The sequence below is a fragment of the Gopherus evgoodei genome, unplaced genomic scaffold (assembly GCF_007399415.2).
Source record: "Gopherus evgoodei ecotype Sinaloan lineage unplaced genomic scaffold, rGopEvg1_v1.p scaffold_60_arrow_ctg1, whole genome shotgun sequence".
NCBI lineage: Eukaryota > Metazoa > Chordata > Testudines > Testudinidae > Gopherus > Gopherus evgoodei.
The window spans coordinates 1-1002085 of NW_022060081.1; the positions used below are offsets into that span (position 1 = coordinate 1).

General features: G+C 51.4%; 19 protein-coding genes, 12 long non-coding RNA genes, 18 other non-coding genes and 6 pseudogenes across 90 annotated transcripts; 23 read left to right on the forward strand and 32 right to left on the reverse strand.

The window, feature by feature from the left end:
- Positions 1 to 200: 200 nt before the first annotated feature.
- On the reverse strand, positions 201 to 37105 carry LOC115643450 (phosphoribosylformylglycinamidine synthase-like; the record flags this gene model as incomplete). The annotated part of the gene is made up of 15 exons (XM_030547496.1): positions 37085 to 37105; positions 35875 to 36159; positions 23427 to 23568; positions 20474 to 20609; positions 18735 to 18840; positions 18260 to 18446; positions 16744 to 16849; positions 15553 to 15693; positions 13634 to 13758; positions 12725 to 12853; positions 12233 to 12364; positions 1491 to 1619; positions 1193 to 1266; positions 446 to 602; positions 201 to 336 (listed from the first exon to the last, which is right to left on the reverse strand). Coding segments are annotated over exons 1-15 (2006 nt in total), but the record flags the coding sequence as incomplete, so codon positions are not given.
- Positions 36319 to 189274, reverse strand: LOC115643460 (zinc finger protein 501-like). Of its 8 annotated transcripts, XR_003998320.1 has the most exons (4): positions 47896 to 47930; positions 40625 to 40738; positions 37546 to 40298; positions 36319 to 36839 (listed from the first exon to the last, which is right to left on the reverse strand). XR_003998320.1 is itself a non-coding variant. In XM_030547515.1 (3 exons), exons 1-3 carry the CDS (start codon positions 47927 to 47929, stop codon positions 38755 to 38757), a joined length of 1689 nt encoding a protein of 562 aa, XP_030403375.1. In that variant the 5' UTR covers position 47930; the 3' UTR covers positions 36319 to 38754. The 8 variants fall into 8 exon arrangements, 7 of the variants coding, with proteins under 7 accessions (XP_030403375.1, XP_030403374.1, XP_030403380.1 ...); XM_030547515.1 differs by having other exon boundaries at positions 36319 to 40295; XM_030547514.1 differs by having other exon boundaries at positions 36319 to 40298.
- Positions 100494 to 106600, forward strand: LOC115643463 (zinc finger protein 345-like). The gene is made up of 2 exons (XM_030547527.1): positions 100494 to 102058; positions 102383 to 106600. The coding sequence occupies exon 2, from the start codon at positions 102484 to 102486 to the stop codon at positions 103924 to 103926; it is 1443 nt and encodes a 480-aa protein (XP_030403387.1). The 5' UTR covers positions 100494 to 102058; positions 102383 to 102483; the 3' UTR covers positions 103927 to 106600.
- Positions 112808 to 704672, reverse strand: LOC115643461 (annotated as a pseudogene).
- On the reverse strand, positions 124993 to 143942 carry LOC115643472. 2 transcript variants are annotated; one of them, XM_030547549.1, is made up of 4 exons: positions 143821 to 143942; positions 129922 to 130010; positions 128183 to 128380; positions 124993 to 127794 (listed from the first exon to the last, which is right to left on the reverse strand). In XM_030547549.1, exon 4 carries the CDS (start codon positions 126057 to 126059, stop codon positions 125121 to 125123), a length of 939 nt encoding a protein of 312 aa, XP_030403409.1. In that variant the 5' UTR covers positions 126060 to 127794; positions 128183 to 128380; positions 129922 to 130010; positions 143821 to 143942; the 3' UTR covers positions 124993 to 125120. The 2 variants fall into 2 exon arrangements, with proteins under 2 accessions (XP_030403409.1, XP_030403408.1); XM_030547548.1 differs by lacking the exon at positions 143821 to 143942 and having other exon boundaries at positions 129922 to 130048.
- LOC115643459 lies at positions 153640 to 175444 on the forward strand (annotated as a pseudogene).
- Positions 181105 to 189303, reverse strand: LOC115643470 (zinc finger protein 501-like). Of its 4 annotated transcripts, none has more exons than XM_030547545.1 (4): positions 189219 to 189302; positions 186004 to 188867; positions 181819 to 182029; positions 181105 to 181729 (listed from the first exon to the last, which is right to left on the reverse strand). In XM_030547545.1, the coding sequence occupies exon 2, from the start codon at positions 188857 to 188859 to the stop codon at positions 187735 to 187737; it is 1125 nt and encodes a 374-aa protein (XP_030403405.1). In that variant the 5' UTR covers positions 188860 to 188867; positions 189219 to 189302; the 3' UTR covers positions 181105 to 181729; positions 181819 to 182029; positions 186004 to 187734. The 4 variants fall into 4 exon arrangements, with proteins under 4 accessions (XP_030403405.1, XP_030403407.1, XP_030403406.1 ...); XM_030547547.1 differs by having other exon boundaries at positions 181105 to 181388; positions 181613 to 182029; XM_030547546.1 differs by having other exon boundaries at positions 181105 to 182029; positions 186004 to 188870; positions 189219 to 189303.
- LOC115643465 (zinc finger protein 239-like) lies at positions 218661 to 226987 on the reverse strand. 7 transcript variants are annotated; one of them, XM_030547534.1, is made up of 4 exons: positions 226873 to 226987; positions 224063 to 224151; positions 220422 to 220535; positions 218661 to 220088 (listed from the first exon to the last, which is right to left on the reverse strand). In XM_030547534.1, the coding sequence occupies exon 4, from the start codon at positions 220075 to 220077 to the stop codon at positions 218959 to 218961; it is 1119 nt and encodes a 372-aa protein (XP_030403394.1). In that variant the 5' UTR covers positions 220078 to 220088; positions 220422 to 220535; positions 224063 to 224151; positions 226873 to 226987; the 3' UTR covers positions 218661 to 218958. The 7 variants fall into 7 exon arrangements, 6 of the variants coding, with proteins under 6 accessions (XP_030403394.1, XP_030403393.1, XP_030403389.1 ...); XM_030547533.1 differs by having other exon boundaries at positions 224063 to 224172; XM_030547529.1 differs by lacking the exon at positions 226873 to 226987 and adding an exon at positions 225508 to 225533.
- On the reverse strand, positions 229702 to 229773 carry TRNAG-UCC. The gene has a single exon. It is a non-coding gene; the product is annotated as a tRNA-Gly (tRNA).
- On the reverse strand, positions 232103 to 232174 carry TRNAG-UCC. The gene has a single exon. It is a non-coding gene; the product is annotated as a tRNA-Gly (tRNA).
- TRNAG-UCC lies at positions 237544 to 237615 on the reverse strand. The gene has a single exon. It is a non-coding gene; the product is annotated as a tRNA-Gly (tRNA).
- TRNAG-UCC lies at positions 240336 to 240407 on the reverse strand. The gene has a single exon. It is a non-coding gene; the product is annotated as a tRNA-Gly (tRNA).
- On the reverse strand, positions 242589 to 242660 carry TRNAG-UCC. The gene has a single exon. It is a non-coding gene; the product is annotated as a tRNA-Gly (tRNA).
- Positions 244758 to 244829, reverse strand: TRNAG-UCC. Its single transcript has one exon. It is a non-coding gene; the product is annotated as a tRNA-Gly (tRNA).
- TRNAG-UCC lies at positions 252050 to 252121 on the reverse strand. The gene has a single exon. It is a non-coding gene; the product is annotated as a tRNA-Gly (tRNA).
- On the reverse strand, positions 254426 to 254497 carry TRNAG-UCC. Its single transcript has one exon. It is a non-coding gene; the product is annotated as a tRNA-Gly (tRNA).
- LOC115643475 lies at positions 272655 to 313957 on the forward strand (annotated as a pseudogene).
- LOC115643482 lies at positions 293201 to 304051 on the forward strand. 2 transcript variants are annotated; one of them, XR_003998332.1, is made up of 3 exons: positions 293201 to 293241; positions 300682 to 300764; positions 304022 to 304051. It is a non-coding gene; the product is annotated as an uncharacterized LOC115643482 (long non-coding RNA). The 2 variants fall into 2 exon arrangements; XR_003998331.1 differs by lacking the exon at positions 304022 to 304051 and adding an exon at positions 302371 to 302951.
- On the reverse strand, positions 325209 to 330607 carry LOC115643476. Of its 2 annotated transcripts, XR_003998325.1 has the most exons (3): positions 330105 to 330607; positions 326039 to 326495; positions 325209 to 325614 (listed from the first exon to the last, which is right to left on the reverse strand). It is a non-coding gene; the product is annotated as an uncharacterized LOC115643476 (long non-coding RNA). The 2 variants fall into 2 exon arrangements; XR_003998324.1 differs by lacking the exon at positions 325209 to 325614 and having other exon boundaries at positions 325883 to 326495.
- On the forward strand, positions 336174 to 380773 carry LOC115643454 (annotated as a pseudogene).
- On the forward strand, positions 399327 to 459219 carry LOC115643466 (zinc finger protein 664-like). Of its 5 annotated transcripts, XM_030547536.1 has the most exons (7): positions 402516 to 402668; positions 409877 to 409958; positions 410815 to 410948; positions 413205 to 413331; positions 456876 to 456989; positions 457396 to 458097; positions 458266 to 459219. In XM_030547536.1, exons 3-7 carry the CDS (start codon positions 410856 to 410858, stop codon positions 458562 to 458564), a joined length of 1335 nt encoding a protein of 444 aa, XP_030403396.1. In that variant the 5' UTR covers positions 402516 to 402668; positions 409877 to 409958; positions 410815 to 410855; the 3' UTR covers positions 458565 to 459219. The 5 variants fall into 5 exon arrangements, 4 of the variants coding, with proteins under 4 accessions (XP_030403400.1, XP_030403396.1, XP_030403399.1 ...); XM_030547540.1 differs by lacking the exons at positions 402516 to 402668; positions 410815 to 410948 and adding an exon at positions 399327 to 399405; XM_030547539.1 differs by lacking the exon at positions 410815 to 410948 and having other exon boundaries at positions 402517 to 402668.
- On the forward strand, positions 417510 to 422125 carry LOC115643449 (zinc finger protein OZF-like). Its single transcript, XM_030547495.1, has 3 exons — positions 417510 to 417516; positions 418540 to 418653; positions 419002 to 422125. Exons 1-3 carry the CDS (start codon positions 417510 to 417512, stop codon positions 420234 to 420236), a joined length of 1356 nt encoding a protein of 451 aa, XP_030403355.1. The 3' UTR covers positions 420237 to 422125.
- Positions 469378 to 670159, reverse strand: LOC115643458 (zinc finger protein 271-like). Of its 9 annotated transcripts, XM_030547509.1 has the most exons (8): positions 670096 to 670159; positions 666526 to 666608; positions 663479 to 663605; positions 633623 to 633705; positions 593404 to 593530; positions 588266 to 588379; positions 474014 to 474405; positions 469378 to 473929 (listed from the first exon to the last, which is right to left on the reverse strand). In XM_030547509.1, exons 2-8 carry the CDS (start codon positions 666547 to 666549, stop codon positions 473051 to 473053), a joined length of 1746 nt encoding a protein of 581 aa, XP_030403369.1. In that variant the 5' UTR covers positions 666550 to 666608; positions 670096 to 670159; the 3' UTR covers positions 469378 to 473050. The 9 variants fall into 9 exon arrangements, with proteins under 9 accessions (XP_030403369.1, XP_030403368.1, XP_030403364.1 ...); XM_030547508.1 differs by lacking the exons at positions 469378 to 473929; positions 474014 to 474405; positions 588266 to 588379; positions 593404 to 593530; positions 633623 to 633705 and adding exons at positions 620128 to 621830; positions 652262 to 652375; XM_030547504.1 differs by lacking the exons at positions 469378 to 473929; positions 474014 to 474405; positions 588266 to 588379; positions 593404 to 593530; positions 633623 to 633705 and adding exons at positions 620128 to 621830; positions 652262 to 652378.
- LOC115643457 (zinc finger protein 850-like) lies at positions 494484 to 532675 on the forward strand. 3 transcript variants are annotated; one of them, XM_030547501.1, is made up of 6 exons: positions 513718 to 514004; positions 516051 to 516141; positions 523116 to 523254; positions 523733 to 525508; positions 528226 to 528339; positions 528685 to 532675. In XM_030547501.1, exons 4-6 carry the CDS (start codon positions 525280 to 525282, stop codon positions 530208 to 530210), a joined length of 1869 nt encoding a protein of 622 aa, XP_030403361.1. In that variant the 5' UTR covers positions 513718 to 514004; positions 516051 to 516141; positions 523116 to 523254; positions 523733 to 525279; the 3' UTR covers positions 530211 to 532675. The 3 variants fall into 3 exon arrangements, with proteins under 3 accessions (XP_030403363.1, XP_030403361.1, XP_030403362.1); XM_030547503.1 differs by lacking the exons at positions 513718 to 514004; positions 516051 to 516141; positions 523116 to 523254; positions 523733 to 525508; positions 528226 to 528339 and adding exons at positions 494484 to 494719; positions 497287 to 497369; positions 501502 to 501619; positions 501988 to 503084 and having other exon boundaries at positions 528937 to 532675; XM_030547502.1 differs by lacking the exons at positions 513718 to 514004; positions 516051 to 516141; positions 523116 to 523254 and having other exon boundaries at positions 523648 to 525508; positions 528688 to 532675.
- Positions 507399 to 507470, forward strand: TRNAC-GCA. Its single transcript has one exon. It is a non-coding gene; the product is annotated as a tRNA-Cys (tRNA).
- LOC115643464 lies at positions 543567 to 563470 on the reverse strand (annotated as a pseudogene).
- Positions 566745 to 574465, reverse strand: LOC115643481. Of its 2 annotated transcripts, none has more exons than XR_003998330.1 (3): positions 573217 to 574465; positions 573020 to 573168; positions 566745 to 566757 (listed from the first exon to the last, which is right to left on the reverse strand). It is a non-coding gene; the product is annotated as an uncharacterized LOC115643481 (long non-coding RNA). The 2 variants fall into 2 exon arrangements; XR_003998329.1 differs by having other exon boundaries at positions 573020 to 573175; positions 573209 to 574465.
- On the reverse strand, positions 607917 to 607988 carry TRNAG-UCC. The gene has a single exon. It is a non-coding gene; the product is annotated as a tRNA-Gly (tRNA).
- LOC115643485 lies at positions 631538 to 637771 on the forward strand. Its single transcript, XR_003998335.1, has 3 exons — positions 631538 to 632871; positions 635736 to 635855; positions 636424 to 637771. It is a non-coding gene; the product is annotated as an uncharacterized LOC115643485 (long non-coding RNA).
- TRNAG-UCC lies at positions 645693 to 645764 on the reverse strand. The gene has a single exon. It is a non-coding gene; the product is annotated as a tRNA-Gly (tRNA).
- Positions 704673 to 713379: 8707 nt separating the features above from the next.
- Positions 713380 to 718974, forward strand: LOC115643484. The gene is made up of 3 exons (XR_003998334.1): positions 713380 to 713627; positions 716202 to 716457; positions 716755 to 718974. It is a non-coding gene; the product is annotated as an uncharacterized LOC115643484 (long non-coding RNA).
- A 343-nt stretch (positions 718975 to 719317) lies between these two features.
- Positions 719318 to 748225, reverse strand: LOC115643451 (annotated as a pseudogene).
- On the reverse strand, positions 728788 to 735822 carry LOC115643474 (thaicobrin-like). 3 transcript variants are annotated; one of them, XM_030547552.1, is made up of 3 exons: positions 735618 to 735822; positions 731941 to 732000; positions 728788 to 730717 (listed from the first exon to the last, which is right to left on the reverse strand). In XM_030547552.1, the coding sequence occupies exons 1-3, from the start codon at positions 735625 to 735627 to the stop codon at positions 730191 to 730193; spliced, it is 597 nt and encodes a 198-aa protein (XP_030403412.1). In that variant the 5' UTR covers positions 735628 to 735822; the 3' UTR covers positions 728788 to 730190. The 3 variants fall into 3 exon arrangements, with proteins under 3 accessions (XP_030403412.1, XP_030403413.1, XP_030403414.1); XM_030547553.1 differs by lacking the exon at positions 735618 to 735822 and adding an exon at positions 734131 to 734338; XM_030547554.1 differs by lacking the exon at positions 735618 to 735822 and adding an exon at positions 733741 to 733901.
- LOC115643488 lies at positions 741306 to 742749 on the reverse strand. The gene is made up of 3 exons (XR_003998338.1): positions 742630 to 742749; positions 741739 to 741744; positions 741306 to 741315 (listed from the first exon to the last, which is right to left on the reverse strand). It is a non-coding gene; the product is annotated as an uncharacterized LOC115643488 (long non-coding RNA).
- Positions 748226 to 752491: 4266 nt separating the features above from the next.
- LOC115643452 (butyrophilin subfamily 3 member A3-like) lies at positions 752492 to 760127 on the forward strand. Its single transcript, XM_030547497.1, has 3 exons — positions 752492 to 752510; positions 752760 to 752900; positions 758745 to 760127. The coding sequence occupies exons 1-3, from the start codon at positions 752492 to 752494 to the stop codon at positions 759269 to 759271; spliced, it is 687 nt and encodes a 228-aa protein (XP_030403357.1). The 3' UTR covers positions 759272 to 760127.
- A 3818-nt stretch (positions 760128 to 763945) lies between these two features.
- Positions 763946 to 775894, forward strand: LOC115643467 (tripartite motif-containing protein 15-like). Its single transcript, XM_030547541.1, has 4 exons — positions 763946 to 764385; positions 769407 to 769522; positions 772691 to 772750; positions 774010 to 775894. Exons 1-4 carry the CDS (start codon positions 764174 to 764176, stop codon positions 774684 to 774686), a joined length of 1065 nt encoding a protein of 354 aa, XP_030403401.1. The 5' UTR covers positions 763946 to 764173; the 3' UTR covers positions 774687 to 775894.
- A 6307-nt stretch (positions 775895 to 782201) lies between these two features.
- On the reverse strand, positions 782202 to 790452 carry LOC115643462 (zinc finger protein 660-like). Of its 5 annotated transcripts, none has more exons than XM_030547524.1 (4): positions 786954 to 787733; positions 786366 to 786470; positions 784842 to 786029; positions 782202 to 782738 (listed from the first exon to the last, which is right to left on the reverse strand). In XM_030547524.1, exons 1-4 carry the CDS (start codon positions 787006 to 787008, stop codon positions 782653 to 782655), a joined length of 1434 nt encoding a protein of 477 aa, XP_030403384.1. In that variant the 5' UTR covers positions 787009 to 787733; the 3' UTR covers positions 782202 to 782652. The 5 variants fall into 5 exon arrangements, with proteins under 5 accessions (XP_030403384.1, XP_030403386.1, XP_030403385.1 ...); XM_030547526.1 differs by lacking the exon at positions 782202 to 782738 and adding an exon at positions 782773 to 783769; XM_030547525.1 differs by lacking the exons at positions 782202 to 782738; positions 786954 to 787733 and adding an exon at positions 790418 to 790452 and having other exon boundaries at positions 784682 to 786029.
- Positions 790453 to 790503: 51 nt separating this feature from the next.
- On the reverse strand, positions 790504 to 796435 carry LOC115643477. Its single transcript, XR_003998326.1, has 3 exons — positions 796265 to 796435; positions 792919 to 792976; positions 790504 to 790544 (listed from the first exon to the last, which is right to left on the reverse strand). It is a non-coding gene; the product is annotated as an uncharacterized LOC115643477 (long non-coding RNA).
- Positions 796436 to 799274: 2839 nt separating this feature from the next.
- On the forward strand, positions 799275 to 799346 carry TRNAG-UCC. Its single transcript has one exon. It is a non-coding gene; the product is annotated as a tRNA-Gly (tRNA).
- A 2733-nt stretch (positions 799347 to 802079) lies between these two features.
- On the forward strand, positions 802080 to 802151 carry TRNAG-UCC. The gene has a single exon. It is a non-coding gene; the product is annotated as a tRNA-Gly (tRNA).
- Positions 802152 to 817987: 15836 nt separating this feature from the next.
- On the reverse strand, positions 817988 to 819287 carry LOC115643479. Its single transcript, XR_003998327.1, has 2 exons — positions 819002 to 819287; positions 817988 to 818573 (listed from the first exon to the last, which is right to left on the reverse strand). It is a non-coding gene; the product is annotated as an uncharacterized LOC115643479 (long non-coding RNA).
- A 1386-nt stretch (positions 819288 to 820673) lies between these two features.
- On the reverse strand, positions 820674 to 834926 carry LOC115643455 (zinc finger protein 436-like). The gene is made up of 5 exons (XM_030547498.1): positions 834846 to 834926; positions 832900 to 832982; positions 832050 to 832176; positions 823662 to 823775; positions 820674 to 823255 (listed from the first exon to the last, which is right to left on the reverse strand). The coding sequence occupies exons 2-5, from the start codon at positions 832921 to 832923 to the stop codon at positions 821523 to 821525; spliced, it is 1998 nt and encodes a 665-aa protein (XP_030403358.1). The 5' UTR covers positions 832924 to 832982; positions 834846 to 834926; the 3' UTR covers positions 820674 to 821522.
- Positions 834927 to 836151: 1225 nt separating this feature from the next.
- Positions 836152 to 836223, reverse strand: TRNAG-UCC. The gene has a single exon. It is a non-coding gene; the product is annotated as a tRNA-Gly (tRNA).
- A 4948-nt stretch (positions 836224 to 841171) lies between these two features.
- Positions 841172 to 841243, forward strand: TRNAC-GCA. The gene has a single exon. It is a non-coding gene; the product is annotated as a tRNA-Cys (tRNA).
- Positions 841244 to 845368: 4125 nt separating this feature from the next.
- TRNAC-GCA lies at positions 845369 to 845440 on the reverse strand. Its single transcript has one exon. It is a non-coding gene; the product is annotated as a tRNA-Cys (tRNA).
- A 4957-nt stretch (positions 845441 to 850397) lies between these two features.
- Positions 850398 to 850469, forward strand: TRNAR-UCU. Its single transcript has one exon. It is a non-coding gene; the product is annotated as a tRNA-Arg (tRNA).
- A 1266-nt stretch (positions 850470 to 851735) lies between these two features.
- LOC115643480 lies at positions 851736 to 855960 on the forward strand. The gene is made up of 3 exons (XR_003998328.1): positions 851736 to 851803; positions 854600 to 854682; positions 855921 to 855960. It is a non-coding gene; the product is annotated as an uncharacterized LOC115643480 (long non-coding RNA).
- A 52-nt stretch (positions 855961 to 856012) lies between these two features.
- Positions 856013 to 868383, forward strand: LOC115643456 (zinc finger protein 420-like). The gene is made up of 3 exons (XM_030547499.1): positions 856013 to 856047; positions 865692 to 865805; positions 866206 to 868383. Exons 1-3 carry the CDS (start codon positions 856014 to 856016, stop codon positions 867933 to 867935), a joined length of 1878 nt encoding a protein of 625 aa, XP_030403359.1. The 5' UTR covers position 856013; the 3' UTR covers positions 867936 to 868383.
- A 24295-nt stretch (positions 868384 to 892678) lies between these two features.
- On the reverse strand, positions 892679 to 892750 carry TRNAG-UCC. The gene has a single exon. It is a non-coding gene; the product is annotated as a tRNA-Gly (tRNA).
- Positions 892751 to 897043: 4293 nt separating this feature from the next.
- On the forward strand, positions 897044 to 909950 carry LOC115643486. Its single transcript, XR_003998336.1, has 3 exons — positions 897044 to 897250; positions 908317 to 908460; positions 909913 to 909950. It is a non-coding gene; the product is annotated as an uncharacterized LOC115643486 (long non-coding RNA).
- On the reverse strand, positions 897356 to 922029 carry LOC115643483. The gene is made up of 5 exons (XR_003998333.1): positions 921695 to 922029; positions 909976 to 909979; positions 907784 to 907788; positions 903337 to 903339; positions 897356 to 897367 (listed from the first exon to the last, which is right to left on the reverse strand). It is a non-coding gene; the product is annotated as an uncharacterized LOC115643483 (long non-coding RNA).
- Positions 912230 to 914011, forward strand: LOC115643468 (zinc finger protein 436-like). The gene is made up of 2 exons (XM_030547542.1): positions 912230 to 912303; positions 912690 to 914011. The coding sequence occupies exon 2, from the start codon at positions 912698 to 912700 to the stop codon at positions 913961 to 913963; it is 1266 nt and encodes a 421-aa protein (XP_030403402.1). The 5' UTR covers positions 912230 to 912303; positions 912690 to 912697; the 3' UTR covers positions 913964 to 914011.
- A 14831-nt stretch (positions 922030 to 936860) lies between the features above and the next one.
- LOC115643487 lies at positions 936861 to 946714 on the forward strand. The gene is made up of 2 exons (XR_003998337.1): positions 936861 to 936901; positions 946645 to 946714. It is a non-coding gene; the product is annotated as an uncharacterized LOC115643487 (long non-coding RNA).
- On the reverse strand, positions 944080 to 946651 carry LOC115643473 (zinc finger protein 70-like). Of its 2 annotated transcripts, XR_003998323.1 has the most exons (2): positions 945586 to 946651; positions 944080 to 944324 (listed from the first exon to the last, which is right to left on the reverse strand). XR_003998323.1 is itself a non-coding variant. In XM_030547551.1 (1 exon), exon 1 carries the CDS (start codon positions 946565 to 946567, stop codon positions 945686 to 945688), a length of 882 nt encoding a protein of 293 aa, XP_030403411.1. In that variant the 5' UTR covers positions 946568 to 946651; the 3' UTR covers positions 944080 to 945685. The 2 variants fall into 2 exon arrangements, 1 of the variants encoding a protein (XP_030403411.1); XM_030547551.1 differs by having other exon boundaries at positions 944080 to 946651.
- A 12499-nt stretch (positions 946715 to 959213) lies between the features above and the next one.
- Positions 959214 to 976872, forward strand: LOC115643469 (zinc finger protein 501-like). The gene is made up of 3 exons (XM_030547543.1): positions 959214 to 959222; positions 974720 to 974767; positions 975098 to 976872. Exon 3 carries the CDS (start codon positions 975109 to 975111, stop codon positions 976306 to 976308), a length of 1200 nt encoding a protein of 399 aa, XP_030403403.1. The 5' UTR covers positions 959214 to 959222; positions 974720 to 974767; positions 975098 to 975108; the 3' UTR covers positions 976309 to 976872.
- Positions 976873 to 1002085: the final 25213 nt, after the last annotated feature.

Here is a 1002085-nt window from a genome sequence, read left to right on the forward strand (position 1 = left end):
CACCTGGAAGCGGCTGGCGTGGGGGTGGGGGCAGAGGGGCAGGGGGTCCCCACACCCGTGGGAGCAGTGGCATGGGGGGGCAGAGGGTCCCCACATCTGGGAGCAGCTGGCGTGGGGGGGCAGGGGGTCCCCACCCCTGGGAGCAGCTGACATGGGGGGGCAGAGGGGCAGGGGGTCCCCACATCTGGGAGCAGCTGAAATGGGGGGGCAGAGGGGCAGGGGGTCCCCACATCTGGGAGCAGCTGGCGTGGGGGGGCAGAGGGTCCCCACACACCTGGAAGCGGCTGGCGTAGATCACGGCCCCGGCTGGGTCACACAGCTCCTTCAGCACGTTTCCTGGAGGGCAGGGCAGAAAGTCACCCACTGCGGGGGCACCGGCCCCCCCAGTACACCCCACCCCGGCACTGATCCCCCACCCCACCACCCCGGCCCTGCCCCCCCTCACCGTTGCCCCCGGCCCCCTGGTCGTGCAGGCTGCAGATGGGGTTGGCCTTCCCTCTCTCCACGCAGCCCCGTAGCACCCGGTTCATCTTCTGCTCCATCTCGGGGTCCCCCCGCTGCACCGCCCCGAAATCCAGCTCGCTGGTGTTGTCCCCCTGCACCTGGCGGGAGACGGGGGGGGGGTCACCCGACAAACCTTCTGACACAGCCCCGACCCCACAACCAGTCCTCCCAGCAGCACCCCCAAACCCTGCTTCTGGGGGGGACAGGGCTCACCCTAACCCGTTGCCCCCTGCTCTCAGGCCGGGGGGAGCATGTGGGGGCACTGCCCAGGCAGCGCTGGGCAGAGTTGGGGGCATCCTGGGGGTCACATAGGGATGAGGCTGGGCAGGCCCCACTACAAACATGGGGGGCGAGGGCTGTGCGAGCCCCACTGTTGCGGGGGGTATGCAGCAAGGTGGGGATAACACAGGGCAGGGCTATGGGGGGCAGGCCCCACTGGGGGAGGGGGCCAAGAGGCCTGCACCATGGCTGAGGGGGAGGGGAGGTGGGTGACTTGGGGGCAGGGCTGTGTGGGAGCAGTGAGGGGGCGGGGTGCCCCGGGGGACAAGGTGGGGGGGACACATTAGGGATGTAGGGGGAGCAGTACAGGCAGTGGGTGGGGGCTGGGCCCAGGGCTCTGCTGACCCCTCCCACCCAGCGCCCATAGCAAACCCCCCGTCCCTGCCCCCCAGGTCCCCTCCTCACTCACCTGGATGGAGGAGGCTGAGCTCCCCCCGACTCCGATCCGGTACACGGGGCCCCCCACTTTCACCACCTGCATCCCTGGAGGGAGAGTGAACAGTAAGAGCCCCCCAAACCCCTCCAGCCCCATGGCGGGCGCTGCCTCTCCCTCGCCCCCCTCCCCCTTGCAAAGGGGGGCGGACTTGGGGCCAGGCGGCTGCTCCCACTCACCATGGGGTCAGGGCGTGGGGCAGGCAGGGCAGGGAAAAGGCAGAGGGTTTTCCGGGGGGTGGCCTGGGGTGGGGGAGGGTTTGGGGGGTACTCACCGGGCTCGGGGGGCTCCTTGTGCACGTGAATGTCCTCCATGGCGCCGAACCCCCCGCTGAACATGATGGGTTTGATCCATTCACGGCGCTGCCCGTCGGGGAGCCGCTGGCCGAAGGAACGGGCGAACCCTGCCCGAGAGGGGGGGTTAGAGCAGAGACACCCCCACGGCCCCACTGGGCCCCATGGCCCTTGAGTGCTTGGCATGTCCCCCCCCGGCTGTTAAATAGCGCCCCTGCTCCACCCCAGAGCTGGGCGCATCCCCTTCCTGTGCTCCTCAATCCCCACTCCACCCCAGAGCTGGGCGCATTCCCTTCCTGTGCTCCCCAACCCCCGCTCCACCCCAGAGCTGGGCGCATCCCCCTCCTGTGCCCCCAACCCCCGCCCCCCCCCAGAGCTAGGCGCATCCCCTTCCTGTGCTCCACCCCAGAGCTAGGCGCATCCCCTTCCTGTGCTCCCCAACCCCCGCTCCACTCCAGAGCTAGGCGCATCCCCTTCCTGTGCTCCCCAACCCCCGCTCCACCCCAGAGCTAGGCGCATCCCCTTCCTGTGCTCCCCAACCCCCGCTCCACCCCAGAGCTAGGCGCATCCCCTTCCTGTGCTCCCCAACCCCCGCTCCACCCCAGAGTTGGGCGCATCCCCTTCCTGTGCTCCTCAATCCCCGCTCCACCCCAGAGCTAGGCGCATCCCCTTCCTGTGCTCCCCAACCCCCGCTCCACCCCAGAGCTAGGCGCATCCCCTTCCTGTGCTCCCCAACCCCCGCTCCACCCCAGAGCTAGGCGCATCCCCTTCCTGTGCTCCCCAACCCCCGCCCCCGCTCCACCCCAGAGCTAGGCGCATCCCCTTCCTGTGCTCCCCAACCCCCACCCCTCGCTCCACCCCAGAGCTGGGCGCATCCCCTTCCTGTGCTCCTCAATCCCCGCTCCACCCCAGAGCTAGGTGCATCCCCTTCCTGTGCTCCACCCCAGAGCTAGGCGCATCCCCTTCCTGTGCTCCCCAACCCCCGCTCCACCCCAGAGCTGGGCGCATCCCCTTCCTGTGCTCCCCAACCCCCGCTCCACCCCAGAGCTAGGCGCATCCCCTTCCTGTGCTCCACCCCAGAGCTAGGCGCATCCCCTTCCTGTGCTCCCCAACCCCCGCTCCACCCCAGAGCTAGGCGCATCCCCTTCCTGTGCTCCCCAACCCCCGCTCCACCCCAGAGCTGGGCGCATCCCCTTCCTGTGCTCCCCAACCCCCGCTCCACCCCAGAGCTAGGTGCATCCCCTTCCTGTGCTCCACCCCAGAGCTAGGCGCATCCCCCTCCTGTGCTCCCCAACCCCCGCCCCCACTCCACCCCAGAGCTAGGCGCATCCCCTTCCTGTGCTCCCCAACCCCCGCCCTCGCTCCACCCCAGAGCTAGGCGCATCCCCTTCCTGTGCTCCACCCCAGAGCTAGGCGCATCCCCTTCCTGTGCTCCCCAACCCCCGCCCCCGCTCCACCCCAGAGCTAGGCGCATCCCCTTCCTGTGCTCCCCAACCCCCGCTCCACCCCAGAGCTAGGCGCGTCCCCTTCCTGTGCTCCCCAACCCCCGCCCCCGCTCCACCCCAGAGCTAGGCGCATCCCCTTCCTGTGCTCCACCCCAGAGCTAGGCGCATCCCCTTCCTGTGCTCCACCCCAGAGCTAGGCGCATCCCCTTCCTGTGCTCCCCAACCCCCGCTCCACCCCAGAGCTAGGCGCATCCCCTTCCTGTGCTCCCCAACCCCCGCTCCACCCCAGAGCTGGGCGCATCCCCTTCCTGTGCTCCCCAACCCCCGCTCCACCCCAGAGCTAGGCGCATCCCCTTCCTGTGCTCCCCAACCCCCGCTCCACCCCAGAGCTAGGCGCATCCCCTTCCTGTGCTCCCCAACCCCCGCTCCACCCCAGAGCTAGGCGCATCCCCTTCCTGTGCTCCTCAACCCCCGCCCCCACTCCACCCCAGAGCTAGGCGCATCCCCTTCCTGTGCTCCCCGACCCCCGCTCCACCCCAGAGCTAGGCGCATCCCCTTCCTGTGCTCCCCAACCCCCGCTCCACCCCAGAGCTAGGTGCATCCCCTTCCTGTGCTCCACCCCAGAGCTAGGCGCATCCCCTTCCTGTGCTCCCCAACCCCCGCCCCCACTCCACACCAGAGCTAGGCGCATCCCCTTCCTGTGCTCCCCAACCCCCGCTCCACCCCAGAGCTAGGCGCATCCCCTTCCTGTGCTCCTCAATCCCCGCTCCACCCCAGAGCTAGGTGCATCCCCTTCCTGTGCTCCCCAACCCCCGCTCCACCCCAGAGCTAGGCGCATCCCCTTCCTGTGCTCCCCAACCCCCGCTCCACCCCAGAGCTAGGCGCATCCCCTTCCTGTGCTCCCCAACCCCCGCCCCCGCTCCACCCCAGAGCTAGGCGCATCCCCTTCCTGTGCTCCCCAACCCCCGCCCCTCGCTCCACCCCAGAGCTGGGCGCATCCCCTTCCTGTGCTCCTCAATCCCCACTCCACCCCAGAGCTAGGTGCATCCCCTTCCTGTGCTCCACCCCAGAGCTAGGCGCATCCCCTTCCTGTGCTCCCCAACCCCCGCTCCACCCCAGAGCTGGGCGCATCCCCTTCCTGTGCTCCCCAACCCCCGCTCCACCCCAGAGCTAGGCGCATCCCCTTCCTGTGCTCCACCCCAGAGCTAGGCGCATCCCCTTCCTGTGCTCCCCAACCCCCGCTCCACCCCAGAGCTAGGCGCATCCCCTTCCTGTGCTCCCCAACCCCGCTCCACCCCAGAGCTGGGCGCATCCCCTTCCTGTGCTCCCCAACCCCCGCTCCACCCCAGAGCTAGGTGCATCCCCTTCCTGTGCTCCACCCCAGAGCTAGGCGCATCCCCTTCCTGTGCTCCCCAACCCCCGCCCCTCGCTCCACCCCAGAGCTGGGCGCATCCCCTTCCTGTGCTCCTCAATCCCCACTCCACCCCAGAGCTAGGTGCATCCCCTTCCTGTGCTCCACCCCAGAGCTAGGCGCATCCCCTTCCTGTGCTCCCCAACCCCCGCTCCACCCCAGAGCTGGGCGCATCCCCTTCCTGTGCTCCCCAACCCCCGCTCCACCCCAGAGCTAGGCGCATCCCCTTCCTGTGCTCCACCCCAGAGCTAGGCGCATCCCCTTCCTGTGCTCCCCAACCCCCGCTCCACCCCAGAGCTAGGTGCATCCCCTTCCTGTGCTCCACCCCAGAGCTAGGCGCATCCCCTTCCTGTGCTCCCCAACCCCCGCTCCACCCCAGAGCTAGGCGCGTCCCCTTCCTGTGCTCCCCAACCCCCGCCCCCGCTCCACCCCAGAGCTAGGCGCATCCCCTTCCTGTGCTCCCCAACCCCCGCTCCACCCCAGAGCTAGGCGCATCCCCTTCCTGTGCTCCCCAACCCCCGCTCCACCCCAGAGCTAGGCGCATCCCCTTCCTGTGCTCCCCAACCCCCGCTCCACCCCAGAGCTAGGCGCATCCCCTTCCTGTGCTCCCCAACCCCCGCCCTCGCTCCACCCCAGAGCTAGGCGCATCCCCTTCCTGTGCTCCCCAACCCCCGCCCCCGCTCCACCCCAGAGCTAGGTGCATCCCCTTCCTGTGCTCCCCAACCCCCGCCCTCGCTCCACCCCAGAGCTAGGCGCGTCCCCTTCCTGTGCTCCCCAACCCCCGCCCCCGCTCCACCCCAGAGCTAGGCGCATCCCCTTCCTGTGCTCCCCAACCCCCGCTCCACCCCAGAGCTAGGCGCATCCCCTTCCTGTGCTCCCCAACCCCCGCTCCACCCCAGAGCTAGGCGCATCCCCTTCCTGTGCTCCCCAACCCCCGCTCCACCCCAGAGCTAGGCGCATCCCCTTCCTGTGCTCCTCAACCCCCGCCCCCACTCCACCCCAGAGCTAGGCGCATCCCCTTCCTGTGCTCCCCAACCCCCGCTCCACCCCAGAGCTGGGCGCATCCCCCTCCTGTGCCCCCAACCCCCGCCCCCCCCCAGAGCTAGGCGCATCCCCTTCCTGTGCTCCACCCCAGAGCTAGGCGCATCCCCTTCCTGTGCTCCCCAACCCCCGCTCCACTCCAGAGCTAGGCGCATCCCCTTCCTGTGCTCCCCAACCCCCGCTCCACCCCAGAGCTAGGCGCATCCCCTTCCTGTGCTCCCCAACCCCCGCTCCACCCCAGAGCTAGGCGCATCCCCTTCCTGTGCTCCCCAACCCCCGCTCCACCCCAGAGTTGGGCGCATCCCCTTCCTGTGCTCCTCAATCCCCGCTCCACCCCAGAGCTAGGCGCATCCCCTTCCTGTGCTCCCCAACCCCCGCTCCACCCCAGAGCTAGGCGCATCCCCTTCCTGTGGTCCCCAACCCCCGCTCCACCCCAGAGCTAGGCGCATCCCCTTCCTGTGCTCCCCAACCCCCGCCCCCGCTCCACCCCAGAGCTAGGCGCATCCCCTTCCTGTGCTCCCCAACCCCCACCCCTCGCTCCACCCCAGAGCTGGGCGCATCCCCTTCCTGTGCTCCTCAATCCCCGCTCCACCCCAGAGCTAGGTGCATCCCCTTCCTGTGCTCCACCCCAGAGCTAGGCGCATCCCCTTCCTGTGCTCCCCAACCCCCGCTCCACCCCAGAGCTGGGCGCATCCCCTTCCTGTGCTCCCCAACCCCCGCTCCACCCCAGAGCTAGGCGCATCCCCTTCCTGTGCTCCACCCCAGAGCTAGGCGCATCCCCTTCCTGTGCTCCCCAACCCCCGCTCCACCCCAGAGCTAGGCGCATCCCCTTCCTGTGCTCCCCAACCCCCGCTCCACCCCAGAGCTGGGCGCATCCCCTTCCTGTGCTCCCCAACCCCCGCTCCACCCCAGAGCTAGGTGCATCCCCTTCCTGTGCTCCACCCCAGAGCTAGGCGCATCCCCCTCCTGTGCTCCCCAACCCCCGCCCCCACTCCACCCCAGAGCTAGGCGCATCCCCTTCCTGTGCTCCCCAACCCCCGCCCTCGCTCCACCCCAGAGCTAGGCGCATCCCCTTCCTGTGCTCCACCCCAGAGCTAGGCGCATCCCCTTCCTGTGCTCCCCAACCCCCGCCCCCGCTCCACCCCAGAGCTAGGCGCATCCCCTTCCTGTGCTCCCCAACCCCCGCTCCACCCCAGAGCTAGGCGCGTCCCCTTCCTGTGCTCCCCAACCCCCGCCCCCGCTCCACCCCAGAGCTAGGCGCATCCCCTTCCTGTGCTCCACCCCAGAGCTAGGCGCATCCCCTTCCTGTGCTCCACCCCAGAGCTAGGCGCATCCCCTTCCTGTGCTCCCCAACCCCCGCTCCACCCCAGAGCTAGGCGCATCCCCTTCCTGTGCTCCCCAACCCCCGCTCCACCCCAGAGCTGGGCGCATCCCCTTCCTGTGCTCCCCAACCCCCGCTCCACCCCAGAGCTAGGCGCATCCCCTTCCTGTGCTCCCCAACCCCCGCTCCACCCCAGAGCTAGGCGCATCCCCTTCCTGTGCTCCCCAACCCCCGCTCCACCCCAGAGCTAGGCGCATCCCCTTCCTGTGCTCCTCAACCCCCGCCCCCACTCCACCCCAGAGCTAGGCGCATCCCCTTCCTGTGCTCCCCGACCCCCGCTCCACCCCAGAGCTAGGCGCATCCCCTTCCTGTGCTCCCCAACCCCCGCTCCACCCCAGAGCTAGGTGCATCCCCTTCCTGTGCTCCACCCCAGAGCTAGGCGCATCCCCTTCCTGTGCTCCCCAACCCCCGCCCCCACTCCACACCAGAGCTAGGCGCATCCCCTTCCTGTGCTCCCCAACCCCCGCTCCACCCCAGAGCTAGGCGCATCCCCTTCCTGTGCTCCTCAATCCCCGCTCCACCCCAGAGCTAGGTGCATCCCCTTCCTGTGCTCCCCAACCCCCGCTCCACCCCAGAGCTAGGCGCATCCCCTTCCTGTGCTCCCCAACCCCCGCTCCACCCCAGAGCTAGGCGCATCCCCTTCCTGTGCTCCCCAACCCCCGCCCCCGCTCCACCCCAGAGCTAGGCGCATCCCCTTCCTGTGCTCCCCAACCCCCGCCCCTCGCTCCACCCCAGAGCTGGGCGCATCCCCTTCCTGTGCTCCTCAATCCCCACTCCACCCCAGAGCTAGGTGCATCCCCTTCCTGTGCTCCACCCCAGAGCTAGGCGCATCCCCTTCCTGTGCTCCCCAACCCCCGCTCCACCCCAGAGCTGGGCGCATCCCCTTCCTGTGCTCCCCAACCCCCGCTCCACCCCAGAGCTAGGCGCATCCCCTTCCTGTGCTCCACCCCAGAGCTAGGCGCATCCCCTTCCTGTGCTCCCCAACCCCCGCTCCACCCCAGAGCTAGGCGCATCCCCTTCCTGTGCTCCCCAACCCCGCTCCACCCCAGAGCTGGGCGCATCCCCTTCCTGTGCTCCCCAACCCCCGCTCCACCCCAGAGCTAGGTGCATCCCCTTCCTGTGCTCCACCCCAGAGCTAGGCGCATCCCCTTCCTGTGCTCCCCAACCCCCGCCCCTCGCTCCACCCCAGAGCTGGGCGCATCCCCTTCCTGTGCTCCTCAATCCCCACTCCACCCCAGAGCTAGGTGCATCCCCTTCCTGTGCTCCACCCCAGAGCTAGGCGCATCCCCTTCCTGTGCTCCCCAACCCCCGCTCCACCCCAGAGCTGGGCGCATCCCCTTCCTGTGCTCCCCAACCCCCGCTCCACCCCAGAGCTAGGCGCATCCCCTTCCTGTGCTCCACCCCAGAGCTAGGCGCATCCCCTTCCTGTGCTCCCCAACCCCCGCTCCACCCCAGAGCTAGGTGCATCCCCTTCCTGTGCTCCACCCCAGAGCTAGGCGCATCCCCTTCCTGTGCTCCCCAACCCCCGCTCCACCCCAGAGCTAGGCGCGTCCCCTTCCTGTGCTCCCCAACCCCCGCCCCCGCTCCACCCCAGAGCTAGGCGCCTCCCCTTCCTGTGCTCCCCAACCCCCGCTCCACCCCAGAGCTAGGCGCATCCCCTTCCTGTGCTCCCCAACCCCCGCTCCACCCCAGAGCTAGGCGCATCCCCTTCCTGTGCTCCCCAACCCCCGCTCCACCCCAGAGCTAGGCGCATCCCCTTCCTGTGCTCCTCAACCCCCGCCCCCACTCCACCCCAGAGCTAGGCGCATCCCCTTCCTGTGCTCCCCAACCCCCGCCCTCGCTCCACCCCAGAGCTAGGCGCATCCCCTTCCTGTGCTCCCCAACCCCCGCCCCCGCTCCACCCCAGAGCTAGGTGCATCCCCTTCCTGTGCTCCCCAACCCCCGCTCCACCCCAGAGCTAGGCGCGTCCCCTTCCTGTGCTCCCCAACCCCCGCCCCCGCTCCACCCCAGAGCTAGGCGCATCCCCTTCCTGTGCTCCCCAACCCCCGCTCCACCCCAGAGCTAGGCGCATCCCCTTCCTGTGCTCCCCAACCCCCGCTCCACCCCAGAGCTAGGCGCATCCCCTTCCTGTGCTCCCCAACCCCCGCTCCACCCCAGAGCTAGGCGCATCCCCTTCCTGTGCTCCTCAACCCCCGCCCCCACTCCACCCCAGAGCTAGGCGCATCCCCTTCCTGTGCTCCCCAACCCCCGCTCCACCCCAGAGCTGGGCGCATCCCCTTCCTGTGCTCCCCAACCCCCGCTCCACCCCAGAGCTAGGTGCATCCCCTTCCTGTGCTCCACCCCAGAGCTAGGCGCATCCCCTTCCTGTGCTCCCCAACCCCCGCTCCACTCCAGAGCTAGGCGCATCCCCTTCCTGTGCTCCCCAACCCCCGCTCCACCCCAGAGCTAGGCGCATCCCCTTCCTGTGCTCCCCAACCCCCGCTCCACCCCAGAGCTAGGCGCATCCCCTTCCTGTGCTCCCCAACCCCCGCTCCACCCCAGAGCTAGGCGCATCCCCTTCCTGTGCTCCTCAACCCCCGCCCCCACTCCACCCCAGAGCTAGGCGCATCCCCTTCCTGTGCTCCCCAACCCCCGCTCCACCCCAGAGCTGGGCGCATCCCCTTCCTGTGCTCCCCAACCCCCGCTCCACCCCAGAGCTAGGCGCATCCCCTTCCTGTGCTCCACCCCAGAGCTAGGCGCATCCCCTTCCTGTGCTCCCCAACCCCCGCCCCTCACTCCACCCCAGAGCTGGGCGCATCCCCTTCCTGTGCTCCTCAATCCCCGCTCCACCCCAGAGCTAGGTGCATCCCCTTCCTGTGCTCCACCCCAGAGCTAGGCGCATCCCCTTCCTGTGCTCCCCAACCCCCGCTCCACCCCAGAGCTGGGCGCATCCCCTTCCTGTGCTCCCCAACCCCCGCTCCACCCCAGAGCTAGGCGCATCCCCTTCCTGTGCTCCACCCCAGAGCTAGGCGCATCCCCTTCCTGTGCTCCCCAACCCCCGCTCCACCCCAGAGCTAGGCGCATCCCCTTCCTGTGCTCCCCAACCCCCGCTCCACCCCAGAGCTGGGCGCATCCCCTTCCTGTGCTCCCCAACCCCCGCTCCACCCCAGAGCTAGGTGCATCCCCTTCCTGTGCTCCCCAACCCCCGCCCCCACTCCACCCCAGAGCTAGGCGCATCCCCTTCCTGTGCTCCCCAACCCCCGCCCTCGCTCCACCCCAGAGCTAGGCGCATCCCCTTCCTGTGCTCCACCCCAGAGCTAGGCGCATCCCCTTCCTGTGCTCCCCAACCCCCGCCCCCGCTCCACCCCAGAGCTAGGTGCATTTCCTTCCTGTGCTCCCCAACCCCCGCTCCACCCCAGAGCTAGGCGCGTCCCCTTCCTGTGCTCCCCAACCCCCGCCCCCGCTCCACCCCAGAGCTAGGCGCATCCCCTTCCTGTGCTCCCCAACCCCCGCCCTCGCTCCACCCCAGAGCTAGGCGCATCCCCTTCCTGTGCTCCACCCCAGAGCTAGGCGCATCCCCTTCCTGTGCTCCCCAACCCCCGCCCCCACTCCACCCCAGAGCTAGGCGCATCCCCTTCCTGTGCTCCCCAACCCCCGCCCTCGCTCCACCCCAGAGCTAGGCGCATCCCCTTCCTGTGCTCCACCCCAGAGCTAGGCGCATCCCCTTCCTGTGCTCCACCCCAGAGCTAGGCGCATCCCCTTCCTGTGCTCCCCAACCCCCGCCCCCGCTCCACCCCAGAGCTAGGCGCATCCCCTTCCTGTGCTCCCCAACCCCCGCTCCACCCCAGAGCTAGGCGCATCCCCTTCCTGTGCTCCCCAACCCCCGCTCCACCCCAGAGCTAGGCGCATCCCCTTCCTGTGCTCTCCAACCCCCGCTCCACCCCAGAGCTAGGCGCATCCCCTTCCTGTGCTCCTCAACCCCCGCCCCCACTCCACCCCAGAGCTAGGCGCATCCCCTTCCTGTGCTCCCCAACCCCCGCTCCACCCCAGAGCTGGGCGCATCCCCTTCCTGTGCTCCCCAACCCCCGCTCCACCCCAGAGCTAGGTGCATCCCCTTCCTGTGCTCCACCCCAGAGCTAGGCGCATCCCCTTCCTGTGCTCCCCAACCCCCGCCCCCACTCCACCCCAGAGCTAGGCGCATCCCCTTCCTGTGCTCCACCCCAGAGCTGGGTGCATCCCCTTCCTGTGCTCCCCAACCCCGGCCCCCGCTCCACCCCAGAGCTAGGCGCATCCCCTTCCTGTGCTCCCCAACCCCCGCCCTCGCTCCACCCCAGAGCTAGGCGCATCCCCTTCCTGTGCTCCACCCCAGAGCTGGGTGCATCCCCTTCCTGTGCTCCCCAACCCCGGCCCCCGCTCCACCCCAGAGCTAGGCGCATCCCCTTCCTCTGCTCCCCAACCCCCGCCCCCCGCTCCACCCCAGAGCTAGGCGCATCCCCTTCCTGTGCTCCCCAACCCCCACTCCATCCCAGAGCTAGGCGCATCCCCTTCCTGTGCTCCACCCCAGAGCTGGGTGCATCCCCTTCCTGTGCTCCCCAACCCCCGCCCCGCTCCACCCCAGAGCTAGGCGCATCCCCTTCCTGTGCTCCCCAACCCCGGCCCCCGCTCCACCCCAGAGCTAGGCGCATCCCCTTCCTGTGCTCCCCAACCCCCACTCCATCCCAGAGCTAGGCGCATCCCCTTCCTGTGCTCCACCCCAGAGCTGGGTGCATCCCCTTCCTGTGCTCCCCAACCCCCGCCCCGCTCCACCCCAGAGCTAGGCGCATCCCCTTCCTGTGCTCCCCAACCCCGGCCCCCGCTCCACCCCAGAGCTAGGCGCATCCCCTTCCTGTGCTCCCCAACCCCCGCCCCCCGCTCCACCCCAGAGCTAGGCGCATCCCCTTCCTGTGCTCCCCAACCCCCGCTCCACCCCAGAGCTAGGTGCATCCCCTTCCTGTGCTCCTCAATTCCCGCTCCACCCCAGAGCTAGGTGCATCCCCTTCCTGTGCTCCCCAACCCCCGCTCCACCCCAGAGCTAGGTGCATCCCCTTCCTGTGCCCCCAACCCCTGCCCTCCGCTCCACCCCAGAGCTAGGCGCCTCCCCTTCCTGTGCTCCCCAACCCCCGCTCCACCCCAGAGCTAGGCGCATCCCCTTCCTCTACTCCCCAACCCCCGCCCCCCGCTCCACCCCAGAGCTAGGCGCATCCCCTTCCTGTGCCCCCCAACCCCCGCCCCATAGGACAGACCAGACCCCGCAGCCCCTGGCCGCCCCAGAAGGGCATGGGAGGGCCAGGCAGGTCCCCTTCTGAGGGGGCAGCAGGAGGGCAGCTGATGGGGTGACTCGGGAGCATGCCCCATGAAGATACGGCTCAGCCCCCGCCCGCCGGGATGGGTCCCCCAAGCCCCCGGCACGGCCCCTCCAGCACTCACCGGCCAGGACAGGTTCCCCGAATTTATTGCCGTAGTCCGAGGCGCCATCGCTGGCCCTGAGGGCCACCTGCAGGGGGTGGGCGTACTTCTGGGGGTAGGGCAACGCCGGGTCCTCCCAGGGCAGAGCGTAGCCTGGGGGCAGGGAGAGACGGTCGGGGGGGCCAGCCTGGATGCCGGGGGCCCCACCCCAAGGGCCGGCCGGCCGGGATCTGAACCCGCAGCGCCCTGGGACCAGGACCAGAGCAGGCGCCCAGCAGGCAGCGCCCCACGGGGACGGCTGGTGGGGAGAGACCCTGTCCCCCAACCAGAGAGTGACCGGGGGTCTCCACAGACAGATCCCCCCGCAGCCAGGGGACCCCGGGGGGGGCGCCAGGGAGCGTGGCAAGTCAGGCACCGGCTGGCCCCTTCGCGGGGGCGTCCCGGGCACCCTCCGGTGGCAGCCCTTGGGGGGCAGGCCTGGCACAGGGGGGCAGGCAGGGGACCAGCTCTCACCAGGGATGTGCAGGTTCCCGAAGCTGTACCCGGCCGTGCCGGCGACGACGTGGGCCCCGCGCCCCGTGCACTGCACGTCCCGGATCCGCCCGCCCGCCCCCGTGGCGGCGCCGCTGAACGGGGCCACCCCTGGGGAGGAGACGGCGGTGAGAGCGAGCGACACCCCGCCTGGGTACCCCCAACCCCCCCCCAGTGCCATGCGCATGGGGGAGCAGGAAAAGCGTGTGGCATCCACCCCTCCACAGCCCACAACTGCTCGCACTGCCACCCCCCAGAGCCCTGCCCCACGGACATCCCCTCCGCCCCCCGTCACTCTCCCCCCCGCCCCGGATTTCCCCCAGGGGCGCCCCTGCAGACTGCCCCACGGACATCCCCTCCGCCCCCCTTCATTCTCCCCCCGCCCCGGATTTCCCCCAGGGGCGCCCCTGCAGACTGCCCCACAACCCCCTGGCCACACCCCCATCCCGCCCCACAGACAGCCCCTCCGCCCCCCTTCACTCTCCCCCCCGCCCCGTATTTCCCCCAGGGGCGCCCCTGCAGACTGCCCCACGGACATCCCCTCCGCCCCCCCTTCACTCTCCCCCCCGCCCCGGATTTCCCCCAGGGGCGCCCCTGCAGACTGCCCCACGGACATCCCCTCCGCCCCCCTTCACTCTCCCCCCCGCCCCGGATTTCCCCCAGGGTCCCCCCTGCAGACTGCCCCACGGACATCCCCTCCGCCCCCCTTCACTCTCCCCCCCGCCCCGGATTTCCCCCAGGGGCGCCCCTGCAGACTGCCCCAGACATCCCCTCCGCCCCCTTCACTCTCCCCCCCCGCCCCGGATTTCCCCCAGGGGCGCCCCTGCAGACTGCCCCACAACCCCCTGGCCACACCCCCATCCCACCCCCCAGACAGCCCCCCGCACGGACCCGTGGGGAAGTTGTGGGTCTCCGCAGTGAAGACGACGTGCCGGGTCGACGTCCTCTTCTCGAAGCAGCTGGGGCGGGACGGGTCGCGGGGCCACAGGGAGCACACGGCCCGGCCTTGGACGGCGCTGGGGGGAGAGAACCGGCCACGGCCATCAGCCACCGAGCCCCACAGCCACCCCCTGCCCCATGGGGGTGGGGGGAGAGAACCGGCCACGGCCATCAGCCACCGAGCCCCACAGCCACCCCCTGCCCCATGGGGGTGGGGGGAGAGAACCGGCCACGGCCATCAGCCACCGAGCCCCACAGCCATCCCTGCCCCACGGGGGTGGGGGGAGAGAACCGGCCACGGCCATCAGCCACCGAGCCCCACAGCCATCCCTGCCCCACGGGGGTGGGGGGAGAGCATCCCAGCCACGGCCATCAGCCACCGAGCCCCACAGCCATCCCTGCCCCATGGGGGTGGGGGGAGAGAACCGGCCACGGCCATCAGCCACCGAGCCCCACAGCCATCCCTGCCCCATGGGGGTGGGGGGAGAGCATCCCAGCCACGGCCCCCAGCCACAGAGCCCCACAGCCACCCCCTGCCCCATGGGGGTGGGGGGAGAGAACCGGCCACGGCCATCAGCCACCGAGCCCCACTGCCATCCCTGCCCCATGGGGGTGGGGGGAGAGAACCGGCCACGGCCATCAGCCACCGAGCCCCACAGCCATCCCTGCCCCATGGGGGCGGGGGGAGAGCATCCCAGCCACGGCCCCCAGCCACAGAGCCCCACAGCCATCCCTGCCCCATGGGGGTGGGGAGAGAGAACCGGCCACGGCCATCAGCCACCGAGCCCCACTCCATCCCTGTCCCATGGGGGTGGGGGGACAGCATCCCGGCCACAGCCCCCAAACACAGAGCCCCACCCCATCCCTGCCCCATGGGGGTGGGGTGACAGCATCCCGGCCACGGCCCCCAAACACAGAGCCCCACTCCATCCCTGCCCCATGGGGGCGGGGGGAGAGCATCCCAGCCACGGCCCCCAGCCACAGAGCCCCACTCCATCCCTGCCCCATGGGGGTGGGGGGACAGCATCCCAGCCATGGCCCCCAGCCACAGAGCCCCACAGCCATCCCTGCCCCATGGGGGCGGGGGGAGAGCATCCCAGCCACGGCCCCCAGCCACAGAGCCCCACTCCATCCCTGCCCCACGGGAGTGGGGGGACAGCATCCCAGCCACGGCCCCCAAACACAGAGCCCCACAGCCATCCCTGCCCCATGGGGGCGGGGGGAGAGCATCCCAGCCACGGCCCCCAGCCACAGAGCCCCACAGCCATCCCTGCCCCATGGGGGTGGGGGGAGAGAACCGGCCACGGCCATCAGCCACCGAGCCCCACTCCATCCCTGTCCCATGGGGGTGGGGGGACAGCATCCCGGCCACAGCCCCCAAACACAGAGCCCCACCCCATCCCTGCCCCATGGGGGTGGGGTGACAGCATCCCGGCCACGGCCCCCAAACACAGAGCCCCACTCCATCCCTGCCCCATGGGGGCGGGGGGAGAGCATCCCAGCCACGGCCCCCAGCCACAGAGCCCCACTCCATCCCTGCCCCATGGGGGTGGGGGGACAGCATCCCAGCCATGGCCCCCAGCCACCGAGCCCCACAGCCATCCCTGCCCCATGGGGGTGGGGGGACAGCATCCCAGCCATGGCCCCCAGACACAGAGCCCCACTCCATCCCTGCCCCACGGGAGTGGGGGGACAGCATCCCGGCCACAGCCCCCAAACACAGAGCCCCACAGCCATCCCTGCCCCATGGGGGTGGGGGGACAGCATCCCAGCCAGAGCCCCACTCCATCCCTAGCCCAGAGCAAGTAAGAGTTTGAATGCAAGCCCAGCCGTCAGCCCCAGCCCCACGGATGGGGGTCCCAGGCAGGCACCTGCTGTTGTCGGAGAATTTGATGACGTTGTTTGGGTTGCTGCTCTCCTGGGTGCGCATGATGGAGCCGAACAGCGACTCTGCGACCTCCTTCCCGTCCACCAGGAGGCGCCCTTTGAAGAACCAGTGTCGGCTGTGCTCGCTGGGGGGCAGGGATGGGGGGTGAGACGTGCACACGGGGGGCCTTGCCCTCTAGACGGGTGCAGCTCCCTCCCGGCCCCGGGGCAGGGACTGGCTGGCTCGGGGGGCAGGGAATGGGGCAGGGGTCTGTCCCCTCTGGGGGGCACCGGCTGCCCCCAGCCCCAGGGCAGGGACAGGGACTGGCCGGCTCAGGGGGGCGGGAACGGGGCAGGGGTCTGTCCCCTCTGGGGGGCACCGGCTGCCCCCAGCCCCAGGGCAGGGACAGGGACTGGCCGGCTCAGGGGGGGGAGAATGGGGCAGGGGCCTGTCCCCTCTGGGGGGCACCGGCTGCCCCCAGCCCCAGGGCAGGGACAGGGACTGGCCGGCTCAGGGGGGCGGGAACGGGGCAGGGGCCTGTCCCCTCCAGGGGGCGCTGGCTCCCACCAGCCCTAGGGCAGGGACTGGCTGGCTCGGGGGGGGGGAGAATGGGGCAGGGGCCTGTCCCCTCTGGGGGGCACCGGCTGCCCCCAGCCCCAGGGCAGGGACAGGGACTGGCCGGCTCAGGGGGGGGAGAATGGGGCAGGGGCCTGTCCCCTCTGGGGGGCACCGGCTGCCCCCAGCCCCAGGGCAGGGACAGGGACTGGCCGGCTCAGGGGGGCGGGAATGGGGCAGGGCCCTGCCCCTCCCGTGGGCACCGGCTCCCCCCAGCCCCAGGGCAGGGACTGGCCGGCTCGGGGGCGGGAATGGGGCAGGGGCCTGTCTCCTCTGGGGGGCACCGGCTGCCCCCAGCCCCAGGGCAGGGACAGGGACTGGCCGGCTCAGGGGGGCGGGAACGGGGCAGGGGCCTGTCCCCTCTGGGGGGCACCGGCTGCCCCCAGCCCCAGGGCAGGGACAGGGACTGGCCGGCTCAGGGGGGCAGGCAATGGGGCAGGGGCCTGTCCCCTCTGGGGGGCACCGGCTGCCCCCAGCCCCAGGGCAGGGACAGGGACTGGCCGGCTCAGGGGGGCGGGAACGGGGCAGGGGTCTGTCCCCTCTCGGGGGCGCCGGCTCCCCCCAGCCCCGGGGCCGGTACCTGTTGGACTGGGCCAGGTCGAAGCACTCCACGCTGGTGGGGTTGCGCCCCAATTTCGTGAAGAGCTCGGTGTAGAAATCCAAGTCCCAGGAGTCGAAGGCCAGGCCTGCGGGGAAGGGGGGGGGCACAGACCTCTGACCCCCAGCACTGCAGGACATCGGGGGGCCGAACCTGGGCTGCCTGGGACGTTGGGGAGCCACAGCTCTCACCCCACCCCAGTCGTGCACTTTGCAGAGCCCCTGCGTCAACCCTGGGGTGCCCATCTGCTCCCCCAAACCCTGAACCCCTGCAGTGCTCAGCCGCTCCCCCACCTCCACCATACCCAGCCCCCCCCAACCCCGGGGTGCCCATCTCACCCCCTACACCCCCAACCCCTGCACTGCTCAGCCGCTCCCCCAACCGCACCATAACCAGCCCCCCCAACCCCGGGGTGCCCATCTCCCCCCACACCCCCAACCCCTGCAGTGCTCAGCCGCTCCCCCACCTCCACCATACCCAGCCCCCCCCAACCCCGGGGTGCCCATCTCCCCCCACACCCCCAACCCCTGCAGTGCTCACCCGCTCCCCCACCTCCACCATACCCAGACCCCCCCAACCCCGAGGTGCCCATCTCCCCCCACACCCCCAACCCCTGCAGTGCTCAGCCACTCCCCCACCTCCACCATACCCAGCCCCCCGAACCCCGGGGTGCCCATCTCCCCCCAACACACCCCCAACCCCTGCAGTGCTCAGCCGCTCCCCCACGCCCGCCATACCCAGCCCCCCCCCCCCCCCCCAAACCCTGGGACTCAGACCCCAGCCTGACTCCCATGATATCCACCCGCCCCCCATTAGTCCTGGTGCTCAGCGCCCAGACCCTTCCCACGTCCGCAGGTTCTTCCCCCCCATACCCAGCCCCCCCAACCCCAGGGTTTCCATCTCCCCCCCACACACGTCCCCAACCCCTGCAGTGCTCAGCCGCTCCCCCAGCTGCCCCCCCATACCCAGCCCCCCCAACCCCAGGGTTTCCATCTCCCCCCAACACACCCCCAAACCCTGCAGTGCTCAGCCGCTCCCCCAACTGCACCATAACCAGCCCCCCCAAACCCCGGAGTGCCCATCTCCCCCCCAAACCCCCAACCCCTGCAGTGCTCAGCCGCTCCACCCCCCCACCATACCCAGCCCCCCCAACCCCGAGGTGCCCATCTCCCCCCAACACACCCCCAACCCCTGCAGTGCTCAGCCGCTCCCCCACTCCCCCACCATACGCAGCCCCCACCAACCCCGGGGTGCCCATCTCCCCCCAGACCCCCAACCCCTGCAGTGCTCAGCCGCTCCCCCACTCCCCCCCCATACCCAGCCCCCCCGACCCCAGGGTTTCCATCTCCCCCCCACACACGCCCCCAACTCCTGCAGTGCTCAGCCGCTCCCCCACCTCCACCATACCCAGCCCCCCCCCAACCCCGGGGTGCCCATCTCACCCCCTACACCCCCAACCCCTGCAGTGCTCAGCCGCTCCCCCAGCTGCCCCCCATACCCAGCTCCCGGCTGGCTCCCTCCAGCGCGGTGCGGCCCCCCCCCAGCACATCCACATGCCAGGTGGGGGCCGGGCGGGCGGCCACGGCGAAGCTGCGGATTGGCTCCTCGTAGCGCTGCTCCGTCATCCGGTCGCTGAGCACCCCCTCCAGGGCGGCCTCCTCGGCGGGCGTGGGGCGCCGGGCGCACTGCCGGGGGGGGCGGTGTCAGACGGGGGGCTGTCTCCCCTCCCCGGGGGAGCAAGGGGACCCACCCCTCCACATTGAGTAGGGGAAGCTACCACCCACCCCTCCCCGCTGGGGACAGGCAGAGGGGGCGCAGGGGGGCTGAGAACACGGACCCCCCACCCCGGGAGCAGGAAGAGGAGACAGACAGACCAAGCCCCCCGGCTCGCATTGGGGAGGGGGGCAGCCAGCAGCCCAGGAACTCCTCCCACCCCACACTGCTGGAAGCCCCCCCAGGGGTTCCCCCCTCACCTGCAGCAGGTAGCGGTGGGAGCGCTCGACACGCTCCACGCAGCCCAGCCCCACGGCCCGGCACACGGACGCCACGTTGGTGGAGAACGCCGTGGAGAAGTTCAGCCTGCGCCAGGAAAGGGGTCTCAGCCCCAGCCCCACAGCTGCCCCTCCGCTCCACAGCGCCCTCGCCTATGCCTCCTACCCTGCCCCCCGGCACCGCCCTGGGGCCAGCCCTGTCGGCCGGGGGGGGGGAATGCCCCCTATGAGCCCTCTGCCCGCTCCCTGCCCCACAGCCACCCCCCAGCGCCTCACTGGGGCCAGCCCTGTCTGCTGGGGGAGAGCACCCCCTACTGAGCCCTCTGCCCGCTCCCTGCCCCACAGCCACCCCCCAGCGCCTCACTGGGGCCAGCCCTGTCTGCCGGGGGGGGAGCCCCATACTGAGCCCTCTGTCCGCTCCCTGCCCCACAGCCACCCCCCAGCACCTCCCTGGGGCCAGCCCCGTCTGCCGGGGGGGAACGCCCCCTATGAGCCCTCTGCCCGCTCCCTGACCCACAGCCACCCCCCAGCACCTCACTGGAGCCAGCCCTGTCTGCCGGGGGGAGTACCCCCTATGAGCCCCCCGCCCTGCTCCCTGCCCCACAGCCACCCCCCAGCACCTCACTGGGGCCAGCCCTGTCTGCCAGGGGGGAGCGCCCCCTGCTGAGCCCTCTGCCCGCTCCCTGCCCCACAGCCACCCCCCAGCACCGCCCTGGGCCCTGCCCTGTCTGCTGGGGGGGAACGCCCCCTATGAGCCCTCTGCCCGCTCCCTGCCCCACAGCCACCCCCCCAGCACCTCAGTGGGGCCAGCCCTGTCTGCCGGGGGGGAGCACCCCCGGTGAGCCCCTGGCCCGCTCCCTGCCCCACAGCCACCCCCCAGCACCTCACTGGGGCCAGCCCTGTCTGCCAGGGGGGAGCGCCCCCTGCTGAGCCCTCTGCCCGCTCCCTGCCCCACAGCCACCCCCCAGCGCCTCAGTGGGGCCAGCCCTGCCTGCCGGGGGGGAACGCCCCCTATGAGCCCTCTGCCCGCTCCCTGCCCCACAGCCACCCCCCAGCACCTCACTGGGCCCTGCCCTGTCTGCTGGGGGGGAACGCCCCCTATGAGCCCTCTGCCCGCTCCCTGCCCCACAGCCACCCCCCAGCACCTCAGTGGGGCCAGCCCTGTCTGCCGGGTGGGGAACGCCCTCTGCTGAGCCCCTGGACCTCTCCCTGCCCCACAGCCACCCCCCAGCACCTCACTGGGGCCAGCCCTGTCTGCCGGGGGGGGGGAACGCCCCCTACTGAGCCCTCTGCTCGCTCCCTGCCCCACAGCCACCCCCCAGCGCCTCAGTGGGGCCAGCCCTGCCTGCCGGGGGGGAGCGCCCCCTGCTGAGCCCCTGGCCTGCTCCCTGCCCCACAGCCACCCCCCAGCGCCTCACTGGGGCCAGCCCTGTCTGCCAGGGGAGAGCGCCCCCTACTGAGCCCCCCGCCCCGCTCCCTGCCCCACAGCCACCCCCCAGCACCTCACTGGGGCCAGCCCTGTCTGCCGGGGGGGGGAACGCCCCCTACTGAGCCCTCTGCCCGCTCCCTGCCCCACAGCCACCCCCCAGCACCTCACTGGGGCCAGCCCTGCCTGCCGGGGGGGAGCGCCCCCTGCTGAGCCCCTGGCCCGCTCCCTGCCCCACAGTGCCCCCTATTCACCTCCCCCCTGGCACGGGCCCCCGCTGAGCCCTGGCACGCACCGCGGCCCGATCTCCATCAGCAGGTCGGTGGGCGCTGGGCGCAGGAAGGACTCGGCGGCAACGTCTCCGGATTGCAAGGGGCAGCCGAAGAGCCAGTGCAGCAGCTGGGTCTCCTGGGGGCTGGGGGGCGACGCGCCTGCAGGGGAGGAATGGGGCTGTGTTACCCAGCAGGCAATGGGGCTGAGGGGCGCCCCCATGGGATCTGATGCCCACTCCCAGCCTCACGACGGGGTCAGCCCACCGGTGCTTCCAGCCCCATGCCCGGTCACTGCCAGCGGCTTCAGAGGGGACGAACACACGGGGCGATCGGCGAGCGACCCAGCCTGTCGCCCACTCCTGGCAGCCGGCAGTCACAGGCTAGGGGGCTTGTGACCCGACCACCGTGGCTAACAGCCACGGACGGGCCAATTCCTTGCTGAGCCCAGCCTCACCCCCGGCAGAGGTCCCCAGGCTGACTGGGTGCTGGGGGGAGAAACACTCCCTGTGGCTGTCTCACAAACAGATAGTTAGTTAGGGGTTAACGTCTCTCCTACCTGTAACGGGTTAAGAGGCTGGGTAAACCTGGCTGACACCTGACCGGAGGACCAAGAAAGGGGCAAGATACTTTCAGATCTGGGTGGGGGGAAGTCTTTTGTTTGCGTTCTTTGTGTTGGGGTTGTTCGCTCTTGGACAAAGAGGGACCAGACGTCCACCCAGGCTCTCCAAATCTTTCTGAACCAGTCTCTCACGTTTCAAACTTGTAAGTAACAGCCAGGCAAGGCGGGTTAGTCTTATGTTTGTTTCCTCAACTTGTAAATGTTCCTTTTGCTGGAAGGATTTTACCTCTGTTTGCTGTAACTTTGAACCTGAGGCTAGAGGGGGCCCCTCTGGTCTATAGGAATCTGATTACCCTGTAAAGCATTTTCCATCCTCATTTTACAGAGATAATTTTTACCTTTTCTTTCTTTAATTAAAAGCTTTCTTTTTAAGAACCTGATTGATTTGTCCTTGTTTTAAGATCCAAGGGGATTGGATCTGGACTCACCAGGGACTCGTGGGGGGAAAGGAGGGGGATGGTAAACTTCTCCTTGTTTTAAGATCCAAGAGGTTTGGATCTGCTTTCACCAGGGAATTGGTGAAGTCCCTCAAGGCAACCCAGGGAGGGGAAAGTTTGGGGGGAACAGAGAGTGCCCCAGACACTGGGTTCTGGGTGGTGGCAGGGTTACCAGATCTAAGCTAGTAATTAGGCTTAGAAGTGTCCATGCAGGTCCCCACATCTGTACCCTAAAGTTCAGAGGGGGGAAGGAACCTTGACAGGCTGGTTTTAAACCTGCTGCCTGTTCATTTCAGTGGGTGACCCCCGGTTCCTGGGTTCTGTGAGCGGGTAAATAACACTTCTCCTAGGCACTTTCTCCACCCCACTCATGGGTTCACAACCCTCTGCCATATCCCTCCTTAGCCGGCTCTTTTCCAAGCTGAACAGTCCCGGGCTCTTCAATCCCTCCTCACACGGATGCTGTTCTCGTAGCCTTCATCATCGGTGTTGCCCGTCTCCGGACCTTTTCCAAGTCTAATTTTTGTGGGTTTTTTTAAGACGGGGCAACCAGAACTGCACGTGGTATTCAGGGCGTGGCCGGAGCATGGATTTCTAGGGGCAATATGATATTTTCTGTCCTATTATCTATCCTTTTCCTAGCGGTTCCTAACATTCTGCTCGCTGTGTGACGGCCACTGCACGTCGGGTGGAAGTTTGCGGAGAACTAGCCACACTGACTCCAAGATCTCTGTCTTGAGTGGCAACAGCTAAGTTAGACCCCGTCACTTTGTGTGCGTAGCTGGGACTGGCTTTTCCAGCGTGCGTTACTTCGCGTTTATCAACGCTGAAATTCACCTGCCAGTCTGATGCTCAGTCACCCAGCTTGGGCCTCGCTGGAGCCCTGAGTGCGACTATTCTGAATAATTTCGTACCGTCTGCACATCTTGCCCCCTCCTGGATTAGCCCTTTGTCCAGATCCATTACGAAGACGCTGAACAGAACTGGGCCCAACATCACGATTTACCCCTCCCCAGGCTGAAAACCGACCGTTTGTTCCTACTCTGTCTCCTCTCTCCGGTTATCGAGCCACGAGAGGACTTACCCCGTGACTGCCAGCTTTGCTTAAGAGCCTTGGGTGAGGGACGCTGCGAAAAGCTTTTGGAAAGTCCAAACGCTGGATCCCTCCAGCCCTCTGGCTTGTGCCTTTCGCTCCTTTCTCTTCACACTTTTTTAGCCTCCCGGATTACGCCTGTCCACGTGACATGCCAGAGTTTATTCCCCGTTCCATTTCCCCGTGCAGGATCGATTTCCCCGTTCCATTTCCCCGTGCAGGATCGATTTCCCCGTTCCATTTCCCCGTGCAGGATCGATTTCCCCGTTCGATTTCCCCGTCCAGGATCGATTTCCCCGTTCGATTTCCCCGCGCAGGATCTGACTTTCACTTTCCGAAGGATGCCTTTTCGCCTCTAACCGATTCTTTTACCTTGTGGTTTAGCCACGGTGGCTCTTCTTTGATTCTCTATGATTTTTAATTTGGGGCCAGACATTTCATTTGAGCCTCTGTTATGGTGGCTTTGAAATCGCCACGCAGCTTTGTGGGCACTTCGCGCTTGGGACGCCACCTTCCCATTTCCTTGTCGCTAGTGGCCAGGCTGGGCAGGGAGGCAGCCCCAGGCTCTGGGTGTCCCTACACCCGAGTGCCAGAGGCTGGGAATGGGCGACAGGGGAGGGGTCACCTGGTGATCCCCTGCTCTGTTCACTCTCTCGGGGGCACCGGGCACTGGCGGCTGCCAGCAGACAGGGCGCTGGGCTGGACGGACCTTTGCTGTGACCCACTCTGGCCGCTTGTCAGACCTGCCCCACCTTTGGGGGGTGCCAGGACTAGCTGCTCCAGAAAGCTTCGTTGTTGGCCCCCCCGGCCATGGGCCCCCCCCGTACCTGTCCAGCTGACGTTGTAGCACAGCTCCCGGTGCAGGGCGCGGACGCCCCCCAGCACGGCCTGGGCCGAGCGCAGCAGGGAGACGGGGACGCCCTCCGCCCCGGGGCGCTGGTAGTAGTGCAGCACCGCCATGGCTGGGTCCTGGGGGGGCGGGGGGGAGAACAGGGTAAGCGCAGAGCCACACAGCCCCCCCACAGTGCCCCCCAGCGCCCCCCACAGCCACACAGCACCCCTCCCCAGCTACAGTGCCCCCCAGTGTACCCCCACAGCACCCCCATACACCACCCGCAGAGCCCTACACAGCCACACAGCCCCCCCACAGTGCCCCCCAGCACCCGCCACAGCCACACAGCACCCCCACAGCACCCCCCCCAGCTACAGTGCCCCCCAGTGTACCCCCACAGCACCCCCATACACCACCCACAGAGCCCTACACAGCCACACAGCCCCCCCAGTGCCCCCCACAGCCACACAGCACCCCCATACATCACCCCCAGTGCCCCCCACAGCGCCCCCACAGCCACACAGCGCCCCCACAGCACCCCTCCTCAGCTACATAGTGCCCCCCAGTGTACCCCCACAGCACCCCCCATACACCACCCACAGCGCCCTACACAGCCACACAGCCCCCCCACAGTGCCCCCCAGCGCCCCCCACAGCCACACAGCACCCCTCCCCAGCTACAGTGCCCCCCAGTGTACCCCCACAGCACCCCCATACACCACCCATAGAGCCCTACACAGCCACACAGCCTCCCCACAGTGCCCCCAGCACCCCCACAGCACCCCCATACATCACCCCCAGTGCCCCCCACTACACCCCCCACAGCACCCCTTCCCAGCTACATAGTGCCCCCCAGTGTACCCCCACAGCACCCCCCATAGCGCCCTACACAGCCACATAGCCCCCCCACAGTGCTCCCCAGCACCCCCATGCATCACCCACAGCACCGCTACACAGCCACAGTGCCCCCCACTGCGCCCCCACAGCCACACAGCACCCCCACAGCACCTTCCCAGCTACACAGCGCCCCAAGTGTACCCCCACAGCACCCCCATACACCACCCACAGCACCCCTACACAGCGCCCCCCACTGCACCCCCCTGCAGCCACACACCCCCACCTCATTGAGCCCCCCCACAGCCACACAGCACCCCTCATACATCACTCACAGCACCCTACTTAGCCACACAGTGCCCCCCACTGCACCCCCACAGCACCCCTATGCAGCCACACAGCACCCCCTACGCCACCCCCATGTACCCCACAGCCACACAGCACCCCCCACAGCAGCCCCATAGCACCCCACACACACACCCCCAGCCCCCCCAGCAAGCCCCCACATGCAACCACCCACAGCCACACAGCACCCCCATACACCACCTATGTGCCCCCCATGCACCGCCCCACAGCCACACAGCACTCCCATGCAACCCTCCATGTGCCCCCATGCACCCCCACGTGCCCCCCACAGTGCCCCCGATGCACAGCCCACAACCGCAGCACCCACCACAGCACCCCCATACATCCTCCATGCACCCCTCCAGCCACACAGCGCCCCATAGCACCCCCAACAGCAGCCCCCATAGTCACAGCACCCCCATGCAACCCATGTGCCCCATACACCCCCACATGCCCCCCACAGCATCCCCATGCAACCACCCACAGCACCCCCCATGCAAGCACCCACAGCCACACAGCACCTCCCATGCACCCCCCCACAGCGCCCCCCATGCACCTCCCCACAGCACCTGTCATGCACCCCACAGCGCCCCCCATGCAACCCCCACAGCAACACAGCGCCCTCCATGCAACCACCCACGTGCCCCCCATGCAACCTTGACAGCCACACAGCGCCCCCATAGCACCCCCCACAGCCACAGCCCCACCCATACCATCCCCCATGTACCCTCCACGTGCCCCCATGCACCCCCCGACACACAGTGCCCCCATAGCACCCCCCACAGCCACAGCACCCCCCATACACCACCCACAGCACCTCCCATGCAATCCCATGTGCCCCCATGCAACCCCCACAGTCACACAGCACCCCTATACACCCCCACAGCACCTCCCCAGCCACACAGAGCCCCCAGATCCAACAGTATCCCCCATACCACCCACCATACCTCCATGCAACCCCCCACACATCACCACAGCGCCCCCCCACTGCACCCGTCTGCAGCCACACAGCACCCCCCACAGCCACAGCACCCCCCATACACCACACACGTGCCCCCCATGCACCTCCCGCACCCGCACAGCATCCCCCACTTACCCCATGCACCCCCGACACACAGCACCCCCACAACAGCCCCATAGCACCCCCCACAGCCACAGCAACCCCCCATACACCACCCACAGTGCCCCCCACAGCGCCCCCCATGCAACCCTGACAGCCACACAGCGCCCCCATAGCACCCCCCACAGCCACAGCCCCACCCATAGCATCCCCCATGTACCCTCCACGTGCCCCCATGCACCCCCCAGACACACAGTGCCCCCATAGCACCCCCCACAGCCACAGCACCCCCCATACACCCCCCACAGCACCTCCCATGCAATCCCACGTGCCCCCATGCAACCCCCACAGTCACACAGCACCCCTATACACCTCCACAGCACCGCCCCAGCCACACAGAGCCCCCAGATCCAACAGTATCCCCCATACCACCCACCATACCTCCATGCAACCCCCCACACATCACCACAGCGCCCCCCCACTGCACCCGTCTGCAGCCACACAGCACCCCCCACAGCCACAGCACCCCCCATACACCACACACGTGCCCCCCATGCACCTCCCGCACCCGCACAGCATCCCCCACGTGCCCCATGCACCCCCCAGACACACAGCGCCCCTACAGCACCCCCCACAACAGCCCCATAGCACCCCCCACAGCCACAGCAACCCCCCATACACCACCCACAGCACCTCCCATGCACCTCCCGCACCCGCACAGCATCCCCCACGTGCCCCATGCACCCCCCAGACACACAGCGCCCCTACAGCACCCCCCACAACAGCCCCATAGCACCCCCCACAGCCACAGCAACCCCCCATACACCACCCACAGCACCTCCCATGCACCTCCCGCACCCGCACAGCATCCCCCACGTGCCCCATGCAACCCCCAGACACACAGCGCCCCTACAGCACCCCCCACAACAGCCCCATAGCACCCCCCACAGCCACAGCACCCCCATACACCACCCACAGTGCCCCCCACAGCACCCTCCATGCAACCACCCACGTGCCCCCCATGCAACCCTGACAGCCACACAGCGCCCCCATAGCACCCCCACAGCCACAGCCCCACCCATAGCATGCCCCATGTACCCTCCACGTGCCCCCATGCACCCCCCAGACACACAGTGCCCCCATAGCACCCCCCACAGCCACAGCATCCCCCATACACCCCCCACAGCACCTCCCATGCAATCCCACGTGCACCCATGCAACCCCCACAGTCACACAGCACCCCTATACACCCCCACAGCACCTCCCCAGCCACACAGAGCCCCCAGATCCAACAGTATCCCCCATACCACCCACCATACCTCCATGCAACCCCCCACACATCACCACAGCGCCCCCCCACTGCACCCGTCTGCAGCCACACAGCACCCCCCACAGCCACAGCACCCCCCATACACCACACACGTGCCCCCCATGCACCTCCCGCACCCGCACAGCATCCCCCACGTGCCCCATGCACCCCCAGACACACAGCGCCCCCACAACAGCCCCATAGCACCCCCCACAGCCACAGCAACCCCCCATACACCACCCACAGTGCCCCCCACAGCGCCCCCCATGCAACCCTGACAGCCACACAGCGCCCCCATAGCACCCCCCACAGCCACAGCCCCACCCATAGCATCCCCCATGTACCCTCCACGTGCCCCATGCACCCCCCAGACACACAGTGCCCCCACAACAGCCCCATAGCACCCCCCACAGCCACAGCAACCCCCCATACACCACCCACAGTGCCCCCCACAGCGCCCCCCATGCACCCCCATGCAACCACCCACGTGCCCCCCATGCAACCCTGACAGCCACACAGCGCCCCCACAGCACCCCCCACAGCCACAGCCCCACCCATAGCATCCCCCATGTACCCTCCACGTGCCCCCATGCACCCCCCAGACACACAGCGCCCCCACAGCACCCCCCACAACAGCCCCATAGCACCCCCACAGCCACAGCGCCCCCCATGCACCCCTCCCCCCTCCGCACGCTCCCAGCCCCGCCCCTCCCCCCCGGCCAGACCCCGCCACGCGCCCCACCGGCCCGGGACGAGTTTGCCGCGCGCGCGGGCCGGTCACGAGGGCGAAGGTCACGCGCAGGCCTGCCGGGCGGGGGGGAGTGACGCCATGGGCCGGGTTCCCCGGAGCATGCGCAGTCCCCGCGGCTGAAGCCACTTCCGGGCTCCCTGCCCTTTCCCTGCCCTCAGAGCCTGGGGCTGCTGTGACGGGGGGGGGCAGGGTCTGAGCGGGGGGCAGGGCCGCCCAGGGGATTCAGGGGGCCTGGGGCAAAGCAATTCCAGGGGCTGCTGCCTCGGAAAAAAAGTTGCAAAACTTTGGAATAGTCCATTCCCGTGGGGGGCCCCTGTGGGGCCCGGGGCAAATTGCCCCCCCCGGGCAGCCCTGGGGGGCGGGGGGTAATAGGAGCCTGTATAAGAGAATGACCCAAAATTGGGACTGTCCCTATAAAATGGGGAGCGCTGCTCTCCCCAGCTGCCCTGCGGTTCCCGCCAGCGCGGGGTCAGGCAGGGCGCGAGAACCGGAGCCGGAGAAGGGAAATGTTTGTGTGGGGCTGGCACTGAACGCGCTACTGTCCCTAGAAACCACAACATTTCACCCTCCGGCGCCATCGCGGCCTGCGGAAGGGGCCCGAGGAAACAACGGCAACAGTCAGCAGCGGCCCCCAACAGCTAGTAGCCTTAGAATAGCTGGCAACCATTAGGAGAAATTGGACACCTCACGGACACAGCCTGAGCTTTTCAACTGTCTCCCCTTATCGGACTTAAGGCAGTTAAAGCTGGTCCTAAGCCGGTTTTTGCTGAGCAGAAGTGCAGGGTTTGCTAACCACCAATCCAATGCTAACACGACCGAAGCCTGTGTGAGTGTGTATAAAAAATTCTTGGTTTTTGTATAGAGTATTTTTGTACCAAGGTACAAAACTCTCTTCTGCAAAATAAAGCAACCTTTCCTTATCCCTGTCTGGCTGTTATCGGCTCTCAGCTGGGCAGACCCAACATTTTAATAACACTAAGAACCAGCGACGCTGGGGAAGGTAACAGAACTGAACCTGGGAAATTTGGTAGAAAGTAGATTGCACGGCTTGCATCATTGGCAAGCAGAGCTGCATTTGTAATCCTTTTTTTTTTATTTTCAATGAACACCGAGTGGAATTGTGCAAAGTGATACCGGATTGCTTCCTTTCAATACACCAAAGAATTGGGATGTTGTGCCACAGTATCAGAGGGGTAGCCGTGTTAGTCTGGATCTGTAGAAGCAGGAAAGAGTCCTGTGGCACCTTATAGACTAACAGACGTTTTGGAGCATGAGCTTTCATGGGTGAATACCCACTTCCTCAGATGCATGTAATGGAAATATCCAGGGGCAGGTATATATATGCTAGCAAGCAAGCTAGAGATAATGAGGTAGTTCAATCAGGGAGGATGAGGCCCTGTTCTAGCAGTTGAGGTGTGAAAACCAAGGGAGGAGAAACTGGTTCTGTAGTTGGCAAGCCATTCACAGTCTTTGTTCAATCCTGAGCTGATGGTGTCAAATTTGGCACCGTGTTTTCCATTGTTATACTTTGGGATTGTCTCCAAGTGCTACACAACAGGTGTCAAGGACAGCTGCGTAGCAGGGATACAGTTTCCTGTGTTGTGGCTTTTCAATCCATTTAATGCACACACCGGAAAATGGAACTCCAGTGCGAGTCTTGAAATTCTGAGGACTGCAGTTTAAAAAGAAAATGCCAGTCTGAAAAATGTGTTATGTTGGTGATGTAAATTTAAAGAACATCGCCTGTAGTGTTTTAATCAAGGAACTCACAATATGATTTTTTCTTGTGCATTAGTGAGACATTTATCTGCATGCAATGTTTTGAACAATCAGTATAAAAGGGTTTAAATTATGCTATTGACAATAACCTATGTGTATGTATTTACACGTACAGATCACAGTAATGGAAACAAAAGGATTGTTAAGAATTGACCCCTTGTGTGATGAGGGGAGATATGAAAGAACCTTCCTGAGGAATTAACATCAGAACGGCCAGACTGGGTCAGACCAAAGGTCCATCTAGCCCAGGATCCTCTCTGCCGACAGTAGCCAAGGCCAGGTGCTTCAGAGGGAATGAGCAGACCAGGGAATCATCAAGTGACCCATCCTCTGTCACCCATTCCCAGCTTCTGGCAAACAGAGGCTAGGGACACTAATTGGAGGTGAATTTTTTTTTTCAGAAATTTATTTTCATAGTTTACATGTAGGGTTAGCATGAGACTGTTTTCAATCAATATAACCACTAGCTTTTAGAGTGAGTGAGAAGGTGTCATTAGCAACATCGGTCAGAGCAGATGAGGTATCAAATAATATGAAACCAAGGCTGTAAATATGAGCATTGTCGCGGCAACTATTCATTAAAGAGAAAACGCGTCGGCTGCGTCACTCCCTGCACATTTCAGACCCTTCGTCTACCAAGACACTGGAAAATTCCCAGTGGGACTTTGGGAAACAAACATTGTGGAACGGAAGATGGGCAGAACTGTGGGCCACTCATCCCAAAGGGATTCCATGCCACATGCCAATGCCATGTCATTATGATGTGTTTTCTAATTAGAAGTGTTCATTTGCAGAAACGTATTTACAGCATAAAGACATCAGTTCTGTAGAAACCACACAAGAGGCTCTAACTACGTTTAGAAGAAAAATAACAATTCTTTTGATACAAGAGTTAGATCATAACTTTGTTACGTAAACCTGGTGAGCCCATCGGATATGGGGGGAGATGAAGAAGAGTGGACGAACGTCATATCACAGTTCTCTGAATACACCTACAGCGGGATAAGTCAGGTTTGGTTCTGTAATGGTGACTCTATATGAATAACAGTGGAGGGGGTGAATGGTTGATATTGACAGAGCAGTGAAATCTAATTATAATTATATCTATAATTATATTGTATTTATTATAAATATATTAAATCATTATATCCACCAGCAGTAAACTAGAAGTTTGAGAAACAGACTGGGGTACCAAATATGATTTAAAATATGACCCCCACGCAAGAAAACAAAATATTTGCAAACCAGGCGCTTAACTGAAATAATTGACATTATTCTATTTAGAGTGTTGGTCACCATGTAGTCATCAGTTGAGCACGTTATCCTGATTTTTTCTGAGCTCATGGAGTACTGCATGCATTGCAACCCTCTTACTTGCGAAACAGAAAATGAAGATTGCATGATGGTAAGAAACACAACATTGTATCCGAAACACACCCCATACATGGGAGCAGATAAGTGAGCAGAATAGGATTGTTGTACCCTACAGGCCAAAAGTCACGGCCCAAGATTTAGCCAGTTGCATGCTGACCAAATGGAAAACCCACCTAATTTCATATTAGTAAATATTCCCACTGCTGCGGCTAGTCCTATCCTGACTAATGACGATATGTTCAAGGAATACGATTTTATCCATTTGATGAAGGAATTGAAATTATATTTCACACGATTAGTTCTGTGATTTCGTTTGCCGCTCTAGTACGTCTTAAAGGTCCAGGGTGACTCCAGTAAGACGTGGGCGTGGGTGCCCTGCCTTCCAGGAGGAACTAAGGAAGAAAACCTAGCGGAGAAGAAGGGAGCGTATAGCTGCACGAAGCGCGCACAGTTTGGCTGTTTACCAAACATGTACATTGAACATTGTTTTGCTAAGAGACCTATTGTGGTTTTCTGGGAATAACGGAGTTAGCATGTAAATGTGTAATAGAGATGTTACATTTGAACGTCCACTTCAGGAAAGAAAAAAGTGTGTCAGTTACTCCGTATCAATACACACGTTTAGACAGGGGTAGGCAACCTATGGCACACGTGCCGAAGGCAGCACACAAGCTGATTTTCAGTGGCACTCACACTGCCCGGGTCCTGGCCACCAGTCTGGGGGGGCTCTGCATTTTAATTTAATTTTAAGTGAAGCTTCTTAAACATTTTTAAAAACCTTATTTACTTTCCATACAACAATAGTTTAGTTCTATATTACAGACTTATAGAAAGAGACCTTCTGAAAACGTTAACATGTATGACTGGCACATGAAACCTTAAATCAGAGTGAATAAATGAAGCCTCGGCCCAGCACTTCTGAAAGGTTGCCGACCCCTCGTTTAGATGCTTCTTTCTGAAAAAATAGGGACCCAGAAAGCAAGCTAGTCTTGTTTCTATACCTTGTTACCATAATAAAGTTTTAAAACTTTGAAAAATACCTCCCTTTACTTGTGTCACATTTGCAAGGGAGATTTCCGAATTACAGCAAATGAACCGTGCATTATGGTTTCCTACCGCTCACCTCTGCCATTCCCTGGTCTAGGAAAAGCTGAGTGTGACCCAATGAGAAAGGGGAGAGGCAGCTAATTGTGACGAGGCAGCGAAAAGTACAGGGGTACTTGTCAGCACAAAATCGGTCACCAGTGGCCTTTGACACTACACTCCCCTGGCTGGTGGGAAGGGCAGACGGCGGCTGCTGCGGCCATGCAGCCATGTGCTGGAGGCAGGTCAGCTGGACCACGCGCCTGGGGGGCGCCCTGGAGGGAGACGGTGCAGGGGGCTAGGGCCGCGAGGAAGTGCAGGGGTGTCACCGAGTGCGGGGGAGTCAGGGCCCTGCACCCCCCACTTCCTGCGATTCACCGGGACTCTCAGCCAGCCAGGAAAACAGAAGGTTTCTTAGCCGACGGGAACATGGTTTAAAACAGAGCTTGTAGGTACAGAGACCAGGACCCTCAGTCAGGAACATCTTGGGGCCAGGGAGGCCAGACCCCAGGTCTGGGCCCCCCCGCACCATTTCCCCAGCCAGCGCCAAACTGGAACTCGCCGGCCCCTCCTCTGGCCTTCGTCCCTTTCCCGGGCCAGGAGGCCCCTGATCTCTTTGTTCTCCAACACCTACAGTTGGCACCTTGCAAGGGATGGGCTCAGGCCATCGGCTGCCAGCAGACAGGGTGTCGGCCATTCTCTTTGCAGACGGCATCACACTGGCCCTCCCAGGCTCTGCAACAGTCACACCCCTCATCCCACCATCTAGATACTTAAGAACTGCACTGGGGAAACTGAGGCACCCACATCGTATTCAGAGAGAAAACATTAAGAACATTCCCACTTGGTCACATCAGGGGTTAGGGGAGCGCAGGATTAAGGGGGAAGCGGGCGCAGGCGGGGAGTGGATTGATACCTGCATGTCCTCAAGGGAGGTTTAAAACAGATTGGTGACCCAGCGTCTGCAGATTTTGAGGTAAAATCTTGATCAGCGCAGGGCTGTGTGTCTCAGCCATCAGGGAAAATGCTGCCCAGGGGACACCCAAGGGAAGAGGCTCCTTCTTCGGCCAGGTGCTGGGTGGCTGTGAATGAGCCTGCAAAGCACCCCCTGATCTCTGACTTGCGGGGGAACCTTCCCTTCATTCCACGTACACATTCTGGCGAGATGAACTGCTCTAGCTTATACTCTTATAATACCTTTCACTTCATCTGTGAATTACATCTCCCACCGTCCCTCGCAAGGCATCCTCACCCCCCTTTTCTATCCGGGGAAACTGAGGCACCAACACGTAGGATCTGCCCAAGAGCACAAAGGACGCAAGTGGCAAACCTGCAGGGCCGTAGCCAGGGTGGGGTCGAGATGCCGCAAAGCTGCAGGGGTGGAAAAATGGGGCAGAAAATGACCCCCCAAAAATGGTAGCAGGCACATATATGCTTTTTCTGCCCGGGTGCTAAATGCCTAGTTACGGCTCTGACTCGTCCCCGGGGCCCTGGCCAGGCGGGAAGCCAGGACACCAGCCCCGCTCCCCACTGGCTCAGACGGGCGCGCAACCCTTTGCCAGGTGGCTGCAGGCCAGTTGGAGCAGGGATGGGGCTCGCCTCTCGGGCAAGGGGGGAACTGGCGGGCTGGGGCTCCCCCGTGAACCCGGCCCATCCTCCCTGCAGCATTGGCAGCCCAGGTACCGCTCCAGGCCGGCGAGAGAGGCAGTGAGAACACACCTCTGGGTGTGTGAATGCATGCCCCCTCCCGCGCCCCCCGCAGTGAAATGGTGCCTATAGGACCAGGTCTCCCCACAGCAGCCCCGACTCCCAGGCAGCTCTTACCATGGCCTGGGAGGAGCAGGTGGCAGGTCTCCCAGGTGTGCCCAGCGCCCCAGTAAATCTTAATCTGCCTCCGTGGACACAGGAGGAGCCTGACTGGATCTAAGCGGTGGAAAGGTCTCCTGGCCACACCTGGCCAGTTGACAATCCCACGTGCCTCCTTGGGTGGGGATTGGGCAGGGTCCCCCGTAAGGCGCAGTTTCTGCCACCCTGGCTGTAAGGAGCAGGGGATTCCCAGCAAAAATAACCACCCCCCCATACACATGGGGTGGGACTGGGACCACCTGCGGTAAGGAAAGAGGCTTTGCTGGATCAGCCTGGTTGACCAGAAGCCGAACACAGCCCCCTTCAGGCACGCCAGCCCTTAGCTCCCATCCACACGAGCAGCTGTCACATAGCGAGAGGTTACTGAACCCCACACGTGAGGGGCTTACTAAGCCCAGCGGATGAGACACTGCCCCCAGACTGTACCGGTGCGGGACGCGGATGTGGACTTTCTCTCACTAGCCCGTGGCAGGAGCAAAGTTCCCTCCATTCGTTACTCAGGGTGCGGGACGCGGGCTCGGGTGGGGGTGAGAGGGAGGGTGCGGGCTCTGGGGTGGGGCAGGAGATGAGGGGTTTGGGGTGTGAGGGGCTGAGGGATCACGCTGGGGGTGAGGGCTCTGGGGTAGGCCCAGGAATGAGGGGTTTGGGGTGCAGGAGGGGCTCAGGGCTGGAGCAGAGGGTTGGGGTGTGGGGGGCTGAGGGCTCATGCTCGGGGTGCAGGTTCTGGGGTGGGCCCAGGGATTAGGGGTGGGGGGCTGAGGGATCACGCTGGGGTGCAGGCTCTGGGGTGGGGCTGGGGATGAGGGGTTTGGGGTGTGGGAGGGGCTCAGGGCTGGGGCAGAGGGTTGGGGTGTGGGGGGCTGAGGGCTCACACTGGGGGTGCAGGTTCTGGGGTGGGCCCAGGGATTAGGGGTGGGGGGGCTGAGGGCTCTGGCTGGAGGTGCAGGCTCTGGGGTGGGGCTGGGGCTGAGGGGTTTGGGGTGTGGGAGGGGCTCAGGGCTGGGGCAGAGGTTTGGGGTGTGAGGGGCTGAGGGATCACGCTGGGGGTGCAGGCTCTGAGGTGGGGCAGGACATGAGGGGTTTGGGGTGTGGGGGGGCTGAGGGATCACGCTGGAGGTGCAGGCTCTGAGGTGGGCCCAGGGATGAGGGGTTTGGGGTGTGGGAGGGGCTCAGGGCTGGGGCAGAGGGTTGGGGTGTGGGGGCTGAGGGATCACGCTGGAGGTGCAGGCTCTGAGGTGGGCCCAGGGATGAGGGGTTTGGGGTGTGGGAGGGGCTCAGGGCTGGGGAAGAGGGTTGGGGTGTGGGGGGCTGAGGGTTCCAGCTGGGGTGTGGGCTCTGGGGTGGGGCTGAGGATGAGGGGTTTGGGGTGCAGGGGGTGAGGGCTTTGTCTAGGGGTGCAGGCTCTGCGGTGGGAATGGGGATGAGGGGTTTGGGGTATGGGAGAGGCTCAGGGCAGGGGCAGAGGGTTGGGGTGTGGGGGGCTGAGGGATCACGCTGGGGGTGCAGGCTCTGGGGTGGGGCTAGGGCTGAGGGGTTTGGGGTGTGGGAAGGGGCTCAGGGCTGGGGCAGAGGGTTGGGGTGTGGGGGGCTGAGGGATCACGCTGGGGGTGCAGGCTCTGGGGTGGGGCTAGGGATGAGGAATTTGGGGTGCAGGAGGGGGCTCAGGGCTGGGGCAGAGGGTTGGGGTGTGGGGGGCTGAGGGCCCAGGCTGGGGGTGAGGGCTCTGGGTTGAGGCTGGGGATGAGAGGTTTGGGGTGCAGGAAGGGCTCAGGGCTGGGGCAGAGGGTTGGGGTGTGGGGGGCTGAGGGATCACGCTGGGGTGCAGGCTCTGGGGTGGGCCCAGGGATGAGGGGTTTGGAGTGCAGTCTGCCCCAGGGCTGCAGCGGGGAGAAAGGACTCCCCTCATCTCTCTCCTGCTGCAGCAGTCCCGGGGCTGGGGCAGGGGCACCTCTCCCCACTGGCAGCAGCTCTGGGGAGGAGGCGCCTCTCCCTGCGGCAGCCCCACACTCCCCAACTGGCTCCCCTCCCCGCTCACCCCCTCACCTCTCTCCTCTCCAGGTCCCTGTAGCTGCCTGCGAGGCCCTTTATAGCTGGTTGCGCGGCCGCGCAGCTTCGAGGGAATTTAGGCCAGGAGCTGAATACCGGGGGGGAACGATTCAAAGGTTCTCGGAGGCTGGCGGTGCAGCTACTGTTAACTTGCTGGGCAAAGTTCGGGGGGCGTAGCCCAGAGGCGAGTGCCTGAGCGGCCCACAGGCTGCTGGAGACCTGCCACGAGAGAGACTCCCTCTCAGGTCCCAGGCCCCCCAGAACCACCACAACACAAAACAACTTTCAGTTTTCCAATAGAATTAAGGTGATCGCACCAGGGAGCCTGATTCTGGGACAAGAAACTTCTCTTCTGGTCAGATCACTTGGTGATCCCCTAGAACAATAATAGACAACTCTCTAAAACCAGGTCACATAGTCAAAGATCACAAAAGCTTGTCGTACGTGTTCGTTTTCTTTTAATCATCACTGTCACTTAGTGAAGCTTTGAGTCAAGTTGTGGTCTGTCAAAACACAGGTGCCTCCCACTTACGTGAGTTCACATATCTCCAGAACTTCTGCCACGTGCATTGCTGGAAGGGGTCTCCTCTCTGGGAACGTTTGCACCATGAGAAAAACCCCCTTTGCTGTATTTTCACACTTTTTAATCTTTCAAAGTAGGAGGACGTAGTGGAGAAGGGATGCGAATGCACAAAACACAGGAACCAAACCAAAATCTGCTCTACTCTACAGCCCCGTATCGGTATAACTGCATTGCTTAGGTGTGTGAAAAATCCACGCCCTGAGCCACTGGGGTTATACTGACCTAATGCCCCACACAGGCAGCACCGTGTGGGCAGGAAAGCGTCTCTTGCTGACACAGCTACCACTGCTTGGGGGTGGAGTCACTGAGCAGACGGCAGCGCGATCATTTTAGAGGTTCTTCCTTACAGACGCAGCATTTTAACTGCAGTGGACAAGCCCTGAGAAAGAAAACCAGAGAATCGGGACTCAACGTGCGTGTAGCCTGCCCTCTGACACTGGAACCCGACACATTCATACCCTCGCTGGTTACTGTTATTTCCACTGCATGAAAGGCCTTGTCACCCGCTCAGGCAGCCAGTCTGGGCTCCACGGGGAAGGAATGTCCTCTGAAGAACTCTCTCTCTCTCTCTGCCTTAGGAAACTTTGGAGCCAAAGAGCGAAGGATGCTTGTGCTCAACCTAACCGTGGGATCCTTTGGGGCCATAGCCAGTGACACTGAACTAGGGTGCGGTGTTCTACGAACAATTTTCCTTGGGCTGTTGGTCACCACAGCTTCCCTTACTGGGTGAAAGCCAAGAACTGGGTATGTACTATTTCCACCCTCCTTCTTTCTAAATCATTGGCCTGGGTCATGGTCAATGTACATGTCTCTGAAGTAGAACCCTTTACCAAACCACTCAAAAATCTCAGCCGTGCTAGTGCGGAACGGCTTCCCCAAACATACCCAGCGCTTCTTTAATTTGGTGGCACGGGTCTAGGCTAGGAACTAGATACGGGCCTGGATCAGAATCTCTGTAAATTACCAGAAGCGACGTTTCTATTAAAAAACGGCTATTTTTCTGCAGCTATTACATTTTTATCACTGGTTTCATTTTACACACATTTGTGGCTCCTACAAAGGATAAATTCAACAAAAAAACCCACTTCTATTCCTTCCACACACTGTGTCGTGAAGGGCAGCATTTCCCATAGCATAGGATTAGCTAGGAGAGACCTTCTGTAGAGCCTGATTTCTGAGTGGAGATTTGAAATCAGCAGAGTTTCTTTGTTAGCATGGCCAGGAAATTGGAGACTTCTCTCCTGTTGAGTGAACGGCACTTGAAATTTCTCCACGTCATCGTGGAGGGATGGGGAAAAGCAGCACTAGAGTGAGAAGTAATGACTTTAGCAAATGGTCATGTGTCTCGAAGCCTCCAATAAATCTGAGCTCCAGCCTGTCCAACTAAACTAATATCCACTCGGGTGACCAACATTCTTCGGGAAAGATAGAAACCCACGTCACAGAGGGAGAGAATACATGAGAATAAAAGTGTCAAGGGAAAATCCAGAGCAGGTCACATCTGATCACTCAGACTCCAGACAAGATTCTCCCATGACATTCTCCTCTGATCCATTCCAATCTGCTTCACTAACTACGGTCTCATTTTTTGAGTTACATTATATACAAAAGTTTTAGCCTCCTCACAGTGGGGGGTGGGGGGAACAGCCCCCTTGTCAGCAGTGGCTTTACTGATAGATGGAACCTGGGATTTAAACTGCAGATGATTTTGGGATCCATCTGAATTCCCCTTCCAGGTCTTTGACACCTTCATCTCCAGTCACAGCGACTCTGACATAGGATTAAACAAGTCAAAGCATCATTTCCAAGCACAGACAGCTGAGAACACTGCACCACATGACACTCTGAGAGGTGCAGGGACAGAACGTGAAGAAGATAAACTCTGCATGGCTCAGAGAGGAGGTAACAGTTCTGCAGGGATGGGGAAGGAGGGACTCTCTGAGTCACCCCATCTCCTTCCAGTGTCGCTGAGCATGAAATGACACTCTCCCCCCTGCACGGCCTGCTTTTCATTGTATTTCACAGCACAACCCAGAGCAACCTGTCTCATTGGTGACTAACAGGACCTTTGCAATAAGAGGAACGGTATAAATGCGACGCTTCCTGGTTCCTGGAAGGAGGGACGCACTCCCATTACTCATGGGACAATGGAGTTGATAGAAAGGACAATTGGGACCACCTCAAAACGGGGCAAACGGCAAAAATGGACAACTCATCTGGACAAGCTGAGGGATAACAGCCTTAAAGGTTGCTGCCTGGGAATCAGCACAAGAAAAAAATTTTTTTCGGTAGCCCTAACGGTTTTTCTGGCATTTCTCTCCCTTGCAGATTCTCTGATGAGAGATAAAGGTGGCGCTCTGCGTGAAGGTTTTCCCGCACTCGCAGCATTCGTAGGCTTTGTCTCCTGCGTGGATTCGCCGATGTTTAAGAAGGGCCGAGCTCTCTGGGAAGCTTTTCCCGCACTCACATTGATAGAGCCTTTCTGCCCTGTGGATTCTCTGGTGCGTTATAAGGTTTGAGCTGTGTGTGAATCGTTTCCCGCACTCGCCGCATTCGTAGGGTTTCTCCCCCGTGTGAATTCTCTGATGGGTAATGAGGTTTGAGCTGCGCGTGAAGGTTTTCCCGCACTCAAAGCAGACGTAGGGTCTCTCTCCGGTGTGGATTCGCTGATGACTGAGGAAGGCAGAGCGATCAGTGAAATTTGTCCCACACTCACTGCATTCATAGGGTCTCTCGCCCTTGTGCATTCTCTGATGCGTAGCAAGTTCTGAGCTCTGAGCGAAGCTTTTCCCGCACTCGCAACATTGGTAGGGCCTCTCCCCGGTGTGGATTCTCTGATGCTGAATGAGGTTTGAGCTGGCAGTGAAGGTTTTCCCGCACTCGCAGCATTCATACGGTTTCTCCCCCGTGTGGATTCTCTGATGCGTAATCAGGTGTGACCGTCGAATGAAGCTTTTCCCGCACTCACAGCACTCATAGGGTCTCTCCCCTGTATGGATTCTCTGATGCATAGTAAGATCTGAGCTCTGAGTGAAGCTTTTCCCGCACTCAGAGCATTCGTAGGGCCTCTCCCCGGTGTGGATTCTCTGATGCTGAATGAGGTTTGAGCTGGCCGTGAAGCTTTTCCCGCACTCGCAGCATTCGTAGGGCCTCTCCCCTGTGTGGATTCTCTTATGCGTAATCAGGTGTGACCGTCGAATGAAGCTTTTCTTACACTCACGGCATTCATAGGGCCTCTCCCCCGTGTGGATTCTCTGGTGCGTAGTGAGGTCTGAGCTCTGCGTGAAGGTTTTCCCACACTCGCCACACTCATAAGGTTTCTCACCCGTGTGGGATCTGTGATGTGCAGTCAGGTTTGAGTTCGGAGTGCAGGTCTTCCCGCCCTTGCGATACTCATAGCGTTTCACACCCGTGTGGACTCTCTGATGCAAAATGAGGTGCGAGTGCCAAATGAAGGTTTTCCCGCACTCGCAGCATTCAAAGGGTCTCTCTGCTCTGTGTGTTCTCTGGTGTTTAGTAAGGGTTGAGCAGCGACTAAAGCTTTTCCCACACTCATTGCATGTATTTTTTTTCGTTCTCCCGAGGATGTTTTGCTGAGCTGTGGTTTCCTTGACGTCCTGGTGTGTTCCCTGACAGTAAATCAATGTACCCGATTTCTCCCCTGGCTGGTTCCCCTCCTCTCTCTCTGCTCTGTGCTGAATCTCGCAGGATTGTCCCTGCTCGTGACTCCTGGACACATCCCCTGTCGACCTTTGCGATAACGCTCCATCTGATTCCACTTGCTCAGCGTCTTCCTGCTGAGACTTCTGCTCCTCGTTCTCACTCACCATCGCACCTGCTGAGACAGAGAGAGAAACCTCAGACCGGGCTGGACAAAGGAAGAGCAAACCAAACTAAGTGCTGGAGAGATGTCAAATAAAAACCAGGAACTGAACCCCCCCCAAAGGGAATCAGTTCAGCTTCACATCCCGTCTAAATACTCAGTGGGAAGGGAAGAAGCTACTGCCAGCTCTCAGTTAGGATCTGTAGGACGCCATGAGCTATCTCTTCCCTGGGGATGCAACACCTGCTAGGAACTCAGAGAGCTCCCAAGGTCTTTGTAGAGGATCCCAGATGTTTCCTGCAGTCACTTTCAGACTCCGAGTAGGTTTCATGTTTCCTCACCTGTGCAGGGACGTCTCAGCGTCTCTCTTTCCTCTGAACCCTGCAGGTCTGCGACCCACGGCTCTGCCCCTTCTTCCAGCTGGGAGATCACATCAGGTCTGGAAACAGGAAACCCTGCTCAGAGGAAAGAAAACAAATGAGATCAGGTGAATTCCTAAGACACTGTCATTCATGTTTTTTTATTAATTAAGCCCCAGTCCTTAGTAACCAGTAAAGTCCAGCTCCAGCTCCCCAGGTCCTCAAAGGTGCAGATCACTTTGCCTGTGAGGGACGTATCTGCTGGGAACACGCACAGACTAAAGGTCTAGAAAACATGACCTGTGAGGGAAGGTTAAAAAAAGTGGGTTTGTTTAATCTGGAGAAGAGAAGACTGAGAGGGGACATGATCACAGTTTTCAAGTACATAAAAGGTTGTTAGATAATAAGCCAGAAAATATCGTGTTGCCTCTATATAAATCCATTGTACGCCCACGTCTTGAATATTGCGCGCAGTTCTGGTGGCCCCATCTCAAAAAAGAATTGGAATTGGAAAAGGTTATGACAGAGGTCTATAAAATCATGTCTGGTGTGGAGAAAGTAAAGAAGGAAATGTTATTTATTCCTTCTCATAACCCAAGAACTAGGAGTTACCAAATGAAATTAACAGGCAGCAGGTTTAAAACAAATAAAAGGACGTATTTTTTTCCACACAACACATAGTTAACCTGTGGAACTCCTTGCCGGGGGATGTTGTGAAGGCTGAGAATACAACAGGGATCAAAAAAGAATGAGATAAATTCATGGAGGACGGGTCCCTCAATGGCTATTAGCCAGGCTGGGCAGGGATGGTGTCTCTAGTCTCTGTTTGCCAGAAGCTGGGAATGGGCGACGGGGGATGGATCACTTGATGATTCCCTGTTCTGTTCACTCCCTCTGCGGCACCCGGCACTGGCCATTGTTAGCAGACAGGATTCTGGGCTACATGGACCTTTGGTCTGACCTAGTATGGCCGTTCTTACGTTACAAAGAGGAGGGAGAAAACTTGTTCTCCTGCTAAACCCAGGGTTGTGAGTTCAATCCTTGAGGGGGCCACTTAGGGATCTGGGGCAGAATCAGTACTTGGTCCTGCTAGTGAAGGCAGGGGGCTGGACTCAATGACCCTTCGCGGTCCCTTCCAGCTCTATGAGATAGGTACAGCAAGGGAGGTACAGGTTGCACATTAGGAAAAATTTCCTGCCTGTCAGGGTGGTTAAGCACTGGAATAAATTGCCCAGGGAGGTCATGGAATCTCCAAAACTGGAGATTTTTAAGAGCAGGTTGGACAAACCCCTCTCAGGGATGGTCTAGGTAATACTTTGTCCTGCCTTGAGTGCAGGAGACTGGACTGGATGACTTCTCGAGGTCCCTTCCAGTCGTATGATTCTGCAATTAGCCTCCAAGTGACCAATGGTTTGCCCCTGTCAGTTAGCAAGTACTGTAAGTGTAAGTTACTTGCTTAGACGAACCCTGCACTCCATCTTGTGCCTGTAATTTTCTCCATACTTGGGCTGAGGGACAATAGAATTCCATCCGCACGAGAGAGGGGATAAAAGACGGTGGAAACATCTCCATTTTGTCTTCTTTTCCTGTTTCATTTCTTGGGACTGGATTTCTAACAAGGAAGCTTTAAACAAGGCCCGATGTGGCTGATCCTTTGTGATCAGAAGAACCCTTTGTCTGACGACAGTGGTTTTCAGTATCCACTAAACATAACGTCTAGGGTCTGGGGGGTGAAATAAATGCTGAAATGCTTAAGGAGATTGCATTTTTGACGACTGTGCGGTGAGACAGACATTCACTTTTCTTACATCAAATGGTGGAATAACCACCTGCTTGGTGATGAGTCTTCCCCAGTTCTCAGCAGTTTGTCCTGAATCTGGTATTCTCAGCTGGAACCCACTGAGTCATGGCGACAACAGGATCTCAGCGGTATTAGATGTCAGGATAGCACCTATTGCAGCATTAGGGAATCTAGTGTGTCCGGTGTAACGGGGAGGGAGTATGAAAATCCCTGGGTGTGGAGAACACGGGGAAATTAGCTGCTAGAATTCAGGAGTAACATATTCTAATTCCTCTGGCCAAGCAGAACATGAAAAATAAGCATCAGGCCAGGTGACTTCAGGAATGATGGACCCCAAGATCCAAGGAGCCTGCAGGGAAGAGAGATGGGGGCTATTGCAGCTGCTGATGGGGAACAAGACTCTCAAGATGTTTCACTACCAACCTAGGCCATTTTCACATCCTGAGGGGCACTCCAGACCCGTGAGGAGTTGTGTCATCTGCAATCCTGGGTGACTTTCAATGTTCTGCTCCTGGAGCTCCCTTGTCTGGAGGCTCCCAGCCAGCATTCAAGGACGCGCTGAGTGTCTGTGAGATAAATAACCCTGGCCCAGCAGCTCTGACTGCAGCAGCCTGCTTCTCACACCCTAGGCACATTCTGGATTCTACCAGCCTTGAATAAACCTGGCAAGAGTCAGCAACAGCTGAATTTTCCCAAAACCACATGCTCTGCAATGGCGACTTTCTCCTGGACTGTTAGAGAAATAACAAGAATTCTTTGCTGATCAAGCAAGACAAATGACACAACTTATTACTTTAACTAGAGTTAACTATCAACATGAGAACGGCCCTACTGGGTCAGACCAAAGGTCCATCCAGCCCAGTGTCCTGTCTACCGATAGTGGCCAATGCCAGGTGCCCCAAAGGGAATGAACAGCCCAGGGAATCAGCAAGTGACCCATCCCCTGTCACCCATTCCAGTTTCTGGCTAACAATCAAAAATAAATATTTCTTCACACAACGCACAGTAACCTGTGGAACTCCTCGCCAGAGGATGTTGTAAAGGCCTAGACTATAACAGGGTACAAAGAAGAACTAGATAAGTTCATGGAGGACAGGTCCATCAGTGTCTATTAGTCAGGCTGGGCAGGGATGGTGTCTGTAGCCTCTGTTTGCCAGAAGCTGGGAATGGGCGACGGGGGATGGATCACTTGATGATTCCCTGCTCTGTTCATTCCCTCTGGGGCACCTGGCATTGGAAGACAGGACACTGGGCTAGATGGACCTTTGGTCTGACCCAATCTGGCCGCTCTTATGAGACACACCAGGAAGGGAACAGGGTCCACCTAGCTGGCTCCCTGATTTTGACATCTTTGCTTCAAAGTCCCAAGAGCTCCTGTTCCCTCCCATTGCTAGTTCCCCCGTTTCCTGCAGCAAATGTTACCCAGCCCCCACCTCCTCTTTACTCCCCTCCTCCAACTCCTCAGCATCCCAACTCCTTCCCACATCTTCCAGTCCCCCACTTCCCCTAGACGTCCCAGCTCATGGGAACTCTTTACCCCAAACCTACCCCCCGACCAGCCTACCACTGCCTGGACACACTCCTGCTCTCTCTCCCACTGCTTGGGCCTGCCAATGATTGTTACCTGTATTACTGTAATGCTCATATTCTCAGTCGTTATTAGTTAGTAGCGGTTATTAAATACTTGTACTTTTAGTTCAACAAAAAGTCTCTCTGAATTCCAAGACCCCTGGCCAATAAGTGACCCGACTCAGGAATGTTCTCTATGATGCTCTATGTATTTTAACCATCCTGAACACCTTCCATGTCTACACAACTGCAGATATGCTTGGAAACCCTCTCCTTAACATAGATCTATAATGCTGGCTTAGGCACTATGGACTTGGGAAACTACTAAGGGACGTGTGACATCGCAGTCTGTATGATTTTATAAAAATCCGATAATGAGTGAATATGATGTAACTGGAACATGCTTCATGCAAAAGGTCTCGTGTAGGTATCATTACAAAGCTTATAATCTACCGAGTGTCGTCCTCCTATCTGTAGGAATGTATCACTCTTGTAGCTGAAACTAGAAATATGAAATATAACGCTGGGGGCATATTGTAATTATGCAAAATGTGGGTCATTACTGGTGGTTTGGAATCTTGATGGCTCCCATTAATCAGGGCGATTGACTGGATGGCTCTGTTTGTGGGCAGGCCTCCCTGTGAGTCTGTATTCAATAAAATCACTTTTTACTTATTAATTAACCCAGAGTGTGTCTGAATACCTAGGGGAGCAAACAGCCGTGCATCTGTCTATCAGTGTTATAGGGGCGGACAATTGATGAGTTTACCCTGCATCAGCTTTATAACGGGTACAACGGATTTATTTGGGTTTAGACCCCATTGGGAGTTGGGCATCTGGGTGCTAAAGATAAACACACTTCTGTGAGCTGCTTTCAGGTAAACCTGCAGCTTTGGGGCAAGTAATTCAGACCCTGGGTCTCTGCTGGAGCAGACGGGAGTGTCTGGCTCAGCAGGACAGGGTGCTGGCGTCCCGAGCTGGCAGGGAAAGCAGGGGGCAGAGGTAGTCTTGGCACATTGGGTGGCAGCCCCCAGGGGGTTTCTGTGATCCAACCTGTCAGAGGACGAATGTTACAGGAGATGTTTCCTGTTGGGAAATCAACAGGGAAGAATGACTGTGGGGTAAGGAGGACCCACAGAGAGATTATCTTGAAGAATTGTTAGTTTTCCCAGCTGTAAATAATCATGCCAACAGATAAATCAGGTAAGCTGAGAATGTACAGAAATGACACCAGAACATATGTTTCTGGGAGAATATTCTTGGCAATGAGGTTTCCTTTGTCTGAAACCCTATGTCATAATATTGATATGGGAACTTAGCTGTGGGCATGAGAACTGTGTGTACCCTTCAGATACAGGAAAGACACAGATCCAGATCTTAGTCTGACACCAAAGGGTGGTAATGTCCCTATTTCGGTCTGTGCTCTGTACGGTGTTGTGCTAATCTCTGATTGATGATCTTAGATTAAATAATTCCAGGTGAGCTGGTTATTTTGACAACCTCGAGTCATTAGCTCAGACACGCACCAATCCCCTGGGGCTGGAGAGTCTACAGATGCAGACCAAAAAGACGTCCCTCCAGAGCTGTCAAGCTAAGGCTAAGACAAGAGACAGATGGGATCAGACAGATGGGGGACGTGTCCCAATTTGTACACTGGGCCAAATGCTAATGAAGAGATTGTGAAATCTGCAAGAGAGGAAATTTACACACTCACACAGAAAGCAGCAGGATCCTATTTATGAGTGAGGATAATGGGACGTGGGGGTACATTTCAGGGTACAGAGGAACACCCTGCACCTTCCAGCATGGAGGCAAGCTGGCAGCGGGATTTGTCTCACAAACAGACAATCACAGCCAACGATCCCAGCACACAAAAGAATCTAGTTCTGTGCTGATTGTACCTGAGGTGCAGTTTTCCCCAATACTTCTCCTTGCTGTCACTTCAAATTCTAGACTTCATTAAATAAACACTTCCTTGTTTGCACTCTAAACGCGTCTAAGTGCTGTGTTAGGCGGAGCGGTGATGGGAGGTGTAACAGGTAAACTGGAATATCTGTGAACTGAGAGTGTCCAAAGGAACAGGGGCTGGATTCTCCAGGGAGACTCTCAGAGGGCCCAGTGGTCTGAGAGTGTCTATCGCTTCCCTCTTGAGAATATTTTGAAGTGCTGTAAAATCCGCATGCAGACTCAGACATGGTCTGCTCTTGAAGGTTTTGCCAGGACAGCTGGATTGTTTAGGGCAGTGAAAAATCACTTTCCCTCCTGCTCCCTTCCCCTGCAAATCCAGCACAGCTTTGCTGGCAAAAGTTCAAGTGTGGACACAGTTATAGTGGCAAAACATCCATGACAAAAAAATGAAGCAAACGAAATGCCCAGAAACGACTTTACTGCAGAGCTCAGGGTGCCCATGGCTGTCTCCTGCCTTTCAGCAGCTAAACGTAGACCTCTGCAAACCAGGAAACAAAGTTCATGTCCACGCCACCCCTACAATGCAACCTTTACTGTGCTCAAACCTCCAGCCCTGCAGCTGGCAAGAGGCGCTGGGAATGCAACGGTGCAAAGGTGAACAAATTACCACAAGAACCAGAGAATTCTCCAGCTGCTGAAGTCTTCATGTTGAGACCGGATGCCTTTCTGAACAGGATTTAGTCAAACACAAGGTGTTCAGCTCAGGACAGCAGTAACTGGATGAAATTCTGTTGCCGGTGTTACTGTGACATTCCATACCTCGGGGGAGCGCCCTGTACCCCCCATATTCCTCACTGATATGTAACTCTGATCTTGCAGAGACAGCAGGCCTTGTAAGGTATCCGGGGAAAGGTTATGATCTGCTGAAAGCCATTGTTATATCTAAATATGTATGTCATCAGTGCCTATGAAGTTCTGAGAATTGTGTTGTATGGTTGTCACTCAAGCATGCTGTATGTTGGGGAATCAGGCAGATATTAGCTCTCCAGAGACGACAGCAAGGACAGTAACCAAAGCTGGGGCCAGTGTCAAACAACCCATCACCAGCCATTGTCCCACAAGAGAGCTGCAATGCGATGACTCACCTGCATTAGGACACACCAGGGGAATTGCTCAACCTTGCCTGGGGACTCAGCAATGCCCCCTAGACATGCCTGGATTTGAGAGTTTAGACTACATGCAAGTTGGGTAGTGGGTGGGGTCTGGGGGGTAGTTAGGGTGGGGGGTCTTGGGAGGGAGTGGTCAGGGGACAAGGAGCGGGGGGAGTTTGATGGGTTGCGGGTTCTTAGGGGGGCATTTGGGGGCAGAATGGGGGTGGACAGGCTGTGTTGGGAGGTACAGCCTCCCCTACCCGGCCCCGATACAATTTTGCAACCCCGATGTGCAGGGCCGGCTTTAAGAAGTGCGGGGCCTGATGCGAACCATTTTGACAGGGCCCCGGCAGGGATGACTAAAAAAACAACACGTAAAAAAACACGTGGGGCTTGTACTCACTGGGCGGCGCTCCGAGTCTTCAGCAGCGGGTCCATCACTCGTTCCGGGTCTTGAGCGGCACTGAAGGACCTGCCACCATAGCGCTGCTGAAGCCCCGGAGCGAATAAAGGACTTGCCGCCGAAGTGCCACCAAAGACCCCGTGGGGAACGGGTTGTTAAGATTTTGGCAGCTCACCACTGTGTTGGACCAACCCCCAGGTTTACCTTAGCAAACAGGAGAGATTGGACATTGTGCTGTGCTGCTCCTGGGCTCTGTTCCCGCAGTGTTGTGTAGCAGGGGAGGGCAGAGGGCTGGTGTGTGTGTCACCGGCATGTCAGGGTGATGCTGAAACAGGGCAGAGTACGGGTTGCAGTGTGGGGGTGACGTGAACCTTATTTCGTCACTTCCCCTTCCAAGAACCGAGGGGACGGGAATCCTTACCCAGCGAGGTCACCGTCTCATAGTTCTCCTGCATGACGTCTCTGTAAAGGGCTCTCTGAGCGGGGTCCAGCAGAGCCCCCTCTTCCCTGGTGAAATACACAGCCACCTCCTCGAAGGTCACCGGCCACTGAAAGAGCAAGAGTCCAACACTCAGGACCTGCTGCCCCACACTCATGGGGGAGAGGAGTCAATCAAATGGAAGCTCTGGGTGGCTCACAGTCAGAGTCCCACCCGCATCTCGCTCAGAGCAGCCAGGAAACGCCAGGGTGAGGGGACGAAGCGAGAGCCCCTTGTCTCTCCCAGCAGATCCATCACCCCCTACTAGCCACCAACTGATATAGGAGATTTAGCAGGGTGCAGGGAGAGCTCCCTGGTAGGAAGCTCAGCACCCTCCTCATTCTGAGGAGCTGGATATGAGGAGAGACCTGTCCCCTAAGCCTGACTGGTGGGTGCCCCCTCCATATCTCACAGCAGCTGCTGGTTAGTGGGGTCAGGCTCCAGCCCTGGGAGTCTGGCGAGTTTTCCAGGCCTGCAATGAGATCTACCTGCTCCACACTGGCCATGCTGGGGTTAGCTGTGCATCGCAGGCTGAGGAAACCACACCCAAGCTCAGCCTGGAGACAGGATACAAAGAAAAGCAGATGAGCTTTGTCAGGCTGGACTGCCCAGGAGGGAAGATGCACATTGCGAGATTTGCGCCCGGGGTCAGTGGGAGCCCCAGTGCACAGAGGCCAGGCACACCAAACCCCAGGCGGACACGGGACAATTTGCAGTGACCCCGGCAGGGACTGAGACGTCACAGCCGACGACCCGAGAGACCCAGAGGACCCGTGGACACTGACGACCCGGTAGGAAGTGGCCCAGGGGAAGTAGACCCTAAAGTCCAAGTCATAGGACCAAGAAATCGGTCAGCGTGTTGCAGTTGAATCCCCTGACACACACCACTGTTCAGTCCCTGGGCTGGGACCTGGAGGAGCAGAGTGGGCCCAGGACTCCTGACCTCCTGTGGCTAAGCCCACCCAGGTCACGCTAACCCCAACCGCTAGGTCATGCTCTCCTGTTTTCCGGGTTAGGCCATCAGGGAGATGCTGGCAGATGAGGTGCGAGCTGCCCGCTGACCCTACATGACCAGACACCCCTTCACCGGGTGTCTCTACCCCATTACACAGCCCCATCTAGGTGGGTTGTTTCCCCTTCTGTAGATTAGGGCATTTCTACTCCTGAACCCGCATGGGTCCGTTCCTAGAATCTAAGCCACGTATTAAATGAGTTTGCCATATGGTGTCCTCCTCCCTTTCTCTGCCCGTGTATTCCCACGGGAGGCCGGGAAAAGGACACGCAGGGTCCATGAAAACAGAAGGAATCTTCGGGGTTCGGTGTCTCGGCCGCGTACGTTTTATTCTCGTTATCAGCCAAGCATTTCTAGTCATAAGAACGGTGGTTGGCGGTGGCTAGGGAACTGGTTGGCCTCGCAGGCGTGGTTCTGAGTGATGGGACTTGTACGGAGAACATTTATAAAAAGGTCGGCTGGAAAGCGCGCAGTCCGAGGAAGCTTTCTTTGGGAAGGATTTGCCACCTCAGCGCCCCAGCAGCTAGATGGAAGGAGGCTTTACTTCTTCACGTCCCGATTCCCCCAGGTCCTTTCCCTGCAGACAGACACCCCAGATTCTGCCATGCTGGAAACATGCTCCATCGCTTTATTGTGGTGCAGACCTGGCCCCTCCTGCCAGGCTAAGCCCCCACCGTTTTAAACCCCCAGAAAAGAGCAGAACCAGAGGAGTCACTTTGGGGGATTACCCCTGACACTGGCCCCCGAGCAGTGCACACCCCAGCTCGGGGGATATGGAGTCAGGAACTGGCTTTTCTTCTCCCAGATCACAATGGAGGCTGCAGCCTCTGACCCAGGAAGCTGAATCCTAATAACCAGGACAGAGTTGGAGCCGCCTTCCCTCCTTTAGCAACAACCAGAACCTGTGGGGAGAGCAGCTAATGAAACCCCCTCCCCAGAGGGACAGTTGTCCAGGTCACTCCCTGTCTTTCCTTGCAGTGACTCTGGATTAACGCTGGTCTCAATGACACCAGAAGCACAGTTCAGAAAGGAGGAGGCCAGAATCCTCTTCAGCAGATCACTGGGTGGGGCTCCTAACCCCCTTCCCACCTCCCTCGATCTAGGGCAAGGACTTGGGGCAACAGTTTTCCCTCCAGAACCGGAAGTCCCTGCAGTTTTCCAGAGGGGAGAGAAGCAAAAACCTGCTGGTGGTTTCACCTCTCGGTGTTTGATAAGTGGATAGAAAGTTACCACCAGCCTCTGCTGGCCACTCACACCGGCAGCGGGAGCCCTGGGGGTGCTTCTTTAACAGGGGAATGGAAGGCCAAAATAGTGAAGACATTTCCATGCCCTGTCACTAGCAAATAATTGCCACTCTGGATCCACCCCAGAGGTGGCTGCATCTTAGCACTGTGGGAAGCCACCTCTCATGGTGACCCTTTGCCATGGGGTTTGGGATACTTCTGGACTCGCGCTGCACTCAGAGAGACCTCCTCATCCCGTGTCGGCTGGAGCAGAGAAAAGGGTCCAGCCAAAAAGGGAAGCGAGAGCTCAGTGGTTTGAGCATTGGCCTGCTAAACCCAGCGTTGGGAGTTCAATCCTTGAGGGGCCATTTAGGGAAGTGAGGTAAAAATCTGTCTGGGGGTTGGACTAGATACCTCCTGAGGTCCCTTCTAACTCTCCTAGTAGCAGCTGGGACCCACTGATCCCCAAAACAGGGGGTGGCTCTGGCTTTGACATGCATGAAATGTGTTTCTGGTCTCTTTCACGGGCAAACATTTTAACAGAGATAAAGGGGGGAAGAAACAATTCTCAAAGGAGACGGGAAAGATGATCATTGGGCAATTTAACCCCCTGCAACCTCCAGGATGGAGAACGACTCAGGGCAACAGGTTCCCTCCAAGGAAGAAGTTGCTGGGATTTAGGAACCTGGGGAACAGGCCTAAACCCAAGAGGATTTTTAACTGATGTTTGATGATGACATAAAAAGAGGCAGAACCTGAGATTTGAGACCAATGTTCAGAAATGAAAGGCAAAGGGTGGAAATCTGAGGGATTTTGGATCCAGTTTTGCAAATTAGAGAGAGGAAAGTGGAAAATCAGAGGGATTTCATAGCAGTTGTTGATAAGAGGTAAAATCTGAGTGTATTTCCCATCAATATTTGATAAATGAATTGAGTGGAAATGGACATTTGCAAAGATTTTACAGCCATGTTCAAGAATTCGAGAAAAGGGGTAAATCAGAGATTGTTCGTATTTTATAATTAAAGAGCGCGGGGGGGAGGGAAAATCTCAGGGCACATTCAATTAGTAATTGACAACTAGAGAGAAAAGGGCTAACATTTTGGAGTATTTTATATCAATCTTTGAGATTTGCAGAAAAAAAGCAGGTCCCAACGTATGTATTCGATCATATGAGAGGAAAACCACCAGTGTCTGAGGGGATTTTATGTTGCTATTAAATAAGGAGAGGGAAAAGGGGGACAGTTTGACTGGATTTTATGTGACTGTCCAACACAAATGAAAAGTGACCGTTCCCCCCAGCACCACCATTCACATGGGCCGCAGGGAGCCCTGGGGGGGGACCAGTTTTAAGGGGGCCGGGGAGGGGGAGCTGGAAGGTCCCTGGATGAGAGAAGGGGCAGCAGGGGGGATGGGCAGAGGGTGGGGTGACTGTGTTGAGAGTTCAGGGGATTGTGTAATGGGGGCCGGGCCGTTCCCATGGGGGACACGTGCTCCCCCCTTCCCCACTCTGGCAGAGACCGGTGCCCCCATCCCCACCCCAGAGGCAGCCAGGTCTCAGGGCTCCCCCCAAACAAACAGCCCCACTGACGCCGACCCCTTTGGGGGAACGATTCAGGGCGACAATTTCCCCCCGGGTCCAGGGCAAATCGCTGCAGATACAATGGGTGGGGGTTCGGAGGAGATTTTAAATGGGCATTTGAGGATTATGAAGAGAACAGTGGAAAATGAGGACTGACGAGAGAGCAGGTCATTGGAGGGGAAAGGGGGGAATCTCCCCGGATTTTAGAGCCACATGTGAGATAAAGAGAGAGAGAAGAGGGCAGAACTAGAGAGAATTTGTATCAGGGGCAAGAGGCAACTGTCACAAACAGGGGCCGAATCCAATTACCCCCCCGCGTTACCCCCATCCCACTGACCTTCCCTCACTGCAACTCCAGCTTTCCCTCCCACCCCCGACACCTTCCCCCACACCACAGGGGACCCCGACCAGGCCCCCAGTCTCTGCCCTCCCCCAGAGTGACCAGACAGCAAGTGTGAAAAAATGGGGTGGGGTGGGGGCGGTAATAGGAGCCTATATAGGAAAAAGACACAAAAATCAGGACCGTCCCTATACAATCGGGACATGTGGTCACCCGAGCCCCCCCCCCCCCAATTCCAGCTGTGCCGGGGCAGCTCCGAGGCTTCTCCCAGGTTCCCGGGGGCAGAGAGTCACTTTTCTGCCTGGCCCCAGTGCCCCCCCCCCGGGTCTCTCACTCACCAAGGGGGGGCTCCAGCCCGGGAGCTGGTCCCAGCTGGAGAAAGCCCCCGCCCAGGCCGGGCACAGAGGGGTTAATGCCGGCCTCCCCCCCAGCGGCAGCTGCCCCGGATCACCAGGGAGGCAGGAACTGTGTGCGCCCAGGAATTGGGGGCGGGGGGCAGCTGCACCCCCCTGGCTGGGGGCGGTTTCCCTGATCCCCAGGGGTTACAGTTCGGTTCAGTGGCTCTCAGCCCCCCCCCCCGCCATTGCACAAATCGCTCCACCACCCCCCCCCCGGCTTTGTTCTCCTTCCTCCCGGCACCCCCAGCTGCTCCAGCCCCTTCCTGTGCCTGCAACCCCCCCGCCCCCCAGCTTACCGGCAGCCCCTGCCAGCAGTCAAGGGCGATGGGGTGAGACGGGAGCCCCGCCCAGGGCTGGCTGGGGGCGAGAACCCCGGAGTCCCCCCCACAACACACCTTAAGTTGCAGGAGACAGAGAGACACAGGGCTGGAGGTGTGGCCAGATGCCCTCTCTGGAGCCGCAGCTGATTGGTCCATTCCCTGCAAGCTGACAGCTCCCCTGTGTGTGTGTGTGTGTGTGCGTGTGTGTGTGTGTGTGTGTGTCTGTGTGTGTGGGGGGGGAGGCGGGTCCAGCACTGGCCTGCTAAACCCGGGTTGTGAGTTTGTTAGGCCTGAATAAAGATACAGCAGACAAAACCAGGTATGCCAACCTGCCCAAAGTCAGGCTAACAGAGGTTTGTGGGTAATCCCTGAGTGGAAAACACTGAGAAGCAGCAGCATGTCTCACAAGCGCTGGGAAAAAGTGAGATAAGCGAGAAGCTGCATTCCTGGCATAGCACCAGATGTGCTGTGTTCGGGCAGCTCCTTCGAAGAAGTGATAAGAGCCCTAGTGTCCCAGCCTCCTTGTTTTCACTCCCTGGTTTTGTTCTTTGTTTGTTTTTAACTCCCCTACATCTCTAACTTTAGGCATGCATGTATACTAAAGGTGTCTAGTTTCTAGTTGTTAGAAGAAGGGGGTGGGTTGCTCCAGTGAATAATTTATGACGCAATGAAACTGTCTATATAGGCTTATACTAAGATGTAAAGAGGGGGCTGGTTCTCTCTGGAGACGAGCTGCTCTCTATTGATGCGTGCACTTGTCAATAAAGAGCTTTTAATCGGACCTTGCTGGTGTTGCCTGTCTCTCTCGCGGTCAGACAACGAACTTTGCCGTCGGGGTTAGAGTCCCTGACAAGTTCAATCCTGGAGGGGGCCAGTTCAGGATCTGGGGGGTTCTTTGAGAGCTAGCTCAGTGGTTTGAGCATTGGCCTGCTAAACCTGGCATTGTGAGTTCAATCCTTGAGGGGGCAATTGGGGGGGGGGTCCATGGCAGAAGCTGCTCCCCGGGGGACTGTGCCACCTGGGGCAGGGTTCAGAGCAGCAGCCGTGTTAGTCTGTAGCCGCAAACAGAACGAGGAGGCCTTGTGGCACCGTGGAGACTGACATTTATCTGAGCAGAAGATTACGTAGCCCACGAAAGCTTCTGCTCAAAACCATTTGTTAGTCTCTAAGGTGCCACAAGGCCTCCTGTTCTTCCTATGCACTTACTCATAGGTAAGGGATTGTGAAAACCCAGTGACTCTAAAATCCGACTCGCTGAGCTCAATTCCTACCTGGAGCAGTTACTCGTAGGTAAGGGATTGTGAAAACCCAGCGATTGTAAAATCCGGCTCGCTGAGCTCAATTCCTACCTGTAGCAGTTACTCGTAGGTAAGGGATTGTGAAAACCCAGCGACTGTAAAATCCGGCTCGCTGAGCTCAATTCCTACCTGGAGCAGTTACTGGTAGGTAAGGGATTGTGAAAACCCAGCGACTGTAAAATCCGGCTCGCTGAGCTCAATTCCTACCACCAGCAGTTACTCGTAGGTAAGAGATTGTGAAAACCCAGCGACTGTAAAATCCGGCTCGCTCAGCTCAATTCCTACCTGGAGCAGTTACTCGTAGGTAAGGGATTGTGAAAACCCAGCGACTGTAAAATCCGGCTCGCTGAGCTCAGTTCCTACCTGGAGCAGTTACTGGTAGGTAAGGGATTGTGAAAACCCAGCGACTGTAAAATCCGGCTCGCTGAGCTCAATTCCTACCTGGAGCAGTTACTCGTAGGTAAGGGATTGTGAAAACCCAGCGACTGTAAAATCCGGCTCGCTCAGCTCAATTCCTACCTGGAGCAGTTACTGGTAGGTAAGGGATTGTGAAAACCCAGTGACTGTAAAATCCGGCTCGCTCAGCTCAATTCCTACCTGGAGCAGTTACTCGTAGGTAAGGGATTGTGAAAACCCAGCGACTGTAAAATCCGGCTCGCTCAGCTCAATTCCTACCTGGAGCAGTTACTCGTAGGTAAGGGATTGTGAAAACCCAGCGACTGTAAAATCCGGCTCGCTGAGCTCAATTCCTACCTGGAGCAGTTACTCGTAGGTAAGGGATTGTGAAAACCCAGCGACTGTAAAATCCGGCTCGCTCAGCTCAATTCCTACCTGGAGCAGTTACTCGTAGGTAAGGGATTGTGAAAACCCAGCGACTGTAAAATCCGGCTCGCTGAGCTCAATTCCTACCTGGAGCAGTTACTCGTAGGTAAGGGATTGTGAAAACCCAGCGACTGTAAAATCCGGCTCGCTGAGCTCAATTCCTACCTGGAGCAGTTACTCGTAGGTAAGGGATTGTGAAAACCCAGCGACTGTAAAATCCGGCTCGCTGAGCTCAATTCCTACCTGGAGCAGTTACTCGTAGGTAAGGGACTGTGAAAACCCAGCGACTGTAAAATCCGGCTCGCTGAGCTCAATTCCTACCTGGAGCAGTTACTCGTAGGTAAGGGATTGTGAAAACCCAGCGACTGTAAAATCCGGCTCGCTGAGCTCAATTCCTACCTGGAGCAGTTACTCGTAGGTAAGGGACTGTGAAAACCCAGCGACTGTAAAATCCGGCTCGCTGAGCTCAATTCCTACCTGGAGCAGTTACTGGTAGGTAAGGGATTGTGAAAACCCAGCGACTGTAAAATCCGGCTCGCTCAGCTCAATTCCTACCTGGAGCAGTTACTCGTAGGTAAGGGATTGTGAAAACCCAGCGACTGTAAAATCCGGCTCGCTGAGCTCAATTCCTACCTGGAGCAGTTACTGGTAGGTAAGGGATTGTGAAAACCCAGCGACTGTAAAATCCGGCTCGCTCAGCTCAATTCCTACCTGGAGCAGTTACTCGTAGGTAAGGGATTGTGAAAACCCAGCGACTGTAAAATCCGGCTCGCTGAGCTCAATTCCTACCTGGAGCAGTTACTGGTAGGTAAGGGATTGTGAAAACCCAGCGACTGTAAAATCCGGCTCGCTCAGCTCAATTCCTACCTGGAGCAGTTACTCGTAGGTAAGGGATTGTGAAAACCCAGCGACTGTAAAATCCGGCTCGCTCAGCTCAATTCCTACCTGGAGCAGTTACTCGTAGGTAAGGGATTGTGAAAACCCAGCGACTGTAAAATCCGGCTCGCTCAGCTCAATTCCTACCTGGAGCAGTTACTCGTAGGTAAGGGATTGTGAAAACCCAGCGACTGTAAAATCCGGCTCGCTCAGCTCAATTCCTACCTGGAGCAGTTACTCGTAGGTAAGGGATTGTGAAAACCCAGCGACTGTAAAATCCGGCTCGCTGAGCTCAATTCCTACCTGGAGCAGTTACTCGTAGGTAAGGGATTGTGAAAACCCAGCGACTGTAAAATCCGGCTCGCTCAGCTCAATTCCTACCTGGAGCAGTTACTCGTAGGTAAGGGATTGTGAAAACCCAGCGACTGTAAAATCCGGCTCGCTCAGCTCAATTCCTACCTGGAGCAGTTACTCGTAGGTAAGGGATTGTGAAAACCCAGCGACTGTAAAATCCGGCTCGCTGAGCTCAATTCCTACCTGGAGCAGTTACTCGTAGGTAAGGGATTGTGAAAACCCAGCGACTGTAAAATCCGGCTCGCTGAGCTCAATTCCTACCTGGAGCAGTTACTCGTAGGTAAGGGACTGTGAAAACCCAGCGATTGTAAAATCCGGCTCGCTCAGCTCAATTCCTACCTGGAGCAGTTACTCGTAGGTAAGGGACTGTGAAAACCCAGCGATTGTAAAATCCGGCTCGCTGAGCTCAATTCCTACCTGGAGCAGTTACTCGTAGGTAAGGGACTGTGAAAACCCAGCGACTGTAAAATCCGGCTCGCTGAGCTCAATTCCTACCTGGAGCAGTTACTCGTAGGTAAGGGATTGTGAAAACCCAGCGACTGTAAAATCCGGCTCGCTGAGCTCAATTCCTACCTGGAGCAGTTACTCGTAGGTAAGGGATTGTGAAAACCCAGCGACTGTAAAATCCGGCTCGCTCAGCTCAATTCCTACCTGGAGCAGTTACTCGTAGGTAAGGGATTGTGAAAACCCAGCGACTGTAAAATCCGGCTCGCTCAGCTCAATTCCTACCTGGAGCAGTTACTCGTAGGTAAGGGATTGTGAAAACCCAGCGACTGTAAAATCCGGCTCGCTCAGCTCAATTCCTACCTGGAGCAGTTACTCGTAGGTAAGGGATTGTGAAAACCCAGCGACTGTAAAATCCGGCTCGCTCAGCTCAATTCCTACCTGGAGCAGTTACTCGTAGGTAAGGGATTGTGAAAACCCAGCGACTGTAAAATCCGGCTCGCTGAGCTCAATTCCTACCTGGAGCAGTTACTGGTAGGTAAGGGATTGTGAAAACCCAGCGACTGTAAAATCCGGCTCGCTGAGCTCAATTCCTACCTGGAGCAGTTACTCGTAGGTAAGGGATTGTGAAAACCCAGCGACTGTAAAATCCGGCTCGCTGAGCTCAATTCCTACCTGGAGCAGTTACTGGTAGGTAAGGGATTGTGAAAACCCAGCGACTGTAAAATCCGGCTCGCTGAGCTCAATTCCTACCTGGAGCAGTTACTCGTAGGTAAGGGATTGTGAAAACCCAGCGACTGTAAAATCCGGCTCGCTGAGCTCAATTCCTACCTGGAGCAGTTACTCGTAGGTAAGGGACTTGTGAAAACCCAGCGACTGTAAAATCCGGCTCGCTGAGCTCAATTCCTACCTGGAGCAGTTACTGGTAGGTAAGGGATTGTGAAAACCCAGCGACTGTAAAATCCGGCTCGCTCAGCTCAATTCCTACCTGGAGCAGTTACTCGTAGGTAAGGGATTGTGAAAACCCAGCGACTGTAAAATCCGGCTCGCTGAGCTCAATTCCTACCTGGAGCAGTTACTCGTAGGTAAGGGATTGTGAAAACCCAGCGACTGTAAAATCCGGCTCGCTCAGCTCAATTCCTACCTGGAGCAGTTACTCGTAGGTAAGGGATTGTGAAAACCCAGCGACTGTAAAATCCGGCTCGCTCAGCTCAATTCCTACCTGGAGCAGTTACTCGTAGGTAAGGGATTGTGAAAACCCAGCGACTGTAAAATCCGGCTCGCTCAGCTCAATTCCTACCTGGAGCAGTTACTCGTAGGTAAGGGATGTGAAAACCCAGCGACTGTAAAATCCGGCTCGCTCAGCTCAATTCCTACCTGGAGCAGTTACTCGTAGGTAAGGGATTGTGAAAACCCAGCGACTGTAAAATCCGGCTCGCTGAGCTCAATTCCTACCTGGAGCAGTTACTCGTAGGTAAGGGATTGTGAAAACCCAGCGACTGTAAAATCCGGCTCGCTCAGCTCAATTCCTACCTGGAGCAGTTACTCGTAGGTAAGGGATTGTGAAAACCCAGCGACTGTAAAATCCGGCTCGCTCAGCTCAATTCCTACCTGGAGCAGTTACTCGTAGGTAAGGGATTGTGAAAACCCAGCGACTGTAAAATCCGGCTCGCTGAGCTCAATTCCTACCTGTAGCAGTTACTCGTAGGTAAGGGATTGTGAAAACCCAGCGACTGTAAAATCCGGCTCGCTGAGCTCAATTCCTACCTGGAGCAGTTACTGGTAGGTAAGGGATTGTGAAAACCCAGCGACTGTAAAATCCGGCTCGCTGAGCTCAATTCCTACCTGGAGCAGTTACTCGTAGGTAAGGGATTGTGAAAACCCAGCGATTGTAAAATCCGGCTCGCTCAGCTCAATTCCTACCTGTAGCAGTTACTCGTAGGTAAGGGATTGTGAAAACCCAGCGACTGTAAAATCCGGCTCGCTCAGCTCAATTCCTACCTGGAGCAGTTACTCGTAGGTAAGGGATTGTGAAAACCCAGCGACTGTAAAATCCGGCTCGCTCAGCTCAATTCCTACCTGGAGCAGTTACTGGTAGGTAAGGGATTGTGAAAACCCAGCGACTGTAAAATCCGGCTCGCTGAGCTCAATTCCTACCTGGAGCAGTTACTCGTAGGTAAGGGATTGTGAAAACCCAGCGACTGTAAAATCCGGCTCGCTCAGCTCAATTCCTACCTGGAGCAGTTACTCGTAGGTAAGGGACTGTGAAAACCCAGCGACTGTAAAATCCGGCTCGCTGAGCTCAATTCCTACCTGGAGCAGTTACTCGTAGGTAAGGGATTGTGAAAACCCAGCGACTGTAAAATCCGGCTCGCTGAGCTCAATTCCTACCTGGAGCAGTTACTGGTAGGTAAGGGATTGTGAAAACCCAGCGACTGTAAAATCCGGCTCGCTGAGCTCAATTCCTACCTGTAGCAGTTACTCGTAGGTAAGGGATTGTGAAAACCCAGCGACTGTAAAATCCGGCTCGCTCAGCTCAATTCCTACCTGTAGCAGTTACTCGTAGGTAAGGGATTGTGGAAACCCAGCGACTGTAAAATCCGGCTCGCTGAGCTCAATTCCTACCTGTAGCAGTTACTCGTAGGTAAGGGATTGTGGAAACCCAGCGACTGTAAAATCCGGCTCGCTGAGCTCAATTCCTACCTGGAGCAGTTACTCGTAGGTAAGGGATTGTGAAAACCCAGCGACTGTAAAATCCGGCTCGCTGAGCTCAATTCCTACCTGGAGCAGTTACTCGTAGGTAAGGGATTGTGAAAACCCAGCGACTGTAAAATCCGGCTCGCTCAGCTCAATTCCTACCTGGAGCAGTTACTCGTAGGTAAGGGATTGTGAAAACCCAGCGACTGTAAAATCCGGCTCGCTCAGCTCAATTCCTACCTGTAGCAGTTACTCGTAGGTAAGGGATTGTGAAAACCCAGCGACTGTAAAATCCGGCTCGCTGAGCTCAATTCCTACCTGTAGCAGTTACTCGTAGGTAAGGGATTGTGAAAACCCAGCGACTGTAAAATCCGGCTCGCTGAGCTCAATTCCTACCTGTAGCAGTTACTCGTAGGTAAGGGATTGTGAAAACCCAGCGACTGTAAAATCCGGCTCGCTCAGCTCAATTCCTACCTGGAGCAGTTACTCGTAGGTAAGGGATTGTGAAAACCCAGCGACTGTAAAATCCGGCTCGCTCAGCTCAATTCCTACCTGTAGCAGTTACTCGTAGGTAAGGGATTGTGAAAACCCAGCGATTGTAAAATCCGGCTCGCTCAGCTCAATTCCTACCTGGAGCAGTTACTCGTAGGTAAGGGATTGTGAAAACCCAGCGACTGTAAAATCCAGGCTCGCTCAGCTCAATTCCTACCTGGAGCAGTTACTCGTAGGTAAGGGATTGTGAAAACCCAGCGACTGTAAAATCCGGCTCGCTGAGCTCAATTCCTACCTGGAGCAGTTACTCGTAGGTAAGGGATTGTGAAAACCCAGCGACTGTAAAATCCGGCTCGCTGAGCTCAATTCCTACCTGGAGCAGTTACTGGTAGGTAAGGGATTGTGAAAACCCAGCGACTGTAAAATCCGGCTCGCTCAGCTCAATTCCTACCTGGAGCAGTTACTCGTAGGTAAGGGATTGTGAAAACCCAGCGATTGTAAAATCCGGCTCGCTCAGCTCAATTCCTACCTGGAGCAGTTACTCGTAGGTAAGGGATTGTGAAAACCCAGCGATTGTAAAATCCGGCTCGCTGAGCTCAATTCCTACCTGGAGCAGTTACTCGTAGGTAAGGGATTGTGAAAACCCAGCGATTGTAAAATCCGGCTCGCTCAGCTCAATTCCTACCTGGAGCAGTTACTCGTAGGTAAGGGATTGTGAAAACCCAGCGACTGTAAAATCCGGCTCGCTGAGCTCAATTCCTACCTGGAGCAGTTACTCGTAGGTAAGGGATTGTGAAAACCCAGCGACTGTAAAATCCGGCTCGCTGAGCTCAATTCCTACCTGGAGCAGTTACTCGTAGGTAAGGGATTGTGAAAACCCAGCGACTGTAAAATCCGGCTCGCTGAGCTCAATTCCTACCTGGAGCAGTTACTCGTAGGTAAGGGATTGTGAAAACCCAGCGACTGTAAAATCCGGCTCGCTCAGCTCAATTCCTACCTGGAGCAGTTACTCGTAGGTAAGGGATTGTGAAAACCCAGCGACTGTAAAATCCTGGCTCGCTCAGCTCAATTCCTACCTGGAGCAGTTACTCGTAGGTAAGGGATTGTGAAAACCCAGCGACTGTAAAATCCGGCTCGCTGAGCTCAATTCCTACCTGGAGCAGTTACTCGTAGGTAAGGGATTGTGAAAACCCAGCGACTGTAAAATCCGGCTCGCTGAGCTCAATTCCTACCTGTAGCAGTTACTCGTAGGTAAGGGATTGTGAAAACCCAGCGACTGTAAAATCCGGCTCGCTGAGCTCAATTCCTACCTGGAGCAGTTACTCGTAGGTAAGGGATTGTGAAAACCCAGCGACTGTAAAATCCGGCTCGCTCAGCTCAATTCCTACCTGTAGCAGTTACTCGTAGGTAAGGGATTGTGAAAACCCAGCGACTGTAAAATCCGGCTCGCTGAGCTCAATTCCTACCTGGAGCAGTTACTCGTAGGTAAGGGATTGTGAAAACCCAGCGACTGTAAAATCCGGCTCGCTGAGCTCAATTCCTACCTGGAGCAGTTACTCGTAGGTAAGGGATTGTGAAAACCCAGCGACTGTAAAATCCGGCTCGCTGAGCTCAATTCCTACCTGGAGCAGTTACTCGTAGGTAAGGGATTGTGAAAACCCAGTGACTGTAAAATCCGGCTCGCTCGGCTCAATTCCTACCTGGAGCAGTTACTCGTAGGTAAGGGATTGTGAAAACCCAGCGACTGTAAAATCCGGCTCGCTGAGCTCAATTCCTACCTGGAGCAGTTACTCGTAGGTAAGGGATTGTGAAAACCCAGCGACTGTAAAATCCGGCTCGCTGAGCTCAATTCCTACCTGGAGCAGTTACTCAGTAGGTAAGGGATTGTGAAAACCCAGCGACTGTAAAATCCGGCTCGCTGAGCTCAATTCCTACCTGTAGCAGTTACTCGTAGGTAAGGGATTGTGAAAACCCAGCGACTGTAAAATCCGGCTCGCTGAGCTCAATTCCTACCTGGAGCAGTTACTCGTAGGTAAGGGATTGTGAAAACCCAGCGACTGTAAAATCCGGCTCGCTCAGCTCAATTCCTACCTGGAGCAGTTACTCGTAGGTAAGGGATTGTGAAAACCCAGCGACTGTAAAATCCGGCTCGCTGAGCTCAATTCCTACCTGTAGCAGTTACTCGGTAGGTAAGGGATTGTGAAAACCCAGCGACTGTAAAATCCGGCTCGCTGAGCTCAATTCCTACCTGGAGCAGTTACTCGTAGGTAAGGGATTGTGAAAACCCAGCGACTGTAAAATCCGGCTCGCTGAGCTCAATTCCTACCTGTAGCAGTTACTCGTAGGTAAGGGATTGTGAAAACCCAGCGACTGTAAAATCCGGCTCGCTGAGCTCAATTCCTACCTGGAGCAGTTACTCGTAGGTAAGGGATTGTGAAAACCCAGCGACTGTAAAATCCGGCTCGCTGAGCTCAATTCCTACCTGGAGCAGTTACTCGTAGGTAAGGGATTGTGAAAACCCAGCGACTGTAAAATCCGGCTCGCTCAGCTCAATTCCTACCTGGAGCAGTTACTCGTAGGTAAGGGATTGTGAAAACCCAGCGACTGTAAAATCCGGCTCGCTCAGCTCAATTCCTACCTGGAGCAGTTACTCGTAGGTAAGGGATTGTGAAAACCCAGCGACTGTAAAATCCGGCTCGCTCAGCTCAATTCCTACCTGGAGCAGTTACTCGTAGGTAAGGGATTGTGAAAACCCAGCGACTGTAAAATCCGGCTCGCTGAGCTCAATTCCTACCTGGAGCAGTTACTCGTAGGTAAGGGATTGTGAAAACCCAGCGACTGTAAAATCCGGCTCGCTGAGCTCAATTCCTACCTGGAGCAGTTACTCGTAGGTAAGGGATTGTGAAAACCCAGCGACTGTAAAATCCGGCTCGCTGAGCTCAATTCCTACCTGGAGCAGTTACTGGTAGGTAAGGGATTGTGAAAACCCAGCGACTGTAAAATCCGGCTCGCTCAGCTCAATTCCTACCTGGAGCAGTTACTCGTAGGTAAGGGATTGTGAAAACCCAGCGACTGTAAAATCCGGCTCGCTGAGCTCAATTCCTACCTGGAGCAGTTACTCGTAGGTAAGGGATTGTGAAAACCCAGCGACTGTAAAATCCGGCTCGCTGAGCTCAATTCCTACCTGGAGCAGTTACTCGTAGGTAAGGGATTGTGAAAACCCAGCGATTGTAAAATCCGGCTCGCTGAGCTCAATTCCTACCTGTAGCAGTTACTCGTAGGTAAGGGATTGTGAAAACCCAGCGACTGTAAAATCCGGCTCGCTCAGCTCAATTCCTACCTGTAGCAGTTACTCGTAGGTAAGGGATTGTGAAAACCCAGCGATTGTAAAATCCGCCTCACTGAGCTCAATTCCTACCTGGAGCAGTTACTCGTAGGTAAGGGATTGTGAAAACCCAGCGACTGTAAAATCCGGCTCGCTGAGCTCAATTCCTACCTGGAGCAGTTACTCGTAGGTAAGGGATTGTGAAAACCCAGCGACTGTAAAATCCGGCTCGCTGAGCTCAATTCCTACCTGGAGCAGTTACTCGTAGGTAAGGGATTGTGAAAACCGAGTGACTCTAAAATCCGGCTCGCTCAGCTCAATTCCTACCTGGAGCAGTTACTGGTAGGTAAGGGATTGTGAAAACCCAGCGACTGTAAAATCCGGCTCGCTCAGCTCAATTCCTACCTGGAGCAGTTACTGGTAGGTAAGGGATTGTGAAAACCCAGGGACTGTAAAATCCGGCTCGCTGAGCTCAATTCCTACCTGTAGCAGTTACTGGTAGGTAAGGGATTGTGAAAACCCAGCGACTGTAAAATCCGGCTCGCTCAGCTCAATTCCTACCTGGAGCAGTTACTCGTAGGTAAGGGATTGTGAAAACCCAACGACTGTAAAATCCGGCTCGCTCAGCTCAATTCCTACCTGTAGCAGTTACTCGTAGGTAAGGGATTGTGAAAACCCAGCGATTGTAAAATCCGGCTCGCTGAGCTCAATTCCTACCTGGAGCAGTTACTCGTAGGTAAGGGATTGTGAAAACCCAGCGACTGTAAAATCCGGCTCGCTCAGCTCAATTCCTACCTGTAGCAGTTACTCGTAGGTAAGGGATTGTGAAAACCCAGTGACTGTAAAATCCGGCTCGCTCAGCTCAATTCCTACCTGGAGCAGTTACTCGTAGGTAAGGGATTGTGAAAACCCAGCGACTGTAAAATCCGGCTCGCTGAGCTCAATTCCTACCTGGAGCAGTTACTCGTAGGTAAGGGATTGTGAAAACCCAGCGACTGTAAAATCCGGCTCGCTGAGCTCAATTCCTACCTGGAGCAGTTACTCGTAGGTAAGGGATTGTGAAAACCCAGCGACTGTAAAATCCGGCTCGCTCAGCTCAATTCCTACCTGGAGCAGTTACTCGTAGGTAAGGGATTGTGAAACCCAGCGACTGTAAAATCCGGCTCGCTCAGCTCAATTCCTACCTGGAGCAGTTACTCGTAGGTAAGGGATTGTGAAAACCCAGCGACTGTAAAATCCGGCTCGCTGAGCTCAATTCCTACCTGGAGCAGTTACTCGTAGGTAAGGGATTGTGAAAACCCAGCGACTGTAAAATCCGGCTCGCTGAGCTCAATTCCTACCTGGAGCAGTTACTCGTAGGTAAGGGATTGTGAAAACCCAGCGACTGTAAAATCCGGCTCGCTGAGCTCAATTCCTACCTGGAGCAGTTACTCGTAGGTAAGGGATTGTGAAAACCCAGCGACTGTAAAATCCGGCTCGCTGAGCTCAATTCCTACCTGGAGCAGTTACTCGTAGGTAAGGGATTGTGAAAACCCAGCGACTGTAAAATCCGGCTCGCTCAGCTCAATTCCTACCTGGAGCAGTTACTCGTAGGTAAGGGATTGTGAAAACCCAGTGACTCTAAAATCCGGCTCGCTGAGCTCAATTCCTACCTGGAGCAGTTACTCGTAGGTAAGGGATTGTGAAAACCCAGCGACTGTAAAATCCGGCTCGCTCAGCTCAATTCCTACCTGGAGCAGTTACTCGTAGGTAAGGGATTGTGAAAACCCAGCGACTGTAAAATCCGGCTCGCTGAGCTCAATTCCTACCTGGAGCAGTTACTCGTAGGTAAGGGATTGTGAAAACCCAGCGACTGTAAAATCCGGCTCGCTGAGCTCAATTCCTACCTGGAGCAGTTACTCGTAGGTAAGGGATTGTGAAAACCCAGCGACTGTAAAATCCGGCTCGCTGAGCTCAATTCCTACCTGGAGCAGTTACTCGTAGGTAAGGGATTGTGAAAACCCAGCGACTGTAAAATCCGGCTCGCTGAGCTCAATTCCTACCTGGAGCAGTTACTCGTAGGTAAGGGATTGTGAAAACCCAGCGACTGTAAAATCCGGCTCGCTGAGCTCAATTCCTACCTGGAGCAGTTACTCGTAGGTAAGGGATTGTGAAAACCCAGCGACTGTAAAATCCGGCTCGCTCAGCTCAATTCCTACCTGGAGCAGTTACTCGTAGGTAAGGGATTGTGAAAACCCAGCGACTGTAAAATCCGGCTCGCTGAGCTCAATTCCTACCTGGAGCAGTTACTCGTAGGTAAGGGATTGTGAAAACCCAGCGATTGTAAAATCCGGCTCGCTGAGCTCAATTCCTACCTGGAGCAGTTACTCGTAGGTAAGGGATTGTGAAACCCAGCGACTGTAAAATCCGGCTCGCTGAGCTCAATTCCTACCTGGAGCAGTTACTCGTAGGTAAGGGATTGTGAAAACCCAGCGACTGTAAAATCCGGCTCGCTCAGCTCAATTCCTACCTGGAGCAGTTACTCGTAGGTAAGGGATTGTGAAAACCCAGCGACTGTAAAATCCGGCTCGCTGAGCTCAATTCCTACCTGGAGCAGTTACTCGTAGGTAAGGGATTGTGAAAACCCAGCGATTGTAAAATCCGGCTCGCTCAGCTCAATTCCTACCTGGAGCAGTTACTCGTAGGTAAGGGATTGTGAAAACCCAGCGATTGTAAAATCCGGCTCGCTGAGCTCAATTCCTACCTGGAGCAGTTACTCGTAGGTAAGGGATTGTGAGAACCCAGCGACTGTAAAATCCGGCTCGCTGAGCTCAATTCCTACCTGGAGCAGTTACTCGTAGGTAAGGGATTGTGAAAACCCAGCGATTGTAAAATCCGGCTCGCTGAGCTCAATTCCTACCTGGAGCAGTTACTCGTAGGTAAGGGATTGTGAAAACCCAGCGACTGTAAAATCCGGCTCGCTCAGCTCAATTCCTACCTGGAGCAGTTACTCGTAGGTAAGGGATTGTGAAAACCCAGCGACTGTAAAATCCGGCTCGCTGAGCTCAATTCCTACCTGGAGCAGTTACTCGTAGGTAAGGGATTGTGAAAACCCAGCGACTGTAAAATCCGGCTCGCTCAGCTCAATTCCTACCTGTAGCAGTTACTCGTAGGTAAGGGATTGTGGAAACCCAGCGACTGTAAAATCCGGCTCGCTGAGCTCAATTCCTACCTGGAGCAGTTACTCGTAGGTAAGGGATTGTGAAAACCCAGCGACTGTAAAATCCGGCTCGCTGAGCTCAATTCCTACCTGGAGCAGTTACTCGGTAGGTAAGGGATTGTGAAAACCCAGCGACTGTAAAATCCGGCTCGCTCAGCTCAATTCCTACCTGGAGCAGTTACTCGTAGGTAAGGGATTGTGAAAACCCAGCGACTGTAAAATCCGGCTCGCTGAGCTCAATTCCTACCTGGAGCAGTTACTCGTAGGTAAGGGATTGTGAAAACCCAGCGACTGTAAAATCCGGCTCGCTGAGCTCAATTCCTACCTGGAGCAGTTACTCGTAGGTAAGGGATTGTGAAAACCCAGCGACTGTAAAATCCGCTCGCTCAGCTCAATTCCTACCTGGAGCAGTTACTCGTAGGTAAGGGATTGTGAAAACCCAGCGACTGTAAAATCCGGCTCGCTCAGCTCAATTCCTACCTGTAGCAGTTACTCGTAGGTAAGGGATTGTGAAAACCCAGCGACTGTAAAATCTGGCTCGCTGAGCTCAATTCCTACCTGTAGCAGTTACTCGTAGGTAAGGGATTGTGAAAACCCAGCGACTGTAAAATCCGGCTCGCTGAGCTCAATTCCTACCTGTAGCAGTTACTCGTAGGTAAGGGATTGTGAAAACCCAGCGACTGTAAAATCCGGCTCGCTCAGCTCAATTCCTACCTGGAGCAGTTACTCGTAGGTAAGGGATTGTGAAAACCCAGCGACTGTAAAATCCGGCTCGCTCAGCTCAATTCCTACCTGTAGCAGTTACTCGTAGGTAAGGGATTGTGAAAACCCAGCGATTGTAAAATCCGGCTCGCTCAGCTCAATTCCTACCTGGAGCAGTTACTCGTAGGTAAGGGATTGTGAAAACCCAGCGACTGTAAAATCCAGCTCGCTCAGCTCAATTCCTACCTGGAGCAGTTACTGGTAGGTAAGGGATTGTGAAAACCCAGCGACTGTAAAATCCGGCTCGCTGAGCTCAATTCCTACCTGGAGCAGTTACTCGTAGGTAAGGGATTGTGAAAACCCAGCGACTGTAAAATCCGGCTCGCTGAGCTCAATTCCTACCTGGAGCAGTTACTCGTAGGTAAGGGATTGTGAAAACCCAGCGATTGTAAAATCCGGCTCGCTGAGCTCAATTCCTACCTGGAGCAGTTACTCGTAGGTAAGGGATTGTGAAAACCCAGCGATTGTAAAATCCGGCTCGCTCAGCTCAATTCCTACCTGGAGCAGTTACTCGTAGGTAAGGGATTGTGAAAACCCAGCGACTGTAAAATCCGGCTCGCTGAGCTCAATTCCTACCTGGAGCAGTTACTCGTAGGTAAGGGATTGTGAAAACCCAGCGACTGTAAAATCCGGCTCGCTGAGCTCAATTCCTACCTGGAGCAGTTACTCCTAGGTAAGGGATTGTGAAAACCCAGCGACTGTAAAATCCGGCTCGCTGAGCTCAATTCCTACCTGGAGCAGTTACTCGTAGGTAAGGGATTGTGAAAACCCAGCGACTGTAAAATCCGGCTCGCTCAGCTCAATTCCTACCTGGAGCAGTTACTCGGTAGGTAAGGGATTGTGAAAACCCAGCGACTGTACAATCCGGCTCGCTCAGCTCAATTCCTACCTGGAGCAGTTACTCGTAGGTAAGGGATTGTGAAAACCCAGCGACTGTAAAATCCGGCTCGCTCAGCTCAATTCCTACCTGGAGCAGTTACTCGGTAGGTAAGGGATTGTGAAACCCACGCGACTGTAAAATCCGGCTCGCTCAGCTCAATTCCTACCTGGAGCAGTTACTCGTAGGTAAGGGATTGTGAAAACCCAGCGACTGTAAAATCCGGCTCGCTGAGCTCAATTCCTACCTGGAGCAGTTACTCGTAGGTAAGGGATTGTGAAAACCCAGCGACTGTAAAATCCGGCTCGCTGAGCTCAATTCCTACCTGGAGCAGTTACTCGTAGGTAAGGGATTGTGAAAACCCAGCGACTGTAAAATCCGGCTCGCTGAGCTCAATTCCTACCTGGAGCAGTTACTCGGTAGGTAAGGGATTGTGAAAACCCAGCGACTGTAAAATCCGGCTCGCTGAGCTCAATTCCTACCTGGAGCAGTTACTCGTAGGTAAGGGATTGTGAAAACCCAGCGACTGTAAAATCCGGCTCGCTGAGCTCAATTCCTACCTGGAGCAGTTACTCGTAGGTAAGGGATTGTGAAAACCCAGCGACTGTAAAATCCGGCTCGCTGAGCTCAATTCCTACCTGGAGCAGTTACTCGTAGGTAAGGGATTGTGAAAACCCAGCGACTGTAAAATCCGGCTCGCTCAGCTCAATTCCTACCAGGAGCAGTTACTCGGAGGTAAGGGATTGTGAAAACCCAGCGACTGTAAAATACGGCTCGCTGAGCTCAATTCCTACCTGGAGCAGTTACTCGGTAGGTAAGGGATTGTGAAAACCCAGCGACTGTAAAATCCGGCTCGCTCAGCTCAATTCCTACCTGTAGCAGTTACTCGTAGGTAAGGGATTGTGAAAACCCAGCGACTGTAAAATCCGGCTCGCTCAGCTCAATTCCTACCTGGAGCAGTTACTGGTAGGTAAGGGATTGTGAAAACCCAGCGACTGTAAAATCCGGCTCGCTGAGCTCAATTCCTACCTGGAGCAGTTACTCGTAGGTAAGGGATTGTGAAAACCCAGCGACTGTAAAATCCGGCTCGCTGAGCTCAATTCCTACCTGGAGCAGTTACTCGTAGGTAAGGGATTGTGAAAACCCAGCGACTGTAAAATCCGGCTCGCTGAGCTCAATTCCTACCTGGAGCAGTTACTCGTAGGTAAGGGATTGTGAAAACCCAGCGACTGTAAAATCCGGCTCGCTGAGCTCAATTCCTACCTGGAGCAGTTACTCGTAGGTAAGGGATTGTGGAAACCCAGTGACTGTAAAATCCGGCTCGCTGAGCTCAATTCCTACCTGGAGCAGTTACTCGTAGGTAAGGGATGGTGAAAACCCAGCGACTGTAAAATCCGGCTCGCTCAGCTCAATTCCTACCTGTAGCAGTTACTCGTAGGTAAGGGATTGTGAAAACCCAGCGACTGTAAAATCCGGCTCGCTGAGCTCAATTCCTACCTGGAGCAGTTACTCGTAGGTAAGGGATTGTGAAAACCCAGCGACTGTAAAATCCGGCTCGCTCAGCTCAATTCCTACCTGGAGCAGTTACTGGTAGGTAAGGGATTGTGAAAACCCAGAGACTGTAAAATCCGGCTCGCTCAGCTCAATTCCTACCTGGAGCAGTTACTGGTAGGTAAGGGATTGTGAAAACCCAGCGACTGTAAAATCCGGCTCGCTCAGCTCAATTCCTACCTGGAGCAGTTACTCGTAGGTAAGGGATGGTGAAAACCCAGCGATTGTAAAATCCGGCTCGCTCAGCTCAATTCCTACCTGTAGCAGTTACTCGTAGGTAAGGGATTGTGAAAACCCAGCGACTGTAAAATCCGGCTCGCTCAGCTCAATTCCTACCTGGAGCAGTTACTCGTAGGTAAGGGATTGTGAAAACCCAGCGACTGTAAAATCCGGCTCGCTGAGCTCAATTCCTACCTGGAGCAGTTACTCGTAGGTAAGGGATTGTGGAAACCCAGCGACTGTAAAATCCGGCTCGCTGAGCTCAATTCCTACCTGGAGCAGTTACTCGTAGGTAAGGGATTGTGAAAACCCAGCGACTGTAAAATCCGACTCGCTGAGCTCAATTCCTACCTGGAGCAGTTACTCGTAGGTAAGGGATTGTGAAAACCCAGCGACTGTAAAATCCGGCTCGCTGAGCTCAATTCCTACCTGGAGCAGTTACTCGTAGGTAAGGGATTGTGAAACCCAGCGATTGTAAAATCCGGCTCGCTGAGCTCAATTCCTACCTGTAGCAGTTACTCATAGGTAAGGGATTGTGAAACCCAGCGACTGTAAAATCCGGCTCGCTGAGCTCAATTCCTACCTGGAGCAGTTACTCGTAGGTAAGGGATTGTGAAACCCAGCGATTGTAAAATCCGGCTCGCTGAGCTCAATTCCTACCTGGAGCAGTTACTCATAGGTAAGGGATTGTGGAAACCCAGCGACTGTAAAATCCGGCTCGCTGAGCTCAATTCCTACCTGGAGCAGTTACTCATAGGTAAGGGATTGTGAAAACCCAGCGACTGTAAAATCCGGCTCGCTCAGCTCAATTCCTACCTGGAGCAGTTACTCGTAGGTAAGGGATTGTGAAAACCCAGCGACTGTAAAATCCGGCTCGCTGAGCTCAATTCCTACCTGGAGCAGTTACTCGTAGGTAAGGGATTATGAAAACCCAGCGACTGTAAAATCCGGCTCGCTGAGCTCAATTCCTACCTGGAGCAGTTACTCATAGGTAAGGGATTGTGAAAACCCAGCGACTGTAAAATCCGGCTCGCTGAGCTCAATTCCTACCTGGAGCAGTTACTCGTAGGTAAGGGATTGTGGAAACCCAGCGACTGTAAAATCCGGCTCGCTGAGCTCAATTCCTACCTGGAGCAGTTACTCGTAGGTAAGGGATTGTGAAAACCCAGCGATTGTAAAATCCGGCTCGCTGAGCTCAATTCCTACCTGGAGCAGTTACTCGTAGGTAAGGGATTGTGAAAACCCAGCGACTGTAAAATCCGGCTCGCTCAGCTCAATTCCTACCTGGAGCAGTTACTCGTAGGTAAGGGATTGTGAAAACCCAGCGACTGTAAAATCCGGCTCGCTGAGCTCAATTCCTACCTGGAGCAGTTACTCGTAGGTAAGGGATTGTGAAAACCCAGCGACTGTAAAATCCGGCTCGCTCAGCTCAATTCCTACCTGGAGCAGTTACTCGTAGGTAAGGGATTGTGAAAACCCAGCGACTGTAAAATCCGGCTCGCTCAGCTCAATTCCTACCTGTAGCAGTTACTCGTAGGTAAGGGATTGTGAAAACCCAGCGACTGTAAAATCCGGCTCGCTGAGCTCAATTCCTACCTGGAGCAGTTACTCGTAGGTAAGGGATTGTGAAAACCCAGCGACTGTAAAATCCGGCTCGCTGAGCTCAATTCCTACCTGGAGCAGTTACTCGTAGGTAAGGGATTGTGAAAACCCAGCGACTGTAAAATCCGGCTCGCTCAGCTCAATTCCTACCTGTAGCAGTTACTCGTAGGTAAGGGATTGTGAAAACCCAGCGACTGTAAAATCCGGCTCGCTCAGCTCAATTCCTACCTGGAGCAGTTACTCGTAGGTAAGGGATTGTGAAAACCCAGCGACTGTAAAATCCGGCTCGCTCAGCTCAATTCCTACCTGTAGCAGTTACTCGTAGGTAAGGGATTGTGAAAACCCAGCGACTGTAAAATCCGGCTCGCTGAGCTCAATTCCTACCTGGAGCAGTTACTGGTAGGTAAGGGATTGTGAAAACCCAGCGACTGTAAAATCCGGCTCGCTGAGCTCAATTCCTACCTGGAGCAGTTACTGGTAGGTAAGGGATTGTGAAAACCCAGCGACTGTAAAATCCGGCTCGCTGAGCTCAATTCCTACCTGTAGCAGTTACTCGTAGGTAAGGGATTGTGAAACCCAGCGACTGTAAAATCCGGCTCGCTGAGCTCAATTCCTACCTGGAGCAGTTACTCGTAGGTAAGGGATTGTGAAAACCCAGCGACTGTAAAATCCGGCTCGCTCAGCTCAATTCCTACCTGGAGCAGTTACTCGTAGGTAAGGGATTGTGAAAACCCAGCGACTGTAAAATCCGGCTCGCTGAGCTCAATTCCTACCTGGAGCAGTTACTCGTAGGTAAGGGATTGTGAAAACCCAGCGACTGTAAAATCCGGCTCGCTGAGCTCAATTCCTACCTGGAGCAGTTACTCGTAGGTAAGGGATTGTGAAAACCAAGTGACTGTAAAATCCGGCTCGCTGAGCTCAATTCCTACCTGGAGCAGTTACTCGTAGGTAAGGGATTGTGAAAACCCAGCGACTGTAAAATCCGGCTCGCTGAGCTCAATTCCTACCTGGAGCAGTTACTCGTAGGTAAGGGATTGTGAAAACCCAGCGACTGTAAAATCCGGCTCGCTGAGCTCAATTCCTACCTGGAGCAGTTACTCGTAGGTAAGGGATTGTGAAAACCCAGCGACTGTAAAATCCGGCTCGCTGAGCTCAATTCCTACCTGGAGCAGTTACTGGTAGGTAAGGGATTGTGAAAACCCAGCGACTGTAAAATCCGGCTCGCTGAGCTCAATTCCTACCTGTAGCAGTTACTCGTAGGTAAGGGATTGTGAAAACCCAGCGACTGTAAAATCCGGCTCGCTGAGCTCAATTCCTACCTGTAGCAGTTACTCGTAGGTAAGGGATTGTGAAAACCCAGCGACTGTAAAATCCGGCTCGCTGAGCTCAATTCCTACCTGTAGCAGTTACTCGTAGGTAAGGGATTGTGAAAACCCAGCGACTGTAAAATCCGGCTCGCTGAGCTCAATTCCTACCTGGAGCAGTTACTCGTAGGTAAGGGATTGTGAAAACCCAGCGACTGTAAAATCCGGCTCGCTGAGCTCAATTCCTACCTGGAGCAGTTACTCGTAGGTAAGGGATTGTGAAAACCCAGCGACTGTAAAATCCGGCTCGCTCAGCTCAATTCCTACCTGGAGCAGTTACTCGTAGGTAAGGGACTGTGAAAACCCAGCGATTGTAAAATCCGGCTCGCTGAGCTCAATTCCTACCTGTAGCAGTTACTCGTAGGTAAGGGATTGTGAAAACCCAGCGACTGTAAAATCCGGCTCGCTCAGCTCAATTCCTACCTGGAGCAGTTACTCGTAGGTAAGGGATTGTGAAAACCCAGCGACTGTAAAATCCGGCTCGCTGCAGCTCAATTCCTACCTGGAGCAGTTACTCGTAGGTAAGGGATTGTGAAAACCCAGCGACTGTAAAATCCGGCTCGCTGAGCTCAATTCCTACCTGTAGCAGTTACTCGTAGGTAAGGGATTGTGAAAACCCAGCGACTGTAAAATCCGGCTCGCTGAGCTCAATTCCTACCTGGAGCAGTTACTCGTAGGTAAGGGATTGTGAAAACCCAGCGACTGTAAAATCCGGCTCGCTGAGCTCAATTCCTACCTGGAGCAGTTACTCGTAGGTAAGGGATTGTGAAAACCCAGCGACTGTAAAATCCGGCTCGCTGAGCTCAATTCCTACCTGTAGCAGTTACTCGTAGGTAAGGGATTGTGAAAACCCAGCGACTGTAAAATCCGGCTCGCTGAGCTCAATTCCTACCTGGAGCAGTTACTCGTAGGTAAGGGATTGTGAAAACCCAGCGACTTGTAAAATCCGGCTCGCTGAGCTCAATTCCTACCTGGAGCAGTTACTCGTAGGTAAGGGATTGTGAAAACCCAGCGATTGTAAAATCCGGCTCGCTCAGCTCAATTCCTACCTGTAGCAGTTACTCGTAGGTAAGGGATTGTGAAAACCCAGCGACTGTAAAATCCGGCTCGCTGAGCTCAATTCCTACCTGGAGCAGTTACTCGTAGGTAAGGGATTGTGAAAACCCAGCGACTGTAAAATCCGGCTCGCTGAGCTCAATTCCTACCTGTAGCAGTTACTCGTAGGTAAGGGATTGTGAAAACCCAGCGACTGTAAAATCCGGCTCGCTGAGCTCAATTCCTACCTGGAGCAGTTACTCGTAGGTAAGGGATTGTGAAAACCCAGCGATTGTAAAATCCGGCTCGCTGAGCTCAATTCCTACCTGGAGCAGTTACTCGTAGGTAAGGGATTGTGAAAACCCAGCGACTGTAAAATCCGGCTCGCTGAGCTCAATTCCTACCTGTAGCAGTTACTCGTAGGTAAGGGATTGTGAAAACCCAGCGACTGTAAAATCCGGCTCGCTCAGCTCAATTCCTACCTGGAGCAGTTACTCGTAGGTAAGGGATTGTGAAAACCCAGCGACTGTAAAATCCGGCTCGCTGAGCTCAATTCCTACCTGTAGCAGTTACTCGTAGGTAAGGGATTGTGAAAACCCAGCGACTGTAAAATCCGGCTCGCTGAGCTCAATTCCTACCTGGAGCAGTTACTCGTAGGTAAGGGATTGTGAAAACCCAGCGACTGTAAAATCCGGCTCGCTGAGCTCAATTCCTACCTGGAGCAGTTACTCGTAGGTAAGGGATTGTGAAAACCCAGCGACTGTAAAATCCGGCTCGCTGAGCTCAATTCCTACCTGGAGCAGTTACTCGTAGGTAAGGGATTGTGAAAACCCAGCGACTGTAAAATCCGGCTCGCTGAGCTCAATTCCTACCTGGAGCAGTTACTCGTAGGTAAGGGATTGTGAAAACCCAGCGACTGTAAAATCCGGCTCGCTGAGCTCAATTCCTACCTGTAGCAGTTACTCGTAGGTAAGGGATTGTGAAAACCCAGCGACTGTAAAATCCGGCTCGCTGAGCTCAATTCCTACCTGTAGCAGTTACTCGTAGGTAAGGGATTGTGAAAACCCAGCGACTGTAAAATCCGGCTCGCTGAGCTCAATTCCTACCTGTAGCAGTTACTCGTAGGTAAGGGATTGTGAAAACCCAGCGACTGTAAAATCCGGCTCGCTGAGCTCAATTCCTACCTGGAGCAGTTACTCGTAGGTAAGGGATTGTGAAAACCCAGCGACTGTAAAATCCGGCTCGCTGAGCTCAATTCCTACCTGGAGCAGTTACTCGTAGGTAAGGGATTGTGAAAACCCAGCGACTGTAAAATCCGGCTCGCTGAGCTCAATTCCTACCTGGAGCAGTTACTCGTAGGTAAGGGATTGTGAAAACCCAGCGACTGTAAAATCCGGCTCGCTCAGCTCAATTCCTACCTGGAGCAGTTACTCGTAGGTAAGGGATTGTGAAAACCCAGCGATTGTAAAATCCGGCTCGCTCAGCTCAATTCCTACCTGTAGCAGTTACTCGTAGGTAAGGGATTGTGAAAACCCAGCGACTGTAAAATCCGGCTCGCTCAGCTCAATTCCTACCTGGAGCAGTTACTCGTAGGTAAGGGATTGTGAAAACCCAGCGACTGTAAAATCCGGCTCGCTCAGCTCAATTCCTACCTGGAGCAGTTACTGGTAGGTAAGGGACTGTGAAAACCCAGCGACTGTAAAATCCGGCTCGCTCAGCTCAATTCCTACCTGTAGCAGTTACTCGTAGGTAAGGGATTGTGAAAACCCAGCGACTGTAAAATCCGGCTCGCTGAGCTCAATTCCTACCTGGAGCAGTTACTCGTAGGTAAGGGATTGTGAAAACCCAGTGACTCTAAAATCCGGCTCGCTGAGCTCAATTCCTACCTGGAGCAGTTACTCGTAGGTAAGGGATTGTGAAAACCCAGCGACTGTAAAATCCGGCTCGCTCAGCTCAATTCCTACCTGGAGCAGTTACTCGTAGGTAAGGGATTGTGAAAACCCAGCGACTGTAAAATCCGGCTCGCTGAGCTCAATTCCTACCTGGAGCAGTTACTCGTAGGTAAGGGATTGTGAAACCCAGCGACTGTAAAATCCGGCTCGCTGAGCTCAATTCCTACCTGTAGCAGTTACTCGTAGGTAAGGGATTGTGAAAACCCAGCGACTGTAAAATCCGGCTCGCTGAGCTCAATTCCTACCTGGAGCAGTTACTGGTAGGTAAGGGATTGTGAAAACCCAGCGATTGTAAAATCCGGCTCGCTGAGCTCAATTCCTACCTGGAGCAGTTACTCGTAGGTAAGGGATTGTGAAAACCCAGCGATTGTAAAATCCGGCTCGCTCAGCTCAATTCCTACCTGTAGCAGTTACTCGTAGGTAAGGGATTGTGAAAACCCAGCGACTGTAAAATCCGGCTCGCTGAGCTCAATTCCTACCTGGAGCAGTTACTCGTAGGTAAGGGATTGTGGAAACCCAGCGACTGTAAAATCCGGCTCGCTGAGCTCAATTCCTACCTGGAGCAGTTACTCGTAGGTAAGGGATTGTGAAAACCCAGCGACTGTAAAATCCGGCTCGCTGAGCTCAATTCCTACCTGTAGCAGTTACTCGTAGGTAAGGGATTGTGAAAACCCAGCGACTGTAAAATCCGGCTCGCTCAGCTCAATTCCTACCTGGAGCAGTTACTCGTAGGTAAGGGACTGTGAAACCCAGCGACTGTAAAATCCGGCTCGCTGAGCTCAATTCCTACCTGGAGCAGTTACTGGTAGGTAAGGGATTGTGAAAACCCAGCGACTGTAAAATCCGGCTCGCTGAGCTCAATTCCTACCTGGAGCAGTTACTCGTAGGTAAGGGATTGTGAAAACCCAGCGACTGTAAAATCCGGCTCGCTGAGCTCAATTCCTACCTGGAGCAGTTACTCGGTAGGTAAGGGATTGTGAAAACCCAGCGACTGTAAAATCCGGCTCGCTGAGCTCAATTCCTACCTGGAGCAGTTACTCGTAGGTAAGGGATTGTGAAAACCCAGCGACTGTAAAATCCGGCTCGCTGAGCTCAATTCCTACCTGTAGCAGTTACTCGTAGGTAAGGGATTGTGAAAACCCAGCGACTGTAAAATCCGGCTCGCTGAGCTCAATTCCTACCTGTAGCAGTTACTCGTAGGTAAGGGATTGTGAAAACCCAGCGACTGTAAAATCCGGCTCGCTGAGCTCAATTCCTACCTGGAGCAGTTACTCGTAGGTAAGGGATTGTGAAAACCCAGCGACTGTAAAATCCGGCTCGCTGAGCTCAATTCCTACCTGGAGCAGTTACTCGGTAGGTAAGGGATTGTGAAAACCCAGCGATTGTAAAATCCGGCTCGCTCAGCTCAATTCCTACCTGGAGCAGTTACTCGTAGGTAAGGGATTGTGAAAACCCAGCGACTTGTAAAATCCGGCTCGCTCAGCTCAATTCCTACCTGTAGCAGTTACTCGTAGGTAAGGGATTGTGAAAACCCAGCGACTGTAAAATCCGGCTCGCTCAGCTCAATTCCTACCTGGAGCAGTTACTCGTAGGTAAGGGATTGTGAAAACCCAGCGACTGTAAAATCCGGCTCGCTCAGCTCAATTCCTACCTGGAGCAGTTACTGGTAGGTAAGGGACTGTGAAAACCCAGCGACTGTAAAATCCGGCTCGCTCAGCTCAATTCCTACCTGTAGCAGTTACTCGTAGGTAAGGGATTGTGAAAACCCAGCGACTGTAAAATCCGGCTCGCTGAGCTCAATTCCTACCTGGAGCAGTTACTCGTAGGTAAGGGATTGTGAAAACCCAGTGACTGTAAAATCCGGCTCGCTGAGCTCAATTCCTACCTGGAGCAGTTACTCGTAGGTAAGGGATTGTGAAAACCCAGCGACTGTAAAATCCGGCTCGCTCAGCTCAATTCCTACCTGGAGCAGTTACTCGTAGGTAAGGGATTGTGAAAACCCAGCGACTGTAAAATCCGGCTCGCTGAGCTCAATTCCTACCTGGAGCAGTTACTCGTAGGTAAGGGATTGTGAAAACCCAGCGACTGTAAAATCCGGCTCGCTGAGCTCAATTCCTACCTGGAGCAGTTACTCGGTAGGTAAGGGATTGTGAAAACCCAGCGACTGTAAAATCCGGCTCGCTCAGCTCAATTCCTACCTGGAGCAGTTACTCGTAGGTAAGGGATTGTGAAAACCCAGCGACTGTAAAATCCGGCTCGCTGAGCTCAATTCCTACCTGGAGCAGTTACTCGTAGGTAAGGGATTGTGGAAACCCAGCGACTGTAAAATCCGGCTCGCTGAGCTCAATTCCTACCTGTAGCAGTTACTCGTAGGTAAGGGATTGTGAAAACCCAGCGACTGTAAAATCCGGCTCGCTGAGCTCAATTCCTACCTGGAGCAGTTACTGGTAGGTAAGGGATTGTGAAAACCCAGCGATTGTAAAATCCGGCTCGCTGAGCTCAATTCCTACCTGGAGCAGTTACTCGTAGGTAAGGGATTGTGAAAACCCAGCGATTGTAAAATCCGGCTCGCTCAGCTCAATTCCTACCTGTAGCAGTTACTCGTAGGTAAGGGATTGTGAAAACCCAGCGACTGTAAAATCCGGCTCGCTGAGCTCAATTCCTACCTGGAGCAGTTACTCGTAGGTAAGGGATTGTGAAAACCCAGCGACTGTAAAATCCGGCTCGCTGAGCTCAATTCCTACCTGTAGCAGTTACTCGTAGGTAAGGGATTGTGAAAACCCAGCGACTGTAAAATCCGGCTCGCTGAGCTCAATTCCTACCTGGAGCAGTTACTCGTAGGTAAGGGATTGTGAAAACCCAGCGACTGTAAAATCCGGCTCGCTGAGCTCAATTCCTACCTGTAGCAGTTACTCGTAGGTAAGGGATTGTGAAAACCCAGCGACTGTAAAATCCGGCTCGCTGAGCTCAATTCCTACCTGGAGCAGTTACTCGTAGGTAAGGGATTGTGAAAACCCAGCGACTGTAAAATCCGGCTCGCTCAGCTCAATTCCTACCTGGAGCAGTTACTCGTAGGTAAGGGATTGTGAAAACCCAGCGATTGTAAAATCCGGCTCGCTGAGCTCAATTCCTACCTGGAGCAGTTACTCGTAGGTAAGGGATTGTGAAAACCCAGCGACTGTAAAATCCGGCTCGCTGAGCTCAATTCCTACCTGGAGCAGTTACTCGTAGGTAAGGGATTGTGAAAACCCAGCGACTGTAAAATCCGGCTCGCTGAGCTCAATTCCTACCTGGAGCAGTTACTCGTAGGTAAGGGATTGTGAAAACCCAGCGACTGTAAAATCCGGCTCGCTGAGCTCAATTCCTACCTGTAGCAGTTACTCGTAGGTAAGGGATTGTGAAAACCCAGCGACTGTAAAATCCGGCTCGCTCAGCTCAATTCCTACCTGGAGCAGTTACTCGTAGGTAAGGGATGGTGGAAACCCAGCGACTGTAAAATCCGGCTCGCTGAGCTCAATTCCTACCTGGAGCAGTTACTCGTAGGTAAGGGATTGTGAAAACCCAGCGACTGTAAAATCCGGCTCGCTGAGCTCAATTCCTACCTGGAGCAGTTACTCGTAGGTAAGGGATTGTGAAAACCCAGCGACTGTAAAATCCGGCTCGCTGAGCTCAATTCCTACCTGGAGCAGTTACTCGGTAGGTAAGGGATTGTGAAAACCCAGCGACTGTAAAATCCGGCTCGCTGAGCTCAATTCCTACCTGGAGCAGTTACTGGTAGGTAAGGGATTGTGAAAACCCAGCGACTGTAAAATCCGGCTCGCTCAGCTCAATTCCTACCTGGAGCAGTTACTCGTAGGTAAGGGATTGTGAAACCCAGCGACTGTAAAATCCGGCTCGCTGAGCTCAATTCCTACCTGGAGCAGTTACTCGTAGGTAAGGGATTGTGAAAACCCAGCGACTGTAAAATCCGGCTCGCTGAGCTCAATTCCTACCTGTAGCAGTTACTCGTAGGTAAGGGATTGTGAAAACCCAGCGACTGTAAAATCCGGCTCGCTGAGCTCAATTCCTACCTGGAGCAGTTACTCGTAGGTAAGGGATTGTGAAAACCCAGCGACTGTAAAATCCGGCTCGCTGAGCTCAATTCCTACCTGGAGCAGTTACTCGTAGGTAAGGGATTGTGAAAACCCAGCGACTGTAAAATCCGGCTCGCTCAGCTCAATTCCTACCTGGAGCAGTTACTCGTAGGTAAGGGATTGTGAAAACCCAGCGACTGTAAAATCCGGCTCGCTGAGCTCAATTCCTACCTGGAGCAGTTACTCGTAGGTAAGGGATTGTGAAAACCCAGCGACTGTAAAATCCGGCTCGCTCAGCTCAATTCCTACCTGGAGCAGTTACTGGTAGGTAAGGGATTGTGAAAACCCAGCGACTGTAAAATCCGGCTCGCTGAGCTCAATTCCTACCTGGAGCAGTTACTGGTAGGTAAGGGATTGTGAAAACCCAGCGACTGTAAAATCCGGCTCGCTGAGCTCAATTCCTACCTGGAGCAGTTACTCGTAGGTAAGGGATTGTGAAAACCCAGCGACTGTAAAATCCGGCTCGCTGAGCTCAATTCCTACCTGGAGCAGTTACTCGGTAGGTAAGGGACTTGTGAAAACCCAGCGATTGTAAAATCCGGCTCGCTGAGCTCAATTCCTACCTGGAGCAGTTACTCGTAGGTAAGGGATTGTGAAACCCAGCGACTGTAAAATCCGGCTCGCTGAGCTCAATTCCTACCTGGAGCAGTTACTCGTAGGTAAGGGATTGTGAAAACCCAGCGACTGTAAAATCCGGCTCGCTCAGCTCAATTCCTACCTGGAGCAGTTACTCGTAGGTAAGGGATTGTGAAAACCCAGCGACTGTAAAATCCGGCTCGCTGAGCTCAATTCCTACCTGGAGCAGTTACTCGTAGGTAAGGGATTGTGAAAACCCAGCGACTGTAAAATCCGGCTCGCTCAGCTCAATTCCTACCTGGAGCAGTTACTCGTAGGTAAGGGATTGTGAAAACCCAGCGATTGTAAAATCCAGGCTCGCTGAGCTCAATTCCTACCTGGAGCAGTTACTCGTAGGTAAGGGATTGTGAAACCCAGCGACTGTAAAATCCGGCTCGCTGAGCTCAATTCCTACCTGGAGCAGTTACTGGTAGGTAAGGGATTGTGAAAACCCAGCGATTGTAAAATCCGGCTCGCTGAGCTCAATTCCTACCTGGAGCAGTTACTCGTAGGTAAGGGATTGTGAAAACCCAGCGACTGTAAAATCCGGCTCGCTCAGCTCAATTCCTACCTGGAGCAGTTACTGGTAGGTAAGGGATTGTGAAAACCCAGCGACTGTAAAATCCGGCTCGCTGAGCTCAATTCCTACCTGGAGCAGTTACTCGTAGGTAAGGGATTGTGAAAACCCAGCGACTGTAAAATCCGGCTCGCTCAGCTCAATTCCTACCTGTAGCAGTTACTCGTAGGTAAGGGATTGTGGAAACCCAGCGACTGTAAAATCCGGCTCGCTGAGCTCAATTCCTACCTGGAGCAGTTACTGGTAGGTAAGGGATTGTGAAAACCCAGCGACTGTAAAATCCGGCTCGCTGAGCTCAATTCCTACCTGGAGCAGTTACTGGTAGGTAAGGGATTGTGAAAACCCAGCGACTGTAAAATCCGGCTCGCTCAGCTCAATTCCTACCTGTAGCAGTTACTCGTAGGTAAGGGATTGTGAAAACCCAGCGACTGTAAAATCCGGCTCGCTGAGCTCAATTCCTACCACCAGCAGTTACTCGTAGGTAAGGGATTGTGAAAACCCAGCGACTGTAAAATCCGGCTCGCTGAGCTCAATTCCTACCTGGAGCAGTTACTCGTAGGTAAGGGATTGTGAAAACCCAGCGACTGTAAAATCCGGCTCGCTCAGCTCAATTCCTACCTGGAGCAGTTACTCGTAGGTAAGGGATTGTGAAAACCCAGCGACTGTAAAATCCGGCTCGCTGAGCTCAATTCCTACCTGTAGCAGTTACTGGTAGGTAAGGGATTGTGAAAACCCAGCGACTGTAGAATCCGGCTCGCTGAGCTCACCAGCAGTTTCCTCGCACTCTTGTGAACAAAACCACCCAAACCTGCTCTCGGGGGCAAGTTGCTGCCAGTGGCAGAGATCGAGACCAAAGCTGGTTCTCATGTGCTGTCCTCCTTTAGTGCCAAAACTCGACAGTGGGGGGTGAGTGTGTGTTTGTGTGTGTTTGGGGGGAGGGGGGGCCTGGCAGCTTTCAGTCTCTGGCTTCCAAACGACCAGCCGGCTGCACAGTCGCCTCGTAATAGGGGTTGTAAAAACCAGGGGTGAGGCACTGAAACAGGATGTGGGGGGCTGAGTGGTCTGCGGTGCCCGACACAGAACTTGGTTTTCTTCTCAATCGGGGGTTCTGGTCTCTGGCTGGAGCTTGGATACAAATCCAGCCCCTAACCCGTGGCACGGCCCAGCCCCCTGGCACCCAGCCGCACGGCACCCAGCCCCCTGGCACCCAGCCCCACGGCACCCAGCCCCCTTCCCCGTGGCACGGCCCAGCCCCCTGGAACCCAGCCCCATTCTCCATGGCACCCAGCCCCACGGCACCCAGCCCCCTAACCCGTGGCACAGCCCTGCCCCCTGGCACCAGGCCCCGCCCCCTTACCCGGAAGCAGTTCCCGGCTCCGCCCCCCCGCGCGGCGAGCTCTTTCCAACCGTCCCAACGGAACCGTCTGGTGCCGGGCCGTTCGCGCGTCACTTCCGGGCTCTGCTGCCCGCCCCCCCCGTGTTCCAGGCGCCCCGGCGGCTCGCGCAGGCCGGTAAGAGCCGGAACCAGGTCACGGTGGGGCGGGGCCGGAGTTGCCGGGGGGGGGGTCAGTGGGGGGAGGGGCGAGGCCGGAGTTGCCAGAGGGGGGGTCAGTGGGGGGAGGGGCGAGCCCGGAGTTGCCGGGGGGGTCAGTGGGGGGAGGGGCGAGCCCGGAGTTGCCGGGGGGGGCTCAGTGGCGGGAGGGGCGAGGCCGGAGTTGCCGGGGGGGGTCAGTGGGGGGAGGGCCGAGGCCGGAGTTGCCGGGGGGGGGTCAGTGGGGGGAGGGCCGAGGCCGGAGTTGCCGGGGGGGGATCAGTGGGGGGAGGGGCGAGGCCGGAGTTACCGGGGGGAAGGTCAGTGGGGGGAGGGGCGAGTCCGGAGTTACCGGGGGGGGGTCAGTGGGGGAGGGGCGAGGCCGGAGTTGCCGGGGGGGGTCAGTGGGGGAGGGGCGAGGCCGGAGTTGCCGGGGGGTCTCAGTGGGGGGAGGGCGAGGCCGGAGTTGGCGGGGGGGGTCAGTGGGGGGAGGGGCGAGGCCGGAGTTGCCGGGGGGGGGAGGGTTGAGTTGTCTCTTGGCTACTGGCAATCCCTGGGGGTAAAGGGGGGATAATTGGATCCTGTCCCTGTTTGTGCCACTTCCCCCCTCCCCCCGCCTGCCATCCATCTCCACCCTCTGACAAACAGAGGCTAGGGACACCATCCTTACCCAGCCTGGCTAATGGCCATTGATGGACTTAACCGCCATGAATTTATCCAGTTCTCTTTTAAACCCCGTTATCGTCCCAGCCTTCACAACCTCCTCCGGCAAGGAGTTCCACAGGTTGACTGTGTGCTGTGTGAAGAAGAACTTCCTTTTATTTGTTTTAAACCTGCTACCTATTCATTTCATTTGGTGATCCCTAGTTCTTGTATTATGGGAACAAGTAAATAACTTTTCCTTATCCACTTTCTCCACATCACTCATGATTTTACAGACCTCTATCATATCGCCCCTTAGTTTCCTCTTTTCCAACCCAAACAGTCCTAGCCTCTTTAATCTTTTCTCGTATGGGACCATCTCCAAACCCCTAATCATTTTAGGGCTTGTCTACATCAGAAAGTTGCATCACCAGCGCTGCAACTCCCTGTTTGCAGCGCTGGCCGTACTCCCGTTTTGTCTCGGGTGTAGAGGATCCAGCGCTGGTGATCCAGCGCTGGTAATCCAATGTAGACACTTACCAGCGCTTTTCTTGACCTCCGTGGAAGGAGGAAGCCTCTGGTAATCAACCTGGTCTCCTTCCCTGCGGTTTGCTGGGTGGCTCCGGGAACGCGAGAGCAAACCGCGGCGAAGCTGGTCTCCTTCCCCGATTTGCTCTCTCGTTCCCGGAACCCCGAGCAAGCAGGTCTCCTTCCCTGCGGTTTGCTGGGTGGCTCGGGGAACACGAGAGCAAACCGCGGCGAAGCTGGTCTCCTTCCCCGGTTTGCTCTCTCGTTCCCCGAACCCCGAGCAAGCAGGTCTCCTTCCCTGCGGTTTGCTGGGTGGCTCCGGGAACGCGAGAGCAAACCGCGGCGAAGCGGGTCTCCTTTCCCGGTTTGCTCTCGCGTTCCCGGAGCCCCGAGCAAGCAGGTCTCCTTCCCTGCGGTTTGCTGGGTGGCTCCGGGAACGCGAGAGCAAACCGCGGCGAAGCGGGTCTCCTTTCCCGGTTTGCTCTCTCGTTCCCCGAACCCCCCTTGAAGCCGCCCAACAGCGCTGCAGTGTGGCCACATCTAACACCACTTGCAGCGCTGGTTGCTGTAAGTGTGGCCACTCTGCAGCGCTGGCCCTATACAGCTGTACTAACACAGCTGTAACAACCAGCGCTGCAAAATTGTAGATGTAGACATGGCCTTAGTTGCCCTTTTCTGAACCTTTTCTAGTGCCAGTATATCTTTTTTCAGGTGAGGAGACCACATCTGTACACAGTATTCGAGCTGTGGGCGTACCATGGATTTATATAAGGGCAATAATATATTCTCAGGCCTTGTCTACACTACAAACTTGCAGCGCTGGTGAGGGGGTTACAGCGCTGCAACTTAGGATGTGTACACATCTGCAGGGCATCACCAGCGCTGCAACTCCCTGTTTGCAGCGCTGGCCGTACACCCGACCGTGCCTCGGGTGTAGAGGATCCAGCAGGTGTAGACACTCACCGGCGTTTTTGTTGACCTCCATGGAATAAGCAGGTATCCCAGCATACCTGAGGAAGCCTCTCAATTAAGCAAACTCCACTGCCCTCCAAGCAGGTCTCCTTCCCCGCGGTGTGCTCTGGCGTTCCCCGACCCCCCCTCCAAGCAGGTCTCCTTCCCCGCGGTGTGCTCTGGCGTTCCCCGACCCCCCCTCCAAGCAGGTCTCCTTCCCCGCGGTGTGCTCTGGCGTTCTCTGACCCCCCCCTCCAAGCAAGTCTCCTTCCCCGCGGTGTGCTCTGGTGTTCCCCGACCCCCCCTCCAAGCAGGTCTCCTTCCCCCCGGTGTGCTCTGGTGTTCCCCGACCCCCCCTCCAAGCAGGTCTCCTTCCCCCCGGTGTGCTCTGGCGTTCCCCGACCCCCCCTCCAAGCAGGTCTCCTTCCCCGCGGTGTGCTCTGGCGTTCTCTGACCCCCCCCTCCAAGCAGGTCTCCTTCCCCGCGGTGTGCTCTGGCGTTCTCTGACCCCCACCTCCAAGCAGGTCTCCTTCCCCGCGGTGTGCTCTGGCGTTCCCCGACCCCCCCTCCAAGCAGGTCTCCTTCCCCGCGGTGTGCTCTGGCGTTCCCCGACCCCCCCTCCAAGCAGGTCTCCTTCCCCGCGGTGTGCTCTGGCGTTCCCCGACCCCCCCTCCAAGCAGGTCTCCTTCCCCGCGGTGTCCTCTGGCGTTCCCCGACCCCCCCTCCAAGCAGGTCTCCTTCCCCGCGGTGTGCTCTGGCGTTCCCCGACCCCCCCTCCAAGCAGGTCTCCTTCCCCGCGGTGTCCTCTGGCGTTCCCCGACCCCCCCTCCAAGCAGGTCTCCTTCCCCGCGGTGTCCTCTGGTGTTCCCTGACCCCCCCTCCAAGCAGGTCTCCTTCCCCGCGGTCTGCTCTGGCGTTCCCCGACCCCCCCTCCAAGCAGGTATCCAGCCCCACGGTGTGCTCTGGCGTTCCCCGACCCCCCCCTCCAAGCAGGTCTCCTTCCCCGCGGTGTCCTCTGGCGTTCCCCGACCCCCCCTCCAAGCAAGTCTCCTTCCCCGCGGTCTGCTCTGGCGTTCCCCGACCCCCCCTCCAAGCAGGTATCCAGCCCCACGGTGTGCTCTGGCGTTCCCCGACCCCCCCTCCAAGCAGGTCTCCTTCCCCGTGGTGTGCTCTGGCGTTCCCCGACCCCTCCTCCAAGTAGGTATCCAGCCCCGCGGTGTGCTCTGGCGTTCCCCAACCCCTCCCTCCAAGCAGGTCTCCTTCCCCGCGGTGTGCAACAGCGCTGCAGCGTGGCCACATCTAACACCACTTGCAGCGCTGGTTGCTGTAAGTGTGGCCACTCTGCAGCGCTGGCCCTATACAGCTGTAACAACCAGTGCTGCAAAATTGTAGATGTAGACGTACCCGCACTCTTATTCTCTATCCTCTTTTTAATGATTCCTAACATCCTGTTTGCTTTTTTGACCACCTCTGCACACTGGGTGGACATCTTCAGAGAAATATCCAGGATGATGGGCAGATCTTTTTTCTGACTCGTTGTAGCTTAATTAGCCCCCATCATATTGTATGTATAGTTGGGGTTATTTTTCCCAATGTGCATTACTTTGCATTTATCCACATTAAATTTCATTTGCCATTTTGTTGCCTAATCACTTAGTTTTGTGAGATCTTTTTGAAGTTCTTCACAATCTGCTTTGGTCTTAACTATCTTGAGTAGTTTAGTATCATCTGTAAACTTGGCCACCTCACTCTTTACCCCTTTCTCCAGATCATTTATGAATAAATTGAATAGGATTGGTCCTAGGACTGACCCTTGGGGAGCACCACTAGTTACCCCTCTCCATTCTGAGAATTTACCATTAATTCCTACCCTTTGTTCCCTGTCTTTTAACCAGTTCTCAGTCCATGAAAGGACCTTCCCTTTACCCCGAGTCTGGGACCCGCTTTTCTCTGCCAGCATCACAGGTTGGATCCAATACTTGAATATCCCCCCTTGTCTCTGCTGGCATCTGTCACTGACTGAACCTGCCCCGAGATCCCCCCGTCACTCTGACTATCAAATACCAACAATCCCACATTGACCCCTTCCCCCCGATTCTCCAACGCGGGTCTGAGATCTGTGCCCCTGGCGCCCCCTTGTCTCTGCTGGCGTCTGTCACTGACTGAACCTGCCCCGTGATCCCCCCGTCGCTCTGACTATCAAATACCAACAATCCCACATTGACCCCTTCCCCCCGATTCTCCAACGCGGGTCTGAGATCTGTGCCCCTGGCGCCCCCTTGTCTGTGCTGGCGTCTGTCACTGACTGAACCTGCCCCGAGATCCCCCCGTCGCTCTGACTATCAAATACCAACAATCCCACATTGACCCCTTCCCCCCGATTCTCCAACGCGGGTCTGAGATCTGTGCCCCTGGCGCCCCCTTGTCTCTGCTGGCGTCTGTCACTGACTGAACCTGCCCCGACATCCCCCCGTCGCTCTGACTATCAAATACCAACAATCCCACATTGACCCCTTCCCCCGATTCTCCAACGCGGGTCTGAGATCTGTGCCCCTGGCGCCCCCTTGTCTCTGCTGGCGTCTGTCACTGACTGAACCTGCCCCGAGATCCCCCCGTCGCTCTGACTATCGAATACCAACAATCCCACATTGACCCCTTCCCCCCGATTCTCCAACGCGGGTCTGAGATCTGTGCCCCTGGCGCCCCCTTGTCTCTGCTGGCGTCTGTCACTGACTGAACCTGCCCCGCGATCCCCCCGTCGCTCTGACTATCAAATACCAACAATCCCACATTGACCCCTTCCCCCCGATTCTCCAACGCGGGTCTGAGATCTGTGCCCCTGGCGCCCCCTTGTCTCTGCTGGCGTCTGTCACTGACTGAACCTGCCCCGAGATCCCCCCGTCGCTCTGACTATCAAATACCAACAATCCCACATTGACCCCTTCCCCCCGATTCTCCAACGCGGGTCTGAGATCTGTGCCCCTGGCGCCCCCTTGTCTCTGCTGGCGTCTGTCACTGACTGAACCTGCCCCGAGATCCCCCCGTCGCTCTGACTATCAAATACCAACAATCCCACATTGACCCCTTCCCCCCGATTCTCCAACGCGGGTCTGAGATCTGTGCCCCTGGCGCCCCCTTGTCTCTGCTGGCGTCTGTCACTGACTGAACCTGCCCCGCGATCCCCCCGTCGCTCTGACTATCAAATACCAACAATCCCACATTGACCCCTTCCCCCCGATTCTCCAACGCGGGTCTGAGATCTGTGCCCCTGGCGCCCCCTTGTCTGTGCTGGTGTCTGTCACTGACTGAACCTGCCCCGCGATCCCCTGTCGCTCTGACTATCAAATACCAACAATCCCACATTGACCCCTTCCCCCCGATTCTCCAACGCGGGTCTGAGATCTGTGCCCCTGGCGCCCCCTTGTCTCTGCTGGCGTCTGTCACTGACTGAACCTGCCCCGACATCCCCCCGTCGCTCTGACTATCAAATACCAACAATCCCACATTGACCCCTTCCCCCCGATTCTCCAACGCGGGTCTGAGATCTGTGCCCCTGGCGCCCCCTTGTCTCTGCTGGCGTCTGTCACTGACTGAACCTGCCCCGAGATCCCCCCGTCGCTCGACTATCAAATACCAACAATCCCACATTGACCCCTTCCCCCCGATTCTCCAACGCGGGTCTGAGATCTGTGCCCCTGGCGCCCCCTTGTCTCTGCTGGCGTCTGTCACTGACTGAACCTGCCCCGACATCCCCCCGTCGCTCTGACTATCAAATACCAACAATCCCACATTGACCCCTTCCCCCGATTCTCCAACGCGGGTCTGAGATCTGTGCCCCTGGCGCCCCCTTGTCTGTGCTGGCGTCTGTCACTGACTGAACCTGCCCCGACTTTCCCCCCGTCGCTCTGACTATCAAATACCAACAATCCCACATTGACCCCTTCCCCCCGATTCTCCAACGCGGGTCTGAGATCTGTGCCCCTGGCGCCCCCTTGTCTCTGCTGGCGTCTGTCACTGACTGAACCTGCCCCGAGATCCCCCCGTCGCTCTGACTATCAAATACCAACAATCCCACATTGACCCCTTCCCCCGATTCTCCAACGTGGGTCTGAGATCTGTGCCCCTCACTCCCCCTTGTCTCTGCTGGCGTCTGTCACTGACTGAACCTGCCCCGCGATCCCCCCGTCGCTCTGACTATCAAATACCAATAATCCCACATTGACCCCTTCCCCCCGATTCTCCAACGCGGGTCTGAGATCTGTGCCCCTGGCGCCCCCTTGTCTCTGCTGGCGTCTGTCACTGACTGAACCTGCCCCGAGATCCCCCCGTCGCTCTGACTATCAAATACCAACAATCCCACATTGACCCCTTCCCCCCGATTCTCCAACGCGGGTCTGAGATCTGTGCCCCTGGCGCCCCCTTGTCTCTGCTGGCGTCTGTCACTGACTGAACCTGCCCCGAGATCCCCCCGTCGCTCTGACTATCAAATACCAACACCCCCATCTCTCCCTGCTGCTAACCTCTCGACCCCCACCGCCGGCCCCTCTGCCATCGCCCCACTAGGGGGCGCCATCGGCAGATACGAGAACGGACTGTGCTGCTCTCATGGCCCCTGCCCCCTCCAGTGTCGGGGGAGCCCCCTCGGCCGGTGAAAGGGGCAAGAGCCCCACTAGGAAGGTGAAACCCCTCTGTGGTCAGGGCCGTCCCCCCCCATCATCCGCCACAGGCCCCCCTTCTCCTGCTATTCACCAGCTCTGGGGGTCTCCCTCCCTTGACCCCAGAGCGTATGCCAGGAGGCTGCATCCCCTCCACATACCACTACTTCATCTGCCGTATCCAGTCCCATCCCTGGCGGCTGGGGCCCCTTTCCCAACTTATCCAGGGAGCCTGGTGTCTGTTGCCTCCTGGTGCCGGCCTCTCCCCATGTGTAGACCTACGTGCAGGCGTTGGCGCAGGTGGTGGGACCCACGGCCGCGGTGCCGGCCTCCAAGATGTACAGGAAGGTCGTTGTCTTCCTGGCATCGGAAGCCACAGCCTAGCAGGCGATGGGGAGGGGCCTAGCAGTGGGGGGCGTAAATGTTCCCATTGAGGCCCTGGAAGACCTGGGCGTACGGGTGGATTTGACCTCCGTCCCGCCCTTCCTGCCCCATGTCCCCCTGCTCCCCTTCCTCCCCACCCTGGGGAAACTCCCTTCTGTCATCAGCCCTTTCCTCCGGGGCTGGAAGGACCCCGCCCCCGTCACCTCCTGTCCTCCTGCCGGCAGCTCCAGATCCAGCTGCTGGAGCGCCATAAGGGTCCTTTCTGGTGTCCCACCATGGGGCCCATTCCCGGGGGCTCTGCTCTTCGGGGGAGGCCTGGTGCTACCTGTGCCATGGCCGGAGGGACGACCCCCTGGCCCGGCACGGAGGGATGCCTGGGACCGCCGGGTGCTGGGAGCTCGGACAGTGGAATCCGTCAAACGGGAGGCCCAGGCTCACGGAGGGGGAGGGGACCCCCACAGACTGAGGGGGGGCCGCTACTGCCGAGAGCCGTCCATGCCACCTCCTCATAGGGCCCAGCTGAGGATGCCGTGGGGAACGGCACCACCCTCCTCCTGGAGTCCCTCCCTGAGGGGGCCTCGGATGGAGCCCCTCCAGTCATCTGTGCCCCCCTCGGCGCCGAGGCAATTGTTGCTGGCAGGGAGGCGTCTGGGGCCGTGAGGGGAGATTTTCGCTCCAGTTTTCAGGAGATGGAGGCCCCGGGTCTGACCCAGGGCACCCAGCGGGAGGACGCCCCTGTTGCCAGAGGGCCTCGATGTAGGGGGGAGGATTAGTCACGTTGCCTATCCTCTCCCACCCCTACCCCAGGCTGCTGCCTCCACTCTGGACCCTGGGGTGTTCCTGGGCTTGTCCATCTGCCCAGCCACAGATGGCACCGAGCCACACCCCTTGGGTGACACACAGTGCTGAGGGAGCGGGCCCCAAGCCCTTGGGTGCACCCCACCCCGAGGCGAAGTGCTGCCTTTCCTCCCAGCTGGGGCCCAGTTGCCATCCTGCCCGACACCGTGGATACAGGTGCTGAGCTTGTGGTGCCCAGGCCAGGCGTCACTGAGGGACCCCTTCCTCTCCCTGTACCCTCAGGCCCTGAACCCTGTCGAGAGGTGCTGTTTGCTGGGTACACTGACCCCACCTCTGCCTCTGCTCCTGATCCCGTTCCCGCTCCTGGCTCCAGTCCTGCCCCGTCGCAGTCTCCGTCTCTCCCCTCTCCACCTCCCATACTGCTGCCGCCCCCGGGGTCGTCTCGTTTCCCCCTCCCTTGGACGATTCTTGGGGCAGTTTTCGTATCTCCCCTTCCCAACCCTTCTCTGAGCGGCTGCGCAGGTGGGCGTGGCTGCGCCGGTGCCTTTCCCTACGGGGGAGGACACTGATCCTCATCCCACTGGTCCTGTCCATGCTCTGAACCCTGCTGGGGGCTCCATCTCCTGTATCCGTCGGTGGCTAGTAGGGGGGTGATGGATCTGCTGGGAGAGAGAAGGGGCTCTCGCTTCGTCCCCTCACCCTGCTGTTTCCTGGATGCTCTGAGCGGGGTGGGGTGGGACTCTGACTGTGAGCCACCCAGGGCTTCCATTTGATGGGCTCCTCTCCCCCATGAATAGTGGGGTTGTGAGTGGGGCAGCCAGTACTGAGTGTTGGACTCTTGCTCTTTCAGGGGCCGGTGACCTTCGAGGAGCTGGCTGTGTATTTCACCAGGGAAGAGGGGGCTCTGCTGGACCCCGCTCAGAGAGCCCAAGGCAGAGCCGTCATGCAGGAGAACTATGAGACGGTGACCTCGCTGGGTAAGGGTTCCTGTCCCCTCGGTTCTTAGAAGGGGAAGTGACTAGTTAAGGTTCATGTCACCCCTACGGCGTAACCATTACGCTGCCCTGATGCAGCATCACCCCACATGCCAGTGACACACACACCAGCCCTCTGCCCTGCCCTGCTACACAACACTGCGGGAAGAGAGCCCCGGAGCAGTTTGGCACACGGTCAAATACCTTCTGGTTTTAAAGTGAAACTGGGGTTTGGGTCCCACATAATGGGCAGTAGTGTCCAACCTCGGCCTTCACTCACACCCTGATCCTGCTCCACGCAAACCAGCTCCAACTTGCAAACTGATCCCACTCCCCTGCCCTCACTGTGAGGATTCCTTCGGAGTCACTGCCTTCACTTGCCCTCACGACACCCCACAGATCACTAGTGTGTATCCCACCAGAGCGCTGACAGCCTGCGGGCAAGAACCCCCCTTGTGCACCTTCAGAGACACAACCCACAACACTCAGCACTGAAATGGGGCAGACTCCGTCCCTCAGGGGTCACATGCACCTCTCTGCAGACCACAGCCACAGCTCTGCCAAGCTGCTCCAACTGCTCCCTGTCACGGAGTGTGGGGGAGTCCGGCCCTGCACCCCTCTTCCTGGGACCCACAGTGACTCTTAGCCAGCCAGTAAAACAGAAGGTTTATTGGACAACAGGAACACAGGTTACAGCAGGGCTTGCAGGCACAGTCAGGACCCCTCCACCGAGTCCTTCTGGGCTTTCAGGGTGCTTGGATCCCAGCTAGGATCCCCTGAATTCCGCCCACACAGCCCCAAGCCCAAACTCCAACTGCTTCCCTCCTGCCACTCCCTTCCTTTTTCCCCTTCCCGGGCAAAGGTGTTGACCTTTCCCCTCCCTTACCTAGCTCAGGTTACAGGCCCTGGCATCGTCCATCCCCTAAAGTCCTCCCCTGCTCTCCCACTCCCCACACAGACAGTCCCTACTGCATCACATCTCTCCCCCCTTCGAGACTGAACTGAGCGGAGTCACTCTGCCCAGTGACCTGGGGAAGTTCAGGGCCCCCCCTCCGGGACAACGCGTCCGCTGTCAGGTTGGCACTTCCCTTCACATGGACCACGTCCATGTCATAGTCCTGCAGGAGCAGGCTCCACCTCAGGAGCTTGGCGTTGGCTCCTTTCATCTGGTGCAGCCAGGTCAGGGGAGAGTGGTCGGTGTACACGGTGAAGTGTCGCCCAAAGAGATATGGCTCTAGCTTCTTAAGGGCCCACACCATGGCCAGGCATTCCTTCTCGATGGCCGCGTAGCTTTGGTCCCGGGGTAGCAGCTTCTTACTCAGGTACACGATGGGGTGTCTCTCCCCCTTTTCATCCTCCTGCATTAACACCGCCCCCAGTCCTGTGTCTGAGGCATCAGTGAACACCATAAAGGGTTTGTCAAAATCTGGGTTTGCCAGAACTGGGCCACTAACCAGAGCCTCCTTCAGTGCCCGGAAAGCCTCCTGGCACTGCTCAGTCCAGATCACCTTGTCTGGCTTCCCCTTCTTGCACAGTTCAGTGATGGGGCCGGCTATGGCACTAAAGTGGGGCACGAACCTTCGATAGTATCCCGCCATCCCAATAAAGGCCTGGACCTGCTTTTTGGTTTGGGGAGCAGGCCAGTCTCTGACCACCTCCACCTTGGCTGGTTCCGGCTTCAGGCAGCCGCTCCCCACCCGATGGCCCAGGTAAGATACTTCAGCCATCCCCACCTTGCACTTCTCAGCCTTTACCGTTAACCCAGCCTTTTGGAGTCGGTCTAGGACTTGTTTAACCTGGGACATGTGGTCCTCCCAGGTCTGGCTGAAGACGCAGATGTCGTCAATATACGCCACGGCAAAACTCTCCATCCCCCTCAGTAGCTGATCCACCAGGCGCTGGAAGGTGGCCGGCGCTCCCTTGAGGCCGAAGGGCAGGGTCAGAAACTCGTAGAGCCCCAGAGGGGTGATAAAGGCTGATTTCAGCCTGGCATCTGCGTCCAGCGGCACTTGCCAGTAGCCTTTGGTAAGATCCATAGTGGTGAGGTACCGAGCACCTCCCAGCTTGTCTAGGAGCTCGTCAGGCCTGGGCATAGGGTAGGCATCAGATACGGTGATGGCATTGAGCTTTCGATAGTCCACACAGAACCGGATTGACCCATCCTTCTTGGGGACTAGCACCACTGGTGAGGCCCAAGGGCTGGAAGACGGCTGGATCACCCCCAAAGCCAGCATGTCCCTGACCTCTCTTTCTAGGTCCTGGGCAGTTTTACCAGTGACCCGAAAAGGGGAGCATCTTATAGGGGGATGTGACCCGGTCTCCACCCGGTGGACAGTCAAATTAGTGCGTCCAGGCTGGTTGGAAAACAGCTGTCGGTACAGATGCAGCACCCCTCTGATCTCAGCATGCTGGCCCGGGGTCAGTTGATCAGAGAGGGGAATCGCCTCCAGGGGGGAACCAGCTTTTGTCCCAGGGAATAGATCTACTAAGGGGTCATCTCCCTGCCCCTCCCAATGTCCACACACGGCCAACACCACATTCCCCCTGTCATAGTATGGTTTCATCATGTTCACATGGTACACCCGACGGTGATGTGCCCGGTTTGACAGCTCCACCACATAGTTTACCTCATTCAGTTGCTTGATCACCTTGAAGGGCCCTTCCCAGGCGGCCTGGAGTTTGTTTCTCCTCACGGGGATGAGAACCATCACCTGATCCCCGGTGGCGAAGGCACGGGCTCGTGCTGTGCGGTCATACCAGACCTTCTGCCTCCTCTGGGCTCGGGCCAGATTCTCCCTGGCCAGGCCCATGAGCTCGGCCAGTCTTTCCCGGAAGGTCAGGACATACTCCACCACTGACTCTCCCTCGGGAGCGGCCTTCCCCTCCCATTCGTCCCTCATCAGGTCTAGGGGCCCCCTCACCCGCCTTCCATACAACAGTTCGAAAGGTGAAAACCCGGTAGACTCCTGGGGTACCTCCCTGTACGCAAACAGCAGGTGAGGTAAGTACTTGTCCCAATCTTGCGGGTGCTGGTTCATAAATGTTTTTAGCATCATCTTCAGCGTCCCGTTGAACCTTTCTACCAGCCCGTTGGACTGGGGGTGATACGCTGAGGCCCAGTTGTGCTGGACCCCACATTTCTGCCATAAGGACCGGAGCAGGGCCGACATGAAGTTGGACCCTGGTCCGTTAAGACCTCCTTGGGGAACCCCACCCGGCTGAAAATTGTCAGCAGCGCATCTGCCACTGTGTCTGCTTCAATAGAGGACAAGGCCACCGCCTCGGGGTAGCGAGTGGCAAAATCCACCACCACCAGGATGTATTTCTTCCCTGACCGGGTCGTCTTGCTGAGGGGTCCCACTATGTCCATGGCCACCTTCTGGAAAGGTTCTTCTATGATGGGTAAAGGCCTCAAAGCCGCTTTCCCCTTGTCCCGGGCCTTCCCCACCCTCTGGCAGGGGTCACAGGATTGGCAGTACTGTCGGACATGGGTAAAGACCCCAGGCCAGTAAAAGTTCTGTAGCAGCCTCTGCCTGGTGCGCCAGATTCCCTGGTGCCCTGCGAGAGGGATGTCATGAGCCAGGTACAGCAGCTTGTGACGAAACTTCTGGGGAACCACCAGCTGCCTCCTGATCCCCCATGACTCTACTTCCCCTGGGGGAGCCCATTCTCGGTACAGGAACCCCTTCTCCCACAGGAACCTCTCCTTGCAACCTCTCCTCATGGTCTGTACCGCACTAAGGTCAGCCCGGTCCCTGTGCTTCCGTAAGGAGGGATCTTTCTGCAACTCGGCCTGGAACTCAGCAGCTGGGACAAGGATGGGGACCGGCTCTCTCTTGCTGGCTGGGTCTGAGGCCGCAGCCTCTTTGAACCGTGCCCCTGGGCGTTCCCTGCTCCCTGGGTTAGGGTCCTGCACCTCGGGTCGAGTACCTTCCCCGTTGTCGGGGAGCAGTGCCCTTTGCCGACTCTGACTACGAGTCACGACCAGGGCACTCTGGGTGTTACTAGGCCAGTCCTCAAGGTCCCCTCCCATTAACACGTCAGTGGGCAAATATTGGTGTACCCCCACATCCTTGGGGCCCTCCTTGGCCCCCCATTTCAGGTGTACCCTTGCCACGGGTACCTTGAATGGGGTCCCACCCACGCCCATCAGGGTCAGGTAGGTGTCGGGCAACATCCGATCTGAGGCCACCACCTCGGGCCGGGCCAGCGTCACCTCTGCGCCCGTGTCCCAGTACCCAGTGACCTTCCTCCCATCCACTTCCAGGGAAACAATGCACTCTTTCCGGAGGGGCAGCCCCGCGCCCACCCGGTAAACCAAAAACCCGGAACCTGGAGCATCCACCGGTGGTATGTTGCCAGCCCCCCTTTCCTGGGAATGTAGCCCCTCCTCCGATTGGGTTTTTACCCAGTCCACCCTCTGCGGGTTGGGTCTGCTTGGTCTGTCCCTGAGCTTGGGGCACTGGGCCCTTATGTGACCTCGTTGGCCACAGCGATAGCAGCCCATATCTCGTGGGTCCCCTTGAGTGGGTCGGAGGGACCTGCCACTGGATGTTCCCCTTTTGGGGGGGTTCTCCATAGGCCCCCTTTGGGAGGTCCCATGGTGACTCTCTCTCTGCGTTGAGGCAGGCCTGCTCCTTCGAGACTCCTCCCTGCCATCCCCTGCCCGACTGTCCACAAATTGGTCGGCCAGCTGGCCTGCGTGCTGTGGGTTCTCCGGCTTCTGGTCCATCAACCACAGCCTCAGGTCGGACGGGCACTGCTCGTACAGGTGCTCCAGTATGAATAGGTCAAGCAGGTCCTCTTTAGTTTGGGCCTCAGCCGTCCACTTGCGGGCATACCCCTGCGCCCGGTTGACCAGTTGTAGGTATGTGACCTCACGGGTTTTACGCTGGCTCCGGAACTTTTTCCGGTACATCTCAGGAGTCAGCCCAAACTCGCGGAGCAGGGCCTGTTTGAACAGTTCGTAGTCCCCTGCCTCCGCCCCTTTCAGTCGGCTGTACACCTCCACGGCTGCGGAGTCCAGTAAGGGGGTGAGAACTGCGATCCTGTCTGCAGGGTCAACCCGGTGCAGCTCGCAGGCATTCTCAAAGGCCGTCAGGAAGGTATCTATGTCCTCCCCCTCCTTACGCCGGGGCAGCAAGTGCTTATCAAAGCTCTTTGTAGGCTTGGGTCCCCCCTCACTCACCACAGCCGGGGCCCCATTGTTTGCCAGCCGGGCCAGCTCCAGCTCATGTTTACGCTGTTTCTCCTTCTCCTCCCGCTCATGGTTACGCTGTTTCTCCTTCTCCTCCAGCTCATGTTCACGCTGTTTCGCCTTCTCCTTCAGCTTTTGCCTCTTTAACTCGAGCTTCTCCCTTTCATATTCCAGCCGCGTCCGCTCCACGGATGCCGAGCGTTGCCGGGAGGATCCCCTGCTGGGGGGTGAGCTTCGCTGGGCAGATCCCCTGCTGGCCGGGGGTGTCACGGTGCCCTCGGTATACACTGGGCTCCTCCCCGCCCTTCCCCTACGCCTAGAAGGGGGGGGGTCTCGGGAAGCCATCGTCCGCTGGCTGACCACTCCCAGCGGGGACAGACACTGGTGCCTGCGCTGCATCTGCTCAGCTGCTTCCCTCAGAGACAGGGCTCCGTTCATTCATGCGGTCTCCCTGCTCCAGCTGGGCAATCAGCTGGTCCTTGGTGCATCTCCCCGGGCGCAACCCCCTCTGCTTGCATAGCTCCACCAGGTCACACTTGCGCCGCTTGGCATACATCTTCCTGCTGGCCACTCACAGGCCGGGGTGCTCGCCGCTCCCCACGGTTTCCAGGGGGACCCCTAGTGCACCAGCCCTTCGTGAGGTCACCACCTCTCTGCCAGGGTCGAGCTGCAGACTCCTCGCCCCTGGGACCGCTCGCTGCAATCCCCCGGGGGACCCTGTTACTGCAAAGTCCTTCTCACTGGGCACACACTCCCAGGGGTTATTCACCTCTTCGTTTTACTGCTCCCCAGTCACTTACTGCAGGAAGCGCCGTCCACGGGGTGCAGTATCTCCCGCCGCTGCCACCAGTTGTCACGGAGTGTGGGGGAGTCCGGCCCTGCACCCCTCTTCCTGGGACCCACAGTGACTCTTAGCCAGCCAGTAAAACAGAAGGTTTATTGGACAACAGGAGCACAGGTTACAGCAGAGCTTGCAGGCACAGTCAGGACCCCTCCACCGAGTCCTTCTGGGCTTTCAGGGTGCTTGGATCCTAACTAGGATCCCCTGAATTCCGCCCACACAGCCCCAAGCCCAAACTCCAACTGCTTCCCTCCTGCCACTCCCTTCCTTTTTCCCCTTCCCGGGCAAAGGTGTTGACCTTTCCCCTCCCTTACCTAGCTCAGGTTACAGGCCCTGGCATCGTCCATCCCCTAAAGTCCTCCCCTGCTCTCCCACTCCCCACACAGACAGTCCCTACTGCATCACACTCCCTCCACCATCCGGTTACAGCTACAGCTGACCCAGGGCACACAGCTGGGGGGCATGCGGATAAATGCTGGGATTCCTGTCTGTAGAACACAACAGAAACGATGGCGCGTTCTTCGTCCTTCCTCGTATCTGTTATAGATTCAGAGAATTTTAAGGCCAGAAGGGATGATTTGGTTGTCTAGCTGATCTCCTGTATCACCCAGATTGTAGAATTTCTGCCAGTTACAGCTGTACTGAGCTGGACACCTTGTGTTTGACTAAATCATTTTCAGAAAGGCCTCCAGCCTTGATGTGCAGCCCTGAACACATGGGGAATACCCCAGGATCCGGGGTAGTTTGTTAATCTTTGTACCAGCCTCCCAGTGGCTCTTACCAGCTGCAGGGATGGGAGCAGAGTTAAGGTGGCAATGCAGGCAAATTGCGTAAGAGGGGACTGTAACAGTCAGCAGCGACCCCCTAACAGCTAGTAGCCTTATAATAGCTGGCAACCATTAGGAGAAATTGGACACCTCACGGACACAGCCTGAACTTTTCAACTGTCTTCCCTTATCGGTCTTAAGGCAGTAAAAGCTGGTCCTAAGCCGGTTTTTGTTGAGCAGAAGTGCAGGGTTTGCTAACCACCAATCAAATGCTAGCACGACCGAAGCCTGTGTGAATGTGTATAAAAAATTCTTGGTTTTTGTATAAAGTGTTTTTGTACCAAGGTACAGAACTCTCCTTCCTTCTGCAAAATAAAGCAACCTTTCCTTATCCGTCTGGCGGTCATTGGCTCTCAGCTAGGCAGACCCAACATTTCGGTAACACTTCCTTCAGTGCTAGACTCCAGGCCTCCTTCCTCACAGCTTGAATGAACGTTACTTTGGAGGGGAGCCGCCAGAAAACTCCCTTTCAAAGGTTCACTGAACTATACAAAAGAGAGGCAGAGAACCCCAAGTTATCTTCCACTAAAGATGACAACAGACCCGAGCCCTTTGGACTTTGGGGGAGATGTTGAGTAAGGGGGTGGTCTGCCCTCTTGCTGGAAAGTCGTGTGGTAAAAATCTTACCTTGAACCAAGATTGTAGTTTTGTTAGCTCCTAGTCTCCAGAAATTTTTCACTTTCACTTGCTTGTAACCATTTCTGACTTTCTCCTTTAGACCTTAATGCTTTTATTACTAAACGTGTTTTACTCTTAATCTAAATGAATCCGGTGCTGTCTTTGAATTCAAGTGATAGCCAACTCCAGCTGAAGTGATAAGCTGGGCCATTTTGTCTCTTCTGAGGAGCAAACAATCATTATTCCTCTGAACAATCCAGGAAAAAGTCGCCATTGCAGAGCATGTGGTTTTGGGAAAATTCAGCTGTTGCTGCTCTTGCCAGGTTTATTCAAGGCTGGTAGAATCCACAATGTGCCTAGGGTGTGAGAAGCAGGCTGCTGCAGTCAGAGCTGCTGGGCCAGGGTTATTTATCTCACAGACACTCAGCGCGTCCTTGAATGCTGGCTGGGAGCATCCAGACAAGGGAGCTCCAGAGGCAGAACATTGAAAGTCACCCAGGATTGCAGATGACACAACTCCTCACGGGTCTGGAGTGCCCCCCAGGATGTATAAATGGCCTAGGTTGGTAGTGAAACACCTTGAGAGTCTTGCTCCCCATCAGCAGCTGCAATAGCCCCCATCTCTCTTCCCTGCAGGCTCCTTGGATCTTGGGGTCCATCATGCTTGATGTCACCTGGCCTGATGCTTATTTTTCATGTTCTGCTTGGCCAGAGGAATTAGAATATGTTACTCCTGAATTCTAGCGGCTAATTTCGCAGTATTCTCCACACCCAGGGATTTTCATACTCCCTCCCGTTACACCTGACTCACTAGATTCCCTAATGCTGCAGTATACACTTTCCTGACATCTACCAGTGTGAGATCCTGCATTCAGCGATATCCCTGCCCGTCCTGTTCCTTTTCTCCACTGAACCCCACCAGCCCATGCTGACTGTTCCCAGATTCCCAGGACTCTCCCATTGTCTCTGGACCTCTCTGTCAGCAAGAAGCAGAGCCAGGGAGACTTGCCCTCTGTGTGGAGTCTTCGCTTTCTGAAACATTCATTTACCTTCTGTGCGTTTTAGGAGCCTCTTTGCTAATGCGAGTCTGTGACGTTACCCAGGGTACACTCTGGACTGCTGAACAGCTGTCCCCATCACTTCTCCATCCTAGGGTGCCTTTCCACACTGCTTTGCTGTGAGAGCAGCCACTCCTGGGCAGCTAACACACATTCTCCAGCATGTATCTCGCTCCCAGCAACACATTATAGAGTGCTGCTGCTCACCCACTCGTGAATTACACCCCAGGGGAATCCCGGCCCATTCTCTAGTCCCAGATTTTCCCCCAGAAATGTGTGTCTTGCAGTCTCCAGCACATTACGGAACAATACAAGGTCCTACAAAGTCTGTCACTTCATCCATGGAAAATGACATGCACCAGGCTTGTTATCCCAAGTGGAATTTCTCACACACTGTAATCCAACAATAAAGTTGTTTTATTGTTGTATCTCTTAACTACAGAAAGAAAAGATTTTAAGTGATGACAAGGAACGAGGCATAAAAGTCAGAATTGCTCACAAAAGAAATAAAAGCTGAAACGCAAACAATCGTCTAACTTCACAAGCTAAAACAGATTCACAGCAAATGGCTCTTTCTCTCCATATGCAGTGACAGGCTGGGTTTCCTTTCAGCCAGGGGCCCTGCCTCCCAAAGTTCAGTTCTTCAGGAGTTGTTCAGAGAGAAGAGGGGCAGGAGAGAGAGAGAGAGAGTCAGGTGTTTTCCCCACCTCTTTTTATAATTCAGGCCTTGGTGCTAGAAACATCTGCAGTGTTCAGCTGAGTCGTGATGACGGGCTGTCTGTCGTGGATGTGAGGTTCAAATCCTCCCTGTGATAAAATATAAACTTCCCGCTCACGCCTTCTCCAGCTCACTACTGGAGAATGGCCATTTAATCTGCTGTTGGCTTTGCTGGCTCTGAGGAACTGGGCTGTGGCTCTTCCCCAGAACTGTAACATTTTTTTCAGTAACATCATGCAGTAAAATCTTCTCTCTTTTGTGATGGGGTCAAGCCAGCCGGCTACAGGAGAGTTGTGGAAGGCAAGTATATTAGCCCCAGGATAAGCAGGTTCCTTTTCCCCTGGCAACTGAACAGGGGTTACTCCAGGTTAATTAAGACACCTGAGGCCAATCAAGGGGCCTGCCAGAATCTGTTAAGAGCCTCCCCTCCAGCCAGATAGGAGCACGTGATAGGTGCTGTGGGAGGCAGGCAGGCGTACTACTGGAGAGCTGGGCGGTGCAGACGCTGATGAGCACCGGGAGGGAAACCCCACAGGTACAGAGGCGAAGGGCTGGGGAAACCCTACCCGACACGGCAAACAGCCCTTCGGGGGAGAGAACCCACCAGAGGGGAGAGACTGAACTGGGTACCTGGCCTGTCACCACCGTGCCCAGAGGGGCTACCAGAGATTAAGAGGCTGCCCTCCCCTTCCCCTGTCACAAAGGCCGTGCGGAACCCTGCTCAGGCAAGGTGTGAACAGTAAACCCAGGGGCGTGGGGAAATCCTGAGGGGGAGACAAATACCCCAGCCCGCCACTAAGAGGAAGTACACAACCGGCTGAGCCGCAGAAAGAGCTCTGTCACACTTTGTATACGCAGTGTTTCTATTTTAACACACAGTTTAACAAGACAATAATGTTCAGCGTATTATGAGTTTCCAGATGATGCCTGACAAGGCATACTTTGTACAAAATATATCATAATTTTGCAAAACAGTGAATACAGAGTTACAGACTGTCGCAGTGTCTGTCTCTGTGTGTTCCTAGCAGATATGTGTGTATTTCAGTCTCTCTTGAGCAGAGTGTTTTGCACCTTTGAGAAACTGGGGAGCTGGCCCTGGGATTTCACTGGTTTTCAAAGTACTGGGTTTTAAATCAATAATTATTTTTCATGACAAAGTCTTATGAATTCACTTGATCTCCTTTGTTTTCTTTCATCTGAGTAGGGTTTCCAGTTTCCAAACCTGATGTCATCTCCCAGCTGGAACAAGGGGCAGAGCTGTGGGTCCCAGACCTCCAGGGTTCAGAGGAAAGAGAGATCCTCAGAGGTCCCTGCACGGGTGAGGAACATTTAACCAACTCAGAATCTGTAAGTGCCTGAGCAAAAAATCTGGGGATACTCTACAAAGAGTTTGGGAGCTCTCAGTTCAGGACTGTCCCCAGCAGGTGTCATATCATCAGGGCAGATACAGCTCATGGCTTCCTACAGATCCTAGCAGACACCTGGCAGTAGCTTCCTCCCTTCCATCTGAGCATTTGGATGGGATGTGAAGGCAAAATTTGGGGGAATTCTGTGCCTGTTCTTTGACATCTCTCCAGCACTTATTTTGGTTTGGTGTTCCCTTGTCCAGCCCAGTTTGAGGTTTCTCTCTCTGTCCCACCAGGTGATGTGTCGCTGAGTGAGAATGAGGAGCAGAAGTCTCATAAGGAAGATACTGAGCAAGCGGAACCACACGGAGCTTTCTCAAAAATATCCAAAAGGAACATGTGCAGAAGTCATGAGGAGAGAAAAAGCTGTGAGATTAGGCGCAGGACAGAGACAGAGCAGGGAAACCAGCCAGGGGAGAAATTGAGTACATTTATTTACTGTTGGGGAACTCACAAGGACCACAAAGAAACCACAGTCCAGCAGAAAATCCTCAGAGGAAAGAGAAAATACACATGCCCTGAGTGTGGGGACAGCTTCAGTGACGGCTCCGCCCTTATTAAACATCAGAGACTCCACATGGGAGAGAAACTCTACGAATGCTGCAAGTGCGGGAAAACCTTCAATCGCATTTCACACCTCACTCGACATCGGAGAATCCACACGGGAGAGCGCCCCTATGAATGCTGTGAGTGCGGGAAAGCCTTCACTTGCAGCTCACAGCTCACTAGACATGAGATAATCCACACGGCAGAGAGACCCTATGAATGTAGAGAGTGCGGGAAAACCTTCACTCTCAGCTCGTATCTCACTACCCATGAGCGAATGCACAGGGGGGAGAGGCCCTTTCAATGCTCTCAGTGTGCGCAAAGCTTTACCAGGAGCTCATCCCTCATTAGACATGAGAGAACGCACACGGGAGAGAGACCCTATAAATGCTGTGAGTGCGGGAAAAGCTTCACTTCCAGCTCAAATCTTATTCAGCATCAGAGAATCCACACTGGGGAGAGGCCCTATGAATGTGGCGAGTGCAGGAAAGCCTTCAATTGCAGCTCAGAGCTCACTAGACATGAGAGAATCCACACGGGAGAGAGACCCCATGTGTGCAGCCAGTGCGGGAAAACCTTCGCTCTCAGGTCAGATCTTACTACCCATGAGAGAATCCACACAGGGGAGAGGCCCTTTCAGTGCTCTCAGTGTGGGAAAACCTTCACTAGGAGCTCAGACCTTACTAGACATGTGAGAATCCATACGGGAGAGAGACCCTATGAATGCTGTGAGTGCGGGAAAAGCTTCATTTGCAGCTCAAAGCTTATTCAGCATCAGAGAATCCACACAGGGGAGAGGCCCTATAAATGCGGCGAGTGCGGGAAAACCTTCAGTTGCAGTTCAAAGCTCACTAGACATGAGAGAATGCACAGGGGGGAGAGACCTTATGAATGCCGTGAGTGCGGGAAAACCTTCACTTACAGCTCCGATCTTACTACCCATGAGAGAATCCACACGGGGGAGAGGCCCTTTCAGTGCTCTCAGTGTGGGAAAAGCTTCACCAGGAGCTCAGACATCACTAGACATGAGAGAATCCACACGGGGGAGAGACCCTATGAATGCCGTGAGTGCGGGAAAAGCTTCATTTCCACCTCAAACCTCATTAAACATCAGCGAATCCACACTGGGGAGAGGCCCTATAAATGTGGGGAGTGCGGGAAAGCCTTCAATTGCGGCTCACAGCTCACTAGACATGAGAGAATCCACACGGGAGAGAGACCCCATGAATGCTGAGAGTGCGGGGAAACCTTCACTGACAGTTCAAATGCTGCTCAACATCAGAGAATCCTCACAGGCGAGAAATCCTGTGAACGCTCTGAGTACGGGAGAACCTTCACTCTCAGCTCACACCTTACTAGATATTGGAGAATCCACACGGGGGAGAGATCCTGTTAATGTGAATTCGGGAAAACCTCACACCTCAGTACTAGGGCTGTCCGTTCATCACGTGAGTGAACTATCATTAACTCAGAAAATGAATTGCGATTAAAGAAATTAATCGTGATTATTCACAGTTTTGATCGCGCTGTTAAACAATAGAATACCAATTGCTATCCAGAAATATTTAAATACGTGGTATTCTATGATCGTTTAACTGTGCAATTAATCATGATTAATTTTTGTAATCATTACTCACTGCACATCAGAGAATCCACACGGGAGAAGGCTCCTATAAATGCTGCAAGTGTGGGGAAACCTTCAGTTGCAGCCTCCAGCTCACTTGACAGCAGAGAATCGACACGGGAAAGAGACCCCTTGAATGCTGTGAGTGTGAGAAAAACTTCACTCAGAGCTCAGCCCTTATCAGAATCTGCGAGGGACTTAAACATCATAAAAACCTCTAGAGCTATCAAGACATTTTTTCTTTAACACTTTCGCTGTTCCCATGTAGTAACCTTTAAAGCTGTTTGAGCCATTTATCCCTCAGCTTGTCCAGGTGATTTGCTCATTTTTCCCTTGGGCAGCTCACCCTTTTCTGGGGTGGACCCGATTGTCCTTTCTAGCCACTCCATTGTCCTCTGAGTAATGGGAGTTTGTCTCTCCTTCCATGAAACCAGGAGCATCACATTTATAACGTTCCTCTTATTGTACAATTATTTTTTATAGTCACCAGTGATGCCGATTGTATCATTCTCAGTTGTTCTCACATTGCAGTGGAGTGTGCTCAATGGCATTTTTGGACCCTTTTTTTCATTTATGATATATTTAAATATAATTAAGAGAAGCAGGGGCAGGAAAAACAATATCATTTCAGCCTTTGTGACACTGGAAGGAGATGAGGTGATTCAGAAAGATTCCCTCCTTCCCCATCGTTCCAGAACTGTTACCGCCTCTCTGAGCCATGCAGAGTTTATCTTCTTCACGTTCTGTCCCTGCGCCTCTCAGAGTGTTGTGTGGTGCAGTGTTCTCAGCTGTCTGTGCTTGGAGAAGGTGCTTTGACTTGTTTAGTCAGTCATGGGGAGAAGAAAGTGTCAGTTCCTGGAAGGGGAATTCAAATGGATCCCAAACACAGAGTGATCATTTGGATTTTAAATCCCAGTTTCTGCTTATTGGCAAAGCCACTTTGGGGAAGGTTAGATGTTTTTTACCCTCATTATGAGGATGCTAAAACTTTTGTATATAACAACTGAATAATGAGACACTGCTGAGTGAAGCAGGTTTGAATGGATCAGAGGAGAATCTGATGGGAGAATCTCTTGTCTTAATTCTGAGTCATCAGACGTAACCTGTTCTGGAATTTCACTTGGTATTTTCATTTTCATTTAGTCTATCGGTGATGTGGGTTTCTATCTTTCCCGAAGGCTGTTTGGTCACACAGCTGGAGATTTGTTTAGTTGGACAGGCTGGAGCTCAGATTTATTGGAGACTTTGAGACAAATGACCAGTTGCTAAAGTCATTACTTCTCACTCTAGTGCTGCTTTTCCCCCATCCCTCCATGATGACGTGGAGAAAGTTCAAGTGCCGTTCACTCAACAGGAGACAACTCTCCAATTTACTGGCCATGCTAACAAAGCAGCAGCAGTGATTTAAAATCTCCACTGGGAAATGGTGAACAGCAGCAGAACCCCAACTAACTGAAGCAAGTGCAGATATCACAGTGGAGTTCAGTTGTTTAAGCCAGCGGTTCTCAAACTTCATTTCACCGTGACCCCCGTCTGACAACAAAAATTGCTACAGGATTCCCCCCCCCCCGCCCCCAGCAGAAGCTGAAGTCAGAGGGCTTCAGCCCCAAGCAGCAGTGCAGTAGCCTCAGCCCCATCCTGCAGGGGGGATGAAGCCACAGCCCGAGTCCTGCCATGTGTGGGGGCCAAAGCCCTCAAGCTTTGGCTTCAACCCCAGGCAGCGGGGCTTGGGCTTGGGCTTCAGTCCAGGGTCTAACGCCAGCCCTGGCGATCCCCTTAAAACGGTTTGGGAACTGCTGGTTTAGTCAGTATTGTCTCAGATGATCCGCGGAAGAGAATTCCACAGTCTGACTTGGAACTAGACAAAATGCTTGTGTGCCGTTTTGGTTCCCAGAGCACTTGTAACCCAGGCCCTACGAAGGTGTCTCCTAGCTAATCCTGTGTTACGGGAAATGCTGCCCTTCACGATGCAGATGTGGAGGAAACAGAAGTGGGGGGTTGGTTTGTTTTTGTTGAATTTACCCTAACCAGTGTCACAGCAAGGATCTTTCTAGCAGCTGGAAGTATAAAAGAGGGAGAACGACATCATCAGTTGGCCTCTCCCCACCTCATATCAACACCTGAAAGGTTGTCTGGAGGACAAAGACTTTGAACTGGGGAGCTTGGTCCCAGGCTGGAAGGGAGTTCAGTCCGAGTACCGAGAACTGTGAGCTGCCTGTGACGTCTCTTAGGGAAAGACTGTTTGAGTCAAATCTTGCTTAGTCTGTTAAAGTTTGAATTTAAATGATGTTTCTATTTCTGTTTCTTAGATAACTAATTTTGGTCTCTATGCCTGTTACTTATAATCACTTAAAATCTGGCTGTAGTTCATAAATCTGTTCTCTGTTTTATCTAAACCAGTATGGTTTTGGTGGAAGTGCTTGGGAAGCGTCTGTGCAGGTTACAAAGGCTGGTGCAGGGCCACGGTCCTTGGAAGAAGTGGCAAATTAATGAGCGTGCACTGTCCAAGGGAGGCTTGAGCAGTGTAAGATGGTATGTTTCTGGGGTGATTGGCTGGTGCCTCTCCGTATTTTCCATGAGTGACCCAGGGAGCATTCATGCAATGTAGCTGGGTGCAGGGCTCCATGTGCCAATGGGTGAGTGATCACAGGACTGGTTGAGATTTGCTGCTTGTCACTGGCATAGCATTGAGAGAGACAATCCAGGCAGGAGATTTAAGGAGGCACAGCGGTCCCACAGTGCCAGGCTGTACCAGGAGGAGCCCTTTGCAGCGGGTTAGGTTGGTATAACCATTGCTCAGGGGTGTGGATATTTCAAACCCTGAGCAATGTCATTATACCGATATAGGACTGTAGTGTAGACCAGGCCTTAGATTTTCTGTTGTGTTTTATGCATTTGCATCACTTCTCCTCTGCTGCCTCCTCTTGTGAAAAATTAAGAAGTGTGAAAATACAAGAGGTGTTTTTTCTCATGATGCAAATATTCTCACATGCGAGACCCCTTCCACCGACACACATGGCAGAAGATCCCAAAATAATACAATTCTGGGGGTACATGTGGTACTATTGTTTAAAAGTTTCCTAAATTAGCATCCTCACACCCTCCTTGGGGACCCAGCGGTAAGAGACAGGCCCAGCCTTGTCTCTGACATGCCAAATGATCTGATGGTCCAGGTTCCTCAACACTCGACATTGATGGTGAATAATGGAGCTGAAGGGTGAAATGCTCAGTTCCCAGCTAAGAGACTAACAGCGGGTCCTCAATACAGGATTAAGTCAACCTAAGTTATGTGACTCCAGCTATGTGAATAATGTAACTGGAGTCGATGTACCTTAGGGTCGACCTATTGCGGTGTCTACACCACGCTGGTTTGACGGGAGAAACTCTCCTGTCGACTTACCTTACACTTCTCGTTCCGGTGCAGTACCAGAGTCGACAAGAGAGCGACTGGCGGTTGTTTTTAGCGGGTGTTCACTAGACCCACTAATCACCCCCCGGTGGCTCAGTCGCCACAGCGTAGATTCACCGGTAAGTAGAGACAAACCCTTGAAAAATAAAGAAGATGAAAAAGCCAAGAGCTGGAAAAAGCCAGCGAGAGCTGCTTCTGCATCGTGGTTTGGGTCTGAGCACTCTCCTCAGTATTCATGCCAGTGCCCAACCTGTGCCTAAATCTAACGTCCTCACCCCCATAATATCGGGGAGCACTTATCCTGTAGGCTAGCACAATCATACCTGTTAATGCCAACGAGATCATTCTGGAAACCTGCTGCTCAAACCAGTTTCTGGTCATTACGTCCATGTTCTGTGGTTACCGCTAAGTCCCAAATGTCTTAGGTAGACATGTTCAGTTCCCCAAAATCCAAAAGGGTAACTATTAGGCCATTTATCTGTGCCAGAGGTCACACGCCAAACTTATGCTAGGTGGGGGAGTTGGGGGGATGGGGGTGCAGAGGGTGGAGCTGGAGGAGGATGGGGGTGGAGCTGGGGGAGGGGTGAGACGAGCACGGGTCAGTATCCACAGGACACAGGCCGGGTCCGGAGCAGTGAGTGGGGGCTGCCAGGGGGAGAGTGGGGCCAGAGCAGCACACGTGGGGCTGCCGGGACGAGGGCAAGGCCATTGGAACGTCCCGTGTGCTGCGGCGACCACCCCAACGGCCGTGTCTCGCGGTGGCCCCTCCCACCCTAATGTGGTGCGTCATTTCCAGCCTCTGCTGTTCCCTGCCTGACGTTCCCCCCCTTCCCGGTGCGCTGAGGCGGGGAAGCGGGTAAGGGCAGGAGGGCACGATGGGGGAGGAGAGCAAGGCTGGGTAGGGGGGTCACTGGGGGGAGGGGTGGAGAACAGGACCAGATGGGGGGGGTCGCTGGAGGTGGGGCCGGGGGGCAGAGAGCGGGGCTGGGGGGGGGTCGCTGAGGAGAGAGAGCGGGGCTGGGCGGGGGGCTCGCCCATTCCCTCCCCCTTCCCACCCGCGACCTGCCAGTCCCCCATCTCTGGCCCCCCAAAAGATGTTCCTGGCCCATTTTCTCTGCAGAGCTCAAAGATGGGAAGAAAACACCCTAAACACTGTGCCCCCTTTTCTCTCTCGGTGTCTGTTACTAATCGAATGTGCCCAGCGATTCCCCCCCCCATGCTAAAATACCCACAGCATCTCCAACGTACCCCTTTTCTCAGCTCTTCCAGCATGGATGTCCCATCTGTGCAAATGTCGCCCCCTTTTCTCTAGTCATTCATCAGATATTGCTGTGAAACACACCCCAATTTTACCTCCTCTCCACCCCTGATGTAAAGCCCCTCCGATTTTCCACTGGCCTCTCGAATAGTCAAATCTGGATCCAAAAATCCCTCACATTTCGGCCCTGTTCTCTTTCACTTCTGACCACTGATCTCTAATCTCAGGTTTTGCCTCTTTCTATGTCATCATCAAACGTCAGTTAAAAATCCTCTTGGGTTTAGGCCTGTTCCCCAGGTTCCTAAATCCCAGCAACTTCCCCTTCCGTGGAGGGAACCTGTTCCCCTGAGTCGTTTCCTGTCCTGGGAGGTTGCAGGGAGTTAAACTGCCCAATGATCATCTTTCCTCCTCTCCTTTGAGAATCATTTCTTCCCCCTTTTATCTTTCTTAAAAGGTTTGCCCATGAAAGAGACCAGCCCCCGAGGCCTCCCTCTGTTTGGGGGATCAATGGGTCCCAGCTGGTAGCAGGAGAGTTGGCTGGACCTTTTTCTTTTCTCCAGCCGACACGGGATGAGGAGGTCACTCTGAGTGCGGCGCGGGTCCAGAAGTATCCCAACCCCCATGGCAAAGGGTCACCATGAGAGGTGGCTTCCCACAGTGCTAAGATGCAGCCACCTCTGGGGTGGATCCATGGTGGCCATTATTTCCTAGGGACAAGAAATGTGAACTTTTAAATTATTTTGGCTCTCCAGGTGGTTCCTTCTCCTGTTAAAGAAGCACCCCCAGGGCTCCCGCTGCCTCTGTGACTGGCCGGCACGGGGTGGTGATAACTTTCTGTCCACTTATCAAACACCATGAGGTGAAACCACCACCGATTTCTGCTTCTCTCCCCTCTGGAAAACTGCAGGGACTTCCAGTTCTCTAGGGAAAATTCTCACCCTGAGTCCTTGTCCTAGATCTGGGGCTGAAGGAGGTGGGAAGGGGGTTAGGAGCCCCACCCAGTGATCTGCTGAAGAGGATTCTGGCCCCATCCTTTCTGAACTGTGCTTCTGATGTCACTGACACCAGTGTTAATCCACAGTCCGGAAGGACTCAGGTTTCAGCTTCATCTCCCCTGCAAGGTGGAGCTCAGGCTACTGAGGCTGACGCCCTCTGACTTCGGCTTCCCTGGATGGGGGCAGGGGTTGTCAGATGGGGGTCACGGTGCAATGAAGTTTGAGAACCGCTGGCTCAAACAACTGAACTCCACTGTGATCATCTGCACTTGCTTCACCATTTCCCAATGGAGATTTTAAGTCACGGCTGCTGCTTTGTTAGCATGGCCAGTAAATTGGAGAGTTGTCTCCTGTTGAGTGAACAGCACTTGAAATTTCTCCACGTCATCATGGAGGGATGGGGAAAAAGCAGCACTAGAGTGAGAAGTAATGACTTTAGCAAATGGTCATGTGTCTCAAAGTCTCCAATAAATCTGAGCTCCAGCCTGTCCAACTAAACAAATCTCCAATTGGGTGACCAGACAGCCTTCGGGAAAGATAGAAACCCACATCACAGAGAGGTAGACTACATGAAAATGAAAGAGTCAAGTGACATTCCAGAGCAGGTTACGTCTGATGACTCAGAATTAGGACAAGAGATTCTCCCACCACATTCTCCTCTGATCCTTTCAAACCTGCTCCACTCAGCACTGATTTTTGGAGAGGGGACTCCCCGGAGCAGGAGGCAGGACAGGGGGTTCTGGTTCCACCTCTATATCAAGTCCAGTTCATGTTTCCCTTCTTCTTCCTTCCCCTCCATTGCTTTACCTTGCAGTTCCAGGACCCTTTGGTGTGCAGCTTCTTGTCTGGCGTTCTCGGCTTCAATCTGCAGTCGCTGTAATGCCATGTGTCTCCTGTGTTCTCTCCCCTTCTCTTCTGCCTGCAGTCGGCACAGATCCAGCTTCTTGCTAGTTTCACTTTCATGCAGTTTCCTGTTTTTCTCTCCCTACTTCCCTTGCCCGAAATAAGCAAACAGAAAATAACCGGTAACTTCTTTGACTGATCTTCAGCCACTACATTTAAAACTCACATAAAATCACCACCAGTGTCTCAGAGCAACAGGCTGTGCATATGATCCTGCTCAGCTGCGCCACTGTGATGGGTTCCCCCCTGGGGTGCCACCTGGAACTGGGATACCACTGAGACCCCCTGACCCACCAGCCTGGGTTTCCACTCACACTGTACTGCTGTGACAAGCTGCCAAGCCCTCTAGGCTTCACAATGCACGTCCACCAGCGCACACACAGGTAGTGACACACTGTCAGTGTCTGCTGTAGGGGGTTCGCCCCTCCCTGGGGCGGCTGGGAGCCAGGCCGCCCACTACACGAGTCCCGTGCGTTGGGGAATTAGCTTGGTGGGTCAGGAAACGGCCAGGAGCTCAGGCCCTCAGGCAGGGGCTGAGCCAATAGTCTCGTATTGGAAGCCCAGGCCCTAGGTTGGGGCAGGGCAACAAAGAATAGTTCAGGGCTCAGACCCTCAGGCAGGGGCTGAGCAAACAGTTCAGTAGTTTAAGCCCAGGCTCCTGGGCCTGAGCGTCGGGGCGAGGGGGAGACTGCCACCCGTGAGTGGGGTGGCAGGGGGGACGCAGGCCCGCCCACTCCTCTGTGTCCCAGCCCGGGGCCCTAACAGCGGCAGGCAGCCTGCTGCTGTGTCAGTGGGGATCCTGGCCGCAACACACTGACATTGGTTCTGGGTGTGCTGCAGCCAGACTAGGGTCGGCTGCCCCCGGGCTACTTCCAACCTCCCCCTCTACCAGTACCTGTGTCTCAGCAGCGTCTTCCCCAGCGTCCCACACCATGGGCTCCTCAGGATACTGAGCGAGGGGTAAACTGGGCAGCTCCTCTGGATCCCTTTGCACTGGTCGGCGTCCAGTCTCCGCAGGTATGGCCAGTCCTTGGGTCAGTCACTGGCGGCAGGAGTCTCCCCAGTGGGAGCTAGGGCATCAGCGTCTGGCCTCTCTGGCGGCCAGGCAGCCTCTGAGCCCTGGGGCTGGGCTTTTATACTTCCTGCCCTGCACCTTGACCTCTGGGGGGTGGGCATAGGCTCCAGTGACTCCGCCCACTTTGGGGTCCGTAGGGACTCGTCCCTCTCTGGGGCGGCTGGGAGCCAGGCTGCCTCACTATACACGCCCAGCTGCAGCTACATACACACGGGTTCTTTAACCGGTACCTGCCTAGGAAGGTACAGCTAAGGCACCACGACCCCCCCCCCACCCAGAGGGTAAACCCAAAATTATACCTCCGTGCATTGCACAGAGAACTGTACAGCTCAAGAAATTCACCTCCTCCCTCAATGAGGAGAGCAATATACAACAGCTTTCTGCCCCAAGTTATGACTTCCACGCACTGGTTTTAGACAAACAAAAACAAGTTTATTAACGACAGAAGATAGATTTTAAGTAGTGTGGAAGAAAAGTAGTTATAAGAAATAGCAAATAGATCAAAGCAGATTACCTAGCAAATAAAACCACAATTTAAACATAATATACTAAAGAGATTGGATATGAGTAGCAAATTCTCACCCTAGATGATGATTTAAGCTGGTTGCAGAGAGTCTTAAGGGGATGAACAAGCAGTAGGACTGACTGGACTTTTCGACTGTAAAGTTTTACATTGTTTTGTTTTTGAGTGCAGATCTGTAACAAAAAAAATCTACATCTGTAAGTTGCACTTTCATGATAGAGATTGCACTACAGTACTTGTATTAGATAAACTGAAAAATACTATGTTTTCTTTATCATTTTTATAGTACAGATAGCTGTAAGAAAATAATATAAACTCAGCCCTGTACACTTTGTATTCTATGTTGTAGGTGAAATCAATATATTTGAAAACACAGAAAGATATCCACAAATATTTAATAAAAGTCAACTGGTAGGCTATTGTTTAAGTGCGATTAAAGCTGTGAATAATCACGATTAATTTTTGTAATCGTGATTAACTTTTTGAGCAAATTGCATGAGTTAACTGTGATTAACAGACAGCTCTAGTACTGAGGTGTGAGTTTTGAATGAAGGTTTTCCCGCACTCACAACATTCATAGGATCTCTCTCTCTCTCTCGTGGGGATTCTCCAGTATCTAACAAGGTGCCAGCTGAGTGAAAAGGTTTTCCCACACTTGCAGCATTCACAGGATTTCTCCCGTGTGGATTCTCTCATGTCTAGTGAGCTGTGAGCCGCAATTGAAGGCTTTCCCGCACTCCCCACATTTATAGGGCCTCTCCCCAGTGTGGGTTCGCTGATGTTTAATGAGGTTTGAGGTGGAAATGAAGCTTTTCCCGCACTCACAGCATTCATAGGGTCTCTCCCCCGTGTGGATTCTCTCATGTCTAGTGATGTCTGAGCTCCTGGTGAAGCTTTTCCCACACTGAGAGCACTGAAAGGGCCTCTCCCCCGTGTGGATTCTCTCATGGGTAGTAAGATCGGAGCTGTAAGTGAAGGTTTTCCCGCACTCACGGCATTCATAAGGTCTCTCCCCCCTGTGCATTCTCTCATGTCTAGTGAGCTTTGAACTGCAACTGAAGGTTTTCCCGCACTCGCCACATTTATAGGGCCTCTCCCCTGTGTGGATTCTCTGATGCTGAATAAGCTTTGAGCTGCAAATGAAGCTTTTCCCACACTCACAGCATTCATAGGGTCTCTCTCCCGTATGGATTCTCACATGTCTAGTAAGGTCTGAGCTCCTGGTGAAGGTTTTCCCACACTGAGAGCACTGAAAGGGCCTCTCCCCCGTGTGGATTCTCTCATGGGTAGTAAGATCTGACCTGAGAGCGAAGGTTTTCCCGCACTGGCTGCACACATGGGGTCTCTCTCCCGTGTGGATTCTCTCATGTCTAGTGAGCTCTGAGCTGCAATTGAAGGCTTTCCCGCACTCGCCACATTCATAGGGCCTCTCCCCAGTGTGGATTCTCTGATGCTGAATAAGATTTGAGCTGGAAGTGAAGCTTTTCCCGCACTCACAGCATTTGTAGGGTCTCTCTCCCGTGTGCGTTCTCTCATGTCTAATGAGGGATGAGCTCCTGGTAAAGCTTTGCGCACACTGAGAGCATTGAAAGGGCCTCTCCCCCCTGTGCATTCGCTCATGGGTAGTGAGATACGAGCTGAGAGTGAAGGTTTTCCCGCACTCTCTACATTCATAGGGTCTCTCTGCCGTGTGGATTATCTCATGTCGAGTGAGGTGTGAAATGCGATTGAAGGTTTTCCCGCACTTGCAGCATTCGTAGAGTTTCTCTCCCGTATGGAGTCTCTGATGTTTAATAAGGGCAGAGCCGTCACTGAAGCTGTCCCCACACTCAGGGCATGTGTATTTTCTCTTTCCTCTGAGGATTTTCTGCTGGACTGTGCTTTCTTCCAGGTCTCTGTGAGTTTCCCAAGGATAAATTATTTTTCCCATTTTCTCCCCTGGCTGGCTTCCCTGCACACTCTCTGGACTGCGCTGAACCTCACAGGCTGTTCCCTGCTCATGACCCCTGGACACATCTCCTTTGGAGCTTTGCGATAACGCGCTGTGTGATTCCACTTGCTCAGCATCTTCCTGCTGAGAATTCTGCTCCTCGTTCTCACTCACCATCGCATCACCTGCTGGGACAGAGAGAAAAACCTCAAACTGGGCTGGACAAGGGAACACCAAACCAAAATAAGTGCTGGAGAGATGTCAAAAAACAGGCACTGAATTCCCCCAAATTTTGCCTTCACATCCCATCTAAATGCTCAGATGGAAGGGAGGAAGCTACTGCCAGGTGTCTGTTAGGATCTGTAGGAAGCCATGAGCTGTATCTGCCCTGACGATACGACGCCTGCTGGGGACAGTCCTGAACTGAGAGCTCCCAAGCTCTTTGCAGGGTATCCCCAGATTTTTTGCTCAGGCACTTACAGATTCTGAGTTGGTTAAATGTTCCTCACCCATGCAGGGACCTCTGAGGATCTCTCTTTCCTCTGAACCCTGGAGGTCTGGGACCCACAGCTCTGCCCCTTGTTCCAGCTGGGAGATGACATCAGGTTTGGAAACTAGAAACCCTGCTCAGATGAAAGAAAACAAAGAAGATCAAGTGAATTCATAAGACTTTGTCATGAAAAATAATTATTGATTTAAAACCCAGTCCTTTGTAAACCAGTGAAATCCCAGGGCCAGCTCCCCAGTTTCTCAAAGGTGCAAAACACTCTGCTCAAGAGAGACTGAAATACACACATATCTGCTAGGAACACACAGAGACAGACACTGTGACAGTGTGTATCCCTGTATTCATTGTTTTGCAAAATTATGATATATTTTGTACAAAGTATGCCTTGTCAGGCATCATTTGGAAATTCATAATACGCTGAACATTATTGTCTTGTTAAACTGTGTGTTAAAATAGAAACACTGCATATACAAAGTGTGACAGAGCTCCTTCTCCGGCTCAGCCGGTTGTGTACTTCCTCTTAGTGGCGGGCTGGAGTATTCCTCTCCCCCTCAGGATTTCCCCACGCCCCTGGGTTTACTGTTCACACCTTGCCTGAGCAGGGTTCCTCACGGCCTTTGTGACAGGGGAAGGGGAGGGGAGCCTCTTAATCTCTGGTAGCCCCTCTGGGCACGGTGGTGACAGGCCAGGTACCCAGTTCAGTCTCTCCCCTCTGGTGGGTTCTCTCCCCCGAAGGGCTGTTTGCCGTGTCGGGTAGGGTTTCCCCAGCCCTTCGCCTCTGTACCTGTGGGGTTTCCCTCCCGGTGCTCATCAGCGTCTGCACCGCCCAGCTCTCCAGTAGTACGCCTGCCTGCCTCCCACAGCACCTATCACGTGCTCCTATCTGGCTGGAGGGGAGGCTCTTAACAGATTCTGGCAGGCCCCTTGATTGGCCTCAGGTGTCTTAATTAACCTGGAGTAACCCCTGTTCAGTTGCCAGGGGAAAAGGAACCTGCTTATCCTGGGGCTAATATACTTGCCTTCCACAACTCTCCTGTAGCCGGCTGGCTTGACCCCATCACAAAAGAGAGAAGATTTTACTGCATGATGTTACTGAAAAAAATGTTACAGTTCTGGGGAAGAGCCACAGCCCAGTTCCTCAGAGCCAGCAAAGCCAACAGCAGATTAAATGGCCATTCTCCAGTAGTGAGCTGGAGAAGGCGTGAGCGGGAAGTTTATATTTTATCACAGGGAGGATTTGAACCTCACATCCACGACAGACAGCCCGTCATCACGACTCAGCTGAACACTGCAGATGTTTCTAGCACCAAGGCCTGAATTATAAAAAGAGGTGGGGAAAACACCTGACTCTCTCTCTCTCTCTCCTGCCCCTCTTCTCTCTGAACAACTCCTGAAGAACTGAACTTTGGGAGGCAGGGCCCCTGGCTGAAAGGAAACCCAGCCTGTCACTGCATATGGAGAGAAAGAGCCATTTGCTGTGAATCTGTTTTAGCTTGTGAAGTTAGACGATTGTTTGCGTTTCAGCTTTTATTTCTTTTGTGAGCAATTCTGACTTTTATGCCTCGTTCCTTGTCGTCACTTAAAATCTTTTCTTTCTGTAGTTAAGAGATACAACAATAAAACAACTTTATTGTTGGATTACAGTGTGTGAGAAATTCCACTTGGGATAACAAGCCTGGTGCATGTCATTTTCCATGGATGAAGTGACAGACTTTGTAGGACCTTGTATTGTTCCGTAATGTGCTGGAGACTGCAAGACACACATTTCTGGGGGAAAATCTGGGACTAGAGAATGGGCCGGGATTCCCCTGGGGTGTAATTCACGAGTGGGTGAGCAGCAGCACTCTATAATGTGTTGCTGGGAGCGAGATACACGCTGGAGAATGTGTGTTAGCTGCCCAGGAGTGGCTGCTCTCACAGCAAAGCAGTGTGGAAAGGCACCCCAGGATGGAGAAGTGATGGGGACAGCTGTTCAGCAGTCCAGAGTGTACCCTGGGTAACGTCACAGACTCGCATTAGCAAAGAGGCTCCTAAAACGCACAGAAGGTAAATGAATGTCTCAGAAAGCGAGGACTCCACACAGAGGGCAAGTCTCCCTGGCTCTGCTTCTTGCTGACAGAGAGGTCCAGAGACAATGGGAGAGTCCTGGGAATCTGGGAACAGTCAGCATGGGCTGGTGGGGTTCAGTGGAGAAAAGGAACAGGACGGGCAGGGATATCGCTGAATGCAGGATCTCACACTGGTAGATGTCAGGGAAGTGCATACTGCAGCATTAGGGAATCTAGTGAGTCAGGTGTAATGGGAGGGAGTATGAAAATCCCTGGGTGTGGAGAATACTGGGAAATTAGAATACTGCTAGAATTCAGGAGTAACATATTCTATCTCCTCTGGCCAAGCAGAACGTGAAAAATAAGCATCAGGCCAGGTGACATCAAGCATGATGGACCCCAAGATCCAAGGAGCCTGCAGGGAAGAGAGATGGGGGCTATTGCAGCTGCTGATGGGGAGCAAGACTCTCAAGATCTTTCACTGCCAACCTAGGCCATTTTCACATCCTGGGGGGCACTCCAGACCCGTGAGGAGTTGTGTCATCTGCAATCCTGGGTGACTTTCAATGTTCTGCTCCTGGAGCTCCCTTGTCTGGATGCTCCCAGCCAGCATTCAAGGACGCGCTGAGTGTCTGTGAGATAAATAACCCTGGCCCAGCAGCTCTGACTGCAGCAGCCTGCTTCTCACACCCTAGGCACCTTGTGGATTCTACCAGCCTTGAATAAACCTGGCAAGAGTCAGCAACAGCTGAATTTTCCCAAAACCACATGCTCTGCAATGGCGACTTTTTCCTGGATCGTTCAGAGGAATAATGATTGTTTGCTCCTCAGAAGAGACAAAATGGCCCAGCTTATCACTTCAGCTGGAGTTGGCTATCACTTGAATTCAAAGACAGCACCGGATTCATTTAGATTAAGAGTAAAACACGTTTAGTAACAAAAGCATTAAGGTCTAAAGGAGAAAGTCAGAAATGGTTACAAGCAAGTGAAAGTGAAAAATTTCTGGAGACTAGGAGCTAACAAAACTACAATCTTGGTTCAAGGTAAGATTTTTACCACACAACTTTCCAGCAAGAGGGCAGACCACCCCCTTACTCAACATCTCCCCCAAAGTCCAAAGGGCTCGGGTCTGTTGTCATCTTTAGTGGAAGATAACTTGGGGTTCTCTGCCTCTCTTTTGTATAGTTCAGTGAACCTTTGAAAGGGAGTTTTCTGGCGGTTCCCCTCCAAAGTAACGTTCATTCAAGCTGTGAGGAAGGAGGCCTGGAGTCTAGCACTGAAGGAAGTGTTACCGAAATGTTGGGTCTGCCTAGCTGAGAGCCAATGACCGCCAGACGGATAAGGAAAGGTTGCTTTATTTTGCAGAAGGAAGGAGAGTTCTGTACCTTGGTACAAAAACAATTTACTTTATACAAAAACCAAGAATTTTTTATACACATTCACACAGGCTTCGGTCGTGCTAGCATTTGATTGGTGGTTAGCAAACCCTGCACTTCTGCTCAGCAAAAACCGGCTTAGGACCAGCTTTTACTGCCTTAAGACCAATAAGGGAAGACAGTTGAAAAGTTCAGGCTGTGTCCGTGAGGTGTCCAATTTCTCCTAATGGTTGCCAGCTATTATAAGGCTACTAGCTGTTAGGGGGTCGCTGCTGACTGTTACAGTCCCCTCTTATGCAATTTGCCTGCATTGCCACCTTAACTCTGCTCAGATCCCTGCAGCTGGTAAGAGCCACTGGGAGGCTGGTACAAAGATTAACAAACTACCCCGGATCCTGGGGTATTCCCCATGTGTTCAGGGCTGCACATCAAGGCTGGAGGCCTTTCTGAAAATGATTTAGTCAAACACAAAGTGTCCAGCTCAGTACAGCTGTAACTGGCAGAAATTCTACAGTCTGGGTGATACAGGAGATCAGCTAGACAACCAAATCATCCCTTCTGGCCTTAAAATTCTCTGAATCTATAACAGATACGAGGAAGGACGAAGAACGCGCCTTTTGTTTCTGTTGTGTTCACGGACGGGAATCCCAGCATTTATCCATGTGCCCCCCAGCTGTGTGCCCTGGGTCAGCTGTAGCTGTAACCGGATGGTGGAGGGAGCAGTTGAAGCAGCTTGGCAGAGCTGTGACTGTGGGCTGCAGAGAGGTGCATGTGACCCTGAGGGACGGAGTCTGCCCCATTTCAGCGCTGAGTGTTGTGGGTTGTGTCTCTGAAGGTGCACAAGGGGGGGCTCTTGCCCGCAGGCTGTCAGCGCTCTGGTGCGATACACGATAGTGATCTGTGGGGTGTTGTGAGGGCAAGTGAAGGCAGTGACTCCGAAGGAATCCTCACGGTGACAGTAGGGGAACGGGATCAGTTTGCAAGTCGGAGCTGGTTTGCGTGGAGCAGGATCAGGGTGTGAGTGAAGGCCGAGGTTGGACACTACTGCCCATTATGCGGGACCCAAACCCCGTTTCACCTTAAAACCAGAAGGTATTTGACCGTGTGCCAAACTGCTCCGGGGCTCTGTTCCCACAGTGTTGTGTAGCAGGGGAGGGCAGAGGGCTGGTGTGTGTGTCACTGGCATGTGGGGTGATTCTGCATCAGGGCAGCGTAATGGTTACACCGTAGGGGTGACATGAACCTTAACTAGTCACTTCCCTTTCTAAGAACCAAGGGGACGGGAATCCTTACCCAGCGAGGTCACAGTCTCGTAGTTCTCCTGCATGACGGCTCTGCAGAGGGCTCTCTGAGCGGGGTCCAGCGGAGCCCCTTCTTCCCTGGTGAAATACACAGCCACCTCCTCGAAGGTCACCGGCCCCTGAAAGAGCAAGAGTCCAACACTCAGCATCTGCTGCCCCACACTCATGGGGGAGAGGAGCCAACCAAATGGAAGCTCTGGGTGGCTCACAGTCAGAGTCCCACCCGCACCCTGCTCAGAGCAGCCAGGAAACGCCAGGGGGAGGGGACGAAGCGAGAGCCCCTCCTCTCTCCCAGCAGATCCATCACCCCCTACTAGCCACAGACGGATACAGGAGATGGAGCCCCGTGCAGGGAGAGCTCCCTGGTAGGAAGCCCAACACTCTCCTTGTGAGGAGCTGGATATGGGGGGAGAGGCCTGTCCCCTACACCTCACATGTGGGTGCCCCCTTCATAGATTCATAGACTCTAGGACTGGAAGGGACCTCGAGAGGTCATCGAGTCCAGTCCCCTGCCCTCATGGCAGGACCAAATACTGTCTAGACCATCCCTAATAGATATTTATCTAACCTACTCTTAAATATCTCCAGAGATGGAGATTCCACAACTTCCCTAGGCAATCTATTCCAGTGTTTAACTACCCTGACAGTTAGGAACTTTTTCCTAATGTCCAACCTAAATCTCCCTTGCTGCAGTTTAAGCCCATTGCTTCTTGTTCTATCATTGGAGGCTAAGGTGAACAAGTTTTCTCCCTCCTCCTGATGACACCCTTTTAGATACCTGAAAACTGATATCAGGTCCCCTCTCAGTCTTCTCTTTTCCAAACTAAACAAACCCAGTTCCTTCAGCCTTCCTTCATAGGTCATGTTCTCAAGACCTTTAATCATTCTTGTTGCTCTTCTCTGGACCCTCTCCAATTTCTCCACATCTTTCTTGAAATGCGGTGCCCAGAACTGGACACAATACTCCAGCTGAGGCCTAACCAGTGCAGAGTAAAGCGGAAGAATGACTTCTCGTGTCTTGTTTACAACACACCTGTTAATGCATCCCAGCATCACGTTTGCTTTTTTTGCAACAGTATCACACTGTTGACTCATACTTAGCTTGTGGTCCACTATGACCCCTAGATCTTTCTGCCATACTCCTTCCTAAACAGTCTCTTCCCATTCTGTATGTGTGAAACTGATTGTTCCTTCCTAAGTGGAGCACTTTGCATTTATCTTTATTGAACTTCATCCTGTTTACCTCAGACCATTTCTCCAATTTGTCCAGATCGTTTTGAATTATGACCCTGTCCTCCAAAGCAATTGCAATCCCTCCCAGTTTGGTATCATCTGCAAACTTAATAAGCGTACTTTCTATGCCAACGTCTAAGTCGTTGATGAAGATATTGAACAGAGCCGGTCCCAAAACAGACCCCGGCGGAACCCCACCTGTTATACCTTTCCAGCAGGATTGGGAGCCATTAACAACTACTCTCTGAGTACGGTTATCCAGCCAGTTATGCACCTACCTTATAGTAGCCCCATCTAAATTGTATTTGCCTAGTTTATCGATAAGAATATCATGCGAGACCATATCAAATGCCTTACTAAAGTCTAGGTATATCACATCCACCGCTTCTCCCTTATCCACAAGGCTCGTTATCCTATCTCTCATAGTAGCCAGTGGTAAGTTAGATCAGGCTCCAGAACTGGGTGTCTGGTGCTTTTTCCTAACCCCAGCTAGGTGGTTTGTTTCCTGTTCCACAAATTAGGGCGTTTCCACCTCCGAACCCCACACGTCTGTGCAGTGAGACCCAGTGCTATCCTGGCCAGATGAACTCCACAGCTCACCTCGGGAGCCGGGCCAGGATACACGGGGCTGGGCTCAGAGCATGGACAGGACTAGTGGGATGAGGATCAGTGTCCTCCCCTGTAGAGAAAGGCACCGGTGCAGCCACGCCCACCTGCGCAGCCGCTCAGAGAAGGGTTGGGAAGGGGAGATACGAAAACTGCCCCGAGGGTCGTCCAAGGGAGGGGGAAACGAGACGACCCCGGGGGCGGCAGCAGAATGGGAGGTGGAGAGGGCAGAGACGGAGACTGCGACGGGTCAGGACTGGAGCCGGGAACGGGAACGGGATCAGGAGCAGAGGCAGAGGTGGGGTCAGCGTACCCAGCAGACAGCACCTCTCGACATGGTTCAGGGCCTGAGGGTACAGGGAGAGGAAGGGGTCCCTCAGTGACGCCTGGCCTGGGCAACACAAGCTCAGCACCTGTATCCACGGTGTCGGGCAGGATGGCAACTGGGCCCCAGCTGGGAGGAAAGGCAGCACTTTGCCTCGGGGTGGGGTGCACCCAAGGGCTTGGGGCCTGCTCCCTCGGCACTGTGTGTCACCCAAGGGGCGTGACTCGGTGCCGTCTGTGGCTGGGCAGATAGACAAGCCCAGGAACACCCCAGGGTCCAGAGTGGAGGCAGCAGCCTGGGGTAGGGGTGGGAGAGGAGGAGGCAGCGTGACTAATCCTCCCCCCCACATCGAGGCCCTCTGGCAAGGGGGCGTCCTCCCGCTGGGTGCCCTGGGTCAGACCCGGGGCCTCCATCTCCTGAAAACTGGAGCGAAAATCTCCCCCCACCGCCCCAGACGCCTCCCTGCCAGCAACAATTGCCTCGGCGCCGAGGGGGGCACAGATGACGGGTGGCAGGAGGGGCTCCATCCGAGGCCCCCTCAGGGAGGGACTCCAGAAGGAGGGTGGTTCCGTTCCCCACGACATCCTCAGCTGGGCCCTATGAGGGGGTGGGATGGACGGCTTGGCAGTAGCGGCCCCCCCTCAGTCTGCGGGGGTCCCCTCCCCCTCCATCAGCCTGGGCCTCCTGTTTGACGCATTCCCCTGTCCGAGCTCCCAGCACCCGGCGGTCGCAGGCATCCCTCCGTGCCGGGCCAAGGGGCCGTCCCTCCAGTCATGGCACGGGTAGCACCAGGCCTCCCCCGAAGAGCAGAGCCCCCGGGAATGGGCCCCATGGTGGGACACCAGAAAGGACCCCTATGGCGCTCCAGCAGCTGGATCTGGAGCTGCCGGCAGGAGGACAGGAGGTGACGGGGGCGGGGTCCTTCCAGCCCCGGAGGAAAGGGCTGATGACAGAAGGGAGTTTCCCCAGGGTGGGGAGGAAGGGGAACAGGGGGACATGGGGCAGGAAGGGCGGGACGGAGGTCAAATCCACCCGTACGCCCAGGTCTTCCAGGGGCTCAGTGGGAACATATACGCCCCCCACTGCCAGGCCCCTCCCCATCGCCTGCTAGGCCGTGGCCTCCGACGCCAGGAAGACAATGACCTTCCTGTACATCTTGGAGGCCGGCACCGCGGCCGTGGATCCCACCACCTGCACCAACGCCTGCACGTAGGTCTGCACATGGGGAGAGGCCGACACCAGGAGGAAACGGACGCCAGGCTCCCTGGATAAGTTGGGAAAGGGGCCCCGGCCGCCAGGGATGGGACTGGATATGGTAGATGAAGTAGTGGTGTGTGGAGGGGCTGCAACCTCCTGGCGTACGCTCTGGGATCAAGGGAGGGACACCCCCAGAGCTGGTGAATAGCAGGAGAAGGGGGGCCTGTGGCGGATGATGGGGGGGGGCGGCCCTGAGCACAGAGGGGTTTCACCTTCCTAGTGGGGCTCTTGCCCCTTTCACCGGCCGAGGGGGCTCCCCCGACACTGGAGGGGGCAGGGGCCATGAGAGCAGCAGAGTCTGTTCTCGTATCTGCCGGTGGCGACACCTAGCGGGGCGATGGCAGAGGGGCCGGCGGTGGGGGTTGAGAGGTTAGCAGCAGGGAGAGATGGGGGAGCTGGCAGGAGGATGCCACAGGCTCAGCATGAGGGGACCCACCCACACTCTCCCCCTTCATTGTGGGAAGGGGCAGAAGGGAGCACCGGTGGTGTTGGGGGGGAGATGGAGGGCAAGGGGGAAGGGGAAAGGCTAACCACTCCTCCCCACTGGGCTGCAGGCATGGCAGGAAAGTGCCCCTGGAGGGGGGGCTCAGGGAGGCCGCTCGAGGCAGGGCAAGGTGTGGGCACTGCTCCTCCGGCTCACTGGGGAGGGGAGGGACCACAATATCAATGGGGGGGCATGTAAAACGGAGAGGGGTACAAGTGCTTAGGGAGGGAACATGGCGCACGCAGCCAGGGGGCTGAGCGAGAGCAGAGCAGCGGAGGGGAAGGGGGCAAACTGCTGCAGGGAGGCTGGTGGGAGCCCAGTGGCCAAGCAGAGCTGGGGAAGGGCAGGCCAGTCTGAGGGGGGTCAGGAAGGCCGTGCGCCTGCAGAACTGTCTGTGCTGACTGCTGCAGTGCGGCCAGCTGCTGACATGGGTGAAAAAGCAGCCCTGTCGAGGGGCCAAGACCCAGCCCAGACGGTAGGTGGGGGAGGCGGGTGGGGGGCGGCAGATGGGCTGGGGGAGGGCTCCATGCCCCCTCCCCACAACAGCAGTAGCTACCACCAGCACAGGAGCAGAGCTGGAAGAGTCCCCGTGTCCTGCAGCCGTCCTGTGACGACTCCTTTTCCTCCTCCTGCGCCCCGGCAGGCGGTTCCGAAGCAGCCGCCAGGAGACCCCAGGGATGGCGGTGGGGTCCGCATCCCTCCGGAGGGCAGGGCAGGGCAGCCAGGGAGAGCTCCAGCCCCTGTACGGGGGCGGGGGGGCTCCCTCGGACCCAGCAGTGGATGGTGGAACTGGAAGTAGAAAAGGCGGAGCCCCGAGCTCGGCTGGAGCGGAGACAGATACATCCTGGTAGCTCCAGGTGCAGAGCCAAGAGACACCCTGCTGCCGGAGGAACCCAGGGAGCTGCCGTGACTGCCGCTGGCTACCAGCCCTGGGCAGACCGGACCACCCCGAGGGGAGGCAGCCTGGAGCGCAGTCAGCGCACTGCGGCTGGCCTCCCTGCTGACCCAGCAGCGGATCACTCCACCACGGTTAGGCCTCGGGCTGGGCCCTGGTGGAGTCGGGTGGGCCGCAGGCCCCCCACCACTGGGGTAGCACCGTAGGCCAGGGTTCCCCTACCACCTGCCAAAGCCAGGGTGCTAGACTGTTCCTCGCTCTGCCCCACCTAAGGGCCCAGAGCTGACAGACTCCTGGGGGGCCCTGCTCCTGCCTGAGGATCACAACCCAGATATTGACTGGGGTTGGGACACTGACACCTGGGCTGCTAATTCCCCTGAAACGAGGCAGGTGCTGCGGCCTCCCTACGACCCAGATGGGGAAGGACGATTACACCACCACTCAGGGCCGGCTTTAGGAAGTGTGGGGCCCAATTCGAACATTTTTCGCGGAGCCCCGGCAGGGATGACTAAAAAAAAACAAACCTTAAAAAAAAAGCCTTTCATTTCTTCCATGTATTATTTACTTTCCATAACTATATAAACAACAACAAAATGATATATTATGTACATTGCATCACAGATTATAAATATCAAGTTGGTGAAGAGGAACTTCCTTGTACACCTCACCTATACGTTTCTAAAACTTTATCTTCCTTACCATTTGTTCAGCAAAATCTTTCAGTATGTTGCCTAACGTTAAGCTCTTCATCACTTCACATTCAATCGACATGATTGCCAGACTCCTTAATCGGTCTTCCTGCATTGTTGATCGCAGATATGTTTTAATTAGATTTAACTTCGAGAAGCTCCTCTCTCCTGAGGCTACAGTTACCGGAATAGTCAGGAAGATTTGAATGGCTATAAATAAATTTGGGAATGCTGTTGATCGGTTATTATATGCAAGAAATTGAAGGATTTGTAGGGGGTTTCTACAATCAGATGGAAGAATTGGCTTTAATGCTTCCAGTTCTTCACAAAGCATGTAGCCATTTATGTCAAGTGATTTTACAGTTGAGACTTGTTCGTTTTCCTGCACTAGTTTCACATCTGTCAATGCGAGTTCCAGATTGGCAGCAGATTTTCGTATGGTGTCCTTGGGAAGATTTTTGAATTCGCATAAAAATCCAAATAAACTTGCATGCTTTTGTGACTGTTCAAACCTTGGTCCAAGTGACTGTAAAGCTTTGTCTAAGACGTGATTGAAGCATTGCACTCTGTAAGCTTCTTCTGGATCAGAAAAGGCCTCGTCTGCAGACTCGTACTCAAATTGTTTTTTTCGTTTGCGCAAACGTTTAGTCTGGAATACTGGAGTCACATCTAGATCTTCGGCAAGCTCATTGGCACCAATTAACACTTCTTGAAAACCCTTCTCTCTGTACGTTTTTAACCAGTTACAAAGCTTTTCGAATGAAGAAATTCCTGCAGAAATATCCATTGTATCACGCTGTAGCTCTTTGCTCACAAAATTCACTTGAGACAGTAAATCATGCCAGAAAACTAGTGAAACCAAAAACTTAGAATCCTTCATTTGAATAGCCAGCGATTCAGCTTCATTTTTTGTGTGAGCATCATCCATTGTTTCTGCTACCTCTATGAGTGCATCATAAAACTCCCCTGCTTGGTACCGCAGAGCTTAGACGCTCTGCATTCTACATTCCCATCATGTTTCGCAAAGAGGCTTTACCGAAAGGCCAGTAACATGTTTTCTAAAAACAGTCCATCTTTTAGCAGATGCAGAAAAAAGGACGTAAATACGCTGCAGGGCTCCAAAGAAACTCATCACACCAGGAATGTTTTGGCCTCGTCTCCCACAATGAGATTATAGTTGTGACGTGCACATGGTGTAAAAAAAGCTCTTGGGTTTGTTTTCAGAAGTCGTGCTTGTACACCTGATATGTTTCCGTTCATATTCGCGCCGTTGTCATAGCCCTGCCCACGTATATTTGCAACGTCCAATCCCAGGTCTTCGAGTTCACTTAGAAGGATATTGTACAGATATTCACTTGTGCTGCTTTCTACTACTATGAACTTAATGAAATGTTCATATACCCCTGCTGGAATATTTGGTGATACACCATCAGCCACATATCTAATTGTCAATGACATTTGTTCTTGGTGACTAATGTCAGAAGTGCAGTCGAGTATAATAGCAAAATACTTAGCAGCCTTAACTCGAGCTATTATTTCATGCTTAACAGCATTCCCTACAATACTAATATGTTCATTTTGAATGTTGTTTCCTAAATAATGGTCATTATTTCTTTGTTCTTGATTCTTTGTAAATGTTCCTGCATCACTGGGTCAAACTCTCCCAGTAATTCAATCACTCCAAGAAATTTCCATTGTATGATGTTCCCAGCTGTTCATCAGATCCACGAAATGGTAAGTTTTGTTCTGCTAGCAACTGAACGACAGCGACTAGTCTCTCGAAAACTTGAGGCCAGCATTTTGCTTCTTGGTCAGTAAGTTTTGGTTGTATTGCGTCAGTGGCTTTTTAAGCAGATAACCTTTGCGGAAGGTCGCAGCAACTAAGCACAGCGTGTAAATGTCCGTTTGAGTTTTCGTGCTCAGCCAATCTCGTATGAATAGTAGATCAGTCATTAAAACGATCAGATGCTAATGAACTTGTCACATTACTGCACAAAATCTTACAGTAATAACAAAAGATCTTGTCGGCTGACACTGAGTAGATCACCCAAGGTCGAGGTACAATTTCACCATTTGAAAGTTTCCTTTTGCAGTGAAACTTTGAAAAGTGTTTCCCAATCTTATTTTTAGGGAAATCTTCTACAATAATTTTAGGCGGCCCTTGTTTGACTAAATACTCTCTGAGACGCTGGCTAATGTACTCTGGCCAAGTTGCGGGATCATCAGATATTTCTTTCTGGTCAGCAGAGTTGAAGTTGCCTTTCTGCTCTGGATCGAAACCATCTGCATCTTGATTATCAGAACAGCACTCTTAACCCTCAGCACCTTCAGCATCAGTTACAGCCCTTTTTGTAGTCTTCTCTTCACCGTGACTGTCCTGAGTGTCTTCTTCAGACTGATTTGGCTCTTCAAATTCTTCGCCGCTGCTGTCATTCTCTGTCTGCGTCGTATGTTCTACTGGAGGATTTTCAGCCATATCTGCATCTTCACGGAGCTCTTCTGGCTCAACAGCAGAATCAAGTCTGCTAAAATACTTGCTTAACGCACCCTTTTGCTTCTGTCTTTCAACTGCCTTTGCCTTGTAGATGGCTCTTACTCCCACTTGGGTATTTTCTACCAGGGTCTCTTGATCTCTTACCCATATTGACAGACGTCACCACATTCTAAAGGAATATTAATTATAGATTTTCACTTTCATATTAGGAAACCAATGTATGTTTTGATAGTTGTACAACTGAGTTTCTTCAATAATGTTTATTTTATAAAAATTTATAAAATATTTCCCTTTTTTTATATTAGATGAAATTAAGACAACGGGCCTAATCAGTTTTAAAATACGTATTTGCAACAGTAATGAACAGTAATGAACTTAAGTCTTAAAGCAGCAAGCGAATAACACAGTTCATTGATGATATTTTAAGTATATGGAATACCAAAACAACGCGTCGTTATAAGTGTTTTCGCATCGCGGAATCAGCTGGGGCTAGCTAACGCGTAGTACATAATTATTATCACAGAGACAATTTATAACCATGGTTAAGTTCAACTTACCAGTAAAAATGCAGCTAATCCTTGCAATACAGCAAGAGGAGCTATGTGACAGGTTGCCCAGCAGTTCTGGGTTGCCTCATTCCAAATGCAGCTGTGACGTCAGGGTGTGACCCAAACACGGGCTGTACGCTGTGGCCAGGGCGGAAGGGCCGGGGCTGAGGGCAGTGATGAGCTGCTAAAATCTTAGCAACTGGTTCCCTATAAAAAGTTCTGATTTAAGGGATGTGCCACAGTATGTATTTTTTGTACCAATAGCACTACCATACGTCCCTATTTTCCCGGGAGAAATTTAAATTTTAAAAATTCCTCCTGGATGGCGATTTAAGACCCAAAAAGCCTGACATGTCTGGGAAAATACAGATTTATGTTAACCCTACCTAACGTTCTTTTTTTAACAGATGGGCCTGAACTAGAAATGAGCTCCGTTTCACACGTGTGGGTCCCCGCCACTCCCTGGGGGTGTGCTAGGGTGACCAGATGTCCCGATTTTATAGGGACAGTCCCGATTTTTGGGTCTTTTTCTATATAGGCTCCTATTACCCCCCACACCCTGTCCCAATTTTCCACACTTGCTGTCTGGTCACCCTAGGGTGTGCACATGTGTGGGTCCCAGCTGCTCCCTGCCCTCCTCATTGAAGCAGCTGTGCAGGGTTACTGCCCTGGGAACTGCAGGCACCAGTGGACATGGGGCTGGCTGGAGGCAGGGCTGGGGCTGGCTGGAGGCAGGGCTGGGGCTCGCTGGAGGTAGGGTCTGGCTGCAGGAAGGGCAAGGGGCTGGCTAGAGACGGGGTGTGTGGGGTAAGCTGGCTGGCTTCAAGCAGGGCCGCAGGAGGGTGCCACAGGGGTTGGCAGGACTGGAGACAGAGGAGTGCGGGACTGGCTGGCTTCAGGCAGGGGGGTGCGGCAGGGGTTCGCTGGAGACAGGGCAGGGGTGCGGGGCTGGTGCAGGCAGGGGTATGTGTGGGGCTAGCTGGCTTGAGGCAGGGCCGCAGGGGGGTGCAGCAGGGATTGGCTGGAGACAGGGCAGGTGGTGTGGCAGGAGGTGTGGCAGGGGCTGGCTGTGGGCAGGGCAGGGGCTTCCGAGCTCGCTGCAGACCGGGGCTGGTCTGGCAGCGCAGGGGGTGCGGGTACAGCCCACCCTGTACTGTAAGTGTCCCCTCCCCCACCAGGGTAGCTGCAGCAGCCTGGGGCTATTGAAAGGGCTGGGGGCTCCCCTGCTTCCACCGTCCCAGCCCTGTAAACAGCCGTGGGAGCCCTGGGGAAGTGGCGGGGCTCCAGTGGCTATTTAAAGGGCCAGGGCGGCAGAGGCAGCTGGAGCCCCAGACTTTTTAAATAGCCCCCAGAGCCCCGCAGCCATACCCCAGGGCTCTGGGGGGCTACTGCTGGAGCCCCAGGCCCTGTAAATTGCCCCCTGGGGAAGCTGGGCCACCCCGCTGCAGCGCACCGACTCTTGCCAGTACGCCATACTGGGGCTCGGGCACGGGGCGAGTCAGGGGAATCGATTGAATAGGCCCAAAGCTGGCTTTGCCACCACTACAGTCTATTCCTAGAATCTAAGCGACTCATTAAACAGATCCCAGCAGGTTTGCCACCCCCTGGCCTCCTCCCCTTCTCCACTCTGTGTATTTCCTGCCCCGCTCCAACCTCCAAACCGGCTGTGCAAATCTTCCCACCTCCGGTGTATTTTCTGCCCCCTCCTTCCTGCAGGAACCCACCAGCCACCCCCCAATGATCCCTACCTGAACTGGCTCCACTGCAGCCATTTCTCTTCCCTGTCCCAAGGGAAGGTGGGACCAGCGGCAGTGAGATGTGGACATCATTCTGCAGCCTGGCAGGGCGAGAAGGGCAGTTGTGGAGGTGTCAGAACAGGCGTCAGTTCATTTCACGTCCCGATTCCCCCAGCCCCTTTCCCTGCACACAAACAGCACAGATTCTGCCATGCCGGAAACATGCTCCATCGTTTTATTGTGGTGCAGACCTGGCCCCTCCTGCCAGGCTAAGCCCCCACCGTTGTAAACCCCCAGAAAAGAGCAGAACCAGAGGAGTCACTTTGGGGAATTACTCCTGACACTGACCCCCGAGCAGTGCACACCCCAGCTCGGGGGATATGGAGTCAGGAACTGGCTTTTCTTCTCCCAGATCACAATGGAGGCTGCAGCCTCTGGCCCAGGAAGCTGAATCCTAATAACCAGGACAGAGAGTTGGAGCCGCCTTCCCTCCTTTAGCAACAACCAGAACTCTGGGGAGAGCAGCTAATGAAACCCCCTCCCCAGAGAGACAGTTGTCCAGGTCACTCCATGTCTTTCCTTGCAGTGACTCTGGATTAACACTGGTCTCAATGACACCAGAAGCACAGTTCAGAAAGGAGGAGGCCAGAATCCTCTTCAGCAGATCACTGGGTGGGGCTCCTAACCCCCTTCCCACCTCCCTCAGCCCCAGATCTAGGACAAGGACTTAGGGCAAGAATTTTCCCTAGAGAACCGGAAGTCCCTGCAGTTTTCCAGAGGGGAGAGAAGCAAAAATCTGCTGGTGGTTTCACCTCTCAGTGTTTGATAAGTGGATAGAAAGTTACCAGCCACCTCTGCTGGCCACTCACACCGGCAGCGGGAGCCCTGGGGGTGCTTCTTTAACAGGGGAATGGAAGGCCAAAATAGTGAAGACATTTCCATGTCACTAGCAAATAATGGCCACCATGGATCCACCCCAGAGATGGCTGCATCTTAGTGCAGGGGGAAGCAACCCTTCAGGGAGACCCTTTGCCATGGGGTTCGGGAAACTTCTGGGCCCACGCTGCACTCAGAGAGACCTCCTCATCCTGTGATATCTGGAGAAAAGAAAAGGGTCCAGCCAACTCTCCTGTTACCCGCCAGGACCCACTGATCCCCAAACAGGGGGAGGCCTCTGGCTTTGACGTGTATTAAAGATATGGCTGGTCTCTTTCATGGGCAAACCTTTTAACAGAGCTAAAGGGGGGACGAAATGACATTCAAAGGAGAGGAGGAAAGATAATCCTGGTGCAATTTAACCCTCTTAAAGTGCAGGATTTTTAATTGCTGTTTAATGATGACATAGAAAGAGGCAAACCTGAGCTCTGAGTCCATGTTCAGAAACGGAAGAGAAAAGGGCAGAAATGTGAGGAACGTGGATCTAGTTCTGTAAATTCGAGACGTGACAAAAGGTGGGGGGGTGATATCAGTGGTGGAGATGAGGCGAAAGCTGAGTGTGTTTCCCATCAGTATCTGATGAATGAAGAGAGAAAAGGGGGCGCCAGGGGCTCAGATCTGAGACCCGCGTTGGAGAATCGGGGGGAAGTGGTCAATGTGGGATTGTTGGTATTTGATAGTCAGAGCGACGGGGGGATCGCGGGGCAGGTTCAGTCAGTGACAGACGCCAGCAGAGACAAGGGGGGGCCAGGGGCACAGATCTCAGACCCGCGCTGGAGAATCGGGGGGAAGGGGTCAATGTGGGATTGTTGGTATTTGATAGTCAGAGCGACGGGGGGATGTCGGGGCAGGTTCAGTCAGTGACAGACGCCAGCAGAGACAAGGGGGCGCCAGGGGCACAGATCTGAGACCCGCGTTGGAGAATCGGGGGGAAGGGGTCAATGTGGGATTGTTGGTATTTGATAGTCAGAGCGACGGGGGGATCTCGGGGCAGGTTCAGTCAGTGACAGATGCCAGCAGAGACAAGGGGGCGCCAGGGGCACAGATCTGAGACCCGCGTTGGAGAATCGGGGGGAAGGGGTCAATGTGGGATTGTTGGTATTTGACAGTCAGAGCGACGGGGGATCTCGGGGCAGGTTCAGTCAGTGACAGACGCCAGCAGAGACAAGGGGGCGCCAGGGGCACAGATCTCAGACCCGCGTTGGAGAATCGGGGGGAAGGGGTCAATGTGGGATTGTTGGTATTTGATAGTCAGAGCGACGGGGGGATCTCGGGGCAGGTTCAGTCAGTGACAGACGCCAGCAGAGACAAGGGGGCGCCAGGGGCACAGATCTCAGACCCGCGTTGGAGAATCGGGGGGAAGGGGTCAATGTGGGATTGTTGGTATTTGATAGTCAGAGCGACGGGGGGATCTCGGGGCAGGTTCAGTCAGTGACAGACGCCAGCACAGACAAGGGGGCGCCAGGGGCACAGATCTCAGACCCGCGTTGGAGAATCGGGGGGAAGGGGTCAATGTGGGATTGTTGGTATTTGATAGTCAGAGCGACGGGGGGATCTCGGGGCAGGTTCAGTCAGTGACAGACCCCAGCAGAGACAAGGGGGCGCCAGGGGCACAGATCTCAGACCCGCGTTGGAGAATCGGGGGGAAGGGGTCAATGTGGGATTGTTGGTATTTGATAGTCAGAGCGACGGGGGGATCGCGGGGCAGGTTCAGTCAGTGACAGACGCCAGCACAGACAAGGGGGCGCCAGGGGCACAGATCTCAGACCCGCGTTGGAGAATCGGGGGGAAGGGGTCAATGTGGGATTGTTGGTATTTGATAGTCAGAGCGACGGGGGGATCGCGGGGCAGGTTCAGTCAGTGACAGACGCCAGCAGAGACAAGGGGCGCCAAGGGCACAGATCTCAGACCCGCGTTGGAGAATCGGGGGGAAGGGGTCAATGTGGGATTGTTGGTATTTGATAGTCAGAGCGACGGGGGGATCTCGGGGCAGGTTCAGTCAGTGACAGACGCCAGCAGAGACAAGGGGGCGCCAGGGGCACAGATCTCAGACCCGCGTTGGAGAATCGGGGGGAAGGGGTCAATGTGGGATTGTTGGTATTTGATAGTCAGAGCGACGGGGGGATGTCGGGGCAGGTTCAGTCAGTGACAGACGCCAGCAGAGACAAGGGGGCGCCAGGGGCACAGATCTCAGACCCGCGTTGGAGAATCGGGGGGAAGGGGTCAATGTGGGATTGTTGGTATTTGATAGTCAGAGCGACGGGGGGATCTCGGGGCAGGTTCAGTCAGTGACAGACGCCAGCAGAGACAAGGGGGCGCCAGGGGCACAGATCTCAGACCCGCGTTGGAGAATCGGGGGGAAGGGGTCAATGTGGGATTGTTGGTATTTGATAGTCAGAGCGACGGGGGGATCTCGGGGCAGGTTCAGTCAGTGACAGACGCCAGCAGAGACAAGGGGGCGCCATGGGCACAGATCTCAGACCCGCGTTGGAGAATCGGGGGGAAGGGGTCAATGTGGGATTGTTGGTATTTGATAGTCAGAGCGACGGGGGGATCTCGGGGCAGGTTCAGTCAGTGACAGACGCCAGCAGAGACAAGGGGGCGCCAGGGGCACAGATCTCAGACCCGCGTTGGAGAATCGGGGGGAAGGGGTCAATGTGGGATTGTTGGTATTTGATAGTCAGAGCGACGGGGGGATCTCGGGGCAGGTTCAGTCAGTGACAGACGCCAGCAGAGACAAGGGGGCGCCAGGGGCACAGATCTCAGACCCGCGTTGGAGAATCGGGGGGAAGGGGTCAATGTGGGATTGTTGGTATTTGATAGTCAGAGCGACAGGGGGATCTCGGGGCAGGTTCAGTCAGTGACAGACGCCAGCAGAGACAAGGGGGCGCCAGGGGCACAGATCTCAGACCCGCGTTGGAGAATCGGGGGGAAGGGGTCAATGTGGGATTGTTGGTATTTGATAGTCAGAGCGACGGGGGGATCGTGGGGCAGGTTCAGTCAGTGACAGACGCCAGCACAGACAAGGGGGCGCCAGGGGCACAGATCTCAGACCCGCGTTGGAGAATCGGGGGGAAGGGGTCAATGTGGGATTGTTGGTATTTGATAGTCAGAGCGACGGGGGGATCTCGGGGCAGGTTCAGTCACTGACAGACGCCAGCAGAGACAAGGGGGCGCCAGGGGCACAGATCTCAGACCCGCGTTGGAGAATCGGGGGGAAGGGGTCAATGTGGGATTGTTGGTATTTGATAGTCAGAGCGACGGGGGGATCTCGGGGCAGGTTCAGTCAGTGACAGACGCCAGCAGAGACAAGGGGGCGCCAGGGGCACAGATCTCAGACCCGCGTTGGAGAATCGGGGGGAAGGGGTCAATGTGGGATTGTTGGTATTTGATAGTCAGAGCGACGGGGGGATCGCGGGGCAGGTTCAGTCAGTGACAGACGCCAGCAGAGACAAGGGGGCGCCAGGGGCACAGATCTCAGACCCGCGTTGGAGAATCGGGGGGAAGGGGTCAATCGTGGATTGTTGGTATTTGATAGTCAGAGCGACGGGGGGATCGTCGGGGCAGGTTCAGTCAGTGACAGACGCCAGCAGAGACAAGGGGGCGCCAGGGGCACAGATCTCAGACCCGCGTTGGAGAATCGGGGGGAAGGGGTCAATGTGGGATTGTTGGTATTTGATAGTCAGAGCGACGGGGGGATGTCGGGGCAGGTTCAGTCAGTGACAGACGCCAGCACAGACAAGGGGGCGCCAGGGGCACAGATCTCAGACCCGCGTTGGAGAATCGGGGGGAAGGGGTCAATGTGGGATTGTTGGTATTTGATAGTCAGAGCGACGGGGGGATCTCGGGGCAGGTTCAGTCAGTGACAGACGCCAGCAGAGACAAGGGGGCGCCAGGGGCACAGATCTCAGACCCGCGTTGGAGAATCGGGGGGAAGGGGTCAATGTGGGATTGTTGGTATTTGATAGTCAGAGCGACGGGGGGATCTCGGGGCAGGTTCAGTCAGTGACAGACGCCAGCAGAGACAAGGGGGCGCCAGGGGCACAGATCTCAGACCCGCGTTGGAGAATCGGGGGGAAGGGGTCAATGTGGGATTGTTGGTATTTGATAGTCAGAGCGACGGGGGGATCGCGGGGCAGGTTCAGTCAGTGACAGACGCCAGCAGAGACAAGGGGGCGCCAGGGGCACAGATCTCAGACCCGCGTTGGAGAATCGGGGGGAAGGGGTCAGTGTGGGATTGTTGGTATTTGATAGTCAGAGCGACGGGGGGATCGCGGGGCAGGTTCAGTCAGTGACAGACGCCAGCAGAGACAAGGGGGCGCCAGGGGCACAGATCTCAGACCCGCGTTGGAGAATCGGGGGGAAGGGGTCAATGTGGGATTGTTGGTATTTGATAGTCAGAGCGACGGGGGGATGTCGGGGCAGGTTCAGTCAGTGACAGACGCCAGCAGAGACAAGGGGGCGCCAGGGGCACAGATCTCAGACCCGCGTTGGAGAATCGGGGGGAAGGGGTCAATGTGGGATTGTTGGTATTTGATAGTCAGAGCGACGGGGGGATCTCGGGGCAGGTTCAGTCAGTGACAGACGCCAGCACAGACAAGGGGGCGCCAGGGGCACAGATCTCAGACCCGCGTTGGAGAATCGGGGGGAAGGGGTCAATGTGGGATTGTTGGTATTTGATAGTCAGAGCGACGGGGGGATGTCGGGGCAGGTTCAGTCACTGACAGACGCCAGCACAGACAAGGGGGCGCCAGGGGCACAGATCTCAGACCCGCGTTGGAGAATCGGGGGGAAGGGGTCAATGTGGGATTGTTGGTATTTGATAGTCAGAGCGACGGGGGGATCTCGGGGCAGGTTCAGTCAGTGACAGACGCCAGCAGAGACAAGGGGGCGCCAGGGGCACAGATCTCAGACCCGCGTTGGAGAATCGGGGGGAAGGGGTCAATGTGGGATTGTTGGTATTTGATAGTCAGAGCGACGGGGGGATCTCGGGGCAGGTTCAGTCAGTGACAGACTGCCAGCAGAGACAAGGGGGCGCCAGGGGCACAGATCTCAGACCCGCGTTGGAGAATCGGGGGGAAGGGGTCAATGTGGGATTGTTGGTATTTGATAGTCAGAGCGACGGGGGGATCGCGGGGCAGGTTCAGTCAGTGACAGACGCCAGCAGAGACAAGGGGGCGCCAGGGGCACAGATCTCAGACCCGCGTTGGAGAATCGGGGGAAGGGGTCAATGTGGGATTGTTGGTATTTGATAGTCAGAGCGACGGGGGGATCTCGGGGCAGGTTCAGTCAGTGACAGACGCCAGCAGAGACAAGGGGGCGCCAGGGGCACAGATCTCAGACCCGCGTTGGAGAATCGGGGGGAAGGGGTCAATGTGGGATTGTTGGTATTTGATAGTCAGAGCGACGGGGGGATCGCGGGGCAGGTTCAGTCAGTGACAGACGCCAGCAGAGACAAGGGGGCGCCAGGGGCACAGATCTCAGACCCGCGTTGGAGAATCGGGGGGAAGGGGTCAATGTGGGATTGTTGGTATTTGATAGTCAGAGCGACGGGGGGATGTCGGGGCAGGTTCAGTCAGTGACAGACGCCAGCAGAGACAAGGGGGGCCAGGGGCACAGATCTCAGACCCGCGTTGGAGAATCGGGGGGAAGGGGTCAATGTGGGATTGTTGGTATTTGATAGTCAGAGCGACGGGGGGATCGCGGGGCAGGTTCAGTCAGTGACAGACGCCAGCAGAGACAAGGGGGCGCCAGGGGCACAGATCTGAGACCCGCGTTGGAGAATCGGGGGGAAGGGGTCAATGTGGGATTGTTGGTATTTGATAGTCAGAGCGACGGGGGGATCGCGGGGCAGGTTCAGTCAGTGACAGACACCAGCACAGACAAGGGGGCGCCAGGGGCACAGATCTCAGACCCGCGTTGGAGAATCGGGGGGAAGGGGTCAATGTGGGATTGTTGGTATTTGATAGTCAGAGCGACGGGGGGATCGCGGGGCAGGTTCAGTCAGTGACAGACGCCAGCACAGACAAGGGGGCGCCAGGGGCACAGATCTCAGACCCGCGTTGGAGAATCGGGGGGAAGGGGTCAATGTGGGATTGTTGGTATTTGATAGTCAGAGCGACGGGGGGATCGCGGGGCAGGTTCAGTCAGTGACAGACGCCAGCACAGACAAGGGGGCGCCAGGGGCACAGATCTGAGACCCGCGTTGGAGAATCGGGGGGAAGGGGTCAATGTGGGATTGTTGGTATTTGATAGTCAGAGCGACGGGGGGATCGCGGGGCAGGTTCAGTCAGTGACAGACGCCAGCAGAGACAAGGGGGCGCCAGGGGCACAGATCTCAGACCCGCGTTGGAGAATCGGGGGGAAGGGGTCAATGTGGGATTGTTGGTATTTGATAGTCAGAGCGACGGGGGGATCGTCGGGGCAGGTTCAGTCAGTGACAGACGCCAGCAGAGACAAGGGGGCGCCAGGGGCACAGATCTCAGACCCGCGTTGGAGAATCGGGGGGAAGGGGTCAATGTGGGATTGTTGGTATTTGATAGTCAGAGCGACGGGGGGATCGCGGGGCAGGTTCAGTCAGTGACAGACGCCAGCAGAGACAAGGGGGCGCCAGGGGCACAGATCTGAGACCCGCGTTGGAGAATCGGGGGGAAGGGGTCAATCCGGGATTGTTGGTATTTGATAGTCAGAGCGACGGGGGGATCGCGGGGCAGGTTCAGTCAGTGACAGACGCCAGCACAGACAAGGGGGGCGCCAGGGGCACAGATCTCAGACCCGCGTTGGAGAATCGGGGGGAAGGGGTCAATGTGGGATTGTTGGTATTTGATAGTCAGAGCGACGGGGGGATCGCGGGGCAGGTTCAGTCAGTGACAGACGCCAGCAAAGACAAGGGGGCGCCAGGGGCACAGATCTCAGACCCGCGTTGGAGAATCGGGGGGAAGGGGTCAATGTGGGATTGTTGGTATTTGATAGTCAGAGCGACGGGGGGATCTCGGGGCAGGTTCAGTCAGTGACAGACGCCAGCACAGACAAGGGGGCGCCAGGGGCACAGATCTCAGACCCGCGTTGGAGAATCGGGGGGAAGGGGTCAATGTGGGATTGTTGGTATTTGATAGTCAGAGCGACGGGGGGATCGCGGGGCAGGTTCAGTCAGTGACAGACGCCAGCAGAGACAAGGGGGCGCCAGGGGCACAGATCTCAGACCCGCGTTGGAGAATCGGGGGGAAGGGGTCAATGTGGGATTGTTGGTATTTGATAGTCAGAGCGACGGGGGGATCGCGGGGCAGGTTCAGTCAGTGACAGACGCCAGCAGAGACAAGGGGGCGCCAGGGGCACAGATCTCAGACCCGCATTGGAGAATCGGGGGGAAGGGGTCAATGTGGGATTGTTGGTATTTGATAGTCAGAGCGACGGGGGGATCGCGGGGCAGGTTCAGTCAGTGACAGACGCCAGCAGAGACAAGGGGGCGCCAGGGGCACAGATCTGCAGACCCGCAGTTGGAGAATCGGGGGGAAGGGGTCAATGTGGGATTGTTGGTATTTGATAGTCAGAGCGACGGGGGGATGTCGGGGCATGTTCAGTCATTGACAGACGCCAGCAGAGACAAGGGGGCGCCAGGGGCACAGATCTCAGACCCGCGTTGGAGAATCGGGGGGAAGGGGTCAATGTGGGATTGTTGGTATTTGATAGTCAGAGCGACGGGGGGATCGCGGGGCAGGTTCAGTCAGTGACAGACGCCAGCAGAGACAAGGGGGCGCCAGGGGCACAGATCTGAGACCCGCGTTGGAGAATCGGGGGGAAGGGGTCAATGTGGGATTGTTGGTATTTGATAGTCAGAGCGACGGGGGGATCGCGGGGCAGGTTCAGTCAGTGACAGACGCCAGCAAAGACAAGGGGGCGCCAGGGGCACAGATCTCAGACCCGCGTTGGAGAATCGGGGGGAAGGGGTCAATGTGGGATTGTTGGTATTTGACTAGTCAGAGCGACGGGGGGATCTCGGGGCAGGTTCAGTCAGTGACAGACGCCAGCAGAGACAAGGGGGCGCCAGGGGCACAGATCTCAGACCCGCATTGGAGAATCGGGGGGAAGGGGTCAATGTGGGATTGTTGGTATTTGATAGTCAGAGCGACGGGGGGATGGCGGGGCAGGTTCAGTCAGTGACAGACGCCAGCAGAGACAAGGGGGCGCCAGGGGCACAGATCTCAGACCCGCGTTGGAGAATCGGGGGGAAGGGGTCAATGTGGGATTGTTGGTATTTGATAGTCAGAGCGACGGGGGGATCGCGGGGCAGGTTCAGTCAGTGACAGACGCCAGCAGAGACAAGGGGGCGCCAGGGGCACAGATCTCAGACCCGCGTTGGAGAATCGGGGGGAAGGGGTCAATGTGGGATTGTTGGTATTTGATAGTCAGAGCGACGGGGGGATCGCGGGGCAGGTTCAGTCAGTGACAGACGCCAGCACAGACAAGGGGGCGCCAGGGGCACAGATCTCAGACCCGCATTGGAGAATCGGGGGGAAGGGGTCAATGTGGGATTGTTGGTATTTGATAGTCAGAGCGACGGGGGGATCGCGGGGCAGGTTCAGTCAGTGACAGACGCCAGCAGAGACAAGGGGGCGCCAGGGGCACAGATCTCAGACCCGCGTTGGAGAATCGGGGGGAAGGGGTCAATGTGAGATTGTTGGTATTTGATAGTCAGAGCGACGGGGGGATCGCGGGGCAGGTTCAGTCAGTGACAGACGCCAGCACAGACAAGGGGGCGCCAGGGGCACAGATCTGAGACCCGCATTGGAGAATCGGGGGGAAGGGGTCAATGTGGGATTGTTGGTATTTGATAGTCAGAGCGACGGGGGGATCGCGGGGCAGGTTCAGTCAGTGACAGACGCCAGCAGAGACAAGGGGGCGCCAGGGGCACAGATCTCAGACCCGCGTTGGAGAATCGGGGGGAAGGGGTCAATGTGGGATTGTTGGTATTTGACAGTCAGAGCGACGGGGGGATCGCGGGGCAGGTTCAGTCAGTGACAGACGCCAGCAGAGACAAGGGGGCGCCAGGGGCACAGATCTCAGACCCGCGTTGGAGAATCGGGGGGAAGGGGTCAATGTGAGATTGTTGGTATTTGATAGTCAGAGCGACGGGGGGATCGCGGGGCAGGTTCAGTCAGTGACAGACGCCAGCACAGACAAGGGGGCGCCAGGGGCACAGATCTGAGACCCGCATTGGAGAATCGGGGGGAAGGGGTCAATGTGGGATTGTTGGTATTTGATAGTCAGAGCGACGGGGGGATGTCGGGGCATGTTCAGTCATTGACAGACGCCAGCAGAGACAAGGGGGGCGCCAGGGGCACAGATCTCAGACCCGCGTTGGAGAATCGGGGGGAAGGGGTCAATGTGGGATTGTTGGTATTTGATAGTCAGAGCGACGGGGGGATCGCGGGGCAGGTTCAGTCAGTGACAGACGCCAGCAGAGACAAGGGGGCGCCAGGGGCACAGATCTGAGACCCGCGTTGGAGAATCGGGGGGAAGGGGTCAATGTGGGATTGTTGGTATTTGATAGTCAGAGCGACGGGGGGATCGCGGGGCAGGTTCAGTCAGTGACAGACGCCAGCACAGACAAGGGGGCGCCAGGGGCACAGATCTCAGACCCGCGTTGGAGAATCGGGGGGAAGGGGTCAATGTGGGATTGTTGGTATTTGATAGTCAGAGCGACGGGGGGATCGCGGGGCAGGTTCAGTCAGTGACAGACGCCAGCAAAGACAAGGGGGCGCCAGGGGCACAGATCTCAGACCCGCGTTGGAGAATCGGGGGGAAGGGGTCAATGTGGGATTGTTGGTATTTGACAGTCAGAGCGACGGGGGGATCTCGGGGCAGGTTCAGTCAGTGACAGACGCCAGCAGAGACAAGGGGGCGCCAGGGGCACAGATCTCAGACCCGCGTTGGAGAATCGGGGGGAAGGGGTCAATGTGGGATTGTTGGTATTTGATAGTCAGAGCGACGGGGGGATCGCGGGGCAGGTTCAGTCAGTGACAGACGCCAGCAGAGACAAGGGGGCGCCAGGGGCACAGATCTCAGACCCGCGTTGGAGAATCGGGGGGAAGGGGTCAATGTGGGATTGTTGGTATTTGACAGTCAGAGCGACGGGGGGATCGCGGGGCAGGTTCAGTCAGTGACAGACGCCAGCAGAGACAAGGGGGCGCCAGGGGCACAGATCTCAGACCCGCGTTGGAGAATCGGGGGGAAGGGGTCAATGTGGGATTGTTGGTATTTGATAGTCAGAGCGACGGGGGGATCGCGGGGCAGGTTCAGTCAGTGACAGACGCCAGCACAGACAAGGGGGCGCCAGGGGCACAGATCTGAGACCCGCATTGGAGAATCGGGGGGAAGGGGTCAATGTGGGATTGTTGGTATTTGATAGTCAGAGCGACGGGGGGATCGCGGGGCAGGTTCAGTCAGTGACAGACGCCAGCAGAGACAAGGGGGCGCCAGGGGCACAGATCTCAGACCCGCGTTGGAGAATCGGGGGGAAGGGGTCAATGTGGGATTGTTGGTATTTGATAGTCAGAGCGACGGGGGGATCGCGGGGCAGGTTCAGTCAGTGACAGACGCCAGCAGAGACAAGGGGGCGCCAGGGGCACAGATCTGCAGACCCGCGTTGGAGAATCGGGGGGAAGGGGTCAATGTGGGATTGTTGGTATTTGATAGTCAGAGCGACGGGGGGATCTCGGGGCAGGTTCAGTCAGTGACAGACGCCAGCAGAGACAAGGGGGCGCCAGGAGCACAGATCTCAGACCCGCGTTGGAGAATCGGGGGGAAGGGGTCAATGTGGGATTGTTGGTATTTGATAGTCAGAGCGACGGGGGGATCGCGGGGCAGGTTCAGTCAGTGACAGACGCCAGCAGAGACAAGGGGGCGCCAGGGGCACAGATCTCAGACCCGCGTTGGAGAATCGGGGGGAAGGGGTCAATGTGGGATTGTTGGTATTTGATAGTCAGAGCGACAGGGGATCGCGGGGCAGGTTCAGTCAGTGACAGACGCCAGCAGAGACAAGGGGGCGCCAGGGGCACAGATCTCAGACCCGCGTTGGAGAATCGGGGGGAAGGGGTCAATGTGAGATTGTTGGTATTTGATAGTCAGAGCGACGGGGGGATCGCGGGGCAGGTTCAGTCAGTGACAGACGCCAGCACAGACAAGGGGGCGCCAGGGGCACAGATCTGAGACCCGCATTGGAGAATCGGGGGGAAGGGGTCAATGTGGGATTGTTGGTATTTGATAGTCAGAGCGACGGGGGGATCTCGGGGCAGGTTCAGTCAGTGACAGACGCCAGCAGAGACAAGGGGGCGCCAGGGGCACAGATCTCAGACCCGCGTTGGAGAATCGGGGGGAAGGGGTCAATGTGGGATTGTTGGTATTTGATAGTCAGAGCGACGGGGGGATCGCGGGGCAGGTTCAGTCAGTGACAGACGCCAGCAGAGACAAGGGGGCGCCAGGGGCACAGATCTCAGACCCGCGTTGGAGAATCGGGGGAAGGGGTCAATGTGGGATTGTTGGTATTTGATAGTCAGAGCGACGGGGGGATCTCGGGGCAGGTTCAGTCAGTGACAGACGCCAGCAGAGACAAGGGGGCGCCATGGGCACAGATCTCAGACCCGCGTTGGAGAATCGGGGGGAAGGGGTCAATGTGGGATTGTTGGTATTTGATAGTCAGAGCGACGGGGGATCTCGGGGCAGGTTCAGTCAGTGACAGACGCCAGCAGAGACAAGGGGGCGCCAGGGGCACAGATCTCAGACCCGCGTTGGAGAATCGGGGGGGAAGGGGTCAATGTGGGATTGTTGGTATTTGATAGTCAGAGCGACGGGGGGATCGCGGGGCAGGTTCAGTCAGTGACAGACGCCAGCAGAGACAAGGGGGCGCCAGGGGCACAGATCTCAGACCCGCGTTGGAGAATCGGGGGGGAAGGGGTCAATGTGGGATTGTTGGTATTTGATAGTCAGAGCGACGGGGGGATCGCGGGGCAGGTTCAGTCAGTGACAGACGCCAGCAGAGACAAGGGGGCGCCAGGGGCACAGATCTCAGACCCGCGTTGGAGAATCGGGGGGAAGGGGTCAATGTGGGATTGTTGGTATTTGATAATCAGAGCGACGGGGGGATCGTGGGGCAGGTTCAGTCATTGACAGACGCCAGCAGAGACAAGGGGGGGCCAGGGGCACAGATCTCAGACCCGCGTTGGAGAATCGGGGGGAAGGGGTCTATGTGGGATTGTTGGTATTTGATAATCAGAGCGACGGGGGGATCGTGGGGCAGGTTCAGTCAGTGACAGACGCCAGCAGAGACAAGGGGGCGCCAGGGGCACAGATCTCAGACCCGCGTTGGAGAATCGGGGGGAAGGGGTCAATGTGGGATTGTTGGTATTAGATAGTCAGAGCGACGGGGGGATCTCGGGGCAGGTTCAGTCAGTGACAGACGCCAGCAGAGACAAGGGGGCGCCAGGGGCACAGATCTCAGACCCGCGTTGGAGAATCGGGGGGAAGGGGTCAATGTGGGATTGTTGGTATTTGACAGTCAGAGCGACGGGGGGATGTCAGGGCAGGTTCAGTCAGTGACAGACGCCAGCAGAGACAAGGGGGTGCCAGGGGCACAGATCTCAGACCCGCGTTGGAGAATCGGGGGGAAGGGGTCAATGTGGGATTGTTGGTATTTGACAGTCAGAGCGACGGGGGGATCGCGGGGCAGGTTCAGTCAGTGACAGACGCCAGCACAGACAAGGGGGCGCCAGGGGCACAGATCTCAGACCCGCGTTGGAGAATCGGGGGGAAGGGGTCAAAGGGGGACCCCGGGGCAGGGTGACTCAGGGACTGGGGGGGATTTTCGGACATTGGATCCAAGCTCTGACGCTGGCAGAGAAAAGCGGGTCCCTCCCCCCCCCCCTCCGGCCCAGCCCCTCCCCCACTCACCCCCCACCGCCGGGCCCCGCCCGCACTGACCGGGTTCCACCTCTCAGCTGCCCGCGCGCTCGGAACAGACGGGGCGGGGCGGGCAGCAAAATCCGGACGTGACGCGCCCGCGGACCCAGCGCGCGGCGCCTCAGTTAGAAGGAAGAGACCGAGGGAGGAGTGGGTGGGGGCGGAGCCGGGAACTGCTTCCGGGGTCAGACCCCGCCGGGGCCGGGGCTTAGGCTGGGGCTCTGCCCCGCGGGGGGGTTCAGCGCCGCGGGGAGGGGGGCTCTGTGCCATGGGGAGGGGGCTTTGGGGGGTGCTTGCAGCGGGCAGGGGGGCTCTGCGGGGGGCGCTCTCTGCGGACCGCAGATTTGAACCCCAGCAAGTGAGGGCAGCGGGTTCAGCAGACGTCCCGAGCAGGCTCTGCCCCCCCCAGCTCCAGCCAGGGGCTGCCCCAGAGGCGGAGGTGGGGGTCAGATGGGGCCAGAGACTGGGCTCCAGTGGGGTTCCCCTGGGTGTGTCTGGGGGTGCAGGGACCGGGAAGGGGGGGGGAACAGACCCTGTGATGGGGGGGGATGGACCTGGCTCTGGGGAAGCAGGAGATCGCAGGGGAGGGGGTGTGACGAACTGGGAAAATTCTTAATGTTTTCTCTGAATACTGTGTTGGTGCCTCAGTGTCCCCATGTCAGTTCTTAAGTATCTGGCAGAGCAAATGGCCAGTGCACCTAAATGCCTGACACTCTGTCTCCTAGCAACTGATGGCCTGGACTCCTCCTCTGCAAAGGTGCCAGCTGAAGTTTTTGGAGACAAAGGGATCAGGTGACCTCCTGGCCCGAGAAAGGAGCTGAGGAGAGAGGAGGGGCTGGGAGGGGTTGTTAGTCTGGAGCTGGCTGGGGTCAAGGGTGGAGGGCAGACCGGGGGGTCTGGCTCACTGCCCCCCAGAATGGACTGGCCGAGGGGTCCGGTTCGCTGTACCTACAAGCTCTGTTTTAGACCCTGTTCCTGTCATCGAATAAACCTCTGTGTTACTGGCTGGCTGAGAGTCACGTCTGACTGCAAAGTGGGGGTGCAGGACCCTGTGGCTTCCCCAGGACCCCGCTGGGGTGGACTCGCTGTGGGAAGTGCACGGAGGGGCAGAGGATGCTGAATGCTCCAAGGAGAGACCCAGGAGGTGAAGCCGTGTGAGCTTCTTGCCCTGAACAAGTCTGCTCCAAGGGAGAGGAGGCTCCCCAAAGTCCTGCCTGGCTTGGTGGGGAGCAGTTCCAGAGCATCGCCCGGGGACTCTGTGACAGGGGGGCAGGGGGGTTTCTCTCTGGTTTTGTCACTTCAGTCTCAGAGACTGAATAATTTTCCCCGAATTCTTCCCCCTTTCCTCTAACTATCAAACCCGGGGATAAAATACCCGTAGATCCCCCCCGGCGAGCACATGCGCCTTTCTCCGCAGTGATTGTCCAGGTCTCTATTCCCCTCCTCGGGCTTTGCCCCATTTCTCATTCTCACAGGTCAGTTTAAAATCCCCTCAGCCTGGGGAAATTTTTCCACCCGTTTTATCTGGAGCCAATTGTCCTTGTTCAGGTGGGAAATTGTTGCCCTGAGTCATTCCCCCAAACTGGAAGAGGGGTTAGTGGGTGCAGCTGAGGGGAGCCTGGAGATGCGGCTGGCTCTGGGGTGGGACGGGGCGGCTGGTCCATCTCTGCCAGCAACAGGGCCTGGGAGGGACACGGGAGGGGAAGAGAGAAGCAAGTGTTCTCAGTGGAGTAACCAGGGCCGGCTGCTGCCGCCCGAACCCCCTTCTGCCCAATGCAGCACCCCACAGCCACCAGCTGCCTGCCCCCTGCCTCCTCCCCATGGCCAGCCCCCCTCCCTGGCCTTCTTAAGACACTTTCACAAAGGGCTGCCTGATGCTCCCGGGACTGGTGAGGGTCTAGGGGAACCGTCCCTTTCTGGTGGTTTATTTGTTGTACAATCAGCCCGGGCAGCGGGTAGCGGAGGCCGGGGGAGGCGAAGTCTCCCCAAACCTCCGCTAATCCTCCCCGCCACGTGGCAGGCTCAGGGCTTGGCCCTGTCTGGCTGAGGTTCGGGGCTCCTTGGGTGCCGGTGGGGACTCAGGGCCAGCTCACAGTAGTGGGGGTGGGGCAGGGTCTTGCGTATTAAAGGGGGGCATGGGGCTAGCCTCCCCGAACCGGGGGTGCAATTGCCGCCCATAAAAATCAGTTCCAGTCCTTTCAAACTCCCTCCCTCTAATTATTGAATATCCCTCAGATCTTGGTATTTTATATTATCAAATATTATGTTTTTGACCCATTTTCTGCGCAGTTCTTAAGGGCTGATGTAAAGTGCCCCAAGTGGCCAGGTGGGTGAGCTGACAGCTTTTACTGGGCCGCTTTCCACTGCTGAAAGAGACGCGTCGAGCTCCTCTTCCGGTTTGGGGAAGATGCTCGAGTGGAGCAGGTTGTTAAGCGTAAGAAATTAACCCAGGTTGCCAGAACTGTCCAGGGTGAAGTGGTCAGATAACACCCTGCACTCCCAGGAGAATGAGACACAACCAGTGTCTCTCTTTTCTTGTTTTGTGTTTTGAGACCGGGGTTTTTAGAGTCTGGCACAGTTGTGAATTTTAGCTCCCAGGCTCGACTTTCGAAGGTGTTTGCAAGTTTCCTTTGCGGGCTGGGCCTGGGAGGTGAGATCTTGAGTGATCAGTTTGGAGAAAGCGTTTGTCCACAGGCCATGGGGTGGGTTTTATCTTCTACCATGTGACTTAATTCAAGAGCAGAGCGATTGTCCAGCTCAGGGGTGGATACAATTTTTGGTCCAGGGGCCGCAGCAGGGTTGCAAAATTGTATGGGGGTCCAGGTAGGGAAGGTTGTGCCTCCCATAACAGCCTGTCCCCACCCCCATCTGACCCCCACCCACTTCCTGCCCCCAACTGCCCCCCTCAAAACCCACAACCCATCAACCTCCTTGTCCCCTGACCCCCCCATCCCAAGACCCCCCACCCTAACTGCCCCCCCAGACCTCACCCCCTACCCAACTCACCCTGCTCCCTGTCCCCTGACTGCCCCGACCCCACCCACCACCACCCTGACAGACCCCTGGAACTCCCACGCCTACCCAACCCCGCCCCGTTCCCCATCACCTGACCGCCCCCCGAACCTCCGCCCCCTCCAACTGCTCCCTGCTCCTTATCCAACCCTTCCTCCCAGCCTCGGCCCGGCCCTCTTACCATGCTGCTCAGAGCAGCATGTATGGATGCTGTGCAGCCCCCTGGAGCGCGCAGCCCCACGCCCTTACCATGCCGCTCAAAGCGGCAGGGCAGGAGCTGTCCAGGGGTGGTCCAGAGTGCTGGCCCCGGTAGCGCAGCGTGCTGAGGCTCCACGAGAGGGGGAGCTCAGGCAGGCCGCACAGGACAGTCCCGCAGGCCGGATGTGGCCCGTGGGCCGTAGTTTGCCCACCCCGGGTCTAGCTTCACCCATGTAGCTTTCTCTGGGGGCATTTAGTTGACGGGATGGAGTCCAGCACATGTTGTGACAGGTGTGCGCAGGACCCAGAGGTGTGAGATGTGCTGGGGCTATGAGAACAGAGCCAGGTCCTTTGTGGTTCTTGAGAATCCTGGAGCATGTGGTGTGAGCAGGAATTGCACTTTTCACGGTGCTTTTGAACACACACGTGGTTTACAGTTTCCTTCGCTGGCTTTCAGCACCCCTTGTACAAAAAGTGTTCTCGCACCACTGCGTGGATCTGGACCGGTGTTTTGTGGGGGATTGCTCCTGGCAGCAGGGGAGATGTGGTGACAGGTTTGGCATCAATGGTTCTGGTGCAGCTGTGAGTTGGTGTACCCTGGTCTGTAGGGAACCTGGTTGTGCTGATGAGGTTGTGGGGTTGTTTAAGGGCCAAAAGAGGGGACTGGGGAAAGATGTCTTTCAGGATCTGGTCCCCATCAGGTCTGGATTGTAATTGTTTGCGGGTCCCACACATGGGCTATAGTCTGGAGTGGGGGATGACCTTTAGAGGCTAGTCATTGTGTGTTTCTATATTGAAGCAGGTTCTCTCGAGGTCCGAGGGGGCCCATTCCATGACGCCACCGTGATGTTCTGGCGCCTCTTGCTGGTTGCTCAGGGAATTACCTCTGAGCATCAGCAGGGCGCCCTCCTCTGGTGGTGTCTCACTCTCCGTCACTCCATCTCTGCTGTCTGTGGGGACCCACGTTGCTCCTGGATGGTGGCGTTCTCTTCAGGGCCCAGCTCTCCAGTTGTGCCTCAACTCCGTTGTCCCCCCACCTGGGGGAACCGGCAGTCCTTCTCCCGGCCTCTCGCCGCAGTGGTGAACTGCAGCCACTAGCCAGTCCTTTCCCGCGATGCCCAGTGGGGCAAAGGGGGGGAGGGGGCCCTGACCCAGGGACCCTATAGCTGGCAGCTGCCTGCTGCTACCTGCTTTCCCTGGGCCACTTTCCCGTAGCCCCCGTATCAAGGCCTCAGTCCAGGAGCCAGCCAGCCTGGAGCCCCACTTGCTCTCCTGACCCTGCCCAGCTCTGTCCCAGGTACTTCTTTTAGCCTGTGCAAAGGACACCACATCTATTATTTTTACATAATCTCATGGTTTTTAAGCCAATTGCAGGAGTTTTGAACATTTGGGGCTGGCAATGTCAGTTTCATGTCTATTATTTGTAGTATGATGACGCCTGAAGAGCCCCAGGCTGGTGAAGGATAAACTCCCGAGGTCTTGGCCTCGTAGGAGGGTTCCAAAACTTAAATGATCTGTTCCAAGCTTGGTGAACTACAAAAACTAAGTCGCTTAAATGATGGAATGTCACCTAGATTTTTTTCTACAATTGTTTCAATAGTTGTAGTCAAGAGTGAAAATATACATGAAAATTTTAAACCTAACCAGTGTCCAGTGACTTGAAACAAAATGTCAGAACACGTTAGCATTCGCGCTGAATGGGTCTAGCGTTCATTTAATTTTCTTTCTTTATATAGGAATTAGTAACTTAGATATAGTGCTCTTGTCAGCTAATTGCTATCTATTTATTTAAAAAAAAAAGCTTAAGAATTTTCATATGCCTAAGTAGCCCTTGGAGTCACAGTTAAATTTGCCCCATCCCCACCAAAAATCTAAAATGGTGCCTGTTTCTTGGGCCCAGAACCAGTACTCCTCCATCTGCAGCTGCTCCGTGAATGCCACCAACCATTTTGAATTGGTTGTCGCTATGTCCCCCAGCAGTCTGTTCTGCACGGCCTCATCAGCAGCCTCCACTTCTGTTCTTGCAGCTCTGCAAACACTGCAGGGTCCTGCACCCTGGGCTTGCAACGCTCCTCACAATGGTGCACAGCCATGCAGGCTCCATGTTCTGTCAGAGACAGCAGACAGCGAGGACGGCCAGGAGAGTTTGGGGGATTGGGGGAAAAAGGTGCAAAAATTGTGTTGAATTTTATGTATGATGAACACTGCACGTAATGAAGTTGATCCCTGTGTGACCCCTGGTGGCCCCAGCATGCACTGCCAAAACCTCTAAAAGTACAATACAGGAGAGGGTGGTGTGTTGCACAGTGGGATACCGATCCACGGGGCACCGCACTCGGGAGCAATACAAGCATTTCTGGTGAGCACGCTCATCTCCGAAACAAGTAGCCATGCGCCCACGTGACGTACTATCTGTGGCGATTGTATGGAGACATAACGCGAGTTAACGTAAGTTTGTAGGTGGATGTGGCCTTAAGGTCTATGAAAGGTTTGGGAGAGGTAACGGGAAGTGTGAGGATAGGCCAAGATTCATTCAGGTGTTTAGGCTCTTGCTTTTGTGGAACCGGGACCACAGCACCCTAAAGACTCAGGAACCAAGAGGTGCGTACGAAGAACCCAGTATAGTTTTTCTTTTTTTAGGATGTCATGACTTGAGGGTGTGTAACTGATGATTTTGGAATTTGCGTGGTTGTCAAGCAGTCTTGGGGCTGTAGATGTGTGTTCATTATGCTGTGAAGGCCAAAACTATCAGTGGGTTCAAAACAAATTAGATCAGTTCCTTACACTAGGTCCATCAATGGCTATTAGCCAAGATGGTGAGGGATGCAACCCCAAGCTCTGCGTTTTCCTAGCCTGTGATGGCCAGAAGCTGGGGGCGGACAACAGAGGGTGGATCACTCGATGATTGCCTGCTCTGTTCGTTCCCTGTGAATGGAGACAGGACACTGGGTTAGATGGACCAGTGATCTGACCCACTATGGCTATTCTTATGTTCAGCAAAAATGACCGAGGGTTTTTGCCCTTGAGAAGGATGTGACATGCCATAGTATCTGGCCCTTAGTGAACATTTGCAAATCAAGTTCTACACACAAGCAGTGATGTGAAAAAGCACCAAGGGCTGGATTGAGAGGCACAATACCAGTTGCAAAAGGCAATCCCCATTGGTGGATCTAATGCAAACGAAGTTTTGACACCAGGCCCGGAAATCAGTTGGACTGGAAGTCACATGATCCAGCAGAATAAACCTATGCTATAAAAAGTTAGAATTAAAAATTCCAAATTAAAATCACAGTAAAAAACCCCACAAGTGCTATGCTAGGAACACAGACGTCATTGCTAAAACCACCAGCAACTGGTCACTTATAAATGCTTTTGAGGAGTATTTGCCACTAAAATAAAAAATAAATAGCACAACGACCTGCATCTGCCCTGCGATGACAAAGGTAAGTGATGAAGCCGTGATAGTAATGGAAATAACATTTTCAAAGCAGCAAAACGAGATTTGAAATGGAGCCCAAGGAAGGGAGCACAGCAGGGAATCCCTGCAGCAGAGAAGCAGTGAACTGCTGGGAGACTTTCTGCAGACATAGAAACCGACACAGGTTCTTCTAACCACTCAGAAGGCGCGACACAGAGTTTCTGGTGGTCGATGTAAAATGTTTCGCTGACTCAGGTCTGGCGTAGCCCCTCAGTAGGTTATATCAGAGCGAGGGGCGCTGCCGGGTCTAAGCATTGGGCTGCCCGAGCGTTTAAAAACCCAGCCCTGAAAAGCCACTCTGTCCCCCGATTTTGCAAAAAGAGCAGGTGGCTCACTCCATCGGGGTAACTCCCCCCCCCCTTTGCTCCAGTCTGGCAGCACCTCCCCCCTGGGCTCAACCCTGGCCCCATCAGCCCCATCCCTGATTCAGCCTCTCTCCTGCCCCTGACCCTCCTGGCCAATTTCCACCCCCTGCTCAGACCCTACCCTTCCCCCCCGCTCTGATTTCCCCCTTGTAACCCCTCTAAAGAGCACGCAGCAGAATCTGATGCCAGGCAGGGGCAGCGGCTTGAGCAGATGTTCCCGACCGTGCTCAGTACAAAAAGCGAGTGTGACGGATGACCTGATGCCCTGGGGGCTTTCCAGCTCTGCCAGCCCCCTGCACAAACTCCCACCCCCCCTCAGAGCCACTCTGTGCCCACTGCCAGGACACACCAGGCCAAACCCCCATCCCTGTCCGCGTCCTGCAAGCCCTGGGTTCTCGGCCTGGCTCTGGGAGGGGTGCGGGGCTTGGTGGGGTAAGGCGGGGGGGGGGGGGGGGCTGGTTCCAAAAAGGGATGCTGTGGGGGAAAGGGTTAGTGGAACTGGAGGAGGAGCTGGGGGGGTACCCTTGTGGGTGCTGAGAGAGGAGCCGGGGGAGCAGGGAGGGGAGCTGTGGGGGGTTAGGGTAGGTTGGGGTGAGGGGAGGCTGTGCGGAGTTGGGGAGGAGGAGGTGGGGGGATGGGGGAGTTAGGGGAGGGATTGTGAGTAGAGCTGGGGGTATCAGGTGGGGGATGGGGTGCATGGAGTTTGAGGGGATGAGGGAGGTGGGAAGGGTGGGGTGGGCTGGGGTGTAGGAAGGAGATAGGGGAAGATGCGGGTTCAGGGGTGCAGCTGGGGGGAGTTAGGGGAGGGATTGGGAGCAGGTTGGGATCAGGTGGGGGATAGGGGGTGGGGGGATGAGGGAAGTGGGAAGGGTGGGGTGGGGTGTAGGAAGGGGATAGGGGAGGATGCGGGTTCAGGGGTGCAGCTGGGGGGAATTAGGGGAGGGATCAGGGGTAGAGTTGGGGGATCAGGGAGGTGGGAAGGGTGGGGTGGGGTGTAGGAAGGGGATGGGGAGGATGCGGGCTCAGGGGTGCAGCTGGGGGGAGTTGGGGAGAGACTGCGGGTAGAGTTGGGGGGATCAGGTGGGGGATGGGGTGGGGGGAGTTTGGGGGATGAGGGAGGTGGGTGGGGTGGGGTGTAGGAAGGGGATAGGGGAGGATGTGGGTTCAGGGGTGCAGCTGGGGGAGTTAGGGGAGGGATCGGGGTAGAGTTGGGGGGGATCAGGTGGGGGATAGGGGGTAGGGGGAGTTTTGGGGGATGAGGGAGGAGGAAGGGTGGGGTGGGGTGTAGGAAGGGGATGGGGAGGATGCGGGTTCAGGGGTGCAGCTGGGGGGAGTTAGGGGAGGGAGGGAGATGGGGTGGGGGGAGTTTGGGGGGATGAGGGAAGTGGGAAGGGTGGGGTGTAGGAAGGGGATGGGGAGGATGCGGGTTCAGGGGTGCAGCTGGGGGGAGTTAGGGGAGGGATCGGGGTAGAGTTGGGGGGATCAGGTGGGGCATAGGGGGTAGGGGGAGTTTTGGGGGATGAGGGAGGAGGAAGGGTGGGGTGGGGTGTAGGAAGGGGATGGGGAGGATGTGGGTTCAGGGATGCAGCTGGGGGGAGTTAGGGGAGGAATTGGGGTAGAGTTGGGGGGATCAGGTGGGGGATGGGGGTGGGGGGAGTTTGGGGGGATGAGGGAGGTGGGAAGGGTGGGGTCTGGTGTAGGAAGGGGATAGGGGAGGATGCGGGTTCAGGGATGCAGCTGGGGGGAGTTAGGGGAGGAATCGGGGTAGAGTTGGGGGGATCAGGTGGGGGATGGGGGTGGGGGGAGTTTGGGGGGATGAGGGAGGTGGGAAGGGTCGGGTGGGGTGTAGGAAGGGGATGGGGAGGATGTGGGTTGAGGGGTGCAGCTTGGGGAGTTAGGGGAGGGATCGGGGTAGAGTTGGGGGGATCAGGTGGGGCATAGGGGGTAGGGGGAGTTTTGGGGGATGAGGGAGGAGGAAGGGTGGGGTGGGGTGTAGGAAGGGGATGGGGAGGATGCGGGTTCAGGGGTGCAGCTGGGGGGGAGTTGGGGAGGGAGGAATTAAGGGAGGGAATAGGGGTGTAGGGGGAATCAAGGGGTGGTGGGGGTGGAGCTGGAGGAGGATGGGGGGTGCAGGGGAGGAGGCGGGGGGAGGGTGAGCAGGGAGGGTGGGGCTGGAGGAGGCTGGGGGGCTGCAGGGGAGGAGGTGGGGGAGCAGGGAGGGTGCTGGGGGGTGCAGGGGAGGAGGCGGGGGGAGCAGGGGGTGGGGCTGGAGCAGGATGGGGGGTGCAGGGGAGAACTGGGGGAGAGGGGTGGGGGTTGGGGAGCAGGGAGGGTGCTGGGGGGCTGGAGCAGGATGGGGGGCTGCAGGGGAGGGGTGGGAGAGCAGGGAGGGTGCTGGAGGAGGCTGGGGGGCTGCAGGGGAGGAGGGGGTGCAGGGGAGAACTGGGGGGTGCAGGGGAAGGGGCGGGGGGAGGGGTGAGCAGGGGGGTGGGGCTGGAGGAGGCTGGGGGTGTGCAGGGGAGGGGGCGGGGGGGAGAGTGAGCAGGGGTGGGGGAGGGGCGGGAGGAGCCCAGCCGAGCGCAGCCCGCGTCAGGAGCTGCAGGACACAGGCCGAGGCCGGAGCCGGAGCCGGAGCCGCGCGCGGGGGCTGCCGGGAAAGGGCGGGGCCGGAGCAGCGCGCGGGGGCAGCACTGGGCAGGGCCGGGGCAGCGCGCGGGGGCTGCCGGGAGCAGGGGGCGGGGCCGGAGCCGCGCGCGGGGGCTGCCGGGAGCAGGGGGCGGGGCCATTCGAACGTCCCGGGCGCGCTTTAAGCGGCCCAACGGCTGCGTCTCGCGGCGGCGCCTCCCTCTTCTCCGAGTGCGGGGTCTGCGGCGTCACTTCCGGCCATCGCTGCGCCTCGCCTCATGTCCCCCGACCCGGTGCGCTGGGGGTGGGTACGGGGGGGCGAGGGGCTCGGTGGGGGGAGGGGCAGAGAGCGGGGAGGGGCGGGGCGGAGGGCGAGGGGCTCGGTGGGGGGAGGGGCGGAGGGCGGGGCAGGGCGAGGGGCTCGCTGGGGGGAGGGGCAGAGAGCGGGGAGGGGCAGGGGGCTCGCTGGGGGGAGGGGCAGAGAGCGGGGAGGGGCAGGGGGCTCGCTGGGGGGAGGGGCGGAGGGCGGGGCAGGGGGCTCGCTGGTAGCAGGAGAGTTGGCTGGACCCTTTTTCTTTTCTCCAGCCGACACAGGATGAGGAGGTCACTCTGAGGCCACGTCCAGACTAGGAATTAAAATCGATTTTAGATACGCAACTTCAGCTATGGGAATAACGTAGCTGAAGTCGAATTTCTAAAATCGAGGTACTCACCAGTCTGGACGGCGCGGCATCGATGTCCGCGGCTCTCCGTGTCGATTCCGGAACTCCGTTCGGATTGATGGAGTTCCGGAATCGATGTAAGCGCGCTCGGGGATCGATACATCGTGTCCAGACTAGACGCGATATATCAATCCCCGAGCAATCGATTTTAACCCGCCGATGCCGCGGGTTAGTCTGGACGAGGGCTTAGTGCAGCGGGTTCCAGAAGTTTCCCAAACCCCATGGCAAAGGGTCTCCCTGAGGGGTTTCTTCCCACAGTGCTAAGATGCAGCCACCTCTGGGGTGGATCCATGGTGGCCATTATTTCCTAGGGACAAGAAATGTGAACTTTTAAATTATTTTGGCTCTCCAGGTGGTTCCTTCTCCTGTTAAGGAAGCACCCACCAGGGCTCCCGCTGCCTCTGTGACTGGCCGGCACGGGGTGGTGATAACTTTCTGTCCACTTATCAAACACCATGAGGTGAAACCACCACCGATTTCTGCTTCTCTCCCCTCTGGAAAACTGCAGGGACTTCCGGTTCTCTAGGGAAAATTCTCACCCTGAGTCCTTGTCCTAGATCTGGGGCTGAGGGAGGTGGGAAGGGGGTTAGGAGCCCCACCCAGTGATCTGCTGAAGAGGATTCTGGCCTCCTCCTTTCTGAACTGTACTTCTGGTGTCACTGACACCAGTGTTAATCCACAGTGAAAGACTCACAGAATATCAGGGTTGGAAGGGACCTCAGGAGGTATCTAGTCCAACCCCCTGCTCAAAGCAGGACCAATTCCCCAGCTAAATCATCCCAGCCAGGGCTCTGTCAAGCTGGGCCTTAAAAACCTCTAAGGAAGGAGATTCCACCACCTCCCTAGGGAACCCATTCCAGTGCTTCACCACCCTCCTAGTGAAATAGTGTTTCCTAATATCCAGCCTAGACCTTCCCCACTGCAACTTGAGACCATTGCTCCTTGTTCTGTCATCTGCTACCACTGAGAACAGCCGAGCTCCATCCTCTTTGGAGCCCCCCTTCAGGTAGTTGAAAGCAGCTATCAAATCCCCCCTCACTCTTCTCTTCTGCAGACTAAACAATCCCAGTTCCCTCAGCCTCTCCTCATAAGTCATGTGCTCAAGGCCCCTGACCATTTTTGTTGCCCTCCGCTGGACTCTCTCCAATTTGTCCACATCCTCTCTCTTGTGGGGGGGGAGGGGCAAACATGGACGCAATACTCCACATGTGGCCTCACCAGTGCTGAGTAGAGGGGAATAATCATGTCTCTTGATCTGCTGGCAATGCTCCTACTAATGCAGCCCAAAATGCCGTTAGCCTTCTTGGCAACAAGGGCACGCTGCTGACTCATATTCAGTTTCTCGTCCACTGTAATCCCCACGTCCTTTTCTGCCGGACCGCCGTTTAGCCAGTTGATCCCCAGCCTGTAGCAGTGAATGGGATTCTTCCGTCCTAAGTGCAGGACTCTGCACTTGTCCTTATTGAATCTCATCAGGTTTCTTTTGGCCCAGTCCTCCAATTAGGGTCACTCTGGACCTTATCCCTACCCTCCAGTATATCTACCTCTCCCCCTAACTTAGTGTCATCTGTGAACTTGCTGAGGGTGCAATTCATCCCATCCTCCAGATCATTAATGAAGATGTTGAACAAAACCGGCTGCAGGACCGACCCCTGGAGTCGTTGGAGCCACTGCAAGGAAAGACAAGGAGTGACTCCAGACGAACAATTGTCCCTGTGGGGACGTGGTTTCATTAGCTCCTCTTACCACAGAGTTCTGATTGTTGCTAAAAGAGGGAAGGTGGCTCAAACTGTCTGCTCAGGATATGGAGATTCAGCTTCCTGGGTCAGAGGCTGCAGCCTGCGTTGTGATCTGGGAGACCAGGCTTAGCAGCTGCTGCTCCCTCAGTGGGGTTCTGTGCTGGGAAGTGACCTTAGTTAAAGCTTTCTCTGTAGCTGGCCAAGGTGAGGACTTTCTCCAGCTGGTACTAGCCCCCTAGGGCAGCCCTAGGCTCTGTTAAGAGTCAGTTTTTAGCCAGGGACTCCAGGTAAGTGAGAGAGACCTTGGAGAAAGTGCTGAGGACTGTGCAGACTCACTTTCATGCCAAATAGCTCCTCCTTGCTTCTCCGCCCATTAGCAATTGCCAGGAGAAAAGTCAGCCATAGATTCATAGACTGGAAGGAACCTCGAGAGGTCATCGAGTCCAGTCCCCTGCCCTCATGGCAGGACCAAATATTGTCTAGACCATCCCTGATAGACATTTATCTAACCTACTCTTAAATATCTGCAGAGATGCAGATTCCACAACCTCCCTAGGCGATTTATTCCAGTGTTTAACTACCCTGACAGTTAGGAACTTTTTCCTAATGTCCAACCTAAATCTCCCTTGCTGCAGTTTAAGCCCATTGCTTCTTGTTCTATCATTGGAGGCTAAGGTGCTTCTCTTTTCCAAACTAAACAAACCCAATTCCTTCAGCCTTCCTTCATAGGTCATGTTCTCAAGACCTTTAATCATTCTCGTTGCTCTTCTCTGGACCCTCTCCAATTTCTCCACATCTTTCTTGAAATGCGGTGCCCAGAACTGGACACAATACTCCAGTTGAGGCCTAACCAGCGCAGAGTAAAGCGGAAGAATGACTTCTCGTGTCTTGTTTACAACACACCTGTTAATGCATCCCAGAATCACGTTTGCTTTTTTTGCAACAGTATCACACTGTTGACTCATATTAAGCTTGTGGTCCACTATGACCCCTAGATCTTTCTGCCATTCTCCTTCCTAGACAGTCTCTTCCCATTCTGTATATGTGAAACTGATTGTTCCTTCCTAAGTGGAGCACTTTGCATTTATCTTTATTGAACTTCATCCTGTTTACCTCAGACCATTTCTCCAATTTGTCCAGATCGTTTTGAATTTTGACCCTGTCCTCCAAAGCAGTTGCAATCCCTCCCAGTTTGGTATCGTCCGCAAACTTAATAAGCGTACTTTCTATGCCAACATCTAAATCGTTGATGAAGATATTGAACAGAACCGGTCCCAAAACAGACCCCTGCGGAACCCCACTCGTTGTACCTTTCCAGCAGGATTGGGAGCCATTAATAACTACTCTCTGAGTACGGTTATCCAGCCAGTTATGCACCCACCTTATAGTAGCCCCATCTAAATTGTACTTTCCTAGTTTATCTATAAGAATATCATGCGAGACTGTATCAAATGCCTTACTAAAGTCTAGGTATATCACATCCACCGCTTCTCCCTTATCCACGAGGCTCGTTATCCTATCAAAGAATGCTATCAGATTAGTTTGACACGATTTGTTCTTTACAAATCCATGCTGGCTATTCCCTATCACCTTACCACCTTCCAAGTGTTTGCAAATGATTTCTTTAATTACCTGCTCCATTATCTTCCCTGGCACAGAAGTTAAACTAACTGGTCTGTAGTTTCCTGGGTTGTTTTTATTTCCCTTTTTATAGATGGGCACTATATTTGCCCCCTTCCAGTCTTCTGGAATCTCCCCCATCTCCCATGATTTCCCAAAGATAATAGCTAGAGGCTCAGATACCTCCTCTATTAACTCCTTGAGTATTCTAGGATGCATTTCATCAGGCCCTGGTGACTTGCAGGCATCTAACTTTTCTAAGTGATTTTTTACTTGCTCTCTCTTTTGTTTTATCTTCTAAACCTACCTTCTTCCCGTAAGCATTCACTATACTAGACATTCCTTCAGACTTCTCAGTGAAGACTGAAACAAAGAAGTCATTAAGCATCTCTGCCATTTCCAAGTCTCCCGTTACTGTTTCCCCCTCCTCACTGAGCAGTGGACCTACCCTGTCCTTGGTCTTCCTCTTGCTTCTAATGTATTGATAAAAAGTCTTCTTGTTTCCCTTTATTCCCATAGCTAGTTTGAACTCATTTTGTGCCTTTGCCTTTCTAATTTTGCCTCTGCATTCCTGTGTTATTTGCCTATATTCATCCTTTGTGATCTGACCTAGTTTCCATTTTTTATATGACGCCTTTTTATTTTGTAGGTCACGCAAGATCTCGTGGCTAAGCCAAGGTGGTCTTTTGCCACATTTTCTATCTTTCCTAACCATTGGAATAACTTGCTTTTGGGCCCTTAATAGCATCCCTTTGAAAAACTGCCAACTCTGCTCAGTTGTTTTTCCCCTCAGTCTTGATTCCCATGGGATCTTACCTATCAGCTCTCTGAGCTTACTTTAGCTGTTGCTAAAAGATGGAAGGTGGCTCAAACTGTCTGCTCAGGATATGGAGATTCAGCTTCTTGGGTCAGAGGCTGCAGCCTGCCTTGTAATCTGGGAGACCAGGCTTAGCAGCTGCTGCTCCCTCAGTGGGGTTCTGTGCTGGGAAGTGACCTTAGTTAAAGCTTTCTCTGTAGCTGGCCAAGGTGAGGACTTTCTCCAGCTGGTACTAGCCCCCTAGGGCAGCCCTAGGCTCTGTTAAGAGTCAATTTTTAGCCAGGGACTCCAGGTAAGTGAGAGAGACCTTGGAGAAAGTGCTGAGGACTGTGCAGACTCACTTTCATGCCAAATAGCTCCTCCTCGCTTCTCCGCCCATTAGCAATTGCCAGGAGAAAAGCCAGCCATGGGATTGCAAAGAACCCAGGAATGGGGCTTTCCCAGCCAGGGGGCAGGGAGACAGGACGGGGGAAAGAGACTGGAAGGGGCAGTGGGAGAAATGAGTGTGGAGAGATATTTCCAGATCTCTGATCTGCCCAGACACATGTATTGCAGCATCCTTGGGCAGCATCACTTTGCTGTGGACAAGATGAGGATCAGAGAGAGGAAAAACCAGTTCCTGACTCCAAATCCCTTCTGCTGGGGTGTGGCTGCCGTGGGGTCAGTGTCCAAAGAAATCCTCCACAGTGACTCCTTTGGTCCTGCTCTTTTCTAGCCTTGTGTTCAGAGACTTTGTTACTGGGGGAACTTAAAAATATTTTTATGGGCTTAGCCTGGCAGGAGGGGCCAGGTCTACACTGCAATAAAGCAATTGAGCATTTTCCCAGCATGGCAGAATCTGGGGTGTCTGTCTACAGGGAAAGAGCTGGGGGAATCGTGATGTGAAATGAACTAAAGCCTGTTCTGAAACCTTCACATTTGCCGTTCTCACCCTGCCAGGCTGCAGAATGACGTCTGCATCTCCCTCCAGCTCATCCCAGCCTCCTGTCGGACAGGGAAGAGAAATGGCTGCAGAGGAGCCAGTTCAGGTAGGGATTATTGGGGGGTTCATAGAATCATAGAATATCAAGGTTGGAAGGGACCTCAGGAGGTATCTAGTGCAACCCCCTGCTCAAAGCAGAGCTAATCCCAGCTAAATCATCCCAGCCAGGGCTCTGTCAAGCCTGACCTTAAAAACCTCTAAGGGTGGAGATCCCATCACCTCCCTAGGGAACCCATTCCAGTGCTTCACCACCCTCCTAGTGAAATAGTGTTTCCTAATATCCAACCTAGACCTCCCCCACTGCAGCTTGAGACCGTTGCTCCTTGTTGCTGGTGGGTTCCTGCTGGATGAGAGAGGACATCAAATTAAGGTTTCATCAGTCTGGTTTGGAGGTTGGAGGAAGGGCAGGAAATACACAGGGTGGAGAAAGGGAGGAGGCCAGGGGGTGGCAAACCTGCTGGGATCTGTTTAATGGGTGGCTTAGATTCTGGGAACAGACTGTAGTGGTGTTGTACTTCCTCCTCCCCTTCCTGTGGGTCAGAGGGAGGCTGCAGCACCTGCCTCGTTTCAGGGGAATTAGCAGCCCAGGTGTCAGTGTCCCGACCCCAGTCAATATCTGGGTTGTGATCCTCAGGCAGGAGCAGGGCCCTTCAGGAGTCTGTCAGCTCTGGGCTTAGATTCCAGGAACAGACTGTAGTGGTGTTGTACTTCCTCCTCCCCTTCCTGTGGGTCAGAGGGAGGCCGCACTGCCTCACTACATCCTAGGGATCACTGCTTAGACTCAGGGCAGCTAGCAGTCCAGGTGAAAACCCCAGGCAGGAGCAGGGCCACCCAGGAGTCTGTCGACTCTGGACCCTTGGGCAGGGGCAGAGCAGACAACGGTTTAGGGGCCCAGGCCTCAGGCACGGCGTGGCACCAACAATCGAAGGCTCCATTGCTGAGGCAGGGCAGAGTGGTGAACAGTCTAGTGTCCTAGCTGTGGCAGGCGATAGGTGAACATTGGCCCTGTGGCCTACGGTGGGAGGCTGCCATCGCAAGGGTGGGGTGGAGGGGGACTCCACCAGGTCCAGGCCAAGGGCCCTAGCAGTAGTGGAGGGGTCCGTCTGCAGGGATTCCACCCGAAATGCAGCGCCACTTTTGAAATACAAATCCTAGACTCCTAGGACTGGAAGGGACCTCGAGTGGTCATCTCATTCAGTCCCCGGCACTCATGGCAGGACTAAGTATTATCTAGACCATCCCTGACTGGTGTTTGTCCAGCCTGCTCTTAAACATCCCCAATGACAGAGATTCCACAACCTCCGTGGGCAATTTATTCTTCCCTTCTCCAGACTAAACAAACCCAATCTTTTCAATCTTCCCTCATAGGTTGTGTTTTCTAGACCTTGCATCATTTTTGTTACTCCTCTCTGGGCTTTCTCCAATTTGTCCACGTTTCCTGAAATGTGGCGTCCAGTCATAGATAGGTGTGTCATACCTACCTATAACTCACAATGCAAAGGTGATACAATCATAGAAAGAAGATTATCATACTTGGCAAATCACAACGTTTCTACTGACACCTTACACAGAATATCCGACACGATTCATTCATCTTGGTATTAATAAAAATACAAAGTGTCTGACGTATTCCATACAGCATCACAATGCTGACTGCGTCTCAGGCTGCACTACAGCCCGTCTGGGGTTGGCTGCCTCTGGGCCACTTCCTCACTTCTCAGGGTGTACCTGGATCAGCAGCAGTCCTCCATCTCCTCAGGACAGGTAGCCAACGGCAGCTCCCCCGGTTCCTCCAGGAAGAAAACATGTCTCCCTCACTGTCTCAGCTCCCGCTGAGCTAGGGGCTCCACCATTTATACCTCCTGTCCCATCTATCCCCTTCTGGTGAGAAGGGCGAGGCGGGTGTGGCTTTGCCCACCTGGGTAGAGAGGGTGGTTCTTCGCCTTCTGGGTCAGGGGAAGGCCTCCTCTTCTCACTACAGTGGCTGTGTACAGAGCTGTGAGCACAGGTGTGTACCTGGTGGAGTTCACTCCTGACCCCTGTTCATTTTGCATTGTGAGAGAGCCCCTGACACATGTCTATCTGGAATGTGCCAGGTTGCAGCCCCTATTCCAGCTCCTCCAGAACGTCCTTTTGAAATTTTAGCTGCACCTTTCCCCACATGTTTTCCTATACTCACCTGTCCATGGCCCCATGAAGTTGCGAGACCTCGTCAACCTCCTCCTGGCGCTGGCCAAAGTGGCCATCTACAATACCAGGAGGATGCTGGATGAGGAGGTGCCTATTTCTGTTCCTCCCTTGTCTCACCTATTCGGGCAGAGTTTCTCAGGGCAGCATCCACTGACTCCCTAGATAGCTTTGAGGAGCAGTGGGTGCTGTCTGGGATTGTCTGCCTGGAGTCCCTCCCTGTTCCAATGGATCCCCAATTTTGAACCAATGACCCCCACTCCTGGCCCTGTTATTCCTTAGTTGTTCCCTGTATTCTGTTGGGTCCAGTCGCTCCTCCCACAAGGCTGGAATTCCCAGAATTCAGTAAGGCCTCATTACACAGACCTATGAGGTTTGGAGGTAGAAATGCCCCAATTTTGTGGAACAAGAAACAACCCACCTAGATAGGGCTGGGAAAACTGACCAGACTCCCAGTGCTGGAGCCTGAACTGACTCACCAGTGACTGCTGTGAGATACGAAGAGGGGACCCACGAGTCAGATTTAGGGGAGGTGCCCCTCCCTCATATCCAGCTCCTCAGAATAAGGAGAGTGTTGAACCCTGCTGGGGACTCCATCTCCTGTATCAGTCGGTGGCTAGTCCCTGGCGAGCCCTCGTGGTCGAGGATGATCTTCCACAGGGTTTATTTTTCAAGGGTCCTTCGGTGATTGAGGAGTCCGATCCTAGAGCCACAGGCTCGTTGGCAGACACTGCAGGTGGTGGTGGAAGACACGGCCGGGCCACAATTGCTGGGTGACCGTCGTCTTTCCTTTTCTGGCGTCTTTCTGCGTCCAGGGCAAGGCGATTTTCCTCCACAGTGGACATTCCCTCTCTGACAAGCCTTCGCCAGTTATCCCAGCCCTGGGCTGGTGTCTCCCAGTGTGTGGTGTCAATGTCCCGTTTCTTGCTGTTTATATTGAGGGTGTCTTTGAAGTGTTTCTTTTGGCCACCCCATTTCCTTTCTCCTTTGGTGAGCTGGGCATACAGCAGTTCTGGTAAGCTACATTGGCCATGCACACCCAGTGCCCGCTCCACCTCGGCTGTGCTGGATACCAGGGGCCTCAACACTGAGGATGTTGGCCTCTGTGAGGACACTGGCATTAGTGCAGCGATCCTCCCACTTTATGTTGAGGATCTTCCTAAGAAAGTGCTGGTGCTGGCCTTCCAGGTGTTTTCTGTAGGTCACCCACATCTCACAGCCAGAGAGGGGAGTTGAGACTAGCACCACTTTACCCGCTGAACGCCTAGTGTGTGTTCTGGTGATGTGATTGTTGAACGCCTGGCGGGACAGTCTGCCAAAGGCAAGGCTGACACAGCGGATTCTGCGCTGAATCTCGACATCTGTGTCTGCCCTCTGTGAGAGAGGGCTGCCAAGACGGGCCAAGTCTGTGCTTAGTAGCTGTGTGATGATTGTGCTGGGAGAGACAGGGGGCTCTCTCTTTGTCCCCCCGCCCTGGTGTTTTCTGGATGGTCTGAGCATGGTGGGGTGAGACTGTTCATGGGAAGCCATCCAGAGCTTCCATCTGATGGGCTCCTCTCCTCCATGAATAGTGGGGCAGCAGGTGCTGAGTGTTGGACTCTTGCTCTTTCAGGGGCGGGTGACCTTCGAGGAGGTGGCTGTGTATTTCACCAGGGAAGAGGGGGCTCTGCTGGACCCCACTCAGAGAGCCCTCTACAGGGATGTCATGCAGGAGAACTACGAGAATGTGACCTCGCTGGGTAAGGATTCCCGTCCCCATAGTTATTACAAGGGGAAATGAGCAGTTAATGTTCATCACCCCCACACTGTAACCTCTCCTCTGCCCTGTCTGAGCATCACCCCACATGCCAGTGACACACACACCAGCCCTCCGCCCTCCCCTGCTACACAACACTGCGGGAACAGAGCACAGGAGCAGTACAACACAGCGGTCACCAACTGGTCGATGGTGATCTCTGGTGGTGCAGTGGGGCTGCCGCTAAGGCAGGTTCCCTGCCTGCCCCGGCCCCACGCTGCTCCTGGACGTGACCAGTGCGGCCTGGGGCTGGAGGGGGCAGGGAGTAGAGGTCTGTCTCTCTCTGCGCTGCCCCTCTCTGCAAGCACCTTCCCTGCAGGTCCCATTGGCCCGGAACAGGGAGCTGTGGCCAATGGGAGGGGCAGCGCACAGAGCCACATGCTCCCCAGGGGCCAGAGGGGCACGTTAGCCCCTTCCAGGAGCAGCGTGGGGCCAGGGTAGGCAGGGAGCCTGCCTTAGGGCAGCCAAGCTGCGCTACCAACCAGGAGCCACTGGAGGTAAATGATGTCTGGCAGGAGGCCCCACCCCAACCTCCAGCCCTGAGCCCCCTCCCGGAGCCAGCACCCCCCCTTGAGCTCCTGACCAGAGCTAGCACTCCGAACACCCACCTGCATCCCAACCCCCAGCCCAGAGCCCCCTCTCAGAGCCTGCACCCCAAGTCCCAGCCCTGATCCTCCTGTAGCCAGCACCCCATACCCCCTCCTGCACCCTGAACCCCCTCCTGCACCCCAACCCCCAGCCCTGAACATCTTCCCAGAGCTAGCACCCTGTAGCCCCTTTTGTATCCCAAGCCCTGATTCTCCTCTTTTAGCCAGCATCCCAAACCTCCTTCTGCACCCTGGCCCCCTCCCAGAGCCAGCATCCCATACTCCTTCTTGCACCCCAAGCCCCAGCCTTGATCCCCCTCCCAAAGCCAGCACCCTGTACCCCTTCCTGCACCCCAACACTCTGCCCCATCCTGGAGCCCCCTCCTGCACGCAAACTCTCTCAGAGAGCTTGTACCCCTAAACCCCCTGCCTCAGGCTCAGCGCAGAGCCCCCTTCCACACTGCAAACCCCTTGGCCCCAGCCCAGAGCCCGCACCCTCTCCCAAACCCAACCCCCTGCCCCAACTGCCTGGTGAAAGTGAGTGAGTGAGGGTGGGCGAGAGCAAGCGATGGGGGGAGTGGACAGGCTTTGGGGAAGGGCCAGGGCCTCGGGGGAACGGGCAGAGTACATCCTGGGTTGCCCTTATATTCAAAAAGTGAACTTGGACGTAAAAAGGTTGGAGACCTCTGGCTTGGCACAATGTCAGATATCTCCTGTTTGCTAAGGTAAAGCTAGGGTTTGGGTCCTGGGTAATCAGCAGAGGCTTCCTACCCATGGACTTCACTCAAACGCTGATCCTACTCCACACAAACCAGCTCCAGCATGTAAACTGATCCCACTCCCCTACCCTCACGGGGAGGATTCCTTCTGACTCGTTGCCTTCACTTGCCACTCACTACACCCCGCAGATCACTAGTGTGTATCGCACCAGAGCGCTCACAGCCTCCACGCAAGAACCCCCCCCTTGTGCACCTTCAGAGACACAGCCTACAACACTCAGCGCTGAAATGGGGCAGACTCCGTCCCTCGGGGTTCACCTGCACCTCTCTGCAGACCACAGCCACAGCTCTGCCAAGCTGCTCCAACTGCTCCCTCCACCATCCGGTTACAGCTACAGCTGACCCGGCACACAGCTGGGGGGCACGTGGATAAATGCTGGGATTCCCGTCTGTGAACACAACAGAAACGATGGCACGTTCTTCGTCCTTCCTCGTATCTGTTATAGATTCAGACAATTTTAAGGCCAGAAGAGATAATTTGGTTGTCTAGCTGATCTCCTGTATCACCCAGACTGTAGAATTTCTGCCAGTTACAGCTGTACTGAGCTGAACACCTTGTGTTTGACTAAATCACTTTCAGAAAGGCCTCCAGCCTTGATGTCCAGCCCTGAACACATGGGGAATACCCCAGGATCCGGGGTAGTTTGTTAATCTTTGCACCACCCTCCCAGTGGCTCTTACCAGCTGCAGGGATGGCAGCAGAGTTAAGGTGGCAATGCAGGGAAGATGTGTACATTTACTGTTCATTTTCTGGTGTGCAGAGGTTTAAGTTTAACCACCGTCCATATGGTGAAAAGCAGGAGACAGCCCTGGGCACCCTGAGCTCTGCAGTAAAATAGTTTCTGGGCATTTAGTTTGCTTCATCTTTTGTAGTGGACGTTTTGCCACTATAACTGTGTCCACACTCACCTTTTTCCCAGTATAGCTCTGTGTGTGTGAAAGATTGTTGGTGGGGAGGGGTGTGTGATTTTTTTCACAGTTCTTAACAACAGAGCTATCTTGGCTGAGTGTGTGTGTGCAGGGTGTGCATGTGTGTTTGCGCAGGGAGGGCATAGGTGTTGACCCCATGGGTGCTCCAGGGCTGTAGTACCCACAGAAAAGAATTAGTGGGTGCTCAGCACGCACCAATGGCCCCGCGGATCAGCGGCTCCTGCCCACTACAGATCGGCTGTTCAGCGGCGGGCAGGAGATGCCATGGGGGAGGGCCGGAGCGAGGGCGGGGCATGCTCAAGGGAGGGAGTGGAATGGGACGGGAAGAGACAGGGTGGGTACAGGAAGGGGCGGGAGTGGGAAGAGGTGGGGCCTTGGGAGGAGGAGTGGAGTGGGGGCAGGGCTTGGGGCATAGTGGGGGTCCAGCACCTGCAGGGAAATGAGAAAGTCGACACCTGTGGTGTGGGGCAGGGGTGATTTTTCACAGTCCTAAGCAACAGAGTTTATCCTGGCAAAACTTTCAAGACAAGACTAGGTCAGAGTCTGCATGTGGATTTTACAGCACTTGAAAATATTCTCAACAGGTAAGCGATAGACACACTGAAACTGCTAAGCCCTCTGAGGCCATGTCTGCACTACAAAGTTAAGTCGACATTAGTAAGTCGACAGCAAGACTGCAAATTAAGCAAGGTGATCTTGTGTGTCCACACCATGCTCGTTGTGTTGGCGGAGTGCGTCCTCACTAGCATCACTTCAATTGATGCACGGAGCACTGCGCTATGGGTAGTTATCCCACAGTGCAAGTAGGCGAATGGAATTTTGGGTAGGGCTTGCAATACCTTATGGGACCAAAACATTGGCGTGGGTGTTGTAATGGGAACACAGCTTTAGCCTCCTGCAGTGCACTTCCCTCCCTCCCTGGTATCAACAGCGAACAAACCAAGGTTTTTTTCGTGCCTTCAACAATGTCCTCCTCATTCTTGCCGGAAGTAGTCCAGACTCCTGGGAGGTAATTAACAGGAAATTAAAATTCAAAAGTTTCTGAGGCTTTAATGGGAGTGGCTGCTTGCTGTGTACCTGGCTGACGTGCTCCAGAGTGGTCACAGCGCAGCACTGTGGGACATCTCCTGGAGGCCAGTTCATTCAAACTACACAACGCTATGTCTACACCAGTGGTCCCCAACCTTTTTGGCTGGCGGGCGCCAGCCGAAGGACCACTGCGGCGGTGAAGCATCCGCCGAAATGCTGCTGAATTTCGGTGGCATTTCGGCAATGACGCCGCTTGCCATCGACAAGCAACATCATCGAGAGGTGTCCCCACTGAAATTTGGGGGCGACGCCTGTCTGACATCACTTGTCGATGGCAAGCGGCGTCAGTGAGAGGCGTCCTTGCTGAAATGCTGCCAAAATTCAGCAGCATTTTGGCGGGTGCTCTCCCGGGGGCCAGGACGCGGGCACATTAAGATGGCCCCGTGGGCGCCATGGTTCCCATGGGCACCGCATTGGGGACCACTGGTCTACACTATCCCCATGTCCACCCGTGGATGTTGAATCAAGTGCTGCGCCTTTCTCGGAGGGTAGAGTACAGAAGTTGAATTTGCAGGCGACTTAGGTCTGAGGAAGGGACTCGGTCGTATAGACACATACATTATTAGATCAAATTAATGGCTTTTGTCGACCTAAGTTTGTAGTGTAGACCAGGCCTGAGTGTCTCCCTGGGAAATCCTGTCCCTGTTCCACTGAACGCTCACAATACTCACAGATTCACAGCTATACCAGTCTCCCAGTTACGTTTCCAATCACTGCTCCAAGCCTCTGATTAACATATCTCTCAAGTGCTGGTGTGGACATAGGCTTTATTGGTAAAGCTTTTGTCAGTCAGGGTGTGAGAAAAAAACACCAACATAAGTTTCACCGACAAAAGCACCAGTGTGGACAGCACTACGTTGGCGGGAGACACTCGGGTGTTGAATGATGTCGATGGGAGAGCTATCTCCCATTGGCATAGAGCAGCTAGATGGGAGTGGTGCAGCTGTGACGCTATACAGTCTGTAGTGGACGGTGCTTGGTCCTGCTAGTGAAGGCAGGGGACTGGACTCAATGACCTTTCAAGGTCCCATCCAGTTCTAGGAGATAGTCTAAGTCTACACTTTTCTTTTTTAAATATGGTGATATAACTAAGATGTGATTAGAGTGAAAACAAATAAAGGTTTATTTAATAAACTAGTGATTCAAGTGTCAAGATGTAGAAGTATTGGGGAAAAATAGTTGCACACAAAATACAATCAGAGGCCTCTGTCTGGATCCTAGATGTACAGAAGTGGAGCCTTTCGTATGTTCTACATGCTCACGCAAAGTCCTTCCAACGTTTCACAGCCGGGCTGGGCTGTGATCTTCTGTTCATGAGACAAATCACACTGCCAGCTTGTCTCCACGCTGAAGGATGCAGGGTGCACCTCTGTACAAGCAAATATACCCCACTCATAAACAGGATCCTGCTGTTTATTATTTTGTGTAAATTTCCTCTCTTGAAGATTTCACAATCTTTTCATTAGCATTTGGCTCAGCGTACAAACTGTGGCACCTCCCCAATGTGTCTGTCCCCATCTGTCTCGTCTCATTCTTAGATTGTCAGCTAAATCTAAGGGGCAGGGACTGTGTGTTTGTTCTGTGTCTGTAGAATTTCCAGCACAAGGGGATGATGGTCAGTGGCTGGGAATATGAGGATTACGGTAATAGAAATAATAAATACCAATCCTTGGGAGGGTCCAGGAGGTGGGAGGGAGGGTGTTGGACAGCAGGGAGTAGCCAGTCAGTGGTAGGTTGGTGGGGGGTAGGCTTAAGGTAAAGAGTTCCTGTGAGCTGGGATGTCTGGCGGCAGGGGGAAGGAGATGTACCATGGAGTAGGTCCTGCAGGGAGTTGTGATGCAAGGAAGAGCTGGAAGAAATGGGAAGGAGTTGGTTTCAGCGGTCCTGACCCATTCAGTGTACCCAACTCACTAATGTCGTAAACTGCAGTAGAACGTCAGAGTCATGAACGCATGCGGAATAGGGGTTGTTCGTAACTCTGAACGAAACATGGTTCTTCTTTCAAATGTTTACAACTGAACATTGACTTAACAGATTTGAAACTTTATGATGCCGAGCTAAAATGCTGCTTTTAACCATCTTAATTTAAATGAAACTAGCAGAGAAACACTTTCCTTTTCATGGCAAATCTTTTTTTAAAACCTTCCCTTTATTTTTTTAGTAGTTTGTGTTTAACACAATACAGTCATGTATTTGCCTTATTTATTTATTATTGTTTTGGCAGGGTGTGTGTGTGTCTTTGCTGCTGCCTGATTGTGTTCTTCCAGTTCTAAATGACGTGTTGTTGACCAGTCAGTTCATAACTCTCGTGTTCATAACTTTGACGTTCTGCTGTATATAAACGATGTCATGGAAGGCTATGGCTGCACTACAGATGCTCTAAGTCGATGGCAGAGAGCTCTCCTGTTAATTTAATTACTCCAGGCCCTGGGAGCAGTAGTAGCTACATTAGTGGGAAAAGATCTCCCCGGTATTGCATTGTCCACATCTGCATTTAGGTCTGTGGAACTTCTGTTGCTCAGGGGGACGATTTATTCACATCCCTCAGTACCGTAATGTATGCCGATGTGTGTACCTAGCCTAAGATATTAATAGAAAGCTAATGACATAATGTTCGTTAATATTATTGCATAGTGTGTGTCTGGAGGAAAAATGCAGAAGTACAGACATATTGGGAATGCTGTTCTTAAAGCATGGCTGCCAGCCAGGGCTGAAGTTACTCCATCCTACACAAAGGCAGGTGGTTCTTCTACCTGGAAGGCATTTTAGAGGCACATTAAGAGATGATGGGAATGCAATTTACATAAAAGAAACTGTCAGACTACTCAGAGGTAACCACTCAGCATCAGGTAGGGGAGGATATCACAGGAACAGATCAAATTGTATTTTAAGAAACACTAGCAGGGGAAAAAACCAGTATGGAATTTCCTTCATCACTAGACTCCACACTGACTTCCTCACAGCTTGAATGAACGTTACTTTGGAGGGGAACCTGCTAAAAACTCCCTTTCAGAGGCAGAGAACCCCAAGTTATCTTTTATTTAAAAGGACAAAGGAGCCAAGCTCTTTTGACTTTGTGAGAGATACTGTGCAAAGGGGTGGTCTGCCCTCTTGCCGGAAAGTAGTTTGGTAAGATTCTTCACTTTCACTTGCCTATACCAATTTCGAACTCTCTCCGTTACACTGATGCTTTACTTACTAAAATTGTTTCTCTTAATCTAGACAAATCCAGTGCTGTCGTTGAATTCAGGTGATAGCTAACTCCAGCTAAAGTGATGAGTTGTCATTTGTCTCTTTTGAGGCGCAAAGAAGCCTTATTATTATTCTTCTGAATGATCCAGGAAAAAGTAGCCATTGCAGAGCACGTGGTTTTGGGAAAATTCAGGAGTGGGTGTGTTACTATCTCTGACAGGTATATATCAGGCGGATAGAATCCAGAATGTGCTTGGGGGTAACAAGGAGGCTGCTGGAGTCGGAGCTGCTGGTCGAGGGTTATTTATCTCAAAGACACTTGAATACTGGCCTGGGAGCATCCAGACACGGGAGCTACAGCAGAACATTTCAAATCACCCAGGATTACAGACACAACAACTCCTCACTGGTCTGGATTTCACCCCAGGATGTGAAAATGGCCTAGGTTGGTAGTGAAACTTCTAGAGACGTGCAGAGTCCTGCTCCTCCATTGCCATGTGCAAAAGCCACAATCTGTCTTCTCTGCAGGCTCCTTGGATTTTGGGGTCCATCATTCCTGAAGTCACATGGCCTGATCCTTATTTTTCACATTCTGCTTTTCCAGATGAATGTGTCCTTTGCTCCTGAATTATAGCGGCTAACTTCCCAGTGTTCTCCACATCCAGGGATGTTCCTACTCCCTCCCATTACATTGGACTCACTAGATTCCCTAATGCCGCAGTATGTGCTTTCCTGACCTTGAATGTTGCTGAGATTCTCCCCTTTCTGTTCCTAACTGCACAGAACCCCACCAGCCCATGCTAACTGTTCCCAGATTCCCCAGGAGTCTCTCATTGTCTCTGGACCTCTCTGTCAGCAAGAAGCAGAGCCAGGGAGACTTGCCCTCTGTGTGGAGTCTTCGCTTTCTGAGACATGGACTTACCTTCTCTGTTGCTTAGGAGCCTGTTTGATAATGAGTGTCTGACATTATCCAGGGCAAAGTCTGAGCTGTTGAATAGATGTGTTCCCAACCTGGGATAAGAACTGCCACACTGGGTCAGACCAATGGTCCATCTAGCCCATTATCCTGTCTACCGACAGTGGCCAATGCCAGGTGCCCCAGAGGGAGTAAACCTAACAGGTAACCATCAAGTGATCCATCCCCTGTCCCCCATTCCCAGCTTCTGGCAAACAGGCTAGAGACTCCAGCCCAGCCCGTCCTGGCTGATGACCATTTTATACTGCTTTTTATCCTGCTTTGCTGTGGGAACAGCCACTCCTGGCCAGTTAACACACTGTCTGCGGCACGTAACTTGCTCTCAGCTGCACAGTGTTGAGTGCTGCTAGTCAACCACTCATGAATTCTACCGCCGGAGAACACCTGCAAATTCGCTAGTCCCAGACTTTTCCCCCTGGCACGTTACTAAACAATGCAAGGCCATACAAAGTCTGTCACTTCAACAGTGGAAAATGAATGCACTAGGCTTGTTAGCCCAAGTGGAGTTTCTCACACACTTTAATCCAAACACACTAGTTATATGAAACTATGAAACAACTTCATTAACTACAGAAAGAAAAGATTGTAAGTGACAACAAGTAATGAGGCATAAATGTCAGACTTGGTTACAAAAGAAATAAGATAAAACACTAACTTTTAACTTTAGCTAAAAGAGATTCACAGCGAATGTCTTTCGCTCACTATATGCTGTGATAAACTGGGTTTCCTTTCAGCCAGGACCCTGCCTCCCCAATTTCAGTTCTTCAGGAGTTGTTGTGATGAGCAGAGAGAAAAAGGGAGAGAGAGTCTCAAGCATTTTCCCCACCTCTTCTTCTTATTCAGTCCTTTGTGCTAGAGGCATCCTCAGTTTTCAGCTGAGTCATGGTGACGGGCTGTCTGTCGTGGATCTGAGCGTCAAGCCATCCCTGTGATGGAATGTACATTTCTTGTTCACACCTTCCCCCTGCTGGAGAATGGCCATTTAACCAGGTGATAGCTTTGCTGTCTTTGAGGAACTGGTCTCTGGCTGTTCTGCAGAATTCTAGCATTTTTAAAAAACATCATACAGTCAAATCTCATATGTTTGCATACACAGTGTTGCTACACATATTTTAACAGCACAATAAAGTTCAGCATATATTCAGTCTCCAAATTATGCCTGACAAGGCATACTTTGTACAAAATATATCATAATTTTGCAAAAGAGTGAATATATGGTTACAGACTGTCACAGTGTCTGTCTGTGTGGGTTCCCAGCATATATGTGAGTAGGTCAATCCCTCAGAAGCAGAGTGTTCTGCACCTTTCAGAACCTGGGGAAGAGGCCCTGGGATTTCACTGGTTTACTAAGCACCAAGTTAAGTTAGCAATTCTATTTTATTACAAAGTCTTAGGAATTCACCTGATCGCATTTGTTTTCTTTCATCTGAGCAGGGTTTCCAGTTTCAAAACCTGATGTCATTTCCCAGCTGGAACGAGGTGAAGAGCCGTGGGTCCCAGACCTCCAGGGTTCAGGGGAAAGAGAGATCCTGAGACATCCCTGCACAGGTGAGGAAACATTAAACTAACTCAGAATCTGTAAGTGCCTGATGGAAAAATCTGGGATACCCTACAAAGACCTCGGGAGCTCTCTGAGTTCAGGAGGAGTCCCCAGCAGGTGGTGTACACTCAGGGCATATATAGCTTATGGCTTTCTACAGATCCTAACTGACACCTGTCAGTAACTTTCCTTCCCACTGATCATTTGGAATTGATAGGAAGGCAGAATTGATCCCCTCCTCTCTCCTCTTTTGGGGAAGAGTTAGGGGAGTTCAGTTCCTGGTTTTTGACAACTCTCCAGCACTTAGTTTGGTTTGCTCTTCCATTGTCCACCCCTGTTTGAAGCTTCTCTCTCTGTTGCAGTAGGTGACGCGATGGTGAGTGAGAATGAGGAGCAGACGTCTCAGCAGGAAGATGCTGTGCAAGGTGCACCACATGGAATATCGAAAATAACCAAAGGGAGGATGTCGAGGAATCATGAGCAGGGAAAAGTCTGTGAGATTCAGCACAGACCAGTGAGAGAGCAGGGAGACCAGCCAGGGGAGAAATTTAATAAAATTATTTACCGTCAGGGAACTCACAAGGACCTCAAAGAAATCACAACCCAGCAGAGAATCCTGATAGGAAAGAGGGAAAAAAAATACACTGAGTGTTGGAAAAACTCCAGTGACGGCTCAGCCCTTATTAAACATCAGAGAATTCACGCAGGTGCGAAACCCGATGAATGGTGTGAGCGTAGGAAAAGCGTCACTGAGAGCTCAGAACTTACTGCCCATCAGACAGTCCACACAGGGCAGAGGCCCTATGGATGCCGTGAGTGTGGGAAAACCTTCACGCTCAACTCAGCCCTTTCTAGACATCGGAGAATCCACACCGGGGAGAGGCCCTTTGAATGCTCTGAGTGTGCAAAAACCTTCATTCACAGCTCACACCTCAAGACACATCAGAGAATTCACACAGGAGAGAGACCCTATGAATGCTCTGAGTGTGCAAAAACCTTCACACGCTGCTCACACCTCAAGACACATCAGAGAATTCACACTGGAGAGAGACCCTATGAATGCTCGGAGTGTGGGAAGACCTTCCTTTCCAGCTCAAGCCTTATTAAACATCAGCAGATCCACACAGGGGAGAGGCCTTATGCATGCGGTGACTGTGGGAAAACCTTCACTCATCGCTCACACCTCAAGACACATCAGAGAATTCACACCGGAGAGAGACCCTATGAATGCTCAGAGTGTGGGAAGACCTTCCTTTCCAGCTCAAGCCTTATTAAACATCAGATAATCCACACCGGGGAGAGACCATATGAATGCAGTGAGTGTGCGAAAACCTTCAGTCACCGCTCATACCTCAAGACACATCAGAGAATTCACACCGGAGAGAGACCCTATGAATGCCGTGAGTGCGGGAAAAGCTTCACTACCTGCTCAAACAGCATTACACATCAGAGAATCCACACCGGGGAGAGGCCCTATGGATGCTCTGAGTGCGGGAAAACCTTCAATTGCAGCTTCCACCTCACTCGACATCAGAGAATTCACACTGGGGAGAGGCCCTATGAATGCAGTGAGTGTGGGAAAACCTTCACTCACCCGTCCTACCTCGCTAGACATCAGAGAACGCACACAGGAGAGAGACCCTATAACTGCAGTGAGTGTGGGAAAAGCTTCAGTTGCCGCTCACACCTCATTAGACATCAGAGACTTCACGCAGAAGAGAGACCCTATGAATGCAGTGAGTGCGGGAAAAGCTTCGCCGAGAGCTCAAATGTTGCTTGACATCAGCTAATCCACACACGTGAGAAGCCTATAAATGCAGTGAGTGTGGGAAAAGCTTCAGTGAGAGCTCAGCCTGTTCAGACATCAAAGAGCCCACAAAGGGGGAGTGACCCTAAGAATTTTGTGAGTGTGGGGAAAGCTTCACTCGGATAATCTCCGAGGGAGCTAAACACCATCAAAACCTCTAGGGCCATCCCCATATTTGTTCTTTACCACTTTGGCTAATTCCCACATAGTAACCTTTAAAGCTGTTTGAACCGTTTGCGTCAGTGTTATCTCTCAGCTTGTCTGGGCGAGTTGCCTGTTTTTGTCTTTTGCAGCTCACCCTTTTTTGGGGTGGACCCGATTGTCCTTTCTATCCACTCCATTGTCCCATGAGTAAGGGGAGTTTGTCTCTCCTTCTACGAAACAAGGAGCATCACATTTATACCGTTCCTCTTTTATTGTACAGCTGTTTTTAGAGTCACCAATGATAGATTGTGTCGTTCTCAGTTGTTCTCACATTGCTCTGGAGTGTGTTCAATGCATTTGAGTACCTTGTAACTGACGAAAATGTATTTAAATATAATGAAGAGAAGCAGAGGCAGGAAAAAATTGTCATTTCAGCCTCTCTGACACTGGAAGGAGATGGGGTGGCTCAGCAGCTTCTTCCTTCCCCATCGCTCCAGAACTGTATCCTCCTGTCTGAGCCATGCAGAGTTTATCTCCATCACATTCTATCGCTCCACTTCCTTGTGTCATGTGATGCAGTGTTCTCAGTCGTCTGTGCTTGGCAATGCTTTGTTTAATCCTGAATCAGAGTCACTATGACTGGAGATGAGTGTCAAAGGCCTGGAAGGGGAATTCAAATGGATCCCAAACACAGTGTGATGATTTTTGGAGTTTGATTTCCAGTTTCCATCTATTGGCAAAGCCACTTGGGGTGTTTTTCTCCCATTATGAGGAAGTTAGATTGCTAAAACTTTTGTAAGTGATGTAATTCAGTAATGAGACAGTGCTGAATGAAGCAGGTTTGAATGGATCAGAGGAGACTGTGATGGGAGAATCTGCTGACCTGATTCTGATTCATCAGATGTAACCGGCTCTGGAATTTCACTTGACTCCTTCATTTTCATGTAGTCTAACTCGTAGTGAGGTGGGTGTGACAGTATGCCCCATATTCTTCATAGAAATATTGTTATAGTTACAGCATATCTGAGATGTATTTTATGCAAGATGGGTCATGTGGGGTATTATTGGAAACGTTATGATTTACTGAATGTGATTGTCCTATGTATGCATGTATCCTTTTTGTATCTAAAGTTAGGAATATTGACTAGACATCTGTACTAGAAAGGTGTTTGCACCTAGGGAATGCCCACCAGACAGAATGCAATCAGTCTGGATTGGCCATTAGGGAGAACAATTGGTCTTTGAAGATGCTAATCTCCCACCTTTCTGAGAAGCTTTTCTGGGATGACACAAACAACCTCTGCCTCGTGGCTGCTTTGATACGGCGGGGTCATGTGATCACGTCACCTGGTACTGGACTCCATGATAGAATACCAGTATTTTTTCCATGCGGGCCGGGGGGGAGAACCACACTCAAAAGTAAAGGGTTCCCACCATATGCAAAACCTCTTTACGGCTGGGGAGTGGCTTAATCAGTGTTCATTCTTCACTGAATCCTCGCCCAGGGTGACTGCTGGAAGCATCTAAGAAACAAAGCCCCGGGGGCAGGGGGGAGAAGGGCTGAGCCCAGGCTTGGGAAGGTGTCTGGCCTGCGAAAGGAATACCTGGAGTTTTAAGGTGCGAGCAAGAGCAGTTTGACTTCAAGCAACGTGTAGGGTGAGAAATTCCTACTTGTAACCAGTTTCTTTAGTATTAAGCTTAGCTTGTGTGTGTGTTTCATTTGCTGGGTAATCTGCTTTGATCTGTTTGCTAATCCTTATAATCATTGCAGATCTATCGTTTGTAGTTAATAACCTCGTTTTGGTTTACTCTAAAACCAGTTTGTGGAATTCATAGCTGGGGGGTGTAAAAGGCTGTGCATATCTCCCTCCACACTGAGGGAGGGATCAAATTTCATGAGCTTTCACTGTGCAGGGCAAGACAATAGGATTTGGGGTTTGCACTCCAGAGAGGGGTATGCACTTGAGTATCTGGGCAGTTCCTTAGCCGAAGCCTTCCGATGCAGGGCTGATTTCAGTGTCTTTCCTGTGTGTGCTGGAGGAGGCTTGGCTTGGCTCAACAGGACAGCGGAAGGGAGCCCAGGCTGGTGGAAAAGGTGGGTTCAGTATATCAGGTGGCACCTCAGAGTGTGAAGCAACCCGTCTCTTTCCTGAAGGCTGTTTGGTTGCCCAGTGGGCTGCTATTTTAGTTTGACAGGATGTAACTCAGATTTATTGGTGACTTTGAGACGAAGGACCGTTTTGCTAAAGTCACTGATTGTTGCTTTACTTTGCTTTTCCCCCCATCCCTCCACGATGGGGTGGTGTAGACGGGCCGACTCACCCCTGCGACGCCTCCTGCTGGTGACTTCAGGGAATTAACTCAATCCCAGCCCGGAGCGCCCTCTGCAGGCCAGTGATCCACCTGTCCGCTGCTAACCCATGTCTCTCCCTGGACCCCGGTGCCCCTTTAACTGGGTCAACCCTCTCCCCACTATCCCCTCTTTTTGCCTCAGTCGTGGCTACTGCCAGTCTCTGTTTAGCCCCCGTGCCCTGGGGCAGACTGCAGTGTATCAGCCGATCATCATAGGCAACAAGGGGTTTGGCCTGGCTGCCTTTACCCACCCTCCGGCTGCCCCTCTGCAAGCCCAGTACCTAGGAGGCCTAGAACCAGGCCCTGCAGCCTGGGGAGTTGCTGGCTTAGGGCTTCCCAGCTCCTGAGGCCTTTCCGCAGCCCTGCCTTCCTCTAGGCCCCCTGGGTGAGTTCCCAAGCAGCCAGGCCTGTCTCCCTCCCCAGTTAGAGAGAGACTGGCTGGGCTTCTGGCTTCACTGCCTCTTATAGGGGCCTGGCCACAGCTGAGCCCACTTTCCCCAGTCACCCCAGGCTTCGGGCCCCAGCCTACAGGCTGCTTTCTCCAGGCCCAGCCCCCTTCCCAGGGCTGTTTTTAACCCCTTCAGGGCAGGAGCAGGGATCCACCCTGCTACAGGTGGAGAAAGTTCAAGTGCAGTTTTGTTAACAGGAGAGAACTCTCCAGTTTACTGGCCAGGCTAACAAAGACACAGCAGTGATTAAAATCTCCACTGGGAAATGGTGAACGGCAGCAGAACCCCAGCTAACGGCAGGAAGTGCAGATGATCACACCGGAGTTCAGTTGTTTAAACCAGTATTGTCTCAAATGCTCTGAGGAGGGAATTCCACCCTAAGTGACTTTGAACTAGGCAAAATGCCCATGTATTTGGTTCCCAACGCATGTGTAATCCAGGCCTTACGGAAGATCTCTCCTAGCTAATCCTGTGGTATGGGAGATGCTGCCCTTTATGATGCAGATGTTGAAGAAATAAGTGGGTTTTTTTGTTGGTGAATTGATCCTTTGTAGCTGCTACAAATATGTATCAAATGAAATCAGTGTTGAAAACGTAATAGTTTAAGAAAAATAGCCATTTTTTAAATAGAAACTCCAGCTCGGGTAACAGAGATTCTGATCCAGGCCTGTATTGAGTTCCTAGCCTGGACCTGTGCCACCAAATTAAAGAAACACTGGGCATGTTTTGGGAAGCCGTTCCTCACTTACCTACTGAGATTTTGAGTGGTTTGGTAAAGGGTTCTACGTCAGAGAACTGTAAATGTACCCTAGCCAAGGCCAAGGATTTGGAAAGAAGGGGGGTAGAAATATTACAGACCCGGTTCTTAGTTTTCACCCCAGTAAAGGAAGCTTAAGGTGACCAACGGCTCAAGAAAAACAAAACAAAAATGAAGACAACTTTCCAATATAATTCAGGTGATGGCATAATTTATCTTACTCTTTAACCCGTAACTTCACCTTTAATTTCCTTTTCATTGGTGTAGCCCGTAGGGTTGGCCTGCTGGTGGCTTTATGATATCCTGCCTTTATTTACTGGTTTGCTCTTTGTTTTATTATATTTCTGTGCTGGATTATTCAATTATGTTTGACTGCAATGTGAGGATCCCACTGGCCTGTATCTTGTGTCATTAGCTCAAGTAAATGAGCATAAGTTTGACTTGTGACCTCTGGCATAGATGAATGGCCTAATAGTTACCCTTTTGGATTTTGGGGAACTGAACATGTCTACTTAGCGGTAACCACAAGAACATGGACGTAACGACCAGAAACTGGTTTCTGCAACAGGTTTCCAGAATGATCTCGTTGGCATTAACAGGTATGACTGTGCTAGCCTACAGGATAAGTGCTCCCCGATATTATGGGGGTGAGGACGTTAGATTTAGGCACAGGTTGGGCACTGGAATGAATACTGAGGAGAGTGCTCAGACCCAAACCACGATGCAGAAGCAGCTCTCGCTGGCTTTTTCCAGCTCTTGGCTTTTTCATCTTCTTTATTTTTCAAGGGTTTGTCTCTACTTACCGGTGAATCGACGCTGTGGCGACTGAGCCACCGGGGGTTGATTTAGCGGGTGGTCACTAGACCCTCTAAAACAACCACCAGTCGCTCTCTTGTCGACTCCTGTACTGCACCAGAACGAGAAGTGTAAGGTAAGTCGACAGGAGAGTTTCTCCCGTCAAACCAGCGTGGTGTAGACACCGCAATAGGTTGACCTAAGGTACATCGACTCCAGTTACATTATTCACATAGCTGGAGTCAGCTTAGGTTGACTTAATCCTGTATTGAGGACCCGCTGTTAGTCTCTTAGCTGGGAACTCAGCATTTCACCCTTCAGCTCCATTATTCACCATCGATGTCGAGCGTTGAGGAACCTGGACCATCAGATCATTCGGCATGTCAGAGACAAGGCTGGGCCTGTCTCTTACCGCTGGGTCCCAAAGAAAGGTGTGAGGATGCTAATTTAGGAAACTTTTAAACAATGGTACCACATATACCCTCAGAATTGTATTTTGGGATCTTCTGCCATATGTGTCGGTGGAAGGGGTCTCGGATGTGAGAATATTTGCATCATGAGAAAAAACACCTCTTGTATTTTCACACTTCTTAATTTTTCACAAGAGGAGGCAGCAGAGGAGAAGTGATGCAAATGCATAAAACACAACAAAATCTAAGGCCTGGTCTACACTACAGTCCTATATCGGTATAACGACATTGCTCAGGGTTTGAAATATCCACACCCCTGAGCAACGGTTATACCGACCTAACCTGCTGCAAAGGGCTCCTCCTGGTACAGCCTGGCACTATGGGACCGCTGTGCCTCCTTAACTCTCCTGCCTGGATTGTCTCTCACAATGCTATGCCAGTGACAAGCAGCAAATCTCACCAGGTGTTGTGATCACTCAGCCATTGGCACATGGAGCTCCACACCCAGCTACATTGCATGAATGCTCCCTGGGTCACTCATGGAAAATACGGAGAGGCACCAGCCAATCACCCCAGAAACATACCATCTTACACTGCTCAAGCCTCCCTTGGACAGTGCACGCTCGTTTATCAATTTGCCACTTCTTCCAAGGGACATGGACATGCACCAGCCTTTGTAACCCGAGGAGAGATTCCCCAAGCACTTCCACCAAAGCCACGCTGGTTTAGATAAAACATAAAACAGATTTATTAACTACAGACAGGTTTGAAGTGACTATAAGTAACAGGCATAGAGCCAAATTTGTTTCTAATTTTCATTTCTTAGGTAATTAGAGTCTAAATTCGAACTTTAACAGACTAAGCAAGATTTGACTCAAACAGTCTCTCACCCAAAGAGACGTCACAGGCAGCTCACAGTTCTCGGTACTCGGCCTGAACTCCCTTCCAGCCTGGGACCAAGCTCCCTAGTTCAAAGTCTTTGTCCTCCAGACAATCTTCCAGCTGTTGAGAGGGGATGGGGGGGAAGAGGCCAAGTGATGATGTCATTTTCCCTTTTTTATATTTTCTTCTAGCTGCTAGAAAGAGCCTTGCTGTGACATTGGTTAGGCCAGGGGTTGACAACCTACGGCATGCAAGCCGATTTTGAGCAGCAAGCAGCTGCCTGCCACAGTCCCAGCCCCCCCGCCCACCGTTCTCCCCTGTGGGGGCAGGAGGCAGAAGCTTGGTCCTGCCAGCAGCCAAGCCAAGCCCTCCCCCCCTCCGCTTCTTACCCCAGCGTGACGCTTCCCTGCCCCTCCTCCTCCTCCTTCACTGCGCCAATCAGCTAATGGCCCTTGCGAAGGGAGGGGGAGCCAAGCCGCAGTGCGCTCACCGCTCCAGGGAGGAGGCAGAGAAGAGGTGGGGACAGACGGGGCCCTGGGGAAAAGCGGTGGAATCGGGCATATCCCCTCAGACCCCTGCTGTGAGCTGCTCCTGGCAGGGGGCTGGGAGTACCTCCATGAGCCGAGCACCCCAGCCCTCTGCCCTGACCCCTGCACCCCACACACACACGCAGCCCTCTGCCCTGACCCCTGCACCCTGACTTCTGCACCCCCACACATACCCATCCCCACCCTGAGCATCAAACAGGAGCTCCTGCACCACCACCCCCCATTTCCACCTGCACTCCCGGTCTGGGGTCCTGGCCCCGCTCAGCCCGCTGCCGGTCTGGAGTCCCAGCTGCCGATCCTTTGCCAGCCGGGGTCCCGCAGGCCCTGCTCAGCCCACTGCGGCACTAGGTGAACCGAACCCCAAGCCAGCAGCGGGCTGAGTGGGCCAGCAGTGTAAAATCATTTTAATTTAATTTTAAATGAAGCTTCTTAAACATGTAAACAAGGTTTTCAACTTTACATACAATAGTTTAGTTATATAATATAGACTGACAGGAGAGACCTTCTAAAAACATTAAAATGTATTACCGGCATGCAGAACCTTAAGTTAAAGTGAGTAAGTGAAGACTCGGCACCCCACTTCTGAAAGGCTGTCGACCCCTGGGTTCGGCTGTCCCCACTGCATACGTTCCCTCTCTAAGGAGCCTCTGGGAGAATGGATTCTTCTTGATGAGCCATCAGTGCCTGTCTGGCCAGCGACAGCTTCTCCTTTGTTGCAGCAGAAAGGTTGGCTCTGGGCGTTTCCCAACCTCACAGCGTATTTCAGTAACACACATAGCAGTACTTCACAACTTCACATACAAGGATCGTACCTACAATTCAACAAGATATTACGGTTCAACAGAGCTAGACTTTTAAAATGATCCCTCACAAGGCCTGCATTGCACAAAACATGTCCGTCATATGGCAGTGGTGAATATGGGGATTCCGGGGTGCTACTCTGAGGTACACAATGTCACCCCCTGCAGACAGCACCGTGTCGGCGGGAGAGCTTCTCCTGCTGACAAAGCTACCACCTCCTGGGGAGATGGATTACCTAAGCTGACAAGAGAGCTCTCTCCCTTCATGTTATAGGTTTGTCATTAAAGCACTGCAGGGGCGCAGTTCCACTGGTGCAGCCGTGCCGATGTAGCATTTTGAGTGTACATGAGTCCTAAAACGCAAAAGCAGAGATCAGAACTCGAACATTTGTGTATCCTGCAGTCAACTGGAGCCTGACCCGTTCATTCCCTCATTGCTTACCATCATTTCCACAGCATGGCAGCGGCCGCCAGTTTGGGATTCACAGGGAAGGAATGTCCTCGGAAGGACTCTCTATTTGCCTCCTGGATTCAAACGGTGAAAGATGATTGTTCTCAATCTAACCCTGGCATCCTTTGGGACTGTAAGCGTGACACTTAACTAGGAAGTGGTGTTATACAAACAATTTTCCTTGGGCCATGGGTCACCACTGCTTCCCTTTGTCACGGAGTCACCGGGCGATGCTCTGGAACTGCTCCCCACCAAGCCAGTCAGGACTTTGGGGAGCCTCCTCTACCTTGGAGCAGACTTGTTCAGGGCAAGCTCACACAGCTTCACCTCCTGGGTCTCTCCTTGGAGCATTCAGCATCCTCTGCCCCTCCGTGCGCTTCCCACAGTGAGTCCACCCCAGCGGGGTCCTGGGGGGGCCACAGGGTCCTGCACCCCCACTGCGCAGTCAGACGTGACTCTCAGCCAGCCAGTAAAACAGAGGTTTATTCGATGACAGGAACAGGGTCTAAAACAGAGCTTGTAGATACAGCGAACCGGACCCCTCAGCTGGGTCCATTCTGGGGGGCAGTAAGCCAGACCCTCAGGTCTGCCCTCCACCCTCGACCGCAGCCAGCTCCAGACTAACAACCCCTCCCTCAGCCCCTCCTCTCTGCTCAGCCCCTTTCCCGGGCCAGGAGGTCACCTGATCCCTTTGTCTCCAACACCTTCAGCTGGCACCTTTGCAGGGGAGGGGCCCAGGCCATCAGTTGCTAGGAGACAGAGTGTCAGGCATTTAGGTGCACTGGCCATTGCTCTGCCAGATACTTAAGAACTGCCATGGGGACACTGAGGCACCAATACAGTACTCAGAGAAAACATTAAGAACTTTCCCAGTTCGTCACATCTCTCCCCCCTTCGAGACTGAACTGAGCGAGGTCACTACAGCCAGTGACCTGGGGAAGTTCGAACCCACCAAGGTTCCCATGGATGCCCCAGCATCTCTCCCATTCCTTGGTGTGAGTTACACCAGGACAGTCCAGTCTTACGCCCTCCCTTAGGTCGGGTGTGCTTGATGGCACTTGCAGGCCGCATGTGGGAAGATTTATGCAGCTTGAACCCTTTTGCCACCCCAGTACCCCTGGGGTTCAAGCTGGGATTGGGTCTTTTCCCAGCCCTCCGGTCTGTGATTCGGGCTCTCTTGGTTAAGAGCCCCCATCTTGGCCTTGGCCAGCTCTGGGCTTGGGCAGCCGCTTCCCACTTTGTGGCCCAGATACAACACCTCTGCCGTCCCCCCTTGCACTTTCCAGCTTTTAATGTCAGTCCCACCTCCTTGAGGCAGCCCAGCCTCCTCTTCACCTGGGACACCTGTTCCTCCCAGGTCTGGCTAAAGATGTGGGCATCGGACTCTGTGATGGCTTTAAGCTTCTGATAGCCCCCATAAAACCAGGCCTTCCTGTCTCCCTTGGGGATCAGCCCCATGGGTGAGGCCCATGGGCTGTAAAACGGCTGGATCCCATCTAAAGCCAGCCGGTGCTTGACCTCTCTCTCCAGGTTCTGGGCTGCTTTCCCAGTGACTCTGAATGGGGAACACCTGATGGGGAGATTGGCTCCTATCTCAGTGAAGAGATCCCCCTGGGGGTCTTCCCCCCTCTCCATCCAATCCTCCCTCTTCAGGTCCAGGGGTCCCCTCACTCTCCTCCCATCCAGCAGCTCAAATGGGAAGAACCTTGGGGATTCCTGGGGTACCACCAGCTGCCTCCTGATTTCCCCCAGTTCTACTTCCCCTTGGGGAGCCCATTCCCAGGACAGGAATCCCTCCTCCTGCAGGACTCTGTCCCTGCAGCCTTCCCCAAGGGGGTTTGCAGCGCTGTGGCCAGCAAGTTCCCTCAGCTTCTCCAAGGAGGGATCCTTCTGCAGCTCGGTCTGGGATCCAGCTGCTGGGGCAGGGAGTGGGACCTGCTCCCTCTCGCTGGCTGGACCTGGGGTCACAGCCCCCCTGAGCCCTGTCCCTGGTAGCTCCCTCCCTGCTGTGCAATCACTTCCCAGCAGCACGTCTGGACCAGGCAAACCTGTTTGGCAGCCGACCTGCCCTGCCCAGGTGTCCCCCCACTCAGCTAGGATCTCAGCTCCCCCCGTGCTCAGCGCTGCACTTGCTGTCCCAGTGGGGCCAGGCAGCGAGCTCTCTGCTCTGGTCACAGCATCAGAGCCAGCGTGAGCCCCCTCTCCAGTGTGCAGGGGGGCGGGGAGCATCTCTCCCTCCCTCTCAGTCCCAGGGGGCTGGTTATAGGTAGGCAGGTGTCCTGAGCCCAGCAGCACCTCTCCCCTGCCAGCCAGGTTATTTGCGTTTTCACTGACCATTTCCATCCTAGCCAATTGGTTCCCTGGATTTGAATTCAAACCCTCGGCCGTTACAGGAGCGGAGCCTGGATCCTGTCCCATGGGGAGACAGTCACCCCCCAACAGGGCCTCCCAGCCGATATCCTGGAGAACCCCAACTACCAGCCAGCCCGACCCCTTCTGGGTCTGCACAGGGATCTGGGCCATAGGCAGGCCGAGGGGCCTCACCCCAGGGAACTTCACCCAGGTCCCACAGTCCCTCAGCATCTGGGGCTGCACCACCACAGTTCTCTCTGTCCCAGGGTCTCGCCCCTGCAGGCGTGTTTCCCCACTGACCCCTGGGCAGCCCCCTATGTCTCTCTGCTCCACCATCACCAGTCCACGCTGCTGCTGCTTCTCCTGCAGCTTTTCCTCGGGCTCTTGCTTTCTCTCACGGTCCTCTCGCTCTCTCGGGCTCTGCTCCCATCCCATCCGTCTCCAATCTCCTGATGGGGAACCCAATCGTGAAGACCCTCGTCTGATTGTGGACCAGACTCCCAGGGATGCCTGGCTGATGCTCCAGCTGCTCTCAGATCCTCTTGTAGCCCCATCTGGGCCAGGAATCTGCTCCTCAGAGCGGTGCTTCTCCTCCAACTGCACGATTAACTGTGCCTTGTTGAATTTCCCCATGCGTAACCCTCTCTTTGTGCACAGGATCACAATGTCCTTCTCAAGGAGATGGTGATAGGCCATCACTTCACCGTTCCCAAGTGGCTCTGGACTCACAGGCCTGTGTGCTCTTGGCTCCCCCATGGTTTCCAGGAAGAACCCCTGGTGTGCCAGCCCTTCTCGTGATCACCACCTCTTTGCCAGGGTCGAGCTGCAGACTCCTCCACCCCTAGGACTGCTCCTGCAATCCCCCGGGGAACCCTGCTACTGCAAAAATCCTTCTCTCTCCCAGGGTCGAGTGGCAAGCTCCTCCGCCCCTGAGACTGCTCCCTGCAGTCCTCAGGGGGACCCCGTTACTCCAACAGTCCTTCTCGCTGGTCACACACTCCCAGAGGTTAACTGCCCCCTGAAACCGTCCCTCTCTGAGCCTTCAGCACGCCTGGTCCTCATTATCCCTCCTCTGTTTTACTGCTCCCCAGTCACTTACTGCAAGCAGCGCCATTCACGGGGTGCAGTACATCCCACCGCTGCCACCAGTTGTCACGGAGTCACCGGGCGATGCTCTGGAACTGCTCCCCACCAAGCCGGTCAGGACTTTGGGGAGCCTCCTCTACCTTGGAGCAGACTTGTTCAGGGCAAGAAGCTCACACAGCTTCACCTCCTGGGTCTCTCCTTGGAGCATTCAGCATCCTCTGCCCCTCCGTGCGCTTCCCACAGTGAGTCCACCCCAGCGGGGTCCTGGGGAAGCCACCGGGTTCTGCACCCCCACTTTGCAGTCAGACGTGACTCTCAGCCAGCCAGTAAAACAGAGGTTTATTCGATGACAGGAACTGGGTCTAAAACAGAGCTTGTAGATACAGCGAACCGGACCCCTCAGCTGGGTCCATTCTGGGGGGCAGTGAGCCAGACCCTCAGGTCTGCCCTCCACCCTCGACCGCAGCCAGCTCCAGACTAACAACCCCTCCCTCAGCCCCTCCTCTCTGCTCAGCCCCTTTCCCGGGCCAGGAGGTCACCTGATCCTTTTGTCTCCAACACCTTCAGCTGGCACCTTTGCAGGGGAGGGGCCCAGGCCATCAGTTGCTAGGAGACAGAGTGTCAGGCATTTAGGTGCACTGGCCATTGCTCTGCCAGATACTTAAGAACTGCCATGGGGACACTGAGGCACCAATACAGTATTCAGAGAAAACATTAAGAACTTTCCCAGTTCGTCACACCCTTACTGGGTGAAAACCAAGAACAAGGTATATACTATTTCCACCCTCCTTCTTTCTAAATCATTGGCCTGGGTTATAGTAAATTTCTCTGAAGTAGAACCCTTTACCAAACAACTCAAAAATCTCAGCCATGCTAGTGTGGAACGGCTTCCCCAAACATGCCCAGTGTTTCTTTAACTTGGTGGCATGGGTCAAGGCTAGGAACTAGCTACAGGCCTGGACCAGAATCTCGTTAAGTTACCAGAGGTGGAGTTTCTAGTCAAAAATAGATATTTTTCTGCAGCTTCAGCCCCCGCATATGGCAGGACTTGGGGTGCAGCTTCATTCCCCTCCCCCCACACACAGCTGGACTCAGGTGTGGCTTCATCCACTCCGCACTGCTTCCACTGGGGATTAATTTTTGTTGTCAGACGGGGGTCACAGTGCAATGAAGTTTGAGAACTGCTGGCTTAAACAACTGAACTCCACTGTGATCATCTGCACTTGCTTCAGTTAGTTGGGGTTCTGCTGCTGTTCACCATTTCCCAGTGGAGATTTTAAATCACGGCTGCTGCTTTGTTAACATGGCCAGTAAATTGGAGACTTCTCTCCTGTTGAGTGAACGGCACTTGAACTTTCTCCACGTCATCATGGAGGGATGGGGGAAAAGCAGCGCTGAAGTGAGAAGTAATGACTTTAGCAACTGGTCATTTGTCTCAAAGTCTCCAATAAATGTGAGCTACATCCCATCAAAGTAAACTAATATCTAATTGGGCGACCAAACAACTTTTCAGGAAAGATAGAAACCCACATCACAGAGAGACAGAATACATGACAGTGAAAGTGCTGAGTGAAGTTCCAGAGCAGGTTACATCTAATAACTCAGAATTGGGACAAGAGATTCTCCCACCACGTTCTCCTCTGATCCATTCAAACCTGCTTCATTCGGCACTGTCAAGTTGTGTAATTTACAAAAGTTTTAGCATTTTAGCATCCTCATAATGAGGAAAATACAGCCAATCTTCCCCCAGGTGGCTTGGCCAATAGTTGGAAACTGGGATTAAACTGCAAATCATCCCACTGTGTTTGGGATCCATTTGAATTCCCCTTCCAAGTCTTTGACACTTTCATCTCCAGCCATAGTGACTCTGATAAAGGATTAAAGAAGTCAAAGCATCTTCTCCAAGCACAGACAGCTGAGAACACTGCATCACATGACACTTTGAGAAGCAGAGGGATGGAATGTGAAGAAGATAAACTCTGCATAGCTCAGAGAGGTGTGAACATTTCTGGAGTGATGGGGAAGGAAGGAATCTCTGAGTCACCCCATCTCCTTCCAGTGTCACCGAGGCTGAAATGACATGTTTTTCCCTGCCACTGCTCCTCTTCATTTAAATATAATGAAAAAAGGTCAACAAATAACCTCTTCAGCACAACCCAGAGCAACGTGAGAACAGCTGAGAATGAAACAATCTGTATCACTGATGACCCTAACAATAACTTTGCAATAGGAGGAACGGTATAAACGTGATGCTCCTTGTTTCCTGGAAGAAGAGACGCACTCCCATTACTTCTGGGACAATGGAGTTGATAGCAAGGACAACCGGGTCCACTCCAAAACAGGGCAAAATGGCAAAAATGGGCAACTCATCTGGACAAGCTGAGGGATAATGGTGGTGCAAATGGTTCAAACAGCCTTAAAGGTTACTACATGGAAATTAGCAAAAGTATTAGAGAAGAAAATGTCTGGCTAGCCTGTGACGTTTTTATGGGGTTTATCTCCCTTGCAGATTTTCTGATGATATTTAAGGGATGAGCTCTGAGTGAACCTTGTCCCACACTCACGGCATTCATAGGGCTTCTCTCCTGTGTGGATTCTTTCATGTCGAGTAAGTTCTGACAGCTGAATGAAGGTCTTCTCACACTCGCAGCACTCATAGGGTTTCTCCCCCGTGTGGTTTCTCTGATGCCGAATGAGGTGTGAATGCTGAATGAAGGTTTTCCCACACGCGGAGCATACGTAAGGTCTCTCCCCCGTGTGCATTCTTTGATGTATAATCAGGTCTGAGCTCTGAGTGAAGCTTTTCCCGCACTCACCGCATTTATAGGGTCGCTCACCTGTGTGGTTTCTCTGATGCCTAATGAGGTGTGAGTGCTGAATGAAGCTTTTCCCGCACTCGCAGCATCCATACGGTCGCTCCCCTGTGTGGATTCTCTGATGTCTAGTAAGCTCAAAGCTCTGACTGAAGGCTTTCCGACACTCGCAGCATACGTAGGGTCTCTCGCCCGTGTGGATTCTGTGATGTTTCAGAAGGGCCGAGCTATCCGTGAAGCTTTTCCCACACTCACCGCATTCATAGAGTCCCTGCCCAGTGTGGACTTTGTGATGCTTAGTAAGGTGTGAGCTGTCGGTGAAGCTTTTCCCACACTCCCTGCATTCATAGGGTCTCTCCCCGGTGTGGATTCTCTGGTGCGTAATAAGGCTTGAGTTGTTAGTGAAGCTTTTCCCGCACTCACAGCATTCGTAGGGTCTTTCCCCTGTGTGAATTCTCTGATGTCTGATAAGGGATGAGCAGTGACTAAAGCTTTTCCCGCACTCGGGGCATGTAGTTTTTCTCTTCCCCCTGAGGATTTCTTGCTGGGCTGTGGTGTCCTTCAAGTCCTTGTGAGTTCCCCAACAGTAAATTAATTTTCCCATTTTCTCCCCTGGCTGTTTTTCCTGCTCCCTCTCCGCTCTGTGCTGAATCTCATAGGCTGTTCCCTGCTCGTGACTCCTGGACACATCTCCTTTGGAGCGTTGCAATAATGCGCTGTGTGATTCCACTTGCTCAGGATCTTCCTGCTGAGAATTCTGCTCCTCGTTCTCACTCACCATCGCGTCACCTGCTGGGACAGAGAGAGAAACCTCAGACAGGGCTGGACAAAGGAAGAGCAAACCAAACTAAGTGCTGGAGAGATGTCAAATAAAAACCAGGAACTGAACTCCCCGCAAACTCTTCCCCCAAAGGGAATCAGTTCGGCCTTCAGAGCCCATCTAAATACTCAGTGGGAAGGGAAGAAGCTACTGACAGGTGTCTGTCAGGATCTGTAGGATGCCATGAGCTATATTTTCCCTGGGGATATGACACCTGCTGGGGACAATCCTGAGCTCAAAGAGCTCCCAAGGTCTCCCTAGGGTACACCAGATGTCAGCTCCAGGCACTTTTATTCTGAGTAGGTTTAATGTTTCCTCACCTGTGCAGGGACCTCTCAGGATCTCCCTTTTCTCTGAACCCAGGAGGTCTGGGACCCAGGGCTCTTTCCTTTCTTCCAGCTGGGAGATCACATCAGGTTTGGAAACTAGCAACCCTGCTCAGATGAAAGAAAACAAAGGAGATCAGGTGAATTCCTAAGACTCTGTCATAAAAAATAGTCTAACCCCAGTCCTTAGTAAGCCAATGAAATCCCAGGGCCACCTCCGCATGTTCTCAAAGGTGCAGAATGCTCTGCTTATGAGGGACTGAACTACCTGCATATCTGCTGGGAACATGCACAGACAGACACTGTGTGACAGTCTGTACTGCTATGTTGCCTCTTTAACAAAATTATCTATTTTGCACAAAGTATGCCTTGGGAGGGATCATTTGAAAACTCATAATCCACTGAACATGATCATCCTGTTAAGCAATACGGTATGTACAGCTATGAGATTTTACTGTATGATGTTACAGAATATATTACAATTCTGTGGAACACCCAGAGACTCGTTCCTCAGAGACGGCAAGGCTATCACCTGGTTAAATGGCCATTCTCTGGCCGGGGGAAGGGTGAACAAGAAATTTACATTCCATCACAAGGACGGCTTGAAGCTCACATCTATAACAGACAGCCCGTCACCAGGATTCAGCTGAAAACTGAAGATGTTTCTAGGACAAAGGACTGAATTATTAAAAGAGGTGAGAAAATTGCTTGAGACACTCTCTCCCCCTTTTCTCTGTGCTCATATCAGCTCCTCTTGAAGAATTGAACTTGGGCAGTAGGAAAGGATGAGGGACGCCCTGGCTGAAAGGAAACCCAGCCTGTCATAACACATGGTTAGAGAAAGACATTTTAGCTTATGTTAGATGTCAGTTTGAGTTTATCTTTTATTTCTTCCGTAACCAATTTTGAATGTTATGCCTCATTACTTGTGGTCACTTAAAACAGGTGTATTAACTACCGAAAGAAAAGATTTTATCTAACCAGTGTGTTTGGTGGGAACCTCCATTTGGGATAACAAGGTTGGTGCAGGTCATTTTCCACTGATGAAATGACAGACTTTTATAGGAGTATCAGTAATGTGCTGGACACTGCAAGAAACACATTTCCGGGGGAATGTCTCAAACTAGTGAATTTGCTAGTATTCTTCCCTGGAGTAATTTCTGAGTGGCTGGTGAATATCGTGTTTCTCAAATGCAGCCACCAGGGGCTTTTCTTACCCACCACAGCATCCTGGGTGGTGATTGGGGGGAAGTAAAGCAAAGGCCTGTTCCCCAGGGCTGACAGCAGGGATTGGGCCCTGCCCCTCTTTCTGGGCATGGCGGGGCTCAGCTTCAGCCCTGGGGTGGCAGGCTCTGGCGTGGGGGTTCAGGCTCCAGCCATATGGCAGCAGGACCCATCCCCAGGGCTTCAGCTGTGGGACCCCAAGATGCAGCCATGGAGCTTATGGCCCCAGCCTGCGGGGGGAGCCGGTCCTAGGCTCAACACCCCACATCTCCCTGGCCCCTGCTACCTCCTCCAGCTTCAGGCTCTGGTCCAAGGCTTTAGTTGTGTAGCGGCAGGCTCTGGCCCCAGGATCCAGCTATGGGGCTTCAGGCTTTGGGCCTGGTCATGCAGCAGTGGGTGCTGGCCTGCGCTGACACCCCCCCCCCCACCATTGGCCTGGCCCTCACTAAGGGCTCCGGGCCCCCACTGCAGGGCTTTGGGCTCCAACCCTGGCCACGCAGCAGTGAGTCCCAGCTCCAGTCTCGCCCTCCATCAACCCACCACCCGTGGCTTGCCAGGGCTGAGTAAGTCTGCTGCAGAAATTGACATTTATATGCTTATTAATATCATTTTTCACAGCAGACTGCATAGCTAGCCAGGAGGCTGTGGAAAGTGAGATTAAGAAACATACAAATAGTACTTTTCACAGCAGCCAACTTATGAGCTAGCAAGTCTAGGGAAAAAAAGCAACCAAAAATGCAAAAAAACCAAGAACAAAAGACGAGAACTTGCAAAGCACCTTATGCGTGTTTCTCTGCTGTTTAGGTCCAGTAAAGAATAGAGACAACTGTATATTATTTTGTTACTGAGTCTGCAAAACCCTACATAAATTACAATGTTTTTGGACATGCACAAATGCCTATTTCTGTTTTTCCTAAAGTTAATTATTTTAGGAAAAACGTCAGAGCCAGCAAGACTTCGTGGCTGCACTCTGAGGCTACCAAAAAACGTGTTGTGAGAAGTCCTGGACTAGCAGCACTCAATACTGCGCAGGGAGAGGGAATGACATGCTGGAGCCGGTGGGTTAACTGGCCAGGAGGGGCTGGTCTCACAGCAAAGCGTTGTAAAACGCACCCTTGGTTGGGGAACTGAGGGGGGGCAACTGTTCAGTAGCCCAGATTGTACCCTGGTAACGTCACAGTGGCGCTGTGAGAAAGATCTCTGCACGGCTTGTTATTTTCAGCACTGGTGTAGCAATTTTAAGTGAAACTCAAGCATGGGGGCTGGAACCAGTGAAAGAAAGGTTAGTTTGCTGTGTTCTGTCTGCTTACTTTGAAAAAGAAACAGTAAAGCACAAATACGAACGGTGACAACTGCAAAGTTAGAGGCGGATAAATTGGAGACAGCAGGAAGAGAGAGACAACCACAGTACCAGCTGTAGCAGGCAGAAACGTGACTGGAAGCTGAAAAGCAAAAAGCGGAAAGATCTCCTGTGAAGGAAGAACGTCCAAGAAGGTGTGATCAGTGTATCAGTACCCTGCTGAAAGACACCAAGCCCCAACCAATCCATGATAATGGGCTAATAGCTGCAAAAGGCTCAGAGGCAGCTGAAGTTCACCTGACACATTTTGGGAGAACCTGACACATTTTGGGAGAACTGGCTCGGCCCAGCCAGATATGGAGCACATTAAAGTTGTCAAAATCAATGGGCAGGCAGGCGTCCATGGGATGGAAATATGACAGTGCACAGATTTCTCTGGCTAAACAAAGGGTAGTCTTAGAGACTGACCTGTTATCTGGTTGACTGGCAGAACTAGTGTTAACAGGAGGATCTAGGCTCCTTGTCCCTTTAGCAAACACGCCATAGTGACAGCCTTAGCCGCATGGGAAAAAAAATCATTCCCAACAAGCATTTCAGTGGGGATGTCATTTACCTTCCCGCCACTGTCAGATCACTTTCTAAACCTTCCCGTTCTGTGTGCACTACTTTCCAGTCCCACGGGGGATCAGAGGTGCTTGAATTCAGTACACCAGGATATGTACACTAGGGGCTGGAGTGAAAGCCTGTCGGCCACCACTCTGTGTGCCCCAAGGAGTTGGCTGGGTGGTCAGTCACACGGTTCTCCCTCTCAGCCTGAGTTACAGGCTACCTACCGGGGAGGACAGAGGCTGAGTTACCCCCTCTATCCTGGGCATTCACCCGAGTGACTAGCAAAGGGACAGTTATGTGCGCTCTCTCTCTCTCTCACACACACACACACACACACACACGTACGTACGTACAATCAACTGCTTATAAGGCTGTCCAGGGCTTTTCTTCTTCCTCATGGGAGCCTCTCTTCTTATGTTCTTAAAAAGAAATTTCTCTCCCTTTTCTCTGGTCCCCTCCAGCACACACTTCCCTGGGCGCTCTGGAGGGGGGTCTGCCCCTGTTCAGCTCCAAATTGCTGGCAGCTGACAACTGGGCTAGATGCTTCTGTTACAGACATCACTTCTCCCTCTTCCTCCCCGTCCTTTGGCTCTAAGGGTGCGTTGCCTTTTGGTGCTGTGTAGCAGTTATTCTCACCTCGCCACACACACACATACACATACACACTGCTTTCTCCTTTCGCAGTTTCTGCGGTTTACCATTTCCAGCTGGAAAAGCAGAATGTGAAAAATAAGCATCAGGCCAGGTGACTTCAGGAAAGATGGATCCCAAGATCCAAGGAGCCTGCAGAGAAGAGATTGTGGCTATTGCAGATGGTGATAGGGGAGCAAGATTCATTACCAACTTAGGCCATTTCACATTCTGCCATGCAGTCGAGACCAGTGAGACGCTGCCATCTGTAATCCTGGGTGACTTTCAATGTTCTCCTGCTGTAGCTCTGCTGTCTGGCTTTGAAGGACACACTGAGTAGTTGTGAGATAGATCACCCTGGACCAGCAGCTCTGACTTCAGCAACCTGCTGATGGCACCCCTGATACATTCTGGCTTCCACCATCCTGCGATACAACTGTCAAGAGATCGTAACACCCTTACTCCTTAATTGTCCAAAAACCATGTACTCTGCAAGGGCTACTTTCTCCTGGACCATTCAGAGGAATAAGGATTGGTTGCCCTCAGAAGAGGCACATGGCCCAGCTTATCACTTTAATTGGCGATAGCAATCACTTGTATTCAAAGACAGCACCGGATTCATTTACTAAACGTTTAATCTAACAAAAGCATTTAAAGTGAGTTCAGGTATAAACAACAGAGATAGAAATGGTTACCAGGAAGTGGAAATGGACAATGATTTCTGGAGACTATCATCTAATAAAACTGCAGTCCTGGTCCAAGGGAAGATTCTGACCATGCTACTTTTCACAAAGAGAGCAGACCGCCCCCTCGCTCAATATCTCTCCCAAAGTTCAAAGGGCTTGGTTCCTTTGTCATCTTAAGTGGAAGATAACTTGGGGTTCTCTGCCTAGTTCAGTGAACCTTTGAAAGGGAGTTTTCTAGAAGTTCCCCTCCAAAGTAACATTCATTCAAGCTGTGAGGAAGGAGGCCTGGAGTCTAGTGATGAAGGAAATTCCATGCTGGTTTCTCCCCATGCTGGTGTTTGCTAAAATGGAATTTGGTCTGGTCCTAAGATATCCTTCCCTGCCATGATGCTGAGTGGTTACCTCTGCACCTTGTTTGTATGATGGGTTTGTTTATCGTTTATGTAAACTGCATTCCCATTGTCTCTTAAAGTACCCTGAAAGTGCCTTCAAAGTGGCAGAACCACCTGTCTTTGTCTAGGGTGGGGTAACTTCTGCCCTGGCTGGCAGACACGCTTTAAGAACATCATTCCCCAGCTATCTGTAATCTTGCCTTTGTCCTCCATACATACATCATGCAATATTATTAACGAACATCACGTCAGTAGCTTTCTGGTGATACCTTACATGACACCTTTTAAGGACAGGTGAAGACATTAGTGAGCTGGGGTCAGGCCTGCTGACACTCACTATCAGATACCATGGAGCCCCTTCCCCATCAGAGGGTCACAGACATAACCAAGGAAGTGCATATTTGAGCCAGGCTGCGCTGGTAAGCACAGCTGATACTCAGGACGTTGTAGCCCCAGTCTAGTCTAGGAGCAGGACAATTGCAGAATTCCAGTCTCGGAGAGGAACAGGCAGGAGGCCTGGCACCTGTGGGGGGAGGGGGGCACTGAGCGAGCAGGAAGGGTGCTCCTAGCCCTCTCACTCATTATGACACCTGCTCCCCTTCATCCCACTTCTCTCACCCCCTCCACCTTCTTGGGCCCCAGGAGCACCCGCTCCTTGTGTTCTCACCTCCCCTCCCATTGCCCACAGCCTTCCTGACTAGAGCTTCCCCCAAGTATCCCGCTGCTCGTCTCACCTTCCCTCTGCCCCAAGTTGTCTTTGCCTCTGACTCCCAAGAGCTCCTGTTCCCTCCCTCCCATTGCTAGTTCCACCATTTCCTGGAGCAAACACTACCCAGCCCCCAGCTCCCCTTCACTCCCACCACCACCACCACCCCTCCCAGCTCCTTGACATTCTGACCCACACCTTCCTGTTTCTTCCAGCCCTCCTTGCATCACAACTCCATCCCCCTGAACCTAGGACGTCCCAGCTCACAGCAACTCTTCACCCCAAACCTACCCCCCGCCAGCCTCCCACTGCCTGGACAGGCCCCTCCTCTCCAACACCCTCTCTCCCACTGCCTGTGCCCTCCCAATTACAGTTATTTATTATTTCTATTACCGTAACGCTCATATCCCCAGTCGTTGACCAGATCTCACTGCGCTGGAAATTCTACAGACACAGAACACTCACAGGGACTAAGAATAAGACAAGAGGCAGGTGGGGGAGGTGTTACAGTTTGTATGCTGAGACAAATGCTAATGAAGAAACTGTGAAATTAGAAAATTTACAGGAAAACAAACAGGATCCTGGCATGATGGGGTACATTTGGATGTACAGGACTACACCCGGCATCTTCTACCATGGAAGCAAGTGGACAGCATGATTTCTTGCATGAAAGATACTGGAGAAAATTAAGCAATCAATATGCAAACCCCTACAAGATAATAAGGTGATAAGTAACAGTCAACATGGATCTGTCAAGAACAAACAATGTCAAAACAACTGGATAGCTTTCTTTCTCAGTAACAAGCCTTGTGAATAGGGGGTAAGCGATAAATGTGGTGTATCTTGACATTAGTAAGGCTTTTGATACTATCTCCCATGACCTTCTCATAAACAGCTAGGGAAATTTCAATCTAGACTGTAAAATGGGTGCAAAACTGGTTGGAAACCCGTTCCCAGAGAGTAGTTATCAGTGGTTCACAGTCAAGCTGGAAGGGCATATTGAGTGGGATTCCAAAGGTCCGGTTCTGTTCAGTATCTTCATCAATGGCATAGAGAGTACACTTCTAAAGTTTGTGGACGATACTAGGCTGGGAGGGGATTGCAAGTGTTTTGGAGACTAGGATTAAAATTCAAAATGATCTGGACAAACTTGAAAAATGGAATTAAATACATAGGATCAGTAAGGTCAAATCCCAAGTACTTCACTTAGGAAGGAACAATCAAGTGCACACATACAAAATAGGAAAGGACTGCCTAGGAAGGAGCATGGCAGAAAGGGATTTGGGGGTCATAGTGGATCACGAGCTAAACGTGACTGAACAGTGTTGCAAAAAAAAAGCGATCATCATTCTGGGCTGTATCAGCAGGAGTACTGTAAGCAAGACACGAGAAGTAATTCTTTCGCTCTACCCCCGCTGATTAGTCCTCAGCCGGAGCAGTGTGTCCAGCTCCGGGCACCACATTTCAGGAAAGATGAGGACAAATTATACAAAGTTCAGTAAAGTGTCTTTCGCTTCCCTGTTGAGAATAATTTCAAGTGCTGTAAAATCCACAGGCAGGCTCTGACATGGCCTGCTCTTTACAGCTCTGCTCTACAGGGCTGTGAAAAAATCACCCCTCTGCCCCTAAACCAACATAGCTATCTTGGCAAAAGAGCCAATGTAGACACAGTTAGAGTGGCAAGAAGTCCACTACAAAAAATGTCGCAAACCAATGCCTGGGCTACACTAGCAGAGGGAGTCGAACTAAGATACGCAACTTCAGCTACGCTTACTTCAACTTACCTGGCCGTCCCCATGGCGGCGAGTCGACTGCCGTGGCTCCCTCGTCAACTCCACTTACTCCTCCAGCCGAGGTGGAGTACGGGCGTCGATTCGTGGATTGATTTATCAGTCCAGACGGGACATGATAAATCGATCCCTGATACATCGAACACTACCCGCCGATCCAGTGGCTAGTATAGGCGTACCCTAAAATGCCCGGAAACTACTTTACTGCAGAGCTAAGGGTGCCCAGTGCTAACCCTCCCCGCAATGCAACTTGAACCCTGCTCCCAACGGAAAGCTTGCAGCTGGTAAGAGCGTCTGGGAATGGTTCTGACAGGGTGGTGCAAAGGTGGAAGTACCACAGGAACTGGAGAATTCTCCATCTGCTGCCAAGGCCGGATGCCTTCCTGGAAGATGACTTAGTCAAACACAAAGTGTTCAGCTCAGTACGGCAGTAACTGGATGAAATTCTATTGCCTGAGTGACACAGGAGATCAGCCTAGATAAACAATAATCCCTTCTGGCCTTAAAAAAAAAAATCTATGAATCTATAACAGATATGAGGAAGGACGAAGAACGTGCCATTGTTTCTGTTCAGACGGGAATCCCAGCATTTATCCGCATGCCCCCCAGCTGTGTGCCCGGGCAGCTGTAGCTGTAACCGGATGGTGGAGGGAGCAGTTGGAGCGGCTTGGCAGAGCTGTGACTATGGTCTGCAGAGAGGTGCATGTGACCCCTGAGGGACCGAGTCTGCCCCCTTTCTGTGTTCAGTGTTGTAGGCTGTCTCTCTAAAGGTGCACAAGGGGGTTCTTGCCCTGAGGATTGTCAGCGCTCTGGTGGGATACACGCTAGTGATCTGCGGGGTGTAGTGAGGGGCAAGTGAAGGCAGTGACTCCGAAGGAATCCTCACAGTGACAGTAGGGGAGTGGGATGAGTTTGCAAGTCGGAGCAGGTTTTTTGTGGAGTAGGATCAGTGTGTGAGTGAAGGCCGGGGGTAAGATGTTTCTTTTCTTTATGCGGGACCAACCCCCAGGTTTACCTTAGCAAACAGGAGATATTTGACATTGTGCTCTGCTGCTCCTGTGCTCTGTTCCCGCAGTGTTGTGTAGCAGAGGAGGGCAGAGTACTGCTGTGTGTGTCACCGGCATGTCAGGGTGATGCTGAAACTGGACAGAGGAGAGGTTGCAGTGTAGGGGTGACGTAACCTTAATTAGTCACCTCCCCTTCTAAGAACCGAGGGGACGGGAATCCTTACCCAGCGAGGTCACAGTCTCGTAGTTCTCCTGCATGACGGCTCTGCAGAGGGCTCTCTGAGCGGGGTCCAGCGGAGCCCCCTCTTCCCTGGTGAAATACACAGCCACCTCCTCGAAGGTCACCGGCCCCTGAAAGAGCAAGAGTCCAACACTCAGTACCGGCTGCCCCACTGACAGCCCCATTATTCCTGAGGGAGAGAGCCTCTGGTCTCTCCCAGCAGATCCATCACACGCCTACTATCCACAGACGGATACAGGAGATGGAGCCCCTAGCAGGGTCCAGGGCAAGCTCCCTTGTAGGAAGCTGAACACCCTCCGCATTGTGAGGCCCTGGATATGGAGGGGGAGGGGGGAGACGGACCTCCCCTAAGTCTGACTGGTGGGTGCCCCCTTCTTATCTCACAGCAGCTGCTGGTTAGTCGGGTTGGGCTCCAGCACTGGGAGTCTGGTCAGTTTTCCTAATCCCACCAAGTTGACCGTTTCCTGTTCCATGTATTAGGGCATTTCCACCTCCAAACCTCACTGGTCTGTTCCTAGAATCTAAGCCACATATTAAACCAGTCCTGGCAGGTTTGCCAGACCCTGTCCTTTTCCCTTTCTCCACCCTATGCATTTCCTGCCCTGCTCCAACCTGCAAACTAGACTGTGCAAACCTTCCCACCTCCTGTGTATTTGCTGCCCCCTCCCTCCTGCAGGAACCCAGAAGTAACTCCAACTAATCCATAGCTGAACTGACTTCACTGCAGCCATTTCTCTCCCTGTCCCAAGGGAGGCTGGGATGAGCCGGAGTGAGACCTGGGCATCACTCTGCAGCCTGACAAGGCGAGAAGGGCAGTTGTGGAGGTTTCAGAACAGGCTTTATTGAAGTTCACATGATTCCCCCAGGCCCTTTCCCTGCAGACAGACATCCTAGACTCTGCCATGCTAGGAACATGCTTGATCTCTTTGATTCTGCCCAGGGGTGCTGCAGTACACATGTCTGGGCAGATTAGAGTCCTGGAAATCTCTCTCCCCACTTTCCTTTTCAGTCTCTCTTTCCTGTGCCCCCTCTCCCTGCCCCTCGGGCTGGAAAAGTCCCATTCCCGGATTGTTTGCTCTCCCATGGCTGGATTTACTCCTGGCAATTGCTAATGGGAGGGGCTGTTTGTGCAGAGTCACTTTCATGCCAGTCTCCGGTGTAGTAGAAAAGGGAGAATCTGAGGCCTGGTCTACACTAGGGGCGAGCAGGGGCGGTGTCGATGTAAGAGACACAACTTCAGCTATGGGAATAGCGTAGCTGAAGTCGACGTATCTTATTTTGACTTCCCTCTTGTCCTCACTGCGCGGGATCGACGGCAGCAGCTCCCCTGGTCGACTCCACTACCACCGCTCGCCCTGGTGGAGTTCCAGAGTCGACGGGAGCGCATTCGGGGATCAATATATCGCGTCTCATCTAGACGCAATATATCGATCCCCGATAAACCAATCGCTACCCACCGATCTGGCGGGTAGTCTGGACGTACGCTGAGAGAGGCGGCCTGGTGAAAGGCCTAAAGTCAAGCCCTGCTGCTATAAAGCAAAGTCAGCAAAGAGTCAGGCCCTGTTACAAAACAGACGCCAACTTGCAAGTTCACCATGTAGCCCATGAACTTGGTAAGAACCGGGCTGGCGTTGCACAAACACAAGCACTCCCAGGCACTAAGAAGTCACGTAAACACCTACCAGAGGGGTAGTGCCAGAGCACCCCGATACACACTCCCCACAGATGATACAGGGACACTGACCCCTCCGAACAATCAGGGCAGGAGGGCAGGGGGATGGATAGAGATGTTTTGATCTAACCGCCAAGCACAAGGTGAAGGCTGGTAACACATAACTTGTTTGTATCCGTGTAGGAGAGAGGGGTCACAGAGGGGGTGGAAAGTCCCACCAACTCTCTGAGCCAAGTCCATTGTAACGGCGTCCACGTGTTAGTGTCCCCGAACAGTCTGCCAGGCATTAGGACTGTGCATCGTTAACAATAAACCTGGCCAAGCACCTCCACTACTCAACCCAAGTCCATGGTCCTTAGCGGCAGTTCGATCCAGAATTGTGGTGCTGGCTCCCTGGCCAGAGCTGGTGCAGCACACAGAGGAAACACACACAGCCAAGCACCGATAACAGCCAGAGATCTCTCTATTACCTGGAGCGTCTGGCTCAGAATTTAGTATTAACAGGGCCAAGGGCTGCCCTAGGGGGCTAGGACCACTAGGAGAAAGCCCTCACTTCAGGTGAGCAAAGAGGAAGCCTTAATTAAGGTCACTTTCCAGCACCTCTCACTCCCCCCGCCAGCCCCAAGGAGAAGCCAAACCCCCATATCCTCAGCAGAGAGGGACAGAGTTTGAGAAGCCTTCAGTCCTTTATTTAGTTATCAAATATTGATGTGAAATACACTAAAGAAAAAGGAGCAACATTTTCGAAGATTTTATATTCACGTACAAGAATTTGAGAAAAGGGGTAAATCTGAGATTGTTAGTATTTTATAATTAGAGAGACAAGGAAAAATCTCAGGGCAGATTCCATCAGTACTAGACAAGTAGAGAGAAAGTGGGGCAAATGTTTAGGGTATTTTGTATCAGTCTTGAGATCTGCAGAGAAAAGGTGCCACAAGCTAAGCAACTGATCACATGAGAGAAAATCTCCAACATCTGAGGGGATTTTATGCTGCTGTTAAATAACGAGAGGGGAAAAGGGGACACTTCGACTGGATTTATGTGACTGTCCAACACAAATGAAAAGTGACCGTTCCCCCCAGCACCACCATTCACATGGGCCGCAGGGAGCCCTTGGGGGGGGGGCAGTTTTAAGGGGGCCGGGGAGGGGGAGCTGGAAGGTCCCCGGATGAGGGAAGCAGCGGGGGGGATGGGCAGAGGCTGGGGGTGACTGTGTTGGCAGTTCGAGGGATTGTGTAACAGGGTCCAGGCTGTCCCCATGGGGGACACGTGCTCCCCCCTTCCTCACCCTGGCAGAGACCGCCCCCCCATCCCCCCCCAGAGGCAGCCGGGTCTCAGGGCTCCCCCCAAACAGCCCCACTGACCTCAACCCCTTTGGGGGGATGACTCGGGGCAACAATGTCCCCCCAGGCCCAGGGCAAATCGCTGCAGATACAATGGGGGGGACCCCCCTCATGGGTGGGGGTTGTAAAGGGACATTGGAGGGTTATGGGGAGAACAGGGGGGATGGGAAATGGGGGGGTCACCCCGGGTTTTACACCCACGTGTGACACGGGGAGAGAGAAGAGGAAGAACTGGAGAGAATCTGTATGGGGGGGGGAGTGGCACAAACAGGGACCAGATCCAATTACGCCCCCCCCCCGCAACTCCGGCTTCTCCCCCTCCACCTCCCCCCCCGGGGATTTCCTGCTGCCCAGAGACAGTTCAAACACCCCCCCCGCACTGACCCCCCCGCTCCGCCCCTCCCCCCACAGGGGAACCCCCCCTGACACTGACCCCCCCGCTCCGCCCCTCTCCCCACAGGGGACCCCCCCGAGTCTCTCACTCACCGGGGGGTCTCGCCTCCCCAGCCCCGGCCTGAGCGGGCCGGAGAGCGGCAGCGGCCGGAAGTGACGTGTGGGGGCGGGAGGCCGGCGCGAGACGCTGCCGTTAGGGCGGTTGCTGCAGCTGCGCCGCGCGCAGGAGTTCGGGGGGCGGGGCCGGGTGCTGCCCCCCCCCCCGTGTGCGAGCTGGGGGGGAGGGGCTGGCTCAAGGCGGGGGGCAGCTGAGGGGCTGGCTCAGGGCGGGGGGGCAGCTGTGGGGCTGACTCATGGTGGGGGGGCAGCTGTGGGGCTGGCTCAGGGCGGGGGGGCAGTAGTGGGGCTGGCTCTGGGAAGGGCAGGTCAGGGGGCAGCTGTGGGGCTGTCTCAGGGCGGGGGGCAGCTGTGGGGCTGGCTCTGGGAAGGGCAGGTCAGGGGGCAGCTGTGGGGCTGGCTCAGGGCGGGGGGGCAGCAGTGGGGCTGGCTCTGGGAAGGGCAGGTCAGGGGGCAGCTGTGGGGCTGGCTCAGGGCGGGGGGGCAGCAGTGGGGCTGGCTCTGGGAAGGGCAGGTCAGGGGGCAGCTGTGGGGCTGGCTCAGGGCGGGGGGCAGCTGAGGGGCTGGCTCTGAGAAGGGCAGGTCAGGGGGCAGCTGTGGGGCTGGCTCAGGGCGGGGGGGCAGCAGTGGGGCTGGCTCTGGGAAGGGCAGGTCAGGGGGTAGCTGTGGGGCTGGCTCAGGGCGGGGGGGCAGCAGTGGGGCTGGCTCTGGGAAGGGCAGGTCAGGGGGCAGCTGTGGGGCTGGCTCAGGGCGGGGGGGCAGCTGAGGGGCTGGCTCTGAGAAGGGCAGGACAGGGGGTAGCTGTGGGGCTGGCTCAGGGTGGGGGGCAGTAGTGGGGCTGGCTCTGGGAAGGGCAGGTCAGGGGGCAGCTGTGGGGCTGGCTCAGGGCGGGGGGCAGGTGTGGGGCTGGCTCTGAGAAGGGCAGGACAGGGGGTAGCTGTGGGGCTGGCTCAGGGCGGGGGGCAGCTGAGGGGCTGGCTCTGAGAAGGGCAGGTCAGGTGGCAGCTGTGGGGCTGGCTCAGGGCGGGGGGGCAGTAGTGGGGCTGGCTCTGGGAAGGGCAGGTCAGGGGGCAGCTGTGGGGCTGGCTCAGGGCGGGGGGGCAGTAGTGGGGCTGGCTCTGGGAAGGGCAGGTCAGGGGGCAGCTGTGGGGCTGTCTCAGGGTGGGGGGCAGCTGTGGGGCTGGCTCTGGGAAGGGCAGGTCAGGGGGCAGCTGTGGGGCTGGCTCAGGGCGGGAGGGCAGCTGTGGGGCTGGCTCTGGGAAGGGCAGGTCAGGGGCCAGCTGTGGGGCTGGCTCAGGGCAGGGGGGCAGCTGTGGGGCTGGCTCTGGGAAGGGCAGGTCAGGGGGCAGCTGTGGGGCTGGCTCAGGGCGGCGGGCAGCTGAGGGGCTGGCTCTGAGAAGGGCAGGTCAGGGGGCAGCTGAGGGGCTGGCTCAGGGCGGGGGGCAGGTGTGGGGCTGGCTCTGAGAAGGGCAGGTCAGGGGGCAGCTGAGGGGCTGGCTCAGGGCGGGGGGCAGGTGTGGGGCTGGCTCTGGGAAGGGCAGGTCAGGGGGCAGCTGTGGGGCTGGCTCAGGGCGGGGGGGCAGCTGGGGGGCTGGCTCTAAGAAGGGCAGATCAGGGGGCAGCTGAGGGGCTGGCTCAGGGTGGGGGGCAGCTGTGGGGCTGCCTCTGAGAAGGGCAGGTCAGGGGGCAGCTGAGGGGCTGGCTCAGGATGGGGGGCAGCTGTGGGGCTGGCTCTGGGAAGGGCAGGTCAGGGGGTAGCTGAGGGGCTGGCTCAGGGTGGGGGGGCAGGTGTGGGGCTGGCTCTGGGAAGGGCAGGTCAGGGGGCAGCTGAGGGGCTGGCTCAGGGCGGGGGGGCAGCTGTGGGGCTGGCTCTGGGAAGGGCAGGTCAGGGGGCAGCTGTGGGGCTGGCTCAGGGTGGGGGGCAGTTGTGGGGCTGGCTCTGGGCTGGGGGCAGCTGTGGGCCTGACTGTGGCCCGCCCCTGCCAGGGGGTTGTGTAACCTTCTCCTAAAACTCACAGCCTCCCCCAGCCGTGTAGCCCGGGGCTGAACCACCCTGACTGGTGGGACGCTTTTCCCCAGGTCCAACCTAAACCTCCCTTGCTGCACTTACGCCCCTGGCTTCTTGTCCAGGCTGCACACGTTCCTGAATCCCTGTGGGTGGGGGTGGTGCCAGCGACCCCCAGCACGGGGGGCCCTGACCGGGGCAGCCGCTCATAGCGAGGGGCTTCTTCCCAGGCTAGCACTGGCCCAAAACCCGGTTCTCAGACGCGTGTCCATTTTTAGCAGTGCTTACGAGGTCACACTCTGTTAAAAATGGCATCCCCCCCCCCCATGCAGCATGACCTTGTGCACCCTGCATGCAAGTTTGCCTGGGGGAATGGGGGGGCACATGAAGGGGGGTGGGCTCCAAACATTCCCAGAAGGTCCAGTTTTGCGGACATTGGGGAGTGTTCACCTCAGCCCTGACTAGGGTGACCAGATGTCCCGATTTTATAGGGACAGTCCTGATATTCAGGGTTTTTTCTTATATAGGGACCTATTACCCCCCGCCCCTGTACCGATTTTTCACGCTTGTTATCTTGTCATCCCAGCCCTGACCCCCACCGGCCCAGCCGCTGCCCCATCGCTGGGCTGGCAGCCTGTCTGCAGTTCCCGCCACTGGGGGCAGACATAGTGAGCAGGAATAGGAGCAGGATCCGTGGGGGAACATTGCTGGGGGAGAGGATAAATGGGGCAAGTGGGGGGGTTGTCTGTGCTGGTGGCTTGAGGATTAGTGGTGGCCCCAGAGCGAGCAGTGGGTAAGGGAAAAGCCGTGGAAGCAGCCACTGTCTGCTGGTTATAGGGTCTGGTAGGGGAGCCCAGGCCCGCCCCCCGCGGAAGGGAGTGTGACACCCCCCACAAAGGAGCCAAAGATGACGGAGAGCCCTGAGGGAGACTGGGAGGCCAGGAAAAGATTGAAGCAGAGAGGAAGGCTGATGGGGTGGAGTAGGGGGGCCGGTGGAGGGCAGCCACATGGGGAGGGTGGGATAGAAGCATCCAAATCCTCGGACGGGTGGGCCAGTCATGGCAAGCCTGGAAGGGCTGGGTAGACATCTGCTGTTGGGGTCACCCCTCCCTGGGGCCACTGGGAGCCAGGCTGCCTCACTACAGGCCAGGATTAGGGGAGATGTTTATTCTTTGGGGGCGTGGGGGGATGTTTTATTTTCCTTCCCCGCCCAGCATGCATGGAACTACAATGGGCGCTAAGGAGGGGCAGGACCCAGCTGCAGTGGGGACCCCGTGGTGGACGGCTAGGCCCTCTCCTTACCTGCGTGGCTGCCCGCCGTGGTGATCTCTGCTGAAAGGTAGCGCCTCTAGCTGCGGGCTGGGTCCGGCTTTCCCACGGCTCCGAGTCTAGGGGATACCTCGGCCCTCCTGGCCTGAGCACCATTGCAGCGTTTGTGGCTTGTCGTTCGTGCCCCGCCGTGGTGATCTCTGCTGAAAGGTAGCGCCTCTAGCTGCGGGCTGGGTCCGGCTTTCCCACGGCTCTGAGTCTAGGGGATACCCCGGCCCTCCTGGCCTGAGCACCATTGCAGCGTTTGTGGCTGGTCGTTCATGCCCCGCCGTGGTGATCTCTGCTGAAAGGTAGCGCCTCTAGCTGCGGGCTGGGTCCGGCTTTCCCACGGCTCCGAGTCTAGGGGATACCCCGGCCCCCCTGGCCTGAGCACCATTGCAGCGTATGTGGCTGGTCGTTCGTGCCCCGCCGTGGTGATCTCTGCTGAAAGGTAGCGCCTCTAGCTGCGGGCTGGGTCCGGCTTTCCCACGGCTCCGAGTCTAGGGGATACCTCGGCCCTCCTGGCCTGAGCACCATTGCAGCGTATGTGGCTGGTCGTTCGTGCCCCTCCGTGGTGATCTCTGCTGAAAGGTAGCGCCTCTAGCTGCGGGCTGGGTCCGGCTCTCCCACGGCTCTGAGTCTAGGGGATACCTCGGCCCTCCTGGCCTGAGCACCATTGCAGCGTTTGTGGCTGGTCGTTCGTGCCCCGCCGTGGTGATCTCTGCTGAAAGGTAGCGCCTCTAGCTGCGGGCTGGGTCCGGCTCTCCCACGGCTCCGAGTCTAGGGGATACCCCGGCCCTCCTGGCCTGAACACCATTGCAGCGTTTGTGGCTGGTCGTTCGTGCCCCGCCGTGGTGATCTCTGCTGAAAGGTAGCGCCTCTAGCTGCGGGCTGGGTCCGGCTCTCCCACGGCTCCGAGTCTAGGGGATACCCCGGCCCTCCTGGCCTGAGCACCATTGCAGTGTTTGTGGCTTGTCGTTCGTGCCCCGCCGTGGTGATCTCTGCTGAAAGGTAGCGCCTCTAGCTGCGGGCTGGGTCCGGCTTTCCCACGGCTCCGAGTCTAGGGGATACCTCGGCCCTCCTGGCCTGAGCACCATTGCAGCGTATGTGGCTTGTCGTTCGTGCCCCGCCGTGGTGATCTCTGCTGAAAGGTAGCGCCTCTAGCTGCGGGCTGGGTCCGGCTTTCCCACGGATCCGAGTCTAGGGGATACCTCGGCCCTCCTGGCCTGAGCACCATTGCAGCGTATGTGGCTGGTCGTTCGTGCCCCGCCATGGTGATCTCTGCTGAAAGGTAGCGCCTCTAGCTGCGGGCTGGGTCCGGCTCTCCCACGGCTCCGAGTCTAGGGGATACCTCGGCCCTCCTGGCCTGAGCACCATTGCAGCGTATGTGGCTTGTCGTTTGTGCCCCACCGTGACAGTTCAGACCATCCCTTTCCCCCAAGCGCCCGTGTGAGCAGCAACATGCCAGCAGGAGGGCGTCTTCCGCCATGTTGCGGGACAAGGGCGCCCTGTCCCTTTTTGGGTTCAGGGTGCAGGAGGGGACTCTGGGTGGGCGCAGGAGGTTGAGGTGCAGGAGGAGGGTGAGGGCTCCGGCTGGGGGTGCAGGCCTTGGGGTGGGGCTGAGGGATTTGGAGTGTGGGAGGCAGCTCAGGGCGGGGGCATGGGACGGGGTGTGGGGTGCAGACTCCAGTAGGGAGTCTGGGTGTGGGAGGGGCTCAAGGCTGGGGCAGGGGGGTGGGGTACACATGGGAGTGCAGGATCTGGAAGGGAGTTAGGATGTGGGGGAGGTGCCGACCTAGGGCAGAGGGTTGGGGTGCAGGATCTGGAAGGGAGTTAGGATGCGAGGGGAGGTGCTGACCTGGGGCAGGAGGTTTGGGGTGCAGGATCGGGGAGTTAGGATGTGGGGAAGGTGCTGACCTGGGATAGGGGGTTGGGGTACATGTGGGGGTACAGGATCTGGGAGGGAGTTAGGATGCGGGGGGAGGTGCTGACCTGGGGCAGGAGGTTTGGGGTGCAGGATCTCAAAGGGAGTTAGGATGCAGGGGGAGGTGCCGACGTAGGGCAGGGGCTTGGGGGACATGTGGGGGTACAGGATCTGGAAGGAGTTGGGATGCGAGGAAGATGCTGACCTGGGTCAGGGGGTTGGGTTTTAGGATCTGGGAGGGAGTCAGGCTGTGGGGGGAGGTGCCGATCTGGGGCAGAGGGTTGGGGTGCAGGATCTGGGAGGGAGTTAGGATGTGGAGGAGGTGCTGACCGAAGGCAGGGGGTTGGGGTGCAGGATCTAGGAGGGAGTTAGGCTGTGGGGGGAGGTGCCGACCTGGGGCAGGGGGTCGGGGTGCAGGATCTGTGAGGGAGTTAGGCTGTGGGGGGAGGTGCCAACCTAGGGCAGAGGGTTTGGGGTGCAGGATCTGGGAGGGAGTTAGGATGTGGGGGAGGTGCTGACCCAAGGCAGAGGGGTTGGGGTGCAGGATCTGGGAGGGAGTTAGGCTGTGGGGGGAGGTGCCGACCTGGGGCAGGGGGTTGGGGTGCAGGATCTGGGAGGGAGTTAGGCTGTGGGGGGAGGTGCCGACCTGGGGCAGAGGGTTTGGGGTGCAGGATCTGGGAGGGAGTTAGGCTGTGGGGGGAGGTGCCGACCTGGGGCAGAGGGGTTGGGGTGCAGGATCTGGGAGGGAGTTAGGATGCGGGGGAGGTGCAGGATCTGGGAGGGAGTTAGGATGTGGGGGAGGTGCCGACCTGGGGCAGAGGGTTTGGGGTGCAGGATCTGGGAGGGAGTTAGGCTGTGGGGGAGGTGCTGACCTGGGGCAGAGGGGTTGGGGTGCAGGATCTAGGAGGGAGTTAGGCTGTGGGGGGAGGTGCCGACCCGGGGCAGAGGGGTGGGGTGCAGGATCTGGGAGGGAGTTAGGCTGTGGGGGAGGTGCTGACCTGGGGCAGGGGGTTTGGGTGCAGGATCTGGGAGGGAGTTAGGCTGTGGGGGAGGTGCCGACCTAGGGCAGGGGGTTTGGGTGCAGGATCTGGGAGAGAGTTAGGCTGTGGGGGGAGGTGCTGACCTGGGGCAGAGGGTTTGGGGTGCAGGATCTGGGAGGGAGTTAGGATGCGGGGGGATGTGCCGACCCGGGGCACGGGGTTGGGGTGCAGGATCTGGGAGGGAGTTAGGATGTGGGGGGAGGTGCCGACCCGGGGCAGGGGGGTGGGATGCAGGATCTGGGAGGGAGTTAGGATGCGGGGGGACATGCTGACCTGGGGCAGAGGGTTTGGGTGCAGGATCTGGGAGGGAGTTAGGCTGTGGGGGGAGGTGCTGACCTGGGGCAGAGGGTTTGGGTGCAGGATCTGGGAGGGAGTTAGGATGTGGGGGGAGGTGCTGACCCAAGGCAGGGGGTTGGGGTGCAGGATCTAGGAGGGAGTTAGGCTGTGGGGGAGGTGCCGACCTGGGGCAGGGGGTTTGGGTGCAGGATCTGGGAGGGAATTAGGCTGTGGGGGGAGGTGCTGACCCGGGGCAGGGGGGTTGGGGTGCAGGATCTGGGAGGGAGTTAGGATGTGGGGGAGGTGCCGACCTGGGGCAGAGGGGTTGGGGTGCAGGATCTAGGAGGGAGTTAGGATGCGGGGGGACATGCTGACCTGGGGCAGAGGGTTTGGGGTGCAGGATCTAGGAGGGAGTTAGGCTGTGGGGGGAGGTGCCGACCTGGGGCAGGGGGTTGGGGTGCAGGATCTGGGAGGGAGTTAGGCTGTGGGGGGAGGTGCCAACCTAGGGCAGAGGGTTTGGGGTGCAGGATCTGGGAGGGAGGTGCCAACCTAGGGCAGAGGGTTGGGGTGCAGGATCTGGGAGGGAGTTAGTCTGTGGGGGGAGGTGCCGACCTGGGGCAGAGGGGTGGGGTGCAGGATCTGGGAGGGAGTTAGGATGTGGGGGGAGGTGCCGACCCGGGGCAGAGGGGTGGGGTGCAGGATCTGGGAGGGAGTTAGGCTGTGGGGGGAGGTGCCGACCTGGGGCAGGGGGTTGGGGTGCAGGATCTGGGAGGGAGTTAGGCTGTGGGGGGAGGTGCCGACCTGGGGCAGAGGGTTTGGGGTGCAGGATCTGGGAGGGAGTTAGGCTGTGGGGGGAGGTGCCGACCTGGGGCAGAGGGGTGTGGTGCAGGATCTGGGAGGGAGTTAGGATGTGGGGGGAGGTGCCGACCCGGGGTAGAGGGGTGGGGTGCAGGATCTGGGAGGGAGTTAGGCTGTGGGGGGAGGTGCCGACCTGGGGCAGGGGGTTGGGGTGCAGGATCTGGGAGGGAGTTAGGCTGTGGGGGGAGGTGCCGACCTGGGGCAGAGGGTTTGGGGTGCAGGATCTGGGAGGGAGTTAGGCTGTGGGGGGAGGTGCCGACCTGGGGCAGAGGGGTGGGGTGCAGGATCTGGGAGGGAGTTAGGATGTGGGGGGAGGTGCCGACCCAAGGCAGGGAGTTGGGGTGCAGGATCTGGGAGGGAGTTAGGCTGTGGGGGGAGGTGTTGACCTGGGGCAGGGGGTTGGGGTGCAGGATCTAGGAGGGAGTTAGGATGCGGGGGGAGGTGCCGACCTGGGGCAGAGGGTTTGGGGTGCAGGATCTGGGAGGGAGTTAGGATGCGGGGGGAGATGCCGACCTGGGGCAGAGGTTTGGGGTGCAGGTTCTCGCTGGGCGGCAGGCTGTGGGGAGATGTGCCGACCCAGGGCAGGGGGTTGGGGTGCAGGATCTGGGAGGGAGTTAGGATGTGGGGGGAGGTGCCAACCTGGGGCAGAGGGTTTGGGGTGCAGGATCTAGGAGGGAGTTAGGATGCAGGGGGAGGTGCCGACCTGGGGCAGAGGGTTTGGGGTGCAGGATGTGGGAGGGAGTTAGGATGCGGGGGGAGGTGCCGACCTGCGGCAGGGGGTTGGGGTGCAGGATCTGGGAGGGAGTTAGGATGTGGGGGGAGGTGCTGACCTGGGGCAGGGGGGTTGGGGTGCAGGATCTGGGAGGGAGTTAGGCTGTGGGGGGAGGTGCTGACCCGGGGCAGGGGGTTGGGGTGCAGGATCTGGGAGGGAGTTAGGATGCGGGGGAGGTGCTGGATCTGGGATGGAGTTAGGATGTGGGGGGAGGTGCCGACCTGGGGCAGAGGGTTTGGGGTGCAGGATCTAGGAGGGAGTTAGGATGTGGGGGAGGTGCCGACCTGGGGCAGGGGGGTTGGGGTGCAGGATCTGGGAGGGAGTTAGGATGCGGGGGGACATGCTGACCTGGGGCAGAGGGTTTGGGGTGCAGGATCTGGGAGGGAGTTAGGATGCGGGGGGAGGTGCCGACCCGGGGCAGAGGGTTTGGGGTGCAGGATCTAGGAGGGAGTTAGGCTGTGGGGGGATGTGCTGACCTGGGGCAGAGGGTTTGGGGTACATGATCTGGGAGGGAGTTAGGATGTGGGGGGAGGTGCCGACCTAGGGCAGAGGGTTTCGGTGCAGGATCTAGGAGGGAGTTAGGATGTGGGGGAGGTGCCGACCTGGGGCAGGGGGGTTGGGGTGCAGGATCTGGGAGGGAGTTAGGATGCGGGGGGACATGCTGACCTGGGGCAGAGGGTTTGGGGTGCAGGATCTAGGAGGGAGCTAGGCTGTGGAGGGAGGTGCCGACCTGGGGCAGAGGGTTTGGGTGCAGGATCTGGGAGGGAGTTAGGCTGTGGAGGGAGGTGCCGACCCGGGGCAGGGGGTTGGGGTGCAGGATCTGGGAGGGAGTTAGGATGCGGGGGGAGGTGCCAACCTAGGGCAGGGGGTTGGGGTGCAGGTTCTCGCTGGGCGGCAGGCTGTGGGGGGAGGTGCTGACCTGGGGCAGAGGGTTTGGGGTGCAGGTTCTGGGAGGGAGTTAGGATGCGGGGGGAGGTGCCAACCTGGGGCAGTGGTGTTGGGGTGCAGGATCTGGGAGGGAGTTAGGCTGTGGGGGGAGGTGCCGACCTGGGGCAGAGGTTTGGGGTGCAGGTTCTCGCTGGGCGGCAGGCTGTGGGGGGAGGTGCTGACCTGGGACAGAGGGTTTGGGGTGCAGGTTCTGGGAGGGAGTTAGGATGCGGGGGGATGTGCCGACCCGGGGCAGGGGGTTGGGGTGCAGGATCTGGGAGGGAGTTAGGCTGTGGGGGGAGGTGCCGACCTGGGGCAGAGGGTTTGGGTTCAGGATCTGGGAGGGAGTTAGGATGCGGGGGGACATGCTGACCTGGGCGGCACTTACCTCAGGCGGCTCCGGGTTGGCAGTGCAGTGGGGCTCAGGCCGGCTCCCTGCATCTCCGGCCCCTAGGCGGAGGGACCAAGGGGGCTCTGCGCAGTGCACACTGCCTGCACCCACAGGTACCTCCCCTGCAGCTCCCACTGGTTGTGGTTCCAGGCCAATGGGATCTGCGGAGCTGCGCTGGGGGTAGGGGCAGCGTGCAGACCTTCCCTGGTCACCCCTGCTCCTAGGGGCAGCAGGGACATGCTGGCTCCTTCTGGGAGCTGGAGCAGACTCTACCTTCCCCCCACAGTTGGGAAGCGCTCGCGGTTCCGGCCCCATGGTGGGGGGAGGCACCGAAGCTTGGGGCTTCTAGCCCGCAGCGCGGGTACTTGCCACGGACTGGATGAAATGAAGCAGTGGGCCGGATGCAGCCTACAGGCCATAGGTTCCTCACCCCGGCTTATGTCGATGTGACTTACATCATGCAGGGGTGTGGAAAAACAACGTAAGTTACATCAACTGAAAGGGGTGTCTACACCCCGCTATGTCGGCAGGAGGTCATCAGAGAGAATGGGTGACGGGAGACAGCTCTGAGTCAGGAGTGCCGGAAGAATTTATCATTGTGGGCCGCATATCTGCAACCTGGGCTGCCGACTGAGACCCACAGCGTTCCCCCCGACCCCTCTGCCCAGCACCCCTGCCCCGAGTTCCCTCCACAGAGTGGGACCGGAAGCGGACCCCGCTGGGTGGCAGGGTGGCCCCAGACCCCATGGCGTGGCAAGGCAATGCTGCCTCTGACCCCACCACATGGGGGGACCCTGCCCCGTGCGCCCTGCAGCCTTTAGCACACAGGTGTTTTTTCACACCCTTGAACGACAGAAGTTTGGCCAATGAAAATGGCAGTGTAGACATAGCCTGACAGTCTAACTGGGTACAAGGTCATACACCTGGTCTCCACAAGTACTTTTCCTTTTAATAGAAACAGACTTTGAAGTTACTCTAAATAAGTTCCATTTGAAATACAAAAAAAAATAAAATCTAGACTGGGCCAATGTTCTCTGATATATTATTTCTTGCACATATTCCCACACCCCAATCTTTGGAGTGGGGTTTTACATCATAATTCCTTCTGCTAAAGATGGTCAATCACATAAATAAACTTGTCAGGATTAGCCCCCACTTCCTGTATTACTAAGAAAACAACCCAAGACAGCTGTCAATTTTCCAATATAATTCAGGTGATCCCATAATCAGTCTCTTACTCTTTAGCCCATAACTTCACCTTTAATTTCCTTTCCACTGGTGTAGCCCAGCGGTCGGCAACCTGCAGCACGCGAGCCGATTTTTACTGGCGAACAGAACACCTGACTGGCAGCGGGCTGAGCGGGGCCCGTGGCTGGGACCCTGGCTGGCAGGAGCCAGCAGCTGGAACCCCAGACCGGAGGCGGGCTGAGCGGGGCCGGTGGCCAGGACCCCGGCTGGCAGGAGCTGGCAGCCAGAACCCCAGAGCAGCAGCAGGCTGAGCCACTCAGCCTGCCGCCGGTCCGTAGCGTATTACATTTCTCCCTGTAGGAATGTGCTACTGGCAGCCGTATGCAGTACACCATACGTAGCACATTCCCCCTATCTGCCCCCTGAATGCCCCCTCATAACACCTGACCCATCCAACCCCCTCCACTCCTTGGCTCCTGACCACCCCCTCCTGGGACCCCCCACCCCTATCTGCCCCCCCCCCCGGACTGCCTCATCCAAGCCCCCCTGCTCCCTGTCCCCTGACTGCCCCAACCCCTATTCACACCCCTGACAGGCCCCCCAGGACTCCCACACCTATTCAACCACCCCTGTTCCCCATCCCCTTACCATGCCGCTCAGAGTATCAGGTCTGGAGCCACAAGTAGTACCCACATTCCTATGGGGAGCAATTTAATACACTACAGCCAGACCCGCTCAGCCCGCTGACGGTCTGGCGTTCTCAAAATATGTTCTCACACTCCTTATCAAAAATTACACTACCATTAGCTTAAAAACTTTAAACTTTGTATATTACAGTAATCATTAAAAAATGTATCCTGTTAATAAATACATAGGTTTGATTAAACAAAGAATTTGTACTTACGTGCCTGTGCTTAATTTGTGTTTTCGATGATTTACCTTCAAAAAAAAATCTCGCATGTCTAACTCCCTCCCCAGAAAAGGCATCTCGCACCCCAGGTTAAGAACCACTGCACTAAACTGATAAGATCTGCATTTTAATTTCATTTTAAATGAAGCTTCTTAAACATTTTAAAAACCTTGCTTACTTTACAGGCAACAATAGTTTAGTTATGTAATATAGACTTATAGAGAGAGACTGTCTAAAAACATTAAAATGTATTACTGGCATGCGAAACCTTAAATAAGAGTGAATAAATGAAGACTCGGCACCCCACTTCTGAAAGGTTGCTGACCCCTGGTGGCTTTATGATATCCTGCCTTTATTTACTGGTTTGCTCTTTGTTTTATTATATTTAGTTTATATTTCTGTGTTGGATTATTCTATTAGGTTTGGCTGTAATGTGAGGATCCCACTGGCCTGTATCTTGTATCATTAGCTCAAGTGAAAGCAGCAAAGAGTCCTGTCGGTTGCATCCGACAAAGTGGCTATTCACCCACGGAAGCTCATGCTCCAAAACATCTGTTAGCCTATAAGGTGTCAGAGGACTCTTTGCTGCTTTTACAGATCCAGACTAACACAGCTACCCCGCTGATACTTAGCTCAAGTAAATTAGCATAAGTTTGGCTTGTGACCTCTGGCATAGATAAATGGCCTAATAGTTACCCTTTTGGATTTTGGGGAACTGAACATGTCTACCTAAGACATTTGGGACTTAGCGGTAACCACAAGAACATGAACGTAACGACCAGAAACTGGTTTCTGCAACAGGTTTCCAGAATGATCTCGTTGGCATTAACAGGTATGACTGTGCTAGCCTATAGGATAAGTGCTCCCCGATATTATGGGGGTGAGGACATTAAATTTAGGCACAGGCATGAATACTCAGGAGAGTGCTCAGACCCCAGAAGAAGGCAAACCACCATGCAGAAGCAGCTCTCGGCTTTTTCATCTTCACTTTTTGAGTCTCTTAGCCGGTAATTTAGCTACTCAGCAGCTGACCCTTCAGGTCTATTATCTACCATCAATGTCGAGCGTTGAGGAACCTGGACCATCAGATCATTTGGTATGTCAGAGACGAGGCTGGGCCTGTCTCTTACCACTGGGTCCCCCCAAGGAAGGGAGTGTGCTAATCTAGGAAACTTTTATAAATTGGTGCCACACGTACCCCCAGAACCGTATTATTTCCTTTTGATTTGTGGTTTTGAGCTTTGATAACTTTCCCATTTATTTTAATAAAAGTCTCACAGACTCTGTTTTGTCAAGTGTTCTTGTCACACCCCAAGTGTCCTTGCAAGATACCGAACTCACTACAACTGAGTCTGTGTAGCCTGATACCGGGACAAGAACCTTATTATCTTCTAGTCACATCAACTGCTTATAACAACAATATACAACCCTCTAAAAATCAGGCTACATTGGTACCAATAACACATTCAAAGATCACAAAATCTTGTCATACATGTTTGTTTTCTTTTAATTCTGTGACACTGCACCCCATATTCTTCAGTGATATTATCATATGATTATGGCATGATTATGATGCAGTTTGTACAAGACAGCTCATGTAAGATGTCATTGGAAAAGATATAGAACCATAGACTTTAAGGTCAGAAGGGACCATTAAGGTCATCTAGTCAGACCTCTTGCACAACGCAGGCCACAGAATCTCAACCACCCAATCCTATATCAAACCTATGTCTGAGCCATTGAAGCCCTCAAATCGTGGTTTAAAGACTTAAAGGTGCGGAGAATCCTCCAGCAAGTGACCCGTGCCCCACACTGCAGAGGAAGGCGAAAAACCTCCAGGGCCTCTGCCTACCTTCCCTGGAGGAAAATTCCTTCCCGACCCCAAATATGGCGATTGGCGAAACCCTGAGCATGTGGGCAAGACTCACCAGCCAGCACCCTGGAAAGAATTCTCTGTAGTAACTCAGATCCCACCCCATCTAACATCCCATAACAGGCCATTGGGCGTATTTACTAATAGTCAAACCCCAATTAATTGCCAAAATTAGGCTAGCCCATTATACCATCCCCTCCATAAACTTATGATGTGCTGAACACGACTGTCCTGCTTGTATGCATGTATCATTTTTGTATTCAAAGTTTTGAATATTGACTAATCTGTATTTCACATGTAGGCACACCAGGTGACTATCACTAGGCAAGATGGTATAAATAGGAGGTTGTGAAAGACCCATTCAGGGTAATGGGCCATTAGGGAAAACAGTAGGTTTTAGGAGAAGCTTACCCCCACTTGGTGACTCTTCCTGAGAATGCTCCAGTGATGAATGGAGGGGAATGATCAGGTCCCTCGATCTGCTGGCAATGCCCCTACTTATACAGCCCAAAATGCCATGAGCCTTCTTGGCAACAAGGGCACCCTGCTGACTCATATCCAGCTTCTCATCCACTGTAACCCCCAGGTCCTTTCCTGCAGAACTGATGCCTAGCCAGTCGGTCCCTAGTCTGTAACAGTGAATGGGATTCTTCCATCCTAAGTGCAGGACTCTGCACTTGTCCTTGTTGAACCTCATCAGGTTTATTTTGGCCCAATCCTCTAATTTGTCTAGGTCCCCCTGTATCCTATCCCTACCCTCCAGCGTATCTACCACTCCTCCCAGTTTAGTGTCATCTGCAAACTTGCTGAGGGTGCAGTCCACACCATCCTCCAGATCATTAAGATATTGAAAAAAACTGACCCCAGGACCGACCCTTGGGGCACTCCGCTTGCCAACTAGACATGGAGCCGTTGATCACTACCCATTGAGCCCGACAATCTAGCCACCTTTCTATCCACCTTATAGTCCAATTGTCCAGCCCATACTTCTTTAACTTGCTGGCAAGAATACTGTCGGAGACCATATCAAAAGCTTTGCTAAAGTCAAGGAATAACACAGCCACTGCTTTCCCCTCATCCATAGACCCAGTTATCTCTCCTCATAGAAGGCAATTAGGTGAGTCAGGCATGACTTGCCCTTGGTGAATCCATGCTGACTGTTCTTGATCACTTTCCTCTCCTCTACGTGCTTCAGAATTGATTCTTTGAGGACCTGCTCCATGATTTTTCCAGGGACTGAGATGAGGCTGACTGGTCTGTAGTTCCCTGGATCCTCCTCCTTCCCTTTTTTAAAGATGGGCACTACAGTAGCCTTTTTCCAGTCATCCGGGACCTCCCACGATCGCCTTGAGTTTTCAAAGATAATGGCCAATGGCTCTGCAGTCACATCCACCAACTCCTTCAGCACCCTTGGATGCAGCGCATCCGGCCCCATGGACTTGTGCTCGTCTCCAGTTTTTCTAAATAGTCTCGAACCACTTCTTTCTCCATAGAGGGCTGGTCACCTCCTCCCCACGCTGTGCTGCCCAGTGCAGCAGTCTGGGAGCTGACCTTGTTTGTGAAGACAGAGGCAAAAAAAGCATTGAGCACTTCAGCTTTTTCCACATCCTCTGTCACTAGGTTGCCTCCCTCATTCAGTGAGGGGCCCACACTTTCCTTGACTTTCTTCTTCTTGCTAACACACCTGAAGAAACCCTTCTTGTTCCTCTTAACATCTCTTGCTAGCTGCAACTCCATGTGTGATTTGGCCTTCCTGATTTCACTCCTGCGTGCCTGAGCAATATTTTTATACTCCTCCCTGGTCATTTGTCCAATCTTCCACTTCTTATAAGCTTCTTTTTTGTGTTTAAGATCAGCAAGGATTTCACTGTTAAGCCAAGTGGGTCGTGTCATAAACAGATAGCTAAGGGTTAATGTCTCTTTCACCTAAAGCACCTGACCAGAGGACCAATCAGGAAACCGGATTTTTTCAACTTTGGGTGGAGGGAATTGTGTGTCTGAGGTCTTTGTTTTCTGGCTGCCTGCTTTCTCTGAGCTTTGGAGAAGTAGTTCTGTTTTCTAATCTTCTGTTTCTAAGTGTAAGGACAAAGAGATCAGATAGTAAGTTATATGGTTTCTTTTCTTTGGTATTTGCATGAATATAAGTGCTGGAGTGCTTTGATTTGTCTTCTTTTTGAATAAGGCTGTTTATTCAATATTCTTTTAAGCAATCGACCCTGTATTGTGTCACCTTAATACAGAGAGACCATTTGTATGTATTTTTCTTTCTTTTTATATAAAGCTTTCTTTTAAGACCTGTTGGAGTTTTCTTTACTTCAGGGAAATTGAGTCTGTACTCACCAGGGAATTGGTGGGAGAAAGAAATCAGGGGGGAGATCTGTGTGTGTTGGATTGGCTAGCCTGATTTTGCATTCCCTCTGGGTGAAGAGGAAAGTGCTTTTGTTTCCAGGACTGGGAACGGAGAGGGGGAGTCACTCTGTTTGGATTCACAGAGCTTGGGTCTGTGTATCTCTCCAGGAGCACCTGGAGGGGGGAAGGGAAAAAGGATTATTTCCCTTTGTTGTGAGACTCAAGGGATTTGGGTCTTGGGGTCCCCAGGGAAGGTTTTTCAGGGGGACCAGAGTGCCCCAAAACACACTAATTTTTTGGGTGGTGGCAGCAAGTACCAGGTCCAAGCTGGTAGCTAAGCTTGGAGGTTTTCATGCTAACCTCCATAATTTGGACGCTAAGGTCCAAATCTGGGACTAAGGTTCTAACAGGTCGCCTGCCATATTTACTATTCTTTCTACACATTGGGATGGTTTGTTCCTGCGACCTCAATAAGGATTCTTTAAAATGAAAGTGTCAAGTGAAATTCCAGAGCAGATCACATCTGATGACTCAGAATCAGGAGAAGAGATTCTCTCATAACATTCTCCTCTGAGCCATTCAAACCTGCTTCACTCAGCACTGTCTCATTATTGAGTTAGCATCCTAACAGCCTCATAATGGGGAGTCGGGAGGACAGCCAACCTTCCCAGAGGTGGCTTGGCCAATAGGTAGAAACTGGGATTTAAACTCCAAATGATTCCACTATGTTTGGGATCCATTTGAATTCTCTTTCCACGTCTTTGACACTTTCTTCAGCAGCCATGGTGACTCTGATTAAAGAAGTCAAAACGTCATCTCCAAGCACAGACAGCTGAGAACACTGCATCACATGACACAGAGGTGCAGGGACAGAATGTGAAGAAGATAAACTCTGCATGGCTCAGACAGGAGGTAACAGTTCTGGAACGATGAGGAAGGAGGGAATCTCTGAGTCAGCCCATCTACGTCCAGTGTCACAGAGACTGAAATGACACTTTTTTCCCTGCCCCTGCTCCTCTTCAGTTAAATATAATGAAAAAAGGTCAACAAATAACTGCTCTTCATCACAACCTAGAGCAACCTGAGAACAACTGGGAATGATACAATTTGTACCACTGGTGACGCAAATAACTTGGCAAAAGGAAGAACATTATAAATGTGATTCTCCTGGTTTCCTGGAAGTTGTCACGGAGTGTGGAGGAGTCCGGCCCTGCACCCCTCTTCCTGGGACCCACAGTGACTCTCAGCCAGCCAGTAAAACAGAAGGTTTATTGGACAACAGGAACACCGGTTACAGCAGAACTTGCAGGCACAGTCAGGACCCCTCCACCGAGTCCTTCTGGGCTTTCAGGGTGCTTGGATCCTAGCTAGGATACCCTGAATTCCACCCACACAGCCCCAAGCCCAAACTCCAACTGCTTCCCTCCTGCCACTCCCTTCCTTTGTCCACTTCCCGGGCAAAGGTGTTGACCTTTCCCCTCCCTTACCTAGCTCAGGTTACAGGCCCTGGCATCGTCCATCCCCTAAAGTCCTCCCCTGCTCTCCCACTCCCCACACAGACAGCCCCTACTCCATCACAGAAGGATGGACCCACTCCCATTACTCCTGGGAGAATGGAGTTGATAGCAAGGATAACTGGGTCCACTCCAAAACAGGGCAAACTACAAAACCGCAAAAGGCAAAAATGGGCACCTCTTTTGGACAAACTGAGGGATAATGGTGGTGCAGATGGTTCAAACAGCCTTAAAGGTTACTACATGGGAATTAGGAAAACTATTCAAGAAAATAAACATTTTGATAGATCTAGAGGTTTTTATGGTGTTTAGCTCCCTTGCAGATTCTATGATGACAGATAAGGGCTGAGCTCTGAGTGAAGCTTTTCCCGCATTCACAGCATTCAGAGGGTCTGTCTCCCGTGTGGATTCTGTGATGTCTAGTCAGGGCTGAGCTCCGAGTGAAGCTTTTCCCGCACTCACTGCATTCATAGGGTCTGTCTCCCGTGTGGATTCTGTGGTGTCTAGTCAGGGCTGAGCTCCGAGTGAAGCTTTTCCCGCACTCACAGCATTCGTAGGGTCTCTCTCCCGTGTGGATTCTCTGATGCGTGGTAAGGTCTGAGTGCAGAGTGAAATTTTTCCCACACTCGCAGCATTCGAAGGGTTTCTCTCCAGTGTGGATTCTCTGATGCCGAAGGAGGTGCGACCTCAGAGTGAAGCTTTTCCTACACTCACAGCATACATAGGGTTTCTCTCCTGTGTGTATTTTCTGATGTATTGTAAGGTGTGAGCTCTGAGTGAAGGTTTTTCCGCATTCACAGCATTCGTAGGGTCTTTGTCCTGTGTGAATTCTGTGATGTGTCATGAGGGTTGAGCTCTGAGAGAAGCTTTTCCCGCACTCCCAGCATTCATAGGGTCTCTCTCCCGTGTGGACTCTCTGATGAGAGATAAGGGATGAGAGATCAGTGAAGCTTTTCCCGCACTCACAGCATTCATAGCGTTTCTCACCTGTGTGGATCCTCTGATGTGTAATAAGGTGAGCCCGGCGAATGAAGGTTTTCCCGCACTCACAGCACACATAGGGTCTGTCTCCTCTGTGTATTCTCTGATGCGCATGAAGGACTGAGTGGTCCCTAAAGCTTTTCCCACCCTCAGTGGATGCATTTTTTCTCTGATCCCTGAGGATTTTCTGCTGGGCTGTGGTTTCCTTGAGGTCCTTGTGAGTTCCTCGAGAGCAAATGAATTTATCTGATTTCTCCCCTGGCTGTTTCCCCTGCTCTCTCTCTGGTGTCTGATGAATCTGACAGGATTCTGCCTGCTCACGACTCCTGGAGACATTCCCTTCGGATGTTTGCGTTAATGCTCTGTGTGGTTCCACTTGCTCAGCATCTTCCTGCCGAGAATTCTGCTCCTCATTTTCACTCAGCATCGCATCACCTGCTGTGATAGAAAAAAAAACTCAAAAAGGGATGGAAATGGGAAGACCAAACCAGAATAAGTGCTGGAGAGATGTCAAATAAAAACCAGGAACTGTATTACCCCAAACTCTCCCCCCAAAGGGGCCAGAGGACAGGATCAATTCTACCTTCACATCCCATCTAAATTCTCAGTGGGAAGGGAAGTAGCCACTCACAGGTGTCAGTCAGGATCTGTAGGAAGCCATAAGCTACATCTGACTGGAGGATACGACATTTGCTGGGGCAATCCTAAAATCTGAGAGATCATACAGTCTTTGCAGGGTATCCTAGATGTTTCTTCAGGCACTTTCCTCACCTGTGCAGGGACCTCTTAGGATCTCTCTTTCCTCTGAACCCTGGAAGTCTGAGACCCACGGCTCTTCCCCTTGTTCCAGCTGGGAGATCACATAAGGTTTGGAAACTGTAAACCCTGCTCAGACGAAAGAAAATAAAGGAGATCAGGTGAATCCATAAGACTTTGTCATAAAAAACATTCTATTAGCTTAACTCCAGTCCTTAGTAAACCAGTGAAATCCCAGGGCCAGCACCCCAGGTCCTCAAAGGTGCAGAACACTTTGCTTATGAGGGATTGAACTACCAACATATCTGCTGGGAACCCACATAGACACTGTGACAGTCAGTACCCCGTATTCACTCTTTTACAAAATGATATATTTTGTCCAAAGTATGCCTTGTGAGGTATCACTGGAAAACTCGAAAACCCGCTGAACATTAACTGTAAAGTTATCAGACTTTACTGTGTGATGTTACGAAAATGTTAACAGTTCTCGGGAACACCCACAGACCAGTTCCTCAGAGACAGCAAGGCAAACAGCTGGTCAAATTCCCTGACTACAGAATGGGTATGGTGTGAACAAGGCATTTACATTCCATCACAGGGATGGCTAGGAGCTCACGTCCACAACAGACAGCCCGTCACCATGACTCAGCTGAGAACTGAAAGTGTTTCTAGCACAAAGGACTGAATTACAGTAACTCCTCACTTTAAGTTGTCTTGGTTAACGTTTCGTTGCTGATCAATTAGGGAACATGCTCATTTAAAGTTGTGCGATGCTCCACTCTTACCTTATGTGGCGGCCTGCTTTCTCCACAGCTGGCAGCCTCCCTATGCCCTCCCCTCCCCACAGCACCTCCCGCCCGCCAGCAGGCCCCGTGGATCTCCCTGCCTCCTGCCCACAGCAATCAGCAGGCTTGTGGTGTTTTGGGGGCAGGAGGGAGAGGGAGGAGCGAGGACTTGGCACACAGGCTCCTCCTCCCTCCCCTGTCTTCCGAATGCTGCAAGGCATTGCCCCGGACAGGAGGCAGGGGGGTAGGGAGGGGGAACCTGTGCACTGAGTCCTTGCTCCTCCCTCCTGCCCCCTAAATGCCGCAAACCAGGCAGGATGGAGTGGGGGGGGGAACGAGGACTCGGCAAGGCTCCCCCTTCCCTCCTGCCCAGGGCAATCAGCTGGCTTGTGGCGTTTAGAAGGGGGAGGAGGAGCGAGGACGCAGCATGGGAGGTAGAGGGAGGTGGTGTGGGGGAGAAGAGGTGGGTCAAGGATGGGGGCTTGGGGGAAGGAGGGGAGTGGGTGGGCTAAGCCCCCCGCCCCTGGTGCTTGCAGAGTAGGGGAAGCTGCTGCGGCTGCGCAAGGTGCTTCTCCCAGCCTACAGGACCTTCAGCCTCCTTGCCTGCCTCACCTCCAGTGCCCGTGGGCTGGGCCTGTGTAGAGTAAGGCAGGGGCACCCCCCAACTATAGTACAGTACCTGTATTAGTGCCTTTTAAAACGTATATAATGTCTTTTGTCTGGCAAAAAAATAATTCCCTGGAACCTAATCTCCCCTATTTACATTAATTCTTATGGGGAAATTGGATTCGCTTAACACTGTTTCACTTAAAGTTGCATTTTTCAGGAACATAACTACAACGTTAAGTGAGGAGTTACTGTATAAAAAGAGGTGGAGAAAATGCTTGAGACTCTCCCCCCGACCCTCCCCCCCGTCATAACATCAACTCCTTCTGAAGAACTCAACTGGGGGGGAAGGGAAGGAGAAGAGTCCTGGCTGGAAGGAAACCCAGCCTGTCACAACATATGGTGAGAGAAAGAAATTTGATTTGAATCTGTCTTAGCTTGTTAAGTTCGAAGTTAGTTTGGACTCGTCTACACGACCAAGTTACGTCAACAAAAGCAATGCTGAAACTAAAATATCGGCATAATAAGAGTCGGAATCTCATGTTCGCATTCGTTCCTTCTGTCGGCAGAGCGCGTCCATGGCTGGGGCACTATCATCGACAGTGTGAGCAATGCGCTCTGGGTACTTGTCCCACAATCCACCTCGACATGTTCTGTCACTACATGTTGTGGGAAGGCGGAGACGATCGCAGGGTCTCTTGGGACCGGGCTCAATGCATTGCTTTCTGTCCCAGCACTCCATGGGCTTCTGGCTTTCTTTCGCAGCATTTTTCAACGGCCCTTCTCTGCTGTGCACATCTTTGTGAGAAGGGATGGATCCCACACTGCTCTCCTATGCTTTGTTAACTGTCAAGACGACATCATGACTGGCAGTTCAGTTAATCATGAAGTTCCTACGGAAGAAGACCCTCAGGTGCCTGACATGCTGCGTGATATGGATAGGAGCAACTTAAGTTGCTTTTGGCGTTCACAAAGCAGCTGCAGAGGGTAGATCATCACTTTTGGGCTCAGGAAACAAGTACCGAATAGTGGGATTGTATCGTCATGCAGGCGTGGCATTTCTGTGCTGAGTGTTGTAGGTTGTGTCCGTGAAGGAGCACAGGGGGGTGCTCTTGTCCCAGAGATGGGCAGCGGCCCAGGGGCCACACATGCTAGTTGTCTCTAGGGCTCAACGAGGGGAAACAAAGTCAGTGGCTCAGAAGGACTCCTCAGGGGTGAGATCTCTGAGCCGGTTTGTTCAGAGCAGGCTCAGTGTTTGAGGGCCGGCCAGGGGTGGGCAGCTTCTGTTCATGACGCTGGACCTAATCCAAGGCGTTAGACTGTGTGCTGGACTGTTTGTATGCTCTGTTCCCAGAGTGCTGGTGTGTGTGTCACTGGCATGTCGGGGTGATGCTCACACAGGGCAGAGGAGAGGCTCCATTGTGGGGTAGCGTGAACCTTAATTCTGCATTCCCCCTTCTAAGAACCGAGGGGACAGGAACCCTTACCCAGTGAGGCCACATTCTCATAGTTCTCCTGCATGACATCCCTGTAGAGGGCTCTCTGAGCGGGGTCCAGCAGAGCCCCCTCTTCCCTGGTGAAATACACAGCCACCTCCTCAAAGGTCACCAGCCCCTGAAAGAGCAAGAGCCCTGCATTCAGAACCTGCTGCCCTACTCACAGCCCCACTATTCCTGGGAGCTCTGGATGGCTCACAGTCTACAAAGCTCCACCCCTGCCCTGCTCAGAACATCCAGGAAACAGCAGGGTGAGGGGATGAAGCGAGAGCCCCTTGTCTCTCCCAGCAGATCCATCACCCCCCTACTAGCCATAGACCGATACAGGAGATGGAGCCCCCAGCAGGGTCCACAAGGCAGCCCAACATCCTCCTCATTGTAAGAAGCTGGGTATGAGGGAAGGGCACCTCCCCTAAGTCTGACAGGTGGGTGCCCCCTTCATATCTCACAGCAGCCGCTGGTTAGTCAGGCTCCAGCACTGGGAGTCTGGTCAGTTTTCCCAGCCCCATCAAGGTGGGTTGTTTCCTGTACCACAGATTAGGGTGTTTCCACCTCCAGACCCCATGGGTCTGTTCCTAGAATCTAGGCCACTTATTAAACCAGTCCTGGCAGGTTTGCCAGACACCGTCCTCCTCCCTTTATCCACCCTGTGAGTTTCCTGTCCCGGTCCAACCACCAAACCAGACTGCGCAAACCTTCCCACTTTCTGTGTATTTGCTGCCCCTCTCCCACCTGCACAAACCCACCAGCTACCCCAGTTAATCCCTACCTGAACTGACTCCACTGCAGCCATTTTTCTTCCTTGTCTCATGGGAGGCTGGGATGAGCTGGTGGGAGATGTGGACGTCATTCTGCAGCCTGGCAGGGCCAGAAGGGCGACTGTGGAGGTTTCAGAACAGGCTTTAGTTCATTTCACATCACGATTCCCCCAGGCTCTTTCCCTGCAGACAGACATGATAGATTCTGCCATGCTGGGAAAAGGCTTGATTGCTTTATTACAGTGTAGACCTGGCCTCACCTGCCAGTCTAAGCTCTCAGAGATATTTTTAAGCCTTTCCAGTAACAAAGCTTTATTAGAAAAGAGCAGAACCAAAGGAGTGGCTTTGGAGGATTCCCTCTGATACAGACACCATGGCAGCCACACCCCATCAGGGGGAATACAGAGTCCGGAGTCCAGAACTGGCTTTTCCTCTCTCTGTTCCTCATTTTGTTTACAGGAAAGTGATTCCACCCAGGGGTGGCTACCTTTTTCTCCTACTGCCCCTTTCAGTCTCTCTTTCCCTGGCCCCTCTCCCTGCCCCTCTGGCTGGGAAAGCTTCATTCCTGGGTTCTTTGCTCTCCCATGGCTGGATTTGCTCCTGCAGTTGCTAATGGGAGGAGAAATGAGGAGGGGCTGTTTGTGCAGTGTCACTTTCATGCTAGTCCCCGGTGTAGTAGAAAGAGAAAGCCTGAGGCAGGAGGCCTGGTGTAAGGCCTAAGGCCCAAACTAAAATCAAGCCCCGCTGATACAAAGCAAACTTTGCAAGAGTCAGGCTCTGAGTAAAAATCGTGTAAATACCTAGCAGAGGGGTCGTATCAGAGCATCCCAATACAAAGTTATGGTATAAACACACTCCCCAGAGATGATACAGGGACACGGATCCCTCCTAAGAGATCATGGCAGGAGGATTAACACTACACTCAGAGTGATCTCCTCAGCCTGTGCTGGGTGGAGAAAAGAAAAGGGGCCACCCAACTCTCCTGTTATCAGCCAATGAGGGGGAGGCCTCTAGCTTTGATGTCTATTAAATATGTGGCTGGTCTCTTTAGTTGGGAAACCTTTTAACAGAGATAAAGGTGGAAAGAAATGATTCTCAAAGGAGAGGGGAAAGATGATTATTAGGTAACATAACCCCCTGCAACCTCCAGGATGGAGAACAATTTAGGGCAACAGGTTCCCCCAAAAAAGGAGAAGTTGCTGGGATTTAGAAGCATGGGGAACAGCCCCAAACCTGAGAGGATTTTTAATAGACAATAGAAAGAGAGAAAACCTGAAATTTGAGATCAATGTTCAGAAATGAAAGAGGACAGGGTGAAAATCTAAGGAATTTTGGATCCGCTTTTGTAAATAAGAGAGGAAAGAGGAAAATTGGAGGGATTTTGTAACAGTTGTGGAGATGAGGTTATTTCCCATCAATATTTGATAAAGGAATAGAGAAAATGGGCAACACTTACATAGATTTCATATCCACGGTCAAGAATCTGAGGACAGGGCTAAATCTGAGATGTTGTTAGTATTTCATAATTTGAGAGACAGAAAAAATTCTCAGGGCATATTCCATTAGTAATAGAGAGCTAGAAAAACTGTGGGGCAAAATGTTAGCGCATTTGATAGCAGTCTTTGAGTATGGGGGAGAAACAATGTGTTTGATAACACAGGTCTGTCCCATCTTACGCTGGGGTTAGGTTCTGCAGTCAGCGCGTAAAGCGAAAATCGCCTATAATCAACATTACATTGAGTGTAATGGCAGGCGGAATCGCCCGCACTACAGAAACAGTATTTAAATCGTTATTTTTCTGTCTTTTTTTTTCTTGTTTTTGCTGACTGCATAAAGCAGAAACCGTGCGTGTTAAATGCGCCTAAGATGTGACAGACCTGTATAAGAGAAAAACACCAAGATCTGAGGGGATTTTATGTTACTATTAAATAACTACAGGAAAAAGGGGACAATTTGAATTTTATGTGACTGTCCAATACATAAATGGAAAGTGATGGTTCCCGCCACCATTCACATGGGCCGCTGGGGGGGGAGCAGTTTTAAGGGGGCTGGGGAGGGGGAGCTGGAAGGTCCCTGGATGAGGGAAGGGGCAGCGGGGGGGATGGGCAGAGGCTGGGGGTGACTGTTGGCAGTTCGGGGGATTGTGTAATCGGGCCTGGGCTGTCCCCATGGGGGACACGTGCTCCCCGCTTCCCACCCTGGCAGAGACCACCCTCCCATCCCCACCCCAGAGGCTGCTGGGTCTCAGGGCTCCCCCCAAACAGCCCCCACTGACCTCAACCCCTTTGGGGGGACGACTCGGGGCAACAATTTCCCCCCGGGGCCCAGGGCAAAACGCTGCAGATACAATGGGGGGGACCCCCCTCATGGGTGGGGGTTGTAAAGGGACATTGGAGGGTTATGGGGAGAACAGGGGGGTCACCCCGGGTTTTACACCCACGTGTGACAGGGGGAGAGAGAAGAGGAAGAACTGGAGAGAATCTGTATTGGGGGGGGGGAAGTGGCACAAACAGGGACCAGATCCAATTACCCCCCCCCCCGGCAACTCTGGTTTCTGCTCCCGCACTCCGCCCCCCAGGAATTTCCTGCTGCCCAAAGACAGTTCAAACCCCCCTACACTGACCCCCCCCCACAACTCCCGCTCCACCCCTCCCCCCACCGGGAACACTCCGCCCCTCCCCCCACGGGGAACGCCCCGCACTGACCCCCCCCGCAACTCCCGCTCCGCCCCTCCCCCCACTGTCCCGCTCCGCTACTCCCCACGTCGCCCCCCGCTACTCCGCCCTCCCGCACGGGGGCACCCCCGGGTCCTCTAACTCACGGGGGGTCCCAGCTGCAGGCAGCCGCGGCCGGGCAGGGAGGGGTTAACGCCGGGCTCGGCTCTCCCCTCCCCCAGCAGGGAGCGCAGGACTCGGACGGACCGGAAGTGACGAAGGTCTCCCCCCGGGCGCGCGCTGACGCCGCGTTGGCCGTTGGTGCCGTTAGGGCGGTTGGGGCGCGGCGCGCGCCTGGGGGTGGAGGAGGGGGCGGGGCCTGTGTCGCGTGGGGGCGGGGCGGTGCGCTGACCTTTGCCCTGCTCCTCGCAGCCAGATGGGGGGGGCTGGTGTGTATGGGGGGGGCTGTTAACCCTTTCCTGGCACGGGGGGGCCTGGCTCCCTGCGCGTGGCTGGTTGTATTGGCCTTTGTCTGCATTGATCCAGGGGCGAGGGGCCCCCCGCAGCTGGGCGACACCCCCACCTGTGCCCCCTCCCCCCACCGGGGCACCCTGCGGCGGGCGGGGAAACTGAGGCACGGAGCGGCTTCCCTGCTTCCTCACGCCATGGCCACTAGCCAAGGCCACGTGCTCCACTGATACGGGGGCCTGCGCCCCCCTGGGCGACACCCCCACCTGTGCCCCCTCCCCCCCACCGGGTCACCCTGCGGTGGGCAGGGGAAACTGAGGCACGGAGCCGCTTCCCAGCTTCCTCACGCCATGGCCACTAGCCAAGGCCACGTGCTCCACTGATACGGGGGCCTGCGCCCCCCTGGGCGACACCCCCACCTCTGCCCCCTCCCCCCCACCGGGTCAGCGTGCGGCGGGCGGGGAAACTGAGGCACGGAGCCGCTTCCCAGCTTCCTCACACCATGGCCACTAGCCAAGGCCACATGCTCCACTGATATGGGGGCCTGCGCTCCCCTGGGCGACACCCCCACCAGTGCCCCTGAGCCGGCCCCCCTCCTCCCACCCCACCGGGTCACCATGCAGCGGGCGGGGAAACTGAGGCATACAGCCGCTTCCCACCTTCCTCACGCCATGGCCACTAGCCAAAGCCACGTGCTCCACTGATACGGGGGCCTGCGCCCCCCTGGGCGACACCCCCACCTGGGCCCCTGAGCCGCCCCGAGAGCAAACCCCCCTCTCCCGCCCCACCGGGTCACCGCGCAGCGGGCGGGGGAAACTGAGCCACGCAGCGGCTTCCCAGCTTCCTCATGCCATGGCCACTAGCCAAAGCCACGTGCTCCACTGATACAGGGGCATGCGTCCCCCTGGGCGACACCTCCACCTGTGCCCCGTCCCCCCCCACCGGGTCACCGTGCAGCGGGCGGGGAAACTGAGGCACAGAGCGGCTTCCCAGCTTCCTCACGCCATGGCCACTAGCCAAAGCCACGTGCTCCACTGATACGGGGGCCTGCGCCCCCCTGGGCGACACCCCCATTATAACAAAACTCTCCGTAACGGGGAACGGCTGGTTCAGGTCCAAATTCTCTTCCAGAAACGCCCCCAGGACTAGGGAGACCTGACAGCAAATGTGAAATATCAGGATGTGGGTGGGTGTGGGGCGGGGGTAATAGGAGCTTACATAAAGTCCCCAAAATCAGGACTGTCCCTATAAAATCCGGACATCTGCTCAGCCTACCCCCCGCACTCCCCACAGGAGTGAAAGGAGAACCCCCAAGCTCCGCACGGAGCTCCAGGCTGATTCATTGGGGGAACGGGGGAGAAATTATTCTTTGCCGCTGAGCAGGGAGCCAGGGCCGGTCTCTGGGATTCGAGCTGCCCAGCCTGGCCCAGCTGCTTTTCTCTCCACTTGGGACTTGTCCAGGCAGAGCTCCAGGGGGGATTCCCGGAGAAGAAAGACTCCGTCGATTTGCCAATACTCGTGATGTTGCCATGAGAATGATTGTTTTCCGCCAAGCCCCAGCTCTGGGAGTCCAGTGAGCATGTGATGATTTCAGCCGTGGCTTTTAAAGAAACAGTACGTGGCCGTGGAGAAAGCTTCAAAATCTCACCCCCGTGAACCCCAAAGGCTCATCAAGCGGAAGGCAAGTGAATACAGTCGATTCCCCAAATCTATTATTGTTACCGAATCTCCTGATTTCGAAGCCAATCTGGCAATTTTTGGTTTTTGAACGTTTGGGGTCGACCGTTCTGCAGACTGAGAGCTGGGCACCCTCCTCCACAGCTTTAACTCCCTTCTCCTTCCTGCCGCTGTAACGCAGCTGGGGATCCCCACTCCTAGACGTGCTTTCCCCACTCCTAGACGTGCTTTCCCCACAGACACTGGGCTGAGTCCCCACAGGGCTGTTCCGGGGGCTCCAGGTCCCCACCCCACGACCGACGGGGCAGTAACCTCACATCACCCCTTTGTGACGGCCAGGGACCCCGCAGGGACAACAGCTCCATGCTGGGTCCTGGGGCCCCCCAATGCACCTGGGGGGAGGGGGCAGTAAACCCAAAACTCAGGGGGCCTCTGCGGCCTGGAGGTGACTCTCCCCCTCCCCTCACACTGACACCCCATATCTCTCTCCCTCACAGCCCCTACCCCCCACACTGACACCCCCATGGACCCTCCCCCCACACAGGGACACTTGTTTGCTGGGGCCTGACATTACAAACCCGGGAGTGAGATTTCTGAGGATTTACTCACTGAGCCTCCCCCCTCCCGACCGGGCTTGACCCCGAGGCCCTGTCCCCACTCGGCCCCTCCCACACTCTGCTCCTCTTCCCACGATTGCTCCAAGATCCTTGCATAGTCCCGCCCCTTTCTTCCTCCACTGGGTGTTGAATGACCTGCTGGGACGTGGGACATTAATTCTCCCATTCCATTGATAAACAGATACAACGGGACTGAAATTCAACCAATTCCCGGCCAAGAAAAGGGCACATCCCTGCATTGGCCGGGAATCGAACCCGGGTCAACTGCTTGGAAGGCAGCTATGCTCACCCCTATACCACCAATGCCTCTGGCAGGAGGGTTTCTCCCAGGTGCCACTTATGCCAAATGACTCACCCCCACAGCGCTAAGCAGCCGACCAGCCAGGCTGGAGGCAGCCTCTGAGCAGAGGGCTTCCCAGAGTGACTGACACATGGGGTCATGGCCTCCACATCCCAGCCTGAGGTAGCACCAACCCCATCTCTGCCCCCAGAGAAGGGAAATGAAAATCCATGACCATAATGACAAATTTCACCCCAGCAGGAAGGGGACAGCTCCTTTGAAAACACGTTTTGGGTTGGTTCCTGCTACGTACAGATGGCTTTGTTTCTGATGATGATTCCAATCCCTGGACTCTGCCCGGGTAAGGACCGATTCAGGCTGTCACTCCAGTGAAGACGGGAGATGATTTTTTTGACAGGGACTGCTGCCTCGTCTTAAGGGTGTTTGTCTGTCACCTTCTAATCTAGTGGGTGATACATGCAAGCAGCCCCTGCTCCTGGGTCTCTCCTGAGGAAATAAAGTTTCTACACAAAATCCCAAAGCTTTTCACCGAAAGGAGGGAAAGGAAGTGGCCAGCAGAACATAAGGAAGGTAACACAACCCCATTCTTAGGGCTAAGCCTTTCTTTTTGGTCAAGATCCAAATTTCTTCATCACGGTCTACTCAAAGTCCAACCTCCAGAGAAAATAACAATAAAAAGATTTCAGGGTCTGTTCAAAAGTGTCTGGCAGTCTGGATTTGGCCCACCATCCACCTATTGACGACGCCTCTTCTATGCACATTGACTCTAAGAGGTGATTTATCTCCACTCTCTTGGATTTGAAGAGCTGGTTAGTTTGACCCTCGGACTCCCACCAGGCTGACCAAGCCACGTTATCCATGGTGACGCTAGGATTGAAGGATTCTAGCGTATTATAAACAAAAAGTAAACAAAGATGTGGTTTGTAAAGTAAACTTCAGACTTGTCAGAGCAGAGCTCCAGGGGAATCCCAGAGAATAAAGACTCAATCAGACTGATTGCTCCTCCACACCCAGAGTGTTGTAAAGCAATAACTCTCTCTTCTCCTTCCTGCCACTGTAACACAGCTGATAATCCCCACTCCTAGACGTGCTTTCCCCACAGACACTGAATTCCCAACAGGCACTGGTCTGAGTCCCCACAGGGCTGTTCTGGGAGCTCCAGGCCCCCACCCCAGGACAGACGGGGCAGTAACCTCACATCACCCCTTTGTGACGGCCAGGGACCCTGCAGGGACAGCAGCTCCATGCTGGGCCCTAGGGTTCCCCAAAGCAGCTGCTTCAGTTCAACCCCCATTTCAGGAGGCGCCTGCTGCCTGGAGGTGACTGTATCCTCATGGCCTCTCCCCCTCACAGCCCCTCCCCTCACACTGACACCCCATATCTCTCTCCCTCACGGCCTCTCCCCCTCACACTGACACCCCCATAGACTCTCCCTCTCACACCCTCACAGCCCCTCCCCTCACATTGACACCCCCATGGACCCTTCCCCTCACAGCCCCTCCCCTCACACTGACACCCCCATGGACCCTCCCCCTCACAGCCTCTCCCCTCACACTGACACCCCCATGGACCTTCCGACTCACAGAGATCCTCCATAGCCCTCCCCCACAGAGGACCTCTCCCTCACACTGACACCCCATATCTCTCTCCCTCACGGCCTCTCCCCCTCACACTGACACCCCCATAGACTCTCCCTCTCACACCCTCACAGCCCCTCCCCTCACATTGACACCCCCATGGACCCTTCCCCTCACAGCCCCTCCCCTCACACTGACACCCCCATGGACCCTCCCCCTCACAGCCTCTCCCCTCACACTGACACCCCCATGGACCTTCCGACTCACAGAGATCCTCCATAGCCCTCCCCCACAGAGGACCTCTCCCTCACACTGACACCCCATATCTCTCTCTCTCACGGACCTACCCCCTCACACTGACACTCCCATGGACCCTCCCCCTCACAGCCCCTCCCCTCACACTGACACTCCCATGGACCCTCCCCCTCACAGCCCCTCTCCCCACACAGAGACTCTTGTTTGCTGGGGCCTGACATTACAAACTCAGGGGTGAGATTTCTGAGGATTTACTCACTGAGCCTCCCCCCCTCCCGACTGGGCTTGACCCCGAGGCCCTGTCCCCACTCGGCCCCTCCCACACTCTGCTCCTCTTCCCACGATTGCTCCAAGATCCTTGCATAGTCCCGCCCCTTTCTTCCTCCACTGGGTGTTGAATGACCTGCTGGGACGTGGGACATTAATTCTCCCGTTCCATTGATAAACAGATACAACGGGACTGAAATTAAACCAATTCCCGGCCAAGAAAATGGCACATCCCTGCATTGGCCGGGAATCGAACCCAGGTCAACTGCTTGGAAGGCAGCTATGCACACCCCTATACCACCAATGCCTCTGGCAGGAGGGTTTCTCCCAGGTGCCACTTACACCAAATGACCCACCCCCGCAGAGCTCAGCAGCCAACCAGCCAGGCTGGAGGCAGCCTCTGAGCAGAGACGGCTTCCCAGAGTGACTGACACATGGGGACATGGCCTCCACATCCCAGCCTGAGGTAGCACCAACCCCATCTCTGCCCCCAGAGAAGGGAAATGAAAATCCAGGACCATAATGACAAATTTCACCCCAGCGGGAAGGAGACAGCTCCTTTGAAAGCACGTTTTGGGTTGGTTCCTGCTACGTACAGATGGCTTTGTTTCTGATGATGATTCCAATCCCTGGACTCTGCCCGGGTAAGGACCGATTCAGGCTGTCACTCCAGTGAAGACGGGAGATGATTTTTTTGACAAGGACTGCTGCCTCGTCTTAAGGGTGTTTGTCACCTTCTAATCTAGTGGTGATACACGCAGGCAGCCCCTGCTCCTGGGTCTCTCCTGAGGAAATAATGTTTCTACACAAAATCCCAAAGCTTTTCACCGAAAGGAGGGAAAGGAAGTGGCAGCAGAACATAAGGAAGGTAACACAACTCCATTCTTAGGGGTAAGCCGTTCTTTTTGGTCAAGATCCAAATTTCTTCATCACGGTCTACTCAAAGTCCAGGCTCCAGAGAAAATAACAACAAAAAGATTTCAGGGTCTGTTCAAAAGTGTCTGGCAGTCTGGATTTGGCCCGCCGTCCGCCTATTGGTGACGCCTCTTCTATGCACATTGACTCTGAGAGGTGATTTATCTCCACTCTCTTGGATTTGAAGAGCTGGTTAGTTTGACCCTCGGACTCCCACCAGGCTGACCAAGCCACGTTATCCATGGTGACGCTAGGATTGAAGGATTCTATCGTATTATAAACAAAAAGTAAAAAAAGATGTGGTTTGAACATGAGCGTTCTGCGATGAAAGGCTGGTTCCCCCCCTTGAGTCCCAAATGCTCCGCTAGAAACACCCCCGGGACCCCGCACTCACCAGCAGGAGTGAAAGGAGAAACCCCCAGCTTTGCACAGAGCTCCTGGCTGATTCATCGGGGTGGGGGGCATTGAATTACTTTGCTGCTGAGACGGGACCTAGGGCAGATCTCTGGAAGCAAGGTTTCCGCTCCGCTTCCTGGGGCCCTGCATGCTTTAGACCAGGGGTTCTCATCCTTTTTTTCCTGGACCCCGCCCCCCACAACATGCTATAAAAACTGCACAGCCCACCTGTGCCACAACAACTATTTTTCTGCACGTCCAGTAGATTAAAAGCCGGGGAGAGCATTAGGGGGTAGCAGGCAGGGCAATTCCCTGGGATCCCACTCTACAGGGGACCCCGTGAAGTTAAGTTGCTCAGGCTTCAACTTTCACCCCGGGTGGTGGGACTTATGCTCAGGTTTCAGCTTTCTGCCCTGGGACCCAGCGAGTCTCACTTTGGCCCTGCTCTCTGGGTTATTTTAGTCGACCCCCTGAAACCTGCTCGCAGCCTCCTTGGCCCCTGGTTGAGAACCGCGGTTTAGTTCCTGTTCCCGAGGGCAGGCAGCTGCCCGGTGCAGCCGGCAGTGCCTGACTATCCTAATCTGAAGGGCCTCAGTCCAACCCTCAGGGAAAGCAGCAGGTTTTTCGGCCCACTTCAGACTTGTCTGAGCAGAGCTCCAGGGGAATCCCAGAGAATAAAGACTCAATCAGACTGATTGCTTTTGGCGGGACCCAACCGAGAGTGCCAATTCAGGACCAATTGCTCAAACAGGGCAGTCACAGCCCAAGGCTGGGGGTTTTCCACCTCTAAGGCAAACCAAACCAGCCAGACAAAAATGACTTCGGTTTCACCCCACTGGCTAACCACAAGTCGCACAAGCAATTTCCTTAGACACTCCAGTCTCCCAGTGTCACCACCAGTGCCACCCGTCCTGGGGATGAATGGTTATGAAAACCAACACCCCAGTAAAAGAAAAAGGTTCTCTCGATCCCAAAGAACCAAGCCCCAGACCCAGGTCAAAATACACATCAGATCTTACCCACAAATCACGCTGTTGCCAGTCCTTTAGAATCTAAAATCTAAAGGTTTATTCGTAAATGGGAAAAGGTAAAACTGAGAGCTAGAATTGGTTAAATGGAATCAATTCCACACAGTAATGGCAAAGTTCTTAGTTCAGGCTTAGATGGAATAAACTGCAGGTTTAAATCCAGTCTCCGGAGAACATCCCCCGCTGGGATGGGTCATTCACTCCTTTGTGTAGAGCCTCAGTTTGTAGTAAAGCCCCTCCAGAGGTAAGAAGCAGGACTGAAGACAAGATAGAGATGAGGCATTAGCCTTATATAGGCACTTTCAGGTGTAAGAACCTCTTTGTTCTCACTGTGGAAAATTACAGCAAAATGGAGTTTGCAGTCACATGGGCCAGTTTCTGCACACCCTGCTGAGTCACAAGGCGTATCTGCCTCCTCTCAATGGGTCAGTTGTGTAGCTGATGGTCTTTAATGGGCCATCAAGCAGGCTAAGCAGAGCTAACACCAACTTGTCTGGGGTGTCACCCAGAACTGCAGCACCAATTTGGAACACAGACAGTATAAAGTCAATACTTATAACTTCAGCTACAAAATGACACAGGCATACAGACAGCAGCATCATAACCAGTAACCCGTAACCTGGTCTTAGACACCTTATATGACCCCCTTCACATAAGATTTGGTGCCACTACAGGACCTTGGTTGCAAACCATGTTCTATATGGTCCCAGTTTAGATCAATAATGTCACACTCCACCACACCCAGAAAAATCTAAAGCAATAACTCTCTCTTCTCCCTCCTGCTGCTGTAACGCAGCTGATAATCACCACTCTCACACCCTTTCCCCTCACACTGACACCCCCTTACAGCCCGTCCCCTCACACTGACACCCCCATGGACCCTCCCCCTTACACCCCCTCCCCTCACACTGACACCCCATGGACTCTCCCTCTCAGACCCTCACAGCCCCTCCCCTCACACTGACACCCCCATGGACCCTCCCCCTCACAGCCCCTCCCCTCACACTGACACCCCATATCTCTCTCCCTCATGGCCCCTCCCCTCACACTGACACCCTCACAGAACCTCCCCCCACACAGAGACTCTTGTTTGCTGGGGCCTGACATTACAAACCCGGGAGTGAGATTTCTCAGGATTTACTCACTGAGCCTCCCCCCCTCCCGACTGGGATTGACCCCGAGGACTCTGCCTGGGTAAGGACCGATTCAGGCTGTCACTCCAGTGAAGACGGGAGATGATTTTTTTGACAGGGACTGCTGCCTCGTCTTAAGGGTGTTTGTCTGTCACCTTCTAATCTAGTGGGTGATACATACAGGCAGCCCCTGCTCCTGGGTCTCTCCTGAGGAAATAAAGTTTCTACACAAAATCCCAAAGCTTTTCACCAAAAGGAGGGAAAGGAAGTGGCCAGCAGAACATAAGGAAGGTAACACAACCCCATTCTTAGGGGTAAGCCGTTCTCTTTGGTCTAGGTCCGAATTTCTTGGTCACGGTCTACTCAAAGTCCAGCCTCCAGAGAAAATAACAACAAAAAGATTTCAGGGTCTGTTCAAAAGTGTCTGCCAGTCTGGATTTGGCCCACCATCCGCCTATTGACGACGCCTCTTCTATGCACATTGACTCTAAGAGGTGATTTATCTCCACTCTCTTGGATTTGAAGAGCTGGTTAGTTTGACCCTCGGACTCCCACCAGGCTGACCAAGCCACATAATCCATGGTGACGCTAGGATTGAAGGATTCTATCGTATTATAAACAAAAAGTAAACAAAGATGTGGTTTGTAAAGTAAACTTCAGACTTGTCTGAGCAGAGCTCCAGGGGAATCCCAGAGAATAAAGACTCAATCAGACTGATTGCTCCTCCACACCCAGAACAATCTAAAGCAATAACTCTCTCTTCTCCTTCCTGTCGCTGTAACGCAGCTGATAATCCCCACTCCTAGACGTGCTTTCCCCACAGACTCTGAATTCCCCACAGACACTGGGCTGAGTCCCCACAGGGCTGTTCCGGGGGCTCCAGGCCCCCACCCCAGGACAGACGGGGCAGTAACCTCACATCACCCCTTTGTGACGGCCAGGGACCCCACAGGGACAACAGCTCCATGCTGGGCCCTAGGGTTCCCCAAAGCAGCTGCTTCAGTTCAACCCCCATTTCAGGGGGCGCCTGCTGCCTGGAGGTGACTGTATCCTCATGGCCTCTCCCCCTCACAGACACACCCCATATTCTTCCCCCTCACAGCCCCTCCCCTCACACTGACACCCCATATCTCTCTCCCTCCCGGCCTCACCCCCTCACACTGACACCCCCATGGACTCTCCCTCTCACACCCTCACAGCCCCTCCCCTCACACTGAGACCCCCATAGACACTCCCCCTCACAGCCCCTCCCCTCACACTGACACCCCATGGACCCTCCCCCTCATAGCCCCTCCCCTCACACTGACACCCCCATGGACTCTCCCTCTCACACCCCCTCCCCTCCTGTTGACACTCCCATGGACCCTCCCCATTACAGCCCCTCCCCTCACACTGACAGCCCATGGACCCTCCCCCTCACAGCGACCCTCCATTCCCCTCCCCCAGGGAGGCCCTCTCCCTCACAATGACACCCCATATCTCTCTCCCTCACGGCCCCTCCCCCTCACACTGACACCCCCATGGACTCTCCCTCTCACACCCTCACAGCCCCTCCCTTCACACTGACATCCCCATGGACCCTCCCCCTCATAGCCCCTCCCCTCACACTAACACCCCCATGGACTCTCCCTCTCACACCCTCACGGCCCCTCCCTTCACACTGACATCCCCATGGACCCTCCCCCTCATAGCCCCTCCCCTCACACTGACATCCCCATGGACCCTCCCCCTCACAGTCCCTCCCCTCACACTGACACCCCCATGGACCCTCCCCCTCATAGCCCCTCCCCTCACACTGACACCCCCATGGACTCTCCTTCTCACACCCTCACAGCCCCTCCCCTCCCGCTGACACTCCCATGGACCCTCCCCCTCACAGCCCCTCCCCCCACACAGAGACTCTTGTTTGCTGGGGCCTGACATTACAAACTCAGGGGTGAGATTTCTCAGGATTTACTCACTGAGCCTCCCCCCCTCCCGACGGGGCTTGACCCCGAGGCCCTGTCCCCACTCGGCCCCTCCCACACTCTGCTCCTCTTCCCACGATTGCTCCAAGATCCTTGCATAGTCCCGCCCCTTTCTTCCTCCACTGGGTGTTGAATGACCTGCTGGGATGTGGGACATTAATTCTCCCGTTCCATTGATAAACAGATACAACGGGACTGAAATTAAACCAATTCCCGGCCAAGAAAATGGCACATCCCTGCATTGGCCGGGAATCGAACCCAGGTCAACTGCTTGGAAGGCAGCTATGCACACCCCTATACCACCAATGCCTCTGGCAGGAGGGTTTCTCCCAGGTGCCACTTACACCAAATGACTCACCCCCGCAGAGCTCAGCAGCCAACCAGCCAGGCTGGAGGCAGCCTCTGAGCAGAGACGGCTTCCCAGAGTGACTGACACATGGGGACATGGCCTCCACATCCCAGCCTGAGGTAGCACCAACCCCATCTCTGCCCCCAGAGAAGAGAAATGAAAATCAATGACCATAATGACAAATTTCATCCCAGCAGGAAGGAGAGAGCTCCTTTGAAAGCACGTTTTGGGTTGGTTCCTGCTACGTACAGATGGCTTTGTTTCTGATGATGTTTCCAATCCTTGGACTCTGCCCGGGTAAGGACCGATTCAGGCTGTCACTCGAGTGAAGACGGGAGATGATTTTTTTGACAGGGACTGCTGCCTCGTCTTAAGGGTGTTTGTCTGTCACCTTCTAATCTAGTGGGTGATACATGCAAGCAGCCCCTACTCCTGGGTCTCTCCTGAGGAAATAAAGTTTCTACACAAAATCCCAAAGCTTTTCACCAAAAGGAGGGAAAGGAAGTGGCCAGCAGAACATAAGGAAGGTAACACAACTCCATTCTCAGGGGTAAGCCGTTCTCTTTGGTCAAGATCCAAATTTCTTCATCACGGTCTACTCAAAGTCCAGGCTCCAGAGAAAATAACAACAAAAAGATTTCAGGGTCTGTTCAAAAGTGTCTGGCAGTCTGGATTTGGCCCGCCGTCCGCCTATTGGTGACGCCTCTTCTATGCACATTGACTCTGAGAGGTGATTTATCTCCACTCTCTTGGATTTGAAGAGCTGGTTAGTTTGACCCTCGGACTCCCACCAGGCTGACCAAGCCACGTTATCCATGGTGACACTAGGATTGAAGGATTCTAGCGTATTATAAACAAAAAGTAAACAAAGATGTGGTTTCAACGTGAGCGTTCTGGTATGAAAGGCTGGTTCCCCCCGTTGAGTCCCAAATGCTCCGCTAGAAACACCCCCGGGACCCCGCACTCACCAGCAGGAGTGAAAGGAGAAACCCCCAGCTCTGCACAGAGCTCCTGGCTGATTCATCAGGGTGGGGGGAATTGACTTTCTTTGCTGCTGAGACGGGAGCTAGGGCAGATCTCTGGAAGCAAGGTTTCCGCTCCGCTTCCTGGGGCCCTGCATGCTTTAGACCAGGGGTTCTCATCCTTTTTTTCCTGGACCCCGCCCCCCACAACATGCTATAAAAACTCCACAGCCCACCTGTGCCACAACAGCTATTTTTCTGCACGTCCAGTAGATTAAAAGCCGGGGAGAGCATTAGGGGGTAGCAGGCAGGGCAATTCCCTGGGGTCCCACCCTACAGGGGGCCCTGTGAAGTTAAGTTGCTCAGGTTTCAAATTTCACCCCGGGTGGTGGGACTTATGCTCAGGCTTCAGCTTTCTGCCCTGGGACCCAGCGAGTCTCACGCTGGCCCTGCTCTCTGGGTTATTTTAGTCGACCCCCTGAAACCTGCTCGCGGCCTCCTTGGCCCCTGGTTGAGAACCGCGGTTTAGTTCCTGTTCCCGAGGGCAGGCAGCTGCCTGGTGCCGACGGCAGTGCCTGACTATCCTAATCTGAAGGGCCTCAGTCCAACCCTCAGGGAAAGCAGCAGGCTTTTCGGCCCACTTCAGACTTGTCTGAGCAGAGCTCCAGGGGAATCCCAGAGAATAAAGACTCAATCAGACTGATTGCTCCTCCACACCCAGAGTGTTGTAAAGCAATAACTCTCTCTTCTCCCTCCTGCCGCTGTAACACAGATGATAATCCCCACTCCTAGACGTGCTTTCCCCACAGACTCTGAATTCCCCACAGGGCTGAGTCCCCACAGGGCTGAGTCCCCACAGGGCTGTTCCAGTGGCTCCAGGCCCCCACCCCAGGACAGACGGGGCAGTAACCTCACATCACCCCTTTGTGACGGCCAGGGACCCTGCAGGGACAACAGCTCCATGCTGGGCCCTAGGGTTCCCCAAAGCAGCTGCTTCAGTTGAACCCCCATTTCAGGGGCGCCTGCTGCCTGGAGGTGACTATATCCTCATGGCCTCTCCCCCTCACGGACACACCCCATATCCCTCCCCCTCACGGCCCCTCCCCTCACACTGACACCCCCATGGACCCTCCCGCTCACACCCTCTCCCCTCACACTGACAATCCCATGGACCCTCCCGCTCACAGCCCCTCCCCTCACACTGACACCCCCATGAACCCTCCCGCTCACAGCCCCTCCCCTCACACTGACACCCCGTGGACCCTCCCGCTCACACCCTCTCCCCTCACACTGACAATCCCATGGACCCTCCCGCTCACAGCCCCTCCCCTCACACTGACACCCCATGGACCCTCCCGCTCACAGCCCCTCCCCTCACACTGACACCCTCACAGCCCCTCCCCCCACACAGAGACTCTTGTTTGCTGGGGCCTGACATTACAAACTCAGGGGTGAGATTTCTCAGGATTTACTCACTGAGCCTCCCCCCCTCCCGACGGGGCTTGACCCCGAGGCCCTGTCCCCACTCGGCCCCTCCCACACTCTGCTCCTCTTCCCACGATTGCTCCAAGATCCTTGCATAGTCCCGCCCCTTTCTTCCTCCACTGGGTGTTGAATGACCTGCTGGGACGTGGGACATTAATTCTCCCGTTCCATTGATAAACTGATACTACGGGACTGAAATTCAACCAATTCCGGCTAAGAAAAGGGCACATCCCTGCATTGGCCGGGAACTGAACCCGGGTCAACTGCTTGGAAGGCAGCTATGCTCACCCCTATACCACCAATGCATCTGGCAGGAGGGTTTCTCCCAGGTGCCACTTATGCCAAATGACTCACCCCCACAGCGCTCACCAGCCGACCAGCCAGGCTGGAGGCAGCCTGTGAGCAGAGACGGCTTCCCAGAGTGACTGACACATGGGGACATGGCCTCCACATCCCAGCCTGAGGTAGCACCAACCCCAACTCTGCCCCCAGAGAAGGGAAATGAATATCCATGACCATAATGACAAATTTCACCCCAGCGGGAAGGAGACAGCTCCTTTGAAAGCACGTTTTGGGTTGGTTCCTGCTACGTACAGATGGCTTTGTTTCTGATGATGATTCCAATCCCTGGACTCTGCCCGGGTAAGGACCGATTCAGGCTGTCACTCCAGTGAAGACGGGAGATGATTTTTTTGACAGGGACTGCTGCCTCGTCTTAAGGGTATTTGTGTGTCACCTTCTAATCTAGTGGGTGATACACGCAGGCAGCCCCTGCTCCTCAGTCTCTCCTGAGGAAATAAAGTTTTTACACAAAATCCCAAAGCTTTTCACCGAAAGGAGGGAAAGGAAATGGCCAGCAGAACATAAGGAAGGTAACACAACTCCATTCTTAGGGGTAAGCCGTTCTCTTTGGTCTAGGTCCGAATTTCTTGGTCACGGTCTACTCAAAGTCCAGCCTCCAGAGCAAATAACAACAAAAAGATTTCAGGGTCTGTTCAAAAGTGTCTGCCAGTCTGGATTTGGCCCGCCGTCCGCCTATTGACGACGCCTCTTCTATGCACATTGACTCTGAGAGGTGATTTATCTCCACTCTCTTGGATTTGAAGAGCTGGTTAGTTTGACCCTCGGACTCCCACCAGGCTGACCAAGCCACGTTATCCATGGTGACGCTAGGATTGAAGGATTCTAGCGTATTATAAACAAAAAGTAAACAAAGATGTGGTTTGTAAAGTAAACTTCAGACTTGTCAGAGCAGAGCTCCAGGGGAATCCCAGAGAATAAAGACTCAATCAGACTGATTGCTCCTCCACACCCAGAGTGTTGTAAAGCAATAACTCTCTCTTCTCCCTCCTGTCGCTGTAACACAGATGATAATCCCACTCCTAGACGTGCTTTCCCCACAGACACTGAATTCCCCACAGACACTGGGCTAAGTCCCCACAGGGCTGTTCCGGGGGCTCCAGGCCCCCACCCCAGGACAGATGGGGCAGTAACCTCACATCACCCCTTTGTGACGGCCAGGGACCCCACAGGGACAGCAGCTCCATGCTGGGCCCTAGGGTTCCCCAAAGCAGCTGCTTCAGTTCAACCCCCATTTCAGGGGGCGCCTGCTGCCTGGAGGTGACTGTATCCTCATGGCCTCTCCCCCTCGCAGACACACCCCATATCCCTCCCTCTCACAGCCCCTCCCCTCACACTGACACCCCATATCTCTCTCCCTCACGAATTCCCCCCTCACACTGACACTCCCATGGACCATCCCCCTCACAGCCCCTCCCCTCACACTGACACCCCATATCTCTCTCCCTCACGGCCCCTCCCCTCACACTGACACCCCATATCTCTCTGCCTCACAGCCGCTCCCCCTCACACTGACACCCCCATGGACTCTCCCTCTCACACCCTTTCCCCTCACAGACACCCCTATGGACCCTCCCCCTTACAGCCCCTCCCCTCACACTCACACCCCCATGGACCCTCCCCCTTACAGCCCCTCCCCTCACACTTACACCCCATATCTCTCTCCCTCACGGCCTCTCCCCCTCACAAAGACACCCCATTGACCCTCCCTCTCACACCCTCACAGCCCCTCCCCTAACACTGACACCCCCATGGACTCTCCCCCTCACAGCCCCTCCCCCTCACACTGACATCCCCATGGACCCTCCCCCCACACAGAGACTCTTGTTTGCTGGGGCCTGACATTACAAACTCAGGGGTGAGATTTCTCAGGATTTACTCACTGAGCCTCCCCCCCTCCTGACTGGGCTTGACCCCGAGGCCCTGTCCCCACTCGGCCCCTCCCACACTCTGCTCCTCTTCCCACGATTGCTCCAAGATCCTTGCATAGTCCCGCCCCTTTCTTCCTCCACTGGGTGTTGAATGACCTGCTGGGACGTGGGACATTAATTCTCCCGTTCCATTGATAAACTGATACTACGGGACTGAAATTAAACCAATTCCCGGCCAAGAAAAGGGCACATCCCTGCATTGGCTGGGAATCGAACCCGGGTCAACTGCTTGGAAGGCAGCTATGCTCACCACTATACCACCAATGCATCTGGCAGGAGGGTTTCTCCCAGGTGCCACTTATGCCAAATGACTCACCCCCACAGCGCTCACCAGCCGACCAGCCAGGCTGGAGGCAGCCTCTGAGCAGACGGCTTCCCAGAGTGACTGACACATGGGGACATGGCCTCCACATCCCAGCCTGAGGTAGCACCAACCCCATCTCCGCCCCCAGAGAAGGGAAATGAAAATCCATGACCATAATGACAAATTTCACCTCAGCAGGAAGGGGACAGCTCCTTTGAAAGCACGTTTTGGGTTGGTTCCTGCTACGTACAGATGGCTTTGTTTCTGATGATGATTCCAATCCCTGGACTCTGCCCGGGTAAGGACCGATTCAGGCTGTCACTCCAGTGAAGACGGGAGATGATTTTTTTGACAGGGACTGCTGCCTCGTCTTAAGGGTATTTGTGTGTCACCTTCTAATCTAGTGGGTGATACAGGCAGGTAGCCCCAGCTCCTGGGTCTCTCCTGAGGAAATAAAGTTTCTACACAAAATCCCAAAGCTTTTCACCGAAAGGAGGGAAAGGAAGTGGCCAGCAGAACATAAGGAAGGTAACACAACCCCATTCTTAGGGGTAAGCCGTTCTCTTTGGTCAAGATCCAAATTTCTTGGTCACGGTCTACTCAAACTCCAGCCTCCAGAGAAAATAACAATAAAAAGATTTCAGGGTCTGTTCAAAAGTGTCTGGCAGTCTGGATTTGGCCCGCCGTCCGCCTATTGACGACGCCTCTTCTATGCACATTGACTCTGAGAGGTGATTTATCTCCCCTCTCTGGGATTTGAAGAGCTGGTTAGTTTGACCCTCGGTATCCCACCAGGCTGACCAAGCCATGTTATCCATCATGACGCTAGGATTGAAGGATTCTAGCGTATTATAAACAAAAAGTAAACAAAGATGTGGTTTGTAAAGTAAACTTCAGACTTGTCTGAGCAGAGCTCCAGGGGAATCCCAGAGAAAAAAAACTCAATCAGACTGATTGCTCCTCCACACCCAGACTGATCTAGGGGCAATAACTCTCTCTTCTCCTTCCTGCCACTGTAACACAGTTGATAATCCCCACTCCTAGACGTGCTTTCCCCACAGACTCTGAATTCCCCACAGGGCTGAGTCCCCACAGGGCTGTTCCAGGGGCTCCAGGCCCCCACCCCAGGACAGAAGGGGCAGTAACCTCACAGCACCCCTTTGTGACGGCCAGGGACCCTGCAGGGACAGCAGCTCCATGCTGGGCCCTAGGGTTCCCCAAAGCAGCTGCTTCAGCTCAACCCCCATTTCAGGGGGCGCCTGCTGCCTGGAGGTGACTGTATCCTCATGGCCTCTCCCCCTCGCAGACACACCCCATATCCCTCCCCCTCACGGCCACTCCCCTCACACTGACACCCCATATCTCTCTCCCTCAGGGCCTCTCCCCCTCACACTGACACCCCATGGACTCTCCCTCTCACACCCTCACAGCCCCTCCCCTCACACTGAGACCCCCATAGACCCTCCCCCTCACAGCCCCTCCCCTCACACTGACAGCCCCATGGACCCTCCCCCTCATAGCCCCTCCCCTCACACTGACACCCCCATGGACCCTCCCCCTCATAGCCCCTCTCCTCACACTGACACCCCCATGGACTCTCCCTCTCACACCCTCACAGACCCTCCCCTCCCGCTGACACTCCCATGGACCCTCCCCATTACAGCCCCTCCCCTCACACTGACATCCCCATGGACCCTCCTCCTCACAGCCCCTACCCTCACACTGACATCCCCATAGGCCCTCCCCCACACAGGGACACTTGTTTGCTGGGGCCTGACATTACAAACCCAGGGGTGAGATTTCTGAGGATTTACTCACTGAGCCTCCCCCCCCCCGACCGGGCTTGACCCCGAGGCCCTGTCCCCACTCAGCCCCTCCCACACTCTGCTCCTCTTCCCAGGATTGCTCCAAGATCCTTGCATAGTCCCGCCCCTTTCTTCCTCCACTGGGTGTTGAATGACCTGCTGGGACGTGGGACATTAATTCTCCCGTTCCATTGATAAACTGATACTACGGGACTGAAATTAAACCAATTCCCGGCCAAGAAAAGGGCACATCCCTGCATTGGCCGGGAATCGAACCCAGGTCAACTGCTTGGAAGGCAGCTATGCACACCCCTATACCACCAATGCCTCTGGCAGGAGGGTTTCGCCCAGGTGCCACTTATGCCAAATGACTCACCCCCGCAGAGCTCAGCAGCCGTCCAGCCAGGCTGGAGGCAGCCTCTGAGCAGAGACGGCTTCCCAGAGTGACTGACACCTGGGGACATGGCCTCCACATCCCAGCCTGAGGTAGCACCAACCGCATCTCTGCCCCCAAGAAAGGGAAATGAAAATCAATGACCATAATGACAAATTTCATCCCAGCCGGAAGGAGACAGCTCTTTTAAAGCACGTTTTGGGTTGGTTCCTGCTACCTACAGATGGCTTTGTTTCTGATGATGATTCCAATCCTTGGACTCTGCCCGGGCAAGGACCGATTCAGGCTGTCACTCCAGTGAAGACGGGAGATGATTTTTTTGACAGGGGCTGCTGCCTCGTCTTAAGGGTGTTTGTCTTTCACCTTCTAATCTAGTGGGTAATACACACAGGCAAGCCTGCTCCTCGGTCTCTCCTGAGGAAATAAAGTTTCTACACAAAATCCCAAAGCTTTTCACCGAAAGGAGGGAAAGGAAGTGGCCAGCAGAACATAAGGAAGGTAACACAACCCCATTCTTAGGGGTAAGCCTTTCTTTTTGGTCAAGATCCAAATTTCTTCATCACGGTCTACTCAAAGTCCAGGCTCCAGAGAAAATAACAACAAAAAGCTTTCAGGGTCTGTTCAAAAGTGTCTGCCAGTCTGGATTTGGCCCGCCGTCCGCCTATTGGTGACGCCTCTTCTATGCACATTGACTCTGAGAGGTGATTTATCTCCACTCTCTTGGATTTGAAGAGCTGGTTAGTTTGACCCTCGGACTCCCACCAGGCTGACCAAGCCACGTTATCCATGGTGACACTAGGATTGAAGGATTCTAGCGTATTATAAACAAAAAGTAAACAAAGATGTGGTTTGAACGTGAGCGTTCTGGTATGAAAGGCTGGTTCCCCCCGTTGAGTCCCAAATGCTCCGCTAGAAACACCCCCGGGACCCCGCACTCCCCAGCAGGAGTGAAAGGAGAAACCCACAGCTCTGCACAGAGCTCCTGGCTGATTCATCGGGGTGGGGGGAATTGAATTTCTTTGCTGCTGAGACGGGAGCTAGGGCAGATCTCTGGGAAGCAAGGTTTCCGCTCCGCTTCCTGGGGCCCTGCATGCTTTAGACCAGGGGTTCTCATCCTTTTTTTCCTCGACCCCGCCCCCCACAACATGCTATAAAAACTTCACAGCCCACCTGTGCCACAACAACTATTTTTCTGCAAGTCCAGTAGATTAAAAGCCGGGGAGAGCATTAGGGGGTAGCAGGCAGGGCAATTCCCTGGGGTCCCACCCTACAGGGGACCCCGTGAAGTTAAGTTGCTCAGGAGTCAACTTTCACCCCGGGTGGTGGGACTTATGCTCAGGTTTCAGCTTTCTGCCCTGGGACCCAGCTAGTCTCACGTTGGCCCTGCTCTCTGGGTTATTTTAGTCGACCCCCTGAAACCTGCTCGCGGCTTCCTTGGCCCCTGGTTGAGAACCGCGGTTTAGTTCCTGTTCCCGAGGGCAGGCAGCTGCCTGGTGCAGCCGGCAGTGCCTGAGTATCCTAATCTGAAGGGCCTCAGTCCAGCCCTCTGGGAAAGCAGCAGGTTTTTCTGCCCACTTCAGACTTGTCTGAGCAGAGCTCCAGGGGAATCCCAGAGAATAAAGACTCAATCAGACTGATTGCTCCTCCACACCCAGAGTGTTGTAAAGCAATAACTCTCTCTTCTCCCTCCTGCCACTGTAACACAGCTGATAATCCCCATTCCTAGACGTGCTTTCCCCACAGACTCTGAATTCCCCACAGGGCTGTTCCGGGGGCTCCAGGCCCCCACCCCAGGACAGATGGGGCAGTAACCTCACATCACCCCTTTGTGACGGCCAGGGACCCCACAGGGACAGCAGCTCCATGCTGGGCCCTAGGGTTCCCCAAAGCAGCTGCTTCAGTTCAACCCCCATTTCAGGGGGCGCCTGCTGCCTGGAGGTGACTGTATCCTCATGGCCTCTCCCCCTCGCAGACACACCCCATATCCCTCCCCCTCACGGCCCCTCCCCTCACACTGACACCCCAAATCTCTCTCCCTCACGAATTCCCCCCTCACAGTGACACTCCCATGGACCCTCCCCCTCACACCCCCTCCCCTTACACTGACACTCCCATGGACCCTCCCCCTCACAGCCCCTCCCTTCACACTAACACCCCATATCTCTCTCCCTCCCGAATTCCCCCCTCACACTGACACTCCCATGGACCTTCCCCCTCACAGCCCCTCCCCTCACGCTGACACCCCATATCTCTCTCCCTCACGGCCCCTCCCCATCACACTGACACTCCCACGGACCCTCCCCCTCAGAGTCCCTCCCCTCACACTGACACCCCATATCTCTCTCCCTCACGGCGTCTCCCCCTCACACTGACACCTCCATAGCCCTCCCCCACAGAGCACCTCTCCCTCACACTGACACCCCATATCTCTCTCTCTCACGGCCCCTCCCCGTCACACTGACACTCCCATGGACCCTCCCCCTCAGAGTCCCTCCCCTCACACTGACACCCCCATGGACCCTCCCCCACAAAGCCCCTCCCCTCACACTGACACCCCCATGGACCGTCCCCCTCACAGCCCCTCCCCTCACACTGACACCCCATATCTCTCTCCCTCAGGACCTCTCCCCCTCACACTGACACCCCATTGGCTCTCCCTCTCACACCCTCACAGCCGCTCCCCTCATACTGACACCCCATAAGACCCTCCCCCTCATAGCCCCTCCCCTCACACTGACACCCCCATGGACCCTCCCCTCACACTGACATCCCCATAGACCCTCCCCCACACAGGGACACTTGTTTGCTGGGGCCTGACATTACAAACTCAGGGGTGAGATTTCTGAGGATTTACTCACTGAACCTCCCCCCCCTCCCGACTGGGCTTGACCCCGAGGCCCTGTCCCCACTCCGCCCGTCCCACACTCTACTCCTCTTCCCACGATTGCTCCAAGATCCTTGCATAGTCCCGCCCCTTTCTTCCTCCACTGGGTGTTGAATGACCTGCTGGGATGTGGGACATTATTTCTCCCGTTCCATTGATAAACTGATACAACGGGACTGAAATTCAACCAATTCCCGGCCAAGAAAAGGGCACATCCCTGCATTGGCCGGGAATCGTACGCGGGTCAACTGCTTGAAAGGCAGCTATACGCACCCCTATACCACCAATGCATCTGGTAGAAAGGTTTCTCCCAGGTGCCACTTATGCCAAATGACTCACCCCCACAGAGCTCAGCAGCCGACCAGCCAGGCTGGAGGCAGCCTCTGAGCAGAGACGGCTTCCCAGAGTGACTGACAATGGGGACATGGCCTCCACATCCCAGCCTGAGGTAGCACCAACCGCATCTCTGCCCCCAAGAAAGGGAAATGAAAATCAATGACCATAATGACAAATTTCATCCCAGCCGGAAGGAGACAGCTCTTTTAAAGCACGTTTTGGGTTGGTTCCTGCTACCTACAGATGGCTTTGTTTCTGATGATGATTCCAATCCCTGGACTCTGCCCGGGCAAGGACCGATTCAGGCTGTCACTCCAGTGAAGACGGGAGATGATTTTTTTGACAGGGACTGCTGCCTCGTCTTAAGGGTGTTTGTCTGTCACCTTCTAATCTAGTGGGTGATACAGGCAGGCAGCCCCTGCTCCTGGGTCTCTCCTGAGGAAATAAAGTTTCTACACAAAATCCCAAAGCTTTTCACCGAAAGGAGGGAAAGGAAGTGGCCAGCAGAACATAAGGAAGGTAACACAACCCCATTCTTAGGGGTAAGCAGTTCTCTTTGGTCAAGGTCCGAATTTCTTGGTCATGGTCTACTCAAAGTCCAGCCTACAGAGAAAATAACAATAAAAAGATTTCAGGGTCTGTTCAAAAGTGTCTGGCAGTCTGGATTTGGCCCGCCGTCAGCCTATTGACGACGCCTCTTCTATGCACATTGACTCTGAGAGGTGATTTATCTCCACTTTCTTGGATTTGAAGAGCTGGTTAGTTTGACCCTCGGTATCCCACCAGGCTGACCAAGCCACGTTATCCATGGTGACACTAGGATTGAAGGATTCTATCGTATTATAAACAAAAAGTAAACAAAGATGTGGTTTGAACGTGAGCGTTCTGGTATGAAAGGCTGGTTCCCCCCGTTGAGTCCCAAATGCTCCGCTAGAAACACCCCCAGGACCCCGCACTCCCCAGCAGGAGTGAAAGGAGAAACCCACAGCTCTGCACAGAGCTCCTGGCTGATTCATCGGGGTGGGGGGAATTGACTTTCTTTGCTGCTGAGACGGGACCTAGGGCACATCTCCGGGAAGAAAGGTTTCCGCTCCGCTTCCTGGGGCCCTGCATGCTTTAGACCAGGGGTTCTCATCCTTTTTTTCCTGGACCCCGCCCCCCACAACATGCTATAAAAACTGCACAGCCCACCTGTGCCACAACAACTATTTTTCTGCACGTCCAGTAGATTAAAAGCCAGGACCAGCCTTAGGGGGTAGCAGGCAGGGCAATTCCCTGGGGTCCCACCCTACAGGGGACCCTGTGAAGTTAAGTTGCTCAGGCTTCAACTTTCACCCCGGGTGGTGGGACTTATGGTCAGGCTTCAGCTTTCTGCCCTGGGACCCAGCGAGTCTCATGTTGGCCCTGCTCTCTGGGTTATTTTAGTCGACCCCCTGAAACCTGCTCGCGGCTTCCTTGGCCCCTGGTTGAGAACCGCGGTTTAGTTCCTGTTCCCGAGGGCAGGCAGCTGCCTGGTGCCGACGGCAGTGCCTGAGTATCCTAATCTGAAGGGCCTCAGTCCAACCCTCAGTGAAATCAGCAGGTTTTTTGGCCCACTTCAGACTTGTCTTAGCAGAGCTCCAGGGGAATCCCAGAGAATAAAGACTCAATCAGACTGATTGCTTTTGGCGGGACCCAACCGAGAGTGCCAATTCAGGACCAATTCCTCAAACAGGGCAGTCACAGCCCAAGGCTGGGGTTTTTCCACCTCTAAGGCAAACCAAACCAGCCAGACAAAAATGACTTCGGTTTCATCCCACTGGTTAACCACAAGTCACACAAGCAATTGCCTTAGACACTCCAGTCTCCCAGTGTCATCACCAGTGCCACCCGTCCTGGGGATGAATGGTTATGAAAACCAACACCCCAGTAAAAGAAAAAGGTTCTCTCGATCCCTAAGGACCAAGCCCCAGACCCAGGTCAAAATACACATCAGATCTTACCCACAAATCACGCTGTTGCCAATCCTTTAGAATCTAAAATCTAAAGGTTTATTCATAAAAGGAAAAAGGTAGAGATGAGAGCTAGAACTGGTTAAATGGAATCAATTACACACAGTGATGGCAAAGTTCTTAGTTCAGGCTTAGATGGAATAAACTGCAGGTTTAAATCCAGTCTCCGGAGAACATCCCCCGCTGGGATGAATCATTCAGTCCTTTGTGTAGAGCCTCAGTTTGTAGTAAAGTCCCTCCAGAGGTAAGAAGCAGGACTGAAGACAAGATAGAGATGAGGCATTAGCCTTATATAGGCACTTTCAGGTGTAAGAACACTTCTTTGTTCTCACTGTGGAAAATTACAGCAAAATGGAGTTTGCAGTCACATGGGCCAGTTTCTGCACACCCTGCTGAGTCACAAGGTGTATCTGCCTCCTCTCAATGGGTCAGTTGTGTAGCTGATGGTCTTTAATGGGCCATCAAGCAGGCTAAGCAGAGCTAACACCAACTTGTCTGGGGTGTCACCCAGAACTGCAGCACCAATTTGGAACACAGACAGTATAAAGTTAATACTTATAACTTCAGCTACAAAATGACACAGGCATACAGACAGCATCATCCTAACCAGTAACCTGTAACCTGGTCTTAGACACCTTATATGACCCCCTTTACATAAGATTTGGTGCCACTACAGGACCTTGGTTGCAAACCATGTTCTATATGGTCCCAGTTTATATCAATAATGTCACACTCCTCCACACCCAGAATAATCTAAAGCAATAACTCTCTCTTCTCCCTCCTGCCGCTGTAACGCAGCTGATAATCCCCCTCCTAGACGTGCTTTCCCACAGACACTGAAGTCCCCACAGGGCTGATCCAGGGGCTCCAGGCCCCCACCCCAGGACAGACGGGGCAGTAACCTCACATCGCCCTTTGTGACGGCCAGGGACCCTGCAGGGACAACAGCTCCATGCTGGGCCCTAGGGTTCCCCAAAGTAGCTGCTTCAGTTCAACCCCCATTTCAGGGGGCGCCTGCTGCCTGGAGGTGACTATATCCTCATGGCCTCTCCCCCTCACGGACACACCCCATATCCCTCCCCCTCACGGCCACTCCCCTCACACTGACACCCCGTATCTCTCTCCCTCATGAATTCCCCCCTCACACTGACACTCCCATGGACCCTCCCCCTCACAGCCCCTCCCCTCACACTGACACCCCATATCTCTCTCCCTCACGGCCTCTCCCCCTCACACTGACACCCCCATGGACCCTACTCATTACAGCCCCTCCCCTCACACAGACACCCCATATCTCTCTCTCTCACGGACCCTCCCCTCACACTGACACTCCCATGGACCCTCCCCCTCACAGCCCCTCCCCTCACACTGACACTCCCATGGACCCTCCCCCTCACAGCCCCTCCCCTCACACTGACACCCCATATCTCTTTCCCTCACGGCCTCTCCCCCTCACACTGACACCCCCATGGATTCTCCCTCTCGCACCCTCACGGCTCCTCCCCTTCACACTGACACCCCCATGGACCCTCCCCCTCACAGCCCCTCCCCTCACACTGACACCCCCATGGACTCTCCCATTCACAGCCCCTCCCCTCACACTGACACCCTCACAGCCCCTCCCCCCACACAGGAACACTTGTTTGCTGGGGCCTGACATTACAAACCCGGGAGTGAGATTTCTCAGGATTTACTCACTGAGCCTCCCCCCACTCCCGACTGGGCTTGACCCGGAGGCCCTATCCCCACTCAGCCCCTCCCACGCTCTGCTCCTCTTCCCACGATTGCTCCAAGATCCTTGCATAGTCCCGCCCCTTTCTTCCTCCATTGGGTGTTGAATGACCTGCTGGGATGTGGGACATTAATTCTCCCGTTCCATTGATAAACTGATACAACGTGACTGAAATTAAACCAATTCCCGGCCAAGAAAAGGGCACATCCCTGCATTGACCGGGACTCGAACCCGGGTCAACTGCTTGGAAGGCAGCTATGCTCACCACTATACCACCAATGCCTGTGGCTGGAGGGTTTCTCCCAGGTGCCACTTATGCCAAATGACTCACCCCCACAGCGCTCACCAGCCGACCAGCCAGGCTGGAGGCAGCCTGTGAGCAGAGACGGCTTCCCAGAGTGACTGACACATGGGGACATGGCCTCCACATCCCAGCCTGAGGTAGCACCAACCCCATCTCCGCCCCCAGAGAAGAGAAATGAAAATCCATGACCATAATGACAAATTTCACCCCAGCAGGAAGGGGACAGCTCCTTTTAAAGCACGTTTTGGGTTGGTTCCTGCTACGTACAGATGGCTTTGTTTCTGATGATGATTCCAATCCTTGGACTCTGCCCGGGTAAGGACCGATTCAGGCTGTCACTCCAGTGAAGACGGGAGATGATTTTTTTGACAGGGACTGCTGCCTCGTCTTAAGGGTGTTTGTCTGTCACCTTCTAATCTAGTGGGTGATACATGCAAGCAGCCCCTGCTCCTGGGTCTCTCCTGAGGAAATAAAGTTTCTACACAAAATCCCAAAGCTTTTCACCGAAAGGAGGGAAAGGAAGTGGCCAGCAGAACATAAGGAAGGTAACACAACTCCATTCTTAGGGGTAAGCCGTTCTTTTTGGTCAAGATCCAAATTTCTTCATCACGGTCTACTCAAACTCCAGCCTCCAGAGAAAATAACAATAAAAAGATTTCAGGGTCTGTTCAAAAGTGTCTGGCAGTCTGGATTTGGCCCGCCGTCCGCCTATTGGTGACGCCTCTTCTATGCACATTGACTCTGAGAGGTGATTTATCTCCACTCTCTTGGATTTGAAGAGCTGGTTAGTTTGACCCTCGGACTCCCACCAGGCTGACCAAGCCACGTTATCCATGGTGACGCTAGGATTGAAGGATTCTAGCGTATTATAAACAAAAAGTAAACAAAGATGTGGTTTGTAAAGTAAACTTCAGACTTGTCAGAGCAGAGCTCCAGGGGAATCCCAGAGAATAAAGACTCAATCAGACTGATTGCTCCTCCACACCCAGAGTGTTGTAAAGCAATAACTCTCTCTTCTCCCTCCTGTCGCTGTAACGCAGCTGATAATCCCCCTCCTAGACGTGCTTTCCCCACAGACTCTGAATTCCCCACAGGGCTGAGTCCCCGCAGGGCTGTTCCGGGGGCTCCAGGCCCCCACCCCAGGACAGACGGGGCAGTAACCTCACATCACCCCTTTGTGACGGCCAGGGACCCTGCAGGGACAGCAGCTCCATGCTGGGCCCTAGGGTTCCCCAAAGCAGCTGCTTCAGTTGAACCCCCATTTCAGGAGGCGCCTGCTGCCTGGAGGTGACTGTATCCTCATGGCCTCTCCCCCTCACAGACACACCCCATATCCTTCCCCCTCACGGCCCCTCCCCTCAAACTGACACCCCATATCTCTCTCCCTCACGGCCTCTCCCCCTCACACTGACACCCCCATGGACTCTCCCTCTCACACCCTCACAGCCCCTCCCCTCACACTGAGACCCCTATGGACCCTCCCCCTCATAGCCCCTCCCCTCACACTGACACCCCCATGGACCCTCCCCCTCACACCCTCACAGCCCCTCCCCTCACACTGAGACCCCCATGGACCCTCCCCCTCATAGCCCCTCCCCTCACACTGACACCCCCATGGACTCTCCCTCTCACACCCTCACAGCCCCTCCCCTCACACTGAGACCCCCATGGACCCTCCCCCTCATAGCCCCTCCCCTCCCGCTGACACTCCCATGGACCCTCCCCCTCACAGCCCCTCTCCTCACACTGACACCCCCATGGACTCTCCCTCTCACACCCTCATGGCCCGTCCCCTCACACTGACATCCCCATGGACCCTCCCCCTCACAGCCCCTCTCCTCACACTGACACCCCCATGGACTCTCCCTCTCACACCCTCATGGCCCGTCCCCTCACACTGACATCCCCATGGACCCTCCCCCTCACAGCCCCTCCCCTCACACTGACACCCCCATGGACTCTCCCCCCACACAGAGACACTTGTTTGCTGGGGCCTGACATTACAAACCCAGGGGTGAGATTTCTGAGGATTTACTTACGGAGCCTCGCCCCCTCCCGACCGGGCTTGACCCCAAGGCCCTGTCCCCACTCGGCCCCTCCCACACTCTGCTCCTTTTCCCACGATTGCTCCAAGATCCTTGTATAGTCCCGCCCCTTTCTTCCTCCACTGGGTGTTGAATGACCTGCTGGGACGTGGGACATTAATTCTCCCGTTCCATTGATAAACTGATACTACGGGACTGAAATTAAACCAATTCCCGGCCAAGAAAAGGGCACATCCCTGCATTGGCCGGGAATCGAACCCGGGTCAACTGCTTGGAAGGCAGCTATGCTCACCACTATACCACCAATGCCTCTGGCAGGAGGGCTTCTCCCAGGTGCCACTTACGCCAAATGACTCACCCCCGCAGAGCTCAGCAGCCGACCAGCCAGGCTGGAGGCAGCCTCTGAGCAGAGACGGCTTCCCAGAGTGACTGACACATGGGGACATGGCCTCCACATCCCAGCCTGAGGTAGCACCAACCCCATCTCTGCCCCCAGAGAAGGGAAATGAAAATCCAGGACCATAATGACAAATTTCACCCCAGCGGGAAGGAGACAGCTCCTTTGAAAGCACATTTGGGGTTGGTTCCTGCTATGTACAGATGGCTTTGTTTCTGAGGATGATTCCAATCCCTGGACTCTGCCCGGGTAAGGACCGATTCAGGCTGTCACTCAAGTGAAGACGAGAGATGATTTTTTTGACAGGGACTGCTGCCTCGTCTTAAGGGTGTTTGTCTGTCACCTTCTAATCCCCCTCACAGCCCCTCCCTTTACACTGATAGCCCATTGTCCCTCCCCTCACAATGACGCCCTGCAGTCCCATCCCCCTAGGAATGTCCACCTCTTTCCCCTATGGGTCGTACTCCTTTTGCCCCCATGGGCTGGGCTGAGTGAGGAGGGAGTCCAGGCCTTTCCACCTTGTGCTCCCCCATGGGTAGGTGAGGAAGGCGTTTCACATGCTCACTGTCTCAAACATGGGCCCCTCTGCTTCTCTTGGGGGCTCGGAGAAGCTTTGGGAGACACTGGGGGAGGGGCTATGGGTGGTTTGTGGGGAACAGGGGGTTATCCGTGCAGAGCATTTAGGGGGTACAGTAAATGGGAGTGTATGAGGTAGCAGCCAGGCCAGCAGGATAAGGGCTGAACCCCCTGCACTGCAAGGTTACCCCCTCACCAGACACCCTGATCCCAGTACTGGGCCCAGGGGATTACAGGCTGTTCCCCCATCTGCTAGTGAGGAGCCCCCCAATCCCGGCCCTGGGGCTTGGGGGGTTTATACTCTGCACCCCTGTGCCCCCCCTCCCCAATGCCAGCTGGCGGAAAGTAGGAGACATTTCTGTGCTGGGGGTGAGGGCCAGGATCAGATGTCGTTTTACAGCCCCAAATCCTTCAGAAATCATGAGTCAGTCCCCTCCCCCTGCCAGGTGAGATTTTGAACACATGGGGTCGGTTTGTTCCCTGCCCTGCTGTGAAAGCAGCCCCAGCTCCCCGCACCTCCTGGGCCAGGCCGCACTCAGCTCCCCCGGGAAACGCCCCAGGCTGCTGCTACTCAAGGGGACCCCTCCCACACACACTTCCCCACCAAAATTCCCTCTAAGCTGCCCCACCGGAGGTGGACTCCACCCCCATGCCGCCTCTTCCCCCCACCCCAAGCCTGATAACCTAATTATTTCTATTCTTCTGCATGTCCCAACCATGTTTTCATCTAATGAGACTGATGGACCGGTGCTGACTGTGCTTTTCCTTGACATCTTCTCTTCTCTTCTCCTCTCCTGGTTCGCCTCCTACCTCTCTGATCTCTCCGTCAGCGTGTCCTGCATCACGGCCCCTCCAACTTTCTTTGTGGGGTCTACACGGTTCTGTCCTGCTTTGTGGTTCCCCAGAAACACCAGTTCCCCATCACCTTCTCCCCTCCCACTGCTCCCCCTTTTCCCAAGGAGTCCTGAATTGGAGCCTCACAATCTCTCCTATCACCAGTTGGGCCCAGCTGACAGTCACACCTTCCATGCATTTGGGAAGTGATTGGAGTTCATCATGATTTACTGTTTAAAGAGTTGCTCTCAGAACATTTATTTTTGTGCACATCTGGGGCTAAAACCCTCATTCTCATTCTCCCCTGGAACAATCTCAGTCCCTCGGCATTTACCTTACGTGGCTCCCAGAAAGCCATACTGAAAAAGGACACATACTCACAAGTCTCATAGGACAAAGGAGTTGATAATAAGGACCACGGGAGAGACTCCAAAGAAGGGTGAATTGCAAAGGCAAAAGCTGGCAATTCACGTGAGTAAGCTGAGGGAACACAGCAAAGCAAATGGTACAAATACCCGCACAGACCTACAAGCAAAAAAAACCTCCTTTGTCATGCCTAGACAAGATCTGTCTGTTATTCATCTCCCTTGCAGATTCTCTGGTGATAAATGAGGTGTGACCTCTGATGGAAGCTTTTCCCACACTGGGAGCATCTATAAGGTCTCTCTCCCGTGTGGATCCTCTGATGTCTAACCAGGGCTGAGCTCACAGTGAAGCTTTTCCCACACTCACAGCACTCATAGGGTCTCTCTTCTTTGTGGATCCTCTGATGTTTACTAAAGGCTGAGCTGTCAATGAAGGTTTTCCCACACTCACAGCACTCGTAGGATCTCTCTCCTGTGTGGCCTCTCTGATGATTAATAAGGGCTGAGCTGTCAGCAAAGCTTTTCCCGCACTCACAGCATTCATAGGGTTTCTCCCTGTCTGAGCGGCCACCAAAGTTTTTCCCACACTCGCCACATTCGTAGGGTCTCAGGCCTGTGTGGATTCTCTGGGGTCTAATGAGGTCTGAGCAGTAAATAAAGCTTTTCCCGCAGTCACAGCATTCGTACGGTCTCTCTCCCACGTGACTTCGCTGGTGTCTGATAAGATCTGAACTCTGACTGAAGCTTTTCCCGCATTCACAGCACTCATAGGGCTTCTCTCCTGTATGGTTTCTCTGATGTCTAAGAAGGTGTGAGCTCCGAGTGAAAGTTTTCCCGCACTCAGAGCTTTCATAGAGTCTCTCTTTCGTGAGGATTCTCTCATGGGTAATAAGGACTGAGTGATTAATTAAGTTTTCCCCATGCTCAGTGCATGTGTTTTTTCTCTCTCCCATGAGGATTCTCTGCTGGGCTGTGGATTCCTTGAGGTCCTTGTGGATTCCCTCACAATTAATGGATCCACCAGCTTTCTCCCCTGACTGGTTGCCCTGCTGTGTCCCTGGCCTGCGCTGAGCCTAACAGGCTTTTCCCAGCTCCTGACACATGGATGCATTCCTTTTAGATCTTTGTGATAATCCCCTATGTGCTTCCACTCTCTCAGCCTCTTCCTGCTGAGATGTCGGCTCCCTGTTCTCACTCACCATCCCGTCACCTGATGGGATAGAGAGAGAAACCTCAGAAACAGGAATGGAAAAGCAGAGAGAAACCCAAAAGTGTTGGAGAGATGGCGGAAATCATCAGGAACCGAATTCCCCCAAACTCTTCCCCATATGGGGAGAAAGGAGGGAATGGAGTCTGCCTCTATGTCACATGCAAACACTAAGAGGGATGAGACAAAGCTCCTGCCAGGGGTCGGGATGGGTAGGAAGCTCTGAGCCATACCTGCCCTGAGGCCCTGACACTTCCTGGGGACAATACCGAACATGCAGTGCTGACAAGGTCTTGGTAAGCAAACCCACTTGTTGCCTTCGGGCACTGCCAGTCTTTGAGTTGATTTAATGAGTCCTTACCTCTCAGGAGCTCTCTTTCAGAGCATTTGTCAAAGTGATTTTAAATCCTAATAGTGTTCTCCCAAGAGCCTGCAATCTTTCCCAGCTTGGTGTCATCTGCATATTTCATAGGCATCTTCTCCACTCCACTGTCCATGTAATTAATTAAAATATTGAACAGTACTGGACCCAGGACTGACCCCTCTGGGACCAATTAAGAGACATCCTCCCAATATAAGACAGAACTATTGATAATTACTCTCTGATTACTGTCTTCCAACCAGCTGTGCGCTCATCATATAGTACTTTCATCTACCCCCGTTCCTTATGCAAATGTCACGTGGGGCTGTATCATTATCCCTAAAATCAAGCTATGGCAACTCCACGGCTTCCCCCCATCCATGAGGCCAGTAATCTAAGTTCCCTCTAAGCTGCGTGGCCGTGCAGCAGGCTATCAAGAGCCAAGCAGGCGCCCAGGACTCTCCCCCGGCCCCAGCCCTGTAAGACTGGGCCAGATTAAAAGAGCGGCCAACAGCAGCCACTGGCTGAGAAGCAGGAAGTCACATCCTCACATTCCAGCTAAATGACAATAAAACAATGTCATATCGGGCTGTTAAGAAGGAGAACTCGTCCTAATAGCCCCCATTATCACCAGATAAAGAAACAGATCGTAAGATGGAAAACTGGGTTCAATAGCGTCTGTCTGGCAAGAAATCATTTCTCAGTAGCTGTGGTTGTGAAACCCTCATTTCTGTATTGTTTTATCTTTATGGTCTTTGCCTCGGCCCCGGCCCCAGCCCCAGCCCCAGAGTTACTGCAGTGGGAAGAGGCACCTCTCCCCCCACAGCCCAGGTGCTGGTGTGGGGAAAGAGGGTTAGGGGGACCCAGCACCCCAAACCCCTCATCCCCAGCCCCACCCCAGAGCCTGCACACCCCCACATACAGACCCTCTGCCTCATCCCTGAGACCCATCCTGCAGCCTGAAACCCTCTTCCCCAGTCCCACCCCAGAGCCTGAACCCCCCCGCCTCAGCCCTAAACCCCTTCCTGCACCCCAAAACCCTCAACCCTGCCCCCCCAGAGCCCGCACCCCCCCATACAAACCCTCTGCCTCATCCCTGAGACCCATCCTGCACCCTGAAACCCTCCTCCCCAGCCCCAGCCCAGAGCCTGACCCCCCCCGCCCCAGCCCCAGCCCAGAGCCTGCACCCACAGCCAGAGACCTCACCCTCCCACTCCCGCCAACCCTCTGCCCCAGCCCTGAACCCCCTCCCACACTCCGAACCCCTCGACCCCACCCCCGCCACACATCACCTCCATACTGGTGCCCATAACAAAATTCATTCCGCACATGGATGGGAAAAACGAGAGGGAACATTGCGGCTGTCACCTTCTCAAAGAAGGAAATTAGGTTGGTTTGGCATGATCATTCTAACTGCGGTGACTTACTCACGCTTACTCATATCATCTTGAAATTTGCTACTCTTTATTGGCATGCCGAGCTGGGCTACTGGTTGAAATTTGGGTTAAATTGGTCACGGGGCTCCTGAGAGACAGCTTTCAGACAATGTGTGTTGCACATTTCTGTTGCATTTTGAAAGGGTTCTGCCCTCTCATATCAACACGCCTGCGTTACGAGCAATATTTTTGAGTACTTAAATCCAAATGCAGACTTTTCCCCGGTTTACACTTAGATTTAGCTCTGTGAGTTAGGGATGTGAAAAAAAACCGCACCCCAAACTGAAAAAGCTATGCCAGCAAAATCTCTAGTATAGACACAGTTACAGCAGCAAAAAAAGTCCATAAAAAAAAATCACGGAAATCAAATGTCCATAAACTACATTAACTATCTATAGTTGCCCAGTGCGGCCTCATGCCCTTCCAACATAGAGACAGTGGCTAAAGTTAAACTTCTGAAAAAAACAGAAAATGAAGAGGTAAAGTACACTCCACCCCTGCATTGTAACCTTAACTCTGCCCCCGCCCACAAATCCTTGAGCCGGCAATAGCCTCTGCGAATGTGTCTGTCAGGGTGGTGCAGAGGTGAAGAGCTACCAAGGGAAGTGGAGGATTCTCCATCTCTTCAAGTCAAGACTGGATGCCTTTCTGGAAGATGATTTAGTTCAACGCAAGGTATTCCGTTCAGTACAGCAGTGGCTGGATGAAATTCTATGGTCTGTGTGACACCTAATAGTCCCTTCTGGCCTTAAAGATCCATGAATCTATAACAGATACGAGGGAGGCCTAAGAGAACGTGCCATTGTCTGTGCTGTGTTTGCAGACGGGAACACGAGCGTTTATCCGCATGCCTCCAGCTGTGTGCACTGGGTCAGCTGTAACCGGATGGCGGAGGGAGCAGTTGGAGCGGCTTGGCAGAGCTGTGACCGTGGGCTGCAGAGAGGTGCAGGTGAACCCCGAGGGACGGAGTCTGCCCCATTTCACTGCTGAGTTTTCTAGGTGGTGCCAGTGAAGGTGCACAAGGGGGTGTTTTTGCCATGGGGACTGTCAGCAGCCTGGGAGCGTACGTGTCAATGGTCTCCAGGGCTTCGGGAGGGGTAAGTGAAGACAATCAATGACCCAGAAGGAATCCTCGGGGAGAGGGAAGGGAAATGGGTGGTGAGATTTTGCAAGTCCGTGTTGGTTTGTGTGGAGGAAGCTCAGAACAGGTATACGCAGCTTCACGAGGCCAGACCTAATCCCCGGTCCTGCCTCAGCAAAGAGGAGTTGTTAGACGTTGCCCTGTGCTGCTCCTGTGCCCCGTTCCCGGAGTGCTCTGTAACGGGGGAGGGCAGAGGGCTGGTGTGCGTGTCACTGGCATGTTGGTGAAACAGGGCAGAGTATAGGTTGCAGTGTGGGGGTGACGTGAACCTTATTTCGTCACTTCCCCTTCTAAGAACCGAGGGGACGGGAACCCTTACCCAGCGAGGTCACCGTCTCGTAGTTCTCCTGCATGACGGCTCTGTAGAGGGCTGAGTGGGGTCCAGGGAGCCCTCTCTTCCCTGGTGAAATACACAGCCACCTCCTCGAAGGTCACCGGCCCCTGAAAGAGCAAGAGTCCAACACCCAGTACCTGCTGCCCCACTATTCATAGGGGAGAGGAGCCAATTAAATGGGAGCTCTGGGAGGCTCCCAGTCAGAGTCCCACTCCCACCCGGCTCAGAGCATCCAGAAAACACCAGGGTGAGGGGAGAAAGAGAGAGACTTTCACCCCTCCCAGCGGGGGGGGGGGAGGGCAGGGGTCTTCACATTCATCACTCACTTACTGGCCAGAGGCTGATACAGGGGATGGAGCCCCCAGCAGGGTCCAGGCCCCCGGCTGAGAAGCCCAACTCGCTCCTCAGTCCCAGCAGCTGGATGCGAGGGGATGGAGCAGCTCCCCTAATCCCCACGGGTGGGTCCCCCCTTCTTATCTCACAGCAGCCGCTGGTTGATCCGTTCCATCTCCTGCACTAAGAGTCAGGAAGGTTTTCCCAACACTGTCCGGGGGGCAGGGGGTGTTTGCTTCGTGTTCCAGCAATGAAGGAATTTCCAGCCCCAAACCCTAAAAGTTTCTTCCAAGACTCTAGGAACCAGGTGAGAAAAATCCCAGCAGGTTTGTCACACCCTCTTTTTGCACCACGGCATATTTTTCTGCCTCCTCCCACTCCTGTATGTTAACTGTTCCCTTCCCACCCTCCACTCCCCAACAGTCCCTACCTGAATCAGTGCCAGTGCAAGCCTGGCCCTTCCCCGTCCCGCAGGAGGACTGGATGGTTGGGAACAAAACAGGGGTGTTATTCTGCAGCCCGTCAAGGCGAGAGGAGCATCTGGGGAGATGTTAGAAGGGGCTTTGGTTAGCTTCACGTCCCGGTTCTTTGCCCATCGCCCTCCTAACACTTTCCCTGCAGAAAGACATTCCAGGCTCTGCCATTGAAACAACAGAAATGCCCCAAACACAAGACCTGGTAATAAGAGGGGGTAAGAGTACCTAGAAATCTCTGGGTGGGGAGCTCAGGGCTGGGGATTGGGGCGTGGGCTCCCCAGAAGGGCGACAGGAACGCCCCTCCCTCAGCTCCTAGCTGTCTCCGCCTCCAGGCACCGCCTCCGCAGCTCCCATTGGCTGTGGTTCTCAGCCAATCATAGAATGATGGGACTGGAAGGGACCTCCAGAGGTGGTCTAGTCCAGTCTCCTGCGCCCAAGGCAGGACTCGGTATTATCTAGACCATCCCTGAGAAGGGTTTGTCCAGCCTGCTCTTAAAAATCCCCAATGATGGAGATTCCACAACCTCCCTAGACAATTTATTTCAGTGCTTAACCACCCTGACAGGCAGGAAGTTTTTCCTAATGTCCAACCTAATTTTCCTGCAATTTCAGCCCATTGCTTCTTGTCCTGTCCTCAGAGGTTAAGAACAATTTTTCTCTCTCCTCCTTGTAACAACCTTCTATGAACTTGAAAACTGTTATCATGTCCCCTCTCAGGCTTCTCTTCTCCAGCCTAAACAAACTCAATTTTTTCAATCTTCCCTCATATGTCTTGTTTTCTAGACCTTTAATCATTTTTGTTGCTCTTCTCTGGACTTTCGCCAATTTGTCCACATCGTTCCTGAAATGTGGTGCCCAGAATTGGACACGATACTCCAGTTGAGGCCTGACCAGTGTGGAGTAGAGCGGAAGAATGACTTCTCGTGTCTTGCTTACAACACTCCTGCTAATACTTCCCAGAATGATGTTCGCTTGTTTTGCAGCAGTGTAACTCTGTTGATTCGTATTTAGCTTGTGACCCACTGTGACCCCCAGATCCCTTTCCGCAGTTCTCCTTCCTAGGCAGTCATTTCCCATTTTGTATGTGTGGAACTGATTGTTCCTTCCTAAGTGGAGCACTTTGCATTTGTCCTATTGGATTTCATCCTATTTACTTCAGACCATTTCTCCAGTTTGGAGAGCTGCAGAATCAGGGCTGGGGGTGGAGCAGAGGCAGCACGTGGAGTTAGGCGCTGGAGGTCGTGGCTTCCCAGGAGCCAAGTAGGGAACCTGCCCCAGCCCCACCAACTCCCCCCTGAGCACATGTACTCCCCAAGCACCCACAGTGCCCCCCCCAGGCCGCGATCCCCCAGCAGGAGTGGGTGAGGGGGCTGGGCTGGGAGAGGGGGCTGGGGTGAAGGAGAGGGTCAGAGGTCGGCGCTTACCAAGCTCCCAAAAGTGACTGGCACATCCCTCTGGCAGCGGCTCCTAGGTGGGGAGGGGAGAGCCAGGGATCTCCACATACTACTGCCTGCAGACACCGCCCCCGCAGCTCCCATTGGCCGCAGTTCCCGGCCAATGGGAGCTGTGGAGTCGGCGCATGGGGCAGAAGCCGGGTGTCGAGACCCCCCTCCCCAGGGGCCGCAGGAAAGTGCTGGCACTTCTGGGAGTGGTACTGAGTGAGTGCGGGCAGGAAGGCTCCCTTAGCCCCGCTGCGTTGCCGGCTCTGGGGCCCCTGAGAAATTGCCCCCCTGTCAGCAGACCTGGGGATAAGAACTCAGGGCAACAGTTTTCCCCTCAGATGCTGAATTTCCTGCATCTTAGACTGAGGGGAGAGAAACAAAACCTGTGGTGATTTCCTATCACAATTTGATAAATAGATAGAAAGTTACCGCCAGCACCTGCCAGCCATCCACACCGGCAGGGCGGAGTGCCAGGGGATTCTTCTTGAACAAGAGAATGCCGGGCATGGAGGAGCCGAAATATTTAAGACATTTCCAGGTTTTTTCGCTGGCAAATAGTGGTCACTGGCCTACCCCAGAGGCGGCTGTATCTCAGTGCTGGGGGAAACAACCCCTCATGGAGCTCATTCCCTCCTAGGTTTTGGGGATATTTCTGCTCATAATCAAAGAGTCATGGTCAGAGAGACAGAGGCCAGAAACAACCACCAATCGTTTGCTCCAGCTTCTGGTATATCACAGGACACTGTCGCTCGCTGTAGGTTTGACTTGGTAAAAGATAAGCAGGACTAGCACCATGGGGTTTGGACTGTATCACAGATCAGTGTGAATTAGGTGTGTAGGTAAGATAAGGCTGCAAAGCCAGGCTTAAGGCCTGTGAGATATTTAGCTTAGCCAAACAAGACCTTAAGACCAAGATATATGGACATGACCCATTGCCCAAGCAATGACCCTGCACCCGTACTTGCGTAAATTGTGTTACTACAGCAAAAATGTGCTAATTGCTGATGCTTAGGAAAACTTGCTACAATCTACCGGGTAACACCGCACGATGTCTGTTCTTAACAGTCACAAATATTTGGGGGAATTTTAAAATAAGCACAAGTTACCTTTGTAAATGATTGATGTCAGTGTTAACGAGGGTAAGAGGAACTAAAGAATTAGCCTATGGAAAACGGGGCATGCTGAATTTAGTAGGATGTGGCAGGACAGAGAAGGATATGCCTTTATACGCGTGTATGATTATAAGTGTAACTCAGGATAAAAGATAAATCCCGTGCTGCAGACCCAGATGACTTCCTCCCCTGCCTCCACCAGTGTAAAAGATAGCATCCCGCTTGTGTGCGGTAGAGTGGGGAAAACATCAGAAGTTGTCCAACAGATGACCACCATATGAGCGGCCAGACTGGTCCATCTAGCCCAAGATCCTGTCTTCCGACAGTGGCCAGTGCCAGGTGCCACAGGGGGAATGAACAGAACAGGGAATCATCAAGTGATCCAGCCCCTGTCCCTCATTCCCAGCTTCTGGCAAACAGAGGCTAGAGACACCATCCCTGCCCAGCCTGGCTAGTAGCCATTGTATGAACTTATCTAGCTCTTTTTTGAACCCTGTTACAGTCCAGCCTTCACAACATCCTCTGGCAAGGAGTTCCACAGGTTAACCATGCGTTGTGTGCAGAAAAACTTCTTTTAGTTTGTTTTAAACCTGCTGCCTATTAATTTCATTTGGTGACCCCTAGTTCTTACGTTATGTGAATGGGTAAATCACACGTCCTTATTCACTTTCTCCACATCAGTCATGGTTTTATAGACCTCAATCACACACACCCTTAGCTGTCTCTTTTCAAGCAGAAAAGTCCCAGGTTTATTAATCTCTCTTCATCCAGAAGCCGTTCCAGACCCCTAATAATTTTTGTTGCCCTTTTCTGAACCTTTTCCAATTACAACAGATCTTTTTGAGATGGGGCAACCACATCTGCAGGCAGTGTTCAAGATGTGGATTTATACAGAGACAATATGATATTTTCTGTCTTATTATCTATCCCTTTCCTAATGATTCCCAGCACTCAATGATCATCTTACCCATTCCAGCGTTCCCCAAGGAGATCTGAGTGGGAACGTATTGACGCTGGGCGTTATGTACTTTCTCTCCACCTTCTGTTACTGCGGTTTAAAAGACAAATTCATTATTCCAGTCAATCAAACGAGGCTACAGAACCAACACTGCCCAGCTCCGTCACATTAAACCCAACAGCCAAAAATTAGCCCCCAATACAACAGCCCGAGGGAGACGAGATGATTCTGCGCCAGAGAGAACGGGAGGGACCGCAGAGCGGCAAGACCTCCCTGCAGTGGCAGGGGAAGAGTTAAGTGAGAGAGATGCAGATAATGGAGGGAAAAGTGATTATGGGAGAATTTAACCCCCTGGCAATTTCCAATATAGAGAATGACTCAGGCCAACTGCATTCAAAAACAGGGGGAACACGTCCTGGCCTGAGGGGATTTGTAATTGATATTTCATAACTGCATAGAGAAAAAAGGCAAAACATGAGATTTTGTATCCATGTTCAATAATAAAAGAGAGAAGGGTGGAAACCAGACACATTTTGGATCCAGTGTCACAAACCTGGGAGGAAAGTGGGAAAATGGGGGAGGGATTTTAGATCAATAGTGGATAAGAAGTAAAGAGGGGAAAATTAGCATGGGGAAAAAGGTTTCAGAAGGATAGCCGTGTTAGTCTGTATCAGCAAAAATAACGAGGAGTCCTTGTGGCACCTTAGAGACTAACAGATTTGGGCATACGCTTTCATGGGCTAAAACCCACTTCAGCAGCTTTTGTGGGTTAGAACTAACTCATGAAAGCTTCTGCCCAAATCAATGTGTTAGTCTCTAAGGTGCCACAAGGACTCCTCGTTATTTTTTCACGGGGAATTGGTTTTAGTTTGTGTAATACACAGGCAGAAATGGTTCCCCACCAGTCCCAGGGGCAGTAGGGAGCCCTTTGTGAAGGTGTTTTAAGAAGGCCAGGGATGGGGGCTGGCAGTGGGGAGAGGACAGCAGGATGGATGGAGCAGGGGGAGTGATGAGCTGCCAAAATATTAACAACCGGTTCCCTCCTCCTCATCCCATGAGGGGGTCATGACCCCCACTGGGACTCCTGCCCCATCCATCCCCCTTCCCTGTCCCCTGACTGCCCCCTGCCACCCCATCCAACCCCTGCTCCTTCCTGACTGCTCCCCTCGGACCCTTGCCCCCATTCAATCCCCCTGTTCTCTGCCCTCTGACAGCCCTAACACTAATCCACCCCCACAACTCCCCTGCCCTCTATCTAACACCCCCTCCATGCTCCCTGCCCTATTACCGTGCTGCCTGGAGATGGGGGCCGGGCCGGGCCAGTGCTGAGCTGCCAGGGATGGGGTAGGGGGCCGGGCTGGAGCTGTGCAGCGCCTGGAGCCCTCCTCGCACCCCTGCCCCCCAAGTCCCAGCTCACCTATGGGGATCCGTTGCTTTCTTCTCAGCTCTCCCAGGCTTCCCGCGTGAACAGCTGATTCGCGGGAAGCCAGGAGGGGGGAGGAGAAGCCTTGAGGGCAGTCAGGGGAGGAGGTCGAGGCGGAGTGAGGTGAGCTAGGGCCGGAGGAAGGGCAGGCAGCTGCTGGGGCTTTTGTTAAATTTTAAAGCCCATTTTGAACCATGGGACAACCTTGTGGGACAACCAGTTCTAAAAGGGCTTCTAAATTTAACAACCGGTTTCCACGAACCGGTGGGAACCAGCTCCAGCTCACACTGCCTATGGGTAGGGCACTTGGAGCTAAGTTAGGGTTCCTATCGGTAAGGTGCCCTACCCTGGGGTTACGGTTCCTATGGGTAGGACACTTGGAGCTAAGTTAGGGTTCCTATCGGTAAGGTGCCCTACCCTGGGGTTAGGGTTCCTATGGGAAGGGCACTTGGAGCTAGGGTTAGGGTTCCCATGGGTAGGGCTTCCCACCCTAGGGTTAGGGTTCCTAAGGGTAGGGGACCCCACCCTAGGGTTAGGGTTCCTAAGGGTAGGGGACTTGGAGCTAAGTTAGGGTTCCTATCGGTAAGGTGCCCTGCCCTGGGGTCAGGGTTCCTATGGGAAGGGCACTTGGAGCTAGGGTTAGGGTTCCTATGGGAAGGGAACTTGGAGCTAAGTTAGGGTTCCCATGGGTAGGGCTTCCCGCCCTAGGGTTAGGGCTCCTAAGGGTAGGGGACTTGGAGCTAAGTTAGGGTTCCTATCGGTAAGGTGCCCTACCCTGGGGTTACGGTTCCTATGGGTAGGGCACTTGGAGCTAGGTTTAGGGTTCCTATGGGTAGGGGGCCCCACCCTAGGGTTAGGGTTCCTATGGGTAGGGCACTTGGAGCTGGGGTTAGGGTTCCTATGGGTAGGGCACCTTTAGCTAGGGTTAGGGTTCCTAAGGGTAGGGAACTTGGAGCCAGGGTTAGGGTTCCTATCGGTAAGGTGCCCCGGCCTAAGGTTCGGGTTCCTATGGGTAGGGTTTCTTGCCCTAGGGTTAGGGTTCCTATGGGTAGGGCACTTGTAGCAAGGGTTAGGGTTCCTATGGGTAGGGCACTTGGAGCTAGGTTTAGGGTTCCTATGGGTAGGGGGCCCCACCCTAGGGTTAGGGTTCCTATGGGTAGGGCACTTGGAGCTAGGATTAGGGTACTTATGGGTTGGCCGTTCCGCCCTAGTGTTACAGTTCCTATGGGTCGGGCACTTGGAGCTAGGGTTAGGGCTCCTAAAGGTAGGGCCCTTGGAGCTAGGGTTAGGGTTCCTATAGGTAGGGCACTTGGAGCTAGGGCTAGGGTACCCATGGGTAGGCCGTCCCACCCTAGGGTAAGGGCTCCTAAGGGTAGGGCACTTGGAGCTAGGGTTAGGGTACCCATGGGTAGGCCGTCCCGCCCTAGAGTTAGGGATCCTGTGGGTAGGGCACTTGGAGCTAGGGTTAGGGTACCCATGGGTAGGCCGTCCCGCCCTAGAGTTAGGGATCCTGTGGGTAGGGCACTTGGAGCTAGGGTTAGGGTTCCCATGGGTAGGGCTTCCCGCCCTAGGGTTAGGGTTCCTAAGGGTAGGGAACTTGGAGCCAGGGTTAGAGTTCCTATTGGTAAGGTGCCCCGCCCTAGGGTTAGGGTTCCTATGGGTAGGGCACTTGGAGCTAGGGTTAGGGTTCCTATGGGTAGGGTGCCCTGCCCTAGGGATAGGGTTCCTATGGGTAGGACACCTGGAGCTAGGATTAGGATACCTATGGGTAGGGCACTTGGAGCTAGGGTTAGGGTACCTATGAGTAGGCCATCCCACCCTAGTGTTAAGGTTCCTATGGGTAGGGAACTTGGAGCTAGGGTTAGGGTACCTATGAGTAGGCCGTCCTGCCCTAGGGTTAGGGTTCCTATGGGTAGGGCACTTGGAGCTAGGGTTAGGGTACCTATGAGTAGGCCGTCCCGCCCTAGGGTTAGGGTTCCTATGGGTAGGGCACTTGGAGCTAGGGTTAGGGTTCCTATGGGTAGTGCGCCTCGCCCTAGTGTTACGGTTCCTATGGGTAGGGCACTTGGAGCTAGGGTTAGGGTACCCATGAGTAGGCCGTCCCGCCCTAGGATTAGGGCTCCTAAGGGTAGGGCACTTGGAGCTAGGATTAGGGTACCTATAGGTAGGCCGTCCCGCCCTAGTGTTAGGGTTCCTATGGAGGGGACAGGCAGCTGGTGGCTATGGGGTGCTGCATTGGGCAGAAGGGGGTTCGGGCGGCAGCAGCCGGCCCTGGTTACTCCACTGAGAACGGTTGCTTCTCCCTTCCCCTCCTGTGTCCCTCCCAGGCCCTGTTGCTGGCAGAGATGGACCGGCCGCCCCGTCCCACCCCAGAGCCAGCCGCATCTCCAGGCTCCCCTCAGCTGCACCCACTAACCCCTCTTCCAGTTTGGGGGATGACTCAGGGAGACGATTTCCCACCTGAACAAGGACAATTGGCTGCAGATAAAACGGGTGGAAAAATTTCCCCAGGCTGAGGAGATTTGAAACTGACCTGTGAGAATGAGAAATGGGGCAAAGCCCGAGGAGGGGACTAGAGACCTGGACAATCACTAGGGAGAAAAGCGCCTGTGTGCGCCGGGGGGGATCTACGGGGATTTTATCCCCAGGTTTGATAGTTAGAGGAAAGGGGGAAGAATTCGGGGGAAATTATTCAGTCTCTGAGACTGAAGTGACAAAACCAGAGAGAAACCCCCCTGCCCCCTCCCCTGCGATCTCCTGCCTCCCCAGAGCCAGATCCATCCCCCCCGTCACACGGTCTGTTCCCCCCCTTCCCAGCCCCTGCCCCCCAGACACACCCAGGGGAACCCCACTGGAGCCCGGTCTCTGGCCCCATCTGACCCCCCCCTCCGCCTCTGGGGCAGCCCCTGGCTGGAGCTGCGGGGGGGGGGCAGAGGGGTCACTGCCGTGAACGCAGCTCGGAGCTGCCCCGGGGGTGGGAACAACCAGGGGGCCGGTTCCCAGGGGCGGGGGGATCTGGGCCCCCTTGTGCAGAGGGGCTTCCCTGCCTGTCCCTGCGCCCCCCCGCGACCCTTTACCTGGTCCCAGCTGGGGAAAGTCCCCCCGGCCGGGCAGGGAGGGGTTAATGCCGGGCTCCCCCCGGCACGGACCCCGTGGGGGGAGCAGCGTCTCGTACCGCCCCGCCCGGAGCAGCTGCGGGATTTTCCTGCCTCCGCCCCCGGCTGCTCCATCCAGGCCCTTCCTGCGCCTCCTGCAAACCCGGCCGGGGCTGCAGCGCTGGCAGGGACCAGGGGGGGACCAGCCCCCCCCCCCCCAGTGCCCCCCAGCCCTGCCCAGGAGCCTTGGCTGCAGCAGCTGCCTTCCCTGGGGGACCCTCTGCTCCCTGCTGAGGTTGGGGGGGACTGTTCCCCTCCCACGCTGCCCCCTGGCACCCCCTGATCAGGGCTGCCCCGGGGGGGGGGGAAGCAAGTGGGGCAATTTGCCCCAGGACCTGCAGGGCCCCCCCTGAGAATATACCATTCTATAGTATTGCAACGTTTTCTTGTGGAAGGGGCCCCTGAAATGGCTTTGCCTCAAGCCCCCTGAATCCTCTGGTGTCCCTGCCCCTGATATCCCAGTGGGGCTCCCCCGACATACCCACTGCTCGCCAGCAGCGCCTGCCTGCCCCCCAGATTCTGCCCCCATGCCTCCCCACTCACCCCAGTGTAAAACTGCTCTCCACTGATCTGTGTGGAGACGGGGAGGGCTGGCGGGGGTAGCTGGAAGGGGACCTCCACCTCTTCCCCCCCAAAAGTCAGGATCCCAGTGAGGGTCTCTGAAAGGGCCCCCCAGTTTTAGCACAGACACCCCCCCAAGTCACCAGCCTCAGGTAGAAGAGATGTTCTCTCCCCCACGAGATGTAGGGGACGCGTCCCCCATCCGGTGCTGGTGCCCCACGGTGATCTCAGGTGCCAACAACTGCATCTGGATGTGGGTATGGATCTGCTGGGAGTGGGGTGTGGGGGTGTGGATACAGGGATATCTTAGATGCCCCACAGAGACCAAGCAGGGGCATCTGGAGTCTCTGCCCCCAAACATGCTACAATGGACCTAGAGAGAACCCTGGCCGCACCCCATCCCCCAATCTGCCTTGGTCTAGGGTCCACCTCCTGACCCCTATTCTGCCCTGGCCTCGCCCCCCTATCTGGCCCAGTCTAGTGCCCCCTTTCTGCCCCCCGTTCTGCCCTGGCCCCACCCCTCAATCTGCCCCAGTCTAGATCTGGCCCTGGCTCCCCCAGACGGCACCCAGGACCCCGGCCAGCCCGCTACACAAGGGGCCGAGGGGCCGGTCAGGCCCCCAGAGGTACTGGGCACCATCCGCCAGCCCGTCCCTGCCCAGCTGGACCCAGTTCATGCCCAGCTGGCAGAGCAGGGCCGGCAGTAGCCCCCGCTGCAGGGTGGCCGCCCCTTCGCTTGCCCAATGGCCCAGACAGTGGGAGTAGGGCTGGGGCTCCCCCCACCCCCCCAGGCAGCTGCATCTGCGTCTTCCTCACCATCACCCGAGCAGCCGCTGCAGCTGGGGGGCTGGGAGCACTCGGGTGGAGGGGGGCCAGAGGGTGGATCGGGGCACAAGAGTTTGGGGCTTTAGGGGGGCTGAGGAAAGCAGAAAAATGGGGAAGTCAAGGAGGCAGTGGGAGGCGGAGTAGTAAGGGTTTGGGGGCACCTTGCGGGGGCAGGGGATAAAGTGGGGGGTGGGGAGATATTAGGGGTGGGGGGGGCGCTCTGGGGGGGTTGGATGAAGCAAGAGGTCAGGAAGAGTGGGGTGGGGCCGGGGGGGGGGGAGATCAGGGATTTGGAGAAGGGGAGAGGGGAGCTGGGGGAACCAGTGTGTTAGGGGGTGGGGATCAAGAAGGGACCTGAGGGAGATCAGGGTGCTATGGGGGGGGTCACTTTGGCTCTTGGTGCAGCTGGTAGCATGTGGGGGAGGGAGGGGCTCTGGGTACATTGACCTGGGGGGCTCTGGCCATGGAGAGGGTCCTAGTGGTGGGCCTAGGGGGCTCATGGGGGAAGTGTCTGGGGTGAGTCTCGGGGAGCACCCTGGGTGGTGTGTCCCTGCAGGCAGTGGGGGTCTCTGGCCAGGGAGGTGTCGGAGGGTTCCTGGCTGAGGGGGGCTGGGTCCCAGGGGTGTCTGGGGTTCCCCGAGTGGGGGCTGCTCCGAGTCATGCTCCTCACCAGTCAGCTGGTGCTGGACTCCCAACTCTGAATGCGGCCGGCCTCCACTCGGGTCGGGCAGGAGGGTTTCTCTGCCCATGCCCCAAGGTGGGAGGGTCCCAACTGGACCTGTGGTGGTGCGAGCCTGGGGAACTCCCTGCCACTGGACCCCGCGAGCACACGCTGGCCTCCAGCTGGATCGGAGACAGAAGCCAGGCATCCTGAGCTGGGCGGGTGGTGAGGAGAGGGGCCAGGGCATCTTTCCTGACACCTGGCACCAGGATCCACCTCGCCCTGCGGGACTTCCCCTGGAGCCAAGACTCAGCCCTTTCCCAGAGCTGCTTGGGCAACAGGCTGCCTCTGGGTGAGCGAACCCAGGCATCCTAGCTCCCAGGACAGGGCTTCCCCAGTCCCTCCCCTGCCTCTGACCAGCAGCTACTGGCTAGCAGCTAGAGGGGGGTTGCCTGGAGCTCTGGGAGGGGAGTGGGGTCTAGTGGTTAGAGCAGGGGGGCTGGGAGCCAGGACTCCTGGGTTCTCTCCCCGGCTCTGGGAGGGGAGTGGGGGCTGGTGCGTTAGAGCAGGGGGGCTGGGAGCCAGGACTCCTGGGTTCTCTCCCCGGCTCTGGGAGGGGAGTGGGGGCTGGTGGGTTAGAGCAGGGGGGGGGCTGGGAGCCAGGACTCCTGGGTTCTCTCTCCGGCTCTGGGAGGGGAGTGGGGGCTGGTGGCCAGAGCAGGGGGGGCTGGGAGCCAGGACTCCTGGGTTCTCTCCCCAGTCTGGGAGGGGAGTGGGGGCTGGTGGGTTAGAGCGGGGGGGGCTGGGAGCCAGGACTCCTGGGTTCTCTCCCCGGCTCTGGGGACCCAGGCGTCCGAGCGCAGGGAGCGCTGCCGCCCGGGCTGGTATGCGCAGGGCACAGGAAGGGGCCGGGAGGAAGGAGGCAGGAGCCGGGGAGAACAAAGGACGGTGAGTAGATCTGGGAGGGGAGCAGAGCCTGGGCCCGGCCGGGGGGGGGTCAGTGTCTGGGGGGTTCCCCTGTGGGGGGAGGGGTGGAGCGGGAGTTGGGGGGGGTCAGTGCGGGGGGGTCCCCTGTGGGGGGAGGGGTGGAGCGGGAGTTGGGGGGGTCAGTGCGGGGGGGTTTGAACTGTCTCTGGGCAGCAGGAAATCCCCAGGGGGGGGAGGTGGAGGGGTAGAAGCCGGAGTTGCGGGGGGGGGGGGCGTAATTGGATCTGGTCCCTGTTTGTGCCACTTTCCCCCCCCCCCCATACAGATTCTCTCCAGTTCTTCCTCTTCTCTCTCCCCGTGTCACATGTGGGTGTAAAACCCGGGGTGACCCCCCCATTTCCCATCCCCCCTGTTCTCCCCATAACCCTCCAATGTCCCTTTACAACCCCCACCCATGAGGGGGGTCCCCCCCATTGTATCTGCAGCGATTTGCCCTGGGCCTGGGGGAACATTGTTGCCCCGAGTCGTCCCCCCAAAGGGGTCGGCGTCAGTGGGGCTGTTTGGGGGGAGCCCTGAGACCCGGCTGCCTCTGGGGGGGGGATGGGGGGATGGTCTCTGCCAGGGTGAGGAAGGGGGGAGCACGTGTCCCCCATGGGGACAGCCTGGACCCTGTTACACAATCCCTTGAACTGCCAACACAGTCACCCCCAGCCTCTGCCCATCCCCCCCGCTGCTTCCCTCATCCGGGGACCTTCCAGCTCCCCCTCCCCAGCCCCCTTAAAACTGGTCCCCCCCAAGGGCTCCCTGCGGCCTATGATGTGAATGGTGGTGCTGGGGGGAACCGTCACTTTTCATTTGTGTTGGACAGTCACATAAATCCAGTCGAACTGTCCCCTTTTCCCCTCTCGTTATTTAACAGCAGCATAAAATCCCCTCAGATGTTGGAGATTTTCTCTCATGTGATCAAATGGGGGAGTCTGGGACCCGTTTCCCCCACAACTCTCAAAGTTCGATATAAAAATATCCTCAAATTTTGCCTCGCTTTCTCTCTAGTTGTCTATTACTGATTTAATAGACCCTGAGAATTTTCCATCTGTCTATGATAAAATAATAACAAAATCTCAGATTTAGCCTTTTTCTCAAATTCTGGAGCGTGAATATAATTTTTTTTTGCAAATGTCGCCTCTGTTAATTTATCAAATATTGATGGGAAAGACACTCAGATTTTACCTCATATCAACAACTGCTATAAAATCCCTCTGATTTTGCACTTTCCTCTCTATAATTTGCAAAAATGGATGAAAAAATCCCTCACATTTCTGCCCTTTTCTCTTTCATTTCTGAACATCGGTCTCGAATCTCAGGTTTTTCCTCTTTCTATGTCATCATCAAACATCAGTTAAAAATCCTCTCAGATTTGGGGCTGGTCCCCAGGTTCCTAAATCCCAGCAACTTCTCCTTCCTTGGAGGGAACCTGTTCCCCTGAGTCGTTCTCCATCCTGGAGGTTGCAGGGGGTTAAATTGCCCAATGATCATCTTTCCTCCTCTCCTTTGAGAATCATTTCTTCCCTCCTTTATCTCTGTTAAAATGTTTGCCCATGAAAGAGACCAGCCACATCTTTAAAACACGTCAAAGCCAGAGGCCTCCCCCTGTTCAGGGGATCAGTGGGTCCCGGCTGGTAGCAGGAGAGTTGGCTGGACCGTTTTCTCCAGCTGGCACGGGATGAGGTCGTCACTCTGAGTGCAGCGGGGTCCAGAAGTATCCCAACCCCATGACAAAGGGTCTGTGCGAGGGGTTGATTGCCCTTGTGCTAAGATGCAGCCACCTCTGGGGTGAATCCATGGTGGCCATTATTTGCTAGTGACAGGCCAGGGACATTTCTTACCTATGTTGGCCCCTCTGTTCCTTCCCTTCTCCTATTAAAGATGCACCCCCCCCAGGGCTCCCTTTGCCTGTGTGACTGGCCAGCAGAGGCTGGTGGTAACTTTCTATCCACTTATCACCGGGGCTCCGATTTCTGCTTCTCTCCCCTCTGGAAAACTGCCGGACCTTCCGGTTCTGGAAGGAAAACTGTTGCCCCCAGTCCTTGCCCTAGATCGAGGGAGGTGGGAAGGGGGTTAGGAGTCCCACCCAGTGATTTGCTGAAGAGGATTCTGGCCTCCTCCTTTCTGAACTGTGCTTCCTGGTGTCATTGAGACCAGTGTTAATCCAGAGTCACTGCAAGGAAAGACAGGGAGTGACTCCAGATGAACAGTTGGGCAAATGAGATCAGCACCTGTCCCTGTGGGGAGGTGGGTTCATTAGCTGCTCTCCCCACAGAGCTCTGGTTGTGGATAAAGCAGGGACGGCTCGCAAACTCTGTCCCGCTCTGTTGTCAGTGTTTGACTGTGTGTGTTTCCTCTGTGTGCTGCACCAGCTCCGGCCAGGTACCCAGCACCACAATTCTGGATCGAACTGCCGCTAAGGACCACGGACTTGGGTTGAGTAGCGGAGGTGCTTGGCCAGGTTTATTGTTAACGATGCACAGTCTAATGCCTGGCAGACCGTTCGGGGACACTAACATGTGGACGCCGTTACAATGGACTTGGCTCAGAGAGTTGGTGGGACTTTCCACCCCCTCTGTGACCCCTCTCTCCTACACGGATACAAACAAGTTATGTGTTACCAGCCTTCACCTTGTGCTTGGCGGTTAGATCAAAACATCTCTATCCATCCCCCTGCCCTCCTGCCCTGATCGTTCGGAGGGGTCAGTGTCCCTGTCTCATCTGTGGGGAGTGTGTATCGGGGTGCTCTGGCACTACGCCTCTGGTAGGTGTTTACGTGACTTCTTAGTGCCTGGGAGTGCTTGTGTTTGTGCAACGCCAGCCCGGTTCTTACCAAGTTCATGGGCCACACGCTGAACTTGCAAGTTGGCATCTGTTTTGTAACAGGGCCTGACTCTTTGCTGACTTCGCTTTATAGCAGCAGGGCTTGCCTTTAGGCCTTTCGCCAGGCCTCCTGCCTCAGACGTTCTCTTTTCTACTACACTGGGGACTGGCATGAAAGTGACTCTGCACAAACAGCCTCTCCCATTAGCAATTGCCAGGAGTAAATCCAGCCATGGGAGAGCAAACAATCCGGGAATGGGACTTTTCTAGCCCGAGGGGCAGGGAGAGGGGGCACAGGAAAGAGAGATTGAAAAGGAAAATGGGGAGAGAGATTTCCAGGACTCTAATCTGCCCAGACATGTGTACTGCAGCACCCTGGGCAGAATCACTTTCCTGTGAACAAGATGAGAATGCGAGGATAGAGAATAAGACTGAGAATATATTATTCCCCTTATATAAATCCATGGTACACCCTCAGCTCGAATACTGTGTACAGATGTGGTCTCCTCACCTCAAAAAAGATATTCTAGCACTAGAAAAGGTTCAGAAAAGGGCAACTAAAATGATTAGGGGTTTGGAGAAGGTCCCATACGAGGAAAGATTAAAGAGGCTAGGACTCTTCAGCTTGGAAAAGAGGAGACTAAGGGGGGTTATGATAGAGGTATATAAAATCATGAGTGATGTGGAGAAAGTGGATAAGGAAAAGTTATTTACTTGTTCCCATAATACAAGAACTAGGGTCACTACATGAAATTAATGGGCAGCAGGTTTAAAACAAATAAAAGGAAGTTCTTCACGCAGCGCACAGTCAACCTGTGGAACTCCTTGCCGGAGGAGGTTGTGAAGGCTGGACTATAACAGCGCTTAAAAGAGAACTGGATACATTCATGGAGGTTAAGTCCATTAATGGCTCTTAGCCAGGCTGGGTAAGGAATGGTGTCCCTATCCTCTGTTTGTCAGAGGGTGGCGATGGATGGCAGGAGAGAGAACACTTGATCATTACCTGTTAGGTTCACTCCCTTGTGCACCTGGCATTGGCCACTGTCGGCAGACAGGATAATGGGCTGGATGGACCTTTGGTCTGACCCGGTACGGCCATTCTTATGTTGTTAAGAGAGAGGAAAAGCCAGTTGCTGACTCCATATCCTTCCTGCCAGGGTGTGGCTGCCCTGGGGTCAGTGTCAGCGGGAATCTCCCCAAGTCATTCCTTTGGTTCTGCTCTTTTCTAGCAGAGGCTTCGTTACTGGGACAACAAGGAGTCCGGTGGCACCTTAGAAACTAACAAATTCATTTGGGCAGAAGCTTTTTTGGGCTAGAATCCACTTCATGAGATGCATGGAGTGGACAATACATTAGGGAGGTATAAATACACAGTCCCTGAAAAGATAGGAGTTGGCCTCGTTAGCGCTGACCCCCCCACTTGGTAAGACAATTGAGTCATGGTGGATGTGGCCTATTCCTAACAGTTGACAACAAGGTCCGAGTATCAACAGAGGGGAAATTATTTTTTGCCGTGACCCATCCACTCCCAGTCTTTGTTCAGGCCTAATTCGATGGTGTCCAGTTTGCAAATTAATTCCAGTTCTGCAGTTTCTCGTTGGAGTCTAGTTTTGAAGTTTTTTGGTTGAAGAATGGCCACTTTTCAGTCTGTTATTGAGTGTCCTGGGAGGTTGAAGTGCTCTCTGACTGCTTTGTGAATGTTACAGTCCTTGATGTCAGATTTGTGTCCATTTATTCTTTTGCATAAGGACTGTCTGGTTTGGCCAATGTACATGGCAAAGGGGCATTGCTGGCACACAGCTGCTGTTGGAAATGGGCCACATCCACCCTAATTGAATTGGCTCGTTAGCACTGAGCTGCCACTTAGTAAGGCAACTCCCATCTTTTCCTGAGCTGTGCATTTATACCTGCCTATTGTATTGTCCACTCCATGCATCCGATGAAGTGGGTTCTAGCCCACGAAAGCTTCTGCCCAAATAAATGTGTTAGTCTCTAAGGTGCCACCAGTCTCCTCATTGTTTTTGTGGATACAGACTAACTTGGCTACCCCCTGATATTTGTTACTTAAAAATGTGTCTGTGAGCATAGCCTGCAGAAGGGGCCAGGTCGACACCGCAATAAAGCAATCAAGCACGTTCCCAGCATGGCAGAATATAGGATGTCTGTCTGCAGTGAAAGGGACTGGGGGAATCACGACGTGAAATGAACTAAAGCCTGTTCTGAAACCTGCACAACTGCCCTTCTCGCCCTGCCAGGCTGCAGAATGACGTCCATGTCTCACTCTGGCTCATCTCGTCCTCCCATGGGACAGGGGAGAGAAATGGCTGCAGAGGAGCCAGTTCAGGTAGGGATTAACGGGGGTGGCTGGTGGGTTCCTGCAGGAGGGACGGGGCAGCAAATACACTGGAGATGGGAAGGTTTGCGCAGTTTGGTTTGGAGGTTGGAGCAGGGCAGGGAATGCAGAGGGTGGAGAAAGGGAGGAGGCCAGGGTGTGACAAACCTGCTGGGATCTGTTTAATGAGAGGCCTAGAGTTTAGGAACAGACCCATGAGGTTGGAAGGTGGAAATACCCTAATCTGTGATACAGGAAACAACCCACCTTGATGGGGCTGGGAAAACTGACCAGACTCCCAGTGCTGGAGCCTGACCTGACTAACCAGCGGCTGCTGTGAGATATGAAGGGGGCACCCACCTGTCAGACTTAGGGGAGGTGCCCTTCCCTCATACCCAGCTTCTTACAATGAGGAGGATGTTGGGCTGCCTTGTGGACCCTGCTGGGGGCTCCATCTCCTGTATCAGTCTGTGGCTAGTAGGGGGGTGATGGATCTGCTGGGAGAGACAAGGGGCTTTCGCTTCGTCCCCTCACCCTGGTGTTTCCTGGATGCTGTGAGCGGGATGGGGGTGGGACTCTTGACTGTGAGCCACCCAGAGCTTCACTTTGGTTGGCTCCTCTCCCCCAGGAATAGTGGGGTTGTGAGTGGGGCAGCAGGTCCTGAGTGTTGGACTCTTGCTCTTTTAGGGGCCGGTGACCTTCGAGGAGGTGGCTGTGTATTTCACCAGGGAAGAGGGGGCTCTGCTGGACCCCACTCAGAGAGCCCTTTACAGGGATGTCATGCAGGAGAACTATGAAAATGTGGCCTCACTGGGTAAGGATTCCCGTCCCCTCGGTTCTTAGAAGGGGGAATGCAGAATTAAGGTTCACGCTACCCCCACAATGGAGCCTTTCCTCTGCCCTGTCTGAGCATCACCCCGACATGCCAGTGACACACACACCAGCACTCTGGGAACAGAGCATACAAACAGTCCAGCACACAGTCCAATGCCTTCTCTTTGCTGAAGCAAAACTTGGATTAGGTCCAGTGTCATGAACAGAAGCTGCCCACCCCTGGCCGGCCCTCAAACACTGAGCCTGCTCTGCACAAACCGGCTCAGAGATATCAGCCCCAAGGAGTCCTTCTGAGCCACTGACTTCGTTTGCCTCTCATTGAGCCCCGGAGACAACTAGCATGTGTGGCCCCTGGGCTGCTGCCCATCTCTGGGACAAGAGCACCCCCCTGTGCTCCTTCACGAACACAACTTACAACACTCAGCACAGAAATGAGGGATACTTGGTCTGCCAAGTTCCAGTCACACCTCTTTTTATATCACAGTCACAGCTGTGCCAAGTAATCCATCCAGCATCCCCTCACAGCTGCAGCTGACCCGGGCGCACAGCTGGGGGGTGTGCCGATAAATGCTGGGATTCCCCTCTGTGAACACAACACAAACAATGGCCCGTTCTTCGCCCTTCCTCGTATCTATTATAGAGTCAGAGATTGTAAGGCCAGAAGGGAAGATTAGGTCACCTAGTCTGATCTCCTGTGTCACTCAGGCAATAGAATTTCCTCCAGTTACTGTCGTACTGAGCTGAACCCCTTGTGCTGGACTAAATCCTCTCCAAAAAAGGCATCCAGCCTTGACATGAGACTTCCTGAGATGAAGAATCTGCCTCTTCCCTTGAACTCTGCATGAATGGCGCATGTGGGTATTTAATTACCCTGTTGGGGTTTTTTTAATGGCTCTGTGGAGGGCTTCATACCTCATCGACCCCTTAAGTCGGGGTGGGGGAGGTAATTCTGCCTCTCTTCACCTATGTCAGTTTTCTAACCCTCCCCCCACCCCAGTTTAGTCAGCCCAGTGTGGCCCAATGGCCAGGGTCTGTCTGTTGCCTCTTCCTGAGTGGGGTAATGCAGCCTAGCGGCCAGAGTCCATTCAATGTGACCCTTGGGCCATGCGGCCTAATGGCGAGAGTCAGTACAGCCACCTTTGGAGGCAAAATGGGGGCCTAGTGGCTGGTGCCTGTGATGACCCACCCAACTCCACCGGGCTCCAACCCAGGGTCCTGACAGCGGTGGAGCGTTCCGCCATGGGGTCAGTGGAGAATCCTACCAAAGCACGCTGACCTCATAAGGGTGGGAGGTACCAGTCGCTCACCCTGCCTGGGTCACTTCCTACTGGCTGTCTGGCTGCAGCCGTCCATATGGTACAGGGGCCTCCAGGTTCCTCAGCACCAGACACTCCCTGGGGTTCCGGTAGCAGCAGGTCCAGGTTTTGGGCTCCTCAACTCTCATAAGTAAAGATTGTAATGGCTTTTGTGGGCATCGCTGGGTTGGTTTTTTTCACACCCCTACCTGAGAGGACTATCCTGGCAAAACTTTTAAGTACAGACCAGGCAAGAGTCTGCACCTGGATTTTAAAATACTACTCTAGACCCAAACATTTTAGTATCAGAGGGCAGAACATCCAAGATGCGCGTGTGCAGAATGCAAGAAAAATGCCCAACACACATTGTCTGAGTGACAGGGCTCAATCTCAAATTCCAAGTTCCACGGACTTTGTCACTTTTGGCTACCCGCAGAAATAGTGGGTACGATGTACTAACCGAGTGACTGAGATGAGTCAGGGGACAAGGAGAGCCATAGCCTGAGCTATGTGCAAGGAAACGTTATAAGAACGAGACAGTTTTGTACGAGGACTGAAGGTGCTAAAATATGGGTCGGACCTGATGAGAAACAATCAAATGAAAAAAAGTCCCATTCAATTCCGTTATGTAATGGCAGACAGCTAAAAGTGACAGGTTTTTTAAGTGCTTATAAACCAATGGTAGAAGTCTACATAATAAGATGAGTGAACTAGAGTGCCTTGTAGTAAATGAGGAGAATGATATAATGGGCATCACAGAAACTTGGGGGAATGAGGATAATCTAAGGGACACAGTAATACCAGGGTACAGAATATATCGGAAGGACAGAACAGGTCGTGCTGATGGGGGAGTGGCACTGTATGTGAAAGAAAGCTCAGGATCAAATGAAGTAAAAAATCTTAAATGAACCAAACGGTACCATAGAATCTCTATGGATGGTACTTCCGTGCTCAAATAAGAATATAGCAGTAGAGATGTATTACCGACCACCTGACCAGGATGGTGCTAGTGACTGAAATGCTCAGGGACATTAGACAGGCTATTAAAATAAAAAACTCAGTAATAATGGGGGATTTCAACTACCCCCATATTGACTGGGTACTTATCACCTCAGGACGGGATACAGAGATAAAGTTTCTTGACACTTTAAATGACTGCTTCTTGGAGCAGCTGGTCCTGGAACCCACAAGTGGAGAGGCGATTCTTGATTTAGTCCTAAGTGGAGCCCAGGATCTGGTCCAAGAGGTGAATATAGCTGGACTGATTGGTAACAGTGACCATAAAATAATTAAATTTAACATCCCTGTGGCGGGGAAAACAGCACAGCAACCCAACACTGTAGCATTTAATTTCAGACAGGGGAACTACACAAAAATGAGGAGGTTAGTGAAACAGAAATTAAAAGGTACAGCACCAGAAGTGAAATCCCTGAAAGCTGCGTGGAAACTATTTTAAAGACACCATAATAGAGGCTCAACTTAAATGTATCCCCCAAATTATAAAACATAGTAAGAGAAACAAAAAAGTGCCACCGTGGCTAAACAACAACATAAAAGAAGCAGAGAGAGGCAAAAAGGCATCGTTTAAGAAGTGGAAGTTAAATCCTAGTGAGGAAAATAGAAAGGAGCATAAACTCTGGCAAATGAAGTGTAAAAATATAATTAGGCCAGAAAAAGAATTTGAAGAATAGCTAGCCAAAGACGCAAAAACTAATAGCAATTTTTTTAAAAGTACATCAGAAGCGGGAAGCCTGCTAAACAACCAGTGGGGCCACTGGACGATCGAGATGCTAACGGAGCACTCAAGGAGATAAGGCCATTGCGGAGAAACTAAATGAATTCTTTGCATCGGTCTTCATGGCTGAGGCTGTGAGGGAGATTCCCAAGCCTGAGCCATTTTGTTTAGGTGACAGATCTGAGGAACTGTCCCAGATTGAGGTGTCATTAGAGGACGTTTTGGAACAAATCGATCAATTAAACAGTAATAAGTCTCTGGGACTAGATAGGATTCACCAAAGAGTTCTGAAGGAACTCAAATGTGAAATTGCAGGACTTTCTAACTGTAGTTTGTAATTTATCATTTAAATCATGATGACTGGAGAATAGCTAATGTGATGCCAGTTTTTATAGAGGGCTCCAGAGGTGATCCCGGCAGTTACAGGCCTGTAAGCCTGAGTTCAGTACTGGGCAAACTGGTTGAAACTATACAAAACTTGTTGACTGGGCAACAAAATGGCAGATTAAATTTAATGTTGATAAATGCAAAGTAATGCACATTGGATAACATAATCCCAACTCTACATATAAAATGTTGGGATCTAAATTAGCTGTTACCACTCAAGAAAGAGATCTTGGAGTCACTGTGGATAGTTCTCGGCAAACATCCACTCAATGTGCAGCGGCCATCAAAAAAGTGAACAGAATGTTGGGAATCATTAAGAAAGGGATTGATAATAAGGCAGAAAATAATATATTGCTTCTATATAAATCCATGGTGCACCCACATCTTGAATACTGCGTGCAGAGGTGGTCGCCCCATCTAAAAAAAGATGTATTGGAATGGGAAAAGTTTCAGAAAAGGGCAACAAAAATGATTTGGGATATGGAACGGCTTCTGTATGAGGAGAGATTAATAAAACGAGGACTTTTTGGCTTGGAAAAGAGACGACTAAGGGGGATATGCTAGAGGTCTATCAGTTCATGACTGATGCGGAGAAAGTAAGTAAGGAAGTGTTGTTTACTACTTCTCATAACACAAGAACTAGGGGTCATCAAATGAAATGAATAGGCAGCAGGTTTAAAACAAACAGAAGGAAGTATTTCTTCACACAACACAGTTAACCTGTGGAACTCCTCGCCAGAGGATGTTGTGAAGGCCAAGACTATAACAGGGTTCAAAAAAGAACTAGATAAGTTCATGGAGGATAGGTCCATCAATGGCTATTAGCCAGGATGGGCAGGGATGGTGTCCCTAGCTTCTGTTTGCCAGAAGCTGGGAATGGGCGATGGGGGAATGGGTCACTTGGTGATGCCCTGGTCTGTTCATTCCCTTTGGGGCACCTGGCATTGGCCTCTGTCGGCAGACAGGAGGCTGGACTAGATGGACCATTGGTCTGACCCAGTCCGGCCATTCTTACGTAAAAAGCTGCATCTGCTGGCAAGGCTATATCTCAGGAATCGCTTGATCAAATAACCCGATATTTGGACCAGTCGCCCTTCACTGAATGCCCACAAAACCCAGAAAATGTCAAGAGAATTCAAAGAAACATGTGGCTTTTACGTTGTTAGAATAGTTCATGTTTAAACAGGAAATAAGGCTTCTGTCCACCAGGCGACAGGGGAACCCTTCGCATTGCTGTAATGAGTGGCTACACTGAAGTGCAGCTGCAGTGTCTCAAGCCTTGAGATACGACTGTTTAGTGACCCCCCCAGTCCCTCCTATTCCTTACTGCCCTGAGCCCCATCAACACATGCTTGCTGATCCCAGCTCTTGTACAACTCTCTGGGTTTCTCTCTGTGATGAAGAAGCAGGTCCAAGGTGACTTCTTTTCTGGCTGGAGTCTTTACTTTCTGGGACCTGTGTTTTAGCAGCTCCTTTGATGAGGCGTGTCTGGCTGTGTGTGTTCCCAGCAGAGATGCGGATTGTCAGATCCCTCCTAAGCAGAGTGTCCTGCACCTTTGAGCACCTGGGGAGCTGCCCTTGGGATTTTACTGCTTAAAAATGGGCTGGGGTAAAAGTCATCCAATCTTCTTTGTGACAAATGTCCCATGAATTCCTCTCATCCCCCTTGTTTTCTTTCCCCTGAGCAGGGTGTCCCATTTCCAAACCTGACGTGATCACCCAGCTGGAACGAGGGGAGGAGCCGTGGGTCCCGGACCTCCAGGGCTCTGAGGAAGGAGAGGTCCTGAGAGGCGCCTGTGCAGGTGAGGCATCATTAAACCAATTCAAGAACTCACAATGCCTGAAAGAGAGAGCTGGGACTCCCTAGAAAAGCCTTGTGAGCTCTTGGAATTCAGGAGTATCCCCAGGAGGCCTTGTACCCTATGGGCAGCTGTCGCTCATGGCTTCCTACCCATCCTCACTGTCACCTGGCAGCAGCTCCCTCCCTGATGGGATGTGGAGGCAGAATCATTCCCCTCCTCTCTCCCCTATGGGGAAGGGTTTTGCAGAATTCAGCTATTAGGTTTTTTTCTGTCTCTCCAGCTCTAGTTTCAGTTTGTTTCCTTTTTCCACCCGTTTCTGAGATTTCTCCCTCTGTCCCAGCAGAGGACGCGATGGTGAGTGAGGACGAGGAGCAGAATCCTCAGCAGGAAGATGGTGAGCACATGGAAGCACATGGGGGATTATCGCAAGGATCCAAAGAGGTTGTGTCCAGGTATCGTGTGCAGGGAAAAGCCTCTGAGAGTCAGCAAAGTCCAGAGGGAAACCAGCCCAGGGAGAAAGTGGGCAAATCCACTGATTGTCAGCGAATTCACCAGGACTTCAAGGAAATCACAGCCCAGCAGAAAACCCTCACGGGAGAGAGAAAAAATACATGTACTGAGTGTGGGAAAAACTTCACTCTGAACTCCACCCTTATTAAACATCAGAGGATCCACACAGGAGAGCACCCCTACGAATGCTGTGAGTGCGGGAAACACTTCATTGAGAAATCAAACCTTATTAAACATCAGACAAGCCACACCCAAGAGAGACCCTATGAGTGCCCTGAGTGTGGGAACAAATTCACTCGGAGCTCAACCCTTATCAGACATCAGAGGAGCCACACAGAAGAGAGACCGTATGAATGTAGTGAGTGTGGGAAAAGGTTCGCTCGGAGCTCAGTCCTAATCAATCATGGGAGAATCCACACCGGAGAGCGACCCTATGAATGCCGCGAGTGCGGGAAAACCTTCCCTCAGAGCTCAATCCTCTTTAAACATCAGAAGATCCACACGGGAGAGCGCCCCTACAAATGCCGTGAGTGTGGGAAACAGTTCATTGAGAAATCAACACTTATCAAACATCAGACAAGCCACACGGGAGAAAGACCCTATGAGTGCCGTGAGTGCGGGAAACAGTTCAGTCAGAAATCCAGCCTTATTAAACATCAGACAAGCCACACTAGAGAGAGGTCCTGTCAGTGCCGTGAGTGCGGGAAAAGCTTCACCCACAGCTCATCCCTTATCAGACATCAGAGGAGCCACACGGGAGAGAGACCTTATGGATGCCGTGAGTGTGGGAAAAGCTTCACTTTCAAATACGACCTTAATAAGCATCAGAGGATCCACACAGGAGAGCGCCCCTACGAATGCTGTGAGTGCGGGAAACAGTTCACCTGGAGCTCAGGGCTCATTAATCATCAGCGAATGCACACGGGAGAGCGCCCCTACGAATGCTGTGAGTGCGAGAAAAAGTTCACTCAGTGTTCGGGCCTTATTAGTCATCAGCGAACGCACACGGGAGAGCGGCCCTATACATGCTGTGAGTGCGGGAAAAGCTTCACTCAGAATTCAGGCCTTCTTAATCATCAGAGAATTCACACAGGAGAGCGCCCCTATACCTGCTCCGAGTGCGGGAAAATGTTCCCGCAGAGCTCAGCCCTTTTTAAACATCGGAGGATCCACACGGGAGAGCACCCCTATGAATGCTCTGAGTGCGGGAAACAGTTCAGTGAGAAATCAAAACTTATTAAACATCAGACAAGCCACACTGGAGAGAGACCATATGAGTGCGATAAGTGTGGGAAAAGCTTCACTCAGAGTTCATCCCTTATCAGACATCAGAAGATCCACACGGGAGAGAAACCCTATGAGTGTTGTGAGTGCGGGAAAAGCTTCACTTTCCAATATGATCTTAATAAACATCAGAGGATCCACACAGGAGAGCGCCCCTATGAATGCTGTGAGTGCGGGAAACAGTTCACCTGGAGCTCAGGCCTCATTATTCATCAGAGAATCCACACAGGAGAGCGACCCCATGAATGCTGTGAGTGTGGGAAAACCTTCACTCAGAGCTCAGGCCTCATTACTCATCAGAGAATGCACACAGGAGAGCGACCCTATATGTGCCGTGAGTGTGGGAAAAAATTCACTCAGAGCTCAGGCCTCATTAATCATCAGAGAATGCACACAAGGGAGAAACCCTATATATGCTGTGAATGCGGGAAAACGTTCCCCCAGGGCTCAGCCCTTTTTAAACATCAGAGGATCCACACAGGAGAGCATCCTAAGAACGCTGCGAGTGAGGGAAAAGTTTCATCCGGTGCTCACACCTTAATAGATATCAGTGATCTCACAGGATAGATAAACACCATAAACAGTTTGTGCAGGGCAGAGAAAAATTTTTTTTTTTGCTAATTTCCACATAGTGACTTTTTTTTTAGGGCTGTTTATAGCATTTGCATCATCGTGTTCTCTCAGCTCCCCCAGGTGAGTTGTCTGTGTTTCCTTTTGCAGGTCTCACTTCTCAGGGGTGAATTCAGTGGTCCTTTCCATCAACTCCTTTCTCCTGTGAGTCATGGGAGTGTGTTCCCTTCCTGCCAGGAGTGTCCATCGGCCCCAGGTGCGGGAAATCAGGGTGACGTCAAGTAGCTACACTGAGTGAAAATTGACCTGGGCTTTGTCTCTCCAGGATTTTCCATGACGTTGGCCTGCTGGAGGTAGCCAGCCTAATGTAAACACACCGCTATACGTGCAGTGGTGTCATAGCCCAAGCACAGGGACTGGGGTTAGCTAGCATGTTGCCCTTTGACCTGTCCTAATCCACACCAATTTTCGTAGTATAGGCAAGCCCTGAGCATCACATTCATACTGTCACCCTACTAGCAGAGCGATTGTTAGAGTCACCAAGTTCCCCCTTTGGCAACAGATTGTCTCATTCTCAGGAGTTCTCACGCTGGTCCAGGTTCTGCTGGACAGCAGGTGGTTTGGTTTATTCACCGTCTTTCTCATTTAAAATATATTTCAATATAAAATAGAGGAGGCGCAGGAGTGGTACAAATGCATATTTTCCGCCTCCGTGACATCAGAAGGAAATGGGGTGAGGATAGGATTAAAATTCAAAATGATCTGGACAAACTGGAGAAATGGTCTGAAGTGAAGAGGATGAAATTCAATAAAGACAAATGCAAAGTGCTCCACTTAGGAAGGAACAAGCAGTTGCACACGTACAGAATGGGAAGAGACTGTCTAGGAAGGAGTACAGCAGAAAGGGATCTGGGGGTCATAGTGGACCTCAAACTAAATATGAGTCAACAGAGTGACCCTGTTGCAAAACAAGTGAACTTGATTTTGGGATGTATTAACAGGAGTGTTGTAAGCAAGACACGAGAAGTCATTCTTCCGCTGTACTTCGCACTGATCAGGCCTCAACTGGAGTATTGGGTCCAGTTCTGGGCTCCACATTTCAGGAAAGATGTGGTCAAATTGGAGAAAGTCCAGAGAAGAGCAACAAAAATGATGCAAGGTCTAGAAAACAAGATCTATGAGGGAAGATTGAAAATATTAGGTTTGTTTAGTCTGGAGAAGAGAAGCCTGAGAAGGGACATGATCACAATTTTCAAGTACGTAAAAGGTTGTTACAAGGAGGAGGAAGAAAAATTGTTCTTCTTAACCTCTGAGGACAGGACAAGAAGCTATGGGCTTAAATTGCAGCAAGGGAGGTTTAGTTTGGACATTAGGAAAAAGTTCCTAACTGTCAGGGTGGTTAAACACTGGAATAGATTGCCTAGGGAGGTTTTGGAATTTCCATCACTGGGGATTTTTAAGAGCAGGTTGGACAAACACCTGTCAGAGATGGTCTAGATAATACTTAGTCCTGCCATGAGTGCAGGGGACTGGACTAGACAACCTCACGAGGTCCCTTCCACTCCTGTGATTCTATGAGTGAATGCATCAGGCTCCAATTCCAGACTGCTGGGTATACATGTGTTGAGTCCTGATTCTACTCTTTTGTCTCGTAGTTTTGTTCTCGTGTCTTATGCATTTGTCCCTCTTCGCCTCCACCTCCCTGCTTCTTTGAAAGAGTAGAAAGTGCTAAAATAGAGCTGAGGTCCTTTTCCTCAGGATGCAAACCTTCCCGCGTAGCCCGAGACCCCTTCCACCCACACTTATGTCAGAAATGAACAGACAGAAATGAACTCTCAGATACGGGAGGCTCCTACGCTGGCGTAAAGCACATTGACACAGTGCTTGCTTAAAAGCAAACTAACGTGTATGAATAGATGCTATAATCTTTGACTGTGTTCTTGTTAGCAATGAAATTAAACATGAAGTTAATCACCGGTTCAAGCCTGATCACCTGAATTACATTGAAGCACTGCGACTTTCAGTTCTGTTAGTCATATAGAAAGTGGTGGCTACCCAGAAAAGTTTATTTGATGTCAGATAAGCTTTTGAGCTTACACAGAGTTTTGCTTCAGGCCTGGGAAATTTAACGTAGAATGTCACAGCAAATACCAGGTAGAAAAGCTCACGTCTCTCACCAACACAAGTTGGTTAATAAAAGATATCACCTCCCTCACCTTTTCTCTCTAATATCTGGGTGCCGACATGGCTACACCCACACGGCACATGACAGTAGCCGTGTCGCTCCCAGGATATTTTATTTTTTAACAGAAAGACATGAAAGGAAATGGCCAATGAAGGCACCAGAACCTAAGGAATAAAACAACACGCTTCTGTGCACACACTGATTCTGAATAGCGATTGAACTAGACTCCCTTATCATTAAAAAGACCTTTCTTTCTATGGCAGGTAAAATATAGGATAAAGAAACGTTGATAAGTGCAACAACTAAATTTATAAGAGCGACCAGACTGGGTCAGACCAAAGGTCTGTCTAGCCCAGTATCCTGTTGTCATGGTATAACCCCCACTCTGAACCTTAGCGTCCAAAAGATGGGGTACCAGCATGAATTCCCCTAAGCTTAATTACCAGCTTAGATCTTGTAGTGCTGCCACCAACCAGGACTTGCAGTGCCTGGTACACTCCGGTCCCCCCAAAACCTTCTCAGAGGACCCCAAGACCCAGACCCCCTGGATCTTACACAAGGAAAGTAAACCCTTTCCCTCATCATTGCCTCTCCCAAGCTTTCCCTCCCTGGGTTACCCTGGCAGATCACTGTGATTCAAACTCCTTGAATCTAAAAACAGAGAGGAATGCACCCTGCCCCCTCCCCAAAAGGTAATACAGATTCAAGCTCTGTGAATCTAAAACAGAGGAATTCCACCTTCCCCCGTCCCTTCTCTCTCCCTGTCTCCCACCAGTTCCCTGGTGAGTACAGACTCAATTCCCTTGAGCCTCAACAAGGGGGAAAAATCAATCAGGTCTTAAAAAAGAAAAGCTTTTAATAAAAGAAAGAAAAAAGTAAAAGTTGTCTCTGTAATTAAGATGATAAAGGTTACAGGGTCTTTCAGCTTATAGACACTAGAGAGAAGCCTTCCCCCCAGCACAAATACAAATTAAAATCCTTCCAGCAAAATACACATTTGCAAATAAAGAAAACAGTCAAAAAGACTAAACTGCCTTCTGCTGGTACTCACTATTTGAACAGAAAATTAGAGAGCCTGTAGGTACATCTGGTCACTCTCAGAACCCAGAGAGAACAACAGACAAACAAACAAAGACTTCCCTCCACCGAGATTTGAAAGTATCTTGTTTTCTGATTGGACCTCTGGTCAGGTGGTCCAGGTTCACTGCTTGTAACCCTTTACAGGTAAAAGAGACATTAACCCTTAACTATCTGTTTATGACACCTGTCTTCCGACAGTGGCCGAGGCCAGCTGGGTCACAGCGAATGAACAGAGCAGGCAATCATGAAGTGATCCATCCCCTGTCATCCACTCCCATTTAAAAAAATAAAATATTTAAACTAAACCTGAGCTGCTTGTTATTAAAAGCTGTTTTCCCAAATTCAGTTCTTCTAAAAACACCCCCGAGACCTCTGCCCGCCCCAGCAGGGGTGAAAGGAGAAAATCCTGCTGCTGCCCTTAGTTCCAGGTTCCTCTCACAGGGGTGGGCGGGAATTGATTTGTTTGCTGCTAAGAAGCAGGCCAGGACAGCTCTGTGGGGGTCAATATTACCTGCCACTACCAAGCACCGGCCAGGCTGCCTCCCCAATCCAGCTGCACCCCCTTGCTGCATCATCTTAGCGTAGTTGGCTGCCCAATTATCTAAAGATCGGGTGTTGGATCCTCCAACGAGGCAGGAATTTTGGTCCCAGCTTCAGTCTTTTCTAAACGGAGTTCCAGAAATGCCGAAGAAAAGGAAATTGAGTGGCGTGATCTGTAGAATTTCCCCCCACACCCACAACGTTTTCTGAAGCACTAACTCTTTCTTCTCCTTTACATGCACTGTGGGAAATGCCCTGGTCAGAAAACGCTTCTCAAAGAGGATACCTCTCTGGCTGAGTCTCAGACAGGGCCTGGCTGGTGGCAGCGTTTCATTCTCCCATTGCATCTACTCCCCCTTCAAGCAGGAGCGCAGCCAGAGCGTATAGCAAGGATGGTTGGTTGGGGAGTTGCACACCGCAAAGGGGCCATTGCTAAGTGTGCTTGGGCAACCAGGAAAAGGCATTCGAAAGTAGGCAGGGGGAAGGTGTGTCGAGGGAGTGGTGGCTTCCAGTCTCCATGACCCTGGGGCAGAGAGGTTCACAATTGTGACCAGAGCGGGAATAGGGCATTGTGAGATAGCTGCTGCGGGATGGTTAGTCATGACACAATGTCAGTGAGCACTATCCGCCTTCAGCTTACTCAAGTCTCAGTTAGGTCTGTATCAAGGGGTAGGCGTGAAAAAGTGAAATCTACCAAGGAAGCATCAGTTGGGTTGGAGGCTGTATCTTAATCATTTGGTTTCAGTATGGAAATATTCAACTGGCTTCAGGTGGATTGGGTGAAATTCTCTAACTGGGGTTTATAGCCGAATGGACCGCCACCTCCTTGGTTCCTGTTTTGGGATTTATAAGGGCTGGCGTTCTGCTGTATTCATCTGCTGATTTGACTAAAATGGTGACTTGATTCCAATCCCGTATCTGTGAACACCTCAATTAGGTTATGGGTGAAACCATGTTATACTGAACTTGCTTTGATCCACTGGAGTGCACAGCCCCTCCCCCCCCCGAACGCTGCTTTACTGCGTTATATCGGGTGTCGTTATATCAAGGTAGCGGTGTATTTACATATCAATATTTCTGATGAGCATTTGCTATTAAAATATAAATTAAATAGCACAGTGACCTGCATCTGCACAATGACAATGAAGTGGTAGGAGTAATAAAAAAATAAAATTTTCAAAGGAGAAAAACGATGTTTAAAATGGATTACAAGGAAGAGAGTACAAAAAACAGATGAACTTGTGGCACCTTAGAGACCAACAAATTTATTTGAGCATAAGCTTTCATGGGCTACAGCCCACTTCATCAGATGGCACGCAGTGGAAAATACAGTAGGAAGATATGTATAAATATACACAGAGCACATGAAACATGGGTGTTACCCTACACATGCTAACGAGAGTGATCAGTTAAGGTGAGCTATTACCAGCAGGAGAGAAAAAAAACCTTTTTGTAGTGGTAATCAAAATGGCCTATTTCCAGCAGTTGACAAGAGGGTGTGAGGAACAGTAGGGAAGAAAAATAAACATGGGAGAATAGTTTTACTTTTCAAATCCGGGAATCCCAGCAGCACTTAAGACACTTGTGAACTGCTAGGAGACGTGATGCAGTCAGATAGGCGGAGAAGGGATTTTTTTAAACACTCGAAATGTGTGCCATCAGTTGGGGGGGGGTGTCTGTAAAATCCAGCCAAGAGCAAGGAGCTGCAGTTTCTAGGCCCTGGGATGTTCTGTGCCAGTTTGAGAACCCAGCCCCGGGGAAAGCCTGTGCTGAGCAGTACAGTCCTGTGAGAAAGGAAATTAAAAAACCCCCAATCCTATTTTTGCAACCCCAGCAGGTGGCTCAGCCCCTCGGGGTAACTGTTACTCTTTCTACCCCTCCCTGTGCTGGGGTTTTCTACCATCTCTGTGACGAAGTGGGGGGTTTTCTGTGTTTTCCAATGGGTTGCATGCAGAGGGAGGGGGACTCAGTGTCCCCGGGTGTGACTGGTTTAGCGAGTCGCAGCTGGTTTCTGGCCAGTGGGGGACAATGGGCTGTGGGGAGAGGACCCCGGTGACCTGACCAGCCGGCTCCAGCCAGAGAGGCCAGAAGGGGGCTGAGAGGAGAGGAGACCCAGGCGACCCTGTTTCCCTGGAGAGAAGCCAATGGACAGAGGGGGCTCGGGGCCGGGGATATGGGAGGCCCAGCTGGGAAGCGGGGGGCTCTGGGCTGGAGGGGGAGCAGGCAGAGCCCCCCTGGCTGCAGGGGGACTGGGATGTGCTGGGCTGGGGGAGGCCAGGCCAGGCCTGAGAGTTTCCTGTGCTGGGTTCAGCTCTCAGTAACCCCTCCCGTGTCACGCTGGGGAGAGTGGCTCCAGGTAGAGACCGGGGTTACATCGACCCCTTCCGGGGGGGGGGTGCAGGCCGCAGGGGCCCAGAGCGAGGGGACTCCCTGGGGGGCTGAGGCTCAGAGCGGGGCGGCTCCAGGAGCTGGGGGCCCCCCCGTGACAGCGTCCCCGCGCTGACCGGACCGTTCCCACCGCCCGGTGAAGCTGGACGGGAAGGAGGCAGGCGCGGACGGTGGGGCTGCCGTGGGGGGGTCGCACACACGCCCCCCCCCAGAGTCTGTGCTTTGGGGGGGGGTTCCCGAGGGAGACCAGAGACCGGGACAGGGCGATGGGGGGGGTCCCACACATCCCCCCCCCGAATATCGGGCCAGTCCCTATAAAATCAGGACATTGGGCCCCCCCAGTCTGTACAGGGCGGGGGAGGGGCAGGTATGGGGAGCTCGGTGCGGGGGGGGGACTAATGACGGGCCCCGCCCCCAGCCCAGGCCCCGCGGGAGGGGGAGGGGCCGGGCCCCATTCGCCCCCTGCCCGGGGAAAGGGGGGCGGGATATGGGGCTGTGGAGAACCCCGCCCCCAACGGGGGGCAGCTGGACCTCACAGCGCCCCCCCCCCGGCGCGCGCCACATGCCAACGGCCCTAACGGCCGGACCCGTCACGTGACACCTTCCCCCCGCCGCCCGCGCGCCGCGCTGCAACGGCCGCAACTGTCACGTGCCTCTTGCCCCGGCCCCGCGGGTCGCGTCACTTCCGGCCGCTGCAGGACGGGCGCGCGGCGGAGCCGGTAAGAGCCGAGCAGGGCGGTGGGGAGGAGACACCTGGGCCCGAGACCCCCCCCCGGGCCGGGCTGGAAGCGGGGCGGGGGGTCCCGGTGCGGCCTCCGTAGCGATGGGGGGGTCAGTGGGGGGCCGGGAAACCCCCCGGGGGGGAGGTGAGTGTGTGTCCGTGTCTCGCACCTGCCCCCCCCGGCCCCCTTAACACCGCCCCTCCCCCATTTCACAGCCACAGGAACCCCCCCCCGCCCTTCGCACCGCCCCTCCCCCATTTCACAGCCACAGGAACCCCCCACCCTTAACACCGCCCCTCCCCCCATTTCACAGCCACAGGAACCGCCCCCCCCCGCCCTGGGGGTTTGTCTCCCCGTTTTCCCCACAACTCTCAGACACGGATATAAACTCCCCCCCCCGCCCCCTTCTCTGCCTTGGCTGCTGCTGCCTGAAGCGGCCCCGGGCGCGGGGCCCTGTCTCTGAACCGCAGCTCAGACGGACCCTTTTCTCCGCTCCTCCAGCGCCTGCACATGCTGCCTCTTTCCTCTCTCTCCGTCTGCCACATCCCGGTGGGAAACGCGCTCCGACCCACCCCGGACAGGGGCTGCGGAGCGCAGCTCTTCGGGCGGGGCTGGCTTTGTCCTGAATTGCCAGAGGTTATGTTGTGCTGGGGACCCTCCTGGAGGTTGTTTTCATGCGTTTGTATTGCACAGCATCCTAGACATGTGGGCTGGACAGGGCCTGCAGCTGTCCTTTCCCTGCCCGGCTCTCCCTGCCCAGGCAGGACCCAGTATATGTAGATTATCTCTGACCGAGGTTTGTCCTACCTGCCAGCCCCCTCGACAGACTGTTCCCGAGCTGAACGGCCTGAGCTCTGGGGACCCCCACCCAGATCTGAGTGGGGAGCAGCTCTGGGGAGAGGAGACCCCAGGCAGTGGGCAGCTGGGTAAAGAGACTGAAGTTGGGAGGAGAAACATTGACGTGTCCAAGGGCTCCCCGGCTGCCCCTGACAGAGCTAGAAAGAGAGCCCAGTTCTAGGGGTGTTCTGGGCACTGAAGGTCTCTGCCACCCTGGTGTTTCAGGTACTGGTGCAAACCCTTCGTATGGACAGAATTTACACTAGTGCCCTCTGATTGGCACGGGGGCACCATTTACACTAGTGCCCTCTGATTGGCACGGGGGCACCATTTACACTAGTGCCCTCTGATTGGCACGGGGGCACCATGTCCCAGTTTGAAGGCTTGCAGGGGGGACAAGGACACTGACTTCTATCCCAGGACACCCCCACCCCTACACCCCCGGCTGTGTGCAGGGACTGCAGCTGAGCTTCCCTGCCAAGACAGCCTGTGCATCCATGGACAAACCATCTCTTCCTGCAGCCTAATACAGTGGGGTCTGGGGACCTTTCCAAGCTGTGAGTGACGGGGCTCTGGAGTTACTGGGATCTGTTCCTGGTTCTGTCACTTACCTGCTTGGTGACCTGGGGGAAGTCACAGCCCTTCTGTGTTTTCCTCCTGCCCATTGTCTGCTTGGATTGTGCTCTGTTTGGGGCAAGGACTGCACTGATTGGTAGAGGTGTCAGTTAATGCAATTTGGTGGAGGTGTGATTGTGATATGAGAAGATCTGGGTCTGAGTCCCCCATGTGTGCGATGAAAGGAGAGAAGTCCATGTGTACCGTTCGCTTCCAGTCTGTCTCGTTTCTGCACTGAGGTGTGCATGTTGTCAGGAGGAAACGGGACTGTTTGCCATGGGAATGGTCAGCAGTGAGATGGGATCTGAGAGCAGTCTGTGTGCTTCACGATGGGTGAGTGAATGTAGAACGTTAGCTGGAACTTCTGTGAGTAAGGATGAAAGAGTTGTGAAAAGGGGTGAAGAGGTGTTCAATTGACCAAGTGTGCAGCTGTTTCTGGGGAGCGGGCCCAGTATCTGAGTGTAAAACAGGTGTCAGTAGCTCCAGTACAGCGCAGCTCACCTAAAACCACATTCTGTCTTAGCAAAGGTAAGCTCTATCCCCTTCTCTTTGCTTCGGAAAGTTGCCTTTCCCAGGGCTTTGCTGCCATTGTGAATTGCAGAATTAGTATTATGTTGGCGTGTACCTTATCTCTGCCTTTCCTGATTATTACAAGTTTGAGATTTGCTGATCTCTCTTCTGGAGGGGCACCAGACAGCTTCAGGCAACTTTAAATCCTGCGTTCATAAAGTTTTAATACGTGAATTTCCTAGCTTTTTGCACAGAGCAGTGTTGGCAGCGCTATAGGCAGTTGTGGGTCTCACACAAGTTTGCAATCGGAGGCACAGAGAAGTGCAGTGATTTACCCAATGTCACCCAGCAGGCCCGTGGCAGAGCCAGGAATAGGCTGGGTCCAGTGCTCTCTCCACCGAGGTGCTGGGTGATTCTGAAGTTTTGCTCCCCTCTCCTGTACTTTTTGTTACGGTGGAATGGGAATAATGGTCATGCTTTCAAGTGTCTCTCTCCTTCTCCTCCTCCTCCTTCTCCTGACACCATTTTCAGCTCGGCCTCCCCTTCTTTCAAGTATCAGAGGGGTAGCTGTGTTAGTCTGGATGTGTAAAAACAGCAAAGTCTCCTGTAGTACCTTATAGACTAACGGACGTTTTGGAGTATGAGCTTTCGTGGGTGAATATCCACTTCGTCAGATGCATGTAGTGGAAATTTCCACGGGCAGGTATATATATGCAGGCAAGCTAGAGATAATGAGGTCAGTTCAATCAGGGAGGATGAGGCCCTGTTCTAGCAGTTGAGGTGTGAAAACCAAGGGAGGAGAAACTGGTTCTGTAGTTGGCAAGCCATTCACAGTCTTTGTTTAATCCTGAGCTGATGGTATCAAATTTGCAGATGAACTGAAGTTCAGCACTTTCTCTTTGAAGTCTTCTTTCAAGTGTTTGACATGGGCAGTGGGTAACACAGCCAGCGAGAGAAATCTCTGACATGGTTTGTGCCCCAGCTGGTCCTTCTGCTCCTGGTCCAGCCTTGCCATAGCTCTGCCGCTCCTCCAAACAGGCCCCCTCCCCATACACTCTGGCCTGCCCCTGCACCCCATACACGTGTAACGTGTGCCTTGAAACTATTCCTAGGTTGGATCTGGGATGATTAAATTTGTTACCTTCAGCTCCCCCACACTCCAGTTTCAGTTGTTTCGTGATGTCCTAATGGTTTTTTTCACTGGGAGGGAGCAAGGCTGGTTAGTTGAGTCCATAAAGTAGATTTTCAATGTCAATGTTTTGTTCCGTAGATATGACCCATACGCTGATCTCTCAGTCACTGAGTCTTGGCCAGTGATGAGCTTTCTGTAGACACCTCACAGGACCATCCTGCAAGCGATGTGTTTGGTGTGATGGGTTTGTCAGGTCTCAGGTGAGAGCTGCTGGCAAAGACCAAGTGACCGTTTGTGTCACTGCCTAATCCCCATAGGCCAGGGAGAGGACGAATTTCTGCAAATGGCCTTCAGGACAGGTGCTGAGTTCACTGCAGTGCCCCTCGTCCCCTCTCTATTACCCTTCTCGCTGTGCTGTCTGGGACACTGCCCTGCTTCCTGCTCCCCAAGCCACCCGTATCAACTCCATGTGCCAGGCTGCTGGCAGCCCCCAGGGAGAGGCCATCCAGCCCATCAAACTGGTGCCAAACCGCTGGGCCTTAGGCCTTCTGGGGTGCAGCTCTGTGAGTCCCATTGGCCCCTGCCCCTGGGGTGCTACGGGCACATCCTTCTAGTGTGTCAGGCTCAACCCCCTGGCTGAGGCCTCGGGGTACTTTCTTCCTCTCTCGGGGCACCAGGTGAAACAGCAAAAGAGCTGACTGTCGGCAAACAAGGGTAAATAAAGGAATGAAAGAAAGAAATGGGGAAAGAACTGTGAACAGCTCCCATCAGGATATGGACCCCTCTTACTTCTCAGAGCCTTGGGAGCGTCTCAGTCCCCTTCAGAGTTTAGTGGGTCCCCAGCGCAAGTTTCAGCCTGCTCCCCCTTTGAGCTCCAGGGATCCCCATCCTCCCTCAGTGAAGGCCAGAGCCGCGAATGCTGCCAGCCCTCTCCTTGGGGCTGGAGATGCTCCACAGACTGTTCCCTTCCCACCCCCCAGAGTAGAGTAGGTCTCTCCTGTTAACTCCTGCTCCAGTCCTGACATGGTTTGCAGGTGTGGAGGGGCTGGGCCAGTCCAGACTAAAGCAGCAGTTTAACTCCTTCTGTACCAGCGTGGGGTTTAAATAGCCCTTCACAGGCACCCAGGCCCAGGGAATGGCCCCCTATCAGCCCCATGCCTGATGTGGTGGGGAGACCCACTGGCAGCATTGCCCTTCAGGGTGCTGCTCCCACTCCTTCCCCTCCCCCTTTACTGCCACCACAGTGTCTGTCACCTTCACTTCCTGAGGGGTGACCCCAGAAAGTGTGTTTTGTTATCCCTTTCCCTACCTCCTGGATCCGTTCTGCCCCCTCCATCACTCACCTCTGTCTGAGGAGACAAGGTGAGTCATGGGGCGCGGGAGATGATCTGCTGCAGATCCATCACTGAAGGGGTGGCAGCCTTGAACCCCCTTGAAGGTTGCCGGGATGCTGACATGCGCTGGAGGAGAACTGGGGCTTGACTGAATCCAGGGACCATTTGGCCCACACTGTGTCCCTGTAAAGCCTGCTCTGCATTGCTGCCAGTTGCTGCCGTTGTGCCCATAAGTCTCTGTAACGCTGTCCCCAGCGACTCGAGAGCACAAGCACCAGCCTCAGGCAGACTGGTAAGAAGCAGGGAACAAACCCAAATTGGGTGTGAGGTCTGTACGGAGATTTCATCAACCAAGTATCCAGTGTAAACACTTCAGGCTGTGTAACAGCATTAACATGGAATCACAGACAGTGCCCCGAGTGATCTCATATATCTCACCACGCAGGTGAGCCAACCTTTGTGACAGATGGTCCCTTACTCCAGGGGTTCTCAACCTTTTTCTTTCTGAGCTGCCCCTCCCTCCCCCCAACATGCTATAAAAACTCTACGGCCCATGTGGGCCTCAGTAACTTGTTTTCTGCATATAAAAGCCAGGGCTGGTGTTAGGGGGCAGCAAGCAGGGCAACTGCCTGGGACCCCATGCCATAGGGGTCCCCACAAAGCTACATTGCTTAGGCTTTGGCTTCAGCCTCAGGTGGTGGGGCTCAGGAGCCTAGATTTCAGCCCCATGCGCTGGGACTTGAGCTTTCTGCCCTGGGCCTCGGCAAGTCTAATGCTGGCCGTGCTTGGCAGCCCACCTGATAACTGCTCGTGGCCCTCCAGGGGGCCCAGACCCCTGGTTGAGAACCGCTGCCTTACCCCACAAATCACAGTGATGTTCAGGTTACTGCCAGTACCAAAGGACCAGTCACTTCCTTAGGTCAGCTGAATCTTAGAACTCACAAGAAAGACAACACTTGTAGCCAGTCTTGTAATAACCTGTATTAAGATGTATTTAAAAGGAAACGAGAGTTGTTTACAAAGTTAAAGTAGGTTAAAGCAGATGCAGACGAGTTACAGTCTTAAATTTCAAAAGGTAATAGAAGTTCTATAATAAGCAAGCTCTACATATTCTTTAGGACTAATGCACGCTAAGCAACTGGGGATCTCTTGCTTATGCCTAGAAACTTTGCCCGCCCAGAGTCCAAGCAGCATACAGATAATCAGTTCCTTCTGTATGGGGGTTTTTACCCCCTTCCTGCCATGTGCTCTGAGCTGCAAACTCAGCTAATGGGAAGTGAAGAGCACAACAACAGTCTTGTGTCTTCTTTAACATCCCATAATAGTCTCTCTGGTGTTGATGGACCTTTCCTGCCAGGCAGGGGGTAATGCATTCGGTTGCCAATCAGCACTTCACCTAGGTAAAGTCTCTCTCTTGTCTGGTGACTTACATAGTCACAGAGCCTCACAATGCAACTAGTCAGATATTAACCCTGGCAGCAACTCACAAGCGTTCAATAAAGTCTAAACATTAAACACATTGTTATAATTCTAATACCTGTTTTAACAATACTAACACAGGGGAGCCAGACTGATTCCAGCCGTGCGTTTGTCCATGTTCAGTTAAGACTTGGGAGATTTTGCAAGAGCTGACACCTCATCTACCAGTGTCACAGGCAGGATGGGCAGGGATGGTGTCTCTAGCCTCTGTTTGCCAGAAGCTGGGAATGGGTGACAGGGGATGGATCACTTGATGATTCCCTGTTCTGTTCATTCCCTCTGGAGCACCTGGCTTTGGCCGCTGAGCTAGATCACTCCATCATTGGGGATTTTTAAGAGCAGGCTGGACAAACACCTCTCAGGGATAGTCTAAACCAGTGGTTCTCAAACATCTGTGCTGGTGACCTCTTTCAAATAGCAAGACTCAGAGTGCGACCCCTCCCTTATTAAAAACAAACCACATTTTAATATATTTAACACTATTATAAATGCTGGATGCAACCTACGGTTTGGGGTGGATCTTGACATCTTGCAGCCCCCCGTGTAATAACCTCATGATCCCCTAAGGGGTGCTGACCCCCAGTTTGAGAACCACTGAACTAGACGGACCGTTGGTCTGATGCAGTGGGCCATTCTTATGTTCACAGTCTCTATCAGGAGTATCTACTCACTTGGACTCGCTGGGAAGCCATATAAAGACACAGGCTGTGCTGAGACAAGGAGGCCCAGTCTCAGAACCTCCGGGGTCATGCTTGCCAAAAGCTAAAACTAGACACAGCCCATGAAAGGGGGCACTGCCAGGAGAGACTGTATAAAGGTTGGAGCATCCAACAACTTGGTAAACCTGAGAGAGCTGCCTTGGGGCAATGACAGGGAGAAACCCCCAAAGGGGATCCTTTGATTCTGCTCTTCTCTGGCATTTGCTTGATAGAATCACAGAACCGGAAGGGACCTCGAGAGGTCATCTAGTCCTGTCCCCTGCACTCAAGGCAGGACGAAGTATTATCTAGACCATCCCTGAGAGGTGTTTGTACAACCTGCTCTAAAAAATCCACAGTGATTCACTATGACCCCCTGATCCCTTTCCGCTGCAGATCCTCCTTCCTAGGCAGTCATTTCCCATTTTGTATGTGTGCAACTGATTGTTCCTTATTAAGTGAAGTACTTTGGATTCGTCCTTATTGAATTTCATCCTATTTACTTCAGACCATTTCTCCAGTTTGTCCAGATCATTTTGAATTTTAATTCTTTCCTCCAAAGCCCTTGCAACCCCTCCCAGCTTGGTATCGTCCGCAAACTTGATAAGTGTAGCAGAGAGACTCTGCTACTGGGAGGGTTTCACCTTGTCTCAGAGAGTTACACGCTGGTGGGAGGGGGCTAGACCTGTACTGGAATAAGGTCACTCTGTGCTTCACAGTTTGGTAGAACCTAGAATGTCCATTAGCAGGGAAAATCCTGGGGGGAATCGGCTTGTGGAATGAACAAATACCCCATCTGAATGCTTTCACATTGCCCTTCTCGTCCTGGCAGGCTACAGAATAACGTCCAGGTTTCACTCCAGATCATCCCATCCTCCCAGGGGGAAGGAAATGGCTGCAGTGGAGCTGGCTCAGGTAAGGGATTGTCAGGGAGCTGGTGGTGGGTTCTGCTTGGAGGGAGAGGAGCAGTGGATGCATAGGAAGGTGGGAGCTGCTCAAGGTAGTGGGAGGCAGGAACTATCTAGGGTAGGGGAAGGGGAGGGGACAGGATGTGACAAACCTGCTGAGGCTTGTGTACTCTAGGGTGTGATGGGTTGTCACCCTAGGGTGCAGTCTTGGGGGCTTCTGGGAACCCTTGTGCCCTCTAACCCTCAAGCTGGGCTGGCTCTTCTCACACTGCTTTGCCGGAGATTCAGCCAGCCTCTCCAGGCCCTGTTATCACCCAGCACGACAGCAGGTGGGTGCCGTACACCCAGCTAAGCTACCTGAGTGCATTACCTAAACCACTCAAGGACAGAGAGAAGACATCAGCCAATTTCCCAGCTCCCCAACCTTGCACTCTTGCTGTAATATAAATCCAAAACGATACTATCTTATACTACACAGGAATCTCTATAATGTAAGCTCATAAATATAGTTTGCCTTTCCCTCGATATGGGGAAGATACGCACAACAAGCTTGTGCTAACCAAGCTCAGATTTTCCCCAGACACTTCACTGAAAATACACTGATTATGATAAAGCATAAAACAAGTTTATTAGATACAGAAAGATTTTAAGTCGTTATAAGTGATAGCAAACAGATCAAAACAGATTACTTAGCCAATAACCAAAAACTCCAATAAGCCTAACATACAAAATGGATAGAATTTGAATTAGCAGTTTCTCACCTGATTGACGATAGAAGCAGTCCCCCAAGTTTCCATACACAAGCTAGAAATCCCTTTAGCCTGGGACCAACACTTCCCCCACTTCAGTCTTTGTTCCTCAGGTGCTTCCAGGAGTTCCCTTGTGTGGGGAATGAGGCCAAGAGATGATGTCGCACCCCACCTTACGTAGCTTTTCCATATGGTGGGAACCCTTTGTTCCAAACTCAGTCCCCAGTTCAGTTAGTGGAAAAATACAGGTACCAAAATGAAGTTCATTGTCATGTGGTCTGGTCACATGCCCTGCTGAGTCATAGTAGCCATGACTCGTAGGCTGGCTGTCAAATTCACACGGGGGCTAAGCTCTTCCACGGTCCGTTATCTTGGTTGATGAGCCTTCAGCACTGTCTGGCTTCTTCACTGTTGTGCCTGAAAGGCTTGTTGTGGGTGTTACCCAGAGTAAGCACATGTGAAATACAGATACAGAGTCAATATCCATAACTTCAGATACAAACATGATCCATGCACACAGGTAGGATAATCATAGTCAGCAAATCATAACTTTTCCGGTGACATCGCACATGACACATCTTGCACAAAATGCCTCATCATTATGTCCTAATGATATTGTAATCCTACCACTATGCTGAATGTGGGGTGTAGTGTCAGATGGGGCCTAATTTCAAGCCACAGGGGTTGGGAACAGAACTTCCCCTCTTTGTGGAAGAGGCAATAACCCCCCAGCCAGGGCTGGGAAAACTTCCCAGGCTCCCAATGCTGGAGCCAGAATCTACTGACACTTCATTAGTTACTACCACCCCCAATCTTTGTGGCAACTGCAAACTTTATCAGTGATGACTTTATATTTTCTTCTAGGTCATTAATAAGAATGTTAAATCGCACAGGGCCAAGAACCAATCCTTGTGGGAACCTCCTGGAAAGAAATCCACTCGATCACGGCTTTCCATTTACTATCACAGTTTTTAATCTATTTAATGTATGCCGTTTGTATTTTGTATCTTTCTAGTTTTCTAGTCAAAATGTTGTGCCGAACCAAGTCATATGCCTTACAGAAGTCTAGGTATGTTACATCAATGCTATTAGTTGCAGCCAAACTTTTGATCTCATCCAATAAGGATATCCAGTTAGTTTGATAGGCTCTATTATCTCTGAACCTTTTTTAATAGGCACTAATTATATTATCCTCATTTAATTCTTTATTAATTAAATCCATATTCACTGCTCCATTCTCTTGCCCAGTATCGATGTCAGACTAACACTCCTGTAATTAGCTGGGTCACCTCTTTTACACTTTTTAAATATTGGCAGAGTATTAGCTTTATTCCCGTTTTCTGGAATTTCCCTGGTGTTCCAAGTCCTAATTAAAATATAAGAACTAGGGTTCACCAAATGAAACTAATAGGCAGCAGGTTTAAAACAAATAAAAGGAAGTTCTTCTTCACACAGCGCACAGTTAACCTGTGGAACTCCTTACCTGAGGAGGTTGTGAAGGCTGGGACTGTAACAGTGTTTAAAAGAGAACTGGATAAATTCATGGAGGTTAAGTCCATAAATGGCTATTAGCCAGGCTGGGTAAGGAATGGTGTCCCTAGCCTCTGTTTGTCAGAGGATGGAGATGGATGGCAGGAGAGAGATCACTTGATCATTGCCTGTTAGGTTCACTCCCTCTGGGGCACCTGGCATTGGCCACTGTCGGTAGACAGATACTGGGCTAGACGGACCTTTGGTCTGATCCGGTACGGCCGTTCTTAATAACAGTCCTCCACACTCCTCCACCAGGTCTTTCAGAGCTCTTACATACAAGTTATCAGAACCTACTTATTTAAACGTGTCTAACTGTAATACCTGCTGTTTAATGTCCTCGTGAGTTATTGTTGGAATGGAAAGACTGTTGTCATGAACATCTTATCATATGATTTACATCATCTGTTTTTCTTCAAATCCAGGAGAGAAATATTTATTGATCACTTTTATCTCTTCTGCATGATTGTTGATAATTCTGCCTTTTCCATCTAGTAATTTACCACTACCATTGTTAGGGATGAATTTTGTACTTAATATACTTTTTAAAAACTTCCTTCTTATTTTCATTGATTGATCATTGATTTATGATAGCTTCCCTACCAATTTTCTACATTTCTGATCTTCTAACTTATAGTCTTTACTATTGACTTCCCCTTTCTTCCACATATTTTATTTGGAGAGTGTTGGGACTCCTACCAGGGAGCCACCAGCAGGGTCCAGAGACAGTCCCATCTCCTGTATCAAGCTCTGGCTAGTGGGTATGTGATAAATGTGATGACCCTGCCTCCGTCTGTCAGCTGGGAGACACAAAGGTTTTCTCTTTCTACCCTCTGATGGCTCCTGGCTGCTCTAGGCAAGGTGGGGTGGGACTCTGTTAACATGTGCCTCCCCGAGCTTCCATTTCCCTGGTGCAGCTGTTTCCTGAATAGTGGGGTTGTGAGTGGGGCAGCAGGTACTGAGAGTTGGACTCTTGCTCTTTCAGGGGCGGGTGACTTTCGAGGAGGTGGCTGTGTATTTCACCAGGGAAGAGGGGGCTCTGCTGGACCCTGCTCAGAGAGCCCTCTACAGGGATGTCATGCAGGAGAACTACGAGACGGTGGTCTTGCTGGGTAAGGAGTCCTCTCCCCTGGGTTATTAGAAGCTATGGGGTCTCTAAAGAACCTGAGTAGTAATAACTTTATACTTTTATTCATCGTATAAGTTTTGACAAGTTTCCTTGTCCCCCTTTTTTTGCCTCATCTCCCACCCACTAGTATAATTTTTGGACGTGTGCCTTTTTGGTGCCATCAGTCATTTGAAAATTGAATTGAATGTATCCTTATTGGATACATTCATAACTACATTAATAACTGTAGCTTTCATGCCTTTTCCTCATTGTAAGAGGAAAATATGCCGCCTGTAGAATTCTAAATGGAGTAAATAAGTGTCAAGTATCAGAGAGTAGCCGTGTTAGTCTGGATCTGTAAAAGCAGCAAAGAATCCTGTGGCACCTTATAGACTAACAGACGTTTTGGAGCATGAGCCTTCGTGGGTGAATACCCACTTCCTCAGATGCATGTCGTGATTATATAAATGTGTCATGTGATAAATAAGTGTGTGATTCATGCATGGCTTGTGTGACAGTCAGATGAGCTCCTCTTTTGATAGGAGAATGTATAATGTTGGCATTCAGGACCCCATGGGTGAAGGGAGAACAGAGCTTTGGGAGGAGAGGAGAAGGGAGGAGTAGATAATTCTGGGGTGCCAGGACATGGGGAGGGTGTGTGCAGGGTTAGAACTAAGCAGCAGCAGGGAGGGAGGAGGTTGTGAGAGACGAGGAGGGAACACAAGAATCTCCCAAGGTGCCGGGAGGTGGTGCCGGCTGAGAGTAATGGGACGAAGGGGAGAGGAGAGGAGTGTGGAGGAAGGGCACCCAAGAAGTGGGCTGAGTGGGTCAGTGGAAGGGAGGAGAGGTTTGAGGATCTAGAGCTGTGGGGGATCCCAGACCTTTAACCCCGAATCCCTACCCAAGCCTTATTGCTTTAGAGCCTCCACTCCAGTTTTATTTCTGTTCAGTTTCACTTCATTATACATTTCTCCTCCCTCACAAATATTATTTTAACTCTTGACCTCTCTCTCTCTCACTTATTAGCCCCCTCCCCATATAACCTCCGCATCTCTATGCACAGCGACCCTGGCCACCGATTCTGAGTACTTGCTGCGTTCCTCCCTCCCAGAGCAGGGCCCCTACCCAGGCACAAATGGGCACTTTGTTGTTGATGTCACAGGCTGGTAGTGTAGCTGTACAATTTTTACACCTACAAGATTACATATTGCGGTACAGCTCGCCCTTGTACATGGCTACTCAAAGTTAATGGAGGAGATGAAATTTAGTGAAACACACAGAAACTTGATTTATAATTGAAATCATAGGCAAGGATCAATACACATAACGATTAGAGTAAGATAAGTATAGTAAAGAGGGTCTTGCACTGTGCGTACTTACAAGCTCTGGACACCATTGGAAACAAAGATCGAGGCGCAAGGGAGCCCATCAGAAGGGAGGCCCTGCTTCAGTTTACACTGTCTCGGGGACCTGACAAAATGAAAAACTGGTAACTAGGAGAGGTATTTTCTCTGGTTTCTTATGGTAATAGGATGGCGATATACCATATCTGCTCCTTTGCTCTGATTACAATAATGTCAATAGCTGCCCCAAACCATACCTGGCCTTTGGGAAGTCCATAATTAAGCATCATGCCTTAATACTCATGATTTACATCATGTATTATTAATAATTTGAATATATGAATGCATCCAACTGCTGAGATACTGCATAGCAACCTAATTGCTAGAGTCTGCCGCAGACTTCCTTCTTTCAGAATCCTGTGGCGTATTCCACCCGCTTGTGGTTCCTCGTTAGCCTCTCAAAATGAGGGTGCGAAATGTCTGACCTGGGATTGTCCCCCTAGGCCTATTCAGGTAAATCTCACACCTCCCACAAAGCCTCCACCTAATACAACACCACTGGCTATCACATACAGCCCCTCTCCAGTGCATTATCAATGATCTACAAGCTATCCTGGAAAACGATCTCTCACTCTCACAGACCTTGGGAGGCATGCCAGTCCGTGCTCACAGGCATCCCCCGAACCTGAAGCAAATACTCACCAGCAACTACACACCACACCACAGAAACACCAACCCAGGAACCAAGCCCTGTAGCAAACCTCGTTGCCTACTCTGTCCCCTATCTACTCTAGCGACACCATCAGAGGACCCAAGCACATCAGCCACACCATCAAGGGCTCATTCACCTGCACGTCTACTAATGTGATATATGCCATCATGTGCCCAGCAATGCCCCTCTGCCCTGTACATTGCCCAAACCGGACAGTCCCTACGTAAAAGAATAAATGGACATGAATTGGACATCAGGAATGGTAACATACAAAAGCCAGTAATTGAACACTTCGATCTCCCTGGTCATTCTATAACAGATTTAAAAATCACTATTCTTGAACAGAAAAACTTCAGAAATGGACATTGAAGAGAATCAGCAGAACTAAAATTCATTTTCAAATTTGACACCATTAATCTGGTCTTGACTAGGGACTAGGAGTGGCTGGCTCATTACAGAAGCAGCTTCGCCTCTCTTGGAATTGACACCTCCTCATCTATTATTGGGAGTGGACTACATCCACCCTGATTGAATTGGCCCTGTCAACACTGGTTCTCCACTTGTGAGGTAACTCCCTTCTCTTCATGTGTCAGTATATAATGCCTGCATCTGCAACTTTCACTCCATGCACCTGAAGAAGTGAGGTCTTTTTTACCAACAAAAGCTTATACCCAAATAAATCTGTTAGTCTTTAAGGTGCCACCAGACTCCTTGTTGATTTTGTAAATACTGTGATGGGGCAAGGCCAGATGGCTACAGTAAAGTACTGAGGAACAGGTATGTTAGCCCCAGGCTAAACAAATCCCTAGTACCATGGTAACCATATGGCAGTTACTCCAGGTTAATCAAGGCACCTGAGGCCAATTAAGATCTTTCAAGAAGGCAGTGGAGATAGGTACTTTGATTAGAACACCTGCAGCCGATCAAGGCAGGCTAATCAGGGCACCTGGGTTTAAAAAGGAGCTCACTCCAGTCAGGCAGGGAGGAGCCAGGGGAGAGGAAGCGTGTGTGAGGAGCTGGGGCAAGAGGTGCAAGAAGCTGAGACTGAGAGGGTGTGCTACTTGAGGACTGAGGAATTATCAGGCACCAGGAGGAAGGTCCTGTGGTGAGGATAAAGAAGGTGTTTGGAGGAGGCGATGGGGAAGTAGCCCAGGGAGTTGTAGCTGTCATGCAGCTGTTACAGGAGGCACTCTAGACAGGTGCAGTCCACAGGGCCCTGGGCTGGAACCCGGAGTAGAGGGCGGTCCCGGTTTCCCCCAAACCTCGCAACTCCTGATCAGACACAGGAGGAATTGACCCAGACTGTGGGTTCCATCAGAGGGGAAGGTCACTGAGGTGAGCAAATCCGCCAATAAGCGCAGGACCCACCAAGGCTGAGGAGGAACTTTGTCACAACTGGTGTCAGGAGTGGGATTTTTGGTGTGCACAGCGCGGCGGAAGAAGGAGGGCGATTTAAAAAAAAATGAGAGAGAGAGGATTAATTTTTTTTTTGTCACCACAATGGATGACCTCGTGCAGGCACTGATACAAGCCACAGCATCCCAGCAGGAGGCTACTCATGTCCAGGCAGCTGCCCAGCAAGAAGCAGTGCGGCTGCAGCAAGAGACTAATCGCCTGCTGATGGACCAAGCTGCTCAAGACCGAGCTATGTTGCGGGAACTGGTAAACCAGTACTGGTAAACTGGTAAAGATCCTTACAGAGCTGAACCGTGACCGTGATAGGACGCAGTTCATACGGGCCAGCCATTGGCTGCAGAAAATGACATGAGAGGATGATGTAGAGGCATACCTTCTGGCCTTTGAGAGGACAGCCCTACGGGAGGCCTGGCCTCGAGATCAGTGGTCTGGCATCCTTGCCCCATTCCTGTGTGTGGAAGCCCAGAAGGCCTACCATGATCTGCCTGAAGAGGCTGCAGCAGACTACTCCCAGCTGAAGGCAGAGATACTGGCCAGATCTGGAGTAACGACCGCAGTGCGGGCCCAGCGGTATCATGAGTGGAGGTACCAGGAAGACAAAACCCCGCTGTCCCAATTGTGTGACCTCATCCATCTCGCACGAAAGTGGTTGCAAACAGAGACCCAGGGTCAGAAGACCGTGCTATTAGGTAGAGGGACACGAGCAGCCATCAGAGAAACTATCAACACGGAAGGTGAGCCGGAGGCTGCCCCCAGTCGTGATGGCGATGAGCCGTTGGAAGAAGCAGAAGCCGGCCCCTGGGAGCTCAGGCAGGTTAGTCTTGGGAGAAAGACTTTCGGATGAGACCAGGCAGAGGACTCTAGATATGATAACGTCAGGAAAGAGGTGGCTGAGATTGATGGGATACCAGTGGAGGGGAAGATCCAAGGTCCAGGACCCTACTTTATAGTGAAGAAAGATCTCCTGTACCGTATGGTGCAAATGCAGGAGCAGGAGATACATCAACTTTTGGTGCCATGAAAACATCAAAAAGCCATATTGAGTCTCGCCCACAGTCACCTGTTTGGAGGACACTTAGGGGTAGAGAGAACCCAGGTCAGGATCCTGCGGAGGTTCTTTTTGCCAGGACTACATGAAGATGTCAGGCGATACTGCACCTCTTGTTCAGCATGTCAGCTACATAGCCCTCGCCCACACTTAGGGGCCCCTTTGATACCTCTTCCAATAATAGAGGTACCATTTGAACGCATAGCCATGGATCTGATTGGGCCTCTAGAGAAGACAGCTCGGGGCCACCAACATGTGCTGGTTGTACTAGACTATGCAACCTGATACCCGGAAGCCGTCCCCCTATGTAACACAGCTTCCAAGGCAATAGGTAAGGAGTTAGTACAGATCTTTTCCCGGGTTGGGCTACCCAAGGAGATACTGACTGATCAAGGGGCAACTTTCATATCCAAGTTGATGAGGGATCTCTGTTCATTGCTCCATGTACAAGCCCTACGGACCTCTGTATACCATTCACAAACAGACGGTCTTGCAGAAAGATTCAATAGGACCCTCAAGGCCATGATCAGGAAAGTGGTGAACCGGGATGGGAAAGACTGGGATACCCTATTGCCTTACCTCATGTTCACCATCCAGGAAATTCCACAAGCCTCCACATGTTTCTCTCCATTCGAACTACTATATAGGTGCCACCCCCAAGGCATATTGGATATAGCCAGAGAAGCCTGGGAAGAGGAGCCAAATCCCGGAAGGAACATAGTCGAGCATGTGCTACAGATGAGGGATGGGATAGCCCAAGTTACACCCATTATACGGGAACACTTGGAGAAAGCAGAGGAGACCCAACGGACCCATTATAACCACCAAGCAAAGCTCTGACGGTTCCAACCAGGGCATCAAGTAATGGTCCTGGTGCCAACAGCAGAAACCAAACTGTTGGCCCAGTGGCAGGGACCCTACGAAGTGATTGAAGCCATGGGAGAGGTAAACTATAAGGTGCAGCAGCCTGGCCACAGGGAACTGGAGCAAATTTACCACATCAATCTTCTAAAACCTTGGCATGATCGAGATGCATGCTTAGTCACCGAGGAGACCCTAATTAATCGCAACCAAGATGTGTTCTCTACAAAACTGGGGCAGATGACTGAGACCTATCACCATATCCGCACGATCCCCGGAGCCAAAGTAACACTGAGACCCTACCGAATCCCAGCAGCCAAAAGAGAAGAAATCAAGGCCGAAGTAAAGAAAATGTTAGAATTAGGCAATATTGAAGAATCCTCCAGTCAGTGGTGCAGTCCAATCGTTCTAGTGCCCAAACCTGATGGTACCACGAGATTCTGTAATGACTTTCGCCGACTGAATGAAGTATCCCAATTTGATGCATACACCATACCACGCATCGACGAACTGGTTGACCGACTGAGTAGTGCCCGATTCTTGACTACACTAGATCTGACAAAAGAGTATTGGCAGATTCCCCTGACTCAAAGAAGCTAAAGACAAGACAGCGTTCTCCACCCCAGACGGGCTATTCCAGTACACAGTCCTCCCTTTTGGGTTACATGTGGCCCCAGCCACATTCCAGTGCCTCATGGATAAGCTGCTGCACCCCCATACTAGTTATGCAGCCGCATACCTAGATGATGTCGTCATCCATACGCCAGACTGGGGAACCCACTTGGAGAAAGTTGAGGCAGTACTACACATCTTAAGGCGGGCTGGCCTCACCGCAAATCCCGCTAAATGCGCCATAGGACTAGCAGAGGCTAGGTACCTGGGATATATTGTAGGAAGGGGTATAGTGAAGCCCCAAACTAATAAGCTAGAGGCGATTCAAAAGTGGCCCAGGCCGACCCAAAAGAAACAGGTACATGTGTTCCTAGGCATGGTAGGCTACTACCGACGTTTTATTCCCCACTTCGCCAGTAGGGCAAGTCCTCTAATGGACCTGGTGAAGGCCCGAGGTCCAGACATGGTGAAGTGGACCGACGCAGCAGAAGGGGCATTTTTAGACCTTCGGACGGATCTCTGTAATGAACCCATACTCACAGCCCCGGACTTACCCAAGGAATTTATTTTACAGACAGATGCTTCTGAGGTGGGGTTGGGGGCGGTTCTGTCACAAATGATTGGAGAAGAACAACACTTGATCCTCTACCTAAGGAGAAAGCCGTTCCCAAGAGAACAGACGTATGCAGTAGTCGAGAAAGAATGCCTTGCTTTCAAACGGGCTGTGGAGACACTGCATTATTACTCCTTAGGCCGGAGATTTACTCTTGTGATGGACCATGCACCCCTGCAGTGGACGCAGAGAAGTAAGGAAAAGAATGCAAGGGTCACCAGGTGGTTCTTATCCCTCCAACCATTCCAGTTCCGCATACGGCACAGGGCTGGATGCCACCACGGCAACGCTGATGGTCTTTCACGAGCACACTGCCTGGCGTCCCACGTTGCCCAACCCTATGGTGTTGAGTAGGGGGGTGGTATGTGATGGGGCAAGGCCAGATGGCTACAGTAAAGTACTGAGAAACAGGTATGTTAGCCCAAGTCTAAACAAATCCCTAGTACCGTGGTAACCATATGGCAGTTGCTCCAGGTTAATCAAGGCACCTGGGGCCAATTAAGATCTTTCTAGAAGGCAGTGGAGATTGGCTGCAGGTGTTCTAATCAAAGTACCTATCAGGACAGGCTAATCAGGGCACCTGGGTTTAAAAAGGAGCTCACTCCAGTCAGGCAGGGAGGAGCCAAAGGAGAGGAAGCGCGTGTGAGGAGCTGGGAGCAACAGGTGCAAGGAGCTGAGACTGGAGGAATTATGAGGCACCAGGAGGAAGATCCTGTGGTGAGGATAAAGAAAGTGTTTGGAGGAGGCCTTGGGGAAGTAGCCCAGGGAGTTGTAGCTGTCACGCAGCTGTTACAGTAGGCACTATAGACAGCTGCAATCCACAGGGCTCTGGGCTGGAACCAGGAGTAGAGGGCGGGCCTGGGTTCCCCCAAACCTCGCAACTCCTGATCAGACACAGGAGGAATTGACCCAGACTGTGGGTTCCACCAGAGGGGAAGATCACTGAGGTGAGCAAATCCGCCAATAAGCGCAGGACCCACCAAGTTTGAGCAGGAACTTTGTCACAACACAGACTAACATGGCTACCCCCTGATACTTGACAATTCTAACATATTGTAACAATTCTCTAACCAATTATATCCCACTACGTAATTTACTCATACCTAGCGACATGAATTTTACAGCAGATAGAAACAATTAGAGGACTAGACTGATTCACAAGGTAAAAGTGGTGACCATAAAGATAAAACAATACAGAAAGGAAGGTTTCACAAACACAACCATTGATAAGGGATTTCAGATTGCCAGAGAGGATGATTTATAATAATAATACTAACTCTTCTGCCACTTTGAGCCAAGGAAGATGGCCTTGGTATTTTACTGCTTAAAAAGCAGGGATTACAACCATGGAATATTCTTTGTGACAAGTATCCCGCAAATTCCACTGACCTCCCTTGTTTTCTTTGCCTGGAGTAGGGTTTCCAATTTCCAAACCTGATGTGATCTTGCAGCTGGAACGAGGGGAAGAGCCGTGGGTCCCAGACCTCCAGGGCTCTGAGAAAGAAGTGCTCCCGAGAGCTGCCTGCACAGGTGAGGAATTGGTTAAACCAACTCAACAACTGTTTAGGAATGCAGGAAACATTTGGGATGCCCTACAAAGACCTTGTGAGCTCTCCGAGTTCAAGATTGTTCCCTGCAGATGTGGAATCATTATGGCAGATGTCATTCATGGCTTCTCTTCCACCCTGACTGACAACTGGCAGCAGGTCCCTCCCCTGTCTCACTTTCCACTGAGTGTGGTGCTGAGATGCAGACCAAAATTGATCCCTTCCTCTCTCCTCTGAGGAAGGGTTTGGGGAGAATCAGCACCTGATAGATTTGATCTCTCCCGCACGTATTTGGTTTGTTCATCCCTTTTTCCATTCCTCTCTCCGAGAGTTCCTTTATCTCTGGCACTGGGAGTGACCTCTGTCTGGGTTCTCTCTGTCTCCGATCAGGTGACGGGATGGTGAGTGAGAATGAGGAGAAACCCCAGCAGGAAGACGATGAGCAAGTGGAACCACATGGAACGTTATCAGGAAGATCGAAAGGGAATGTTTCCGGGAGTTGTGGACTCCCAGAAAAAGCAAAAGCCTGTGAGACTCAGCAGAGGCCAGAAGAAAACTTCAGTAGCCACTCAGACCTTATAACTCGTGATAGAATCGACTTGGAAGGGAGACGCTATATGTGCCATGATTGCCAGAAAAGCTTCAGTTGCAGCTCACACCTTATCAGACATCAGAGACTCCACACAGGAGAGAAGCCCTACATGTGCTCCGAGTGCGGGAAAAGCTTTAGTCAGAGCTCTGCCCTGAGCAAACATGGGAGAATCCACACGGGTGAGAAACCTTATGGATGCGCTGAGTGTGGGAAAAGCTTTAATCAGAGCTCTACCCTGAGCGCACACAGGAGAATCCACACGGGTGAGAAACCTTATGGATGCGCTGAGTGCGGGAAAAGCTTTCATAGCAACTCTGCTCTGAGCAAACACAAGAGAATCCACACGGGTGAGAAACCTTATGGATGCTCTGAGTGTGGGAAAAGCTTTAGTCAGCGTTCAGAGCTTATCTCACATCAGAGACTCCACACGGGAGAGAAGCCCTACATGTGCTCTGAGTGCCGGAAAAGTTTTAGTCACAGCTTTGCCCTGAGTGCACACAGGAGAATCCACACGGGTGAGAAACCTTATGGATGCGCTGAGTGCGGGAAAAGCTTTAATCGCAGCTCTTCCCTGAGTGCACATAGAAGAATCCACACGGGTGAGAAACCTTATGGATGCTCTGAGTGCGGGAAACGCTTTAATCACAGCTATACCCTGAGCGCACACAGGAGAATACACACGGGTGAGAAACCATATGGATGCTCTGAGTGCGGGAAACGTTTTAATCAGAGCTCTCCCCTGAGCGCACACAGGAGAATCCACACAGGTGAGAAACCTTATGGATGCTCTGAGTGCGGGAAAAGCTTCAGTTGGCGTTCAGACCTTATCTCACATCAGAGACTCCACGCAGGAGAGACGCCCTACACATGCTCTGAGTGCGGGAAAAGCTTTAATCGCAGCTCTTCCCTGAGCGCACATAGAAGAATCCACATGGGTGAGAAAACGTATTGATGTTCTGAGTGCGGGAAAAGATTCAAAAAGAGCTCACACCTTATTAGACATCGCAAAATCCACATTGGAGAACTGTTACAAATGCCTTGATTAGGGCTGGGAAAAGATTTTTTTTTTTTTAAATCACATTGGCTAATTCTCACATAGTGATCTGTGCACCATCTTCACTGTGATCTTTCAGCTCCACCAGATAAATTGCCTGCTTCTGCCTTTTGCATCTCACCTTCTTTGGGGTCAGTCCTATGATCTTTTCTATCAGCTGCTTTCCTTTTGAGTCGTAGGAGCGTGTGTCCCTCCAGCCAGGAATGTTCATCAGCTCCAGGTAGGGGAGAGAGGTTTGATTCCCAACAAGCTACACTGAGGCAAAAACTCCCTGTGCCTGACATCCACTAGGGCTACATGTGGCGTTGGCTTCTCAAGTTAGTGATCTTGGTGTAAAAAGAGAATTATAGTTGTAGTGCAGATGCTGCCCAGGTGCAGTGGTTGGCATTAGCTTTCCCCATGACCTGACCTTAACAAACCCTGAACTTCACGGTTATACTGTTTGCCCCATTTCAAAGCAATTGTTAGTCATCAAGTTCCCTCTTTGGAAACCAATTGTTTCATTCCCAGTTGCTCTGCTGTTGCTTCAGGTTGTGCTGGAGAGCAGATATTTTTGCTACCATTTTCCTCACTTAAAATATATTGAACTATAACAAAGAGCAGGAACAGGGCAGGAATAGAGAAAAATGTCATGTCACCCTCTGTAACAACAGAGGAAGATAGGGTAAGTCAGAGGGATTCCCTTATTCCCCATCACCGTCCCAATCCCCATTGTTCAATTGGTTAGGTCAGTATTTTTTCTAAAGGGCTGGGAAGAGGATTCTCTGGTAAATGACTTGGAACTAAGCAAAATACCTATGCATTGGGCTCCCAAAGCAGTTGTGGCCCAGGCCCTGTAGGAGGTCGCTCCTGAAGATATCTCCTTCCTAATCAGGTACATGTAGCCTATTATTTGGGAAACACAATCCCTATCTAGATAGGGATGGGAAAATGGAAGTGACATTTCTCTTCAGCTCCCCCCTGGGAGATGCTGCAAATATGTAGAAAATGAAATCCATGTTGAATGCAGGGTCGCCCGGGGAGGGGCAAGTAGGGCAATTTGCCCCAGGCCATGAGCTCCTCAGGGGCCCTGAGCTCCTCAGGGGCCCCCAAGAGAACGGCTGAGGCTCTCGCTCCAGCCCCAGCCCGCTCCAACTCAGCTTCCGCCCCGCTTCCGGAGCCTCAGCCCATGCAGCAACGTCTCTGAACAGCGCTGCTGCAGCGTGGGTCCAGTGGGGCCTCTGAGCTCCGCCCTGCTCAGAGCTGCGTGGTCAGGGGGCGGGGCTGCGAGCTCCAGCGGGGCCTGAGCTTCCTCCACTTGGCATGGAGCTCACAGCCCCGCCCTCTGACCACGCGGCTCTGAGCGGAGCGGAGCTTAGACCCCGCCAGACTCGCTGCCACTGTTGAGTGAAGCTCCTGGATGCGCTGAGGCTCCGGATGAGGGGAGAGCCGGGGGTAAGGGGCCAGGCCTCGGGGGGGTTGGCTAAGGGGCAGGGTGCTGGCTGGTGACTCTTGTCCACATGCTCAGGGTTTAGCTGATCACCATATTTGGGGTCAGGAAGGAATTTTCCTCCAGGGCGGATTGGCAGGGGCCCTGGAGGTTTTTCGCCTTCCCCTGCAGCGTGGGGCACGGGTCGCTTGCTGGTGGTTTCTCTGCAGCTTGAGGTCTTCAAACCAATTTTGAGGATTTCAATAACTCGGTCCTGGGATAGGGGTTGTTATAAAATTGGATGGGTGGGGTTCTGTGGCCTGCCTTGTGCAGGAGCTCAGACTAGATGATCAGATTGGTCCCTTCTGACCTATGAGTCTATGAGTCTCAGGAACAGGGAAGTGGCAGAGGTTGTGGGAGGCAGTTGGGACAGGGAACGGGGGGGTTGGATCGTGGGCGTTCCAGGGGTCTGTCAGGACTCAGCGGGGGGCTGGATAGGGGTCGGGACAGGGTCCCAGGAAGCAGGTGTGGGGTCCCAATTGGTGGGGTCTCTGAGGGACGGTGAGGAGGCAAGGAGCAGGATGAGTCAGGGATTCTGAGGGGGGTGGGCAGGTGAGGGACAGAAATGGGTGGGGGTCGGATAGGGGGCAGGGCCAGGCTGTCTGAGAGGCACGGCCTTCCCTACTCTGAAGCTCATTCAGCAGTTTGAGGCTTGCAGAAGAGCCAAGCTGTTAGGTTTTCCATTAGAGCTCCCATCCCTTTCACTTCTCAAATGCCAAACTATAATCCATGTTTAATGTCAGTGCCACAGGGAGATTCATGTTAGGGGAGAATAGTTTCATTTAAAATTAGCCACTGGGGGAGGGATCAGATGAGAAGAGCAATATCCTACATCACCTAGCTCCTTCCCAACCCTACCAAGGGAGACACCCCTCCCCTGCATTTTCTGAGGCTCCAGAGGGGTTAATTCAGTGGTTCTCAAACTTTTGTTCTGGTGACCCTTTTCATGTAGCAAACCTCTGAATGCGATCTCTTCCCCCCTTATAAATTGAAAACACTATTTTATATATTTAACACTATTATAAATGCTGGAGGCAGAGCGGGGTCTGAGGTGGAGGCTGACAGCTTGCGACCTCCAGTAATAACCTCATGACCCCTTGAGGGGTCCTGACCCCCAGTTTGAGAACCCCTGGGTTAATTTAATTTTAGCACCCTGTGTCCATTCACATGCATGTGCTATTTTGAGCATTGTAGTTTTCACAACATAGGCTCATCCCAGATTCTGGAACACGCTCAAATGCCCAGTTTGTGGAGTATGTACATAGTCTATACTAAAGACAAACCCACAGTAACCGTCTCCAGTTTGTGAGGGACCTCGTCAAGCCAGTTTCTAGGAAACAGATAAATGCATGGAAGTTAAGTCCATTAATGACTATTGGCCAGGAGGGGTAAGGAATGGTGTCCCTAGCCTCTGTTTGTCAGAGGGTGGAGGTGGATGGCAGGAGAGAGATCATTTGATCATTGCCTGTTAGGTTCACTCCCTCTGGGGCACTTGGCATTGGCCACTGTCGGTAGACAGATACTGGGCTGTATGGACCTTTGGTTTGACCCAGTATGGCCATTCTTATGTTCTAACCTAAATGAACCCAAAGTTATGGAGACAGATACGAGTCAAGGAAGCCAACAGAATATCAGAAACCTGGAAAAATCTCTGAGTGGATTGGCTCAGGCATTTGGTCACAAGCTGAGGTGGTTCAGAAGGTTAGGATTTTTTTTTTTAAGCAGAATTTTTTTATTGTTTCTTTAAACCGTCAAACACAGCAAGCAGCAAATAGATCGCCACACGCTTCTGAAACCCCAAACCATATTCAGGTTTTGGCAGATTAATTTCAGCTTTTCAATTAAAAAAAACACAACACATTTTGAAGGAAAGCAGACGTTGTCTGTGATTTTTTTCTGCTTTTTAAAAACCCCTAGTTTTAGATCCAAAAAAAAGTTTCGACGGAAAATGTTTGTCCAATCCTTTTAATGAGCTTTAGTGCCTTTTAGCACTAGCTAAGGCTGAGAACCAGTGATACCTTGTAAAGAAATTTTCTCAAAACCGAGTTTGTGCCGAGATGCAGAAGGTTTATTTTTCCCAGGGCTGCCTATGGTAGGGGGGAGCAAGTGGGGCAATTTGTGCTGAGCCCTGCAGGGGCCCCCACGAAAATATGGTATTGCAATTTTTTTATGGAAGGAGCCTGTCATAAACAGATAGCCAAGGGTTAATGTCTCTTTCACCTGGAAAGGGGTAACAAACAACACCTGACCAGAGGACCAATCAGGAAACAAGACTTTTTCAAATTTGGGTGGAGGGAAGTTTTGGGTGTGAGTTCTTTGTCTTGGTTCGGTGACCCTCTCGGCTCTGAGAGTGATCTTTCTATCTCCAGGCTTTCTAATCTTCTGTTTCCAAGTTGTAAGTACAAGGATAGTAAGACAATAGGTTTATATTGTTTTTTTTGTATTTACATGTGTGTAGTTGCTGGAATGTGTTAAATTGTATTCTTTTTGGATAAGGCTGTTTATTCATTTTTTCTTTTAAGCAATTGACCCTGTATATTGTCACCTTAATACAGAGACTATTTTTAATGTCTTTTTCCTTCTTTTTTTTATATAAAGCTTTCTTTTTAAGACCTGTTGGAGTTTTTCTTTAGTGGGGACTCCAGGGAATTGAGTCTGCAGCTCACAGGGGATTGGTGGGAGGAAGAAGTCAGGGGGAAAAATCTCTTTGTGTTAGATTTACTAAGCCTGACTTTGCATACCCTCTGGGTGATGGGGGAGAGAGATTAGATCTCTCGGTACTGGTGTTTCAAGGACTTTAAGCAGGGAATACCCTAGAGTGCCCAGGGCGGGAGAATCTGGGAGGAGGTAAGGGGGAAGGGAAGTAGGTTATTTCCCTTTGTAGTGAGACTCAGGGCATCTGAGTCTTGGGGTCCCCCAGGGAAGGTTTTGGGGAGACCACAGTGAGCTAGGCACTGTATAATTCCTGGCTGGTGGCAGCGATACCAGGTGCAAGCTGGTAACTACTCTTGGAGGTTTTCATGCTAACACCCATATTTTGGATGCTAAGGTCCAGATCTGGGAAGAAATGTTATGACAGGCAATTTGTGCTGCGCCCTGCAGGGGCCCCCACGAGAATATAATATTGCAATTTTTTTATGGAAGGGGCCCCCGAAATTGCTTTACCCCAGGCCCCTTGAATCTTCTGGGCGGCCCTGGTTGAACATGGTATAGCTGCAGAAAGATCCCTATTTTTAATAGAGACCTGACATTTGGTGTTTTACGAGGATTCTAAGCCACACTTGAATTTAGTCCCTAATTTAAATTTGTGGCACCAGATTAAAGACATAAAAGATCATAGTTGGCAGAGTTATACTGATCTGTTGTGCGGTTGGTGAAGAATTCTATGCCAGAGAAGTATCAAATTACTCGAAGAAATGTCAAAGGTTTGACAAGAACTCAGGTAGAAAATGCAGGTACTGGTGGTTGATTTTCACCCCCGAGATGGAAGCTATGGTGACCTGTGGCCCAGGTCAACTATTTTTAGAACCTTCTCCCTAGTTAAGTGGCATTGGTCAGACTCCTGAAGGTGCCATGATTAAATTGGGCACAACTGTCTGTTACCATTTGGATCCAAAGTTTCATGAAGCACACAGAGAAACAGCTGATTCCTTCAGAGCCATTCCATGCCTATGGGCCCCAATCTGGCTGCCTTGTTGGACAAGAAGCACTTCTGTGCTGGGAAATGATGGTAGCCAATGAGGGAATGTATCAGTGGGATGCAGTAGGGACTGTCTGTGTGGGGAGTGGGAGAGCAGGGGAGGACTTTAGGGGATGGACGATGCCAGGGCCTGTAACCTGAGCTAGGTAAGGGAGGGGAAAGGTCAACACCTTTGCCCGGGAAGGGGACAAAGGAAGGGAGTAGCAGGAGGGAAGCAGTTTTGAGTTTGGGCTTGGGGCTGTGTGGGCGGAATTCAGGGGATCCTAGCTAGGATCCAAGCACCCTGAAAGCCCAGAAGGACTCGGTGGAGGGGTCCTGACTGTGCCTGCAAGCTCTGCTGTAACTCGTGTTCCGGTTGTCCAATAAACCTTCTGTTTTACTGGCTGGCTGAGAGTCACTGTGGGTCCCAGGAAGAGGGGTGCAGAGCCAGACTCCCCACACTCAGTGACAATCAGATTCCAAGTTCAGACTGCAGGATACATGAATGCGGAGTCCTGAATCTGTGGTTTGGTGTCTTAGTCTTGCTCTAGCGTCTAATGCATATGTATCGCTTCTCCTCCTGCTGCTACTTTGGAGGATTAGAAAGTATGAAAATAGAGCACAGGTGGTCTCTCTCATGATGCAGCCATTTAGTGTGAGATGCCTTCCAACCAAACTTAGGGCCGTCATTAGGCCAATTCCTCCAGATCGGGCCCCGCGCCCAGTGGCAGAGCCGCTGTGGGGAGGGGCAAGTTGTTGAGACTCCGTTCCCTGGCTAGAGGTTCCTTTTCAATTTTTACTCACCTGGCAGCGCTCTTGGTCTTCGCTGGTGGGTCCTTCACTTGCTCCGGGACTTCAGCAGCACTTCGGCGGCAGGTCTTTCAGTGCCACCGAAAACTCAGAGCGAGTGAAGGACCCGCCGCCAAAGACTAGGAGCGCTGCCCAGTGAGTACAAGCCCCACGTGTTTTTACGTGCTTTTTTTTTTAGTCATCCCTGCCGGGGCCCCGTCAAAACTGTTCGAATCAGGCCCCGGCGTTTCCTAAAGCCGGCCCTGCGCACACTCATGGGAGAAGCCCCAGGGAGAAATGAACTCACAGAAATGGAAGGCTCCTAGGTTATTGTAGAATGTGTCTTCACACAAAGCTGACTGGGTGGAAATGGGAATCAAGAGAAAACTGCCCTATGGGTTTATATGTTCTAATTGTTGAATAAGTTGGTTCCAGTGACAATGAAATTAAACATGAAGTCAATTAGTATCACGCAAGAGGCTGATTACGTGATAACTTTCAGAGTTACAATATAATTCAGGTTTTCTTCTAGTTCTCTCCCTGCCCCCTCCTACTACATAGGAAATGGAGGCTAATCCTGAAATTAAACCCTCACTCCAAAGGAATTAGAGTGGGGGAATATGTGAGAGAAATAGCATGTGTGAGGACAGAGACCCAGTATGGACTGTAATTATTTCTATTTCTAATGGAATTTAGTTTGATAAATTTTATATCTTCTGTTAAGAGGAAAATTACTTGAGACAAGATTTGGAAACTTTTACCCAGTTAGAGGGTAACAGGCACAGAGTTCTCCAAGTCACTTGTTCGCAAAGCAAAGACGTCACATCAGGCAGGAGTTGTCAAAATCTCCAACGATGATGGATGTGTGATGGGAGCTTTTCTGGGTTGGTTTTTCGGTTTGGTTTGGTTTTTTAATGTACTAAGTGATCCCCCGCTTGGAGCAATGTTGAGCTGCTGGACCTCACCAGCATTTGGGGAGAGGATGCTGTTGATGTCTAAGGATTAATATGCTTATTTGCATAGTTAGAAAGTAAACAACTTTAAGAGCTTTTGCATTAGCTTCCTTGTCAGAGGTGTGACATTAGTTTCCTCTGCCAGAGGCACCACCAAAGGTGTGATCCTAGATCTTTCAACACCAGATCATCAAAATAGGGTGTGAGTATTAACTAAAACTTTGCAGCACATAATCGTGTATTACCAATATAATCTCGAATAACTGTGATACAATTATAATTTTGTAATTCTAACTTTTGCCATTTACTTATTATTTCATTGATTTTATTAAAAAGTCTTTAGCTATACCTATCTGAGTGTAAGCTTCCTGTCATACCCCCAAAGGTCCTTTTATAAACTCTGTAAAGCCTAATTCAAAACAGACTTTAGCTTCTAATCAAACACATTGGCAAGCCTAAACCCATACTAATTAATATACATAATAATAATAATTATTATCAATTAAATTACATAAAACTGAATTAAGTCAATAAATTAAATCAACACTAGTAACACACCCCAAATCAGGCTACACTGTCCAGTCCCAGCTGTGCTCCAGCCTCAGAAATTATGATACGTATGGACAGATTTCAGGATGCATGACAGAAAGGAGCCATGACCGGGACACGCTGCAAAGCAGGGTCAAAGTGAAGGAGCTGTGGAACGCCTACTCCATGGCACGGGAGGCAAACCACCGCTCCAGTGCTGCACCCATAAGCTCCCTGTTCTACAAAGAGCTGGATGCGCTACTCGGTGGTGACCCCACCTCCAGTACAAAGGCCACTGTGGATACTTTGGTGGCTCCTGTGCCAGTCGAGAGTGGACTGAGCCAAGAGGAGGGAATCTTGGATGAGGATGTGGAGGCAGAGGCCGCCAGAGGGGGACCCAGAGGCAGAGGAGGTGTCAGAGGTCAGAGATGCATGCAGCCAGGAGTTCTTCTCTCCCCGGAGAAGGCTAACCAGTCACAGGTAACTGAGCTTGGCGAAGCATAAAGAGGAGAGGAGGCCCCTGGTAAGTGACTTTGATTTTGAGAATCACTGAAGTGAGTTTGTGGGGGCAGGAGGGTTGCAGAAAGCAGGCTTGTGTCTGTCTGATGTGTGTACCACCACATGCCCAGTCTGGGCAGCAGGGCTGGCTTTAGGAAGTGCGGGGCCCAATTCGAACAGTTTCAATGGGGCCCCGGCAGGGATGACTAAAAACAAACAAACACGTGGTGTTTGTACTCACTGGGCGGTGTTCCGAGTCTTCGGTGGCACTTCGGCGGCGGGTCATTCACTCATTCCAGGTCTTCAGCGGCACTGAAGAACCCGCCACCAAAGTGCCACTGAAGACCCAGAGCAAGCGAAGGACTCGCTGCTGTAGTGCCGCTGAAGACCCGGAGCACCGCCAGATGCGTAAAAATTAAAAAGGCGCCTCTAGCCAGGGAAGGGATTCTCACTGGGTGCGGGGCCCGATTCAGGGGAATTGGTGGAATAGGCCTAAAGCCGGCCATGCTGGGCAGCAGAACAGGGTGATGACTGACTCCCTCGCTTCAGGGGAATCTGCGCCAGAGATGTCGATGAAACTCTTGGGGGGATACAGGGCAATCCGCTGCCACAGGCTCTTTGGCAGAGTTGTGTGTTTCTTGCCCCACTAACAGTAACTTTCCTGCACGACTCTGCCATCACGGGAAGGGCGGTGGGGACCATTGCTGCACACAGACGACCCACATAACAGCCAGCGGGGAAGCTGCAGTCTTGCAGTCCCTTGATTCCCAGCTCACTCTCAGCAGTGAGATCTTCCATAATAAACACAGCCTGTGGAAAACGTGGGCACAGGAATGGTTATAAGCCCCCCCACACACAGTGCTGTTTCTCCCCAAGAGCCACGTGCTGAGTGCATAGTACGGTCCTGGAACAGTGATTTCCCCTGCCCCTGTTGTTACCATTTTGGGGGTCTTGTGGCTCACGTGTGCTTGCCTGGGTTTAGCTAGTGAGTGAGAGGTATGTGAATAGTGGTTGTCTTTAAATCACTGCATCAGTGGTCTGTGTGCTGCAAACAATACTACTGCTGTAAAATGCCCCATTTTGGCTGCACAGAGATGATCTTGGGATCCCAGCCTCCCTCTTAGTTATCACTGGCTGAACGGCTGCGCAGAATTAGAAAGCGGACATAAAGAACTAAAGAGAACTTTCTGCATGAGGTCATGATGCACTCTGCGGCTTAAAAACAAGAACTGAAGGAGTGGCCGGACAGCGAGAAGAGGGGCCGAAAGGAGAACTCGGTGCGCTGGAACGAAGCCATGGAGCGGCTTTTAGACTTTGTGGAGCATCAAGCGGAGATGCTGCAGGCACTACTAGCACTGGAAACCAAGCAGCTCCGCAACCGCCCTCCCCTGCAGCCACTGTCGCAAAACTCTTTCCTATTCACCTCCCAGACATGGCCAACACACACTTATCAACCTCCTGGATCCAGTCTGCACCCGCTGCATTCCACTCCCGCCCCATCACAGTCCAGCCCTGCGAACGCCCAGTACCCAGTGCAATCGACACCCGTCCCTCCGTAGTTTATTCGAGCTGAAGTACAGTACCTGCTGCACTGTACTCCAGAGTCTAAGGTTGCATATGGTACCTAGACATACACAAACCTTTAACCATCCCGGGACCCCACCTCCTCATGGGACCCTCCCTTCCCCCATCACCCACAGTGCTGCTGTGGTGTTTTTTTTCCTCTCCTCCGGTGGTCGCTTTTAATAAAATAATAGTTTTGGGTTGAAAGCAAACACAGCTTTGCAAAGAAACATGCAATTCTCTTAAACCTTTATAGTGCATCGTCTGCACCAATCACAATCATCTCCTAGCTTTACAAGCACTGCACTCCTGTGCATAGCAACAACTATTAGTGGCTTTTAGCTTCAAATTGCTGCCTCGAGCCATCCCTGATCCTTATGGCCCCACACTCTGCCCCTCTAATAGCCCTGATCTCTGGATGTTCAAATTCAGCCTCCAGGTGCTCAGCCTCAGCCATCCAACCCTGAGAGAAGCTTTCACTGTTCCCTTCACAAATATTATGGGGTGTGCAGCACATGGCTGTTAGCATAGGAATATTGTCACGGGCCAGGTCCAGCCTTCCACATAGGCAGCGCCGGCGTGCCTTTAAATGGCCAAAAGCACACAACAGTCATTCTGCACTTGCTCAGCCTGTTGCTGAACCGCTCCTTGCTGCTGTCAAGATGTCCTGTGTATGGCTTCATAATCCATGGCATTAAGGGGTAGGCGGGGTTTTCCAGGATCACAATGGGCATTTTGGCTTCCCCTACAGTGATCTTCTGGTCCAGGAAGAAAGTCCCTGCTTTCAGCATCCTGAATAGACCAGTGTTCTGAAAGATGTGTATGTCATGCCCCTTTCCGGATCAGTCTGTGTTAATGTCCATGAAATGCCCACGGTCATCCACAAGTGCCTGGAAAACCCTAGAAAAATGTACTTGGTGGCTAGGTAATCAGGTGCCGGGATTGGAATATGCATGCCATCTATCCCCCTCCGCAGTTAGGGAAGCCCATTTGTGCAAAGCCATCCACACTGTCATGCACATTTCCCAGAGGCTCAGTGTTTCAGAGCAGGATGCAATAAATGGCTCTGCACACTTGTAAACGTATCCAACAGTCGACTTTCCCACTCCGAACTGGTTAACGACCGATTGGTAGGAGTCTGGAGTAGCCAGCTTCCACAGTGCAATTGCCACCTGCTTCTCCAATGGTGTGGCAGCTCTCATTCTCGTGACCTTGCACTGCAGGGCTGGGGCGAGCTCATCACACAGTCCCATGACAGTGGCTTTCCACATCCAAAAGCTCTGCAGCCACTGCTTATTGTAGTAAGTGAAGGCCCTGATAAAGGCCCAGTATGAGGCCTGAACTAAAATAATGGCCAAGACTTTGCTAACATAAAGCAAAGTGAAGCTCTCAGCCAGAGGCAGGCCCTGCTCACAGAAGCTGGCAAGGAAAGGGCTGATGCTGCAAGAAGATACGTACCTAAAAGGTGCTGAACAGCAGAGATCAGAACATTCACATACTTGCACATTCCACACAGATAACAAGGAACAGGCTGACCCATCCCAATGACAGGGGCAAAAGGGTAATATGATGGATAGAGTTGTTTTGTTCAAACCAACATGTACAAGGTGAGAGGCGGCACCTTACTACGTAGAGGGGTTGTACCTTGCTATGTAGAAGGGTTGTACCTCAATACGTCAGGAGTGATGTGTAACTTGTTTGTACCTGTGTATAAGAATGCATCCTTGGGGCGGTGTCTTTGTCCGGCCTAGGGGGCAGTGGAAAGTCTCGCCACTGACTGAGCCGGGTCCATTGCCAAGAGGCACTTTCTCGTAGTATGCCCTGAGTTAGACTAAGAAACCTACAGGGAACTGCCATTGTGTCCAAGATCGCAATAAACCTAGCAGACGTGACTTTGCACCTTACTAGAGTCTGTGGTCATTGGGGCTTCTCGTCGGGTCTGCTGCATCAGCTATCTGCAGAGCTGGGGCAGCACACAGGGTGAGCTCACGCAAGCAGCCGAGTGATACCAACATTGGAGAGAGCAGAGCAGAGCACCATACTGGTAGTGCTTCTAACAACACACCTCTGATAACACTCATCATCCCAGACGTGCATCACGATGTGATCCCACCACTCGGTGCTTGTTTCCTTGGCCCCAAAGTGGCGTTTCACTGTGGTCAGCACCACCGTTGATGTGTAGCAGGATGAGGCCCTGAGACATAAACCATCAGTATCAGAGGCCTGGTAAGAGGCCTGAACTGAAGTAATGATCAAGACATTGCTAATATAAAGCAAAGGAGGCTGTGAGCAGGGGCAGGCCTTGCTCACAGAAGTTGGCAAGAGCATGTAAGCACTAATAAGATGAACGTATGCCAGGACGGTACCCACACAGAGAACAAGGAACAGGCAGACCCAGCCTAAGGACAGTACGAAAGGACAATATGATGGATAGGTAATATGAAAGGACAATACAATGGATAGATGATAAATAGGCAATATGAAAGGACAATACAATGAATACAGTATGATGGATAGACTTATTTGGTCGAACCAATCAGCACCAGGAGAAAGGCAACACCCTAATGCATAGAGGGGCTGTACCTCAGTGCACTCAATGATGCGAAACTTGTTCGTACCGTGTATACGAATGCACCCGAGTGGACGTCTTTGTCTGGCCTAGGGGGCAGTGGAGAGTCCCGCCACTGACTGAACTGGTCCATTGTCGGGGGCACATACTTGTAGTATGTCCTGTAGAGTCTACGGGGAACTATTACCGTGCTTCATTAGACAATAAACCTGGCCGGGTGCCTTCATCCCTCATCAGTGTCTGTGGTCATTGGGGGTTCTCTCTGGGTCTGCTGTGCCAGCGATCTGCAGAGCCGGGTCAGCACACATGCAGCCGACTGTTAACATCAAACGAGCAGAGCTCCACACCAGTGGCATCTGACAACAGGGTGAAAATTGTCATTTTGGTCAGCGATTTTCATTTCCCTTCTCCGAGGGCAGATATGGGGTTGGAGCTAACACAGGCTGGGATGTCGAGCTCATGTCCCCACGGCCAGCTCCAGCTTTTTTGCCGCCACAAGCAGCGAACTGGAGGGAAAAAAATAAAGCCAATTGGCGGCACTTTGGTAGCAGCTAAAACGTGCTGATTCATTCTTCAGCGGTAATTTGGTGGCGAGTCCTTCGGTCCCTCTCTTCCACTTCAGCGGCAACTCAGAGCGGAAGAGAGGGACTGAGACACCTGCCACCGAAGACCCGGCCGTGCCACCCATTTCCATTGGCCGCCCCAAGCAGCTGCTTCCTTTGCTGGTGCCTGGAGCCGGCCCTGCATGTCCCCATCTATCAGTTACTCTAGGAACTTGTCTCTGCTCACAGGCTGCCTCCAGCCTGGCTGGCCAGCTGCTGAGCTCTGTTGGGGTGAGTCCTTTGGCATAAGTGGCACCTGGGAGAAACCCTCCTGCCAGATGCATTGGTGGTATAGGGGTGTGCATAGCTGCCTTCCAAGCAGCTGACCTGGGTTCAATTCCTGGCCAATGCAGGGATGTGCCCTTTTCTTGGCCAGGAATTGGTTTAATTTCAGTCCCGTTGTATCTGTTTATCAATGGAATGGGAGAAATAATGTCCCACATCCCAGCAGGTCATTCAACACCCAGTGGAGGAAGAAAGAGGCGGGACTATACAGTGAGCTGTTGGAGTCTTCCTGGCATTACAATGTTTGGTTTATTTTTTTAAATGTTTCCTTTACCTCTCTCTCCATTTTGGACTCAGAGCTTTTAAGGGCAGAAGGGACCATCGTGATCATCTGGTCCGATCTCATGCAGCTTGCAGGCCAAAGGACCCCACCCACCCTCTCCTGTAATAGACTCCTAACCTCTGCTTGAGTTACTGACATCCTGAAATCATGGATTAAAGCTGTCAAGTTACAGAGAATCTGCCACTATACTGATTTAAACCTGCAAGTGACCTCTGCCCCATGCTGCAGAGGAAGGCGAAAACCCCCCAGGGTCTCGGCCAATCTACCCTTGGAGAAAACTCCTTCCCAAATGCAAATATAGTGATCAGCTAGACCCTGAGCATGTGGAGAAGAGGCACCGAGACACCTGGGAAAAAATTCTCTGCAGTAACTTCAAGCCCTCCCCACCTATTGTCCCATCTCCGGCTGTTGGAGATATTTGTTACTAGCAATCACAGATCGGCCACATGCCGTTACAGGCAATCCCATCATACCACCCCCATCCTAAACGTATCAAGCTCAGTCTTGAAGCCAGTTCGGGTTTTTGCCCCCACTGCTCCCCTTGGGAGGCTGTTCCAGAACTTCACTCCTCTGGGGGTTAGAAACCTTCACCTAATTTCAAGGTTAAGCTTGTTGATGGCCAGTTTATATTCATTAGTTCATTACTAATGGGGGCATGTGATAGTGTGGTGGGGGAGGGAAAGAGAACGCCTGGAGAACTGACCGTGGGAGCCAGAGAGATCCCCTTTCCCCGACCACCCATCTCTGGGAGGAACCAGTTGGAACTGCCCTTGGGAAGCTGCCGCTAATAACTCAGGTGTGAAATCATTATTCCGTTGGAATCAGATTAAAGCCTCCTCACACCTGGTGTCATGGTCATTGACCTGGCTCATTCCTGGGATGTTACCGGCCACAGCAATGCAATGACTGGAACCAAATCCCTTTCCAGAGCCCAGGTACACATACAAATCCTGGGGCTTTTCGTTCCTAGGCTGCTGGCGCCATCATCTGGCCATTTGGTTTCACTCCTTTCTGTTACAACCTTTAGCTTTCTGCACAGAAATGTTAATTGGCTGGGAGAGATTCGGGAGCATTTCTCTGTTTTGCGTTGTTCAGGATTGAAATGTTCCCCGGTTCCAACCTGCCTCCCGTTCTACTGCCCATGCAGCCCCATCCCAGCCCTCAGCCCCCAGTAGATGCTGATTCCCTCACCTCCATCTGTGCAGGGTGTGAACCCCGTCACTTCGCATTGCCTAGTTCCCCTAACGCTGAGGGATTTCAGCTCCTCTGTGTCCCCAGGGACCCTACACAGCACTCCCCTGATTACCACGGTTCAGACAGGCATGCACAGCACATTTCATTAGGGTGTGCAACCAGGGAGCCCCGCCCGATCCACTCCCTCCCACTTCCCCACTCCCTGACTGCCCCCCTCAGAATCCCCAACCCCCTCTGCTCCTTGTCCCGATTGTCCCCTCCTGGGACTCTGTCCCTAACTGGCCCCCAGGACCCCACCTCATCTAAGCCTCCTTGGTCCTTCTCCCCCGACTGCCCCTTCTGGAGATCCCCCCACCCTAACTGCCCCCCCCAGGATCCTACCCCCTACTTGTCTCCTGACTGCCCCAACCCTTATCCAGACCCCCGTCCCGAGAGAGACCCCTGGGACTCCCACACCTATGCAACCGCTCCCCGCCAAGACCCCCAGAGCTCCCGACCCATCCCACTCCCCCTACTCCCTGCCTGCCCCAATCCCTCTCCACATCCCTGCCCAGACAGCCCTCCCCCCGAACCTCTGACCCATCCAATCGCCCTGGTTCCCTGACTGCCGCAACCCCACTCCACACTCCCGCACCCCCGACAGGGCCCCCCTCAACCCCTATGACCCATTGAACCCCCCCTCTCTTCTCCATCTCACGCCCCTTCCCCACCCCTCCATCTCCCACCCTCTTCTTTCCCCATTGCGTCTTTCAACCTGCTCCACCCTGGCTAGGGTGACCAGACAGCAAGTGTGAAAAATCGGAACGGGGGTGGGAGGTAATAGGAGCCTATATAAGAAAAAGACCCAAAAACCAGGACTCTCCTATAAAATCGGGACCTGATCTGGTCACCCTAGCCCTGCCCCACAACTCACTGTTGTACAAAATGAAGGATGGCTCCCAGCACACAGAAGGGAGCTCAACCAGCACTAGGATCCAGGAAGTCGTGGCCAGCTGCAAAGTCCAGGGAGCTGAGCAGCACCTCCTTTTTTCAGTGGGGCTGCACAGCACCTCTGCACTCACAGGGGGGGAAGTGAGCATGTGACCTTGCACCCTATGTGGTCCCCACCCCTCCACCAATCACACACCCCTGTTTCTCCTTCACTTTCTGCAGGGAAGCAAATAATGCTGCAGGAGGGGGACCTGGGCTGTTTTCATTCACCCTGGGGCACAGGAGTGCCCCACAGAGACCCCCACTGCCCAGCACCACCCTGAGACCCACTCTCCCCACCCTGCCTGCCCCCCAGCCACGGTCACCAGCCTGCTGGGTGGGGGCTATATGCCTTGCCTGGGCTGAGCCAGCGTCACAGCTGGGGTCGGTGGGGGATCAGAGTGGGAGCAGAGGAGCCTGCCTGGGCCGAGCTCCCTCAGAACCTCCTTGCCGGGGCCCCCCCATCACTTCTATGCAGTTCAGTAAAAGGTATTCCTCACCCCTCAAGCAGAACGGACTAGGCATGTTCTCTGACCCTTGACTCATCCAGGAAGGATAACATCATCTCATTGCACTCATGTGATTTGTAACCCAGCACCAGCCAAAACTGATCCTTTTGGCACAGCCGCCCCATCATGCTGCGTAGCTAGGTGGAGTAGACGGGTCTGCACAAACACGGTCTGTTCCTGAAGTCTTTCCTCCAGCTCCTCACTAGATGTGAGGGGGGAGCTCATTCAAACCCTGCTTCTGCTTAGTATTTAAAAACTCCATATTGGCCCTACCTCTGCTGGCCTTGGATTTCTCCTCTTGTCCCTTCCCTGACAGCTCAGATGAGGTGGCTGAGTGGTTAAGGTGATGCTGCTAATCCATTGTGGTCCGCATGCGTGGGTTCAAATCCTATCCGCATCGGAGACCTTCAGTCTTCTCTCTTCCATTACAAACAACCCTCTTTCCCCTTTGGTACAATCACAGACCAAACCATGTTGCTTCCTGCAAACAAAAACCATCTCAGGAACTGAGAACCCCACTGCTTAAAATACAATGTCTAAATACCAGATTTCTAATAGAATTTGCTAGCCCTGGATTTCTTAGTTTTTATCTGAAAAGGTAACATCCTCATCATCTCCCACAAACACCCTGGGACCGCCACAAATTATTAAAATGCCCTCGTCCTCAGCAAGGCCATGACAGTGACGCACAGCGAGAGATTCTAGGCCAAGCTGTTCTGAAGGAGGCAACTAAAACATTTTCTCCCTGCTTCTCTTGGCAAGGTCTGACTGGGAAAAGAAAATCCCCCAAACAGAAAATGTTCTGCTGAAAAACCAATATTAGTCTGTTTGGGGACTTTGATTTGAATATACTATTATTATTCTCTTCTGATTTCTGATTTATTTCAGTTCAGTCTTTGTGCTCCAAGTGTGTTTCCAGGTATTGAGTTGTGGGGGAGAGAGGCCAGGTCATGATGTCTCTTCCCCACTTTCAGAGTTTCTTTCAACTTGCTGGGAAGCTGCTTTGCTAGGATGTGAATCAAGCAGTGTCCATTGTCTCCAGGCTATCTCGGAGAGTCTGCATTGTACACGGCTCCTGGGATAGTCCTTGGGAGTGTGGATACCATGAATGGGCCAGCAGCGAGTCTGGCTCCTCCACTGTGGCACAGGAAAGACCGGTTGTGGGCATTTTCCAACCTCAAAACATAGTTCAGTAATGGACGCAGAGCAAAACTTCATCACATCCCAAACACGGCGAACACACAGCATCCAACAAAATATTAATGTTCAACAGATCACGGCTCTTGAACTGATACCTCACCAGGCAGACTTTGTACAAACCATATCGTCATGACAGTGGTGGCTAGGGGGTGCTTTGCGCACACGTGGGCTGACATTGCAATGTAGACGTACAATGCAATGTAGATCGCAGCAATGTTGGCCTGGATCATCGGACTTGGGCTCCTGGAGCTAAAGCTATGGTGCAGATACTTGTGTTCTCACTGGGTTCGGAAAACTTTCCCCCGTCATGGGGCTCAGCGGCTGGGCTCAGGCCTTTATGGCTGCACTGCCATTGTACAGCCCTGCAGCCCCAGCCCCACACGCCTGAGCCAGCTGCCCCGGGCCTGGAGACAGGTGCCCTGAGGGGTTTAATCGCAGTGTAGATATAATGTCAGGGCACGTCTACACGGTGAGGAACCCCTGCGGCTGGGCCCTGTCTGATGAATCCGGCTTTGCCTCCTTCTGCTCCTTGTTCCCTGGGACGGGACGATCTGCCCAGAGAGGCTGCAGCCAGTGGGTCTGGGCAGGTCTCAGGTCTGGGAATCCCCCCCACTATCTCCCCCTTCACCCCCCGGTCCCGTCTCCCCCCATATGCCCCCATCTCACCCTTCCCCCGGTCCCATCTCCCCCCATCTCACCCTTCCCCCCGGTCCCGTCTCCCCCTTCAACCCCCCAGTCCTGTCTCTTTAAAGCTCCCCTTTACCCCCCCTCGCTCCTGTCTCCCGCCCCTTGTCTCGTCTCCCCCCATCTCCTCCGTCCCCCCAGTCCCGTCTCCCCCCATTTTCCCCTTCCCCCCGGGTCCCGTCTCCCCCCATTTTCCCCTTCCCCCCCCCTCGGTCCTGTCTCCCTACCCGGTCCAGTCTCCCTCCATCTCCCCCTTCCCCCCGTCCCGTCTCCCCCTCAGTCCTGTCTCCCGCCTTTGGTCCCGTCTCCTCCCATCTCCCTCTTCCCCCCCTTGGTCATGTCTCCCGCCCCCGGTCATGTCTTCCCCCCATTTCGCCCCCCCGGTCCCATCTCTCCCCATTTCCCCCTTCGGTCCCGTCACCCCCCGCCTGGGGGTTCTGAGCTCGCTGCCTGCAGGGTCCAGCACAGGGCTGCCCCTCCCCCCGGCAGAGCGGGGCTAATGACGGGCCCCGCCCCCAGCGGAGGCCCCGCGGGACGGGGAGAGGCAGGACACGCCTGGGGCGGACACTCTCCAGCCGGGTGTGGGGGCCTGCGCTACCCGAGGCCGGAGCGGGGCGGGCCCGGAGCACGGTTAGGGGGATAAGGGGCGGGGTTGTGGAGAACCCCGCCCCCAACGAGGAGTAGCCCCGCCTAACAGCGCCTCCGTGCGCTGCGTTCCAACGGCTCTAACCGCCACAACCGACACGAGTCTCCTCCCCCGCAACCGCCGCGCGCCAACGGCTTTAACCGCCACAACCGTGACGAGTCTCCTCTCCCCCGCCCCCACGCACTGCGTTCCAACGGCTCTAACCGCCACAACTGTCACGAGCCTCCTCCCCTGCCCCCGCCGCGCGCCAACGGCTCTAACCGCCACAACCGTCACCAGTCTCCTCCCCCGCCCCCGCCGCGCGCCAACGGCTCAAACCGCCACAACCGTCACGAGTCTCCTCCCCCGCCCCGCCAGCTGCGTCCCAACGGCTCTAACCGCCACAACTGTCACCAGTCTCCTCCCCCGCCCCCGCCGCGCGCCAACGGCTCTAACCGCCACAACCGTCACCAGTCTCCTCCCCCGCCCCCGCCGCGCGCCAACGGCTCTAACCGCCACAACCGTCACGAGTCTCCTCCCCCCGCCCCCGCCGCGCTCCAACTGCTCTAACCGCCACAACTGTCACGAGTCTCCTCCCCCCGCCCCCGCCGCGCTCCAACGGCTCTAACCGCCACAACTGTCATGAGTCTCCTCCCCGCCCCGCCGCGCGCCAACGGCTCTAACCGCCACAACCGTCACGAGTCTCCTCCCCCGCCCCCGCCGCGCGCCAACGGCTCTAACCGCCACAACCGTCACGTGTCTCCTCTCCCTCCCCCGCCGCGCGCCAACGGCTCTAACCGCCACAACCGTCACGAGTCTCCTCCCCCGCCCCCGCCGCGCTCCAACTGCTCTAACCGCCACAACTGTCATGAGTCTCCTCCCCCCGCCCCCGCCGCGCGCCAACGGCTCTAACCGCCACAACCGTCACGAGTCTCTTCCCCCGCCCCCGCCGCGCGCCAACGGCTCTAACCGCCACAACCGTCACGAGTCTCTTCCCCCGCCCCTGCCGCGCGCCAACGGCTCTAACCGCCACAACCGTCACGAGTCTCCTCCCCCCGCCCCCGCCGCGCTCCAACTGCTCTAACCGCCACAACTGTCACGAGTCTCCTCTCCCCGCCCCCGCCGCGCGCCAACGGCTCTAACCGCCACAACTGTCACGAGTCTCCTCCCCTGCCCCCGCCGCGCGCCAACGGCTCTAACCGCCACAACCGTCACGAGTCTCCTCCCCCCGCCCCCGCCGCGCTCCAACTGCTCTAACCGCCACAACTGTCACGAGTCTCCTCCCCCCGCCCCCGCCGCGCTCCAACTGCTCTAACCGCCACAACTGTCATGAGTCTCCTCCCCGCCCCGCCGCGCGCCAACGGCTCTAACCGCCACAACCGTCACGAGTCTCCTCCCCCGCCCCCGCCCCCGCCCCCGCCACGCGCCAACGGCTCTAACCGCCACAACCGTCACGAGTCTCCTCCCCCTCCCCCGCCGCGCGCCAACGGCTCTAACCGCCACAACCGTCACGAGTCTCCTCCCCCCGCCCCCGCCGCGCTCCAACTGCTCTAACCGCCACAACCGTCACGAGTCTCCTCCCCCGCCCCCGCCGCGCGCCAACGGCTCTAACCGCCACAACCGTCACGAGTCTCCTCCCCCAAACCCTGGCGCGCACCGCGCTCCAACGGCCACAACCGTCAGGTGTCTCTTCTCCTCGTGCCCCGTGATGCGCGTCACTTCCGGCCGGTACGCGGAGGACTCCGGGCGCGCGGTGGAGCCGGTAAGAGCCGAGCTGAGCTGAGCTGGGGGAGGAGACACCTGGGCCCGAGACCCCCCCGCCCTGGGCCGGGCTGGAAGCGGGGGCGGGACGGGGTCCCGGTGCGGCCTCCGTAGCGATCGGGGGCTCAGCGGGGGCCGGGAAACCCCCCGGGGAGGGTGTGAGTGTGTGTTCCTGTCCCTCCCCCGCTGCCCCCTCCCCCCGGCCCTGCACACCGCCCCGCCCCCCCGGCTCCCTGCGGCCCGTGTGGTGGGGGAGGAACCGTCCCTGTCTGTGTGTGCTGGACAGTCCGTAAAATCCCTTCACACCGCCCCTCCCCCCATTTCACAGCCACAGAACCCCCCTCTGGCCCCCTTCAAACTGCCTCCCTGCGACCCATGGGAGGGGGGAGACTGTCCCTGTCCTACCTGCCAGCCCCCTTGTCAGACTGTTCCCGAGCTGAACGGCCTGAGCTCTGGGGACACCCACCCAGATCTGAGTGGGGAGCAGCTCTGGGGAGAGGAGACCCCAGGCAGTGGGCAGCTGGGTAAAGAGACTGAAGTTGGGAGGAGAAACATTGACGTGTCCAAGGGCTCCCAGGCTGCCCCTGACAGAGCTAGAAAGAGAGCCCAGTTCTAGGGGTGTTCTGGGCACTGAAGGTCACTGCCACCCTGGTGTTTCAGGCACTGGTGCAAACCCTTTGTATGGACAGAATTTACACTAGTGCCCTCTGATTGGCACGGGGGCACCATTTACACTAGTGCCCTCTGATTGGCACGGGGGCACCATTTACACTAGTGCCCTCTGATTGGCACGGGGGCACCAAGTCACAGCCCCTCTGTGTTTTCCTCCTACCCATTGTCTACATGAATTGTGCTCTGTTTGGGGCAAGGACTGCACTGATTAGTAGAGGCATTAGTTGGAGCAATTTGGTGGAGGTGTGCGATGAAAGGAGAGAAGTCCATGTGTACCGTTCGCTTCCAGTCTGTCTCGTTTCTGCACTGAGCTGTGCATGTTGTCAGGAGGAAACGGGACTGTTTGCCATGGGAATGGCCAGCAGTGAGATGGGATCTGAGAGCAGTCTGTGTGCTTCACGATGGGTGAGTGAATGTAGAACGTTAGCTGGAACTTCTGTGAGTAAGGATGAAAGAGTTGTAAAAAGGGGTGAAGAGGTGTTCAACTGACCAAGTGTGCGGTTGTTTCTGGGGAGCGGGCCCAGTATCTGAGTGTAAAACAGGTGTCAGTAGCTCCTGTACAGCGCAGCTCACCTAAAACCACATTCTGTCTTAGCAAAGGTAAGCTCTATCCCCTTCTCTTTGCTTCGGAAAGTTGCCTTTCCCAGGGCGTTGCTGCTTTTGTGAATTGCAGAATTAGGATTACAGTGACATGTACCTTATCTCTGCCTTTCCTGATTATTACAAGTTTGAGTTTTGCTGATCTCTCTTCTGGAGGGGCACCAGACTGCTTCGGGCAACCTTAAATCCTGCGTTCCTAAAGTTTTTTGGAAGTGAATTTCCTACCTTTTGCACAGAGCAACATTGGCAGCGCTATGTATAGGCAGTTGTGGATCTCCCACAAGTTTTCAATCGGAGGCACAGAGAAGTGCAGTGACTTACCCAGTGTCACCCAGCAGGCCCATGGCGGAGCCAGGAATAGGCCGAGTCCAGAGCTCTCTCGACCGAGGTGCTGGGTGATTCTGAAGTTTTGCTCCCATCTCCTGTACTTTTTGTTACGGTGGAATGGGAATAATGGTCATGCTTTCAAGTATCTCTCTCCTTCTCTTCCTCCTTCTGACACCATTTCCAGCTCAGCCTCCCCTTCTTTCAAGTGTTTGCCATGGGCAGTTGGTAACAGAGCCAGGGAGAGAAATCTCTGACATGATCTGTGCCCCAGCTGGGCCTTCTGCTCCTGGTCCAGCCATTCCCTAGCTCTGCCCCTCCTGCAAACAGGCCTCCTCCCCATACATTCTGGCCTGCCCCTGCACCCCGTACACATGTAACGTGTGCCTTTAAACTATTCCTAGTTTGGATTTTGGATGATTAAATTTGTTACCTTCAGCTGCCCCACACTCCAGTTTCAGTTGTTTCCTGGTGTCCTGATGGTTTTCCACTAATGGTTTGGGAGGGAGCAAGGCTGGTCAGTTGAGTCCATAAAGTAGATTTTCAATGTCAATGTTTTGTTCCGTAGATATGACCCATACGCTGATATCTCAGTCACTGAGTCTTGGCCAGTGATGAGCTTTCTGTAGACACCTCACAGGACCATCCTCCAAGTGATGTGTTTGGTGTGATGGGTTTGTCAGGTCTCAGGTGAGAGCTGCTGGCAAAGACCAAGTGACCCTTTGCCAAGGGATCTCTGTGTCACTGTCGAACCCCCGTAGGCCAGGGAGAGGACAACTTTCTGCCAATGGCCTTCAGGACGGGTGCTGAGTTCATTGCAGAGCCCCCATGTAGCCTCTCTATTTCCCTTCTCGCTGTGCTGTCTGAGATGCTGCCCTGCTTCCTGCTCCCCAGGCCATCCCGTATCTACTCCATGTGCAAGGCTGCTGGCAGTCCCCAGGGAGAGGCCATCCAGCCCATCAAACTGGTGCCCAACTGCTGGGCTGAGGCCTTCTAGGGTGCAGATCTGTGAGTCCAACTGTCCCCTGCCGCAGGGGTGCTACAGGGCACGTCCTTCTAGTGTGTCAGGCTCAACCCCCTGGCTGAGGCCTCGGGGCACTTTCTTCCTCTCTCGGGGCACCAGGTGAAACAGCAAAAGAGCCGACTGTCAGCAAAGAAGAGTAAATGAAAGAATGAAAGAAAGAAACGGGAAAGAACTGTGGACAGCTCCCATCAGGATATGAGCCCCTCTTACTTCTGAGAGCCCTGGGAGCGTCTCAGTCCCCTTCAGAGCCTACTGGGTCCCCAGTGCAAGTTTTAACCTGCTCTCCCTTTGAGCTCTGGGGTTCCTCTTCCTCCCTCAGTGAAGGCCAGAGCCCTGAATGCTGCCAGCCCTCTCCTTGGGGCTGGAGATGCTCCACAGACTGTTCCCTTCCCAGGGTTGCCCCGCCAGCCCCTAGAGTAGAGTAGGTCTCTCCTGTTAACTCCTGCTCCAGTCCTGACAGCCTAGTCCAGATTAAAGCAGCAGTTTAACTCCTTCTGTGCCAGTGTGTGGTTTAAATAGCCCTTCAAAGGCACCCAGGCCCAAGGAATGGCCCCCTATCAGCCCCATGCCTGATTTGGTGGGGAGACCCACTGGCAGCATTGCCCTTCAGGGTGCTGCTCCCATTCCCTCCCCTTCCCCTTTACTTCCACCACAATGTCTGTCACCTTCACTTCCTGAGGGGTGACCCCAGAAGGTGTGTTTTGTTATCCCTTTCCCTACCCCCAGGATCCATTGCACACTCTCCGTCACCCATCTCTGTCAAAGGAGATAAGATGGGTCATGGGGTGCAGGAGATGATCTGCCGCAGATCCATCACTGACGGGGTGGCAGCCTTGAACCCCCTTGAAGGTTGCCAGGATGCTGACATGCACTGGAGGAGAACTGGGGCTTGACTGAGTCCAGGGAACATTTGGCCCACACTGTGTCCCTGTAAAGCCTGCTCTGCATTACTGCCAATTGCTGCTGGTGGCGTTGTGCGTGTAAGTCTCTGTAACGCTGTCCCCAGTGACTCGAGAGCACGAGCAGGAGCCTCAGGCAGACTGGTAAGAAGCAGGGAACAAACCCAAATTGGGTGTGAGGTCTGTATGGAGATTTCACCAACCAAGTTTCCAGTGTAAATGCTTCAGGCGGAGTAACAGCGTTAACATGGAATCACAGACAGTCCCCCTGGGTGATCCCATATATCTCACCACGCAGGTGAGCCAACCTTTGTGACAGATGGTCCCTTCCATCAGATGTTCTCAACCTTTTTCTTTCTGAGCCGCCCCCGAACATGCTATAAAAACTGGGCCTCAGTAACTGGTTTTCTGCATATAAAAGCCAGGGCTGGCGTTAGGGAGCAGCAAGCAGGGCAAATACCTGGGACCCCATGCCATAGGGGCCCCACGAAGCTACATTGCTTAGGCTTTGGCTTCAGCCTCAGGTGGTGGGGTTCAGGGGCCTAGACTTCAGCCCCATACGCTGGGACGTGAGCTTTCTGCCCTGGGCCTCGGCCAGTCTAATGCTGGCTGTGCTTGGCAGCCCCCCTGATAACTGCTCGTGGCCCTCCAGGGGGCCCCAGACCCCTGGTTGAGAACCGCTGCCTTACACCACGAATCACAGCGATGTTCAGGTTACTGCCAATCCCAAAGGACCAGTTACTTCCTTAGGTCAGTTGAATCTTAGAGCTCACAAGAAAGACAACACTTGTAGCCAGTCTTGTAATAATCTGTATTAAGATTTTTTTAAAAGGAAACGAGAGTTGTTTACAAAGTTAAAGTAGGTTAAAGCAGATGCAGATGAGTTACAGTTTTAAATTTCAAAAGGTAATAGAACTTCTATAATAAGCAAGCCCTACATATTCTTTAGGACTAATGCATGCTAAGCAACTGGGGATCTCTTGCTCATGCCTAGAAACCTTTTCCCCCAGAGTCCAAGCAGCATACAGATAATCAGTTCCTTCTGTATGGGGGTTTTTACCCCCTTCCTGCCATGTACTCTGAGCTGCAAACTCAGCTAATGGGAAGTGAAGGGCACAACAACCACCTTGTGTCTTCTTTAACATCCCATAATAGTCTCTCTGGTGTTGATGGACCTTTCCTGCCAGGCAGGGGGTAATGCATTCGGTTGCCAATCAGCACTTCACCTAGGTAAAGTCTGGTGATTTACATAGTCACAGAGCCTCACAATGCAACTAGTCAGATATTAACCCTGGCAGTAACTCACAAGCGTTCAATAAAGACTAAACACATTGTTATAATTCTAATACCTGTTTTAACAATACTAACACAGGGGAGCCAGACTGATTCCAGCCGTGCGTTTGTCCATGTTCAGTTAAGACTTGGGAGATTTTGCAAGAGCTGACACCTCATCTACCAGTGTCACAGGCAGGATGGGCAGGGATGGTGTCTGTAGCCTCTGTTTGCCAGAAGCTGGGAATGGGTGACAGGGGATGGATCACTTGATGATTCCCTGTTCTGTTCATTCCCTCTGAAGCACCTGACATTGGCCGCTGAGCTAGATCCATCATTGGGGATTTTTAAGAGCAGGCTGGACAAACCCCTCTCAGGGATGGTCTAGACCAGTGGTTCTCAAACTTCTCTACTGGTGACCCCTTTCAAATAGCAAGCCTCTCAGTGTGACAGCCCCCACCCCTTATAAATTAAAAACACTTTTTAATATATTTTACACCGTTATAAATGTTGGATGGAAAGTACCGTTTGGGGTGGAGGATGACATCTTGTGACCCCCCATGTAATAACTCCATGATCCCCTGAGGGGTGCTGACCCGCAGTTTGAGAACCACTGAGCTAGACGGACCGTTGGTCTGATGCAGCGGGCTGTTCTTATGTTCACAGTCTCTATCAGGAGTATCTACTCACTTGGATTCACCTGGGAGCCACAGAAAGAAACAAGATGTGCTGAGACAAGGAGGCCCAGTCTCAGAGCCCCCGGGGTTACGCTTGCCAAAAGCTAAAACTAGGTCCAGTCCATGAAAGGGGCACTCCCAGGAGAGACTGTATAATGGCTGGAGCATCCAACAACTTTGTAAACCTGAGAGAGCTTCCTTGGGGCAATGACAGGGAGAATCCCCCAAAGTGGCTCCTTTGAATCTGCTCTTCTCTGGCCTTTGGTTCATAGAATCACAGAACTGGATGGGACCTCGAGAGGTCATCTAGTCCTATCCCCTGCACTCAAGGCAGGAGGAAGTATTATCTAAACCATCCCTGAGAGGTGTTTGTACAACCTGCTCTAAAAAATCCACAGTGATGCAGTGATCCATTATGAGCCCCCCGATCCCTTTCCGCAGCAGATCCTCCTTCCTAGGCAGTCATTTCCCATTTTGTATGTGTGCAACTGACTGTTCCTTCCTAAGTGAAGTACTTTGGATTCGTCCTTATTGAATTTCATCCTATTTACTGCAGACCACTTCTTCAGTTTGTCCAGATCATTTTGAATTTTAATTCTATCCTCCAAAGCACTTGCAACCCCTCCCAGCTTGGTATCGTCTGCAAACTTGATAAGTGTAACAGAGAGACTCTGCTACTGGGAGAGTTTAACTCTGTCTCAGAGGGTTACACCCTGGTGGGAGGGGGCTAGGCCTGTACTGGAATAAGGTCACTCTGTGCTTCACAGTTTGGCAGAACCTAGAATGTCCTTTAGCAGGGAATAATCCTGGGGGGAATCGGCTTGTGGAATGGATAAAACCCCCGTCTGAATGCTCTCACATTGCCCTTCTCGCCCTGGCAGGCTACAGAATAACGTCCAGGTTTCGCTCCAGATCATCCCATCCTCCCAGGGGGAAGGCAATGGCTACAATGGAGCTGGCTCAGGTAAGGGATTATCAGGGGCTGGTGGTGGGTTCTGCTTCGAGGGAGAGGAGCAGTAAATGCATAGGAGGGTGGGAGCTGCTCGAGGTGGTGGGAGGCAGGAACTATCTATGGTGGGGGAAGGGGAGGGGACAGGATGTGACAAACCTGCTGAGACTTGTGTAATGTAGGGTGTGATAGGTTGTCACCCTAGGGTGCAGTCTGGGGGGCTTCTGGGAACCCTTGTGCCCTCTCACCCTCATGCTGGGCTGGCCCTTCTCACGCTGCTTTGCTGGAGATTCAGCCAGCCTCTCCAGGCCCTGTTATCACCCACACGACAGCAGGTGGGTGCCATACACCCAGCTAAGCTACCTGAGTGCTTTACCTAAACCACTCAAGGACAGAGAGAAGACAACAGCCAATTTCCCAGCTCCCCAGCCTTGCACACCTGCTGTAATATAAATCCAAAATGATACCATCTTATCCTACACAGGGATCTCTATATTGTAAGCTCATTAATATAGTTTGCCTTTCCCTCGATATGGGGAAGATATGCACAACAAGCTTGTGCTGACCAAGCTCAGATTTTCCCCAGATACTTCACTCAAAATACACTGATTATGATAAAGCATAAAAGAAGTTTATTAACTACAGAAATATTTTAAGTCATTATAAGTGATAGCAAACAGATCAAAACAGATTACTTAGCCAATAACCAAAAACTCAAATAAGCCTAACATACTAGATGGATAGAATATGATTTAGCAATTTCTCATGCTGATTTATGATAGAAGCAGTCCCCCAAGTTTCCATACAGAAGCTAGAAATCCCTTTAGCCTGGGACCAACACTTCCCCACTTCAGTCTTTGTTCCTCAGGTGCTTCCAGGAGTTCTTTTGTGTCGGGAATGAGGCCAAGAGATGATGTTACATCCCACCTTACGTAGCTTCTCAATATGACGGGAACCCTTTGTTCCAACTCAGTTCCCAGTTCAGTTAGTGGAAAAATACAGATAGCAAAATGGAGTTTATTGTCATGTGGTCTGGTCACATGCCCTGCTGAATCACAGTAGCCATGACTCCTAGGCTGGCTGACAAATTCACAGGGGGGCTAAGCTCTTCCACGGTCCGTTGTCTTTGTTGATGAGCCTTCAGCCCTGTCTGTCTTCTTCACTGTTGTGCCTGAAAAGCTTGTTGTGGGTGTTACCCAGAGTAAGCACATGTGAAATACAGATACAGAGTCAATATCCATAACTTCAGATACAAACATGATCCGTGCACACAGGTAGAATAATCATAGTCAGCGAATCATAACCTTTCCAGTGACATCACACATGACACATCTTGCACAAAATGCCTCATCATTATGTCCTAATGATATTATAATCCTGCCACTATGCTGAATGTGGGGTGTAGTGTCAGATAGGGCCTAATTTCAAGCCACAGGGGTTGGGAACGGAACTTCCCCTCTTTGTGGAACAGGAAATAACCCCCCAGCCAGGGCTGGGAAAACTTCCCAGGCTCCCAATGCTGGAGCCGGAATCTACTGACACTTCATTAGTTGCCACCACCCCCAATCTTTGAGGCAACTGCAAACTTTATCAGTGATGATTTTATATATTCTTCTAGGTCATTAATAAGAATGTTAAATCGCACAGGGCCAAGACCCAATCCTTGCGGGAACCCCCTGGAAAGAAATCCACTTGACCACGGCTTCCCATTTACAATCACAGTTTTCAGTTTATTTAATGTATGCCGTGTGTATTTTGTATCTTTCTAGTTTTCTAGTCAAAATGTTGTGCCGAACCAAGTCATATGCCTTACAGAAGTCTAGGTATGTTACATCAATACTATTAGTTGCAACCAAACTTTTGATCTCATCCAATAAGGATATCCAGTTAGTTTGATAGGCTCTATTATCTCTGAACCTTTGTTAATAGGCGCTAATTATATTATCCTCCTTTAATTCTTTATTAATTAAATCCATATTCACTGCTCCATTCTCTTGCCCAGTATCGATGTCAGACTAACACTCTTGTAATTAGCTGGGTCACCTCTTTTACACTTTTTAAATATTGGCAGAGTATTAGCTTTATTCCTGTTTTCTGGAATTTCCCTGGTGTTCCAAGTCCTTATTAAAATACAAGAACTAGGGGTCACTAAATGAAATTAATAGGCAGCAGGTTTAAAACAAATGAAAGGAAGTTCTTCACACAGTGCACAGTCAACCTGTGGAACTCCTTGCCTGAGGAGGTTGTGAAGGCTGGGACTGTAACAGTGTTTAAAAGAGAACTGGATAAATTCATGGAGGTTAAGTCCATCAATGGCTATTGGCCAGGATGGGTAAGAAATGGTGTCCCTAGCCTCTGTTTGTCAGAGGGTGGAGATAGATGGCATGAGAGAGATCACTTGATCGTTGCCTGTTAGGTTCATGCCCTCTGGGGCACTGGCATTGGCCACTGTCGGTAGACAGATACTGGGGTAGATGGACCTGTGGTCTGACCCAGGATGGCCGTTCTTATTAACAGTCCTCCACACTCCTCCATCAGGTCTTTCAGAGCTCTTGCATAGAAGTTATCGGAACCTGCTTATTTAAACATGTCTAATTGTAATACCTGCTGTTTAATGTCCTTGTGAGTTATTGTTGGAATGGAAAGACTGTTGTCATGAACATCTTATCATATCATTTACATAATCTGTTTTTCTTCAAATCCAGGAGAGAAATATTTATTGATCACTTTTACCTCTTCTGCATGATTGTTGATAATTCTGCCATTTCCATCTAGTAATTTACCACTACCATTGTTAGGGATGAATTTTGTACTTAATATACTTTTTAAAAACTTCTTTCTTATTTTCATTGATTAATCATTGATTTCTGATAGCTTCCCTACCAATTTTCTACAAATCTGACCTTCTAACTTATAGTCTTTACTATTGACTTCCCCTTTCTTCCATATATTTTATTTGGAGAGTGTTGGGACTCCTACCAGGGAGCCACCAGCATGGTCCAGAGACAGCCCCATCTCCTGTATCAAGCTCTGGCTAGTGGGTATGTGATAAAAGTGATGACCCTGCCTCCGTCTGTCAGCTGGGAGACACAAAGGTTTTCTCTTTCTACCTTCTGATGGCTCCTGGCTGCTCTAGGCAAGGTGGGGTGGGACTCTGTTAACATGTGCCTCCCGGAGCTTCCATTTCCCTGGTGCTGCTCTTCCCTGAATAGTGGGGTTGTGAGTGGGGCAGCAGGTACTGAGAGTTGGACTTTTGCTCTTTCAGGGGCGGTTGACTTTCGAGGAGGTGGCTGTGTATTTCACCAGGGAAGAGTGGTCTCTGCTGGACCCCGCTCAGAGAGCCCTCTACGGGGATGTCATGCAGGAGAACTATGAGACGGTGGTCTTGCTGGGTAAGGAGTCCTCTCCCCTGGGTTATTAGAAGCTGTGGGGTCTCTTAAGAACCTGAGCAGTAATAACTTTATACTTTATTCATCATATAAGTTTTGACAAGTTTCCTTGTCCCCCTTTTTTTGCCTCATCTCGTACCCACTAGTATAATTTTTGGACATGTGCCTTTTTGGTTCCGTCAGTCATTTTAAAATTGCATTAACTACATTAATAACTGTAGCTTTCATGCCTTTTCCTCATTGTAAGAGGAAAATATGCCACCTGTAGAATTCTAAATGGAGTAAATAGGTGTGTGACTCATGCATGGCTTGTGTGACAGTCAGATGAGCTCCTCTTTTGATAGGAGAGCGTATAATGTTGGCATTCTGGACCCCATGGGTGATGGGAGAACAGAGCTGTGGGAGGTGCGGAGAAGGGGGGAGTAGATAATTCTGGGGTGCCAGGACATGGGGAGGACTTGTGCAGGGTTTGAGCTAAGAATCAGCAGAGATGGATGAGGTTGTTAGAGACGAGGAGAGGACACAAGAATCTCCCAAGGTGCCGGGAGGTGGTGCCGGCTGAGAGTAATGGGACGAAGCGGAGGGGAGTGTGGAGGAGGCGCACCCAGGAAGTGGGCTGGGTGGGTCAGTGGGAGGGAGGAGAGTTTTGGGGATCTAGAGCTCTGGAGGATCCCAGACCTTTAACTCTGAATCCCTACCCAAGCCTTGTTGCTTTAGAGCCTCCACTCCAGTTTTATTTCTGTTCAATTTCACTTCATTATACGTTTTTTCCCCTAATATTATTACTTTAACTCTTGATCTCCCTCTCCCACTCATTACCGCCCTCCCCCATATAACTTCCCCATCTGTGGCAACTGATTCTGAGTCCTTTCTGCATTCCTCCCTCCCATAGCATGGCCCCTATCCAGGCACAAATGAGGACTTTGTTGATGAAGTGATGGGGTGATAGTGTAGCCTGTTCAATTTTTACACCTATAAGATTACGTATTCCGAAGCCATTCACACCAGTCTTGCTTATCTCGATATGCCGATACAGTCTGTTCCCCAGTGTTCCCTGCCCAGCTCTGATGCCGCAGACCGTTTACCCTGTGTCCCCCTTCCCAGCTCTGATGGCGTGGAGCCTTGCCTGTGTCCCTGTTCCCTTGTCCTGTTCCCCCCTTAACAAACATTCAACATTGATGTGGCCTTATCTGGTGTACTGTGTGCAGTTTTGGACCCCACACTACAAGAAGGATGTGGAAAAATTGGCAAGCGTCAAGCGGAGGACAACAAAAATGACTAGGGAACTGGAACACATGACTTCTGAGGAAAAGCTGAGGGAACTGGGACTGTTTAGTCTGCAGAAGAAACGAATGAGGGGGGATTTGATAGCTGCTTTCAGCTACCTGAAGGGGGGTCCAAAGAGGATGGATCTAGACTGTTTCCAGTGGTGGTAGATGACAGAACAAGGACTAATGGTCTGAAAGTTGCAGTGTGGGAGGTCTAGGTTGGATATCAGGAAACACTATTTCACTAGGAGAGTGGTGAAGCACTGGAATGGGTTCCCTAGGGAGGTGGTGGAATCTCCTTCCTTAGAGGTTTTTAAGGTCAGGCTTGACAAAGCCCTGGCTAGATGATTTATTTGGGATTGGTCCTGCTTTGAGCAGGGGGTTGGACTAGATACCTCCTGAGGTCCCTTCCAACCCTGATATTCTATGATTCATAGAATCTCTGGTTCCAATTTATCTTCTCTCTCCTGTTTGACTCAGTTTATACAGTAATATTCTCAGCTATACCTTAGCCAATCATTGTGCTGAAATTTAACTAACCAGTTCTAACATATTGTAACATAATTCTATAACCAATTATATCCCACTATCCTAATTATCTTACACTTAGCAAAATTAATTATTCAACAGACAGAAACAATTAGAGAACCAGACTGATTAACAAAGTAAAAGTGGTGGCCATAAAGATAAAACAATACAGAAATGAGTGTTTCACAACCACAACCATTGATAAGTGATTTATTGCCAGACAGTGTAGCCTGATTTGGAGTGTATTAGTAATGTTGATTTAATTTATCCACATAATGTATTTCTATTTAATTAATTTTAATTAATTGATATTAAAATAATTATTATGGATATTAATTAGTATTGGCTTAGGCTCTCCAATTTGTTTGATCAGAAGAATAGTGAAAAGTGCAGGGTCATGCATTTAGGGATTAATAACAAGAATTTTGGTTATAAATTGGGGACACATCAGTTGGAAACAACAGAGGAGGAGAAGGACCTTGGGGTATTGGTTGATCACAGGATGACTATGAGCTGCCAATGTGATATGGCTGTTAAAAAGGCTAATGCGGTCTTGGGATGCATCAGGCGAGGTATTTCCAGCAAAGATAAGGAGGTGTTAGTACCATTATACAAGGCACTGGTGAGCCCTCATCTGGAATACTGTGTGCAGTTCCGGTCTCCCATGTTTATGAAGGATGAATTCAAACTGGAACAGGTTCAGAGACGGGCTACTAGGATGATCCGAGGAATGGAAAACATGTCTTATGAAAGGAGACTCAAAGAGCTTGGCTTCTTTAGACTAACCAAAAGAAGGATGAGGTGGGATATGATGGCTTTTTATAAATTATCAGGGAGGGAGCGGAATTATTTAAGCTTAGTACCAATGTGGACACAAGAACAAATGGATATAAATTGGACACTAGGAAGTTTAGACTTGAAATTAGATGAAGGTTTCTAATCATCAGAGGAGTGAAGTTCTGGAACAGCCTTCCAAGGGGAGCAGTGGGGGCAAAAGACAGATCTGGCTTTAAGACTAAGCTTGATAAGTTTATGGAGGGGGTGGTATGATGGGATAGCCTAATTTTGGCAGTTAATTGATCCTTGATTATTAGCAGGTAAATATGCCCAATGGTCTGTGATGGGATGTTAGATGGGGTGGAATCTGAGTTACTACAGAGAATTCTTTCCTGGGTGCTGGCTGGTGAGTCTTGCCCACATGCTCAGGGTTTAGCTGATCGCCATATTTGGGGTCGGGAAGGAATTTTCCTCCAGGACAGATTGGCAGAGGCCCTGTAGTTTTTTCACCTTCCTCTGCAGTGTAGGGCATGGGTCACTTGCTGGAGGATTCTCTGCACCTTGAGGTGTTTAAACCATGATTTGAGGATTTCAATAACTCAGATATAGCTTAGGGGTTTGATACAGGAGTGGGTGGGTGAGATTCTGTGGCCTGCATTGTGCAGGGGGTCAGACTAGATGATCATAATGGTCCCTTCTGACCTTAAAGTCTATGAGTATGAGAAGATAAAAGTTCGTCCTGAATCAGGGCTTCACAGATGTTCTAAAAAGACCTTCGGAGGTATGACAGGAAGCTCACACTGAGACAGATGTAGTCATAAAGACCTTTTATTAAAATCAATGAAATAGTAAGCAGGTGGTAAAACAGTTAGAATTACAGAGTTGCAATTGTACTAGTTTTATTCAAGAGATACATATGATAATACAATATTATGTGCTGCAAACTTTAGTTAATACTCACACTCTGTTTTAATAACCTGGTGTTGGAAGATACAGGACCCTGTCTCTGGTGGTTCCGGTTTCACAGTTCTAGGAGAGGAAGCTAGTGCAGAGCTGTTAAAGCTGTTTACTCTCTAACTTAACTCAATAAACCTTAAACTGAAATAAAGCATAGGGAAACCAAGTGTAGCCTAGTCCCCCTAAAACTTAAAAGTTTGAAAAGGAACCAAGTTCGGTCTATTAATAGTTAATAGGTGTCGTAGATGGGTAGCGTCGATACGTTGTTGAAGATGGGGACAGTGAAGAGTAGATAGGTGGGTAGCTTGCCTCTAAAATGGAGAGATGAATCGCCTTTTTATAGGGCATTGGTTGTAAATCCTTCCTCTTATGCCCAAATTTCATCCTTCCCCCACAGAAAGGTGAGGGTACACTTACCCCATAGGCTAGTATGTCTGTGCATATGGATGACAAGTATGTGCGCTCTTGTGGTTTACTTGTTACGTCTGTGGGTACAACTTTGAAAAGTGCCCTTTGCCATCCTGCATTGTCTACTGGGTTAGGCAAAAATCTCGAGACATCTGGTGGGTGTTTTAGCTATTTGGGTCATCTCTACTCTTCTGGGTAAAGGGTCCCAATATAGATATGCTAACTTTGTCTTAGCTTAACATACAGGGTTTTAGCCTGTTGGTCTCTTGTATTACAGCTAAACTTATTTTTAATATAAATCTGTAAACCTATTACATCAAATACTCAAATTTATAAGAAAAGATATATCTATGCAAGCAAGCAGATTAAACCTTAGGGCTACAACAGGATGCTATCCAACTAAGTTTTCTTTAACCATCTTAAGATCTGTTTCTTTATCTGGTGGTGATGGGCACTATCCGGACAGGATCGTCTTCCTAACAGCTCAATAGCACTTTATTTCAGTGTGACTGATTTGGGGTGTGAGGATGTGACCCTTCGCTTCCCATGTTATGGCTGCCCCTGTTCCTTAGCCAAAGGCCTTTGCCTAAGAACAAGGTCTCAGACTATCCTAATGCGAGAAGGGCCATACAAGGGCAGACTGTGATTTTGATTCTTTGTTTTTATATCCCTGTAACTAGCTAAGTGAAAAAATATACCTAAGTTCTTAAAGTATAGGCTTCACAGGCAGGCCTGAATATCTCTATTCTAATAGTGGGTTCTACCCCTTCCCCCATTCTGTGTCTGTCTTGTCTATTTAGATTGTAAATTCTTCAGGACATGGGCCATCTACTATTCTGTGTTTGTACTTGTCCAAGCACAATGGGGACCCACTGTTAGTTGGTCCTTAGGCACTAAGGTAATGAATATGATTTATAATAATAATAATTCTCCTTCCACTTCAAGCCAAGAAAGCTGGCCTTGGTATTTTACTGCTTAAAAATGAGCTGGGATTAAAACCATGGAATATTTTTTGACAAGTATCCCACAAATTCCACTGACTTCCCTTGTTTTCTTTGCCTGGAATAGGGTTTCCAATTTCCAAACCTGATGTGATATTGCAGCTGGAACGAGGGGAAGAACCATGGGTCCCCGACCTCCAGGCCTCTGAGGAAGAAGTGCTCCTGAGAGCTGCCTGCACAGGTGAGGAATTGATTAAACCATAGGAATGCAGGAAACATTTGGCATGACCTACAAAGACCTTGTGAGCTCTCAGAGTTCAGGATTGTTCCCTGCAGATGTGGAATGATTACGGCAGATGTCATTCATGGCTTCCCTCCTACCCTGATTGACAACTGGCAGCAGGTCCCTCCTTGATCTCGCTTTCCCCTGAGTGTTCTGGTGAGATGTGGACCCAGAACTGATCCCTTCCTCTCTCCTCTGGGGAAGGGTTTGGGGGAAATCAGCTCTCTGAGTTTTCCTTTCTTTCTGGCACAGGGAGTGACCTCTGTCTGGATTCTTTCTGTTTCCCATTCAGGTGATGGGATGGTGAGTGAGAATCAGGAGAAACCCCAGCAGGAAGATGCTCAGCAAGTAGAACCTCATGGAACGTTATCAGGAAGATCCAAAGGGAAAGTTTCCAGGAGTTGTGCACGCCGAGAAAAAGCAAAAGCCTATGAGACTCAGCAGATGCCAGAGGAAAACTTCAGTAGCCACTCAGACCTTATTACACACAAGAGAATCAACTTGGAATGGAGACGCTACACATGCCACGAATGCGGGAAAAGCTTCAATTGGGCCTGTCTCCTTGTCAGACACCGCAGAACCCACACTGGAGAGAAACCCTATATGTGCTCTGAGTGCGGAAAAAGCTTCGGTCAGCACTCAACCCTTGCAACACATCGGAGAATTCACACAGGAGAGATGCCCTACGTGTGCTCCGAGTGTGGGAAACGCTTCAGGGATCGTTCAGCCCATGCCAAACATGTGAGACTCCACACAGGAGAGATGCCCTACACGTGCCCTGAGTGCGGGAAAAGCTTCATTGATAGTACATGCCTCATCTCACATCAGCGAACCCACACAGGAGAGACGCCCTACACATGCTCTGAGTGCGGGCAAAGCTTTACTCTCAGCTGTACCCTGAGCAGACATCGGAGAGTCCATACGGGTGAGAAACCTTATGGATGCTCTGAGTGTGGGAAAAGTTTTAGTCAGCGTTCAGACCTCATCACGCATCAGAGAACCCACACAGGGGAGAAGCCCTACACGTGCTCAGAGTGCGGGAAATGCTTTTATAACAGCTCTTCCCTGAAGAAACATGGGAGAATCCACACCGGTGAGAAACCTTATAGATGCTCTGAGTGTGGGAAAAGCTTCATTCTTAGTTCTGCCCTCATCTCACATGAGAGAATCCACACAGGAGAGACACCCTACACATGCGCTGAGTGCGGGAAAAGCTTTGGTTATCACTCAGGCCTTATCACACATAAGAGAATCCACACAGGGGAGAAGCCCTACACGTGCTCCGAGTGCGGGAAACGCTTCCACCAGAGCTCACATCTTGTCGCACATCAGAGAATCCACACGGATGAGAAACCTTATGGATGCTCTGAGTGCGGGAAAAACTTTCGTCGGCACTGGGAGCTTACCAAGCACCAGAGACTCCACACCGGAGAGACGCCCTAGACATGCTTTTGGGGTGGGTAAAGCTTCAATTGGACTTCAAACCTTATCACGCATCAGAGAATCCACATGTGAGATGCCCTTCACATGCTCTGAGTGTGGGAAAAGCTGCAGACGGAGCTCTGACCTGACCTGATTATACATCAGAGAATCCACACTGGTGAGAAACCTTAAGGATGCTCTGAGTGCGGGAAAAGCCTCAAAAATAGCTCACACCTTATTAGACGTCGGAAAATCCACACGAGAGACCTGTAACACGTCTTGATTAGCGCTGGCCAAAGATTTTTTTTTTTTAAATAATCACATTTGCTAATTCCCACATAGTGATCTGTGCACCATCTTCACTGTGGTCTCAGGTCCACCAGATGAGTTGCCGCCTTCTGCCTTTTGCAGCTCATCCTTCTTTGGGATCAGTCCTGTGATCTTTTCTATCAACTGCTCTCCTTTTGAGTCTTACGAACATGTGTCCCTCCAGCCAGGAATGTTCATCCGCTCCAGGTGGGGGAGAGAGGTTTGATCCCAACAAGCTACACTGAGGCAAAAGCTCCCTGTGCCTGACGTCCACTAGGACTGCACGTGGCCTTGGCTGCTCAAGTTAGTGATCTCGGTGTAAAAAGACAATTATAGTTGTAGTTCAGCCTAGGTGCAGTGGTTGGCATTAGCTTCCCCCTTGACCTGACTTAAACTCTTATCACTTTTCCTAGTCTAAACTGTGATTAATGTCCTTAAGTCTTGTCCAGTAGTGTCAGGCTAAGCACTATTAGGCCTCAGCCTTCCAGAAGTTGTAAGAAGCGAGTACTGTTGAATCCTGCAAGCATAAGCATCATCTAGCTAGGAAGCTTTATAGACTAAAAAGGAAACTCTGTAAAGATACAGACTTGTGGTTACTATGCTCTGCAACCAAATACTTCTCTAAGCTGACTCAAGCATTTTTGAGTCTAGCAAATTGACCACAATTAGTCACATAGAGTAGCGATGAGCCGAGCACAGATGCACAGTTCAGAAGTTCAAAACAACTGCAAATACCACACTGAAACATTTGGCCACCTTTATTGGTTGACCTGGTTTAAAACACGGCCAGCAAATACTGTATAAAAAGAGTTTAAAGGGGTGTGTGTGTGTGTTGACCTAAAAGAGATCACTCCACATACACCCCCTGAAGCAAAGGGACTTGTGCGTCACTGACTATCTGTGCCTTGCCAGTGCAGGAAACAGTCAACTGAAGGTAATGGATCTTTGGAAGAATGCAGGGCGAGATTGAAGAGTGGAAAAGTCTGGTTGTACTCGAGCTAGTTAATCTTAAGTCTGTATTAATATTATAGTTTGTTTATATTAGCAAATTGTTTAAGTTGTTTAAAAACAGTATTAGTCAATAGTTAATCAATACATAACAACTGTATATGTTTTGTGCCCTGCTGAAAGCAGGTACAGCGCAGGTGAAGCTAGCAGTTTATAAATCATAATAGCTTTACAAGTCGCTGTGCCTGTCTTCAGTATAAGTTACCATCAAGTTTATCATAAAAGTCAATCAAAGTTTATAAGTTGTTAGATAAGGTTATAGGTAGGTTAAGGTTAGTACAATATAGTGAATCAGTGTATTAGTATTGCATATAGAATTGTATTTGTTGGGGGTGGTTACAGTACATGTGAAGTAGCTGGGCAATCAGTAATAGTACCGTTGCACGTGCTTGTAACTATTTTCAGTATTATTTACCTTTTATATGTGCACTTATAGGAATAGATAGTTAATGTATAATATTACTTGTACTTGTGCTTGTCTCCAGTATAAGTTGCCGTTTGTATTAATCCTCACTCAGTGCTGGTCTTTAATTCTGTTTTTCTTATTCTGTCTGTGTTTCCTTTAGTCATAAGTCATTAGAAACCTTTCTTGAGGAATAATTAGCTGTTTAGTTTCTCTTTTGCGGACACTACTCAACCTCATTCCATCTGTGTTGGGTGGTGGGAAGTAGCGATCACCCAAGGCCCCACTAGGGCCCTGACGTGAGCCCCCCCTACGGCTCTGACGTGTGCCTCCTCCTTCCATTAAACTCCACATAAAGAAACCCTGAGCATCACGGTTATACTGTTCCCCCATTTCAAAGTCATCAGGTTCCGCCTTCGGGAACAAATTGTTTCATTCCCAGTTACTCTGTTGTTGCTTCAGGTTGTGATGGAGAGGAGATATTTTTACTACCATTTTCCTCACTTAAAATATATTGAAGTATAAGGGACCTGCTTAATCTGGGGCTAATATTTCTACCTTATATCACTCTCCTCTAGGACTCTGGCCTGCCCCTTCACAGGATATAGGCAGTGTAGGGATCGGTCCTGGCTGGCAAGCCACCAGAAACCGCCCCCTGCAAACCCCATCTTGCCACAGAATGCTGACTCCATATTATTATAGATTAGAAAAGTACAGCACGCTCTGCCTACATGCAGCGGGTGAGGGGAAAAGGGGAAGAGAGAGTCCTCCACCAATGCGAAACAAGTAAACAAGCTGTAAGTTTATGCATGACACTGTAACCGAAAGAATAAAAAGGCTGCCACGCCTGACGACGGGGCGCTTTCCTGAGCAAACGAGCTGTCTGTGTCTGGTTCCTTCCCGCATCTGGTGACCCCGACGTGATTCCAGCCCTCCGTACCCACCGGCCGGTCGAGCCATGGTGCACCACAATGCGTCTTCGCGCACTCCCTCGTGAGTATGGGGGGGGACTTGTCCGTGCAACAGAAGGCTCATGCGAAAGAGCTGGTTAAGTTACTCAAGGTAACCGGTCGCACAACAGCATCACAGCGACGTGGAGGATTTGCTCCATGTCATAGAGGTTAAGTGCCCTTGGTACCCCGAGAGAGGTCTCTCGAGGTTTCTGATTGGCAAACTGTAGGCGAACGGCTCCTAAAAGAGCCACGAGCGCCCATCCAACACATCTTGCTGTGGCAACACTGTGCAGAGGCAATCGGGCATTTGTGGAAGGAGGCGCCCCCGCTTGCCTCTCCCACCCCTACCCCACTTCCATCCTATGTCACGGAACCTAAACCCCCTTGTCCTGCCCCTAGGGCGACGGCTCCCAGTCTTACCCTCTCTAGTCCCCCGTTACCGTCGCCTCCTTCTCCTTCTCCTTCTCCCTCGCCGGCTCAGAGCGCGGTGCAAGCCGCTCTCCAGCAGGCGATGGCGACAGACGCTTCCCCCTTGTTGGAGGAGTGGGAAGGAGAATTCCCAGCCCTTTATCCAGTTACTTATAGCTTAAACGAGGCCAGAGAAACAGTTGCTACACATCACCCGTTGCCGTTCAAAGTCATTAGCGAACTGAACAACGGGATTCGCCAATCCGGCCTTAAATCCACTTATGTGGAGGGTCTCATTGAGGGGCTGGGCACAGTCTATGTTATGTTACCAACGGACTGGAAACACCTATTCTGAATGATTTTATCCCCCGCCCAGTATTGTGTATGGGACAGTGAGTTTCGGGCTGCGGCATTGGCCTGTTCCTCTGCAGAGAACACTCCTGAACAAATTTATGGGTCGGGACAGTTTGCAGAGGTGGAGGCGCAATTGGTGCTCCCGAGAGAATCCTTCAAACGCACTGCACTCTCCGTCATGCGAGCGTTTCGTCGCGTTCCCATGACTGGCAAGCCCTTGTCGTCATTCACTAGTATTAGACAAGGGTCTTCTGAGCCCTTTCATCAGTTTGTAGATAGATTAAAAGAAGCCATTGCCCGACAAATTGATAACCCAGAAGCCCAAGAAGAACTAATTCGTCGGCTGTCGGCAGAGCAGGCTAATGCCGACTGTCGCCGTATTCTCCAAACAGTCATTCACCGCGCGCAGTACTCTTTGGCGGACATGATCCAGGCTTGTGCCGAGGTGGGGACACAGACCCATGCCATGGTGTTGCTTGCCGGAGCCCTGCGCGCTGGCAGCAAACCTCTGGGCAATTGTTTTAATTGCAACAAGGCAGGCCATTTTCGCCGAGAGTGCCGAGCGCCGGGGGGAGGAGCTAGCCGCGAGAGGGGACAACCACCAGGAGGAGGGGGTGGAAATCGCCCAAACAAAAAGTGCCCCAAATGTAACAAAGGCTTCCATTGGGCTAATAAGTGCCGCTCTACCCCTTCGGGAAACTCCCAGTCGGGCCCCCCTCGGGCCCTGGTCTAACCGAGGGAGAGAGCGGTTTCCCTCCCCCTGCCACCTCTGGCAGTGCGGGTATCGATCTGGAAAACGCACAAGACATGAACTCTCAGCTCCCCGGGGAGGTACTCCTGATGCCCACTCAACTTCGGGGCCCCCTTCCTCCTGGAACGGTGGGGCTTGTGCTCCCCCGTTCTTCCGCTCACTATAAAGGCATTATGACTGTCCCAGGGGTCATTGATGCTGATTATACTGGCACCATCTATGCCCAATATTGGGGGCAGCTTCCGCTGTCCCTTAAGAAAGGGGAGTCCTGGTCCCAATTGTTGTTGCTTCCTTACTATTGTCCCGCAGTTTCCCTACAGGAACGTACAGGGGGATTTGGCTCCACACGCGCTGACCCCCTGCAGCCCACCAACGGCGAGAAAGTGACAACTGACTCAACTTACCACCCTCAGGTCGCCGCCGTGCTCCAACACATACACAATCGTAAGCCTACCTGTCCTTATCAAATCCACGGTAAGGTTTTGACGGGGCTCTTAGACACTGGGGCTGACGTCTCAGTGATAGCAAGCAAGGAGTGGGACCCTTCCTGGCCCTCCGAAGTGGCCCCTTCGGTGTGGGGTGTTGGAGGTAGCCAAGCCTCCAAACGGAGTAGCAATTGGCTACCAGTGGTGGACCCTGCCACACAACTAACAGTGGCTCAAATTAAACCCTGTATCCTTCCCATTGAGTTCAACCTGTGGGGCCGAGATCTCCTTTCTCAGTTAGGAGCTACTCTTGTACTTCCTTAAATTCATGCACCCATATCACAATCATTATTACAGCGAAAGCTGGACTGAAACCGAAATTTACACGGCTTTCGTTAGCCCCCTCCTTAGCGATGGCATTCATTGTAATGACTCTGATTCAGCTGCACAAGATGCCTATAGAGTAATATGTGACCCCGCTCACCGTAGCCGGTTGTTTGTCCGACGCTCTTACTCACAAACTTCCTGCCTTGCGGTCCTTCGCCCATTTCTGTATATTCGACAAATAGGAGGCCGCTTTGAAGTGTATTTTATAACCACCAACCCCGGCCACCCGCCTGCGGCGTTTTATGAGGAGGAGTATAGTGAGGACCGTAATTGGTGCCTAGCCTTAAGTGCCCTAAACCCCAACTGGGAACAGTTGGACCACCTCTATCGTGAATTTTTTCACCCCTTTAGTTAAAGTATTTTCCTTTGCCTTTATATGGCAGCTGCTTCCACTGCCTTAGCCCTCTCATGAAAACCTCATTCCCCTGTTTGGGTGGAACAGTGGCCCCTTCCCGCCGAGAAGTTGGCCGCACTCAATGCCCTAGTTCAGGAACAATGTACAGCCCGACACCTTGAACCCACCACCAGTCCCTATAATACTCCTGTTTTCGTGATAAAAAAGAAATCAGGAAAATGGCGGCTATTACATGATTTGCGGGCCATTAATAAAATCCTAGAGCCCATGGGCCCCCTGCAATGCGGCTCCCCAAATCCCAATCTTATCCCCCAAGGTTTCCAATTGGCTGTAATTGACTTAAAGGACTGTTTTTTCTCCATCCCGCTCCAGGACCAAGATAAAAAATATTTTGCTTTTACCGTTCCTGTCCTCAATAATTCGTGCCCAACTCAACGTTATCAGTGGACTGTTCTCCCTCAAGGCATGCTTAATAGCCCCACCTTGTGCCAGCATTATGTAAATACTGCTCTAACCCCCTTTCGGCAAAAGTTCCCCTCTCTCCTTGTTTACCATTATATGGATGACATCTTGGTCGCCGCCCCTGTCCTCCCGAGGGAGTGGCTTAGTCAATTGACCTCTTCTCTGCAGGGTTACGGGCTACAAATTGCCCCTGAAAAGGTTCAGCTCCATGAACCCTTTCAATATTTGGGCCATAAGCTTCATGCCACCTACTCCACACCGATCCTTCCTTCTCTCCACCTTCCCAACCCTGTTACTTATGTGGTCTTACAACAACTTTTGGGAGCTATTAATTGGCTCCGCCCCTATTATCAAATTACCACTCAGACATTGCGTCCCCTCTTCATAGCCCTCACTCAAGGCAAACATCCTTCAAATCTTATTACCCTTTCTACTGACCAATTGGCTGTTTTAACTACATTAAACCAGCTTTTAGCCCAATGCTGGGTGGACCGTGCCTGCAAGAATGTGCCACCAAAATTGATCTGTCTCTGTGACACCCTGCAGCCCTGCGCCATTGTGGCTCAAGAGCCTGCTGCCGCCCCACTACACATTCTTGAATGGCTCTACCTCCCGCATTCTCCTCCTAATACCTTGTCCCCCTTGGAGCTCATGATTGCCCAGCTGATTACCAAAGGCCGGCACCGCTGTCGCGCCCTTTTTGCATTAGATCCCGTGGAAATTGTTCTCCCACTCCCATAACGCGGTACCGAATCAGCCCTTGCCTTTTCTGATGCCCTCCAACTAGCTTTGGCCGGTTTTGTGGGTTCCCTTTCTTATCACACTAACAAAGATCCCCGCTTACATGCCATTCGTCACATTCCCACTGTGTTTCGTAACCTTTGCCAACACACCCCCATTGCTGATGCACTTACAGTTTTTACTGATGGCTGCCCGACCCGTGGTGTGGTTTCTTGGCGTTCTGACGCACAATGGCATTCGAAATTTACTACTCCCCAAACCAGCCCTCAGCGAGCAGAACTTGCTGCTCTTTGCTTGGCTTTTTCTCACTTCCCCACCATCCCACTCAATGTTATTACAGACAGTCTTTATGTTGCTAATGTTGGCACTGCTATAGCCGGAAGTTATGTTACTCCGCTCATGGAGCGGTCACTCCTTGCCCTCTTTCTTACCCTCCAGCAATTGTTACGTGCCCGGACCCATCCATCCTTCATTGCACACATTCGTAGCCACCTTCCCCTCCCCGGGGCAATGTCTGAGGGCAACGCTTATGCTGATGCACAAGTGCGCATTTCCTGGGTTCACTCCCCTACCTCCAGCCACGCCTTTCATCATCAAAATGCTAAAGCGCTTGCTCGACAATTCTCCATCCCATTGGATGAAGCTAAGGCTGTTGTCCAACAATGCCCACAATGTTCCTCCCTCCGTTCCTACCCCCCCACTGGCATTAACCCCCGCGGCCTCGGCGCCAATCAGCTTTGGCAAATGGATGTCACCCGTTTTCCCCCTTTCTCCCCTTGGAATTTTCTTCATGTTACTGTTGATACTTACTCAGGTTACCTTTGGGCCACACCCCACAAAGGAGAACGTGTTCGACACGTTATCAACCATTTTGTTCGTTGCTTTTCTGTTATGGGCATTCCGGCCAAGCTCAAAACAGATAATGGGCCCGCGTACTGTTCTCAGCAATTCGCTGCCTTTTGCTCCCGTTGGGGCGTTGTGCACACCTTTGGCATCCCCTACAATTCACAGGGCCAGGCTATTGTGGAGCGCGCCAACCGCACCTTAAAAACAGCTCTCCTCCAACAAAAAACAAAAGAGGGAATTCCGCCCACCTTGCCAGACAAGGAAGAGTGGTTAGCACACGTATTATACACAATCAACCATTTAAATCTTGTTTTTGATGGCACCCATTATGTTTCCCGTCTACACAAACATTTTAGGTGCAAGGAAGAACTCCCCGCCCCGAAAGTAACGTATCGGCAACTCCCCGGAACTACGTGGAGTGCCCCAGTTCCTTTGTTTACCTGGGGGCGGGGATACGCGGCCGTCAGCACACCACAAGGACCGGTGTGGGTCCCAGCTCGTTACATACGTCCGTGGAAGGAGGACCCCACCAGCGACCCACAGCATGGTGTGGCACCAGGGCCTTAACAATCCTATTCCCGACTTCAATCAGCTAGTGACCACAACAGTGACTTTGTCTCAAGAGCGACACCGCGGTAATCCCAGTGCTCCAGTGACGTGGGGACAGATAAAGTCCCTCTCCCAGCAAGCTGAACACCTGCTGGAACAACAAGATAAGGAAAAGTCCCCAGAAAATTTGTTAACTGCCCTCATTGCTTGTTTGAATGCTAATTCTTGTGTCTTATTAAGCATAATGATATTTGTCGTCTGTCTGCCCTTGGGGTCTGAGGCAGCAATGCATCCCCCCTACTCCCCGGCTACCAATGTATGGGAGGTCCTAGCTCTCTCCATTAATCGTACTGATTTTTGCCTTTCCCAGCAAACAGCGGTAGGACAGTTACTTGGTACATGCCTTATCCCAGTCTGCCATGATGCCAATGAGATAGAAAATAGTACCTGGTTTTACTCCAGCCTAGAGAGCAACACCACAATTAAAAATTTGGGCTTTTCAGCCTATCATAATTGGGGACCCTAGTCCCAACGCCTTCCAAATGGGGCTGTTCAGTTGCTTACCCCTTATGTTGCTGATTTAAATGCTAGCTGTGCACGTATGACCAATTGCACGGCGCTCACCTGTGTCACTCTCCCTGCCACCCCCCTTAATTGTTCCAGGCCATATAATATCTCTTACCTTTACAAGCACATAAAATTGCCCCCTGGATGGTTCTGGACATGCACTGACCGAACCTTTAATTACACCCAGCTAATCTTACTGATGGCACCTATTGCTGCATCAGCCGCCTGTCCCTTATTCTTATTCCCCGGTCCGAGCATACACCACGAGCAAAGCGTTCATATACTCAGCTGTCAGCTGATTGCAACTCCAAAGTCGAGCTCCTGTCCAAAACCGAATATGTGGCCCTGGCTGCCTCCTTAGTCGGTATACCTGGCTTAACAATTAGCAATAGTAGAAATCTTAACCGATTAGCTTGTTCAGCTGTTAAAGCCCTCAATGCCACGTCCATTGCAGTGGCATTGCTTAATGAAGAGCAGACAGAATTACGCCATGGAATTTTGCAAAATAGGGCTGCTATTGATTATCTTTTGCTTCTGCATCACTATGGTTGTGAAAAAGTTAATGATATGTGTTGTTTTAATATCTCTGATCACTCTCATGCTATCAATAATCAATTAGCCACAATTAAGAATCTTACTGCTCAAATTCAAATTAACAATGACCCATTTTCCTCCTGGTGGGACTGGCTATCTAGCTGGCTGCCGGGATGGGGCTGGTTACATCAGTTAATAACCTATGGAGGACTCTGCCTTTTATTCCTTGTACTCGCCTGCTGTGGCATTCAGTGTATCCCCTCCTTAATTTCGTTGTGTACCCAAGGGTGCCCATGGTCCAAACAAAAGCCTGTCCTCTCTTTCTAAAAGAAAAGGGGGAGATGTAGGGATCGGTCCTAGCTGGCAAGCCACCAGAAACCGCCCCCTGCAAACCCCATCTTGCCACAGAATGCTGACTCCATATTATTATAGATTAGAAAAGTACAGCACGCTCTGCCTACATGCAGCGGGTGAGGGGAAAAGGGGAAGAGAGAGTCCTCCACCAATGCGAAACAAGTAAACAAGGCTGTAAGTTATGCATGACACTGTAACCGAAAGAATAAAAAGGCTGCCACGCCTGACGACGGGGCGCTTTCCTGAGCAAACGAGCTGTCTGTATCTGGTTCCTTCCCGCAAGGCAGAGGAGAGAGAGCGTGGCAAAATAGCTCTCCCTTTTATCATGTCCTTTCTTTCCTCTTGGCTCCCCCCCTTCAGCGTCAGGTGAGCGTTACCTCTTCGCAGTCCCAAACTGCCCAAGGAAAGGGATGACTCCCTCCAGGGTCTAACGCAGGGGTCTCAAACTCAAATCACCATGAGGGCCACATGAGGACTCGTATATTGGCCCGAGGGCTGCATCACTGACACCTTTACATACAAAATCCCCTTTGCCCTGGCCCTGCCACGCCTCTTCTCACCCCTTTCCTGCCCCTATTCCAACCCCTTCCCCAAATCCCCACCCCTGCCCCACCTCCTCCAAAGTACACGGCTCCCCGCTTCTCCCCCTCCCTCCTGGAAAGCACTGAATGCCACCAAACAGCTGTTTACCTCCAGGTGCTTCCCACCACCAGGCAGAGGAGCGGGGATGCGGCGCGCTGGGGGGGAAGGCGCGGCGGTGAGGGGAGTTTGGTGGCAGCAGGAAATAACTCTGGGGTGGGGGGCAGGGAGCTTGTTGGGCTGCCAGAAATAACTCATCTCCCCCTGTCTCCCTCTTCTCCCCCCCTCGCTCCTGTCTCCCGCCATCTCCCTCTTCCCCTCTCCTGCCATCTCCACCTTCCCCAGCCCCCTCCCGTCTCCTGCCCCTGGTCCCATTTCCCCCTCCCCCCCTCTTGGTCCCGTCTCGACCCCTTCACCCTCCCCCCCCGGTCCCGTCTCCCTCAATCTCCCCCTTCCCCCTCCGGTCCATCTCGCCGTCTCCGGTCCCGTCTCCCAGCGTAGGGCCCGCGTGGGGCGGACACGCTGTATCCCGGGGGAGGGGCCGGGCCCGGTTCAAACCCTGCCCGGGGGCCCCGGGGCGGGGCTGTGGAGAACCCCGCCCCCAACGGGAGCAGCACCGCCTCACAGCGCCGCCCCCCCGCGTTCCAACGGCTCTAACGGCCAGAACCGTCACGTGATTCCTGCCCCTGCGCGCGCCGCGCTCAACGTCCGTAGCCGTCACGTGTCTCTTCTAACCGTCCCCCGTGAGGTGCGTCACTTCCGGCCGCTGCGGGGGCCACTACTGGTGTGCGGCGGAGCCGGTAAGAGCCGAGCGGGGGGGAGGGAGAGGAGACACCTGGGCCCGGGAACCCCCCGGCCCTGGTTCGGGCAGGAAGCTGGGCGGGGCGGCCTCCGTAGCGATGGGGGGGAGGTCAGTGTGTGTGTCGCACCTGCCCCTCCCCCCATGTCACAGCCACAGAACCCCCCCGTTTCCCGCCCCTGGTCCCGTCTCCCCCGTTCGGGGCCGTGAGCTCGTTCCATGCAGGGTCCAGTACAGGGGCTGCCCCTCCCCCCCCGGCAGCGCGGGGCTAATGACGCCCCCCCCCAGTGCAGGCCCCGCGGGAGGAGGAGGAGGGGCAGGCCCCGCGTGGGGCTCTAACGGCCCGCCCCCGCGGTGCATCACTTCCGCCCGCTGCGGGGGGGGACTCCCGGCGCGAGGGGGGAGACACCTGGGCCCGAGCCCCCCTCCCCCCCCCCGGCCATGGCTCGGGCCGGAAGCTGGTGCGGGGCGGGGGGTCCCGGTGCGGCCTCTGTAGCGATGGGAGGGGAGCTGAGTGTGTGTCCGTGTCTCGCACCTGCCCCTCCCCCCCGGCCCTTCACACCGCCCCTCCCCATGTCACAGCCACAGAGCCCCCCCTCTTGCCCCCTTCAAACTGCCCCCCCAGCTCCCTGCGGCCCGTGGGGGGGGAACCGTCCCTGTCCTACCTGCCAGCCCCCTTGTCAGACTGTTCCCGAGCTGAACGGCCTGAGCTCTGGGGACCCCCACCCAGATCTGAGTGGGGAGCAGCTCTGGGGAGAGGAGACCCCAGGCAGTGGGCAGCTGGGTAAAGAGACTAAAGTTGGGAGGAGAAACATTGACGTGTCCAAGGGCTCCCAGGCTGCCCCTGACAGAGCTAGAAAGAGAGCCCAGTTCTAGGGGTGTTCTGGCACTGAAGGTCACTGCCACCCTGGTGTTTCAGGCACTGGTGCAAACCCTTCATATGGACAGAATTTACACTAGTGCCCTCTGATTGGCACGGGGGCACCATTTACACTAGTGCCCTCTGATTGGCACGAGGGCACCATTTACACTAGTGCACTCTGATTGGCACGGGGGCACCATGTCCCAGTTTGAAGGCTTGCGGGGGGGACAAGGACACTGACTTCTATCCCAGGACACCCCCACCCCTACACCCCCAGCTGTGTGCAGGGACTGCAGCTGAGCTTCCCTGCCAAGACAGCCTGTGCATCCATGGACAAACCATCTCTTCCTGCAGCCTAATACAGTGGGGTGTGGGAACGTTTCCAAGCTCCGTGTAATGGGATGCTGGAGTTACTGGGATCTGTTCCTGGCTCTGTCACTGACCTGCTTGGTGACCTGGGGGAAGTCCCAGCCCCTCTGTGTTTTCCTTCTGCCCTTTGTCTGCTTGGATTGTGCTCTGTTTGGGGCAAGGACTGCACTGATTGGTAGCAGTGTTAGTTAAAGCAGTTTGGTGGAGGTGTGTTTGGGATATGAGAAGATCTGGGTCTGAGTCCCCCATGTGTGCGATGAAAGGGGAGAAGTCCATGTGTACCGTTCGCTTCCAGTCTGTCTCGTTTCTGCACTGAGGTGTGCATGTTGTCAGGAGGAAACAGGACTGTTTGCCATGGGAATGGTCAGCAGTGAGATGGGATCTGAGAGCAGTCTGTGTGCTTCACGATGGGTGAGTTAATGTAGAACGTTAGCTGGAACGTCTGAGAGTAAGGATGAAAGAGTTGTAAAAAGGGGTGAAGAGGTGTTCAATTGACCAAGTGTGCAGCTGTTTCTGGGGAGCGGGCCCAGTATCTGAGTGTAAAACAGGTGTCAGTAGCTCCTGTACAGCGCAGCTCACCTAAAACCACATTCTGTCTTAGCAAAGGTGAGCTCTATCCCCTTCTCTTTGCTTCGGAAAGTTGCCTTTCCCAGGGCTTTGCTGCCTTTGTGAATTGCAGAATTAGGATTACATTGGCATGTACTTTATTTCTGCCTTCCCTGATTATTAAAAATTTGAGATTTGCTGATCTCTCTTCTGGAGGGGCACCAGAAAGCTTCAGGCAACTTTAAATCCTGCGTTCATAAAGTTTTAATACGTGAATTTCCTAGCTTTTTGCACAGAGCAATGTTGGCAGCGCTATAGGCAGTTGTGGGTCTCACACAAGTTTGCAATCGGAGGCACAGAGAAGTGCAGTGACTTACCCAATGTCACCCAGCAGGCCCGTGGCAGAACCAGGAATAGTCCTGGTCCAGTGGTCTCTCCACCGAGGTGCTGAGTGATTCTGAAGTTTTGCTCCCCTCTCCTTTACTTTTTGTCCCAGTGGAATGGGAAAAATGGTCATGCTTTCAAGTGTCTCTCTCCACCTCCTCCTCCTCGTGACACTATTTCCAGCTCGGCCTCCCCTTCTTTCAAGTGTTTGCCATGGGCACTTGGTAACAGAGCCAGGGAGAGAAATCTCTGACATGGTCTGTGCGCCAGCTGGGCCTTCTGCTCCTGGTGCAGCCGTTCCCTAGCTCTGCCCCTCCTGCAAACAGGCTCCCTCCCCATACACTCTGGCCTGCCCCTGCACCTCATACACGTGCAACGTGTGCCTTGAAACTATTCCTAGTTTGGATTTGGGATGATTAAATTTGTTACCTTCAGCTGATGGTTATTCACTGATGGTTTGGGAGGGAGCAAGGCTGCTCAGTTGAGTCCATAAAGTAGATTTTCAGTGTGAATGCTTTCTTCCGTACATATGATCCACACGCTAATCTCTCAGTCACTGAGTCTTGGCCAGTGATGAGCTTTCTGTAGACACCTCACAGGACCATCCTCCAAGCGATGTGTTTGTTGTGATGGGTTTGTCAGTTCTCAGGTGAGAGCTGCTGGCAGAGACCAAGTGACCCTTTGCCAAGGGATATCTGTGTCACTGTCTAACTCCCGTAGGCCAAGGAGAGGACGACTTTCTGCCAGTGGCCTTCAGGACGGGTGCTGAGTTCACTGCAGTGCCCCTCGTCCCCTCTCTATTACCCTTCTCGGTGTGCTGTCTGGGACGCTGTCCTGCTTCCTGCTCCCCAGGCCATCCCGTATCTACTCCATGTGCCAGGCTGCTGGCAGCCCCCAGGGAGAGGCCATCCAGCCCATCAAACTGATGCCAAACCGCTGGGCCTCAGGCCTTCTGGGGTGCAGCTCTCTGAGTCCAATTGTTCCCTGCCCCAGGGGTGCTACAGGGCACGTCCTTCTAGTATGTCAGGCTCAACCCCCTGGCTGAGGCCTCGGGGCACTTTCTTCCTCTCTTGGGGCACCAGGTGAAACAGCAAAAGAGCCGACTGTCAGCAAACAAGGGTAAATAAAGGAATGAAAGAAAAAATGGGGAAAGAACTGTGAACAGCTCCCATCAGGATATGGACCCCTCTTCTGAGAGCCTTGGGAGCGTCTCAGTCCCCTTCAGAGTTTAGTGGGTCCGCAGGTCAAGTTTCAGTCTGCTCCCCCTTTGAGCTCCTGGGATCCCCACCCTCCCTCAGGGAAGGCCAGAGCCCCGAATGCTGCCAACCCTCTCCTTGGGGCTGGAGATGCTCCACAGACTGTTCCCTTCCCAGGGTTGCCCCACCACCCCCCAGAGAAGAGTAGGTCTCTCCTGTTAACTCCTGCTCCATTCCTGACATGGTTTGCAGGTGTGGAGGGGCTGGGCCAGTCCAGACTAAAGCAGCAGTTTAACTTCTCCTGTGCCAGCGTGGGGTTTAAATAGCCCTTCACAGGCACCCAGGCCCAGGGAATGGCCCCCTATCAGTTCCGTGCCTGATGTGGTGGGGAGACCCACTGGCAGCATTGTCCTTCAGGGTGCTGCTCCCACTCCCTCCCCTCCCCCTTTACTGCCACCACAGTGTCTGTCACCTTTACTTCCTGAGGGGTGACCCCAGAAGGTGTGTGGTGTTATCCCTTTCCCTACCCCCAGGATCCATTGCGCACCGTCCGTCACTCACCTCTGTCTGAGGAGACAAGGTGGGTCATGGGGCGCGGGAGATGATCTGCCGCAGATCCATCACTGAATGGGTGGCAGTCTTGAACCCCCTTGAAGGTTGCCGGGATGCTGACATTCACTGGAGGAGAACTGGGGCTTGACTGAGTCCAGGGACCATTTGGCCCACACTGTGTCCCTGTAAAGCCTGCTCTGCATTGCTGCCAATTGCTGCTGTTGTGCCTGTAAGTCTCTGTAACGCTGTCCCCAGCGACTCAAGAGCACGAGCACCAGCCTCAGGCAGACTGGTAAGAAGCAGGGAACAAACCCAAATTGGGTGTGAGGTCTGTATGGAGATTTCACCAACCAAGTATCCAGTGTAAACACTTCAGGCTGAGTAACAGCATTAACATGGAATCACAGACATTCCCCTTAGGTGATCCCATATATCTCACCACGCAGGAGAGCTCAGCTTCATGACAGATGGTCCCTTACTCCAGGGGTTCTCAACCTTTTTCTTTCTGAAACCCCCCCCCCCCCAACGCAACATGCTATAAAAACTCTACGGCCCACGTGGGCCTCAGTAACTTGTTTTCTGCGTATAAAAACTAGGGCTGGTGTTAGGGGGAGCAAGCAGGGCAACTGCCTGGGGCCCCATGCCATAGGTGTCCCCACAAAACTACATTGCTTAGGCTTTGGCTTCAGCCTCAGGTGATGGGGCTCAGGGGCCTAGACTTCAGCCCCATGCGCTGGGACTTCAGCTTTCTGCCCTGGGCCTCGGCAAGTCTAATGCTGGCCGTGATTGGCAGCCCCTCTGATAACTGCTCGTGGCCCTCCAGGGGGCCCAGACCCCCGGTTGAGAACCACTGCCTTACCCCACGAATCACAGCGATGTTCAGGTTACTACCAGTCCCAAAGGACCAGTCACTTCCGTAGGTCAATTGAATCTTAGAGCTCACAAGAAAGACAATACTTGTAGCCAGTCTTGTAATAACCTGTATTAAGATGTATTTAAAAGGAAACGAGAGTTGTTTACAAAGTTAAAGTAGGATAAAGCAGATGCAGACGAGTTACAGTCTTAAATTTCAAAAGGTAATAGAAGCTTCTATAATGAACAAGCCCTACATATTCTTTAGGACTAACGCACGCTAAGCAACTGGGGATCTCTTGCTTATGCCTAGAAACCTTTCCCTCCAGAGTCCAAGCAGCATACAGATAATCAGTTCCTTCTGTATGGGGGTTTTTACCCCCTTCCTGCCATGTGCTCTGAGCTACAAACTCAGCCAAAGAAAACTGAAGAGCACAACAACAGTCTTGTCTTCTTTAACATCCCACAATAGTCTCTCTGGTGTTGATGAACCTTTCCTGCCAGGCAGGGTGTAATGCATTCGGTTGCCAATCAGCACTTCACCTAGGTAAAGTCTCTCTCTTGTCTGATGACTTACATAGTCACAGAGCCTCACAATGCAACTAGTCAGATATTAACCCTGGCAGCAACTTGCAAGTGTTCAATAAAGTCTAAACATTAAACACATTGTTATAATTCTAATACCTGTTTTAACAATACTAACACGGGGGAGCCAGACTGATTCCAGCCGTGCGTTTGTCCATGTTCAGTTAAGACTTGGGAGATTTTGCAAGAGCTGACACCTCATCTACCTGTGTCCCAGGCAGGATGGGCAGGGATGGTGTCTCTAGCCTCTGTTTGCCAGAAGCTGGGAATGAGTGACAGGGGATGGATCATTTGATGATTCCCTGTTGTGTTCATTCCCTCTGAAGCACCTGGCATTGGCCGCTGAGCTAGATCACTCCATCATTGGGGATTTTTAAGAGCAGGCTGGACAAACCCCTCTCAGGGATGGTCTAGACCAGTGGTTCTCAAACTTCTGTACTGGTGACCCCTTTCAAATAGCAAGCCTCTCAGTGTGATACCCTCCACCCCTTATAAATTAAAAACACTTTTTAATATATTTTACACCATTATAAATGTTGGATGCAAAGCACCATTTGGGGTGGAGGATGACATCTTGTGACCCCCCATGTAGTAACCTCATGATCCCCTGAGGGGTGCTGACCCGCAGTTTGAGAACCACTGAGCTAGACGGACCGTTGGTCTGACGCAGTGGGCCATTCTTATGTTCACAGTCTCTGTCAGGAGTATCTACTCACTTGGATTCACCGGGGAGCTACAGAAAGAAACAAGATGTGCTGAGGCAAGGAGGCCCAGTCTCAGCTCCCCCAGGGTCATGCTTCCCAAAAACTAAAACTAGGCCCAGCCCATGAAAGGGGCACTCCCAAGAGAGACTGTATAAAGGCTGGAGCATCAAACCACTTTAAACCTGAGACAGCTGCCTTGGGGACAGTGACAGGGAGAATCCCCCACAGTGACTCCTTTGATTCTGCTCTTCTCTGGCCTTTGGTTCATAGAATCACAGAACTGGAAGGGACCTCGAGAGGTCATCTAGTCCTATCCCCTGCACTCAAGGCAGGACAAAGTATTATCTAGACCATCCCTGAGAGGTTTGTCCAGCCTGCTTTTAAAAATCTGCAGTGATGCAGTGATCCACTATGACCCCCTGATCCCTTTCCGCTGCAGATCCTCGTTCCTAGGCAGTCATTTCCCATTTTGTATGTGTTCGTTCCTTCCTAAGTGAAGTACTTTGGATTCGTCCTTCTTGAGTTTAATCCTATTTACTTCAAACCGTTTTCCAGTTTGTCCAGATCATTTTGAATTTTAATTCTATCCTCCAAAGCCCTTGCAGCCCCTCCCAGCTTGGTATCGTCCGCAAACTTGATAAGTGTAACAGAGAGACTCTTTTCCTGGGAGAGTTTCACCTTGTCTCAGAGGGTTACACCCTGGTGGGAGGGGGCTAGGCCTGTACTGGGATAAGGTCACTCTGTGCTTCACAGTTTGGTAGAACCTAGAATGTCCATTAGCAGAGAAAATCCTGGGAGAATTGGCTTGTGGAATGAACAAATATCCCATCTGAACGCTCTCACATTGCCCTTCTCGTCCTGGCAGGCTACAGAATAACGTCCAGGTTTCGCTCCAGATCATCCCCTCCTCCCAGGGGGAACTCAGTGTCTGCAATGGAGCTGGCTCAGGTAAGGGATTATCAGGGGCTGGTTGTAGGTTCTGATTGGAGAGAGAGGAGCAGTAAATGCATAGGAGGGTGGGAGCTGCTCGAGGTGGTGGGAGGCAGGAACTATCTAGTGTGGGGAAGGGGAGGGGACAGGATGTGACAAACCTGCTGAGGCTTGTGTACTCTAGGGTGTGATGGGCTGTCACCCTAGGGTGCAGTCTTGGGGGCTTCTGGGAACCCTTGTGCCCTCTAACCCTCAAGTTGGGCTGGCTCTTCTGACACTGCTTTGCCAGAGATTCAGCCAGCCTCTCCAGGCCCTGTTATCACCCACACGACAGCAGGTGGGTGCCATACACCCAGCTAAGCTACCTGAGTATTTTACCTAAACCACTCAAGGACAGAGGGAAGACATCAGCCAATTTCCCAGCTTCCCAGCCTTGCACTCCTGCCGTAATATAAATCCAAAATGATACCATCTTATACCAGACAGGGATCTGTATAATGTAAGCTCATAAATACAGTTTTCCTTTCCCTCGATATGGGGAAGATACGTACAACAAGCTTGTGCTAACCAAGCTCAGATTTTCCCCAGAGACTTCACTCAAAATACACTGATTATGATAAAGCATAAAAGAAGTTTATTAACTACAGAAAGATTTTAAGTCATTATAAGTGATAGCAAACAGATCAAAACAGATTACTTAGCCAATAACCAAAAACTCAAAGAAGCCTAACATACAAAATGCATAGAATTTGAATTAGCAGTTTCTCACCTGATTGATGATAGAAGCAGTCCCCCAAGTTTCCATACACAAGCTAGAAATCCCTTTAGCCTGGGACCGACACTTCCCCCACTTCAGTCTTTGTTCCTCAGGTGCTCCAGGAGTTCCCTTGTGTGGGGAATGAGGCCAAGAGATGATGTCACACTCCACCTTACGTAGCTTTTCCATATGGCGGGAACCCTTTGTTCCAAACTCAGTTCCCAGTTCAGTTAGTGGAATAATACAGGTACCAAAATGAACTTCATTGTCTTGTGGTCTGGTCACATACCTTGCTGAGTCATAGTAGCCATGACTCCTAGGCTGGCTGACAAATTCACAGGGGGGCTAAGCTCTTCCACGGTCCGTTGTCTTTGTTGATGAGTCTTCAGCACTGTCTGGCTTCTTCACTGTTGTGCCTGAAAGGCTTGTTGTAGGTGTTACCCAGAGTAAGCACATGTGAAATACAGATACAGAGTCAATATCCATAACTTCAGATACAAATATGATCCATGCACACAAGTAGGATAATCATAGTCAGCAAATCATAACTTTTCCGGTGACATCGCACATGACACATCTTGCACAAAATGCCTCATCATTATGTCCTAATGATATTATAATCCTTCCACTATGCTGAATGTGGGGTGTAGTGTCAGATAGGGCCTCATTTCAAGCCACAAGGGTTGGGAATGGAACTTCCCCTCTGTGGAACAGGAAATAACCCCCCAGCCAGGGCTGGGAAAACTTTCCAGGCTCCCAATGCTGGAGCCAGAATCCACTGACACTTCATTAGTTACCACCACCCCCAATCTTTGTGGCAACTGCAAACTTTGTCAGTGATGATTTTATATTTTCTTCTAGGTCATTAATAAGAATGTTAAATAGCACAGTGCCAAGACCCAATCCTTGTGGGAACCCCCTGGAAAGAAATCCACTCGATCACGGCTTTCCATTTACTATCACAGTTTTTAATCTATTTAATGTATGCCGTGTGTATTTTGTATCTTTCTAGTTTTCTAGTCAAAATGTTGTGCCGAATCAGGTCATATGCCTTACAGAAGTCTAGGTATGTTACATCAATACTATTAGTTGCAGCCAAACTTTTGATCTCATCCAATAAGGATATCCAGTTAGTTTGATAGGCTTTATTGTCTCTGAACCTTTGTTAATAGGCACTCATTATATTATCCTCCTTTAATTCTTTATTAAGTAAATCCATATTCACTGCTCCATTCTCTTGCCCAGTATCGATGTCAGACTAACACTCTTGTAATTAGCTGGGTCACCTCTTTTACACTTTTTAAATATTGGCACAGTATTAGCTTTATTCCCGTCTTCTGGAATTTCCCCGGTGTTCCACGTCCTAATTAAGACATAAGAACTAGGGGTCACCAAATGAAATTAATAGGCAGCAGGTTTAAAACAAATGAAAGGAAATTATTCTTCACACAGCGCACAGTTAACCTGTGGAACTCCTTGCCTGAGGAGGTTGTGAAGGCTGGGACTGTAACAGTGTTTAAAAGAGAACTGGATAAATTCATGGAGGTTAAGTCCATCAATGGCTATTGGCCAGGATGGGTAAGGAATGGTGTCTCTAGCCTCTGTTTGTCAGAGGATGGAGATGGATGGCAGGAAAGGGATCACTTGATCATTGCCTGTTAAGTTCACGCCCTCTGGAGCACTGGCATTGGCCACAGTCGCTAGACAGATACTGGGCTAGATGGACCTTTTGTCTGACCCAGGATGGCCGTTCTTAATAACAATCCTCCACACTCCTCCACCAGGTCTTTCAGAGCTCTTGCATACAAGTTATCAGAACCTGCTTATTTAAACGTGTCTAACTGTAATACCTGCTGTTTAATGTCCTCGTGAGTTATTGTTGGAATGGAAAGACTGTCGTCTTCAACATCTTATGATATGACTTACATCGTCTGTTTTTCTTCAAATCCAGGAGAGACATATTTATTGAACACTTTTAGCTCTTCTGCATGATTGTTGATGATAATTCTGCCATTTCCATCTAGTAATTTAACGCTACCAAGTTGTTTTGTACTTAATATACTTTTTAAAAACTTCTTTCTTATTTTCATTGATTAATCATTGATTTCTGATAGCTTCCCTACCAATTTTCTACAATTCTGACTTTCTAACTCATAGTCTTGACTCTTGACTTCCCCTTTCTTCCATATATTTTATTTGGAGAGTGTTGGGACTCCTACCAGGGAGCCACCAGCAGGGTCCAGAGACAGCCCCATCTCCTGTATCAAGCTCTGGCTAGTGGGTATGTGATAAATGTGATGACCCTGCCTCCGTCTGTCAGCTGGGAGGCACAAAGGTTTTCTCTTTCTACCCTCTGATGGCTCCTGGCTGCTCTAAGGAAGGTGGGGTGGTACTCTGTTAACATGTGCTTCCCGGAGCCTCCATTTCCCTGGTGCTGCTGTTCCACTCACAACCCCACTATTCAGGGGGCAGCAGGTACTGAGAGTTGGATTCTTGCTCTTTCAGGGACCGGTGACCTTTGAGGAGGTGGCTGTGTATTTCACCAGGGAAGAGGGGGCTCTGCTGGACCCCGCTCAGAGAGCCCTCTACAGGGATGTCATGCAGGAGAACTACGAGACGGTGGTCTTTCTGGGTAAGGAATCCTCTCCCTTGGGTTATTAGAAGCTGTGGAGTCTCTAAAGAACCTGAGTAGTAATAACTTTATACTTTTATTCATCATATAAGTTTTGACAAGTTTCCTTGTCCCCCTTTTTTTGCCTCATCTCCCACTCACTAGTATAATTTTTGGACATGTGCCTTTTTGGTGCCGTCCGTCATTTGAAAATTGCATCGAATGTATCCTTATTAGGTGCATTAATATCTACATTAATCACTGTAGCTTTCCTGCCTTTTCCTCATTGTAAGAGGAAAATATGCCGCCTGTAGAATTCTAAATGGAGTAAATAGGTGTGTGACTCGTGCATGGGCTTGTGTGACAGTCAGATGAGCTCCTCTTTTGATAGGAGAGCGTATAATGTTGGCATTCAGGACCCCACTGGTGAAGGGAGAACAGAGCTGTGGGAGGGGCTGAGAAGGGGGTAGTAGATAATTCTGGTGTGCCAGTACATGGGGAGGGTGTGTGCAGGGTTAGAGCTAAGAATCAGCAGGGAGGGAGGAGGTTGTAAGAGACAAGGAGGGAACACAAGAATCTCCCAAGGTGCCAGGAGGTGGTGCCGGCTGAGAATAATGGGATGAAGGGGAGGGGAGTGCGGAGGAAGGGCACCCAGGAAGTGGGCTGGGTGGGTCAGTGGGAGGGAGGAGACCTGTGGGGGATTCCAGACCTTTAACTCCAAATCCCTACCAAAGCCTTGTTGCTTTAGAGCCTCCACTCCAGTTTTATTTCTGTTCAATTTCACTTCATTATACATTTGTTTCCCAAATATTATTATTTTAACTCTTGATCTCCCTCTCCCACTCATTACCCCCTTCCCCATATAACTTCCCCATCTGTGGCAACTGATCCTGAGTCCTTGCTGCATTCCTCCCTCCCATAGCATGGCCGCTATCCAGGCACAAATGGGGACTTTGTTGATGATGTCATGCGGTGGTAGTGTAGCCTGTTCAATTTTTATACCTATTAGATTACGTATTCCGAAGCCATTCACACTAGTCTTGCTTATCTCGATACGCCGATACAGTCTGTTCCCCAGTGTTCCCTGCCCAGCTCTGATGCCGCAGAGCCTTGCCTGTGTCCCTGTTCCCCCCCTTAACAAACATTTGACGTTAATGTGGCCTCATCTGGTGTACTGTGACCAGTTTTGGCCCCCACACTAGAAAAAGGATGTGGAAAAACTGGAAAGCGTCAAGCGGAGGACAACAAAAGTGAATAGGGAACTGGAACACATGACTTATGGGGAGAGGCTGAGGGAACTGGGATTGTTTAGTCTGCAGAAGAAAAGAATGAGAGGGGATTTGATAGCTGCTTTCAACTACCTGAAAGGGGGGTCCAAAGAGGATGGAGCTCGGCTGTTCTCAGTGGTAGCAGATGACAGAACAAGAAGCAATGGTCTCAAGTTACAGTGGGGGAGGTCTCGGTTGGATATTAGGAAACACTATTTCACTAGGAAGGTGGTGAAGCACTGGAATGGGTTCCCTAGGGAAGTGGTGGAATCTCCTTCCTTAGAGGTTTTTAAGGTCAGGCTTGACAAAGCCCTGGCTGGGATGATTTAGTTGGGATTGGTCCTGCTTTGAGCGGGGGGTTGGACTAGATACCTCCTGAGGTCCCTTCCAACCCTGATATTCTATGATTCATAGAATCTGTGATTCCAATTTATATTCTCTCTCCTGTTTGACTCAGTTTATATAGTAATATTCTCAGCTATACCTTAGCCAATCATTGTGCTGAAATTTAACTAACCAATTCTAACATATTGTAACATAATTCTCTAACCAATTATATCCCACTATCCTAATTAAGTATCAGAGGGGTAGCCATGTTAGTCTGGATCTGTGAAAGCAGCAAAGAATCCTGTGGCACCTTATAGCTTCTCCTCCCTTGGTTTTCACACCTCAACTACTAGAACAGGGCCTCATCCTCCCTGACTGAACTACCTCATTATCTCTAGCTTGCCTGCATATATATATAAATGCCCTTGGAAATGTCCACTACATGCATCTGACGTCTGTTAGTCTATAAGGTGCCACTGGACTCTTTGCTGCCAGCCTAATTAACTTACACCTAGCAAAATTAATTATACAACAGACAGAAACAATTAGAGAACCAGACTGATTAACAAAGTAAAACTGGTGGCCATGAAGATAAAACAATACAGAAATGAGTGTTTCACAACCACAACCATTGATGAGTGATTTATTGCCAGACAGTGTAGCCTGATTTGGAGTGTGTTAGTAATGTTGATTTAATTTCTCCACTTAATGTATTTTTATTTAATTAATTGTAATTGATGATAATAAAATAATTTATTATGGATATTAATTAGTATGGGTTTAGGCTCTCCAATTTGTTTGATCAGAAGAATAGTGAAAAGTGCAAGGTCATGCATTTAGGGATTAATAACAAGAATTTTGGTTATAAATTGGGGACACATTAGTTGGAAGTAACAGAGGAGGAGAAGGACCTCGGAGTATTGGTTGATCACAGGATGACTATGAGCTGCCAATGTGATATGGCCTTTAAAAAGGCTTATGCGGTTTTAGGATGCATCAGGCGAGGTATTTCCAGCAAAGATAAGGAGGTGTTAGTACCGTTATACAAGGCACTGGTGAGCCCTCACCTGGAATACTGTGTGCAATTGTTAGGTAATAAAGCAAGTCCTCACTCAACTCTCCAGCACCCGAGTTCGTGCGGAGTTGGTATGGGCACACAATTCTGTCAGAGACCAGACACCAATGCATTGATCAACGGGCTCACACTATCCCAAAAGCTTTAGAATAAGTGTGGCGCCTTTATTAGGGGTGAGCATCAATATTTATACACAGAAGTAAACAAAGTGATTAACAAAAGATAATGGTCATGCATAATCAATCAAGATTTTACAGGAAAAGCAAGTTTAACAAGTAAATGCATAGAGATAAAGGCTAATGGCTACTTGATAAAGGGGGTGTCATGAGTAGTTTGCAGGTCAGTGCTTTGTTCGATAAAGGGTTCAGAGAGGATTATGCAGAGACGGCCAGTCTGGGTGTGTTTTGGCTCCCCAAAGTTCACCAAAAGTTTAGACCCAACACAGTTCTGGTCTCCCATGTTTAAGAAGGATGAATTCAAACTGGAACAGGTTCAGAGACGGGCTACTAGGATGATCTGAGGAATGGAAAACCTGCCTTATGAAAGGAGACTCAAAGAGTTTCGCATTTTTAGCCTAACCAAAAGAAGGCTGAGGGGGGATATGATGACTTTTTATAAATATATCAGAGGGATAAATATCAGGGAGGGAGAGGAATTATTTAAGTTTAGCACCAATGTGGACACAAGAACAAATGGATATAAACTGGACACTAGGAATTTTAGACTTGAAATTAGATGAAGGTTTCTAACCATTAGAGGAGTGAAGTTCTGGAACAGCCTTCCAAGGGGAGCAGTGGGGGCAAAAGATATATCTGGCTTCAAGACTAAGCTTGATAAGTTTACAGAGGGGATGGTATGATGGGATAGCCTAATTTTGGCAATTAATTGATCCTTGATTATCAGCAGGTAAATATGCCCAGTGGTCTGTGATGGGATGTTAGATGGGATGGGATCTGAGTTACTACAGAGAATTCTTTCCTGGGTGCTGGCTGGTGAGTCTTGCCCACATGTTCAGGGTTTAGCTGATTGCCATATTTGGGGTCGGGAAGGAATTTTCCTCCAGGGCAGATTGGCAGAGGCCCTGGAGGTTTTTCACCTTCCTCTGCCGCGTGGGGCACGGGTCACTTGCTGGAGGATTCTCTGCACCTTGAGGTCTTTAAACTACGATTTGAGGAGTTCAATAACTCAGACATAGATTAGGGGTTTGATACAGGAGTGGGTGGGTGAGATTCTGTGGCCTGCGTTGTGCAGGGGGTCAGACTAGATGATCATAATGGTCCCTTCTGACCTTGAAGTCTATGAGTATGAGAAGATAAAAGTTCGTCCTGAATCAGGGCTTCACAGATGTTCTAAAAAGACCTTCGGAGGTATGACAGGAAGCTCACACTGAGACAGATGTAGTCATAAAGACCTTTTATTAAAATCAATGAAATAGTAAGCAGGTGGTAAAACACTTAGAATAACAGAGTTGCAATTGTACTAGTGTTATTCAAGAGATACATATGATAATACAATATTATGTGCTGTAAACTTTGGTTAATACTCACAGTCTGTTTTAATAACCTGGTGTTGGAAGATACAGGACCCCGTCTCTGGTGGTTCTGGCTTCACAGCTCTAGCAGAGGAAGCTAATGCAGAGCTGTTAAAGCTGTTTACTTTCTAACTTAACTCAATAAACCTTAAACTGAAATAAAGCGTAGGGAAACCAAGCGTAGCCTGGTCCCCTTAAAACTTAAAGTTTGAAAAGGAACAAAGTACGATCTATTAATAGTTAATAGGCATCGATACGTTGTTGAAGATAGGTGAGTGGCTTGCCTCTAAAATGGAGAGATGAATCGCCTTTTTATAGGGCATTGGTTGTAAATCCTTCCTCTTATGCCCAAATTTCATCCTTCCCCCACAGAAAGGTGAAAGTACACTTACCCCATAGGCTAGTATGTCTGTGCGTATGGATGACGGGTACTTGCGCTCTTGTGGTTTACTTGTTATGTCTGTGGGTACAACTTTGAAAAGTGTCCTTTGCCGTCCTGCATTGTCTACTGGGTTAGGCAAAAATCTCGAGACCTCTGGTGGGTGTTTTAGCTATTTGGGTCATCTCTACTCTTCTGGGAAAAGGGTCCCAGTATAGATATGCTAACTTTGTCTTAGCTTAACATACAGGGTTTTAGCCTGTTGGTCTCTTGCATTACAGCTAAACTTATTTTTAATATAAATCTGTAAACCTATTACATCAAATACTCAAATTTATAAGAAAAGATATATCTATGCAAGCAAGCAGATTAAACCTTAGGGCTACAACAGGATGCTCTCCAACTAAGTTTTCTTTAACCATCTTAAGATCTGTTTTTTAATTTGGTGGTGATGGGCACTATCCGAACTGGATCATCTTCCTAACAGGCCAATAGCACCTTATTTCAGTGTGACTGGTTTGGGGTGTGAGGATGTGACCCTTCGCTTCCCATCTTATGGCTGCCCCTGTTCCTTAACCAAAGGCCTTTGCCTAAGAACAAGGTCTCAGACTATCCCAGTGCAAGAAGGGCCATACACAGGCAGACTGTGATTTTGATTCTTTGGTTTTATACCCCTGTAACTAGCTAAATGAAAAAATACACCTAAGTCCTTAAACTATAGGCTTCACAGGCAGGCCTGAATATCTCTATTCCAACAGTGGGTTCTGCCCCTTTCCCCATTCTGTGTCTGTCTTGTCTATTTAGATTGTAAATTCTTCAGGACATGGGTCATCTACTATTCTCCGTTTGCATTTGTCCTAGCACAATGGGGGCCCAGTGTTAGTTGGTCTTTAGGCACTAAGGTAATGAATATGATTTATAATAATAATAATTCTCCTGCCACTTTGAGCCAAGGAAGCTGGCCTTGGGATGTTACTGCTTAAAAATGAGCTGGGATTAAAACCATGGAAAATTCTTTGATAAGTATCCCAAAAATTCCACTGACTTCTCTTTTTTTCTTTTCCTGGAGTAGAGTTTCCAATTTCCAAACCTGATGTGATCTCGCAGCTGGAACGAGGGGAAGAACCGTGGGTCCCTGACCTCCAGGCCTCGGAGGAAGAAGTGCTCCCGAGAGCTGCCTGCACAGGTGAGGAGTTGGTTAAACCAACCCAACAACTGTTTAGGAATGCAGGAAACATTTGGGATGCCCTACAAAGACCCTGTGAGCTCTCTGAGTTCAGGATTGTTCCCTGCAGATGTGGAATGATTACGGCCGATGTCACTCATGGCTTCCCTCCTACCCTGACTGACAACTGGCAGCATGTCCCTCCTTGATCTCGCTTTCCCCTGAGTGTTCTGGTGAGATGTGGACCCAGAACTGATCCCTTCCTCTCTCCTCTGGGGAAGGGTTTGGGGGAAATCAGCTCTCTGAGTTTTCCTTTCTTTCTGGCACAGAGTGACCTCTGTCTGGATTCTCTCTGTCTCCCACTCAGGTGATGGGATGGTGAGTGAGAATGAGGAGAAATCCCAGAAGGAAGATGCTCAGCAAGTAGAACCGCATGGAACGTTATCAGGAAGATCCAAAGGGAAAGTTTCCAGGAGTTTTGCATGCCAAGAAAAAGCAAAAGCCTATGAGACTCAGCAGATGCCAGAGGAAAACTTCAGTAGCCACTCAGACCTTATTACACACAAGAGAATCAACTTGGAATGGAGACGCTACACATGCCACGAATGCGGGAAAAGCTTCAATTTTTCCTGTCTCCTTGTCAGACACCGCAGAACCCACACTGGAGAGAAACCCTATATGTGCTCTGAGTGCGGGAAAAGCTTCGGTCAGCACTCAACCCTTGCAACACATCGGAGAATTCACACAGGAGAGATGCCCTACGTGTGCTCCGAGTGTGGGAAACGCTTCAGGAATCGTTCAGCCCATGTCAAACATGTGAGAGTCCACACAGGAGAGAAGCCCTACACGTGCCCTGAGTGCGGGAAAAGCTTCATTGATAGTACATGCCTCATCTCACATCAGCGAACCCACACAGGAGAGACGCCCTACACATGCTCTGAGTGCGGGCAAAGCTTTACTCTCAGCGGTACCCTGAGCAGACATCGGAGAATCCATACGGGTGAGAAACCTTATGGATGCTCTGAGTGTGGGAAAAGCTTTAGTCAGCGTTCAGACCTCATCACGCATCAGAGAACCCACATAGGGGAGAAGCCCTACACGTGCTCAGAGTGCGGGAAATGCTTTTATAACAGCTCTTCCCTGAAGAAACATGGGAGAATCCACACCGGTGAGAAACCTTATAGATGCTCTGAGTGTGGGAAAAGCTTCATTCTTAGTTCTGCCCTCATCTCACATGAGAGAATCCACACAGGAGAATCACCCTACACATGCGCTGAGTGCGGGAAAAGCTTTGCTTATCACTCAGGCCTTATCACACATAAGAGAATCCACACAGGGGAGAAGCCCTACACGTGCTCCGAGTGCGGGAAACGCTTCCACCGGAGCTCACATCTTGTCGCACATCAGTTAATCCACACGGATGAGAAACCTTATGGATGCTCTGAGTGCGGGAAAAACTTTCGTCGGCACTGGGAGCTTACCAAGCATCAGAGACGCCACACCGGAGAGACGTCCTAGAAATGCTTTTGGGGTGGGTAAAGCTTCAATTGGACTTCAAACCTTATCACGCATCAGAGAATCCACAGGGAGACGCCCTTCACATGCTCTGAGTGCGGGAAAAGCTGCAGACGGAGCTCTGACCTGACCTGATTATACATCAGAGAATCCACACCGGTGAGAAACCTTAAGGATGCTCTGAGTGCGGGAAAAGCCTCAAAAATAGCTCACACCTTATCAGACATCAGAAAATCCACACGAGGGACCTGTAACACACGCCTTGATTAGGACTGGCCAAAGATTTTTTTTTTTTTTAAATAATCACATTTGCTAATTCCCACATAGTGATCTGTGCACCATCTTCACTGTGGTCTCAGGTCCACCAGATGAGTTGCCGCCTTCTGCCTTTTGCAGCTCATCCTTCTTTGGGATCAGTCCTGTGATCTTTTCTATCAACTGCTCTCCTTTTGAGTCTTACGAACATGTGTCCCTCCAGCCAGGAATGTTCATCCGCTCCAGGTAGGGGAGAGAGGTTTGATCCCAACAAGCTACACTGAGGCAAAAGCTCCCTGTGCCTGACGTCCACTAGGGCTGCACGTGGCCTTGGCTGCTCAAGTTAGTGATCTCGGTGTAAAAAGACAATTATAGTTGTAGTTCAGCCCAGGTGCAGTGGTTGGCATTAGCTTCCCCCTTGACCTGACTTAAACTCTTATCACTTTTCCTAGTCTAAACTGTGATTAATGTCCTTAAGTCTTGTCCAGTAGTGTCAGGCTAAGCACTATTAGGCCTCAGCCTTCCAGAAGTTGTAAGAAGCGAGTACTGTTGAATCCTGCAAGCATAAGCATAATCTAGCTAGGAAGCTTTATAGACTAAAAAGGAAACTCTGTAAAGATAGATACAGACTTGTGGTTACTATGCTCTGCAACCAAATACTTCTCTAAGCTGACTCGAGCATTTTTGAGTCTAGCAAATTGACCACAATTAGTCACATAGAGTAGCGATGAGCCGAGCACAGATGCACAGTTCAGAAGTTCAAAACAACTGCAAATACCACACTGAAACATTTGGCCACCTTTATTGGTTGACCTGTTTTAAAACACGGCCAGCAAATACTGTATAAAAAGAGTTTAAAGGGGTGTGTGTGTGTGTTGACCTAAAAGAGATCACTCCACATACACCCCCTGAAGCAAAGGGACTTGTGCGTCACTTACTATCTGTGCCTTGCCAGTGCAGGAAACAGTCAACTGAAGGTAATGGATCTTTGGAAGAATGCAGGGCGAGATTGAAGAGTGGAAAAGTCTGGTTGTACTCGAGCTAGTTAATCTTAAGTCTGTATTAATATTATAGTTTGTTTATATTAGCAAATTGTTTAAGTTGTTTAAAAACAGTATTAGTCAATAGTTAATCAATACATAACAACTGTATATGTTTTGTGCCTTGCTGAAAGCAGGTACAGCGCAGGTGAAGCTAGCAGTTTATAAATCATAAAGTCGCTGTGCCTGTCTTCAGTATAAGTTACTATCAAGTTTATCATAAAGGTCAATCAAAGTTTATAAGTTGTTAGATAAGGTTATAGGTAGGTTAAGGTTAGTACAATATAGTTAATCAGTGTATTAGTATTGCATATAGAATTTTATTTGTTGGGGGTGGTTACAGTACATGTGAAGTAGCTGGGCAATCAGTAATAGTACCGTTGCACGTGCTTGTAACTATTTTCAGTATTATTTACCTTTTATATGCGCACTTATAGGAATAGGTAGTTAATGTATAATATTACTTGTACTTGTCTCCAGTATAAGTTGCCGTTTGTATTAATCCTCACTCAGTGCTGGTCTTTAATTCTGTTTTTCTTATTCTGTCTGTGTTTCCTTTAGTCATAAGTCATTAGAAACCTTTCTTGAGGAATAATTAGCTGTTTAGTTTCTCTTTTGCGGACACTAGTCAACCTCATTCCATCTGTGTTGGGTGGTGGGAAGTAGCGATCACCCAAGGCCCCACTAGGGCCCTGACGTGAGCCCCCCCAGGGCTCTGATGTGTGCCTCCTCCTTCCATTAAACTCCACATAAAGAAACCCTGAGCATCACTGTTATACAGTTCCCCCATTTCAAAGTCATCAGGTTCCCCCTTCGGGAACAAATTGTTTCATTCCCAGTTACTCTGTTGTTGCTTCAGGTTGTGATGGAGAGGAGATATTTTTACTACCATTTTCCTCACTTAAAATATATTGAAGTATAAGGGACCTGCTTAATCTGGGGCTAATATTTCTACCTTCTATCACTCTCCTCTAGGCCTGTGGCCTGCTCTTCACAGGATATAGGCAGAAGAGAGAGAGCGTGGCAAAATAGCTCTCCCTTTTATCATGTCCTTTCTTCCCTCTTGGCTCCCCCCCTTCAGAGTCAGGTGAGCGTTACCTCTTCGCAGTCCCAAACTGCCCAAGGAAAGGGATGACTCCCTCCAGGGTCTAACGCAGGGGTCTCAAACTCAAATCACCATGAGGGCCACATGAGGACTCGTATATTGGCCCGAGGGCTGCATCACTGACACCTTTACATAGAAAGATACAAAATCCCCTTCGCCCTGGCCCTGCCTCTACTCCATCCCTTCCATGAGGCCCGGCCACGCCTCTTCTCACCCCTTTCCTGCCCCCATTCCAGCCCCTTCCCCAAATCCCCACCCCTGCCCCGCCTCCTCCCAAGTACACGGCTCCCCGCTTCTCCTCCTCCCTCCTGGAAAGCACTGAATGCCACCAAACAGCTGTTTACCTCCAGGTGCTTCCCCACCAGGCAGAGGAGCGGGGATGCGGCGCGCTGGGGGGGAAGGCGCGGCGGTGAGGGGAGTTTGGTGGCAGCAGGAAATAACTCTGGGGTGGGGGGCAGGGAGCTTGTTGGGCCGCCAGAAATAACTCATCTCCCCCTGTCTCCCTCTTCTCCCCCCCCCTCGCTCCTGTCTCCCGCCATCTCCCTCTTCCCCTCTCCTGCCATCTCCACCTTCCCCAGCCCCCTCCCGTCTCCTGCCCCTGGTCCCATTTCCCCCTCCCCCCCTCTTGGTCCCGTCTCGACCCCTTCACCCCCCCCCCGGTCCCGTCTCCCTCAATCTCCCCCTTCCCCCTCCGGGCCCGCGGGAGGGGGTGGGGTAGGCCCCGCGTGGGGCGGACACGCTGTATCCCGGGGGAGGGGCCGGGCCCGGTTCAACCCCTGCCCGGGGGGCCCCGGGGCGGGGCTGTGGAGAACCCCGCCCCCAACGGGAGCAGCACCACCTCACAGCGCCGCCCCCCGCGTTCCAACGGCTCTAACGGCCAGAACCGTCACGTGACTCCTGCCCCTGCGCGCGCCGCGCTCAACGTCCGTAGCCGTCACGTGTCTCTTCTAACCGTCCCCCGTGAGGTGCGTCACTTCCGGCCGCTGCGGGGGCCACCACTGGTGTGCGGCGGAGCCGGTAAGAGCCGAGCGGGGGGAGGGAGAGGAGACATCTGGGCCCGGGAACCCCCCGGCCCTGGTTCGGGCAGGAAGCTGGGCGGGGCGGCCTCCGTAGCGATGGGGGGGAGGTCAGTGTGTGTGTCGCACCTGCCCCTCCCCCCATGTCACAGCCACAGAACCCCCCCTGTTTCCCGCCCCTGGTCCCGTCTCCCCCCGTTCGGGGCCGTGAGCTCGTTCCATGCAGGGTCCAGTACAGGGGCTGCCCCCCCCCCCCCCGGCAGCGCGGGGCTAATGACGCCCCCCCCCCCCCCAGTGCAGGCCCCGCGTGGGGCGGACACGCTATAACCCGGGGGAGGGGCCGGGCCCGGGCCCGGTTTGCTCCCTGCCCGGGGGGCCCCGCCCTGCCGGCGGGCGGACCGCGACCAGGAGCGGGGGGAGGGGGATAAGGGGCGGGGCTGCGGGGAACCCCGACCCCAACGGGGGCAGCCCCGCCACACAGCGCCGCCCTCTCCCCTCCGCGCTGCGCTCTAACGGCCCGCCCCCGCGGTGCGTCACTTCCGGCCGCTGCGGGGGGGACTCCCGGCGCGAGGGGGGAGACACCTGGGCCCGAGCCCCCCGGCCATGGCTCGGGCCGGAAGCTGGTGCGGGGCGGGGGGTCCCGGTGCGGCCTCCGTAGCGATGGGAGGGGAGCTGAGTGTGTGTCCGTGTCTCGCACCTGCCCCTCCCCCCCGGCCCTTCACACCGCCCCTCCCCCATGTCACAGCCACAGAGCCCCCCCTCTGATCCCCTTCAAACTGCCCCCCCGCTCCCTGCGGCCCGTGGGGGGGGGAACCGTCCCTGTCCTACCTGCCAGCCCGCTTGTCAGACTGTTCCCGAGCTGAACGGCCTGAGCTCTGGGGACCCCCACCCAGATCTGAGTGGGGAGCAGCTCTGGGGAGAGGAGACCCCAGGCAGTGGGCAGCTGGGTAAAGAGACTGAAGTTGGGAGGAGAAACATTGACGTGTCCAAGTGCTCCAGGCTGCCCCTGACAGAGCTAGAAAGAGAGCCCAGTTCTAGGGGTGTTCTGGGCACTGAAGGTCTCTGCCACCCTGGTGTTTCAGGCACTGGTGCAAACCCTTCGTTATGGACAGAATTACACTAGTGCCCTCTGATTGGCATGGGGGCACCATTTACACTAGTGCCCTCTGATTGGCACGGGGGCACCATTTACACTAGTGCCCTCTGATTGGCATGGGGGCACCATTTACACTAGTACCCTCTGATTGGCACGGGGGCCCCATTTACACTAGTGCACTCTGATTGGCACGGGGGCACCATGTCCCAGTTTGAAGGCTTGCGGGGGGACAGGGACACTGACTTCTCCCGACCCAGGAAGCCCACCCCCGGCTGTGTGCAGGGACTGCAGCTGAGCTTCCCCGCCAAGACAGCCTGTGCATCCATGGACAAACCATCTCTTCCCGCAGCCTAATACAGTGGGGTCTGGGGACCTTTCCAAGCTGCGTGTAATGGGGCGCTGGAGTTACTGGGATCTGTTCCTGGCTCTGTCACTGACCTGCTTGGTGACCTGGGGGAACTCCCAGCCCCTCTGTGTTTTCCTCCTACCCATTGTCTGCTTGGATTGTGATCTCTTTGGGGCACGGGACTGCACTGATTAGTAGAGGCATTAGTTGAGCAATTTGGTGGAGATGTGATTGTGATATCAGAAGATCTGGGTCTGAGTCCCCCATGTGTGCAATGAAAGGAGAGAAGTGCATCTGTACCGTTCGCTTCCAGTCTATCTCATTTCTGCACTGAGCTGTGCACGTTGTCAGGAGGAAACAGGACTGTTTGCCATGGGAATAGTTAGCAGTGAGATGGGATCTGAGAGCAGTCTGTGTGCTTCACGATGGGTGAGTGAATGTAGAACGTTAGCTGGAACTTCTGTGAGTAAGGATGAAAGAGTTGTGAAAAGGTATTCAATTGACCAGGTGTGCAGCTGTTTCTGGGGAGCGGGCCCAGTATCTGAGTGTAAAACAGGTGTCACTAGCTCCTGTACAGCGCAGCTCACCTAAAACCACATTCTGTCTTAGCAAAGGTGAGCTCTATCCCCTTCTCTTTGTTTCGGAAAGTTGCCTTTCCCAGGGCTTTGCTGCCATTGCGAATTGCAGAATTAGGATTACATTGGCATGTACTTTATCTCTGCCTTTCCTAATTATTAAAAATTTGAGATTTGCTGATCTCTCTTCTGGAGGGGCACCAGAAAGCTTCAGGCAACTTTAAATCCTGCGTTCATGAAGTTTTAATACGTGTATTTCCTAGCTTTTTGCACAGAGCAATGTTGGCAGGAGGAGTTAGCAGCGCTATAGGCAGTTGTGGGTCTCACACAAGTTTGCAATCGGAGGCACAGAGAAGTGCAGTGACTTACCCAATGTCACCCAGCAGGCCCGTGGCAGAACCAGGAATAGTCCTGGTCCAGTGGTCTCTCCACCGAGGTGCTGGGTGATTCTGAAGTTTTGCTCCCCTCTCCTTTACTTTTTGTCCCAGTGGAATGGGAAAAATGGTCATGCTTTCAAGTGTCTCTCTCCACCTCCTCCTCCTCGTGACACTATTTCCAGCTCGGCCTCCCCTTCTTTCAAGTGTTTGCCATGGGCAGTTGGTAACAGAGCCAGGGAGAGAAATCTCTGACATGGTCTGTGCGCCAGCTGGGCCTTCTGCTCCTGGTGCAGCCGTTCCCTAGCTCTGCACCTCCTGCAAACAGGCTCCCTCCCTATACACTCTGGCCTGCCCCTGCACCTCATACACGTGTAACATGTGCCTTGAAACTATTCCTAGTTTGGATTTGGGATGATTAAATTTGTTACCTTCAGCTGCCCCACACTCCCCATCGCAGTCCGCCACCTTCAGCTCCCCCACACTCCAGTTTTAGTTCTTTGTGGTGTCCTGATGGTTATTCACTGATGGTTTGGGAGGGAGCAAGGCTGCTCAGTTGAGTCCATAAAGTAGATTTTCAGTGTGAATGCTTTCTTCCGTACATATGATCCACACGCTAATCTCTCAGTCACTGAGTCTTGGCCAGTGATGAGCTTTCTGTAGACACCTCACAGGACCATCCTCCAAGCGATGTGTTTGTTGTGATGGGTTTGTCAGGTCTCAGGTGAGAGCTGCTGGCAAAGACCAAGTGACCCTTTGCCAAGGGATCTCTGTGTCACTGTCTAACTCCCGTAGGCCACGGAGAGGACGACTTTCTGCCAGTGGCCTTCAGGACGGGTGCTGAGTTCACTGCAGAGCCCCCATGTAGCCTATCTATTTCCCTTCTCGGTGTGCTGTCTGGGACGCTGTCCTGCTTCCTGCTCCCCAGGCCATCCCGTATCTACTCCATGTGCCAGGCTGCTGGCAGCCCCCAGGGAGAGGCCATCCAGCCCATCAAACTGGTGCCAAACCGCTGGGCCTCAGGCCTTCTGGGGTGCAGCTCTCTGAGTCCAATTGTTCCCCTGCCCCAGGGGTGCTACAGGGCACGTCCTTCTAGTATGTCAGGCTCAACCCCCTGGCTGAGGCCTCGGGGCACTTTCTTCCTCTCTTGGGGCACCAGGTGAAACAGCAAAAGAGCCGACTGTCAGCAAACAAGGGTAAATAAAGGAATGAAAGAAAAAATGGGGAAAGAACTGTGAACAGCTCCCATCAGGATATGGACCCCTCTTCTGAGAGCCTTGGGAGCGTCTCAGTCCCCTTCAGAGTTTAGTGGGTCCGCAGGTCAAGTTTCAGTCTGCTCCCCCTTTGAGCTCCTGGGATCCCCACCCTCCCTCAGGGAAGGCCAGAGCCCCGAATGCTGCCAACCCTCTCCTTGGGGCTGGAGATGCTCCACAGACTGTTCCCTTCCCAGGGTTGCCCCACCACCCCCCAGAGAAGAGTAGGTCTCTCCTGTTAACTCCTGCTCCATTCCTGACATGGTTTGCAGGTGTGGAGGGGCTGGGCCAGTCCAGACTAAAGCAGCAGTTTAACTTCTCCTGTGCCAGCGTGGGGTTTAAATAGCCCTTCACAGGCACCCAGGCCCAGGGAATGGCCCCCTATCAGCTCCGTGCCTGATGTGGTGGGGAGACCCACTGGCAGCATTGCCCTTCAGGGTGCTGCTCCCACTCCCTCCCCTCCCCCTTTACTGCCACCACAGTGTCTGTCACCTTTACTTCCTGAGGGGTGACCCCAGAAGGTGTGTGGTGTTATCCCTTTCCCTACCCCAGGATCCATTGCGCACCGTCCGTCACTCACCTCTGTCTGAGGAGACAAGGTGGGTCATGGGGCGCGGGAGATGATCTGCCGCAGATCCATCACTGAATGGGTGGCAGTCTTGAACCCCCTTGAAGGTTGCCGGGATGCTGACATTCACTGGAGGAGAACTGGGGCTTGACTGAGTCCAGGGACCATTGGCCCACACTGTGTCCCTGTAAAGCCTGCTCTGCATTGCTGCCAATTGCTGCTGTTGTGCCTGTAAGTCTCTGTAACGCTGTCCCCAGCGACTCAAGAGCACGAGCACCAGCCTCAGGCAGACTGGTAAGAAGCAGGAACAAACCCAAATTGGGTGTGAGGTCTGTATGGAGACTTCACCACCAAGTATCCAGTGTAAACACTTCAGGATGAGTAACAGCATTAACATGGAATCACAGACTTCCCCTTAGGTGATCCCATATATCTCACCACGCAGGAGAGCTCAGCTTCATGACAGATGGTCCCTTACTCCAGGGGTTCTCAACCTTTTTCTTTCTGAAACCCCCCCCCCCCAACGCAACATGCTATAAAAACTCTAACGGCCCACGTGGGCCTCAGTAACTTGTTTTCTGCGCATAAAAACTAGGGCTGGTGTTAGGGGGAGCAAGCAGGGCAACTGCCTGGGGCCCCATGCCATAGGTGTCCCCACAAAACTACATTGCTTAGGCTTTGGCTTCAAGCCTCAGGTGATGGGGCTCAGGGGCCTAGACTTCAGCCCCATGCGCTGGGACTTCAGCTTTCTGCCCTGGGGCCCTCGGCAAGTCTAATGCTGGCCGTGATTGGCAGCCCCTCTGATAACTGCTCGTGGCCCTCCAGGGGGCCCAGACCCCCGGTTGAGAACCACTGCCTTACCCCACGAATCACAGCGATGTTCAGGTTACTACCAGTACCAAAGGACCAGTCACTTCCATAGGTCAATTGAATCTTAGAGCTCACAAGAAAGACAATACTTGTAGCCAGTCTTGTAATAACCTGTATTAAGATGTATTTAAAAGGAAACGAGAGTTGTTTACAAAGTTAAAGTAGGATAAGCAGATGCAGACGAGTTACAGTCTTAAATTTCAAAAGGTAATAGAAGCTTCTATAATGAACAAGCCCTACATATTCTTTAGGACTAACGCACGCTAAGCAACTGGGGATCTCTTGCTTATGCCTAGAAACCTTTCCCTCCAGAGTCCAAGCAGCATACAGATAATCAGTTCCTTCTGTATGGGGGTTTTTACCCCCTTCCTGCCATGTGCTCTCGAGCTACAAACTCAGCAAAGAAACTGAAGAGCACAACAAACAGTCCTTGTCTTCTTAACATCCACAATAGTCTCTCTGGTGTTGATGCCTTTCCTGCCAGGCAGGGGGTAATGCTTCGGTTGCCATCAGCACTTCACCTAGGTTAAAGTCTCTCTCTTGTCTGATGACTTACATAGTCACAGAGCCTCACCATGCAACTAGTCAGATATTAACCCTGGCAGCAACTCGCAAGCGTTCAATAAAGTCTAAACATTAAACACCTGTTATAATCTAATACCTGTTTTAACAATACTAACACGGGGGAGCCAGACTGATTTCCAGCCGTGCGTTTGTCCCATGTTCAGTTAAGACTTGGGAGATTGCAAGAGCTGACAACCTCATCTACCCTGTGTCCCAGGCAGAGTAGGGCAGGGATGGTGTCTCTAGCCTCTGTTTAGCCAGAAGCTGGAATGAGTGACAGGGGATGGATCACTTGATGATTCCCTGTCTGTTATTCCCTCTGAAGCACCTGGCATTGGCCGTTGAGCTAGATCCATCATTGGGGATTTTTAAGAGCAGGCTGGACAAACCCTCTCAGGGATGGTCTAGACCCAGTGGTTCTCAAACTTCTGTACTGGTGACCCCTTTGCAAATAGCAAGCCTCTCAGTGTGATACCCTCCACCCCTTATAAATTAAAAACACTTTTTATTAATTTTACACCATTATAAATGTTGGATGCAAAGCACCATTTGGGGTGAGGATGACATCTTGTGACCCCCCCATGTAGTAACCCCATGATCCCCTGAGGGGTGCTGACCCGCAGTTTGAGAACCACTGAGCTAGACGGACCGTTGGTCTGACGCAGTGGGCCATTCTTATGTTCACAGGCTCTGTCAGGAGTATTTACTCACTTGGATTCACGGGGAGCTACAGAAAGAACAAGATGTGCTGAGGCAAGGAGGCCCAGTCTCAGCTCCCCCAGGGTCATGCTTCCCAAAAACCTAAAACTAGGCCCAGCCATGAAAGGGCACTCCCAAGAGAGACTGTATAAAGGCTGGAGCATCAAACCACTTTAAACCTGAGACAGCTGCCTTGGGGACAGTGACAGGGGAGAATCCCCCACAGTGACTCCTTTGATTCTGCTCTTCTCTGGCCTTTGGTTCATAGAATCACAGAAACTGGAAGGGACCTCGAGAGGTCATCTAGTCCTTGTCCCCTGCACTCAAGGCGGACAAGTATTATCTAGACCATCCCTGAGAGGTTTGTCCAGCCTGCTTTTAAAAATCTGCAGTGATGCAGTGATCCACTATGACCCCCTGATCCCTTTCCGCTGCAGATCCTCGTTCCTAGGCAGTCATTTCCCATTTTGTATGTGTTCGTTCCTTCCTAAGTGAAGTACTTTGGATTCGTCCTTATTGAGTTTAATCCTATTTACTTCAAACCGTTTTCAGTTTGTCCAGATCATTTTGAATTTTAATTCTATCTCCAAGCCCTTGCAACCCCTCCCAGCTTGGTATCGTCCGCAAACTTGATAAGTGTAACAGAGAGACTCTTTTCCTGGGGAGTTTCACCTTGTCTCAGAGGGTACACCTGGTCGGCGGGGGCTAGCCTGTACTGGTGGATAAGGTCACTCTGCTTGCTTCATAGTTTGGTAGAACCTAGAATGTCCATTAGCAGAGAAATCCTGGAGGAATCGGCTTGTGAATGAACAAATCATCCCAATCTGAACGCTCTCACATTGCCCTTCTCGTCCTGGCAGGCTACAGATAACGTCCAGGTTTCGCTCCAGATCATCCCATCCTCCCAGGGGGAAGGACATGGCTGCAATGGAGCTGGCTCAGGTAAGGGATTATCAGGGCTGGTGGTAGGTTCTGATTGGAGAGAGAGGAGCAGTAAATGCATAGGAGGGTGGGAGCTGCACGACGGTGGTGGGAGGCAGGAACTATCTAGTGTGGGGAAGGGGAGGGGACAGGATGTGACAAACCTGCTGAGGCTTGTGTACTCTAGGGTGTGATGGGCTGTCACCCTAGGGTGCAGTCTTGGGGGCTTCTGGGAACCCTTGTGCCCTCTAACCCTCAAGCTGGCTGGCTCTTCTCACACTGCTTGTGCCAGAGATTCAGCCAGCCTCTCCAGGCCCTGTTATCACCCACACGACAGCAGGTGGGTGCCATACACCCAGCTAAGCTACCTGAGTATTTTACCTAAACCACTCAAGGACAGAGGGAAGACATCAGCCAATTTCCCAGCTCCCCAGCCTTGCACTCCTGCTGTAATATAAATCCAAAATGATACCATCTTATACCAACAGGGATCTGTATAATGTAAGCTCATAATACAGTTTTCCTTTCCCTCAATATGGGGAAGATACGTACAACAAGCTTGTGCTAACCAAGCTCAGATTTTCCCAGAGACTTCACTCAAAATACACTGATTATGATAAGCATAAAAGAAGTTTATTAACTACAGAAAGATTTAAGTCTTTATAAGTGATAGCAAACAGATCAAAACAGATTACTTAGCCAATAACCAAAACTCAAAGAAGCCTAACATACAAAATGCATAGAATTTGAATTAGCAGTTTCTCACCTGAATTGATGATAGAAGCAGTCCCCCAAGTTTCCATACACAAGCTAGAAATCCCTTTAGCCTGGGACCGACACTTCCCCCACTTCAGTCTTTGTTCCTCAGGTGCTCCAGGAGTTCCCTTGTGTGGGGATTGAGGCCAAGAGATATTCACACTCCACCTTACGTAGCTTTTCCATATGGCGGGAACCCTTTGTTCCAAACTCAGTTCCCAGTTCAGTTAGGGGAATAATACAGGTACCAAAATGAACTTCATTGTCTTGTGGTCTGGTCACATACCCTGCTGAGTCTAGTAGCCATGACTCCTAGGCTGGCTGACAAATTCACAGGGGGGCTAAGCTCTTCCACGGTCCGTTGTCTTTGTTGATGAGTCTTCAGCACTGTCTGGCTTCTTCACTGTTGTGCCTGAAAGGCTTGTTGTAGGTGTTACCCAGAGTAAGCACATGTGAATACAGATACAGAGTCAATATCCATAACTTCAGATACAAATATGATCCATGCACACAGGTAGGATAATCATAGTCAGCAAATCATAACTTTTCCGGTGACATCGCACATGACACATCGTGCACAAAATGCCTCCTCATTATGTCCTAATGTAATATAATCCTTCCACTATGCTGAATGTGGGGTGTAGTGTCAGATAGGGCCTCATTTCAAGCCACAAGGGTTGGGAACGGAACTTCCCCTCTGTGGAACAGGAAATAACCCCCCAGCCAGGGCTGGGAAAACTTTCCAGGCTCCCAATGCTGGAGCCAGAATCCACTGACACGTCTCATTAGTTACCACCACCCCCCAATCTTTGTGGCAACTGCAACTTTATCAGTGATGATTTTATTTCTTCTAGGTCATTAATAAGAATGTTAAATAGAACAGTGCCAAGACCCAATCCTTGTGGGAACCCCCTGAAAGAAATCCACTCGATCACGCTTCCCATTTACTATCACAGTTTTTAATCTATTTAATGTATGCCGTTGTATTTTGTATCTTTCTAGTTTTCTAGTCAAAATGTTGTGCCGAACCAGGTCATATGCCTTACAGAAGTCTAGGTATGTACATCAATACATTAGTTGCAGCCAAACTTTTGATCTCACCCAATAAGGATATCCGTTATTTTGATAGGCTTTATTGTCTCTGAACCTTTGTTAATAGGCACTAATTATATTATCCTCCTTTAATTCTTTATTAAGTAATCCATATTGCCTGCTCCATTCTCTTGCCCAGTATCGATGTCAGACTAACACTCTTGTAATTAGCTGGTCACCTCTTTTACACTTTTTAAATATTGGCACAGTATAGCTTTTCCCGTCTTCTGGTAATTTCCCCGTGTTCCACAGTCCTAATTAAGGACATGAGAACTAGGGTCACCAAATGAAATTAATAGGCAGCAGGTTTAAAACAAATGAAAGGAATTCTTCTTCCACAGCGCACAGTTAACCTGTGGAACTCCTTGCCTGAGGAGGTTGTGAAGGCTGGGACTGTAACAGTGTTTAAAAGAGAACTGGATAAATTCATGGAGGGTAAGTCCATCAATGGCTATTGGCCAGGATGGGTAAGGGAATGGTGTCTCTAGCCTCTGTTTGTCAGAGGATGGAGATGGATGGCAGGAAAGGGATCACTTGATCATTGCCTGTTAAGTTCATGCCCTCTGGAGCACTGGCATTGGCCACAGTCGCTAGACAGATACTGGGCTAGATGGACCTTTTGTCTGACCCAGGATGGCCGTTCTTAATAACAATCCTCCACACTCCTCCACCAGGTCTTTCAGAGCTCTTGCATACAAGTTATCAGACCTGCTTATTTAAACGTGTCTAATTGTAATACCTGCTGTTTAATGTCCTCGTGAGTTATTGTTGGAATGGAAAGACTGTCGTCTTCAACATCTTATGATATGACTTACATCGTCTGTTTTTCTTCAAATCCAGGAGAGACATATTATTGAACACTTTTACCTCTTCTGCATGATTGTTGATGATAATTCTGCCATTTCCATCTAGTAATTTAACGCTACCAAGTTGTTTTGTACTTAATATACTTTTAAAAACTTCTTTCTTATTTTCATTGATTAATCATTGATTTCTGATAACTTCCCTACCAATTTTCTACAATTCTGACTTTCTAACTCATAGTCTTTACTCTTGACTTCCCCTTTCTTCCATATATTTTATTTGGAGAGTGTTGGGACTCCTACCAGGGAGCCACCAGCAGGGTCCAGAGACAGCCCCATCTCCTGTATCAAGCTCTGGCTAGTGGGTATGTGATAAATGTGATGACCCTGCCTCCGTCTGTCAGCTGGGAGGCACAAAGGTTTCTCTTTCTACCCTCTGATGGCTCTGGCTGCTCTAAGGAAGGTGGGGTGGGACTCTGTTAACATGTGCTTCCCGGAGCCTCCATTTCCCTGGTGCTGCTGTTCCACTCACAACCCCACTATTCAGGGGCCAGCAGGTACTGAGAGTTGGATTCTTGCTCTTTCAGGGACCGGTGACCTTTGAGGAGGTGGCTGTGTATTTCACCAGGGAAGAGGGGGCTCTGCTGGACCCTGATCAGAGAGCCCTCTACAGGGATGTCATGCAGGAGAACTACGAGACGGTGGTCTTTCTGGGTAAGGAATCCTCTCCCTTGGGTTATTAGAAGCTGTGGGGTCTCTTAAGAACCTGAGTAGTAATAACTTTGTACTTTTATTCATCATATAAGTTTTGACAAGTTTCCTTGTCCCCCTTTTTTTGCCTCATCTCCCACTCACTAGTATAATTTTTGGACATGTGCCTTTTTGGTGCCGTCCGTCATTTGAAAATTGCATCGAATGTATCCTTATTAGGTGCATTAATATCTACATTAATCACTGTAGCTTTCATGCCTTTTCCTCATTGTAAGAGGAAAATATGCCGCCTGTAGAATTCTAAATGGAGTAAATAGGTGTGTGACTCGTGCATGGGCTTGTGTGACAGTCAGATGAGCTCCTCTTTTGATAGGAGAGCGTATAATGTTGACATTCAGGACCCCACTGGTGAAGGGAGAACAGAGCCGTGGGAGGGGCTGAGAAGGGGGGAGTAGATAATTCTGGTGTGCCAGTACATGGGGAGGGGGTGTGCAGGGTTAGAGCTAAGAATCAGCAGGGAGGGAGGAGGTTGTAAGAGACAAGGAGGGAACACAAGAATCTCCCAAGGTGCCAGGAGGTGGTGCTGGCTGAGAATAATGGGATGAAGGGAGGGGAGTGTGGAGGAAGGGCACCCAGGAAGTGGGCCTGGGTGGGTCAGTGGGAGGGAGGAGACCTGTGGGGGATTCCAGACCTTTAACTCCGAATCCCTACCAAAGCCTTGTTGCTTTAGAGCCTCCACTCAAGTTTTATTTCTGTTCAATTTCACTTCATTATACATTTGTTTCCCAAATATTATTATTTTAACTCTGATCTCCCTCTCCCACTCATTACCCCCTTCCCCATATAACTTCCCCATCTGTGGCAACTGATCCTGAGTCCTTGCTGCATTCCTCCCTCCCATAGCATGGCCGCTATCCAGGCACAAATGGGGACTTTGTGATGATGTCATGCGGTAGTAGTGTAGCCTGTTCAATTTTTATACCTATTAGATTACGTATTCCGAAAGCCATTCACACTAGTCTTGCTTATCTCGATACGCCGATACAGTCTGTTCCCCAGTGTTCCCTGCCCAGCTCTGATGCCGCAGAGCCTTGCCTGTGTCCCTGTTCCCTTTCCTGTTGCCCCCCTTAACAAACACTTGACGTTAATGTGGCCTCATCTGGTGTACTGTGACCAGTTTTGGCCCCCACACTAGAAAAAGGATGTGGAAAAACTGGAAAGCGTCAAGCGGAGGACAACAAAAGTGAATAGGAACTGGAACACATGACTTATGGGGAGAGGCTGAGGGAACTGGGATTGTTTAGTCTGCAGAAGAAAAGACTGAGAGGGATTTGATAGCTGCTTTCAACTACCCTGAAAGGGGGGTCCAAAGAGGATGGAGCTCGGCTGTTCTCAGTGGTAGCAGATGACAGAACAAGGAGCAATGGTCTCAAGTTGCAGTGGGGGAGGTCTCGGTTGGATATTAGGAAACACTATTTCACTAGGAAGGTGGTGAAGCACTGGAATGGGTTCCCTAGGGAGTGGTGGAATCTCCTTCCTTAGAGGTTTTTAAGGTCAGGCTTGACAAGCCCTGGCTGGGATGATTTAGTTGGGATTGGTCCTGCTTTGAGCGGGGGGTTGGACTAGATACCTCCTGAGGTCCCTTCCACCCTGATATTCTATGATTCATAGAATCTGTGATTCCAATTTATATCTCTCTCCTGTTTGACTCAGTTTATATAGTAATATTCTCAGCTATACCTTAGCCAATCATTGTGCTGAAATTTAACTAACCAATTCTAACATATTGTAACATAATTCTCTAACCAATTATATCCCACTATCCTAATTAAGTATCAGAGGGGTAGCCATGTTAGTCTGGATCTGTAAAAGCAGCAAAGAATCCTGTGGCACCTTATAGCTTCTCTCCCTTGGTTTTCACACCTCAGCTACTAGAACAGGGCCTCATCCTCCCTGACTGAACTACCTCATTATCTCTAGCTTGCCTGCATATATATATAAATGCCCTTGGAAATGTCCACTACATGCATCTGACGTCTGTTAGTCTATAAGTTGCCACTGGACTCTTTGCTGCCAGCCTAATTAACTACACCTAGCAAAATTAATTATACAACAGACAGAAACAATTAGAGAACCAGACTGATTAACAAAGTAAAGTGGTGGCCATGAAGATAAAACAATACAGAAATGAGTGTTTCACAACCACAACCATTGATGAGTGATTTATTGCCAGACAGTGTAGCCTGATTTGCAGTGTGTTAGTAATGTTGATTTAATTTCTCCACTTAATGTATTTTGATTTAATTAATTGTAATTGATGATAATAAAATAATTTATTATGGATATTAATTAGTATGGGTTTAGGCTCTCCAATTTGTTTGATCAGAAGAATAGTGAAAAGTGCAAGGTCATGCATTTAGGGATTAATAACAAGAATTTGGTTATAAATTGGGGACACATTAGGTTGGAAGTAACAACGGAGGAGGAGGACCTCGGAGTATTGGTAGATCACAGGATGACTATGAGCTGCCAATGTGATATGGCCGTTAAAAAGGCTAATGTGGTCTTGGGATGCATCAGGCCGGGTATTTCCAGCAAAGATAGGAGGTGTTAGTACCATTTATACAAGGCACTGGTGACCCTCACCTGGAATACTGTGTGCAGTTCTGGGTCTCCCATGTTTAAGAAGGATGAATTCAAACTGGAACAGGTCAGAGACGGGCTACTAGGATGATCTGAGGAATGGAAAAACCTGCCTTATGAAAGGAGACTCAAAGAGTTTGTCGTTTTTTAGCTAACCACAACCGAAGGCTGAGGGGGATATGATGATTGCCATATTTGGGGTCGGGAAGGAATTTCCTCAGGGCAGATGGCAGAGGCCCTGAGTTTTTTCACCTTCCTCTGCGCGTGGGGCACGGGTCACTGCGGGGATTCTCTGCACCTTGAGGTCTTTAAACTACGATTTGAGGAGTTCAATAACTCAGACATAGATTAGGGGTTGATACAGGAGTGGGTGGGTGAGATTCTGTGGCCTGCGTTGTGCAGGGGGTCAGACTAGATGATCATAATGGTCCCTTCTGACCTTGAAGTCTATGAGTATGAGAAGATAAAAGTTCGTCCTGAATCAGGGCTTCACAGATGTTCTAAAAAGACCTTCGGAGGTATGACAGGAAGCTCACACTGAGACAGATGTAGTCATAAAGACCTTTTATTAAAATCAATGAAATAGTAAGCAGGTGGTAAAACACTTAGAATAACAGAGTTGCAATTGTACTAGTGTTATTCAAGAGATACATATGATAATACAATATTATGTGCTGAAACTTTGGTTAATACTCACAGTCTGTTTTAATAACCTGGTGTTGGAAGATACAGGACCCGTCTCTGGTGGTTCTGGCTTCACAGCTCTAGCAGAGGAAGCTAATGCAGAGCTGTTAAAGCTGTTTACTTCTAACTTAACTCAATAAACCTTAAACTGAAATAAAGCGTAGGGAAACCAAGCGTAGCCTGGTCCCCTTAAAACTTAAAGTTTGAAAAGGAACAAAGTCGATCTATTAATAGTTAATAGGCATCGATACGTTGTTGAAGATAGGTGAGTGGCTTGCCTCTAAAATGGAGAGATGAATCGCCTTTTTATAGGGCATTGGTTGTAAATCCTTCCTCTTATGCCCAAATTTCATCCTTCCCCCACAGAAAGGTGAAAGTACACTTACCCCATAGGCTAGTATGTCTGTGCGTATGGATGACGGGTACTTGCGCTCTTGTGGTTTACTTGTTATGTCTGTGGGTACAACTTTGAAAAGTGTCCTTTGCCGTCCTGCATTGTCTACTGGGTTAGGCAAAAATCTCGAGACTCTGGTGGGTGTTTTAGCTATTTGGGTCATCTCTACTCTTCTGGGAAAAGGGTCCCATATAGATATGCTAACTTTGTCTTAGCTTAACATACAGGGTTTTAGCCTGTTGGTCTCTTGCATTACAGCTAAACTTATTTTTAATATAAATCTGTAAACCTATTACATCAAATACTCAAATTTATAAGAAAAGATATATCTATGCAAGCAAGCAGATTAAACCTTAGGGCTACAACAGGATGCTCCAACTAAGTTTTCTTTAACCATCTTAAGATCTGTTTTTTATTGGTGGTGATGGGCACTATCCGACTGGATCGTCTTCCTAACAGCCAATAGCACCTTATTTCAGTGTGACTGGTTTGGGGTGTGAGGATGTGACCCTTCGCTTCCCATCTTATGGCTGCCCCTGTTCCTTACCAAAGGCCTTTGCCTAAGAACAAGGTCTCAGACTATCCAGTGCAAGAAGGGCCATACACAGGCAGACTGTGATTTTGATTCTTTGGTTTTATACCCTGTAACTAGCTAATGAAAAATACACCTAAGTCTTAAACTATAGGCTTCACAGGCAGGCCTGAATATCTCTATTCAATAGTGGGTTCTACCCCTTCCCCATTCTGTGTCTGTCTTGTCTATTTAGATTGTAAATTCTTCAGGACATGGGCCATCTACTATTCTCCGTTTGTTTGTCCTAGCACAATGGGGGCCCAGTGTTAGTTGGTCTTTAGGCACTAAGGTAATGAATATGATTTATAATAATAATAATTCTCCTCCACTTGAGCCAAGGAAGCTGGCCTTGGTATTTACTGCTTAAAAATGAGCTGGGATTAAAACCATGGAAATTTTTGATAAGTATCCCAAAATTCCACTGACTTCTTTTTTCTTTCCTGGAGTAGAGTTTCCAATTTCCAAACCTGATGTGATCTGCAGCTGGAACGAGGGGAAGAACCATGGGTCCCTGACCTCCAGGCCTCTGAGGAAGAAGTGCTCCGAGAGCTGCCTGCACAGGTGAGGATTGGTTAAACCAACAACAATAGGAATGCAGGAAACATTTGGATGACCTACAAAGACCTGTGAGCTCTCAGAGTTCAGGATTGTTCCCTGCAGATGTGGAATGATTACGGCAGATGTCATTCATGGCTTCCCTCCTACCCTGACTGAACTGGCAGCATGTCCCTCCTTGATCTCGCTTTCCCTGAGTGTTCTGGTGAGATGTGGACCCAGAACTGATCCCTTCCTCTCTCCTCTGGGGAAGGGTTTGGGGGAAATCAGCTCTCTGAGTTTTCCTTTCTTTCTGGCACAGAGTGACCTCTGTCTGGATTCTCTCTGTCTCCCATTCAGGTGATGGGATGGTGAGTGAGAATGAGGAGAAACCCCAGAAGGAAGATGCTCAGCAAGTAGAACCGCATGGAACGTTATCAGGAAGATCCAAAGGGAAAGTTTCCAGGAGTTTGCACGCCGAAAAAGCAAAAGCCTATGAGACTCAGCAGATGCCAGAGGAAAACTTCAGTAGCCACTCAGACCTTATTACACACAAGAGAATCAACTTGGAATGGAGACGCTACACATGCCACGAATGCGGGAAAAGCTTCAATTCTGTCTCCTTGTCAGACACCGCAGAACCCACACTGGAGAGAAACCCTATATGTGCTCTGAGTGCGGAAAAAGCTTCGGTCAGCACTCAACCCTTGCAACACATCGGAGAATTCACACAGGAGAGATGCCCTACGTGTGCTCCGAGTGTGGGAAACGCTTCAGGATCGTTCAGCCCATGCCAAACATGTGAGAGTCCACACAGGAGAGAGCCCTACACGTGCCCTGAGTGCGGGAAAAGCTTCATTGATAGTACATGCCTCATCTCACATCAGCGAACCCACACAGGAGAGACGCCCTACACATGCTCTGAGTGCGGGCAAAGCTTTACTCTCAGCTGTACCCTGAGCAGACATCGGAGATCCATACGGGTGAGAAACCTTATGGATGCTCTGAGTGTGGGAAAAGTTTTAGTCAGCGTTCAGACCTCATCACGCATCAGAGAACCCACATAGGGGAGAAGCCCTACACGTGCTCAGAGTGCGGGAAATGCTTTTATAACAGCTCTTCCCTGAAGAAACATGGGAGAATCCACACCGGTGAGAAACCTTATAGATGCTCTGAGTGTGGGAAAAGCTTCATTCTTAGTTCTGCCCTCATCTCACATGAGAGAATCCACACAGGAGAACACCCTACACATGCGCTGAGTGCGGGAAAAGCTTTGGTTATCACTCAGGCCTTATCACACATAAGAGAATCCACACGGGGAGAAGCCCTACACGTGCTCCGAGTGCGGGAAACGCTTCCACCAGAGCTCACATCTTGTCGCACATCAGAATCCACACGGATGAGAAACCTTATGGATGCTCTGAGTGCGGGAAAAACTTTCGTCGGCACTGGGAGCTTACCAAGCATCAGAGACGCCACACCGGAGAGACGCCTAGAATGCTTTTGGGGTGGGTAAAGCTTCAATTGGACTTCAAACCTTATCACGCATCAGAGACCAACAGGGAGACGCCCTTCACATGCTCTGAGTGCGGGAAAAGCTGCAGACGGAGCTCTGACCTGACCTGATTATACATCAGAGAATCCACACGGTGAGAAACCTTAAGGATGCTCTGAGTGCGGGAAAAGCTCAAAAATAGCTCACACTTATCAGACATCAGAAAATCCACACGAGGGACCTGTAACACACGCCTGATTAGGGCTGGCCAAAGTTTTTTTTTTTTTTAAATAATCACATTTGCTAATTCCCACATAGTGATCTGGCACCATCTTCACTGTGGTCTCAGGTCACCAGATGAGTTGCCGCCTTCTGCCTTTGCAGCTCATCCTTCTTTGGGATCAGTCCTGTGATCTTTTCTATCAACTGCTCTCCTTTGAGTCTTACGACATGTGTCCCTCCAGCCAGGAATGTTCATCCGCTCCAGGTAGGGGAGAGAGGTTTGATCCCAACAAGCTACACTGAGGCAAAGCTCCCTGTGCCTGACGTCCACTAGGGCTGCACGTGGCCTTGGCTGCTCAAGTTAGTGATCTCGGTGTAAAAGACAATTATAGTTGTAGTTCAGCCCAGGTGCAGTGGTTGGCATTAGCTTCCCCCTTGACCTGACTTAAACTCTTAGCACTTTTCCTAGTCTAAACTGTGATTAATGTCCTTTAAGTCTTGTCCAGTAGTGTCAGGCTAAGCACTATTAGGCCTCAGCCTTCCAGAAGTTGTAAGAAGCGAGTACTGTTGAATCCTGCAAGCATAAGCATCATCTAGCTAGGAAGCTTATAGACTAAAAAGGAAACTCTGTAAAGATAGATTACAGACTTGTGGTTACTATGCTCTGCAACCAAATACTTCTCTAAGCTGACTCGAGCATTTTTGAGTCTAGCAAATTGACCACAATTAGTCACATAGAGTAGCGATGAGCCGAGCACAGATGCACAGTTCAGAAGTTCAAAACAACTGCAAATACCACACTGAAACATTTGGCCACCTTTATTGGTTGACCTGTTTTAAAACACGGCCAGCAAATACTGTATAAAAGAGTTTAAAGGGGTGTGTGTGTGTGTTGACCTAAAAGAGATCACTCCACATACACCCCCTGAAGCAAAGGGACTTGTGCGTCACTTACTATCTGTGCCTTGCCAGTGCAGAAACAGTCAACTGAAGGTAATGGATCTTTGGAAGAATGCAGGGCGAGATTGAAGAGTGGAAAAGTCTGGTTGTACTCGAGCTAGTTAATCTTAAGTCTGTATTAATATTATAGTTTGTTTATATTAGCAAATTGTTTAAGTTGTTTAAAAACAGTATTAGTCAATAGTTAATCAATACATAACAACTGTATATGTTTTGTGCCTTGCTGAAAGCAGGTACAGCGCAGGTGAAGCTAGCAGTTTATAAATCATAAAGTCGCTGTGCCTGTCTTCAGTATAAGTTACTATCAAGTTATCATAAAGGTCAATCAAAGTTTATAAGTTGTTAGATAAGATTATAGGTAGGTTAAAGTTAGTACAATATAGTGAATCAGTGTATTAGTATTGCATATAGAATTGTATTTGTTGGGGGTGGTTACAGTACATGTGAAGTAGCTGGGCAATCAGTAATAGTACCGTTGCACGTGCTTGTAACTATTTTCAGTATTATTTACCTTTTATATGCGCACTTATAGGAATAGGTAGTTAATGTATAATATTACTTGTACTTGTCTCCAGTATAAGTTGCCGTTTGTATAATCCTCACTCAGTGCTGGTCTTTAATTCTGTTTTTCTTATTCTGTCTGTGTTTCCTTTAGTCATAAGTCATTAGAAACCTTTCTTGAGGAATAATTAGCTGTTTAGTTTCTCTTTTGCGGACACTAGTCAACCTCATTCCATCTGTGTTGGGTGGTGGGAAGTAGCGATCACCCAAGGCCCCACTAGGGCCCTGACGTGAGCCCCCCCAGGGCTCTGATGTGTGCCTCCTCCTTCCATTAAACTCCACATAAAGAAACCCTGAGCATCACTGTTATACAGTTCCCCCATTTCAAAGTCATCAGGTTCCCCCTTCGGGAACAAATTGTTTCATTCCCAGTTACTCTGTTGTTGCTTCAGGTTGTGATGGAGAGGAGATATTTTTACTACCATTTTCCTCACTTAAAATATATTGAAGTATAAGGGACCTGCTTAATCTGCGGTTAATATTTCTACCTTCTATCACTCTCATCTAGGCCTCTGGCCTGCTCTTTCACAGGATATAGGCAGAGAAGAGAGAGCGTGGCAAAATAGCTCTCCCTTTATCATGTCCTTTCTTCCCTCTTGGCTCCCCCCCTTCAGAGTCAGGTGAGCGTTACCTCTTCGCAGTCCCAAACTGCCCAAGGAAAGGGATGACTCCCTCCAGGGTCTAACGCAGGGGTCTCAAACTCAAATCACCATGAGGGCCACATGAGGACTCGTATATTGGCCCGAGGGCTGCATCACTGACACCTTTACATAGAAAGATACAAAATCCCCTTCGCCCTGGCCCTGCCTCTACTCCATCCCTTCCATGAGGCCCGGCCACGCCTCTTCTCACCCCTTTCCTGCCCCCATTCCAGCCCCTTCCCCAAATTCCCACCCTGCCCCGCCTCCTCCTGAGTACACGGCTCCCCGCTCCTCCCCCTCCCTCCTGGAAAGCACTGAATGCCACCAACAGCTGTTTACCTCCAGGTGCTTCCCCACCAGGCAGAGGAGCCGGGATGCGGCGCGCTGGGGGGGAAGGCGCGGCGGTGAGGGGAGCTTGGCGACAGCAGGAAATAACTCTGGGGGGCAGGGAGCTTGTTGGGCCGCCAGAAATAACTCATCTCCCCCTGTCTCCCCCTTCTCCCCCCCCCTCGCTCCTGTCTCCCGCCATCTCCCTCTTCCCCTCCCCCCCGGCCCCTCTCCTGCCATCTCCACCTTCCCCAGCCCCCTCCCGTCTCCTGCCCCTGGTCCCATTTCCCCCTCCCCCCCTCTTGGTCCCGTCTCGACCCCTTCACCCCCCCCCGGTCCCGTCTCCCTCAATCTCCCCCTTCCCCCTCCGGTCCCTCTCGCCGTCTCCGGTCCCGTCTCCCAGCGTAGGGCCCGCGTGGGGCGGACACGCTGTATCCCGGGGGAGGGGCCGGGCCCGGTTCAAACCCTGCCCGGGGGCCCCGGGGCGGGGCTGTGGAGAACCCCGCCCCCAACGGGAGCAGCACCGCCTCACAGCGCCGCCCCCCGCGTTCCAACGGCTCTAACGGCCAGAACCGTCACGTGACTCCTGCCCCTGCGCGCGCCGCGCTCAACGTCCGTAGCCGTCACGTGTCTCTTCTAACCGTCCCCCGTGAGGTGCGTCACTTCCGGCCGCTGCGGGGGCCACCACTGGTGTGCGGCGGAGCCGGTAAGAGCCGAGCGGGGGGAGGGAGAGGAGACACCTGGGCCCGGGAACCCCCCGGCCCTGGTTCGGGCAGGAAGCTGGGCGGGGCGGCCTCCGTAGCGATGGGGGGGAGGTCAGTGTGTGTGTCGCACCTGCCCCTCCCCCCATGTCACAGCCACAGAACCCCCCTGTTTCCCGCCCCTGGTCCCGTCTCCCCCCGTTCGGGGCCGTGAGCTCGTTCCATGCAGGGTCCAGTACAGGGGCTGCCCCCCCCCCCCCCGGCAGCGCGGGGCTAATGACGCCCCCCCCCCAGTGCAGGCCCCGCGTGGGGCGGACACGCTATAACCCGGGGGAGGGGCCGGGCCCGGGCCCGGTTTGCTCCCTGCCCGGGGGGCCCCGCCCTGCCGGCGGGCGGACCGCGACCAGGAGCGGGGGGAGGGGGATAAGTGGCGGGGCTGCGGGGAACCCCCGACCCCAACGGGGCAGCCCCGCCTCACAGCGCCCCCCTCTCCCCTCCCGCGCTGCGCTCTAACGGCCCGCCCCCGCGGTGCGTCACTTCCGGCCGCTGCGGGGGGGACTCCCGGCGCGAGGGGGGAGACACCTGGGCCCGAGCCCCCCTCCCCCCCCCGGCCATGGCTCGGGCCGGAAGCTGGTGCGGGGCGGGGGGTCCCGGTGCGGCCTCCGTAGCGATGGGAGGGGAGCTGAGTGTGTGTCCGTGTCTCGCACCTGCCCCTCCCCCCCGGCCCTTCACACCGCCCCTCCCCCATGTCACAGCCACAGAGCCCCCCCTCTGATCCCCTTCAACTGCCCCCCCCAGCTCCCTGCGGCCCGTGGGGGGGGAACCGTCCCTGTCCTACCTGCCAGCCCCCTTGTCAGACTGTTCCCGAGCTGAACGGCCTGAGCTCTGGGGACCCCCACCCAGATCTGAGTGGGGAGCAGCTCTGGGGAGAGGAGACCCCAGGCAGTGGGCAGCTGGGTAAAGAGACTGAAGTTGGGAGGAGAAACATTGACGTGTCCAAGTGCTCCCAGGCTGCCCCTGACAGAGCTAGAAAGAGAGCCCAGTTCTAGGGGTGTTCTGGGCACTGAAGGTCTCTGCCACCCTGGTGTTTCAGGCACTGGTGCAAACCCTTCGTATGGACAGAATTTACACTAGTGCCCTCTGATTGGCATGGGGGCACCATTTACACTAGTGCCCTCTGATTGGCACGGGGGCACCATTTACACTAGTGCCCTCTGATTGGCATGGGGGCACCATTTACACTAGTACCCTCTGATTGGCACGGGGGCCCCATTTACACTAGTGCACTCTGATTGGCACGGGGGCACCATGTCCCAGTTTGAAGGCTTGCGGGGGGACAGGGACACTGACTTCTCCCGACCCAGGAAGCCCACCCCCGGCTGTGTGCAGGGACTGCAGCTGAGCTTCCCCGCCAAGACAGCCTGTGCATCCATGGACAAACCATCTCTTCCCGCAGCCTAATACAGTGGGGTCTGGGGACCTTTCCAAGCTGCGTGTAATGGGGCGCTGGAGTTACTGGGATCTGTTCCTGGCTCTGTCACTGACCTGCTTGGTGACCTGGGGGAACTCCCAGCCCCTCTGTGTTTTCCTCCTACCCATTGTCTGCTTGGATTGTGATCTCTTTGGGGCAGGGACTGCACTGATTGGTAGAGGCTGTAGTTGGAGCAATTTGGTGGAGGTGTGATTGTGATATCAGAAGATCTGGGTCTGAGTCCCCCATGTGTGCGATGAAAGGAGAGAAGTGCATCTGTACCGTTCGCTTCCAGTCTATCTCATTTCTGCACTGAGCTGTGCACGTTGTCAGGAGGAAACAGGACTGTTTGCCATGGGAATAGTTAGCAGTGAGATGGGATCTGAGAGCAGTCTGTGTGCTTCACGATGGGTGAGTGAATGTAGAACGTTAGCTGGAACTTCTGTGAGTAAGGATGAAAGAGTTGTGAAAAGGTATTCAATTGACCAGGTGTGCAGCTGTTTCTGGGGAGCGGGCCCAGTATCTGAGTGTAAAACAGGTGTCAGTAGCTCCTGTACAGCGCAGCTCACCTAAAACCACATTCTGTCTTAGCAAAGGTGAGCTCTATCCCCTTCTCTTTGTTTCGGAAAGTTGCCTTTCCCAGGGCTTTGCTGCCATTGCGAATTGCAGAATTAGGATTACATTGGCATGTACTTTATCTCTGCCTTTCCTAATTATTAAAAATTTGAGATTTGCTGATCTCTCTTCTGGAGGGGCACCAGAAAGCTTCAGGCAACTTTAAATCCTGCGTTCATGAAGTTTTAATACGTGTATTTCCTAGCTTTTTGCACAGAGCAATGTTGGCAGCGCTATAGGCAGTTGTGGGTCTCACACAAGTTTGCAATCGGAGGCACAGAGAAGTGCAGTGACTTACCCAATGTCACCCAGCAGGCCCGTGGCAGAACCAGGAATAGTCCTGGTCCAGTGGTCTCTCCACCGAGGTGCTGGGTGATTCTGAAGTTTTGCTCCCCTCTCCTTTACTTTTTGTCCCAGTGGAATGGGAAAAATGGTCATGCTTTCAAGTGTCTCTCTCCACCTCCTCCTCCTCGTGACACTATTTCCAGCTCGGCCTCCCCTTCTTTCAAGTGTTTGCCATGGGCAGTTGGTAACAGAGCCAGGGAGAGAAATCTCTGACATGGTCTGTGCGCCAGCTGGGCCTTCTGCTCCTGGTGCAGCCGTTCCCTAGCTCTGCCCCTCCTGCAAACAGGCTCCCTCCCTATACACTCTGGCCTGCCCCTGCACCTCATACACGTGTAACGTGTGCCTTGAAACTATTCCTAGTTTGGATTTGGGATGATTAAATTTGTTACCTTCAGCTGCCCCACACTCCCCATCGCAGTCCGCCACCTTCAGCTCCCCCACACTCCAGTTTTAGTTCTTTTGTGGTGTCCTGATGGTTATTCACTGATGGTTTGGGAGGGAGCAAGGCTGCTCAGTTGAGTCCATAAAGTAGATTTTCAGTGTGAATGCTTTCTTCCGTACATATGATCCACACGCTAATCTCTCAGTCACTGAGTCTTGGCCAGTGATGAGCTTTCTGTAGACACCTCACAGGACCATCCTCCAAGCGATGTGTTTGTTGTGATGGGTTTGTCAGGTCTCAGGTGAGAGCTGCTGGCAAAGACCAAGTGACCCTTTGCCAAGGGATCTCTGTGTCACTGTCTAACTCCCGTAGGCCACGGAGAGGACGACTTTCTGCCAGTGGCCTTCAGGACGGGTGCTGAGTTCACTGCAGAGCCCCCATGTAGCCTATCTATTTCCCTTCTCGGTGTGCTGTCTGGGACGCTGTCCTGCTTCCTGCTCCCCAGGCCATCCCGTATCTACTCCATGTGCCAGGCTGCTGGCAGCCCCCAGGGAGAGGCCATCCAGCCCATCAAACTGGTGCCAAACCGCTGGGCCTCAGGCCTTCTGGGGTGCAGCTCTCTGAGTCCAATTGTTCCCTGCCCCAGGGGTGCTACAGGGCACGTCCTTCTAGTATGTCAGGCTCAACCCCCTGGCTGAGGCCTCGGGGCACTTTCTTCCTCTCTTGGGGCACCAGGTGAAACAGCAAAAGAGCCGACTGTCAGCAAACAAGGGTAAATAAAGGAATGAAAGAAAAAATGGGGAAAGAACTGTGAACAGCTCCCATCAGGATATGGACCCCTCTTCTGAGAGCCTTGGGAGCATCTCAGTCCCCTTCAGAGTTTAGTGGGTCCGCAGCTCAAGTTTCAGTCTGCTCCCCCTTTGAGCTCCTGGGATCCCCACCCTCCCTCAGGGAAGGCCAGAGCCCCGAATGCTGCCAGCCCTCTTCTTGGGGCTGGAGAGGCTCCACAGACTGTTCCCTTCCCAGGGTTGCCCCACCACCCCCAGAGTAGAGTAGGTCTCTCCTGTTAACTCCTGCTCCAGTCCTGACATGGTTTGCAGGTGTGGAGGGGCTGGGCCAGTCCAGACTAAAGCAGCAGTTTAACTTCTCCTGTGCCAGCGTGGGGTTTAAATAGCCCTTCACAGGCACCCAGGCCCAGGGAATGGCCCCCTATCAGCTCCGTGCCTGATGTGGTGGGGAGACCCACTGGCAGCATTGCCCTTCAGGGTGCTGCTCCCACTCCCTCCCCTCCCCCTTTACTGCCACCACAGTGTCTGTCACCTTTACTTCCTGAGGGGTGACCCCAGAAGGTGTGTGGTGTTATCCCTTTCCCTACCCCCAGGATCCATTGCGCACCGTCCGTCACTCACCTCTGTCTGAGGAGACAAGGTGGGTCATGGGGCGCGGGAGATGATCTGCCGCAGATCCATCACTGAATGGGTGGCAGTCTTGAACCCCCTTGAAGGTTGCCGGGATGCTGACATTCGCTGGAGGAGAACTGGGGCTTGTACTGAGTCCAGGGACCATTTGGCCCACACTGTGTCCCTGTAAAGCCTGCTCTGCATTGCTGCCAATTGCTGCTGTTGTGCCTGTAAGTCTCTGTAACGCTGTCCCCAGCGACTCAAGAGCACGAGCACCAGCCTCAGGCAGACTGGTAAGAAGCAGGGAACAAACCCAAATTGGGTGTGAGGTCTGTATGGAGACTTCACCAACCAAGTATCCAGTGTAAACACTTCAGGATGAGTAACAGCATTAACATGGAATCACAGACATTCCCCTTAGGTGATCCCATATATCTCACCACGCAGGAGAGCTCAGCTTCATGACAGATGGTCCCTTACTCCAGGGGTTCTCAACCTTTTTCTTTCTGAAACCCCCCCCCCCCAACGCAACATGCTATAAAAACTCTACGGCCCACGTGGGCCTCAGTAACTTGTTTTCTGCGCATAAAAACTAGGGCTGGTGTTAGGGGGAGCAAGCAGGGCAACTGCCTGGGGCCCCATGCCATAGGTGTCCCCACAAAACTACATTGCTTAGGCTTTGGCTTCAGCCTCAGGTGATGGGGCTCAGGGGCCTAGACTTCAGCCCCATGCGCTGGGACTTCAGCTTTCTGCCCTGGGCCTCGGCAAGTCTAATGCTGGCCGTGATTGGCAGCCCCCTGATAACTGCTCGTGGCCCTCCAGGGGGCCCAGACCCCCGGTTGAGAACCACTGCCTTACCCCACGAATCACAGCGATGTTCAGGTTACTACCAGTCCCAAAGGACCAGTCACTTCCATAGGTCAATTGAATCTTAGAGCTCACAAGAAAGACAATACTTGTAGCCAGTCTTGTAATAACCTGTATTAAGATGTATTTAAAAGGAAACGAGAGTTGTTTACAAAGTTAAAGTAGGATAAAGCAGATGCAGACGAGTTACAGTCTTAAATTTCAAAAGGTAATAGAAGCTTCTATAATGAACAAGCCCTACATATTCTTTAGGACTAACGCACGCTAAGCAACTGGGGATCTCTTGCTTATGCCTAGAAACCTTTCCCTCCAGAGTCCAAGCAGCATACAGATAATCAGTTCCTTCTGTATGGGGGTTTTACCCCCTTCCTGCCATGTGCTCTGAGCTACAAACTCAGCCAAAGAAAACTGAAGAGCACAACAACAGTCTTGTCTTCTTTAACATCCCACAATAGTCTCTCTGGTGTTGATGAACCTTTCCTGCCAGGCAGGGGGTAATGCATTCGGTTGCCAATCAGCACTTCACCTAGGTAAAGTCTCTCTCTTGTCTGATGACTTACATAGTCACAGAGCCTCACAATGCAACTAGTCAGATATTAACCCTGGCAGCAACTCGCAAGCGTTCAATAAAGTCTAAACATTAAACACATTGTTATAATTCTAATACCTGTTTTAACAATACTAACACGGGGGAGCCAGACTGATTCCAGCCGTGCGTTTGTCCATGTTCAGTTAAGACTTGGGAGATTTTGCAAGAGCTGACACCTCATCTACCTGTGTCCCAGGCAGGATGGGCAGGGATGGTGTCTCTAGCCTCTGTTTGCCAGAAGCTGGGAATGAGTGACAGGGGATGGATCACTTGATGATTCCCTGTTGTGTTCATTCCCTCTGAAGCACCTGGCATTGGCCGCTGAGCTAGATCCATCATTGGGGATTTTTAAGAGCAGGCTGGACAAACCCCTCTCAGGGATGGTCTAGACCAGTGGTTCTCAAACTTCTGTACTGGTGACCCCTTTGAAATAGCAAGCCTCTCAGTGTGATACCCTCCACCCCTTATAAATTAAAAACACTTTTTAATATATTTTACACCATTATAAATGTTGGATGCAAAGCACCATTTGGGGTGGAGGATGACATCTTGTGACCCCCCATGTAGTAACCCCATGATCCCCTGAGGGGTGCTGACCCGCAGTTTGAGAACCACTGAGCTAGACGGACCGTTGGTCTGACGCAGTGGGCCATTCTTATGTTCACAGGCTCTGTCAGGAGTATTTACTCACTTGGATTCACTGGGGAGCTACAGAAAGAAACAAGATGTGCTGAGGCAAGGAGGCCCAGTCTCAGCTCCCCCAGGGTCATGCTTCCCAAAAACTAAAACTAGGCCCAGCCCATGAAAGGGGCACTCCCAAGAGAGACTGTATAAAGGCTGGAGCATCAAACCACTTTAAACCTGAGACAGCTGCCTTGGGGACAGTGACAGGGAGAATCCCCCACAGTGACTCCTTTGATTCTGCTCTTCTCTGGCCTTTGGTTCATAGAATCACAGAACTGGAAGGGACCTCGAGAGGTCATCTAGTCCTGTCCCCTGCACTCAAGGCAGGACAAAGTATTATCTAGACCATCCCTGAGAGGTTTGTCCAGCCTGCTTTTAAAAATCTGCAGTGATGCAGTGATCCACTATGACCCCCTGATCCCTTTCCGCTGCAGATCCTCGTTCCTAGGCAGTCATTTCCCATTTTGTATGTGTTCGTTCCTTCCTAAGTGAAGTACTTTGGATTCGTCCTTATTGAGTTTAATCCTATTTACTTCAAACCGTTTTCCAGTTTGTCCAGATCATTTTGAATTTTAATTCTATCCTCCAAAGCCCTTGCAACCCCTCCCAGCTTGGTATCGTCCGCAAACTTGATAAGTGTAACAGAGAGACTCTTTTCCTGGGAGAGTTTCACCTTGTCTCAGAGGGTTACACCCTGGTCGGAGGGGGCTAGGCCTGTACTGGGATAAGGTCACTCTGTGCTTCATAGTTTGGTAGAACCTAGAATGTCCATTAGCAGAGAAAATCCTGGGAGAATCGGCTTGTGGAATGAACAAATATCCCATCTGAACGCTCTCACATTGCCCTTCTCGTCCTGGCAGGCTACAGAATAACGTCCAGGTTTCGCTCCAGATCATCCCATCCTCCCGGGGGAAGGAAATGGCTGCAATGGAGCTGGCTCAGGTAAGGGATTATCAGGGGTTGGTGGTAGGTTCTGATTGGAGAGAGAGGAGCAGTAAATGCATAGGAGGGTGGGAGCTGCACGAGGTGGTGGGAGGCAGGAACTATCTAGTGTGGGGAAGGGGAGGGGACAGGATGTGACAAACCTGCTGAGGCTTGTGTACTCTAGGGTGTGATGGGCTGTCACCCTAGGGTGCAGTCTTGGGGGCTTCTGGGAACCCTTGTGCCCTCTAACCCTCAAGTTGGGCTGGCTCTTCTCACACTGCTGTGCCAGAGATTCAGCCAGCCTCTCCAGGCCCTGTTATCACCCACACGACAGCAGGTGGGTGCCATACACCCAGCTAAGCTACCTGAGTATTTTACCTAAACCACTCAAGGACAGAGGGAAGACATCAGCCAATTTCCCAGCTTCCCAGCCTTGCACTCCTGCTGTAATATAAATCCAAAATGATACCATCTTATACCACACAGGGATCTGTATAATGTAAGCTCATAAATACAGTTTTCCTTTCCCTCGATATGGGGAAGATAAGTACAACAAGCTTGTGCTAACCAAGCTCAGATTTTCCCCAGAGACTTCACTCACTCAAAATACACTGATTATGATAAAGCATAAAAGAAGTTTATTAACTACAGAAAGATTTTAAGTCATTATAAGTGATAGCAAACAGATCAAAACAGATTACTTAGCCAATAACCAAAAACTCAAAGAAGCCTAACATACAAAATGCATAGAATTTGAATTAGCAGTTTCTCACCTGATTGATGAGAGAAGCAGTCCCCCAAGTTTCCATACACAAGCTAGAAATCCCTTTAGCCTGGGACCGACACTTCCCCCACTTCAGTCTTTGTTCCTCAGGTGCTCCAGGAGTTCCCTTGTGTGGGGATTGAGGCCAAGAGATGATGTCACACTCCACCTTACGTAGCTTTTCCATATGGCGGGCACCCTTTGTTCCAAACTCAATTCCCAGTTCAGTTAGTGGAATAATACAGGTACCAAAATGAACTTCATTGTCTTGTGGTCTGGTCACATACCCTGCTGAGTCATAGTAGCCATGACTCCTAGGCTGGCTGACAAATTCACAGGGGGGCTAAGCTCTTCCACGGTCCGTTGTCTTTGTTGATGAGTCTTCAGCACTGTCTGGCTTCTTCACTGTTGTGCCTGAAAGGCTTGTTGTAGGTGTTACCCAGAGTAAGCACATGTGAAATACAGATACAGAGTCAATATCCATAACTTCAGATACAAATATGATCCATGCACACAAGTAGGATAATCATAGTCAGCAAATCATAACTTTTCCAGTGACATCGCACATGACACATCTTGCACAAAATGCCTCATCATTATGTCCTAATGATATTATAATCCTTCCACTATGCTGAATGTGGGGTGTAGTGTCAGATAGGGCCTCATTTCAAGCCACAAGGGTTGGGAACGGAACTTCCCCTCTGTGGAACAGGAAATAACCCCCCAGCCAGGGCTGGGAAAACTTTCCAGGCTCCCAATGCTGGAGCCAGAATCCACTGACACTTCATTAGTTACCACCACCCCCAATCTTTGTGGCAACTGCAAACTTTATCAGTGATGATTTTATATTTTCTTCTAGGTCATTAATAAGAATGTTAAATAGAACAGTGCCAAGACCCAATCCTTGTGGGAACCCCCTGGAAAGAAATCCACTCGATCACGGCTTCCCATTTACTATCACAGTTTTTAATCTATTTAATGTATGCCGTGTGTATTTTGTATCTTTCTAGTTTTCTAGTCAAAATGTTGTGCCGAACCAGGTCATATGCCTTACAGAAGTCTAGGTATGTACATCAATACTATTAGTTGCAGCCAAACTTTTGATCTCATCCAATAAGGATATCCAGTTAGTTTGATAGGCTTTATTGTCTCTGAACCTTTGTTAATAGGCACTAATTATATTATCCTCCTTTAATTCTTTATTAAGTAAATCCATATTCGCTGCTCCATTCTCTTGCCCAGTATCGATGTCAGACTAACACTCTTGTAATTAGCTGGGTCACCTCTTTTACACTTTTTAAATATTGGCACAGTATTAGCTTTATTCCCGTCTTCTGGAATTTCCCCGGTGTTCCACGTCCTAATTAAGACATAAGAACTAGGGGTCACCAAATGAAATTAATAGGCAGCAGGTTTAAAACAAATGAAAGGAAATTCTTCTTCACACAGCGCACAGTTAACCTGTGGAACTCCTTGCCTGAGGAGGTTGTGAAGGCTGGGACTGTAACAGTGTTTAAAAGAGAACTGGATAAATTCATGGAGGTAAGTCCATCAATGGCTATTGGCCAGGATGGGTAAGGAATGGTGTCTCTAGCCTCTGTTTGTCAGAGGATGGAGATGGATGGCAGGAAAGGGATCACTTGATCATTGCCTGTTAAGTTCACGCCCTCTGGAGCACTGGCATTGGCCACAGTCGCTAGACAGATACTGGGCTAGATGGACCTTTTGTCTGACCCAGGATGGCCGTTCTTAATAACAATCCTCCACACTCCTCCACCAGGTCTTTCAGAGCTCTTGCATACAAGTTATCAGAACCTGCTTATTTAAACGTGTCTAACTGTAATACCTGCTGTTTAATGTCCTCGTGAGTTATTGTTGGAATGGAAAGACTGTCGTCTTCAACATCTTATGATATGACTTACATCGTCTGTTTTTCTTCAAATCCAGGAGAGACATATTTATTGAACACTTTTACCTCTTCTGCATGATTGTTGATGATAATTCTGCCATTTCCATCTAGTAATTTAACGCTACCAAGTTGTTTTGTACTTAATATACTTTTTAAAAACTTCTTTCTTATTTTCATTGATTAATCATTGATTTCTGATAGCTTCCCTACCAATTTTCTACAATTCTGACTTTCTAACTCATAGTCTTTACTCTTGACTTCCCCTTTCTTCCATATATTTTATTTGGAGAGTGTTGGGACTCCTACCAGGGAGCCACCAGCAGGGTCCAGAGACAGCCCCATCTCCTGTATCAAGCTCTGGCTAGTGGGTATGTGATAAATGTGATGACCCTGCCTCCGTCTGTCAGCTGGGAGGCACAAAGGTTTTCTCTTTCTACCCTCTGATGGCTCCTGGCTGCTCTAAGGAAGGTGGGGTGCGACTCTGTTAACATGTGCTTCCCGGAGCCTCCATTTCCCTGGTGCTGCTGTTCCACTCACAACCCCATTATTCAGGGGGCAGCAGGTACTGAGAGTTGGATTCTTGCTCTTTCAGGGACCGGTGACCTTTGAGGAGGTGGCTGTGTATTTCACCAGGGAAGAGGGGGCTCTGCTGGACCCTGATCAGAGAGCCCTCTACAGGGATGTCATGCAGGAGAACTACGAGACGGTGGTCTTTCTGGGTAAGGAATCCTCTCCCTTGGGTTATTAGAAGCTGTGGGGTCTCTTAAGAACCTGAGTAGTAATAACTTTGTACTTTTATTCATCATATAAGTTTTGACAAGTTTCCTTGTCCCCCTTTTTTTGCCTCATCTCCCACTCACTAGTATAATTTTTGGACATGTGCCTTTTTGGTGCCGTCCGTCATTTGAAAATTGCATCGAATGTATCCTTATTAGGTGCATTAATATCTACATTAATCACTGTAGCTTTCATGCCTTTTCCTCATTGTAAGAGGAAAATATGCCGCCTGTAGAATTCTAAATGGAGTAAATAGGTGTGTGACTCGTGCATGGGCTTGTGTGACAGTCAGATGAGCTCCTCTTTTGATAGGAGAGCATATAATGTTGGCATTCAGGACCCCACTGGTGAAGGGAGAACAGAGCTGTGGGAGGGGCTGAGAAGGGGGGAGTAGATAATTCTGGTGTGCCAGTACATGGGGAGGGGGTGTGCAGGGTTAGAGCTAAGAATCAGCAGGGAGGGAGGAGGTTGTAAGAGACAAGGAGGGAACACAAGAATCTCCCAAGGTGCCAGGAGGTGGTGCTGGCTGAGAATAATGGGATGAAGGGGAGGGGAGTGTGGAGGAAGGGCACCCAGGAAGTGGGCTGGGTGGGTCAGTGGGAGGGAGGAGACCTGTGGGGGATTCCAGACCTTTAACTCCGAATCCCTACCAAAGCCTTGTTGCTTTAGAGCCTCCACTCAAGTTTTATTTCTGTTCAATTTCACTTCATTATACATTTGTTTCCCAAATATTATTATTTTAACTCTTGATCTCCCTCTCCCACTCATTACCCCCTTCCCCATATAACTTCCCCATCTGTGGCAACTGATCCTGAGTCCTTGCTGCATTCCTCCCTCCCATAGCATGGCCGCTATCCAGGCACAAATGGGGACTTTGTTGATGATGTCATGCGGTAGTAGTGTAGCCTGTTCAATTTTTATACCTATTAGATTACGTATTCCGAAGCCATTCACACTAGTCTTGCTTATCTCGATACGCCGATACAGTCTGTTCCCCAGTGTTCCCTGCCCAGCTCTGATGCCGCAGAGCCTTGCCTGTGTCCCTGTTCCCTTTTCCTGTTCCCCCCCTTAACAAACACTTGACGTTAATGTGGCCTCATCTGGTGTACTGTGACCAGTTTTGGCCCCCACACTAGAAAAAGGATGTGGAAAAACTGGAAAGCGTCAAGCGGAGGACAACAAAAGTGAATAGGGAACTGGAACACATGACTTATGGGGAGAGGCTGAGGGAACTGGGATTGTTTAGTCTGCAGAAGAAAAGAATGAGAGGGGATTTGATAGCTGCTTTCAACTACCTGAAAGGGGGGTCCAAAGAGGATGGAGCTCGGCTGTTCTCAGTGGTAGCAGATGACAGAACAAGGAGCAATGGTCTCAAGTTGCAGTGGGGGAGGTCTCGGTTGGATATTAGGAAACACTATTTCACTAGGAAGGTGGTGAAGCACTGGAATGGGTTCCCTAGGGAAGTGGTGGAATCTCCTTCCTTAGAGGTTTTTAAGGTCAGGCTTGACAAAGCCCTGGCTGGGATGATTTAGTTGGGATTGGTCCTGCTTTGAGCTGGGGGTTGGACTAGATACCTCCTGAGGTCCCTTCCAACCCTGATATTCTATGATTCATAGAATCTGTGATTCCAATTTATCTTCTCTCTCCTGTTTAACTCAAGTTATATAGTAATATTCTCAGCTAGACCTTAGCCAATCATTGTGCTGAAATTTAACTAACCAATTCTAACATATTGTAACATAATTCTCTAACCAATTATATCCCACTATCCTAATTAAGTATCAGAGGGGTAGCCATGTTAGTCTGGATCTGTAAAAGCAGCAAAGAATCCTGTGGCACCTTATAGCTTCTCCTCCCTTGGTTTTCACACCTCAACTACTAGAACAGGGCCTCATCCTCCCTGACTGAACTACCTCATTATCTCTAGCTTGCCTGCATATATATATAAATGCCCTTGGAAATGTCCACTACATGCATCTGACGTCTGTTAGTCTATAAGTTGCCACTGGACTCTTTGCTGCCAGCCTAATTAACTTACACCTAGCAAAATTAATTATACAACAGACAGAAACAATTAGAGAACCAGACTGATTAACAAAGTAAAAGTGGTGGCCATGAAGATAAAACAATACAGAAATGAGTGTTTCACAACCACAACCATTGATGAGTGATTTATTGCCAGACAGTGTAGCCTGATTTGCAGTGTGTTAGTAATGTTGATTTAATTTCTCCACTTAATGTATTTTGATTTAATTAATTGTAATTGATGATAATAAAATAATTTATTATGGATATTAATTAGTATGGGTTTAGGCTCTCCAATTTGTTTGATCAGAAGAATAGTGAAAAGTGCAAGGTCATGCATTTAGGGATTAATAACAAGAATTTTGGTTATAAATTGGGGACACATTAGTTGGAAGTAACAACGGAGGAGGAGGACCTCGGAGTATTGGTAGATCACAGGATGACTATGAGCTGCCAATGTGATATGGCCGTTAAAAAGGCTAATGTGGTCTTGGGATGCATCAGGCGAGGTATTTCCAGCAAAGATAAGGAGGTGTTAGTACCATTATACAAGGCACTGGTGAGCCCTCACCTGGAATACTGTGTGCAGTTCTGGTCTCCCATGTTTAAGAAGGATGAATTCAAACTGGAACAGGTTCAGAGACGGGCTACTAGGATGATCTGAGGAATGGAAAACCTGCCTTATGAAAGGAGACTCAAAGAGTTTGGCGTTTTTAGCCTAACCAAAAGAAGGCTGAGGGGGGATATGATGACTTTTTATAAATATATCAGAGGGATAAATATCAGGGAGGGAGAGGAATTATTTAAGCTTAGTACCAATGTGGACACAAGAACAAATGGATATAAACTGGACACTAGGAATTTTAGACTTGAAATTAGATGAAGGTTTCTAACCATTAGAGGAGTGAAGTTCTGGAACAGCCTTCCAAGGGGAGCAGTGGGGGGCAAAAGATATATCTGGCTTCAAGACTAAGCTTGATAAGTTTACAGAGGGGATGGTATGATGGGATAGCCTAATTTTGGCAATTAATTGATCCTTGATTATCAGCAGGTAAATATGCCCAGTGGTCTGTGATGGGATGTTAGATGGGATGGGATCTGAGTTACTACAGAGAATTCTTTCCTGGGTGCTGGCTGGTGAGTCTTGCCCACATGTTCAGGGTTTAGCTGATTGCCATATTTGGGGTCGGGAAGGAATTTTCCTCCAGGGCAGATTGGCAGAGGCCCTGGAGGTTTTTCACCTTCCTCTGCCGCGTGGGGCACGGGTCACTTGCTGGAGGATTCTCTGCACCTTGAGGTCTTTAAACTACGATTTGAGGAGTTCAATAACTCAGACATAGATTAGGGGTTTGATACAGGAGTGGGTGGGTGAGATTCTGTGGCCTGCGTTGTGCAGGGGGTCAGACTAGATGATCATAATGGTCCCTTCTGACCTTAAAGTCTATGAGTATGAGAAGATAAAAGTTCGTCCTGAATCAGGGCTTCACAGATGTTCTAAAAAGACCTTCGGAGGTATGATAGGAAGCTCACACTGAGACAGATGTAGTCATAAAGACCTTTTATTAAAATCAATGAAATAGTAAGCAGGTGGTAAAACACTTAGAATAACAGAGTTGCAATTGTACTAGTGTTATTCAAGAGATACATATGATAATACAATATTATGTGCTGCAAACTTTGGTTAATACTCAGTCTGTTTTAATAACCTGGTGTTGGAAGATACAGGACCCTGTCTCTGGTGGTTCTGTCTTCACAGCTCTAGCAGAGGAAGCTAATGCAGAGCTGTTAAAGCTGTTTACTCTCTAACTTAACTCAATAAACCTTAAACTGAAATAAAGCGTAGGGAAACCAAGCGTAGCCTGGTCCCCTTAAAACTTAAAGTTTGAAAAGGAACAAAGTACGATCTATTAATAGTTAATAGGCATCGATACGTTGTTGAAGATAGGTGAGTGGCTTGCCTCTAAAATGGAGAGATGAATTGTCTTTTTATAGGGCATTGGTTGTAAATCCTTCCTCTTATGCCCAAATTTCATCCTTCCCCCACAGAAAGGTGAAGGTACACTTACCCCATAGGCTAGTATGTCTGTGCGTATGGATGACGGGTATTTGCGCTCTTGTGGTTTACTTGTTATGTCTGTGGGTACAACTTTGAAAAGTGCCCTTTGCCGTCCTGCATTGTCTACTGGGTTAGGCAAAAATCTCGAGACATCTGGTGGGTGTTTTAGCTATTTGGGTCATCTCTACTCTTCTGGGAAAAGGGTCCCAATATAGATATGCTAACTTTGTCTTAGCTTAACATACAGGGTTTTAGCCTGTTGGTCTCTTGCATTACAGCTAAACTTATTTTTAATATAAATCTGTAAACCTATTACATCAAATACTCAAATTTATAAGAAAAGATATATCGATGCAAGCAAGCAGATTAAACCTTAGGGCTACAACAGGATGCTCTCCAACTAAGTTTTCTTTAACCATCTTAAGATCTGTTTTTTAATTTGGTGGTGATGGGCACTATCCGAACTGGATCATCTTCCTAACAGGCCAATAGCACCTTATTTCAGTGTGACTGGTTTGGGGTGTGAGGATGTGACCCTTCGCTTCCCATCTTATGGCTGCCCCTGTTCCTTAGCCAAAGGCCTTTGCCTAAGAACAAGGTCTCAGACTATCCTAGTGCAAGAAGGGCCATACACAGGCAAACTGTGATTTTGATTCTTTGGTTTTATACCCCTGTAACTAGCTAAATGAAAAAATACACCTAAGTCCTTTTTCTATAGGCTTCACAGGCAGGCCTGAATATCTCTATTCCAACAGTGGGTTCTACCCCTTTCCCCATTCTGTGTCTGTCTTGTCTATTTAGATTGTAAATTCTTCAGGACATGGGCCATCTACTATTCTCCGTTTGCATTTGTCCTAGCACAATGGGGGCCCAGTGTTAGTTGGTCTTTAGGCACTAAGGTAATGAATATGATTTATAATAATAATAATTCTCCTGCCACTTTGAGCCAAGGAAGCTGGTCTTGGGATGTTACTGCTTAAAAATGAGCTGGGATTAAAACCATGGAAAATTCTTTGATAAGTATCCCAAAAATTCCACTGACTTCTCTTTTTTTCTTTTCCTGGAGTAGAGTTTCCAATTTCCAAACCTGATGTGATCTCGCAGCTGGAACGAGGGGAAGAACCGTGGGTCCCCGACCTCCAGGGCTCTGAGAAAGAAGTGCTCCCGAGAGCTGCCTGCACAGGTGAGGAGTTGGTTAAACCAACCCAACAACTGTTTAGGAATGCAGGAAACATTTGGGATGCCCTACAAAGACCCTGTGAACTCTCTGAGTTCAGGATTGTTCCCTGCAGATGTGGAATGATTACGGCCGATGTCACTCATGGCTTCCCTCCTACCCTGACTGACAACTGGCAGCATGTCTCTCCTTGATCTCGCTTTCCCCTGAGTGTTCTGGTGAGATGTGGACCCAGAACTGATCCCTTCCTCTCTCCTCTGGGGAAGGGTTTGGGGGAAATCAGCTCTCTGAGTTTTCCTTTCTTTCTGGCACAGAGAGTGACCTCTGTCTGGATTCTCTCTGTCTCCCACTCAGGTGATGGGATGGTGAGTGAGAATGAGGAGAAATCCCAGAAGGAAGATGCTCAGCAAGTAGAACCGCATGGAACGTTATCAGGAAGATCCAAAGGGAAAGTTTCCAGGAGTTTTGCACGCCAAGAAAAAGCAAAAGCCTATGAGACTCAGCAGATGCCAGAGGAAAACTTCAGTAGCCACTCAGACCTTATTACACACAAGAGAATCAACTTGGAAGGGAGACGCCACACATGCCACGAATGCGGGAAAAGCTTCAATTTTGCCTGTCTCCTTGTCAGACACCGCAGAACCCACACTGGAGAGAAACCCTATATGTGCTCTGAGTGCGGGAAAAGCTTCGGTCAGCACTCAACCCTTGCAATACATCGGAGAATTCACACAGGAGAGATGCCCTACGTGTGCTCCGAGTGTGGGAAACGCTCCAGGAATCGTTCAGCCCATGTCAAACATGTGAGAGTCCACACAGGAGAGAAGCCCTACACGTGCTCTGAGTGCGGGAAAAGCTTCAGTGATCATTCAGCCCTTACCACACATATGAGAGTCCACACAGGAGAGACGCCCTACACATGCTCTGAGTGCGGGAAAAGCTTCATTGATAGTTCAAGCCTCATCTCACATCAGCGAACCCACACAGGAGAGACGCCCTACACATGCTCTGAGTGCGGGCAAAGCTTTACTCTCAGCGGTACCCTGAGCAGACATCGGAGAATCCATACGGGTGAGAAACCTTATGGATGCTCTGAGTGTGGGAAAAGTTTTAGTCAGCGTTCAGACCTCATCACGCATCAGAGAACCCACACAGGGGAGAAGCCCTACACGTGCTCAGAGTGCGGGAAAAGCTTTTATAACAGCTCTTCCCTGAAGAAACATGGGAGAATCCACACCGGTGAGAAACCTTATAGATGCTCTGAGTGTGGGAAAAGCTTTAATCGGAGCTCTGCCCTCATCTCACATGAGAGAATCCACACAGGAGAGACACCCTACACATGCGCTGAGTGCGGGAAAAGCTTTGCTTATCACTCAGGCCTTATCACACATAAGAGAATCCACACAGGGGAGAAGCCCTACACGTGCTCCGAGTGCGGGAAACGCTTCCACCAGAGCTCACATCTTGTCGCACATCAGAGAATCCACACGGATGAGAAACCTTATGGATGCTCTGAGTGCGGGAAAAACTTTCGTCAGCACTGGGAGCTTACCAAGCATCAGAGACGCCACACCGGAGAGACGCCCTAGACATGCTTTTGGGGTGGGTAAAGCTTCAATTGGACTTCAAACCTTATCACGCATCAGAGAATCCACAGGGAGACGCCCTTCACATGCTCTGAGTGTGGGAAAAGCTGCAGACGGAGCTCTGACCTGACCTGATTATACATCAGAGAATCCACACCGGTGAGAAACCTTAAGGATGCTCTGAGTGCGGGAAAAGCCTCAAAAATAGCTCACACCTTATCAGACATCAGAAAATCCACACGAGAGACCTGTAACACACGCCTTGATTAGGGCTGGCCAAAGATTTTTTTTTTTTTTTAAATAATCACATTTGCTAATTCCCACATAGTGATCTGTGCACCATCTTCACTGTGGTCTCAGGTCCACCAGATGAGTTGCCGCCTTCTGCCTTTTGCAGCTCATCCTTCTTTGGGATCAGTCCTGTGATCTTTTCTATCAACTGCTCTCCTTTTGAGTCTTACGAACATGTGTCCCTCCAGCCAGGAATGTTCATCCGCTCCAGGTGGGGGAGAGAGGTTTGATCCCAACAAGCTACACTGAGGCAAAAGCTCCCTGTGCCTGACGTCCACTAGGACGTGGCCTTGGCTGCTCAAGTTAGTGATCTCGGTGTAAAAAGACAATTATAGTTGTAGTTCAGCCCAGGTGCAGTGGTTGGCATTAGCTTCCCCCTTGACCTGACTTAAACTCTTATCACTTTTCCTAGTCTAAACTGTGATTAATGTCCTTAAGTCTTGTCCAGTAGTGTCAGGCTAAGCACTATTAGGCCTCAGCCTTCCAGAAGTTGTAAGAAGCGAGTACTGTTGAATCCTGCAAGCATAAGCATCATCTAGCTAGGAAGCTTTATAGACTAAAAAGGAAACTCTGTAAAGATAGATACAGACTTGTGGTTACTATGCTCTGCAACCAAATACTTCTCTAAGCTGACTCGAGCATTTTTGAGTCTAGCAAATTGACCACAATTAGTCACATAGAGTAGCGATGAGCCGAGCACAGATGCACAGTTCAGAAGTTCAAAACAACTGCAAATACCACACTGAAATATTTGGCCACCTTTATTGGTTGACCTGGTTTAAAACACGGCCAGCAAATACTGTATACAAAGAGTTTAAAGGGGAGTGTGTGTGTGGTGACCTAAAAGAGATCACTCCACGTACACCCCCTGAAGCAAAGGGACTTGTGCGTCACTGACTATCTGTGCCTTGCCAGTGCAGGAAACAGTCAACTGAAGGTAATGTATCTTTGGAAGAATGCAGGGCGAGATTTCAGAGTGGAAAAGTCTGGTTGTACTTGAGCTAGTTAATCTTAAGTCTGTATTAATATTATAGTTTGTTTATATTAGCAAATTGTTTAAGTTGTTTAAAAATAGTATTAGTCAATAGTTAATCACTATATAACAACTGTATATGTTTTGTGCCCTGCTGAAAGCAGGTACAGCGCAGGTGAAGCTAGCAGTTTATAAATCATAAAGTCGCTGTGCCTGTCTTCAGTATAAGTTACTATCAAGTTTATCATAAAAGTCAATCAAAGTTTATAAGTTGTTAGATAAGGTTATAGGTAGGTTAAGGTTAGTACAATATAGTTAATCAGTGTATTAGTATTGCATATAGAATTGTATTTGTTGGGGGTGGTTACAGTACATGTGAAGTAGCTGGGCAATCAGTAATAGTACCGTTGCACGTGCTTGTAACTATTTTCAGTATTATTTACCTTTTATATGCGCACTTATAGGAATAGGTAGTTATTGTATAATATTACTTGTACTTGTGCTTGTCTCCAGTATAACTTGCCATTTGTATTAATCCTCACTCAGTGCTGGTCTTTAATTCTGTTTTTCTTATTCTGTCTGTGTTTCCTTTAGTCATAAGTCATTAGAAACCTTTCTTGAGGAATAATTAGCTGTTTAGTTTCTCTTTTGCAGACACTACTCAACCTCATTCCATCTGTGTTGGGTGGTGGGAAGTAGCGATCACCCAGAGCCCCACTAGGGCCCTGACGTGTGCCTCCTCCTTCCATTAAACTCCACATAAAGAAACCCTGAGTATCACAGTTATACTGTTACCCCATTTCAAAGTCATCAGGTTCCCCCTTCGGGAACAAATTGTTTCATTCCCAGTTACTCTGCTGTTGCTTTAGGTTGTGCTGGAGAGGAGATATTTTTACTACCATTTTCCTCACTTAAAATATGTTGAAGTATAAGGGACCTGCTTAATCTGGGGCTAATATTTCTACCTTCTATCACTCTCCTCTAGGCCTCTGGCCTGCCCCTTCACAAGATATAGGCAGAAGAGAGAGAGCGTGGCAAAATAGCTCTCCCTTTTATCATGTCCTTTCTTTCCTCTTGGCTCCCCCCCTTCAGAGTCAGGTGAGCGTTACCTCTTCGCAGTCTCAAACTGCCCCAAAGGAAAGGGGTAACTCCCTCCAGGGTCTAACGCAGGGGTCTCAAACTCAAATCACCACGAGGGCCACATGAGCACTCGTATATTGGCCCGAGGGCTGCATCACTGACACCTTTACATATAAAGATACAAAATCCCCTTCGCCCTGGTCCTGCCTCTACTCCATCCCTTCCATGAGGCCCTGCCACGCCTCTTCTCACCCCTTTCCTGCCCCCATTCCAGCCCCTTCCCCAAATCCCCGCCCCTGCCCCGCCTCCCATCCCTCCCGAGTACACGGCTCCCCGCTGTTGTAACACCAGTCCTGCTTCTCCATGTCTGCCCTGGCCTCCATGCTTAGATGCAAAGCCAGCACGTACACCGAGCTGTTTCCTGTTGTTGTCTTTGCCAGTAAAGGCTGAGGGTTGACCATTCCAGTAAAGGCTGAGGCTGAAGTTTGACCGCTCTGTTGCAACTTTACAGATATTTTGAAAACAGCTTGCAACAGAATATCCCCCGCCTCTTCGGGGAAACTCGGCGAAACCCTATCTATAGTTTATTTAACCTTATTTGGTAGATGAGAAGCCCCATATACCAATCAGTGATTTCTACACTAGATCTTGGGGGGCCGTCACTTTGGGTATATCTGTCCTGCCCACAGTTTGGCAGGCAGAGAGGAGAACGCACCTGAGTCACTTGCACCTTGAGTGCACCCGTAACCGAGCCTGATCACCTCGAAGCCTCTCTCAGCTCTTGTGTTCCAGTGGAGCTTACGCATCTGCCGGCCGTAATGTTTTTGCATTGGTTTCTATTAGTAAGTATGCTTTGTAATTAATTATTTTTGGAAGTTAACAAGATTTTCCTTTTGGGTTAACTGTATATTGTGTCTTTCCTTGTATGAGTATATTGTGTGTTTCCTTGTATAAATAGAGTTGTTAGTCAATATTGTTTCTGTATCACTAATAAACCATTAAGGTAAAGCCATACGTTTCAGTGCCTGCACGCTCCCAACACTGTGCCACAACTGTTCCCCCTCTAAACATCCAAAAACGAACCTTTATTGTTAGGTCACCCCTGCAACCTGGTAGATAACAGGTGTGCATCTGACTACTTGGGTCCTCGCATACTATGGGGTGCCTAACGTGTCACGAACAGGATGTTTCAAGGATGGACCATGTCCATGGCACACTGTGGACCGCAGACAATCTGAGCTCGAGCAATTTCAGCATTTGCAATTTCATCAAGTGGCCAGCCGACAATCGGAACAACCTAAATTAAATTGGGTCTGCTCTATTGAGTCGGGCTCCGGGTCCAAGAAATATACGACACCATTAACCTTAACCGCAGTAGGGTGCCTCCTCCACTGTCACCCGACGTTCAGGTGTCAGCCGGCCGATAATTCCCTGCAGCCTCAGTGCACGGGGTCGCAGAGAACAATTGGACCGAAGCCACCTCCCAAATTTGGAGAGAGTGCAGTCATATAGTCAAAAAATCAGGAGGCACCGTATCCAAACTTATTCCCCCACCGCGGGTACAAGGCGGCGATCCGGCTCACAAACTATTAACCCACCTGTTAGAAGAGCTAGAAAAGGTCAAAAAGCCTAAAAAGCTCAGACCAGACGAATATAAGTCAGAGGACGTTTCCACTGTTCTGTTCTGTATGTTAAATAAAGCGTTAGATCTCTGTGCTGTGCTTCACGGAAGTACTATGTTTGCAGCAAAGCAAGCAGCCTCGGATTCCTTCATGGGTAGCAAGAGCGAGGCAAGCGAGGAAGGGGAGGTAAAGAAAACCCCTGACGGCAGCGACAGCGAATTTTTCCCCCTGCCTTATGAGGCGCCTCAGCATTTGCTATACCCCGCTCTGTCCACAGCCCCCCCAGCGGTAAAGGAAGGGATTAGAGTAGAAACCATGCCCGTTGCTGTGACTAAGAGCAAGGTCGACTCTAACACAGGTCAGACCATCACCACGACCGAATATTGCACCCGGTCTAAAGCAGAGTTAAAAGACTATATAAGGAAAACCCAGCGTAGGGAGAATGAGCCACCCCTGGCGTGGCTAGGCCGTGTGGCCCTGGACCACGGGGCAGAAGCAGTAGATAGGGAGGAGGCTGCCGTCTTGGCTAAAATGGCCAATTGGTCAAAGGGGTTCCCTGCTGGTCACGCTCTATTGAACAACGGAACTTGGCCGGTCACTACCCCGGCGGCAGCCATCCTTGCTATGAGAGGAAGCTTTAAAGGCATGTATATTTCCCCAGGCAGCCTTAAAACGCCCCATGACTTAATATGGGGCATTGCCGGAGCCTCCATAGTACTTTGGGACCCAAATCAATTTCCACTGAATCTTAACCAGCAGCAACAACAAAGTAATTTGCCGTTCATTTTTGTGGCTGATCCTTCCCAAATTCTGGTGTCAATGGATGCTCTTACTTTAGCTTTGGAAGGGGGTCCCCAACTTGACACCGGGGCAACGCTCATTTTACATGCCGCCATAGGGTGCGCTGTGGTTACATTGTACGAGGCTGTTAGCAAAATTCGATTTCCGGAAACGCCACCTCCCTCAGTACTCCCGGCCGCGGTGGCTCGAGGGGACAACCAAGCCCCGAAAAATTATCCCGAGCGTACCAAAGCCGAAAGGGCACTCTTCGGGTTCCTCCTTCACAAGGGAATCCCCAAGGAGGCGTTGCATAAAATGTCTAACACCGAACAGCAGACAGTTGCAAAGCAACTAGGCTGGAAAGATTGGGACAACTATGTCAAGTCAAAAAACGAGTAACGGCCGGGTGCGCCCCGGCCCAAACCAAGACCCCCACCGACAAACGGCCCTATGCAACTTTGTTGGTCGATAGTCGCCTCCCCATTGCCTTTTTGTTGGACACCGGCGCCCAAATTAGTGTAATTAAGTCCGAGGTTCCCCAGACCCCCACAGGCTCATTTATGTTCGTTCAAGGTCTTAATAGTGTAGAAGAAAAACCTGTAGTTTGGGTTACAATCACCCACGGAAAATATATGAGAAAAGTAAAAGCCTTGGTGGGAGCGCAAAATTTGTTAGGGGTTTCAGACATTAAGAGATTTAAACTGCAGGCCTCTGTTTTGCAAGCCCTCCCCATAGCAGTAGGCAGTCATTCCCCCTATATCCTCAAAGTTATCAACTCCCAGCCTTGGAAATTTTCCCCCATTCCCACTAAACTTGACGGGCTCCCCCTCATTGAAGAGTTACTCGTTCAACTCTTAAAAGAAAGAAAAATTGAAAGGGCCACTGCATCGGCTTTTCTGTCCCCGGGCTGGGGCATTCCCAAGCCTGGCGACCCCTCTAAATAACGTCTTGTCATTGACTATAAACAGGCTAACAGCCATGTCAAGCATATCGCGTTTGCCAGTGCGATCACCATCCCCGAAATCCAGCGGCAACTAAGCGATGCACGTAATCAGTGGGCATGTACTCTTGATTTAAAAGATATGTTTTATCAAATTCCACTACAGGATGCACAAGAAATCTTAAACTTCACTTTTAAAGGCGTTCAATATAAATGGAAAGTTTGCCCGCAGGGGTTCTGTAACTCCCCGGCACTGGCAGTGTCCCATCTCAACATCACCTTGCAAAAGGTGAAGCCCCCATCAGGTGTAAGTGTACTACCCTATGTAGATGATATTATCGTGTGTGGGTCCCATTCTCAGGCAGTCCAAAACACCACCCAAATGGTTGTCAATGCATTAGAGGCCGACGGGTGGCAAATTAATACGGCAAAAAGCCACCTACAGGCCTCCCAGCGCTTTTCATTTTTGGGCTTCCATTTCATCCCCACCACTTATACCCAAGCCCCGGCTGGTGTGTTGGATCCCTGGGTGGAAACCCGTCCTCAACATAAAGAAGAGCTTCAGCAGTTATTAGGTCTCCTCATTTATCACCGCCACTTTCTCCCGGCAAAGCTAACTCCTGACTTAGAAGCCTTACAAGCCCCTATCTCTTCCAAACGCAATCAAGAGCACTTCAGCACAGCAAAACTTAGAAAGATTGGCTGCCTGGTTTGCCTCTAACCCCCACCTTGCCCGGTTTGATTCGCACCAGCCTCTTACCATCACTTTGTTCGTTACAGCACACCATGTAGGGTATTCTGTATTACAGCAAAGCAAAACTGTTTATAATTGGGCCCACCGCATGGTCGGACCCCAATACAACTATGGACTGGTGGGAAAGATGTTATTAGCTGCGGCCAGTGCATGTCATTGGGCCCCACTCTCTGTTACGGGTACTCTGTCAGGACCCCACGTTCATCTTATCCCATGGCTCACAAGCACCCCTTTGCCTGAGTTTCATGGTACCACTGCTACTTGGCAGCTTTTGTGTTTCCAGGCGGAGGTGGCTTGGCAGAGGTGGAAACTGGTGTCTCGGAATAATGCTTTAATGCCTCCATGAGGCCAACTGATATGTATTGAGACAAAGTATAACCCGTGGATTGTGTCTGACGGGTGCACCTCGCCGGCCCCACGGGCGGGAGTCCTTTGTGGTAAATGCAATCACTTTAAAGTGAAACATCTGCCTTCATCCTGCACCGCGCAGCAAAGCGAGGTGCAGGGCATCCTTTTAGCAGCTCAGCATGTGGTCAAAGCCCACTCTGCTAGTGAGCAGGTTGTTTTGGGTGTAGATTCACAGTTTTGTTTAAGCATTTTGATCGACGACGCTCACCCCTCTGCGTTTGTGCCCCTTTGGGAGGACATCTTCTCCTTACTGGGAAAATCTTCCCTACCCTGGTTTGTCACTCATTGTCCCTCGCATCGACCAGACTCTCACCCCTTGCATTCCAAGTTAGATCAAAAAATAAGGGAGGCTCAGACCCCCCAAGTGTGTACAGTGGAATCGACCCCGCAGGCAGAACTGTTACTTCGCTGGCTCCATGAAGAATGGGGACACTTGCCTGCTGGCAGGCTGTATAACAAATTGTCAGCCTGCACCAATATTACGCCAGAGGTGAAGCGCCACCAGTGTGAAAGCATAGTGCCATCTTGTCTAAAGTGCGTGCAGGTTAAGTCCATGAATCGGCCCCGCTACGAACGCGCATCCTATGCTGCGGGATATTTCGCTCCTGGTAGTACATGGCAAATTGACCTTATGGGGCCATTACCAGGCGCTCGTCGGCATCCGAAAACCCTGGTTATAGTAGATTTGGGGTCACGACAGACCTACTGTGTACCCCTTAATAAAACTACGGCCACCACTGTCGCTGGGGCCTTGAGACTAACGGTCGCCGCCTGGGGCAAACCCACGAAGGTTCAGGCAGACGGGGGGCCTCCGTTCACCAGCAAACACATTGAACGGCTCGTTCTCGGGTGGGGAGCTTCTCTCCACATTCACACCAAGTATCACCCAGAAAGCAATGGTGTAGTGGAGCGCAAAATCACAGTTCTTAAAACCATGTTGCACACGGCCAATCCCATGATGACTTTAAAAACTGGAGCACGTTCCTACCCCAGGTTCTCATTGCCCTTAACGACAGCTACTCCAGGTGGCCTCACATCGCACCCTTTCAAAGAGAACCCTGGGTCCCCGTGTTTAAACCAGAGCAGCCCGTTTGGGTAACGGAGCCCCAGGCTTCTGGTCAGCGTAAGCCCTACAAAGCGGTTGTACTCAAGGCCGGAAAATATCCCAACACCTGTGGTCAGCAATGAACAGGCCAATAAACTCCTAGTTCACCACAATTGGCTCAGTAAGCATTCCAAGTAATCATTGGATTAACCTAGTGGCCGGTTAAGGCCCTCTCTTTTTTCGCTTATGTCTTTTATTAGCTAACCGTGGCAGTTGCGGCTGTGATGTGTGGCTACCCCCGAACCCCCTGGGCCCCGGGGGTCTTCAAACGTGGTTTGCAGCCTATTGGATCCAGGAGCTCGGAGGAAATCCAAACATCTCCAAGATCTCCTAGCAAAATTGCCTCATCTGCTCTGCACCGTTGTCACCCTCTTCCCCCACCCTCTTCGTGTTTGTACCCGTTGTGTATAATTTTACTTTGTTTAACTTGATCACTGTAAATTGTTCTCCCCCCTTTTGTATTCCCCGTAACTCGTTGTGGAATAATTATTCCCAACAGTGGCCTGCATATATTTTTCCCTATCTCAATACCTCTGATCGCAATCCCTTCCCTTTCCCAGTCAAAGTTAGTGCTTCCGTGTCCGCCTCTCATTGTTGGATCTTTCCTGGTAATACCCAGACTTCTAATCCCACGAGGGTAGGAGCCTGTCCCAATTGTACCCGATGGATGTATCCCAATCGAACTGCCCTTTTTGCTCCTCCGTCCTCCCCCCCCTGTAAATTGTTCTACCCGGTATTAATCTCCCTCAGCTCCGAGGATTTCGATTCCTCCTTAGGTGACATGTATCTCCCCACCCATGGCACGGGACAGCACCAGGCCCAGGGCCAGTATGCTAACTTTTTCCCACCTCTAAGGCCGGGTCACTTTTGGATCTGTGGAAATGTGTCCTTTGAGGTCCTTCCCCCCAACCCACGGGGAATTTGTACCATCAGCACTCTTTATTTGTCGGGGGGTGGAGTCTATGTAAAAGACCCTGGCTCCCATCCTGGTCGCGTCCGCCGGTCCCTCGGGTGGTGGACTCGGTTTAAAACAGCCGTTTCATCCCTTACCACTACTGTAGTTACCTTTAACCCCATCGGTTATATGGTTTTACGTGATCAAGTTTTGTTTCAGTCCTTGACCATAGAAACTTTATCTAATACTATGGCCAAAGGTTTTTTGCTAATTAATCAGCAGTTAAATGATTTGTCTAACTATGTTGTTCAAAATAGGTTAATGATTCAATATTTGTTAAAAGCTCCCGACTTTTGTGAAAAATTCGCTGAAGTGTATCCCACTTTTAAGGATAAGTGTTGTATTTCTTTGCCTTCTATTTCTCTCAACTTAAGTTCTATTATTAAAGACCTGCAGACGCTGAACTCCACTGTCAGGGAGTCTCGTGAGACCTTTCGGTTTTGGTCTTGGCTCGATTGGCTTGGCTTAGGCCAATTTAAATCCTATTTTCAGTCCCTTTTTGTTTCTCTTTTGGGTGGATGTGTCTTGCTATGTCTCGGATGTGCCTGTATCAAAGCTTGCATCCGTCGCACCATTGGTTCGGCCTACTTGGCCTCCGTCCCTGAAACTCGCCCTCTCGTAGGGGAAGGCGAAGAGTCGGACTCCGAGTCGGGGGTTTAGGCACCCTAACCACGGGCATTCGGCCAGGGCACGGGGGCATGTTGTAACACCAGGCCTGCTTCTCCATGTCTGCCCTGGCCTCCATGCTTAGATGCAAAGCCAGCACGTACACCGAGCTGTTTCCTGTTGTTGTCTTTGCCAGTAAAGGCTGAGGGTTGACCATTCCAGTAAAGGCTGAGGCTGAAGTTTGACCGCTCTGTTGCAACTTTACAGATATTTTGAAAACAGCTTGCAACAGAATATCCCCCGCCTCTACGGGGAAACTCGGCGAAACCCTATCTATAGTTTATTTAACCTTATTTGGTAGATGAGAAGCCCCATATACCAATCAGTGATTTCTACACTAGATCTTGGGGGGCCGTCACTTTGGGTATATCTGTCCTGCCCACAGTTTGGCAGGCAGAGAGGAGAACGCACCTGAGTCACTTGCACCTTGAGTGCACCCGTAACCGAGCCTGATCACCTCGAAGCCTCTCTCAGCTCTTGTGTTCCAGTGGAGCTTACGCGTCTGCCGGCCGTAATGTTTTTGCATTGGTTTCTATTAGTAAGTATGCTTTGTAATTAATTATTTTTGGAAGTTAACAAGATTTTCCTTTTGGGTTAACTGTATATTGTGTCTTTCCTTGTATGAGTATATTGTGTGTTTCCTTGTATAAATAGAGGTGTTAGTCAATATTGTTTCTGTATCACTAATAAACCACTAAGGTAAAGCCATACGTTTCAGTGCCTGCACGCTCCCAACACTGTGCCACAACTGTTCCCCCTCTAAACATCCAAAAACGAACCTTTATTGTTAGGTCACCCCTGCAACCTGGTAGATAACAGGTGTGCATCTGACTACTTGGGTCCTCGCATACTATCGGGTGACTAACACCTGCTTCTCCCTCTCCCTCCTGGAAAGCATTGAGCTCCACCAAACAGCTGTTTACCTCCAGGTGCTTCCTGCCACCAGGCAGAGGAGCGGGGATGCGGCGCGCTGGGGGGGAAGGCGCGGCGGTGAGGGGAGCTTGGCGGCAGCAGGAAATAACTCTGGGGGGCAGGGAGCTTGTTGGGCCGCCAGAAATAACTCAGCGGGCCGCATGTTTGAGACCCCTGGTTTAGCAGACTATTTTCTTGCTGCCTAAGCGAGTGTCCGTTGTTCCTGTGAGGTTGGGCTGGGTTTGTCCCATCCATGCCCTGATGAGGTGTGAACTGCCTCTCTGTTCTCGGAGAGTTTTTGCATGGGCTTGCTTTAAGCCATGAGGACACGTTTTCAGCCTTATATCTATATACGTGAAATTGTAATCTACAACCTTACTATAACATTACAGTAACAATTACTATAACAACCATGCGCAGTTCATCACAAGCCTTCTCAACACACCCAGCATGACTCACTTTGCATTGGATACCACAATCATTTTATAAAGATGAAGATGGGGATGTAGGGTGCCCCCCGAGGTACAGAGCGTCACACATCCCCAAAACCATTCCTTTAATCCCCATCCCAACCCTCCTGTGAAAACAGAAGAGCCAAAGAGCTGCTGTCTGTAATTCACCTGAGGAATAAATGCCTGTTCTGAGAGGAAGCAGACAACAAATGGCCCATGTTAATTCTGCTGTCCTCAACACAGAAATCTCACAGGCGCTGGACACTTATCATCTTGGTTTTGTGGGATTAGCCTCTGCAGAACCAGACATGGAGCACATCAAGGCTTTCAGGATTCATGGCAAGGGATACTTACGATGGGAGGCTACGGGTGCAGAAATTTCTGTGGTTAAGCAGAATGTAATTCAAGAAGGTAACAGTTCCAGAACTTTTATTAGTAGGAGGTTACGGGGTTCTTGTGCCTTTTGACCCAAATGCACATTGTAACTGATGGTTTTAAAATCGATTGCCATTGACATGCTCATTGGAAACTATTTTTTTCAGTGCAGCTCAGACTGCTATGGTGTATATGCACAGCAAGAAGAAATACGATGCTGGGACCTCATATGGAAACAGTAGAGCCCCATGAACTACTGAACAAATGGGAGAGTCTCTAGCTGCTCGGCTCGAGGGGGAAGCAGCATTCTCCCAGATGTGGGGGAGGTGGAGACCAGTTCCTGCCCTGCAGCTGAAGGCACCATCACCTCAGAAAGGGAGGGTGATAAAGTGCTTGTCAGTGAGAAAACCATCCAGGCTGTTAGCTGTGATCCCAGCTGAAGAGGGGTCATAGACTGCTGAAGAGAGCACAGAGGTGTCTGTCCTAGAGGGAGGGCCCAGAGAAGAAAATGGGGGAAAGAATAGTGGAAGCACATGAATGTCTCCTTATTGGTCACTTGGGAAAGGATGCCTGGGACAGAGCGGCTGATTCAGCATCTCCACACCCAGGCACTCGGCTGTGACTCGGGTTCAGAGAGGACGGAATGTGAAACTGACCTCCGGAAGGGGAGCTGGCACACAGCTGACTTCTCGGGGATAGAGAAAGGGGTGATGGAGGGTACCCCAATCCAGTCCCAGGTTTTCAGGACACCGGTCCTGATATGCTCGTGGAAATTAATTGTCTCTTTAAGACAGGATGCAAATTCTACTGAAGAAATACTTGTCTGTAAGAATGTAAATGACCCAATTGGCAGAGGGGAGGAGGGGCTTCCCCCATGGTTGGAAAGACACAGAAAGCAGCTGAGGGAGATGTAAATTTAATGTTTTATCCTTATCAGTGAGTTTGTCTGAAGTGTCGGAGAAATCTGCTCAGGTTACAAAGGCTGGGGCGTGTCCACTTCCCTTTGACAAAGTGGCGAACTAGGTAATGAACTTACAGTGGCCAGGCCTCTGACCAGCGCAAAATGGGACAGTTCTGGGGTGCAAGGCTGGGGGGAATTGGCTGGAACCTATTAATGGTTCATGAGTGGCAGGGACACAGTTGGGTGTGTCCCCGTCTGGATGGCTATGTAAGTGCACTGCCTGTCAAAGCCTTGGAGCTTGACATCAGCATCACAGTGTGAGAGGCAGCCCAGCTTGGTGGGTTTGGAGGTCTCAGAAGTCCCCGCAATTCGGGTTTCATCACAGGGACCCCTTAGTGCGCCCCCCATCCAGTGCAATCCACACTAAGGCAGTTGGATATTTCAACACTGAAACCAAAACATTGTTCATCTTTAAGCCAATTAAAGCTTCCTCCTTAGATTTCATGATTGGCTAAATCCTCCTTCCCCCTCTGACCCAGATCGAGACCTCACTGGGGCTTTAATAAGCAGAAATTTAACAGCCTGTCACCGAATAGTTTACAGCTAACAAGTTAGTTTCTTCAGACTTCTTCACAGAAGGGGAAGTACATAGTCAAGCATTTCAGAGGGCAGAGTTTAAGGGATATTCAGATTTGGAGAAGTATTCTAGCTGGTGCTTTCCCTGTGTGGATTCCACAGGCAATCAACACTGGTGCACTCACTGACACAAGCCTGCATCTTGGTCCTTATGGTTGACAGTTCCAGCTTACCCCACTTTATAGTGCATCTCCTGAGATCTCTAGGCAAATCAGGGTGCAGTATGCCTGGGATACTGACAACATGACCCAGTGCAGTTGGAATGAGGCAAGCTTTGGGTTAACATCATTTTGGAAAATTCTTCTCTAATCCAGCAGCTTTTTTAAAGTATCCACTCATGAAAACCACATTCAGTGTAGATGTATGAACCTCAAAGATAACTGGCCTTAGGTTTTTTTTCACATTTTTGAGGCCATCACAGTCTGGCCTAACAGTTCAATAGCTATGCTTTAATATCTGGCCTGACTACTGATAAAAATAACTGGTCGCAGATGTTTTATAACAAAAAGAACAAAACAAAACAAAACACTAGTAATGGCCGATGCATCCATCGTATTTTTTATAAATATATATGGACATCACATCATAGGAGTCATGTCTTTCCTTTGCTAACAAGAACTAGGTCAGCTGTACACTCTAACTGGGTAAAAGGTTACACAACTCTCTCCTTGAGTTGTCCTCTGAACAGAAATTGACTTTAGCTTGTCAAAATAAATTCCGTTTGAAATGGAAATAATTAAAGTCTGTACTGATCTGTATTCTCATCCACATGATTACTCTCCCATATTCCATCACTGCAATCTTTGGAGAATGGTTTTATTTCAGGATTCCTTACTAATAAGGGGTAAAAGAGCTCAAATCAGATTTTAAGGATTAGCTATGGTTTCCTATATTACTAATTAAAAGAGAAATATAATCAGAAATATATTGGAAAGATGAAAGTTATCACATAATTAGTCTCTTGTTTGTTAACAAATAATGAACTTCATGTTTAATTTCACTGTCACTGGTAACTAACATAATCAAAGATTAGACAATCTTATAATAATGTTACGTTCCTTCAATTCCATTTAAAACCCATTTCCACCAAGTGAACCCTTCTGTGAGCTTGTGGGTTTACACCCATATAGGTGCCTTCCATTTCTGGACGTTAATCTCTGGCTTTTCTGCCATAAGTGTTGGTCAAAGGGGTCTCAATCTATGTGGGAAGGCTTGCAACACGAGAAAAACCAATTCTATTCTATTTTCACACTTTTAATCTTTCCAAGTAGCTGGAGATGGAGGTGTGATGCAAAGACATAAAACACAAGACCAAAACTAAGAGACTAAAGCATCAAATCAGGACTCCACGTTCATATATCCTGCAGTCTGAACGTGCAGCTTGGCAGACTCATTCCCTAATGGGTTACCATCACTTACACAGAAGGAAAGTCCTTATTGTCCAACAGTGCAGCCAGATTGGGATCCATGAGGAAGGAATGTCCTGAGAAAACGAGCTGATGCCTTCACTTTGCCTTGGGAAACTTTGGATTCAAACGGTAAAGGACAATTATTCTCAATCTAACCAGGGGATCTTTGGGACTAATCAATGCCACTGAACTAGAGAGTTGTGTTCTAAACACCCTTTTACTTGGACTGTAGCATGCCACAGCTTTCATCTCACTGGGGGCCTACTGTTTCTACCTGTGTTCTTGCCAAATCCTTGGTCTTGATGGGGGCAAACTGCCCTTTCTCTGGAGAAGAATCCTTTAGCAAGCCATCCAAAATCTCAAAAGTGATGGTGAGGAATGGCTTCTCCAAATATGCCCAGTTAATTTTTTTAATCTGATGGAACAGGTCTAAATTAGAAACTAAATATACATCTGGATGAGAATCACTAAACGGTACAAGGGGGGGGGGGTTATTCAAAAAGCGTAAACTTTCTGCAGCTCTCCCATATTAAACACTCGTTTCATTTTATGCTTCATCGGAAGCATTGCAAAAGGTGAGTTCAAAAACAACAAAACACTTCTATTTCCCCCACACCTCCTTTGCCAGAGACAGCACTTCTCGCTGTTAGGATTAGCTAGGAGATATCTTCAGGAGTAACCACCTCTAAGGCCTGGGTAACAACTAGAGTTGCCAACCCTGCCATAGTGGCTGGGGGTCTCCCAGAATTGGCCTTAATCTCCTGGTGGCTAATAAAAGCATCCAGGAGATTTTAGTAGGCTGCTAAGAGTCCAGTGGGCACTGCAGCAGAACTAAGGCAGGCTCCCTGTCTGCCCTGGCTCTACGTGATTCCCGGAAGCGACTGGGAAGTCCCTCTGTCTCCTAGGTACAGGGATGGCCAGAGCGCCCACTCTGCAGCTCCAGGAACTGTGGCCAATGGGAGCTGCAGGAGTGGTGCCTGCAGGCAGGGGCAGCACGCAGAGCTGCCTGTCACCGTGCCCCAGTCACAACTGAGGATACCAAATTCAGGACATACTGCTCAGGAATAGGGCAGATACACCACAAAACTGGTGGTTATTCTCCCATAAGAAAGATCATTTGAGCGGATACACACTGCGAGGTGACTTTTGTCAGGGAAAATGCCCGGTTTTGGTGACAAAATACATCCACCCTCAAGAAAGATTTATGTCTTTTCTTCTACATGTTTGTCAACAAACTGCAAGTGTAGACACCACATTTCATTTCATCGCTTTGATCAACCTCCGGGAGGTGTCCCACAATGCCCATCCTGACTGCTGTGGTCAGCAGTTTGAACTCCACTGCCCTGCAGCCAGGTAAACAACCTATCTGCTCCTCCCTCTTAGAAGCCCCAGGAATTTTTGAACTTCCTTTTCCCGTTTGCTCAGGGTGGAGAAGTCTCATCACATCTTCACAGGTGACTATGGTGAGTTATTGCAGCAAACGCTCTCCCGCTCGGACCACTGCGGAGCTGCTGGTTCTGCTCAGTATATGAGGAGAGGAGGCTGTGCAGTCTCAGCTGCGCTTGCGATGTGGGAATTGGGATACCTACAGGCACGTTCCTCAAGGTTTGTGTGAAAAGGGCTGTGATTGGGACACGCTGCAGTGCAGAGCAAAGATAAAGGAGCAGAGGTAGGCGTACCATAAAATGAAGGAGGCAAACCATTGCACAGGTGCTGCCCCTAAGACCTACCTGTTCTATAAGGAGCTGGATGCTATCCTCAGTGGCAAACCCACTTCCATCACCAAGAGGCCCATGGATACTTCAGAGGGCACAGAGGTGGCGGAACGGGGACCTACCCCGGAGGACGAAGTTTTGGATGAAGAGGTGGAGTTAGATGAGGATGTGCAGCTCCTGGTGGAGTTGCCCAGTGGGGCAGGAAGCCTGGAACTGTTCTCTACTCCAGAGGTGTCTAGCCAGTCTCAGCAGTTGCTCTCCAGGGAGCAAGAAGCAGAACAGGAGATGCCTGGTAAGTGGCTGTGGCCTGTGTTTTGCGGAGGTGGGTTCTGGTTACAGAAATGTGGAAGGCTGGCTATGTGTCTGTGAGCTGGACGTTTTCCCGCGTAGCTAATCGGTACGGTGGAACAGGGTGTTGATGCATGCCGAGATCTCACAGGAATCCTCCAGAGAGATCTCCAGGAAAGTTTCCTGGAGGTAATCGGCAATCCTCTGCTGAAGGGTTCCATGGCAGAGCAGCTTTGTTCCTTCCCTCATTGGAGGAAACTTTCATGTCTCATATGAACTTTTCATAGATTCATAGACTCTAGCACTGGAAGGGACCTCGAGAGGTCATCGAGTCCAGTCCCCTGCCCTCATGGCAGGACCAAATACTGTCTAAACCATCCGGATAGACATGTATCTAACCTACTCTTAAATATCTCCAGAGATGGAGATTCCACAACTTCCCTAGGCAATCTATTCCAGTGTTTAACCACCCTGACAGTTGGGATTTTCCTAATGTCCAACCTAAACCTCCCTTGCTGCAGTTTAAGCCCATTGCTTCTTGTTCTATCCTTAGAGGCTAAGATGAACAAGTTTTCTCCCTCCTCCTGATGACACCCTTTTAGATACCTGAAAACTGCTATCATGTCCCCTCTCAGTCTTCTCTTTTCCAAACTAAACAAACCCAGTTCCTTCAGCCTTCCTTCATAGGTCATGTTCTCAAGACCTTTAATCATTCTTGTTGCTCTTCTCTGGACCCTCTCCAATTTCTCCACATCTTTCTTGAAATGCGGTGCCCAGAACTGGACACAATACTCCAGTGGAGGCCTAACCAGCGCAGAGTAGAGCGGAAGAATGACTTCCTATGTCTTGCTCACAACACATCTGTTAATGCATCCCAGAATCATGTTTGCTCTTTTTGTAACAGCATCACACTGTTGACTCATACTTAGCTTGTGGTCCACTATAACCCCTAGATCCCTTTCTGCCATACTCCTTCCTAGACAGTCTCTTCCCATTCTGTATGTGTGAAACTGATTGTTCCTTCCTAAGTGGAACACTTTGCATTTGTCTTTATTGAACTTCATCCTGTTTACCTCAGACCATTTCTCCAATTTGTCCAGATCATTTTGAATTCTGACCCTGTCCTCCAAAGCAATTGCAATCCCTCCCAGTTTGGTATCATCTGCAAACTTAATAAGCGTACTTTCTATGTCAATATCTAAGTTGTTGATGAAGATATTGAACACAGCCAATCCCAAAACAGACCCCTGCAGAACCCCACTCATTATACCTTTCCAGCAGGATTGGGAGCCATTAATAACTACTCTCTGAGTAAGGTTATCCAGCCAGTTATGCACCCACCTTATAGTAACCCCATCTAAGTTGTATTTGCCTAGTTTATTGATAAGAATATCTTGCGAGACTGTATCAAATACCTTTTACTAAAGTCTAGGTATACCACATCCACCGCTTCTCCCTTATCCAGGAGACTCGTTATCCTATCAAAGAAAGCTATCAGATTAGTTTGACATGATTTGTTCTTTGTGAGTCCCTTCAGTATTATTAGGTCAATATCATCTAGTCCTGGTGACTTATTAATGTTTAAATTATCAATTTGTTCCAAAACCTCCTATCAGCACCTCACTCTGGGAGTTTTCCTGAGATTTGCCAGCTACAAAGAATAGCTCAGCTGTAGGAAAGTCCCTTACCTCCTCTGCAGTGAATATTGATGCAAATGATTCATTCAGCTACCCTGTGTCACGGAGTCACCGGGCGATGCTCTGGAACGGCTCCCCACAAAGCCTGGCAGGACTTTGGGGAGCCGCTTCTCCCTTGGAGCAGACTGTCTTCAGCGCAAGAAGCTCACACGGCTTCACCTCCTGGGTCTCTCCTTGGAGCATTCAGCATCCTCTGCCCCTCCGTGCACTTCCCCCAGCGAGTCACCCCAGCGGGGTCCTGGGGAAGCCACAGGGTCCTGCACCCCCACTTCGCAGTCAGACGTGACTCTCAGCCAGCCAGTAAAACAGAGGTTTATTTAGACGACAGGAACACAGTCCAAAACAGGTCTTGCCGGTACAGACAACAGGACCCCCTTTAGTTAGGTCCATCTGGGGCCTTGGGGAGGCCACAGCCCCGTTGAGAGCGCCGAGCACTCCCCTCCATTTTCCAGCCAGCTTCCAAAAAACTGCCAAACCCCCTCCTGCCCCTCTTCTCTGGGCTTTGTCTCTTTCCCAGGCCAGGAGGTCACCTGATCTCTTTGTTCTCCCACACCTTTGGCATGCCCTTGCAGGGGGGAAGGGCCTGGCCATTAGTTGCCATGAGGATTTCGTCACACCCTGCAATAGCCTGGGCTTCCTCGTGAGCTTGTTCGGCGCCTCAGTTATCCAGCAGGCCCACTGATTGTCTGGCAGGCTTCCTGCTGCTGATGTACTTCAAAAAATTGGGGTGAGTTTCAGTGACTTTTGCTAGTTGGTCTAATTCTTTTTTTGGCCTGCCCAATGATACATTTACACTTGATTTGCCGAGTTTATGCTCCTTTCTATTTTCCTAAGTAGGGTGTGACTTCCAATTTTTAAAGGATGCCTTTTTTTGCCTTTAACTGCCTTAGCCATTTTTTAATCCTCTTACTGGTTTTGCCCCCTTTTGGGATACACATTCATTTGAGCCTCTATTATGAAGGTTTTTTTTTAAGTGTCCATGTAACCAGCTCTCTCAGTTTGGTGTAGTTCCCCTTTCTGAAGTTAAATGCTACCATAGCGGGCTGCTTTGGTATCTCCCCCCTCACGAGGACATTACATTTAATTACGTTATGGTCTTTATTACTGAGTGGTTCAGCTGCATTCCCCTCTTGGACCCAATCCCGTGTGCCATTTAGGACTAAATCAAGACTTCCCTTCCTCTTACAGTTTCCAGGACTAGCTTATCCAGCCATTAAAGGTTCCTAAAAACGTTTCTCTGCATCCCGTCCTGAGGGCACGTGTACCCAGTAAATATAGAGAGAGCGGAAATTCTGAATTCTCTATTTTTATAACCTCTCTAATCTCCCTGAACATTTCATAATCCCCATCCTAGTCAGATGGTCAATAGCATATTCCTACTGCTACACTCTTATTATTCAAGCATGGAATTTCGACCAGTAGAGATTCTATGGCAAGTTTGATTCATTCAATTTTATTTATTTCATTTGACTCTGTGCTTTCTGTCACATATAGTGCCAACTCCCTATTATTGGCCTGAGACCTGGTCAAACCCCTGCACCCATAGTAAAGCAGCCTTGGGTGAAACTCAGGGAGTTCACCACTAAAATGGGGAAAAAAAGAATGTTCTGGTGCTGATAAAGCACCCCCACCTCCGGAATGTCCCTAACGAGAATTATAACCACCCAGGTGGTAAAGGAGACACGCCCCGGCGCTGGGAAACTAGGGCGGCTACAGAAAGAGACTCAACAAATGGTAAGATAAGCTCTAACCATCATTTTTAGGCTGACCATCTGCACAAATAGAGAAGGTCAGAGCAAAGTTACAATTTGGGCATGAAAGATACAATGTGAAAAAAAGTGGGTGGGAAAGAGGACAGCGTATTTAGGGCTGCAAGATAATGTGATCAGTTTAGTAAATTTGAAGGTGGTAGCTAGTTTTACCGATATAATGGAAATGAAAAGCAGTGTTCTTTGGGAATCAACCTCAGACTACAGTACAACAAGCTGCAAAACATCGTACCCCCTGCACGATCATGATGTGTATGGGCGCTGGGAACCTGCAGAGGAGTGGATCCTGACTGGCCATCGGCTGAAATTTGTCTGTATACGGGAGTGGTGAGCCTAAGAGATTTGCATGGTATTTGTGTTGTGTGAGTGTTTCTAATAAATAGATGTTTAGAGAATAGCTGCATAAGGCTTTTTCACTGGGAAAAGGTTCTCTAGACCCACAGAGCCCCGTGGGTAAGGATGTCTTAAACCCCAATCCCGCGGTAGGGTAGAGGTGGGGTGCCTTAGACTGTGTGGGCAAAACTACAAGCACAACCCCTATTCTGCCATTCCTATATATTTTGTATTGTGATATTACTATGTCCTATTGATTATCATCATTCCACCAAGTTCAGTAATACCTGTTTTAATCAATCTCTTCATTTAAAACCAGGCATTCAAGTACACTCTTTTGAGAATTTAGCCTTCTTGCATTTGTATACAACAAGCTATCACATTTGTCAATATTTAGTTGTCTGCCATCATGTGATGTAATTGAATAGGACTCTCTTTATTTCACAGTTTCTCTTCTGCTATTACCTCTACTTTATGAACTTTTATCCTCTACTCGTTACTAGGATATACAGAATCCCCATTCAGCAATTGTCCCCTAAGGGATGGCTCTGTCTGAACCATGTGTTCCTTCACATCGATTGCCGTTCTCCCAGCATGTAGTTTAATATCCCCTTTATGAACTCTTTAATTTTACATGCTAGAAGTCTGGTTCCATTTTGATTTGGGTGAACCCCATCCATCCTGTATAGGCTCCTCCTTTCCCAAGGGGTTCCCCAGTTCCTAATAAACCTCAAACCCTCTTCCCTACACCATCATACAATGATGAGTCAAAGAACTTGACATTCACATGTGCAGCAGATGAAGATCTTTTACAGCTAGAGGGCCTTCAGCCATCTGCTGTCACAGTAATGGCTTGGCTCACAAGAACGGCCATGGCTACTAAACCCGAGCTACGTCATGCATTTGAGTCTGAGCCCTACCACTGCCAACGTTCTGCAGGAGTTTCTCTTCCAAGTCTTGCCTTCATACCAGCATTTGTCTTAAGAACATGATTTTTCAAGTGCTTTCAAATTTACATGTAGATATTGGACTGGTAGCTAATTCAGAGTTTTGAGAGCATAGCTCCATCGGCTATTGGTGTGAAAAAAAATAATCACATTCCTATCTGACATAGCTTGCTGGCAAAAGTTCTAATGTAGACACGGTTACAGTGGCAAAAAAAGTCCATTAAAAAGAAATCAAGGAAATTAAATGCCCGTAAACTACATTAAAGCAGAGCTAAGGTTGCCCAGTGCTGCCTCATGCCTTTCCAGCATGTGTATAGTGGTGAAAGTAAAAACCTCTGAAAACCAGGAAATGAAGAACTAAACTAACACACCACTCCTGCAATGCAACCTAAATACTGCCCCTACTCGCTAACCCTGGAGCCGGCAAATATCACTCGGAATAGGTCAGTAAAAGTAGTGCAAAGATTACCCAACTACCCAGGGAATTAGCAAATTTTCCATCTCCTGAAATCTTCCAAGCAGGACTGGATGCCTTTCTCGAAGATGTTTTTATCAAAACACGAAGTACTCAGCTAACTACAATGGTAATTAGATGAAACGTAAGACCTGTATCGCAGAAGAGAGCAGACTAGATGACCTAATAGGATCTCCTGGCCTTAAAATGTATTGGTAAATAATCAGTAGGAGGAAGAGAACATGTCATTGTTTGTGTTGTAGGGATTTGAACACCAGCTTTTATCTGCACACACTCCAGTTATGTGCACCGTGTCAGCTGTAGCTTTAAATGACCAGTGGAGGGAATTGTTGGAGCAGCTAGGTGGAGCTGGGACTGTGACATGAAACTGGAAGGAACAGGTATTCCTCATTTCAGTGCTGAGTGGTGTAGGTTGTGTCAAAGGTGCACAAGGGTGTGTTCTTGCCCCAAGAACTGTCAGCAGGCTGGTGCCATACATGCCAGGGGTCCCCAGGACTCAGGGAGGGGTAAGTGAAGGCGACGACTCATAAGGAATCCCCAGTGCAAGGCTAATAGGGTGGTAACCTTGTAAAAGTCCAAGATGGATTGTGTGCAGCAGGCTCAGCGTTTGAGTACAGGCCAGCGGTAGGTAGCTTCTGTTCCCTGCACTGGACCTAACCCCAGTTTTGGCTTAGCAAAGAGAAGGTGTTCGATGCTGTGCTATACCCCACTTGTGCTCTGTTCCCAAAGTGTTCTGTCGCAAGCCGGGTGTGTTTGTCGTTGGGGTGCTGCTGAAACAGGGCAGACTTGAGTTGCATTGTGAGATGTCAGAGAGTCCTGTGGCACCTTATAGACTAACAGACGGATGGGAGCATGAGCTTTCATAGGTGAATGCCCACTTGCATCTGACAAAGTGGGCATTCACCCACGAAAGCTCATGCTCCAATCCGTCTGTTAGTCTATAAGGTGTCACAGGACTCTGTTGCTTTTTACAGATGCAGACTAACACGGCCGTCCCTCTGATATCGTGAGATGTCATAAACCTTAACTCTTCATTTCCCCTTCCAGGAACCGAGGGGACGGGGATCCTTACCCAGCGAGGTCACCGTCTCGTAGTTCTCCTGCATGACGGCTCTGCAGAGGGCTCTCTGAGCAGGGTCCAGCAGAGCCCCCTCTTCCCTGGTGAAATACACAGCCACCTCCTCGAAGGTCACCGGCCCCTGAAAGAGCGAGAGCCTCCTGACAACCCCACCGTTCACTGGGGAGAAGGGCTACTCACATGGAGGCAGCTGTCAGCATAGTTCCACCTCATCCCATCAGAGCAGCCAGAAGGCATCAGGGTGAGGGGAGAAAGAGGGAGACCCTCACCCCCCCAGCAGAGTGAGGGGGCAGGGGTCCTCACAGTCATCTCTCACCTACTTGCCTGAGGCTGATACAGGGGATGCAGCCCCCAGCAGGGCCCCGGGACAGCCCCCTGGTGAGAATCAGAACACCCTCCCCGTTGCCAGCGGGTGGATGGGAGGGGAACGGGGCCTCACGGGTGGGTTCCCCTTTATATCGCACAGCAGCCTGCGGCTCATAGGTTCAGAAATTCCCCCCTCCTTTGTATTTACTGCCCTTCTCCCGTCAACAGGAACCCACCAGCAACGCCCTGGTAATCCCCACCTCAACCGGCTCCACCGCTGCCATTTCGCTTCCCGGGTCCCGGGAAGGATGGAATGAGCTGGAGGAAAACATGGCTCGAATGCTGCAGCCTGTTCGGGCAACAGGGCCATGTCAGAACAGGAAATAATTTCACAGCACGATTCCCCCCGGGCTTGTTCCCGGCCCACGGATGTTCTAGACAAGGGACGGGCAAACATTGAAGCCGGAGGTTGCAAAAGTGTATAGAGAGCCAGGTAGCGAAGGCTGTGCCTCCCCAAACCCTAAATGCCCCCTCCCACTTTGCACCCCCGACTGCCCCTTTGAGAACCCCCCGACCCATCCAATCCCCCCCCACTCCTTGTTCCCTGATCACCCCCTCTCTGATCTATGCAGGGGGGGGTCCTGTGTGGGGGGAGGGGACTGGGGGGTCTGTGCGGGGGGAGGGGATGAGAGGCAGGGGGAGGGGCCGGGGGGTCTGTGCAGGGGGAGGAGATGAGAGGGGCTGGGAGGGGTCTGTGCGGGGGAGGGGATGAGAGGGGGGTCTGTGCAGGGGGAGATGAGAGGGGACAGGGGGGAGGGGCCGGGGGGGGGTCTGTGCAGGAGGAGGGGATGAGAGGCGGGGGAGGGGATGAGAGGGGGGTCTGTGCGGGGGGAAAGGATGAGAGGCGGGGGGGAGGGGCCGGGGGGGTCTGTGCGGGAGGAGGGGACGAGAGCGGGGAGGGACGCGGGGGGGTCTGTGCCGGGGGAGGGGACGAGAGGGGCGCTGGGGGGTCTGTGCGGTGGGAGGGGACGAGAGGCGGGGGGCAGGGGCCGGGGGGTCTGTGCGGGGGGAGGGGATGAGAGGAGGGGGGAGGGGCCGGGGGGGTCTGTGCGGGGGGAGGGGATGAGAGGCGGGGGGAGGGGCCGGTGGGGGTCTGCGGGAGGGGAGGGTCAGGCTGACTCCAGGGCCCGCCCTCACCTGGCCCGGAGAAGGCGGAAGCGGCCCCGGGGCAGGCTGGGAAATGTAGTTCCGGACTCTCCCGGGAGCGGAAATGACGTAGAGCGGGTAGGCGGGGTCGGGCGACGAACGCGCGCGGGGCCCTGGCAGGCTCTCCCGCGGCAGGGGGCGGTTGGTGCCGTTGTAGCTCTGCGCATGCGCAGATCGTACGGGGGGGGGCCGAGACCTTCATGAACCGCCCCGCGCCCCCCCCGCTGTGGAGCTGCTGCCGCGAGGTACCGGAGCGAGCCCCGGGGGGGCGGGAAATGTCTGTGCAGCCCGGACATGGCCGGGGGGGGAAGAGCAGGTGACCCCCGAGGAGCGGGGGGAGAAAGGGGGGGGCTGAGATCCCCTCGGATTTACCGCTGCCCCCCCCGTGGGGACCCCCCTCCTCTCCCGCCCTGCCCCCTTTCTCCCTAGAGAGCAACGAGCAGCACCCAGGGTGACCCCCCTCCCCCAAACCCCTGAGAAGTTCCCTGTTCCCCTCCCCCCATTGTGCCCCATTTTCTCTGCCCTTCGCCAATGGCCAGTTCAGATCTCAGGTTTGGGGTGTTTCCCCCATTTTCACCTGCAGGGATTTGTCCTTGTGTGGGTGGGAAATGGTTCCCCCGAGTGATTTCTGACCTGGGCAGAGGCTGGGGGGGCCCTGAGACAGGGACACCTCTGGGCTGGGCTGGTGGGGGGCCCCTCTCTGCTGGCAACAGGGCGTGGGAAGGGCCAGGAGGGGGAGGGAGGAGGAAGTTTCCCCCATGGAGATGGCCCAGCCCCAGGTTTCCTAGTCCAGCTATTCCCCCTCCCCACCTGCTGGTCACATTCCCAGACCCCACAGCCAGTGACCTTCAGACCCCAGCCCCCTCCTTTCCCCTGTGAAACCCCCCATCACCCAGGCCTCCCTCCCCCCGGCCCTGTGAATGTGGGGGAAGGGGAAACCATCCCGTTCTGCCGTTGACTGAATATCGCTGTATAACACCCCCAAATTTCTCCCCTTTTCCCTTGAACTGTTGAACGGTGACAGAAAATCTCCCCCGATGTTGGCGCTTCTCCCTTATATTGGCAAATATTTAGTTTGTGCCCCGTTTTCTGCTCACATCTGAAATACTGATCTCAAATGCTTGGAAACCTTCCCGCTTTTCTCACCAGGTGTCTGACTGAGGTAAGGGCCCTTATCCGTACTGAGTGTGGCTCAGGCCTGGCCTGAGATCAGGTCCCCCAGGGTGCCGGGCACTGCACCAACCCTGACCGAGTTTGGGGCACTCGTTGTGCCAGGCTCTGCATCAACACCAGGTGAAATCAGGCTCCCGTTCTGCCAGGCCCCACAGAGACCCCAAGTGAGATCAGACCCCACTGTTGTGCTAGCTAAAACTGAGACCTGGACCGAGATCACAGCCCCCCTTGTGCCAAGCAGCGACGGCTGCGGCCCAGATTGCTGGCTCCATTGTGCTGGGCGCTTCAGAGACCCTTACTGAGATCTGTGTCCCCATCCGGCCTGGCCCTGCACTGACCCCGACCCAGATCACCCCCCACCACTGTACTGGGCACTGGACGAACCCTAACAGAGATCCTGCCCCCACATTTTGCCAGATGTTGCAGGGACCCCAAACAACATCCAGGATCCTGTAATGCTGGGAGTTGCAGAGGCCCTGACTCAGGTCAGGCCCTTGTTGTGCCAGACTCTGCACAGACACCGACCAAGATCAGGGTCCCTGTTGTGACAGGTGCTGAACAGACACCAAGAGTATCTCTGCCCTGCCATTAAAACCCCCAGCTGGCCCATGCCAGCTGACTCAGGCTCACAGGGCTCAGGCGAAGGGGCTGTTTAACTGTAGTGTAGATGTCTGGGCTCAGGCTGGAGCCAGGCTGTCAGACCCTGCAAGGTGGGAGGGTGCCAGACCTTTGGCTGCAGCCCCAGCTGGAACATGGACACCACAATTAAACAGCCCTGCAGCCTGAGCCGTGTGAGCCCAAGTCAGCGGGCACAGGCCAGCCGCCAGTGTCTGACTGCAGTGTTGACATGCCCACAGGGACAGAGAGGCCTTGTCACAAAAAGCTGAAAGGCCAAATAGGCCAATGGTGGGAGGCGACTCTCAATTTTACAGATGGGGAAGCTGAAAATCAGAGAACTCAACTAATTTGCTCAAGTTTGCATGGAGAATCTGGGGCAAAACTGGGAACTGAACCCAGATTGTTTCAATTCTTGTCTCTCCCCTTAACCCCAAGCCCAGCGTGTGTGTGTGTGTCCAGCATTGGTTTGGTCTGTGTTTGCCTTGCGTTGGCTTCCAGGGGAGGCTGTGGAATTTCCTTCACTGGAGGTTTTTAAGACCAGCTTAGAGAGACACCAGTCTGGGAATGTCTAGGGATACTTGGTCCTGCCTCAGCACGAGGCTTCAATAGATGCCCTCTCAAGATCCTTTCCAGGCCTACATTAAAATAATTCTGTTTTGTGCTGTGTTGTGTTCGACGCTGAGCTGTTTCGCATGGTGCCATTTGGAACTGTGATCGCACCATGTTGTGTAGCAGTTTTATGGTGCATTTTTTTGCCTCAGCCTGTTTGGTGCCTGTGCTGTTTGAGTTGAGCTATTTTCCATTGTGTGCTTTTGTCCTAGGGTGTGTTAGTTAGAATTGTGTTGCTTTCTTTTCCTTTGTATTGTCATTTTATGCTGTGGAGTATAGTCATTTGGGGTTTTTTTTCTGAATTGCCTGACATTATGTTGTGGTGGGTTTTATTCTGTATGTTTTGTTTTCATACGTATATATTGCATAGCATCCTAGAAATGTAGGGCCTCAAGCTGTCATCAAGCCCAGCTCTCCCTGCCGAGGCAGGACCCAGTATATATAGATTATCTCTGACAGAGGTTTGTCCTACCTGTTCTTAAAAACTTCTAGGGACAGAGACTCCCCAGCCCCCTTGTCAGACTGTTCCAGAACTGAATGGCCTTAGCTCTGGGGACACCCACCCAGATCTGAGTGGGGAGCAGCTCTGGGGAGAGGAAACCCCAGGGAGTGGGAAGCTGAGTAAAGAGACTGAAGTTGGGAGGAGAAACATTGACGTGTCCAAGGTCTCCCAGGCTGTCCCTGACAGAGCTAGAAAGAGAGCCCAGTTCTAGGGGTGTTTTGGGTACTGAAGGTCTCTGCCACCCTGGTGTTTCAGGCACTGGTGCAAACCCTTCCTATAGACAGAATTTACACTAGTGCACTCTGATTGGCACTGGTGCACCATGTCTCAGTTTGAAGGCTTGCGGTGGTCGGGGGGACAGTGACCTCACGGTACCAAAGCAGGACGTCAGCAGAGCAGACGCACACACCATAGCTGTCTGGACCACGCAGCATTCACTGCCACACTGGCTGGGCGACTTTTCAGGGGCCCAGCTTGATATGCCTGGCTGGGGTGGATTCAGTTCATGGGGGTCTGGGGCTCTGATCATTCGGGATGTTCCTTTTTGCATAGTTAGTTCTTTCCCTTTATTGTTTCCCCCCGCACACCTGTGCCTGATGTCACTCTCTTCTTAACTTGCTTCAGTTATTTCAGTTCCAGTTTTTAAATGGGATCTAATAATTGCAAAGCTGAATGAAAGACAAAACAAACAGAACCATTTGAATTTTGGCAGAGAGCTGGTAGAACTGTACCTACTGAAGGTCTGCTGTAATTACCTGTAAAATGCATCTGACGAAGTGAGTATTCCCCCGCGAAAGCTCGTGCTCCAATACATCTGTTAGTCTATAAGATGCCACAGGAGTCTTTGGTGCTTTTTACAGATCCAGACTAACACAGCTCCCTCTCTGGTACTTGAAATGACCTGGTTCTCTATAGCATTTTCTGATGGGGCGGATAAAGCAATGTCAGAGAGCCACAAGCACGTTTTAGGGCGAAAGGGCTCGTCAGGTGTTTGCTCTCTGGGGAGCATGTCACCAGCCAGGCCTTGCAGTCTTTCAGGAGTGGTGCGCTGGGTTGTATTTAGTCATCTCAAAGTAAAAGGCTAAGATGGCTGGTTCACAGTATCCAATGAAATTTTGCAATCAGTTATACAAACAGACTCTAATGTTGATAAAACAACACGGTGTTACTATTCAGTCCTTTAAAACTATGTAATTAAAATTATGAGATAAGCACATGAGAGATGAACTGACAGGTAATTTCCATTTCTTAATGCCTGATATTTTTACACTTGCTCACGCCATCTGTAGGTTTTTTTTTTAATTGATGCACAGCAACCAATCAAGTTAGTTAATGAATGCCTGTCAATTACTGATTGCTTTCTGTTGCAAAAGCATCTGATTAAGCACCTAATTAAAACTGTACCATTTCAAATGGAAATGTATCAACACAGCTTAGCTCCAGTGTGTTTAAATGGGAACGAAAAGTTTCTAAATACATGGCAGGATAGTAAATGGGGAAAATAATCTGAAGTTCCTCTAAGCAGTGCTGAGGACTTCTGCTCCCAGCCCTTCACAGGCTCTGGCATCTTGGCTCCCAGTCCCCATTAGCTGTGTCCCTCTCCCCCGGCCTCAGCCCTGCTTTTACTGCAGATCTTCACTCCCCTCAACTAGGTGAGGGGGTTGGCACTGCAGCCCCTAAAGCATCTGCTGACTCTGGTCTTGCTGATACTGTCTCACATATTGGGGTATTTAGATTTCAGGGAACGATTTATCAGAGTTACTGACTCTGGGAAGTGGGAGAGAGGAGAGGCTGAGAGGGAGTTTGCTCCCCACACTCTGTAGGGCCCTGTTCAACCCTGGTAGCCTCCATGTTACCTCATCCTCCACCCTCCTCCATGTGTCTCTGCTCATGTGTCAGTGTGTCACCTTCTGATCATAATGCCAGTGGCCTCAGCAGAGCTCCCAGACAGGAGCTACATCACGATGGGGTTATGGTACTGAGAGTAAAATACATCGCAAGGAGAGTGTAATTATCCTCAAAGCAAGCATTACAATCCATTAAGTGAAATAATTAAAGTACTTCATTACTTAAAAGTACACTTGAAAGGATTGGATTTTTGTTAATAAATTGTAGTAAATGTTGATTTCACTGCACATGCATGAGAACGGCCAGGCTGGGTCAGGCCAAAGATCCAGCAACCCCGGTACCCTGTCCTCTGACAGTGGCCAGTGCCAGGTGCCCCAGAGGGAATGAACAGAACAGGGAATCATCAAGTGATCCATCCCCTGTTGTTCATTCCCAGCTTCTGGCAAACAGAGGCCAGAGACATCATCCCTGCCCGTCCTGGCTAATAGCCACTAATGGACCTATCTTCCAAGAATCTATCTAGCTTCCTTTTGAATCCCGTTATAGTAATGCGCGCACACACGCGCGCGCGTGCTGCTGGAGTAAGTCGAGTTTGATTTATAATATTTACACTGTAGATTTTGTGTGTGACATTGACAATTTGTGTTTGAACCATTCTAAAGATCTAGCTTTTTAAAATCTCAACATTTAATTACATAATTATTGTCTGACCACCCTCATATCTGCCCACAGCTCTGAACACAGAAATTGGAGAAAGGGGATGGAAATTCACAGTTAAGGCACCAACCTTAATTCTCCGCTGTAGTGACAACAGGCAATCGCCATAGGGCTACTAATAAAGCATTTTAGTGTATAAAGTCCCAGATGAGACTACACTGATTTGTAAAGACCCATGAGATTTTTCCCTCAGGGGAACCTTCACTGGGTTGTTCCTTTTATTGGTAATTCTCAGAAGTCAATAGATCAATAACATTCTATCAGTTATGATGTGGCCATTTCAGATTTCTGGGGAATGTCTATAACTTTGCACTAGGGTCCTAGTCCTTGGAGATATGGAGCCTTGGTAATATCCGGCCAAGCCTAAGAAGGATTGGGCCTGTTTGATTTTTGGGACAGGCCACTTTTGCATAGCATTCGCTTTGGCCTGTAGGGGGATGATAGTTCCTTGACCAACCTGGTGTCCAAGGTAAGTCAATCTGTTTAGGCCTATTTGACACTTTTTAGCCTTAACAGTTAGTCCTGCCTTGTAGATGCTCCAGGTGTTCTGCTTATGAATCAGAAAAGATGGCCACATCATCAAGGTAGGCAACTGCAGATTCTCCCAATCCCACTAGGAGACTATACAAGTTTCTGGAAGGTGGCATGTGCATTTCGCAGCCCGAAAGGGAGCACGTTAAATTCATACAGCCCTACATGGGTGATGAAGGCTGACCTTTCCTTGGTGGATTCATCTAGTGGTACCTGCCAGAACCCCTTGGTTAAGTCTAAGGTAGAGATGAACTGGGCACATCCCAGTTTCTCCAATAGCTCATCTGTGCGTGGCATTGGATAGTTGTATGGTTGAGTCACGGCATTTAACTTACAGTAGTCCACGCAAAAATGTATTTCCCCATCTGGTTTGGGAACTAGAGCCACGGGAGACGCCCATCCATTTTTAGAGGCGGGGGATTACCCCCATCTGTCTCATGTCCTAGGTCTCCCGTTCTATAGCAGTTTTGGCTTGAGGAGCTACCTGGTAAGGTTGGGCTCTAATTGAGCGAGCATTACTTGTGTCAAATGTGTGGTATGCCCATTTGGTCCGTCCTGGGCTGGCTGAGAACATCGGTGCAAAGCTAGTGCACAGCTCCTTGATCTGTTGTTGCTGAATACATCTGAGGGTCATGGAGAGGTTCACCTCTTCCATGCCAGCGTCACTTTTCCCTTGATAGTAGACACCTTCAGGCCACTAAGCGTCATCTCCTCCCTGGGCTGTAAACTGGAAAACCTTTAATTCTCTGGAATAAAAGGGCTTTAGAGAATTAACATGGTACACTTTAGGCTTTAGGTTTGAGGTGGGGGATGCTAGGAGATAGTTAACAGCTCCCAGGCACTCTTGGACAATAAATGGCCCATCCCACAATGCTTCCATCTTATGGGCCTGGAGTGCCTTCAAGACCATGACCTAGTCCCCTACTTTGAAGGAACGCTCTCTGGTATGTTTATCATACCAGGCCTTTTGCACTTCCTGAGCATCTTTTAGGTTTTCTCTAGCAAGGGATAAAGGGTTTCAGAGGGTGTTTTGTAGGTTGTTTACAAAGTCCAGAATGTTAGTTCCTGGAGAAGGCATAAACCCCTCCCATTCCTGCTTCACCAACTGGAATGGCCCCTTAACCTTGCAGCCATACACAAGTTCAAATGATGAAAACCCTAAACTGGGATGTGGCACAGCCCTGTAAGCAAAGAGCAACTGCTGCAACACTAGGTCCCAATCATTGGAGTGCTTATTTACAAATTTTATTAAACTTCTCCACCAGGCCATTTGTTTGATGATGCTAACGGGTGGAAACCAGGTCATTCACCCCATGAGCTTTCCAAAGGCTTTTCGTGGTCCCTGCCAGGAAATTAGTTTCCAAATCCGTAAGGATGTCGGAGGGCCAACCTACCCTGGCAAAAATATCTGTTAATGCCTCGCACACTCTTTTACCCCTGGTGTTGCTTAGAGATACTGCTTCCAGCCATCGCTTGGCAAAATCCATGAAAGTCATTATGTACTGCTTTCTTCTGGGTGTCTTTTTCAGAAAAGGATCCAGAATATCCACAGCTACTCGCTGAAATGAAACCTCAAACATGGAGTGGCTGGAGAGGGATTTTGACCTGGTCTTGGGGTTTTCCCATTCTTTGGCACACCTTGAGGACAATGACAGGGAGAATCCCCCAAAGTGACTCCTTTGATTCTGCTCTTCTCTGACCTTTGCTTTATAGAATCATAAAACTGGAAGGGACCTCGAGAGGTCATCTAGTCCAGTTCCCTGCACTCAGAGCAGGACAAAGTATTATGTCGACCATCCCTGAGAGGTGTTTGTCCAGCCTGCTCTTAAAAATCCCCAATGATGGAGATTCCACAACCTCCCTAGGCAATTTATTCCAGTGCTTAACCACTCTGACAGGAAGTTTTTTCCTAATGTCCAATTTAAGCCCATTTCTTCTTGTCCTGTCCTCAGAGGTTAAGGAGAACAATTTTTCGCTCTCCTCTCCCTAACAACCTTTTATCTACTTGAAAGCTGTGAACGGGTCCCCTCTCAGTCTTCTCTTCTACAGACTAAACAAACACAATTTTTTTCAATCTTCTTTATAGGTCATGTTTTCTAGATTTTTCATCATTTTTGTTGCTCTTCTCTGGACTTTCTCCAATTTCTCCACGTTTCCTGAAATGTGGTGCCCAGAACTGGACACAGTAGTCCAGTTGAGGCCTAATCAGTGTAACAAGAAGGGTTTGTTCAGGTGTGTTAGCAGCAAGAAGAAGGTCAAGGAAAGTGTGGGCTCCTTACTGAATGAGGGAAGCAACCTAGTGACAGAGGATGTGGAAAAAGCTAATGTACTCAATGTTTTTTTTGCCTGTCTTCACGAGCAAGGTCAGCTCCCAGACTGCTGCATTGGGCAGCACAGCATGGGGATAAGGTGACCAGCCCTCTGTGGAAAAAGAAGTGGTTCAGGACTATTTGGAAAAACTGGACGAGCACAAGTCCATGGGGCCAGATGGGCTGCATTCGAGGGTGCTAAAGTTGCTGGTGGATGTGATTGCAGATTATTGTAAAATTATCATATAATTTGGGAACCCCGATGTGCACAGGTGGAACTCTTACACCGTGGGAACTCTCTCTCTATATATATTCATACAAGTAAATGATTTGTTAATAATTTAGCAAATTTAATAATTTAACAAACTGAAACTCAACAAGGCAAATGGAGATAATACAGAAAGTACATTTGGACGACCATACTTACATCCTTATCTTTCTTAACCTTCTTAACCATTATCTTAGACTTAACCATTCTCTTTCTCATCACCGTCATTGTCCTCATCTTCCCCGGTGGCCGTCATTCTGGCCCCTCCCAAGGTCTACATCTCTCTACCCTCTGTTGCCTCTGGGAAGTTATTTTTATAGTAGGTTAAGCTGACGCTGCCACGTCCGATACAAATAAGGACCTCTTCAATATGCATTTCCTCCCCTTGAGGTGTCCGTTTTCTGTTGGTTAGTATATGTATGATAAAAAAGAACGAGGAGTACTTGTGGCATCTTAGAGACTAACAAATGTATTTGGGCAGGGTTTCTCAGACTTTTGTAGTGGTGACCCGTTTCACACAGCAAGCCTGAGTGTGACCCTCCTTATACATTGAAAACACTTCTTTATATATTTAACAGCATTATAAATGCTGGAGGCAAAGCGGGGTTTGGGTTGGAGGCTGACAGCTCGTGACCCCCTCCCCCCGGTAATAATCTTACAACCCCCTGAGGGGTCCCGACCCCCAGTTTGAGAACCCCTGTATTTGGGCATAAGCTTCCGTGGGCTAAAACCCACTTCATCAGATGCATGCAGTGGGAAAATACAGTAGGAAGATATACACACACATACAGAGAACGTGAAAAATGGGAGTTGCCATATCAATTCTAACGAAACTAGTCAGTTAAGGTAGGTTATTAGCAGCAGCACTGGTAGGGCCCAGCTGTATGCGTGGAGGCAAACAATTGCAAAGTCCTGTAAAGCATTACAGGAACATGAACAGAGGAGGGACGCGCATGATGAGACCATGGTCAAGCTCATGGGGGAGCAAACTGACATGCTCCGCTGTATGGTGGATCTGATGTGGGAAAGGCAGCAAGACCACAGACTTCTGCTGCAGCTCTCTATAATCAAACTCCCTCCTCCCCATGTTCCATAGCCTCCTTAGCCTTCGGACGCCCAAGAACACGAGGGAGGAGGCTACGGGGACCCATATACTGAACCCAGAGGATCGCCCAAGCAGCAGAAATCTTGCGTATGTGAACTTTTGATTTGGTTTCTCGACTTGTCCTTGCCTCCTCCTCCACCCCCTAACCCAACCCTCCCGCCCCATCCGCCTTCTAATTTCTCTCAGTGTGTTGTGCAACAAATAATAAAGAACAGTTTTAAAACAATTTAGACTTTATTTCCTTTCATATATATATAGGGGGTGGGTAACTTCAAGAGAAACAAACACAGCTGTCACACTGTACCCTGGCCAGTCATGGAACTGACTTTCAAAGCTTCTGTGATGCACAGCATGCCCTGCTGCATTCTTCTAATCACCCTGTTGTCTAGCTGTGTGAAATTGGCCGCCAGGTGAGTTGCCTCAACCTTCCACCCTGCTGTAAACGTCTCCTCCTTACTCTCATAGAGATTGTGGAGCACACAACAAGCAGCAGTTACAATTGAAATATTGGTTGTGCTGAGATCTGAGTCAGTAAACAGAGCCAGCGCGCTTTCAAACATCCAAAAGCACATTCTGCCACCATTCTGCACATGCTCAGCCTATAGGTGAACTGCTCCTTGCTATTCTTGAGGGTGCCTGTGTACAGCTTCATGACCCATGGCATTAAGGGGTAGGCTGGGTTCCCGAGGATAACTACAGGCATTTCAACATCCCCAACAGTAATTTTCTGGTCTGGGAAGTAAGTCCCTTCCTGCAGCTGTTCAAACAGATGAGAGTTCCTGAAGATGGGAGCATCATGCACCTTTCCCAGCCATCCCATGTTGATGTCAGTGAAACATCCCTTGTGATACACCAGTGCCTGCAGCACCATGGAAGAGTACCCCTTGCGGTTTATGTACTGTCCACCCTGGTGTGCCGGTGCCAAGATAGGGATATGCGTTCCATCTATTGCCCCACCGCAGTTAGGGAACCCCAGCACATTAAAGCCATCCACAATGGTCTGCACATTTCCCAAAGTCACTACCCTTGATAGCAGCTGGTCAATGATTGCATTGGTTATTAGCAGCACAGCAGCCCCTACAGTAGATTTGCCCACTCCAAACTGATTCCCGACTGACTGGTAGCTGTCGGGCATTGCCAGCTTCCACAGTGCTATGGCCACTTGCTTCTCAATGGCGAGGGCTGCTCTCATTTTGGTGTTTTTGTGCTTCAGGGCAGGGGACAGCAAGTCACAATGTGAAACGAAAGTGGCCCTACGCATATGAAAGTTTTGCAGCCGCTGGGAATCATCCCAGACCTACAACACTATGCGATCTCACCAGTCTGTGCTTGTTTCCCGGGCCCAGAATCGGCATTTCATGGCATGAACCAGGCCCAATGCCACCATGATCTCCCAATTGCCACATGCCGTGCTTCCCAGAATGTCTGAGTCCATGTCCTCATCAGTATAGTAATTGCGTTGTTGTCGCTTCCTTGCCCAGTTTTGCAGGTATTGCACATAGTGCTGGATAATGTGTGAGGTATTTACAATGGTCAGAACTGCAGCCGAGATCTAAGTGGGCTATGCTTGCTGCGCTATAGCTCCTGCATGGGTAATCCTGGAAAAAGGGCGCAAAACGAGCTGTTTGGTTCAAAATGGCCAATAAAAGGCGGTAAATGGTTGTCTTCTGTAGCTTTCATGGAATCAGGAAACTCATTAGAGCCACAAGAGTGAGAGAGCAGAGTTTGCAGCGGAAGCTGTGCAGCTCTGTTCATGATGGCCGAAAAATGGCAGGGACTTGCTGCCTTCTGCAGCTTCCACGGGAGCCCAGAACAGACAACATGGAAGATGTGGCGGAAGCTGTGCGGCTCTGTTCGTGGTAGCCAAAAAAGGCAGGAAATGATTAGATGAAAGAGTAGATAGAAAGACAAGAGGACATGCGAGGTGGATTCATAGTACTAGGAGACAGGCAGTGCTCCGTGCTGCACTGTCTGCTGGTAGCATGGCATCTGCCGTAGCTTTCACGGATGGAGGAGCAAGTGACGGCACACACCCAGAAACACCCACGAGAATGTTTTTGCCCAATCATGCACTGGGAGCTTAACCAACAATTCTAATGGGCGGCAGAGATTGTGGGAACTGTGGGATAGCCACCCCAGTGCAACGCTCCGCCATTCGATGCTAGCCTCGGTACTGTGGACGCACTCTGCCAAATTCACACGCTTTAGTGGGGACACACGACACTGAATGTATAAAATTGCTTCCGAAAATTCAAATAAAATAAGTTCGAATTAATTTCGTACTGTAGATGTACCTTTCCTAGCCCAATAGCACCTTATTTCAGTGTGACTGGTTTGGGATGTGAGGATGTGACCCTTCACTTCCCACCTTATGGCTGCCCCTGTTGCTTAGCCAAAGGCCTTAGCCTAGAAACAAGGCCTCAGACTATCCTAGTGAGAGAAGGCCCATACCCAGGCGGACTGTGATTTTGATATTTTGTTTTATACCTCTGTAACTAGCTAAGTGATAAAATACACCTAAGTTCTTAAGGTATAGGCTTTACAGACAGGCCTGAATATCTCTCTTCTAACAGTGAGTTCTACCCCTTCCCCCATTCTGTGTCTGTCTTGTCTATTTAGACTGTAAATGCTTCAGGGCCTGGGCCATCTACTATTCTCTGTTTGTACTTTGCCTAGCACAATGGGGATCCACTGTTAGTGGGTCCTGAGGCACTAAGGTAATGAATATGATTTATTATAACAATAACTCTCCTGCCACTTTGAGCCAAAGAAGCTGGCCTTGGGATGTTACTGCTTAAAAATGAGCTGGGATTAAAACCATGGAATATTCTTTGTGACAAGTATCCCACAAATTACACTGACCTCCCCTATTTTCTTTGCCTGGAGTAGGATTTCCAATTTCCAGACCTGATGTGATCTCGCTGCTGGAACGAGGGGAAGAGCTGTGGGTCCCAGACCTCCAGGGCTTTGAGAAAGAAGTTCTCCTCAGAGTTCCCTGCACAGGTGAGGTATTGGTTAAACCAATGGAAAAACTGTCCGTGAATACAGCAAACATTTGGGATGCCCTACAAAGACCTTGTGAGCTCTCCAAGTTCAGGATTGTTCCCAGCAGAGTGGAAGCATTATGGCAGATATCACTCATGGCTTCCCACCTATCCTGACTGACAACTGGCAGCAGGTCCCTCCCCAATTTCACTTTCCCCTGAGAGTTCTGGTGAGATGTGGACCCAGAACTGATCCCTTCCTCTCTCCTCTGGGGAAGGGTTTGGGGAAAATCAGCTCCTGATAGGTTTGATCTCTCCCGCACATATTTTGGCTTGTTCATCTCTTTTTCCATTCCTCTTTGAGATTTCCATTCTCTCCGGTGCAGGGAATGACCTATATCTGGATTCTCTCTGTCTCCCGTCAGGTGATGGGATGGTGAGTGAGAATGAGGAGGAGAAACCCCTGCAGGAAGATGCTGAGCAAGTAGAACCACATGGAACGTTATCAGGAAGATCCAAAGGGAATGTTTCCGGGAGTTCTACACTCCCAGAAAAAGCAAAAGTCTGTGAGACTCAGCAGAGGCCAGAGGAAAACTTCAGTAACCACTCAGACCTTATTGAATATGAGAGAATCACCTTGGAAGAGACATGCTACACATGTCATGAGTGTGGGAAAAGCTTCAGTGGGACCTCTGATCTTCTCACACATCAGAAAATCCACAGTGGAGAGAGACCTTTCATGTGCTCTGAGTGTGGGAAAAGCTTCAATCGGAGCTCTTCCCTTATCACGCATTGGAGAGTCCACACGGGTGAGAAACCTTATGGATGCTCCGAGTGCGGGAAATGCTTCAACTGGAGCTCCCATGTTATCAGACACAGGAGAATCCACACGGGAGAGAAACCATATGGATGCTCCGAGTGTGGGAAACGCTTCAATCGGAGCTCACACCTCATCCGACATCGCAGAATCCACACGGGAGAGACGCTCTACGCATGCTCCGAGTGCGGGAAAAGCTTCAATCAGAGCTCTGCCCTGATCACACATCAGAGGATCCACACTGGGGAGACGCCCTACACATGCGCTGAGTGTGGGAAAAGCTTCAATCAAAGCTCAAACCTTATCAGACATCAGCGAATCCACACAGGAGAAATGCCCTACACGTGCTCAGAGTGCGGGAAAAGCTTCAATGACAGCTCAGCCCTGATCACACATCAGAGAATCCACACAGGAGAGAAACCATATGGATGCGCCGAGTGCGGGAAACGCTTCAATCTGAGCTCAACCCTTATTAGACATCAGCGAATCCACACCGGAGAGACGCCCTACACGTGCTCTGAGTGCGGGAAAAGCTTTAGTCAGCACTCACACCTTATCATACATCGGAGGATCCACACTGGAGAGAAACCCTACACGTGCTCGGAGTGCGGGAAACGCTTCAGTGATAGCTCAGCCCTCATCACACATCAGAGAATCCACACGGGTGAGAAACCTTATGGATGCTCTGAGTGTGGGAAAAGCTTCAATCAAAGCTCAACCCTTGTTAAACATCAGAAAATCCACATGAGAAAGAACTGTAATAAATCCCTTGACTAGGCCTGGCCAAGGATTTGATTTTTTTTAAATCACATTTGCTAATTCCTGCATAGTGATCTGTGCACCATCTTCACTGTGGTCTCTCAGCTCCCTCAGATTTGCCTGCTTCTGCTTTTGCAGCTCACACTTCTTTGGGGTCAGTCCTGTGATCTTTTCTATCAATTCCTTTCCTTTTGAGTCGTAGGAGCGTGTGTCCCTCCAGCCAGGAATGTTCATCAGCTCCAGGTGGGGGAGAGAGGTTTGATCCCAACAAGCTACACTGAGGCAAAAACGCCCTGTGCCTGACATCCACTAGGGCTGCACATGGCATTGGCTGCTCAAGTTAGTGATCTTGGTGTAAAAAGAGAATTATAGTTGTAGTTCAGATGCAGCCCAGGTGCAGTGGTTGGTATTAGCTTCCCCCTTGATCTGACCTAAACGCCATCACTTTTCCTAGTCTAAACAAACCTGTGTCCCAGGTAAACTCTTTTTAGAACGCTGCTCCTTAGTTAAATGGCATTGATCACACTCTTAAAGGCGCCATGATTAAATTGGGAACAACTGTCTTTTACCATTTGGATCCAAAGTTTCATGAAGCATAGAGAGAATCATAGAAGATTAGGGTTGGAAGAGACCTCAAGAGGTCATCTAGTCCAACCCCCTGCTTAAAGTAGGACCAACACCAACTAAATCATCCCAGCCAGGGCTTTGTCAGGCTGGGCCTTAAAAACCTCTAAGGAAGGAGATTCCACCACCTCCCTAGGGAACCCATTCCAGTGCTTCACCTCCTAGTGAAATAGTGTTTCCTAATATCCAACCTAGACCTCCCCCACTGCAACTTGAGACCATTGCTCCTTGTTCTGTCATCTGCCACCACTGAGAACAGTCTAGATCCATCCTCTTTGGAACCCCCCTTCAGGTAGTTCAAAGCAGCTATCAAATGCACCCTCACCCTTCTCTTCTGCAGACTAAATTAGCCCAGTTCCTTCAGCCTCTCCTCGTAAGTCATGTGCTCCAGCCCCCTAATCATTTTCATTGCCCTCCGCTGGACTCTCTCCAATTTGTCCACATCTTTTTTGTAGTGTGGGGCCCCCAAAACTCAACGCAGTACTCCAGATGTGGCTTCACCAGTGCTGAATAGAGGGGAGTGATCATGTCCCTCGATCTGCTAGCAGTGCTCCTACTAATACAGTCCAATATGCTGTTAACCTTCTTGGCAACAAGGGCACACTGCTGACTCACATCCAGCTTCTGATGCACTGTAACCCCTAGGTCCTTTTCTGCAGAACTGCTGCTTAGCCTGTCCGTCCCCAGCCTGTAGTGGTTCATGGGATTCTTCCATCCTCAGTGCAGAACTCTGCAGTTGTCCTTGTTGAACAGTCTCAGCAGATGCTCCGTCGCATCCTGAATTGTAGCTCCAGGCAATCAGCACACTGCTCGAGTCTCTCGGTCTGGTCAGCAGATGGTTAACTTAGTCCCCCTTTGGAGGTAGTTCCCGACTACCATCCTCCATCTTTTCCTCTTGGGAGTGGTGGTCGTGGAACCCCCATCCCTAGGACAATGCATCTTGTGCATTCTGGTCAATGGGGTCTGCTTTTGATCCCTTCCTTCAGAGGGCTCTTCCAAATCATTCTCCACAGTAGAACCTGTGCAGAGAGCCTGAGAACGGTTTCTTACCTCTATTTGCATCGGGGGTACATGGTTTCTCCTCATTCTTCTTCTGGAGGTAACATGGTGCCAGTTTCTTCCCCGTTCTGTACTGCCCTCTCTGATTCTTCAGCATGTTATGCCTCTAGAACCAAATGCTGACTTCTGTGCAGAAAGTCTTCATTTTCTCTGAGGCAAAGCAAGGTTGATACTTGCATCTCTAGCCCTACAACCTTCTAATATGGAGACCAGTTTGCACTTTGTATAGACAAAGTTGCTTCTGTACTCTGGGAGAAAGACAAACATGGCACATCCTGTGCAGGTCACAACAGCTGATCGCTCAGTATCCATGTCTTTCTTCTAAAAGTGTCCTCAGATGTTGTATTTACTTCTCACAGAAGCCTGAAAGGCAAAAACACTCTGTGGGAACTCCCAGCAGGCAAACTGCCAGGCAACAGCTGATTCCTTCAGAGCCATTCCATGCCTATGGGTCCCAATCTGGCTGCCTTGTTGGACAAGAAGCACTTCCATGCTGGGCAAATGATGGTAGCCAATGAGGGAATGTATCCGTTTCCACATTCAGACTGCAGGAAACATAAACATTGAGTCCAGAGTCTGTGGTTTGGTCTCTTCGTTTTGCTCTGAGTCTAGAGTATAGTGTGTTTGTATCACTTCTCCTGCTGCTGCTACTTTGAAAGATTAGAAAGTGTGAAAATAGAGGACAGGTGGTTTTTCTCATGATGCAGCCTTCCCATGTCGTGTGAGACCCCTTCCACCCACACTTCTGGGAGAAGCCCCAGGGAGAAATGAACTCACAGAAATGGAAGGCTCCTAGGTTATTGTAGAATGTGACTTCACACAAAGCTGTCTGGGTGGAAATGGGAATTAAGAGAAAACTGCCCTATGGGTTTATATTTTGTAATCGTTGAATAAGTTACCAGCGACAGTGAAATTAAACATGAAGTTTAGTGTAATGTAAGAGGCTGATTCTGTGATAATTTTTCAATGTTACAATATAATTCAAGTTTTCTTCTAGTTCTCTCCATGCCGCCTCCTCCTATACAGGAAATGGAGGCTAATCCTGAAATTAAACCCTGACTCCAAAGGAATTAGAGTGGGGGAATATGTGAGAGAAATAGCATGTGTGAGGATAGAGACCCAGTGTGGACTGTAATTATTTCTATTTCAAATGGAATTTATCTTGATAAGCTTTAAAATAAATCTTCTGTTAAGAGGACAAGATGTGGAACTTTTTTACCCAGTTAGAGGGTAACAGCCACAGGCTTCTCCAGGTCTCTTGTTTGCAAAGCAAAAATGTCACATCAGGCAGGAGATGTCAAAATCTACAGTGGTGATGGATGTGTGATGGGAGCTTTTCTGGTTTGGTTCTTTTTGGGGGTTGGTTTTTTAATGTCATTTTTGTTTTGTTTTTGCAACAAGTTATTTTTATAGGTGCTGAGGCCCCTTTTCCTTTTGAGCACAGCTGTTTAACCCTCAGGTCTGGCTCTGGAAACCTCCCCAAAACTGGCCTCGTGTTTCTTTCATGTTTGATATCTTTGGGGTTCACACATCCACACTACATGCAGTTCACAGCAACAGATGCTTTGAGAAACCTGCTGGGTTAAGTGGGCCTTTTCCAAACTGACATTGGCCCAAAGTCTGCCTCAATTCAGCTGGATTGGGACACGTCTGTATCAAAAGAATGGTTCACACCTGCTTTGCCCAGAGACCTCGGGGGAGGGGTAGTAAGATAACATAAGGAGAAATTGACAACAATAAAGTTAAAGATAAAGGTGAAAGACTTCACCTTGCAGGTCAACAAGCCTGTTCTGTTCATTCCCTCTGATGCATCTGGCACTGGTCACTCTCAGGCAGCACACTGGGCTAGATGGACTATTGGTCTGACCCAGTATGACCAGTCTTGCGTTCTTCTGTAAGCCATGTATGGCCTGATCTACACTGGCTAGTGTCTGCACGGTAAAGCAGCTTTCTGCAGTGTAACTCCCGAGGTGTGCACACTGCCAAGCCACTTACTGCGCAGAAACTGCATAGTTGCAGCACTGTAAAAAAAACCACCCTGACAAGAGGCGTACAGCTTTCTGCGCTGGAGCTACAGTGCCACGGTGCCAGTGTAGACACCATGCTCGATTACAGCGTGCATGGCTTCATAAGCCACGGCATTAAGGGGTAGGTGGGGTTTCCCAGGATCACAGTGGGCATTTCAACTTCCCCTATAGTGAGTGGTCTTCTGATCTGGGAAGAAAGTCCCTGCTTCCAGCTTCCTGAACAGGCTCGTGCTCCAAAATATGTGCATGTCATGCACCTTTCTGGACCAACCTGACTTAATGTCTGTGAAACGCTCACAAGCGCCTGAAGAACCATTGAGAAATACCCCTTGTGATTCATGTTTTCAGCGGCTAGGTTGTCTGGTGGCAGGATTGGAATATGCATGCCATCTATCCCCGTCCCCGGTTAGGGAAGCCCATTTGTGCAAAGCCATCCACACTGTCATGCAAGTTGCCCAGAGGCTCAGTCTTTCAGAGCAGGATGCAGTTAATGGCCCTGCACACTTGTCAACAGGCGTCCAATGGTCGACTTTCCCATTCGAAAATGGTTAGCGACTGATTGGTAACACTCTGCAGTAGCCAGTTTCCACAGTGCCATTGTCACGCAGTCAAATGAATGTGGGTTTCCTCATCCGAAAGCTCTGCAGCCACTGCTCGTCATCCCAGATGTTCCTTTTTCTATTTTGTGTCTTTCTTTTTATGAACTTGGAGACCTCCCAGCCTTTCTATTAGATTGGGGTGTAACTGTGAGGGTGTGTGTGTGTGAACACCTCTGAAATCTGCACATGGAAGATGCTAGGAAGACTAGTTCCCCAAATCTTAATAGTCTTAAAACTCTGCCCTATGAAATGACTGAACGCATGCCCCTCACCTATGGAAGCATTGCAAGGAATTGAGCTGTCAGATATGTATTGTTCAGAGAGAGCTGTTTGAACGTCTTTTACTAATGTCTCTCTAAGGTCTGTATGTGTTTTGGGGCTAGAAGGTGAGGAGAAGTATTAGCTACACAATAGTGAAATCCAAGGAGAAAACTGTAATTGGCTTTGAGGTTGTAGGCTAAATGTAAGCAATAATTTGGTTTCGGTGTTGAGATATTCAGCTGGCCAAATCTGGGTTGCACGGCCTGGGTAAAAATCTCTGATTGGAGTTTCGACATCACTAACTATGCACCTGCCTTCGTGGGTTGCTCTTTTAGGATTTATAGGGGTTGGTTTTCTGCTGTATTAATCTGATGGTTTGACTAAATTGACAACTTGATTCCAATGCAATATCCTTGTTAACTCATTGATTTCCTGATTTGATCTGAACTTTCACTGTATTGTTTAACCCCGAGCTGAGTGTCTATAGTCATTTAGTCTTAGTGATGTGTGCTCTTGGATTTATTTGTTCATGTTAATAAAACATGTAACTGGGACACTGGGTCATTTATTTCAGTAATGAACAGGGGCTGGAACTTTTCTTTGTATATTTCCCTTTAATTCAATCTCCATTTTCTTCATTTCATACTCTTCTAAGTTAAGGAACATGCAGCAACAAACACTGGCACAAACCTGTTGCTGCCCCATTGTGTGCCAGTCCAGTAGGAGTAGAGAACAAACCCCTCCTGGAGCAGGGATTGTCACATGGGATTGTAAATACAGATGCGTGTTCCCAAGCTTTGCTGTCTTTCTCGAATCCTGGCATAAGGGTGACACCTACAGCTCTGTGTAATCACGCCTGGCAGGCAGGAGACCCTATGTGCATTCCCTGGGGAGGCAGGGGATCTGGGAGACCCTGGGCACTGGGGGATATTTACCCAGAGCTCAGGAGCAATCTACTCAGGGTGATGCAGGAGAAAAGAGCTGGGCGCTGTTCCCCCCATTTCTCCTTATCTCCTTGCGGGCTCTCTCTCCTCTTCCTTTTTCCCCCTCCACCCACCCTCTGGCACAGAGACGTGGTCACTTCTCTGCTCCTAGCGGCTCTGGGACACACGCAGGCAGGAGGAGCAGCAGAGATGGGGCTAGTTCCCATCTCAGAAAGTCCCTGGCTCGGTGAGTGCGGCAGCTGTGGCCCGGTTGGGCTTGAAGGCGCCAGAAGGGGTCGGAGCAGTGGGGTGTGAGGGGCTGGTAGGAAGGAAGGCAGGAAAAGAGCCATGGGGCAGCTCCCGGAGGCAGGGCTCTGTAAGGTACCAGACCCTGCTGGTGCTGCTGCCTCCAGTGTGCGCTGGGAGTGGGGGCTGAGCTCCGGGCTGCTGCTGTGGCCCCAGCAGGGCCGGGCCAGGGACAGCCTTTCGCCGAAGCACTTTCTGTGCCCGTCCGAGGTGGGGACTTTCTCCAGATGGACCCAGCCCCAGGCTCTGCTGCCCCTGGTCCAGAGAGACCCCAGGGCCAGCGCTGGGTGGGCAGGACAGAGATGCCACCCAAAGGCTGCGGGAGCAGCTCATTGCGCGGCCCCTGGGGATCTGCTCCTGGGCAGGGAACGCGCCTGGACGGTGATGGAGCAGCTGCCCTCCTGTGGGAGAAACTGCGACCTGTAGGAATTGGCTGCTGGGGGGGGGGCACTGAGCATGCTCAGTAACATCTGCTGAAGCCACTGCCCTTCACCCTGCCCTTACTTGGAATCAGCTTCTGCAGACTGCTATTCACAGGGGTTCAGAGGGGGGATGGCCAGGATCTAAGGAGGGGGTGGAAATGGCCTGTGGGGGGTCAAGAGGCAGGGTTAGGAGGGGGCTGAGGTGCAAAATCGGTGATGGGAAAATGGAGCATGGGGTTAAGCCCAGGGGGAAGGAGCTGCCAGATGGTGACAGAGGCTGGGGCAGAGGGGGTAACAGTTACCTTGGTGGGCTGAGACCCTCATGTTTGCAAAAATATGGGGTACAGAGGGGCTTTTTCATTTCCCCTCCCACCGACAGCACCTCTCAGCACGGGCTTCCCAGGGCTGGGGTCTTAAAGGCACAGGCACCCCAATGCCTAGTCACCCCAGCTCCTCTCTGCCTGATGTCACCCACCGAGGGGCTGCAGGAGGCTTGATTCAGTGAAATATTTTACAGAAACAAAAAGTCCCTGATCAGTGTATCTGGCTGCATAACGTCACCATTGTCAAGTTTTAGCAAATTAGGACAAGTCATCAAATAGGAACAACCATATGTATCAGTAGCTGCTGCTGTTAGCAAATTACAGCAGATCGCAGCCTGTCTGCTGGTGGGGAACAAAAGATTCATCCAGAGGGAGAGAGAGCAATCCTCAAACTCCCCCCCCCCCTCCATTATTTATACATTAGTAATACAATTACATGTCACTGAAAGAAACCTTGTTAAGCAGTTTCAATGGTCAAGCAAGAGGTTTCCTTCTGGTCATCAATTAACCAGGTGTGGTTTTTTTCCCCAGAGTTTGCAGCCTTGAGACCCTGTCAGACACATTCCTGAGGGCACAGCCTGCTCTTCTAGAATGCACTTATCAGCAACTTCGACACAATTCTTATCAGGAAGGACGCGGGATCAAGCTGCCCTTTCTGCATGCATCTGACGAAGTGGGTATTCACCCACGAAAGCTCATGCTCCAAAACGTCTGTTAGTCTATAAGGTGCCACAGGACTCTTTGCTGCTGCCCTTTCTGTGGCACCCAAAACCCCCCCTCCCCTCCTGCCTTGGTTAAGCCGAAGCTGCTGCATGGCCATTTTACTGCCTGCTGACTGGGCTGCTTTTAGCAATAAGCAATGGTGGTTTCAGGCACTTTACTGGTTTGCCAAAATCTCCTTGTACAGCATCAGTCTCCACTGCAGAGGGTGTGAGGGACCTTCCGACACTGAACCATTCTTTTTAGGTGGCAAATCTGCAGAAATGTCCTAGATTGGGTTGTCTGTAGAGGAGGTTCTGGGACGTGATGATTTAAATATTAATAAGTCAGACGGGTTCCATGGTAATCACCCAATAGTGCTGAAGGAACCTGAATATGAAAAGTGCACAACTACTGACGGCAGTATGTAGCCTACCACTGAAATCAGCCACTGTACAAGACGACTGGAGATAGCTAACATCATATTGATTGTTTTAAAGGACTCCAGAGGCAATCCTGGCAGTTAGAGGCTGGTCCACCTAAAATTAGTACCAGGCGCATTGGTTGAAAACCATAATAAATGAGAGAACGATGACACACAGATGAAAACGATTTGTTGGGTAAGCGTTAACGTGGTTTTTGTAAAGAGAAATCACACCTCACCAATCTATTAGAATTCTCTGAGTGGCTCAACACACGTGGACGGGGGGATCCAGTGTACTTGGAATTTCAGAAAGATTTTGACAAGATCCCCACCAAAGACTCTTTAGTAAAGTAAGCAGTCCTAGCATAAGGTACTCCTGAGTGAGTTATGCACAGGGAAAAAAATTGCACACAATTTTTAAAAATTCTGCAAAGTTTATTTGTCAATAAATAAATGTGGCACCAGCGTGGCGGTGAGGAGCACAGGTCACTGGCTGCATTGAGGTGGGAGATCAGCCTGAAGCCCCCACATCCCCCAGTACAGAAACTCAGCAGTAGGGCTGCACCTGACCCTGACACAGTGCAAGGGCTGGGCCTGCCCTAGAAACACCCCAGGGCCCTGCCCCCCTGTGCCAGGTGCACCAGGTGTGGCCAGGCAGGCTCATCCCAACAGGATCCAAGTGTGGAGGAGTTTAGTGTGGGGAGATGCAGGTGTGGAGTGAGAGGTTCCTGTGTTGGGCAGGCTGGGGACAGGTGGCTCAGTGGGAGATCTGGATGCATAGGGGCTTATTGGGGTGGGGAGGGGATTCCGGGTGCCAGAGCAATGGGATTCTGCAGGGGATCCAGGTGATGGTGGTTGGGCTCAGCGGTGGGCTCTGGGTGTGGGGAGATGGGGCTTGACAAGGGGGGGCTGGTTGTGGGGGCTGGGGAAGGCCCAAGTGCTGGGGGAGTGGGGCTTGATGGGGTGGGGATCTAGGTGCAGCTGGTTGGGGCTCAGTGGGGTGGGAGGCTTGTAGGTGGGGTCCAGGTGTAGGGGGATGGGGCTTGTCTGGGTGAAGGTTTGATGGGGGAGCCCCAGCTGCTGCCAGGAGGACACCACATACCAGGCCCCCCACTTCCCCCTGCGATTCCCCTATTCCCTTATCTTCTCCATCCCCCTCCCTTCATTCCCACATGCCTCTCCCCCTGCCCTATTCCATGCAGAATTCCCTCAGGAGTAACAAGAGAGATGGGTCAGTAACTGGTTAAAAGACAGGAAACAGAGGGTAGGAATCAGTGGTCAGTTTTCACAGTAGAGCGAGGTAAAGAGCGGGGTCCCCCAGGGATCTGTACTGGGCCCACTCTTGTTCAACATATTCATAAATGAGCTGGAAACAGTGAGGTGACAAAGTTTGCAGATGATGCAAAGTTACCCAAGATAGTTAAATCCAAAGCAGACTGTAAAGAGGTACAAAGGGTTCTAAAAAATGGGGTGATTGAATTTCATCTACCATGTTGTTGCCCGGGCTTCATAAATGCAAAGTAATGCAGTTTAGACAACATAATCCCAACTCTACGTATCAAACAATGGTGTGTAAATTAGCTGTTACCACTCAAGAAAGAGATCTTGGTGTCATTGCTGATGGCTGTCTGAAAACATCCACTCAATGTGCCATGACAGTCAAAAAAGCTGACAAAATGCTAGGAACCATTCATGCAGTGGTAGGTAATAAGGCAGAAAATATCATAATGCCACTAGATAAATCCATGCTGTGCCCCACCCTAAGTACTGCATGCAGTTCTGGTCACCCCATCTCAAAAAGGGATATAGTAGAATTGGAAAAGGTGCGGAGAAGGACAACAAAAATGATGAGTGTTATGGAGCAGCATCCCTATGAGGAGAGATGAAACAGTCTGGGTGGGTTCAGCTTGGAAAAGAGACAACTAAGGGGGGACATAAAATCATGATAGGTAAGTTCATGGAGAATAGGTCCATCAATGGCTTTGCCAAGATGGTCAGAGATGCAACCCCATGCTCTGAGTGTCCCTAAGCCTCTGACTGCGATGTGCTGTGAGTACCTGTATCTTCTGTTCATTCCCTCTGAAGCATCTGGGCTTGGCTACTAGCAGAAGACAGGATACTGCACCAGATGGGACCACTGTTCTGACCCAGTGTGGCCGTTCTTCTGTTTTTATCAGGTTGGCTTTTGCTGATCTGAAGTTCCGAGTTGTACGGTTATTCCCTTGGTTAATACTGCTCCCCGAAACGGGCAGTGTGCACTGTACACCAGCTGAGCTACGTGCCGTAATCAGAACCAGAGTCTGAGCCGCAGATGTGTGCAGGGAAATGTTATCAGAGCAAGGTGCTTTTGGTCAAAAGCTTGTTTCATGAGGGCTCTAGCTCAGGAATCTCTGGAGCAATTAGCCTCATCTTCAGACCACTAACCCTGCCCTGCACCCACATGCTGAGCAGCGTTATCTCAGGACAATGCGAGGAAGCATGTAAATTGTAGAGACATTAGAACAGTTGGCCTTTAAACACCTGACAGGCTTTTGCAAGTACAGGGAGATTAGTGAAAGCTGCATAGCCTGTCAACATGTTTCATTCCTCAGAAGGGATCAGTCCTAGGATCCTCGTCTCTCTTAGGTGGCTTACATAATATAAGAACATAAGACTGGCTATACTGTGTACCATCTAACCCAGTGTGCTGCCTGAGTGACCAGTGCCAGAGGCGTCAGAGGGAGTGAACAGAACACACCTCCACTGAGGTCTCCAGGCAAAGTAGGTGTGAACTGCTCCTTCGATACAGATGTGTCCCAATCCAGCTGAATTGAGGCAGACTTTGGGCCCATGTCAGTTTGGAAAAGGCCCGCTTAACCCAGCAGGTTTCTCAAAGTATCCATTGTTGTGAACCGCATGAAGTATGCATATGCGAACCCCAACAATATCAAAACTGAAAAAAACAACAAGGCCAGTTCTGGAGAGGATTCCAGAGCCAGGCCTGAGGGTTAAACAGCTGGCCTCCTCAGCACCCATAAAAATAACTGGCTGCAAAAACAGAACAAAAACAAAATTAAAAAAACAAAACCAACCAACCAACCAACCCAGAAAAGCTACCGTCATGCATCCATCTCCTGCCCAATGTGACATCTTTGCTTTGCAAACAAGAGAACTGGGGAGCGCTGTGACTGTTATACCAATTTAATAAAAAGTTACACATCTTGGCTCAAATAACTTTCCTCTTAACAGAAGATTTATTTTAAAGCTTATCAAAATAAACTCCATTTGAAAGAGAAATAATTACAGTCTATCCTGGGTCTCTGTTCTCACACATGCTATTTCTCTCACATATTCCCCCCCTCTAATTCCTTTGGAGTGAGGGTTTAATTTCAGGATTAGCCTCCATTTCCTGTATAGTAGGAGGGGGCAAGAAGAGAAGAAGAAAACTTTGAGGTTTATAATATAATTCAGGTTATCACATAATCAGTCTCTTATTTTACACTAATTTACTTCATGTTTAATTCCATTTTCACTGGTAAAAATTTAAGATGACAAAATATAAATCTATAGGGCTGTTTCCACCCAGTGAGCTTTGTGTGAAGTCACATTCTACAATAACCTAGGAGCCTTCCATTTCTGAGAGTTCATTTCTCCCTGGGGCTTCTCCCAGAAGTGTGGGTGGAAGGGGTCTCACACGACGTGGGAAGGCTGGATCATGAGAAAAACCATCTGTGCTCTACTTTCACACTTTCTAATCTTTCAAAGTAGCAGCAGGAGGAGAAGTGATACAAATGCATTAGACTTAATAGCAAATCGAAGAGACCAAACCACAGACTCTGGACTCAGTATTCATGTATCCTGCAGTCTGAACTTGGGATCGGATACATTCCCTCATTGGCTACCATTGTTTGCCCAGCATGGAAGTGCTTCTTGTCCAACAAGGCAGCCAGATTGGGACCCATAGGCATGGAATGGCTCTGAAGGAAGCTCCTCCACTCCTGTCTGTTTCTGGCAAGTCTTTTGATGGTTCCCAAGCTGTGCCCCAGGTTTTTCAGCTCGACTTCCACAGCTCTTTGACATGTTTATGGGCAGCTTCGTTTTCGCTTGCCTTCAGGTGTCCATCTTACTGCTGTTCTGGACAATCTATCTCCAGTGCCTCCTGGCAATGATGGTGTGCAGATCCTCTTGGCTGCACTGTATCAACAGATCTTGGTTTGAGATTGTTCTGGGCCAAAAGATGTGCAGGATTTTTCGGAGGCAGGTTGTATGGAAGGCAGACAGTCTGGACATGTCAGACTTTCTCATTCCCCTGCATTCGGCACTATAAAGTCATGTTGAAAATACTCAGCTCTGTTAAATCTTGAGTTTGGTTTTGGTGTTGTATTTTGATGATTTCCAGACCGTATTTAAGCTCCTGAAGATGTTCCTGGCTTTACTGATTTTGTTCTGGATGTCCTGGCTTGTTCCACCGTCCTGGCTGATGGTGCTACCCAAGTATGTGAATCTTTCTATGTTGGTGGGAACATAATCGTCTATCTGTACTGGTGATGCTGAGGCAATATTAAAGGTCATGAGATCCATCTTACTGTGGTTGATTTTCAGTCCGATTTCCTGGCTGAAGGTGTCGAGTCCATTTGTTTTTTCTTGTATATGGTGTTGGGTATGTGATAGGAGAGCGAGATCATCTGCGAAGTCCAGATCTTCAAGGGATGAGAAGGATGTCCATTTAATGCCTCTTGGCATGTCTTCTGTTGTACGCCGCATTACCCAGCCGATGGCAACACTGAAGAGTATTTCAGACACGACATACTCCTGTTTTGACTTTGAAACTGCACTCGCTGTGATCAACACTGCATGTGAAGTTGAAATAGTGAGGTATAACTCCCCCAAATATGCCCATTTCTTTCTTTAATCTGGTGGCACAGATTTTAATTAGGGACTAAATTCAGGTGTGGCTCAGAATCCCTGTAAAACACCAAATGTCAGGTCTCTATTAAAAACAGGTATCTTTCTGCAGCTATATCACATTCAACATGGATTTCATTTCCTACACATTTGCAGCATCTCCCAGGGTGAGCTGAAGAGAAATGTCACTTCCATTTCCCCATCCCTACCTAGCTAGGGATTGCATTTCCCAAATAATAGGCTACATGTACCTGATTAGGAAGGAGATATCTTCAGGAGCGACCTCCTGCAGGGCCTGGGCCACAACTGCTTTGGGAGCCCAATGCATGGGTATTTTGCTTAGTTCCGAGTCATTTACTAGGGAATCCTCTTCCCAGCCCTTTAGAAAAAATATTGACCCAACCAACTGAGCAACAGGGGGATCATATGCATTTGTTTCCACAATTTGTGCTTTGGTGTTCTTCACCATTTCAGAATGGAAAGTAAAAGTGCTACCGTCTCCTTGGTAGCATGCCCAACAGATTGAAATATTCTCTCCTGATAATCTAACTGCATTTGAACTTCCCCCGGGGCATCATGGAGGGGAGGAGGAAAGAAAAAAATCATAAGAAATTACTGTTTTAGCAAATGGTCCCTTGTCTCAAAGTCCGAAACAAATCTGAGTGACATGCTGCCAAATAAAACTAATATGCAACTATGTAACCAAATGGTGTTCAGGAAAGCGAGAAACCGGGAATTCTGTGCTACACATGAATTCTGCATGTGTGCAGTGGCTCAGAACTCCTCCAGGTGTAATTAAGACACTTTCAGTTTCATATAAAATGAAATTCCAGAGCAGGTTACAACTAATGATTCAAAATAAGAACAGAATCTTGCCCTGCATTCTCCTCCGATGTATTCAAACCTGCTTCACGCAGCATCACCTTATTACAAGACATTTCCCATCATCATAACGGGAAAACAGCCAACCTTCCTGCCTGTAAACAAAACTCCCAGAGCAGCAGGAAAAAGGGCAGAAGCAGCTTTGCCAATAGATAAAAAACAGGACTTGAAACACAGAATGAATAACTGTGTTCGGGATCCATTCAAATTTCCCCTCCGACTCTGTGACACTTGAATCCCCAGCCCCAACAAGACTGATTGAGAATCAAAGTGTGGTACCTAGCACACAGAGCAGAGAACACCGCATCACATGGAGTGGGAGGTGGGAAGATAGCGTGTGGATAGGATAAACTCATTGCGGCTGACACAGAAGCTAAAGCTGCTGGGCTGAGGGGGAATAGTGATGGTGAGGAAGAATCAGGGAATCCCTCTGATTCATTTTCCCCTAGCCCTGTTCCTGCTCTTTGTATAGTTCAATATATTTCAACCGAGGAAAATGGTAGAAGAGATATCTGCTCTCCGGCACAACCCATAGCAACATCAGAGCAACTGGGAAGGAGACAATTTGCCCCCCAAAGGGAGAAATAAGCGACTAAGAAATGGGGGAACAGTATAACCGTGATGCTCAGGGTTTGTTTAGGTCAGGTCAAGGGGGAAGCTAATGCCAACCACAGCACCTGGGCTGCATCTGAACTACAACTATAACTGTCTTTTTACACCAAGATCACTAACTTGCGCTGCCAACGCCATGTACAGTCCTAGTGGACGTCAGGCACAGGGAGTTTTTGCCTCAGTGTAGCTTGTTGGGATCAAACGTCTCTCCCCCACCTGGAGCTGATGAACATTCCTGGCTGGAGGTAGACACACGCTCCTACGACTCAAAAGGAAAGCAGCTGATAGAAAAGATCACAGGACTGACCCCAAAGAAGGTGAGCCAGAAAAGGCAGAAACAGGCAACTCATCTGGTGGATCTGAGACCACAGTGAAGATAGTACAAAAATCAGTATGTAGAGATTAGCAAATGTGATTTAAAAAAAAATTCTTTGGCTAGGCCTAGTGAAGGGATTTATTCTAGTTCTGTGTCAGGTGGCTTTTCTGATGTCTAGTAAGCGCTGAGCCCTGACTGAAGCGTTTCCCGCACTCGGAGCACACGTAGGGCGTCTCCCCCGTGTGGATTCGCTGATGTGTGACCAGGGCTGAGCTGTGACTGAAGCTTTTCCCACACTCCGAGCACATATAAGGTGTCTCTCCCGTGTGGATTCGCCAATGTGTGATAAGGTTTGAGCTCTGATTGAAGCGTTTCCCACACTCGGAGCACGTGTAGGGTGTCTCCCCCGTGTGGATTCTCCGGTGTCGAATAAGAGCCGAGCTGTGACTGAAGCTTTTCCCGCACTCAGAACATCTGTAGGATGACATGCCAGTGTGGATTCTCTGATGTGTGATAAGGTTTGAGCTCCGATTGAAGCTTTTCCCGCACTCGGGGCACGTGTAGGGCATCTCCCCCGTGTGGATTCGCTGATGCGTGATGAGGGCTGAGCTATAACTGAAGCGTTTCCCACACTCGGAGCACATGTAGGGGGTCTCTCCAGTGTGGATTCTCTGATGCGTGGTAAGGGCTGAGCGCTGATTGAAGCATTTCCCACACTCCGGGCACACGTAGGGAGTCTCTCCTGTGTGGATTCGCCGATGCCTAATAAGGTTAGCACTCTGACTGAAGCATTTCCCGCACTCGGTGCACACATAGGGCATCTCTCCAGTGTGGGTTCTCTGATGTGTGATCAGGGCGGAGCTATGGCCAAAGCTTTTCCCGCACTCAGGGCAGGTGTAGGGCGTTTCTCCCGTATGGATTCTCCGATGTCTGATAAGGGCTGAGCTACGATTGAAGCTTTTCCCACACTCGGAGCACGTGTAGGGCGTCTCCCCCGTGTGGATTCTCTGATGTGTGATAAGGGCAGAACTCTGACTGAAGCTTTTCCCGCACTCCGAACATCCGTAGGGTGTCTCTCCCGTGTGAATTCTCCTGTGTGTGATAAGGTGTGAGCTCTGATTGAAGCTTTTCCCGCACTCAGAACATGTGTAGGGCGTCTCCCCGGTGTGGATTCTCCAATGTGTGATCAGGGCAGAGCTCTGACTGAAGCTTTTCCCACACTCATGGCACGTGTAGCGTGTCTCTTCCAAGTGGATTCTGTCACGGGTTATAAGGTCTGAGTGGCTACTGAAGTTTTTCTCTGGCCTCTGCTGAGTCTCACAGACTTTTGCTTTTTCTGGGAGTGCACAACGCCCGGAAACATTCCCTTTGGATCTCCCTGATAACGTTCCATGTGGTTCTCCTTGCTCAGCGTCTTCCTGCTGGAGTTTCTCCTCATTCTCACTCACCATCCCATCACCCGATGGGAGACTGAGAGAATCCAGACAGAGGTCACTCCCTGCACCAGAGAGAAAGGAAATCTCAGAGAGAGGAATGGAAAAAGGGATGAACAAACCAAAACAATTGTGAAACGAACAAAAATTTGAGCTGAGGAGGTCAAACCTATCAGGTGCTGATTTTCCCCAAACCCTTCCCCAGAGGAGAGAGGAAGGGACCACTTTTGGTCCTCATCTCATCAGAACACTCAGGGAAAAGTGAGATAGGGGAGGGACCTGCTGCCAGTTGTCAGTCAGGGTAGGAGGGAAGCCATGAATGACATCTGCTATAATGATTCTATTCTGCAGGGAACAATCCTGAACTTGGAGAGCTCACAGGGTCTTTGTAGGGCATCCCGAATGTTTCCTGCATTCCTAAACAGTTGTTGAGTTGGTTTAACCAATTCCTCACCTGTGCAGGCAGCTCTCGGGAGCACTTCTTTCTTAGAGCCCTGGAGGTCCAGGACCCACGGCTCTTCCCCTCGTTCTAGCTGCGAGATCACATCAGGTTTGGCAACTGGAAACCCTACTCCAGGCAAAGAAAACAAGGGAGGTCAGTGGAATTTGTGGGATACTTGTCACAAAGAATAGTCCATGGTTTTAACCCCAGTTCATTTTTAAGCAGTAACATCCCAAGACAAGCTTCCTTGGCTCAAAGTGGCAGGAGAGTTATTATGATTATAAATCATATTCATTACCTTAGTGCCTCAGGACCAACTAACAGTGGGTCCCCATTGTGCTACGACAAGTGCAAACAGAGAATAGTAGATGGCCCATGTCCTGAAGAATTTACAATCTAAATAGACAGGACAGACACAGAATGGGGGAAGGGGCAGAACCCAGCAGCAGAGTGAACTATGTGATGGCAGAGTGACAGATCTGATGAACGCAGGCATACATCTTGGGACTACTGTATTTAATGTTATGACTTGGGCCAGAGTTTCTGGAAATTGTCGCTATTACTGCATTTTTCCCCCCAAAATCACTCTTCATTTCTGGAATCACGTTTCATATCCAGAATTGCTGGTCAGAGGGTAGGTGGGCACACAGGATCATGCCCCCTCTACCCCCTGGATTTCTACTTGGAGACACTTGACCCCCCTCCCCAGGGCAGAGGCTGGGGAGTGGCTGCTCTTGAGACTTGCTGGCAATCCACCTCAGCAAGTTTCTGCTGTGACACTGGGCAGTTTTAAAACATAGGCAGGTTTATTAGTCAACCAAACCACAGCATTGGAAAGTCCTTAAATTAGCACCAAGAAGCGAAGAAGACAATATAGTCCATACTAGCCAATGCCCAGCCAGGCTGCTGTAGAAAATGCTTCTGTTTCCTTTCCCTGTGCCTGTCCATTAGTCTTCGCTCCGGCAGAGCTCCCTGTGTCTGCGAGTCCAGTTCTTCCTTCTCCCAAAAACATAACGAGTCCATGGATGCTTCACTCAGCCAAGCGGAGATCCTCCCATGGACAGGTGAGAATTATTCCCTTGTCTCGGTCAGGTATTCCATTGACGTGGGTTGGTCCCAGGTGGTCCTTAATGACTAGAGCCCTCTCAAATTCATGGCTGTGAAAAATGCGTCACAGACCATGAAATCTGGTCTCCCCCATTAAATCTGGTCTTTTACTCTATCCTATATAGATTTCACAGGGGAGTCCAGCTTTTCTCAAACTGGGAGTCCCAACCAACAGGGGATTGTGGGAGGGTGGGTGCGGGGGAGGTTGCAAGCCTATTGTAAGGATGTGGTGATATTTCCACCTGGACTTCTGCTGGCCACCCAGCTCTGAAGGCAGCGCCGCAGCCAGCAGCAGCACAGAAGTAAAGGCGGCGATACCGTACCATGACACCTTTATTTCAGCCGCTGGTCTCTGGCCTGAAGGTAGCGCCGCAGCCAGCAGCAGCACAGAAGTAAAGGCGGCGATACCGTACCATGACACCTTTATTTCAGCCGCTGGTCTCTGGCCACCCAGCTCTGGAGGCAGCTCCTCCACCAGCATCATGGCAGAAGTAAGGATGGCAACACTGTACCTCACTGTACAATAGTCTTATGACCCCGCTTCCCATATCCTCCATGATCCTCTTTTAGGCTGGGACCCCCACAGTTAGAACACTGTGAAATTTTAGATTTAAGTATCTAAAACTGTGAAATTTAAAGTCCTATGACCGTGAAACTGACCAAAACCGACCGTGAATTTGGTAGGGCCCTAGTGACCCATTCATATCACCCCATGACAGTTACATGAAAAAACACCTGATGTCTCCTGCTCTTTATAATCATAGCAATACCAACCATAGAGGGAAACTGAGGGGTGTATTTTCATCATAGAAGTATCACCAAAATTCCCCCCACACACACACAAACACTGCTCACAGCTGTTGGAGAGAAAGCAAAGCACAGGAACTGGACATTAGTCCAGTGAACACAGTGGAGAACAAGCTGCAACCCTCAAACCCGGGTCAAAAAGGATAGACATGTGGGTCCCCACCCATAGAGAGGGGCTGGCTAGAGGCCTGATACCGGAGAGGGCATCCCTTGAGCAGACCATGGAGGCAGGTGAAATGTGTAGCTACCTGTGATGGGATGGACCTCAGGGTCCTAACACACCCGTCCCAGGTAAGGAGCAGTGGAGAGGTCCTCCAAGCAGGCTAGAGTGGCTGCAGGGGAAGCAGCCAATCAGGGCCCGGGAAGGCCCTATAAAAAGCAGCTACAGAGCCAGAAACAGTGCAGTTCCTTGGAGGAGCGTGGCTGGCGGAGGGAACTGCAGTATCTTGGATGGCCAAGGGCTAGTAGAGAACAGGGGAGCAAGGAAGAACTCCTGGCTGGCTACTGGCCCTGAGCTTAGAAGAATCCTCAGCTCAGGGTAAGACATTGGTGAAGGCTTGGACCTGGAGTAATGAGTGGGTGGGCCTGGGTCCCTCCCAAGAGGCCACCGGGGCAGGGCCTACAACTGGACATCAGTAAATCCCCAGAAGGGCACTGAACTGTCAGGAGGCCCAGCTGAAGACTTAGGCCAAAACAGACGAAGGGAAGACGTCCTGTCAGTATGGCCCAATGGCAGGTCTGGGACTGGTTTAAAGACCGTGGACACACCGAACTAGGGGGGGCGCTTGTGAGAAGCGGGTGCTGACCCCATTACGTTACCCCAGAACTGTGACATCGCAAAAGCGAATTTTGGGTCATTAGGAAATCTAGTGACTCAGGTGTAATGGGAGGGAGAATTAAACTCCCCCAGTGTGAGGATAAGGCTGGGGAATTAAACACTAAAACTCGGGAACAACAGCCTCTAATTCTTCCGGAAAAGGAGAAGGTAAGAAACAAGAACTGGGCCATGCAACCTCAGGAGGGACAGGCTGAGATCCAAGGAGCCTGGAGGGAAGACAGCTTGTGGCTGCTGCAGATGGGAAAACGGGGGAACAAGACTCTTTCCAAACTCTTACTCCTGTTGACCCTAACCTGATTTAATGCCCCAGTTTCATGTCTCGTGGGCACTGTTCTGCCAGCCAGAGGTAAAACGGCACAGGCAGAGAATGGTTTATTAGCTTGGAACATGTGTGGAGGGGGCAAGCAGGTGAACATCATAAATGGGTTATTAAGCTTGCTACAGTTAAAGGCCTGTTCTATTAGGCTGAAGCTTTGTGGGAGCAGTTATGCTGAAGTCTGGGATTTAGCTGAATGGGCCTAAGGATACAATCCCAGGTCAGATATTTCGCACCCTCATTTTGAGAGGCTAACGAGGAACCACAAGCGGGTGGAATATGCCACAGGATTCTGAAAGAAGGAAGTCTGGGGCAGGCTTTAGCAATTAGGTTGCTATGCAGTGTCTCAGCAGTTGGACGCATTCATATATTGGAATTATTAATAAATAAGTGATGTAAATCATGAGTATTTAGGCTTGATGCTTAATTATGGACTTCCCAAAAGCCACGTATGGGCAGGGGAAGCATGGCCATTATTGTAATCAGAGTAAAGGAGCAGATATGGTATATCGCCATCCTATTACCATAAGGAAGGGGATAAAATACCTCACCCAGTTACCACTTTTGCAGGTTTGTCGGGTCCCCGAGACAGTGTAAACTGAAGCAGGGCCTCCCTTCTGATGGGCTTCCTTGCACCTCAATCTGTGTTTCCAATGGTGTCCATAACTTGTAGGTACGCACTGTGCAAGATAAGTATCAACAGTGCAGGACCCTTTTTACTACACTTACCTTATTCTAATTGTTATGTGTATTGATCCTTGCCTATTATAACTGTCTGTATTAAATAAAATTTGTGCCTGTTACACCAAAATTTCATCTTCAGAATTAACTTTGAGTGGCCATGTACAAGGGTGAGCTGCACCCCAATACGTAGGCGTAAAAAATTGTACAGGCTACACTACCGCCCTATGACATCATCAACAAAGTGCCCATTTGTGCATGGGTAGGGGCCCTGCTATGGGCAGGAGGAATGCAGCAAGGACTCAGGATCGGTGGCCAGGGTCGCTGTGCATAGAGATGGGGAGGTTATATGGGGAGGGGGGTAATGAGTAAGAGAGAGAGAGGTCAAGAGTTAAAATAATAATATTTGGGGGGAGGAGAAATGTATAATGAAGTGAAACTGAACAGAAATAAAACTGGAGTGGAGGCTCTAAACCAACAAGGCTTGGGTAGGGATTCGAGGTTAAAGGTCTGGGATCCCCCTCAGCTCTAGATCCCCAAACCTCTCCTCCTTCCCACTGACCCACCCAGCCCCTTCCTGGGTGCCCTTCCTCCTCACTCCCCTCCCCTTCGTCCCATTACTCTCAGCCAGCACCACCTCCTGGCACCTTGGGAGCTTCTTGTGTTCCCTCCTCGTCTCTCACAACCTCATCACTCCCTGCTGCTGCTTAGCTCTAATAATGCACATACCCTCCCCATGTCCTGGCACCCCAGAATTATCTACTCCCCATTTCTCCTCCCCTCCCACAGCTCTGTTCTCCCTTCACCTGTGGGGTCCTGAATGCCAACATTATAGGCTCTCCTATCAAAAGAGGAGCTCATCTGACTGTCACACAAGCCATGCAGGAGTCATACACCTATTTACGCAACTTAATTTAGAATTGTACAGACAGTTTATTTTCCTCTTACAATGAGGAAAAGGCATGAAAGCTACAGTGATTAATGTATTTTAATGCATCCAGTAAGAATACTTTAAATACAATTTGTAAATGACTGACAGAACCAGAAATGCAAATGTCCAAAAAATTGTACCAGCAGGTGGGAGATAAGGTCAAAAAACATGGGCAAGGAAACTTGTCAAAACTTGTTTGATTACTCCTGAGGGAATTCTGCATCAGTGCACATGCACAGAATTCATGGCCCCCGCAGATTTCTTTGCTTACCCGCAGAAAAATGACTATTGATGGGGAAGCAAAGAGAAGCCACAAGAGCGGTCATTTGCCCACTCCCTGGCAGTGCAGACAGGTCAGTTTGGGCACCCAGAGCAGCCGATAAGAGACGTAAATCACCGCCTGATGGTGTGGGGTGGGTAGTCGTGTGTGTGTTTGTGAGAGAGAGAAACTGTCCCTCTTGCTCGCTACTGCAGCATGCTTGGCGTGGAGGGGTAGGAGCTTGGGGCATTTCTGAATTGTTTCCATTGTTCTTAGTGAATTCCCCCAGGAGTATAAAACAGGTGTACAAATGTTAAGGCCCAGGTTGCCAGAGTGGTGTAAAGGAATCTTATTCTAAAGGACAGTGTGGCCTTATAAATGCTTATGGTGCTTTAGTGATTAGAACTGGTCTAAATCTTTGGACTGAAAAAAATTCCTATCAAAACGTGCTCCATGAACTCAGCATACGGCTGCATCCATGTGTCGACTAATCATTACAAGTAACAAGTCAATACGAGCTACATTCCTATTAGACTGAGGGGGGTTGGTGATTTCCTCCCATGCTCCCATTCGCCATCCATTCTATTGTAGTGTAAATAAATTACCAAAATAACTGAAACGAGCTGGATTCTATTGCATTATTTTGACCCAAAAAATGCAGAATTTTAAAATATTGTGCATAGAATTTAATATTTTGGTGCCAAATTCCCCCAGGAGTAGTGTAAGTAAAGGTATAAAGTTATTGCTGCTCAGGTTCTTTAGAGACCCCACAGCTTCTAATAACCCAGGGGAGAGGACTCCTTACCCAGCAAGACCACCGTCTCGTAGTTCTCCTGCATGACATCCCTGTAGAGGGCTCTCTGAGCGGGGTCCAGCAGAGCCCACTCTTCCCTGGTGAAATACACAGCCACCTCCTCGAAAGTCACCCGCCCCTGAAAGAGCAAGAGTCCAACACTCAGTATCTGCTGCCCCACTCACAACCCCACTATTTACAGAACAGCAGCATCAGGGAAATGGAAGCTCCGGGAGGCACATGTTAACAGAGTCCCACCCCACCTTGCCTAGAGCAGCCAGGAGCCATCAGAGGGTAGAAAGAGAAAACCTTTGTGTCTCCCAGCTGACAGATGGAGGCAGGGTCGTCATATTTCTCTCACACCTACAAGCCAGAGCTTGGTACGGGAGATGGAGCCTCCAGCAGTGTCCAGAGACAGCCCCCTGGTAGGAATCCCAACCCCTTCTCAGCAAAACAGATGGAAGAAAGGAGAAGTCAATAGGAAAGTGTATATAAGCCAGAAGGTTGGAAATGTAGCAGACAGGTAAGGGAAGCAAACAGAACTATATAGCCAGCAGAGCCAAGGAAAACCAGAAGGAAGTTTTTCGAAGTATAAGTACAAAAAGAATCCTAACAATGGCATTGGTCCATTATTAGACAGAAATGGCAGAATTAGCGCACACAAAATATGCCGAAGAGGTAAGTGTTCAGTAAGTATTTCTCTCCTAGATTTTGGGGGAAAAACAGATGTAGTCCTATTATATGATGATGAGGATGACTCTTTCCTTTCCAGTAATAACGCCCGAGGACATTAAACAGCAGCTACTAAAGTTAGACATGTTTAAATCAGCAGGTCCAGATAACTTGTATCCAAGACTTGTAAAAGACCTGGCGGAGGAGCGTGGTGGACTGTTAATGATGATTTTCATTAGGACTTGGAACACTGGGGAAATTCCAGAAAATGGGAATAAAGCTAATACTCTGCCAATATTTAAAAAGTGTAAAAGAGGTGACCCAGCTAATTACAAGTGTTAGACTGACATCGATACTGGGTAAGAGAACGGAGCTGTCGATACTGGAGTTCATTAATAAAATAATTAAAGGGGGGTAATATAACTAGAACTAATCAACAAATGTTTAGGGAAACGAGATCCTATCAAACTACCTGGATATCCTTATTGGATGAGGCCAGAAGACTGGTTGATATGTTGCCCTGGATTTGATGGTGACAAATTTTGTGTATAGCCCAGAATATGATCAAGCTGATTGCAACCCTATTGTATGCATTCAGCCACCAGGAATTAATGGATTAGAACACAACCTAGTTAAGGGTTAATTTGAAAAACAGGCTTTTAGGGGCAGGGTCAAAACCAGCTGGCATTTTCTGCTAATCAGATTGGGAGGAGGGGAGAGAAAAGTAAATAAGTGGGAATGACGGAAGATAAGCGGATGAAAACCTTGAGGGTAGACACCTCTGGTATTAGAAGTTTATTGAAAGTTATGAGAAGTGATGAGCCAGTAGGGGTCATTATGACCTATGTGTCTTGTAGAAGTCGGCTCTAAGAAGTTTAGATAAGAGTGTACTTTGGAGCAGTCAGCGGGAGCCATCCTTGGAGAGAAATCTTTCCTGTCATGTTTACTCCCTGGCAGGGAGGCGTTTGGCCGGCACTGACCCGTCACTGATTGCTCAATACTGTCCCAGAATTTAGGCTGGGATGTTCTAAATCTACTGTTTGTCTGTGTGTACTTAAATCTAAACACTGCAGCGTTAGACAGGAGCACACTTCCTTGCATTACTCCCTGATCAGACAGAATTGCTCTGCGTTTCTGAAAACCCCCAGGGAACAACTGAAGCTAAGAGTATTGATTTAATATACTGAGACTTCTGTGAGACACCTGACTTGGTTCAGTACAATATTTTGATTTAAAAAAAAATAGAATGATACAAAATAAACACAGCATAGATTAAAAACTGGCTAACTGATAGATTCAGGCTCCAGCACTGGGAATCTGGGAAGTTTTTCCAGCCCTGGCCAAGGGGTTATTTCCTCTTCCACGAAGAGGGGACATTCCACTCCTATTCTTTAAAAGTAGACCCCAGATTACACAAGTCTCAGCAGGTTTGTCACATCGGTCCCCTCCCCTTCCCCGCCCTAGATAGTTCCTGCCTCCCACCACCTCGAGCAGCTCCCACCCTCCTATGCATTTACTGCTTCTCTCCCTCCAAGCAGAACCCACCACCAGCCCCTGATAATCCCTTACCTGAGCCAGCTCCATTGCAGCCATTTCCTTCACCCTGGGAGGAGGGGATGATCCGGAGCGAAACCTGGACGTTATTCTGTAGCCTGCCAGGGCGAGAAGGGCAATGTGAAAGCATTCAGATGGGGTATTTGTTCATTCCACAAGCCGATTCCCCCCAGGATTTTTCCCTGCTAATGGACATTCTAGGTTCTGCCAATCCCAGAGGCAGCTGCATCTCTGGGTTGTCCCAAGCAGCACCTGCTAACTCTCTTCCCATTTGGGGAATGACTCAGGGCAACAATCTGCCACCCAAGCAAGGACAAACCCTGCAGATAGAATGGTGAGAAAACGCCCCAAATCTGAGGAGGTTTTAAACAAACATTGGAGCTTTAGAGAGAAAAGGGGACAAAAACCAGTGCAGAAGATAAGAGAAATAGTGAGTAAAATGACCCTATCGGGGAGCAACAGCTGCTCAGGCCAGACTCCCCGAACACAATGGAGGCAGCAGCATCCTGCATTTTACCAAGAACTCACACCCTGCACATACATCCCCTCCCCTCTCCCATCTCTTCTCCCTCCGCATCTCCGAATCCCAGAGCTGCTGCCGCCTCTGACACACACAGGCTTCCACTCCTGTTAGTGTTGGGGGGACCTAATCCAGCTCCAGGAGTGAACCCTAATTTCCCCATCAGATGAGGCAATCTCAGCTGAGAGGGAGGTGACGGGGAGGTGGTACAAAGAGACAAGGAGTGAGACTGAAAGTAGTTGTAGCTATGTTGAGCCCTGGAATAAATTGCCGAGGGAGGTTGTGGAATCTCCATCTCTGGAGATATTTAAGAGTAGGTTAGATAAATGTCTATCCGGGATGGTCTAGACAGTATTTGGTCCTGCCGTGAGGGCAGGGGACTGGACTCGATGACCTCTCGAGGTCCCTTCCAGTCCTAGAGTCTATGAATCCATGTTGGTCCCAGGATATTAAAGAGAAGTAATCTTATCTTTTTCAGTTGGTCCTAAAGTAAATTCCCTTACCCACCTTGTATCTCCAAGAGATCTGAAAGTGGCAGGAGACACGGGAAGACAGCTCAGGACTGTAAACCCTGGAAGAAACTACATTTCCCATCTGCCCGTGGGTGTGTATGTGTCTTATATGTGTCCCCCATTCCTCTCACAGCAGCAAGAGGAGCCTGCAGCCAGCCCTAGAGGGGCCTTCCCCACCCTGGGATGTGAAAGATCCTAGTGCTGTAGGTTCCATGCTGGCCACAGGAGGTTACTAGTGCTCCGTCCCCAGACGAGCCAGGGATAAGTGGGTTATGGGAATTAGAAGATGAAAATTCATTAAGAATGATGATATTTGTGTGTTTATTATTAAATCCCCAGACACCCACCAATCCCCGTCTTCCTTCAGATGAGCTATAAATATCTATGGGACTCAGCTACTGATCCTGCAGGGAGTTTCTGCCCCTCCCCACTTTCTATAGCAGCGCTTTTAAGAACTGACCAGGGAAACATGGAAATATTTTGAACCAAATTCCAGCAGCCGCTGAGCGTGCACAAGTTAAAATGAAACCAAGGCTCCGTCTCTCCAAGGACCTGGCCCCTAGTGCAAAATTATAAACACTCCCCAGAACTCTGAAACAGCCACATCATAACTGTTAGATCGTTATTGATCTATTGACTTCTGGGAATTACCAGTAAAAGGAACAACCCAGTGAAGGTTCCCCTGAGGGAAAGACCTCATGTGTCTTTACAAATGGGTATAATCTAATCTGGAACTTTATACACTAAAATGCCTTATTCGTAGCCCTATGGCGATTGCCTGGTGTCACTACGGGGCAGAGTTAAGGTTGGTGCCTTAGCTGTGAATTTCCATCCCCTGGCATATTGCGATTGCTGTTTGGTAGGCTTGGCTGAATCCATTATGTCTAATTTGTATTAATAATTTCAACAGATGATATCAATGTCTATTTTTAAGCCCTTTCTCCAATTTCAGTGTTCAGAGCTGTGAGCAGTTATGGGGGTGGTCAGACAATAATTATGTAATTAAGAGTTGACATTCCAAAAAAGCTAGATCTTTAGAACGGTTCAAACACGAATTGTCAATGTCACATGCAAAATCTACAGTGTAAATATCCATAAATCAAACTTGACTTTCTCCAGCAGCATTTCTGTCATTCTGCCTGTATAAATACTTTTCATGTGTGTGTTTGTGTGTTTGCATGTGCAGTGAAATTAACATTTAGGGAGATTTACTGATAAAAATCCAATCCTTTCAAGCGTACTTTTAAGTAATTAAATACTTCAATTCTTTCACTTCCTGGACTGTAATGCTTGCTCTGAGGATAATTACACCCTCCCTGTGATGTGTTTCACCCTCAGTCACAGAATCATCGTCCCTGACACGTGCTCTCCACCTTAACCCCATCGTGACGTAGCTCCTGCCTGGGAGCTCTGCTGAGGCTAGTGGCGTTATGATCAGAAGGTGACACACTGACACATGAGCAGAGACACACGGGGGAGGGTGGAGGATGAGGTAACATGGAGGCTACCAGGGTTGAACAGGGCCCTACAGAGTGTGGGGAGCAAACTCCCTCTCAGCCTCTCCTCTCTCCCACCTCCCAGAGTCAGTAACTCTGATAAATCGTTCCCTGAAATCTAAATACCCCAAAATGTGAGACAGTATCAGCAAGACCAGAGTCAGTAGATGCTTTAGGGGCTGCAGAGCCAACCCCTTCGCCTAGATGAGGGGAGTGAAGATCTGCAATAAAAGCAGGGCTGAGGCTGGGGGAGGGTGTTATAAACAGATGGTTAAGGGTTAACGCCTCTTTTACCTGTAAAGGGTTAAGAAGCTCAGTAAACCTGGCTGACACCTGACCAGAGGACCAATAAAGGAACAAGGTACTTTCAAATCTTGGTGGGGGGAAGTCTTTGTTTGTGCTCTTTGTTTTGGGGATTGTTCGCTCTGGGGACTAGGAGGGACCAGACGTCAATCCAGGCTCTCCAAATCTTTCTGAACCAGTCTCTCATGTTTCAAACATGTAAGTAACAGCCAGGCAAGGCGGGTTAGTCTTATTTTAGTTTTCTCAACTTGTAAATGTTCCTTTTTGCTGAGAGGATTTTACCTGTTTGCTGTAATTTTGAACCTAAGGCTAGAGGGGTTCCTCTGGGCTACATGAATCTGATTACCCTGTAAAGTATTTTCCATCCTGATTTTACAGAGATGATTTTTACCTTTCTTTTTTTTAATTAAAAGTCTTTTTTTCTTAATACCTGATTGATTTTTTCCTTGTTTTTAGATCCAAGGGGATTAGATCTGGACTCACCAGGGATTGGTGGGGGGAGTGGAGGGGGGATAGTTTCTCTTTGTTTTAAGATCCAAGGGGTTTGGATCTGTGTTCACCAGGGAATTGGTGAAGTCCCTCAAGGCAACCCAGGGAGGGGAAAGTTTTGGGGGGACAGGGTGTGATCCGACACTCAAAATTCTGGATGGTGGCAGTGATACTAGATCTAAGCTAGTAATTAAGCTTAGAAGTGTCCATGCAGGTCCCCACATCTGTATCCTAAAGTTCAGAGTGGGGAAGGAACCTTGACAGGGGGACACAGCTAATGGGGACTGGGAGCCAAGAGGCCAGAGCCCATGAAGGGCTGGGAGCAGAAGTCCTCAGCACTGCTTAGAGGAACTTCAGATTATTTTCCCCATTTACCATCCTGCCATGTATTTAGAAACTTTTCGTTCCCATTTAAACACACTGGAGCTAAACTGTGTTGATACATTTCCACAGGTGAAAATGGGGGGAAACACCCAAATCTGAGATGTGAACTGGCCATTGGCGAAGTGCAGAGAAAATGGGGCACAATTGGGGGAGGGGAACAGGGAACTTCTCAGGGATTTGAGGGAAGGGGGGGTCACCCTGGGTGTCGCTCGTTGCTCTCTAGGGAAAAAGGGGGCAGGACGAGAGAGGATGGGGGATCCCCAGGGGAGGGGGCAGCGGTAAATCTGAGGGGATCTCAGCCCCCCCTTCTCTCCCTGCTCCTCGGGGGTCACCTGCTCTTCTCCCCCCCCCCGCCCCGGCCATGTCCGGGCTGCACAGACATTTCCCACCCACCCCTTTCCCAGGTCTCCCCGCACAGCCCAGTCTCAACCCCACCCCGGCAGGTCCCGCATTGATACTTTGATAAGGGCAGGGTGAGGGGCACGTGCTTCACCAGATGTTACTGAGGATCCTCAGTCAGTTCACGGGAGCATGCCCGGTGCACCCTACACAGCAAATTAAGCCAGAGCAGTTTTTCCCCACGACACCTCCTCAGTCTCCAGCCCAAGGCCTGGCACCCTCCCACCTCGCAGGGTCCGACAGCCTGGCTAAAGCCCAAGCCCAGACACCTACACTGCAGTTAAACAGCCCCTTTGCCTGAGCCCTGTGAGCCTGAGTCAGCTGGCATGGGCCAGCTGGGGGTTTTAATGGCAGGGCAGAGATACTCTTGGTGTCTGTTCAGCACCTGTCACAACAGGGACCCTGATCTTGGTCGGTGTCTGTGCAGAGTCTGGCACAACAAGGGCCTGACCTGAGTCAGGACCTCTGCAACTCCCAGCATTACAGGATCCTGGATGTTGTTTGGGGTCCCTGCAACATCTGGCAAAATGTGGGGACAGGATCTCTGTTAGGGTCCGTGCAGTGCCCAGTACAGTGGTGGGGGGTGATCTGGGTCGGGGTCAGTGCAGGGCCACGCCTGACGGGGACACAGATCTCAGTCAGGGTCTCTGAAGCGCCCAGCACAATGGAGCCAGCAATCGGGGCCGCAGCCGTCGCTGCTTGGCACAAGGGGGGTGTGATCTTGGTCCAGGTCTCAGTTTTACCTGGCACAACAGTGGGGTCTGATCTCACTTGGGGTCTCTGCGGGGCCCGGCAAAAGACAGCTAAGTTCCCTCTAATCTGCGCGGCTGTGAAGGGTTCAGGGCTGCGGCAGGGAGAGATGCCTCTCCCTCAACCCCAGACCTGCCGTGGCGGGGAGAGGCGGGAAAAGACCCTCTCCCCCAGGCCACAGCTGCTGCAGCCAGGCACAGGTGCCTCTTCGCAGTCCTGGATCTGCTGCAGCAGGGAGAGGTGAGGGGAGACACTCTCCCCCAGTCCTGGAGCTGGCACAGCGGGAAAAGGCACCTTCCCACCCAGCCCCAACCAGGATACTGCTGCAGGGGGAGAGGGCTGGAGGGAGTCTGCACCCCCAGCCGGAGCCCTCATCCCCATCCCCCCATCCCAACCCTCTACCCGGCCCTTCGTCCCCTCCCACACGCCAAACCCCTCGGCCCTGCCCCCGCTACACACCACCTCCCTATCGAGGCACATAACAAAATTCATTCTGCACATGCATGGGAAAAATGGGTCTGTGATGTCAGTCGGGGTCTCGACTTGTGTGGCACAATAGGGACCCTGATCTTGGACCCTGCATCAGGCTGAATGAGGGCCCCAAACTTGGCCAAGGTCTGTGCAGCACCTGGCACACTGGGGGGCCCTGAGCTCAGTCCAGGTCAGAGCCACGTTCAGGGCACTAGGAGCCCTGACATGATCCATGCCACATTTGTCACAAGGGGGATCCAGCTCTGGGTTAGGGTCTGGCCAGAGCCTTCCACAATGGGGGGGGTCTGTGCCATCTCCAGCACCTCAGGGGCCCTGATCTCTGTCTGGGTTTGTACAGGGAGGGACGGGGGGAGATACAGGGCCTGATCTGGGGGAGGGGGTGGGATTCCAGGCATCGGATTAAGGAAGCCTGAGAGCAGAGGTAACCCTGCAACCTCCAACACGGAGAAAGAATCAGGCAACAGGCTTCCTCCAAAACAGGCGAAGAGGGTGCAATTAAAACTCACCAGGAGGAATTTTTTAAATCGGAGCTGGATAAAAATACAGGAAGTGGTAACATCTGATGTTTGAAATCGGTATTTAGTAATGAAAAGAAAAAGCTGCAAATATGAGGAACTTTAGCATCCTTCTCAGGGGCTGGAGGAAGGAGAGAAAAGTTTGAGGACTTTTCCAGTAGTAGAGGACTCAAGGGAAAGGTAAAATTTGAAAGGATTTCAGATCAATCTTTGATAGCTAGAGAGAAAAGGGCAAAATTCACAAGGATTTTATGTGAATCAATATTCAGGAAGCTGAGGAATGAGCAACACCTGAGGAGGTTTGATGTTCTCGAGAGGGGAAAATCTCCCGGGATAAGAAATCAGTCAGACACCTGGGGAGAAAAGCGGGAAGGTTTCCAAGCATTTGAGATCAGTATTTCAGATGTGAGCAGAAAACGGGGCACAAACTAAATATTTGCCAATATAAGGGAGAAGCGCCAACATTGGGGGAGATTTTCTGTCACCGTTCAACAGTTCAAGGGAAAAGGGGAGAAATTTGGGGGTGTTATACAGTGATATTCAGTCAACGGCAGAACGGGATGGTTTCCCCTTCCCCCACATTCACAGGGCCGGGGGGGAGGCCTGGGTGATGGGGGGTTTCACAGGGGAAAGGAGGGGGCTGGGGTCCGAAGGTCACTGGTTGTGGGGTCTGGGTATGTGACCAGCAGGTGCTTGGGGGGGAAGTAGCTGGGACAGGGACACCTGGGGCTGGGCCGTCTCCATGGGGGGCACTTGTTCCTCCCTCCCCTTCCTCGCCCTTCCCACGCCCTGTTGCCAGCAGAGAGGGGCCCCCCCAGCCCAGCCCAGCCCAGAGGAGTCCCTGTCTCAGGGACCCCCCCAGCCTCTGCCCAGTTCAGAAATCACTCGGGGGAACCATTTCCCACCCACACAAGGACAAATCCCTGCAGGTGAAAATGGGGGAAACACCCCAAACCTGAGATCTGAACTGGCCATTGGCGAAGGGGAGAGAAAATGGGGCACAATGGGGGGAGGGGAACAGGGAACTTCTCAGGGGTTTGAGGGAAGGGGGGGTCACCCTGGGTGTTGCTCGTTGCTCTCTAGGGAGAAAGGGGGAGGACGGGAGAGGAGGGGGGTCCGCACGGGGGGGGCAGCGGTAAATCCGAGGGGATTTCAGCCCCCCCCTTTCTCTTCCCCTCCCCCCCGCCATGTCCGGGCTGCACAGACATTTCCCACCCGCCCCTTTCCCAGCCCCCCCCGGCCCCTGCCCGGCCCCACGCAGGGACCCCAGTGGGGCCGGGCCCCTCCCCCCGCCAGCCCCTGTGGGGCCCCAGGACAGAGCCTGGCCGGGCCCGGGGGGCGCTGGGCTCCTGCGGGGACAGCAGCTCCGAGCCCCGCGTGGGCGCTCTCCCCCCTGGGAGCAGATCCCGGCGCTGCGAGATGCCGGCCCCCCCCCCCGGACACTGGGGCAGAGTCACCGCCCCTCCCCCCCCCAGCTCCGGTACCTGGCCGCTGCAGCGCCCCAGCGGGGCGGGCGGAGCCCAGGGCGGCCCCAGGGCGGCTCCAGGGGGGCAGGGCCCGGGCCGGGCACGGGGGGGTTCAGGAAGGGCTCCCCGGCACAGACCCCCCTGCTCCGCCCAGGCTCCCAGCTCACGGGGGGGGCTGCAGCGGGGCCTTTCCATTGCCAGGAGCTGCTCCCACCCGCCTCCTCCTTTGTCCTCTGGACTCCTCCCCCCGGCCCCCAGCGACCGGGGCTGGGGGGGGGCAGGGGAGGAGCTGCGGGAAAGCCCCATGTGCCAGATAGTCTGGGAAATGGAGTTTCTCTGGGCTCTGCCTCCGCGCATGTAGGATTGTCCCCCCCCCCACCCCACCGCCCTGCACTGAGGTCTGTGCAGACCAAGAGCCGGGCAGCCAGAGAGACAAGGTGGGGGCAAGGTCACATCTGTCAGGGCACCTGCCTCTGTTGGCGAGAGACACAAGCTTTGGAGCGGCACAAACCTCTTCTCCGGCTCTGGGAGAGGCTTAGAGTGAGCAGACAGCAAATGTGAAAAATCAGGATGGAGGTGGGGGATATTAGGAGCCTATCTAAGAAAAAGACCCCAAAATCGGGACTGTCCCTATCAAATCGGGACCTCTCGCCACGCTAGAGAGGTTCTGACTGCACTTCAGGAGCCAGGCAAAGCTGCAGTGCCCCAGAGTCAGCAGCCCGGTGTGTCATCCCCCGTCCAACTGGCTTGAGTATTATTAAGCCTCCCTCTCTGATGTCCAGCCTTAACCACTGCACCCAAAAGAATAAAATCGGGGAGAGGGATGCAGCCCCAGGGGACTTCTGGGCAGCAGCTCGACCAATAAGTTCATGTCATTCCATAGAGGCATAGGATGGGAAGGGACCTGGAGCGGTCATCTGCTCCCGTCCTTGACACACCTGGCAGGACTCAGTATTATCCAGACCATCCCTGAGAGGGGCTTGTCCAACCTGCTCTTAAAAATCCCCAGAGATGGAGATTCCACAACTTCCCTAGGCAATCTATTCCAGTGTTTAACTACCCTGACAGTTAGGAACTTTTTCCTAACGTCCAACCTAAATCTCCCTTGCTGCAATTTAAGCCCGTTGCCTCTTGTCCAAGCAAATACAGTCTCCACAAAAAGAACGAGGAGATCTCGTGGCACCTTAGAGACTAACACATTTATTTGGGCAGAAGCTTTCTAGGGTGCCCCAAGGACTCCCCGTTCTTTTTGCTGATAACATGGCTCCCACTCTGAAAACAGTCTCCACGCTTGCCCATAGGTCTCCACACATTGTCCCTTCTAGCAGACAGTTGTAAGCTCCCCTGAAATACTTAATTAACTTTAAAAACAAAGAGGAGTCCGGTGGCACCTTAAAGATTAACAGATTTATTTGGGCATAAGCTTTTGTGGGTTAAAACCTCTCTTCTTCAGATGCACGGAGTGAAAGTTACAGATGCAGGCATTATATACTGACAAATGAAGAGAACTGGAGTTTATTCCTTTGCACATGGATGAGTATCACAACTTGGTCCACTATATCATATGCCCAACTCCACATGGTACCGTCACACCAAACTTTCTGTTACCCTGTGCTGTAGTTAGAGTCTCCTGGGCAAAACCTAGGCGTTCTGTGCGTTTAATTTTCCCTGGAAGGCCAACACATACTCCACCACAGACTCTCCTTCTGGAGAGGTCAGACGTTCCCGTTCCATGGTCATTAGCTCCAGGGGCCCAGTATCCTCCTCCCATAAAGCAGCTGAAAAGTGGAGGATCCTGTGCATTCCCGAGCAAACCTCCTCATAGGGAAATGGTAGGTAACTTGGACTGTTGGTCCACAAAAGTCTTCAGCATCATTTAAGGGTTCCAGTCAATCCTTCAACCAGCCAGTTACTCCAGGGTGGGATGGAGGTGACCACAAGTGTGGAACATCACATTTCTCTCATAGTCACTCAAAACATAATCCCAGCTCTACATATAAAATGATGGGGTCGAAATTAGCCGTTACCACTCAGGAAAGATCTTGGAGACATTGTGGATAGTTCTCTGCAAACATCCACTCAATGTGCAGCGGCCGGCAAAAAAGTGAACATAATGTTGGGAATCATTAAGAAAGGGATAGATAATAGGACAGAAAATATTATGTTGCCTCTATATAAATCCATGGTACATCCACATCTTGAATACTGTGTGCAGATGTGGTCACCCCATCTCAAAAAAAGATCTATTGGAATTGGAAAAGGTTGCGAAAAGAGCAACAAAAATGATGAGGGGGTCTGGAATGGCTTCTGCATGAGGAGAGATTAAGAAGACTGGGACTTTTCATCTTGGAAAAGAGACGTCTAAGGAGAACTAGGAGTGAGGTCTATAAAATCATGACTGGTGTAGAGAAAGTAGATAAGGAAGTGTTGGTTACTCCTTCTCATAACACAGAACTAGGGGTCACCCAATGAAATGAATGGGCAGCAAGTTTAAAACAAACCAAAGCAAGTATTTCTACACACAACGCACTGTCAACTTGTGGAACTCCTTGCCAGGGGATGTTGTAAAGGCCAAGACCATATCAGGGTTAAAAAAAACCAACTAGATAAGTCCATGGAGGACGGGTCCATCAGTGGCTATTAGCCAGGATAGGCAGGGATGGTGTCTCTAGCCACTGTTTGCCAGGAGTGAGGAATGAGCGAGAGGGGATGGATCACTTGATGGTTACCTGTTCTGTTCATTCCCTCTGGGGCTCCTGGCACTGGCCGCTGTCGGTAGACAGATACTGGGCTAGATGGACCTTTGGTCTGACCTAGTCTGGCCGTTCTTATGTAGCACCGAGAAAATATTTGCCCTGAGTCTAACCCGCACAGACAAACCCCACCCAGCTGACTATTGCTAGCGAGGAATTAGCCACCATGTTTGCCTCTAAAGGAGACAGAATCGATTACCACCAGGATAGATTTTTCCCCATCCAGGTAACGTTGCTAAGGGGCCCTACAATGAGCAGAGTGACCTGCCGAAAATGTTCTGCTATGATGGGAAGTGGAATCAGGGCAGCCTTGACCTTATCTTGGTCCTTTCCCCCACTTCGGCATGGGTCACAGGACTTACAATATTTTGGTACTGCCTCCAAAGCCTCCGCCTAGCAGACGTTCTGGAGTCAGCACCGATTGATGTGCTGTATTCCTTGTGCCATAAGAAGTGTATCTCGTGGGCCAGGCTGAGTAATCTAAGCCGGTTCTTTTGTGGTACCAAAAATTGTCTCCATATTTTGTTTCTTCTGGCTGCATTTCCCTCTGCAGTTTTATTCTTTTGGGTACGGTGGTTAAGGGTGGGCATCAGACAGGGGGGCTTAATATTCATGCCAGTTTGGCAGGGATGAAGAGCAGGGTGCTAACTAGGGCCGGGCACAGCTGCTCTACCCAGCTTGTGCACCTATTGAAATCTGGAAGGCGGGCAGGCACATGCATCTAAAGGCCCCTCCAGCCAGCTTGAAGGTCAGAGCTACTGGACCCAGGATTCAAATCATTATGGGGGAACAACTCATGAATAAGAGGGTCAGGAGTGAGGGTCACAGGTACGAAATCCCAGCACCAAGCAGAGGACTTTGGTCAGCACCACCCAGATGATCTCTCAAGGTCCCTTCCAGTCCTACGACCTGTGGAATTACACGCAGCCCTATTGGTCGACCCGTTGCCCAGAATTTTTCTGGGCTGCATCTGCCTCCTAAGTATTATTCTTTCTGGGAGAGGAGTTAAGGGCGAGGCCGGCTCTCGGCACTGGCAAAGCGAACACGTGCTTGGATGGTTCCACACTCGGCGCTTTGGGGCAGCAAAAACCCGCTTGTTAAGGGTGAGCATCAGAGAGGGAGGGTTATTACTCGAGCCTGTTTGGCAGCGATGATGTGCCAAGCTGCTGACTCTGGGACACTGCGGCTTTCCCTGGCGCACGAGGTGCAGTTGGAGCCTCTCTAAGGTAACCAGAGGTCCCAATTTTATAGGGACAGTCCCGATTTTGGCGTCTTTTTCTTAGGCTCCTAATATCCCCCACCTCCTGTCCTGATTTTTCACATTTGCTGTCTGGTCACTCTAAGCCTCTCCCAGAGCCGGAGAAGAGGTTTGTGCCGCTCCAAAGCTTGTGTCTCTCGCCAACAGAGGCGGGTGCCCTGACCAGTGTGACCTTGCCCCCACCTTGTCTCTCTGGCTGCCCGGCTCTTGGCCTGCACAGATCTCAGTGCAGGGCGGTGGGAGGAACGGGGGGGCGGGGGGGGGGGACGACGGCGACAATCCTACATGCACGGAGGCAGAGCCCAGAGAAACTCCATTTCCCAGACTATCTGGCACATGGGGCTTTCCCGCAGCTCCTCCCCTGCCCCCCCGCAGCCCCGGTCGCTGAGAGCCGGGGGGGGGGGGGGCCGGGGGGAGGAGTCCGGAGGACAAAGGAGGAGGCGGGTGGGAGCAGCTCCTGGCAATGGAAAGGCCCCGCTGCAGCCCCCCCCCGTGAGCTGGGAGCCCAGGCGGAGCAGGGGGGTCTGTGCCGGGGAGCCCTTCCTGAACCCCCCCGTGCCCGGCCCGGGCCCTGCTCCCGCTGGAGCCGCCCTGGGGCCGCCCTGGGCTCCGCCTGCCCCGCTGGGGCGCTGCAGCCGCCAGGTACCGGAGCGAGCCCCGGGGGGGTTGGTGACTCTGCCCCAGTGTCCGGGGGGGGACCCGGCCTCTCGCAGCGCCAGGATGGGCTCCCGGGGGGGGGGGCCTCGGAGCTGCTGTCCCCGCAGGAGCCCAGCGCCCCCCGGGCCCGGCCAGGCTCTGCCCTGGGGCCCACGGAGGGTGGCGGGGGGAGGGGCCCGGCCCCACTGGGGTCCCTGCATGGGGCCGGGCGGGGGCTGGGGGGGGGTGAGACCGGTCTGGGGGGCTGGGAAAGGGGCGGGTGGGAAATGTCTGTGCAGCCCGGACATGGGCGGGGGCGGGGGAGAAGAGCAGGTGACCCCAGAGGAGCGGGGAGAGAAAGGGGGGGGCTGAGATCCCCTCGGATTTACCGCTGCCCCCTCCTGTGGGGACCCCCTCCTCTCCCGTCCTGCCCCCTTTCTCCCTAGAGAGCAACGAGCAGCACCCAGCGTGACCCCCCTCCCCGAAACTCCTGAGAAGTTCCCTGTTCCCCTTCCCCCATTGTGCCCCATTTTCTCTCCCCTTCGCCAATGGCCAGTTCACATCTCAGGTTTGGGGTGTTTCCCCCCATTTTCACCTGCGGGGATTTGTCCTTGTGTGGGTGGGAAATGGTTCCCCCGTGTGATTTCTGAACTGGGCACAGGCTGGGGGGTCCCTGAGACAGGGACTCCTCTGGGCTGGGCTGGGGGGGCCCCTCTCTGCTGGCAACAGGGCATGGGAAGGGCCAGGAAGGGGAGGGAGGAGGAAGTTCCCCCCATGGAGACGGCCCAGCCCCATGTTTCCCAGTCCAGCTTCTTCCCCCCCCCGACCTGCCCAACCCAGCAGCCCCCCGCCTCCCCTGCCCATCACATACCCAGACCCCACAGCCAGTGACCTTCTGGCTCCAGCCCCCTCGTTTCCCTTGGGAAAGTGACATCACCCGGGGCTCCCCCCCGCCCCCCGGCCGTGTGAATGTGAGGGAAGGGGAAACCATCCCATGCTGCTGTCAATCGAATATCACTGTATAACCCCCTCCAATCCCCCCTTTTCCCTGGAACTGTTGATGGGTGACAGAAAATCTCCCCCGATGTTGGTGCTGTGGAACTGACAGGGGTTTGAAGGGGATTTCGTATTCAAACAGTCCCCTTACGTGAGCAAGAATCCTACTTGCCTCACACAATCCTCATTTCTACCAATCTCACGTCATTAGGGTTCCAGCTTAGCCTGACCCTTGCTCACGTAAGGGGATTGTGTGAATACGAAATCCCCTTCAAACCCCTGTCAGTTCTTTCTCTGCTTCCACAGTGCTTCCCTCTTACATTGGCAAATATTTAGTGTGTGCCCCGTTTTCTCCTCACTTCTGAAATACTGATCTCAAATTCTTGACAATCTTCACACTTTTCTCCCTGGTTGTGCCAGGCCCTGCATCAACACCAAGTGAAATCAGGCTCCTATTCCACCGGGCCTCGCGAAGACCCCAAGTGAGATCTGGGGCCCTGGGCCCTGCGCAGACCCCAAGCGAGATCCTGGGCCCTGTTCCGCCGGGCCCTGCAGAGACCCCGATCGAGATCTGGGGCCCTGGGCCCCGCGCAGACCCCAAGCGAGATCCTGGGCCCTGTTCCATCGGGCCCCACGGAGACCCTGAGCAAGATCCGGGGCCCCATTCCGCCGGGCCCCGCGGAGACCCGAGCGAGATCTGGGGCCCTGGGCCCCGCGCAGACCCCAAGCGAGATCCTGGGCCCTGTTCCATCGGGCCCCACGGAGACCCTGAGCAAGATCCGGGGCCCCATTCCGCCGGGCCCCGCGGAGACCCCGAGCGAGATCTGGGGCCCTGGGCCCCACGCAGACCCCAAGCGAGATCCTGGGCCCTGTTCCATCAGGCCCCACGGAGACCCTGAGCAAGATCCGGGGCCCCATTCCGCCGGGCCCCGCGGAGACCCCGAGCGAGATCTGGGGCCCTGGGCCCCACGCAGACCCCAAGCGAGATCCTGGGCCCTGTTCCATCGGGCCCCACGGAGACCCCGAGCGAGATCCGGGGCCCCATTCCGCCGGGCCCCGCGGAGACCCCGAGCGAGATCTGGGGGCTTGTTCCACCGGGCCCCGCGGAGACCCCAAGCGAGATCTGAGGCCCCGGGCCCCGCGGAGACCCCGAGCGAGATCTGGGGCCCTGTTCCGCCGGGCCCCGCGGAGACCCCGATTGAGATCTGGGGGCTCGTTCCGCCAGGCCCAGCGGAGACCCCGAGCGAGATCTGGGGGCCCGTTCCGCCAGGTCCCGTGGAGACCTCTTTATAAACCTGAGAGAGCTGCCTTGGGGACAATGACAGGGAGAATTCCCCAAAGTGACTCCTTGGATTCTGCTCGTCTCTGGACTTTTTGGTTCAGAGACTCTGCTACTGGGAGGGTTACACTCTGGTAAGAGGGGGCTAGGCCTGTACTGGGATAAGGTCACTCTGTGCTTCACAGTTTGGCAGAACCTAGAGTGTCCATTAGCAGAGAAAATCCTGGGGGGAATCAACATGTGGAAAGGAGAGAAACCCTGTCTGAATTCTCTCACATTGCCCTTCTCCCTCTGGCAGGCTACAGAATAACGTCCACGTTTTGCTCCAGATCATCCCATCCTCCCAAGGGGAAGGAAATGGCTGCAATGGAGCTGGCTCAGGTAAGAGATTATCACGGAGCTGGTGGTGGGTTCTGCTTGGAGGGAGACCTCATCCAGTAAAGATCTACAGTTAGTTTGATAGGATCTGTTTTCTCTAAATCTTTGTCAATAGGCACTAATTATATTACCCCCCTTTAGGTCTTTATTAATGAAATCCAGTATTGACTGCTCTGTTCTCTTGCCCAGTATGGATGTCAGATTGACACTCTGCTAATTAGCTGGGTCACCTCTTTTACATGTTTTAAATACTGGCACAGAATTAGCTTTATTCCAGTCTCCTGGAATTTCCCCAAACCCTAATGAAAATCAACATTAACAGTCCAAGACGCTCCTCTGACAGGTCTTTTATAACTCTTGGATACAAGTTATCTGGACCTGCTTATTTAAACATGTCTAAGTTTAACAGCTGCTGCTTAACGTCCTCGTGAGTTCTTTTTGGAATGGAAAGTGTGATGGCATCAACATCGTATGATATGACTTACATCATCTGTTTTTCCTCAAATCCAGGAGAGAAACATTTATTGAACACTTTTACCTCTTCTGCATTATTTTTGATAATTCTGCCATTTCCATCTAGTAATTTACCACTACCGTTGTTAGGATTAATTTTGTACTTAATATACTTTTAATAACTTCCTTCTTATTTTCACTGATTGGTCATTGATTTCTGATAGCTTCTGTAACAGGATCTAGACTCAGCACTGCTGGTGCCTCCTGCTGGTTGCTCCGGGAATTAGCGCTTATCAGCTGTGGCGCACCCTCTGCGCATGGTGTCTCGCCCGTTATCTGCTCTGCTGATGTGGGAACCGCCCTGCTCCCCACTCCGTGGTGTCTGCTTCAGGACGCTGCCCTCCAGCAGAGCCCACTACTTCCATTCTCCTTTCCAGGGGCGGGGTGGGTAGCGGCAGTCCTTGGCTTGCACCTCAGTGGCCAACCACAACTCCAAAGTCTAGCCTCTCACCTCAGGGATAAGTTGCAGTCTGTCTCAACCACACTCCTCAGTGGCCAGGTGCGGTGCAAGAGGGGATGGGATTCAGGACCACGCGCTACTCTGGGTGCTGACCCAGGGACCCTCTAGCAGCAGCCTTGCTCTGCCCTCCTTCTCGCCCCTCTTGTCTGCCTGTCTTCCCTGGGCCACTTCCTCACTGGCCCCGAGCACCTTCTCGAACCCGTTTTATCAGGGGCTGCAGCCTGGCAGGTAACGGGGCTGGAGCCCTCCTCTGCTCCCCCAAGCCTGCCCCGCACTGCTCTGCCCAAGGTGCTCCCTCCTTCCCTGAGGAGCCAGTCCTCCTCCCTGGCTAGTCAGAGAGCCTTTATATAGGGCCCTGGCCCAGCCCTGATTGGCTGCCTCTTTCTTTGCCCTGATTGGCTCTCCACAGGCCTTTGCTGATTGGCTGCTGGTCAGTGCAGCCTCTCTGGCTTGTTCAAGGCTTTTTTCTCATGGAGTGGGGCCGCTGCCCCACTGCACTTCCCTGACCAATTTTCTACAATTCTTTACTATTGACTTCCCCTTTCTTCCATATATTTTATTTGGAGAGTGTTGGGATTCCTACCAGGGAGCCACCAGCAGGGACCAGAGACAGTCCCATCTCCTATATAAACCTCTGGCTAGTGGGTATGTGATAAATGTGATGACCCTGCCTCCGTCTGTCAGCTGGGAGACACAAAGGTTTTCTCTTTCTACCCTCTGATGGCTCCTGGCTGCTCTAGGCAAGGTGGGGCGGGACTCTGTTAGCATGTGCCTCCTGGAGCTTCCATTTCCCTGGTGCTGCTGTTCCCTGAATAGTGGGGCTGTGAGTGGGGCAGCTGGTACTGAGAGTTGGACTCTTGCTCTTTCAGGGGCGGGTGACTTTCGAGGAGGTGGCTGTGTATTTCACCAGGGAAGAGGGGGCTCTGCTGGACCCCGCTCAGAGAGCCCTCTACAGGGATGTCATGCAGGAGAACTACGAGACGGTGGTCTTGCTGGGTAAGGAATCCTCTCCCTTGGGTTATTAGAAGCTGTGGGGTCTCTGAAGAACTTTAACTTTATATCTTTACTCATGATACAAGCTTTGCAGGTTTTCTTTCCCCCCTTTTTTTGCCTCATCTTCCACCCACTAGTATAATTTTTGGACATGTGCCTTTTTGGTGCCGTCAGTCATTTGAAAATTGCATCGAATGTATCCTTATTGGCTACATTAGTAACTACATTAATCACTGTAGCTTTCATGCCTTTTCCTCATTGTAAGAGGAAAATATGTCGCCTGTAGAATTCTAAATGGAGTAAATAGGTGTGTGACTCGTGCATGGGCTTGTGTGACAGTCAGATGAGCTCCTCTTTTGATAGGAGAATGTATAATGTTGGCATTCAGGACCCCATGGGTGAAGGGAGAACAGAGCTTTGGGAGGAGTGGAGAAGGGGGGAGTAGATAATTCTGGGGTGCCAGGACATGAGGTGGGTGTATGCAGGGTTAGAACTAAGCAGCAGCAGGGAGGGAGGAGGTTGTGAGACACGAGGAGGGAACACAAGAATCTCCCAAGGTGCCAGAAGGTGGTGCCGGCTGAGAGTAATGGGACGACGGGGAGGGGAGTGTGGAGGAAGGGCACCCAGGAAGTGGGCTGAGTGGGTCAGTGGAAGGGAGGAGAGGTTTGGGGATCTAGAGCTGTGGGGGATCCCAGACCTTTAACCCCAAATCCCTACCCAAACCTTATTGCTTTAGAGCCTCCACTCCAGTTTTATTTCTGTTCAGTTTCACTTCATTATACATTTCCCCTCCCTCACAAATATTATTATTTTAACTATTGACCTACCTCTCCCCCTCATTACCCCCTTCCCCATATAACCTCCCCATCTCTGGCAACCAACCCTGAGTCCTTGCTGCATTCCTCCCTCCCAGAGCAGGGCCCCACCCAGGCACAAATGGGCACTTTGGTCCACCAGTGCCTGCAATGCCATAGAGAAGGACTGCGTTGTGTTGGTCTGGGGCCAGAATTGGGATATGCGTGCCGTCTATCGCTGCATCACAGTTAGGGACTCCTGTTGCTGAAAAGACATCTGCTATTTCCTGTGCATTGCCTGGAGTCACAGTCCTTCATAGCAGGAGGCAATTAATGACTGCACACTTGCATCATCACAGCCCCCACAGTGGGCTTCCTATGCTAAATGCTAAACTGATTTGCAGCTGACCGATAGCAGTCTGGAATTGCCAGCTTCCACCAAGCGATCACCGCTCACATTTCCACCTTGAGGGCAGCCCTCATTCTGCTGTTCTTGCGCCGCAGGGCAGGGGCGAGCTCCGCACACAGTACCAGGAAGGTGGCTTTGTGCACCAGAACGTTCTGCAGCCACTGCTCGTGATCCTACAGCTGCATAACGATGTGATCCCACTGGTCAGTGCTGGTTTCCTGAGCCCAAAAGCAATGGTCCGCCATGTGCAGCTGCTCCAAAATCAATCTTGAATTGTCTCTTTCTGTGGCACACTGCAGGGCAGGCACCACGGATTCACTTTCAGATTCACAGCTCATGAAATACTGCAGGATCAGTGGCGTTGTGTTCACGACGCTCGTCACAGGACTAGAGAGCAGTGCAGGATCCATGCTTTTAGGCAGATATGGGGGGCACACAGTTTATATGGGTTGTTCTAAAATAGAGCAAAACATACTTAACTGGAAGCCCACAGAATGATGGGATGGAGAACGCTGCATCGTGGGAGAATGAGCCTGTCCCCATGATGCACTTCAATCCATTCGCAGAGCTCCTAATCACAGAAGGCGATGAGTTGCACAGTGGGATAGCTCCCCACAGTGCACTGCTCGCTCTCTCGATGCTAGAGCACCAACTCTGGACGCACTCCACCAACACAGGGAGTGTTGCGTGAACATGCACAGATAGTGTAATTATGGCAGTTTACAATCATTGACGTAACTGAAGTCAACTTAACTCTGTAGTGTAGACATAGTCTCAGTGGACCCTTAGTCACAAAGGTAACGAACATGGTTAATAATAATAATAAGTCTCCTGCCACTTTGAGCCAAGGAAGCTGGTCTTGGGATATTACTGCTTGAAAATGAACTGGGGTTAAAACCATGGAATATTCTTTGTGACAAGTATCCCACAAATTCCACTGACCTCCCTTGTTTTCTTTGCCTGGAGTAGGGTTTCCAGTTGCCAAACCTGATGTGATCTCGCAGCTGGAACGAGGGGAAGAGCCAGTGGGTCCCAGACCTCCAGGGCTCTGAGAAAGAAGTGCTCCCGAGAGCTGCCTGCACAGGTGAGGAATTGGTTAAACCAACTCAACAACTGTTTAGGAATGCAGGAAACATTCGGGATGCCCTACAAAGACCCTGTGAGCTCTCCAAGTTCAGGATTGTTCCCTGCAGAATAGAATCATTATGGCAGATGTCACTCATGGCTTCCCTCCTACCCTGACTGACAACTGGCAGCAGGTCCCTCCCCTATCTCACTTTTCCCTGAGTGTTCTGATGAGATGCAGACCAAAACTGATCCCTTCCTCTCTCCTCTGGGGAAGGGTTTGGGGAAAATCAGCACCTGATAGGTTTGATCTCTCCCGCACGTATTTTGGTTTGTTCATCCCTTTTTCCATTCCTATCTCTGACATTTCCTTTATCTCTGGTGCAGGGAGTGACCTATGTCTGGGTTCTCTCTGTCTCGGATCAGGTGATGGGATGGTGAGTGAGAATGAGAAGGAGAAACCCCATGCAGGAAGATGCTGAGCAAGTAGAACCCCATGGAACGTTATCAGGAAGATACAAGAGGAATGTTTCCGGGAGTCCTGCACTCCCAGAAAAAGCAAAAGTCCGTGAGACTCAGCAGAGGCCAGAGGAAAACTTCAGTAAGCCACTCAGCTCTTATTGGAAATGAGAGAATCACCTTGGAAGAGACACGCTACACATGCCATGAGTGTGGGAAAAGCTTCAGTCACCACTCTGCCTTTCTAACACACTACAGAATCCACTCTGGAGAAAGACCCTACACCTGCGCTGTGTGCGGGAAAAGCTTCAGACACAGCTCAACCCTCATCAGACATCGGAGAATCCACACAGGAGAGACACCTTACACCTGCCCTGAGTGCGGGAAAAGCTTCAGTCACAGCTCTGCCCTGATCACACATCAGCGAATCCACACAGGAGAGAAACCCTACACCTGCCTTGAGTGTGGGAGAAGTTTCAGGCATAGCTCAGCCCTCATCTCGCATCAGAGAATCCACACAGGGGAGAGACCCTACCCCTGCCTTGAGTGCGGGAAAAGCTTCAGTGATGGCTCAGGCCTTATCACACATCAGAAAATTCACACTGGTGTGACACCCTACCCCTGCCCTGAGTGCGGGAAACGCTTCCGTCGGAGCTCAGCTGTTATCACGCATCAGAGAATCCACACTGGCGAGATGCCTTACACGTGCACAGAGTGTGGGAAAAGCTTCAGTCAGAACTCAACCCTTCTTAGACATCAGAAAATCCACACAGGAGAGACACCCTACACGTGCCCTGAATGTGGGAAAAGATTCAGGCGGCGCTCGTACCTTATCACACATCGAAGAATTCACTCTGGAGAGACGCCCTACACATGCCCTGAGTGTGAGAAAAGCTTCAGTCAGAGATCAAACCTTATTAGACATCACAAAATCCACATGGGAGAGAGGCCCTACACGTGCCCTGAGTGCGGGAAACGCTTCAGTCAGAGGTCAAACCTTATTAGACATCACAAAATCCACATGGGTGAGAACTGTAACAAATGCCTTGACTAGGGCTGGCCAAAGATTTTTTTTTAAAGTCACATTTGCTAATTCCCACATAGTGATCTGTGCACCATCTCCACTGTGGTCTCAGATCCGCCAGATGAGTTGCCTGCTTCTGCCTTTTGCATCTCACCTTCTCTGGGGTCAGTCCTGTGATCTTTTCTATCAACTCCTTTCCTTTTGAGTCGTAGGAGTGTGTGTCCCTCCAGCCAGGAATGTACATCAGCTCCAGGTGGGGGAGAGAGGTTTGATCCCAACAAGCTACACTGAGGCAAAAGCTCCCTGTGCCTGACGTCCACTAGGACTGTACATGGCGTTGGCTGCTCAAGTTAGTGATCTCGGTGTAAAAAGACAATTATAGTTGTAGTGCAGATGCAGCCCAGGTGCAGTGGTTGGCATTAGCTTCCCCCTTGACCTGACCTAAACTCCATCACTTTTCCTAGTCTAAACAAACCCTGAGCATCACGGTTATACTGTTCCCCCATTTCAAAGCAATTGTCTATTTCCCCCTTTGGGGACAAATTGTTTCATTCCCAGTTTGCTCTCATGTTGCTTCAGGTTGTGCTGGAGAGCAGAAATCTTTTCCTTACCTAAAATATATTGAACTATAACAAAGATCAGTAACAGGGGTAGGGAAAAATCTTATTTCACCCTCTGTAACATCAGAAGATAGGATGAATTAGAGGGATTCACTCCTGCCCCATAACTATCACAGTCCCCCCTCAGCCCAGCAGCTTTCACTTCGATGTCAGCCATAATAGCCATAGGCAATCTCTCCGCTTCCCAAAGTGTCACATGGTGCGGTGTTCTCTGCTGCCTGTGCTAGGTATCACACTTTGAGTCTCAATCGGTCTCACTGGGGCTGGCGATTCAAGTGTCAGAGAGTCGGAGGAAAAATATGAATGGATCCCAGATCCAAAAGTAATTGCTTTTACTCCCTGTTTCTGTCTCTTGGCAAAGCTGCTTCTGACCTTTTCCCTGCTGATCTGAGAGTTTTGTTTGCAGATGGGAAGGTTGGCTGTTTTTCCCCATTATGATGATGCCACTGGTCTTGTAAATAACATGACTTGATAATAATTAGGTGGTGGTGGGTGAAGAAGGTTTGAATGCATCAGAGGAGAATTCAGTGCGAGATTCTGTTCTTATTGTGAATCATCAGATGTAACTTGCTCTAGGAATTTCATTTTATATGAAACTGAAAATGTCTTACTACTCCTGGGGGAATTCTGTGCCACTGCACATGCGCAGAATTCACATCTGTCACAGATTCTTTTTTTCCTGCCGAAAATACATTCTGCCAGAGAAGTGCTGTAATTCTGCCTTTTTCCCACCGGAGGCGAGTGTGGTACCAGAACAACCAGCAGTGTGAATGGACCCTGCTGTTCTGGCACAGCAGGCTCTGGTGAGCAAAAGGTGAAACTGCAGCACTTCTCAGGCAGAAAGTATTTTCGGCAGGAAAAAAATTCTGTGTGCATGCAGTGACGCAGAATTCCCACAGGAGCAGACGTTAATCACAGCACTTTGGCCATAAAACCAGGTTAGGACAGAAGAATGGGGCACATGGGGCTTCTGGAGAGGGGGATCACAGACTGGGGTTCATAATGACTAGTGGGAGAACAGACAAGGGCACGGGCTCAGGAGTTAGTGGGGAGACAGCATTGAGCCAGAGGCTAACTAGGAGTGGGGGTGCAAGGCCACATGGGGACAGGGAGGGCTGCCAGGACACATGGGGCTGGGGAGACAGCTGCAGAGACACGTGGGGATAGGGAGGGGTTCAGGGACAGGGTAAAATGTGCCTGACTGAATGGGAACACCTTGAGGTCAGTCAGGGTCTGCACGGGGAAGGGTCTCCCTAACAGTCCCCCCCCCCCCCAAATACCTGTTCGATACTTCTCCCACACACACCCAACAACCCTCCAAGTTCACTCCAGGCTCCTTCCTTTTCTCTCAGCTCCTCCATTACCCCTGACTCCCCCAAGCCTTTGCACTGCTTCTGAGGGGATAGGAAATAAGTTTCTGTGTTGTAGTTTAAATGAATTACTCAAAGTTCTGTATTAATATGCCTAGTGAGGAATCTATTTGTCAGAAAAAATTACCAGAATCTTTTTTTGTCTGTATTGTTAAAGACATACTTGCTGGCAGGTATTTTGAAAAAAATTACAAGAATAATTCAAACTGGCATGATTATATTGTGTTATTTTAACAAATAAAATATGCAGATTTTTTAATTTTTTGGCTCGAATTGTTCCAGGAGTATCTTATGCCCCTCTGTGTTATGGGCTTTTCTTTCCTGAATGCTGTTTGGTTACATGGTTGGATATTAATTTTATTTGACAGGATGAAGCTCAGATTTATTCCAGACTTTGAGACAAAGGACCTAGGGGTTACAGTGGACGAGAAGCTGGATATGATTCAACAGTGGGCCCTTGTTGCCAAGAAGGCCACCGGCATTTGGGGCTGTATAAGTAGGGGCATTGCCGGCAGATCGAGGGACGTGATCATTCCACTCTATTCGACACTGGTGAGGCCTCATCTGGAGTACTGTGTCCAGATTTGGGCCCCACACTACAAGAAGGATGTGGAAAAATTGGAAAGAGTCCAATGGAGGGCAACAAAAATGATTAGGGGGCTGGAGCACATAACTTATGAGGAAAGGTTGAGGGAACTGGGATTGTTTAATCTGCAGGAGAGAAGAGAGGGGGGATTTGATAGCTGCTTTCAACTACCTGAAAGGGGGGGTCCAAAGAGCATGGAGCTCGGCTGTTCTCAGTGGTGGCAGATGACAGAACAAGGAGCAATGGTCTCAAGTTGCAGTGGGGGAGGTTTAGGCTGGATAGTAGGAAAAACTTTTTCACTAGGAGGGTGGTGAAGCACTGGAATGGGTTCCCTAGGGAGGTGGTGGAATCTCCTTCCTTAGAGGTTTTTAAGGTTAGGCTTGACAAAGCCCTGGCTGGGATGATTTAGTTGGGGGTTGGTCCTACTTTGAGCAGAGGGTTGGACTAGATACCTCCTGAGGTCCCTTCCAACCCTAATTGTCTATGATTGTGTGATTCTATTATTCTAACCCAAGCCTGTGACTAATAGCAGCTCTGGGCTTTGCCTCTCTCCGTTTCTGGGAATCAGGGTCATGAAACCTCAGCCCTGCCCCCTGGGTCTGAATTAATATCCCATTTCCCACTCTGTGCTCGAAAAAAACCAAATGTTTCAAACCCCAGTGAGTGGAGTTAATTCAGTTCTCAGCCAGAGTCCTTCCCCCTCATTTCTTAGGGCATTGTCCCACCCTGTGGATGTTTCTTTTCCCTCCTCAGTTTCACACAGAGAAACAATTTCCTTTGCACAGATCCATGAACAGCAAAATCTTTCCCTGGGAGATGCTCTCCCAGCGACTTACCTTACTCCTCTTGTTCTGGTGGAGTACCAGAGTCAACCGGTGAGCGCTCTGTGGTCGATGGAGCGGGTGACCCGCTAAATTGATCCCTTGCTGCATCGATTACAACAGCATCAATCCCTGGTAAGTGGAGCCATGCCATAAGGGAATCCAGTGACGCTGCTGTATTTACGCCAGCAGAACGCCCCATGGGGACACTAAGCCTTGTCTACACTACAGGAGAAATTCGATCTAAGCTGTGCAATTTGAGTTACGTGACTAGCGTAATGCAAATCGATGTAGCTTAGATCTACTTACTCTAAGTCCACACTACGCAACGTGGACAGGACTCCCCTACTCTTCTCAATTGGGTGGAGCACAGGATTCACTAGACCCACTAAATCGACCGCCAACGCATTGATCGCCACAAGTAGGTCGTAGAGAAGCCCTCATTCTGGTAGAAGTGGGGCCTGTTCTCAGTTTAGCGGATATCACCTTGGAAGACAATTAAGTTATAAGAAACTGACTTTTAGTCTGGAATAAGAGGGGTGACACCAGCTGCCTCCACCTCTCTCCCTACACTTCTCAGGAGCTCTCCCCTCAGCACTCAGGAGGAGCCATTCTCTAGAATAGTGTTTCTCAACCTATATTTTTTTTAACCAGGGCACAGGCAGATTAAGATTTATTGGGGCCCTGGGCAGAGAACTGGGGAGCAGGGTGTGGTCCCAGAAAAGTTGTGCTCTAGTGAGACTGAGCAGGTGGGAGGGGGGGGTTGTGCAAGGTGTGGGGTTTATATGCATTTATAAACTTTCATATACCCCTAATTTTAAAACCACCCAATGGCCTGGGAATATAACAGAATCTCTTGAAAGTGGGTGTGTCCTTCATAATCCTCAAAATCACTGGCTCCAATGTTTTATTGTCAGAGGGAGTATAGCTCAGTGGTAGAGCATTTGACTGCAGATCAAGAGGTCCCTGGTTCAAATCCAGGTGCTCCCTTAAACGCTTTTATTAAATGAAAACATATTTTCATATCCATCTCCAGTATGTTCAGGAGTTCCACTGAATGGGGGGGCTTGAAATGAATTTAAACGCTTAACATTTTCCCTGTTCAAATGTATAAACATCTAGCACACCCTGTCCATCAGCTAGGGTGACCAGACGTCTTGATATTTGGGTGGTTGCCAGCGGGGACACCCCCCCCATGTGTCCCAATATTTTCTTCATCTCCTCTGGTCACCCTACCTTCAGCTGAAATCAGGTCCAATCCTCTGAGTTTCTAGTTTACGTTTTCTTACCAAATGCAGTACAAATTAGTCCATTTCTCCCCATATTCAGTCTGTGCCCAACTGTTAGAATGAGGCAGAGTCCCGTGAAAGTACTATCATCGGAATAAATTAAACGTGAGGATTAAGCAAAGCTGAGATGCAGACACAGGCTATCGTACAGCTGGTAAAGTAATGACCTGCTACAGAATCAAACCTTTCTTTGTGCACAAAACATGAATTGGGGCTCTAATAAATGGCGACCTTCCTTTAACCCAGATCATTGTTTTTTGTAACTTTCAGATGCATTGAAAGGGCAGCTTTTTAAAGATAATGTGCTTCTATTTCATGATCAGCAATAGAGTCTCTGTAAGTTTACCGAGCATAGCGCTGGGTGTGTCTGCATCTAACTAATTGCAGATTTCATATAATGCCAGACAGTTAATTGAACAGTCTTACTTCAAGCAACTTGCTTGAACATTTCCTACTACCACCAAGATATGCACCTGCGGCGGCTCCACCCAGGCCTGCGCCCTAGGCTTCAACGAGTGCTCCTACTCGTCGTGGCATAGCCCCCGCGGCTCTTGTTGCTGGCGATGGCCAGGTATGGGCCCGACGCTCCAGCGCCATCCATTTTCAGGGCTAGTTGATTCGGCAGGTGAGTTGTTACACGCTCCTTAGCGGATTCCAACTTCCATGGCCACCATCTTGCTTAGTACCAAATAGTTAATTGAACAGTCTTACTTCTCCAGTCTCACTTTTTGGCCGCATTGAACACTTGGTGGAAAAAGCTAGGTATTTTCCCCCCCCTTTTTTTTCTCCTAAGGACTGTGTGATCTTGGGCATGTTACTTTAACTTCCCTATGGGTCCGGAAAATACCAGCTCTTTGAAGTGTGTGGGGAAGTGAGCTGTTTGGATAACCAATTAGTTACTAAAGAAACAGACTCTTGGGAAGTAGCTGTAATTTTCCCCCAAACCTTTCTTTGTTCTCATATGGTATCATGGAATCTCTCCAAGAGGGCAGAGTTAAGGTTATCTGGGCACGGACCTTCAGTCTCTATTCCCTGCATTTCCAGAGTTTGAGTTTTGCTGAACTCAACGTTATGGATGTGTATGAGATACCTCTGGGGGAACCTTAATTCTGTGTTAACAAAGCCTATTGTTAGTGACATTTAATGAGACTAACCCCTCAGAGCTGCAATTCCACTGACTCCAGTGTTCGCTTTCTACATTTCTGGTCCTAAGAAAATAAGGACGTTAAAACAACTTTCAGAACTAACATGCCATGAGACAGTGGAAGTGCTGGTCGCTCAAATAATTCAGTGCATGCTGTGTGAGTGTGTGTTTGCATGGGCACCTGCATGTAAAAAGCATAAAACATTAATTTATAACGGGGTAGGCAACCTATGGCATGGGTGCCGAAGGCGGCCCGCGAGCTGATTTTCAGTGGCACTCACACTGCCCGGGCCCTGGCCACCGGTCCGGGGGGCTCTGCATTTTAATTTTATTTTAAATGAAGCTTCTTAAACATTTTAAAAGCTTTATTTACTTTACAAACAACAATAGTTTAGTTCTATATTATAGGCCTATAGAAAGAGACCTTCTAAAAATGTTAGCGTATTACCAGCATGCGAAACCTTAAATTAGAGTGAATAAATGAAGATTCGGCACAGCACTTCTGAAAGGTTGCCGACCCCTGATTTATAACATCTTTCTTAACTCCTTTAAATATCAGGTGGTACATTAACTATATCAAGTGGATTGTTCAATGCAATGACTGGTTTTATGCATTGCCCAAGACATATTTTTAGAATTATTTAAATTATTTAACTCATCTCATTGAACATAAAGGTGTTTACTATATTCTGTTAAGTGTGTTGGTAGCTCAAATAATTAAGTTATTTTGTGTGTGTGTGTGTGTGTGTGTGAGAGAGAGAGAGAGAGAGAGAGAGAGACGCACAACACATTAATTTAGTAATGCTGAAAATGTTCCCTTCTCCCTCCAGAACTGCCTGGGAAGCACCATCTCTTTGTAGATTAATCTACTCCTTTGTCTGTATGAGGAGAATATTGTTTCTATTAAAAAAAAACATTTATTTTAAAGGACTGACACGAAATGGCCACACGATGGAGCCGCAACATCAGGAACGTAAAGCAACAGGCTCCAGCTTCACACACTGATGGTGAGGAGGGATTGAACTCAGCTCCCCTCTGTTAACAGACACACTTGTCTCACTCTCTGAGGCCAAACACCAGTTTAAATGAATTTCCAGAGCTGATGAAAGGGGCCTTTGGGATTGATTTCACGTGTAACAAACACAGTATTTGTCAGTGTAAATAGCACAGGGGCTGGACAGAGAATGGAGAGCGACCCTGCGCTGCCTGGTAGCAAAGCCTGGCTTCCCAGCTGCAATCGGACATCTGCAGTGCTGGTGTAAGTAGCCCAGCCTGGCCCTTTGGGGTTTTGTGCCTGGCACAGGGCTGCTGGTAGAAGTGCTGATGCCACGAATGGCTGCACGGTGCTGTGGCATGATGCCCTGCCCACACACCCTACGGCAGGGTCATTCTACCTCCAGCTCTGTCAGATGCAAGAACAGGAGTTCGTTTCACCTGCCTTTTTTCAGGCTGTGGGCACCCTGCTCTGTGAGAGGGGATCCCGGTAGCTGAGACTCAGGGCTGGAACAGGCCCCTGGTTTAGGCGGTGGCCGCAGGGTTTCCAACACTCTACAGATAGGAACACCAGCATTTATATAGCAAATATGGCAGGTGGCCAGCTTGGCTTAACAGCGAAATCTTCCCTGAGCTTAAACTCAAAAAAGAAGCTTACAAGAAGTGGAAACGTGGTCAAATGACGAGGGAGGAGTATAAAAATATTGCTCGACCATGTAGGGGTGTAATCAGCAAGGCCAAAGCACAACTGGAGTTGCAGCTAGCAAGGGAAAATTCAATAAGGACAAATCCAAAGTACTTCACCTAGGAAGGAACGATCAGTTGCTGTAGCAGGGTGGACCTCTGCTCCTGCCCTGAAGGGTTAAAAACAGCCCTGGGAGGGGGCTGGGGCTGGAGAAAGCAGCCTGTAGGCTGGGCTGATTGGGGAAGTGGCTGCAGCTGGGGTCATGCCCCAAACTGAGCCACGGGCCTAATAAGAAGGCCAGGGAAGCCAAGGGTAAGCAGTCTCTCTCTGACCGGGGAGGGAGACAGGCCTGGCTGCTTGGGAGCTCACCTGGGGGGGCCTAGAGGAAGGCAGGGCTGGGGAAAGGCCTCAGAAGCTGGGAAGCCCTAAGCCAGCAACTCCCCAGGTTGCAGGGCCTGGTTCTAGGCCTCCTAGGTACTGGGCTTGCAGAGGGGCAGCCGGAGGGTGGGTAAAGGCAGCCAGGCCAAACCCCTTGTTGCCTATGATGATCGGCTGATACACTGCAGTCTGCCCCAGGGCACAGGGGCTAAACAGAGACTGGCAGTAGCCACGACTGAGGCAAAGAGGGGATAGTGGGGAGAGGGTTCCCCTGGGAGGGGGAGACCCAGTTAAAGGGGCACCGGGGTCCAGGGAGGGACACGGGGGCCAGCAGCGGACAGGTGGATCACCAGCCTGCAGAGTGTGCTCCCAGCTGGAATTTGAACTAATTCCCTGAAGTCACGAGCAGGAGGCCCCGCAAGGGGTGAGTCCGGCCTGTCTACCTGTTCCACACGTACAAAATGGGAAATGACTGCCTAGGAAGGAGAACTGCGGAAAGGGGTCGGTGGGGTCATAGTGGATCACAAACTAAATATGAGTCAACAGAGTTACACTGTTGCAAAACAAGCGAACATCATTCTGGGCTGTATTAGCAGGAGTGTTGTAAGCAAGATACGAGGAGTAATTCTTCCGCTCTACTCTGCGCTGATTAGGCTGAGCAATGTGTCCAGTTCTGGGCAGCACATTTCAGGAAAGAGACCCCACTATTCATGGGGGAAAGGAGCTGATCAAATGGAAACTCTGGGTGGCTCACAGTCAGGAGTCCCACCCCCACCCCGCTCAGAGCATCCAGGAAATGCCAAGGTGAGAGGACAAAGAGAGAAACTTTTACCTCTTCCAGCAGATCCATCATCCCCCCTACTAGCCACCGACTGATACAGGAGATGGAGCCCCGTGCAGGGAGAGCTCCCTGGTAGGAAGCCCAACACTTCTCCTTGTGAGGAGCTGGATATGGGGGGAGAGGCACCTCCCCTAAATCTGACTGGTGGGTGCCCCCTTCATATCTCACAGCAGCCGCTAGTTAGTTGGATCAGGCTCCAGCACTGGGAGTCTGGTCAGTTTTCCGAGCCCCATCTAAGGTGGGGTGTTTCCTCTACCACAGATTAGGGTGTTTCCACCTCCAGGCCCCATGGGTCTGTTCCTAGAATCTAGGCCACTTATTAAACCAGTCCTGGCAGGTTTGCCAGACACCGTCCTCCTCCCTTTCTCCACCCTGTGAGTTTTCTGCCCCTCTCCAAGCTCCTGTCCTTCTCCCTCCAGCAGGAACCCATAAGCAACCCCCAATTATCCCTACCTGAACTGGCTCCTCTGCAGCCATTTCTCTTCCCTGTCCCATGGGAGGCTGGGGTGAGCTGGAGGGAGATGCGGACGCCATTCTGCAGCCTGGCAGGGTGAGAAGGGCAGCTGTGGAGGTTTCAGAACAGACTTTAGTTCATTTCACATCCTGATTCCCCTAGCCCCTTTCCCTGCAGACAGACACCCCAGATTCTGCCATACTAGTAACATGCTTGATCGCTTTATTGCAGTGTCAATTTATTGCTCAGCCCACAGAGACATTTTTAAGTCTCTTCAGTAGCAAAGACTCTGAATAGAAAGCTAGAAAGAGCAGAACCTAAGGAGGGAGGCTTTTTTAACAGGAGAATGGAAGGCCAGGAAGGGCCTTAGGTAAGCAATTTCCATGCCCTGTCACTAGTAAATAATGGCCACCATGGATCCACCCCAGAGGTGGCTGCATCTTAGCACTGTAGGAAGCAACCCCTCAGGGAGCCCATTTGTTATGGGGTTTGGGAAACTTCTGGGCCCACGCTGCACTCAGAGAGACCTCCTCATCCCTGTGTCGGCTGGAGCAGAGAAAAGGGTCCAGCCAACTCTCCTGCCTACCAGCCGGGACTCACTGATCCCCCAAACAGGGGGAGGCCTCTGGCTTTGACATGTATTAAAGATGTGGCTGGTCTCTTTCATGGGCAAACATTTTAACAGAGATAAAGGAGGGAAGAAATGATTCTCAAAGGAGAGGAGGAAAGATGATCATTGGGCAATTTAACCCCTGCAACCTCGGGGCAACTGGTTTCCTCCAAAAAAGGAGACATTGCTGGGATTTATAAACATAGGAAACCAATGTTTTATGATCCGTGACTCGCTAGACACCGGGGGGATAGGATTTCCCCTGCGCTCAGGACGAATGCAGAAAAGCGGCTGGGAACCTCTCTCCCCATTCGCCCTCCCTCTGTCTGTCCAGCCCTTTCCCCTGTTCCCTCCCACACTTCAGATGACCAGACAGCAAGTGTGAAAAATCGGGCTGGGGGTGGGGGCTAATAGGAGCCTATATAAGAAAAAGACCCAAAAATCAGGACTGTCCCTATAAAATCGGGCCATCTGGTCACCCTATAGCCCCACCGGCAGAGGCTTGGTCACTTGCCTGTCTGGGGGGGCTCTCCCTTAGCTGGATGGGCTCCCAGGAGTGCTGACAGGAGGGAGGGACCAGGGCAGGGGCTCTGGGGCTGGCAGACACGGGTGGAGAGAGCAGAGATGGGGGCGGGACGCAGCCCCTGTCCCAGCCAGCCCGGGGCGGGGTTTGACCACAGGAAGGGGCTGGAGCAGCTGGGGGCGGGAGGAAAGAGCAGGAAGACTCAGAGAACAAAGCTCAGAGACGGGAGCGGGGCAGCTCCTAGGCGTGGGAAAATACACGGAGCCGGTGAGATCCGGGCGTGGGGAAATACACGGAGCCGGTGCGATCCGGGCGTGGGGAAATACACGGAGCCGCTGCGATCCGGGCGTGGGAAAATACACGGAGCCGGTGAGATCCGGGCGTGGGGAAATACACGGAGCCGGTGAGATCCGGGCGTGGGGAAATACACGGAGCCGGTGCGATCCGGGCGTGGGGAAATACACGGAGCCGGTGAGATCCGGGCGTGGGGAAATACACGGAGCCGGTGCGATCCGGGCGTGGGGAAATACACGGAGCCGGTGAGATCCGGGCGTGGGGAAATACACGGAGCCGGTGAGATCCGGGCGTGGGGAAATACACGGAGCCGGTGCGATCCGGGGGCCCGGGCGTGGGAAAATACACGGAGCCGGTGCGATCCGGGGGCCCGGGCTGAGCAGCTGCTGCTCCCCCCCCATGGGGTCTGTGCTGGGGGGAGCCCAGCATTAACCCCTCCCTGCCCGGCCGGGGGGTTGGGGGAGGAGCGTGCTCTTGCTGGGACCAGCCCGTGAGCCGGAGGCTGCAGATAAGTGAGGGAGACCTGGGGGGGAGAGGGTGAGGGGGATGTAGCTTCTCTCAATATTGATCTGTAACCTACTCCCCTCCCCGGGTTTCCCCCCCTTTTCTCGCTTATTCTCCCAATGTCCATTGAAAATCAGGTCAGATGTGCGGGGGGGGGGGGGAGGGTTCTCCACCCATTTTATCTGCAGCGATTTGTCCTTGTTGTCCTGAGTCATTCCCCCCCCCCCGGGGTCGGGGCTTAGTGGGGGGGGGGGCTGAGACCCGGCTGCCTGTGGGGTGGGGATAGGGGCCCTTCATGTAAGGGGCACTGGTGGGGGAGAGGAGCCAGGGCCCCCCATATGCCCCGCCCCAGGTTACCACGTCCCACCCGCTCCCCGGAACCACCTGGCTCCATCCTCTCCCCTGGGAACGCCCCATGGCCCCCTGGCTCTCTGCTGCCACGTGACTGTCCGGCAAAAAAAGGGGGGTGGGCGGGTCGGACATGGCTTCCTGTTGTGTATTGACCATGGTTGTGTAACGCCCCAACTTCCCCACTTCCCCTCCCATCGCAGACTGTCAGTGCAAAGTCCCCAGAGCTTGTCTCCTGTTAGCAAAGATTGCTCCAATTTCTCCTCATTTCTACAATACTGATTGTCCTGCTTTTAGCTAGCTGAAGGGGGGTCCCAAAGAGGATGGAGCTCAGCTGTTCTCAGTGGTGGCAGATGACAGAACAAGGAGTAATGGTCTCAAGTTGCAGTGGGGGAGGTCTAGGCTGGATATTAAGAAAAACGTTTTCCCAAGGAGGGTGGTGAAGCACTGGAATGGGTTCACTAGGGAGGTGGTGGAATCTCCTTCCTTAGAGGTTTTTAAGGCCCTTGACAAAGCCCAGGCTGGGATGATTTAGTTGGGATTGGTCCTGCTCTGAGCAGGGGGTTGGACTAGATACCTCCTGAGGTGTCTTCCAATTAGGGTGACCAGACAGCAAATGTGAAAAATCAGGACGGGGGTGGAGGGTAATAGGAGCCTATATAAGAAAAAGACCCAAATATTGGGACACTGGTCACCCTACTTCCAACCCTGGATATTCTGTGATTCTATGCTTGAAAATCTCCCCCCGTTTTCTTTCTAGCGATCCGGGTCTGCTCCATTATCCCTGAGATGTCCCATCTAATTATCAGCTATTCACATCAAAGCTCAAATGTTGCCCTTTGATCCAATTCTTGACTATCAAGTGAGATAAAATCATAGAAAGTTTTTCCTCTGTTCTCTCGACTTAACAAAACATTGATATGAAATCCGTTCACATTTCCCCCTTTTCCCCTGTATCAACTATTGTATCAAAACTCCTCATCTGTTTCCACTTTCCTGAAATCGGTGACCAAGGATCTCAAATTCCTTGTATTTGCCTCCTTTTTCATTATTCACTAAACACCGATATCAAATTTCAGATCTTACCGTGTGCCATGGAATGATGGAAGATTGATTTGAAAAAGGCCTCTCCGGTGTGCAGGGTTGTTTTTCATGGCAGGCTGTTCTCTGTTTTGGAGGGAACCTTTTGCCCTGAGTCATTCTTCATACTAGAGGTTGCAGGGGGTTACATTGTCCCCACTCAGCTTCTCCTGATCAGCCTCAGGGGTCCATCCAGGCCGGTATCTCGCTGGTAGATTACACTCATTGGCCCATCCAGCCTGATACCCTCTCTCTGAGAACCAGCCCAGAAACTGTAACCCTTCCCCCACCCACTGTGCATGGACTCTTATCATACAGTATCATGTGGGAATATTCCCCCTGCAACCCAGCCCAAGAGCAGTTTGTGAGCGTAGCCTGTCCCGTTTATTTTCATTGTCAACACAGATTCTAATATTCCTTCCACCAGGCCAGAATATGCACCATGGCTGAGATCCCTGCCTCCCTCTTCCTGCTGTGAGAGAAGTTACAGGTTACTAATGGGGAAACTGAGGCACAAAGTGAGTAAGTTTCCTACTGAAAGTCCCACAGGCTGTGTCAGAGCTGGAAGGGAACCCTTAGAAATGCCTTAACTGCATCACTGCCTTTCCTCTCAGACCTGTCCCCTCTAGGGCTGGACAAGCAGTCCCTGCTTAGTCACTATCCCTGACCATAGAACCCAGGAGTCCTGGCTCCCAGCCTCCTCCCGCCACCCCCATTCTAACCTATTAAATCCCACTCCTTTCACCAAGCAGCAAATTCAAGAATTTAAGGTGATATTTAAAAATAGGCTTGAAAGGATTGGATTTTTAATCAGTCAATATCAGCAAACGTTGATTTCGCTGTACAAACACAAACGAACAACCCATTTTGATTAGAATAATCTTAAGTCACAGAGAGGCAAAGTAAGGGGGAATTGCTGTTTGAGACGGTCTTAAATTGCTTCAACGATATTTACCTTTGTACATTTGTTGATGGTTTGTATCTGAGCAGTTCTAAAGCTGTAACTTGAATCTCAATGTCTGTCATTGAATAACTGTCCAGCCCCAACCCAAATTCCCCACAACTGTGAAAATTTAAATCCAGAAAAGTGGAAAGGCTTCAGGAAACATCGATCTCTATCAGAATGATTTGAAAAAAAAATCAAATTCTGCCAAGTTTACTTAAAAGCAATCCCAACGTGCTAGGAAATCAAAATACCCACATAAGGCACCGCAACAACCTTAACTCTGCCCTGTAGTGACAGCAGGCCATAGCTGCAGTGTTAGGATCAAAGCATTTTAACATGTGGGGTCCCACGTTCGATTAAAGTGATCTGTAAAGACACAGGCGACCTGTCCCCTCGGGGTGCCACCTGCACTGGGTTGTTCCTTTTATTGTTAATTCCCTGAAGTGAGCTGATACATAAAATTCTGTCTGATCTAAAGTGTCCCCTTCAGATTTCAGGTGCGTATCTATTATTTTGCATGTAGGGCCAGGCCCTGGGAGAGACAGAGCTTTGGCTTCATTTAAACTTGGGGTTGTAAGCAGCTTCCACAATTTGGCCCCTAATATTTACATTTTCCCCTGTCCTGTTTAAAAAGTCCTGGGCAGTGGAGAGGGGCCGGTGCGCGCTGCAGGGTTTGCAGCTGAGTCCCACAAATCCTTATAGCCCAGCAGAGGGACGGCAGGGATTGGTGGGTCTCAGGGGATTTAATAATAAACAGGCCAATGTCATAGTTCTTAATGAATTGTCATCTGATGATTCCCAAACACACTGGTCAGCCCCGGGAGTCCGGGGAGGGAATACAATTGACCTCCTTTGGCCAGCGGGGACCCAAAGCACAGGAGCTTTTCGTGGTTGACTCACAGCTACCCAGAGTGAAATTCACTTCATGGGGTAAATCCCGGGTCACTGGGCTGTGCAGGTGAAATCCCGGGATAGGGAGGTGAGTTCCTGCTCCGCTTCCCAGGCATGGGACCCCAGCACGACCCCTGCCCACATCCCAGTCACCGGTCTTCCCTTGCAGCGATGGCTTCTGCCCCACTTGGTGCTCCCAGAGCCCCCTGCCATGGGGCACAGAGGGGGCAGAGTCCCTGCTGCAGAACCGCTCCTCCACCAGGCCATATGTGTAATGGGGCGAGGTTATTCTGGGTCTCCAGGCTGGGGATGGGTTTCACCCCCAAAGAGAGACAGGGACAGAGCAGGAACTAGCACCCCTGTGACCCATTCCCTGCCCCGACCCCACACCCAGAGGAGGGGGAAGGTCCTGGGGGCAGGCTGCTGTCTCTCCGGGCTGCTGTGAGAGGAACGCAGTGCCCCCTCGCACAGCCTGGGGCGGATGGGAAATGCCGTTTCCTTGTGGGAGGGTGAAAAATGTTCGGCCTGGAGCTCTGTCTCCCCTTCGTGGCCGGTCCATGTCCAGGCATGGCCGTGATCTGCCGTGGGGCGATGCAGTGGAGGGGTCTGAGAGGGTATGTGCCTATTTATTTCTCCTGTCTCTGCCCATTTCTCTCTCCTTTTCCCGTGTGTGCCTGGCACGCCCAGAGACGGGCTGGGGAGGGGCTATTCGTGCCCTTAAAATACACTGCTGCTCACTCCACTGGGATCTGCCGCTGCTCCATTTCTCGCTTCCCCTCTGCTTGTTTTTCCAGTTCTCCAATGCCGATTTAAAGTCCCCTCGCATTTGGGGCACTTGCCCGCCCATTTCATCTGCAGCGTTTTGTCCGGGCATAGGTGGGAAACTTGTTTATTTTGCCCCTGAGTCATTCCCCAAATGGGATGCGAGTTGTGGGTGTTTCTTGGGAGAGCGACGGCTGCCTCTGGGGTGGGCACAGGGGGCCTATTCCGTGCCAGCAACAGGGCGTGGATGGGGAACGGGAGAGGAAGGGAGGAGCAGGTGTCCTCCATGGAGACTGCCCAGCCCCACGTAACCTAAGTCTCACCTGCTGCCACCACTCCCCAATGGCCCAGCTCTGTTCTCTCCCAATACCAGCTGCCTGTCATCTCCTGCTGCCAGGAAACCTCCCAGCTCCATTCCTGCTCCTTTGCCTCGGAAAGTTGCCTTTCCCTGGGCTTTGCTGCCTGTGTGCATGGCAGGTAGGGATGGGGAGCCATCACTTTCTGGGTATTTACTAAACATTTATCTAGGCCCTGACACCTTCATTCATGCAGAGGTAAGGTCACCCAGCAGTGTGTTGGGCCTTGCCAGAGTGTCAAGTTCAGCAAAAGTCAAACCTCCAAAATCTAGGAAATAGAGAGCTAATGTGCATGCCAATGCAACCTTAACTCTGCCCCCTGGAGTTGGCAACAGCCACTGGGTGGTATCTCCCTGCACTCCAGCTGCACTCGCTGTGTTAGGTGTAGCTGTGTTGAATGGTAGAGGGGTTAGCTGGAGCAGCTTGGTAGAGCTGTGATGTGATGAAATCTGGGGGATTCATCTGAGGAGAGTCACAGAACTGTGACTGTGATATGAAGAGAGCTGGGTTTGGGTGTCCCTCCGCCATGGGTATGATCAAAGAAAAGAGGGGTATGTGCATCTTGTGGTGCCAGTCTGCATCGTGTCAGTAGCAGGCTACAGGAGTCTGCTTGCCTTGGGGATTGTCAGCAGTGAGGTGGGATGGGAGCGCCGTCTGCGTGCTCAGCGATGGGTCCGGGACAGTGGAACGTTAGCTGGAAATCTTCTGGAGAAGGGTGGAAGGGCTGCATAAGGGGGCGAAGGCGTCGTTACATTTACCGAGGATACGTCTGCCCCGGCGGCGCTACAGAGGCACAGCTGCACCCATGCTTCTAGTGCAGATGCTGTAAGCTGGCGGGAGAGAGCTTTCACATCGATTTATTAACGCCAGCCCCCACGCCCAGCAGGAGCGGTGGTGGTGGAAGAAGCTCTCCTGCCCAATTGCATCATCTGCGCCAGTGCTCGGGTAACTCATGTCACTCGGGGGGTGGCTTATTCACATCTCTGAGCAACGTAAGTTACACCGAAATAATTTCCAGTGTGGACATGGTCCAGGAGTGAGATGGTTTCTCGGGGGCAGGCTGAGTGTTTCAGTGTAGAACTAATGTCAGTCCCTCTTGTCAGCCTAAAAGCCAATTCTGTCTCAGCAACGGACAGGGGGTTGTGCTGCAGTTGTCATGGGCCCTGTTCTCTGAGTGATATGCGCCATCTGCAACAGTGCAGTGGAAGTGTGGGAGTCATCAGCCATCATAGAATATCAGGGTTGGAAGGGACCTCAGGAGGTATCTAGTCCAACCCCCTGCTCAAAGCAGGACCAACCCCAACTAAATCATCCCAGTCAGGGCTTTGTCAAGCTGGGCCTTAAAAACCTCTAAGGAAGGAGATTCCACCACCTCCCTAGGGAACCCATTCCAGTGCTTCACCACCCTCCTAGGGAAAAAGTTTTTGCTAATATCCAACCTAGACCTCCCCCACTGCAACTTGAGACCATTGCTCCTTGTTCTGTCATCTGCCACCACTGAGAACAGCCGAGCTCCATGCTCTTTGGACCCCCCTTTCAGGTAGTTGAAAGCAGTTATCAAATCCCCCCTCACTCTTCTCTTCTGCAGACTAAACAATCCCAGTTCCCTCAGCCTCGCCTCATAAGTCATGTGCCCCAGCCTCCTGATCATTTTTGTTGCCCTCCGCTGGACTCTTTTTTTCCACATCCTTTCTATAGCGTGGGGCCCAAAACTGGACACACTACTCCAGATGTGGCCTCACCAATGCCAAATAGAGGAGAATGATCACATCCCTCGATCCGCTGGCAATGCCCCTACTTATACGGCCAAAAATGCCGTTAGCCTTCTTGGCAACAAGGGCACATTGGTGACTCATATCCAGCTTCTCATCCACTGTAACCCCTAGGTGCTTTCCTGCAGAACTGCTGCTTTACCAGTCGGCCCCCAGCCTGTAGCAGTGCATGGGATTCTTCCATCCTAAGTGCAGGACTCTGCACTTGTCCTTGTTGAAACTCATCAGGTTTCTTTTGGCCCAATCCTCCAATTTGTCTAGGTCACTCTGGACCCTATCCCTACCCTCCAGCATATCTACCACTCCCCGCAGCTTAGTGTCGTCCACAAACTTGCTGAGGGTGCAATCTATCCCATCATCCAGATAATTAATAAAGAACAAAATTGGCCCCAGGACCAGAGTTAGGGGTACACTGGTGTGTACCTTAATTCTGTATTTCCTGGTTATTACACATTTGAGTTTTGCTGAACTGGAAGGACACAAGATACTGCTGGGAAACCTTAACGCTGTGTTGACAAAAGTGTTTTCCCCCCAGAAAATTTCCAGGGATTTTTTTTTTTTATTACTATAACTAGAAATGTTTGCTGTAGGAGATAGTGTTAATTCAGGCCATTATCATTCTCACCTAGGTTGTAATTGTAAGCATAGAGAGGTGAAGTGTCTTGCCCAAGGTCACGCAGCAGACCAGCAGCAGAGCCAGGAATTGTCCCAATCCATCCGTCTTTCCCTGGGACTCACAGTCACCGTGTGATTCTTAGCTGTTTCTCCCATCGTCCCTATATATTGTTACTGTGCACTGGGGATGATGTTGGTGTTTCGAAATGCTTGCAGTGTCTATTTGCTAACAGGACCGGTGGGAGACATTTCAGGCACGCTCTGTGGCCCCAAATCTTGACAGCTTTATGACTTCATGTCATGACCGGGCTGAGGATGGTCAGTCCTAGTGGCTGGAGCAGGATTTGGGAGCCAGGAAGCGGGATAAGTGGTCAGAGCGAAAGTCAGGAATCGGGAGGGTCAGAGCTGGAGCTGGGAAGCAAAACTGGGAACAAGGCAGGATCAAGGCCCAGGAGCGCCTGATGTGCTGTGGTTACAGTAACTCTCTGTATACAAGAGGAGACTAGTGTGTCGCTATCTTTCACCCCTACCCCTCCCTCCGACACTTCCAGCTCCTGTCCACGCCTGGCACCGGAGAAGCCATGAGCACATAAGAAGATAATACCTGCCCTCTTCTGCCTTGTGCAGCTCCGTACGCAGATCCCAGGCAGGAGCTTACTGGAGGGCCGTATGCTACCCTGCTTATGTAGCCCAAGCTGCAGGTCCCACACCCCCATTTCCAGCTGGGACTCCTGCCTCTGCTTTATCCAGCTTTCCCAGGGCCCACCTAGTCTATCCTGCTACCTAGCCAGGCCCCCTGCCCCACACAGGGGTGACATATACCTTAACTATTCATTTCCTGGATTTCAGAGGATTGAATCTGTTACCTTCTGTCCACCCCGCCCCCACATCCCCAGTCTCAGCTCCCACAGGGCCAAAGAGAGGGGAATCACACTCCTGCAGATGGATGGAGCCTCCTTGACATTGGGGAAGAGAGGTGGCAGAAAGAGCTGCTCACACTGTCCCAAGAAGGGCAGAGTACTCCAGATCCCAGGACAGGGAGGCGGCAAGGAGAGGGACTTATCCCCCTGCCGAGGTGCAGGGCCTCCCCAAGATCCTAGCACGCACAGCTGAAGTCACAAGTCCAGAATCGGGGCTGAGGGTCAGAACTGAGTTACCTGGAGCGAAACAAAAACCAAGGCAAGGCTGGAAACCAGCAGGTGCAGAAGCTGTCACAGCCATGGGGAATGGTGTGGGAAGACAACTGACTCTGCCGTGGGTCCTGCTTGCCGCCTGTACCCACCCTCGGCAGCCTTAGGGCCAAATTTCTCAGGGTACTTCTGGTGGAGTTCTCACAAGGATGTTCTCAGCTGGTTTCCCAGGTCACTCAGCCAGATCAAAGCCTTCCCAGTCCACCAGAAACTGGGGCTTTCCCCTAACTCACCGAGAGTCAAGGATTTGGTGGACCAAATCCCCCTCCTATCGATAGAATCTTATGGGTGGCGGTGGTGGGCTGGAGCAGTTTGGGGTTCCCAGTCTTGGGCTTCAAAAGTGAGATGTGAAAGATGAGATGGATCTTCAGGAGCCTGAGCATCTGTAACTTGACAGCTCCTGGAGTCACTAATATTGAAGGGGGCCAGAACTGGATAGTCTAGTTTGGCAGATGGGTGGCTTGATCTAAAGTTCTGGGCAGAAAGCTGCAGCTTGTCCCCTACGGACAGATTGGGGGCAGCACACATGGTGCTTATAGGCTTGTTTAGTGAACTACAAGTGTCCCTTAAGCTCCCAGTCTACCTGATGCGGCAGGAGGCTATATCTGTGCTGGCTGGTATTGGGTAACTAACGGGCGAGTCTGGGGGGTAGCCATCATTTGCAAAGAATGGGCTGTGTTGGATCAAGGCATGGCTTGCATTTCAGTGTTGCACAGGAGGGAAAAGCCAGTCATCCCCGGCGGTAGCTCAGAAAGAAGCAAAGATACTTTTTGATTAGTTTGCCTATTCGCCTGCGAGTGAAGGATGGATTAGGGGAGGGCCTTGATGCCAAGGACTCCCAATATGATGCCCGTTGGTAACCTGTGATAGCAGAAGGCATTTTTCTAGCTGGAGCTGAGCCATCTCCCCTGTGGTAGGAATGGTACGACACAGGATAAAGCGCACCGTTGTTGTTAACAGGTGGATGACAACCAGGATTACTGAGTGTCCTTGGGAGCACGGCAGCTCTGCAGTGAAGTCCACTGAGATAGTCGATCAAAGCTGTGGATTCCTGGGCAGAGGTTGGAGGAGATCTAGGGGCTTCAATCCTCAGTTCTTGGTATGGGCGCACAGGTCACAGGTTTGCAGATAATCTTAGATGTAAGCTCAGAGGCCTGACCACCAGAAGCTCATTGAGACCAGATTCCAAGTCTTTAGCTGTCCAAAAGTGAATTGTGACACTGTTTCAATACCTTAAGGTTAGGTTGTCCCTCTGGAACATAAAGACAACCTTGCAATGGGGAAACCATTCTGTAGTTGCAAAGAATCCTGTGGCACCTTATAGATTAACAGACATTTTGGAGCATGAGCTTCCGTGGGTAACGTCTGTTAGTCTATAAGGTGCCACAGGACTCTTTGCTGCTTTTACAGATCCAGACTAACATGGCTACCTCGCTGCTACTTGACATTCTGTAGTTGAAACTGATTCGTGTTGGGTTGGGTATCTGCATCATTCAGGGTCTGGGTCGGGAATGGGTTGTCGGGGATCAGCTAGTGGATGGAAGATGTCACACAGCTGACAATAGTCCCATTGACAGAGTTGGATGCCTTAAGCATGGCGATGGAGCGTTCTTCATCAAGTGCGAGAGACTCAACTTTGCAGAACAGGGCATCTGCTTTCCCGTTTCTCATTCCCGGGTGAGAGATTACAACAAAATGTAAGTGAGAGTCAAAGTGGGATCCGCTGGTCCCTCTTCTTCAAATTCATGTAGCAGTCCCTAGGTATTCTGAGTTCTTATGGGTCATCAGGACTTGGACTAGGAATTGGGGTCCTTCTAGGAGGTGGCACCACTCCTTGAAAGCCACCTTTTAAGATAGTATCTCCTTCCTCAAATATGGTAATTGTTCTCTGTGGTGGTTAGCTTCCAAGATTAAAAAGCAGAGAGTGGATTTGGTTGTGGGGGCCTGCACCAATGGCAAAGTTCGAGGCATTGTTCTTGACATAAATGGGTTAGTGGGATCTGAGTGAATCAGGATAAGTGATGAGATGAATGCACTTTTCAGTCAGTCAAGGGCTGACTGATTCTCTGTGGACCAGGCAAGATTGGATCCCCTTTTTCTCGGTAAAACCAGGCTAGAGAATCTTTTAATAAATTGCCTGTAGAAATTGGCAAACCTCAGGAATTGTGGCTCCCTTGTACACCCCAGCCGGATACTACCAGTCTTATGTGGGTCCAAGGTGAGTCCCTCAGGTGTGACTGTCTATTCCAAGAATTTCACTATCTCCTTATTGAACTCGCATTTCTCAAGCTTTGAGTAGAGGTGGTTGGTCTAGGCGTAGACTCTCCCAAGACTGCATACACGATCAGGAGTCGGAGCCCAGGGTCAGAACCTGGTTATCTGGAGTGGGGCTTGCCTGGGAACAAGCAGGTGCAGGCGCTATCACAGCTTTGAGCAGCTGCTGCACTGCTGTTGCTGCTGGACATAAGAGTTGGTCTGCTGAATCTTCCAATCACACAGTATAGCCAATTAGACAATTTATTACACACTAGCTGCACTTGTTATGTTGCACAGAAACTGGTTCTGCTGTAGGCCCTGCTTTCAGACTCACTGTTTGCAGGCCCTGGTTCCTGACAATCATTTATTTTTTTTATAGAACAGAACTATTTACTGAAAAATGTTGCCTCTTCTGCATTATTATTGATACTTCTGCCATTTCCATTTAGTAATGTACCAATTCCATTGTTAGGAGTTGTTTTATTCTAGTACAATTTTAGAAAATTCTTCTTTATATCATCCTTAACTCTGCTGGCCCTAGAGTTCGTCTTGTGTCCCTTTGCTTCCCTTTTCAGTTTTCTACAATTCCAGGCCTCTGACTTATATTCTATCCTATCGACTTCCCTTTTCTTTTATTTATTATATATTGTTTCTTTATTTTGAGGGAGTTGGGATTCCTTCCAGGGGGCAATAGCAGGACCCTGCTGGGGGCTCCATCTACTGTATCAATCTCTGATTAGTAGATGTGTGATAGATGTGAAGCCCGTGGCTCCCTCTGTCCTGTGGGTGGGATGAGGGGCTCTCTTTCTCACCCTATCCTGATGCCTCCTAGCTGCTCTGAAAAGCATGGGGGTGGGACTCTGCTACCATGCCACTCGAAGAGCTTCTGTTTCACTGGCCCTACCCTCCCATAAATAGTGGGGTTGTCACTGGGCAGCAGGTGCAGAGTGGGGGGCTCTTTCTCTTTCAGGGGCTGGTGACTTTCGAGGAGGTGGCTGTGTATTTCACCAAGGAAGAGGGGGCTCTGCTGGACCCCGCTCAGAGAGCCCTCTACAGGGACGTCATGCAAGAGAACTATGAGAATGTGACATTGCTGGGTAAGAATTCCTGTCCACTCAGTTATTAATCATTGGGGGGGCTTGCTTTTATATGTTTTGTCATCAGATAATTTTTGACAGGTTTCTGTACCCCCCCCTACTTTTTTTTGCCTTATGTCCTGCCCAGGTATCATTTTTGGATATGTGAATTTTTTTTTGTGCTATGAAAAATTTCTTTACATTTTATTTAATTTATGCTTTCTGGATTTATGAAAACTGAATGGTAACTTTCCTACCTCCTCCTCATTTTAAGAGGCAATTCTAAATAAAGTCTAGTAAATAGATGTACTATGTCGTGCATGGATTGTGTGGCGGGCAGATGAACCCATCTGTTGATAGGAGAGTGTATATGATGCCGTTCGGGAGTGAAGGAAGAACAGGGGGCGGGGAAGAAGATGCCAGTAGGTGGGGAGGGCTGAGGCTGTGTAGGGAAGGGGACAGTGTGTGTGGGGAATTAGGGCTAAGGCATGGTCCACACCTGAAAAATAGGTTGACCTAGCTATGTTACTGAGGGGTGTGGGGAAAAAAAAATCACATCCCTGAGAGACATAGTTAAGCCAACCTAAGCCCTGGTGTAGACACTGCCAGGTCGATGGAAGTATTCTTCTGTCAACCTAGTGGGGCAGAGCTCTGACCGTGTCCCTGTGGGTCCCATGCTTCCAGGTGGTTTACACTAGCCGCAGGGGCTCACTGTGACCCTCCACGTAGCCCTTCTCTCTCTGGGGCCAGGGTTACAGTCTACTGAGCCCTTTTCATCATAGGCCAGCAAGGAGGTTGGTGAGAGAACTCCCACGGTCTCTGTTGTCCCTGGGGACTTATTTCAAGGTTTCCGGTGTACGGCTTTGTGAGCCATGGGAGTAAGGGGTAGGCTGGGTCTCCCAGGATCACTATGGGCATTTCAACATCCCCCAGTGGAATATTCTGGTCTGGAAAGAAAGTCCCTGCTTGCAGCTTGCTATACAGGCCAATGTTGCAGAAGATGCACGTGTCATGCACCTTCCCTGACCACCCTGCGCTGATATCAGTGAAACAACCCTGGTGATCCACAGGCACACAGAAGAAGCCCTTTCTATCGATGGGGCCAAAATCGGGATATGGGTGCCATCTGTCACCCCAGAATAGTTAAGGAATCCCATTCCTGCAAAGCCAGGCACTATTTCATGCACATTTCCCAGAGTCACAGTCCGTAGCAGGATGCAATGAATGGCCTTGCACACTTGCGTGAACGTCACCCCTCCCCCCAGTCAACTTCACAACTCCAAACGGATTCCTGACCAACCTGTAGCAGTCTGGAGTTGCCAACTTCCACACCGTAATTGCCACATGCTTCTCCACCAACAGAGCAGTCTCATTTTGGTGTCCTTGCAGCGCAGGGCAGAGGCGAGCTCTGCTCACAGTTCTAGGAAGTTGGTTTGTGCATCCAAAAGTTTTTCAGCCGCTGCTTGTCATCCCAGATCTCCATAACAATATGATCCCACCACTCAGTGGTTGTTTCCGAAGCCCAGTAGCAATGGTCCACCATGTGCAGCTGCTCCACGAATGCCAAAGGTAACCTGGAATTGTTTCTTTCCATGGCACACAGCAGGGCAGGCTCCTTGGAGTCCTGCTCAGCTTTGCAGCTGATGAAATACTGTATGATTAGCCACACTGTGTAACTAGGGCACTAGGTATGTGCCTGGCGGGCCATAAAACTTGCTGACTGCCTTTGTCACTGAACTGTCTTTGTGCTTGTCTTTTTCATAAGTAACATTGAGGTTTGCCGAATTAACTTGCTGCATTATTTACTAATTACAGTAAAGTTTTAAGGACAGACGCAGGGAGCACCCTGAACACCATTACTAAGGCAATGACATTTTAGCCTTTAGCCCCTCCCACATACACACACGTTTTTCCCCTAAGCCCTGTGACTCTGCCACCTTTGCTGAAATCTTACGTTCCTTGCACCGACAATACACTCCATCCCTGCCACAACGTGTGCTTTCTAGTGATGTCATTGGTTGGGAGGGAAACTTCTGGGGACTGAAAGGGTCTCACTTCACTCACTCGCCTTCTGCAGTGACCACAATCTGTCTTCCCTGCAGGTGCCTGGGATCTATGAGTCAGTCCCTCCTGGAGTCGCATGGTCTGGTTCTTTTTCACATTCTCCTTTCCCAGAAGAACCAGAGTCCATTGTACCTAAATTATTGTATTTAATTCACTGGAGTTATCCACATGCTGAGGGAAATTCATACTCCCTTCCATTGCATCTGACTTACTAGCATCCTTATTTCCTCAAAATGTGTGTTCCTGATATATAATACCCCTAACATACTGCATTCTGGGACCTCTGTGCTCCCTCTTCTTCCTTACCGTGCTGAACCCCACCAGCCAATGCTCCCCCATTCCAGCTCTCCTACGGCTCTCTGTCTCTGCTCCTCTCTCTGCCAGAAAGAAGCATTTCTCAGGGTCTTACCCACTGTCTGGAGTCTTCACTGTCTGGGACATGGAATTACCTTTGCTGTGTTTTTGGAGCCTGTTTGATGAGTGTCGGGCTCTGTGTGTTCACAGGAGAGATGGGGATGGTTAAATCCCCCAAAAGCAAAGCATCCAGCACCTTCAGGCAACTTGGGAGTTGGGTCTGGTTACTGGCTGGGGTTAAAATAATAGAACTTTTTTTTTTTTTTCGACAAGTGTCCCATGAATTCAACTGATGTCCCTTGTTTTCTTCCTCTGAGCAGGGCTTCCCATTTCCAAATCTGATGTGATCTCCCGGCTGGAGAAAGGCGAGGAACCCTGGGTCCCAGATCTCCAGGAATCAGAGGAACAAGAGATCCTGAGAGGTGCCTGCCCAGGTGAGGAATTATTAAACGAACTCAGAAGCTGTCAGTGCCTGAAGGAAGGAGCTGAGATTTCCTACAAAGACCTTGTGAGCTCTCTCAGTTCAGGATTTTCCCCAGCATGTGTCATATCCTCAGGGCAGATGTTGCTTATGACTTCCTGCCCATCCTGACTGACACCTGGCAGTAGCTCCTTCCCTGACCTGAGTGTTTGGATAGGATGTGGAAACAAAATTTCTCCCCTATGGGGAAAAAAAGTTTATGTAATTCAGTTCCTGATTTTTCCCCATCTCTCCAGCACTTACTTTGGTTTCCTCTCCCATTTTCCATTCCTGTTTGTGGTGTCTCTCTGTATCCCAGCAGGTGATGGGATGGTGAGTGAGAAGGAGGGTCAGAATCTTCAGCAGAAGGATGATGTGAAACTGGAACCACACCGGATATTATTGCTAAGACCCAAAGGGAATGTGTGCAGAAGTCTTGAGCAAGGAAAATCGTATGAGAGTCAGCACAGGCCAGGGAGCCAGCCAGGGGAGAAAGAGGGTAAATCCATTAATTGTCAGGCAACTCACAAAGACCTCAGGGGAACCACAGAACAGGACACAAACCTCACAGAAGAGGGAAAAAACTCATGCACCGAGTGTGGGAAAAGCTTCCGGGGACGCTCAGGCCTTAGTAATCATAAGAGAATCCACACAGGAGAGAGACCCTACAAATGCAGCGAGTGCGGGAAAACCTTCACTCAGAGTTCTCACCTCATTAGACATGTGAGAATCCACACGCGGGAGAGACCCTACAAATGCTGTGAGTGCGGGAAAAGCTTCACTCGGCACTCAGACCTTATTACACATCAGAGAATCCACACTGGGGAGCGGCCCTACGTGTGCTGTGAGTGCGGGAAAAGCTTTGCTCAGCGCTCAGCCCTGACTAAACATCAGAGGCTCCACACAGGGGAGCGACCCTACGAATGCAGCGAGTGTGGGAAAAGCTATACTCGAAGCTCAGACCTCATTACACATCAAAGAATCCACACGGGGGAGAGACCCTATGAGTGCAGCGAGTGTGGGAGAACCTTTACTTGGCGCTCAGCCCTCACTACGCATCAGAGCATCCACACGGGGGAGAGACCCTATGAATGCAGCGAGTGTGGGGAAACCTTTGCTCAGCGCTCAGCCCATATCAGACATCAGAAAATCCATGCAGGGCGGAGGCCCTATGAATGCAGCGAGTGTAGGAAAAGCTTCGCTGAGAGCTCACACCTTATTACGCATCAGAGAATCCATACAGGAGAGAAGCCCTACGAATGCTGTGAGTGCGGGAAAAGATTCAGTCAGAGTTCATACCTTACTAAACATCAGCGAATCCACACGGGCGAGCGACCCTATGAATGCGGCGAGTGCGGGAAACGCTTCACTGACCACTCTAGCCTTACTAAACATCAGCGAATCCACACTGGGGAGCGTCCCTATGAATGCGGCGAGTGCGGGAAAACCTTCACTGAGAGCTCACACCTCATTACGCATCAGAGAATCCACACGGGAGGGCGAGCCTATGAATGCACCGAGTGCGGGAAAGGCTTCACAGAGCACTCAACGCTCACTAAACATCGGAGAATCCACACGAGAGAGCAATGCCATCAGTGCACTGAGTGTGGGAAAACCTTCCCTCAACGCTCACACCTTATGAATCATGGGAGAATCCACACAGGGGAGAGACCCTATGAATGCAGCGAGTGTGGGAAAAGCTTCACTTGGCGAGCAGCCCTTAGACATCGGAGAACCCACAGCGGGGAGAGACCCTATGAATGCAGCGAGTGCGGGAAACGCTTTACCGAGAGCTCACAACTTGTTAGGCATCAGAAAGTCCACAAAGGAGATGATAAACCATAAAAACTGTATCTAGGCCTGTAAGTTTCTGCAAAACTCCATGGTCCTATGACTCACGGGAATGTGTCCCTCTCCTGCCAGGAATGTCAGTCAGCTCAAGGTGTGGGAGAAAAGGGTGATCTCAACTAGCTATATCAGCATAAAAATCTACCCAGGCCTCATCCCCACTAGGATTTTCCATGGAGTTAGGTAGCTCGTGTTAGCTATCCTGATGTAAAAACACAACCAATCTTACAATAACAACATTGCTCGTGTCTAATGTCCAGGGTTCTCTAGCACGTTTACAAAAATATCCTAGAACTGGAAGGGACCCTGAAGGGTCATTAAGTCCAGCCCACTGCCTTCACTAGCAGGACCAAGTACTGATTCTGCCCCAGATCCCTAAGTGGCCCCCCCAAGGATTGAGCTCAGAACCCTGAGTAATGCTCAAACCACTGACCTATCCCTCCCCCATGACCTGACCCCCTCTCCATTTCCTAGTCAAAGCCAATCTGGAGCATTACGTTTATACTCATCCTCCCACTGTTAGAGCCATGCAGTTCACCCTTTGGAACAGATCGTCTCATTCGCAGTTGCTCACACACTGAAGCTCGGTGTGCCGAAGATGTTTTGTATCATTTTCCACATTTAAATATAACAAGGAGCCGAAGCAGGGTGGGAGAGGTATGGTTTCAGCCTCTGTGGCACCTGAAGGTGATGGGCGATTTGCAGGGATTCCATCGTGTTGCAGCTTTACCTTTATCTTCTTCATATTCTGCCCGTCTACTTCCCAAAATGTCACTTGAAGAGATGGAGGAGGGAGTGGGGAGGGTTGGCCTGGTGATGTTGCATGGGAGTTTCACTAGCTTACTGTCTGGCATTAATACTAGATGGTGGTGGGAGATCAGCATGTGACTTTGCTTGAGGGATGTTACTTGAGCACATAACCTGAGCCCAGGAGGGAGCTGGGGCCAAGTGACACCTTCTGCCTGGGAAACTGGACAAAGGCTGGAGGAGACGGCTGGAGGGGGTTCTGTTTTGGAGCTGGCTGGGGAAATGGAGGCAGGTCTGGGCTCCCCACCCCCCCAAGATGGACCTGACTGAGGGGTCCTGTTTCCTGTACCTACATGTCCTGCTTGGGACCGTGTTCCTGTCATCTAATAAACCTTGTGTCACCAGCTGGTGGAGAGTCACAGTGAATCGCAAGAAGTGGAGGGTGCAGGGCCCTGACTCGCCCACACTCCATGACAATAAGGACTTGTTGGTAAGACAGAAATTAAACAACACAATGACCTGCATCTGCACAATAACAAAGCTGAAGGATGAACTGGTAAGAGTCATTCAGGGAATCCCAGCAGCAAAGATGACAAGTTGGAGACCTGCTGTGAGACTTTATGCAGTGATAAGTGGTTCTTTGAGTCTGTAAAATATTTCACCGAATCAAGCCTCCTGCAGCCCCTCGGTGGGTGACATCAGGCAGAGAGGAGCTGGGGTGACTAGGCAGTGGGGTGCCTGTGCCTTTAAGACCCCAGCCCTGGGAAGCTCGTGCTGAGAGGTGCTGTCGGTGGGAGGGGAAATGAAAAATCCCCTCTGTACCCCCATATTTTTGCAAACACGAGTGTCAGCCCACCAAGGTAACTGTTACCCCCTCTGCCCCAGCCTCTGTCACCATCTGGCAGCTCCTTCCCCCTGGGCTTAACCCCATGCTCCATTTTCCCATCACCGATTTTGCACCTCAGCCCCCTCCCAACCCTGCCTCTTGACCCCCACAGGCCTTTTCCGCCCCCTCCTCAGATCCTGGCCATCCCCCCTCTGAACCCCTTGTAAATAGCAGTTTGCAGAAGCTGATGCCAAGTAAGGGCAGGGTGAAGGGCAGTGGCTTCAGCAGATGTTACTGAGCATGCTCAGTGTCCCCCCCCCCCCCCCGCAGCCAATTCCTACAGGTTGCAGTTTCTCCCACAGGAGGGCAGCGGCTCCATCACCGTCCAGGCGCGTCCCCTGCCCAGGAGCAGATCCCCAGGGGCCGCGCAATGAGCTGCTCCCGGAGCCTTTGGGTGGCGTCTCTGTCCTGCCCGCCCAGCGCTGGCCCTGGGGTCTCTCTGGGCCAGGAGCAGCAGAGCCTGGGGCTGGGTCCAGCTGGAGAAAGTCCCCATCTCGGACGGGCACAGAAAGAGCTTCAGTGAAAGGCTGTCCCTGGCCCGGCCCTGCTGGGGCCACAGCAGCAACCCGGGAGCTCAGCCCTGGCTCCCAGCGCACACTGGAGGCAGCAGCACCAGCAGAGTCTTGTACCCAGCGATTCCCTACACCCCCATAGGGGGGTGTGTCCCCTCCCTGAATTTCCCCACCCCCCCAGTTTTGTGAACTAGTTACATGCCCAACCTAGTGGCTGAACTTTGCAACTTTCTCCTCACCCACAAGTATTTCACATTTGGGGACAATACATACCTGCACGTCAGCGGCACTGCTATGGGTACCCGCATAGCCCCACCGTATGCCAACATTTTTACGGCCGACTTAGAACAACACTTCCTTAGCTCTTGTCCCCTAATGCCCCTACTCTACACTGATGACGTCTTCAACATCTGGACCCATGGAAAAGAAGCCCTTGAGGAATTCCACCATGATTTCAACAATTTCCATCCCACCATCAACCTCAGCCTAGACCAATCCACACAAGCAGTCCATTTCCTTGACACTACTGCGCTGATAAGTGATGGTCACATAAACACCACCTTATACCTGAAACCTACTGACCGCTGTACTTACCTGCATGCCTCCAGCTTCCATCCAGGACCCACCACACGATTCATTGTCTACAGCCAAGCTCTAAGATACAACCGCATTTGCGCCAATCCCTCAGAGAGAGGCAAACACAGACAAGATCTCTATCAAGCATTCTTCAAACTACAAGACCCACCTGTTGAAGTGAAAAAACAGATTGACAGAGCCAGAAGAGTACCCAGAAGTCACCTACTACAAGACAGGCCCAACACAGAAAATAGAAGAACCCCACTAGCCATCACCTTCAGCCCCCAACTAAAACCTCTGCAGCGCATCATCAAGGATCTACAATTTATCCTGAAAGATGATCCCTCACTCTCCCAGATCTTGGCAGACAGGCCTGTCCTTGCCCCCCAACCTGAAGCAAATACTCACCAGCAACCACACCCCACAGAACAAAAACACTAACCCAGGAACCTATCCTTGAAACAAAGCCTGATGCCAGCTCTGTTCACATATCGATTCAAGTGACACCATCATAGGACCCTGTCATAAACAGGTAAGTAAGAGTTAAAAGAACAGATGTACTTCATATCTCTTTTGCCTGTAAAGGGTTAACAAGATCAGTGAGCCTGGCTGTCACCTTACCAGAGGACCAATCAGGGGACAGGATACTTTCAAATCTTGAGGGAGGGAAGTTTGTGTGTGTGCTGTTAGTTTGTGTGTGTGCTGTTAGGGTTTGGTGGTTGTTCTCTCTGGGTTCTGAGAGTGACCAGACGTGCAACCAGGTTTCTCTCCAATCTCCCTGATACAGGTTCTTATAGATTCAAAATAGTGAGTACTAGGTGATAAGGCGAGTTAGGCTTATGTTTGTTTTCTTTATTTGCAAATGTGTATTTGGCTGAAAGGATTTTAATTTGTACTTGTATACTTAGGCTGGGAGGGTATTCCCAGTGTCTATAGCTGAAAGACCCTGTACCTATTCCATTTTTTTAAATTGACAAAGATAATTTTTACTGTTTTTTCTTTCTTTAATTAAAAGGTTTTCTTGCTTAAGAACCTGATTGTTTCTTTATTCTGGTGAGACCCCAGGGGACTGGGTCTGGATCCACCAGGGAATTGGTGGGGAGAAAGGAGGGAAGGGGGAGAGAAAGGTTAATTTTCTCTGTGTTAGGATTACTTTCTCTCTCAGGGAGAGTCCGGGAGGGGGAAAGAGAAGGAGGGAGGAAGGTGAATTTTCCTCTGTTTTAAGATTCAAGGAGTTTGAATCACAGTGATCTTCCAGGGTAACCCAGGGAGGGGAAGCCTGGGAGAGGCAATGGTGAGGGAAAGAGTTTACTTTCCTTGTGTTAAGATCCAGAGGGTCTGGGTCTTGGGGGTCCCCGGGCAAGGTTTTGGGGGGACCAGAGTGTACCAGGCACTGGAATTCCTGGTTGGTGGCAGCGCTACAAGTACTAAGCTGGTAATTGAGCTTAGAGGAATTCCTGCTGGTTCCCCATCTTTTGGATGCTAAGGTTCAGAGTGGGGAATTATACTATGACAAACCCAATCACGTCAGCCACACCGTCAGGGGCTCGTTCACCTGCACATCTACCACTGTGATATATGCCATCATGTGCCAGCAATGCCCCTCTGCCATGTACATTGATCAAACCGGACAGTCTCTATGCAAAAGAATAAATGAACACAAATCTGACATCAGGAATCATAACATTCAAAAACCAGTAGGAGAACACTTCAACCTCCCTGGCCATTCAGTAACAGATTTAAGGGTGGCTTTTGCAACAGAAAAGCTTCAAAAACAGACTCCAGCTAGAAACTGCTGAACTTGAATTAATATGCAAACTAGATGCAATCAATTTAGGCTTAAATAGAGACTGGGAATAGCTGAGCCAATACACACATTGAATCGGTTTCCCCATGTTAAGTATCCTCACAGCTTCTTGTCAAACTGTCTGAAATGGGCTATCTTGATTATCACTACAAAAGCTTTTTTCCTCCTGCTCACAAACAGTTCATCTTAATTAATTAGCCTCTTAGAGTGGGTAGGACAACCCCCACCTTTTCACGTTCTCTGTATGTATAAATATCTCCTGTCTGTGTGTTCCATTCTATGCGTCCGATGAAGTGAGCTGTAGCCCATGAAAGCTTATGCTAAAATAAACGTGTTAGTCTCTAAGGTCCCACAAGTACTCCTGTTCTTTTTGCGGATACAGACTAACAGGGCTGCTGCTCTGAAACATGTTTTATTAATATGAACAAATAAATCCAAGCGCGCACTTCACTAAGGCTAAATGACTATAGACACCACTCAGCTCAGGGTTAAACAGCACAGTGATAAAGTTCAGATCAAATCAGGAAATCAATGAGATAATAAGGGTATTGCACTGGAATCAAGTTGTCAATTCAGTCAAACCATCACATTAATACAGCAGAAAACCAACCCCTATAAATCCTAAAAGAGCAACCCACGAAGGCAGGTGCATAGTTAGTGATGTCGAAACTCCAATCAGAGATTTTTACCCAGGCCGTGCAACCCAGATTTAGCCAGCTGAATATTTCAATACCGAAACCAAATTATTGCTTACATTTAGCCTACAACCTCAAAACCAATTACAGTTTTCTCCTTAGATGTCACTATTGTGTAGCTAATACTTCTCCTCGCCCTCTCGCCCAAAACACATACAGACCTTAGAGAGACATTAGTAAAAGACGTTCAAACAGCTCTCTCTGAACAATACATATCTGACAGCTCAGTTCCTTGCAATGCTTCCATAGGTGAGGGGCATGCGTTCAGTCATTTCATAGGGCAGAGTTTTAAGAGTATTAAGATTTGGGAAACTTGTCTTCCTAGCATCTTCCCTGTGCAGATTTCAGAGGTGTTCTCACACACACACACACACACACACACACACACACACACACACACACACACACACACACACACACACACACACACACACACACACACAGTTACACTCCAATCTAAAAGAAAGGTTGGGAGGTCTCCAAGTTCATAAAAAGAAACAGACACAGAATATAAAGAGGAACAAAATGTTTCTAAGATTATAAGGAGTTGGATCTCTGCACCTCTCGGTCTTTGGAGCGGGAACTGTAGCTGCAGTTTAGGAACCAGGTAATGGCATAGATGGGCTAGCAGGGTTTTCAGGTACAGGAAGACTAGTGAAGGCTGCATAGCCTGTCACTGTTGTGCTTCATTCCCCAGAGGGGATCAGGCCAGGGATCCTGGCACTCAGTCTCCCTGAGGCTACGTCTACACTGGCAGAGTTACAGCACTGGGAGTTCAGTGCCGCTCAGCGAGTGCTGCAGGAAACTGCTATTGTGTGTTCACGCTGTCAGCTGACTGCCCAATAGTGTGTTCACACTTGCGGCACCTGCAGCGATGTTGGGAGCGGTGCACTTTGGACAGCTATCCCACTGAGCATCGCTTCCTCTTCTGACACTAAGAGTTGTGGGAAAGCAGAGGGAGTTGTGGGTCCTGTCCCCATGCCTGTGATGGACTGCTTTGCATCCCAGCAATCCCTGTGCTTCTGTCCACATTTGGCATCATCTTTCAGTGGTTGGTGCACTGCGCATTCTGCCTCTTCGCGCTGCAGGAATGGATCCCGCACTGTTGACCAATATGCTACAAGTCACGAGTGGCAGTGGACTTATTCCTTAAAATACAAAGGCAGAGGAGTTCAACACTGATCTCGCCACACGTAGAAGTTACGAGAAGAGATTGCTTGTGGCATTCACGGAGGTGCTGCTCACAGCGGAACGCCGCTTTTGGGCTCAGGAGAGCAGCACTGTGTGGTGGGATCACATGGTCATGCACATCTGGAATAAGGAAACCCACAATCATCCATCTAGCTCAGTCTGTTGCTTGAGAGTGACCAGTGCCAGATGCGCCAGAGGGAATGAACAGAACAGGCTTGATGACCTGCCACATGAAGGTCTTTCACCCTTCCCTTTAACTTTATTGTTGTTGATTCCTACTTATCCTATCTTACCACACCTCCCCCAAGGTCTCTGGGCAAAGCAGGTGTGAATCACTCCTTTGATACAGACGTGTCCCAGTCCAGCTGAATTGAGGCAGACTTTGGGCCAATGTCAGTTTGGAAAAGGCCCACTTAACCCAGCAGGTTTCTCAAAGCATCTGTTGTTGTGAACAGCATGTAGTGGGGATGTGTGAACCTCAAAGATATCAAACATGAAAGAAACACAAGGCCAGTTTTGAGGAGGTTTCCAGAGCCAGGCCTGATGGTTAAACAGCTGTGCTCAAAAGGAAAAGGGGCCTCAGCACCTACAAAAATAACTGGTTGCAAAAACAAAAACAAAAAAGTGACATTAAAAAAACCAACCCCAAAAAAGAACCAACCCAGAAAAGCTCCCATCACACATCCATCACCATTGTAGATTTTGACATCTCCTGCCTGATGTGATGTCTTTGCTTTGCAAACAAGAGACCTGGAGAACTCTGTGGGTGTTACCCTCTAACTGGGTAAAAGGTTCCAAATCTTGCCTCAAGTAATTTTCCTCTTAACAGAAGATTTAAAATTTATCAAAATAAATTCCACTTGAAATAGAAACAATTACAGTGTACACTGGGTCGCTATTCTCACACATGCTATTTCTGTCACATATTCCCCCACTCTATAATTCCTTTGGCATGAGGGTTTAATTTCAGGATTAGCCACCATTTCCTATATAGTAGGAGGGGACAGGGAGAGAACTAGAAGAAAACATGAATTATATTGTAACACTGAAAGTTATCACGTAATCAGTCTCTTCCGTGATACTAATTAACTTCATGTTTAATTTCATTGTCGCTGGAACCAACTTATTCAACAATTACAACATATAAACCCATAGGGCAGTTTTCTCTTGCTTCCCATTTCCACTTCAACTTTGTGTGAAGACACTTTCTACCATAACCTAGGAGCCTTCCATTTCTGTGAGTTCACTTCTCCCTGGGGCTTCTCCCAGAAGTGTGGGTGGAAGGGGTCTCACACGACATGGGAAGGCTGCATCATGAGAAAAACCACCTGTCCTCTATTTTCACACTTTCTAATCTTTCAAAGTAGCAGCAGCAGGAGAAGTAATACAAACACATTATACTCTAGACTCAGAGCAAAACGAAGAGACCAAACCACAGACTCTGGACTCAATGTTTATGTATCCTGCAGTCTGAACGTGGAACCGGATACATTCCCTCATTGGCTACCATCAATTGCCCAGCATGGAAGTGCTTCTTGTCCAACAAGGAAGCCAGATTGGGACCCATAGGCATGGAATGGCTCTGAAGGAATCAGCTGTTGCCTGGCAGTTTGCCTGGTGGGAGTTCCCACAGAGTGTTTTTGCCTTTCAGGCTTCTGTGAGAAGTAAATACAACATCTGAGGACACTTTTAGAAGGAAGACATGGATACTGAGCGATCAGCTGTTGTGACCTGCATAGGATGTGCCATGTTTGTCTTTCTCCCAGAGTACAGAAGCAACTTTGTCTGTAAAAAGTGCAAACTGGTCTCCATATTAGGTTAAAGGATTAGAGACGCAAGTATCAACCTTGCTTTGCATCAGAGAAAATGAAGACTTTCTTCACATAAATCAGCATTTGGTTCTAGAGGCAAAACATGCCAAAGAATCAGAGAGGGCAGCACAGAACAGGGAAGAAACTGGCACCATGTTACCCGCAGAAGAAGAATGAGGAGAACCCATGTACCCCCGATGCAGATAGAGGTAAGAAACCGTTCTCAGGCTCTCTGCACAGGTTCTACTGTGGAGAATGATTTGGAAGAACAATCCAGCGATCAGAAGGAGACCGCATTGACCAGAAGACGTGAGATGCATTGTCCTAGGAATGGGGGTTCCATGATCACCACTCCCAAGAGGAGGAGACGAGTGGTGGTGGTGGTGGTCGGGGACTCTTCCCTAAGGGGGACAGAGTTATCCATCTGCTGACCAGACCGAGAGACTCAAGCAGTGTGCTGCTTGCCTGGAGCTAGAATTCAGGATGTGACGGAGTGTATGCCAAGACTGACCGAGCCCTCGGACCTCTAGCCCTTCCTACTTCTCCATGTGGGCACCAATGATACTGCCAAGAATGACCTTAAGTGGGTCACTGCAGACTACGTGGCTCTGAGAAGAAGCATAAAGGAGTTTGAGCACAAGTCGTGTTCTCGTCCATCCTCCCTTTTGAAGAAAAGTCACTGGTGAGACCCCATCTGGAATATTGTGTGCAGTTCCGGTGTCCCATGTTCAAGAAGGATGAATTCAAACTGGAACAGGTCCAGAGACGTGCTACTAGGATGATCCGAGGAATGGAAAACCTGCCTTATGAAAGGAGACTCAAAGAGCTTGGCTTGTTTAGCCTGGCCAAAAGAAGGCTGCGGGGGGATATGCTTGCTCTATATAAATATATCAGGGGGGTTAACGTTAGGGAGGGAGAGGAATTATTTAAGTTTAGTACTAATGTAGGCACGATGACGAATGGGTACAAACTGGATATTAGGAAGTTTAGACTTGAAATTAGACAAAGGTTTCTAACCATTAGGGGAGTGAAGTTCTGGAACAGCCTTCTGAGGGTAGTAGTGGGGGCAAAAGACTTATCTGGCTTTAAGACTAAGCTTGATAAGTATATGGAGGGGATGTTATGATACGATAGTTTAATTTGGGCAATTGATCTTGGATTATCACCAGATAAGTCTGCTCAATGGTCTGCGGGGAGATGTTGGATGGGATGGGAACTGAGTTACTGCAGAGAATTCCTTCTTGGGTGCTGGCTGGTGAGTCTTGCCCACATGCTCAGGGTTTAGCTGATCGCCATATTTGGGGTCGGGAAGGAATTTTCCTCCAGGGCGGATTGGCAGGGGCCCTGGAGGTTTTTCGCCTTCCCCTGCAGCGTGGGGCATGGGTCGCTTGCTGGTGGATTCTCTGCAGCTTGAGGTCTTCAAACCAATTTTGAGGATTTCAATAACTCAGTCCTGGGTTAGGGGTTGTTATAAAAGTGGACGGGTAGGGTTCTGTGGCCTGCCTTGTGCAGGAGGTCAGACTAGATGATCATATTGGTCCCTTCTGACCTATGAGTCTATGAGTCTATAAAAAGTCCCAGGTAGGAACTATCAAATTGTGGAGGTAAATGCATGGTTACGCAGGTGGCGTCGGAGAGAGGGCTTTGGATTCCTCAACCATGGGATGTTGTTCTGGGAAGGATTGCTAGGAAGAGATGGGATCCACCTAATGGAGAGGGAAGAGTATCTTCGCAGACAGGGTTGTTAGCCTAGTGAGGTTCACCAGGGATGGTGACCTAAGCCTTGAGGTAAGTGGGGAAATGGGATACCGGGAGGAAACACAAGGAGAAGGATGCAATGGGGGGGCTTCCTGATTCAATTCAATTGGCTAGTTATCTTAGATGCATGTAAACCAAGGCAAGAAACCTGGGAAATAAGCAGGAAGAAGTGGAAGTCCTCGCACAGTCAAAGAACTATGATGTGATTGGAATAACAGAGACTTGGTGGGGCAGTTCACATGACTGGAGCTTTGTCACGGATGGGTATAAACTGTTCAGGAAGGACAGACGGGAAGGAAAGGTGGAGGAATTGCACTGTTATGTAACAGAGTGGTATGACTGCTCAGAGCTCCAGTATGAACCTGGAGAAAAGCTTGCTGAGAGTCTTTGGGTTAAGTTTAGAAGTGAGAGCAACAAAGGTGATGTCGTGGTGTGTGTATGCTACAGACCACCAGACGAGGAGCATGAGGTGGACGAGGCTTTCTTCAGACAACTAAACAGAAGTTTCCAGATTACAGGCCCACGTTCTTATGGGGCACTTCAATCACCCTGACATCTGCTGGGAGAGCCATACAGCAATGCACAGACAATCTAGGCAGTTTTTGGAGAGTATTGGGGACAATTTCCTGGTGCAACTACTGGAGGAACCAAGCAGGAGCCTTTCTCCTCCTGATCTGCTGCTTACAAACTGGGAAGAACTGGTAGGGGAAGTAGAAGTAGGTGGCAACTGATGGGCAGGATCCCCTGTGAGGCTAAGATGAGGGGGAAAGGAGTCCAGGAGAGCTGGCTGTATTTTAAAGCCGCCTTATTAAGGGCACAGGAACAAACCATCCCGACGTGCAGAAAGAATAGCAAATATGACAGGTGACCAGCTTGGCTTAACAGCGAAATCTTCTGTGAGCTTAAACACAAAAAGGAAGCTTACAAGTAGTGGAAACTTGGCCAGATGACTAGGGAGAAGTATAAAAATATTGCTCCGGCATGCAGGGGTGTAACGAGGAAGGCCAAAACATAGCTGGAGTCGCAGCTAGCAAGGGATGTGAAGGGTAACAAGAACAGTTTCTACAGGTATGTTAGCAACAAGAAAAAGCTGAGGGAAAGTGTGGGACCCTTAATGAATGGGGGGGGGGCAACCTAATGGCAGATAATGCGGAAAAAGCTGAAGTACTCAATCCTTTTTTTGCCTCTGTCTTCACAGACAAAGTCAGCTCCCAGACTGCTGCACTGGGCAGCACAGTTTGGGGAGGAGGTGAGCAGCCCTCGGTGGTGAAAGAACAAGTTAAGGACTCTAACAATGCTGGTTCTGGCTGGACCCAACTGAGAGTATCAATTCAGAACAAATTGCTTAAGGCAGGGCAGTTACAGCCTAAGGCTGGGGTTTCTTTGCACACCACGGCAAACCAAACCAGCCAGACCAAGAGGACTTTGGTTTCATCTCGCTGGTAACCACAAGTCACACAAACAACTCCCTTAGACACTCCAGTTTCCCGGTATCACCACCAGTGCCACTCATTATGGGGACGAATGGTTGTAAGAACCAACACCCCAATAAAAGAAAAGAGGTTCTCTCAATCCCAAAGGACCAAGCCCCAGACCCAGGTCAATATACAAATCAGATTTTAGCCTCAAATCACACTGTTGCCAATTCTTTAGAATCTAAAATCTAAAAGTTTATTTATAAAAGGAAAAAGACAGAGATGAGAGCTAGAATTGGTTAAATGGAATCAATTACATCCAGTGATGGCAAAGTTTTCTTGGTTCAGGCTTGTAGCAGTGATGGAGTAAACTGCAGGTTCAAATCAAGTCTCTGGAACATCCCCAGCTGGGATGGGTCATTCAGTCCTTTGTGTAGAGCTTCAGTTTGTAGCAAAGTCCTCCAGAGGTATGAAGCAGGACTGAAGACAAGATGGAGATGAGGCAGCTGCATTTTATAGTCTCTCTTCCAGGTATAAGGACACCTCTCTGTCCTTACTGTGGAAAATTACAACAAAATGGAGTCTGGAGTCACATGGGCAAGTCCCTGCATACTTTGCTGAGTCACAAGGTGTATCTGCCTTCTCTCCATGGGTCAATTGTACAGTTGATGGTCCTTAATGGGCCATCAAGCAGGCGAGGCAGAGCTGACATCAACTTGTCTGGAGTGTCACCCAGAAGCACAGCATAAGTTTGAAATACAGACAGCATAGAGGGAATATTCATAACTTCAACTACAAAAATGATACAGACATATACACAGCATAATCATAACCAGCAAACCATAACCTTTCCATAGACCCCTTACACAACCACCTTCATACAATAACGTCACAAGGACTATTTAGAAAAGCTGGACATGCACAAGTGCATGGGTCCAGATTTAATGCATCTGAGGATGCTGAAGGAATTGGCTGATACAATTGCCATTATCTTTGAAAACTTGTGTCAAACAGGGGAGGTCCTGGATGACTGGAAAAAGGCAAATATTGTGTCCACCTTTAACAAAAGGGAAGGAGGAGAACCCAGGGAACTACAGACTGATCAGTCAGACCTCTGTCCCTGGAAAAATCATGGAGCAGGTCCTCAAGGAAATCATTTTGAAGCACTCGGAAAGAGGAAGGTGATCAGGAACAGTAAAAACGAATTCACCAAGGACAAGTCAGACCTGACCAACTCGACTGCCTTCTATGATGAGATAACTAGCTCTGTGGATATGGGGAAAGCAGTGGATGCGATATACCTTGACTTTAAACAAAGCTTTTGTCTCCAACAGTTTTCTTGCCAGGAAGATAAAGAAGTATGGGCTGGATGAATGGACTATAAGGTGGATAGAAAGCTGGAGAGATTGTCAGGCTCAACGGGTAGTGATTAAAGGCTCAATGTCTAGTTGGCAGCCAGTATCAAGTGGAGTGCCCTGGGGCAGCTTTTTTTGTTCAACATATTTATTAATGATCTGGATGATGGAGTGGACTGCACCCTCAGCAATTTCGTGGATGACACTAAGGTAGGAGGAGAGGTAGATATGCTGGAGGGTAGGGATAGGGTCCAGAGTGACCTAAACAAATTGGAGGATTGGGCCAAAAGAAACTTGATGAGGTTCAACAAGGACAAGTGCAGAGTCCTGCACTTAGGACAGAAGAATCCCAGGCACTGCTACAGGCTGGGGACTGACTGGTTATGCAGCAGTTCTTCAGAAAAGGACCTGGGGATTACAGTGGAGGAGAAGCTGGATATGAGTCAGCAGTGTGCCCTTGTTGCCAAGAAGACTAACGGCATTTTGGGCTGCATTAGTAGGATAATTGCCAGCAGATCGAGGGAAGTGATTATTCCCCTCTATTTGGCCTGGCCTGACAAAGCCGTGGCTGGAATGATTTAGTTGGGGTTGATCCTGCTGTGAGGAGGGGGGTGGACTAGATGACCTCCTAAGGTTTCTTCCAACCCTAATCTTCTATGATTCTCTCTGTGCTTCATGGAACTTTGGATCCAAAGGTAAAAAACAATTGTGCCCAATTTAGTTATGGCGCCTTTAGGAGTGTGACCAATGCCACTTAATTAGGGAGCAGGTTTCTAAAAATAGTTGACCTGGGCCACAGGTCACCATAGCTTCCATCTCTGGGGTGAAAATCAACCACTAGTATCTGCAATTTCTACACTAGTTCTTGTCAAATCTTTGACCTTCCTTGGAGTAATTTGACACTTCTCTGGTGTAGAATTCTTCACCAACCACACAACAGATCAGTAGCGATAGTGAGGTACAACTCCCCCAAATATGCCCTTTTATGTCTTTAATCTGGTGGCACAGATTTAAATTAGGGACTAAATTCAGGTGCTGCTTAGAATCTCTGTAAAACACCTAATGTCAGGTCTCTATTCAAAACAGGTATCTTTCTGCAGCTATATCACATTCAACGGGGATTTCATTTCCGACACATTTGCAGCATCTCCCAGGGGGCTGCTGAAGAGAAATGTCACTTTCATTTTTCCCTTCCCTACCTAGATAGGGATTGCATTTCCCAAATAGGCTACATGCACCTGATTAGGAAGGAGATATCTTCAGGAGCGACCTCCTGCAGGGCCTGGGCCACAACTGCTTTGGGAGCCCAGTGCATGGGTATTTTGCTTAGTTCCAACTCATTTACTAGAGAATCCTCTTCCCAGCCCTTTAGAAAAAATACTGACCTAACCAATTGAACAATGGGGATTGGGACGATGATGGGGAATAAGGGAATCCCTCTGACTTACCCTATCTTCCTCTGCTGTTACAGAGGGTGAAAAGATATTTTTCCCTATCCCTGCCCTGTTCCTGCTCTTTCTTTTAGTTCAAAATATTTTAAGTGAGGAAAATGGTAGTAAAAATATCTGCTCTCCAGCACAACCTGAAGCAACAACAGAGCAACTGGGAATGAAACAATTTGTTCCTGAAGGGGAAACCTGATGACTAACAGTTGCTTTGAAATGGGGGAACAGTATAACCGTGATGCTCAGGGTTTGTTTAGACTAGGAAAATGATGGAGTTTAGGTCAAATCAAGGGGGAAGCTAATGCCAACCACTGCACCTGGGCTGCATCTGCTCTACACCTATAATTGTCTTTTTACACCAAGATCACTAACTTGAGCAGCCAACGCCACGTGCAGTCCTAGTGGACGTCAGGCACAGGGAGTTTTTGCCTCAGTGTAGCTTGTTGGGATCAAACCTCTCTCCCCTACCTGGAGCTGATGAACATTCCTGGCTGGAGGGACACACACTCCTACAACTCAAAAGGAAAGGAGCTGATAGAAAAGATCACAGGACTGACCCCAAAGAAGGGTGAGCTGCAAAAGGAAGAAGCAGGCAACTCATCTCGTGGAGCAGAGAGACCAAGGTGAAGATGGTGCACAGGTCACTATGTGGGAATTAGCAAATGTGATTTTAAAAAAAAATCTTCAGTCAGCCCTAGTTGAGGCATTTATTACAGATCTCTCTCATGTGGACTTTCTGATGTCTAGAAAGGCTTGAGGTATCACTGAAGCGTTTCCCGCACTCAGAGCATGCATGAGGTTTTTCTCCCGTGTGGATTTTCCGATGTGCAATAAGGTTTGAGCTCTGATTGAAGCTTTTCCCACACTCAGCGCACGTGTAGGGTGTCTCCCTGGTGTGGATTCTCCTGTGTGTACTCAGGGCAGAGCTGTGACTGAAGCTTTTCCCGCACTCGGAACACACATAGGGCTTCTCTCCTGTGTGGATTCTCTGATGTAAGATGAGGACTGAACAACGAATGAAGCATTTCCCACAATCAGAGCATCCATAAGGTTTCTCACCCATGTGGATTCTACGATGTGTGCTCAGGGCTGAGTGCCCACTATAGCTTTTCCCACACTCAGAGCATGTGTAGGGCATCTCCCCTGTGTGGATTCGCTGATGTAAGATGGGGACTGAACGACGAACGAAGCGTTCCCCACACTCAGAGCATCCATAAGGTTTATCACCCGTGTGGATTCTCTGATGCGTGATAAAGTTTGAGCGCTGATTGAAGTGTTTCCCGCACTCAGGGCACGTGTAGGGAGTTTCTCCTGTGTGGCTCCTCTGATGTGCGATCAGGGCAGATCTCTGATTGAAGCTTTTCTGGCATTCAGAGCATGTGTAGGGCGTCTCTCCCGTGTGGATCCTCTGATGTGTGATCAGGGCAGCGCTGTGACTGAAGCCTTTCCCGCACTCAGAGCATGTGTAGGGCGTCTCTCCAGTGTGGATTCTCTGATGTGAGAGGAGGGCTGATCTACGTCTGAAGCTTTTCTCACACTCAGAGCATCCATATGGGTTCTCACCTGTGTGGATTCTCCTGTGTGTCCTCATGGCAGAGCTCTGATTGAAGCTTTTCCCACACTCAGAGCACACGTAGAGTGTCTCTCCAGTGTGGATTCTACGATGTGTGAGCTCCGATGGAAGCTTTTCCCGCACTCAGAGCATGTTAGGGCGTCTCTCCTGTGTGGATTCGCTGATGTGAGAGGAGGGTTGAACTATCAATGAAGCTTTTCCCATATTCAGAGCATCCATAAGGTTTCTCACTCGAATGGATTCTCCAATGTGTGATAAGATGTGAGCTCTGATTGAAGCTTTTCCCACACTCATGGCATGTGTAGCATCTCCCTTCCAAGTGGATTCTCTCACGTGTTATAAGGCCTGAGTGGCTACTGAAGTTTTCCTCTGGCCTCTGCTGAGTCTCACAGGCTTTTGCTTTTTCTGGGAGTGCACAACTCCCAGAAACATTCCCCTTGGATCTTCCTGGTAATGTTCCATGTGGTTCTACTTTCTGAGCATCTTCCTGCTGGGGTTTCTCCTCCTCATTCTCACTCAGCATCCCATCACCTGATAGGAGACAGAGAGAATCCAGACATAGGTCACTCCCAGAAAGAAAGGACATCTCAGAGAGAGGAATGGAAAAAGGGATGAACAAACCAAAATATGTGTAGGAGAGATCAAACCTATCAGGAGATGATTTTCCCCCAAACCTTTCCCCAGAGGAGAGAGGAAGGGATCAGTTTTGGTCCACATCTCAGCACCACGCTCAGGGGAAAGCAAGATCGGGGAGGGACCTGCTGCCAATTGTCAGTCAGAATAGGAAGGAAGCCATGAATGACATCTGCCATAATGATTCCACATCTGCAGGGAGCTCACAGGGCCTTTGCAGGGCATTCCGAATGTTTCCTGCATTCCCAAACAGTTGTTGAGTTGGTTTAACCAATTCCTCACCTGTGCAGGCAGCTCTTCTTTCTCAGAGCCCTGGAGGTCTGGGACCCATGGCTCTTCCCCTCATTCCAACTGCAAGATCACATCAGGTTTGGCAACTGGAAACCCTATTCCAGGCAAAGAAAACAAGGGAGGTCAGTGGAATTGTGGGATACTTGTCACAAAGAATATTCCATGGTTTTAATCCCAGCTCATTTTTAAGCAGTAACATCCCAAGGCCAGCTTCCTTGGCTCAAAGTGGCAGGAAAGTTATTATTATTATTATAAATCATATTACCTTAGTGCCTAATGACCAACTAATAGTGGGTCCCCATTGTGCTAGGACAAGTACAAATGGAGAATAGTAGATGGCCCATGTCCTGAAGAGTTTACAATCTAAATAGACAGGACAGACACAGAACGGGGGAAGGGGTAGAACCCACTGTTAGAATAGAGATATTCAGGCCTGCCTGTAAAGCCTATACCTTAAGAACTTAGGTGTATTTTTACCACTTAGCTAGTTAGAGGTATAGAAACAAAGAATCAAAATCATAGTCTGCCTGTGTATGGGCCTACTCTCACTAGGATAGTCTAAGGCCTTAAGCTGAGAATCATAGGGTCATGTCCTCACCTCCCAAACCAGTCACATTGAAATAACTTGGTATTGGGCTGTTAGGAAGAGGTAGCTGGAGCTGCACAGTGTAGGCTGAGTTACCGCGGTAGTGCAGACATAGCCTCTGCTTGCTACAGTCCAGGGCCTTCTATTAGGCTGTGGCTTTGTGGAAGCAGTTATGCTGAAGCCTGGGATTTACGTGAATAAGCCTAAGGAGAGAATCCCAGGTCAGATATTTTGCACCCTCATTTTGAGAGACTAACGAGGAACCACAAGCGGGTGCAATACGCCACAGGATTCTGAAAGAAGGAAGTCTGGGGCAGGCTTTAGCAATTAGGTAGCTATGAAGTATCTCAGCAGTTGGACGCATTCATATATTGGAATTATTAATAAATAAGTGATGTAAATCGTGAGTATTAATGCTTGATGCTTAATTATGAACTTCCCAAAAGCCACGTATGGTTTGGGGCAGCTATTGACATTATTGTAATCAGAGCAAAGGAGCAGATATGGTATATCGCCATCCTACTACCATAAGGAAGTGGAGAAAATACCTCTCCTAGTTACCAGTTTTTCATTTTGTCAGGTCCCCGAGACAGTGTAAACTGAAAAAGGGCCTCCTTTCTGATGGGCTCCCTTGCCCCTCGATCTTTGTTTCCAATGGTGTCCATAGCTTGTAAGTACACACAGTGCAAGACCCTCTTTCCTATACTTATCTTACTCGAATCGTTACGTGTATTGATCCTTGCCTATGATTTCAATTACAACTGTCTGTATTCAAGTTTCTGTGTGTTTCATCAAATTTCATCTCCATTAACTTTGAGTAGCCATGTACAAGGGCGAGCTGTACCCCAATGCGTAATCTTATAGGTGTAAAAATAGTACAGGCTACACTACCAGCCTATGACATCATCATCAAAGTTCCCATTTGTGCCTGGGTAGGGGCCCTGCTCTGGGAGGGAGGAACGCAGCAAGGACTCAGGATTGGTGGCCAGGGTCGCTGTGCCTAGAGATTGGGAGGTTATATGGGGAGGGGGGTAATGAGTGAGAGAGGGAGGTCAAGAGTTCAAATAATAATATTGGGGGGGAATGTATAATGAAGTGAAATTGAACAGAAATAAAACTGGAGTGGAGGCTCTAAAGCAACAAGGCTTGGGTAGGAATTCTCGGTTAAAGGTGTCATAAACAGATAGCTAAGGGTTAATGTTCTCTTACCTGTAAAGGGGTAACACCAGTAACCTGAAACACCTGACCAGAGGACCAATCAGGAAACAAGACTTTTTCAAATCTGGGTGGAGGGAAGTTTTAGGTGTGAGTTCTTTGTTCTTTGTCTTGTGTCTGACCCTCTCGGCTCTGAGAGTGATCTTTCTGTCTCCTGCCTTTCTAATCTTCTGTTTCCCAGTTGTAAGTACAAAGAAATAAGACAGTAGGTTTATATTGTTTGTTTTTTGTATTTACATGTGTGTAGTTGCTGGAATATGTTAAATTGTATTCTTTGTGGATAGGGCTGTTTATTCATATTTCTTTTAAGCAATTGACCCTGTATTTGTCACCTTAATACAGAGAGACCATTTTTATGTATTTTTCTTTCTTCTTATAAAGCTTTCTTTTTTAGACCTGTTGGAGTTTTTCTTTAGTGGGAATTCCAGGGAATTAAGTCTGCAACTCACCAGGGAATTGGTGGGAGGAAGAAGTCAGGGGGAAAATCTCTTTGTGTTAGATTTACTAAGCCTGACTTTGCATACCATCTGGGTGAAGAGGGAAGTACTTGTGTTTCCAGGACTGGAAACGGGGAGGGTGCAGTCCCTCTGTTTAGATTCACGGAGCTTGCTTCTGTGTATCTCTCCAGGAACCCAGGGAGGGAACACCTGGAAGGGAGAAGGGGGGGGGAATGGTTTATTTCCCTTTGTTGTAAGACTCAAGGAATTTGGGTCTTTGGGGTCCACAGGGAAGGTTTTCGGGGGGACCAGAGTGCCCCAAAACACTCTAATTTTTTGGGTGGTGGCAGCTTTACCAGGTCCAAGCTGGTAACTAAGCTTGGAGGTTTTCATGCTAACACCCATATTTTGGACGCTAAGGTCCAAATCTGGGAAATATGTTATGACAAAAGGTCTGGGATCCCCCACAGCTCTAGATCCCCAAACCTCTCCTCCCTCCCACTGACCCACCCAGTCCACTTCCTGGGTGCCCTTCCTCCCTACTCCCCTCCCCTTCGTCCCATTACTCTCAGCCGGCACCACCTCCCGGCACCTTGGGAGCTTCTGGTGTTCCCTCCTTGTCTCTCACAACCTCCCCCCCGCTGATTCTTAGCTCTAACCCTGCGCACACCCACCCCATGTCCTGGCACCCCAGAATTATCTACTCCTCCCTCCTCCTCCCCTCCCACGGCTCTGTTCTCCCGTCCCCCATGGGGTCCTGAATGGCAACATTATACGCTCTTCTATCAAAAGAGGAGCTCATCTGACTGTCACACAAGCCATACATGGGTCATACACCTATTTACTCCATTTAGAATTCTACAGGCGGCATATTTTCCTCTTACAATGAGGAAAAGGCATGAAAGCTACAGTGATTAATGTAGATATTAATATAGCCAATAAGGATACCTTCGATGCAATTTTAAAATGACTGATGGCACCAAAAAGGTACATGTCCAAAAATTATACTAGAGGGTGAGAGATGAGGCAAAAAAAGGGGGGCAAGGAAATTTGTCAAAAGTTGTATGACAAATAAAGGTATAAAGTTATTACTACTCAGGTTCCTTAGAGACTCCACAGCTTCTAATAACCCAGGGGACAGGACTCCTTACCCAGAAAGACCACCGTCTCATAGTTCTCCTGCATGACATCCCTGTAGAGGGCTCTCTGAGCGGGGTCCAGCAGAGCCCACTCTTCCCTGGTGAAATACACAGCCACCTCCTCGAAAGTCACCCGCCCCTGAAAGAGCAAGAGTCCAACAGTCAGGACCTGCTGCCCCACTCACAACCCCACTATTTACAGAACAGCAGCACCAGGGAAACGGAAGCTCCGGGAGGCACATGTTAACAGAGTCCCACCCCACCTTGCCTAGAGCAGCCAGGAGCCATCAGAGGGTAGAAAGAGAATCTTTGTGTCTCCCAGCTGACAGACGGAGGCAGGGTCCTCACATTTATCAAATACCCATTAGCCAGAGCTTGACACAGGAGATGGGACTGTCTCTGGACCCTGCTGGTGGCTCCCTGATAGGAATCCCAACACTCTCCAAATAAAATATACGGAAGAAAGGGGAAGTCAATAGTAAAGAATATAAGTTAGAAGGTCAGAACTGTAGAAAATTGGAAAGGGAAGCTATCAGAAATCAATGATCAATCAGTGAAAAAAAAGAAGGAAGTTTTTGAAAGTATATTAAGTACAAAATTAATCCTAACAATGGAAGTGGTAAATTACTAGATGGAAATGGCAGAATTATCAAAAATAATGCAGAAGAGGTAAAAGTGTTCAATAAATATTTCTCTCCTGGATTTGGAGAAAAACAGATGATGTAAGTCATATCATACGATGTTGACGACAGCCTTTCCATTCCAAAAGTAACTCACAAGGACGTTAAACAGCAGGTATTACAGTTAGACGTGTTTAAATCAGCGGGTCCAGATAACAAGAGTTTTGAAAGTGGAGGAGCGTGGTGGATTGTTAATGTTGATTTTCATTAGGACTTGGAACACTGGGGAAATTCCATAAGACGGGAATAAAGCTAATACTGTGCCAATATTTAAAAAGTGTAAAAGAGGTGACCCAGCTAATTACAAGAGTGTTAGTCTGACATCGATCCTGGGCAAGAGAATGGAGCAGTGAATATGGATTTAATTAATAAAGAATTAAAGGAGGGTAATATAATTAGTGCCTATTAACAAAGGTTCAGAGACAATAGAGCCTATCAAACTAACTGGATATCCTTATTGGACGAGATCAAAAGTTTGGCTGCAACTAATAGTATTGATGTAACATACGTAGACTTCTGTAAGGCATATGACTTGATTTGGCACAACATTTTGACTAGAAAACTAGAAAGATACAAAATACACACGGAATATATTAAATAGATTAAAAACTGTGATTGTAAATGGGGAACTACGGTCGAGTGGATTTATTTCTAGGGGGTTCCCAAAAGGATTGGTTATTGGCCCTGTGCTATTTAACAGTCTTATTAATGACCTGCAAGAGAATATAAAATCATCACTGATAAAGTTTGCAGTTGCCACAAAGATTGGGGGTGAGGGTGGTAACTAATGAAGTCTCAGTAGATTCTGGCTCCAGCACTGGGAGTCTGGGAAGTTTTCCTAGCCCTGGATGGGGGGTATTGCCTATTCCACAAAGAGGGGAAGTTCCATTCCCAACTCCTCTGCCTTGAAATTAGGCCCTATCTGACACTACACCCCACATTCAGCACAGTGGTAGGTTTATAAAATGATTAGACCATAATTATTATGCATTTTGTGCAAGATGTGTCATGTGCAGTATCATTGGAAAAGTTGCGATTGGCCGAATATAATTATCCTATTTGTGTGCATGAATCATGTTTGTATCTGAAGTTATGGATATTGACTCTGTATCTCAAGAACAAAACATGTCAAACCAATCTGAGAGCTTTCTTTGATAGGATAACGAGTCTTGTGGATAAGTGAGAAGCGGTGGATGTGGTATACCTAGACTTCAGTAAAGCATTTGATACGGTCTCACATGATATCCTTATCGATAAACCAGGCAAATACAACTTAGATGAGGCTATATAAGGTGGGTGCATAACTGGCTGGATAACCATACTCAGAGAGTAGTTATTAATGGTTCCTATTCCTGCTGGAAAGGTATAACAAATGGGGTTCCGCAGGGGTCTGTTTTGGGACCGGCTCTGTTCAATGTCTTCATCAACCATTTAGATGTTGGCATAGAAAGTACGCTTATCAAGTCTGCAGATGATACCAAACTGGGAGGGATTGCAACTGCTTTGGAGGACAGGGTCGAATTTCAAAATGATCTGGACAAATTGAACAAATGGTCTGAGGTAAACAGGATGAATTTTAACAAAGACAAATGCAAAGTGCTCCACTTAGGAAGGAACAATCAGTTTCACACATACAGAATGGGAAGAGACTGTCTAGGAAGGAGTATGGCAGAAAGGGATCTAGGGGTTATAGTGGACCACAAGCTAAGTATGAGTCAACAGTGTGATGCTGTTGCAAAAAAAGGAAACATGATTCTGGGATGCATTAACAGATGTGTTGTGAGCAAGACATGAGAAGTCATTCTTCCGCTTTACTCTGCACTGGTTAGGCCTCAACTGGAGTATTGTGTCCAGTTCTGGGCACCGCATTTCAAGAAAGATGTGGAGAAACTGGAGAGGGTCCAGAGAAGAGCAGCAAGAATGATTAAAGGTCTAGAGAACATGACCTATGAAGGAAGGCTGAAAGAACTGGGTTTGTTTAGTTTGGAAAAGAGAAGACTGAGAGGGGACATGATAGCAGTTTTCAGGTATCTAAAAGGGTGTCATTAGGAGGAGGGAGAAAACTTGTTCACCGTAGCCTCTAAGGATAGAACAAGAAGCAATGGGCTTAAACTGCAGCAAGGGAGATTTAGGTTGGACATTAGGAAAATTTCCTAACTGTCAGGGTAGTTAAACACTGGAATAGATTGCCTAGGGAGGTTGTGGAATCTGCATCTCTGGAGATGTTTAAGAGTAGGTTAGATAAATGTCTATCCGGATGGTCTAGACAGTATTTGGTCCTGCCATGAGGGCAGGGGACTGGACTCGATGACCTCTCGAGGTCCCTTCCGGTCCAAGAATCTATGAATAAGAATGGCCAGACTGGGTCAGACCAAAGGTCCATCCAACCCAGTATCTGTCTACCGACAGTGGCCAATGCCAGGTGCCTCAAAGGGAGTGAACCTAACAGGCAATGATCAAGTGATCTTTCTCCTGCCATCCATCTCCAACCTCTGACAAACAGAGGCTAGACACCATTCCTTACTCATCCGGGCTAACAGCCATTAATGGACTTAACCTCCATGAATTTATCCAGTTCTCTTTTAAACCCCATTATAGTTCTAGCCTTCACAACCTCCTCAGGCAAGGAGTTCCACAAGTTGACTGTGCACTGTGTGAAGAAGAACTTCCTTTTATTTGTTTTAAACCTGCTGTCCATTAATTTCATTTGGTGACCCCTAGTTCTTATATTACGGGAACAAGTAAATAACTTTTCCTTATTCACTTTCTCCACCTAAGGAAGCACCTCAGGAACAAAAACTGAACTGTGGGAAGTGTTGCTCCCAGGGTAAAGGGATTTCAAGCTTGGGTATAGAAACTTGGTGGACTGCTTCTATCATCAGTCGGGGTGAGAAATTGCTAGTTCAAAGTCTGTCCATTTAGTATGTTTGCAAATAACCAAAAACTCAAAGTAAGCGTAAGTAATCTGCTTTGATCTATCTGCTATCACTTATCGCTGGGAAATTGGCTGATGTCTTCTCTCTGTCCTTGAGTGGTTTAGGTAAAGCACTCAGGTAGCTTAGCTGGGTGTATGGCACCACCTGCTGTCGTGCTGGGTGATAACAGGGCCTGGAGAGGCTGGCTGAATCTCCAGCAAAGCAGTGTGAGAAGAGCCAGCCCAGCTTGAGGGTTAGAGCGCACAGCGGTTCCCAGAATCCCCCCAAACTGCACCCCAGGGTGACAACCCATCACACCTTAGATTACAAAAGTCTCAGCACGTTTGTCACACCCTGTCTCCTCCCTTTCCCCACCCTAGATAGTTCCTGCCTCCCACCACCTCGAGCAGCTCCCACCCTCCTATGCATTTACTGCTCCTCTCCCTCCAAGCAGAACCCACCACCAGCCCCTGATAATCCCTTATCTGAGCCAGCTCCATTGCAGCCATTGCCTTCCCCCTGGGAGGACAGGATGATCTGGAGCGAAACCTGGACGTTGTTCTGTAGCCTGCCAGGGCGAGAAGGGCAATGTGAGAGCATTCAGATAGGGTATTTGTCCATTCCACAAGCCAATTCCCCCCAGGATTTTCCCTGCTAATGGACACTCTAGGTTCTTCCACACTGTGAAGCACAGAGTGACCTTATTCCAGTACAGGCCTAGCCCCCTCCCAACAGAGTGTAACCCTCTGAGACAGGGTGAAACTCTCCCAGGAACAGAGTCTCTCTGTTACACTTATCAACTTTGCGGACGATACCAAGCTGGGAGGGGTTGCAAGTGCTTTGGAGGATAGAATTAAAATTCAAAATGATCTGGACAAACTGGAGAAATGGTCTGAAGTAAATACGATGAAATTCAACAAAGACAAATGCAAAGTACTCCACTTAGGAAGGAACAGTCAGTTGCACACATACAAAATGGGAAATGACTGCCTAGGAAGGAGAACTGCCGAAAGGGATCTGAGGGTCACAGTGGATCATAAGCTAAATATGAGTCAACAGAGTTACACTGTTGGAAAAAAAACAAGACACAAGGAGTAAGTCTTCCGCTCTACTCCACGCTGATTAGGCCTCAACTGGAGTAGTGTGTCCAGTTCTGGGTGCCACATTTCAGGAAAGATGTGGACAAATTGGAGAAAGTCCAGAGAAGAGCAACAAAAATGAGGAAAGGTCAAGAAAACAAGACCTATGAGGGAAGACTGAAAAAATTGTGTTTGTTCAGTCTGGAGAAGAGAAGACTGAGAAGGGATATGATCACAGTTTTCAAGTACACAAAAGGTTCTTACTAGACGACCTCTCGAGGTCCCTTCCAGTTCTATGATTCTATAAAGCAAAGGCCAGAGAAGAGCAGAATCAAAGGAGTCACTTTGGGGGATTCTCCCTGTCATTGTCCCCAAGGCAGCTCTCTCAGGTTTACAAAGATGTTCGATACTTCAGCCTTTATACAGTTTTTCCTGGGAGTGCCCCTTTCATGGGCTGGGCCTAGTTTTAGCTTTTGGCAAGCGTGACCCCAGGAGCTCTGAGACTGGGCCTTCTTGCCTCAGCACATCTTGTTTCTTTCTGTGGCTCCGCAGTGAGTCCAAGTGAATAGATACTCCTGATAGAGACTGTGAACATAAGAAGGGCCCACTGCATCAGACCAATGGTCCGTCTAGTTCAGCGGCCAGTGCCAGGCGCTTCAAAGGGAATAAACAGGACAGGTAACCATCAAGTGATCCATCCCCTGTCACCCATTCCCAGTTTTGGCAAACAGAGGCTAGAGACACCATCCCTGGTGTCAAACCATCTCTGACACTGGTAGATGAGGTGTCAGCTCTTGCAAAAGCTCCCAAGTCTTAACTGAACATGGACAAACGCACAGCTGGAATCAGTCTGGCTCCCCTGTGTTAGTATTGTTAAAACAGGTATTAGAATTATAACAATGTGTTTAGTGTTTAGACTTTATTGAATGCTTGCGAGTTGCTGCCAGGCTTAATATCTGACTAGTTACATTGTGAACCTCTGTGGCTCTGTAAATCACCAGACAGGAGACAGACTTTACCTAGCTGAAGTGCTGATTGGCAACTGAATGCATTACACCCTGCCTGGCATGAAAGGTCCATCAACACCAGAGAGACTATTATGGGACGTTAAAGAAGACACAAGACTCCTGTTGTGCTCTTCACTTTTCTTTGGCTGAGTTTGCAGCTCAGAGCACATGGCAGGAAGGGGGTAAAACCCCCCATACAGAAGGAACTGATTATCTGTATGCTGCTTGGACTCTGGAGGGAAAGGTTTCTAGGCATAAGCAAGAGATCCCCAGTTGCTTAGCGTGCATTAGTCCTAAAGAATATGTAGGGCTTACTTATTATAGAAGTTCTATTACCTTTTGAAATTTAAGACTGTAACTCATCTGCATCTGCTTTATCCTACTTTAACTTTGTAAACAACTCTCATTTCCTTTTAAATAAATCTTAATACAGGTTATTACAAGACTGGCTACAAGCGTTGTCTTTCTTGTGAGCTCTAAGATTCAATTGACCTAAAGAAGTGACTGGTCCTTTGGGATTTGCAGTAATCTGAACGTTGCTGTGATTCGTGGGGTAAGGCAGTGGTTCTCAACCAGGGGTTTGGGCTCCCCTGGAGGGCCACGAGCAGTTATCAGGGGGTTGCCAAGCATGGCCAGCATTAGACTTGCCGAGGCCCAGGGCAGAAAGCTGAAGTCCCAGCGCATGGGGCTGAAGTCCAGGCTCCTGAGCCCCACCACCTGAGGCTGAAGCCAAAGCCTAAGCAATGTAGTTTTGTGGGGGCCGGGGGGGGCGGCTCAGAAAGAAAAAGGTTGAGAACCCCTGGAGTAAGGGACCATCTGTCACAAAGGTTGGCTCACCTGCGGGTGAGATATATGGGATCACCCGGAGCACTGTCTGTGATTCCATGTTAATGCTGTTACTCAGCCTGAAGTGTTTACACGGGATACTTGGTTGATGAAATCTCCATACAGACCTCACACCCAATTTGGGTTTGTTCCCTGCTTCTTACCAGTCTGCCTGAGGCTCCTGCTCGTGCTCTCGAGTCACTGGGGACAGCGTTACAGAGACTTACAGGCACAACAGCAGCAATTGGCAGCAATGCAGAGCAGGCTTTACAGGGACACAGCATGGGTGAAATGGTCCCTGGACTCAGACAAGTCCCAGTTCTCCTCCAGCGCATGTCAGCATCCTAGCAACCTTCAAGGGGGTTCAAGACTGCCACCCATTCAGTGATGGATCTGCAGCAGATCATCTCCTGCGCCCCATGACCCACCTTGTCTCCTCAGACAGAGGTGAGTGACGGAGGGTGCGCAATGGATCCTGGGGGTTGGGAAAGGGATAACAAAACACACCTTCTGGGGTCACCCCTCAGGAAGTGAAGGTGACAGGCATTGTGGTGGCAGTAAAGGGGGAGGGGAGGGAGTGGAAGCAGCACCCTCAAGGGCAATGCTGCCAGTGGATCTCCCCACATCAAGCATGGGGCTGATGGGGGGCCATTCCCTGGGCGCCTGTGAAGGGCTATTTAAACCCCACGCTGGCACAGAAGAGTTAAACTGCTGCTTTAGTCTGGACTGGCCCATCCCCTCCACACCTGCAAACCATGTCAGGAATGGAGCAGGAATTAACAGGAGAGACCTACTCTACTCTGGGGGGTGGCGGGGCAACCCTGGGAAGGGAACAGTCTGTGGAGCATCTCCAGCCCCAAGAAGAGGGCTGGCAGCATTCGGGGCTCTGGCCTTCACTGAGGGAGGATGGGGATCCCCGGAGCTCAAAGGGAGAGCAGGCTGAAACTTGCGCTGGGGACCCACTAAACTCTGAAGGGGACTGAGACGCTCCCAAGGCTCTGAGAAGTAAGAGGGGTCCATATCCTGATGGGAGCTGTCCACAGTTCTTTCTCCATTTCTTTCTTTCGTTCCTTTATTTACCCTTGTTTGCCGACAGTCGGCTCTTTTGCTGTTTCACCTGGTGCCCCGAGAGAGGAAGAAAGTGCCCCAAGGCCTCAGCCAGGGGGTTGAGCCTGACACACTAGAAGGACGTGCCCTGTAGCACCCCTGGGGCAGGGGACAATTGGACTCACAGAGCTGCACCCCAGAAGGCCTGAGGCCCAGCGGTTTGGCACCAGTTTGATGGGCTGGATGGCCTCTCCCTGGGGGCTGCCAGCAGCCTGGCACATGGAGTTGATATGGGTGGCTTGGGGAGCAGGAAGCGGGGCAGCGTCCCAGACAGCACACCGAGAAGGGAAATAGATAGGCTACATGGGGGCACTGCAGTGAACTCAGCACCCGTCCTGAAGGCCATTGGCAGAAAGTCGTCCTCTCCCTGGCCTATGGGAGTTAGACAGTGACACAGAGATCCCTTGGCAAAGGGTCACTTGGTCTCTGCCAGCAGCTCTCACCTGAGATCTGACAAACCCATCACAACAAACACATCGCTTGGAGAATGGTCCTGTGAGGTGTCTACAGAAAGCTCATCACTGGCCAAGACTCAGTGACTGAGAGATCAGTGTGTGGATCAGATGTACGGAACAAAGCACTGACATTGAAAATCTACTTTTTGGACTCAACTGAGCAGCCTTGTTCCCTCCCAAACCATCAGTGAATAACCATCAGGACACCACAAAAGAACTAAAACTGGAGTGTGGGGGAGCTGAAGGTGGCGGACTGCGATGGGGAGTGTGGGGCAGCTGAAGGTAACAAATTTAATCATCCCAAATCCAAACTAGGAATAGTTTCAAGGCATATGTTACTCGTGTATGGGGTGCAGGGGCAGGCCAGAGTGTATGGGGAGGGAGCCTGTTTGCAGGAGGGGCAGAGCTAGGGAACGGCTGCACCAGGAGCAGAAGGCCCAGCTGGCGCACAGACCATGTCAGAGATTTCTCTCGCTGGCTCTGTTACCAACTGCCCATGGCAAACACTTCAAAGAAGTGGGGGCTAAGCTCGAAATGGTGTCAGGAGGAGGAAGAGAAGGAGATACACACTTGAAAGCATGACCATTATTCCCATTCCACCGTAACAAAAAGTACAGGAGAGGGGAGCAAAACTTCAGAATCACCCAGCACCTCGGTGGAGAGAGCACTGGACCAGGACTATTCCTGGCTCTGCCACTGGCCTGCTGGGTGACATTCGGTAAGTCACTGCACTTCCCTGGGCCTCTGATTGCAAACTTGTGTGAGACCCACAACTGCCTATAGCACTGGTAACTCCTCCTGCCAACACTGCTCTGTGCAAAAAGGGAGGAAATTCACATATTAAAACTTTATGAACGCAGAATTTATTGTTACCTGAAGCTGTCTGGTGCCCCTCCAGAAAAGAGATCAGCAAATCTCAAACTTGTAATAATCAGGAAAGGCAGAGATAAGGTACACGGCAAAGTAATCCTAATTCTGCAATTCACAAAGGCAGCAAAGCCCTGGGAAAAGCAACTTTCCGAAGCAAAGAGAAGGGGATAGAGCTCACCTTTGCTAAGACAGAATGTGGTTTTAGGTGAGCTGCGCTGTGCAGGAGCTACTGACACCTGTTTTACACTCAGATACTGGGCCTGCTCCCCAGAAACAGCCGCACACTTGGTCAATTGAACACCTCTTCACCCCTTTTCACAACTCTTTCATCCTTACTCACAGAAGTTCCAGCTAACATTCTACATTCACTCACCCATCGTGAAGCACACAGACTGCTCTCAGATCCCATCTCACTGCTGGCCATTCCCATGGCAAACAGTCCCGTTTCCTCCTGACAACATGCACACCTCAGTGCAGAAACGAGACAGACTGGAAGCGAACGGTACAGATGCACTTCTCTCCTTTCATTGCACACATGGGGGACTCAGACCCAGATCTTCTCATATCACAATCACACCTCCACCAAATTGCTTTAACTGACACCTCTACCAATCAGTGCAGTCCCTGCCCCAAAGTGATCACAATCCAAGCAGACAAAGGGTAGGAGGAAAACACAGAGGGGCTGTGACTTCCCCCAGGTCACCAAGCAGGTCAGTGACAGAGCCAGGAACAGACTCCAGTAACTCCAGAGCCCCGTCACCCACAGCTTGGAAAGGTCCCCAGACCCCACTGTATTAGGCTGCAGGAAGAGGTAGTTTGTCCATGGATGCACAGGCTGTCTTGACAGAGCAGCTCAGCTGCAGTCCCTGCACACAGCCGGGGGTGTGGGGGTGTGTGTGTGTGTTCTGGGTTGGGAGAAATCAATGTCCAGTCCTGTGCTCCTTGCTCGTACCTCCAGCACGCACTGCTGCCCCTCTGTTACCAGCTGCACTGCTCAGCCAGCCCCAGGCCTCACTGAGGTCACTGTGCTCCCACCCCCTGCAAGCCTTCAAACTGGAACATGGTGCCCCCGTGCCAATGAGAGTGCACTAGTGTAAATGGTGCCCCGTGCCAATGAGAGTGCACTAGTGTAAATGGTGCCCCCGTGCCAATCAGAGGGCACTAGTGTAAATTCTGTCCATACGAAGGGTTTGCACCAGTGCCTGAAACACCAGGGTGGCAGAGACCTTCAGTACCCAAAACACCCCTAGAACTGGGCTCTCTTTCTAGCTCTGTCAGGGGCAGCCTGGGAGCCCTTGGACACGTCAATGTTTCTCCTCCCAAGTTCAGTCTCTTTACCCAGCTGCCCACTGCCTGGGGTCTCCTCTCCCCAGAGCTGCTCCCCACTCAGATCTGGGTGGGGGTCCCCAGAGCTCAGGCCGTTCAGCTCGGGAACAGTCTGACAAAGGGGCTGGCAGGTAGGACAGGGACAGTTCCCCCCCCCAACCCCACGGGCCGCAGGGAGCCGGGTGGAGGCAGTTTGAAGGGGGTCAGAGGGGGGTTCTGTGGCTGTGACATGGGGGGAGAGGCGGTGTGAAGGGCCCGGGGGGGCAGTTTGAAGGGGGTCAGAGGGGGGTTCTGTGGCTGTGACAGGGGGGAGGGGCAGTGTGAAGGGGGCCAGAGGGGGGTTCTGTGGCTGTGACATGGGGGGAGGGGCGGTGTGAAGGGCCCGGGGGGGGCAGTTTGAAGGGGGTCAGAGGGGGGTTCTGTGGCTGTGACATGGGGGAAGGGGCAGTGTGAAGGGGGCAAGAGGGGGGTTCTGTGGCTGTGACATGGGGGGAGGGGCAGTGTGAAGGGGGCAAGAGGGGAATTCTGTGGCTGTGACATGGGGAGAGGGACGGTGTGAAGGGCCCGGGGGGGCAGTTTGAAGGTGGTCAGAGGGGGGTTCTGTGGCTGTGACATGGGGGGAGGGGCGGTGTGAAGGGCCCGGGGGGGCAGTTTGAAGGGGGTCAGAGGGGGGTTCTGTGGCTGTGACATGGGGGAGGGGCAGTGTGAAGGGGGCAAGAGGGAAATTCTGTGGCTGTGACATGGGGGGAGGGGCGGTGTGAAGGGCCCGAGGGCAGTTTGAAGGGGGTCAGAGGGGGGTTCTGTGGCTGTGACATGGGGGGAGGGGCAGTGTGAAGGGGGCCAGAGGGGGGTTCTGTGGCTGTGACATGGTGGGAGGGGCAGTGTGAAGGGCCCAGAGGGGCAGTTTGAAGGGGGTCAGAGGGGGGTTCTGTGGCTGTGACATGGTGGGAGGGGCAGTATGAAGGGGGCCAGAGGGGGGTTCTGTGGCTGTGACATGGGGGGAGGGGTGGTGTGAAGGGCCCGGGGGGGGCAGTTTGAAGGGGGTCAGAGGGGGGTTCTGTGGCTGTGACATGGGGGAGGGACAGTGTGAAGGGGGCAAGAGGGAAATTCTGTGGCTGTGACATGGGGGGAGGGGCGGTGTGAAGGGCCCGGGGGGGCAGTTTGAAGGGGGTCAGAGGGGGGTTCTGTGGCTGTGACATGGTGGGAGGGGCAGTGTGAAGGGGGCCAGAGGGGGATTCTGTGGCTGTGACATGGGGGAGGGGTGGTGTGAAGGGCCCGGGGGGGGCAGTTTGAAGGGGGTCAGAGGGGGGTTCTGTGGCTGTGACATGGGGGGAGGGGCGGTGTGAAGGGCCCGGGGGGGGCAGTTTGAAGGGGGTCAGAGGGGGGTTCTGTGGCTGTGACATGGGGGGAGGGACGGTGTGAAGGGCCCGGGGGGGCAGTTTGAAGGGGGCCAGAGGGGGGTTCTGTGGCTGTGACATGGGGGGAGGGGCGGTGTGAAGGGCCCAGGGGGGCAGTTTGAAGGGGGTCAGAGGGGGGTTCTGTGGCTGTGACATGGGGGGAGGGGCAGTGTGAAGGGGGCCAGAGGGGAATTCTGTGGCTGTGACATGGGGGGAGGGGCGGTGTGAAGGGCCCAGGGGGGGCAGTTTGAAGGGGGTCAGAGGGGGGTTCTGTGGCTGTGACATGGGGGGAGGGGTGGTGTGAAGGGCCCGGGGGGGCAGTTTGAAGGGGGTCAGGGGGGGTTCTGTGGCTGTGACATGGGGGAGGGGCGGTGTGAAGGGCCCGGGGGGGGCAGTTTGAAGGGGGTCAGAGGGGGGTTCTGTGGCTGTGACATGGGGGAGGGGCAGTGTGAAGGGGGCAAGAGGGAAATTCTGTGGCTGTGACATGGGGAGAGGGGCGGTGTGAAGGGCCCGGGGGGGCAGTTTGAAGGGGGCAAGAGGGGAATTCTGTGGCTGTGACATGGGGGAGGGGCAGTGTGAAGGGGGCCAGAGGGGGGTTCTGTGGCTGTGACATGGGGGGAGGGGCGGTGTGAAGGGCCCGGGGGGGCAGTTTGAAGGGGGTCAGAGGGGGGTTCTGTGGCTGTGACATGGGGGGAGGGGCGGTGTGAAGGGCCCGGGGGGGCAGTTTGAAGGGGGTCAGAGGGGGGTTCTGTGGCTGTGACATGGGGGGAGGGGCAGTGTGAAGGGGGCCAGAGGGGAATTCTGTGGCTGTGACATGGGGGGAGGGGCGGTGTGAAGGGCCCAGGGGGGGCAGTTTGAAGGGGGTCAGAGGGGGGTTCTGTGGCTGTGACATGGGGGGAGGGGCGGTGTGAAGGGCCCGGGGGGGCAGTTTGAAGGGGGCAAGAGGGGAATTCTGTGGCTGTGACATGGGGGAGGGGCAGTGTGAAGGGGGCCAGAGGGGAATTCTGTGGCTGTGACATGGGGGGAGGGGTGGTGTGAAGGGCCCGGGGGGGCAGTTTGAAGGGGGTCAGAGGGGGGTTCTGTGGCTGTGACATGGGGGGAGGGGCGGTGTGAAGGGCCCGGGGGGGCAGTGTGAAGGGGGCCAGAGGGGGGTTCTGTGGCTGTGACATGGGGGAGGGGCGGTGTGAAGGGCCCGGGGGGGGGAGGAGCAGGGGCGAGACACGGACACACACTCACCTCCCCCCCCTCGCTACGGAGGCCGCACCGGGACCCCCGCCCCGCCCCAGCTTCCTGCCCGAGCCAGGGCCGGGGGGGTGTCTCGGGCCCAGGTGTCTCCTCATCCCGCCCCGCTCGATTCTCACCGGCTCCGCCGCACACCCGGAGCCTCCCCGCAGCGGCCGGAAGTGATGCACTCAGCGAGGGACGGGGAGAAGAGACACGTGACGGTTGCGGCCGTTGGAGCGCAGCGGGGGCGGGGGAGGAGACACGTGACGGTTGTGGCGGTTAGAGCCGTTGGAACGCAGCGCGGGGGCGGGGCGCTGTGAGGCGGGGCTGCCCTCGTTGGGGGCGGAGTTCCCCACAGCCCCGCCCCTTGTCCCCCTCCCCCCGCTCCGGGCCCCTCCTGCCGCTCCCGGTCGCGCTCCGCCCGCAGGCAGCGCGGGCCCCCCCAGGGCCCGGCCCCTCCCCCGGGATATAGCGTGTCCGCCCCACGCGTGGCCTGCCCCTCCCCCTCTCGCGGGGCCTACGCTTGGGGGGGGCGTCATTAGCCCCTCCCTGCCGGGGGGGGGCAGCCCCTCTACTGGACACTGTACGGAACGAGCTCACGGCCCCCAACCGGGGGGGAGACGGGACCAGGGGCGGGAGACGGGACCGGAGGGGGAAGGGGGGAGACGGGACTGAGGGGGGAAGGGGGAGATTTGGGGGGAGACGGGACCATGGGGGGGAAGGGGGAGATCGAGGGTGACGGGACCGCAGGGGAAGGGGGGGGAGACAGGACCAGGGACGGGAGACGGGACCAGAGGGGGAAGGGGGGAGACGGGACTGAGGGGGGAAGGGGGAGATTGGGGGGGAGGCGGGAGATGGGACCATGGGGGGGAAGGGGGAGATCGAGGGTGACGGGACCGCAGGGGAAGGGGGGGAGACAGGACCAGGGACGGGAGACGGGACCGGAGGGAGAAGGGGGGGAGACGGGACTGAGGGGGGAAGGGGGAGATTGGGGGGGAGGCGGGAGACGGGACCATGGGGGGGAAGGGGGAGATCGAGGGTGACGGGACCGCAAGGGAAGGGGGGGGAGAGAGGACCAGGGCGGGAGATGGGACCGGAGGGAGAAGGGGGGGAGACGGGACTGAGGGGGGAAGGGGGAGATTGAGGGAGATGGGCCTGGGGGAGAAGGGGGGGAGACGGGACTGAGGGGGGAAGGGGGAGATTGAGGGAGATGGGCCTGGGGGAGATGGGGGGGAGACAGGACCGGGGCGGGAGACAGGACCGAGGGGGTGGGAAGGGGGAGATGGAGGGAGATGGGACTGGGGTGGAAGAGGAGGGGAGACAGGACCAGGGGTGTGAAACGGGACCGGGGGGGGAGGAAGGGGGAGATCGAGGGAGACGGGACCGGGGGGAAGGGGGGGAGAGACAGGACCAGGGGCGGAAGACGGGACCAAGAGGAGGTAAGGTGGAAATGCGGGGAGACAGGACCCAGGGGGAGAAGGGACTAGGGTGGGGAAGGTGGAGATGGCAGGAGAGAGGCCGAGGGGGAGAAGAGGGAGATGGGGGGAGACAGGACCTGGGGGGAGAAGGAGGAAATGAGGGGAGACAGGACTAGGGTGGGGAAGGTGGAGATGGCAGGAGAGGGGCCGGGGGGGGGGAGAAGAGGGAGATGGGGGAAGACAGGACCAGGGGCGGGAGACAGGACCAGGGGCAGGAGATAGGACCGGGGGGGGAAAGAGGGAGACGGGGGGAGATGGGACCGGGATGGGGGACGGGACCTGGGAGGAAAACTCTCCAAGAACAGAGAGGCAGTTCACACCTCATCAGGGCATGGATGGGACAAACCCAGCCCAGCCTCACAGGAACAACGGACACTCGCTTAGGCAGCAACAAAATAGTCTGCTAGAGCAGGGGTCTCAAACATGCGGCCCGCTGAGTTATTTCTGGCGGCCCAACAAGCTCCCTGCCCCCCAGAGTTATTTCCTGCTGTCGCCAAGCTCCCCTCACCGCCGCGCCTTCCCCCCCAGCGTGCCACATCCCCGCTCCTCTGCCTGGTGGCGGGAAGCACCTGGAGGTAAACAGCTGTTTGGTGGTGCTCGGTGCTTTCCAGGAGGGAGGGGGAGGAGCGGGGAGCCGTGTACTTGGGAGGGGGCAGGGCGGGGCTTTGGGGAAGGGGATTGAAATGGGGGCAGGAAAGGGGTGAGAAGAGGCGTGGCCGGGCCTCATGGAAGGGATGGAGTAGAGAAAGGGCCAGGGTGAAGGGGATTTTGTATCTTTCTATGTAAAGGTGTCAGTGATGCAGCCCTCGGGTCAATATACGAGTCCTCATGTAGCCCTCATGGTGATTTGAGTTTGAGACCCCTGCGTTAGACCCTGGAGGGAGTCATCCCTTTCCTTGGGCAGTTTGGGACTGCGAAGAGGTAACGCTCACCTGACTCTGAAGGGGGGGGGCCAAGAGGAAAGAAAGGACATGATAAAAGGGAGAGCTATTTTGCCACGCTCCCTCTCTTCTGCCTATATCTTGTGAAGGGGCAGGCCAGAGGCCTAGAGGAGAGTGATAGAAGGTAGAAATATTAGCCCCAGATTAAGCAGGTCCCTTATAGTTCAATATATTTTAAGTGAGGAAAATGGTAGTAAAAATATCGCCTCTCCAGCACAACCTAAAGCAACAGCAGAGTAACTGGGAATGAAACAATTTGTTCCCGAAGGGGGAACCTGGTGACTAACACTGGCTTTGAAATGGGGGAACAGTATAACCGTGATGCTCAGGGTTTGTTTATATGGAGTTTAATGGAAAGAGGAGGCACACTTCAGAGCCCTAGGGGGGCTCACGTCAGGGCCCTAGTGGGGCTCTGGGTGATCGCTACTTCCCACCACCCAACACAGATGGAATGAGGTTGACTAGTGTCTGCAAAAGAGAAACTAAACAGCTAATTATTCCTCAAGAAAGGTTTCTAATGACTTATGACTAAAGGAAACACAGACAGAATAAGAAAAACAGAATTAAAGACCAGCACTGAGTGAGGATTAATACAAATGGCAAGTTATACTGGAGACAAGCACGAGTACAAGTAATATTATACATTAACTACCTATTCCTATAAGTGCACATATAAAAGGTAAATAATACTGAAAATAGTTACAAGCACGTGCAACGGTACTATTACTGATTGCCCAGCTACTTCACATGTACTGTAACCACCCCCAACAAATACAATTCTATATGCAATACTAATACACTGATTAACTATATTGTACTAACCTTAACCTACCTATAACCTTATCTAACAACTTATAAACTTTGATTGACTTTTATGATAAACTTGATGGTAACTTATACTGAAGACAGGCACAGCGACTTGTAAAGCTATTATGATTTATAAACTGCTAGCTTCACCTGCGCTGTACCTGCTTTCAGCAGGGCACAAAACATATACAGTTGTTATATAGTGATTAACTATTGACTAATACTATTTTTAAACAACTTAAACAATTTGCTAATATAATTAAACTATAATATTAATACAGACTTAAGATTAACTAGCTCGAGTACAACCAGACCTTTCCACTCTGAAATCTCGCCCTGCATTCTTCCAAAGATACATTACCTTCTTCTTCGAGTGATTGCTCATATCCATTCCAGTTAGGTGTACGCGCCGCGCGTGCACATTCGTCGGAAAACTTTTACCCTAGCAACTCAGTGGGCCGGCAGGTCGCCCCCTAGAGTGGCGCCACCATGGCGCTCCATATATACTCCTGCCGGCCCACCCGCTCCTCAGTTCCTTCTTACCGCCCGTGTCGGTCGTTGGAACAGTGGAGCGCGGCTTAGCTGACCTCCACTTCCCTAGCTACTCGTTTTCTCGTATATAATTATGCAGTTATAACCCTTTTATATATATATTTGTATGGTTATACGTGTTTTCTTTGCTAACATGGTTAGTTTAGTTAGCGGGGTTCAGGAAGTAGCCCTTCCATGAGCCCAGTGCCGGAGCCATGCATGGCTCACCCGGTTTTAAAAGGGGCCCGGCTTGCCAGAAGCCGCGGCCGAAGAGAGATCTACATGACTCCTGTTTGAAGTGCCTCAGGGAATCACACTTGACAGATAAGTGCCCCATTTGCAAGGCTTTTAAGCCGAGAACAAAAAGGTGCGGGACTTTCACTTATCCCTCCACCTTGGGCGCCGAGCGATGTTCAAGCGGCGGGCAGAAGCGCCTCCTCGGCACCGGACCCCGCCGGTACCACCAAGGCCTTTCGGCACCGACCGTCGCCGGCACCGATGTCAACTCGGCACCGCTCCCTTCTTCCGAGGTCGAGAGAGTCTACGATTCCTGCTGGTGCCTGGCAGCTCCCCGGCACGCGCCGTGGTTGAGCCCCCTGCTCCCGCTACTTCCGTGCCACCTGCATCGCAGCCAGAGAGCTCGCCTAAGTTGCGTTATCCGGCACCGTCACCTGCAGAGGCACCGATGACTTCGGCTCCGTCGATTCCAGTCCCCCAGGACCATGGAATCCGGTGCCTGGCAGCTCCCCGGCTCGCGCCGTGGTAGAGCTTACTGCTCCTGCTGCTTCTGTGCCAGCTGCACCACAGCTAGACAGCTCGTCTAAGATGGCTCGCCCGGCACCGCCGACGTCGGCACCGTCGATCCCGGTCCCACGAGGGCCGTAGAATCCGGTGCCTGACGGCTCCCCGGCACGCGCCGTGGTTGAGCGTATTGCTCCTGCTGCTTCCGTGCCAGCGGCACCGCAGCCAGAGAGCTCGTCTAAGTCGGATCGCCCGGCGCCGACACCTGCTACGGCACCGATGACGTCGTCACCGTCGATCCCGGTCCCACAAGGGCCGTAGAATCCGGTGCCTGACGGCTCCCCGGCACGCGCCGTGGTTGAGCGTATTGCTCCTGCTGCTTCCGTGCCAGCGGCACCGCAGCCAGAGGGCTCATCTACGTCGGATCGCCCGGCACCGACACCTGCTGCGGCACCGATGGCGTCGGCACCGTCGATCCCGGTCCCACAAGGGCTGTAGAATCCGGTGCCTGACGGCTCCCCGGCACGCGCCGTGGTTGAGCGTATTGTTCCTGCTGCTTCCGTGCCAGCGGCACCGCAGCCAGAGGGCTCGTCTACGTCGGATCGCCCGGCACCGACACCTGCTGCGGCACCGATGGCGTCGGCACCGTCGATCCCGGTCCCACAAGGGCCGTAGAATCCGGTGCCTGACGGCTCCCCGGCACGCGCCGTGGTTGAGCGTATTGCTCCTGCTGCTTCCGTGCCAACGGCACCGCAGCCAGAGAGCTCGTCTACGTCGGATCGCCCGGCACCGACACCTGCTGCGGCACCGATGACGTCGGCACCGTCGATCCCGGTCCCGCAAGGGCCGTAGTATCCGGTGCCTGACGGCTCCCCGGCACGCGCCGTGGTCGAGCTAATGCTCCGGCTGCTTCCGTGCCAACGGCACCGCGGCCAGAGGGCTAGTCTAAGTCGGATCGCCCGGCACCGACACCTGCTGCGGCACCGATGACGTCGGCACCGTCGATCCCGGTCCCGCAAGGGCCGTAGAATCCGGTGCCTGACGGCTCCCCGGCACGCGCCGTGGTTGAGCTCCTGCTCCGGCTGCTTCCATGCCAACCGAAGCCTCTGAGGCACCGACAACATCGGCACCGTCGATTCCAGTCCCACAAGGGCTATCGAATCCGGTGCCCGACGGCTCCCCGGCACGCGCCGTGGTTGAGCGTATTACTCCCGCTGCTTCAGTGCTGACGGCACCGCAGCCAGACAGCTTATCTAAATCGGTTCGCCCGGCACCGGCTCCTACCGAAGCTCTGATGACCTCGGTACCGTGGATCCCGGCCCCACGAGGGCCGTCGAATCCGGTGCCTGACAGCTCCCCAGTACGCACTGTGGTTGAGCCTGCTGTTCCCTGCACGCCGGAGATGTTACCAACGGCGAGGGCTCTCAGTGCCATGACAGAGTCAGTGCTGCCTGACCCGGGCACCGCCGGTACGGGTAATACAGTCTCTTCAAGGGACTGTCCCCTGTCAGTACAGCAGAGCGGCACCGTTCATGATCACGGTCCCGCAGACACTCCAAGTCCTGTCGGCACGCCGGACACCACTGGCAGTCCCGGTGCTGTTTTCCTCGGTACTGGTCACACTCGCTGCACCGGTCGGTATCCCGTTCGCCGACCCGCTATCGGCACCGTTCCGACATCTGGCACCGGGGCAGGTACCTTGACTCCTGTAGCTCTTCTCCGAGCCTCGAGATCTCGGTCGACCTCCCAACACCGTTCTGGTTGCGGGTCTGGATCTCGTTCCAGGTACCGATACGCCCCGATGCCGGTCCCCGGTGCCGAGTTGGGCAAGGTCCGAGTGAGTCAGAGACTCGGCCCATGCCTTCTTTTAGTACCTCCATGGCCGTCCGGACACGCATCCGTGTCAGCCCATATGCGCAGATTTTATGCTCAGGACCACGATCCTGATATGATGGCCAGCGGGCGCCAGCCCCGAAGCAGAAAGAGCCTTGGCGAATGCAAGGTGTACTCTGCAGGGGCCCTGCACCTCTGGGTAGCAAAGCAACAAGCCTTGCTTAGCTGCGATAATTATAGCACCTGGGTGGAGGAGTTTCTCCCTCGAACCTCCCACCTGGAGTTCGCTGCCGTCTTGGAGGACGGGGGAAAGAATTTACCCTTTGTTGGTAAAGGCATCTTCGCGGCAGAGACAGCCCCAGACTGCGAAGCCTGCTGGACAATAGGGTCCTAATGCGTCTCAGCATGTATACGCTAGCGACCAAACGCAGGCCTTTATGGCCCCAGCCGCCATACTCTGTGCCTAGCCAGAGGCAGAACTCTGGAAAACGGCAAGGCCAAGGTGGTTGCAGACAAACGTCAGGCCCCCTAAAAGCCAAAGTCAAGGTCCCTCGCAATTACCACTGGGACCAAAGACGGACCTTCCAAGGTTCGCCGGAGGGCGGTGTACCAGTCGCAGGACGGGATCCCGATCCCGCTTTCTCCTGGCATGGCCCCAGTTACTTTCAGATCGCTGGGTCCTGCGCACGATGGAGCATAGGTACCACCTTTAATTTGCTCCAGCCCTGTCCCCCTTCAGCGGACGAAAGGGGCAAGGGGTTTTACTCCCGTTATGCCCTAGTCCCCCACTCGAACACAGGTCTCAGACCTCCCTGGTCCTGCATGGACTCAACCGGTTTAGGATAAGGTTGAAGTTCTACATGGTATCCCTGGGAACCATTATTCCATCCTTGCCTCCTGGGGGCTACTATGCCGCCCTGGATATGGAGGACGCGTACTTTCGCAGTGCCATCTTCCCTCCACACGGGAGATGCCTCCGCTTTATAGCCAGCGGTGAATACTCCCGGTTTACGGCCATAGTCGCCGCCTTCCGTCGCTGATGTCGGATATGCGTTTTTCCGTATCTGGACGATTCGCTTATCCGAGGAGACTCTGAGACACAAACCGCTCAGCCGTGGGCATCGTCACGGTCTTATTCACAGATCAAGGCCTGATGATTACTATAGAGCAATCCACTCTGGTTCCCACGCAGAGGTTGGGCTTCCTAGGGGCTATCCTGGTCTCCTACCTAGCCGGAGCCTGCTTATCACAACTGCGGTTTTAGGCGAGGGCAACAATCATCTGAGGTCTGAAGGCTTTCCCAACGACCTCAGCTCGCTCTTGTCTCAGTCTCCTGGGTCCATGGTTGCCCGCAAGTTTGTAACCAAACACGCCAAGCTCCGCCTCCGTCCTCTCCAAGTCCGGCCCACCTCGGCGTACCGCTTGGTCAGGGAGCCAATGGTCATGGTAGTCACCGTTCCCTCGAACGTCTTAGGCTCCCTAGAGTGGTGGCTAACTCCCTCCTTGGTGTGGACAGGGATGCGGTTTCATCCGCCCCAGCCCTCACTGCCCCTGACGGCGGACGCATCATCTCTCTGCTCGAGTGCTCATGGTCGCCTCCGAGCTTAAGGCCTTTGGTCTTCTAAGAAGCTGGCATTCCTCGTTAATGCCCCAAAAATGAGAGTAGTCCGCCTGGCATGCCAGGGGTTCCAGCGGCAGCTGCGAGGCCGTTGTATCTCGGTGTTTACAGCCAACACAAGGGCCAGGTGCTTCATAAGTATTCAGGGGGGACATAGTCCTCCCCCCTTTTTTTTTGTCAGGAGGCCATCCATTTCCGGGTCTTTTGCATGGCCCACTCGATGGAGCTGGCGACGTCCTTTCTCCCAGGCGTTCGGAACGTCTTAACTCTTTGACTCAGCAGGTTTTTCCTGTCTTACGAGTGATCACTCTGCCCCATGTGAGGCGTCCCGCTTTCCGGAAGTGGAGATGTTTCCTCACACAGACCTGTTCGCTCACCGCGAGAGCAGGAAATGCCAGGTGTTCTGCTCCTTCCAAGGTCTCTCCTCGGAATCGATCTTGGACGCATTCCTGATGCCGTGGAACGGCCAACTGCATTATGCCTCCCCACTGTTCCCACTGGTTCGTTACGTCCTGCTCAAACTCCGCAGGGGCAGAGCGTGCATCATCATGATCACTCCAGAGTGGTCCAGGCAGCACTGACATACCACGTTGCTCGGCCTGTCAGCCCAGACCTCATCACTCAGGGCAATGACAGGCTTCGTCACTCGGACCTGCAGCCTCTTCGCCTCACGGTGGCTCCTGCGTACCTGAGTCGGGGTGACAGGCAGCCTTCCACCTGGTCAACGTACCGAGCCAGGTGGAAGCGTTTCCTTTACAGCTGCAGTACGCTCGATCTTGCTCCTGCTGAGGTCTCGATCCCCTCTATTTGGCCTGCCTCTGGCCTTCAGCGGCAGGATCTGGCGGTATCATCGCTGAGGACACTCTCAGTGGCCATCCCTACCTTCCAGCAGGCTAAGATGGACGTTCAGTGTCCCACGCTCTATGGATTCGAGGTCCCTCAAGGGCTTGGAGCGCTTGCACCCTCGGGTGCGCCGCCCAGCCCCGCCCTGGGACCTCAACCTAGTCTTGGCCAGACGGGTCTCTGAGATCAGAGCTCTTACGAAGGTTCCACAAAGACAAGGTGCAGTTATGACCGCACCCGGCTTTCCTCCCTAAGGTGTTTTGGCCTTTCATGTTACCCACAGCTCAACGCAATGGGCATAACCGTTGCACTCCTTGGACATCTGTGGAGTGCTCGCATTATATTGTGCTGACAGAATCATTTCCTAAGGTGCCCCAGCTCTGCCCCGGTAGCGGGCCAAAGGGAGGGCTTGCTTGTTTTCCTCTCAGAGGATCTCATCTTGGGTGATGGCGGACATCCCCACTTGTTATGATTTGGCTCATATTTCCCCAAGCCACATCACCGTGCATTCTACCAGGGCTCAGGCTTCATCTGCCGCCTTGCTGGCTCGTGTTTCTACCCACGAGACCTGTCGCGAAGCTCCATTGGTCCTCGGTCCTTACCTTTGCTTCGCAGTATGCCCTGGTTCAGCAGTCAAGAGAGGCTGTAGCCTCTGGCTCGGCAGTTTTATTCTGCCACATTTCACTCCGACCCCACCGCCTTTGTACGGCTTGGGATTCACCTAACTGGAATGGATATGAGCAATCACTCGAAGAAGAAAAGACGGTTACTCACCTTTGTAACTGTTGTTCTTCGAGATGTGTTGCTCATATCCATTCCGCACCCGCCCTCCTTCCCCACTGTCGGAGTAGCCGGCAAGAAGGAACTGAGGAGCGGGTGGGCCGGCAGGAGTATATATGGAGCGCCATGGTGGCGCCACTCTAGGGGGCGACCTGCCGGCCCACTGAGTTGCTAGGGTAAAAGTTTTCCGACGAATGTGCACGCGCGGCGCGTACACCTAACTGGAATGGATATGAGCAACACATCTCGAAGAACAACAGTTACAAAGGTGAGTAACCGTCTTTTCAGTCGACTGTTTCCTGCACTGGCAAGGCACAGATAGTCAGTGACGCACAAGTCCCTTTGGTTCAGGGGGTGTACGTGGAGCCTGACAAAGAGTGATCTCTTTTAGGTCAACACACACACACACACACACACACACACACACTTGCACCTTTAACTCTCTCTCACACACACACTCTTGCACCTTTAAACTCTTTTTATACGGTATTTGCTGGCCGTGTTTTAAAACAGGTCAACCAATAAAGGTGGCCAAATGTTTCAGTGTGGTATTTGCAGTTGTTTTGAACTTCTGAACTGTGCATCTGTGCTCGGCTCATCTCTACTCTATGCGACTAATTGTGGTCAATTTGCTAGACTCAAAAATGCTCGAGTCAGCTTAGAGAGGTATTTGGTTGCAGAGCATAGTAACCACAAGTCTGTATCTATCTTTACAGAGTTTCCTTTTTAGTCTATAAAGCTTCCTAGCTAGATTATGCTTATGTAGAGAAATCTCTGTATTAACTCTCTCTTTAAATCTCTATAACGTTGCATTGTGTTATTTTGTATTAAGTATCTTTCTGTATTAAGTATCTTTATGACATTGCATCTGGCATGATGTTATTTTGTATTTCATATGACTTGGCATTGTGCCTCTTTATTTTCATACAGCTTTGTATTAGATCCCTATACAGAAAATTGGTAGAAAACTTTGTATCAAATGTTATAGCCCCTAAGGATAGTATAGTTAAAGTAAAAGAAAACATATGCCTTTTTGCTAAAAGTAGAATAAGATCTTCCCCCCACTCTGTAATCAATTGCCCTATTGACTGAATGAGGTGTGAATGAGTGAGGCTTGGAAGACACCCACCTCCAGACAGCTACAACAGTTGAAGAGGGAATGGGAGCCAGAGCAAAGGACAATACAACTTGTCAAGTAGGCCCAATAAAGAAGAGCAGACATATTGACGGCCTCAGGGATTAGAAGCAAGCACCTTCTTTAGAAAACACCCTCTTTGAGCAGCATTGGGACAACACCCAGAGAAAAGCAGCACAAAGACCAACGGACACAGACCCAGATTTTGAATCTGGTCTAGATTTGCATAAGAGGGAAGCTGCTATAAATGCGAGGTGTCTTGCAGAAGGACCCCGGGTCTGGTCTTGTCACCATCGGAGCATCGATCTGGATCGGCAGAAGCCCGGCTCCACCCCTCCCCTGTCTAACTCACCTGGCCAGTGCAGTTAAGGGTAGCAACTAGTTGGTAACAACAGCAAGACGGAGTATGTTTGTGTCTGTGTGTGTGCGTGAATGCATGAGTTAGACTCAGGACTCAGTTTGTCAGACCACTCTGTTTTATTAGCGCAGTGCTCCGCCAATAGCACCCAGATAACGTGAGCACCATGCAAGGCACAAACTATCTTATTTATACAGATAAAAAAGTAGGAATTAGACAAAGGGACAAAGAAAGCAAAACTGTAAAATTCACCTGGGGCACAGCATGCATATCCTACTTCCTTACTAACTCTTGTCCATCTAAGGCTAATACTTCACCAATTGCCTTTAAACGGTGCAATTGTTCTATGTTAATGTCTGTATTCCTGACACCTGGATTGCAGCATTCCAACAATTTTGCTTAAAGGTACAGACAGCATTTCTTTAATCCTTTCTATTTTCACAATATAATTCATTCTACTTTCACAATCCCTCCTTTTGGTCAAGCGCACGCAGTGACCAACAATTACTGGGTTCCACAAATTAACCATTCCTTATCTCTTTGTTCATCAATGATATTCAAAATCATCATATTAGCACTCTGTTTTGGGGCAGTCATCTGGGTGACACAATTCTGGATACAACAGGAGATTAACTGAAAGCATACAGAAATCACTAAGATTCTAAACAGGATAGCTAAGGCTCTCTGAAACAACCAGTTTCCTATGCCAGAGAAATTGAACAGGTTACTTAGCCACTTCCATAAAGAACTCGACTCTTTATGGGGAAGATAAGCGATTTGTTCTAAGTGGCTAGCGCGATCTATTACCTCATTGGTATCGTCAGGTATAAACAGACAACATTGTTTTCCAATGAGAGCACAGATCCCTCCTTTGGCCGCCAGCACTATGTCCAATGCCAGACGGTTCTGGAAGGCCACCTGTCAGATTGCCTCTGTTTCTTTGGCCAAGGCTCTTAAACTTTCTCTGGTTTTATTTGCCATTATTTTAACTACTGCTTGTAACCTCAGGAGCCTTTTTGCCTGGTGTATTACTCCCCCAAGTGGGATAAAGGAACTGCCAATAGCCTCTTCCCAGGTGTCATTACTGTTCCATATTGTGTTAAACGGACAAGGTCCTCCAGTGAGGTCTGGGGAATTGAATGGGAAGCCAGGACAGGAACACCAGTTTGAGAGTGGGCTGGGATGTGGCTGCAGAACTAGCATTTAGAAATATTAAGGGTCTGAGCTATCCACACTTGCTGCTGGATAAAAGAATTGTCATTGTGGACTCCCCAGACCTTAAGACACCAACAGCCAAGGAACAGGCACCACCAGAGGTGCATGTTGGAGGCAGGCCCTTCTGGTTCTGACAGCCTCAACTGAGGGAACTGCAGTCACAGTTTTATGTCTACCAGGCAGCAGGTGCTAGGCTCACTACTGCTTCTTCTTGAGCCTTGCTTTATGTAGTCGTCTGCTTCCGGCAACCCTTACGAGAGCATAGATTGTAAGGTATTGCAGGCTCTTCCTCTACGTCTTCTTCTGGAGTCAAAACTGACTCTGCGTGGTCCTGAGATGATGATTGGTTCACTGGGGGTGGTGCTTTCTTACACTGCAAAGATGCACTCTGAGATGCCAGACAGTTTAACAGCCATCGGGGTAGTAAGCAGTGCCTGGTGATTCTTTGATGTTCTTTAAGTCTCTTTACTACTTCTTCCTTGACTCTGGCTATAACAATGGCCTTCACACCTTATCTTTTCCTGATGAATACATTCCTCATTCACACAAATAGATTGAGAATACAAACAGTAGTATTTTATATCGAGCAAAAAAGTATTGTAAATTAAACCTTGCAAGTTTTACAATGAATAACCAAGACAATTTACATTGAGACCCAGGCCTTCAATGTTTCTCTAATTTACTTAACATAGACACAATAGAGAATCCTGTCTCTTACTACTTAAATCTTAAAACAAAAAGAGTTAGAGAGGGCCCAACTAGCAGGATGAAATCAAATTGTACATTAATTCTCATAGTACATTATAAAATCCAGCTTCTACATATCCCTCTTTTGACACTAAGATTATTAATCGCCAGTGTCACTTCTTATTTAGTCCATGTAGTAGAAATTACTGGGAGGTGATTTGAGCCTGTGGCTTTAGCTTTGCATACATTTGTTTTATCCACCAGCACATTTTAACCATTTTAATTAAACACATAGAATTTAAAACCAAAAACAATTAGAGGTAGTAACATTAGTATGCCAGTAGTTGTGGGAGACCATCCAGAAAATATGTTATACCAATGGTAAGCTGTTATGTTTTTCTGCAGTGGCAATTCTTAACATGTCCCCATTTGCGTGTATAATATGCATAGTCCAGTTTTCCACATTATTTTTTTTTAGGAACTATGTTACCTTTTTACCTTTTAACAGATGATTGGTAACTGTTTGCCATTCAATGCCAAGATTGATAGAGAACTCAGCTAAATCAGTGCTCACAGTAAGCTGAGACTGTTGATGTTGTTGTTGTGGCAAATAGTAAATGTGACTATTGGTAAACACAGTACTTACATTACCTTTACATTTGTCTTCTGGTGGGTTGCTAACACTTTTTAAACACTTCTCCCCAAGAATTAACACATACACATAGCCCATTATAGAGTACTTTGGACTATCTGAAAGACAAAGAACATTTTTTGACCCCTTTTGGGGTGGCATTGATTATTGCTTAAAGATTCCATTCTCTTACAAATACCCTTCCTGATTGCAGGCAAAACAGGAATTACCCCATATTTTCTTGTGTTTTTTTTGTTCTATAGGCAGGCCAGGTTTTAATGGCTTCTACATTTTAAGGGTTATGCAAAAATTATTCCACTGTTTAGTTATTAAATTCATGAGGTGGTGTACCTCAAGTTTTTCCTCTTATATAGCAGACCAAGTTTGTAATGTTTTTCCTGCTGTGTTAAGCTTTAAGTTTATTCACAGGTAATAGCTGAGAAGCATCATTACCATATTACTTTAAAGGATTTTTCCAAAAATCATACACTAACTTGTTACAGGGGTACTTACTAACATTAAATTTATTTCAATGTTTAACATTAACAATAACATTAGCATCAAATCTATTAAAGGTATCTTGTTATACCATGCCTTTTATGTAGGCAATTTATTTGCTGACCAGGTATTTTATTTATTTGCAGCTTCTTTTGTGCTGGCAGTTCTCACCTTTCTTTATCAGTTAGGTAATTTGCATGAACACAGGCTTGACTTTTGGATTTAAAGCCATCAGCAGAGCTCAGAGCCTCTGTCTCAAGACACAGGGATCTGAAAAAGAAAATACAGCCTATTGCGGCTCTTTTTGGAGCCCTAATAGGATTTTAATTCAGCAGCACATTTCATTTGCTTTTTTTTTTTAAACCCCTTTCTACAATATACACTGCACATGTCCTAGGGAAAATGCACATTCTTTCTATACTATAACTTTTTAAAAAACATTAGCCATATTAATTTTTACATAAGGTGTAACTGTTTCTTTTGTTCTTACAGAGTTTTCATGTACTCCTATCAAAGTGACCATCTGTTTACACAGAGCCATTTTAAGGCTTAGTGTTTTTAACATTGCTTCTTTTTGTTTTGTGCACCTCATCTCTGCTGTTGCTTCAGATGGTCACTGTTAATTTCTTATTCTTTCATTACAGCTCTTATCTGCTATTGTTACAAAAAAAACCAAACCAAACAAAAAGACTCCAGAATCTCTCCCTATTCTCCTGATTTTGACTGCCCTATTGCAGCCATGACTTGGTCTTTATTTAAAAATATTTTAATTTTTGTAAAGAATCAAATATTTTAATTTTTGTAAAGAATCAAGATACCCCTGAAGGGTTAAATGCTAAAACCCAAAGCCAAACAGCACTAATTACCTGGGTCTTGCAAAAAGGTCTGTCAGTTTTGCAACTTTGAATTAAAGAGTCAAATGAATTTTTAGTGGCATTAAAACCAAAACCAATTTATCTTACACCTAGAAAACAGGAGTTTTACAAACCAGATGTGTTGGTTTAGATTCTTAGAATGTTACATATTTTCACAGACAAATAGATACATTCACATTTTCTTTTCCTTAACATTTCTTTACACTGCTTTGTTTTTACATAGCTGTATATATATTTGGATTATTTACAAGAATTCTTCTGGAAAAGGGCCCATTTTCCCTTCAGAATGGCTGCAAAGAAACCAAGAATTTTGGTCCTTTTTAACGTTTTCACAAAGTTTAACTGCTTAATTCTCTCCAGCCTCTGTAGAGTTAATTTTTCACTCTTTCCTTAAATCACTTGTTTATGTCCCAAAAATGACACCTTTATCACCTCAGATTTCACCATTTTAAGTATTGTTCCAGGGGTTCATGCCTGCACTTACTGCTTTTCTTACTCCTGACACTATTCCCTTAGGGCTTTGAACCTGTTTTTCAGTTTCTTTATCTGTTGCTTGCCTGGGCCCGATCCTGCTTTTTCCAATGAACCATTTGTGAGTGCTATTGTGGTCACTTCACAATTTTGAAAGAAATGTTCAAGGAAAGGGACCAGGAAGGGTGGGTGCTAGTTGAGGAGCCCACCCTCCTTGCTGAATTGGTAGTGGAACACTAAAGAATCAGTTTTTGAGGCAGATAACAAAGGGGAACAGAACAAGGGGCTTTTTGTCCTTTTTACAATGAGATGGGAGTATGAAGGGGGTTGGATCGATCCGGGGTTTGGAGAACGGGGTAAAGCGGAGCGCTCAGTCTGGTGGTGGGAGAGGAGGCTTTTAATAAAGCTTTTAATTTATTATTTGAATATTTGAGAGAGACGAGTTTTGATTTTGTCCACCTATGATTTGCCTCTTGCCACCACTGCATGAAACAATTAACCTCTCCTTAAGCCAATTTAGTTTCAGGTTGGCCGAGTTTGTCCTTTAAGATGTCCACTCAGTCTTTGTTCCAAGATTTTAACAGTGGCCACTGAGTTTTGGGATCCCCCTGAGTTAGTCTAGACCATTTTTCCAGAAATTTACGGGAGTCTGGACCCTTTTTACAGGAGTTCGGACCCATCCTAAATACATAAAATGAGCCGGTGTTCATTTAGGGAACTGTCCCAACTTAGATGTCTGTTTACCAATACAAGAGGACTTTACACACCGATCACACAAGAAGGAAATTTGGGTTCGTCAGAGCGATGCCCAGTGTAACACACAAAAGGAACCCACAGGCTACTACCTCAATCGCCCTTGCTTTCACACCAGGGGTTCTACCCAAAGTGCGGTGCGGTTGCGATTGTGCAGATTCCACTCAGACCGTGGGGACAGGAACCCCTTGGTCGGCCGATCCCCGGACGGAGACGGCACCCAGACTCAAACACTCCACAAGAGTACAGATAGACACAGAGACAGAACAGTCCTCAGTCCGGACAAAACACAGAAATAATTACCTGACTAGATTCCTGATGTCAGATCCTGGGATCCCTACCAGAACAGAGTGGGAACCAACAGGTTTGATGGCGTAGACCTCACTGTGGCTATGCGCCTTTCCGCTCTAGTGGATGACCGCTCAGGCCAAATGCCCAGGTGCCGGCTACCACGGTCATCCTACAAAAACGGTCAGGAATCACACAGCCCCAGTGAAGACGGTTGCCATCTCGGTGGAACCTCCAAATTGTCAAAGTTAGACTCAGGACTCACAGTTTGTCAGACCACTCTGTTTTATTAGCGCAGTGCTCCGCCAGTAGCACCCAGATAACGTAAGCACCATGCAAGGCATAAACTATCTTATTTATACAGATAAAAGAGTGGGAATTAGACAAAGGGACAAAGAAAGCAAAACTGTAAAATTCACCTGGGGCACAGCATGCATATCCTACTTCCTTACTAACTGTTATCCATCTAAGGCTAATGCTTCACCAATTGCCCTTAAACGGTGCAATTGTTCTATGTTAATGTCTGTATTCCTGACACCTGGATTGCAGCATTCCAACAATTTTGCTTAAAGGTACAGACAGCATTTCTTTAATCCTTTCTATTTTCACAATATAATTCATTCTACTTTCACAACTGTGATATATATCTCATATGCATATCATAGAGTATTGATACCTGTATTACTAATAAATGTGGCGTTTTGCCTTAATCTCCCTGGAAAAGATCCTGTATAGTACTTTGAGTACAACATTCTGGTGGAGAATTGCAAAAGGGGGAAGGTACCACGAGCATTTATTGAGTAAAGAAACAAACTTTAATACTGAGTATTGGAAAGTGATCGATCATTAAGAGGTGCACACCCCCGGTGGTAGGAGGCCGGGTATAGAGAGGAGGAGAAGTAGCTTTCTCACTCCCCCGGTCGTAGAGTGCCGGCAGTAGAAAGAAGGGAGAAGAATTAAATTTCTTGCTCCAGGTAAAGAGAATAAGCATTGCTGTTGTAATCCCAATAGGAGGTTGGGTACACTAGAAAATGTTTAAAGGTAAGCAGTCTTTTAAGAAGGCTCCCAGAGAGGGGACTGAAAAATTGGTGTTTGTAAAAGATGTTACCCCTTTTGAACAAATTTTGCAAAAATTTGGACACAGCCCTTGGTCTGATCAAGTGCTAGCTGATGTCCATACGATTTCAGACCTAGAAGATAAATTGGCTCAATATATATTAATATATAAACCCTCAACTCCAATAAAAAAAGAAGCTGCTGCAGTTGGCTTCTATGGAAAACCTGTAATGAGGTATTCCTTCGATTGGCTGAATGTGAAAATGAAAAGGAGAAACTGCACCAAGATTTACAAGCCTCTGCTGCAGAAGCAGAGAAATGGAAATGTTTGCCCATTAGCAGCCAAACCCAGCTAGACTCCTTTAAGGATGAGTACAGAGAGTTAAAACAACACTCTCAAATCTTACAGGAGAGAATTGAAAAAGAAAACCAGGTTTTACAGGGAATGGTCAAAAAGTTAACTTTAGAACAGGGGAAAGGCCCTATTGACCATAACCACTGTAAATCCCTTATCAAACAACTAGAACAAAAAGTGGAATTTGCAAACAGTCAAGTTGCAGCAGTAACTTCAGGAGAAGCGATATTTGAGACCCCAGTTGGGGCACACTTTTTAGACCCCTCTGGAGATTGGGAAGGGGATATTTGGGTAGATTCCTCCTCCGAGAGCCAAAAGGCCATTTCAACAATAACAAAGAAAACAATCACCACCATGAAAGAGGGTGGTGGGAGTGAAACAGTAACAACAGCGCCTGTTTCTGCCTCCAATCTCCAGGCCATGGCAAAGTGGCTGGGGATTTTAAAATGGGAAAATTTCTCTAGATGGAGTGTGAATGCTCTTGTAGTGGGAGAAAGGGAGGATCTAAACTCATAAGAACTGCACTGCTTAATGAGCATTTGTGCAGCTCCAGATATGCGGGGGCTTATAGACAGGTTCAGGATTGATGGGGATTACCAGCTAATGGATGTTCTGACAAAATTTGCAGAACTAATGGGCAGGCGTAATATCATGGCCCAAGCCACTGCGATTTCACAGGAAACTGATGAGGACCCCGAAACGTTTTTAACCCGATGGGGTCTCATGCAGATGATGGCTGGCGTAGTTACACGTGATATGGCCACTAAACTGGACCTGGTGCCTTTCAGTGTAGATTCTTTAAGAGAATGCGCGGCCTCCTTACAACTGTTTTATGCAATGAGACTGGGAGTGTGGCAACCCGGCCAGCCTGCCACATTACGGGAACTAAGAGACATGGTCCGGCAAATACTTACATATTCTGGTCCTGCCCCTACCATAAAAAAGGAACGAGTGGCGTATGTTGCAGCATTAGACCCCCTGGTTACTTATTCTAATGAAAGCAGCAATAAAGGCATAACTGGGGCACGGGGAGCACACACTAGAGGTAGATCTCGGGGTAGAGGGTACTATGGAGGAAGACAAAGGGATAATTTGTACCCAGACCTCCCTCCAGAAATTTAAAACAGACACCCCAGCTCCAGGCAAGGAAGAGTTAACTGAAAGAGACGCTTGCCGCATGGCCTGGAAGGTGTTAATGCAACACGGGGCAGATAGAGACAAGTGGGACGGGGCACCCACACGGAACTTATTGGCAGAAGCTTTTAAACTTCAGATGTTTTCTAAGGAGAGGAGAGTAGCGAGCATACTAACACCGACAGCTCCTCTCCCTCCCCCTTCTCCTTCTGTATTTACGGACCCTCTCCCATTCCCAGGAGATACGGTATAGGGAGACCCTCTGGATACTGAGCCTCCTCCATATGTAGGAGCACCACGTTGGAGGTTCATCAGTAAAATTGCATGGGACCCCGAAGGTCGACCATGTATTTATATCCGGCAGGGCACATGTGCTCCTACATTGGCTTTAATTGACACAGGCGCTGCAGTTTCGCTAATTAGAGCTCAGCCATCAGCCGGCACTAGAATCAAACAAGTCACACTGCAGTCCTTTCAAGGGATGCCCAGTACAGGATGGGAGTGAGCAGAAGTGCCGTTCTCCATGCAAGCGTTTAGAACCCACGGAGATCTGATCCAGACCCCAGACATGACAAATGATACGATTCTTGGCACAAACTGGCTATTTAAAAATTGCATAATAATTGATTTACCACGGAGCACTTTATGGAAACTGGACATGCCCCCTCCCCATAAGGGAAAAGTGGAACAGAGGACCCCTCTAACCAAAGGGGGACCAGTAGCCGCCACCACAATAACTCAGCAAGCTGAGGTGTGGCGCTCAAAATTCCCCACTATCTGGACTAAAAAAAAAAAAAAACAGACTGTGGGAAAATACAGGCTTGTGTAAAAATCACTGGGGATTTGGTACCCCGTCAAAAACAATACCCCTCTATCCCAAGGAGGCTGAAACACAGTTACAGCAAACAGTCCAGGACGTAGAACAGCAGGGGGTCATTCAAAAAACTAACTCCCCTTTTAACTCTCCCGTCTGGCCAGTCCTCAAGGCAGACGGCAAATCTTGGTGTTTAACTATTGACTATAGGCGTGTTAACAAAGGCACAATCCCTATGAGCCTTATAGTAGCCGACATGACTCAGGTAATTCAAAAGGTTCAGGCTACTTCAAAGTATTTCTCAGTCATTGATTTGGCTAATTGCTTCTTTGCTATCCCATTGCACCCAGACTCACAGGATAGATTTGCCTTCACGGTCAATGGGCATCAATGGGCATTCCAGTGTCTACCCCAAGGATTTCACAGTAGCCCAGCTATAGCTCACAAACATGTGATAGACATGCTGGATCGCCTTAGCCCACAAGATTGGTCCTTTGTGTTTTCCTATGTAGATATTTTAATTTTTGGGGAAACTGAGGCACAGGTAACATGATTAACTGAAAATGTTTTGGCTCTAATCCAAGAGACTGGTTTTAAGGTTACCTTAGAAAAAGCCCAGTTGATCCAATCTCAAGTGACTTATCTAGGCATTGTTATAGGAAAGGAAGGGAGGCAGGTAGACCAACAAAAAGTAAGAGCCCTGATAGAAATGCCAGCTCCTACCAACCAACATTCCCTATGAGTCTTGTTGGGAGGGTTTAATTTTCGAAGATCTCATATTTATAAATATGCTGAGATTACACTGCCCTTATGGAAACTGCTTAAGAAAAAGGTAAAGTGGGAGTGGGGGTCAAAGCAAGAGGAGGCTCTAAGGGTGCTTAAACAAAAAGCCCCGACAGCCCCTGCTCTGCAATTCCCAGATGAGTCCCAGCCGTTTGTAATCCGACTCGTGGCTAACGACCTGGCATTAGCAGCTACTCTCCTCCAAAAGAATGAAGAAGATAAACTGGTACCGGTAGCTTACGAATCTAGGAAGTTACAGGGGCCAGAAATGAATTTTGATCCCTGTGAGAGGGAATGTTTGGCAGCGGTGTGGGCAGTCCAGTCTTTTGAACCCCTAACTGGAACGGCTCCCCTAACAATCCAAAGTACCTGCACCCCTTTAAAGTACATTCTGTGTGGGAAACTGGTTGGGGGCAAGGTCTCAAACACCCGCATGGCTCAGTGGACCCTCACATTGATAAACAGAGGAGTCACCACCGAGACCGTGTCTAGACCTGACCTATTGACTCACGCTCTAATTGAAAAAGGAAATAAACATGACTGCCCCGAGGTTACATTAGAGCAACGAATAGCCCTGATACAGGCACTCCCCTTGGAGGAACTAGATACCATTGGGATAGAGGGATACGTGTGGTTCACAGATGGGAGCTCAATGGTGCTTAAAGGCATAAGGAAAATTAAATATGCAGCAATTAACTTAGAAGAGGAAATACTACAGGGATATTTGGATCATGGGTCAGCCCAGCATGCTGAACTCCATGCCATATATCGGGTACTACAGCAATATAAGAACAACCCCAGACCTGTGTTTATCTATGCAGATAGTGATTTCTGTGTCAAGGGAATACAATACTGGATGCATGACTGGGAAAGAAATGGGTGGAAGGCAGCAGATGAGAAAGGCATTTTGTATGTAGAGGAGTGGAAATGGATTTACCAGTGGGTAACACAACATCCTGGCTGTTTAAAGATCAGGCACGTAAAGGCACATAGAAGACAGAACACCCCCGAGGCTTTTTGGAATAATAAAGTAGATGGTATAGCACGGCAGTATGATATAACTGCAGTAGCAACTAGAAGTCAGGCGGGAAAGATAATGGGGGATCCGCAGTCAATTGATGAACTTGTTAATAACAATAACTGTTTAAATTCCCCAAACAGAACCCCAGGAAAGATAGAAAAACAGGAACTGGTTAATGTTGCACATCAGTTCATGCATGAGGGAGTGGAAGGGACGCTAAGCAGGCTAAAAGAGGTAGCCCAGTGGAAAGGAATGGAAGATGCTGTTAAAACTTGGGTTCAAAATTGCATCAGGTGTGCTCAGGATAAAGCCCGGCCACCACATTACCAGCCCCTTATGCACCAGAGATGAGTAGGTCCCTGGCATAGAATACAAATTGATTACATAGACAAATTGCCATGGAGCAAAGAGGGATTCCGGTACCTACTGGTAATCTTAGATGCCTTCTCTGGTTGGGTAGAGGCATTCCCCACTAGAAGAAACACCACCACAGAAGCTGCAAAAAAATTATTTACTGAGGTGATCTGTCATTATGGAACTCCTGAGATAATAGATTCAGACAATGGAGGAGCATTTGTAGGGAAAATGTTTACTAGCTTATTACAAGCCTTAGGTATTAAACAAAAATTTCACATCCCCTATCGCCCTCAATCATCAGGGCAAGTAGAGCACATGAATTGTTCTATTAAAGAAGCCCTACGTAAGGTGGTAAGTAATACTGGGAAAAATTGTCCAGAGAAGCTGCCTCTAATTCTGGCTGCCATCCGCAGTAGCAACCGGCTGAAAACAAAAATCCAGCCATTTCAAATTTTATTTGGACAGCTGATGAAACTGATGATTGATCCCACACAGATGGGTTTAGGATCAGGGGAAATAGATGTGGTAACACCACAACATGATTATTTTCAGTGGCTCAAACAATTACAGGAGGACAAATTAACCTTGCAATACCGGATTAATGAGGCCATTGATAAAATGAATAACAGACTCCATAAGCAAAAAGCTGGTAACTCCCAGCTCTGGGATCCCAGAGATCTGGTTATGTATTTAAAATTGGATAGAAGGGAGCACAATTTGGAATGTAAATGGATAGGTCCATATTCTATTGTGGACCGGCTCAGCCCTTTGGTGTAACGGATAAAGAGGTCAAGCTAAAATGGGCTCATATCTCGCAACTAAAATTGTTTTCTTAAGCTACAGATACCAACATCACTAACAAACCCAAACCAGCATATGGCTCTCAAGGCATGGAGCATTTGGATTCCAGTAACTTTGATAATGATTCACGCACTGGAAACAGAACAACCTGGCTGGAGGGACACATGTTCCTAAGACTCAAAAGGAAAGGAGTTGATAGAAGAGATCTCAGGACTGACCCCAAAGAAGGGTGAGCTGCAAAAGGCAGAAGTAGGCAACTCATCTGGTGGACCTGAGACCACAGTGAAGATGGTGCACAGATCACTATGTGGGAATTAGCAAATGTGATTATTAAAGAAAAAAAAAATATTTGGCCAGCCCTAATCAAGACGTGTGTTACAGGTCTCTCGTGTGGATTTTCCGACGTCTAATAAGGTGTGAGCTATTTTTGAGGCTTTTTCCGCACTCAGAGCATCCTTAAGGTTTCTCACCAGTGTGGATTCTCTGATGTATAATCAGGTCAGGTCAGAGCTCCGTCTGCAGCTTTTCCCACACTCAGAGCATGTGAAGGGCGTCTCCCTGTGGATTCTCTGATGCGTGATAAGGTTTGAAGTCCAATTGAAGCTTTACCTGCACTAAGAGCATGTCTAGGGCTTCTCTCCTGTGTCGGCTCTCTGATGTGAGATAAGGTTTGAACGCTGACTAAATCTTTTCCCACACTCCATAAGGTTTCTCAGCCATGTGGATTCTCCCATGTTTCCTCAGGCAGAGCTGTGATTAAAGCTTTTCCCACACTCAGCATGTGTAAGGCGTCTCACCCGTGTGGATTCGCTGATGTGTGATAAGGGCTGAGTGATGACCAAAGCTTTTCCCGCACTCAGAGCACATGTAGGGCGTCCCTCCTGTGTGGATTCTACGATGTGAGATGAGGGCTGAACTATGAATGAAGCTTTTCCCACACTCAGAGCATCCATAAGGTTTCTCACCCGTGTGGATTCTCCTGTGTGTGCTCAGGGTAGAGCTGTGATTAAAGCGTTTCCCGCAATCGGAGCACGTGTAGGGCTTCTCTCCCGTGTGGATTCTCTCATGTGAGATAAGAGTTGAGTGCTGACTGAAGCTTTTCCCGCATTCAGAGCATGTGTAGGGTGTCTCCCCTGTGTGGATTCTCTTATGTGCGATAAGGGTTGAGCGCTGACTGAAGCATTTCCCGCACTCAGAGCACGTGTAGGGCTTCTCCCCTGTGTGGGTTCTCTGATGCGTAATAAGGTCTGAACGCCGACTGAAGCTTTTCCCGCACTCAGAGCATCCATAAGGTTTCTCACCCGTGTGGATTCTCCCATGTTTGCTCAAGGTAGAGCTGTGATTAAAGCTTTTCCCGCACTCAGAGCATGTGTAGGGCGTCTCTCCAGTGTGGATTCGCTGATGTGAGATGAGGCTTGAACTATCAATGAAGCTTTTCCCGCACTCAGGGCATGTGTAGGGCGTCTCTCCTGTGTGGACTCTCATATGTGTGGTAAGGGCTGAATGATCACTGAAGCTTTTCCCGCACTCGGAGCACATGTAGGGCGTCTCTCCTGTGTGAATTCTCTGATGTGTGGTAAGGGTTGAGTGCTGACCGAAGCTTTTTCCGCACTCAGAGCACATGTAGGGTTTCTCTCCAGTGTGGGTTCTGTGGTGTCTGATAAGGGCAGAGGTCCCACTGAAGCTTTTCCCGCATTCGTGGCATGTGTAGCGTCTCCATTCCAAGTTGATTCTCTTGTGTGTAATAAGGTCTGAGTGGCTACTGAAGTTTTCCTCTGGCATCTGCTGAGTCTGCCGAGTCTCACAGGCTTTTGCTTTTTCTCGGCATGCACAACTCCTGGAAATTTTCCCTTTGGATCTTCCTGAAAACGTACCATGAGGTTGTTCTTGCTGAGCACCTTCCTGCTGGGGTTTCTCCTCATTCTCATTCACCATCCCATCACCTGAATGAAAGACAGAGAGAATCCAGACAGAGGTCACTTTCTGTGCCAGAAAGAAAGGAAATCTCAGAGATCTGATTTCCCCCAAACCCTTACCCAGAGGAGAGAGGAAGGGATCAGTTCTGGGTCCACATATCACCAGAACACTCAGGGGAAAGTGAGATCAAGGAGGGACCTGCTGCCAGTTGTCATTCAGGGTAGGAGGGAAGCCATGAGTGACATCTGCCATAATCATTCCACATCTGCAGGGAACAATCCTGAACTCGGAGAGCTCACAAGGTCTTTGTAGGTCATGCCAAATGTTTCCTGCATTCCTAAACAGTTGTTGGGTTGGTTTAACCAATTCCTCACCTGTGCAGGCAGCTCTCAGGAGCACTTCTTTCTCAGAGGCCTGGAGGTCGGGGACCCATGGTTCCTCCCCTCGTTCGAACTGCGAGATCACATCAGGTTTGGAAATTGGAAACCCTATTCCAGGCAAAGAAAACAAGGGAAGTCAGTGGAATTTGTGGGATACTTGTCAAAGAATATTCCATGGTTTTAATCCCAGCTCATTTTTAAGCAGTAAAATACCAAGGCCAGCTTCCTTGGCTTGAAGTGGCAGGAGAATTATTGTTATTATAAATCATATTCATTACCTTAGTGCCTAAGGACCAACTAACAGTGGGTCCCCATTGTGCTTGGACAAGTACAAACACAGGATAGTAGATGGCTCATGTCCTGAAGAATTTACAATCTAAATAGACAAGACAGACACAGAATGGGGGAAGGGGTAGAACCCACTGTTAGAATAGAGATATTCAGGCCTGCCTGTGAAGCCTATACTTTAAGAACTTAGGTATATTTTTTCACTTAGCTAGTTACAGGGGTATAAAACCAAAGAATCAAAATCACAGTCTGCCTGTGTATGGCCCTTCTTGCACGAGGATAGTCTGAGACCTTGTTCTTAGGCAAAGGCCTTTGGCTAAGGAACAGGGGCAGCCATAAGATGGGAAGCGAAGGGTCACCTCCTCACACCCCAAACCAGTCACACTGAAATAAGGTGCTACTGGGCTGTTAGGAAGATGATCCAGTTCGGATAGTGCCCATCACCACCAAATTAAAATACAGATCTTAAGATGGTTAAAGAAAACTTAGTTGGAGAGCATCCTGTTGTAGCCCTAAGGTTTAATCTGCTTGCTTGCATAGATATATCTTTTCTTATAAATTTGAGTATTTGATGTAATAGGTTTACAGATTTATATTAAAAATAAGTTTAGCTGTAATACAAGAGACCAACAGGCTAAAACCCTGTATATTAAGCTAAGACAAACTTAGCATATCTATATTGGGACCCTTTTCCCAGAAGAGTAGAGATGACCCAAATAGCTAAAACACCCACCAGATGTCTCGAGATTTTTGCCTAACCCAGTAGACAATGCAGGATGGCAAAGGGCACTTTTCAAAGTTGTACCCACAGACGTAACAAGTAAACCACAAGAGTGCACATACTTGTCATCCATACACACAGACATACTAGCCTATGGGGTAAGTGTACCCTCACCTTTCTGTGGGGGAAGGATGAAATTTGGGCATAAGAGGAAGGATTTACAACCAATGCCCTATAAAAAGGCGATTCATCTCTCCATTTTAGAGGCAAGCTACCCACCTATCTACTCTTCACTGTCCCCATCTTCAACAACGTATCGATGCTACCCATCTACGACACCTATTAACTATTAATAGATCGAACTTGGTTCCTTTTCAAACTTTTAAGTTTTAGGGGGACTAGGCTACACTTGGTTTCCCTACGCTTTATTTCAGTTTAAGGTTTATTGAGTTCAGTTAGAGAGTAAACAGCTTTAACAGCTCTGCATTAGCTTCCTCTGCTAGAGCTGTGAAGCCGGAACCACCAGAGACGGGGTCCTGTATCTTCCAACACCAGGTTATTAAAAAAGAGTGTGAGTATTAACCAAAGTTTCCAGCACATAATATTGTATTATCATATGTATCTCTTGAATAAAACTAGTACAATTGCAACTCTGTAATTCTGTTTTACCACCTGCTTACTATTTCATTGATTTTAATAAAAGGTCTTTATGACTATATCTGTCCCAGTGTGAGCTTCCTGTCATGCCTCCGAAGGTCTTTTTAGAACATCTGTGAAGCCCTGATTCAGGACGAACTTTTATCTTCTCATACTCATAGACTTTAAGGTCAGAAGGGACCATTATGATCATCTAGTCTGACCCCCTGCACAACGCAGGGCACAGAATCTCACCCACCCACTCCTGTATCAAACCCCTAACCTATGTCTGAGTTACTGAACTCCTCAAATTGTGGTTTAAAGACCTCAAGGTGCAGAGAATCCTCCAGCAAGTGACCCATGCCCCACGTGGCAGAGGAAGGCAAAAAACCTCCAGGGCCTCTGCCAATCTGCCCTGGAGGAAAATTCCTTCCCAATCCCAAATATGGCGATCAGCTAAACCCTGATCATGTGGGCAAGACTCACCAGCCAGCACCCAGGAAAGAATTCTCTGTAGTAACTCAGATCCCACCCCATCCAACATCCCATCACCGACCACTGGGCATATTTATCTGTTGATAATCAAAGATCAGTTGCCAAAATTAGGCTATCCCATCATACCATCCCCTCCGTAAACTTATCAAGCTTAGTCTTGAAGCCAGGTATGTCTTTTGCCCCCACTACTCCCCTTGGAAGGCTGTTCCAGAACTTCACTCCTCTGATGGTTAGAAACCTTCATCTAATTTCAAGTCTAAACTTCCTAGTGTCCAATTTATACCCATTTGTTCTTGTGTCTACATTAGTGCTGAGCTTAAATAATTCCTCTCCCTCCCTGATATTTATCCCTCTGATATATTTATAAAAAGTCATCATATCCCCCCTCAGCCTTCTTTTGGTTAGGTTAAAGAAGCCAAGCTCTTTGAGTCTCCTTTCATAAAACAGGTTTTCCATTCCTCAGATCATCCTAGTAGCCCGTCTCTGAACCTGTTCCAGTTTGAATTCATTCTTCTTAAATGTGGGAGACCGGAACTGCACACAGTATTCCAGATGAGGGCTCACCAGTGCCTTGTATAACAGTACTAACACCTCCTTATCTTTGCTGGAAATACCTTGCCTGATGCATCCCAAGACCGCATTAGCTTTTTTAACAGCCATATCATATTGGCGGCTCATAGTCATTCTGTGATCAACCAATACTCCGAGGTCCTTCTCCTCCTCTGTTACTTCCAACTGATGTGTCCCCAATTTATAACCAAAATTCTTGTTATTAATCCCTAAATGCATGACCTTGCACTTTTCACTATTCTTCTGATCAAACAAATTGGAGAGCCTAAGCCCATACTAATTAATATCCATAATTATTTTAATATCAATTAATTAAAATTAATTAAATAGAAATACATTATGTGGATAAATTAAATCAACATTACTAACACACTCCAAATCAGGCTACACTGTCTGGCAATAAATCACTTATCAATGGTTGTGGTTGTGAAACACTCATTTCTGTATTGTTTTATCTTTATGGCCACCACTTTTACCCTGTTAATCAGTCTGGTTCTCTAATTGTTTCTGTCTGTTGTATAATTAATTTTGCTAAGTGTAAGATAATTAGGATAGTGGGATATAATTGGTTAGAGAATTATGTTACAATATGTTAGAACTGGTTAGTTAAATTTCAGCACAATGATTGGCTCAGGTATAGCTGAGAATATTACTATATAAACTGAGTCAAACAGGAGAGAGAAGATAAATTGGAACCATAGATTCTATGAATCATAGAATATCAGGGTTGGAAGGGACCTCAGGAGGTATCTAGTCCAACCCCCTGCTCAAAGCAGGACCAATCCCAACTAAATCATCCCAGCCAGGGCTTTGTCAAGCCAGACCTTAAAAACCTCTAAGGAAGGAGATTCCACCACCTCCCTAGTGAACCCATTCCAGTGCTTCACCCCCCTCCTTGGGAAAACATTTTTCTTAATATCCAACCTAGACCTCCCGCACTGCAACTTAAGACCATTAGTCCTTGTTCTGTCATCTACTACCACTCGGAACAGTCTAGATCCATCCTCTTTGTACCCCCCTTCAGATAGTTGAAAGCAGCTATCAAATCCTCCCTCATTCGTTTCTTCTGCAGACTAAATAATCCCAATTCCCTCAGCCTCTCCTCAGAAGTCATGTGTTCCAGTTCCCTAGTCATTTTTGTTGTTCTCCGCTTGACGCTTTCCAATTTTTCCACATCCTTCTTGTAGTGCGGGGCCCAAAACTGCACACAGTACACCAGATAAGGCCACATCAATGTTGAATGTTTGTTAAGGGGTGAACAGGATAAGGGAACAGGGACACAGGCAAGGCTCCGCGCCATCAGAGCTGGGAAGGGGGACACAGGGTAAACGCTCTGCGGCATCAGAGCTGGGCAGGGAACACTGGGGAACAGACTGTATCGGCGTATCGAGATAAGCAAGACTGGTGTGAATGGCTTCGGAATACGTAATCTTATAGGTGTAAAAGTTGTACAGGCTACACTACCACCCCATCACTTCATCAACAAAGTCCTCATTTGTGCCCGGATAAGGGCCATGCTATGGGAGGGAGGAATGCAGAAAGGACTCAGAATCAGTTGCCACAGATGGGGAAGTTATATGGGGGAGGGCGGTAATGAGTGGGAGAGGGAGATCAAGAGTTAAAGTAATAATATTTGGGGAAAAAAATGTATAATTAAGTGAAATTGAACAGAAATAAAACTGGAGTCGAGGCTCTAAAGCTACAAGGCTTGGGTAGGAATTCGGGGTTAAAGGTCTGGGATCCCCCACAGCTCTCCTCCCTCCCACTGACCCACCCAGCCCACTTCCTGGGTGCCCTTCCTCCACACTCCCCTCCCCTTCGTCCCATTATTCTCAGCCAGCACCACCTCCTGGCACCTTGGGAGATTCTTGTGTTCCCTCCTCATCTCTTAGAACCTCCTCCCTCCCTGCTGATTCTTAGCTCTAACCCTGCACACACCCTCCCCATGTCCTGGCACCCCAGAATTATCTACTCCCCACTTCTCCGTCCCTCCCACATCTCTGTTCTCCCATCACCCATGGGGACCTGAATGCCAACATTATACGCTCTCCTATCAAAAGAGGAGCTCATCTGACTGTCACACAAGCCCATGCATGAGTCACACACCTATTTACTCCATTTAGAATTCTACAGGCGGCATATTTTCCTCTTACAATGAGGAAAAGGCATGAAAGCTACAGTGATTAATGTAGTTATGAATGTATCCAATAAGGATACCTTCAATGCAATTTTCAAATGACTGGCGGCACCAAAAAGGCACATGTCCAAAAATTATGCTAGTTAGTGGGAGATGAGGCAAAAAAAAAAGGGGACAAGGAAACTTGTCAAAACTTATATGATGAATAAAAGTATAGAGTTATTACTACTCAGGTTCTTTAGAGACTCCACAGCTTCTAATAACCCAGGGGAGAGGACTCCTTACCCAGCAAGACCACCGTCTCGTAATTCTCCTGCATGACATCCCTGTAGAGGGCTCTCTGAGCGGGGTCCAGCAGAGCCCCCTCTTCCCTGGTGAAATACACAGCTACCTCCTCGAAAGTCACCGGTCCCTGAAAGAGCAAGAGTCCAACTCTCAGTACCTGCTGCCCCACTCACAACCCCACTATTCATGGAACAGCAGTACCAGGGAAATGGAAGCTCCGGGAGGCACATGTTAACAGTCCCGCCCCACCTTTCCTAGAGCAGCCAGGAGCCATCAGAGGGTGGAAAGAGAAAACCTTTGTGTCTCCCAGCAGACAGACGGAGGCAGGGTCATCACATTTATCACATACCCACTAGCCAGAGGTTTATACAGGAGATGGGGCTGTCTCTGGACCCTGCTGGTGGCTCCCTGGTAGGAGTCCCAACACTCTCCAAATAAAATATATGGAAGAAAGGGGAAGTTAAGAGTAAAGACTATGAGTCAAAAGGTCAGAATTGTAGAAAATTGGTAGGGAAGTTATCAGAAATCAATGATCAACCAATGAAAATAAGAATGAAAGTTTTTAAAAAGTATATTAAGTACAAAATTCATCCCTAACAATGGTAGTGGTAAATTACTAGATGGAAAAGGCAGAATTATCATCAACAATCATGCAGAAGAGGTAAAAGTGTTCAATAAATATTTCTCTTCTGGATTTGAAGAAAAACAGATGATGTAAGTCATATCATAAGATGTTGAAGACGACAGTCTTTCCATTCCAACAGTAACTCACGAGGACATTAAACAGCAGGTATTACAATTAGACATGTTTAAATAAGCAGGTTCTGATAACTTGTATGCAAGAGCTCTGAAAGGCCTGATGGAGGAGTGTGGAGGACTGTTAATAAGAATGGCCATCTTGGGTCAGACCAAGGGTCCATCTAGCCCAGCATCCTGTCTACCGACAGTGGCCAATGCCAGGTACCCCAGAGGGAGTGAACCTAAGAGGCAATGATCAAGCGATCTCTCTCCTGCCATCCATCTCCATCCTCTGACAAACAGAGGCTAAGGACACCATTCCTTACCCAGCCTGGCTAAGAGCCATTTATGGCCTTAACCTCCATGAATTTATCCAGTTCTCTTTTAAACCCTGTTACAGTCCCAGCCTTCACAACCTCCTCAGGCAAGGAGTTCCACAGGTTAACTGTGCGGTGTGTGTGAAGAAGAATTTCCTTTCATTTGTTTTAAACCTGCTGCCTATTAATTTCATTTGGTGACCCCTATTTCTTATGTTTTAATTAGGACTTGGAACACCGGGGAAATTCCAGAAGATGGGAATAAAGCTAATACTGTGCCAATATTTAAAAAGTGTAAAAGAGGTGACCCAGCTAATTACAAGAGTGTTAGTCTGACATCGATACTGTGCAAGAGAATGGAGCAGTGAATATGGATTTACTTAATAAAGAATTAAAGGAGGATAATATAATTAGTGCCTATTAACAAAGGTTCAGAGACAATAGAGCCTATCAAACTAACTGAATATCCTTATTGGATGAGATCAAAAGTTTGGCTGCAACTAATAGTATTGATGTAACATACCTAGACTTCTGTAAGGCATATGACTTGGTTCGGCACAACATTTTGACTAGAAAGATACAAAATACACACGGCATACATTAAATAGATTAAAAACTGTGATAGTAAATGGGAAGCCGTGGTCGAGTGGATTTTTTTCCAGGGGGTTCCCGCAAGGATTGGGTCTTGGCCCTGTGCTATTTAACATTCTTATTAATGACCTAGAAGAAAATATAAATTCATCACTGATAGAGTTTGCAGTTGCCACAAAGATTGGGGGTGCTAGTAACTAATGAAGTGTCAGTGGATTCTGGCTCCAGCATTGGGAGCCTGGGAAGTTTTCCCAGCCCTGGCTGGGGGGTTATTGCCTCTTCCACAAAGAGGGGAAGTTCCGTTGGCAACCCCTGTGGCTTGCCCTATCTGACACTATACCCCACATTCAGCATAGTGGTAGGATTATAATATCATTAGGACATAATGATGAAGCATTTTGTGCAAGATGTGTCATGTACCGTGTCACTGGAAAAGTTATGATTTGCTGACTATGATTATCCTATTTGCGTGCATGGATCATGTTTGTTTCTGAAGTTATGGATATTGACTCTGTATCTGTATTTCACATGTGCTTACTCTGGGTAACACCTACAATGAGATTTTCAGGCACAACAATGAAGAAGCCAGACAGTGCTGAAAGCTCATCAACAAAGACAACGGACCGTTGAAGAGCTTAGCCCCCCTGTGAATTTGTCAGCCAGCCTAGGAGTGATGGCTACCATGACTCAGCAGGGCATGTGACCAGACCACATGACAATGAACTCCATTTTGCTACCTGCATTTTTCCACTAACTGAACTGGGAACTGAGTTTGGAACAAAGGGTTCCCACCATATGGAAAAGCTACGTAAGGTGGGGTGTGACATCATCTCTTGGCCTCATTCCCCACACAAGGGAACTCCTGGAAGCATCTGAGGAACAAAGACTGAAGTGGGGGAAGTGTTGGTCCCAGGCTAAAGGGATTTCTAGCTTGTGTATGGAAACTTGGGGGACTGCTTCTATCATCAATCAGGTGAGAAACTGCTAATTCAAATTCTATCCATTTTGTATGTTAGGCTTATTGGAGTTTTTGGTTATTGGCTAAGTAATCTGTTTTGATCTGTTTGCTATCACTTATAACGACAAAATCTTTCTGTAGTTAATAAACTTGTTTTATGCTTTATCGTAATCAGTGTATTTTGAGTGAAGTGTCTGGGGAAAATCTGAGCTTGGTCAGCACAAGCTTGTTGTGCGTATCTTCCCCATATCAAGGGAAAGGTGAACTATATTTATGAGCTTACATTATAGAGATTCCTGTGTAGTATAAGATGGTATCATTTTGGATTTATATTACAGCAGGAGTGCAAGGTTGGGGAGCTGGGAAATTGGCTGATGTCTTCTCTCTGTCCTTGAGTTGTTAAGGTAAAACACTCAGGTAGCTTAGCTGGGTGTATGGCACCACCTGCTGTCGTTTGGGTGATAACAGGGCCTGGAGAGGCTGGCTGAATCTCCGGCAAAGCAGTGTGAGAAGGGCCAGCCCAGCTTGAGGGTTAGAGGGCACAAGGGTTCCCAGAAGCTCCCCAGACTGCACCCTAGGGTGACAACCCATCACACCCTAGAGTACACAAGTCTCAGCAGGTTTGTCACATCCTGTCTCCTCCCTCTCCCCACCCTAGATAGTTCCTGCCTCCCACCACCTCGAGCAGCTCCCACCCTCCTATGCATCCACTGCTCCTCTCCCTCCAAGCAGAACCCACCACCAGCCCCTGACAATCCCTTACCTGAGCCAGCTCCATTGCAGCCATTTCCTTCCCCCTGGGAGGATGGGATGATCTGGAGCGAAACCTGGACGTTATTCTGTAGCCTGCCAGGGTGAGAAGGGCAATGTGAGAGCATTCAAATGGGATATTTGTCCATTCCACAAGCCGATTCCCCCCAGGATTTTTCCCTGTTAAAGGACATTCTAGGTTCTGCCAAACTGTGAAGCACAGAGTGACCTTATTCCATTACAGGCCTAGCCCCCTCTCACCAGGGTGTAACTCTCTGAGACAGGGTGAAACTCTCCCAGTAGCAGAGTCACTGTTACACTTACCAAGTTTGCGGACGATACCAAGCTGAGAGGGGTTGCAAGGGCTTTGGAGGATAGAATTAAAATTCAAAATGATCTGGACAAACTGGAGAAATGGTCTGAAGTAAATAGGATGAAATTCAATAAGGACGAATCCAAAGTACTTCACTTAGGAAGGAACAATCAGTTGCACACATACAAAATGGGAAATGACTGCATAGGAAGGAGGATCTGCTCCAGAAAGGGATCGGGGGGGGGGGGGTCATAATGGACTGTGGATTTTTTAGAGCAGGTTGTACAAACACCTCTCAGGGATGGTTTAGATAATACTTCCTCCTGCCTTGAGTGCAAGGGACAGGACTAGATGACCTCTCGAGGTCCCTTCCAGTTTTGTGATTCTATGAACCAAAGGCCAGAGAAGAACAGAATCAAAGGAGCCACTTTGGAGGATTCTCCCTGTCATTGCCCCAAAGCAGCTCTCTCGGGTTTACAAAGTTGTTGGATGCTCCAGCCATTATATAGTCTCTCCTGGGAGTGCCCCTTTCATGGGCTGGACCTAGTTTTAGCTTTTGGCAAGCATGACGCCGGGGGCTCTGAGACTGGGCCTCCTTGTCTCAGCACATCTTGTTTCTTTCTGTGGCTCCCCAGTGAGTTCCAAGTGAGTAGATACTCCTGACAGAGATCGTGAACATAAGAACTGCCCCTGTGTCAGACCAATGGTCCATCTAGCTCAGCTGTTCTCAAACTGCGGGTCAGCACCCCTTAGGGGATCATGGGGTTATTATATGGGGGGTCGCAAGATGTCATCCTCCACCCCAAACGGTGCTTTGCATCCAATATTTATAATGGTGTAAAATATATTAAAAAGTGTTTTTAATTTATAAGGGGTGTCACACTGAGAGGCTTGCTATTTGAAAGGGGTCACCCGTACAGAAGTTTGAGAACTGCTGGTCTAGACCATCCCTGAGAGGGGTTTGTCTAGCCTGCTCTTAAATATCCCCAAAGATGGAGTGATCTAGCTCAGCGGCCAATGCCAGGTGCTTCAGAGGGAAGAAACAGAACAGGGAATCATCAAGTGATCCATCCCCTGTCACCCATTCCCAGCTTCTGGCAAACAGAGGCTAGAGGCACCATCCCTGCCCATCCTGCCTGTGACACTGGTAGATGAGGTGTTAGCTCCTGCAAAGCTCCCAAGTCTTAACTGAACATGGACAAACGCACCCCTGGAATCAGTCTGGCTCCCCTGTGTTATTATTGCTAAAACAGGTATTAGAATTATAACAATGTGTTTAGTGTTTAGACTTTATTGAACGCTTGTGAGTTCCTGCCTGGGTTAATATCTGACTAGTTGCATTGTGAGGCTCTGTGACTATGTAAATCAGCAGACTTTACCTAGGTGAAGTGCTGATTGGCAACCGAATGCATTACACCCTGCCTGGCAGGAAAGGTCCATCAACACCAGAGAGACTATTATGGGACATTAAAGAAGACACAAGACTCTTGTTGTGCTCTTCACTTTTCTTTGGCTGAGTTTGCAGCTCAGAGCAATGGCAGGAAGGGGGTAAAAACCCCCATACAGAAGGAACTGAGTATCTGTATGCTGCTTGGACTCTGTGGGGGGGGGGGGAGGCAAAGTTTCTAGGCATAAGCAAGAGATCCCCAGTTGGGTTAGGGTTAGGGTTCGGGTTAGGGTAAATCACCTGATGGGAGCTGTCCACAGTTCTTTCCCCATTTCTTTCTTTCATTCTTTTATTTATCCTTGTGTGCCTACAGTCGGCTCTTTTGCTGTTTCACCTGGTGCCCTGAGAGAGGAAGAAAGTGCCCCGAGGCCTCAGCCAGGGGGTTGAGCCTGACACACTAGAAGGACGTGCCCTGTAGCACCCCTGCGGCAGGGGACAGTTGGACTCACAGATCTGCACCCTAGAAGGCCTCAGCCCAGCAGTTGGGCTCCAGTTTGATGGGCTGGATGGCCTCTCCCTGGGGGCTGCCAGCAGCCTGGCACATGGAGTTGATACGGGTGGCTTGGGGAGCAGGAAGCGGGGCAGCGTCCCAGACAGCACACCAAGAAGGGAAATGAAGAGGGGACGAGGGGCACTGCAGTGAACTCAGCACCCGTCCTGAAGGCCATTGGCAGAAAGTCGTCCTCTCCCTGGCCTATGGGTGTTAGACAGTGACACAGAGATCCCTTGGCAAAGGGTCACTTGATCTCTGCCAGCAGCTCTCACCTGAGAACTGACAAACCCATCACAACAAACACATCGCTTGGAGAATGGTCCTGTGAGGTGTCTACAGAAAGCTCATCACTGGCCAAGACTCAGTGACTGAGAGATCAGCTTATGGGTCATATGTACGGAACAAAGCATTGACATTGAAAATCTACTTTATGGACTCAACTGTCCAGTCTTGCTCCATCCCAAACTATCAATGGAAAACCATCAGGACACCAGGAAACAACTGAAACTGGAGTGTGGGGGAGCTGAAGTTAACAAATTTAATCATCCAAAATCCAAACTAGGAATAGTTTCAAGGCACATGTTACACGTGTATCGGGTGCAGGGGCCGGCCAGAGTGTATGGGGAGGAGGCCTGTTTGCAGGAGAGGCAGAGCTAGGGAATGGCTGGAGCAGGAGCAGAAGGCCCAGCTAGGGCACAGACCATGTCAGAGATTTCTCTCCCTGGCTCTGTTACCAACTGCCCATGGCAAACACTTAAAAGAAAGGGAGGCCAAGCTGGAAATGGTGTCAGGAGGAGGAAGAGAAGGAGAGAGATACTTGAAAGCATGACCATTATTCCCATTCCACCGTAACAAAAAGTACAGGAGAGGGGAGCAAAACTTCAGAATCACCTAGCACCTAGGGGGAGAGAGCATTGGACCCAGACTATTCCTCGCTCTGTCACGGGCCTGCTGGGTGACATTGGGTAAGTCACTGCACTTCTCTGTGCCTCCGATTGAAAACTTGTGGGAGACCCACAACTGCCTATAGCGCTGGTAACTCCTCCTGCCAACATTGCTCTGTGCAAAAAGCTAGGAAATTCACTTCCTAGTGATTTAAGGTTGCCCGAAGCAGTCTGGTGCCCCTCCAGAAGAGAGATCAGCAAAACTCAAACTTGTAATAATCAGGAAAGGCAGAGATAAGGTACATGCCACTGTAATCCTAATTCTGCAATTCACAAAAGCAGCAACGCCCTGGGAAAGGCAACTTTCCGAAGCAAAGAGAAGGGGATAGAGCTTACCTTTGCTAAGACAGAATGTGGTTTTAGATGAGCTGTGCTGTACAGGAGCTACAGACACCTGTTTTACACTCTGATACTGGGCCCGCTCCCCAGAAACAGCCGCACACTTGGTCAGTTGAACACCTCTTCACCCCTTTTTACAACTCTTTCATCGTTACTCACAGAAGTTCCAGCTAACGTTCTACATTCACTCACCCATCGTGAAGCACACAGACTGCTCTCAAATCCCATCTCACTGCTGACCATTCCCATGGCAAACAGTCCCGTTTCCTCCTGACAACATGCACAGCTCAGTGCAGAAATGAGACAGACTGGAAGCGAACGGTACAGATGCACTTCTCTCCTTTCATCGCACACATGGAGGACTCAGACCCAGATCTTCTGATATCACAATCACACCTCCACCAAATTGCTCCAACTAACGCCTCTACCAATCAGTGCAGTCCTTGCCCCAAACAGAGCACAATTCATGTAGACAATGGGTAGGAGGAAAACACAGAGGGGCTGTGACTTGGTGCCCCCGTGCCAATCAGAGGGCACTAGTGTAAATGGTGCCCCCGTGCCAATCAGAGGGCACTAGTGTAAATTCTGTCCATACGAAGGGTTTGCACCAGTGCCTGAAACACCAGGGTGGCAGAGACCTTCAGTGCCCAAAACACCCCTAGAACTGGGCTCTCTTTCTAGCTCTGTCAGGGGCAGCCTGGGAGCCCTTGGACACGTCAATGTTTCTCCTCCCAACTTCAGTCTCTTTACCCAGCTGCCCACTGCCTGGGGTCTCCTCTCCCCAGAGCTGCTCCCCACTCAGATCTGGGTGGGGGTCCCCAGAGCTCAGGCCGTTCAGCTCGGGAACAGTCTGACGAGGGGGCTGGCAGGTAGGACAGGGACGGTTCTCCCCCACCACACGGGCCGCAGGGAGCCGGGGGGGCGGGGCGGTGTGTAGGGCCGGGGGGGAGGTGGCAGCGGGGGGAGGGACAGGTGTGAGACACGGACACACACTCACCTCCCCCCCCAGGGGGGTTTCCCGGTCCCCACTGACCCCCCGATCGCTACGGAGCCGCACCGGGACCCCGTCCCGCCCCCGCTTCCAGCCCGGCCCAGGGCGGGGGGGTCTCGGGCCCAGGTGTCTCCTCCCCCAGCTCAGCTCAGCTCGGCTCTTACCGGCTCCACCGCGCGCTCGGAGTCCTCCGCGTACCGGCCGGAAGTGACGCGCATCACGGGGCACGGGGAGAAGAGACACCTGACGGTTGTGGCCGTTGGAGCGCGGCGCGCGCCAGGGTTTGGGGGAGGAGACTCGTGACAGTTGTGGCGGTTAGAGCCGTTGGCGCGCGGCGGGGGCGGGGGAAGAGACTCGTGACGGTTGTGGCGGTTAGAGCCGTTGGCGCGCGCCAGGGGTTGGGGGAGGAGACTCGTGACAGTTGTGGCGGTTAGAGCCGTTGGCGCGCGGCGGGGGCGGGGGGTGGAGACTCGTGACAGTTGTGGCGGTTAGAGCCGTTGGAACGCGGCGGGGACGGGGGGAGGAGACTCATGACAGTTGTGGCGGTTAGAGCCGTTGGCGCGCGGCGGGGGCGGGGGGGAGGAGACTCGTGACAGTTGTTGCGGTTAGAGCCGTTGGCGCGCGGCGGGGGCGGGGGAAGGAGACTCGTGACGGTTGTGGCGGTTAGAGCCGTTGGAGCGCGGCGGGGGCGGGGGAGGAGACTCATGACAGTTGTGGCGGTTAGAGCCGTTGGCGCGCGGCGGGGGTGGGGGAGGAGACTCATGACAGTTGTGGCGGTTAGAGCCGTTGGCGCGCGGCGGGGGCGGGGGTGGAGACTCGTCACGGTTGTGGCGGTTAGAGCCGTTGGCGAGCGGCGGGGGCGGGGGCGGGGGCGGGGGGAGGAGACTCGTCACGGTTGTGGCGGTTAGAGCCGTTGGCGAGCGGCGGGGGCGGAGAGAGGAGACTCGTGACGGTTGTGGCGGTTAGAGCCGTTGGCGCGCGGCGCGCGGCGGGGGCGGGGGGGAGACACGTGACGGTTGTGGCGGTTAGAGCCGTTGGAACGCAGCGCGCGGGGGCGCTGTGAGACGGGGCTGCTCGTTGGGGGCGGGGTTCTCCACAGCCCCGCCCCTTAGCCCCTTACCCACGCTCCGGGCCCCTCCCGGCCCTGCCCCGCTCCGGCCGCGGGCAGCGCAGGCCCCCCACCCGGCTGGAGAGTGTCCGACCCACGCGTGTCCTGCCTCTCCCCGTCCCGCGGGGCCTGCGCTGGGGGCGGGCCCCGTCATTAGCCCTGCTCTGCTGTGGGGAGGGGCAGCCCTGTGCTGGACCCTGCAGGCAACGAGCTCAGAACCCCCAGGCGGGGGGTGACGGGACCGAAGGGGGAAATGGGGAGAGACGGGAATGGGGGGAGACTGGACCGGGGGCGGGAGACATGACCGAGGGGGGAAACAGGGAGATGGGGGGAGACGGGACCAGGGGCGGGAGACAGGACCGAGGGGGGGGAAGGGGAAGATGGGACTGGGGGGAAGGAGGAGATGGGGGGAGATGGGACCGGAGGGGGAAGGGGGAATGGAGGGAGACGGGACCCGGGGGGAAGGGGAAAATGGGGGGAGATGGGACCTGGGGGGGGGAAAGGAGAGATAGGGGGAGACGGGAGTGGGGGGGGAGATGGGGGGAGACGGGACAAGGGGCGGGAGACAGGAGCGAGGGGGGTAAGGGGGAGCTGTGGGGAGACAGGACTGGGGGGGTGAAGGGGGAGATGGGACCGGGGAGGAAGGGGGTGATGGAGGAGATGGGACCAGGGGGGGAAGGGGGAGATGGTGGGGGGGATTCCCAGACCCGAGACCTGCCCAGACCCACTGGCTGCAGCCTCTCTGGGCAGATCATCCCGTCCCGGGGAACAAGGAGCAGAAGGAGGCAAAGCCGGATTCGTAAGACAGGGCCCAGCTGCAGGGGTTCCTCACTGTGTAGATGTGCCCTGACATTATATCTACACTGCGATTAACCCCCTCAGGGCACCTGTCTCCAGGCCCGGGGCAGCTGGCTCAGGCGTGTGGGGCTGGGGCTGCAGGGCTGTACAATGGCAGTGCAGCCATAAAGGCCTGAGCCCAGCCGCTGAGCCCCACGACGGGGGAAAGGTTTCCGGACCCAGCGGGAACACAAGTATCTGCACCACAGCTTTAGCTCCAGGAGCCCAAGTCCGATGACCCAGGCCAACCTTGCTGCAATCTTTGTCCCGGGAGAGATGGACTCTGCGGGTACGTCTGCATTGCAATGTCAGCCCACGTGTGCGCAAAGCACCCCCTAGTCACCACTGTCATGACGATGATATGGTTTGTACAAAGTCTGCCTGGTGAGGTATCAGTTCAAGAGCCGTAATCTGTTGAACATTAATATTTTGTTGGATGCTGTGTGTTCGCCGTGTTTGGGATGTGATGAAGTTTTGCTGTGCGTCCGTTTCTGAACTATGTTTTGAGGTTGGAAAATGCCCACAACCGGCCTTTCCTGTGCCACAGTGGAGGAGCCAGACTCGCTGCTGGCCCATTCATGGTATCCACACTCCCAAGTACTATCCCAGGAGCTGTGTACAACGCAGACTCTCCGAGATAGCCTGGAGACAATGGACACTGCTTGATTCACATCCTAGCAAAGCAGCTTCCCAGCAAGTTGGAAGAAACTCTGAAAGCGGGGAAGAGACATCATGACCTGGCCTCTCTCCCCCACAACTCAATACCTGGAAACACACTTGGAGCACAAAGACTGAACTGAAATAAATCAGAAATCAGAAGAGAATAATAATAATATATTCAAATCAAAGTCCCCAAACAGACTAATATTGGTTTTTCAGCAGAACATTTTCAGTTTGGGGGATTTTCTTTTCCCAGTCAGACCTTGCCAAGGGAAGCAGAGAGAAAATGTTTGAGTTGCCTCCTTCAGAACAGCTTGGCCTAGACACTCTCGCTGTGCGTCACTGTCATGGCCTTGCTGAGGACGAGGACATTTTAATAATTTGTAGCAGTCCCAGGGTGTTTGTGGGAGATGATGAGGATGTTACCTTTTGAGATAAAAACTAAGAAATCCAGGACTAGCAAATTCTATTAGAAATCTGGTATTTAGACATTGTATTTTAAGCAGTGGGGTTCTGAGTTCCTGAGATGGTTTTTGTTTGCAGGAAGCAACATGGTTTGGTCTGTGATTGTACCAAAGGGGGAAGAGGGTTGTTTGTAATGGAAGAGAGAAGACTGAAGGTCTCCGATGCAGATAGGATTTGAACCCATGCATGTGGAGCACAATGGATTAGCAGCATCACCTTAACCACTCAGCCATCTCATCTGAGCTGTCAGGGAAGGGACAGGAGGAGAAATCCAAGGCCAGCAGAGGTAGGGCCAATATGGAGTTTTTAAATACTAAGCAGAAGCAGGGTCTGAATGAGCTCCCCCCTCACATCTTGTGAGGAGTTGGAGGAAAGACTTCAGGAACAGACCGTGTTTGTGCAGACCTGCCTACTCCACATAGCTACGCAGCCTGATGGGGCAGCTGTGCCAAAAGGATCAGTTTTGGCTGATGCTGGGTTACAAATCACATGAGTGCAATGAGATGATGTTATCCTTCCTGGATGAGTCAAGGGCGAGAGAACATGCCTAGTCCGTTCTGCTTGAGGGGTGAGGAATACCTTTTACTGAACTGCATAGAAGTGATGGGGGGGGCCCCGGCAAGGAGGTTCTGAGGGAGCTCGGCCCAGGCAGGCTCCTCTGCTCCCACTCCGATCCCCCACCGACCCCAGCTGTGACGCTGGCTCAGCCCAGGCAAGGCAGATAGCCCCCACCCAGCAGGCTGGTGACCGTGGCTGGGGGGCAGGCAGGGTGGGGAGAGCGGGACTTGGGGTGGTGCTGGGCAGTGGGGGTCTCTGTGGGGCACTCCTGTGCCCCAGGGCGAATGAAAACAGCCCAGGTCCCCCTCCTGCAGCATTATTTGCTTCCCTGCAGAAAGTGAAGGAGAAACAGGGGTGTGTGACTGGGCGAGGGGTCGGGACCACATAGGGTGCAAGGTCACATGCTCACTTCCCCCCCTGTGAGCGCAGAGGTGCTGTGCAGCCCCACTGAAAAAAGGAGGTGCTGCTCAGCTCCCTGGACTTTGCAGCTGGCCACGACTTCCTGGATCCTAGTGTTTGTTGAGCTCCCTTCTGTGTGCTGGGAGCCATCCTTCATTTTGTACAACAGTGAGTTGTGGGGCAGGTCTAGGGTGACCAGATCAGGTCCTGATTTTATAGGAGAGTCCTGGTTTTTGGGTCTTTTTCTTATATAGGCTCCTATTACCCTCCACCCCCTGTCCCGATTTTTCACACTTGCTATCTGATCACTCTAGCCAGGGCGGGGCAGGGGGAAAGAGGCAATGGGGAAAGAAGGGGATGGGATGGGGAGGAGATGGAGCAGTGGGAAAGAGGTATAGGATGGGGAAGAGAAGAGGATGAGGAAGCAGGGGCAGGGGGGAAGAGGCAGTTTGGGAAGGAAGGGCGTGGGATGCGGAGGAGATGGAGTGGTGGGGAAAGGGCATGGGATGGGGAAGAGAGCAGGGGGGTTCAATGGGTCATAGGGGTTGAGGGGGGCTCTGTTGGGGGTGCGGGAGTGTGGGGGTGTGGAGTGCGGTTGCGGCAGTCAGGGAACAGGGGCGATTGGATGGGACACAGGTTCGGGGGGAGGGCTGTCTGGGCAGGGATGTGGAGAGGGATTGGGGCAGGCAGGGAGTAGGGGGAGTGGGATGGGTCGGGAGCTCTGGGGGTCTTGGCGGGGAGCGGTTGCATAGGTGTGGGAGTCCCAGGGGTCTCTCTGGGGACGGGGGTCTGGATAAGGATTGGGGCAGTCAGGAGACAAGTAGGGGGTAGGATCCTGGGGGGGGCAGTTAGGGTGGGGGGATCTCCAGGGGGGGCAGTCGGGGGAGAAGGACCAAGGAGGCTTAGATGAGGTGGGGTCCTGGGGGCCAGTTAGGGGCAGAGTCCCAGGAGGGGGCAATCAGGGGACAAGGAGCAGAGGGGGTTGGGGATTCTGAGGGTGGCAGTCAGGGAGTGGGAAGTGGGAGGGAGTGGATCGGGCGGGGCTCCCTGGTTGCACACCCTAATGAAATGTGCTGTGCACGCCTATCTGAACCGTGGTAATCAGGGGAATGCTGTGTAGGTTCCCTGGGGACACAGAGGAGCTGAAGTCCCTCAGCGTTAGGGGAACAAGGCAATGCGAAGTGACGGGGTTCACACCCTGCACAGATGGGGCTGAGGGCTGGGATGGGGCTGCATGGGCAGTAGAACGGGAGGCAGGTTGGGACCGAGGAACCGGGGAACATTTCAATCCTGAACAATGCAAAACAGAGAAATGCTCCCGAATCTCTCCCAGCCAATTAACATTTCTGTGCAGAAAGCTAAAGGTTGTAACAGAAAGAAGTGAAACCAAATGGCCAGACGATGGCGCCAGCAGCCTAGGAACGAAAAGCCCCAGGATTTGTGTGTGTACCTGGGCTCTGGAAAGGGATTTGGTTCCACTCATTGCATTGCTGTGGCCAGTAACATCCCAGGAATGAGCCAGGTCAATAACCATGACACCAGGTGTGAGGAGGCTTTAATCTGATTCCAACGGAATTATGATTTCACAGCTGAGTTATTAGCGGCAGCTTCCCAAGTGCAGTTCCAACTGGTTCCTCCCAGAGATGGGTGGTAGGGGAACAGGGGATCTCTCTGGCTCCTACGGTCAGTTCTCCAGGCTTTCTCCCTCCCTCCCCCCCCCCACACTATCACATGCCCCCATTAGTAATGAACTAATGAATATAAACTGGCCATCAACAAGCTTAACCTTGAAATTAGGTGAAGGTTTCTAACCACCAGAGGAGTGAAGTTCTGGAACAGCCTCCCAAGGGGAGCAGTGGGGGCAAAAACCCGAACTGGCTTCAAGACTGAGCTTGATACGTTTAGGATGGGGGTGGTAATGATAGGATTGTCTGTAACGGCATGTGGCCGATCTGTGATTGCTAGTAACAAATATCTCCAACAGCCGGAGATGGGACAATAGGTGGGGAGGGCTTGAAGTTACTGCAGAGAATTTTTTCCCAGGTGTCTCGGTGCCTCTTCTCCACATGCTCAGGGTCTAGCTGATCACTATATTTGCATTTGGGAAGGAGTTTTCTCCAAGGATAGATTGGCAGAGACCCTGGTGGGTTTTCGCCTTTCTCTGCAGCATGGGGCAGAGGTCAGTTGCAGGTTTAAATCAGTATAAGTGGTGGATTCTCTGTAACTTGACAGCTTTAATCCATGATTTCAGGATGTCAGTAACTCAAGCAGAGGTTAGGAGTCTATTACAGGAGTGGGTGGGTGGGGTCCTTTGGCCTGCAAGGTGCATGAGATTGGACCAGATGATCACGATGGTCCCTTCTGCCCTTAAAAGCTCTGAGTCCAAAATGGAGAGGGAGGTAAAGGAAACATTAAAAAAAAAAAACCAAACATTGTAATGCCAGGAGGACTCCAACAGCTCACTGTATAGTCCCGCTCTTTCTTCCTCCACTGGGTGTTGAATGACCTGCTGGGATGTGGGACATTATTTCTCCCATTCCATTGATAAACAGATACAACGGGACTGAAATTAAACCAATTCCTGGCCAAGAAAAGGGCGCATCCCTGCATTGGCCGGGAATTGAACCCAGGTCAACTGCTTGGAAGGCACCTATGCTCACCCCTATACCACCAATGCATCTGGCAGGAGGGTTTCTCCCAGGTGCCACTTATGCCAAAGGACTCACCCCAACAGAGCTCAGCAGCTGGCCAGCTAGGCTGGAGGCAGCCTGTGAGCAGAGACAAGTTCCTAGAGTAACTGATAGATGGGGACATGCAGGGCCGGCTCCAGGCACCAGCAAAGGAAGCAGCTGCTTGGAGCGGCCAATGGAAAGGGGTGGCACGGCCGGGTCTTCGGTGGCAGGTCTCTCAGTCCCTCTCTTCCGCTCTGAGCTGCCGCTGAAGAGGAAGAGAGGGACAGAAGGACTCTCCACCAAATTACCGCCGAAGAATGAATCAGCACGTTTTAGCTGCTACCAAAGTGCCACCAATTGGCTTTATTGTTTTCCCCCCAGTTCACTGCTTGGGGCGGCAAAAAAGCTGGAGCTGGCCCTGGGGACATGAGCTTGACATCCCAGCCTGTGTTAGCTCCAACCCCATATCTGCCCTCAGAGAAGGGAAATTAAAATCGCTGACCAAAATGACAATTTTCACCCTGTTGTCAGATGCCATTGGTGTGGAGCTCTGCTCGTTTGATGTTAACAGTCGGCTGCATGCGTGCTGCCCCGGCTCTGCAGATCGCTGGCACAGCAGACCCAGAGAGAACCCCCAATGACCACAGACACTGATGAGGGATGAAGGCACCCGGCCAGGTTTATTGTCTAATGAAGCACAGTAATAGTTCCCCGTAGACTCTATAGGACATACTACAAGGATGTGCCCCCGACAATGGACCAGTTCAGTCAGTGGCGGGACTCTCCACTGCCCCCTAGGCCAGACAAAGACGTCCACTCGGGTGCATTCGTATACATGGTACAAACAAGTTTCGCATCATTGAGTGCACTGAGGTACAGCCCCTCTATGCATTAGGGTGTTGCCTTTCTCCTGGTGCTGATTAGTTCGACCAAATAAGTCTATCCATCATACTGTATTCATTGTATTGTCCTTTCATATTGTCTATTTATCATCTATCCATTGTATTGTTCTTTCATATTACCTATCCATCATATTGTCCTTCCATACTGTCTTTAGGCTGGGTCTGCCTGTTCCTTGTTCTCTGTGTGGGTACCGTCCTGGCATACGTTCATCTTATTAGTGCTTATATGCTCTTGCCAACTTCTGTGAGCAAGGCCTGCCCCTGCTCACAGCCTCCTTTGCTTTATATTAGCAATGTCTTGATCATTACTTCAGTTCAGGCCTCTTACCAGGCCTCTGATACTGATGGTTTATGTCTCAGGGCCTCATCCTGCTACACATCAACGGTGGTGCTGACCACAGTGGAACGCCACTTTGGGGCCCAGGAAACAAGCACCAAGTGGTGGGATCACAGTGTGATGCACGTCTGGGATGATGAGTGTTATCAGAGGTGTGTTGTTAGAAGCACTACCAGTATGGTGCTCTGCTCTGCTCTCTCCAATGTTGGTATCACTCGGCTGCTTGCGTGAGCTCACCCTGTGTGCTGCCCCAGCTCTGCAGATAGCTGATGCAGCAGACCCGACGAGAACCCCCAATGACCACAGACTCTAGTAAGGTGCAAAGTCACGTCTGCTAGGTTTATTGTGATCTTGGACACAATGGCAGTTCCCTGTAGGTTTCTTAGCCTAACTCAGGGCATACTACGAGAAAGTGCCTCTTGGCAATGGACCCGGCTCAGTCAGTGGCGGGACTTTCCACTGCCTCCTAGGCTGGACAAAGACACCGCCCCAAGGATGCATTCTTATACACAGGTACAAACAAGTTACACATCACTCCTGACGTATTGAGGTACAACCCTTCTACATAGCAAGGTACAACCCCTCTACGTAGTAAGGTGCCGCCTCTCACCTTGTACATGTTGGTTTGAACAAAACAACTCTATCCATCATATTACCCTTTTGCCCCTGTCATTGGGATGGGTCAGCCTGTTCCTTGTTATCTGTGTGGAATGTGCAAGTATGTGAATGTTCTGATCTCTAGTGTTCAGTACCTTTTAGGTACGTATCTTCTTGCAGTATCAGCCCTTTCCTTGCCAGCTTCTGTGAGCAGGGCCTGCCTCTGGCTCAGAGCTTCACTTTGCTTTATGTTAGCAAAGTCTTGGCCATTATTTTAGTTCAGGCCTCATACTGGGCATTTATCAGGGCCTTCACTTACTACAATAAGCAGTGGCTGCAGAGCTTTTGGATGTGGAAAGCCACCGTCATGGGACTGTGTGATGAGCTCACCCCAGCCCTGCAGTGCAAGATCACGAGAATGAGAGCTGCCCTGCCATTGGAGAAGCAGGTGGCAATTGCACTGTGGAAGCTGGCTACTCCAGAATCCTACCAATCGGTCGTTAACCAGTTCGGAGTGGGAAAGTCGACAGTTGGATATGTTTACAAGTGTGCAGAGCCATTTATTGCATCCTGCTCTGAAAGACTGAGCCTCTGGGAAATGTGCATGACAGTGTGGATGGCTTTGCACAAATGGGCTTCCCTAACTGCGGAGGGGGATAGATGGCATGCATATTCCAATCCCGGCACCTGATTACCTAGCCATCAAGTACATGAATCACAAGGGGTATTTTTCTAGGGTTTTCCAGGCACTTGTGGATGACCATGGGCATTTCACGGACATTAACACAGACTGATCCGGAAAGGGGCATGACACACGCATCTTTCAGAACACTGGTCTATTCAGGATGCTGAAAGCAGGGACTTTCTTCCTGGACCAGAAGATCACTGTAGGGGAAGCCAAAATGCCCATTGTGATCCTGGAAATCCCCGCCTACCCCTTAATGCCATGGCTTATGAAGCCATGCACAGGGCATCTTTACAGCAGCAAGGAGCAGTTCAACAACAGGCTGAGCAAGTGCAGAATGACTGTTGTGTGCTTTTGGCCATTTAAAGGCCCGCCGGCGCTGCCTATGTAGAAGGCTGGACCTGGCCCATGACAATATTCCTGTGCTAACAGCCATGTGCTGCACACCCCATAATATTTGTGAAGGGAACAGTGAAAGCTTCTCTCAGGGTTGGATGGCTGAGGCTGAGCACCTGGAGGCTGAATTTGAACATCCAGAGATCAGGGCTATTAGAGAGGCAGAGTGTGGGGCCATAAGGATCAGGGATGGCTCGAGGCAGCAATTTGAAGCTAAAAGCCACTAATAGTTGTTGCTATGCACAGGAGTGCAGTGCTTGTAAAGCTAGGAGATGATTGTGATTGGTGCAGATGATGCACTATAAAGGTTTAAGAGAATTGCATGTTTCTTTGCAAAGCTGTGTTTGCCTTCAACCCAAAACTATTATTTTATTAAAAGCGACCACCGGAGGAGAGGAAAAAAAACACCACAGCAGCACTGTGGGTGATGGGGGAAGGGAGGGTCCCATGAGGAGGTGGGGTCCCCGGGCTGGTTAAAGGTTTGTGTATGTCTAGGTACCATATGCAACCTTAGACTTTGGAGTACAGTGCAGCAGGTACTGTACTTCAGCTGGAATAAACTACAGAGGGACGGGTGTTGAGTGCACTGGGTACTGGGCATTCGCAGGGCTGGACTGTGATGGGGCAGGAGTGGAATGCAGCGGGTACAGACTGGATCCAGGAGGTTGATAAGTGTGTGTTGGCGGTGTCTGGGGGGTGAATGGGAAAGAGTTTTGCAACAGCGGCTGCAGGGGAGGGCGGTTGCGGAGCTGCTTGGTTTCCAGTGCTAGTAGTGCCTGCAGCATCTCCGCTTGGCACTCCACAAAGTCTAAAAGCCGCTCCATGGCTTCGTTCCAGTGCACCGAGTTCTCCTTTCGGCCCCTCTTCTCGCTGTCCGACCACTCCTTCAGTTCTTGTTTTTCAGCCGCAGAGTGCATCATGACCTCATGCAGAAAGTTCTCTTTAGTTCTTTATGTCCGCTTTCTAATTCTGTGCAGCCGTTCAGCCAGTGATAACCAAGAGGGAGGCTGGGATCCCAAGATCATCTCTGTGCAGCCAAAATGCAGCATTTTACAGAAGCAGTATTGTTTGCAGCACACAGACCACTGATGCAGTGATTTAAAAACAGCCACTATTCACATACCTCTCACTCACTGGCTAAACCCAGGCAAGCACACGTGAGCCACAAGACCCCCAAAATGGTAACAACAGGGGCAGGGGAAATCACTGTTCCAGGACCGTACTATGCACTCGGCACGTGGCTCTTGGGGAGAAACAGCAGTGTGTGTGTGGGGGCTTATAACCATTCCTGTGCCCACGTTTTCCACAGGCTGTGTTTATTATGGAAGATCTCGCTGCTGAGAGTGAGCCGGGAATCAAGGGACTGCAAGACTGCAGCTTCCCCGCTGGCTGTTATGTGGGTCGCCTGTGTGCAGCAATGGTCCCCACCGCCCTTCCCGTGACGGCAGAGTCGTGCAGGAAAGTTACTCTTAGTGGGGCAAGAAACACACAACTCTGCCAAAGAGCCTGTGGCAGCAGATTACCCTGTATCTCCACAAGAGTTTCATGGACATCTCTGGCGCAGATTCCCCTGAAGCGAGGGAGTCAATCATCACCCTGTTCTGCTGCCCAGCATGGCCGGCTTTAGGCCTGTTCCACCAATTCCCCCGAATCGGACCCCACACCCAGTGAGAATCCCTTCCCTGGCTAGAGGCGCCTTTTTAATTTTTACGCATCTGGCGGCGCTCCGGGTCTTCAGCGGCACTTCAGCAGCGAGTCCTTTGCTTGCTCTGGGTCTTCAGTGCCACTTCGGCAGCAGGTCCTTCAGTGCCGCTGAAGACCTGGAGTGAGTGAAGGACCCGCCACCAAAGTGCCACCGAAGACTCGGAACACCGCCCAGTGAGTACAAGCCCCACGTGTTTGTTTGTTGGTTTTTAGTCATCCCTGCCGGGGCCCCGTTGAAACTGTTCGAATTGGGCCCCGCACTTCCTAAAGCCGGCCCTGCTGCCCAGACTGGGCATGTGGTGGTATGCACATCAGACAGACACAAGCCTGCTTTCTGCAACCCTCCTGCCCCCATGAACTCACTTCAGTGATTCTCAAAATCAAAGTCACTTACCAGGGGCCTCCTCTCCTCTTTATGCTTCGCCAAGCTCAGCTACCTGTGACTGGTTAGCCTTCTCCGGGGAGAGAAGAACTCCTGGCTGCATGCATCTCTGACCTCTGACACCTCCTCTGCCTCTGGGTCTCCTTCTGGCGGCCTCTGCCTCTACATCCTCATCCAAGATTCCCTCCTCCTGGCTCGTTCCACTCTCGACTGGCACAGGAGCCACCAGAGTATCCACAGTGGCCTTCGTACTGGAGGTGGGGTCACCACCGAGTAGCGCATCCAGCTCTTTGTAGAACAGGGAGCTTATGGGTGCAGCACTGGAGCGGTGGTTTGCCTCCTGTGCCATGGAGTAGGCATTCCACAGCTCCTTCACTTTGACCCTGCATTGCAGCATGTCCCAGTCATGGTTCCTTTCTGTCATGCATCGTGAAATCTGTCCATACGTATCATAATTTCTGAGGCTGGAGCACAGCTGGGACTGGACATTGTAGCCTGATTTGGGGTGTGTTAGTAGTGTTGATTGAATTTATTGACTTAATTCAATTTTATGTAATTAATTTAATTGATAATATTAATTATTATTATTATGGATATTAATTAGTATGGGTTTAGGCTTGCCAATGTGTTTGATTAGAAGCTAAAGTCTGTTTTGAATTAGGCTTTACAGAGTTTATAAAAGGACCTTTGGGGGTATGACAGGAAGCTTACACTCAGATAGGTATAGTTGAAGAGTTTTTAATAAAATCAATGAAATAATAAGTAAATGGCAAAAGTTAGAATTACAAAATTATAATTGTATCACAGTTATTCGAGATTATATATATATATGGTAATACACGATTATGTGCTGCAAAGTTTTAGTTAATACTCACACCCTATTTTGATGACCTGGTGTTGAAAGATCTAGGATCACACCTTTGGTGGTGCCTCTGGCAGAGGAAACTAGTCACACCTCTGACGAGGAAGCTAATGCAAAATCTCTTAAAGCTGTTTACTTTCTAACTATGCAAATAAGCATATTAATCCTTAGACATCAACAGCATCCTCTCCCCAAATGCTGATGAGGTCCAGCAGCTCAACATTGCTCCAAGCGGGGGATCGCCTAGTACATTAAAAAACCAAACCAAACCGAAAAACCAACCCAGAAAAGCTCCCATCACACATCCATCACCGTTGTAGATTTTGACATCTTCTGCCTGATGTGACGTCTTTGCTTTGCGAACAAGAGACTTGGAGAACTCTGTGCCTGTTACCCTCTAACTGGGTAAAAGGTTCCAAATCTTGTCTCAAGTAATTTTCCTCTTAACAGAAGATATAAAATTTATCAAACTAAATTCCATTTGAAATAGAAATAATTACAGCCCATACTGGGTCTCTATCCTCACACATGCTATTTCTCTCACATATTCCCCCACTATAATTCCTTTGGAGTGAGGGTTTAATTTCAGGATTAGCCTCCATTTCCTATGTAGTAGGAGGGGGCAGGGAGAGAACTAGAAGAAAACCTGAATTATATTGTAACTCTGAAAGTTATCACGTAATCAGCCTCTTCCGTGATACTAATTAACTTCATGTTTAATTTCATTGTCACTGGAACCAACTTATTCAACAATTAGAACATATAAACCCATAGGGCAGTTTTCTCTTGATTCCCATTTCCACCCAGTCAGCTTTGTGTGAAGACACATTCTACAATAACCTAGGAGCCTTCCATTTCTGTGAGTTCATTTCTCCCTGGGGCTTCTCCCATGAGTGTGGGCAGGGCCGGCTTTAGGAAACGCCGGGGCCTGATTCGAACAGTTTTGACGGGGCCCCGGCAGGGATGACTAAAAAAAACCAACACGTAAAAACACGTGGGGCTTGTACTCACTGGGCAGCGCTCCTAGTCTTTGGCGGCGGGTCCTTCACTCGCTCCGAGTTTTCGGTGGCACTGAAAGACCTGCCGCCGAAGTGCTGCTGAAGTCCCGGAGCAAGTGAAGGACCCACCGGCGAAGACCAAGAGCGCTGCCGGGTGAGTAAAAATTGAAAAGGAACCTCTAGCCAGGGAACAGAGTCTCAACAACTTGCCCCACCCCCCAGCAGCTCTGCCACTGGGCGCGGGGCCCGATTTGGAGGAATTGGCCTAAAGACGGCCCTAAGTGTGGGTGGAATGCATCTCACACTAAATGGCTGCATCATGAGAAAAACCACCTGTGCTCTATTTTCATACTTTCTAATCCTTCAAAGTAGCAGCAGGAGGAGAAGTGAAACATATGCATTAGACACTAGAGCAAAACTAAGACACCAAACCACAGACTCGGGACTCCGCATTCCTGTATTCTGCAGTCTGAACTTGGAATCTGATACATTCCCTCATTGGCTACCATCATTTCCCAGCACAGATGTGCTTCTTGTCCAACAAGGCAGCCAGATTGGGGCCCATAGGCATGGAATGGTTCTGAAGGAATCAGCTGTTTCTCTCTGTGCTTCATGAAACTTTGGATCCAAATGGTAACAGACAGTTGTGCCCAATTTAATCATGGCGCCTTCAGGAGTCTGACCAATGCCACTTAACTAGGGAGAAGGTTCTAAAAATAGTTGACCTGGGCCACAGGTCACCATAGCTTCCATCTCGGGGGTGAAAATCAACCACCGCTACCTGCAATTTCTACCTGAGTTCTTGTCAAACCTTTGACGTTACTTGGAGTAATTTGACACTTCTCTGGCGTAGAATTCTTCACAAACCGCACAACAGATCAGTATAACTCCCCCAACTATGATCTTTTATGTCTTTAATCTGGTGCCACAAATTTGAATTAGGGACTAAATTCAGGTGCGGCTTAGAATCCCCGTAAAACACCAAATGTCAGGTCTCTATTAAAAATAGGGATCTTTCTGCAGCTATATCACGTTCAACCAGGGCCGCCCAGAAGATTCAGGGGGCCTGGGGTAAAGCAATTTCGGGGGCCCCTTCCATAAAAAAATTGCAATACTATATTCTCGTGGGGGCCCCTGCAGGGCGCAGCACAAATTGCCTGTCATAACATTTCTTCCCAGATCTGGACCTTAGCGTTCAAAATATGGGTGTTAGCATGAAAACCTCCAAGCTTAGTTACCAACTTGGACCTGGTATCGCTGCCACCATCAGGAATTATACAGTGCCTAGCTCACTGTGGTCTCCCCAAAACCTTCCCTGGGGTACCCCAAGACTCAGATGCCCTGAGTCTCACTACAAAGGGAAATAACCCACTTTCCTTCCCACTTACCTCCTCCCAGATTCTCCCGCCCTGGGCACTCTAGGGTATTCCCTGCTTCAAGTCCTTGAAACACCAGTACCGAGAGATCTAATCTCTCTCCCTGCTCACCCAGAGGGTATGCAAAGTCAGGCTTAGTAAATCTAACACAAAGAGATTTTCCCCCCGACTTCTTCCTCCCACCAATCCCCTGTGAGCTGCAGACTCAATTCCCTGGAGTCCCCACTAAAGAAAAACTCCAACAGGTCTTAAAAAGAAAGCTTTATAATAAAAAAAGAAGGAAAAAGACATTAAAAATAGTCTCTGTATTAAGGTGACAATATACAGGGTCAATTGCTTAAAAGAAAAAATGAATAAACAGCCTTATCCAAAAAGAATACAATTTAACACATTCCAGCAACTACACACATGTAAATACAAAAAAAATATATAAACCTATTGTCTTACTATCCTTGTACTTACAACTTGGAAACAGAAGATGAGAAAGCCTGGAGATAGAAAAATCACTCTCAGAGCCGAGAGGGTCACCGAACCAAGACAAAGAGCAAAGAACTCACACCCAAAACTTCCCTCCACCCAGATTTGAAAAAGTCTTGTTTCCTGATTTGTCCTCTGGTCAGGTGTTGTTTGTTACCCCTTTCCAGGTGAAAGAGACATTAACCCTTAGCTATCTGTTTATGACAGGCCCCTTCCATAAAAAAATTGCAATACTATATTCTCATGGGGGCCCCTGCAGGGCGCAGCACAAATTGCCCCACTTGCTCCCCCGTACCCCGCTACCACAGGCAGCCCTGGGAAAAATAAACCTTCTGCATCTCGGCACAAACTCGGTTTCGAGAAAATTTCTTTTCAAGTTATCACTGCTTCTCAGCATTAGCTAGTGCTAAAAGGCACTAAAGCTCATTTAAAGGATTGGACAAAAATATTCCATCAAAACTTTTTTTGGATCGAAAACTAGGGAATTTTAAAAAGCAGAAAAAAATCACGGACAATGTCTGCTTTCCTTCAAAATGTGTTGTGTTTTTTTTAATTGAAAAGCTGAAATTAATCTGCCAAAAAGCTGAATATGATTTGGGGTTTCAGAAGCGTGTGGCGATCTATTTGCTGCTTGCTGTGTTTGATTGTTTAAAGAAACAATAAAAAAAATCTGCTTAAAAAAAAATCCTAACCTTCTGAACCACCTCAGCTTGTGACCAAATGCCTGAGCCCATCCACTCAGAGATTTTTCCAGGTTTCTGATATTCTGTTGGCTTCCTTGACTTGTATGTCTCCATAACTTTGGGTTCATTTAGGTTAGAACATAAGAATGGCCATACTGGGTCAAACCAAAGGTCCATACAGCCCAGTATCCTCTCTACTGACAGTGACCAATGCCAAGTGCCCCAGAGGGAGTGAACCTAACACGCAATGATCATGTGATTTCTCTCCTGCCATCCATCTCCACCCTCTGACAAACAGAGGCTAGGGACACCATTCCTTACCCAGCCTGGCTAATAGTCATTAATGGACTTAACTTCCATGCATTTATCTGTTTCCTAGAGACTGGCTCCATGGGGTCCCTCACAAACTGGAGACGGTTACTGTGGGTTTGTCTTTAGTATAGACTATGTACATACTCCACAAACTGGGCATTTGAGCGTGTTCCAGAATCTGGGATGAGCCTATGCTGTGAAAACTACAATACTCAAAATAGCACATGCATGTGAATGGACACAGGGTGCTAAAATTAAATTAACCCAGGGGTTCTCAAACTGGGGGTCAGGACCCCTCAAGGGGTCATGAGTTTATTACTGGAGGTCAAAAGCCGTCAGCCTCCACCTCAGACCCCACTCTGCCTCCAGCATTTATAATAGTGTTAAATGTATAAAATAGTGTTTTCAATTTATAAGGGGGGGAAGAGATCGCATTCAGAGGTTTGCTACATGAAAAGGGTCACCAGGACAAAAGTTTGGGAACCACTGAATTAACCCCTCTGGAGCCTCAGAAAATGCAGGGGAGGGGTGTCTCCCTTGGTAGGGTTGGGAAGGAGCTAGGTGATGTAGGATATTGCTCTTCTCATGTGATCCCTCCCCCAGTGGCTAATTTTAAATGAAACTATTCTCCCCTAACATGAATCTCCCTGTGGCACTGACATTAAACATGGATTATAGTTTGGCATTTGAGAAGTGAAAGGGATGGGAGCCCTAATGGAAATCCTAACAGCTTGGCTCTTCTGCAAGCCTCAAACTGCTGAATGAGCTTCAGAGTAGGGAAGGCCGTGCCTTCCAGACAGCCTGGCCCTGCCCCCTATCCGACCCCACCCATTTCTGTCCCCCAACTGCTACCCCCCTCAGAAACCCTGACTCATCCTGCTCCTTGCCTCCTCACCATCCCCCAGAGACCCCATCACCTGGGACCCCACCCCCACTCCCTGGAACCCTGTCCCGACTGCCCCGACCCCTATCCAGCCCCCTGCTGAGTCCTGACAGACCCCCGGAACGCCCATGATCCAACCCCCCCATTCCTGTCCCCCGACTGCCCCCCACAACCTCTGCCACCTCCCTGCCCCCTGACTGTCCCTGAGACTCCCTGCCCCTTAGCCAACCCCCCTGAGTCCCAGCCCCTTACCCCCGGCTCTCCCCTCACCCAGAGCCTCAGCGCATCCAGGACCTTCACTCAACAGTGGCAGCGAGTCCAGCGGGGTCTGAGCTCCGCCCCGCTCAGAGCCGTGTGGTCAGGGGGCGAGGATGCGAGCTCCTCGACAGGCGGAGGAAGCTCAGGCCCCGCTGGAGCTCCCAGCCCCGCCCCCTGACTATGCGGCTCTGAGCAGCGTGGAGCTCAGGGGCCCCACTGGACCCACGCTGCAGCAGCGCTGTTCAGGGACGTTGCTGCGTGGGCTGAGGCTCCAGGAGCAGGGAGGAAGCTGAGTGGGAGCGGGATGGGGCTGGAGCAAGAGCCTCAGCTGTTCTCTTGGGGGCCCCTGAGGAGCTCAGGGCCTGGGGCAAATTGCCCCACTTGTCCCTCCCTGGGCGGCCCTGCATTCAACATGGATTTCATCTTCTACATATTTGCAGCATCTCCCAGGGGGGGGCTGAAGAGAAATGTCACTTCCATTTTCCCATCCCTACCTAGATAGGGATTGCGTTTCCCAAATAATAGGCTACATGTACCTGATTAGGAAGGAGATATCTTCAGGAGCGACCTCCTGCAGGGCCTGGGCCACAACTGCTTTGAGAGCCCAATGCATGGGTATTTTGCGTAGTTCCAAGTCATTTACTAGAGAATCCTCTTCCCAGCCCTTTAGAAAAAATACTGACCTAACCAATTGAACAATGGGGATTGGGACGGTGATGGGGAATAAGGGAATCCCTCTGACTTACCCTATCTTCCTCTGTTGTTACAGAGGGTGACATGACATTTTTCCCTATTCCTGCCCTGTTCCTGCTCTTGGTTATAGTTCAATATATTTTAAGTGAGGAAAATGGTAGCAAAAATATCTGCTCTCCAGCACAACCTGAAGCAACAGCAGAGCAACTTGGAATGAAACAATTGGTTTCCAAAGAGGGAACTTGATGACTAACAATTGCTTTGAAATGGGGCAAACAGTATAACCGTGAAGTTCAGAGTTTGTTTAGGTCAGGTCACGGGGGAAGGTAATGCCAACCACTGCACCTGGGAGGCATCTGCTCTACAACTATAATTCTCTTTACACCAAGATCGCTAACTTGAGCAGCCAATGCCATGTGCAGCCCTAGTGGATGTCAGGCACAGGGCGTTTTTGCCTCAGTGTAGCTTGTTGGGATCAAACCTCTCTCCCCCACCTGGAGCTGATGAACATTCCTGGCTGGAGGGACACACGCTCCTACGACTCAAAAGGAAAGGAGCTGATAGAAAAGATCACAGGACTGACCCCAAAGAAGGTGAGCTAAAAGCAGAAGCAGGCAATTTATCTGGTGGAGCTGAGAGACCACAGTGAAGATGGTGCACAGATCACTATGTGAGAATTAGCAAATGTGATTTAAAAAAAAAAAATCTTTTCCCAGCCCTAATCAAGGCATTTGTAACAGTTCTCCAATGTGGATTTTACGATGTCTAATAAGGTGTGAGCTCTTTTTGAATCTTTTCCCGCACTCAGAACATCAATAAGTTTTCTCACTCATGTGGATTCTCCTATGAGTGATAAGGTTTGACCTGTGCTTGAAGCTTTTCCTGCACTCAGAGCAGGTGTAGGGCATCTCTCCTGTGTGGAGTCTCTGATGTGAGATAAGGTATGAACGCTGACTAAAGCTTTTCCCGCACTCAGAGCATCCGTAAGGTGTCTCACCCGTGTGGATTCTCCTATGTTTGCTCAGGGTAGACCTGCGATTAAAGCTTTTCCCGCACTCAGAGCATGTGTAGGGCGTCTCTCCTGTGTGGAGTCTCTGATGTGAGATAAGGTATGAATGCTGACTAAAGCTTTTCCCGCACTCAGAGCATCCGTAAGGTGTCTCACCCGTGTGGATTCTCCTATGTCTGCTCAGGGTATAGCTGTGACTAAAGCTTTTCCCGCACTCAGAGCATGTGTAGGGCTTCTCTCCTGTGTGGAGTCTCTGATGTGAGATAAGGTATGAACGCTGACTAAAGCTTTTCCCGCACTCAGAGCATCCATAAGGTGTTTCACCCGTGTGGATTCTTCTATGTGCACTCAGGGAAGAGCTGCGATTAAAGCTTTTCCCACACTCAGCGCATCCATAAGGTTTCTCACCCGTGTGGATTCTACTATGTTTCCTCAGAGCAGAGCTGTGACTAAAGCTTTTCCTGCACTCAGAGCACGTGTAGGGCTTCTCTCCTGTGTGGAGTTTCTGATGTGAGATAAGGTGTGAACGCTGACTAAAGCTTTTCCCGCACTCAGAGCATCCATAAGGTTTCTCACCTGTGTGAATTCTTCTATGTGCGCTCAGGGCAGAGCTGCGATTAAAGCTTTTCCCGCACTCAGCGCATCCATAAGGTTTCTCACCCGTGTGGATTCTCCTGTGTGTGCTCAGGGCAGAGCTCTGATTAAAGCTTTTCCCACACTCGGAGCACATGTAGGGCGTCTCCCCTGTGTGGAGTCTCTGATGTGAGATAAGGTGTGAACGCCAACTGAAGCTTTTCCCACACTCAGCGCATCCATAAGGTTTCTCACCCGTGTGGATTCTCCTGTGTGCGCTCAGGGGAGAGCTCTGACTAAAGCTTTTCCCACACTCGAAGCACGTGTAGGGCGTCTCTCCTGTGTGGATTCTCTGATGTCTGATAAGCTGTGAGCTCTGACTAAAGCTTTTCCCACACTCGGAGCACGTATAAGGCGTCTCTCCTGTGTGGATTCTCTGATGTCTGATAAGGTGTGAGGGCCGATCGAAGCTTTTCCCGCACTCATGGCACGTGTAGCGTCTCCCTTCCAAGTGGATTCTATCATGGGTTATAAGGTCTGAGTGGCTACTGAAGTTTTCCTCTGGCCTCTGCTGAGTCTCACGGGCTTTTGCGTTTTCTGGGAGTGCAGAACTCCCGGAAACATTCCCTTTGGATCTTCCTGATAACGTTCCATGTTGTTCCACTTGCTCATCATCTTCCTGCAGGGGTTTCTCCTCATTCTCACTCACCATCCCATCACCTGGTCGGAGACAGAGAGAACCCAGACAGAGGTCACTCCCAGTGCCAGAAATAAAGGAACTCTCGGAGAGAGGAATGGAAAAAGGGATGAACAAACCAAATACGTGTGGGAGAGATCAAATCTATCAGGTGCTGATTCTCCCCAAACCCTTCCTCAGAGGAGAGAGGAAGGGATCAGTTTTGGTCTGCATCTCAGCACCACACTCAGTGGAAAGTGAGACAGGGGAGGGACCTGCTGCCAGTTGTCAGTCAGGGTAGGAGAGAAGCCATGAATGACATCTGCCATAATGATTCCACATCTGCAGGGAACAATCCTGAACTCGGAGAGCTCACAGGGTCTTTGTAGGGCATCCCAAATGTTTCCTGCATTCCTAAACAGTTGTTGAGTTGGTTTAACCAATTCCTCACCTGTGCAGGCAGCTCTCAGGAGCACTTCTTTCTCAGAGCCCTGGAGGTCTGGGACCCACGGCTCTTCCCCTCGTTCCAGCTGCGAGATCACATCAGGTTTGGAAATTGGAAACCCTACTCCAGGCAAAGAAAACAACGGAGGTCAGTGGAATTTGTGGGATACTTGTCACAAAGAATATTCCATGGTTGTAATCCCTGCTTATTTTTAAGCAGTAAAATACCAAGGCCATCTTCCTTGGCTCAAAGTGGCAGAAGAGTTAGTATTATTATTATAAATCATCCTCTCTGGCAATAAATCCCTTATCAATGGTTGTGGTTGTGAAACCCTCCTTTCTGTATTGTTTTATCTTTATTGTAACCACTTTTACCTTGTTAATCAGTCTAGTTCTCTAATTGTTTCTATCTGCTGTAAAATTCATGTCGCTAGGTATGAGTAAATTACGTAGTGGGATATAATTGGTTAGAGAATTGTTACAATACAATAGAATTGTAAAGTATCAGGGGGTAGCCGTGTTAGTCTGTGTTGTGACAAAGTTCCTCCTCAAACTTGGTGGGTCCTGCGCTTATTGGCGGATTTGCTCACCTCAGTGATCTTCCCCTCTGGTGGAACCCACAGTCTGGGTCAATTCCTCCTGTGTCTGATCAGGAGTTGCGAGGTTTGGGGGGAACCTGGGCCCTCCCTCTACTCCAGGTTCCAGCCCAGAGCCCTGTGGATTGCAGCTGTCTATAGTGCCTCCTGTAACAGCTGCGTGACAGCTACACCTCCCCGGGCTACTTCCCCAAGGCCTCCTCCAAACACCTTGTTTATCCTCACCAGAGGATCTTCCTCCAGATGCCTGATAATTCCTCAATCCTCCAGTCTCAGCTCCTTGCACCTCTTGCTCCCAGCTCCTCACACACGCTTCCTCTCCTTTGGCTCCTCCCTGCCTGACTGGAGTGAGCTCCTTTTTAAACCCAGGTGCCCTGATTAGCCTGCCCTGATTGGCTGCAGGTGTTCTAATCAAAGTACCTATCTCCACTGCCTTCTAGAAAGATCTTAATTGGCCTCAGGTGCCTTGATTAACCTGGAGCAACTGCCATATGGTTACCATGGTATTAGGGATTTGTTTAGCCTGGGGCTAACATACCTGTTCCTCAGTACTTTACTGTAGACATCTGGCCTTGCCCCATCACATACCCCCCCCCACTCAACAACATAGGGTTGGGCAACGTGGGACGCCAGGCAGTGTGCTCGTGAAAGACCATCAGCGTTGCCGTGGTGGCATCCAACCCTGTGCCGTATGCGGAACTGGAATGGTTGGAGGGATAAGAACCACCTGGTGACCATTTCATTCTTTTACTTATTTCTCTGCATCCACTGCAGGGGTGCATGGTCCATCACAAGAGTAAATCTCCGGCCTAAGGGGTAATAATGCAGTGTCTCCACAGCCCATTTGACAGCAAGGCATTCTTTCTCGACTACTGCATACTTCTGTTCTCTTGGGAGCAGCTTTCTGCTTCGGTAGAGGATCAGGTGTTGTTCTTCTCCAATCATTTGTGACAGAACTTCCCCCAACCCCACCTCAGAAGCATCTGTCTGTAAAATAAATTCCTTGGTGAAATCCGGGGCTATGAGTATGGGTTCATTACAGAGATCTGTCCGAAGGTCTAAAAATGCCCCCTCTGCTGCGTCGGTCCACTTCACCATGTCTGGACCTCGGGCCTTCACCAGGTCCGTTAGAGGACTTGCCCTACTGGCGAAGTGGGGAATAAAACGTCGGTAGTAGCCTACCACGCCTAGGAACACATGTACCTGTTTCTTTTGGGTTGGCCTGGGCCAGTTTTGAATCGCCTCTAGCTTATTAGTTTGGGGCTTCACTATACCCCTTCCTACAATATATCCCAGGTACCTAGCCTCTGCTAGTCCTATGGTGCATTTAGCGGGATTAGCGGTGAGGCCAGCCCACCTTAAGATGTGTAGTACTGCCTCAACTTTCTCCAAGTGGGTTCCCCAGTCTGGCATATGGATGATGACATCATCTAGGTATGCGGCTGCATAACTAGTATGGGGGCGCAGCAGCTTATCCATGAGGCACTGGAATGTGGCTGGGGCCCCATGTAACCCAAAAGGGAGGACTGTGTACTGGAATAGCCCGTCTGGGGTGGAGAACGCTGTCTTGTCTTTAGCTTCTTTGAGTCAGGGGAATCTGCCAATACTCTTTTGTCAGATCTAGTGTAGTCAAGAATCGGGCACTACTCAGTCGGTCAACCAGTTCATCGATGCGTGGTATAGGGTATGCATCAAATTGGGATACTTCATTCAGTCGGCGAAAGTCATTACAGAATCTCGTGGTACCATCAGGTTTGGGCACTAGAACGATTGGACTGCACCACTGACTGGAGGATTCTTCAATAATGCCTAATTCTAACATTTTCTTTACTTCGGCCTTGATTTCTTCTCTTTTGGCTGCTGGGATTCGGTAGGGTCTCAGTGTTACCTTGGCTCCGGGGATCGTGCAGATATGGTGATAGGTCTCAGTCGTCTGCCCCGGTTTTGTAGAGAACACAACTTGGTTGCGATTAATCATATCGGCTGCCTCGATTTTTTGGATTGGCGTCAAGTCGGGTGATATCTTCACTTGCTCATGTAAGGTATCCTCCTGGGGAAGGGTCTCCTGGGTGAGTAAGCATGCATCTCGATCATGCCAAGGTTTTAGAAGATTGATGTGGTAAATTTGCTCCGGTTCCCTGTGGCCAGGCTGCCGCACCTTATAGTTTACCTCTCCCACGGCTTCAATCACTTCGTAGGGTCCCTGCCACTGGGCCAACAGTTTGGTTTCTGCTGTGGGCACCAGGACCATTACTTGATGCCCTGGTTAGAACCGTCAAAGCTTTGCTTGGTGGTTATAATGGGTCCGTTGGGTCTCCTCTGCTTTCTCCAAGTGTTCCCGTATAATGGGTGTAACTTGGGCTATCCCATCCCTCATCTGTAGTACATGCTCGACTATGTTCCTTCCAGGATTTGGCTCCTCTTCCCAGGCTTCTCTGGCTATATCCAATATGCCTTGGGGGTGGCACCTATATAGTAGTTCGAATGGAGAGAAACCTGTGGAGGCTTGTGGAACTTCCTGGATGGTGAACATGAGGTAAGGCAATAGGGTATCCCAGTCTTTCCCATCCCGGTTCACCACTTTCCTGATCATGGCCTTGAGGGTCCTATTGAATCTTTCTGCAAGACCATCTGTTTGTGAATGGTATACAGAGGTACGTAGGGCTTGTACATGGAACAATGAACAGAGATCCTTCATCAACTTGGATATGAAAGGTGCCCCTTGATCAGTCAGTATCTCCTTGGGTAGCCCAACCCGGGAAAAGATCTGTACTAACTCCTTACCTATTGCCTTGGAAGCTGTGTTGCATAGGGGGATGGCTTCCGGGTATCGGGTTGCATAATCTATTACAACCAGCACATGTTGGTGGCCCCGAGCTGTCTTCTCTAGAGGCCCAATCAGATCCATGGCTATGCGTTCAAATGTACCTCTATTATTGGAAGAGGTATCAAAGGGGCCCCTAAGTGTGGGCGAGGGCTATGTAACTGACACGCTGAACAAGAGGTGCAGTATCGCCTGACATCTTCATGTAGTCCTGGCGAAAAGAACCTCCGCAGGATCCTGACCTGGGTTCTCTCTACCCCTAAGTGTCCACCAAACAGGTGACTGTGGGCGAGACTCAATATGGCTTTTTGATGTTTTCGTGGCACCAGAAGTTGACGTATCTCCTGCTCCTGCATTTGCACCACACGGTACAGGAGGTCTTTCTTCACTATAAAGTAGGGTCCTGGACCCTGGATCTTCCCCTCCACTGGTATCCCATCAATCTCAGCCACCTCTTTCCTGACGTTATCATATCTAGAGTCCTCTGCCTGGTCTCATCCAAAAGTCTTTCTCCCAAGACTAACCTGCCTGAGCTCCCAGGGGCCGGCTTCTGCTTCTTCCAACGGCTCATCGCCATCACGACTGGGGCCAGCCTCCGGCTCACCTTCCGTGTTGATAGTTTCTCTGATGGCTGATCATGTCCCTCTACCTAATAGCACGGTCTTCTGACCCTGGGTCTCTGTTTGCAACCACTTTTGTGCGAGATGGATGAAGTCACACAATTGGGACAGCGGGGTTTTGTCTTCCTGGTACCTCCACTCATGATACCGCTGGGCCCGCACTGCGGTCGTTACTCCAGATCTGGCCAGGATCTCTGCCTTCAGCTGGGAGTAGTCTGCTGCAGCCTCTTCAGGCAGATCATGGAAGGCCTTCTGGGCTTCCACACACAGGAATGGGGCAAGGATGCCAGACCACTGATCTCGAGGCCAGGCCTCCCGTAGGGCTGTCCTCTCAAAGGCCAGAAGGTATGCCTCTACATCATCCTCTCATGTCATTTTCTGCAGCCAATGGCTGGCCCATATGAACTGCGTCCTATCACGGTCATGGTTCAGCTCTGTAAGGATCTTTACCTGGTTTACCAGTTCCCGCAACATAGCTCGGTCTTGAGCAGCTTGGTCCATCAGCAGGCGATTAGTCTCTTGCTGCAGCCGCACTGCTTCTTGCTGGGCAGCTGCCTGGACATGAGTAGCCTCCTGCTGGGATGCTGTGGCTTGTATCAGTGCCTGCATGAGGTCATCCATTGTGGTGACAAAAAAAAAAATTAACCCTCTCTCTATTTTTTTTTAAATCACCCTCCTTCTTCCGCCACGCTGTGCACACCAAAAATCCCACTCCTGACACCAGTTGTGACAAAGTTCCTCCTCAACCTTGGTGGGTCCTGCGCTTATTGGCGGATTTGCTCACCTCAGTGACCTTCCCCTCTGATGGAACCCACAGTCTGGGTCAATTCCTCCTGTGTCTGATCAGGAGTTGCGAGGTTTGGGGGAAACCGGGCCCGCCCTCTACTCCGGGTTCCAGCCCAGGGCCCTGTGGACTGAAGCTGTCTAGAGTGCCTCCTGTAACAGCTGCATGACAGCTACAACTCCCTGGGCTACTTCCCCATGGCCTCCTCCGAACACCTTCTTTATCCTCACCACAGGATCTTCCTCCTGGTGCCTGATAATTCCTCAGTCCTGCAGTAGCACACCCTCTCAGTCTCAGCTTCTTGCACCTCTTGCCCCAGCTCCTCACACACGCTTCCTCTCCTCTGGCTCCTCCCTGCCTGACTGGAGTGAGCTCCTTTTTAAACCCAGGTGCCCTGATTAGCCTGCCTTGATTGGCTGCAGGTGTTCTAATCAAAGTACCTATCTCCACTGCCTTCTAGAAAGATCTTAATTGGCCTCAGGTGCCTTGATTAACCTGGAGTAACTGCCATATGGTTACCACGGTACTAGGGATTTGTTTAGCCTGGGGCTAACATACCTGTTCCTCAGTACTTTACTGTAGCCATCTGGCCTTGCCCCATCACAGTATCTACAAAATCAACAAGGAGTCTGGTGGCACCTTAAAGACTAACAGATTTATTTGGGTATAAGCTTTCGTTGGTAAAAAAGACCTCACTTCTTCAGGTGCATGGAGTGAAAGTTGCAGATGCAGGCATTATATACTGACACATGAAGAGAAGGGAGTTACCTCACAAGTGGAGAACCAGTGTTGACAGGGCCAATTCAATCAGGGTGGATGTAGTCCACTCCCAATAATAGATGTGGAGGTGTCAATTCCAAGAGAGGCAAAGCTGCTTCTGTAATGAGCCAGCCACTCCTAGTCCCTATTCAAGCCCAGATTAATGGTGTCAAATTTGAAAATGAATTTTAGTTCTGCTGTTTCTCTTCAAAGTCCGTTTCTGAAGTTTTTCTGTTCAAGAATAGTGATTTTTAAATCTGTTATAGAATGACCAGGGAGATTGAAGTGTTCACCTACTGGCTTTTGTATGTTACCATTCCTGATGTCCAATTCATGTCCATTTATTCTTTTACGTAGGGACTGTCCGGTTTGGGCAACGTACAGGGCAGAGGGGCATTGCTGGGCACATAATGGCATATATCACATTAGTAGACGTGCAGGTGAATGAGCCCTTGATGGTGTGGCTGATGTGCTTGGGTCCTCTGATGGTGTCGCTAGAGTAGATAGGGGACAGAGTAGGCAACGAGGTTTGCTACAGGGCTTGGTTCCTGGGATGGTGTTTCTGTGGCGTGGTGTGTAGTTGCTGGTGAGTATTTGCTTCAGGTTCGGGGGATGCCTGTGAGCACGGACTGGCATGCCTCCCAAGGTCTGTGAGAGTGAGAGATCGTTTTCCAGGATAGCTTATAGATCGTTGATAATGCACTGGAGAGGGGCTGTATGTGATAGCCAGTGGTGTTGTATTAGGTGGAGGCTTTGTGGGAGGTGTGGGATTTACCTGAATAGGCCTAAGGAGACAATCCCAGGTCAGACATTTCGCACCCTCATTTTGAGAGGCTAACGAGGAACCACAAGCGGGTGGAATACGCCACAGGATTCTGAAAGAAGGAAGTCTGGGGCAGGCTTTAGCAATTAGGTAGCTATGCAGTATCTCAGCAGTTGGACGCATTCATATATTCGAATTATTAATAAATAAGTGATGTAAATCATGAGTATTATGGCATGATGCTTAATTATGGACTTCCTAAAGGCCAGGTATGGTTTGGGGCAGCTACTGACATTATTGTAATCAGAGCAAAGGAGCAGATATGGTGTATCGCCATCCTACTACCATAAGGAAGTGGAGAAAATACCTCTCCTAGTTACCAGTTTTTCATTTTGTCAGGTCCTCGAGACAGTGTAAACTGAAGCAGGGCCTCCCTTCTGATGGGCTCCCTTGCGCCTCAATCTTTGTTTCCAATGGTGTCCAGAGCTTGTAAGTAAGCACAGTGCAAGACCCTCTTTACTATACTTATCTTACTCTAATCGTTATGTGTATTGATCCTTGCCTATGATTTCAATTACAAATCAAGTTTCTGTGTGTTTCACCAAATTTCATCTCCTCCATTAACTTTGAGTAGCCATGTACAAGGGTGAGCTGTACCGCAATACGTAATCTTGTAGGTGTAAAAATTGTACAGCCACACTACCAGCCTGTGACATCATCAACAAAGTGCCCATTTGTGCCTGGGTAGGGGCCCTGCTCTGGGAGGGAGGAATGCAGCAAGGACTCAGAATCAGTGGCCAGGGTCGCTGTGCATAGAGATGGGGAGGTTATATGGGGAGGGGGCTAATAAGTGAGAGAGAGAGAGAGAGAGAGAGTTAAAATAATATTTGTGAGGGAAGGGAAATGTATAATGAAGTGAAACTGAACAGAAATAAAACTGGAGTGGAGGCTCTAAAGCAACAAGGGTTGGGTAGGAATTCAGGGTTAGAGGTCTGGGATCCCCCACAGCTCTAGATCCCCAAACCTCTCCTCCCTCCCACTGACCCACTCAGCCCACTTCCTGGGTGCCCTTCCTCCACACTCCTCTCCCCTTCGTCCCATTACTCTCAGCCGGCACCACCTCCTGGCATCTTGGGAGATTCCTGTGTTCCCTCTTCGTCTCTCACAACCTCCTCCCTCCCTGCTGCTGCTTAGCTCTAACCCTGCACACGCACCCCATGTCCTGGCACCCCAGAATTATCTACTCCTCCCTTCTCAGCCCCTCCCACAGCTCTGTTCTCCCTTCACCCATGGGGTCCTGAATGCCAACATTATACATTCTCCTATCAAAAGAGGAGCTCATCTGACTGTCACAGAAGCCCATGCACGAGTCACACACCTATTTACTCCATTTAGAATTCTACAGGTGGCATATTTTCCTTTTACAATGAGGAAAAGGCATGAAAGCTACAGTGATTAATGTAGTTATGAATGTATCCAATAAGGATACCTTCAATGCAATTTTCAATTGACTGACGGCACCAAAAAGGCACATGTCCAAAAATTATACTAGTGGGTGGGAGATGAGGCAAAAAAAGGGGGACAAGGAAACTTGTCAAAACTTATACGATGAATAAAAGTATAAAGTTATTACTACTCAGGTTCTTTAGAGACCCCAGGGGAGAGGACTCCTTACCCAGCAAGACCACCGTCTCGTAGTTCTCCTGCATGACATCCCAGTAGAGGGCTCTCTGAGCAGGATCCAGCAGAGCCCACTCTTCCCCGGTGAAATACACAGCCACCTCCTCGAAAGTCACCCGCCCCTGAAAGAGCAAGAGTCCAACTCTCAGTACCTGCTGCCCCACTCACAACCCCACTATTCACGGAACAGCAGCACCAGGGAAACGGAAGCTCCGGGAGGCACATGTTAACAGAGTCCCACCCCACTTTGCCTAGAGCAGCCAGGAGCCATCAGAGGGTAGAAAGAGAAAACCTTTGTGTCTCCCAGCTGACAGACGGAAGCAGGGTCATCACATTTATCACATACCCACTAGCCAGAGGTTTATACAGGAGATGGGGCTGTCTCTGGACCCTGCTGGTGGCTCCCTGGTAGGAGTCCCAACACTCTCCAAATAAAATATGTGGAAGAAAGGGGAAGTCAAGAGTAAAGACTATAAGTTAGAAGGTCAGAATTGTAGAAAATTGGTAGGGAAGCTATCATAAATCAATGATCAATCAATGAAAATAAGAAGGAAGTTTTTAAAAAGTATATTAAGTACAAAATTCATCCCTAACAATGGTAGTGGTAAATTACTAGATGGAAAAGGCAGAATTATCAACAATCATGTAGAAGAGGTAAAAGTGTTCAATAAATATTCCTCTCCTGGATTTGAAGAAAAACAGATGATGTAAGTCACATCATAAGATGTTCATGACGACAGTCTTTCCATTCCAACAATAACTCATGAGGACATTAAACAGCAGGTATTACAATTAGACATGTTTAAATAAGTAGGTTCTGATAACTTGTATGCAAGAGCTCTGAAAGACCTGGTGGAGGATTGTTATTAAGAATGGCCGTACCGGATCAGACCAAAGGTCCATCTAGCCCAGTATCTGTCTACCGACAGTAGCCAATGCCAGGTGCCCCAGAGGGAGTGAACTTAACAGGCAATGATCAAGTGATCTCTCTCCTGCCATCCATCTCCATCCTCTGACAAACAGAGGCTAGGGACACCATTCCTTACCCAGCCTGGCTAATAGCCATTTATGGACTTAACCTCCATGAATTTATCCAGTTCTCTTTTAAACACTGTTACAGTCCCAGCCTTCACAACCTCCTCAGGCAAGGAGTTCCACAGGCTGACTGTGCGCTGTGTGAAGAAGAACTTCCTTTTATTTGTTTTAAACCTGCTGCCTATTAGTTTCATTTGGTGACCTCTAGTTCTTATATTTTAATTAGGACTTGGAACACTGGGGAAATTCCAGAAAATGGGAATAAAGCTAATACTGTGCCAATATTTAAAAAGTGTAAAAGAGGTGACCCAGCTAATTACAGGAGTGTTAGTCTGACATCGATACTGGGCAAGAGAATGGAGCAGTGAATATGGATTTAATTAATAAAGAATTAAAGGAGGATAATATAATTAGTGCCTATTAACAAAGGTTCAGAGATAATAGAGCCTATCAAACTAACTGGATATCCTTATTGGATGAGATCAAAAGTTTGGCTGCAACTAATAGTATTGATGTAACATACCTAGACTTCTGTAAGGCATATGACCTGGTTCGGCACAACATTTTGACTAGAAAACTAGAAAGATACAAAACACACACGGCATACATTAAATAGATTGAAAACTGTGATTGTAAATGGGAAGCCGTGATCGAGTGGATTTCTTTCCAGGAGGTTCGCACAAGGATTGGTTCTTGGCCCTGTGCTATTTAACATTCTTATTAATGACCTAGAAGAAAATATAAAGTCATCACTGATAAAGTTTGCAGTTGCCACAAAGATTGGGGGTGGTAGTAACTAATGAAGTGTCAGTAGATTCTGGCTCCAGCATTGGGAGCCTGGGAAGTTTTCCCAGCCCTGGCTGGGGGGTTATTGCCTCTTCCACAAAGAGGGGAAGTTCCGTTCCCAACCCCTGTGGCTTGAAATTAGGCCCCATCTGACACTACACCCCACATTCAGCATAGTGGTAGGATTATATTATCATTAGGACATAATGATGAGGCATTTTGTGCAAGATGTGTCATGTGCGATGTCACCGGAAAAGTTATGATTTGCTGACTATGATTATCCTACCTGTGTGCATGGATCATGTTTGTATCTGAAGTTATGGATATTGACTCTGTATCTGTATTTCACATGTGCTTACTCTGGGTTACACCCACAACAAGCCTTTCAGGCACAACAGTGAAGAAGCCAGACAGTGCTGAAGGCTCATCAACCAAGACAATGGACCATGGAAGAGCTTAGCCCCCCTGTGAATTTGTCAGCCAGCCTAGGAGTCATGGCTACTATGACTCAGCAGGGCATGTGACCAGACCACATGACAATGAACTTCATTTTGGTACCTGTATTTTTCCACTAACTGAACTGGGAACTGAGTTTGGAACAAAGGGTTCCCGCCATATGGAAAAGCTACGTAAGGTGGGGTGCGACATCATCTCTTGGCCTCATTCCCCACACAAGGGAACTCCTGGAAGCACCTGAGGTACAAAAACTGAAGTGGGGGAAGTGTTTGTTCCAGGCTAAAGGGATTTCTAGCTTGTGTATGGAAACTTGGGGGACTGCTTCTATCGTCAATCAGGTGAGAAACTGCTAATTCAAATTCTATCCATTTTGTATGTTAGGCTTCTTTGAGTTTTTGGTTATTGGCTAAGTAATCTGTTTTGATCTGTTTGCTATCACTTATAACGACTTAAAATCTTTCTGTAGTTAATAAACTTGTTTTATGCTTTATCATAATCAGTGTATTTTCAGTGAAGTGTCTGGGGAAAATCTGAGCTTGGTTAGCACAAGCTTGTTGTGCGTATCTTCCCCATATCGAGGGAAAGGCGAACTATATTTATGAGCTTACATTATAGAGATTCCTGTGTAGTATAAGATGGTATCGTTTTGGATTTATATTACAGCAAGAGTGCAAGGTTGGGGAACTGGGAAACTGGCTGACGTCTTCTCTCTGTCCTTGAGTGGTTTAGGTAAAGCACTCAGGTAGCTTAGCTGGGTGTATGGCACCCACCTGCTGTCGTGCTGGGTGATAACAGGGCCTGGAGAGGCTGGCTGAATCTCCGGCAAAGCAGTGTGAGAAGAGCCAGCCCAGCTTGAGGGTTAGAGGGCACAAGGGTTCCCAGAAGTCCCCAAGACTGCACCCTAGGGTGACAGCCCATCACACCCTAGAGTACACAAGCCTCAGCAGGTTTGTCACATCCTGTCCCCTCCCCTTCCCCCACCATAGATAGTTCCTGCCTCCCACTACCTTGAGCAGCTCCCACCCTCCTATGCATCCACTGCTCCTCTCCCTCCAAGCAGAACCCACCACCAGCCCGACAATCCCTTACCTGAGCCAGCTCCATTGCAGCCATTTCCTTCCCCCTGGGAGGAGGGGATGATCTACAGCGAAACCTGGACGTTGTTCTGTAGCCTGCCAGGACGAGAAGGACAATGTGAGAGCATTCAGATGGGGTATTTGTTCATTCCACAAGCCGATTCCCCCCAGGATTTTCCCTGCTAATGGACATTCTAGGTTCTACCAAACTGTGAAGCACAGAGTGACCTTATTCCAGTACAGGTCTAGCCCCCTCCCACCAGCGTGTAACTCTCTGAGACAGGGTGAAACCCTCCTAGTAGCAGAGTCTCTCTGTTACACTTATCAAGTTTGCGGACGATACCAAGCTGGGAGGGGTTGCAAGGGCTTTGGAGGATAGAATTAAAATTCAAAATGATCTGGACAAACTGGAAAACAGTCTGAAGTAAATAGGATGAAATTCAATAAGGACGAATCCAAAGTACTTCACTTAATAAGGAACAATCAGTTGCACACATACAAAATGGGAAATGACTGCCTAGGAAGGAGGATCTGCAGCGGAAAGGGATCAGGGGGTCATAGTGAATCACTGTGGATTTTTTAGAGCAGATTGTACAAACACCTCTCAGGGATGGTCTAGATAATACTTCGTCCTGCCTTGAGTGCAGGGGACAGGACTAGATGACCTCTCGAGGTCCCTTCCGGTTCTGTGATTCTATCAAGCAAATGCCAGAGAAGAGCAGAATCAAAGGATCCCCTTTGGGGGTTTCTCCCTGTCATTGCCCCAAGGCAGCTCTCTCAGGTTTACCAAGTTGTTGGATGCTCCAACCTTTATACAGTCTCTCCTGGCAGTGCTCCCTTTCATGGGCTGTGTCTAGTTTTAGCTTTTGGCAAGCATGATCCCGGAGGTTCTGAGACTGGGCCTCCTTGTCTCAGCACAGCCTGTGTCTTTATATGGCTTCCCAGTGAGTCCAAGTGAGTAGATACTCCTGATAGAGACTGTGAACATAAGAATGGCCCACTGCATCAGACCAACGGTCCGTCTAGCTCAGCGGTTCTCAAACTGGGGGTCAGCACCCCTTAGGGGATCATGAGGTTATTACACGGGGGGTTGCAAAATGTCAAGATCCACCCCAAACCGTAGTTTGCATCCAGCATTTATAATAGTGTTAAATATATTAAAATGTGTTTTTTTTAATGGGGGGGAGGGGTTGCACTCAGAGTGTTGCTATTTGAAAGAGGTCACCAGCACAGATGTTTGAGAACCACTGGTTTAGACTATCCCTGAGAGGTGTTTGTCCAGCCTGCTCTTAAAAATCTCCAATGATGGAGTGATCTAGCTCAGCGGCCAAAGCCAGGTGCTCCAGAGGGAATGAACAGAACAGGGAATCATCAAGTGATCCATCCCCTGTCACCCATTCTCAGCTTCTGGCAAACAGAGGCTAGAGACACTATCCCTGCCCATCCTGCCTGTGAAACTGGCAGATGAGGTGTCAGCTTTTGCAAAAGCTCCCAAGTCTTAACTGAACATGGACAAACGCACGGCTGGAATCAGTCTGGCTCCCCTGTGTTAGTATTGTTAAAACAGGTATTAGAATTATAACAATGTGTTTAATGTTTAGACTTTATTGAACGCTTGTGAGTTGCTGCCAGGGTTAATATCTGACTAGTTGCACTGTGAGGCTTTGTGACTATGTAAGTCACCAGACAAGAGAGAGACTTTACCTAGGTGAAGTGCTGATTGGCAACCGAATGCATTACATCCTGCCTGGCAGAAAAGGTCCATCAACACCAGAGAGACTATTATGGGATGTTAAAGAAGACACAAGACTGTTGTTGTGCTCTTCACTTCCCATTAGCTGAGTTTGCAGCTCAGAGCACATGGCAGGAAGGGGGTAAAAACCCCCATACAGAAGGAACTGATTATCTGTATGCTGCTTGGACTCTGGGCGGGCAAAGTTTCTAGGCATAAGCAAGAGATCCCCAGTTGCTTAGTGTGCATTAGTCCTAAAGAATATGTAGAGCTTGCTTATTATAGAAGTTCTATTACCTTTTGAAATTTAAGACTGTAACTCGTCTGAATCTGCTTTAACCTACTTTAACTTTGTAAACAACTCTCGTTTCCTTTTAAATACATCTTAATACAGGTTATTACAAGACTGGCTACAAGTGTTGTCTTTCTTGTGAGTTCTAAGATTCAGCTGACCTAAGGAAGTGACTGGTCCTTTGGTACTGGCAGTAACCTGAACATCGCTGTGATTTGTAGGGTAAGGCAGCGGTTCTCAACCAGGGGTCTGGGCCCTCTGGAGGGCCACGAGCAGTTATCAGGGGGGCTGCCAAGCACGGCCAGCATTAGACTTGCCGAGGCCCAGGGCAGAAAGCTCAAGTCCCAGCGCATGGGGCTGAAATCTAGGCTCCTGAGCCCCACCACCTGAGGCTGAAGCCAAAGCCTAAGCAATGTAGCTTTGTGGTGACCCCTATGGCATGGGATCCCAGGCAGTTGCCCTGCTTGCTGCCCCCAACACCAGCCCTGGCTTTTATATGCAGAAAACAAGTTACTGAGGCCCACGTGGGCCGTAGAGTTTTTGTAGCATGTTGGGGGGAGGGAGGGGCAGCTCAGAAAGAAAAAGGTTGAGAACCCCTGGAGTAAGGGACCATCTGTCACAAAGGTTGGCTCACCTGCGTGGTGAGATATATGAGATCACTCGGGGCACTGTCTGTGATTCCATGTTAATGCCGTTACACAGCCTGAAGTGTTTACACGGGATACTTGGTTGATGAAATCTCCATACAGACCTCACACCCAATTTGGGTTTGTTCCCTGCTTCTTACCAGTCTGCCTGAGGCTCCTGCTCGTGCTCTCGAGTCACTGGGAACAGCGTTACAGAGACTTACAGGCACAACAGCAGCAACTGGCAGCAATGCAGAGCAGGCTTTACAGGGACACAGTGTGGGCCAAATGGTCCCTGGATTCAGTCAAGCCCCAGTTCTCCTCCAGCACATGTCAGCATCCCGGCAACCTTCAAGGGGGTTCAAGGCTGCCACCCCTTCAGTGATGGATCTGCAGCAGATCATCTCCCGCGCCCCATGACCCACCTTGTCTCCTCAGACAGAGGTGAGTGACAGAGGGGGCAGGACGGATCCAGGAGGTAGGGAAAGGGATAACAAAACACACCTTCTGGGGTCACCCGTCAGGAAGTGAAGGTGACAGACACTGTGGTGGCAGTAAAGGGGGAGGGGAGGGAGTGGGAGCAGCACCCTGAAGGGCAATGCTGCCAGTGGGTCTCCCCACCACATCAGGCATGGGGCTGATAGGGGGCCATTCCCTGGGCCTGGGTGCCTGTGAAGGGCTATTTAAACCCCACGCTGGTACAGAAGGAGTTAAACTGCTGCTTTAGTCTGGACTGGCCCAGCCTCTCCACACCTGCAAACCATGTCAGGACTGGAGCAGGAGTTAACAGGAGAGACCTACTCTACTCTGGGGGGTGGGAAGGGAACAGTCTGTGGAGCATCTCCAGCCCCAAGGAGAGGGCTGGCAGCATTCGGGGCTCTGGCCTTCACTGAGAGAGGGTGGGGATCCCTGGAGCTCAAAGGGGGAGCAGGTTAAAACTTGCACTGGGGACCCAGTAAGCTATGAAGGGGACTGAGACACTCCCAGGGCTCTCAGAAGTAAGAAGGGCCCATATCCTGATGGGAGCTGTTCACAGTTCTTTCCCCATTTCTTTCTTTCATTCCTTTATTTAGCCTTGTGTGCCGACAGTCAGCTCTTTTGCTGTTTCACCTGGTGCCCCGAGAGAGGAAGAAAGTGCCCCGAGGCCTCAGCCAGGGGGTTGAGCCTGACACACTAGAAGGATGTGCCCGTAGCACCCCAGGGGCAGGGGCCAATGGGACTCACAGAGCTGCACCCCAGAAGGCCTAAGGCCCAGCGGTTTGGCACCAGTTTGATGGGCTGGATGGCCTCTCCCTGGGGGCTGCCAGCAGCCTGGCACATGGAGTAGTTACGGGTGGCTTGGGGAGCAGGAAGCAGGGCAGTGTCCCAGACAGCACACCAAGAAGGGTAATAGAGAGGGGACGAGGGGCACTGCAGTGAACTCAGCACCTGTCCTGAAGGCCATTTGCAGAAATTCGTCCTCTCCCTGGCCTATGGGGATTAGGCAGTGACACAAACGGTCACTTGGTCTTTGCCAGCAGCTCTCACCTGAGACCTGACAAACCCATCACACCAAACACATCGCTTGCAGGATGGTCCTGTGAGGTGTCTACAGAAAGCTCATCACTGGCCAAGACTCAGTGACTGAGAGATCAGCGTATGGGTCATATCTACGGAACAAAGCATTGACATTGAAAATCTACTTTATGGACTCAACTAACCAGCCTTGCTCCCTCCCAAACCATCAGTGAAAAAAACCATTAGGACATCACGAAACAACTGATACTGGAGTGTGGGGGAGCTGAAGGTAACAAATTTAATCATCCCAAATCCAAACTAGGAATAGTTTCAAGGCACACGTTACACGTGTATGGGGTGCAGGGGCAGGCCAGAGTGTATGGGGAGGGGGCCTGTTTGGAGGAGCGGCAGAGCTATGGCAAGGCTGGACCAAGAGCAGAAGGATCAGCTGGGGCACAAACCATGTCAGAGATTTCTCTCCCTGGCTGTGTTACCCACTGCCCATGGCAAACACTTGAAAGAAGACTTCAAAGTGAAAGTGCTGAACTTCAGTTCATCTGCAAATTTGATACCATCAGCTCAGGATTAAACAAAGACTGTGAATGGCTTGCCAATTACAGAACCAGTTTCTCCTCCCTTGGTTTTCACACCTCAACTGGTAGAACAGGGCCCATCCTCCCTGATTGAACTACCTCATTATCTCTAGCTTGCCTGCATATATATACCTGCCCGTGGAAATTTCCACTACATGCATCTGACGAAGTGGATATTCAACCACGAAAGCTCATACTCTAAAACGTCCGTTAGTCTATAAGGTACCACAGGAGACTTTGCTGTTTTTACACATCCAGACTAACACAGCTACCCCTCTGATACTTGAAAGAAGGGGAGGCCGAGCTGAAAATGGTGTCAGGAGGAGGAGGAGGAGGAGGAGGAGAAGGAGAGAGACACTTGAAAGCATGACCATTATTCCCATTCCACCGTAACAAAAAGTACAGGAGAGGGGAGCAAAACTTCAGAATCACCCAGCACCTCGGTGGAGAGAGCACTGGACCCAGCCTATTCCTGGCTCTGCCACGGGCCTGCTGGGTGACATTGGGTAAGTCACTGCACTTCTCTGTGCCTCCAATTGCAAACTTGTGTGAGACCCACAACTGCCTATAGCGCTGCCAACACTGCTCTGTGCAAAAAGCTAGGAAATTCACGTATTAAAACTTTATGAACGCAGGATTTAAAGTTGCCTGAAGCTGTCTGGTGCCCCTCCAGAAGAGAGATCAGCAAATCTCAAACTTGTAATAATCAGGAAAGGCAGAGATAAGGTACACGCCAACATAATCCTAATTCTGCAATTCACAATGGCAGCAAAGCCCTGGGAAAGGCAACTTTCAGAAGCAAAGAGAAGGGGATAGAGCTCACCTTTGCTAAGACAGAATGTGGTTTTAGGTGAGCTGCGCTGTACTGGAGCTACTGACACCTGTTTTACACTCTGATACTGGGCCCGCTCCCCAGAAACAGCTGCACATTTGGTCAATTGAACACCTCTTCACCCCTTTTCACAACTCTTTCATCCTTACTCACAGAAGTTCCAGCTAACGTTCTACATTCACTCACCCATCGTGAAGCACACAGACTGCTCTCAGATCCCATCTCACTGCTGACCATTCCCATGGCAAACAGTCCCGTTTCCTTCTGACAACATGCACACCTCAGTGCAGAAATGAGACAGACTGGAAGCGAACGGTACAGATGCACTTCTCTCCTTTCATCGCACACATGGGGGACTCAGACCCAGATCTTCTCATATCACAAACACACCTCCACCAAACTGCTTTAACTAACACTGCTACCAATCAGTGCAGTCCGTGCCCCAAACAGAGCACGATCCAAGCAGACAATGGGTAGGAGGAAAACACAGAGGGGCTGTGACTTCCCCCAGGTCACCAAGCAGGTCAGTGACAGAGCCAGGAACAGATCCCAGTAACTCCAGAGCCCCGTCACCCAGAGCTTGGAAAGGTCCCCAGACCCCACTGTATTAGGCTGCAGGAAGAGATGGTTTGTCCATGGATGCACAGGCTGTCTTGGCAGGGAAGCTCAGCTGCAGTCCCTGCACACAGCCGGGGGTGGGCGTGCTGGGTCGGGAGAAGTCAGTGTCCCTGTCCCCCCGCAAGCCTTCAAACTGGGACATGGTGCCCCCGTGCCAATCAGAGGGCACTAGTGTAAATGGTGCCCCCGTGCCAATCAGAGGGCACTAGTGTAAATGGTGCCCCCATGCCAATCAGAGGGCACTAGTGTAAATTCTGTCCATACGAAGGGTTTGCACCAGTGCCTGAAACACCAGGGTGGCAGAGACCTTCAGTGCCCAGAACACCCCTAGAACTGGGCTCTCTTTCTAGCTCTGTCAGGGGCAGCCTGGGAGCCCTTGGACACGTCAATGTTTCTCCTCCCAACTTCAGTCTCTTTACCCAGCTGCCCACTGCCTGGGGTCTCCTCTCCCCAGAGCTGCTCCCCACTCAGATCTGGGTGGGGGTCCCCAGAGCTCAGGCCGTTCAGCTCGGGAACAGTCTGTCGAGGGGGCTGGCAGGTAGGACAAACCTCGGTCAGAGATAACGTACATATACTGGGTCCTGCCTGGGCAGGGAGAGCCGGGCAGAGAAAGGACAGCTGCAGGCCCTGTCCAGCCCACATGTCTAGGATGCTGTGCAATACAAACGCATGAAAACAACCTCCAGGAAGGTGCCCAGCAGAACATAACCTCTGGCAATTCAGGACAAACCCAGCCCCGCCCGAAGAGCTGCGCTCCGCAGCCCCTGTCCGGGGTGGGTCGGAGCGCGTTTCCCACCGGGATGTGGCAGACGGAGAGAGAGGAAAGAGGCGACATGTGCAGGCGCTGGAGGAGCGGAGAAAAGGGTCCGTCTGAGCTGCGGTTCAGAGACAGGGCCCAGCGCCCGGGGCCGCTTCAGGCAGCAGCAGCCAAGGCAGAGAAGGGGGCGGGGGGGGGGGGGTTTATATCCGTGTCTGAGAGTTGTGGGGAAAACGGGGAGACAAACCCCCAGGGCGGGGGGGGGCGGTTCCTGTGGCTGTGAAATGGGGGAGGGGCAGTGTGAAGGGCGGGGGGGGTTCCTGTGGCTGTGAAATGGGGGAGGGGCGGTGTTAAGGGGGCCGGGGGGGGGGGCAGGTGCGAGACACGGACACACACTCACCTCCCCCCGGGGGTTTCCCGGCCCCCCCCATCGCTACGGAGGCCGCACCGGGACCCCGCCCCGCCCCGCCCCAGCTTCCGGCCGGCCCAGGGCGGGGGGGGTCTCGGGCCCAGGTGTCTCCTCCCCCAGCCCCGCTCGGCTCTTACCGGCTATGGCGCGCGCCCGGAGTCCCCCCAGCGCCGCAGCGGCCGGAAGTGACGCACCGGGCGGGGGTGGGGGAGGAGACACGTGACGGTTGTGGCCGTTACAGCGCGCGGGGGCGGGGGGGGCGCTCTGAGGAGGGGCTGCCTCCCCTTGGGGGCGGAGTTCTTCACAGCCCCGCCCCTTATCCCCCCCCCCGCTCCGGGCCCCTCCCGGTCCCGCCCCGCTCCGACAGCGGCAGGGCGGGGCACCCCGGGCAGGGGGCGAACCGGGCCCGGCCCCTCCCCCCGGCTGGAGCGTGTCCGCCCCACGCGTGTCCTGCCCCTCCCCCTCCCGCGGGGCCTGCGCTGGGGGCGGGACCCGTCGTTAGCCCCGCCCCGCCCTGCCCAGGGGGGTGAGGGGGAGATGGGATCCGAGGGGGAGATGAGATGGGACCCAGCGGGCGAGATGGGGGGGGCACAGGACTGGGGGAGATGGGACCAGGGTGGAACGGGGGTCATGGGTGGGGACACAGGACTGGGGAAGATGGGAATGGGGGGAAGGGAGGAGATGGGGGGGCAAGGGGAGAAGGGGGGAGACGGGACGGGGGGGGAGATAAGATGGGACCGGGGAGAGGAGGGGAAATGGGAGTGAGGAGATGGGATGTGTGTGGGGGGGGACACAGGACTGGGGGAAAGGGAGGAGAAGGGACTGGGCGGGGGGATATAAGATGGGACGGGGAGAGGAGGGGAAATGGGAGTGGGGAGATGGGATGGGGGGGACAAAGGACTGGGGGAAAGGGAGGAGGTGGGACTGGGCGGGGGGATATAAGATGGGACGGGGAGAGGAGGGGAGCTGGGACTGGGGGTGGGGAGATGGGGGGGACAGAACTGGGGGAAAGGGAGGAGAAGGGACTGGGTGGGGGGGAGATGAGATGGGACCAGGGAGAGGAGGGGAGCTGGGACTGGGGGTGGGGAGATGGGGAGGGACACAGGACTGGGGGAAAGGGAGGAAAAGGGACTGGGCGGGGGGATATAAGATGGGACGGGGAGAGGAGGGGAGACGGAACTGGGGGTGGGGAAGGGGGGAGATGGGGAGGGGAGATGATGAGGACGTTACCTTTTAAGATAAAAACTAAAAAATCCAGGACTAGTGAATTCTTTTAGAAATCTGGTATTTAGACATTGTATTTTAAGCAGTGGGGTTCTGAGTTCCTGAGATGGTTTTTGTTTGCAGGAAGCAACATGGTTTGGTCTGTGATTGTACCAAAGGGGGAAGAGGGTTGTTTGTAATGGAAGAGAGAAGACTGAAGGTCTCCGATGAGGACAGGATTTGAACCCCACGTGCAGAGCACAATGGATTAGCAGCATCACCTTAACCACGCAGCCACCTCATCTGAGCTGTCAGGGAAGGGACAGGAGGAGAAATCCAAGGCCAGCAGAGGTAGGGCCAATAAGGAGTTTTTAAATACTAAGCAGAAGCAGGGTCTGACTGAGCTCCCCCCTCACATCTAGTGAGGAGCTGGGGAAAGACTTCAGGAACAGACCGTGTTTGCACAGACCCACCTACTCCGCCTAGCTACGCAGCATGGTGGGGCGGCTGTGCCAAAAGGACCAGGTTTGGCTGGTGGTGGGTTACAAATCACATGTGTGCAATGAAATGTTATTATCCTTCTGGGATGAGTCAAGGGCAGCACAGGGGACCGAGGAACCGGGGAACATTTCAGTCCTTACCAACACAAAACAGAGAAACGCTCCCGAGTCTCCCCCAGGGAATTAACATTTCTTCACAGAAAGCTAAAAGTTCCAACAGAAAGGAGTGAAACCAAATGGCCACACAACATACCTAGTCCGTCCTGCTTGAGGGGCTAGGTGGGTGAGGAATACCTTTTAATAGACTGCATAGAAGTGATTTGAGGGCATCACCCTAAACCAGTGGTCCCCAACCTTTTCACACTGTGCTCTCTTATCTGTGTCTGCGGCCCCTCGGCAGCCACAGTTGAGAACGGGGGCTAGGAGTGGACCAGGACTGTGGCTTGCTGCAGAGAGGGATGTGGAGGGGCTAAGGAGGGTCAAGGCGGGGCCTGGAGCCTGGGGGCAGAGTGGTGCTCCCTCCCTGCTCTCCATGGGGCTGGCTTGGGCCCTGAGGTGCCCCCATGAACCTTCTCCTGTGTCCCCCTAGGAGGCATGCCTCACTTTTTGGGGACCACTGCCCTAAACTGAATCCTACTCGCTAAGCAGGGGCTAGTGATGCCAAAGCCCAACCCTTTCTGCCTGCGTCCCCACCCTCTTCCATCCCTTCCAACCTTCCACACACACAGCCCCATCCACTATGTGATAATGTGGAAGCTCTTGAAGCCCCAAACCACTTCTGCCACCAAGATGAGGCATGGAGACCCTCTCCCCCAATGCCTTATGGCATTAGCTGTATTGGTGGGGAGGAAGCGCAGTGGTAGGGCACATGCTTTGCACATATGTTTTAGTGTAATAATTCTGCCGATGAACTGTTCTAAGATTGTCACTGTTTTCAGGCAGGACTCCCTGACATTTATGTAAAAATGGGATCTTATATAGCTGGGGAAATCTAAGATGTTTATACCACAGTCAGCTACATGGTCAATGGCCGTTTATTCCTGATACGCAGGATATCAAGAGCCCTTGGACTCTCTTGGGAAAGGAGCTTTATGAATATTTTTAACAGGTTCCCCCCACCCAAATATTGGGATAGAATCTCCAGTAAGTTCATATTAAAAATGGTTATTGATGTGAGGCCTCCAAAGTAAGCGTAGACTCATGCTACTTCAATATCTGAACTGTGGTAAGCAGGGGAGTGCTGTGTAGGGTCCTTGGGGACACAGAGGAGCTGAAATCCCTCAGCGTTAGGGGAACTAGGCAATGCGAAGTGACAGGGTTCACACCCTGCACAGATGGGGCTGAAGGAATCAGCATCTGCTGAGGGCTGAGATGGGGCTGCATGGGCAGTAGAACAGGAGGCAGGCTGGGTCCAAGGAATCCAGAGAACATTTCAATCCTTAACAACACAAAACAGAGAAACACTTCCGAATCTCTCCCAGGGAATTAACATTTCTATGCAGGCAGCAAATAATCCTGTAGCACCTTATAGACTAACAGACGTACTGGAGCATGAGCTTTTGTGGGTGAATACCCACGTTGTTGGATGCAGTGGGGGGAGGGATAGCTCAGTGGTTTGAGCATTGGCCTGCTAAACCTAGGGTTGTGAGTTCAATCCTTGAGGGATCTGAGGCAAAAATCTGTCTGGGGATTGGCCCTGCTTTGAGCAGGGGATTGGACTAGATGACCTCCTGAGGTCCCTTCCAATCCTGATATTCTATGATTCCTTGGATGTGCAGAAAGCTAAAAGTTTTAACAAAGGAGTGAAACCAAATGGCCAGACGATGGCGCCAGCAGCCTAGGAACGAAAAGCCCCAGGATTTCTGTGTGTGCCTGGGCTCTGGAAAGGGATTTGGTTCCACTTATTGGATTGCTGTGGCTGGTAACATCCCAGGAATGAACCATTTCAATGACCATGACACCAGGTGTGAGGAGGCTTTAATCTGATTCCAACAAAATAATGATTTTACACCTGAGTTATTAGCGGCAGCTTCCCAAGGGAAATTCCAACTGGTTCTTCCCAGAGATGGGTGGTCAGGGAACAGGGGATCTCTGTGGCTCCCACGGTCAGTTCTCCAGGCTTTCTCCCTCCCTCCCCCACACTATCACATGCCCCACTAGGAATGAACTAATGGATATAAACTGGCCATCAACAAGCTTAACCTTGAAATTAGGTGAAGGTTTCTAACCACCAGAGGAGTGAAGTTCTGGAACAGCCTCCCAAGGGGAGCAGTGGGGGCAAAAACCCAAACTGGCTTCAAGACTGAGCTTGATACGTTTATGGACGGGGTGGTATTATTGGAACTGCCTGTAACGGCATGGGGCCGATCTGTGATTGCTAGCAGTAAATATCTCCAGCGGCCGGAGATGGGACAATAGGTGGGAAGGGCTCGGAGTTACTGCAGAGAATTCTTTCCCAGCTGTCTCGGTGCCTCTTCTCCACATGCTCAGGGTCTAGCTGATCATCATATTTGGGGTTGGGAAGGAGTTTTCTCCAAGGGTAGATTGGCAGAGACCCTGGGGGGGGGTTTGCCTTCCTCTGCAGCATGGGGCAGGGGTCACTTGCAGGTTTAAACCAGTGTAAATGGTAGATTCTCTGTAACTTGACAGCTTTAATCCATGATTTCAGGATGTCAGTAACTGAAGCAGAGGTTAGGGGTCTATTACAGAAGTGGGGGGGTGGGGTCCTTTGCTCTGCAAGGTGCAGGAGATCGGACCAGATGATCACGATGGTCCCTTCTGCCCTTAAAGGCTCTGAGTCCAAAATGGAGAGAGAGGTAAAGGAAACATTTAAAAAAAAAAACCCAAACATTGTAATACCATGATGACTCCAAGAGGTCACTGTATAGTCCCGCCTCTTTCTTCCTCTACTGGGTGTTGAATGACCTGCTGGGATTTGGGACATTAATTCTCCCATTCCATTGATAAACTGATACAACAGGACTGATATTAAAAAAATTCCTGGCCAAGAAAAGGGCACATCCCTGCATTGGCCGGGAATCGAACCCAGGTCAACTGCTTGGAAGGCAGCTATGCTCACCACTATACCACCAATGCATCTGGCAAGCATGTTTCTCCCAGGTGCCACTTATGCCAAATGACTCACTCCCAAGCACTCAGGCACTCACCAGCCAGGCTGGAGGCAGCCTGAGAGCAGAGACAAGTTCCTAGAGTAACTGATAGATGGGGACATGCCGGGCTGGTTCCAGGCACCAGCGAAGGAAGCAGCTGCTTGGGGTGGCTAATGGAAAGGGGTGGCACGGCTGGGTCTTCGGTGGCAGGTCTCTCAGTCCCTCTCTTCCGCTCTGAGCTGCCCCCGGAGAGGAAGAGAGGGACCGAAGGACCCACCCCCGAATTACTGCCAACGAATGAAGCGGCACGTTTTAGCTGCTACCAAAATGCCGCCAATCGGCTTTATTTTTTTTTTCCCAGTTCACTACTTGGGGCGGGAAAAAAGCTAGAGCCGGCCCTGGGAACATGAGCTCTACATCCCAGCCTGCGGTAGCTCCAACCCTAAATCTGCCCCCAGAGAAGGGAAATGAAAATTGCTGACCATAATGACAAATTTCACCCTGTTGTCAGATGCCACTGGTGTGGTGCTCTGCTCTTGTTTGATGTTGATAACAGTCAGCTGCATGTGTGCTGCCCCGGCTCTGCAGATCGCTGGCACAGCAGACCCAGAGAGAACCCCCCAATGACCACAGACTCTGATAAGGGATGACAGCACCTGGCCAGGTTTATTGTCAGACGAAGCACGGTAATAGTTTCCCGCAGACTCTACAGGACATATCAATATGCACCCCAGACAATGGACCGGCTCAGTCAGTGGCGGGACTCTCCACTGCCCTCATGGCCAGACAAAGAAACCGCCTCAGGGGTGCATTCTTATACACAAGTACAAACATGTTACACATCACTTTCTCAAAGTATCTGTTGCTGTGAACCACATGTAGTGTGGATGTGTGAACCCCAAAGATATCAAACATGAAAGAAAAACACAAGGCCAGTTTTGGGGAGGATTCCAGAGCCAGGCCTGAGGGTTAAACAGCTGTGCTCAAACGGAAAAGGGGCCTCGGCCTCTGTAAAAATAACTGGTTGCAAAATTTAAATTACATTAAGAAAACAAACCAAACCGAAAAACCAACCCAGAAAAGCTCCCATCACACATCCATCACCACTGTAGATTTTGACATCTCCTGCCTGATGTGACGTCTTTGCTTTGCAAACAAGAGACCTGGAGAAGTCTGTGCCTGTTACCCTCTAACTGGGTAAAAGGTTACACATCCTGTCTCAAGTAATTTTCCTCTCAATAGAAGATTTAAAATTTATCAAGATAAATTCCATTTGAAATAGAAATAATTACAGTCTACACTGGGTCTCTATCCTCACACATGCTATTTCTCTCACATATTCCCCCACTCTAATTCCTTTGGAGTGAGGGTTTAATTTCAGGATTAGCCTCCATTTCCTATGTAGTAGGAGGGGCAGGGAGAGAACTAGAAGAAAACCTGAATTATATTGTAACACTGAAAGTTATCACATAATCAGCCTCTTCCGTGATACTAATTAACTTCATGTTTAATTTCATTGTCGCTGGAACCAACTTATTCAATAATTACAACATATAAACCCATAGGGCAGTTTTCTTTTGCTTCCCATTTCCACCCAGTCAGCTTTGTGTGAAGTCACATTCTACAATAACCTGGGAGCCTTCCATTTCTGTGAGTTCATTTCTCCCTGGGGCTTCTCCCAGAAGTGTGGGTGGAAGGGGTCTCACACAACATGGGAAGACTGCATCATGAGAAAAACCACCTGTCCTCTATTTTCACACTTTCTAATCTTTCAAAGTAGCAGCAGGTAGAGAAGTGATACATTAGACTCTAGAACAAAATGAAGACACAAAACCAGAGACTCTGGCCTCAGCATTCATGTATCCTGCAGTCTGAACTTGGAATCTGATACATTCCCTCATTGGCTACCATTGTTTGCCCAGCATGGAAGTGCTTCTTGTCCAACAAGGCAGCCAGATTGGGACCCATAGGCATGGAATGGCTCTGAAGGAATCAGCTGTTTCTCTCTGTGCTTCATGAAACTTTGGATCCAAATGGTAACAGACAGTTGTGCCCAATTTAATCATGGCGTCCTTCAGGAGTGTGATCAATGCCTCTTAACTAGGGAGACGGTTCTAAAAATAGTTTACCTGGGCCACAGGTCACCATAGCTTCCATCTCTGAGGTGAAAATCAACCATCACTACCTGCAATTTTTACCTGAGTTCTTGTCAAATCTTTGACCTTACTTGGAATAATTTGACACTTTTCTGGTGTAGAATTCTTCACCAACCACACAACAGATCAGTAGCGATAGTGAGGTACAACTCCCCCAACTATGCCCTTTTATTTCTTTAATCTGATGGCACAGATTTAAATTAGGGACTAAATTCAGGTGCGATTTAGAATCCCTGTAAGACATCAAATGTCAGGTCTCTATTAAAAATAGGTATCTTTCTGCAGCTATATCACATTCAACAGGGATTTCATTTCCGACACATTTGCAGCATCTCCCAGGGGGGAGCTGAAGAGAAATGTCACTTCCATTTTCCCATCCCTACCTAGCTAGGAATTGCATTTCCCAAATAATAGGCAACATGCAACTGATTAGGAAGGAGATATCTTCAGGAGTGACCTCCTGCAGGACCTGGGCCACAACTGCTTTGGGAGCCCAATGCAAGGGTATTTTGCGTAGTTCCAAGTAATTTACTAGGGAATCCTCTTCCCAGCCCTTTAGAAAAAATATTGACCCAACCAACTGAACAACAGGAGGATTGGGATGATGATGGGGAATAAGGGAATCCCTCTGACTTACCCTATCTTCCTCTGTTGTTACTCATAGACTCAAGGACTGGAAGGGACCTCGAGAGGTCATCAAGTCCATTCCCCTGCCCTCATGGCAGGACCAAATACTGTCTAGACCATCCCTAACAGACATTTATCTAACCTACTCTTAAATATCCCCAGAGATGGAGATTCCACAACCTCTCTAGGCAATTTATTCCAGTGTTTAACTACCCTGACAGTTAGGAACTTTTTCCTAATGTCCAACCTAAATCTCCCTTGCTGCAGTTTAAGCCCATTGCTTCTTGTTCTATCATTGGAGGCTAAGGTGAACAAGTTTTCTCCCTCCTCCTGATGACACCCTTTTAGATACCTGAAAACTGCTATCAGGTCCCCTCTCAGTCTTCTCTTTTCCAAACTAAACAAACCCAATTCCTTCAGCCTTCCTTCATAGGTTATGTTCTCAAGACCTTTAATCATTCTTGTTGCTCTTCTCTGGACCCTCTCCAATTTCTCCACATCTTTCTTGAAATGCGGTGCCCAGAACTGGACACAATACTCCAGTTGAGGCCTAACCAGCGCAGAGTAAAGCGGAAGAATGACTTCTCGTGTCTTGTTTACAACACACCTGTTAATGCATCCCAGAATCACGTTTGCTTTTTTTGCAACAGTATCACACTGTTGACTCATATTAAGCTTGTGGTCTACTATGACCCCTAGATCTCTTTCTGCCATACTCCTTCCTAGACAGTCCCTTCCCATTCTGTATGTATGAAACTGATTGTTCCTTCCTAGGTGGAGCACTTTGCATTTATCTTTATTGAACTTCATCCTGTTTACCTCAGACCATTTCTCCAATTTGTCCAGATCGTTTTGAATTTTGACCCTGTCCTCCAAATCAGTTGCAATCCCTCCCAGTTTGGTATCGTCCGCAAACTTAATAAGCATACTTTCTATGCCGACATCTAAATCGTTGATGAAGATATTGAACAGAACCGGTCCCAAAACAGACCCCTGCGGAACCCCACTTGTTATACCTTTCCAGCAGGATTGAGAGCCATTAACAACTACTCTCTGAGTACGGTTATCCAGCCAATTATGCACCCACCTTATAGTAGCCCCATCTAAATTGTACTTTCCTAGCTTATCTATAAGAATATCATGCGAGACTGTATCAAATGCCTTACTAAAGTCTAGGTATATCACATCCACCGCTTCTCCCTTATCCACAAGGCTCGTTATCCTATCAAAGAACGCTATCAGATTAGTTTGACACGATTTGTTCTTTACAAATCCATGCTGGCTATTCCCTATCACCTTACCACCTTCCAAGTGTTTGCAGATGATTTCTTTGATTACCTGCTCCATTATCTTCCCTGGCACAGAAGTTAAACTAACTGGTCTATAGTTTCCTGGGTTGTTTTTATTTCCCTTTTTATAGATGGGCACTATATTTGCCCCCTTCCAGTCTTCTGGAATCTCCCCCGTCTCCCATGATTTCCCAAAGATAATAGCTAGAGGTTCAGATACCTCTTCTATTAACTCCTTGAGTATTCTAGGATGCATTTCATCAGGCCCTGGTGACTTGCAGGCATCTAACTTTTCTAAGTGATTTTTTACTTGCTCTTTTTTTATTTTCTCTTCTAAACCTACCCTCTTCCCGTAAGCATTCACTATACTAGACATTCCTTCAGACTTCTCAGTGAAGACTGAAACAAAGAAGTCATTAAGAGGGTGAAAAGACATTTTTCCCTATCCCTGCCCTGCTCTTTCTTATAATTCAATATATTTTGAATGAGGAAAATGGTAGTAAAAATATCTGCTCTCCAGCACAACCTGAAGCAACAGCAGAGCAACTGGGAATGAAACAATTTGTTCCTGAAGGGGGAACTTGATGACTAACAATTGCTTTGAAATGGGGAAACAGTATAACCGTGATGCTCAGGGTTTGTTTAGACTAGGAAAAGTGATGGAGTTTAGGTCAGATCAAGGGGGAAGCTAATGCCAACCACTGCACCTGGGCTGCCATCTGAACTACAACTATAATTGTCTTTTTACACCGAGATCACTAACTTGAGCAGCCAATGCCATGTGCAGTCCTAGTGGACGTTAGGCACAGGGAGCTTTTGCCTCAGTGTAGCTTGTTGGGATCAAACCTCTCTCCCCCACCTGGAGCTGATGAACATTCCTGGCTGGAGGGACACACGCTCCTACGACTCAAAAGGAAAGGAGTTGATAGAAAAGATCACAGGACTGATCCCAAAGAAGGGTGAGCTGCAAAAGCAGAAGCAGGCAAATCATCTGGTGGACCTGAGACCACAGTGAAGATGGTGCACAGATCACTATGCAGGAATTAGCAAATGTGATTATTTAAAAAAAAAAAAATCTTTGCCCAGCCCTGATCAAGGTGTTTTTTTCAGTTCTCTGGTGTGGATTTGCAGATGTTTAATAAGGCGTGAGCGCTTTCCGAAGCGTTTCCCGCACTCAGCGCACGTGTAGGGCTTCTCACCTGTGTGGATTCTCTCATGTCTGATAAGGTGTGAGCTCTGATTGAAGCTTTTCCCGCACTCAGCGCACGTGTAGGGCGTCTCTCTTGTGTGGATTCTCCGATGTCTGATAAGGTTTGAACGCTGCCCAAAGCTTTTCCCGCACTCAGAGCATCCGTAAGGTTTTTCACCCGTATGGATTCTCCGATGTCTGCTCAGGGTAGAGCTGTGATTAAAGCTTTTCCCGCACTCAGGGCATGTGTAGGGCGTTTCTCCTGTGTGGAGTCTCTGATGTGTGATAAGCTTTGAACGCCGACTAAAGCTTTTCCCGCACTCAGAGCATCCATAAGGGTTCTCACCCGTGTGGATTCTCCTGTGTGCGCTCAGGGTAGAGCTGTGATTAAAGCGTTTCCCGCACTCGGAGCACATGTAGAGCGTCTCCCCTGTGTGGATTCTCTGATGTGTGATAAGGGTTGAGTGATGACCAAAGCTGTTCCCGCACTCAGAACACGTGTAGGGCTTCTCTCCTGTGTGGATTCTCTGATGTCTGATAAGGTGTGACCTGCAACTGAAGCTTTTCCCGCAATCACGGCACGTGTAGCGTCTCCCTTCCAATTTGATTCTGTCGCGGGTTATAAGGTCTGAGTGGCTACTGAAGTTTTCCTTTGGCCTCTGCTGAGTCTCACAGGCTTTTGCTTTTTCTGGGAGTCCACAGCTCCCAGAAACATTCCCTGTGGATCTTCCTGATAACGTTCCATGGGGTTCTACTTGCTCAGCGTCTTCCTGCAGGGGTTTCTCCTTCTCATTCTCACTCACCATCCCATCACCTGATCCGAGACAGAGAGAACCCAGACAGAGGTCACTCCCTGCACCAGAGATAAAGGAACTCTCGGAGAGAGGAATGGAAAAAGGGATGAACAAACCAAAATGTGTGTGGGAGAGATCAAACCTATCAGGAGCTGATTTTCCCCAAACCCTTCCCCAGAGGAGAGAGGAAGGGACCACTTTTGGTCCGCATCTCACCAGAACACTCTGGGGAAAGTGAGATAGGGGAGGGACCTGCTGCCAGTTGTCAGTCAGGGTAGGAGGGAAGCCATGAGTGACATCTGCCATAATGATTCCACATCTGCAGGGAACAATCCTGAACTCGGAGAGCTCACAGGGTCTTTGTAGGGCATCCCAAATGTTTCCTGCATTCCTAAACAGTTGTTGACTTGGTTTAACCAATTCCTCACCTGTGCAGGCAGCTCTCGGGAGCACTTCTTTCTCAGAGCCCTGGAAGTCTGGGACCCACGGCTCTTCCCCTCGTTCCAGCTGCGAGATCACATCAGGTTTGGAAATTGGAAACCCTACTCCAGGCAAAGAAAACAAAGGAGGTCAGTGGAATTTGTGGGATACTTGTCACAAAGAATAGTCCATGGTTTTAACCCCAGCTCATTTTTAAGCAGTAACATCCCAAGGCCAGCTTCTTTGGCTCAAAGTGGCAGGAGAGTTATTATAAATCATATTCATTACCTTAGTGCCTCAGAGCCAACTAACAGTGGGTCCCCATCGTGCTAGGACAAGTGCGAAAAGAGAATAGTATATGGCCCATGTCCTGAAGAATTTACAATCTAAATAGACAATACAGACACAGAATGGGGGAAGGGGTAGAACCCACTGTTAGAATAGAGATATTCAGGCCTGCCTGTGAAGCCTATACTTTAAGAACTTAGGTATATTTTTTCACTTAGCTAGTTACAGGGGTATAAAACCAAAGAATCAAAATCACAGTCTGCCTGTGTATGGGCCTTCTCGCACTAGGATAGTCTGAGCCCTTCTTCTTTGGCTAAGCAGCAGGTGCAGCCATAAGCTGGGAAGCGAAGGGTCACATCCTCACATTCCAAACCAGTCACACTGAAATAAAGTGCTATTGGGCTGTTAGGAAGACGATCCTGTCCGGATAGTGCCCATCACCACCAGATAAAGAAACAGATCTTAAGATGGTTAAAGAAAACTTAGTTGGACAGCATCCTGTCTGGCAAGAAATCCCTTATCAATGGTTGTGGTTCTGAAACCCTCATATCTGTATTGTTTTAAGTTTATGGCCATCACTTTAACCTTGTTAATCAGTCTGGTTCTCTAATTGTTTCTGTCTGCTGTATAATTAATGTTGCTAGGTAAGTAAATAATGTAGTGGGATATAATTGGTTAGAGAATTATGTTACAATATGTTAAAATTGGTTATTTAAATTTCAGTACCATGATTGGTTAAGGTATAGCTGAGAATATTACTATATAAATGGGATCAAACAGGAGGGGGAAAGGAGATTGGAATCATGTCTGTTAAGGGGGGGAACAGGAACAGGGAATGGGGAGACAGGCAAGGCTCTGTGGTGTCAGAGCCGGGCAGGGATATGGGGTAAATGCTCTGTGGCGTCACAGCTGGGAAGGGAACACTGGGGAACAGACTATCAGTGTATAGAGATAAGCCCAACTGGTGTGAAGGGCTTTGGAATATGCCTGCTTGGAAACTAATCCCAATAAACATCACATTCGCTGCGCTTTGGACTTCTGGTCTTTTGCTGCTTGCTGTCTGCGTGACAAGAACCAGGGAAGTGGGAGAGTGAAGGAAAAGCCCTCTAAAACTGACATGACCTGATAACCAAGAGGTAAGACTTTAAGGAAGGTTTTAATGCACTTTGGAACTGATCAGGGATTCCCACGAGGACTGATGAGAGGACGATGGTAAATACAAATTTAGATCCTTTTCTTGTTTTCTCTCTTTTCCCCAGAAGGCGCACTGGCACACTGTCATGGATCCATAGGATCTGGGCAATGCTCTGACTTGTAAACAGTCCTTGGGAGGTGTCTTTTGAGTGCACTAGACTCCCAAGGGCTCCCACTCTTCCACAAGGACAGGCTATGTAGCTTCGGCACCTGAGACTGAGTCTCTGCTTTCAACACTCCTTTTTCAACCTGTGAGCTCTGCCAGCAGGTCCAGCTGAACGACACTCCTGTTCAGTGACTGTTCCTCAGTCAATGCACAGAGCAAGTTTTTGCTGTGACACTGGGCAGACTTTTAAAACAGAGCAGGGTTTATTAGTCAACTGAAAAAAAAGTCCTTATATAAGCACCGAGAAGCGAAGAAGACAATATAGTCCATACTGGCCAATGCCCTTGAGCCAGGCTGCTGTAGAAAACGCTTCTGTTTCCTTTCCCTGTGCCTGTCCATTAGTCTTCGCTCCGGCAGAGCTCCCTGTGTTTGCGAGTCCAGTTCTTCCTGCTCCCAAAAACATAACGAGTCCATGGATGCTTCACTCAGCCAAGCGGCGATCCTCCCATGGACAGGTGAGAATTATTCCCTTGTCTCTGTCGGGTATTCCATTGATGTAGCTTGGTCCCAGGCAGTCCTTTCATATCACCCCATGACAGATACATGACAAAACACCTCATGTCTCCTGCTCATTATAATCATAGCAATACCAATCACAGAGGGAAATCGAGCGGTGTATTGGTATCATAGAAGTATCACCAAAATTCCCACCTCTAACACACACACACTCTCTCTCTCTCTCTGCTCACAGCCCTTGGAGAGAAAGCAAAGCACAGGAGCTGGACGTCAGTCCAGCGAACACAGTGGAGGACAAGCTGCAATCCTCAAACCCTGGTCAAAAAGGAGAGGCATGTGGGTCCCTACCCATAGAGAGGGGCTGGCTAGAGGCCTAATACCTGAGGGGTCATTCCTTGAGCAGACCATGGAGGCAGGTAAAAGGCTTAGCTACTCCAGGACTGTGACATCGCAAAAGCACATTTTGGGGAATTAGGAAATCTAGTGACTCAGGTGTAATGGAGGGAGAATTAATTCCCCAGCCTTCTCCACATGCTGGGGGAGTTTAAACACTAAAATTCAGGAACAACAGCCTCTCGTTCTTCCGGAAAAGGAGAAGGTAAGAAGTAAGAAAAGACGGTTACTCACCTTTGTAACTGTTGTTCTTCGAGATGTGTTGCTCACATCCATTCCAGTTAGGTGTGCGCGCCGCGCGTGCACGTTCGTCGGAAACTTTTTTACCCTAGCAACTCCAGTGGGCCGGCAGGTCGCCCCCTGGAGTGGCGCCGCCATGGCGCCCAATATATATCCCTGCCGGCCCGCCCGCTCCTCAGTTCCTTCTTGCCGGCTACTCCGACAGTGGGGAAGGAGGGCGGGTGTGGAATGGATGTGAGCAACACATCTCGAAGAACAACAGTTACAAAGGTGAGTAACCGTCTTTTCTTCTTCGAGTGATTGCTCACATCCATTCCAGTTAGGTGACTCCCAAGCCATACCTAGGCGGTGGGGTCGGAGTGAGAAGTCGCGGCACGGAGCACTGCAGTTCCGAAGGCCGCATCCTCTCTCGACTGCTGTACCAGGGCGTAGTGGGAAGCAAAGGTGTGGACCGATGACCAGGTCGCTGCCCGACAGATTTCCTGGATGGGCACACGGGCGAGGAAAGCTAGCGACGACGCCTGCGCCCTGGTGGAATGCGCAGTCACACGGCCCGTAGGGACATGGGCCAAGTCATAACAGGTCCTGATGCAGGACGTAACCCACGAGGATAACCTCTGGGAGGAGATAGGAAGCCCTTTCATACGGTCCGCTACCGCCACGAAAAGCTGGGGGGATTTGCGGAAGGGTTTGGTCCTCTCTATGTAGAACGCGAGAGCTCTACGGACATCCAGCGAGTGGAGCTGCTGCTCCCTGCCTGAGGAGTGAGGTTTTGGGAAAAAAACCGGGAGGAAAATCTCTTGGTTGACGTGGAAGGCTGAGACCACCTTGGGTAGAAAGGCAGGGTGTGGTCTAAGCTGTACCTTGTCTTTGTGGAAGACCGTATATGGGGGGTCTACCACAAGGGCTCGGAGTTCCGACACCCGTCTAGCTGAGGTGATAGCCACTAGAAAGGCAGCCTTCCAAGAGAGGTAAAGCAGGGAGCAAGTAGCTAACGGCTCAAAGGGGGGCCCCATGAGCCGGGACAACACCAGGTTAAGATCCCAGGTTGGAGCAGGGGGACGGACGTTAGGGAATAACCGTTCCAGCCCTTTAAGAAATCTCGACACCGTCGGGTGAGAAAAAACGGAGCGACCGTCCGCACCCGGGTGAAAGGTGGAGATAGCTGCCAGATGGACTCGCAACGACGATAAGGCCAGACCTTGCCCTTTGAGGGACCAAACATAGTCTAAGATTTCGGATACCGAAACTTCCATAGGGCGGAGATTTCTCTCTACGCACCAACAGGAGAAGCGTTTCCATTTTGCCGAATATGTGGCTCTTGTGGACGGTTTCCTGCTGCCCAAGAGCACCTCTCTCACAGGCGTGGAGCAGCGCAGCTCGGAACCAGTTAGCCACACAGGAGCCACGCCGCTAGGTGCAGCGACTGCAGGTCTGGGTGACAGAGAGACCCGTGGTCCTGGGTAATCAGGTCCGGATGAAGGGGCAGGGGAACTGGGTCGGCTACGGCCAAGTCTAGCAGCATGGTGTACCAGTGCTGTCTGGGCCATGCCGGGGCCACCATGATCACACGAGCCCTGTCTCTGCGCACCTTCAGGAGGACCTTGTGAACCAGAGGGAACGGAGGAAACGCATAGTACAGGTGGGTCGACCACTGGATGAGGAAGGCATCCGCTATCGACCCCGGCTCCCTGCCCTGAAAGGAGCAGAACGCTTGGCACTTCCTGTTCCCCTTGGACGCAAAGAGGTCCACCCGGGGATAACCCCACCTCCGGAAAATGGAGAGAGCGACGTCCGGGCGAAGGGACCACTCGTGTGACAGGAAGGATCTGCTCAATCGATCCGCCAGCGTGTTCCGTACTCCGGGAAGGAAGGAAGCCCTGAGGTGAATGGAGTGGGCTACGCAAAAGTCCCAGAGTCGTATCGCCTCGAGGCACAGGGAGGAGGACCTGGTGCCGCCCTGCTTGTTGATATAATACATGGTCGTCGTGTTGTCCGTGAACACGGCTACACAACGACCCTGAAGCTGATGACAAAACGTTTGGCAAGCAAGGCGGACCGCTCTCAACTCCCTCATGTTGATGTGTAGCCCCACCTCCTCCTGGGACCATAGGCCCTGCGTCCGCAGGGTCCCTAGGTGGGCCCCCCAGCCTAGATCTGAGGCATCCGTTGTCAGGGATACCGAGGGCTGAGACGGGTGAAAGGGAAGACCCGCACACAATACGGACTGGTCCAACCACCAGCCGAGGGAATCTAAGACCTTCTGAGGGACTGTGATTAACATGTCTAGCGGTTGCCTTGGCCTGTAATGACTGATAAGCCACAGCTGGAGAGGCCTCATGCGGAGCCGAGCGTAGTCGGTCACAAAAGTGCACGCCGCCATGTGGCCTAACAGGGTTAGACATGTCCTCACTGACGTCAACGGGGCTGACCACAAGCGTTGAACGATCGCCGCCATGGTCTGGAACCGCTGCCGAGGCAGCGAGGCCCTGCCCACAGTGGCGTCCAGGACGGCCCCGATAAATTCCACCTTCTGAGTGGGCCTCAGGGTGGACTTGTCTGTGTTTATCAAGAGGCCCAGACTCGCAAACATGCCGGTGATCACGCGGACATGGCTGTACACCTGCTGTTCCGACGTGCCCCGAATCAACCAGTCGTCCAGATAAGGGAACACGTGGACACGGCTGCGCCGAAGATGCGCCACGACAACTGCCATGCATTTTGTAAACACCCTCGGGGCCGTGGACAGGCCAAACGGGAGGACCGCAAATTGATAATGACGAGCCCCCACAACGAAGCGGAGGAAGCGTCTGTGGCGTGGCCAAATGGCAACGTGGAAATACGCGTCCTGCATGTCGAGGGCGGCGTACCAGTCTCCCGGATCCAGGGATGGAATGATGGTCCCCAGGGATACCATGCGGAACTTCAACTTCACGAGGTATTTGTTGAGCTCTCGCAGGTCGAGGATAGGCCTGAGGCCCCCCTTGGCCTTGGGGATCAGAAAATAGCGGGAATAAAACCCCTTGCCTTTCTCGTTTTCGGGAACCGCCTCTATAGCTCCTTTGCTGAGGAGCGTCCGCACCTCCTGCCGAAGGAATTGCTCGTGAGAGGGGTCCCTGAAGAGGGACGAGGAAGGAGGGCGGGAAGGAGGAAACGAAACAAACTGCAGGCGGTACCCCGTCTGCACCACGCTTAAGACCCAGCGGTCCGATGTTATTTGGGACCACGCCGGGAGGAAAAACGAAAGGCGGTTGGAAAACGGGGGGGAAGGATCCATAGGGGAAACTGTTACTGCGCCCTCGAGCGCACCTTCAAAATGAAGGCTTAGGACCAGGCGGGGGTTTTGAGGAGCCTTGGTTCTGCCCCCCTTGGTTCCCCGACTGCCTGCGCCTCCCGTTCCTGCCGCGGCGCCTGTAAAGGTCCTGCCGCTGGCGGAACTGGGAAAACGGCCGACGGTGCTGCTGTTGTTGCGGCCTAAAGGGTCTACGCTGTGTCACGGGGGTGTGCATCCCGAGGGACCGCGCAATGACCCGGTTGTCCTTTAAACTCTTAAGTCTGGGGTCTGTCTTATCGGAAAACAGGCCCTGGCCTTCGAAAGGAAGGTCCTGTATCGTGTGCTGGAGCTCTGGCGGAAGGCCGGAAACCTGCAGCCAGGAGATGCGACGCATCGTAACTCCTGACGCGAGGGTACGGGCAGCCGAGTCCGCAGCGTCCAAGGAGGCTTGTAAGGCCGTGCGCGCGACCTTCTTGCCTTCGTCCAGGATGGCCGTAAACTCTTGGCGAGCATCCTGTGGCAGCAGCTCCTTAAATTTGTCCACTGCCACCCAGGAGTTAAAGGCGTATCTGCTCAGCAGGGCCTGCTGGTTAGAGACCCTGAGCTGCAGCGCCCCAGCCGAATACACCTTACGGCCAAGGAGGTCCATCCGCCTGGCTTCTCTGGATTTGGGGGCCGGAGCCTCCTGGCCGTGACGCTCCCTATCGTTCACCGATTGCACTACCAGTGAACCGGGAGTCGGGTGAACATGTAAATATTCGTACCCCTTAGAAGGGGCCATGTACTTCCTCTCGACTCCTTTTGCTGTCAGAGGGATGGAGGCCGGGGACTGCCAGATAGTATTGGCATTGGCCTGGATGGTCCGTATGAACGGCAGGGCGACCCTGGTGGGAGCATCGGAAGAGAGGATGGTGACAATTGGGTCCTCTATCTCCGAGACCTCCTCTGCTTGCAGACTCAGGTTTTGAGCCAATCGCCTGAGGAGGTCCTGGTGCGCCCTGAGATCCAGCGGGGGGGGACTGTTGGAGGAGGTACCCGCCACCGCCTCATCCGGGGAGGAGGATGATGAGACCCCAGGCACAATAGTGTCCAACTGAGGGTCTTCCTCAGCCCTCGCCTCTGTCTCCGGAGCCACAGCGGAGTCCTGCTGTTTGGACCCTTCGTCCCCTTCCGGGGAGGGAGGGGGGCGAGACAAAGAGGCTTCAGGGGCCCTACGCTCCGCAGTCGCCGGCCTAGCAGGGAGCTGCTGGGGGCCCTGGGCCTGATGGTACGCCCATGGTGTCCAGAATCCCCACTGTTGTGGGCCTTGGTCCTGCAGCGGCGGATCAGCAAACAGCGCCGCCTGCCGGTCGGTGCCCAGCGCATAGCCGCTGTCCGTCTGGGAAGATACGGACGGCTGCCTCGAGGGCCACGGCGGGGCCGACCCTGGATGGTACGGGTCTGCGCGGGCCGGCACGGAGGATCGTCTCGGTGCCGGGGACCGGTGCCGGGAGTCATATCGGTGCCGGGATCGGGACCGGGACCGGGATCTGTCACGGTGCCGGGCGCCGCCTCGGTACCGGGCGCCGCTTCGGTGCCGGGACCTACTACCAGCTCGGTGCCGGGAGATCGACCGGGACCGGGACCTGCCACCAGCTCGGTGCCGGGAGGTCGACCGGGACCTGCCACCAGCTCGGTGCCGGGAGGTCGAGCGAGACCGGGACCGGGACCGGGACCTGCCACCAGCTCGGTGCCGGGAGGTCGACCGGTGCGGTGAGTAGCGTCGGGACCTGCTCCTGGAGTCGCGGTGCCGGTGACGCCGACTGGAGCCTGACCGCGACCGTCTCGATGCCGACCGTTGCCGCGAGTGCGACCGGTATCGCTGAGGGGAGCGGTGCCGGGACTGCGAGCGGCGTCGGGATCTGGAGCGCCCAAGACGTCGGGACCTGGATGGCGAACGACTGTCTCTGGGCGGCGCCGACAGCATGGGCTTGCCTCTGGACACAACCCGCACCGGAGGTACCGGGGGTGGCAGCCGAGTGGGCTCAGTCAGGGCAATAAGGTCCCGAGCCGAGGCGAAGGTCTCCGGAGTGGATGGGACCACTATCTCAACCCCAGATCTCATGGGGGAGCTCGGCGGCACCGGACTCAACGGACCCGCCGGGCCCGGAGTCAACGGTGCTGACGGTGCCGGCGGTGCCGCGGCCGATGTTGAGGCCGGGCGCTCAAGCTGGGTCTGCCTGGCCGGAGTATTAGACTTCGACGGCCTAGGCTCTGATTCCGGTGCCGGAGAAGGTCGGTGCCGGGGAGTCTTCTCGGTGCCGGAGCGATCCGGTGCCGGTGCCGAAACCACGGTCTGCGAAGTCGACGGGTCAAGTGCCGCCTCCATTAGGAGAGTTCGGAGCCTCTGATCCCTCTCCTTTTTTGTCCTCGGCTTAAAAGCCTTACAGATGCGGCACTTGTCAGATCTGTGCGATTCCCCGAGGCACTTCAGGCACGCTTCGTGGGGATCGCTGGTAGGCATGGGCTTCTTGCAGGCCGCACACTGCTTGAAGCCTGGCGAAACAGGCATGAGCCTGGCGCCCGGTGCCGGGAAGGGCTAAGCCCCCGGCAAGGAACTACTTAACAGCTATTTACTAAACTATCTACTTAACAATACTAATTAACAACTATATAGAACTAGAGATAAGCGATAAACAAGCGGTAGAAACTAGGAGAGCTAGGGACGTGGAGGACAGCTATGCCGCGCTCCACAGTTCCAACGACCGACACGGCGGTAAGAAGGAACTGAGGAGCGGGCGGGCCGGCAGGGATATATATTGGGCGCCATGGCGGCGCCACTCCAGGGGGCGACCTGCCGGCCCACTGGAGTTGCTAGGGTAAAAAAGTTTCCGACGAACGTGCACGCGCGGCGCGCACACCTAACTGGAATGGATGTGAGCAATCACTCGAAGAAGAACTGGGCCACGCAACCTCAGGAGGGACAAGCTGAGATCCAAGGAGCCTGGAGGGAAGACAGCTTGTGGCTGCTGCAGATGGGGAGAGGGGGGACAAGACTCTCTACAAACTCTCACTCCTGTTGATCCTGATCTGATTTTATGATCTATGACCTAGTCTCATGGGCAATTTTATACTCGCTAGAGGTAAAATGTCGTTATCAGAGTATTGCTTATTAGCTTGGAACGTTTGGAGGGGCAAGGATGTGAACATAAATAAATGGGTTATTAAGGGCAGGGACTACACTACAGCTGGGATCAAAGCTCTGAGATCGATCCACCGTTGGTCGATGTAGTGGGTCTATTAAAGAGCTGCCAAATCAGCTGCAGATCTCTCTGCAGTCGACCCCTGTACTCTACCCTGATGAGAAGATTAAGGTATGCAGACCCTGCGGTAACTCAGTCTAAGGTACATTGACTCCAGCTGGAGCTGCACAGCGTAGGTTGTGTTACCGCAGTAGTGTAGACATAGCCTAATCTTGCTACAGTCCAGGGCCTTCTATTAGGCTGAGGCTTTGTGGGAGCAGTTATGCTGAAGCCTGGGATTTACCTGAATAGGCCTAAGGAGAGAATCTCAGGTCAACGGAAAAACTGAAATTTCACACCCTCATTTTGAGAGAGGAACCACAAGCGGGTGCAATACGCCACAGGATTCTGAAAGAAGGAAGTCTGGGGCAGGCTTTAGCAATTAGGTAGCTATGAAGTATCTCAGCAGTTGGACACATTCATATATTGGAATTATTAATAAATAAGTGATGTAAATCATGAGCATTAATGCCTGATGCTTAATTATGGACTTCCCAAAGGCCACGTATTGTTTGGGGCAGCTATTGACATTATTGTAATCAGAGCAAAGGAGCAGATATGGTATATCGCCATCCTATTTCCATAAGGAAGTGGAGAAAATACCTCTCCTAGTTACCAGTTTTTCATTTTGTCAGGTCCCCAAGACAGTGTAAACTGAAGCAGGGCCTCCCTTCTGATGGGCTCCCTTGCCCCTTGATCTTTGTTTCCAATGGTGTCCATAGCTTGTAAGTACACACAGTGCAAGACCCTCTTTACTATACTTATCTTACTCTAATCTTTATGTGTATTGATCCTTGCCTATGATTTCAATTATAATTGTCTGTATTAAATCAAGTTTCTGTGTTTCACCAAATTTCATCTCCTCCATTAACTTTGAGTAGCTATGTACAAGGGCGAGCTGTACCCCAATACGTAATCTTATAGGTGTAAAAATAGTACAGGCTACACTACCAGCCTGTGACATCAACAACAAAGTCCCCATTTGTGCCTGGGCAGGGGCCCTGCTCTGGGAGGGAGGAACGCAGCAAGGACTCAGGATCGGTGGCCAGGGTCGCTGTGCATAGAGATGGGGAGGTTATACGGGGAGGGGGCTAATGAGTGGGAGAGGAAGGTCAAGAGTTAAAATAACATTTTGGGGAAAAAATGTATAATTAAGTTAAATTGAACAGAAATAAAACTGGAGTGGAGGCTCTAAAGCAACAAGGCTTGGGTAGGGATTTAGGGTTAAAGGTCCGGGATCCCCCACAGCTCTAGATCCCCAAACCTCTCCTCCCTTCCACTGACCCACTCAGCCCACTTCCTGGGAGCCCCTCCTCCACACTCCCCTCCCCTTCGTCCCATTACTCTCAGCCGGCACCACCTCCTGGCACCTTGGGAGATTCTTGTGTTCCCTCTTCGTCTCTCACAACCTCCTCCTCCCTGCTGCTGCTTAGTTCTAACCCTGCACACACCCTCCCCATGTCCTGGCACCCCAGAATTATCTACTCCCCCCTTCTCCTCCCCTCCCACGGCTCTGTTCTCCCTTCACCAGTGGGGTCCTGAATGCCAACATTATACGCTCTCCTATCAAAAGAGGAGCTCATCTGACTGTCACACAAGCCCATGCACGAGTCACACACCTATTTACTCCATTTAGAATTCTACAGGCGGCATATTTTCCTTTTACAATGAGGAAAAGGCAGGAAAGCTACAGTTATTAATGTAGATATTAATATAACCAATAAGGATACCTTCAATGCAATTTTCAAATGACTGACGGCACCAAAAAGGCACATGTCCAAAAATTATACTAGTGGGTGGGAGATAAGGCAAAAAAAGGGGGACAAGAAAACTTGTCAAAACTTGTATGATGAATAAAGGTATAAAGTTATTACTACTCAGGTTCTTTAGAGACCCCATAGCTTCTAATAATCCAGGGGAGAGGACTCCTTACCCAGCAAGACCACCGTCTCGTAGTTCTCCTGCATGACATCCCAGTAGAGGGCTCTCTGAGCGGGGTCCAGCAGAGCCCACTCTTCCCTGGTGAAATACACAGCCACCTCCTCGAAAGTCACCCGCCCCTGAAAGAGCAAGAGTCCAACAGTCAGTACCTGCTGCCCCACTCACAACCCCACTATTTACAGAACAGCAGCACCAGGGAAACGGAAGCTCCGGGAGGCACATGTTAACAGAGTCCCACCCCACCTTGCCTAGAGCAGCCAGGAGCCATCAGAGGGTAGAAAGAGAAAACCTTTGTGTCTCCCAGCTGACAGACGGAGGCAGGGTCATCACATTTATCACATACCCACTAGCCAGAGGTTTATACAGGAGATGGGGCTGTCTCTGGACCCTGCTGGTGGCTCCGTGGTAGGAGTCCCAACACTCTCCAAATAAAATATATGGAAGAAAAGGGAAGTCAATAGTAAAGACTATAAGTTAGAAGGTCAGAATTGTAGAAAATTGGTAAGGGAAGCTATCAGAAATCAATGATTAATCAATGAAAATAAGGGCATTTTTAAAAGTATAACATTAATGCTAACAATGGTAGTGGTAAATTACTAGATAGAAATGGCAGAATTATCAACAATCATGCAGAAGAGGTAAAAGTGTTCAATAAATATTTCTCTCCTGGTATTGGAGAAAGAGAGATAATGTAAGTCACACTTTCCATTCCAAAAAGAACTCACAAGGATGTTAAACAGCAGCTATTAAAGTTAGACATATTTAAATCAGTGGGTCAGATAACAAGAGTTTTGAAAGATCTGGTAGAGGAGCGTGGTGGACTGTTAATGTTGATTTTCATTAGGACTTGGAACACTGGCGAAATTCCAGAAGACTGGAATAAAGCTAATTCTGTGGCAATATTTAAACGTTTAAAAGAGATGATCGAACTAATTACAAGAGTGTTAGTCTGACATCAATACTGGGCAAGATAATGGAGCAGCGAATATGGATTTAATTAATAAAGAATTAAAGGAGGGTAATATAATTAGTACCAATTAACAAAGGTTCAGAGACAATAGAGCCTATCAAACTAACTGGATATCCTTATTGGATGAGATCAAAAGTTTGGTTGCAACTAATAGTATTGATGTAATATATATACCTAGACTTCTGTAAGGCATATGACTTGGTTCAGCACATTTTGACTAGAAAACTAGAAAGATATAAAATAAACACGACATACATTAAATAGATTAAAAACTGTGATTGTAAATGGGGAACCATGGTCAAGTGGATTTCTTTCTAGGGAGTTCCCACAAGGATTGGTTCTTGGCCCTGTGTTATTTAACATTCTTATCAATGACCTGGAAGAGGATATAAAATCATCACTGATAAAGTTTGCAGTTGCCACATAGATTGGGGGCGGTGGTAACTAATGAAGTCTCAGTAGATTCCGGCTCCAGCACTGGGAGCCTGGGAAGTTTTCCCAGCCCTGGCTGGGGGGTTATTGCCTCTTCCACAAAGAGGGGAAGTTCCGTTCCCAACCCCTGTGGCTTGAAATTAGGCCCCATCTGACACTACACCCCACATTCAGCATAGTGGTAGGATTATAATATCATTAGGCCATAATGATGAGCCATTTTGTGCAAGATGTGTCATGTGCGATGTCACTGGAAAAATTATGATTGGCCGAATATGATTATCCTACCTGTGTGCACGGATCATGTTTGTATCTGAAGTTATGGATATTGACTCTGTATCTGTATTTCACATGTGCTTACACTGCGTAACACCCACAACAAGCCTTTCAGGTACAATAATGAAGACAGACAGTGCTGATGGCTCATCAACAAAGACAATGGACTGTGGAAGAGCTTAGCCCCCCTGTGAATTTGTCAGCCAGCCTAGGAGTCATGGCTACTATGACTCAGCAGGGCATGCTACGGCATGTGACCAGACCACATGACAACGAACTCTATTTTGCTACCTGTATTTTTCCACTAACTGGACTGGGAACTGAGTTTGGAACAAAGGGTTCCCGCCATATGGAAAAGCTACGTAAGGTGGGGTGTGACATCATCTCTTGGCCTCATTCCCCACACAAGAGAACTCCTTCGCAGCACCTGTGGAACAAAGACTGAACTGGTGGAAACTTGGGGGACCGCTTCTATCATCAATCAGCGTGAGAAATTGCTAAATCATATTCTATCCATCTAGTATGTTAGGCTTACTTTGAGTTTTTGGTTATTGACTAGGTAATCTGCTTTGCTGTGTTTGCTATCACTTATAATCACTTAAAATCTATTTTTCTGTAGTTAATTAACTTGTTTTATGCTTTATCTTAATCAGTGAAGTGTCACTTTGAGTGAAGTGTCTGGGGAAAAGCTCAGCTTGGTTAGCACATCTTCATATGTGCGTATCTTCCCCATATCGAGGGGAAGGGGAACTATATTTATGAGCTTACATTATACGGATCCCTGTGTAGTATAAGATGGTATCATTTTGGATTTCTACTACAGCAGGTGTGCAAGGCTAGGGAGCTGGGAAATTGGCTGATGTCTTCTCTCTGTCCTTGAGTGGAGGGGGACATTTAGGGATCAGGGCAAAAATCTGTCTGGGGATTGGTCCTGCTTTGAGCAGGGGGTTGGACTAGATACTTCCCGAGGTCCCTTCCAACCCTGATATTCTATGATTCTAGGTAAAGCACTCAGGTAGCTTAGCTGGGTGTGTGATGTCACCTGCTGTCGTGTTGGGTGATAACAGGGCCTGGAGAGTCTGGCTGAATCTCCGGCAAAGCAGTGTGAGAAGAGCCAGCCCAGCTTGAGGGTTAGAGGGCACAGCGGTTCCCAGAAGCCCCCACATTGCACCCCGGGGTGACAATGCATCACACCCTAGAGTACACAAGCCTCAGCAGGTTTGTCACATCCTGTCCCCTCCCCTTCCCCACCCTAGATAGTTCCTGCCTCCCACCACCTCAAGCAGCTCCCACCCTCCTATTCATTTACTGCTCCTCTCCCTCCAACCAGAACCCACCAGTAGCCCCTGATAATCCCTTACCTGAGCCAGCTCCATTGCAGCCATTTCCTTCCTCCTGGGAGGACAGGATGATCTGGAGCGAAACCTGGACGTTGTTCTGTAGCCTGCCAGGGCGAGAAGGGCAATGTGAAAGCATTCAGATGGGGTATTTGTTCATTCCACAAGCCGATTCCCCCCAGGATTTTCTCTGCTAATGGACATTCTAGGTTCTGCCAAACTGTGAAGCACAGAGTGACCTTATCCCAGTACAGGCCTAGCCTCCTCCCACCAGAGTGTAACCCTCTAAGAGAGGGTGAAACTCTCCCAGTAGCAGAGTCTCTCTGTTACACTTACCAAGTTTGCAGACGATACCAAGCTGGGAGGGGTTGCAAGTGCTTTGGAGGATAGAATTAAAATTCAAAATGATCTGGACAAACTGGAGAAATGGTCTGAAGTAAATAGGATGAAATTCAATAAAGACTAATCCCAAGTACTCCACTTAGGAAGGAACAATCAGTTCCACATGTACAAAATGGGAAATGACTGCCTAGGAAGGAGAACTGCGGAAAGGGATCTGGGGGTCATAGTGGATCACAAACTAAAGATGAGTCAACAGAGTTACATTGTTGCAAAACAAGCAAACATCATTCTGGGCTGTATTAGCAGGAGTATTGTAAGCAAGACACAAGGAGTAAGTCTTCCGCTGTACTCCGCGCTGATTAGGCCTCAACTGGAGCAGTGTGTCCAGTTCCGGGTGCCACATTTCAGGAAAGATGTGGACAAATTGGAGAAAGTCCCGAGAAGAGCAAGAAAAATGATGAAAGGTCTAGAAAGCAAGACCTATGCGGGAAGATTGAAAAATTGTGTTTGTTTAGTCTGGAGAAGAGAATACTGAGAGGGAACATGATCACAGTTTTCAAGTACACAAAAGGCTGTTAGAAGGAGGGAGAAAAATTTTTCTTCTTAACCTCTGAGGACAGGACAAGAAGGAATGGGCTTAAACTGCAGCAAGGGAGATTTAGGTTGGACATTAGGAAAAACTTCCTAACTACCAGGGTGGTTAAGCACTGGAATAAATTGCCTAGGGAGGTTGTGGAATCTCCATCACTGAGGATTTAAGAGCAGGTTGGACAAACCCCTCTCAGGAATGGTCTAGATTAGTGGTTCTCAAACTTCTGTACTGGTGACCCCTTTCAAATAGCAAGTCCCTGAGTGCGACCCCCTCCTTATAAATTAAAACCACTTGTTTATATATTTAACACCATAATAAATGCTGGATGCAAAGCACCGTTTGGAGGCTGACAGCTCGCGACCCCCCATGTAATAACCTCACAACCCCCTGAGGGGTCCCAACCCCTATTCTGACAACCCCTGGTCTAAATACTTGGTCCTGCCTTGAGTGCAGGGGCCTGGACTAGATGACCTCTCTAGGTCCCTTCCAGTTCCATGAGGTCTATCGAGCTCAGCGGCCAGTGCCAGGTGCTTCAGAGGGAATGAACAGTACAGGTAACCATCAAGTGATCCATCCCCTGTCACCCATTCCCATGGCAAACATTCCCGTTTCCTCCTGACAACATGCACAGCTCAGTGCAGAAACGAGACAGACTGGAAGCTCAAGGTACACATGCACTTCTCTCCTTTCATCGCACACATGGGGGACTCAGACCCAGATCTTCTCATCTCACAATCACGCCTCTACCTTTCAGTGCAGCTACACCTAACACAGCGAGTGCAGGCAGATAACACCCAGTGGCTGTTGCCAGCTCCAGGAGGCAGAGTTAAGGTTGCACTGGCATGCACATTAACTCTCTATTTCCTAGGTTTTGGAGGTTTGACTTTTGCTGAACTTGACACTCTGGCAGGGCCCAACATACTGCTGGGCGACCTTACCTCTGCATGAATGAAGGTGTCAGGGCCTAGATAAATGTTCAGTAAATACCCAGAAGTGATGGCTCCCCATCCCGACCTGCCATGCACACAGGCAGCAAAGCCCAGGGAAAGGCAACTTTCAGAGGCAAAGAGAAGGGGCTAGAGCTTAGAGTTTCTCTGCCACTGAGGAAGGGGTAGCAGCAAGGGAAGACTGGCAATGGATAGTTGGAGGGGGTGAAAAGGGTTGGGAGTACGGTGGGGGACAGAAGCAGCTGGGACTGGGCAGAATTAAGGTCCCTACAGGATACAGGCATCGCCATAGGGCTACGAATAAGGCATTTTACTGTATAAAGTTCCAGATTAGATTATACCCATTTGTAAAGATACATGAGGTCTTTCCCTCAGGGGAACCTTCACTGGGTTGTTCCTTTACAAGTAATTCCCAGAAGTCAACAGATCAATAGCAATCTATCCGTTATGACGTGGCCGTTTCAGATTTCTGGGCAGTGTCTATAATTTTGCACTAGGGGCCAGGTCCTTGGGGAGACGGCGCCTTGGTTTCATTTTAACTTGTGCACGCTCGGCAGCTGCTGGAATTTGGCTCAAGGTATCTCCACGTCTCCCTGGCCGGTTCTTACAGCGGGGAAGGGCAGGAACTCCCTGCAGGATCAGTAGCTGAGTCCCTTAGATATCTGTAGCTGTCGGAAGCAGAATGGGGATTGGTGGGTGTCTGGGGAGTTAATAATTCACACACAAACTCCACATCCGATACCGGGGAGACAAACCCCCAGGGCGGGCGGGGGGGTTCCTGTGGCTGTGACACGGGGGAGGGGCAGTGTGAACGGGGCGGGGGGGTTCCTGTGGCTGTGAAATGGGGGAGGGGCGGTGTGAAGAGGGGCTTCCTGTGGCTGTGAAATGGGGGGGCAGAGTGAAGGGGGGGTTCCTGTGGCTGTGAAATGGGGGGGAGGGGCAGTGTGAACGGGGCGGGGGGGTTTCTGTGGCTGTGACATAAGGGGGAGGGGCGGTGTGAAGGGGGCTGAGGGGGATTTCTGTGGCTGTCAAATGGGGGGAGGGGCGGTGTGAAGAGGGGGTTCCTGTGGCTGTGAAATGGGGGGGCAGAGTGAAGGGGGGGTTCCTGTGGCTGTGAAATGGGGGGGAGGGGCAGTGTGAACGGGGCGGGGGGGTTTCTGTGGCTGTGACATAAGGGGGAGGGGTGGTGTGAAGGGGGCTGAGGGGGATTTCTGTGGCTGTCAAATGGGGGGGAAGGGCGGTGTGAGGGGGGGTTCCTGTGGCTGTGAAATGGGGGGGCGGAGTGAAGGGGGGGTTCCTGTAGCTGTGAAATGGGGGGGAGGAGTGGTGTGAAGGGGGCCGAGAGGGATTTCTGTGGCTGTGAAATGGGGGGGAGGGGCGGAGTGAAGGGGGGGGTTCCTGTAGCTGTGAAATGGGGGGGAGAGGCGGTGTGAAGGGGGGGTTCCTATGGCTGTGAAATGCGGGGGCGGAGTGAAGGGGGGGTTCCTGTGGCTGTGAAATGGGGGAGGGGCGGAGTGAAGGGCAGCGGGGGGAGGGGCAGGTGCGAGACACGGACACACACTCACTCACCTCCCCCCCGGGGGTTTCCCGGCCCCCCCAGTGCCCCTCCCATCGGTACGGAGGCCGCATCAGGACCTCCCGGCCCGCCCCGCCCCGCCCCAGCTTCCGGTCGGGCCCAGGTGTCTCCTCCCCCCCGCCCCGCTCGGCTCTTACCGGCTCCGCCGCGCGCCCGGAGCCCCGCCCCCGTCCTGCAGCGGCCCGGAAGTGGCGCACCCGACCGGGGGGTCACGTGACGGGTCCGGCCGTTAGACCCGTCAGAGCGCGGCGCGCGCAGGCGGCGGGGAGGGAGGGGAAGGAGTCACGTGACGTTTGTGACCGTTAGGGCCGTTGGAACGCGGCGCGCGCTGCGGGGGCTGTGAGCCGGCGCTGCCCCCCCCCGTTGGGGGCGGGGTTCTCCACAGCCCCGCCCCTTATCCCCTCCCCCTCGCTCCGGGACCCTCCCGGGGTGGAGCCTGTCCGCCCCACGCGTGTCCCCGTCCCACGCGGGACCTCCCCCTCCCGCGGGGCCGGTCCCTCGCTCCCAGGCGGAACACGTGTTCGGGGCCTCCCGCCCAGGGCCGGTGCAACCATTTAGGGAACTAGGCGGTTCCTAGGGCGCCAAGATTTGAGGGCGCTAAAGAGCAGCCCCCCCCCCCCAATTTTTTTAAATGGCTGCAGCCGCTGCTGCTGGAGAGGCGGTCTGAGCTGCCCGCGGCAGAGCGCCCCCGGGTCAGGGAGCCGCGGGGCCAGGGAGCCGCCGCGGCAGCTGGCAGCCCAGGGCACCCCCGGGGTCAGGGAGCCGCTGTGGCAGCCCAGGGCGCCCCCAGGGTCAGGGAGCTGCTGTGGCAGCCGGCAGCCCAAGGCGCCCCCGGGTCAGGGAGCCGCCGCGGCAACCCAGGGCGCCCCCCGGGTCAGGGAGCCGCTGTGGCAGCCCAGGGCGCCCCCAGGGTCAGGGAGCTGCTGTGGCAGCCGGCAGCCCAAGGCGCCCCCGGGTTAGGGAGCCGGCGCGGCAGCCCAGGGCGCCCCCGGGTTAGGGAGCCGCCGCGGCAGCCGACAGCCCAGGGCACCCCCCGGGTTAGGGAGCCGCTGTGGCAGCCGGCAGCCCAGGGCGCCCCCGGGGTCATCGCACCGTCGCGGCGGCAGCCCAGAGGTTCGGGCTGCCGGCGGCTGCGCTGACCCAGGGGAACCCCTGGGCTGCAGGCAGAGGCTCAGAACCCCTCTCCCCCCCAGAGCGGGGGCTCCAGCCTCTGCCATTTCTCTCATTGCCGGCGGGGGCGCCGGCGGCTGGGCAGCGCTGCGCAGCTCTGCTTAGGGCACGTGGCAGGGGCCCTGCAAGGGCAGCGCGACACCAGGGCTTCTGGAGGAAAGCGGGGGCTGCCCCCTAGCTCAGCCTCACGTCAGCCCCAGCGAGGGGCACGGAGAAGAAAAGAGCCTCAGCAGTGGGCTGGTGGAGCGGAGGAGGAAAGAGGACCCCAACGCTCATGCATTGGGCAAGGTAAGCAAGTGCCTCCCCACAGCTCGGCCTCAGGCGCCTATGCTCCTGCCCCCTTGGTCCTTAGCTGGTCCCTGCTCCTGCTCCCCTTGTATGTGGGGTGGCTGGAGAGAACAGCAGCCTGCAGAGCTGAGCTGCCCCAGTGCCCCCAGGCACCCCCCTGACCCCATCCCCCCCAGAGCCCTGACCCCCAGCTCCGAGCCTAGTCCTTCTGAGCTGGAAACCCCCTCGACCTCATCCCCCCACAGCCCTTACCCCCTGAGCCCAGTCCCTCTGAGCTGGAAACCCTCTCGACCCCGCCCTCCCCCCAGCTCCAAGCCTAGTCCCTCTGAGCTGGAAACCTCCTCGACCTCATCCCCCCACAGCCCTTACCCCCAGCTCCGAGCCCAGTCCCTCTGAGCTGGAAACCCCCTGACCCCATCCCCCCCACAGCCCTGAGCCCCAGCTCTGAGCCCAGCCCCTCTGAGCTGGAAACCTCCTCGACCTCATCCCCCCACAGCCCTTACCCCCAGCTCCGAGCCCAGTCCCTCTGAGCTGGAAACCCCCTCGACCCCACCCTCCCCCCAGCTCCAAGCCCAGTCACTCTGAGCTGGAAACCTCCTCGACCTCATCCCCCCACAGCCCTTACCCCCAGCTCCGAGCCCAGTCCCTCTGAGCTGGAAACCCCCTCGACCTCATCCCCCCCACAGCCCTGACCCCCAGCTCCGAGCCCAGTCCCTCTGAGCTGGAAACCCCCTGACCCCATCCCCCCCACAGCCCTGAGCCCCAGCTCTGAGCCCAGCCCCTCTGAGCTGGAAACCTCCTCGACCTCATCCCCCCACAGCCCTTACCCCCAGCTCCAAGCCCAGTCACTCTGAGCTGGAAACCCCCTCGACCCCATCCCCCCCACAGCCCTGAGCCCCAGCTCTGAGCCCAGCCCCTCTGAGCTGGACAGCCCCCTGACCGTATCTCCCCACATCCCTCAGCCCAGCCCCTGTGAGCTGGGCACCCTTGAACCCAGAGCCCAGCTCCCCACCCAGCCGTGGGCAACAACAGCACCACCCCCAGGCAACGACAGCCCATTGGTACCAACTATCACAATCACCCAGCAACCGCCCATTATGTAATTGCAAATGTATACAGACCATTACAGATTTTAATGTTTTTAAATAATGTATTTAGTTTATTTTCAAATTATTACAATTTAATTTTTGAATGTATTTCACTAGTTATTTTTCACATTTCCTAATACATGTTACTATAGTATTGCAAATGTTTTATGGAAGGGGCCCCCGATTTTGCTTTGCCCAAGGCCTCCTGAATCCTCTGAGTGGCCCTGTCTGAGTTTTAAGCCCTGCTGCTGTGTTTTGCCTGCAACAGGCAGGCCTAAGCCTGTGAGTGACCCCATAGCAGCTGCCTGAAGAAGTGCTTGGGGGAATCATGCAGAAGGAGCGTGATATTTGTTTGAGTTCTCTCCTCATGGAGGCTGCGCTCCACTTGGTGCAGGACAGCAGTCTCAGCAGGACTCTAGGCCCAGCACCATGCCTCAGTTTGTAGATTTGTAGTGCACCCATCACCGGGCTCAGTCTGGCACCGTTACCCCTCACCAGTGCCCAAGAAGCAGTCAAAAAAGTTGGATGGACTGGTTAGGTTAGTTGTCGTGCTGTTGCTTGGCCAGTGTAGAGACCACTGAATGCATAGTATTTCTCTATGATGTTCTGTCCTGAGCAAAATTGGCATGTTATGAGGTAGTGCCTGTGAGGGACAGGTGTCTGTTTATGTATCCAGCCATCATGTCTTAGGTCTTCTGGGGGGGGAGCTTTTCCATCCTGCTTTCATTGGTGATATCTGTGATGCTCTGGTAGACATCTATGAAGACAATACTCTGACAGGATCATCTGGCAATACATCACGAGTTGATGCAAAGGCTCTTACAATAGCCATTTCTAGTTTCAAGTTTCTTGTTTCTCTTGTTATGTGGTATGACATATTGTTTGAGATCAACATAACTAGCAAACAACTTCAGGCAAAAGAATTTGATATATGTGATGCCATTAATCAACTTGGAGAAATCATGAAGTTTCTTGTGGGCCGCAGAAGTGACGCAGCCTTTGAGAAAACTCTGGTAGATGCAGGTGAACTTGCGGAGGAGTTGGATGTACTGGCACTTTTTGAACCAGATCCAATCCGTATTAGAAAGAAGAGGAAGCAGTTCACATATGAAGCAGATGACGAACCTATTTATGATCCGAAAGAAAAATTCAAAGTGAACTTCTACTTTGCAGTCATTGACACAGCAATACATTCGGTTGAAGAAAGATTCACATTGATGCAGCAAATTAGTTCAGTATTTGGCTTCATATATGATGTTTACAGTTTGCCAAATAAAACACCAAAGCAAATTATGGAACATTGCTTGATTTTGGAGAAAGCTTTGCAACATGGTGAATCCAAGGATATTGATACCTTTGACTTGTGCAGTGAATTGCAAGCTATTGCAAGACGAGTCCAAAGGAGTTCATCACCCCAAGATGTATTGAACTTCATATGGGAAAATAAGCTGACAGATAGTGTCCCTAACACAGTTATTGCTCTTTGCATCCTCTTGACTCTCCCAGTTTCTGTGGCCAGTGGTGAGCAAAGCTTCTCGAAGCTCAAGTTGATAAAAACATATATGCGAACATCAATGTTGCAACAAAGACTTGTTGGGCTATCTACCTTGTCAATAGAACATGACATTGCTCACAGCATTGACTTGGAGGAACTTGTTTCTAAATTTGCTAAACTTAAAGCACGGAAACATAAATTCTAAATTATAACATGTTACTCTGTGACCGTGTATTGTGTATAATGTATGTGATTTTGGGGGTGGGGGCGCAAGATGGAAGTTTCGCCTAGGGCACAAAATAGCCTTGCACCGGCCCTGCTCCCGCCCCCAGGTCTGAGTGCAAACCAGGGTGTTACCCATCTGCCGAATGACACCCCCTGATCAGGCGCCCCAGCCCCTGGGCACCTCTTGCTCCAGCCCCCCCAGCCTACCAAACACACATGGGTTCTGCGGAGAGCGGGAGACGCCGTCCCCAGGCACAGGGACCCTGCGAAAATGTTAGCGAGATGTCGGGGCTGCCTAGCCGAGAGCCAGGGACTGCCCGACGGGTAAGGAACGGTTCCTTTATTCTGCAGGAGACAGGAGAGCCCTGTACCTTGCTACAAAAAACTTTATACAAAAACCAAGAATTTTTTATACACACTCACACAGGCTTCGGTTGTGTTAGCATTGGATTAGTGGTTAGCAAACCCTGCACTTCTGCAGTCTGCTCAGCAAAAACCAGCTTAGGACCAGCTTTAACTGCCTTAAGACCGATAAGGGAAGACAGTTTAAAAGTTTAGGCTACTGTGTCTGTGAGGTGTCCAATTTCTCCTAATGGTTGCCAGCTATTATAAGGCTACTAGCTGTTAGGGGGTCGCTGCTGAAAATAATAACTACAGGCCCGTCCCAGCTCAGCCGGGGGGGGGGGTGGGTCCGCAGCTGACCCATAAAGCGAACACCACGTAGAGCCAACATTGTATCCTCGCCGCCCTTGAAATGCCCCCGTCCCGCTGCCAGAGCTGCCGGCAGGGTTTAAAGGGCTCAGCGTTCCCGCCGTGGTGGGGAGCTCTGAGTCCTTTCAATCCCGCCCACAGCTTTGGCGGCCGGGCTGGGCCTGGCATTTAAAGGGCCCGGAGTGCCACGGCGGCTGGAGCCTCGGGCCCCTTAGTTCACCCCGGGGGCTCCCAGCCACCTCTGCAGCTGGGAGCCCCCTGGGTGATTTAGAGGCCCTGGGACTCCCAGCCACAGCTGGTACCCCAGGGCCTTTAAATCTTGAGGCCACGCCCCCCACTCCGGCCGTGTGCGCATATTTGAAATCGCGCCTGTTAAATGCACGTAAGTTGCGAGAGATGTGTAAGACTAAACATCGGCCAACTCTAAACCTGTGAAAACCACTGAGCTCCTCCCACGAGGGAGGTCGTCACCGCCCGATACTTAGCCACTAAGGGGCCATCTGTGCGGCCACCCAATTAAGGTGGTGGAACTCGGTCTCCGGGTCCTGCTGTCACTTTTGAGGATGGCCAGAGGGCAGTGTTATTGGGGCTTGACTGTTAAATAAAACAATTCTGTTTTTGCCCCATAGTTCCTGCTATTTTTCTGCAATGGCTAGAACTTGTGGGGGCCAGATCCACACTTCAGACACCTTAAAGGCTTTGCTGAAATCTTCCCGGGTTCCCAGGAGCTGTTTCCCATTGGACCCCACTAGCAAAATCAACCAAAGCTCTTAATTCTCTCAAGACACTGGCTCCTGGGATCCCTTCTCTGAAATCCATTGAGCCAAATTGCCCCTTATTTTCCTTCGCCCCACCCAATAAAGAATCCATCTGCCAAAGGAAACAAGGCACTTTGCCTCATTAAATCCCGGCGAGGGCTTAACTCCAGCCAGAGATTTAAACAGGCTTTTCTTCTGAGTGCTCATTAAGGATTAAGTAGCACCTGTATTTAACCATTCAGTCCGAATGCCTCGCCTTCAAACTCTACAGAAACCACAAACCTCCCCCCACCTATCTGCATCCAAATGTGCCACTCTGGGGGAGTTAGGGGCGCCTGGACTCCCCAAGGAGAGGAGTTGGGAGGTACACTTGAGATCTTCCCTTTGGGTACCTGTGGCTTGTACTTTAGGAGCCGTTTCCAAATTTCCACTTGCCACAGATCCCTCGCGCCTGTCTCCCTTCTCCTGTCCTTTTCCCCTTTTGGCCCTTGCCTTCCTTTAGGCTCGTACCTTGGAGAGTTATTGCTTTAACTGGGCTTGCTTCACGAGGAGCCACAAATCCCCTTTCGGCCATAAAAAGAAACGGCAATTTTTTTAGCCCATTTTTTTTTAATTGACCATTTTTTTTTAAACTCTTTTCCCGGCAGTCATTAGGATCAGTAGCAGAGTTAACATTCCTATCGCTTGGCAGCCATATCTTTAAGGACAGCGGAAATACTTCCTGCTCCGGCGTTAACCCTTAACTGATAAAAGAAGAAAACACACAAAAGAAAAAAGAAGTGGAGGGGGCGGGGGAAGTTAGGGGAATGTGGAGAAAGAAGCAGCTGAAGGAGAACATAAGAGCAGCCATCCTGGGTCAGGCCAAAGGTCCATCTAGCCCAGGATCCTGTCTACCACCAGTGGCCAGTGCCGGGTGCCCCAGAGGGAATGAACAGAGAGGGGAAGAGAGGATGGGGATGTGGAGAAAGAAGAAGCAGAAGGGAGGGAAACCTAAGACAATTTCTCTGCTGCCCTAATCTGGGGTGAAGAGTCTGACCGCTGCACGTTCTTCCCCTCGATTGCCCCCTCGGGGACCAATCTTCCTCACCCTGGTGTTTATTATGGGGGCTGTGGATGGGGGTTTCTGCAACTCCTCCAGTGTTCCAAGCAAGGGACCGTACAGAAACTGCCTGGAAGGGCCTATGATAAAAGGAAACTCACAGGGATAATTCCTTTCATAATTATAATACAGATACACATCGGGATCCTCTTCTGGTGCATCCCCCACGCCCTTCCCAGTTTATGACTTTCTCTAATCACTGCCACTGTTCCCTTCTGATCTCCCAACGTGGCTTTGAAAGCACCATTGTGTCGTTTACATTTCCCATGGTCTTCCCTGGGAATCCTTCAGTAAGGCCCAATTGGCTGTTTTGCTCTCGAGTCCTCCGTTTCAACGCAGATACATCCTGTTCTGACCGATTACTTTCTCGCTCACTGTTACATACTTGTTTCTGCATTGTCATGATCTGCGCTGTCTTTAGGGTAGGTTGGAGGGGGCGGTATTTTATTTTATCCTTTTAATTTTATTTAGGTTTTTTATTCTTGCCTTGATCTGATCTTTTAATTTATTACTATTACTACTGTCAGGGTTCCACTCCCCACTCTGAACTCTGGGGTACAGATGTGGGGGACCCACATGAAAGCTCCCCTGAGTTTACAGTCCACCAGCTTAGGTTAATACTTGCCCAAGGCACAAATTCCTTTCCTTGTCCTTGGATGGTACTGCTGCCACCACCAAGTGATATACACAAAAATTCAGGGAAGGGTCACTTGGAATCCCTATCTCCCCCAAAATATCCCCCCAAGGCCCTTCAGCCTCTTTCCTGGGGAGGCTTGAGAATAATATACCAACCAATCACCTCAGCAATGTGAGCCCAGACCAGACCCTTTGTCTTCAGGACACTGAAATCAACCAGGTTCTTAAAAGAACTTTATTTAGAAAGAAAAAAATAAAATAATCACACCTGCAAAATCAGGATGGAAGGTAATTTTACAGGGTAATAAAAAGATTTAAAACACAGAGGATTCCCTGCTAGGCTCAGCTTCACAGTTACAAAAAACAGGAATAAAACTACCTCTGTAGCATAGGAAAATTCACAAGCCAAAACAAAAGATAACCTGACACATTTCTTTGCCCTATTTACAATTTCTGTGGGTTTAGATGGATTATTCCAGGTATATTTTCAGGAGATATTGTACCTGCTTGGTTTCTCCCTCCATCCGGAGAGGGAACAAAACAAAAAATCTTCCCAGATTTGAAAGTATCTTCTTTCCTCTTTGGTCCTTCTGGTCAGGTGTCAACTAGGTTATATGAACTGCTTAACCCCGTACAGGTAAAGTGATTCAGTACAGCTGCCAAGGCGGGATTTTATGCTGCTTCATACATAAAGGTTGCTACCTTTCCCCCTATATTTATGACAACTACTGTCTGCTTACAGCGTTGCAGGAACATCTTAGGGTCTGTAAAGCTTCCTGTACAAAATCCGTCAAGCTGTTTCCCCAAATCATTTCCAGCTGTTCTTTCTTTCCAGATGTTCCCTTTCCTCCTGACATAATTTCTTACTCAACCATGCTACCAGACCTGGGCCCTGACTCCCAGTAATGGAATGTATCCCTGCATTGACGTGTGGACTCTGAAACAGGGAAATTACAGGTTGCAACCCTGCCCCCCATCCTCCCTTCTCGCACAGCAAACAAATAAACCGTTTGTACCAATCGTCCCCTCCTCTCCACCACTCCTGGCAACTGGATTGCCAAATCTGTTACCCAGGTTTTTCAGAACCCAAAGCAATGACAACTTACTGGGTTTTCTTCAGGTGATGTCAGAAATAAATCAGCGGGGATGCATCTCCTCCATTTGATAAAATGATTGGCACAAACAGAAGCACTTTTATTTAAAAGTGCCTTTATTCGGTTTGAAGCACACACACATATATGTGCTGTAGCAGTAGCTGTTAGAGCAGTCAAAACATTTATATCTGAAATGCTTTTGAGGAATCCACAACCATCCTTCCATGGCCCCTCCTTCTGTCCAGTTGCTGAGCATTTTAGTGCCATGTCCTTGCCCAAAGAAAAGCACCTTGGACTGCTTCAGTGCACACTTTCTAACTAAACTTTGTATAGATTTTCTTTTGACAAAACACATAGCCTGGTAGGGGCTATGATAAGTTATCAGTTTTTCTAGCATTAGTCTCCTTAAGAGCAAAGCAGCTTTAGCAAAAGAACGTACCAACACAGACAACCAGATTCAAGCTCAGTTTTTTACGTTTCCCCCCTTCTTATGAATTTGTCCTTTCACTTGATTATTTTTACTTGGTAAAACTGCAGCTTGCAGCTGGTGTTGTTCTGTCTGCCAAAGCAAGGCCACTTCTTCCTACGTGGTGGTCTTGCTTCTTTCTAAGTGCGCAAGATGGCTGCGAATTATGCCAAAGGCACCGCTTCTCTCTAAGCCTCATGAAACGTTAGATCCAAATGGTAAAGGATAATTGTTTCCGGTTTAATCATAGCATCCTTTGGGACCACAATCAATTCCACTGAACAAGGGAGCTGCTTTATAAAAGCAGTTTTATCAAGGCCTGTGTCAGCCTATATCACTTCAAAGGTTTTTTTTCTCCTGCTGACGATAGCTCATCTCAATTGATTGGATTCTTCCAGTTGGTATGCATACTTCCACCTTTTCATGTTCTCAATATGTATAAATATCTTTTCTCTGTGTGTTCTATTCTATGCATCCGAAGAAGTGAGCTATAGCCCACAAAAGCTTATGCTGAAATAAATTTGTTAGTCTCTAAGGTGCCACAAATACTCCTGTTCTTTATGTCAGCCTGGTGTCCTTCTCTGGGGTGAAACCCATCCACGGTGTATCTGCTACTAAGTCTGAAATTGTTGCCAAATCCTTGGCCTTCGTGAAGGAAAACATACACTTTGCTGAAGTAAAATCCTATACAAAACCAGGCACTTTTCAGTAGCCTTAATGATCAATATTCCCCAAACATGCCCAATTTGTTTCTTTAATGTGGTGGCCCAGGTCTTAATTCGGGACTAGAAACAGGCCTGGATCCGAATCCCTGTAAACCACTAAAGGTGGGGGATCTAGTCAAAAAGAGACGTACTGCAGCTATCTCATGTTCAACACTGATTTCATTCGATACACATTTGCAGCATCTACAAAAGATGTGTTCAGAAAAAATGTGATTTCTACATCCTCCACATCTACATAGACAGGGACATCATTCTCCATATCATAGGATTAGCCAGGAGATATATTACGGAGTACATTCTTGAAGGACCTAGGCCATAACTACTTTGGGAATCAAATACAACAGTATTTTGCCAAGTTCCAAATCGCATACTGAGGAATTCTCTCTTTGGGGCATCTGAGACAATATTTACCTAAAGAACTGAGCAACACTCTAATCGTATGCAGTTTACTTTTGTTAGTTGCACAGTTTGGGGTGTGCTGTTCACCATTTCAGAATGGAGATTTCCTTGGTAGCATGCCCACTAGCATGCAGTATTCTCTCCTGTTGAGTGAACGGCACTTGACTTTCCTCCATGTCATCATGGAGGTGCAGGAGAAGAGCAAAAACAACATAAGAAATTATTTTTAGTAAATGGTAATTGGTTAAAGTCCCTAATAAATCTGAGCTTCATTCAGTCAAACGAAACCAATATCCAATTATGGGAGCAAACAGACTTCAGAAAAAAAGAGAAAAACCCACATCGCAGAGAAGTTGAGACTCTTTCAGTTTCATATAAAACGAAGTTCCAGAGCAGGTTATAGATACGACTCAGAATCAGGAGAAGAGATTCTCCCATAGCATTCTCCTCTGATCCATTCAAATCTACGTCACTCAGCACTTACTGAATCACCTTATTTACAAAAGTTAGTAGCATTGTAGTGGAGAAAAACACCCAACCTTCCCGTCTGCAAACAACACCCAGCAGCCCAGAAGTGGCTTTGCCAGCAGACAGACACTGGGGTTTATACTCTGAATGATCACTGAAATTGGGATCCATTCAAATTCATCTCCCAGGCCTGTGATGCTTTCATCTCCAGCCTTACTGAGTCCAAGGTCTGGTCTATAGTAGGAAATTAGGTCAGTGTAACTCCATCGCTCAGGGGCGTGGAAAATCCACACCCTTGAGTGAAGCAATTAAACCAACCTAACCCCCACCGGGTCAATGGAAGACTGTTCCTGTCAACCTAGCGATCACCTCTTCGGGCTTGGCTACATGGGCAAGTTTCTGCACAGTAAAGCACTCAAACTGCAGACGTGCACACACTGCCAAGCCACTTTGTGCGCAGAAACTCCTCAGCGGCAGCCCTGCAAAAAACCCCACCTCAACGAGGGTTGTCAAGGTCTTTGTGCAGCGGATCCGGCGCACTATTGACACTTGCCTGCTTTCTGTGCTGTCATTGGCCTCCGGAGCTGTCCCGTAAGGCCTCAAGGGACCACTCTGCTCATTGTTTCGAACTCGGCTGTCCCTGGAGACATGCGCCCCTCTCCTTTCAAAGCACCTTTTCTGACAGCCTTTGCGTGCTGTGCTGATTTGCTCCAGGACAAAAACTAAACCACTCATGTGGAATGCTCCTGCTGCTGAACACAGGTGTGTGGGTGTGGGTGTGAGAGAGAGAGAGAGCGTGCGTGCGTGCGCCCAGGGAGGGAGGTGGGGGCTGATGTCGGGTCTCCCCCCTCAGGACTGGCTGCTTCCAACTTACAAAACAGCATGCTGACACACACTCTGTTCCGCCAACACACTCTCTCTCCCCTCCCCACACACACACACACACACACACACACACACTCTCTGTCACACACTCTCCCCCACCCTTCAGTTGAAAAGCAGCTGTCAGTGTAGTAGGATGCCCGTGGAACAATGGGATTGGGACACCTGCCTTATGTGATGCTGTGCCTGCCCCGCGAGGCATTGCAAACCCTTCCCAAAGCACCCTGCGGCCTGTTGCACAGTAGGATAGTGACCACAATGCACTGCGATCTTTGCCATTGCAAGAGCTACCAATGAGGCTGCGTTCCAGTGTGGACACGCAACAGCGGCTTAATTCCAGCATTTTAATAAAAGTGGTGTAACTCGTGGCTCAGAAACCTGCCAGTGTAGACATACCTAAGGGAGGTATACGCCGAGGGGAGAAGCCCGCCCATCGGTGCAGGCTGCGTCTTCGCCGAGGAGTTACATCAGTGTTTTAAATGTAGACGAGTCCAAATTTAGAAGCAAAGGGCAGTTGCCAAGGACAGAGAGCGGAGAACACTGCATCATGTGACACTTCGGGAGGTGGCAGGGTAGAATGTGAAAAACTCACCCTGGCTCAGAAGAAAACACTTCTGGGGTGTCCGGGAAGGTGGTCTCAGCACCTCTCTTTCTTGTGTCACAGAGGCCAAAACAACACTTTCTTTCCTGCTCCTGGTCTTTGTTATATTTAAATATATTTTAAAGAAGAGAAGCAACACACCCCCTCCCTGCATTCAGCACAACCCAAGGCCGCGTGAGAACAACTGGGAATGAGACAATCTGCCCACAAAGAGGGAATTAAGTGACTGTAACAATTACCTTGCAGTAAGAGGAACAGTATAAATGTGCCTGCTCCATGAGACACTGCAAACCCTTCCCAAAGCACCCTGCAGCCAGATGCATCTGAAGAAGTGGGAGGTTTTAACCCACGAAAGCTTATGCCCAAATAAATCTGTTAGTCTTTAAGGTGCCACCGGACTCCTCGTTGTTTTAGTACAAACGTGATGCTCTGGGATTGTTTAGACGAGGAGAACAGATCAAGGTTAGGTCAGGCCATGAGGAAGTGTGCTAGATAATTGCAGCCATTACACACCGACTATGTTTTTACTGAAGGAATAGTTGTGTTTTTACATGGCAATACCAGGTAGATTTTATGGCAGTGGAGTTCACTGCTGTCAGCCTTAATGCCCCAACCTGGGACTGCGGGACATTCCTGGTAGGAGAGGGACACAAGACTCATAACACAAAGGAGTTGACAGAGCAAGAGGACTCACACCAAAGAACGGCGAGCTTTAAAAGCCAGCGGTAGATTTGAGAGAGCACAATGAGCAAAAGCTTCAAACAGCCTGACGGGCCACAATGGGGGAATCAGCAAAAGTGTTAAAGAAAATCAATGTTTTGTTGGCTCTCAACAAGGTTTTTGTAACGTTGATCTCCCTGGGGCATTCTCGGGGGATAAACAAGGGCTGAGCACTGACGGAAGCTTTTCTCCCAAGAAGCATCTCCGGGGTCTCTCGCCTGTGTGGATCCTCCGACGTGCAGGAAGGGCTGAGCGCTGAGAGACGCTTCGCCTGCACTAGCAGCATCGATAGGGGCACTCACCTGCATGGATTCTCTGATGTGCAGTACGCCAAGTGAAGGTGTTTCCGCACTCACAGGGTCTCTCTCCTGTGCGGACCCTCTCATGTCTAATGAGTGTTGAGCTCTGAGGGAAGCGTTTCCCGCACTCATAAGGAGGCGCTCTCCCGCGTGCGTGCTTTGATGCGTAACAAGAGTGGCGATCCGAGCGAAGCTTTTCCCGCACTCACGGCACTCGTAGGGTCTCTCCCCCGTATGGATTCTCTGATGCGTGATCAGGGATGAGCTCTGAGTGAAGCTTTTCCCGCACTCGCAGCATTCATAGGGGCGCTCTCCCGTGTGGGTTCTCTTGTGTCTAATTAGGACTGACAGCTGAGAGAAAGTTTTCCCGCACTCGCGGCATTCATAGGGGCGCTCTCCGGTGTGGATTCGTCCATGTGCAATCAGGTGTGAGCGCCGAGCGAAGGTTTTCCTGCACTCCCAGCATTCATAGGGTCTCTCCCCACTGTGGCTTCTCTTGTGGTCAAAAAGGCCTGAGCGGCTACTGAAGTTTTTCCCGCACTCGCATTCATAGGGTCTCTCTCCCGTGTGGATCCTCTGATGTGCAATGAGGGACGAACTCCGAGTGAAGCTTTTCCCGCACTCAGAGCATTCAGAGGGTCTCTCTCCTGTGTGGAGCCTCTGATGCGCAATGAGCCGTGAGCTCAGAGGGCAGGTTTTCCCACACTCATAGGGTCTCTCCGCCGTGTGGATTCTCTGCTGCTCTCTAAGGTGTGAGTGGCTGCTGAAACGTTTCCCAGACTCGGTGCACATGTTGGTTCTCTCTCCTGTCGGGTTTCTCTTTTGGGCTGTGGTTTCCTTCTGGTCCTTGGGAGTTTCCCAGTTATTAACGGATATACTCATCTTCTCCCCTGGCTGGTTTCCCTGCTCTCTGTCTGGCCTGTGCTGAATCTCACAGGCTGTTCCCTGCTCATGACTCCTGGACATATCCCCTTTGGAGCTGTGTGATAACCCCACGTATGGTCCCACCTGCTCAGCATCTTCCTGCTGAGGATTCTCCTCCTTGTTCTCACTCACCATCCCATCACCTGCTGAGAAAGAGAGAGAAACCTCAGAAACGGGGATGGGCAAGGCAAGGGCAAACCAAAATAAGTGCTAGTCAGACAGAAAAAAACCAGGATCCAAATCCCACCGAACTCTTTCCCACACAGGAAAGAAGTGGGGCATAAAATCTACTTCTACAGCCCATGGGAGGGGAGGTCAAGACAGGTTGGGTAGGAAGCCATGAGCAATATCTGCCATGAGGCTATGATAGCTGCTTGGAGCAGTCCAGAACTCAGAGAGCTCACAAGGGCCTTGCAGGGAATCCCAGCTCTTTCCTTGAGGCGCTCCCAGGTTTCATGATTCCTCACCTGTGTGGGCATCCCTCCAAATCTGTCTTTCCTCTGAGCCTTGGACATCTGGGACCCTTGGCTTTACCTCTCGATCCTGCTGGGAGATCATATCAGATTTGGGAACTGGAAACCCTGCTTAGAGAAAAGAAAACAAATGAGATCGGGGGAGTCACAATAAAATGTTCTATTCTTTTAACTCCAGACCATTTTAAAGCAGTAATATACTGGGGCCACCTCCCAGGGGCTCAAATATGTAGGACACTCTGCTTAATGAGGGATTTAACTATCCCCATTTCTGCTGCAAACACACACAGCCAGACAATCATCATCAAATGGTCCCCAAACACAGAGAAGGTAACGCCACGTCCTAGAAAGCGAAGTTTGCTGCCAGTGGGAAACCACCTGGAACTGCTTCTTACCGACAAAGCGAGGCCCAGAGACAATGAGTGAGTCACAGGGAAGCTGGGAACAGTAACTATGGGATGGCGGAGTTCACTGGAGGAATAGGAAGGAGGGAGGATGTCCCTGAGCATAGTATCTTAGCAGTGCTAGACATAAGGAAAGCACGTTGTGAGGAATTAGAGACTATTGCAACTCTGGTGTAATGGGAGGGAGGACGAAAATGCCCCATGGTGTGGAGAAGGCTGGGGAATCAGATGCTATCATTCAGGTGTAACAGACTCCAATTCCTCTAGAAAAAGAGAATATGAAGAATAGGAATTGGGCCACGTGACCCCAGGAGGGACTGATGCAAAGATCCCAAAGACATTGCCGTGAAGAAAGCTTGCAGCTGGTATAGATGGAGAGGGAAATCAAGACCTCCTGAGTCCCCAGAAGCTGCATTACCAACAGTGACAGAATGCACCCGTGTTCATACCCTGCACGTTATTGTAATAATCTTTGCACACAATATGCCTTGTAAGGTATAAATTGAAAACTAGTAACTTTCAGGTCAGTAATATCATGGTAAAATGTATGTAACAACATTATATGTAAAGTTATGAACTGAAGTGTTTCCCCAGACAAGTCTGTGGAGAAGGGAAACATGTTTCTCCAAGACAAATGAATGCCAGGCCAGCTCTCGACTGGGGCAAGAACAAACAGATCTGCATCTTAGCAAACGATATAGCAAACCTCCCCCCTACCAGACTCCATGTCTCCTAGACCTCACCTAGAAAGTGTTTTGTCTTGGGGTCATTTCCAGGAAGATGCATTTTCAAAGGGTGACAATGAATGGCAACCCCCTGAAGCTATCTCTCACCCTAGCTCCTTCCTCACACTGAAGATGACAAAAGAAACTGCTACTGGGCTTTGGGGGAGGGGTCCTGACCAGAAAGCATGAGGTAAGGTCATCACTCTTTTGGGGGGCAAGGCCAGCCTTACAGATGGGCATTGCAGTGACAGGGGGACCACTATGATCACACCCCCCAGCACACACACAGGAACAGCCGGCCCAAGACCTCTTTAACACCCCCTCCCCCCAGCATTGGACTCAAAGCTGGGGAGTGGCAGGGCTATGGGTGCTGCCCCTGAGGGCTCCTGCCATGTGCCGGGCTCAAACTGCTACTCCCAGCTGGCCTGGGGTGGGACGAGACTTCTTCCCCTGCATGGACCACTCCCTGGGCTGGGTCAGACCCGCCTCTGGGAACCTTCCCCAGCTGCAGAAAACTCTGCTGCTGCTGGGAACCCAGCTCTGAAGGCAGTGCCAGCGCCAGCAGCAGCACAGAAATGAGGGTGGCAATACCATGCCACCCCCTGACAATAGCCCTGCGATTCACCCAGGGCCCCATTTGCAATTGGGACACCCACAATTAACCATCATGAAATTCCAGATTTAAATATCTGAATCTAAGGAATGGAAGATGTTTAAAATCCTATGACCGTGAAACGGACCAAAATGGATCATGAGTTTGGCAGGGCCCTAATGATTGATGTTGACCTGGTTATTGGGATATTTGCCGTATGAATTCTTTGTTTTCGTTTAAAAGGCGGTAAAGAAAACGTATAGGAAGGGAAGGAGAATGACCCTTGGCAAACACTTCCATGTTGTTAAGAGTCAAGGTCCAAATTATTAGCTTTGAACTTCTCTACCTCCTGGGTCAAGCCAGCTTACAGACCTGGGTTAGACCCCCAAAGCCCTTGGACCTAGGAGATCGAAAGGTCTGGAGCGGTAGAAAAAGGGATTCGCTCTCAAAAGGAGCCTGCCTGTTCAGGTGGTTGTTTGGGAGAAAGAAACAGAAACACATGGAAGCTACAGGGGTGTCTGGAGAAGATGGACCTGCCTACCTGACCAACGGGATGCTGGGCATTTAGGTAAGACAGGCATGTTATGTCAAAATCCTTTTTTCTGCTTTCCTGTTTTCCTACTGCAAAATAAACACTACTTTGGTTTGCAGAAGGCTGGGCTGTCTCCGTGCACCACTGACACCAGACTGCCCAAAGTGCTGGTTAAGCATGGATGAAATACAGGGGATTAAGAGCAGGAGAACTGCAGTCTTCCACTACAGGAGAGGGAAAGGCCCGAGGCAGGTCACTTAGAGAGACCAGGAAAGGGACACAGCTAATCCTCTCACTCGCTATGCCACCCACTTCCCTCCCACCCACTGCTCTCAGCTCTCCCCACCTCCCGGGACTCCAGCACCCACTTCTTGTCTTCTCGCCTTCCCTCCTATTCCCCCAAATTCCTGCTCCCCCAAACACTTTCCACCACACCCTCCCACTGGAACAAGTGTTCCCTGGAGGCCGGAGAGTTGTGTGTCTGGGGTGGTTTAGACACCACAAATCCAGCATCTTGGGGGGGGAGGGGATGGGAGGGGTAGACTAGATGACTCTTGTGGTCCCTTCTAGCCCTGTGGTTCTAGGGTTCCCCTTTCCCCCCTCTCGAACACCCTCCTTTCCACTGCTTGGTGCCTCCCCATTATTATTATTTCTATAATTAATTTATTATTATGATTATTGTCGTGCCTAGCAACCCAAGCCAGGGACCAGGACCCCAGGGTGCGGGTAATTCTACAGACACAGAACAAAGAGACAGTCCCTGCCCCCCAAGGTGCCGACTGTCTAAGAATCAGACAAGAGACGTATGGATTCAGACAGATGGGGGAACACAAGATAAAAAAGGGAAGGAGGAGGATCCGGGGAACTACAGGCCAGTCAGCCTCTCCTCAGTCCCTGGAAAAATCATGGAGCAGGTCCTCAAGGAATCAATTCTGAAGCACTTAGAGGAGAGGAAAGTGATCAGGAACAGTCAGCTTGGGTTCACCAAGGGCGAGTCATGCCTGACTAACCTAATTGCCTTGTATGAGGAGAGATAACTGGGTCTGTGGCTGAGGGGAAAGCAGTGGCTGTGTTATTCCTTGACTTTAGCAAAGCTTTTGATATGGTCTCCCACAGTATTCTTGCCAGCAAGTTAAAGAAGTATGGGCTGGATGAATGGACTATAAGGTGGATAGAAAGGTGGCTAGATTGTCGGGCTCAGCAGTTAGTGATCAATGGCTCCATGCCTAGCTGGCAGCCAGTTTCAAGTGGAGTGCCCCAAGGGTCGGTCCTGGGGCCGGTTTTGTTCAATATCTTCATTAATGATCTGGAGGATGGCATGGATTGCACCCTCAGCAAGTCTGCAGATGACACTAAACTGGGAGGAGTGGTAGATACGCTGGAGGGTAGGGATAGGATACAGAGGAACCTAGACAAATTAGTGGATTAGGCCAAAAGAAACCTGATGAGGTTCAACAAGGACAAGTGCAGAATCCCGCACTTAGGACGGAAGAATCCCATTCACTGTTACAGACTAGGGACCGAATGGCTAGGAAGCAGTTCTGCAGAAAAGGACCTAGGGGTTACAGTGGATGAGAAGCTGGATATGAGTCAACAGTGTGCCCTTGTTGCCAAGAAGGCTAACGACATTTTGGGCTGTATAAGTAGGGGCATTCCCAGCAGATCGAGGGATGTGATCATTCCCCTCTACTCGACATTGGTGAGGCCTCATCTGGAGTACTGTGTCCAGTTTTGGGCCCCATGCTACAAGAAGGATTTGGAAAAATTGGAAAGAGTCCAGAGGAGGGCAACAAAAATGATTAGGGGGCTGGAGCACATGACTTATCAGAAGAGGCTGAGGCAACTGGGATTGTGTAGTCTGCAGAAGAGAAGAGTGAGGGGAGATTTGATAGCAGCTTTCAACTACCTGAAGGGGTGTCCCAAAGAGGATGGATCTGGACTGTTCTCAGTGGTAACAGATGACAGAACAAGAAGCAATGGTCTCAAATTGCAGTGGGGGAGGTCTCGGTTGGATATTAGGAAACACTATTTCACTAGGAAGGTGGTGAAGCACTGGAATGGGTTTCCTAGGGAGGTGGTGGAATCTCCTTCCTTAGAGGTTTTTAAGGTCAGGCTTGACAAAGCCCTGGCTGGGATGATTTAGTTGGGGATTGGTCCTGCTCTGAGCAGGGGTTGGACTAGATACCTCCTGAGGTCCCTTCCAACCCAGATATTCTATGATTCTGATTCTGTGAAACGCCCTGATTGGCAGTGGTCTCAGCATCTGAGCCATTGCCATGTATGAGATAATATGTAAGGGGAGGGTCAGGCCATGAAAGTGGAAAGAGGCAGGTGATGTTAGACGCAATAGAGATGGGGGAGCCAGTGGAGGGATTCAAAGACAGGGCAGCATCCTGGATTTACAGGGTGTTCGATGACCCAGGCTTTTATCTGGTCTCCCTCTCGGGACTGCCCTCTTTGAGATACGACTGCATCAGGGAGTGAGATGCCTTCGAGTCTGGGTCTACAGACCTGTGTAAGCGGGTCTCGCACTAGTGTATTAAAAATCACGGTGGAGACATTGCTTCGACTTTGCAGCTCAGCCTGGAGCCCAGCATCTCAAGCCCAGCCATCCCCTCAGTTTGAGAACCCATGCTACAAACCAATCCGCAATAACTGTGCAGATGGTTTTAGCGCATCAGTGGGAGTCTGGACCGACCCTGGCTACATACTAGGCTTAGCTTTTCCCCGAGGGCGAGCCCCACCGTTCCACTTCTCTGAGACTGGGTCTTCCAGCAGCAATGCCCCTTTTCTCACTGTGGTTTTTCAGTGACTCCAAACGAGTTCAGGCTCCCGGGAGAGATGTTCATGGGCTCCAACTTCCCTCTTCTCGGTGGGTGCTTGACTCCCTGGTGCCTCTGGCCCCATCCTCATCCCGTCCCTGTTGCACCCTTTCCCCAAAGTCCCCACCCCACCCCGCCTCTTCTCTGCCTCCTCCCTTGAGCACGCCGCATCCCCACTCCTGGAAAGTCCTAAGCGCCGCCAAACAACTGTTAGGTGGTGGGGAGGAAGCGCTGGGAGGGAGGGGGGGGGAAGCGGGGACATGGTGTACCCGGGGGGGAGAAGGAGGCGAGGAGGGGGGAGCTTGGCTGCTGGTGGGGGCGGAGCGCCCACTGATTTTTCCCTGTGGGTGCTCCAGCCCCGGAGTACCCACGGACTCGGCGCCTATGGAGACACTCGCTATTGAGGTGTGATGCAATTGGTTGGTATTTGCACCAACGCAAGACAGCCATTCCAAAACAAGCTGACGTTGACGAGGCACGGGATTTAAACAGCCGTACGTCAATCTGGTAAAGCAAATCTTAACTCCAAGTTCACACGGTTGGACTCATCTGCTCAGGTTTTCCAAAGCTGCTCAATTTCATCTCTGTCTCCCCATCCCATGTTGGCTCTCACTCATTACAAGTTAACGGCCAGTCACGGAGTCTTCCAGTGTTTCTACGGGGGGCTCCATTCATATGTGGACAGTTCTCAACAGTGTTTCCATGCCAACCAAGACAGGCCTATGTTACGCCAACGGCCATTACATTCCCTGTCCCAGAAGAGGAATTCACTCCTTCACATCACTGGGCAACAACGGAAAGTGAGAGGGGAAATTTAAAAAACCCCAACCCTACACAAATGCCCATAGGTAAAACAAGTCCCATAGGGCTAGGATAATTAATCATGAAAAGTATGGAAGTGTACAGCTGGAAAAGACCTCAGGGTGGCCTCTAATCCGCTCCACCCTCAATCTCAGACAAGCTAAAATACACCTAGCCCATCCCTCACAGGAGTTTGTCTAACTTGTTTTTAAAAACCTCCAATGACAGGAATTCTACAACTCCTGCTGGTGCCTGTTCCAATATTAATTTATCATTATAGTTGGAAAACTTTCCCTAGTATCGAACCTAAATGCCCCTTGCTGCAGATCAAGCCAACTACTTCTTGTCCCATCCTGGTGGACATGGAAAACTATGGACTCCCATCGTCTTTAAAATGACTCTGAATACATTGGAAAATGATTATCCAGTCTCCACACAGTCTTCTTTTCTAAAAACCTAACATCCTCCATTCTTTTACCCTTTCCTCCTCGGTGTCTATGGGGAATGAGGATGTTACTTACCTTCTGAACGGATCTGAGCAGGGGAAAACTGCATTTGTCAAAGTCAGTGAAAAGGACGCTGCAGTACTGAAACAGGAGAGGTGTGCCTGGGCAAGAGATCCTTAGGGACCGTACGCAGAATGAAAATGCAAGATGGGGACAGATGTGAGGACCAATAGCGACATCCATGTCAAAGACGTTTTCCCGTTTAGGGGCCTGAGTGACAAGGATGGTGGGGCTGTCAGCAGGGATCGGGAGAGGAGTGTCAGGATGGTGTGGGGAACACTTTAAGATCTCTGCTTTAGTCTTTTTATCTGTTCAGCCGGAGTGGATGGTTAGACACTCTAAGGAGATGTCACAGAGATAGGCTGAGATTTTAACATAGTAAGAAGGAGACGGTCCATCTGTGAGTCATCGGCATGGAGGTGGTTGTAGAATTTGTGTTTGTGGAGGAGGTTGCCCAGAGATAAGGTGCTGAAGGAAGACACACAGCAAGCCAGAGTGGGGATGACAGGAATCCTCCAGAGGACATGATGAAGGAGAGATTAGAGAGGTAGGAAGAGAATCAGGAGAAGATAAGAGAAAACAAGATTTCAAGAACAACATGGTCGGTGGGGTCGAAGGTGGCTGACAGGCCAAGGAGTAGGAGGACAGAGGACTGGTTCTCAGCTTCGTCTCGGGTGAAGTCGTTACAGACTTTGGCAAAACCAGTCTCAGGGAAATGCTCTAAATCTCTGCTTCCCTCAAACTTTCCCTTCGTACCCCTACCGGACCTTCCCCACTGCAACCCCTTCCTTCTCCTCCCACTGCCCCGTCTTTCTCACGCCCAAGTAACCCACTCCTTCCCCACCCTCACCACTGCTGGGCCCTCCACCCCTTCCCCCCCCCATTCCTGATCTCTCACTCCCCCAACCCACCCCGTTACTGCTTCCCAGGACCTCCTGTCCCTGACTCCCACCTTCCTCTTCCTTCCACTGGACCCAACCCTCTCTGATTCCATCTCCTCCTAATCCTCCGCACAGCCCTTCCCTTCCTGTCACTGCTCTCAGCCCTCCCCGCTTTGTGGCACCCTTACGAGCACCACCTCCCCGTCATCTTCTCCCACCACTCCCTGGACTCCTTCCTCCCAAGGACTCTTGAATAAGAACCTAACATTAGATGGTTCAACCTGACCGCTACATCCTGTATGCATTTGGGAAGTTATTAGAGGGGTGATTCAGCTCTGCTATCGTTAAGGTTCGGCAGGACTTTCCTGTTCAAAGGTCGTCTATTCTAATGGTGCTAACATCCATATTCCTATTCAGATTGCGCTGAAAGTTGGTGCTTGTCTCGGGGTTGCAGGGCAGGGTGAGTGGTCCAAAAAAGGGGTTATTTGACAAAGAGTTTCCTGAAGCACAGCTCCCCCCCATCACCACCACCCAAGAAGCTGATTACAAATCACCTTGTTCTTACAACATGTTCTCGCACAAAACTATACATCTAACTGATACCACCAACTGATCCAAGTCACTGGGTATTTAGCTCAGCGAATACACGGCAGCCACTGCCTTTTGCAGGGGAAGCAACATTGAAAAAGTTAAAAGCTGTGGAGTTTGGAAGTTCAGATCGGTGCCAGCCAAACAGAGGCGTCGAAGAGACTGAAACGCATGTGGATTAAGGCTCTGTTAACAGCCAGAGGTTTTCCATCAATGTGCTGCCACAGTAACTGGTCCTCTCAATTGGACATACTGTGGCCGTTCCACCTCAGCTACACCCATTCATTGGAGGTGGAGTCCAGCCACTGATTGCTTTCAGACCACGTGGGTTGTGCATTGGTCTTTCATTCTGCAGGAGTTCCTCTTCAGCCTTGTGCTGTGATACCAACCATTCGGAGTTACAAGAAATGCTTGACATTGCTCTAAAATGCAGACTCTGGCCTGGTCTGGACTTAGAAGTTTTGTGATCATAGCTCTGTTTGTTAGGGCTGCGAAAATACCCACATCCCTAACGAACACAGATATGGCAGCAGAATCTCTAGTGAGGACACAGTTATAGTGGGGGTAGGAGGAAGTTCATTTGTTTAAAACACAGAAATTAAATGATCATAAACAACTTGAATGCAGAGTTCAAGTTGCCCAGTTCTGCATGCGCCCTCCCAGCTGGAAGGTGGCTACATTTAAATCTCCGAAACACAGAAAACCAAGAGTTAAAGTTCACGCTATCCCTACTATGAAGCCTTAACTCTGCCCCCCAGCCCATACCCCTGGCATCACAGGTCAGATTCTTCAAATTTTGAGGCTCTCTGCCACCCTCTCAGACTGTGATGTAGCCTCACTTGATCATCGCATCTCCAGATAAGCCAACTCTGTGCAGAGTGAATTGAGGCCACGCCGTACAGTCCCAGGCTGATCTGCCCTGGGTGGGAACTGGAGTGCAAAGGCTACAGGGCAGTTTTCTGCTTTTGTTGCCGATAATTGGACTCTTGTCTGTTTGAGTGACCATGTCAGGAGTTTAACTGAGGTAAGAAAACTTTGTTGTTGTGGCTTTAGTCAATTCAGCATCAGCTGGTGGGGATGCTGACCCCCGGCAAAGGGGAGATAGGATTGAGGTCTATAAAATCATGACTAGTGTAGAGAGAGTAGATAAGGAAGTGTTATTTACTCCTCATAATGCAAGAACTAGCATTTCACCAAATGAAATTAATGGGCAGCAGGTTTAAAAGAAGCAAAAGGAAGTATTTCTTTGCACAGCGCACTGTTAATCTGTGGAACTCCTTGCCTGAGGATGTTGTGAAGGCCAAGACCATAACAGGGTTCAAAAAAGAACTAGATAAATTCATGGAGGACAGGTCTATCAACGGCTATTAGCCAGGATGGGCAGGGATGGTGTCTCTAACCTCTGTTTGCCAGAAGCGGGGAATGGATGACAGGAGATGGATCACTTGATGATTCCCTGTCCTGTTCATTCCCTCTGGGGCATCTGGCATTGGCCACTGTCAGAAAACAGGATCCTGGGCTGGATGGACCTTTGGTCTGACACAGTAGGGCCGTTCTTATGTTAGTGCAGTGTCTCTCAAACCGAGGTCTGTGGGCCCTGCTGTTTAGCAGCTGATCGTCCTTCATCCTTTATGCAGAGACAAGGAGGACTCTCTTGTGTCCGGACTGGGATGAAAGTTCTTGTCACTGATGTCTCCCTCTGTTTTATAGCACCACAGTAATAAGAAGTGGAAAAGTGATCATAGGAGGTGTTTTGCAGGATTCCCAACCTTCAAGGGTGACCAGGATTGTCACGGCAAAGCTCCTGCTGTGGCCCCCGCTCCAAAAGTTAACGCACCACCAAGGGGAGAGGCAGATTCTCCATCACTTCAAATCTTCAGGTCAAGGCGTGATGACTTTCTGGAGGATGATTTAGTGCGGCACAAGCTATTCAGCTCGATCCCATAGTAACTGGATGAGATTCTTTGGCTTCTTACACCTGAGGCCAGACTAGAGGAATTTATAATCCCTTCTTGCCATAAAACCTATGAATTTATAATCACTGTGAGGAAGGGAATATGTCACTGTCTGTGCTGTGTTCCAAAGACGGGACTCCCAGCGTTTATCCGCATGCCCCCCAGCGGTGTGCACTGGGTCAGCTGCAGCTGTAACCGGATGGTGGAGGGATTAGTTAGAGCAGCCTGGCAGAGCTGGGACTGTGACATGAACCTAGAGGAATCAAGTCTTCCCCATTTCCATGCTGCGGGTTGGGGGCTATGTCGCTAAAGGTGTGGAAGGGGGAGTTCTTGCCACAGATTTGTCAGTAATTTGGTGGCATTCATGAAACTGGTCTCCAGGGCTCAGTGAGGGGTAAGTGAAGGTGACGACTCATCCTCGGGGTGACGGTAAAGAGAGGGTAACATTTTACAGGTCTGAGGTGGTTCGTGCGAAGCAGACTCCGTGTTTGAGCGTAAGCAGCTTCTGTTTGCGACAATGGAACTAAACCCAAGTTTTGCCTTAGCAGAAAGGTGATGTTAGACTTTGTGCTGTGCTGCTCCTGGGCTCTGTTCCCGCAGTGTTGTGTAGCAGGGGAGGGCAGAGGGCTGGTGTGTGTGTCACTGGCATGTTGGGGTGTTGCTGAAACAGGGCAGAGTTAAGGTTACATTGTGGGGTGACGTGAACCTTAACTCTGCATTTCCCCTTCTAAGAACCCAGGGGACGGGAATCCTTACCCAGCGAGGTCACAGTCTCGTAGTTCTGCTGCATGACGTCCCTGTAGAGGGCTCTCTGAGTGGGGTCCAGCAGAGCCCACTCTTCCCTGGTGAAATACACAGCCACCTCCTCGAAGGTCACCGGCCCCTGAAAGAGCAAGAGCCCCCCACTAAGGATCTGCTGCCGCACCCACAACCCCACTCTTCGTGGTGCAGCAAGGCCAATTAATTAGAAGCTCTGGGAGGCCCAGAGTCCCACCCTCTTCGGAGCAGCCAGGAGGCATTGGGGTGAGGGGAGAAAGTGAAAGCCCTTCACCCCTCCCAGCATAGAGAGGGGACAGGGGTCCTCACACTCATCACTCACATACTAGCCAGATGCTGATACAGGGGATGGGACAGCTTCCTGGTGGGAATCAGAACACCCTCCCCATGGCTGCAGCTGGATGGGAGGGGATGGGGTGTCGCATTGGTGCCTCCTTATCTCCGCCTACTAGGTTCGTGCTCCAGCACTGAGAATCTGAGAGTTTTTCAAGGGCTTATTTTCTGTTCCACAACTAAGGAATGTCAACCATAACCCCTGGGGGTCTGTTCCTATAATCTAGTCCCCAAATAAAACAAATCCCAGCAGGTTTGTCACCTTCTGGCCCCCTCCCTTTCTCCAGCCTGTGGACTTCCTGCCCCACCTCCAGACTGAACCCCGCAGAAACTCCAAATGCCTCTGTGCTTGCTGCACTTCTCCCTCCAGCAGGAAAACACCAACAAACTCCCTCGTGGTCCCTACCTGAGCCGCCTTTTCCACAGCCATTTCCCCTCTCTTCCTCCTGGGAGGATGAGGCGATCTGGCCCCGAACGTGGGTGTTATTCTACAGCCTGTCGGGGTGAGAGGGAGAACAGGGGAGAGTTCAGAAGGGACCTTGCTGCAATTTAAGCCCATTGCTTCTTGGCCAGAGGTTAAGGAGAACAATTTTCCCCCCTCCTCCTACAAACAACTTTTTATGTATTTGGGATAGCTCAGTGGTTTGAGCATTGGCCTGCTAAACCCAGGGTTGTGAGTTCAGTCCTTGAGGGGGCCATTTGGGGAGCTGGGGTAAAAATCTGGGGATCAGTCCTGCTTTGAGCAGGGGGTTGGACTAGATGATCTCCTGAGGTCCCTTCCAACCCCGATATTCTATAATTCTATGTTCCCTCTCAGGCTTCTCTTCTATAGACCAAACAAATGCAATTTTTTCAATCTTCCCTCATAGATCTTGTTTTCTAGACCTTTCATCATTTTTGTTGCTCTTCTCTGGACTTTCTCCAATTTGTCCACATCTTTCCTGAAATGTGGCGCCCAGAACTGGATTCAGCGTGGAGAAGAGCGGAAGAATTCTATGATTCTGTGAGTTGGCTTCTGAAATCCCTTCAAGCTCTTTCCCATCTGATACTCCTTGATGAAACCTGGGAGTCTTGTCTTATAACAGCCTTCTTCAAAGTGATACAAGTTACGGAAGTGAGATCTTGGAAGAGTGTTGCCCTTTTCATAATGTAATAACAATACTGCCATGATAAATAGTAATTAATAATAAAGAGTGTGTAATAAGCATGTCATAAGAACACATTCTGTATTTCCAAGATCACTGCTTTTATAAGCTATACTCAGGTAAAGGAGAAAATCCCGGGAAATAGTCATTTTTAGGAGGGGGTTCATGAGACTTGATGTTTCAGTGAAAGGGGTTTGGGGGTTGTTAAAGTTTGGGAACCACTGCTCTAGGAGGCTGTAGCAGGGTGGACTCCTGCTCCGGGAGAGAAGGGGTTAAAACAGCCCTGGCAAGGGGCCCTAGCTGGAGCCAGAAGCCTGGGGTGATGGCCGGAGTGGCTGCAGCTGGGGGCCACACCCCAAACTGAGCCACAGGCTGTATAAGAAGGCCAGGGGAGGGAGAAGCAGACAGATTCTCTCTCTGACTGGAGAGGGAGACAGGCCTGGCTGCTTGGGAACTCACCCAGGGGGCCTAAAGGAAGGCAGGGCTGGGGGAAAAGCCTTAGGAGCTGGGAACTCCCCAGGCTGCAGGGCCTAATCCTAGGCCTCCTAGGTACTGGACTTGCAGAGGGGCAGCTGGAGGGTGGGTAAAGGCAGCCAGGCCAAACCCCTTTGCCTATGATGAGTGGCTGATACTGCAGTCTGCCCCAGGGCGTGGGAGCTAGACAATGACTGGGCAGTAGCCAGTACTGAGGCAAAGTGGGGATAGTGGGGTGGGGTTTCCCTGGGAGGGGGGAGACCCAGTTAAAGGGGCACCGGGGTCCAGGGAGGGGCTGAGGGCCAGCAGAGGACAGGTGGATCACTGGCTTGCAGAGGGTGCTCCATAGCTGGAATCGAGCTAATTCCCTGAGGGAACCAGCAGGAGGTGCTGCTGGGGTGAGTCCACACATTTACAGAGGCATTTGCAGAACACTTAAAATTTCCAGGAAATTAGCTTAATATTAGTTTAAAAATGTTCATCTCTTAACTTCTAAGGAGGACAATGCTTTGGTGGTAGGGCATAATCCATTGTAAATGTCCTGCACAATTTAATTGACACTGTTTTCTTCCACATGGAAATGAGAACTTTCTCCCATCAGTCACCACAATTGGTATAATCCCAAAACTAAACCCTGAAAATGTTATTAGAGAGGCTTCGTTATCCTGAACCTTACTTTCAGTTTGACTTATTCAAAAAATCTCCCCAGGCCTTGCTAATTAAACAGCAAAAATTAATGTTATATTAAAAAAAAAAAGAAATCCTGTTTAATTTTCCTACAATACCAGTTCAACAATCAAAAAAATCCTCCCCCAAAGGCGGCCCATAATTTTTTTGACTTGTGAGAAATTAACAAAATTGCTAATAGTTCAATCCTACAAAAAGAATTAAAAAAATATTCAAAAGTAATATCCAAACCCACCCTGAATTGTGTGTGTGTGAAAAAGAGAGCAAGAAAAAGGCATAACTACTTATGTAAATACTGTTTTCTAATGTTTAGTTCAACCTTAAAAAAGCTTGTGAAACCCAACAAATATCTGCTAAAACACGTAAAAATGCCGGGGGGGGGAGTCAATGATCCAAAAAAAGAGGAAGCTATTCTGGCTAAGTACATAAAGTGCAAACTCTAATTATTTAAACCCCCCGTCCAGTGTGTGAGAAATCTGTAGTTTTCTGGGAAGCTACAGTTACTGTGGGGAATTCATCCCAGCATATGCAAAAGATTACCAGACCTCTCCGTAAATTCCTACAAGTACATCAGGATTGGGACTGGGGGACCTGCACAAAAATCAGGCCATACAAAAATTAAAAACAAGATTAACTCAAACCCTTTGCTTAATTCACCCTCAAAAGGGCGGAAAAAACAAACAAACTTTGAAATGGCATGGACAGAACTTTGTGTAAGTGCTGAGTTGCATCAAAAAATAAACTCACCTCCCCCAAGCTGCTGCTTATGTAAACACACAAGTAAGTACTGTTAAAACACCCCTCAAACTATACAAGTACTAGTAACCATTTAAAGTCTACGACATTTCAGTTACATCACTAATGAAAATGTCGTTATTCAAGTCAACCACTATTCTTTCAAAATCGAAACAAAACTAAAAAAAAATCAAGACCTATAATCTAAACCAAAAATCTAAAAAATAAAAAAAGTAAATTGTCAAATGCCTAACTAACCTCCTAAATTCCAGCAATAAAATAAAAAAAAAGTGTTAAAAATAAACAGTTCTTAAAAGCAAAAAAATTAACCCGACTACATCGATGTCAGGACACTAATCTTAAGACAATAGTTAATGAAAATGTCATTATTTGTCTACAAAAGTTGCAATAATCATCTTATAAAGTTAATGTTTGTGTCAATATTACCTTTGCATATATAAATAGCTATTCCTTCCTTCCAACAGGAGCCAGCATTCTGGTGCAAACATAAAATCTCTAAAATTAAACTAAATTCTTTCACCAGCCAGTGTCCTGAAATGGTTGCTGTATTGTTAGCCTTAAAATTCGCTATAAAAACTAATGTTTCACTTTCGTATTTCGTACAAACTCAGACTACGTGAGGAGTAGTTGCCTGTTTTATCTCCATACCTGGCACACCAATAAATTCTAAAATGCTAAAAGAAAACAAAGCCGATACTTTAAACTAACTCAATTTGTTCAAAAATAAAATAAACGAACCATTTATTTAACAAATAGAAAAAAAACACCCATGCAAATAAACCAAACTGTCTAAACAATAATAAAACTAATACACTTGCCAAACAAACACTGCACTAAACTGTGTGGCAAGTGAAAATATTAACTCACGCTCAATCGTGACACCTTCAGCTAAAATAAATGCTTTTTAAGGGTTTATCAAAAGAAAACTAAAAGCAAAGCCTCTGTGAAAGAAAGGAAGACATTCTTTGTTTTAATATTAAATAGTACAAAAGTTTATCAACACATTTACCCTTTAAGCATTGAAAAATTAATACAGCAGACCACCGCTGGGAAAAGCATGAGAAACCCAGACATATACTATAGCAGCTCCCTTATCACTCCCAGTTAGACCACGTACAGCACAGTGCTCACTTCCCCTTCGTGTCCCGTCTGTACCCACGGTCAGAGCCCTATTTCTCATTCAAGGTCAGTCTATGCAGGATACAGCTGGGCTCCACCTAAGACTTCGCTGCCCCCCACCCTCCGGTGGCCATCTTCAGTCACCCATTAAAAGCTGCCGAGCAGGGGTCATTCTTGTCTCACCCTCTCTCATACCTTTCAGGTGGTTGTTCCTTGCTGCCCCTACTGGAAACACCCCCCGAGATCCGGATTCGCTCTGAATCCCTGTCTGACATCCCAGCTGGAGCGAATCAGCCACGGGGCGCACCCGGCTTCACATCGTTCCCCCATTTCCAGCTGCACACCGGGGCCGGAGGCAGCGCTCCCCTGTCGCTAACATGGGGATGGGGCTGAAATCTCCCCACAGCCCATCAGAGACAGTACCTGTGTCGCTCCCCAGCTCCAGTCGCAGCGTCTCTAGGGGAAGGAGAGGAGGGAGAGGTGAGGATTCAGGCCCTCGCGTTCAGGGGAGGTTCCCCTCGGTTATTAATGGAACTGCTGCAGACAGAGCCAGCCCCGCAGGGCTGCTCCATGGGGAAGGGTGACCCGCTGAGCTGGGCTGTGAGATGGAGCCGGGGTCAGTGACATCACTCGAGCCCCCGACTCCTCCCCAGGGCCAGGGTCGCTGTACCCAGAGGAGACACCCCCAGACTCCCACTCACCTTTGAATCCCAGCAGCACCTGCTGCAGGCGGGCGCTTTGCAGGGAGAAATTGCCCAGTCTCTTCTCCAGCTCTGCAAACCCCGTCTCCGGCCTCTGAAACGCCCCATCCTCCCTGCTGGGGAAAGGAGGAGGGGTGAGAGATGGGCCTGATCCCCACACCAGCAATTAGATACTGTTATTTATTAAGTCCTTGATTGTCATGATCGGTATCACTCAGTGTGGGAAAATAGCCACCTCCTGTACCTGCCAGAGCGCCTGCTATTTCTACCTTTCATTCCCTTCCCTTTCCCACCCTCCTTTCTGCATTTCTCGCTGTCTTTGTGTCTCTCCTCTGTTCTTCCCTCCTGATGGGAACTTCCTTTTCCCACTCCTCCCACCAGGGCCCCACTCCCCCCCCCACCCCATTCCCCAGTGACCAGCCAAGAAACAGTGAACATTGACATTAAAGTGTCGTTATTTCAGCGGCTCCTCCAATGAGATGAACGGAGGACAGAGCAGTTCACGCCCATCTGAACCACAGCTCCCGGCCACTGGCAGACACAGAGAGATGACAGGTTTCAGGGTGGCAGCCGTGTTAGTCTGTATCAGCATAAAGAACGAGGCATCCTTGTGGCACCTTAGAGACTAACAAATTTATTGGAGCATAAGCTTTCGTGGGCTTCCACTGCGTGCATCTGATGAAGTGGGTTTTAGCCCATGAGAACTTATGCCCAAATAAATTTGTTAGTCTCTAAGGTGCCACAATACTCCTGTTCTTTTTAGAAAGACAGCAGTGTCCCCCTCTGCATTTGGGAGGGTTTCTTTGTAACCAGGAGGGATAGAAACTGGAAAGGTGAGATTCTGCACACTGAGACTACACGGTGCTGCCACACAAATACAACAGACAGGCCGGGTCTGGCCCACAGGCCATTTGTCGGCCAGCTCTGGTGGGACCTCACTAGCTGCCAGAGAGACAGCCACAAGGAGAGACGTGATCCCAGCCAGCGTATCACATTGCAAGGGTGCTGGAAATGCAATATTCAGTGCCGTTTCCAAGCCTCACTGAGCATGGGGGGGAGTGAAATGGAGCTGAGGACTCACCTGCTCCCAGTGCTCCCGGCACCCTGGAGAGGGAGAGAAAGGAGAGGCTGTCAGGGGGGGCATCACAGGCTGGGGAGGCCTCCTGCTAGGCAGGGCGTCCACCATCTGAGTTGCGAGTGTTTGGGGAATTTCAGACAACCGGGTTCATGTTCAGAGAGTAGCTGCCGTCCCCCTCCCGGTCCCCCCAGCAGGGCAGTTTGTTGTCACTGGCCCCAGAGGTCCTGGCTGGGAGGACACCACTGGAGAAAGTTCCTGCCCAGGCACTTTACAGGCAGAAAATGTTCCTCTGTCTTGAGAATCAAATTCCCCCAGGGCTGAGAGCCCCACAAGCCCCCTGACCCCGGTAACCCATTAACCTGGTGGGAGTGGGGGTCTCTGCATCGGAGAGGGGATTTCACCCTCCAAGTGCAAACGCAGAGACACACTGACAGAGCAGGAGAGAAGGTCTTGGGGTTGCAGCACCCAGGACTCCTGGGTCCCAACCCTGGTGCTGCCACAGACCCCCTGTGTGACCTTGGACAGGGCACTGCCTCACTTTACCCCCTTGCCCCATAGGGATAACACCCCCGGCCCCGCTTTGTAAAGCGCTTTGGGATCCGGGGCTGAGACGCTCGCATAGAAATGCTGCATCGGATCGTTGCAAGGACAGTCTGACCTGCAGGGACTGGCTCGGTGGCCACTGCCCCTCGTCTCCTCCACTGTCCCGGAGCAGGGAAATCTCCTGGGACAGGCTGCAGCCGCCCTCCTCCCTTCTCTGGACAATGGCTCTCTCCAGCTCCTCCAGCCGGGCCAGCAGCCGCTGCTCCTGCTCCTCCAGAAACCCTCGCAGCTCCCGCCACTCCCAGCCGATCTGCCGCCTCTCGGCAGCCCCCTGCTCCTGCAGCCACAGGGCGAGGGCGGGTGGGCACCGGGGAGACCCGGAAAGGCACCTCCCGGGTGCGGGATTTATTTACCACTGCAGGGACCTCCTGTGCGGGGGGACGTGGAGGGATCAGGGCCGGGGTGAGCTGGACACGGCTCACGGGGGGAGATTGTTCTCCCCAAAATCTCATCAACTTGCACCGAGCCAAACCCTCCATCTCTGCAGCCCCCAGTCCATCTCCTTCCCCCCCATCCCCCTGGTCACTGCGACGTCCAGCCAGCCCGTGGGCAGGGGCTCTGGGCTCACACAGCCGGACCCTCTCCTGCCTGGCAGTCCCCTGTCCGCTAAGAGCATCGCACCCCCCCCATGTCGGACCCTCTCCTGCCCAGCAGCCTCCTGCCCCCTGACCATCGCGCCCCTGCCCCATGTTGGACCATCTCCCCCCCAGCAGCCCCCTGCCCCCTAAGGGCATCGCCACCCTTCCCGTGTCAGACCCTCTCCTGCCAACCAGCCTCCTGCCCCATAAGGGCATCACGCCACCCCCGTGTCGGACCCTCTCCTGCCCAGCAGCCTCCTGCCCCCTAAGGGCATCGCATCCCCCATGTCAGACCCTCTCCCGCCCAACAGCCCCCTGCCCCCTAAGGGCATCACCCCCCCCGTGTCAGATCCTCTCTTGCCCAGCAGCCTCCTGCCCCCTAAGGGCATCGCACCCTCCCCGTGTTGGACCCTCTCCTGCCCAGCAGCCCCCTGCCCCCTAAGGGCAGGCATCGCCACCCTTCCCGTGTCAGACCCTCTCCTGCCAAGCAGCCTCCTGCCCCATAAGGGCATCACGCCACCCCCATGTCGGACCCTCTCCTGCCCAGCAGCCTCCTGCCCCCTAAGGGCATCGCACCCCCCATGTCAGACCCTCTCCCGCCCAGCAGCCCCCTGCCCCCTAAGGGCATCACCCCCCCCGTGTCAGACCCTCTCTTGCCCGGCAGCCTCCTGCCCCCTAAGGGCATCGCACCCTCCCCGTGTTGGACCCTCTCCTGCCCAGCAGCCCCCTGCCCCCTAAGGGCATCGCGCCCCCCATGTCCGACTCTCTTCCGCCCAGCAGCCTCCTGCCCCCTAAGGGCATCGCGCCCCCCCCATGTCGGACCCTGCCTCTCCCTGGGCTCCCGGAGGGTGAGTCCTCAGCTGAGGCCGGCAGGCCGGGCCCTGCATTCACCAGCACTCGGGGCTCTGGGACCCCTGGCAAACCTGAGGGGTGGGGGGCTCTGGGCACCTACCAGCAGCTCCTCACTTCGCCGCCGCTCCTCGGCTTCGGCGGCTTCTCCCTGGGCTCGTAGGGGGGCCGGATGCTTTGCTGGGGGGTCCTGGAAGAAGCAGGGGAGGGGGCTACAAACCGCTGCAAACCAACCCCAGCTGCCAGATTTCAGGGCCCCCTTTGCCCTGCAGATGCCCGAGCAGAGTCCCTGGGACGCAGGGGGACGTTTTCCCCCCAGGCCTCATTCAGCCTCAGCCAGAAAGCTCTGAGGGGCTGGGGAAAGAGGGCCCAGGTCCCCCAGAGAAAACCCAGGACCCCATGGAGCAGTGACTGGGGTGCAGCCTCCAGCCCCCAATGTCCCCTGCGCCCACCCATCTCCCAAGCAACCAGCTTCAGACACTGCCCCAGTTTCCCAGCTCCAACACCCCCACACCCAGATCTGAACAAATACCCTCCAAATCAAATACCCCCAAATTCCCCACTCTGCCCCCCCACTGACACCCCCAAACCCCAGCTCTGCCCCAGACACCCCCAAACCTCCAGCTCTGCCCTCCAGATACCCCAAACTCCCAGTTTTGCCCCCCACTGACACCCCCAAACTCCCCACTCTGCCCCCCACTGACACCCCCAAACCCCAGCTCTGCCCCAGACACCCCCAAACCTCCAGCTCTGCCCTCCAGATACCCCAAACTCCCAGTTTTGCCCCCCACTGACACCCCCAAACTCCCCACTCTGCCCCCCACTGATGCTCCCAAACTCCCCACTCTGCCCCCCCACTGACATCCCCAAACTCCCCGTTCTGCTCCCCGATGCCTCCAAAGCCCCAGCTCCACCCCCACCACTGACACCCCCAAACTCCCAGCTGTACCCCCACCCTGACCGCAAACCCCCAGCTCTTCCCCACCACAGACATCCCCCAGCTCCGCCCCCCACTGACACCCCCACACTCCCCCCTCTCCCTCCACTGAAACCCCCAGCTCCAAACAGCCCCCAATCCCCAGCACCAGCCCGGCTCTGACCCCCCAGACTTCCCCCCCGCTGCCCCACTCCCGGGCCCCGCCTGGGCTCCGAGCTCTGCAGCCAAGCCGCGCTCCGGGCCCCCCCCCCCGTGTTCGCCCCACGCGTGTCCGCGCCCCCCGGACCCACCGCGCTGCCCCGCGGGCTGCAGGGCCGGAGCAGCCCCCGCGCTGCGCCCCCGGGCCCGGCCATGGCCCCGCTGCCGTCACACCGGCACAAAGGGGCGGCCAGGAAGAGGCGGCTCCTCCCCGGGCCTGGCCCTGCCTCCCGGGCCCCACGCAGGGGGGTTAGGACACGCGGGAAACCCAGCTGCAGAAGAGGGGCAGGTGTCCGCTGGGGGTGGTTTACAATTCGGGGGGCAGCGCAGATGGGGGAGACAGAGCTGGGGGGCTGGACAGCAAGTGTGAAAAACCCCCGGATAGGGGGTAATCGGTGCCTGGGTGAGACAAAGCCCCAAATGTCGGGACTGTCCCTATAAAATCAGGGCGTCCGGTCACCCTAAGCCAGAGAGGAGTCCTAGATCGGGCTTTTCTGGCTGCCCTCGGAGGGGGGGCTGTGACCCCAGCAGGTAGCCCCCCAGGTAAAGGTTCAGCGCCTTTTGCTAGCCGGGAAAGTTCCCCAAAAGAGCGGGACCGCTGGACTATACATCAGGGGTTCTCAAACTGGGGGTTGGGACCTCTCGGGGGGTCACGAGGTTATTACATGGGGGATTGCGAGCTGTCAGCCTCCACCCCGAACCCTGCTTTGCCACCAGCATTTATAATGGAGTGAAATATATTTAAAAGTGTTTTTAATTTATAAGGGGGGGGTCGCACTCAGAGGCTTCCTACGCGACAGGAGGTCACCAGGACAAAAGTTTGAGACCCACTGCGAAATGGAAGTACAATATTTATATTCCAGTGGATTTATTTTATACTTGTATGATCGAGACGAGAAAGTCAGCGATTTCTCAGTAATTGCATGTGGTGACACTAGGGTGACCAGACAGCAAATGTCAAAAATCGAGACGGGGTGGGGGGTAATAGGAGCCCATATAAAAAAAAGACCCAAAAATTGGAACTGTCCCCTAAAAATCGGGACTATCCCTATAAAATCAGGACATCTAGGTGACACTTTTGTAGGTTTTATGTCGGATTTTGCAAGCCAGATGTTTTTAAGTGAGGTGAGACTTGGCGGTACGTAAGACCAATCAGCCTCCTGAACGGGGCCCGGCCGTCTGGCAACGGCTGAGACCCATGACTCTGCAATGTGGCCATAATACGTAGTGTACACGTTTCCATAAGAAAGTCAGCCTTGCCTTCCCCATACCCCCTCTTCTTTTCAAAACACTTCTCAGCAAACCCGCATGCTCGGGAACATCTGCTGAAGCCAATGCTCTTCCTTGACCTCCGATTCTGCAGGCTGCTTTTTAACCGGGGTTAAAAAGGGGCAAATCGGAGCAGGGGGTGGCCAGGGTCTGAGGAGGGAGTGGAAATTGACTGGCCGGGGAGTTTGAGCAGCTGGAGGCAGAGGCAGGCGAGGGGCTGAGGGGAAAATCAGGGCCGGGGGGGTGGAGGAACTGGGGTTAAGCCCAGGGGTGTGGTGCTGCCAGAGGGTAAAACCCAGCACAGGCAGGGGCAGAGGCAGGAACAGTTACCCCGGTGGGCTGAGACACTCGTGTTTCCAATACTAGAGGGGAGGCAGGGGGGCTTTTTTCTTTCCTCGTCCATAGGACAGTACGTCTCAGCACAGGCTTCCCAGGGCTGGGCTCTTAAAGGTGTAGTAAAGAGGACGCGACACTCAAGGCCTTGTATCAGAGGCCTGGTATGAGCCCTGCGGCCTGGGCTAAAGTAGTGGACAAAACTTTGCCGATACAAAGTTAAGTTACGAGCCAGAGGCAGGCCCGGCTCCCAGAATCTGACAAGCACAGGGCTGGTATTGCAGAAACACACATTCCTAACTAGCGTCAGGCACAGGAATAGACACACAAACACATTCCAGCGAGGTGGTACCCGAACAGCCCCAATTCCAGCCCATTCACCAGAGATAACAGGAGCACGCGGACCCATCTGAAGGATAAGGTCTGGATAACAGCATGATGGAGAGAGAGGTTTTGATCGAACCAACAGTACAAGGTGCTGGGTTGGGATTAGCTACGTCCAAGGGGGAAGTAACTAACCACACCAGAGGATGGCACCTAACTATGTCAGAGGGGCGGCACATAACGTGTTTGTATTGGGGTTATATCTCAGAGGACGTGTCTCTGTCTGGCCTAGGGAGGAACAAAGAGTCCCACCGTTCACTAAGTTGATCCATTGTTACAGGATACACGTATTAACGGTCCAGTAGAGTCTGCGGGATGCTAGCGATGCTCTGGAACTGCTCCCCACAAAGCCAGGCAGGACTTTGGGGAGCCGCCACTCCCTTGGAGCAGAATGTGTCCAGGGCAAGAAGCTCACACGGCTTCACCTGCTGGGAATGATCTTGGAGCATTCAGCATCCTCTGCCCCTCCGTGCACTTCCCACAGCGAGCCCGCCCAGGTGGGGTCCTGGGGGGGGCCACAGGGTCCTGCACGCCCACTTTGCAGCCAGACGTGATTCTCAGCCAGCCAGTAAAACAGAGGTTTATTAGGTGACAGGAACACGGTCTAAAACAGAGCTTGTAAGTACTGTGAATGGGACCCCTCAGCCAGGTCAATTCTGGGGGGCAGGGAAGACCCCCACGTCTGCACTTCACTGCTTGTCCCCAGCCAGCTCCAGACTGAAACCCCCTCCAGCCCCTCCTCCTCTGTTCAGTTCCTTTCCCCAAGGCCTGGAGGTCACCTGACCTCTTTGTTCTCCCACACTTCAGCATCCCCTTGCAGGAGGGGAAGGGCCCCAGCCATTTGTTGCTAGGATACAAAGTGTTGGCAATTTATGCATACTGGAGACTTGAGAAATGCATAGAGAAAACTGAGGAACCCACACAGTATTTAGAGGAAACATTAAGAACAGTCCCACTTTGTCACAATTAGTACCATGCTTAGTCAACAATAAACCTGGCTGGGTGTCTTCGTACCTTAACGGATCCTGTGGTCATTGGGCAGTTCACTCGAGGTCTGCCCTGCCAGCTGTCTGCACAGAACAGGGACAGCACACGGGGGAACACACACACACACAGCCAAACATTTAACCACAAAAGGCACAGGCATCCCAATGCCTAGTTACCACAGCTCTCCTCTATCTGATATACCCTGAGAAGACTCAGTTCAGTGAAATGTTTTACATACACTCCCTCAGAAACAGAGAATCCCTTATCAGTGTATCTGGCTGCAGAAAGTCTCACAGCAGTTCACAGATTTGTCTTATCCGCTCCTGGGATTCCCTGAATGACGCTCCCTTCCTTGTACTCCGTTTTAAATATACCTTTTCTCCTTTTCATGTATTACTTTTCAAAAAGGTTATTTTCCTGACTCTTAGCACTTCATCATTGACCTTTGTTCTTGCGCTGTCGAATTTATATTTTAATAACTAATACTCCTCGAAAATCTGTGTAGGGAAGTGCTTGCTAGTAGTAGCAATCACGTCTGCATTCCTAGCATTGCACTGGCGATGTGTTTAACTGGGATTTCTAATTTGGCATTTTTCATTCTCACCCTCTCTTCTTAGTTTTCAAGCACAAGTTTATTTTGTTGGACTGTGTTGGAAAGTTGAGAGGAGAAACTGGAGGCACAGAAGGTGATGTGATTTGCTCAAGGTTATGTAGCAGGTCAGTGGAAATCCTGGCTCTCAGTTCCCTCTACATTTCTGCAGAATCCCAATTTAATAACTTTCTGGATTCCCCTTGCAAACTCTCCAAAGGCCTGATGAGTTTAATCTGGCAGGTACAGTCCCTTGCTGTATTTCCAGCAGCAGCAGCTATTACCCAGCAGATTCATCAGTTGACACCCAAATGGCATCTTGTGTGTATTTGGGTTTGTGCTGAGTGCCGGGAGGTGTGATGGGGCTGGGCACGTGCAGAACTGAGCCGAAAGCGCTGGGACCGAGAGAGAGACCTGTGTGATACTTGCTCACATCAAATTCTGCCAGCTGCAGGATTCAGCATCAATTCTCCTCCTTGTGCAAAGGGCAGGGTAGGTTTGTTTCTTTCACCAGGCTGCTTCCCTGGTTCATTTGTTTGTTCGTGGGCGAACCCCGAACCTCTAGAGAGCTATTCACCGCATGGCTAGAGCACTTTGCCTCCTCACTAAAGTTTGTCTGAGTTCAAGATCCGCCTGTTGGAGAAAAACTCAGTTCTCGCTTTTTCTTTGGGTGCAGCAAAATCAAATACTTTATTATTTCTCCAGCAGTTGCAATACAGGGAGGGAGTGCCCTAGGACACAGGGTCGCCCCAGTCCAGGACAGGTCTCTCACAGGTAAACAATTACAGCAAGCATTTATACCTTTGTTACAGACAATAACAAGCAATAACACAGACAATAATAAGCAACATCTGCATTCTGTTTATACATAGGCTATCTTGCTATCTTATTTTTCTCACTTCCAGAAGACGCCAGTCTACATATTTGGTTATCAGTGCAAGGTCGTGACAACATCTCACACAGTTCTTTCCCACTCGCCTCACACCATCCTCACTTCTACAAGTCTCATGTCATTAGGGTTACAGCTGGCCTAACTCTTAACTGCTGGCCTGACTCTTGCTAACAGACTGACATGCATTAAGATCCCCTACAAATCCTTGTCCATTCTTTCCCTACTTCCACATGCCATAGCAACCGTTATAATCATCCCGTGTCGTGCTCCATAGAGCTTGCGAGCGCCTTACCAACTGGCGCTAAAGCTCGGGCCATGGGGTGGAGGAGGAGAAGCTGGTACATCTTCAAGCAGTGGTGGTAGGAGCGGTGTTTGTGCTGGGGGAAGTGCGGGTTGCCCTCACCAGTACAGAATAGGTGCATCAGCACACGCTCCACACCGTGCATGGGTCTCTGGGGTGCTCAGCACAGCTGGCAGCACCATCTGCCCCTACCCATTTGCCATCAGGGTACGTAGGCAGCAGCAACGTTATGGCTTCCCCATGCATGGAGGTGTTGGGGGGAATGGGACCACCTGGGAAAGGACTTCTTGTGTGATGGCAGCCATAGATCAGAACTGCTTCTGCCAGGAAAGATTTCAGTGAGCACAGATGGTCCTCAGTCAGGGAAAGAGGAAATCCCAAATATTCCTCTCTCTTTTCTACCTACCAGACACTAAAATATACCTGCATGGAGACAAACCCACCTGATGTCAAAATCTCTTTCTGAACAAGCCCTTTCATCTCCCATGAGATATTACCCCAGGAGCTTGCTGGCATCCACCCTCCCTTTGATCAGAAACCTTTCTCCGTCGAGGCAGCAGGATGAGTGCATTGCTGCCGGTGCCTGCCTGCCGAGCTGATGAACTGTAATGGTCAGTGATTGCACCAGCTCTGAAGTATATCAGAGGCAAACTCTAAAAAACGTAAGAGTTTAAATTATCCGCCATGGGTCCCACATCCCACTACAATGAATCCAACCCACCAGTCACTTGGAGAGACGTATCCGTGTCAGGATGCTCCGTTGTGAGCCCAGTAAATGAAGCTGCATGATAAATGATGTTTCAGTGACCTCATGGGTGATTTAAAGGTTGCAATTGATACATATGTACACCGGGCAGTAGCAAATTAAGACAGAGAGCAGTTTTCACACCACAGCTCGGATATTGCGGCTTCCAACCCTTGGGCTCTGCAGGGATCTGGAACGATTCAGGATGTCCCGTAACGGAAGAGGGGAGATGATTTCTGAGAGGGGCGGAGGCCTCATCGTAAGGGTGATTTTCTGTCATTTTCTAGTGATTGTTCCATGCATGAATGCAGCCTTCGCCTTTCCACCCTCACGAGGAAATATTGTTACAGTGCAAAATACGAGCGGTTTGCACAGAAAGGAGGGGGCCACACGATGGCACCAGAACTTAAGCAATTAAACACAAGTGGCTTTTTCTGGGCACGTTGATTCTGAACAGTGGACGAACCTGACGCCCCTATCATGAAAAGCCAAAATCAATAAATAAAATTCTTTCTATGGCCGGGAACCCTAGGAGAAAAGAGCCCCGATAATTGCTGCCCGTTTACTTATTAATTCTTTTATATTAGAAAGAAAATCGTACCAAAATTAATGTGAACATGAGCTGCCTGTTATTAAACCCTGGTTCCCCGATTCAGTTCCAGCTGTGCTGCTAGAAAAACCCCTAGGTCCCTGCTCACCCCAGTAGGGGCAGAAAGAGAAACCCCCACTGGGCGCTGCCCTGAGCTGCAGGCGGGTGTCTCAGGGGTGGGGGGAATTGATTGTTTGCAGCCGAGGAGGGAGCCAGGACAGGCCTCTGGCAGGGCCGTCCAGAGGATTCAGGGGGCCTGGGGCAAAGCAATTTCAGGGGCCCCTTCCATAAGAAAAAGTTGCAATACTATAGAATAGTATATTCTCATTGGGGCCCCTGTGGGGCCCAGGGCCTGGGGCAAATTGTCCCATTTCCACCCCCCTCCCCCTGGGCAGCCCTGGCCTCTGGTGCTCTGCTCCCAGCATCTGCCCATCGCAGACTGTCTGCTGGCCTCACCTCCTGCCCCCTCAAACACGGACACTGGAATACATCCCACTCCGCCAAAGGAGCTGGACACCCCGGGGTTACAGTGTCCGCAGACGGGCTCTGGGCTTTTGGCGTTACAGGGCCCCGGCTCATTCCCTGCTGAGCACCTGGGTTCGTTCTGGGGCCACAGTGAGATTTTGGGACACTCCCACCCTTTGGGACGTGTCTCCTTCCTTTCCCGGGAACCCCAGTTCCCCCGCCCCTTGTTACTGGGGTAACCCAGTGCTTGCACCCCACAGAACCAGTGTCCCAGAGAAATGCCCTGAACCCATCTCCATTCCCGGTGTCCCAGCTCCATGGAGAGCACAGGGCTGAGGGGAGGCGACTCACCATAACCGCGATCACCTCAGGCTGCAAAGCTCAGGTCTGGGTTTGCTGGAGTTTGGGGGTTGCCGGGCTGAGGGATTGGGGATCAGGCCCATCTCTCACCCCTCCTCCTTTCCCCAGCAGGGAGGATGGGGCGTTTCAGAGGCCGGAGCCGGGGTTTGCAGAGCTGGAGAAGAGACTGGGCGATTTCTCCCTGCAAAGCGTCTGCCTGCAGCAGGTGCTGCTGGGATTCAAAGGTGAGTGGGAGTCTGGGGGTGTCTCCTCTGGGTACAGCGACCCTGGCCCTGGGGAGGAGTTGGGGGCTTGAGTGATGTCACTGACCCCGGCTCCATCTCATAGCCCAGCTCAGCAGGTCACTCTTCCCCATGGAGCAGCCCTGCAGGGCTGGCTCTGTCTGCAGCGGTTCCATTAATAACCGAGGGGAACCTCCCCTGAACGCGAGGGCCTGAATCCTCACCTCTCCCTCCTCTCCTTCCCCTAGAGACGCTGTGACTGGAGCTGGGGAGCGACACAGGTACTGCCTCTGATGGGCCGTGGGGAGATTTCAGCCCCATCCCCATGTTAGCGAAAGGGGAGCGCTGCCTCCGGTCCCGGTGTGCAGCTGGAAATGGGGGAACGATGTGAAGCCGGGTGCACGCCATGGCTGATTTGCTCCGGCTGGGATGTCAGATGGGGATTCAGAGCGAATCCGGATCTCAGGGGAGTGTTTCCAGTAGGGGGAAGGAACAACACCCGGAAAGGTGTGAAATAGGTGGGACAAGAATGAAATTGTATTCATTGTGTGACTGAACATGGCCACGTCGGGCAGCAGAGTCTCAGGAGCGAGGAGGGGGTGGAGATGGGGCTGGTCTCGTGTGTACACACTGGCTGTGAAGGGGAGGAGAGCCCTAGATTGTATTTGGGATCCGTGTGAACGAGACGGGCGCTGCTCAGGTGTGTCTTGCACGTTTCACGTTGGTGACCCCTTATTTGATGTTAGGGTTTGGGGTGGGGGGATCCCCTTCCATTGACTGTGAAAGGAAGAATAAAACTCGTCTCCATGCTGAGGCTCTGTAACTTGGAGGGGGGTCACAAGAGACTGGCAGGAAACCGCTGACCTGGAAGGAGAAACGTGGCTGGAAGTGGGACACTGAGACTTTGCTTTCACGGGTTCTCAGACTCCATGGCACCATGACCCCCTTCTGACAACAAAAATTACCACGGGACCCCCCAGGTGGGGGGACCAAAGCCTGAGCCCCATTGTCCCGAGTAGGGCCTGTAACCTTAGCCCTGGGTCCCAGCAAGTCTCAGCCAGCCCAGGTGACCCCCTTAAAACGGAGTCATGACCCACTTCGGGGTCCCAACCTGCAGTTTGAGAACCGCTGCTTTAGATCATAACAACCCGGGACTATCTCCTGGCCTGTCTCCCTGCCTGTCGTGAGTCGCCCGGGGTGGCAAGCCACCGCCGGAGAAACATCGGCCTAGCTCGTCTGTTGTCCGACTCGGACAAGGGCATTACTCTGTGTATGGGCCTGCTCTGACTGAGCTGTTAGCTGCTGTGCCTGATATAGACTGAGTCAGGGAGCGATTCGTTCCCCTAAAACCCCCATTTCCAAAATCTTTTCGTTATTTGGCTCTCAGCTGTGCCCAGCGACCCTGTCCTGGCTGTGTCTGTCACAGCCAGAGCGACTGAAACCCCTTCCGGAGTTAGCGGGGACGAGGATGCAGCACAAAATGGCCTTAGCACTGGCAGGACAGCCGAGGCCTCCACAAATAGACAGTTACCAAGTCCCCCAGCCGGAGAGAGAAACTGAGGAGAAATGAGTGGGGAGAGACGTCACAATCTCCCAGACTTGCTCAGCTCCAGTTCCTGTCTCGGCACTAGAGAGATTTTATCTAGATACCGCCCTGCCGGGGGATGTGGTGCCCTCGGGGACCCTGTCGGGCATTAAAGGGTCTCCGTGGGGTTAGCCCGGGCGGAACGGCCGTACTGGGTCTGTACAATAAAGCGACCGAGGGTTTTGCCAGCAGCAGAGCCGGGAACGTTTCTCTGCAGGGAAAGAGCCTGGGGGATGTGCTGTGACACTCACGAAAGCTGGCTGTGAAATCTCTCCAATCCCCGTCCTCACCCTGACAGGCTGTGGGACGTCGTCCACCTTTCCCTCGGGCTGGGCTCAGCCTCCCATGGGACAGAGACGGGAACTGGCTGCCGGGGAGCTGGCTGAGGTAGGGATTATCTGGGAGTTGCTGGTGGGTCCCTCTCTGCTGACAGGGGTAGGAAACCCAGAGATGGTGGGAGCTTCTGGGGAGTTTAGTCTGGAGGTGGGAGGGGGCAGGGGTGGGGAAAAGCAGGGGGACAGGGTGGGACACGCCTGCCGGGACTTGTTTAACCTGGGGCTTAGAGTTTAGGAACAGACTCATGGGGGTGGTGGGAGGAACCTGCCCAATTTATGAGGCGAACACTCCCTCGGACAGGGCTGGAGAAATTACCAGCCACCCGTGTGGTGGTCCGAACCCACTGACCAGAGGCAGCTGGGAGATATGAAGGGGTCACCTGGCAGTGGGGCTTAGGGGAGATGCCCCATCCCCTCACACCCGCCTGCTGGCAATGAGGAGGGTGTTGGGATTCCCACCAGGGAGCTGCCCCTGGGCCCTGCTGGAGGCTCCACGTCCTGTGTCAGCCCATGAGACTATCCTGCCCCAAGAGGTGCTAGCGATGTTGATGGAAGAATTCCTCCGTTGACCTACCGCTGACTAGTCATCATGGACGGTTCTCTGAAGACATCCATGCGGCGTGCAGAGGCCGTCAAAAAAGCAAACAGGATGTTAGGAATCATTAAAAAGGGGACAGAGAATAAGACTGAGAATATCTTATTCCCCTTATATAAATCCATGGTACGCCCACATCTCGAATACTGTGTACAGATGTGGTCTCCTCACCTCAAAAAAGATATTCTAGCACTAGAAAAGGTTCAGAAAAGGGCAACTAAAGTGATTAGGGGTTTGGAGAGGGTCCCATATGAGGAGAGATTAAAGACGCTAGGACTCTTCAGCTTGGAAAAGAGGAGACTAAGGGGGGTTATGATAGAGGTATATAAAATCATGAGTGATGTGGAGAAAGTGGATAAGGAAAAGTTATTTACTTGTTCCCATAATACAAGAACTAGGGGTCACCAAATGAAATGAATAGGCAGCAGGCTTAACACAAATAAAAGGAAGTTAACACACAGCGCAGGCCTGGCTCGGGGCCTCGGCATGGCAGGGAGGGGGTGTCACCCTCAGCCCAAATGCAGTGAGACGTCGGCAGGGCATTTACTGTGTGACCTGGGTCAGGGCTCTGCCCCACTTTCCCCATTTCCAACATAGGGATAATGCCAAGCCCCCAGCTCCATCCCCCTCACAGACACCCCAAACTCCCAGCTCTGACCCCCCCACTGACAGCCCCCAAAGCCCCAGCTCTGCCTCCCACACTGACACCCCCAAACTCTCAGCTCCACCCCCTCACAGACATGCCCCAAGCCCCCAGCTCCACCCCCTCAGACACCCCCAAACTCCCAGCTCTGACTCCCCACTGACACCCCAAACTCTCAGCTCTGCCCCCTCACTGACACCCCCAAACCCCCAGCTCTGCCCCCCACACTGACACCCCCAAACTCTCAGTTCCGCCCCCTCAGTGACACCCCCAGACCCCCATCTCTGCCCTCTGACACCCCCCAAACTCCCAGCTCTGCTCCCCACACTGACACCCCCCAAACCCCCAGCTCTGACCCCCCACTGACACCCCCAAACCTGCCCCCATACTGACACCTCAAACTCACAGCTCCACCCCCTTACAGACACCCCCCAAACCCGGAGCTCTGCCCCCTACACTGACACCCCAAACTCACAGCTCCACCCCCTTACAGACACCCCCCAAACCCGGAGCTCTTCCCCCTACACTGACACCCCAAACTCACAGCTCCACCCCCTTACAGACACCCCCCAAACTCGGAGCTCTGCCCCCCCACACTGACACCCCCAAACCCAGAGCTCTGCCCCCCTCACGGACACCCCCAAACTCCCATCTCTGCCTCTCACTGACACCCCCAAGACCCCTATCTCTGCCCCTTGACACCCCCAAATCCCAGCTCTGCTCCCCACACTGACACCAAGCCCCCAGCTCTGCCCCCCCACCGACACTCCCCCCAAACCCTCAGCTCCAAACAGCTCCCAACCCCCAGTCCCAGCCCTTCCCCCCACCCAGTCTGGCTCTGACCCCCAGATCCCCCCTCTCCCAGTTGCCCCCCTCCCCTCACTCCCGGGTCCCGCTTGGGCTCCAATCTCCACAGCTGAGCAGTGCTCTGGGCCCCTCCCCGCATGTCCACCCCCCCCCCCGACCCACCACGCTGCTCCCGGGCCCGGCCACTGCCCCACTGCAAACACAGAAAGGGGCTGCTGGGCCGGGGGGGGCAGGAAGGGGCAGCTCCTCCCCGAGCGTGGCCCTGGCCCCCATGCAGGGGCTGTGGGACACGTGGGGAACCCAGCTCTGGCCGAGGAAACCCCCCCTCAGCCTGCAGGGAGGTTTGGTCACATTCCTGTGCCATGGGGCGTTCAGAGACCCAGCACCTCTGGGCTTCTGCACCAGTTAAAAGTGTTTAAAACGAAAACTGGCTTGAGCCCAGGAACCGCTTTCATTACAAATTAATCCCTGGGCCGAGTGGGTCCCTGCCCCTGCCACCAGGGCCCAGCCGCCTCGCTCCACGTGTTCCCTGGGCCGTGGGATTTTATCAGCTGGTTTCACCCGTAATCCTCCACATCCAGCGCAAGGGACTGCCACGCCAGAGCTGTGTTCTCCTCTGGCCTCACCGCAGCCGGACAAGTCCCCGTGGGCTGCAGCGGAAGGGGCTGGACTTTCCCTCTTGCAGTCGGAGCTCAAACATCGCGGGATCCCAACACCCCTGAGCGCTTCTCTAGGGTGACCAGACAGCAAGTTTGACCTGCAGCCTGCACGCGTTACCTCCCCTGCACAGAGAAGGCAGGTCTACAATCCTATCTGCCCTGATTCAAGAGAGTCCGGGTGAGCCTTGACCCCCCTCAGTCGGTGCCCCCCAAACCACCCTAGGCTGTGACACCCAAACACAGCCGTGTTTTCGATAGGCTGAAGTGTGGCTTAGGTTATGTCTTTTCTCAATGTGCATACGGGTCCGGTGTGATTTCTGAGGAAGCAATGTATGATTTTTGCATGTGTATTATTTTTGCATGGGGTGTGTGTGTGTGTGTTACCCCAAAAACAGACTCAGGGATCCCAGCGTATCCCTCCTATTGCTGACCCCTGGCTTCCTAAGATGTCAACCTATTAATCTGTTCCTGCCAGGTGAGAATTGCCCAGGTTTACCAAGTTCTCCCTGTGGCCTCTCAGGAAACTTCTCAGAACAGATCCAGCCCTCAGCTCAGAGGATTGACACGCTGGCAGCACTTTTCCAACACAAAGTGTTTTATTTACTGGAACCAACCTGTCCTAATACAATTAATCTAAACTTAAAACAAAACAGAAGCAGAACTCCCTTTGCGCAGGTGTGCAAGTGAAAGCACCCAAGACTCTAATGTCATCCAGAACAACTCTCTGTTTTCTGAGATAATTTGTGTTTTAACATCAGACTTTTATTCTTCAACTAATCATTAATTTCCTGTTTAGTTCCATTTGCATTAGTAACAGTCACATATTAAAAAACCTTATCAGATATGTTTGTTTTCTGTTCACCTCATTTCCACTTAGTGAACGCTTTTATAAAGTGGTTGACAAGCTTTCCACTTCAGTGAGTTCATGTACATATATATCCGTCTTCTCCCACAAGTGTTGGTGGAAGGGGGTCTGACACTTGGTGGGACGGTCTACACCATGAGAAAAAACACCTCTATTCGATTTTCACCTTTTTTAAATCTTTCACCGTAGCCAGAGGTGGAGGAAAAACGGTACGGCTACATAATACACAAGAGCAAACCTAAGAGAATAAAGCATGGAATCAGGACTCAACATCTGAGTATCCTGCAGTCTGAACCTTTCAAGCAGGCAGCCAGGCTGGGATCCAGGGGGAAGGAATGTCCTCTGAAGGCACCAGCTGTTTCTCTCTTTGCCTCATGAAACTCTGGATCCAAAGGATAAGGGACAATTGTTCCCAAGCTAACTGTGAGATTGTAATCAGTGCCACTGAACTAGAGAACGTTGTTCTAAACATAGTTTTGAGTTGCATGCAGTTCTTCATAGCTTCCTTCGCTGGTGTGAAAGCCAACCAGTGGGTGCCTGCTACTTCTCCTTGAATTCCTCCCAAATCTTTGACCTTTGTCAGGGTAAATTCACACTTCTCTAGAGTAGAACTGTCTACCCACCCGTGGAAAATCTCGGCAGCGCTAGTGAGGAATGGCTTCCCCACACACGCTCACTTCATTTCTTTAATGTGGTGGCGCAGGTCTAAATCAGAAAACTCGCAGAGGCCTGGGATCAGAATCTCGGTCAGCTAACATTCAACACAGACTTCATTTTATACCCGTTTTCAGCAACTACCAGGCGTGAGTTCATCGAAAATACCACTTCTATTGCCTCCTCATCCGCACAGTTAAGGAGAGCGTTTTCCAAACCGTAGGATCAGCTCAGAGCTATCGTCAGGGGTGATTTCCTGTAGGGCCTGCATCACAACTCTCTGGGAAATACAGGGTCATTTCACCTAGTTCTAGCTCACTGGCTGTGGAATTCGCTCTCCAGATCACCTGAGACAACACTAACCTAACACAACTGAACACAAACATGATCACATCCCTTTACTTCAGTTAGTTACACAATCTGGGTTGTGCTGTTGTTCACCATTTGCAAGTAGAGACTTTAAAATATTAGTGTTTCCCTGGTAGCGTGTCCAATTGCTTAGAGTGTCCTCTCCAATTGACAGAACTTTCTCCATATGATCATGAAGGGAAGTAAGAAATGACTTTTAGCAAATGGTCATATGTCTCAAAGTTCCCAATAATTCTGAGCTACATTCTGCCAAACAAAATTAATATCCAGTGATGTGACCAAACAGCCTTTAGTAAGGAGAGAAAAACCCACATCTCAGAGAGGGAGACAACATTTTCAGTTCCAGAGCCGGTTACATCCGATGACTTAGAATCAGGACAACGGATTCTCTCATCACATTCTCCTCTGATCTATTCAAACTTTCTTCACTCTGCACTGTCTCATTATTACTGGGTCAAATTATTTACAAAAGTTTCAGCAGCATCATACCAATGTTCCTGTCTGCAAACAATCCCAACTCCGGCAGGGAAAAGTCCAGCGGTGGCTTCGCCGTTAAGTGGAAACAGGGATTTAAACTCTGCATGGTCACACTTTGTTTGAGGACAATAAAGTGTGACACTTTCATCTCCAGGCCTAAGAGTCGAATTTGGGATCAAAGAAATCAAAGCACCGTTCCCAAGCCCAGAGCCCTGGGAACAGGGTGTGACGAAGTCTCCATGGCAACTAATGGCCATGCAAGGGGATGCTAAAGGTGTTGGAGACAGAGAGATCAGGTGACCTCCTGGCCTGGAAAAGACACAAAGCCCAGAGAGGAGGGGCTGGAGGGGGGTTGATAGTTTTTGGAAGCTGGCTGGAAAATGGAGGCTCGGGCCTCCCTGGGGGCCCAGATGGACCTAACTAAAGGTGGTCCTGTTGTCTGTACCAGCAAGACCTGTTTTGGACTGTGTTCCTGTCGTCTAAATAAACCTCTGTCTTACTGGCTGGCCAAGAGTCATGTCTGACTGCAAAGTGGGGGTGCAGGACCCTGTGGCCCCCCAGGACCCCACTGGGGCAACTTGCTGTGGGAAGTGCACGGAGGGGCAGAGGATGCTGAATGCTCCAAGGAGAGACCCAGGAGGTTAAGACGTGAGAGCTTCTTGCCCTGGAGACAGTCTGCTCCAAGGGACAGACGGCTCCTCAAAGTCCTGCCTGGCTTTGTGGGGAGCAGTTCCAGAGCATCGCCCGGGAACTCCACGACACACGGCATCACCTCATACTTTGGGAGGTGGGCAAGTGGCATGTGAAGAAGAAACCTTCTGTATGAGCCATGCAGAGTTTACACTGCTGGGATGGAGGGATGGAGGGAATTCCTTTGATTCGTCCCATTTCCCTCTGGTGTTAAGAGAGGCTGAAATGATGATTTACATGCCTCTTCCCCTGCTTAAATCCATTTTAAATGAGGAAAAACTGAACTAAGACCAACAGCTGTTTAGCAACCAACAGGACAACGTGAGAACAACTGGGAATGAGACAATTCTCCCCCAAAAGGGGGAACATGCTGACGCTAGCGACTGTTTTGCAGCGGGAGGAAGAGTAGAAATGTGTGTGCCAGGTCGGTTTGGTTAGACTAAGAAAATGATGGAGGTTAGGTCAGGCCAGGAGGAAACGTGCTCCATAATCCTGGGTGCTATAAAAAGAGCTCTCTCTTCACGGCAAGAAGAGTTGTGTTTCTACATGAGGCCAGCGAACTCGAGCGAGCTAACTCCATGGAAAAGCAGAGAGGAGATGATTTTTGCTAGTCTAGATTACCCCTCTGTCTCCTCCCTGGGATTGACGGGAGCAGGTACACACACTCCCATGACTCACAGGTAGGGCCCTTCGGGTTTTGGTTTTTATTTTATTTAATATTCCTGGGAATTTATCAGTGTTTATTCCTACAGCAACAACAAAAAAGGTGAAAATCAGTGGGGAAAACTATTAATTTTTCTGGGTAATATTGGTTGATTTTGGTGGACATAAGGATGGGGGGGCGGGAAGTATTCAGTAGATTAATGCTTTGATGAATGGAATTCATGGTGGTTTGCTGCAGAACTAAAACAGAGCTCAGAACATAATGCCACCTCTGAGTCTAAGACAATAATATATCTCTAGCCCCCAAATACAACTTTTCATTTGAATAAGCAGGTTACTATTGGAGACTCAGAACAGTGGCCTATAAAAACATGTAATCACTGGGCCACACCATCTGAAGCAGATACACTCCACTTCATCCTTTTCTCCTGCTTTTGGTTTTTTAAACATTGGAATACGTACTTGCATCCTGAAACGTATTCTGAGGCAGATTTTCATTGCCTTCCCATTGTAGCATGCCAGATCTTTAAACCGTTACCTGCTAACAGCTTGACATGGGAAGGTGATGGGCGTGAGATTCACCAGTACGGTCAGATCCGCACACACATCAGAGCTTGTGTGTGCTGGTTGTTTAGTGCATGTCTCTCCTAGACGAATACAGAGCTTTCCTTCAATGGGCAGCTTTGTGTATACACACACACTCGTACTATCGTAACACGTCTCGCTCATACCATGTCTTATATTTTCCTAATAAAACAAGTTAGTTTTATATATCTGAATGCTACAAAAGTAGGGGGAAAATCGGAAAAGACAGAAAAGAATAATACTTTTTGTAGAACCTGGGATTTGTTCGGTTAAAATTCGGTTTAAACTGAAAACGAAGGGGCTTATTCTTAGGAAAAGAAGGCTGAAAGAAAGGACCATGGCATTAACCCCAAAGGTTGAACTGCAAAAGGCAAAAGCAGGCAAATCACCTGGGACAGCTGTGGGGCCACAGTGACTCAAATGGTGCCAAATGGGAATTATGAAAAAAATATCTTTTGTTGGCCCTAGCCAAGGTTTTCAGGGTGTTTCTCGCCTTTGCAGATTCTCTGATGGCTAGTTAGGGTTGAGCTCTGATGGAACCCTTTCCCGCACTCGCAGCATTTATAGGGTCTCTCGTCTGTATGGATCCGCTGATGTCTAATAAGGGCCGAGCTGTCAGCAAAGGTTTTCCCGCACTCGCAGCATTTATAGGGTCTCTCACCCGTGTGGATCCTCTGATGCGTAATAAGGACTGAGCTGTCAGCAAAGCTTTTCCCGCACTCACAGCATTTATAGGGTCTCTCGCCCGTGTGGATTTTCTGATGTCGAATGCGGTGTGAGCTCTGCCTGAAGGTTTTCCCGCACTCACTGCATGCGTAGGGTCGCTCTCCGGTGTGGGTTCGCTGATGTGTAGTGAGGTCTGAGCGGTAACTGAAGCCTTTCCCGCACTCGCTGCATGCGTAGGGTCTCTCTCCCACATGAATTCTCTGGTGGTTAATAAGGGCTGATCTGTCAGTGAAGTTTTTCCCGCACTCGCAGCATTCGTACGGTCTCTCTCCTGTGTGGGTTTTCTGATGTCTAATAAGATCTGAGCGGTAACTGAAGCTTTTCCCGCACTCACAGCATTCGTAGGGTCTTTCCCCTGTGTGGATTCGTTGATGTTCAATAAGGGCCAAGCGGTAACTGAAGGTTTTCCGACACTCACTGCATTCATAGGGCCGCTCCCCTGTGTGAGTCCTCTGGTGTCGAATGAGGTCTGAGTGGTTACTGAAGGTTTTCTCGCACTCACAGCATTCGTAGGGTCGCTCTCCCGTGTGCATTCTCTGATGTATGATGAGGGCTGAGCTCCGAGGGAAGTTTTTCCCGCACTCACGGCATTCATAGGGTCTCTCCCCTGTGTGGATTCTCTCATGGTTAATAAGGCCTGAACGTTTACTGAAGTTTTTCCCACACTCGATACATGTGTTTTTCCTCTCTTCCGTGAAGATTCTCAGCCGGGCTGGGGTTTCATTGAGGTCTTTGTGCGTTTCCCAACAATTGATGGATTTACCCACTCTCTTCCCTGGCTTGTTTCCCTTCTGCCTCTCTGGTCTAAGCTGTTTCTCACAGGCATTTCCCTGGTCATGACTCACGGGCTCCTTCCCTTTGGATTTTTGCAGCAATACCCCCTGCGTTTCCACTGACTCAGCATCTCCCTCCTGAGGAGTCTGCTGCTCGGTCTCACTTTCCATCTCAACACCTAGTGGGGAAAAGAAACAGAAACCTCAGAAACAGGAATGGAAAAGTAATACCTGGAGACATGGGACGGAAATCAGGAACCAAAATCCTCAAACACTTCCCCACAGGGGAGAGAGGAGGGAGCAGTTCTGCCTCCATAACCCATCAAAATACTCGGTGGGAAGAGAGATCAGAAGGGAGCCATTGCCCGGTGTCAGTCAGGGTGAGTAGGAGTGAAATCTGCCCTGAGGATCCAGCACCTGCTGGGAACAATCCTGAACATTGAGAGCTCCCCCAAGGTCCATGTAGGGAATCCCAACAGTTTCCTTCAGACACCGACAGTTTTTGACTTGGATGAATGATTCCTCACTCATGTAGTCAACTTTCACGATCTCTCTTTCTTCTGGATTCGGAAATGTGGGACCCATGGCTCTTCCTCTCATTCTAGCTGGGGTGAGCACAGTTTTGGAAACTGGAAACCCCGCTCGAGGGAAAGAAAACAGGTGAATTCATAATTCGTCCTGCAAATTTTGTGTGTGTGTGTGTGTGTGTGTGTGTGTGTGTGTGTGTGTGTGTGTGTGTGTGTGTGTGTGTGTGTGTGTAGGGGACAACTATCTGACTCAGGGAACACTTAGAGGGTCAACCATTTGGGATCTGGTTTTGAGCCACAGGGATGAATTAGCTGGAAGTGTGAAGGTGGTCGGGAACTTGAGAGGAAGGGGTCATGATCTGACAGAATTCAGGATCCTATGGAAAGGTGGATACGAGACCAGCGCAAAACAAGGACACTGGACTTCAGAAAGGCAGATTTCAACCAAGTCAGAGACACAGCAGGAAAGACCAGGGGAAAAGGAGTTGAAGGAGGCTGATCGTTCTTAAAAGATGTAATATTAGAGGCTCAGCATCAAGCTATTCCGACGCAGAGGAAAGATAAGAAGAGCCACAGGAGGCCAATGTGGCTGCACAAGGAGATTTCTAGCTCTCTAAAACACCAAAGGGGATACACACAAGGTAGGGAAGGAGGGGCATGTCACCAAGGAAGTCTACATGGGACTAGCACAAGTGTGTAGGGATGGAAATCAGGAAAGCCAAGGAATGCGTTGCCCCTGGCAAGCAATGTGAGAGACAACGGCTTCTTCAAATATATCAGACAAAATTTAAGTTTTATATATAGGGCGAGTCACTTTCACCAGTAAAAAAACTTAATGGCTATAAAGGGTGAGATGGATGATTCTCAAATCACAGGGGAAAGTTGAACTCTGAGGGAATCTAATCCCCCCCCCCCAACTTCCAATCTGGAAATTTATTTGGGGCAACAGGTTCCCTCCAGACAACTCATGGGGACACCTCCGTGGAGAGGATTTTCAATCAATATTTGGTAACTATAGAAAACGGCAAAATCTGAGAATTGATACCAGAGTTCACTACTTAATGAGAGATGGGGGAAATTTTAGGATTTTCCCATCAATTTTCCCAAACGAGAGAGGAAAGTGTGAGGAGTTTTATCTCAATAATTGATACTAGGCAGCGGTAAAGTTTGAGTGAAATTCTCGTGAATATTTGATATTTGGAAAAAAGGTGCAGCACAGCGAAGGGTTTTGGCTCAATAGCCAAGAATCTGAGACAAACAAAACCCGAGGATATTCGATGTGAACATTTTATAATGAGAGAGAAAGGGAAGAAACTCTGGGCCTATTCACTTAGTCATAGATAACTAGAGAGAATCCGGGGCAAATTTTATGGGGGTGGTGGTAGGTTCATATACGGTAAATCTGTAAGAATTGGAAAGAAAATATTTGAAAATATAGGAGAAAAGCCACCGGGATCGCAGGGCGATTGAAGAGGCGGAGGGAAAAGTGAGACAGTCTGTACGTGAACGTTCAATAAACGCACAGACGGGGACGGATTCGCCTCCACCACCACCATTCCCGCGGGCAGCCCTCTGGGGAGCTGCTCTAAGAGAGCGAGGCTGGGGTGGGTCGGGAAGGCTGCCGGGGAGGGGGCACTGGCACCTGGTGGCGTGGGGGTCTGGCACTCGGCAGATGGGAAGGCAACAGCCGGGCCTGGTTACTCCACTGGTGACACTTGCTCCTGCCTTCCACTGCTCTGCGCCTCCCAGGCCCTGTTGCTGGCAGAGACCCGCCACCCCGGCCCCACCCCAGAGCCAGCCGCATCTCAGGGCTCGCCCAGGCTGCGCCCCCTCCCGCTGCCGACCCATCCAGGGGAAGCAACTTTAGAAAGAAAGGACAATTGGCTGCAGGGAAGATGGGCGGGGGAGATAACCCAAAGCCGAGGAGATTTTTAAGCCGAACTTTGAGAATTAAGGGAGACAATGGGGCAACCCCTGAGGCCGGGGACAGAGACGGGGCCGATCATTGCAGGGGAAAGCGGCACAGGCCACGTGCATTTTACCCCCCATGTGATGGTGACGGAGAAGAGGGAAGTTTGGGATCGATATTTGAGACTGAAGTGACAAAACCAGAGAGAAACCCCCCTGCCCCCCTCCCCTGCGATCTCCTGCCTCCCCAGAGCCAGGTCCATCTCCCCCTTCACACGGTCTGTTCCCCCCTCTTCCCAGCCCCTGCACCCCCAGACACACCCAGGGGAACCCCACTGGGGCCCGGTCTCTGGCCCCATCTGCCCCCCGTTCACACGGTCTGTTCCCCCCCTTCCCGGCCCCTGCCCCCCCAGGAACACCCAGGGGAACCCCACTGGGGCCCGGTCTCTGGCCCATCTGCCCCCCGTTCACACGGTCTGTCCCTCCCCGCGACAGGCAAAGGGGGGGTGGTTCCTGCCCGCCCCCAGCACTTTCCCACGGTCTCTATCCATTACCTGCAGCCCGGGGCTGGTCCGGGCTGGGGAAAGTCCCCCCGGCCGGGCACGGAGGGGTTAATGCCGGGCTCTCTCCCCCCCTCCCCCAGCACGGATCCCATGGGGGGAGCAGCAGCTGCTCCGGGCTTTGTGCTCCGGCTGCTTCCTCCAGCCCCTTCCTGTGTCTGCATAAACCCGGCCGGGCGGCAGCGCTGGGCGGGCGGGACTTCCCAGCCCCACAGCCCGGCCCTGACCCCCAGCCAGAGAGAGCGGGCAGAGCAGGTGCTCCTCACTCCCGACCTGCATCCCCTAGCCCGGCCGGTGCCCCTCACTCCCGACTTGCAGCCCCCCCAGCCCACCTGGTGCCCCTCACTCTCAACCCGCAGCCCCCCCAGCTCTGCCGGTGCTCCTCACTCCCGACGTGCAGCCCCCCCAGCCCACCTGGTGCCCCTCACTCCCAATCCACAGCCCCCCCCAGCCCGGCCGATGCCTCTCACTCCCGACCTGCAGCCCCCCCTGCACTTCTCCCCAGCCCTGCCAGTGCTCCTCACTCCCGACCCGAAACCCCCTAGCCAGGCTGGTGCCCCTCATTCCCGACTTGCAGCCCCCTCAGCTCTGCTGGGGCCCCTCACTCCCGACCTGCAGCCCCCCCAACTCTGCCAGTGCTCCTCACTCCCGACCTGCAGCCCCCCAACCTAGTCAGTGCCCCTTACTCCCGACCTGCAGCCCCCCCAGCCCTGCCGGTTCCCCTCACCGGCAGGGCTGGGGGAGCCCAGGTCTGGGCTGCTAGGGGCTGGGGGTCCACAGGCAGGTGTGGGAGCTGTGGGTTGGGAGTGAGGGGCACCAGCAGGACTGGTGGGGGGGAGCAGAGCACCGGCAGAGCTGGGGGGGCTGTGGTTCGGGAGTGAGGGGCACCAGCAGGGACAGGCTAGCAGGGGGCTGCGGGTTGGGAGTGAGGGGCACCAGGAGAGCTGGAGGGGGGCTGCGGTTCGGGAGTGAGGGGCACTGGCTGGGCTTGGGGGGGGCTGTGGGTCCGAAGTGAGGGGCACAGGCGGGGCTGGGCGGGCTGCGAGTCGGGAGTGAGGGGCACTGGCAGGGCTAGGGGGGCTGCAGATCGGGAGTGAGGGGCACCAGCCGGGTGGGGGGACTGCGGCAGCGTTCTCTCACTCCTCCTGCCCTCAGCCAGAATCCAGATTTCCCATTCAACCTAAGCGGTGTGTGGACAAGCCCCAGCTGGAGAATTAACTATCTGACGTCCAGAGTCTCTTCAGCAATATCCCCCATGCCCCTGAGCCCCCAGTCGGGAGAGATCAGAGCTGGCAACAGACGCGGGCCCCTCCTGGGATCAAACGGGGAATGAGCAGGAATCGCTGGGCCCCTGGCAGGTGACTGTCTGGGATGACGGCTCCCACTCAGGGGATCAGATCTCTCTATTGTCTGCACCCCAAAGAGGGCCCATTTCCCCCTTGTTGAGTCGTCACTGTCTCTGGATGTTTCATCCCCCATTTCTGAGACATCTGGCACTGCCTGGCGCTCTCAGAAATCTCCCACGCCGGGTCGGCCTGGCGGCCTCAGAAATCTCCCATGCTGGGTCGGATTGGCGGCCTCACAAATCTCCCACGCCGGGTAGGCCTGGTGCTCTCACAAATCTCCCACGCCGGGTCGGCCTGGCGCCCTCACAAATCTCCCACGCTGGGTCAGCTTGGAGGTCTCACAAATCTCCCACACCGGGTCGGCCTGGCACTCTCACAAATCTCCCACGCCGGGTCGGCCTGGGGCCCTCACAAATCTTCCACGACGGGTCAGCCTGGCGCTCTCACAAATCTCCCACGCCGGGTCGGCCTGGGGCCCTCACAAATCTCCCACGCCGGGTCGGCCTGGCACTCTCACAAATCTCCCACGCCGGGTCAGCTTGGAGGTCTCACAAATCTCCCACGCCGGGTCAGCCTGGCGCCCTCACAAATCTCCCACGCTGGGTCAGTGACGGGGAGAAGGGAGATCAGGTCACTGAGTGACAGCATCCTGGGGCATTTCCAGGCAGAGCTGAGTGGGGCCTGGCTCAGAAGTTGTGGGGGGCTGGGGCTGCTCTCGCTGGCAACAAACCGACCCCACCCGTCGTGTGGGAGGGAGAGGGAGGAGCTGGGCACTCACTAAGGCTCTGTCCACACGTCCAACCAACTCTGCCAAGGGCGGCAGCTGGGGGAAGTGTCTCCCACTGCTGCAGCGCGGAGCCCATGAGCCCTGACCCCAGCGTCACTGATGTGGCTCGGGAGGTGGGGGGGGGGCTCACACTGCTGACACCCAGGCAGTTACACCGGCACAAGGGGCCGGGTGGACGTTATTCACCATTTGTGAATGGTTCTGGTTGGTGAAACGACATGGGACCCCCCCAGCCTTCACCCCCCCCAGCTCAGAAATCTCTGTGCCCCTCACCTTTCACCAGCCGGGAGCAGGATGCACCTCACTGGGGGAGCCACATGCACCCTCCCAACCGCACCCCACTAGTGGGACCAGGGGCGCAGCTCAGCCCTTAGCCCCCCACTCTCCCGGCTGCAGCTTGACCTGCCCCATAGATCCCCAGTGACCCTCCTAATAATTCCCTTCTCCCAACCCCCCCTTTGCTCCCACAACCCCCCGCCCCTCACAGCTCCCTTCCCCTGAACACCAGGTCCCAGTGACCATCCTGTCCCACCACCCCTCCCTATGATTCCCCCCCAAATGCCGCTCAGCCCCTGGATGCTCAACCCTCAGCCCCTCTTTGAAGCCAGTAGCCGACAGAGCAGCCCAGGCCTGGCCTTTACCCCCATGGCTCGTCCCCAGCATCCGGCCTTTCCCCCGGGCAGGGCTGGGCTCTGCTGATGCCTCCATGGATTGGGGGGACGCTGCTCCTCTCCCTATTCCCTGGGCTGGGGGCTGTCCCACCCAATACTCTGGGCTTGGGTGGTGTTTCCCCAATGCTGCACTTCCCTCTCTGCTCCCCAACAGGGGAGGGGATGGTGCCCTCAGGGAAGGGAGGTTTGCGCTGGGTTTCAAAGCTGGCACCTGCCTCCTCTGCCCCCTCCTCACCAAAAGTTCCTGCCACCTTCCGGCTGGGGCTGAGCTGCTGGGGCGGGAGCAGGCCCAGCCGGGGGAGCAGGGAGCCGAAGTTTCTGCAAACAAGCGAGAAACGAGGAACTGCAGCGACTCGTCTGCTCAGCCTCAGGGCCCAGGACAGAGGCAGCTCCAAGACTGTCCCAGCCCCCCGCCAATGTGCCCAGCCCCTAACACACAGCTGCTATAGCGCAGCTCAGGGGAAACTGAGGCAGGAACACAGATAATTGAGCCAGATATGGGCAGTGGGGATCATAGGCAAGGGGAGGTGATGCCTCCCCAGACAGCCTACCATGGCCCAGTCCCCGGCCAGCTCCCCTCCTGCAGGGACTCTGGGGCTGTGGCCGCGCTGTGGGACATGGGAGCTGGGGCCGTAGCCCTCATCCCTGGCCATCTGGCGCTTTGGGCTCCTGTGGGGGAGGGAGCGAGAGGCAGGGGGGCACATGGGGACGGGATGGGGGTTGGCCTCCCATGCAGCCAGACTCTGGGAAAGGTAGAGGCTTAGACAGCATCTGAGCTGGTTTCAAAGGGTGAGATTCTTGTTTCCAGGAAACATCGATTTCATTGTCCACACACCCACTGACCGGGGAAATATTTCCATGGCTAATCAGCCAAATGGGCAGAGAGGTGAAGACAGAAAAAGGCTGCTGAGAAGTTAAAAGTTTGATATTAAAAAACAATTCACTTTGTCAACAGCCCAGCACAGAACGTACAATTGTGTCTGAAGGTTTTCAAGCTTCCACTTTTTCGCCTGTCAGCATCTCTCCGGAAACAGCGATGGGCTGAGCAGCCCTTCTTTGCTGCCCTCCCCCAGGAACGCTGACAATGCTCGAAACCCACAAGTGTGCAAAACATGTAAACAGATCAAATAGAAAACAGCTTAAAAATGAATGTTGCTCTTCTCTGTCAAAATAGTCTATAAAAACCAAACAAACTTGCCATTAGCCAAGCCTAGCCAGGAGCACAGCAGAGCATCCAGGAGCACGGAGGTGGTGGCAGAGTGTTTGACGCTGGGGTGTGTTATAGATATTGGGGGAGGGGGTTTGTGGTGTGAGAAATGTCCCCTTCCCACTCCGTCGGTCTGTCTCCAGCTCTGGGCACTTGGCTTGCACTGGAAGCTGCCAGGTGCAGGGACATCTTTTCTTGCTGCATTTGTGCAGCTCCTAGCACAACGGGTCCCGGTCCGTAACTGGGACTCCTACACACTACAGTGACATACACAGTAATGCAGTAAAGGACTTTTTGCACTGCCTGACTGGAGGCAGAGGGGTCTGTGTGACTAAGAACCAGGCCCCCTCCTTCCCCTGGAGATGCCGTGGGGTGGTTAGTAGCCAGGCACAAGGCCCGTTGCCACTGAAAAGGCATCAGCTAAACTGTGGCCATCCAGCCCCACGAAGCCCATTGGCAAGAACGGTTCAGTGAGCAAGCGGGAGGTTAACAAGCCAGCCACCAATGACATCAAACCCAAGGATGTCGTACGGCGCGATCTTTATCCAGCTTGCTCTGAACGCGGAGAAGAGCTCACACTGCCCAGCTGGGATTTCCAACAGAGCCGCAGGGAGGGACCCCACGCAGAGAATTACAAGGGGATTTGCGTGCATCGGAAAATCCCATCACAGAAACCCAGCAGCTGCCCCTCTGGCAGCCCCTTACAAAACTCTGCCTCCAACCCCCAAACTCCTCCCCCGCAGAAGTCACCCAGCCAGGGGCTCCGTGGCCCAAAGATTTTAGGGGGGCCCCGTGCCAGGTGTGGCCGCTCCTGGGCAGCGCTGGACCGACTGGGGTGCTGGTTCCAAGCCTGGGCAGCCTCCAGAGGCACCGAGCACAGTGGGAAACGGGCCGGGGGACACCCGCTGTGATGAGATTCTCTGGACAGATCCCAACTGGCTCTTTATGGGCACGCTGAGCATTGCTCCTTCGGGGAGAGGAGAGGTCCAGGGTCTCGGAGAGATGGGAGCCCTCCGGGGCCACAGGAGTTGGGATGTCGGAGGCTAGAGAAACCCGTTTTCTCATTCCCAGGGGGACACTCTCCGTTTCCTCACCCCCTTGTCTCAAGAACACAGTCTGAGCGGGGATCCTTGCACCCAGAAGTAAGGGAGGATCCTCTCCCCATGGAAAGAGGCCGGAGGGAGGGAGAACAACAGGGACTTCCAATCAGCATCCAAAAATGCCACCTCCCCCGCTTCGTAATATAGGGAAACCCCTATCCTCTGTGTGGTCTCACTCGAGATCAAACGGACGCCAGGGGTGGAGAAACCATGGTATACATTACACTGTCCCTTACACCCGTGTATCCCCATAGCCCAGATCCCCTCCTCAGGGTGAGGGCTGATCCGTCCCTTCCTCCTCACAGACTCTCTGGCCACCCCCACAGCCCAGTACTTCCCATTCCCCACCTCCACCTCCCAGTAATGTCGCCCCGAGGTGAACCCCTCAGAGCCCAGCACACAGTGACTTGTGTCGAATCTCTCCGGAGTGTCAGGCAGGTCCTGCAACGCGTCTGCTCGTCTCACACTTTTCCCGTCCTCAGACACGAGGAGGATGGGATGGGCCGTGTCTGGATCCAGAGTCACGTTCGCTGAGCGGGGGAGAAAAGCGGAGGGTTAAGGGCAGAGCCCAGCCCTGGGGGAGGCTGGGACCCTTCCTCACACTCCCTGGCAGCCCTGGACTGGCTGGGACGCTCCTGGATCCCAGGGAGCTCCCGGGCACCTGACTGATTCCTCTGTCTCACACCCAGACACAGAACGGGAGAGACATGGAGGAGAGAGACTGAATCTGCAGGTAGGGGAGCTGAGGATGAGGCTGGACACTGATTTAACCCCCCTAGGGATCCCCCTCCCCCAGTTGGTCCTTTCTTCCTTGTCCTGGGAGAAGAGGGGAGGACAGGGCACTGGGGGGAACTGCTCCAGACCCGAGAGTAAGGTCAATATCTGGGAGGCAGCCCCTCGCCCAGCCTGGGAGAAGGGAGCCGCATGAAGGGAGAGCTCAGAATGACCCCAGCCCAAGGGGAAGGGAGGATGCTGGAGAACAAACACACAGAGATCTTTAATACAACTTCATCGCGGAGTCACACGGGCTCAGAGAAGGTGTTTGGGGGCTGGTCAGTGACAATCTTCCTGATGATCAGTGCGTGTTTGAGTTGTGAGTTCACGTTAACAGGTGTGTTGTAAACAAGACACGAGAAGTCATTCTTCTGCTTTACTCTGCACTGGTTAGGCCTCAACTGGAGTATTGTGTCCAGTTCTGGGCACCGCATTTCAAGAAAGATGTGGAGAAACTGGAGAGGGTCCAGAGAAGAGCAACGAGAATGATTAAAGGTCTTGAGAACGTGACCTATGAAGGAAGGCTGAAGGAATTGGGTTTGTTTAGTTTGGAAAAGAGAAGACTGAGAGGGGACATGATAGCAGTTTTCAGGTATCTAAAAAGGTGTCATCAGGAGGAGGGAGAAAACTTGTTCACCTTAGCCTCCAATGATAGAACAAGAAGCAATGGGCTTAAACTGCAGCAAGGAAGATTTAGGTTCGACATTAGGAAAAAGTTCCTAGCTGTCAGGGTAGTTAAACACTGGAATAGATTGCCTAGGGAAGTTGTGGAATCTCCATCTCTGGAGATATTTAAGAGTAGGTTAGATAAATGTCTATTAGGGATGGTCTAGACAGTATTTGGTCCTGCCATGAGGGCAGGGGACTGGACTCGATGACCTCTCAAGGTCCCTTCCAGTCCTTGAGTCTATGAGTCTATGAGTTACTTTAACAAGGATGTTTCCATAGGTGTATATAGAACCACCAGGCGAACCCTCACCCTTCGTATACGACCACAGCCTCTTCCACCAGTCCCTCTCCATTTCTGGCGGCAGAGCGTCTGGAGGGAGGAAAAGGATATGGGAGATGAGATTTCATTCCGTCACGTTTAAAATTGCATTGCCACTATTAGCTGACATCATAATGTTTTTATTATGACAGAGGAACCCACACACACACACACACACACTTTCTAATACAGCCCAAAATGCCATTAGCCTTCTTGACAACAAGGGCCCACTGCTGACTCATATCCAGCTTCTCGTCAGCTGTAACCCCCAGGTCCTTTTCTGCAGAACGGCTGCCTAGGAATCTTTAGCAGTGCCTGGGAATCTTTTCCTTCTGACTAGCTGATCAGCTACTTTTAAAAGAACCCTCCAGCCAAATCAGTACCTAGTAAGATCTAAAATCCTTTGTGATGCCTAAAAGCTTTGGAAACATATTTTTTTAAAGTTGGTGAAATTTCAGAAACACGTCTCTTGTTATGGAGATCACACACAGAAAATGAGTGTTCCCATTTTCTAAACGCAACGAACATTGTTCCGAACACACTAAACCCCTGTGACTGTTTAATTTAAAATAATGTCTTTGTTTCAGTGAGCTAAACAGGTAGGAATCTGGACTGATTCCTTTCTGAAGGCTTAAGAGTCCATTTAAAATATAACACCAGCTTAGAAACACTGATGAAGAAAACACAGCACAGAGGACAGCTGCATCACGCATTCCATAGTATCGAATGTCATGTTCAGCAGAACAGCCCACTCGCCCTTACTACAAAGGTTTTGCAAATAAATGTCTGACAAACTTCAGGGCAGATCAAAATACCTGTGACCGACTGTTTTTTATTCCCAAGTTTAGTGCTTTTAATTAGATACCTTCTGCCCATCCAGGCTGCGGGAGGGAGGGTCTGGGGTCTCTGCGGGGAACTGTGACTCTCCGCCACCGAGAGAGGGAATGGGCACCTCGCTATCCTTTGCTGCCTCCTCCCGCCCCTGCCCTTGCGCTGCTGTCACAATAAGACTGCGTAGGGCCCCATAAATCCTAAGGGCGGCCCCGTTATTCTCCTGCCGCCCCACAGAGCTTAACCTTTCATGGACTGGAACATTTTTAATATTGTTTCTCCAGGAGCTAACGGGTGTCAGGCACTGGGGGGGGTGGGAAGAGCAGCCAAATCCTTTGGGGTCTGATTAGAGCCATGACTGGACTCCCCAAGTGCCCACAAAAAACAGTCACATAATCTCTCCACTTCCAGAAACACTTTTCTGGGGAGGGGCGATAGCTTGGGAACCCCTTGGTCAAATGACCCCTAACGTGGTGACGGCCCCAGCCCTCGCCCCAGGAGGCCCAGCGGATTTCAGGGCAATCCAAGTGTGGGGGCCGAGGTTCGAGAACTAGGAAATGTCGTAGGAGCTTCTCAATTGTACCCACGCTGGAGCTGGCACCAAACCTGGAAGTTGCCAGCTCTCTGGCCGGCCGGAGGTTTCTCTGTGCCGCAGCCTGTCTGGACTGAGGGCAGCAGACGTCTGTAGCCGACCCCTCCCAGCACTGGGTGATTCGGGCGAGACACAAATTGCACCCACAGTGTAGGGGGCAGGTTGTGTGAAATGCACCAGAGCGATGGGGCAGGTAGCGTCACCCTGGAGACTCCTCCCTGCGCAGGGTAAATCCGGCTTTCCTGAGCCCCCGTCTGCAGCACCCACTGGCCGCGTCCCCTTCCTGGCACGGACTCCTGCTGTTTGCTGGGAGCCGGGAGCCCCTGGGAGAGTCACGGTCCTGGAGCCTGTGGGGAAAATGGACCAACCTGGACGGGTCAAAACTCCTGAGTCAGCTGCCAGAAATCAGGGAAATGATCCCCCAAATCATGTGGGGTTTTTAAAGAGTCTGTTGTGGGGTTGGTGTCTGATCCCCAGTGGGTGGGTGAGAATTAGCTGCCTCTCACCCCCATGCAGTGAGTAAAGTGATTTTTGTCTTTCTGCACAATCTCCCTCCCCCATCTGCCTGGCCCCCCGCCCAGACATTTATCTGGCCCCCACCCCCAAATCAATCCTCACCCCTCCCCCATCAGTTCTGCCTCCACATCTGATGGGAACCCCCAATCCTGCCCCTCCCCAGCCCCGCGATCTGCCCCTCCCCACATCCGTCCCTCCCCAAGCCCCACGCCAATCCCCCCCACAGGCCCCCCCAGCCTCACCTCTGCTCCTCCGGCAGCTCCAGGGGTCCCCCCAAGGCCCGGGGGGTGCAGTGGGGTCCCCGCTCCCCTCCCAGCCGGGCCGGGCCGGTGTAACGACAGAGCACAGATGGTTTCCTTATGTGGCAGAAACTGAAGCTAGTTGGAAAACGGGAGGGTTGCTCAAACTGACGTTACACCGGCTGCTCGCAAGGGGGGGGGGGGGAAGCAGCTGATCTGACTCACGTGGGGTCAGACACAATCCGGTTCTGCTCCGGATTGGCTACTTTGCCCGGACTCCGGAGCAGCCTCAGTAGCAGCAGCTGACGCTCCGCCCCCCAGTCAGCTCCCTGAAATCCCCGGGGGGGTGCAGAAGCCAAAACGTGACCCGAGGGGGGTAAAACAGGGGATGGAGGGGGGCAAAGGGCAGGCTCCGGGGTGGGAGGCGCTGCCAGACAGTGGCACGGGGGGGGAACCCCCTCAGGCAGGGCAGGGGGGTCATAGTTCCCACAAATGGGGTGAGGAGGAGCCACCTGCCGTGGTCCCCAAAATAGGGCGTGGGTGGCTTTGGGGTCCTGGCTCGGGTCCATCCCGGCAGCAGCGTCTTGTCTACACTAGGACCCAACAAGGGCGAGAAACCCCCCTAGTCCCGGGGAAGCGTCTCACCCTGCAGGGCTCAGCTGGGGACTCCCCGGTGTCCTGGGTCCCACCCAGCACCCAAGGGCCCACGGGCTGGACATCGACGCCTCTCAGTAAACCCCTCATTCTCATCACAGCGACAAGCCGGGGCGACCCCACCAAGTGGGACAGCAAATCCCAGGCCCCTGCCCTCAACAAGGGCAGCTGGGAAATTGAAAGGGGAGAGAGACAAAGAACAGTTGTTAACCCTGCGTTGACAGTAGGGAGGAAGGAGTTAACAGGAGCCGAGAAGGAGCTTTAATAACCCCAGAGCAGATGGTAAAGGGGGCTGAGGAGGAGCTTCAGCGGCCCTAGAGATGAGGGGCAGGAAGGTGCAGATGGCAGTTCTCCAGTCATGGAGCTGGACCAGGGGGCCGTGTAGAGGGGAGTCCTCCAAGCTCTCCGATACTCAGACGACTGAGGCCAGAGAAGCGGATTTTTTCACTCCCTGTGGCTGTGCTCTGCACTCTTTGGGGAAAGAAGAATCTGGTTTTGTCCCACACCTCGCAAGCTGAAACCCTGGTTTAAGGGCACAGACGCCGACAGAATCGTGACTTGGGTTGGTTTGTAGATTCAGAGTTGAAGTTCCTTCCCTTAGGAGCTCCCCCTCACGCTGTGTGTGTAACACAATACCAGGCACAACAGGGCCTCAGCCCTCGGTGCAGCCTCTAGCTGCTACGGTATTAACAATAATCCTGGGATTGGTGGGAACAGTTACTGAGTAGTCAGACAAGAATGACACGGGGAAAGGAGGAGGAACAGGCCGAAGAGCAGCAGAGAGAAACTCCCCAGCCTGGCTATCTCAATTCCCAGCCCTGCAAAATCGTACTCACCATTCCTCATCCTGCTGCCAATGGCCCCACTGATTCAATGAGCCTGAGCTACCGTGGGGCAGACGGTTCGGTGTGAGGACAGGAGCCTTGAGCTGACATCCGGCTGGGGAATCAGAATCTCTCTGTGTCGGTGTATTTCCTGCTAACACACCTAGAGGCCAGTGCTCTGATTCTCCTCTCCCAACAACTTCACGCAGGTGTAGACGGGTCAAGGGGTTCCTGTGGGATTGCGTCTGGTTTACGCCAGGATGGGGGAGACGGATCCTGGCAGATGTTCCTGGTTTGTGCTCGGGTTGGGGGGAGGCACAGGAGCTGAATGAGGTTTATCTCTATGGGGAGTCTGAGGAGCTGATGAGAGGGATGCGGTTCTTTGGGTGACCTCGCTGTGTATTTCCATCCCAGACCGTGACTGCGTGGCCTTTACCTTTCCCCTTAGCTCTGGAGCAGGTCGGCAGTGAATGCACAGGACACTGGGAGTGCAAGAAACTAAGTTCTACTTGGTTATTTCAAAGGAGGAACAAAGACGGACGCCTGTCTCCAGTCCCACGCAGCCCAGCATGGGACCTTTCAGCCCCAGCCCAGCACCTGGCTGTGCCCCACACCCGGCAGAACCAGCAACATTTGTAAACGGGTAGAGACATGCCAAGGAGCCATGAGCGGCGCTGGAAGCCAGGCACAAAAGCAAACACCCCGAGAGCAGGAAATCCAGAGCTCCGGGTGGAGGGATGAGAGTGGGGGGAGTGGGGCAGAGACAGTCTCTGTCGTCCCCCCACACAGGACACTGTGATAGATGGGCAGCTTCACACGACACTCGTAGGCCAAGTCCTGTCTGGCTCTGGCTCTGATGCAGGGAGTTCACAGTTCTCAGCCTCAGCTGCCTGGCTCTGATCACAAACCCAGGAGGTTCCCAGCTCTGTTCCCGCACCTCCCGCCCTCTCCCTCTCCTGACGATATCTCCCATCACTGCAGGGATCATTCGGGCAGGGCAGTAACTTCCTTCCCCATTGCAGTCGGCCTCTCCCCCTGGCTGGGATGATTTAGTGGGGGATTGGTCCTGCTTTGAGCAGGGGGTTGCACTAGATACCTCCTGAGGTCCCTTCCAAGCCTGATATTCTATAACCTGTATTTCAAATGTGTTTGCTCCTGAGTAACACAAAACACTTTACCTCCAGTCCAGCCAGCACATTGTGAAAGGCCTATTCAGGTTGAATGGCCCATCAGCAAAAACAGCGGGTTATGGGAAAAGCTTATCCTCACCCGCTGATCTTTCCTGTGGACACTTCAGCCAGGGCATGAGTAACAGCTGCTAGAACTCACCCAAGCTTGCAAGGGCAGGTGAGTAGATCATGTGATACTGGACCCCATCTTGTGGCTGGTACTTTTCCACAAGCTCCTGCTGGGGGCTCGGCTTGAAACGAAGACGTTCCCGCTGCCTGCAAGAAGCTATCAAATGGGGAAGTGACATCACCACTGGGCCTCTCTCCCCCTACTACTCAACACCGGAGAACACCTCAGGAACCAAGAGTGAACTGGGCAATGGGGAGTCCCAGGCAGGAGAGAAGAATTCCTGCCTGTGTACGCAAAACTGTAACCTGCGTGTTCTAGCTAGCAGGGCGAGACACTGCTTGATTCAAATCCTATCGCGTTTATACGGCTTAGATTGTGTCTTGTTTTATTTCTCATGGTGATCTGCTTTGATCTATACGCTCACTACTGTGGAAGTACAGAAAGAACTGACAGGGATTTGTAGGGGATCTTACTGCATGACAGTCTCTGCTAGCCAGAGTCAGGCTAGCTGTAACCCTACTAATGCGAGATTTGTAGAAGCGAGGATTGTGTGAGGGGAGTGGAAAAGAACTGTGTGAGAAGTTGTTTTTCAACCTTGTGGAGATAATACAATATGTAGACTGGCATCTCTTAAGTGAGAAAGACAAGATATCAGGATGACCTATGTATAAACAAAATGCAGCTGTTGCTTATTATTGTCTGTAACAAAAGTCTAAATGCTTGCTGTAATTGTTTACCTGTTGAGAGACCTGTCTAGGAAGGGGAGACCCTATGCCCTAGTGCACTCTCTCCCTGCTGTAGCTGCTAAACAGACTAAAGTATCTGACTCTGCTGCACCCAAACAAAAGGCGAGAACTGAGTTTTTCTCCGGGACACTACTTATAATTACTTAAAATCTCTCTCTCTCTCAGTGAGTAAGGGAACCCAGATTGGCATGCCAGAGGGCTCAGCAGGACCCCAGTTCCAGCTTGCACCCTGGGGAAACCCGTCACAAAGGTACCGAGGGAATGAATGCTAAGAACCAGCACTTCTCTGTCCCCTGTGCTCTCCCTTTCTTATCCCACAGTCCCCAAATGCTTGACTGCCCCAGCACACGGATCCCCCTGCTTCCTAGTTCAATCCCCGGTTTCCCCCACAAAACCCATCCTTCTGGTCCCTCAGTATTTGATCCCCCAGTACAGCATTAGCTTCACTTGGAGCATCTGCCACCCTGAGGACATCTCAGAGGTTTCTTTCCCGGGTGGATTTGCTCACGCTGGTACTTTGGGAGCACCCTACTGAAGCTTTGCCTGGTCAAGGTCTCCCTGTTGCGTGAACTCAGATTGAATCTAGCCAAGCTATTTCTAGGGTCTCTCGCCCTTGTGGATTCTCTGGTGTTAGCTAAGCTCTGAGCTCTTACTGAAGCTTTCCCCACTCTGGAGGCATTTATGAAGTTTATTGCCTTTGCAGATCCTCTGAAGTCTAATGAGGTTTGTTCTCTCAATGAAACTTTTCCTACAGTGGAGGCATTTATCAGGTTTATCTCCAGTATGAATTCTCTCAGGCCGTCCTTAGGATTTATAGGGCCCGATGCCGTATTATTAAGCTGGTGCCCCTATGCCTGACGACAGACTGGACTCACATGCGTATTTTAGACAAGGGAGGGTGTCTTCTGAAGGATTTATTTAAAAAACTGTATGTCTGAAGATCCAAGCATTTAAGGCGAAAGATGAATACTCAGATTGTTCATCTAAAAATCTATGCAAGGATTGTTTAGAGCGGTGATTTTATAATCTTCACCAACTCACTAATGAAATATTTTTAAAGCAAAGTTTAAACTAAGGTCCGGTAGACTGACATGCTCTGAGTAAATATGACAGTGATACCCAACTGTAAATTCAGAAATTGACAGTCTGTCTATACCTGGCGTTTGGCAAATGCCTCTGACATGGCTTCATTACCACTCAGATGGCTCTAACAGGCTGGAGGCTTTTTCACTTTGAAGTTACTCGATCCCCTCCGGAGGAAGACTCACCAGCTGTGGGAGCCTGCAGGAAGGGTCAGAACAGGGATAGGAAGAGGAAGAAGGGGGGGACACTATGACCCAGGGGTGCCCCAAATTTTTGGGTGCCCTACGCAGCCGCATATGCCTAAGGATGGCCCTGAATTTGCTGATGTCTAGTAAGGTGCAAGATCTGAATGAAACTTTTGCCGCAGTCCAAGCACTTCTGGGGTCTCTCTCCAGTGAGTATCCTCTGGTGCGTAACAACTGTTGATGTCCAAATGGAACTTTTCCCGCAGTCGAGGCATTTATATGGTCTTTCCTCCCACGTGGATTGTCTGATGTCTAGTAAGGTTTGATTTGTGGCTGAAATTTTCCCCACAATCCAAGCACCGATAGGGCTTCTCCGCAGTGTGGATTCTCTGGTGCACAACCAGGCCTGACTTGTGAGCAAAACTTTTCCCACAGTCCAAGCATTGATATGGTCTTTCTCCTGTATGGATTCTCCGATGTCTAGCAAGGTAGGAGTTGTGACTGAAGCTTTTCCCACACTCCAAGCATTTATGGGGTTTGTCGCCCGTGTGCATTCTCTGATGCGTCATAAGGCTGGATGGCTGAATGAAACTTTTCCCACACTCAAGGCACTTATAGGGATTCCCTTCCATGTGGGTTCTCTCGTGTGTAAGAAGGGACGATCGCACACTGAATCCTTTCCCACACTCAAGGCATTGATACGGTCTCTCTCCTGTGTGCCGTCTCTGGTGCGTAAGAAGGGACGATTTCTGACAAAAGCTTTTCTCACATTCCAAGCATTTATAGGGTTTCTCTCCCGTGTGGATTCTTCCATGGTTAATAAGATGTGACCTCTGACTGAAGCTTTTCCCGCAGTCCAAACATTTATAGGGTTTCTCTCCTGTGTGGATTCTCCTGTGTGTAATAAGGGCTGATCGCTCACTAAAATCTTTCCCACACTCCAGGCATTTAAATGGTCTCTCTCCTGTGTGCAGTCTCTGGTGTGTAAGAAGGGATGACCTCTTATGAAAGCTTTTCCCACATTCCAAGCACATATAGGGTTTCTCTCCCGTGTGGATTCTCCCATGGTTAATGAGATGTGAGTTCTCACTGAAGGTTTTCCCACAGTCCAAGCATTTATAGGGTTTCTCTCCCGTGTGGGTTCTCTGATGCACAGTAAGGGCTGATTTGAAATTGAAGCTTTTCCCACACTCAAGGCATTTATAGGGTCTTTCTCCTGTATGGATTCTCCCATGTTTAGTAAGAGATGAACTTTCATTAAAACTTTTTCCACACTCAAGGCATCTATAAGGTCTTTCTCCCAGGTGCAGTCTTTGATGTGTAATAAGGTGTGAACTCTGACGGAAACTTTTCCCGCAGTCCAAACATTTATAGGGTTTATCTCCTGTATGGATTTTCCAATGCATAGCGAGGCTTGTTCTCACACTGAATCTTTTCCCACAGTCAAGACATTTGTAGGGTTTTTCTTCCTTGTGATTTATCTGTGGTGCTGCCGTTTCCTTGGGACTCATGCACGGAATGGATTCATCCGGTTTCTTGCTTGGATGTTTTTTCAGCTGCCTCCCTGCCCTGCCCTGATATCCCCAGGCATTTCCCTGTTTCAAGCACTGGGAAAAACTCCCTTCAGCTCTTCTCAAAAACGCCCCCTGAGGTTCCACTTTCCCAGGAGCTTCCTGCTGTTGATTCTCCTCCTTGTCCTCACTCCCACGCTCATCACCTGCTGAGAGAGAGAGAGACAATCCAGCCAGAAGTCACTGTCTGTGCTCTCCCTAGGCAGGGCTTGTCTACACTACACAGTTTTGTCACAAAAGGCAGCTTTTGTCGACAAAACAACGGAGGTTTGTTGGCAAAAATTTCCTGTATTGGCAACAAATGAAAAAAACCCACCTCGATGAGAGGCTTTTTGCAGCAAAGTTAGAGAGACAAAGCGTCAGTGTAGACGCTGCATTCGTTACGTCACTGTAACTGGCCTCCAGGAGGTATCCCACAATGCCCGCCGCGACCACTCGGCTCACTGTTTTGAACTCCGCTGCCCTGCTTCCAGCTACTCGGGCCTGCATCCCTCCCCTTTCAAAGCTCCCGGAAGCGCTGAAATTCCTCAGCGTGCAGAGCTACTGCCCAGCTGAGCAGGGTGGCAGCAAACACACGCCTGCCTGGACTACGGGGAGGGGGGATCTCCTGGGTTTGTGGGCAGAGGAGGCTGCGGAAGAACTCGGAGGGAATCACAGCATCATTAACGTGAGATCCTGCTCTCCTCGGCACTAGGGACACAGGCAGGGCAGGCTGCTGCAGCAGGAGGGAAGGAACACACACACGTCCCCTGCACACACACAGTCTCTGTCTCTCCTCTCTCACAAACACACACACACACACTCCCTGTCACACACTCTTCCCCTCCTCCCACCCCCCCACACCCACGCTCCAGCTGCCAATCGACAGTAGATACGAATGCCAGAGTTACAGACTGACCAGTCAACCGGACACCATGTGGAACCGGAAGTAGGCAATCAGGCAGCAGTGGAGACAAAACCCCACCAAATACTGCACCGTGCCTGCGTCGCGGCTTAAAAGGTAGGCACATCTGGGCTGCCTGTCCCCACCCCTACTCGCTACGTATGGGGCAGCCGCTTACAGGTGGGAGGTGAAGACGCTGAGGTTCGCAGACACTGCTGTGAGCCCCTGCTCCGAGCCATCTGCCCTGAGGCGCATCCCGTAACGTCTTCCTCAGGGCTACGAATGTTTCAGAGTTAGGAACAACCCCCGTGCCCGAGGTCTCCATAACTCTGAGGTTCTGGTATAGCAGGATGAAACCTGGATGACGTGACGCTCCACCTGCCCCACGAGGCACTGCAAGCCCTTCCCAAAGCACCCTGCGGCCAGCTGCACTGTGGGATCGCGACCCACAGTGCTCTGCTCTCTGTGTCGGTGCAAGAGCAGCTAGCGGGGATGGGCTCTGCCAACACAAGGAGCATAGTGTGGACTTGCAACAGGGGTTTAATGACAGCGGTGGCTGTACATTGGCATCATGTGCGTCGACAAAACTCCGTAGCGTAGACGAGGCCTTTTTCCAGCCCAGGCGAGCGACGGCAGCTAAGTCGATGGGAGAAACTCTCCCACTGACATACTGCTGTCAACACCGGCGATTATGTGGGTGTAACTTACGTCACTCAGGGGGCTGGTTTATTCACTCCCAAGTGACAAAAGTGACACTAACATAAGCAGTAGTGTAGATGCAAGCCTGAGACAATGGATTCTGCCTCCATGTCCCATCCAAACGCTGCCAGGGAAGTCAAGTCAGGGAGGATGGGAAGCCAGGACTGATATTTGCCGTGATGATACGACACCTGCTGACTGCAGCCCTGACCTGGGTGAGATGGGGCAGAACTGAGAGCGCTCGCTCACGGCACATTTTGGAGCATCTCTGGTGCTGTGTGTGTCAGTTTCCCTGACCCCTCACGTGTGCGGGTGCCCCTCAAGAGCCCCCTTTCCTTGGAGGCCTAAATAATAAATAATAATATTAACAGGAGATATACCCATCTCCTAGAACTGGAAGGGACCTCGAAAGGTTATTGAGTTCAGCCCCCTGCCTTCACTAGCAGGACCAAGTACTGATTTTTGCCCCAGATCCCTAAGTAGCCCCCCTCAAGGACTGAACTCACAACCCTGGGTTTAGCAGGCCAATGCTCAAACCACTGAGCTATCCGTCCCCACTGGAGATCTGGGACGCACGGCTCTTCCCATCCTTCCAGCCAGGCGATCAGGTCAGGTTTGGGAATGGGAAATCCTGCGCAGGGGGTGAAATCAGGCACGGTCCAGCTGCATGGAGTCTTGGCAGAGTATCTATCACGAGGGACATTTCCTGAGTTTTGCCTGACCTTACATGGGATTGTAATAACTCAGACCCCTTGGGATCTGCAGGGGGTGTTGTCATTACCTCACTAGGAGTTCTCAAGATCTGTGAGCTCTGCGGGACTTACGGACACATCCACCCACGGTTCGGGTGTTAAATTCCTGCTTATTTCATACCCTTCAGAACCTAGAGCCCTCGCCACGGATGAAGCTAGTCCCAAGGAGGAAGGTGAAGGAGAAGTTATACAAGCAGGACAATACTCTGCTTCTGGACCCTTGAAAGCTGGAGACGGGGTTGAATTAGCATGTCCATTAGATTTCCGACTCCCCTGTTCTCTTGGAGGGGGTATGGAGATGAAAATGTCACGCGCACTGGAGCTGTGGACAATGCGACCCTCCCCCTACAATTTAACTGGGCAGGGAGGAACCTGACCAGATTCAGAAATGCAGACCCAACGGCGTTTAATAAATGAGGGGACGGGAATCCCTTACCCAGCAAGGTCACAGTCTCATTATTCTCCTGCATGGTGTCCCTGTAGCGGGCTCTCGGAGTGGGGTCCAGCAGAACCCCCTCTTCCCTGGTGAAATGCACAGCTACCTCCTCGAAGGTCACTGGTATCTGAAACAACATCAGTTCCTCCACTCAGAGCCTGCTGCCCCAGCCACAATCCCACTCGTCACGATGGAGGAGGGACGGAGAAGCAGAATCCCACCCCCACCCTGCTCAGAGGAGCCAGCCAAGGGAGCCCCTGGTCCCTCCCAGCAGGGTCTCCTCATTCACCACACACCTCCTAGCCACAGGCTGATATGGGAAGCAGAGCTCCAAGCATCCCACCACCTGCATAGTCCACAGTAGCCTCTGGCTAGTGGGTCCAGGCTCCAGCGCCGAGAATCTGGTCATTTTCCCAGCCCTGTCCATGGGGCGTGTCCTCGTTCAGAAATGGAGGGACGGTCGTCCCCTCCCAATGGGCCTGTTCAGAAAACAAGGCCCAAGGTGAACATGTCCCAGCCCTGCCTCGCCCCGTGTATTTCCTGCCCCTCCTCTCTACAAACCACACACACACACACACACCTCCCTGAAAATCTCCTACCTGAGCGGGCTACACCACAGCCGTTTCTCTTCCCCGTCTCCTGGAAGACGGGACGATCTGGAGCGAAATGTGGATGTGATTCTTCAGCCTGTCGGGGTAGACAACCTGTGGCACACGTGCCGAAGGCAGCACACGAGCTGATTTTCAGTGGCACTCACACTGCCCGGGTTCTGGCTACCGGTCCAGGGGGCTCTGCATTTTAATTTAATTTTAAATGACGCTTCTTAAACATTTAAAAAACCTTATTTGCTTTACATACAACAATAGTTTGGTTCTATATTATAGACTTATAGAAAGAGACCTTCTAAAAACGTTAACCTGTATGATTGGCACGCAAAACCTTAAATGAGAGTGAATACATGAAGCCTCGGCCCAGCACTTCTGAAAGGTTGCTGACCCCTGCTCTGGACTCTGCCACCCTGGGAAAACCCTCCGTCACTTTGGCGGGGCCCACATTGACGTCGCTCAGGAGAGCTTCTCCCACCGACACAGCTACCGCCTCTCGCGGGGGTGGAGATCTTATGCCACCAGCAGCCACTGAAAAGCTTCTCCTGTAGCCTCTGGCCCTTCATTACAACACAGTCCCAGCCCCTCCCACCAGGGCTGGACCCACCGAGGCCATTTTAAACCTTCCCAGGGACAGAGGCTCTGAGACAAATGCTAGAAAAAAAAGCAGAATCGAAGGAGCCGCTTGGGTGGATTCCCCCGGACGTTGTTCCCAGGAAGTGTTCTTTACCCCCTTCACCTGACACAAAAACTAAGGGTCACCCAATGAAATCAACAGGCAGCAGGTTTAAAACAAACACAAGGAAATATTTCTTCACACCAACGCACAGTCAACCTGTGGAACTCCTCGCCAGGGGACGCTGTGAAGGCCAAGACTATAACAGGGTTCAAAGAAGAACTGGATAAATTCATGGAGAACAGGTCCATCAGTGGCTATTAACCAGGATGGGCAGGGATGCAACCCCATGCTCTGGGTGTCCCTAGCCTCCGACTGCGAGAAGCAAAGAGAGAATGACAAGTTCACGCGATGATCCCTTGCTCTGTTCATTCCCCCTGAAGCACTGGCCATTGGCCACTGTTGGAAGATAGGATATTGGGCTAGACAGACTACTGGTCTGACCCAGCGTGGCCGTTTCTCTGTTCTTATTGTCCCCAGGCAGCGCCTCGGCTCAGCAGGGCCGTGACTTGACAGAGGCAGGCACTGGCCTTTCCTCTCTGTGCTCCTCACCTTGTTCCAAGGACACTCAATCTGCCCCATGGGGGTGATGCAGCGGCTGGATCTGGGCAGGTTTGGGAGCTGGGAACCTTTCTCTCTCCTCCTTGTTCCTGCTCCCCGTTTCAGCGTCACCCTTCCCTCTCCCCTCCGCCTAGGAGAACTAGTGACTGTCCTGTTCCCAGGGGCGTTAGCTCTCCAGCGAGGGCCTGGCTGTGTCCCTGAGGGCAGCTGCTCTGGGACCCGCAGACACACGGGGAGCCCCTTCTCCTCTGGTACAAACTTGCCAGCTGGTCCCCGAAAAGTCACTTTCCTGCCTGTCCCCAGCACTTTCCCCCAGTTCTCTCCCCATCACCTGGAGGCTCCGGCTCCGGGCTGGTGCGGGGGGCTAATTCCAGCCACGGGGGAAAGTCCCCACCTGGGCTGGGCACAGAGGGGGCATTTATGAAGGTCTCTCCCCAGTCTGGGCTCCCAGATCACGATGCCGGAGGCAGCAGAGTCTGACCCAGAAAACTCAACTCTAGGAGTAGAGAGAGACAAACTCCATCCCAGCAGCCCCCGGGGCAGTGCAGCAGCTGCAGATTTAACGTGCCCGCCCGGACTCGCACCAGAACCGAACCAGAACCAGTCTGAACTGGTATTTTTACACTGAGCTGCAGCCAGACTCCATCCATAATTTCTCTCTCACTCAGTGACGCTGAATCTGAACTGAACTGGGGGGGAAACAGGTCATCGGTCACCATAACGTTTCAGCTGTTTTTAAGCTCAGTATGTGATCAGATAAAATGAACCCGTCTCTGCTCTCTCCTTCATGAGCAATAGGACCCAGGCAGGCGATGGCCCCAGTAGAAGGAGAAGAGGAGACAGCCCCTAGGAGCAGAGAGGGAGGTGGGAGAGAAGAAGTGGGGGGCTCCCGGTCCCAGAAGTTGACGATAACTCTTCAATCCCAAGGAAAAAGGAACTTGTTCCCCAACTTTTCTCCCCCCTAGACGGGCCTCCTCCCACCCAGCCCCCGGGGCAGCTCCTCCTTCCAAATGTCCCACTTGACACAGGTCCCAAATTCGGTTCCCCACCGAAGGAAGCTGCTCCTACCCATCCCCCGGCACTGCCTGGCAACCAAACTGTTTTGGGGTGTCTTAAACCAGAACCGAACACTGAACCTGAACTGAACCAACCCCCAATTCCACCCCTTGCTGGCCAGGGCTAGAGGTGACTCTGGAGTGACACCGAATCCTCCACAGAAATCAGAGCAGCACCTGGTCAGCCCAGGAGTCAGAGCCCCAAATAACGGGATTGTCTGGAAACAAAGTATTAACTTGGGAGCAGAGTGCAGGAGGGGAGGCGGAGGGTGGATTTTTGCTGTGCAAATTCTCAGCCCTGCAGGGGAACCCCCTGCTCCCCCCACCCCACTTGCAATGCTTATTGTACCATTTTGGGGGCAGGGAGGAATCCCCAGTGGCTGCTGGGTGGGACACTGTGGAGTGAGGGAGCTGCCCCTGTATCTCTCCCGACCCCTTCCCCTTATCCCTCCCTCCCTCTCTCCCGTCCCCAGCCAGCGTCTCCTTGTTCTCCCATTGTGCCTCCAGCCCCCCCACATCTCCCCCATCCCAGCCCCCCTCTCCTTACAGCCCCCTCACCTTCCCCTGATTCCAGCCTCCCCTCCCCATCACCCTTCGCCTCACAGCTCCCCAACAGCTCCCCCTTCACATCTTCCCCCATCCCAGCCTCCCTTCCCCTCACAGCCTCCCACATCTCCCCCTATTCCAGCCTCCCTCCCACCCCTCCCCTCTTCCCCTGATCCCAGCCTCCCCTCCTCCATCACCCCTTCCCCTCACAGCCTCCCACATCTCCCCCTATTCCAGCCTCCCTCCCACCCCTCCCCTCACATCTTCCCCTGATCCCAGCCTCCCCTCCTCCATCACCCCTTCCCCTCACAGCCTCCCACATCTCCCCCTATTCCAGCCTCCCCCCCACCCTTCCCCTCTTCCCCCGATCCCAGCCTCCCCTCCTCCATCACCCCTTTCCCTCACAGCCTCCCACATCTCCCCCTATTCCAGCCTCCCCTCCTCCACACATCTTCCCCTGATCCCAGCCTCCCCTCCTCCATCACCCCTTCCCCTCACAGCCTCCCACATCTCCCCCTATTCCAGCCTCCCCCCACCCCTCCCCTCTTCCCCCGATCCCAGCCTCCCCTCCCCATCACCCCTTCTCCTCACAGCCCCCCATCTCCCCCTATTCCAGCCCCCCCCCGCTCCCCACACCTCACATCTTCCCCCGATCCCAGCCTCACCTCTCCCACCCCGTTCCCCTCACAGGCCCCCCCAGGAGCTGGCGGTCCCCCCCGCTGGGCACGGTCCAAGATTTGCAGCCAGCTCCGCTGGAAGCAGCCCGGGGCCAATCCCACCCCCCCCCCCGCAGCCTGGCTGTGGGGGGCGGGTCTCCCTCACTTCCCTCCCAGCGGTGCCCCCCCCCGGGAGCTGGAGGCTCTGCCCCTCTCCCCCCCGCAGCCCGGGTGGGGGGGGCGGGTCTCCCTCACCTTCCCTCCCAGCGGTGCCCCCCCCCGGGAGCTGGAGGCTCTGCCCCTCTCCCCCACGCAGCCCGGGTGGGGGGGGCGGGTCTCCCTCACTTCCCTCGAAGCGGTGCCCCCCCCCGGGAGCTGGAGGCTCTTCACCTCTCCCCCCCGCAGCCCGGGTGTGGGGGGGGGCGGGTCTCCCTCACTTCCCTCGAAGCGGTGTCCCCCTCTCCCGGGAGCTGGAGGCTCTGCCCCTCTCCCCTCCGCAGCCCGGGTGGGGGGACGGGTCTCCCTCACTTCCCTCCCAGCGGTGCCCCCCCCGGGAGCTGGAGGCTCTTCCCCTCTCCCCCCTTCAGCCCGGGTGTGGGGGGGCGGGTCTCCCTCACTTCCCTCCCAGCGGTGCCCCCCCCCGGGAGCTAGGGGCTCTGCCTCTCTCCCCCCCGCAGCCCGAGTGTGTGTGGGGGGCGGGTCTCTCTCACCTTCCCTCCCAGCGGTGCCCCCCCGGCTGGAGCTTCCCCTCTCCGGGCCGCAGCCCGGGCTCCGGAGTCACTGCGGAGCGACTGCGAATCACTTCCTGCCGCCGGGCCGGTGCCCCGGCCAGCTGCTGCTGGGTCCTAGCGATCCCCCCGGCCCGGCCCGGCCTGTGCAGGGCTGGGGGCAGAGTCCGACCTCCCCGGGCCGGGCAGGAGCACCCCAGACCTGGGCTCGGTTTTCCCTGATGCGCGCAGAGCAAAGCCGCTGCGATTCAATGTGTTTTCCTAGCAAACACTCGCTGAAAATACGCGCAAATCAGGAGCTGCTGGTGGCCGCTTGTTTCTAGTCTAGCGCGTCCCCTGATTTTCACTGGGACTTTTCAGGTGGAATTTTTAATTCTAAACTTTTCTTCGTATTTAGCTGAGTCTGTGGGCCCAGGTGACTTCCAATCAGACAGATTATTAGGGGGCTTTTCCCGCCACCCTCCCAGTCCCTGGTGCTTGTCAGCAGCCAGCGAGCAGCAAAGGGACCAAAGCCTGGAGAATGCCAGGGCCTCCCAGAGGATTCGGGGGGCCTGGGGCAAAGCAATTTGGGGGGCCCCTTCCATAAAAAAGTTGCAATACTATAGAATAGTATATTCTCCTGGGGGGCCCTGTGGGGCCCGGGGCAAATTCCCCCACTTGCTCCCCCCGGGCCAGGGCCGGTGCAAGGCTGTTTCATTCCCTAGGCAAAACTTCCACCTTGCGCCCCCCCCGTGCAGCTGCCCTGAGGTGCTCCCCCTGCCCATGGCAGCTCCCCCACTCCGCCCTGAGGTGCCCCCCTTGCAGCAGCTCCCCAGCCCCCACCTTCCGCCCTGAGGCACCCCTTGCTGCAGCTCCCCAACCCCAACCCTGAGGCACCCCCCATGCGGCAGCTCCGCCCTGAGGCACCCCCCATGCGGCAGCTCCCCACCCCGAGGCCCCCCCCTTGCGGCAGCTCCCCAGCCCCAACCCTGAGGAACCCCCCATGCGGCAGCTTCCCCCCCCACCCTGAGGTGCCCCCCTTGCGGCAGCTCCCCACCCCGCCCCAGCTCAGCCCTGCCCTGCCTCCTCCCCGAACACGCCATGGCCGCTTCACTTCTCTCACCCCCCAGGCTTGCGGTGCCTAAGCTGATTGGCGCCGCAAGCCTGGTAGGCAGGAGAAGGGAAGTAGCCCCGGCGCGCTCGGGGAGGACGCGGGGCAGGAGTGCGCTGGGGCGGGGAGGTCCCCTGCGTGCGGGCCCCCCCCCACTTGCTGCAGGCTGCCCTCCCCATGCTCCCCTGCCCCAGTTCCCTCCGCCTGAACGCCGGCGGTGACCGGGACAGCCAAAGATCCGGCCACTGCGGTTGTTGCCAAAGAAAATGGCGCCCCCCAAATCCTAGCACCCTAGGCAACCGCCTAGGTCACCTAAATGGTTGCACCGGCCCTGCTCTGGGCAGCCCCGGAGAAGGCCTTGTTCATTGGGGTTAGTTTCCAAGCAGGCATATCCCAAAGCCCTTCACACCAGCTGGGCTTATCTCTATACACTGATAGTCTGTTCCCCAGTGTTCCCCGCCCAGCTCTGACCCCGCAGAGCATTTACCCATATCCCCGCCCGGCTCTGACCCCGCAGAGCGTTTACCCCGTATCCCTGCCCGGCTCTGACCCCGCAGAGCATTTACCCCGTATCCCCGCCCGGCTCTGACCCCGCAGAGCGTTTACCCCGTATCCCTTCCCAGCTCTGACCCCGCAGAGCGTTTACCCCGTATCCCTGCCCAGCTCTGACCCCGCAGAGTGTTTACCCCGTATCCCTGCCCGGCTCTGACACCACAGAGCGTTTACCCTGTATCCCCGCCCAGCTCTGACCCCACAGCGTTTACCCCGTATCCTCTCCTGGCTCTGACCCCACAGAGCGTTTACCCCATATCCCTGCCCGGCTCTGACCCCACAGAGCGTTTACCCCGTATCCCTGCCTGGTTCTGACCCCGCAGAGCATTTACCCTGTATCCCTGCCCGGCTCTGACGCCGCAGAGCGTTTACCCCGTATCCCTCTTCCCAGCTCTGACGCTACAGGGCCTGCTGTGTCCTTGTTCCCCAGTCTCATTTCTCATTCCCCAGTTCCCACCTCCTCCTCCTCCTTTGCAGGCCCAAATACACCTGCAATGCAGGCCCCTAGTCCCGCCCCTGACAGCTTAGGGCCATGTTCCATTTTGGGCCTGGGGTCTTCATCCCACACCTTTTGTACCCCATGGGACGGGTAAGGATTGCAGTCAGGGATGGGCATTTCTTTGGTCTTCCGGTGTTTTTAGGGTGACCAGACAGGAAGTGGGAAAAATCAGGATGGGGTTGGGGGGAAATAGGAGCCCATATAAGAGAAAGACCCCAAAATCAGGACATCTGGTCACCCTACGTGTTTGATACCTTCCCTCCCCAAGCCCCTTTGCCCCTCCCAACTGGTTGCTTGACCTGGCTGTGAGCTAGGGGCTGACGCAATCGTAAAGTGCGCTCTGAGTAACACTTTGACTGTTCTTACCTGTTCCCTTTGTCCGGAAAAATCCCGCTGACTAGGCGGAAGCAACATCGCAGTGTCTTTTTCCCTGGTTTATATATCTTAGCGTCAGAGTATCAAAAAGTCAAACCCCAAATTCTACCCCAGGCTAACAAATAGACCTAGATACTAACTGATTTCCTGGCCCGGTGTCAAAACGTCATTTGTATCTGAGGCACCTGTGTGGGCTGCCTTTCTCCACTCTTATTTTGCCTCTCAATCCAGCCCTTGGTGCTTTTTCGCACGTCACTGCTTGTGTGTGGAACTTGGTGCCCAAATATTCACTGAGGGCCGTATACAATCGCCTATTAAATCCTTCTCAGAGGCAAAAGTCTACTGTCATTTTTACTGAACATAAGAATGGCCAGATTGCCTCAGACCAATGGTCCAGCTAACCCAGTATCCCGGCTTCCCACCGTGGCCAGTGCCCCAGAGGGAATAAACAGAACAGGTTAATCACCTAGTGATCCATCCCCTGGCGTCCACACCCAGCATTGCCCCAGAGGGAATGAACAGAACAGGTTAATCATCTAGTGATCCATCCCCTGGCGTCCACACCCAGCATCAGGCACTTTAGGGACACCCAGACCATGGGGTTGGGCTAATAACCATTGGTGGACTTAGCCTGAGGAACTTAGCTAACTCTTTTGAACCCCGTTAGAGTTTCGGCCTTCACAACCTAATGAACATCTAACTTCTACTTAAGCTCCAAGCTTCATTGATTTCAATCCTTGATTTGACTGGAAGGTAGCAGTGCAAGTGGAATTCAGAAACCTTGTCAGCATTCATCCCTAATTCCCACTCACTGGGGCTCTGATTTGAGCGGATCAAAACATTCAGATGTCAAAAGACGACTTCTCTGTGACAATGTGTGCAAAAACATTCCCACTGTCCCCCGGAGTTCCAGCTTGGACCCACACACGGGTTGTTCTGGGCCAAGGCTGGGCTCTTGTGTAACCCCCCACCCCCCAGTACGGTCGTGTGGCTGGTTTCAAATCTCGCTCCCCTTCCATGGCGAGAAAGAGATTCGTGGCAATATGAACAGCCGGCGTCTGCCTGGGTCTGCAGACAGCCCCCCAGGACTGCGAAGCACAGCAAGCATTACAACCTGGGTGGGTCTACTAGCTAACTGGGGGGTGGGGGGGGAGGGATTTTCTGCTTTTCTGGATTCTGCTGGATTATTGGCTTCTCTTTGAGGTGGTTCACACTCCCTGCTTAGAGAGGCACCCACTCTGTAAGCAGGTATTTAGCATCCACCAGCAGCCAGCCTGCCCCCCCCCCCCATACACCACTCCCCCTGGCCAGCCCCATCAATCAGCTCCTGCCCCTCCCTCCCACACTCAAGGGAGGGGGTGGAACTGGGCAGGAAGAGGTGGGGCCTTGGGGGAAGGGGTGGAGTATGGGGCAGGGCTGGGGACAGAGCAGGAGTGGGGTGAGGGACTGCCATGGGGTCTTGGGCGACTGCACAGCAAGTGTGAAAAATCAGGACGGGGGCGGGGGTCATAGGTGCCTATGTAAGAAAAAGCTCCAAAAATCAGGACTGTCCCTATAAAATCAGGACATCTGGTCACCCTAGTGGGGTCGCCCAGCGCTCCATGTTCTGCTCCTCCTGTGTCTTTCTGGGTACAGGGCACTGGCTCTGAATCTCTTACTGGCACGGCGCCCCACCCCGCCCCACCCCTCGGCGTTTTCCTGTCCAGCCCGTGGGCCCTCGGCTGCTGGGTGGGACCCAGGACACCGGGGAGTCCCCAGCTGAGCCCTGCAGGGTGAGATGCTGCCCCGGGACTAGGGGGGTTTCTCGCCCTCGTTGTAGGGCCCTAGTGTAGACAAGATGCTGTGGTCGGGACGGAACCAAACCAGGACCCCAAAGCCACCCACGCCCTATGTTGGGGACCACAGCAGGTGACTCCTCCTCACCCCATTTGTGGGGACTCCCCCCGCCCTTCCTGGGGGTCGTCCCCCCATACTGCTGTCTGGCAGCGCCTCCTCCTTGCTGACCCCCACTCCTGCCCCCCTCCGCCCCTGTTTTACCCCCAGGGAACGGATTGGAGGGGTGGGGCATCAGCTGCTGCTACTGAGGCTGCTCCGGAGTCCGGGCAAAGTAGCCAATCCGGAGCGGAACCGGATTGTGTCTGACCCCACGTGAGTCAGATCAGCTGTTTCCTCCTCCACCCCCGTGTGAGCAGCTGGCTGCGTCCGGCCCCACCGCACCCGGCTGGGAGGAGAGCGGAGCCCCCACTGTACCCCCCGGATCTGTGGGGGGGCCCCCCAGGAGCTGCCGGAGGAGCAGAGGTGAGGCTGGGAGGGTCGGTAGGAGCAGATGGGGAGTGTTTGGCAGATGTGGGGGGCAGGATTGGAGTCTCCCATCAGATGTGGAGGCAGAACTGATGGGGGAGGGGTGAGGATTGATTTGGGGGTGGGGGCCAGATAAATGTCTGGGTGGGGGGACCGGCAGAGGACTGAGGGGAGCTTGTGCAAAGAGACAAAAATCACTTTACTCACTGCATGGGGGTGAGGGGCAGCTAATTCTCACCCACCCACTGGAGGATCAGACACCAACCCCACAACAGACTCTTTAAAAACCCCACATGATTTGGGGGATCATTTTCCTGAATTCTGGCAGCTGACTCAGGAGTTTTGACCCATCCAGCTTGGTCCATTTTCCCCACAGACTCCAGGGCCGTGACTCTCCCAGGGGCTCCCGGCTCCCAGCAAACAGCAGGAGTCCGTGCCAGGAAGGGGACGCGGCCAGTGGGTGCTGCAGACGGGGGCTCAGGAAAGCCGGATTTACCCTGCGCAGGGAACCCGGGAGGAGTCTCCAGGGTGACGCTACCTGCCCCATCGCTCTGGTGCATTTCACACAACCTGCCCCTCTAGGCTGTGGGTGCAATTTGTGTCTCACCCAAATCACCCAGTGCTGGGAGGGGTCGACTACAGACGTCTGCTGCCCTCAGTCCAGACAGGCTGCGGCACAGAGAAACCTCCAGCCGGCCAGAGAGCTGGCAACTTCCAGGGTTGGTGCCAGCACCAGTGTGGGTACAATTGAGAAGCTCCTACGACATTTCCTAGTGCTCGAACCTCGGCCCCCACCCTTGGATTGCCCTGAAATCCGCTGGGCCTCCTGGGGCGAGGGCTGTGGCCGTCACCACGTTAGGGGTCATTTGACCAAGGGGTTCCCAAGCTATCGCCCCTCCCCAGAAAAGTGTTTCTGGAAGTGGAGGGATTATGTGACTGATTTTTTGCGGGCACCTGGGGAGTCCAGTCATGGCTCTGATCAGACCCCGAAGGGTTTGGCTGCCCTTCCCCCCCCCCGCTAGTGCCTGACACACATTAGCTCCTGGAGAAACAATATTAAAAATGTTCTAGGCCATAACGGCTTAAGCTCTCTGGGGCAGCTGGAGCCTCGTGCTCACGCGCTGAATGGATGATGCTGTGTAGAGTATCCCAGTGGGTTGCTTTTCCCCCAGCTTTCCCGTGACCCAGGTGGCTGATGGGAATGTGCTGTGGCTGATAAACCAGAGCAACCCCCCTGGCATTGTGAATCGAGAACCCACTCTCAGCAGATTCCCGGAAGTGGTGTTTCAGCCTGTTGCTGCGAGCTGCCTCTGTCCAAAGAGGCTTTTCATGTTGGAGAAAGATGCTACAAAATAACTCAAAATCGTTCAGTCCAAAAACTGCTGGGAAGAGTTAAAGGGATCTCTTGGAACTGGATGATTGGGCAAGACTATGGCAGCTGATACCCAATTGCAAAGTCATGCATGTTGGGGAAAAATAATCCCAACTATACACACAAAATCATGGTGTCTAAATGAACTGTTAGCACTCAAGAAAGAGACCTTAGGTTGTGTCTACATTACCACTTTTGTCGGTCAAGGATGTGATTGCAAAACACCCCCCTGTTAGGATATAGATAGTCATAAATAGGATATAGCCTGTAAAGCCTATACCTTAAGAACTTAGGTGTATTTTTATCACTTAGCTAGTTACAGGGTATAAAACCAAAGAATCAAAATCACAGTCTGCCTGTGTATGGCCCTTCTCACACTAGGATAGTCTGAGGCCTTGTTCTTAGGTGAAGGCCTTTGGCTAAGCAGCAGGGGCAGCCATAAGCTGGGAAGCGAAGGGTCACATCCTCACATTCCAAACCAGTCACACTGAAATAAGGTGCTATTGGGCTGTTAGGAAGATGATCCTGTCCGGATAGTGCCCATCACCGCCAGATACAGATCTTAAGATGGTTAAAGAAAACTTAGTTGGAAAGCATCCTGTCTGGCAAGAAATCCCTTATCAATGGTTGTGGTTGTGAAACCCTCATATCTGTATTATTTTATCTTTATGGCCACCACTTTTACCTTGTTAATCAGTCTGCTTCTGTCTGCTGTGTAATTAATGTTGCTAGGTGTAAATTAGTTAGGGTAGTGGAATATAACTGGTTTAAAAAAAGTTACAGTATGTTAGGATTGTTTAAATGTCAGTAAAATAATTGGTTACGATATAGCTAAAAATATTACTATATAAATTAGGGGCAAACAAAGTAAGTTTTATAATTCAAAAATAAAAAAACCTTGAATTTAAACTTGCTAAAAGTTCACTCCCATAAACATCAAATTGTTTGCACCTTCAAACTACAGGTATTGTGGCTCTCTGTTCACGCAAAAAGAAGTCAAACAGTAAAAGGGTGAAAAAATAAGCCCTTAACACCCCCCCCCCCCGACTGACATAAGTTTCAGTGGCAAAAGTGCCAGTGTGGACCCCGCTCTGTCAGCGCCTTAGAGTCGTCCTGGATAGTTCTCCGAAAACATCTGCTCCAGGGGCTGCGACAGTCAAAAAGGCGCAGAGAATGTTGGGAATCCCTAGGAAAGGAGTAGATAACAAGACAGACAATATCACATCGCCTCTCTGTAAATCCATGGCCCGCCCACACCTTGAATACTGCCTGCAGTTCTGGTCTCCCCATCTCAAAAAAGAGATATTGGAACTGGGAGAGAGCAGCAGACATGGTGACGGGTATGGAACAGCTTCTGTATGAACACAGGTTTAAAAAACGGACTGGGGAGTTTAGAAAAGAGACCACTAAGGGGGGATGTGACAGAGGTCTAGAAAATCCTGAGTGGTGTGGAGAAAGTGAACAGGGAAGTGCTTTTTACCCCTTCACATAACACAAGAAGGCATGAGGGGGGGCACCCAGTGAAATAAATAGGCGGCGGGTTGAAAACAAGTGAAAGGAAGTATTTCTTCACACAACGCACAGTCAACCCGTGCTATTCCTCGTGAAGGCCAAAAGTATAACTGGCTCGAAAATGGAATTAGATAATTTCATGGAGGATAGATCCATCAGTGGCTATGAGCCAAGATGGTCACGAATGCAACCCCATGCTCTGGGTGTCCCTAAATCTCCAGTGGGCAAAACCATCTGATGCGGGCCACTGTCAGAAGACAAGATACTGGGCTAGCTGGACTGTTGGTCTGACCCAGTGCGGTGGTGGTTATGCTCTTGTACAAATAATATTTCTCAAGGTGGTTGTGATGTTTGGTGGCTGTTGGTTCTGCAGCTTTGAGATGGCTGAATGAAAGGAAATACACGTGCAAGACTTTCCATTAATTTTTATCTGGCCTCTTTAGAAAGACATCTGTGTCTGTGTGTGTGCACACCTGTCATAATAAAAACATTATGATGTCAGCTAATAGTGGTAATGCCATTGTAAATGTGACAGAATGAAATCTCATCTAATGTATCCTGTTATTCCCTCCAGACACTCTGCCACCGGAAATGGACAGGGGCTTTTGAAAGAGGTTGTTGTCGTATACAAAGGGTGAGGGTTCACGTAGTGGTGGTTATATTTAAATTAAGAAAAAAATCACACATGAAAACATCTTTGTTAAAGTAACCTGGGGGGATGGATAGCTCAGTGGTTTGAGCATTGGCCTGCTAAATCCAGGGTTGTGGGTTCAATCGTTGAGGGGGCCACTTAGGGATCTGGAGCAAAATCAGTACTTGGTCCTGTTAGTGAAGGCAGGGGGCTGGACTCAATGACCTTTTAGGGTCCTTTCCAGCTCTATGAGATAGGTATAGCTCCAAATTTTCTATTTTCTAACACACAAGTCAAACACGCACTGATCATCAGAAACATTGTCATTGACCAGCTCCCAAACACCTTAAATCATAGATCAGGGTTGGAAGGGGCCTCGGGAGGTATCTAGTCCAACCTCCTGCTCAAAGCAGGACCAATCCCCAGACAGACTTTGGTCTCAGATCCCTAAAGGATTGAGCTCACAACCCTGCGTTTAGCAGGCCGATGCACAAACCACTGAGCTATCTCAGCCCACGTGAGTCTGCAATTAAGTTTTATTAAAGATCTGTGTGTGTTTGGTTTAATTACCACAATTATGTCAGTCAAGTATTCCAGGATCGTTAAAGCCGAATCCAATAATCATCCCCAGCAGCACTGATTTGGTTTTGGCGGCTTTCTAGGGAGGGGTCCGTTGTTAAACTGGAATATCAAGGAATCCCAAAGCCTGTTTCCCACAGAATGCTGCTACGCGGCCGGTGATCACAGGGGCACCAAAAGTTTGAGTGGCGCTTTGGAGAGCTTTCCCTTCACCCCCCTTCCCTGGTTCCTGTCACGCAGACAGAAAGCAGAAGTCCAAAGTGCAGGCAATGTGATGTTTATTGGGGTTAGTTTTAAGCAAGTGTATCCGTAGTGCCAGGAGGCTGGGGGGGGCAGGGGAGCCAGCACAGGGGGCCAGCTGGGACGCCGCAGAGCCTTTGTCTATGTCCCCATTCCCACCTCCTCCTCCTTAGCAGGCCCAGATATACCTGCACTGCACGCCCCTAGTCTCACCCCTTACAACATAGGGTCATGTTCCATTTTGGGCAGTCATTAGTCTGGGGTCTTCATCCTACCTCTTCTGTACCCCATGGGAGGGGTAAGAAGCGAGGTTGTGCGAGGCTTTTCTTTGGCTTGTAGTGTTTCTTACGCCTCGCCCCCATCCCCCTTGCCCCTCCTGACCGGTTGCTTGACCTCCTTAGTTTAAGAGATAAGAGTATCGAAAAGCCAAACTCCAAATTCTATCCCAGGCTGACCAACAAGCCTGGATACTAACCTGGTGTGATCAGATCACCACGGGTGGATGTAAGGTGACTATCAGGCTGCGCCACGTTAAAGATTTAGCTAGGGGTTGATGTGGATGGAGTTTAATCTGTAAGGTGACCACTTCCCTTCGGGATTTGTTGTGATGATAAGTCGGTTCAGAGTGGGGATGTGGTTACAAACACAACAGCATGAAATCTGACCTCTTTTATCCTCCTCTCCCGTGGACACTTTGCCATCTGAACTGGAGTAAAAACAGGGGAGAACCAGTCAGATCACACCGAGGGAGTGAGATTCTGAGAGGAGATTTTCTTGATATTAAGAGCAAATTCTCACGGGAACATCTTCCTAAACATGTCGATAAAGTAACAAGTCAGACGCACCCTGGCTAACAATAAACGCGTCCTGCCTTGAGGAGATCCCAAGCTGACATCAGACAAACAATCCTGACACTGGCCTCGTTGCTCGGTGCGTGCTCACGATGAGGAACAGAAATGTTTTCGCTCTCCGGCATCCGGACACCCTTAACTCTGCCCTGGGGTTCCTGGGCCTGTTGTGTATTAAATCAAGATGAAAGAATGGAGTGAGGGTCCTTCTACAGCATCCTCCCTTCCCCTTGGGCTGGGGTCTTTCTGAGCTCTCCCTTCATGCGGCTCCCTTCTCTTGGGCTGGGCGAGGGGCTACCTCCCAGGATATTGACCTTACTCTCGGGTCTGGAGCAGTTCCCCCAGTGCCCTGTCCTCCCCTCTTCTCCCAGGACAAGGAAGAAAGGACCAGCTGGGGGAGAGGGTCCCTAGGGGGGTTAAATCAGTGTCCAGCCTCATCCTCAGCTCCCCTACCTGCAGATTCAGTCTCTCTCCTCCATGTCTCTCCCGTTCTGTGTCTGGGTGTGAGACAGAGGAATCAGTCAGGTGCCCGGGAGCTCCCTGGGATCCAGGAGTGTCCCAGCCAGTCCAGGGCTGCCAGGGAGTGTGAGGAAGGGTCCCAGCCTCCCCCAGGGCTGGGCTCTGCCCTAACCCTCCGCTTTTCTCCCCCCCTCCCTCAGCGAACGTGACTCTGGATCCAGACACGGCCCATCCCATCCTCCTCGTGTCTGAGGACAGGAAAAGTGTGAGACGAGCAGACACGTTGCAGGACCTGCCTGACACGCCGGAGAGATTCGACACAAGTCACTGTGTGCTGGGCTCTGAGGGGTTCACCTCGGGGCGACATTACTGGGAGGTGGAGGTGGGGAATGGGAAGTACTGGGCTGTGGGGGTGGCCAGAGAGTCTGTGAGGAGGAAGGGACGGATCAGCCCTCGCCCTGAGGAGGGGATCTGGGCTATGGGGATACACGGGTGTAGGGGACAGTGTAATGTATACTATGGTTTCTCCACCACTGGCATCCGTTTGATCTCGAGTGAGACCATACAGAGGATAGGGGTTTCCCTATATTACGAAGTGGGGGAGGTGGCATTTTTGGATGCTGATTGGAAGTCCCTGTTGTTCTCCCTCCCTCCGGCCTCTTTCCATGGGGAGAGGGTCCTCCCTTACTTCTGGGTGCAAGGATCCCTGCTCAGACAGTGTTCTTGAGACAAGGGGGTGGGGAGACGGAGAGTGTCCCCCTGGGAATGAGAAAACGGGTTTCTCTAGCCTCCGACATCCCAACCCCCGTGGCCCCGGAGGGCTCCCATCTCTCCGAGCCCCTGGACCTCTCCTCTCCCCGAAGGAGCAATGCTCAGCGTGCCCATAAAGAGCCAGCTGGGACCTGGCCAGAGAATCTTATCACAGCGGCTGTCCCCCGGCCCGTTTCCCACTGTGCTTGGTGCCTCTGGAGGCTGCCCAGGCTTGGAACCAGCACCCCAGTCGGTCCAGCGCTGCCCAGGAGCGGCCACACCTGGCACGGGGCCCCCCTTAAATCTTTGGGCCACGGAGCCCCTGGCTGGGTGACTTCTGTGGGGGAGGAGTTTGGGGGTTGGAGGCAGAGTTTTGTAAGGGGCTGCCAGAGGGCCAGCTGCTGGGTTTCTGTGATGGGATTTTCCAATGCACCCAAATCCCCTTGTAATTCCCTGCGTGGGGTCCCTCCCTGCGACTCTGTTGGAAATCCCAGCTGGGCAGTGTGAGCTCTTCTCCGCGTTCAGAGCAAGCTGGATAAAGATCACACCGTACGACATCCTTGGGTTTTATGCCATTGGCGGCTGGCTCGTTAACCTCCTGCTCGCTCACCAAACCCTCCTTGCCATGGGGCTTCGTGGGGCTGGATGGCCACGGTTTAGCCGATGCCTTTTCAGTGGCAACGGGCCCTTGTGCCTGGCTACTAACCACCCCGTGGCATCTCCAGGAGAAGGAGGGGGCCTGATTCTTAGTCACACAAATGCCTCTGACACCACTTGGGCAGGGCAAAACGTCCTTTACTGTATTAGAATGTAAGAACGGCCGTACCAGGTCAGACCAAAGGTCCATCCAGCCCAGTTTCCTCTCTACCGACAGTGGCCAATGCCAGGTGCTCCAGAGAGAGTGAACCTGACAGGCAATGATCAAGTGATCTCTCTCCTGCCATCCATCCCCACCCTCTGACAAACAGAAGCTAGGGACACCATTCCTTACCCATCCTGGCTAATAGCCATTCATGGACTTAACCTCCATTACATTAATTTATCCAGTTCTCTTTTAAACCCTTTTACAGTCCCAGCCTTCACAACCTCCTCAGGCAAGGAGTTCCACAAGTTAACTGTGCACCATGTGAAGAACTTCCTTTTCTTTGTTTTAAACCTGCTGCCTATTAATTTCATTTGGTGACCCCTAGTTCTTGTATTATGGGAACAAGTAAATAACTTTTCCTTATTCACTTTCTCCACATCACTCATGATTTTATAGACCTCTGTCATATCCCCCCTTGGTCTCCTCTTTTCCAAGTGGAAGAGTCCTAGCCTCTTTAATCTCTCCTCATATGGGACCTGCTCCAACCCCTAATCATTTTAGTTGACCTTTTCTGAACCTTTTGTAGCCATGGCATGTAGGAGTCCAAATTATGGACCGGGACCCGTTGTGCTAGGGGCTGTACAAACAGAAAGAAAAGATGTCCCTGCACCTGGCAGCTTCCTGTGCAAGCCAAGCAACCAGAGCTGGAAACAGACAGACAGACAGAGGGAGAAGTGCAAGGGGAGAAGGAGGCAGCACTACTCGGCAGGACAGGCTGAGGTCTCAGAACACTGTTAGCCTTTTTGTCGGCCAGCTTCCCGGAGGCACCGTGGCAAAGGAGAGTCTGAAGGACGATGAGGAGGGAGGTTTGAGCATCTCTGGGAAGCAGCTCCCAAGTGAGGGGGAAAGCAGGAAGGTGCTTGTTTGAAAATGTGAGGTGTGGGTGATGGAGGCTGGGGTCGTGGGCTGATAGGAGGTGGGGAAAGACCTTTTGGTAATGGATGGGGATAGTAGGTGAGGGGAGGGATCATTCATGAAGCACCTGGAAAGTGAAGAGAAGCTGCGTAGGTTTGATGTGCCCTGCCTTACTTCGCTCTTTTTCTCCACCCGAGGGGTCTTCCACGAGACCTCTCCAAGCTGCCGGTCTTCCACCAGGACCTCCTGCAGACCTGGAGGTGAGGTCAGCTTTACAACCCACCTCTCAGGCCTTTTGTGAGTGGGTCCTACGGGAAGGAGGCTCCCCGCCAGCCCCTCCTCTCCCGGCCCTCAACCATGCCATCGGGCCCCTGCTCCCAGTTCCCCCCACCAGCTTCTGGCTCTGCATAACCCAGCTGGCTGCGTGACCTGCTGCCGTTCCATTTCTGAAATGTGCCTAGCAAACCGCTGCACACCCTGGTGCTCCATCCCCCTTCGCTTCCTCACCTCGTGTCCCGACCCGACATCAAGGGGTGAGACCTCCCACTGACCGTGGCGGATGAGGAGCCCTAGTGGGCCAGTCTCCATTCCACCCTGGTCCTGCAGCCCGCCTGGGATAGCCCTTGGCATGAAGCCGGGAGCACGGGCATGTACCTGGTGTGGTTCACCCCCCTCCCTGAAAATGTGTGGCGCAAGGACGACCCTGATGCACATCTGTGGAGTGCACCAAGCTGCAGCCCCCTGGATGCCTTTAAGGGCTCTCTGCTTGGTGTCCCTCTCTGGATCCCTCCTTTTGACCCTCATCCCATCTCTGTTTTCTCATTTGTTGACCTTTTGATGCCTGGGTCCAATGGTTCCTCCCCTTCGGCCGAGAGAAAGAAGGAAGCTTTTGATGTGGGCAGGCTTGTGCCTGGCAATTCAATACAACCATGTGTCTAACGAAATGGGCTTAAATAGTGATATTGGGCCAGGCTTTCACCGGCTTTTAATTGGCAAAGCTTTATTGGGTCTAGGCTAATTTACTCCTCCTGAGAGTTGACCTCTAACCGGTGCAGAGACAAGATGGGAACAGGCAGTCTCCAGCCCTCGGGTGTGCACCAGCCCCGGTCCTAGAGGAGACCTTTGCTGGCGTTTCTCTCAATCTCTCATAGTAGCGATTCCAGTGCGTTTATATAAATATGAATTGGGTCAGTCCAGAATACTCCCCAGTTCCAGTGGTCAGAGTGTTTTAAGAATGGGGAATCTGAGGTAGCAGAACCAGGAATCAAACCCAGCCGTTCACACTCTGCATGCCCTGGTCTCTCTGCTAGATAGTTGTGGAGACAGCTCGCTATCCATCACTGCTGAAGAGATTTACACACACTGGACAGAAAAAAGAATGAGGAGGCCTTGTTGCACGTTAGAGACTAACAAATTTATTTGGGCATAAGCTTTCCTGGGCTAAAACCCACTTCACTGGATGCACGCAGTGGAAAATACAGTAGGAAGATATATATATATACACACAGAGAATGGGGGTTGCCATACGAACTATAAGGAGACTCATCAATTAAGGTGGGCTATTATCAGCAGGACAAAAAAAACCTTTTGTAGTGATAATCAGGTTGGCCCATTTCCAAGAGTTGACAAGAAGGTGTGAGTAACAGTAGAGGGAAAAATTAGGAGGGGAAATAGTTTTGACTGGACAGAAAGGGTCTTGTTTACTATGTAAAGTGAAGTAAATCCACTGACGTTAGCCTCTTTGTTCCAGATTCTGGGAGCAGAATCTAACCCAGCATATCTCAAATGTGGCCGCATGTGACTACCAGGCGCTTTTCTTGTGGCCACAGCCTCCTGGGCTGTGATTAGGGGTGCGGGTGGGTGTTGACAGCTCAATCCCTGTTCCCTCCTCCTGGTCCCCCTGCCTCCTTACCCACCTCTTCATCCAGGGCTTAATTTATCCCTGAGCATGCCAGGGCTGAGGAGGTCTGCTGTGAAACGTGATATTAACAAATATACAAATATCACTTTTCCCAGGAGCAGACTTATTAACTAGCCATCTAAAAAAACAAAATCAAACATGCAAAGCACCTTAGTTCTGTTTGTTCTGTTTAGGTCCAGAAAAGAATAGAGACAACTGTACATGATTGGTATTACTGAGTCTGAAGAAAGAAAAAAAAAAAGAAACCCTACATCAATAAATTATAATGATATGGACATGTATATATGGCATATTTATTTGTTTTTCCTAAAGTTAATTAAGTATTTTAGGGAAAAGTGTTGTGAGAACCCCATAAGCCCTGGAATGGAGAGAGAGAGAGAGACCCTGTATGGATTTAGATTGGCTCTAACACGGAGCCATGCAGCAGACACAGGATGCAGAGAAAAACAAACGTCACGGAGGGATGGATAAATGAAGAGAGAAATCCCAGCTGGCCTTGGCCTACCATCGCCTGAGGGAAGCTATCACGTGACCCTGTTGTTTGTACAGCGCCAAACACATGGTTATAAACATTATACTCTTTTAAAAAATAAATTAAAAGGGGTGAAACTGTATTTCCCGTGGGTGACAGGGAAGGGAGCCCCATACAGGCAAAGCTCGAACAGTTGCTGTGAGGCCTGTTGCGGACGTGGGAATCCTATGGAAATGGAGCAGGAATTCTGTGATGCATCAGAAACACCCATGAAAAGTGCCAGTCGGTTTTACGGCGGCTTGTGCATCCGTGCAAACTATTTCCCTGACTCCCAGGCCCCTTGGCACCTCATGTCGCTGCAGACAGAGAAGAGCGGCTGTTGGCCGCCACGAAGGTTGCCAGTTTTGGTTGGACGCAGTCCTGGAGACTGAATCGCATGACATCCTCTTGCTGGAAAGATGGATTGTTCAATCCTGGAGGGCTGGCGGGCGTGGGGGCCGGGGTGGCGCTGGGTGGGGTTGCTGCTGGGATGGACACAAGCCAGGACCCCAAAGCCACCCACGCCCTATTTTGGCGACCACAGCAGGTGGCTCCTCACCCCATAATTTTGACCCCCTCTGCCCCTCCTTCTCCTGGGGTGCCCCCCCAGTGCCTCCTCCTTCCTGACCCCCAGCTCCTGCACCTCGTCCTGGAGCCTGCCCCTTTACCCCCTCAGGACACGCTCTGGCCCCTGCGCTCCCCCCCCCCGGGGAATTGCAGGGAGCTGATGGGGGCGGCGGCGGGGGGGGTCCAGCTGCTGCTACTGAGGCTGCTCCGTGGCAGCAAATCGGGAGGAGAGAAGCTGTTTTCTCCACGGTCACCGCCCGTGCGAGTCGCCAGCGCAGCCAGGCCCGACCGCACCCGGCTGGGAGGGGATCGGGGACCCCACTGCACCCCCCGGGCCTTGGGGGGACCTCAGGAGCTGCCGGAGGAGCAGAGGTGAGGCTGTGGGGGGGATTGGCGTGGGGGGCTGGGAGAGGGGCAGGTGTAGGGGCTGGGGGAAGGGGCAGGTGGGGGGATTGGTGGGGGGCTGGAAGAGGCAGGCGGGGGGGCTGGGGGAGCGGCAGATGGGGGGTTTGGTGTGGGGGATGGGGAGGGGCAGGTGGAGGGATTAGTGTGGGGGATGGGAGAGGGGCAGATGTCGGGGGGATTGGTGTGGGGGCTGCGGAAGGGGCAGATGTGAGGGGATTAGTGTGGGAGCTGGGGTCTGGGGAAGGGGCAGAGATGGGGAGATTGGTGTGGAGGCTGGGGGAGTGGCAGATGTGGGGGGCTGGGGAGGGGCAGGATTGGGGGCTCCCATCAGATGTGGAGGCAGAACTGATGGGGGAGGGGTGAGGATTGATTTGAGGGTGGGGGCCAGATAAATGTCTGGGCGGGGGGCCAGGCAGATGGGGGAGGGAGATTGTGCAGAGAGACAAAAATCACTTTACTCACTGCGTGGGGGTGAGAGGCAGCTAATTCTCACCCACCCACTGGGGATCAGACACCAATCCCACAACAGACTCTTTAAAAACCCCACATGATTTGGGGGATCATTTCCCTGATTTCTGGCAGCTGACTCAGGAGTTTTGACCCGTCCAGGTTGGTCCATTTTCCCCACAGACTCCAGGGCCGTGACTCTCCCAGGGGCTCCCGGCTCCCTGCAAACAGCAGGAGTCCGTGCCAGGAAGGGGACGCGGCCAGTGGGTGCTGCAGACGGGAGCTCAGGAAAGCCGGTTTTACCCTGTGCAGGGACCCCGGGAGAAGTCTCCAGGGTGATGCTACCTGCCCCATCGCTCTGGTGCATTTCACACAACCTGCCCCCTACACTGTGGGTGCAATTTGTGTCTCGCTCGAATCACCCAGTGCTGAGAGGGGTCGGCTACAGACGTCTGCTGCCCTCAGTCCAGACAGGCTGCGGCACAGAGAAACCTCCGGCCGGCCAGAGAGCTGGCAACTTCCAGGGTTGGTGCCAGCTCCAGCGTGGGTACAATTGAGAAGCTCCTACGACATTTCCTAGTGCTCGAACCTCGGCCCCCACACTTGGATTGCCCTGAAATCCGCTGGGCCTCCTGGGGCGAGGGCTGGGGCCGTCACCACGTTAGGGGTCATTTGACCAAGGGGTTCCCAAGCTATCGCCCCTCCCCAGAAATTTTTCTTAAAGTTGAAGGCTTTTCTGACAAATTTGTGCACACCCTGGGGTGCAAGGCATGGCTCTGATTGGTCCCCAAAGGGTCTGGCTGGCATTCACCCCCACTAGTGCATGCCGGAGTGGGAACTAGCCAGGGGTGACTGGTACCAGGAGCATGCCCTGAGCCCCCACGTGGGGCTCGACATGGGGGCACTGCCCGGGCCTGAGAGGTTCACTGCTGCTGAGGGCATTAGGGCTCCCTAGGCGAGGGAGGGCGGAGAAGTGAAGTGGTGGCACGTTCAGGGGAGCAGGCGGAGCAGAGGTGAGCTGGGGGGGCGGGGGCACAGGAAGTAACGGGGGGTAGAGGAACTGCTTCTTGCTCCAGCTCAGCTCTGCTCCACCACAGCTCAGCTTTGCCTCTCTCCCAGCCTTGCTGTGCGAAACCGCTCAGGGGAAGGGCGGCGGGTAGGTTAGGGGGTCCTGGGCCCACCCTGCTCCTCCGGGGCCTGGCCCAGGGCCCTAACCGTTAAGGGGTGTTCTGCCACTGAGTCAGCGAGGCTCCCACCGAAACACTTCCTCCTGGACAATAACTTGTCTCCCCCCTCCCAGGGCCCCCTCCTACCATATCTTCTGGCGCTGTAGCTGAGGTGTTGTCAGGGTCTCAGGGCTTTTCAGCGTGTGTGTTTCCTGGTGACTTTGATCCCTCTCGGACATCCACAGGCACTTGGGTGTCAGTCTGGGTCTCCCTCTTTCACGGTCAGGCTTTTCAGCTGCCTTTGGGCTGGAGTTAGCAAGGAGCATCCTTCCTCCTCGGAGGCCAGGCTGGTCTGAATTGGGCCGTTCTCTTATGATAGTGGTGCTCCTGGAGTATGCGCAGCCCACGGTGAGGGGTTACCCTTCCCCGTCGAGCGTGGGGTGAGTTCACCCTGTCACACCAGCCGGATAGCTTTCTTTGACAGGTAACAAGCCTGTGGATGAAGGGATGCAGTAGATTTGGTATATCTTGACTTTAGTAAGGCTTTTGATACTGTCTCGCATGGCCTTCTCATAAGCAAACTAGTGAAACACAACCTAGATGGACCTGCTATAAGGTTTCAGAGTAGCAGCCGTGTGAGTCTGTATCCGCAGAAAGAACAGGAGTATTTGTGGCACCTTAGAGACTAACACATTTATTTCAGCATGAGCTTTCATGGGCTGCAGCCCAGCATCTGATGAAGTATTCTTTCTACTATAAGGTGAGTGTATAACCGGTTGGAAAATCATTCCCAGAGAGTAGTTATCAGTGGTTCACAGTCATGCTGCAAGGGCATAATGAGTGGGGTCCCGCAGGGATCAGTTCTGGGTTTGGTTCTGTTCAATATCTTCATCAATGATTTAGACAATAGCACAGAGAGTACACTTATAAAGTTTGCGGACGATACCAAGCCGGGAGGGGTTGCAAGTGCTTTGGAGGAGAGGATTAAAATTCAAAATGATCTGGACAAACTGGAGAAATGGTCTGAAGTAAATGGGATGAAATTAAATAATGACAAATCCCAAGTACTCCACTTAGGAAGGAACAATCAGTTCCACACGTACAAAATGGGAAATGACTGCCTAGGAAGGAGAACTGCGGAAAGGGATCTGGGGGTCATAGTGGATCACAAACTAAAGATGAGTCAACAGAGTTACACTGTTGCAAAACAAGCAAACATCATTCTGGGCTGTATTAGCAGGAGTATTGTAAGCAAGACATAAGGAGCAATTCTTCCGCTCTACTCCACGCTGATTAGGCCTCAGCTGGATCAGTGTGTCCGGTTCTGGGCACCACATTTCAAGAAAGATGTGGAGAAATTAGAGAAAGTCCAGAGAAGAGCAACAAAAATGACGAAAGGTCTAGAAAACAAGACCCATGAGGGAGGATTGAAAAAAAACTGGGTTTGTTTAGTCTGGAGAAGAGAAGAGTGGGAGGAGACAAGATAACAGTTTTCATGTACATAAAAGGATGTTCCAAGGAGGAGAGAGAAAAATTGTTCTCCTTAACCTCTGAGGATTAGACAAGAAGCAATGGGCTTAAATTGCAGCAAGGGTGGTTTAGGCTGGATAGTAGAAAAGAATTCCTAACTGTCAGGGTGGTTAAGCACTGGAATAAATTGCCCAGGGAAGTTGTGGAATCTCCATGATTGGGGATTTTTAAGAGCAGGTTGGACAAACACCTCTCAGAGATGGTCTAGTTAATACTTTGTCCTGCCATGAGTGCCAGGGACTGGACTAGACCTCATGAGGTCCTTTCCAGTTCTATGATTCTATATTTGCAATATCCCTTCCTTGGTGTGTTTCAGGTAGCGCTGAAATTCCCTCTCTCCCCTCTAGGATATTAGGTTCACCCTGAGCAGATACATGGCTCTCCCTCATGCCCCATCACACTTCACAATGCTGGGAAAGAACTTGGCGAGGATGTTAGCACCATATCTCCGCGGGGCTCTTCAGCCAAATATTGCAACCAACTCTAAGAGGCTAATTAATTAAGATGAGCAATTATCAGCACAAATTAATTAGCCTCTTAGAGTTGGTTGGGCAACTCCCACCTTTTCATGTTCTCTGTATGTGTATGTATTTCCTTACTATATGTTCCATTCTATGCGTCCGATGAAGTGGGCTGTAGCCCATGAAAGTTTATGCTCAAATAAATTTGTTAGTCTCTAAGGTGCCACAAGTACTACAGGCATTTTTGATACAAATCCTGAAGTTCTCACCCTTTTATGGAAGACTCTGGAATTATCCATTCAATGGAAAGATCGACCTCATGTATTTGCTGTGATATCATATCTCTGTGGTCTTTAGCAGGCAGATTTTTACAACACTGAACACTGAAGTCTCCTGTCCCTGAGATCCTGAAGGTCAGGGAGTGAATTGGCCATGGAGGTCCTGCACCACTACAGGCTGGGGACCAACTGGCTAAGCAGCAGTTCTGCTGAAAAGGACCTAGGGGCTACAGTGGATGAGAAGCTGGATATGAGTCAGCAGTGGGCCCTTGTTGCCAAGAAGGCTAACGGCATTTTGGGCTGTATAAGTAGGGGCATTGCCAGCAGATTGAGGGACGTGGTCATTCCCCTCTATTTGGCACTGGTGAGCCCAAACCTGGAGTACTGTGTCCAGTTTTGGGCCCCCCACTACAGAAGGGATGTGGACAAATTGGAGCGATTCCAGCGGAGGGCAACAAAAATGATTAGGGGGCTGGAGCACATGACTTATGAGGCGAGGCTGAGGGAACTGGGATTGTTTAGTGTGCAGAAGAGAAGAATGAGGGGGGATTTGATAGCTGCTTTCAACTACCTGAAGAGGGGGTCCAAAGAGGATGGAGCTCGGCTGTTCTCAGTGGTGGCAGATGACAAAACAAGGAGCAATGGTCTCAAGTTGCAGTGGGGGAGGTCTAGGTTGGATATTAGGAAAGACTATATTGCTAGGAGGGTGGTGAAGCACTGGGATGGGTTCCCTAGGGAGGTGGTGGAATCTCCTTCCTTAGAGGTTTTTAAGGTCAGGCTTGACAAAGCCCTGGCTGGGATGATTTAGTTGGGATTGGTCCTGCTTTGAACAGGGGGTTGGACTAGATACCTCCTGAGGTCCCTTCCAACCCTGATCTTCTATGATATATTCTATGACTCAATTCCCCTTTTATCTGCAGAGCAGGTCTCTGTATGCCAGAGTTGAAGAATATGAATCGGATCTCTGGGGGGAAGGCTGCACTTCTGTGAAGCTGGGAGGAGGAGAGGAATTCTAACTCCAGGCCCATTACAGCAGCGACTCGCTAGCAAGAACTTATAACGAGTCACTAAATGAAATGTAACCATGTGAAATTGTTCCTCTACAGGTGTGAGAAGGGGAAGTTCCAGCAGCCAGTGGAGATTTCTCCTGAACTGGAAGTGAGACTCAGTGATTTCTCCCAGAAAACTGATGCCCTCATGGAGACTCTGAGGAAATTCAAAGGTACCTAGAAGGGATTTAGGAGGGGAAATTGGGATAAAGCCGTGAGACAGTGGGAGGAGAATGGGGCTGGCCAGTTGGTTCATAGTTAGATGATGCATCTATTGAATTGTTGGGTGAAAATGTCACATGCTTGGGGACCGAGTATCAGGGGATAGCTGTGTTAGTCTGTATCCACAAAAACAAGGATCCCGGTGGCACCTCAAAGACTAACAGATTTATTTGGGCATAAGCTTGGGGACCAAAACACTCAGGTTTATGAATTTAAACCTTTCTGTATACCAAAGATGTGCCTTGCAATTACAATTACTATTAAAATAAGAAATGACAAAGCAGCATTGGCCAGTTACCATCTCCTGGGGCACAAGTGGATTTCTCCTACGACGAGCTGACTACCCCTTACAAAGTCCGACATATTCTACACATCCAAATTATACATGTATTAGTTCTTTCCGAGTCACCTTTGAGTGTTATGAATATTAAATCGCTTGTGTAACTTGTACAAAACACATGCACCAACTTTTTAAGGCCGAGGCTTTTGGGATCCAAGATTGTTTCGTGTTGTTGTTCTCTTTTCTGATTGGTTGATTACCACTGATTATGCATAGGGCACTTTGACCCTTTTCTGAACCTGGGGGTTGTTCGACTTTGCTAACTGCTCGGAGGCAGGACGTTTTGGGGGGCTGCTGTCTTTGTGCCCACATAGCATCTATGAGCACGTCGCTTGATAACAAAGTCCCTTAAAGCAAGAATTCCTTGTGTCAAGCAAACTCCTCACTAGGTCAAAGCCAAGCAAGTCAGCATAATCACACAGTCTCAGTCCGTCCAAACCTGAGCAGAAGAAATAACCCTTGTACTAATTCCCAATGCTTAATGTAATAAATAGGGGAAAGCGGAGAACGAGGGACCAAGATGTCTCGCATCAATTCATGACTTACCAAAGATCACAACATTCAGGCTGAAATTCAGCAAAATGGCCTAACGCTGGCCACTGGTGTTTCTTTCCTGACTTGAGAACTGCAGTGCACATGCTCCAGTGTTGTTTAGCATCCACAGCCACAGGTGGAGTCCGTGGGAGCTACAGGTGCCCAAACCCTCTGAGAACCAGACCGTCCACAGGGGCCTAAAGGTTGGCACCCAAAATTAAAGGCCACGTGTTCAATCTGGATCCAGTCCATTGCTATGATCCGGTCCTGTGTCACAGGCGGGCTGGAAGAGGGAGGGGGGGACCACGGATAGAGGGAGGTGGGCAGCATCAAGCTGGGCCTCTGGTACTCTGCACGCTGGCCAAGACACACGGGGGCCACTGTAATACGGATGCAACTCTGGCTGGTTTCTTCTTAGCCCGTGCCAAGCTCTGCACCGGGCCCTGCAGCCACTGAAGAGCGGATTCACAAATTGGCTTTCCTCTCTCCTGTAGCCGATACAGGCCCAGTGAGCCAGCCTTCCCCCCAGCCTCAGTTTCCCCCATGGATAAAATGATTCTATTATTATTTCTGCCTATGGTGGACGAGGACTCCATCATGCCGTTCTTTGTAGAGACGCTGAGTTAACAGACCAAACAGCTCACCATTAGAGCCAGGATTTCGCAAGCTCTGAACATCCCATTAGTGTCAAAGGGACCTGAGTGGGTGAAGCTCCTGTTATGACAAAAATCTTTGCGTGAACCGGGTCTAGTTTATGACCCAAGGCAGCAAGTGAGTGAAACAAAGCAGCTGGAGTCTGAAGGGGCGGATGAGGGAAAAGTAACTCTCTGTCTCGCAGATTGTATGTCCTGCGATGGTCGTGAGGCTTCATGGCTCTTGATTGCACGGCTGGGAGATGCCTGAATGGTCCCTCAATGGCTATTAGCCAGGATAGGCAGGGATGGTGTCCCTAGCCTCTGTTTGCCAGGAGCGGGGAATGAGCAAGAGGGAATGGATCACTTAATGATTCCCTGTTCTGTTCATTCCCTCTGGGGCACCTGGCACTGGCCACTGTCAGAGGACAGGATACTGGGCTAGATGGACCTTGGTCTGATCCAGTATGGCCGTTCTTATGAGAAGGAAGAAAAGGTGTCAAGGTTTTTTCCCCACTCTGAACTTTAGGGTACAGATGTGGGGACCTGCATGGACACTTCTAAGCTTAATTACTAGCTTAGTTCTGGTAACCCTGCCACCACCCAGAATTTCAGTGTCTGGATCACACCCTGTCCCCACAAAACTTTCCCCTCCCTGGGTTGCCTTGAGGGACTTCACCAATTCCCTGGTGAACACAGATCCAAACCCCTTGGATCTTAAAACAAGGAGAAATTTACCATCCCCCTCCTTTCCCCCCACCAATCCCTGGTGAGTCCAGATCCAATCCCTTTGGATCTTAAAACACGGAGAAATTAACCATCCCCCTCCTTTCCCCCCACCAATCCCTGGTGAGTCCAGATCCAATCCCCTTGGATCTTAAAACAAGGAGAAATTAACCATCCCCCTCCTTTCCCCCCACCAATCCCTGGTGAGTCCAGATCCAATCCCCTTGGATCTTAAAACAAGGAAAAATCAATCAGGTTCTTAAAAAGAAAGTTTTTAATTAAAGAAAGAAAAGGTAAAAATTATCTCTGTAAAATCAGGTTGGAAAATACTTTACAAGGTAATCAGATTCCCATAGACCAGAGGGACCACGTCCCCCCAGCCTTAGGTTCAAAGTTACAGCAAACAGAGGTAAAATCCTTCCAGCAAAAAGAAACATTTACAAGTTGAGAAAACAAACATAAGCCTAACACACCTTGCCTGGCTATTACTTACAAGTTTGAAACATGAGAGACTGATTCAGAAAGATTTGGAGAGCCTGGATGTACGTCTGGTCCCTCTTAGTCCCAAGAGCGAACAACCGCAACACAAAAAGTACAAAGACTTCCCTCCACCAAGATCTGAAAGTATCTTGCCCCTTTATTGGTCCTCTGGTCAGGTGTCAGCCAGGTTTACTGAGCTTCTTAACCCTTTACAGGTAAGAGAGACATTAACCCTTAACTATCTATTTATGACAGAAGGTTTCAGATTAATTTATATTAAATACCTGAGTGTGTGTCTGTGTCTGTTTCTCTGTCGTGATTTGCACACGGTTCTACGAGTTCCGAGTGGGAATGTGTTATAAATAGGAACACCTGAAATCCCCTCTTGTTTCTCTTTCCCCCTCCAGCCCCTCTGCCGCCTAAACTGGAGACAAAGAGAGGGGACCTCCTAGGAGCACACAGACAGGGTGAGTTTGCTGGTGGAGATTGTCTTTCAGCCATGAGAAAACTCCAGCAAAAACGTCTTCACAAGAGCGTAACTGAAATAAACCAACCAAACCGATGCCACCCATTGCACAGAGCCCGGCATAAAAACACAGTGGGGAGATCCCCAGGCTGAAGTCACACAGGCCATCCTGACACCAGCCTGGGTGCTCGGGTCACACCCATGCTGATGAACAGAAACACTCTTCCCTGCCCAGCACCTGAGCAGAGCTCTGCCACCAGCCTTTGCCTTTACCTCCATGGCTTGTCCCCGCCATCCGGCCTTTCCCCCGGGCAGGGCTGGGCTCTGCTGATGGCTCCATGGATTGGGGGGATGCTGCTCCCCTCCCTACTCCCTGGGCTGGGGGCTGACCCACCCAATACTCTCTGGTCTTAGGTGGCTTTTCCCCAATGCTGCACTTCCCTCTCTGCTCCCTGGCCGGGGAGTGGAGGGTGCCCTCAGGGGAGGGGAGCTTCCCACTGGGTTTTAAAGCTTGTAGCTGCCTCCTCTACCCCCTCCTTGCTAAAAGCTCCCACCACCTTCCTGCTGGGGCTGAACTGCTGGGAAAGTGAGAAACGAGGAACTGCAGCGACGCCTCTGCTCAGCCTCAGGGCCCAGGACAGCGGCATCTCCCCGGGATCCAGGACTGTCCCAGGCAGAAAAGGCTGCTGGGGACTGTGAGAAATGGTCCCAACCTCCTTTCCCCACCTCCACCTGGGCTGCGCTCTGCCCAGGGGTGCCAGAACTGGAGGGAGGGCGGTCCATGGGGTCATGACCCTCCCACCTTTGAAAGTGGATGGGCCTGGCTTTTCACCACGGGCCCGGCCCCTCCTCAGGCTGGAAGCAGGATCCTGGCCTGGGTCAGAGCCGCCCGGGCAGCTGAGGGGTCTCCACCTGCCTGGAGTGGGGGGGCCTGAGAGCAGCCCCCAGCCCAGGTCCCCCTCCCAGGGCAGATGGAGACCCATGGCTCCCCACAGCTGCCCGGGCGGCTTTTATCATGACCTGGCTGCAGCTTTTTGGCCAGATCATGGTGGAGGGACCTGGGTTTCCTGGCTCCAACTTCTGGTATGGCCGGGGGGCAAAGCCTTAGGCAGAAGAGGAGGGGAGGGGCCACAGAGAGGGCAGAGTCACAGAGAGGGTGGGGCCACATAGGGGATGGGGCCTCTCCCCCCCACTTTTAGGAAGACCCCATTGCCTCTGGCTCTGCCCCTAATGCTCTGGTTCTCTCTCTCTCCCCCCCAGTGCACGTGACCCTGGATCCAGAGACGGCGCATCCCGAACTCGTCCTCTCTGCGGACGGGAAAAGCGTCAGATGGGGACACACGCGGCAGGCTCTGCCTGACAACCCGGAGAGATTTGACCCTGAGCGCTGCGTGCTGGGCTGCCAGGGCTTCACCTCGGGGCGACATTGCTGGGAGGTGGAGGTGAGGGTGCAGGAGGGGGGACACTGGGCGGTGGGGGTGGCCAGGGAGTCCGTGAGGAGGAAGGGCTGGATCAACCTTAATCCCGAGGAGGGGATCTGGGCGGTGGAGCGGGGCTGGTGGGGTCAGTTCCGGGCTCTCACTTCCCCGGCCACTCGCCTGCCCCTGTGCTGCGTCCCCAGCAGGATCCGGGTTTGTCTGGACTGTGAACGGGGGCAGGTGGCATTTTTTGACGCTATTAGCGAGGCCCCGATCTTCATTTTCCCGCCGGGCTCCATCCCTGGGGAGCGAATCCGCCCCTGGCTCTGGGTGTGGAGATCCTGGCTCAGGCTGTGTCCCCCAGGGGACCCCAAAACTGGCCTGCCTAGCCTCCGGTGCCCTAGTCTCTATGACTGTGGAGGACTGCTGTCTTCCTACCGACTGTCTCCCTGCGGTCTCTGCGACCCCGCCGGCTCCCTGGAGTCGCTGGACTTTGAAGCCACAGAGAGCAGGGAGTGATGGAGGGAGAGCAGCCAGTCGCGTCGCCCCCCAGGATTTCTGTAGCCTCTTGGTCACTGTTCTCTGTGGTCCAGGATGACTCTGGCCATGGGCATCTCTAGCTAGCTATCATCCCCGTCTTTGTGACCCTGACGGACTCCCAACTCCCCAGCCTCCTGGCACTTTACCTCTGACCCCTGAAACCTCCTCCTCCATCCCTCCCTGCAGCACCAGGGATGGGGGGAGGACCCCGGGAGCAGCCCGAGAGGCATCAGCCCAGGTGCTGGAACTCACCACACCCCCTGGCTTGCAATGGTTTCCATCATATATAGGGCTGACTGTTTTGATCGATGGCTTTCTGCACCTCCCCCACCTCCCATACAAATTGTTCCCGCACCCCTGAGCAGATGTGGGGGCTGGGCAGGGGCACAGGATTAATTAATTAGTATTGGGGGGGTTGGGGGGGGGGAGCTGGAAGCGCCGCAGCAGCAGGGAGTGTTTTGTACAAATTGTGTCATAAGATCTCCCAGCCAGCACCTCTCCCCCAAGGGGCAAAGTCACCTTCCCCTGTAACTCCTGGACAGCTGCTCACATTCTGAAATTGTCACATATAGCCGTGGGCTGGGCACAGGTGCAGATAGACCAAAGCCCATTATAGAATCGTTTTTAAAAAATCCTCATTTGGGGTCAGTCTCATGCTTTGTATTTATTTTTTTAAACTCCTGAGGTTGGCAGGGGCAGGGCAGGTTGAACCAGAGGGAATAGGAGAGGCAAGAGGACAATGTGAATTAAAATAAAACGAGACTGAAGGGATCGTCTGGGAGAAATGGTGACAAATAGAAATGAAAAGCGTGAAAGGAAAATCTGCCTGGTAGGGGAACCAGCCAGGGAGCAGGAAGAGGGGAAGGGATGGAACCAGGGGAAAGAATGGAGAAGCCAATGATCTGTGGCAGGGAGGGGAGGACAGTGGGAGAGACCCAGGGAAATAAGCAGGGATGGGAAGTGAGGGTTAGAAAAATGCCGAGAAGAAAAGGGAACATGAGTGGTGCAGAGACTGATGACGTTACTGAAAGTGAGCCTGTCACATCGTAATTCCCTCTGTTAGTTCCTGCATGTTTGTGCTGCTGTCGTGCCATGAAGAAACCTGTTCTCAGTAGTGGGCATCCGCCTTTTACTCTCCAGCTTCCCAGTTACTTACTGTCAATAAAACATACAAACAATTTTCCCCATCTCTCCCATTTCGTGTCTCAGCTGCGCTTGCTGGTGGGGGGAAGCCCGGGGACTGGCTGCCTGACTTGGTTGGGTTCTTTGCCCCTCAGAGTTCAAGCAGCAGAGACATAATTTTTATTCCCTTCCCCCCTGGTGTTCAAGCCGATGGGGTGAGCTCGCCTCTTCACGGCTGTCGGGGGAGACTCAACAAAGTCTTCTGTCCACTGAGGTTCCACAATGGCTTGTTGGTGTCTGGGGGTCGCCTTTTGGTGGAGAGAAGATGACCCCTTCTGTGATAGACCAGCATGTCACACTTAATGACGCCTCCCGCCTGATGGGTTTACAGTTGCAGAGCAAATATTTTTATAGTTACCGAGCAAACACTTAACTATTACCTCATAACAGGGTAGGCAACCTATGGCACACGTGCCACCGGCGGCACGTGAGCTGATTTTCAGGGGCACTCACACCGGCCGGGCCCTGGCCACCAGTCTGGGGGGCTCTGCATTTTAATTTAATTTTAAATGAAGCTTCTTAAACATTTTAGAAACCTTATTTACTTTACATACAACAATAGTTTAGTTCTATATTATAGACTTATAGAGAGAGACCATCCAAAAATGTTAAAATGTATGACCAGCACTCGAAACCTTAAATCAAAGTGAATAAATGACTCAGGACAGTGCTTCTGAAAGGTTGCTGACCCCTGCCTTATAATGGGGGAGACAGATATTACAAGTAAGATTAATGCAGGCAACAACTCAAGCATTTCATAAAATTTAAACACCTTTTTTTAAAATCCAACCCCTCTTTAACACACGAGAGCCGGACTGGTTGCCAGCTATGATGGTTCAGCAAGGCTGAGGGGTCTGGGTATGAGCTGCTGCTGGGTCTGCCAACACCACCCAGAAAGGATTTGAAGAAAGGCCTCTCAGCAGAGTATGCTAATCACCAGCTGAATGCTCCGATTTTAGTCTGTTTAATTCTCTAGGTGCTGTGGCTTCAGATAAACTTTATTCTGTACATGTGCTCATTTCTATCTTCTGGCTTTTAACTTCGTCACGCCACGAGTATTCAATCCATACGCCTCTGTCTTAAAAGGCTAGACAGCTCCCACAAGCAAATGCCTTGACGGGGCTCGAAGAAAAACAACCTGTGTAACTTCAAGTGAAAACTCTGCAGGCAAAGGATGAGGGATGATCCTATAAAACAAAAATCAAGTGAGACTTTCCCCTGCAAGAAGAGAAGCAACAACACCCTCCTTGTGAAAGAAATCTATTAGCAACCTTTAGTTGCCAGGGAACCGAAGGTAATTTTCCATAAAGTAGCCAGCTCACATTATCAACCGCAGTAATATTTTGTCAAGTATCAGAGGCGTAGCCGTGTTAGTCTGTATCCACAAAACAACGAGGAATCCGGTGGCACCTTAAAGACTAACAGATTTATTTGGGCATAAGCTTTCATGGGTTAAAAAGAACCCACGGCAATTGCATGGAGTGAAATGCATCTCTATGCATCTGAAGAAGTGGGGTTTTTTACCCACAAAAGCTTATGCCCAAATCAGTTAGTCTTTAAGGTGCCACCGGAATCCTAGTAATATTTTCAGCACTGTTGTGTTGCAACAGCATTTCTTTCTGAAACCACATTGTTCACACTTTTTCTTTAAATTAACATACACAGTCTGATTGGCTGAAGAGTGATACGCCACCCAAGGGCCAGGGGTGCAAATTTTCAGTCATTTGGCGGGGTCAAAGGGTTCTTGAGATACAGACACTCCACACTCACACACGACCTGCTTTTAAAAGGTTGTGAGCTAGGCCTGAAACATCCAGCAAAAACTTGTCCATGGCTGGGTGAGGGAGCTTCCCCCCAGCACACCCTGGAGACTGCCCTGGGCTGGGAAGTGGATATGTCTGTGTATTTCTTAGCAGTTTGTACTGGCTGAGGCATCACACCCTTGGGGAGGTACCTGTCACCATTATCCACACGTCGCAGATGAGGTAAGAGCGGCTGCAGAAAGTGAACACAGACAATGCTGGGAAGATTATTCATAGATTTTAAGGCCAGAAGGGACCACTGTGCCTTAGCCTGACCTCCTGTGTCACACAGAACTTCCCACAAACTAATTCCTCCAGCATCAGTTAGGAAAAAAAAAATCCAACCTTGATTTAAAATGTGTCAGAGATGGAGACTCCACCACACACATACCCCCACCCCCACCTTGAGAAATTGTTCCAATGCTTAATTACCCTCCCATTGGAATGCACACCGTAATTCCGGGTGTCTCGCTAATACAGAAGAGCCACACTTCAATCACTTCACCGCCCGGCCTATTCAAGTGAACCTACCACATCCACTAGCCACACGCTAGAATTTCAGGCTTGGTGCCTGACTCAGCACAGAAATAGGGGTGCAGTGGATTCAGGCTTGGAGCGGTTGCCAGATTCCTACTGCATTAGTAGCCCAAAGTCACTTAAAAACTAGCCCCAAAGTAGCCCGGTCCTTTTACTGAAACAAAGTTTTTTAATCTGACATTTATCTAACCTGATCTGTCACCACTAGCATAAATGAGCTGATGCTAAGCTACAGGGGTTAAGATGAACAGGCTTAAATTTGTCAAGGAGGAAAGTAGTAGTAGAGAGCAAGTATGTGTATGAATTAACAAACGAAGGGGGCGGGGATGAAATTAATGATGGCTCAAAAGTAGCTGAGATACCAAACTGTTAAAAAAATAACTCAAAAAAAAATCAGTGGAACATAAGAACAGCCGTACTGGGTCAGACCAAAGGTCCATCTAGTCCAGTATCCTGTCTACCGACAGTGGCCAAAGCCAGGTGCCCCAGAGGGAGTGAACCTAACAATGATCAAAGGATCTCTCTCCTGCCATCCATCTCCACCCTCTGACAAACAGAGGCTAGGGACACCATTCCTTACCCATCCTGGCTAATAGCTATTAATGGACTTAACCTCCATGAATTTATCCAGTTCCCTTTTAAACCCTGTTATGGTCTTTGCCTTCACAACCTCCTCAGGTAAGGAGTTCCACAAGTTGACTGTGTGCTGCGTGAAGAAGACCTTCCTTTTATTTGTTTTAAACCTGCTGCCCATTAATTTCATTTGGTGGCTCCTAGTTCTTGTATTATGAGAACAAGTAAATAACTTTTCCTTATCCACTTTCTCCACATCACTCATGATTTTATAGACCTCTATCATATCCCCCCTTAGCTTTTCCAAACTGAAAAGCCCTAGCCTCTTTAATCTCTGCTCATATGGGACCCGTTCCAAACTCCTAATCATTTTAGTTGCCCTTCTCTGAACTTTTTCTAATGCCAGTACAGGTCTGTCACATCTTATGCACATTTAACGTGCGCAATTTCAGCTTTACGCGGTTGGCAAAAACAAAAACAAAAGGAGAAAAATAACAATTTTAATACTGTACGTGTAGTGTGGGTGATTCCGCCCACCATTCAACTCAATGTAATTTTGACTATACGCGGTTTTCGCTTTACGCGCTGACCGCAGAATGGAACCCCAGTGTAAGATGAGACTCGCCTGTGTCTCTTTTAGAGATGAGGAGACCACAGCTGTAAAAAACGATGTAATTAATCTGTAATTAAACAATGGGTGTTAGCAGCATGGATCTATAACGAACAGATTCTTACAGCCACAGCTGACAAATTGTTCACAGTGTCTTGGGCTTATGTGCGCTGAAGGGTTTATACACACAGTTCTGATCACTAGAAAAGGATTAAGTTGGAAAGAGGTACCTGGTGTGTCGTCGTAAAGCTTGATCAGAGTAAACATCACCTCCATAAGATTCATGGAGGGTCCTCAAGTTTGAGACTCTGCCACCCTCAGAAATGTTAACGAGTAAGCATAACGGGAGATAAGAATGGTGACCAGCTGGAGAAGGTGATACAGCAGACACATGGCTGCAAAATGGCTGCATGAGGGTAGCAGTCGCTTGTATCTGCAGGTACGAAGGACCAGCAGCTCTTCCAAAGGTATTCTGGTATTGGGAAAAAGGTCCTAGAAAAGTGCAGCCCCACTCTGGGGAAACTTGGTAAAAATCCAGGCATTCAGAGAGGACTCGGTGTTTCTGGGACCTGACCCAAAGGCCATTGTAGGTGTAAACGGGGGAATGGTCCTGGTATTGAGGGGAACTTCCCTGGCTTATGCATGACTTGGCTAGTGGAAGGATCTGAGTTCTCGCTCCCACTCCCTTTACCCAGAGCCCTGCCCGACCTCGAGGGCTCCCCTGCCACCCTCCCGTGTGGCAGAGTCCACATAAACCCAACAAGGCTGGGCCCAGGATTCCTGGGGGGCTCAATCCCCAACCTTGTCATGGTCACTTAGGACAGGGGCGAGGGTGTCCCCGCGCCGGGGGGCTCTCTCTGCTCTGCACGCTTCCCCAACCCACTGATCATTACGCGCAGTTCAAGCAAATACAATTTATTAACCAGCCACCAATTTAAAAAATAAGGCACAACGGGAAAGATTAAAGGAAAACAAATAACCCCGCTCAGTGACACGGGGACATCACAACCAGCATCTCTGGAGGTTAAAGGGCCGTTCACTGTCTGTGCCTCACCCGTCCTTCCCACGCTCTGGCCGTGCTGCAGGGACACCGCGAGTCGGACATGGCTTCACGCTCTGGGTAGCAGGACTCTTCTTCCCAGCATCATCCCCCCCATTGGGGTTACGATCCCTCTCCAAGGCTGGCTTGGCTGGGGGGCATCTCCCCGCGCTGGGCCTTCTGCACAGGGTCCCCCTCGCTCTCCCCAGCTGCTCACCGCACCCAGCTCCACACTGCTCCAGGTCCAGCTCCACTCGGCCTCAGCACTGATGCTGCTACTCTGCCTCCAGCCCCCTGGGTGGCTTTTCTGGCCCCACTGGCTCTGGTTTCTGCATCTTTGCTCCCAGCACAGATTTGGTCCCCGGCTCTGGTCGCTCCTCTCTCCTTAACTCTGCCCTACTCCAGCCCAAGAAGCTGCAGCTCACACGGAGGACGGGATCCCCCCGGCCTCCTGACTCCCTCATTGACCTGCCTGCCCTGTCAATCAGGCTGACCTGAACCATTGCCCTCTCCCCATTAGCCCTAGGGACTGTCAGTCTCAGGGTCCTGATTTCTCATCCACCCTTCCTCTTTCTTTTGGTGCTGGGAGAGAGCGAACCAAAACCTCCACTCAGCGTCAGTAAGGGGCTAGGTGTCCCCTTCCCTAGGCAAAGGACAGACTCCCACAGGCAAGTGCGACCAGAATAAATGGCCACACTCTGTACCTCAATTACAGGTGGGGAAAAAACGGGATGTGCCAGGTCATGGCTGTTACTTCACCGCAGGGACAATTCCGGGGGGGGGGTCATTCTGCAGTGCGGCCCCTGCACTCTGAAGGGCTTCCCCCTTTCTCTGTAATCATCAAGCACAGCTATAAAATCCTGGTCAGTTCTCCCCTTTCTCTCTCACAGTGCTACTTTGTTATCTATTATGCTCAGGTTTTGCTCTCATTTCAGTTTAAAATCGCCTCTGATTTGGGATCTTTTCCCACCCCATTTCATTTGCAGCAAATCATCCTTGTTTTGGAGGGGAATGTGATGCCCTCAGCCATTCCCTGAATGGGCAGGGGGTTAGTGGGTTCAGAATAGGAGGACCCTGAGATGCGCCTGCCTCTGGGGTGGGGATTGGGTGGCCATTCTCTGCCAGCAACAGGGCATGAAAAGAGCACAGGATAGAAAGGGAGGAGCACGTGTCCTCCCCATGGAGACAACCCAGCCCCAGCTTACCGTCTCCCACCTGTTTCCTGCTTCGTCCCTACCCAGCCAAACCCAGCATCCCTCTCCACACCAGCTGTTAGTGATGGTCCAAGACCCCAATGCTCCCCCGCTGGCTGCATCCACCCTCATCCTGTTCCCTATTAAAGCAGCATTGCCCAGGGCTCCTTGCTGCTGTGTGATTGTCAGCCAAAGGGGAATCGTCCCCTTCTGTCGTTTCTTGATCACGTCTCTATAATGCCCCCCGCCTGTCTCTCAAATTACTGAACATTGATATTGGTGTTTTTCTCTGTGAACAAATAAATAGGTTTTCACCCCCACTTACTCCTTAATTCTAAAATAGTGACATAGCATCCTTAAAAATATTGCCCTGTTTTTCTCTAATTATCTGTGACTGATATTATCCCCTGAGATTTTTCCATCTAACGATATATTAACATCAGATCTTCTCCAAGGTTGCTGATTTTGTCAAATTCTTGATTATTGCTTGATATAAAGTCCTTGCATGTTTTCCCTCCATTTTCTCTCTAATTCCCAAACATGTATATGGTGTTCCACTCAATTTTTACCTCATTTATCAACTGAGGGTATAAAATTCCTCACACATTTCCACTTCCCTCTGATTTGGGACAACGAATCTCAAATGCCTTGGCAACAAGGGCACATCGCCATCCGCGTGTTTCTGCCATTGCACGGGCGTCAGCCACTGGTGCACCTGGTTTCCTCCTGTTCTCCGGCCATGGCACAGTTGAGGGGTGATGTCGGTGGCCTCTCCTATACATGAGGTCAGACCCAGATGATCTGCTGCTCCCTTGTGGCCGTAAATCCAGCTGTCAGGGAGAGGAGGGAGAAGCAAGAAGCTGAGGGTGGAGAGGTGATGAGGAGGGACAGCAGGGGGCTGGCATCTCCCCTGGCTACCTTAGGTGAGAAGCCACCTAGCATGACAGGTTTTGTGGATCCCATTCCAAGGTGCCAGTTTCTCCCCATTTGCTGTCCAGGAGCCTAGGCGTCAATCTCTCTGGTGGCACAGGTCTCTGTTAGGAACCAGACACAGACCTGAATCGGACTCTCTGTAAGCTACACCAGGCAGAGTTTCTGTTAAAAAAATAGTTATTTTTCTTCAGCTATCTCATGTGCAACACAGATTTCATTTTACACTCCTTTGCAGCACCTACAGAGGGTTAGTTCAACACAAACACTGCTTCTATTTCCTCCATATTTGCATAGTTAGGGACAATGTTTAATCAGTCAAAATCTTAGCTAGGAGATATCTGCAGGCGTAACCTTCTGTAGGCCCTGGTTCATAACTGCTTTGGGAACCAACTGCGTGAGCATATGGCAAAACTCCAAGCCACATATCGTGGTACTTTCTCCTCGGGTCACCTGAGATAATATCGGCCTAACGAACTGAACAATACAGTGATCGCATGCAGCTCCTTCAGTACATTGTAGAATTTGGAGTGGGTTGTTGTTCAGCATTTCAAAGTGGAGAATTAAAAACATGAATGTTTGCTTGGTAGCATGTCCTATTGGAGTACTCTCCCGTGTTGATAGAACTGCATTAGAATCTCCAGAGTTGACCGAATTGTCATCATGGTGAGGTGGCGGAAAAGCAAGAATAAAATAAATGGCTATTTTTGCCGGATAGCCAGCTGTCTCAAAGTCCCCAATAAATCTGAGCTACATTCTCTCAAACAAAACTAGTGCCCCAATATGTAACCAAACGGCCTTTAGGAAAGGGAGAAAAATCCACAACACAGAGGAATAAGACACTTTCAGTTTTAGATAAAGTAAAATTCCAGAGCAGATTATATCTGATGACTCACAGTCAGGACAAGGGGTTCACGTTGTGTTCTTCTCGGATATGTTCAAAGGTGCTTTGTTCAGCACTGTCTCCTTTTATTGCATCATGTTATTTAGGAAAGTTTTAGCTTCATCATAGTGGGGGAGGGGGAACAGCCAAACTTCTAATCTGCAAACAGTCCACACTCAGCAGGAAAAAGCCCAGAAGCTGCTTTGCAAAAGGATGGAGAGCGGCATTTAAACTCAATGATCAGACTGTGTTTTGGACACACTTGAATTCCTCATCCGGGTCTGTGACACTTTCCGCTCCAGTCCTGATGAGTCTGATTTAGGATCAAGGAAATCAAAGAGTGAGCTGAGAACCCCTCATCACGTGACCCTTTGGGAGGCGGAGAGTTTGAAGGTGGAAAAGATCAATTCTACATGGCTCGGACAGAGAGTAACTCTGATGGGAGGGTGGGGAATCAGGGAATCCTCCCATCTGCTTCAGCACCACAGACGCTGAATTGACACTCTCCCCCCTGCTCAGGCTCCTTGTTATAGTTAAATACATTTTAAATGAGGATAAAGGTACCAAACATAACTGCTACTCATCCCAATTCAGAGCAACGTGACAACAACTGGGACCCGGTGACTTTACCAATTGCTTTGCAGTGGGAGGCAAAGTATAAGTGTGATGCTTAAGGTTTGTTGAGATTAGGACAATGACAGAGGTTAGGTCAGGTCACGAGGAAACATTCTCTATAACCTGGGCATCGAGACACGGGTCAGGTCTTTCCTGCAAGAATAGTTCAGCTAGTGAATGCCTCAAGAATCACAGTGGAAATGAATATTTTACCTCAATGTAGCTAGCTGAGATAACCCCCGTTCAGGGCCGCCTGGGGGCGGGGGGGGGGCAAGTGGGGTAATTTGCCCCAGGCCCCGCAGGGGCCCCCACTAGAATATAGTATTGTAACTTTTTTTTATGAAGGGGGCCCCTGAAATTGCTTTGCCCCAGGCCCCCTGAATCCTCTGGGCAGCCCTGCCCCTGTTTCCCCCATCTGTGTCTGAAGGACATTCCTGGCAGGTGGGACGTACAGTCCCACTATTGATAGAACAATGGAGTAGGTAGAAAGGACCTTGGGCTTCACTTAAAAGAAGGTTGAGCTACAAAAGGCAGAAGTTGGCAACTCCCCTGGGGGACCTGCAGGACCACGGTGAAGCAAAGAGTACAAACAGCCTTGAGGGTCACTATATGGGAATTAGCAAATGTATTAAAGAAAAAAAAATCTTTTCGACAGCCATAGACAAGGTCTTAATTATGGTTATTGCCCCGGCAGATTCTCTGATGGTAAGTAAGGGCTGAGCTCTGATGGAAGTTTTTCCTACACTCATGGCATTCATAGGGTCTCTCACCCGTGTGGATCCTCTGATGCGTAATTAGGGCCGAGTTACGTGTGAAGTTTTTCCCACACTCGCTGCATTCATAGGGTCTCTCTCCGCTGTGGATTCTCTGATGGGCGACCAGGGCTGATTTGTCAGTGAAGCTTTTCCCGCACTCACAGCATCCGTAGGGTCTCTCCCCTCTGTGGATTCGCTGATGTGCGATAAGCGCTGAGCTCTGAGTGAAGCTTTTCCCGCACTCACAGCATTCGTAAGGTCTCTCCCCGGTGTGGATCCTCTGATGCGTGACAAGGACTGATCTCTTAGTGAAGCTTTTCCCGCACTCGCTGCATTTATAGGGTCTTTCTCCTGTGTGGACTCTCTGATGTATAAGAAGGTCTGAGCTTTCAGTGAAGGTTTTCCTGCACTCACGGCATTCGTAGGGTCTCTCCCCCGCATGGATTCTCTGATGCCTTATAAGGGCTGAGCTCCGAGGGAAGTTTTTCCCGCATTCGCAGCATTCATAGGGTCTCTCTCCTCTGTGGATTCTCTCATGAATAGTAAGGTTTGAGCTCTGAGTGAAGCTTTTCCCGCACTCACTGCATTCATACGGTCTCTCCCCCGTGTGGATCCTCTGATGCGTAATAAGGGCTGAGCTGTTACTGAAGCTTTTCCCGCACTCACAGCATCCATAGGGTCTCTCCCCTGTGTGGATTCGCTGATGTATCAGAAGGGCTGAACTCTGAGCAAAATGTTTCCCGCACTCACAGCATTCATAGGGCCTTTCTCCCGTGTGAATTCTCCGATGTGTAATGAAGGCTGAGCTCTGAGTGAAGGTTTTCCCACACTCACCGCATTCATAGGGTCTCTCTCCTGTCTGGATTCCCTCATGGTTAATAAGGTCTGAGCATCTACTGACATTTATCCCACACTCTGTGCCTGTGTTGTTTCTCTTTCCCCTGAGGATTCTCGGCTGGGCTGGGGATCCCTTGACATCTTTGTGAGTGTCCCAACAATTAATGGATTTACCCACTTTTTCCTCTGTCTGGTTTCCCGGCTGCTGCTCTGGCCTTTGCAGATGTCTATAACCATCTCCCTGCTCACAATTCCCAGGCACGTTCCCTTTGGCTCTTCGTGATAATGCCCTGTGCAGTTCGACTTGCTCAGTATCTTCCTCTTCAGGATTCTGCTCTCTCTTCTCACTCACCATCCCATCACCTGCTAGGATAGAGAGGGAAACCTCAGAAACAGGAATGGAAAAGAGAGAGTCTGTGCTAGAGAGACAGAAAAAAATCTGGAACTGAATTTCCTCAAACTCTTCCCCATGGGGAGTCAGGAGAGGATCAATTCTACCGCCACATCTCACCCAAAAACTCCTGGGAGAAGGGAGGGAGCTACTGCCAGGGGTCAGTCAGGGTGGGTGGGAAGCCAGGAGTAGTATTGGCTGTGAGTGTATGACACATGCTGGACACAGAGAGCTCACAAGGTCTCTGTAGGGAATCCCAGCTGTTTCCTTCAGGCACGGACAGTTTTTGAGTTTGTTTAATGATGCCTCACCAGTGCAGATGCTCTCCCTTTCCTCCGAGCCCTGGAGATCTGGGACCAACGGCTCTTCCCCTCGTTGCGGCTGGGAGCTCACGTCAGGGCTGGATACTGGAAACCCTGCTCAGGAAGATGAGGGGAATTCATTTGTCACCAAAAAGTGTCATGATTTTATTGCTCTAAAATGGGCTGAGGATAAAATCCCAGGGCAGCCCCGCAGATGCTCAGAGGCAGAGATATCAATGCCCCATGCTTCCAGGGTGGGAGGGGTGCTTCACCCCTGCTCCGCCCCAGACCCTGCCCCTACTCCACCCCTTCCCCCAAACCCCCACCCCTCCCCTGCCACTTCCTGTCCCTGCTCCTCCCCCACCCCCAGCGCACCCTGCACCCGCTGCACAGCTGATTGCGGTGGGCGGGAGTGCTGGCAGGGAGGGAAAGAAGCTGATCTGCGAGGCTGCCAGTGGGGGCTGAGCACCTACAATTTTTCCCCTTGGGTGCTCCAGCCCCAGAGCACCCACAGAGTCAGCGCCTGTGCTCAGAGGTGCAGGACACACTTTCTATGGGGGCATTTTAACTACCTCCATCTGTGTCAGGAACACACACCAGGCAGACGCTCATCATCAACGGGGCTCCTAGAACACAGAGATGGTAACTCCATGTCCTGCAGAGCGACGGCCCCCTGCAAATGCTTCTTGCTGATCTCAGAGGCCCAGAAAGAAGGAGAGAGAGAGAGGGAAGCCGGGACTGGTGAGCATGGGCTGGTGGGGTGCAGCGTAGTGAGGAATAGGAGGGAGCGGGGACGACACTGAATGCAGGCTGTCAGGAGCAGTAGATGTCAGGAGAGCTGTAATGGAGGTGGGGGGTATGAACATGGAAGGCTGGAGAATTTAGGACTAACAGACTCTAATTCCCCTAGAAAAGGAGAATGTGAAAAGTAAGAATCAGGTCAGGTGACTTCAGGACAGACGGACTCCAGGAGCCTGCGGGGAAGAGGGTTTGTGACTGCTGCAGATAGGAACACTGCATGTAGACTGGGCTACTGGGGTGTTTACGGTCGGAATAATGTGGTTTAGTTTAATGGGGCTCTGACAAAGTGGGGGATTTTTTGTAATATTTGTATGACTCCTGCTCGTGCCTCATTTCCCCCAATGTGCTGCATTGCTCCCTCGTGGTTAGAAAAGGGCTGTTTCCTCTCAGGGCAGGTGAAGAGACAGACATGGGTCTCTTCTGTCTGTTCTTTAGGTTCCATATCAACGGAGCTTTTGAGAATACCCTGGTAGCTCCAATTGCCCACACGCTGACACATTGCAAACAATGAGCAAGAAGGATATGGATTTCCCCACCTCTTAGCAAGGCTGGGACCGAACGCACCCCTGGATTCACACCCCACGCCCTATTGTAAAAATCTTTGTGCAAAGTACGCCTTGGGAGGGATCATTTGCAAACTCATAACGTGCTGCTCGGTATTGTCCTGATATAAGGTGTGTGGCAAAGTTATAGGTGAAGTTGTAACATTTCCCTGTCGGAAAGTTATTATCACCTGTTCCAAAAGCCACAGCCCTGCCCAAACAGGTTGGCAAACTGGTCTGTCCTAAATAAAGGAAAGTATGCTCTGGAGCAGGAAGGGACACAAAGGAAACTCAGATAAGTGAGGAAAAAGCAGGGGGAGCATCCTTCTACAAAGGCTTTCTGTCTTCTGGTAGCCAGCTTTTCAGGTGGGGAGAATGAAACAAAAACTCGAGTTCTTCCTGCACTTAGGATGGAAGAATCTCATGCACTGCTACAGGCTGGGGACCGACTGGCTAGGCAGCAGTTCTGCAGAAAAGGACCTGGGGATTGCAGTGGACGAGAAGCTGGATATGAGTCAGCAGTGTGCCCTTGTTACCAAGAAGGCCAACGGCATATTGGACTGCATTAGTAGGAGCATTGACAGCAGATCGAGGGACGTGATCATTCCCCTCTATTTGGCACTGGTGAGCCCAAACCTGGAGTACTGTGTCCAGTTTTGGGCCCCACACTATAGAAGGGATGCGGACAAATTGGAGAGAGTCCAGCAGAGGGCAACAAAAATGATCAGGGGGCTGGAGCACATGACTTATGAGGCGAGGCTGAGGGAACTGGGATTGTTTAGTCTGCAGAAGAGAAGAATGAGGGGCATTTGATAGCTGCTTTCAACTACCTGAAAGGGGGCTCCAAAGAGGATGGATCTAGACTGTTCTCAGTGGTAACAGATGACAGAAAAAGGAGCAATTGTCTCAAGTTGCAGTGGGGGAGGTCTAGGTTGGATATTAGGAAACACTATTTCACTAGGAGGGTGGTGAAGCACTGGAATGGGTTCCCTAGGGAGGTGGTGGAATCTCCTTCCTTAGAGGTTTTTAAGGTCAGGCTTGACAAAGCCCTGGCTGGGATGATTTAGTTGGGATTGGTCCTGCTTTGAGCAGGGGGTTGGACTAGATACCTCCTGAGGTCCCTTCCAACCCTGATATTCTATGACTCTATGAACCTTTCTTGGTAACCTATTCCAGTAGTTAATGATTCTTATAGTTGGAAAGTTTTTCCTACTAGCCAACCCAAACCTCCCTTGCGGCAGATCAAGTCAATTACTCCTTATCCTAACCCAGTGGACGAGGAGAACCAATTATCACTGTCCCCCTTTATAACAGTTTTTAACATAGTTGAGGACCATTATCAGTTTTTTTTCCCAAGATTAAACATTCCCGGTTCTTTCATCCTTTCCTCATAGGTCATATGCGGTAGCTTTATAGGAGTTTTCTTCTGCGTTCGCACTTGTCAAGGTCAGAGTAAACGATGTTTCTGTAACTGAGGCAGGAGATGATGAGAGCTTTGAACAAGAATTTCGGCTCTGTGGATGGGTAGGACCGGCCATAGTTTAGGGACATTCAGCAGAAAGACAATCCAAGATGTAGACACGTCATGAGAACACGGGGAGGGGTCTTTGTCAAAGATACAGGCCTGCGTGGCAGTGATGCTTTCCACAACGATAGAGAGAAAAAAAAAAAAGAGATGGTGAGATGGCTGCGGGGAATATTAAGAGGTTAGTTTTATCCATTTTAACTGTTGAGTTTGAGCTGATGGACAGGCTTTCCAAAGGAGATGTTAGAGCAGTGCTCCCCAACCTTTTCATCTGGTGGGCACCAGATGAAGGACTGTTGCTGTGGTGGAGCATCCACTGAAATGCCGCTGAACTTCTGCGGCATTTCAGCAGCAATGCCTCTCGATGACGTCGTGTCATCATGAGGTGTCGCCACCGAAATGCCGCAGAAATTCAGCGGCATTTCAGCAGATGCTCCACCACTGGCCAGGACGCGGAGCATTTAGATGCCCCCGCGGGCACCATGGTGCCCATGGGCACCGCGTTGGTGTCCCCGGGTTAGAGAGACTGGCTGGGATTTCAGTTTGGACAGAAGGAGACGGGTCTGGAGTAGAGAGGTAGATCCGTGAGTCCCCAGCGGTGTTTGTGGATGAGATTACCCAGAGATTAGAGGAAGAAGAGGAGGGGACCAAGGACAGCGTAGTATCCTATATCAGAGGCCTGGTGTGAGGCCTGGGGCCTGACATAAAGTAGTGGTCAGGCCCTGCGCATATAAAGCAACGTTAGTAAAAGTCAGGCTGTGAACAGACATCAGGCTCTGCCTGCTTTCAGGATCACAGGACCTGGCAAGAACAGGGTTTTTGCAGTGACCCATCCACTCTCTGTCTTTATTCAGGCCTAATTTGATGCTGTCTCGCTTGCAAATAAATTCTAGTTCTGCAGTTTCTTGTTGGAGTCTATTCTTGAGTGCTGGCCAGGGGCAGGCAGCTTCTGTTCTTTATGCCAGACCTGAACCCAAGTTTTGCCTTAGCCAAGCGACGACATTAGACTTTGTGCTGTGCTGTTCTGCTCCTGGGCTCTGTTCCCCAGAGCAGAGTACAGGGTACTGGTGTGTGTGTCACTGGCATGTTGGGGTGATGCTGAAACAGGGCAGAGTTAAGGTTACATCGCAGGATATGGTGAACCTTAACTAGTCACTTCCCCTTCTAAGAACGGAGGGGACGGGAATTCTTACCCAGCGAGGTCACATTCTCATAGTTCTCCTGCATGACGGCTCTGTAGAGGGCTCTCTGAGCGGGGTCCAGCAGAGCCCACTCTTCCCTGGTGAAATACACAGCCACCTCCTCGAAGCTCACCGGCCCCTGAAAGAGCAAGAGCCCCTCCCTCAGGACCTGTTGCCCCAGTCACAGCCCCACAATTCACAGGGGAGGAGGGCCAACCACACGGACGCTCAGGAAGACAGGCAGGCAGCAGAATCCCACTGTGACACTGCACCCCATATTCTTCACAGGGATGTTAGGATGAATTTTATGCAAACCCCTGTCCCAGGCTTAGCCCAGAGCCCTCTCCCATACTCCAAACCCCTCGGCCCCACCCCAAAGCCCGCACCTCAATCCCCTGCCTCAGCCCAGTGAAAGTGAGTAAGGGTGGGGGGAGGGAGCGACAGAAGGAGGGGATGTGGAGTGGTGGGGACGGGGTCTCGGAAAAGGGGGAGGGCGTGGCTTTGGGGAAGGGGGTGGGGCAAAGGTGTTTGGGTTTGTGTGTTTAGATAGTTGGCGACCCTAGCTGTTGCTCCAGGAATATTTTCTCCTTGAGGAACTGCCGCCTCTCCTAAACACCTTTCCCCCTTGCCGGACAGCTCTCTAGGGGTGTTGAACTCTGCTTTGTGGAAGTCCATTGTCCTTATTCTCCTGTTTTCTCTCCTTCCTTTCCTTACAGTCATGACATCTGCCATTTCATGGTCGCTTTCACCCAAACTGCCTTCCACCTCCAGATTCATACCCCGGGCCCTACCAAATTCACCATCCTTTTTGGTCAATTTCACAGTCAGGGGATTTTAAAAATTGTCAATTTCATGATTTCAGATCTTTAAATCTGAAGTGTCACAGTGGTGTCTCTCTCAGGGTCCTGACTCCAAAAGGGTTGGGGAAGGGGTCACAATGTTATTGGAGGGGGGTCCTGATATTGCCACCCTTAATTCTGCACGGCTGCCTTCAGAACTGGGCCCTCTCTGGCTCTGCAGCTGCCACCCTCTGGCCGCCCAGCTCTGAAGGCCGCAGCGCAGAAGTGAGGGTGTTGTGGTGAGGTAACTGCGCCTGGGTGTGCCTCTATCTGTGTGAATGCTGGTGGAAGTGCAGCCTAGAGAGGGCTCTGCGGCGTGTCACAGAAGTACAGTGCAAAAGGGAGCCCTGGCTGGTGGGTCAGGGGAGCTCAGTGGGGCCCCATTTCCAGGTGGCAACCCAGGGGGAACTCGCTACACTCACCTCCACCTTCCTCAGGTGGCATCGGGGTGAGGGGAGAGAGTGAGAGAGAACCTCACCCCTCTGGGACGTCGCACTCCATATGATGTTATGAACACAGGCTAATGAGTGTGAATATGATGTAACTGGAATATGCTTCATGTGAAAGGTCTCTTGTAAGGTATCATTACAAAGCTTATAATCTGCTGAGTAAAACTATTTCCCCATGCTTATCTCCCCTCCTACCCGCCCCAGTTCCCTACATCTCCTTGTCAGGTGCTGGAAATGGGCCATTTTCATTACCACTACAACCAGTTTCTGTTTCTCTCCTGCTGGTAATAGCTCACCTTAACTGATCGCTCTCCTTAGACTGTGTATGGTAACACCCATTGTTTCATGTGCTCTGTGTATATACATATCTTCCTACTGTATTTTCCACTGCATGCATCTGATGAAGTGGGCTGCAGCCCATGAAAGCTTATGCTCAAATAAATTCGTTAGTCTCTAAAGTGCCACAACGACTCCTGCTCTTTTTGCGGATACAGACTAACATGGCTGCTACTCTGAAATCTACTGAGTGTGATCATCCTATTTATATGAATGTATCTTTCTTGTATCTGAAACTAGGAATAGGAAATATAACTCTGAGGGCCTATTGTAACTATGCAGTGTGGGCCGTTAATGTTGCTTTGGCATTTTGATGGTTCCCATTAACCAGGACATTGACTGTGGATGGGCCTTTGCCAGCCTTCCTGTGAGTCAGGTCGGGGAGAATGAAGGTTTGGGGTCTCACGGGACATCCAGCAGAGATAGGGGGCAGGGTCTTCACATTCCACACTCACCTACTAGCCAGGGGGCTGATACAGCTGATGTAGCCCCCAGGCAAGTCAAGGGGCAGCCCCCAGTAGGAATCCCAACACCTCCCCCAATAACAGCAGCTGGGGGTGTGCGTGGGAGGGAGCGGAGCATCTCCCGCAGGCCTCACTGGTGGATGCCCCCTTCATTGCAACCTCTGACTAGAAGGGTCATGCTCCAGCAATCCAGGGATTGTCAGACCGTCTTCTAGCCCTGTCCAGAAGGTTTGTTTCCTGTTCCACAATAGTGCCATTTCCTCCCTCAATCCCCATGGGGCTGCCCCTAGAATCTAGACCCCAAGTTCCAGCAGATTTGTCCCCCTCCCTCCAGATCAAACTCCTCAGACGCTCCCACCTCCTAGCTGTTTACTGCCCCTCTCCCTCCAAAAACAACCCACCAGCAACTCCCCCGTGATTCCTACCTGAACGGGCTCCATCTCAGCCATTTCCCTGTCCTGTCCCAAGGGAGGCTGGGATGAACTGAAAGAAAACGTGGATGTTATTCTGCAGCCGGCCAGGGTAACTGGAGAGATTTCCGAACAGGCTTTAGTTCATTTAGTTCAATCTGATGAGGTTCAACAAGGACAAGTGCAGAGTCCTGCACTTAGGACGGAAGAATCCCAGGCACTGCTACAGAGTAGGGACCGACTGGTTAAGCAGCAGTTCTGCAGAAAAGGACCTAGGGGTTACAGCGGACGATAAGCTGGATATGAGTTGACAGTGGGCCCTTGTTGCCAAGAAGGCTAATGGCAATTTGGGCTGTATAAATAGGGGCATTGCCAGCAGATCGAGGGACATGATCATTCCCCTCTATTCGGCACTGGTGAGGCCTCATCTGGAGTATTGTGTCCAGTTTTGGGCCCCACACTACGAGAAGGATGTGGACAAATTGGAAAGAGTACCGGGGAGGGCAACAAAAATGATTAGGGGTCTGGAGCACATGACTTATGAGGCGAGGCTGAGGGAACTGGGATTGTTTAGTCTGTAGAAGAGAAGAATGAGGGGGGATTTGATAGCTGCTTTCAACTACCTGAAAGGGCGTTCCAAAGAGGGTGGAGCTCGGCTGTTCTCAGTGGTGGCAGATGACAGAACAAGGAGCAATGGTCTCAAGTTGCAGTAGGGGAGGTCTAGGTTGGATATTAGGAAACACTATTTCCCTAGGAGGATGGTGAAGCACTGGAATGGGTTCCCTAGGGAGGTGGTGGAATCTCCTTCCTTAGAGGTTTTTAAGGTCTGGCTTGAGAAAGCCCTGACGGGGATGATTTAGTTGGAAATTGGTCCTGCTTTGAGCAGGGGGTTGGACTAGACACCTCCTGAGGTCCCTTCCAACCCTGATATTCTGTGATTCTATGAGTGGGGCCCCACAGGGGTCAGTGCTGGGTCTGGTACCATTCAAAATTTTCATGAATGACTTGGACAATGGATTGGATGCTTATAAAATTGCAGCAAACGCCAAGCTGGACAGGGCTGGGAGTTCTTTGGGGGGCAGGATTAGGATTCAAAATGACGTTGACACATTGGAGAATTGGTCAGAAATCAACATGATGCAATTCAGTAAATAGAAGTGGGAACTGCTATAAATGCACAACTACAAAATGGGGAACAACTGATGAGGCTGAAAAGGCTCTGGGGGTTATGGTGGATCACAAATTAAAACTAGGTCAAACAGACGACTGTTGCGAAAAAGGCTACTTCAGTACTGGAATAGGTTACCAAGGGAGGCTGTGAAATCCTCACCACTGGAGGTTTTTAAGAGCAGGTTGGACACACATGCAGGGATGATCTAGGTTTCCTTGATTCCGCCTGTGCAGGGAGCTGGAATAGGTGACCTCTCGAGGTTCATTCTAGCCCCACATTTCTCTGATTCTACACTGGGAAAATGCTATGTCACTTGATTACAGAACAGACCCATCCCCTCTCACCAGGACTGTAAAATTGAGGGTTGTACCCTATGGCTGGAGAATTGCTAATATAGTCCCTATTTTTTAGAAAGTGTTTGGGGGAGGGAAAGTGATCCAGGAAACTTCAGGCCTGTGAGTTTGAGCTCAACTGTATGCAAGGCCTTGGAACAAACTTCCAGACAGAAAGTAGATAAGGACATAGAGGTAATTGGGATAAAATACAACATGGTTTTATGAAAGTTAGATCATGACGGACCAAACTGATCTCCTTCTTGGAGAAGGTAACTGATTTTTTAGACAAAGGAAATGCAGTGGATCTAATCTACCTGGATGTCAGTAAGGCATCTGGTACAGTTCCACATGGGAAACTATTCATTAAAACAGAGGAGATGGGGATTTATGTGAGAATTGAAAGGTGGATAAGGACCCGCTTAAAGGGGAGACTACAAGGGGTCACAGCGAATGGTGGGTTGTCAGGCTGGAGGGAGGTTACTACTGAGTTCCTCAGAGATCGGTCTTGGGACCAATCTTATTTCACATTTTTATTAATGACTGGCCAGAGGTGCCAACTTTTTGAGTTCCCGGGAGTGTGTGCTCGACTCTTGCTCCACCCCAGGTCCTGCCCCCACTCCACCCCTTCCCCCAAGGCCCCCCCTCACCCGCCTCTTCCTGACCCAGCTGACTGGGGAGGGGGCTGGCCAGCCCCAGAGCACCCAGAGTCACAGCCTATGACCTTGGCACAAAAAGTGGGAGCGTGTTAACAGAACTTGCGGATGACACAAAGCTGGAGGGGACTGCCAGTACAGAGGAGGCCCAGAATATCACACAAGACCTGGATGACCTTGATGAAATTTAATAGTGCAAAGTCATGCACTTAGGGACTAACAAGAAGAGTTTTTTGTTATAAGCTGGGAACGTCTCAGACGGAAGCAACAGAGGAGGAGAAAGACCTGATTGTACTGGTTGATCACAGGGTGACTACGAGCCGCCAATGTGAGGCAGGCATGAAGAAGGCGAATGCAGTTGTAGGCTGCATCAGGCGAGGTACTGCCAGTGAAGACAGGAAAGTGTCAGTACCATTATTAAGGCGACGAATTTGTCCTGAATATTTTGAGTTTATGTCAGGGTCAGGTCACAGGCAATTAACAAAAATTCACAGAAGTTGTGACCTGTCCCTGACATTGACTAAAAACAACCCTGACAAACTGGAGATGGAGCAGGGTCCAGTGCCCTGCCTCCACCCCCACCTGCAACAGCTGGACGTTGAGGGGACCCACCACCCTGTGGGGCTGGGAGCTAGGGTGGGGTCCCTCCACCACTCGTGTTGCTGGGGTCCCCCCATGCCAGCAGCGGCTGGTCAGCTATGGGCCCCCCCCCCATTTCACGGAGGTCTCAGGGATGGGGGAGCTGCTTGCGGGGAAGCTGCTCAGAGTGCCCCCCCCACAAGCCTCAACATTTGCACCACGGACACTTGCGGACACGCTGCCGACCCCTGAATAGGACAGAAAAAGCCCCCCCACCCCTGGATCTGAAGGTATTTTATGTCCACGTTAAATCGGGGCACGAAGGGTTTGCCCACGAGTGGTCCATACACACACACAGGCCTGAAGCCCAGCTCTGTGCCCAGCTTGGCTCTCTCCCCAACAGCAGCTGGTCCAGAAAAAGGGGTGTCCCCCCCCAAACTCCCTCCCTCTCCGATCAGCAGCCCTGGCTCCTCCACCACCTCCGGCTTCTTTTTCAGACCTTCCCCCCTCCGTTTGGCCCCTGAGCGCAGCTGGACCCCGGGGGCTGTGAGGTCTGAGGACTCCCCACCCCCGTGCAAAGAGAGACACTTTCCTGCCCCGCCCCCAGCATTTCTCTCACTCACCTGCAGCCGCTGGTCCCAGCTGGAGACCCCCCCCCCGCCGGGCAGGGAGGGGTTAATCCCCCCCCCGCCAGCACGGACCCCCGGGGAGCAGCGGCTCGTACGGCCCCGCCCGGGGGCTGCCCCGCGTCTCTGCCCTTTGTTCCCCGGCTTCCGCCCCGGCTGCTCCAGCCCCTTCCTAGGCCGAGCCCCGAGCCCCGCCCCGGGCTGCGTGGGGACGGACCGAGCCCAGATCCCGAGCCCCGAGCCCCGCCCCGGTCCCCGCCCCCGCGCGGGTCGGCAGCCTCAGAGCCGCTGCATTGCTGACTCGGGGGGCGGAGAGTCCATGGGGTGTCAGTGTGAGGGGAGGGGCTGTGAGGGGGAGGGTCCATGGGGGTGTCAGTGTGAGGGGAGGGGCTGTGAGGGGGAGAGTCCATGGGGATTTCAGCGTGAGGGGGAGGGGCTGCGAGGAGGAGGGTCCATGGGGTGTCAGTGTGAGGGGAGGGGCTGTGAGGGGGAGAGTCCATGGGGTGTCAGTGTGAGTGGGAGGGTCCATGGGGGTGTCTGTGTGAGGGGAGGGGCTGTTGGGAGGAGGGTCCATGGGGGTGTCAGTGTGAGGGAGAGGGGCTGTGTGGGGGAGGGCTATGGAGGGTCTCTGTGAGAGGGAGGGGCTGTTGGGACGAGGGTCCATGGAGTGTCAGTGTGAGGGGAGGGGCTGTGATGGGGAGGGTCCATGGGGTGTCAGTGTGAGGGGAGGGGCTGTGCAGGGGAGGATCCATGGGGTGTCAGTGTAAGGGGAGGGGCTGTGATGGGGAGGGTCCATATGGGTGTCAGTGTGAGGGGAGGGGCTGTGATGGGGAGGGTCCATGGGGTGTCAGTGTGAGGGGAGGGGCTGTGCAGGGGAGGATCCATGGGGTGTCAGTGTGAGGGGAGGGGCTGTGAGGGGGAGTGTCCATGGGGGTGTCAGTGTGAGAGGAGGGGCTGTGAGGGGGAGGGTCCATTGGGGTGTCACTGTGAGGGGAGGGGCTGTGATGGGGAGGGTCCATGGGGGTGTCAGTGTGAAGGGAGGGGCTGTAAGGGGTAGGGTCCATGGGGCGTCAGTGTGAGGGGAGGGAATGTGATGGGGAGGGTCCATGGGGTGTCAGTGTGAGGGGAGGGGCTGTGATGGGGAGGGTCCATGGGGTGTCAGTGTGAGGGGAGAGGCTGTGCAGGGGAGGATCCATGGGGTGTCAGTGTAAGGGGAGGGGCTGTGATGGGGAGGGTCCATATGGGTGTCAGTGTGAGGGGAGGGGCTGTGAGGGGGAGTGTCCATGGGGGTGTCAGTGTGAGGGGAGGGGCTGTGAGGGGGAGGGTCCATTGGGGTGTCACTGTGAGGGGAGGGGCTGTGATGGGGAGGGTCCATGGGGGTGTCAGTGTGAAGGGAGGGGCTGTAAGGGGTAGGGTCCATGGGGTGTCAGTGTGAGGGGAGGGGATGTGATGGGGAGGGTCCATGGGGTGTCAGTGTGAGGGGAGGAGCTGTGGGGAGGAGAGCTATGGGGTGTCTCTGTGAGAGGGAGGGGCTGCTGGGACGAGGGTCCATGGGGTGTCAGTGTGAGGGGAGGGGATGTGATGGGGAGGGTCCATGGGGTGTCAGTGTGAGGGGAGGAGCTGTGGGGAGGAGAGCTATGGGGTGTCTCTGTGAGAGGGAGGGGCTGCTGGGACGAGGGTCCATGGGGTGTCAGTGTGAGGGGAGGAGCTGTTGGGAGGAGGCAGCCCTGGGGGACTCAGCCCTGGGGACACTCACTGGCTGTGGAAAAGCACTTACAGTGGCAGGCAGGCGTCCGACAGAAGAAGGACTCGATGCTTTAGGAAAGTCTGGGTGCACTGGGTGGGGTAGGAGGGTTTCGGCAATAGGTCTGCAGTATGGCCAACCCCAAATGTTCAGAACTCACAAGACTGGCTTTAAAATCATGAGATGAGACAAATAATCGCTTTGGGGTGGGGTCTTTTTATTTGCCTTCTGCTTGTTGAGCTGTTGGCATGCACCGGGGGCCTGTTCGGTAGCTTTCTGCACAGGCAGGAGGGCTTGAAACTTCCTTTATCTCAGCGACTGAAGGCTGAAACCGTCACAGAGCCACTTGACTCCAGGAGCTGGGGCTTTAGGGAAAACAATAATTCTCCTGAGACTTGTGGCAAACTCCTGAGAGTGGGCAACGCCGAATCTTTATCCTGGGGGATGCCCCGGAGTGCTGCTCAGACAAGGCTGAAGTGCGGCACCGAACCGCTGCCTTTCCTGAGAGGTCGGTTCGGTGAGCAGCCAGGTGTCCTCAGGACCAGGCTAACCCTGCAGGCCCCAGAGGGTCTCAGGCTGGGAACGCTGCTCCCCAGAGAACTGCCCTGACTCCCTTCTCAGCAGCAAAGAAGTCAATTCCCCCTCACCCTGGAGCTAAGGCCAGAGCTGGGGGTTTCTTCTTTCACTCCCGCTGGGAGTGCAGGGTCCCCGGCGAGTTCCTGGAAGAGCCTTTGGAACGGAATTGGCGACACCGGCCAGCCAGGACAGAGCTCAGGGTCAGACTAAAATTGGTTTTTTACAGTTTTTAATAATAGGATCTAATCCTTCAGTCCCAGTGTCACCATGGATAGAACTGAGTCAGCCTGGCAGGGGAAACCAAGCAGCTGTTTGGATACAGGAGAGGGGGATCAATCACCTGGCAGTCACTGCCCCAGAGGAAGCTTGTTGTGTTACATTCCTTGTGTCCTGGTGCCATCGTGTGGCCATTTCCTCCCCCCCCCTTTTGGTGAAAAGTTTTGTTATTTTGCACAGAAACGTCATGTCCTCAGGAGACCCAGGAGCGGGGGCTGCCTCCATGTCCCACACCCCCACTAGAAGGTGACAGACGAAGACCCTTAACACCATCTGTCAGTCCCTCTGGGAACCTGTCTCTGCTCACAGCTGCCGGGCTGCCTCCAGCCCACATATCCTGCTCATTAGCGGTGCTGCAATGAATCATTTTGCTAGTACATGTAGCACCAGGGAGAGCTACTTTTGCCAGATGCATTGGTGGTATAGTGGTGAGCATAGCTGCCTTCCAAGCAGTTGACCCGGGTTCGATTCCCGGCCAATGCAGGCATGTGTTTTTGCCCTCTCCGGAATTGGTTTAATGTCAGTCACATGGGGTGATAATCACATTCCCAAATCCCAGCAGGTCCCTGAACACACTGCAGGGGACAGGACTACGTGAGGAGCTGTAGGAAGCATCCTTGTGTCACTGCAGAAAGTCAGGGAACAGGCATCTGTAGCTCCTTGTCCTGTTTGCACCGTGCTCAGGGGAGAAGGTGGAAATATAAAGTTTTGTGACAGTTTTTGCTGCTATAGAATCTTTTGTGTTCCTGTCATAAAACCACCAACCAAAGTTCAGCACCAATGTGGACACAGGCACTTCCCTCAGAGGCAGCTGCAAATCTTACTTGTCTGCAGCTGAATTGGGCCTTTCACCTGCGCGTGGCTGGGCACTACACACCCTGGCTTTGTTTGAGGGCCTCTCGCAGCCCCAGGGGGAGAGGTTTCAGTGTAGTGTAGGAGGCAGGCCTGGCCCGGCTGTTAAGCCTGGCAGGGAAAATTAAACCATCCCACCCCTGGCTCTGCCCCCGCCTGAGAAGGTTGGTTTGTGTTGGGAGTGTGCAAAGCTGAGAACACAGATCCAGCCATGAGGTTCATTGTTTTCTGAAGGGTTTTGTGGGTAGGAAGGATCATTGGGGGACGGGCTGGGTACCAAATGGAAGACAGGTCTATGGGAAGGAGGGGTAGAGACCATAACCATCCACTGAGCATGGGATTCAAATCTATGCGGATTATCAGCATCACTTTAACCGCTCGGTCACCTCATCTGATCCGTTTTATCTCATTTAACACTTCCCAAAGTCAGTGCTGCTTGGAAGCTTTTTGCCAGGACAAGGAAGACCAGGACGGGAAGGTTTGGCTTTTTTAAAAAACATTCTCTGTGGTATGTACAAGACTAAATGCAATGACCAAAACCAAAAAGACCCCCCTGGGGGGCACAGAGACCGGGTTTGCTGTTCAAAGTCTGTATTTCAGAAATTTCCAGCGTTAGTATCCAGGTTCATTTGTCAGCCCGAGGGAGAATTTGGGGTTTAAGAACATAAGAACGACCATACTGGATCAGACCAAAGGTCCATCTAGCCTAGTATCTGTCTACCGACAGTGGCCAATGCTAGGTGCCCCAGAGGGAGTGAACCTAACAGGCAATGATCAAGTGATCTCTCTCCTGCCATCCATCTCCACCCTCTGACAAACAGAGGCTAGGGACACCATTCCTTACCCATCCTGGCAAACAGCCATTAATGGACTTAACCTCCATGAATTTATCCAGTTCTCTTTTAAATGCTGTTATAGTCCTAGCCTTCACAACCGCCTCAGGTAAGGAGTTCCACAGGTTAACTGCACTGTGTGAAGAAGAACTTCCTTTTATTTGTTTTAAACCTGCTGCCCATTCATTTCATTTGGTGACCCCTAGTTCATGTATTATGGGAATAAGTAAATAACTTTTCCTTATCCACTTTCTCAAAATCTCTCATGATTTTATATACCTCTGTCATATCCCCCCTTAGTCTCCTCTTTTCCAAGCTGAAGAGTCCTAGCGTCTTTAATCTTTCCTCATATGAGACCCTCTCCAAACCCCTATTCATTTTAGTTGCCCTTTTCTAAACCTTTTCTAGTGCCAGTATATCTTTTTTCAGGTGAGGAGACCACATCTGTACACAGTATTCGAGATGTGGGCGTACCATGGATGTATATAAGGGCAATAAAATAGTCTCAATCTTATTCTCTATCCCCTTTTTAATGATTCCTAACATCCTGTTTGCTTTTTTGACCACCTCTGCACACTGCATGGACATCTTCAGAGAACTATCCACGATGACTCCAAGATCTTTTTCCTGACTTGTTGTAGCTAAATTAGCCCCCTTTTGATACTCTTATCCGAACACGTGTGAACACAGTGTGTATGTTGCTTCTCCCTAGCCAGATGGGTTTGTTCGTGTAACGGGAACAGGTAAGAGGAGTCACAGAGTTACCCAGAGTGCACTTTAAGATTGCCTCAACTCCTATCTCACGGCAAAGTCAAGCAACCAGTTGGGAGGGGCAAAGGGACTTTTGGGGGGAAGGTATAAAATGCTAAAAGATCAAAGAAATGCCTGTAGCACAACCTCACTTCTTACCCCTCCCATGGGGTGCAACAGAGGTGGGACAAAGACCCACAATATAAAAGCGAGGGGAGATCAATCACTTGTCAGAGTCATGGCTCATAGAGGAATTGTGTTGTTACATTCCTTGTGTCCTGGCGACCTCGTGTGCCCATCTCCTTTTGGAGAAAAGTTTTGTTATTTTGTGCAGGACAGGCCCAGGAGCAGGGACTGCACCCATGTACCAAACACCCAGACCAGGTGACAAACACCCTTAAGACCAGGCAGCCATCCCTGTTAAAACCATCTCTCTTCTTCAGCTCAGTGACAGCCTGAATCATCCCATATCCTGGCAGAGACTGGAATCAGCCACAAACCACTCTGTAGGTAGTGGAAATGAACACAAACATTTACTTTAAAAGGGGCTAAGGTTCGTCATTCTGGTCATTTATCTTTGTTTCCCTTCTCTGTGGGGAGAGGTGGGTTTGGTGACACCTCCCTCTGGGATGTAGCACCTCCATCCCCAGTCACTGTGGGAACCTGTCTGTGCTCAGAGCTGACAGGTTGCTGCCTGTCCACCCATCCTGGTCATTAGCAGTGCAGGAATGAATCATTTTGCTAGTACATGTAGCACCAGGGAGAGCTGCTTTTGCCAGATGCATTGGTGGTATAGTGGTGAGCATAGCTGCCTTCCAAGCAGTTGACCCGGGTTCGATTCCCGGCCAATGCAGGGATGTGTTTTTTGCCCTGTCTGGAATTGGTTTATGTCAGTCACATGGGGTGATAATCACATTCCCAAATCCCAGCAGGTCCCTGAACACACTGCAGGGGACAGGACTACGTGAGGAGCTGTAGGAAGCATCCCTGTGTCACTGGAGAAAGCCAGAAACCAGGGGAACATGCGTCTGTAGCGCCTTGTCTTGTTTGCACCATGCTGAGGGGAGAAAGTGCAAATATAAAGACTTGTGTCAGTTTTTGCTGCTACAGAGCTTTTGTGTTCCAGCAATGATATCATACTGCCTCTATATAAATCCATGGTACTCCCACATCTGGAATACTGTGTGCAGATGTGATCGCCCCATCTCAAATATATATATTGAGAAAAGGGCAACAAAACTGATTAGGGGTATGGAACGGCTTCCGTATGAGGAGAGATTAATAGACTGGTGTGATGGTTCGATCACAGAGACCCTCTTGGGACTGTCACCTGATGTGCTGAAATTACCTCTGAGCCCATTTTCTCTGCCAGATTGGGACTTCAGAACCCTGGCTTGTTAAGCCAAATACACTAGCCTGCTGCAACACAGACCCAGGGTCTGAACCACATCCCCAAAGCTGCAGACTTAACCGAAAATGGCTCAACAGGTCACCTGTCTCCAGCACCTAGACACCAAGTTTCCACTGAGATCCAAACCCCAAATAAATCCATTTTACTCTGTATAAAGCTTATACAGGGTAAATTAATAAATTGACGCCCTCTATAACACTGATATGCACAGCTGTTTGCTACCCCAGGTATTAATCATTTGCTCTGGGTTTATTAATAAACAAAAGTGATTTTATTAAGTTAAAAAAAGTAGGATTTAAGTGGTTTCATGTAATAACAGACAGAACAGTGATACTCTTTTTACATCGTGTCCCAGCGAAAGCCAAGAGCTGCCAGAGCTGGTGTTGTGGACTGCTGTGATTACTTTCCCAGTTGCTGGAATAATTTGCAACATGGAGACCTGGCTCAGGGCTGATCAGCAGGAAGATCTGAGTTAGCACTTTGCAGCAAAAGCTTGGCTTTCCCATTGAGGAATCAGACACCAGTCTCCTATGGGACAGGCAGGGACACTCACCCTATACTAACAAGGAAGAAATTAGGAGCTGCTTTTGCACAGGCACAGAAGAGAATCAGCCAGGGAAGCTCCTCAGTGAGCTGCGGCTGCCACAGACCCAGCTGGGATCTGTGGGGGATTTGCAGTAGAGGGAAGGGCCGAATTGGGGGCATTGTCCCAGGACTCCTAGGGGCTTTGCCAGCAGGTTGTGGGGTGGCAGTAGGGTCTGAGCTGGGGGAGTAGTAGGTAAAAGCTTGCAATCATAAGCAAAACCCCAACCCCACAATGCATTGGGCAGTGTCCTTTGCCTCAGTTTCCCACCTAACAGTGGGAAAGTCTGACAAGCAAATGCCCCTTTAACACAACTTCCCCCCGGCCCTCCATAGTACCCCAGCGCAGGTGGGTTAGTGCAGACCCAGCATTCAGAAATGTGTTCACAGGGGTTCGCCGCCTGCCTCAGAAGTCTCTGCGGTGGCTGTGCAAACACTGAACAGGTAAGAGCATGTCTAGGACACTTCAGGCACAACTCATCTTAGCACACGAGAACATCTGCCCCCTCCTCCTCCTTACTTTCCCTGGCATTTGGTGTCCCTCTCCCCCCGGTCAGCAAGTAAGGTTCAGTTTAGGGTGGCCCCTTCAATCAGTTGTATGCAGGCCAATAAAAGATATAACCTCACTCCCGTAACCTCTCAATCAGGTCAGGGTAAGAAAGCTCTGCTGCCCTTTACTCATGCAATAAGGAGAAGAAAATCTCATTGCACTGAGCGATTTGTAACCCAACACCAGCGAAAACTGGTCCTTTTGGCACAGCCGCCCCACCATGCAGCGTAGCTAGGAGGAGTGGGCGGGTCTGCGCAAACACGGTCTGTTTCTGAAGTCTTTCCCCCAGCTCCTCACTAGATGTGAGGGGGGAGCTCATTCAGACCCTGCTTCCACTAATGTATTTTAAAATGCCTCATTGTCCCTACCTCTGCTGGGCTTTCTGTCAGTTACTGAGCAGCTCAGATTAAGTGGTTACGGTAATAGACTGCTACTCCACTGTGCTCTGCATTTGTGGATTCAAATCCTATCCTCATCAGATGTGTTTAATCTTCTCCCCTTCCTTCCAAACATCCATCTTACCCACTTTGGTGCAGTGACAGATCAACCCTTCCTGCAACCAAAAACCTTCCTAAGGTGCCAGACTGGATCCCTGCTTGAAATAAAACCAATTGAAATATGAGATTTCTAAAAACAGTTCAGAAGTCCAGCTTTTATCTCCAAAGGTAACATACTCAGAACCTCCTCCAAATATCCTGGGACTTCCCCCCAGATTAATTAAAATGCCCCATCCACAGCAAGCCCATGACAGTGAAACACAGCCAGAGTGTCTAGGCCAAGCTGTTCTGAAGCAGGTAAGTGAAACATTTCTCTGTGCTTCCCTTGGAGAGGTTTATTTGCCTGGGAAAACAAAATCCCCCGAAATTGAAAATTCTCTGCTGAAAATCCTGTCCTGCTCTGTTCTGGCACTTTGATTTGAATGTATTATTGGTCTTCTCTTCTGGTTTCTGAATTATTTCAGGTTTTGGTTGGCAAAATAATCAGTTTTCAATTTATAAGCACAAAGGGGAAAAAGTAAGTTGAAAGTATCTATACTATACACATACATCTCATCCCTGGAGAATTAAGAAATGAAATGCTCCCAGCTCCAGTTATGAAGAGAAAAGAGAAGGCGGGGGAAGAGATGAGCAGAGCTTTCTATTTAATATGGAAATGTCCAACATGCTGTAAAATCCACAAGCTGATTCACACACAAAAACCTAGCAAGAAAAACTCCCTGAATGAGTCAGAATCACCTGCTGCTGGGGGGAAGGTAGGGGCTGTGGAATGGGCTTGAAGAACACTGTGTAGAGGAGGGGGCTGTGGGTTGGGACTGAGGGGCACTGGGAATAAGGGGGTCCTGGGTGTGTGTTTTCCCTCTGTGTGCCGCCGCAGCCATGCACAAACAGGCACGCCCAATGACCACAAGATCTGCTAAGGAATGAGGCACCCAGCCAGGTTTATTGTCAACCAAGCACAGTGCTAGTATCCCACAGACTCTACCGGACCACTAATACATGTATGTCCGTAATGATGGACCAGCTCAGTGAATGGTGGGACTTTCCCTTCCTCCCTAGGCCAGACAGAGACAATCCCTCTCAGATAAAACTTTATACCCCGATACAAACAAGTTGGAAACCCATACTTGAAGAGGAACTGGTTAATGTCTAGAGAGAAGCCATGGCCTCTTCTCCTCGAATTAATAAAATGGGTAGGGGGGAAGCCGGGAGGGGGAACCTTCACTAACCCAGACTTAAGGTTGCCTCGTGGGATGTCATCCTTTTTCAGAATCTTAACGTCAGCAAAACTCCAACGTCTGAAACCTAGGAACTGCACTGTTCAGTTTGCTTACTTTCAGCAATGCCCCAGTAGGTCATTAACACATTGTTTTACGCATCGGTGGTGTAGCTGTGCTGGTCCCAGGATATCAGAGATACAAGATGGGTGAGGTAAGGTCAAGCTGGTTCACCTTGTCTCTCTGCTAACTCCCCTACATTGACTCTGCCAGCCCCACAATGTCTGAGAAGTGCAAGCTTTTCACCTCCATTTACAGCCCTTCAAACCAGACCCCACCCCAGCCTCAGCTTGGCCTGGCCTGGCCTGGCACAGTTCCTGGGCTAAGTTCCCACTAAGCTGCTACGGCTGGGGAGAGGCACTTCTCCCCCAGCCCCAGAGCTGCTGTGTGTGGGGAGAGGTGCTGTCCCCCAGCCACAGGCTACTGCAGCTAGAGAGGACTGGAAGGGGATTCCTCTCTCCCTGCCACAGCTCCAGGGCAGCCTGCACCCCCAAACTCACCATCCCTGGCCCAACCCCAAAGCCTGCACCCTCAGCCAGGGCCCTCACACTGTAGGCCAAAAGCTTAATGAGGAGAAACTGTCTCGAGTAAACTGTGCTCCATTTTTCTTATTTTGTTAGCTTTGAATTAGTAAGAAGTTGTTGTTCTGGTTTTATTCTTTGCCTTACGTGTTAATGATTGTTTATAGAAGTATAGACGTCTTGTGGCTGCAATTCTTGCTTTTGAAATTATTTACTGTTGTGCATGTTTGCGCACAGACTGGCTAACCTAGTAAGGAGGGCTTTAAACTAGGTTCGCCGGGGACAGGTGAGCAAAGCCCACAGGTAAGTGGGGAACAAGACCTGGTAGATGGGTTGGAAACAGGAGGGAGCACGGGCTATAATGGCAGAGAGGAAGGAGGGTCAGGGCAAAGCTGGGAGGCAAGATCAAACCAGTATCTTAGATGCCTTTATACAAATGCAAGAAGTATGGGTAATAAGCAGGAAGAACTGGAAGTGCTAATAAATAAATACAACTATGACATTATTGGCATTACTGAAACTTGGTGGGATAATACACACGACTGGAATGTTGGTGTGGATGGGTATAGTTTGCTCAGGAAGGATAGACAGGGGAAAAAGGGAGGAGGTGTTGCCTTATATATTAAAAATGTACACACTTGGACTGAGGTGGAGATGGACATAGGAGATGGAAGGGTGGAGAGTCTCTGGGTTAGGCTAAAAGGGGTAAAAAACAAGGGTGATGTCGTGCTGGGAGTCTACTACAGGCCACCTAATCAGGCGGAAGAGGTGGATGAGGCTTTTTTCAAACAACTAACAAAATCATCCAAAGCCCAAGATTTGGTGGTGATGGGGGACTTCAACTACCCAGATATATGTTGGGAAAATAACACCGCGGGGCACAGACTATCCAATAAGTTCCTGGACTGCATTGCAGACAACTTTTTATTTCAGAAAGTTGAAAAAGCTACTAGGGGGGAAGCTGTTCTAGACTTGATTTTAACCAATAGGGAGGAATTTGTTGAGAATTTGAAAGTAGAAGGAAGCTTGGGTGAAAGTGATCATGAAATCATAGAATTTGCAATTCTAAGGAAAGGTAGAAGGGAGTACAGCAGAATAGAGACAATGGATTTCAGGAAGGCAGATTTTGGTAAGCTCAGAGAGCTGATAGGCAAGGTCCCATGGGAATTAAGACTGAGGGGAAAAACAGCTGAGGAAAGTTGGCAGTTTTTCAAAGGGACGCTATTAAGGGCCCAAAAGCAAGTTATTCCGATGGTTAGGAAAGATAGAAAATGTGGCAAAAGACCACCTTGGCTTACCCTTGAGATCTTGCGTGACCTACAAAATAAAGAGGCGTCATATAAAAAATGGAAACTAGGTCAGATCACGAAGGATGAATATAGGCAAATAACACAGGAATGCAGAGGCAAGATTAGACAAGCAAAGGCACAAAATGAACTCAAACTAGCTATGGGAATAAAGGGAAACAAGAAGACTTTTTATCAATACATTAGAAGCAAGAGGAAGACTAAGGACAGGGTAGGCCCACTGCTCAATGAGGAGGGGGTAACAGTAACGGGAGACTTGGAAATGGCAGAGATGCTTAATGACTTCTTTGTTTCAGTCTTCACTGAGAAGTCTGAAGGAATGTCTAGTATAGTGAATGCTTACGGGAAGATGGTAGGTTTAGAAGAGAAAATAAGGAAAGAGCAAGTAAAAAATCACTTAGAAAAGTTAGATGCCTGCAAGTCACCAGGGCCTGATGAAATGCATCCTAGAATACTCAAGGAGTTAATGGAAGAGGTATCTGAGCCTCTAGCTATTATCTTTGGGAAATCATGGGAGACGGGGGAGATTCCAGAAGACTGGAAGGGGGCAAATATAGTGCCCATCTATAAAAAGGGAAATAAAAACAACCCAGGAAACTACAGACCAGTTAGTTTAACTTCTGTGCCAGGGAAGATAATGGAGCAGGTAATCAAAGAAATCATCTGCAAACACTTGAAAGGTGGTAAGGTAATAGGGAATAGCCAGCATGGATTTGTAAAGAACAAATCGTGTCAAACTAATCTGATAGCGTTCTTTGATAGGATAACGAGCCTTGTGGATAAGGGAGAAGCGGTGGATGTGATATACCTAGACTTTAGTAAGGCATTTGATACCGTCTCGCATGATATTCTTATAGATAAGCTAGGAAAGTACAATTTAGATGGGGCTACTATAAGGTGGGTGCATAACTCGTTGGATAACCGTACTCAGAGAGTAGTTGTTAATGGCTCCCAATCCTGCTGGAAAGGTATAACAAGTGGGGTTCCGCAGGGGTCTGTTTTGGGACCGGTTCTGTTCAATATCTTCATCAACGATTTAGATGTTGGCATAGAAAGTACGCTTATTAAGTTTGCGGATGATACCAAACTGGGAGGGATTGCAACTGCTTTGGAGGACAGGGTCAAAATTCAAAATGATCCGGACAAGTTGGAGAAATGGTCTGAGGTAAACAGGATGAAGTTCAATAAGGATAAATGCAAAGTGCTCCACTTAGGAAGGAACAATCAGTTTCACACATACAGAATGGGAAGAGACTGTTTAGGAAGGAGTATGGCAGAAAGAGATCTAGGGGTCATAGTGGACCACAAGCTTAATATGAGTCAACAGTGTGATACTGTTGCAAAAAAAGCAAACGTGATTCTGGGACGCATTAACAGGTGTGTTGTAAACAAGACACGAGAAGTCATTCTTCCGCTTTACTCTGCGCTGGTTAGGCCTCAACTGGAGTATTGTGTCCAGTTCTGGGCACCGCATTTCAAGAAAGATGTGGAGAAATTGGAGAGGGTCCAGAGAAGAGCAACAAGAATGATTAAAGGTCTTGAGAACATGATCTATGAAGGAAGGCTGAAGGAATTGGGTTTGTTTAGTTTGGAAAAGAGAAGACTGAGAGGGGACATGATAGCAGTTTTCAGGTATCTAAAAGGGTGTCATCAGGAGGAGGGAGAAAACTTGTTCACCTTAGCCTCCAATGATAGAACAAGAAGCAATGGGCTTAAACTGCAGCAAGGGAGATTTAGGTTGGACATTAGGAAAAAGTTCCTAACTGTCAGGGTAGTTAAACACTGGAATAGATTGCCTAGGGAAGTTGTGGAATCTCCATCGCTGGAGATATTTAAGAGTAGGTTAGATAAATGTCTATCAGGGATAGTCTAGACAGTATTTGGTCCTGCCATGGGGGCAGGGGACTGGACTCGATGACCTCTCGAGGTCCCTTCCAGTCCTAGAGTCTATGAGTCTATGTGAGTGAAGAATGTCTGGCAGCTAACAGAGAAGAGACAGGAGGCGCCAGTACTGATGGGTCGGATGGTCAAGAGGGGAGTGGAGAAGTCAAGAGGCACTAACCTTAATATCAGAATCACCCGCATGGCAGATTGACAACCATAAAGCAAAGGCAGATGCCCCAAGGACAAGATAAGAGGGGATGAGATAAGAAACAGCTCCGGATACTCCCAGTAACAACCCAAAACAATGCTGATTGGGAGCAACCTTGACTATCTCATGACTAACAGCTCTGGTGTGACACACCAAGGTCCATAGGGACCTTACTACTATAAAAGGAGGGTGTATTGCCCATGGGACTTTGGGTTTGTTCTGCAGCAACATCGGAGCTTCGGACGCGTCTGACAGAGACTCAGCTCCAGCTCCTCCCGTCCCTCGTGTGCAATTTCAGCTGGCCACTGGAACTGACCGAGCAACACTAAGGACTAGTAACTATAAGATCCAGCTGCAGAACCTTTTGGGGTGTGTGTATGGAAGCATATGCTGATTTAATACTTAAACTGTACTCTCAATATACGTGGCGTATTGCATTATCCCCTTGAAATAGATTCTGTGTGCTCCTTATAAACATAACACCACCCTCATACCCCAACCGTCTATCCTAGCCCTGAGCCCCATCCCACACGCTGAATCCCTTGGCCCCACCCATGCCATACACCACCTCCATATTGGGGCACATTCCGCACAAAAGATCAGCGAGAACACCAGACAGGGGCCCAGATTGGGCCTCACCAGGACAGTGACTGCACAGCACGAACCCAAACACTTCCATCTCAGTGACTTCTCCCTGCTTAGCAACATACCTATCATACACACTCCAGAAAGCCTGGGTAGGGGAGATTTATTTTCTCTTGTGAAGCTCTGAGCCCCCGTCTTCCCCTGATGAAGCTGGAGTGAGAGAGGTGGCACCTGTGAAAACCAAAGGGTCAATTTGGAGGGAGATGATGAAGTTATGAGGTGGACTGGCTCCACTCAGAATCTCTATGGTTCCACCCCATGTTACTTATTAAAAGAAATATGACTTGATATCTCTTTTATACACTCTATTAAAATGAACAGATCAAATCAAGAATACACATTGAAGGCTAATCTATTACAAACCCAACTCAACTAAATAAGGGTTAACCATACAACTAGAAAGTTCAGGTAAAATCAGTCAATCAATGAATTAACTGCATTGGAATGAACTCATCAATTTGTCAAATCATCAGATTAATATAGAAGAAAATCAACCCTTATAAATCTTAAAACAGAAATGCAAAGAGGTGGTGTGACACATGGCTGGAAAGGATTATGCATCCTGCAGGATAAATGACCCAAAATCAACCTGTAGGGGCATATTGGTAGGTAGTGGGTTTTTTTGTGTGTTTACATATTGTGACAAAGTTCCTCCTCTATCTTGGTGGGTCCTGCGCTTATTGGCGGATTTGCTCACCTCAGTGATCTTCCCCTCTGGTAGAACCCACAGTCTGGGTCAATTCCTCCTGTGTCTGATCAGGAGTTGGGAGGTTTGGGGGGAACATTTGGAGGTTTGGAGTAGCATTGTATATCAATGATGAGGTTAACTGTAAAGAAATAAGAAGTGATGGAATGGATAAGACAGAGTCTATCTGGGCAAAAATCACACTGGGAAAGAAAGCTACTAGAGCATCCCCTGAGATAGTGCTTGGGGTGTGCTACAGACCGCCGGGATCTGATCTGGATATGGATAGAGACCTCTTTAATGTTTTTAATGAAGTAAACACTAATGGGAATTGTGTGATCATGGGAGATTTTAACTTCCCAGATATAGACTGGAGGACAAGTGCTAGCAAGAATAATAGGGCTCAGATTTTTCTGGATGTGATAGCAGATGGATTTCTTCACCAAGTAGTTGAAGAACGAACAAGAGAGGATGCCATTTTAGATTTGGTTTTGGTGAGTAGTGAGGACCTCATAGAAGAAATGGTTGTAGGGGACAACCTTGGTTCGAGTGATCATGAGCTAATTCAGTTCAAACTAGATGGAAAGATAAACAAAAATGGATCTGGGACTAGGGTTTTTGACTTCTCAAGGGCTAACTTTAAAGAATTAAGGAAATTAGTTAGGGAAGTGGATTGGACTGAAGAACTTGTGGATCTAAATGCAGAGGAGGCCTGGAATTACTTTAAGTCGCAGCTGCAGAAACTATCAGAAGCCTGCCTCCCAAGAAAGGAGGAAAAAACCACAGGCAGGAGTTGTAGACCAAGCTGGATGAGCAAGCTATCACCTCAGAGAGGTGATTATGAAAAAGCAGAAAGCCTACAAGGAGAGGAAGAAGGGTGGGATTAGCAAGGAAAGCTACCTTGGTGAGGTCAGAACATGTAGGGATAAAGTGAGAAAGGCTAAAAGCCAAGTAGAGTTGGACCTTGCAAAGGAAATTAAAACCAATAGTAAAAGGTTCTATAGCCATATAAATAAGAAGAAAACAAAGAAAGAAGAAGTGGGACTGCTAAACACTGAGGATGGAATGGAGGTTAAGGATAACCTAGGCATGGCCCAATATCTAAATAAGTACTTTGCCTCAGTCTTTAACAAGGCTAATGAGGAGCTTAGGGATAATGGAAGAATGACAAATGGGAATGAGGACATGGAGGTGGATATTACCACATCTGAGGTAGAAGCCAAACTTGAACAGCTAATGGGACAAAATCGGAGGGCCCGGACAATCTTCATCCAAGAATATTAAAGGAACTGGCGCATGAAATTGCAAGTCCATTAGCAAGAATTTTTAATGAATCAGTAAACTCAGGGGTTGTACCGTACGACTGGAGAATTGCTAACATAGTTCCTATCTTTAAGAAAGGGAAAAAAAGTGATCTGAGTAACTATAGGCCTGTTAGTTTGACATCTGTAGTATGTAAGGTCTTGGAAAAAATTTTAAAGGAGAAAGTAGTTAAGGACATTGAGGTCAATGGTAATTGGGACAAATTACAACATGGTTTTACTAAAGGTAGATCGTGCCAAACCAACCTGATCTCCTTCTTTGAGAAGGTGACAGATTATTTAGACAAAGGAAATGCAGTAGATCTAATTTACCTCGATTTCAGTAAGGCATTTGACACGGTTCCACATGGCGAATTATTAGTTAAATTGGAAAAGATGGGGATGAATATGAAAACTGAAAGGTGGATAAGGAACTGGTTAAAGGGGAGACTACAACAGGTTGTACTGAAGGGTGAACTGTCAGGCTGGAAGGAGGTTACTAGTGGAGTTCCTCAAGGATCAGTTTTGGGACCAATCTTATTTAACCTTTTTATTACTGACCTTGGCGCAAAAAGTGAGAATGTGCTAATAAAGTTTGCGGATGACACAAAGCTGGGAGGTATTGCTAACACAGAGAAGGACTGGGATATCATACAGGAAGATCTGGATGACCTTGTAAACTGGAGTAATAGTAATAGGATGAAATTTAATAGTGAAAAGTGCAAGGTCATGCATTTAGGGATTAATAATAAGAATTTTAGATATACATTGGGGACACATCAGTTGGAAGCAACAGAGGAGGAGAAGGACCTTGGGGTATTGGTTGATCACATGATGACTAAGAGCCACCAATGTGATATGGCCGTTAAAAGAGCTAATGCGGTTTTAGGATGCATCAGGCGAGGTATTTCCAGCAAAGATAAGGAGGTGTTAGTACCGTTATATAAGGCACTGGTGAGACCTCATCTGGAATACTGTGTGCAGTTCTGGTCTCCCATGTTTAAGAAGGATGAATTCAAACTGGAACAGATTCAGAGACAGGCTACTAGGATGATCTGAGGAATGGAAAACCTGTCATATGAAAGGAGATTCAAAGAGCTTGGCTTGTTTAGTCTAGCCAAAAGAAGGCTGAGGGGGGATATGCTTGCTCTTTAGAAATATATCAGAGGGATTAATATTAGGGAGGGAGAGGAATTATTTAAGCTTAGTACCAATGTGGACACAAGAACAAATGGGTATAAACTGGACACTAGGAAGTTTAGACTTGAAATTAGACGAAGGTTTCTAACCATTAGAGGAGTGAAGTTCTGGAACAGCCTTCCAAGGGTAGTAGTGGGGGCAAAAGACATATCTGGCTTTAAGTCTAAGCTTGATAAGTTTATGGAAGGGATGGTATGATGGGATAGCTTAATTTTAGCAACTGATCTTTGATTATCAGCAGATAAGTATGCCCAGTGGTCTGTGATGGGATGTTGGGTGGGATGGGATCTGAGTTACTGCAGAGAATTCTTTCGTGGGTGCTGGCTGGTGAGTCTTGCCCACATGCTCAGGGTTTAGCTGATCGCCATATTTGGGGTCGGGAAGGAATATTCCTCCGGGGCAAATTGGCAGAGGCCCTGGAGATTTTTTGCCTTCATCTGCAGCGTGGGGCACGGGTCACTTGCCGGTGGATTCTCTGCAGCTTGCGGTCTTCAAACCACAATTTGAAGACTTCAATAACTCGGACGTAGGATAGGGGTTTGTTACAGAAGTGGATGGGTAGGGTTCTGTGGCCTGCTTTGTGCAGGGGGTCAGACTAGATGATCATATTGGTCCCTTCTGACTCTAAAGTCTATGAGTTCCAGCCCAAGGCCCTGTGGATCGCAGCTGTCTAGAGTGCCTCCTGTAACAGCTGCATGACAGCTACTTCCTGGGCTACTTCCCCATGGCCTCCTCCAAACACCTTCTTTATCCTCACCACAGGACCTTCCTCCTGGTGTCTGATAATGCTTGTACTTCTCAATCCTTCAGTAGCACAGCCTCTCACTCTCACTCTCACTCTCACTCTCACTCTCACTCTCACTCTCACTCTCAGCTCCTTGCACCTCTTGCTCCCAGCTCCTCACACGCACACCTCACTAACTGGGAGGCTTTTAACTAGTTCCAGCCAGCCCTTGATTGGCTTCAGGTATCCCAATCAATGTACCTATCTCCACAGCCTTCTAGAAAGATCCTAATTGGCCCTAGGTGCCTTGATTAACCTGGAGTAACTGCCATTTGGTTACCACGGTACCAGGGATTTGTTTAGCCAGGGGCTAACATACCTGTTCCTCACTACTTTCCTGTAGCCATCTGGCCTCACCCCACCACAACAGATATTCTTAGAGGTCAGAGTTCCTGTCTATGCTGTATTCTGCTAATTCAGAGATCGAAAGGAGATCTTAACATTTAAATGAACTGTGAATATTGTGATATCACCACACTGATGTCTCTTTGATGTATATAGCAAATGACCTGTGAATGGTGGAAAACAAGCAATTGCTTTATGTTAATCCGTGTAGCTAAGTTCCAGTGACGCTTCAAAAACAGGTCTACTTCAAAGTCTTGATGATTGCCTATTGTACGCCTAAGAACTCCAAGCTGTCAGAAGGCCTGGAACAATATAAAGGTCTCTTGGGTCCTGATCCTTTTTATCTTGGATCTGCTTAATGCTTTATGCAGGGGAAGCTTAAGTCGTAAGACTGAGATCTCCAGTCCCATCTGGATCACCCTGGATATGAACATTGGACTGAATCTACGGACTAATTCTAAGAACTCTTTGCAACTCCAAAGCTCACTATCTCTACTATGAAACTGATCTCAGAACTGCACTCGTGTCTGTATCTACATTGATCTTTTAACCAATACTCCCTCTCTTTTCTTTTTTAATATTTTTTTCCTTTAGTTAGTAAGAATTGGCTATCAGTATGTATTTGGGTAAGAGCCGAAATATTCATTTACTTGGGAGGTCATGTGTCCGATCCTTTGGGATTGGTAGAACTTTCTTATATGATGATTGAGATTATCAGTAATCATCATATTTGACTTGAGTGTCTGGTGGAGGCCTAAGGCTGGGTTGCTTTAAGGGAACTGTGTTTTGGCTTCTGGGTAACCAGTGACGTATTACAGAAGCTGTTTTGTGCTAGCTTGGTAAATCTAAGTGTTGGAATAACCACCAGCGTTGCAGATTGTCTGCCCCCCTTCTTTGGAGTTTTCCCCAACTGAGTGACCTCAGTGGGGCTCCCCTGGGACTCTGGTCACAGGTGATTGTGCATTTGTTTATACTACCCAATCAGAGAACTTCACCCACGCAGTGCAGTCCAGATTTAGCCAGTTGAATATTTCAATACTGAAACCAAATTAGTGCTTACATTTAAGCCATAACCTCAAAGCCACGTAAAGCTTCCTCCTCGGCTTTTGTTATTATGTGACAAATCCTTCTTCTCACTCTTTCTCTCTCCCAGACCCGCACCCCCCACAGACCTCACGGAGACTTTAATAAGTGGAGGAACAGCTCTCACTGAACAATTCATATCGGTCAGCTTAGCTTTTTCTAATGCTTTCGCAGGTAAGGAACATTCAGTGATTTCACAGGGCAGTCTTAGGGCTATTTAAATTGGGGAACTATCTTCGTAGCATCTGCCCCATGTGGATTTTACTAGTGCTCATAAAAAAATGTACAGACTGAGTGACACTGTTACACTCTAATATAACAGAAAAGCTGGAATGTCTTCTAGATCCCAATGCCTGATGGGGCAAAAACATTATCGCGGGTGGTTCTGGGTACGTCCTCAGCCCCCCTCCTCCAGTCTGTGAAAGCAACGGCAGACAATCTTTTCGCAGCTTTTTTCCTCTGCTACCTGTGCAGGCGCCATACCACAGCAAGCATGGAGCCTGCTCAGCTCACCGTCACCATACATGTCCTAGGTGCTGGCAGACATGGTATTACACAGCAGCTCGTTGCCTTGTGGCAGCAGACAGTGCAGTACGACTGGTAGCCATCCTCATCTCCTGGGTGCTCTTGGCCAACCTCAGTGAGGTAGGTCGGGGTGCCTGGGCAGACATGGGTGCTCCTGGAAGACCTCGGTGAGGTCTATCAGGGGCATCTGGACATAAATTGAAGTGACTCCAGGTCATTCTCAAGTTTATTCTCATGGAGATTCAGTCTGCCTGGAAACGATAATGGCTACAGTCATACTGCACCATCTGCTGGCGAGCACCCAAGAGACGACAACGGCTACCAGTCGTACTGCACCGTCTGCTGCCAGCCTACTCCTTACTCCCCCTTCCCTCCCTCCGTGAAAGCAACAGCTGACAATAGTTTCATGCCTTTTTACATGTGGGCGCCATATTGCTGTCAGCATAGTCATCCACCCGCCGTTTCCACTGCCACTCTGCTCCTTCGGCAGACACCATACCACGGCAAGCACGGAGTGCACTCAGATCACCGTGGCAGTTATGAGCATTTTAAACACCATGCACATTATCCAGCAGTATATACAGAACCAGAACCTGCAAAAGCAGGCGAGGAGGCAACAGCAGCGTGGTGACGAGAGTGATGAGGACATGGACACAGACTTCTCCCAAAATATGGGCCCCAGAAATTTGGACATCATGGTGGCAATGGGGTGAGTTCATGCCGTGGAACACCAATTCTGGGCCCGGGAAACAAGCACAGACTGGTGTTGCGGGTCTAGGATGATTCCCAGTGGCTGCAAAACTTTCGCATGCATTAGGGCACTTTCATGGAACTTTGTGACTTGTTTCCCCTGCCCTGAAGCACAAGAATACCAAGATGAGAGCAGCCCTCACAGTTCACAAGCGAGTGGCGATAGCCCTGTGGAAGCTTGCAATACGAGACAGCTACTGGTCAGCCAGGAATCAATTTGGAGTGGGCAAATCTACTGTGGGGGTTGCTGTGATCCAAGTAGCCAATACAATCAAAGAGCGGCTGCTATCAAGGGTAGTGACTCTGGGAAACGTGCAGGTCATAGTGGCTGGCTAGCTGCAATGATTCCCTAACTGTGGTGGGGCAATAGACGGAACCCATATCCCTATCTTGGCACTGGACCACCAAGGCAACGAGTACATAGACCGCAAGGGGTACTTTTCAATGGGGCTGAAAGCACTGGTGGATCACAGAGGATGTTTCACTAACATCAACAAGGGATGGCCAGGAAGGGTTTATGATGCTTGCATCTTCAGGAACTCTGGTCTGTTTCAACAGCTGCAGCAAGGGACTTTCTTCTTAGACCAGAAAATAACCACTGGGGATGTTGAAATGCCTATAGTTATCCTTGGGGACTTGGCCTACCCCTTAATGCCATGGCTCATGAAACAATACACAGGCAGCTTGGACAGTAGTCAGGAGCTGTTCAACTATAGGCTGAGCAAATGCAGAATGGTGGTAGAATGTGCATTTGGACGTTTAAAAGCGTGCTGGCGCAGTTTACTAACTCGGTTAGACCTCAGCAAAAATATTCCCATTGTTATTACTGCTTGCTGTGTGCTCCACAATATCTGAGAGTAAGGGGAAGACGTTTATGGCGGGGCGGGAGGTTGAGGCAAATCACCTGGCCGCTGATTATATGCAGCCAGACACCAGGGCACTTAAAGTACAGAAGGGTGCAGTGCGCATCAGAGAAGCTTTGAAAACCAGTTTCATGACTGGCCAGACTACGCTGTGAAAGTTCTGTTTGTTTCTGCTTGACGAAAGCCACCCCCTTGGTTCACTCTACTTCCCTGCAAGCTAACCACCCTCCTCTCCCCACTTCAATCACCACTTGCAGAGGCTATAAAAACATTGTTGTTTCACATTCATGCATTCTTTATTAATTCATCACACAAATAAGGGGTATAACTGCCAAATATAGCCTGGGTGGGGTTGGGGAAGAGGGAAGGACAAGGCCACACTGCACTTTAAAATTTATTGAATGCCGGTTTTCTGTTGCTTGTGCAGTCCTCTGGGGTGGAGTGCTTGGGTGCCCGGAGGTGCCCTCACCGCGTTCTTGGGTGTCTGGGTGAGGAGGCTATGGAACTTGGGGAGGACGGCAGTTGGTTACACAGGGGTTGTAGTGGCGGTCTGTGTTCCTGCCTTTCCTGCAGCTCAACCATACGCCACAGCATATCATTTTTATCCTCCAGTAGTCTCAACATTGCCTCCTGCCTTCTGTCAGCCAGCTGACGCCACCTATCACCTTCAACCTGCCACCTATCATCGCATTCATATGGTGCTTTCCTGGACTCTGACATTGCTTGCCTTCACGCATTCTACTGGGATTTTTGAGTGTGGGAGGACTGCATGAGCTCAAGTACATTTCATTGTGAGTGCGTTTTTTTCGCCTTCTAATCTTCACTAGATGATAGTGTGAGCATTGAAACATTTGCAGCTGTGGGAAGGGAAAAAAAAGAGTAGTAGTTAGAAAGACATTTTAGAGAACAATGAATTGGCAATGTAAACAAAGGGGCTGCGGTTTTTGGGTTAACGTGCAGCACAAACCCAACTAACCCCCCCCACCCATCCACTCAATTCTCTGTGATGATTGCTTCACGCCTCCCCCCACCACGTGGCTAGTGGCCACCTCTGAATGTCCCCTTAATAAAATTACCCTATTTCAACCAGGTGACCATGAAGAATGACCATCCAGGAGAGCTTCATAGAGATGTCCTTGGAGGATTTCCGCTCCATCCGCAGACACGTTAACAGACTTTTCCAGTAGCTGTACTGGCCGCGAATGCATCCCAAGTCTTCAGGGCAAATTAATCATTAAACATGCTAGCTTTTAACTATGTATTATATTTACAAAGATATACTCACCAAGTCTCTTCTCCGCCTGGCGGGTCCGGGAGCCCGCCCTGGGTGGGTTCAGGGGATAGTGGCTCCAGGTGCAGGGTAAGAAATAGTTCCTGGCTCTCAGGAATAATGGTTTCTCCTCTTGCTTGCTGTGCGCAACCTCCTCCTCCTCAACCCCAAAACGTGCATCCCTGTTGCATGATAATCCACTGACAGAGTCAAAGCACAAGGGTTGGGTAGTGGTGGCTGCACCCCCTAGAATGGCATGCAGCTCATCATAGAAGCGGCATGTTTGGGGCTCTTACTCCAAGTGGCCGTTTGCCTCTCTGGTTCTTTGGTAGGCTTGCCTGAGTTCCTTAAGTTTCATGCTGCACGGCTGCGGGTCCCTGTTATAGCCTCTGTTCTTCATGCCCTTGGAGATTTTTTCCAATAGTTTGGGCATTTCGTCTTTTGGAATGTTGTTCTGATCGCACAGATTTGTGTCCCCATACAGCAATCAGATCCCGTACCTCCCGTTTGGCCATGCTGGAGCTCTTTTGCAATTCTGGGACTTCATCATGGTCACCTCTGCTGATGAGATCTGCACTCACCTGCAACTTGCCACGCTGGCCAAACAGGAAATGAGATTCAAAAGTTCATGGGCCTTTTCCTGTCTACCTGGCCAATGCATCTGAGTTGAGAGCACTGTCCAGGGAGGTCACAATGGAGAACTCTGGGATAGCTCCCGGAGACCAATACCATTGAATTGTGACCACACTACCCCAAATTCGACATGGCAAGGCGGATTTCAGCGCTAATCTCCTCGTCAGGGGAGGAGTACAGAAATAGATTTTAAGATCTCTAAGTAAAAAAAAAAAAAAAAAAAAAAAAAGGCTTCGTCGTGTGGATAGGTGCAAGGTTAAATAGATCTAACGCTGATAAATTGACCTAAACGCGTAGTGTAGACCAGGGCTATATGATCACAGTGTTATTCAATTACGTTCCATAGTTAGATGTACAATTTTAAAAGCTACTCTCTCTCTGGTAGCACATCCAATAGCTCTGAGTATTCATTCCTGATGACTGAACTGCTCTTGAGCTTTCTCCATGCCATAATGGAGGAGTGGAAAAAAGATATGCACAAAAATAAATTGTTTTAGTAAATAGTCATTTGTCTAAAAATCCACCAAAAACCTGAACTTCACCCTATCATAAAAAACTAATATCCAGTTATGTTATCAAAAGCCCCCAAGAAAGAGAAAAACCCACAACACATAAGAGAATAAGACAATTTCAATATCATATAAAATGAAATTCCAGATCTTACATTTCATGATGCCAAATTAGAACCGATTTTCCTATTACGCTGTCCTCTGACCCATTCACACATTCTTCACTCAGCACCACCTTATTACTATTCAGTCATGCTAGTTACAAAGGTTTTAGCATCATCATAATAGGGAAAATCAGCCAACCTTCCCATCTGGAAAGGCTGAAATGATCCTTTTTTTCTACCTTTCCTCCTGCCTTTTAATTACTTCTCACTATATTCTAAATCAGAAAACTGGTAGAGAAATGACCTCCTCTTCAGCACAACCACAAGTTATGTCAGAAAACCTGAGAATGAAACTCTTGCCCAACCAGGAAATCTGGTGACTAACATTCACTTGGCAATGTGATGCTCAGGGTTTACCAGGACTAGGAACGGTGATGGAGATCAGGTCAGCACAAGGGGAAAGCTAACCACAACCACTGCACCTGGGTTATGTCTTTCCTGAAAAAAATAGTTGTGGTTTTACACCCAGATAGCTGATTTGAGCAACTTAGGCCATGTCTACATTAGAGACCTTATAGCGGCACAGCTGTAGTGATGCAGCTGCGCTGGTGTAAAATCTCTTGTGCAGTCGCTCTATGCTGGCAGTAAAGAGCTCTCTCGTTGACATAATTAAACCACCCCCAACGAGCGGCAGTAGCTGTATCGGGGGAGAAGCTCTCTTGCCGACACAGTGCTGTGTACACTGCCAATTATGCTGGTAAAATTTATGTTATTTGGCGGGTGTGTGTGTGTTTTTCACACCCCTGAGTGACATAAGTTTTGCTGACATAAGTGGTAGTGTAGACATGGCCTAACAATGTACAGTTCTAGTGGAGACAAGGCACAGATAGTTTTTATGTCACTGTAGCCAGATCACGTCAACCCTCTGTCCCCCAACTTGGACTGATGGACATTTCTGTCAAAAGGGACACAGACTCCCATAACTCATAAGACAAAGGAGTTGATAGAAAGGATCACAGGATTCACCCCAAAGTAAGGTGAGTTGCAAAAAGTAGAAGGTGTCAACTCACCTGAAGGGAGCTGAGAGACTACGGTAAAGGAATTGGTGCAATCAATCTTCAAGACCACTGTGTGGTAATTAACCAATGTATTACCAAAACAAAATCCTAAACAAAAAATCTTTGGGCAGCCCTACTGAATACAAGGATAGTGTTATTCTCCTGTGTGGATTCTCTGACACATGATGATCCATGAACTATGACTGAAGCCTTTCCCACACACCAGGCATGACTAGGGCTTCTCTCCCATGTGGATTTTTTGATGTGAGACAAGCCGTGAGCTAGAAGTGAAGCCTTTACCGCACTGAGCACAACTGTAGGGTCTCTCTCCAGTGTGGATTCTCTGATGCTTATTAAGCTCTGAGCGCCGAATGAAGCTTTCCCCGCACTCACAGCAAGTGTAGGGTCTCTCCCCTGTGTGGTTTCTCTGATGTATGATAAGCTCTGAGTTCCGACGGAAGCTTTTTCCGCACTCAGGGCAGCTATAGGGCATCTCCCCTGTGTGGAGTCTCTGATGTGTGATAAGGTTTGATCTCTGAGTGAAGCATTTCCCGCACTCAGAGCACGTGTATGGTTTCTCTCCCGTATGGATTCTCTGATGTGCGAGAAGATGAGTGCGCGAATAGAAGCTTTTCCTGCACTCGGAGCATGTGTAGGGCGTCTCCCCCTTGTGCCTTCTCTGATGTTTGATCCTCTGTGATCTATCACTGAAGCTTTTCCCACACTCAGGGCATGAGTAGGGTTTCTCTCCTGTGTGGATTCTCCGATGTGAGACAAGCTGAGAGCTACAGGTGAAGCCTTTCCCGCACTCAGGGCATCTGTAAGGTCTCTCTTCAGTGTGGATTCTCTGATGTATGACCAGCAATGAGCTTCGAGTGAAGCTTTTCCCACACTCGAGGCATGTGTAGGGTCTCTCACCTGTGTGGAGTCTATTATGTATGATCAGCAGTGAACGTCGAGTTAAGCTTTTCCCACATTCAAGGCACGTGTAGGGTTTCTCACCTGTGTGGATTCTCTGATGAGTGACAAGGTTTGAGCTCTGACTGAAGCTTTTCCCGCACTCAGGACATGTGTATGGTCTCTCTCCCGTATGGGTTCTCCGATGTGTGATAAGATGTGAACTATGACTGAAGCTTCTCCCGCACTCAGGGCATGAATACGACCTCTCTCCTGTGTGGATTCTCCGATGTGAGACAAGCTGTGAGTTAGAACTGAAGCTTCTCCCGCACTCCGGGCATGAATAAGGTTTCTCTCCTGTGTGGATTCTCTGATGTGAGACAAGCTGTGAGCTAGAAGTGAAGCCTTTCCCGCACTCAGGGCATGAATAGGGCCTCTCTCCAGTGTGGATTCTCCGATGTGTGACAAGCTGAGACCTATTAATGAAGCCTTTCCCGCACTCAGGGCATCTGTGGGGTCTGTCTCCAGTGTGGATTCTCTGGTGCTTTTTAAGCTCGGAGCTCCGAATGAAGCTTTTCCCACATTCACAGCAAGTGTAGGGTCTTTCTCCTGTGTGGTTTCTCTGATGTACGATAAGCTCCGAGTTCCGAGTGAAGCTTTTCCCACACTCATGGCAAGTGTAGGGTTTCTCCCCAGTGTGGCTTCTGTGATGCGTGGTAAGGTTTGAGCTATGACGGAAGCTTTTCCCACACTCGTGGCATTTGTATGGTCTCTCTCCAGTGTGGACTCTCTGATGTCTGCTAAAGACTTTCTTACGTTTGAAGGTTTTCCCACACTCCAGGCAGATGTAGGGTGCTTCTCCTGTGTCGAGTCTCTCATATATAATAAGGTCTGAGCCTCTACTGAACTTTTTCTCTGGTCTGTGCTGACTCTCACAGATGTTTGCCTCTGCACAACTCCAGGAAACATTTCCTTTTGATCCTTCTGATAACGTGCCATGTGCTTCTACTTGCTCAGCGTCCTCTTGCTGAGCATTCTCCTCATTCCCATTCACCATCCCACCATCTGCTGGGATAGAGAGAGAAACCAGACACAGGTCACTCCCTTTGCCAGGGAAAAAGGGAACATTAGAGAGAGGAATGGAAGAAGGGGAAACAAACGAAATTAAGTGATGGAAAGATCAAACAAGAAAGAACTGAATCTCCCCCAGACCTTTCCCCAGAGGAGAGAGATGAGGGGATCAATTCTGGGTCAAAACCTCAACCAAATACTCAGGGAAAAAGTAGATTTGGGAGGGAGCTACTGTCAGGTGTGAGTCAGGACACGTAAGAAGTAATAAGTGAAGTCTGCCATGAGGATGCCACACCTCCTGAAAACAATCCTGTACTCAGAGAGCTAACAAGGGCTTTGTAGGAATCTCAAATATTTCCTTAATTCAGGGACAGATTTTGAGTTGGTTTAACTGATTCCTCACCTGTGCAGGCCTCCCTCAGGGTCTCTCTTTTCTCAGGGTCCTGGAGGTCTGGGACCCAGGGATCCTCCCCTCGTTCCAGCCAGGAGATCACATCAGGTTTGGAAACTGGAAACCCTGCACAAGTGACAGAAAACAAGCAAGATCAATCGAATTTCTGGGACACTTGTGTCACATTCTGGGAGTGCAATCCTCACAATGCTTTGCTGTTGTAGCTCCCAGTCTGGAACACTGACAAACAACCTACCATAAGAACGGCCATACCTGGGGTCAGACCAAAAGTCCATCCTGCCCAGTATCTGTCTACTGACAGTGGCCAATGCCAGTGCCCCAGAGGGAGTGAACCTAACAGGCAATGATCAAAGTGATCTCTTCTGCCATCCATCTCCATCCTCTGACAAACAGAGGCTAGGGACACCATTCCTTACCCATCCTGGCTAATGGCCATTAATGGACTTAGCCTCCATGAATTTATCTAGTTCTCTTTTAAACCCTGTTATAGTGCTACCCTTCAGAACCTCCTCAGGCAAGGCGTTCCACAAGTTGACCGTGCGCTGTGTGAAGAAGAACTTTCTTATATTTGTTTTAAACCTGCCACCCATTCATTTCATTTGGTGACCCCTAGTTCTTGTATTATGGGAACAAGTAAATAACTTTTCCTTATCCACTTTCTCCACATCACTCATGATTTTATAGACCTCTATCATATCCCTATATAGATCTGCACTTCCAGAGCAGGGGAATAATGTACTAGAAAAGGCTCCTTTTCTTCTTCGAGTGATGGTCCCTATTGTTTTCCACCGAGAGTGAGTAACGAGCAGTACCTAGTTAGGCGGAGGGTGAGAGGAAGACGATGGAACTGTGTAGTGGAGGATCTTTGCACTGAATGAGCTATCTGCCACAGAACCACACTTGTAGCATAATGAGAAGAAAAGATGTGCATCCAACTCCACGTGGCCGATTGCTGGCACTCTCTTGGAATGGGCCCACATCCCACCTGACTGGGACCATACTGATAATTGAGAGCAGAGCTCAATTCACCCTGATACCCACTTCAAGATTCTCTGGATGGATATGGCCTGCCCTTTTTTTCTCTCTGTTATGGCAACAAATAGTCAGGCAGATCTCTGGAATGGCTTTGTCCTTTGTAGGTAAAAGACCAGGGCCCTACGTACATCAAGAACGTGAAGCTGCCGTTCCTCATTCAAAGCATGTGATTTGGGACGCAGGTGAAGTGAGACGGCTCTCTGCTAGCTACATTTCTGAATGCTTACACGCAGACGGTATTGCGTGGACGACTGCACTGTCAGAACAGGTGGATGGGCTCTGTGGACTACAGGATGTTTCTGAGAAGGTTCACAGGCCCTTTGATGGTAAAACTGGAGATTCTGTAACACTGTGAGAAGACGGCAGGTGATAAAATGTTTGCTTTGGAGCTGAAGTATATATGCCTGAGGATTGCAGAGTGGCTCTGGAATCTTTCAGCGAGTGCACAGAGTCATCAGTCTTTTGATTGAAGAGGTGTGATTCATCAAAAGAGAGATCTTCAGTTGTGTTCTGCACTTCTCTGGGGAAACCAGGATTCCCTCCTCACGACGACTGCAGTGGCCAAATGCACAAGGATGTGTCTGCTGAATCAACCACAGCCTGAAGAATCGACTTTGCTACCAACTTGCCTTCCTCTAGATTTGACAGGAATTGGGCATGATCTTGTTGAGGCAGCTCACACTGTAAGAAGTCGTATTTGGCCATCACTGCCAGGTAGTTTGAGATCCAGAACTGGAGGCTGCCCAAGCAGAAAACCTTTCAACCCATAAGGTCCAGTCCCTTGCCTTCCTTGTCAGCTGGGGTGGAGCATGGGTGCTATTTAGCTCACTCTATAGCAGCCTGAATCACCAGGGAATTGGGCAGAGGATGAGAGGATAGAAACTTGGAACCATTGGGGTGGACAGGGGGAGGACATTGTACCTCTTTTCTACCCCTTTTGGGGTGGGAGTGCACATGGGCAGGAGATGGCACACAGTATTTGTCTGTTGGAGAGTGTCCTCGTTTGATAGGGCCGCCCTGGTCAGTACCAACATGTGCAAAATGTCCAGCAGGTGGCGCTGCCTGTGCTGCACCTCCTCCAACTGTATTTCGAGAGCCTGAGCTGTCCTTCATAGCAGCTCTTGAAACTGACAGTAGTAGTCTGGGGGAGAGGAGAGAGTTGATGACACAGCCTCGTCTTGGGATGACGAGAGAAATCCCTCCAGATCTGTCAGTACCATCGGGGCTGGGCTGATTGGGGAATCATCCAATCCCGGTTTCAAACGCCTACTGGGTGAAGGACAGGTCTGTGCTACAGGAGAGGACTGTTCTGAAGGAGAATATTTGGGCCACAAGTTCCCATATGGCCAGCCTGGTTGGATCCTGCTGTTGCAGCGCTAGTGCCCAGGGGAGTCAGGCACCAGTAGCTCCTGGATTGAGGTAAGGGAGGGTATTGCCATAGTGCCATCAGGACCTGCTGAGAGTCACATCTTCAGAATGGAAGTGGCGGACCATACGTAACATCCAGACCCTCAGACTCAGAGGAAGAACCAGAGTCCGGCATCAATGATGGTGCTGATGGAGCAGGGAGTGTCACAGAAACACAGTCAAAGAGTTGGCCGGTTGGACACAGGGGATGGGGCCCTCTCAGTAGGAGAGGGAACCAGGACACACCGAAACTTTATCCTTCCCAGAGTGAACAGTTCATGAGGCCCGGGGTGGGGGAGTGGAGCAGCTGTGAGTCTCCCTGGAGTCAACGGCACCAGGTCTATGGACGGAACTGGGGCCAGAAAGGGGAAACCTCTCGGAACTGGTGATTCACCGGACGTCAGCATAGCCCATGCCGGGGTGTGCGAGTCCATACCTGGAACTGGCAGCTCCAGCAAGTCATGCTGCTTTATGTCGCTCTTGAAGTGGGGTGCCTCTCCTTGGCCAGAACTCATGAACGGCATGGCATCTTTCTTCGACCTGGAGGAAGACTCACTGCTATGCCTATGTGCATGTTTCTGTGACTCATGACTAGGCCCCAGCATAGGGTCCGTATGACTGATGCTAGCAAAACCGGACTGAAGTGCTGCAGTTCAGTCCGATGTAGTGGGGGGGTTCCTGGGCCAGGCTTCGACCCCAGTCCAGGGCAACTTCCAAGAGATGCTTCTTAAAACGGGGGAGGGGGAGGAGGGGTGGGAGCACGGAAGCAGAGACAGATGCTGCACCTGGATGTGATGTGAGCTTCCCACAAGCAATACAGACAGCACTGGTGCTTGTCGTTGAGGGAGAACAAATGAGGACAGGAAGTGCAGACTTTGAATCCTGTCCTCTTAGTCATAATCCAGCATCCAGACCTGAGTACTGGAGGGAGAGATGAGGGTGAGGAGGGTTTGGACGGGAACCACATCCTGAGAATAGCAGAATTTTCAGAACAACAAAAATCTCTATAGAAACCAGGAATATTCTGACTATAGAGAGTACCCAGACACAGCTGCTGGGGGCGAGGCAGGGAGTTGGAGATTATTTGGCGAGAAAACGCCATTATGGCATCGCCAGTCCTTAATCTGGCGAAAATGTCAGAAACAAGAAAACTACTACATAAAACAACAAAGTTCTTCTAATGAGAGGCTTGGACTTGACATGACTCACAGCCATCTTGTGTATGGACTTAGCATAACCCACAGCCATCTTGTAGGCTCAGCCACCATACGTTGCAAACAAAACTACGGAGTCTGGGGAATCTGGCCTTGGCAGACAGATAGAAAAGTATTAGCTGCAGCTACAGCCCTACTAATTGGAGATAGACAGATATTCACAAAGTCATGAGAATGGGGAGAGAATGGATAAGTTAGCCTTGAGTTTCTGCAGGTTCTGGCTGATGATAAAAAGTAAGAAGTTTTGCTGTTGCTACAGAAATTTTACATAGTCAGAAAGTGTACTTTAAATAGACAGAGTCCCAGTCTACTGCTGGTTAAGCAATTCTACCCTGACAGTGTATTCCACTAACAAAGCACAAAGACAAGTAGACCTTGAGAAGTTTTAACTAACTTTGAAAGAAATACAAAAGCTAATGCGTAGGCGGGCTTAGGCGTGTGAACCCCTGTATTGTGACGATGAATGGCTAATGGTTTTGCATAGCTATAATTAGTTGAAGCATTGATAAGAGAAATCCTCATTTTAACTATGTAATGAGGGTCTGTCATAAACAGATAGCTAAGGGTTAATGTCTCTTTCACCTGAAGCACCTGACCAGAGGATCAATCAGGAAACCGGATTTTTTTCAACTCTGGGTGGAGGGAAGTTTGTGTCTGAGTCTTCTGTCTGTCTGCCTGCTTTCTCTGAGCTTTGGAGAAGTAGTTTCTGCTTTCTAATCTTCTGTTTCTAAGTGTAAGGACAAAGAGATCAGATAGTAAGTTATATGGTTTCTTTTCTTTGGTATTTGCATAAATATAAGTGCTGGAGTGCTTTGATTTGTATTCTTTTTGAATAAGGCTGTTTATTCAATATTCTTTTAAGCAATTGACCCTGTATGTGTCACCTTAAAACAGAGAGACCATTTGTATGTATTTTTTCTTTCTTTTTTATATAAAGCTTTCTTTTTGAGACCTGTTGGAGTTTTCTTTTCTGGGAATTTCAGGAAAATTGAGTCTGTACTCACCAGGGAATTGGTGGGAGGAAGAAATCAGGAGGAGATCTGTGTGTGTTGGATTTGCTAGCCTGATTTTGCATTCCCTCTGGGTGAAAAGGAAAGTGCTTTTGTTTTCAGGACTGGGAACGGAGACGGGGAGTCACTCTGTTTGGATTCACAGAGCTTGTGTCTGTGTATCTCTCCAGGAGCACCTGGAGTGGGGAAGGGAAAAAGGATTATTTCCCTTTGTTGTGAGACTCAAGGGATTTGGGTCTTGGGGTCCCCAGGGGAGTTTTTTCAGGGGGACCAGAGTGCCCCAAAACACTCTAATTTTTTGGGTGGTGGCAGCAAGTACCAGGTCCAAGCTGGTAACTAAGCTTGGAGGTTTTCATGCTAACCCCCATATTTTGGACGCTAAGGTCCAAATCTGGGACTAGAGTTATGACAGGGTCAGAAGATGGGATCGTTGGATCTTAACTCCGAGATACAGCTCAAGACCAAAGGTGCCAGGACTTTTACCCTTGCATGACTGTACTGCACAGAAGACAGAGCCCCGGATGAGAGCAGATCCTGACTGGCCACCGGCAGACGTCCAGCTGTCTTTGCTGGGAGGGGTGAGCATTAGATGTTTGGTGTGTGTATTCTGTTGATTTGATCCTAACAGAGACATGCATGTGTTTAAGGATATGACTGCGTAAGGCTCTTTCATTGGGAAAGGGCCCTACAGACCTGTAGCACCCTGAGTTCACTAGGAAGGAATATTGGCCCTGAGCCCAGGAAGTGGTAAAGCTGGGCCTCTTTCCTCCCTGCGTACCCACAAGGACAGGGAGGGGCTGGGAGGGTTAAATTGTGTGCGTTACATCCTGACTAAATAAAGAAAATGCGTCACCAGGGATGAGGGGACAGCAGAAGCTCTGACTTGGACCAGGTGGCGGTGAGAGGGAACTGGAGATGCAGGCAAAACCACAAGGCAACGCAAAGGCGCACACGTGACCCCACAGACACTACTACTATAAAAAGCTCCGGCTCTGGGCGCATGGCGCAGGCGCATTAGCCTCAGTGGAATTCAGTAGGGACCATCACTCAAAGAAGAACCTGCTTTATCAACACACACGGCAATGACAAAACTCTCTAGTGTAGATGTAGCCATAGTTAGGTCAGCCTAGTCCCCACTATAGACACAGCTGGGTCTGTGGAGCAATTTTCGGCTGGCCACTTTCAGCTGTTGCAGTGTAGACATGCTTTTAGTTCCAAGAGAGCTCTCTGTGTAAACCCGTGACAGCTATATAACAAAAACACCTCGTGTGTCCTGGTCTTTATACCCAGATTATAGTAATACCGAGCACAGAGGGAAACTGAGGTGTGTACTGGAATCATAGAAATATTACCAACATTCCCACATGCAATGGTCATAGCCCTCAGAGAGAAAGCAAAGCGTAGGGGCTGGACTTTAAAGCATCCAATAAGGATAAATGAAATATATTGTTAAAAAACACATTTTTTATGCCATTGGTCATTTAAAATTTGTGTACATCTAAAAATGATACTGGGATGGGATATAAGCCAAAGGGGAGATGAACAGGACACAGAAACCAGTCTACACGTGTATGAGTAGTAAAGGTATAGAGCAGGAGTAGGCAACCTATGGCACACATGCCAAAGGCAGCACACGAGCTGATTTTCAGTGGCACTCACACTGCCCGGGCCCTGGCCACTGGTCCCAGGGGCTCCGCTGCTGGCCTGGGGTTCTGGCTGCCGGCCGCCTGCCAGCTGAGGTTCTGACCGCCGGCCCATCTCAGCCTGCTGCTGGCCCAAGTCCCGGTCACTGGTCCAGGGGGCTCTGCTGTCAGCCTGGGGTCATGACCACCAGCCCGGGGCTGTGCAGCCACCCCCAGCTGTGGCCCACTGACCCCAGCATGGAGCAGTGACGGGTGCAGACAGGGGCAAGAGGGGGTGCAGCTCAGCACTCCCACCTTAAAAATTGTCCCAGCGTCACTATAAGATATTTTTAAGTTCTGAGTTGCTGCTTACATCACCATCACACCACGTGGAACAGTGCACTGCGTTTGACATTGAGATTAGAATATACATGCAAGAACTGGAATCAGAATTTTCTGACAGATTTCAAGATTTCCAGCGATTTCGCCCAATGCTTTCTTTTCTAATTAAACCTGAAAAGTTCAACAAAAGCAACTAGGATTTGTCTGTATTTCAGTGGATGGGTACTGAAGATTTCAAAATGCAGCTCATTCAATTAAAAAGCTCAGAATTATGGGCATCAAAGTTTGGAAATCTGTGGAGAGCACTTGAAGCTACCAAGAGAGATCATGGGGCCTCTAGCCTGATCTGCTGGACATTCCTGCCAGTGAAATTTAACTGTTTGGAAAAAATTGCGTTTGCAATGCTTTTAGCATTTGGATTCACATATCTGTGTGAACAGATATTTTCACACGACATTTGTCCTCTGTCCCAATCAAAGCTTGTTAACAACTGATCACTCAGAAGCCTGTGTGCAGCTTAAAGTATCCAAATACGTGCCAGCCATTGGAAAACTCAGCAAGGAAAAGCAAGGGCAAGGATCACACTAAACTGATAAGATCTGCCTTTTAATTTAAATTTAAATGAAGCTTCTGGAACATTTTAAAAACCTTATTTACTTTACATACAACAATAGTTTAGTTCTATATTATAGACTTATAGAAGCATTAATGTGTGACTGGCATGCAAAACCTGAAATTAGAGTGAATAAATGAAGACTTCGCACACCACTTCTGAAAGGTTGCCGATCCCTGGTATAAAGTTATAAACAGATGATTAAGGGTTAATGTCTCTTTTACCTGTAAAGGGTTAAGAAGTTCAGTAAACCTGGCTGACACTTGACCAGAGGACCAATAGGGGGACAAGATACTTTCAAATCCTGGTGGAGGGAAGTCTTTTTTTTTTGTTTTTTTGTTTTTTTTTGTTCCTTGTTCGCTCTTGGGACTGAGAGGGACAGGACATCATTCCAGGTTCTCCAAATCTTTCTGAATCAGTCTTTCATGTTTCAAAATTGTAAGTAATAGCCAGGCAAGGCGGATCAGTTTTATGTTTGTTTTCTCAACTTGTAAAGGTTTCTTTTGCTGGAAGGATTTTTACCTCTCTTTGCCGTAACTTTGAATCTAAGGCTGGTGGGGCGGGGGGGTCCCCCCCTCTGGTCTATATGAATCTGAGTACCCTGTAAAGTATTTTCCATCCTGATTTTACAGAGATAATTTTTACCTTTACTTTCTTTAATTAAAAGCTTTCTTTTTAAGAACCTGATTGATTTTTCCTTGTTTCAAGAACTAAGGGATTGGGTCTGAACTCACCAGGGATTGGTGGGGGGAAAAGAAGGGGGAAGGTTAATTCCTCTTTGTTTTAGGATCCAAGGAATTTGGATTGGTGTGAAGCCTCTCAAGGCAATCCAGGGAGGGGAAAGTCTGGGGGGAAAAGAAAGGGGATGGTTAATTTCTCCTTAAGACCCAAGGGGTTTGGGTCTGGGTTCCCCAGGGAAGGTTTTGGGGGAACAGAAAGTGTGCCAGACACTAAATTCTGGCTGGTGGCAGCATACCAGATATAAACTAGTAATTAAGCTTAAAAGTGTTCATGCAGGTCCCCACTTTTTGTACCCTAAACTTCAAAGTGGGGGAAAAAAACTTGACAAGTTATTACTACAGAGGTTCTTTAGAGAACCCACGGCTTCTAAAAACCAAATGGACAGGAATGCTTACCCAGCGAGGTCACATTCTCATAGTTCTCCTCCATGACATCTCTGTAGAGGGCTCTCTGAGCGGGGTCCAGCAGAGACCATTCTGACTCGGTGAAATACACAGCCACCTCCTCGAAGGTCACCAGCCCCTGAAATAGCAAGAGGCCCCCACTTAGTAATTTAGTACAAGCCCAGGATTCATGAGAGAGCAGGAACAGGAAAATGGAAGCTTGGGGACAAATAGGGTAGCACAGTCCCACTCCCACCCTGAGCAGCCAGGAGGCACCAGACTGAGGGGAGAAAAGGAGAGACTCTCACGCTGCCCAGTGGGGGGAGGGGTCTTCATGTTCATTACACACCTACTAGCCAGAGGCTGATACAGGAAATTGAGTCCCTGGCAGGGTCAGGGACAGCCTCCAGCGAGAATCCCACTACCTCCCCCCCATAAAATTATACATAAACAAACCCCTGGAAGAAAGAGGAAGTCAACAGGAAAAAAATGTTAGAAGCTTGGAATTGTAGAACATTAATAAGGCAAAGCAGGTTGCCGATGAGAGGGTTTGGGAGAGTGGTAAATAATGACGTGTGTCAGTTGGTTCGGGCTGCAGCACTGGGAGTCTCGGAAGTTTTTGCAGCCCTGGCCAGGGGGTTATTTCCTGTTCCACAAATAGGGGAAAGTTCCAAGCCCAAACCCCAGGAGGCTGCTCCTTCAATGTGGGGCCTCTTCCGAACTGGTTCTGGCAAGTTTGTCCCAGGTTTGTCCCCTCCCCTTCCCCACCCTAGATATGTCCTGTCCTCTCCCACCTCCTGTATATTTACTGCCCATCTCCCTCCAGCCAGAGCCCACCACCAGCTCTGTGATAATCTCATACCTCAGCTAACTCTGCTGCAGCCATTGCTTTTCCTCTGGAAGGGTGGGACGATCCGGATCAAAACATTGACGTTATTGTGTAGCCTGTCGGGGCGAAATGAGCAATTGGAGAGATTTCAGGAGCAGCTTTTGCCCATTTCACACAGAGGCCCCACCAGACTGCTTTCTGTGGCAAGTGACAATCTAGGCTCTGCCACAGTGATTTTATTCGCAGTAGGATCAAAGCCTCCCAGGCCTGCTCTACATTATAAAGCCCTGGTCTACACGAGGTCAACGTAAGATGCATTGCATTGACTGAGTTCCGCCTGTCTCTGCACTTAAATTTCTCTTCCGCCAATGTAAATTGTCCATTATGCCAACATGGTAACACCCCCTCCCCAAGTAACGTTGAGCCATAGTCAATATACTGAGGTCAAAATAGTGCTTGTCTTCCCCCTTTCCTTTCCTGGCACCTCCACCCTGCAGACACACAAAGGGCAAACCCCACAGGGGCCCAGTCGCTTCCCCTCCTGAATCCCCCAATTTGCTCACTGGGCAGACCCTAGCAGGAGCTGAGGGCGGCTGCTTCACTGCCGGACAGGCAGCTCCCAGCTCTCCCTCAGGGACATTCACAATCAGGGAGCAGATTCCCAGGGGCTGTGAAATCCAAGGCTCCTGGGACATTTGTACAGAGTCACTTCCCTACCCAACCCCAGCACTTTCCCTAAGGTCTCTGGCTCAGTGGTTGGTGTTGGCAGAGCCCGGGGTGACTGTAGGGGGCTAGTTCCAGCCACTGGAGAAAGTCTCTCCCCCTGGCTGGGCACAGAAGGAGCTTTAACGAAGGTCTCTCCACGGCACAGACCCTGCTGGGGAGAGGAGCTGCTCAGCCCAGCGTGTTCCCAGATCACACTGGAGGCAGCGGCGAGTGACCCAAGAAACTCAAACCCGACACCTTGAGTGGAAAGTGAGAGAGAGCAGCCCCCCTTTGTCAGCTACAGCCAGCACCCCCCATGACAGTAACTAATGACACCACCTCCCCCGTGTTAATCCAGAGTCACGCCTTGTCCTTATTGCAGTGTCAATCCGGACACTGGAGTCAATGAGACCAGAAATGTGGCATAGGAGGGAGGAGGCCAAAATCCTTTAAAACATGTAATGGGGGATCCACCCTTTCCCAGCATCGCTGCTCCCCACATCTGGGGCAAGGACTCAGGGTGATTTGCCAACCACGGTTTGGGCAGGGCCGGAGGGTGTGGAACACGTGTCAATAACATCACACAGGGACAACTTACAACTTCACATACAACGTTGCCACACACATCGTTAACCAGGACAATAATGACCAGCCAATTATGAGTTTTCCAGTGGCCCCTCACAAGGCATCATTTGTACCATGATTATTGCAATCAGGTGCAGGGTGTGTACACAGGGGTAGGTTGTGTCACTCACACACACACACACCCCTCCCCCAGTGCTACTGTAACAGGAGAGGGGAGGGGATGGAGGAGCCCAAAGACCCGGCAAATCCCCAGTCCTGTGGCCGGCCAGTACCGATCTCCCGGGACCCAGCCCAGCGCCGGGGTGCGGGGGGGGGGGGGAAGGCCCCTCACCGGACGGTCTGTCCTGGGCTCTGGGCACCCGTCTGGCACCAGCAGCGCTCAGCACGCGCGGGGCTCAGGCGGGGGGGAGGGGAGGGACCCGCCACCCCGCAGCGGGGACAGGGACAGTCAGTCAGGGCCCGGCCCAAGTCTGGGGGCAGCGGGGTACAACGGGGGGGGGGGCCGGTAACGGATCTATCGGGCGCGGGGGGGGGGATCGGGGCCGGTAACGGATCTAACGGGCCCGGGGGGGAGGGGACGCGGGGCCGTTAACGGATCTAACGGTCGGGAGGGGCGGGGCAGAGCCCGGCCACACGCGGTACCGGGGGGGCGGGGCAGGCTCGCGGCGGGGGGGGTTCCCCGCACTCACCCGCTGTCGGGGCCTGGGCCCGGCTCTGCCCGCGCGCGCCGGGCTGGGAGCGGGGAAACGCCCCCTCGGCGCCAGCTGCGCGTGCCCGGAAGCTGCCGCTCTGCGCCGCGCGCGGTGCCTTCTGGGAAATGCAGTCTCTCGCCGGCTCTGGGCGGGCGCCGCGCATGCGCAGCGCTCAGAGACTCCTGGCGCGGGGCGGCAGGGGAGGGTCAGGTGCTCACTGTCTCCCTAGCAACGGGGCTGAGCCCGCGAACCCCGGGAGCCACCGCCCCCTCCCGCCACGGGGTCCCGCCCCTTTCCCGAGGCCCCGCCCCTTTCCCCAGGGCCCCGCCCCCGCCCCGCCCCTTTCCACGAGGCCCCGCCCCCTGGGCAGACGCTGGAGCTGGGCTCTAGGAAGAGCTGGGGGGGGCGGAGTCTGTACCACTCTGGGGTGCCCTGGCCCCTCCCCCTGCCCTGGGGCTGCGCCCTGGGGGGGGCAAGGCCGGGGGCTGCTGTTTCCCCAGGTGCTTGGGGAGCAAACCCCCAGGGCAGCTGTGTTTGTGCAAGAGCCTTTGGGGAGGGAGGGGCCTTGGCAGAGGGTTTCTGGGACTCCCCCGGGTCCCCCTTCTCCACGTGCCCGTCTGCCCCCCAAACAAGTCTAGTAGATTGGCCAGGCCTGACTTCCCGCTGCTCAAACCACCCTGACTCCACCCCGACCAGTTACCTGCACCTCTGTGTCTGACACTATTGCTCTTTATTATCATTGCAATCGGTTTGCCCGGCACTGAACTCAGGCTTACAGGCCTGTAATTGCCACCATCACCTCTGGAGCCCTTTCTAAACACTGGCGTCACATTCGCTCTCCTCCAGTCGCCTGGTACAGCGACTGATTTAAATGAGAGCCTGCAGACTACAGTTAGTAGTTCTGCAATTTCCCATTTGAGTGACCTCAGAACTCTTGGGCGATACCATCTGGGCTGGGGACTTATTGCTGTTTAATTGATCGATTTGTTCCAAAACCTCCTCTAATGACACCTCAATCCCTCAGATCTGTCACCTAAACAGAACAGCTCAGGTTTGGGAATCTCTCTCACAGCCTCAGCCGTGAGCACCAATGCAAAGAATTCATTTAATTTCTCTGCAATGGCCTTATCATCCTTGAGTGTCCTTAACACCTCCAGCAGCCCCACTGCTTGTCCCTTACATAGGATTAACTGCTACAGGTAGCAAACTCCCACAGGGAGCAGTTTCTCATAGAACAGGGTGATTATAACACAGAGTGACTGAAATGAGACCAATTTCAAACAAGGGGGACAGAACACATCCCTGCATCGGCCAGGAATTGAACCCAGGTCAACTGCTTGGAAGGCAGCTATGCTCACCACTATACCACCAATGCCCTTGAAAAGAGTGTGTCATGTAGGTATGAACTGTGCGAGCAAAGCAGTGACACAGCCACAGAGTTAAGAATGAGCAGGGTGGGTTTGAGGGGAGGCAGCATGTCAGCTCTGGGCACAGGCAAGGTCCCACAGTGACTGAACAATGGGGAAAGGGGATCTCTATCCTGGCAGGACTTGGCCCCAGCTCCACTCCTCCCCTAAGACATGGGAAATTAACATAAAGTCATCTAACTTAGGAAGGAAGGAGGTTGCTCCTTTTTAAAGCAAATGTTTCTGTTCCTTCCTGCTGGTACAGAGGAGTTTCAGGTTGCAGCTGCCACTGAACTGAAAGAGGGAGATGACTTTTTTGACAAGGACAGACACCTCGTTCTATGGGTGTTTGGTACATGCAGGCAGCCCCTCTTCCTGCATCTTTCCTGGGGAAATCAAGTTTCTGTACCAACTGCCAAAACTTGTTCAGAAAGATGGGAAAAGGAGATGGCCACACGATGGTGCCAGGACAGTGACTCTTGAAAAGTGTTTGATCTCCACTCACCTGTGTTTGAAGGCATGTTCAGTTTCACCCTGGGTAAACTACAAGGCAGAAGAAATTTCATGGATTGTGACACTAGGATTGAAGGGTTATAAGAAATTGTAAAAAACAACAACCTGTCCATCTAAACTTGAGCTGCGTGTTATTGTCAGGGACTCTAACCCCGACGGCAAAGTTCGTTGTCTGACCGCGAGAGAGACAGGCAACACCAGCAAGGTCCGATCAAAAGCTCTTTATTGACAAGTGCACGCATCAATAGAGAGCAGCTCGTCTCCAGAGAGAACCAGCCCCCTCTTACATCTTAGTATAAGCCTATATAGACAGTTTTATTGCGTCATAAATTATTTACTGGAGCAACCCACCCCCTTCTTCTAACAACTAGAAACTAGACACCTTTAGTATACATGCATGCCTAAAGTTAGAAATGTAGGGGAGTTAAAAACAAACAAAGAACAAAACCAGGGAGTGAAAACAAGGAGGCTGGGAAACTAGGGCTCTTATCACTTCTTCGAAGGAGCTGCCCGAACACAGCACATCTGGTACTATGCCAGGAATGCAGCTTCTCTTTTATCTCACTGTTTCCCAGCGCTTGTGAGACATGCTGCTGCTTCTCAGTGTTTTCCACTCAGGGATTACCCACAAACCTCTGTTAGCCTGACTTTGGTCAGGTTGGCATACCTGGTTTTGTCTGCTATATCTTTATTCAGGCCTAACAATCCCCCCTTTGTCCCTAGAGGACCATAATGGGACTCTTGGGACACATATCCATTTAACAATTGTACGGGGGAGGCTAGTAAACCATGACCCAAGGTCTGAGTGGAGGTCTTTAAAACTAAAAGTGTGATCAAGAGATATAGCATGGAAAACAACAGCAACATTTTTAATAGCTTGTAAATTCTTGTCAATTAAGCCAGAGTGATTAACAGAAAAGCAACATTTTTCCCCGATGCGAGCACAAGCTTCTCCCTAATTTAGCATTTATGGCATTTAGCACACATTTATTTTGCAAAGTTACTTTTGCTACTTCATTAGTCTTTTGTTGCAACTTTTGGAAAGCGTCTATTAATGCATTAGCTGTTTTTTTTTTTAAGCTCTGCAGAAATATTTACAACTGCTCTCTTGAGCTTAGCCACCCACAATCCAGGAATGAGTGCACGGACAAAAGAGTGGAATTCTGTTTGTCTGACAACTAAGGGATTGGGGCACTGACTATAAATCAGTTAGGTATACCAAGTGGTCTAATTTTTCAGATGTTTCGGTGAATAATCCAGTTTCATGTGCATCCTCCCCATGGACCCGTCAGGATTCGGTATGTGGAAGCCCACACCCCCCGGTCCAAATGCTTGGAAGGAGCACTGTAAATGTTTACACTTCCACCCAGAAAGTCTTTAGTATATCTTCATGACCACAGATTAGATGGTACTTCTGATGTTTCTGTAAGGACAGTGGGCCAAGTCTGGTACTCAAGATCACTCCGAATGGCCATTAGCTGGTCATTCAGGAAATTTGGAATCTCCAAACATACTAGATCCCACTGCAATGCCTTCCCAGCCTCAGTGATATTTAATACCATCTTTCCTTGGTGTAGTACTATATTACATTTGTTATTTAACTATTTTAGGTACTTTTAAAAGGCATTGACATTAATAGCATAGGAGGGGGTTACATTATTAGTCACTGGAATGGTTTCAATACAGGTAAAATTTCCAGTGGCAGAACAAACTCTTCGGGTACTTGTTATTTAAAATCCAATACATGCTGAAGAATTTATCCAGAACACAGGGCACAGCCTGTAGAATAAACCCCAAAATCCAATTAATACCACATTCCCAAGCATGGGTCCCACAAATTTTTTCTGCCAGTGTACAATTCTTTGTTTCTTCACCAGGGTCAGTTTTTAATGTTCTTTTTAGTCAGGAATTCCTGGACTTTGGCAATTTCAGTGGAGTGAGTGTTTCTTCTTCTTTCCCAAAACAGTCGTGGTGCAGCATCATATAGGGCAGAGGTTACTAGCACATAACCCTGTAATGGCTTTGCTTTTTGTAGAAAAATTCAAAGGCACAATAGATCTGTCGGTGGACAAGGGAGAGGTTACTAGCACGTCACTTTGTACTTTATCCCTACTGTCCAGAAGACACAGTGGAGCTAGAAGGAGAAATAGGCTAATCATCAGTAGGAGAATTCTCCCGAGTTGGAGGGGTTTTTTTGCAGTGAGAATCATGAGTCCAAACAGTCAGTCTTTGGCACTTCACAGCGGTGTTGGTAGTCATCAGGACTTAAGGGCCTTTCCAGCATGGAGCCAAGGCAGTCTTTCGTTGGTGGACCTTTACATCAATCCCGTCTCCTGGTTGTAAGGAGTGGCAGGGCTGCTAGGGTCTTTCGGTAGTGATTCCTTACCTCTCCGGGGACTCAAACACCTGGACTGGGACTCAAACCCAGGCTGGGACTCTAACCCAAACAACTTGGATCCTGCGCAAACCTGGACTGGGATTCTAACCCAGACCTAAGTTGTCAGGGACTCTAACCCCGACAACCTGGACCCTACTCAAAGGGTAGGTGGACGTTGCTGGATTTCTACGAGCTTCAGCTGGTTCACAGAACACGCCTTATCGCCAACGCAGAGATCAGATCACCAGGCAAGGCTCCTTTAAACTGGAGGATGCGCGCTGCGTTGCCTCAGGGTCCGATCCCCCGCCGGAGAGTCAGACGGGTCCCGGCGGAGTCGCCAAAGATGTCAGGGACTCTAACCCTGACGGCAAAGTTCGTTGTCTGACCGCGAGAGAGACAGGCAACACCAGCAAGGTCCGATCAAAAGCTCTTTATTGACAAGTGCACGCATCAATAGAGAGCAGCTCGTCTCCCAGAGAGAACCAGCCCCCTCTTTACATCTTAGTATAAACCTATATAGACAGTTCCGTCGCGTCATAAATTATTCACTGGAGCAACCCACCCCCTTCTTCTAACAACTAGAAACTAGACACCTTTAGTATACATGCATGCCTAAAGTTAGAAATGTAGGGGGGTTAAAAACAAGCAAAGAACAGAACCAGGGAGTGAAAGCAAGGAGGCTGGGAAGCTAGGGCTCTTATCAGTTCTTCGAAGGATCTGCCCTATCACAGCACATCTGGTACTATGCCAGGAATGCAGCTTTTCTCTTATCTCACTTTTTCCCAGCGCTTGTGAGACATGCTGCTTTTTCAGCATTTTCCACTCAGGGATTACCCACAAACCTCTGTTACCCTGACTTTGGTCAGGTTGGCATACCTGGTTCTGTCTGCTATATCTTTATTCAGGCCTAACATTATGAAATGCTGGTTTCTCTGGTTCAGTTCCAAATACTCTTCTAGAATTGCCCCTGGGGTCCCTGCATGCCAAGGCAGGAGTGAAAGCAGAAACCCCAGCTCTGCCCTTAGCTCCGTGCTGATTTTTCACAGTGGGTAGAATTGACATTTTGGGGCCTGTTCTCTGAGCACCAGAACTACCATCCTCCTCTCAGCCTGACCCAGGCTGCTTCCCTGCCCCAGCCTTGCTGGGGGCACTACATGCTTTAGATACATAAGGAACCAGCTGAAGCAATCTTGGACCCACCAGTGGTTATCTTTGAGAACTCATGATAGAGCACAAGTAAGGTCCTAAAGGACTGGAGAATGGGACACATTACACTTAGGAAGGTCTTTCCTGACATTTAATCTAAATCTGCTATGCTGTCATTTGAACCCATTGCCTGTTGTCTTGCTCTCTGTGACGAGAGAGAACAACTATTCTCCAACATTTTTATGGCAGCCTTTCAAGTATTTGTAGACTGCTATCATGTTCCCCCCTTTATCGCCCCTTTTCTCAAACTAAACATACCCAGTTCCTTCAGCCTTTGCTCAGAAAACTCAGCTCAGCACTGGCCGTGAATTAAGCCCAGGCCTGCTGGATGGGAGACAAGAATTCTCCCACTGAACCACAATTGTGCAAAATATGAAATAGGGACCGGTGCATTATGGGCCCTGCTCACTGCCAGGACCCCTCTCTGCTGCAGGGCACAGGGGTGTGGCTGTCTCTTGCAGGAGCTCTGTGTTTCTGGTCAGAATGCCATTATTTGGGAGTTCCTTAATTAATGCTCTGGGGAGTAATGGGTTCTATTTACATGCGCCCCGCGGTGCCTTTAAAGGTTTGGAGAAATGCTGGAGAGGTTAAATTGCACAGAGCTGGGGAGCAGGGCCTGGTCCCAGACAAGTAGCAGTTGTGCTCTGGTGAGACCAAGCAGGGGAGGGATTGTGCAAGGTGTGGTGTTTACATGCAGGTATAATATTTAATACAACCCCATTATTAAACCACCCATGGCTGGGAGCATGAGAAGAGCTCTTTGAACTAGGGTGTGTCCTTCATATTCTCAAGATCACTGGCTCCAGTCTTGTACAGCCCAAGGGAGTATAGCTCAGTGGTAGAGCATTTGACTGCAGATCAAGAGGTCCCTGGTTCAAATCCAGGTGCTCCCTCAATAGCTGTGTTTTATTTTTAATACAAATATATTTTCATATCCCTCTCCAGTACACTCAGCAGTTCCACTAAATGGTGGGGTGAGGGAGGCTTGTATAATGTCTAAAAACCTAGCTAGCCTGTCCCATCAGCTGAAATCAGATCCAATTCTCTAAGGGTGACACACTGTACCTCAAGTAACACCCTGAACCCCCATATTCACCACTGTTCTATGGTGAGGATATGTTTTGTACAAAGTATGCCTTGTGAGGTGTCATTTGAAAACTCATAAGCTACTGAAGATCATTTCCCTGTTACAATGTGTGCCCCAGCATTGTCTGTGGAGCTATGAGATTTTACAGTATATTTGTTACTGACGTATGTTGTATTTCTGCCTCCCCAGTGTCAACAAAGAACTGGCCACAGGGGTTAGAAAACTATCAGCTACTGAAGTAACCAGTTACCCTCAGAGGAACTGTAAGCAATGTATTTGCATGTCATCCCTGAAAACATCTCAAATGTCTTGTGCCCAGAAGGTGTGACCAGGGGCAGCAGGTTTGTAGAAATTTTGGTGGTGCCCAGAACCCACCCCCCCCAACTCCACCCCCACCTGCCTAAGGCTCAGGGAGGGAGTTTGGGTGGGCAGGGGAGGTCTGGGGTGCAGGCCCTGGGCTGGGGCAGGAGATTGGGGTGCAGGATGGGTGAAAGGTTGGGCTCTGAGAGGGAGTTTGGGTCAGAGAGTGGGTCTGGGGTGCAGGCTGTGGGATGGAGTTTGGGTGCTGTGTGCAGGCTCCAGGCTGGGACAATGGCTGGGCGTGCAGACTCTGGGAGGGAGTCTGGGGGCGGGATGGGGTGTGTGGGAAAGGTGTGGGGGTGCAGGTTCTGAGAGGGGGTGGGGAGGTGCAGTGCTTACCTGAGGCTCCTAGGCAGGGTTGGCCAGGGGTCTCCACGAGCTGCTACCCTCTGGCACTGCCCCCGCAGCTTCCCATTGGCCACAGGGGCACTTGGGGCAGGACACAGACCCATCCCCACTCCGGGGCCGCAGAGAGAGGCCGGCAGCCACGTGGAGCGAGCAGACGGGAAGCCGCTCAGCTCTGCTGCGCCGCCAGTGGTGGGTAGGGGCCCCGGGCTTTTTAAATAGCCCGGGAGATGCACAGAGCAGGGGTGCCCAGTGGGGCTGAAGGAGAGACCCGGCCTGGAGCCAGGCTTGTGGTGCCCGAGCAGTACCAGAAATAGAACTCGCCACCCATGGGTGTGAACAAGACTTTTACAATTCACCTGAAAGACACGCTGTTTCTACACAAGTGTTCAACCGAGATGAGAAAGTGACATTAGAGAAGTAAGACTGTGCAATTAACTATCCAATACTACACTAACCCTGCAATTTGTTAGATGCAGACACACCCAGCTCTGGGGTTGGTAAAGTTACACAGACTGCTGCTGATCATGAAATGGAAGCATATTATCTTTAAATAGTTGCCCTTTCAGTGCCTCTGAAAGTTACAAAAAACAATGATCTGGGTTAAAGGAAGGTCGCTATTTATTAGAGCCCCAATTGATATTGTGTGCACAAAGAAAGGTTTGAATGTGTAACAGGTTGGTAAAGCTTGGCTATTTTATTTTTCTAACAGGCTCCTGCCCACCTCCAGCAGAGTTTTCAGTCACAGGCTATGGCAACTTACTGTCCAAGTGTAACACAAACTAGCCCATTCCTCCCCATATGCAATCTCCAGGGGTGAAAGTAACTTACAGGACTGATCAGTACTGCTGGAGTCCTGAGGGGAGGCGTGGCCTCATCCAGAAGAGGCGTGGCCTCAAGCAGAAGAGGCAGGGCATCTCAAGATTTAAAGGCCCTGAGGAGCTGGCTGTGGCTGGGAATCTCAGGGCCTTTAAATCAACCAGAGGCTCCCAGCTGCAGAGGTGGCTGGGAGCCCCTGGGGCTCAAAGGCAAATTAAAGGGCCCGGGGCTCCAGCTGCCGCGGGGAACCCCAAGCTTTGCCTGGCTGGGGGTGGGATTTAAAGGGCCCGGAGCTCCCCACCACTGCAGGCAGCTCTGAGCCCTTTAAATCCCGGCCTCAGCCTGGCCGCTGGAGCCATGGGCGGGACTTAAAGGGCTCTGGGCTTCCCACAGCCACGGGCAGCCCAAAGCCTTTTAAATCCCTGCCGCGAAAGCCGGTGCGGTCCAGCACGGTGTACTGGCTCTTGCTGGTATGCCATACCGGACCAGACCGACTTACTTTCACCTCTGGTAATCTGTGACCAGAATGTTGGAATGAGGCAGAGTATTGCGAAATTATCACAATAGGAAGGAATTAAAAACTGAGGTTAATCAAAGTTGAGATGCAGACACAGCTTATTGTACAGCTGGTGAAGTGACAGGGACACACTCCCGTTGGTGCTGATCCCTGAGCCAATCAGAGAGAACAAACACATGTCGGGAGCTATGGGCAGCTGCCCTGTCAGCGCATCACTCACATGGGGATTCTTAACAGAGCCCTTTGTGGGCAGGAGTTATCCCTATGTGAAATCTCTTCACTTCTTTCTCAGGGCCACCTTCTTAGCCCCGGCTTTGGGGTTGGCTTTCGCCTGGATCTCTCCTGACTTGGTTTTAGGAGGGATGTTGACCACCTTCTGGGCTTGGCAGCTTAGACCTGTTGGGAGCTTTTATCTGCCATTCTGGTTCCCACTGCGGCCACCACATTCTTAGGGCTATTCCTGGTCCTGGGCACGGTGGCCTTTCTGGGGATCCTGGCAGGTCTGCCCAGCTTCCTGGTGGCTATTTTCCTGCTCAGAGCCACTGGCTTCTTCTCATGCCTTGTCCTGGGGTTCCGGCTGCTGCTGGATGAGTGTGAAGGAGTCAAAGTGCTGGTGACTTTAGCCTGCCCCAAGGTGCCTTCGCTCGTCAGACTCCTCAGCCCCAACTGGGTGCGGTTCTTGTTCTTCTGCACATCACAGCCCAGGGTGACCAAGGATCTGCCAAATGTGCATCATATTAAACCTTTGTTTAACCCATGAAAACATAAGTTAGAGACTTAATGAGACATTCCCCAGGGTACAACTGGGACCAATGAACTGCTGTGTTCCCCTAAAGCTCCAGCCCACTGCTTTGCTGGTGAACAACAAACCTCTCCAGGCACAGCCACAAGCATGCAAAGTCACTCCCAGCTGAGTTACGTGAATGCTTTCCCAGCCATTCGTGACTTATAGAAAGGGCGACGTCCCCAAATTCTTAGCCCCAGCCTTGCACCCCAGAAATGTGTGTCTTGCTCTGGCCAGCAGACTACTGACCAAAGCAAGTTCATTAATAGTCCGTCATTTCATCAAAGGAAATGATCCTGCCCCCGCCTCTGTTAATCTGAGTTGCGATGCCCCACACACTTCAACCAAAGCACCCTGGTTTAGCTAGAACAATACAAACAAGTTTATTAACTGGGGAAAGTTTTACTCCCTTCAAATCTAAGTGATAAAGGCCTAAAGGTCAGAGCTAGTTACAAAAGAAATAAAAATATAAAACCGCGGTCTGATTCCTAGACTTTACTGAGATAAATAAGATTTGAAAAAAAAAACGGTTTCTCTCACCTAAAAGCTTTCAGCAGTTCATGCGAACTGAAAAGCCTTCCAGCTAGGACCACCCTTTCCCCAACCAGTTCAATGATGCTTCTATTGTCTTTCAAGTGATCTTGTTGCCATGAGTTGAGATGGGGGAGAAGCGGTAATGTAGCTGATAGTTTTCTAACCCCTGTGGCCAGTTCTTTGTTGACACTGGGGAGGCAGAAATACAACATACTTCAGTAACAAATATACTGTAAAATCTCATAGCTCCACAGACAATGCTGGGGCACACATTGTAACAGGGAAATGATCTTCAGTAGCTTATGAGTTTTCAAATGACACCTCACAAGGCATACTTTGTACAAAACATATCCTCACCATAGAACAGTGGTGAATATGGGGGTTCAGGGTGTTACTTGAGGTACAGTGTGTCACCCTTAGAGAATTGGATCTGATTTCAGCTGATGGGACAGGCTAGCTAGGTTTTTAGACATTATACAAGCCTCCCTCACCCCACCATTTAGTGGAACTGCTGAGTGTACTGGAGACGGATATGAAAATATATTTGTATTAAAAATAAAACACAGCTATTAAGGGAGCACCTGGATTTGAACCAGGGACCTCTTGATCTGCAGTCAAATGCTCTACCACTGAGCTATACTCCCTTGGGCTGTACAAGACTGGAGCCAGTGATCTTGAGAATATGAAGGACACATCCTAGTTCAAAGAGCTCTTCTCATGCTCCCAGCCATGGGTGGTTTAATAATGGGGTTGTATTAAATATTATACCTGCATGTAAACACCACACCTTGCACAATCCCTCCCCTGCTTGGTCTCACCAGAGCACAACTGCTACTTGTCTGGGACCAGGCCCTGCTCCCCAGCTCTGTGCAATTTAACCTCTCCAGCATTTCTCCAAACCCTTAAAGGCACCGTGGGGCGCATGTAAATAGAACCCATTACTCCCCAGAGCATTAATTAAGGAACTCCCAAATAATGGCATTCTGACCAGAAACACAGTGCTCCCAGGCTCTGATTTAGAAACACAGAGCTCCTGCAAGAGACAGCCACACCCCTGTGCCCTGCAGCAGAGAGGGGTCCTGACAGTGAGCAGGGCCCATAATGCACCGGTCCCTATTTCATATTTTGCACAATTGTGGTTCAGTGGGAGAATTCTTGTCTCCCATCCAGCAGGCCTGGGCTTAATTCACGGCCAGTGCTGAGCTGAGTTTTCTGAGCAAAGGCTGAAAGAACTGGGTATATTTAGTTTGGGAAAGGGGCGATAAAGGGGGGAACATGATAGTAGTCTCCAAATACTTGAAAGGCTGCCATAAAAATGATGAAGAATAGTTATTCTCTCTCATCACAGAGGGCAAGACAACAGGCAATGGGTTCAAATGACAGCATAGCAGATTTAGATTAAATGTCAGGAAAGACCTTCCTAAGTGTAAGAACAGTAGGACAATGGAACTGACTCTCTAGTTCATGGAAGCTCCATCATTGGAGGTTTTCAAAAGGCGGCTGGAGAGCCATCTGTCCTGCGGAGAAGGGTGACCTCATTGCTTGGCACATGAGGCCCTAGTGCTCTGCAGATCCGGGCAATTATATAGACTCTAACCACTAGGCCTTACAGCCCTGGAGGTCAGGGTAACTCTGCTGACTCTAGCCCTTAGCTCTCACTGCCTAGAGTCAGGGAGCTGCTTGAAGGATGGGTGCACTCACCCCACACTAGACAGGGTCCCTCCACCCCATCACAGGGAGCCATATGTTAGTGTAGACACATGCACAAAGGTTGCCTTGTATTGACATAGCACTGCAGTGTAGATCTGGGGAGAGTATGTGTGTGTGGAGAGAACCTTTACTGAAAGAGAGAAAAGTGTTTTCCCAAGACTGCCATTTCTGCTCCTTCTGTGGCGTCCCCGGGGGAGGAGACACCTCAGGAAAGTTTTCTTTTCAAGGGATCAATAAGAAAATTGGTGAAAGTTCAAAATCAACATGGCCTGACTTTGGAATGCCAATGCCCTAACCCAGAGCGAACAATAACAGTTTGGCATCTTGAATCCAATGCCCAGGGCTAGGCTGCAGCTGATTTGCAACAGCATTTCATGAGGAGAAGAAGATGGGGTAATTGTATGATTATTTAGTAGCTTGGGGGTCCAGTTCCGTTTCCTATTCTGTTCACAGAAATTGTCTGATTTCCCAGCTCATTCAAATATCGTGACCTGCAGCTGGAGCTCCCCTCTGCCCCTTGTCACCAACCAGGGCTGGAATGTTTCACATGGACACTGTCGGGAGAAGACATGGGCATAGGTGCGGACTCCACCAGTAGCCAAGCTCACCTCCCACCGCCCAGCACTGCAGGACCCACTGGACCCTACTGGATGTGTCCTTCCAGTTTGACAGTGAACTATCGCTAGTTGGTCTTTGAGTGCAGCCTTCCAAGCGGTTGTGCACCCTCCCTACTGTCATTTCACCAGACCACATTTTCCAACTTTGCTTATGAGACCATCACGTGGAACTGCAAAAACTCTTACTAAAATCAAGATACAGCATGTCTACTGCTTCCCCCCTGCCCACTAGGCTGGTAACCTTGTCAAGGGAGGAAATTAGATGGGTTTGGCATGGTTTCTTCTTGACAAATTTTTGCTAGCTTTAATTTATAACCCTACAAGTCTCAATTGATAGTTTAATCATTTCTTCCATTCTCTTTCCCAGGATCGATGATTGGCTTGACTGGTCTTTAATTCCCAAGGTCCTCTTGGTATCACTCTTTTCCTCTTCTCCAGTCCTTTGGGACCTTACCTGTGCTCTACCATGAGTTCTCAAAGATAACCACTAATGGGTCCAAGATTGCTTCAGCTGGTTCCTTATGTATCTAAAGCATGTAAGGACAGGGTAGGCCCACTGCTCAATGAGGAGGGGGTAACAGTAACTGGAGACTTGGAAATGGCAGAGATGCTTAATGACTTCTTTGTTTCAGTCTTCACTGAGACGTCTGAAGGAATGTCTAGTATAGTGAATGCTTACGGGAAGAGGGTAGGTTTAGAAGAGAAAATAAAGAAAGAGCAAGTAAAAAAGCACTTAGAAAAGTTAGATGCCTGCAAGTCACCAGGGCCTGATGAAATGCATCCTAGAATACTCAAGGAGTTAATAGAGGAGGTATCTGAGCCTCTAGCTATTATCTTTGGGAAATCATGGGAGACGGGGGAGATTCCAGAAGACTGGAAGGGGGCAAATATAGTGCCCATCTATAAAAAGGGAAATAAAAACAACCCAGGAAACTACAGACCAGTTAGTTTAACTTCTGTGCCAGGGAAGATAATGGAGCAGGTAATCAAAGAAATCATCTGCAAACACTTGGAAGGTGGTAAGGTGATAGGGAATAGCCAGCATGGATTTGTAAAGAACAAATCGTGTCAAACTAATCTGATAGCGTTCTTTGATAGGATAACGAGCCTTGTGGATAAGGGAGAAGCGGTGGATGTGATATACCTAGACTTTAGTAAGGCATTTGATACAGTTTCACATGATATTCTTATAGATAAGCTAGGAAAGTACAATTTAGATGGGGCTACTATAAGGTGGGTGCATAACTGGCTGGATAACCGTACTCAGAGAGTAGTTGTTAATGGCTCCCAATCCTGCTGGAAAGGTATAACAAGTGGGGTTCCGCAGGGGTCTGTTTTGGGACCGGTTCTGTTCAATATCTTCATCAACGATTTAGATGTTGGCATAGAAAGTACGCTTATTAAGTTTGCGGACGATACCAAACTGGGAGGGATTGCAACTGCTCTGGAGGACAGGGTCAAAATTCAAAATGATCTGGACAAATTGGAGAAATGGTCTGAGGTAAACAGGATGAACTTCAATAAAGATAAATGCAAAGTGCTCCACTTAGGAAGGAACAATCAGTTTCACACATACAGAATGGGAAGAGACTGTCTAGGAAGGAGTATGGCAGAAAGAGATCTAGGGGTCATAGTAGACCACAAGCTTAATATGAGTGAACAGTGTGATACTGTTGCAAAAAAAGCAAACATGATTCTGGGATGCATTAACAGGTGTGTTGTAAACAAGACACGAGAAGTCATTCTTCCGCTTTACTCTGCGCTGGTTAGGCCTCAACTGGAGTATTGTGTCCAGTTCTGGGCACCGCACTTCAAGAAAGATGTGGAGAAATTGGAGAGGGTCCAGAGAAGAGCAACAAGAATGATTAAAGGTCTTGAGAACGTGACCTATGAAGGAAGGCTGAAGGAATTGGGTTTGTTTAGTTTGGAAAAGAGAAAACTGAGAGGGGACCTGATAGCAGTTTTCAGGTATCTAAAAGGGTGTCATCAGGAGGAGGGAAAAAACTTGTTCACCTTAGCCTCCAATGATAGAACAAGAAGCAATGGGCTTAAACTGCAGCAAGGGAGATTTAGGTTGGACATTAGGAAAAAGTTCCTAACTGTCAGGGTAGTTAAACACTGGAATAGATTGCCTAGGGAAGTTGTGGAATCTCCATCGCTGGAGATATTTAAGAGTAGGTTAGATAAATGTCTATCAGGGATGGTCTAGACAGTATTTGGTCCTGCCATGAGGGCAGGGGACTGGACTCGATGACCTCTCGAGGTCCCTTCCAGTCCTAGAGTCTATGAGTCTATGTAGTGCTCCTAGCAAGGCAGAGGCTGGGGCAGGGAAGTAGCCTGGGTCAGGCTGGGAGGAGGATGGTAGTTCTGGTGCTCAGAGAACAGGCCTCAAAATGTCAATTCCACCCACTGTGAAAAATCAGCGTGGAGCTAAGGGCAGAGCTGGGGTTTCTGCTTTCACTCCTGCCTTGGCATGCAGGGACCCCAGGGGCAATTCTAGAAGAGTATTTGGAACTGAACTGGAGAAACCAGCCTTCCTAACAGGCGGCTCCAGTTTAGATGAGCTGGGTTTTTTGTTTTGTTTTTTACAATTTCTTATAACACTAAATAATTCTTCAATCCTAGTGTCACAATCCCTGAAATTTCTTCTGCCTTGTAGTTTGACAAGGTGAAACTGAACATGCCTTCAAACACAGGTGAGTGGAGATCAACTGCTTTTCAAGAGTCACTGGGCATAGAGGAGGTGTGTTGTGTTTCATGCCTTATGTCCTGGCGCCATCGTGTAGCCATCTCCTTTTCCCATCTTTCTGAACAAGTTTTGGCAGTTGGTACAGAAACTTGATTTCCCCAGGAAAGATGCAGGAAGAGGGGCTGCCTGCATGTACCAAACACCCATAGAACGAGGCGTCCGTCCTCGTCAAAAAAATCATCTCCCTCTTTCATTTCAGTGGCAGCCGCAACCTGAAACCCCTCTGTACTGAGCAGGAAGGGACAGAAACATTTGCTTTAAAAAGGAGCAGCCTCCTTCCTTCTTAAGTTAGATGACTTTATGTTAATTCCCCATGTCTTAGGGGAGGAGTGGAGTGGAGTTGGGGCCAAGTCCTGCCAGGATAGAGATCCCCTTTCCCCATTGTTCAGTCACTGTGGGACCTTGCCTGTGCCCAGAGCTGACATGCTGCCTCCCCTCAAACCCACCCTGCTCATTCTTAACTCTGTGGCTGTGTCACTGCTTTGCTCGCACAGTTCATACCTACATGACACACTCTTTTCAAGGGCATTGGTGGTATAGTGGTGAGCATAGCTGCCTTCTAAGCAGTTGACCAGGGTTCAATTCCTGGCCGATGCAGGGATGTGTTTTGTCCCCCTTGTTTGAAATTGGTCTCATTTCAGTCACCCTGTGCTATAATCACCCTGTTCTATGAGAAACTGCTCCCTGTGGGAGTTTGCTACCTGTAGCAGTTATTCCTATGTAAGGGACAAGCAGTGGGGCCACTGGATGCTGGAGGTGTTAAGGACACTCAAGGATGATAAGGCCATTGCAGAGAAATTAAATGAATTCTTTGCATCGGTGCTCACGGCTGAGGCTGTGAGAGAGATTCCCAAACCTGAGCCGTTCTGTTTAGGTGACAGATCTGAGGGATTGAGGTGTCATTAGAGGAGGTTTTGGAACAAATCGATCAATTAAACAGCAATATGTCCCCAGGCCCAGACGGTATCGCCCAAGAGTTCTGAGGTCACTCAAATGGGAAATTGCAGAACTACTAACTGTAGTCTGCAGGCTCTCATTTAAATCAGTCGCTGTACCAGGCGACTGGAGGAGAGCGAATGTGACGCCAGTGTTTAGAAAGGGCTCCAGAGGTGATGGCGGCAATTACAGGCCTGTAAGCCTGAGTTCAGTGCCGGGCAAACCGATTGCAATGATAATAAAGAGCAATAGTGTCAGACACAGAGGTGCAGGTAACTGGTCGGGGTGGAGTCAGGGTGGTTTGAGCAGCGGGAAGTCAGGCCTGGCCAATCTACTAGACTTGTTTGGGGGGCGGACGGGCACGTGGAGAAGGGGGACCCGGGGGAGTCCCAGAAACCCTCTGCCAAGGCCCCTCCCTCCCCAAAGGCTCTTGCGCAAACACAGCTGCCCTGGGGGTTTGCTCCCCAAGCACCTGGGGAAACAGCAGCCCCCGGCCATGTCCCCCCCAGGGCGCAGCCCCAGGGCAGGGGGAGGGGCCAGGGCACCCCAGAGGGCGCAGACTCCTCCCCCCCCAGCTCTTCCTAGAGCCCAGCTCCAGCGTCTGCTCAGGGGGCGGGGCCTCGTGGAAAGGGGCGGGGCGGGGCGGGGGCGGGGCCCTGGGGAAAGGGGCGGAGCGGGCGCGGAGCCTCGGGGAAAGGGGCGGGACCCCGTGGCGGGAGGGGGCGGTGGCTCCCGGGGTTCGCGGGCTCAGCCCCGTTGCTAGGGAGACGGTGAGCACCTGACCCTCCCCTGCCGCCCCGCGCCAGGAGTCTCTGAGCGCTGCGCATGCGCGGCGCCCGCCCAGAGCCGGCGAGAGACTGCATTTCCCAGAAGACCCCGCGCGCGCCGCAGAGGGGCAGCTCCCGAGCGCGCGCAGCTGGCGCCGGGGGGGGGGGCGTTTCCCCGCTCCCAGCCCGGCGCGCGCGGGCAGAGCCGGGCCGAGGCCCCGACAGCGGGTGAGTGCGGGGACCCCCCGCCCCCGCCGCGAGCCTGCCCCGCCCCCCCCCCGGTACCGCGTGTGGCCGGGCCCCGCCCCCCGAGGCCGCGGTGTGAAGCGCGGGGGCCGCGTGTCCGTTACCTGCTGTCAGACCCGGGCTCGCCCCCTCCCCCGCCCGTTAGATCCGGTACCGGCCCCTCCCCCCCGCCCGTTAGATCCGTTAACGGCCCCGCTCCCCTCCCCCCGGGCCCGATAGATCCGGTACCGGCCCCTCCCCCCCGCCCGTTAGATCCGTTAACGGCCCCGCGTCACCTGCCCCCCAGGGCCCGTTAGATCCGGTACCAGCCCCTCCCCCCGGGCCCGTTAGATTCGTTACCGGCCCCGCTCCCCTCCCCCCGGGCCTGATAGATCCGGTACCGGCCCCTCCCCCCGGGCCCGTTAGATTCGTTACCGGCCCCGCTCCCCTCCCCCCGGGCCCGATAGATCCGGTACCGGCCCCTCCCCCCGGGCCCGATAGATCCGGTACCGGCCCCGCTCCCCTCCCCCCCAGGGCCCGTTAGATCCGGTACCAGCCCCTCCCCCCGGGCCCGTTAGATTCGTTACCGGCCCCGCTCCCCTCCCCCTGGGCCCGATAGATCCGGTACCGGCCCCTCCCCCCCCGTCAGCCTTTAGATTCGTTACCGGCCCCGCGTCCCCTCCCCCCGGGCCCGTTAGATCCGTTACCGGCCCCCCCCCCGTTGTACCCCGCTGCCCCCAGACTTGGGCCGGGCCCTGACTGACTGTCCCTGTCCCGCTGCGGGGTGGCGGGTCCCTCCCCTCCCCTCCCCTCCCGCCTGAGCCCCGCACGTGCTGAGCGCTGCTGGTGCCAGACGGGTGCCCAGAGCCCAGGACAGACCGTCCGGTGAGGGGCCTTCCCCCCCCCGCACCCCGGCGCTGGGCTGGGTCCCGGGAGATCGGTACTGGCCGGCCACAGGACTGGGGATTTGCCGGGTCTTTGGGCTCCTCCATCCCCTCCCCTCTCCTGTTACAGTAGCACTGGGGGAGGGGTGTGTGTGTGTGTGAGTGACACAACCTACCCCTGTGTACACACCCTGCACCTGATTGCAATAATCATGGTACAAATGATGCCTTGTGAGGGGCCACTGGAAAACTCATAATTGGCTGGTCATTATTGTCCTGGTTAACGATGTGTGTGGCAACGTTGTATGTGAAGTTGTAAGTTGTCCCTGTGTGATGTTATTAACACGTGTTCCACACCCTCCGGCCCTGCCCAAACCGTGGTTGGCAGATCACCCTGAGTCCTTGCCCCAGATGTGGGGAGCAGCGATGCTGGGAAAGGGTGGATCCCCCATTACATGTTTTAAAGGATTTTGGCCTCCTCCCTCCTATGCCACATTTCTGGTCTCATTGACTCCAGTGTCCGGATTGACACTGCAATAAGGACACGGCGTGACTCTGGATTAACACGGGGGAGGTGGTGTCATTAGTTACTGTCATGGGGGGCGCTGGCTGTAGCTGACAAAGGGGGGGCTGCTCTCTCTCACTTTCCACTCAAGGTGTCGGGTTTGAGTTTCTTGGGTCACTCGCCGCTGCCTCCAGTGTGATCTGGGAACGCTGGGCTGAGCAGCTCCTCTCCCCAGTAGGGTCTGTGCCGTGGAGAGACCTTCGTTAAAGCTCCTTCTGTGCCCAGCCAGGGGGAGAGACTTTCTCCAGTGGCTGGAACTAGCCCCCTACAGTCGCCCCGGGCTCTGCCAGCACCAACCACTGAGCCAGAGACCTTAGGGAAAGTGCTGGGGTTGGGTAGGGAAGTGACTCTGTACAAATGTCCCAGGAGCCTTGGATTTCACAGCCCCTGGGAATCTGCTCCCTGATTGTGAATGTCCCTGAGGGAGAGCTGGGAGCTGCCTGTCTGGCAGTGAAGCAGCTGCCCTCAGCTCCTGCCAGGATCTGCCCAGGGAGCAAATTGGGGGATTCAGGAGGGGAAGCGACTGGGCCCCTGTGGGGTTTGCCTTTTGTGTGTCTGCAGGGTGGAGGTGCCAGGAAGGGAAAGGGTGGAAGACAGAGATGGAGGGAGGGGAGAGTGTGAGATGGCAGATTTCACCATCTCTCAACAGGCCAGGGATTATGAGGGTGTATGTGAAATCTCCTTTGTGTTCCCCCATCTAAAATTGGCAACAATCTTCTCAATTGTGCCCCTTTTCTCTATCAATCAATTGTGGATAGGAAATCGATGTAAATTCCCTATTTTCTCTTAAATTATTGACTAATTCTCCCTTCTCCTTAGATTTTTCTCCATTTTCTCTCAGTGTTAATTTAAAATCTCAGATTTAGATGTTTTCCTAACCATTTTATCTGCAGCAGTTTCTCATTGTTTAGGTGGGAAATTGTTGCCCTGAGCCATAGCGGGATAGCTGCTGGAGAACTGTTAGGGTCAGAGCAAGTAACACGGTGTTTACACTTGCACTGTGTTGGCCTCGGTACATCGACCATGGCTCAGTCTTGTTTGGGGAGTGGATGTTACTGTGGTGGCATAATGGACAGTTTACATTGGTGGGAGACAAATTTAAGTGCAAATACATGTGCAACTAAGTCAATGTAATGCAGCTTATGTTGACCTAGTGTAGACCAGTTCTTTATAATGTAGAGCAGACCTGGGAGGGTTTAATCCTGGTGGGAAGACCTACCTCTGGTAAAGTCACTGTTTTCCAGTGTGACAGAGCCTACAATGTCAGTTTCCAGGGAAAAAAAGTCTGGTCTGTGAAATGGGCAAAAGCCGCTTCTGAAATCTCTCCAATTGCTCTTTTCACCCCGACAGGCTACAGAATAACATCCATGTTTTGATCCGGATCTTCCCACCCTTCCAGAGGAAAGACAATGGCTGCAGCAGAGTTAGCTGAGGTATGAGATTATCACAAAGCTGGTGGTGGGCTCTGGCTGGAGGGAGATGGGCAGTAAATATACAGGAAGGTGGGAGCTGCTGGAGGTGAGAGAGGGCAGGAAATAACCAGCGTGGGGAAAGAGAGAGGACAAACTTGCCAGCATGAATTCAGATTAGGCCTCACATTGAAGGAGCAGCCTCCTGGGGTTTGGGCGTGGAACTTTCCCCTATCTGTGGAACAAGAAATAACCCCCTGGCCAGTGGTGCAAAAACTTCCCAGACTCCCAGTGCTGCAGCCCAAACCAACTGACACACGTCATTATTTACCACTCTCCCAAACTTTGTGTCATCTGCAACCTTCATCAGTGATATTATGTTCTCTTCCAAGTCATTGATAAGCAAGTTAAATAGCAGAGGGCCAATACCCGATGCCCGTGGGACCCTAATGGAAACATGCCCCCGTGACCATTTACAGTTACATTTTGAAATGTATCAGCTGCTTTTGAATCTAGTTAATATATGTCATGTTAATTTTGTGGTGGTGTAGTTTAAGTATCATGCTGTACCAAGTCAAAAACGTGTGATGCTAGTAGCTTCTATTTAATGTCCTCATGAGTTATGATTTTAATGAAAAGAGTGTCATCGTCATAAACATACCACATGATTTGCTTGTTTTCCTCAAATCCAGGAAAGAAATAGTCACTGAACATTTTTACTTCTTCTGTTGTATTATTATTGATGTTTCTGTCCTTTCCATCTTGTAATGGACCAATAACATTGTTAGGATTTTTTTTTTGTTATTGATATACTAAAATAAACACAACCCTCCTTCATATTTCCTTAATCCTGCTGGCCGTAGATTTCTCCATATCTTTCTTTACTTCGCCTTATTAATTTTCTGCAATTCCAAGCTTCTGACGTTTTTTCCTGTCGACTTCCTCTTTCTTCCAGGTGTTTGTTTTTTATATAAAATTTTATGGGGGAGGATATTGGGATTCCCAGGAGGTGGTCCCTGACCCTGTCGGGGTTTCCATTTCCTGGCTAGTAGGTGTGTGTTGAATATGAAGACCCCTGCCCCCACTGGCCAGCATGAGGGGCTCTCTCTTTCTCCCCTCAACCTGGTGCCTCCTGGCTCCTCAGGGTGGGAGTGGGACTGTGCAACCACGTTCCTCCCAGAGCTTCCATTTTCTTGTTCCTGCTCTCCCATGAATCCTGAGGTTGTACTAAGTTACTAAGTGGGGACCTCTTGTTCTTTCAGGGGCTGGTGACCTTCGAGGAGGTGGCTGTGTATTTCACCGAGTCAGAGTGGGCTCTGCTGGACCCCGCTCAGAGAGCCCTCTACAGAGACGTCATGGAGGAGAACTATGAGAATGTGACCTCACTGGGTAAGCATTCCTGTCCCTTTGGTTATTGGAAGCTGTGGGTTCCCTAAAGAACCTCTGTAGTAATAACTCTATACCTTTACTACTCATACATGTGTAGACTGGTTTCCATGTCTTGCCCACCTCGGCTTATGTCCTATCCCAGTATTTTTAGATGTACACAAATTTAAAATGACCAATAGCACAAAAAATAATTAAAAAATATATATATATATTTAATTTATCCGTATTGGAAGCATTAAAATGTAGCCCCTACACTTTGCTTTCTCTCCAAGGGCTATGAACATTGGATGTGGGAATGTTGGTAATATTTCCGTCATTCCAGTACATGCCGTAGTTTCCCTCTGTGCTTGATATTACTATAATCTGAGGTGTTTTTGTTACATAGCTGTCATGGATTCGCACAGAGAGCTCTCTTGGAACTAAAAGCATGTCTACACTGCATGTGCTGCAGCTGAAAGTGGCCAGCCGAGAATTGTTCCACAGACCCAGCTGTGCCTAAAGTGGGGGCTAGGCTGACCTAACTATGGCTATATCTGCACTACAGATTTTTGTCAATGCCGTGATCTTTGAGTAATGGTCTCTGTTGAATTCCACTGAGGCTAATGCGCATACGACATGCTCCCAGACCCGGAGCTTTTTATAGTAGTAGTTTCTGTGGGGTCACGTGTGCGCCCTTGCATTGCCTTGTGGTTTTGTCTGCGTCTTCAGTTTCCTCTCACCGCCACCCGGTCCAAATGAGAGCTGCTGCTGTCCCCTCATCCATGGTGACGCATTTTCTTCATTTAGTCAGGATGTAACCTTCACAATTTAAGGCTCCCAGACCCTACCCTACAAGGGACCACCTTCTGCTTGGATGGTCTCCAGTTCTGGATCTCGAACTACCTGGTAGTGATGGCCAAGTACGTCTTCTTACAGTATGGACATGGCAAATAAGCTGCCTCAACAGGATCATGCCCAATTCCTGTCAAGTCTAGAGGAAGGCAAGTTGGTAGCAAAGTCAGTACTTCAGGCTGTGGTTGATTTAGCAGACATATCCTTGTGCATTTTGGCAACTGGAATTGTCATGAGGAGAGAATCCTGGTTTCCCTAGAGAAGTGCAGAACACCACTGAAGTTGTCCCTTTTGACAAATCACACCTCTTCAATCAAAAGACAGATGACTCCTTTTACTTGCCAATAAACCTCCTCAGAAACATCCTATAGTCCACAGAGCCCATCCACCTGTTCTGACAGTGCAGTCCTCCACACAACACCATCTGCGCATAATCTATATTTCTGAATGCAAGTAGAGAGCCGTCTCACTTGGCCTGCATCCCAAATTTCTACCAAAGGTGGTTTCCTGCTTCCATCTCAACCTACCCATACACCTACCTGATTTCCGAAATCACATGCTTTGAATGAGGAACAGCGGCTTCACTTCCTTGATATATGTAAGGCCCTGCTCTTTTACCTACAAAGGACAAAGCCATTCCTGAAATCTCCCCAGCTATTTGTTGCCGTAGCGGAGAGAATTAAAGGGCAGGCCATATCCACCCAGAGAATCTCGAAATGGGTCTCAGGGTGAATTGAGCTCTACAATCAATAATCAGGATGGTCCCAATAAGGTGGGATATGGGCCCATTCCACGAGAGTGCCAGCGTTGACTACTGCCGCACTCCATGACGTGCCCCTTACGGACATAGATGAGGTGGCCACGTGGAGTTGAGTACACATCTTTTCTTCTCATTATGCTGCAGAGTGTGGTTCTGTAGCGGACAGCTCATTCAGTGCAAAGGTCCTCCGCTCCACATTTCCGTCTTCTTCCTCTCACTCTCCGCCTGTGTAGGTACTGCTTGTTACTCACCCTCAGTGGAATAGGAGCCTTCTCTTGGACATTAGTCCCCTGCTCCAGAAGTGCTGATCTATGTAGGAGGCATCAGATCCTACAGCAAAAGTCATGAGCAGCATCAGCCAATTCAAGTCTTCCATGTCTGTATCGTCAACCTCCTGCTCTGTCATTGACACTATCAGGTACCTTCAGTGGGTCAAAAAATACTGCTGGAATGCCCACCGGCATCTCAAAGAAGCTCCACTTGTTTCCTGAAACAGGAGCAAAAGCCCAGTCAAGAGAAGTTCTTTGAGTGGTTACTCCTCCATGCTGCTGGCTCCTGTTTCTGGGAGCAAGCAGATCAAAATGACAGCTCAACAGGATGGATTGGGGGGATTCTTAAACTTCCTGTGATATGCAGGAGTGGACAGTCACGTTTTCCATGTTGCACTAGGAGCAATGAGCTGGAGTGGCCATGTTTTGGGAGGGCCCTAGGAAGTCTGGGATATAGTTAGCTGGACTTGGGTCTGCATATTGCAGTGTGGAGCCCTGGGGTGGGGCTTGGGCTAAAAAATTCCTATTACTTAGGTTCAATATGCGGTGTGGACACTCAAGCCCTGCGATGGCAGTTTCAAGTTGTGTAGATTTGGGTCCCACTAACCCTTGGCAGTGTCACATTGCAATATAGGCATAAGTCATGTCTTTACTACAAACTTAACTCTACATACAACTGCCAGAGTTATTAAGTTGGTTGTGCATGTTGACACCACACTCCTTGTGTTGGTGGAGTGCGTTCTCATTAGCAGCACTTGCTTTGAGGCAGAGAGCAGTACAACTCTTTGCAGGGGGTTTGGGGAAGGGCTTGCAATGCCTCATGGGACCAAAATATTCTCACGGGGTGACTGGAAACACAGCTTCAACATCCCATGATGCCGTTTTCTCCCTCCCCTGATATCATCTGCAGCCCATAGTATTTCACCCCTTTTTTTCAAAGGGCTGGCATAGCTTTGCATATGTCATCTCCAGAGAAGCATGGACCCCACTCAGCTGTGCACTGTTGTGGTGAGCGTTGCAGACGCCACACATGCCTTGTCCTGTAGGATATTTCCAGAGCTGAGAGAGGAACTGCCACGCAGAACATGACCATGTCCTTCAAGTAGCACTGCCTGAAACCATGGAACAAAACAGTTCCCGATTGCTGTCAGCAGTCGCCCAGCAGCTGAACATGGCTAAGTGCTGCTTCCGGTCCCAAGAAACAAGCGCTGACTGGTGGGATTGCATCCTTATGCAGGTATGGGATTATGAGCAGTGGCTGCAGAACTTTCGTATGTGCAAGGCCACTTTTCAGGAACTATGTGTGTAGCTCTCCCCAGCCCTGAACTTCAGAGACATGAAAATGAGACCTGCTCTGACAGTGGAGAAGTGAGTGGCAATCACTGTGTGGAAGCTTGCAACTCCAGACTGCTACTAGTCATTGAGGAATCAATTTGGAGTGGGTAAATCCACCGTGGGGGTTGCTGCGATCCAAGTAGGCAGGGCCATTAATAGCCTTCTAAGAAGAATAGCTACTCTGGGCAATGTGTACGACATACTGAGTTGTTTTCACAGAATCATAGGACAGGAGGAGACCTCAAGAGGTCATCTAGTCCAGTCCCTTGCAATCATGGCAGGACTAAATATTATCTAATCATAGGGCAACCGGATAGCAAATGTGAAAAATCAGGACAGAGGAGGGTAATAAGAGCCTATATATGAAAAAGACCTAAAAATCGGGACTATCCCTATAAAATTGGGACATCTGGTCACCCTATCTAATCATCCCTGACTAAATCTGTCTAACCTGCTCTTAAAAATATCCAATGATGGAAATTCCACAGTCTCCATAGGCAATTTATTCTGGTGTTTAACCACCCTGACAGTTAGGAAGTTTTTCCTAATGTCCTACCTAAACCGTCCTTGCTGCAATTTAAGCCCATTGCTTCTTGTCCTCTCCTCAAAGGTTAAGGAGAACAATTTGTCTCCCTCCTCCTTGTAATCACCTTTTATATACTTGAAAACTGTCTTATCTCCTCTCAGTCTTCTCTTCTCTGGACTAAACAAACCCATTTTTTTCAGCTTGCCCTCATAGGTCATGTTTTCTAGACCTTTAATCATTTTTGTTGCTCTTCTCTGGACTTTCTCCAATTCATCTAGATCTTGCCTGAAATGTGGTTCCCAAAGGTGATGACCTATTCCCCAAAGGTCATTTCTTTCTCTGGGTGAGTGTTATAATTTTTACACTGAATAGGTCGTGACGGGTTGGATCACAGAACCCCCTCCATGAGCTGTCAACTGATGTGCCAAGACTACCTCTGCTCCTGCTTTCCCTGCCAGCTCAGGACTCCAGCACCCTCTCTTGCTGAGCCAGACACTCCCGTCTGCTCCAGCAAAGACCCAGGGTCTGAATTACCTGCCCCAAAGCTGCAGCTTTACCTGAAAACAGCTCACAGAAGTGTGCTTGTCTTTAGCACTCAGGTGCCCAGCTCCCAATGGCGTCTAAACCCAAATCAATCCGTTTTACTCCTGTATAAAGTGTATGCAGGGTAAACTCATCAATTGTTTGCTCTCTATAACACTGATAGAGATAGATGCACAGTTGTTTGCTCCCCCAGGTATTAATACATACTTTGAGTTAATTAATAAGTAAAAAGTGATTTTATTAAAAAGAGAAAGTAGGATTTAAGTGGTTCCAAGTAGTAACAGACAGAACAAAGTAAGTCACCAAGCAAAATAAAATAAAAGGCACAAATCTATGTCTAATGAAACTGAATACAAATAAGATCCTCACCAGTTCGAGAATGCTCCCTTTTACAGACTACTCTCCTTTTAGCCTGGGTCCAGCAATCACTCACACCGCCTTGTTCCAGTTTATTCCAAGCATCCTGGGGTGTAGGGAGGCTTTCTCTTTAGCCAGCTGAAGACAAAACGGAGGGGTCTCCCACAGGTTTAAATAGACTTTCTCTTGTGGGTGGAGACCCCCTCCTCACTCCTATGTAAAGTCTGACTCCAAGTTCTGGAGTCACATGTCCATGCATGACTCACAGTCTTTATAGGCAGAAGCCTTTGTCCACATGGTATCTTGTATGTCTTGAGGAAGGCTTCCTATGTGGATTGGAGTATTCCAAGATGCATTTTTCCCTAAGTGCTTCCTGATCGAGTACTTAACCTTGTGAATTCCTTCCTAAACAAGCTGACCAATGCCTCACAAAGGTTACTTAGAAAATAAGTGTACAGCCAATATTCTTAACCTCAAGTACAAAATGATGTATGTGTACAAATAGAATGAATAGATATAGTAGACCATAACTTTTACAGAGATATGTTACATGGCGCAGGCTGCACAAAACATATTCCAGTTATGTCATATTCCCATAAAGCCTTATGGGAGGGATCATCACACAGGGAGTTATGGAAAAGTATATATAGTCAGCTCCCAAAAATTCTTTCCAAGGAAGCAAAGATCTGTTTCTCAGTGCTTCTGGAATTGGAAGCTATGCATTCTGAAATAAGCTCATTCACATAAACGCCATGTCTGAATATTTCTAAGCTCTTGTAAGAGCCGTAGTAAGGTACCATACAAATGACAATTTCTAGTTTACCACAGTGGGGTTTCCTAACTGCAGTGGGGCAATAGACGGCTGCATATCCCTATCTTGGCACCAGACCACGTTGCCACAGAGTACATAAACAGAAAGGGATACTTTTCTGTGGTGTTGCAAGTGCTGGTGGATCAGTGGGAGCATTTTACTGACATGAACGTGGGATGGTCTGGGGAGGTGCATGACGTGCATCTTTCAGAACATAGGTCTGTTCAGAAAGCTGCAAGCAAGGACTTTCTTTCCAGACTGCAAAAGCAGCCTTGGTGACATTGGAATGCTAATAGTGGTACTGGGAGACCCGGCCTACCCCTTATTCCTGTGGCTCACGATGATGCAGGACACCTGGGCAACAGAAAAGATCGGTTCAATAATAAGTTCAGCAAGTACAGAGTGGTGGCTGAATGTGCCTTTGGCTGTTTGAAGGGTGGCTGGTGCAGTTTGCTCACTAGGTTAGACCTCTGTGGGGAGGTGGAGGTGGGGAATCCCCATGGTTATAGCTGCCGGTTATCTTCATATTATACGTGAAGCAAAGGGAGAAGAGTTTCCACAGCTGATTCACCTCCATACCCCACCCCATCTGCTAATTTTGAGCAGCCAAATACCAGGCCTATAAGAAGAGCTCAGTGTGGAGCAATGAGCCTCAGGGAGGGTTTGAAACCCCAGTTTAGTAATGACCCACAATAATGTGCGCTGCTATTCTGCATCGTGCTTACCCATCATCTGAAATTCGTTATGACTGCTCTTTTGTTCTCATACACATCTTTCCCCGCTTGCTTTGAATTAATAAAGATGATTTAATTTTCAAGACATTCTTTTATTGCACACGGATATAGACACTGAAAGATCTGTCCAAGAATTAAATCTTGGAAAGATGATGGAATGAAATTGGGAGTGGGGAAAACATATTCATCTTCTCTTTAAAAGCACAGTGGCCTTCCCTGTCATACATCAGCATCTGTGCAGCTGTTATTCATGGCACCCTCCTCTGGGGCTGAATGGAAGCGAAATTGCAGTGCCCCCCTTGCCTAGTGGAACGTGGGGTGGGGAGCAGGGGGAAGTACAGCGATGTTGGAATGTTGCTGTGCTGGGGCCGAAGAGGGAGTCGAACCTCAGGGGCTTTCTCCCGAAGGTCAACCAGATGCCTCAATGTCTGTCTGTTCCTTCAGAATCCCCAGCATCTCCTGCGGCGTGCCACACTCATTCTCCTGGTATGCTCATCTGCTCACCATGTCCATTTTTTCTGAGAGCAGTCCTCCACACCCTATTGCCGGGCAAATTACTTGAAACAATAGTTAAGAATAAAATTGTTAGACACATAGAAAAACATAAAACATTGGACAAAAGTCAACATGATTTCTGTAAAGGGAGATCGCATGTTACTAATCTTTGAAGGGGTCAACAAACGTGGACAGAATGTAGTACTTAGATTTCTAGAAAGCCTTTGACAAGGTCCCTCACCAAAGGTTCTTATGTAAATTAAGTTGTCATGGGATAAGAGGGAAGATCCTTTCATGGCCTGAGAACTGGTTAAAAGACAGAGAACAAAGGGTAGGAATAAATGGTAAATTCTCAGAATGGAGAGGGGCAACTAGTGGTGCTCCCCAAGGGTCAGTCTTAGGACCAATCCTATTCAACTTATTCATAATGATCTGGACAAAGGGGTAAACAGTGTGGTGGCAGAGTTTGCAGACGATACTAAACTGCTCAAGATAGTTAAGACCAAAGCAGACTTAAAAAATATCTCACAAAGCTAAGTGATTGGGGAACAAATGGCAAATGAAATTTAATGTGGATAAATGTAAAGTAATGCATTCTATACATACAATATGATGAGGGCTAATTTAGCTACAGCTAATCAGGAAAGAGACCTTGGAGTCATCTTGGATAGTTCTTTGAAGACGTCCTCACAGTGTGCAGCGGCAGTCAAAACGAACCGGATGTTAGGAATCATTAAAAAATGGATAGAGAATAAGACAGAGAATATCTTGTTGCCCTTTTGTAAAGCCATCTTGAATACTGAATACAGATGTGGTCTCCTCATCTCAAAAAAGATATACTGGCATTAGAAAAGGTTCAGAGAAGGGCAACTAAAATGATTAGGGGTTTGGAATGGGTCCCATATGAGGAGAGATTAATGAGACTAGGAATTTTCAGCTTGCAAAAGAGGAGACTAAGGGTGGATATGATAGAGGTATATAAAATCATGAGTGATGTGGAGAAAGTGGATAAGGAAAAGTTATTTACTTGTTCCCATAATACAAGAACTAGGGGTCACCAAATGAAATTAGTAGGCAGCAGGTTTAAAACAAATAAAAGGAAGTTCTTCACACAGTGCACAGTCAGCTTGTGGAACTCCTTGCCTGAGGTGGTTGTGAAGGCTGGGACTGTAACAGGGTTTAAAAGAGAGCTGGATAAATTCATGGAGGTTAAGTCCATTAATGGCTATTAGCCAGACTGGGTAAGGAATGGTGTCCCTAGCCTCTGTTTGTCAGAGGGTGGGGATGGATGGCAGGAGAGAGATAACTTGATCATTGCCTGTTAGGTTCACTCCCTCTGGGGCACCTGGCATTGACTACTGTTGGTAGACAGGATACTGGGCGGGATGGACATTTGATCTGACCAAGTATGTCCGTTCTTATGTTCTGTGTCCACTGTTCCAGAGGCATTCATTATCTCATTAAATGTATCACATGTTCTCTTTTGCCTCCATCTTGTCTAGGGGAGCTGAAGGCCACACTTTCAGCTATAACACGTACAAAGCACAAAGGAATCATTGTCAGGGCAGACACGGGCTGTAGTGTCCAACAGATTGATAATACTCACTATCCTGCTGCTTTGAACAAAGGAAGCTGGGCTGGGGATGTTACCCTTTAAAATGAACTGGGGTTAAATGGAATCTTCTTTGTGATAAGAGGTGACGGAAAGCACCCCTGTAATCACACCCTACACACCACTGTAATAGCCTTTGCACAAAATATGCCTTGTGAGGTATCACTTGAAAACCAATAACTTACTGATCAATAATTCAGTGAAATGTTGTAACAACATTGTATGTAAAGTTATGAATTCCCCCAGCACGATGATAATAGTAGATGTTCAAACCCACACAGCCAGGACTAGGCAAAAGTTGTTAACCCAGTCGAACCCCCCTAAACAATGGAGTGTGTGCTTACCTCAATTTGCATATAAATAATAGTGTCCTTGAGCGAGCAAGAGGGGGAAATGGCAGGAGCCAAGGGAAATCTGCATTTCAGCGTACGCAGGGGAGAAGAATGAGCCTGGCTCCACCTTCACCGCTAGACTCCATGTCACCTTCTTTGCTGTTTGAATAAACTTTGCTTTTACTTTGCTGTGAGGGGCAATCCTGAGTAGAATCCACTTCAAAGGGTGACTGGACTATAAAAGTGAGGGGCAAAAACACCACTTCAGAGGGTGACTGGACTATAAAAGTGAGAGGCAAGGCACTTCTTAGGTTTGAGAGAGGGGACGGAGAGGGGGAGACAAAGGAACCAGCCCTTTGACTTTGGTGGAGATCCTGACCTGACAATTTGGTTAACCCTGGGAACACGTGTTAAGGATTTTACCTTGAACAAAGTTGTGCTTGTTAAGTTTTAGAAAGCATTTTATCTTTATTTCTGTTGTAACCATTTCTGACTTTTTAATACTTTATACTTGTATTCACTTCAAATCTCTCTCTTTATAGTTCAATACACTTGTTTTATTTATAATCAAAACTAATCCAGTGTTGTGTTTGTTTGCTATCTCCAGCTAAAGTAGCAAATTCTTGACTATTGGTCCCTTGAGGGGGCAATGGACCTGTCATATGTGAACTGTCCAGGAGAGGGCTGGCCAGTGCAGAACGCACGTTTTGGGGAGAATTTGGGACGGGGAGTGTGTTGGGGCCACCCTGCCCATAGTAACCCAGGCTGGTGGAGGCCAGAGTGGGAGTGGAATGTTGCTGACAGGCTGGTGGGCCAGGGCTGGAGCCTTACACAAACACTCAGGGTGTGACCTGCACGCTGGTAGGCTGTTTGTCAGCAGCCCAGGCTGGGAGCTTCAACAGCAAAGCATTGTGAAGAACCCAGGATTACAGGGCAAGTGGTGACACAACCTTTTGGGGGTCTGGATTGCACCCTCAGAATGTGACACAAGTATCCCACAAGTTCAGTTGATCTCACTCGTTTTCTGTCACTTGTGCAGCGTTTCCAGTTTCCAAACCTGATGTGATCTCCTGGCTGGAACGAGGGGAGGAGCCCTGGGTCCCAGACCTCCAGAACGCTGAGGAAAGAGAGACCCTGAGACATACCTGCACAGGTGAGCAATCAGTTAAACCAACTCAAAATCTGTCCCTTGATTAAGGAAATATTTGGGATTCCTACTAAGCCTTTGTGAGCTCTTTGAGTTCAGGATTGTTCTCAGGAGGTGTGGCATCCTCATGGCAGACTTCACTTATGGCTCCTTACGTGTCCTGACTCACACCTGACAGTAGCTCCCTCCCCAGTCCACTTTCTCTGTGAGTGTTTGGTTGAGATTTAGACCCAGAATTGATCCCCTCGTCTCTCTGGGGAAAGGTTTGGGGGAGATTCAGCTCTTTGTTTGATCTTTCCATCACTTACTTTTGTTTGTTCCCCCCTTTCTTCCATTCCTCTCTCTGAGGTTCCATTTTTCTCTAGAAAAGGGAGTGACCTGTGTCCGGTTTCTTTCTCTATCCTAGCAGATGATGGGATGATGAATGAGGTGGAGAATCTTCAGCAAGACGACGCTGAGCAAGTAGAAGCACATGGGACGTTATCAGAAGTATCCAGAGGGAATGTTTCCTGGAGTTGTGCAGAGGCAAATGCCTGTGAGAGTCAGCACAGACCAGAGAAAAAGTTCACTAGAGGCTCAGACCTTATTAGATATGAGAGAATCAACGCAGGAGGAGCACCCTACATCTGCCTGGAGTGTGGGAAAACCTTCAAACATAACTCAGTCTTTATCATCCATCAGAGAGTCCACACTGGAGAGAGACCATACACATGCCCCGAGTGTGGAAAAAGCTTCAGTCGCAGCTCAAACCTTATCACACATCACAGAATCCACACCGGGGAGAAACCCTACACTTGCCATGAGTGTGGGAAAAGCTTCAGTCGGAGCTCAGAGCTTATGATACATAGGAGAACCCACACAGGAGAAAGACCCTACACTTGCTGTGAGTGTGAGAAAAGCTTCATTCGGAGCTCAGAGCTTAATAAGCACCAGAGAATCCACACGGGGGAGAGACCCTACAGATGTACTGAGTGTGGGAAAGACTTCATTTATAGCTCACAGCTTGTCACGCATCGGAGAATCCACACTGGAGAGAGGCCCTACTCGTGCCCTGAGTGCGGGAAAGGCTTCACTTCTAGCTCACAGCTTGTCTCGCATCAGAGGATCCACACAGGAGAGAAACCTTATTCATGCCCTGAGTGCGGGAAAAGCTTCAGTTCCAACTCACAGCTTGTCTCACATCGGAGAATCCACACAGGAGAGAGGTCGTATTCATGCCCTGAGTGCGGGAGAAGCTTCAGTCATAGTTCACAGCTTATCACGCATCAGAGAACCCACACGGGAGAGAAACCGTACACATGTCCTGAGTGTGGGAAAAGCTTCAGTCGGAGCTCAAACCTTATCATGCATCATAGAAGCCACACAGGAGAGAAACCCTACACGTGCCTTGAGTGTGGGAAAAACTTCACTCGGAGCTCAGAGCTGATCAGACATCAGAGAATCCACACGGGAGAGAGACCTTACCAGTGCCCAGAGTGCGGGAAAAGTTTCACTCGGAGCTCAGATCTCAGTAAGCACCAGAGAATCCACACTGGAGAGAGACCCTACAGATGCCCTGAGTGCGGGAAAGGCTTCCGGTACAGCTCACATCTTGTCTCACATCGGAGAGTCCACACAGGAGAGCGACCCTACTCATGCCGAGAGTGTGGGAAAAGCTTCACTGATAGTTCACAGATGATCACGCATCAGAGAAGCCACACAGGGGAGACCCCGTACACATGCTCCGAGTGCGGGAAAAGCTTCAGTTGGCACTCAAACCTTATCACACATCAGAGAATCCATACCGGAGAGAAACCGTACACATGTCCTGAATGTGGGAAAAGCTTCAATCGGCGATCGAACCTTGCCACACATCACAGAATCCACACAGGGGAAACACCCTATAGCTGCCCGGAGTGTGGGAAAAGCTTCAGTCGGAGCTCAGAGCTCATCATACATCGGAGAATCCACACAGGAGACAGACCCTACACTTGTTGTGAGTGTGGGAAAAGCTTCATTCGGAGCTCAGAGCTCATCATACATCAGAGAATCCACACCGGAGAGAGACCCTACAGGTGTCCTCGGTGCGGGAAAGGCTTCAGTTATAGCTCACAGCTTGTCTCACATCAGAGAGTCCACACAGGAGAAAAGCCCTAGTGGTGCCTTGTGTGTGGGAAAAGCTTCAGTCATAGTTTACAGAGTATCATACATCAGAGAATTCACACAGGAGAGTAACACTATCCTTGTAGTCAGTAGGGCTGCAGTCTTCTACCTTTTGCAGTTCACCTTTCTTTGGGGTGAATCCTGCAATCCCTTCTATCAACTTCTTTGTCTTCTGAGTTATGGCAGTGTGTCCCCCTCCTGGCAGAAATGTCCATCAGTCCGAGTTGGGGGAGAGAGGGTTGACCTCATCTAGCTACAGTGAGATAAAAACTATCTGTACCTTGTCTCCAGTAGAACTGTACATTGAGTGGGTCATGTCTACACTACCGCTTACGTTGGCAAAATTTGTGTTTCTCAGGGGGTGTGAACCCCCCCCCACTCCTGAGTAACGGGAGTTTTGCCAGCATAATTGGTAGTGTGCACCGCGCTATGTCAGTGGGAGAGCTTCTCCCACCCACATAGCTGCTGCTGCTTGGTGCGAGTAGTTTAATTATGTTGATGGGAGAGCTCTCTTCCGCCAGCATAGATTGACTACACAAGAGATCTTACACCAACGCAGCTGCATCAATACAGCTGTGCCGCTGTAAGGTCTCTAATGTAGACATGGCTTAAATTGCTCAAATCAGCTATCTGGGTGTAAAACCACAACTATCTTTTCAGGGCAGACATAACCCAGGTGCGGTGTTTGTGGTTAGCTTTCCCCTTGTGCCAACCTGATCTCCATCACTCTTTCTAGCATGGATAAGCCCTGAGCACCACATTGCCAAGTGAATGTTAGTCATTGTATTTCGTGGTTGGTCATCGTATTTCGTCGTTGGGAAGAGATTCCCACTTTTTCTGACATTGCTTGTGATTGTGCCGAATAGCAGGTAGTTTTTCTACCAGCTTTCTTATTTAGAATATAGTGAGATGTAACAAAAAGACTGGAGGAAAGGTAGAAAAAAAGGATCATTTCAGCATCTGTGATATTCAGAGGAGATGGTATGAGTCAAAGGGATTCCTTTTCAATTACCATCATGAATCTCCCGCCACTCCGACAGCATTGGCTTCTGAGCGAGCCACAATAGCTTCTCCTCCCCATGTTCTATCCCTCCAGCTCCCAAAGTGTCACATTAAGCAGTGTTCTCAGCTCTCTGTGCTTAGGTATCATGCTTTGATCCTAAATCAGTCTCGTTGGGGCTGGAAATGAGTGTCACAGACCTAGAGGGAGAACTTGAAAGGATCCCAAACAGATGAATCTTTCTGTGCTTTAATCCCTGTTTCTGTCTTCTGGCAAAGTTGGTTTTAGGATTTTTCCAACTGAGCTGGGATTGTTTCCAGATGGGAAGGTTGGCTGATTTTCCCCATTATGATGATGGTAAAACCCTTGTAACTAGCATGACTGAATATTAATGAGATGGTGCTGAGTGAAGAAGGTTTGAATGGTTCAGAGGACAGTGCGGTAGGAAAATCTTCTAATTTGGCATCATGAGATGTAAGATGCCCTGGAATTTCATTTTATATGATACTTATTTGCTTGTCTGTTGCGGGTTTGTCTCTCTTTCCTGAGGGAATTTGATAACATAACTGTATATTAGTTTTTTATGATAAGATGAAGTTCAGTTTTTTGGTGGAGTTTTAGACAACTGACCATTTACTTAAACAATAATTTCTTTTTGTGCTTGTCTTTTTTCAACTCCTCCATTATGACATGGACGAAGTTCAAGAGCAATTCAGTTGTCAGGAGCGAATACGCAAAGCTATTGGATGTACTATCAGAGAAACAGTCGCATTTTTAAAATTCTACATCTGACTAAGGAATGGAATTGAACAACAAACACTGTGATCATATAGTTTGGGTTAATATTGTCTCAGGTGATTCGAGGACAATATTCCACAGTAAGTGACTCAGAACTAAGCAAAATGGCCATGTATTTGGGTCGCAAGGCAGTTGTGGCCCAGGCCTACCAGGAGGTTACTTCTAAAGAGTTCTCTTTCCTAATCAAGTGCACATTGCGTATTATTTCAGAACACAGTTCCTATCTATGCAGAGATGGAGAAAATGGAAGTGGCATTTTTGTTGTGTCTACACCTTGTAGATGCTGCAAATTTGTATAAAATAAAATCTGTTGTGAGTGTGAGTCAGCTGCAGCAGTAGATCTGTTTTTAATAGATACCTCACCTTTGGTAACTTACATGGCTTGTGAACCAGGCCCGTATCTGTGCCACCAGATTAAATAAATAAACTAGGCATGCTTCTTTGGGGAAGTGATTCCTTCCTGATTACTGAGATTTTTCTGTGATGTAGTAAAGGATTCTACTCCAGAGAAGTAAAGTTACTCTGACCGTGGCCAGAATTAGACTAGAGCTCAAGTAGAAATAATAGGCACCCAGTGTTTGATTTTTACCCCAGAGGTGGAAACTAGGGTAACCTTAGGCTCAGGTAAACTATTTAGGTTTAGAACACTACCTCCTAGTTCAGTGGCAGTGATTATGGTTCAGACAATGCTGTGGTAAGATATGGGGGAGTTGTCCTTTACCATTTGGATCCAAAGTTTTATGAGCCAAAGAAAGAAACAGTTGATGCTTTCAGAGGACAGTCCTTCCCTATGGATCCCAGTCTGGCTGTCTTGTTGGAGAAGAAGCACTTCCATGCTGTGCATGTGATCATAACCAACAAGGGAATAAATGTCAGACTCCCAAGCTCAGACTGCAGGCCTGACGAATGTTGAGTCCTGATTCTATGGATCTGTCTCTCAGTTTTGCTCATGTGTCTCATGAATTTGCATCACTTCTCCACCTCCTGCTACTTTGAAAGATTAAAATTGTGAAAATAGAATACACATGGTTTTTCCTCATGATGAGAACACATTCGAGATGACGTCCACCAACACTTATGTCCAAAAACCCTGAGATAAATGAACTCCCAGAAATAGAAGGCACCTATGTTAGTACAGAACACAACTTTACACAAGGTCACTTGGTGGAAAAGGACAGTAAGAGAAAACTAACACCTATGATAAAATTGTGCAGCCTTCAAATATGTTATCAGTAATTAAATTAAACATTAATTAAATAAAAATAAAATAAAACAATAATTAAATTAAACATTAATTAAACATAAAGTTTATTGCAGAATAAGAGACCGATTATGTGATAACCTGAACTACTTGGTAACACTGAGAGTTTTCTGGGTTCAGAAAAGAATTAGATACGTTTATGTAGTATAGGTCCATCAGTGACTATTAGCCAAGATGGCAAAGCCTTTGACAGCCAGATGCTAGGAATGAATGATACGGGATGGATCACTCGCTAATTCATGTGTTCATTCTCCCCTGAAGCATCTGGCATTGGCCACTGTCAGAAGACAGGATACTGGGCTAGACAGGTCATTGGTCTAACCCAGTATGGCCAGTCTTATGTTTCTGTCCCCGGTCTCCTCCGAGTAGTATGTGAAAGGTGACTAATCCTGTAAAGTTTAGTTGATGTAATTTACCCTCTTTGGACTAAGGAGTTCTAAAGTAAAACCTCACTCAAAGGGACTGGTATATGGCAGTATGTAGGAGAAATAGTGTATATCAAAATAAAGACCTAATATAGACTTTAATTCTTTCTATTTCAAATGGATTTTTGATAAGCTTTTAAAATAATGTTTCTGTTGAGAAAAACTTATGTAACCTTTTACCCAGTTATACTGTAACAGCCGCTGAGATCTCCAGTTCTCTTGTTTGCAAACAGCATCTTGTTTGATGTCCCATCTGTCAGGAGGTGTCTTAATTTAAATTAGTGATGGGTACAAGATAGTAGCTTTTCTGATTTTTTAAGTTTTGGGTTTTTTGCAACCAGTTTTTTCATGGGTGCCATGGCCCTTTTCAGTTTGAGGAGGCCAGCTTATAGAGCACGTCCATTTAACCCTCAGACTAGGCTGTGGAAACCTTCAGAACTTTTGTTTTTGATAACTTTGGGGTCCTACATCCATGCTGCATGTGGTTTGCTACAATGAATACTTTAAGGAAACTTCTAGGTGAAGTGAGACTTTACCAAAGTGACTTTGGTCCAAATGTTCCTCACTTCAACTGGCTCAGGACACATTGTGTGTATCCAAGGAGTTTTCACACCTGATTTGCCAGGACACTTCAGGGAATCACTGCAAAGTGAGGTATGGTGGAATCATCAGTTTTAAAGCTCAAGATAAAGGTAAAAGTCCTTTACCTTTGAGGTTAGCAAGCTGTCTGACAGAGACTGATATACCATGACCCCAAGACTGATCCCCTCTGGGGAAGGGAGTCACTTCATCAATAGGCTATGACAGCCTGGACTAGTCTGCCTGTACTTAAAATAGCACACTAGCCTGGCGTGCTGGTGCAGCTATGCCATTGCCTTGTTCCTTCACTGCAGCTACACCTCTACTCCACTCCCTTGACATTCTAGTAACTTACCGTTCCTTTTTCTATTGCTTCTCTTTTGTTTTTATTTGCTGGAAGACATAAGAATGGCCAGACTGGGTCAGACCAAAGGTCCATCTAGCCCAGTATCCTGTCTTCTAACTGGCCAATGCCAGGTTCCCCAGAGGGAATGGGGAATGAATAGAACAGGTAATCATCAAATGATCTATTCCCTGTCACCCATTCCCAGCTTCTGGAAAACAGAGGCTAGGGACGCAATCCCTGCCCATCCTGGCTAATAGCCATTGATGGACCTATGCTCCATGAATTTATCTAGTCTTTTTTGAACACTGATATAGTCTTGGCCTTCACAGCATCCTTGGGCAAGGATTTCCACGGGTTGACTGTTTGTTGTGTGATTAAATACTTCCTTTTGTTTGTTTTAAACCTCCTGCCTAATAATTTCATTTGCCGATCCCTAGTTCTTAAGAGAAGGACTAAATAATGCTTCCTTATTTACTTCCCCTACACCAGTCATGATTTTATAGACCGCTATCATATCCCCTCTTAGTTGTGTCTTTTCCAAGTTCAAAAGTCCCAGTCTTGTTAATCTGTCCACATATGGAAGCGTTTCATACCCCTAATCATTTTGTTGCCCTTTTCTGAACCTTTTCCAATTCCAATATATCTTATGGGATGGGGCAACCACATCTGCACGTAGTATTCAAGGTGTGGGCATACCATGGATTTTTATATAGAGGCAATATGATATTTTTAAACCACCAGCTGCACGTTTGCTGTCACATTGCCCAGGATGTCATTAACACATCACGAATGCCAGTGCAGTTAATTCACAGTTTCCTTATGTGCTGTCTGCCATGGATAGGAGCAACGTTAGATTACTTTTGGCATTCACGTAACAGCTGCACACAATGGACTATCACTTTTGAGCTTGGGTAACAAGCCCTGGTGATGAGATCGCATCTTCATGCAGGTCTGCAATGAAGAGCAGTGGCTACAGAGTTTTTGGATGAGGAAAGCCACCTTCCTGGAACCATCTGCAGAGCTCGCCCCAGCACTGAGGTGCATGGACACCCAAATGAGAGCTGCCCTCTCTGTGGAGAAGCACATGGCAATCACAGTGTGGAAGCTGGTGACTCCAGACTTCTGCCAGTCGGCTGCAAATCAGTTTGGAGTTGGGAAGTAAACTGTTGGGGCCGTGTTAATGCAAGTGTGTAGGGCCGTTAATCGCGTCTTGCTATGAAGATCTGTGACTCTTGGCAATGTGCATGACATAATGGGTGGCTTTGCAGAAATGGGTTTCCCTAGCTGCAGAGGGCCAATAGATGGCATGCATATCACAATTTTGGCACTGGACCACCTTGCAACATAATAAATCAATAGGAAGGAGTATTTTTCTATGGTGTTGCAAGCTCTTGTGTTTCACTGAGAGCATTTCACTGACATCATCACGGGGTGTTCTAGAAAGGTGCAAGACGCACGTATCCAGGAACACTGGCCTGTACAGAAAGCTGCAAGTGAGGACTTTCTTTCCAGACCAGAAGATTAAAGTGAGGGATGTTGAAATGCCCATAGTGGTCCTGGGAGACCCGACATACCCCTTAATGCCATGACTCACAAAACCGTACACGGGAAGCCCGGATAGCAGTAAGCAGCGTTTCAACAGTAGGCTTAGTGCAGGATGACCATGGAATGTGCATTTAGCAGATTAACTGCATGCTGGCGATGCCCTTATGGCAGGTTACACCTCAATGAGGAAAATATTCCCATGGTCATAGCCGTCTGTTCTATGTGGCACAATATTTGTAACGGTAGGGGGGGAAAGTTTGCTGGGGTGCAGTGCAGAGGCAGATGGCCTGGCTGCTGATTTGGAGTGGCCAGATCCCAGGGCTCTTGGAGGGGTACAACCAGGGTAATTCACATCAGGGAGGCTTTGAGGCAACACTTTGAAAATGAGAAGCAGTGATGTATATTACTATGCTCGGGACTGCAGTGGTTAATTAAATCAAGTTTTGCTAGGAAGCACTTTGTGATTGTTGTGGCCTAGGAGCCCAGTAAGCAAATGATTAAACTGCTAGTGTATGTCTTGCTGCCACCTGCTATCACAATTTGCAGAAAACAAATAAAGTTTATCATTCAAAAACGTTTATTGCACAGAAACCACAACACCCGCCCCCCCCCCCCACCCCACTTGCTTGGTGGGAAAGGAGGGATCAGGGAATGGCTGACTTTCAGAGCTGTGCATAAGTCCGGCTTTCATTTGAAAAGGTGTCTGTGGGGGAGGAATGAATGAGAAAGAAGTCCCAGAAAGCGTAAAGGAATTCACAGGTGGATTTTGGGGACGGCATAGGAAAGAGTTTGGAATGTGTTGAAGGGGAGGGCAGGAATATATTTGCTCAGTCTGGAGCATTATGAAGGACTTCAGCATCTCAGTTTGCTCCTCCATAATTTTAATCATCCTCTCAGTAGCATCCTTAACGAACGACTCATTTTCTTTTCTGTCTTGCCTTTCAATTTCTCTCCACTCCACGTGTTACCTCTTTTCTGCATCTGAGTATTGCTGCAGCTCCCAGAACATGTGCTCCTTGCTCTGTCTTGGGTGCTTTCTTATGTAGCAGAGGCACTCCGCCGGTCAGTAGGAGATGCTTCTGAAGGCCACATCTGCAGAAGCACAAGGAACAAAACAAGAGAAGCATGATTGTTAAGTATACACACAACATTGAAACAGTACAGTAAAATACACCTCATAGCATACCAATCATTTTCTTACCCTTGAGATGCACACAGGTTAGCGAACATGCCAAGCATGGTGAATTTACCCCGGAGCAAAGAGTGTTGTACATGGGGAGAAAAGCAATGTGAAAAGGTCGCTGTGCAGTTAACCAGGGACATTATTCTAACTTTCCCTACCCTTTTCCACAGGTGTGTGGGGGGGGGGACATTGTAGCAGATATCTTGCTCCTGAGAGTAAGCAGGGAAGCATAGGTACATCTACTACATGCTAGCAACTTCCAACCTGGTCCCTATGCTGCTTTCCTGTGTGCCACTTTGGTCCCTGTGCAAGTGATTGCAGAATGGTGCGGGAAAATGTCCTTCAATGGGGGAAGGAATGAAGCAGCTCTGTCAAGGAACCTTTGGCAGAGGATTGGCAAGTACCTCCAGAAAAGTTTCCTAGAGATCTTTCTGGAGGATTCACATGAAATCTCGGTGTGCATCAACATCCTGTTCCACTGTAATGCTTGGCTGCATAGAGAAGTGTCCAGCATGCAGAAACATGGGCAAGCTTTTACATTTCTATGCCCTCAACCCGCTGTGCACTTCACAAAGCAAAACCATTTACCAGGGGTCTCCTCGGCAACTGCTGAGATTGTCTAGACACCTCTAGAGTGGAGAACTGCTCCTGACAATGCATCACCGGGTGACCCCGCCATGGGTTCCACTTTGTTGTATAATTACCCCTGTTCGTCAATGACTTTGCCTTCTGGGTTAGGTCCACTTTCTGCTGGCTCCAGTCCTGCTGAAGTATGCACAGGGATCTTGGTGGTGGAAGTGGGGTCACAGTTGAGGATAGCATCCAGCTCCTTATAGAAGTGGCAGGTCTTCAGCACAGCACTGGAGCGAAGCCTTGGCTTCCGGTACACCTGTCTTAGCTTCTTGATCTTTGCTCTGCACTGCACCATGTCCCGAGTGTAGCTCTTTTCATGCACGCCTCAAGAAATCTGCCCCTAGGTATCAAAATTCCCACAGCTAGAGTACAGCAGGGACTGCACAGCTTCCTCTCCCTAAATACTGAGCAGATCCAGCATTGGGGTCATTCCGGGTGATAAGTACACAAAGCCTGGCTGAATTTATTACAGAAAGACTCATTACTGGGGCTCATTGTCAAAATGCTGCTTCAAATCCTCCCTGATTCAAATAGCCCCCACATTCTGTGCCTCTAATACTCTGGTATCTGGCTGCTCAAAATCAGCCGCTAGGCGATCCACTCGATGTGCCACCCCTGGGGAAACTTTTCCCCCTTAGCTTCGCAAATATTATGCCATGCATAGCAGGCTGCTATGACCATGGGAATATTTTCCTCCCTGAGATCTGACCTGCCATAATGGCAGAACCAGTGTGCCTTTAATCTGCCAAACATACATTGAATGGTCATTCTGCACCTGCTCACCCTATTACTGAAGTGCTCCTTGCTGCTGTCAAGGTTTCCGGTGTAAAGCTTCATGAGCTATGGGAGTAAGGGGTAGGCTGGGTCTCCCAGGATCACTATGGGCATTTCAACATCCCCCAGTGGAATATTCTGGTCTGGATATTAAGTGCCTGCTTACATTTTTCTGTACAGGCCACTGTTCCAGAGGATGCGTGTGTCATTCACCTTCCGTGACCATCCTGTGAAACAACCCTGGTGATCCACAAGTGCCTGCAATACCTTAGAGAAGTAGCCCTCTCTATTTAGATCCTCCCTTGCAAGATGGTACGGGGCCAAAATTGTGATATTGCGTTCCATCTATCACCCTGCCACAGTGAGGGAATCCCATTGCCATGCAATACTGCATGCACATTTCCCAAAGTCACAGTCCTTCGTAGCAGGATGTGATTAAGGGCCCTGCACACTTGTATGACTGCAATCCCCATGGAGGGCTTCCCAACTGCAAACTGATTCACAACTGACCAGTAGCAGTCTGCAGTTGCCAGCTTACACACAGCGATGTCCACACTCTTCTCCACAGAGAGGGCAGCTCTCATGTTGGTGTCTTTGCACTGCAAGGCAGGGGCAAGCTCCGTACACGGTTCCAGGGAAGTGGCTTTGCACATCTGAAAATTTTTCAGCCACTGCTTGTCATTCCATACCTGCATAACAATGCGATCTCACCTCCCAGTGTTTGTTTCTTAAGCCCAATAGGAACAAGTCCACTGTGTGCAACTGCTCAATGAAAGCCAAAAGTAATCTGGAATTGTTTCTTTCCATGACACACAGCAGGGAAGGTATCAAAGATTCCTAGTCAAATTCACAGCTCAGGAAATACTTCAAGATCAGCCACGTTTTGTTCATAACACATCACAAGACTGGTGAGCAGTGCAGGACCCATGCTTTCAGGCAGAGAGGGTGGGCGCACAGTTTATGGAGGCTGTTGAAAAATGGCATGAAACGTAGTTGGAAGCCCATGGAATGATGGGACAGCAAAAAACTGCATCATTGAACGGTGAGCCTGCACCCATGATGCATTGCGATCCATTCCCCATTCCCACAACTCCTAGCGGCACAAGGTGGCAAATTGCATGGTGGGATAACGACACATGGTGCGCTACTCTCTCAATGCTAGAGCACCAACCGTGGACCAGCTCTGCCAACACAAGGAGCATTGTGTGACCATGCACAAGTGATGTAATTATAGCAGTGTATGATCGTTGGGGAGGGGGTTACCCCTATGCCGCTGGGAGGATTCTGGCTGTCAGCGGAGTGACGGCACTGAAACGCTAGAGTGGCTTATGTGTAGACATATGTTTAGTCAGCAGATCAGCGAGCCTCCCAAGATGGAGTGAATTGGAGTTGGGAAGCATGTTGTCCTCCTGGGATTCACTGGCTCGAGAGGTGCTGCATTACTAGGGAGATGGTCGTAATCTGACCCTCCCCTGCAGCCTGCACACCCCCCGCTGAAGAGCCAAGATAGAGCATTCATTTGATCCAGTTTCTCTCCAGAGAGCCAGCGCACAGACATCTACACCCCAGCACCCCCATAGCCAGGCTGCCCTGAACCCCCACACACTCACCATACACCCTGAGACATTGGGCCCCCAGTAATCCCAGCCCCACCATGCTCCCTGGGACAGGGGCTCCCCTGTAACACCAACCCCCACTGTGCACCCTGAGATATGGGGTCTCCAATAATCCCGCCTCCCCCATTCACCCCAGGACATGGGGTCTCCATTAACACTACCCCTCACCATACCCCCCCAGCACATGGGGTCCCCAGTAACCCAGGCCCTCGCAATGCACTCTCGGCATACGGGGTCTCCAGGAACCCAGGGCCCATGACACATCCTGGGAAACGGAGTTCCCAGTAACCATACACATTGGACATAAGGTCCCCAGTAACGCTGCCTCCCACTAGGCACTGAAACAGGGGCTCCCCAGTAACCCTGCCCACCATCACACACCTCCAGCACATGGGGGCCCAGGTAACCCAGCCCCAAACCATGCTCACCAGGACATGAAGTCTCCAGTAACCATGCCTCCTCACCAAGCACCCCAAGCACATGTGCTCCCCAGTAACCCCACCCCCCACTATGGATTGTGAGACTGGGGCTCCCCAGTAATCCCACCCACCACCACACAGCCCCACCACATGGGATCCCTAGTAACCTGGCCCCCATCATGAACCCTCAGCACATGGGGTCCCCAGTAACCCGCCCCCCCGTACCTTGCACCCAAGGACATGGGATTATACGACTGCATTCGCTCCAATCCCTCAGATAAACACCAACAACATCTCTATAAAGCATTCTTAAAACTACAATACCCACCTGTTGAAGTGAAAAAACAGATTGACAGAGCCAGAAGAGTACCCATAAGTCACCTACTACAAGACAGGCCCAACATAGAAAATAACAGAACCCCACTAGCCGTCACCTTCAGCCCCCAACTAAAACCTCTCCAGTGCCTCATCAAGGATCTACAACCTATCCTGAAAGATGATCCCTCACTCTCCCAGATCTCGGCAGAGAGGCCTGTCCTTGCCCCCCAACCTGAAACAAATACTCACCAGCAACCGCAGACCATAGAACGAAAACACTGACCCAGGAACCTATCCTTGCAACAAAGCCTGATGCCAACTCTGTCCACATATCTATTCAAGTGACACCATCATAGGACCTAATCACATCAGCCACGTCATCAGGCTCGTTCACCTGCACATCTACTAACATGATATATGCCACCATGCACCAGCAATGCCTCTCTCCCATGTACATTGGCCAAACTGGACAGTCTCTATGCAAAAGAATAAATGGACACAAATCTGACATCAGGACCATAACATTCAAAAACCAGTGGGAGAACACTTCAACCTCGTTGGTCACTCAGTAACAGACTTAAAGGCAGGGCTGGTGCAACCATTTAGGCGACCGCCGGCACTGGGATTTGGAGGGGCGCCATTTTCTTCAGCAGCAACCGTGGCGGCTGGATCTTCAGCTGCCCTGGGTCGCTGCCGGCATTTAGGCAGAGGGAGCTGGGGCAGGGGAGCACGGGGAGGGCCACCTGCAGCAAGTAAGGGGTGGGGCAGCACGCAGGGCTGCTTCACTGCCCCGCCTCCTCCCTGAGCACGCCATGGCTGCTTCACTTCTCCCACCTCTCAGACTTGTGGCGCCAATCAGCTTAGGTGCTGCAAGCCTGGGAGGCAGGAGAAGTGAAGCATCGATGGCATGCTTGGGGTGCTCGTGCATGGAGCAGGAGTGAGCTGGGGTGGGGGGCTGCCTCAGGGCCGAGGGTGGGGCTGGGGAGCTGCTGCAAGGGGGGCACCTCAGGGCGGAAGCTGCCACGGTGGAGGGGGGCACCTCAGGGCGGGGGCGCGGGGGGGGGGTGCAAGGTGGAAGTTTCGCCTAGGCCATGAAACATCCTTGCATTGGCCCTGCTTAAAGGTGGCAATTTTGAATCAGGAAAGTGTCAAAAACAGACTCCAACGAGAAACTGCTGAACTAGAATTAATTGGCAAACCAGATTAATTTGCAAACTATTCAAACTTGGTCTTGAGTAGAGACTGGGAGCGGCTGGGTCATTACGCACATTGAATCTATTTCCCCACGTTAAGTATCCTCACAGCTTCTTGTCAACTGTCTGGAATGGGCCATCTTGATTATCACTACAAACGTTTTTTTCCTCCTGCTGATAATAGCTTATCTTAGAGTTGGTTGGGCAACTCCCACCTTTTCATGTTCTCTGTATGTGTATATATATATATTCTTACTATATGTTCCATTCTGTGAATCTGATGAAGTGGGGTGTAGCCCACGAAAGCTTACGGTCAAATAAATGTGTTAGTCTGTAAGGTGCCACAAGTACTCCTGTTCTTTCTGCGGATGCGGACTGACACAGATGCTGCTCTGAAACCTGCCAGCGTCTCAGGTTCTTCTTCGAGTGATTGCTCATATCCATTCCAGTTAGGTGTACGCGCCGCGAGTGCACATTCGTCGGAAAACTTTTACCCTAGCAACTCAGTGGGCCGGCAGGTCGCCCCCTAGAGTGGCGCCACCATGGCGCTCCATATATACTCCTGCCGGCCCACCCGCTCCTCAGTTCCTTCTTACCGCCCGTGTCGGTCGTTGGAACAGTGGAGCGCGGCTTAGCTGACCTCCACTTCCCTAGCTACTCGTTTTCTCGTATATAATTATGCAGTTATAACCCTTTTATATATATATTTGTATGGTTATACGTGTTTTCTTTGCTAACATGGTTAGTTTAGTTAGCGGGGTTCAGGAAGTAGCCCCTTCCATGAGCCCAGTGCCGGAGCCATGCATGGCTCACCGGGTTTTAAAAGAGGCCCGGCCTGCCAGAAGCCGCGGCCGAAGAGAGATCTACATGACTCCTGTTTGAAGTGCCTCAGGGAATCACACTTGGCAGATAAGTGCCCCATTTGCAAGGCTTTTAAGCCGAGAACAAAAAGGTGCGGGACTTTCACTTACCCCTCCACCTTGGCGCCGAGCGATGTTCAAGCGGCGGGCAGAAGCGCCTCCTCGGCACCGGACCCCGCCGGTACTACCAAGGCCTTTCGGCACCGACCGTCGCCGGCACCGATGTCGACTCGGCACCGCTCCCTTCTTCCGAGGTCGAGAGAGCCTACGATTCCTGCTGGTGCCTGGCGGCTCCCCGGCACGCGCCGTGGTTGAGCCCCCTGCTCCTGCTGCTTCCGTGCCACCTGCATCGCAGCCAGAGAGCTTGCCTAAGTTGCGTTACCCGGCACCGACACCTGCAGAGGCACCGATGACTTCGGCTCCGTCGATTCCAGTCCCCCAGGACCACGGAATCCTGTGCCTGGCAGCTCCCCGGCTCACGCCGTGGTAGAGCTTACTGCTCCTGCTGCTTCTGTGCCAACTGCACCACAGCTAGAGAGCTTGTCTAAGATGGCTCGCCCGGCACCGACGACGTCGGCACCGTCGATCCCGGTCCCACGAGGGCCGTAGAATCCGGTGCCTGACGGCTCCCCGGCGCGCGCCGTGGTTGAGCTACTGCTCCTGCTGCTTCCGTGCCAGCGGCACCGCAGCCAGAGAGCTCGTCTAAGTCGGATCGCCCGGCGCCGACACCTGCTACGGCACCGATGACGTCGTCACCGTCGATCCCGGTCCCACAAGGGCCGTAGAATCCGGTGCCTGACGGCTCCCCGGCACGCGCCGTGGTTGAGCGTATTGCTCCTGCTGCTTCCGTGCCAGCGGCACCGCAGCCAGAGGGCTCGTCTAAGTCGGATCGCCCGGCACCGGCACCTGCTGCGGCACCGATGACGTCAGCACCGTCGATCCCGGTCCCACAAGGGCCGTAGAATCCGGTGCCTGACGGCTCCCCGGCACGCGCCGTGGTTGAGCTACTGCTCCTGCTGCTTTCGTGCCAACGGCACCGCAGCCAGAGAGCTCGTCTACGTCGGATCGCCCGACACCGACACCTGCTGCGGCACCGATGACGTCGGCACCGTCGATCCCCGGTCCCGCAAGGGCCGTAGAATCCGGTGCCTGACGGCTCCCCGGCACGCGCCGTGGTCGAGCTAATGCTCCGGCTGCTTCCGTGCCAACGGCACCGCAGCCAGAGGGCTAGTCTAAGTCGGATCGCCCGGCGCCGACACCTGCTGCGGCACCGATGACGTCGGCACCGTCGATCCCGGTCCCGCAAGGGCCATAGAATCCGGTGCCTGACGGCTCCCCGGCACGCGCCGTGGTTGAGCTCCTGCTCCGGCTGCTTCCATGCCAACGGCACCGCAGCCAGAGGGCTAGTCTAGTCGGATTGCCCGGCACCGATGCCTCTGAGGCACCGACAACATCGGCACCGTCGATTCCAGTCTCACAAGGGCTATCGAATCCGGTGCCCGACGGCTCCCCGGCACGCGCCGTGGTTGAGCGTATTACTCCCGCTGCTTCAGTGCTGACGGCACCGCAGCCAGACAGCTTATCTAACTCGGATCGCCCGGCACCGACACCTACCGAGGCTCTGATGACCTCGGTACCGTGGATCCCGGTCCCACGAGGGCCGTCGAATCCGGTGCCTGACAGCTCCCCAGTACGCACTGTGGTTGAGCCTGCTGTTCCCTTCACGCCGGAGATGTTACCAACGGCGAGGGCTCTCAGTGCCATGACAGAGTCAGTGCTGCCTGACCCGGGCACCGCCGGTACGGGTAATACAGTCTCTTCAGGGGACTGTCCCCTGTCAGCACAGCAGAGCGGCACCGTTCATGATTACGGTCCCGCAGACACTCCAAGTCCTGTCGGCACGCCGGACACCACTGGCAGTCCCGGTGCTGTTTTCCTCGGTACTGGTCACACTCGCTGCACCGGTCGGTATCCCGTTCGCCGACCCGCTATCGGCACCGTTCTGACCTCTGGCACCGGGGCAGGTACCTTGACTCCTGTAGCCCTTCTCCGAGCCTCGAGATCTCGGTCGACCTCCCGACACCGTTCTGGTTGCGGGTCTGGATCTCGTTCCAGGTACCGATACGCCTCCCGATGCCGGTCCCCGGTGCCGAGTTGGGCAAGGTCCGAGTGAGTCAGAGACTCTGCCTGTGCCTTCTTTTAGTACCTCCATGGCCGTCCGGACACGCATCCGTGTCATCCCATTGCGCAGATTTTATGCTCAGGACCACGATCCTGATATGATGGCCAGCGGGCGCCAGCCCCGAAGCAGAAAGAGGCTTGGCGAATGAACAGGCTTGGCCGCCAGGTGTACTCTGCAGGGGCCCTGCAGCTCGGGGTAGCAAAGCAACAAGCCTTGCTTAGCTGCGATAATTATAGCACCTGAGTGAAGGAGTTTCTCCCTCAAAACTTCCACCTGGAGTTCGCTGCCGTCTTGGAGGACGGGGGGGAAAGAAGGTTCCCAGAGCGTCCCTCCAGGCCTCGTTGGACGCAGCAGACTCTGCGGCAGCACTCTGGCCTTGAGTGTCGCCGTGAGGTGCATTTCATGGCTTCAGGTTTTAAACCTCCGGCCGGAGCTGCGGTATGCCATTCAGGATTTACCCTTTGTTGGTAAAGGCATCTTCGCGGCAGAGACAGCCCCAGACTGCGAAGTCTGGTGGGCAATAGGGTCCTAATGCGTCTCAGCATGTATACGCCAGCGACAAAACGCAGGCCTTTCTGGCCCCAGCCGCCATACTCTGTGCCTAGCCAGAGGCAGAACTCTGGCAAACGGCAGGACCAAGGTGGTCGCAGACGAACGTCAGGACCCCTGAAGAGCCAAAGTCAAGGTCCCTCGCAATTACCACTGGGACCAAAGACGGACCTTCCAAGGTTCACCGGAGGGCGGTGTACCAGTCGCAGGACGGGATCCCGATCCCGCTTTTTCCTGGCATGGCCCCAGTTACTTTCAGATCGCTGGGTCCTGCGCACGATGGAGCATAGGTACCACCTTTAATTTGCTCCAGCCCTGTCCCACTTCAGCGGACGAAAGGGGTAAGGGGTTTTACCCCCGTTATGCCCTAGTCCCCCACTCGAACACAGGTCTCAGACCTTCTTGGTCCTGCACGGACTCAACCGGGTTAGGATAAGGTTGGAGTTCTGCATGGTATCCCTGAGAATCATTATTCCATCCTTGCCTCCGGGGGGCTACGGTGCCGCCCTGGATATGAAGCACGCGTACTTTCGCAATGCCATCTTCCCTCCGCACGGGAGATGCCTCCGCTCTATAGCCGACTGTCAATACTCCCGGTTTACGGCCATAGTCGCCGCCTACCGTCGCTGATGTCGGATATGCGTTTTTCCGTATCTGGACGATTCGCTTATCCACGGAGACGCTGAGACACAAACCACTCAGCGCGTGGGCATCGCCACGGTCTTATTCACAAGTCAAGGCCTGCTGTTTATTATAGAGCAATCCACTCTGGTCCCCACGCAGAGGTTGGGCTCCCTAGGGGCTATCCTGGTCTCCTACCTAGCCGGAGCCTGCTTATCGCAACTGAGATTTTAGGCGATGGCAACAATCATCTGAGGTCTGAAGGCTTTCCCAACGACCTCAGCTCGTTCTTGTCTCAGTCTCCTGGGTCCATGGTTGCCCGCAAGTTTGTAACAAAACACGCCAAGCTCCGCCTCCGTCCTCTCCAAGTCCGGCTCACTGCCCCTGACGGCGGACGCCTCATCTCTCTGCTCGAGTGCTCATAGTCACCTCTGAGCTTAAGGCCTTTGGTCTTCTAGGGAGCTGGCATTTCTCCTCAATGCCCCAAAAATTGAGAGTAGTCCGCCTGGCATGCCAGGGGTTCCAGCGGCAGCTGCGAGGCCGTTGTATCTCGGTGTTTACAGCCAACACAACGACCAGGTGCTTCATAAGTATTCAGGGGGGACATAGTCCTCCCCCCCCCCCTTTTTTGTCAGGAGGCCATCCATTTCCGGGTCTTTGGCATGGCCCACTCGATGGAGCTGGCGACGTCCTTTCTCCCAGGCGTTTGGAACGTCCTAACTCTTTGCCTCAGCAGGTCTTTCCTGCCTTACGAGTGATCACTCTGCCCCATGTGAGGCGTCCCGCTTTCCGGAAGTGGAGATGTTTCCTCACACAGACCTGTTCGCTCACCGCGAGAGCAGGAAATGCCAGGTGTTCTGCTCCTTCCAAGATCTCTCCTCGGAATCGATCTTGGACACATTCCTGATGCCGTGGAAAGGCCAACTGCATTATGCCTTCCCACTGTTCCCTCTGGTTCATTAGGTCCTGCTCAAACTCCGCAGGGGCAGAGCGTGCATCATGATGATCACTCCAGAATGGTCCAGGTAGCGCTGACATACCACGTTACTCGGCCTGTCAGCCCAGACCTCATCACTCAGGGCAACGACAGGCTTCGTCACTCGGACCTGCAGCCTCTTCGCCTCACGGTGGCTGCTGCGTACCTGAGTCGGGGTGACAGGCAGCCTTCCACCTGGTCAACGTACCGGGCCAGGTGGAAGCGTTTCTTTTACAGCTGCAATACGCTCGATCTTGCTCCTGCTGAGGTCTCGATCCCCTCGGTTTGGCCTGCCTCTGGCCTTCAGCGGCAGGACCTGGCGGTATCAGCGCTGAGGATACACTCAGCAGCCATCTCTACCTTCCAGCAGGCTAAGATGGACGTTCGGTGTTCTCACGCTCTATGGGTTCGAGGTCCCTCAAGGGCTTGGAGCGCTTGCACCCTCGGGTGCGCCGCCCAGCCCCGACCTGGGACCTCAACCTAGTCTTGGCCAGACGGGTCTCTGAGATCAGAGCTCTTACGGGGGTTCCGCCGTACACTAGGTTTCACAAAGACAAGGTGCAGTTATGACCGCACCTGGCTTTCCTCCCTAAGGTGGTTTTGGCCTTTCATGTTACCCACAGCTCAACGCAATGGGCACAACCGTTGCACTCCTTGGACATCTGTGGAGTGCTCGCATTATATTGTGCTGACAGAACCATTTCCTAAGGTGCCCCAGCTCTATCCCGGTAGCGGGCCAAAGGGAGGGCTTGCTTGTTCTCCTCTCAGAGGATCTCATCTGGGGTGATGGCGGACATCCCCACTTGTTATGATTTGGCTCATATTTCCACAAGCCACATCAACGTGCATTCTACCAGGGCTCAGGCTTCATCTGCCGCCTTGCTGGCTCGTGTTTCTACCCACGAGATCTGTCGCGAAGCTCCATTGGTCCTCGGTCCATACCTTTGCTTCGCAGTATGCCCTGGTTCAGCAGTCAAGAGAGGCTGTAGCCTCTGGCTCAGCAGTTTATTCTGCCACATTTCACTCCGACCCCACCGCCTTTGTAAGGCTTGGGATTCACCTAACTGGAATGGATATGAGCAATCACTCGAAGAAGAAAAGACGGTTACTCACCTTTGTAACTGTTGTTCTTCGAGATGTGTTGCTCATATCCATTCCACACCCGCCCTCCTTCCCCACTGTCGGAGTAGCCGGCAAGAAGGAACTGAGGAGCGGGTGGGCCGGCAGGAGTATATATGGAGCGCCATGGTGGCGCCACTCTAGGGGGCGACCTGCCGGCCCACTGAGTTGCTAGGGTAAAAGTTTTCCGACGAATGTGCACGCGCGGCGCGTACACCTAACTGGAATGGATATGAGCAACACATCTCGAAGAACAACAGTTACAAAGGTGAGTAACCGTCTTTTCAGAGGAAAGGATGGATTTGGGCTGTACGCAGCAGAGCAGCCTTGTGAATAGACCCCGAGACACTTAGGAAATGTCATGTGGTCTCTTAGTGAGCTCTGATGCATGTGATGCCTTAGGGATGCAGAAATTGGTAGTTGGAAATCAGACGAATTGTAGTTCAGACATGCTAATAGGAACTGGTTGTGTCTCTTTAAGGCTGGGGTTCTCAAACTGGGGGTTGGGACCCCTCAGGGGGTTGTGAGGTTATTACATGGCGGAGGTCACGAGTTGTCTGCCTCCACCCCAAGACCCGCTTTGCCTCCAGCATTTATAATGGTATTAAATATATTTTAAAATGTTTTTAATTTATTAAGAGGTGTAGTGGGGTGGTTACCCGCTCCTGCCCTTTGAGGCTTAAAACAGCCCAGGAGGGGGATGTGGCTGGGGCAAGAAGGGCTTAAACACTGCAGCTCTAAAAGCTGGGTTGATTGGGGAAGCAGCCGCAGCTGGGCTACACCCTAATCAGGCCACAGCTGGCCTGTATAAAAAGCCCAGGGAAGCCAGGGGCAAACAGTTTCCCCCTACCTCTACCTCGACCAGGATCTGGCTGCTTAGAAGCTAGAGATATGGTACCTAGAGTGGAGCAGAGCTGGGGAGCTCCAGCCTGAAAAGCCTCTGGCTGTGACCTAGCATAAGGCCAAGCGGTACTGGAGGTTCCAGGGGTAGGCAAAGGCAGCAGGTCCAAACCCCTTTGCCTATGATGAGTGGCTGATGCTGCAGTCTGCCCCAGTGAACAGGGGCTAGATGGAGACTGGGCAGTAGCCAAGACTGGGGCTAGTGGGTTGAGGGTTCCCCAGGGAGGGGAGACCCAGAATGGTGGGGTACTGACAGAGAGCAGCACCCCCGTTAAAAGGGCACCAGGGTCCAGGAAGGGGCACGAGGGCCAGAGGACAGGCAGATCACAGGCCTGCAGATGGTGCTCCTGGCTGGCAGTGAGCTAATTCCTGAGGACAATCAGCAGGAGGTGCCGCAGGGGTGAGTCTGCACATCTACATGGGGGGGTTGCACTCGGAGGCTTGCTGTGTGAAAGGGGTCGCCGGCCCAAAACTTTGAGAACCACTGCTTTAAGGCATGGCGTCCCTGCGAGTTACCTAGCTGACAAGGATTAAACAGCTCTGCCCATAGCTGTTAGCACAGAGGATGCAACTAGACAGCCAATAAATTCTGTTAAGCAGGAACGCTCAGATTTTGCCACTCCAGCACCGGATGGGGAGTACAGAGGGAGCGCAGTGGCAGAGCGCATGCTTTGCACATATGCTTTAGTCTAATAATTCCCCAGATTCCCTATGCTAAAATTGTCACTATTTCAGGGCAGGGCACGGCTCCGACATTTATATGAAGTTGGGCTCTTATCTCGCCAGAGACGTCTACGGTGTTTATACCACAATCACCTCCACGTTCAGTGGACGTTCATCGCCTGATACACGGGATTTCAAAATTCCTGGGACTCTCTGGGGAAGGGAGTTTTATTTAATATTTTCAAAGGGTTTTTTTCCCCCAAAAGTATTCCCATAGAGTCTTTGGTAAGTTCATATTGAAAATGGTTATTAATGTGGGGCCTCCACAGCAAGCATCAGCTGCTGAAAAGCAGACTCATGCTACTGCAATCTCTGAACAGCAGTAAGCTGGGCAGAGGTGGTGCGTGACAGTAATGCTGGCTGACGGGGAGCTGCAGCTGGGTGATGGAGTGCATGACTCTGCAATAGGAGGCCCCAGGCTGGCTTGGGCTAGTCAGGAACCCTTTTTTTTGTTTCATTTCCTGTCTCCAGCACTGGGAGCTCATCCTGGGATAATGGGAGCCCCCTGGATCCCCACACCACTGCTGCCACCCAGCTCAGGCATGCATGGGGACTGGGAGGCTGCCTCCCATGCAGGGTAGAGGCTGATTGTGTCTCTGTATCTTCAGTCCAGGGCACAACCTCTGCTGCACAAGATGTGGCCCTGTTGCAAAGGCATTCCCTGTGAACCCTCCAGCCCCACCCCAGGAGAGAGCGCTGGGTCCTCAGGGGTGGGGAGGAGAATCTGCTTTCCCTGAGGCCACAGGATGCGCTGGGAAAAGCAGGACTGGGGGTGTGACCTACAGGGAGGGCTGCATAGCTTAGTTGTAGGGTGTGTCCTTCCCCTGCATTAGGCCCTGGGTTTAATCCTTAGTGTCTCCAGATTCTTTTGTCCTGCACAGCTGTGATGATCTCGTGGGTTAAGGGGTTGGACTCAGTATGTACTGGGCTTTCCCTGCACAAGCTCAATAATTCCTGTTCACTGCCGGAGGGACACATCAGTCTCATGGAAGGTCAGTGGGGTTTGTGCTTCTAAATCCCCTTGGCTCTATGGCGATTCCTGCCGCCTGTGCCTCTTGGGATGACAGTTAATGACGGAGAAGGAGGGAACCCCTGAGTCCTGGAGGGAAAGGTCCCATCAGCACAGACTGAATACGTAGAGAGCAGAGCTGTGGGTGATTTACGCCCTGCAGGGACACGGCCCCCTTGAGTGGACAGGAGGCACATGCAATGGGTTTGGGATGCTGCTGCTGATGGAGAGGAAAAAATCCTGGAGTAAATGAAAGCTGAGACCCAGGGAGGGTCAGGTGAATGGCAGCTCCATGCAGAGCCCTGGTGCTCAGACACCCCAAGTCTAGGGGAATGGGAGCGGGTTCTGAGGGACACAGAGGAGCTGAAGTCCCTCAGCATTATGTGAACTAGGCACTGGGGAGTTAGGGTGACCATATGTCCCATTTTGGCTAGGACAGTCCCTTTTTAAAGCCCTGGCCCAGCCGTCCTGATGATCAGCTGGCAGGAGCAAATGGGCCCAATGCCAACTTTTGCCAGAAAAGTGGGGCACACACTGCTAGTGGGGAGAAGCAAGCAACAATTCCAGCCCAGGGGGCTTGCAACAGGGCTTGGTGAGGATTGATGCCAGCCCCGCATGGAGGGGGGAGCAGGGCTTGGGTAAGGATCAAAGCCAGTCCCGTGCAGGGGGAGCAGGCTGGGCTCAGACAAGAGCCCTGCAGTGGGGGGAAACAGGGCTTGGGCCAGCAGCTCAGGCCAGCCCCACGTGGTGTTCCCTTTTTGCTTTGGGAACTATGGTCACCCTATGCAGAGTGACGGGGTTTCACACCCTGCCCAGCTGGGGCGGAGAGAATCAGCATCTACCGAGGGCTAGGATGGAGCCGAGCAGGAAGCACGTTGGAACCGAGGAATCTGGGGAACATTTCAATCCTTATCTTTTATTGTTTGCTTTAGGATTTTGTAGATTCAATGACTGCAACCTCTGCTCCCAGGTCTCTCCCAAGCACATAACATTTCTTTACAAAATGCCAAAGATTTTAGCAGAAACGAGTGAAACAAAACGGCCCCTTGCTGGTGCCGGAATGAAAAGCCCCATGATTCCTCTGTGTGTGTGGACTCCGAAAAGGGATTCAGGTCCACTCACTTCATTGCTGTGCTGGTAACATAGCAGGACAAAGCTATTTCCATGACTGTGGCTCTGGGTGTGACGAGGCTTTAATCTCATTAAAATGGAACACTGGGTTATTAGCAGCAGCTTCCCAAAGGCAATTCCAATTGGTTCCTCCCAGAGACAGGAGGTCGGGCAACAGGGAATCTCTCTGGGTCCCACGGTCAGTTCTCCAGGCTTTCTTTCTCCCTCCCGGACACTGTCACATGCCCCCACTAGTAATGAGCCAATAGATATAAACTGATCATCAGTAAGTTTAGGCTTGAAAATAGATGAAGGTTTCTAATCATCAGAGGAGTGAAATTCTGGAACAGCCTCCAGTGGGGGCAAAAAACCCAACTGGCTTCAAGACTGAGCTTGATAAGTTTCTAGAGGGGATGGTATGATGGGACTGCCTAAAATGGCATGTGGCCCATCAGCCACTGCCCATAGCAAATACCCTCAGCAGCTGGAGACGAGACACTCGGTGGCTTTGAGTTACTGGTCACTCTAAAACTGGGGTCAGCAACCTTTCAGAAATGGGGTGCTGAGTCTTCATTTATTCACTCTAAGGTTTTGCGTGCCACTCTGCTGCCCCAAGTGGCGAGAAGAAAAGTTTAAAAAAAAAAAAAAAGGCCGATCGGTGGCACTTGGGCAGGAGTTCAATATTGCGCAACTTCATTCTTCCGTGGCAATTCGGCAGCTGGTCCTTTGCTCCCTCTCTCCCTCTTCGGCGGCAGCTCTAGAGGGACGGAGGGACCCACTGCCGAATTCCTGCCAAAGACCTGGGGTGCCGCCTCGATACCGGACGGAGTGCCACCTCTTTGTAGTGGCCACCCCAAGCACCTGCTTCCTTCGCTGGTGCCTGGAGCCGGCCCTGGTGCCAATACATATTAACGTTTTTTAGAAGGTCTCTTTCTATAACTCTAACATATAACTAAACTATTGTTGTATGTAAAATAAATAAGGTTTTTAAAATATTTAAGAAGCTTCATTTAAAATTAAATTAAAATGCAGAGCCCTCCGGACCGGAGGCCAGGATCCAGGCAGTGTGAGTGCCACTGAAAATCAGCTCATGTGCTGCCTTCGGCACCCATGCCATAGTTTGCCTACCTCTACTATAAAACGTAGGCTGATAGACTTTAAGGTCAGAAAGGACCATCCTGATCATCTAGTCTGAGCTCCTGCACATCGCGGGTCACAGAACCTCACCCACCTTCTCCTGTAATAGACCCAAAACCTCTGGCTGAGTAACTGAAGTCCTCAAATCATAGTTTAAAGACTCCATATTTTAAACCTGCAAGTGACCTGCTTCCTGAGGGGGAAGGAGAAAAAAAGCCAGAGTCTATGACAATCTGACCTGGGGGAAAATTCCTTCCCAACCCCAAATATGGTGATCAGTTAGACCCTGAGCATGTGAGCAAGACCCACCAGCCAGACATCTGGGAAACAATTCTCTGTAGTGACTCACATCCCTCCCCATCTAGTGTCCCATCAGCAGCCATTGGGGATATTTGCTGCTAGCAATCACAGATCGGCCACATGCCGTTGCAGGCTGTCCCATCCTTCCATCCCCTCCATAAACTTATCAAACTCAGTCTTGAAAGCCAGTTAGGTTTTTTGCTCCCACTGCTTCCTCTGATGATTAGTGGATACATATCAGATATTAGGAATGGCAATATACAAAAACCAGTAGGAGAACACTTCAGTCTCCCTGGCCACACTATAGCAGACCTTAAGGTGGCCATCCTGCAGCAAAAAATCTTCAGGACCAGACTTCAAAGAGAAACTGCTAAACTTCAGTTCATCTGCAAATTTGATACCATCAGCTCAGGATTAAACAAAGACTATGAATGGCTTGCCAACTACAAAAGCAGTTTCTCCTCCCTTGGTGTTCACACCTCAGCTGCTAGAAGAGGGCCTCATCCTCCCTGATTTAACTAACCTCATTATCTCTAGCCTGATTCTGGCCTGCATATTTATACCTGCCTCTGGAAATTTCTACTACATGCATCCGACGAAATGGGTATTCACCCACGAAAGCTCATGCTCCAATATGTCTGTTAGTCTATAAGGTGCCACAGGACTCCTTGCTGCTTTTACAGATCCAGACTAACATGGCTACCCTTCTGATACTTGATATTCGATGATTAGAAACTTTCATCTAATTTCAAGGCTAAACTTGCTGCTAGCCATCTGTTCTTGTGTCCACATTGGCACTTAAGTTTTCTTTATGTCATTATTATTGGAACACAAAAGAATCTGTAGCAGCAAAAACTATGTTTCCCCCTTTCTCCCCATCATGCCTGAGCGTGATACAAACACCTCACACCGCTGGAATTATAACATTGAAGACAAGAAGCTACATACAGATGCATGTTCCCACAAGTCTGACTTTCTCCAATGACCCAAGGATGCTTCCTACAGCTGGCTGCATAGTCCTGCCCGCTGCGTATTTAGTGACCTGCTGGGATTTTGGACATTAATTCTCTCATTCCATTGAGAATGTGATCATCACACAATGTGACTGAAATTAAACCAATTCCAGAGAAGGCAAAAAAAAGAAAAAAAAAGTTTTATTACTGCATTGGCCGGGAATCGAACCCGGGTCAACTGCTTGGAAGGCAGCTATGCTCACCACTATACCACCAATGCATCTGGCAAAACCTTCTCTCCTTGATTTCTCATGTACAAGCAAAATGATTCATTCTTGCACCACTAATGAGCAGGTTGTGTGGGCTGGAGGCAGCCTGGCAGCTGTGAGCAGAGACAGGTTCCCAGAGGGACTGACAGATGGTTTTAAGGGTCTTCGTCTGTCACCTTCTAGTGGGTGTGTGGGACATGGAGGCAGCCCCCGCTCCTGGGTCTCCTGAGGACATAAAGTTTCTGTGCAAAATAACAAAACTTTTCACCAAAAGGGGTGGGGGGAGGAAATGGCCACACGATGGCACCAGGACACAAGGAATGTAACACAACAAGCTTCCTCTGGGGCAGTGACTGCCAGGTGATTGATCCCCCTCTCCTGTATCCAAACAGCTGCTTGGTTTCCCCTGCCAGGCTGACTCAGTTCTATCCATGGTGACACTGGGACTGAAGGATTAGATCCTATTATTAAAAACTGTAAAAAACCAATTTTAGTCTGACCCTGAGCTCTGTCCTGGCTGGCCGGTGTCCCCAATTCCATTCCAAAGGCTCTTCCAGGAACTCGCCGGGGACCCTGCACTCCCAGCGGGAGTGAAAGAAGAAACCCCCAGCTCTGGCCTTAGCTCCAGGGTGAGGGGGAATTGACTTCTTTGCTGCTGAGAAGGGAGTCAGGGCAGTTCTCTGGGGAGCAGCGTTCCCAGCCTGAGACCCTCTGGGGCCTGCAGGGTTAGCCTGGTCCTGAGGACACCCGGCTGCTCACTGAGCCGACCCTCAGGAAAGGCAGCGGTTCGGTGCCGCACTTCAGCCTTGTCTGAGCAGCACTCCGGGGCATCCCCCAGGATAAAGACTCAACCTTGCTGATTTCTGGGCATTTCCCTCCAGCCAACACCCACCGACTTTCCTAAAGCATCAGTTCCTCCTGCTCCTGTCTGACACTTGAATGCAGCTGGAAATCCCCGTTCCTGGAAGTCAGAGACAACTGCCACCTCCCCATCCTGGGGAGGACACATGACCTCCCCACCTGTCTCCTCCCCAGTCCTACATTACCTGGGGGGGGAGGCTCTGTCCTCCCCCTGCACTGGCATGTTTGGCTGCTCTCCCTGGCAGCCAGGCCCCTGGCATGGAGCGGGATGGAGCGTCTCCCAGTTGCTGAGCAGTGCAAGGTAGCCAGCTGCCTGGGAGAGAGGGAGAAATGGCAGCCCGTTCCCTGCCCGGGCTTGGCGTCTGGGGACAGGGGTCCACTCGGAGCATGCTGGGGGAGGATGGGGGGACTCTGGCTTGCTCACTGCCGTCCCCAGAAGCCAAGCCTGGGCAGGAGGCAGCTCACCACTTGACTGGGTGCAGCGTCCCCCCATGGCCAGAGGAGGTTCTTGCCCCATTCCTTCCATGCCCCACCTGGCTGGCTGCTGTAGGTGCATTTGACCCTGCATCACCCCACCCCCCCTTCCCGATGTGTCACCTCTGCTGGGAGTGTTTTTCCACAGCCAGTGAGTCCCCACAGGGCTGTTTCGGGGGCTCCTGCCCCACCCCAGGCCTGATGGACCAGTGACCTCTCAACACCCCTTTGTGATCCCCAGGGACCCTGTAGGGGTGGCAGCTCCATGCTGGGATCTAGGGCCCCTAAAGCACCCGCTGGGGAAGGGGGGAAGTAAACTCCCATGTCAGGGGGTGCCTGGAAGTGACCATATTCTCACAGCCCCCTCCCACAAAGGAACCCCACAGCTCCCCCCTTCACAGCCCTCCCTTCACAGTCACATCCTCATGGACCCTGCCTCCCAGAGTGGCACTCCCATGGCTGCAATGACCCCCTGTAGCCCTATCACCCCAGGAACCCTCACACCTTTCCCCTGTGCCTCGGGCAACCCACAGTGGAAATGCCAAGGGCAGGGCAGGTTAATACAGGTGGATGGGGGGTGTATTTGTTATCAGAAAGACTGGGATCATAAAGATAAGCTAGAGCGTTCACCTGTTATTTTCTTTCAAACTCTGGTACGAATACTAAACAAGCCATCCTAACGCTTGAAAGTTTTCAGTAAGTTTATCTATCGACATTAGGCCTACAATCCTTTTATTTGATAAAACCAAAGTTAATACTCTTTGTACACTCAAAACAATCGCAGTTGTCCCAAAGTGTTTTGGTGTTAATATTTGCGGCGATGTGATATTTTATCTATGTAGTTTCTCAAAGGCCTCAGATGTCATTTGCTGCATCTTTCTGGGAGCCTTTCTTCCCCTCCATACACACTTATTTTCCCTCTAAGAACATAAGAATGGCGATAGTGGGTCAGACCAAAGGTCCATCCAGCCATAGGCGTGTGCACGGGGTGTGCCAGGTGTGCCCAGGCACACTCTAATGCCCACGGGCCAGATCCGGCCCCTCAGGGCTTTGGATCCAGCCTGTGGGATTTGCCACTCGTGGTGCCACAGGCCCTGCGCTGCTCCCAGAAGCGGCCAGCACCACGTCCTTGGGCAGAGGGCTCCGTGTGTTGCTCCAGGCACCGAACCCTGCAGCTCCCATTGGCCGGGAATGGGGAATCACGGCCAATGGGAGCTTTGGGAGAGGTACCTGGAGGCGCAGCAAGGGCAGTGCACGGAGGCCTGTGCCCTCCCTCCCCCAGGGGCCGTGCAGAGATATGGTGAGTGCCGCAGCATGGGACCAGGGCAGGCAGGGAGTATGCCGCTGCAGGTAAGCGGTGCCAGTCCGGAGCCCAAACCCCTCCTGCACCCCGCCCCCTAACTCCCTGGGCTGAGCCCCCTGCCTGCACCCCAACTCCCTGCCCTGAGCCCCCTGCCTGCACCCTGCATCCCTCCTGCACCCCCAACTCCCTGCCCTGAGCCCCCTGCCTGCACCCCATACTCTTCCTGCACCCCAACCCCCTGCCCTGAGCCTCCTGCTGCACTCTGCACCCCTCCTCTGCCCCAATCCCTTGCCCTGAGCTCCCTCCTGCACATCGCACCCCCTCCCACACCCTGCACTCCCTCCCGCACCCCAACCTTTATGATGTTCGCCTTTAAAAAAATAAATAAATAAAATTCCCTGGGTCCAAACGCTAATGAAATGTGCTGCGCACGCCTATGCATCCAGCCCAGTGTCCTGTCTGCCAGCAGTGGCCAAAGCCAGGTGCCCCACAGGGAGTGAACCTAAACGTGATTCTGGGATGCATTAAAAGACGTGTTGTAAACAGGACATGAGAAGTCATTCTTCCGCTTTACTCTGCGCTGGTTAGGCCTCAACTGGAGTATTGTGTCCAGTTCTGGGCACCGCATTTCAAGAAAGATGTGGAGAAATTGGAGAGGGTCCAGAGAAGAGCAACGAGAATGATTAAAGGTCTTGAGAACATGACCTATGAAGGAAGGCTGAAGGAATTGGGTTTGTTTAGTTTGGAAAAGAGAAGACTGAGAGGGGACATGATAGCAGTTTTCAGGTATCTAAAAGGGTGTCATCAGGAGGAGGGAGAAAACTTGTTCACCTTAGCCTCCAATGATAGAACAAGAAGCAATGGGCTTAAACTGCAGCAAGGGAGATTTAGGTTGGACATTAGGAAAAAGTTCCTAACTGTCAGGGTAGTTAAACACTGGAATAGATTGCCTAGGGAAGTTGTGGAATCTCCATCTCTGGAGATATTTAAGAGTAGGTTAGATAAATGTCTATCAGGGATGGTCTAGACAGTATTTGGTCCTGCCATGAGGGCAGGGGAATGGACTCGATGACCTCTCGAGGTCCCTTCCAGTCCTAGAGTCTATGAGTCTAACAGGTAATGATCAAGTGGTCTCTCTCCTGCCATCCAGCTCCACCCTCTGACAAACAGGGGCTAGGGACACCATTCCTTACCCATCCTGGCTAAGAGCCATTCATGGACTTAACCTGCATGAATTTATCCAGTTCTCTTTTAAACCCCGTTATATTCCTAACCTTCACAACCTCCTCCGGCAAGGAGTTCCACGAGTTGACTGTGCTCTGTGAAGAATAACTTCCTTTGATTTGTTTTAAACCTGCTGCCTATTAATTTCATTTGGTGGCCCCTAGTTTTTGTATTATGGGAACAAGTAAATAACTTCTCCTTATTCTGCTCCTTTCTTTCTCCTGTTTCCCTGTCTCACCCCTTCCCCCCTCTCTGGCAGGGTGGTGAGACACTCTCCCATTCCCAGGGCATTCACTCTCTCTGGCTGGGCTCCCGGGACCTGGTCCCAAGCAGCAGAGAGGAGGCTCCAGCCCAGGCTGGTGACACAGGAAGGGGCAGGAGCAGCGCTGAGCGTTGGGTGCTGGGAGGAAGGAGGCGGGCAGCAGGAAGCACAAAGCCCACAGACCAGACACCTACCTGGGCGTGGATGCTCCGAAAATCCCAGGCGCTGCTACCTCCATTTTGATCCGGGAGCCCGGGCTGAGCAGTAGCTGCTGCTCCCCCCATGGGACCTGTGCTGGGGGGGGGTCCCCTCATTAACCCCTCCCTGCCCAGCGTGGGGAGGGGGCTGAGTCCAGCTGGGACCAGCCCCCTGGGCTGCAGACTGCAGGTGAGTGAGAAACACGCTGAGGACGGGCAGGAAAGTGACTCTCTGCCCCAGGGAGTCTCGCAGCCCGTGGGAATCGGCCCGGAGAGTGGCGGACCTGCCCGGGCAACAGAGACTTGGCTGCAGCCCTGGGCAGGATCCGCCCCACGGGCAAAGCCGGGGGCTGCAGGTGGGGGAAGAGGCACCTGAGCTGCCCCCACCCCCATGTGCCTGTCCGGTGGGGGAGGTGGGATGAAAAATGAGCCAGAGATGGAGGAGAGGGACAGAGCGTGGGAACTGGAACAACCAGGAGCCCGGTGGCACCTTAAAGAGGAACAGATTTATTTGGGCATAAGCTTTTGTGGGTAAACCCCCGCCCCCCATTTCTTCAGCTGCATCCTTGTGTTTGTGGATACAGACCAACATGACACCCTGCAAGTGTGGACTGGGGGCGTTTGGACTGTCTCCCAGCAGGCAGGAGATTGCAGGGGGTGAAGAGCAGGGGAAGAAGTGAGGGGGGTAAGTGTATGTGGGGGGTTAAGTGTGTGTGTGTTGGGGAGAGTTATCTGTGTTATCTCTGTGTGGGGGTTAAGTGTGTGTGTTGGGGGGAGTTATGTGTGTGTGTTTGTGTGTTAATTGCATCTTCTCTGATTTTCTCACTTTCCCCTCAAACCTTGAAAAAATTCTCTCCACTTCTTCCCTCTTTCTCTCTAATGGTCAAATATGTTTATCAAATCCATATTGACCCTCCCGTCCCTTTTTTTTCTCAAACGATTCACCTTTTACCCTCCCAGATATTAGCCCATTTTCTTTCTGTTTCTCAAATCTCCATTTAAAATATCCTGAGATGGGGGGATTTTCCTGCCCACTCTATCTGCAGCAGTTTGTCCTTGTTTGGGTGGGAAACTGTTGCCCAAATGGGATGGGGAGGCGGTACTGGGTGCTGTTTGGGAGAGCCCTGAAACACCGCTGGCTCTGGGATGGGGACGGTGGGGTGGCCGGTCTCTGCCAGCAACAGGGCCTGGAAGGGGCACAGGAAGGGAAGGGGGAAGCCAATGTCTCAGGTGGAGGATCCACTCACAGCTGCTGTTTCCCTCTCAACTCACCCACCTGCTCATCCCCTGCGCTACTCCCCCTCCCTTGTCAGTGACACAAAGGGCTCCCTGCTCCCCATGTGAATGGTGGGGGTGGAGGGAACCGTCTCTTTCTGATTATTTACTGAACGCTCCTATTGAATCCCTTCAAACTTTTCCCCTGTAACTATTGAATCTCCCTCATATCTTGGTGTTTTTCTCTCCGATACTAAAATATTTATTTTTTGATCCATTTTTTCCTCCCTAATTCCTAAAGATCGATATAAAATACTCCCCCAACAAAAATTTGCCCCACTTTCTCTAAAGTTATATTACTAACTTAATATGCTCTTCAGATTTGCCCCTGGCAATCTAAATATAAAATATTAACATAAAAATTTCATTAGATTTTGTCCTTTTCTCACATTCTTGAGTATTACAGTAAAATTCTTGCTGCTGTTGCTCTTTTCCTTTCTGTTTATAAAATATTGATAAATTGCTCATTTTGCCTCTTGAGCTATTATTGATCATAGATATAAAATCAAGGTGGATTGATTTAAATCACGGTAATTTAAAGCAGCAATTTAAATAATGATTTTAATAAACCAGTGGAAAGCCTGGATATAAACTTTTCCATTTGTAGTAGTTGTTGGTTTGGGGGGGGGGGGGTTGTTTTCTGTTTTGTTTTGTTTTTTTTATCTAAATAAATAAAATTTATTTGTATTAAACTAAATAATCTTAAATGTCTTGGATACATAAACTTCTTTTATCAAAACATGTTTCACATGTACAACTAAGTGATTTATCAAACAGAGAGATTAATTCTAGTTAGTGAATTAAACTGATTATTTCATGTCAACCTGGGAAAATGTTCAAATACGTCTGAAAGAGACTTCCTCTGACATTCCTTGTTGGTGTTTCTTTGAGTCAGAGGCTTTGTCCCAACACCTGTGATGACTTTGGCAGTCTATGGCACACAGCCCCTGGTGCCCACAGGATCAAGCCCTTAATACAAAATATGACCTTCTGTGCCATATTTATAAAGCTTGACCTCAAAAGTTAGATGATTTTTCTTTACACAGAAAAGCAGCCTTTAATGTCAAGTGTTTGATAGAGGCTCCTGGCTTCATCATATTTATTTGTTGTTTAAATGTTTTAAGAGATTATAAAAGGCTTAGACCTTCAAATATTGTGTATTAAATTCAGAATTCATTTTAAACAGGTTTACTTTTTAAAGAAAAACTCATTATAATTTAAATAATAAAATCAAAAGAATATGATTAAAATAACATTAAAAAATTAAATAAAAATCATCAATTTTTATAAACCCTGTATAAAATCCTCACATTTTCCCACTTTCCCCTCTCATTTGTGAAAACTAACCCAAGATTCCTCAGATTTCCACCCTTTTCTCTTTAATTACTATGGGCCAGTGACAAGGCATGGGAATTTTTTAACTATTGGGGCTCCTCCGTGCCCTCCATTCTCCTGTGAAAGCATCGCCCAGGGTTCCCCCAGCCTGTGTGAATAGCTGGCAGGGGGTGCAGGTTCTGTTATCGAATCTCTGTCGCAGCTCAGGGAACTGTCCCATGTTCCCGCTCCTTGGGCCGGAAAGGGCCCATGCTGAGGCTTCTGGCTTCTCACAGTCACCTCACTTGGGCAGAGACCTGCTGCTTTCTCCCTCCTCACCGGGGTGTTTCCTGGTCACACAACTCCTTGCCTACACTGCAATATTCCCAGCAGGCCGGCGTCTGTACCCAGCTTTTTCGTCAGCTGCTCTGAACAGCATGATAGCCTGCAGTTATATGGTGCCACCCCAAGCTTTCTGAGCAAACACTTATTCTTAAGGTGAAAACATTACAGAGAGAACATATTTAAAAATAAATAAATGAACATACACACCTGCTAAAAGCTTACCAGAGATACTGCCTCTCCCCCCACACACTCCACCAGTTGTCTGGCAGGAGTCAGTCCTTCAAACCTCACCCAGTGGGGTTTCTGTCATTACCAGTTTATGACAAACTTACCTGTTCGCTCTTCCATGTCCCCCACTCATTTGTCTGATCGTCACTGGGACTCTTAAGTGTATCTCCCTCTTCCTGCCTGGGCTTCTACCGGTGCTTTAATACCCAAATAGTGAAGGGCTCAGATTTCACCCCACTATTCACAGTGGTTTGGGAGCATTCGTAGTGGGCTGTCAGGCAACTCCAGATCCAGCTTTACACCCAGGCTGCCGCGCAGTCCTTGCCTCAGGCCGTGAGCACCCCAGAATGGGATATCTTGGGCCTTCATGGCAAGCCTGTGCAGATTCCCCAAACTCCAACGGAGAAGTATTGACGCCTGAGGTGCATGTTGGAAGAGAAGAAGCCGGGCGGGGTCCTTGTTTGGGTGTTATCCACCTGCTTGACACGGTGCTTCTCCACGCTGTCTTGTGGGCAGCGGCGGCCCCAGGCACCAGCGCTCCAAGTGCGTGCCTGGGGCGGCAAGCCATGGGGGGCACCCAGCCAGTCACTGCGAGGGTGGCAGTCAGGCAGCCTTCGGTGGCTTGCCTGTGGGAAGTCCACCGGTCCCACGGATTCAGTGGCAATTTGGTGGTGGGAATGCCGAATCCGCAGGACCGGGGACCTCCCGCAGGCAAGCCGCCGAAGGCAGCCTGCCTGCCGTGCTTGGGGCGGCAAAAAAGCTAGAGGGGGTGGAGATGGAGAAAAAAGACTACGGACCATCAGCAGATTTCTTGTTTCTAGCTTTCAGAGGGTCGTCTGATGACTGACCCTGCTGAGATCCGGAAAGCAGCTGTTTCCTTTTACACCTCTCTGTATGTCCCCAAAGCCTGGGACATGCTGGTAATGGCAGAGCTGCATCAGGGATTATCCCGTCTGCCTGGAGAGCTGCAACAGTGCCTGGCTGCCCTGCTGTCATTACCAGAGCCCTCTGTTGCAGTCCCGCAGCTCTCTACAGGCAAGGCCTCAGGGATCAGTGGGCTGCCATCCCAATTCTACAAAGATTTCTGGTATCTTATTGGTCCTCAGTTTTTTCTAGGGGTGCTGAAGTATATCCAGATGCTGCCACTGGGCAGTGATCACCGTGCTTCTCAAAAAGGGGGACCTCTGCGATTTATGGATCGGAGACTTATTCTCCTGTCTGCTCCGATTATAAGATTTTATCAGCGCCTTAGCTACGCAGCTGAAGACTGTCTGGACTCTGTGACACACATTGTATTCCTAACCACAGTAGTTAGGATCATTTATTCTTAATTTGTGATGTTTTACTGTTAGCAGACTTGGTAATCTGGCTGTGGGGCTTGTTTCTATGGACCAGGCGAAGGCCTTGGGTAGAGTTATTCAGTTATATTCTAAAAACGTTACAGGCTTTGGGATTGGGCCATCACTGTCCTCATATATTTCTTTATTGCACTGTAATGTTTTTAGCATCTGAAAGATCAATGGGGCTCTGAGCTGCTGCTTCCTGGCATCCCAAAGCATTTGTCAGGGGTTTCCTCGGTCTGGGATGTTCTGGTTTCTGAGTTTGGAGCCATTCCCGCACCTCCTTGGAAGCAGTCTGACTGGCCTTTCTGTGCGGGGGGACAGCTGCTTTTCCCAGTTTTTCTGTCAGCCTGTGGTGATGACGTCTCTGTGTTCCCCACATGTGACGCGGGCCCACAGGCACTTTGCACTGGTTTTCAAGGGTACGAACAGGCGTCTTGTGTCTGCATTAACTGGGCAAAGACATTTCTATTTTACTAGCCTCTTGGCAATGTCACATTTCCCCTTTATTGGCCCTATAATTGCACTGGGGCTCCTCTGGGGAGGTGGTGTCCGGGGGTCTGTTTTGGATCTGAACAATTATGTTAAGGAACTGGAAGGAGGCTGAAGAGAAGGTGCAAAGCTCCTTCCTGTAATCTCTATTCAGGGACAGGTTTTGATTGCCAACAATCTTGTGGCCTCAATATTGTAGCACTTGCTAGTGTATGTGGACCTCCCCTGGGCCTTTTGGACTGGATTCAGGGGCATATTTTAACAACTTGTTTTGAATTGTTCCCACTGGCTGCACCTTGCTTTGCTATTCCTGCCATTTAGTTGGGGATTGATCCTTTAGTTATGGGGGAGCAATAGCTGGGTGGTTTGAGCATTGGCCTGCTAAACCCAGGGTTGTGAGCTCAATCCTCAAGGAGGCTACTTAGGGATCTGGGGCAAAAATCAGTACTTGGTCTTGCTAGTGAAGTCAGGGGGCTGGACTAAATGACCTTTCAGGGTCCCTTCCAGTTCTATAAGATATGTATATCTCTATATATTATACTATATTGGTCCTACTTTGAGCAGGGGGTTGGACTAGATGACCTTCTGAGGTCCCTTCCAACCCTGATATTCTATGAACAGGGCCAGAGACTCATGGATCAGGTCATCAGGATGGTGCGTCTGGTCTGGAAGCCCATTGTCGTCTCTCTCCTCCATTACGCTGTGGGGGGATGAACTTTGATTCTCACCTATTTTTGTTGGCACCTGGTTGACTGCAGAGTCTAGATTCGCCTCCAGTCTTTAATGGTCTTTTAATGGCTGGCAACTTCTGCCAGGTGCACGACAGAACCAGGCATTTTGCAGTTTATGGCTCTTGGAAGAGCTGCTGTTTTTTAACCCACTTTTTACTGCTGAAACTTTCTCCCTCAGAATCCTGTTTTCCATCTTTCCCCTGGCCCACCTGATTCTTCCTAGCTGGTCAAGCTGGAACTCAGCAACCACTCTTGCTGCTCACGTCTGGGCACTTTTTTGTGCAAGGTTCTCACTGAATTCCATGTGGCAGATCCTCAGCAAGCTGCTCATTATTAGCAAAAAGTTTCTGCTGGGACTGTTCTTCCTGGGGAAAACCCCATGTTACCTTCACTAATTCTCTCTCCTATGAACAAGATCCTTGTGCAATCAGGCAGGTTGTTGTCCTGGAACAATTTGGTAAATGTTCCTTTTGCAACCATGATCAAGAAGCAGCTCTGTAGCAGGTGTGCCAAGGTGCAGCATTAGGCACCCAATCTGATGTCCCTGGTACAGCCTGGAGGCTGGCTCTGGCCCTGACGACTCTGTGTCCCCCGCTGTACAAACCTCCTCTTCCTAGGTGCTCTGGGGACTTGTAGTGGAGCGTTCTGCATAGCACCTACCCCTGCGATGTCTGTGCAGTGCACTTTCTGTTCAGCTTCAGACACTGTTTCAGTTTTTAATACATTTCCCTAATTGGTTCCTCGCCCACCTCACTCCCCCAGCTTTCAGTGGTTTGGGACTGGTTTTTGTCAAGCCCCTGTTTGCTCAGAGTAGGATACAGTGCTCACATTTGACAGGTTTAATCCATGGCTAACTTTGTGCAGGGTCATGTGAAACTGACCATTTTGAAACCTCAACAGAACAGAGTGGTCAGGGTAGAGGGACGTGATGTGCTGGGGCTCTTGCATGCTCTGAAGCCGGCCTAGCTGTAGATTGTTTACATCTTTTGGAAACTGACTTGCAGTCTGGACAATTTTCTGTCGACTTGGTGTGTTAACGATATTTGGAGTGAAATTGGTGGTGATGCTTTAGTGATATAAGGTGCTTTAGTGATCCATGTTTAATTTTCTCTTAAGATGTGTTTTACCTTATTTTATTCATATATTTTATGTGTGTGTGTGTGTGTGTGTGTATATATATAATAGTAATTTTATAACATTGTTAATAGTTTATAATGTGATTTTATGTGACTAGAGGTGGTTTTTATGTCCTGTCTGTCTGCCTCTTTCTCACACTGAGGATTGTGGGAGGTTGAGAGTGGGTTTGCTGTTCTCTCTGTTGAGGAAATGTTTTGTGTGTGTGTTTAGTTCAATGGTTGTTGTGTGTGGTGTTTAGATGTGCTTGTAATTATTAGAACTGGGAGCACTGGCTGTTGGGATTCTGAAAGGACAGGAGGGAGGAGCTGAGGCTGAGAGTTACTGAGGGTGCATCAGGAGATTGGTAAAGAGGTTTCCACTAAATAAATAAAGATATCCAGTCTGCTAGAACTGGAAGGGACCTTGGAAGGTCATTGAGTCCAGCCACCTCCCAGCAGGACCAAGTACTGATTTTTGCCCCAGATCCCTAAGGGGCCCCCTCAAGGATTGAACTCTCAACCCTGGATTTAGCAGGGCAATGCTCAAACCACTGAGCTATCCCTTCCCACTGTAAAAATAAAGTGCAGTTGAAGTTGTTAGTACCTTGCCTGGTTGATACAATATTGTGCACTTAATTTTAGGCTGCATTATGTATTATCAAGCTGTCATCTGCCCTCTGGGCTAGCACGGCCCACCTAGGTGACAAAGACCTCCCTTTGTGGTGGAGTCGGCGGGTTTAACCTGTGGACACAGGGTTGCAGAGGCTCTGCCTCTGGAGGAGTGCGACTCCGTATCAAAATGTGCTGCATGCCGCCCTCATGAGCAAGGCTGTTGCAGTGTTTGTTGTCACACCTCGCCTTGTTGAGCAGGTGGTTGGGTGTTTTTGTCCTTTGTGCCCTCTCAACATCATCTGTTGAAATCACTGTCTGTAATGTCCCTCCTTTGTAAAGGAATAAGCAGCTGGCCTGAGAAGTGGCAAGCTATGGTGAAATTACCAGCCTTCTTGCCCTGGAGGCTTGGCACGTCTGCTCCTTCCATGGGCAGATTTTTAAACAGTGGTTCCAAAAATGTCCCTGACGTATAGGACTGTCACAGAGAGTGAGAGAGTCAGGGCCCTACACTCCTCTTCCTGTCCCTGAAGTATAGGACTGTCACAGAGAGTGAGGGAGTCAGGGCCCTGCACCCCTCTTCCTAGGAGTCACCGTGACTCTCATCCAGCCAGTAAAACGGAAGGTTTATTGAACAGTAGGAACGCAGCCTACAGCATAGCTTGTAGGTACAACCAGGACCCCTCAGTCAACTCCTTCTGGAGGGGGAGGGAGTTTAGACCCCAGAGACTTGGGGTTCCCTGCGTTCCACCACCCAGCACCAAAGCTGAAAAAACCAAAAAAACTCCTCTCCTTTGTTCAGTCTCCCAGGCAGAAAGTTTCCCTTCTCCCAACACCCCTCCTGGCTCAGGTTACAGCTCAGGGAGCTTCCTTCTCATCCCAAATGTAACTCCCCTGGAGCATTCCCATGTCAGCTCCCTGCTCCGTCACAAGGACTGGGAAGTGTGTGTGGCCAGTGAGGGCCTGCTGGAAATCTGACAGGTTTAGTCAATCAGTGCCCGAGAAAGAGCTGGGCTGCCCCAGGGAGCTGTGACCCTGAACCTGGGACCATGGGAGTTTCTCTGAGTAAAGAGCGAGGTGGCAATGGCAGAGACTGAGGGGGCAACGGGCTGCAGAGGCCTCTGGGGAGGTAATGCCCTTTACAAGCTGGGGGAAGACGGCATGACTGGTTCAGGGTCTCCTGACTGCGAAATGGAGGCATAACCTGTTGCTATGGAATCCACGGCCTTGGCTGGGGATTCTGGCTTGTGGGGAAAGCCCTATGTTAAAATATGGCCATGGGCGGTGGAGGGGACCCCGGTTTTCAGGGCTCTGTGAACAAGCTAGTTGGCCAGTGCAATCAGGGAACACACTGCTCAGGGGGCCTGGGTCGCAGGGATACTGACTGACCGGCTGTGCTTGCAATAGGGAGACCCCTGCTAAAAACCTCCCCTCGCCACTCAGCAACGCTCTCTGTGATTGTGCTCCTCCTATGGTGCCTGTCTCAGAAGAAAGTGGAGGTTTCATTTCTGCGAGACTCTTGCACAGATTGGCTTTCCGATTAGAGAGGGGAGGTTTTTCTGAGTCATGGTTCCACAGGAAGTGTGGGGGTTGCTTTTCTCTTTGCAGATGGGGTGGTTCTGCTGGCAATTGTTCCAGGACTTGTATTGACGGTTCAAACTACTTTTGAGCAATATCATCTTCTTTCGATAAATGTGTAATCTCCTACTGTAGAGAAATACAGGGTACCCCGCCCCCAGCGCCCCCTCTTTTGGCAAATTGTTTTTTTGACAAGTGATATTTTAATTTGGGGGGTGGGCAATTTTAATTATATTCTTAACGACAGGTTGGATAGGAATAATCTGGAACCCCAACCACTGTCTGCTCAGTGACTTTCAGCTCTTTTACACTGCCACACGTCTGTCAGGTCAGCAACCTGTAACCCACACGCCTCCCGGGTGTCTTGTTCTGTCCCATGTAGTGGCACCGAGACCGCTGAGAGAGAGAGTTAAAATGAATCTGCTGTACAGTCTTAACTAACAGGCTTTTAGTCATGCAGTAGAGGCTCATACACTAAGCTCCAGAGGTCCCAGGTTCAATCCTGCCCAACGACGACTGGGGTCTGTTGGTGTTATAACAGCATTTCTAACCTTATGCCCAGCAGTACAACTGGTTGAGCGCTGGTGCCAACTCTTTCTCTAGGGCCCACTTGGGCAAGGATTTTTTAATGTGTTTATTCATCATTTGCTTTCTAGCTGCACTGTCCCAGCTCGGATTTCAGATTGTGTTTGGTCTCATTTGTGTTCTCTTCTCTCTGTGGGAGATTGTCACTCATACTGGCCTTTTAACACTTGCCTTGTACAAGATGGTCATTCTGGGGACTCTTAAATATTTTTGCGGCACCTAGGGTGTCTTTCCTTCCTTGAGGCAATGGTGGGAGGTGGCAAAGTTAATATATATGCAGCAGATAACCCTGGCCTTTGCCAAAGTATGGAGCAGTTAGAGTTGGGTGTTGCAGAACTTGAAAAAGCCTTTCATGGCAATAATGATTCTGGGTTGTAGGACAGCTTGAAAAATATTTTTTTTAAAGAACAGTGCCTGTGGGACCTGTTGGATAGCAAAGTTCAGGGTGCATTTATTGCAGCAGGTGAAAAAAAATGAGTTCAATTGATTTATTTTTCTAATTTTGCATGGATCTCAGCAGATACCATTGCTGCTAAACTTGGGTTTCATTCTGTTTGCTGGTTTCTTTTTTTATTGGAGGCGCAGCGTTGCCGATCTGGACAATTGCCTCTTTGAGCGAGCCATTCCCGATTATACTCACATTGCTATTTCCTTGCCTGTTGCTCCTGCTGTGGCTTGGAACATTGATCAGCATGGCAATTTGCTTACCTTCAGTGAGTCTTACAAATGTAAACTTTTAATAGCTTAGGCCCCAAAGCATTATACCTGTATATGATTATGATAAAGATTCAGCATTTTCAAATGCTTATTGATTATCCTGGCTCAGTGTGGAGAAGACAGCTTCTGGCTGCATACTCCATCTATGCAGCCTGGTGATCTGTACACAGTCCTCTGATTGCAAAGCCTGTGGGTGATCTCCAATAGAGAATTCTTCACAGTGGTATGGCCTTGAATGTGTGCATTATTTGACTCCGAATGTGTCCATGTGTGTGCCCTGTTACACGGGGGAGACTGTTTTTCATCTGTTTCTTACTTATTCCAAGTTACCCTGAAGTACAACAAATAATGTAAAAGCAGCAAAGAGTCCTGTGGCCCCTTATAGAATACCCACGAAAGCTCATGCTCCAATACATCTGTTAGTCTATAAGGTGCCATTGGACTCTTTGCTGCTTTTACAGATCCAGACTAACACTGCTACCCCTCTGATACTTAACAAATAATGGGTGTATATTTTGGTTATAGTCCCATGATTTTTCTCATAGTGTATTTCCTTTTACTGTTAAGTATGGATTCACAAAGAGATCTGTAATATGCCCTGTGAACGTCACTTTGAGTCAAACAAAGACAGCTATTCTAAAAAACAGACAATGTAAAATATCTGGTACTGGCATTGCCTATGGGCTTCATTTTTTAATTTATTTTTTAATGGATTTCTGCCTTCATTTGGAATTTAGATATTCTACTTGTCCATGATTTGTATCACATTATTCAGTGGTGGGCTACTGGAAATGTACCTAATAGTTATGGGCAGTTTATGAATTTGTATTTTTTTCTTGATTTTTACTATTGTTTTCTGTTCTGATTTTATTTAAAGTCTTCTAAAACCCAAACACACTCTCTCTCCCTCCCCTCTGCTCTACTAAGGAGACTTGGATTGAGCTTCCTAGCTGAGATGCTGTTGTTTCCTCCCCTGTTATCTGGAAGCCCAAGTTGAGCTGCTGCTTCTCTCCCAGTGGGGTCTGTGCTGCAGAGTGACTTTATATAAAATTTCTTCTGTGCTGAGCCAAGGTGAGGAATTTCTCCAAGCCCCCTAAGGTAGCTCTGCCAACATCAACTCCTGAGCCAGAGACCTCAAAAAAAGTGCTGTGGATGGGCAGCAAAGTGATTCTGCATAATCTCATTCCTCATCTCTCCTCTCATTAATAGCTGCAGGAGCTGATCCAGCCCTGGGGAAGAACATGACCCAGGAATGGGACTATCCAAACTGGAGGGGCAGGGAAAAGGGGAAGGAGATAAGCTGAAAGGGGCAGTGGAAAAAGTTAGTGGGGAGAGAGATTCCCAGATCTCTGACCTGCCCAGACACACTTATTGCAGCATCCCTGGGCAGATTCCCTTTCCTGTGAACCAGGGGAGGAGCAGAAAGAGGAAAAGCCAGTCCCTGACTCTCCCTGTTCCCTCCGGTGGGGTGTGTGTTGTCCTGGGGACCAGGTCTGGGGAATCCCCCAAAGTGACTCCTTTGGTTCTGTTCTACCATTTGGTTCAGAAGGTTTGTTATGGGAGGACTGAAAAATGCCTTGATGGGTTTAATCCTTTTGGGAGGGGCCAGGTCTGCACTATAATAAAGTGACCAAGCGTTTTCCCAACATGGCAGAATCTTGAGTGTCTCTCTGCAGAGAAGAGCCTGGGGCAATTTTGATGTGAAATTAAATGAAGCCTGCTCTGAAATCTCCCCAGTTGCCTTTCTTGGCATGAAAGAGTACAGAATGATATCCATGTTTTACTCCTAATCCTCTCATGAGACAACAGATGGAAATGGCTGTCGGCAAACCAGTTCAGGGAGAGATTATGGAGCAGTTGCTGCAGGGAGAAGAACAGTAAATATATAGGCAGTGGGAGCTTCTGGGGAATGTGATCTGGAGATGGGAGTGGGAAGGAAGTGCCTATGGTAGAGAAAGGAAGGATACAGAGTGTGACTAACCTGTTGGGACTTGGTTAACCTGGGGTCTAGACTCTGGGAACAGACCCATAGGGCAGGGGGTGAAATTCCCTGCTTTGTGGAACAGGAAATAAACCCCGGACTGGTTGGGAAAACTGACCAGACTCCCAGTGCCGGAGCCTGAATGAGAGGCTGCAATTAGATTTGAGGGGGCAGGCTCCAGAAGGTTTGTGTGATGTCCTGTCCCCTTACATCTAGTTGCAGGCAATGAGGAGCAGGTTGGTTTTCCCACCAGGGAGTTGTCCCTGGGCCCTGCTGGGGGCTCCATCTCCTGTATCAGCCTCTGGCTAGCAGGTGTGTGATGAACATGAAGACCCCTCCCCCTGTGTCTTCTAGGGGATATGAGGGGCTCTCTCTTTCTCCCTTCACCTTGATGCCCATTGGCTGCTCTGTGTGGGGTGGGGATGGGACTCTGCTGATTGTGAGAGTCCCAGGGCTTCCATTTAATTGGCCCTGCTGCCCCATGAATAGTGGGGCTGTCAGTAGGGCAGCAGGTACTGAGAGTTGGACTCTTGCTCTTTCAGGGACCGGTGACCTTTGAGGAGGTGGCTGTGTATTTTACCAAGGAAGAGGGGGCTCTGCTGGACCCCGCTCAGAGAGCCCTCTACAGGGACGTCATGCAGGAGAACTATGAGACTATGACCTCGCTGGGTAAGGATTCCCGTCCCCTCAGTTCTTGGAAGGGGAAATGAAGAGATAAGTTTCACGTCACCCCATAATGCAACTCAACTGAGTCCTATTTCAGCATCACCCCAACATGCTGGTGTCACTCGCATCAGCCCTCAGCCCTCCCCTGCTACACAACACTGCGGGAACAGAGCCCAGGAGCAGCACAGCGCAGAGTCTAATGTCTTCTCTTTGCTAAGACAAAATGTGGGTTTAGGTCTGATGTAATGAACAGAAGCTGCCTGGTCTGCACTGAGATTGTTCTACACAAACCATCTCAGGCTGCAAAACGTTAGCACCCCTTACCCTCTCCCTGAAATTCCTTCTGAGTCATCGCCTTCACTTACCCCTTACTAAGCCCTGGAGACCACTAGCATGTCTGCCATGGCAAGAACACACCTTTGTATACATTTCCTGACACAACTTACAACACTCCGCACTGAAATGGGGCAGACTAGGTCCCTCAGGGGTCATAAGCACCTCTCTGTGTACCACACTCACAGCTCTGCCAAGCTGCTCCAGGTGATCTCTCACCGTTCATTTACTGCTGACAATGCATACAGCTGGAGTGTGTGCAGATACATGCTGGTGTGAGCCAGGGTGCCTGGCGTAGCCCTCACTGAAAATGCCAAGGTCAGGGCAGGCGGAAGAAAGGATACCAGATTCTCCCGAACTGGTGGTTCACACTGAAGTAAATTTCCCAGTATCCAGGTCATCATGCAGTATTCATCACTATTCCCCAGCTCCAATGCCATCGCAGCGGGTTGGAGGAATTGGACCAAGGGGCACCTGCAGTGTGAAAGGAAAGGAAGGTTTTGAGGATCTGGGAGCTAGGAGGCGTTTGATTTAGAGCCTGCATTCCATTCTTATTCCAGTCCAGTTTCACTTTATTTTACGTATTTTTTTCAAATGTTATTTTCACTTTCTCCTCTCTCTGCTACTTAGTGCCTGCCCCCTCAACACACACATCTCTTCCCTACACGCTATGACCCAGCCACCATTCCTGACATCTTCTGTTCCTCACAGCGGCAAGACGACCCGTCCCTGGCAGAAATGTGCACTTTCTTGCTGATGTCATTGGTTGTTAGTGCACCTTCGTGGGATTCATCTGCAGTATCCACAATCAGTTTTCCCTGTAGGCTTCTTGGATCTTTGAATCAGTGCCTCCTAAAGTCACGTGGTCTGATTCATCGTTTTCACATTCTCCTTTTCCAGAGGAAGTAGAATCTGTTGTTTCTGAGTTATTGAAACTAATTCTGTAGCCCTAACTACACTCTGGGAGATATTCATACTCCCTTCCACTACACCTGACTTGCTAGATTCCCTACTTCCTTAGAATGTGCCTTCCTGACATATGATACCTAAGGCTAAGAATCTGTCACAGTTATTTTTAGTAAAAGTCATAGTCAAGTCACAGGCAATAAACAGAAATTCACAGAAGCCTGTGACCTACCCCTGACTTCTACTAAAAATAACTAATGGACAAAAGGGGAGGAAGGAGGGTTAAGCACCCACCATTGCTGGGGCTCTGGGGATCCATTTCCCTCCCCCTACTGCGCTGGGGTCCCCCTTGCCACCTCTGGTGGCTAGGAGCTGTGGGGGTCCCTCCGCCGGCTGACAGCTGCTGCCCTGCCACCCCGGGGCTGAAACAGAAAATGTTATGGAGGTCTCTGAAAGTTACGGAGTCCATGACCTCGGTGACAAAATTTTAGCCATAATAATACCCCGACATACTGCATTCTGGGACATGCCTGCTCCCTGCTGTTCCTTGCTGTGCTGAACCCACAAACCCATGCTCACCAGTTCCAGCTTCCTGTGACTTTCATTGTCTCTGGTTCTCTCTCCGCCAGCAAGAAGCATTTCTAGGGGGATTTCCTTTTTTTCTGGAGTCTTCCCAGTCTGGGATGTGGAGTTACCTTGCCTGGGTTTTAGGAGCCCCTTTGATGATGGCTGTCTGGCTGTGTATGTTCCCAGCAGTGATGGGGTTCGTGAAGTCCCTCAAAAGCAGAGCGTCTTGCTTCTCTGGGGAGCTGGCCCTGGTTTTTTTTACTGGCTTAAAATGGGCTGGGTTTAAAATAATAGAACATTTCTTTGTGACAAATGCCCCATGAATTCATCTGATGTCCCTTGTTTTCTTGCCTGAGCAGAGTTTCAAGTTTCCAAACCTGATGTGATCTCCCAGCTGGAAAAAGGGGACGACCCAGGGGTCCCAGACCTCCAGGGCTCAGAAGAACAAGAGATCCTGAGAGGTGCGTGCACGGGTGAAGAATCATTACACCTACTTAAAACTGTCAGTGCCTGAAGGAAAGAGCTGGGATTCCCTACAAGGATCTTGTGGATACTCTCAGTCCAGGATTGTCCCCAGCGAGTGCAATATCCTCAGGACAGATATCAGTCATGGCTTCCTACCTATCCTGGCTGACACCTGGCAGTAACTGCTTCCCTGACCTCTCTTCATACTGAGTGTTTGGATAGGATGTGGAAACAGAATTCATCCGTTCCTCTTTCCCTTATAGGAAAGAGTTTGGAGAAATTCACTTTCTGATTTCCCCCCCCCATTTCTCCAGCACTTATTGGTTTCCTCTCCTCTTTCCCATTCCTATACGTGAGGGTCTTTCTCTCTCTGTCCCAGCAGGTGGTAGGATGGTGAGTGAGAATGAGGAACAAGATCCTCAGCAGAAGGATGCTGAGCACGTGGAACTACATGGGGTACTGCTGCGAAGATCCAAACGGAAGGTGTCCAGAAATCATGAGCAGCAAAAAAGTTGTGAGAGTCAGCACAGGCCAGAGAGGCAGCAGACAAAGCAGCGAGAAGAGAAAGTGGGTAAATCTATTAATAGTCAGGGAACTCACAAGGACCTCAAGGGAACCACAGCCCAGCACAGAATCCTCACAGGAGAGAGAAAAAACACCTGCACTGAGTGTGGGAAAATCTTCCGTAGACGTGCAGACCTTATTAATCATGAGAGAATCCACACAGGAGAGAGACCCTATGAATGTAGTCAGTGTGGGAAAACATTCACTCAGAGTTCAGCCCTTACTAGGCATCAGAGAATCCATACAGGGGACAGACCCTATGAATGCTGTGAATGTGGGAAAAACTTCTCTGACAGATCAACCCTTATTCAGCACCAGAGAATCCACACAGGGGAAAGACCCTATAAATGCAGTGAATGTGGGAAAAGCTTCACTGACAGCTCAGCCCTGATTCAACATCAGAGAATCCACACGGGGGAGAGACCCTATAAATGCTGTGAGTGTGGGAAAAGCTTCACTCAGCGCTCAACCCTTATCACACATCAGAGACTTCACACAGGAGAGAGACCTTATGAATGCTGCGAGTGCCAGAAAAACTTTAGTAATTGCTCAGCGCTTATTTATCATCAGCGAATCCACACAGGAGAAAGACCCTATGAGTGCTGTGAGTGTGGGAAAACCTTCACTGACAGCTCAACCCTTGTTACACACCAGAGAATCCACACAGGAGAGAGACCCTATGAATGCCGCGAGTGTGGGAAAACCTTCACGGCCAGCTCTACCCTTGTTACACATCAAAGAATCCATACTGGGGAGAGACCCTATGAATGCTGTGAGTGCGGGAAAAGCTTCACTCAGCGCTCAACCCTTATTACGCATCAGAGAATCCACATAGGCGAGAGACCCTACATGTGCTATGAGTGCGGGAAAAGTTTCACTGACACCTCAACCCTTATTACACATCAAAGAATCCACAGCGGAGAGAGACCGTATGAATGCAGCGATTGCAGGAAAAGCTTCACTCAGAGCTCAGCCCTGATTACGCATCAGAGAATCCACAGTGGAGAGAGACCCTATGAATGCAGTGAGTGCGGGAAAAGCTTCACTCGGAGCTCAGCCCTTCTTTATCATCAGAGAATCCACAAGAGATAGCTCTAGACAAGGTTTTTATGCTGTTCCTGACAAAAGATTTTAGTATCTTTAATAGTTTTGCTAATTGCCACATAGTGAACTTTAAAGCTATTTGCACCTTTTCCTTCATTGTGGTCCCTCAAGTGAAGGCGAAAACAGACAACTCTGCAGCTCCACCTTTTTGGGGAAGAATCCCATGGTCCTTTCTGTCAACTCCATAGTCCTATGGGTCATGGGAATTTGTGACCCTCCTACAAGGGATATTCATCACCTCCAGGTCGAGGATATATACAGGTGATATCAACTAGCTATATCAAGGTAAAATCTGCTTGGTTTCGTCTCCACTAGGATTTTCCATGGAGTTGGCTGGCTTGAGTTAGCTATCATGATGTAAAAACCTAACTAGTCTTGCAGTAAGGACATAACCTGGAGACTGTACGTGGGTTATCCTCATGTCCTGACCTAACCTCCTTTTCCTAGTCTAAGCAAACCTGCAGGAAGGATCAAATTTAAACTCTTATTTCCACTGCAAAATGATTGTTTGAGCCTCCAAGTTCTCCCTTTGGCACAGATTTGTCTGATTGCCTTGGGGTGTGCTGAACAAGAATTGTGTTCATACCCTTTTTCTCACATGAAATAGATTTAAATATAACAAAGAGCAGAAGCAAGAGTGGTGGAGGAGGGAGGGAAGTGTCATTTCAGGCTCTGGGACACCTGAAAAAGATGGAGGGATTCCACACTTCTCCAGCACCCTTACCTTCTGTCTGAGCTACGTAGCATTTATATTTTTCACATTTTAGCCCTCCACTCTCAAAGTCTCATGTGATGCAGTATCCTCAGCTTTCATAGTTTGACAAACTATAATGCCAGAAGGGACCGTCGTCATCATCTGGTCTGACCTCCGGCACGTTGCAGGCCAGAGAAACCCACCCACCCACCCACCCACTCCTGGAATAGGCCCATAACTGCTGTCAAGTTAGTTAATCCACTTCCCTGAGAGGTGGTAGCCCTCCCACCAACATAGCACTGTCTACACAGGAGAGGAAGGGGGTTAGGTCGGTATAACCATGTAAATCCGCACCCCAGAGTGACACCCCTATCAATGTAGTTATACCAATATAGGTCTGTAGTGTAGACCAGACTTAAGTCTCCCATTTGTAAGGTAGGTTCTCCATTCCTCCAATCATCCTAATAGCCCCTTTGTAATTGGGAACTGTCCTTTGATTTCTTTGATCCTAAATCAGACTCATTAGAGATGGAGATGAAAGTGTCACCGAGCTGGAAGGGGCATCTGAATGGATTCCAAACACAGTGTGATCAGTCAGCATTGAAATCCCAGTTCCCATCTATGGGCAAAGCCTCTCCTGAAGTTTTTCCTGCTGAGTTAGGATGTTTGCAGGAGGAAATTTGGGCTGTTTTCCCTATTACAATGATGTTAAACCTTTAGTAAATAACATGATTAATGATAATGGAAGAGCACTGAGTGAAACAGGTTTGAACAGATCAGAGGAAAACAGGATGGGAGAATCTCTTGTCCTGATTCTGAGTCATCAGATGTAACCTGCTCTGGAATTTCACTTTATATGAAATGGAAATTGTTGTATACCTCTCTGGGATGTGGATTTCTTTCTTTCTTTCTGAAGTCTGTTTGGTCACATAACGGGATATTAATTTTGTTTGACAAAAGGTAGCTCCGATTTATTGGAGACTTTGAGATAAATGATGATTTGCTGAAATAGGCAGGGATGGTGTCCCTAGCCTCTGTTTGCCAGAAGCTGGGAATGGGTGACAGGGGATGGATCACTTGATGATTCCCTGGTCTGTTCCTTCCCTCTGGGGCACCTGGCATTGGCCATTGTTGGTAGACAGGATACTGGGCTAGATGGACCTTTGATCTGACCCAGTATGGCTGTTCTTATGTTCTTACTTTATTTTTCCTTTTTCCTTACCCCTCCATGATGATATAGGGAAATCTCCAGTGCAGTTCAGTTCACCTGGAGCACATACTCCAAGCTACTGGACATGCTAACAGACAGTAGCATTTTTAAATCTCCGCTCTGAAATGGTGAGCAACGTCAGATTATGCAAAGGATGCAACTGTCTGAAGTAACTGCATATGATCACAGTAATATTCAATACTTTAGGTCAGTATTGTCTCAGATGATCTGGAGTGAGAATTCCACAGTAAGTGACTTGAAACTAGCCAAAACACCCATGTATTTGATCCCCGAAGCAGCTGTGACCCAGGCCTTATAGGAGACTACTTATGAAGATATCTCCTGCATTATTGAATAACATGGGAAATATTGCCCCTAACTATGCAGATACAGAGGAAATACAAGTGGTTTGTTTTTTTAACTCACCCTTTGTATGTGCTGTAAATGTGTATAAAAGTAAAGCAGTTTTGAATGTGAGATAGTTGCAGAAAAATATCTATTTTTTAAATAGAAATCCCACCTCTCATAGTTTACAGAGATTCTGATCTAATTTAGACATGTGCCACTAGATTAAAGAAAGAAGTGTCATGTTTGGAGATGCCATCCTCACTAACACTGATGAAATATAGCATGGTTTGGTGAAGAATTCTGCTCCAGAGAAGTATAAATTTACCCCAAGCAAGGCCAAGGATTTGACAAGAACTCAGGTAGAAATAGGCACCCGATGGTTAGATTTCACCCCTGAAAAGGAAGCTATGATGAACTATGGTCCAGGTAAAATTGCTTTTAGAACACCTTTCATGACTTCTGTGTCACTGTTTACAGTTCCAAAGGCTGCCATGGTTAGATCTGGAACTACTGCCCTTCACCATTGGATCCGAAGTGTTATAAGCTAACGAGAAAAACTGTTGATACCCTAAGAGAACCCTCCTTTCCTGTGGATCCCCATTGCTTTTCCTGGTTGGGCAGCAAGGACTTTCGTGCCGTGCCAGTGATTGTAACCACCGAGGGAATGACTTTGTCAGCTTCAGACTGCAGCTTTCACAAATGTTGAGTTCTCTTTCTATGGTTTTGTCTCTTAGTTTTGCTCTTGTTTCTTACACATTTGCATCACTTCTCCACCATCTCCTGCTATTCTGAAAGATTAAAAAGTGTGAAAATAGAGTACAGATGTTTTTCCTTATGAAGCAAACCTGCCCACTTAGTGTGAGACATCTTCCACCAATCCTTGTGGCAGATGATCTCCAGGTAAATGAATTCACACAAGTTGGAGGCACCAATGTTGGGGTGAGCCACACCTTTACTCAAGGGTTCACTGGGTGGAAATGGGGTGAAAAGAAAAGTAAGACATATAATAGGGATTTGTAATCTTTGAATATGTTATTTTTAGCAATGAAAATGAAATTAAACATGCAGTTAATTATTAGTTAGAGTAAGAGACTAATTACACTGCTCTACAGCCAAAATGCTTCTGACATAAATGTAGTCCAACTTTACTAATTCTGGGTCACTGAGAACGAAAATGATGCTTAAAATTGTTGATTGGCTCTAGTTTTCAAGATATGCTATTGGGTCAGTACATACGACCCTTGACTTGGGAATGGCGGAGGATAAGTGAGTTATAAAGGGAAGGGATCTCAATTTAAACCAGAAATGACTAAAATACATCTTTGAGTGGATCTATGAATAAATCTATGACTGGGTTTGGACAGTACTTGCTTTTTAGGCAAAACAATGAATGATGCAATCTGAAGCTGGTATTGCGTCATACATGATATGAATTGCATCATGTTATTCCTAGAAGTCATGGATGATGCAATCATAACAATGCTTACATGAACAAATTGCCCTATATCAGCTCTAGAAATCATACAGTGTCATGCTCTGTTATTTGTCAGTGTTTGATTTTGCAAAGGGACACATTTCTGTTTAGCCGAAGTGAGCAGAGATGCCTTGTACTTGTGTGAACAGTGCAGATAACTTCTGCTATGTTTGTGGTGAAGTGACTTTTGCATCACAAAAGTGCAGTATAACCACTATGGTTAAGAAAGCCTATCACCTTTATTTTGGCTGCAAAATTGGAGATCAGGACAAGAGGTGGGCCCCACACATATGCTGCAACACTTGTGCAACAAATCTTCGCCAGTGGTTGAACAGGAAAAGGAAGTCTATGCCTTTTGCAGTGCCAATGATTTGGAGAGAGCCAACAGATCATACCAGCAATTGTTACTTCTGCATGGTGCCTCCAGTTGGGAAAGGTGTGTCAAAGAAGAAAAAGTGGACTGTGCATTATCCAAACATTCCATCAGCTATACGCCCGGTACCCCACGGAGAAGGACTGCTGGTTTCTGATGCACCAGAATCCTTCTCACTTGAGTCAGACAAGGAAGAGGAAGAGGATGAAACTTCTGGTCCTGAACCATCAATGTCACAGGACCCACATTTTCTCCCATCCTCCTCCTCTGAAGCACACCTCATAACACAAGGTGAACTGAATGACCTTGTCAGGGATTTGGAACTACCCAAGAGTAAGGTAGAGCTGTTGGGCTCCAAACTACAGCAGTGGAATCTCCTGGCAGGCTATCAGGGCAAATGGAGCCCATCAATGCTTGCAGACTATTGCTGGACAGTGACAAGAGATGCTCCATTGAATGAATACAAGAAACAAGCCAAGAAGCGCCGAGTAGACACTGAATAGGACTAAACTATGTACATAATAGTTTTTTGCCTTTTGTTTCATAATAAATTTTATTTATATAACCCTTTTTGCTGATTTTTAAAGTGTTGCATAAACAGGACAGGTGAAATATCATGTAAAGCAACCGTAAACACATGAAAAGATCTAGGTTTACAATTTATGATTAAAACTCTACTATCTACACAATATACATAGACATAAAATGTAAAAACTTAAATATCTTAGAAACAGTAGCCAATCAGTTGTTTTGATTGTCATATTTGAATTCAGCACATCAAAATACATAATAAATAGCACATTTTATCTCTGAAGCAGACGACTTCTCAAAAATTGTAGACCAGTGTTATGTGACAATTCAAATTACACTGGAAATATATATATTTTTTTCTTTTTAGAAATATGGGAAATGGTGGCTAATCATGAAAAGCGTATTTGATGTAATTTACACCCTTTGGACTAAAGAGTTCTGAATTATAATAGCAGCAAAGAGTCCTGTGGCACCTTATAGACTAACAGACGTTTTGGAGCATGAGCTTTCGTGGGTGAATACCCACTTTGTCAGATGCATGTAGTGGAAATTTCCAGGGGCAGGTATATATATGCAGGCAAGCTAGAGATAATGAGGTAGTTCAATCAGGGAGGATGAGGCCCTGTTCTAGCAGTTGAGGTGTGAAAACCAAGGGACCAGTTTCTCCTCCCTTGGTTTTCACACCTCAACTGCTAGAACAGGACTTCATCCTCCCTGATTGAACTACCTCATTATCTCTAGCTTGCCTGCATATATATACCTGCCCCTGGAAATTTCCACTACATGCATCTGATGAAGTGGGTATTCACCCACGAAAGCTCATGCTCCAAAATGTCTGTTAGTCTATAAGGTGCCACAGGACTCTTTGCTGCTTTTACAGATCCAGACTAACACGGCTACCCCTCTGATACTGAATTATAATGTCACTCTAAAGATTGGGGTGGTGAATATGTGAGAGTATATGAGAATAAAGACCCGGTACAGATTTTAGTTATTTCTGTTTCAAATTAAATTTATTTTGATAAACTTTAAAGTAAATTTCTGTTAAGAGGAAAGCTACTTAAGGAGATAAGTTTTACTTTAACCTTTTACTCAGTGAGATTGTAAGAGTCACTGAGTTCCCCACTTCCCATGTTTGCAAAGGAAAGATATGACATCTCTCATGAGATCCACATTTATTTTTAAGCTTGGTGATGGATGCATGATGCAATGAATAGCTTTGTTGTTAATTTTTTTTCCAAATAGCTATATTTTGGGTGCTGAGATCTATGGAAACCTTCTCAAACTGGCCTTGATTATCTTCCATTTTTTATATCTTTGGGGTTTGCACCTCTACGCTGAATGTGGTTTGGAGCAATAGATATCTTGAGAAAAAGGCTGGGTTAAAGGAGACTTTTCCGGACTGATGCTAGCCCAAGATCTGCCTCATTCCAATCAGATTGTCCACTTTGTTGGTATCTGAGGCATATTTCACACCTGATTTGCCCCGAGATCTTGGGGAGGTACTGTAAAGCGGGGTAAGCTAGAATCATCAATCATAAAAATCAAGATAAAGGCTGAAGTCCTTCGACTTTCAGGTCAACAAGATATCTGAGAGAGACTGATCCCCTCCGAGGAGGGAAATCGTGACATTAATGACAGGCTGTGCCAACATCAATTAGTCTCCTTTTACCTGGGGAAGTCTGAGCATGGAGTGCAGGACAAGCTGCTCAATTGTCTGGTTCCTCGACTGCAGCTATCGCTCCTACTGTCTGAGTTGACAGAGTAAGAGAGCTGGAGCACTCCAACGTGTTATTTTAATAGTTTATTGTTCCTTTTTTATTTTATTTTTCTTTCATTTGTATAATCTAGGGTATGCCCCCTGCCTTTCTATCATCTTTGGGTGTGACAGGTGGTTCAGTGAATACATCTGTTGATCACCTGTAAAATCTACAACGGGAAGATGCCAGAAAGAACAGTTCCCCAAATCTTTTGTGTGGCAGTTGTTACATTTCTGCTGACTACAGCCTTGATAAAGGCTACATCTGAGTTGGAGTGGGAAGGAGAAGGGTTTAGTCACACGACAGTGAAATCTGAGGAGGAAGCTTTAATTGGCTTTGAGGTTGTAGTTTAAACATGAACACTCATTTGATTTCAGTATGGAAATATTCATTGGTTTCAGTGTGGCTTGAGTTGCCAGGGTGAAGTTCTCTGACTAGAGTTTATGACTAAATGGACAACCTTCTCACTGGATTACTCTTCCAAAATAGATGAGTTGTTTATCTGTTTTATTAATCTGATTATTAGATTAAACTGATGACTTGATTCCAAAGCAATATCATTGTTCGCGCCTTGATTTACTGGTTCAACTTGAACTTGATAACTGTGTGTTCAACCCATAAATAAGTTATCTTTATTGTCATTTAGCCTATGTTCTTGATTTTCTTTGTTCGTTATAATAAAATATCTCAAAGAGATGTTGAGTCACGTTTCTGTCAATAAGCACCATAGGCCGTAACTATAGAGAAGATCAGATTCTGGGTCAGGTGACATCAGCCAAGTACATTCGATACAGCAGTCAAGCTGACCGAGGAGTATGTGGTGGCAGACGTTCCCCCGAAGGGAGGGACAACCATATAAAGACAGAGCTGGGGAAGAAGCTAAGGGAACCCCTTCCTGGGAAAGGCCCCAAGAGGAGGGGGGAGAAAACACCGTAGGGGCTTGGTGAATATGGCTTTAGCCTGCTTGCTTGTCCAGAGGTAGCTGATAAAACCGCACTGGATAATTCCAGGTGCATGGATGGCCCTGGAGTGTATCCAGGGAGATAGGAGATACTGTCTGGTGGCCCAGGTGCCCCTAGACATGTGGCACAGCTTTAAATGGAAGCAGGTCGGGGTAGTAAAGTGGTTACCATACCTTACTGTGTTAGGTACAGACTGCCTCCCCACCCCTGAGGGGGAAAGGAAAGGGAGGAGCCAGGGAGTTAGAGGCTGCTCTCCCCTGCTGGCTGCAGAAGCTCTCAATCCCTAAGAGAGGTGGCAGGAGGTCCTGTCCCTTTGTGTCGGGGTGGGACGCTAGGGTGAGGATGGGCTTTTGGTCGAGCCTCTGACTTGCGCAATGAAGGTGAGGGCTGGCACGGGCTGGCTGAGGTGGGATCCCGAGGCCACCGATTCGCAGAGGGCGCACCACCGGCCTGTCTTGCCCGCCCCATCGGGGAGGTGGAGCATGAGCGTACGTGCTAGGACCTGAAAGATGGTGAACTATGCCGGGGCAGGGCGAAGCCAGAGAAAACTCTGGTGGAGGTCTGTAGCGGTCCTGACGTGCAAATTGATCACCCGACCTGGGTATAGGGGCGAAAGACTAATCGAACCATCTAGTAGCTGGTTCCCTCCGAAGTTTCCCTCAGGATAGCTGGCACTCGTTCCGTCTCGGCAGTTTTGATGGTGCGATTGACAGCAATCTCACTACACTTGATCTTAGCCATAAGGCCGAGAAGCAATGCTTTTCCTTGAAACACCGCGGTATCCTCCTGCTTCCATTGCTTTTTTTGTCACCAGCAGAGAAGCCTACAGGACTTTGTAAGAGAGCAGGCCAGAGTGCAGTAGCAACTCCTGCAATGAGTGGTGAGTCCTGCAATAGGGGATGGCACCTGGCCGCTAGGCTTGGGACTCTGTAAAATGGTCCTGGCAGATGACCCGGATGTCTTTCTCGGTATGTTTGAGAGTGTAGCCATGGGCACTGGATGGGATAGGGCAACCTTGGCCCTGTGGTTGGCTCCCTACCTGGTGAGAGATGCTCAAGTGGCCTACATTGCCTTGTGTGAGGAACAGGCCTGGAATTATAAGATGGTGAGGGTGGCCATCCTAGACTGGGCGGGCCCGTCAGCAGAGAAATACTGCTAAATGTTCCCATCAGCCTGATAGATGGAGGCTGTGTGGCCACGGCATTTGCCTAGAGCCTTATGGACTGGGCCATCCGCTGGCTGTGGCCCGAGATGCAAGGGTAGGGGAGATAATGGATGCCCTTGTCCTACAACAATTGCTACAGGGCCTCCCTGAGAATATCATGGAGGATGGACCCTGCAGCCCAGGAAGCCTGGCCTCATGAAACAGGGTCAAAGAACTTTGGGAAGATATAAACAGAGGCAAAAAAAAACATTTGTTATCCATCACTGAGGGCATGATAAGGTACAGCAGCACCCTTGGAGCCTCAAAGCTGGGTCCTCTTAACCTGAGGAGACTCTGAGCTGGACTGGCTGAGTTGACAAGAGTTGCTGGAGACTTAATGTGAGACACCTGCTTAAACAAAAGGTGCAAATTGCTGAATGCAAGTTTTAGTCCCCAGAAAGCCAGCTTTGTTTTACTTGTAGCCACATCTATGCCTGCTGCTCTTACTCATTATCACTTACATATCTGTTCTCTATTAATAAACTCACTCTTGTTTTACTGCAGAACCACCTCATTGCTGCATATTAAACTGAAGGGCAAAATCCTCATCGGATTGAGCAGGTTGGGGCGAGCTCTGTCTCTTTGGAGGCAGTGAACACAACACCTTCTGTGAGGGTCCAGTGCCAGGGACTGACACTGCAGGGAGATGGGTTTGGGAAGACTCAGGACTGGAAGGGTTATGACTGTCACCTTGTGAGGAGTAACCAGCCGGTGGCAGCCAGGGTGAGGCCACTGTGCTGTGAGCAGGCTGCTGGTGCCTGGGCTCTGAGCTAAAGCTGCACAGCACAGAATCACTCAGGGTCACAGGGCAGGGGATGACCCAAGCTCTTATAGGTCTGGGAGGGATTGCAACTGCTCTGGAGGACAGGGTCAAAATTCAAAATGATCTGGACAAATTGGAGAAATGGTCTGAGGTAAACCGGATGAAGTTCAATAAAGACAAATGCAAAGTGCTCCACTTAGGAAGAAAATCAGTTTCACACATGCTGAATGGGAAGAGACTGTCTAGGAAGGAGAATGGCAGAAAGAGATCTAGGGGTCATAGTGGACCACAAGCTAAATATGAGTCAACAGTGTGACACTGTTGCAAAAAAAGCAAACATGATTCTGGGATGCATTAACAGATGTGTTGTGAGCAAGACATGAGAAGTCATTCTTCCGCTCTACTCTGCACTGGTTAGGCCTCAGCTGGAGTATTGTGTCCAGTTCTGGGCACTGCATTTCAATAAATATGTGGAGAAATTGGAGAGGGTCCAGAGAAAAGCAACAAGAATGATTAAAGGTCTTGAGAACATGACCTATGAAGGAAGGCTGAAAGAATTGGGTTTATTTAGTTTGGAAAAGAGAAGACTGAGAGGGGACATGATAGCAGTTTTCAGGTATCTAAAAGGATGTCATCAGGAGGAGAGAGAAAACTTGTTCACCTTAGCCTCCAATGATAGAACAAGAAGCAATGGGTTTAAACTGCAGCAAGGGAGGTTTAGGTTGGACATTAGGAAAAAGTTCCTAACTGTCAGGGTGGTTAAGCACTGGAATAAATCGCCTAGGGAAGTTGTGGAATCTGCATCTCTGCAGATATTTAAGAGTAGGTTAGATAAATGTCTATCAGGGATGGTCTAGACAGTATTTGGTCCTGCCATGAGGGCAGGGGACTGGACTCTATGACCTCTCGAGGTCCCTTCCAGTTTTAGAGTCTATGAATCTATGAACCTCAAAGCATCACAGTTACAAAGCCCAGTCAGAGAACTTAACGTGGGCAGTGCAAGCCATGCTGAGCCAACGGACTATTTCAATACTGAAACCGATTGTTCAGAGTCTGCCTACAACCTCAACCCCAATTAAAGCTTCCTCCTTAGAATTCACTCTTGTGTAGCTAACCACTCCGCTTCCCCCTCCAACACAGACACAGCCCTTGCTGTTTAGCAGTTCTTGGTGAACAGTCACAGCTGCTAGCTGAGTTTCGTTAGCTGCTTTCACAGAACGAGGCGCACACATTCAGTGATTTCACAGGGCAGAGTTTTAGGGCTGTTTGGATGTGGTCTGTGATTCTCTCTGGTACCTCCTCTGGGTGGCTCTTACAGGTGATAACACAGATACATGCACTGAGCCACATTGTCGCACCTTAGTCTAATAGAAAGATAACACCTCCCAGTTAGTTAAAATGAAACACGAACAATAGAAACAGGAACAATAAGATAGTAAAATGATGAAGGTTTTGAACTCTCCTGTGCTCTCAGCCTCTGGACTCCTGCACAGTAGATGCTGTAGCTGCAGTCAAGGTACCAGGCAGTTCCAGAGAGAGAGAGTTGATGAGGAAGGTGAAGGATCTTTGTGGTTGACAGTTAAGCTCACCTTGGTTTATGCTGCTTCCCCAGACGTCCACAGGCAAATCAGGTGGGAAGTAGGGCTTGGATGAAGACAACATGTTCCACTCCAGTTGGAAAAGTTGTTAACTGAAAAACTACCCACTGCATCATGCATCCATCACCATTCTTAAAAATATGTGTGGCCATCTCATGACAGATTTCACAACTTTCCTTTGCAAACAAGAGAAGTGGAGAACCCAGTGATTCTTAGAGTTTGACTGGGTAAAAGTTTACACAATTTTTTTCCTGAACTAGTTTTCCTCTTAACAGAAACTTACTTTAAAGCTTATCAAAATAAATTCCATCTGAAATAGAAATACCACACTGGTTCAAAATTCTCATGTACATTATTTCTCTCACATATTCCACTACTCCAATTCTTGGTGTGCGGTTTTACTTCAGAACTCCTTAGTCCAAAGAGGAAAGTTACTCAGTTTCTCTCCTTGTCTCTTTCTCTGCCTCAGGATATTAGGGTTGAGCTTCCTGGTTCAGACGCTGCTGCCACCATTGCGATCTGGGAGCCCAGGCTGAGCAGCTGCTGCTCCCCCAGCGGGATCGGGACTGGGGAGTGACCGTGAGTAACGCTTCCTCTGTGCCCAGCCAAGCTGAGGATTTTCTCCAGCTGTAATTAGCCCCATAGGTCAACCCAAGGCTCTGCCCACACCAACATCTGAACCAGAGACGCCAGGTGATTCATGGAGACCTCAGGGACTGGGCATGAGAGTGACGCTGCACGAACAGCCCCTCCCCACCCCACATCTCTCCTCCCCTTAGTAACTGCAGGAACCGATCCACCTATAGGAGATCAAGCCCCCAGGACTGGCTGTCAGCCAGAGCGGGAGAGACAGGGGAAGGGAGACACAAGAAGAAAAAGGAGACAGAGACTGAAAAGGGAAGTGGGAGAAATAATTAAGGAGAGAGATTCTCCAATTTCTGACCGGCCCCCACACACTTATTGTTGCATCCTTGGGCAGATTCACTTTGCTATGATCAAGGTGAGGTGCAGGGGGAGGGAAAGACTCTCCCTGTTCCCCCTGCGATGGGAATGTGCTGCTCTGGGGACTGTGTCAGGGGGAAACCCCCAGTGTCACTCTTTTTGTTCTGCTCTTCTCTCCCATTTGGTTCCCAGACTTTGTTACTGTGAGAGTTTCAAAATGTCTCGGTGGTTTTGGGCTAGTGGGAGGGGCTGGTCAGTGCTGTAATCAAGTGACCAAACATTTCGCCAGCATAGACTCATAGTACAGTAACTCCTCACTTAACGTCCTCCCACTTAATGTTGTTTCAAAGGGCTTGTCTACATCAGAAAGTTGCAGCGCTGGTGAGGGAGTTACAGCGCTGCAACTTTGAAGGTGTACACATCTGCAGGGCATCACCAGCGCTGCAACTCCCTGTTTGCAGCGCTGGCCGTACTCCCGTTTTGTCTCGGGTGTAGAGGATCCAGCGCTGGTGATCCAGCGCTGGTAATCCAATGTAGACACTTACCAGCGCTTTTCTTGACCTCCGTGGAAGGAGGAAGCCTCTGGTAATCAAGCTGGTCTCCTTTCCCAGTTTGCTCTCTCGTTCCCGGAACCCCGAGCAAGCAGGTCTCCTTCCCTGCGGTTTGCAGGGTGGCTCCGGGAACGCGAGAGCAAATCGCGGCGAAGCTGGTCTCCTTTCCCGGTTTGCTCTCTCGTTCCCGGAGCCACCCTGCAAACCGCAGGGAAGGAGAACCGCTTGCTCGGCGGTTCGGGGAACGAGAGAGCAAACCGGGAAAGGAGACCAGCTTCGCCGCGGTTTGCTCTCTCGTTCCCGGAGCCACCCTGCAAACCGCAGGGAAGGAGACCTGCTTGCTCGGGGTTCTGGGAACGAGAGAGCAAGCCGGGGAAGGAGACCAGCTTCGCCGCGGTTTGCTCTCTCGTTCCCGGAACCCCGAGCAAGCAGGTCTCCTTCCCTGCGGTTTGCAGGGTGGCTCCGGGAACGCGAGAGCAAACCGCGGCGAAGCTGGTCTCCTTTCCCGGTTTGCTCTCGCGTTCCCGGAGCCACCCTGCAAACCGCAGGGAAGGAGACCTGCTTGCTCGGGGTTCCGGGAACGAGAGAGCAAACCGCGGCGAAGCTGGTCTCCTTCCCCGGCTTGCTCTCTCGTTCCCGGAACCCCGAGCAAGCAGGTCTCCTTCCCTGCGGTTTGCAGGGTGGCTCCGGGAACGCGAGAGCAAACCGCGGCGAAGCTGGTCTCCTTTCCCGGTTTGCTCTCTCGTTCCCGGAACCCCGAGCAAGCAGGTCTCCTTCCCGGCGGTTTGCAGGGTGGCTCCGGAACGCGAGAGCAAACCGCGGCGAAGCTGGTCTCCTTCCCCGGTTTGCTCTCGCGTTCCCGGAACCCCCCTTGAAGCCGCCCAACAGCGCTGCAGTGTGGCCACATCTAACACCACTTGCAGCGCTGGTTGCTGTAAGTGTGGCCACTCTGCAGCGCTGGCCCTATACAGCTGTACTAATACTGCTGTAACAACCAGCGCTGCAAAATTTTAGATGTAGACATGGCCAAAGTTAGGTCACTGTTCATTTAGGGAACGTGCTCGTTTAAAGTTGTGCAATGCTCCCTTATAACGTTGTTTGGCTGCCTGCTCTGTCCACTGTTTGTAAGATTCTGTGGAAGAGCAGCAACTTTACAAGGGAGCATTGCCCAAGTTTCTCTTCTCTGCCTCCTCTCCCTCCCGGCGCTTCCCGTTTGGTGACGCTTAGAACTTTCTGGGAGGGAGGTGGAGGAGCGGAGAAGTGCTGCGTCTCCACTCCTCCCCCTCCTTCCCAGAAAGTCCTAAGTGCCACCAAACAGGACAGCGGGGAGGGATGTGGTGTGCTCCGGAGAGGAGGTGGAGTGGAGGTGGACCTGAAGTGGAGCGAGGACAGGAAGAGGCGGGCCTAGAGCATTCCTGGCAAAGTCGGCACCTGTTCTTCTCCGGGGAAGCTGCTGCTGCTGCACAGGTGCTTCTTAGCATCCTGGCCTGCAGCGGGCTGTGCCTGTGTGGGGTAAGCCAGGGGCACCTCCCAACCACAGGACAGTACTGTATATGCCTTTTGTCTGCCCCAAAAAAATTTCTTTGGGACCTAACCTCCTGCATTTACATTAAATCTTATGGGAAAATTGGATTCGTTTAACATCATTTCACTGAAAGTTGCATTTGTCAAGAACATAACTACAACGTTAAGTGAGGAGTTACAGTACTTTAGGGCTGGAATGAACCTTGAGAGGGCAATTAGTCCAGCCCCCAGCACTGAGCTGTTTGTCCAACCTGTCCTGTAAAACCTCCGATGACGGGGATTCCACCACCTCTCTTGCTAATCTAGTCCAGTGCTTAATTAGTTTTTTTCGCAATTGAGTCACATGGTTGACTCAGATTCAGTTTGTGATCCACTGTAACCCCCGATCATTTTCAGTAGTATTACATCCTAGCCAGCTATTCCCCACTTCATAATTAGGCATTTGGTTTTCTCCCGAAGTCTAGTATTTGGCACTTGTCTTTATTGAAGTTCATCTTGTTCATTCAGTCCACTTCTCCAATTTGTAAATGTTACCTTGAATTCTAATCCTGTCCTCCAATGCGCTTGTAACCCCTCACAGCTGCTATCTGTGTATTTAAACAGCATGCTCTCCAGTCCATTATCCAAGTAATTAGTGAAAATATTCAATATATCACATCCAGGACTGGCCCCTGGGGACCCCATTGTAGACATCAGGGGTCTCAAACACGTAGGGTTATTTTCTGTGGCCCACCAGTTCCCTGCAGCCCTCCTCCGCCTCCCACAGCCGCCTTCCACCCCCTGCAACATTTACCTAGAGCGACTCCAGCTCAGCACACACTGGGGGCACGCCAGGCCCCCAGCCTGCCTGCCCTGCCCCTGCGCCGCTCCGGGAAGCAGCTGGAACCTGAGGGATGGAGGGCACAGGGGTCTGTGTGTTGCCATTACTTCCAGGAACTGCCCCCCACAGCTCCCATTGGCTGGGAACAGGGAATCGTGGCAAATGGGAGCTTCAGGGAAGATATCTGGAGGAGAGGCCAGGGCAATGCACAGAGACCTGTGCTCCCCCTCTCCCAGGTTTCAGCTGCTTCCTGTAACAGTGTGGGAGCTGGGCGGGCAGAGAGCCTGTCCTGCCCCTGGTGTGTGCCGGTCTAGAGCCCGCCCCCCAAACCCTTCCTGCAGCTGGACCTCCTTCCCCCCCTTAAATCAGTCCTGCACCCCACCCCCCTGCCCTGAGCCCCTGCACTCCTCCTGCACCCCCTGGGGTGTGAAGAGATGAGACTAGGGCAGGGGCGAGGCCTCATGGAAGGGGTGGAGTGGGGGCAGGGCTGGAGGCAGCAGAGGGCGTGTCAGTGATGTGACCCTCAGGCCAATGTACTAGTCCTCGTGGTCATTTGAGTTTGAAACCCCTGGTAGACATCCTGTCAGTTGGACAGTGAACCACTAATGATTACTGTCTGAGTACAGCCTTTCAACAACGTCTTCACCCATTTGATGGCACGTATACCACATTTCCACACTTCAATTTATTTTTAGCCCAAACTCCAGGAAACTTTTTCACCCTTGGGTCGTCATCTTCTGCTTGCCCTCCTTCTGGGGCCTTTACAGGCGCACGTCTGCGTGTGGCATTAATGTCTGGTTCTGCTGGCTCTTCACCATTTGCCCATAAGAGTCCATTGGCTAAATCCACTATCAGCCCCCCTGATTAAGGTAAGGCATTCCCAGTATTCCACCCTCCTTGTTCCCACTCACTGTGGGATCCTGTTTCTGAACACAGTATTTGATCCATGACTCCTGATTCCCTACACGGGTCAGGATTGGTCTTGTAATAGAGGCTTTCAACACCAGCTGGGTTGACTGCTTTGTTTCCACAGCGTCTCTGGGAAACGAGTGCTCTCTAAGCACACAGACTGATGCTCCAGTGTCGATTAGCATAGTGGGGCATGTCTGTTCCCCCGCCCTCCCCATCATTGACCCTAAGTGGGACGCCCCCATTTGTCATACTGAAGTTGAGCCACAACCTTAGTTGGAGTCCTGGGAGTTGGGCACCCCTGCTGAGGGGGTACTGATGGCTCAGGGTCTGTTATGGGATTAACAGGAGCCCCGTCAGCTACTTCCTCTTGCTTCTCTAACTAGGCAGCTCTCTGCAGTAACTCACTTGTGGGCTGCCCATCCCATCTCTCTTTTGGCTCCACAGCCATCATGAGTTTCTTCCACACTTCTGCTCTCAATGTATCTTTTGCACCCTCAGCCAAATGGCCTCTATTCTGCGCCTGATACACATTTCTTCCTCTTGCTCCTCTGCTGCTCATTGCACCTCTCTGTCCTCTTCCTTTGCCATGCCACTGTGCATCAAGCCTCTTTTCCTCTGGCTCCCCTCAGAGATCTGGGGGCCAATTGTTGGCAAAAGTTACTGCCTGTACAGGCTCTAGTCTCCTGTCCTTATTTCCTTTTCCTGCCTGTCCGTGTGGGTCTCGAAAAACTGTCGCTGTTGGAAAAATATCCTGCTTTAACTCTGGGTATCCCGTACCTGGATCTATGGGTCCTAGAATCGCTTTCATTGTTGAATTTAAACCATCGAGCAATGCAGTCTTAAAAGCCACTGTTTCAAAATCAGGGGCAGTTCCTCAAACCACTGGCACAAACCCAGAGGCCATGGCCAAAATCTCCTTCTTAATCACATACAATTACTGCCCAATCAGAGGCACTAGTACAGGCCTGGGCCAGAACCTCATAATCTGACAGCCTCCACCCAGTCTGGGACACCTTCACCATCCATTCCAGACATGTGTCCTTCTCTAGGGGTCCCAGTAGCTGAGCAGATGCCTGGACCTGATCTGGGGTAAAATCAGAAACCTCAGTAATGGTTTTCCTGGTTTGCCTTTGCTGTTGTGCATCATCTGGGTTAGGTTCCTCACTAGTTATCAACCTTGTGATCACTGGAGCCAGAGGATTGAGCTCTCGTGTCTTTAATTTCAAATCCTGCACTTCCCTGTGTGCAGGGGCATAGGGCCCCTCAGGAAGAACATCTGCGGGGTATGGGCATCCAGGATCCTTCCAACTAGTCCTATTCCAAGTGTCTGTGTCCCTAGTGCCCATGCTCACACTCCCCTGTATAGCTGCCACAATGCCTCTCTGGGCCCCCTACATGCTTTCCAGCTTCTCTATTCGCTGCCTGCAGGCTGTTTGATCACTGTCTGTCTGGGCCCAATCCTTATTTTCCTGTAACACTGCTCTAACAGCTGCCTGTGCATCTCCCAGATTCAGTTGCAACTCGGAGAGCTCACTATTCAGGCTTTCCACTGTCCGCTTTCGCTGCTCATAGTTTCCCATTTTTTGCTTGCAGAGTGGTTACATTCTGTAATACAGAGGCTGCCTTGGCACATTCAGATGCCTTACACTGAGCCAGAGTGTCCTTGACTACAGCCAAATCAAATTTGTATCCTCCAGTTGCCTTTTCTGGAGTAGCTACCAGGCTGGAGAGATTGGTGACTGTTTTCCACAATGCCCAGGCTGCTGCTGCTTTCACAGCCCTTTTCTTTGGTTTTGGTTTTGTGCACTTACAGAATGCTTCAAACCCCTTATAAGCAGAATCCAGGGCATCTCTCCCCTGGAACAAATATTGTCCCCATGGGCGTGGACCCCTTTCCGCTACCTCCTCAGCTAATACCCACCCCTCCTGGTCCCTTTGCTTGGTTTCCATTCCCTCCTGTTGCTTCAGGGTGAACATTCTGCCAAGCAGTGATCGCCTTTTAACACAATGCCACAAGTACTCTGCTATTACTGTGTTTGGCTGGATCAATTCGGTCCAAATGACCTTAGGCTGCCTGCATTCTCTCCACCAAATTTGTTACCCACAAACATTTCTCTAACTCTTCCATGCTGTAGGGACACACACACCTTTACCCAATTCCTAGTGATCAAGGTACAGCCCTGTTAATTTATACACCCACCCTTACCCAATTCCTGGTGCTCAGGGTGCATCTTCCTGTGGGATGGCAGGATCTTTAGCCATTGAAAGAGCCTCACACAGTAATATCCTTATCCTCTATTTATTGACAATTCCCAAACAAGCAGAATACACATACTAAGCACACAGTGTCATGCTCACCAATCCTGGTACAGGCAGGCAATCTTCCCCTGTTGGCCAGGCAAGGTCAGTCTCTGGATCTTAGCTGCCACACATCATGGTTGTGCAGGAGAGTCCTGGCAGCTGTTATCTTAGGGTATGTCTACATCTACAATTTTGCAGCGCTGGTTGTTACAGCTGTATTAGTACAGCTGTATAGGACCAGCACTGCAGAGTGGCCACACTTACAGCAACCAGCGCTGCAAGGGGTGTTAGATGTGGCCACACTGCAGCGCTGTTGGGCGACTTCAAGGGGGGTTCGGGGAACGCGAGAGCAAACCAGGGAAGGAGACCAGCTTCGCCGCGGTTTGCTCTCGCGTTCCCCGAACCACCCTGCAAACCGCAGGGAAGGAGACCTGCTTGCTCGGGGGTTCGGAGAACGCGAGAGCAAACCGCAGGGAAGGAGACCTGCTTGCACGGAGGTTCGGGGAACGCGAGAGCAAACCGGGGAAGGAGACCAGCTTCACCGCGGTTTGCTCTCGCGTTCCCCGAACCCCCTGCAAACCACAGGGAAGGAGACCTGCTTGCACGGGGGTTCGGGGAACGCGAGAGCAAACCGTGGAAGGAGACCAGCTTCGCCGCGGTTTGCTCTCGCGTTCCCCGAACCCCCCTGCAAACCGGGGAAGGAGACCTGCTTGATTACCAGACGCTTCCTCAGGTATGCTGGGATACCTGCTTATTCCACAGAGGTCAAGAAAAGCGCTGGTAAGTGTCTACACTTGATTACCAGCGCTGGATCACCAGCGCTGGATCCTCTACACCCAAGACAAAACGGGAGTACGGCCAGCGCTGCAAACAGGGAGTTGCAGCGCTGGTGATGCCCTGCAGATGTGTACACCTCCTAAGTTGCAGCGCTGTAACCCCATCACCAGCGCTGCAACTTTGTGATGTAGACAAGCCCTTAGGGTGGGTCTTGGAGATGAATTCTTCTCCTTGGGGTTCCTTGTCGCCTTTGGTCTTCTTCAGACTTCAAAGAGAGACTGCTGAGCTTCAGTTCATTTGCAAATTTGACTCCATCAGCTCAGGATTAAACAAAGACCGTGAATGGCTTGCCAACTACAAAAGCAGTTTCTTCTCCCTTGGTTTTCACACCTCCTCTGCTAGAAGAGGATCTCATCCTCCCTGATTGAACTAACCTCGTTATCTCTAGCCTGATTCTTGGAAATTTCCACTATGTTCATCTGACGAAGTGGGTATTCACCCACGAAAGCTTATGCTCCAATACATCTGTTAGTCTATTAGGTGCGACAGGACTCTTTGTCGTTTTTTACAGATCCAGACTAACATGGCTATCCCTCTGATACTTGACAATGTAATTTCTTACTCTAAATCTTATTCAGGCAGGTTGCAAAGTGTCTCTGGTTCAGAGTTCCAGTTATATTTCTTTTCAGACTGGACCCCTGTCTCAGTCTGGACTCCCTCCCCCCCTCCCGCTTTCTCTTCAGGTGGCTTTAGCAGTCTTTCTTCTTGGGCAGACAGGCCACAGAGAAGAGGAATCTCATTTGCCTTCCTACCCTTAAATAGGATTTATGTAAGGTGGAAATCCTTTGTTTCCCAAACTTTATCCTCCTTCCCTTCCAGTGGAAAGTTACAAGAAGTCCCAGGTAATGTTGAGTATCCGGTGACAAGACCACCTGACTCTGTAGTATCACAGCGTCCAGGAGTCATTGGCAGTATGGAGCCTTTTCACAGTCCATTGTCTTCGCTGATGGCCCATCCGCCCTGTCTGGCTTTTCCATTGTTGTACCTGAAATGTTAGCAGTGGGCGTCACCCAAAGTAGCATAGTTGAAATACAAATACACAGTCAATATTCCCAGCTTCAGATACAGAAATTATATGTGCACACAAATTGGATAATCACAGTCAGTAAATTCAGCAAAGAGTCCTGTGGCACCTTATAGACTAACAGACGTATTGGAGCATGAGCTTTCGTGGGTGAGTACCCACTTCATCGGATGCACGTCAGTAAATTATAACCTTTCCAATGATATCTGACAGAACCCACCTTGCACAAAGTACATCTCTGTTATCACATATTCATTTCGTAAAGAATATTGAGGGAAATGTCACACTCATATACTAGTTTTCAGAGTTCATTGAAGTCTGCCTTTTTGAAGTCCGTTGTCCTTATTTTCCTGCTGTAACGCCTTCCTTCTCTTAGAATCACGAAATCATCATTTCATGAACGATTTTGCCCATATTGCTTTCCACTAGGGTTACCATACTTCCGGATTCTCTTGAACATGTCCGGCTTTTTGGGTTATAAAGTCCAGGGGGGAATTTGTAAAACTCAAAAGGTCTGGGATTTCCCTCCCCATGCAGAGCGTGGCGCTGCTGACAGAGAGGCCGAGCCCTTCCCTTCTGGCAGCCAGAGCCTCTCCCCTTCTCCCTGGCTCCCCTGCCCTCCTCTGCAGCCTCAGGGTAGAGGGAGAAGGGGGGTTGGATGAGTCGGGGGTTCTGGGGGAGGGCCTGTCAGGGGGCGGGGGTGTGAAGAAGGGTCAGGGCAGTCATGGGGCAAGGAGCAGGGGGGTTAGATGGGTCGGGGGTTCGGGGAGCAATCAGGGGACAGGGAGTGATTGGATAGGTGTGGGAGTCCCGGGGGGCTGTCAGGGGGCGGTGGTGTGGATAGGGGGTGGGGCAGTCAGGGAACAGGTAGGGGATGGAGTCCTGAGGGGACAGTCGGGGACAAGGAGAAGGGAAGCTTAGATAGAGGGTGGGGTCCCGGGGGATGGTTAGGGGCAGGAGTCCCGGGAGGGGGTGATCAGGGGACAAGGAGCAGCGGGGGTTGGATGGGTTGGGGATTCTGTGGGTGTCAGTCAGGGGGAGGGAGTGGATAGAGGGTGGGGCTCCCCCACATGAAGTGTCCTCTTTTTTGAAAGTTCAAATATGGTAACCCTACTTTCCACCTTCTGTTTGCTAACAAACTCCTGCCTGTTAGTCAGAATCAACCCAGAAATGCCTGTCCCCCTGGTTATTACGTCCATCTTCTGAAGCAAACAGGTGTCCCCAATAATTCCTTTTTCTAACAGGTGTCTGGGTAGTTAAAGCCCCCTCCCCAATTACTAATTGTGTTTTGAATATTTCTGTTGTTTGCATGATAGAGTCGAGAACATCCATCTGCGAGGAAAGAGCCGGGGGGAACTGTGATGTGACGTGACGGTCCTGTTCTGACACGTCCCCTTCTTGCCCTGACAGGCTGCAGCGTTACATCCCATCCTTCCAGGGAAGTGAAATGGCTGCCGTGGAGCCAGCTCAGGTAGGGATTATCGGGGAGTTGCTGGTGGGCCCCTATTGGCGGGAGAAGGGTAGTAAAGACATAGGAGGTGGGTGCTTCTGGGGTGGTCAGGAGCTGGGAGGGGGCAGGAAATACCCAGGGTGGAGAAAGGGAGGGGGAGAGGGGGTGACAAACCAGCTGGGATTTGTTTACGGTGGGGCCTAGATTCTAGCAACAGACCCATGGGGTTTGTGGGTGGAAATTCCCTAATTAGTCAAGAGGAAACACACACCCCCAGATTGGGCTGGGGAAATGTGCCAGCCTCCAATACTGGAGTCTGAACCTACTAGCCAGAGGGCAACCCCCAGTGAGGCCCGGGGAGGACAGCCCATCCCATCCCATCCAAGTGCTGGCACTGGGGAGGGTGTTGGGATTTCTGCCAGGGGGCTCTCCCTGGACCCTGCTGGGGGCTCCATCTCTTGTATCAGCTTCTGGCAGGTAGGTGAGTGTTGAATGTGAAGACCCCTCCCATCTCTCTCTGCTAGAAGGGGCGAGGGGCTCTCTCTCTCTCTCTTCCCTCCCCCGATGCCTCCTGGCTGCTCTGATGGGGAGGGAGTGTGATCCTGCCTCCCAGAGCTTCCATGTGATTGGCCCTCTCCCCTGTGACCGGTGGGGTTGTCACTGGGCAGCAGATGCAGAGTTGGGGGTTCTTGCTCTTTCAGGGGCCGGTGACTTTCGAGGAGGTGGCTGTGTATTTCACCAGGGAAGAGGGGGCTGTGCTGGACCCCGCTCAGAGAGCCCTTTACAGAGACGTCATGCAGGAGAACTATAAGAACGTGACCTTGCTGGGTAAGGATTCCCGTCCCCTCGGTTCTTAGAAGGGGAAATGAAGAGTTAAGGTTCACAATGCACCCTCAGCTTTGCCCTGTTTCAGCGACACCCCGACAGGCCCGTGACCCATAGACCAGCGCTCAGCGCTCCCCGCTACAGAACACTTTGGGAGCAGAGCACAGGCGCAGTAGCACAAATGCTAACACAGTCTCTTTGCTAAAGCAAAATGTGGGGGTAGGTCCGATGTAGGGAACAGAAGCTGCCTGCCCTGGCCTGCGCTCAGACACTGAGCCTACTGCACACAATCCATCACAGACTTTCATAAGTTGGAGTTGGAGACTCTCTGCTGAGGGGGACGGAGACGCCCATCTGTCGCCCTGACCGTTCATCCCGGGAGGTATGCTGCCTGCCAGGGGCCCGTATCCGAGATGTTACAGAGGCTTTGTCGAGGATTATCCAGCCTTCTGACTACTACCCCATGCTACTCATCCATGTGGGCACAAATGATACTGTGAGGTGTGACACTGAGCAGATCAAGAGTGACTACAGGGCTCTGGGAGTACGGGTTAAGGAGTTTGGAGCGCAGGTGGTATTCTCTTCGATTCTTCCTGTTGAAGGTAGGGGTCCGGGCAGAGACAGATGCATCGTGGAGGTGAATGCCTGGCTGCGAAGATGGTGTCGCCAGCAGGGCTTTGGCTTCCTCGACCACGGGATGCTATTCGAGGAAGGACTGCTAGGCACAGATGGCGTTCACCTTTCGAAGAGGGGAAAGGCCTTATTTGCCCACAGACTGGCTAACCTAGTAAGGAGGGCTTTAAACTAGGTTCGACGGGGACAGGTGAGCAAACCCCACAGGTAAGTGGGGAACAAGACCTGGGAGATGGGTTGGAAACAGGAGGGAGCACGGGCTATAATGGCAGAGAGAAAGGAGGGTCAGGGCAAAGCTGGGAGGCAAGATCAAACCAGTATCTTAGCTGCCTATATACAAATGCAAGAAGTATGGGTAATAAGCAGGAAGAACTGGAAGTGCTAATAAATAAATACAACTATGACATTGTTGGCATTACTGAAACTTGGTGGGATAATACACACGACTGGAATTTTGGTGTGGATGGGTATAGTTTGCTCAGGAAGGACAGACGGGAAAAAGGGAGGAGGTGTTGCCTTATATATTAAAAATGTACACACTTGGACTGAGGTGGAGATGGACATAGGAGATGGAAGTGTTGAGAGTCTCTGGGTTAGGCTAAAAGGGGTAAAAAACACAGGTGATGTCGTGCTGGGAGTCTACTACAGGCCACCTAATCAGGTGGAAGAGGTGGATGAGGCTTTTTTCAAACTAACAAAATCATCCAAAGCCCAAGATTTGGTGGTGATGGGGGACTTCAACTATCCAGATATATGTTGGGAAAATAACACCGCGGGGCACGACTATCCAATAAGTTCCTGGACTGCATTGCAGACAACTTTTTATTTCAGAAAGTTGAAAAAGCTACTGGGGGGAAGCTGTTCTAGACTTGATTTTAACAAATAGGGAGGAACTTGTTGAGAATTTGAAAGTAGAAGGAAGCTTGGGTGAAAGTGATCATGAAATCATAGAGTTTGCAATTCTAAGGAAGGGTAGAAGGGAGTACAGCAGAATAGAGACAATGGATTTCAGGAAGGCGGATTTTGGTAAGCTCAGAGAGTTGATAGGTAAGGTCCCATGGGAATCAAGATTGAGGGGAAAAACAACTGAGGAGAGTTGGCAGTTTTTCAAAGGGATGCTATTAAGGGCCCAAAAGCAAGTTATTCCGATGGTTAGGAAAGATAGAAAATGTGGCAAAAGACCACCTTGGCTTAAGCACGAGATCTTGCGTGACCTACAAAATAAAAAGGCGTCATATAAAAAATGGAAACTAGGTCAGATCACAAAGGATGAATATAGGCAAATAACACAGGAATGCAGAGGCAAGATTAGAAAGGCAAAGGCACAAAATGAACTCAAACTAGCTATGGGAATAAAGGGAAACAAGAAGACTTTTTATCAATACATTAGAAGCAAGAGGAAGACCAAGGACAGGGTAGGCCCACTGCTCAGTGAGGAGGGGGAAACAGTAATGGGAGACTTGGAAATGGCAGAGATGCTTAATGACTTCTTTGTTTCAGTCTTCACTGAGAAGTCTGAAGGAATGTCTAATATAGTGAATGCTTATGGGAAGAGGGTAGGTTTAGAAGATAAAATAAAGAAAGAGCAAGTAAAAAATCACTTAGAAAAGTTAGATGCCTGCAAGTCACCAGGGCCTGATGAAATGCATCCTAGAATACTCAAGGAGTTAATAGAAGAGGTTTCTGAGCCTCTAGCTATTATCTTTGGGAAATCATGGGAGACGGGGGAGATTCCAGAAGACTGGAAGGGGGCAAATATAGTGCCCATCTATAAAAAGGGAAATAAAAACAACCCAGGAAACTACAGACCAGTTAGTTTAACTTCTGTGCCAGGGAAGATAATGGAGCAGGTAATCAAAGAAATCATCTGCAAACACTTGGAAGGTGGTAAGGTGATAGGGAATAGCCAGCATGGATTTGTAAAGAACAAATCGTGTCAAAGTAATCTGATAGCGTTCTTTGATAGGATAACGAGCCTTGTGGATAAGGGAGAAGCGGTGGATGTGATATACCTAGACTTTAGTAAGGCATTTGATACAGTCTCGATTTTCTTATAGATAAACTAGGAAAGTACAATTTAGATGAGGCTACTATAAGGTGGGTGCATAACTGGCTGGATAACCGTGCTCAGAGAGTAGTTGTTAACGGCTCCCAATCCTGCTGGAAAGGTATAACAAGTGGGGTTCCGCAGGGGTCTGTTTTGGGACCGGTTCTGTTCAATATCTTCATCAACGATTTAGATGTTGGCATAGAAAGAACGCTTATTAAGTTTGCGGATGATACCAAACTGGGAGGGATTGCAACTGCTTTGGAGGACAGGGTCAAAATTAAAAATGATCTGGACAAATTGGAGAAATGGTCTGAGGTAAACAGGATGAAGTTCAATAAAGATAAATGCAAAGTGCTCCACTTAGGAAGGAACAATCAGTTTCACACATACAGAATGGGAAGAGACTGTCTAAGAAGGAGTATGGCAGAAAGAGATCTAGGGGTCATAGTAGACCACAAGCTTAATATGAGTCAACAGTGTGATACTGTTGCAAAAAAAGCAAACGTGATTCTGGGATGCATTAACAGGTGTGTTGTAAACAAGACACGAGAAGTCATTCTTCCGCTTTACTCTGCGCTGGTCAGGCCTCAGCTGGAGTATTGTGTCCAGTTCTGGGCACCGCACTTCAAGAAAGATGTGGAGAAATTGGAGAGGGTCCAGAGAAGAGCAACAAGAATGAGTAAAGGTCTTGAGAACATGACCTATGAAGGAAGGCTGAAGGAATTGGGTTTGTTTAGTTTGGAAAAGAGAAGACTGAGAGGGGACATGATAGCAGTTTTCAGGTATCTAAAAAGGTGTCATCAGGAGAAGGGAGAAAACTTGTTCACCTTAGCCTCCAATGATAGAACAAGAAGCAATGGGCTTAAACTGCAGCAAGGGAGATTTAGGTTGGACATTAGGAAAAAGTTCCTAACTGTCAGGGTAGTTAAACACTGGAATAGATTGCCTAGGGAAGTTGTGGAATCTCCATCTCTGGAGATATTTAAGAGTAGGTTAGATAGATGTCTATCAGGGATGGTCTAGACAGTATTTGGTCCTGCCATGAGGGCAGGGGACTGGACTCGATGACCTCTCGAGGTCCCTTCCAGTCCTAGAGTCTGAGTCTGAATCTATAATGTCACCACCTCTTTACCCTTCCAATGAGTATTCCTTCTGAGTCGTTGCCTTCGCTTACTCCTCCCTGAGCCCCGGATATCCATAGCATATATGGCACCAGCCTGCTGACAATCCTTGTGGCAAGAACACACCCTTGTGCACCTTTATTGACGCCGTCTACACCAGTCAGTGCTGAAATGAGGAATACCTATTCCTTCCAGTTTCACGTGCACCTCTTTTCTTGTCATAGCTTTGCCAGGCTGCTTCAATTAGTCCCTCCACCATTCATGTAAAGGTACAGGGCAAGGTGCATGCTGCTGGAGTGCCTGTGGATAAATGCTGCTGTTCAGATCTGAGGAACATAAAACCCACAGTGGCATGTTCTTAGTCCTTCCTTCTGTCAATCAATAAATTTTAAGGCCAGGGGAGACTATTAGGTCATCTAGTCTGACCTCCTGTGTAATACGGGCCATGGCGTAATGCACTGAATACCTTGTGTTTGATGAAAACATCTTCCAGAAAGGCATCCTGTCCTGACATGAAGCCTTCAAGAGATGAAAAATTGGTCCCTTCCTTGGCTAGTTTGTTGACCTTTGCACCACCCTCCCAGTGACATTTGCCAGCTCCAGGGTTAGGGGGTAAGGGCAGAGTTAAGGTTGCATTGCAGGGGTGGTGTGTAGTTTAATTCTTCATTCCCTGGTTTTCAGAGGTTTTATTTTTCACCACCATCCATGTACTGGAAGGGCCCGAGGCAGCACTAGGCAGCCTTAACTCTGCTTCATGTACTTTACGGGTATTTAATTTCCTTGATTTTCTGTTTAATGGACTTTTTTGCCACTGTAACTGTGTTGACACTGCAGCTTTTACTGTAATTTGTCAGGTAGGGATGAGATTTTTCACATCGCTAATTGACAGAGCTATGGGCTCAGAGGTAGTTCCAGCATCTCAGATGACAGTCCCAAGGGCGTCTTGTGACCCAACCCATCACAGGAGGATCTGGTGGGGGGTAGGAAGGGAAGGATTCAAGGAGTCAGAGATTGTAGTACTTAGGGTTAGGGCTAGGGCTGAGGCTGCTTTTGCTGAAGTCTCTAATGACCTGTCCCTAGGCAAAGCTCAGAACCAGCATTCCATCCTCCTCCTCGACCTGTCAGCTGTCTGACACCACTGACCATGGTCGTCATCTTGAAATCTGGTCTTCTCTTCTCCTCTCCTGGTTAGGGTTAAGGTGGGGAGAAGTAGTAACTGGCTTGTTCTGCAGCATGGGATGTCTAGGTTGGATATTAGGAAAGCTTTCCAACTGTGAGTACAGATAAGTACAGGAATACGTTCCCAAGAGAGGTTATGGAATGCTGGTCGCTGGAGGTTTTTAAGAAGAGGTTAGACAGATGGTCTGTGTATACTTGGCCCTGCCTCACGGCTGGAGGATGGACTAGCTGACATCTTGAGGTCCTTTTACCCCTGTGTTTCTGTGATTTTATGATTCATTATCCTAGCCCTTCACTTTGACCTTGTCTCCCTCTGGAGAATGGGGGCTTTATTTAGTAGTTTTTTTAAATGAAAAATATGCATGGGTCAGCTTCCCTCTCAGTGTGCTTTGTAAGTCACTGGCCTGGTCTACACTACGTGTTTATACGGATTTTAGCAGCGTTAAACCGATTTAACGCAGCACCCGTCCACACTACAATGCCCTTTCAATCAATATAAAGGGCTCTTTAAATCGGTTTCTGTACTCCTCCTCAACGAGAGGAGTAGCGCTAAAATCGGTATTATTATATCGTATTAGGGTTAGTGTGGCCGCAAGCTAGAGATAATGAGGTAGTTCAATCAGGGAGGATGAGGCCCTGTTCTAGCAGTTCAGGTGTGAAAACAAAGGGAGGAGAAACTGGTTTTGTAATTGGCAATTCATTCACAGTCTTTGTTTAATCCTGAGCTGATGGTGTCAATTTTGCAGATGAACTGAAGTTCAGCAGTTTCTCTTTGAAGTCTGGTCCTGAAGTTTTTTTGCTGCAGGATGGCCACCTTAAGGTCTGCTATAGTGTGACCAGGGAGGTTGAAGTGTTCTCCTACAGGTGTTTTTGTATATTGCCATTCCTAATATCTGATTTGTGTCCGTTTATCGTTTTCCGTAGCGACTGTCCAGTTTGTCCGATGTACATAGCAGAAGAGCATTGCTGGCATATTACATTGGTGGACGTGCAGGTGAATGAACCGGTGATGGTGTGGCTGATCTGGTTAGGTCCTGTGATGGTGTCGCTGGTGTAGATATGTGGGCAGAGTTGGCATCGAGGCTTGTTGCATGGATTGGTTCCTGAGCTAGAGTTACTATGGTGCGGTGTGCAGTTACTGGTGAGAATGTGTTTCAGGTTGGATCCAGACTAACACGGCTACACCTCTGACACTTGACACCTTTACTTTGGTCTTTTTGGTTGATTCCAGCTCACCCCACATTAGTCACTCCCCTGAAGTCTCTGGGCAAATGAGGAGTGAAGGATGCTTTGGTTACAGACAACGTGGCCAGATCCATTTCAAGTGAGGCAGAATTTGAACTGTCGTCAGTTTGGAAGAATCCCACTTAACCCAGCAGTTTTTTTTAAAATATCAGTTGTTGGGAACCTCGTGCAATGTGGAGATTTGAACCCCAAAGATCTCAAAAATGAAAATACCAAGGACAGTTTGGAGGAGGTTTCATAGCCTGGCTTGAGAGTTAAAAGGCTGAGCCATAACAGCTGGCTTCCTCAAAACAGGAAAAGGGGTCTCAGCTCCCATAAAAACAGCAGGTGGCAAAAACAAAACAACAGAAAAACAACCTATTGCATCATGCATGCATTGCCATTCATAAAAAGAACCAGGGACATCTCATGACAGATATTATACATCTTTGCTGTGCAGAGAAGAGGGGAACTGAGTGACCCGAACAGTCAAATTTGGTAAAAGGTTTCACAACTTGTCTCCTTACAGAATTTTACTTTAAAGCTTGTCAAAACATATCCCATTTGAAATAGAAACAACTGAAGTCTGGTTCTGTGTTCTCCTATACATTCCTCACACATTCCACCACCTCAGCCTTGGAGTGATGATGTACTTCAGAACGCCTCAGTCCACACTGGGTATTTTGCATCCAATAAACTTTTGAAGATTAGCCACCACTTTGTATATTACTAGCAAAAAGCAAACCGATGCAAGTCACAGTGTTCCAGTATAATTCAGGTTATCACTAACTTAGGCTTTAACCTGAAATTAACTTCACTGGTAATTTCATTTTCACTGGTTACAAGAACATATTCAAAGATTATAAAATTTTATCATACATGTTAGTTTCCTTTTAATCTCCATTTCCGCCAAGTGAGCACAGTGTAAACGTGATCTACACCAGCACAGGAGCTTTCCACATCCGAGAGTTCATTTATCTCTGGGGATTTGGACACAAGCATTGGTGGAAGGGGTCTCATGCTATGTGGGAAGGTTTGCATCATGAGAAAAAGGACCTCAACTCTATAGTCACACCTTCCACTCTTTCGAAGAAGCAGAAAGTTGAGGCAAAGTGGCAGAACTGCATAAGACACAAAAGCAAAACTACAGGAGAAAAGCCTAGAATAAGGACTCAACATTTGTATTTCTAGCAGTCTGAAATTGGAACCTGACATATTCATTCCCTCATCAGTTACCACCATTTCAACAGCATGAAACTCTTTGTTTCCCAATCAAGCTGGTGAAGGAATATCCTCTGAAGGCATCAACTATTTCTCACTTTGCCTCATGGAACTTTGGATTCAAATAGTGAAGAACTTTCCAATCAAGCCATGGCATCCTTTGGGAGTGTAATCTGAGACACCGAACTAAGGGGCAGTGTTAAAAAACAAAGAATTTTACCTGGACTGTAGTTCCCCACAGCGGGGCGCCTTCTGTATCAAACTGAGTTCTTGCCAAATCGTTGACCACGGTCAGGGTACACTTACACTTCTCTGGAACTGAATCTTTTACAAAACCACCCAAAATGTGAGCAGTGTTAGGGAGGAATGGCTTCCCCAAACACCCCCAATTTGGTGGTACAGGTCCAAGTTCGGGACTAGAAACACTCCTGCATCAGAATCCCTGCCAGTCGCCAAAGGAGCAGAGTATATTAAAAATAGATATTCTGCAGCTATATCACATTCAACACTGCGTTCACTGTAGTGCACATTTGCAGCATCTCTCATGGGCAAGTTCACCAGAAATGAACTTTGTTTTTTTTCAAATCAACACAGAGAGGGACAGCGTTTCCCAAATCATAGGAGGACACATGCATCCAGTTACTTCAGTTACTTGCACAGTTTGGGGTGTGCTGCTGTTCACCATTTCAGAGTGGAGCCCTAAACGCATTACTGTTTCCTTGGCAGCATGCCCAATGGTTTGGCGCATCCTCTCCTGATGAGTGAACTGCACTTCAGCTTTTTTCATGTCATCATGCAGCAGTGGGGGAAAGACACAGCTAAAATAAGGAAGGATTATTTTAGCAAACAATCATTTGTCCCAAAGGCCTTGATAAATCTGAGCTACATCCCAGAGAACTAATATTCAATGTGACGAAATGGCCTTCAGGAGAGAGAGAAAAAGCCACAACACAGAGCAGTATAAGTCACTTTCTCTTTCATACAAAATGAAATTCCAGAGTGGATTACCTCTGATTACTCAAAAATAAATCAGGAGAGCAAATTCCCCCATCATTTTCTCCTCTGATCCATTCAAACCTGCTTCATTCAACAGCACTTCATTATTATGGAGTCGTGTTATTTAGAAAAATAATTAGCAACATCGTAATGAAGGAAAACTGCCACCCTTCTCATCTGCTAACAATCCCAGATCAGCAGGAAAATGTCCAGAAGTGGCTTTGCCAACAGATGGAAACAGGGATAAAAGCACAGAATGATCACTCTGTTTTGTGTCCACTGGAATTCCCCATCCAGGTCTGTGACACTTGCATCTCTAGCCCTAATGAGTTGGATTTAGGATCAACTTGCAGAGATTCTTTGGGAGGTGGGGAGTAGAATAAAGGGAGGAAAAACTCCATTGTGGCTCATACAGACACCAGTGCTGCTAGAGGGAACAGGCATACTGACTGTCATGGAGAAGGAAGTAATCCATCCGACTCAGCCCATTTCCTTCCTTTGTCACAAAGGCCGAAACGATACATTTGTCCCACTGCTGCTCCTCCTCTTCGTTATATTGAAATATATTTTAAATATGGAAAATAGTGGAAACCCCCCCACAAAACCTGCTGTCCAGCACGACCTGGACCAGCGTGAGAACAACTGGGAATGAGACAATCTGTCGCCAAAGGGGGAACTTGGTGACTAACAATCGCTCTGCCAGTAGGGTAACAGTTTGAATGTGAGCGTCAGGGCGTGTTTACACTATGAATATTGATGTGGATTAGAACAGGTCAAAGGGGAAGGTGCTAGGTAACCCCAACCATTGTACCTGGGCTATGTCAACACTGCAAAACTGTGTGTCTCTTTACATTGGGGTCCCTACCTTGAGCAGCCAACTCCGTGGAAAATCTTAGAGGAGACAAAGTCAAGCTCAGTTTCTGCTCAGTGTAGCTAATTGAGGTCACCCCTATTTCCCCCAGCTAGGGGTGATGGACATTCCTTGCAGGAAGTACACACTCCCACGACTCACAGGAGAAAAGATTTAGCAGAAAGGACCATGGGATTCACCCCCGACCTGCAAAAGGAAAGCAGGCAACTCACCTGAAGGAGCTGAGATAACACGGTGATGCGAATGGTGCAAACAGCCCTAAAAGGTCACTATGTAAGAATTAGCAAATGTCTTAATAATTTATTTTCTGCCCTACACAAAGTTTTTATGTTGTGTATCTCCCTTGTGAAGACTCTGATGTCTGTTAAGGTGTGAGCTTCGGATGAAACTTTTCCCGCACTCACAGCACGCATAGGGTCGCTCCCCTGTGTGGATTTTCTGATGATTAATAAGCACTGAGCTCCAAGTGAACCGTTTCCCACACTCACAGCATTCATACGGGCGCTCTCCCGTGTGGATCCTTTGATGTTTACTAAGGTCTGATTTGACAGTGAACCGTTTCCCACACTCACAGCATTCGTATGGTCGCTCTCCTGTGTGGATTCTCTGATGCCTAATAAGGGATGAACTCCGCGTGAAGCTTTTCCTGCACTCCCAGCATTCATAGGCTGTCACTCTTGTGTGGCTTGTCTGATGTTTAATAAGTTTTGATTTCTTACCGAACTGTTTCCCACACTCACAGCATTCATACAGGCGCTCTCCTGTGTGGATCCTGTGATGATTAATAAGTGCTGAGTGCCAGGTGAATTTTTTCCCGCACTCATAGCATTCATAAGGTCGCTCTCCTGTGTGGATCCTCTGATGATTAATAAATGCTGAGCTCCAGGTGAACTGTTTCCCACACTCACAGCATTCATAGGGGCGCTCTCCTGTGTGGATCCTCTGATGTTTATTAAGATCTGATCTGGCAGTGAAGCTTTTCCCACACTCACAGCATTCGTATGGTCTCTCTCCTGTGTGGCTCCTCTGATGTCTGATAAGGGATGAGCACTGCGTGAAGCTTTTCCTGCATTCATAACACTGATAGGCTCTCTCTCTTGTGTGGCTTGTCTGATGTTTAATTAGGTTTGATTTCACACTGAACGGTTTCCCACACTCACAGCATTTGTAGAGGCTCTTTCCCATGTGGATCATCTGATGTCTAATAAGGGTGGAGTTCAGAGTGAAGTTTTTCGCACACTCAGTGTATGTGTTTTTTCTCTCTCCTGTAGGTTTTATCTGCTGGGCTGTGATTTCCTTGAGGTCCTTGTGAGTTCCTGGACAGTAAATGGATTTACCCTCTTTCTCTGTGGGCTGGTTTCTCTGCTCCCTCTCTGGCCTGTGCTCACTCTCACAGGTTTTTCCCTGCACACAATGCCTGGACACATTCCCTTTGGATCTTTGTGATAATCCCCCATGTGGTTCCACTTGATCACCATCTTCCTGCTGAGGATTCTGCTCTTCATTCTCACTCACTATCCCAGTACCTGCTCAGATAGAGAGAAGAACCTCAGAAACAGGGATGGAAAAGGGAAAACAAACCAAAATTAGAGCTGGGGAGAGAGAAAAAAAAGAACTAGTAGCTGAATTCTCCAAAACTCTTCTCCATAGGGGAGAGAGGAGGGAAGCAATTCTACCTCCACCTCCCATCAGGGAGGGAACTACTGCCAGGTGTCAATCAGGAGCCATAGGAAGCCATTTGTGACAGCTGCTCTGAGGATAAAATGCCTTCTGGGGATAATCCTAAACTCCAAGAACTCACAGGGTCTCTTTAGGGAGTCCCAGCTGTTTCTTTCAGGCACTGAGAGTTCTGGAATTGATTTAATGATTCCTCACCTATGCAGACACCTCTCAGGATCCCTCTTTCCTCAGAGCCTTGGAGATCCAGGACCCAGGGCTCCTCCCCTTGTTCCAGCTGGGAGACCACATCAGGTTTGGAAACTGGAAACCCTGCTCAGGGGAAAGAAAACAAGAGAGGTCGGGGAATTCATGGGACATTCATCACAAAGAAGATTCTATTACATTAACCCTAGCCCATTTTAACCAGTTAAATCCTGGAGGCAGCTCGCTAGGTGATCAAATATGCATTTGTAAGGTTAAGGTTTTGTCAGGGATCTTTTTAGTAAAAGTCACAGACAGGTCACAGGAAATAAAGAAAAATTCACGGATGTCATGACTTGTCTGTGACTTTTACTAAAAAGATCCCTGAAAAAATGAGGCTCTGCAGGTCCCCACATCATCTGTGACGGCTGGGCAGCTGCTGGCTGGCTGGGAGCTCTGGGGCCCCTACTGCTCAATGGGTGTCAGAGCTCCAGGTCCCCCCGTCCCCTGTAGCTGGATGCTGCAGGTCTCCCACTGCCTGCAGCAGCTGGGAGCTTCACTGCCTGTGGTGGCTTGGAGCTGTGGGGGCCCCTGCCACCCACGACAGTGTGGAGTTGCTGGGTTCCCCCACCACCTGCAGTGGCCAGGGAGTGGCAGGGTACCTCCACCCCCTGCAGCTCCAGGGCCCCCACTCCTTGCTGCAGCTGGGAGCTAGGGGCTTTCTTCGGCAGCCTGGAATTGTGGGGTTTCCTCCGCCGCCCCTGGTGGCCGGAAGCTCTAGGATTCCCATGGGTGGGGGTACTCCACAGCTCCCTACCTCTGCAGGCTGAAGTCACAGAGGTCTCTGGAAGTCACGGATTCCCTGATTTTTGCAGCCTCTATGACTAAATTGTAGCCTCACTTATGAGGGATTTAACTAGCCCCATCTCTGCTGGGAATAGGGTTGCCAATTTTGGTTGGATGTATTCCTGGAGATTTCATCACGACTTAATCTAAAATAAGTCACCTTGGATAGGCTTCTTATTCACAGAGAGAAATCCAGAGAAAGCCAGGACCATTGAGCATGGGCTGGTGAGATTCAGTGCAGTAAGGAATAGGAGGGACTGGGGTGTCACTGAATGTCGTATCTCAGGGCTTGTCTACCCTTGAAACACTGTAGCTGCACCGCAGTAGTGCTTCAGTGTAGCCACTCCCTACAGCAACGGGAAGGGTTCTCCCGTCAGCATACGTCATCCACCTCCCCGAGAGGCAAGAGCTAGCTCAATGGAAGCATTATTTTCTATTTAAAGACCAACTATTCTAACTACTCTCAAATTCACGTTTATTTGGATTGGACAAATTTTTCATGGGCATTCAGGGAAAAGCTAATTGTCCAAATAAGGGGTTATTTGATCAATAGGTCCCTAAAATATAGCCCCCCCCCCCCACATTTTATGCAGCTTTTTATAAAATCATCCAGCTCTTGTAATTTTGTCTTGCACAGAGCTGGGGCTGAAACGATGGTTCTCATTGTCCCACAACTGATCTCAGTAAATTAGTATTTATCTCAGTTAATACATGGCACCTACTGCCTCTTTGGGATACCAGTAGTGAAAAAAGTTAGACTTTGGAATTTAGAACAGCACAAGCCAAACTGATGAGTCAATGCCATTGAATGCACTAGTGCAGCAAGACAAAATCTCTGTTAACTGCTAGAGGATGTCTAGCAATCTGCTGTCATAGTTTGGCTCAAGCAGATGTGCTGTGGCCACTGAACCTGATTTACACTCATGAATTTGAAACCAAGCCCTGCCTCTACTACCTTTCAGACAATGCGTGTCTTGCATCCTGCAGATATTCTTCTAAGAAGTTTTGCCCTCTCATAACAAAATGTTTGGGTTAAGAGTAATATTTTAAAGTGATCTAAAATCCACATGCACATTTTTTCCCAGTTTGCACTTAAAAGTTTTCCCAGAATAGGTCTGTCAGTTAGGAATGTCAAAAATCAACATAGTTATGCTAGCACAAGCTCTAGGGCAGACACAGTTATAGTGGCAAAGAAAAATAATGTTAAGAAAACCCCAAGGTAATTAAATACACACAAACTACATTCATTCAAAGTTCAAATTGCCTTGTGCTGACTCGTGTCCTTTCAGCATGTGCATGGCAGCTAAACTGAAACCTCTGAAAACTATGAAACAAAGAGTTAAAGAACATGCCACAACTGCAATACAAGCTTGCCTCTGCCCCTTCCATAGCCCTGGAATTGGCATTAGCCACTGGGAAAGATTCAGTAAGGCTTGTGCAAAGGTTTACAAACTACAGAGGGAAGTGGAGAATTCTCCATCTCAGGAAGTTTTCGAGTCAAGACTGGATGTCTTTCTGGAAAACCCTTTAGTCAAACACAAGGTATTCAGCTCAATACAGCAGTAAATGGATGCAATTCTGTGTCTTGTGTTATAGAAGAGCTCAGACTAAATGACCTAATAGTCCTTTCTGGCCATAGAAGTCTATAAATCTACAATAGAGACAAAGGACTAAAATAACATGTCACTGTTTGTGTTGTGTTCCAGAGATTGGAATACCAGCATTTATCTCCATGCCCTCCAGCTGTGTGCAATGTGTCACCTTGGGCTGTAATTTGATGAAGGATGGATTAGTTGGAGCAGCTTGGCAGGGCTGTGACTGTGATATGAAGAGAGGTGCACATGAACCTTGAGGGACCAAATGTGCCTCATTTTCATGCTGAGCGTTGTAGTTTGCGTCAGGGAAGGTGCATGAGGGTGTGTTCTTGTCCCAGAGATTGTCAGCAGCCTGGTGGCATATGTGCTAGTGGTCTCCAGGGTTCAGTCAGGACAAAGTGAAGGCAATGACTCAAAAGGAATCCTCAGGGAGAGGGTAAAGGGGTGATATCACTTCGCAAGTCTGAGATGGTTTGACTGCCAGCCAGGTGTCAGAAACTTCTGTTCCCTACATGGAACCTAAAGCCAAGTTTTGCATTAGCAAAACGATTATGTTAGACTTTATGCTAGACTGCTCCTGTGCTCTGTCCTTCCCTGGGGACCCTAAGGCCCAAATCCCTTGAGTCTCACAACAAAGGGAAATAATCCTTTTTCCCTTCCCCCCTCCAGGTGCTCCTGGAGAGATACACAGACACAAGCTCTGTGAAACTACACAGAGTGAGTCCCCCTCTCTGTTCCCAATCCTGGAAACAAAAAGAACTTTCCTATTCCCCCAGAGGGAATGCAAAATCAGGCTAGCAAATCCAACGCACACACAGATCTCCCCAATCTCTTCCTCCCACCAATTCCCTGGTGAGTACAGATTCAATTTCCCTGAAGTAAAGAAAAACTCCAACAGGTCTTAAAAGAAAGCTTTATATAAAAAAAAGAAAGAAAAATACATACAAATGGTCTCTCTGTATTAAGGTGACACAATACAGGGCAATTGCTTAAAAGAATATTGAATAAACAGCCTTATTCAAAAAGAATACAAATCAAAGCACTCCAGCACTTATATTCATGCAAATACCAAAGAAAAGGAACCATATAACTTACTATCTGATCTCTTTGTCCTTACACTTAGAAACAGAAGATTAGAAAACAGAACTACTTCTCCAAAGCTCAGAGAAAGCAGGCAGCCAGAAAACAAAGACAGACACAAAATTCCCTCCACCCAAAGTTGAAAAAATTCGGTTTCCTGATTGGTCCTCTGGTCAGGTGCTTCAGGTGAAAGAGACATTAACCCTTAGCTATCTGTTTATGACAGTCACCTTGGGCTGTAATTTGATGAAGGACGGATTAGTTGGAGCAGCTTGGCAGGGCTGTGACTGTGATATGAAGAGAGGTGCACATGAACCTTGAGGGACCAAATGTGCCTCATTTTCATGCTGAGCGTTGTAGTTTGCGTCAGGGAAGGTGCATGAGGGTGTGTTCTTGTCCCAGAGATTGTCAGCAGCCTGGTGGCATATGTGCTAGTGGTCTCCAGGGTTCAGTCAGGACAAAGTGAAGGCAATGACTCAAAAGGAATCCTCAGGGAGAGGGTAAAGGGGTGATATCACTTCGCAAGTCTGAGATGGTTTGACTGCCAGCCAGGTGTCAGAAACTTCTGTTCCCTACATGGAACCTAAAGCCAAGTTTTGCATTAGCAAAATGATTATGTTAGACTTTATGCTATACTGCTCCTGTCATAAACAGATAGCTAAGGGTTAATGTCTCTTTCACCTGAAACACCTGACCAGAGAACCAATCAGAAAACCGGATTTTTTCAACTTTGGGTGGAGGGAATTGTGTGTCAGAGTCTTTTGTCTGCCTGCCTGCTTTCTCTGAGCTTTGGAGAAGTACTTTCTACTTTCTAGTCTTCTGTTTCTAGTGTAAGGACAAAGAGATCAGATAGTAAGTTCTATGGTTTCTTTTCTTTGGTATTTGCATGAATATAAGTGCTGGAGTGCTTTGATTTGTATTCTTTTTGAATAAGGCTGTTTATTCAATATTCTTTTAAGCAATCGACCCTGTGTTATATCATCTTAATACAGAGAGAACATTTGTATGTATTTTTCTTTCTTTTTTATATAAAGCTTTCTTTTAAGACCTGTTGGAGTTTTCTTTACTTCAGGGAAATTGAGTCTGTACTCACCAGGGAATTGGTGGGAGGAAGAAATCAAGGGGAGATCTGTGTGTTGGATTGCTAGCCTGACTTTGCATTCCCTCTGGGGGAATAGGAAAGTACTTTTTGTTTTCAGGATTGGGAACAGAGAGGGGGAGTCTCTCTGTGTAGTTTCACAGAGCTTGTGTCTGTGTATCTCTCCGGGAGCACCTGGAGGGGGGAAGGGAAAAAGGATTATTTCCCTTTGTTGTGAGACTCAAGGGATTTGGGTCTTGGGGTCCCCAGGGAAGGTTTTTCAGAGGGACCAGAGTGCCCCAAAACACTCTAATTTTTTGGGTGGTGGCAGCAGGTACCAGGTCCAAGCTGGTAACTAAGCTTGGAGGTTTTCATGCTAACCCCCATATTTTGGATGCTAAGGTCCAAATCTGGGACTAAGGTTATAATAGCTCCTGTGCTCTGTTTCCAAAGTGTTCTGTAGCAGGGGAGGGCAGAGGGCTGGTATGTGTGTCATTGTCATGATGGGGTGTTGCGGAAACAGGGCAGAGTTGAGGTTGCATTGTGGGGGTGATGTGAATCTTAGCTCTTCATTTCCCCTGATAAGAACTGAAGGGACATGAATCCTTACCCAGCGAGGTCACAGTCTCATAGTTCTCCTGCATGACGTCCCTGTAGAGGGCTCTCTGAGTGGGGTCCAGCAGAGCCCCCTCTTCCTTGGTGAAATACACAGCCACCTCCTCGAAGGTTACCGGCCCCTGAAAGAGCAAGAGACCTGCACTCTGTACTTGCTGCCCCAGTCAGAACACCACTATTCTTGGGGGGAAAGGAGCCAATCAAATGGAAGTTCTTGGAGGTTCGCAGTCAACAGTCTCATCCCACACCACACTGAGCATCCAGGAAACACCAGGGTGAGGAAACAAACAGGAAGCCCCTTGTCTCTCCCAGTCCCAGCAGATTCATCACACACCTACTAGCCAGAGACTGATACAGGAGATGGAGCCCCTAGCGGGGTCCAGGGAGAGCTCCCTGGTAGGAAGCCCAGTACCCTCCTCATTGCGAGGAGCTGGATATGACGTGAGGTACATCTCCCCTGAGCTGCACTGATAGGTGCCCCCTTCATATTTCAGATCCCCCACTGGTTAGTCAGATCAGGCTCCAGCACTGGGAATCTGATCAGTTTTCCTAGCCCCATCTAAGTGGGTTGTTTCCTGTTCCACAAATTAGGGCATTTCTACATTCCAGCCTCATGGGTCTGTTCCTAGAATCTAAGCCACATATTTAAAAAGTCCCAGTAGGTTTGCCTGGCCTCCTCCCTTTCTCCACCCTGTGAGCTTCCTGCCCACTCCAACCTCCTACTAGACTACGCAAACATTCCCATGTCCTGTGATTTGCTGTCCCTCTCTCTCCAGGAGGAACCCACCAGCAAACCGTCCAATAATCCCTACCTGGACTGGTTCCATTTCAGCCACTTCTCTTCCCTGTCCCATGGGAAGATGGGATGAGCTGGAGCGAAACATGGACAACATTCTGCAGCCTGGCAGGGCGAGAAGGGCAACTGCAGATGTTTCAGAACTGGCGTAAGTTAATTTCACATCATGATTTCTGCTCCCTCCCCTGCTGGGCTTTTTCTCTGCAAACAGAGATCCTAGATTCTGCCATGCTGGGGAAATGCTTGGTCACTTTATTATAGGGTAGACCGGGCCCCTCCCACCAGGGCTAAACCCACAGACACATTTACTTCACCTGATTGAAAAGCGTAAGGGGAGTTGATGGGGTGTGGATCCCATGGTAAGTGTATCTAAACTACATCAAATTGAGTTACTCTACAAACATAATTCAAATTGCATAGCTTAGATTGACTTTTCCCTTTAGCGAAGACAAGGCCATAGTCTCCCAGTAACAAAGTCTCTGAACAAAATGCTAGAAAAGTTCCCCTTCTTTGCCCTGTTGCTGGCAGTGAACAGCCAGCCGCACCCCACCCTAGAGGCAGCTGTGTCTGAGGGCTCCCCCAAACAGCATCCACTAACCCTCGACCCCTTTTGCGGAATGACTCAGGAGTCAGAACAACAGTTTCCCACCTAAACAAGGACAAATGGCTGCAGATAAAATGGGTAGGAAAAGCCTCCATATCTGAGGAGAATTTCAATGGCTATTTGGGAATTATGGAAAAAAAATAAAATGAGAGAATAGAGAGTCAATAATTGTAGGGGAAAGGGGGAAATCTCCATGGATTTTGTATCCATATGTGATAATGAGAGAGAAAAGGGGAAAATCAAGAAGGAACTTTTAATCAATATTTCAGAGGAAAGTGGCACAAACAGGGAAAGGATACCATTCACTCCCCCTTTTTACACATCCACCCACTGCCCTTGGAATTTCCTGCCTGCACAAACACAGTTCAATCTACCACCTTTCACACGGTCTTTCCCCTCCCTGCAACTATGGCTTTCCCCCGTCTCTTCCCCTCCTCACACCTCCACCTCCAGCCACAGAAGGGGGAACCACTTCTCTTTCCCCCCTCGGAATCCCATTTGTGCCTGGGGCGGATCCTGGCTGTAGCTAAGAACAGCAGCTCCGCTATTGTTCAGGCAGCTGCAACGCTTCTGGCAGGCACATTAACAACTAGGGAGCAGATTCCCAGGGGCTGCAACATCTGAGAATCCCTTGGGCAGAGAGTCACTTGCCTTCCCGTCCCCAGCACTTTCCCCGGGGTCTCTGTCACCTGGAGTCTCTAGCTCGGAGCTGATGTTGGCAGAGTCCGGGGCTGCACCGGGGCTAGTCCCACCCTCGCTTGGGCACCAAACGAGCTTTAATGAAGGTCTCTCCCTAGCACGGACCCTGGTGGGGAAGCAGCAGCTGCTCGTCCAGGGTTTCCAGATCACAACGGACTGAGGAAGCAGCGTCTTGTGTTTTCCAGAGCACCCACCCGCACTTGCTGCCCGCTGTCTGATCTTGGTGCTTTGTTCTCCCCAAGTCCTGCCTTCTTCTTCCCAGGACCCATCGCTCCCAGGGGCTGTAACGAGGGGGAGGCGAGCGGGGCAGCGGCTCAGGGCACAAAGCCGTGGGGGCGGGGGCAAGGGATGAGGCGACGCAGGATCGGGCCCAGGTGCATCAACCCCCGCGGGCTCGAGACCCGAGTCCCCAGCTGGAGCAGGCTCCCTGCGGGGGCGGCGCTAGCCCCGTGGCGGGCGCTGCTCTCCAAGGACTAAGCGGGCTGGTCAGTACCAGGGGCTGAAGCTGTTTCCGGGGCTTCAAAGGGCATGGGGGGCCGGGGTCTGAGCAGGAGGCGGGGGGGTGAAGCATCTGGGGGCCGAGGCAGGAGCGATGCTGGGGGCACAATCAGGGACGGGGGGGAGCAAGGAGCGGAGATTGGCGGGGGGAGATGCAGCTGGGGGCCGAGGCAGGAATGATGCTGGGGGCACAATCAGGGACGGGGGGAAGCTGGGGGGAGCAAGGGGCGGAGATTGGCGGGGGGGGCAGAGTCCGAGCAGGGGGCGGGGGGTGAAGCAGCTGGGGGCTGGGACAGGAGCGATGCTGGGGGCACAATGAGGGGCGGGGGGGGAAGAGGGGAGCAAGGGGCGGAGATTGGCGGGCGGAGCGAGGGGGCAGGGTCTGAGCAGGGGGCGGGGGGCGATGCTGGGGGCACAATGAGGGGCGGGGGGAGCAAGGGGCAGAGATGGGTCTGAGCAGGGGGCGGGGGCGATGCTGGGGGCGGGGGCAGGAGCGAGGCTGGGCACAATGAGGGGCGGGGGGGGAAGAGGGGAGCAAGGGGCGGAGATTGGCGGGCGGAGCGAGGGGGCAGGGTCTGAGCAGGGGGCGGGGGGCGATGCTGGGGGCACAATGAGGGGCGGGGGGAGCAAGGGGCAGAGATGGGTCTGAGCAGGGGGCGGGGGCGATGCTGGGGGCGGGGGCAGGAGCGAGGCTGGGCACAATGAGGGGCGGGGCGCTGCCAGGCAGCGGCGGGGGAGAACCTGGGCACGCGGGGGGGGGTTCCACTTTCCCCGGGGGGCGGGGCCAGACCCAGGAACCCGGGGCTGAACCTCCCCCATCTCCGCCAATCAGGGAGCGGGGAGAGGCGGGGAGCTGTGACGCGACCCCCTTCCGCCAATAGGCGCAGGCGCGCGGGGATATGGGTCGCTTCCGCTTCCTGCGGCTGGGCGCGGCGGTCGCTTAGGCAGCCTGTTACGTCACTTCCGCTCCGGGCAGAGTGCCACGGATCTCACGCTGCTGGGGCGGGGCGCCTCTCGGTGGAGCCCAGGTAAGGGAGCGGCCCGTGTTCAGCCTGGCCCCGCCCCCGGCCGCGCGCCTCTCAGGCCCCCCCCCCGGCTTCCAGCGCGAGCTCTCGTGTCCCAGGGGCGCCCCCCCCCCCGCATGTAGTGGAAATTTCCACTCGAGAGGCTGGTCCAGCGCCCTGCACTGCGCGGAGCGGTTTGTCCTTAGAAACCTCCAGTGAGGCTGATTGCACAACCTCTCCGGGTGACTATTCCGGTACTTACCTGGCCTTGTGCACAGCTTCCTCCCATGGCTGGCTGGGCTCGGTGTGTGATCCGCGCTAACCTCTGTAGTACTGCTCCCTAGCCAGCTCCTTCCCGTTGTGCACTGGATTTTCCTTGCTTAAAATGTAGTGCTTGCAGTTCTGGTTATTGAATTTCTTCTTGTTCTCTCAGATCAATTCTCTTGTTTATAAAGGTCATTTTGAATTCTAATTCTGTTGTACGTGCTTTCAACTCCTCCCAGCTTGGTGTCATCTACACATTTTATAAGCATACTCTCCACTCCATTATCCATGTCCTTAATGAAAATATTGAATAGTACCAGCTCCAGGACTGGCTCCTGTGGGACCCCATTAGGTAAATCCTCCCAGTTTGACAGCAAACCATTAATACTTTTCTTGGAGTGCAGCCTTTCAAGAAATTGTGCACTGGTAGTACTTTCATGTACACTACATTTCCCTAGTTTACTTATGAGAATGTCATGGTGGCCTGGGTCAAAAGCCTTCCTAAGATCAAGATATATCATGTCTAGAGTGTCCCCTGCATCCATAAGTCCAGTACCCCTGTGAAAGCAGGAAATTAGATTGCTTTGGCATGATTTGTGTTTGATGACCCATGCTGCCTATAACTTATCACTTTACTGTTCTCTAGGTGCTTATAAATTTATTGTTTTAATAAAATTTTCTTTCTAGTTATCTAAGTAATGCTTGACTGGTCTCTGATCTCTAGTCCCCAGGTCTCCATTGTTCCCGTTTTTAAAGACAGGTTTTATGTTTGCCCTTCTCCGCTCCTGTGTCACCTCCAAGTCATCTCACTGTTCTCCAGGAGTTGTCAAAGATAATTAACTGTTCCAAGACTGCTTCTGCTAATTTCTCGAGTACCCTGGGATGAGCTTCATTAGGCCCTGCTGACTTTAATACATGTAAGTTATCTAAATATATTTTAGCCTGTTAGTTCCCCATTGTGGTTTCTGAGCCTTCCCCATCTTGATTAAGAATAATTGTTTTAGTTTCTGGTCACAATTTTAAGGCATTAAACACCTTAGTCTTCTTTATAGAACCCTTATCTTAGTGCCAGTTATATAAATTTCTAGTCGTAACTCATTTTGTGAGTTAATCTTTCTGATTTCCCATGCCCCCATGCTTGTGCTATTATTTTGCACTCAGCCATAGCAATTTGTCCATGATGCCCCTTTTTGTAGGATTCCTTTTTATTTCCTGATCAAGAGCTCCTGATAGGGCATTTTGCCCACTTACTATTCTTTCTATCTTTCCTTCACATTGTGATAGTTTGCTGTTGCTCCTTTAATATTGTCTCTGGGAAACCGCCATCTCTCCTGGCTGCTCTCTTATTTTCAGCTCAGATTTCATTCCATGGGACCTCATCTACCAGTTCTCTGAGTTTGTTGATGTCTGCCTTTTTGAAGTCCATTGTCTTTATTCTGTTGCTTTCATGGCTTCCTTCTCCTAGAATCTTGAAATCATCATTTCATGATCACTTTTACCCATATCGCTTCCCACCTTCAGTTTCCTAACTAATTCCTTCTTCTTAGCCAGAATCAGGTCTAAAATGGCTGTTTCAGAGGATGGAAGAAATAACCGGAGGACAAACAGGGGTCCCTAATACATTCCAAGAACATACTTTTTTTTTTTCAATTTCTTTTTTAACAGATGTTTGGGTAGGTAAAGTCCCCCCATTACTAATTGTATTTTGAATTTTTCTGTTTGCGCAAAAGTCTAGGAAGGAGGTAGGGGGAGGCGGATTTTTATGTGAAATTATTTCCTGTTCTAACATGTCTACAATTGCATCTTTTGGCCCTCACAGGCTGCAGCGCAACATCCATGCTTTGCTCCAGATCATTACATCCTTCCAGAAACGGAAAATGGCTGCAGTGGAGCCAGTTGAGGTAGGGATTATCGGGGGGGTTGCTGGTGGGTTCCTGTTGCAGAGAGAGAAGGGCAGTAAATACATGGGGTGGGGGCAAGGGGTTCAGAGGAAGGTGTTGGGTGCAGGGGTTGAGGGCTCCGGCTAGGCATGAAGGCTCTGGGGTGGGGATGGGGATGACAGGTTCGGGGATGGGGCAGAAGGTTGGGTGTGGCAGGGGACAAGGACCCTGGCTGGAGGTGTGGGCTCTGGGGTGGGGCTGGAGATGATGGTTTTGGGGGTGCAGGCTGCCCTGGGGTTGCAGTGGAGAGAGAGCCCACACACACCCCTCACCGCAGCAGCTTGTGCCGGGGGAGAGGCACCTCTCCCTGGTTGGGGCAGCTCTGGCAGGCCTGGGCCAAGTCGAGGAGGGGCTCCTCTCCCACAGCTGCAGCAGGTCCGCACTGGGGCCAGTGGATAGAGGTGCCATTCCTGCTGCAGCCCTGAGTCCTTGTGCGGGCTTAATAGGCGGCTGTGCTGCTTAGAAGGAAGTTAGCCCACCAGTGAGGCCCAGGGAAGACACCCCATTGCCTCTTATCTGGCTGCTATCAGTAGGGACGGTGTTGTAATTCCCATCATGGTGTTGTCCTTGGACTCTGCTGGGAGCTTTATCTCCTGTATCAGCCTCTGGCTAGTACGTGAGTGATGGATGTGAAGACCCCTGTCCCCTCTCTCCGCTTGGAGGGGTGAAGAGCTCTCTTTCTCCCCTCACCTTAATGCTTCCTGCCTGTTCCAATGGAGTAGGTGTGGGATTTATGCTGTCCGCCTGCCTCCCAGAACTTCCATGTGATTGGCTCTCCTCTTCTGTGAATTGTAGGGTTGTCAGTAGGCAGCAGGTACTGAGTGGGGGCTCTTGCTCTTTCAGGGGCCAGTGACCTTCGAGGAGGTGGCTGTGTATTTCACCAAGGAAGAGTGGGCTCTGCTGGACCCCGCTCAGAGAGCTCTCTACAGAGACGTCATGCAGGAGAACTATGAGAATGTGACCTCACTGGGTAAGGATTCCTGTCTCCTTGGTTATTAGAAGGGGACGTAAAGAGTTAAGTTTCACAACACCCCACAGTGCAACCTTAACTCTGCCCTGTTTCAGCAACACCCCAACAGGCAAACAACACATACACTAGCACTCTACCCTCCCGACCACAGAGCAGTTTGGGAACAGAGCACAGGAGCAGTATAACACACAGTCTAACACCTTCTCTTTGCTAAGGCAAAACTTGGGATTATGTCCCATGTAGGGAACAGAAGCTGCCTGCCCTCAGACACTGAGCCTACTGCACACAATCCACCTCAGACTTTCATAATGTCACCACCTCTTTACCCTTGCACTGAGGATTCCTTTTGAGTCGTTGCCTTCACTTACCCTCCCTGAGCATTGGAGACCACTAGCACATGTGCCACCATACTGCTGACAAACCTTGTGACAAGAACACACCTTTGTATGCCTTCATTGACACAACCTACATCACTCAGCGCTGAAATGAGGAATACCTGTTCCTTCAGGTTTCACATTCCTGTGTCTTCATATCAGTCATAGCTCTGCTGAGCTGCTCCAACTCTTCCCTCCACTGTTCTTTTAAAGCTATACCAGACACAGTGCACATAGCTGAAGTGTATGCAGATAGATGTTGGTATTCAAATTTGTAGAATACAACACCAAGACTATCACATTCTTAGTCCTTCCTCCTATTAATTATTGATCAGTATATTTTAAAGCCAAGAGATACTAGTCATCTGACCTCCTGTATAATACAGGCCATACAATTTCATGCAGTTACCATTGTAAGTTGAATACCTCGTGTTTTGATGAAAACATCTTCAAAAAAGGCAATCAGTCTTAATGTCAAAAGATGAAAAATTTGCTACTTCCCTGAGTAGTTGATTAACCTTTGAACCACCCTTACTGATATATTCTGAGTGATATTTGCCATCTGCATGGTTAGGAGGTAGGGGAAGAGTTAAGGTTGTATTGCAGGTGTAATGTGTAGTTTAGTTCTTCATTAACTTTCGCCACTATCACATGCTGGAAGAGTATGAGGCTGCACTGGACAACCTTAACTCTGCTTTAATGTATTTTCTAGGTATATAATGCCCTTGATTTCTTTTAAGTGGATCCCCCCCACAGCCACAATAACTGTCTGCATTAGAGCTTTTGCTGGCAAGCTATGTCAGACAAGGATGTGATTTTTCACACCACTAGCTGACAGACAATTCTCACAAAACTCTTAATTAGCAACTAGTCCAATATCTCCATATAGATTTGAGAACACTTAAAAATATTGTTTTTAACACAGAAATATTATCAGAGCCAAACTTCCAAGATAAAGTTGTTTAAGTTCTCGTAGGCCTCTACCTTGATATAACGCGACCCGATATAAAAAGAAATTAGGATATAATGCAGTAAAGCAGTGCTCCGGGAGGGGCAGGGCTGCACGGTCTAGTGGATCAAGGCAAGTTAGATATAACGTGGTTTCACCTATAAAACGTAAGATTTTTGGCTCCTGAGGACAGCATTATATTGAGGTAGAGGTGTATACAAACGGAAGAAGGCTAAACACTAAGATGCATGAACTTGAGTGCCTTGTTTTAAATGAGGATATTGGTAAAATAGGCATCACAGAAACTTGGTGAAGTGATGATACAAACTATATAGGAATGACAAAGTTGTGGTGGTGAGGGAGTGGCACTTGTATGTGAAAGCAGCATAGAGTGAAATATAGAGGGGGCAGGAAAAAAGGCATCAAACTGCCGTAGAATCTCTACTGATAAAAATTCCATGCTGGAATAGGAATAGGAATATACTACTGACCACCTTAGCAGCATGTTCCTGGTGATTAGAGAGACTATAAAAATGGAAAACTCAGAAATATTTGGGGATTTCCACTGATCACATGTTTACTAGGTACATGTCACCTCAGGATTGGATGCAGAGATAAGGTTTTTATTCCCCATTAATGGCATCTTATTGGAGCAGCTAGTTCTGGAATCCACAAGGGGAGAGGCAAGTCTAGATTTACTCCTAAATGGCACAGAGGATCTGGTGCAAGAGGTGAATACAGCTGAACCACTTCGTAATAGAGACCATAATGTAATTAAATGTAATATGCCTGTGAGGGGTGAAATACCAAAGAAGCCCACCACAGTAGTATTTAGCTTCAGAAAGGGGAACTACACAAAAGGGAGAAAATTATTTACATGGAAATTAAAAGGTCCACTCACACGGGAAATGCCTGCAAGCTGCATGGAAACATGTTAAAAACACCATAATAGAGGCTCGAACTAAATGTGTATCCCAAATGGGGGGAAAAACATTTAGAAGACTAAGAAAATACTCCCATGGTGAAACAGAAGCAAAAAAGGCGTGTCTTAAAAATTTTGTCAACCCTTACCTGAGGAAAAGAGCATAAAATCTAGCAAGTTAAGTGTAAAACTATATAATTAGGCAGGCTGAAAAGAGAATTTGAAGAGCAACTAGCAAAACTGAAACTTTTTTTTTAGTACTTCAGAATCAGGAAGCCTGCCATAAAATCAGTGGGATACTGGGTGCTAAATGAGCACTCAGCTGCTCTGCAATGGCCTTGATTTCCTAACTGAATCATTTGCATCAGTCTTCACTGCAGAGCATGTGAAGGTCTTTCCTACACCTAAGCCTTTCTTTGTCGCTGGCAAATCTGAGGAAAAGTCCGATTAAGGTGTTGATAGAGGACTTTTTGGAACAAATTGTTAATTTAAACATTAAGTCACAGGGACAAGATAGCATTCACCCAGTAATACTGAAGGAACTCTTATATGAAAAGTGAAGAACTACTAACTGCAATATGTAACCTACCACTTAAATTGGCTTCTATACCAGATGACCAGAGATAGCTAGTGTAACACCAATGTTTTAAAAAGGCTTCAGAGGCTTTCCTAGCAATTAGAGGCCAGTAACCCTGACTTCAGTACCAGGCAAATAGGTTGAAACCTATAGTAAAGAACAGAATGATCAGACACATAGGTGAACATGATTTGTTGCGGAAGAATCAACATGGGTTTTGTAAAGAGAACTCATGCCTTACCAATCTATTAGAATTCTCTGAGGGGGTCAACAAATGTGCCCAAGGGTGATCCAGTGGGTATAGTACATGTGGAATTTTTAGAATGACTTTAACATGGACAAAGGGTCTTAAGCAAAGTAAGCAGTTATAGCATAAGAGAGAAGGCCCTCTCATAGATCAGTAACTGGGTAAAAGACAGGAAACAGGGTAGTAACAAATGGTCAGTCTTCACACTAGAGAGAGAGAGAAACAATGGGGTCCCCCCAGGGATCTGTACTCGGGCCACTGTTGTTCAACATACTAATAAATGAACTTGAAACAGGGAGGTGGGAAAGGTTGCAGATGATGCCAAATTAATGAAGAGCGTTAAGTCCAAAACAGACTGAATAGTTAGAAAGGGTTCTCCCAACATTGAGTGACTGGGCAGCAAAATGGCAGATGAAATTCATTCTTGATAAATTGAAAGTAATACTCATTTGAAAGCATAATCCCAACTATAGATAAAAAATGATGGGGTCTAAATTAGCTGTTGCCAGTCAAGAAACCTTGGAGTCATTGTGGTTATCTCTGAAAACATCCACTCAGTGTGCAGTGGCAGTCAAACAAAGCTAACAATGTTCAGAACTATTTGGAAGTGATAGGTGATAAGACAGATAATGTCATAATGCCACTATTCAAATCCTTGGTATGCCACACCTTAAATACTGTAACCAGTTCTGGTCACCTCATCTTAAAAAAAAAAAAAAAAGTTAGAATTGGGAAAAGGTGCAGAGAAGGACAACAAAATGATTAGGGGTAAGGAATAGCTTCCATATGAGGAGAGATGAAAAAGATTGGGACTGGTCAACTTAGAAAAGAGATTAAGGGGGTATATGATGGATCTGTGGGGATGATTTATAAAATCATGAATGGTGTGAAGAAACTGAGTAAGGAAGGCCTGGTTTACACTACAGACTTAAATGTCAGAGGGGTAGCCATGTTAGTCTGGATCTGTAAAAGCAGCAAGGAGTCCTGTGGCACCTTATAGACTAACAGGCGTACTGGAGCATGAGCTTTTGTGGGTGAATACTCACGAAAGCTCATGCTCCAGTACGCCTGTTAGTCTATAAGGTGCCACAGGACTCCTTGCTGCTACTGCAAACTTAGGTTGACAGAAGCTGTGTTAAGTCAATGTAATAATGTATGTGTCTACACTACCGAGTCCCATCCGCTGACCTAAGTCGTCTGTAAAGTTGATTTCTGTACTCCACTTCCGCAAGAGGCATAGCGCTTGATTTGGCATCCACGGGTTGACATGGGAATAGTGTAGACACTGCGTTGTGTAATTGGAATGAATTGGCCTCCAGAAATTGTCCCACAGTGCTCCACTGTGGCCCCTCTGGAGAGCACTTTCGACTCCGCTGCACGGCAGCCAGGTACACAGGAAACAGCCTCTTCCCTGTTAAAGCCCCAGGAACTTTTGAATTTTCATTTCCTGTTTGATCAGCATGGAGAGCCCACCAGCACAGCTGATCGTGAAGACTCAATGCCCCAAATGAGCTCCAGCCTGGATTACACAGGGGGTGGTGGATCTTATTGCTGTGTGGGGAGACGATTCTGTGCAGACAGAGCTCTGATCCAGCAGAAGAAACACGGACACGTGCCAAGATTGCTTGTGGTATGGGGGAGGAAGGCTGCATCTGGGACTCGAAGCAGTTCTGCTTGAAAATAAAGGAGCTTCAGCGAGCGTACCAGAAGACAAGGAATGCAAACAGTTGTTCTGGTTCTGCCCCATAGACATGCCACTTTTACAAGGAGCTGCATGCGAGTCTCGGTGGCGCCCCCATCACTACCCCAAAACACAGCCTGTATGCCCCCCTGGAGTCCCAGGCCACCTCAGGCAACAGCAAGGGGGACATTATTGACAAGAAGGAGGATGGGAAGCAGGCAAATGGGGACAATGGATCTTCCAACAGCCAAGAACTGTTTCTGAACCTGGAGCTCATGCCTTCACAGGACAAGGTGGTGGCTGAGCGTGATGTGGGGGAAGGCACTTCTGGTGGATACACACTTCCAAACTGTAAGGGTGTTACATGCCGCTGTTTATTGTTAAATCTAAACAAAGAAGGAGGTGTAGTGGGTATCTCCTTTCCGCTCGCCACTCCAGATATGCAGAGGGTGCTCCCCAAAAAAGACAGTTCATGTGCACAGAGATGGCCCGGGAATCCTCCATGGAGATCTCTAGGAAGCTTTCATGGAGGTACTCTGCAATCCTTTGCAGAAGATTTCTGGGAAGGGCTGCCTTATTTTTTCCACCACGGTACAGGGCCGCCCAGAGGGTGGGGAGCAAGTGGGGCAATTTGCCGTGGGCCCCACAGGGACCCCCACAAGAGTTTTTGGGGCCCATGGAGCAAGGTCCATTGCTCGCTCCAGGGGCCCCAGAAAACTTTTTCGGGGCCCAGGCTCCTGGAGTTTCTGCTCCCGGTCTTTGCCGGCGGGGGTCCTTCCGCTCTGAGGCTGAAGGATCCCCTGCTGCCGAATTACCACTGAAGTGGGAACCGCTGCCGAAGTGCCCTGAAGACCCGCAGTGGGGGCCTCCCGCTGCTGAATTAACACCGAAGACCCAGCTGCACTTCGGTGGCGGGGGGGGCCCCGCTTTGTCGGTAATTCGGCGGCGGCGGGTCCCCGCTGCGGGTCTCTAGGGCACTTCGGTGGCGGGTCCCAGAGCGGAAGGCCCTCCCTGCTGCTGAATTATCGCCAAAGTGGGGGCCCCCTGTTGCTGAAGACCCCAGGCCCCCAGAATCCTCTGGGCGGTCCTGCCATGGTAGGACACTTTCTCGTGCCACTCCAGTATTAACTCTGCTGGAATCATTGCAGCACAAGGACCAGGTCTGTACCCAGACACTTGCAGCATCTGCTCCCTTGCTGCCTGTGCTTCTCTGAGGGATTGATATTATATAGTGTCACCTAGGGGACACAAGGGAAGTTTTCAATGCAGGACCTTGAGCCACAAACAGTACATCAAGTAATCTGCTTCCCGTGTATTGAAAGCTGCACTCAGAAATGTGGTGTGGCAGGGCAACGGCTTCCTGCGTCTCTCTCTTAACCCCCAGCCTGGTGCCACCTTTTTAAAAACAAACTATTTGGGGAGCTTCACACGGGTGCCTGTCCTCAAGCACCATCCAGATTTCTTGGGGAAAGAGGACATTTCTCAAGTGCCTAACTGTGCTCCCAATGATTTCTTTACAAAAGTAGCAGCACAAGATCTGTTGCCTGTGCCACGGGGCCTTACTCACCATGGCTGGAGCAGCAAAACAACTCTTGCAATAGCCAGGGATTCTGATTACAGCGTGGCTTGCTGGGAAATGTATTAAGGGGTGTTTTTTTTTATAAAAATAATCAACCTTCCGCCAGAAACAATGTATGAGTTGTCAATGGTTCCCTTGTGCTCTGCATTCTTTGCAGTTGAAACCTTGTTCATTGGCACATCCTCCACACCAGGACAGAGACTTTCCCAGATTAGAAGGTGGAAAAAGAATACTCACAAGGAGAGGTTCAATGAGTTACTGGATGGTGCTGAGACAGAGCTCAGAGCATGAAGGATTTCACACTCTGAGAAACTGGCCCTGGACGAAGGGGGCAGGAAAGCATTTAGGGGGCAGGAATCTGCTGTGCAGGATGAGAACTTGTGGATTATGAAGGAGCAATCAGGCATGTTGAGGCTTCTGGTTCAGCTTCAAGAAAGGCAGCTGGACGCTAGACTGCCTCTATAGAACTGTCTGCCATCATCACCCAGTTCTCAATCTTCCTCCTCCAAACATCGTATGAGGTGAGGGAGGAAAGTTCGGTATCCCTTGCGTTCAAAACCAGGGAAGGGTACAAGGAGCGGAAGGCACCAGTTCCCAGATCTTTGATGGTTATTGCATTGCATCTGCCAAGCAAGCTTTTCTTGTTTCTCCTCTCACAGTATTATCAGCCCTTTTGCCAAAGATTCTTTCTTTTCTTTGCTGTTTGTGTGCATAATAAAAGGGATTGAGGAAAAAAGGCTCTTTATTCATTCTACACATGGTGGTTTTGGGGATCGGAGTTTTCAGGGGAGAAAATGCAACGGAGGGAATAATTTGGTAAGGAACAACACAAGTGTTGCATTACTCTGGCTCATTGCTAAAACTGGTTTTCAAAGCCTCTCGGAGACACAGAGCCCCTTAATGGTCTCTTCTTATTGCCCTGGTATCTGGCTGCTCAGAATTGACTGCCAGGCGATCTGCCTCAACCCTCCACGCCGGCGGAAACTTTTCTCTCTTTGTTTCACAGATGTTATGGAGCAGACAGCAATAACAATGGGGATATTGCTTTCTTTGAGGTCTGATCTAGTAAGTAAAACACTGCCAGTGACGTTTTAAATGTCCAAAGGCACGTTCCACCACCATTCTGTGCTTGCTTAGGCTCTGGTTGAACCAATCCTTACTGCTGTCCAGGCTGCTGGTGTACAGCTTCATGAGCCATGGGGACAAGGGATAGCATGGGTCTCCCAGGATCATGATTCACATGTCAAAATCATCAATGGTTATTTGGTGGTCTGGAAAGAAAGTCCCTGCTTGCAGCTTTCTGAACAGACTGTGTTCCTAAAGATGCACCTTTCCCAACCGTCCCATGTTGATGTCAGTGGAATGGTGCCTGTGATCCACCAATACTTGCAGCACCATTGAGAAATATCCCGTTCGCTTTATGTACTCTTTGGCAACGTGGTCTGAAAGAACTCAAATGTGAAATTGTGGAACTATTAACTATGGTTTGTAACCTGTCCTTTAAATCAGCTTCTGTACCTAAGGACTGGAAGACAGCTAGTGTAACACCAATATTTAAAAAGGGCTCTTGAGGTGATCCTGGCAATTACAGACCAGTAAGTCTAACATCAGTACTGGCAAATTAGTTGAAACAGTAGTAAAGAATAAAATTGTCAGACACATAGAAGAACATAAATTGTTGGGCAAAGGTCAACATGGGGTTTCTGTAAAGGGAAATCATGTCTCACTAATCTGTTAGAGTTCTTTGAAGGAGTCAACAAACATGTGGACAAGGGGAATCTAGTGTATATAGTAACTTAGATTTCCAGAAATCCTTTGACAAGGTCCCTCACCAAAGGCTTGTATGTAAATTAATTGTCATGGGATAAGAGGGAAGATCCTTTCATGGACTGAGAACTGGTTAAAAGACAGGGAACCAAGGGTAGGAATAAATGGTAAATTTTCAGAATGGAGAGGGGTGACTAGTATTACCTGAGTCAGTCCTAGGACCAATCCTATTAAATTCATTCATAAATGATCTGGAGAAAGGGGTAAACAGTGAGGTGACAAAGTTTGCATATGATACTAAACTGCTCAAGATAGTTAAGACCAAAGCAGACTGTGAAGAATTTCAAAAGATCTCACAAAACTAAGTGATTTGGCAACGAAATGGCAAGTGTGGATAAAATAACCCCAACTATACATACAATATGATGGGGGCTAATTTAGCTACAGCTTATCAGGAAAGAGATCTTGGAGTCATTGTGGATAGTTCTCTGAAGAGATCCATGCAGTGTGCAGCGGCGGTCAAAAAAGCAAACAGGATGTTAGGAATCATTAAAAAAGGGATAGAGAATAAGACGGAGAATATCTTATTGCCCTTATATACATCCGTGGTACGCCTACATCTTGAATACTGCGTACAGATTTGGTCTCCTCATCTCAAAAAAGATATACTGGCATTAGAAAAGGTTCAGAGATGGGCAACTAAAATGATTAGGGGTTTGGAACGGGTCCCATATGAGGAGAGATTAAAGAGGCTAGGACTTTTCATCTTGGAAAAGAGGAGACTAAGGTGGGATATATAAAATCATGAGTGACGTGGAAAAAGTGAATGAAGAGAAGTTCCCATAATATAAGAACTAGGGGCCACCAAATGAAATTAATGGGCAGCAGGTTTAAAACAAATAAAAGGAAGTTCTTCTTCACACAGTGCACAGTCAACTTGTGGAACTCCTTGCCTGAGGAGGTTGTGAATGCTAGGACTATAACAGGGCTTAAAAGAGAACTGGATAAATTCATGGAGGCTAAGTCCATTAATGGCTGTTAGCCAGGATGGGTAAGGAATGGTGTCCCTAGCCTCTGTTTATCAGAGGGTGGTGATGGATGGCAGGAGAGAGACCACTTGATCATTACCTGTTAGGTTCACTCGCTCTAGGGCATTGGCCACTGTTGGTAGACAGGATACTGGGCTGGGTGGATCTTTGGTCTGACCCAGTATGGCCATTCTTATGTTCTTATTTGATTCTACATTTTCTTTCACGTATAGTGCCACTCCCGCCCCCCGCATGACCTGTTCTGGCCTTCTGATATATTTTGTCCCCTGGAATGATTGTGTCCCATTGATTGTTCTCACTCCATCAGGTTTCCGTGATGTCTATTATATCAATACAGGGTTACGCAACCCCCAGGTTACGCAAACCCAACTTACAGAAATCCAGACTTACAGAAAAAGTTCCGTATGTCCCATAAACTTTTTTTTTTTGCATAATTGTCAGAGATACGTTCCCAACTTACACAAAATTTTACTTACATGAGGCATTCTGGAGTGGAACGCTTGCATGAATCAGGGAGCTTCTGTATCCTCCTTTAACACGAGGCACTCTACTTCACCCATGTTGTTATTTAGACTTCTAGCATTTGTGTACAAGCACTTAAAAAACTTGTAGCCTGACCCAATGTTGGGTAAATAGAATTGTAACCTGAGGATTAACAGGTTCTTGTCCCAAGATCAGGCCCGGTAAGATTATTGTAAAATTATCATATAATTTGGGATCTCTGATGTGCACAGGTGCAACACTCACAGTAGAGGAACTCTTTCTATATATATAAATATATGATTTATTAATAATTTAGCAAAGATTATACACACACTTAAACTTAACAAAGCAGATAGAGATAATACAGAAAGTACATTTGGACGTCCATACATACACCCTTATCCTTCATACTTAATCATTATCTTTCTCATCACTGTCATCATCCTCATCTTCCCCGGTGGCCATCATTCTGGCCCCTCCCAAGGTCTACATCTTTCCAACCTATCCGCTGCCCCTGGGATGTTACTTTTATAGTAGGTTACGCTGATGCTGCCGTATTCAATAGAGGTCCTTATCTGTATTTCCTCCCCTTAAGGTGTCTGTTTTCTATAGTTTATGTATGATGTTACCCTATTAACATACACGTCAGTTTGCTGTCCTGGAAGCTTTGCGGTCGGAGGTCCTGTCCGGAACTGTCCAGATGCTGGTGTCAGCTGTGTTTTGTGTTGGGGTCACCTGTGTTCTGTGGGTGGCTGATGTCAGTATTCTGGACAAAATTCCGTCCTCTCCCCCCCCGCCCCCCCCGCATGCTACTTTCAGTTCTCTATAACTTAGGAGTTACTTAAGTTTATCTATACCAAACATTATAGGCCTCAAGCCTCACACTATTTACTAAAGCCAGATCTTACAGCATAAAAGCCTGTAGGTTCCTTGCATTACTACTGAATATAATAAAGCAGGATGATAAAGCAATGAATATAATACAGGTAAGCTGGCCCACTGGGCTACAAACTAGTCACTGTTTATTTGTCTGCCCTTTTCTGATGTCAGATTCTTTTTTATGTGAATGTTTTTCATGCTTTATCCTCTCCCATCCTCTCCTCCTGACTAAAACCTGGAGAATTTCTCTCAATAGATTCTTCTCTAAGAGAAGTCTCTGTCCGATCCACATGCTCCTCTGCAGCCATTGGCTTTCCCCCATCTCTTAGTTTAAAAACTACTCTGCAACCTTTTTAATGTTAAGTGTCAACAGTCTGGATCCACTTTGGTTTAGGTGGAGCCCATCCTTCCTGTATAGGCTCCCTCATCCCAAAAGTTTCCCTAGTTCCTAATGAATCTAAACCCCTCCTCTATACACCATCATCTCATCCACGCATTGAGACTCTGAAGCTCTGCCTACCTACCTGGCCCTGTGCATGGAACTGGGAGCATTTTTGAGAGTGCCACCATAGAGGTCCTGGATTTCACTCTCTTTCCTAGCAGCCTAAATTTGGCCTCCAGGATGTCTCTCCTACCCTTCCCTATGTCACTGGTACCTACATGTACCACGACCACCGGCTCCTCCCCAGCACTACACATACGTCTGTCTAGATGCCTCGAGAGATCTGCAACCTTCGCACCAGGCAAGCAAGTCACCATACGGTTCTCCCAGTCATCACAAACCCAGCTATCTATGTTTCTAATGATCGAATCTCCCATTACTAACACCTGCCTTTTCCTAGCAACTGGAGTTTCTTGGATATCTTTCATCAGGCCCTGCTGATTTTAAGACATCTTCAAAAATTATCACTAATGACTCAGAGATATCTTCCGCCAGGTCCTTAATGAGCTTACTTTGCAGTTTGTTAGATATTAGGAAAAACTTTCTAACTGTAAGGATAGTTATGCTCTGGAATAGGTTTCCAAGGGATGTTGTGGATTCCGCATCATTGGACGTTTTAAAAAAACAGGTTGGACAAACACCAGTGAGGTATGGTCTAGGCTGGCTTGATCCTGTCATAGCCCAGAGGGCTGGACTTGATAACTTCTTGAGTTTCCTTGTAGGCCTTCCTTTGTATTGTTCTATGCTTTCTTCCATGCTACTCCTTGCTCCCCATAAACATCCCGAGACCTACTTGGTTAGCCCCCTTCCCATCCCTCCGTTCAACTCCCCAGTTCCATGAAGCTTTCAAACATGTGACAGTGATTAGGTGGGTTGTGTGCTGAGACCACTGTCTATAAGAGTGACAAATGTCTTGTTGTTTTCTCATGCTCCCCCGTCACTGTTTCTGGCCATTGCACCTGTATTCCCCTCTGTGGTCCAGCAAGGGCACCCACTCTCAGGCTGCCTAGATGTCACCTCTCTTGGGTAGAAACCTACATCTCTCTCCTGACTGAGGTATCTCGTGGCTGCACAGCTCCCTGCCTACCCTGTGAATTCCCCAACACAGACCTGCTTTGCCTTCCTTCCTCAGAGGCTATGAACAGCATAACTACCCCAGTTAAGTTGCCAGACTGCCCTTTCCCAGCAAACAATGATTCTCAAGGTAAAAGCATTACAGAAAGAACACTAAAAAACAATAAAAGAATCTATACGCATGCTAATAAGCTTACCTGAGCTCACCTCAATCCCAGCAAGGGCTCAGGCAGGTGAACAGACCTTCAGACCCCACCAGGAGTTTTCTGTGTGGTTGTTAGCTCAGAACAAGCATGCCTGCCCATCTGTAAGTCACCCTTTTATCCAGCTTGGGCCTCTGCACCAGGGGCTGCTGTGGTGCCAGTTCAGAGAGCAGTTGCTCTTGGGCACAGGCGGCTCCAGCTGCAGATAGGGAGAAGGAGAGGCGAGGGTCCTCACCGTGCCGTATCCATGGAGCCACATCAGGAGACACAGAATGGGGCGGGGGGGGCGGGAATGGGCAGCGTGGGGCACATGGGGCTGCTGGGGAATCTCAGACGGGGGTTCAGGAGCTAGTGGGGGGACAGACTGCAGTAAGGGCTGAAAGGGAGTGGGGGTTCATGGCCATATGGGGAGAGGGGGAGGAGGGCAGGGACACCTGAGTGAGGGGGTTGCTGAGTGGGAGGTGCGGGGCCACCTGGGGGCAGTGCGGAGAAGGGGTCAGGACACATGGGCACATGTGCCGATGTGTCTGACCAAGAGAGACTAGGGGTCAGCCAGGCTTCGCATGGGGGATGCTCCCTAACAATCCCTCTCACCCCCCCCCCCCAGCCCAATAGCCTGTTCCATACTTGTCCTACCACACCACTTCCTCATCTCCATTACCGCTGACTCCCCCTCCCCCAAGCTTTTGCACTGCTTCTGTGGAATGCATGAAATACATTTCTGTATTGTAGTTTAAATGAATTCTTACTCAGAGTTCTGTATTAATATTCCTTGTAAGTAATCTATTTGTCAAAAAACATTTCCTGAATCTTATTTTAGTCTGTATTGTTACAGACATACTTGCTGACAGGTATTTTGAAATAAATTACCAAAATAATGTAAAATGGCATGATTATATTGTATTATTTTGACAAATAAAATATGTAGAATTTTACAGTTTTAAAATATGGGCAGAAATTTTAATTTTTGGTGCAGAATTACCCCAGGAGTAGAACTTGTGTTCACGTAACAGGTGATCGGCAGCCAATGATTTCTTCTCAGAGTGCAGCTGCCATAGGTTTTGGGTGGAGGTGGGAGAAGGGGAAGGCAACTTCTCAAGTATTTCCTAGTAATCCCATTTACCTTTGTTTAGCACGTTGTTTCAAAGAGTCTTTTGAAGCTCATAAGACTTCTTAAGGTTTATGTTAGCTGGGTCTCCTCCCTGGAGACGTTAAAGACCATCCCTTGGTAATACATACACACTCATATTTTTAATAAAATGAAATCCAAGGATACTGAGAACTTAATTCAGTAAGAGTTGACTTAATTCAATAAGGGTGGTCCAGGATATCACAGGAAACTGTGTATCACACCCGTGTCTGTCTGTATCCATCTTTCTCTTCTCTTGTTTGTAGGTTGTCAGATCTTTAGTGCAGAGACCGGTTTTTGTTTGTAGAATGCCCAGCAGAATGGGATCCTAGTCCATGAATAGTGTTACTGGGTGCTACGGTGATAGGAATAGTAAATGTTATGAATGGGGAGGTTCTGGGCAGTGGGAGGAAGAGTGTTAGAGAGCAGGCAGAGGAATGTTTGAGCAAAGACCTCCTATGAGCTGGGAGGACTGGGGGCAGTGGTAAGGGGGTGGGGATGTCATGGAACAGCTGCTGTAGAGAGTTAGGATGTTATGGAGGGCTGGAAACAATGGAAACCGAGGACCTGGAAGGGTTGGTGCTGGTTAGAGTAAAGGTATCATGGGTGCTGGGTAGAGAGTGGTCCAGGAAATAAGGGTGCTAGCAATGGGAGGGAGCAAAGGGACACATTTCTGGCAGGAGCTCTTGGGAATGAGGACTAAGGAACAACTGAGATGAGATGAGGGTTGGGGAGCAGATAATTTGGGAGAACTGGTAGGAAGGAAGCATGTGGGCCATGGGAGGAGAGGAGAAAACCCAAGGAGAGATTTTTCCTTGGTTCCCTGGAGGTGTGGAAGGGTGAGAGCAGTTAGATGGGGGCTAATTTAGCTACAACGAGTCAGGAAAAAGATCTTGGCATCATCATGGATAGTTCTCTGAAGATGTCCATGCAGTGTGCAGAGGCGGTCAAAAAAGCAAACAGGATGTTAGGAATCATTAAAAAGGGGATAGAGAATAAGACTGAGAATATATTATTGCCCTTATATAAATCCATGGTACGCCCACATCTCGAATACTGTGTACAGATGTGGTCTCCTCACCTCAAAAAAGATATTCTAGCACTAGAAAAGGTTCAGGAAAGGGCAACTAAAATGATTAGGGGTTTGGAGAGGGTCCCATATGAGGAAAGATTAAAGAGGCTAGGCCTCTTCAGCTTGGAAAAGAGGAGACTAAGGGGGGTTATGATAGAGGTATATAAAATCATGAGTGATGTGGAGAAAGTGGATAAGGAAAAGTTATTTACTTATTCCCATAATACAAGAACTAGGGGTCACCAAATGAAATGAATAGGTAGCAGGTTTAAAACAAATAAAAGGAAGTTCTTCTTCACACAGCGCACAGTCAACTTGTGGAACTCCTTACCTGAGGAGGTTGTGAAGGCTGGGACGATAACAATGTTTAAAAGGGAACTGGATAAATTCGTGGTGGCTAAGTCCATAAATGGCTGTTAGCCAGAATGGGTAAGGAATGGTGTCCCTAGCCTCTGTTCATCAGAGGATGGAGATGGATGGCAGGAGAGAGATCACTTGATCATTGCCTGTTAGCTTAACTCCCTCTGGGACACCTGGCATTGATCACTGTCAGTAGACAGATACTGGGCTAGATGGACCTTTTGTCTGACCCGGTACGGCCGTTCTTATGTTCTTATGTTGTGTTCTTAGAGGAAGGAGTGTGGGGGATCATAGTGATTGGCAGGGCTAGCTGCCTCTCTGTGCCCTTCCTCACCTCTCTGATTGTCCCCACTCAGCTGTCAGGTCACAGGCCTTTCTGTCTCCTGCAGTGACTGTGGCCCTCTCTCTGTCAGTATGAAACAGTACTAGGGGGACTTCCCCTCTGGCTGGAGTCTTCCTTTTCTGTGACGTGGAGTTACCAGCTCTTGGTTTTAAGAGCCCTTTGGATCATGAGTGTCTGGCTGTGTATGTTCCTAGTAGACATGGGCACAGTTAAATACCTCATAAGAAAAGAGCCCTGAACCTTTGGACCCCTGGGGACCTGACCCTAGGATTATGCTGTTTTAAAATGGGCTGGGGTTAAAATGACAGAATTTTTTTGTGTGTGACAAAGTCCCACAAATTAACCTGATCTCACTTGTTTTCCACAGATTTCCAGGACACAGGGGAAAGAAAGCTCCTGATAGGCAGCTATATAGGTGTGTGATCATTAAACCAACTCAATGCCTGAAGAAAATAGCTGGAATTCCCAACAAAGACCTTGTGAACTCTCTCTGTTCACGACTGTTCCCTCAGGGCAGGTGTACTGACTGCTTCCTACCCATCCTGACTAACTCCTAATAGTAGCTCCTTCCCCAAACTTCCTTCTCCTAGAGAGTTTGGATAGGAACTGGATGTAGAATTGGTTCCTTCCTCTCTCCCCTTTAAGAAAGAGTTTGGTGAAATTCAATCCCTAATTTTTTCCATTTTCAGCTGTTCTTTTGGTCTTTTCCATTCCTGTTTCTGAGATTTTTCTTTCTCTGTCCTAGCAGGTGATGGGATGGTGAGAGAGATCATGGAGCAGAATCCTCAGCAGGAAGACGATGAAGTGGAGCCACAAGGGTCTTTATTGCAAAGATCCAAAGGAAGTGTATCCAGGACTTGTGAGCAGGGAAAAGCCTGTGAGAGTCTGCACAGGCCAGAGAAGCAGCAGGGAAACCAGCCAATGCAGAAAGTTGGTAGATCTGTTAATGATCAGGGAACTCACAACGGCCACAAGGAAACCACGGCGCAGCAGAGAATCCCCATGGGAGAGAGAAATAACGCACGTGTTGAGTGTGGGAAAAAGTTCAGTAGGCGCTCGCATCTTGTTAAACATGAGAGAATCCATAAAGGGGAGAAACCCTATGAATGCTGCGAGTGCAGGAAAACCTTCCCTCAGAGCTCAGCCCTTATTAGCCATCAGAGGATCCACACCGGGGACAAACCATACAAATGTTGTGAGTGCGGGAAAACCTTCCTTCGGCACTTTGACGTTATCAGACATCAGAGGATACACACAGGTGAGCAACCCTATGCATGCTGTGAGTGTGGGAAAAGCTTCACTGAACGCTCAAGCCTCATTGACCATCAGCGAATCCACACAGGGGAGAAACCCTATGAATGCTGTGAGTGTGGGAAAACCTTCTCTCAGAGATCAACCCTTGCTAACCATCAAAGGATCCACACAGGGGAGAAACCCTATGAATGCTGTGAGTGCGGGAAAACCTTCACTCGGAGTTCAGCCTTAATTAACCATCAGAGGATCCATACAGGGGAGAAACCCTATGAATGCTGTGAGTGTGGAAAAACCTTTGCTTGGAGTTCAGTCCTCATTAACCATCAGAGGATCCACACAGGGGAGAAACCCTATGAATGCCGGGAGTGTCGGAAAACTTTCACGGAGCGCTCATCCCTTATTAAGCATCAGAGGATCCACACAGGGGAAAGGCCCTATGACTGCAGAGAGTGTGGGAAAAGTTTCACGGAGCGCTCAACCCTTATTAAGCATCAGAGGATCCACACAGGGGAAAGGCCCTATGACTGCAGAGAGTGTGGGAAAACCTTCCCTCAGAGTTCAGCCCTTACTAGCCATCAGATGATCCACACTGGGGACAAACCATATAAATGCTGTGAGTGCCGGAAAACCTTCCTTCAGCACTCACACCTTATTAGGCATCAGAAGATCCACACAGCTGAGAAATCCTATGAATGCACCTAAGTGTGGGAAATTCTATTCAAAGCTCAGCCTTTATTTATCATCAGAGAAGCTGCAAGAGAGAGAAACGCCATAAAAACCTTGTCTAGAGCTGAGGAATGATTTTGTTTTCTTTTTGCTAATTCCCACACAGTGAGCTTAAAGGAAGCATTGTGTCCCCATGGTCTTTCAGTTTCCCCAGCTGAGTCATCTGCTTTTCCCTTTTGTAGCTCACCCTCCCCTGGGGTGAATCCCATCATCTTTTTCAGCAATTCCTTTGTCCTGTGCCATGGAAGTGTGTCTCCCCCCAACTGGAATGTCCCTCAGTCCCAGGTGGGGGAACCAGGAGTGACCTCAACTAGATACATGGAGGCCGATGTGGGCCTTGACTCCACTAGGATTTTCCATGGAGTTAGCTAGCTTCAATTAGCTATCCTAATATAAAAACACAAGTATTTTTTCAATTAAAAAATACCCCATATATGGTAGCCAAGATAATTTATCTTCTCTACTTTCTACACCTCCACCTGTCATTATGTCTTATGATTCAGTGTTCTCAGCCCTCTGCTTGGGAATCACATTTTATTTTCTTGGTCATAAAACAGTATTTTCAAAACTAAGATGACTGTCACAGACTTGCAAGGGGAATTTGAATGGATGTCAAACAGCATGATCACTGGGAGTTGAAATCCCAGTTTCCAACTGTTGGGAAAGTCTCTTCTAGAATTTTTCCTCCTGCGATGAAATTGTTTGGAGATGGAGAGGTTGAGTTTGTTTTGTTTAGTTTTCCATTATGATGATGCTAGAACTTTTGAAAATAAAGGACTGTTAAGCAAATTAAAAAAATTAGTCATGATTAATTGTGCAATTAGTCGCACTGTAAATAAATGGTATTCTAATAATTGGAGATATACCCATCTCCTAGAACTGGAAGAGACATTCAAAGGTCATTGAGTTCAGCCCCCTGCCTTCACTAGCAGAACCAAGTATTGATTTTTGCCCCAGCTCCCTAAGTGGCTCCCTCAAGGATGGAGCTCACAACCCTGGGTTTAGCAGGCCAATGCTCAAACCACTGAGCTATCCGTCCCCCCAGACTACTCTTCAAATATTCTTGAATGTTTTCTACATTTTCAAATATATTGATTTCAATTACCACACAGAATACAAAGGGTACAGTGCTCACTTTATATTATTTTTATTACAAATAAATAATTTGTAATATTTACAAATAGTTCAGGGATAGCTATGTGGTACCCCCTACTCCAACCCCTCACCCCCACCCGCTAACCCCCTAGACCCAACCCGTACAGCCTGGACATAGGTATCTGTGCCCCCCATGATGCCCTAAGCCCCCCCAGGACCCATACAGCTGGGACTTAGGTATCTGTGCCCCCCACAACCCCCTAAGTCCCTCCTGGAAGTCCTACAGTCTGAAGATAGGTATCTGTGCCCTCCCCTAAGCCCCTCAGGGAGCCCCTACAGCCTGGATGTAGGTATCTCTACCCCCCAGAAGCTCCCTAATCCCTCCAGGGACCCCTCTGACCTGGACATAGGTATCTGTGCCCCCCACAACCCCCCCAACCCCCCCTGGACCCCTACAGCATGGACATAGGTATCTGGGCCCCCAAAAAACCCCTAAGCCTTCCTGGGATCCCTACAGCCTGGAGGTAGATATCTGCCCCTCACAAACCCCCTAAGACCCCCTGGACCCCTACAACCTGGATGCAGGTATATAAGCCCCCCACAAACCCTATAGCCTAGACCTAGGTATCTGTGTCCCCCATAAATCCCCTAAGCCTCCGAGGGACCCCTCCAGCCTGGACGTAGATATCTCTGTTCTCCAGAAACTGCCAAAACCCCCCAGGGACCCCTTCAGCCTGGACGTCTGTATCTGGGGCTCCCACAAACCCCCTAAGCCCCCCAGGAACCCCTGCAGCCTGGACGTAGGTATCTGTGCCCCCACAACCCCCCTAAGCCCCACAGGACCCCAACAACCTGGACGTAGGCCCTCATGCCCCTCAGGGACCCATAAAGCCTGAACGTACATATCTGTGCCTCCCACGAACCTGCTAAGCCCCCCAGGGCTTCTCCATCTGGGACTTAGGTATCTGTGCCCCTCAGAACACCCTTAGCCCCCCTGGGACTACCTTGGGTCGAGTGATCATGAGCTGATTCAATTCAAACTAGATGGAAGGATAAACAAATGTAGATCTGGGATTAGGGTTTTTGACTTCTCGAGGGCTAATTTTAAAGAGTTAAGGAAATTAGTTAGGGAAGTGGATTGGATGGAGGAATTAGTGGATTTAAATGCGGAGGAGGCCTGGAATTTTAAGTCGCAGCTGCGGAGACTGTCGGAAGCCTGCATCCCAAGAAAGGGGAAAAAAACCATGGGCAGGAGTTGTAGGCCAAACTGGATGAGCAAGCAACTCAGAGAGGGGATTAGACAAAAGCAGAAAGCTTACAGGGAGTGGAAGAAAGGCAGGATCAGTAAGGAAAGCTACCTTGGTGAGGTCAGAACATGTAGGGATAAAGTGAGGAAGGCTAAAAGCCATATTGAACTGGACCTTGCAAAGGGAATCAAAACCAATAGTAAAAGGTTCTACAGCCACATAAATAAGAAGAAAACAAAGAAAGAAGAAGTGGGGCCGCAATACACTGAGGATGGAATGGAGGTTAAGGATAACCTAGGCATGGCCCAACATCTAAACAAGTACTTTGCTTCAGTTTTTAATAAGACTAGTGAGGAACCTTGTGATGATGGAGGGATGATAAACGGGAATGTGGATATGGAAGTGGATATTACCGCAACTGAGGTAGAGGCCGTACTTGAACAGCTCGATGGGACGAAGTCGGAGGGCCCGGACAATCTCCATCCGAGGATATTAAAGGAACTGGCGCGTGAAATTGCGAGCCCGTTAGCGAGAATTTTTAAGCAATCGATAAACTCGGGGGTTGTGCCGTATGACTGGAGGATTGCTAATGTAGTTCCTATTTTTAAGAAAGGGAATAAAAGTGATCCGGGTAATTATAGGCCTGTTAGCTTGACGTCTGTAGTATGCAAGGTCTTGGAAAAAATTTTAAGGGAGAAAGTAGTTAAGGACATAGAGGTCAATGGTAATTGGGACGAATTGCAACACGGATTTAGTAAAGGTAGATCGTGTCAAACCAATCTGATCTCCTTCTTTGAGAAGATGACGGATTACTTAGATAAAGGAAATGCGGTAGATATAATTTACCTAGATTTCAGTAAGGCGTTTGACACGGTTCCGCACGGGGAATTGTTAGTCAAATTGGAAAAGATGGGAATGAATATGAAAGTTGTAAGGTGCATAAGGAACTGGTTAAAGGGGAGACTCCAGAGGGTCGTATTGAAAGGTGAATTGTCAGGCTGGAAGGAGGTCACTAGTGGAGTCCCTCAAGGATCGGTTTTGGGACCGATCTTATTTAACCTTTTTATTACTGACCTTGGCACAAAGAGCGGGAATGTGCTAATAAAGTTTGCGGATGACACGAAGCTGGGGGGTATTGCTAACACGGAGAAGGACAGGGATACTATTCAGGAAGATCTGAACCACCTTGTAAACTGGAGTAATAGAAATAGGATGAAATACAATAGTGAAAAGTGCAAGGTTATGCATTTAGGAATTAATAATAAGAATTTTGGATATACGTTGGGGGCGCATCAGTTGGAAGCGACAGAGGAGGAGAAGGACCTTGGGGTACTGGTTGATACCAGGATGACTATGAGTCGCCAATGAGATACGGCTGTTAAAAAAGCAAATGCGATTTTGGGATGCATCAGGCGGGGTATTTCCTGCAAGGATAAGGAGGTGTTAGTACCGTTATACAAGGCGTTGGTGAGACCCCATCTGGAATACTGTGTGCAGTTCTGGTGTCCCATGTTCAAGAAGGATGAATTCAAACTGGAACAGGTTCAGAGACGGGCTACAAGGATGATCCGAGGAATGGAAAAACTGCCTTATGAAAGGAGACTCAAAGAGCTTGGCTTGTTTAGCCTGGCCAAAAGAAGGCTGCGGGGGGATATGCTTGCTCTATATAAATATATCAGGGGGGTTAACATTAGGGAGGGAGAGGAATTATTTAAGTTTAGTACCAATGTAGATACAAGAATGAATGGGTATAAACTGCACACTAGGAAGTTTAGACTTGAAATTAGACGAAGGTTTCTAACCATTAGGGGAGTGAAGTTCTGGAACAGCCTTCCGAGGGAAGTAGTGGGGGCAAAAGACTTTCCCGGCTTTAAGACAAAGCTTGATAAGTATATGGAGGGGATGTTATGATAGGATCGTTAATTTGGGCAATTGATCTTGGATTACCATAGGTCTGCTCAGTGGTCTGCGGCGAGATGTTGGATGGAATGGAAACTGAGTTACTGCAGAGAATTCCTTCTTGGGTGCTGGCTGGTGACTCTTGCCCACATGCTCAGGGTTTAGCTGATCGCCATATTTGGGGTCGGGAAGGAATTTTCCTCCAGGGCGGATTGGCAGGGGCCCTGGATGTTTTTCGCCTTCCCCTGCAGCGTGGGGCACGGGTCACTTGCTGGTGGTTTCTCTGCAGCTTGAGGTCTTCAAACCAATTTTGAGGATTTCAATAACTCGGTCCTGGGATAGGGGTTGTTATAAAATTGGATGGGTGGGGTTCTGTGGCCTGCCTTGTGCAGGAGGTCAGACTAGATGATCAGATTGGTCCCTTCTGACCTATGAGCCTATGAGTCTATGAGTCCTAAGCTCCCCCAGGACCCCTACAGCCTGGATGTAGGTATCTTGGCCCCTCACAACCCCCTAAGCTACCCAGGGACCTCTACAGCCTAGAGATATGTATCTGTGCCTCCCACGAACCCCCTAAGCTCCCCAGGGACCCCTACAGCCTAGAGATATGTATCTGTGCCCCCCATGAACCCCCAAAGCCCTCCCGGGACATTTACACCCTCAATGTAGGTATCTGTGCCCGCCACGGCCGCCAAAGCCCCCCCCCCGGTACCCCTACAGCCTGGACATAGATATATGTGCCCCCCACAAACCCCCTAAGCCCCCAGGGGACCCCAGAGCCTGGGCATCCCAGAGGGCTTAGTGGGGTTGTGGGGTACAGATACCTACGTCTAGGCTCTAGGGGTTCCTGAGGGGTTAGGGGGTTTCTGAGGGACAGAGATACCAATGTCCAGGCTGTAGAGGTTCCTGGAGGGCTTAGGGGGTATGTGGGGGGCACACGTACCTATTTCCAGGCTGTAGGGGTCGCTGGGGGACTGAGGGGTTTTGTGGGCAGCACAGATACCTATGTCCAGGCTGTAGGGGTTCCTGGGGGGCTTAGGGAGTTTGTGCTGGGCAAAGATATCTATGTTCAGTCTGTAGGGGTACCTGGGGGGCTTAGGGAGTTTCTGGGGGACACAGAAACCTAGGTCCAGGCTGTAGGGGTCCCTAGGGGGCTTATGGGTTCGTGGGGGGCACATATACCTATCTCCAGGCTGTAGGGGTCCCTGGAGGGCTTAGGGTATTTGTGGGGTACCTAGATACCTATGTCCAGGCTAGAGAGGTCCCTGGGGGGCTTAAGGGGTTTGTGGGGGGCACAGATACCAACGTCCAGGCTGGAGGGGTCTCTGGGGGGTTCTTAGGGAGTTGTGGGGGGCACAGGTATCAATGTCCAGGCTGGAGGGCTCCCAGGGGCTTAGGGGGTTCGTGGGTTGCACAGATACCTACATCCAGGCTGGAGGGGTCCCACGGGTGCTTATGGGGCTTTGGGGGGGGCACAGATACCAATGTCCAGGCTGTAGGTGTTCCTGGGGGGCTTAGGGGGTTTGTGGTAGGCACAGATACCTACGTACAGACTGTAGGGGTCTCGGGGGACTTAGGAGGTTTGGGGGGCACACATGCCTATCTACAGGCTGTAGGGGTCCCTGGGAGGCTTAGGCGATTTGTGGGGGGCACAGATACCTACATCCAGGCTGTAGGGGTCCTGGGGGGCCTTAGGGGGCTGTGGCGGGCACTGATACCTATGTCCCGGATGGAGGGGTCCTTGTGGGGCTTAGGAACTTCTTGGGGGGTACAGAAACCGCTGTAGGCATCCCTGGGGGTCTTAGGGGTTTGTGGGGGGGCACAGATACCTACATCCAGGATGTAGGGCTTCCTTGGAGGTTAGGGGGTTTCTGAGGGGCACAGATATCAACGTCCATGCTGTAGAGGTCCCTGGAGGGCTTAGGGGATTCATGAGGGGTACAGATACCTACATTCAGGCTGTAGGAGTCCCTGGGGGACTTAGAGGGTTTGTGAGGGGCACAGTTACCTATGTCCAGGCTGTAGGGACCTCTGGAGGGCTTAGGGGAGTTGTGGAGGGCACAGATACCTATGTCCAGGCTGCAGGGGTCGCTGGGGAGCTGAGGGTTTTTTTGGGCAGCACAGATACCTACGTCTAGGCTGTAGGGGTCCCTGGGGAGCTTAGGGGAATTGTTGGAGTCACAGATGCCTATGTCCCGGCTGAAGGGGTCTTAGGGGGCTGTGGTGGGCACAGATACCTGTGTCCAGGCTGGAGGGGTCCTGGGGGTCTTAGGAGTTTATGGGGGTACAGATACCTACATCCAGGCTGTTGAGGCCAATAGGGAGCTTAGGAGGTTTGTGGGGGCACAGATACCTACGTCCAGGCTGTAGGGGATCCTGGGGGGTGAAGGGATTTCTGAGGGGCACAGTTACCTACGTCCAAGCAGGAGGGGTCCAGGTGAGGCTTAGGGGGTTTATGGGGGGTACATGTACCAACGTCAAGAGTGTAGAGGTCCCTGGGGGGATTAAGAGGTTCATGGGGACACAGATACTTACATCCCAGCTGTAGGATTCTCTGGCAGACTTAGTGGATTTGTGGTGGCACAGACACCTATGTCCAGGCTGTTGGGATCCCTGGGGGGCTTAGGGGGATCACGGGGGTGCAGATACCTATGTCCAGGCAGTAGGGATCCCTGAGGGGTTTAGGGGTTTCTTGGGGGGCCCAGATACCTATGTCCATGCTGTAAGGGTCCCGGGGGGACTTAGGGCATTGGTGGGGGGCACAGATTGGAGGCGTCCCTGGAGGAATTAATGAGCTTCTGGGGGGCAGTGATACCTACATCCAGGCTGTAGGGGTCCCGGGGGGCTAAGAGGGATTCTGGGGGACACAGATACGAAAGTCCAGGCTGTAGGGGTCCTAGGATGGATTAGGGAGTTTCTGGGCGGCAAAGATATCTACGTCCCATCTGTATGGGTCCCTGGAGGGTTTAGGGAGTTGTGGGGGGCACAGATACCTACGTCCAGGCTGTAGGAGTCCAGGGGAGGCTTAGGGGGTTTGGGAAGGGTCACGGATACCTACGTTCAGGCTGGAGAGGTCGCTGTGAATCTTAGGGAGTTCATGGGGGGCCCAGATACCTATGTCCTGGCTGCAGAGGTCCTGGGAGGCTTAGGGTATTTGTAGGGGGCACAGATATCTATGTCCAGACTCTAGGGGTCCCTGGGGTACTTAGGAGGTTGTGGGTTGAGCAGATACCTACATCCCAGTTGGAGGGGGCCCTGGGGAACTTAGGGAGTTTGTGGGGGGTACGTATACCTACAATCAGGCTGGAGGGGGCCCTAGGGGTTTTAGGGGGCTTGTGGAGGGCAGAGATACCTATGTCCATGCTGGAGAAGTCCTGGTGGGGGGGCTTAGGGGGTTCCTGGTGGGCAGAAATAGCTACGTCCAGGCTGGAGGAGTTCTGGGGGTATAAGGAGGTTGGGGGGGGCACAGATACCTATATCAAGGCTGTAGGCATCCCGGGATTGCTTTGGGGCATTTTGGGGGTGCTGATACCTACGTCCATGCTGTAGGGGTCGCTGGGATGATCAGTGGGTTCGTGAGCGTGCACAGATACCTACGTCCAGGATATAGGGATCCTGGGGGGAGCTTAGGGGGTTTTGGTGGGGGGCACAGATACCTACGTCCAGGCTTCAGGGGTCCTGGAGGGGCTTAGGGGGTGTCACAGAGTGTGGGGGAGTCCAGTCCTGAACCCCTCTTCCTGGGACTCATAGTGACTCTCAGCTAGCCAGTAAAACAGAAGGGTTTTTTTGGCCAACAGGAACAAAGGATACAGCAGAGCTTTTGGGCACAACCAGGACCCCAGCTGAGTCCTTCTGGGGGTTCAGGAAGCTTAGTCCCCAGTTTGGGATTCCCTGCATTCCAACCACTCAGCCCAAAACTTAAACTGAACTAACCCAACTCCCTCCAGCCGGCCCCTTCCTGTGTCAAGCTTCGCAGCAAAGGTGCTGACCCCCTCCCTCCTGCCTAGCTCGAGTTACAGGCTTAGGTCCTGTCCCTCACCTAAAGTCACCCCCTGCTCTCCCATCCCCCACACAGACAGTCCCTGCTCCATCCCAGTAATGCACAGAGCATTTCCTGCATAGAGCAACAGGGACACCGTGTGGCCACACTGGGTAATGCACAGAGCATTTCCCTCATGGAGCAACAGTGACACCGTGTGGCCACGCAGGGTAATGCACAGAGCATTTCTTGCATGGTGCAACAGTGACACCGTGTGGCCATTGCAGGGTAATGCACAGAACATTTCCCTCACAGAGCAACAGTGACACCGTGTGGTCACGCAGGGTAATGCACAGAGCATTTCCTGCATGGAGCTACAGTGACACTGTGTGGCCACGTAGGGTAATGCACGAAGGATATCCCTCACAGAGCAACAGTGACACTGTGTGGCCACGTAGGGTAATGCATGAAGGATATCCCTCACAGAGCAACAGTGACAGTGTGTGGCCACGCCAGGTAAGGCACAGAGGATTTCCCGAATGGAGCAACAGTGACACCATGTGGCCATGCAGGGTAATGCACAGAGCATTTCCCGCATGGAGCAACAGTGACATGGTGTGGCCATGCAGGGTAATGCACAGAGCATTTCCTACATGGAGCAACAGTGACACCATGTGAACACACGGGGTAATGCACAGAGCATTTCCTGCATATACCTACAGTGATACTGTGTGGCCATACAGGATAACGCACAGAGCATTTCCTGCATGGAGCTACAGTGACACTGTGTGGCCACGTAGGATAATGCACGAAGGATATCCCTCACAGAGCAACAGTGACACTGTGTGGCCACGCCAGGTAATGCAGAGAGGATTTCCCGAATGGAGCAACAGTGACACCATGTGGCCATGCAGGATAACGCACAGAGCATTTCTATCGTGGAGCAACAGTGACACGGTGTGGCCGCGACGAGTAATGCACAGAGCATTTCCCTCACGGTAGAACAGTGACACCGTGTGGCCACGCAGGGTAATGCACAGAACATTTCCCTCACAGAGCAACAGTGACACCATGTGGTTACACAGGGGAATGCACAGAGCATTTCCTGCATGGAGCTACAGTGATACTGTGTGGCCACGCCAGGTAATGCACAGAGGATTTCCCGAATGGAGAAACAGTGACACCATGTGGCCATGCAGGGTAATGCACAGAGGATTTCCCACATGGAGCAACAGTGACATGGTGTGGCCATGCAGGGTAATGCACAGAGCATTTCCTACATGGAGCAACAGTGACACCGTGTGAACACACGGGGTAATGCACAGAGCATTTCCTGCATATACCTACAGTGATACCGTGTGGCCATGCAGGATAACGCACAGAGATTTCTATCATCGAGCAACAGTGACACAGTGTGGCCACGACGAGTAATGCACAGAGCATTTCCCTCACAGTAGAACAGTGACACCGTGTGGCCACGTGGGCTAATGCACAGCGCATTTCCTGAATGGAGCAGCAGTGACATGTGTGGCCACGAGGGTAATGCACAGAGCATTTCTATCATGGAGCAACAGTGACACAGTGTGGGCACACTGGGTAGTGCACAGAGCATTTCTATTATGGAGCAACAGTGACATCGTGTGGCCACGCAGGGTAATGCACAGAACATTTCCCTCACAGAGCAACAGTGACACTGTGTGGCCACGCCAGGTAATGCAGAGAGGAGTTCTCTCAGAGAAAAATAGTGACACTGTGGGGCCACACTGGGTAAAGCACAGAGCATTTCCCAAATGGAGCAACAGTGACACCATGTGGCCATGCAGGGTAATGCACAGAGCAGTTCCTGCATGGAGCAACAGTGACACGGTGTGGCCACACTGGGTAATGCACAGAGCATTTCCTGCCTGGAGCTACAGTGACACAGTGTGACCACGCTGGGTAATACATGAAGGATATCCCTCACAGAGCAACAGTGACACTGTGTGGCCACACCAGGTAATGCACAGAGGATATCTCATAGAAAAATAGTGACACGGTGTGGCCACACTGGTTAATGCACAGAGCATTTCCATCACAGAGCAAGAGTGACACCGTGTGGTCTTGCAGGGTAATGCAGTAAGGATATCCCCCACAGAGGAATATTAAAACCATGTGGCCATGCAGGGTAATACACAGAGCGTTTCTTTGACGGAGGAACAGTGACACTGTGTGGCCACGCAGGGTAATGCACTAAGGATATCTCTCACAGAGCAACAGTGACACTGTGTGGCAATGCAGGGCAATGCACAGAGCATTTCCCACATGGAGCAACAGTGACACCGTGTGGCCACGCAGGGTAATGCACAGAGCATTTTCTGCATGGAGCAACAGTGACACGGTGTGGCCATGCAAAGTAATGCACAGAGCATTACCCGCATGGAGCAACAGTGGCACCGTGTGGCCACGCGAGGTAATGCACAGAACATTTTCCTCACAGAGCAACAGTGACACTGTGTGGCCACGTCAGGTAATGCACAGAGGATTTCTCTCATAGAAAAATAGTGACACTATGGGGCCACACTGGGTAAGGCACAGAGCATTTCCCAAATGGAGCAACAGTGACACCATGTGGCCACGCAGGGTAATGCACAGATCATTTCCTGCATGGAGCAACAGTGACATGGTGTGGCCATGCAGGGTAATGCACAGAGCATTTTCCACATGGAGCAACAGTGACACCGTGTGAACATGCGGGGTAATGCACAGAGCATTTCCTGCATATAGCTACAGTGACACCGTGTGGCCACAACTGGTAATGCACAGAGCATTTCCCTCACGCTAGAACAGTGACACCGTGTGGCCACGTGGGGTAATGCACAGAGCCTTTCCTGCATGGAGCAACAGTGACACTGGGTGGCCAGGCAGGGTAATGCACAGAGCATTTGTCTCATGGAGCAACAGTGACACCGTGTGGCCACGCAGGGTAACGCACAGAGCATTTCCCGCATGGAGTAACAGTGACACCGTGTGGCCACGCAGGGTAATGCACAGAGCATTTCTCTCATGGAGCAACAGTGACACGGTGTGGCCACGCAGGGTAATGCACAGAGCATTTCTCTCATGGAGGAACAGTGACTCCGTGTGGCCACGTGGGGTAATGCACAGACCATTTCCCTCACACAGCAACAGTGACACCATGTGGTTACACAGGGTAATGCACAGAGCATTGTCTGCATGGAGCTACAGTGACACTGTGTGGCCACATAGGGTAATGCACGAAGGATATCCCTCACAGAGCAACAGTGACACAGTGTGGCCACGCAGGGTAATGCACAGAGCATTTCCTGCATGGAGCAACAGTGACATGGTGTGGGCATGCAGGGTATTGCACAGATCATTTCTTGCATGGAGCAACAGTGACACGGTGTGGCCACATGGGGTAATGCACAGAGCATTTCCTGCCTGGAGCTACACTGACACAGTGTGGCCACACTGGATAAGGCACAGAGCATTTCCCGCATTGAGCAACAGTGATACCGTGTGGCCACGCAGGGTAATGCACAGATCATTTCCTGCATGGAGCAACAGTGACATGGTGTGGCCATGCAGGGTAATACAGAGAGCATTTCCCACATGGAGCAACAGTGACACCGTGTGGCCATGCAGGGTAACGCACAGCGCATTTCCCGAATGGAGCGACAGTGACACCATGTGGCCACTCAGGGTAATGCACAGAGCATTTCCTGCATGGAGCAACAGTGACACGGTGTGGCCACATGGGGTAATGCACAGAGCATTTCCTGCCTGGAGCTACAGTGACACAGTGTGACCACGCTGGGTAATACATGAAGTATATCCCTCACAGAGCAACAGTGACACTGTGTGGCCACACCAGGTAATGCACAGAGGATATTTCATAGAAAAATAGTGACACGGTGTGGCCACACTGGGTAATGCAAAGAGCATTTCCATCACAGAGCAAGAGTGACACCGTGTGGTCTTGCAGGGTAATGCAGTAAGGATATCCCCCACAGAGGAATATTAAAACCATGTGGCCATGCAGGGTAATACACAGAGCGTTTCTTTGACGAAGGAACAGTGACACTGTGTGGCCACGCAGGGTAATGCACTAAGGATATCTCTCACAGAGCAACAGTGACACTGTGTGGCCATGCAGGGTAATGCACAGAGCATTTCCCGCATGGAGCAACAGTGACACCGTGTGGTCACGCAGGGTAATGCACGAAGGATATCCCTCACAAAGCAACAGTGACACTGTGTGGCCACATCAGGTAATGCACAGAGGATTTCTCTCAGAGAAAAATAATGACACTGTGGGGCCACACTGGGTAATGCACAGAGCATTTCCCAAATGGAGCAACAGTGACACCATGTGGCCACGCAGGGTAATGCACAGATCATTTCCTGCATGGAGCAACAGTGACATGGTGTGGCCATGCAGGGTAATGCACAGAGCATTTCCCACATGGAGCAACAGTGACACTGCGTGAACATGTGGGGTAATGCACACAGCATTTCCTGCATATAGCTACAGTGACACCGTGTGGCCACGTGGGGTAATGCATGAAGGATATCCCTCACAGAGCAACAGTGACGCTGTGGGGCCACGTCAGGTAATGCACAGAGGATTTCTCTCATAGAAAAATAGTGACACTGTGGGGCCACACTGGGTATTGCACAGAGCATTTCCCGAATGGAGCCACAGTGACACCATGTGGCCACGCAGGGTAATGCACAGATCATTTCCTGCATGGAGCAACAGTGACATGGTGTGGCCATGCAGGGTAATGCACAGAGCATTTCCCACATGGAGCAACAGTGACACCGTGTGGTCATGCGGGGTAATGCACAGAGCATTTCCTGCATATAGCTACAGTGACACCATGTGGCCATGCAGGGTAACGCACAGAGCATTTCTACCATGGAGCAACAGTGACGCAGTGTGGCCACAACTGGTAATGCACAGAGCATTTCCCTCACGGTAGAACAGTGACACCGTGTGGCCACGCGGGGTAATGCACAGAGCATTTCCTGCCTGGAGCAACAGTGACACTGGGTGGCCAGGCAGGGCAATGCACAGAGCATTTTTCTCATGGAGCAACAGTGACACCGTGTGGCCACGCCGGGTAATGCACAGAACATTTCCCTCACAGAGCAACAGTGACACCATGTGGTTACACAGGGTAATGCACAGAGCATTTCCTGCATGGAGCTACAGTGACACTGTGTGGCCACGTAGGGTAATGCAAGAAGGATATCCCTCACAGAGCAACAGTGACACCGTGTGGCCACGACAGGTAATGTACCAATGAATTCCCTCACGAAGCAACAGTGACACTGTGTGGCCACGCGAGGTAATGCACAGAGCATTTCTCTCATAGAACAACAGTGACATCGTGTGCCCATGCAGGGTAATGCACAGAGCATCACACCTACGTATAGGCTGTAGAGATCCCTGGGGTCGTGGGGGGCACAGATAGCTACGTCCAGACTGGAGGCATTCCGGGGAGGGCTTAGGGGGTTCATAGGGTCACAGATACCTATGTCCAGTCTATAGGGGTCACGTAAGGGCTTATGGGGTTGGTAGGGATCCAGATACCTATGTCCGCACTGGAGGGGTCCCTGGGGGGCTTATGGTGGTTGTGGGGGTACAGAGACATACGTCCAGGCTGGAGGGTTGCCGTGTGATTTAGGGCATTCATGGGGGGGCACAGATACCTACGTCTACACTGGAGGGGTCCCGGGGGTCTAATGAGGGGTGTGAGGGACACAGATACCTATGTCCAGGCTGGAGGGGTCCCTTAGGGATTAGGGTTGTGAGGGGGCACAGATACATATGTCCAGTCTGTAGGGGTCCCGGGGGAGCTTAGGGGGTTCGAAGGGGCACAGATTCCTTCATCCAGACTGGAGGGGTCCCTGGGGGCTTAGGGTCTGTCACGGAGTGTGGGGAAGTCCGGCCCTGCATTCCTCTTCCTGGGACTCACAGTGACTCTCAGCCAGTAAAACAGAAGGTTTATTGGACAACAGGATTGCAGGTTACAGCAGAGCTTGGAGGCACAGCCAGGACCCCTCAGTCGAGTCCTTCTGGGGGTTCAGGGTCTTTGGATCCCAGCTTAGGATTCCCTGAATTCCAATCACCCAGCCCAAAACTGAAACTGAACTACACTTCCTCCAGCTGGCCCCTTCCTTTTTCCAGCTCCTGGGCCAAGCAAAGGTGCTAACACCCTCCCCCTACCTGGCTCAGGTTACAGGCTCAGATCCTGTCCCTCACCTAAACACATCCCCTGCTCTCCCATCCCCCACACAGACAGTCCCTACTCCATCACATCTCTCCCCTCTTCGAGACTGAACTGAGCGGGGTCACTCTGCCCAGTGACCTGGGGAAGTTCAGGGCCCCCTCTCCGGGACAACGCGTCCGCTATCAGGTTGGCACTTCCCTTCACGTGGACCACGTCCATGTCATAGTTCCACAGGAGCAGGCTCCACCTCAGGAGCTTGGCGTTGGCTCCTTTCATCTGGTGCAGCCAGGTCAGGGGAGAGTGGTCGGTCGGTGTACACGGTGAAGTGTCGCCCAAAGAGATATGGCTCCAGTTTCTTAAGGGCCCACACCATGGCCAGGCATTCCTTCTCGATGGCCATGTAGTTCTGCTCCCGGGGTAGCAACTTCTTACTCAGGTACACGATGGGGTGTCTCTCCCCCTTTTCATCCTCCTGCATTAACACCGCCCCCAGTCCCGTGTCTGAGGTGTCAGTGAACACCATAAAGGGCTTGTCAAAATCTGGGTTTGCCAGATCTGGGCCACTAACCAGAGCCTCCTTCAGCGCCCGGAGAGCCTGCTGGCACTGCTCGGTCCAGACCACCTTGTCTGGCTTCCCCTTCTTGCACAGTTCGGTGATGGGGGTGGCTATGGCGCTAAAGTGGGGCAAGAACCTTGGATAGTACCCCGCCATCCCAATAAAGGCCTGGACCTGCTTTTTGGTTTGGGGAGCAGGAAAGATTCCACCATGGCTGGTTCCAGCCTTAAGCAGCCACTCCCCACCCGATGGCCCAGATAAGATACTTCAGCCATCCCCACCTTGCACTTCTCAGCCTTTACTGTTAACCCAGCCTTTCGGAGTCGGTCCAGGACTTGTTTAACCTGGGACATGTGGTCCTCCCAGGTCTGGCTGAAGACGCAGATGTCATCAATATATGCCACGGCAAAACTCTCCATCCCCCTCAGTAGCTGATCCACCAGGCGCTGGAAGGTGGCCGGCGCTCCCTTGAGGCCGAAGGGCAGGGTCAGAAACTCATAGAGCCCCAGAGGGGTGATAAAGGCCGATTTCAGCCTGGCATCTGCGTCCAGCAGCACTTGCCAGTAGCCCTTGGTAAGATCCATGGTGGTGAGGTACCGAGCACCTCCCAGCTTGTCTAGGAGCTCGTTAGGCCTGGGCATGGGGTAGGCATCAGATACGGTGATGGCACTGAGCTTTCGATAGTCCACACAGAACTGGATCGACCCATCCTTCTTGGGAACCAGCACCACTGGCGAGGCCCAAGGGCTGGAAGACTCCCAAAGCCAGCATGTCCCTGACCTCTCTTTCTAGGTCCTGGGCAGTTTTACCGGTGACTCGAAAAGGGGAGCATCTTATAGGGGGATGTGACCCGGTCTCCACCAGTGGACAGTCAAATTAGTGCATCCAGGATGGTTGGAAAACAGCTGTCGGTATAGATGCAGCACCCCTCTGATCTCAGCGTGCTGGGCCAGGGTCAGCTGATCAGAGAGGGGAATTGCCTCCAGGAGGGAACCAGCTTTTGTCCCAGGGAATAGATCCACTAAGGGGTCTTCTCCCTGCTCCTCCCAAAGTCCACACACGGCCAACACCACATTCCCCCAGTCATAGTATGGCTTCATCATACTCACATGGTACACCCGGCGGTGATGAGCCCAGTTCGACAGCTCCACGACATACTTTACCTCATTTAGTTGCTTGATAACCTTGAAGGGCCCTTCGCAGGCAGCCTGGAGTTTGCTTTTCCTCATGGGGATGAGAACCATCACTTGATCCCCAGTGGCGAAGGCACGGGCCCGCACCGTGCGGTCATACCAGACCTTCTGCAGCCTCTGGGCTCGGGCCAGATTCTCCCTGGCCAGGCCCATGAGCTCAGCAAGTCTTTCTCAGAAGGTCAGGACATACTCCACCACTGACTCTCTATCAGGGGCAGCCTTCCCCTCCCATTTGTCTCTCATCAGGTCCAGGGGCCCCCTTACCCGCCTTCCATGTAACAGTTCGAAAGGTGAAAACCCGGTAGATTCCTGGGGTACCTCCCTGTACACAAACAGCAGGTGAGGTAAGTACTTGTCCCAGTCCTGCTGGTGCTGGTTCATAAATGTTTTTAGCATCATCTTTAGCGTCCCGTTGAACCTTTCCACCAGCCCGTTGGACTGGGGGTGATACACTGAGGCCCAGTTGTGCTGGACCCCACATTTCTCCCACAAGCGCCAGAGCAGGGACGACATGAAGTTGGACCTCTGGTCCATTAAGACTTCCTTGGGGAACCCCACCCGACTGAAAATGGTCAGCAGCTCATCTGCCATGGTGTCTGCTTCGATAGAGGACAAGGCCACCGTCTCGGGGTAGCGAGTGGCAAAATCTACCACCACCAGGATGTATTTCTTCCCCGACCGGGTCGTCTTGCTGAGAGGTCCCACTATGTCCATGGCCACCTTCTGGAAAGGTTCTTCTATGATGGGCAAAGGCCTCAAAGCCGCTTTCCCCTTGTCCCGGGCCTTCCCCACCCTCTGGCAGAGGTCACAGGATTGGCTGTACTGTCGGCAGGGGTGGCACCAGGGTTTTTGGCGCCCTAGGCGGAGGTCTGTCTCACCGGTCCACCGGAGCCGCAGGACCAGCGGACCGTCCGCAGGCACACCGAAGCAGTCTGCCACCCTCCCAAATCCTAGCGACCGCCTAGGTCGCCTAAATGGAAGTGCCGGCCCTGACTGTCGGACATGGGTAAAGACCCGAGGCCAGTAAAAGTTCTGTAGCAGCCTCTGCCTGGTACGCTGGATTCCCTGGTGCCCTGTGAGAGGGATGTCATGGGCCAGGTACAGTAGCTTGTGGCGAAACTTCTGGGGAACCACCAGCTGCCTCCTGATCCCCCATGACTCTACTTCCCCTTGGGGTGCCCATTCTCGGTACAGAAACCCCTTCTTCCACAGGAACCTCTCCTTGCAACCTGTCTTCATGGACTGTACCGCACTGAGGTCGGCCAGGTCCCTTGGCCTCCGCAAGGAGGGATCTTTCTGCAACTCGGCCTGGAACTCAGCAGCTGGGACAGGGAAGGGGATCGGCTCTCTCTCGTCGGCTGGGTCTGAGGCTGCAACCTCTCTGAGCCGTGTCCCTGGGCATTCCCTCCGCACCAGGTTAGGGTCCTGTGCCTCGGACAGAGTACTTTCCACATTGTTAGGGCGCAGTGCCCTGCGCTGACTCTGACTACGGTCACGACCAGTGCACCCCGGGCATTGCTTGGCCAGACCTCCAGGTCCCCCCCCATTAACACCTCTGTTGGCAAATGTGGGAGTATCCCCACGTCCTTGGGGCCCTCCTTGGCCCCCCACTTCAGATGTACCCTCGCCACGGGCACCTTGAATGGGATACCGCCCACACCCATCAGGGTCAGGTAAGTGTTGGGCACCATCCGATCTGAGGCCACCACCTTGGGCCGGGCCAGCGTCACTTCTGCGCCCGTGTCCCAGTACCCAGTGACCTTCCTTCCATCTACCTCCAGGGGAACAAGGCACTCTCTCCGGAGGGGCAGCCCTGCGCCCACCCTGTAAACCAAATACTTGGAGCCTGGAGCATCCAGCCCCCCAGAGGAGTTGACCTGGGGCCCTCCTCCCTCCTTCGCAGGTGGTACGTGGCCAGCCCACCTTTCCTGCGAATGCTGCCCCTCGTCCAGCTGGGTCTCTACCAAGTTAATCCGATGTGCGGTCGATCTGCTCAGTCTGTCCTTGAGCCTGGGGCACTGGGACCATATGTGGCCCCTCTGGCCACACTGATAGCAGCTCATGTCCCGTTGGTTCCCGCGAACCGGTCGGTTGTCCCTGATGCTGGGCGTTCCCCTTGGGACAGGGTTCTCCCTATTCCCCCTTTGGAAGGTCCCAGGATGACTCTCTCTCTGCATCGCGGCGGGTTGTTCCTCTGGGATTCCTCCCTGTCACCCCCCCGACCGGCTCTTCACAAACTCATCAGCCAGCCGCCCTGCATGTCGCGGGTTGTCTGGCTTTTGGTCCCTCACCCACAGCCTCAGGTCAGATGGGCACCGCTCATACAGTTGCTCCAGTACCAGCAGTTTAACCAGGTCTCCCTTCGTCTGGGCCCCATTGTGACGTTATTGATATAAACTGGGACCATATAGAACATGGTTTGCAACCAAGGTCCTGTATCAGAGGGTGGCCGTGTTAGTCTGGATCTGTAAAAGCAGCAAAGAATCCTGTGGCACCTTATAGACTAACAGACGTTTTGGAGCATGAGCTTTCGTGGGTGAATACCCACTTCCTCAGATGCATGTAATGGAAATATCCAGGGGCAGGTATATATATGTGTGCTAGCAAGCAAGCTAGAGATAACGAGGTCAGTTCAATCAGGGAGGATGAGGCCCTGTTCTAGCAATTGAGGTGTGAAAACCAAGAGAGGAGAAACTGGTTCTGTAATTGGCAAGCCATTCACAGTCTTTGTTCAATCCTGAGCTGATGGTGTCAAATTTGCAGATGAACTGAAGCTCAGCAGTTTCTCTTTGAAGTCTGGTCCTGAAGTTTTTTTGCTGCAGGATGGCCACCTTAAGGTCTGCTATAGTGTGGCCAGGGAGGTTGAAGTGCTCTCCTACAGGTTTTTGTATATTGCCATTCCTAATGTCTGATTTGTGTCCATTTATCCTTTTCCGTAGAGACTGTCCAGTTTGGCCGATGTACATAGCAGAGGGGCATTGCTGGCATATGATGGCGTATATAACATTGGTGGATGTGCAGGTGAAAGAACCAGTGATGGTGTGGCTGATCTGGTTAGGTCCTGTGATGGTGTCGCTGGTGTAGATATGTGGGCAGAGTTGGATAGCAGTGGATTTTTTACCTTTAGTCCATTTGGTATGATGTCCATCCGTTTGCATTTGGAAAGGAAGATGATATCTGTCTGTATTTGTGCAAGTTTCTTCATGAGGTTGATGGATTTCCATTCCATACGGCTAAATGCAGTGCCTTGCATGGTGTCAAGTATCAGAGGGTGGCTGTGTTAGTCTGGATCTGTAAAAGCAGCAAAGAATCCTGTGGCACCTTATAGACTAACAGACGTTTTGGAGCATGAGCTTTCGTGGGTGCTGTAGTGGCACCAAATCTTGTGTAAAGGGGGTCATATAAGGTGTCTAAGACCAGGTTATGGGTTGCTGGTTATGATTATGCTGTCGGTATGCCTGTATCATTTTATAGTTGAAGTTATAAGTATTGGCTGTATACTGTCTATATTTCAGATTGGTGTTGTAGTTCTGGGTGACACCCCAGACAAGTTGGTGTTAGCTCTGCCTAGCCTGCTTGATGGCCCATTAAGGACCATCAGCTACACAACTGACCCATTGAGAGGAGGCAGATACACCTTGTAACTCAGCAGGGTGTGCAGGAACTGGCTCATGTGACTGCAGACTCCATTTTGCTGTAATTTTCCACAGTAAGAACAAAGAGGTTCTTACACCTGGAAGAGCCTCATCTCCATCTTGTCTTCAGTCCTGCTTCCTATCTCTGGAGGGACTTTGTTACAAACTGAAGCTCTGCAGAAAGGACCCATGACCCATCCCAGCGGGGGATGTTCTCCAGAGACTTGATTTGAACCTGCAGTTTACTCCATCACTGCTACAAGCCTGAACTAAGAACTTTGCCATCACTGCATGTAATTGAGTCCATTTAACCAATTCTAGCTCTCATCTCCATCTTTTTTCCTTTATGAATAAACCTTTAGATTTTAGATTCTAAAGGACTGGCAACAGCGTGATTTGTGGGTAAGATCTGATGTGTATATTGACCTGGGTCTGGGGCTTGGTCCTTTGGGATCGAGAGAACCTTTTTCTTTTACTGGGGTGTTGGTTTTCATAACCATTCATCCCCAGGACAGGTGGCATTGGTGGTGATACTGGGAGACTGGAATGTCTAAGAAAATTGCTTGTGTGACTTGTGGTTAGCCAGTGGGGTAAAACTGAACTCATTTTTGTCCAGCTGGTTTGGTTTGCCTTAGAGGTGGAAAAACCCCAGCCTTGGGCTGTAATTGCCCTGTTTAAGCAATTGGTCCTGAATTGGCACTCTCAGTTGGGTCCCGCCAAAACCGCATCGTCACACCCGTCTGCCCACTTGCTGGTGTATTCCTCCATACGGACGGCCAGTTGCAGATATGAGATCTCAGGGTTTTTATACTGGCTCCGGAACCTCTTCCAGTACATCTCAGGAGTCAGCCCAAACTCACGCAGCAGGGCCTGCTTGAATAGTTCTTAGTTCTCTTTCTCCTCCTTTCCCAGCTGGCAGTACAATACCACAGCCTTGGGGACCAGTAAGGGGGTGAGAACCCGGAGCCTATCTGCAGGATCTACCTAGTTCCAGTCTGGAGGGGTCCATGGGGGCTTAGGGGGTTTGTGGGGGGCACAGATATCTACGTCAGGTCTGTAGGGGTCTCAGGGGGGCTTAGGGAGTTTGTGGGGGGCACAGATATCTACCTCCAGAATGTAGGAGTCCCTGGGTGGCTTAGGGGTTGTCTGGGGGGGTACAGATACCTACATCCAGCTTGGAGGAGTCCTGGGGTCTTAGAGGGCTCATGGGGGGCACAGATACGTATGTCCAGGCTGGAGGGTTCATGGGTGTGATTGGGGTGTGAAGGGGTGTGCATGGGCTGTGAAGGGGTGTGACAGGGTGTGATTGGGGTGTGAAGGTGTGTGATGGTGTAATTGGGGGTCTGAGGGGTGTGACAGGGTGTGATTGGGTTGTGAAAGGGTGTGACTGGGGTGTGATTAGGCTGTGATTGGGGTGAGGAGGTGTGATTGTGCTGTGAAGGGATGTGACAGGGTGTGATTGGGCTGTGATTGGGGTGAGGAGGTGTGATTGTGCTGTGAAGGGATGTGACAGGGTGTGATTGGGCTGTGAAGAGGTGTGACAGGGTGCGATTGGGTTGTGAAAGGGTGTGACTGGGGTGTGACGAGGTGTGATTAGGCTGTGATTGGGGTGAGGAGGTGTGATTGTGCTGTGAAGGGATGTGACAGGGTGTGATTGGGCTGTGATTGGGGTGAGGAGGTGTGATTGTGCTGTGAAGGGATGTGACAGGGTGTGATTGGGCTGTGAAGAGGTGTGACAGGGTGCGATTGGGTTGTGAAAGGGTGTGACTGGGGTGTGACGAGGTGTGATTAGGCTGTGATTGGGGTGAGGAGGTGTGATTGTGCTGTGAAGGGATGTGACAGGGTGTGATTGGGCTGTGATTGGGGTGAGGAGGTGTGATTGTGCTGTGAAGGGATGTGACAGGGTGTGATTGGGCTGTGAAGAGGTGTGACAGGGTGCGATTGGGTTGTGAAAGGGTGTGACTGGGGTGTGACGAGGTGTGATTAGGCTGTGATTGGGGTGAGGAGGTGTGATTGTGCTGTGAAGGGATGTGACAGGGTGTGATTGGGCTGTGAAGAGGTGTGACAGGGTGCGATTGGGTTGTGAAAGGGTGTGACTGGGGTGTGATTAGGCTGTGATTGGGGTGAGGAGGTGTGATTGTGCTGTGAAGGGATGTGACGGGGTGTAATTGGGGTGTGATACATAGCCGGTGAGGCGTGAACGCTAATTGGCATTGTTCTGCATCTGCTGTACAGAGGGGCAGGACCGGCGCGAGGGGCTGGGGCGCCCCGGGCACACGGCAGTTTCGCCGCCCCGCACCCCGGTCCCGCGGCGCCGCTGGAGCTGCCCCGGTGGTGGTGCCTGTGGGAGGTGCACCGGAACCGCCTGGCGCCCCGGGCGATTGCCTAGGCCGCCCAATGGACGCGCCGGCCCTGCAGACGGGCCCGGCTCCAGCTGCTCAACCCTTCCCCGGTGAGTTAACAGCGGGGCCCCGGACACAGCCCCCACCGCGGGGAGGGGCGCAGGGCGGGATAACGTAGGGGCTTGTGGGACTTGTAGTGCGCCGGGCCTACAACTCCCATCAGCCCCCGCGGACCCAGCGGGCGCGGCTTTGGGCGCGACAGGCTCCGCTCGCAGGGCGGGGCCAGGAGCGGAAGTGACGTCATCCATTTGGGGGTCGCCCGCGGTAACTGGCAGAGTCGGGTGTGTTGGGCGCGGGGCCCCCAGGGCGAACCCGGCCCCCCGCGGGTGTCTGGGACCGTCCCCCTCCCCCCACGGGCTCCCACAGCCCCCCCTGCCCAGCCACAGCCCCCCCACCCTCCCGCTTCCCCCAGGGCACCCCCATCGCGCCTTTCCTCCCCCCGCCCAGCCACAACCCCCCTTCCCCCCTTCCCCCTGCGGCACGCCCAGCGCATCTTCCCCCCCACGGGCTCCCGCAGCCCCCCATCCCCCCGCTCCCCACCGGCACCCCCAGTGTGTTTTTCCTCCCCTCATGGGCTCCCACATCCCCCCCCGCCCAGGCAGAGCCCCCCCGCTTCCCCCCGGCACCCCCATCGCGCCTTTCCTCCCCCCGCCCAGCCACAGCCCCCCATCCCCCCGCTCCCCACCGGCACCCCCCAGTGTGTTTTTCCTCCCCTCATGGGCTCCCACATCCCCCCCCGCCCAGGCAGAGCCCCCCCCCCGCTTCCCCCCGGCACCCCCATCGCGCCTTTCCTCCCCCCGCCCAGCCACAACCCCCCATCCCCCCTTCCCCCTGCGGCACGCCCAGCGCATCTTCCCCCCCACGGGCTCCCGCAGCCCCCCATCCCCCCGCTCCCCACCGGCACCCCCAGTGTGTTTTTCCTCCCCTCATGGGCTCCCACATCCCCCCCCGCCCAGGCAGAGCCCCCCCCGCTTCCCCCCGGCACCCCCAGCGTGCCTTTCCTCCCCCCCGCCCAGCCACAGCCCCCCATCCCCCCGCTCCCCACCGGCACCCCCAGTGTGTTTTTCCTCCCCTCATGGGCTCCCACATCCCCCCCTGCCCAGGCAGAGCCCCCCCACCCTCACGTTTCCCCCTGGCACCCCCAGCTCTCCTTTCCTCCCCCCTACGGGCTCCCGCAGCTCCCCCATCCCCCCGCTCCCCACTGGCACCCGCAGCGCTCCTTTCCTCCCCCCCTGCCCAGCCACAGTCCCCCTCTGCTCCCCGCTGGCACCCCCAGCGTGTCTTCCTCCCACAGCCCCCCACCCATCCGCTTCCCCTCAGCACCCCCAGCGCGCCTTTCCTCCCCCAATGGGCTCCCACAGTCCCCCCTGCACAGCCACAACCCACCACCTCCCCCTCGGCACCCCCAACGTGCCCAGCGCATCTCCCCCCCATGGGCTCCCACAGCCCCCATCCCAGCTACAGCCCCCCCTCACCCAGCCACAGCCCGGCTGGACAGAGACTCCCAGAGCTGGGGGTGGGGGCAGGGCAGAGGGTGTGAAATCAGGGGTGGGGGCAGGGCAGAGGGTGTGAAATAGGGGGTCAGGGAGGGGGCAGAGGGTGTGAGAGGCGGGGGATCAGGTGGGGGGGATGGAAAGCTGTTGCTGTGAATCCCTCTCAGCGCGAGGGGGGTGGGCGGAGGTTCGATCCCCCGGCTGCAATGATCCCTTTAAAAGGAGTCTGGCCCCTTCCTTCCTGAGCCACATTTCTGGTAGACGTGTTAATCTGGAGTCACTGCAAGGCAGAACAGGGAGTGACTCCAGATTAACATGGAGGCAGATGAGATCAGGGCATGTCCTGGTGGGGAGGGGGGTTCAGTTGTTGGCAAAGGGGGGAAAGTGACTCCGTTTCTCTCTGTCTCTTTCTCTGCTCAGGATATTGGGGTTGAGCTTCGTGGGTCAGACACTGTTGCCCCGATTGTGGTCTGGGAGCCCAGGCTGAGCAGCTGCTGCTCCCCCAGTGGGATCGGGGCAGGGGAGTGACCGTGAGTGAAGCTTCCTGTGCCAGCCAAGGTGAGGATTTTCTCCTGCTGTAATTAGCCCCATAGGTCAACCCAAGGCTCTGCCCACACTGACATCTGAGCTAGAGGTGCCAGGTGATTCATAGAGACCTCAGGGACTGGGCATGAGAGTGACTCTGCACAAACAGCCCTTCCTCACCCCACCTCTCTCCCCCCTTAGCAATTGCAGGAGCCAATCCAGCCATACGAGAGCGAACCCCCAGGACTGGCTGTCAGCCAGAGAGGGAGAGACAGGGGAAGGGAGACACAAGGATTAAAAGGAGAGAGACTGAAAAGGGCAGTGGGAGGAATAATTTGGGGGAGAGATTCCCAGATCCCCACACACTTATTGCCGCATCCCTGGGCAGATTCACTTTCCTGTGAGCAAAGTGAGGTGCAGGAAGAGGAAAAGCCTGTTCCCCCTGCTGTGGGAGTGCGCTGCCCTGGAGACAGTGTCAGGGGGAATCCCCCAGGGTCACTCCTTTTTGTTCTGCGCTTCTCTCCCATCCGGTTCCTAGACCTTGTTACTGGGTGGGTTTCAAAATGTCTCGGTGGTTCAGTGCTCGTGGAAGGGGCCGGTTAGTGCTGTAATAAAGTGGCCAAACATTTCCCCCGCATAGAGTCGTAGAACTGTGGGGCTGAAATGAACCGTGAGAGGGCAGCTAGTCCGGCCCCCGGCACTCAGGTGTTTGTCTGACCTGTCCTTAAAAACCTCCAGTAATGGGGATTCCACCGCCTTTCTTGCTAATGTATTCCGGTGCTTCATCCGGTTTTTCACAATTGACTCAGATTCAGTTTGTGATCCACTGTAGCCCCCAATTGTTTTCAGTAGTACTAACCCCTGGCCAGCTAGTCCCCACTTCATAGTGGTGCATTTGGTTTTCCTTTCCTAAGTCCAGTACTTTGCACTTGTCTTTATTGAATTTCATCTTGTTCATTCAGCCCATTTCTCCTGTGTGTAAATGTTACCTTGAATTCTAATCCTATCCTCCAACATGCTTGCAGCCCCTCGCAGCTGCTGCTATCTGCATATTTAGACAGCATGCTCTCCAGTCCGTTATCCAAGTAATGAGTGAAAATATTGACTATATCAGATCCAGGACTGGCCCCCGGGCACCCCATTGTATACATCCTCCCATTGGACAGTGAACTGCTAATGATTACTGTCTGAGTGTAGTCTTCCAACAACATTTTCACCCATTTTATAACACTTTCATGTGCACCACATTTCCTTGGTTCACTGTGAGAATGTCATGGGGGCCTGTGTCAAAAGCCAGACCAAAATCAAGATATGTCCTATCTACAGTGTCCCCTGGATCCATAAGTCCAGTACCCCTGTGAAAGCAGGAAATGAGATTGACTTGGCGTTGTTTGTTTTTTGAAAATCCAGGCTGGCTCTAAATTATCACATTCCTGTCTTCTAGGTGCTTGCAAATTGATTGTTTAATAATTTGTTCATTCCAGGTATCT

Bases quoted from the DNA above. Each gene is read 5' to 3' on its own strand.
- LOC115643456 (XM_030547499.1), top strand. From the start codon at position 856,014: ATGGAGGAGAACTATGAGAATGTGACCTCACTGG. The intron at 856,048-865,691 runs GTAAGCATTCCT...TCACTTGTGCAG, and splicing joins TGAGAATGTGACCTCACTGG to CGTTTCCAGTTTCCAAACCT. The intron at 865,806-866,205 runs GTGAGCAATCAG...TCTCTATCCTAG, and splicing joins CCTGAGACATACCTGCACAG to CAGATGATGGGATGATGAAT.
- LOC115643452 (XM_030547497.1), top strand. The intron at 752,901-758,744 runs GTGAGGCTGGGA...CCCCTCCCTCAG, and splicing joins GAGCTGCCGGAGGAGCAGAG to CGAACGTGACTCTGGATCCA.
- LOC115643468 (XM_030547542.1), top strand. From the start codon at position 912,698: ATGGTGAGTGAGAATGAGGAACAAGATCCTCAGCAGAAGGATGCTGAG.
- LOC115643466 (XM_030547536.1), top strand. From the start codon at position 410,856: ATGATGTCACACTCCACCTTACGTAGCTTTTCCATATGGCGGGCACCC. The intron at 413,332-456,875 runs GTAAGGAATCCT...TGCCTGGAGTAG, and splicing joins CGAGACGGTGGTCTTTCTGG to GATTTCCAATTTCCAGACCT. The intron at 456,990-457,395 runs GTGAGGTATTGG...GTCTCCCGTCAG, and splicing joins CCTCAGAGTTCCCTGCACAG to GTGATGGGATGGTGAGTGAG.
- LOC115643473 (XM_030547551.1), bottom strand. From the start codon at position 946,567: ATGATCCACATGGGAAAGAGCCTCTACAAATGCTGTGAGTGTGGGAAA.
- LOC115643460 (XM_030547514.1), bottom strand. From the start codon at position 47,929: ATGCAGGAGAACTATGAGACGGTGACCTCGCTGG. The intron at 40,739-47,895 runs GTAAGGATTCCC...TCCTCTGAGCAG, and splicing joins TGAGACGGTGACCTCGCTGG to GGTTTCCTGTTTCCAGACCT. The intron at 40,299-40,624 runs GTGAGGAAACAT...TCTCTGTCTCAG, and splicing joins GCTGAGACGTCCCTGCACAG to CAGGTGCGATGGTGAGTGAG.
- LOC115643462 (XM_030547522.1), bottom strand. From the start codon at position 787,008: ATGGAGTTACCATCTCTGTGTTCTAGGAGCCCCGTTGATGATGAGCGT. The intron at 786,471-786,953 runs GTGTGTGTTCCT...CTTCCTGAGCAG, and splicing joins TGATGATGAGCGTCTGCCTG to GGTTTCCAGTATCCAGCCCT. The intron at 786,030-786,365 runs GTGAGGCATCAT...TCTCTATCCTAG, and splicing joins AAGGGAGAGCATCTGCACTG to CAGGTGATGGGATGGTGAGT.
- LOC115643467 (XM_030547541.1), top strand. From the start codon at position 764,174: ATGGGGGCGGCGGCGGGGGGGGTCCAGCTGCTGCTACTGAGGCTGCTC. The intron at 764,386-769,406 runs GTGAGGCTGTGG...GTTCCTCTACAG, and splicing joins GAGCTGCCGGAGGAGCAGAG to GTGTGAGAAGGGGAAGTTCC. The intron at 769,523-772,690 runs GTACCTAGAAGG...TTCCCCCTCCAG, and splicing joins GACTCTGAGGAAATTCAAAG to CCCCTCTGCCGCCTAAACTG.
- LOC115643470 (XM_030547546.1), bottom strand. From the start codon at position 188,859: ATGGTGAGTGAGAACGAGGAGCAGAATTCTCAGCAGGAAGATCCTGAG.
- LOC115643458 (XM_030547504.1), bottom strand. From the start codon at position 666,549: ATGGCTGCAATGGAGCTGGCTCAG. The intron at 663,606-666,525 runs GTAAGGGATTAT...TTGCTCTTTCAG, and splicing joins CTGCAATGGAGCTGGCTCAG to GGGCGGGTGACTTTCGAGGA. The intron at 621,831-652,261 runs GTGAGGAATTGG...GTCTCCGACCAG, and splicing joins CCCGAGAGCTGCCTGCACAG to GTGATGGGATGGTGAGTGAG.
- LOC115643455 (XM_030547498.1), bottom strand. From the start codon at position 832,923: ATGGCTGCAGCAGAGTTAGCTGAG. The intron at 832,177-832,899 runs GTATGAGATTAT...TTGCTATTTCAG, and splicing joins CTGCAGCAGAGTTAGCTGAG to GGGCTGGTGACCTTCGAGGA. The intron at 823,776-832,049 runs GTAAGCATTCCT...TCACTTGTGCAG, and splicing joins TGAGAATGTGACCTCGCTGG to GGTTTCCAGTTTCCAAACCT.
- LOC115643457 (XM_030547503.1), top strand. From the start codon at position 502,097: ATGGAACGTTATCAGGAAGATACAAGAGGAATGTTTCCGGGAGTCCTG. The intron at 503,085-528,936 runs GTGAGAACTGTA...CAAACCTCACAG, and splicing joins ACATCACAAAATCCACATGG to AAGAGGGAAAAAACTCATGC.
- LOC115643465 (XM_030547529.1), bottom strand. The intron at 220,536-224,062 runs GTAGGGATTAAC...TCGTCTGAGCAG, and splicing joins CTGCAGTGGAGTCAGTTCAG to GGTTTACAGTTTCCAAACCT. The intron at 220,089-220,421 runs GTGAGGAAAGTG...TTTCTATCACAG, and splicing joins CCTAAGAGGTCCCTGCACAG to CAGGTGATGCGATGCTGAGT.
- LOC115643469 (XM_030547543.1), top strand. From the start codon at position 975,109: ATGGTGAGAGAGATCATGGAGCAGAATCCTCAGCAGGAAGACGATGAA.
- LOC115643449 (XM_030547495.1), top strand. The intron at 418,654-419,001 runs GTGAGGAGTTGG...TCTCCCACTCAG, and splicing joins CCCGAGAGCTGCCTGCACAG to GTGATGGGATGGTGAGTGAG.
- LOC115643474 (XM_030547552.1), bottom strand. The intron at 730,718-731,940 runs GTGAGGGTTCGC...TCCCCCGCTCAG, and splicing joins GCTGTGGTCGTATACGAAGG to CGAACGTGACTCTGGATCCA.
- LOC115643463 (XM_030547527.1), top strand. From the start codon at position 102,484: ATGTGCAGAAGTCATGAGGAGAGAAAAAGCTGTGAGATTAGGCGCAGG.
- LOC115643472 (XM_030547549.1), bottom strand. From the start codon at position 126,059: ATGGATGATGCTCACACAAAAAATGAAGCTGAATCGCTGGCTATTCAA.